The sequence below is a fragment of the Lethenteron reissneri genome, chromosome 21 (genome assembly GCF_015708825.2).
Source record: "Lethenteron reissneri isolate LAM-NWPU_2019-01 chromosome 21, ASM1570882v1, whole genome shotgun sequence".
In the NCBI taxonomy this organism is placed as follows: Eukaryota; Metazoa; Chordata; class Hyperoartia; order Petromyzontiformes; family Petromyzontidae; genus Lethenteron; species Lethenteron reissneri.
The window spans coordinates 124313-1253405 of NC_083799.1; the positions used below are offsets into that span (position 1 = coordinate 124313).

Sequence of the window (1129093 nt, forward strand, 5' to 3'; positions counted from 1 at the left end):
ATGGTGTTAGCGCCATCAATTGTTAATATTTAAACCACGCAGCTCAAAGCGCTGTCCACTTATAATTCATTTTAATGCAGATCAAATGAAAATGGAAGTGCTTTTGCAGGCGGGGGAAAAAACTTTATGAGATAGCAACACTGTTCAGTCAAATAAACCGGAGGTGAATAAGTCCTCTTGTTTTACCTGCCAGGCAATGCTAAACATGTCATATCATATCAGTGACCCCCTTTATCAATTATTCACTTGTTTTTTACAGTGTGGCATTAGGCAATTGGAAATGTATATACATTAGAGTTTGAACACAAGTATACAGAAATATGCTATTACACTGAATTTATGGTACGTACATAATCCTACATTTATTACGACGGTGGTTGGTTCCTTGTACGGGGGATATAAGGACAATGCCCACAGCGCCACGTGATCAAATGTGGTTCCCATTGCATTGATCCTAGAGGGATGACGATGTTGGTGATGATGGACCGAGTCAAACCTGGCTGGGATGTGAACCCCTGGACTCACAATTGGGAGCCCTCTGCCCGACCGAGATGTATCTGGGTTCACAAAGCAAGGTCACAGAGCAGAGAGTCTCAAGAGTGGGGACTAATGCATTGTAAGCAATGCTATTGTAGTTATATTACCAAAGGTAGGGTATTGGCAATGACATATTCTGTTTTCAGCGTTAGTTAGCTTGTATCAGTTGTTTACTTATCCTATTTTAAGAAAAAAAATGGAAACATAATATAAGCAGCTTGGTTTGATGTGAGGACATTAGCCAATGCAGATTATGCTACGAAGTTCACAGCCATAGTACAGGACTTGACTTTCTATTTCCATGGCCAAACAAACCCAGTATGAAATTGTGAGTCATAATAAAACTAAGTAATCAGACCATGCTACTGTGAAAAGAGGTTACTTCTCTCTGGTAATCAGACTAATTAATTTACTTAAATGCTCCCAACACTGGATGCGTGGAACATGCAACACCCTGCTCGCGTCTCGGTCATACCCGGCAAACACATTCAGAGATACCCTTTTGCCGGTTCAAGGAAACGCAATATTTATTTAATGAACTCACTTATACATTTGCTAAATGTGGCCGAACAGTTTGGAATACATTGAGAATAGTTAAAAATGTAATACAAATATTACGTGCTGCATTCAACTGGCCCCTCGGATGTTTGTGATGTCATTCTAAGAAGATTGTACACGTTTGTTTTGTAGAGTATTGCCCTTTAAGCAAGGCCAAGAAGCGCATCAGCGGTGTTCACACAAGGGAGTGTTATTAAACTCTTGATTTTGTTCTAATCTGAGCATTTATTCAGAATTAACTCTCCAGTGTAAACACTGATTGAGTGCCATGGCCAGATAATCTCATCTACCCATGTTGGGTTGTTATTATTTTTTATAACACTTGTCCAGGGCCTCCACTCTTGAACTTCATCGTGCACACTCAAGGTCACATTGCTTGAGTATGATTTCAAGAGGTGCAACATTTATACCCAGACAATAAAATAATCAGCTTGAATTAGCCTTATAACAGGTCGTTTTTGGCACGGACTCTAAAATAACATCGGACAAGCGATTGCAGAATTAAACTTGACGAGTCTGCCTGCCCACGTAATGGGGCAGCACACATTTCCAATGCGGAGACTCGAGCTAGCGGTGTAAATTCCACATTCCTAAGGAAGCCATTTTCTCCACAGGACACCTCCTGTTAACCTTGGGAGTTTCCATCACTTGTAGTAATGTTTTATGTGTGTTAGATAAGACATTTCAAGAGTTTCCGTGTGTCTTATGATATTTCTTTTTATATGTAAGAGATATTTCCTCGAGACGGGGGTAACGCAATTTTCACACCCTACATCAATGCACAGAGAAAGCAAATTCCAGCAAGCATGTAAGAAATATCACATCAACATTCAAACAACCAATAGCTCGCATGAATATTTTAACAAATTAATATATTTGACACACGTAAGGTTATCAATACACAAGTGATATTTATTTTTTATTTACAAAAGCCAATCAGCCACTTCTTTTTTTCCTCTAGGTAGTCAAAAAAGACCTATATAGTTATAGATGAAGATTGTGTTATAGTTTTACGCAGGCGTGGATGCATATCGTCTGCTAGTATTGCACTTAAAACGTTTAAGATACAGATTCTCTGAGAGGATCTCAATAGTCAAAGCTAAACATTTGCACAATTACTTAAATCTCTGAATATTCAGGTCACGTTCAAGTATTCTTAACGGAAGGGATGCACGTGTGTGCTGTGCACCTTAACATGTATTGCAGTAGCATAGCAGCAAGAGGCAAGGGACATCTGTTGCAGTCTACTTACAGAGGTAATCCACAAATACCGAGTGTCAAGAAGGTATAGAATCAACAAACCAGTAGGCTGCAAATGGCAAAATACTCAGAACATTGTTCATTTTGGAGTGACAACATACACCGTAGCGGATTTTAAATAAGAATAAGAGTGTTAGATCGGTTGCCTGGAGCCAGCCGTAATGATTAACACGAATGAGGTTTCGTTTAAAGGAAGACAACCCGTAAGCAAGATAGCTGCTATTTTGTAGCTCTATGCTTGTGCATACAACTGCCACGTGGGGATTACTCTCCTCTGTCTGGTATTATTGCCACCAAACCATATCAATTGACTTCTAATCGGACTTCAGGGAGTCCCGATTCATTCACCGCACCATGCACACATGCACAATAAGCCACCTGTGCGGCCTCAATGCTGACTCGCAGCTACGCTGAAGGCCATAACCTTCGTTCACAAGGTGTTGCCCCTCTAACTCACGGCAACATCATGATAAGCATCACTAAGCGGGGGGGGGGGGGGGGGGGAAGAGAAAATTCATGTTTAGTGAATGGAGCTCAGGATCTGTGGAGCTCATAACGGTCACAAATCCACCTCGAACCAGTAAATGGGCTTCTGGGGGTGCACTGGCACGTTATTATTCTCACACAAAGTGGATTTCCACAGCAGCATCTCTGTGGACCGACACCCTGCTCTGACATAGAAACTAAACAGAACCCAGTTGTTTCTTGGGCTTTGTCATTCGTTAACGAACCTGTGTTTCTTTCGCACGTTCCAGACTGGACAAGGTCCCTCTCCGATCATGAGGATAGGGAACGGTCGATGTGTATGCATTCCAAACGATAAGTTAACAGGAGCTATAACGAAATATGTTGGATATGTTCTAGATTTGAAAAAAACCAAAGAGTATTTTGGATATGCCCTGAGAATTCACAAAAGGCACAACCTCTGTATTTACAAAAACATAAAGGGTGAATGGAAATTGTCGAATTCCTTTCAACATGTCCCACTTTTGCCAATTATTTTGTAACTGTTGGATAAAAACCTACGTCAATTTAGCTATTACTTTTCCAAATGTATAGCTTCATGCTGGGATATGCACAGGGGCACGCGATTTCTAATCGTCTCACGTTCTGATAAGTTGTGGTTGCTTGCAGTTGAATAGCAAATGCTTAAAACAACCACAATTTGAATTGAGTTTCTTGATCAACCATTGAAGCATCAATACATTTACTTTTATGTTGTTCATTTCAAAATGGTGCATTACATTTTAACTGCAATGTACACATTTCCTCCGGTAATCGCACATGCTAAAATTAAAAGTAAAAAATGAAATACCTTTACAGTTGATTTGTTATGAAACTCAACTGACACGAATACTTCCGTATAAAGAAAACTGATCAGAGTTCTCTAACCAACTCTAACACCTACTGATGAACTCTGAAAGGTGTTACAAATACTGGATGCTTTGAGCAAGATCTACGATTTCATCATTGGCATCGTACCTCGCATGATCGGATATCAACAAAACAACACCGTTCATGTAAAAAGATGGCCACATTCTTAAAATGTACTCGGAAGTGACCTGTGTATACCACTTAATTACTGTCTACGTATCAACAAGCTGTTGGCAAATGTGTCGCTTTTCATATTGGGTTTGCATTGCTCACTGCAACGTGGCGGCGTGCGTCACGCTAGCATACACCGCCCTATACACACACAGCTCTTCCCACGTGGTTAACTCAGTATCCAACTCGAAACCCACTGTGCAGCCGTACTGGAGATTCACGCTCTTCTGGGACCGACTCCCGATGGGATCACCCCCCTCTCTCTTCTCTGTCTCTCTCCACGCTTTCCCCTCGCCTCCGTTGTGCACGAAGCTTCGTGGCTGACACCAACCATCCTTTCACTCCTGGTGCAGCTTCTCGTGAGTCAGCTGACGTTCGTACTGTCGACACGAGAAGGCAGACAACAAAAACACTTAAAGCCTTTAACATTCCGTTTTAATACGCCGCAGCCCAAACTGAAACATAACTCATGAGCTGACGTACTTAGTGTTGAAACATGCTAGTGGGCTTGGGCAGAACATTTACCCGAAGGTGTTATGGCTGGCGGTCGAAACTAATGATGGAGTGGCAGCCAATGTTAAGAAGTCGAAAGGACATCCACCGAGGAGATGGGAGTCATGAGATTAGCTTATGTGCAAGCGCAAGATGAAATGTTGTATGGGAGATGGTTGCACCTTGGGAAGGCCTTCATCCAGCAGTGAATTATGACTCATGGAAATTATGATGACATAGCAAAGATCGCAATCGTTTTTGTTTTTTGCAAACTTCTTACGATGAAATGCGACCTGCTTGGTTTCTGATGAGCCCCGATTGGATCGAATGGACGCAAGATTGTTTGGTTATAAGCTGTGATCTCATAACATACTAGTTTTCTGCACACGACACCAATGTAAACATTGTAAAAACAAGTCTGGAATATATAGAAAACTCACTTCCACTTATGTTGAAATAATATGTAAAAAAAATTACTTTGATTACATCACCCAGAATGCACTTAATCTCGACAGACCTCCAAAGCCTGGATCAGGGCTTGGATAGGCGGCCATCGTGCATGGCTGTAGGACGACGTGGTGGACAGCAGAGGAGCCGTGTCGCAAAATACATTGTTGTACTCTACTTTTATAGCTCCCATATATCTACGCTGCCCACCTGCAACAATCCGCACTCACCAGCTTGGTGAAGTAAAGTATAGCAAAATAACAGCTATGATCGACATGGTATGGGGAAAATCTCATGCAGCAGGGGACTGACAAAAGGGTTATAAATGTTAACGCGTACTAAACAGTTCAGAGACAAAGCCAAAACCAATGCAGCAACCAAGCCACTTGAAGAGAATAAAGGACCCAGTAAATGTGCAACTTTGCACCAAAGTTGGTAGGTGGTTGGCGAAATGTTGGTCCAGCGTTCCATGTTGTGGAAGCCACTGATATTCTGATATTAAGAAGCCACTGGAGCTATGCACTCTTAAATCTAGAATTAAAAACTAATTTATTTTTGAGAAGAGGTTTTCCCCTTTTTTCTGGCAACAAAACAGCTGTGTTAAGATGTTAAAACACCAAACTGAAACCTTTTACAAGGAATCATGTCTGCATTAACCACAATACTTGTGGTCAGAATGCAAACAAAAAACGTACTCTGATAATATATGCATTGTCTTTGAAACTGATTGGTCCACACCAGAGACAGATTTCTTTTGAGCCTAGTCTCAAAACGGTGTTAGACCAGAGGACGCCAAAAGGCGTACATTTATTTTTGTGTTTAGTTTGTTGTCCTTCCCCCGCACCTCCGATTTGTACGGTTGGCTACGTACGGTGCGAGGGAAGTTTTAACATTTCCACATAAATGTTTAATGGGGAGGGTGTGAAGTGTCACGCACGTGCTTTGTTGTGGAGTTTGGTTTTACCATTGCGAGCTGCCGGCCGATGTTCCCCATTGTGACTCCTCCTGCAAAAAATATACACGGCAGCCAGGAGCGCACGTAGAGGAAGTCTGGAGATGTGTACCTGTCAACAGAGAGAGAGAGACCGGCTCCCGTCACTAACAGCCACAGTACAGTCAATAGTTATATTGCGTAATTTAAACTGACAGGGCCCGTTCTAAATTTCTACGCTGCCATGGGATAAACAGGGAGCACACTGGACTAGCAATTCAGAGGTCGGAGGTGTGCCTTGATCTCCGAGCATAGCAGTTAAAACAATGGGTAAGTGTACAGATGATTCAGCACCTCTCTCCACCCAGCAGTGAAAATGGATATACCACAGTCAATCAGCAAATGACGAGTGGTGGGGGTAAAGAGTGGGTACTGCCACCTCTTTCAAGATATCTGGCCAACATGGAAGAGTCCTTTCAAATACCAACTTGCACTCCCTCTAGTGGTAGACCCTCCGGCCAGCAGTGGCGTGAGTAAGCGATTGCAGAGCTTTGCCTTTCATCAGTTTCAATCCACTGATGGATGAAGTCGTCCCCTTGCCATGTTAGTCAAGGGGGTTGTTTGACCAGTGCAGGTTGGTGAGCGAGGGGAGATGAACCGAGGACCGGTTCAGATATCACTTGCCACTGCTGTTAGCTATGGCTGGGGATTGAACTCTGGTCGTTTAAAACTAGAACTCAACTAAAGACCGACTGAGCTATATAGCTCATTTTCAGAAGTAACCTGGCCACAAATGAGAGCTCAATGAAGTGGCTTATCACGGGGAAATTTCTAGCAGCCAAATAGTCTCGGCTCATGTTGCTTCTAAATGTGGACGGAAAAACCAGAGGGCTCAGAGAAAAGTCCATTCGATCACAGGGAGAACATGCAAACTCCAAATATATCGGGATCGGGATCAAACCCACGCACCTCCTTCATGCCAGGCGAGGTAGTTAACATCTGGCCACAGACAGAAAGGTTGCCTTTCTGTCTGGAGTTTGTATGGTTCTCCCCCTGTTCTGCATGAGTTTTCTCCGGTTTCTCCGATTTCCATATCACTCAACTGCGATTGCACGAAGCAACATCGCCCCCTACTGCAAAAAACTCGGCAGGACCCCCCCCCCCCAGAAAGCGAGTCTTGAGACTAAGTGAGGCTTCCTGTGTAAACAAACATAATATAATAAAACTAACATGTAAGAGTCAAAAGTGCAATAAGACATTACAGTACAATGGAATGTGTAATAAAATGCTGTGTAAAAGCACGTGGTCTATTGCGCGTGTGCAATAGGGACTGCTCCTCAACCTCAAGTAAACTCCAGTGAAACCTGTAAAGAGGACCTTTCATGACCGTGCAATAAAACCAGATACAACTCCTCTCCAGTGGTAGGCTAAAACGAGATAAGTGAAATTGCTGCCTTGTATTGTATGCACGTTTCTAGTAAAGTGTATTGCGATATAATACAATGTGCAAGGGCCAGCACTGTCAACGTCTGAAACATGCAAACTTTCGTACGAGAGAAACCCATCTGCATCGTACTCTGGCCCCTTATTCAAGTCCAGTCTCAACAGCTTCCCTATTTCCTTTGCTGACGCACTCTTATCTATGAGGTACCTTAATTTGCACATCGCCTCCTAAAACACACACACACCTGAGTTTCTCAAGCACCCCGTGATGCACACGTGACTTGAGAAAGTGGTTTCACTTAAACGCCTCGTGAATCCCAAAAACGTTGTGGTAGGTAGAAAATTCAATTGTGTAACACTAACGCACACAATGGGACAGATGTTTTCATCATTTACTCTTCAGAATATGGAGCAAATGACATCCTGCAACATGGATAACTTTTTACGCGACATCAAATGGTATTTGCAAGCGACCCTGTTATAAGACTTTTCTATTCTTGTTATTTAATTTAAATGTACAGTCCTCCTAATTTCGTGTGGGTCGTGAGGGTTATTTGACCATACATCACCACACTCGTCAGTGGGGAGGTGATGAAAGCAAGGGTGCATCGACGTGGAAGCCAAGAAGTACATTACAATGCACCTTGCTGCAAAGCCCTCTGCTGCCCACCACATAGCCCCAGAGCCTATAGCAGCCTGTTTTATGCATGGTGGCTGTGAAATTCAGAGGGCATATAGCCTTTCGGACCTGATCTGGCTGATGCCAATGGCTTGGCAACAGAAGTTGTAGTAAACAAGATCGCCTCTTATAGTAGACTACAGGCGCGATGTAATGCAAGGGTCAGATGACGAAAATGCCAAACCAATAAGGCCACGAATTGTTCCCAAGCGTGGGAGACCATAGGTTAACCTAACATTGCTTCGCACATATGCATGCAGGTGTAAATATGCATACACACAAAGATTATTAAGGCGAGTCATGTTAGCAACCACCGATTAACACCAGAAAACCACAAAAGAGCTGTGTGCAACACCACCTCCAGCTGCCACCGTCCCCAAAGTGATGTTGACCAAGCTACACAGGGCAAAGATTTTAGGCCGAGTCGACTTAGAAGGCCAAGTCAGGTAGATACAAATTACCGATGATGTGCATGGCTAAGGATAGAATGCTGTAGGTTGATCATGTAGTAGGGTGCACAAATTACGACGCCCATGGTGTGTGTACTTCTGAATATACATAACGTGCGCAACCACTAGTGCACTGCACATACAAGTCTAGCCAGCTGTCATTACCATCGTAGCACTTGACTCAAAACGGAAAGCCTGCGAGTTTATACCACGGTGGTGGTGGCAAAGTGAACCCATCATAAATTAAGCACTCATTTGTGAGACGTGAATTGTGGTGGGCTCATGCTAGCATTGTCCCCACTATTGGAATGTGGATAATTCCACCGCTGGATGAAAGGCACCATCATGAAGACCACCGTCAAACACAGCTCAAACGATCATCCGAGCAGGGAGATGCTTTGAGGCGACTTGTGTATAAACAGTAAGCATAACGTTTTCCAAAAAAGTTAAATTAGACTTTCCACAATACCTCCAGCAATATTCCAATATATCCGTCAATGCAGTTAATTTATGTTGCAATGAACTTTAATTTTGAACTTTTAGTGACATCTACCAGGTCGGCCTTACAAACCAGGCCATTCAAGCACAATTGCCAGCTGGTAATATTAACTCACCAACTATAAATGGTGCAGGACAGAACTACAAAAAAAACCACTAAGTAGTGATACTAGAAATGTGTACAGCTCCATAACAAACAAAAAACTAAATTCGTTTTTTGGCCACGTGTACAATCAACAAGTCAGCGGACTGCAGCAGTTCATGGATCGGGAAGTCAGAGGTTATTGCCCTGGAAGCTCCTAACCTACACGAGATGGATAACAATGTACAATCGAGGAGCAAACATCCTGTCACTAAGATTAGAAATTATTATACTCGCAAGCACTAACACGTACCTTTTAATTTGAAATTAAATTATATCTGTTATATCTACAAATGCCTAAAATCCAAATTTTCTCATTCTATCGCATATTCACAGGAAATTATAATTTAACATTTAATGTGCAAACGTTATGTTTTTGTTAATAATTGACAAGAGGCATGGAAAACACTCCACTCTTATCTGGTTTGAGAGGATGAAAACAAGTACTTTGGTTTGGTTATGGGATATTATCACAGATAACGTGGGTATTTTCTGAGACAGTGATTCTCAACCGGGAAATGGAAGGTCCCCATTCTGAATAATGGCCATGAGTTAACTGTAGAAATTCCACATTTCTTTTGCAGGAGGTACCTTCGCCACAGGACCCTTCCACTGATTAATTTAACGTTATACTCACTTTATCAACCACAGAAGGATGATGATGAGCTGAATAAAATTCTCAATTATTATATCCATACTTTTAGTCAAATAAAAACACACCGACTAAATTAGGTTTCCATGACGTTCGATCCATCAAACATTTAGAACTTCCCAAAATTTTTTTACGATCTTTAGACACAGCCTTTCTGCTAAATAGGCTCAGTTCTCCACTCTTCTTATTACATTCTACCTAGGACATAAGAGTGGGGTTATTAGAAAGGAAACGCTTTGTATATTAAGGCCTGACCTGGATTTGCTGTAGCAAGCAGTCTAACTCATGTCTGGCTAGTATTATACCTATGAGCAGCAGCATACTAACGTAGAAACCAGATTGGAAGTTCCAAATGGTCTCCTTTAAGAAAGAAGAGACCACCTGCAGACTTCACAGCACAGCCCCGGCCTGTTTTTAATCGTTAAAGTGAATTACTCGATAGGTTGAATTCCACCAACAACTCAGTTGTTCATAATACATATTTTTGGAATTAGATTGCATAAATATATAAATTACTGAACTCAGATGTTCGGTAATAATGTTTAGCTGGTGGCAAATTCAATACTTTTGAAGGCAAGGATTTGTGGATGGAGTAGACTTGAGAAACTACCCAAACCTGGTGGGCTGTGCATTTAGCAAGAGATGGCAGTGTAGGAAGTGGGATTTGTGAACCTGTCGATGCAAACATTTGGCCATTATCCCCTCTAGGCTCTGCAATAGCCTCCCACTCCCAAAAAACGAAATAAGCCCAAAATTTACACGGTTTTTCGAACATAAAAGCGCCATTCTGGACGAGTAAAAAACTGGCCCACAATAACAATACAATTAAAGGAGGTGGCCGGGTGGCTCAGAGGTCAGCATGCTCAGCTGGCATAACTTAGATCCTGGGTTCGAATCCAGGCACTGACATTACACTGGGCTTTCAAGTGGAGTGAGATGATGGTCTCAGTCATTTCAATGAAAGCACAAAAAAAGCAATCTCATTAAATTTGGTTGTGCACTTAATTTGGTTAAATTCCAGCTCTGACATTTTAAATAAAAATGATACTATCATGCTTCAAACATCACCGTGATATGCAGAGTAGATGGGAAAGTGCTGCTCCCTACTGTGTTGAACAGAGGTGAATTAAAGGGATCTCAGAGGTAGCTCTGTGAAATCTACTTCTGTGGGCCATTTTCAAACGCAAAGGGTTGGACTCTTCTGCAGAAGTTCCGAATGTTTTCCTAGTCTCATGAAATGGTGGCAATAGCAGTCATGATACAATTGGGATTTTTTTTAACCTGCCACAATAAAACAAAGCCACAATGAGGTGGATCAACAGTTGATTTGTGAGTGCTTGCAGCATAAGGACAAAGAGCAGTATAACACCAAGATTCAACCTTTGGACCCTCTTGTTTGTTTATGAAGCAAAAAGGTGGATTGGTGTAATTCCAAACTCAATATAAACATGCTTGGTTAGACCTTCCCCAGGTTTTGATCGACCACTGGAACAGATTTAATTACTTTGGATGTCAACAGCCTATTATTTGCTGACTGACTTTACACCACTCTCCATATGCAAAAATATACAACGCGTTATAATACAGTTTCCAAGCACAAAACATTAGGACTCTAGATACAAAACTATTTTCCAGATCCCTGCCACAATGTGGTGAATGGCCGTGACATGGGATCGCGATTGTACTCAATAATCTATTATTTCTTTAGATTTGTTTGCCATGTCTGTCTCTTTGGTTAGTCTTGTTTGGAATGTACTATGCATCTCATCAGGACCGTCTTTCTCGTTTTTTTCTGCCTCATATATGTACCAGGGTTGCCACAAAATTAGGGGCAAGATGAGGAATTTTCAATATCAACACAAAAAGCTGTACATGAAATGAGCAACTCTGTCAAAAACACCTCCCAGGGTAAAAACATACATTGAATAATGCGAGTCAAAAGTTTCTGCCACGTGTATACCGAGCATGTCAGAGGCAGCAACGCGTGCTACAGCCATTCAGCTCTAGGGTCTCTTGAGGTCACGGGCCCTAGAAATAGTTAAATATTTTAAAAAGTCTGATAAAACTGCGGTCCTCTTGAATTGTATCACTTCCACGTCTCCTGTTGACCACGATTTCAACTCTGACCAATATGTACAAATATTCTAAGATAAACGCATCAGCATTGCTGACTTTTGCTCTGGATTTTACATCAGATAAAAGGGTCAAAGGAACATTATTTTATTTTCACGGGTGTGTACGTGACCTTCAGTTGGACTACCTGTGTTTATTTTGCAGTCGGAGTATGTCAATAAAGAATAAAAATACATTGCTTCATCAAGGACGGTTAGGTATTGTAGTACATTAAATCATAATCATCATTGGCCACTGCTGGATGAAGGCCTTCCCAAGCCATCACCAGGGTGGGGGTCACACGGGGTGACAGCAGCCACCCTCCCCTCCATCCTCCTTTCACCATTCACTTACACACTCACCACACTCCCATCGAACAAAGACGGTCACTGCGGCCGTCCGGAACGCTCTTACTTCCGATATTAGGAAGCCACTGGAGCTACGCACTTTTAAATCTAGATTGAAAATACATTTCTTTGGAACTGCTTTTTGTGTTTAGTTTGTTGTCCTTCCCCCGCACCTCCGATTACCACGGTTGGCTACGTACAGTGCGAAAGAAGTTCGACATGGATACAAACACATCCCTCAAGGTCTCTTGATTCAACAATCCATCTAGTTCTTAAATACAAGTTGATCTCATCACTTGATCATTAACCCTCCCATTTGGCTGGCACTCCATCGTTTGTCTCGACTGCTGGCCACCAATTCACATGATCTCCCAAGTCTTGCGGCAATTAGCCATGTACCCTTGTGTATCTTTTATTTTGTTGAATGTTGGTAAACACAACGAATAATTCATCAATGACAATGGTAAATGTAGATATGTGAGCCATACGATGAAACAAAACACATTTCTCCGAGTCATTATGTAAATTAAAGGAGTCTGTCTCTCCCATGCTGCCTTGGTGTATTTCTCCAATAGCTATCGACATAAATATTGAGCAGTTTGTCAGCAATTAAAACTTACCTTTTTATTTTCATAGCATATAATCTCACTGAAGTAGCATTAATATATTTTTTAAAAATCAGTACACTCTTTTACGGGTCATTCCCGGCCGTCGCGATTATGACGATTGTGCTTTCAGAGTCACGTCACAAGACAAAGTATCCATTCTAATCTCTTGCACAGCAGTGCAAACCCTTCGTGTTGGAGAAAAGCCCACAGATGGATATCACAGAGATACCTCTGAGATATCTTCCAAGGATACCTCTGGTCCACACATAGTTAGAGGAGCACTTTCCCACTCTGCATATGAGAGTGATGTTCGTCGCATGACAAACCGATATTTCAATTATAACAGGTGGAAATGAACATAATTCGAAGTGTTAATACACTAGTAAGGTGGGGGTTCAGCAGCACAGCGTGTGAGCACAACTCACTGGTACACTCCGTTGTAGACCAGCAACTGCGTGACCAGCGTCGCAAGGAAGGCGATGCCAATGCCAAGGCCAAAGCCACTCCGCGATCTGTCAAATGTCCACCACAAGCCGATGGACAGGGCGGCCAGCGTCAGCGACAGCTGGATGTTGTTGGCAAAGTCCACTTTCTGGAAGGGGTCACAGTCGTTAAGAAAAACCTACAAAGTACATGATTAATTCTCATTTTGTAATCGATATTCCCAATTGTAAATTTTCAGTGTTGTTCGTCTCATTAGTATTGTTAGTTCGATAGTTTTTTAGTAATTAGCATGTTATATTTGCATATATTTTGCATGACTCGTAAGAGTTTCATACGTGATATTACAAACAAGTTTACACCACCACGCTCAGCATCAATTGGTAATCATTGGCAACGTATTTTTTTTGAACAGTTGTAGTTAAATACTATTTGTCAACAGAATAAACTATTTATTTTAAATTAGACTGCCTTACGAAAAATGTATCGTATGGCATTTCTATGTATATAAAACTGACGGGCACTTAAATCAGGCGTTGTTGCAACCCATCTCCCCTTTACCTTGGCTGACCCAACTTGACAATACAGCAGGAGCAGCTACTCAACAAAGTTTGTATTTAAACTGATCAATACATTCTTGTTAGAGTGATGTACTCAAGGTCAGACAAGTGTGCAGATCACAGGTGGCCTCACTTAACATTGCTTAATTGTAGCAACACATGGCTCGGTCACAGACACGGCCGCATACCATGTCTGCGGCCGTCTGGAACGCTCTTCCTTCCGATATTAGGAAGCCACTTGAGCGATGCACTTTTAAATCTAGATTGAAAGCTCATTTCTTTAGAACTGTAGGAAAAAAGTTAAATATACATACATACATACTAGCCTTAATTGTAGCATCACATGGCCCGGTCACGAACACTAGAGCCTTTTCTTAAAACCAAAAATTATCCACATACTTTTTATTATTGCTCACACTGAATGTCCTGCAACTGCAGTGTAGTAGCATGGCTAGCATGGACCCTGGCGAAAGAAAAAAAACACAAGGTCCTCTTTTCCACCTTCCCCCCCCTCTCTTTGTAGCCCACCACCTGCACCCCTCCAGCACGCACAGCCCCGGTGCAATTGCACCGACTGCACACTCCACTGCACACTCCACTGTTGTGCAAGTTCTATTTGGGTCAGAAATGCCCACTGCACACCAGGCAATGGGTGCAACCAAAGGATACGGCACTGGCGTGGTTGATTCCAACGAAGACGGCGACACACCTCATTACGCTCGACCACTCGCGCTTGAATTTGTGAGGCTCCCCCAGGCGTCTATCGATGCAGGGGTACAGCAGCCCAATGACAACTGCCAGGCGTGAGGCAACAGGTAGGAAGGGGAAGGGACAGAAACACGTTAAGATAACTATAGTCACAATAATATGAATGTCCCTTACGTACATGGTAAACACAACTGCATAAGATGCATTCATTAGGCATGTCACAAATCATGATCCCCGAATTGATCATTTTCACCAAAAAGGAGTAATTATGATTAAAAATATAATAGGCTTTACCCTTTCAGGCAATAAAACATGTGTTAAGATGTTCAAACACCAGATACCTTTTTCAAGGCATCAAGTCTGCATTAACCACACATACTTGTGGCAAAAATATGCAAACAAACATGCTCTGATAATATATGCATTGTCTATTAAACTGATTGGCCTACACAGGAGACAGCCTTCTTTATGGCCTTGTCTCACCACTGTCAGACCAGAGAGCGCCAATAGGGGAACAGTACAAAGACAACGCAAGTATCGGAGCATTTATAACTCGGGTTGAGCAGTTATAGCTATGTTACCTTTTTGCCAGTATCAATGATACTGGTTGATAATATGTAATCGATTACTTCAATATTCATAATGCCCAGCTGTGGCATAAATATTGCAATGTCAACTTTTTAAAAACAGAGAATGCAAGGGACGAGGTCAAAAAGAGTTTGACCGAATGTTGCAACTTACACACATCAGCAATAAGCAATGGAACACTGTATTCAGCGGACACAGCGAAATCATTTAGGGCAAAAAATAAAAATGCATTGGCAAGCAACCAGCATTAATGCAATGTCACGCGAGCAGAGGGTGAATCGTGTCGGGCAACGCTTTCCATGCCAGCCTGCTGTGCGAGAGCCCTGTAATAGGAAACCGTGACAGCTGAAGGAGCGGGGGAGGATCAGTTGGGTCAAGTACAAGTGCACAACCCTGGTACTCGGTGCTGATGCAGCTCTTTTGGTGGGATGTCATTAGAAACCAAGGGCAATGTCATAGCATTGCGGGTGCGGAGGAGACAACCTCAAATGCCATTGGTTCTCGGGCACGACAAGAAAATGTGTTGCTCAAATCCACAGACAAACAATTGTGTATCGATTAAACATTTCAACATTGAACTGCTCACATGGCAAACAACACGAGTATGGAGTTAGACATTCACCCCTTTGATTTGATGAATTGTCAAGAATTTAAGTCACTACAAGATTCAACAAATCAATTATTTTGTTTGTCTCTGTGGTGAACATACAATCTAGTGCAATAAAAAAAAGCTTCATAAGCATATTAATAAAAAAATAAATGCTTCTTATATGTGTAATGTAGCATTCAGAGACGCTGTCTTGCTTAAGTTATATATATTGATTATATATTACAGCCCACCCGACTCTATGCCATGTTATCAGGTGGACGCAGGTTGACTATATACAACTGAGTGACTCTATGTAGTTGCTACGCGACGTTCACTATATAGCTGACTGACTATATAGGAGCCGTTGATGTAGTAGCCACGGCGGAGATATACAAATTCTTTCCTAGCCTTCGAAGACGATGAGGGCGGTCCACCGTGATGACAGCGACGACGGTCCGGACCCCGAATCCCCACAGCAGCCCTGAGCCCCGCTCCACGCTGCCTTTTATTTCCCCTCGGCTCTGCCATGCCCCTTTTCCCCGAACTCTCTCCTTTGACTCACTATAACACCCCCGGGGGTTCCATCTCTACCCCCGCGTTGACGCCTCACCCAGTTACCTCACTTGACCCTTCCTGTCCTCGTTCGCTGCAATCATTATTTATAACAACTTGGCCCCGTACTGTCCTTACATCTGTATAGTTAATCCATTGATTGTGAATCAAGTATAAGAATGGATTTTTATTGATGATATGCTAAGAGCTCAAACAGGAGCATTTAAAAATATGAAAACATTGCTATGTAAACAATGCAGGCTTTGAACAGAAGTTTAAGTAGTGTTGCACAATGGACAACTGCCATTCATGTCACTGAAAAGGGAACAAAAACCATTAGGAATGGATTTATATATACAATAAAATCCCAATTTAAAGCTTTCGTGACTGCAGGGATTCATCTTCTTGTTTCTTTCGGTAAAGTCACGTAGAAAGGAAGTAAGGCGCTCTTCAACCCCCAATGCAGCTTATATATAAGCTCCTAGTTTGGTAGTGTCTCATTCTTCACCTGAAGACGGCTGCTTGCGTTGTAGCCGAAACGTCGTGAGAATTGTTTTATTATGTTTTATTTTTATTATTTTATTACTTCCTTTCTACGTGACTTTACCGAAAGAAACAAGAAGAAAAAAATAAAATCCCAGTTTACGTCGGGGATACGTTCCTAAAGGTGCGACGAATGTCGAAACTACATAAATCAAAGCAATTTATAGAGCAGGTGAAGGCGAAGACCAAGGCGATGGATACGAGAAGTGTGGGTTGTTGAGACGATGCAAATCAGGTAGTGGTGTTAATAAAGTGACGACATATTTGCGAAAGGGGGTCGCTGGATATCAGTCAGGCATCCATATGTAATAAAGCACTTCGACGACGATCTTGGATTCGTGTCTTCTTAATTATTCATATCTCGACGGCTGGATAGCTCCGCGTTCTTTCCACGTAATACCGCTCGCTCCTCGTTCCGCGGTGTAAGTTGTTGTTGTCCTGTGCACGGCTCGCTCACGCTCCCCGCTCCCGCGCACCGCTGGCAGACGGCGCGCGAGGAGACAGCCTCCGGACCGCTACGTGGCCGCTGGCATTCCGGAGGCGTGAGACGTGGTCCCGCTTCCAGACTTCACACACTGACCACGAGCCTCTTCCTGTTTCCCCTTATAACCCCTCTCACACGTCACCAAGCCCCGCCCATAGCCACGCCCCCTCACGAACCCTCTAGATGGTTACCCACAAGCACCCTTGAGCTCCGCCCTTGAACTTTGGCCCAATTGACCCCATCCACCTAATTGTCTAATGGCTGAAGCGGCGGAGCCTATCCCACAGATCGGCGACCGTCGGTGTACTCTTGTATTACACATATATGGATCACCCTGTATAATAATAACAATACAAAAGGGAATCCGGCATACCTGCTGCAGTGCCGCAGCAGAGCGGCACCCACCACGCGGAGGAGAAGAGGCTGGCGATGACGTCGGGTGGGAAGAGCGTGACGTTGCGCTGGATCTGCAGCAGGTTGAGCACCAGCGCGAGGAAGACGCCCACGGCAAACAGCACGGCGCCCCGCGCCACCAGGCTCACCCACGAGTGGGTGCTCAGCGGGCCCTGCAGCCACGGGCTGGCAAACGCGACCAAGGCACTCCAGTCCAGTCGGCCCATTGTCGAGGAGGTCTGTTCTGGACTCGTATGAGACATTGTAGGGTTCATCTGAAGCGTTGAGAGATTGATGATTTCCAAGTGGAAGACGCAATCAAAAACAAATGTGTCGAAGCGTCCCCTTCTCTTAGTTTGTACTTTCTCAGTTTGTTTTCTTGTCTGTAATGATACACTTTAGCTCAAGTCTACATGGTTTGTTGTTCAAGCTCTCATCTTGATCGGAGTGGGTTTCTGGTTTTCCAGGACACCTGTAAAAGAATGCACAAAGAATAGTTTTTTGCATAGGTAATTATGAATTATGATAAATTAAGACATTCTCTCTGTCGCCATACAAATTACATTTTGGACTGTACTTGTTATCAAAACCTTTGCATTTAAATTTTATGGTACTAGGGGGAGAAAATGTTTTTTGGGGGGGTTGACAATTTTTGTAAACCTGTTGGATCAACATTTTACCCCCACATCTGGAGGGGGGGATTCTACTTTCTTTAACTTTTTGATTCAGGCCTTCTGAGAGGCTCTTATAATTTAGTTGACGGACAAACGGAACGCCGAGGTTTTATAATAGTTGTCTTGGTGTGGTCTGGGACAGTTTTTGCTATTGTTTTGCTGCCTTGCCCAAGTTTGGAAATTGATGTACTTTTGCTACTTGAACTTATGATTTTTTTGTAATTTAGTTACCTCTCCTATACAAGCGTACCCCGTTTATCGCTACCCTGTACAACGATGATTCGTTATAGAGATGTTTGTTCTCGGCCAAATTTGTATTACTACATGTATACAGTACTAGCTGTACTACCCGGCTTCGCCCGGGACTTGTATCCACCACGGCCGGCCGCCTTTGTCTCCCCAGTGGCGATGTTAATACGCCACACCAGTTACTCGTTTGAGGCTGAGTCGACCTATGGGAGGTTCAAATAATCTTGACCGGTGGTGGCCATGAGCGGGAATCGAACTCGGTTCGCCGGGTTGGTAGCGCAGCGTAGCGTTAACCACTACACCCACCGCTCCTCACACACACAGACGCACAGACACACACACAGACACACACACAGACACACGCAGAAACACACAGACAGACACAGACAGACACACAGACACACAGACAGCACGCTAACCACTACACTACCGCTCCCCACACACCACACACGCACACACACAGACACACACACAGAACACACACACAGACAGACACAGACAGACACACAGACACACAGACAGCACGCTAACCACTACACTACCGCTCCCCACACACCACACACGCACACACACAGACACACACACAGACACACACACACAGACACACACACACAGACACACACACAGGCAGCACGCTAAGCACTACACTACCGTTCCCCCTACACACCACACACGCACACACACAGACACACACACAGACACACACACAGACACACACACACAGACACACACACACACAGACACACACACACAGACACACACACACAGATACACAGACACACACACAGGCAGCACGCTAAGCACTACACTACCGTTCCCCCTACACACCACACACGCACACACACAGACACACAGACACACACACACAGACACAGGCAGCACGCTAAGCACTACACTACCGTTCCCCCTACACAACACACGCATGCGCGTCCATAGGTACACATACACGCGCTTGCTGCAGACACACACATACACACACATACATACACGCACATACACACAAACACATACACACACATGCATACACACAGACATACACATACATACAAACACACACATACATACACACAAACACATACACAATACACACACACATACATACAGACACACACATACATACACACAAACACATACAGACACATACATACACACATACATACACATAAACACATACACACATAGTCATGACCCGGCTTTGCCCGGGACTTGTATCCACCACGCCCGGCCGCCTTTGTCTCCCCAGTGGCGATGTTAATACGCCACACCAGTTACTCGTTTTGAGGCTGAGTCCCTCCCTCGCCACTCTGCCTCCCTCGCCACTCTGTAGAGGACGTGAAATTTGTATGAATTTACCTCAGAGTGGCGTGTTGGGTGTCGAGGCCTAGCACCGTGCAGAGCCTCCCGCCTTGCCTGATTTTCCCACCCGGCGAACGCTGGGTACGGGTGCCGGTCCCCCCCCCCCCCCCCCCGCGCTATTAAAAATGGCGTCCACCCCGCGGAGAAAAGTTGCTACTCGTTGCCAGGGGCAACCGCCGTCCAATGAAAGCGGCGAAGTCGTCGTTAGCTGTTGCCAGGGGCAACCGCCGTCCAATGAAAGTGCGTATGGTCCGAAATCCACACACACATACACAGACAGACAGACATGCACGATTTTATATATATAGATATCTAAAATTAGCGCGGTGTATGCTCTAATCCAAATACTGGACGGTGTGAGCTCCTGTTCACGCTCTCCGCCCTCAACCAATGAGCGAGCGCTAAATTGAGTTGGCGTGGCGTTTCTCTCCACCAATGAACGCTTTCCTTTTAAAACCGGGAGGGGGGGGGTCAAGTCAGATTGGACTGAACCACTAGGTGCAAGCTGTCGCGCTCCCACCTTCTCCCAGCGCTGCCAAGTTCACCATATCAGGTCCCACCATGCACTGGTGAGTACACTGTTAATCTTCATCATGGGACCTCCATTGCCAGTACCAAAACATGAGAATAGGTTTTCCCCTTTTTTCTGGCAACAAAACAGGTGTTAAGATGTTAAAACACCAAACTTATATATGTCTACTCTGTCTGTGTGTCTCCGTTCCTCTTGTTTTTATGTTTTGTCTTTTTTTGAAATTTTCACACTTAAATTCTAACTTAGCAATCTTTGAAATACGTAATCGACCAGGCTATGCGTTAATTGTGTGTTGACCGACTCTCTGTGTCATTTTACATAACATTTCGATACTTTGCTCGGTTATTTAATTTTAGTGTGTTTCTTTCTCCCCCTAAGCCTGCTCACTCCTTTTTGTTGTACTCATTGACATGTAAATTTTGTCTCTAACCCCTCCCTCTCGCTGCCTCCGCCCCCCTCTGTCTATTTAAGGCCACCCCACAGAGACGATCACCCCTCTCTGTACCTTTGTTGCCCGCTGTGTGTATCTTGGTGATATCTGTCTGCTTATATGTCTGTCCATAATTTTTTCTGGTTAGATTTTATGTCGCTATTTCATTATACCTGATGATGATTGCTTGTGTTGCAATCGAAACGTCGTATGCTATTATTTAATTTATTATTTTTTCTTTATACGTGACTTTACCGAAAGAACCAAAGAATTATCAGAGTTTGTTTTTTCTTTTCATTCTGACCACAAGTATTGTGGTTAATGCAGACATGATTCCTTGTAAAAGGTTTCAGTTTGGTGTTTTAACATCTTAACACCTGTTTTGTTGCCAGAAAAAAGGAGAAAACCTATTCTCACTGTGAATCTTATTTAAACATTTCATGTGCCACTAACAGTATTTATTAATCATGTTTATCTGTATTGTTTCTAATGAACCCCTAATATGTTGGTCGTACGTGATAAATTACAATGTCGGGAACACATCTCCATAGGGCCTATGCTATGATTAACCCGTCTAGCGCTGATTCACTTCTCGCTCTCGTTTCCAGGCACACATCCCCCACGCTAAACGGGGTATGCCTGTACCTTGCACTCCGATCGTCGCTTGTATTGTTTGTTTCTGTAACTTCCTGACCCGCCCCCTACTGGACATCCGAGAATAATAGCTTCATAGCTCATCACATTTCTCCAGGATAAATATTCAGATTCTGAAAAGAATATTAAATGGATAAATCAGTAGTATGGCGAGGCACACATTTTTTGTTGTTAATTTCATCCTATATAGTTTCGGCATAATGTCGCCTATCACGCACTCACACCTCTCCAGATATAATAAGAAAAAAATCACACTTTGCACACGTTTACCGATCCACACACCATGGCAAATATTTTGTGGGGGCTTACAATTTTGAATGGCGCTCAATATGCATTGCAATCGGAGAGGAACAGCTCTCGACATGCCGGGAGGTTTATAATGTAGCACATACAATCACAGCCAAATCATACTGATGACATTTATACAGTAATTATTTGAGCAATATTTCTCATTCTATTAATTCCGATATCGTGCTGTTAGTCGTTGTGTAATTAGCATAAATTATTAATATATTTACACACGCTGCTATGCTGAATGGTAAGAACTGATTTTAACTGATTGTTGCATACCTAATCATAAACGTATTGGCCACGAGGCCATTTATCTATAAAAAATAAGTTCACTAAATGCAACTGTCAACAAGACTGTGACGTTAAACATTTACCGACAGTCATGACTGCAACAACACATTAACTGCTGACTCATTACAGAGCCGTTCTCTTGCAAAACAAGATACATAATTACAATGGGCCCTCAAATGACTATTAACAAACACTTATTACCAATTTGCAGGCGTGTTTGTTGCCATACATTAACTGTAGGGTATATTATGGTTCATACTCGATAGAAGCCAATAAATAATTAAGAGCCAAATCCTGCAGTTATTGAGGGGGTTGATGAGCAGTCACACGGAGGATCCAATGTTGCCTGCAAGTACCAGTACTCTACAGGCACAACTGCCTTCTGAACAGGAGCCAAATGTGTCAGACAAGATAAAGTATTTTATTATCCTTTTAAAAAGAGGTCCTCATGGATTTCTCTCGTCCGTGTTTTATTTTCTTATCTAAGAGACATGTTAGCTTGGGTGTATATTTTATATGGTGACCAGATGTTGAGAAGCGGCTTCTCTGAAGCAAGAAACCATCTGGTCATTGAAACTACCAAAGTATCTTCTCATGCTCAAATACTCAGTAAGGATTAGTATTTTAAAAAATAACAGACATTTTACGTTAACGGTTACTTAATAACCATTAACTATCATCATTATTCCATCATTGTTCTATCAGCATCGCCGTCAAACATCATAATTAAACTCTATTATCAGCATTCCATCATCAGCCATCTTCATTAATTCATCACCATCAATCCTTTCTACGCACCTTCGATTAGTACGGTTGGCTATGTACAGTGTGAAAGAAGTTCAACATACATACAACTATTCAGAGTTTAAATAAGTATTGGTTCAGCCTAAGTGAGACTTCCCAAGATGAATTAAAAAATCATGAACATCAAGTCAAAGTGTCTCCCTGCTCAAATGGAAAATGGGATGAGGCACTTTCATTGATAGCGTTGGCTGCCCTCTGCCAATTCCACACACCAACATTTGTACATATTTTACTGTCCCCAAAATAATTATGGGTTGAATCGAAAACGGTCTCGGTTTGTACTCATGTCCTGCCAATTGTGGGTAAAGTGCTTTTAACCGCAACACACCCAGACAGAAAAAACTTTATATGCCTGCAGAATTTAAAACGTTAAGTTGTAAATTGAATTGTGAAACATATAGACCTATAGCTGAAGGGTTTGATGTGACAGTCAGATGCTTTGCAAATGCTGAACATTGTACAAAGTTATATGCTTTACTCTTGTAACTACATTATACGTTATGATTGGAAACACCAATTGGATATTTAAAACCCTGTAACAAAATTTTAGCATTTCACAAGAGCTGCACTTACACTAGGACCCTTTATTTTAATGAATAGACACTTGTTAAGAGTACAGGTGGAGGCAGTTTAAACAGCCAAAAGCTGTTTATATCAAGAGGAGATGAAGAAACATTCGTGGGAGGGATTTTCGTGAATGTCTTGTGAACAAGATCCAGTTTTAATCAAGTTTGCTCGGTTGACATTGAGCCTGATGAGATTTTGATGCCCCCGTGCAAACACAGCACGTGTATGGCAGTGTCAGGGGCCATGTCCCAAACTTTTACACAATCCACTCAGCAATCTCTAAACAGTACTTGGACCCACAATGCATGTTTTCCCCATTAAGTTATTATCACTAGCTTCGATAAAATTACACATAGTTACACAGGGCCGAGTTCACATTGCTGATGCGACATTACGCGACAATTGCTGCATGTGCAAATGTGTAAATGCCTCGTAATGAAGCTCACTTCAATCATCACCAAGTTTACGAGGTGTGGTGATGATGCATGCGTGTTGTAATCGGGCTTTGTACGAGGAGTTGGTGAATTGCACAAACATCATCATGTAAGTGGACTCTTCCAACATGATGGGTTTCCTCGGGCTACTCTGATATTCTGATTGAATTTATTCAGCAGTGCATTGTACAAACATTTATCACAGGGCTCCACTGAAAAAAAGAGGGCTGTATTGAGAATATGTAACACAATTTTTGTTCCTGGGTAGTAAGTGTTATTTCGTAATTGCTTATGCCTAAAAAGTATAGAAATGGCTATTATTCCCCACAAACTTTGCTTTTGTGACCAGAATAGTGATATTTTGAAATTTACCTATTTTCAGTGAGAAAACAGGCGAATGTGTGTCTTTTCGTTCACATAAAGTCAGAAAAAACATCATTAATCAAAATTAATGTGTATTTATACTAAAGTAATACAAAATGACTACAAGAGATTTGGAAGTGAGTAGTTTTTCGAGATTTACGATTATACTGTAAATCACTTTCACGAATTAGCCCCCAAATGTAGTCTCCCATCATGTTCTCGTTATGCTGTCCTTGGTAACGGCGTTCAAAGTCCAGTATATCCTGGTGGAAGCGCTCGCCTTGCTCCTCCGAGTACGCTCCCATGTACTTCTTGAATTGATCAAGATGAGCATCAAGGATATGGACTTTGAGGGACATCTTACAGCCCATTGTGCCTTAGTTCTTCACCAGAGTCTCAACCAGCTCCACATAGTTTTCAACCTTGTGATTGCCGAGGAAGCCACGAACCACTGCGACAAAGCTGTTCCAAGCCGCTTTCTCCTTACTAGTGAGCTTCTTGGGGATTCATTGCACTCCAGGATCTTATTTATCTGTGGTCCGGCGAAGACACCGGCTTTGACCTTTGCCTCAAGACAGCTTAGAGAAGAAGTCTTGAAGGTACTTGAGGGCTGCCGACTCCTTATCTACAGCTCTGACAAATTGCTTCATGAGGCCCAATTTGATGTGCAGTGGTTGCACCTTCCGGGGGTCCACCAGTGGCTCCCACTTGACGTTGTTCCTCCCCACAGAGAACTCGGTCCGCTGTGGCCAGTCCCGCCTGTGGTAGTGCGCCTTGGTGTCTAAATCTTTTGTAGTCATTTTTGTATTACATTAGTATAAATACATATTAATTTTGATTCATATGTTGTTTTTTTCTGACATGTGAACGAAAAGACACAAATTCGACCCGTTTTCTCATTGAAAATAGGTAAATTTCAAAATATCACTGTCCTGGTCACAAAAGCAAAGTTTGTGGGGAATAATAGCCATTTTCTTTACTTTTGATGCATAAGCAATTAGGAAATAACACTTACTACCCAGGAACAAAAAATTTGTTACACGGTGGAATCAATGAGGCTTTACCAGATATGTATTCCCCACCTTCTAAAACAGGTTATTTAGCTTTTTCCCTTCTTTCATTTATTTCTAAAATGGTATATTGTGATAAACACCTTCACAACCTCTTTATCTCACTTTAATACATCAGAAATGTGCCTTTTACTACAATACTATTTCACATCTATGCATAAACTGCACTACAGCATATTTGAAAGTCACAAGGGGTGCATTTATATATTGTTTCGCGGGAGAAAAATTATTGCTTGGTCAATTGAGTATCTTTGTTAATTATTTGTTTGTGATAAGCCGACCGGTACACTGGGGCCCGTCTGAGACAGCTACAGGCTCTTCATTAAAGTAACTATGACAGTCAAATTATTTGGGTCTTTCGGTAAAGTCCTGTAGATAGGTTCAAAGAAAATAACAAAATAACAAAAAACTACGACGTTTCTTTGAACCTATCTACATGACTTTACCGAAAGACCCAAAGAATATGAATTCCTGCAGTCACTAAAGCTTTAAGTCAATATTTATAATAGTCAAGTATCAAGTCAGGAGTTTGCATTTTTGCACATGTGAAGACAAGCTCAAACACAGGTAGCTGGACTGGACAGTGCTGATAAAAAACACACATTCGGCATTATTACTGTAGTGGCAAAGTTTATGAATGGGGTTTGAGTTATGGAAGCTGTTTCCTTGTTTTCTGCATGGAAATAGCACCCACCATGGAGACGGAACGATTAAATGAGCTCACGTGAAGGTACTCGGTGAATTGTTACATCATGGGACCGTGACAGATAGAAATGGCTTGGGGATTCCTTCATGCAGCAGTAGTTTGGGCATGGCTGATGATGGCGTGTCAATTCGTGAAAATATATCCAGCAAACAAAAGCGATTACACGAATCACAGCTATAGGTTCGATGTACTTGACCTTGTAATGGTACCGATTATATCTGCGCGGTTGGAACTACTAAAAATGCAGGAAAGCTTGTATAATGCATCTAAAACATGATAAAGCGTATCAACTATACAGTACTTGCTTATGTCATATACAAGAAAACTAAGTGTTCAATCATCGCACTAGATGATTTCCAATTAACGCCACTCATTGATTGTATTTAATCAATAGGAAACCCGAAGAGATCACGCTGTTGAGAAAAGACATAAAAAAACAGTTTTGCAGATAAAGCTCGTCTGCCATCAAACGTGATGTTACGGTCTTGAAAATTTATCACAGCTGGTGCGTGTTATTTACCAAATTACGTGGCAGAGGAAACTGAAATTTGGACTGTACAAGGCAAGTTAGGGACACAATGACTGCAACGCTCAGCTTTCCCATTACCAGTGTAAGGTTCCTTGTGCAATGTATGTCTACATGTTTAACTGCTGATCTGTCTGCCAGTGAATAATACATCATATGGACCTTATGAATAAACGGAAGTCAAAATCGTAATTAATACATTTAGTTTTGGCGACTCCGTCCCACCTGGCGCAGATCATTCTGTGTTCATGTCGTCCAAACGCAGCGAGGACGAATGCGCAGAAGAAACAAAACTTTGAAACTCGGATTAGCGCATTGTGTAGAACTCGTTGAGAGGAATAGATTGCCGTATGGTTCGCCTTCAACAGACATAAAATGACGTCGCAACGCAGTTTATGCGAGAGCCAGGGGCTTATGGGAACCCGGGGTCCCACCGTAAGGTTCATATGATGTTTTCCTCTAATGTACTCTTCATCCCATGAAGACACAAGTAACGTGGATTCAACTTTTAGCCCAATGCAAAAGTTATTACATTTTCAGATGACGGACATTTAATTCAATAAAGACCGAATGTGGCCTGATGTTACAGCATCCGAATGTGAATCCTACTTGGGGGTCAACTCAGCTCATCATCCTTCTGGGGGTTGCTAAAATAAGTACCAACTGGGAAGTCAACGGTGGGCATCCTATGGAGAGACTGGTTTCCACCATGAACTATCCAAACTGGATCTAAGAAGCCAACTGAGTTGAGTGTGATCTAATTAATTTGACTGGGTTGTTTATGTTGTGATCACCCAATGCACGTTTCAGCCAATGAAGATCCAATATTTCACCCAGTAAAAAAACAATATAATGTACTCATGACCAAAGAACTCGTGGACCAGGTGAATACTGCATCCACACAATATGTGATTATGATTGCATGAGATGTTGTGACTATTGCATCCACGGGGCATATATCATGCAATGAAATTCAGATGGGCCATTTTACTATATTTAATGGAAGCATTTCACCCACTTATCGTTCGAGCATGTGCCAAATGCAAAACACAAGAGTCAACAATAACAAGGCGACCAGACGACCAATAGGAAAGCTCCAGCCAGGCCTTGCCCACCTACACGCCTCCGGTCACCAACACGAACAAAAACATCACAAACAACCTTAACAACTGCAGCAACACTACTTCAAACAACACTGCAACTAAAACACATTAAAAAGACCACCACTACTAATGAAACAACACAACCACCGCAAATGCTACGACACAAAAAACATTAGCAACACCAATGCTAATACAATACAGCACCACCATCAATAACACTTGAAAAAAGACTGTGACAAAATAATTACCGACACCAAACACCAATACCACAACAAAGCCACCACCACGACCATCAATAACATGAATACATACTGTGTAAAATGTACCAAGACCATCGTGAATATTGCCAACAACCTAATAGCAACACAAACACTAACAGCAGATACGCCACTAACGCTAAGAAACCAATACACATCATCGAAGCAGCACGCTAATAATCATACAACAGAATCATATTACCACCCACCAACACAATACAATCAACAACCAATTCAACAACAATACCCGCCATTCGCCACTAAGTGACGGTAACGTCAACAGGGCGCTTGTGCCAGGCTCGGTGAACTTTGAGGCCACGTGAAGTGTCGAATGCTCGCCGACAGGTCTCAGGACAGACCCAGCAAGTGCCATGGGTTGGCTGAATGAGATGACTGGTACATACACCAAGCTTGTACCCCCTGCTGTGCCAACTTGCTGTATTTTTATATTCTTTATATTAAGTTCGCTTGCTTGCGTGCTTGCTTGCTTGCTTACGACCGTGCAAACCTTTCGGTCGTTTTTTTAACCCACTTCCCGTGATCCAATCGAGCTGACATTTTGCACACAGACTCGTTGTGCGAGACAATTAATGTTCGTGAAATTTTTTTTCCAAAATTTTACACTGTTTAGGGAAAACAAATTAAATATTTAATTACCAATTGTTTAATACTGGCAGACAATCATCTGACCCATAGGTGGCAGCCATCTCAAGCCAGAGGACGAGAGGACTCTAACCGCCACGCATATAAAGGATTTATAGTTAAAAACTTTGTTTTTACGGGTTATACTTATTATATTCTTTGTTGCTGTATTTTACCCACCCGGCGGTCCGCTCGTTGTTGTGAGCGTCGCTCCTCTGCCCCCTGCACCTCAACAACCATCAAAAACCACCAACAGCAATACCACAACCATGATAACAATTATCGACATCCACATCACTACCCTCAGAGCACCTACACCATTATCAACACAACAATGATGATACCCTAAGCACCAACTAAATAGTACCACCAGAGCCAAGCCATCCTTACCACAGCCTCCTGGTGATGTCTTTAGTGTCTTCTTGTCCCACGCCTGGGTGTCTCGGCGTCTTTGTGACTAAACCGAACACTCAATGTATGAAACTCACGATGGCTATGTATTAAGTCCGTCTGTTGCATTAAACTGTCTATGCATCAGTCTGTGTTAAGACTGTATTACTTTGTATCTCCGTGCATTACACTATGTTCGAGTTTCTGTATCTCTGCATGAGCCGAGTCTCTATGTGTTTGTTATGTCCCGCTGTGTGTGAGTCAATCAAGATTCCCTGTGTCTCTGTGCGTGAATATTCGTGTTAGCCTCTGTGTGAATATTCGTGTGAGTCTCTGTGTGTGAATATTCGTGTGAGTCTCTGTGTGAATATTCGTGTGAGTCTCTGTGTGTGAATATTCGTGTGAGTCTCTGTGTGTGAATATTCGTGTGAGTCTCTGTGTGAATATTCGTGAGTCTCTGTGTGAATATTCGTGTGAGTCTCTGTGTGAATATTCGTGTGAGCCTCTGTGTGAATATTCGTGTGAGTCTCTGTGTGTGAATATTCGTGTGAGTCTCTGTGTGAATATTCGTGTCTGTGCTGAGGCCCTCTGTGTGTGCGAGTCGCTGTCCCCGTGGCGCGCGGCCTCGCGTGAGCCAGCGCCGTCCAATCAGCGCGCCGCACGCGCGTGACGTCACCACCACGGTGGGTTTTTTTTGTTTACGACTTTTTCACTTCCGCTACCAGGCGTAGACGTAGAGCATCTTCCGGAATAGGAAGGCATCTTCCGGAATCAGAAGACATCTTCCGGAATTGGAAGGCATCTTCCGGAATCGGAAGACATCTTCCGAGACTTCTGGAAGAGGAAACATCTTCCAGGATGGAGGAAAACCTTTCTTCCCAAAGTGGAAGAGGGCTTCCGGAAGACGCAGACGTCTTCCTGTAGACGAAGATTTCCATTTGCACAGGAAAATGGGGCTGTGTGAACTATGGGTTACGTAATTGTTTTTTTTTACTGTTATATAAATTTACCCAAATGTATGATAAACTTAGCCACTAAAATTTACTTTAACGTGGATTACTTCTGCGTGGAGTCATCAAGGTGTGCATCAAGTGAAGTGGTTCGCAAGAGTTGGCTATGATGATATAACAAGTTTAACACCGAGGTTTTCGCGACCAATATTATCTCCATATATAGAAAAGGCAAAGTTGTGATTATGTGTGTCTGTTCAAAATGCTTAGCATACTTCCCGACATGCAAAAAACTGGAAATTTGCCATGTGGGTACTTTCCAGACTGTACACCATGCAAAAATTATTAAAAAAATACACTTTTGTGTGTTTTTTGGGGGGGGGGGGGATGCTCAATAATGCATATATTTTTTGCACGGCAAGTGAGCTGTGACGTCACATCTGTCACGTGACCCGCGCACGTGGAAGCGTAACGCATTGTAGTGTAGTGGTTAGCGCGCTGCGCTACGAACCCGGCAACCCGAGTTCGATTCCCGTTCACGGCCACCACCGGTGACGATTATTTGAACCGGTCCTGGGCCCTCCCCTAGGTCCACTCAGCCTCAAACGAGTAACTGGTGTGGTGTGTGAACATCGCAACTGGGGAGACAAAGGCGGCCGGGCGTGGTGAATCCAATCCCAGGCGAAGCCGGGTAGTAAAGCTAGTTCATAATAAATGTTTTTGGGTTAGATCGCGTTATTTATATATGTGTCGTAACACTCCACCACCCGACACGGCCAATCAGTAAAAAAGGTGTCACGTTGACAAAAGACAAATAATTCACTACTTTAGCCCACCGGTGTGTTGAAGAGTGAATCCACAAGCGGTCTTTCATCAGATTTGCAATCAAAACGTTGTGGGTTTTTTGCCTTTATTTTGGAGAGGGGCTGGTCACCCCGTGGTGCCCTTATGAAACTCAACGTTTAACCTACTCACGCTGGCTTGTGCCCGTCCTCACAGTCGGGCATATTTGCGGAATACACCACGCCGCCGTTGACCCTGGCCATTGACCGAGCAACCCAACATTCCTACCAGCTCCCTCCGCAGGAATGTGTTTAAATACTCCTAAATACAACTGTCGGCAGTAGCAGAACACGCGTGCCAACAAGGACACTCAATTGATTTTGATAATGTTGAAGTTTTGTGCAAAACTAGTTACTACTGGCCAAGACTAATTAGATAATCTATCGAAATTTAGAGAAATATATAATTTTAACCTTCTTGGTTCTTTCGGTAAAGTCACGTAGAATGGAAATAATAAAATAATAAAAATGAAACATAATAAAATAAGTCACGACGTTTCGGCCACAACGCAAGCAGCCGTCCTCAGGTGAAGAACAGGTCTGTCAGAAAGACAGCGTCTGAATGAACACCACCAGGCTTGGCAGCGTATATTTAAGCTGGGTTGGAGGGGGAAGAGCGCCTTGACAAAGGAAATTGTATATCAAGAGGAATTTAGCATATTTATGGGAAATGCAGGTATGTGATTAGTACTACTTATGCCCGTGCATTATGCAGGATTAGCAGCATCAAAAGGAGGGGATAGGGTTAGCATTAATAAAGGGAAGGAGTGTTAATAGTATGTAGCTACAGTAACTAAAACCATACATGGCAAGTGAGCCGGGCCGAGGCTGCGCATTCTTCCTCGTCGCAGTCCCGGCCGGGACTCCGCTGCTGCACTGCACGGACATTGCGGACATCGTCGGCGGAGCAGGGGACTCGATGGCGGTGGCCCCTTTCTCCCTCCCGGTTCCAGCCCCTCGCCGCCTTCTATTGTCTTCCCAATGCAATGTTGGCTGATTACCTTTCAGCCCCCCAGCTTTCTGTCGCCCCCAAATACGACCAGGCCTATCCCAAACCCTCTTTATCAATCCATATTGATTTGCTGCATCAAAACTACACCACGTACAATAACCCAATTCTTTCTGTCAATTATTGCCATGCTATGTACAATTTAATATTCTTGGGTTTTTCGGTAAAGTCACGTAGATAGGTTCAAAGAAAATAACAAAAAATAGCAAAAAACTACGACGTTTCGATCGCAACACGAGTGGTCGTTTTCAGGAAAAGAGGGGTTAGCTTCCAAGGCAAACTGTTTATAAGGGTTTGAAATGGGTGTAGCCCAAATATCAGCAGCCAATGAAAATGTAAGTGGTGGGCAGCCAACCCGACGGTGGTTGGTTTTCCACCAATCAGAGGGCTGCCAGGTGAAAATTTGCATGTTAAAGAGAGATTAGCATGTTAATGGGAGATCGCAGAGCCGCAACCCAGGGGTCGGCGCGCGAAGTGACTGTGAAAGCGCAAGTTTGAAATGGGCGTAAAGCACAACTAACATCGGAAGGTGGTAGGATGGGAATATCATAACGTCCTTCCAATGATTGCTCAGTTTGTACCCATCCTCTCGGTTGAAATTGGGTCTGTGTCTATATAATTGCTGTAAAGTGCCTTGGTAAAGGCGCTATATAAATATCATGAAGATAATATAAATTTAACAAATTACTGCAACAAGTTTAAAGTACTGTATTGATATTGCTGAGAAACATGTAGAGGCATTGAAATAAACGTGTTTTCTATACTGTAATTTCTCGCTATCATTTAAGTTGGTTAACTATAAATGGATTACCCTGTATTTCTTAATGCAATACAGCTTTATGAGGCCTAATTTCAGCGGACCCTACGCGTGATTTCCAGGTAAACATGAAGGCCTGTCCACCTATGGCCGTTATTGTCAATCATATGGATAAAACAACATAGTTTACACAAAATCTTAAAACCCAAATTAAAATGAATCAACAATTAAATCGTTATGAACACTACGTAGAAATTACATAACCTAAATTGTTACGAATATTTTTGTTTCAGAAAAGAGTTATGTTAACATGTGTTAATCTTGCAACTATAGTTATATTTCAAGCACAATGATAAGTAAACTTCTATCTTTTATGTGTGAACACTGCTGAGAGAGAATCTATGCATGAGGGGATAACATTCAAGAATTATGGATACATCAGTAAGACACCTATAGAACTTACTCATAAACAAAGGGGTTTTTTTCACAACCAAAAATTATAATACCATATACGTTCATCAGCCTGTGGGTTTTCTGGTCCAATGTTCCCCCAATATGCATTTAAAGCAGACCCGCTCTGAACCAGTGTTCACACTCACATTGCTTGATGACTTGCCTGACGTCATATGCTCATACATACAGTGATGGTAATCAAATACACATATAGCAGTTTGACGCTCAATCTCAAATTAATTTTCATACTCATAGGCTTGTGTCTATTTAAACGGTGTTACCACATGTGGGGACTGTAAGGATGATTCACATCTCTAAATTGTGTTCACGGACTGGGAATGTGTCATCACCAGTTAATTTCAATAAAATGAGTGTGGGGCAAGAGACAAACAAATAGAATGAGAAAGAGAACATATAATTCTGCAAGTCTGCTGAGCGAAAGGAATCAGCTAATATCTAAAATTGTTCGATGTGTCACGACCTATTTGGGTAGTACATGATGGTGATTGTTATAAAACGCTGTATTTTTTTTATTTCTTGTCGCTTAAATGCGAATGAAGCACAGATCAAATTAGCAGTGTCCTATTTCTGGGGATTATACATTAATACATAGGAGCAATGACTGTGTGAGTGTGTAAAGGTCACTGCAAAAAGACATATCCTCCCGCAGCTGCCCAGGACAATATCACCGGAATTACCCTTGTTCTCTAGTGACCCCCTTTAATATACCACAGGCACTCGCAATTACAGCCTGCAAAGAACTCCTAATTATAATATAGTAGTTATTTTCACGAGTATTGTTCGGCAGCCAATGACATTGCCCTCAGTTGGTTTATGTCAAATGACCTATGGCCGAATATAAGCAATACAATAGATTATTGCATTGATTGTCGATGAGACGTTGTCCTTGTTTCGTTTAATATTGTACACTACTGACTAACCCCTTTTCCCTAATTAATGAAAGCCAGCCCCGGTAATGCACTCAATTTGCAATCGGAAGGTTGTGATTTCAGTCGGGGGTGTCTCGGCCCATCATGCCTCTTCAATTGACATGAGTTCTCATTGTGCGGTGGTGGAGTTTCCAGTAGTGGTTGTCAAAGGGATTTACTTGCCCCTACCATGGTAATGTGGAATTTACACTGTCTGGTCAGGGACATAATTGAAAATGAGCTTTGCCTCATGATCTCAATTTCTATGGAGATGAACGAGTAATTCCACCAAGTTGCGGCCCTTTGTCAATCCACTGTTTGATGAAAGATTCCCTGAACTGTAAAAGTCCCGAGGGTTGTTTAAGCAAACTTTACCAAGCAGGTCAATGCGGTTTGGTAAATAATGGAAGCCGAGGATAGGTTCAAACCACACCATATACTCGTGGACTGGTTCGGATATCGACGTCCAGGAATCGAATTCTGGTTACAGGGTTCATAGCACACTGCCCTAACCACTGTGCTACCGAGTATCGGACTGTGTTGTCTGATAAATGCAGTTAAAATGTTGCATTGAAATATTCATGAATAAATTAAACGGCTAATCATATACTACACTGTATGTGTGAATATATTATATCCGTATATGTTTATGATGTCTTCTAGATTTGAATTTTTCGTGACTGCAAGGATCCATACTCTTTGGTTCTTTCGGTAGAGTCACGTAGGTGAACATATAAATAATAAAATAAAAAAGTGAAAACTAATTTAGTTGTTTTCACTTTTTTTTATCTAGTTTTTCACTTTTTTATTTTATTTTATTATATTTTCACCTACGTGACTTTACCGAAAGAACCAAAGAGTATGTTTACGATGTGTTCATTAACAAGGCATCTAAGCGAGAATTCAATGGAATTCTAATGATTTAATTGAGCATCACTTTGCATGAAACACACCTACAGTTCATGTATTGCGAAATAATATTAAATGAAATCAAACATGTTTAAAGTAATATCACGATATACTAGTGTATATGCATGCATAAATAAGCAATATGTAGATACTGTAAGTAAATAGCTTCTATTTAACTATACGGAGCGGTGACGTAGTGGTTATTGCACCGCACTTAAAAAATGTATGGCCACGGCTATCATCAGCGGTGAGTAGCATCTGAACGAGCTCTGGACAGCCTGCAAGTGACCAGTGTGGTGAAGTATGATCAAACAATCCTATGACTCACACACATAAGTTCATTAACGGCCTTCAGGGCAGTTAATTAACGAAGGGATCATTTGAAAATGTGATGCAAACCGTCCTATGGAAACGCTTCTTATGGGGTTTACAATGAGACGCACGTAGCACAATGCGTACATGTGGCAGTAATTACACAAGGAGGAAAGCATCTGTTTTGAAGCATCACTCAATGAGCTTTCTGGACGGATGTTTTCGGTGGAAGATTTAAGCAGTTAAAAGCCCGGACCAGGTTCTGACTTCTCCGAGTATCATCGGCAACATACTTGCTCTACTGCCTTTCTACAGGCATCTTCTTACAGTGGCGGGTTGGTGTTCAATGCCCTGCACGAGACCCCTTATCCACCTCTGCAGGAACGCTCCATTTATGCTTGGTCCACCAACCCCAGTTCCAAACCGATGTAGTAATACGTGCTCTAAACATAATTTTGGACATATGAACCTGTTGGCGGGACCCCGGGGTCCCAAATAAACAAGCGAATGCCCTCCATGCTCGGGTATGGGCAGGATCATAAGTCTTATCCAAAGCTGCTCAAACTGCCTACACGACTCAAGTCCTTTATTTGTCATCACGGTATGCATAATACAGTGAAACTGCTCTCTTATCTTCATTATTATTTGTGACCTACCAATGTCTGCAGCCAGGATCAATCGATGACAATCCTATTACCTGCAGATATTTAACAGATTAGGTACGTTGCACCGTTAATTCCTCCTGTTTGATAATACTTCTCTTGTCCGTATGCATCTGTACAGATAGTTTTTTTTTGCGGTTAAGATATAGTCCCCACATACCGCTCGTATCAATGCGGATAAGAGGAGCGGCGACCCACTACTCTGTAGAGTAACATTGGTATAAACGCTTGTTACAATATGAACAGCCCATTGAAAACGCGTACTATTTTACGTACTGTTTACAAAGTGTGTTCACAAATCCACACTGAGAAACACGATGATTGACAGAGGGGTGTAAATTATTTTTTCGATGGTGTATTTAAATAGAGGTAATGCAGGTAAGTAGTTTTCTGTTTTAAAGGCATAGTTTAACAAGACAACACTTGACACCATCCTTCAAACCCATTGGTGAAAAAGAGCAAAGTTTTTGTTTAAATTATTTTCTACTATAATGACCCAAGAATATCTGTGTCCCGCACGTGACTTCACTCTACGTCGGCCAGCCCCCCTCATTAATACTCATGACCAGGTGACGTCCTCCAAATGGACCCCCCCCCCTCCACATTAATAATAATTAGCGGGTGACGTCACTCCACATGGGCTGGCGAGGCGCCTCCTCCCCCCTCCTTGGCGTCAACTTACAATCCTCACTACAAAGGCAGAACCCTCACGTCATGCAATCTCCGTAACGCTATTGAGACATCAAAGTAAAAAGGCTAGTAATATAATGTTTATGTGAGAGCCGGGGGCTTCTGGGACCCCGGGTTCCCGCCATAAGGTTCACATCATGCTATAGACAGGCTTGGTGGCTGGCTGGCGGTGGTGATGTGCGCAGTTGGGACACCAAATCTGGTGCATCGAAATCCATGCTGCTGACGATCCTTGATGTGCAGTCCAGAAGGGGTGTTGGCAAGCGCATTGGCACCGCTCTGTTTGAACACTTTCAAAGCCTCGGGCACAATGTCTCGACTAAGCTGCTCGCTGTCACCAGCGACAATGGCTCCAATGCGATCAGTGCTGTCAAAACGTTGTTCGCCCTGGTCAACGCGGATGCCGGATATGAGCAGTTGCGGGCTTGCCACCATATTCGCTGCGCGAATCATTCGGTCCAGATCAGCGTTGTCCAAGTTCTCAAACTGATCAAGTCGACCAATGCCAAACTGCGTGAGGCGCTCGTCAATATCAGGTGCAGCAGGGTCGTCCGGCAGTCGTACCGCCACGAGGCCGAAATCGCCAAGCTCGCCAGCACGGAGCCGACGCACCAGGACTCGCCGACCTTGTGGAATTCGACATTTGACATGGGCGAAGACGCCATCAAGAAGTGTGTCCCATTGGACATTATCATGGCGTGCTCCAGGATGTGATCGGCGTCGGTGCTGTCTCTGAACTGCAGTGGGCAAACATCGAGGGCCTGACAGCATTCCTGCGAATGCCGCGCCAGGTTATGACCTCGTTGTCGGTGGACTGCAAGTCGACATTGGATCTCGTGCCGGTGACGATGGAGCACCTGATCCGTCATTGCGATCGCGGTGAAACCATTCTTAGAGTGATCGATGAGTCCTTGACCGCGATGGGGATGAAGGCCAAGCTGGTGCGGTACCACGACTTCCTGTTTTAGGTACCCGCCATTGTGGCATTCCACTTGAATCCACAGCTGCCGAAAACGACAGACCAAGACGAGCTGGCTACACTGAAGGCCACGATCCGCTCTGTCCTGCAGCATCGCTACTCGGACATGCTCGCGATCCTGCTGATGGCAGTCGCTGCCCATATGGAAGAGGGGTTGCTGTTCAGCACCCTATTCAGCAACGTCAGCAGCTCCATCGACGATGGCGATGAAGTCGATTGTTTTCTGAGCATGGGCGTCATGACCGCCAGCGCCTTCATTTACGCAATGCAGTGGTGTTTTCCCCGCAAAGAGCTGCTCCCTGCCCACTACAAGATGGCCTGTGACTACTTGGGAGCGCCAGTAACGTCAACTCCCTGCGAACGCGCAAATAGCGGAGCCGGGCCGGAGTTCACATGCGTTCGCCAGTCGTTGTCATCGACGCTCTTCATCCAGTCCATGTGCTTGCGCTCGTGCATCGCGGCCGGCTGCCTGAAGGTCCCGTCTAACTGGACCGGAATGGCGCATAATCGTATTCATCCGAGGATGACGGCAATGACGAACTTGATCAGGTTGTTGATGAGATCGTCATTGACCAAGCCGACTGGGATGAGGAGGTTATGGAGGACGGTGTCATCGACAGCCTCAAAGCCCAATTCAAGAGTATTCTTACGAATAAAGCGCTCTACTTCGCATTTACCTGTTATAAACCTTGTTCATGTGTAGTAATACCCTAGTAATTACCCTGTAATCAGGTAATTTGTATGGGGTAAGGGTTAAAGGTAGGGTAAAGGTAGGCTCGTTATTTTTTAACTTTTATCTTACCTGCTAAAGGGTAAAAGGTAAGGATAGAGTGATCGTATTGTGGTAGGGTAAAAGGTAGGGTAAAGGTAGGCTTGTTGTTTTTACCTTTTACCTTACCTTGCCACGGACTAAATGCATCTCTCCACGCATATTTTCACACTCTTCAGCTTTTATTCCATCATTTATCCTACAGCTCTTTCTAAACCAACAGTGCATCTTATTAGCAATGAATTTGGACTCATGAGATTCCAATAGTGAGCCGTGCACTCGAACCACGTTGTGATGCAAACCCCGGCGACGTTACAACGAAACGTATAACAATTAGCATATACATATCAAATATGCTAAATTACCTTACACAGCTTTACCTCCGTAGCGTAATTACCTAGGACTTGCTAATCAGGCCATCCGAGGCGCACCGTACACCGGCAATGCCGTCGTTATGAGTGGCTTACGCACTCAAGGTAGACGCCACAGCTCCATGCGAACTGAGGCCCTGCCCTGGCAGACAGGTGTAAGTGCACGTGACGGGTGCAATCTGTCGCGGCGTTAATTACTTTCATTGGCTCAAGGGATAGGTGGTGGGGGGGGACAGGCACTCATTAAACAAATCAGGGGAGGGTGTCGCTAACGAGACAGAGCTGTCACGGGTGACAGTGTTGAGATCGGCGGTGGAGGGGGTTGAGGAGCGGTTGGAGCGCGGGTAAAATTAGGAAAACACTGAAACATTTCGAGCGAAATGGGACACTGACAAACACAACATATGGCTGCACTTCACGATGACAGTGCTATGTCCAAGAGAGAAGCCTCGGAGGGCACATTCTGCTTCGCTACCACCGCGATCAAAGCACCCTTTAATTGACTACACGACTAACAACGCAGAGGAGAACACAACGCAATTTCTCCCGATGCCGGCCGGATTTGTAGTGCAGGGACTTGGTGCTGGAAGTTGGTGGATCACTCAGAGATGGGGCATTCGTGTGTGCGTGTCACCTTCAGGGCTACGATAAACTTACATGAAGGGGTAAAGCGAGTAGGTCCCTGACATATCTGTATGGAGTGTATACCATGTGGTATTTCTTCCAACATGCAAAACTTTTCTAAAATAATTTGGCAAAATGTAGCAAACAGCACCCTCATGAAAAAGCCTTGCGACTCTTTTGAGGGTTTATAAGATAAATCAAGGTGTGATTGAGATTTCAATAATAAATGTTGTATTACTTTATACAGCATTGCCTGACCATGTGGTGCTTTTTGGCATAATTCTAATTTAAAATGAAAAGGTCACGAGTTCACTCCGGGATCAATGTTATTATGTTTATGAGATATAGAGCTGGAGTTAATAGCATAGTAATCTACGAAAATTGGAATCAACTAATTTTATGTTTATCGATCCTTTGAAAATGGCGGCCACCCTTGCCTTGTGAAGACAGAAAACTCCGATAGCCAACACCCCTACGTGACGTAGCTCATTATGCCTATGACGTTACCATCACCTGCGGTCCAGCGGCACACGTGGGAACAGAGGTAATACTTTCCCTCCAATTATTTTCGTACTTTTAAATGAGTATTTTTTTATCGGACCGAGGCTCTGTAGAGTCATTGATTTCTTAAGTAATCGTATATATCCCAACGTGCAATAGACTGTCTCCGTTTACTCCTGTTTCTCTCCACAGGTATTAAATATCTTCTTGTTTCTTTCGGTAAAGTCACGTAGTAGGTAAGGTCACGTAGGTGAAAAAAAAATGAAAACTCAATTAAATTTATCTTTAGTTTCACCTACGTGACTTTACCGAAAAAACCAAAGATGGATCCTTGCAGTCACGAAAACTTCAAATCTAGGTATTAAATAGTAAATGATTAATGTGGTAATTCGCCTCGAGCAGGCCTTGGATGACATGGAATTCTATGATTCGGCAATGCTTTCTTTGGTAAACAATCATTTGCAAGCTAGTAATCATGATGGTGCAGCGGCGCATTTTCGCAATTAAGGAGACACATCTCAATGGACCCTCACCTGACTCAAATTAACGGACGTGCAAATATTGCACTTGAAAGGCATGAAACTAAAATTACTGCAGGCGAGACAGGTATTCAAGGCGGGGACAGCTCTAATTGCACGCATCTGCTCTCCATTCAACAAACTTCAGCCCGGGGTGCTTTGAGCTGAGAGCGTCTCTGCGAAGCGACGAGGCAGATGGAGCATGTGGAACACTGCACCGTGGCATGATTAGCCTGTCAGGGGAGCGTTCAAGCAAGCAGGGCCTGAAAGCCAAAAAATTGGACAGACAGTTCCAAAGAAATACAATACAATTTGGATGTATATGGCGTTCAAATGCCATCGCATCTCGAGACGCTGTACAAAAACAATAGTGCATGGGCATCGCGGGGAAAATAGGCATATACATGTATTTATAATGAGAAAGAGACAGTCAGTCATAGGCTGAAGACAAGAGGAAGAAGGTATTGAGCATGGATATGAATAGGAGTAGGGAGTCGACACCACTGATCCCTGGGGTGCAGGGGGGGGGGGAGAAAGTGAGAGAGAATGCCTGAGAATCTATGGGGGATAGAAAACAACTTAAATAATTCTACGAAACGTGTACTATTAACAACAGTAATTGCAAATCAATTCCAGAGGGTTTAGCACTGATAGGGAGATTGTGCGTGAGAGAACGTGGGCAGTGCAATGGACATAGCAGGAAGTATGCAACACGGACGGTTGAAGGAAGAGAGTTGAAGACCATCGGGGCAGCAAAGGAGAAAGAGCAAGAACCGCGTGCTCAGCGAAGGTTGACTCGGTGAGGTCTTCGACAGAAGGCCTTGGCTGCTGGAGCACAGCATGGTCGCTCCAGCTTCCCCTGAAGCACAACCCACTCATTTTCTCTTCTGTATGCGCCCACAAACCCAGCACTCAGGCTCGCCAGAATAATGTGTTAATTGACGTGGTGTGTTCGGGGTGTATTGTATCACCAAGCTGCTTGTCTTTTACTCACCTCTGCAATGTGGGCCGTAGTAGACTGAGATGCAGGAGGAACATGGTAAGCCTCTCCGTCCTGCATCTCGTCTGTGTGCTCGTGTACATCTACATGTCCCCGTGCCCCACCACATTCATTTAAAGGTACACCTAGCCTGGCATAGTGGTGATTCTGATGAATGCTGATTGTCGTCTGTGTGTGCGTGTGCCTGTGGCTAACATTAGTGGCGATGACCTGAACTGGCGTTGGGCCTCCCCTCGGATGACGCAGGCGTAAATGAGCACCTGGTGTGGTGTGTAAGCATTGGTGTGGACTCGAGTCATGTGACTTGGACTCGAGTCAGACTCGAGTCATGAATTTGATGACTTCAGACTCGACTTGGACTTGCATAACAATGACTTTGTCCCACCTCTGAGATGTGGACTCGAGTCATGTGACTTGGACTCGAGTCAGACTCGAGTCATGAATTTGATGACTTCAGACTCGACTTGGACTTGCATAACAATGACTTTGTCCCACCTCTGAGGTGTGGACTCGAGTCATGTGACTTGGACTCGAGTCAGACTCGAGTCATGAATTTGATGACTTCAGACTCGACTTGGACTTGCATAACAATGACTTTGTCCCACCTCTGAGGTGTGGACTCGAGTCATGTGACTTGGACTCGAGTCAGACTCGAGTCATGAATTTGATGACTTCAGACTCGACTTGGACTTGCATAACAATGACTTTGTCCCACCTCTGGTAAGCAACACTGGAGATACAAAGGCGGCGACTATGCGTGGTGTCCACACCACCCTCTCGTGAGCCATGCAGGAATAGGTGTTTGCAAACAGCAGTTTCCCCAACAGTGTATATGGCTATAGGGGAATGTATTTTCTCTTTGTATCTGTGTGTATGCACGTGTGTGTGCTTGTCCATTGCCTGATGATAATTCAGAGAGCCTTGCCATCTGCAATCAGTAGCGCCGCGTGTCACGCCGGTTGAACGTCAGCGCGACGTTCAATTCAACGCATATTCTACGCACTGACGTCTTGATGTTCCAACACTACTCGCCTCAAATTAGGAACCACGGGGGAGATATCTGAATGAGCCAGTAAACAAGCGAAGAGGCAATCTGGCATCTTCGCATGCTGCGCTCTGCCACTGGGGTGTGCTGCGTGCACATGCACGCGTGTTTTTTTTGAAAACGCTATTCAGTTAAATGGGGAGAGAGTGGTTGCACAGTGGGTAGCGCACTGTGATATGAACCCGACGACCAGGCGTCATGTCTGAACTATTAGTTTCCCCCCACCCTCCACCTCTTCACCAATCCACATTGACCAGTGTGGTGAAGGATGGTAAAATAACACGTGACCAACGTTGCACGGAAAGGTTTTTACATCGCAATTGATTGACAAAGGACTACGAGCTATCGTTGTCATGGTTATCTTTAATTTAGTGGTAAGGATGACTCACAATCAGGTTGTGCGATTGAATCATGTTTGGTGGTCACCTCCGCTTATCGTCCCTTGCGTATGTATTGAATTCGAAAAAAAACTACTTTGCGAAAAGTCTAGTGGCCACGCAATTATAAGGCTGGCCCCTGCCATGCGAATATGGCGTTCCTACTCCGGGCTCAGAGATGAAAACTGCTGCCCAAAGTCCTTTGAGCAGCTTGACGATTTACACGAACATTTCTCGTGAATAACATGTCCCCCCCCCCCCCCTCTAAATGTCACACTTTCCCAAATTGCACGTTGACTAAAATCAAAGTGAAACTCAATGCTGCACAGCAATGGTCTAACAAGCAGCATGTGCTTAACGCTATTCTGCCAATATGTTTTTGTTTATCCCGACAGATGACTAATCAGCACTTCTCAGAAGTAGATGGATGACAATTAAATAATTTCATGAGGTTGCCATAAGATACTCAAAAATTTGTTTTTTTAATGTGAAACTGGCATTGTCACAAGCGGCTTGGCGGTTTTTTCATCACTTTTGGCATATTGCGCAGAAGGCAATAAAGTTGAGACGAAGCGGTCCCAGAGCAGATGTTTACAGTGATGGCCCGTCAGTGTGTACACATGATCGGTGCCATTTCTCTCCCGGCGATAGAGCCCCTCCTGGGATGAGGCAAGCCATCTGTCCCCGTGTGAGCTGTGACAAGCGACGGTGGCGATAGGGAGAAACGGAGAGGGGAGGGGGGTAGCGGGGGGGAGGGGGATCAAGGTGAGGGGAATGCAAGATAACAAGCAGAGCAAGCAATTACGCACACCTTTGGGGTTGCGGAGGCCTGTGGGGTCGTGTGTTATGCGTTGCGGGGGTTAATGATGAAAATAAAATATCGTTACACCGTGGCCAGTAAGTGAGCACTTAACTCTTCTCACCCTTCTTCTTCCTAGCGTTGTTCCCGCTGTGGCGCAGGGTCCGCTTTTCGGCATTGTCTTCTCCATTTGGCTCGGTCCAGGGCATCTTCAGGGGATGCGTTGACCGTCTTCATGTCTTCCTTTATTCGGTCCATCCATCGCTTCTTCGGACGTCCGCGTGGACGGCGGCCCTCTGGCTCAATACGCACGGCAGTCTTGGCCACTGATGACTCTTCACTTCGCATCACATGGCCGTACCACCGAAGCCTTGCCTCAAGCATCTTGTCCGCAATGGGGGCCACACCAAGTCGCTTCCGAACGTCTTCGTTCCTGACACAATCCCATCGAGTGAGCCCGAGGCTCCATCTGAGCATCCTCATCTCCATGGTGTGGAGAGCTTGTTCGTGTACAGTTGTGGCTGGCCAGCACTCGGATCCATAGAGTGCCACCGGTCGGACGATGGTCTTGTATATTTTTCCCTTCAGCCTATCCGGCATTTTCCGATCACAGAGGACTCCGGTGACTTGCCTCCATTTCATCCACGCCGCATTGACTCGTGACCTCACATCAGTCCTGATGCTACCATCTGAGCTGATGGTGGAGCCCAGGTACTTAAAGTCCGTCACTTTCTTCAGATCTTCTCCGTCAATACTGATGGTGCCGTCGGTTTGGGGGCCACACTCCATATACTCCGTCTTTTTGATGTTGAACCTCATCCCGTTTTCGTCCAAACGTTCCTTCCACAGGCGCGTTTGTCTTTCCACTTCTCCTCTCTCTTCATCTGAGAGGAGGACGTCATCCGCGTAGAGAATTGACCATGGGAGGGGCGTGTGCAGGTCGGCAGTGATCGTGTCCATGCACAGGATAAACGTAGCGAAGAAATGTTATTCAAACGAGGTGGGTTTCTTCATCATCAGCAGTGGCATCGTATTCATTAGCCATAACCAGGGTTGGCAACCTGAGGCCCCGAAGCTGCATGCAGCTCTTCAAGGACTGCTTCGTGGCGTTATTTTATTAAGGACCCCAGTTTTGTATTCACGTGCATTGCGGCTCTGGAAATGTTGAGGGGGTTCTTTTTTACCGAATTCGAAAAAAATGTATCTTATTGTTACGTTGGTTGCAGACGCCTGTCCGTGACCAATACACTGCTGGATGAAGGCCTCCTCAAGCCATCGACAAATATATCGTGGTCCTGCGATACGACGAAGCTTGTGTTTTGGGGGTTGTTTTATTGTCCTGGTTATTTATAAGGTGCGTGATATTTGAACATGCGACCTTCTCCCCCTCCAGCAGGTTTTTTTTTTATTGCCAACTCTTTCGTTGTATCTATAATGTCTTTCCGTCTCCTTTCGTGCAAACTTTGTTTGCCAACTGTAACCTTTGTATATCGTTTGCATACATTGTAAATAATCGTACAATATAAATAATGTTACATGAGAGTGAGCATGCATTTTATTCGACGCATCACGAGAGGTTTGTTTATTATACGATAGCGTAGGTAAAATTTTCCGTCCAATTTAATACAGTAATAATAAATAATATACTATTAGATTGTCAAATTCCAGTTTTCCCATGACAACCTTCTGCAACCTTTCTGCAGATATTAATAATACCTGGCAACAAAACTGTGCATTGTACACACATGGAGGCAGAAATGTCTCCTTTAGTGACCATATGCACATGGGAGCGGTGTGTACAACAACACACGGCCACCTTTGTCTCTCCAATACTGTTGCACATACATTGTACAACACTCATATTTGGGTATATATTGCTGAAATAGGTGTTCCTGAAATTCTGGGAGTGTTTAATTTCAGACACATTGGTGCTGCTTATATTATGCTCTCCCAGCAGGCTGTGTGACTGATGGGATGTGAAAAAACGCAGTTTTTTTTATCTGGAGGGACAAACATGGGGAAAGGAGGCGCGTTGATAGTAGCCGTAGATCAATGTCTCTTTGTCCAGACACCAGGGGGTCGGTTTAAGACGTAGGCTTTCGCGACCAATATTATTCAAAATAACCATTTTTTGGGTGATTTTATTTTATACCTACGTGACTTTACCGAAAGAACCAAAGGGTATGGATTCCTGCAGTCACGAAAAGCTTCAAATCTGTCTGTGTGTGTGTCTGTCTGTGTGTCGCCGGACCATACGCAGTTTCATTGGACGAAATGTGAGGGATTTGCGAGACACGAATGGTCCGTTTGGTTTACCACGGCGGTTGCTCCTGGCAACGGGTAGCGACGCATTCGCTGCGGGGTGGACGCCATTTTTAATTCCCGTTAAAAATATGCGCACGCATTAACACGCGACTCTGAGGTAAATTCATCAAAGTTTCACGTCCTCTTCACTCCCCCCCCCCACCCCAATGTGTGCAATTACTATTATAGGGTCGGTAGATAATAAAATTATAGCGATTAAACAGTATTATTGTAACGCGGGGGGGGGGGGGGGGTAACGGCCCCAGTACCCAGCCTCAGCCGGGTGGGCAATCTAGGCGAGGCCAGAGGCTCTGCACGGTACTAGGCCTCGACACCCCACCCGTGTCAAGCGACGACTTTGTGGTATAAACTCGATATACCCAGCGTTGCCCGGGGGGAAAATACATTTAAAATCTTCTGAAAACTTTCAAACATTACATACCAATGAAAAAACAACTGTGTAATTACTTTTAAACCCGACGCGCCAAGAATCGATTCTTTAAATGTTGACTGTACAAATAGTCATTAAGCTGGGTGAGCTTACTAGCAGTCTATAATGTAGACTGTTGCCTGGTTATTAAGCTGGGTGGGTGTACTGGCAGTCTATAATGTAGACTGTAGCCCGCTTATTAAGTAAAGTGAGTCAATTTGTAACACGTAGGCTTTCGCGACCATTATTCATAAACAACGTTATTGGGTTTAGATCGCCTTATTTATTAATGTGTTGTAACCCTCCACCACCCGACACGGCCAATCAGTAAAAAAGTGTCACATTGATAAAAGACTAATAGTTCACTGCTTTAGCCCACCGGTGTGTTCAAGCGTGAAACCACAACAATTACCATTTCAGATGAAAAAACTACTGTGTCATTACTTTTAAACACGACGCGCCAAAAATCGATTCTTTAAATGTTGACTGTACAAATAGTCATTAAGCTGGGTGAGCGTACTGCCAGTCTATAATGTAGACTGTATCCTGGTTATTAAGCTGGGTGGGTGTACTGGCAGTCTATAATGTAGACTGTAGCCTGGTTATTAAGTAAAGTGAGTCAATTTGTAACACGTATGCTTTCGCGACCATTATTCATAAACAACGTTATTGGGTTTAGATCGCCTTATTTATTAATGTGTTGTAACCCTCCACCACCCGACACGGCCAATCAGTAAAAAAGTGTCACGTTGATAAAAGACTAATAGTTCACTGCTAAAGCCCACCGGTGTGTTCAAGCGTGAAACCACAACAATTACCATTTCAGAGTACGACGTTTCGCTGATGCTGGATGCAATTACCAGCGAAAAGTCGTACTCAAAAATACAAAGCCTCCAACTCAGACAACACGTGAAGACCCGTGCAACGCCGGGTTTTACTGCTAATTGGCAAAGTTGTGAATATGTGTGTCTGTTCAACATGTTTAGCGTATTTCCCGACATGCAACAAACTGCAAATTTGCCATGTGGGTACTTTCCAGACTGTACACCATGCAAACATTATAAAAAAACACTTTTTTTTAGGGGAGGGGGGGAGCTCAATAATGCATATATTTTTGCACAGCAATTGAGCTGTGACGTCAAATCTGTCATGTGACCCGCGCATGTGGAAGCGCAACGCATTGTAGTGTCGTGGTTAGCGCGCCGCGCTACGAACCCGGCGACCCGAGTTCCATTCCCGCTCACGGCCACCACCGGTGACGATTATTTGAACCGGTCCTGGGCCTCCCCTAGGTCGACTCAGCCTCAAAACGAGTAACTAGTGTGGCGTATGAACATCGCCACTGGGGAGACAAAGGCGGCCGGGCGTGGTGGATCCAAGTCCCGGGCGAAGCCGGGTAGTACAGCTAGTCAAGATATAAATGTCCTTCAGCGGCCACCACCCGACACAGCCAATGAGTAAAGTTTGTCACGTAAACAAAACCGTGCTAATTCGTGACTACTTCAGCACACCGGTGTGTTGGGGAGTAAACTCCCGCCACTCAAATTGTAAATTGTGAATGTTGTGTCGGGTGGTGGTGGTGGGTTAACGACATTTATATTTCCGCGATCTCACCTGACAAACCCGTTATGGACACCAGGAGGGTGTTACGTCATCGCTGGATGCTGGCCTGCTGGGATACCTCACACAGCGCTCTAGCGCCAAATAGTGGCCAAAGTACATAATACAAACGCTGGGATAGAGGGTCACATCAGAATCTGTATTTAGACTGGAGGAATCCGATGAGCTATGAAGCTCTTTTTCACAGATTTCCAGTTTGGGCGGGTCAGCAAGTTACAACAGCAAACAATACAAAAACGACAGGAGTGCAAAATAGAGAAAAGGGTAAGGAAGTCTCTAAATTTAAATAACAATTAAATTATATAAGTGCAATTTATCAATCTTGATTTGAAGCTTTCGTGACTGCAGGAATCCATACTCTTTGGTTCTTTCAGTAAAGTCACGTAGGTATAAAATAAAATTAATCACGACGTTTCGGGCGCAACACAAGCGTCCGTCATCAGGTGGGAAAGCATGATCTGCTGCTGAGGCAGACTGTTTTAAAAGGTTTGAAATGGGTGTAGTCCAAGGGTCATAAAGAAGTGGGCGGGGCTAGTGATGTTAATGTGAGAAATTAGCATGTAAACTGTAAGAACGAAGAGTGGTGCAATCCAAAGACATGAGAGTGCAATGCAAAAAACATGTCAACATGAGAGATCTAAGAGAGAGGAAGAGAGAGAGACACACAGAGAGTCGGAAATAACAGCTGACATAGGCAGGTAGGATGGAAACATCATAGTCAGTTAAGACTTTACCTGGTGAATAACGTCCTTCCAATGATTGCTCAGTTTGTACCCATCTTCTCGGTTGAAGTTGTGTCTGTGTTTATATATATGGGTGGCTTTATGAACAAATCTCTGAAGGTAGCCGGTAGGTTTGCAGAGTACCTCCGTCTTGGAAAAATCTATTTCATGTGAGCCCACAGCGTTAAACCAATGATCAACAACGGCAGAGGTATTGGTCCTACTGTGTTTAAGATCTGCCTTGTGTTCACGAACGCGGTCCGAGACATGTCGTTTCGTTCCCCCAATGTAACTGCTGCCACAACCACAACTCAGTTTGTAGACACCAGGGTATTGCATGTCAGGAATCACATCCTTTACAGAAGGGATTAAATCACGGATTTTGTGTACTATGTTGAAACAAACCTGGATCTTGTGTTTGTTTAAGATTTTGGAAATCTTTTTGTTGACCCCTGCTATGTATGGCAAAGTGATGGTTTTGGTTGGATCCTCAGAAGGTTGTCTCCCCATGGCTGGGGAGACAGCATTGTGGATTGTACGGTCCGAGTATCCATTCATCCTGAGGGCTTGGTGTACGTGTTCCAACTCACTGGCTAGGTGGTGCTGGTCGGAGATGCAACGGGCCCTATGGTGTAGTGTGGCTTTCCTATAGACCAAATATCTGAACGAGCCATCAGGTCTCTTCTCGATCAAAACATCCATGAATGGTAGCTTCCCATCCTTTTCCACTTTCATGGTGAATTTGATAGACGGGTGTATGGAATTGGTGTGGTTGAGAAATTGGTTCAGTGCTGGCAGGCCATGTGGCCAGATGATGAACGTATCATCTACGTATCTCTTCCACAAGTAAGAACGTAGGATGGATGTCTGGATGGCATCTGTCTCAAATTTATCCATGACAACAATCGCTACCACTGGCGATAAGGGAGAACCCATTGGGGTACACTCATTTTGTTTGTAGAATGTACCATTCCAGGTGAAGTATGTGTTAGTAAGGCAGTGCCTTACCAAAGTTGGTTCATCTGGATTCAGTCCTTGTTGGACCAAGTCTTCAATGATTGCAATGGTGTCAGGTACAGGTACATTGGTGAACAGAGAGACTTCATCGAAACTGACAAGCAAATCATCTGGAGAGAGTGAGATATCCTTGATAAGAAAAACCAAGTGAGCTGAGGTAAGTACAGCTGAGGTGGATTTGCCCGTGAAAGGAAGCAGGATCTCAGACAGAAATCGGGCCAGTTTGGAGGTGGGTGAGTTAATGTTGGAGACGATAGGACGGAGCGGGGTACCTCCTTTGTGAATTTTTGGAAGGCCATCAAATCTGGGTGGTCTAGCAGCCGAAGGTTTTAGGGAGCTCTGCTTGGTCTGATCGATTAGAGAAGTCAATTATAATAGCAATGCCATCTGTTGGAAATGAATAAAAGCCAACTGGCCCGCTGCTGAAATGAGGTGTGGTTTCTACATATCCCCAAGCAGCCTTGAAGTAGTGGTGAACGGAATTCCACATTCTAATGACAGGGCCACTATCACTTTGAGACTACCACTGTTTGCTTGCCACAAATAATTCCTCAATTTATTAAACATAAACAGATGATGGATTAAATTTACCTCTGACCAGGATTTGAACTTGCCATCCTCCGAATTTGAAGATGTGCACTCTTCCATAGACCCCCATTAAAGTTAGTCTCCTTTCCCTGCGGCCTCTTCAGGCTGTTAGGAGCCTCAATTAAAAGCCCTTCCATCTTGTAACTTCTTGTCTTAGTTTGCATGGCCAAGGGTTAAAACATAAAAGTAGGTGTATAATTATTCACCCTCTCTCGTGATACATTAAATTGCTGCAATTCATGGTTGAGGTTTTATTCAAGGATCTATTATGTTTACAACGCAGTGAATGTAGCAGCTTCTGGTGGTTTTCAGGGTCACAAGAATTTGTCACAAGAGAGACGATTTGAAAAAAACATTATTGTTCCACGCAAACAATGTATTGCACGTGTGTATTATTTTGGTTCAAGATTAAAAATTAATCAATGCATTGTTACTCCGCGACTTTAGATGTTTTCATGCAATCGGCAACTGGATTATTTCTGGTAACAGTCCTTTGAACCTGCCGTCTGCTTTGCTGCTGAAACCAATGTGACTTGCGGAATTGATATGACGATGTTATGACTATGTCTTGATGCTTTTTTGTTCAATACTACTTTTTACAGGACAATGATTTCGTAAGTGCTTTGTATTTTTTTATGAAGTTATTTCATTGTCAGAATAAGACTTAATTTAGACTGGAGGAATCCGATGAGCTATGAAGTCCTTTTTGACAGATGTCCATTAAATTATATAGCCGTGATCCTAGCCATTAATCCAACCTGTGTGTTTCAACACATCAAGTCACATTCTTATTTGGGTTCGGGACACATCGTCATCTGGCCAAATGTGTCATTAAGAACCCTCCAACATCCGACATAACCAAATGAATGAAACTGTCACGTGTACGACCATTTCACATGGCGTTTGTTATTGTGTCAGCTCACCGGTAAGATGAATAATTCTCACAACCAAATTAAGTGTAGCGTGGAAATGTATTATCAATCATAATATTGACTCGGGTAAGCCAACGTGTTGCATGAATTCATATTGATAAAATACATGGTGTGCCTTTCAGAGAATGCTGCTCGGTACATTGTGATCATGGCACACGCTGACTGAAGTCATGCCAAGAATATACTAGTATTGAAATGTAACATTCAGAATGACAGATCACGGTTACCTAGAGGTAAAAAACCCAAGCCATCTGTTACCAAAGGAGGCATGAAAAAGAGAATGCAAATATAGCTCTTACTGCATGGCAATAAAACCTGAGCATTCGTCTAAAGAAACCAGTCAAGTCAAGAAATAAGTAATTCAGTAAATGCAGTTTGAGATTGTTTTTCAAAAGGATGTGTTATCAGAGACACTTCAGTGGCATGATCATATTTTCCAGAGTATTTATGGGCATTGAATTAAAGATGTTTCTCCATTTTGGGCTTAGTTATAGAATTATGAAAGGCATTGATTTTACAACCTCCAGCCCTTGTTGGTCTGATGATAAGCTATTCACTCAGCTAAGGTGGATCATGATTGTACCAAACACAATAGGCAATGTCGTGCCAACACCACCATGTTCCTGCGTCCAATGTCAGGTCTCAGCCACCTGAGATTAACCGGGTTCTCAAGTGAGTTGAATTGATGGTCTTAGTCTGGTCACCCAACCACTGCTGATGAGACACTGAATGTCAAAACCAGTCCAGAGTTTGCTTGTATGAAACAAATGCTGCTGAAAAAAATCACTTACAAGAAGGTCGTGTGGCTGATGGGATGTGTAATAAATAATCTCGCCACGTATGTGGCGAGATTATTTCGCCATCTGTATGTGGTTTACGAAAGTCAAAAGTGGTAATTCTATAGACGAAATCGCTCCTGTCATGGGAATGAGGAATATCCACTGCTGGGTCAGGAATACTAATGGCGATGAGTGCCACCAGTTGCTAGTCTGAGTATGGAGTATGTAAACAGCATAAACACACACACTAAAGAACAGGTTAGTGATAAGACTTTTTTTTATCATGTTTTCATATTTCACATTAAAGGCATTTTAGACTTTCTCTTCCATTAATATGGATGAGAAAGGGTTTTAATATATTTGTTTAATTTATCTTGTTTATTCCATTTGGAATTTCAAACGCTCTAAGTCGGTCTAGCACATAAACCTTATTTTATTTCATAACCGTATTTGGAATGTATTATGTGAAGGATTTATGGGCTCTCGGATTAAGGAATTCTGCTGGGGTTTGCAGCTCAGCTCTGCATCGTCAGGGTAATAATCCCGGAGGTCAAGAACTGTATGGACAAAAAAATTACGAAAGATAATTTTCATATCTGCAGTAAGATTACGTGGATATGTAAAACTAGCATCATGCTTCATTAGTACACATGGATCTGTAAAGGAAATGCATTTGTTCCTGCCTAATAGAGAATACCTTGGCAGCCTCAAGTGGTGAGGCTGAAATGTGAAAGTCATTATTGCAAACTACGGGAATGTACTCAAATGGATTTGTCGAAAGGCGAATATTTTTTGCCATTGCTGCTTTCACGACTCGCATGCCGTTTTAATGTTAGCGCTACGCGATGCTATTAACACAAGTGTCTGCACAAATGGTAAAAGCACACGGGAATGGGGACCTGCGGAGGAGTCTGTAGTGAGCGGAGCGGACGCTGTATACGACTGGGCCCCCGGGGGAATGAGTGCTTGGAGTTGCTCACTCTTCTACACTCACTCTTCTTCTCGCACAGTCGCTTGTAAATCCCAACCAGCGCAACCCTCGCAGGGTCCATAGAGAGCTTCCCTCACCGATACTCACCAAACACCCCCTGCCGGTACACCAAGGGCCACTCTGCAACCCCCTGCCTCAGTCCGGCTCTCGCTCAGTCAGGAGCACTGGCCTCAGGCATGTCACCCGTGCGAGATTAGCAGAGGTAGAATTCCCTGGCGTTGTGGGGGGGGGGCTGTTGGGGTTCCCCTTCCTAGGTTAGGGACCCTGGTTGCCGCCAAAGTGATAGAGGCTCCAGATCCTGCTGTCTTTACCTCCCGTTAGCACCGTTGGCGAAATAAGTTCAACATACATACAGGCATCCTCAAGGCCGTGGGTGTGGTTCTCCAATTGTCACATCTGAAACACATACTAAATTAGTCACCAGCAAATGTAATCAGATCCCAGATCGCTCCATCACAAGTCCATCTAAGCAACCTTTCTCACCAAATGAGGTCGTTGGTTGGAGAAATTTCCAGAGCCAAATGTAGCTAGCAGAGAGCAATGTGGCAGCATCTATTATTATACCGTATACTTGTATGTCGCCACGTCTGTTTTGCCCTTCCCCGATCAGGTATAGTCGAATTAACCACCCCCACCACGACCCGCACCGCGTGGGGGAATCTCTCCTCCGGCAGTCGATCGACGAGGAGGGCTGGGTGCCTTGCGCGTGCCGTGGGAAAACGTGCACGAGCCTAGAATTTCACCCGGGTCGAAACATTCCCCACCGGCGTGGCACGCGCGCCCTTGCCAATTATATTGCGCGCGTGCGTGTTGTGCTCTCTCAGCAGCAGAGCGACCTCCAGGTTAGCAAACTTCTCTGGCACGTGTCGTGACGGGTACTCCAAGATCCTCCGACCGTGTCCGCCCAGTGCTCACCGAGCTACACGTTGGTTTCTGTTTGCCGAACGAATACGTTATGAGGTCGCGCTCAATACACACAAAGTGCTTGCCACATATGAACCACAATACCATGCTGATCTCGTCAAGGAGCATAAACCATCACGCGAACTCCGGTTATCCTCGCAGAAGCAGCTTTTCGTTGGCCATCGAACAGTAACGGTCACCGCATCGCGCGCTTTCAAATGCACTTCTGCAGCCGTCTGGAACGCTCTCCTTTGGATATGACGAAGCTACTGGAGCTATATGCACTTTTAAATCTAGATTGAAAACGAATGTATTAATAACTGTTTTTCGTGTTTAGTTTGTTGTCCTTTTCCGCACCTCCCATCAGCATGGTTGGCTAGGTACGGTGCGAAATAATTGCAACATACATACGTGCAGACCTGGAACATGGAGACTGGACCAATCCTGTGCCAAAATGTAACTGGGCCGGTCAAATGTAGCACAAGAGCAGGAAAGTCACCTCCTATCGCGATTATTTATCAATCCACTACTGGATGAAGACTTCCCCCCCCCCACACGCCATCTCTGTAATGAGGGCTGTGTAACTTTACTTCAGGAGGCTGGTCGTTGCTGGTTGGCGAAGGGAAGGGGAGTGTAAAGGACGATATCTGATCTTCTGATTCTGCCACAGAGGTACACATATACTGTGCTTGGCTTTAACGTCGAAGTGAATCAAAATGTTTTGAAATTGCTTTCTGATAACTACAGGTTTTCTTTTGGGTTAGATCGCGTAAATATATAAATGTGTCGTTTAACCGCCACCATCCGACACAGCCAACTAGTAAGGTTTGTCACGTAAACAGAACATTCCAATTCGTTACTAGTCCAGCACACCGGTGTGTTGGAGAGCAAAGCAATAACATTTACTATCTGAGTACGACGTTTCACCAGTAATTACAACTAGCTTCATCAGGCGACAGCCATAGCTTAATTTAATTTGCCCGCAAGCACTATGTAGGCAGGCGTGGGTGGGGAGAGAGGGGGCCCTTTTCATTTCAAAGCATCTTATATATCTGGATGTGTATTGGATGCATAATAACACTGGATAGACTGAGATTTACGTGGTGTTCACATCGCCACACAACAGGCGGCTTTCATATCGGCAGTCCCTCACACTTCAATCAAGGAGGTAATGATGTGCCGCCGTTCTCCAACGATGGACGACCGTGAGACTTCAATCCCCAATTACGATTACAAACTGTGCCCGCGAGTGACAAGAGGCAATCAGAGAATCTCATAAACAGCGATATGCCTGTCAATTGAAGGGTAATTGAGCCGCCTAGGAAATTGCGCGTTACACAATCACGCTTTGCGATTGCTCGACGGCGGTGGCTGTCGACGTCGTACAAAGGGATATAATTGTGGCCTGGAGCCATTGACGCTGCCGAACGTGGATGTTGATGCCCATCGGTAGTGCTGGGAGTATTTACTCGTTTTTTTTCCCTCAAAAAAGTACAAGACTCGGGCGCCCATGTGGAAGATATGGCTGATTAAAAGAAAATAGTAAAATATATGTAACTTTTTTTTATGTTACCAGTTAAGGCCGACTGACATATACAGCAATTTTTTTTCAGAAGCGACATGATATCTTAACAAAGCGGAAGCTTATGTGGAAATTCATATCAGTGAAATACTCTAAACGCATGTCGATTCTAAATGTGGAGGGAAAACCCGGAAGACCCGGAGATTAAAATCCATGCGACCACGGATAGAACATGTAAACAACAAATATACAGGTATCAGGGATCAGGGATCGAACCCACCACCTCCTGTATACTAGGCGAGGTAGTTAACATCTCGCCATCGTGGCCCACTACCCGACTACCCCACCCGGCCCTCTTCCTCCGCCACCCGTTCCCCTCAGAAATTAAATAAATGAAATTGTTCGCGACATTGGCCTATATGTCACGACAGCGTTCATTTGCATGCCATTTTCATAATGTGGAAGTCATCCATTATTACACAAGTCATTACATGTAAATGCACACATGCGAATTAAATAAAGACCTAAATTGTTACCAAACCATGTACAGTATAACCAATATGGAACGCTCTTCCTTACGATATTAGGAAGCCACTGGAGCTATATGCACTTTTAAATCTAGATTGACAACTAATTTCCTTTCCACTGCTTTTTGTGTTTAGTTAGTTCTTCCCCCGCACCTCCAATTAGCCCGGTTGACTATATACGGTGCAAAAGAAGTTCAACATACATACAATATCCTTTACGTGCATTTTAATGTATACGTGTTGAATCGTATGTGAACATAATACGTACTTTGTATTGTTAAAATAAAATAATTTGGCTCATACCGCCTTGTCCACGAAACCTCGTTGTTGCCCACACTGGAGTGTCGTGGTCGTGGGGAGGATACACTCTACTGATTGCCACCCTCAATCAGCCAATTATGCCACCGATGTCTCCACTAAGTGGGAGGTTGCTCCTTCTCCTTTGTTGCCTCCACGGCCTGCAACTTGCCTCGGTCATTGACACTGCTGACTCCAACCTCCATCTCCTGGGCTGAAGACTTTCAAGTGCAGACTGAAGACTTCTCCTATACACCTATTTCTCTTGGTCAATCTCATCACTTTCCCATTTGTGTACAGTATTATTTGTTTTATTCCCCACCATAACTCCTGTATCCTCATATCCCTAACCTCCCTCTTCCCAATTATTTCCTCAAACAAAGTCCTCCCATAGCTACCTCCGATTAGCGCCGTTGGCTACATACGGTGCGAAAGAAGTTCAATAGTCACAGAAACTCGGGGTCGCTCCGTGTCCTTGTGCGACGTACGAACTCTGTCGACGACACTACATGGAACACACAAAAGGAACAAAGATCCCCACCGTGTAGACTTTGAGTCACCTTATTCCTGTGAGAAGCCAGGGTGAGTGAGTGTACGGGTAAGTCAGTGTATGCATACATGTTATGCACGCAGCTTCCTTCAGTGTATGGCATCTTCAGATGCAGCTGCATACAGAAATATACGAAGAAATACAATCGATGGTGGATATAAAAATAAATTCAGTCAAATTGTATTTAGAATGCCTTTGCATTGGCTCGAATTTCTCTTGCTATTCACTTCATTGATACACTATGTTTTTGAAGAGTCGGAGACTGGTTAACCACTTCTTTATTCTTCAAACCACAGCCAGACTCGTTCCTCAAAACTAATCTCGAACACGCGTTTCACAGCCCCTTTTAAAACCCTCCATCTCCGCCCTCCTTCCCAAACCACATTTCTGTCTCGCGCACCGAGTCCGTGTGACGTCAGTGGCCCTTAACACTTGACACCCCCATCTCGTGCATTCCCGTGCGTGTGATTGGTGTGCGCTATGTTGAGTTGCGGAGATTGTGTCTGTGTGGTGAGAGTGTGTGAGGATGGCTCGGACATCCCCTACATTTTTATAACATTGCTTTTCTAATGTTAGTGTCCCAGGCCACGCTCGTATATTGAGACGAATCCCTGTCTCCTGAGGTCTCACCTGGTTAAACGACATAAGCTTGAATGCAATTTGTGGCCAGTATAATGAAGCAGTGGCTCTCCTCGTAACTCAGACAGATGAACATCAGCTAATATCATCAACGCTGTCTTACAAAACGTTCATACCCCCCCCCCCCCCCCCCCAGTTAAAATAGTCGCTCAGATTCAACAGCTGCCATTTATTACAGGACCGCAGTGGTTGTCCTGTGAAGTCACTGGCTCCCAACACAGGAATGTGGAATTGTCACCACTGACTCAGGACTGCACAGATGAACCCCGGCACCCGCACTCTAAGCAGGTGTTGGGGCCGCTGGTCCCCGAGGTCCCTCCCTGCTTCGTGCCGATGGCTGGGGCTCCGCCGTTTGCCGACCCCTCGCTACTCTGCGACCAGCTGCTGCCGTCGCTGGGCTCATCGCCCGACGGCTCCCCTCCCTGGTCCGCCCCTCCGCGAGCTCGTGCGAGAGGCATAGCTCGCCGCCCGCTCTCGTTCACCTGTAAACGCTGCGTTGTCTCTCCACCAATCACGCGCTCTGAACGGGGGTCAGGGGTCGGAGGGCGAATGACGCTGCCCTCACACCGCGCGAGTCCCTGCGGCGATAGACGGAGCGGGTACCTGTGGACGCACCGACCCCCTCCCCACGCTACGAGCGCACACACCTGCACACAACACCACGCACTCCACTCACTCGTAAGTCCACTCGAGGCTGCGCTGGGTTATTAATGGTTTATTTTCGGCTACCTGGGGATTGATGTTAAATCAGTGTGAGTCGACGAAGCTGGCCTATTCCACTACCCCTGGACCTATTCCCTATTTATCAGCTTATGATCCTAATTCACCTTCTTACTCACGGTTAGGTGCCCACGGCGGTCCGTTGATCCCGTCCTCGCTGCGTACCTCGATGCGTCGCACGGACGTCCGGGCCGCTGGGCTGGAGAGCGTCTCGTGGCCTGATGCTGGAGCAAGAGAGGGATCTACCCGTTTTCGCCCCCCTTTTATTGTCCCTACATCAAAGAGATGCTGCTCCGCCTGTGGTGGTGCCCTCCCAGTTTTTCTTTAACAATGGGCGCGCGCCAGTCAGGGCGTGTGCGGCGGTTCCGGGCGCCTTTGCTATGCTAATCAGATGCGCTGCGTGTTGCGGCGTTTATTCTAATTATGCTCCTCCATAACAATGCTTATGCGCGGCGCTTATTCTAATTATGCTCCCATCACAATTCTTATGCGCGGCTCGTATTCAAATTAGTCCTATACTTATGCCCCTCTGCCTGCCCCGTCGATACGTGCGTGCGTGGGGTGCGTTTCAACCGCGGTGGCCGAGTGGCCCCTCGCCGCGACCTTGCAATCTTAATGCCGGTCGCAGCGCTGCGAAGTAGCATCGGGGGAGGTCGTCCAATTCCCTGGTCACCGGAAACCGTGAAAGTTATCCCGATAAGGGCTTCTCGGATTAAAACCGGTCAGCCAGGTGACTTCCCCTCGGAGCTCTATGGGGGGGGGGGGGGAATGCGTGCGGGTGTGTTCATGTGAGGTGAGGTGGGGGGACGCGGGGGTCGGCTCCGTCACTTGGTGGTGGCGAGGTCGGGGGTGGGGCCCCCGTTGAGCGGCTTTGTGGTGGCGGCATCACACAGGCAACCACTTTCTACAAAAATAATAACGCTGAAACTCTGCGGCTGAAACGAAACCTTTATTAAGATTCATTCAGATGACTTTTATTTACTCGACAATACAATGAGTGTGATGGCATTACAACATTATCAGCAGGTTAAGTAAAACATACAGTAATTCACACAGGATTTTAAATGACATATATTACCATTTAAGTGTGTGTTATTTTACAACAGTCAAAACAACCAAGACCACCATTGTTCTCATACATTACATAAAAAAGACAGGATAATTATTACAGTGGTGCTTCAAGATTTGTAACAAAGAAGGTTTAATTCAAAGAGAGAATAACAAAAAAAAAACATGTACAGCAAACGATTTATCGGTCAGCCATAACTTGGGCGCGTATGGGCGCGGTGGTCACTGCGATCGTGAATAAGAATCGAGTCTAAGAGTAATATCTTGGAGAGTCTAAAGTGAAATCTTGAAAAGAGCTGTAATAATGTTTGTATTTTACAAGTACTGTACGTTGTCGGTTTAACAGTCATGTGAAGGGTTGTAGGGGCATCGCCGCTGTTGCTATGCAACTCGAGCACTCCCCAATATTCTTATTATGGTTAAATCAGTCTATTCACTTCCATACCGAATGCCAAAAAAACTAAATTGGTCACTTTAAGGTCTTAAAATATAGCAGTTTTAATATATAGTATGATCTTTCAAATAATTAAAATGAACACAATTTTTTGGGACATTTCAGATGGAGTACTGCCCCCACTTATTTCTATGACCTTTCCGTGAGCTTTGAGTGAATTTTACTCGAAAATTACGATGCCAAAATAGTAGCCTTAGTTATCAGTGATATCAAAACATAAAACAAGAGAAGAGCAACAGATAGTGGATGATGTACCATTGTAAAAGGAAACATGGACTATTAAATCGCACTTTGGAAAATATTAAACATTTGAGATCAGGGTTACAGAAGACACAGCAGCAGAACTGCTGTCTTTTTTCTACCTACGTGACTTTACCAAAAAAAACAAAGAGTATCATTTCCTGATTTTTTATCTTTAAGTTGATGAAGGGTTAAGGTTATTGTGAGGATTAGGTGTTTACTGTCATGTATGTATGTTGGACTTCTTTTGCACCGTACGTAGCCAACCGTGGTAATCGGAGGTGGTCCACCTCCGATTAGGGTCGGTAGTTTTTCACACCACTTGCATTGTCGGGTATCTACAGGAACTGTGGTCTCAGCCATAGAATAATTGGACCATGACTGGCCAATGCAGCTAGGCCTCGGAAAGGTAAGGTAAAAGTTAAAAGGTAAAAACAACGAGCGTACCTTTACCCTACCTTTTACCTTACCACAATACAATCACTCTACCCTACCTTTTACCCTTTAGCAGGTAAGGTAAAAGGTAAAAAGCAACGAGCCTACCTTTTACCCTTACCCCATACAAATTACCCGATTACAGGGTAATTACTGGGGTACTACTACACATGAACAAGGTTTATAACGGTAAATGCTAGATAGAGCGCTTTATTCATATAGAATACTCCCGATGATTCCAATTTTACACGCTTTTTTTGAACTCACTGTCTGTTGTTGTTGTCGTTATTGTTGTTGTCGTTGTCATTGTTGTTGTTGTCGTCGTCGCTGTCATATCCTCAAATCTTGTAACTCAATTTTTACCCACTTCCTAATGTGGTATCGACTGCAAACTTGATATAAGTATGTCATAATGGTGACAATACTATATTATATCACTAAAAAAATACATATTTTTAAACAATCTTTTTAATATGTTATGTTTCGGCTTGGCTCTAATTGTCCACGCTCAACTGACGTTGGCTGTAATTGGCCACGGCCCCTTACGTTGTGGCAAGCTTCGGGGCCCCTTTCTGGAGTCGTGGAGTTCTGCCATTACGAGTACGTTTAATAAAAGCGTGTTTTTAATAAATTTTAAAAAATATATATTAATTATTAAATGGAGGCCACGGACTGCGCCACGGAGCTTCTAGCGGTAAACAATATATTATATCACTAAAAAAATACATATTATATCACTAAAAAAATACATATTTTTAAACAATCTTTTTAATATGTTATGTTTCGGCTTGGCTCTAATTGTCCACGCTCAACTGACGTTGGCTGTAATTGGCCACGGCCCCTTACGTTGTGGCAAGCTTCGGGGCCCCTTTCTGGAGTCGTGGAGTTCTGCCATTACGAGTACGTTTAATAAAAGCGTGTTTTTAATAAATTTTAAAAAATATATATTAATTATTAAATGGAGGCCACGGACTGCGCCACGGAGCTTCTAGCGGTAAACAATATATTATATCACTAAAAAAATACATATTATATCACTAAAAAAATACATATTTTTAAACAATCTTTTTAATATGTTATGTTTCGGCTTGGCTCTAATTGTCCACGCTCAACTGACGTTGGCTGTAATTGGCCACGGCCCCTTACGTTGTGGCAAGCTTCGGGGCCCCTTTCTGGAGTCGTGGAGTTCTGCCATTACGAGTACGTTTAATAAAAGCGTGTTTTTAATAAATTTTAAAAAATATATATTAATTATTAAATGGAGGCCACGGACTGCGCCACGGAGCTTCTAGCGGTAAACAAGGTACCGTATTTACCGTGTAATATTTCGCGCTACCTTTACCCTACTGGATAATTCTTCTGAGCTACCTTTACCCTACCCTTTACCTTACCCCTTGGCATGTCGACACCTTTACCCTTTTACCCGGTAAAAAGGGTAAATTACCTTACCATGCCGAGGCCTAAATGCAGCGTCGTAATTAAACAATCACGTGGACGTCGTGCTGCCAAGCAGAACATATCTATACAGTCCATGACGAGCCCAGATGAGATATTTCACTTGTAAGTGCCATCTGAGGTGGTATAACCTGAGCGGTTACAATGTATGTATGTGGCCAATAACGGTGAATTGTGTTATAACAATTTGAAATGAAAAATTTGACATAAAACTTTCGTGACTACAGGAATTCATATTCTTTGGTTCTTTAGGTAAAGTCATGTAAATAGAAACGTAATAAAATAAATTTAATAAAAATAATGAAAATAAAATTAAAATAATAAAAAACAAAAACCCACTAATGTAGACTGTAGCCTGGTTCTAAATCGTAGTGAATGTACTGGCAGTCAATAATGTAGACTGAAGCCTGGTTATTAAGCTGGGTGAGCGTACTGGCAGTCTATAATGTAGACTGTAGCCTGGTGCTAAGCTGAATAAAATAAAATATATTTAAAAAAATAATAATAATAAAAAACACGACGTTTCGATCGCAACACAAGCGGTTGTTATCAGGAAAAAGGGGGGTTAGCCTGTAAAGGCAAACTGTTTATAAAGATTTAGAGATGGGCGTAGCGCAAGTGTGTCAGCAGCATGGGCGGGGCAGCTAATGTTAATGTAGGAAACAACTAAGCAGTTAGTGGGTCTCCACCAAAAGGGCTTCCAGGCAATCATTGCACCTTGCTCCACACACCCACACTGCTGACGGTGGAGGTTGACAAGAAAACATAAATCAAGTCATGACCCAAAGTGGTTGATGACATCTTTGCAATGATTTATGAGTTTATAACCATCATCTCGGTTGAAATTGTGTCTGTGTCTATATATATGATGGCTTCATAAACGAATCTTTGTTGATAGCCAGTAGGCTTGCAAAGTACCATCGTCTTAGAGAAATCAGTTTCGTGTGAGCCAGCCGCATTAAAATAATGATCGGCCACGGCAGAAGTATTGGTCCTGCCGTGTTCCAAATCTCCCTTATGAACAGGGTCCGAGACATGTCGCTTAGTTTCCCCAATGTAACTGCTGCTGCAGATACAGCTTAGGATATTGCATGTCAGGAATCTTGTCCTTCACAGATGAGATCAGATCACAAATGTTATGTACTGTGTTAAATCGGACCTGGATCTTGTGTTTGTTCATGATTTTGGAAGTCTTTTTGGTTACCCCTGCTATGTATGGCAAGGTGATGGTTTTGATTGGATCCTCAGATGGCTCTTTCCTCACGGTTGGGGTGATGGCTTTTCGGATTGTGTAGTCAGAATATCCATTCACCTTGAGAGCTTGGTGTATGTGTTGGAGTTCACTGGTTATGTGTTTATGGTCGGATATACATTGAGGTCTATGGTGTAGCGTTTTGATGAGGGAATTATTCTGGGATGGATGGTGGTGGGAATCAGGTTTTAGGTAGGCGTCAGTATGAGTTACTTTCCTGTACACAGAATGGCTCATTGAGCCATCTGGTCTCTTTTTGATTAGGACATCCAAGAAAGGTAGCATGCCATCCTTTTCGACCTCCATGGTGAATTTGATGGCTGGGTGTATGGAATTGATGTGGTTAAGGAATTGGTCAGAGCCGGTCGGCCATGTGGCCAGTTGACAAACGTGTCATCCACGTACCTCTTCCACAAAGACAGGCGTCCGTTTCAATTTTTTCCATTAAAATATTGGCTACAACTGGAGATAATGAAAAACCCATTGGGGTGCCTTCAGTTTGTTTGTATATTGTTCCATTCCAGGTGAAGTATATATTGGTGAGGCAGTGTCTCACCAGGGCCGGTACATCAACATTCAATCCTTGTTGGACTAAATCTTCAATGATTGCAATGGTATCGGGCACAGGAACTTTGTTGAACAAAGAAACTACATCAAAACTAACGAGCAAATCACCTGGGGACATTGAGATGTCTTTAATTGACGATACCAGGTGAGCTGAGTGAAAATTAAAAGAGATCCCACAAACAGCCTCGTTACAAAAACGAACAGTATCATCACTGATTCAGCTTCATTAATTGAACAGACCAAACGGTTTTCCTTAAAACCTTCTGCTGCTAGACCACCCAGATTATATGGCTTACCAAAAATCCATGAAGAAGGTGCACCCCTTCGTCCCATCGTCTCCACCATTGGCTCACCCACCTAGAAACTGGCCCAATATCTGTCTGAGACGTTGCAGCCATTCATTGGTAAGACCACCTCTGTACTTAACTCAGCTCACCTGATATGATATGGGCAGCGCAGCAGCCGTAGGGGTGGGAGCTCCGTGCCGACTTGGGGGGAGGGGGGTGGGGAACACGCGGAGCCTGTGACGTCACGCTCAGGCTACATGCGTGCATCGCCACCAGCGGCCAGCTTCTGGGAGTCGACTCAATCTATCATCACCATGACGATCATAACATGAGTACCACTTTACTTTGTGGGAAGTCAACAGCGGTCCTCTAATCGAGATACTGACCCAATCATTGGGATGTGGAATTATCACCACTAGGCTCAGGGCCACTGACAGAGATGGGCCCCACTCACGCCGTTATTAATTCCTGCAATACAATGAATAATCATCGCTACTGATAAACGCTGTGCTATTTTTTATCTTGTGATATTATCATTACTATCACTATTCAGTGCGCGTACCGAGTCTCAGACTTTTATCTACAGCCACGACAGCCAGACACAAAAACAAACAAAGCATAACAACAAACACTGCAAAAATCCCTACTGCTTCATGAAAATATATTCCGGAAAGCGTTTTTGTAGTTTTTATTGAAGGCAGTGTAGATGAGCGGGTTGAAGAATGAGTTTGAGTAGCCGAGCCAGAGGAAGATGCTCTTCCACACGGGCGGCACGTCGCAGGAGCACAGCGGGATGATGAGCTCCTTGATGAAGAAGGGTATCCAGCAGAACACAAACACGCCGATGAGGATGCCCACCATGAGCGCCACACGCTTCTCCTTCTGCTCGCGCCACGTGTCCCCCTCGCCTAGCTGGAACGTGACGGTGGCGTGGTGCACGGTGAACACCGTCTGCGGCTTGCGCGATGGGTCATTGGCCTTGCAGGCACGGAAAAGGCAAGCACAAAACAAAGACAAAGATCTTCCTATAGCCTTTAAAATACTGTTGGGACAAGTGCAGTTAGCGGGCACACCAATACCAATATCCGCCATTCGCCACTAAGTGACTGTCACGTCACCACGGCGCCTGTGCCAGGCCAGGTGCACTTTGAGGCCACGTGAAGTGTCGCTGACAGGAGGTCACGGGACAGACCCAGGTACCATGGGCTGGCTGACTGAGATGACTGGTATATGCACCAGCTGTACCCCCTACTGTTCCAACTTGCTGGATTTTAGCCACTCGGCGCTCCGCTCATTGTTGTGCGCATCGCTCCTCTACCCTCAACTGTTGTTTGAGGACGACTGCCTCTAACTGCCCAGTAGCATCCTTTACAAGCCTCCTCCACGGAGGCCGATCTTGACACCGTTGGTACCAGTCATTGGCAAGTTCACTCAGCTCCACATCCTCCAGTACCACATCAGTCCATCTCTTCTCCAGCCCATGTCGTCCTCGTTTAGCGAGAGCACACACCCGCCTTCCCGGCGATGGTATTGATTGTGCCCGCACCAGGCATTCATCATGGGCTGCGTTAATCGAGGGCAGTCACGCACCGAGTTGGGGGACCAATTGGAAATGACGTTGGTGCGTGGCCGGGAATTTAATGCGAAGTGGGTGCTGAAAACAGTGAGCGTGAAAATAAGAATCAGGTTAAGCAGCGTGGGGGGGGGGGGGTATGGTTAGGGATAGGTTTAAGGGAAAGGCACATTTTAGGGAATGCTTGGCTCCAAATGTGAGGCCCTCCTATCTGTTTGCCAAGTACATTATGTCCTGTTCACTTCTGGAGCCAGATTCACACGAATAAACGTCCAAAGCACATCACTTTGGAGATGAGCTCATTTGTCTGAAACATCGAGAAAAGAACAGCAAACACATCACCCCAGCTCCCACCATCGCCACAAATGCAGCATTTCATCAACAAAAAGTGTGATTAAATCAGTTTCGAAAATTGTAAAAATGGCAAGGTCTTCAATGTCAAGCAATCAAGCAAATTTAGTTAGCGGTGATGAGATGTTAACTCCCTCGCCTGGTATTCAGGAAATTCGTGCGTTCAATATTTGGAGTTAGCATATTATTTTCGTGGTGGCGTGGATTCTAAAAACAAAACTATTTTAATTTTATCAGACAAGGCCCACTGAGCTATATTGCTCTTTTTCAGAAGCGACCTGGCCACAAATCATAGCTCAACGAAGTGGCTTATCACGTGGAAAAATATAGCAGCCAAATACTTTAAACACATGTTTCTAAATATGGAGAGAAAAACCGGAGAACCAGGAGAAATTATTCTGCAATATTCTGAAATATCCACGTGACCACGGGGAGAACATACAAACTGCAATATACAGGCGACAGGATCGGGATCGAACCCACCACCTCCTGTATACCAGGCGAGGTAGTTAACATCTCGCCACCGTGGCGCCAACAACACTCTCATATCCGTCCACTATGCCTCGTTTGTGCGTGTGTATGTATGTCTACTTACGTGTTGCGGTCTGTCTGCATGTTTCAGGTTCAATGAAAGGTACACGAAGTACGCCTATAACACTGGTCTACAGCCAAAATGCTTCTAAAATGTAGTCTAACTTTACTAATTCTGGGTCACTGAGAATGAAAATGATGCTTAAAATTGTTGATTGGCTCTAGTTTTCAAGATATGCTACTGGGTCAATATATAGTTATAAAGGGAAGGGATCTCAATTTAAACCAGAAATAACTAAAATACATCTTTGACTGGATCTATGAATAAAGCTATGACTTGGTTTGGACAGTACTTGCTTTTTGAGCAAAACAATGAATCATGCAATCTGAACCTGGTATTGCATAATACATGATATGAATTGCATCATGTGATTCCTAGAAGTCATGGATGATGTAATCATAACTAGGCTTACATCCCTCTGCTGAACAAATTGCCCTATATCAGCTCTATAAATAATAGTGTCGTGCTCTCTTATTTGTCAGTGTTTGATTTTGCAAAGGGACACATTTCTGTTTAGCCAAAGTGAGCAGAGATGCCTTGTACTTGTGTGAACAAAGCAGATAACTTTTGCTATATTTGTAGTGAAGTGACTTTTGCATCACAAAAGCGCAGTATACCCACTATGGTTAAGAAAGCCTATCACCTTTATTTTGGCTGCAAAATTGGAGATGAGGACAAGATGTGGGCCCCACACATATGCTGCAACACTTGTGCAGCAATTCTTCGCCAGTGGTTGAACAGGAAAAGGAAATATATGCCTTTTGCAGTGCCGATGATTTGGAGAGAGCCAACATATCATATCAGCAATTGTTACTTCTGCATGGTGCCTCCAATTGGGAAAGGTGTGTCAAAGAAGAAAAAGTTACCTGTGCATTATCCAAACATTCCATCAGCTATACGCCCAGTACCCCACGGAGAAGAACTGTCGGTTCCTGATGCACCAGGATCATTCCACTTGAGTCAGACGAGGAAGAGGATGAAACTTCTGGTCCTGAACCATCAAGGTTACATGACCCAGATTTTCTCCCATCCTCCTCCTCTGAACCACACCTCATAACACAAGGTTAACTGAAAGACCTTGCCAGGGATTTGGAACTACTCAAGAGTAAGGCAGGGCTGTTGGGCTTCAGACTGCAGCAGTGGAATCTCCTGGTAGGTGATGTTAGGGTTTCCATGTTCCGTGACCGTCAAAAGGATCTTGTCCTATTCTTCTTCATGGAAGGTGACCTTGTAGCTTGCAACTACATCGATGGTGTGATGGCATCCCTCAACATCGTTTATGATCCAGATGAGTGGAGACTGTTCATTGATTCATCGAAGATGAGTCTTAAAGCTGTTTTGCTGCATAATAGCAATGTTTTGCCATCAATTCCAGTTGGTCATGCAGTCCATATGTAGTGAATCACTTCAGAGACACTAATAGTAGGAGGCACTCTCGTTTATTCTAGCCATCACAGGTACAGGGGATAACTATACTATGGTCAGGACAGCTAGCACGCTGCCTGACCAACAACGCTGAGGAGGTGAGGTGAAGACAAGGACAAAGACGGGGACGAAGACTTGGTAGCACGACGGGTTCCATTCCGGACGACAGCCCCGACCCTGAGTCGGGGCCTCCCTTTTACTCCCGCCCCCCCCCCCCAGCGTGGCCTGGTTCTGCCCTCGGCCACGCCCCCTTCTGGAACCGACCAGAAGGTTCCCGGCTTCACCTCACGTGTCTCCTCCATCACCTTTGCCCTACATCGCTTTCCCCGGCCTATCACATGCCCTGCCGGCAGACCGGGCTGCGACACCGACAGATCCCCTTCTCTGCCAGTAACCAGCGCTATGCGCCCTAGTGACCCATTCTATGTCACTACACATATGAAGGAAACCTATGACAAAATTAAACAAATTTGAGGTGCATAAACTGTGATCAACATCAGTGGTTCTTTTGTGGCGATTTGAAGGTTGTTGCTCTTTCGCTTGGTCTGCAGACTGGATACACAAAGTAATGCTGTTTTCTCTGTGAATGGGATAGTCGTGCGAGAGATTCCCCCTACATCAAGAAAGATTGGCTACTCCGACAGTCAGTTGAGCCTGGGAGGAAAAGTGTTCAGCATCTACCACTTGTTGAATCAAGGAAGATTTTGTTACCACCCTTACACATTAAGCTGGGTCTGATGAAGAACTTTGTCAAAGCCATGGACAAAACACAAGCAGCTTTCAAGTACCTCCGTGAAAAATTTCCAAGGTTAAGTGAAGCTAATATAACGGATGGTGTCTTTGTTGGTCCTCAGATTCGTGAACTTCTTCAAGATGATGCATTTGACAGTGCACTGCGTGGCAAGGAAAGCCTTCCAGTTAGTGGCAACAAATTTTCTCGGAAACAAGGCAGACAACTACAGGGAGTTGGTGTAAACCCTCCTCAAGGCATACAAAAGCCTTGGTTGCAACATGTCACTAAAGATATTTTTTTGCACTCTCATCTCGATGTTTTCCCACCGAACTGCAGAGCAGTGAGCGACGAGCATGGCGAGCGATTTAACCAGGACATTGCAACAATGGAGAAACGCTATCAGGACAAATGGAGTCCATCAATGCTTGCAGACTATTGCTAGACAGTAACAAGAGAAACTCCATTTAATGAATACAAGAGACAAGCCAAGAAGCGCTGAGTAGACACTGAAAAAGTACTAAACTATGTACTTATATATACAGCATAATGTTTTGCCTTTTGTTTCATAATACATTTTATTTATATAACCCTCTTGCTATTTTTTTAAGTTTTACATGAACAGGACAGGTGACATGAGTAAAACTCTACTATCTACACAATATACATACGTAATTTGTTTGTTAAATATCTTGGGAACGGTAGCCAATCAGTTGTTTTAATTGTCATATTTGAATTCAGCACGTACAAATCCATAATAAATAGAACATTTCATCTCTGAAGCAGACGACGTCTAAAAAATTGTAGACCAGTGTAAGCAATCGTGAAAAGCAGCGAGGCACCTGAACTGAACCAGTGCTGCAGCTCAACCAATAATCGCTCGTGCAAAAAATATATATGCCAGCAGCAAAGCCTGATAATGAAGAGGAGGTGTTCAATTTATTCTGGACACTTTTTTTTCACTGCATCATTACTCGTTTAAAGTGTAATTGTCACACAAGGCTGGACTTTTGAGTGGTTCATACAAACAGAAAGCACAAGGTAACAAATCACGAGAACGATGGTGCTGGGCGAACCAGCCAATGTTATGAAGCTGTCCACTTGACAGTGTGTTGATGAAGACCACGATGCAGCAAATGGAATAGCTCTTGACAAATAATAGCACAGTCGTAACACGTGTGCCTCGCAGCAAGAAAGGATTGTGTTCCATTCTCGACTCGGGCGCCATTCTGTGTGTATGTTCTCCTCCTGTTCTGCATTGGCTTCCTCTGGATTCTCAGGTTTTCTCCCATAGCTAAAAAGTATATAAACCATACAATGCAACTGGTATTTGCCAAACACCCCAATACATGAACATTGCTCAATTGGGATCACACACATAGCCGTAACCCCCCCCACACCACTGAGAAAACTCAACAGGACCGCTGCCTGGAATACGGGTCTTGGGACTGTGAGGCTTTCCTTCAACTGTGTTGACAACTACACATACCTCGAATGAAGTAGCGGTGGAGTAATTACAGTGTCCCATAACAATTACTCGTCATCACTGTTTTTTCATTCTTCTCACGCGAGTTATTTTTTCACACGATAATTATACTGCAAGCAAAATATTTATAAGTATTAAAAAATAAGAATATGTTTTACCCTTTCTGGCATAAAACAGGTGCTAAGATGTTCAAACACCAAATCGATACCTTTTATTGGCATGTTTTTCCACAGGTACGTGTGGTTAACACAGACTTGATGCCTTGCAAAAGTTATCTATTTGGCGTTTAAACATCTTAACACCTGTTCTATTTCCATAAATGGTAAAACCAATTCATCCTTTTGATACTGGAAAAATGTTCCATAAAGTGTTTAACGTTGATGTAAAACGATTACCTTGAAAGACACGGGACTACGTGAGGGCATTGAACTATGTGAAGGGAAAGGGATTAAGTGAGGGCATGGGACTGCTATGTGCAGGGCATGGGACTGCTATGTGCAGGGCATGGGACTGCAATGTGCAGGGCATGGGACTGCTATGTGCAGGGCATGGGACTGCAATGTGCAGGGCATGGGACTGCAATGTGCAGGGCATGGGACTGCTATGTGCAGGGCATGGGACTGCAATGTGCAGGGCATGGGACTGCTATGTGCAGGGCATGGGACTGCTATGTGCAGGGCATGGGACTGCTATGTGCAGGGCATGGGACTGCTATGTGCAGGGCATGGGACTGCTATGTGCAGGGCATGGGACTGCTATGTGCAGGGCATGGGACTGCAATGTGCAGGGCATGGGACTGCTATGTGCAGGGCATGGGACTGCTATGTGCAGGGCATGGGACTGCTATGTGCAGGGCATGGGACTGCTATGTGCAGGGCATGGGACTGCTATGTGCAGGGCATGGGACTGCTATGTGCAGGGCATGGGACTGCAATGTGCAGGGCATGGGACTGCTATGTGCAGGGCATGGGACTGCTATGTGCAGGGCATGGGACTGCTATGTGCAGGGCATGGGACTGCTATGTGCAGGGCATGGGACTGCAATGTGCAGGGCATGGGACTGCAATGTGAGGGCATGGGACTGCTATGTGCAGGGCATGGGACTGCTATGTGCAGGGCATGGGACTGCTATGTGCAGGGCATGGGACTGCAATGTGCAGGGCATGGGACTGCTATGTGCAGGGCATGGGACTGCTATGTGCAGGGCATGGGACTGCTATGTGCAGGGCATGGGACTGCTATGTGCAGGGCATGGGACTGCTATGTGCAGGGCATGGGACTGCTATGTGCAGGGCATGGGACTGCTATGTGCAGGGCATGGGACTGCAATGTGCAGGGCATGGGACTGCTATGTGCAGGGCATGGGACTGCTATGTGCAGGGCATGGAACTGCTATGTGCAGGGCATGGAACTGTGCGATCGCGTGTGGTTTGTGACACTGACGGACCTTCGTGAAGGGCTAAGCACAGCGCCAGCACGGTGAAGTAAACGTCGTACCTCAATCTCGTCGGATATGGGCATCACTGAGTTCGCCTTGTGGCTGCCGAAGCAGAACTTGGTCGCCTTGTAGATCTTCCAGTAGACAAAGAGCACCACGCACAGGGGCAGGTAGAAGGCGCCCACCGTGGAGAAGACAGTGTACAACGGCCCCTGGCTGAAGTGGCAGTGCTGCGACTTGTCCGAATAGTATCCCTCGCCCCAGCCGAAGAGGGGCGACAGCGAGATGGTGGCAGACAGCAGCCACGTGAGGGCGATCATGAGGTTGGAGATACACTTGCGGACCCTTATCGTGTACTCCAGGTGCCTGGTGATGGACCAGAAGCGGTCGAGCGCGACGGCGGTCACGTTCCAGATGCTGGCCGTGCAGCAGAGGACATCGCAGGAGATCCACACGTCGCACATGACAGGCCCCAGCCTCCAGCGCCGCCTGTGCAGCTCACTGACCAGGCTCAGCGGCATGACGAGCGCCGCGACCAGGACGTCAGACACGGCCATGGAGGCCACCAGGTTGTGCGGCACGCAGTGGAAGGTCTTTACCCGCAGGATGGTGACGATGACCAGGACGTTCCAGGCGAACGTGGCGAGGATGAGAATGGCGAGCAGCGTGAACGTCAGGATGCTGAAGAAGGAGAAGGGCTGGGGCTGGTCGCTCACGTTGTGGTCCGGCCATGGGTCGCTCCCGTTCATCGGCCACGTGGACATGTTGGGACTGAGGTCGTCGGAGTGACGGTTCCCGTCCATGGTCAGCGGAGGAGGCGCGCTTCAAGTCCTGAAAGGCAAACGCGAGGCAGCTCGTAGCATACAACGAGCAGCTCGTCGTATATTTACTGGACATTTGTGAACCGGAGCTTTATAGCTCATCAGATTCCTCCAGTATAAATACATATTCTGATATGTTTGGGGGAGCGGTGGTGCAGTAATTAGCGCACTGCACTATATGTACCCGACTATCTGAGTTCGACGGCAGGCCACAGCTACCATCAGTGGCGAGTGATATCTAAACCGATCATGATCCTTTTCCAGATCGATTCAGCCTTACATGGCTACCTGATGAGGTGTGTAAACATTGGTACTATTGAAACAAAGGCGTACGGGTGTGGTGTTGGCCAGCTTCAATAGGTGCTCGCTAACATGACTCTCCCTAACCATCTTTAAAATATACGGGTGATATTTGGGGCCGTCCATAAATGACGTCACGCACCTAGGGGGAGGGAGGGTCAGACATTTGTGACGATGTGTGACGAGGGGGGGGGGGTTGAGAAATGTGACGTCACATCAAAATGCGCAACTTTAAATAAATATAGACTACACGTTATACTTAATTAAATAGTCTTTTTAATAAATGTTTTTTCCTACGTCAGAGTGCAGCGCCACATTAAATACGCACTGTAATGACAATAGTTTAAAGCGATTTGAAGCATGTTTTATTTTTGGGGGGGGGGGGGGGGCAGAGCTGTGTGACGTCATATTTGAGGGGGAGTCTGACTTTTTGTGACGCCGTGTGACGAGGGGGGGGGTCAAAAATCGTCCAAAATCGCGTAATGTAATTTATGGACGGCCTCGTTGTCTTTGTACCGTTAAAAAAAAAAACCCCTGCTCATCTCACTTGGCGCGCAGCCCCTGAGCCAGAGGTGTAATTTCACATTCCTATGGAGGGGAGAGTGAGGCATGTCCGTCCAGGGGAAAACCACAGTGGACTTGTAATATCAAGTTTTCCTCATTTAATATACCACTCGAACCCCCACCTCCTCCTCCAATGAATCACGGGTTGAGCCTATCAATCCCAATTGGGGTTCACAATTTCTGATGAATTAGTCAAGCGCCCAGCAGGACTCTCCAGCAGGCAGCCGCGGAAGCCGCAGCGGATTGGCGTGGAGGCATTACCCGGCGCGTGCCGAGCATCGCCGACTCATCTTAACATTTTTTCCCACTGCACACCTAAAAGGGCTTATTTCTATTTCCTTAGAAAACATTCAATCCCAAATGTATTGGACTGCAAGGAGAGTTTCTGCTAATCGGTCCATCTCTCAGTAGTATGCATCTCTTGAAGAGATTACGCGAATGTTTAACAAGCTCAATCAAAGTAAGCCGGCAGGATTCACGTTTCAATTATAACTAACTACGTAGCCAACCGTGCTGATTGGAGGTGCGGGGGAAGGACAACATACTTAACATAAAAATCAGATCTAAAGAATTAGTTTTCAATCTAGATTTAAAAGTGCATATAGCTCCAGTGGCTTCCTAATATTGTAAGGAAGAGCTTTCCAGACGGCCAAAGAAGCGGTGACCGTCTTTGTTCAATGATTAGCCAAAATCCGCTGCTGCGATGACTGGAGTTCACGCGATGGTTTTTGCTCCTTGACGAGATCAGCAAGGTATTGTGGTTCTTTTGTGGCAATCATTTTACATATATACAGTGAGGGAAACAAGTATTTGATCCCCTGCTGATTTTGTACGTTTGCCCACTGACAAAGAAATGATCAGTCTATAATTTTAATGGTAGGTTCATTTGAACAGTGAGAGACAGATTAACAACAACAAAATCCAGATAAACGCATGTAAAAATGTTATAAATTGATTTGCCATTTTAATGAGGGAAATAAGTATTTCATTTGTGATATCCATGTCGCTTCTGAAAAAAACGAGCTATATAGCTCAGTGGGCCTTACCTGGTAAAATAGAAAAATGTATAGTTCATATTTTTCAGTATACCCGTTTTTTTTAGCGCATGCAGTGTGTTAGCCAATGCGTCACCGACCACCTCCCATTTCACAATGAGTTAACCTTTACGCCTGCTTTCTACGAGGTATTTTTTTTATGCTAACCGACAACGTCCACGTTCATCTGTTTAATGCGGTGTAATGGAGATGTATGCCATACGTGACTTTCATAGACATCCACCAAACGAACGATCGTCAAAGTGCATGGAGTCTAGGCGACCTCCGCATCGCATTACATGCCGCGTTCGTGTCAGTGCACTGCGCCGACTCCTAACGATAGCGACGAGGGCTCTAAAGGCACCTCCAGAGACAAAGATCCCCCGTATAGGCTTAACCGACTGTTGGGGCAAGTGCTGTTCGCGAGTAGCGCCGATGAACGCCCGTACGGCATACGATAAGGGGTGGGTGGCCAGCACCACGCCCGGCCGATTTTGTCTCACCTATGGCAATGTTTACACACCGTATTAGGTACTCATTTGAGGCTGAGTCGACCTACGGGAGGCCCAGGACCGGTTCAGATATTCGTCACTACACTACCGCTCCCCACTGCGTTGACCCCTAACGATAGCGAGTTGGAGCGCTAAAGGTACCTCCACACTCACCCATGTACGGACGGGCTGACTCCTTAAGCCTCTAAAATCCCATCACATCACTGACCGCAGCGAAACTGAATATAACAAACTGAACGGCTGCGACTGTCGCGATTCACGATAACCTCCTGGCACAGCGAACTACAACGACGACAACAACAACAACAACAACCGCTTGCGTTAAACAGGTACAAGAAAATAAACGCATATCAATTAAGGGCAGACATGCGTGCGTGTGTTTTAAACCCAATTTATCATCTCGTTAACGCGAGTATTATACCCTGGCGAGCAATTCCCCCCCCCGCCCCCAGCGTGATCAAGTCGCAATTTGTTTGGCATCTGAATAGCCCGCGCCGTTAGAACACTGCTCGCAAGCAATGGATGTAAGGTGTTTTCTTTTACGATTCGGAGCATTACCGGTGCTAATGTAATGCGAGCGCTGCGAGGGATCTTGATGGGGTATGCCACACATGATGTCTGCGTAAAGCGCGCGCACCCAGCCGGCACACTCCTTCCCCTAATGACATCGCCGTTTGACCGGCCAATTCAAGCGGTTGTAAACAAGCAGTGGTGATGATGCAAAAGATCGCCTGACCACTTGATTGCCAGTTGCCACCGTTGGCCTATCGGTGCAATCTTCTCGAAATTGGCACCGTGATGATGACGCTCAACGCATTACCATTGACCAAGACGTTTGCAGAAGTCATCACTGCGCAATGCGTGAATCACATCTTCAACCACCCTCGCTTAAGAAACAACGCGATTGCACGAACACAAATCGTACCACTGTCGCGCATACCATAATCACCTTCCGAAATCATCACAGTACCAATTGTTATTAATGACGGCTTCGGTCCATTATTCGTGTATGCACGTACGCAGCGTGCACCACGACAACTCGAGCCCGTCTGAATTAACACGAACACACAAGATAACCCCCCCCCCCCCCCCCCGTGTAGCCTTAACAAACTTTTTGGGCAACTGCTGTTATCGAGCACCTATGAAGGCCGGCACGATACACGAGGTGGTGGGTGGTCAGCGCCACGCCTCGCCGCCTTTGTCTCCCCAGTGGCGATGTTTACACACCACATCAGGTACTCATTTGAGGCTGAATCGACCTAGGGGAGGCCCAGAACCGGTTCAGATAATCATCACTGGTGTTGGTCGTGAGCGAGAATCGAACTGGGGTAGCTGGGTTCGGAGCTACCGCTCTCCGTACGAACACACACACGCGCGCAAACTTACCGGTAAAGTTGCGCGCGTCGCTCGCCACGACCCCCGGAGACAGCTCGACTGAAATCTCGAATCAAAATCTTCCAGCTGAACCCAATGAACCCACCACCACCTCCTCCTACTCCCCACCCCCTGCCACGCAGGCCTGGTTCCCAAATCACAGCTCGCGCGTTCCGCACGCCTCTCCCTGCTCCTCTTGGCCCTCGTCAGGGGCAAATGGACAAAATACGGGACACGATGATAACACGCGCGCGCTTGCGGGGTTTGTGCCAAACTTGCAGCGAGCCAGCGCCTTAAATAGCCCGCCCATTGCTGCCGGGATGGAATCGCGCTTGAGAGGGGGTTCGTGCTCTGCACAGCGAGGTGGTGGTGGTGACGGCAACGGAGTTGGTAAAAAAAAGATACACCCAGTCGCTGCTTAATTATGTTATTTGAACAGCTGCCAGTTGCGCGCTAATTGGGAGTTGTTATTATTATGACTGTCATACATCTTATACATCCGTCATCCGTTGGGTCTGTTTGAACTGTAACATATTGCCACATATAAAGGGCCAGAGAGGACGATTCATAGCTTCCGAGTCGAGATTACGGGCCCCAAGATGCGTGTCTTCATCGTGAGTTACATTTGGGGAAAACGAGCGGGCAACAGAGGCAGAGAGGGAAATGTGGGGAAAGAGAGCGAAGCAAAGCAAGCAATACCCACTTGAGCTGCTACACGGGTCGACAATGCTTTTATACTGCTGCCGGTCTTGGCCGGACAGCAGGTGAGGTTTACATCCCGTATTAACGCATGGATTGTGTTTGTACATGGTCGCTTTGTAAACAGGAGTACATTGCACTCATTGTACTGTTATTGTTTACTGCCATTACTTTCACTGAAGTTTACTGGTTTGCAATGTGTTGTGCCGTTCAGCGACGCGCCCCTGTAATTCAACGACTCGGAAGGTGGGGTGGGTGGCTCATAAGGAGATGGAGTCATCATCTGTGGGTCAAAGGGCGTTGCTGCTAATATCAGGTAGCACAGTAATTAGGTTAGCAATGTCTCGTTGCAAAGTGTGGTGCGTTATCCCCTCGTGTGTGGAGGGGGGGGGGGGGGTTCTCCCGACATTCGGGGTTCTTCCCACACGAAAGAAGAACACGTGCAAACAATCCCGATGCTCTACAGACGAGTCGTCTTGGGCCTCAGTAAAGCTTTTTTTCTGGGAATGATAGAATAATATTGATCGAATTGGTATCGCCTAGGACAACATCAATTGCCGCCGAGGACAAAATACATGGTTGGTTACGTACGGTGTGAAAATAAGTTCAACATACATTCATACGTCAGATCTCGGAAGCTAAGCAGGTTTGAGCCTGGCATGGCGAACACCAAACATAACGGGGTGAGGTCGGCGCTTTGATCAGTAGAGGGCAGTGGAGAAAAAAAAACCATCTCCACCCCCCCAGCCCCCACTCCGGACCTTCATAAATCCACACTGCTCATCGTGGTGAAGCATGGTTAAATAGCCCCACGAGTTAAGACAGAGTGGCATAAGCCCCTCATCCAGCAGTGGATCGACAAAGGGCTGTACACGGAAATGTACAATTATTATGAGTACATCGCGGGGGGTGGGGCGGGGGGAGCTTTAGACACACTCGAACACGAATCGATTAAGAATTTTCATATGGGATTTAATAACATGAACTGTAATTGCTTAATATGGAATTAATATGGAATGTATTCCTTAAGTGGGGCCTCTTAATCCATGCTACTATAACCATGCTTTCGAGACGAACTTATAAAGCGCAGGGGTGACTATTATGAGTGATCAATGTGCGCAATGATGAGTCGCGGTTTACCAATGTAACTGTGCATCGGGACCCCGGGGCTGATGATCTCATCACTCGATGTTACGACCGAGTATACAGTGAAGGTGTTTTTGAGCAGCAGGGTTTTCAATCGAGATGTACAAACTCCATTCAAAATCGCAGCCTACTGGGTCGCCTAGAGCCCACTGTCATCATCTCTCACCACTACAACCACCTAAGAATGTACACTAACTGTCCACCTGTGTAATAAAAGATGTTGACGACACACAGCTTGGTCTCAGTCTCTTGTTTATTCTTGTTATACCGCTCACACTCCGCCGATCCCGACAGTGGACCGGCTGTCTCTCTTGCGCGCCCTGCGGCGCCCTTCCCGTCAGTCGCACTTCCTCCGGCTCCCGCACTCCGTTGGCTAACGGTGTGCTTGGAGTCGTCTCCAGCCCACGTGGCTGATGGCGCAGGAGACGCCCCACAACCCAACGTGGTCCCACTCTGTGACTACACCAACTGACCACGAGTCTCTTCCGATCCCCTTATATTCCCCTCACACGTCATCCTGTCCCCCACCTTCCACCACGCCCTTTCCGAACCTTCCCGATTACACCCTTCGCTTCGCGCCCCTCCGGCTCCGACCCTGATCTTCCGGGCATCCGATTGGACCGGAGGTGGGCGGCGGACCTTCCCATACGCCCACATTACTGGGCCCAGCCCCCAATACTCTGGGCGTCTTATTGGCCCAGAGCTGAGCGGCTAAACCTCACTCACGCTCGCATTACACCTGGAAAGCTCCGGTATTACAATTTAATTTAATGTTGAATTTAGTCGCATCAAAGTGCCCCAATCGAGCACTAGGGCTAGCAGCGCTCGTCTCTGTTAGAGCCAGTGGTGGACTTTTCACAATCTTACGGCAGAAGACAATCTCTCCACAGGGCAACCATTGCCAAACTTCCAAAATGTAGATTTATTTTCCTGACCCTGGTCGGGATCTGTGCTCGCAATCCTCCTGATTGCAACAACAACACCGCACAACAACGCTGCACCGTGTGTACAAAATCCCTATCAGACCTGAACACAATGGAAACAAACACCAGTTCCCGAATAATTTCAGCTGTAGACATCTTGCCTTAAGTCACCGTCTGACTAATCTACAGGTAGCGGTGAAACAGAGGCAATTGCAGATTGGTTTTGTCATTATTATTACGACTCATCGGTACAGCAATTGATGGTGCCTTAAGACACGATGACTAGAATCCAGTTGTTCAGGAATATGGTGGCTTTACATCATGCTTAAATTTGTGAGAAGTTTGCAACTCACACTTAAGCACCGTGCACGTGTTCATGTAATCGTTGACACTTTTGTTTTTCTCCGACCTGCGCCGATATTAGGTTGAGACGAGTTTCCTCATCCTTCACAGGTTCGAGTCGAGCACCGCTATGTATGTGTAGAGGCGGTACGTGCTGGCAGGGGGGGATCGTGTGACAGCGCGTGGTGGGTAGCTACATCGCGGTCCGCAGGCAGGTGTCCACATCGCGGTCCGCATAGGCCCCGCCCCCTGGAGCGGAGGGCTATGTAAGGCGATGCGCAGCAGCACTCGGGGAGAAGTCTACCAGTGAAGACAGAAGACGGAGGAAGAGATAGGCCCTGAGACCCCTAGTCCCGCTGCCCTTGTAAGGGCCGGGGCTCTGTGCGGCTCAGAGGCGAGACCTTGGGATTCACAGCCCGATGTCCTTGTAAGGGCCGGGTTGTGTAACCCAGAGGTCGGGGTCCGTGCCTGGCAAGGCGGGCCCGATAGCTCCCTGTGGGGAGAGTGTAGCCGGAGGGCCTGAGAGCGTGGCCGAGTTAGGCACGCGTAGCGTAGGCTGTATCTCGGCTGTATCCGTTACTGTTACGTGAGTGTAGCCGAAGGGCCGGAGAGCGTGGCCGAGTTAGGCACGCGTAGCGTAGGCTGTATCTCGGCTGTATCTGTTACTGTTACAGGAGTGTTAATAAATAAGTGCTGCCCCGTCAACTCGTCTCCCGCCGTAATTGAGATATTACATATGTATGAACTTATTTTGCACTGTACACAGCCAACCGTGCTAATCTAAAGTGCCAGGGAAGGACAACAAACTAAATACAAAAAGCAGTTCTTAAGAAATACATTTTCAATCTCGATTTTAAAGTGCATATCTCCAGTTACTTCCTAATATAGGAAGGAAGATCGTTTCACGCGGCCAGTTTATGACCCAGCAGTAGCGTGTTTGCCACGTGTTGTCGGGGTTCACTGTTCGAATTCAGTGGCTGCCCTAATTATCACTGTGAGTGTAATGGCCACGATAGTATGCACCGTTTGCCTCACAGTGGAGTTTGAAGATCCTCTGACGTCATTCGCAAGAGTAGGCCACCGTGTGCCGGCGTCATGGTCCAAGTTTGCCAAATTCTAGAATTACCTGCAAATTACCAATTGCAATGGCTATGTAGCAAAGCATCCCCGCCCCACACCCTACCCTCTTGCGGCGGATAAATGCCCCAGGTCACTCTTGCAAATGAGACTATCATAGTCTCTTGGGTTCTCACCTGGTTAATTAAAACCAGAAACTTGGGTCTGTCAACAGAAGATTGTTGCTAACGCATTGTTCATATGAACAGGCAGACAGACACTCTATTAAACATTTCAAATGTGGCTTAAAGGTGCCAAATTTTATTGCACAATCCTTGTTGAACACAAATACGCCAGCAATAAAGCAATCACGTTGTGCATTATTCAATTATCTTTTCTTGTACCTCGGCATTTAGCTATTTATATACACACAGTATGTTTCAATATTCTATTAGATATGCCATAGAAAGACAGGCTTTAGAAAAATAACTATTAAAAAATTGGATTGTTAAGAGATTAAAAAAGTTATTATTCACCAAAAAATGCATGTTTCTACCTGAGAATAGGTTATCCCCTTTTTCTGGCAACAAAACAGGTGTTAAGATACTCTTTGGTTCTTTCAGTAAAGTCATGTAGGTAGAAAAATGGTTAATTATTTTTCTACCTACGTGACTTTACCGAAATAACCAAAGAGTATGGATCCCTGCAGTCACGAAAGCTTCAAATCAAGATTGAGGTGTTAAGATGTTAAAACACCAAACTTAAACCTTTTTACAAGGAATCATGTCTACATTAACCACAATACTTGTGTTCAGAATGCAAACAAAAAACATCCTCTGATAATATATGCATTGTTCTTGAAACTGATTGGTCCACACCAGAGACAGCTTTCTTTTGAGCCTCGTCTCAAACGGTGTTAGACCAGAAGACGCCAAAAGGCATACAGCCCCAAGACAATGCACTATCAGAGTAATGAGAGCTCGGGGTGAGGATCTACATCATGGGACCTCCTTTGCCAGTACCAAAATATGAGAATATGGTTTTCCCTTTTTTCTTGCAACAAAACAAGTGTTAAGATGTGAAAACACAAAACTGAAACCTTTAACAAAGAATCATGTCTACATTAACCACAATACTTGTGGTCAGAATGCAAACAAAAAAATACTGATAATATATGCATTGTCTTTGAAACTGATTGGGCCACACCAGGGACAGCTTTGTTTGGAGCCTCGTCTCAAAAGGTGTTAGACCAGAGGACGGTTAGACCAGAGGTGGTCTAAGATTATGAAGAATTCTATAACACTACCTTATTATATTCAATTTAACATTGTTCGCTACACTGGACAAGGGATGTAAATTTCGATTTAAAGCTTTCGTGACTGCAGGGATTCATCTTCTTGGTTCTTTCGGTAAAGTCACGTAGAAGGGAAGTAATAAAATAATAAAAATAAAACATAATAAAATAATTCTCACGACGTTTCGGCCACAACGCAAGCAGCCGTCCTCAGGTGAAGAATGAGACAATGCCAAGCTAGGAGCTTATATATAAGCTGCTTTGGAGGTGGAAGAGAGAGCGCCTTAACAAAAGAATGTGCATATGAAGAGGAATTTAGCATATACATGGAAAATGCGTAGGAGGTGGGCGGGGGGGTTTCAAAGTCATATTATGCCCATGCATTATGCAGGATCAACAGCACCAAGGGGGGGTGCAGGGATTAGCAGTAACAGAGGAAAGGAATGTTAATGATATGTAGCTGCAGTTACTCAACAACCACGTAGAAAACTAAAGTATAAACTACATAAAAAACTAAAGTATAAATTGCATAGCACCATCAGTATACTTACTATACTCTACACTAAGCTGAGTTACTAACAGCAAGTAATACATTACAATTCTACGTCGTAAAAATTATATAATATGCTTCCATCTAAACTTTATTCTATTGTATCACACGAGCATATACCGTACTATATACTGCCAACATTAAATTATATACTGTATTGCTGTAAACCAACCTATACCTTATACATTTAATATAACACTATGTATTATTCTACCCACCCTAATGTGTGTCGAAATGGTTTATTACGTCCTTCCAATGATTGCTAAGCCAGAATCCATCTTCTCGGTTAAAATTGTCTCTGTGTTTGTATATGTGGATCGCCTCATGAACGAATCTCTCATGATAGCCAGATGGCTTGCAGATAACCTCTGTCTTGGAGAAGTCAATATCATGTGAGCCCACTGAGTTGTAACAGTGATCTGCCACGGCTGAGGTGTTTGTCCTACCGTGTTTCAAGTCTGCTTTATGTTCACGGATGCGGTCTGAGACATGTCGTTTGGTTTCCCCAATGTAACTGCTACCACAGAGGAAACTTAGTTTGTAGACGCCAGGGTACTGTATGTCTGGAACCACATCTTTTACAGACGGTACCAGATCACGGATTTTATGTACTGTGTTGAATCGGACCTGGATCTTGTGTTTAATCAGGATTTTGGAGATATTTTTTGTGACCCCAGCAATGTAGGGTAAGGTGATGGTCTTGAAAGGCTCCTCAACAGGATCCTTCTTGATGGTTGGAGTGATGGCTTTGCGGATTGTGTAGTCGGAGTAACCATTAGCCTTAAGAGCTTGGCGTACGTGTTTGAGTTCACTGGCAATGTGTTCCTGGTCGGAGATGCATTGGGCTCTATGATATAGAGTCTTGATGAGGGAATTCTTCTGGGATGGATGGTGGTGGGAATCCGGTTTTAGATAAGCATCCATATGGGTGGCTTTCCTGTAGACAGAGTGGCTCATTGAACCATCAGGTCTCCTTTTGATTAGGACATCCAAAAAGGGTAGCTTGCCATCATTTTCGACTTCCATGGTGAATCTGATGTTGGCAGTATATAGTACGGTATATGCTCGTGTGATACAATAGAATAAAGTTTAGATGGAAGCATATTATATAATTTTTACGACGTAGAATTGTAATGTATTACTTGCTGTTAGTAACTCAGCTTAGTGTAGAGTATAGTAAGTATACTGATGGTGCTATGCAATTTATACTTTAGTTTTTTATGTAGTTTATACTTTAGTTTTCTACGTGGTTGTTGAGTAACTGCAGCTACATATCATTAACATTCCTTTCCTCTGTTACTGCTAATCCCTGCACCCCCCCTTGGTGCTGTTGATCCTGCATAATGCATGGGCATAATATGACTTTGAAACCCCCCCGCCCACCTCCTACGCATTTTCCATGTATATGCTAAATTCCTCTTCATATGCACATTCTCTTGTTAAGGCGCTCTCTCTTCCACCTCCAACGCAGCTTATATATAAGCTCCTAGCTTGGCATTGCGTTGTGGCCGAAACGTCGTGAGAATTATTTTATTATCTTTTATTTTTATTATTTTATTACTTCCCTTCTACGTGACTTTACCGAAAGAACCAAGAAGAAAAAAAGGGATGTAAACTAATGGAATCTCCATGGTTATTTATGATTTCAACCCCACTTCATCCATCATGCGGTAAATCACATTAGTCCATGTGTTTAAAGCATTATTTAACTCATAGCCAATGGGTTATGACATTTTCCTTCATAGTTGAATTCATTTAAAACACAACCACAGCTCTGCCTTTGCTTAATAATAATTTATCTTATGAAATGCCCACTGATGTAAGGGAGATCAGCCTATACGCTCAAACCCTAGTGCCCTTTGCTCTGTTTAGGTATGTGGATGACACATTGGTGGTCTGGCCACACGGCAAAGATACACTTAACGAATTTCTAAATCATCTCAACTCGCAAAACCCATCCATCCAGTTCACCATGGAAGTGGAAGCTGACAAAACTCTACAATTTCTGGATATTCTGCTTGGGCGCGGTTGAAATGGTAAAATAACACACATGCAGCATTTACCAACAGAAAACGTATCCTGACGCCTATCTCAATGCAGTCACACCATCACCCCGCACATATATCTGCTCTCATCAAGACACTCGTACATCAGGCTAAGAAAGTGTCACATGGTGATATTCTGAGAAGTGACATTAAACATGTTAAAGAGACGTTGCAATTGAACGGTTACAATGATGCACAAATCAACAGGGCACTGAATTCCAAAACCAAATCAAATAACACGAGGGTTGAAACTGACCAAGTATTTAAAACTATAAAAATACCATCTATAATAGAGGTTTTTGGGTTAGATCGTGTAAATATATAAGTGTCGTAAAAAAAACCCGCCACCACCCGACACAGCCAACTAGTAAGGGTTGTCACATATACAGAACATGCCAATTCGTCACTAGTACAGCACACCGGTGTGTTGGAGAGCCAAGCCACAACATTTACACGCTGAGTACGACGTTTTTCCAGTACTACTAGCTTCATCAGGCGACAGCCTTATATAGAGGCGCAGATGTGTTGACCACGCAGCTGCGCTCTTGCACAATGTGGGATTATTGAGGCAACGTACATTATACAGGTGCATTATGTGGGCCCTACCAACGGTAATCCCTATTGAAGTACACTCTCCTTTGTAGCCATGCCCTGTTGATTTGAAAGAAATCAAAATAACTTTTAACTGTTCGGATAGCTACTGCCTTAGTCCTGCGTGGAAGCGAATTATCAAATTATACATTATTTAAATGCATACCTACAAAGGGCAGCGTACTTCAATAGGGATTACCGTTGGTAGGGCTATTTTAATAATAAACACAATAGGCAGGAAGGACAACGGGCTCACATAATGCACATGCATAATGTACGTTGCCTCAGTAATCCCACCCCCACATTGTGCAAGAGCGCAGCTGCGTGGACAACACATCTACGCCTCGATATAAGTGTAGGGAGTCCAACTGAGTCGCAGACGTTAACTCGGGAGCAACAATATTTTTTCAACACAACAGCACCAACATAACACAACCTACGCTCGGGTCTCGAATGCCCACCTAACCACGCTACGACAGAACTAGACACGGTTCGCTATCCCGGTCCGGACCACAAGCTGGGTCCCGGACCGCGTGGCTAGAGGCTTCTTCTCCCCGATGTGGATCTTCGAACACCAACACTTGAAGAACCCCGAGCTCCTCACGGAGCTCTCGTTATATGCTCCCGGGCTGGGGCTGGCTCCGCCCATAGCCCCGCCCACCTTCCAGGCTCGAGCTCCTTCTCGAATGTTCCCGAGAGCTCTCTGGGACCACGTGACCACCTCTCGGCCCCTGTCCACCGGTGGCCCCCCTCCAGTATCGTCCGGTCACGTGACAACAGGTCAGCCAGAGTGTCATGCCCCAGAGTAACCCTGGCTGGCTGATGCTCCCTCTCGCTCCCTCACTGGGAGCCGGTACCGCACGCTGCTCGGGGTGCCTTCGCGCTAACCAGCGCTCACCCAACCACCGCTAGGGTTGGTACTGCAGCCCGCAACCCGAGCTGCCCGCAATGACAACATTACCGGCGGGTGACTTCGCAAGTCCCGGCACCACACAGTGACAAGAGCAGTCACTAAATAAGGAACTAAACAGGTGGACTTCTCCAAAAATCTGGCTGTCGCCTGATGAAGCTAGTTGCAATTACTGGCAAAACGTCGTGCTCAGATTGTAAATGTTGTGGCTTGGCTCTCCAACACACCGGTGTGCTGCACTAGTGACGAATTGGTATGTTCTGTATATGTGACAACTCTTACTAGTTGGCTGTGTCGGGTGGTGGCGGGTTTAACGACACATTTATATATTTACGCGATCTAACCCAAACAACCTGTATTATGGATATTGGTCGCGAAAGCTTACGTGTTAAACCTATATAACGGGGTTTCAATTTAAAAAAATGAAATTACTAGAATCTGTAACTAAAACAAATCTCACCTCATTCATTCACTGCATTCTAAATGCATGCATATCCATTTCAAACTAAAGACATGTAATGTATGTCCTGTTGTTGAGTGAGATATATTTTCTCCCAGTCTGATCATTTTCTGAAACGTTTTACTTGCTTCAGCAGCCCATACAAGAAGTTGATAGGAAACCCAACACAAGTATAAACAGTAGCGCAGGCATGAGAAAATTCTTAGCAAATTATATTTATTTCACTAATCCTTTAAGCTGTGCCATTTCCTCTTATTAAGAAGACTGAAATACATTTTGGTAAGGCCGTTCCCCGCTGACAGCTCAGCTCAATGTAGAGTTGTGGCAGTGTATGTCAAGCATATAAAGCACTGATCACCCCTTATTAAGGTGAAACAAGTGTTGTATACCTTGGCTATTTTCATACCGTATTTTAGAGAAAAAAAAGTTGTGCTGGCTGCCTGGCGCGCGATGACGTCACCTGCATCAGACTTCAAGCACGCCATGACATTTTATGGGTTTCCCATTACCACCATATTTGCATTGATTTCATCTTGGCCAGCACCACTTCTCGTTTCTATTTTCTTCATGAAGATGTTTAATTCGGGTGTAAAAGTGGCAACACTCAATTCGGAAGTGTTTCTCTAAAATATTATGACCTTGCAGTTTTAAACACCACTGCATCGAGTCAAACCAAAAGCTTCAGTGTTTCCCTCCGCATATGAGTAGTGGAGTGACGTTAATATATTTTGGGAGCAGTAGTCATTGGTCGAAATTTAACATTTCAATTGCAGGGACCAGTCTCTCTCCAGAAAAAATAACTTTCCACAGTGGTTCTCATTTTATTAACCCCAGATGTAAAATAGGTTGAGTTGGGATTTAAATGTACATGTTTATAAAGCGCCAAGAGGCCAAATAAAGTATTAAACATTTTCACCAACATGCTGTAGCGGTACACATTTGAAAATGACTTTTCTCACACGAGGAAAATGAAAAAGATTATTTATTTTTTAAATTAAATATCAGTTTCTAACACTGCTACCAATAAAAAAACATTCAAAATCTACCAAATGTTAAGGAAATGTTTCAAATGTAGCCCTTTTATTAGGGTTATGTAGTTTACAAGGTTTCACAGCTCTTGACTTAAATGAAAGCCTTTAAGCTTGCTAAGACTGGAGAAAGCCAAACATATATAGTTTCATTTGCAATGCATGAAATGAATAGTTCACTCAATTGTAATAAACCATATGCCCTATCACATTTTTACGATGCGTCTTTAAATAACACTTGGGAGGTTTACAACAGTTTATTTTATTTGCCCAGAAATACTTCATTACAGAATGCAAAAGCAGACAGAAAAGGTCAGAACAGATACAGGACTTGACTGTAAAACAAATCATGAATGTTAGACATGAGCAGCTGATGTCAAGCAGTATAATACCAACCTCAATATCCGTGGAGGAAGATCAAACACATCCCGACATTTGCTAGGCCAGGGTTATATAGACGTATCCATAATACGAGGGAAAAGAAATAATACCTTGGGTATGATTGCAAGGTCTTCCAATTATGCATGAACTGCAGCAATGAGACATTCATCACTAACCAAAGGCACGTGTTTTTATCTTCGAATTACAGTGAAATCCTAATTAGCAGTCAAAATGAATGGATTCATAATCCTAATTAAGTTTTCTAGTTTTAATCACATTCTTTTGCGTGTCCAATAAGTTTTTCTAAAATAAATAACGAATGTTATACAACTCATTAAATCTGACGTCTCTTTCAAGAAATGTACGAACAGAAAATGGCACGTTGACGTTAAATATAGTTGAACAAAGCAATAATTCTTGGTGCATGCAAAGGGCGTTGCTGTAATCTTGAAAATTGAACTCTGTGCATGAGCACACTTTATTATTGTTCAAAGAATACATCCAAACAAGCAATGCTATTTCGATGTATCCTCGACAGGAAATCAATGTCCGATGAGATAATATTAATCAGTAGCTGTTTCCATAGGAGTTTGCACATGCGCAGATAATTCCACGATCAATTATTGTAAATTCATAACACAACTATTTAAAAAAAAACTACAATATTTTAAGTGGTGATGATGCAGTCCCTAAGCATTCAACAGTGAGGTATTGGTCCAGGAATTATCGTTTGAATCACAGCTTATGCATTTACAAGCGTGCATGCCTGCCTACTAAGTCATTCATGTGAAAAGATGAATGCGGGAAAGTCTACGTAATTGTTAATGTTTGTAAATACAAATGCAGTTTCTCAATTTGCTCATAATGCAGATTCTGCCCACGCTAATCAAAAAGATCTGTTGATGCATCTGGCCTCCTTCAGCTGTTGTAAATATTCAGTGCTTAATGGAAACACATGGATGGTGAAAGTACACACTATTCTTGTGCATGGCTTCAGAAGAGTTCACGTAGTTTTGCTATTCCTCAGATGAAGGAACGCAGAATATAGTGGTTTACTATATGGTTCTTAAGTACACAATCTAACATATTACAGTATACAATTTATTCATTTAAATTTTCAGGGATCAGCAGACATAATTCAAAAATTCCAGATTGTCTCTAATTAAAAATCCGAGGATTCTATTTGCTGATATTTTAATGTTTTATTTAAAAAGTTATTCAGCAATGCCAACTTGTATGTTGAAACAAATAATTAATGCCAGCTTGTATGTAAAATACTAAAGTATCGAGCTAATCTATAGCAAGTGCATGAGTTCATCGTTGATATTGCTTTATCTTTATATGCAAGTTCTACAGTATATATAAACAGGACATTAATTGAATAACCATACAGTACTGCTTACAATATATTTATAAAGTGTACGAATTCATCTTGATCTATGCAATTTAAGGAAATCTGTGGCCATTCCGTAATTATTTTAGATAAACGCGTACACAAACGGGATCTGTGCCAAGTAAGATTTCCCCACATTCAGAGAAACAAAAGTGAAATTGAGAAAATGCTTTAACATTTTGAGTGGTTAAACTTTCGCAGTTGGGAACACGAATTAAGGTGGCAGTGGCTGAACATTGTGAGAAATGGCCAAAATTACTGGTGTGTAATGCCCTTCATTTCTGAAGATTTGGTCACGGACACTTTCCAACTTGTTTTAAATAAGATTATAAGGATATCACTTTATCAACTTGAAATTTGCTCGGCTACAACGTTAATGCAGCCGGTTTATATTAGCGCTGGTCAAGACAATCGGGATACTCACCACAATGTAGCAATGTGATACGTATGTACTGTTTGTATGTTGAACTTCTTTCGTACCGTATGTAGCCAACTTGTATGTACAGCCCTACATCGGTAGGACATCTTCATTCATTCGCTGATAATTACAATGAAGCTGCGAAACGTCGTATTCAAATTTTTAAATGCTGTTGATTCTCTCTTCAACACACCGGTGGGCTAAAGAAGTGAATTATTTTGTCCTTTGAAAAACGTGACACTTTTTTACTGTTTGGCCGTGTCGGGTGGTGGAGGGTTACGACACATTTATAAATAACGCGATCTGACCCAAAAACCTTTATTATGAATTGCTTAACCAAGCCACAATTTGATAATTGAACCCGTTTTCGTAAAAATTACAGCAACTTTTGATATGACATTAATGTGGAGGGCTGAAATTCCGAACGATTAATGTCATTCCCTTTCAGTAATATAACACCTTTCCTAGACATTACATCAATTCAGAGAGATGACAACTGTGAATGAGCATGTGGGACATTATCTGTGACCTTTTAAATACTTGAAAACAGTAACATTCTGTACTTTTGTCACTCGCACTTCCAAGTCTAATTGAATATGGGCTATGTTTAAATCAGCATTGCTATATTCGTGATTGTCAGTCATCAACATAGCACGTGTACTTAAAAATACCAGCACTTTATCAAATTACAATTACAGAACTACAAACAATTGCACCTTTAAAGTCGTTTAATGTTTTTTGTTGCTCGCTAATCTGTTTGATATCCACTAGAAGAATTCAGAACAGAGTCCTAATTATGCTTAATTTCACCGCATAGAATTGGAAGATCAATGATAATCAAAATACGTGCTTTGTTCATTTATCCACAACATTGGAGAGAGGCAAGATGAAATGAGTTGTGGAAATTGATAGGGTTCACAGTAAATTCACAAAAAATGTAATAAACAAATCTTCACACTGTGACTTCTGATTAAGTTCAAAAGCGCAAAAATACATGCATTTATCAACAAGCATAGTCGATGCCGATAAAAATAAAATTTGCTGGTGCATTACAGAGGGAAAAACAATTATTACACACTGCAAAGACTCGTATACTCTAAAGACAGGAGAACCACATACATAAATACCAGGTGTTACACTCTACGCATTACATACAATTCTTTGGAATTGAATCGCCAATACAAGATCAGGACAATGTTGTCTCTGAAGGGTTACAGGTTTTCTTCTAAACATTTAAAGTGAACCGGTACAAAATAGTTGCTTTGTCTTTGCAACACAATTGCTTTTGTGATAACCTGAAGCGGTTTACAATGATACAAATTTTACATCTGAAAATAATGTGAACACGATAGTAAAGAACCTGTATCTGAATTACAAGGCTTGTGTGATACATTTTTTAAGTACTAAATGATAACCGATTAAGACTCAAAACTCTCTCTCGCAAGGGTGACCTGAGTTAACAAGTTACAACCCATAGCAATATGCCCCAATTCACTGGTGGGTGAAAGCCTCTCCACCCTCCCTGATTCCATTCCTCATGTTCTTGTGGTCACAATGAATTTCACTTCTGTACACAGACAGATATCACGACTCCCATCTCCATGGTGGTCATCCTCTTCAGCTGCCACTATTAGCCTCGTCCATGAGCCATCAACCCTTTTGGTGACGTGTTCTGCCCCGGCCCACTTATTTAGGTAAGACATGTCTTTTTTGTTTGTTCTCGGATCGAGTTCCTCTTTTTGTCTCAGGATAATTCCAAGCATGCATCTCTACGCACGTGAGTGCTTTTTTTCTGCTTTGATTCAATTTAATCGATCAATGTTCATGTTCCTGATCCACGTCAGTGGGAATTTTATCCCAATTGTAACATTTCTGCTTTACGAAAAACGGATCACTGCTTTTCGTTATTGAATTTAGTTTATGAAGGGGCACTCCATCTCCATTTCTCCTCCGTTCGTCTCCATTTCGTCGCACCTATCCCAATCCGCATTCAATAATGTCCTTCAATCTGTTGCTTTTAGGATTCTCTCTCCAACAGTTTACTTCACTCAGGAGTCAACGTCACTCGGGACACTTAGTAAAGCCGATTGTAAACGCTGCAGCTTTCCTGCATGTAACGTTGTCTGGTTAACATGATTTGTAATATTCCGACGTTAAAAAATACAACCCAGTTAATTACAAACATTAGTGAGTTACTGCAGCTATTACCGACGTCTTTAATGATTATTGGAGGCTAGATGGCTGACCCTAGCTCACCAGCACACAGGTGGCAAAATACACAAGCAATGCCTCTGCAGCCTACAATTTGTAGTCAAAAATGCTTGAGAAATAATTTGGAAATGTGCAAATTAACTCAAGCCTTCAGACATATTATTCCACTTTTATTATTGCATTTACAAAAGAAAATACCACCATGACCCATGTGTAATCTTGACCAGCCAATCCCAGCACTAGCACATGGGCAAACGAGATGTTTCAAATCGTATTTTGAACAATGTTGTTTCAGACCCACCAAACAATATTATAGCTCAAGATAAACTGTACAACAGCGAAAAGCACTGCTGGAAGCTGCATCATTGCACGAGAGTGGCATTGTTGTATTTACAATGGGGCACATGGTAGCGTACAAGACCTCGAAAGCTTGTACATCCCATGTTTGCCCTTCGCCCGTAGAATTACTCTCCAATTGCGCCATCAGTCAAGCGGTAAGACAAACATTTTCATTCTAAACTCAAAGTGAGAACCTCAATAGCCTCTTGTAATACAAGGTGGCATGTTTTTTTTTTATATATGCCTTGCAAACAGTGGTCGTCGCAATACAATTTTATGAAAATGTTGGTCCTCAATTGCAATATGCCAATGTTTTCTTGAGCAGTCATCGGTGGTAGGACTGAGACGACCAACTTGCTACCCAAAAGAACTCGGATGAAACCCAATGTTACAAAATGTCAGGGTTGTTGGCAATGATGCTCTCACATGGCATTAACTCCAACAGCCACCTGCTCACCTGGACTTCAAAAACAATGGTGGACGTTAATGAATTGTATTAACAATAGGCGCTGTGGTGGTGAGATGTTATCTCCCTCGCCTGGGATGCAGGAGGTCGTGGTATTGATCCCGACCCTGATGCCTGTATATTCGGAGTTTACATGTTCTCCCCGTAGTTGCTTGGATTTTTCTCCAGGTCCTCTGGTTTTTCCCTCATTTAGAAACATGTGTTTGGATTATATTTGACAGTTATAAATTTCAACATAAGCCACTTAGTTGAGCTATGATTTGTGGCCAGGTCACTTCTGAAAAACAGCCAATTCTCAGTGGGCTTTACCTGGTAAATACAAGTTTTATTATTATTGTTTTAAACCCCCCCTCCCCGCCTCTGTACGCCCAGCAGTGTAAATGGATACACGACAGTTAGTCAATCGGCAGGCTACGTGTGGTCAGGTAAAGTAGTCCCACCCCTTTCAAGATATCTTGTCAGCATGGGAGAGAATGCAATATACAGCGGGACTGTACACTCTAGTGGGAAGTCCTTCCGCCAGCAGTGGAGTGAGCAAGCAATTGCACAGCTGCACAAATTGACCTAATTGTGTTTTTTACAAGTTTAGAAAAATTAAGCAGGTGATTGTCTCAAAGGGGTAGTAGGATGAGGCCTAGGAGAGTGCTGCAATGTAAAAGATGGCAGGGAAGCGGCCCCGCACGACCTCCTGAGCCGACCCCAGCCAGTGGGCCACCAGACGCAAGGGAGATGGAAGACACCGCCTGTTGAGCTCGTTATCCCACGGCCTAGGTGAATCTATACGTGCGAACTGTCAAGGCACTTACATATGAGCAAAGGTAATTAGCACAATGTTTGCGTTGCACCTTAAAAAAAACATTCAAGGGCAGTTAATCCCATGCACGAGTTCTTCCCATGTTCAACAGAATTTAATTTTATGTTAAAAATTGGTGAAATTCATAGATTGACTTGTTTTAGAATATACAATTATAATCAATGGCTGCATTAAATAATTTAAATAAAATGTAATGCATTACCAAGTAAATATGACATCTGATTCATATAATTAAATAAATTAAACCTTTAAGTTCCAAATTAAACATTTACACTCTGGACCTACACAAAACGTAGCAATTATAACATTGTTCATGAGAGTACTTACACCAAGGTGGATTTATCCACAAGATGAATATATACCCATCTAGTCACATCGGATTTTTAACTTTTATAATAAGCAATAATTTCATCTTATAGTTCAAATTATGCAAGTAATCCATGAGTGAAATAGACTAACTAAAATAAATCAATTCTCAGTATAATGTTCACTGGCGAATAAAAACGATATTTCCAGTTTAATTTAGTTTAGCTAAAGATGGGGCAATTTAGCCAAGACTCAGCTTAATCGCTTTGACTGCAAGTAACATTTCCTGGCCTGTTAATTAAAATACGACGAACAGCTTTTCCTGGCAGCAATTTTTATAATCTGGATATGTAGTGTTCACTACAATCCAGCTCTACAAATATTTTAATGAGCATACTTGGAAAAAAAAATCACTGGCTATTCTGTTATCACCAGACAAAAGGCAACAGGGAGGCATAACACGTGGGCGGGGAATAAACTGCATCTCACATACAACGGGCCTTTTTTGGAGAATCCTAAAAATTAATACACTGAAAACCCCTCCCCAGAAGCTCAAAATTTGAAGGGCGCGCACAACGCTGTGCAGAAACTTCACGTGTTCTCAGTTTATCACCGAGTTGTACTATAACCACTGTAGCATTCAAATGCATATTTCGGAATTGGCTTCTTATTTTCAGTGGTGCATTTTGTTACCTCTGTTGCTTTTAATATTTATAACATACTAGTATCTACCAACTCTACAGTAGCATCTACCGACTCTACAGTAGCATATACCGACTCTACAGTAGTATCTACCGACTCTACAGTAGCATCTACCGACTCTACAGTACTATCTACTGACTCTACAGTAGCATCTACTGACTCTACAGTACTATCTACTGACTCTACAGTAGCATCTACCGACTTTACAGTACTATCTACTGACTCTACAGTAGCATCTACCGACTTTACAGTACTATCTACTGACTCTACAGTAGCATCTACCGACTCTACAGTTCTATCTACTGACTCTACAGTACTATCTACCGACTTTACAGTACTATCTACTGACTCTACAGTAGCATCTACCGACTCTACAGTAGTATCTACTGACTTTACAGTAGCATCTACCGACTTTACAGTACTATCTACTGACTCTACAGTAGTATCTACCGACTTTACAGTACTATCTACTGACTCTACAGTAGCATCTACCGACTCTACAGTACTATCTACCGACTCTACAGTAGCATCTACTGACTCTACAGTAGCATCTACCGACTTTACAGTACTATCTACTGACTCTACAGTAGTATCTACCGACTTTACAGTACTATTTACTGCCTCTACAGTAGTATCTACCGACTCTACAGTAGCATCTACCGACTTTACAGTACTATTTACTGCCTCTACAGTAGTATCTACCGACTCTACAGTAGTATCTACCGACTTTACAGTACTATTTACTGCCTCTACAGTAGTATCTACCGACTCTACAGTAGCATCTACCGACTTTACAGTACTATCTACTGACTCTACAGTAGCATCTACTGACTTTACAGTACTATCTACCGACTCTACAGTAGCATCTACTGACTCTACAGTAGCATCTACTGACTCTACAGTAGCATCTACCGACTTTACAGTACTATCTACTGACTCTACAGTAGCATCTACCGACTTTACAGTACTACCTACTGACTCTACAGTAGCATCTACCGACTTTACAGTAGTATCTACTGACTCTACAGTAGCATCTACCGACTTTACAGTACTACCTACTGACTCTACAGTAGCATCTACCGACTTTACAGTACTATCTACTGACTCTACAGTACTATCTACTGACTCTACAGTAGTATCTACCGACTTTACAGTACTACCTACTGACTCTACAGTACTATCTACCGACTCTACAGTAGCATCTACCGACTTTACAGTACTATCTACCGACTCTACAGTAGCATCTACCGACTTTACAGTACTACCTACTGACTCTACAGTACTATCTACCGACTCTACAGTAGCATCTACTGACTCTACAGTACTATCTACCGACTCTACAGTAGCATCTACCGACTTTACAGTACTATCTACTGACTCTACAGTAGCATCTACCGACTCTACAGTACTATCTACTGACTCTACAGTATCTACTGACTCTACAGTAGTATCTACCGACTCTACAGTAGCATCTACCGACTCTACAGTAGTATCTTTCGACTCTACAGTAGTATCTACCGACTTCACAGTATTATCTACCGACTTCACAGTACTATCTACTGACGCTACAGTACTATCTACTGACGCTACAGTAGCATCTACTGACTCTACAGTAGTAACTGCACACATTGCGGCGGGGGGGGGGTGAAAGAGGACATCACACTGTTCAGGATTTACCTAAGTGGTGTGCTTTTTTTTGCCTTTTTAACTCGAAGAACTTCTCTCCCGTCGCAGCTCAGCGAGCTCGTGTGCGCTGCTAGGGCCAACCGCGAGTCAGCGTTCCGCGTTTGCCCAAATGCGTGCTTTGGTGCCGCGATCAGCGTAAATTATTATAAAGTGTGATTTTATTCGTTTACATTTGACGGAGGGCAAAAACAAATAGCGAGTTTCCATTTGGGGCTTAGTTTGTTTTAACGGTGTACTTTGTTGAAACGTAAACCCAACAGTTTGTCAGTTAAAAGCGACACACGTCCACACACACAAAAAAAAAATACTGTTATAGGTAAGATAAAAAGCTAAACAAAAATAAGCTGCCAATGGGATAAATTTGGCCTAGATGGAAATAATGTTTGTTGTTATTAAGAAATCTTATATACAGGGGCACCCCAGCCCTGCTGAATTAGCCCAGTATTGAGAACACACTTTAGTTGAAAATGGCGACTCGCAGTGACATGCGCATAAATCTTCAGTGATTCAATAATTCCTTGCAGCTGATAGTGTTGTCGTCTCTCAGTAACATTCACGTGTGCATGACAGTTGTCTCAAAGCACTCAGTGCTTGTGCAAGCACTGATAGAAGATGAGGAAAACTGAATAAAGATTGCACGAAATATAATTAATATTTTAAGCTTCTCTATTAATATGGTTATCCCACCGTTGCCATTTGTTACAATCAAGCAAATATGACAGTCGAGTAGTGAATATTTTAACATTGAACTCTGTTTATACCGCATATTTAGTATACAATAATCAAGGCACCTTTGCGACAACAAAACATGTTTTACACAAGCACCGTTTTCATTGCAAAGGATATGACTCATAGTCTAGGGTCTGTGTTAATGCCCCCGTCAGGACAAATTCCGCATTGTGCACTTCTGTCGAAAGAGGGAGGGGGGGGTAGGGAATAGACGAGCAGAAATAGCATATTGATTACAACTGCCCTGACATGCAAATACAAGAGCAATTAATTCATTTCAGCTTATATAATCCACAAGGTGTATTTGAACATTGCTCTATGACATTCAATATTGATGACCAAAGTGAAATATATTAAACAATGCACGAGCTCATTGCACGCCCCAAACATGTATCAGGATTTTTTTTTTTACCTCAGAACAATTTAAAAAATGTCAGATTTACACATGGGAGACACAGTTAATCATGGAATAGACCTTTATGTCGATGGCTGGGTAAATGACCTAATGTATTTACATGAGACAGGTTTATATCTGGGCCTAACCTGGTAAGACAAACATTTTTAGTTTTATTTGTATACATTTAAAGTTATTTATTTACATGTCTTATACTTTGCACTCCTATCGTGTTTTTGTATTGTTTCTTGTTGTAAAATTCTGACCAAACCCGACTGGACATCTGTGAAAAAGACCTTTATTGCTCATCGGATTCCTCCAGTATAAATAAATATTCTGAGTCTGATTCTGATCTCAATAAAAATATATCCGAATTAGCTACTTAGAATATTTTGCTGAGCTCAAATCCTGGATCGTGATTTATTGTCTATTATCCAAGTGATGTTCGATAAAAAATCACTTTACTGGAAGTCCACAACGGTCACCCGATGGATGAACTGCCCCCCACCATGGGAACGATGAACTTACAAAACTCGTTCGGGGTTACCGCGTGCAAGGAGTGAGGTCCCCTCTTTTTTTAAGAGCAGGAACATTAAATTGGACATAAAGCTCTATGCAAGCTGTCATTCTTTACAATCCCTTGCAGTTGTAAACCTAATTCCTTGTTTTCATCGCCCTGATTTGGTACTCATGCATGCTCCGGCTCCCAAATGCTATTCTCCCTATATAAGCGATAATCTATGCTCACAACTATTTTCCTCAGCTTATAGCTCTTATTTTGTCTGGCTGCTTGCATTCTAGGAATTATGGCCTCTGCTTAGCATCTGTGATTAAATACATCATGCCAGAGTCAACTTGTGTTTTATAACACCAGTGATTTTCCTGTTGTGAATTACCACGTATAGTTTAGATCACGGCAGAACCAATACCTCTGCCGTGGCTGACCATTGTTATAACGCTGTGGGCTCGCATGATAGTCTTTTCCGAGACCAAGGTACTCTGCAAACCTTCGGGCTACTGTCAAAGGTTTGTTCATGAAGCCATCCAGATATATAAACATAGACTTAACTTCAACCGAGAAGATGGATACAAATTGAGCAATCATTGGAAGGATGTTATTAACCAGGTAAAGCCTTAACTGTTGTGATTGTTTCCATCATACCTGCCGGTTACTAGTCTATTTTTCCGAGTCTCTTTCCCCCCGTGTCCCCAGCTTTCCACTTCTAGCCCTGCATACTTCCCCCCCCCCCCAGCCTCACTTCCTCTCCCCTTAGCGCTCACGCAGCCCACCTCCTCCCCCCCCCTCTCTCCCCCCTTGCTCCTCCCTCCTTCCTTTCTTACCTATATAACCTCTTGCCACGGCAGCTCTCTCGCCCACTTCAGCATTTTATCTTGCTGTGGTGTTCCCACCTGATGAGGATTGCTTGTGTTGCGATCGAAACGTCGTGATTTGTTTTATTTATTATTATTTTATTTCTACCTACGTGACTTTACCGAAAGAACCAAAGAGTAACTTAATTCTACTTTAACATTCTATAAAAACATGCAGTGAAATGTGACATTCACCACTGTACACAATAGTTACATGTTGTATGAGAGTGTAAGGCTTCTGCAATGATAGTTGCATTCAATATTGACTGTTAATATTTACTCTGTCAATATTGAATGATTAAACCCATATACAAAGAGCTTCCCTTTGTAAATGAGATGCACACATTATTTGGTTTTCCTGTAGATAGCGCAACTTTAGCGAGTGTAAATGAACTATAAGACAGATTTTCCTATCATGCAGGCAATGCACATTTCATTGAAAACAATTGCCTTTACATGGAACAAGTCTGACTATATACATGCCATCCACAGATAGCATATTTCCACTCTATTTCAAATAAATGGATTTTTTTTTATTAGCGAACTGGAGGAAGATAATCTAGCTCCCCAATCCATGTTGTACTACATTATTACATAGAACAGTTAGGAGATCAATAATGGGGCAATTAATCACAGTAGGTAAAGCAAAGGGGCACACTATATCTGCCTCTGTACTGGTCATTAATGTCAGCAAACAGGACATTAATCCTGAGAAATTTCCATAAGCTTTTTTTTCAATCTCTCGTATGCTCATTTACAAAAATGTAACCACTACCTCCTGTTGACTGACAAACCACATTCAGTGGACCCAATTCCAAGGGATAACAATAGTCCCTGCAAACAAATGTGTTCGCATATGAACACTCATGAAACGAGTCCAATATTTTCAAAAAGAGTCTGAACAATCTTTGATTTAAAAGAGTTCATAACAAAAAAACATTTTTTGAGACAACATTTATTAACTTATCGTTACATCATCTATACTGTATATATAAAAGTTAATCGTCTTGTGCATCTGTGCGTGAGTGTGTGTCACACGGTGCTCGTCTACAAAATGTAACGCTGTTTTTTTTCCGGCTTGTGGGTTGGACAAACTACATTTTTAATCGGGTATTGGCAGAAAGTGCCTGTTTTATCCACCGTGGATTTTTGGAGCCCAGCGATTGGTCAATGCACAATTTTATTCGACATGTCTCCATTTTATCACGTACTGCATCTGTACCGTGTTGTAGGAAAGGGTGTACTGAGTGAGTATGCGCAATGATGATACATCGGTGCTTTGTTGCACAACATTAATGTGACTTTTCTTTGACGACAGACACTTATTATTTTCTCAAAATACCCTCACCATTTACTGTATACAGCTCAGATATAGCACATGGTGAGGGTATGTAACCACATTACACACATGTACTATTTCTGAGCTGTACAGTAGATAGTGTGATGTGTAATGTTAGGTGGGGCAATTATGCTCTTAGAATTCTGGACTTCATCCACTCAACTGCACGTAGTGGCCATTGTCCACGAAAACACCGGCTAAGTGTTTAGGACGTAGGGAAAATATAACTTTAAAGTGTAACTACAGTACATAGTTTTAGGTGTTATGTTGACTCAGCAAAATAGATCACACAGGGTTAGTGTACAGGTAACATCTAATGTCGTGTGTAATGGGACTGCGATTGTGTACTCACACCTTTTTTTACTGCGGCCACATGGTGCGTGCGATAGAACGGTGTGTATGACACAAACTGAAAATATTGGACATTGCAGATTGGCCTGTTTGACCAGATAGTTTTACTTAATCTGCCATATCACAGTGAAGCAAGTACATGAGTACACCCAATTTATATTGGGATTGCAAATTCATTATTCAAATATATTAAATATGAACTGTTTATAAATATAATATTCAACCAGTCCGTGACAGTTTTTGATGTCTGTATATATATATAAATCCGTGTTGAATGGGGGACCAGGCCTCATGCTTCAACCACCAATGGTGCTCAGGGTATGGGTTTTATAGTTCTCATGCCCTGCTGTGCTATGGCAACCCCTAAGCTGTGCTCAGTATGCCCTGGAGTATTTCACTTTTCCAAGGCCCCCGCCACGTTTTCTGTGTGCTGTATATGCTTGGTTATTATGTTTTTTTATGATTTTTATGTTTCATTGGTTTCGTTTTATTGTAGTTTTGGTTATATATGTGTGGATTGTTGTGTGCAGACCGGGGATGCGTGCGAGCTTGCGTGGCAGACCACAAAACCCGGTTTGGGCCTTGCGGAAACCCCATTCGGGAAAGGTAGAGAGTAGTGGGGGGGGGGGGGGGTTTCAGCCTCCTGCCTCTATAAACCTCAGTCACCTCCTCGATGAACCGGTTCTACGGAGGACAAGACTACAACATATCAAGCCTGGAGGAAGGATATACTCGCCCGCGATCCCCGACTGTTATATAACAGTTACACCGCAGAGAAACATCTCTGAGGAATCCGGGATATCTAATATGCCGTATTAATACTAAGAGCCATCACCTTTGTCTGGGACCGTGTGCAGAATGGTTCTCATTCAAATGCAGATTGCACTCGACCTATCCAGGTCACCTCCAGCCGTATAAATTAGCTCTGTTGTTCATGTCAGAACTGATGTATTCTTTTATAGTGTGGCGTGACTGCATACTTAGACTTTTTTCTGTCTATCCTTTTGGTTTTGTTTATATATTTGAATATATATCGGTCTGTGTAACAGGCCCCCCCACCAGCTAGTTTATATTATTTCCGCTCTTAATGCGCACTTACCAATGCCACGGACCAAATATTCACGACACAGGTGTAGGTCATTTTCACAAGATATGATGATGATCTCTGGCAAGTTCTGGCAGAGACACAAAGACAAAATAAGAGTTACATTCTAAGAGAAATACACAAAATTCACTTACATACTGTCATTCAAAGCCAGGTCAAATTAGATCTATGCAACTAGAATGGGGAAGGCATACATCTCAGCTGTGGGAAAGGAGCATAATAACACGACAGGGCAAATGTCTCCACAGCATGACCACAGTTTAACACGTAGGCTTTCGCGACCAATGTTATTCATAATCAACGTTTTTGGGTTTAGATCGCGTTTATTTATAAATGTGTCGTAACCCTCCACCACCCGACATGGCCAATCAGTAAAAATGTGTCACGTTGACAAAGACAAATAGTTCACTGCTTTAGCCCACCGGTGTGTTGAAGCCACAACATTTACAATTTGAGTACGACGTTTCGCTGGTAATTGCATCCAGCATCATCGGGCAATTCGCCAGAATGGTGAAGAATGGCGAATTGCCCGATGATGCTGGATGCAATTACCAGCGAAACGTCGTACTCAAATTGTAAATGTTGTGGCTTCAACACACCGGTGGGCTAAAGCAGTGAACTATTTGTCTTTGTCAACGTGACACATTTTTACTGATTGGCCGTGTCGGGTGGTGGAGGGTTACGACACATTTATAAATAAACGCGATCTAAACCCAAAAACGTTGATTATGAATAGCATGACCACAGTTGACGCCCCACAAATTGTACGTATTTTATTTAAACTGTGAAGAATAAAAAACTGAGTCGACTCCCAGCCAGGATTTGGGCTTGTGACCAAGTGTAGTTAGCGACTTCCGAGACACGTCGAGTAGAAGGCTTCTTGTTTATTAAGAGCATACGGAGCGATACATTACATAATGCAGCAACACATAGGCGATCCTAACACATAGCCCATCTCCGGCATACGCTACGCTAGCTGTCCGACTAGCTGAGCGACGGCGACAGAGAGGGTCTTGCAGCCACGTGGTTGGAGACGAAGAGATGACAATGAGCAGCGACGCAGCCAGGACCCGCAACAGCACCCGAACCTCTGGTTCGGCCCCCCTTATATGCGCCCCGGCGCGACCAAGCCCCGCCTCTGGCCACGCCCCCTTCCAGAACCTTCCAGTAGGTTCCCGGAGCCTCTGGACTAACTCCGCCTTTCACCTTTACTCCAGATACGCCTCCCTTATAATAAGGCATTATGTAATACCCCCATAACCGTAATTACCTCTTCAGGCCGACAGGTGTCACCCTGTCATTATACAAGTAGAGAAATAGACTAATACCCACTGTAATTATATATTTCAACCCATTATTCTCTCGTACAGTACAATGTTGCATATCCACAGCTCATTGGGGACTAAGGTATTGGCTGATGTCGCCAATCTTCCCAGCGTAAGAAAAAGGTAGAAATGTATGGAAGATGTAAGGCACCCGTGACAGAATGTTTTAAGGTTGTGTAAAAACGTGAGCACGATGCTTATACCAGGATAATTTAACATTCTCTTAATGGGGATTTAATTGGGGCTCAAAAAATTGTCAATGATAGCTGCTGGTAAATGCAAGAAATGGGAAAATAATGACATTTCACTGTAAACAAAGTGTACTTGCAAAACCGTGTGCATGCTTCTGCTCCTACATATATCCATAAACCTTAATAAGTGTGGATTCAATGCAACCAGACTGACTGTGGATAAATGACAGGCCATTCAAAATTGTCTGAATACGAGTCCTTTCAAGCGTTCAAATGACTTTGTGAGAAGGCAATGTACTATTTACAGTGGTGGTGGCATGCCTTAATCCAGCAGGGTGGAGGTGAGGGTTGGTGGATCGCACAAATGTTGGGAAACTTCCTTGCCATTGGCGTCGAGGTGCCATACCCTAGCTCGCCAATATGGCAATACAACAGGTGGACTAATCTCCATCCGTTTCCATCTGTATGGGGATAGTGTTGCCCCCTCGCACTTGCAGGTTTTCTTCAGGTGCTCTGGCTTCCTCTCACTTGAATAAACACTCATCAATTGGCCGGTAACATCGTTCTTTTTAGGACCCTCCTAAAAAAAAGAATCCTATGACTCAGTGTGACTTTCCTGCATAAATAAGTAAACTATCGTTATTATTACACAGTCATTGATGACCAGGCATGAGACCAACCACTTCCTCCCCATGGACTGGAACCCAGAATCCCGGAGGTGCTGGCTCGGTGCTGTGACAGGGAGTGCCGCCCCCATCCCCACCCCTCACCTTGTTATTGCGGTGCTCAGCGAGGCGCTGCAAGCCTGGCTGCTTTGTTAGCACTCGCCCCCCCGCACACTCAATGATGGAGCGCATGGTGGCCAGGCTCGGGCACATTCCGGGCGTCAGGTAGAAGAACAGACCCTGCGTCACAAGGACACATAGCAGAAAAAGTGGTTCATTTAAAAGTTTGAAGTTCATGACAATAAGTTGGCACTCTTACCTAAAACTAAAAAAAGAGTCATCTGTACATTTATTGATTTAAGTTTTAAAAGTACCGTCATGTCTTTCACTGTTGGGCATTCGATAGTATTATTTATAGTCACCTCACATTAACCCAAGTCACGAACAATATAATATTCCTGTATTATGTATTAAAAAAATAAAACCTTTAAAATGTTGATAAAACAGCAATATAAAGCACAGAGATGAAGCACTACATGCTAGGTAATGGTGATCTCATGATATACTAACACGGGGTAAAAATATGGGATGACCCTTGCCTATGAGTTTCCAGCAAATACAAGCTTCATTCCTATTCAAATAAAATCTGACATTTGCAAAATCTCTTGGCGGTTTAATTTGTTCAACATTCGCAAAAATCCGACAGCTTATTTATACCTCTGCTGAAAAACTCCTCATCCATTCCCTTATCCATACTTGTCTGGACTACTGCAACTCTCTTATGCTCAGTCTGCCCATTTATTCTTTTGACCTCCTTTAAACAAATCCAAAACAACTCTGCTCGGATCATATTCAACCTTCCCTATAATTCCCATACCTCGAGACCCTCCTCGCGCAACTGCACTTGCTCCCTGTACTACCGTTGCCTGTTCAAATTCATCACAATGGTCTACAAATCCCTTCATGGTCGTGCCCCATCATATCTTGCCATGGTTGTATCTTTCTACGTGCCTTCTCTTGCTGTCTTTCTCTGTTCCTCCTCCGACTTGCGCTCAATCACGCTTTCGCTCTTTTTCTCTTCTTGCCCCTCTTCACTGGAACAAACTTTTTTTTTTCTATCTGCGTGACTTTACTGAAAGAACCATAGAATATGGTAGGCCTCGGCAAGGTAAGGTAAAAGTTAAAAGGTAAAAACAACGAGCCTACCTTTACCCTACCTTTTACCTTACCACAATACAATCACTCTACCCTACCTTTTACCCTTTAGCAGGTAAGGTAAAAGGTAAAAAGCAACGAGCTTACCTTTACCCTACCTTTTACCCTTACCCCATACAAATTACCCGATTACAGGGTAATTACTACGGAACTACTACACATGAAAAAGGTTTATAACGGTAAATGCTAGGTAGAGCGCTTTAATCATATGGAATACTCTCGATTATTCCAATTTTACACGCTTTCTTTTAACTCACTGTCGTTTTTGTCGTTATTGTTGTATCCTTAAATCTTGAAACTCAATTTTTACCCACTTCCTAATGTGGTATCGACTGCAAACTTGGTATACTTAGGTCATACTGATGACAATACTATATTCTATCATAAAAAAAATCTATATCTTTTTAAACAATCTTTGTTATATGTTATGTTTCGGCTTGGATCTAATTGTCCACGCTCAACTGACGTTGGCTGTAAATCACCACGGTCCCTTACGTTGTGGCAAGCTTCGGGGCCACTTCCTGGAGTCGTGGAGTTCTGCCATTACTCGTACATTTCATAAAAGCGTGTTTTTAATAACGTTTGTTTTAATATTACTTATTAAATGTAGGCCACGGACTGCGCGACGGAGCTTTTAGCGGTAGACAAGGTACCGTGTTTACCGGGTAAAAGTTTGCGCTATCTTTACCCTACCGGGTAATTCTTCCGAGCTATCTTTACCCTACCCTTTACCTTACCCCTTGGCATGTCGACATCTTTACCCTTTACCTTTACCCGGTAAAAAGGGTAAATTACCTTACCTTGCCGAGGCCTAGAATATGGAACAAACTTCCCCTCCACATTAAACAGTCACCTTCACTCACTAGTTTCCGCTCCACACTCAAAACTCACTTATCTTCCCGAGCTCACCCCAAGACTCCTTAATCCCCCCCTCATAACCAACACCGTGACTTTTCCCTCTTCATATTCTCATGGCTTTCACTCATTCCCCATTTATTCAATCCATTCATCATCATTTACAGTCATCAATTTTGCTTTCACCAAATTCACGCACCACAGATTTGCCCATTGCTTCCCCTCATCTATTGCATTCATTTCATCTCCACCATTACATTGATATGTACTATTATTAATTCTGTGTAAAGCGCCTTGGATAAGGTGCTATATAAATTATTGGAAGATAAGGCAAAAATGTTGCCTCAAATTACAGGGTTTTTTTCATTCTTATTTTTGTTGAAAATGTCAAGTTTTACAGCAGAGAAATGACGGTTATTTATGGCTGCAATGCTTCTTCAATGGTCACCAGACACCCCAACTGGATGGGAGTTGCATACTTGGGATCAAATGTGTGTGATCAATCGACCCTTACTCCAATATGCTGGTGTACACGAGTGTGCACCACCACACCTAGCAGTGTGGAAGTGTATATGTCACACGGAAAGGAGAGTTCAGAAGCAAAACCAAACGTGAAGATAAAATGTTTGGACAAATGTTGTCACGTGGTTGTGATAAAAGAACCGATGAGAAATTGAGAGCAGAATGTACTGAAAGCATGAACGCACTTAAAAACAATGGACACGATCACTTACCCACCTTTGCTATCAAAGAAATGCAAATATTCATATTGTCAAAATTCTACGTCCAATTACGGCGTCAAGGAAATTCATCACTTTTTCATTGTCATTACTCAACAGGTAAAGCTGAGTGTGTGCATTGCCTGCACATTGATTTTTATTACGCGTCTCAAACAGTAATTACCAGTCAGAGATTGTGCTGCTTCAGCATTGATGGGCAAAAAAAAAACATTGACGTCTTGTTGTAACAGCTCTCTCGCTGTGTTTCTTCCTGGTTCAGCAGTTCCACTGCTGGATTATTTTTTCCACCTGAGGACGACTGCTTCTGTTGCGATCAAAACGTCGTGATATATGATTTTAATTATTTATTTATTTCTACCTACGTGACTTTACCAAAAGAACCAAAGAGTATGGATTCCTGCAGTCACGAAAGCTTCAAATCAATATCTTTATGGTTAGCATAGCAATACGTTGTCTCGTGACTCCGTTACAATGTATGTATAATTGTAATAGCATGAAGTTAAAAAACACTGCCAAAACTCCCACAGCCAGCTGAATATCACGTCATTGCCGGGAATGGCCCTAGAAGACCACACAACTACTTATTAAGTCTCTTCAATGCTCTTCTTTTACCCAACATTAGATGGAGCTGTTTTGTATTTAATAAATAGTTTAATGCATGTGAATCAACCGATGAGGCCATCAACCGTTATCAAAATGCATGGCTAATAAGGAGCGTTGAAAGCCTTCTCCAATATCGTCTCCGAGGCCACCTAGCAGGCCTCAGTCACCAGCATGCTGAGATCCTGAACGATTTAAACAACGTATGCCCATTTAGGCTTTCAACGGGGGCACTTCCTTGAAACAACTCCGCTTGATGCTAGCTCACAGAGCAGGGAGCACAGTTGTCTGCTACAGAAGACGAACGCTATGACTGAAGGGGGCTTGGTCTCCTTTTCCTCATGTGATCTTTGGTAGATTGAAAGTCTCAGCAACATATATATTCTCGATGCAGATGTAGGATTTTTGGTAACTGATGTCTCATGTGAAAAACTTAAAGTCTTCCGCAATCTCCAAGTCTCCAAACCATACAGTATAAAGAATAGACACAGCTGTTGTAGAGTCAAAGGTGGCTTGTCAATCAGCCAATTACATTTGTTGACAGTCTAGGTCACTGTACTTTTGTGTGCAAACCTGTATGTTGTTAATCCCATTCCATCAATCAATCAACAGAGAATAAAGATGGTGCATGTAGTGCCTTCAAGACAGCAGCAAGTTAAATTTAATTAAGTGCAGCTTTGACATCAATGTATGTCACGTGCAATGGACATCCAAACTACCTGCGGAACATCACATTTAATGATATGGCAAAAATTACATTCGCAGTTTATTGTCTGGGCATAAAGTCTGATTATTTTGGTTGGTGCTACTTTATAGAAAATTATGTAACCTGGCTAACAAATCACAGTACAAATGAATGTTCTATACATGAGAACATATTTTAATCATGGGTGCCTGCATGGATTCTAACCCAGGATCTTCAGTATTCAAACCCTTTCAGCACCTAGGAAATATATATTTTCATTCTGACTGAAAATATGATCGAATATAAAAGTAACACCACCCACAATGTCATTATGCTGAATTCCCATGAAAGTAATACCATATATGGGAAGGTGATAAGTACAAACTGGTCAAAGTACTTGTTCAAATAGGGAGTGTGCAGGGCATATAGGGAATTAGCTTGTCAATAAACTTAAAAGGCAGGTATAAGAACTGTTTGTAGGAAAATACAAATTTGTTTGGAGGTTGATAACGCAATCTATAGTAGCCATTTAAATGAATAAGTGTAAATGAATTGTAATTGCATCTCTCATATTTCTCAATTCCACAACCTTAAATTTAAGATGTACATAAACATTTCAAAATGTAGTACTAACGGGAAATACCCGGCATTGCCCAGGGGAATTAAAAAAAAACTTCTCAAAACTTAAAAACATAACATATACAAATGAAAATAAAACTTTGATCATTACCTAATTCATTAAAATAAACCCCAACGAGCGGTGGAAATAAAAACTTACGCTCGTCCGCCAATATTCGATTCTTTAAATCGAGCAAAGGAATCGAAGGTTGTAGATTTCTTTAGAATCGGCCGATTCCCATTTAATCGCTACCACAAACGCTCACCACATATCGATTCTCGCCCGTCCTGTATGTGGGTTGCCGCTACACACTTCATGGTCACTCCGCCCCTCCCAAAACACAAAAGTCTATTTTTATACGTTTTACATTGTGTACAGTATGGGAGCTAGCCATATGGCAAATCAAAAGTTTGCAGCCTAGTATATTATATCCATTATTTCCCCCCCCCCAGCCGTGCATTTGTGCGAGATACAGGGCCTACGCGTAGGGGTAGGGTTTGTGGGGGGGGGATGCGTGACGTTAGCAGGCATTCTGCGTAACGCTGCCGCATGCGGGTGACATGACAGAGGTGTGACGTCACTGCTCACCTGCGTGCAAAATATATCCATTATTGCGCCCCCCCCCCCAAAAAAATATATGTATAAAAGTCTATTTGTATACTCTTTGCATTGTGTAGTCTGGAAAGTACCGACATGCCAAATTTCAAGTTTCTTGCATGTCGGGAAGTACGCTAAACATTTCGAACAGACACACATATTCACAAATTTCCATTTTATATCTGTAAGACTAGCACCCTGAAAAAAATCACTCCCAGGAGGTCGTGTGGTCAATGGAATGTGTAAAAAATACCTTTGTTTTTTTACGTGGAGCAACAGATATGGGAAAGAGGTGCATGTTATATATATATATATTTTAAAGACGATACGGCAATGTATGCTACTCCGGAATCAGTATGAATTGCAGTATATTGTACTAAATAGACATTTATTCCCCACTCCCAGTGTCATAATGCAATTCTGCAGATTTCACTTGGCTATTTTTTTTTCAACCATAACATGCGTTGGCAGCTCTGCTAGCCCTTTATTATATAAGTGAAGGCTGTTTTTTTAACATATTATAACAGTTAACCGAAGAGATGCAAACACCCCATTATTATTGTACTTATGGGTTTTGTGGAATAGTGTTGCTGTTAAATCGCAGACCGTAGCACATACACTAAACAACTCATCTTAACCACGGTAATGTGAAGTAGCCATATCGCGGATACTATTTTAATATAATCCATGGGGTAAAAACGCAGATAACCGTGGATAATAGGATGAATAGGGCTGCCGACCCCACAGTTGTGATGGATAGGAATAGCGTTTAATAGGGCCGTGGATAAAGTTGGTTCAGAGGTCAGAGTAGTGAGCTGGCACTGCTGAGCTCCTGGGTCCAAATCCAGGTAGTTTGTCTGTGTATAAACCAGGTCCTCGAGTGTTGGGGTTGATAGTTTCATTCCAGTCATCAATGTGCAGTGACATAGAATCGGTCACTTAGCAGCATAGCGCTTCTTGCTGGCAGGGAAGGGGATCTGCAGTTACAGCAGCCCTGACTGACAGCAGGTGACATGATAGACCAGAGAGAGGGATGTAGGGGAAAGGTTACAGATGGGGCATGTGGGGGAGGCCCGGGAACCCGCTAGTAGGTTCTAGAGAGGGGGCGTGGCCAGGGCGGAGCAAGGCCACGCTGAGAGCATAAAAAGGGGCCCTGAGCAAGAGCTCGGGGCTGTCGTTTGGAGTGGGATCCCGTCATGCTACTGGAGTCTTCATCACCTTCTCCGTCTTCACCATCTCGGTGTCGTCAGTCAGGCAGTCTGCCAGCTGTCCTGACAGGGAGCAGTAGATACTAAGTGTGAACTGTTAAGGCTGATAATAAGGAGTGCCTCCTACTCTTAGTGTCTCTGAGTCAGTCACTACATTTGGTGTCAGAAGTTTTAAATAATTATTCAGGATGTCCAAGTCGGCCAAGAAGAAGACTCCAACTATTGTGTCCTCGGGTGAAGAGGATGTTATATCTCCGACAGCCCCGGAATTGAGGACCCTGGAAATTGGTCCCGAGGCGCCGATCCCTGCGGTGCAATATGAGAGGGACGTCGACTCCTCGCTGCCGCAGACCGGAGAAGGATGGCGCGAGCACAACGCACGTCTCGCGGACTTGCTCTCTGCTGCGGCGGAGCTGGTTGCCCAGCTCGGGGTTGCTGCGCCTGCTGAGGATGCTGCAGCATGGGGGCACCGGGCGGGCAGCTCGACCGTCGCCATTGGCCAAACGTGGGAATCGGCGGAGCTTTAGCCCGCACAAGCGGCCGCCATCTTACCCGCCGTAAGCGGGGCGCCAGATTCGGTCGCCATTTTGTCAACTGGGCAGGAAACGCTTCCCACCAAATTCGACTTGCCGTCAGTGTCTCGTCCGGAGGCGCCTTCTTTTCAAAAGCGTCTGCCGTTCGTCAGGAAATTTGTGGCTGCGGGGGGCGACTGGACGGCTTTTCAGCGCCGTTTCGCCACTGCTTGCGCCCTCGTGGGATGGTCCGACAAGGAGGCGCTGCGGGCTCTCCCCACCACCTTGGACAATGACTCCTTGGCAGCATTTGATGCCATCCCCGCAGTGGAAAGAGCAATGCTGCCTCAAGCTTGTGCCCAGATGGCTTCCATTTTTGACACGCCTTTCAACGCGCATCAGAAATTTGTGTTGCGAAGACGGGGGGAGACCCAGACGCCCCTCGCCTTTCGCAGCGCGCTGCTGTCACTGCGCCACGCCGTATATCGGCGGATGGAACAGACAGCGCTAGACTCTCTGGCACTGGAGAGATTGCTGTCGCTGGCCCAGAAGATGGGCATCTCTCTGCCTGCCACGAAGGAGGACGACTTGTTATCATTGAAGGTAGCCCGATGCATCCAAGCCCATTTCTACTGACAGCGGTGGCCCGGGGTGGTCGCCTGTGCAGGATTCTCTGAGGACGAGCTAGAATTCGTACAGGCTCAGTCCCAAGGAAAAGGATCATGTTCACCAGGTGGTCGACGAGATGTTGGCCGTGGAATTTATCTCCCCTTCCACCAGTCCGTGGGGAGCTCCCATTGTCCTGGTTAAAAAGCGGAATGGGAGTTTGCGTTTTTGTGTGGATTTCCGTAAATTTGATTAAGGTCTCCATGACGGATGCATACCCGCTCCCACGGATGGACGACTCATTGTACGCCCTGTCGGGTGCGCGGTTTTTCTCCACCCTCGACTTGCTGTCAGGGTTTTGGCAGTTGCCTCTGGATGAGGGTTCCAAACCTAAAACCACGTTCCGAAAACCCCAGGGGTTGTTCCAATTTAACTGTCTCCCGATGGGACTTCACTTAGCTCCGACCACGTTCCAGGTTTTGGCAGGTCTTCAATGGGACTCATGCCTCATTTATTTGGATGATGTTATTGTGTTCGGACGCACGTTTCAGGAGCACCATCAGCGGTTGTGGTCGGTTTGTCAAGGTGCGGGCGGCCAATCTTAAATTAAAGCTGCAAAAGTGTCATCTTTTGCAGACATCGGTTCGCTATTTGGGTCACATTGTCAGCGAATCCGGGATAGCCACGGATCCCGACTCCCACGTCGGTGGGTGAAGTCCACAATTTTGTCGAGTTCGCGTCATACTATCGCTGCCTCGTACCGCAAAGGGCCAGAGATTTCGATGGGGGGAAGAGGCTGCGTTTGTCAGGCTGCGCGACGGCCTCACCAACGCACCTCCCCTTGGGTACCCCGATTTCTCTCTGCCATTTGTGTTGGATACAGATGCCAGCGACACCGGAATCGGCGCTATACTGTCGCAGGTAGTGAACGGAGTAAAGAAGGTTGTAGCTTACAGGAGCCGTGTGCCGTCCCCCGCAGAGCAGCATTATTGTGACGAGCCATGAATTGTTGGCCATTGTGCATTTTGTACAGCAGTACAGGCCGTACCTTTACGGTAGGCAATTTGTTGTGTGCACGGACCATGCGGCTCTTCAATGTGTTCCGGCCAGCTTTCCCACTGGTTAAAAATTTTGCAGGACCATTCCTTCACGGTCACCTACAGGAAAGGTGCACGTCACTGTAATGCGGATGCGTTGTTGCAGTTACCGCCGAGGGACCATTGTGCGTGTTTGATGGGTGCCGGCCTGCGGCTGCAGGATTGACGTGCACTGTTGTAGCGTTGGTTTATGTTCCACAACCCACGGCAACCGCTCCCTGTGACAACACGATTGGTCTCACGCACACGGAATGGGGCCGCCTCTGGCTAGAGAACGCTTCCTTGTTGATATTACGGCGTCGCATCGGAACGAGGGGTGGTAAAAAGGTGCCAGCGGGAATGTCTCTCATTGTCCTTCGTGGTGGGCTGTTGATGAGGTGGGATGAGGAAGTGCAGTGTTACTGCACGGGCTGTCCACGTGAAGTTAATGTATCTTGGGGTGCGGAAAACCTTGCTGACCCTGAAGCGCGACTTCTTTTGGCCCGGAGTGTCAAAGGATGTGTACCACATGGTCAAAGGTTGTATTGAGTGTGCTCGCCTAAAGCTCCCGCCGGGGCAGGCCCGGCCACCGTTGCAATCCATGGAGGTGTCCATGTATTAACGAGCACGTTGCCCTCGACATAATCGGCCTATTTCTCACCACTCAAAGGCGAAAAAAAAACTTTCTTCTTGTCGGGGTGGAGTACCTGTCCGAGTGGCCGGTGGCATGGCCTTTGCCGCATCAGTCGGCCGTGTCAATCGCGGACGCATTGCTACATGGGTACGTTTTAGACAAGGGGGCCCCGGAACGTCTCCTTACAGACTAAGGTCGTAATTTTTCTTCTAAATTGTTAAGGGAGGTATGCGACTATCTGGGTACTAAAAAGATCCGAACGTCACCCTACCATCCCCAGACTAACGGGATGGTAGAGCGCTTGCACAGGACTCTTACGTCCATGCTGTGCCAACAGGTTAACGAGGCACAGTACGACTGGCATTTGCACGTTCCAGGTGTTCTGGCCGCGTATAGGATGGCCCTCACGCCTCAACAGGGTTCTCCCCCTTTTCCTCATGTATGGGAGGGAATGTGATCACCCCATGGAGGCTCAGTTAAGCATGGATCTGGGCAAAAAGAAGGTTGCTGTGCCCATGCAGCTTACTATCAGGTGGCTGATGGAAGCGCGGGAGGAATCTCGGGGAAATTCGGCCAAACGACACCAATGAGAAGCTTGTCGGGCTCCGTGAATCCAAAAACCCATGGACCCCTGAGGACAAGGCATGGCTACATTGCCCCCAGGTGCCCCTGGGCATGTCCGCTAAATTGCACCGGCCATGGCAGGGCCCAGTTGAGGTGATGGAGGTCATGAGGCTGCAGTGCGTGCGTGTCCAGGTCGGTCGCAGGCGCTGGTTTGTGCATCCGTCACGGCTAAAACCCTATTTTCCACAGTATGATGTCACTTCATCCCCACCACCTGAGTGCCGGGTGTCTGATGTGTCCGGTGAGCCAGGGCGAACAGTCGCGGTGGGTGCGCCTCAGCAGGATTCCGGCGCCTGACACCTGCAGACCTACCGACGGCACCATCTACAGACGGACCGAGGACGACGAAACAGCCATCATCTCTTCTTCTTCTTCGTCTTCTTCTCAGGACGGGCCCCACCCGTTAGGCCATTTACATATCGTCCCGGGGGTCCCTAGGAAGCCCATTTGTCTCCGGCCTGGGGGCCCGGCGAAGAGGACTCGCTCTAAAACTGTTCAGTTTCGATAGCTCACCCCTTTTTGTTGTTGACCAAATTAGTTCCGACACTGTCCGGTGGGTGGCCGCAGACGCAAGCTGGGCTAAGACTACTGGTTGACCTGGGGTCCTTGCCGACGCTGCGGGCTGCGGCACGCTGGCGGTCGACGGATATTGTTCAATACCTTGGGTCCGGGTTCATTACTATGGGTTCTCGTCGGTAATTGTTAATTATCCCGGTTGGGTTTGTATTGTTCTTGTTGTTTCCGCTACGCGGAGGATGGAGGTCAACCGGGATGGCTGATTTTTTTTTTTACGGGGGGGTGGGGTGACACACTTAGCAGCATAGCGCTTGTTGCTGGCGGGACGGGGATCTGCAGTTACAGCATTCCTGACTGACAGGTCACGTGATTAACCAGAGGGAGGGATGTAGGGGAAAGGTTCCAGAAGGGACACGTGGGGGAAGCCCGGTAACCCGATAGTAGGTTCTAGAGAGGGGGCGTGGACGGGGCGGAGTAAGGCCATGCTGGGAGCATAAAAGGGGGCCCTAAGCGAGAGCTCGGGGCTGTCGTTTGGAGTGGGATCCCGTCGTGCTGCTGGAGTCTTCGTCGCCGTCTCCGTCTTAACCATCTCGGTGTCGTCAGTCAGGCAGTCTGCCAGCTGTCCTGACTGGGAGCTGTAGGTACTAAGTGTGAACTGTTAAGGCTGTTAATAAACAGAGTGCCTCCTACTCTTTGTGTCTGGATCAGTCACTACAAATGTATGCACACATTGGGTAGTAAATGTTGGGCGATTGTAATTTGACAAGAGGCAGAGACGTCTCCAGTGTTATTCACAAACACTGGAAAAGGCCTGGCTACCTGTCCTTGTCCTATAAGCGACCAATCCACCACACCATGGCATTAGCTGTGATAACTGAATATGCTGACATTGAATGCTACAGGCACCATGAAGTATAACTTTACAGTTTAAAAAGTAGAAGCACAAACAACAATGTTAGTTTAAACACTTAAAGAGATCCAACTTATATATTTCCCAGGAACAGCGGTCATTAATTTTGGAGTGCCTAAATAAGCAATATTCAAGTCTCATTAAGTATGGTTGCAGGGTGTTGGCGTAAGCTATTGACAGCCATAATTAACCAACTTATACGTGTTGTTATCAACCCAAACAAAATAAAATGTAACGTGAACAAAATGTAGACGTTTATTAATTTTCACCTCTTAAAATTTAAATAGAACAAGCAAAGCTCATAATAATTCATATCCACATTGATGACATGAGAATATGGAATGAGAAGAACTGGGTATTAAAAAAATAGAAAATTATCATGGTGAATGCACACTGGAAGCAATGATAGGCCAAAGAAAATGTAAAACTAAATTCACAGAGAATGGCTGAACAGGACACACTAACTAGACCATGATATAGTTTTTATACATGTGTAGTGATGTAAATGGTGTCACTAGGGTGTTCGCACCAGCTGCTGTTACAGGAGTGCAGCTGTGCGTCTGGAGCCTCTCTCTAGCACCAGAATGGGTACGGCATGTCAGCCAGCCCGAGGGTGCGTGGTCCTGGTGGTGGCCTGAGTGAACCCAGGGAGGGCACGTGATGCTCAACCGAGTACCTACGGGAAAGGTCTGGAAGGGGGCGTGGCCGAAGGCGGAGCGAGGCCACGCTCAGGATTACGAAGGGGCAGTTCCGAGCTTGGCTCGTCTGTGGAATCAAGCCTGGGTCCCGCGCCTCATCGTCTCCGGGTCTTCGTCTAGAGTTAATTCGCTCTTCACATAATTAGCCAATTATAGAAGCCGAGTTATGTTCAGTGTTACCTGCTAGTTGTAAAATAAAAGTGTTGCCTCCCAGTCTAGTTCATTATAATAGGCAATGTCCATGTTTCTCCCTGCTTAAACGTATGGGACAGTGCTAACTTTCCAATGGTGGGAATTCCTCATTCCTTTGACAGGGGCTAGTGTATCCAAAAGACAACTGCTGCTGACTTCGCACAAAGCGGTTCTTATTTTGTCAACCCTAAAGGGATGGTGTGCAGTCAACCTCCATCTGGGATTTTAACTCAAGTATTCTAACCACAGCACCACATGGGTTTAATTTATTACGGATTTTTTTTTATTATGGAGGTCATTAAATTCAGTTATATTTCACAAAGTTAGTTTATGATACAATCACAATTTATTAATTATAATTCACCCACTACATATTTTATTCCATGATTGCTTATGCCATTTTATGGTAATGTAGCCTCAAAGAGGTTTTAAAACCTAGAAATCTTTCATAAGATGCATTTGCATAGAATATCACCATTCTGTATTTTGCTTCACTTTGCTCAGTCTAAAGACCCATAATGGATATACAATGCTAGTCTGCAGAATGGCTCAAAAAGCCATTTGATGACAAAATTAACTCATGTCGCCTGACTATTATTTTCCTTATAGAATTGTGGCTTAAAGTATAAGCATCATTTGTTAGAGAATATAATTTTTACTTTTCATATTTATCTTATCCACATTGACGATTGTTAAAAACTAGTTTAGCTGTGAATTATACATTGTTGGTAAGCGACAGCAAGAGAAGGACTCTGGGAAAATGTGATTATGTATGGAAAACGTATAAAAAGAGGAGAGCAAAGTACGAGGGATGGTAGAATACTAAACATGTGGATGCATTTCGGATGAAAAGCGAGAATTCAAACGACTGGAGGAAGTAGTGGGGTACTTGTAACTGGCAGTGTTGTGAGCACAGCTAATACAAATGGCAAACTATGTATCTGCTAGTGGGCAGCGTTACCTGGAAAAGGGGCTTCACACGTGCACGGTTCATAGACTCCTCCAGGCTGAAGCTGAACAGTACTTCAGCCTCTGCATCCCGTAGCAGGTAGGCTCCTTCATCTGAGAGAACAATGTCAACATCAAAGAACGTCAGAACGTCAACACGTAGGTGGTCAAACGGCACAGCGGTCGTGCTTTTACCACTTGTTTCAGGGATTCGTGGGTAGAATCCAGCAGGTCACTGGTTAGAACTGAGGGTGTATTATCCGTAGAAATAAGTGCCGTCTACTCAGAACATATGTTAGAGATGCCCTGATGTGATTTGAAAGAGTGTGCCACAATTTGAAAAATTACTCAGTACATATAGCATAATTAATCCCTATACGCAGACTATACGTCCCTGAAACATAGCACCTTCATTATAGCCCTGCACGATAAGAACGGCACGAATACCAAAAGCACTAAATATAATTTTCACATGTTTGCATCATATGAGCCTATCTCCTACCTTTTCGGCAATCTGTACCAAAAAGCGATTATATTTCATTTGCATCTCCTGCAGCAAGATATTGCAAGTCAGTTGTATTTGTGTGTACATTTGTGTATGTTATGTAAAAACATGTTCTGCATTGAATCAAATTATATCTGGCTGGGTGGTGCTATGGTTAGAGCACAGTTGATACACAATTTGAAGGTTGTAAGTACAAACATCATTCGGGGGAAGACCCAGCCTATCATCCTACTAGGGTCAATAAAATAAGTATTATAATGTGAATAGCAAACAGCAGTTTTCTGATGGAAAGAAGGCCCCGACATGGGAACACAGAATTTCCACGACTAATTCAGAGCCATCAACAGCATTGAGTACCATCACATGGCTTGTGTTAACAGGGAACTCACTTGAATTCTGAATTGATCCCACTCGGCTCTGTAAACATAAGGCCTACTGCTATAAAATGTGATTGGTAATTTGTACATACAGTGAGGGAAAAAAGTATTTGATCCCCTACTGATTTTGTACGTTTGCCCACTGACAAAGAAATGATCAGTCTATAATTTTATTGGTAGGTTTATTTGAACAGTGAGAGACAGAATAACAACAACAAAAATCCAGAAAAACGCATGTCAAAAATGTTATAAGTTGATTTGCATTTTAATGAGGGAAATAAGTATTTGACCCCTCTGCAAAACATGACTTAGTACTTGGTGGCAAAACCATTGTTGGCAATCACAGAGGTCAGACGTTTCTTGTAGTTGGCCACCAGGTTTGCACACATCTCAGGAGGGATTTTGTCCCACTCCTCTTTGCAGATCTTCTCCAAGTCATTAAGGTTTCGAGGCTGACGTTTGGCAACTCGAACCTTCAGCTCCCTCCACAGATTTTCTATGAGATTAAGGTCTGGAGACTGGCTAGGCCACTCCAGGACCTTAATGTGCTTCTTCTTGAGCCACTCCTTTGTTGCCTTGGCCGTGTGTTTTGGGTGTGTTTTGGGTCATTGTCATGCTGGAATACCCATCCACGACCCATTTTCAATGCCCTGGCTGAGGGAAGGAGGTTCTCACCCAAGATTTGACGGTCCATTGTCCCTTTGATGCGGTGAAGTTGTCCTGTACCCTTAGCAGAAAAACACCCCCAAAGCATAATGTCTCCACCTCCATGTTTGACGGTGGGGATGGTGTTCTTGGGGTCATAGGCAGCATTCCTCCTCCTCCAAACACAGCGAGTTGAGTTGATGCCAAAGAGCTCCATTTTGGTCTGATCTGACCACAACACTTTCACCCAGTTGTCCTCTGAATCATTCAAATGTTCATTGGCAAACTTCAGACAGGCATGTATATGTGCTTTCTTGAGCAGGGGGATCTTGCGGGCGCTGCAGGATTTCAGTCCTTCACGGCGTAGTGTGTTACCAACTGTTTTCTTGGTGACTATTGTCCCAGCTGCCTTGAGATCATTGACAAGATCCTCCCGTGTAGTTATGGGCTGATTCCTCACCATTCTCATGATCATTGCAACTCTACGAGGTGAGATCTTGCATGGAGCCCCAGGCCGAGGGAGATTGACAGTTCTTTTGTGTTTCTTCCATTTGCGATTAATCGCACCAACTGTTGTCACCTTCTCACCAAGCTGCTTGGCGATGGTCTTGTAGCCCATTCCAGCCTTGTTGTAGGTCTACAATCTTGTCCCTGACATCCTTGGAGAGCTCTTTGGTCTTGGCCATGGTGGAGAGTTTAGAATCTGATTGATTGATTGCTTCTGTGAACAGGTGTCTTTTATACAGGTAACAAGCTGAGATTAGGAGCACTCCCTTTAAGAGTGTGCTCCTAATCTCAGCTCGTTACCTGTATAAAAGACACCTGGGAGCCAGAAAATTTTTCGATTGAGAGGGGGTCAAATACTTATTTCCCTCATTAAAATGCAAATCAATTTATAAGATTTTTGACATGCATTTTTCTGGATGTTGTTGTTGTTATTCTGTCTCTCACGGTTCAAATAATACTACCATTAAAATTATAGACTGATCTTTTCTTTGTCAGTGGGCAAACGTACAAAATCAGCAGGGGATCAAATACTTTTTTCCCCTCACTGTACTCTTTGGGTCTTTCGGTAAAGTCACGTAGATATAAAAAAAAATCACGACATTTCGATCGCAACACGAGAAATCGTCTTTAGGTGAAAAAATACAGGAGGTTAACTGCTGAGGCAGGAGAAATATATCGAGAGAACTACTGCAGCAAGAGGTTATATATGTTTGACATGGGTACAACCCAAGGGTAAGTGGGCGGGGCTAAAGATGGAATTTACAAGTAATATATCTCGGCCATTGTATTGCTAGAGATGAGCATGTCAATCTGTTAATGTAACCCCATGACTACGGTGCTGAAGCCATTGTATTGCTAGAGATTAGCATGTCAATGTGTGATGGCTCCCGCAGCAGCGGCTGTGTTAATGAGACACATTCAGCCTATTAAACAATGAGAGCCACCACCACATCGAGGAAAAGGAAAGCAGCGGCTATGTTAGTGAGACATTTAGCCTGTTAATGTAAAGACATTTAACAAGGTAATGCAACTCAAGAGTCGGAAATAACTGTTAACATCGGCAGGTAGGATGGAAGCATCACAGCCAATTATGACTTTACCTGGTTAATAACATCCTTCCAATGATTGCTCAGTTTGTACCCATCTTCTCGGTTGAAATTGTGTCTGTGTTTATATATCTGGATGGCTTCATTAACAAATCTTTGTTGATAGCCAGTGGGTTTGCATAATATCTTCGTCTTGGAGAAATCAATTTCAAGTGTACCCACAGCATTAAAACAATGATCAGTCACGGCAGAGGTATTAGTCCAACCGTGTTTAAGATCCACCTTGTGTTCACGAACACGGTCTGAGACATGTCGCTTGGTTACTCCAATGTAACTACTGCCGCAGGCACAACTTAGTTTGTAAACACCGGGGTATTGCATGTCAGGGATCACATCCTTCACAGATGGGATCAGATCACGAATTTTATGTACTGTGTTGAATCGAACCTGGATCTTGTGTTTGCTCATGATTTTGGAAATCTTTTTGGTGATCCCTGCTATGTACGGCAAGGTGATGGTTTTGATTGGGTCCTCAGATAGTTCTCTCCCAACGGTTGGGGTGACAGCTTTACGGATTGTGTAGTCTGAATATCCATTCATCTTGAGGGCTTGGTGTATGTGCTCCAGTTCACTGGCTAGGTGGTGATAGTTGGAAATGCAATGAGCCCTGTGGCTGGATGGTGGTGGGAATCAGGTTTTAGATAGGCATCCGTGGGTGGCTTTCCTGTAGACAGTGAGAACTGACCTCTTTAGTCCACAAATAGGGGGCCCATGCACTTTCCCACAAGCCCGGCTACGGATTGCAGTCAAACCAAAACACTGAACACTCAGAGCTGGAATTTTGCAGAGTTACATTTTTTTTTTTTTGTGCAGTCATTGATGACCAGGTTGAGACTATCAACTGAGATGCTGTGTTTAGTGACAGGTGGCTAATTGGATTTGAATCTATGATCTCTGTGCTCTGATACACTAGAATAGTGTTATATCCTTAATTCTGTATTTCACACACACTAGAACAGAAATATGTACTGCATTTTAAAAGCACTGGAATAGCAGTAGTGTATACTGTATTTTTTTAAAAGTTACTACGGTGTGATGGGTATCATGAGTTACCATTGTGTAAGAGTGGTGAGTGAGACACTTTGGGTTGCATCCCCCACTATAGGACATAAGTGGCACATTGTGTCTAGGCCATACAAGGGCCACCCCTAGATTTAAGCAGATTTTTATTGGTCCTCAATATTGCCAGAATTCTCAGCACTTAAATATGATTACACATTGTATGTTGTTTTAATGTTGTGCTTTTTAAACTCAAGCAATAAAGATTGCAATATAGGTTAAATTTGGTTTCACAAGCTCAGGGGAAATTCAGGTTTGATTCGGCAATAATGGATTTGACCCATTCCTAGTGTAAATAAGCTCCTTGGAGACGTCCATTTTGTAGAAGTAGAAACTGCATTTCTATCGTCAACATATTTACAGTTCCGAACGTAATAACCACTGCACTCGTAATTACTACGGCTATCTTCAGCCCCGATGGTTTCCAGCAAGTTGTTTCTCGATCAGTCAGCCCCGATGGTTTCCAATTAGTTGTGCTCAAACAGTTGGCCGCAATATCGTCCACCTTGGTCGTCGATTAGTCCCCGAGCAAGCGCCCGGACCGCTGCGTACCGCAGGTATGGTAAACTAAGCTAACCTCAATGTTAACTACTCTGTTAAGGGGGGACATTTCAACACAAGGCAATACACAACCAAAAGGTACTCTAACATCCACTGCAATCCGTCAATGTGTGTGTGGCTGAATGACACGTCCATGCCAGCGACGCTCCTCCCCAGCGCTTTCTTGGATGACTCCATCCTGCTGATCTTAATTGGGATCGTTCCTGATTCTTTCTTAAGTCCTACAATGTTGCTCAGAGATGGCTTGGTTGTCGAGTCGACTTCACCCCGGCATCATCTTGCAATGTGGCCCGGCCTCCCGCAGCAGTAGCAATAGATCTCCACGTGATTCCGGGTCCCTCCGCGGGTCTGCCATGGTCACTGCTATTGTCGATCATGCCTTGGGTTATTGAAATTCCGGATGGCCGCTGTCATCTCCTCCAAGGTCGCCTGAAGATCGTTACCCATTCTGGGCCCGGCGGCCACCGCTGTTGTCGCTTCTCCTGTCGGCTTCATTTGACCTCTGGTTCCTCCGCTCTCCGTCATTTCTGACACCTGTGCCACCACCTGAAATGGCGTTCTTGCATTTTCGTGTGCTCGGAGGCACTTCATGAACCACATCGAAGTCTGGTCGCTCTACGGCACAATCGGTAGTACAAGGCAGCTCCCTTAGACGAGGCCTCGCATTCGCTCCGCCACCAGCGCTTCCCAGGCCGCCTCATCCATCCACGGGAACACCACATTTGTGAGCACCAACAAGGCGCTACGGTATGCCATCGGCGGCTTGTTATCCCCTCGTCGTCGGGATGAAAATCGCTACCTGGCGCTAGACGGTGTGCAGAAAATCTCTGCCATCTCTTTGTAGGCCTGTCGTAGCGTCGTCAAGCACCGTGCGCAGCGCTTGAAGGGCCTCCTCCTCGCTCCATCTGCTGACTTTGACGGTAGCCTCGAATCTTTGAATGCCGCCCAGTTGCCTCCGTGCGCCGTAAATTATTTCAAGGGTCCCGAGGTCCTATGCGCTCCGTTGGACCTCGGGTTGGTTCAGTGGAGGTCCTTGGTGGCAGCTCGCGTGACACATTTTTGGCTGGGATCACCACTAGATGTAGCTCCTGCGTTGGCGAAGTGGTCGAGGTCCGCGATGCAGCGTGTGACAGTGGCTGGACAAGTTGATCGGCTCCCGCTTGCTGCACTGCGAGGGAGAGCGGCGGCTCCGGCTCTTTTGTCCCAGTCCACTGTGCTGCAAGAGGAGATGATGGCTGCATCCACGGAGCTTTAGCTCGCTACGTGGCGGGTGGTGGCGGCTCCGTCTCTGGAATCCCAGCTCGCCGTGTGGCAAGGGGAAGTGGCGGCTCCGTCTCCAGGCCGACAATGTTGACTCAGTGCTAAGCGGGAATTTGCGGCTGCTCCGGCTCAATGACATCGGCTCCATAAGACTGCAGGGATCGACGGATGCTCAGATTGCCCAGTATCGGCTCTTTCCCCCTCTCTCCTCGACGATCGCCGTCAGCAACCGATCAATTACGGAGGTAAGGCGGTCCAGTCTCAGCTATCTATTTCCAACTCTTCCGTCTCGGCGATTCTTGTTCACCGGTCTGTGGCAGGGCCTCCACCTCCTTTGGGAACATAGCTGCAGGCAGGGTCCGGTTCCCACTGGGTTCCGGGTCTCGGGGACCCGTGGCGTTTAGAGACGACGCCTCTACCTCCAATGGAGCTCCTCTCCGGGTCTTCTTTCGGGATACTGTAGACTGAATCCCACAACTGCCACCAGTGCAAAGAAGCTCCTTGGAGACGTTCATTTTGTAGAAGTAAAAACTTTATCTTTATCGTAATGTATTTACAGTTCTGAGCGCAACAACCGCCACACTTGTAATTACTGCGGCTATCTTCAGCTCCGATGGTGTCCACCAAGTTGTTTCTCGAACCGTCGATCACGATGTCATCCACCTTGGTCATCGATTAGTCCCCGAGCAGCGCCCCGACCGCCGGCCTCGCTGCCCCTTATATACTTGCTCGGCCACACCCCGATCGGACAGTGACCCCATCCCCACTCTACTATAACAGTGTATTATTTATTGAATAATAAGTACAGTGTCTTCTAGCACTTTCTCTGTACAGTCCCCTACACTAGTATTTCCGAAACCATCCCGACCACTGAAACCACAATAAGGTCATGAATACAAATCCTGGCTGGGTGGGGGTAAACTCAGCACACCATCCCTGTGTAGTCAATAAAATAGGCATGCCTGTGTAGGGCATTCAATGTAGCTCACCCATCAAAGTCTCAGGGCTGCTGTTGGGTGGTGAGACATTTCACCTGGAATGTTTAACTTGACCACACGACTCACCCAGAAACCGCTGCTGCTTAGCGCTGTCTTCAAGCCAGTTGGGCATCACGATATTCTTGACAACGGAGATGGCCGTTAAAAACTTGACGGTACGAGTCACCTTGTTGGCGACCAGGTGGGTGCACTTGTGCACGCTTTCGGCGACCTCTCCACCAAGGACATAAAGTTTCTGGCGGAGCAACAAGAGAAGGCGATGTACATTGGGAAAACAAAAAAGTGTTCTTTTGAACATGAGACCTTACCATCAGCCCCACCAAAACTAAGCACCTGCCTGGGTATTTTGTACCATCGGACACTCCACCCCCACAACTCCCAATTGGTGATAGGGCAGTTGTGGAGAGAGTGGAGAGTTTCCCATACCTGGGCAGTGTGCTCATGCCCGCTCCAGTTTAACAGCAGAGGTCACACTCCGAATCAGTCGAGTGGCATTATCTTTTCATCTGTTACGTAATGCTGTGTGGAAGCTACCTCGTCTGTCGCTCCGCACGAAGCTTCAGGTCTTCTCGGCCACAGTCATTCCCTCACTTCTCTATGCTTGCGAAACGTGGACCCCCCCTAATGGAACATCTTCCCCGATTTGAAAGATTTAGGCTGGCCTGCCTACGATCCATCCTGGGGTTAACCAGGATGGATTGTGTGAGCTCACAAATCCTTGAAAGATATGGACAAAGTCCCATCGGTGAGCTCCACCGGCAGGCAAGGCTGCGTTGGCTGGGTCATGTAGCTCGCATCCCTAAACAGCTTTTGTTCGGCCGGATCGAGGGGGCTAAACGGGCGCGGCACGCGCTAGGGAAGAGATGGAGTGATGTGGTACAGGAGGATGTGGAGCTGAGTGGACTTGCCGATGACTGGTACCAGCGGTGTCAAGATTGGCATCTGTGGAGGAGGCTAGTGAAGGACGCTAGTGGGCAGTTGGAGGCAGTAGCCCTCCAACAACAACGGAGGGCGGAGGAGCGACGCTCACAACGAGCGGAGCGCCGGGTGGCTAAAGCACAGCAAGTTGGCACAGTAGGGGACACAGGTGGTGCGCATCAGCCAGTCATCTCAGTCAGTTAACCTGTGACATCTGGGTCTGCCCCGTGACCTCCTGCTAGCGGGCGTTCGACACTTCACATGGCTTTAAAGTGCACATAGCCTGGCACAAGCGTCGTGGTGATGTCAGCGCCACTTAGTGGCGAATGGTGGTTGTTGATATTACAAGCTGACTTAAAAAAATTCGCACTGCTGCCATCTTTTAATTTAGTACATCAGTAAAATGGTAGATTATTAAAAAATGTGACTTTTTTAATGTGAAACCTTTCAATACAAAATCAACGAATATTTTAGGGCTAAATCTCAAATTATAGGGCCACGTGGCACAGTTGTTAGAGCTTGCAACTCACAGCCACATGCTTGTAAGTTAAAATCTGAGACAGGGGTTAATTTTGCCCATAATTTCTGTGGTCAATTATAAATTATAATAGTACCTTTTTCATGTATGTATGTAGGTATGTTGAACTTATTTCACATATGTCTACTGGATATCTGTGAAAAAGAGCTTCATAGCTCATCGGATTTCTCCAATCTAAAAAACTATTCTGTAATAGCTATTTTTGGCAATACCTCAGCAATACAAATTGAGAGGAGCACCCACAACAGTATGAAAAGGCAGGCACTTTGTCTGTGACCTTACACATACATATCTGCAACAAAGCATGCCTGTGGCAGTGAATGATGGACGAAGGTGTTGACATTGGCAATGCTGTCAAGGTGGCCAATAGCACTGTGTGGATGAAGTGTGCCTGCTGCATCTCTCACAACCTTCATGTACTCGTGCACTTGGAAGAGCTCAAAGCCAGTGAAGATCACCCGGTGAGTGGAATCGCCCGGTCCACGGCGTTGGGAAAGCAAACCCTCCTCCAGCCTGCACATGGGAGCACGGGAAGTACGGAGACATGATGAAGAATTAGTGGTGTCAATCAAGCAATTCATGAGGTGTCAGGCATGAAAGATGGGATGGATATACAAAAGAATAAGGGCTATTTCACCACTTCGAGATAAATTTCATACAATGGTCTTCGACTGCTTGAATGGTTCCCACAGCGGTCATGAAGGACTCTTGCCTAAAACAACAGGCATCCTGGCAACATTTAAAAGCCAGTGTGTGCTGATGAGAAACTGAAAGCCAAAATTAGTCCAGAGGTTTCACAGTTTAAATGTTAATAGCAGATACTGGTCTAGAAGGTCCTTTAGCTGAGGGACCTTAATATGACTTGTCAGTTTAATAAAATATTTTGTATTACTTTCATCACTCACAATCCACCAAGACGGTGCATAAGTATTCCGTAAAAAAGTAATGTTTTAAAGAAAAATGGCATAAAAATACTAAAATTATTAGTTAAAATTAAGCTATCAATTAAAATCAAAAGTGTATGAGCAAATAAAATATTAATGGCCAACTGCATACTTTCAAAATGTGAAAGATTATCCAACACACTGTGTAGTGTTAAGGTAAGGGAATAATTTGTGGCTATAGTAACCAGTTGGGCATTGGTATGCAAAGAGCACCCAATAAAAGATTAGAAGGCCATGAGTTGGCTGAGCCCATCATTCAAATGCAACTTATAAAATGATTACCACTTAGTGGGAAGTTGTCTTTTGGAAAAACGGGTCCCTGTCATAGGGATATCAAATTTCCTCCAGTCAAAATTTTTGTTGTAGACGAATAACACCAATGCACATTTAAGTGACTCAAAGTGTGTTTCCTGTTCTAATGAGCAATGTGTTTGTGAGCAATGTGCTCTTTAGATAAGCAATGTTGTCATTAGAGAATGGAGACACTGTGTGACAGCGATGAGTGAGTCGTGGAAATTCCACTTTCCCATGGCTGGAGCCAATAGTTTGGATTTTAATATCTTATCTAAAATAAACATTAGGCTTAGGTATAAGGCGTGGGGTAATACATATATAGCTTCCATATATTTGAGTTTAAAGGCTTACTTAAAAAGGTGACGATAAACAGACACCATCATAAGATGAATTATCTGGCATGTTTGTAAAAACAACATGTCAATCTTAAGCATAACTTCTTAAAAAGTTTTACGACCCGAGATTTTTTTTTATCACACTGAAAAGGGTTAGTGGCTCTGCTGTTATTGAAAAGAGTGGTTATTGGGACCTGTGAGGGTCCTTTCGGGATGGCAATCCAAGTACAGTGGTAAATAGGGTTCAAGATATTTTCATCTGTCATGTAAATCAAGTAGTACATGTACATGTGTTGCAATAACCTACATCACTACATATTGGCAGTGATTTGCATGAACACAGAGTTATCATGTTACCAAGGGAGTGCCCATTAATATATGGGCATTCCTCGATGAACGAAACAGACCTGTTCCTGAAAAGTTGTCCATAAAGTCAAATTCCGTATATATCAAACCTATTTTCCCATTGGCTTCCATTGTATAATTAGATATGCGCTCCTACAAAAAAAATTAGGCCGAAGGCGTAACAAAATCGCACTTAACAATGCAGAGTATTTTTTTAAGAACACACCTTAATTGGCAATTCAATACATGTTATGATAAAATATTAATACCGAAAATAAGTCACGAAATAAAACATACTGTACAGTACATACTTACATCCAAGGTAATTGCTTTATGGTCTCTTTTAGCACTTCTGCTATGACTTGCACTTAATGGCCTCTTCCCAGACACGTTGACAATTTACTGAAGAACGTTATAAAAGGGTAAAATCGTGCACAGTACTGTGTACCAGGCGTGATCAACACAAAGGAGTGAACAAAAACAAGACGAGTCTGAGCGGCATGGATAGTGCTGGAACCCAGTGCAGTGTAAAAGTGTAGTATTCCGGCTAAGTGTTGCTCTTATGGTTGCAGAAGATTCTGGATGCATCAATAACATTCCCTGATAAAAATTAAAGCAGCAATACATGTACACTGGAGCTAAAAGCGTGTGTGAAAGGGGGACAGTGTAAATTTTAAAAATGTCATGATGGTACCTGGGTTTCTTTACAGATGACTGAATACCATCCGAGAGTTTTCTTTTGGGAATATTTCTGGATGCCTGAAATGTAAAGCAGTCAAAGGTTAAATGGTTGCGAGTCGGCAGTTTTATTAGACCGCACAAATTATTGATGGCATCAGCATCCCTGTACTGCTGTGATTAGAAAATAAATTTTGAACATCAGAAAGATTATGAACGACAGGGGCCAATTTGGCCCACCTTGTTTGTTAGGCCAGACCAGAAAACTGCAGACAAGCTGGAAAGAAGGAAGCCAGGAAAAAGCACAATCGCCCAAGCTCTGTGGTCTGCAAAAGAGGGGGGTCAGATACTAGTGATGTATAATCTCAATTAAGTTATATGCGGGAATAAATTAAGAGTGATTAAAGTACGTGACATCCAACTTCAGAATAACTCAGCTTATCATCCCCCTTAGGGGTGGATGAAATGAGTGAGCACTTTGAAAGGTCAACAGTGGTCATCTGATGGAGAGATTTGTGTCTGCTTTGAGAATGAGGAATTCCCACCATTGATTCAGGGTTACGGGTTTAGACGAGCACTGCACCATGTGCACTTAGAGCATGGAGACACTAACTTTTTGGTCTAGAGTTACAGGGTATCCATGGAAGTATCATCCATTGTTTTTTTTTAATATAGAAAGTTATACAAATATTTTCCTTATGGTTGGAACTATTGGCAAAAAAATGTGTAAGCATATAATTAGAGTAATTTGCCTATTGAAAAACTACCGATGGAATGAGAACGTGGAAATTAAACCACTGGCTCAGGGGTGCTTTGGAATGCTAATTTAAGCAAACAACATATGACGATCTTCTTGGTTCTTTCGGTAAAGTAACGTAGAAGGGAAATAATACAATTATAAAAATAATAAATAATAAAACATATGACGAGCGATCGCTGTATAGCAAACACTTTAAATCGATAGGTGTTTTTCTCCACGAATAAAATATGAAATGGCTAACGTTCACTTTAGACGACCTCAAGCTCATGCTGAGAGTAGTCCTGTCATCCACGACTTGACTTCTCGAACCCACAATGATTAGCTAGTAATAAATCACCGACATTAAAACTGTACCATATAATATTAATTACTAAACCAAACTGTCTACTTTTAAGTAAACGAGTAAGAGTAGTGTTCTTTCCTGCTACCCACCCCCTATGCTAGTGGTTGAAATTCCACATTCTCATGGCAGATGCGAATTCCTCCACTAGCCAGCTACAATTTACATCCTGAAAAAGTGCAAGTAATTTTATCAATCCTGAGTGGAAGATCGACCTCTGACTGGGATTTTAACTCGCAACTTCCAATTGTACGTCACACATTCCGACCACAGGGCCAGATAAAAACCATCACAATCTCAAAATATAACAGAGAGAGAAAAGGATGATGGAGCTAAAAACAGCTGAAACCTGCAATGAACACTATTGGACTGCAAGGCAGCTTCAAGCCTGCTTGCATTTAGCTCATCCTTCCAAAGCCAGTCACTGAAGACCCTGAATGGTTTTTCTACCAACTGCCTATTCACTGACACTATTAAGGTGTAGGTCACAAAATCATAACTTGCCATGGCAGAAAATGTGATTCCCAGATTCTCGGTGCACGTCGGTCAAGGAGCACACTAAAAGTGAGGTTGTTAGACTGGCCAATATCACCTTGAAGCCCAAAATGTGTGGCTGCAAGTTATCTAAAAAATGGGAATATTTTAAACAGATTGCGAACCCATCTGTGGAGAAGTTTGAGTGTTAAAACCTTGCATGCATGAGTTTTGAAGCTTTCCTACGTCATTAAATGATACTCTACTGCTCAAACAACTGTGGATGATCTTTGTAATTACTCCCATTTTAGAGTTCCTCCACTGTTATGCATTTCATTGTGCATAAAATTATAATTAAATTTGGTACACTGAAGTTTTTATAGCAAAATATAGGACTGGGTTTAGGTTTTTGTTAATCTGTATGTAGTTTTTAAACTGCAACATTTAAACAAATCCATTATTTCTAATGGAAAATCACTAAGGTTGAATGTATAAACGAAATGATCACCGTGTTATTATTATTTTTATTTAGTTTTTCTACCTACGTGACTTTACCGAAAGAACCAAGGAGTATGGATTCCTGCAGTCACGAAAGCTTCAAATCAAGATATCACCGTGTATTTATTTTTACTCAAGTCAATGGCGACGAGGGGATAAAAATGTCCAAGCGAGATGATGACGGAGCCTACTGCAAGAGACAATTAAGGAGTCTGAATGAAGGCACGCACGTTTGTAAGTAATTTAGATACAAATATAACGTTTGATCAATGCATTGAGTACGTTAGTGGTGGGGGATGGGCGATAGGAGATGAAAAGGAGGGCGGAAATGTTGTTGACTTATCCAACGGTAAAATCAAACCTGAAAGCCTCATTCCTTTGACATGGGAGAATTAACCGTCGGCAATTCTGACCATCAAGCCTACTGCTTATCAATGTTGATGTTTAATGCAGCATTTCTATGTAATTAAGCATGCAACTTTTCCATGCTTAATTTACACAGTTGTGGGAATTTTTTTTAATCATGCTTTTGTTACCACTTCTCTCCCCACTTGCCAAATGACCTATTGTAAATTTCATATGCACTAGCTGTGCAGCGGCTTCAGACTCCAATGCATTTTAAAGCTATTTAAATTCAAATTGTGTAGCATTATGCAACCCTTCATTCATTGTTTCGTCATTATTTAATCCACAATATCACAGATAAAAGTCGAATCTAACCCACAGACAATGCAGTGCATCAAAGAATGGGATTTTGGGTGACAATAATTGGATTTTTCAGGATATGGTGAATTCTATTGGTGGAATTCTATGGGGACAACTACCTAAACATGTGCAATGGTTGTGTATACATCGAAATGCAAAGAAACGCTGGAATAAAAGAGTTATATTTACTGCACGTGGAACAAATATTCATATGTAATCATAAAACCACAAATACAACACATTAATTAAACATTGTAATCTAAATGAACAAAACTATACATGAATATTGATTATTCACAAAGTGGAACCGTCATGTTTCTGGTAAAAAATTACGTGAAATGTGCATGAGGACAAGATCTTTAGCTGTTCGCCTGCATGCTTGTTACTAAGAATTGCAAACGTCCACAGGGCAGAAGCAAAAACTTACCAGTAGCGCTTCTTTTGAGATTCTTATTGGAACCTTCCAAGAAACTATTGTGGATTTCATTGGAGAAAAAGAACATCCATCATTTAAAGTTAAACATTAAAATCTAAAGTTTATATTGAAAGCAGCGTTTTCAAAATGAACACATTTTAGAAATGTACAATGACCACAATAAAACACAAAATATAAGAACCAAAGAATACAAAATATATATGCCCAATTTCCATTTTCTTTACAGTAAAATGCATTTAACCAATGTCAACATATTAGATTTCTTAAGTATTAAATATCATTCATTGCAATGATACAATCTGGCTGGAAATGTGTTTCCATTAAAATAAAACAAAAAAGACAACAGAAGTACCTGGATAGTGTATAGTGGGTGTGTGGCAATTAATTGCAATTAAAAATACAAATAGTAATTTATAGAAAGAATCATTGTTTGGGAGTTGACATACAACACAATGAAAACGTTTGAAATGGTCCATAAACACATTAAAAGTATTTCTATATAATTTACACAAGCTCTCAACATGTCCTATGGGATATGTCAAGTATGATAATTGTTTGTTTACCTTTTATCTGCCAACAAAACTGACACATTTTTTACAAGGAGTCATGTTTGCATTGACCACAATACCTGCGGTCGGAATGCAAACAAAAAACACAACTCTGATAATGTATGCACTGTCCTTGAAATTGATTGATCCACACCCGAGACAGCTTTTCTTCGAGCCTAGTCTCACATGGTGTTGGACCAGATGACGCCAAAAAGGTGCAGCCCTCAGCCAAGTGCAGCAATTCCACATTCCTATGGTGAGACCGGTCTGTCACGAGGGGTGTAATCAACACACGCTCAATGCTTACCAAGCAGATTGGCCACCAGCTGGCGATCTGGAGCGAAGGGGTCTGCGAGGCTGAAGGTGGTGTAGCGCACATGCTGAGGCTGCCTCAGGGCTTCTAGGTTTCCCGCGAGCACGTCGCAGAGCCAGGTGATGTTCACGCATGGCACACGCCACTCGCGTGCCTTCTCAAACTTCATGCCGCTCGGGCTGCATGCATTGGTGACAGATGGAGACGTTCACATGATTAGCACTTTCATAGGCAGACACAGGCAGACGTAATCGATTTTTAAATCAAGTCGTGACGATTTCACACATTCAAGGTTTTATTTTGCACACAAAAATATGGTGGGGACGAAGGCCTCCCATGCCATGTTGGGCATGGGGGTTCTTTGACCACAATCTCGACCACACTGTTGTCAGTGCGGCTTAAAATAAGCTTTCTAGGTTCATTGCGCAAAGTGGTGATGCAGTGGTTCGCGCACTGTGCTATTGAGCCGAGCGGTCGGAGTACGGCTCCTTAAATCAAGGTCAACTAAAATTGATTGTTAGGTTGTGCGACTAAGTCAGGTTGCTTCACATTGGTAGAGAAAAACTCTGCAGTGAATCGGGTAAACTTGACTTGCAGAGTGGCTGAAAAAACAGCACCATTCCTCCTCAAATTCAATTTAGCACAAACTAATCACTGCAAATAAGAGGTCTATGGATAGCTTAGGAACAAAAGTTAGTCACAACAACAGACAAGGGTGCAATTCCAAGTCACTTTTTGAATGGTACAACCTGAAGGGTTTTTTCTCTCTCACCGCTGAATACCACTAATTTTATACATAAATAACGCATCTCCTCGGAGTAAGCTGCTAAAACCCAACAGCATCTTTCAACAAATCAGATTTGAAATACACTGGGATTTAAATTAGAGGTCAGTAATATATTTACAGTATATTGCCAAATGTATGTGAATATCCCTATATAGCAAAGTATTTGCACATGCTGCTGCACAGAGCACTGTGAGTTATTGAGTTTAAAGTCCAAGCATCAAATGATGTAGGCTGGAAACTCAAACATAAGACCTATAGGGAAGACCTTCAAGCTCAAATTATTCTACAATTATGAATGGAAATGCCTTTACACAAGCTTAATAATGATGTAAAATCCCCCACCATACATTTAGTTCCGAATTAAATTAAAACAAACATCTTCCATTCCAGGTTTTTACTGAAATATAAAGATATTTTATATTATTCAAACAAATATATAAGCCTACCAAATGTAAGTATTCCTTTATACTTATATTAGGAGGCTCAGAGATAGAGTGAACAGGTCCAGTTTGGAAGATTGAAAGTTAAAATCCTGGTTAGGGGCTGACTTAGCCTATCATCCTTCTGAGGTGGATAAAAGTAGAACCAATTTCTGGAGAAGTCAACAGTGGTTGTCCTATGGATTACCTCGCCACCGCCATAGAAGCACGGAAGTTGCACCACTGGCTCAGCGCTATGCACAGGATATGAGTACCATCTTCGAGCTTAATTGAACAAGGTAACACTGACAATTCCTTTTTGAAATTTTCTTCAAAATTACATTTGCTACATATCAATTGGAATGTTCAAGTTACCCAAGGGCAACACAACAAACCAGCATAACACATCTTAATACCAATAATTATTACGGAAGATAAAAAAAAAATGCTTTCTAGAGTTTGGTTTAATTGGCCTCTTGTCCCACACAGGAATTGTTTAAAATACAGTAGATCGAGCGCATCGCTATACCAAGCAAGCAGCACAAGTCGCAAAGCATCTTCAGAATATTAATGACCGATGTCAAAACGGGATAATTGTACATAAAAATATAAACACATTAAATCATGCACAAATGCTCAAGGGGCCAAGAGAAGTGTTTTCCATTGAATACAACCTAAAGAGAAAACTAATGAGGCACAATGTGAGTTACAAAGGGTCTTCTAGTTCAGTGTCGATTCTGTGAACCCTGACAACCCCGCATGAATAAAAATATGGAAGGTGAATGTGGCAAAAATTGAATCAGTTAAGAGCTAAGGCCTCCATGTTTAAATGGGCACGGGACAGTGGCTGTCTGCTTTTGCAGTTCTAAGCCAGAAGAAGTTCCACCTTACCATTGCTGGCACCAGCATATTCGCGCTTGACTTTCTATAAAGAAGTGCTCATTATAAAGACGCCAAAGGGATAGGGGATAGTAAAGGGCGATTTGCAGATATTGTGGGTTTACTCTCCAACACACCGGTGTGCTGAACGTGTAACGAATTGGCATGTTTGTTTACGTGACAAACCTTACTAATTGGCTGTATCGGGTGGTGGCGGGTTTAATATTTTCACAATATAACACACAAAAAAACTATATTATGTATGGTATTGGTCGCGAAAGCCTACGTGTTAAACTATAGAAATGTGAGAATACGTTTTTCTCCTTTTTTCTGGCAACAAAACAGGTGTTAAGTTGTTAAAACACCAAACTGAAACCTATCACAAGGAATTATGTCTGCATTAACCACAATACTTGTGGTCAAAATGCAAACCAAAAACATACTCTGATAATATATGCATTGTCTTTGAAACTGATTGGTCCACACCAATCAGTTTCCATTACAGCTAGATCACCTCTGTTGCACTGTGTAATGTATGAAGGGGTCGAACAGCGCAGCTCGTGCGGCAGATAGCCCGCTCCGCGCCCAGATCCCCACCAGCTACAGCCACAACACCTAAATTGATTATCCATTTACATTCACTAATTCTTACCATCCGTACCCGCCATCTGCCACCCTCTAAACGTCCCCCCATCTTCCCGATGTGACTCTTTCAAACCTCATCGCCACCCATCCACACTCTAAAAACGCCCTGGAATTCCCGTTCAGTCTGTAACAAGCCCACTTCTACCCGAGACGCCTTTTTCTCGTAAAACCTTCAAGTCCTAGTAATTACAGAAACCTGGATATCCACACTTCTGCCCCAGCTGCACTTTCCACATCCCGCACCAACTTCATCTATTCCCCACGACCATCTGGCAAGCCTGCTGCTCTTCCTTCATTTCCCTATTTCGAATATGAACTATCGTCTTTATTTTTCCCCTTTGCAATTTCGAATTCTTTACCGCCGCCCTGGTCAGCCCTTCTCGTTCGACAACTTGGATGGACTTCTCTCCACTATCCTTCCGATCTAATCTCTGTTGATTCTTCTGGGTGACTTTGTCCTCGACTTTAAATCTCTCACGAGTTCTTTCAACCTACACCTGGTCTCCTCTCCTCCGACCCACTCCTCTGGTAGCACGCTTGACCTTATCTTCACTTCCGCTTGCTCAGCTTCCCATTCCCTAGTTGACCCATGTTCTCCGTTCGATCGCCTATTACTGACCATGACACTCTCAATTCCATGCCCCTCACCATCCAGCCCTTCATTTGCCCCCACACGCCTCAGCCGAAATCTACGCTCCATTGATCACTCTGCACTTCATTTCCTGGTTTCCACTAACCTACCGCCTCTATCTGATTTCTCCTACCTCCACGCAGAAAAAGCATCATCCATCCTACATTCTGCACTATCCTACTCATTAGACACTCTTGCCATCCTAATCATCCTCCTAGGCCTTGGCTAACACCTGGGCTAAAGATTTTAACGTCACCTCCTGGAGCTGTCAAACATCATCTCCAGAACTCACCCAACCTTTTCCTCCCTTTATCCCCTACCGCCTTCCTTGCTTCCATCTGCCATCCCTACTATCCTCTCATTCCTCCTAGCTCTTTTCAACTCTCCCCTTTCATCTTACATCTTCCTCCACTCCTTCAAAACTACCATCATTCTACCCCTTCTGAAAAAACCTTCACTAGATCCTTCCATCCCTGCACACTATCGCCCTATTTCCTTGCTTTCCTACTTTTCCAAACTCCTCGAACGCCGAGTTCACACCCAACTCACTTCCGACATATCTTCTTAATCTCTCCATCCCCTCCACCAGTCTGGTTTCCGTCCATTCCATTCCACCGAAACCGCTCTCCTCCACATGGACAACCAATTGTCTAACTCGCGTCATTCGGACCTTTCATCTGTCCTAATTTCGCTTGACCTGTCTGCGCCTTTCAACACTCTTGATCACTCCATCCTCTTATCCACTGTCTAACCTCTGTATCTCTGGCACCCCACTTCATTGTCTCTGCTCTTACCTCACTTCTCACTCATCCAATGTCTCTTTTAATCATGGTTCTTCCTCCCCCTCCCCCATCATGGTTGGCATCCTCCAGGGTTCTGTACTTTGTACTCTCCTAATCTCCTTCTCCTTCTACACATCCCCCCTCGAGCCCATCCTTTCTTATTCTTTGGGTCTTTCGGTAAAGTCGCGTAGATAGGTTCAAAGAATTTCAATTTCTCGTATCACCTATTTGCCGTCGACACAAATCTTATTTTCCTTTAAGGCTCTTACCCCTGACCTTTCCGACCTTATCTCATCCTGCGTAATGGCCATCCGAGAATGGATGACACAACATGTCCTTTACCTTAACCCTTCGAAAACCACCGTGATCTATTTTCCCGCCACCCGCTCTCCTTCTCCTCCCCCCTCCATCCAAATTCTTGGCGCAACCTTTGATTCCTCATTTCCCTTCACTTCCCACATCGCCAACATCACTCACACATGCCGCTTCCATCTTTTCAATATCAGGAAAATTCGCCCCCTCATCACCATCACCGCTGCCAAACTTCTTGTGCACTCCCTAGTCTTCACTCGTCTGGATTATTGCAACTAGCTCCTGGTTCTTCTCCCTGCCAACGCCCTTTCCCCTCTACAACAAATTCAAAACTCAGCTGCACACACCGTCTTTAACCTCCCCTTCACCTCTCATTGCTCCCCTCTCCTTTAACAACTTTACTGGCTTCCTATCTATCACCACTGTCTCTTTTAATTGCTCACCTTAGTATTCAAAGTTTTCCATGGACTGGTCCCCCCTTACCCCTCTTCTCTCATTTCCTTATATGCGTAGTGAGTTCAACTGAGTCACAGACGTTGTTCTTTAGAGGCAACACATTTATTTGTAATATCAACACGTAACACAAAGGGGTAACTGCCCCTTCAGATACAGCCTAGGGTGGTGGCCACCCAGCTAACTACCCTATACGGAGGAGTTACAGCTACGAAGGGTCGGGCCCTCACTCGGGTCCCCGACCACGTGTTGATATGCCTCGTAGGATGTAGAGCTTCCAGCTTGTAGACGTAGGGCTTCCAGCTGTCGAACGAAGAACCCCGGTCCCTCTCAGGGACCCGCCTTATATCCCCCCGGGTCGGGGCCGGCTCCGCCCTTGGCCCCGCCCTCCTTCTCGAGCGTTCTAGCTCTCCCCCTAGCCCCTCCACCTGGGGCCCTCTCTATGGGCACTCCGGATCATGTGTCTACGGGGTTAACCAGAATGCCATGGCCCGGGGCAACCCTGCTCCTGGGCTGACACTCTCCCACTCCCTCTGGTGGGAGCCGGCACTGCACGCTATGCGTGCTGGCCGCGCTATCCCAGCGCTCACCAAGCCCCGCAAGGGCTGGTACTACACCCGCCTACGGGGTGTACACGATGACGGTGCATTGCACGCCACGGCCCTCCCGGGCCGGCACCATACAGTGACATCCTCGATGTCACTTATTTATGTCCCATCATACCCGCTCTGGTCACAAGCTGCCTATCTTCTTGCTGTCCCTACACCCTGCGCCCAATCTCGCTTTCACTCCTCTCTGCTGGCTTGCCCCCTTACACTGGCACAAACTCCCTCTCCACATCCGCTTTCCTCTTTTCGCACTGCCCTCAGGTCCTATCTGTTTTATCTTGCCTTTACCCATCTCTTCCGCCACCCCTACCAGCAACACCTAACACCTTTCCAGCCAGAGCCTCAGCCTCCACCTCCCTCCCTCCACCCTAGTCACTACCCAATCCCCATCCCTTATCTTGCCATTTTGTACCGTAGTCAGTACGCATTGTCAAGCACCTTGGTTAAAGGTGCTTTATAAAACCAAAATAGAATAGAATAATTATGCCTAGCAATCAGATTACTTGCTTGAAGGTGATAACATTTTAAAATGTGCAGCATAATTCGGGTGAACACTTGTAAACATACAAGTGCATTGAACTTCACATTTAGATTGTTCGATTTTTGCCAATTTTCTTCAAGAAAAAAAATTACCGGCACAGGTTTGTAGGAGATTCAATTTAAACAGGTATATTTAAAAACCAACTTCATATATTTTTTCCATTGATGTTGCTATATACTCAACTCTCGTATAGCTTTAAGCTGTTACACTAAAACATATATATATGGGCCAACAAATCCTGGTTATGAAAAAGCATTACATGACAGCTGTTATTACATATTAGCACAAATGATCACTTTACAAATTAACACTTATTTTAATACTGTGAACCGTTAAGTTCCTGTCATATTTGCCACGCACAAAATATATAACTTTCAAGAATTCTGCACTGATTGTATGACAAGACATTGTTTTGGAATATTAATGAGAACCTCTCATAATTTCTTGTTGTAACAATCATCATCTTCCTATGCACTAATATTAACTGGGATCTTTAGATTTTTAGTAAATGTGCAATTGTTTCCTAATTAATATAAACCAACAATACAGCTGTACATGCTAGTTTTTGGCATTTCTCCCTCTAGTTAATTTCATAATTCACAAGCTACAATGGATTGGTAGTGGCCTTCATCCAACAGTGGAATGATCATGGGGGAAGGGGGACTGAAGTCTTAACATGATTTTTAAAGTACTAAAATTTTGATGAAGCTCTTTCTTGGTGAATTTACACTTTAATGTACTCGAGTATAACTTGATCATGCTTTTGGAAATGTTGATAAGGTTAAACGATCCACTCTCCTGAGCATTTTATTTCCCCAATTCGGTATGCAATTCACACTCCTCTTCCAAATGTGGCACTTCAAGGTTAGGCTTGTGGTTTAGCACATTACAATTTGAAGTTGTTATATGAACCTTATGGCGGGACCCCGGGCTCCCAAAAGCCCCCAGCTCTCGCATAAACTGCGTTGCGACGTCATTTTATGTCAGTTGAAGGCAAACAATACGGCAATGTATTCCTCTGGCCGAGCTCTACACGATGCGCTAATCAAAGTTTCAAAGTTTTTATGACTTCTGCTGCGCTTGGACGACATGACAACAGAAAGATCTACGCCAGGTGGGTTGCGAAGTTTATGTGCGCGGTGGGACGGAGTTGCCAAAAACAAATGAATTAATTACGATTTTTACTGCCGTTTATTCGGGGTCCCGCCATAAGGTTCATAGGAGTAAACCAGTCTCTGACGTTTTCAATTACCTATAAACACAGCAGAACCTCGAGAAAATGTTCATCAGGGTATGGGAAAGTCTGCCAATTTCATCTGGGAACACAGGCAGGCATTTCATGCTGTTTGTTTCTCCATCTCCCTGTATATCCGATGCTAACATCCATACCTCTCGAATAATTGCTTCTCTCAATATATTTGTGCTTCGTCTCTCTGTGATTACGTCTCTGTACCTTGTCTCTCACTGCGTCTTGTCTCCGTGCTGTGTTTCTCTCCGCTTCTATTATCCTTACGTCTCTGTATGGCGTCACACGCTCGGTGCGTGAAACGTGTCCTTAGGCAGTACATTATTTCCCATTTTTTGTAAAGTACTATTTCTTACTTTTCTTAAAAGCTCTTAGACATTCCATTTTAGAGCAGCAACATAAGTAAATGACATTAACTGCTACTTGGTGTCACATATATGGTAACAGGCCCTGTAGTTAATGGCCCTGTCAAGATGCAAATATTCATAAAAGTCTGCCAATTTGATCCGATCCGATCGAAATCCCTAATTTCGATCGGATCATTGGGATTTATTAGTAATAAATCAGCATTTTGCGACCCCCACTGCCACTGTGTAGCATATTATTACGTGCCAGGGACTCTATGAGATGATAGGACAATAGTCTGAGTCCATAATTGGCGATAAGGAACAGCAAAGCAGTTATAAATGACTCAGAATTTTGAGCAGTTGTGTATGCAGTACACGACTTCCCTGAAGACATACCTTCAGCGAGCGCGATGCCGATCACACACAGTTCGAATTCGACCCTCGATCGATGGCTGCGCCATCGCCGCACACGCGTCAAATAAAAAGCAAGAGACAAGTCCTTACTTACTAACAACTCCTATCATTTTTCATTGCTGGAGGGGTTGCCCCCCGATCTGAAAATCCTGGCTCTGCCATTGCACCCAATGAAATTATTTAAATTAATTTGATTATTTTAAAAAAAATTACAACACAGCTAACTCTCAGTCATCCAGGAATAGGTTATCCAAATGGTGGATTTACAGTACTTGCGAAAAAAACATCTTAACACACTAGATTAAATTCTTAGGAGCTTCTCATTCATCGGCGCCTGGAAATCAATGACACAAAAACCTTTTCCATCACGGGTTTAATATGGAATGCATACGTCCACCCTGGTAAGGAAGATTACCAGCACAAAGTATTTCTACTATGTTTCTTATAAGCAAATATTTTGCAGGAAAATGTTCCATTTGCAATGATACAGTAGCTCCTATCGTGATGAATCAATCACACAATCCTGCACTTGGGCTGCCAATTGCCCAGAGCCAAATCCATATAGCTTTAGGGTTGGACAGCTTCTGTTCTGCTAAGGCATAGCATAAATTGAATGGAATTTTCCCCACATCACAAGAGGCCAGGGCTTTCACAGTACACATGTACAAGTGGCAACGGTATAAATTGCAATTGTAATGCATTTCAACAAATGGCTCCCGAGCTTGAAATGTGATGTTAAGCATAGGTTGCAGATAGAAAAAATCATCAGAGCTTGCACAAAGATAAAACCCTAGGATTAATTTGCTTTTACGCAAAAACATGGGAATAGTAAAACGCGCAATTGATGAAGGGTGCTCCAAAGTCAGCCGAATTGAATGATTGACCGAATATTGCATTTATTTTGAATGTCAACGTCTATTGGCCATAACACTTGGTTGATACTGCCGAAAGTCTACTGTTGAAATTAGGCAGTCATCCATTTACCCAACAGGGTTCTCAAATGTAGCGAGGTGACAGTATAAATTGGTCACCAATTACCGCACAGCATTTTACCATATTAAATTTAGTTTTTACTGCATTTGGCAAAGTTCAGAACTAAGCACTACACATTTGGCATTTTATGATACACACTACTGCAGACACAACCGAGCACAATTGTGACCTGGTTTATGTATAGCATGGATCCGGCCTACTTGTAACTTATGTGAAAATGTAGGTTGAGTCTAGATGGGGTTGAAATCTGAACTTACAATCAGACTGGTGTACAGTACTTCAAAATAACAGCAGATGATGGTTGTTAAAAATGTGACTTGTACTTTTATCAATGTTACTTAATTTTCCTGCGCATCTCTACATTTTCAGTTATTTCTGTGGTCATGTCAGGTGATATTTCATATTGTGACAATGCCTTCATTAATGTACCTATGACCAGCACAGACAGTGATGGGTGGCAATCAAAGAGGATTCAACAATACTCTTAGGTTTTTTCGGTAAAGTCACGTAGGTAAAAATAAATAAATGATAAAAATTAATAATACAAATAGGAATAATTATAGAAATAAAATAATAAATGACGACGTTTCGGAGGCAACACAAGTCTCCGTCATCAGGTGGGACCGTCACAGCTAGATTTACTGTATCAAGCTTTAAATATTTATTTATTAGTATTTATTATTTACTATTTATGTATTTTCCCATACGTGACTTTACCGAAAAAACCTAAGAGTATGAATCCTTGCAGTCACGAAAGCTTCAAATCTAGAAAGGATTCAACAATACCAGAAGGCACATTCTCTTCACTAAAGAATCATATGCAATGAAGTATAAAATAAATCCCTACACACAATAAATCAGAGTAAGCGTACCATGATTGTTGTCAATTTTGCATCGAGTGATGCATGCAGAAACAGTTTGTCGCACACACAAAAGAATAACAAAGATCTTACTCTTTGCAAACAAGCAGCGTGTTGCTCCGGCTGAGATAGCCAGTGTATCTGCCTCCTGTTAGTGCAATCATCAGCTTCAGCTCCTCCCTGTCTTGGTCCACAAACCCAGTTACCGAGATGATCTGTGCAGCACAAGAATAAAGCACAAAGGTCACTTAGCATTTGGAGAAATGTTGATGGAGTAAATTTCAGTCGAGGTGGCGCATACATATTTAAAATCAAGCACTTTGAATGCGGTGCTATCAATGTCAGACAAGCGCAACTCTCAAACTAAAGCGGTAGCAAGGTACCAATAGAATGGAGAACAGCAAGTAGGTTACTGACCTAGCATTGCAGTGTTTTGAGTGTAATTTCTCCAGGCACCTCACTTGATTCGCACATGCATTATTACTCAAGTTAAATGTATCAAAACATCCTAAGCGAGACCCTCTTGATAAAATGGCCTTAAGACTTAACTGACGTTTTGATGAGTGCGTTAGGATGTACTTGTGTTGCCCATTTAAAAATTTCTTATTTTAATAAAACAAAACAAATTAGTTGGTGATGCTGTGTCGGCAGTGGTGCACAGGCAAACGTTCGTCAATGTGTTGTGAGCAGTGTGCTTATGCAAAAAGCATTACTGACTGTTGTAACTGTATGTTTTTAAATGTTATTACCATTGAAAGAATTGCGTTTTTTATCCTATCTTGTTTTAAGTTATTATAAATGCATTGGATTTGTTCAATTACATCAAAGATATAATAACACTCGACATCTGCAAATGTCTTTTGGAGAGTATGCATTGAAAATTGTGTTGTGAATTATATACAGTCTTATCTTAATTATACATTCATTGAACCACATGTAATTCAAAGTTTGTTTTATTTGTATGTGATATGTAATGGGTTCATGTCACCTCTTCAGCCACTAGAGGTGTTATTATTGACTGAAAAGTAAAAACATTTTTTTAAAATAAAATGGTGACCAGGAATCGTGACAATTCTAATCATACTTTAGAAAAAAACAGTCTCAATGGGGGTTCTCCCATTGTAAAATGAAGTATATCAACGGGGATTAAATAACCAATTATCTGCCAATTCTGCCAGGTGGCAGTGACGGTATCCAACTCAATCAAAATAGCATGGGTTCAAATTCCAGAGGTTGGCTCAGCCCATCATTCATCTGGGGATCATATAATAATTACCAGCTTATAGGTAACAGTGATTATCATACGGGGATACTGGCAACTGCCACGGAAATGCTGAATTTACACAATTGGAAATATCTACCAATGAGCAGATGGTATTGCTACATATTTTCAGGGTCACATTGGAGGATTCACAATGTTAACACGTGTGCACAGCGAAACAGCCTGTTGTGGAATGGGGGTGAGACTTGCATGACTCGCGCAGGGCTTGGCAGAATGTTGCAAGGCCATGGGGAGATGCAGGGCGCGATTTGGAGGGATCACCCGTCTGCTCTTGAGCGTGTCATTGAGCCAATGTGCGGTCACACAGCGCTTGCCCTCCTTTAGTGCCTGCGCCATCACAACAGGTCACACTACAGTACAGTAGGCAGATACAGTGTCTGTGAAAGATGGGGGTGAATGGCAGCAGATTGTGTATTAGAGTTCAGACTCAAAGAGGATACCTACACACCCTACATACAATAGAGTGAGTAGTATCTAGTGACTCTATAGTATTATCTGGCTCTACAGTAGTAGTATCTACTGACTTTATAGTTGTATCTACTGACTATACAGTAGTATCTACTGAGAACAGTAGTGTCGACTGATTCTATAGTAGTATTTACTGACTCAATAGTAGTATCTATTGACTCTATAGTAGTGGTGACATCGTGAATGTCACTATGTAATGCCGGCTCTCGCAAGGCACGGCGGGCGATGCAGTCATCACGGATGTAGTACCAGCCCTAGAGGGGGCAGTGGCACCACGCATGGCGTGCAGTGCTGACTCCTACAAGAGGGAGTGTGAGAGTGTCAGCCATGGGATGAGGTTACCCTCGGCCATGGCACTCTGGTTGACCCTGGAAGGCACATGACAAGTAAGATCTACACAGGGGCCCCAGGTGGGGGCTAAGGGGTGGCCACGTGTCAGAGTGAGATCCTACGGGAAGGGTCGAGAAACGACAAGAGGTTTCTCGAAGGTGGTCGTGGCCAAGGGCGGGGCCGCACAGGGACCGGGGTTCAGCGTTGCTGTCGTAATCTGAAGATCTGCCATCTACATTCTACGTCCAAGAAGAAGTCACCAACACGTGGACGAGGACCCCAGCGAGGGTCCTGTCCGTTGTAGCTACTCCCAGTAACTAGCGTAGTTAGCCTGGTGGTCCACCACCATAGGTTATCTGGTAAAGGGGCAGTAACCCCTTTGTGTAAATGTGTTGGTGTTAATAAATATGTGTTGCCTCCAAGAAGTACGTCTGCGACTCAGTTGAATCCACTACAGTAGTATCCATTGACTATTGTAGTAACTACTAACTCTATAGTAGTATATGCGGACTCTATAGCTATATCTGCTGACTAAAGCAGTATCTACTGACACTACAGTAGTATCTCCCGACTACAGAGTAGTATGTACCGACTCTATAGTCTTAACCACTGATTCTACAGTAGTATCTGACTGTAGTAGTATCGACCGACTCTAGAATAGTATCTATCAACTCTATAGGAGTATCTACTAACACTACAGAGTGCCGTGGTGAGGCCTCGTTTGGCGGAGTGTTGCTGGCCTCGGCTAGATTACCCAGCCGGCCGAGGTGGCACCTTGGCCGACTGGGGCTGGGCTGCACCCCCCCCACCCCCCCAACGCCTCCCCACACCATCCCCCCCCATCCCCCGGCCGCTCTACAGTAGTATCTACTGACTATAGTAGTATCTACCGACTCTATAGTAGTAATTGCACACATTTGGGTGGGGGGGACATTACACTTCAAAATTTACCTCAGCGTTGTGCTTATGCTTTTTTGCGTTTTTAACGTGAAGTAGAATTTCTCCCACGTCGCCTCAGAGCGTGTACATTGCAAGGGGCTACCACGAGTCGGCGTCGCTAGGGGAAACCACGAGTCAGCGTTTTCGCGCCGCAATAAGCGTAGTAATAACAATAATTGTTAATTTAACTACTTTAAATTTGACGGATGGGAAAAACAAATAGAGCTTTTTTGTCCGGTGGCTTATTGCGTCATATCTGTATACTTTGTTGAAACATAAACCCAACAGTTTTGCAGTTAAAAGCGTCATAAGTTGTGTGCGCAGACACACAGACAGACAAAAAATGAATATATGTATAAGATGGTGGCTATGTAATTGCCGCCAGACCAATCACCGATGCATTCTAGGTGAGAATTCTTCTTTACCTGTGCAAACACTGGCCCAGTCTGACTTTCACATAGCAGGTGTGTGCAGCGAGGTGAGTGAGCAGCTTCCACCAGCCCTCCATTCTGAATGATTGCCTAAGGAACATTCAACACAACACATCACAGTCAAATCAAAGTATCTCTCCCCTCAAAACAAGAAATGTGGCAATGCTCATATCAGACAGTGATCCTGAGTCAAAAGTGGGAATTCCACATTTTCATTGTAGAGCCTGTCTCTCCAAAGACCCAATAAACCATACGGTTTGTAGGTTGGCTCTTGACCTCCAATGTGCGGTCAGGCCTGAACTGGACCAGCAAATTCCCAACAAAAAGGCCTGGCTCTCGAGGCGAGTGTGACTTCCAACCTTTTTCCACGAGTTGAGCAGTTGCTTGTCCAGCATCTGCTCCTGGTACTCGGCGATGGCGAACACACAACCGAGCAGGCAGCAGTCGCTTGGCGCTGTAAGTAAAATCAGACAAATCTAATTGTACTTTCCAAATTAATATGGTATGTCATCTTGTTTTACCAGGTGACAGCGATTGCACATTTACTGGGCCTGATTCGTATGAGTTCCAGCCAGGTGGAAGTGTTGGTAGAGAGCTTTACTTACAATTGGAAATTTACGAGTTAAAATCCAAGTTTGAGATCGACTCAACCCATCATCCCTTAAGTACCATTTTGTGGGAAGTCAACAGTGGTCATCATATGGAATTACTGGCATTGTCATTGGAATGTAAAATTCCTAACGTTAGCCCTGGGGCAACTAGGACATCAGCACTATGGTTCGGTAATTTGAGCAGGAACAATTCGTTGTTTATAGTTCATATTTGGGATGAGCAGCGGTTCTGCCTATATTTATTGGAAAATTGTTATAGATATGGCAGCATTCTGGCAATTTTTGAACAATGTAAATTAACCAGATAAGAATCTTCTGAGATTCACATCTGCTTTGTAAGCCAGGCTTGTAGGAATGTCAATAAAAGTCAAGTAGAAGGATAACATCATGGGACCTCCTTTGCCAGTACCAAAATATATGGTGTTAGACCAGAGGACGCCAAAAGGCACCTTTTGGCATCCTCTGGTCTAACACCATTTGAGACTAGGCTCCAAAGAAAGCTGTCTCTGGTGTGGACCAATCAGTTTCAGACAATGCATATATTATCAGAGTATGTTTTTTGTTTGCATTCTGACCACAAGTATTGTGGTTAATGCAGACATGATTCCTTGTAAAATGTTTCAGTTTGGTGTTTTAACATCTTAACACTTGTTTAGTTGCCAGAAAAAATGGGAAAACCTATTCTTATAGAAGGACAACAGTAAAAACAATAAACTCAATGCAAACACATGTCAAAATAAGGACAATGGATATCAGTGGTTCAACCTCAGTGGCCGTGTATCCCTTAACGCACCCTCTGTGCAGTACTCCACAGCACTGCTGGGTTGACTCGTTGCTGGCTTGACCTGAATGTAGGCCCCCTCATGTAGAGGCCTGGGTTCTCCTGGCCGGTGAGTCTCCAATGTGCGTGTGGGCACTGACATGCTCTGCAGCACCTGTCGCATGCACGCACATACCCAACATAGTCAAACGGAGAATGGACTCAAAGGGCACATGCACACACAAGCTGGGATGTTAATAAGATGTATATTGTACAACTAACACCTACAAAGGCTCAAAACACACATATAGAATAATATATAAACACTGGGATGTATTAGACTGCCAATTGATCCCTTTGACTTTTCTTAAAATAATCTCTGACATTCTATCAGAGGATTAGAGAATGTGGGTCTTGATATTTTCTACATACGGCCAATATTAAAAAAGGATACAAATGAGTCAATTTAGTCATGCCAAATTTAAAGTATCCCATTTTGAATTATTTTATAAATGAACCCCCTGGAACCCCAATGGCTGGGTGACCATGCTCGGAGGAACACCATTCACATGGACATGGAAATGCCAATCAGTCGTGTAGTGACACACTCAGATACAGTAACTACTTAGAGGAAATAAGGAATTGATGGTTGGAAAAAGAAAAGATAAAGTCATGAAATGTTGCAAAAGTTTCTGTCATTTCCCTATGCCTACATGGAATGCAATGTTCTAAACGTGTCAAGAATGTGTGGGATGATTACATTTATAATTTCATGTCAGTGGCTGCAATTAAAAGGGCAATATGTGACAAGCAAATCAATGCCCATGAGTACAACATTTGGAATGTTGTGCTCAATTTTAAACGACACTGCAACCAATAAACACACATCTGTGCTGTAAATACATTCGTAGCCTGTGTATATTACGGATGTCTGACAAATCTGAAGCTTTTTTGGAGAGAAAAAAATTACTGAAAGTCACAGCCACGTGATTTTCAGGTGAACCACCACCTTGCCCTCTCGTAAATTAGACTAATTATTTGGTGATGATGCTTTTTGTTAATTGTGCTTGGCAGTTGCACACAAGCACAATTAACAACCTCACTCCTCCAACCTTTCAGCTGCCAATTACTTTGAACTTCCTATCACCCAAAAAGCTCACATTTGTCAATAACACTGCCTTAAAAGAAAACAAATATGCAATAGGTGACTTTTAGACAGTGAATTGCCCTTCTTCATAGCACAAAAAAAAGAGGCCAGAGATATACCGTTACCAAGGGGTGGAGACTGCACTTAATACCATAGAGGCCTGATGACAACTAAATATAACAAATGTTTTCTGATATTTTTTTCTTTATTTAGCATATGAATAGTTATCTCGTTGTAGCTATTGAGTAATAGACAACCCTTTCAATAACCAAAAGGTATTACTAAACTCATATTAAAAGTAAAATTATAAAATGTTGTTGGCCCATTGCATCATAGGAAGATTTGTTCTTGTGAGGACACAAGGCGGAATCCACCCAGCAATGCACTCCTGGGCTCAATGCCCTCTAACAATGCAGCAGATAAACTACTCTCATATGCTATTACTGCACCGAGCAGCTGAAAAGCAACAACAAATAATCACTCATGTCAGTAGTATGCCACTACTCTGGAGAAAAAAAAGTTAAAATCTTCCAGCCAAAGAATAACCCATGTACTATATTACTATTTGCAGGGTTTGTTCATAAACATTGCCACGCAGTGCATCTGTTAAATAGTTCTTAGGTACCTGCACTGTCAACTTTTCAATTCAGCTTCAAAAAGCATAATTTTCCTATATGTTCTCTCGTGAAATTCAAAAATAATGCTTTTGTTTTTAACAATTCGTGTACAAAAAAAAGCCACGCCAAATCCTCTCTGTTGGGAAAGTGTTCTGTGTACTCACGTGAGCCACATTGGATGCCCTGGAGACCTGCAGTGCCTCGGCGCTGTTGGTGATGTTTCTCAGGGTCCTCACCATTGGACTTATCCCCGTGAACTCCAGCCCAGGTCCCGGCCTGTTCCCCCCCATGCTCATTGGTGTATGTTCTGGCCGGGGCCCTGAACCCCCAACCGCCCCCTGGAACCCCAATGGCCGGGTGACCATGCCTCCGAGTCCCTGAGCCGTGAGCTCAGAGACATGCATCTGTCTGGACATGGCAAATCCTTGCTGCAGCCGGCCATCCTGGGATGTGGGCATGGCGGAATTTGCTGCAAGAGGGCGGGCGGGTCTGCCTTGAACAGTCTGGACCCACACCTCACCAGATGGCAGTGTCATGACATCCAGCTGGAGCCGCCCGTTGGACGGAGACGGAAGAGCACTGTGGCTCTGGCGCATGCGAGCATCCATACTCGGCCGAATGGTGTGCAGGGTGCCTAAACTGGGGGCGGCCCTCGGACTCGGAAGGGGGATGCAAATGCCTGGCGGGGGTTGAGGAATCATCAGACTCTTGGAGGAACCAGACAGCACAGGTGAAGACTTTAACATTGCCGGTGGCATAAATGGCGGCCTCTCAATCATTGGTGTGCACTTTGATGATAAAGCCCGAACAGGCCTCTCGTTTGTCGGCCTCTGAGGTATGTGAACACGATGCAAATCCCCGACTGCCTGTTGTTCAGTCCGCCTTTCCTCCACAAACTTCCTGGATGGCGAGTCAGTGGTGCTCATTGGGGAATCGTCCTTTGACCGTGCGGAACCAGAATCTTCAAAGTTAACACTGCGCCCCTTTTCTTCTTCTTCTTTTTCCTCTTCGTGCTCATCATCTTTCTCTTCATCATCGACGTTGGGATCGTCACCTTCATGGTCGCTATCATTCGCAGTCCCCGGCTGCTCCAGGGGGAGCTCCTCCTCCCTCGGCAGGAGCACCAGGCGAGGGTGGTACTCGGTCTCCTCCTTCCTGCTCTTGCTCGCTACGCAGTCCACCACCCAGTCTGGAGTCACGACGCGGATGCGGCTGTGCTTCAGTGCACATGTGTACTTCTCCTGCACACAGTGTGGTACACGAGCGCATAGGGCACAAGCGCAGGCAGAAAACCCACTCGTCAGACAATGCAGAACAAAGCGTCACTTTGGCATCGGCTAATAACACATGATTGCAAGCATTAAATAACGCTGCCTACTAAATAACACCATCTACTAACATATATTCAGCTATTTCCTATCACTTTTTGCATTTCTATGGCAAAATAAGTGAAAATGTGTTTTCTGCCAAAATATTAAATCAGGTACTCAGTTACTGTAATCACTCAAGCCTGAATAAAGCTAAAGCGTGCATCATTCTAGATTAGAAGTTTTCGTGAATGCAGGGATCCATACTCTTTGGTTCTTTCGGTAAAGGCACATGACGGTAAAGGCACATTACGGTAAAGTCACGTTACGTCACGTTACGTGACATTACCGAAAGAACCAAAGAGTAGCGTGCATCATGACACAAAGACTTTCATTTATAAGGTGCGAATCGCATAACCAAACGTCAAAGCAGCTCTGCACAATTGGGGGATAATTAATTGGACAATGAGGGAAAACAAAGGAGGGTGGATAGTTTGGGCAAAAAGAAATGTTTTCAGCAGCGTATGATTTGAAGCTGAGAAGAGAAGAGGCGAGCTGAGGATGCGTGGGGACCGAGTTGTAGAGAACAGGGGCGCAGTCACTGACAGTGGTCATCAACAGTGGCACGGAGCGAGCGTGGGTGTGGTGGAGGCCAGGGCTAGGAAGGTGAGCGAAGAGGGCAAGCGGATTTGTATGGTTGGAATAAGTTACTCAGAAAGGGGGGGGGGGGGAGAAAACATGGAAGAACTCGTAGACTCAGAAAACGATCATTAAGTCAACCCTTTCAGCTAAAATATGTACACAAGCAAAAGCTTTGAAGTGATGCAAACAAATGATATAATTATCTATCAGACTGTACACAATGTGATTATACATTAGGATTGTGTAATGATTCCCCCCCCCCATGATGAATTTCATGACTTAGGGTCTTGATTTAAAAAATTCTGCTTCTGTGGTGAACACAGCAGTTCCAATAACTACTAGGTTTATATAAACCAATTAAACAAATATGTAAACAAATCTAATTATTGTAGCTTTTTCTCACAAATTTTTATTGTGTTTTTGACATTAATGCCATAAAAACGAACTTCTAGTGGAACTCTGCAAGGAGCACTGTATCACTGTGTAAGAGAATAAGCCAAGAATAAGACATCGAAGAACTAATTCTGAAATTGCTTCAAAAGACCCTTTGAAAAAATAACGAGGGATGCACCTGTTAAAGCCATTAAAATGTTGTAAGTGGCATACTAAATTAAATCAAAATGTATTACGCTCAAGAGATGGCACAGGCCAAATTAAATACAAATTATAATTTCATTGTGTTTGTTGCAATCATAGGTGAGTAGGCTGAACAGCATCTACAAAAGTAGTAGGATTGGGACCTCCTTTGCCAGTACCAAAATATAATAGGTTTTTCCCCTTTTTTTCTGGCAGCAAAACAGGTGTTAAGATGTTAAAACACCAAACTGAAACCTTTTTACAAGGAATCATGTTTGCATTAACCACAATGCTTGTGGTCAGAATGCAAACAAAATAACATACTCTAACCAAAAGCATTGTGGTTAATGCAGACATGATTCCTTGTAAAAAGATTTCAGTTTGGTGTTTTAACATCAGTGGCCAGAAAAAGGAGGAAAAACCTATTATCATATCAGTAGAAGGATTGTAACTTATCAAAATATTACCAAAAGCAGATAAGTAAGCCTCTAGTTGGCCAAGTGTCTAAAAGCACAAGAAGCAGTGGCTGCCCACTTGATATCTCATCTGCACCAAGATGACCTGAGCTGATAAAATCAAGGACTAGCATGACAGCCCTACATAAGACTTATTTTATTTCTTTTGCATAATTTTATTTCACTAAAACTATTAATTAATGCAATGTTATGAATACATTTCCATTCAGAACTCTCACAGTGAGTGATGCAATAACTGGCAGATACTTTCCATTGAAGAAAATCATAATCATCACAATCATTTCTTATATTGCACAAGTTTCAGTGTAATACAATTCACAAAGTGACAAGGCAATTAGTAAGTACAAATCATTATCATTTATTTTTTATATCAATCATGTCAATCGAATTATCCATACTGTCTTTATCACATATCACAATCAAAAACAACGTTTTAATCCTCAAGAGTTGGAATCAACCAATGTAATTGATAAACCAAATTTAATACGGTGGACATTTGTGTTATTATCAGTGAATGGGCTGAGATCATCAATCTGTTACACCAGAAAACGTGGTGAAATCACAGTTGGTTAATTATCCTGGACTGGAACCCAATCTGGCAGGAGTGCTGGGTTCAGTGCACCGACACAGAACTCCCCCAAGTTACCTGGCCAACCCAACGTGCAAGGTGATCGTGAGCTGGGTATGCGGCGATGCAGGCAGGACTTACCCCCTTGGGCTCGGGGATAACCAGGTGGGTGCAGCGCTTGTCGAGCAACAGCTGGCAGGCTCCACCATAGAAGGTGAGCAGTGCCCAGAGCGGAGCTCGGTCCTCCTGTGGGATCTGCAGACAGCAGTGGGTGACGGTGGCGGCGTTGTCCCGAGGGTACACAGGCACGCAGGCAGTAGCACATACACACGCACAGGCACGTGCACACGCACAGGCACATTGAGGCAACCACGCGCATTGGTACGCGTACGACGAGTGCGGCTTCGGTAGTAGGTAAATGAGTCAGGGGTATACATCATACGCAGATGCACAATATGAGACCAAAACACGCACGGATACCAAGTGGGTGACAGAACAGATGCATTTTTAATAACACCGGAAATATCCACGTGACCAAAACAGCGGGTCATAAATGCATCGCTGAGATTAAAAGCCCCAAAGTCCATTGATGGAACAGTTTGACCCTCGGTGCACCCACACAGTGCTTTGAAGGCGAGCTATGAAGATGTTTTATCAAAAGGTATCAAGAACACTAGTATCATCAAGGCTTGGCAGGATACTCACAAGGCTTGTTCACCTGTATTGGCCATCCAACACTGGGTGCTGCGACATATATTTTTAACTAGCTTTACTACCCGGCTTCGCCCAGGAATTGGATTCTTGTCTTGGATTAATACACGGGCTACGCGGAGGGTTTGGAAGGGGGGGGCTGCGTGACGTCAGCAGGCACACTGCGTAACGCTGCCGCATGCGGGTGACATCACAGATGTGACGTCACCGCTCACTTGCGTGCAAAATATATCCATTATTGCGCACCCCCCCCCCCAAAAAAAATACAAAAGTAATTTTTTATACGTTTTGCATTGTGTACAGTCTGAAAGCTACCCACATGCCCAATTTCAAGATTGTTGCATGTCGGGAAGTGTGCAAAACATTTCGAACACACACATTCACAAATTTCCTTTTTATATATATAAAAGACTAGTTGTACTTCCCGGCTTTGACCGGCACTTGGATTCACCACACCCGGCCGCCTTTGTCTCCCCAGTGGCAATGTTCACACACCACACCAGTTACTCGTTTGAGGCTGAGTCGACCTAGGGGAGGCCCAGGACCGTTAAAATAATCGTCACCAGTGGTGGCCGTGAGTGGGAATCGAACTCGGGTCGCCGGGTTCGTAGCGCAGTGCGCTAACCACTACACTACAATGCGTTACGCTTCCACATGTGCGGGTCACGTGACAGATTTGACGTCACAGCTCACTTGCCGTGCAAAAAAATATATGCATTATTGAGCTCCCCCCCCCCCCCCAAAAAAAAAATTGTGTATTTTTATAATTTTTGCATGGTGTACAGTCTGGAAAGTACCCACATGGCAAATTTCAAGTTTGTTGCATGCCTTTTATATATATGGAGATGATGTTGACCATAATTCATGATTCTATTAAAGTAAAATTAAGGGACTGGTCCAGAAGCGGGCTGCAAATACTTAGAGCTCCAGTAAAAATGCATCTAATGGTCCTGTTCTTACAAATTTTTATCTAACCTATAAAAGTAATTTTTTGTCCGTCTGTGTATCTGTGGACGTAACTTGTGATGGTTTTAACTCAGCAAACTGTGGGGTTCACGTTTTGAAAAAGTACCCAGATACCAAGCAATAAGCCCCGGGGTGAGCCAGGGCTATTCGTATTTAACATACATCAACTTTAAAGTAGTGACATTAACAAATAATGACTATTAATTATTATTTTGCTACGCTGAGCGCGCCAAAGCACGCATTTGCGCATGCGCATAAAAGCTGACCTGTGGTTGACCGAGCAATGCTCACATGCAATCGGTGGGGGCGGAGAAAAATTATCATTTGCGTAAAAAATGCAAAAAATTACACAAGACTGAGGTAAATTCTTCACAGTGTGATGCCCTCTTCTCCCCACCCCCACCCCAATGTGTGCAGTTACTACTATAGGGTCGGTAGATGCTACTGTAGAGTTTGTAGTTACTGCTATTGTAGAGCGGGCGGTGGGGGGGTGTAGCAGCCCAGCCCCAGCCTGCCAAGGTGCCACCTCGGCTGGCTGGGCAATCTTGGCGATACCAGGGAATCTGCACGGGACTAAGCCTCACCACGGCACTCTGTTAAGTAAGTAGTTAACTGCTATAGAGTCGATAGATACTATTATAGAGTCGGTATATACGATGATAGAGTCGGTAGATACTACTGTAGAGTCGGTAGATACTATTAGAGTCGGCATATACGATGAAAAAGTCAGGAGATACTACTGCAGAGTCGGTAGATGCTACTGTAGAGTCCTTTAGATACTGCTATAGAGTAAGCAGATACTGCTATAGAGTAAGCAGATGCTACTTTCGAGTCTGCAGATACGGCTTTAGAGTCAGAAGTTACTACTATAGAGTTAGTTACTACTAGTCAGTGGATACGACTATAGAGTCAGTAGATACTACTACAGTCAGCTTATACTGTTGTAGAGTCGGTAGATGCGATAGAGTCAGTAGATACTGCTATAGAGTCAGCAGATACTACTATAAAGTTAATAGTTACTATTATAGTCAGTGGATACTACTGTAGAGTCAATAGATACGACTGTAGATTCAGTAGATACTACTAGTCATTATATACTACTGCAGAGTCAGTATTTACTACTAGGGGGACCTTGGAGGCCACGTGGCCAGAAGCAGAGCCTTCTCGAGGGTTCTCGAAGGTGGGCGTGGCCTGGGTGTGGCCTGGCCACGCCGAGGCGCATTTAAGGGGGCTCTGCACCTGGTGCGGGGCTGCTCGGGTCTGGGATGAAGATGCCTCATGAAGACGCCTCATGAAGAGTCAAGTCAAGCCTCAAGTCAGCGTGGCCAAGCAGTAGCCCTCCTGGCTTGGCCACGCCAGTTGTTATCAGAGTGTCAGTGTTAGCGAGGATAAGTCGGTGGCCACCACCCTATGTGTCGCGTAATTACACGTTGTGTTAATAAATAGTGTTGCCTTCCCATAACAGTGTGTGCGCCTCTATCGAACCATTTCACTACTATAGAGTCAGTAGTTACTACTATAGAGTCGGTAAACACTACTAGAGTTGGATAGATACTACTAGAGAGTCGGTAGATACTACTCTAGAGTCGGTAGATACTCAATAGAGTCAGCAGATACTACTACGGTCATTAGATACTAATATAGAGTTAGTAGATACCAGAGGTGGGACAAAGTCATTGTTATGCAAGTCCAAGTCGAGTCTGAAGTCATCAAATTCATGACTCGAGTCTGACTCGAGTCCAAGTCACATGACTCGAGTCCACATCTCAGAGGTGGGACAAAGTCATTGTTATGCAAGTCCAAGTCGAGTCTGAAGTCATCAAATGCATGACTCGAGTCTGACTCGAGTCCAAGTCACATGACTCGAGTCCACACCTCTGGTAGATACTACTGTAGAGTTAGTAGATACTGTCAGTAGATACTACTATGGTCAGTAAATACTACTACAGTCAAGTAGATACTACTGTAGAGTTAGTAGTTGCTACTATAGTCAGTGGATACTACTATAGAGTCAGTATTTACTACTATAGAGTCGGTAGATACTACCATAGAGTCAGTAGATACTGCTATAGTAAGCAGATACTGCTATAGAGTCTGCAAATACTACGATAGAGTCAGCAGATACTACTATAGATTCAGTAGGTACTACTATAGTCAATAGATACTACTGCAGTCAGTAGTTACTACTATAGTCGGTAGATACTACTATAGAGTCGGTAGATACTACCGTAGAGTTGATAGATATTACTAGCGTCAGGAGATAATACTAGTCAGTAGATTCCACTATACAGTGGAACCTCGGTATACGTCGTTAATTCGTTCCAGAAGGTAGGACTTGTACCGAAAATGACGTATACCAAACAAATTTTTCCCATAAGAAATAAAGGGAAAGGAAATAATCCGTTCCAGAGAAAAAGAAATAATATTTAATATGGCATATTATACATTAATGGGGTTGTATAAAATAATTTAGACACTAATTACTAAAATGCATACAGAAGCCACGTGACCGCGCTGCTACCAGCTGGGCTGGTCACGTGGCATGCCTCAAACCCGCCCGTCGCGCACGCCTCGACCCGGGGCTCCACCCTCCATGGGGGCAGCCCCCCACGCCCCCCGCCCCCACGCCCCTCTCCCCCACGCCACCCCGCCCCTCTCGCTTTGTTTTAGTCGTGAACGGGGCATACGCGGGTACTGTACGCGTTGACTCATTCCGACCCACACAAGTTCTCGCAAACGCGTCGTATCCCAAGCAAGACGTCATATCCCAAGACATTTTTTCTCTCGAAAAAACACGACGTATACCAAATTCGACGTATTCCAAAGCGGTCGTATACTGAGGTTCCACTGTAGTCTGTACATACTGCTGTAGAGTCAGTAGTACCGACTATAGAGTCAGTAGATACTGTTATTGAGTCAGCAGATACTACTATAGATTCGGTAAATACATTAGGGTCAGTAGATACTACGGTCAGTAGTTCCTACTACAGTCAGTAGCTACTACTGGGCTCAGTAGATACTACTGTAAAGTCAGTAGATACAACTACAGAGTCAGCAGATACTATAGTCAGTATATACTACTGTAGAGCCAGATACTATTGTAGAGTCAGATACTACGATAGTCACTAGATATTACTCACTCTATTGTATGTAGGGTGTGTAGGTATATATGCCTACGCGGGGGTAAAACATTTTTTTGAGGTGGGGTCGAAAATTTTCAAAACCTTTAGATCAACTATTTTCCCCCCACTTTTTGGACTTCTGTAAGCCTCTTATAATTTTGGTTTAACACGTAGGCTTTCGCGACCAATATTATTCATAATAAAGGTTTTTGGGTTAGATCGCGTTATTTATAAATGTGTCGCAACCCTCCACCACCCTACACGGCCAATCAGTAAAAAACGTGTCACCTTTACAAAAGACAAATAATTCACTACTTCAGCCCACCGGTGTGTTGAAGAGTGAATTCACAACATTTACAATTTTTTAGTACTACGTTTCGCTGGTAATTACATCCAGCATCATCGGGCGATTTGCCAGAATAGTGAAGCCCTCCACCTGCTCCCCGTCTTAAATAGAGCAGCAGGGTGACGTCATCATTTTACCCAATGATGTGATTTCAGTAAGGTTCCAGTTAACTAGTCGCTTAAATTACTTGATACACTAGTAAAAAATGCAGGTTTACCAAAAGATATTCCAAAACTACATGACCATTGTTTAAATAACACTTACTTCTTATGGAGAGGTGATTTCTTTAAACAAAAGGAAAGAGCAGCAATGGGCTCTCCATTATCTCCTGCTATAGAAAATCTGTACATGGAAAACTTTGAAACAAGAGCACTTGCCTCATGTACATTAAAACCATCTTTTTGGTCTTTGGTAAAGATACACTTAATGAATTTCTAAATCATCTCAATGCACAAAACCCAGCCATCCACTTCACCATAGAAACGGAAGTGAATAACAGACTCCCTTTCCTAGATATTTTGCTTGGACATGGCCTAAATGGCAAAATAACACACAGCATATACCGAAAGTGAACGCACACCGATGCCTATTTGAATGCAGATTCACATCATCACCCAGCTCAAAAATCCTCTCTTATCAAGACGCTCATACATCGGGCTAAAACAGTGTCAGATGGTGAAAGTCGAGGGAGAGAGATTAAACATGTTAAAGAAGCACTAAGACAGAATGGCTACAATAATGCTCAAATTAACAGAGCATTGAATGCCAAATCAAGATCGAAATGCAATACTATATCTCAGGAGTAATTGACAAATTAGCCTGTGTTTTGCAAAAGCAAAACATTAAAGTAAGATTTAGTACAGGACACAAAATTCAAAAACTAGTAACTTGTACTAAAGACGAATTACCTAAATTATCAACAGAAGGTGTATATCGGATGAATTGCTTATGTGACAGATGCTATATTGGACAGACGGGACGCAACATCAGCATAAGACTAAAAGAACACCAAATAAATATTAAATTATCTGAAACACAACTGTTGGCAGTGGCAGAACATGCTTTCCAACAAGGCCACTCAATTGATTTTGATAACGTTGAAGTGTTGTGTAAAACTAATTATTACTGGCCAAGACTAATTAGAGAATACATTGAAATTGAGAGAAATAAAAATAACTTGAATCGCTCTGACAGCTACAGGCTTAGTGCGGCCTGGAAGCATATTATTAAATAATACATATTACAATTCCTTATAGGGGAAACACATACTAACGTAGTATATAATTACAAGAACCCCCCTACGCCACCTCTGATTTGATTGGGTATAGTGATTGGGTGGTTCAGTTATTAAATAATACACATTACAACTGATTACTAATCTACAACTAATTAATAATCTACAACTGATTACTAATCATAACAAGTAACTGCTTACTAATCTCCATATATATAAAAGGCAAAGTTGTGATTATGTGTGTCTGTTCAAAATGTTTAGCGTACTCCCTGACATGCAACAAACTTGAAAATTGCCATGTGGGTACTTTCCAGACCGTACATCATGCAAAAATTATTAAAATACACTTTTGTGTTTCTTTTTGGGGGGGGGGGGGGGAGCTTAATAATGCATATATTTTGTGCACAGCAAGTGAGCTGACATCAAATCTGTCACGTGACACGCGCATGTGGAAGCGTAACGCATTGTAATGTAGTGGTTAGCGCGCCGCGCTACGAACCTGACGACCCGAGTTCGATTCCCACTCACGGCCACCACCGCTGACGATTAGTTTAACCGCTCCTGGGCCTCCCCGAGGTCGACTCAGCCTCACACGAGTAACTGCTGTGGTGTGTGAACATCGCCACTGGGGAGACAAAGGCGGCCGGGCGTGGTGCTGTCACCCGCCTCCTCGTGTGCCGTGCCGGCCTTCATAGGTGCTCGCTAACAGCACTTGCCCCCTACAGTCTCTTCTCTTACCTATTCAAGTCTCCGCGCGCGTGCTCTTGCAAGGGATTTGCCCCTCGAACGGTGGCCTTTACGTCCAAAAAAAATTGCGAGCCAGCACGCCCTAAGCCCCGCGGTGGGAATAGGACATTCCCTTTTCACGTCCGTCACCTTTCAATTAGTTTATTTAGCGTTATTTTTTAGATATTTATTAAACTGTAAGGGTTAATTTGCATATTATTTATTTATTTCCCTTCACCGCACACTGGGTCACAACGCAGATAGCTGCACATGCGCCATCGCCCAAGGTAAGTCGCACTTTTTTGTATGATATGCTTTTAGATAACACGTAAGCCCCACTAATTTGTCTTATAAGCATTTATCTCATATACTTTGCACTGCCCACATGGGTTGCCCCTAGCAACGCACACACGATCGCCACAAATTTTCTTTCGCCTTAAACATGTAGCTAAAACACACCAAACACGTACATTCCTTCACTGTGCGAATGTCCTCTTCTCCCCACCACACCCCAATTATACCCCAATGCGTCCTGAAACTACTATAGACCCCCTACATATCATTATTATAGCGCTTACATCACATTATTGTCGTGTTGCCGGGGGGACCAGCCCAGCCCCCAGCCTTGCCAAGGTCACACCTTGGAGGGCTAGGAAATCTAGGCGAGCCCGAGGGCTCTGCACGGGACTACGCCTCACCACGGCACTGTCTGCTTACTACTTTATGCTATACATTCCATATATACTGCTATACAGTCAGCATGTACTACTGTAGTGCTAGCAGGTACCACCAGTCACTATACACTGCTGTCATCATAGCAGGTACCACCACTGTCGCTTGCCCCGCTCTAATAATAGCAGCTTACACCACAGTATGCATGCACTGCTGTAGGGAAAGCAGGTACCACCACAGTATGCACTGCTGTAGTGATAGTGCATACCGTGTGTGCGTAAGTCCATGTGTGTTAGTCAATGTGTGTGCGTGGTGTGCGTGTGTAGACAACTACTCTTTTTTAATTCAGTTACTTCTTTTGACAATAATAATGCCTGCGTGCAAGTCAATGTGTGCGTGTGGGTTGATGTGCATGTCTGCGGCGATGTGTGTGTATAAGTCGATGTGTCTGTATGTGTGTAAGTCGATGTGTTTCTATATGTGGGTCGATGTCTGTGTGTAAGTCCATGTGTGTGTCTGCCTTTTGCGCCCGGGCAACGCCGGATACTTAATGCTAGTTCCGTATATATTGCTATACAGTCAGCATGTACTACTGTAGTGCTATCAGGTACCACCAGTCACTATGCACTGCTGTCATCATAGCAGGTACCACCACTGTCGCTTGCCCTGCTCTAATCATAGTAGCTTACGACACAGTATGCATGCACTTCTGTAGGGAAAGCAGGTACCACCACACTTTGCACTGCTGTAATTATAGCAGGGACCACCACAGTAACTAGGCACTGCTGTAGTTAAAGCAGGTACCAAAGTCCGTATGCACTGCAGTAGCTAAAGCAGGTACCACTACTGTATGCAGTGCTGTAATCATACCAGCTACCACCACAGTCACTATGCACTGCTGTACTGATAGCAGGTTACACCACAGTCACTAGCCACTGCTGTAGTGATACCACGAACCACCAGTCGGTTTGCACTGCTGCAGTTTAAGCAGGTACCACCACTGTCCGTGTGCACTGATGTAGTGATAGTGCATACCGTCGATGTGTGTGTGCGTAAGTCCATGTGTGTGTGTTAGTCAATGTGTGTGCGTGGTGTGCGTGGTGTGCGTGTGTAGACTCCTCTTTTTAAATTCAGTTACTTCTTTTCACAATAATAATGCCTGCGTCTAAGTCCATGTGTGCGTGTGGGTCGATGTGCATGTCTGCGGCGATGTGTGTGTGTAAGTCGATGTTTCTGTATGTGTGTCAGTCGATGTGCGTGTGTGTTAGTCGCTGTGTGTGCGTCGCTCCATGTTAGTCAGTGTAAGTCCATTTCTTTCTGTGTGTTTTGGTCCACGTGTGCGTATGAGTCCATGTGTGTGTCTGTACGTACATGTGCGTCTTTGTACGTACGTGTGTGTGTGTGCGTAAGTCCATGTGTGTGTGCCTCTACAGTGAGGCAAAAAAGTATTTGACCCCTTGCTGATTTTGTACGTTTTCCCACTGACAAAGAAATGATCAGTCTATTATTTTAATGGTAGGTTTATTTGAACAGTGAGAGATAGAATAACAACAAAATCAAGAAAAACGCATGTCAAAAATGTTATAAATTGATTTGCATTTTAATGAGGGAAATACTTTTTCCCTCACTGTATGTGCGTGTGGGAGTACATGTATGTTTGTGTCAGTCGATGTGTGTACGGCAATGTGTGTACGGCAATGTGTGTACGGCAATGTGTGTATGTGTGTAAGAGTCCATGTGTGTGTGTGCGTCGATATGTGTAAGTTCATATGTGTGTGTAAGTTCATGTGTGTCTGTCAGTCTATGTATGTATCCTCTGCAGACACAATCGCAGAAATCGTGGCTTTAGTGCAACAGAACTGCAGTAAAATACACACCAAGTGATCTTACCTGTGATAAACATGCTGTTAACCCCAAGAATGGTTGACCCGTGTCTGGAGAGAATCCCGTTACACTGGCGATGAAGGTCCGTCACAGAAAATAACAGGAACACACAGGAACACCACCAACATGCAATGTGTACAGTGCTGATTTTCAACCACTTAAAAAGCATTCCACATTCACTAATCTCCAGAGAAATAATGTATGTAGGTATGTTTAACTTATTTCGCACCAGTATGTAGCCAACCATGCTACTTGGAGGTGTGGGAAACTAAGCGTTGAGTATGGATGAAATTATTTTGTTTTAACTTTCGACCAATTATATTCCAATTGTGACATTTGTCTTGACATGAAAAATAAAAATCTCATACAATTAACCCTTTTGTCAATACAGTGCAATTTGGATTTTAGCACAGCTGGCTACAAACGGTGTGAAAGAAGTTCAACATACATATACAGGTAGTCCTCTACTTACGATGGAGATGCGTTACGACGACCCCATCGTAAGTGGAAGATGGCCTAGCCTACCCAGGAGTCTAAAAGAATGGTGATAATATAATTTAACAAAACAGAGCAATCTACAGTACCGTACTGTATAAACTATATTCTGTATGTATTTATTAATTGCAATACTGTATTGCACAGTAAAATGTAAAGCAAAAAAAACAAAGTAAATTCTTAGCCTACCTATATGAACTGCAATTTAATCAAGTTTTTTCAGGAAACAATCCTATCTGCTATAAAAACTTTTAAAATGCATTGAACGTATCGTATCGTGGTAACCTTAAAATGAAATCGCTAAAGCTACGTATCGTAACGTATCATATTGGACTGTACTCACCAAGATTCTGTCCGTCGTCTGCATACTTGAACGATGTTAGGTTGTTGATGGCAATTTTGTCGTATCGCTATCGCCATCGTAAAATCGAAATATCGTAAGTAAGACCATCGTAACTCGGGGACTACCTGTATATCAATGTTCAATGTGATACACATGTGAACCTGATTTAATCTCTGTCGGCTGTCTAAATGTCAACCTAGAAACAAAATGGCTCAATGGCTCTGTGCTTTTGGCAAGGCACGTGTCTCGGAGAAAACCATCCACCTGATAAAAAAAACACTGCTTCGGCATAAACTACTATTTATTATAAAGCAACCAAATATTTTTGGTTAAAACATAACATTATCTACAAGGATGAATGTTGTCGATTTTTTACATAACACCAGGAATTATGAATATTTGATGTGGTCCTCAATATATCCAAAAAGGATTCTCAGAGTCTCAAGACTAAAGATTTTCTGCATCTCACGGCTCATTGCGATGTTTAACCAATGCCTTGTGAATAAACCAATGCACTCATGAGGATATAAGACTGTCCTTCCCCCGCACCTCTTATGAGCGGAGTTCGTTATTTACATTGCGAAAGTTCAATAACAAAGCTGATGTACTGCCCTCTACTGACCACCTCATAGGCCTGCAGGTAAATGTTTGACAGTGAAAACTCCAATCTCATGTTCAACATGTTGGATTACATTACCCTGTTGGTACTAAAAGGCCTGGATAATTTTTTGTGTTCAAACTGCTCGTAAAAATCATATTGGGGGAAAAGGCATTTTCTAAAGTATAGCAAATATACCAAAAAACTAACAATTCTATGACACTGTATTTCATATAGTTGATTTATATGTACGTGTCAAAAAACCTCAAGACACATACGTAAGAAGGCCTATCAATTACCCTTTAATATATTAAATGACAGTGCCTTCTTTAAGAAAGTTTTGCCAAATAATCATGAAAACTATATTATAACATTAAAGGAAATAATATTTACAAAAGATATTTCAGGATAAATGCAGTATATCGATATGCGTTCATACCACAATATGCAGATAATTTAAAGTGTCCCGAAACTCAACCGAGTATTGTGCAGTTAATGTGCGTTGGTGGTCCTGAGCCTGTGGTGGAAATGACATTCCTCTGCAGGGAGATGGAACAAGTCTGTAAGACCACTGTTGGATGGCTGGCAAAATGGCACTCATTGTATCATTACCATATAATGGGCTAAGTTGAACCCGAACAGGATATGAGCTTTCAAGCTTCCTAATGTGTGGACACCTCCTGGCACAGCATTTCCCGGTCAGACCATCATCTGCAGGAAGTGGTCATATAAAATGTGAACAAAGGTTGAAATTTTCGAAAACCAATTACCAAAATACAACTTCTTTTGATTTTCAAATGTGACTTTTGTGTTGACATGTTGATTCTGCATGTACAATATCTGATGGTTTGCGATGCACGCAACTCAATGTTCTTTTGTTAAAGGATACGGCAGCAGGACTCCACATCTCAGAGACAGCATCACCCACGATGGCTGAATGGAGAAAAAAAAGCCACAGTGCATTAAAACAGATTTAAATGAAAAAAATTACATTCTAACTTCATAATCATGTTTAGATATGGACAGTGCAATGTTTTCTAGCATATTCACATCAAATATGTTGTACAATGAAACAATGGTAAGTTCAAATAAAAATAAACTATTCAACTATTTTTTTATTTACCAGGTAAGGCCCACTGAGATATACAGTAAAACCTTGGATTGCGAGTAACTTGGTCTGTGAGTGTTTTGCAAGACGAGCAAAATTTTAAATGTTAATTTGATAAATGAGCAAGGTCTTGCAATACGCGTAGTACGTATACGCTGTCTGCCGAGCGTCACGTGATCACAACTGATATACGAGTGCTTTGGATTACAAACACGTTTCCGGAACGAATTATGCTCGCAATCCAAGGTTTTACTGTATAGTTCTTTTTTATAAAGGACCTGGCCACAAATGATTGCTTGAAGTGTCGGCTTATCATCTGGAAATTTCTAGCAACCAAATACTCTAAACGCATGTTGATTCTAAATGTGGAGGGAAAAATGGGAAGACCCGGAGAAAAATCCACACGATCACGGGGAGAACATGCAAACTCCAAATATACAGGTGTCTTGGTTGGGATTGAACCCACACTCTCCTATATACCAGGCGAGATATTAAACATCCAATACACCAAACACCAGATACACCATTTCTAAAAAGGGTCTACCCAATACACAAGCATATTATTTTGCACACAAGCCTAGTATATCTGAAATGTGTCCAATGTACCATTACTAATACATGTACAATTTAACGAGTGAAATCGCAACATGAATATGAATGACACTTGTGCGCAATATTTTAATGAAAACGAGATTAATTGTCTGAATGGAAACTGAAAAATATATGTAAACTCTTGAGCATGAAGGTCATCTCTTTGCTTTCTCTCCCTGTAGCATTTCACCCCCCACTTCCCTTCAAATATCCCTCTTCTTCAAAATAGTGACAATTATGTGGCTCTTTCAATACAGAATTTTGAGATGTGGTTAAATGTAAGTGCTTCAAATAATATAACCTTTATAACATCTTGCCCGATGAATCTGATTGTAATTATCAGCGAAACGTCGTACTCAAATTAAAAATGCTGTTGATTCTCTCTTCAACACACCGGTGGGCTAAAGAAGTGAATTATTTTGTCCTTTGAAAAACGTGACACATTTTTTACTGTTTGGCCGTGTCGGGTGGTGGAGGGTTGCGACACATTTATAAATAACGCGATCCGACCCAAAAACCCATATGAATAGTACTGAATATTGGTCGCGAAAGCCTAGGTGTTAAATATAACCTTTAGCCTCATCTGTTATTTGCTCTTATTAAATTGTCTCCACTACCTTTAATTTCTTTGACATAGTTTTAAGTGTTTTCCATGATGTATCGATTGGCTAAAACGTTTGCTAAAATGGATTAATTATAAGATACCTCAGTCCACCTAAACGCTATTTTTTTACTCTATGGGTCTCCAAACTCCAACACGTGTGACGCACTGCTAATTTTCACCCATGGTGCTGAGGCAGCTGAAGGAATTCTCCACTCCTACGAGTGGTCAATCTCTCAACACTTGCGACTTCCCACAATATCCCAGTAATTTATTAGCCAATGAACAACCACAAATGCTTTCCACATAATATCATGTTGTGATGGTTAATTGTGTAAAAAAAACTTTTTTTTACAGATGTAATTTCAACCCGCTGCATTATCAAAGGAATATTGCCAATTAGTTTCCAATAAGTAAAAACACTAAGTCCATTAATGCAATTTCTATAGCCATTTTTATGAAATGTTGTGCTTTGTCAAAATATACAAAAATATCCAAATACTGTAAACATGGTGGGCAAGTTAGTTGGTCTTACCTATTCATCTACGATCTCCTAAACATCGATTCAAATTATTGAGGTTTATTCTACTGGCCTGGAGGGGGTTTACCTTTTATGAGGTACACGATTTTATCTCCCCTAAATAGTTTTTATTACTTATGTCTGGTTGTCCCTTCCTTTGACATACACAAAGAATGGAAAGTCAAATTATAAGCATGTAATGTACTGTGACCTTGCAGAGCATGAATATCCTGAACCTACCTTCACCACGGGTAGATCAAACACCTCACGGGCCTCGCTCACTTCCGCATGCTCGCCATCCTCCGAAATGACATGCGATGCCAGCGAGAAACAGGACGCTTCCTTCCCCTTGTTGTTCTTTAGAAGCTCCACCACCTGTAGCACGAGCAGTGCACATTGAGGTATCATCAGTCACATGCAAACGAGCAATGTAGTGGTGCTCTCCAACATTGGTGGCCCTGAACCAGTTGTGGGTACGGGACATTTCCAAATCGGGAGTCAGTCTATCGGTAGGATGGGCACTGTTCACTTCCCACAAAGCAGTACAAACTTTATCAATGCAAGATAAATTATGGGCTTTATCAATTCCTGAATGCGAGTCAGAATTTACGATTAACGCCATCAACTGTATGTTGAACTTCTTTCGCACCGTAAGTATCCAACCGTGCTAATCTTTAAAATGACCAGCTATTTTATCATGTTGTCGCGAAGGTTGTATATTGAAGACAAAAGTCAGTGTCTCCCTGCTCAATTTGAGCATTGGGATGGCACTTTTCTATACTGACGGCCAACTGTGTCAGTGGTGGAAATTCCACATTCTCATTTCAGGGGATTATTCTCTTTATACAATATACGCCCACTGTTAACCTCTTACGAAACATTTTCATTATGGGCCCTGTGGGTATGGCCATGCTAAGGCGACCCCACCGTTATTCACTACACAGAAACAAACTTTAGAGGCAGGTAGAGTCCCCTGACGTACTTTTACGTGCCTATGTGTATGTACGTGTTCGCGCGAGCAGCAGCGATGCGGTGGTTCACACTTTACTCCAGTCTCAACAATCAGTTCAATTCCAAGTGGCACGCAAATTAATGTGGCCGAGACAAGAGTGGGGAGAAGGGAGAGAAGACGGGGCTGCTAAGAGAGATGTGTTCCGTGTTGGTAGGCCTGTGCCTCTCCGTGCATGTATCTATTGCTGTGCCCCTTCTCTATGGCTTTACCCGTGGCAGTACTGTATCTCTCGTCTTTCTCCGTGTACCCTGTCTCCTTCCCTTTCAATGTCTCATCGTCGCTTTGCTTCTCTACGTGTCTCTGTCTCTCCAGGTCTCTTCATCTCTCTCTCAATATCCCTCCATACGTCTCTTCGGTCCCTCTCCGCGTCCCTCAACGCGGACAACAGTCACCCCGGGGAACTCCCCGACCCCGTGCAGCCTTTCCCGCGCTACAGCCGCGCATCGAGGCCCCCTTGGCGGCATGGGTTTCTATCCGAGAGCGGCGGCTCTCCGACCGCGTAGGCCTCGCACCTTCTTGTCGACGTCGCCCACCACGTAGAACTTGACGTCCTTGAAGAGATCATCGGGGGTTGGCGGCTGTGCCCCCTGGCCCTCGGAGGCCATGAGTGGATGTCGGGCGAAGAGAAAGCGGTCAAGCTCCGTGTTTTTCCTCCCAAGGCAAAGCGCGGGAGAGAAAGGCGGGAGATGGCGCAATCCACTGCGTCCCCGGACGTGGGGGCGTGTGTCTGTGACGTCATCATACATCATACGACCCCGCAGTCGATGATGGCGCAAACCATTACCTAAACACCCCCCCCCCCTCCCACAGGCCGGTGGAGACGATGAAACAGTCCACTGCGCTTACCTTATATGGGTATGGATGGCGTAGTCCATTCTGAGTTTCAGTCACGAGGGGGGGGGGAGTGGTTAGGGGTTAGACTTAGCTTGACAACATTTCATTACGAGGCTGGTCAATGTAAATGTGGAGGTAGGTTTTTCAAAACAGTAAGAGAAACACGGAACCAGGTTCTGCTAACGTATTGTATACAAAATACTCCACAACAACGCATAGTTTGTATCCAATATTGCGGTTTGAGTTGACCAGGGGCGCGTAGTGTAGATGGAGTACTCTTGCCAATAACTGCTGACAAACCTAACAACATTTGTTTAACACGCCTGGCTGCTGGTGAGATGTAGAACGTTGAAACTGGAATATCAATAGGCCGGTGGAGTAAAATTTACATTTTATATGGGGAAGCTCAGGAGGGTTCTATTTTGTATCCACAATGGTCCACAACAATGCACAAACAATTCGTGCCATGGTCATTAGTTTGCGCTATTTTAGCCGAATATTCTGAACTGGCCATCCGTCTTGGACGCAGTGGGAGTGCCTGCAACTTTAAAATTGCTGGATATAAAACGTTGTAGACGAGGTTGTGGTTGACTTTCAGTGCGGTCCACCTCTGCTCTCCTTGCCGTTTTATAAATCTGTTATTACAGGCGACCCCCGCAGCTATACGACCTAATTGGTTCCTGGACGATGGTCGTAAGTCGAACCCTTATTTACCTTAGGCTCAATGTTATACATTGGGATTCCGTTCCTGAAAACCCATTACATACCATAAAAAATACCAAAATTGACCACGAAAATAAATGAAAATAACCCTAAGTAAACATAACTTTAAAATAAATGTATTAAGCATAAACAAACACATTTGAAAATGCTACAGTAATTTTCTGCACGCACAGCACATATCCTCTTCTCAGACGTAGCGAAAGGTGAAAATGTTTCCAAATTTGAAGAAAATGTACAAAGAGGCGAAGAGCGCTGCTTGCCAAAGATACATAAAGAAGATACACCTCTTCGTCCCATTGTCTCTACTATCAACTCCCCCACTTACAAACTGGCTCGTTTTTTGTCCGAAATCCTACGGCCTTTCACTGGAAAAACCACCTCTGCAGTACTAAACTCTACTGACCTGGTATCGACAATCAAGGGGATTGCCCTGTCCCCAGACGACCTGCTTGTCAGTTTTGATGTGGTTTCCTTGTTCACCAAGGTACCTGTGCCTGACACCATCGCAATCATTGAAGACTTGGTTCATCAAGGACTGAATGCTGGGGTACCCCCCCTGGTGAAACACTGCTTAACCAATACATACTTCACCTGGAATGGAACCTTCTACAAGCAAATTGAGGGCACCCCAATGGGCTCCCCCCTATCTCCGGTTGTAGCCAACATCTTCATGGAGAAATTTGAGACGGACGCTATCCAGACTGCCACTCTACGCCCGACCTTATGGAAGAGGTACGTAGACGACACTTTTGTCATCTGGCCACATGGCCGGCCTGCTCTAGACCAATTTCTCGACCACATCAATTCCATACACCCAGCCATCAGATTCACCATGGAAGTCGAAAATGATGGCAAGCTACCCTTTTTGGATGTCCTAATCAAAAGGAGACCTGATGGTTCAATGAGCCACTCTGTCTACAGGAAAGCCACCCACACGGATGCTTATCTAAAACCGGATTCCCACCACCATCCATCCCAGAAGAATTCCCTCATCAAGACTCTATATCATAGAGCCCAATGCATCTCCGACCATGAACACATTTCCAGTGAACTCAAACACGTACGCCAAGCTCTTAAGGCAAATGGTTACTCCGACTATACAATCCGCAAAGCCATCACTCCAACCATCAAGAAGGATCCTGTTGAGGAGCCTTTCAAGACCATCACCTTACCCTACATTGCTGGGGTCACAAAAAAGATCTCCAAAATCCTGATTAAACACAAGATCCAGGTCCGATTCAACACAGTACATAAAATCCGTGATCTGGTACCGTCTGTAAAAGATGTGGTTCCAGACATACAGTACCCTGGCGTCTACAAACTAAGTTGCCTCTGTGGTAGCAGTTACATTGGGGAAACCAAACGACATGTCTCGGACCGCATCCGTGAACATAAAGCTGACCTGAAACACGGTAGGACAAACACCTCAGCCGTAGCAGATCACTGTTACAACTCAGTGGGCTCACATGATATCGACTTCTCCAAGACAGAGGTTCTCTGCAAGCCATCTGGCTATCATGAGAGATTCGTTCATGAGGCGATCCACATATACAAACACAGAGACAATTTTAACCGAGAAGATGGATTCTGGCTCAGCAATCATTGGAAAGACGTAATAAACCATTTCGATACACATTAGGGTGTGTAGAATAATACATAGTGTTATATTAAATGTATAAGATATAGGTTGGTTTACAGCAATACAGTATATAATTTAATGTTGGGTTTATCTATGGCAGTATATAGTACGGTATATGCTCGTGTGATATAAGAGAATAAGGTTTAGATGGAAGCATATTATAGAATTTTTACGAGGTAGAATTGTAATGTATTACTTGCTGTTAGTAACTCAGCTTATTATAGAGTATAGTAAGTATACTGATGGTGCGATGCAGTTTATACTTTAGTTTTTTATGTAGTTTATACTTTAGTTTTCTACGTGGTTGTTGAGTAACTGCAGCTACATATCATTAACATTCCTTTCCTTTGTTACTGCTAATCCCTGCACCCCCCTTGGTTGCTGCTGATCCTGCATAATGCATGGGCATAATATGACTTTGACACCCCCCCGCCCAACGCCTACGCATTTTCCATGAATATGCTAAATTCCTCTTCACATGCACATTCTTTTTGTTAAGGCGCTCTTCAACCCCCAATGCAGCTTATATATAAGCTCCTAGTTTGGTAGTGTCTCATTCTTCACCTGAAGACGGCTGCTTGCGTTGTAGCCGAAACGTCGTGAGAATTGTTTTATTATGTTTTATTTTTATTATTTTATTACTTCCCTTCTACGTGACTTTACCGAAAGAAACAAGAAGATGAATCCCTGCAGTCACGAAAGCTTTAAATCGAAATTTAACCGCCTCTACGGGGAGGGTTTCCACATAACTTTGAGATCCTTCAACAAGCTCCGGGATAAGAAGGCTCAGCTAATCGAGTCTCTCACCTTTCTGAAGAGATGCCGCGACTCTAAGGTAATACCAAACGCATTTACACTAACATCTGCTGCTGTAACTTCTTCTAATGCGAAACGAATTCTGTCTAGAACTAGCTTAGCTCTTATCTCAGAGAAAATCAGACTTACGCGCACCGAACTAGATCAGTTAGACAAGACACTCTACAAATCACACTTATCTTTGAGTGTAACAATGTCCACATCGGATTGGGAACATGTGGAAAAAATGACTGCCTCTTCAGCTGCCGCTATGTCGACTAAATGTAAGGACAACTTGATTTCCAAATTCAATCGCCTCTCAAACAAGAAACCGGACCCACACATTGAAAAGCTAGATATTAACAAAGTCGTAATTAATCGCAGTAACAGTCCTATTTCTGAAGGTTTGAAATCCGTTTTAGCTAAAGGACTAAACTTTGCAGTCACACCTAGACACATACCAGTTAATGATATAATTGCTCGAGTAGATGTAGCTCTCAAGGGCTTGAGTCACATCGCTGCAGACGTAGCAAGATCTGAAATCTCTGTAACCCTCAAAAACGCTAAGATGCCAGCTAGCAACATCAGCAAAGAGGAGCGTTTTGAATTAGCTCAATTAAAAAAGAGGGATGACATTGTCATCCTCTCAGCCGACAAAGGCAATGCCACTGTCATCATGGACAAAATAGAATACAACAACAAAATTCAAGAACTATTAAACGATGGCAGCTATACAAAAATAAAAAGAGACCCCACCAATTTCTGCTTCAACCGCATTAATTGATCAGACCAAACAGTTCTCGTTGAAACCTTCTGCAGCCAGACCACCAAGATTGTACGGCTTGCCAAAGATACATAAAGAAGATACACCTCTTCGTCCCATTGTCTCTACTATCAACTCCCCCACTTACAAACTGGCTCGTTTTTTGTCCGAAATCCTACGGCCTTTCACTGGAAAAACCACCTCTGCAGTACTAAACTCTACTGACCTGGTATCGACAATCAAGGGGATTGCCCTGTCCCCAGACGACCTGCTTGTCAGTTTTGATGTGGTTTCCTTGTTCACCAAGGTACCTGTGCCTGACACCATCGCAATCATTGAAGACTTGGTTCATCAAGGACTGAATGCTGGGGTACCCCCCCTGGTGAAACACTGCTTAACCAATACATACTTCACCTGGAATGGAACCTTCTACAAGCAAATTGAGGGCACCCCAATGGGCTCCCCCCTATCTCCGGTTGTAGCCAACATCTTCATGGAGAAATTTGAGACGGACGCTATCCAGACTGCCACTCTACGCCCGACCTTATGGAAGAGGTACGTAGACGACACTTTTGTCATCTGGCCACATGGCCGGCCTGCTCTAGACCAATTTCTCGACCACATCAATTCCATACACCCAGCCATCAGATTCACCATGGAAGTCGAAAATGATGGCAAGCTACCCTTTTTGGATGTCCTAATCAAAAGGAGACCTGATGGTTCAATGAGCCACTCTGTCTACAGGAAAGCCACCCACACGGATGCTTATCTAAAACCGGATTCCCACCACCATCCATCCCAGAAGAATTCCCTCATCAAGACTCTATATCATAGAGCCCAATGCATCTCCGACCATGAACACATTTCCAGTGAACTCAAACACGTACGCCAAGCTCTTAAGGCAAATGGTTACTCCGACTATACAATCCGCAAAGCCATCACTCCAACCATCAAGAAGGATCCTGTTGAGGAGCCTTTCAAGACCATCACCTTACCCTACATTGCTGGGGTCACAAAAAAGATCTCCAAAATCCTGATTAAACACAAGATCCAGGTCCGATTCAACACAGTACATAAAATCCGTGATCTGGTACCGTCTGTAAAAGATGTGGTTCCAGACATACAGTACCCTGGCGTCTACAAACTAAGTTGCCTCTGTGGTAGCAGTTACATTGGGGAAACCAAACGACATGTCTCGGACCGCATCCGTGAACATAAAGCTGACCTGAAACACGGTAGGACAAACACCTCAGCCGTAGCAGATCACTGTTACAACTCAGTGGGCTCACATGATATCGACTTCTCCAAGACAGAGGTTCTCTGCAAGCCATCTGGCTATCATGAGAGATTCGTTCATGAGGCGATCCACATATACAAACACAGAGACAATTTTAACCGAGAAGATGGATTCTGGCTCAGCAATCATTGGAAAGACGTAATAAACCATTTCGATACACATTAGGGTGTGTAGAATAATACATAGTGTTATATTAAATGTATAAGATATAGGTTGGTTTACAGCAATACAGTATATAATTTAATGTTGGGTTTATCTATGGCAGTATATAGTACGGTATATGCTCGTGTGATATAAGAGAATAAGGTTTAGATGGAAGCATATTATAGAATTTTTACGAGGTAGAATTGTAATGTATTACTTGCTGTTAGTAACTCAGCTTATTATAGAGTATAGTAAGTATACTGATGGTGCGATGCAGTTTATACTTTAGTTTTTTATGTAGTTTATACTTTAGTTTTCTACGTGGTTGTTGAGTAACTGCAGCTACATATCATTAACATTCCTTTCCTTTGTTACTGCTAATCCCTGCACCCCCCTTGGTTGCTGCTGATCCTGCATAATGCATGGGCATAATATGACTTTGACACCCCCCCGCCCAACGCCTACGCATTTTCCATGAATATGCTAAATTCCTCTTCACATGCACATTCTTTTTGTTAAGGCGCTCTTCAACCCCCAATGCAGCTTATATATAAGCTCCTAGTTTGGTAGTGTCTCATTCTTCACCTGAAGACGGCTGCTTGCGTTGTAGCCGAAACGTCGTGAGAATTGTTTTATTATGTTTTATTTTTATTATTTTATTACTTCCCTTCTACGTGACTTTACCGAAAGAAACAAGAAGAAGACGCTGCTTCGTTCACTCTCGGCGCAGCTGCAGACTTGTCAGGCTATGTACTCGAACATGACAGAAGAGCAAAAGCAGCGCCACCAGGCGACGAGTGTGCGCGTGACGATGTCCCAAACATTTTCACTAAGGGGTGGGGTCTAAATAAAGTGGGCTGGCATTCATAGAAAGGGTGAGGGCCCCGAGAAAAGGTGTGGGACCTACAGGGAGGGAAAAAAGTATTTGATCCCCTGCTGATTTTGTATGTTTGCCCACTGACAAAGAAATGATCAGTCTATAATTTTAATGGTAGGTTTATTTGAACAGTGAGAGACAGAATAATAACAAAAATCCAGAAAAACGCATGTCAAAAATTTTATAAATTGATTTGCATTTTAATGAGGGAAATAAGTATTTGACCCCTCTGCAAAACATGACTTAGTACTTGGTGGCAAAACCCTTGTTGGCAATCACAGAGGTCAGACGTTTCTTGAAGTTGGCCACCAGGTTTGCACACATCTCAGGAGGGATTTTGTCCCACTCCTCTTTGCAGATCTTCTCCAAGTCATTAAGGTTTCGAGGCTGACGTTTGGCAACTCGAACCTTCAGCTCCCTCCACAGATTTTCTATGGGATTAAGGTCTGGAGACTGGCTAGGCCACTCCAGCACCTTAATGTGCTTCTTTTTGAGCCACTCCTTTGTTGCCTTGGCCGTCTGTTTTGAGTCATTGTCATGCTGGAATACCCATCCACGACCCATTTTCAATGCCCTGGCTGAGGGAAGGAGGTTCTCACCCAAGATTTGACGGTACATGGCCCCGTCCTTCGTCCCTTTGATGCGGTGAAGTTGTCCCTGTCCCCTTAGCAGAAAAAAAACCCCAAAGCATAATGTTTCCACCTCCATGTTTGACGGCGGGGATGGTGTTCTTGGGGTCATAGGCAGCATTCCTCCTCCTCCAAACACGGCGAGTTGAGTTGGTGCCAAAGAGCTCAAGGAAATTATCAGTCTATAATTTTAATGGTAGGTTTATTTGAACAGTGAGAGACAGAATAACAACACAATCCAGAAAAACGCATGTCAAAAATGTTATAAATTGATTTGCATTTTAATGAGGGAAATAAGTATTTGACCCCCTCTCAATCAGAAAGATTTCTGGCTCCCAGGTGTCTTTTATACAGGTAACGAGCTGAGATTAGGAGCACACTCCCTCTGCCGCCCCCTCTCTTTTTAAGGCCTCGGCACAGATGTGTTGTCTTTCTCCGTCTGTGTGTCTCTCTCTGTGTTCTCTTTCTCTGCTTGTGTGTCTTTGTGTCTCCGTTTTCTGTTTTGTCCTTCTCTCAAATTTAGCAATCTTTGGAAGAACGTAATCAACCATGTGGGGTGTTGACTGTTGTGTTGGCCGACTCTCTGGTTGTATTGCATTGTATTTCTGAGTTTACTATGTTTTTTTTCTCATTCATTCGTACCTGATGATGGTTGCTTGTGTTGCAATCAAAACGTCGAATTATATTATTTAATTTATTTTCTTTATACGTGACCTTACCGAAAACACTAAAGAGTAATTCCTTCAGTCACGAAAGCTTCGAATCCAGGATTACTTTTATTCAGAATGCAACTCCACAGGAAATTAAAACAGGCCGATAAATACAGGTCCCTCACGTCTTATACACCCTTTGATAATCTGAATGCACATTAACGAAAGCGGCACAGAACAATTGTTTTTTTTACGACCAAGGGGAAGCATTTTCCACAAAAGCAAACGACGTACATGCCGCAATTACAACACACGTCACCGTGGCTACTCGGCTAACAGAAGGCAGTCAGACTTCATTAGCATGTGAGTCTACAATTCCACGGCAGGATAGGGCCAGTCTCAGGCCCAAGCCGTGCTCAATCTCATATCCATGTCCTCTGCATGTGCTCGTGCCTTCCCACCTCATGTATTCTTCACATTCACACACCCTCTATTCTCCTACCTCTTGTGGCCAAATGACTGACCTGTGCTTGGAAAGTAGCAGCTTCACTGAGAACGAAACTTAATTAGTTTCCATGGGACATACAACTTGTCAACTCGAGCTGGCCTGATATAACCTGATGTCTCCCAAACTCGAGTGGAAGGGCACCTTTAGTTGGTAAAAAAATGGAGTTGCCATATTTTTTCAATATGAGATGGACAGGTCTTTTGCAGAAATACTTCACAGTAAGACTCACTCAGAAATGCTTCGAGTAAAAGGTCAAGACTGCATTGCTGATGAAAATGTTAAATATTATAATAAAATTAAGTCTTCCTGCCACCGACATGTATTGTTGTAATTTGGGGAATCCTGAATTCAGGCTGCACCAAGAATTCGTGACCAAGTCGAGTTTGACAAAAACAAAATATGGGAAATGCCCGGCCAAGTTGGCAACTAAAATTTAAACTCGATTAATGTGGCTCAAGGGCTTCATAGCGATCAGGGCAACCATGTTATTAAGTGGATAACAAAATGTTTAAAAAACGCTGTTCTTAACCAAGTATTTATTCTAAAAAAAGTGTAATGCAAGTGTGCTTCCACTTGTAAGAACACTTTTATGATAGCACAGGTCCCACTTTTAAAGTCATGGGGAAAATACTTCAGACATATCACCAACTCAGCCAGGATATGGCACGTTTTCACACGTCGTGGAAATGAGGAATTATTGTCACATGAGCAATAGAAATGTGTTGGTCGGCACGTTATTAACCAATTGAGTGTGGAGACATCCATTTCCTTTGTAGATTGCTCAAGTTTGATGGACACACGATACAAGTGTAAACCCTGCATTGGCCCTAAAATGCTAACTTAAAGAGAGGACTGAATACACTAGATTTATGTTAGGGTGAAGATTATAGCTAACATTGTGCCCCCCTGCCCCCTGTAACATCCCAAATAAATTAGTAAAATTGTATGTATCTCATTTTAAAATTACATGTTTTCCACAACTGATGAAGTGTCTCCCTAACCCATAACACAAAAGCAACCTGAAAATAAACGCATTTTCAACTGTTAAATGCGAATATGGAAATATTAACATTTAAATCACACAGAACTACACGGTACATCACAGGAAAGATATTAAATTAAATTGACATGCACATTCTTTTTTTGTTCATATGGATACTTCTCTGGGCGGTGCAAATGTCATGCATTTTTATTCCTTTTTTCTAAACTCAAAAATATTTAAGTGATTGCCACAATTATACTGTTATACACATGGTCCATTTTTTCCCTTCCAAACCAAGTCAAATTAGTGCATTAACCTCAAAATGTGAGCTTGTTGGAATATTCCCGATTGCTTAAATTTTATTTTTTATTTCAATTTCTAAGTCAGTGAATGTTCTGTGTCCACAGAACAATCTGTTCTCTGTGTGGGTTTCTTAACTCTAAATGTCAGCATTGTTGTTGTACATTATGCACAATATTTATGAAATCGGTCTATATATTTAAGTCTGGCAGCGTGGTTGAGTGAAGGATTAATCAATATCAACATTTAAAAGAAGTCTACAGATGATACCTTCTCATCTCCCACGCCACGAAGAGTACATTATTGATCCCCAGAGGTCTCTCAACAGGTGCCCTTCAAAACAATTGCATAACCAGACTTTCCCCCTCCTCATAGCATGCGGTTTATACACCCGTGTTTTATGTTTATAATGATGAATAACCCCTTAAGGACTTCGAGGAACATCATGGCAAGCAAAACTACGAATATAGTTTCTCCAGAGACATTTCCAGTGAACTTTATACAGCAGCAGCTTACACATATTACAATTGAATTCCCAGCAGTCCTTCGCTGTAGAGGCGCTGCTTGTATTTCATACGAATTGCCCTTTGCTTGTGTGTTGAAGAAGGGGATGCACACTCGTAATAATTTAAGTATCTCCGCCGCTGTTTAGTGAAATCTTGTTGCAGTCCACGTTTTTCCCACGAAAGTCGCTTGCTCGGGATTGTGTTCAACGAGCCATTCTCTGCAGGTCACGTGGCGACAGATGGGAGTTCCAATAAAATCACTCTTGCATCTTATTTTTTTCATACTTATTTGAACTAGTGTATTTTGTCAGTCGTTACAAAACTACTGGTTGAGCACGTATCACTATCGGATCCAAGCCTTTGCAAGGCCATTGTTCACGTTCGGGATGCATGCACTTCTTCACAAAGCATCAGCTAATTAGCTGGAGTGTGGAGGCAACTTCACTGACCAACTTCAACAGGAGTTGCACCTTTTGCCATGATCATTCGTGGTAAACCCATGCGGTGACAGTACTACACGCACTAGAAAATGGTGGCGGGTGCAAGCTGAGGAAAATATGAAAAAAAGTCCCCACTGTACATGAAAGGAAAACATCATGGAAGGGGGAGGGAAAAATAAAGTGTACAAGAAAACAAGCAATCTTCCAAAAAGGCAGCCATGTAATTCATTCAAAATGTAAGCTTAAATTACACTATTTATAAAGCTACACAACTGTTTTGTTTAAATATGCGAACAGGACGATACAAAAATTAGCTGATGTTAGAGAAAATATTACAGACAACAACATGAACACAAAACATCCCATTACAGAGAATTCACCTTTAGCCTCTATTTACTTACTCAGTAGCTTCGGTCAGGTCTTTTTCTCCTCTTAAAGTCCAAGTAATACTACTGTACAGTCCTTGTTGGCTTGCATGGCCATCAGTTAAATTATCAGAATGTTTATACAGTATGTTGTATATAACCCTTTATGTTTCTCAACCACAAGCAGGATATGCTTTGCCTGAGCTCTTATTCCCACTTGTTAAAAAAAAGAAACATTTGTATATTTTTACATGAGCATTCCCTTAGTCTATGAGATACAGCTTAACCATTTCCACATCAGAAAGCTGCATTGGCACACAAACATAATTTCCCCAAACGGTACAGAAGTGCCAGGCCTCGAATTACTCTTCTGGGTATCCAGAATAATCTTAGGCGCGTGTTTAGTTGCAGTCTTGACAAAGGTTAAGCAAGCATTTCATCTAATATGCAATTGTCTTCGGCAATATTTTAATTTCACAGTGCTTGACTAAATTAACACGTTTGTTTATTTTCTTTAAACAAAGATTTAGGGTGGCTACAATAACAGGAAGCAGTTCTGTTGGAAACAAGATGTGGGTGGCACAAGTGTCTGGGTGCACCCTATCACTGCTGGATGTGGACCCAGCTGGTGCTTTGAATGGTTGAAGAGAATAATAATTAATCAACCGGGAAAATCTTATTACTCTTCTTCTTCGTCATCCACCTCTTCAAACCTCTTCTCCTCCTCTTCCTGAAAACACTCGATGAAGAAGTTGGTGATGGACTTGTAGAGGTGCCTTCTGGCCCGATCCTCCATCAGGAAATGACCCATGTCTGGGAATATCTGCCCGGAATAAATAAACGTTAATGCATTTTTGTTAATCAAAAATTTGCATTTAAACCTCCCATTCTCACGTGGCTTTATCTCAGTGTATTTAAAGAGGGGGTGTATATTGGGTTTGAATGTTGCAAAAAAATATTTTTGACTAGAAGACTATACACAATACACTGCGTGTATTGCCATGTTGGCAACCCTGGTGGCAAGTAGACTACAGGGAAAATAATGCATTGATACATGTTATTTGAATTATACATTTAACAATCTATCTTTCTGACAATTGAACCTTATGGCAGGACCCCGGGTCCCATAAGCCCCCGGCTCTCGCATCAACTGCGTTGCGACGTTAATTTTATATCTGTTGAAGGCAAACAATATTGCAATTGATTCCTCTTGACGAGCTCTACACGATGCGCTAATCAAAGTTTCAAAGTTGTGTTTCTTCTGCGCATTCGTCCTCGCTGCACTTGGACGACATGACAACAGAATGATCCGCGCCAGGTGGGTCGCGGCATTTATGTGCGCGGTGGGACGGAGTCGCCAAAAATAAATAAATTACGATTTTGACTTCTGTTTATTCGGGACCCCAGGGTCCCGCCATAAGGTTCACTTGCTGCACATGGGAAAGTGAACAGACATTATAAAAGTGAATGATGGCGCTCAGATTAACTTGAAGGGAAATGTCGAATTATTGACCAAATAACGGGGGATACCCTGTATTGGCTAGGTCTAATGATGTCATAGAGTGACATTATAAGATTGCCTTACTTTCCAGCTATGGGGTGAAATAATATAACAGCAAGCAGCCTTTCCAGAATAAGTCATGTTTTCACTTATTCATACAGACATCCTATACACAGGATAACTTGTATGCAATACATTTTACACCGACCTCAAGGCAGATCCCACAATAAGTGGGATCCTACTCATAATTTTTTTTTTAATTAATGTTATGTTAAAATGCACGTTCAACAGCCCAAGGCATACAGCAGCACAGCAATCAAGATGTATACTGCATATGTTGTGGTTGAATTCATGTGTTATAGAGATTATCCACGAGATGGCGCGCACACCACAATGGATCGTCGCAGCCCAGGCCCGATAGTGACTAACCCACACGATGGGGCTCTGTGGCCGCGTGCATTAAACACCTTCAGTGATTTCCCCCTCCATTAACTCACAACTGTTTTAAATGAGAAAATCTAGGAGAATTTCCTGAAGATGTTCAAGCAACCAGTTACTGAGGCAAAAGAGCATAGCGTAATGGTGTCAGCATGTAATTTTTCCCCCTTCAAGTTAACCGATAGAAAGAACCTATATACTTTTGACTTAACTTTCGTGACTGCATGAATTAATATTCTTGGTTCTTTCGGTAAAATCACGGAGATAGAATAAAATAATAATAAGTTGAAAATAATAAAAGCAAAAAACCCACGACGTTTCGACGTTTCGATCGCAACACAAGCGGTCTTCATCAGGCGGAGAGAAAAGAGGGGACAAGCCTCCAAATGCAACTGCTTATAAGGGTTTCCAAAGTGAGTGGGCGGGGGACGAGAGTTGGGACGAGGAGGGCTGCAGGGCGCAAACAGCATGGGCGGGGCAGCCAGTGCTAATGTAGGAGCAGACAATGCAGGGGGGAAGGGGTAGAGATAGGGGGAGAGAGAGGAGGGGTGATAGGGGGAGAGAGGGGGGTAGATATGGGGGGGGGGGCATTGCACCTCGCTACACACATCCACACTGCTGACGGTAGAGGTTGACAAGAAAACACAAATCAAGTCAAGAGTTATCTCAATTAAAAAAGAGGGAAGATATTGTCATCCTCTCAGCCGATAAGGGCAATACCACGGTCATCATGGACAAAAACGTGTACAATAACAACATTCAGGACCTACTTAATGATGGTAGCTACACAAACATTTTACGATATCCCACCAACTGCCTCGTTACAAAAACGAACAGCATCATCACTGATTCAGCTTCATTAATTGAACAGACCAAACGGTTTTTCTTAAAACATTCTGCTGCTAGACCACCCAGACTATATGGCGTACCAAAAATCCATGAAGAATGTACACCCCTTCGTCCCATCGTCTCCACCATTGGCTCACCCACCTACAAACTGGCCCAATATCTGTCTGACACCTTGCAGCCATTCACTGGGAAGACCACCTCTTCTGTTCTTAACTCCGTTCACCTGGTATCGTCAATTAAAGACATCTCACTGTCAAGAGTAATTTGTTCATTAGTTTTGATGTAGTTTCTTTGTTCACCAAAGTTCCTGTGCCCGATACCATTGCAATAATTGAAGATTTGGTCCAACAAGGACTGAATGCTGATGTACCAGCCCTGGTGAGACACCAATACATACTTAACTTGAAATGGAACATTCTACAAACAAACTGAAGGCACCCCAATAGGTTCTCCCTTAGCTCCAGTTGTGGCCAACATTTTCATGGAATTTTTTAGACAGACGCCATCCAGCCATCCATTCTACGCCCGTCCTTGTGGAAGAGATACGTGGATGACACGTTTGTCATCTGGCCACATGGCCGACCGGCTCTGAAACAATTCTTCAACCACATCAATGTCATACACCCAGCAATCAAATTCACCATGGAGGTAGAAAAGGATGGCATGCTACCTTTCTTGGATGTCTTAATCAAAAAGAGACCAGATGGCTCATTGAGCCACTCTGTCTACAGGAAAGTAACCCATACTGACGCCTACCTAAAACTTGATTCCCACCACCATCCATCCCAGAAGAATTCCCTCATCAAAACGCTACACCATAGAGCTCAATGTATCTCTGACCATGAACACCTGACCAGTGAACTCAAACACATACACCAGGCTCTCAAGGCAAATGGATATTCTGACTACACATTCCACAAAGCCATCACCCCAACTGTGAGGAAGGAGCCATCGGAAGATCCAATCAAAAACATCACCCTGCCATACAAAGCAGGGATAACCAAAAGGATTTCCAAAATCTTGAACAAACACAAGATCCAGGTCCGATTTAACACAGTGCATAACATTCGTGATCTGATGCCATCTGTGAAGGACAAGATTCCAGACATGCAATATCCCGGCGTCTACAAACTAAGCTGTATCTGCGGCAGCAGTTACATTGGGGAAACTAAGCGACATGTTTCGGACCGTGTCCGTGAACATAAGGCAGATCTGAAACACGGCAGGACCGATACTTCTGCCGTGGCTGATCATTAATTTAATGCGGCTGGCTCACGTGAAATGTATTTCTCCAAGACAATGGTACTTTGCAAGCCGACTGACTATCAACAAAGATTCGTTCATGAAGCCATCCATATATACAGACACAGACACAAATTCAACCGAGACGATGGTTTTAAACTGAGCAATCATTGGAAAGATGTCATCAACCACTTTGGGTCATGACTTGATTTGTGTTTTCTTGTCAACCTCTACCGTCAGTAGTGTGGATGTGTGTAGCGATGTGCAATGCCCTCCCACCATCTCTACCTCCCCCCCTCTCTCCCCCTATCTCTACTCCCCCCTCTCTCTCTCCCCCTATCTCTACCCCCTTCCCCCCCCCATTGTCTACTCCTACATTAGCACTGGCTGACCTACGCTACGCAGCTCTCCTCCTCCCAGCTCCCCCATTGTCTGCTCCTACATCAGCACTGGCTGACTGGCTGCCCCGCCCATGCTGTTTGCGCCCTGCAGCCCTCCTCGTCCATGCTCTCGTCCCCCACCCACTCACTTTGGAAACCCTTATAAGCAGTTGCATTTGGAGGCTTGCCCATTCTTTTCTCTCCACCTGATGTAGACCGTGTTGCGATCGAAATGTCGTGGGTTTTTTGCTTTTATTTTCAATTTAATATATATAAAAAATTATACGTGACTTTACCTAAAGAACCAAGAATATAAGCTGTATACATAACATAACACAATTAAGCAATGTGTCCTTCACACGTCCGTCCCTCCGAATAAAAATACATTATTTCGTGCACAACCCATCAGTCGCACTGCAATTTGGGAGCACACAAGCACAGCAGCATTGATTCAAGACAAGCAAACTCTGAACCGGTTTAGGCATACAGTGCAGTGTTTTATCAGCGAAGTTAGGCTTGCATGAATCAATGCTGGTGAAAATATACAAAGCATTGTTACGTGTACACTCGCATATAGTTGTCTGTATATTTACTACTGTCAAGCCAAAAGGCATTGTCTTTCATGATGAAACAATCAAGGGGCATTGCTTATATCTGTTGGGCAGTGGAGTTAATTTCACATTCATATGGCTACATGTAGCCAGTGGCATTGATTTAATCGACTGTGAATTCCCCACACAGTGGCATTGATTTAAATCAGCCCTGGAGAAATGAAGGGCTGAGTTGACCTCTGCAGATATTGTACTTTGGGGTTACTCTGCCCACCATAAGAATGTGTAAATGTTACCAATAGCTTGTATAATAATATAACCATAGCTCTAATTAAAATAACCCTTCAATTTGTTTAAAAATATTAACACATACTAAATGAATGTGACAAACCTACCAGAGCCAAGTTTGTTAAAATACATTCTCTATTTACCTGCACTACAAAAAAAATCTGCATGAAGGTGAGATTTAAATATTTGTTCAAGAAACTGAGTTCAGTCCGGGTCGTGGCTAACACCAGTGGTGGGTGATACCTGAACCGATCCTGGGTCTCCCCTTTATGTAACCTGCATATATCTACGCTGGGTAAAAGTGGGATATGAATTAAGTTATGTATGTATGTAGGTTGAACTTCTTTCGCACCGTCTGTAGCCAACTGTGCTAATCGGAGGTGCAGGGAACGCCAAACTAAACACAAAAATCAGTTGTAAAGAAATTAGATTTCAATAGAAATTTTAAAGTGCAAAGCTGCATTGACTTCCTAATATTGGAAGAGCATTTTAGATGGCCGCAGAAGTGCATCTGAAAGCGTGCGCTGCGGTAACCGTCATTATTGAGGTAACCATTTTTTTACTTAACTGTGGAGGTACAAAAGGGTGCAGCTGAAATTCAACAATTACACAGAGTTTGCTTCAGCAAATTATCGTACGTTGACAGCTAATTGTTACATACACAAATGTCTAAACAAAATAAATAGATGTTCATATTGGCAAGGCCAAATAGTAATTTTCAGGGGTGACAGCAATTTAAAAGTAAAATGCTAAATTTAAGAGTAGAATCTGTGGGTGCGATTCCAGAAAATAGAAACACGTAATTAAATATTCTTTGGGTCTTTCGGTAAAGTCACGTACGTGGAAAATAATAAAACACAAATTCTGAAAAATACATTCATAAAAACCAAAAACTCACGACGTTTCGATCGCAACACAAGTCTCTCTGCTGATGACGACTGCTTGTGTTGCGATCGATTTTTTTTAATTATTCTACGTGACTTACTGAAAGAACCAAAGAATATGAATTTCTGCAGTCACGAAAGGTTTAAGCCAAAACGTAATTAAATGTCAAGTTTTTCATTACAAATCCAAGTCAATGTCAGAACAAAATGGAACCTCGTTCCACTGTTGTTGAATTACAGAATACACAAGCCTGGCAATTTAAAATTTAGCTGCACACGGATAATTGGGTATATTGCCACAAGGACGACACCAATAAAAGTTACAAACGAAATGCCTTGTTGTTAGCGGTGATTGCATTAAACACACCGTAACGTTGGATGCACATTTACTACAGACAATCAGCAGCCCACCTGGAGGGAGTAATTGGCTTCAGCGGCAATAAATTGCTTGATGAGCTCGGTCGTATGCTGAAAATGGACCATTGCTACAAAGAGGAGAGATCATCGCAAATGTTACCCACATCCAAAATAAACCACCACCAATAAAAATACAGCAGGGATTACTTTTAATCTATGCTTGAATGTGACAGGATCTCACTAGAATTGAGCAGCAAGGGCTAAAACGACAATAAAATAAAACTTGCTTCCTCTACCCTGCTTACAAGGTTCATGATTTTAACGCATGTGCAAGTCTATTTGATACCTTTCATCCTTATATTTCTCGAGAGCATCTATGAGCCTTTTTGAAATTGTTGATAATTGCACCCAGGAATGCATCGTTTAATGGAGTATTGTCATTAAGGTGTCATTGACCTCAATACAACAGTTCTGCCCATAATGCAATGTGCCAGAAACACTTGATTAATTTTACTTGTAATACAATTGAGTTCAGTTCGTTGTGATCATTGAAGGGGTTGTCGATTACGCACTACTAACTAATAGGTAATTATTTATACGCCATATTAAACACTGTTCATCAGGAAAAAAATACATACATTTAATTCTCATCAGGCCACATGACGTGAAGTGCCTTGTCCAACCCTTATTAACTAGATCTGTTTTGCTTCCTTATTCATGTTTTATAAATGAAGTCCACTATTTGAAACGTCCCCTATTACATTTGTCTTTCTTTTTAAGGCAATGCTATTTATGTGTTTCAGTTTTTTAGGTTGTGGGAAAATGTAAGTATTGCAATTTACATGCGAAAGGTTGGATGAGTGAGGTTAGGCATTAATGATTGCCTTTTCATAGAGTATCCTGCTAGATGGCACATTTGTAACAGTGTGCATCCCCATTGCTATATATTATTTTTCAGATTAATACAAATGTATTAAAAACAAATCTTAACCAGTGGCAGTCGCCTCTGTGGCTGTCCACAACCGATCTAAATTGTAAATTAAAAAACATATATACGGTGATACTGTGATGCCAGTGGTGCACAAGCACAAATAACAAAACAGAACTCAACACACTCTTCAACGAATTATATGTAGTTAATATTTGGATCGTTATCTCCTCGTATGAGTGTGGGATTTTTTGCCTTCTGCGTCCTCCAGTTTTTCCCCACGCGCAGAAACGCTCTGCAATGAATTAGCCAAACTCTAAAGCAGGCCCCCTGGAAAAATATTGCTGTAGTCTGGAGACTGTGGGGCTTTCCTGGGTTAATATAAAACGACAGTATATATATAATTTACCAAGGAGTAATGGGACGTAAAATGCTGGCCATAGTGAATACATTAATCACCGGATAAATTTTAAATACTAAAAGTGAATGAATATTTTTTTTGATATTTTAATTAAGTTTAATATTATAAGACGAATAAGACGAATCACATTAAGATGTGAATTGGGAACACTTAAATCTACAGGATCGTACCCACTTTACCCCTTTTACACACGCGTAACATTGACGAGCGCTCTCCCTGCATTCTAAAGGAAATCCATTCATTTATTGAGCAACTAATTTTAAATACTTCACAAATGAATGTTGTACAAATCAGGCTCACTTTGTAAATAATTGTAAACGAAGTGAAGTTTGTAGCTCGTGTTTTTATGTTGTCAAACACAATACGATATTCATATTATATTTTTTTCAGAGGGCAGAATGTTATTTTGTTGTAGTGTGCATGCTATCTGACAAACCCGCAACTGTATTTCATCCTTTCTCACTATTAGAGTGTTTTTTTTACAAATAAGGCAACAGAGACATTTAAATGAGCCCGAAGTGTCAGAATACCTATTATAATTTGCATAGAACAAGCTGCATAATTATAACACTTTAAATATATCAACTGTGAAGTTAATGGAATTATTATAAACATAAAAACACAAACCAGTTTTAATTATAAGGGGTTATCGTCTATTAATGAACGTCTTTCAAAGCCATCCTTCGCTATTTCATTTTCTGCTTTCGTCTTCTAAAAATGGAACCATGAAATGCAACAAAAAGCCACAACTTGCGAATCCGTTTCCACCTGGCGGAGAGCCATCAAAGCGAGCGCGGCCATAACCAACCTTGCAGCAAATTGGCAATAATAATGTGGATTAATTGGCTGTGTAATAATTTTTCCTCTTCGTACGGTGTGTCGTGGATGATTGCGTTTACCGTCAGCCGTGCCGTGGATCAGCAGCACTTTCTCGTCCGTAAGCTTGGCCACCCTGTGGACAGCTCGTGACACCTGCATGCAAACACGGACATCGGAGGCACACTTAGCAGCATGCAAATATCCGGCCGTGACATTGCCGATGTTAAAACGTTATGGAGCTCTAGATTGTGCAAACAAGAAGCCTGGAGGTGTGTGTAAAAAAAAAAGGTTCAGCAGTCTCCAACTTTTGCGCAGCAACCCGCGTTAAAAATCTGCATAAAATGTGTTGCAGCCTTTTGAAATAAGAGCTAAATATTATTGAGATATTCTAGGCAATCACAGGGTATCTCTTTCATAATTGATACTGCAGAGGCTACAGATTTTACTGTATATATATCCCAGTCCAAAGAGCTCACCCAAATCAGGTAAAGGAACAACGATACTAATTGTGGCCGACTCAGGCCATGTTGAAATGATTCTAGATTTGAAGCTTTCGTGACTGCAAGGATTCATACTCTTAGTTCTTTCGGTAAAGTCACGTAGGTAAAAAATGAAATAAAAATTAATAAAAATAATATAATAAAATTAAAATATAATATAATTATTTTATTTTTATTAATTTTTATTTCATTTTTTACCTATGTGACTTTACCGAAAGAGCCAAGAGCATGTTGAAATGGGTGGGGCATTGCCCCCCATGCCCCCCTCCCGCAAACTCCGCCCATGAGCACAACGTTACTAAAGTTAAGGAGTTTTTTTTTTATGGAGTGGAATTATTTTCGCCCCTGGCCAAGGTCTATTGATTTTCGTTATCGTGAAATGTAAACTAATAAACAATCTGAAGGCAGCAGCAGCATTATTTTCCACAGAAAAATACGCCTGGCACTCTTAAATTCGTCAAGCTGAGAGCATCAGATTCAGTTTGTGGTTGGTGTCATCTCTACCTGCATTAAATAATTATTGATTTTGGCCACAGTGTGCAGCAGGGCTTCTCAAGACTCATTCCTTACACTTCAGGAGTGGGCAGGATATAATTTATTAGTATTATTAATTAATGGCAGCGTGCAACGTGTAACGATGACGATGAACATTGAAAAGGAAAAGATTAGTGCACATGGAAATGTGAACCCAAGGACGTGTTAGGGGTGTGAGGAATGAAGTTTGTAAAAGTTGGATAAACATACGTATGTGTGTGTATATGCCACCGCGTCTGAATGTAAACCATGGATCACCGATAGAAAACATAAATACAACCACATTTTGCCCTTACTGGTCCACTGCTAAATGTGACTCCAGGTGATTGAAATGTGATATGTGGTGGACTAATCGCTACTGCCACTCGTGTAAAATGTGATCCACGACGTCACTTACAGTCAACACTGGCTGTATTTCCAATGATTTTTTTTTATTAAACTGAAATACTGCTGACTGCTCTGAATCAGCAACATTTACATGGCACATGAGAGTACGGATGAGCGTGGGCTATTATCACTGTGCCTTGTGTCATTCCATATTGGTATTCAATTCAAGTACTGATTCAATAATGTTGTCAAAGAGGAGATGTAAAAGTGCTGGATTTTGGTAGGTCATTATGTGCTGGCATCATCTTCCAAATGTATAAAATTGCAAACATTACCGACAAATTACTCAATTGAAATGACACTTCGCATTCATCGTCCCCCTGCTGGCAGACTAGTTCCTGCTTGCAGGCCGGTGCTGTGTTCACCTTGTGCCGCACAGCTGCCATCAGGGGTTCCATTAGGCTAAGAACATTATTGTTTAAAACTGAGTTCTGATACGTTTTGTTATATTATGGGTGCGGTATGAACACAATATTTTTTTTATTACTATTACATGTAATGTCCAAACAATTATTTAAACCAAACAATATAGGAACATACAACAAAACAATTCACTTATATTTAATTGCTCTCATTAATTTAGTGCAAGCTACTCATTACCTAAGGGAGCTAGAACAAGTTTAAGTTTATTTAAAATTAGGTGACAAATTGTTCTCAGACATACATTTTTTAATTCATCTCAACAGCTTTTGAATGCATCCACTGATGACAAACTGCCTGTGGCATGCTCACGGCGATGTATTCTCAACATGTGCTCTCTCCATTGTAATTCTGTTGCTCCAATTGTTGCTACACAACACTGCCCATGAATATGGCTGTCATGATATACCATGATATATCATACACTATACAATCCATAATCGTATTGTCCATTTTGAAAAATATTATTATATTGTGATTATCACAGCTCATTTTATTTTCCGCAATATTTTATTTTGTGACAAAATATCTATTAAACTAAAAATCATTAAATTACCCCTTAAATTAGTGATTTGCACGGCAATTATACGATGCAATCATCATTCTTGTAGTTTATTCCAATTATTTTGTGTAACTGATGGTATGTGCATGATACGCGTTATAGATTGCAATCAGTGTGTTGAGTCAACTGCTATTGAATAACTTTTAAAAGTCATCTTTATTCAGATCAGAGGTATAAAAAAGTGAAACAGAATATTCATATTGTGAAATTCAATACTGTATCATATCGTGAAAAATGATATCGTGCCAACTGTAGTCATGACACCAATGTTAGTAATTTAAATATACAGTATAGATATTTTCAACTTTATCCTGAAATGTATGGCGAGGTCTTTTTCAAATATATATTTTGAAAACGTATTCTTCAATTAAAGTAAGGTGTGTCACCCCATGATTAAAACTGTATTTTGTCAATCCTCTTTGCAACAGTATTGGACATGCATTTCAAGTCGCATTCTGATTGCATTAACGTAAAGTTGCTCGCTCATGCATATCTGGTCTGTCGCACCCTTGTCTACTAAATACTCATAAATTGCATCCCGACGATAGGACAGAATAGGCAATACAATTACAGCTAGTTATTATCTTTTTGAAAAGCTGCATATTTCAGGCTGCTGGCAAAGTGCACACGGAGGGTGAATTTCACAGTTTGGATGTATGAGGAAAATAGCAGCATGCATGATCTTCACGCTCAGAGAGGACCAAGTTAAAGATGAATGCCTTTTAAAAGCAGGTGAAAATCTTGGGGGAATTAGTATTGCCATCTAGGAAGGGCACAGAGATAGTGGTTGCAGCAAGGGTGAACATTTCTCTCCTTGTGTATGGCCATCATTTAACATCAGCTTTCACCAACTGCTAGCTGATTATTTTCCCACCTATCACTATGTAGGAAACTAAGGTTTTCAAGTTTGAGGGTAGAATATCAATTGTCAGTACTGCAGTGGCAGGTGTATATTTATGGCCCACATTCAAACACATCCCCATTATAGCTGCCAAAATTGTTGTCAAGTGCCCTTCTTTTATTTCAGAAGGCCAGCGATTCCACACAACAACCGTGGGGAATTTGACATGTGTAAAAGCAAACCACACATGGCATTTTGAAATAAAGCCCCCACAGTGCCACCTTGCAATGAGATAAGCGACAACATGTCAAACGTAATTGTAAAGGCTTTAAAACCGTATGAGGCATCGGCAGCATTCAACAAGAGGGACAATAAGCAAGCTGTAGCTTACGTACCTCGTATATTTTTTCATCATGATTTGGGTGGCCAAGGTAGCGCTCAGAAAAAGCAGACGCTGGAAAGATGACAAAAATACCTGTTACATTTAGTCATACATACAAGATGTATTGTGCTTATATACAACATTTTCAATCAAACTAAATAACATTTCAAAATATTACGTAAAAAAAGAAAGTATGTTTAAATATATCGATATATATAAAAGTAAAAAATTGTGTGTGGGTTTGTGTGTGGTCGCACGCTTGGCTCTCCAACGGTGGGGTTTACGAAAAAAAATAGCCAGGTACCACGCCGTAAGCCCCGCGGTGAACAAGCGCTATTCATTTTTCACACCCGTCAACTTTAAATTAGTTTAATTAGCGAATTTGTGCAGTTTGCGTTCATTTATTTATTAACAAGTCACACGCGTTCGGTGGGGGGGGCGGCTTTTACCAAGTCGGTCGGGGTGAGGGGGACATTTTCACACAAAACGCTGAGGTTAATTATTAAAAATGTGAAGTCACGTAGGTACCCCCCCCCCCCCCCATGTGTGCAGTTACTGCTATAGAGTCCCTACATTAATATTATATAGTGCTTCGATAGTCATTATTGTAGCGTGGCCGGGGGGAGTGGCCCAGTCCACAGCCTGCCAGGGAGCCACCTCGGCCGGCTGCACAATCTAGGCGAGGCCGCGGGTTCTGCACGGGACTAGGCCTCACCACGGTAATGTTAAGTACAATTTTATTGCTTCTGTCGCTAAACTCACGTATATAGAAAAAGTGATATTAAAACAATTGGTTACGAAATATAATAATCATTTTGTTTGTGTGCAGACAACTTTTTTTATTGCTTCTTTCGCTAACCTCACGTAGATAGAAACCTATTATTTATTTAATAACCTTGTAAATAATAATTAACTTTTTTTTGCATGCAGACAAATATTATTTCATTTTCTTGCTTCTTTTGCTAAACGCACGTATATAAAAACCTATCATTTACATAACCTTGGAAATATTAACATCATATTGTTTATGTGCACGAAAATATGATTTCATTTTCTTCTTTCGCTAAACTTACATACATTCAAACCTATTTTTTTAATAATCACCTTGCATTTATACGAATAATTATGTTTGTGTGCAGACAACCATTTTTCACAATGTACTTGCGTTTTTATGTGTGTGCCTATGTCTTTGTGTCCATGTGAGTCCATCTGCATGTCAGCGACGGTCGCTTTGTGTGTGTGTGCGCAAGTCGATGTGTCTTTGTGTGTGTCGATGTTTGTTTGCGTCGATGTGTATGTGTAAGTCCAAGTGTGTGCGTAAGTCCATGTGTGTGTGCGTAAGTCCATGTGTGTGTGCGAGTCAATATGTGTGTCAGTCGATGTGTCTGTCAGTCGATGTGTTTGTGTGCCAGTCCATGTGTGCGTTAAAGTCGATGTTTACGTGTTTGTAAGTCAATGTGTGTGTCCGAATCGATGTGTCTGTTTGTAGGGCATTGTGTGTGTCAGTCTGTGTATGTGTGTGAGTCTGTGTGTCTGTCGACCCGTGGCACCTGGGTCTGCCCCGTGACCTCCTGCCAGCGGGCGTTCGACACTTCACGTGACCTCAAGGTGCACATAGCCTGGCACAAGCGTCGTGGTGACGTCACCACCACTTTGTGGCGAATGGCGGTTGTTGTTGTGTGCAAGTCGATGTGTGTGCATGGCTCCATGTGTGTGTGTAAGTCCATATGTGTGTTTAGGTCCATGTGTGTGGTTGTCTATGTATGTGTGTGAGTCGCTGTATGCATGTACGTTGATATGTGTGTGTAACTCTATGTGTGTGCAGCTGAAGTCAATGTCTGTGTGTGTGAGTCCATATGTGTGATGTGTGTGTGTAAGTCGCTGTGTTTGTGTGTGTGGGTCGCAGGGGCGGTTTCTTCATTAGGGCGATTGGGCGACGCACCACCAATGTCATTGAACCACAGAGTCACGCTAGCCGTCACTGTCAGCCTCTGGATATAGTCCAATCAGCTTCATGTCACGTTCTGTGGAGTACCGCCTCTTTTTGGGCGATTTCACTCCGGCTGAGAATCGCCCCGAGTGGCCCCATAGACTTACATTCAAAGATGTTTTTTTTCGAACGGCGGGCGCTCCAATGCATTCTCTATGGCTTCCGGGAGGGCAAGCCCTAACGTGCTTACGTCATCATACGTGCTAACGTCATCATACGTAAGCACGTTTCATCCAACAATATAATTTATCGCCACATAGTGGAATCTTTAATAAAATTAACTTGAGTGGTTTGTTTTAATAGTGAGTATAGAAACAAACAAGATGTATTGTAAGAGTCACTTTATTTTTCATTAATATTAAAGAAGTGAAGTTGCCTTTACATGCTTAAGCTGTTAATTTATCCATTGCATGGGTGGACCTTATCCTTATCAATCATCCAGACATTTGCCCCCCCTGAGAGATTTTGCAGGAGCCGCCACTGGTGGATCGATGTCTGTAAGTGTGTGTAAGTCGGTGTGTGTCTGTCTTTTTGACCCGGGCAACGCCGGGTACTTCCCGCTAGTATATATAAAAGGGAAATTCGTGAATGTGTGTCTGTTCGAAATGTTTAGCATACTTCCCAACATGCAACAAACTTGAAATTTGGCATGTGGGTAGCTTCCAGACTGTACACAATGCAAAAAGTATAAAAATAGACTTTTGTATTTGGGGAGGGGGGGGGGGCGCAATAATGGATATATTTTGCACGGCAAGTGAGTGGTGACATCACATCTGTGATGTCACAGCGTTACGCAGTGTGACTGCTGACGTCACGCATCTTCCCCCCACCCTCCGCGTAGGCCGTGTATTAATCCAAGACAAGAATCCAAGTCTCGGGCGACATACTCCAATACTGTCCAAGTGAGAAACACTAGTGTTTACTAAACTAACCCCACGGTCAATTATAATATCATGTAAAGGCTGGCAATTCCACAGTTCCTTCCATCATAGTTAACCATGACATTCTTAGCCATACTGAACACAACAATCTCATCTGACCTGTCAGGAAATGGCTATACAGGACAACTCATCTTATCTGCGATGAAATGAGGTATCGATAATCAGGGATCTTATTATCCGTGGGGTGAGCTGCGAATTCACTCCACTTATCTGCTGGGGTACATGCAAACATATTTAATGAAAATTATAGACCATTTCATTATGACATGGCCCAGTGGTAGTGCATACAGTGCACATTAAAGATCCCCTGATGTAATGTGTGCTTGCATCATGGTCCAAATTTTAAAGATTACCCAAACTACTCAATTGGGACTACACGTCGCTACATTGCCCCTACTGGTATAGACTATACATCTGTGAAACATAGTACCTTTGCGATATCCCTGGGCTATAAGAATAATGAACAAAAACATGTTCATATTTTACAAGGTAAGGCCCACTGAGCTATTTCGCTTTATTTTAGAAGCGACCTGGCCACAAATGATAGCTCAACGAAGTGGCTTATACACGTGGAGATTTATAGCAGCCAAATACTCGAAACACATGTTTCTAAATGTGGAGGGAAAAACCGGAGGACCGAGAGAAAAATCCACGTGACCACAGGGAGAACATGCACACTCCAAATACCTCTATACCAGGCGAGGTAGTTAACATCTCACCACCATGGTGAGAATGGCGCAAATACCAAATGTACTAAATTACTGCTCATTATCAAGGAGCGCATCTCCTACCATAGAGTCGCCAGTCAGTGATGGGAGCCACAGCAACGCCACACTTAAATAGGGCTTCTCCAGAGCCGAGCAGCAGCGTGGTGACATATCCTCCATAAGCCTGCGAAGAAACACAGCAGTGTCAATCCAATTTCCACAGACACATAAAATGAAAGAAGATTAAATAAACAGGCAAGGAAGTTTAATACATTGCCGAATAGAAATACATTATTATCTGTTGGCCCGTGGTCAATTGCAGATATTTTATCAGGAACGTTACTGATATCACCGGCTGAGATCCTGAGTGGGACACATCGTGAGCTTGCTTGACGTAAAGGAAATCAATGTTTCTACTAAGCTGTTGAATCATACATGTAGTTCCATATTTATTTTTGCATGTAGTTAAAGGTTTTGTGTGTGTTTGTTTTAGTATTCAATTTCATGATTTTATTTTACAATTGTACTTTTATGCATTTCCCAAACCCATATCTCCCTTTGGAAAAGATAAGTGTGTCTCAGCAGGGCTCACGTTAATTACAGGTTTCTGTTTAAAAAATAGGTTATGACCAAATCATCTAAATATACCTGATCTCATTCGATCATAGAAGCTAAATATGCTAGTGCTTGGATGGGCAACCACCACACACACTCGACAGTTATAGGTGGCTGTGGGGCCATTTGCTGGGCAGCAGTAGGCAGTGCATAAACATTTATAGTTGTACTCTACTTTCTATGCTGCCACATTTATAGTAAAGCATTTATTATGACCGCCATGACTCACACGCAGCACGGAGAGGCCCTCATCCAGCGGCGGACTGACAAAAGCGGATGTGCATATACGTGTCTAAATTAATCATGTTTCCCACGATCATTTGTTTTGGCAAGGCAACCTTGGGCTGGCTTCGACTTTACCAAGTCCGATCAAAAGAGTGTGGCCACATAAAACAATTGCCCTGGTCACCATGATCATAATGAAAAGAGACAACCACATTGTGAGGCCTGAACGTCTGGGTTGTGCAATGTAAATCCTCCCAATGCTCATGTATGGCTGCCGTGAGTATAAATCTATCAATAACATTCCCAATGAACATCTTATGGAGAGAGTTTCCACCCCACCATGGGATTGTGGAATTTCCACCACTAATTCAGGGCAGCCGAGAGAATTAAGCACCGGTCAATTGCTCAATCGAGCAGCAAGACACTGAGTTTGCCTTTTGTTTGTATTCACAGTCACATTGGGAATACAAATTGCGTTACTACCAGAATCAAAATCTTTATTTATACCGGAGGAATCCTATGAGCTATGAAGCTCTTTTTTTTACAAATGTCCAGTAAGGGCAAGTCAGATAGTTACAACAACAAACAATAGGAGTGCAAAGTAGGGAAAGATATGCAAATCATGAAACTATTTTTATTTCATACAAATAAACCAATTTTTATCTTTTTCTAGATTTGAAGCTTTCGTGACTGCAAGGATCCATACTCTTAGTTCTTTCGGTAAAGTCACGTAGGTAAAAAATGAAATTAAAATTAATAAAAATAAAACAATAAAATCACGACGTTTCGGAGGCAACACAAGTCCGAAACGTCGTGATTTTATTGTTCTATTTTTTATTAATTTTAATTTCATTTTTTACCTACGTGACTTTACCGAAAGAACTAAGAGTAACAATTTTTATCTCACCAAGTAAAGCCCAACTGAGCTTTTAGCTTCTGTTTCAGTAGCGACCTGGCCACAAATGATAGCGCAAACGAAGTGGCTCATCATGTGGAAATTATAGCAGCCAAATAATATAATTAATCTAGGCCCCTAACATGGCGCAATCACAAAATGAGTATGCTGGGCCGACAGTAAATTATAACTCGTGTAAAATGGGTCCACATAAATGTATTAAACTTAGCACCATGGCAGCCCGTACAGGCTAACGTTGCAGATGCCTTACGCTGAGTGCTGCATAAATCAACGCCCGAATGTCTACGCTCCTTTGAGGTCACAGAATGAACAGCTGCTCCTTTTAATTGTATGAAATGAGGTAACTGGTCGGGTTAAAGGGGTCTCCAGATTTACCATGTGCACTAAAATGACAGTTGTAAGTCATTTTGCTCTGGTGAGGCTGCAGACTTTAATCGTGTTGGACGGTGCTACAAATAGCGCTGCGCTGTTGATTAAAACACCGTCCAAATAAGTTAAATGTAAAATTTAGCACGCAGCCCACAGACAGCTGCATTAATCTGCAGCGAATGCTGCCCACACTTTTTTGTGAACCCAAACTTAATTTCATTTTCTCACATTATAATAATTCATCCGCATAAAGCATCCAACGTTCAATTATGCTGCTTTCCTTGTTTTCCATCCATAACTGTCGTTTATAAAGAGCAGTTCCCATTAGCTAAGTGGCTGATAAAGAAAAAAAATGAGTGGCAAGATGGGAACCTCATTGTTAAAGGGCTGTCAAACTGAATTCCACCTGCTATAAATTGCTGATGGTGCTGCAGTGGCTAGCGTAAATTAGCAGGCTGATGGCAAAGGACAAAGTGGAGTAATTGCTCACTCTGTCCAAAGTCCCATAATTAGCAACATCAAGCTGCTGATGGAGAAGTGACAGAATAATTATTCTCTTCAGTTATGGTTTCATTTAATCAAGATGCCTTTGACGACTAGAGAACAGTATTCATTTGTATGGTAACACTCTGCAAGCGTGCAGTCAGGTACGGCTGAGACTACAACACACACTTCGATCACAACAGGAATGTCAAACATTCAAATCCTAATTTCGTGCTGGCTCAGCATATCTACTCTCTCGGGTCAATAAGGTGTGCACTTTCTTTGTAGGAAGCCAACAGGGCTGCTTGTAAGTGGAGGAGGGGCCCCGCCACGAGCATGCGGAAATTCTGCCACCGGCTCTGGGCTACCAACAGAGATGGGCATAGCCCCATCAATTGTTTGAGCAGAAAGTCCCTTTGACTTTAATTTGACTTGATTCTTTAAGGACAAGTGTCATTACCAATTGTTAACATAACCGATTCCAATACGAGATGGTAAAAAACAAACAAGGAAAGGATACCTTGTGATATCTAGGCTAGGCTATATTTTTTTTATTTGTCCTTATGTCGCAATTTGTATAGCTAGGTTAACCTTGGATATCGGTGTAAAACATCGTGGACGAATATTGATTGCAGTACGAACATAAACGGCATTCAAGGCACTAAATTGTGTGTGTAAACATTGCATGAACTGAAATGACGGTGTAATTACCTTTCCATACACCCCAATTCGCAACTTGTCAACATAAGGAAGGTCCAAGAGTGTCCTGTGAAAACAAATGTCAGCATTTAGCGCTGCTGTAATGGCCACTATGTCTGCGTCACCCAGAGAGCTCATGGCACGGCCAACTGCGGTAAAATTGACGACCTCGAGAACTAAACACTACCCTCCACGCGGCCACCTCCCGTGTGAGCCACTGCACTTGGACTCTCAACCAGAGCCACTTTCACACGCAGCTGTTAGTTTTTTCTGGCGCTATGGCAAGATACTCTTTGGTTCTTTTGGTAAAGTCACGTAGGTATCCAATATTTTATTTATTTTATTTTATACCTACGTGACTTTACCGAAAGGACCAATAAGTATGGATCGCTGCAGTCACGAAAACTTCTAATTTATGGCAAGATGTTAAGTACCTCTCCCGGTATACAGGCGATCGTGGGTTCGATCCCATCCCTGACGTCTGTTGTACACTGGGAGTTTGCTTTTCTCTCTCTCCCCGAGGTCACATGAATTTTTCTCCGGGTCCTCTGGTTTTCTCCTCCACATTTACAAACATGCGCTTAGAGTATTTGGCTGCTCTAAATTTCCACGTGATGAGTAACTTCGCTGCACTATCATTTGTGGCCAGGTCGCTTCTGAAAAAAATCTACATAGCTCAGTGGACCTTACCTGGTAAAATAAAAATTTGTTTAGTTTAGTTTTGGCTTAGTTCTTGTCCAAAATTGCCCAAGTCAGGGCAGATGTTATTAATGCGTGCAGGTGTAAGTGTTGCAATTCCTGCATTGCATTTTTACAACTCTTCATGGAGAAATTTCGCCCGTGCACATGAGGTGATAACATTCGAGCAAGGCATGCCTGAACCAATCCTGGTGACTTCCAAATGTTTATAGGCAAGTACCCTCTATTTTGTGTTAAGTAAATAAAAAGTACATATTTTTTACATCTCATCAGCAGCCACAAGGCATTCTGATCACTTTGTCCGTGTGTAAACACAGTGCGTCGCCGTGGGCGAAATATGGAGTGACCACTGGGCATGCAGGGGCGCGACCGCGGGCACCTCAGAGCTGCGATCTGGTCGCGGTCTTCCAATGCCCCCAGGCGGTGGTGCAGCTCGTGCAGGAGTTTGTTTCCGCGGAAGCCGGAGCCCCGCCCGTCGAAACGCGCGGTGATGACACCGACCGAGCTCACCAGGTGCGTCTCCCAGTCCACTCGGAACTCCTCCGTGACCACCTGGCTGCCGGGAGAACTGTCGCTGTGCCCCGGGACAGGGGGGACGTGAAGAGAAGAAAGTGCACTGAGCAGATGGGAGCATTTCAAAGGGCACCCCCAGTGCTAGTTGTCACTGTGCAGCATGTATGTATATATGTATGTTGAACTGTACGTAGCCAACCATGCTAATGTAGGGAAGGGCAACAGACTAAACACAAAACACAGTTATAAAGAAATGAGTGTTGAATCAAGATTTAAAAGTGCATAGCTCCAGAGCCTTCCTAATATCGGAAGGAAGAGCATTCCAGATGGCCGCAGAAGAGCATCTGAAAGCGCGCAATGTGGTGACCGCCTTTGTTCAATGGCTGGAGTTTGCGTTATGTTTCATTCTCCTTGACGAGATCAGCAAGGTATTGCGGTTGATTTGTGGCTAAGCACAAGGTAAGTCAGTAACGGCCTGAAAGTAGGCATCAGACTGCCTTCATTGTGCTTACTTTCAATTTGACAGTCTTAATTATTACTTAAAACTTTCGTGACTGCAGGAATCCATATTCTTTGTTTCTTTCGGTAAAGTCACGTAGATAGGAAAATAATAATAAAAAGAAAGTGAATAAAATTTAAATAAATAAATAAAATAATAATAAACCCAAAACCATTAATGTAGAATGTAGCCTGCTTCTTAATCGGAGTGAGTGTACTGGCAGTCTACAACGTAGACTGTAGCCTGGTTATTAAGTTTGGTGAGTGTACCGGCAGTCTATAATGTAGACTGTAGCCTGGTTATTAAGCTGAGTGAGTGTACCGGTAGTCTATAATGTAGACTGTAGCCTGGTTATTAATCTCGGTGAGTATACTGGCAGTCTATAATGTAGACTGTAGCAATGGTTATTAGGCTAGGTGAGTTTACTGGCAGTCTATAATGTAGACTGTACAAATAGTTATTGAGCTGGGTGAGTTTACTGTCAGTCTATAATGTAGACTGTAGCCTTGTTATTAAGCTGGGTGAGTGTACTGGCAGTCTATAATGTAGACTTTACAAATAGTTATTAAGCTGGGTGAGCGTACTGGCAGTCCATAATGTAGACTGTAGCAATGGTTATTAAACTGAGTGAGCGTACTGGCAGTCCATAATGTAGACTGTAGCAATGGTTATTAAACTGAGTGAGCATACTGGCAGTCTATAATGTAGACTGTATCCAGGTTTTTTTTTAATCTTGGTGAGCGTACTGGCAGTCCATAATGTAGACTGTAGCAATGGTTATTAAACTGAGTGAGTGTACTGGCAGTTTATAATATAGACTGTAGCCTGGTTCTTAACCTGAGTGAGCATACTGGCAATCTATATTCTTGGTTCTTTCAGTAAAAAAATTGAAGATTTTTTTTATTTTAAAAACACGACGTTTCGATCACAACACATTATAGATTGCCAGTACACTCACCGAGGTTAAGAACCAGGCTACAGTCTACACTTTCGACTGCCAGTACACTCACCAAACTTAATAACCAGGCTACAGTCTACATGATAGACTGCCAGTACACTCACTCCGATTAAGAACCAGGCTACAGTCTACATTAATGTTTTTTTTATTTTGTTCACTTTCTTTTTATTATTATTTTTTCTATCTACGTGACTTTACCGAAAGAAGCAAAGCATATTGATAGTCTAACTTATTGTTTTCATTATCAGCGGAGGGATTGGGTGCTTGAGAACACCTAAGCAGAGCCAGCGAGGTACATGCTGCAAGTAACAGATTACTGTCATCTGATTACTCAAGGCAGGTGCTAGTAATACTGTACGATTATACGTCTTTGGTGTGTCATTCAATTACTGTTACTAAGCATGTACTGGTTGATTAAGTTTTAAAATTGGATTCATAAAACAAAGAAAAAAATCTACACTATGGGGACCTCATTTGCCAGTAAAAATATGATAATTGGTTCTTTACCCTTCTATCTGGCAACAAAACTGACACCTTTTTGCAAGGAGTCATGTTTGCATAGACCGCAATACCTGCAGTCATAATACAAACAAAAGAACATAACTCTGATAATGTGCACTGTCCTTGAAGTTGATTGGTCCAATGAAGTTGATTGGTCCAATCAACTTCAAGGACAGTGCACATTATCAGAGTTATGTTCTTTTGTTTGTATTATGACTGCAGGTATTGCGGTCTATGCAAACATGACTCCTTGCAAAAAGGTGTCAGTTTTGTTGCCAGATAGAAGGGTAAAGAACCAATTATCATATTTTTACTGGCAAATGAGGTCCCCATAGTGTAGATGCTTGCCCCGAGCTCTCATACTCTGATGGTGCATTGTCCTTGAGTTGTGCGCCTTTTGGCGTCATCTGGTCCAACCCGTATGAGACTAGGCTCGAAGGAAAGCTGTCTCGGGTGTGGACCAATCAACTTCAAGGACAGTGCACATTATCAGAGTTATGTTCTTTTGTTTGTATTATGACTGCAGGTATTGCGGTCTATGCAAACATGACTCCTTGCAAAAAGGTGTCAGTTTTGTTGCCAGATAGAAGGGTAAAGAACCAATTATCAAAGAAAAAAATATTCCAAACAACTAACGGGTGAAGACGATTCATGTTACAATGCCTTAAATCTCAGCATGGATAGTGCTGCTGTCATCGCTGCAATTAAACTGTTTTGAGATATTTATTTAGAAATACAAAAGCAATAAAATCGTGCTACTTGTGCAACGCACATTAGGTACATTAAGTGTTGCATGCGGTGTGTATGAAACCCTGCAAGATTGTCATCATTATGCTTTTAAGAACAATAACAATGAAATGACAAGTGTGGATGCCTGAAATGTCATATACAGCACAAGGCACCACTTACACCATGAGCAGCACGGGGTAGTGTGCCCTGTCTGAGAAAGTGATGGGGAAGCTCAGCTGTAAAGGCAGCACTGCAAAAGGAGATACACGCGAAACCCATCACGAACATAATCACCAGCACAATCGCCATTTAGGGCCACGGAAATAATTGAATTCTCTCATCGATTTGGATATCAGTGCCAAGGTAAATGAGATGCCTGGCAGCTCGTGTGTGTTGGGAGAACATTCGGGGGAAAGAGACCGATTTCCTCATCGTTATTATTATCAGCAGTTCATAGCATGTGTATCTCTACAAGGTGTACCATCTATTATGCCTGCGGAGAAATTCACGAGGACAGTCTTTTCCAAGGTGCCGGCTGTTGAAGTTGGTTGATTGACTGCCGACTTTCAAAGAATACAATGTTCATGAGAAAACATGTGGAGTTAACCAACACTACCTATTACCCGTGTCACAATTGTGAACAGATCGACGTATTTTCTTAATGTACTTGGTTTTGGATTACTTTTGCCATCATGGGGCAGGGTCCTGGCTCGTTCAATCAAAAGTTCAGAACATAAGACTTATAAGTCACATGTAATGCATTGCAGCATTATAGGGACGAATTTTAAAACTACTGGAATTATTTCCAATGATTTGGACATGATATAGTGTTTTTCAGTAATAGTTCAGCAATTCTAGCCAATTACATATACTTGAATTGCTTTACTCATTTTCATACTGAGGCAATTGAACAAGGCTTGCGCTCACTTGTACATTCTCTCAATTGGCACTTTCTCTTCATCTCCCTCCGTTCCTACCTTTAGCTGGTGGCAAACATTGTTCTCAGTTGCAGTCTGGGGCTTTTTGCTTGGGGGCAATAAAGATGATTTATTTTGCTAGGGTCCATTTACACACAGAACAAGGAAACTGGCCAACAATTATCTGAAGTGCAAAGTACCATGCCAAGTATACCCCACAGCATCCAGCATATCCCCTTAAGGGGAGAGACACAGTGAGGTTATGTGTGTGGTTTGAATAACAAGGGTTTGACACCTATGCCAAGCACAGCAATGCAATGTTATACAATGTGGGCGTGGGGGCTACTGCCCCGAAGATGCTCGGTTGAAATGTTTCAGCAACCCACGGTTAAACCAGTTTTTCAAATGTATGGAGTTGATGGTATACACCTATTCACTATGTGTGTGTGTGTTTATAATGTGTAAAAATTGTATGTGTGTAACAATTCTCACAACTGTGCAAAACATGTATACAGTTTACTCATATTCTAAGGACAGTGTCACTGAGCCACAAGTCTATTTTTGAAGAGCACCTTGCTTGGGATGTTTGGCTCATTCCTTTATTAAATAAAGGAATCATGCGTTTAGAGTATTTAGCTGCTGCTAAAAATATCCACATGACAAGCCACGTCATTGAGCTATCGTTTGTGGCCAGGACACTTCTGAAAAAGGGCTATATAGCTCCGTGGACCTTACCTGGTAAAATATCAACAGTTTTTAGTATGGTCGAAATGTTTCTTTGTGTGGATTACATAACTTTCATCGCACAACTCAGTAGGGAGGAGTGATCTGGCACTGGATTGGCATCACTTTAAACCTCCCCGAGTCTTGCCTAGTGACGTGTGGCGACCGATGTCCATTGTACCGGCAGCACATGGCACAGCTGCGAAGGCAACAGCAGTAGGTGCTTGATAGGTGGGGCTTATGAACTATATTAAATCAATAAAGGAGTCGCTGAGAGCTCAATATGGGTTAACTTCAAAACTTCTCTCAAGAATAAATTTTTGTTCAAGCACCATGTCTCATGAATTACGTTTCCCAACAAATTAAGTTGTAATATTTGCGTCTACAAGACTAAGCCGGGGATCATGACTGCACTAGTGTCCGTGTCCTCGGGCACTTCCCCTCACAGATGCAGCTGCCACGTTTCCTAGCGAGTGACTCCACGCGTGACAGTAACACACACCAGGTTTGGCAGGCCCTTGCCACAACTCGCATAGCCCGTGATCACGTTCACAGGCCATGTTCCCTTGTCTCTGTGTACAACCCAGCCCTCTGTGTACAATGCTATGTGAGCCAATACACGACAGTGGACTGCGGCGCATTGCCTTTTTATATCTTTCCGTGAAGACACAGAAGCCACGCCGGGGACACGGGGTGACATTTTCACTGCAGAGAAACTATACGACCGTAGCCATTGTGGCTCCAGTGGCGACGGCCACTCAGGCAGCAAACGTTTAAAAAAATACGACCAACTTGCCTTCTGGTGCGAGCTTAGCCAGGTGCTTGTGCAATAAATCTTCATGATTTGATGGTCACATCCATACAGTGTTATCTAACAGAACACTCTATGACTGGACTATTACTTTGAGGTTGTTTCCTCCTAACACGTGATTGTTCTGGCAGTGGGTGAGCAGTTACTATCAGCCCAAAAACTCTCACTTGTCACTGCTAGCCAATCTTCAGCGGAGGGCTTGGAGTAGCTTCCTTGTGCACAATTCTACACACAAACGTATTGAATACTGTGTCACTGCCACTGTGATGGAATATTTATATTCCTTGGAGTGTATAGAGCACTGACTACAGAGGCGTTACATAACATTCTGTGCAAAGCCATGAGCACTTTGACATTCACTAGTAACATCCGGATAAGCACAAAGTAAACCACGAAAAGAAAACTTTTCCAGTAAAACTATCGTGCATGTAAGACAACCTTGATTGTTTATTACTCTTAATATTCTGTCATTGATTGCACTTAATTTGCAACGACTACCAATCATGAATACCTGCCTGGTATAACAGTGTGGTTAAAGCTTTTGACTCAAAATTGCAAGCCTATAGGTTCATTTTGATTGGTTGATGACCTCAGACCTTTATCCTTTTGAGGTAAGTAAACTTAAGTACTATTTCTTGTGAAGTCAGTAATGAATGGTATAGAGAGACACATCTTCTTTGGATGGACTGGCCACCACCATTGGAATGTGGATTTTTCAGCACTCGCTCCAGGCCATAAAACGCAGATGAGAAGCCTCCCAGCATTCATCTGAGCGAATAAACAATTTAACTTGGTCTTGATTCAATATGCACACACATTATTCAAGCACAAGTGTTGTTCACCCTCAAACCTCTTTGGGGCTAACTGTTTAACCCCCTCAACAGAAGGTACCGATGACCCCTTAACCCACATTGCTAAAACTAGATCAAGTTTGTCAGACTTATGCGTGAGCCTGGTCGAGGTCAAACTAGACCCTAGCCAGGTGAGGACCAACCTGGCCCACGTCCCTACGAACGGCGTGGCATTTCTCCCACCAGCTCCACGCCCTGACTCAAGCCTATACACTCATAGCCACGTTCTCTCTCGATGCCAGCGGCCTCGTGCCTGACTTCCGAAGGGTGCACAGTCGCTTGGCAGGCATTTAGGCGCGTTAATAATGTAAAGATAATGATTAGATGCCGTTTATTATGAAGGAAGTTGGGGACATAAACGAGACATGGAGAATCATCTCCATTTTGATGGCCAATGTTGACTTCCCACAGAGCAGACACAATGTTAGGTTTTACATGGCAATCTACCATACCATTTTGGTGTTTCCAATATGTACAAATTCTTGCTTATAAACATAGTTTAGGTGAAAGCATTAAGTGTGGCTCTCTAAAACCAATTATTTTAATAATAAAATTAACAGGCTACACATTTTTGGGATAAAAAAATATTAAGTTCCAGTAGCTAAGACCAAAAGCAGGAATAAGTAAATAAGCACCTGAGAAAAAAATCCCATCAATATATTTTTTCAAATTCACTTACCGTAGTCATCTATATGGACATCGTGGTACTCGGTCCTGGGCATCAGCTTTGTAGCCACTGCCTCTCGAAGTAACGTATTGTTCTCCAGAGTCATGTAATCTGTCACGGTGAGCAGCGGCCCGGGGGTTACCAGCGTGCCGCCTCGGCAGCCACTCCAGTCACATCAACACACATCGTCAACCCACAGAGTTTGTAAAGTTATTTAAAACACTACAATAGGTTCTCCATTGCTTTGAAATATCAAAATAGTTTTGGCTCCACGATGCAAAACAAATTAGTTTTTTTACATCGCGTCTAAACGCAACCACATCTCAAGCTTCTTTAACAAAAAGAATGGTGCATGGGCATCCTGGAGAAATTAGGCATATTTAATAAAACGACAGTCACGGGCAAATGAGAAGAGGAAAATCTTGAGCCTGGATTTGCACAATTGCTATTCGATGGTGTCGACAGCTTGTGTGGCTAGGGCAGGGGTCGAGAACCTTTTTGACTGGGAGAGCCATAAAAGCCAAATATTTCTAAATATATTTCATTGAGAGCCATATAGTATTTTTAACGTATAATAAATTAAATATGTATTTTAATGCGACTTCTGGTGCTGCATGGTTTTGCTGATGGCCTTGTAGTCTGGTTCATACGTGGTGAGGTTGAGCTTCATGCAGGCGTTGAGGCTTCCATCAGTTAAACGTGAGCGTAGGTTGGTCCTAATGTTCCTCATATGCGAGAATGACTGCTCACATGCATATGTAGAGCCAAACATGGTCAATACGGCAATACTCACACGCTGCATTGTGTGGTATGTCACAGGAAGCTCGTTCCAAGTTTTAAGAATCAGCTGGTCTTTAGGTTGAAGATTTTTCATTTCTGTCCACTTGTGTTCCCTCACCAGCTCTGCTCGCTGTCGCGCAAGACTTTCCAACTCTCGATTAAGTGACTTGAACTTTCTCATCCACATGTCTGATGCCTTCAGGTCAGCAACTTCCAGCTCAAAGTCTCCGATAGAGACCCCGGGGATGCATGTCAGGTCGGCTTTGTCCACTGCACACTCATGTGGATGAGTGATGAACTTGAAAAGACCAGTGCGCGCACGAAATTCTCCAAAACGTGCTTTGAATGACTGCAGGAGATTGGACGTAAAGCCAGCTAGCTGCTGGAGATCCAGATGTTGAGTGGAGTCACTTGCTAAGCATGTATCTCTAAATTGTCGCAGTCTTTCAAAGTGCAGAAGACGACCTGTTTCAATGTCCCTAAGAAAGACTTCCAGCTTGCTTTCAAATGCAAACACTGCTTGTTGAAGGGATGAGATTGTATTTCCAATATCTTGCATTTTCACATTGAGCTGGTTCAGATGGCCAGTTATGTCCACGAGATAGTGAAACTGCAGGAGCCAGTCAGTGTTGTTTAGTTCAGGATGCTTGACGCCTTTTATTTCAAGAAAAGTCCGGATTTCACTCAGGCAAGCTGCAAAACGGCTGAGCACCTCCCCCCTTGACAACCAACGCACGTTGTTGTGTAAAAGCAGACCGGGATAATGATTCCCAACTTCTTCTAACAGAGCTTTAAACTGGCGATCATTTAAAGCTCGGGTAACAATAAAGTTGACCACTTGAATGACCAGCGACATCACCTCACCAAGCTCCTGGCCACTCGTCTGAGCGCAAAGCGCCTCCTGGTGCAGGATGCAATGAAAACTTAGGATGGCTCTCTTTTCATGTTCACGGAGAAGCGCTACAAATCCTTTGTTCTTCCCCAACATACAGGGTGCACCATCAGTACAGACAGAAATAAGTTTATCCATCGGTAGTTTTTTTTCTTTAGCAAACTCCATCAAAGACGTGAATATATCCTCTCCTCTTGTTGTCCCTTTCATTGGCAAAACAGCCAAGCTTTCCTCACGCAGTGTGTCACCTGCAGCATACCTGGCAATTATACTGAACTCAGATAGATGGCTAACGTCTGTTGACTCATCTAACGCGAGAGAAAAGTATGTCCCGGCGTTTATGTCCTTAATTTGTGTTTCCCCGACTTGATTTGCCATCATGATGCTACGATCGTGAACAGTTCTTGCTGACAGAGGCATGTCTTTTATTCGTTTGATTATCTTGTCTTTATTTGGGAAGTCATCAAACAGTTCATTGGCCACATCAAGCACGAATGTTTTGGCATACTCGCCATCTGTGAATGGCTTTCCATTCCTTACTATTGCCAAAGCACCCGCAAAGCTAGCGGAATTCCCGTCACCTTGCTTGGTCCACACACGTAGTTGCTGCTGACTCGTCTGCACTCTCCGCTGTAGCTCTTCGCATGCCTTTTTCCTGCTGTCCCCCGCTGGATATTTCGATGCAAATGAAGCATGGTGCGTATCGAAGTGCTGCTTTATATTTGACCGTTTCATCGATGCAATTTTATCATTGCATATTAGACATACCGCAGATCCTGCTCTCTCCACAAATGCAAATTCCTCTATCCACGCAGCCTGGAATGCACGGTAATCATCGTCTTTTTTTCTTTTCACCATCTTTTCCGTTACAAGGGTTGATGCGGATAAACTAGTTGGCTATCTGATCAAATTGATTTCTTCACCTTTACAATGACCCGTGACACTTTAAAATAACACAGTATTATTAAGCAATATCACAAGTATTTTAAAATCAGTTCCAAACTGTTTTTTTATTATTATTTTTTTATTATTTTTTTTCAACTCAAAATTGTCTGGGAGCCATATGCCGTCACTGGAAGAGCCATATATGGCTCGCGAGCCATAGGTTCCCGACCGCTGGGCTAGGGGAAGGCAGTTCCATATGGAAAAGAGTGACCTCCCGCTGAGCAAACCGTTTATTGGGGTCTTTGGCAGAAGGCCTTGGTTGCCGGTGTAGCGAGTACGTTGAGGGGAGTAGAGTGAGATGGTAGGAGAGAGGGGAGAGGTAGGAGAGCGTGTCGAGGGGAGTAGAGCGCGATTAGTGGAGAGAGGTAGGAGTTTCACAAACCAATTTTGGCTTGACCAATGTGAAATTGGTTGAATTTGTCGCATGCTGAAACCATACTCAGACCCTCAATTTTCCAATAAATAGCACCTACCACTCCATCAGCAGATGCAGCTGCACTCGATACTGAGCTGCCACGCTATCTCTACATCTCCCATCTCTATTAGACCTCCTACGCAGAATTTCAGAACAGGCTGCTGGCAAAATGATAGTGAAAATATTCTCACCATATACTCCAAGGATAATTGATTTACATTGTTTATACACGCTGCGTATACCCAAGCTGTCAAATCAATTTGTGTTCATTATGTGTCATTGTTAAAAATAGTCACACTCACTGTTTATGTCGCTCATGGTGTGGACGGTAATCTTGGGGACAGATGGTCCTATAAAATAAAAAAACAACCAACGTCGGTACTGTCATTAAAAACAACAAGCATGAGCATCCCACTGTTGGCCATAATATTCCATATCGGGTTATTATATTAGTTCACTCTAATTTCACGTAGAACTATTGGAATAACATTATAACTGAGGCACATTTAGTTAAACCGTCCAGATTTCAACATAATTGTGTATGTGCCGTACATGTGTCACACACGAGCATTTTTTGACTTTCGCGGCCACTTAGGAAAGCCATGATTTACGACGAGTTTAAAACACCACGAGGAGAGAGGGGGAGATAATGGCTCATCACACAAACACAGGGTAGGGCAAGGCTACATATTGAGCAAAATACAAGGTGGCATAGAACAGGTGTCACCATGAATCTCATTTGCGTTTCTATAACGTATGTAATTATTTAAGGAATGTCACATGTTAGTGAAATTACAAATGATCACCGCGATCATCGACACCAGCCATGATCAATCCACTGCTGGATTGATCGACACGAGCCTCCTCAAGCCAATGCCATCTTTCACAATTTTTCGATTTAACAATCCACATAGCACCTGCACACAACCCGATTTCATTGATCCATCTCCAAGGTGGACGTTTAACCTCTGGGACACATTTCAGTCACTATCTGCCACGTAATCGTTATCGCTGATTTTCGACTATCACCATTTTTAAAGAAGCGTATTGTCCAAGCCCACTCGGTTTTCTCAACAATGTTAATTGTGTCATTCGCTTGCATGTGCTCTCCACTCCACGTGTTCTTCTCTCTATCAAAGTAATTTCAAGCACGAATCTCTTTTTGCCCCTGTTGTGTTCCTGTTTCGTTAAATCAAAAACCATAGCACGCTGTATGCATCGATTAGTATTGCTATTGTTCAGGCACAATGACGTGTTGCTTTTCATTATCCAATTCCAAAAGCACTCCAACCTGCTCTCGGCCACCTTGTTATTTCAACACATTCCTGCGGAGGGAGCTGGTAGGAACGTTGGGTTGCTCGGTCAATGGCCAGAGTCAACGGCGGCGTGGTGTATTCCGCAAATATGGCCGACTGTGAGGGTGGGCAGAAGCCGGCGTGAGTAGGTTAAACGTTGAGTTTTATAAGGGCACCACGGGGTGACCAGCCCCTCCCCACCCAGCCCCACCCTTCCCACCGCCCACCCAGCCCCTCCCCACGCAGCCCCACCTATCCCACCCCCCACCCTCCCCACCCAGCCCCTCCCCACCCTCACCACCCAGCCCCTCCCCACCCTCCTCTCTCCACCCAGCCCCACCCCCCCCAATTTTTGGATGCACGACGGACGGACACAATAATCCCCTGTGGGCTGGTGTAACCAGGAGGTTCCTACCAGTATAATTTATTCTGGTCTGACTTTAATAGCTGTCCCAGGCACACATATACTATGCTGTATGTATGCAAGTTGAACTTATTTAGCACAGTAAGTAGCCAACCATGTTGTTTCTTCCAGTCGTGTATATGTCCAATTATTATTCAAACTTTTTTGTACATGACCTTTGTTTTGTTCATATTTATCCTAAGCCATAATTGCAGGCTTTTATTTATCTATTTAAAAAGTTATTCTGACATTTCCTGTAGTTAATTTCTATTGGACGTCCCGACAACCATCTGAGATGGCGGTTAATGTTTTTTTCATGAATATTTATGCATTACTTTTTCCAATATTTTTTATAGATAATAACTTATAATGTGGCTATGAATAACTTTTGCCATAGCACATCATGTTGCCCGACTTCCTTTATAATATATATTGGGAACTTTCTTCATTCGATCTCAATGCAGCTATCCAAATTTTGTCAAACGTTTTTATTATTTCTAAATGTTTATTTGATTTAGGCCAAGCTTTGTGAGAGCTGGGATAATTGCATCTTGCTTCTACTGAGAAGTGAGTCGAATGCGTGTGTTACTTTGCTGGAAATGCCTGAAATCGTAACTCAGCCGTTTGTCATTTCAATTCAGGGAATCCACTTTGACTCACTGCTGCCACGTGCGTACTGTATTATTGCACACTGTACCTCTCGGCTCAAGTCATAAAAATCAGAAGGGACATTGGGATAAATGTCACGTCCAACTTCTTTTGCTCAGCTGGGCATTGCATTTTTTCGGTGGCTCGTTTTTCCCCAACATTTTCTGCTTTCGCCACTTTTCACAAATGCTCTCATTTACGAAACACAACCATGTTATCAGCTTTCATTTTGGGATGCAAATCAACTTTCTCTGTCACAACATGTGCTGAAAGCTATCTGTCCAAGACAGACAAAGCCATTACTGTTTGGAAACATTTACAAATGTGCTCGTGCGATTGATTGAAGCATAGATGCAATCATCTTCTTTAAGCGTATAACTGCATAGAGGTAATTTAAATCACTGTTGAACACTGTGCCCTTGCAAGTCATGCCAGTCGTGCGTCTGATAAGTGCCGTATTTTATGCCTCACCACTATGGTCGTCATATCCTTGTTGCCTTCAAGTTCCTCAGAATTTAATTAATTTAACTTTTTAAATCGAAAGCAGAGGGAGGCCCCGTGGCACTCTGGCTCAAACCCCACGCATAAACATGCAGGGGAAACAATTAAGGGGGGGCAGCTTCAGTGGATTCAACTAATTTCTGCATCGATGGCACAAAAAAACATCATGTGAGAGTCATTAAAATGTAAATCAACGTCATGGTATGGCGGATGGCTGGGTAGAATATTCTCAGCGTTTTGGTTTAATGAATGATAAAGAATCATTCCACATACCAAAATACTCAAAAAGATATAGAGAGTCACATCATAGAGAGCACCAACTGCAAGAGTGTTTAATCTCAGTGCGGCATCATCAGCACCACCATCAGCATCAGCTGGGCTCTACCCAGTAATGGAGGAAGGCCTCCCCTAGCCGTTGCCACCACTCATGGTCTCACCATATATGTATTTAAGTTGAGTTTCTTTCTCACCATACGTAGCCAATCGCGATAATCGGAGGTGCAGGGGAAGGACAACAAACTAAATACAAAAAGCAGTTCTAAAGACATGAGTTTTAAATCCAGATTTCAAACTGCATAGCTTCAGTGGCTTCCTAATATCGGAAGGAAGAGCATTCCAGGCAGCCGCAAAAATGCATCTTAAAGTGTGCGATGCGGTGATCATCTTTGTTCCATAGATTTCCAAAAGCCCATGCGAAGATGACCGGAGTTTGCGTGATGGTGTATGCTCCTTGACGAGATCAACAAGGTATTGTAGTTCATTGTGGCAAGCACTTTGTGTGCGATTAGTGCGACCTGTGTAAGGAATAAACATTGCTTCATCTCCATGGTGATCATTATTTTGGGTGTGTTCTCTCCTTTGGTTGCAACTCCATCACGAGTATTATTATCCATCATCCCTTTTTGCCATGTCATGCCCAAACCCATTTACATCTTAACCACCAATAAGATGTCTCTTATTTGCAGTGTTGGTTCCTTGTTCCACTAATCCCTCGTTCTGTCTATGCTTTTCTGCGCACTTCACGTTTTTTTCTCATTTTCTTAATCAATATCTGTGTTTCTGATCCGTATGTCATAGCAGACGGTGAGAAAAATACTTAAAACTTTTATCATTATACGTTTATATCTGTGCATGGGAGTTTTTATACAGTAAGATCTCACCATATATATGGTCTGCAGTGTAAATTTCTGCTTCAAATAGAAAAAAAATCCCAGAGTTTGACATTGCAAGTTAATAATGGTCAAACTCAGCAGGGAAAATAGACACAAGCTAATGCAACAAGAGTGAATGGAAGCCTGTAATTCCCAGATGAGCTATAGAAGTACATTATAATCTGTAGCCCTGGTGCTCCATATTAACCCAGCTGGTTCTGTTGCATTTTGTTATGAGAACTGCACATTATACAGGGGGTAAAAATCTACTTGATTTATTTCCATTTAGTTGTTATTTTATTCCATGAATTTTGCAAGTTTATGGCTATAATTTGTATACATACCTAGTGCGAGTACATGCTTTCTGAAAATGCTTAAGCATTTAAAAAACAGTATTGTAACCGTTTGAGGTGCCGCAAATATCCGTTTGTGTACTGCACTTCTACGCTCTCCACCTTCGGCAAGCAGCATTGACCCGCGCGGTGAAGTATGATCAAAGTAACCTCCACAGCCATACAAGGCGTAGGTGGAGGCTCTCATCCAGCAGTGGATTGATAGAAATTGTCTGTGCGTGGAGATTACAAATTTCAGATCCGTGGCGAATGAATGCAGCTGAAAAATGAAAACCACAAAACGACGGTAAACGCCGGTGACAACGTTCAGGAAACGTGGCGGGTGGCTCTGGAAGACACATTTACATTCGTGGTGTGCTCCTAGGCTGTGTTAAAGCAAAGCACAAATGCCGACCAGAATAAATCACGCCATGGCAATGCAGAAGCACCGCGTGCAGCCACTTCTGTATGTATGCAGCCGCTCCTCATTATTTTCCAAAGGGAAGAAATGCACTTAAAGATACTATGCAGGGCTAGGAAAGAACCTTGAAGGAATTAATTTGCAAATTATCAAGAGCATGGATGACCACACAAAAAGACAGTTGAGTTTGATCAGCGGGTCACGTGAGATTGATCAATGGTGGAGTGAGACCGGCAGAGCTTTGTACATTGTGAACCAGGACTTAGACCTACAGTGTTACATTACTGTGGTGAGGGCCAGATCTGTCTGTCTGAGACCGACGACTTGGTAAGCTTGAGGTGGGTGGCTGCCTGGATTTAAACGCCAGATCTCAGCAGAGCTGGCTCACTTATTTAGCAATGTTCCATGAGATTATTGTGTAAAGTTTTCAAAATGTGACAATTATCAAAAGCGCTATGGAAATGTTCTTACACTTCAACTTTACAATATTTAAAGGCTTGAATTATGTTGTTTTCATCGTGACTTGATGCTGAAGCATTTAATGTGATTAAAAGATGGAGTGTTTGCTTCCAATGATATGACGTGTGGTGGCAAATGTAGCAATGCAAAAGGCTATGATGTTATTTTTCAGGGCAATAGAATTGCACCTCTATCCTATTGTGATATCACAAATGGCCGTGACATTGCACCCACTAATGTCGCAAATGACAGATAATAATAGGAATGTAACGTGCTCAGAGGTGCATGGAACTAATGCCAAAATCCCCCAAGCTCTGCGGTTCTCTATATATTAAGATGTCATCAGCTAATTAATGTGTTTACATGTGGGAGGAAATATGAGTACCCGCAGAAGAATCAACTGTGCAAACGGATACACTATCCCATACACAAACAGATGGAGATTAGTATACATGTGACTAGATTAGTCTAACATGTTGTAACATATTCTCCTGGCAAGCCAGGGTATGGCCCCTCGATACCTTCGGGAAGGGAGTTTTGCAACATTTGTATAATCCATAAACCATCACCTCCACAGTGCTGGATTACAGGCGTGTGCCACCACCGGTACACGAGCGCATGGGTGGCCAGCACCACGCCTGGCCACCTTTGTCTCCCCAGTGCTAATGTTTACACATCGCACAAGGTTCTCATTTGAGGCTGAGTCGACCTAGGGGAGGCCCAGTTTAAATAATCATCTCCGGTATTGGCCGTGAGCGGAAATCGAACCCGGTTCGCCGGGTCACCGGGCCACCAGCTTCGGAGCACAGTGTGCAAACCGAAGCGTTGCCGCTGCGCACAAAGACAAATATTTCCCATATTGCCTGAACAGACTGTTGGGGCAAGTACTGTTAAGCGAGCACCTAACAAGGCTGGCACAGCATGCGAGGGGGTGGGTGGCCAACACCACGCCCGGCCGCCTTTGTCTCCCGAGTGGCAATGTTTACACACCTCACCAGGTACTAATTTGAGGCTGAGTCAACCTATTGGAGGCCCAGGACCGGTTCAGATAATATAATCGTCACTGGTGTTGGCCGTGAGCGGGAATCGAACCCGGGTCGGCAAGTTCGTAATTCAGCGCGCGAACCACTATACTACCACTCCCCCACAATACACACACACACATTTGTGGCGATCGCGCATAAGGAGCTGTTTCAGTACAGCCTCACGCCATGATGGACAAAGGGCATGAGTGACCGTGAATGCAACTCACCCAGACAATGCAGCACAAAGTGCGAGCTGCCCGGACTGAAGATGGTACGGTAGTACATGCAGCCAGGGATGAGGTCACATGAGAGGCATTGCCGATTAAAAGTCCCTGTGGTCTCCGCACTGCAATTACAATCAAAGTACAAAGTAGTGCAACAAGCTAACTCAGACAAAAACATGTGGCCTACAGACAATGCACAGTTACAGTCAAGTCTATGCATCCAGACACTCAAGCAATGAAGTGCACGTGGTGCTCGTGTTGATTTGTGGCCCTCAACCAGTGGTGGAGACTCCACAGTCCCATGGTGGGGGCCAGTCTGCCAGAGAAGAAGCACTGTTGATTCACATTAAGCTACAGTAAAAAATCTCTGCATGGGTTCACATTGTGAGTTGTCTGAATCTATTACGACCCTGCCTCTTTTGTTGCATCACATCCACTCACCGTGCAGTATACACGCAAGGTGCCTCTGCAGCTTACACACTTAACAAAAATCGAATTTGTCGGCCATACATTTCCTCGGCCGTAATCCCATATGCACCGAGGTGGAATCCACATGGTACGTTTTCCACATTCATAATCACATTTGTCTTAAACACAATCTATGACGGGAAATTATGTCAGAATTCACATCGCAAAACGGGAACATGAAAAAAAAATTGGTATGGAAAAAAGAAGTGGCATGGCATGTTCGCACAGTATCTGACAAATCCTTCAAAGTTATCTAGCGAAGGCTCCAAATTCCAAATGATTTGATAAATCCCAATCGGGATTTGGTTTCGTCTCTCCGGAGTCAATACAATGACTATAGTACTTCCTTTTGAGACTTAAACAGTGGTTGCCTATGCGAAGACTGACCCCAATCATAGGAATGTGGAATTTCTGAATTGGAAATGTTTCACAGTTGTCAATGACCACTGCCCAATGTTTGTTTGAGTGGACTTGTGCCTGGTTTGTTTATCTATCGGGAATGGCAAGTGTAAACATATTGAGTGCATGACATTTGTCAACACGTTGATGCTTTTCAAAAAAAGGGAGTCATTGATTGTTTTCACCAAGCTGTGTAATTGCCGTGCATCACTCTTTCCTCTTTCTCTATTCTTCTGTCTCTTTTTTCTCCATTCCCTCCCCTTTTTCACTCACATCTCTCCGCTTTCTATACTTTCTCAGATCACAACAAGGATAAGCTCCTTTGGCTCCATCCAATCATTCCAGTTGCATCGATCCCTTGTACCCGAGTTTTGTTTTTTCTCTACTTCATTGTAAAAAAAGACCTTGAGTTATATAACAGGGATAATTCATATATGATTACCCAATAACAATTCACACAAAGCAAAACAAGTGGAAGCAATGGAAAGCGTGATACTCTCTGAGGCAGCTGCACACATGCGATCACGAGTTCACGGTGAAATAAATTAACAGCAATGCACTTATGATTGCACCACATTGTGTTTGGTACAGGCAGAACATAAAAGGTCAAGCTAAGCTACAATGCCGAATATTTGTAATAAAAACAGGCATTCTTATAATTCACTAATCCGTAACAGCATACATTTTCTGACAAGGAAATTAATTACAACACTATGTATTTGAACACGTATTCCCATTTTGTCGGGCTCTTCCAATGTAAATGCAAATGCCGTCACCAAAGAAGAATGGTTCATTCTCCTTGACGTCACCATTTCAGCTGTTGCGATAGAAATGTCGGTTCTTGCAAAGTACATGGTACATCTTTTTTTTTATGTGACGTTGAAATTGACTTTTCCAAGACGAAGGTACTCTGCAAACCCACTGGCTATTATCATAGATGTGTTCATGAAACCATCCAGATATATAAACACAGACACAACTTCAACCGACAGGATGGGTACAAACTGAGCAATCATTGGAAGGACGTTATTCACCAGGTAACGTCTTAACTGACTGTGATGTTTCCATCCTACCTGCCTATGTCAGCTGTTATTTCCGACTCTCCGTGTGTCTTTCTTTTTCTGTGCATCTCTCTCCGATCTCTACTCCAGTGACCCGGGTGCTGCTGCGGGGTCCACTTTCTGCCCCCCCCCCTTCTCTCACCCCCCCCCCCCTTCTCTCACCCCCCCACTCCCGAGTCTATATAACCTCGTGTCACGGCAGATCTCTCGCCTACTTTAGCAGTGTTTTCTTGCCGTGGTTGTCCCACCTGATGACGATTGCTTGTGTTGCGATAGAAACGTCGTGATCTATTATTTTTCTACCTACGTGACTTTACCGAAAGAACCAAAGAGTATGGATTCCTGCAGTCACGAAAGCTTCAAATCAAGATTGGTTTATACACAATTCATAATTCATTTTATAATTCCCAACTGAGAAATAACTACATTGATATCATCTCTTGTAACGATTCCTTTAATCCATGTTGAAGAGTATACAGTATTGGCCAACGCTACAAGTATTGTCCCTTATTTATTCGAAAAAAACACAACTATACAACATTAACATACACTAAATTAACATAAAACGTATGTAATTTAACGATGTAAATACTGTATCATCAGCAGCAGCCACTGTCTATCCACTGCTAGATGAAGGCTTCCCCACATCGTCACCATTTCTCAAAGTCCTGCGATGCCCCAATTCATGTCACTTGTTCTCATAAACTGATCTCATTGCTCTATCTCTGTGGTGGTCATCCTCGTGGGCATGATCTCCCCTTTGGCTGCCACTCCATTGTGAGTCCCATCCATGGGGAAAGAATGAATTAATTAGCATCGGATTGGACAGTGCATTGAAAACATGGAATAAAACGCAAATATACAACAAGATATCTGTATTTTTCGATTTAAAGCTTTCGTGACTGCAGGGATTCATCTTCTTGGTTCTTTCGGTAAAGTCACGTAGAAGGGAAGTAATAAAATAATAAAAGTAAAACATAATAAAACAATTCTCACGACGTTTCGGCCACAACGCAAGCAGCCGTCCTCAGGTGAAGAATGAGACAATGCCAAGCTAGGAGCTTATATATAAGCTGCGTTGGAGGTGGAAGAAAGAGCGCCTTAACAAAAGAATGTGCATATGAAGAGGAATTTAGCATATACATGGAAAATGCGTAGGAGGTGGGCGGGGGGGTTTTCAAAGTCATATTATGCCCATGCATTATGCAGGATCAACAGCACCAAGGGGGGGTGCAGGGATTAGCAGTAACAAAGGAAAGGAATGTTAATGATATGTAGCTGCAGTTACTCAACAACCACGTAGAAAACTAAAGTATAAACTACATAAAAAACTAAAGTATAAATTGCATAACACCATCAGTATACTTACTATACTCTACACTAAGCTGAGTTACTAACAGCAAGTAATACATTACAATTCTACGTCGTAAAAATTATATAATATGCTTCCATCTAAACTTTATTCTATTGTATCACACGAGCATATACCGTACTATATACTGCCAACATTAAATTATGTTGGCAGTATATAGTACGGTATATGCTCGTGTGATACAATAGAATAAAGTTTAGATGGAAGCATATTATATAATTTTTACGACGTAGAATTGTAATGTATTACTTGCTGTTAGTAACTCAGCTTAGTGTAGAGTATAGTAAGTATACTGATGGTGCTATGCAATTTATACTTTAGTTTTTTATGTAGTTTATACTTTAGTTTTCTACGTGGTTGTTGAGTAACTGCAGCTATATATCATTAACATTCCTTTCCTTTGTTACTGCTAATCCCTGCACCCCCCCTTGGTGCTGTTGATCCTGCATAATGCATGGGCATAATATGACTTTGAAACCCCCCCGCCCACCTCCTACGCATTTTCCATGTATATGCTAAATTCCTCTTCATATGCACATTCTTTTGTTAAGGCGCTCTTTCTTCCACCTCCAACGCAGCTTATATATAAGCTCCTAGCTTGGCATTGTCTCATTCTTCACCTGAGGACGGCTGCTTGCGTTGTGGCCGAAACGTCGTGAGAATTGTTTTATTATGTTTTATTTTTATTATTTTATTACTTCCCTTCTACGTGACTTTACCGAAAGAACCAAGAAGAAGATATCTGTAGCCACATACAATGTAGATAAGCATAAATACCGACAAAAATATAGCATACGTAAATTTCTTTAGATAAAAAGAGAACATATATCATACGACACACATGAAACTATGGGAGCATGAACATAGCAATAAGGGATGTCCATACGGTGGCACAAGCTAGCGACAGTATCATAAAACGCATGGAAATCCAGTGTCCTGTGGAATTGAGTTTGATTTGTCAACGGCCTATGACATCGGTAAAATGAATCCTGAGACCAACGTCTAATTGCAATAAGTGGCGCACTTTCAGCTGGATTAAGCAGCCTCTTGCACTTTGTGCATGACACCTGCATTAGTCATAGTGGGCAGCCACTGCTACACACTCTCAGTAGGTGAGTGTGTGGGAGTGCTGAGTATCTGGTGAGTGTGTCTAGTATGTGTTAGCAGTAAATGGTCGGGTGTAAGGTGAGCAGTCAGTGTTATGGTGTTTAGTGAATGTCTTGTGAGTGAGTTTTATGGTGATTTTCAGCTGAGTGGTCTCAAGTTAATATTGGTGACATGGCCTAGCGGCAGCACATTTTCCGATTGTTTCATAGCTTCATGGCTCGAATCCAGCAGCCGCCACGACTATTACTGCAAGTGTAATAACCACAATGGTATGCAACACCTGCTAATACAGGTGGACGTGGAAGATCCCCCGGCGTCATGTCAAATTCTAAAATTACTCGTACATTATTCAATTGGGACTATACATAGCAATCATAACCCCGTACTAGCAGACTAATTCTTCAGATCACTCTTGCAAATAGACGTATCCTGGTCTCTCAAGTTCTCACCTAGTTAAGCTAAATAAACTTGAAACTCGTCCTGGGCAACATAAATGACAATATGACATCCACAACAGCGTCCAGGTGGAGTATATTTAGATTGTGCACGAAGGACGTGATGGGAAAAAAACATTTAGCGAGCTGCATTCGTACAAATACATATAACGAAAGCATTGCACACTTGTGTTTGACTTAACCATTCTTTTACAGAACACCTCGACATTCCACACACGTTCTCCCATTGGGCCACTGCTCACCTGTACAGTTGGCGACGCTTAGATGAATCCTCTGTGCTCAGAAAGTACCTGGACGAGAAAACGGAACATTGAGCACCAACGGTTAAGCCACAATTCTTTATAAGAAGAAGAAAAACTATTAAATTAAAATAAAACACTTATCAGCTCAGAGATGGTTTGCCAAACATTTAAAAATGGTGCCCTCTCTGGTTGTGTTTTTGTTTCTATTCTGTGTTCATTTGATTTTAATTTCGCCCCCCTTCAACTAGCAAATCTTGAATTACGCTAACATAGGCAGGACAGCAGTCATCATGCTGCCAGGATAGTAAATGTAATACGTATAACCCTTGTTTCTGTTTCCAAATTAGTATCACTTTGCATTATTTTATTGGCACGTGTACAACGTGATTGCATAATCGGTTTTGCTAAATATGTGGCTTGCAAAGATTGTGATAAAACATACGTTGAAATAATAGCAGAACATTTAACAAAAAATGCTAAATCTCCATCATTAAATGTTGTTCAGCACAAACCACTGGGAATGCAAAAATGCTTTGGTAAGGCACCAGAGAATGGTAGATATCTTTATTCATGTTGAAAATCACGTAAACTCATTAATACGTAACAAAAATATATATAATAACAAAACAAATCTATCCATGAAATGTTTTTCTACTGGGGGTTAAAGATAATAATTGTTGGCAATAGACAAATGTTCCAAGCACAACATTTCATCATCGGTTATAGTCGGTGCGGGGGGGAGGCTTGGCAACTTGTGCTAATGATTTAAAAGCTGAACGTAATACATGTTTTTACAAAAAAATAAACAATAAAACAATGGATGCTTTTTTTTTTCTTCTTGGTTCTTTCGGTAAAGTCACGTAGAAGGGAAGTAATAAAATAATAAAAATAAAACATAATAAAATAATATAATATAATAATATAAGTAATATAAATAATAATATTTATATTATTTATAATATAATAATAAAAATAATATAATTATTTTATTTTATTATGTTTTATTTTTATTATTGTATTACTTCCCTTCTACGTGACTTTACCGAAAGAACCAAGAAGATGAATCCCTGCAGTCACGAAAGCTTTAAATCGAAATGGATGCTTTATTGATACCATTTTAAATAAAAAAAAATGTATACGGTTATAATTTATTCAACAGTTAAAAAAAAATTACCTCGTGGCTTTATCTACAATAATGAATATGAACTGCCAATTACAGTGCAAATTTATTTTGTCCTATTTTCATGGTAATGCAATTCATTTGGTTATATCTATGATAAATTAAACCCTGTTATGCATATGATTTGCGTAGCAATCACACTTCGATAATGCCTTTGTTCAGAAGTGCAGCAGCGCATCACTGGTGCCTGACGCAACACCGAGAACCCTTATCTTCACAACGCAATGCAATGGCCAGAGGATAGAGTTTGGATGGGAAAAGAGGCTGGCTTAACCCTTGCACCTTTGACATTATTTTGTTTTCTTAACCGAGGCCCTGAAACAGGAGCCTTTTCGCCTGCCTGTAATTGCGTTTGACCCTAACGTGGCAACTGGAACTGCCATGTGAATGTGAATAAGATATTGCGTCTCTTTTGGCCTTTGATCCGACGCTCATGAAATATAGCGCTGGGCTATTAAATACTCAGGGAATCAATGTTGAAATAAAACCAATCATGAGCACTACATTTCCAACTGTACATTTAAATATATATCCAGTATATATATCTATATCTACAGCTTTATATACAATATGTGCAAGCAGGTACGTAGTTTTGCAAATATATAGACAGGTCAGACAGTTCTCCACAGTAGATGGATACACAGATACTAAACATAGATCTAAAAAGGTGGTGTTTTGGTAAATGCACTCAACTCACAATCACAAGGTTGCAAGTTGACGTATGACTTTGTGGAAGGCAAATCGTTTTTCAGTGGATATTCTGGCCCCTGCCATGGGAATGTGGAATTAACATCACTGGCTACAGGCTACCAAGAGTGATAAGTGTTGGTCCATTTGCTCGTTATACCAGGGAGACATTTTGACTTCACTTTTGACTTCTACTAGAAATTTGTGGAAGTGTCTGAGATTTACACACTCAATCTTAACAAATGCTATGGAAACTTGTGTACCCCAAACGGGCACATGATAATGCACACTCTGCCAATATACACTCATCCCAGCGCCCCTCAGGTCAGGCTACCTAATGCTGGCAGCACAGGCGACTCTTGGTCGGTCCTAGAACCAAGACGATATCACGAATCTCACAGCCTTGTCACTGCTTGAGCCACCTTTTATGAAGCGCTAATTTCAGGGGTCTGAATGGACAGAAGTCCGAAGTGGCTCGGACTGGGCTGTACGCTAGATGTTCCAGAACAATGCATTCCACATTACCCAATAATCCCATCATTGAACGTGCAGATCGTAGGGTGTGTATTGTTGTGCTGAATCACCATTCCCTTTCTCAACAGTCTGAATTTATGTGTCAGTATTTCTGAAAAATATTCCTAAACAAACCCTGCATACCCAAAAAGCTGCCGTCATTACTTTTCCGACAGAAGATTGTGGCTCAAATGTTTAATTTACCGAAGAACCTGATTGTTTCCATGCAGTGCTCTGGCACTCACTCTGCAGCTCATAATGGCAGTGATGATGTGAGAAAACAATGTGTCGACTTCACAACGCCAAGAAGGCGTGACGATTGTGAATCCTGTTTGCTTTATAAGCTCCTGTTAACATGTTTGGCATTGCAACATTTGGCATCAATCTTTTTTATTTTTTCATGAATTATTGAATTAACTGTTCCAACAGTTCTCCCTATGCAGTATGTGATGCATTACAACTTGTCCATCATCCCAAATCAACCTCTCCAGTCTCCACATGAGTGACGTTGGTTGGAGTTGAAGCATCGACCAGCCTACCACTTCTCCTGTCGTCACAAACGCATTCTTATTGCTATGATTTAACAGTTGTCACCTCGTCATAGCTTAATGCTTTAATACATTCCACTTATCTTTACACACTCAAGAGGACAAAAGGTGAATGAATAACAGATTGTTGTACTTTTAATCGACAGTTGTGCTAGGGTGCCGCCATCTTGGATGACATACGTTGTTGAAGCACCTCGTGGCAACATTTGGAAAAATATATTTTACAAGAGCACCAGAGTCATGACCTATTCAATGTGCAAAGCCCACTAGTGTACATTACAGCATGATTGAAAATCTCTTTAGAACTTGAAATAGCCTCATATATATCAGGCTAAGATATGGACAGTGGCCCCTCTTCCCATTGCTATAAAGAAGCATCCCTGTTTTTTTGGTTTTGTGCATGGATACCATTTTCAAAACAGTTCTTTAATTTTGTATCGATACAAGAGTCTTGTGTCTGTTTATTTGAACAATGAGATCTCACTGTTCATCTGAGATGGGGCTAATGACCTGTTAAATGAGTGGAATAAAAGGGGGCACAAGAAGAAACACATTGGCAAAAGTGGGAAAAACAGCATTTGGTCGAGGTCATTGGCCAAGCTGAGCTATCTGAATCAGTCATGATCCGGCCCCTACTGCTGCCACCGCTGCTGCAGCTTTAATACTATCTACATACGGTAAACCATTCAGCAATGTAATACATAAACAACAGTATAATCACATTATCTTTGCTATGTAAGGACAATTTTTTTGTGAGCGAGTGCTGGTTGCACGTGGCGACTTACACTTTTTGTTGGCGTTCATTATAAGCCAGAATCTTCGTCACCTCCCAGTTTCCCGAAGTAATGAACCTCACGATGGCCTGCCCTCCTCCTCCAACGATCCCCCGCTGCCATGATACAAAGAGTATAATTAAACAATCGTCTTAATTGGCCTTAATTCAACAACTTTGGTATCACAATGTCAAATAATCTGTCGCTCCAGACACACGGCGTCAATTCTTATTATGGTCAAATTGCACATCTAAAAACTAAGTGCTTGCTTCGTACCAAAATAAATTGAGGATAATATGTTCATGCCGAGAAAATGTTAAGATGTTCATGTCTGACTTAATCGAGCCGATTCACATTAACATTAAGATATGTGTGCGTGTACACGTGTACCAGGTGCCGCAGACGGCGTTGATTGCTGAGCGCGTCACGAGGGACGTGTTTAACAATCATCGGGTGCGTGCAGCGTGGAACAAACTAATTGGTATTTGAACGGGGAGTAAATTGCTAAGCGCGGAAAGACTTAGCGTACATGGTGGGTCGCGAGAACTGGGATTTGGAAAACAGTGACCTCGTGAATAAGCAGTAGTTTTGTTACATGGAGCACAAAAATGTAACAGCGAAGGGAGTGGTGAATGAGTGCACTGCATGCGCACATACACAGTTGCCGCCAGGTGGCACAATATGCCCCTAGATCAGAAGTTGGCAAACAACGTAACGAGAAGTGCCATTTTTTTCTTCTGAATTCGGTAAAAAAAACTAAAAATATTTCCAGAGCTGCAATGCACGTGAATACGAGATTGGTGACCTTTCTAAATAACGTCACGAAGCAGTCCTTAAATAGCCGCATGCGGCTCCGGAGGCGCAGGTTGCAGACCCCTGCCGGAGATGCAAATCAACCCAGAGCAAAAGCGCATGCAAATTGGTTTCACGTACGTGGTTCAGATTTGAATGATTGTCATTTCAAATAAAAAAAAAGCCAGATGACCCCTAACCAAGGTTGGCGAGTACATGTTTAATCACGCAGGATTAAATACCTTTCAGCAAAATAAAATGCATAGTTGAGCCATGCGAAACTATTTTCCTTACAGTGTTAATGACTGGAAAGCACTTGCTGTTCATTAAGGACTGTAATCAAGCATAATAACGATACAAATGCACTTAACCATTCATGGCATATGCTATCATGCGAAAGCCTAAACTCATACACGAGTAAACATAAAAATTAACCCCTTTATCACATCTTAAATTATGGTTAAAATATATGTATGGTGTAAAAATTTTAAGCATACGTTTTTAGAGAATAGGTTTTTCCCCTTTTTTCTGTCAACAAAACAGGTGTTAAGATGTTAAAACACCAAACTGAAACCTTTTACAAGAAATCATGTCTGAATTAACCACAATACTTGTGGCCAGAATGCAAACAAAAAACATACTCTGATAATATATGCATTATCTTTTAAACTGATTGGTCAACACCAGATACACCTTTCTTTCGAGCCTAGTCTCGTTGCATATATTATCAGAGTATGTTTTTTGTTTGCATTCTGACCACAAGTATTGTGGTTAATTCAGACATGATTTCTTGTAAAAGGTTTCAGTTTTTTTTACATCTTAACACCTGTTTTGTTGCCATAAAAAAGGGGAAAAACCTATTCTCATATTTTGGTACTGACAAAGCAGGTCCCATGACATACGTTGTTAATTATATTTTAAGGTACCTTTATTTGTATTTGTAAATGGCAGCTCCTCACACTAGAGCAAACCTTTTTTGTATTGATCATATTCTCAGTGCTTATGGATCGGCTTCAGCAATGCCTTGAGATTATTGGTTGCTTCATTGAAATAATTGATATCAGAAAGGAAGGTTCCCGCAATATTGTCAACATATCACTCGCATTCATATTTCTTAAAGAAATTTTCGATTTATTTTGGTCGTGTTTGATTTGCAATGGGGGGAGGCTTTGTGTAAAACACAATATTTCACCCTAATGTGGCTGTTGGACTTTTTTTTGCTTCTTGCTTGTGAAAACGTTGTGACAGCGCTCCTCAATATAACTGTCTTCAATTACACAACGTCGAAAATAGCATGATGGATCGAAAGTGCATTTGACCGAAGAAAATTCCATGACGTGGGGATGGTATTCGTGTAGCTGATTCAGAGAAAATACACGATGCTTGATGTGCTGTAAAAATGTAGCCCTTACTGTATAATAAAAGTAGACAATATATAACCTCCGAGTATTAAAAACACACATTGGCTGTAAACTGATTTTTAGCAAAAAAAATGCAGTTTTTTTCTTATGTTGGAAACATCATTACGATCATTGCGATCATTTGTGACGTTTATTCGCCTCAAATGATAGATGACACATTTAAGAAGTACACATGCTCGTTAGTGGTGAACATCTACATACATTTGAATATGACGTTGAATGTACAAAGTGTTCAATTGTTGTTTACTTGTCACAGCCGTCCATTTCATCTACACAACCGACTTCTCCCACTCTGGTACCGGCTTCATGTGCTCATAAAGATTACAAGCGAAGGTTACCTGAAGTGCAAACATGGCAATGTGATGGAAGTCTCCTCTCGCTCCTTGCTTGGCAGGCACTGGCAAGAAAAACTTGGATCCATCTCTGGAGAACACTGGCGCTTCATCCTACACAAGCAGAGACAGACGGATGGGGGAGGGTGGACAGATGCGCAGACCAATGGACAGAGAGGGATATAGGTGGCATTAAAGTAGCATTCCGTCCCACTCGTCACATGTTTATTCGTGTGTCAGTTCTGGTTTGGGTTGCAATGTGACCTCGGTCCATAGCCTTCTATTGCAATGGACTCGACATTGCACATTCTAACCATATTGTAAATGGGTCAGAGCTTAAAAATATTTTACCTGGGCAATTTTGAAGTCACGAAAAAAATCATGCTTTTGGAATGACCTCAGATTTACAGTCAAATGTATGGTCATTAAAAGGGTTAAACCCTCAATATCAACATTTTATCATGAAACAGTGCGCATACTAGTTTTTTTGGGGGGTGTTGAAGCAAACATTTTACTTTAAAAATTTGACCTCTTGACTGTGACACAAAATATAGTTTCCTAAATTTCGAAAATTAGGCCTACAGTAGCTCCAGCATAAATAACATGAACTGTTTAAATATAAACTTAACAAATATTTACAGCCGTTGGAAACGTAGTTGTAATTGGTAAATTTTTACCAAAACAAATGCACAACCTAACACTACTGCAGTTCTTTATATTAAGTATAATTCTTAAATTGAGTGAATGTCATAGCATTTTTAAGATAAGTGCATTAAATCAACAGGGTAAATCTTCGTAGTCTATCTTTCATGCCAATCATCTCGATAGCCGCACCTCCAATTATCACGGTAGGCTATGTACGGTACGAAAGAAGTTCAACATAAATACATATCAATCATAATATCTGTCATCTTGTTGATGACTTTCAGCACCGAGTTGCTAGTCAACCTACTTTTCCCTCTGCTTTTACTCCACTCCATATGTTCTCAACAACATTCCCTTTTCACTCAATCCCCAAAAATCTCTGAACAATAGAAAGTTGATTTTTATAATCTTCTTCTTCTTTAGTGCTGCCTAACGGCGTGTGCGACTTCACGATGATATTGGTCCCGGTCTAGCACGGCGTGTAGAGTTTGTGCTGTTGTTAATTGTAGCCATGTTTTGATGTTACTGAGCCATGTCGTTTTTGGCCGTCCTGGTCGTTTTTTCCCTTCGATTTTTCCTTCCAGGATTAGCTTTAATAGCTGGTATTTGTGGTCGTTTCGGGCAATGTGGCCTAGGTAGTAACACTTCCTGCTAATGATGGTCTTCAGCAGTTGCCTGTCAGTGCCCATATCTTGCAGAACTTGTATATTGGTGGTTTTGGCTGTCCATGGGATTTTCAGCATTCTTCGATACAGCCACATCTCGAAAGCTTCGAGCCTTTTTGTTGCTGTTGTTGTCAGTGTCCACGTCTCTACTCCGTACAGCAAAATTGACCAGATGTAGCATTTCAGTGTGCGCAGTTTTAGTGATGTACTCAAGTTGCGGTCTGCAAGGAGTGTTTTCCATTTAATAAATGCTTGCCTTGCTTGTTCAATTCTGCTCTTGATTTCGACTTCATGGTTCAACTGATCGTCAATGATTACACCAAGGTATTTAAATCGGTGTACTTGTTCCAATTTTTCGCTGCCAAGCTTGATTGTTATTTCACTTGTAGTTCGGCTGACCTTCATAACCTTTGTTTTCTTTTCATTAATTCGTAAGCCCCATATTTGACTCTCTGTGGCAACCTCGTCCAAGATTTGTTGTAGGTCTTGTTCCGAATCAGCCAGCAGTGCAGTGTCATCGGCATACCTGATGTTGTTGATGTATTGTCCATTGACTTTAATACCAATGTTTTTATCTGCTAGTGTTCGATCAAAAATCTGCTCCGAGTAAATGTTGAAAAGACTGGGTGAAAGTGGGCAGCCTTGTCGTACACCTTTTTGTATTGGTGTTGGGTCTGTCAATTCGTTGTCATATCGGAGTTGGGCTGTTTGCTTCCAATAAAGAGCAATGATGAAGTTGATGTCGTTTTTATCTAGTCCCAGTTGTTTTAATAGAGCTGCTAGTCGGTCGTGGTCGACTGAGTCAAAGGCTTTCTCGTAATCTATGAAGCAGATGTATACTTCTTTCTGATGTTTTATAATCTACTTGCTCTTAAGTGTGGAACATATTTTCCCATTCTGACAACAGCTTATCTAAAAAGGATTCACTTTTTGAATCCCCTTAATGTATTTAACATACGAAATGAATACTCTTTGGTTCTTTCGGTAAAGTCACGTAGGTATAAAATAAATCACTACGTTTCAGGCACAACTCAAGCGTCCGTCATCAGGTGGGAAAGCATGGTCTGCTGCTGAGGCAGACTGTTTTAAAAGGTTTGAAATGGGTGTAGCCCAAGGGTCATAAAGAAGTGGCCGGGGCTAGTGATGTTAATGTGAGAAATTAGCATGTAACTGTAAGATAAGACTTTCGGCTGGGACTGGAATTTAAGTCAACCCAATCAACCTCTGGGTGCTAGTTTTCAGAAGCAAAATTATAAATAGTTTATATTTGGATTTACCTCACCGTATGCAAAAATAATAGCTTTCCAGCCTTTTTAGAATATCATTAGCATTTACATCAGATGCTCAATCATTCAGGATATATGTGTAGTGACAAACTCGGAGATGATAAGACTTGGAGGCAACTTCTTTATTAGTGAGCACCATCGTGGTTAACACACTTAATATTTAGTCCGTCTATTATCGGCTACGCTACTCAGCCAGGACAGTTGGTAGGCTGCCTGACTAGCGGCGCCCCGAGATGGTAGAGATGGAGACGACGACGAGAAGAATGGTGAAGACGAAGAGAAGAATGGTAAAGATGATTAAAGAATGGCGACGATGGACTTCAGCAGCATGACGGGGATCCCACTCCAACAACCGCCCCGAGGTCCCCTACAAGGGCCCCTCTTATACTGTCAGTGTGGCCACGCCCCCTTTCTGGAACCTACTAGCAGGTTCCTGGTGGGCCCATTCTGTGACCTTTTCCCTAGATCCTCCTCTCGTGATTATCCTAGCCTGCTGACATCAGGACTGCCGTATGCCGCAGACCCCCTTTTCTGCCAGCAGCCAGCGCTATGCCACTACATATGTATGATTAACTTCTTTCTCACCATACGTAGCCAACCGTGCTAATCGGAGGTGCGAGGGAAGGATAACAACAGTCTCGATTTTTCCATATGTATTAGATATACAGAATATGTATATTATGTGGCTTGTCATTAGCTTAGCTTCACAATGTTAAACCCGACCAAAATTGTATCCAAAAAATATATGTTTCATTTTACCAACTAAACTTGTGTATGATTTTTTATTTAAAGCTTTCGTGACTGCAGGGATTCATATTCTTGGTTCTTTCGGTAAAGTCACGTAGAAGGAATTGTCAAACAAGAAATATGGAGTTTCTACTATCTGTAAATATATATTACGTGGTTCTGTGTGATTATTATTCAGTATTAAACTTTACCAACAGATTAAGAATGTTTTGAACAGCATTTGTCGAAAGATCATAATTTATTTTTTTGTTTTAAGATTAAGAACTGCCCTTCTGGAACTCCCCAAGTAAAAAGTGTAGCACGTTGGGCAGGGAATATTCCACAGAAGATTAGTGTTGACATGAGAAAGCATCTATAAAAATTAGGAGTTGACCTATACATTTATTTTTTCATGGAAGACACAGGGTATCCCGTCTCAAAACACGAGAAACTCACGACAGCGCACGCCCCATGGGACGCGGTGGGAATGATGATGATGATAATAGTGACATCATGCCTTGGGTTTGTCACCATTATTTATTGATGCAAATAATATTTAAATTGTATTTTTTCGAGCCATCGAAGCAACAACCCATCGATACAAAAGTCCGCTGACGTTCTGCAGAAGATGATGCAAGAAAACTACTTCGGGAATATTCTGAATGGGCACCAGTTACCAAACACTACATGGAGCCCCATATAATTAAACAAGTGTTATTAAAGTATAAATGATAATTAAACAAGTTTAGTTATAATTTATACTTTAATAAAGGGACATCTCAACAATGGAGTGACCAATATTTTGTGCAAATGCCAAGGTTGTGTACCTAAGGCCATCCAACAAGAGTTGGAAAGACCTTCAATGGGAAAGACAGATGGTTGAGGGCTGGAAAAAGCAACACTCCAACACTGGTTCCAAGTCTTTACCCAATGTGAATTAAGTTGAAGGATCTTTTTTATCACGTAATTTTAAGACTTTAAAGTTTAAGAGATTAATTAACTGTAATTTGGATGGAAATCCTTGGGAAATAGAGCAATCAAAAGATACTCACCTGCCTGGGTAGCCAAGCCTCCGACATTTCTCGATGCCTCTGTGATATACAAAAAAACGTACACGGATTACATAAAAGTATCTGAATGTTACAAAAAATAACATCATGCCACATATAATATTCAACTAAAAATATATATATCTTTCTGTCAAAAGTCATATCGATTTCAGATATTTTTTCATAGAATACATAAGTAGACAATGTCTCCTTCACATATCTGTCTCTTCACATAAAAGATAAATAAAATTCTTACATAACCCATCAGCTGCACAGCCTCCTGGGAGTGCATAATTTCAGCAGCATTGATTCAAGCAAACTCTAGACCAGTTCCAACATAAGTATCCTCCACAACAACACTAACGCTCATTTAGTTTAACAAATTTAATATAATTTTTTAGCGTGCAGTCATTGGTGACTAGCGAGAACTTGTTGCAAATGTGGGCGGTTGTGAGAATTCCAACCCAGAATCTCAATGGCTACAGTTCACTAGTAGGCTTTAAAAGGTCAAAGGAAACCATTGTTTGAAGCATAGCAATCTTCATATCAGGTTTGCAATAGATCTTCACTTCTGATGTGCACTTTACTTCACCGGAATGGTTATTAAGTAATCCTTTTTTTGTTATTTTTAGCTTCACCAGATCCCGAGGGAGAACAGCTAACTCTAGTGGGTTTTCTAACGTTATCTCTGAGAGCCATATTATGCATCGTTTGATACTATTAATACACTCTTAATTATTTAACGTCAGAAAATCTGTATGTGATGCACTCAGACGATACATGTTTTTCAGGATCTAATGGCTGTACAATGTTAATCAAAGTTTTGTTTACTTCTATATTGACCAATGGATTACTGTTGATATAGGAACACCCTAAACAACGATTAAATTATTTCATCACATTGTGAGTATTGATCAAATCACTCGGGGATTGGAATCACTACTCCTGCTTTATTGCTACAGCCTTGTAACACCTGCTACTGGGCAGCCATACACATCCCCATGATCTATTGGCTTCGTGCGCCGTGGTGTACATCCACTCTCCTAACCCAGCAGTATTTATTAAGCCAAACTTACACACATAAGCATAGGTCCTAAAACCATACATGTGTAGTGTGTTAAAGAATGACTCACACCGACACGTTGTAACAAGTCACCTGCTTACACTTTATTCACCTATTCTTGCACCAGTTGTAGGCAATCTTGATTTGAAGCTTTCGTGACTGCAGGAATCCATACTCTTTGGTTATTTCGGTAAAGACGAGGGCACGGAAGTGGCTATGTTAATGTGAGAGATTAGCATGTTAATGTGAAATCTAAGAGTGGTGCAATCCAAAGGACACCGTCTACAGCATCCCACGTCAGAAAATGAGGAGGCTTACCGCAGCCTTCGCTCGGAGGTCCGGAAAGCTATGAGGCACTGCAAGGATGGGTGGTGGTCGCGGGTTGCTGAGGAGATGGAGTCTGCCTCAATGGCCTGTGATCATCGATCTTTAACTCCATAAAAAAGTAACTTGCAGCGCCACACCTATTACCATTAGGGGAAAGAACGGTGATCCAATCTCCGACCCCCAGGAACAGGTTTGCAGATTTGTTGAGCATTTTTGTGAGGTCCTGGGGGAGGGGAAATCCCTCAACCTAGAAAATATCGTGGGACAAAGTGAGGATGACCCTGCTGAGGCTGCGGTGCCTCAAATATTGGAAGATGTAGTGACCCCCTGTGAGTGGCTGACTGAGGTGCCATCTGTTGAGGAAGTACTGAAGGCAATCCAGAGTCTGAGACCAGGAAAGGCACCGGGCAGAGATGATCTCACAAGCGAAATGCTGAGGGAGGGAGGCGTTTGTGCACAGACTGTCCTACATGACAACAACAGTCTAGACCACTGGACGGGTTCCGAAGGATTGGAAGGATGCCCTGGTGGTCCCCCTCTTTAAGAAGGGGGACCGCACAGACTGTAACAGCTACAGGGGCAAGCATCATTTAACATCGCCTTGCCAGGCACACTGAAGAAAGGCTTGCGGAGCCCCAATGCGGTTTCAGGAAAGGGCGGTCCTGCACAGATGCCATATTTTTTGTCCGTCTGCTACAGCAGAGGTATCAGGAGTTCCAACAAGACCTACATCTCTGCTTTATTGAGCTGGTCAAGGCCTATGATAACATCGGTAGGCCTGGGCTCTGGGTTGTTCTTCATACTTTCGGTGGTGAGCAGGCCCAGGTAAAACTACGTGGCCAGGAGTCAGAGCTATTCCCTGTTCACCTTGGGGTGTGACAGGGATGTCCTCTGGCTCCCACATTATTTAACATCTATTTCGACCATGTAGCTCGTGAAGCCTTCAATAGCTGTACCGGAGGAATTTCCATCTGGTACATAGACAATGGGAGGCTGATCGATGCCCGGGTGCGGTCAAGGGATGGCTCCCTATTGCTCAACCATGTTATGTATGCTGATGATCTGGTAATTGCTGCTGACTGAGAGGAGTTGGAGGTGCTGCTGCTGAACCTGGAACTTGCCACTAAGAGGTGGGGCCTTACCATCATCCCCACCAAAATTAAGCACCTGCCTGGATATTTTGTACCATCGGACACTCTATCCCCACAACTCCCAATTGGTGATAGGGCAGTTGTAGAAAGAGTGGAGAGTTCCCCATACCTGGGCAGTGTGCTCATGACCGGCTCCAGTTTGACAGTAAAGGTCTCTCTCCGAATTAGTCGAGCGGCATTATCTTTTCATCAGTTGCATAACGCTCTGTGGAAGCTACCTGGTCTCTCGCTCCGCATGAAGCTTCAGGTGTTCTTGGCCACAGTCATTCCCTCCATTCTGTACGCTTGCGAAACATGTACCCCGATATTGGAACATCTTCGCTGGTTAGAAACATTTAGGCTGGCCTGCCTACGATCCATCCTGGGTTTAACCAGGCTGGATTGTGTTAGGAGCTCACAAATCCTTAAAATATTTGAACAAAGTCCCATCGGTGTGCTCCTCCAGCAGGCAAGGCTTCGTTGCCTGGGTCATGTAGCCCGCATGCCCAGCCACCGCATGCCTAAACAGCTTTTGTTCGGCCGGATCGAGGGGGCTAAACGGGCGCAGCACAGGCTAGAGAAGAGATCGAGTGATGTGGTACAGGAGGATGTGGAGCTGAGTGGACTTGCCGATGACTGGTACCAGCGGTGTCAAGATCGGCCTCTGTGGAGGAGGCTCGTGAAGGACGCTACTGGGCAGTTAGTGGCAGTCGCCCTCCAACAACAATGGAGGGCGGAGGAGCGACGCTCACAACAACGAGCGGAGCGCTGGGTGGCTAAAGCACAGCAAGTTGGCACAGTAGGGGGCACAGGTGGTGCATCAGCCAGTCATCTCAGTCAGTCGACCCGTGGCACCTGGGTCTGCTATGTGACCTCCTGACAGTGGGCGTTCGACACTTCAGGTGGCCAGAATGTGCATATAGCCTGGCACAAGCGTCATGGTGATGTCACCGCCACTTAGTGGCGAATGGCGGTTGTTGTATTTGTACAAATGTATGTTGAACTTTTTTCGCACCCTATGTAGCCAACCGTGCTAATCGGAGGTGTGGGGGAAGGACAATATACTAAACACAAAAAGAATTTCTAAAGAAATTCGATTTCAATTTAGATTTAAATGTGCATAGCTCCAGTGGCTTCCTAATATCGGAAAGAAGAGCGTTCCAGACGGCCGCAGTAACCGTCTTTGTCTGATGGTTAGCCGAACGCCACTGCAAGGATGACCAGAGACTGATTACTTTTTAACAGTAATGCTCCCTCCCAACCGTGCCTACGGTATTCTACGGTTGTGACCAACACTGCTGGACGTGAAACCCCCTGAGTCAGAGATGGATGACTGCCTGTAACCAACCTCGATGCAGGCTCCTGTGGCAGCGTCGCACACGGTTAGGATGGAGAAATTCTGAGCACGGTTCACCCAGTTGACAGCGATGCGAGTCCCTGTGGCCCAGTGCACCATGCTCACATAGTAGTCCCTAGGCAGCAGCAGCACACAGTCACGCATATTCCACATCAATGCATATCCACAGTCCAGCAATTGTGGATCGGTGATCATCTGCGTTGATGCTCCAGTCAGGATTGAAAATTCCACATTCCTATGTCGGAGGCCAATTACTCCATAGGACACAATCTATTAACGCCATACAGTAGCACTTACTTTAACAGCCCAGATATGGAGTTGTATATGGTGTTGTATATATATTATCACCATATAGATATCCAATACATGTCAAAAATCATACAATTTAAGTACTACTCATACCTCAATTGGTTTCATATAAATATGCTATTAATGAAACACATTTTAAATATAGTGCCTTATACAAGCAGTGTTTTATTTTAATATCAGCATTTATATACCTGTTTTACTCACACAATAATGTCATGTCACAGGAAAAAACATTTTTTTCACAATTCTAACATCCTGCATAGGGTTACATCATGACAACAAACGCACATCTGATTAGCACAGTTGGCTATGTGTGGTGCGAAAGAAGTTCACCATCATTCATATGTAGTGACATAGAATGGGTCACTAGGGCGCGTAGCGCTGGTTACTGGTAGAGAGCGGGAATGTGGGTGTAGTAGCCCGGTCTACCAGCAGGGCAGGTGAAATGTGCCACTAGAGTGGGTAGTGCCGGTTGCTGGCAGAGAGGGGGGATCTGAGGACACAGCAGCCTGTCTGCCAGCAGGGCACGTGATAGGCCAGGGTGAGAGATGTGGAGTAAATGTGACAGAGGGAACACGTGGGGCAGAGTCCAGAACCTTCTGGTAGGTTCCAGAAGGGGGTGTGGCAGAGGGCGGCGCCAGGCTACGCTGGGGAGGATAAAAGGGAGGCCCCGACGCTGGGTCAGGGCTGTCGTTTGGAATGGAACCCATCATCTACGCAAGTCTTCGTCCCCATCTCACCTCCTCGGCGTTGTGGGTCAGGCAGTGTGCCGGCTGTCCTGACCCGTGTGTAGTTATCCCCTGTACTGTGGAAGTGTAAAATAAACGTGTGTGCCTCCTACTAGTGTCTCTGAAGTGACTACTATACATTGAGCAGCCTTCGAAGAGGATGCCACACAATTACTCCTCGGGTCGTTTCAACAGGGCCTTGCCATCCATCAAAAGATGGCACACCCTTATGTTGTGGAAAGGTAGGTCTCAGGACAGCTCTCAGAGCTTGGTTAGGGCAAATTTAAATAGAAGCTCAATTTTCATTAAAAGAATGTTGTGAGCCTTGCCGATGAACATATCAGCCAGAATGCGCCCGATCTCATCAGACCTCTAAAGCTAAGCAGCGTGTGTAGCCTAAACTGCACTGGGATGGATTGACCACCATGCATAACATAATGTTATAGGCAGAACCGGCCCTAGACCTTTGGGGGCCCTAAGCAAAATTTGGTTGGAGGCCCCTTTGATGTATGATTTTTTTCACCCACTAGCTAGCAGTGACTCTAGGGGGCCCTCTGCTGGCCACGGGCCCTTTGCAATTGCAAGGGTCGCTTAGTGGCTGGGCCGGCTCTGGTTATAGGCTGCGGGGATCACAGGTGTCCTTTAATTTACCAACAAAAATTCCCATTAGCGCAATTGACAAAGTAGGGACACATTTCTATTGACGAAGTCGAATTTCCGCATTCCCGAAATTTCACTCAGCACGCGTCGTGAGATAAAACAAGAGCTCTCCCGGGAGGCTGCATCATCCATCCACGACAGTCACGGTATCCCTACAGTCCAACAGTAACGCCTCCAAGTCACCTTTCCAGGCGTTCCAACATGCAAATATTTTGGTGAGTTCCATGAAAATGTTAAGTATTTTTGTTTTAAATAAATTATAAGTCAATAGTTCTCATATTTACGTTCTTTATTATTATTATTATGACTATTTGGTTTTATTGTGAAAAGTGACAGAGGTGTAAATTTTTAGGTTATGAGCAGAGTTGGAATGACTGTCCGAAACAAATTCCAATTTGTTAAAATCTAATTAATGGGAAAAGCCATTCCGATGTACGACATTTCATTTTATGCATGTTTTTTAAAGAACGCATGCATCCCTTTCGTAAATTGAGGGATACCTGTATTGAGTGAGCAGCAAATGACAGTGTATCAAAATTCATTGCTATACTGTACTTCTGCGTTCCTACATCTATGATCCCTGCCTTCATCAACCGGCACTGACCGGCATGGAGAAGTATAGTGAAATGACCCCCACAACCCGTTCCATTTTCAGAGGCCCTCATCCAGCAGTGGATTGATAAAGGACTGTGTACATGGACATGTGTTTGCGCAGTTATGGGCAACCTAGCTGAGACCAACATCTCAAACATGAGATTAACCTTGTCAACCCCTGGGTGTGGTGGATGCTTTCATTCAAATTCAGGATTCCAGTGGCGTTTTCTCAGTGAGCTACCAGCACCGCGTGTGCTCCCTGAGCCACCGAGGAGCCTATTACATGTTAATTTATCTTCTTGGTTCTTTCGGAAAGACAGCGACTGAATGGCGCTGTCTTTCCGACAGACCTGTTCTTTACCTGGGGACGGCTGCTTGCGTTGTGGCCGAAACGTCGTGAGAATTGTATTTTATTATGTTTTATTTTTATTATTTTATTATTTCCCTTCTACGTGACTTTACCGAAAGAACCAAGAAGATGAATCCCTGCAGTCACGAAAGCTTTAAATCGAAATGTTAATTTATCTCTTACAAAAAAACAAATGTGCAGAATGCAGGACTTCCAATATATCAACTGGAAAGATCCAGCGGCTATGTAAATTCTGGTTAAATCGGCATGTCACAGGCAGTTTTAGTCGACCGCGTTCCCCTGGGTGGGTGTTAATGTTAAGGTCTTTATCAGGCGTGGCTGAGCCAATATGAAAACAGTGGTTTACATTCAGCTTTCATTTGCTTCAATTAACCACTCCTGGCATAGGGTCAACACTTGCATCAAGCCACAGTGCATATAACCTGTGATGGGTTTCTTTTTTATTCTGTTGGATATTTTAATTTTGAATATTTCCTGAAATTACTCAATTATATAATACGTAAAAAATATGAAATCATTTATCAATGAAGTATACTTTGTCTTCAGTATGCAAAACATTTGGCACATTGTTGTGAGTACATTTTAGCAGGTGCCCTTCTCAATAAGCGATGCTGAGACAGCATTGTAAATCTACTCATCTCCTTTGGTGTCAGTCCATCCATAGGGCAGGAAAAGTAATAATTTTAACTTGAAACACGCACGGTATTTACTCATTCGCAAATAGACAAACTAATTCAGTGGTGTGACAAACTACAGACAAGTGGGAAATGTAGCCCCAGTAATGAACTGGCACAAAATTCTCCCTCCAAGCTCTGTTGTCCTCTTTGTATAAAGGTGTCATCGGCCGAGTGTTTACATGTGGGAAGAAAACCAAGAAAATCCACACGTGCAAGGGGGTAACACTCAATCCCATACATATAGAAAAGGTGGAGTCCCCATTTTGCCGTACCGCATTTCTCCAGGCAAGGCAGGGTATGGCTCCTCAATGCCCATGGGAAGGGAGTTTCAAGACATTTGTGTTATCCACCAATGAATCAGAGAAAATATTGAAGTAAGACACATCCTAATGACCGTGAGTGTGTGGGCTTGGCAAAACACATCGCTAAGGGCATTGTAGCCAATGGATGGTATTGGCGACTGAATCGAAGACAAAAGAGGGAACACGCCTGAGAAGATGACCACCGTGGAGATTTGAGCAATGAGATTGCCTCACGTGCAGGGGTGAGATGGATTGTGTCAAAGCAAAGCCAATGAGCGAGGGCAGCAATGTGGAGAGGCCTTCATCCAACAGTGGGAAAGACCATAGCTCACGATGATGGTGACGATGGAAAGGATGACATTTTAAATTTTACAATTTTAAACATTGCTTGACATTTCAAACCCTTTTAAGAGTGGGATTTGTGCAACTACCTTTAAAAGTTTCATTTTATTTACCATAAGGGTAAATTAGCTGTTCTATTATTCATTCGTCCATTCAGGTTGATGATAGCCATTACATTTCGGGCAGTGCTCTTTCACCCCTTGTACAATATTTCACGAACCTCTCAGTATATATGTTAATAGCTAAACTACACAGCACTGCAAGTTGATGATTTAAAAAAATGGTCACGTTTGCCAAATTCATTGTGGTTTGCAAAGAAATCGTACAAAGGCTCGGATAGCAATCTCCTCTGTCATAGTATTGGTTGTGAAAGACCAGGACAAAATATAAAGTAATCCCTTCAAAATAAAGATTACAAAAGCACCAGCATTGACAAAATCAAGGACGTCTGCATGTGGTATCGACAAAATTCTGAATTCTGAAAACTCTATCTCATACATTTTTTTTCACGGTTTTAGAAAGTGCATATACTAGTTTAAGTGTGTGAGTGCACTATGGACTTAGTTTAAAATGTTTGAACCGAATTAATAGCTTGAGACATAAGGGACATAACATAAATTGATAATAGCAACCGTATTTCAACCGCGCGCAAACAGAGTGGCAATTGAAGCTGGAAAATAGCATTTTTCCATGCTGGGTGTCGTGCACGTCTGTAATGCCGTACTTTACAAAAAGACAGAGTTGGTGGATCATCATGTGCATGATACACTTCTCGTAAAAATTTAAAAGTTTCTAAGAAGATGACAATCTGCCAAGTGTGTTGCCAACCTTTCTGTGGGCTTTTGACAATGTCTTCTCTCATGTAAAAATACTTACAAAGAAAAGGTTTTAACATCCCAAGCACTACCCACCTAAAATAATCTTGAGACGAATTTAACAGGCAAGGGAAGGATAAAGGTAATAGGATCTTGGGCTTACTTAAATCTAGCCTTCTTTGCAGTGGGCTGGGATTTGGGAGTGGTGGCAGGGTTGAAACGTGATAACATTTCACGTGGAGAATCTACTCCTGTATTCATACAAAATAAAACATGAGTTTGTAAGGCTTCATGGCTAAAATGCTACCCATACACTCAATATCCACAAAAAAACACATTATCATTTAAATAAAGGCAGAAGGATAAAGAAGGACAATGTCTAGCGGACCATCTCGTCAGATCCCAGACGCTAAGCACGGTCGAGCCTGGGTAGTGCTTGGATGGGCAATCACCATGTATAGACCAGGGGTTGCAGGCTGCTGTGGGGATATGTCAGTAGAGGGCAGTGTAACAAAATCCATCGTTGTACTGTACCAACTTCTATGTGCCCAGCCTTCACCAACTTGCAATGACCAGAGTGAAGGATAGCCAATAACTACGACCATCAACATGGCATGATGTCATCGCACCTCCAATTAGCACGGTTGGCTATGTACGGTGCGAAAGAAGCTTAACATACATACATACCATCAATCTTTAGTAAATAAGTGATCATTTGTGGGGAGTTAAACATTGCTAGTGTCCATCGATAGACAGTTCCTGGCAAAGTAACGTGGCATTCCAACAACTTGTGGAGGACCACTATTGGAGATGGAAACTACCTGGTGCTTGCTTCACCTTGTGAAATTGAAACAGATCCAACTATAACTTAACAATTATTCTGACTTCCTGGATGTTTATTATGACTTACTGTACCCTGTGCTGGTGGTAGTTGATGTTTCAAATGAAACTTCCTAAATGCTAAATTTGGTTCTGAGAATTGTTATTCAACTAACCGGTGAGTTGAAACAATAAGAAGTCGATCGCTTCAAGACGTGACAATGTAATCTGTTTGGCTGTGTCATTATGTGGCCTTACCCAAAAATATATAATAATAAGGACATTTATAACGCGCCATATTTTGCAAACAAGTAAAAAACTCAGAGGTGCGGAGCCAAGCTCTGCGCTGCTCGAAGGCCTGACCAACCTTATAAGTCTGTAGATGTTTATACTCTTTGGGTCTTTCGGTAAAGTCACGTAGATAGAAAAATAATAAAATAAAATCACATTTCTATCGCAATACAAGCAATCGTCTTCAGGTAAAAAAAATACAGCAGACTGCTGAGGCAGGAAGAAATATAGCAAGAGAGCTACTGCAGCCAAAGATTAGAGAGCCACTGCAGCCGAAGGTTATATATGTTTGAGATGTTTCTTGAAAGTCAGAGTACATTTGATGTTGCGAATGTTCAAAGTTCCACACCGAGGGGGAGACAGCAGAGAACCGATGTGAGGCTGCAACAGTTCGAGACCTTGGTGTCAGAAGCAGATTTTGAGTGACATTACGTAGGGTTCTACCATGAGCTTCAGTGCAAGGCGAGAGTAGTGAGGCGAGGTATGGTGGGGAACCGGTGGTGAAGGTGCGATGACAAAGGCAGGTGATTTTATAATTTGTCCTGCTGACGAAGGGAAGCCAATGAAGAGTTTGGAGAGTGGTGGCTGAGTCGAGTCGTAGATTATGGACAACAAGGACAAGACGAGCAAGGGTTGAATCAAATCCATCTCTGGATTTGTGACAGAGAAGGCCTCGGAACCTCACCTGGAGCGGAAGGCCTCGGGTGGGTTCAGCTCCTGCGTGTGAGTCAGTCCATAAAGTGTGACCACAAACAGTCGCACCCTAGGGTTCGGCTGCCCAGCCTGCATGGGAGAAGGTGACAAAATAAGATGTTACCGAATGTGAAGAGGCGTATGAAAGAGATCCAGCACATACTAGTGGCATCTTCAGGAAGATCGTTTATTGACGCAAACCACACAGGACAAAAGGAACTCGAACTCCCTTTGCATGTTGTTTGGTGGCTGAATGTTTGGTGACTTTACGAGTAGATGGCAGTTCACTGAGTGGGTACGTGAACCCATCTGTGTGTGTTTTTGAGGGTTTTGCATCGTAGGTTTCAGTTTTCTTCAAGTACTCGAGTTTCCCTATCACATGCACAATGCTCATGAAAACAAAATTGTCCAAGCATTGCAGTTCTGGACCCTCCCGAAAAAAGATTCTTGAGATGCTCTCCTGGGTAAATAAATCTTATCGTCATACTTATATTTTAATAAATGAAGCGAAAGCGACATAAAAAGAGCATCGTCAAAATGACACCACGTGCCAGAACCTTTTGGCGGCCATTGTTGGGATGTCATGATTTCTGGATCGATCCGAAGATCGGGAACACATCCCCAACACACATCCATTCCACGTACAAATTCTGGGCTGCAACCTATACGAAAGAAAACTGGACACCCACATCAGTGCTGTAACAATGAGCCAAATCGTCACGGTGGATTGTTTTTCACCTCGTAAAGACAAGTTTAATTACACCGTTCAGCTGCTTTGAACAAATATTTTTTTGTAAGGTTATTGTAGAGCAGTATTTGCACGGCAGCTCATTTCACGCCACAGTTTTGCTTACACAACCCGCAAAACCAGTATTTCACATTTATTGATGCTATTCGCAAGGCGCTGCATGTGAAAACTGCACACGCACATAAAAATCACATATCCTACTCGGGAATGCAGGTGTTAGGGTTAAATGTTTCAGATTTTTACAATAAGTGTCCTCGGGAGGTGAAAAAAAATCCACGTACATTGTTCCGGGAGAGGCAGCGAGCACGAGCCCAGCTAACACAACCATCCGTCACAAGTCATACACAGCTGCCTCCGAATCTGCCACCGTAAACGGAACTGATTTGAATGTAATGATTAACGAGGGGCTGTGAGGGAAAACGAGCTTCAGAAAGCTCCCCCCGAGTGAGTTAAGCAGGATGCTTGCAGATGTACATCTCCGCTGGGGATGCATCTGGTGCTCTGCCACAGATGGTTATTTCACTTCCATTATTCAATTCCACGCTAATGCACGCTCCGTGTTGTGCATGCAACGGGGAAAGGTTTCATTGAACGCAGAGCGCCGCCTCGTAAAAGTGTTTGTCAGAAGACCTCATTGCTGCGTGTAGCGTCGTACGTTTCGTAAAACCCACGAATGAAAAAAATCCACGTCACGCATTATCTCAAAGGAGCGTGGAGATTTTGGTAAATTGCCAGATAAGGAAATGCAAATGCGGATTAAGCATTGATTGGAGATTAGACAAATTACTGTATATGTAGATTGTAAGTGTTTATTGAATGACGTAACGGCGTACTGATGCGAAATTATATCAACTCCTAATATGCGACGCTGCTGTCAGGTATTTCTGTATTCATATATGTCCATAAAATTGCGATGGCCAAATGCGGAGATACAAATTAAACCATACACGCCCACAATTTCCCATATTTGCAACGTTTAACCTTCCTTTGTTTTACATAAGCCATGCCCATATTCCAATAACCTTCCACATTCCTTTCAGTTTTCTGTGCATCCCAAAATCTTACTTCTTCCATAAACTCCAAATATCTCAGTTGCTAGGCATCGATACAATCAAACCTCGCATCTGTTTGGACGATAAGAGCAACGCATTTAGATTGTGAGACGATGGAAATCCAATATAGAGCTGATGACCTAGGATTGTGCCATCACAAGTTAATGTTGGTAAAAAGTCGCAGGAGAAAAAGTTAACAAAAGCAAGGAAGTCTGGAATGGTCAGCTGAGGTCGAGGCTTCAACCATAATCTGTGCCCGTTGGTAGTTCCCATGGATTAGCTAGCTGCTGCTGCTTCTTACGCTTCACATTAGCTGAAAACTTGCAAAAAATATAGCACGAGAATACTTCAGTAAGTAAAGAGACAACAGTTATTTCTCGAAAACATATTTGTTATCACCAACGTGACAGACAAAATACGTCACACTCTGAAAACACTTGTCACTAGGGGCCCACATGCTTCATAATGCCAGCAGCACACAAGAATCTTTAGCACAGTTTTTTTCTCCAGTAATGTGTTATTTAATCAATATAGATCTACTATGTCTGTGTTACATATCCACTGTTGAATTGAAAAAATCATAGTGTCTTATGCTCTGATACATTTCTGTGGACTCAATTCCCTTCGGCAATTATATCTGCAGTCCCTTGAGATACTAGAAATGGTCCAGATTGCTTATGGGTTCTGCTCAAGTGACCTTTGCAAGTCTCAGTTACTTAATTTAACTTTCAGTGTTATTTTTTAAAGGACTGGGTCAGCATGTTACGTTCTAAGCTAATTACCCCTGACTCTGTGTCACACTGGGCATCACCTACAAGTTGCAGTGTGGGCAAGGGCTGACCCTGTAACATTGTGTGCCAGTTTACTGATTGCATTTACTCAGTAACTGTCTTCTCTTAACTCCACTTGCAGGCCCTTTTTCTAATCAATACAAAGAGAAGCACACTCCATTCACTTGCACTACTCAAAGTGAAACCTGATTAAAGCAACCAGCGTTTGTTTTGTGCATCGTCCCATGTTGCTTCTGTAGCGGCCTCTTTTCCTATGCGTGCAAGGGTGCAGTGTCTCTTGGTGATCTGGATTAGAGGCTATATAGTTGGAGATGTCCTAGACAGACAGGCAAAAACATTTAAAAATAACCAGGTAAGATCTGAATGAGACCCGGTGTCGCTTTTGCAAAGGAGTCTCGAATCAGAGTAAATACACAATGCAAAGAAATGCAGAGGGTGTCTACACTCGACAAGACCATTAAACGCAAATACACATTTCGATTTACAGCTTTCGTGACTGCAGGGATTCATATTCTTGGTTCTTTTGGTAAAGTCACGTAGAAGGGAAATAATAAAATAAGAAAAATTAAACAATAAAATTCTCACGACGTTTCGATTGCAACACAAGCAATCATCATCAGGTGTGAAAACCACAGCAAGAACATTTTTAAAAAGTGGCGTTTTTTTCTAAACGTTAGCACCACGGACAACAACTGGCGGTTGTTCTCTGCTGTGATTTTCACACCTGATGATGATTGCTTGTGTTGCAATCGAAACGTCGTGATAATGTTATTGTTTTATTTTTATTATTTTATTATTTCAAACACACATGTTCAAACATGGTCCCAAGCCTAACCAAAGGCATGCATAATGAAGGCAAACAAAATACAGCATGAAGCTAAATTAAAAGATGCATGTAAAGTACAAAGTAAATATAAAGGAGGTGTATATTAAAAGTATTTGCATTAATGGTGATCGAGTAGTAAATCCAGTGGCCAAATAACTCCGGACTTCCATGTAAAGCACATACAATATTGTTCTTTTGGCAAAAAGCATCATGCTCCAAAGAAACAAAACATCCACATTCAGCATTAGGAGACATAAATGTCAAATAATGTTAGGTCAGCAGGCTCTAACCTATGGTGGTTGTATCTGTGTTTGCGGACTTATAGTCTTCCTTTGTAGTAGCATGGGGGCCTATTACTACTGCCCTTCAGTCAGAGAGGTAACTGTAGATATTTTCCATCACAAACCCAATTAATTATATATCGATACAGCAAAACACTTGCATTAATGATGTGCTACCCCGCAATGGGCTTTACTTATGAATAGACTGGTCACCATTGTAGGTGTATGGAATTTCCACAGGTGCCTCAGGACAGGTGTACACTTTGACTCAACTGTCCATCCTGTAATAATTGCAGGAGGAGCACGCAATAATATTTTACAGATGATTAAGCAGGTCAAAATTCGATGGCTGTCAGTATCAATCCTGGTCAGGTATTGCCTCAAGCCTCTGTTTGTTCTTGTGGTGTAAGTGCAAGTGCAAACATTGTGGAAAGTCAACCGTGGTTGTTGTTCTGAATAGGAATGCGGCATATCCACCATTGGTTCAGAATCGGCGATGAAGGTGAGTACTACAACCCAATGCTCATTTGACCACGAAGACACTTTGATGGGTTTCCTGAAATGTGTATGTTCTTCGTATTAATCTGATATTCAAATCCAGAGAGACAACTAACTCTCATAGATATAACGTGTGCAGCACGGTCCTTCAGGATACAGTGTAAAGCATTGGACAAAGCATGGAATGGAGTCGTCACAATTTAACAGCTCGACCTCAAGTCAGAAGTTTTACCATTTTTCCCACAATGGTCGTACAGCCTGATAATGCTGTTCATGATCTTTAACCCTGGTCCTATTCACTAAACTGCAATTAAACTCAAAATATAATTTACTGTACCCTACATGGCACAGCTCACTGGCTTTAACAACTCCACACAACGTGCTACACACAGTGAATGACGCAGGGGTATTATAAAAAACGCTGAAGTACATGTACCGCAAAATAAGATACCAGCAATCCTCAATACAAATGTTCGCTCATAACTCCAACTTTGTTCTTAGAGATTTACATTATACCACATGTTCAAGTGAAGCCAAGTTAAATCACTGTGCATTGTTGCAGTAATCTATTGGATCTGACAAAAACTATAGTCAGGAGAACGTTTCTCAATTCACATCTGCGGTCTTTTTAGGAGCCATTGAAACTACATTTCTGGGCGTTGTGATGCACGCCTGTAATTCAGCGCATTCGAGGTGAGTTACTGGCTCGTACAGACATCACCACACCGCAAGGCTGAGGGGTGCCCAGCAGAGAGCAGACCCTTACAAGATGTGCTTTTCCATGTGTAATGACAGGGTGCCACCTGTAGGCCTGAAGGGGAAATCGCGGTTATGAGCATGTTACGTAATGTCTAATTATGAGGGGGGTGTATCTGGGGTAAAGGTGAAAGGTGAAGTCAGTCGGGAAGCTTCAGGAACCTGCTCGAAGGTTCTGGAAGGGGGCGTGGCCAGAGGCAGGCCTTGGCCGCGCCGGGGTGTATATAAGGGGGACCGAACCAGAAGTTCAGTGCTATTGCAGGTCCTGGGTCCTGGCTGCGTCGCTGCTCACCGTCATCTCTCTTCATCGTCCGGCCATGTGGCCGATCTTCTGCAAGGCTCTCATCGTCACATTCGCTCCAGTCAGACAGCTATGTGGTTAGACGCCGACGATGGGGTTGTGTAGAAGGGTCGGCTATGTGTAGCTACAAAGAACGTTACATAGATGACTCGCCCAGTGTTGTGCTTAAAGTGTGAGAATAAATAAGAAGCCTTCTACACGACGTGTCTCGGAAGTCTCTCACTACACATGTGTAGTGTCATGTGTCTCTTCTTCATTCTCGCTCGAGCCTTGTGTGTGCGTGCGGGTGGCGTGCATCACACACACACTCAGTCGGAGACGAGGTAGTCGCAGGAGGCACTGTCCTCCCCTTTTATTATTGTTGAGTTCACGCCACCACTTGGCTCCCCTCTCTCTCACGACCATGCTGCTGCACAACCCGTTCCAGACGTAACCCTGTGTGTGTTGCACCGACAGCGTCGACCGGGACAGCCAATTACTGTGCAATGATCGAGCGAAGGTGGCAGCGACGACGAGACGAGTCCAATCCCAGAACCAGCAGCCCGGAGCTCTCTGCGTAGGCCTGCGCCCCTCTCCACATTCCCCTCAGTGCGGCTTGGCTCCGCCCTAGCCGTGCCTCCCTTCTCGAACCCACCACAGGGTTCCAGGAGCTTCCCCACGTGGTCTACCGTGACCCTTGCCCCAGTTCCTCCGCCCTTACGGCACACCCGTGTATATGCTCAACGGCGTGTGCGCTAAGTGCCCACCTGCAGTTGCAGTTGCTGTACAACAGTCAGCGCTATGTCACTACATCACCCCCTCCTCCTTTAAAAAAACAGCCCTCCCCGCTGTTAACACAGCAGCAGCAACCGGCAGGCAGGCATGGCAACCCCCTTAACTCGAGGAACATCAATGAGAAAAGAAAAAAAACCTCAGTCACAATCCCGCTACAACTACGGCATCCTCCGCAATCAACAACACATTCCACTGCTCCCTGGCACCCCGGAACTCGCGAATCGGCACACCACCTCAATCTCCCTTTAACCCAGGCCCTTAGCCTCAACACCACTTCACCCCCGGATCCCCTCTCAGTGCAAGGGAGAGTCCCCCCATTCGGGGATATATGTGGCACATTAGGAATGGACCACTCTTTTAATGATTTCCTTGTGCAGCAAGGGAGTAAAGTGTGGTTTTGTGAAAGTCCTTATGTGCTGTGCAGTACATCAATGCACGTGTGTACACCAGCATGCGATAACTGAGTTGGGCCTGTGGGTGGCTGGCAGGGTTCTTGATTAACCTGACTTGTACACCAGTCACGTGGTTAATGGCGACATGGTTGAGAATTGCTGTGTGACACACGTGCTGTTGCATTTTTCAGATAAAGGACCCAAAGGTTATTATTGATCGTTATAGAAATGTTCTAGACTTGTTCTAGACTTCAAGCTTGGCTTTGAATTGTTAGTTTGTGATAAATTCAATAGGAGGGGTTTTAGCACTGTGCACTGTAAAGGATGATGTACTGTAGTTAATACTTGTAATTCTCTAACCCTAATACTATAACCATGCCCATGCACCCAGAGTATGACTACTTGAAATGCTATTGAGAATAGAACACATGTACAGTTATAAGTTGTACAATGGTGACAAGTACAGTACGTATACTATACACATACAGTACAGATAATGGGTGTAAGATACCGATATAAGTGGATCATATAGATAGACATACAGCTTACGATTAAAGTAATATTTGAATAGTGAAGTGCAAAGGTTATTGTCAAAGACAAAGATGGTTCATCAGTAGTAAAATTGGGTTTAAGATAAACTGTTATTGATTAACCGGACTTGTACACCAGTCACGTGGTTAATGGCGACTCGGTTGAGGATTGCTGTGTGTGACACATGTGCTGTTGCATTTTACAGATTTACCACAATACATGTGTTTGCCCTCGATTTGGAGCACCTGCCCACGTCCATGTCCTTCATATCGAGCGTGCAACACATAGCTCACGTGATCCGGTCCATGGCACCGGTCACCTCCGTCCCAGCAGGATCCTGCACCTCTGGAACCTGGAGGGCGAAGAGACGATGGAGATGGAGTCCTCGGCTCAAGGGCGTGGCCCCTCACCATTTGGCAGTGCCCGCTCGAGTCCAGTCACCAAGATCTCGCACTTGGCAGTCTCGATAGGCCTCAGAGATCCGGTTCGACGGGGCTTGAGTTGACTGTGCCGGCGGCCCAATGAGCACGGGTGACTCTACCAATGCCTACTCATCACCCCGACACTCCGCAGCAGTGTGACCCGACCGACCACACACATGGGCGTGGGTCCCTAGGGCAGAGGGAGCTGTCCCCGCTATGGGTCCTCCCGCAGGGATATTGTTGCTTGAGCCCCCCTGCCCTCCACCGCCGCCAACATATTTTGCAGACTCCATGCTGTGGCCTCCCACCTTGCCTCCTGCTGTTGCTCCTCAAATATCTGTATGGTTCTAGCCACCAGTGAGAATGAAATCTCTGTTCCAACGACGGAGGGCGGGCAACCCTCAATCATCTCGCCAGCCCCCGCAGCCTCTTCGCCACCCGAAGGTCGAGCGCCCCCTCACCAACGAGTGGGTATGCCTCGCGTCCAGGATCAGCAGCACTGCCCGGAAGGCGTAGGGCGTCTCATCCTCCATCCGCTCCCTCAGGAGGAATCTTGTGCGAGCCTCCCGTGCCAGATAAGGAGCGGCCTCCTGAAGCTCCGTGACTCACCGCGCCTCCTCCGCACGCTCCCACGCTTGACTCAAAATGGCACCACTCGGCCACGGGAGGTCCACCGTTGACAAAATGGCAACCACCATGTGCGTGGTCCCCCGTCCAGAGCCCCCTGCTCCAGCTCCGATGGAAGCTCCCGCTTTGTTTTCCCCACTCTCCTCCACGCCATCCCCTGGGGTCCGGGCCTCGTGCCAGCCCGCACCCCTCTCCACATGGCGGTCCTCCGCCATGCTGCTTGGTTGGCGCTTGACCACGGGAAAATCTCAGCCACTCTCTCCGTTGACGTGCAGCCCCCATTCTCTCTCCATCGACGTGCAACCGCTCTCTCTCTCCATCGACGTGGAGCCTCTTTCTCTGTCCACGCTCACCCGCTCACGGCACCTGGCGTAGCTACTCTTGCCGTTGACGCACGGCTGCTCTCTCTCCGTCGACGTGCAGCTTCTCTCTCCGTCGACGCCCAGCAGCTCTCTCTTTGTCGATGCATAGCCGCTCCCACCTCCTTACGTAGCCACTCCTGCCACCAATGTCCAGCCAATCTCTCATCGGCAGATGTGTAGCTGCTCGCCCCGCAATTTTTGCACAGCAGTTGTCCCGCCAAACTGTGGCAGCTCCTCCGTTGCCCACGGGCTTCGAAACTGGGATCCCGGGTCCCGGGGCTGTCAGAGGGACAACCATCTCGCTGTCCTCGTCCCGATAATATCCCACTTCTGACACCAAATGTAGTATCATGCGTCTCTTCTTCATTCTTGCTCAAGTCTTGTGTATGCGTGCGGGTGGCTTGCGTCGTACACAGTCGGAGACGAGGTAGTCGCAGGAGGCACCGTCCTCCCCTTTTATCGTTGTTGAGTTCACGCCACCACTCGGGCCCCCTCTCTCTCATGAAAATGCTGCCGCACGACCCTTCCAAGACACGACCTAACTCCTACAGCCAAACTCCCCTTTCCCTCCCCTCCCGTGCCTATATAAAGCCACAACAGCAGATATTTTTCTCACCTGAAGATGGTCGCTTGTTTTGCGACCGAAACGTCGTGTTTTCTTTTATTATTTTTTCTATCTACGTGACTTTACCGAAAGAACCAGAGAGTATGGATTCCTGCAGTCACGAAAGCTTCAAATCAAGATTGTGTTGTACTAGTAACGAATTGTTTTTGTGAGAAACCTTACTACAGTAATTGGCTGTGTCGGGTGGTGGCGGGTTTAATGACACATTTATATATTTACGCGATCTAACCCAAAAAAACCTGTATAATGGATGATAAGCCTTGTGCAAATAGTCATTATAGAATATGGAAAATCCTCCATGTTTTATGTGCCACATGCATGAAACAATGACACATCTGCGTTACAATTATAAATTATTGCATCTCAGGCAATCTGAAATATGCTCTCTATTTATTTACCTGGGCAGTGATCACATATTTTTCATGAATGTTAATGAGTTTCAATTTTCACTGGATTATTTTTTCCTATGTTTTCATGTTTATTCTTCGAGTTAAATCATTTAACGTATTAAATCACATTTAATTTATGTACTGTTTTTCTACTTTGTACAGAACCTTTTGTAAGAAAGTATAAACCACCAAAACTATTCAAATGTATAGGTAAAGTAGAATTAATTTTTATGGATTGGAGAAATAAAGGCATAAATATGAATAATAAGCACTATGAAACATTTAACATTTGCTTTTGACAAAGTCATGATAACCATCAATGATAATGAACTACATATTTTCCTTACTTTGTGCGGATTCGATTTGTGCAATTTAGCGTATATGCGGCTAATCTATTTATACCCAAAATTCGTGATATGCTATTTGAATTCTCTCATATGCGGCATATTACGGTTTGACGTGGTACAACATTGCTGTGTGTGATATGTGCGCTACTCAGCTGGCAGCTGTCTCGTGAGGTTTCGCTTTGTGCACCATTTTTTTTTGGAATGCATCTCCTACTGCATAAAGCGAGGGACAACTGTACAGGAAATTATCGACAAACTAATGAATGCATTTGCAAAGTGGGACTAAAAATAAAAACGAGCAAAATAAACGTCAAAACACAACAAGTTCCCTGAACAAAAGGAGATAATTGTTTGAGAGACGCAAGTATAAAACACAACAGAGTATGTATACCTGGGGTAATTATTGAAGGTGTACCGGGATCAAAATGATTAACTGTGAGCTACAGCAGGATGGAGTGCTTTTAGACAATTAAATTTAATAATTAAAAGCAACATACCGATGAGTCTCAAGAATAAAGTTTTTTTTAACGCGTACGTATTATAACCTGCCATGACATGGATGCAAGAAAGGATCTACAAATGTATGCTGGGAATTACACTGAGAGAAAGAAGGAGAAACACATGCATGAGAGAATGCAAATTAAAGACATGTTTTTGACTTAATAAGAGTGAGCGATAATAGGCAGGACACATTGCTCAAATGGATGGTGGCCAGTGGAGGGCAATGGTGACAGCTTGGCAGTCAGAGGGGGGAACGTGGCTAAGAGGACAACCACCATGGAGATGGAGCAAAGTGATCAGCTCAAAAGGGAAGTTTAGTTTCAATGTACTCTCTCTTGGCCTTAAATAATGAACGTCGTTGATTTATTGATTGTACACGTGCTCCCCCTCCCGCCCCACACTTAATTTATTGTGGAGCTCTATGCCAGTACAAATACTATTAAGAAAAACAGAAGCAAATTGAGCCCGGCAAGACTTGTCACGAGAAGAGTTGGCAATCAATGGACAAAACTAACGAATGAATAGAAGCTGAATGAGGCAGCTCATTCAATGGGGATTTAAACTGTTCAATGAATATAAGCAGAAGGGAATGGACTAGGTTAGCAACTTCCCAGGATAACAACAAGGCCCTTTGTATGCTGTGAAATGCCACAATTTTACATCAACAATGCATTTATGTTTCTCGTTACAGAGAACGTTTCCAGCATAACAATAAACAAGCCGCACGTCTGCGTATCCACTTAAGTTTTTTTAATGCTAAAATATCCAAACCAAACTGCACTCACCATAACATCACCTACATGATTTGGAGTTTACAGAATGTGCCCAGTTCAGATGTCACTCAATGCTGACGTTAGTCATGCCCAGGAGTTGAATAATATTACATTAATTTGTTTACTTATTTACTTTACTCATGATCCATCTCGGAAGCATAAATATATATGTGCAGGATATTTCCTAATTGTGAGGTCCTTGAGTGAAGTGTTGGGATTTGGGTGGCACTCACCTTGGGGTATGGGTACCGCCGGCTGCCCGGGTAGAGAGCGGCTGTGAACAGTGGGATCTCCATGCTGGGCACCGTCGTTTCATTGATGGTGATGTAAGCCAACCTCGTGCCATCGGGAGACCACCAGTGTGTCTTGTGCGAATGCAGTATCTCTTCTGCCGACAACGAGAGAAGAATCAATAAAAATTTATCTTTGTCGAGGCACCTGTGTTATTGCATTTTATGAAATAAAAATGTATCCTCGCCAATAAGGTAAGTTAAAGGTCTTCTAGTAAAGTGAGTATTTGCTGACTTCCATCGCCTTGATATTGCCAATGGAATTCAGCACGTTCCTGGAATAACTTTACATTATTATTGTTTTCATTCACGAAGCATCAAACTATGCGATACATAGCCTAAGTGTGTGTCTACCAAAACACAAAACAGAGCTAGTGATAAAAACTCAAAATGGCTATGATAGGGACCGGTCTCTGGACAGAACAACCACTGTTGATTTCTCACAAAGTGCGACTCTTTTTCATCCCTAGAGGAATGGTATGATATGTTGATTTTGCATTGAGCACAGTACCACCACAGAGTCTCTTATCTGGATGATGTACCATAATATGTCCATGCCTTTTTTAGTAAACCCTCAAAATGCATACCCACAATTATTTTTCAGATGGTTTTTACTTAATGTTATAAATGTGACCCACATTGTTTCTCACCTCTTCTAAAATACAAAGTAATGGTGTTAGAAACCCAATAGCCAAATATGCATGCTCCCGAGTGGAATGACATTGACAATGTGAAGAAACTTCACAATAAAATTACTGTTCATGAAAGCTCCACCGATTCTTAACATTTTTCAGTGAGGTCCTGCTTGGCATAACTCTTTTCGAGTGTTTTTGCTCAAAACTGCCAAAATGAAAACCCACACAAACTGAGAGAATAAGTCAAACTAAACATAGACTGACCACAGCCCACTTGTTGTACTGCCTTCGAAAAGCACTTCACTCTGCCTGCAGGCTAGTGTCTAACGTGCGTGCTCTTGGCAGGATTCGCCGACTCAGGGTGGCCAATTTAAATTTGTGAGCCACTCTGCACTAATGAGGGCACACTCGCTCTACTTGAACTACACGCACAAACGGACAAGGGGTTATTGGGCTTGCTTAACCTTGACCAAACAGGGTCCCCCACAGGAACAAGTTCGAACCCATTAAAAGATCAAGGCAGCATGGTGTTCATCTTATACTAGATGTCTACATCTGCATTTACATGATGTTCTCTCCATACACTCGTCAAGGAATGATCTTGTCTGGGAGCATAAACCATCAAGTTAACTCCGGTTATCCTTGCCTTTGGCTAGCCATCTGGAACACTCTTCCTTCTGATATTAGGAAGCCACTGGAGCTATGCACTTTTAAATCTAGGTTAAACACTGGCTCAGGGCTGTAAACAGGAGATGAGCATGTAGCCTTAATGCCTCCTTCCATTAGCAATTTCTGCTTCAACGAATGCGCCCACAATTTAGCCATTTTGGTTGACGACAGTGCGGCTATGACTGCCACCACGTACAGCTGCTGCGTGGCAACCAATTGGGTGGGACACTGCACTCAGGACATTGTACTCCCCGGAGCACAGTTGTCAAAAAAACGGATTTGTTCAAGGCATAGTTTATTTAGTCTTCATCCCTTTTCCAATGCTGAAGCCCCCCCGCATCAATAATGGTGGTTGTTTGACCATACTTCACTTCGCTGGTCAGCACAAGTTGGTGAAGTGTGGGGGGGGGGGGGGCAGTTTAGGTTTAAATCTCGCACACACGCTGCTGATTTTATCTGCGGCTGGGAATCTAACTCATGTTCATAGTGCAGTGTACTAACTACGACGTTTGTATGGCACCTTAGCCTGTACAGTACCTCAAAGCCTAAAACAAACAAACAATCTCTGAAATTGCACGACACAAGGAACATAAAATAATAATGGAATTTGTAAAACTTTAGAGGAGGCACACAAATACAACAATCGGTTGCCCCCACGCACGCAAGTCGCACAATCCACAGAGGCTCAAGAACTAAACCCTGCGAACGGTCAAAAATACACACAACAGATTTCCTCAGGTAAATACCACGACGGCCAGATTAAAATCAACGTCTGCCTCATACCCACCCGTTAAGTGGTTCCAGAGAAATTATGCAATATCCATTTTTTCACGATGACTAAAATGTAAAACTGATGTATTAATTAAGATTAGAGCCACAACAAATGTATTATATTTCAAACGAGAGAAAGCCCATTGAGACAAGTTTATTGTGTAGGGGTGATCTGGACAGATGTAATTGATTCCCCTGTTCAACAACTTTTTGGTGTCACTGAGTAACCTGCTGTCCTTCATCCTGCGCACATTTGCCACCGATAAAACTCCAAATGAGTCTAGAATTATTCATGTGTGTATATATACACATATGTCGTGGGTTCAAGGAGAGTGGAGAGGACTTGTAGAGGCAACACATTTATTTACAACAACGGTAACAATAGCAGTCTTTGACACAAAGGGGCAGCGGCCCCTTTGCCTGCTACCTGGGGAGGTATGGCCTCCGGCCTAGTGTGCCCTATCACTGGGACCACGGGCTCTCTCTCCTCTGGCTAAGGGTGACCTAGGGGGGGATATACTGACCCGACCCAGCCAAGGTACGGGTCCTGACCACTGGCACACTCGGTCCCGACCCTTACAAGGACGTCGGGCCTTGGGGGTTCCCAGGGTCTCACCACTGGCCCACTCAGTCCCGGCCCTTAGAAGGGCAGCGGGTCTAGGGGTTCCCAGGGTCCTAGGCTAGCTGGTCTTCTGGCTTCAGTCTTCAGACTGGCCCCAGACTCTTCCAGATGCCCGGCTTTTATACACCTCCCCAGGTGTGTCCGCCCCTGGCGACACCTCCCTTCCAGAGAGTTCCAAAGGGGGGGGGGGGGGGATGTCTCGGGGGATTCTAGAACACCCCACAGCCCCCCCCTGTTTTGGGGTTGGGAAAGGTAGCGACCCCCATGCCGGTCCAAGTTACTGCCCCTGGTGGGCCCTGTCTGCTACTGCAGGTAAGTACACAGCCCATTTACAGTGCTACACAGATAGGAAATTGTTGTCTGCAGAGTATGCCCTTGGAATCACTTGGGCTTTAGAACCCACACAAGGGTTAATAAAAAAAAGGGCAAAGTAATTTTCAGAAAGCTATAAGTCGCTGGTCAAAAGGAACATCTTTTAATATTCTGCACCATGTACAATTGTGAGAGGTGTTTCTGCTTGGCTGCACAAACGTTATTGAAGTCAGCAAAGCTCAACGCCTAATTGTCTTCTTCTCCAACCCCCTCTGAAATCCCAAGAGCATGTGCACTACAGCTTGCAATATAAACAAAATTCATAAACATGTGCGGAGCACACCTCTGTGACACTATATACTATATATGTGGATACATCATGCTCATGCCGATTTACATGTACAATCATGCACAATAGAGTGGTCCAGTCATGCGGTGCAGTGGTTGAAGTGACTGAATTGCTCCACTCACAATCGGATGTTTTGCCAGGTCAATTCTGGAATGGAGCTCAGCTCAAACCATTAGCCTTTAAGAGTCAATTAAATGTATGTATGTTGAACTTCTTATGCAGCGTACATAGCCAACTGTGTTAATCGGAAGTGTGGGAGAAGGATAACAAACTAAACACAAAAAGCAGTTTAAAGAAATGAGTTTTCTATCTAGATTTTAAAGTGCATAGTTCCTATGGATTCCTAATATCGGAAGGAAGAACACTACAGACGGCCACAAAAGCGCATCCAAAAGCGTGCAATGCAATGACCGTCTTTGTTCCACATCTAGCCAAAATCTGCTGCGAGGATGCCCGGAGTTCACATGATAGTTTATGTTCCTTGACGATATCAGCAAGGTATTGTGGTTCATTTGTGGCATGTGGCAAGCATTTTGTGTGTAATCAGCGCGACCTTATCACATAATCATGCAAATGAGTACAAATTTGTCAGAAGTCAAGAATAGTTGTTGTCGGGAGATACTGGAATCCGCCATGAGAACGTATAATTTCTACCACTTGCAAAGCGCCTCCAGCGGAGATGAGTGCTGACCCTTTGCTCATTTGAGCAGGAAGATGCTTTCTAAATTCAGGGTATATTGTACCTAAAGCAGGCATCAACAAGGTTTGCGTAAATTTAGACTTAAAACTTTCGTGACTACAGGAATTCAATTTCTGGTTCTTTTGGTAAAGTCACGTAGATAGAAAAAAAAATTCTAAATTTAATTTAGATTTTTGGTTTTCGTAATAAGGTTTGCATAAAAAAAACAAAATATACTTTGCAATATGTTTACCATTTAAAAAAAATACATCTACAGTGATTGTGTTATGAAACAAGCAGCACATTGAATAGTCAAGTGTACAATACAAGTAACAGCAAATAAATACAATGACTGTGAAACACCGCCATGCTTGGCTGCATTAACAGTCTTACCCAGTGCTAATTTAGACTCACGGCACCAGGCACTAATTTTCAACAAGTCGACCTTGGGGAGATCCAGTCCACGTTCAGATTGCAATTGCCCCTGGTGAATGGGATATCAGTAAAGTGCAGCACTCGTGATTCCACTATTCCCCGCAATAACATACACAACTGCAGTGTGTAGAAGCAGCAGCTGGCAAATTGTGTTTTACTGATAACTTGTGGGTTTCTACTGACTGCCGTGAGGTCAGGTCCTTAAGGCACAGCTGCTGTGAGAAGACCTGCACTGAGGGTTGTGGAGACAGAACAGGCCTCTAGCATAGGGCTCCAGGGACTAGGCACTAATACCATGCTACTGGTAAAGAGCAGTCACATGGGAATACAGAGAATGCAGCTGGACGTTACATGGTACGTACCAGTAGTTGACAAGCTACTGTATATAACAGCTGCACGCTATCAACAGTGGTGCACACCTTTGAAAGGATGCTGCCGTGGTGCAAATGATGGCACACTGGACTTGCAATCCAGAGACTGCCAGTACTATATCCTGGTGCGGCAGTTGAAATAATGCGAAAATGTCTTAAATCACCTGGCCCCTGTTCACCCAGCAGTATACGTATGCAAGGATACAACCACAGTTTGTCATTCGGCAGGTCACATGTGGTGGTTAAAGTGGAAGAGTAGGCCGATAAAACTCTCCAGAGGGGCTCTCTAGAGCTCTCCCTCGTGGAGGCTCCCGGCAAGCAGTGGCGTGAGCATGAAATTGCAGTGCTGCCCCTTTACCACCCTCACCTTTAACACCTTTTATAAGGAAGGTGTTTGGTTTCTTCTAAAAGCCACAATTATCACAGCTCAAAAACAAAGTCGCATACATATTATTTGATGTGCTCGGATTATAACATGTGGAATATAAAAATCGCTACTGGCAACAGAACATCACATTGGATTTGGTCAAGGCTGAGAAAAAGGTGCAACGGTACATAACAGAAAGTGTTTTTATTAAATGTTTGTCAGACAAACATTTTTCTTCGTATATGTTTTACATTAGTGTACTCATGTACTGTATTTTCCACTCGAAACTTACAAACAAAATTTGAAATCAGGAAATTTTCAGAATGTTAATATAAAACATTTTGACGAATATAGTAATAAATCAATGTAGATTATGAGAATGCAACTTCGAAAGAGATTTAAAAAAATCCATGTTACTATGTTCTGCTACATTTACTTAGCTATTATTACAAAAAGAATACATCTCCACTAAGTTCGCATTATTGTTAAGCAATGCTCCAGGTACGGGTAATTAACTGAACAACTGTTATCCATTAAATATCACCAACGGGCTTTCCTGGGTCGATATGAAGGGTAAAATGCACTTAACAGAGGATACATGAGGGCAGTTCACTTGCTAGAGAATTGGGCTCGTGATTTCAACACTGCGAAATCAGAAACCTGGGCAAAAGTCCCTTCGGTTTGATAAATAAAGCACCTCCTGGTATGTTCCACTTTATGGGTAACCAAGAGTGGCTGTTGTGTGTAAATAACAATACGAATGTGCAGAATCCACCGTCTGGTTCATTCTGCCTTTGTAAAAGATGTAAAAAGAAATATAGCATTGTGGTAGAGCAGGGGATATCCTGGGTTATGATTGCGTGAGGGTTGCACGGAGATTGAAAGTAAATAGAATACCAGCTGTGCAGACGGATATTAAAGTCTTATCTAAAATAACTGAATAAAGCAACACTTTATGCAGCGCTGACTCATTCATAAGCAACCTGCTGCAACTACCAACATGCGAGTGGGAAGTTGATAACATCTTTGCCTGAATGTTATAAGCACAGTGTGACAGGGGTTAATTATAATTTGAGGCAAAAAGTAAAATAGGTAGGACAATTAATTTTCCTTTACCCGTCATTGCTTCCTTAATAACCAGTAAAGACGTTTCAATATAAAATAGTATTTGATGGCTTTTGTGATCCAAGAGAATAATCACTGCAATTAAATTCGATTATTTATATTGCAAGAGAACACAGTTGACTTTTTTTTTAATGGGGGCATGCTTTTTTATGGGGGGGGGGGGGGTCACGTCTTACAATTCTTCAAGGCTGTTCTATTACAACTGGAATGAAGAAGCAAAAGCAACAACGACGAAGAATTCCTTCGGCTAAAACAAATATAAAGCATGTGAGTGTGTATGTGCGACAAAACATATCTTAAACCAAACAAAAAGGCATGTACCAAGTACCAACCTGGAAAAGTTTAAAACATGACATGAATAAAATCTGACTTTCGCTATCTGAAAAAACTAAAATGAAAAAATTCTTACTTTGAAATGCAAACGGGAGCATAAAAATTGTCCCTTCATGCTACAGCCAACTATGTCCAACGCTGCAAGCGCAAACATTTCCTTGGAAACAACTGGGACCAGGCGTGAATTCTAATGCAACCAATATTTCCTGAGACGAGCTGCATAGAACATGCTCGTTATTAGCCGTCCACCTTGAGGACAATCATTTATCAGCAGAAAAACGGCACGCTTGTTTTCAGTAATGCTACGATTATGTGAGTGCCTGATTAAAATAGCAGTTAAATGCGATGCTGGACAAAGCACGCGAAGCGCCACACATCTCACTCGCTGTGTCGCTCCAGCACGGTGAAGCTGGCACCACCACAATCGGGTGAATGCACGCAACTCTGCTGACATTTTGCTCAACTTGAAGGGCGGAATGGCTTGCAATCGCGAGCTTATGAGTTCAAATCCTGGCCAGGGTAAACTCGGTCCTTTATAATCTCCAAAGTGACTCCCCCCCACCCCCTCGTGGAATTTAGAGTCAAATAAATAATAAGTATAACCCGTAAAAACAAAGTTTTTCACTATAAATCCTTTATATGCGTGGCGGCTAGAGTCCTCTCGTCCTCTGGCTTGAGATGGCTGCCACCTATGGGTCAGATGATTGCATTGCACCATTAAGCAATTGGTAATTAAATATACTATTTTTGTCCTAAAAAGTGTACAATTTTGGATTTTTTTTCACGAACATTAATTGTCACGCACAACGAGTATGTGTGGAAAATGTCAGCTCGATTGGATCACGGGAAGTGGGTTAAAAAACGACCGAAAGATTTGCGAGGTCCTAAGCAAGCAAGCGAACTTAATATAAAGGATTAAAAAAATGCTGTTACTCACCGATAAGCCTTTGAATGGACTTCCACCTGTCTACCTAAGTAAACTGTTCTCACGCTACACTCCTGGGCACTGGACGATTGCGCAATCTGCTGCTATGCAGCAAGACGGTGGACTGCTATCCCTACGTATGCTCAGGAATCGTAATCAAATCTAGCTTGAAAACATATTTTAGTTACAGTATTTACCTTTTCCTACAGTCAGATTGGATATAAACCGAAACTGGGAGTGGAATGATTGTTATTAACTTTTATCGTACTTTGTCCTTCATTATATCTATATTGCGAGTGCAATTATCATTATTGTTATGATGTAATTTGTCAGCTTTTACTGTTTCAATTCGATTTTATCAATACTTAGATTTTAGTTTTTTTATGTCCTGCCCGTTCAGATATGTCGAAATAAGGTCCTTTATAAATAAAGATGATTATTATAAAAATTAACAAAATATGGAATTTCCACCAAATAAATGTGGAACTTCAATCACTGGCTTTGCACTGCTAAGCCTAAAGAACAGCATGCCATTCTTGGCTGAGCATGTAAACATTGGATATGAAAACAAAACAAATATAAATAAAATTCCTAACCCTAATTTTGATCAAAGAGTATAACTATCCAATGACATTTCAACAGTTGGTTTATTTTAAATGACTCACTAATTTAATTGGACATTCGGAAGGTAATTGACTCTGTGCCTTACTCTAACCATAAGTCCATACGCCTTGTGTTGGCTTAAGATAGAATGCCTCTCCGATAAGCCTGACTTCTGGTTGCAGGATCAGGTGTCGAGGTGACCTATTCATCAAAATGCAGCGTCTCCTATGAGAGTGCTCAGGAACAATCTCTCTTTACTGTTCAACGGAGTACTGCCTGACAGTTGCTATTGAAAGCAAACGAAAACACACGCCAAGTACATTGTGTGCATTTGTTCAAAGATGGCATTGTAGGGCATTGTTTTCTTTTGAATAACACCTTTCTTCTAGGATGCACGTAAAAATGTTTCACATTTAGGAAGCATTATGCTAACTACAGCAAATTCACGACACACACAGTAGCCAGGAATGCATTCAAGTCAGGTTCAATTGTTCCAAATATATTCAAAGTGCCTTTGTATAGATTATTTCCTTCATAATGTTTTATACACTTTCATATTCAAGGCCTAAATGCAAAAAGCATAGAAATTACAAACAGCATTTAAAAATAGGGAACAACTATGCTGAGATTTCACGGACAAAGTAACAAGTTAGGGGGAAGAAGACAATGAGATATTCTCTCACAAAGGCTCTATACAGAACATCAAGGAGACGTTTCTATGAATTGTAACGGAGAAATTAAGATGTAAACTGATTTAGGATTATACATCTCAGATTTGTTGATGGAGCAGTAATTATAACAACGAATGTAAATTAACTACAGCAATTTGTTCATGAATTTTACAATTAGCACTGCAAAGTTGGACTCCAAATATATAAACGCAAAACAACAGCCACGAACAACACATTTTTGAAACAGAATCAATTAGTTGTTGGATCGACACAGCCGGAAATGGAAAACACAGCAAAATATGTTTATCTATGCAGTTACCAATCAAAGGGAATAAAGAGGTAGCGGAGAGCACAATGCAGTGATTCTGGAAAACTACATTTGATAATAAAAAGCAATACACCAATTATCCTAAACAACAACGTTTTCAATCAGCGCATACTGCCTTACATGACATATAGATCAGAAACATGTACACTGACAAATAATGTCAGAAAAGCTAAAAGTGCATAAATAAGCATAAACAGGTTGTCGCTTAGCATTACACTGAGGAGCAGAAATAACACCTAAATCAGAGAAACAAACACACATGCTAGATATCATCCTGACTGTTGATTAAAGTAAGCAGGCTTGAGCCAGACACCATTTTCCTGCAAGGGATGGTAGTCAATAGCCAAGACTGATGACAGAGTGGCAGCCAAAGGAGGGAATGTTCCAAGAGAATGGCCACCATGGAGACAGAGCAATGAGATATCATGTGAAGGAGCTAGATTAATTGTCACATCATTAGATGGTGAATGGACAGAGATGGATAGGGATGACTTGAAGAGGTCTGCATCCAGCATTGGATAGAGCATGATGATGATGAGAATATTTACATGAAATGTCACAATCTGGTACCCCCTGATTCCGCAAAGAAATGAAATCATGCCCAACTAATCAGCCACCCATCGCCTAATGACCTATTCATTGCAGGTGACATAATCAGGTTATAAATGAATTACAACAGAGAACAATGGGAAAGCAGAAGCAATGTTTATTACGTCGGTGGGTGCTCAGTCTGTTATTGCATTTCATAACATGCAAGCTTATATGTATTATCAGCATACACTTCATGCTTATGTATGCCTTCGATGTGTTTTTAAAGTAATTAGCATGCATGTTAGAAACATTCACGTAAGTGATATACAATGTAAAAATGAGAAATTAAGGGCATAATACAATTAATTCAGGTAAATTATACTCTAAATTACATTACTCAAATGTTTCTATAATTGTAATAGATAAAATAACATCTTAGAATACCGACAGTAAGCTATAAATTATTTCAGATATTGTGCTTGACAAAGAACACATACAAGTTTTAATTGCAGCGACGTGAAATGTTATCATTACGCCTTTCTGAAATGTGCTTCTGAAAATTCAGGTCAATCATTGAGCTCTGTGAAATGTTAGATTGTGCCTCCAACCACCTCGAATACATATACAGTGAGGGAAAAAAGTATTTGATCCCCTGCTGATTTTGTACGTTTGCCCACTGACAAAGAAATGATCAGTCTATAATTGTAATGGTAGGTTTATTTGAACAGTGAGAGGCAGAATAACAACAACAAAATCCAGAAAAACGCATGTCAAAAATGTTATAAATTGATTTGCATTTTAATTAGGGAAATAAATATTTGACCCCCTCTCAATCAGAAAGATTTCTGGCTCCCATGTGTCTTTTATACAGGTAACGAGCTGAGATTAGGAGCACTCAGCTCGTTACCTGTATTAAAGACACCTGTTCACAGAAGCAATCAATCAATCAGATTCCAAACTCTCCACCATGGCCAAGACCAAAGAGCTCTCCAAGGATGTCAGGGACAAGATTGTAGACCTACACAAGGTTGGAATGGGCTACAAGACCATCGCCAAGCAGCTTGGTGAGAAGGTGACAACAGTAGGTGCGATTATTCGTAAATGGAAGAAACACAAAAGAACTGTCAATCTCCCTCGGCCTGGGGCTCAATGCAAGATCTCACCTCGTGGAGTTGCAATGATCATGAGAACGGTGAGGAATCAGCCCAGAACTATACGGGAGGATCTTATCAATGATCTCAAGGCAGCTGGGACCATAGTCACCAAGAAAACAGTTGGTAACACACTACGCCGTGAAGGACTGAAATCCTGCAGCGCCCGCAAGGTCCTCCTGCTCAAGAAAGCACATATACATGCCCGTCTGAAGTTTGCCAATGAACATCTGAATGATTCAGAGGACAACTGGGTGAAAGTGTTGTGGCCAGATGAGACCAAAATGGAGCTCTTTGGCATCAACTCAACTCGCCGTGTTTAGAGGAGGAGGAATGCTGCCTATGACCCTAAGAACAACATCCCCACCGTCAAACATGGAGGTGGAAACATTATGCTTTGGGGGTGTTTTTCTGCTAAGGGGACAGGACAACTTCACCGCATCAAAGGAACGATGGACGGGGCCATGTACCATCAAATCTTGGGTGAGAACCTCCTTCCCTCAGCCAGGGCATTGAAAATGGGTCGTGGATGGGTATTCCAGCATGACAACGACCCAAAATACACGGCCAAGGCAACAAAGGAGTGGCTCAAGAAGAAGCACATTAAGGTCCTGGAGTGGCCTAGCCAGTCTCCAGACCTTAATCCCATAAAAAATCTGTGGAGGGAGCTGAAGGTTCGAGTTGCCAAACGTCAGCCTCGAAACCTTAATGACTTGGAGAATATCTGCAAAGAGGAGTGGGACAAAATCCCTCCTGAGATTTGTGCAAACCTGGTGGCCAACTACAAGAAACGTCTGACCTCTGTGATTGCCAACAAGGGTTTTGCCACCAAGTACTAAGTCATGTTTTGCAGAGGGGTCAAATACATATTCCCTCATTAAAATGCAAATCAATTTATAACATTTTTGACATGCGTTTTTCTGGATTTTGTTGTTCTTCTGTCTCTCACTGTTAAAATAAACCTACCATTAAAATTATAGACTGATCATTTATTTGTCATTGGGCAAGCGTACAAAATCAGCAGGGGATCAAATAGTCATGATAGAAACAGCCATAATTCAGCCTACCTTCTTTATTTATTTTTGAGTGTGTGTGCAGTCATTTGTGAATGGGCTTAGACACCAAGCTTAGAGAATATGAAAACCTAAATAAACTAAGATAACCAAATGTTATTTTACGCATGAATCCACAAACTTAGATGTGCTGGCTCAGGACCCCACATGAGCAGCAGCAGCAGACACTTTATTTAACCAAGTAACATTCACCACATACAACATAACCCTGGTAACCCCTCTTCCTGTGACAGTTGTTGGTGGTATTGCTATGCTGACTCATAACCTTTCTATTTTGAAAGCAATAGACGCAAAAGCTGTGCGGTGCCACGCTACCATTGAAAATGCCATTTGTATTGGTCAGAGTTCAAGAGATATGTTTGGTACGCGCACACACACAGGGATGACAAAATTTAAGAGCACCGTAGCCTCTTGACCTGAAAATCAATCCCAGATGGGATATTGTGGCCCTGGGTAACAACTGAAATTTTCATTTCGATTTAAAGCTTTCGTGACTGCAGAGATTCATCTTCTTGGTTCTTTCGGTAAAGTCACGTAGAAGGGAAGTAATAAAATAATACAAATAAAACATAATAAAATAAAATAATTCTCAGGTGACCTGAGGACGGCTGCTTGCGTTGTGGCCGAAACGTCGTGAGAATTATTTTATTTTATTTTTATTATTTTATTACTTCCCTTCTACGTGACTTTACCGAAAGAACCAAGAAGATGAAAATGTCATGATTGGTGAAATGGTGAAAGGGCTATCGAGTGTGCAGACTGGGGACTGATTACTCCCTGTACATCAATTTTGCAGTGTAGAGAGGGCAATTGCTGTTTTCAATGCTGATACACAAAGAGTGCATATCGGGAAATATTGATTCGTGAGTAACCGACATGTCAAAATACCACGAGTGGCAATCACAAACATACATGTTTTAAATACTGCGTAATAACACTGGTCAACACACTTTTTCTGGCATAAGGTATTCCAACGGTTTTAAGGTAATTTTGGGGTGCTGATTCCAAATCTGGCATCAGTTTTTGTCTATCACATCAGGTTTTTGAGATATCAAATATTGCATTTTCAATAAAAACAGCAAATTTATGCTCATATACGAATAACTAAACAGACATCCATACAAGAATAAAATAAGATACAATATACAATAATAATGAAACAAACATTTAATGAGCCGTACCACAAAGTTGTGAGAGTGACTGCATATTAATGTGAGTGAATGCATATTACCATGTAAGAATTGAATTGTGAAGATAAGAAAAATATGTACAAAAAGGTCATTCACAATAGTGAAGTACATCTGCATAAACGACCTCTTCTTTGACGATCTCCGATTTAGAGTTCTAGCCAATTCAATGCATTATAATGCATTATAATGCATTGAATTGGCTAGAACTCTAAAATACACATGTTAATTATTACAATATGTAATTAAAATAACTCTTCAATTAAAAATTCTTCACTGTTGCATTTTGTCATATGTTTTTGGTTAGATGTTTGATTTAATTTAGAAATATATATACCCACTGGCAGAGCCAGTGGGGGGTGGGGTGGCACATGCCCCCCCAATGATCCGATCGAAATCCCTAATTTTAATCGGATCATTGGGGTTTATTAGTAACTAGCAGGAAGTACCCAGCGTTGCCCGGGTCTTAAAATATTTCAAAACTACTCTTAAAAATGTAACAGCAGTGCGTACTGACTGTGGTGGCACCTGCTATGATGATAGCAGTACATCCTCTGGTGGTACCTGCTTTCACTGCAGCAGTGCATACTGTGGTGGTACCTGCTATGATTACATCAGTGCATACTGACCGCGGTGGTACCTGCTATGATTACAGCAGTGCATACCGACTGTGGTGGTACCTGCTATCACTACAGTAGTACATGCTGACTATATAGCAGTATTTATCGACTCTATAGCACAAAGTACTCACCTGACAGAGTGGCGTGGTGAGGTTTAGTCCCTTGCAGAGCCTCCGGCCTTGCCTAGATTGTCCAGCCGGCCGAGGTGGCACCTTGACGGAATGTCTCAACGAGCAATAAGGTCTCTTCTCGATCAAAACATCCAGGAATGGTAGCTTGCCATCCTTTTCCACTTCCATGGTGAATTTGATAGACGGGTGTACGGAATTGATGTGGTTGAGAAATTGGTTCAGTGCTGGATGTTTTGATCGAGAAGAGACCTGATGGCTCGTTGGGAGATTCGGTCTACAGGAAAGCCACCCACACGGATGCCCATCTAAAGCCTGACTCCCACCACCATCCAGCCCAGAAGAATTCCCTCATCAAAACACTACACCATAGGGCCCGTTGCATCTCCGACCAGCACCACCAACAGTGAGGGAAACAAGTATTTGATCCCCTGCTGATTTTGTACGTTTGCCCACTGACAAAGAAATGATCAGTCTATAATTTTAATAGTAGGTTTATTTGAACAGTGAGAGACAGAATAACAACAAAATCCAGAAAAGCGCATGTCAAAATGTTATAAATTGATTTGCATTTTAATGAGGGAAATAAGTATTTGACCCCTCTCAATCAGAAAGATTTCTGGCTCCCAGGTGTCTTTTATACAGTGCTCCTAATCTCAGCTTGTTACCTGTATAAAAGACACCTGGGAGCCAGAAATATTTCTGATTGAGAGGGGGTCAAATACTTAGTTCCCTCATTAAAATGCAAATCAATGTATAACGTTTTGACATGCGTTTTTCTGGATTTTGTTGTTGTTATTCTGTCTCTCACTGTTCAAATAAACCTACTATTAAAATTATAGACTGATCATTTCTTTGTCAGTGGGCAAACGTACAAAATCAGCAGGGGATCAAATACTTTTTTTCCCTCACTGTAACTAGTGAGTTGGAGCACGTACACCAAGCCCTCAGGATGAACGGATACTCGGACCGTACAATCCGCAAAGCTGCCTCCCCAGCCATGGGGAGACAACCTTCTGAGGAGCCAACCAAAACCATCACTTTGTCATACATAGCAGGCGTTACCAAACTGAGTTGTGGTTGTGGAAGCAGTTACATTGGGGAAACAAAACGACATATCTTGGACCGCGTTCGTGAACACAAGGCAGATCTGAAACACGGTAGGACCAATACATCGGCCGTTGCCAATCATTGTTTTAACTCTGTGGGCACACACAAAATTGATTTTTACAAGACGGAGGTACTATGCAAACCTACCGGCTACCTTCAGAGATTTGTTCATGAAGCCATCCAGATAAATAAACACAGATACAACTTCAACCGAGATGATGGGTACAATCTGAGCAATCATTAGAAGGACGTTATTAACCAGGTAAAGTCTTAACTGACTGTGATGTTTCCATCCTACTTGCCTATGTCAGCTGTTATTTCATGCTAATCTCTCACATTAACATAGCCACTTCCGTGCCCAGTTACATGCTAATTCCTCACATTAACATCATGCTAATCTCGTACATTATCATAGGTACTTCCGTGCCCAGTTACATGCTAATTTCTCACTTTAACATCATGCTAATCTCTCACATTAACATAGCCACTTCCGTACCCAGTTACATGCTAATTTCTCAGATTAACATCACTAGACCCAGCCACTTCTTTATGACTCTTGGGCTACACCCATTTCAAACCTTTTAAAACAGTCTGCATCAGCAGCAGACCATGCCTTCCCATCTGATGATGGACGCTTGTGTTGTGCCCGAAACGTCGTGATCTATTTTATTTTATACCTACGTGACTTTACCGAAAGAACCAAAGAGTATGGATTCCTGCAGTCACGAAAGCTTCAAATCAGCTTCAAATCAAGTTTGTAATATATTACTTTGGATGCTTTTATGCAATTGCACAAATCTACGATAAAAACTTTGTAACATGGAGTTTACCCATACTTTATCTTGGTCTCTTGCGAAATATGTTTTTGTTTCAATGAGTCCTCATCCCGTATTTAGAGGTCGTTGTTTGGTTCAATTACGCATTTTTAAAAGTACAATATTTTAACCTTAAGCAAAATTGTATGAATTATATCAATTTAACACGTAGGCTTTCGTGACCAATATTATTCATAATATAGGTTTTTCGGTCAGATCGCGTTATTTATAAATGTGTCGTAACCCTCCACCACCCGACACGGCTAAACAGTAAAAAATGTGTCACGTTTTTCAAAGGACAAAATAATTCATTTCTTTAGCCCACTGGTGTGCTGTAGAGAGAATCAACAGCATTTTAAAAAAACATTGAGTACGACGTTTCGCTGATAATTACAATCAGCTTCATCATTTTAAAATGCTGTTGATTCTCTCTACACTTGCGAAACGTGCACCCCCCTAATGGAACATCTTCGCCGGTTATAAACATTTAGGCTGGCCTGCTAACAATCCATCCTGGGTTTAACCATATATGTGTATATGTGCGTCTAAGTCGATGTGTTTCTATGTGTGTGGGTCAATGTCTGTGTGTAAGTTCACGTGTGTGTCTGCCTTTTTTTGCCCGAGCAACGCCGGGTACTTACCGCTAATACCCTATATAACAAATGTCCCATCACAAATAACTCTCGCTACAGTTATTTTGCTGTGCCTTTTTACACCTGATGAAGGAAGCTTGTGTTGTCTCCGAAACGTCGTGATTTAATTTAGTTATTTTAATTTATTATTATAATTTTTTCATTATATATTTTTTTACCTATGTGACTTTACCGAAAAAACCTAGGAGTATTTAAGTATCGTGCTATGCCATGTTTGTCCTGGTTCTCACGATACCAATGATGGCATCACGATACCAGTGATGGCATTACGATGCCAGTGATGACATCAAGGACCGCACGTCCTGCGTGCCTGCTGAGGCCAACGCTCACCGTTTCAATTGTATTGTTGTCCTTGAGTTTGAGATCGTACCAACACATTTTCAACTTTTTTAACATGGGAAACATTAAACGTATTTGTAATGTCGGAAAAGGTCTAAATATAGTTTAAATCAAACGTTTTTATCCAGGCTATTCAAATGTTGCGCCTGGCAATATGCAGTGACGAAAGCTTCAAATAAAGATTGGACCGCCTATACGGGGAGGATTTCCACACAACTCAGACATAACTTCAACCGAGAAGATGGATACAAAATTTAGCAATATTTGGAAGGACGTGATCAACCAGGTATAGTGTTTAACTGTTGTGTTAGCCGACTCTCTGAGTTGCATTACATTTCAAATTTTTGTTAATTTTGATATCTAAGCTTCCTTTTCCTTTTTTCTCTCTCTCACCTAAGCCCTCTTCGAATTTCACCCCCACCCTCTCGCCAGTTACGCCTCCCCTTCCTCCCCCTCTTTGATCTATATAATGCCTCGTCACAACGGCATGCTTCTCTCTCTCACCTGAAGACGATTGCTTGTTGTTGCGATCTAAACGTCGTGATCTATTATTTATTTTCCTATCTACGTGACTTCACCGAAAGAACCAAAGAGTATGCTCCCATTAATTATTAGAGGAGAGTATCCGGAGTAAAGGAGAAATAAATTGTAATAGCTCGTATGTTATAGATAATGAATATGTAAACAGGATTACTAACGAACGAGTTATAACGTGAACAGCATTCACCATTGCTGTAGACTTGTTTAACCTTCTTTAAACTGCGTAATTATCTTGTTGATGCCTCTAATGGGCGATAAATATTGTGATTCTCACCAAAGGAAAACCAGTTGCAAAAAAGTGTCATTAACTTTGTGCTGACGCACTTGTTTGATATAAGAAGGGGTTTGACAGAGAAATACGTGCAACAAGCTAATACATGTGCAATGGTCATAATATTTTGACCACTATTCTAGCTCCCAGAATGCATGCTAGCATCCACACCAGCATTAAAATTTCGTATTTATTATTATGCAAAAAATAAAAATGAACAACTCTAGTAGATAGGCTATCTTTATTGATAACCAATGTTGATGCGGCTCCCATGTAGCTTACATTATTAATGGTGCGAGAAAGTAGGATATTTTATCGATTAATAATGTTTTAGTCTGACTTATCCTTTAATTGGAATTGTGTAAAAACTGGCATTTAACAAAACATGATTTCACAAATAAAGGTGGTTTATGTGATAGTTGTATTGCATGTTTGCAAAATCAATACAAGTGTGCGCTGGAATACAGTTAATGGCTACATCATAATGTAACCAAGCATCAACATGAAAGATGTTTTTTTATGACAATTTGGATGCAAAATACATTCAAGATAACAGCAGCATAACTAATTCAACCTGCATTTTTACATGCAGCCCAGGGTATGCTTAAGTTGATTTGCATTTTCCCATTGTGTAGAAAACCCAGCAATTATATCCACGTAATTGAGTTGTCCATTTGCTCATCAAGTGATGCACAACTCTATTGTTTATGTCCACAACCTGAATAAAAAGACGTGAGCTGCAAACCTTTTAAAGCGAATCAATGAACTCATTTATGTCTCTTGTTACGATAAAACACATTTGAACCCATCACGCAGAGACCAACATTGATTTCACTGGACGTGTGCGTGTGAGCGCTTGGAAGTGGGAAGTGATCAGGCTGGCGATAAAGCATGCCCCCTACAATCTGGGGTGACCACGATTTGACTCTTGACCATGGTATAACACGTCAGCAGGAATCAGACAGTATTTAAATGTAATATGGGCCTCGTCTATGTCAACTCAGCCTAATATAAGTATCTGGTGCAACTGTGTGCAAAAATGCATCCGGGTGTAGTCCTGCCGATACGATTGGGGGAGTCGTAGTCTCAGCGCGTGAGCCGGGTTCGATTCAGCCTTACATGAATACCTGGTGTGGTGTGTAAACATCACTACGAGGGAGACAAAGGCGGCCAGGCGTATTGCTGGCCACCCACCCCCGAGTGTGCCGTGTTGGCCTTCATAGCACTTGCCCTAAAAGTACGTTGCGAATATACGGGGGATCTTTGTATTTTGAATTGCTTGTACTGGCCATTAGCATACTATGTTGGCATTAAGAGATGCTCGCTATTTACCTGTGCCCCGACAGTCTATGCATCTGAATGAGTAGTAATTGTGTGTGCACAGCTCAGCTGCACTCCCATGTCCCAACCAATACACGGGCGCCACGCGACGACGCCAACATTCCGAGCAAATGTCAGTCGCCGTGCGTGCGCACGCGCACGTGTTCACTTGATTGCACTCAATGCTGAGGCTGGCGCGCTTCAACCATTACACTGGTCAACAAAAAAAAATTCTGGCCTGGACTTTTGCAGCTGTTTTAGACTAATTTCATGGTGCTGATTCAAAATCTGATCTCAGATTTGCTCTATCACATCATGCTATCGGCATACCCCATTTTCATTGATTTTACCCTAAATTAACTCTGTCACTTATGATTGCAAGTTGTTGCGAGTCAGTGACTGCTTTAGTGTTAAAATATGGTGCTGTATTTTTAGCATAGTGTGTTTATAATATCATTTTATGTAGATATCCACATTTATTTAATATTTTTCTTCTGCAGTTTTTATTGAAAATGCTATATTTGATATCTCAAAAACCTGATGTGATAAGACAAAATCTGATGCTAGATTTGGAATCAGCACCCCAAAATTACCTTAAAACTGTTGGAATACCTTATGCCAGAAAAAGTCTGTTGACCAGTGTTATCGGCGCGCGTTACATAAAATACTGGCGCACGTTATAAAATGAACTGATGCTTTCATATCTAATAATGACACACATTGCTCAACATATGGATTCATGCACTAAATGGTGCCAAGGCATTTGGAACAATTCACTATTCATGCACTTTCATCTTGTTCTTTGGCATAAAGAATTTGGGAAGTTAAAATATTTTTTCATTCCTTGTCTTTTTTGGAGTTTAAAGTATTCAGTGATGTTTATTAAGAAACCAAAATAGGGAATTATATTTTTGCCAATTGAATCACAGTCTTTATTTACGATTATTTTCAAACGATACATAGTCCTACGTGTAGAACATGTCCTAATTTTTTTGTAATTAATATCTAGTAGAAATCAATGTACAGTACGATTGTTCAGCTCCATCCAATTGCTAGCTTTGTGTTCATTCGACAATTGCAAATGTTTTGTATTTCTTCGTAACACAAACGGAATTATACATAGAAATAAAATTAGTTGTTCAGCTCTACGTAAAACATTTCCTGAATTACATCTTAAATCTGAGACTGGATCAACAAAAAAGGAAAAATATTGAGTAAACAAATCTCAGAATTTGTATTTGAAATTTTGTCACGCAGAGAAAACATATACATTTTGAACTTTTTACTTTTCAGGCCATTCTATTATTACATCAGGATGCTCCTCTGGACGCATTTAAATCCTGGGTAATTAGCCTGAAAATAACAAGTAGATTCAATATAATTGAACGATTTTCTTAATTATGTGTGGTAAGATGATTAAGTGTATTCATTGATTGATTACACAGTAGGTTAACATTATTTAGTAATGTTATATTACCTGCGTTTGTTAGTGGCATTTATTTGAGTACAATATTCCATTGAATTTTTATCAAACATCGTATAACACTTATTTTTGTAATATTGAGTGCTGATAACAGATAAATGGAATAATTATAATCAATGATCAATGTTTATCACATATGCAGTTTTATTAGCATTGTAATGGATGTAAATAAGGTGCCAACCCAAGCAAACACCACAAATACTCAACAATTTAATGTGTTAACAGTTAAAAGTGCATTGCACAGCAGTGATATGCAGCACAATCGTTCAATTTGACCTATGATTGATCACAAAGTTTATATCCAATTGGGCAGCCCTGTGGCCAAATCTGCTAAACTGGTTGTTTTCAGAAGACGTCTATAACACCACATCAGAGCCAAGGTGTCGCTATGCTCAAACGAACATTGGGCAGTGTTTATTTTCATCAGTAGCCCTCAACCACAAGTCGATATTGCACGTTGCTTTGGTGAGGAATCTTTTGCACATAAGACAACCGCTGTTGACTTCTCACAGAATAGTACCAATTTTATCAACCACAGAAGGACAAGAGGCTGAGCTGACTATTGAGATGGATTTGATCATGAGATGAGTGCTCTGCTACAGTGCCAGCCAGGCAGCATTAAGAACAAATGTATAGGTCAGTATTTCTAAAACAAGTGATTACACCCCACATCTGATCCCTACAGATATATATAGACTGTAACATTTTTTCAAATATATACTTACATATTTTTTTCGGTTGCCAAACGAATACATTATAATGTCGCACTCATTATATACAAATACATATTCTGATTCTGATTCATTGCTTGAAATGTAAGATGCTTAGGACGGCTCTATTGTGTGCATAGAATAACCACCGTTAATTTCCCACAAAGTGATGTTCATTCTATTGACCGCTAAAGGGTGATTGGCTGCGCTAACATCTAACTGGAATCTGAACTCAACACAGTCAGATTATAAGAGCCACCAATTGATTCTGCTACAGTGTCACTCAACCGTGTCAATGGTTGAATGCGTGCATATAATTATAATGCTCTTAGCTAATTTAATCCATTAATTCGCATTCACAAATCTGACTATTTAACACAAGGCTACCAGAGAAACAACTACAGAATCTAACAGAGGGAAGGAAGCAATGGAGCCATTTGTGGCATCAACGGCAATGGCCGTGCGGAGTCCCTTGCCTCGAATGCTTTTAAAACATTAATGATTTATGTGAGTCATGCCGATCTGATCAGCTGATGGCAGCATTGGTTTGTGCAGCCAAGTACCAACGGATGCATTTCATGTGCATCCGTGGGAATACGTTGTCTCCCGTACACGTGTCTCTGTGCTCTGGTACTCCTGAAGCCAAATGCCGTGCAAAATGAAAATAGGAAATAATATTTTTAGCATGGCCGATGTGCAAAAAATGCCACAAGGAGAAGAACAACGTGAACTCTAAAGGCATTTTAAAGTAATGCATGTTATTGAGGATGTGCAGAAAGGTTTCTAAGGGTACTATTGCATAACTGTCAGTGTAAGATTTGAAAAGGTCATGCACTGTATTAATATGGGACATTCAAACAGACTCAAACATGACATACCACACTTGACGAATGATTATTAAAACAAGTTTTAAGTCATATTTGTTCTTGCATCGGTGAGAGGTATTAATTTCTCCAGTAGTTCACTTTCATTCTGATAATAATAAAACATACTCTTTGGTTCTTTCGGCAAAGTCACGTAGGTATAAAATAAAATACCTACGTGACTTTACCGAAAGAATCGAAGAGTATGGATTCCTGCAGTCACGAAAGCTTCAAATAATAAGAATATGCATGTTTACTTTGCAACGCATCAAGCATATTCAAGTCTTATGAGGGTTTTCCCAAGAAAGTATTTCCTTAAAATGATCTTGAGACTAAATTAGGCTTTCTGAAATAAATTACTGAATCATTACACAATATATATATATTTTAAATATCTTGTCATTGTTTTTTCTCATCCCGCATTGCTATTAATAAAGTAACAAATGTTGCAAATACAATACAAACATAATCTACAAGCTCTGAAAATGTTCAACTAATTAAAAATGCAATGCGAACCTTCGAAGTTTTTAATTGATGCAAATCTCAAATAATGTTTGATCGAGAAACGTATTTCTGCCATGAGAACGTAGATTTTCAATCTGGCTTAGAGACACCAAATGAGGTGAATGATGGCTCCTCAATGCCTCATCACTGAGACACTAAACTTTGATGAGACTTGAATCCCTAGCATGGCAATATTTTATTATTGGTACTGCACACTACAATAACTAAATAACGCATATGAGATATTTACCAGTCTTCATATATACTGTTAGAAATGTCAAGACAAGTGAAATATAAGCCGTTGCCAATAAAGGTTAATGTGAAACATGTTTCAGCAGTGCTACATTTTATTGCATGTGACAAGTCCGGTGCTGTGGGACTTATCACAGATAGTGGTTATTTCTTCAATAGCCTCTAAATCACAATTTAAGCTTTGCCGTCTTTTGTCTTAGAGAAAATCTTCACAGATAAGAAAAGCTTTACTACCAATAATTGGCTACCAAAAGGGGAGCAGGCAATGACATTGGCAGTTTGACCTACAATAGCAACGTAGTCTCTTTAATGGTGTGTTTTTGAGATTGACAGATCCTATTATAAAAACGCAGAATTGGTTTTAACAGACACGATCATAAGCATGAAAATATGCTTTCTACAGCATCACCTCTTGACACAGATATAATGATAATGACTTTAAGACGGCATGTTCATTTTATCATTAAAGCTCGTATCATTACAGCTTCAACAGCTTCACCTCGTTTTTGTGCTCGACACGGATATCATGACTTTATACAGCGTATTCACTGTACCGTTACAGCCTGGGAATTGTGACACGCAAAGTTACATACTTAGCCTTTATGCTGCCACCTACGTCGAAGGAGTTGTGTTACGCGAATAATAAGAAGAGGCAGTAAGGAACAATAATACCGGTTTGGCGTCACATCACACTGCATGACGCTTCTGTTGAAGTACTGCCTTCAAGTTAGTGTAAAGACAGTACGGAGCGATAGTGGGACAATATGGTTCCCCGGGACCATGGTTACTAATGTACGTGCTAATGATGATTGATGAGACAAACGTTGACAGGGTTACGTGAAAGGGAGCACGGGATCCAATGGCGGGGGAAGTGTAATTAGGGTGGGGAGTGACAGAGCAGGTGCGTCGAGGAGAATTCGAGAATAGGGGTGTGGCCTGACCAGGTGAGGCTTCAGAGCTGACGCGAGCCGGAGCTGGTGCTCGTTGGTGTGGGGAATCGCCGTCGTCATTGTCGCCTTGGAACGGGTCATCTCCATCGTCTGCGAGTTGTCTTGAGGCTAGAAGCTATGTTGTCTCTGAATAGAGTTGTCTAACTATCCAAGTGTATAGAGTCACTCCCGGTTACTCGTTGAGTTGTCAGTGGATTTTATTCATAACAAATATATGGAAGACAAGATAGTGTCTCTAAATTACACGAGTATGTGTGCGATTTAGCATTGCGCGATACAACCGAGACCCACAATAAAGTTGCTGATACAGACTGCCAAGGGGGAATGGCAAAATTCAATTTAGGATTGCCGACACAGCAAGAGCAAAGCACATTGTAACAAGAGGAGCACGCAGAGAAGAGCACTCACCTTCGTACAACCAGTCAGCAATGCCATTAAAGATGACGCCTTCCTTTCCGGAAGAGGTCAGCCGCAAGGCACTGCTTCTGACCTCCGACTGGTAGTAAAGGTTATTCTCAAAGATGTAAACCTGGAGACAAACAAAATAACCCAACATTTAACTTTCAAATGTCAACAAATCATTTGATGCAAGTGATGCTTCAAGAATGTGACTTTAAGATGGTAAACAAGTGAAATGTCAGCATGCCATGTGCGATGGCTGGATTACTGAAATGTGGAGGGGATTTTGACACGTTCGATTGAAATGCCTTTAAAGAAATTGGAATATGTGTTCAGCCAACCAATTATTAAATCTGACATTTCACCCAGGGACACCTGCCAAGGGATACAGAACACTATCTGTCTTTTTTATTATTATCATTATTATTTAGGATTATGCCAGTGGAACACATGTTTTCAATGAGAGATACTCATGACCTTTCTTCATTTAAATTTGTGGAAGATTGTCAAAAAGGCTCTCACTAGCTACATGAGCAAGTAAGTTGAGTTAATCAATAAGAAATCTCTCTGACACTTGTAAGAAAGACTGTGGTTTACCATAACATTTTGGACTCAATTCACAAATGTGCCATTTCTAACAAAAAATGGAAGATTTCTGTGATGTCAACCATATTTGGATACATTTTTGCCATTGAACCAAGTTATAAATACAGTCATTGGTCATGAGATATTATAATAATGCTGTTGTATGTTTTATTTTTCTGTTTTACAAATAAAAGTACGTATTATATTATGCTTACATTTATATATTATCAGTTAGAAACTACATTTAAGTATATATTTTGTATATTTCTCCCTCAATTTTAACCCAATTGTGCTTATGGCATCATTTCATGAAATGAATAATTCATCCGGATCTCTCAGGGCATTGTTCATGGAAATATATATAAAAGTTACTTCTGACATCCATTCACATCACCACTGTTTCACAAGACTTTTCAAACCACTCTGCATATGAGAGCTATGTTCATCGCATGACATTCAAACTAATATAAAATCAAAAAAAATTAAATCACGACGTTTCGGGCGCAACACAAGCGTCCGTCATCAGGTTGGACAACCACAGCAGGAAACAACTGCTGAAGTGGGCAAAATGGCTGCCGTGACAAGAGGCTATACAGGTAAGATAGGGAGGAGGAGCCAGGGAGGAGAAATAGAGAGGGGGGGGCGGGTAGGGGAAGTGGAGCACTGCTAGAGGGATTTACCGAAAGAACCAAAGAGTATGGATCCCTGCAGTCACGAAAACTTCAAATCTAGATTCAAACTAATATTTTAATAATTATCAGAGCTGGAATTTTATAAAATGAAGTGTAGATACAAGAGTAATGTGAGGTTTTATTTTTACATGCAGTCATTGGCAGCCATGTTGAGACAAACAACTAACTTGAGAACTCATTTTAATCACAGGCAACTGTCTGTATTCGAACCCAAAATATTAGAAGTTGCAAGCTCCACACTTTGACCTTTAAGCCACCCAGCCACCTCAGGTCTATGAATTGTTAATTGTCAAAACCTAAACGTCTATATCAGCGGTCGGGAACCTATGGCTCGCGAGCCATATATGGCTCTTCCGGTGACGGCATATGGCTCCCAGACAATTTTGAGTTGAAAAAATAAATAAAAATAAAATCAGTTTGGAACTGATTTTAAAATACTTGTGATATTGCTTAATAATACCGTGTCATTTTAAAGTAAACAGAAATTAGTTTTGAAGATAAATTTCACGGGTCACGGGGCCTCAACGCCTGCATGAAGCTCAACCTCACCACGTACGAACCAGACTACAAGGCCATCAGCAAAACCATGCAGCACCAGAAGTCGCATTAAAAGTGATACATATTTAATTTATTATACGTTAAAAATACTATATGGCTCTCAATGCAATATATTTAGAAACATTTGGCTTTTATGGCTCTCCCAGTAAAAAAGGTTCCTGACCCCTGGTCTATATGCTTGAAATAGCGACGGTGCCATGTGACGACTGAAATGTTTTATGGGCTGACTGGTTTGTAAATTAAATGTATCTCCTCAATCAGCCATTTTGTCATCTGTGTTTAAAATTCAAGCTTATGGAATTTCATATTATTCGGACACCGTCTTTTCCGTGTAATTTTATTATATTCTTATAAAATTGCTATATAAGCAGGAATGCTTTAGAGTTCATGTTTTTCATGTTGCTTTTGGCTCTGGGAAAACATAGCTCACTGACTACACTACACCAGTATTTGGAACAGTATTATTCAACATCCCATGATAACTTGAAATTTGGCTGATTTCCATCATACTTAATGTTGCATTTCAAATGCTGATTACAGATTATTGTCGTATATAGCATCACATAAAGTGTTATGCTCTGCTTCGTAGAGCATAACACTGTGATTACCAATTAGTGTGAAATGCACAGTTGTTTGAGAAAAGCTTAAAGGCAATGACAATCATCAAAGACCTGCTCGACTCTCACCATGGCAGCCATCCTGAGAATGCCTTCCGACAAAGCATTCTAATATATTAAATAAATAACGTTAGAAAACCTTTCCTGTAGTTTTATTGCATTGCAGTACTTTAACAAATCAATGCAAAGCATTATTTTCGTAACTAACGCATCAATATTGTTTGCAAAATCCACGTCTGATATAGAACATATTTAAATTGTGCTCATAAAAAATATACATTTGAATAGTGGAGATGTGATTCTTGTGTATGAATTATTTATAACATATATATACTGTATATTTATATTTTTTATTGTTCAAGATCCCAACATACAAATATCCGCGAGAGAAACTCAGGTCATGAACACGTAACATTTCGAGCGAAACCCCCTCAGAAAGGGGATCTGTTGGAAGAATTTTGGCTCACAGCCACCGTAGGGGTGATGATCGGTAGTAGCGTATTTGAAGGGGGGGGGGGTGGATGGGGAAGGGGTATGAATACATGTCTTAATGCTGATTGATATTTGTCTTTAATTGAAAAATATTATCGCAGACGAAGCCTAATTATTAATTTATCTGTCAAAAATAAATATTATGACGGAAGCAATCAAATTGTTGAAATGAATTGAATTACAAAAGTGAGTAACAATAAGGCCATGACTAATATTCAAGACTCTTGAGATTTCCTGGTCTGTGCACTGGTAAATGGGAATACAGTGAAGGCACCTGCGGGTCAGTGTATTGTGGTGCCTTTTATGGGTTCAGCCATGGGCCCATAAAGAGCATTCCATACATAAAACGCTCAAATATGAAACATAAATACACCAGATATACATGATCATGAATTGTACGGTCATGGGCTATACATCACACCTTTCTCGTTTGCGAACAAAAAAACAATTACAGTGTTTGCTAACTTTAATGTCATGGGCAATATCAACACACCCGTTATTGGCTGCCCATCTCTGCAGCCGATGAGTTGATCCCCACTGTCTGGTGGAGATGCTGTTTGTTTGTCTTTAAAACGATTTAAAAGTCCGAAGGCGACGTGTGTGTGCCTTTTTTCCCATCTCCCACATTGTAGACAACACAATTGTTCTCCTTTATGTTTTTTTCTCTTCTGCTGGCCCCATTGTACGTTTTGTGTGATAAACGCTCAAATAGATTGTCTTGTCATGGCAGCCCTTCTCAACAATGTTAGGGGAAAGCAAGTACACATTCTGCACTCGTGAATAATCATAAGGGAACAATTGCCATTCACTGTGACAACCTATTGTGTACAATATGGGATCTTCTATAAATAAGCCATGTGTTGCCATTCATTTTTATGAGGAAGTCACCTTTACATCTAAATTAAAAACTAATTCCTTTAGAACTGCTTGTTGTGTTTAGATTGTTGTCCTTCCCCCGCAGCTCCGATTAGTACCGTTGGCTACGTACGGTGCGAAAGACGTTCAACATACATATATATGCAATACAAAAATAAACGCTAATATGCAATTTTGACTAAACATTCAGATTCTTGGGGGTACAAAAGTATGTATTACTTAATTAAAAATTGGTCAACTAAATGCTAACCAAACTCTACCCTAAAACACAAAAAAACGTGATAGATTCAATAACATGGCGTTATTGACGGCTTGTGCTTTAGACAGAAAACGTATCGACAATGCAAACGTATTGATTGAGTGATGCCACTTTCTACTCCCCGACCTTTATGATGTCAAGAGAAAATGTGGGAAAGGGGTGAACTATTGCTGTGGCCAATTAACAAGCTGGCAGACCAAATCTTGTAAGTGAGGCTGCACTCTGTTTTCGTACAATGTAATTCTAACCTACGATGCTCCATCTTTTTAATGGTGGGCATAACAGCCCACAGCACTCAAAGCGAAGCTTTTGTGGCAGACATGCGGCATGTCCATTAAAACACACACTTTGAATAAATGGCAGTACTCTAATACGATTTCTCCCACAAATAATCAATATATCTGGCACTGACAATCAGAAAAACTTGATAGAAATGTCAATGCATGTTGTATATGCATTGGGGATATTTTATGTATTTTTAATTTAGAACCTATTATGTTGATGAAAGTTAAATACATTCCAACAACACTATAAATGCTACAATTTGTGGAATGTATGTCAACAATTCTATTTTTTTTATTGCTGTCACCTGAGTGTTTTTTGAGTTATTGAGAAATGTGTGGCGTTGTATAACCAGATACGTACAGAATTCAGCAAATACATGAACACAAGGTAGCCTCGATTTGCGCTAACTCAAAATCTAAGAGGACAAACCACTGATTTATAAGAACAACATTACTCGATTCGGTCTTGATTGTAATTGCTGGGCATATTCAAAGTTTGCATAACATTTGCCAACTGGGGAAAAAAAAACTAAAAACATTTGTCGCCAAAATTACAACTGTTGCAAAACAGCATTCCCTAAAGAAGAATGAATTTCTATCACTTGAGTGGAAATCAATCTTAACCAATCCTGTAAGTATTACGCATAAACCTAGTAAAACCCCTCCATTGGCAAACTCAGAATATTTCCCCTGCATGCTTACCCAACATGCAACCTACTCGCATCACATTTGATATCATATAGTATCACGAGATGATGTATTATGTTGTGTTATACTGCTTTGAGTTTCATCTTGTCCAATTGCATATACTGTACTAATATATTATTGCGTGAACATGGAGATTTAAAGTTTATCAACAAAATGTACTCAAAAAGGTGTTTTTCCCTCTGAAAACGTGTGCACTAATTCGATTACTTTGATAATAAATTACAATATAAAAATTTATACTACTCAATGGCCTGAATCATAAGCAAATGGAAAACTACAAAAAATAGATAAATTAGTATAACATGGATATTTTGCCACATTTTGACCAAATTTTGGAAGAAACTTAACTTTTACTAACATTGTATTTGACAACTTAAATTATTAATATTAATTAAATACAATATTCACTAAATCATGATTTTTATGCTCTTTAAATGAAAAATATATTTAATAGTTTTAATATTGTACTATAAACTGATGCATACCACATTTGCAGATTAAAATTTCCTTCAGACAGCTTCTGTACGTATTTTTTTTATCAATAAATACGCCTGTCATTTCGAATAAATAAAAAGAGAACTTTTTTTCTGCTTGCGTTAAAAAGCAGAGGTACTCTTGTGAACATTCCACGAAGGATTATATAAATGTAACACATACACGGGAGGCAATTGTCATGTCTGAGGAAGCATTCTAATTTATGAATTAAGAATAATCAAATCATATCATTAAGATCCTCCGATTGTGCATTGCTCACTGTCCCACGGTCTATGCTTCACATTTGGGGTGACGGTGCCTTTGCAATTGCAGCACAAAAACAACTCTAGAATTCCTTGCCCTTCGTGGTCAGGACGTCCGGGACATGACAGATCTTCAAAGCTCGACTGTTTAATATGGATTTATCACTTTCGTTATTTTCAAACGTCTTTCTCACTTCTTCTTTCCTTAGTTGATGTTAACTATTTCCACCTTTACATGCATAGCGCCCTGAGAACGATTGTTTAAGGGCGCTTAATACATTTTTATTATTAAGTTATTAAGTTGAATTTGATGATGAAATCTTCTTGGCCGAAACGTCGTGAGAATTATTTTATTATGTTTTATTTTTATTATTATTTTTATTATTTTATTACTTCCCTTCTACGTGACTTTACCGAAAGAACCAAGAAGATGAATCCCTGCAGTCACGAAAACTTTAAATCGAAATTTGATGATGAAAGTAACATAACAATGTGCGTAAAGAAGATAGTTGTTAACCAGTGCACACTTGTAAGGTATATCAACATGAAAACTAAAGGGACATAGGTGGCTGAGTATGGGTGGTGCTTGCCCTATCACGCTGTTCTGTGATGAACTGGCCTCTATAGTTGCTCACCAACAGCACTTGCCCCAGAGCTCTGTAAATTTAAACAGGTGACCGACAACAACACCCCCTCTCTCTCGTTTTGCAGACGGAGCTACGCGTCATATTCTGGGCTGTCGATGATGAGTTTGAGGCTTCATTATTTGCGAGAAACAAGACTTCAAAGACATTTTTAAGATCGCCGCCATTAGGGCCCACATTACAGAGGCATTGTCCAAGAGTCTTAGAGTGGCGTGAGCAGCATCATTAGAGCACACAACAGCGGTGGCTCCTAAGAGCGACTTTACTAAATGTCAAGATTCGGAATTGCGATACGATACTGGAATTGTGGAGGGTTTTTCTGTCCCTTCTATAGTTCCTTTTAAGTCCTGTCCCACTTGAAGTAATTTGCTCCATTCCCGTCAATGGAACTCTAGCATTCAATTTAAGGAATTCATCCTTGCAATGCACGTTTTAATGTGTGTATCATTCAGGGTGAGAATCACTTTAAATCGACAACTCAAGTGTTACGTGCCTACTGTGTGCAGCACAGCACGGGGAAGGTCAATGCGTGCAATATTCGACAGCAAAGGATGATGATGGATGTACGGCATCATCTTGTGATAACCAATGCTCACGTGATGGCTTGATGCTACACGCGAATGCTAAGCTAACATGTCATTTTCGGTGAAATCGCTGTGTGTCATAAACATAACGCTTCATTCGTTTTCTGCACACGTTGGATTTACCCTGGATGAAAAAATGTCACGAGTGGCCTTGGAAAGAGGATGGTGGTTGCTTAAGAAGACGAAGCTGCTCGTTGTGTGGAGATGCACGCAATCGACAATAACACATCTCACCCTTCCTCCAACATTACAGGAAACAAGCTGGAGATGGGATTGTGAAGAAAGCTTTGCGGTGAACTGGTGAATACCTTTAATCGAGTTGGTGGATTAAGTGGAGATGAGTAAATGAAGAGCAAATGACACCCATCTACATGACAACTGACGTAGTACAATAAGGAGGTGTCTAACCTATAGTATATTAGCAAAGTCAGATAGGGCAGTCCCCGACATTCGTAAGTCGAATGTATCGTAAGTCGGAACACGATAATGTACTTTGTTAAAATGCCCATACGGTCAGTGTTATGAAATGTCTTACGGATAAAAAAGGAAGCATTGTTAAGCTAATAAATAAGGAATATTGTGCATATGCTGAACCTAATAGTTCCGCCGTTAAGTTCACGAGTGCGAGTTCACGTTCAAATGTCAGATGGTTAAAATAAATATGTAACGGAAGCTCACATCGATGTATTTATTTTGTGTAATGGGTGTTTCTTTTCGATTTAAAGCTTTCGTGACTGCAGGGATTCATCTTCTTGGTTCTTTCGGTAAAGTCACGTAGAAGGGAAGTAATAAAATAATAAAAATAAAACATAATAGAATAAAATAAAATAATTCTCACGACGTTTCGGCTACAACGCAAGCAGCCGTCTTCAGGTGAAGAATGAGACACTACCAAGCTAGGAGCTTATATATACGCTGGGTTTCTTTATCCAGAGAATTTGATGTCCCATTTAAAAAAAATATTAATTCGCTAAATATCTCAGCAGAGACCCGACTTAAATGTAGTCTTTAGACTCAGGATACCCTGAGTTCTATACATTCTTGTAATACTTTGTCATTTATTATTGTTTGACAGCAAACAAAACATAATGCAGGAATAAAAGTTGTCTTTAAGCAAGCAAAGGAGCAAGACAGCACAAGCATACAATATGCACGCAAACAATTTTTAACGGAGATAAATATAGAGGCGCTGAAAGAGATGTATGCAAAGCAAGTTAACCGTGACACTCAGGAAGGCCTGAACTGTTGAAATTTTAAAAAATACAATCTCGACATGCTGAAGGCCATTACCATGAATGGATCTGCTTTTTCACTTTTTCAAGCACTCAGTTCCTGTGGGTGTTTGTAGTGAAGTAATGGGGTATGCAGCAAGCACAAATAGATATTAAGCAAAGGATTACTTCATATATGATTTAGGAATACTACAATGCCTCTCTTATACCTGTATATTACTTGTGTTTGCAGCATATATACACACTTTCAGTGTTTCTTGAATGTTCTGTTTTCTAACATGATGAAACAGTAGGCTTCAGTTCTGCTTATGTCTCCAGCACACAGAGTATAGGAGCTCTCCTGGTTTTGCCCTTGCTGGATGCTCATTATAATTTTAGAGCTTGCGCATAGTTATAAATATTAAAATGTTTTTTTTATATCATCTTTCATGCAAATTGCATCTCAGAATTGCTGAGGAACCAAGGACAAGCTGGCAGGCAGCCAGGCATTGAGCTGACGCCAACACTTTCCCAAACTATGCAAGTCTTCTATGGATTAAATGTGTTTCCAGCCTATGAATAAGAGTTGATAGATGATTGAGCAAACCGGAGCACCCAGAAAAAAACCCACACGTGCAAGGGGGTCGCACTTTATCCCATACGGAAGGGACAGATGCTATTCTTCTGCACTTTGCTGTATCGCTTTCTCCTGGCAAGCCAGGGTATGGAACCTCGACATCCATGGGAAGGGAAATTCACAACATTTCTGCGATCTACCAACCCTTGCTTCCACAGTGCTCCATTACAAGCTACATGCGAAACCACCACTGCCCGGTTTTAATAGGTGCAATTAATTATCAGCAAAAAATGCCAAATATAACATTTTACACATGCTAAAATGTGTTTTCATTATAATTTTTCTATATAATGGGCAACGTGTCGGTGCATTGAATGATCGGCATCTTTGGAAACCATATAATAACAATATATGTAAATACTTTAAATGGAATATTACGAATACAATTTATAAAACCAAATGAAAACAATTTTGTTTTGTTTAGTGCAACACGTAGGCTTTCGCGACCAATATCGTCCATAAGATATTTTTTGGGTTAGATGGCGTAAATATATAAATGTGTCGTTAAAACCCGCCACCACCCGACACAGCCAACTCGTAAGGGTTGTCACTTAAACAGAACATGCCAATTCGTCACTAGTACAGCACACTGGTGTGTTGGAGAGCCAAGCCACAACATTTACAATCTGAGTACGACGTTACGCCAGTAATTACAACTAACTGTTACGTCCATTATATAGAGGCGTAGATGTGGTGATCACGCTTCTGCGCTCTTGTGCAAAGTGTGGGGGGTATTACTGAGCCAACGTACATTATGCATGTGCATTATGCAAGCCCTTTGATCTTGTCCTTCCTTTTTATTTAAAGCTTTCGTGACTGCAGGGATTCATATTCTTGGTTCTTTCGGTAAAGTCACGTAGAAGGGAAATACATTTTTTAAAACGCCACTTTTTTCAAATTTTATTGCTGTGGATTTCACACCTGATGATGAATTGCTTGCGTTGCAGTCGAAACGTCGTGAGAATTTTATTGTTTTATATATATATTTTCCCTTCTACGTGACTTTACCGAAAGAGCCAAAAATACTTGTCCTTCCTGTCTATTGTGTGTATTAAAATAGCCGGAACAACGGTAATCCCTATTGAAACAGTTAGACTTCTCCACAAATCTGTCTGTCGCCTGATGAAGCTAGTTGCAATTACTGGTGAAACGTTGTACTTAGATTGTCAATGTTGTGGCTTGGCTCTCCAACACACCGGTGTGCTGTACTAGTACACTACACTATACACTACACTATACACTACACAATACACTACACTACTATACACTACACTATACACTACACAATAGTGCTGCACTAGTGACGAATTGGCACGTTCTGTTTACGTGACAACCCTTACTAGTTGGCTGTGTCGGGTTTTAACCACACATTTTTATATTTACGCGATCTAACCCAAAAAAACTCTATAATAGATTTTTTTGTTTAATCTGTACTTGCATTTTTAAACATTATCTGTTCATTAACTCTTTTTCACTTTTTACAAAACCTGCTTCACTGATACTATCTCAGCTCCTTTATCTAAGCACTGGTTGCTACGGCTCATTAAAGAGTATAAGGTATTTTGTCGGAATCAGCGCTGTCATGTTTTTGTATTGTTTGTTGTTGAACCCTTCTTAGCCGCCCCTACTGGACATCTGTGAAACAGAGCTTAAAAGCTCGTTGTATTGCGCCCGTATGAATACAAATTCTCATTTTGTTTAGGACACGGTCAATGCGCACAGCTGCTTTTTAAGCAGCTCGAAAGAACTTAGTTAAGGCACAGCAACAATTCCTGCTTTAACGTTGCAAAGGTGATCTAGCATTCTGCTTGAGTGTAGCAGAGGAGGTAAACTTTTGTGAATTTACAAACAGGCATGAGCTGAGCAGTGTTGCATCGCACGTTGTTCCGTAATGCGCAGATCTTGCTTTTGCGAAGGTTGAGCTACATATCAAGTGATAAGAATGACTGACGTGCCTGTGAAAGTTCGCGTAGCATCCACTGCATACTCATCATATGAAAATGTGGAATGTATAAAAAGTTGTTAAAACAACACACATTTGGTTACCAACCAAAAAAGAAGTATACTCTCCAAATGAAATGTGAATTTCTGCCCGAAAGAAAAAGATTTATGTACCTAACAACACAAATTTATGAAACTTTTCCTATGCGTGGTCCTGCTTGGGATGTTGAGCCAGTTCATTTTGGATGTTGGCATAGAGGAAGTCTCCAACAGCAATTTATGAAATGTGATATATAAAAAAATGTCAACAGTATTGAATACTATATCTCAAGAGACCAATAAACATTTCAGCGATACTCCACGACAACATGCATATATTAGAGCATTATCTCCTGATATACAGTATTTAACATCTGTTGAGATACGTCTTTAAATATAGGGCTAAATATCATCGGTATGAAATAGTGTGTTAAATGCTGATTATCAAGAGATCGATAAAATCTTCTTCATGCATACTGCATGACATCATGCACAAACCACGAGAAATATACAGCAACAACATTAGCAATAGGAAATATAAATATGTGAAAAGTAAACACAGACTATGCAATTTACACATTACACAAGTTATAAATCAAAATTACAATGTTCTGTACTCTTGCACATTTACGGTGTTCCCAAATAAAGTCACTGATACAACTGGGAAACAAGTCAATAAAAAAAGTGAGGAAGTATCAGAATCATAATACTTAGGCAGGAGGAATCCGATGAGCTATGAAACTCTTTTTATACAGATGTCCAGTATGGGCGGGTCAGCAGTAACCATCCAGAGCTACACGAATACAATCAAGACAGGCAGAACTCTGGAAAATGCCTCATTGAATGAAACACGAATAATTCAATCAATGAATAAATGCTGTCAGACACGACGACGTTGAATTAGAAGCACAGTCACTGACACAGAAAGTGGCTTAAACATATACAACGCTTGCAGTGGCGCATGCACACTATTATCCATCATTACTAATTAACGTGGACATGGCTGGATTGGAGCCAAATCAAATGTACCAAAGTTAAGGTAAGTTGTATTACTCTCGAAGATAGAAAACATTTGTTGGCACACAAACTGGTCAGCAATGTATTGGAAATCATTTTACAACACAGATGTTTTATGGACAAGACTATAATAAATATATCCAATCAATTGCTGCTCATCCTATGAAATTGTTTTAATATTATACTGGTTTTCAACATTTCCGACATTAATCATTAATATGCATGTTTAATACGCATGTTTCACGTATTGCTTTATTTTCCTCAAAACGTTCACGAAATGCATTTGGCCACAGATCCTCTGTACCGGTACCGGTAAGTGGCCTGTTATGAACCGGGCCGCACAGCAGGTGAGCGGTGGGCGAGCGAGTGAAGCTTCATCATCTGTATTTACAGCCGCTCCCCATCGCTCGCAATTACAGTCTGAGCTCCGCCTCCTGTCAGATCAGCGGCGGCATTAGATTCTCATCGCAGCGCGAACCCTACTGTGTAAACTGCGCATACGAGGGGATCTCGGTTGCGCGCTCCTTATGAGAAGTCAGAATCCATCCGACACTTATTTCAGTCCGCGCGTGGCCGCCCGTTATTTTATTTACCACTTCCGTCTGCGCCTCTTTCCCGCACTGCGCATTTGTCTCAGTCACAGTATTGGTAAGCCACAAGCTCTAATCCCTAGCCAAAATTAGTAAAAAAACAAACGTCGCTGGAGAGCTTCTTTGAAAAGGGGGAAAGACCCAATGATGACCCCCCCCCCCCCCGGTCCGTGAAAAAATTGTCTTCCACGAAGCCGGTCCCTGGTACCAAAAAGGTTGGGGACCGCTGCTGTATACTATTGAGTGGATGTTGCAATGAGTGGTGGGGTTGTCTTTGTCCTTTTCTCAATGTATTCTGTTGTACCCATAAACACAGAGTACTTCAGTTGCGGAAGTATAAATCAATACAGCTTGGATTTGTAAACTGCCTACAGAGCAAAACAGTTAATATTGTCATCATCTGTACAGAGGCTGCACACTTCATTCCATTATTCCAGTTGGTGTTTTCACTCCCAGGTGGCCTCCATCTCATCTCCCTCCACTCAGTATTGACCTTTTGCTCTTACATCCCTTGTGGATTGGTTAAACAGCTGCATTCTGGTTGTTCTATTGCAATAGTTAGTCCACATTAGATTCGACCTTTAAACTAAAAGCACCACGGTGATTCTATCTTGAGCGAGCACATCGCAACATGTTGAGGTGATGGATCTATTGTCGAATTAACGGTGGAAAACAAGTGGGATCATTTGGTCATGAGTTCGAATCGATCAAATTGACTCCTTGATTATTTGACCAGTACTAATGGATGATTCGATTATTCAACCAGTGGCAGAGGTGGCAGAACAAAACATGTATTTTTGTGGGCAGGAACCTGCACGTGTATAGAAGGCAGGCGATTTTGATTGGGTTGTTTATGGCATTGTGCTGTAGGCCTGCTAATGGGCGCCGCGGTGGCGAGATGGTAACTACCTCACTTCGTATACAGCAGGTCATAGGTTCGATCCAAACCCTGATGCCTGTATATTTGGAGTTTACATGTCTCTTTCCCCGTGGTTGTGTTGGATTTTTCTCCAGGTCCTCCGGGTTTTCCTTCCACATTTAGAAACATGCTTTTAAGAGTATTTGGCTGTGATACATTGACAATAAATATTGAGTCATCCACATTCATCAGACTTGGCTCCCAGTGCCTTTCACAAGTTTCCCTTTTGAGGACAGCGGTTTTCTAATGATAGCGAAGTGATATTAGCATACGATTTATGTTGTGTTATGTACCATACGGTTTTCGTCAAGCGACGGAGGACCCATCATCTCCTGATGGTTTGCCAGAACTGGGCTAAGCGGGGTCTGACAGCTGATGGGACACCATGTGTTGAAATCGGTCCAGGGTTTGCTTTTATTGAATCAATAATGTTTCTGGATTGATGTACTCCCAAAAGGCCATGGGGTTGATAGGTTGTGTGAAGGTACTTTTATTGTTTACATAGAGAGACGGATATGTGAAGGAGACGCATTGTTTGCTATGTACTTTGAGTATCAAAACAATTAGTTATTGTGGGCAGGAATTAAGTTGGATTAATTGCACCGTACTTCATTGACAAATTACATTGCGGAAAATTGACAATTATTTTCACGGTGAGTCAGTGTACATTAAATCCCAAAAGCAATTAGAAAATTCTAATTTTAGTATTTACATTCCAGGTGCTGCACTGCACAAGTCCCACAATATCAGCACAGATCCTCCTTAAAAATAGATTTATAATGAAGCCTCTCCAAACTTTATATTGTATTATGCAAATCACTGGATATTACCATATTTATTATAACATCAGCTGAAAAGGTATTCATTTAGGATTAAAATGTACGTGATTACGGATACCGATAACTTAAGCTGTTATTCATTATAAATGCCCCCCTCAATCATAACATGTCTGAAGCAAAGCTGATTACCTATCAAGTAACTTTTTTTCCTAATCCATCCACTCAATATGCATGCGTGGCATGAACAACAAAAGTTCGAATTATTTTCAGGCAGGATTTACTACTATAATGAGCCAAGAATGTCTGTGTGTCCCGCGCGTGACGTCACTCCACATCGGCCAGCCCCCCTCATTAATACTCATGAACAGGTAACGTCCTCCACATGGACCCCCCCCTTCATTAATAATCATGAGCGGGTGCATCTCACTCCACATGTAGCACCCCCCCCCCCCTCATTAATAATCATGAGCAGATGACGTCCCTCCACATCGAACAGCCCCCCACATTAATAATCATGAAGAGGTGACATCTTCCAAATGGACACCCCCACCATTAATATGAATTAGCGGGTTACGTCACTCCACATGGGGGGGCCAGGTGCCTCCTCCCCCCTCTTCAGCGTCAACTTACAACCCTCACTACAAAGGCAAAACCCTCACGTCACGCGATCTCCGTAACGCTGTTGAGACATAGAAGTAAAAAGGACGTCATGATGAACAAGGGATTATAACTTTTAAATGAAATAAGTCTGTGTCACCGCGGCCTTACAAATTGCACACGAATTGATGCAATGAATATCACGTCGCTTTCTGCAAGGGTGCTGAATTGTGGTTGTTGGCACTTTATAGAGCATTGACAACAAAGAGGTTTGCTGTGTCAGAGGAGAAATTGCTGCATAAATTACACATGAAATGAATTAATTATAGGCCATCAAAACCTGTCATTGTTTTTGATGCAGAATTGATGCCCTGCATGTCTGGCTTCTGCCGAGGCATCACATTTACCACAGGAATTAGCAAGAGATGATGAGCAAGTGTGAGTGAGTGGTCTTCCAGAGTGGGTTTACTTATATGGGAGAGTACTTAAGGTGTTAAGAAAAACAAAGCAATGAAAACGAATGTTTTTAAACAATGTACAACATCATGGTCACAGTCAATAATGCGTGGATTCTTAGATAAGCTAACATTTTGTTCTGGAAGCCAAAGAAAAATGTATTTCAAAAATATTGTTACCAAATTATATTGCCTGCGACATTGTTAAATGTGTTTCCGTATCATCATCTATATCGGTGCATATGATACGTATTTGTTTCTCTGCACGTCTATACAAGCGTCTATTAAAAAATAAACTACCTAAATGGTATTGACTATTGTGATATCAATGGAACCAGGATGCCAGGCAGAAGATTATAGGAGTAAGAAATATGTTAGCTGACCTTTTTTTTAAAACCCCTAAGTGCTTGTGAAAATGTTTGACATACCACAACATATGAAGGCTACATACCTTTGTGTACTACTAAATACAAACATGCGAAAGATGTGTACATTTTGTGACAATCAATTTTTGTACTCTTTGGTTCTTTCGGTAAAGTCACGTAGGTAGAAAAATAAAATAAAACACAAAATAATATATCACGAAGTTTCGATCGCAACACAAGGGGTCGTCCTCAGGCGGAAAAAATAATCTAGTAGTGGAATTGCTGAACCAGCGAGAGAGCTGTTACAACAAGAGGTTATTTATGTGGCGAAGGGCAAGCAGGCGGGGTCTGAGCTGGAAAGGAATTCCATCCCCGGACGCAAGCACGTCAGTTGTGTTAATGGGGGAGATTAGGGAAGGAGAGATTAGCATGGAATGAGCTTCCGTTGCCGCATAAGAGTATCATCCCCGTATATGCGCACAGGGAGATTAGGGGGATTAGCAAGTTAATGTCATGCAGTTAATTTATGCACTTCTACAAGTCGTGAGGAGTTTAAATTCCAGTTTTGATTTGACAAAGCCCATCACCACTCAGGAGTGAATACAATGAGTCCCACAGTTCACGGGTGAATCAAAACTATGTCATCCTCAGGACAGAATGGCCCCTTCCATTGGGAAGTGGAATTTTCACCACGGGTCGAGGGACTATCATTGAGGATGAGTGAAATCCCATGTTTAATCTGAGTAACTCCTGCAGTCCTGAGGGTTTTGTGCGTATTCAACAGATACATATCCTATATTAGAATAATTTATATATATTTTTACGTCTTATGTGGAAAATCTCTATTTTCTATTACGTTGTGGTAATTTCTATATTGGGAGAAAGGCCACCAAATGTTAACGTGTTTAATTCAGATACTTTTCACAACATTTCCACGTAGAAATATTTAATGGAAATTGTCATAAAATCGCACAAATATCACTTACATATTCACATTATAACGACAGCATCAAATTGCGTATATACATTATACAGTGCCGAGAAAAAGTTTGTGAACCCCAATGATAATTATGGATTTCCATAGTTTTACCATGAGCCTTCTTGAATAAAAACCGGTCTTTTCTTAAATATCTAATAGGGTTTATATTAACCAATTCCATGTCTTTTGAAATAATGTCTGATTTAAACAAACTATGAGTAATTAAGGTTCAGGGTATGTGAATAAGTAAGTGAACCCCTGGTTTCATTAGCTCAATTAAGGGAATAATTAGAATCAGGTGTTTAAATAATTAGTAGATCTTGAGGGGTGAGTGTGTGGAAAAAAGTCATGCCACAATAAAAATAAATCTCTGAAGACTTCAAAAAAATATGTATTGATGCTCATCAGTCCAGAAAGGGTTACACAACCATTTGTAAGGATTTGGAGTTCCACTGTTAGACAGATAGTCTACAAATGGAGAAAGTTCAAGACCACAGTCACTCTACCCAGGAGCGGTCGTCCTACTAAAATCTCTCTAAGAACAAACCAGAAAATCATCAAGGAAGTCACAAAGACATCTAAGGATCTGCAGGCCACTTTCACCATGACTCAACTATCAGAAAAATACTGAACAAGAATGGTTTTCATGGAAGTATAGCAAAGAGAAAACCACTGCTCTACAAAAAGAACATTGCTGCCCGTTTGAAGTTCGCCAAAGAGCACATAGATGATCCACAAGACTTCTGTAACAATGTTCTCTGGACAGATGAGTCTCAATGAGAAACGTTATGTTTGGCGAAAACCATATACTGTTTTCGAACAGAAGAACCTCATCCCAACCGTCAAGCATGGTAGTGGGAATGTAATGGTTTGGGGCTGCTTTGCTGCCTCAGTTCGTGGACGGCTTTCCATCGACACAACCATGAATTCTGCATTGTATCAGAATATTCTAGAGAATGTCAGGCCATCGATCTGTGACCTGAAGCTGCACTCAAAGTGGGGTTTGCAGCAAGACAATGATCTTAAACATACAAGCAGATCTAAAAAATAATGGCTGCAAAAGAATAAATTCCACGTGTTGCAATGGCCTAGTCAAAGTCCGGACCTAAACCCCAGAGAAATGTTGTTGCAGGACCTGGAGCAAACTGTCCATGCAAGGCAACTCTTAAATGTCACCGAGTTGAACGAGTTCTGTAAGGAGGAATGGGGCAAAATTCCAACGGTTCCAGGAAGCGCTTAGTTGCACTCATTGTTACTCAAGGGGATGTTACCAGTTACTGGATCTCTCGAGAAACGGTGCCTTAACGCGGCAAGAGAGTTTGTGTACGTCTGAGAAGCTGATCGCTATACCGTCGAGAGCCTAGTGCTCTCAGAAGGGTCACCCAAGGCGGGAAGACTTCAGTGGAGACGTCAGACAAAACCCATTTCGAAAGGTCCCCACATGACCTTTTCAAATAAATTGTGATCCAAGAAAGCAACGGGAAACTACTTGGATTATTCCTCCCTTGAAAACTTCAATGATGACAAGCAAACATCAACAAAGGCCCTGAGTATCGGCGTCCTTTAAATAGGACAGGGGTGCTAAGAATCTCCGAGCTTGTGTCAAAGAACCCTTTCAAAGTAGCAACTTGAAACGTTAGAAGTTTACTTCAAGCAGGAAAACTAGCCAATGTCATACAAGAAATGGATCGACTTAAAATCAACATAATCGGTCTAAGCGAAACTAAATGGCCTGGAACAAAAAAAATATATATCGAGCGAACACCACATCTTCTGCTCCGGAGGAGAAGAAAACACCAAACAAACATACGGTGTCGCCTTTATAGTACACAAGAAATTAGCGAATAAAGTCATCAACTTTACCCCAGTATCAGAACGAATAGCACTACTACAATTAGCAGGCAACAAAGTCAACGTGAACATTCTACAGGTTTATGCTCCAACAGCAGACAAACAAGATCATGAAATCGAATCGTTCTATGAGCAACTAACCAACACGCTGAAGCCGCTGAAAAAACAAGACATCACTATAATCCTCGGCGACTTCAACGCCAAGGTTGGCCACGGTCGAATGCAGAACATTGTCGGAGAACACGGACTAGGAACAAGGAATGGACGAGGCGACAGACTGGTTCAATTCTGCCAAGAAGAACGTTTCAGTATTGCTAACACGTGGTTCCAATTACCACCTCGACGACTGTACACGTGGACCGAGCCGCAAGACTCCGACAACAACATCGTCAGGAACCAAATCGATTATATCCTAATTAACATCAGGTTAAAGTCCAGTGTGATTACAGCAAAAACCTACCCTGGAGCCGATATATCGTCAGATCATAACCCAGTAACAGCTACAATAAGACTCAAATTGCGATCAATATAATGTACAAAGACGAGACGAGCAGACCTGGAGAAACTGAAGAACAGCGCCGATAAAAGACAAGTACAGCAACATCTCAACTATATCATCCGCTCAATAACAACAGAAACAGCAGATGTTCAGGAGTACTGGTGCTCGTTCAAACAATGCATCACAGAAACAACAGAAGTCATGCTGGGACACCAGTCACCGAAAAAGAAACAACGATGGATGACACAATATATTCTCGATCTAATGAGCAAACGAAGAATGTACAAAAATAACAACTTGGAGAAGTACAACAAATGCAACAGAAGATCAGAGAAGCAATCTGACAGGCAAAAGAAAAGTGGATGGAAGAACAATGCACCGAGATTGAATAACTAATTAAAAAACATGACAATTTTACTCTGCACAAGAAGCTCAAAGAAGCTGGTAACATCTACAGACCAGCCCCAACAGCTACCTTGTATGGACAAACTATATATACAAGCTCTTTGGCGCCGCGAGAACACCTGCAGAAAAAGACCAACAGAAGTCGAAAGACGCTCTACACATTTTAACATCAGAAGTAGAACATGCAATCAAAACAGCTAAGCCAGGCAAAGCGTGCGGGCCTGACACAATCCATGTAGAATTGCTCAAACTATTAGAGAGCAACAACATACGACAACTGACTAATTGGTACAATCAAATATACAATGGCAATAAAATTCCATCCGACTGGCTACAATCCATCTTTGTGGCCATACTAAAGAAAGCAACAAGCCGGAAATGCGAAGACTACAGACTGATAAGCTTGATGAGCCACGTGCTGAAAGTCTTCCTGAAGGTGATCCAACAGCGCATACGCTCTACATGCGAAAATGCATTGAAGAACACACAGTTTGATATCTGCAAAGGACTAGGCACAAGAGAAGCAATCTTCTGTCTACAGATACTACTACAGCGATGCTATGAACATCAGAAAGAAGTGTACATCAGCTTCATAGATTACGAGAAAGCCTTTGACTCAGTAGACCACGACCGACTAGCAGCTCTATTAAAACAACTGGGACTAGATAAAAATGACATCAACTTCATCATTGCTCTTTATTGGAAGCAAACAGCCCAACTCCGATATGACAACGAATTGACAGACCCAACACCAATACAAAAAGGTGTACGACAAGGCTGCCCACTGTCACCGAGTCGTTTCAACATCTACTTGGAGCAGATTTTTGATCGAACACTAGCAGATAAAAACATTGGTATTAAAGTCAATGGACAATACATCAACAACATCAGGTATGCCGACGACACTGCACTGCTGGCCAATTCGGAACAAGACCTACAACAAATCTTGGACGAGGTTGCCGCAGAGAGTCAAATATGGGGCTTATGAATTAACAAAAAGAAAACAAAGGTTATGAAGGTCAGCCGAACTACAAGCGAAATAACAATCAAGCTGGGCAGCGAAAAATTGGAACAAGTACACCGATTTAAATACCTTGGTGTAATCATTGACGATCAGTTGAACCATGAAGTTGAAATCAAGAGCAGAATTGAACAAGCAAGGCAAGCATTTATTAAATGGAAAACACTCCTTGCAGACCGCAACTTGAGTACATCACTGAAACTGTGCACACTGAAATGCTACATCTGGTCAATTTTGCTGTACGAAGTAGAGACATGGACACTGACAACAACAGCAACAAAAAGGCTCGAAGCTTTCGAAATGTGGCTGTATCGAAGAATGCTGAAAATCCCATGGACAGCCAAAACCACCAATACACAAGTTCTGCAAGATATGGGCACTGACAGGCAACTGCTGAAGACCATCATTAGCAGGAAGTGTTACTACCTAGGCCACATTGCCCGAAACGACCACAAATACCAGCTATTAAAGCAAATCCTGGAAGGAAAAATCGAAGGGAAAAAACGACCAGGACGGCCAAAAACGACATGGCTCAGTAACATCAAAACATGGCTACAATTAACAACAGCACAAACTCTACACGCCGTGCTAGACCAGGACCAATATCATCGTGAAGTCGCACACGCCGTTAGGCAGCACTAAAGAAGAAGAAGGATCTAAAGGTTCACATACTTTTTCAGACATGGTTATTGAAAGTAGAATAATTTGAAGATATATGTTTTTGCGTCATTTGTTTAATCTGGCTATCATTATCTATTATTATGACTTAGATTAAGATCTAATAACAATAGGTTTGATATATGTAAAATATGTGAAAACCCTAAGGGGTTAACATGCTTTTTCTCGGCACATTAGATAATTATTTCGTGGGAATTTCAGTGATTTCTGGAGAGCATTAATTTTTTCGTGTAGTTAAATGTACTCCATCTCAAGCACTTTACCTATTTCCTTTATGAAATAACCCATTTTCTTTAGCAACATTTGCGGATTTTTTTCAACCAAATTCTAAAATGTCAGCCTGCGGTTGATGAAGTTAATTTTTGATTGAAACCCGCTTACAGCATTAACATTTTGCAGTCGGTGCACCGTCATGAATGAAAAAAATATTCAAATTAAATGCCTTAAAATTGCATAATAAGGAACACAAACGTATTTTTTGCAGTTTTTGAGTTGGCAAATTCCACACATTTGTATACTTACATATTTATTCCACGAAAGTCTAAGAAAAAATAACAATTTTTTTACCCTTCTGATGGCCATTCAATAAGACCAAATGTATTTGTATTCTGTCATATTTGTAGCATTAGAAGCTTGCACACAGACACACACATAAAAGCATAATACCAAAAATAAGATTTATTTAGCACGTGATAATAAGAAAGCATACAACAATAACAGAGAAATAACAATAGCAATAACATGATCACCAAAATGGCAACAACAAAAAAGCATAAATATGGAGTTACATATTTATTTTTACTATAGAACATCTTAAAGCTTTTGGCCGTAAGTGGTCTAATTAACTGAATGAGACTCATGTTACAGCCACCGTGCCACTCCTCACTTTCCGTGGTTCACGGTGGCTTTGTCACATAAAGTGCGAATGAAAGCCACTCTGCCCCCGAATCCAAGAATCTAGTTCATGACATTTATTAAACCTGATGTAATGCATGTTGCGGCGTAAGTTCCCTACGCTGTGGTTTACAATGGCAATGTGAATAGTTTATTCAAATCAATTATTGACAGCACAGTGGGTCAAAATTTGAATCAGACACAAGAACAACTTTATTCAGAGCAAATAGGAAGCTGGGAATTATTATGATTCAAATATGTAGGAATATTTATAGGAAAGTAACAACTAGATATATAAAGCACTGGCTTAAAAGGGGGTATGAAGATGAAAACAGACTATGTAATTTGAATGTATGCACTGTTTGTGATAAAATACTGGGTCAGAAGTGAGTATTTATTCACGGTTGACAATAGGATTAATTTGTTGCAGAGGTAAAGGCTGAAAAAAGTAATGCAAAGAACTGCCCGAATTCTTTACACAAACCAGGTCAAATAGCAGTTGCTGAGAACGAAATATTTTCAAGAATGTGATGAAACTAACCGAAGTTTACCTTTCAAACGAAGGTCATCCTTCAATAAACAGTAAAACATTTCTTAAGCATCCCAATACAACTTTGGGATAATATTAATTTTAATTCATTGTATTGGTTATCCATTCGTATTATAAGATCCACTATAGATTAGAAAAGGTACCAAGTAGAAATGGTGAGATTAAATAGCAAATGGTGATACATATCAAATAAGCAGTGCTTACATATATTGGCGGACCTGCGCCTATGGTGCAATTCCTCATTCTCATGGAAGGAGCAAATATCTCCTAATGAGATATGTATATAGCAGCTGTTTCCTTCTCAACAGATGGTATACATTTACTGACCTAGGATCATGCTGACTCAGTCCTGACTGGGATTAGAACTTAGGTCTCAAACTTAAAGCCCTGCTAATCTTTCCATATATATCACAGTCAGGGTTAAACTTTAGACTACAGATTTTCTCTTAAATTATACTTTATTAGCATGTCCCCAAATACACATTTTCAGCATCAACAAAGTCTCCTTATGAATAGAAAGTAAATCAGAATAAGAAAATTAAATTGACTGTATTTCCGATTCCTCAAAACATAGTCCTTGTAAATTACACTGTGGAGGTTGAATATAATTTTTATTTGAAATTAAATAATATTTAAATGAACAAAGCAAAACAAACCAGGAAATAACTAAGTAAAGAAGAAGGGCATGAAATAATGACAATTTGATGTTTGTTGTGGAAATCGAACAGGAAGATAAAATCACAACAAGACAGTGCAGAGAGTGGAACAAAATGCTATTTACACCGTTGGAACCACATTTGCCAGTAGCAAAATATGATAATTGGTTTTTTACCCTTTTATCTGGCAACAAAACTGACCCCTTTTTTTACAAGGAGTCATGTTTGCATTGACCACAATACCTGCAGTTGGAATGCAAAAAAAAACATAACTCTGATAATGTATGCACTGTCCTTGAAATTGATTGGTTACCAATTGGTTACCAATCAATTTCAAGGTGTCAGTTTTCTTGCCCGATAAAAGGGTAAAAAAACAATTATCAAAATGCTATTTGTTCTGTATTATAATTATTAAGAAGCCGAGTTTAATAATACCACATATCCAATTTTAAACGTGTGATTGTATGATGTATGTTAACGATTGTATCATTGTGTGGCCATGTATGGAGGCCCATGCATGTCATCCAGTAATCTAGAGTGAGAATTATATTAATGACTGCAATGCTGCATGGTGTACAGTATGATCTCCAAGCATATGTTTTTCATATCGGTTTTATAGATTGTCAAGGTCTTGCAATAGTAGGTCACCTTAGACACGGAGAATAACTTGGTGATTTTTTTTGCTGAAACTTAAAGGTCGTGTTGGTGAATACAAGAATAGAGTCTCCTGACACGTTTACAGGAGCGTCCTCTTGAAATGTTTGATCTGGTGGAGTATTATTGTATGCAGGAGCGTACAAGAGTACCAGGAGAAAGCCCACATATACAAGGGGAAAACAATATGCACATACATCCAGTAACTGGTGTGCTATACGGTCTTCTACAGGCAAGATCTTTAAAGCAAGCGGACATATCATGGGTATGGTGACTCCAACTTTGCATGAGCCACCAACCCTGATTCCAACTCGCTGGACCACAGATGTGTACCCGATTTTAAATGATTGGAAAATACGTGGTTGGAAAAAACTTTGCAAGTCTGTACATGAATGTGTTCTGGTGGCGGGAGAACACACACACACGAGATGAACGTCAGATTATTTAATGCGAGTGTGAGATCAAGCAAATTTTAAGTGAAAAAGGGTAATAAGTCCATGATGAAGAAATAATTGTTGTTGTAACACCTATATATATAAACAAATGTAAAATTTTACCAGGTATGGTCCACTGAGCTTTGTAGCTCCTTTTTTCGAAGCGACCTGACCACAAATGATAGCTCAACAAAGTGGCTCATCATTTGTAAATTTATAGTAGTCAAATACTCTAAACGCATGTTTCTAAATGTGGAGGGAAAAACCGGAGGATCTGGAGAAAAATCCACACGACCACAGGAAGAACATGCAAACTCCAAATAAACAGCAAAGGGTCTGGATCGAACCCACGACCTCCTGTATACCGGGCAAGGTAGTTATACCGCACGTGCAGATGAGCGCTTTGAGAGCGAGTTGCGGCGGTCACACTGTGCTGCTCACCAGCTGCTGGCCATGCACTCCCCAGGCGGCGTGCTGCAGCACCGAGTCTTCCACCTCCGGGGGATTCAGCTCGCTCACCTCCCTGAGGATGAACGCCGCCAGACACGCCATAAGCTCACTCAGCAACGCATCAATCAGCCATGCTCACCACAACGCATCATCAAAGTGAAACACCACAAAATATAATCGGAATTTTAGCCCACCACAAATTATCACCAAAGCAGACCACCACAAAAGACAACTGGCCTTGCCACAAAACTCAACTGGCTCAACTATAAATTATCATCAAACCACCCCATCACCAGAAAACAACACAATAAAACAAACCCACCACGAAATATCGTGATAGCAGCCTTTCGTAAAAAAACATCAAATGTCACGCCACACAACACTGCTAAAACACCTTTAATCCAGAAGCGGAGCCAGGATTTTCAGGTAGGGGGGGCAACCCCTCCAGCAATGAAAAATAATAGGAGTTGTTAGTAAGTGTGCGGCGATAACGCATGGCCTGGAAGTACGACATGATTTGATTGTTCCTCACCATCGCAGCAGTCTCCTTCTCGACATACAGCAGGATGGCGTCATTGAGGTAGTCGGAATCCATTGCGGTGCGCAAATGCGTCTTCATGATTTTCAGGACGCTGAAGACGCGCTCGGCCGTGGCTGTCGCCACCGACAACGTCAGTATCAGCTGCAGCAATCGGTATACAAGGTGGTAGCTGGCCATGGCCCGGCCGGTCTGCACCAGCATGACCGATAGTTCAGGGAGCATGCCCACATTCTTCAATAGCTCGCCCCTCTCTATCTCCCTGCCGAAGTGGACCAGCTGCTGATCGAGAAGCATTAGGTCGATGTCAGGAAAGTCGATCATGTAGAACTTGCGGGCTAGCTCGACGAGCTTGTCGACATTGAACGAGGTGAACTGCTTGCGTGGAGAGATACATGCTGCTAGGCGGAGCATCTCCATCGACTCGGCACTGAATCTGTAGGCGAACTCGCCAAGCATCATGTCGATCACTGCGTAGAACAGGTCGACATGGAAAACATGATCATTGGTGTTCATGTGCCCATCGCGATGAGGCCGGCCAGATCTGACGAAGTTGGCGGTCATATCGGGCACCTCGATCTTGTGGGTCTCACAGAACTGCTGCACCTTGTGGAGCAGGTCGTCATAGCCGGTAACGCGCATCTCTGTCAGCGCTTCGACGACGCCGCAATGCATTGACGATATCCTGGTCCTTGGTTTGCAGCGCCTGCGACAGATCATGCGTGATAAGCAGCATCTTCTCCATTAGGTGCAAGATGAACGCAAACTTGAACGTGCACATGCCATCGAGCAGGCGCGTCGCCTCTATCTGCTGCTCCGACTTGCCGCGGCAGTTGGCGATCAGGCGACTACAATTGGTCTGCATGTCGTCAATGGAATCGCGGAGCGTGGGGGCGCACGTGTCAGTGACGTGCTTCAGGTCGACGAGACGCTCACCCAGCATACCAGTCTTGATCTCAATGAAGCAGTTAACGACGGCCAGTTGCTCCTTCTTGCTCGCATCGTGCGTCTCGTCCGCCGTGGTGCAGTAGAAGGCGTCGGCTTGTTCATCATCAAGGAGCTTTCAGAAGATCTGGGCGTGGGCGTAGATGATGTCCTTCTGGATGTCGGGACTAGTCATGATGGAATTCTGCGGGGCGTTGTCGAGCGTGACGCAAGCCAGCTGGACATCCTGTTTGCACAGGAACTAAAGCAGCTCGAGGAAGTTGCTGCGGTTGAGAAACTCTTCCGACTCATTGTGGCCGTGGCAGGCCAGTCCCTGCTTCATCAGGAATCGAATCGCATCGACTGATCCCTCCAACGACTCCGATTTTCGGCGATCGCCTGGGCCGTCTGCTTCTCCAGGCCGTGCTTGTCCATGATAATATGCATCTCTGTGTTCATCATGTCTCTGACCTTCTGTACCGCCTGGTTGTGGAGTGACTGCACGTCACCTTGATGTTGGAGAAGGCAGCAATTGCGGCCACCCACCTTATTCCAGGCCGAGAACCCGTCCAAGACGAATGCGTCCGAGCGATTGCGGGATGGGAAGAGAAAGCACGGGAAGCGGTAGATCGACTCGGTGTGGAATGAGTATTAGAGCCAATCGTACGTCTCAAACCACAATGGCTGCAGGCGGCGCTTTTTTCGCCCCATCATCTTTGACGGGTACATGCTGCCATCCAACGAACGGGGGCGTGGAATGAGCCGGCCCTGCATCGGGTACGAACGACAGATCTCATTGACACTGTTCGGGTCATACGTCGAAATGGCGGGTCTCGTCCCGGGATCCCGATCGACGATGCGCACCCCTGCGGGCAATGGCGCTGGAGGTGGGGAGTTGGCTAGCGTTTCTGATTCCGATTCATCAGCTGCCGCCGCTGAAGACAAAGGATCAGGAGATCGCGATCGGTGACGCTGAGCTGGAGGACGATCTGGCGAACGACTCACCGGGCACTTCTGCAGCCATCGATCGAGGATTGAATTCGAACCGTATGTGATCGGCATCGCGCTCGTTGACGGTATGCCTTCAGGGAAGTCTTGTACTGTATACGCAACTGCGCACAATTCTGTGAGTCACTTATAACTGCTTTGCCATTACTTATTACCAATTACGGACTCAGACTATTGTCCTATAATCTCATAGAGTCCCTGGCACTTAATAATATGCTACACAGTGGCAGTGGGGGTCACAAAATGCCGATTTATTACGAATAAACCCCAATGATCCGATCGAAATTAGGGATTGGGGGGGCACATGCCACCCCCTCGTGATCCAATTAATTTCCACAATTCTTGGTCGATTTTTTTTTTGTTAAACATTGCGGTGGATATAGCGGCCTTTAGCAGCTGAAAGGGTTGCATGAAATTACATACAACATGAGTTAGACAATTCAATGCATGAATCGTGACGCCCATATGAACCACAAAAACCAGTTACACCATACCAAAACAACACCAAACAACCCCAACACAATACTTTTAAACCACTCTATACAATCTATCAATCAACCTAGAATTTATAAAGCACCATAATGCAGCGAAAGACAACCACATCACTAAACGCCTCCAGAAAATACTGTCAAAGTACACCATCACACCAAAGCAAAGCACCCATCCACCCCACACTTAAAGAGCACAACCCAATCTCATACAACCGTAAAACACTGGCGACACTGCTAAACCACACCACCAAACCACTCAGCCCATCATCCCTCTGGTGTCAATGCAGCAAGTACTATGTAGGGCATTCAACAGTGGCTGCCCTATGGATAGATTGACCCTTGCAAGAGAAATATGGAATGACCACCACCAGTTCAAGGTCTGTAAACAGGAGACGAGTGCCACTTCATTGCTCATTTGAGCAGGAAATCACTTTATATATTCCTCCAGCAAAGCTCACAGAATGACGGTGCTGTAGAAAGGACCTATTGTGAAGTATGCTTAGTCCCTCCAGATATTATTGCTGCCAGTCAGAGACTCCTTCAGCACAAAGTCTCTCAAAATGTTTTCTATGAAAATGCTTATATTCACTCTTTTTCTAAAAATAGTTTTGCTACTGTTTACAGTTTTTGATACATATGTAGTGTAATAGCGCCGACTGGTGGACAGCAGCGGTAACTGTGGTGGACAGATAGTATACACGTTGGTGAGGGTGTGCACGGTGTGTGGGCAGAGGGGAGGAACTAGGTTAAAGGTCACGGAGGACTCTGTCTAGAGGCCCTTGGAACCTGCTAGTGGGTTTGAGAAGGGAGGCGCGGTCAGGGTGGATCCAGGCTATGCTGGGAGCATAAAAGGAGCTGAGAGCAGTAGCTTGAACTGCCTGTTCTGGGAATGGACCCGTCTCGTCGTTGCTGTCATCTCGTCGCCCCTACATGGACCGGACGGCGCTCGACTCCTTAGCTGTGGAAAGGTTGCTGTCATTGGCGCAGGAGTTGGGGGTCATCCTGACGATCACGGAGAATGACGAATTGATGTCCTTGAAGGTGGCCTGGTCGATTCAGGCCAAAAATAAAACTTGCAAAAATGGGCCAAGGTGGCAGCTTGGACGGGAGATGCTGAGGTGCAGGTGCCCACGTGCCGGGAAGTCAAGATGGTGGCTGCGGTGTACGGCTATGGGCCGTGCGGGAAGGGCCACTACAGAAGGCCGATGGCTTGGAGTTGGCGAGAAGGGCAGCCCCTTCCTCCCTGGAGTCCCATGGCCACCTGCTTTAGGTGTGGTCGGCTGGGCCACATCGCAATTGAATTCCGGGTGTTAATCCGACATCGATAGTGCCAGCGACAGCCTCCACCCTGTGCGCTTCTGCTCCTGAAGCCCCACAGAATCTGAAACTCTGATGCCGGAAAATATCCTGAGGTCGCCGTGTGCGAGGTATCGGAGGCTGGAGCCCGGTCAAGTGCTGCTATTGAATCCAGGGAGGGGCTGCGCCTTTTAGGCATTTTTTTTTGGTGTTCCTCAGAGCCCCAAGAAGTACAAGATCCTGCCCAAGGCGGGGGACCAGCGTCATGGACTCACGTGAGCATTGTCCGGTGAAGCAGACTCTCCCTTGTACTATCTAATTGGAGAAAAATGGCATGTAAAGGGTAATGGGAGCTGAGAGGGGGTTGTGTGGTGCTGCGTGTTGTGTTGGTTGTCGTTTTTTATGGGGTTATTTTTTGCCTGCGCCGTGCGCCGAGTGTCACGGCTGTTGTGTTTAAGGTTCTCGGGGGGCGCCGCAATTGTGTGGTGTGCCTGCACGCATGCCGACTTGCTCGGGTGGATCAGTTGTTGGGTCGGCTGTTATTTTTAAACAAGGGGGCTGATGTAGTGTAATAGCTCCGGCTGGTGGACAGCAGCGGAAATTGTGGTGGACAGATAGTGCACACGCCAGCAAGGGTGTGCACGGTGTGTAGGCAGAGGAGAAGAATTAGGGTAAGGGTCACGGAGGACCCCGTCTGGAGGCCCTGGAACCTGCTAGCAGGTTCAAGAATGGAGGCACGGTCAGGGTGGAGCCAGGCCATGCTGGGATCACAAAAGGAGCCGAGAGCAGGAGCTTGTGGCTGCCATATCTGAGAATGGACTCATTTCATTGTTGCTGTCGTCTCATTGTCATCGTTGCTAAACGTCTCCGCTAGATATTGCGCTACGAAGGTTAGTAGTTGGCTATCTCAGTCAGCGCCGTCGGTGTTAGATGGCTAGTGTTGTTTACAGGCTAGGCTAAGCTACTGTGGAGAGTGTGTGGACGAGACCGTGAAAATTGTTAATAAAGAAAGTGCCTCCGAGAAACGATGTCTCTGAATCGTTGACAACACACATATAAAATGAAATGCCATGATTTCTCCTCAGAGCATAAAAAAGCATGGCATTCACAATATACAAGGCAGTGTAGTGAAAATACTGGAATTCTGGTGTGAAATGTTGCATATGAACAGCATCAGATAATTAATTTGAAGCTTTGATTAGAAGTGCAATTTCTGTATATTCATATCATCAGATACCATGAAGAGATATACTAGTCCTTAGATCAATCTGTCTCAGTGCTCAAAGAGCACGGGGTGTGCTCATCTTCCCATTGGTGGCCTTGATGCAATGGAGGGAAATTCCACATTAATATTGCAGAGGAAACGTTTCTCTATACGCCAATCGACAGATGACATCCCATAATCGCAGTATTCAATTTATTGACAGGAGATGCATAAATGGCTACCTTGATGCCTGGCTATGAGTAGGGGTTGGAACATGGTATTTTTCATGCAGAATAAAAATTCACAGTGCCTCTATACCAAATGAAATGTGCAAAGCAGTAACGCAATGTACCATCCACTTTGGCAATGTCCGTTATTCCACAAAATGTGTTGAACGATGCAATTCCCAACTGTTAGTCACAATTGAACACCTGTCTGTGCTCTGAGGATCATTTTCCAGAACATAAACAAATTACATACAGTAATGACCATATCTTTGTCACTCCTTTATATGCCTCTATAAAAGCAGTCCTCGAGCTCTATTCGAGACTAATCATTGACACACTGGTACTTTCCAGTACTCTTCTGTGGCTACTTTTTCAGGGGAGCTGAGCTTTACTTCTCCGAACGTCTATACAGTCTGAGTGTAACGACTGCAAAACTCGTGATTGATATGGCTATCTTCAGCCCCGATGGTTTCCACTAAGTTGAGTCTTGAACGATCAACTCTGATGGTTTCCACTTTGACGATTTCGAACAGTTATTCCCAATGTCGTCCACCTCTGGTCGTCGAATAGTCCCCGAGCAAGTGCCCCGACCGCGGGCCTCGCTTCCCCTTATATACTCGCTCGGCCACGCCACTATCGGACACTGCCCCCCCCACCCCACCACTTAATTATAACACGTGTGCTTACAGTGCCTTCCAGCCACCTATTTTCAACCATCTCAATTCGACCTTCCTGAACCTTCTCTTGTACAGTCCCCTACATATGTACGTTTAACTGCGGAGAAAGGACAACAAACTAAGCACAACATTTTTTTTAAAGAAATTAGATTTCAATCTAGATTCAAAAGTGCATATCTCGAGTGGCTTCCTCATATCAGAAGGTAGAGCGTTCCACACGGCCGCAGAAGCGCATCGGAAAGCACGCGATGCAGTGAGCATCTTTGTTTGATGGCTAGCCAAAAGCCGCTACGAAGATGACCAGAGTTCACGTGATAGTTTATGTTCCTTGACGAGATCAGCAAGGTATTGTGGTTCATTTGTGTCAAGCACTTTATAGATTTGAAGCTTTCGTGACTGCAAGGATTCATACTCTTAGGTTTTTTTTGGTAAAGTCACGTAGGTAAAAAATTAAATTAAAATTAATAAAAGTAATAATAGAAATAAAATAATAAAAAATCACGACGTTTCGGAGGCAACACAAGTCTCCGTCATCAGGTGGGACCGTCACAGCTAGATTTGCTGTATCAAGTGAGGCAGAGATTCCGAGATACAAGTTCTTAAATACAAGTTAAGGGGGAGGAGGGGGGGGAGCTTATCAGAATGTGGTAGCCAATGAATGGAACGTATTGGGAGGAATGGTGAGGCTCCGCTCTGTCTCCCGTTCTTATATAGAGCAGCAGCAGGGTGACGTCATCATTAACTCATTATTGCCCGATGATGCTGGATGCAATTACCAGCGAAACGTCGTACTCAAATTGTAAATGTTGTGGTTTCACGCTTCAACACACCGGTGGGCTAAAGCAGTGAACTATTTGTCTTTTGTCAACGTGACACTTTTTTATTGATTGGCCGTGTCGGGTGGTGGAGGGTTACGACACATTTATAAATAACGCGATCTAAACCCAAAAACGTTGATTATGAATAATATTGGTCGCGAAAGCCTACGTGTTAAACTACTTTAGAATAACAGTGGGTGTTGTGCTCTACCTGGTGTGGATGTTGTAGATGGAGTACGATGCCACGTAGGAATGCCGATAAACCTGCAACACACATGGAAACATGATCATTACTACAAATGAATTTTACACCTGAAGGAACTGACAAAATAACTTAATTTATAGCAGGCACTTCTCACGTCAGCTGAGAAACTTTCACTCCACCTTCACTTCATGTCACCATCAGTGATTGCAGATTAATCTTCTGTCCGTAGTTAATTGATCATATTTAAAATATGCTATAAAGAAGCTAAGCTATTTGTTGTATGTCCCAACGATTTCTAACCTTCTGCAACGTTGCAGTATGTTCGAAGTTGCAATATCATTGTTGCCATTTTCTCAAGTGGTGGCACTAACATTACCCTTGGGCTGGACTGTATATAGTCTAAAGACAACATTTATTCGTGATGAAAAGCTAATTGCCTCCATTGAAGTTCGTGCAACATTGATGAGCCAGGCATCAAATTACAATCCTTACACTGTGGAAATTTACACGATCACTGCTCTTAGAAAAGTTGCAAACTCATTCCCCCAAGACGAGCCGCAAGTTTGTTAAACCCACTCCGCGTGGTCATCTCATCCATACTTTGCACATGTTGAAATAACTTGTACGCCAATTACTTTTCCCTAAAACTTCTAAACCAAGCAGTTTACTTTCCTTCTATATTTATACTTTGGAGATATAAGTGAACAATTAACAGGCTGCTGTTTTATTAATTGTCTCTGTTTCCATCAAAATGTAATTGCTCGGAATGCTTGACGCAGCAGAATGACGGACCAGTCTCTATCGCCACGAACGAACGTTACGTTTCCGAAACACAACTCTAATGCGCACATAGTGCGCATTTACAATGTTTATTTATTTAATACATATAAGAGTAAAAATACACATTTTATTTCAAGCCTTCACATGTTTTTTATTATATATGTACAGGTGTTATGTATGCAATCTATGCTCCATATACATTATTCCAGATGTTACACAAGCTAAAAGTATCGTGACATACATGCAAGTAACCCATTGCAGGATGCAGTTAATGACAAAGAGAAATTAATCTACTGATTGACTTGAAATTGCACTGGCAGGGGGTGCATAATGCTTATACTCTAACAATTTAAATGAGTTACCTCCATGTATTCTCTTAAAGACATTTTATTTAAACAGAAATCTATTCTAAATGTAAGGTCAACAAACGATGTTCATAGTTAACTGTCTTCAAGACAGACGTGCACACATTTTATAACAATAATATGAATAAATCTTGACTTAAAGCTTTCGTGACTGCAGGAATACATATTCTATGGATCTTTCGGTAAAGCCACGTAGATAAAAAAATAATCAAAATATCACGACGTTTCGATCGCAACACAAGCAATCGTCCTCAGGTGAAAAATACAGCTCGTGACATTTTAAATTGGTTTCTATCTACGTGACTTTACCGAAAGACCTACAGAATCATATGAAAAATGTTTTGTTCCATAAATGGTAAATGTTCTCGCCAAAGAACACAACAGCAGTTCGGATTAACCTTTTAAAATGGTAAACTAAAACTTCATAGGTACTGTACCATAATCACATTTTGCACCAGAGACAACTTTTGAGCGAAGTTAAAGGCTTTTGTTCTGTTGCCACTCTAGGACAAAGGCTCCAAGTCACGTGATTGTTTGACTTGGATTTGTCTTCTAGAAAAGGAGGATATTTGCAATTAATCCTAAGTCGACGCGTTAGCGGCCGTGTCATCACAACGAGCGGAGAGGAAAATGTAAATGTGTGTCTTTCATAACGCCAATTTGAGAAAGTAATGCAATCGCCAGTTCAGCCAGCGCTCTCTTCATTGGCCCCAAGTAAACTCTCACAACCTTCATAAACCGCATCTACTGCTCAATGAACACCCTGGTAAATAAGAGTTTAGATAACGCCTCAGTACAAAAATTACGCAGGAGGTGCTTTAGGACTTAGAAAATAGATACATCCACCCCTTCAATCAATGGTAGGTAATAGGGATGAGTGTCAGATAAAATTGTATAGGATTTTAAAGGACAATTTTGGATCTTTTTCAGATTTCATTAAATACTAATTTAAATGTCTTCATGCTAACAATAGTGACATCACCTGATGCAACCTGACACCACGTTTGGTGAGAAAAAGAATGAAAATGAAACCATATGAGTGATCTTAATTTTGGAGCTTTCGTGACTGCAGGAATTATTCTTTGGTTTTTTCGGTAAAGTCACGTATAAAAATAAAATAATAAATTAAATAATAGCATACGACGTTTCGATTGCAACACAAGCAATCATCATCAGGTATAATGAAATAGCGACATAGAATATAACCAGAAAACTATAGACAGACATATAAGCAGACAGATATCACCAAGATACATAGAGAGAGCAACCCAGGTACAGAGAGAGGTGATCGTCTCTGTGGGGTGGCCTTAAATAGACAGAGGGGGGCGGAGGCAGAGAGAGGGAGGGGGTAGGGAAAACATTTACATGTCAATGAGTACGAAGGGAGGGGAGTAAGGTAAGCAGGCTTAGAGGGAGACAGAACACACTAAATTAAATAACCTAGCAAAGTATCGAAATGTTATGTAAAACGACACAGAGAGTCGGTCAACACACAATTAACGCATTGCCTGGTCGATTACGTATTTCAAAGATTGCTAAGTTAGAATTTAAGTGTGAAAATTCCAAAGAAAGACAAAACATAAAAAAAGAGGAACGGAGACACACAGACAGAGCAGAACCTAAGAACGATACAAAACGAGTGTAGACAGAGAAAATTACACTAAATATACAGGCAGAGAGAGAGAACAAGAAACCCAGAGAGAGAGAAAAAGGTAAACTTGGAACTTCCCCGTAGAAGTGGTTCAATCTTAATTTTGGAGCTTTCGTGACTGCAGGAATTATTCTTTGGTTTTTTCGGTAAAGTCACGTATAAAAATAAAATAATAAATTAAATAATAGCATACGACGTTTCTATATGTATCTTGGTGATATCTGTCTGCTTATATGTCTGTCTATAGTTTTCTGGTTATATTCTATGTCGCTATTTCATTATACCTGATGATGATTGCTTGTGTTGCAATCGAAACGTCGTATGCTATTATTTAATTTATTATTTTATTTTTATACGTGACTTTACCGAAAAAACCAAAGAACATATGAGTGATATAACTGGTTTTCAGATGAATCTGGAAAAAAAATATTTAGCTCGTCTGAAAATATCTTGTATATAAGCCTGGTTTTTGATTTTCGGATTAATCTAAATATTGGAAACACATGCTTCCTAGGTAGATTGGGTATTGATCTGTTGGCATTACTCCTGGTGTATAATAATTACCCAAAGGAAGTGCAGTGTTGGGTAAAAAAGTGGAAAATTCGGTGCATCGGTTAGTTTGGGCACGGCGCTGCCAAACAACGGCACTGCAGGTGCCCCCTTTATTTTGCTCAGGAATCAATAAAGAGAGGGACCTACAGGAGCAATCGCTCACCAATTTTAGTTCCATTCAGGGTAAACCAGGTGGAGAATGTGCTTCCTGCTCCCCATGAGCCGAAGTGCCCGAATAAACACAGCGGTGACTCAGCTGGGGATGCACGGGACACGGAAAGTGGCAGTGCTTCGAGCTTGATAGGTCATGCTGCCTGGAAGGAGTCCATATGTTCTCATTACACAGGAAGCCCTCGCTGGGGGGAATGTCCTGTCTTGGAAAATTCTTAATTAACCCTTGAGTATATTCCACCTCTAGCAAAAAGCTTTTTCTCCAATCATGCACAAACACGCATTCACATTTGCAGGTTTGTTTCTACTTTTGCAAATGGATCGCAAATTAAAATGTTAAATTCGTCAAATGAATAATTATCCAATGCAATGGGTAAACATGTATTGCTAGACTCTCCGGCGATATCATTACAAACCAAGCCTCACTTGTACGGCATGCGAGTTGTGTCCACTTCAATAGTTGCGTATGACTCAGTCAATTCAAGTTATCAAGTGAAGTAAGCTGATTTTCTCAGCTCCTTCCCCAAATATCAATTAATGCATAAAAAAAACAACAATGGTAACATTTAGATTTGCACATAATTCGATCTCACCCAACCATGCGGGCTAATTCAAAAGTTACCCAAAGAATTAAGGATGCAGTTGATATTCATTTTCTCGGGAACAATTTAGAGACTGTAATTTGCTGTTCAGTCAATAGAGTATCTCTTTATCAGAAGTCAATCGTGGGTTTCCTATATATAAGACTAGTTCCCACCACAGTAATGTGGAATTTCCAACATATGATAGGATAGCTCGAGATAGCCCCTAAAAATGAGAATCAGTCAACACTCAATCCAGTATGGAGACACACTTTGCCTTTTTAAATCCTTTATATTAAGTTCGCTTGCTTGCGTGCTTGCTTGTTTGCTTACGACCGTGCAAATCTTTCGGTCGTTTTTTAACCCACTTCCCGTAATCCAATCGAGCTGACATTTTCCACACAGACTCGTTGTGCATGACAATGAATTTTCGTGAAAAAAGATTTTCCAAAATTTTACACTGTCTAGGGAAAATTTTTTAAATATTTAATTACCAATTGCTTAATGCTGGCAGACAATCATCTGACCCATAGGTGGCAGCCATCTCAAGCCAGAGGACGAGAGGACTCTAGCCGCCACGCATATAAAGGATTTAAAAACTTTGTTTTTAAATCCTTTATATTAAGTTCGCTTGCTTGCTTGCCTGCGTGCTTTTCGTGCTTGCTTGCTTACGACCGTGCAAATCTTTCGGTCGTGTTTTAACCAACTTCCCGTGATCCAATCGAGCTGACATTTTCCACACAGACTCGTTGTGCGTGACAATTAATTTTCGTGAAATTTTTTTTCCAAAATTTTACACTGTTTAGTGAAATTTTTTAAAATATTTAATTACCAATTGCTTAATGCTGGCAGACAATCATCTGACCCATAGGTGGCAGCCATCTCAAGCCAGAGGACGAGAAGACTCTAGCCACCACGCATATAAAGGATTTAGAGTGAAAAACTTTGTTTTTACGGGTTAATTTTTTTAAAATTAGATCCCAAAAGGATCTCAGATGTCACTTCAAGATTATCCTCCAGGCTAACGTGTGCTCAGCTGCTGCATGGCATCATGGGAAATGGTCGTTCTCTTTACCTAAATATCAATAGCACATTTGATAGTAATTGGTGAATAAAATGCCACGAAACATCCATAAAAAATAAAAATGTTAGTTGTATAGTCTAATGTTCAATCATGTGAAGTAATATTTAGTTATCATACATTTGACATGTTGACATTGATGTCAGTGTTTTTAAATATCCATTAAAAATACCGCATCTTGTTACTGAAAAAAATCCCCGTATCCAATCCCATTGACTAATCCCCCACATGTTTTGTGTTTGACTTAACCTCTAATCTGAGCAAAATGCTGAAGCACATTTCTTACTGGGCCATAAACCCTGCGCATTGTGGCATTAACTGGAGGCCAATAGATTTTAAGGCAACGTTGCAGGATTCCCCATTAGAAAAATCGGTGCTTCATATCGACATTGTGAGAATTTCTAAAAAGGTCAGCTGTTGGAATGAACCTCCATCTATTGTATTTCTCCTGGTCCACGATGTGCATGGTCCACAATCTCACGTACATTTAAATGTCATGAAGTCAATGGAGCAAAAAAAATGCACATCAAACACACACCCGTCGGATGCAACCAAAGGGCAATGTTTTCAATGGAGTAAACACAACCAGGTAGAATTTAATATAACAAAGACAGTCTGAAGGCTTCACAATGGTCGAAGTGAAGGCCATGCTGTTTTCACACAGGATAATTCAGAGAATTATTTACATATAGGTACGATGTAAATAATATAGAAATTAAGTATCGGTATTGTATTTTTGGTAGGTTTATTAATGGATTTGGAAAATCACATACAAAACTAAATATGTACAATTCAAACATTTTTTTTCGCAGCTTTGATAAATCACAGTAGAGAAGAACTCATCCAGCTGTGAAAAATAACTGACTGCCAACTGTTTGTTTATAAATGGATGTACAAAGCGACAAGGTGGAACATGTGTCCAGGTGGCAGACCTGGCATATTTTACTAGCAGACAAATAAATAAATGACCTACCACTAAATCACCACAAGTGCACTCAATTCGATTCATTAATAGATGAGTGACCACCAGGGCTTACCAGGTGTACCAGGCGTGGGCCTGCGAGGTGTGGTCACGAAATGTCAGTGCCGAGTGTCACCCCCTCATATTCATGAATTTATCTGGGTACTTTAGTTTCTATCCACATGAAGACACTCATTAATGAATGTGATTGGTTAAACATGAAATCATAGGGCCCTCTTGGGACTCTGTGAGACTTTCCTAATTGGAATCATTCCGATTATTCATCCAATATTTATCATTGTCACATTTGACAGGCCCTTAAACGTGTCATTAGACTGTTTAGAGTATCAGACGTACAGATGTTGTTCACCTTTATATGTCAAGTCAACTGAATTACACAGAAAGTCCTGTTTAGTCAGTTACGTAGCTAGTTTGCAGGGGAGATCTGTGGTGCATCAGCACAGAACAAGAATGACATCAGAGTGATCCATAAGGAGGAACAGGCAACATCGGGACAGAACGTGTCAGAGGTGCAGCCAGAAAAAGAACAAAAATGTACAATGTTAACAAAATAAACGGGCATATTGATCCAAAAACCAAGGATGATGTAATTAATGGTTGGAGAGGATATTGGAGAAATGTGCTCATCGGCAAGCCACCTACTGTGCATTGCCAAAAATATTCTGAAGATATACGGATCTTTTTAACCATTTCCCGTTTCGATGACTTGTGTGTACGTCAAAAATTTTCTTCTGATTACGTTCTGATGACGTACGTAAAATAACAAGCAGGAGGGTGTGTGGAACAGGTTGGCGCCAGCTATCATAGACTGCGGTCGTGTGGCTACAGTTCTCTGCGGTAAGTACAATGTCTTTAAAAACAGCGGCGCTATGTCTATCTAAATAAAATTTACGCTAACCGCTTGCACGTTCTGAGATTCGGCTGTGAACGGGACCCACCCTGCAACTTACAGACATCTCGGAACGGGAAAGAGTTAAAAGTTCACCAGTGACCCATACCCAAAAATGACTCATAAACACCCTGCATGTACAGGCAATGCTTCTGAATGAAAGGCATTGGCCTTTCTTGAATTCTGTCAGCTGAATAATTGAATCAGCATTTGTTCGTGCGTAACATAGTGCTTATTTATTTAGTTAGGTTTGCTATCGGTTTACTTAAAGCAGCATGAACAACATTTCTCAATTTATCTTATCTGGGTTTGGTGATGTGATGTAAAAGTGTTCGACTGATATTCGAAAGGTTATGCAGTGAAAATCCTGGTCAGCCCATCATCCCTTTGGGGACAGTAAAATATTTACGACTTGACGAGAAGTAAATAGTGTATGTCCTCTTAAGGAACTCGCGTGTGCCATACGAGTGTGGATTTCCATCACTTATTAAGACCATAAGTGGATATGAGCAGCACCCAATGTACATTTTCCCATGAAGACACTTTCACACCTATCTTGTATGCTGATTTATGAGCGAGATGTTATATAGCACACATTGTAACAATGATCAACATAACATAAGTCAGAATTATGGCGGTGATGAAGATGGTGTATGCCAACAAATATTAATAGATGTACTTAACATTGTTCATATATGATGTGTAATATATACACACATGTAAAATTGTTTTACGAATGTTAATGTACGCACCTTATACAAACTATCTGGAGCTGATCACAATAGGCATATCCGATTACAAAGACATCCTGGTTCGCACGGGGGTGGTTCCTGCAATTCCACATATCATTCGCTGCAGCATATTATTATTGCAGGAGAGCTCACAGGCCCTCAAACCACTGAGCATCACAGGCAGGGAAAAAAGATAGTTTAGAGGTAGCACATGGGTCTGAGTGACCTGCTGCGCACTGCCCGTGGCTTTGTGCGCTATAGGGAGCAGTGGGATGAATGCGCCTGTCAAACGGTTCACGGCTGCATACACTGGTTTCCATTAATACCGCGGCAGCAGTGAGACCTCTGAATGATGGAGCGCGTCCACGCCTCTCTTTGTGAGAATGTACATGTACAGGCACCCATGTGTTCGCGCATCGCAAAGTGAAGAACGCTTTCACAATGCTCTACGCAGCGACATTAATATAACAACGTGGAATCTTCAAGCTATATTATTAACTCAGTGTATAATATTACACACGATGACAACGGTAAAATGCTCGGGGTTTAATGTAAACCATTTAAGTTACCCATATTCAGAGTTTCCTGGTGTCGTGGTTAAAGTGCTTGTCTTGTGCGTTTATATTCTGATAAGAGTCAACTCAGCCTATAATATCTCTGGGATTGATAAAAGCGAGTACCACTTTGTGATAAGTCAACAGTAGTTCTCTTAAGATGAACATGGAAAACATGTATTAATTCATAATGTATCGTTACTCTTGAATTAACTGGCATTAATTTATTAATTGCTAGATAACAATTATTATTAAATTCAAAATACCCAAAAAAATAATTAAGGGGTGTTTCCAGTTTCAAAGGAGTGTCGTTTAGTGTCTGAAAAAGTATATCAAATTTAAAACAATTACACTTTTTAGAAATACCTTCATATGGAGGCAGTTCAGTTTTTAAATATGCACTTTGGCTTGAGGATCAAATATGTATTCATAACAAGGTTTCAGTCGCTTAAGTAGGTTAAAATATATTAATTAGCTTTAATAAAAATTCTTCAAAACACGTAATGGCCCTGCACCTTTGTGAGCTTTTCCCCTAAGCCATCATTGTCATGTATCATTTGATTCCATATAACCTAGGGCATCGCTATTAGTGATGCAATTAGTGAAATGCATGCCCATACAACTCACGAATGCAAAATAAAAATTAGGTAAAGTTGTTCAGGACTTTTCACTACAACATTTTTGAAATGTACAACCTAGTAATAGCTTGAATCCTGATAACTGTCACACAATGTTGTAAACGTTGCAAATTAAAGCAATTGTTTTTATATTTTTGCCAACGGTATTTTTGTTTTCCCATGTAATATGTATTTTAAGATTTTCCACAATACCTCGTAAAAAGTCTGGCAATGTGGAGCACAACAAGTTATCACAAAAAGGTCATGCATGGTGCAATAAAATAATACTAAAACCAATGTCCTGCTACATTTAAATGCGACAGAAAAGGGAATACTGCAGAGAGTGTGTGTGTATGTGGGGAGCGGTGGCGCAGCGGTTAGCGTGTTGCACTATGAACCTGGTGACCCAAGTTCGATTCCCGCTCATAGCCAACACTGGTCCTGCCCCCCCCTCCCCCGGGTCGACTCAGCCTCAAATGAATATCTGGTGCGGTGTATAAATATTGCCACTCGGGAGACAAAGGCGGCCGGGCATGGTGCTGGCCACCAACTCCCTCATGTGCCGTGACGGCCTTCATAGGTGCTCTGGTGTGTGCGAATGTACAGTGGCGCATGTGATGTTCATCATAAACTAATCTTGGCTCTGCATGTTAATAAAACCAGGGCCCATAGTGGATGTCACAATAACAACATACAAGGCACGCATTGTAATCACTTAATGTATTTACTTTAAACTGTCGGTTTAATCTTGACTTAAAGCTTTCGTGACTGCAGGAATTCATATTCTTGGGTCTTTCGGTAAAGTCACGTAGATAGGATCAAAGAAAATAACAAAGAAACTACGACGTTTCGATCGCAACACATGCAATTGTTACCAGGATAAATAAAACCATTGAAAACTAGCGGGAAAGCTGATGAGGCAGGCTGTTTTAAATGTTTGAAATGGGTGTGCCCAAGGGTCATAAACGAAGTGGGCAGGGCTAGTGATGTTAAAGTGATACATTTGCATGTAAATGGAAGATCGGAGAGCTACCTCCATGACGACGAAGCTGCGAAGGTGGCCATTGTATTGTGAGAGATTAGGATGTCAATGTAAGATCGCAGAGCCACCTCCACATCGAGGACACGGGCGACGATGACTGTGTTAGTGTGAGACCTAACCTGTTAATGTAAAGAAAAAAGAGTGGGGAAGCTGCTGAGGCAGGCTGTTTTAAAGCTTTGAGATGGGTGTAGCCCAAGGGTCATAAGCGAAGTGGGCGGGGCTAGGGATGTTAAAGTGAGAAATTTGCATGTAAATATAAGATCGGAGATCTACCTCCACGACGACATAGGTGCGGAGGTGGCCAGAGATAAGCATGTCCATGTAAGATCATAGAGCCACCACCACATCAAGGACACGAGCAACGGTGGCTGTGTTAGTGTGAGACATTTAACCTGTTAATGTAATACCAGAGAGTCGAAAATAACTACTTACATCGGAAGGTAGGATGGAAACATCACAGCCAGTTGACTTAAACTGGTTAATAACATCCTTCAAATGATTGCTCAGTTTTTACCCATCTTCTCGGTTGAAATTGTCTGTGTCTATGCATATGGATGGCTTCATGAACAAATTTTTGTTGATAGCCAGTGGGCTATGAACACCGAATTAATTAAAACAATGATCAGCCATGGCCGAGGTATTGGTCCTACCATGTTTCAGATCTGCCTTATGTTCACAAACACGGTCCGAGACATGTCGCTGAGTTTCCCCAATGTAGCTACTGCCGCAGACACAGCTTAGTTTGTAGATGCCAGGGTATTGCATGTCAAGGATCACATCCTTCACAGATGGGATCAGATCATGCATTTTACGTACTGTGTTAAAAAATATGAATTCCTGCAGTCACGAAAGCTTTAAATCAAGATTTAACCACCTCTATGGGGAGGGTTTCCACACAACTATTAGATCTTATAACAAACTTCGAGACAAGAAGGCTCATCTGATCGAGTCGCTCCCTTTTCTGAAGAGATGCTCCGACACTAAGGTAATACCGATCGTCTTTACACTGACATCTGCTGCTGTCACATCTCCCAATGCTAAACGGATCTTGATCAGGGCTCGCCTAGCCCTGATCTCAGAGGGAATAAGATTGCTCCGATTTGAACTAGACAATTTAGACAAGACTCTCCTGAAATCACACTTAACATTGACGGAAAACATGTCTACATCTGATTGGGAACGTGTAGATAACATGACAGTCTCTTCAGCCACCTCAATGTCAGCTAAATGCAAAGATAACCTGATTTCCAAGTTCAACCTCCTTTTCAAGAAGAAGCCAGATCCACACATAAAAAAGTTATACATTTGTAGTGGCATCGGGGAATGCCACTGCTTGCCACGTTAGGCCGGCCCGTGTGTGGAGCATGGGCCGTGCTGCTCACACCACCTGCAGCCTGGCAGCTGTGCAACGTGCATTCCATTTGCAGTTTCAGCCCTTGGCGGCAAGGGGCGAGAGCGCCGGGAGCGGCGCAGGGGTGACAGGGGGCCATGGCACTCCGGATGAACCCGGAGGGCTAGTGGCCGGATGTGCCGGAGGTGGGGCCCCCAAAGAGGGGGGCTGGAGGACCCCTGGACCGGTTCCAGGGGCCTCTGGAAGGGTTGAGAAGGGAGGCCTGCCAAGGGGCAGAGGAAGCCCCGGGACTGGAAATATAAGCTGGACCCCTGAACGGGTCCGGCGGTTGTTGCTGATCTGAAGTCATGAACACGTCCTCCTAAAGAAGACGCCCCGGTGTCAAGACCAGGACTCGGGTCGGAGTCTGGCTTTACGGCTCCCTTCTCCCAGTCACGTTAGGGCTAATTAGCTCGGAGGGACCATCTTCCCAGTTACCTAGTGAAAGGGGCAGCCACCCCTTGTGCTAGCAGTTGTTATAATAAAACCTGTGCCTCCAAGAAGTCTCACTCTCCCTCTGTACCCACTACACATTGACAAGATTGTTATCAATCAGAGTAACATTCCAATTTCAGACAGCCTGAAATCGGTTCTAGCCCAAGGGTTGAATTTCGCAGTCACCCCTAAACACATCCCAGTTGATGATATCATTGGCCAGGTCGACGTAGCCCTTAAGGGTTTGGGACACATTACTGCAGACGTGGCAATATCGGAAATCGCTGCAATCTTCAAAAACGCTAAGACACCTATTAGCAACATCAGTAAAGATGAGCGCTTTGAGCTTTCTCAATTAAAAAAGAGAGATGACATCGTCATCCTTTCAGCTGACAGGGGCAATGCCACAGTCATCATGGACAAAACCACATACAATAACAACATTCAGGACCTACTTAATGATGGTAGCTATACCAAAATTAAAAGAGATCCCACCAACCGCCTCGTTACGAAAACCAAAAATATCATCACTGATTCGACATCTTTGATCGAACCAACCCAGCGGTTTTCCTTAAAACCCTCTTCTGCTAGATAACCCAGATTGTATGGCTTACCAAAAATCCATAAAGGCACACCCCTTTGCCCCATCGTCTCCACCATTGACTCACCCACCTACAAACTGGCCCGATTTCTGTCTAAGACCTTACAACCATTCACTGGTTAGACCACCTCAGCTGTACTCAACTCTGCTCACTTGGTATCGTTAATTAAGGACATCTCACTATCTCCAGGTGATTTGCTCATTAGTTTCGATATGGTCTCTTTGTTTACAAAAGTTCATGTGCTTGGCACCATTGTAATCATTGAGGATTTGGTCCAACAAGGACTAAATGCTGATGTACCGGCCCTGGTGAAACACTGCCTCACCAACACTTACTGTAATCACCTGGAATGGAACATTCTACAAACAAGTTGAAGGTACCCCAATGGGTTCTCCCTTATCTCCAGTTGTAGCCAATGTTTTCATGGATACATTTGAGACAGATGCCATACAGGCATCCACTCTACGTCCGTCCTTGTAGAAGATGTACGTAGATGACACGTTCGTCATCTGGCCACATGGCCGACCAGCTCTGAACTAATTCCTCAACCACATCAATTCCATATGTGGTGCCACAACGACGGGGCCGCTCTGCCGAGCTAGGGAGCCGCCCGGCTTCCACCACTGCACTGCCCCCCATCACCCCCCCCACATAAGCACACACCCGCACCCACGTAGGGCCTTGTGGTCGGGTCACCTACCCTGAGTTTTCACCCGAGGGCCCCCTCGGGGGGTTACCCCACGGTTTCTCAGGGCCAGGGAATTGGACAGGACCCTTCCCAGGCTAAGTAACACTGCGGCGCCGTGGGCGGATTTGAGATCGCACGACCACGGCGAGCTCAGAGAGCCCCGCAGTTAGAAACGCATACGGACACAAACACGGGTCGGCAAGGCAGATAGCTAGGATCAGGACCCGGGGCTGGCTGCTGATTAGCCAAAAGGTCAAAGGCCGGCGGGATCGCAAAAGGGCGGGAAATCCTAGGCTCAGGATTGGTCGAGAGACCAAGGCGGTCGGGACGAGGGCGCCTAGCCTTTGATGTGGATAGTTTAAAAGAAAACGCAGGGGCAGTGGGGAACGCTCTTCTTCTGCAGTAGTGAGACGGGGTCAACGACGAGGGAGTCATCGGGCGAGCCGCAGGATCGTCTGCAGGACGACCTGAGCGCCGCAAGGTCACCTAGGACTACAGACGGTATCGTATTACGCGCCTTACAACACCTCCGAGCGGAGAGCAGGATCCGTAGGAGAAGGTTAGTTCGGGGTAAGGACGAGTAGGAAAGCGGTGTAACAGAGAGCGCAGCATAGAATAGGGCTGCACACCACTAGAGAGTGGGTTGGAAGCGCCTTGCTGGCTCGTACACACACACGGGTGGCTCGGTGGGTTAACAAGGGTTAATAAAATCTCGAGCGTAGTAACAAAACCGTGTTGTTGGGTGTTTTTGAACGTGGTATTAGCGTGCACTGCATTCCGCGGGTGTGTGGTCGTTGTATGCGTAAAGGCCGTGGTCTCTGTACGATGGTGCGGGTACGGAGGTGTGTGTGTTAACGCCCGGGGAGAGCACTTTTGTGTGTTGGCGTGCCTACGCAGCCGTGTGAGAGGAGAATCGTCCTTGCACGATACTTGTGTTGACGTGCACGCGCGAGTGCGGGAGGGGACGAGTGGTCGTGTCGGCGTGCACCCCGCTCGCGTGTGCGAAACCGCGGTGCGCAGTGAAGCGGTTAGCTTTGTGCGAGATTGCGTGTGCTCGAGCGCGTAATCGGCTGCGCATTGTTGTACGGTTTATCTCGCGCGCACGGCGGCGGCAACTTGAGTCGTTGTGTCGGCGTGTGCCCCGCTTGCGTGTGCTCGTTACGTGCGTAAAGTGCGGCGCGGTGGTGAGTTCCTGACCCCCAGCCCCGCGGCTCGAGTGCGTAATCGGCTGCGCAATGTTGTACGGTTTATCTCGCGCGCACGGCGGCGGCAAGTGTGTGTGTTAACGCCCGGGGAGAGCACTTTTGTGTGTTGGCGTGCCTACGCAGCCGTGTGAGAGGAGAATCGTCCTTGCACGATACTTGTGTTGACGTGCACGCGCGAGTGCGGGAGGGGACGAGTTGTCGTGTCGGCGTGCACCCCGCTCGCGTGTGCGAAACCGCGGTGCGCAGTGAAGCGGTTAGCTTTGTGCTCGTTACGTGCGTAAAGTGCGGCGCGGTGGTGAGTTCCTGACCCCCAGCCCCGCGGCTCGAGCGCGTAATCGGCTGCGCATTGTTGTACGGTTTATCTCGCGCGCACGGCGGCGGCAACTTGAGTCGTTGTGTCGGCGTGTGCCCCGCTTGCGTGTGCTCGTGTGATCCCGTGTTATAAGTGTGAACGCGTGTGGTACGGTGTATGCGTAAGCTCTCGTCGTGCGAAATCGGCGTACCCCAGGTGCGCGATTGTAACGTGAGCGGCCAGCGCGGCGCAGAGCGGCGCAAGAGTGAGTGCCGTGCAGAGCTGTGTGTGTGGGTGTGCGCGTACGTAATTAACCATGCCTGCTACGCGGACCCGCGGTGGAGGGGAATCCTCGGGCGACGGCTCCGACACCATGGGTGAGGAACTTAGCAGCGGTTCGCTTAGCAGCGGGGGGGCGATTGATGATGCTAGCCCGGCCGTTAGCATTATCGAGGGAGGGATCTCGGGGGCTAGCGACCCTCACAAATTGGTGTCAGAAGTGGGATCAGTGCCTGATTTACTTGGACGATGTGATAGTGTTTAGTAGATCTTTGTCTGAGCATTGGTCCAGGCTTCGAGAGGTGTTCCAGCGACTGCGAGCGGCTCATCTCAAGCTCAAGCCACGTAAGTGTTACATCGCACAACGCGAGGTGGGGTACCTCGGGCATCGCGTCAGCGAGGCAGGCGTGCACACCGATCCGGAAAAGGTACGCGCCGTAGTGGAGTGGCCACGGCCAAGGAATCTGACGGAGATCAGATCATTTTTGGGGCTCGCCACCTATTATCGTCGATTTGTAAAGGAATTCAGCGAGATTGCACGCCCCCTCACCCAACTCACCTCCCCTAAGCACCCCTATCAGTGGACGGGGGCCTGCCAGACGGCCTTCACCACTCTCAAAGACCACCTCACCCACGCCCCCACCCTCGCTTTCCCCGATTTTACCACCGATTTTATTTTGGACACCGACGCCTGCAGCAGCGGGCTGGGCGCGGTGTTGTCACAGGTACAGGATGGGACGGAACGAGTCATCGCGTACGCCAGCCGGACCTTGAGTGGGGCCGAGCTGAACTATTGCGTGACCCGCCAAGAGTTGTACGCCGTGATTTTCGCATGCAAACAGTTCCGGCCGTATTTGTACGGCAGGAGATGTCGCGTACGCACTGACCATTATGCTCTGCAGTTTCTTCTTACATTCAAGGAGCCGCGGGGGCAGATGGCCCGGTGGTTGGCGCAGTTGCAGGAGTACAACCTGCAAATCAAGTATCGGGCTGGCCGGACGCATGCAAACGCGGACGCCTTGTCGAGGCGACCCACGGTGTACGCCGAGACGAGGGCGGAGGAGGCCTGCCCGTGTTTCACGGGGGGACGCTGCCGGCGGGCAACGGACCCCCGAGAGGCCGCGGCCACTGACCCCCCCCCAGCGAGAGAGAGTGCAGTGTGCGCCACAGAGACCCTCACAGGTGGCACTGAGGATCCTGTCGACCGCCCGGCAAACACGGGACCCGCGGCTCGGGACCCGATCGGACGGATCCAGGAGGACGTCGGCTGCGCCTTCCCGGGCCTAAACGACGAGCAGCTGAGACAGACCCAGCAGCGAGATCCGGATCTGGCGGCGGTGGAGGCGGCACTGCGAGAGAAGAAGGATGCACTACCAGGGCCCTGGAGCGGTTTGTATGCCCGGTTGTGTGTAGAAAACGGGGTGGTGAGGGAACTGGCCGACGCTGGGCAGCCGGGGTGCATCTGCGTTCCCGCCCATGTGCGACCCCAACTACTACGACTGGTACACGACCACCCGCTCGGGGGCCATGATGGGGAACGGCGCACCCGGGAGACTCTGCGTCGCCAGTATCTCTGGCCTAAATTGGCGCAAGATGTGGCCGCCTGGGTGCAGGGCTGCCGGGCCTGTCAGCAGTGTGGGCAAAAGCCGGCGAGGTACCAGGTACCCCTGAGGCCGTTCCGAGTCAGTCGGACGAATCAGTTGGTCGGAATCGACCTGCAGGGGCCCTTTCCACGATCCCACCGGGGCAACCGATATATTCTCGTAGCGGTGGAGTACTTCACCCGCTACCCCGTGGCGGTGGCTATCCCGGATAAAACAGCCCTCGTAGTGGCCCGGGCCTTCGTGGAAAACTACGTACTTAAGTGCGGGATCCCCGAACGAGTCATTACCGACCAGGGTAGTGAATTCGAGGCCGAACTATTTCAGGCGCTGTGCCGAGAGTTCGGGATCCAGAAGGACCGAACCACGGCGTATCACCCCCAGGCGAACGGGATGGTAGAGAGGATGAACCAGACTCTGGCCGGGAAGCTTAAACGCATGGCGGCCGCGAATCAACAGGACTGGGACGAACACCTTCCCTATGCCCTGTTCGCCTACACCACCGCCGTTCACACATCTACAGGACAGACCCCGTTCCTAATGATGTTTGGTCGCGAGTCTCGCCTGCCCGCAGATCTGCTGTTCGGTGTCCCTCCGCCGCAACGGGAGGAAGGGAGCCACCCCGTGGAGCACTTGCTGGAGACCCTGCGAGGGGCCAGGGGCCGAGCCTACCCGCACGGAGAGGCCGCGCACCAGCGGCAAGAGCAGGGCGCCCGACCCCGTATGGAGCCCCCTTTCTACACTGCGGGCTCCGAGGTGTGGCTGTACACTCCCCGCGTCGGTGCCGGACAGGTGGGGAAGCTGACCACCTACTGGCGAGGACCCTGGATTGTGAGACGGCAGATCTCACCATGGACGGTGCTGATTCAGGGAGGAGAGAGGGGCCGGGAGATGGTGGTCAACATCCGCCGACTGAAGCCGTGGCGAGCCGCCCCCGAGGGGGGGAGCCCCACCGTCCAAGTACCCCGAAACCCCGGGGTCCCCCCACCCCCCGTGCCCGGGGGCCTCGCGCAGTATATGGGCCCCACGGAGCCCCGGGCTCCGAGGGGCCCCGGGCGGGGCCGGGGGCGACGAGGACGGCGACCCTTAAACCCCACCGCCTCTGAGTTTGTTCCCCAGCCCGCAGGTGCCAGAGGCCGAGGGGAGCCGTTGGAATGGAGGAGGAGACCACCGCCGGAGCCCCAGGAGACGGAGCCGCCACCCCCGAGGCCAGCCACAAGGGCCGGGCGAATCCCGCGGACCCCGCGGCGATACCTCGTGGGGGCAACCCAGGCGAGGTGCTCCAGTCAACCCGGGACGGGGACTGGCACCCCGGGGGGCTATGTGGTGCCACAACGACGGGGCCGCTCTGCCGAGCCAGGGAGCCGCCCGGCTTCCACCACTGCACTGCCCCCCATCACCCCCCCCCACATAAGCACGCACCCGCACCCACGTAGGGCCTTGTGGTCGGGTCACCTACCCTGAGTTTTCACCCGAGGGCCCCCTCGGGGGGTTACCCCACGGTTTCTCAGGGCCAGGGAATTGGACAGGACCCTTCCCAGGCTAAGTAACACTGCGGCGCCGTGGGCGGATTTGAGATCGCACGACCACGGCGAGCTCAGAGAGCCCCGCAGTTAGAAACGCATACGGACACAAACACGGGTCGGCAAGGCAGATAGCTAGGATCAGGACCCGGGGCTGGCTGCTGATTAGCCAAAAGGTCAAAGGCTGGCGGGATCGCAAAAGGGCGGGAAATCCTAGGCTCAGGATTGGTCGAGAGACCAAGGCCGTCGGGACGAGGGCGCCTAGCCTTTGATGTGGATAGTTTAAAAGAAAACGCAGGGGCAGTGGGGAACGCTCTTCTTCTGCAGTAGTGAGACGGGGTCAACGACGAGGGAGTCATCGGGCGAGCCGCAGGATCGTCTGCAGGACGACCTGAGCGCCGCAAGGTCACCTAGGACTACAGACGGTATCGTATTACGCGCCTTACAACACCTCCGAGCGGAGAGCAGGATCCGTAGGAGAAGGTTAGTTCAGGGTAAGGACGAGTAGGAAAGCGGTGTAACAGAGAGCGCAGCATAGAATAGGGCTGCACGCCACTAGAGAGTGGGTTGGAAGCGCCTTGCTGGCTCGTACACACACACGGGTGGCTCGGTGGGTTAACAAGGGTTAATAAAATCTCGAGCGTAGTAACAAAACCGTGTTGTTGGGTGTTTTTGAACGTGGTATTAGCGTGCACTGCATTCGCGGGTGTGTGGTCGTTGTATGCGTAAAGGCCGTGGTCTCTGTACGATGGTGCGGGTACGGAGGTGTGTGTGTTAACGCCCGGGGAGAGCACTTTTGTGTGTTGGCGTGCCTACGCAGCCGTGTGAGAGGAGAATCGTCCTTGCACGATACTTGTGTTGACGTGCATGCGCGAGTGCGGGAGGGGACGAGTCGTCGCGTCGGCGTGCACCCCGCTCGCGTGTGCGAAACCGCGGTGCGCAGTGAAGCGGTTAGCTTTGTGCGAGCTTGCGTGTGCTCGAGCGCGTAATCGGCTGCGCATTGTTGTACGGTTTATCTCGCGCGCACGGCGGCGGCAACTTGAGTCGTTGTGTCGGCGTGTGCCCCGCTTGCGTGTGCTCGTTACGTGCGTAAAGTGCGGCGCGGTGGTGAGTTCCTGACCCCCAGCCCCGCGGCTCGAGTGCGTAATCGGCTGCGCATTGTTGTACAGTTTATCTCGCGCGCACGGCGGCGGCAAGTGTGTGTGTTAACGCCCGGGGAGAGCACTTTTGTGTGTTGGCGTGCCTACGCAGCCGTGTGAGAGGAGAATCGTCCTTGCAGGATACTTGTGTTGACGTGCACGCGCGAGTGCGGGAGGGGACGAGTTGTCGTGTCGGCGTGCACCCCGCTCGCGTGTGCGAAACCGCGGTGCGCAGTGAAGCGGTTAGCTTTGTGCTCGTTACGTGCGTAAAGTGCGGCGCGGTGGTGAGTTCCTGACCCCCAGCCCCGCGGCTCGAGCACGTAATCGGCTGCGCATTGTTGTACGGTTTATCTCGCGCGCACGGCGGCGGCAACTTGAGTCGTTGTGTCGGCGCGTGCCCCGCTTGCGTGTGCTCGTGTGATCCCGTGTTATAAGTGTGAACGCGTGTGGTACGGTGTATGCGTAAGCTCTCGTCGTGCGAAATCGGCGTACCCCAGGTGCGCGATTGTAACGTGAGCGGCCAGCGCGGCGCAGAGCGGCGCAAGAGTGAGTGCCGTGCAGAGCTGTGTGTGTGGGTGTGCGCGTACGTAATTAACCATGCCTGCTACGCGGACCCGCGGTGGAGGGGAATCCTCGGGCGACGGCTCCGACACCATGGGTGAGGAACTTAGCAGCGGTTCGCTTAGCAGCGGGGGGGCGATTGATGATGCTAGCCCGGCCGTTAGCATTATCGAGGGAGGGATCTCGGGGGCTAGCGACCCTCACACATACACTAAGCCATCAAATTCACCATGGAGGTGGAAAAGAATGGCAAGTTACCATTCTTGGATGTTTTAATTGAAAAGAAACCAGATGGCTTAATGGTACACTCTGTCTACAGGAATGCCATCCATATGGATGCCTACCTAAAACCTGACTCTCACCACCATCCATCCCAGAAGAATTCCCTCATCAAAACTCTACACCATAGAGCTCGATGTATTTCTGATTGTCATCACCTAGCCAGTGAACTGGAACACGTACACCAAGCTCTCAAGATGAATGGATATTCAGACCACACAATCCGTAAAGCTATCACCCCAACCGTTGGGAAAGAACCATCTGAGGACCCAATCAAAACCATCACCTTGACATACATGGCAGGGGTCACTAAAAATAATTCCAAAATCATGAGCAAACACAAGATCCAGGTTCGATTTAACACAGTACATGAATTTCGTAATCTGATCCCATCTGTGAAGGATGTGATCCCTGACATGCAATACCCCGGCGTCTACAAATTAAGCTGTGTCTGCGGCAGTATTTACATTGGGGAAACTAAGCGACATGTCTCGGGCCGTGTTCGTGAACATAAGGCAGATCTGAAACACGGTAGGACCAATACCTCGGCCATGGCTGATCATTGTTTTAATGCAGTGGGCTAACACGAAATTGATTTCTCTAAGACGAAGGTACTTTGCAAGCCCACTGGCTATTAACAAAGATTCGTTCATGAAGCCATCCATATATATAGACACAGACACAATTTCCACCGAGAAGATGGTTACAAACTGAGCAATCATTGGAAGGATGTTATTAACCAGTTTAAGTCATAACTGTCTGTGATGTTTCCATCCTACCTTCCGATGTAAGTAGTTATTTTCGACTCTCTGGTTTTACTTTAACAGGTTAAATGTCTCACACTAATACAGCCACCGTCGCTCGTGTCCTCGATGTGGCGGTGGCTCTACGATCTTATATTGACATGCTTATCTCTCACAATACAATGGCGACCTCCGCGCCTTCATCGTCGTGGTGGTAGCTCTCCGATCTTACATTTACATGCAAATTTCTCACTTTAACATCACTAGCCCCACCAACTTAGTTTATGACCTTTGGGCTACACCCATTTCAAACCTTTAAAACAGGTTGCCTCAGCAGCTTCCCCACTCTTTTTCTTTCCATTAACAGGTGCAAGGTCTCACACTAACACAGTCACCGTCGCACGTGTCCTCGATGTGGCGGTGGCTCTGCGATCTTACCTTGACATGCTAGTCTCTCACAATACAATGGCCACCTCCGCAGCTTCTTCGTCGTAGAGGTAGCTCTCCGATCTTACATTTACATGAAAATTTCTCATTTAACATCGCTAGCCCCGCCCACTTTCACTTATGACCCTTGGGCTACACCCATCTCAAACCTTTAAAACAGCCTGCTTCAGCAGCTTACCCACTTTTTTTTCTCCTGATGATGATTGCTTGTGTTGCGATCGAAACGTCCTAGTTTTTTTTGTTATTTTTGTTATTTTCTTTGATCCTATCTACGTGACTTTACCGAAAGACTCAAGAATATGTCGGTTCAAATTAATTTATTATTATGGAATATTATTATAAAGGCTATGAGAATTGGGGCAACACCATCTTTAAAAATACTTCAAAACATTTCTCTAGAAAACAAATTTTGAAGATGAGTGACAATTGGAAATACCACTCCACAATACTATCTCTAAATACTGTTTTTTTAACACTTCCCCGAATTTCTTGCTTTGACTGATACTAAAGTATTATTAAGCATAACAGGAAAACAGAGGGTATAGATAGAGCCCACAAATGGAGAACACTCAAATTCTCTATAAATTATTTGGAACCCAGCTTTATTAATTTCCTCATAAATGCGATCATGGTATCTTCAGACATGTTATAACTGGGTATTTGTTTTAGCTGCTCTTGTAGCATGCAACTTTTGTTGATGTATAAAATAAGTATATTTCTGAATTGGATCTAGATGAAGATTAACAAGTCGCTAAGCAAATTGAGCACAGAATAAACAACTGAAAATATTGAACAGCACGAGGAACTGTTCAGGGAAGAGTGGGCGGTTTTGCATTGAACATGTTTCAGATGATCCGGAGGTCAATTCAAATTGCAGTAACCAAACAGCCTGTTGCATTCACTCCAGCACCCCTTGAAAGCGAATTAATTATCTAATTAATTAGCTGCTTATAACAATTGGTTATTTATGCTTGCAGTGCTATATTTCAAAATGCCATTCATGAGGCAGAGTAAGAGTGGCTTATTTATTATGCATGCGTGCATTTATGACATTAAAACCATTAGTGACTATCATAAAGATGCCAATTAATTAAATAAATGTGTAACATTTTTTACTACTGGGACCTAGGTGCTCGGAACGTGATTGGGTTACCAATTGTCTTTAAAAATTTCATATGATCTTACCCAGATTAATTTTGCAATGTTTCACTCTGCTAAAAACAAAATTTCGTATCCCATGCTGTTTGTGGATGGTTGTTGCCTGTATAAATAGGATGCACCCAGTAACATTTTTTCAACATGCTGGACACACCTAGTGCAGTCAAAACTGATTGGGATTTTCCAACACTACTGCAATTTAGTTTATGTATTTTATGGAATTTCATTTGCATAATGTTGCCCATGGCAGTAGCTCGGTAGATGTAGGTGCTAGGAATAACTGGGTAAGATCAATAAACTGTTTAATTTACCGGGTAAAGCCCACCAAGATACTAGCTTTTTCAGAGGCCACACCTGATAACTCATCAAATGGGCTTATATGTAGTAGCCGCATTATTTGAATGTATGTTTTTAAACGTGGATGGCAAACCAGAGGACTTTTATACAAAAGTGGGCAAAAGATGCAGAGATGGGAAGATTGGTAGGTTTGGCATTGGAGTGAAGAATGAGAGCCGAGCGTCTACGAGTGTGCAGCCAGCTGAGATTTTCTTTTAAAGAAGAAATCTAGAAAATGTACGTAAAAAGGTCCATGTGGTACATTCAAAGAAGGAAACGAATGAAACTGACTTCATTCTAACATAATAAAGGTTTTTGGGTTAGATCGCGTTATTTATAAATGTGCCGCAAACCTCCACCACCCGACACGGCTAATCAGTCAAAAATGTGTCCCGTTTGCAAAAGTCAAATATCTCACTACTTTAGCGCACCGGTGTGTTGTAGAGTGGATCCACAACATTTACAATTTGAGTACGCCGTTTCGCTGGAAATTACATCCAGCATCTTCGTACAATTTGCCAAAATAGTGAAGCCATCCACCTGCTTCCGGTCTTAAATAGTGCAGGATGACGTCATCATTGTTAAACCCCATCAGGATTCGAGATCAGAGGCGGAGCTGGGGGTGTATGCAATTACAGTGGTACCTCGGTATACGTCGTTAATTCGTTCCAGAAGGTAGGACTTATACCGAAAATGACGTATACCAAACGAATTTTTCCCATAAGAAATAAAGGGAAAGGAAATAATCTGTTCCAGAGGAAAAGAAATGATATTTTATATGGCATATTATACATTAATGGGGTTGTATAAAAAAAACTAGACACTAATTACTAAAATGCATACAGAAGCCACGTGAACATCAGAGGAGAGTGCAGTAATATATTGTGTTACATTGTGCCTCTGCCCCCACACCTCTGCTCCCCCATCTTCACCAACCCGTGCTGACAAGCATGGTAAAGTATGGTCATGACAGCACAACATGCAAAAGTCTTCATCCAGTAGTGGATTGAAAAAAGGTTGTGCATGTACATTCATTACTTTTAGAAATTATTTTAATGTTTTCATAGTTTTATATGACAGAAGTTGCATTGTACTGCTATGATCAGTGTTAACATTAGCATGTGTCCACGTGGTTTTGATGTTTTGATATTAAGCTTGGTTGGTTCTAGACTCTCATTTATGGATTTCCAAAGGCGAAATCAATATGCAAATGATGAAGTCTCTGTTTGAATGTTCATGAAATCATTAACATTCCACACTGCCTCCTCTTGTATTTTAATGAAGACTATTGCACACAGCATAAAACACGTGGCACACCGCATGCTGACATACTTAATGATTTTGGTCACGTGCTTCCTGAGAGGTGACCCCACTTCTTGGGTGCTGAGCATTGCCAGCACAGCGTCCTGAGCTGTTTAACTTCCATACATAAGTTGAATACACTTCAGTCAGCTTTGACGATCACACTTTTTATTTATTTAATACATGTGTAGTGTCTTGTAAAATCACTTAGACTGACGCGTTGTAACAAGTCACCTGCTTACACTTTATTAACCTATTTCCGCACATGTTGTGGGCACTCTTTTCGCTGTCTGTACGGTTACTTCTGTTAACCAGTTCCCACTCTCATCTACGTTACACCTCACTAACCTGCACACAGCAGCTCCTGCTTTCAGCAGCTGCACACTCAAGGCTTCGCACACAACAGCTCTCACACAGAGGCTTGCACTCAGCAGCTCTCACACAGAGGCTTGCACTCAGCAGCTCTCACACAGAGGCTTGCACTCAGCAGCTCTCACACAGCTTCTCACACAGAGGCTCTCACTCAGCAGCTCTCACACAGCTTCTCACACAGAGGCTTGCACTCAGCAGCTCTTGCACAGCTTCTCACTCAAGAGGCTCGCACCCAGCAGCTCTCACACAGCTTCTCCCACTCCACCGCTGCCCTCGCCTACGCTCCCTCAGACCCACTCACTCGTCCGTCCCAGGCGGGGGGATCAACCATAACCCGCCCGGCGACGCGTGAGGGTTGAGGTCCGTTCCCGGTTTGAGCGGCAGCGGCGAGACGTCTTCTCTCTGGTCCCCAGCAACACGAACTCCTCGCTCCGCTCTCACGCCCTTCTTTATATTCCCCTCCCAATTATCCAAGACCTTCCTTGCGCCTGTCAGGCCATCAATCACCCCTTATCGCATGTCTCCCTGGCAACACCTCCGGCGTCAGCGTGAAACCCCGGGCCGACCTGGTTTGCACCAGCTTCTCCCCCAAATTAGGTGGCGGTTCGCCCGTGCAACCTCATGTTACACACAAGCACGTGTTTGTCCTCGGTTTCCCTCGGTCAACAGTGTTTGCCGTGTATTTCACCCCACTACACATGTAATAGCTCCCCAGAGAAATCTGCGTGTATTGTATTGGTAACAATGGCATCGAAGATGATTTTATGTTTGTTGTAAGCTCAGTAAAGATACAAACTAAAAACTATTTTAATTATTATGTTTTTACCAGGTAAGGCTCACTGAGCTATGTAGCTAATTTGCAGAAGCGATTTGGCCACAAATGATAGCTCAACGAGGTGGCTTATCAAGTGGGAATCTATAGCAGCCAAATACTCTAAACATATGTTTCTAAATGTGGAGGGGAAAACGAGAAGACATAGAAATTACACATGACCATGGGGAGAACATGCAAACTCTATATATACAGCCGTCAGGGTCGGGCTCGAACTCACGACCTCCTGTATACCAGGCGTAGTAATTTAACATATTGCTACCACGTGCAGCCAAATAAGAAGGGCTGGGAGAGCACGACCACTGTAGAGAATGAACGATGAGACCAGTTCATGGGCAGCAGGATTGCAGCATTGCAGGACTGTTAGGGATGTGCAGACAACGTGATACCTTCATCCAGCAGTGGATAGGCAATGGCTGATGATGAAGTAAATAGACTGCAATGCAATCCAATGGAGTAAGATGTTAATTCATGTATCCAGTTAAAATATTTACATTAATGCATATATTTACCAATACGGTTAAAGAAGTTAACTTTAGCAGTGTAAGAACACAATTGTGGTTGACAAGTTGGATGCAATGACAGTGAGTGTTGTCATAACAACATTTAGTTAAATGGCACTGGTTCCCAGGATTGCTATGTTACCAACAACAACATGCATTTGCTTAACTTAATGAAAACACAAATAAATATTGCATACTGAGATTATTAAAACCATGTTTCCCATAGCATCTGTTCACCTTCATCAGCTGTCTCACCGCGGCAGATATATTTTAATATACAGTCTGCAGAAGTACTTTTTTCATATACATTGAAACTCTTGGAAACAAGTTTCATACTTCTTGGCACAGTAATGTTTGTTATCACAGTAGTGTTATTCCTCTGATCTTGGCCAATATCATCTTTAATACGCTCACTTCATTGAGGCCCACTGTTGATTAAATGAAACCGATGATATTTTTTTATTTTACAATCATTATTTCAATGCCAGTGCACTTTACACTTGTTGTGCACTTGCATATGTTTGTAGAGTTCTTGGAATTTTAGCCAATTGCACTTTAGATAAAACCAGGATTTTAAAAAATTTAATTGTTATAGGCTCCAATTTGCTCTAATGACATTTATGTGCTTTAAATGCTATCACTGTTCTCTGATAAAACAAAAAATCATGCTACAAATAAAAATGTAAACGCTCCACAATTGCATTTTATATGAAAACTATTTTCTGGAAACATTTTTTACTTTTACAACAGCAATCACTGTTTCACCTCATAGAGCATGTGTCTTAAACGTAATATTACGGTTCCAAAGGAGAATATATTTTATTGTAGCGTCAGTTTAATTGCAGTGCTAATTGATTTTCGCGGGGTTGCGTTTGAAATTCTCGCCGCTGTCGCATGCGACAATCCAATAGAAAAACATTTGTCCAACAACTTATTTTCCTTAAACTTTGAAATCCGCATGCCTTAAACCACGTTTACACCATTTCTTTACATTTTCTGCAAGAAGTAAACATCTTGATCACGTATCCTCCACTATTTTATGAGCAAATGAAATCGTTACTGCACTGCCCTTTTGATGAGGGTTGCAACAATACTATCTACCTCCTTTGTGCTCTTGTGATTTTGTATTATTCCTGGTCCTCTCTGGCTCAGAGACACCACATGAGGTAGGAATGTCACCAGTGACGCAACCAATGAGTCAATGCTTCAAGGGTTCATAGCATCAAAAGCAGAGAATTACAAGCCACAACCGATGGTGAAATTAAAACTGTTACTATTCCATATTCAAGCAACTAAATAATACATAATGCTGACCTAATATTAAAAAGATACATAAATAATTTACTAACTGAAATTACATTCACTTTTCAATACAAAAACCTCATCTAAACCTCGCTAGCACAGGTTAATACAATGTACAGTACTATATTGTTCACTTAAGTTGGACCAAAATTTTAATATTAAACTATTGAAGAACCTGCTGAAATATTAAAATATAGACATTTTAAACAGAGTGACAAATCAATGCCTACGCGTGCCTTGCCTCACCTGCTTGACATCATATGCCAGCAGCACGTATTTGAGGTCCGGAGATACTTGATACTTGGTTGCCTTTAAGGATACCTGTCAAGATAGTGAGGACAAGACGATTTACTCTCAATATAAACTTTACAAAATCACCAACGTTGCATTAATTACAGGTGATATTTTGTCACTTTCATGAGGAATGTCAGTCCATAACCCATCTAGGATTGATAAAAACAAAAGTACCACTTTGTTAGAAGTTACCAGTCGCTGTCGTGTTGGGAGACCTTCTCATTGTAAATGCTGATTTTCCACCACAGGATCAAAGCTCAAAAAGGGATGAGCACTGGCCCATGTATATTTAAGCACGAAGACCATTTGAATTTGGAATGGATATGTATATAAAACAAATACAATAATAATCTGTCAAATTTATGCCATTATTGTACGGTTCATTTTCTTCCCCATACTGATTATAATCAAATTATGCCATTGGCATCATGTCAAGAAACAAATGCATTTCCATCTGGCACCTTCACAGCATGTGAGCAGCACATCATCTTTTGTCAGAGAACAGAGCTGCACAACCAATCAGGATACAAAAACTTGAGCTAATCACAATTATCGGACCTGGGCTAGTTAAGGGGCCAGGGCTACTTAATAATTCAGGGATCGGGGATAGTTACGTAAATTTTAGGATCCTGCATCCCTGTCCTAAAAATATCCCTGTTATGTATATCTAATGATTATGATTTGCAGACACCGATATCAGAAGAGCTTACAAATGAATTCGGTGATCGGAAATGTGGGTTTGCAGTGAGTGTTCAGACTTGTATTTAGATTTCTGTGCAAAAGACTACCAAGCTAAGAGTCATTCGGGCTGTCCGCATGGTAGACAAGAGTTACTCAGGCAGTGAGCCCAGGCTCCAAAGGGTGTGAGAGGGTGGCTATAACAGAAAACTCGTGTTCAGGTGTTCCCTTTCATTTAATTTCTTCAGAATCATGTTTTGTTGTAACTGTATTAAGATTACACTCAAAAATGCTGGTGTTTAATACAGTTGTATTTTTAGGCTGTGTACTACACTTGTGACTACGGCATTATCGATGTTCATACAAGCATATAGAAACTCAAATAAAATGAAACAAAAGCTGAAAAGTGCATAAAAAATTAAAGAGAAGAGCATGTCTGGAATTACACTCGGGGACCAAAAGTGTAGTACATTGATTAGCAAACAAATGAAAATCAGTCAAACCGCATTGACTGTTGAGAATGGTAAGTGGGCTTGGTAGGACACATTAGATGGGATGACAGCTGATGGATGAGATTGGTGATGGAATGGAAGTCAAAAGAGGGAACATGCACAAGGATGACAGCCATGGAGATGTAATAATGAGATCAGTTCACGTCCAGGAGATGGATTGTGGCACAGCAGGACTGTGAACAATTGTGATGGTGTGAGGAGGCCTTCATCCAGTAGTGAATTGTCAACAGCTCATGATGATGATTAATATGTAGAAATTCAAAGTACTCGTTGCATTCCTGAGCCATTTATGCCGAAATGGATCTTATCACACATTCAAGTCTGTCCAGGACATGATAAGACGTGAATATGACAAATGTTATTTTTTTAGCCATGCTTCAGAACATTAGTAAAGTGGACCCCCAGGGCAGGTTTGGATATCACGATCCACTGTGGCCAAGACCAAACTCTGGTCACTTAATTCATAGCACAATGTGGTAACCACCATGCCACCACTTCTTTGGATGTATAAATGAATATAAATACTATGCACAAACTTGAAACTGTGTCATGCTTATAGCATTTTAAATAGGCTACGATAGAATCATGAATACAGTTGATGAAACATTCTAAAGAACTTTAAAAGTATTGTGATATAAAAAAATTACAATGCTAATAAAACACACTTATTCAAACGCTTTGTTCACTTCAAGCATTCTGAATCAACATGGCAGTATATTCTTTTAATTAAAGTAATACCATAAAATCAATGCAAGTGAAGTGGATGCATCCGAATAATAAAGTAAAATTACTGTACGATAGTAAAACACATTGATATGAAGCTCATTTAATATTGACCAACTGTGATTGCATATTTCTCCCTACTAAAAATAAAGTGAAAAAAATACCAGCATCGGCAAATAAATAGAGCATGCGTCACACATCTGGACAACAGCGTAATGGTAAAATATGGCTTAACTATGAGGGCTTTTCTTATTCTGTGTAGAAGATTGTATAAGCAAATCCAGGGACTTGAGGGTAGGTGTCTCACTCCGGTAGCCATTCGTATAGCAAGGGAGTATTAAAATCAGGCTTTCTTTGCCGTAGCCAAGAAAGCCTTCACATGAGGCCGGTACAAAGTGGGAGGTACATGGTCGTGAATCCTCAGGCCAATACGTATGAAATAAAATACATACTTGTAATTTTACAAATTCATTGCTACATGAAAGCCTCCCCCTGCCATTTGATCATGGGGGGCTGTTTGATCATACTTCACCATTTCGTTGATGAAGGGGACACCCAGGCCTGGTTCAGGTATCACTCGCCACTAGTGTTAGCCATGGCTGGAAATCTAACTGAGTTCATAGTGCAGTGTGCTTACAACTGTGTCACTGCTTCTTCACCCCTGTGTATATACATTTCCATTTGCTTTTCCTCAGGGGATACACCTTGGTAGGCATCCAAATATATTTATGCAGAAGGTCAACAGTGATTTTTCCTGTGAAAAATACATATGTAATTCTATATTTGACATTAGGAAGTGGACCACATGCATTATTGATAAGTTAATGTTTGAGATAGTGAATGTTTCAATTGAGTGTCTTGTTGCTTGTATCTAGTTCTGGGCTATGATCTGGTTTTGAGGGCTTTTGGTCTTTGATAATTTATCATGCGATCAAAATTAGCTAATCTAGAACAAAATTAGCTACTAATATTACATTTATAAATTATCACCCACCATATCTGTTGAATATAATTAAAATTCCACGATGACAAGGTTCTGCATGAATAGAAAAAAGATTTTAATTATGAGAGCATGAGTGGAATACGATAGACATCTGCAGTGCGTCAGAAGTGAGAACTGTGCATAACTCACGAAGATAGAATTTTCCACCAGAACAAAGCTCGCATTGGTCTCCACGTTGAGTCGGACTACGTCTCCATTGTTATTACGGTATATCAGCTCACTTCCTGCAGGCACAAGTACAGGAATACCAAAGTTATGTTTAATGATGCAACAAACGTAACAAAAAGAAACAGCATCCCAAAGACAAAAATAGCCATGAGTCGCTTGTTTATGAAAATACAGCAGGCCATTTTCATGAAAAACATATATTTTCATGTATAAAAAGATACAAATATTCATAAAAAATATACTTTCTTAATAGCCAGTGCTAACACGCATTACTACACGACCCATTTCTGCCAGATAATTTGGTTAAGTTGGTGTTGCTATCGGGGCAAAGTCTTCTCGCTATTTTTCTGCCAGACTTGGCTGCTTGCTTTATTCATTTAGTTTAGAAAAATGGATTTAACGTCAGATTGACAATGGGGAAGGGGCAGAGGTAATTGTGGTGGTAATGGTAAGGAAATTGGCATTCACTCTGTATGCCGCAATTATATATTTTTTGCAAACAGCAGCACCCTTTGGCTATCATTATTTATATAAGCAATATTGATCTTAGTGTAATTTATACTAGAAAATGTTGTATTTACATTCATTAAGTATACTTGGGAAATAGAACAAAATTATATTCTGTTGATACGTAAATATCATTACAAGACAACCACACAACACAATGCTATAACCCTGAAGGTAAATATGTTTTAAAGTGTCAAAATAGTTAGGTGTTTACTCTAATATATTTTACGCATCATGGTTTTTTTTTTCATAACCGTTCAGACTAGGCCATCAACTCTCTATACTAAAGAACCTGGCACATTCATGGGTGGTTGCCGAGATTCAATCTCAGGATATCAGTGGTGCCAGTTCAGTGCTCTGACAAAGTGTGTACTCCCAGAACCACCCAGCCACCTGTAATGTCATCAATTTATTATGCTCTAACCTGAGCAGAAGAAACCGAATAATACATCTTTCAACAGAGCCCGGCCAAGACAGCTTGTCTGATTGTTCACAGCTCCATGGTATCGCCGCATGAATACAGGTTGGCTGCGTGAATTTTATATTCCTAAATTTAACCTCATTTTCTAATATAAGAACTATCCAATTTTGCAGGTATCATTTTGCACGGAATTATTTAAACATAGCACATTGCCTTTATAGACATCTGTGTTTTTACAAGAACACAAAAACTGATGGTGCAAGTGCATTTCGCCAGCACCGATGGGGTGGTGCCGCCATTATCACGCTTAAACACTGCACTGATATATCTCCACAGTCCTGATATTGACAACACTGTTTAACACGTAGGCTATCGCGACCAATATCATCCATAATACAGGTTTTTTTTAGTTAGATTGCGTAAATATAAATGTCGTTAAACCCGCCACCACCCGACACAGCCAATTAGTAAGGTTTGTCACGTAAACAGAACATGCCAATTCGTTACTAGTACAGCATATCTTCAACATTTAAAATCTGAGTACAAAGTTTCGCCAGCAATTACAACCGGCATCATCAGGCAGCAGCCAGATTTGTGGAGAAATTATGTTTTGTTCCTTAAATGGAAGTGTTGTGGTTAATGCAGACATTATTTCTTGTAAAAGGTCTCAGTTTGGTGTTTTAACATCTCAACACTTGTTTTGTTGCCAGAAAAAAGGGGGAAACCTATTCTCATTCTGAAATCAATCTGTGAAATATACAAATATATATACTGGTATAGTTATGCCCATTTGCAGGGCAGTACTGCTTTCACCTTTGTGCCGCACAGGGACAAGCTGCCATGAGGGAGTCCCCTAGGCTAAAACAAACTGTGATCAGAGACATGGTGTTATATTATGGGTACAATATAATGCAAGTATTATTAAATGTGTAATTTGCTAAAATGGTAATTCCAAGATGGAGTAAGTCAGCTATCATGGAAAATAAGAAATTAATAAAGATTTAAATCTGGTAATTAATGGAATTTATTTTATTCTAATGGTCTATGAGGATTTAATTATAATCTCTTAAGTTGGTGAGTGACATGCATTCTCATACAAATTACGTTTATTCCTCATATATCTCTCAAATAACTAATGTAATTTTCCTATAACCTTTGGATGATCATTCTGATTCCAATGAGGCCACATTTGTTTCTACTCTTTTACTTCTGTAGCAGTCGAATCTGGCACACAAAACACATTTTACAAACTCATATAAAATATGTAGTGGAGAAAAAAAATATTCAGTCCTCTTATCGAGGGAACTTTCTTAAAACAACATTGATATGTGTTTTACCTATCAGCTTTTACTATTGAACTGGGTAAAAACAATTAGAACATAAAACTTTGTAGAAGCAAAATAATGAAAATTCACTCAAGTTTGTCATCATCAGCACTCTTGCCTCCCTTAAAGAGATTATATATCAGTTACATATAATTCCTTGCTCTTCACACTAATAACTGACCATGTATTGCAAAAAAAAACCCAATCAACATCGAAGTCTCTCCTGTTAAAATTATGCGGGAGTGTACTCTACACCTCGAGCCGTAATCTTCTTTAGCAGAGCTCTGTGCCCTCCTGGTGCTCTAGGAAAATATCATCGCATGCAAGCGTTTCATACGAGCTTTGCTGTCTTGAAGCAAACGCATGATACAAGCAGTTCAAACATTCTGTCGAATGGGGTTTTATTTATCCCAATTCGTGTCTGTTAGAATACTCAAACTTGTATGCACTGTGGTTGTTCCCGGGCTTTTGTGCATAACTTAACTTAAAACATTTAGTCTACTGCATATTCGAGAAAATAAAGTGATCTTGCCAGTTGTTTATAACCAAATGTTTATACACTGTTGTTTATATAATTTAATTCACACATGATCTATCAGATGATCATATGCACTGTGTTGAGTTTTTCAGTGTGAAATAGGGCAAGGCAATTACTGTGAATAAAGCTCAATGTTCCATGAGTAAGACAAATTCCAGGTAAATTTGAAAATGTTAAAACATCTTAATTGTCACCGGCTTAGCCCCTTAGAAACAACAACTGCAATACCATCCAACCTGCTAACCACATGGGATATCATATAAACATCTTGCAAGGGAGAACAGAATTTCAATATGGTCAGGTAATTATTTCACTATTTTGAGAAAACTGTTGTCAGTAGATTACACTCCATTCAAACTACGAGCCTGCTATATGGCTCAGCGGAGTGGCAAGTGGCTCGCAATCAGAAGGTTGTGAGTTCAAATACTCGCTGAGGGTTGACTACTAAGCCCATCATGCCTCTGTCATCAATGAAATAAATAAATACACCTTTTGGGAGAAGTGGTTGTCCTATGAAAAGACTCACCCCTGCCAATGTAATATGGATTTACCACCCCTAGCTCAGGGCTGTAAACAGAAGATGAGCACTGCCTCACAATGCTCATTTGAGCAGGATATCATTTTGACGTTTGCCTTTGGTTCGTGAGTGCATTCAACACAAAGTTATTCAACCGTGATATTATTAACTGTGGTGAGATTATGTGTGCCAGCTTCCTCATGAACTCTCTCTTTCGTTTCGATATGAATACACCGACACCTGGATAAGCACTTCTTAACATTCTGCCAGACAATCTAATATGGCAGTGACTAAATATATCCTCCATTGCGGCATCGTTAAAGTAGCACCTATGAGCTATAAATGCACCTTTTGCTGCGTGTACTTTGTACATGAATAATGCATTTTAGAGAAAATTGCTCTCAGGGTCCAATGCACATGCAATGCATTATTATTAGTGTCATGTAAGTTCCATCTTGGTTGTACTGCACACTCTGTACAATGAATATGCAGGTATTGTCAAAGTGTGGAAATATTGACAATAGTTTTCCCCTTTTCTGGCAACAAAACAGGTCTTGAGATGTTAAAACACCAAACTGAAACCTTTTACAAGGAATTATGTTGACACCATATGGTGTGGACCAATCAGTTTCAAAGACAATGCATATATTATGAGAGTGTTTTTTGTTGGCATTCTGACCACAAGTATTGTGGTTAATGCAGACATTATTCCTTGTAAAAGGTTTCAGTTTGGTGTTTTAACATCTCAACACCTGTTTTGTTGCCAGAAAAAAGGGGAAACCCTATTCTCATATTTTGGTACTGGCAAAGGAGGTCCCATAATGTGTATATATTGTTTGCATGTCATGCCGTCTGGAACAATGTACCGTGAACTAACGCGAAGTTCAATTGTGGATAAATATAAGAATGAGTGCTATGATTTGTCCATTAATTGTTTAATATTGTTTATTATGCGTATGATACATACATAAAATCGCGTGTAAATGAATACACATTTTTGGTATAAACTGTACACCCTTGTAAAAAAAAGTATGCTTTTTTGTAGTCAGCATGAAGCACGTTAAACATTCACGATGCAATAGCAGGTGCATCATAGACCATGACAACGGATCAATTAATTGTAACACGTAGGCTTTCGCAACCAATATCATCCATAAAAGAGTTTTTTTGGGTTAGATCGTGTAAACATCAATCAATCAAACTTTATTTCTATAGCACTATTCGTGCTTTACAGGCATGAACAATAAAAGTGAAATTGTCAGCAAAATAAAATTTCTAGCAAAGACATAATAAAAATAATGCATTAAGAAAATCCTAATTAAAAGCAAGTTTTAAAAAGTTAGTTTTTAGATTATTTTTAAAAGTGCTTAATGATTCTGAAGCCCTCAGATCCCCTGGCAGGCTGTTCCACAGGCGATGACCATATACATTAAAATGTGTCACGACTGATTGCACAAAACTCCATAATAAAAGTGGTGTTTGCATTTGATTTAGCTGTTCTTAGTTCATGCAGCAGAAATCAAATATGGCTAGTTTCAGTAAAAACCAATACCTAATACTATAGCTAAAAAATGCTGTCCCTAGAACAGGTAAACCAGACAAATGTAGTGAGTCCAACTGAGTCGCAGACGTTCCTTTTGGAGGCAACACATTTATTGTAACACCTTAACACAAAGGGGTAACGGCCCCTTTACCCAATACAGCCTAGGGTGGTGACCACCCAGCTAACTACGCTATACAGAGGGGTTACTGCTGCGAAGGGTCGGACCCTCACTCGGGTCTCCGACCACGTGGTTGCCTCGTAAGACGAAGAGCTTCCAGCTTGAGACGTAGAGCTTCCCGCTTGTAGATGTTGAACTTCCAGCTTGTAGATGTTGAGCTTCCAGCTTGTAGATGTTGAGCTTCCAGCTTGAGACGTAGAGCTTCCCGCTTGTAGGTGTTGAGCTTCCAGCTTGTAGAATGCAGCGACCCCGTCCCTCTCAGGGACCTGCCTTTTATTCCCCTAAGGTCGGGGCCGCTCTGCCCTCGGCCCCGTCCGCCTTCTCGAGCATTCTTGTTCCCCCTCGAAATCTCTCAAGAGCTCTCCCCGGACACGTGATCACCCACTAGCACCCCCACCTGGGGCCCCCTGTGTGGACACTGTGGAACACGTGTCTACGGGGTCAACCAGAGTGCCATGGCCCGGGGCAACCCTGCTCCTGGGTTGACACTCACCCACTCCCCCTCGTGGGAGCCCCCACCACACACTGTGCGTGGTGCCCACACTATCCCAGTGCTCACCAAGCCCCACTAGGGCTGGTATTACACACAGCCACCCACACAGTGCTGTCCACGGCACCATACAGTGACATCCCCGATGTCACTACACAATAGCTATTCATTGCCCCTGTCCAAACGTGCACCCAAGCTAAGGGCAAGTGACTGACTTAAAACTTTCCTGACTGCAGGAATTCATATTCTTGGTTCTTTCTGTAAAGTCACATAACAAAAATATACAATTTCGATCGCAACACAAGCGGTCTTCGTCAGGCGGAGAGAAAAGTGGGGGCAAGCCTCTAAATGTAGCTGCTTATAAGGGTTCCAGAGTGAGTTGGCGAGGGAAGGGGCTGCGTAAGCAACGTTCCCGCAGCTCGTGTAAGCATTAGCGCGTTGCTTCCGCAGCTCGCGTTGTATTCCAGTACCAGCAAGCACAGTGATTGGTGCGCTCAACTTACAATGGAGGGATTGTGGGTTCAAATTCCAAGGACATCAGTGACCGTCCCATGGATACGCTAGCAGCTGCCATCGGAATATAGAATTTATATAACTTGTTCAGGACTGCTCATGGAGATGATTACTTTTGTATCGTTAGTTTGAGCAGAGACATACTTTAGCTTCAGATAGACTGATACATTCAATAACCTGCAACAATAAAACGAATTAATACATGCTTCATAAGAATTGTAATTAGTCAATACCGGGAGTGAGCATTGCAGTGTGAGTGATTGTCGGTAAATTAATCATAAGTAAACACTATATATTTAATTTTCAGTCCTTTTGTGAAAGCATTTTAATCCACATTAGCATTGATAAAATGATTCATGTATTACTTGGCTTCTCATGAACATAGTGTTATTTTGTTTTCATCTTTGCATTGGTGAACTAGTTTTCTGCATTTATTGAACCCCTAGTGTCCCTTGAAAAAGAAAACACATTGTCTCAATGAGGTGTTCCCTGGCCATAATCTGGTGAATAAAAGGTATTGGTTGCAGAAAATGTAATCATGTGCAGTGTTACTTTAGGTGCAGATAGTAAGCATTACAGATACTATCAGCCCTCCTGTATGTATAGTAACTCTAACGGAATGTTAAGAATGCTTTAATATCTACAAAGGCCCTACCAGTTAACAATAGCGAAATAATAATGCATTTGCTTAAGGTAAATTCCGTCCACTGTCTGGTGACAATTACAGTTGGACTCATATCAACGACTTGATCAGAGATCTTGGTCTCACCAAGTCCAGTGCCGAACTTTTGATGTCTCGGCTCAAGCAGTGGAACTTGTTGGATGAAAGTGTGCAAGTCACAGATCAGAAGAAGCGTCACCAACCTTTTTGCAGCTTTTTCACCTGTCAAGATGAGCTCTGCTTCTGCTACAATGTGACCAGTCTATTCGAGGCAATCGGAATCACCTGTAACCAGAATAAGTGGTGCCTCTTCATTGACAGCTCATCCAGGAGCCTCAAAGCCGTGCTGCTCCATAATGGTAACAAGTACCCGTCTCTTCCCCTGGCTCACTCGGTGCACCTCAAAGAGGATTACAACAGCATCAAGACCTTGCTAGATGCCTTGAAGTATGATGAGTACGGCTGGGAGGTCATCAAAGACTTCAAATGGTGACATTCGTGATGGGTCTCCAAGGCGGTTTTACCAAGTTTCCCTGTTATCTTTGCGTTTGGGAGAACAGGGACACGAACGCGCATTACCACAGGCGGGACTAGCCACAGCAAACAGAGTTCTCTGTGGGGAGGAACAACGTCAAGTGTGAGCCACTGGTGGACCCTTGTAAGTTGCTGATGTCACCATTGCACATCACATTGGGCCTTATGAAACAATTTGTCAGAGCTGTAGATAAGGAGTCGGCAGCCTTCAAGTACCTTCAAGACTTCTTCCCTAAGCTGTCTGAGACAAAGATCAAAGCTGGTGTCTTCGTCGGACCACAGATAAAGATGATCCTGGAGTGCAATGAATTCCCAAAGAAGCTCACTCGTAAGGAGAAAGCTACTTGGGACAGCTTTGTCGCAGTGGTTCGTGGCTTCCTGGGCAATCACAAGGTCGAAAACTACATGGAGCTGGTTGAAACTCTGGTGAAGAACTATGGCACAATGGGCTGTAGGATTTCCCTCAAAGTCCATATCCTTGATGCTCATCTTGATAATTCAAGGAGAACATGGGAGCGTACTCGGAGGAGCAAGGCGAGCGCTTCCACCAGGATATACTGGACTTTAAACGCCGCTACCAAGGCTGATTCGTGAAAGTGAGTTACAGTATAATCGTAAATCTCGAAATACTACTCACTTCTAAATCTTTTGTGGCCATTTTTGTATTACTTAAGAAAAATACATGTTAATTTTGATTAATGTTTTTTTCTGACTTTATGTGAAGGAAATAACACAAATTTGCCCTTCTTCTTCTTGGTTCTTTCGGTAAAGTCACGTAGAAGGGAAGTAATAAAATAATAAAATAAAAATAATAAAATAAAATAATTCTCACGACGTTTCGGCTACAACGCGGCTACAACGCAAGCAGCTGTCTTCAGGTGAACGTCGTGAGAATTATTTTATTTTATTATGTTTTATTTTTATTATTTTATTACTTCCCTTCTACGTGACTTTACCGAAAAAACCAAGAAGATGAATCCCTGCAGTCACGAAAGCTTTAAATCGAAATGTAACAAATTTACCCGTTCTCTCATTGAAAATAGGTAAATTAAAAAATGTCACTGTCCTGGTCACAAAAGCAAAGTTTGTGGGGAATAATAGCCATTTTATATACTTTTTAGGCATACGCAATAACGAAATAACACTTACTACTCAGGAACAAAAAATGCGTTACATAGTGATTATTTACTGTATGTTTTGTAAAATTATTTGGCTACCCACTGTTGGATGGATTACTATCCACTCATATTGTCGTGGGGGTTTGTTTGACCATACTTCACCAAGCTGGTCAGTGCGGGTTGGTGAAGTGGAAGGGTGGGCACCGAGTTCATTGCGCACCACCACTCCAACCCACCATATTATTTAACACCAGTTCATGAAGCCTGTCTTCGCCAGGCAAAGTTTTCTATAAATATCATAATTTACCTGATATGATTTAAAAATATATATATATTATTTACACTCAGACACTAACTACTATTTTTGGGGGGATTTTTCAAGAAAAAAACCCACGAAAATTGTTGACGACTTGATTCAACTTCTTATAATTAAAGACGTAGCCATCGGAAACCACTCAATTTAAATATTCTGTTCTTGTTTATGAGAAATAACAAACATTAATTAACTTAATACTCCATGAGGAGAAGCTTTTATCTTTTATCTTTTTCGAATTATGCAGATATGATACGTCATAAAATGCATATTGTTTCGTTCAAATATGCATTTGAATCCAAAATATCTAAAAAAAACTATAAAAGAAATAACAATGGTTCTCGTTTAAATTTTATTTGCTGCTTAACGCCCTATCAAACGAAAAAAAAACACAATCTAATAATGTGTTTCTATGTGTGTGTCTCTCTCCTCTATGTGTGTGTCTCTCTCTCTATCTCTCTCTGTGTTTCTCTCTCTGTGTCTCTCTCTCTCTGTGTATGTGTCTCTCTCCGTGTCTGTGTTTGTCTCTCTCTCTCTGTATATGTGTCTCTCTCCGAGCTTGCATTCACACCTGATAACGGTTGCTTGTGTTGCAATCGAAACGTCGTATTTTATTATTTATTTTATTTAATTTCTACGTGACTTTACCAAAATAACCAAAGAGCACAATCTAATAGTTTTAACGGTTTCTAAATGACACGCACAAACATGTTTATGGGGCAATTAAAATCGAGATTTGAGGGCCTTAAAATAAATAATCTCGGATTTTCAGATTAGTCCTGTTGTTTGTTTCCTAACAGCTACCTATGTACCAAATTTCAGCTTTCTACCTTGTTGGGACTTACCCTAGAGGGTTTTGAGACTTTCAGATTACGGTCTTCATTTATAGAGATAAGTGGGGTACAGAATTATTTGGAGATACTCAATTATTTGCATAAATACAAGCCAACGTAAAATCAAGTTATCTACCTGCACATACATTCAGTTGACTGCCCTGAGCTAGTGGACGAAATTCCACATTCCCAGGACAATAATTAAACTATCTGAAGGATGACCACTAATGACTAAAAGTCATGTTTGCTCCACACAGGAGGGACAAGCTTTCACACCCACAAAATATATATGATTAAATACATTGGCACCATTATATGAATGAGACAAGGATGATTAAACAAAATGCCTTCATCTTGTGCAGCAATACTCTTGACCAACTTTTCAAATTAACAGCCATATAAGCAGCCAATATAATATATGGCTTCTTTTTTTCATGACAAGATGTTTACAGCTGTGTTAATGAAGAGTAATACATTGTTTTTACATTTCACGACGTGGACCGCTTGTTAGTGACTTTAGTACGTGATATAAAGAGACTAGCATTATTAACTCGACCTCATCACAGGAAAATATGCAATTATGGACAATGGCACTTCTTCAGAGTGTAATGAAACGACTTCCGAGACACGACTTGTAAAGGGGTTATTATTTATTTCTTAATTCTTTAAGGACAGGGTCACAGAATAACATAAGCGCTGATTCACTTATAGCTTAGCCACCCACATCGGCATCCTGACACGACAAGAGCATACATAACTATAATTGTTCCCCAAATTTGGGTAGCCAGATTCTCATATGGATTATTGCTCCATCTTGCATTAGAGTGATCAATGCTTCAAGAAATAAAACTTGCTCACTAGTCCCCATGAAGGTGTTTTGCCAATTTGTACAGAATGTTCTCCAGCGACCATGATAACTGAGTGGATCTCAGTGACCTTTGTGAGACAAAAACAACAACATAATATTAGTTCACTAGCATTGGTTTAAGCAAATCTGACTGTGCTGATGAGACAATGTATATGTCGAAACCATTCCAAAGATTGCTTGTGTTGAACCAATGCAGCTAAAATTATACACTCCAGGAAGGCCTTGTAATTGATGGGATGTGTAAAAAAGACTTTTATTTTTCACATGGACTGACAGATATGTGAAAGAGGTGTAATATCTCTGTATTTATTTTGTTACTAATAGGACGGGTAAACATCCCTGGGAAATCATTTTAGTAACAGGAGACATACTTTTCGATTTAAAGCTTTCGTGACTGCAGGGATTCATCTTCTTGGTTCTTTCGGTAAAGTCACGTAGAAGGGAAGTAATAAAATAATAAAAATAAAACATAATAAAACAATTCTCACGACGTTTCGGCCACAACGCAAGCAGCCGTCCTCAGGTGAAAACCAGGTCCGTCGAGGCGACAGAGTCTGAATGAAACAGCACACGGGCTTGGAGCATATATATAAGCTGGGCGCATTGACAAAGGAATTTGCATATCAACAGGAATTTAGCATATTTATGGGAAATGCAGGAATGTAATTAGTACTGCATATGCATGTGCATTATGCAGGATTAACAGCATCAAAGGGAGCTGCAGTTACTGCTGCTGCAGCAGTTGCTGCTGCTGCTGCAGTTTCTGCTGCTGCTGCAGTTGCTGCTGCTGCTGCAGTTTCTGCTGCTACTGCACTTGCTGCTGCTGCTGCACTTGCTGCTGCTGCTGCAGTTGCTGCCTTATCCATTTTAATATAACACTATGTATTATTCTACCCACCCTAATGTGTATCATACTGCTATATGTTTACTGTACAATTACGACACCATACATTACTCTGCACACTGCACCATGCCAGTGAGTGGAACGTGGTCTGAAAGTCACCGTTAACGTGAACACAATCAGTTAAGATCCGAAATGGTTTATTACGTCCTTCCAATGATTGCTAAGCCAGAATCCATCTTCTCGGTTGAAATTGTCTCTGTGTTTGTATATGTGGATCGCCTCATGAACGAATCTCTCATGATAGCCAGATGGCTTGTAGAGAACCTCTGTCTTGGAGAAGTCAATGTCATGTGAGCCCACTGAATTGTAACAGCGATCTGCCACGGCTGAGGTGTTTGTCCTACCGTGTTTCAGGTCTGCCTTATGTTCACGGATGCGGTCCGAGACATGTCCAGTGAACTCAAACACGTACGCCAAGCTCTTAAGGCTAATGGTTACTCCGACTACACAATCCGCAAAGCCATCACTCCAACCATCAAGAAGGATCCTGTTGAGGAGTCTTTCAAGACCATCACCTTACCCTACATTGCTGGGGTCACAAAAAAGATCTCCAAAATCCTGATTAAACACAAGATCCAGGTCCGATTCAACACAGTACATAAAATCCGTGATCTGGTCCCGTCTGTAAAAGATGTGGTTCCAGACATACAGTACCCTGGCGTCTACAAACTAAGTTTCCTCTGTGGTAGCAGTTACATTGGAGAAACCAAACGACATGTCTCGGACCGCATCCGTGAACATAAGGCAGACCTGAAACACGGTAGGACAAACACCTCAGCCGTGGCAGATCACTGTTACAATTCAGTGGGCTCACATGACATTGACTTCTCCAAGACAGAGGTTCTCTGCAAGCCATCTGGCTATCATGAGAGATTCGTTCATGAGGCGATCCACATATACAAACACAGACAATTTCAACCGAGAAGATGGATTCTGGCTTAGCAATCATTGGAAGGACGTAATAAACCATTTCGGATCTTAACTGATTGTGTTCACGTTAACGGTGACGTTCCACTCACTGGCATGGTGCAGTGTGCAGAGTAATGTATGGTGTCGTAATTGTACAGTAAACATATAGCAGTATGATACACATTAGGGTGGGTAGAATAATACATAGTGTTATATTAAAATGGATAAGGCAGCAACTGCAGCAGCAGCAGCAAGTGCAGCAGCAGCAGCAAGTGCAGCAGCAGCAGCAAGTGCAGTAGCAGCAGAAACTGCAGCAGCAGCAGCAACTGGAGCAGCAGCAGAAACTGCAGCAGCAGCAGCAACTGCTGCAGCAGCAGTAACTGCAGCTCCCTTTGATGCTGTTAATCCTGCATAATGCACATGCATATGCAGTACTAATTACATTCCTGCATTTCCCATAAATATGCTAAATTCCTGTTGATATGCAAATTCCTTTGTCAATGCGCCCAGCTTATATATATGCTCCAAGCCCGTGTGCTGTTTCATTCAGACTCTGTCGCCTCGACGGACCTGGTTTTCACCTGAGGACGGCTGCTTGCGTTGTGGCCGAAACGTCGTGAGAATTGTTTTATTATGTTTTATTTTTATTATTTTATTACTTCCCTTCTACGTGACTTTACCGAAAGAACCAAGAAGAGGAGACATACTTAGCAAGATTCTTTCTATGCAATCTTTTCACTTTAGAGCACTACGAAACGATGAGACCAGTGCACAACATAAGCAGTGAAATAAATAGGGGCAGTAAAATAGAAGCAGAAATAAGCACACCAATTGATATATAATACAACAATATAGTATAGCAACAATATTGCTATGCACTTCAAGATCAGTCAGATCCTTTTCATTATTTTGAAAAAATCCTGCACGCAGTTAATGCAGCACCTTATGAACAGTGTGCATGCTTCTGAATTATTCATACCGGGTAAAAAAAATTCAGTCTACAAGTCCCTTCTTATTCACTGCATGAAAATGTATATGGAAAAAATCACAATAACCGACCAACGTACTTATTTATACCTGCCATTAAAGGAGCACATTATTAAACACATGTTTTAACTGATACAATGTGTATTAACAGCAGTAATTAAGTGTCAATAATATCCATGTAATTTTTTAAAGAGAAGGGAACCTGAGTCCCTCTGTAATTAGAATTAATCATTTTTATTTGTAAAAGATTATATGAAAGGGTAATTAAGGATGTGTTACTAATTAAGGATACTAGAAAAAATACCACGGATTATTAAACAAAATGCTTTTATAATTTCACCGACACAAGTACTGTGTTACTACAAGTTATTCACTGCAGTACAAGAATCACGAGTCACATATTTAATAGAGTATTCCGATAAATGATTATAAGCATGCAAATCATTGTAATGACAGTAGAGTCTACCTGCGGTGTGAGTGGACTAGTGGCCACAGAAAGTAATGACAGGGGAGTCAGCCTACAGTGTGAATGCACTAGTGGCCACGGGAGGTAATGACAGGGGAGTCAGCTGTGAGTACGAACAGACTGGTGGCTGCGGGAATGATCGAGAATAGGACCGTGGTCAGGTGATGGAAGAGGATGATAGAGTCTGCTGGTAGTGCCACCGTCCAGAGTCAGCGAGAAGGTTCGGGGAGGGGGGCGTGGCCTCGGTCCATCTATAAGGGAGATTGCGCGAGAGACTCGGTGCTGTTGCAGTGAACGTGTCTTAACAATCTCAAGAAAAGTGTGTCAAGTCGTCTTGACATAATGTTCATGATACTATATTGCCACATTGCTGAATATTGGCATGGGCTAAATACCCATTGTGTCGACTCATTGTTCTAACACACTCAATTGATGTGAGCAATTGTCATTTGTAAACACTTGTCACTCGTGCTGAATATACTATGTGCAATGCTCAGCCACGCACTCCTATAAAATTACACACATTCTTATGATTATTAATTAGAAATGGCGAGCACGCACACAATTGCAGCACAATGATGCACGTTGTAATTGCATTTGGTTAGGTGAAGATTGTAAGAAGTACAACAGCATCGTGCAATGGTTGCAGACACGTTCATAAATCTACATGCTATTTGCGCTGAAAGGTACAGCATAATCTTGTTCTAGTTTTATGTACTTAAAACTTGTTCAAATTAATCTTTCTCAGTGTTGTTTTTTTCCAAATTATATATTTTTCTCAAGAGTTATTAACATTGCTGTGAGCCATTTTTTTCTAACCCAGACATTGTCGATCTGACCAGGCAGAGCATGGCACTCAATCGGAAGGTCTTACGTGCGTTCCAGTGCTCACTGATGGTCAACAGGAAGTCAACAATGATTGTGCTCTGGAACAATGATTGTGCTCTGGAGAGACTGGCCCCCATCATGTGAATGTAGAATTCTCACCACTGACTCAGAACAACCCGCAGAGACAGGAACCATCACTCACTCATTAGAGCAGGAACGCACTTTGACTTTCAGGAATTATTTGATCTGCATATACTGTATTCAGGAGAGTATTGTTTCTGAATAAAATTCGGTTTACCAGCCCTCAACTGGCTGCCATTGATTGTGCTTTTCACACTGCAAAAGGTAAGAGTTTCACTCAAAATATATCAGCTAAAAGCATTGCACTACTATCAATTGCCTTTCTCTTTGCCAACATTTATTGTTTTACACCCAGGGAACCTCTTATTAATAAAAGCACGTTTTCAAGGGTATACTGTTCAAACAGAAGTTTACAGTTACAAACTCGTGGGCTGAACTATATAACAAAATACTGCATCCATACATTTTGTTTTTGCAACAGATAAATAAAATAATGTTATACAATCTACCATTAACATATGTACAGTGAGGTGTATTCATTTACATACGTTTATCATCTTCATCATACTCTATCTACTGCTGCACCAAGTTCAGGGTGCCACGGTGTCGAGATGTTAAATATCTCCCCTGGTATACAGCAGGTCGTGGATTCGATCCCCATATTTGGAGTTTGACGCTCCCGTGTGGCGGTGTGGAATTTTCTCCAAGTCCTCCGGTTTTCCCATCAACATTGAGAATCAACATGCGTTTGCAGTATTTGGCTGTTTTCAATTTCGACATTATAAGCCTTTAAATTTTGTTATCATTTTAAGCCAGGTCGCTTCTGAAAAAGAGCTATATAGCTTAGTGGGCCTTACCTGGTAAAGTAAACATTGTTTTGTATTTAATTTAGTTTAAGTAAAAAATTATCTAACTTTTTATTTCAGGTCATTTAATATAGAAAACAGGGAATAAAATAGTGATCTCAATAATAATTCTCACCCTCAGGTTGAACACGTTATAAATTGTATTCTGTTAAAAAAAGCTTGCAAGTGAATGTAGCTACGTGTGTATGCACCATTTGCGTAGTAGTCAACAATTGCCTTGTGCTCCCTATACTTCTTCCTCCCATTCCCATCCGGTACCTCTTCAATTCAAAGTGCCTGACTCTCTTACTCCATGGCTCCTCCTCTGAACATCAAATACATATTTCAAGTCAGTAAGTTAATTATGAAAGAGATTACATCATATGTAACGAATGGTCGTCACGCGTTACCATCATCTTGTTTTTTTACGTATTAATTTTAAACAGAAACATATCTAAGGACCATCACTTCCAAGGGTCAGGCCTACCCTCTCCCGGTCTTGATGCCTGGGGCAAGGGGAACCCAGATATTTCTAGAGAACTCAAAATTTTCTGAAAAATCATAAACCTTCAAGTAAAACATTATCCTGCCTCAAAATCGGACAAAGTTGACAGGAGGCAGATTTCTGAAGTACAAAACTAAATTCACATTAATACGTGTTTGTCAAGTGCATGATGCGCATGCTATCATGCTTATAATTGCACCAGGATGCATACCCTAGCAGTTATAGTTGCAAATATTAGCATGCATTCGGCACCGCACAAAGGTCTGCTGCGTTGCAGGATGTCATTTTCTATCCACACTGCAATGCTTTTTCTGCATATAAAATTCTCTTCATGCACATTTTTCCATGGTATTTTCCTGAGGTGTGGACTCGAGTCATGTGACTTGGACTCGAGTCAGACTCGAGTCATGAATTTGATGACTTCAGACTCGACTTGGACTTGCATAACAATGACTTTGTCCCACCTCTGAGGTGTGGACTCGAGTCATGTGACTTGGACTCGAGTCAGACTCGAGTCATGAATTTGATGACTTCAGACTCGACTTGGACTTGCATAACAATGACTTTGTCCCACCTCTGGTATTTTCTACACATATGAAGCTCTGCTTCCTGCATGTGCTTTACTTACAATTTATTTACAATTTGCTCATATTAAACAAGCAACTGTACCATCTCTATATTCTCTAACAAAAGACTGATACATCAGACTGATACATCAGCCTTTTCCAGCTAATTTCTAATGATGTAAAAGAACAACTATCTATTTAAAAAAGTAACGCAGAATATTCATTGATAAAAAAAAAACATTACTTTAGAAACAACGAATACAAACAAAACAGGATTAAATACATTACTACCTTGGTAAAATGGACTTCAGGAGAAAACAGACACTCCAATGTTCCCTTGAGTAAACTGCATTTCAGGTGGTCACTTTGCTGAATATTGCTATCGAACAGACCAAGATGGTTTCCTACAAATTCACTGTTTGCTGCTCAGGGAAAAATGGGTATTTATGGAACTGAAGGATGGCAGAATGTTTCTAGTAATGGGGAAGCAAATAGGCTGCATCGAGTGACGGCTTGACTGATATAAATTCTAATGAGATTCTAGAAGGGCTAGAAATGTGATACCAGACTATATATTATTTTTTATAAAAGGATTGGCGTTATTTTTATGTATGTTCGGATTGTATCCCCAATCGCATTCTGATTGTACTATCTGAGTGAGATCACAAGCCTCTCATTTGGCTGAAAAGTGAAACCTCAACCTCTAACAAATGCAGAGAATAACGATGACATCCAAGTAAAACTTGTATTGTCTCCCCTGTGGATCGCCCTGCTCCAGACACCAGACTGCAATCTCGTGCTATTTTCAAGAGAGCAGCAACTGATTAAGGCCATCACAGCTGGGGAAGACCATATCAATTTAAAACTAAATCTCATGTCACGTCTTTTTCTTAAAGGAGCTGTCAGTCTGCCAAATCACTGCACATGAGAACCTGCTTTAATTACAGATGACCACCTGATATATAAACCCATATCTCAGCAGTATTTTGCTCAGTGCTGGTTGTGACCTTTCATAAAAGAATTCAGTCAGGATGTATAATACTACAAGCTGGTATGTATACTTTACATGGGACACCACTCTCAACAATATTGTGAGTGATTTAGGCTCCTGGAAATATATTTTAAAAATGGATTTCTACATGAATATTGTGATGGAATATGACCAAGATTTTTTTGAAAAAAATGTAAGTTTGCACTTTCCCATAACAGATGGAGTGATACATCCCTGCAAGTTAGCATTGAGGTGTTAACTTTAGCTTTCTAATGCAACTTTAATTATAAATCAGACAATACACCCGAGGATCACATTCCTCATTCCCTGGGCGAGTTACCATCCCCCATTTTGCCCTGTAGGTCGAATTCCCTAATTAAATTTTCATTGCCAGCTGAGATTATAAGCCAGCCTGCAGGCTCGACAGCTAAGCAAACAATTCCTGCTTATTTATAATACATAAGGGTAGGTGGTTTGGTAATTAGCCAAACAACATCCACATCAGGTGGAGTGAGCTCTGAATGTGTACATTTTTTGTTGGGCAACTTAAGTAATAAGTGACATGAAGTCACATGCAAATCTGGTGAAAATCAACGTTAATCAAGGATGCTGAAACCTCAAATCGAAACAATCACAATAATTTCTCGAAAATAATTTAGAGATAATGAGCTAATAAGTTAAATACAAATGAAATACAGCTAATATACAACTTAAAATTAATATCGCCATGCAAGCATCATTCATGTTTCTTTAGAAAAGAAGATGCAATGTAAGAGGGAATGTGTTTTATTGTCCTATTGGCAGGTAACTTTCAAATTTGGGATTTGTACTATGGCATTGGCATGCAAACGCATCCTGTTGCGAATAACGTCTAGGTGTCTTTAAATTCTGTTTTACAGCAGACGGCATGGTGTGGTAATTCCCCAGGGCAATTAACAAATCGGATCATTGATCCCATAGAAACAGGCGTATTGGCATGAATGCTTAGAGCCAGTCCATCCCCTTTAACCAAACTGCTCTTTGCAGCCATGTCAGCATTTGAAGGTGCACAATAAATATCCCAGCATTGATTTTCTAGCCACAAGAGGTGATACAACATAACTTGCTGTATTTAAAGATCTTTAACCAACACAATTTAATAAGGCTTCAATATATTTACTGTTTTGTTAACTGATGGTGTGGGCTTGCACTGGATAGTAATTAGGATTGGCAAGAGGCATTCATCTGCTAATTACAATAAAGCTGTACGAGTACTTTATACCTAGTACCATCTGCTTGCTTATCTATTTATCAAAAATATTGCCTTTGGGCAGATGTTGACAGGGGAAACTCGGATTAAAAGCTAGTACCAATTTTAATTGTTTCAGAGAAACAATGTTTATGCCTTCGAGATGTAGTGCAGCACTCGAAAGATAAACATAGCCCAGACTTGGTTTGACTACAACTTCATGGAACATTCTCATTTTCTTCCAATGTAATATTCTAAATGTCATCAAGAATTTTTTTTTTACTGCCATATTATCATCAAAAGTATTGCAACGGTTAAGTTGTGCATGCCTGCAATCTAGTGTTTTGGAAGTGGGGTGATCAAATTACATTGTGTACATGAGAGAATTTCAGCATGCAGTGATGAGACCGCAAGTACTTACAAATACAAGTACATTACTGTATGCTGCTGATCCATTCTTACAGCTTTGAATTTGCACATCTAAAAGCTTTATTTTCTCTGGGTACTTGAATATCCCTCAAATGAAAAAAAGCAAATGACCTTATTTATAATACGGAAAAACTTCTTACGTATGATATCTTAAACGAAGGTTGAAGCATGCCACTCCAAATTACAGACAACATGCCTCGCTTGGCACAATAATGTATTTAACCAGAATAGAGATGTAATGATAAAAGCAAATATTTTATAGCACTTAAACTGCATCCATTATTAAGTGCACATTTTTCCCAAACCATTTTAGTGAAGCCCTCGTGCAAGCGAATGCAAATTCCTTAAAGGCCTCATCATTTGCTCAGTGGGGGTAAACAAAGCATCACACTTAAAATGTTGGGATCCATCCTCCACCCCCAACTGATCACCGAGAGACTCCAAAAAGCATCCTCATATAACAATTGTCATAACTCAAATTGATGCAGCACAATAGGGAACAGAAATCAACACACACATCTCTAAAAGGCCACAAGTATGGATTACACGATACTTGCGCGTGGAGCTCGGGCGTGATTGATCGCGGGACACTTCAAAATGCACACATCGAGCCTAACCATGAACATATTTCTCATCTTGCAAAAGCATGACTTCGTGGAAGTCAAATGCCTCTGCCATCTCATCTTGCTCGAATAAGCATGAGACACCAACATACACAATCGTGGCTGTTATTTCATACAATATGAGATATCTATATACAGTCTTGAAAATGTTTTTCTTGATTGCTGCATGACGGGGAAGGCCCCACGCTCAAAGTCGAAAGTCCAGTGTTGTGAGAAGCTCTGCTTTATATTGAACATGTGGAGCACCCCCCCCCCCCCTCACTATCTTAACGTATTATTTTATTATTTGTAGGCTAAGGTGGCTCGCCCACGCTGTACCCGTCGTGTTTTTAAATGTGGTGGATAAGAAGACTCCTGTGGATAACACCAATGGTGTAGAAAAACTCCCATCGTCTCCACAGTAGGCTTCAGTTGTTGGATTGTATTTACTTGATAGATGCAATGCACTAACATATCAGACAGTGCAGCGTATAAACATTTTACTTCACGGCAATGTAACAAAAATAAAGAATAGAAATGGTCACTAATGGCATATTTGTAATATGAATGACGTTTCGATCACAACACAAGCGATCGTCTCCTCCTGATGAGGATCGCTTGTGTTGTGATCGAAACGTCGTATTTTTTTGTAATTTTCTTTCAACCTATCTACGTGACTTTACCGAAAGACCCAAAGAATAGGCTCATGAAATGTATCTGCTTCTGCTTCACCACAAATGACCAAATATTGACAAATGTGGTCTCACTGGAGTCAGAATGATAATTGGAAGGTTGAATAAAATTGATTAGCTGACCTTCAACCTTTGGTGCGTGTTTTTAACAGGATGCCTATACTGTAGGTAGTTATCTCCAAATATTAAGACAAAGCCCTCTTTGTGTCCCTTAACATCGCAATTTTGAGCCAATCAACATATTAGTTTTCTTCAAAGCACACTTCTCCATTCCCAAAATGTGATCGAGAGTCCTTTACTAATAGAGCATTAATATGCGCTCGAAATTCAAGTCCAATTTTGTTGACGACTGTATATATCCACACAGCATTTAACTAGGCTGTGTCCTTTGTTTACTCTTGTAAGAGGAACATTGATATTCATACAATTTTGGTATGGGGCATAAGGTAACCTACAATTATATCAGATGAAAGTATCACCCTGCTTCATTGAGCAATTGGATGCTGCTTATTTCTGTTGACGAGCCTCACGTGATGGTGAGAATTCCACATCCCCAAGGCTTCAATAAACCGAACTTAGCAGCATGGTCAAGTATAGCCAATCAACCCACATGACCAGCATCATGTGGGAAAGCCTTTATCCAGAAGTGGTGACAAAGGGTTGTAAATGCAATATTATATTATATAAGGTGGAGACCACACTTTCTAAAGAGTTATAACTGTTCTCTTAATTGTTTTCCAGAAAAATTATAAAGTAGGTATCCCAATCACGATTTGAACTTTCAACCTGTTAATTTTGAGCCGAGTGTTCTAATACCAGTGACACTCAGTTTGTCTTGCTAGTGTAATGCGTCCAGCAGACGAAGATTTCGACAACACAACTCTTCTTTCCTAGCCTTTTTCCCACCCAAGGACGGGTGTATTGCAATCAATCTGAAACTTGCAAGCGAAAAGCAGACCGCGACGTGATATTCATTGCATTAATGTGTGTGCAATTTATAAGGGCGCGGTGACACAGACCTATTTCATTTTAAGGTTATAATCCCTTGTTCATCATGACGTCCTTTTTACTTTTATGTCTCAATAGCGTTACGGAGATTGCGTGACATTGGGTTCTGTCTTTGTAGTGAGGGTTGTAAGTTGACGCTGAGGAGGGGGGAGGAGGCACCCTCGGGCCCCCATGTGGAGTGACGTCAGCCGCTAATTATTATGAATAGGGCGGGAGGTGTCCATTTGGAGGACGTCACCTTATGATTATTAATGAGGGGGGCTGTTCAATGTGGAGTGACGCGACCTGCTCATAATTATTAATGAGCGGGGTAGGGTGCTCCACGTGGTGAGACCTCACCGAATCATGATTATTAATGAGGGGGGGTCCATGTGGAGGACGTCACCTGCTCATGATTATTAATGAGGAGGGCTGGTCGATGTGGAGTGACGTTACGAGCGTTATGGACAGACATTCATGGGTGATTATAGTAGGTATTTTCTGCACGAGCTCATGCCACATGCGACCACTCCACTCCGAATCCCACCAGGAAGCGCCCCGATCACCCAGCCTCATCCCGTGATGTCACCACACTCTCTCCTCCTGGGCGTTCCCTCTCTCTCACACTCCGCCTTCTCTTTCCTTTCCTTGATGACGTCATCTCAAGTGTAACCTGGGATCCCGTGGGTATTTCTACCCATCGATCATGTAAGCATTAGCACTACACTAGTGCTGTCCCTGACTAACATATAAATTACATGCACTAAATGTCTGAGGCTAATTCACAATAATTAGCAAATTAACTCACTCCTCAAAAAACTATTGATATTCATAATCAGACTTAAAGCTTTCGTGACTGCAGGAATTCATACTCTTTGGGTCTTTCGGTAAAGTCACGTAGATAAAAAAATATACAGCGGGTGGACTGCCTGCTGTATATTTTTTTTACCAAAAGACCCAAAGAGTATTCAAAATAAAATAAAAATGTATGTACAGTAGGTACTTTTCAAAGTTGGAGTTTAGGCTATCAGACTAGTAGATAAAAACCTGCTCTTGTGAAATAAAAATATAAACATAAAATGTGGCGTAGTCACAATTTATCAAAAGCAGTATCCATAGGTGGTGTGGAAGGGAGGAGGTGTTGCAGCAAGTGCTTCAGTCATGCAGATTGCTGGCCAAGATTCAGGGGACAGCTGACAAAGGGAAATCTGTTGTAATCCATAATCCGCTCGGAGGCTTTGTGTGCAAAAGTTTGGATTTAAATGAGAGACCACCCAGGAAGCAGACATTCTTATCAGTGAGATGAAAGTCGTCTCCTTGGGCTGTTTGGGACACCCAGTTGACTGAGGACAGCTAGTCGTTCCAAATGTTAACAAGCTTGATAAATGAGCCAATCCACTGGCCTTCTTCCTTATGGGACACTTCAAGCTATCAACTATATACACTAGGATTATCATGTCCCGATCTAATTTGCTGAAAATTTTAAGATAACATTTCTTTAAAAACTGCTTTCTCCGGAAACGCTTCCCTTTACAGAAGTTACACAATACACTCACCCTACCATAGATTAATCCACCAAATGCACTGCCAAATGTAGAGGTAATGAATGCAGAGCATAATCATTGAAAGGCTAAAGAGTCCACTTGCTCAAAAGAGCAATGGGGGTGGCACTCTTCTGTGTTGGTGGCTTTGAGCGAGTGAAGTATATTCCACATTCATATGATGGGGCAAGTAGTCTCTCCATAGAACCTGTGTTAAATTGTCATGAAGTGTTGCTAAATATATCAACCCCAGGATGATAAAAGACTAAGTCAACCCCTGACGGGGGTTTTAACCCACAACCTACAAATTGTGAGTCGGTCGCTCTGATAGTCACCCAATTTGTTTTAATCCGTAAAAATAAACCTAAATACTGCAGCAGGAGAACTGTTCATCACTGTTCATACGCTGATGCATGGTAGGACGTGGCACTTTGCAGCCAATCTAATTGCATCTGTCTACCTGGTGGTAGAACTCCATGCTAATCATGTATAAAATATTGAGATGCACTTGTCAGCACTAGGTGTAATAAAAACAATATATGTTTGTGCACTAGCAACTGTAGAGCTATGTACATGCAATATACGTCAATCTAAAGCTACATTCTTGCTATATAACATACTTCTAGAGCTATTTTAGATTTATATTACAAATAAGTAAACAAAATACAATACAGTTTTCAAACCTATTTTTAAAAAATCTATCCAGCCTTCCACATCCAGTGAGAAACCTCAAGCCTTCCCTATCCGCTTTACCGTGGAAATGCAGTGCTGATTCTTTAAGTATTGTTGAATTCTAAATATTACATTGTAAATATTTAGTTGACTGTCATTAAATGTCAATGAAATCTGTTAAAGTGTGACTGTCATTTAAATGTAGCATTGCTGTATGAATTAAATGTTTTCAGGATGTCAGACAGAGACCGAAACAGGAAAGGCTATTCCCAAAACGATTTCAGCTTCGTGATGTTTTACTGCACTGCCAAGAACGTGAACATTTCATAAGGCTTCCTTTATGTGTTTGTGATATTTCCTGCAGACTTATTTTTCTACTAGTTTTGCATTGGCCTGTAGCAACAGGACTGAGGCCCACAATCATGCATAGCACAAGCACTTGGCCATGCACAGTCTTCAATTAATGAAGGGTAATGAACTGGTTCATACAACTTACCACTTATCCAATGTACTTCTGTTTCCACGGGTTGGAAGTTCTTATTGAAAAGGTCTTCCAATGACACCTTTGCCTTCAAAGCCAAACTCAAGTCTTCATCTGTAGAAAGAAACACACACAAACACCTCGATTAGCACGATTGGCTACATACGGTGCGAAATAAGTCCAATATACAAACATATCCATAATAGAGTTTTTTTGGGTTAGATCGCGTAAATATATAAAAATGCGTCGTGAAAACCCGCCATACATATGTAATGAGAGAACACACTGACATACGGAGGGCTGCATAGGCATTGCTGCATCAGTAATAGCCAATCAGGGCTACGGGTTCAATCTGGGCCAAAGTTCATGGGTGGAGCTCATGGGTACATGCGGGAACCATCGAGAAGGTTCTGAAGGGGGCGTGGTTAGAGGCGTGGTTAGAGGCGGGGCTTTGCTCCGCCAAGGAGGATATAAGGAGAGGCAAGAGGAGGACTCGGGGTTCTGTGTGGAAGCCTGGGTCCAGACTGCATCTCTGCCATCTCGTCAGCCACTGACCACGTGGCAGCCTCGAGCGAAGCTCTCCCGATTCCCGGCGTGCCGTTGACCAGCGGTGTGCGGGGAAGTGAGAGCGAGGGAAGCCGCGCAGGCAAGAGAAAGAGAGGGTGACCATCTAAAGAGAGTGCTGAGCCGAGCAGTCATAACTAATAAAAAAAGGACGCAAGTCTCAATGTGTCGTGGAAGTCGTTTACTACAACTAGAGTCAGAAGCAGTTCTTTTTGAGACAATACAACACTACAGAGTGCGAAGATGTCCAAACACCTCAAGAAGAAGAACCCACCGGTGGCGTCTTCCGACGACGACGACTCGGTCACCCAGGACCTGCCGACCCCGGGTGCCGCGGACCCGGTTAATGTAACCGCGGCTGGTGCGGTCATCGCACCAGAAACGGTCGGGGCGGGGGTGCCGTCATCGTCTCAGCCTGCGGACGATGGCTGGCAGCACGTTGCGGAGCAGCTGGACTCGCTCCGCACCGTGCTTCTCCAGTTGGTGACGCTAGTCAAGTCATTTGCGGGGACGGGACGGCCACAAGACGTGTCGCCGAGGGATAACGAGCAGAGGCCTCTTCAGGGGACCTCGGAGGGTCCCCCTTGGGAATCGACCACCGCCATTACGCACGCGGTGGACGCCACGCGGCAGGAGGCTGCCATCTTGGGCACGGCTGTGGAGACGCGGTCGGAGCCCGCCATTTCTTTGGAGCCGTGTGGCGAGCCATAATACGGCAGAGTGGGGCGCAGCCACCGCCTTCCTCACATCAAGGAATTTGTCGTGGTGGGCGGTGACTGGAGCGCTTTTACGTGGCGGTTTGAGTCGGCATTCCGTTCGGTGCAATGTACGGAAGAGAAGGCCCTGGGAGCGTTACCTACCGTGCTCAATGACCAAGCGCTGGTGGTGTTCCGCTCGATTCAGCCGGACAAAAAGAAGACCTTGAAAGACGTGTATGCCGAGATGGCCGAGGTTTATGAGTTGCCTTCGGATACCCAGCGGAAGTTCACGCATCGCAAGCGTGGGAGTAACAAGTCTCCTCTTGCCTACTGCAGCGCCTTGCTGGCGCTGGCGGTGGCTGCTTATTCTGACGTCAAGCCTAAAACGCTCCATCCTCCATCTTGGGTAAGATGCTGGAGTTTGGTAAAGGACATGGAAGTTTCGCTGCCTGTGTGCGGTCATGAGCCGCTGATGTCGCGGTGGGCCGCCAAATGCCTCAACACGCAAGACAACTTACAGCGTTGGGCCCAGATGGCTGCTTGGACGGGAGACCCGGCTCATGATGGTGAGCCTAAAGGATGGTTGCCATTGAAGGTCGTCCATATTCCGGACGAGGCGGGGGACAGGGATCTAGCAGCCGCCGTTCCTCGTTGGGACCCGCGGCGGGGGGCTGAGTCACGTCGCCGGGGGTCCTACGGTTCGCGTGGGGGTGACGAAGGGGCTGCTCGGCGGCCTGTGGTTACATGCTTCAGGTGTGGGCGCTTAGGCCACGTCGCCCGGGATTGCCGGAATCGTCCTCCGACACCGCCCGCAGCTCCAGCTCCAGCTCCTCCGTTGGTGGATCGCAACTCCGGGCAGGCATAAATCGTCACCTCAGGCATCTCTTGACGTACGTAAAACTTCACCGAATAGCGAATACCAGATTTTACGTGTTTACAATAGTGGTCCAGGTTTCTGCACCATATAAGAGGATTAAAATGATCACAGCATTATACACAGCCACTTTGGTCTTGGTGGTAATGTCGTGGTCTTCAAATACCTTGTTCTTAAGTTTTCCAAAGGCAGAACTAGCTCAGGCAATCCGATGTTGGATTTCATAATCAATTAAGACATTGTTAGAGAGATGGCTCCTGAAGTATAGGAAACTGAGAACGTTTTCCAGTATTGCATTGTTGGTAATGATTGTAGGGGGTGGTAGGTGTCCTCCTGGAGCTTGTTGAAAAATTATCTTTGTTTTGCGGGTATTCAATGTTAGACCCATCCTGCTGTAAGCATCTGTAAATATGTTGATGATGAACTGAAGGTCAGCTTCTGAGCATGCACTGACTTGGGCATCATCAGCATATTGGAATTCAATAACGGATGCGATTGATATTTTTGACTTGGTTCTGAAACGGTTGATGTTGAATATGTTCCCGTCTATCCTATATGTGATACTAGCTTTACTACTCTGCTTCGCCTGTGACTTGGATTCTTGTCTTGGATTAATACATGGCCTACGCGGAGGGTGGGGGGGAGGGAGATGCGTGATGTCATCAGGCACACTGTGTAACGCTGCCGCATGCGGGTGACATCACAGATGTGACGTCACCGCTCACTTGTCGTGAAAAATATATACATTATTGCGCCCCCCCCCCCCCCCAAATACAAAAGTCTATTTTTATACTTTTGCATTGTGTAGAGTCTGGAAGCTACCCACATGCCAATTTCCAGTTGTTGCATATCGTGAAGTATGATAAACATTTATATATATATATAGATTTATGTCTCTGGGAAATCTGTTCTCTGTCAGATGAAGCATTCCCGCCAGGAAGATGGATAAAATAGTTGGTGTAATAACGCAGCCTTGCTTCACACTGTTCCTTACTTCGATTGTCTCTGAGGTTTCACCATCACAGAGGATGACAGCCTTCATACCGTCATGCAACAGATGGAGGACTTTATAACAAATTTTGTTGGGCAGCCATATCTCAGAAGGATTCTCCATAGTGCATCACGATTAACAGAATCAAAAGCTCTAGTTAAATCAAAGAAGGCCATGTACAATGATAGTCTCTGCTCCTGGCACTTCTCTTGGAGTTGACGGGCTGAGAAGATCATGTCTGAGGTTCCCCTGCCAGGTCTAAAACCACTCTGCGATTTAGGAAGGAGTTTTTCAGCAAGTGGTAGAAGTCTGTTTAGTAGGATTTTTTCCAGTATATTTCCAGCAGTGGCAAGAAGAGAGATTCATCTGTAGTTGTCACAGTCTGACTTGTCACGTTTTTTGAAGACGGTGACAATGATGGCATCTTTCAGTTCGTTGGGAACATCTTCATCATTCCAGATCCTGGCTATAAGGGAGTGCAGGTGTTCAAGTAGGCGTTGTCCTCCATGTTTGTAAATCTCAGCAGGAATCTGGTCTAGCCCACTAGCTCTGTTCTCTTTCATCTGCTTGACAGCTTTAGCCACTTCAAGCATCGTTGGTTTTCCAACTAAATCCTCAGTGGTAGAGTGTTGCGGAATCTCACTGAATATAGAAGCGTCTACAACAGCGTTGCAGTTGAAAAAAGTGCTGAAGCGTTCCAGCCAGAGGGAGATGATTGCGTGTTTGTCTTTGAAGATTTCTGTCCCATCCTTAGACTAAAGTGGTGCAAGTCCCTGTTTTGACGGTCCATATAAGACTTTGGTTGCTTTAAAAACATTCATGTGGGTTATTGGAATCTGCAAGATGTTGTATTTCTTCTGCTTTGTTTCTGAACCAGTTGTTGTTCAGTTCCCGGATTTTAGTTTGTACTTCCGATTTGGCCACCTTATATCATTGTTTTTTCTTTAGAGACTGTTTGTGTTGTTGCCGCTTCTTGTCAATGAGGCCTGTGATTTTCTGGTCATTGTCATAAAACCAGTCACAGTTTTCCTTCCTGTGTAGCGCTACCAATGGTGTTTTCACAACTGGTTATAACGGCCGTCTTCAGTTGTGTCCAGTACTCATGAACATTTCCTGAAGCCTGGTTGGTGCTGAGTCTTTGAGCTAATTGTTCGTTCAGTCGGGCCTGTACTGCTGGGTCTTTTAGTTTGGTTACATTTGAGTCTTTTCCTCTGTAGTTTTGGTAAGTTAATGTGTTTGTGGTTTAGTTTAAGAGTCATCACTGATCAAATTAGTCTGTGGTCAGTCCAGCAATCGTCTGCATTGATCATGGCACGAGTGATGCGGACGTCTGTGCTATCAAGCGACCTGACAATCACGTAGTTCAGTAAATGCCATTGGTGTGATTGAGGGTGACACCAGGAGGTCTTAAGGATAGTCTTCTGCCTGAATAGGGTGTTGGTGATTGTCAGGTCATGCTCAGAACAGGTTGTTAGAAGAAGGTGACCATTGGAGTTGGACTTATCAACTCCCTCTTTACCGATGTAAAGGAGTACTGCGGGGACCCAACGAGGAACAATGGCGGGAAGGGGGCCAAGCAAAAAGGGGAGTGCCAGAAGAGCAAAAGAGGGTAAGTAGAAAGAGTGAGATGTCTACTAGTGAGGGAGCCAGGTAGAAGGAGGAGAGCCAGGTAAAAGGTAGGAGCCCAGGCTAAGGGGATAAAAGGGGAACCTGGATGGAAGGGGAGGGGTGAGAGACAAAGGAGAGCCAGGGAGGGAGAGAGAGGAGCCAAGTAGCAGGTAGAAAAGCTCCTGGGCCGGAGAGACAAAGGAGGCTACGGGTGGAAGAATATGAGGTCGCCTGGATGAAGGTCGAGGGAGTCGGAAGAGAGGGCTAAGGGACAGGGAGTAGTGAGTACCCGCGGATGTTGGCATGAATAAACGGCAAGCAGCCCCGAATATTCAACTCTGGTCTCCGTCTGAGTCTACAATCCACAGGGCATCACGAAGCATGACTCTACATCAATTACACCGTTCCACATTTGATGGTCTCTCCCAATTCTAGCATTGAAGTTGCCGAGGAGAATCAGCTTGTCAGTTTTTGGTATCTTCTGAAGGATTTGGTTGAGTGGGCTGTAGTAGGTCTCCTTAGTGTCTTCTTCAGAGTCCAGTGTTGGTGCATAGGTGCTGATGATGGTTGCATGTTGGTCTTTTGCGAGTTTCAGGTGTAGGGTCATAAATCGTTCATTGATACCAATTGGGAGCTCACCTAAGCTGTTGATGAGCATCTTGTCTATTGCAAACCCTACACCATGCAGGCGTCGTTCATGCGCTGGTTTACCCTTCCAAAAGAAGGTATAGCCTCCACTTAGCTCGGTCAGTTGGCGTTCATTCGCCAGACGGGTTTTGCTGAGGGCAGCAATATGAATATTAAATCGTCTCAGCTCGGGTGCCAAAAGAGCTGTTCGGCGTTCTGGATGTTGCGAGTTTGGGTTGTTTGTGAGGGTCCTGACATTCCAGGATCCAATGTTTAGGTTATATTTATTTTTGTTTCAACCGCAATTATTGATGCTCCCTCTGGTCCCAGTAAGCCAGACAGGATGTTGCGAGGCAGGCTATGTTTAGGGCACCTTTTCGAGCCCCCTCCCCATTAGGGGTGAGCAGAATGGATCCTGGTGGGCTGCTCAGTCACAGCTGCAGCTGCCGAGTTGCACTCCTGCCTAATCCGAGTGCATGGCGACCTTCTAATAGCTGCCGCCTTGGTGCTGGGTTGTGACTAAGAGCTTCTAGCTGCATAGGCCTGCCCCGCTCGCCACTTGCCAATCGCCCAAGGGCTTTGGGTGTGTGCTGTTGTGGTGCGATGGCACAGTTTCCCTGGAGGGTGCCAGTGCGTGAATTAATTTACGTGCAGTATCTGTTGCACACCAGCTACCGCACGGGGCTTAACCAGGAACCAAGCCTGGGTTCAATGGCGAGGCAGAAAACCAAGATGATTGGAAGGCTTGTCCTGAAGCACCAGACATCCAGTGGCTCCTACGCCATATGCCGTTAGCCATCTGGACCGTAGCTCATCTGCCCCATGGAGGTGGGCCGTTGGCCACTTGGTATCCACCCGGGATTTTATCAGGGTTTACTCCCTTAGCCTAAGTGGCTAACCAGAGCCCCGTTAGCCAGCGCGTTTCCAGGTGAGTTCAGACAATCCTTCTTGGTTACCGAAGCGGCCCAGATAGTCGAACCACCCACCATACTTCGCCCTGTCTGGCAATCCTGTACTTTACCTGTTACCACATCCCACGACGTGGACGAGGGGTTGGTTTTTGGGAGGCAAGGTGATAGTAGCAACCTCAGATTAATCATACGTTGACGGCAATCCCACTAATCCATGACAAAGCTTGCACTATCCACAAAAGCGCACACAAATCAGCCTAAGTGCTTGTGATTAAATTACCTACAATTACATTGAAATAAAGAATAACATGTTTTTTTGTTTTACATACCAATAATATATGCATGTAATTCCTTTGGTCAGTCTTGACTCATAATTGTATGATGTTACATTTTAAATGTTGTTCATGAATTAAATCAAAAAGCGTTTGGCCAGTTTTAAACAAATAAAACAGCATTGCGGCGTGGATACTGGTTCCTGGCTGCAGTGATCAGCCACATCGTCTGTATTTGCATTAAGGTTTAAATTGGCATATGGGCTTCATAGTAACAATAATATCTGGCCTTGAACACCTCTGTCTCAACTCGTTTTATAGAGGATCCTGTGTTGTGATGTTAGAAAGGTAGCTGTTTTTTCTGCATTAAACGCTAGCAATACAAAGGAATGACTCAAGAATACACACTTGATGTACTGCCATCTACCAGCCACCTTGTACCCTTGCTGTTGGGTATCTCATGCACGTGACACAATCGATGTGATCCACCAATCCCAGTGTTGGATTACAGACATATGCAACCATACCTAAGTTTTGAACCCATATTGTTCTACACTCATAATGTTAAATTAGGCAGGCTAAACACACACTTTTAGAGCATTAAAGAATTACTATAGCTCATTGTGGTAAGGTCAAGCAACGCCAATTGTCATACATGTAAAACAATACGTTGGTATGTTATATGCTGAGCATGCATGCTTAGCAGACAGCATCTCTGGGGCATTACTATATTTGCAGCAATTGTGCCATACGTAACCTGAACAGCAGAAACATCGAGGGGAGGATACTGGCCTAAGGTTACCACTTTACTCTCTGGTTCTTTCGGTGACTTTACCGAAATAACCAGAGAGTATGGATCATTGCAGTCACGAAAACTTCAGATCTAGATTGGTTACCACTTTCTCCAAAAGCGGTGGTATTATGTGAGTGGTGTGTTTTTGAGCAAAAGGAATACAGTGTGCAACGACATGCCCCAGATAACCTCCCAGTCCAGGTTGCAGTGGTTCCTGGGCAGCTAAACTCTGAGCCTGATGCAGAACCGAAGGAACTGCATGAGTCAGAAGTACGTATGTATGTTGAATTTCTTTTTCACTGTACGTAGCCAACCATGCTAATCGGAGGTGCAGGGGAACGACAACAAACTAAACACAAAAAGCAGTTCACAATAAATTAGTTTTGAATCTAGATTTTAAAGTGCATATCTCCAAACTCTTTGGCACATTTTCACCTGAAGATGAACGCTTGTGTTGCATTCGAAACGTCGTTTTATTTTATTTCTACCTACGTGACTTTACCGAAACAAAACAAAGAGTATAGATTCCTGCAGTCACGAAAACTTCAAATCAAGATTGCATATCTCCAGTAGCTTCCTAATATCGAAAGGAAGAGCGTTCCAGACAATCCACACAAAAGTGGTGTTTGAACAAACGATGCCTTTTTGTGATTCGCATCGAAATCAACCGACCTTTGTAACAGTTACACCATGTAACAACTGTGCCCCCTCTCTCGTGACCGTGACAACCACACATCGCTAAAGAAAGGCTTCATCTCCAAGGGCTGCTGAAACCTTTACAATTCCACTGCACCTTTACCATAAAAATGGCCATTGTAAATTTAGTATCAAATACTTGAGTCAGTCAAGTCAATTTCACATGAGGTGGAAGCTCTCATTTTCATAACATTCCTCCTGGCCACACAGAACTAGTTTTGCTGGCATTTAAGCTTACGTTTAATAATTATGAACATGTAGGAGGTGGCCAACTGGCTCAGGGTACAGGTTCTATGTCAAAACACGGAGCTCGCACCACTGAGATCCTGGGTTTCATTCTAAGAAGTTGCTTGTGATTAAATCGGGTTTTCGGGTGTAGCAGGTTCACGGATTAAATCCGGTCACAAATAACAGCACTGAAACATTGCAATATATTAAGTATAGCTTGTTTTGCTTAATCCGACTTTGCCAGCTCTGAAATAAAAACAAATCCTATGTATTTTTGTGCAATGAAGACTGTTCACATTGTTTCTACAAGGTGTTTAAAAAGGATGGACCCAATTTTAAAGCGGTATATTTCACGATGGCAACATGTTACAATTACACAAAAAGTTACAAACGGTTTAATGAGTTATCAAGTTTTATTAACCTTTTTCTAAATGCTCTATGTGCCCTCCACCTGCTGTACGGACAACATCGAGACAATAGTTGAATCCGTCCCAAACGCCTCTCTTCTCACGTTTTCATCTGAGGTGCGTGGTCGCCCTGTGCTCTTCTTCCCCTTACATAAACAGCCTGTTTCCTAAAATTGTCGATACCAACGACGAATGCTCTTTGATATTGGCGGATCAATGCCAAAATGCCGTTGAAATGCACGCTGCCCCGCAATTACGGATTCAGTCTTGCTGAACTGCAGAATGCAAAACGCCTTGTGTTGCAGCGTCACCATCTTGCGAATGACTGAGGCTAGAGGCTGTATGTGCACTGGGAGAGGCATCTAGTGGTAATTGTTTGAAACTCTATGCCCCGCTCTTTCAAGTGGTAAGAGTTTCATTCATGGGCGGTTCGTGATTGCAGAGATATAGCGATTTCAAATCGGGTCCATCTTTTTTAAACAACCTGTATATATGAGGTGTGTCCCAAGTGAGAATAACAACGCCAATCGAAGAGACTCCAGATGTAGTTGTGACGTAATCTTATGAAATGCAATGAGAGTTCTAAATGTAAATTTGTCTTAAATTAGAATATGATTGTCTAACAGTGTATGTGTACATCTGCATGGCGAGATGTTAACTACCTCGCCTGGTATACAGGAAGTTGTGGATTCGATCCCGACCCTGACACCTGTATATTTCGAATTTTCATGTTCTCTGGGTCCTCCGGTGTTTCTCATGAATTAGCCACTTCGATGAGCTATTTTTTGTGGCCAGGTTACTTCTGAAAAAGACATAGCTCAGTGGGCCTTACCTGGTAAAATAAAAAGTGTTATAGTTGTTTTAGCATGTGTGTATCCTTATGTCTCTGAGTGTGTGCATGCATGCGCGTGTCTAGGCATGCTCTGTCACCCCCACTCTGCCACCCTGCCGCCTTTCCCCAACACTATCCTTCATCAACCGCGATATCTCCTCTCGCACTGCTACTTCACTCCTCTCCAGGGAGCAGAGAATGAATTATGTTGCGCTGGCATGCCACACCAGCACATTTAAAGACAAATGGGTGAGAAACTTCAGAATTAAAAACATATTTTTAAGTTGAAAAAGTCTCCCAAAAAATCACTTCAATGGTAACTATAACCAGATTACATCGCCTGGTTATACACTTGAATTGCATTTGACTCACAACTGGAAGATCAGGTATTAAGATTATATCTGGGAGTCGACTCATTTCCCATCTAGAGTCAATAAAGATAGGCCCACTGTCTGGAATTTCAACAGTAGCTGCCCTATGGGTTGACTGACCCCAACCACAAGAATGAAGAACATTCACCACATATCAAGGTAACAATGGCAAAGAGTACTATCCAATGCTCGTTTCAGCAGGAAATCAGATTCTTAACTTTTGTATGTATGTAGTAAGTGATCATGTGAAGGATATAAACTTTATCTTAATATTCTTGATCCACACATTATCTACATATAGATATCAAATCAAAGCTGCTGGACTCTATTTGTGGTATGTAAAACATTATAATCGCTAGGACGTGTAATTTTTACTAAATCACATTTTTTAAGATGTACATTTTACCAAATACTGTGCCATAAAAAGGTTCCTAGTCTCAAACAGTGTTATATAAGAGGTCGCCAAAAGGTGAACAGCACAAAGACAATGCACAATCAGGACATTAAAAGCTCGGGGTGATCTAAATGAAGCTATCTCTGGTGTGGACCAATCAGTTTCAAAGACAATGCATATACTACCAGAGCATGTTTTTTGTTTGCATGTTCACCACAAGCATATGTGGTTAATGCATACATGATTCCTTGCAAAAGGATTCAGTTTGGTGTTTTAACATCTTAACACCTATTTTATTGCCAGAAAAGGTCAAATCTATTCTTATATATTGATACTAGCAAGGGAGGTCCCATATTGAAAACAAATACCCTGCAAATAACAGAAAAACGTATAACCTGTGATGGTTGTAATTACACATAGCACCATCAGTTCCAACTGGCAGGCTATATGTGGCTGTGCATTTCTCTGTGGTCAACAAAATGAATGACAGGAATACCAAATGCACTAGCTTATCAAACTTTTAGATTTACATAAAACGTTAAAGTCTATGCAGTATAGTGATATTGTATGAGGGAATACATCATTGACAGGAGCCATATCAATATGCTCCCTAGGCTCTGCCACAACAATATCTCAGCTTCTATCATTGTCATCTTGCCTTCTTTCAGCACCTTACCCTCCCATTCCCGTCCAGCCCTTCAGAACCTCACATCTCTCACTCCTGTCGTACCCGCGAGACGCTTCACCACTCTCACACCTGTCTTGCCTGCCAACACCTCATCTCGATTACACCTGCCTGTAATAGCGCAGCCTTCCAACACCACAGCTTATATCATATACATTCATCCATCTCCACACCACTGTCCACTATCTTGCCGTTTCTTTCCCATATAACTCAGCCGATTTGATACAGGTCGGCCATGTATTCCTTTGTCTCTGGCCAGTGCTCCCTACAATCTCGTGCCGACTCTCATTCCCTTCACTCTCTTGTGCCTCTGATCGTTGCCTTTTATCCATTCCCATCCTCTCCAGTTTCACGTGCTTCAACATATGCAGTACTCGCGACTGAGGCAATTGGGAAAAAAAACATTCATTCTGTGCCAAAGATCAATACAGGTCTGTGCTCCATTCCTTTACAAATGCATTGATTCATAACTGCAGTATAAACTGTCACAGGATCACCTTATTGCACAGCACTTCACTTACTTACATTTACTTTTCTGATTAAAATGCATAACGTGTTATATGCACATAGTTGAAACCAAGTTTGATGACTACTAACAATGGTGACACAAGTATGCCATAAATAAACCAAATTAACACGTTAAATATACGCACATACGATAAAAAAAATATATGACACCTCGTTAAAAACCTCAACATAGTGGTTAAAATCCCATAAAGTTTTTGTTGTCGATGTTTTTAAACAGAAAAACTCGCAAAAGCCACACCATGGAAACCTTAATTGCCATGCATGTGACCACATTATTTGACGACTGTTATGATTGCATTTAGCGCTACATTTAAATATGCCCCATTCTATATCACAGATTCACAGTGTAGATTGTTAATAAAATCTAGTTTCATCAAGCAGTCAGAGATCAGACATGTCACACAAAAATGTGAGTTAAATTCTAAGAGAGGAAAATGCCTATTACTGTTTTGTATTAACTTTGAAAAAAAGCACATTGCAGTCATGATGAACATCTGCAAGAAAGAAAATTAAGATCAAAACATCAACAGGTGCCAACTTCAGCGCTTGAAGTCAATGCATAAAGAGTACAGATAGTCGACGTGGATACAAGTTAAATATATTCAGCCTCGCTGCTCACCACGGATTACGTGATGGATAAAAGTGCTATATCAATATAAAGATAAGATTATGAACGTTAACAAACCCATTCTTTTTACTTTTTTCCCCACAGGAGGCGGCTTTTGCCTGATTAATTCATAGAACTATGATTCATTACACCTCATCTGGTCCAACACCATGTGAGACTAGGCTCTAAGGAAAGCTGTCTCGGGTGTGGACCAATCAATCTCAAGGACAGTGCATACATTATCAGAGTTGTGTTTTTTCTCTCTTCTTGGTTCGTGACTTTACCGAAAGAACCAAGAAGATGGATCCCTGCAGTCACGAAAGCTTTAAATCGTAAAAAAAGTTGTGTTTTTGTTTGCATTCCGACCGCAGATATTGTGGTCAAAGCAAATATGACTCCTTGTAAAAAAACAGGTGTCAGTTTTGTTGCCAGATAAAAGGGTAAAAAACCAATTATCATATTTTGCTATTGGCATAGGAGGTTCCAATGGTGTAAATGCTTAGCCTGAGCTCTCATACTCTGATGGTACATTGTCTTTGAGTTGTGCACCTTTTGGCGTCATCTGGTCCAACACCATGTGAGACTAGGCTCTAAGGAAGAACACTGGTGAACAGAGTGGAGCAACACGGACACCCCGAGTAAACACCTCATTCCAGACCCAAAGCATCGCACCTCCTGTCTTTGACTATCCTCGAAGATACTGCCATACCATCAACCGCATCAGAACATCCACCCGACTGATGTGCACGAATGAAAAATTAAAGACAAGCCACAGTGCAACTGTGGACATGCAACCCAAACTATGGACCATATAGTATACCACTGTAGTCTACGCCCCTTCAATGGAGGAAAATAAAAATCAACACAAACTCTCTAACAAAGCCCTCTCGTGGCTAGCAGATCTCGACATTGGCATTAAGCTCCTGAACATACTGCCATATTCAAGAAAAGTGTTCAGTAAAGAGGGCTGAACCATTGTTGTTCTTAATTTATTGTATCGAATATATACAATTGCTCTGAACATGACATATGCACCACACACACATCTGGTACCCAGAGCATCGCTGTTGATGATAATACTTCTAAGTGCTCGTAGCAGGTACAAGTGAGCAGGCATAGAACATTGTGAGCAAATTGAGACTGTCAGCATACACAATCCAAGCCCGGCTGTGCATTTCCCTTGCGTAAATATATACTTAATGATTGAGAAAGGTCAATGCTACACTGAGAAGTAATTGTGGTCTGGTAATAGAATTCGTTTTTAAAACTCTGTCAGGAGATGAAACTTGAGGGAATTATCCCGTGTGTTTGTGCACATGTGCCTTGTGTGCATGTAGATAATTAAATAAGGTCCAATAAAACTTAAAACCTCCTCCACTAATTGTGACCAAAGTTGTATTTTAAATTCTCATCACACAAAGGTGTTATAAGAATGTGATAGGTTCAACTTATAACGCGCCGCACAGTACTCCCTGTCGAAGAGAGACATCTCAGACGCGCGAGGAACCACAGGTGTATGGGAAGGTAGCAGCCAGGTGGTGAGCTGGCACCAAATCCCCTCCCAAGCTCTGTGGTCCTCTATATATTAAAGTATTATCGGTCAATAAGGTATTATCGGTCAATGAGTGTTTACCAGGTCCATGGTGGTCATGCTACCTAATTATGGTATTAAATCTAAACAGGCTTAACTCGTCCTATGATAACATTCCCGTATATACAGTACACTAGAGTACTGGGTATTGTAAAATGTACTTCTACAAGAAATGTAGTGCACATGTATTGATCAGAAAGGGCATGCATCTACTGCTCTTCATTTTACCCCGACTGAATGGTACATTATACATTTTGCTATGTGAATATGAATTTTTTCTAACCCTTTAAAAGTTCTGAATTTTGCCAGAAATATACCCAGATGTTAATTAATTGAATTCCACATTCCCACTTGTTGAAGATGTAAAGACAGTACGTGGCCTAGTGACCGCAAATAATGATTTCAGCGATGAGGACAGGCAGGGTCAAGTGAGCTAACTGGGTGAGGAGTCACCGCGAGGGGAGGGTGGAACCCACGAGGTGTTAATGAGGCTAGGAAAATCTCCTGACAGAAGAGAGTTCGGGAAAAGGGGCGTGGCCAAGCCGAAGTGAGATATAAGAGAGTGCAGAGCGGGGCTCGTGGCTGCCGTGGGGATTCTGGGTCCGGACCGTCGTCGCTGTCATCGCTGTGGATCACCCTCATCGTCTTGAAAGGCTGGGAAGGGAGTTATATATCTTCGCCGTGGCTACTACATTGCCGGCTCCTATATAGTCAGTCAGCTATATAGTGAATGTCATGTAGCAGCTATATAGTCACCCAGTTTTATAAAGTCAACCTGCGTGCACCACCTGCCAAAAAGTCTCAACCCCCCCTGCAGTCCATCACGGTATCCTGTGTCAATGAGCTCGTAGCCCTTGACATCTTGGGATCTTTTCCCAGTACACAAATAGGGAACAGCGTCTCTGAGTGCTATATTACATAGACATGGGCTCTACCAAAGGTATCTAAGATATACAGCACCCAATTAAAATACATATATATTTAATAGATACCATACACTGGCTGGTCTGTATTGTCAGTAGTGTAGCAGCAGTCTGAAAATACTCTAACATATTACAAAACTTAGCTAATTTCATCTATACATCTAAATCAGGTCAAGCCTCCTGTAAATCAAATGACTTGTGTGGCCACCCCCACTGAATTTTTCTCCCCACCCCCCTGTAAAAACAGACACTGATCCTTTGATCCCATTTTTCCATTTCTATTCAATATTATTCCTCTAATTCCCCATTCTTTCTCTTCTTTCTTACCTTGCCTGTTCTTTTTTCCATACATTGTATCATTGACTCTACTCCCGTGTCTGTGGTGTGCCACAAGTAAAACGATGTATTATCAAATACTCACTTATGACTGAAACATATACAACTAGATAAAGTTTGGGGTATGGGCAATTCATAGCTGAGAGTAGAGACTAAAGGGATCTCTATCCCACTTGCTTCCCCTCACCTCTTCTGTGGTCAGTGCTCCTCTGAAGTGTTGCACATTATTCCAGCTGCCTGCCACGCTACAGTATTTTTACTACTCACCTATCTTCATCATACCATGCTAAAATGTGTTTCCTTGCTAGTCTACAGCATTCTTCACACCCCCGTACTGATAAACTCTGGAACTCATTACCCATCTACGCCTTCACACCTGACCACAACTTCACATCTGATCACAACTTGAAGTCATTAAATACAAAATGTGGTTATATATTTTTTGTTTCTTTCGGTAAAGTCACGTAGATAGAAAATAAAATAAAAGATAATTAAATAATAATAAGACATTGAAAATAATAAAGCAAAAAATCCACGACGTTTCGATCGCAACACAAGCGGTCTTCATCAGGCGGAGAGAAAAGAGGGGCAAACCCATCTGTGCTTTAATAGAAAATAGTATAACTGGGAGAACCAAAAATTGAGCATACAATATTTTTGTTCACAACATTATATATGTAAACAAAAGTTGAGGCATTATGTCAATTGTCCAAAGTAAGCAAGCTCTATTTAAAGCAATCAATGTCAGTTTTCCTTTAAAGTTGGAAAAAAAATAAAACTCTATTGAGACAAGTGTCGATTACAAATGAAACCAGGCTAAACATTCAACGGGACAACATTTACAAATTCAAACTGAGTGCAATATACAAACCACAGAATAAAACTAAAAGAAAAATAGAATGCAGGACCAGTCAATTCAACACAGCAGATAAACATGTATTCACACTGGTGCCAAGGAGCTGCTTTATAAAATGTAGTCCTTTTTATTCTAAATAAATTGAAGGATTGTTGTGCAAATTGTAAACATCATTTGTATTCTTGTAGGCTTATTGTATACCACAAGGATTTAACTCACAAAATTTTTAAGACAACTATTATTTTATAGTAGTTTTTTTTCCATACAAAAATACAACTTGTCATAACAGGAGAATACACAGCTCTCAGTTAAACATTTTTGTTGGAGACTGTATGCAATCATTTCGATGTCTCAATGAATATTCCATTCTCTACAATGCAGTCGTGGATTTATGTTTAGTTGATGGGCAAAAATGTGAGGTTTGCCTGTGCAGTTGAAGGTACCAATGGGGCCCATTCGACGGCAAACAGAATTACAAGAACAATCTTAAAGTGTTCGACATGGCACTGAAATTGGTTACATTGTATAATGCACCCCTTCTATTTAACAACCATGAGAGACGATAAAACCTCAAATGGCACTCATGTTACATTTTGTATCAAGAGTTGTGTCCCAGTGTACGTACTGGAATTCTGTTTCCATGGAATTGATCATATCTATACAACACTTAATTGTACTGTAATTGAAATAATGTGGGAGGCAACAAACAGCAGAAAAATATAACAAATAGACTAGTTACAGTAAAAAAAGATTAAACATGCCAGTCTGCTTCCAAGTGCGCTATTTTATGTTATCTGGCGTTCAACTTGTCTTTAAATTTAATAACAGCTATACATTCCAACTCCTCTTCTTGGTTCTTTCGGTAAAGTCACGTAGAAGGGAAATAATAAAATAATAAAAATTAAACATAATAAAATACAATTCTCACGACGTTTCGGCCACAACGCAAGCAGCCGTCCTCAGGTGAAGAACAGGGCTGTCTTTCCGACAGCCCTGTTCTTCACCTGAGGACGGCTGCAAGAACAGGGCTGTCTTTCCGACAGCCCTGTTCTTCACCTGAGAACGCCTGCTTGCGTTGTGGCCGAAACGTCGTGAGAATTGTATTTTATCATGTTTTATTTTTATGATTTTATTATTTCCCTTCTACGTGACTTTACCGAAAGAACCAAGAAGATAAATCCCTGCAGTCACGAAAGCTTTAAATCGAAATTCCAACTCCTGTTATTTCTCTGGGAAGTATTGTATTAATGATTTTTCCAACAATGACCCAAATGCAGTGCAGTATGTGCCAGGCTGACATATGCTTTTCTCGCTGCCTCTCAGGACCTGCAACATTTCAATATTATTATAACGGCAAAGAAACTAACAAAACACACCTTCCGCAGTGAGAGATGATTATATGGTTTACAAATTTAGGTCTGTAGATCTCTTCAGCAAATATTTTTTGCGCATAAGTAAATGTATATTTTAAACATTGATTAAATCACTGTGAAAGCTAGGATGGCCAATGATACCAGCAGTCTCCTTTTAAAACAAGTCTTATACCCAGTGGATATAATTGCCAATTGCCGAGAGAAACGGTAAAATCCATTGTTAATCAGTCATGTCAACATGGCTTGCAGTGACAGAAACTGTAGGAAAATTAATGAGAGACAAAAACAGCAACTCATTCACACGGGTAGTATAGAACAATGCAATGAAAATTATCAAGCCACTGCTGCTACCAAGTCAACATATGCTTTGAGCGTTGTGAAAACCTCTAAGTAACAAGATGAACAAGATGAATACATAATGCTACAATGTCTAGTATAGGAATAAAATAAAATTCTTCCTCTGGAAAGGTCAGTGCATAAACTATGGATACTGCGATGCTTATGGGTTTTATTGCAACATGCAAAGTCAAATTCACGTGACCCCCATTAATGACCAGTGCTTTCTGCCAGCTGTGAGACCTAGGTCAAATATAGTAAAGTAGCTAAGAAAAGGGGTACAAAATCAGACAAACATACAAATGAGTACAGCGGCAAGCACGCATGTAATCAACCAAGGACAGGTCACAAGCGAGAAAAGCACATCGATTGGCAGACAAGTAACTATTTTTTACACGCTTTTAATTAACTCTGTCTGTTGTTGTTGTCGTATCCTCAAATCGTGTAACTCAATTTTAACCCACTTCCCAATGTGGTATCGACTGCAAACTTGGTATACTTATGTCATACTGATGACAATACCATATTATATCATAAAAAAACATTTTAAACGATCTTTTTATATGCTTTCTATGAACTCACTCTGTCTGTTGTTGTCGTATCCTCAAATCTTGTAACTCAATTTTAACCCACTTCCCAATGTGGTATCGACTGCAAACGTGGTATACTTATGTCATACTGATGACAATACTATATTCTATATATATAAAAAAAAGTATTTTTAAACATAAATTTTTAGATGTTATGTTTCGGCTTGGGTCTAATTGTCCACGCTCAACTAACATTGGCTGTAAATCACCACGGTCCCCTTACGTTATGGCAAGCTTTGCGGCCACTTCCTGGAGTCGTGGAGTTCTTCCATTACGAGTACGGTACATTTCATTAAAGCGTGTTTAAAAAAAAAGTATTTTAAATATTACTTTTTTTAACATTATACTCACCATTTACAACATAAATTAATCACTTTCATCTAATACATTACTCTGGGATGGACAGGTGATTATAATTATTGTGGGTGACTAACCTCAATTATTTCACCTTTTTTGCCGATTGGCTCGAGCCAATGAGCCTTCTACATGGGGGGTGGGGTTGAGAAAATACTGAGACAATTAACTATACATATATTATTCATAAGTTGATGATGATGTGATGAAGACGACATGGTCAGTGTGCATTTGCCACAAAAGTTTAATTCTAACGCCAACAATGTAATGGCCCTATACCAAGTTTATAAATGCCACAATATTACACGTTTTAAATAGGATATAAAGGCTACACGCACGGAAATAGATGCATTATGATCATCGCACGTGATGGTCAAGTTGGACAGTGACAGGGCCCAGCGAAAGCACGTTCGCCACTCGTTGCAGAGGTTTATGGTGTTAATCAAGCGACCGCCCTGATTATACTGCAGGTGTAATAACTATAATAATACTTACTACATGCCGTCTACTTCACAGTGCATGCGAAATATACCCTGAAGTAATTTGCAAGAGTTGGCCAGTGTGTGCCAGCGTGAGGGTCCATATTTGTCAAATTTGAAAATTGTATCCTCATATTTCTCAATTGGGATGGCACATAGCAATCGTCGGCCGCTACTGGCAGGCTAATGCCCCCAGGTAACAATACCGTGGTCTCTTGAGTTCTCGCGTTGTAAAACATTTTTAATTGATGTAAGTGGCAAATGTTTGCGTCCGGTTTGTACACAGCAGATAAAGATGTTGCTGTATATGCACGTTATTGGTAAAAACATGTGAAGTAACAGTGACTTAACGCATTACAGGGATGAAATGCACATCACCTTTGCTTTGTACAACACCGTGTGCTTTTCCACACATTTATTAACTGAATGTGTGGACCAAGATGTGCTGGCAAAATCCCTGAACCATCCGGTATTCCCATTGCGTGATTGTCTTGTTTACATTACCTCCTTTCAAAGCTAACAAAGACAATTCTGCGGCTATTTTGTTCAAAAAAGCAACGCATTTTCATTGCACGGATATAGTAATAACATATGTAATTTACTGTGTTTGCTGATGACACATTGCATATTCCAATCACAATAATGGAATATGAGAGGTTATGTTGACAGTTGGCCATTCACTGCATATGTCAGTGTACACTCGTCATAGCCACACATGTCTCCCCTAAGATATGCCCATTATATGTCTTTCAGATGTAAACTTGATCTTGTTCACTCTTTATTGCATTGGCTTCCATTCTCAGCTTGAATTGTTACCCTTAAATATTTTCACATCATTAATCCAAAATGTACTGTACACCCTTAACTAATGATCTTCATGCCACCAGCAGACACTTTGTTCAAGGGTGGATAAACATTTATTTTCCACAAGAATAAACATTTCCAACTGGTAAAATGTGTAATTTTTCGACACCACTTTTACAGAACACACTTTCCTTGGATCTGAGGAGAAATCTGCATGATCTATCAACCATACCTCGAGGCAGATTCCTGGATTCCAGGCATGTGCCTCCATTCCAGGCTATTGATGGCTAAAATTGTGATGCCGGACTTGCCGAGGCAGAAAATACAAAACCTGCAGGTCAACCACCAGCGCCATGACGCCTTCCATCAAGGGCAACATGACAATCACATACCTAAAAGCAGCCATCACTTTGTTAGAACTGCATATCACACCACTCTTCAACAGAAATGAAAGGCATTCTTGCTAAGATGTATTTTCTACACAACCCATTTGCTGAATTCATCCACTTACATCCATGAGGGAACAGTGAAAAAATTTTACCAGTAGCCATTTAATTTATTTTTATGATGTACTTGATTCTTCTTTAAATTTTCCAATTTTTTGTAGGTAAACATGTCTTGACATTTAAGCAATTTGCGACTGAGCTGTAAAAAATATATAGATATTTTTTATGATAGAGATTATGTCATTTGAATTTCAAATGCCGTAATATAGCAAACTAGCTTTTTTACCCGGCTTCGCCCGAGACTTGGATTCTTGTCTTGGATTAATACACGGCCTACGCGGAGGGTTGGGGGTAATATGTGATGTCACCGCTAACTTGCCGTGCAAAATATATCCATTATTGCGCCCCCCCCCAAAAAAATACAAAAGTCTATTTTTATACTTTTTGCATTGTGTACAGTCTGGAAGCTACCCACATGCCACATTTCAAGTTTGTTGCATGTCAGGAAGTACGCAAAACATTTAGAACAGACACACATATTCACACATTTCCCTTTTATATATATAGATGTACTCCAATTAAAGTTCAAGGATGTTCGTATTAAAAGTAGAATTTGTATTCGGCCATGCCTAGTGCAGTTAAAATGGCCCATTTATATAATTAGTTCAAATGTCTCGTGTCGTGAAAATCAGAATGAAAATACGACGTATTACAGATATCGAGTACAGATAGTCCCCGAGTTACGATGGTCCGACTTACGATATTTCGATGTTACGATGGCGATACGACAAAATTGTAAAATATTTTAAATTTCGCGCGGCAGGCAAACGCAGCAGCTTACGAGGTACTTAGTTAATGTAGCCATCAACAACCTAACATTGTTCAAGTATGCAGACGACGGACATAATCTTGGTGAGTACAGTACAATATGATACGTTACGATAAGTTCAATGCATGTATGATACATAGCTTTAGCGATTTTATTTTAGGGTTACCACGATACGATACGTTCAATGCATGTTACAAGTTTTTATAGGATTGTTTCCTGAAAAAACTCTCTATTAAATTGCAGTTCATATAGGTAGGCTAAGGATTTACCTTGTTTTTCACTTTACATTTTACTGTGTAATACAGTATTGTAATTAATAAATGCATACAGCATATAGTTTATACAGTACGGTACTGTAAATGGCTCTGTTTTGCTAAATTATCAACATTCTTTAAGACTCCTGGGTAGGCTAGGCCATCTTCGACTTACGATATTTTTGACTTACGATGGAGTCGTCGTAACGCATCTCCATCGTAAGTCGAGGACTACCGTAGTCACCTGCACTAATGGAGAGGCAGTCAGACATGCGTGAGCATTGTGTGGACCATGGGGCCGACGAGCAACATGGCTTCATATTGGCTGCAAAAGCGCACGTACGAATAAGCTAACTTGCCATTGGTGGAGGGAGACGAATGACGTCAGCACATACCTCCCCGACGTGGAAGGTGAGCGATCCGAAGGTGAGGAGAGGCGTGGCGAAGGACGAGAGGAGAGAAGTGATTGGTTGGAGGAAAACGGGAGAGAAAGAGCAGGAAAGAGAGAGGAGAAGAGGATCGGGGAAGGCTTGGGGCACTTTGAATGGTGGAAATTGACATGAACGCACGCTGCAGAAGAAAATGGAATCTTATTCTTTGGTTATTTCGGTAAAGTCACGTAGATGGAAAATAATAAAAAAGTGAAACAAAAATAATAAATAAACCATTAATGTAGACTGTAGCCTGGTTCTTGATCGGAGTGAGTGTACTGGCAGTTAAATTTCGATTTAAAGCTTTCGTGACTGCAGGGATTCATCTTCTTTACCGAAAGAACCAAGAAGATGTACTGGCAGTCTATAATGAAGACTGTAGCCTGGTTATTAGGTTTGGTGAGTGTACTGGCAGTCGAAAATGTAGACTGTAGCAATGGTTATTAAGTTGGGTGAGTGTACTGGCAGTATAATGTTTTGATTGAGAAGAGACCTGATGGCTCGTTGGGACACTGTCGACAGGAAAGCCACCCACACGGATGCCTATCTAAAGCCTGATTCCCACCACCATCCAGCCCAGAATAATTCTCTCATCAAAACGCTACACCATATAGTTCAATGCATCTCTGACCAGCACCACCCACCTAGCCAGCGAGCTGGAGCACATACACCAAGCTCTCAAAATGAATGGATATTTTGACCGCACAATCCCCAGCCATGGGGAGACAACCATCTGAGGACCCAATCAAAACCATCACCTTGCCATACATAGCAGGGGTTACCAAAAATATTTCCAAAATCTTAAACACAAGTCCACAACATTTGATTTGATCCCATCTGTAAAGGATGTGATTCCTGACATGCAATACCCTGGTGTCTACAAATTAAGTTGTGGCTGCGGCAGAAGTTACATTGAGGAAACGAAACGAGATGTCTCGGACCGTGTTTGTGAACACAAGGCAGATCTGAAACACGGTAGGACCAATACCTCTGCCGCTTCTGATCATTGTTTTAACGCAGCGGGCTCACACGAAATAGATTTTTCCAAGACGAAGGTACTCGGCAAACCCACCAGCTATCATCAGAGATTTGTTCATGAAGCCATCCAGATATATAAACACAGACACAACTTCAACCGAGAAGATGGGTACAAACTGAGCAATCATTGGAAGGACATTATTAACCAGGTAAAGCCTTAACTGACTATGATGTTTCCATCCTACCTGCCGATGTCAGCTGTTATTTCCGACTTTCTGAGTACATCACCAGGTTAAATGTCTTTACATTAACGGGCTAAGTATCTCACTAACACAGCTACCATTGCCCCTTTCCCTCGATATGGTGGGAGCTCTCATTTTTTAACAGACTATAACTGGCTGTGATGTTTCTGTGTGTCTCCGTGTTTGTGTCTCTGTTTATTTGTCTCTCAGTGTGTGTATCTCTCTGTATATGTCTCCATGTGTGTATCTCTCTTTGTCTCTCTGTGTGTGTCTCTCTCTCTGTGTCTCTCTATGTGTGTGTGTCTCTCTCTGTGTGGGGGTTGTCTCCCTGTGTGTCTCTCTCTGTATGTGTCTCTCTGTGTTGTGTCTCTGTGTGTGTCTCACTCTGTGTGTGTATCTCCCTGTGTCTTTCTCTCTGTGTGTCTCTCTGGGTGTATGTCTCTCTCTGTGTGTCTCTGTGTGTGTGTCTCTCTCTATGTGCTTGTGTCTCTCTATGTGTGTGTCTCTGTTGTTGTCTCTCTGTATGTGTCTATCTCTATGTGTTTCTGTCTGTGTGTCTCTGTGTGTCTTTATGTGCATGCGTCTCTTTATGTGTGTGTCTCTCTGTGGTTGTCTCTCTGTGTGTGTGTGTCTCTCTGTGTGTGTCTCTTTGGGTCTGCCCCGTGACCTCCTGTCAGCGGGCATTCGACACTTCACGTGGCCTCAAGGTGCACTTGGCCTGGCACAAGCGTCGTGGTGACGTCACCGCCACTTAGTGGCGAATGGCGGTTGTTGTTGTTGTCTCTTTGTGTGTTTCTCTGTGTGTGTGTGTCTCTATCTCCATGTGTATCTCTCGTTGACATGCTGGTCTCTCCTCGTAGTTGCTCTTGCGGGTTTTTTGTTCTTGTTGCCCGGTTCTCTGACATTGAAATGATAATCTTCTCATTTGCACAGTCCCTGGTAGCTGGAGCCGTCTCACAATGACATGCTAATCTCTTACATTTACGTACAAATTCCATATCTAGCTCCGCCCACTTACCATTGGGTTGAGCCCACCTAAAGCCACATTGACATGCTAATCTCTTACATTTACGTACAAATTATATATCTAGCTCCGCCCACTTACCCTTGGGTTGAGACCACCTAAAGCCTATATAACCTCCTTGTTGCAGCAGCTCTTTCTCCTGCGTCAGCAGTTCTCCTGCTGTGTTTGTCTCACCTGATGACGATCAAAACGTCGCGATCTGTTAATTTTCTAGCTACGTGACTTTACCGAAAGAACCAAAGAGTATGGATTCCTGCAGTCACGAAAGCTTCAAATCAAGATACAAAAATATTACCTTACATAAGGAATTGTGCCTGAATAACCACTGCTATTTTTTTGTTTCTAAGTAACTTGGAGTAACATGGGAGAGGCTACCATCGTTATATCAGTATTGCTGCCACACCAGCCAAGAACATACCTTTCACCTTCCAAAACCACTGCTTGTGGATACCTGTACGTACATTGCAGCCCGATAAAGAACGGTCAATCCATGTGCACTATCGTATGGTAGGAGCTTTGAGTGTGCTGGTGCCAGGGCCAATACCACTCTCCCTTCAGCCACGTAGCTCCAGTCTCACAAATTCGCAATGTTAATCAATGCTGTACATATTTTCATCCAACAACTGCACACATCAGCACACACTACTGTCCTGCAAAATATCACCTAGAGGAATGGAGAAAGCAAAAGCGAGCTTTCAAAATGTCAAATGTTCTCTTGATAATGTGTTTTCCAGGAGTGCACACAATTGTAGCTTTTCTCAGAATGGGTGACAGGGTTCAGCCTAAAGCCATTGCCTCCCAGCAGGAATGATTTGTGCTGCTCTTGTCCAGCTGTGCTCACTGGGCAATAGAAATATTCACCAAGATTGGAAGTGTCACCAGTGGTTCCTGCCTAATTCAAAATAATAGACTATGTGAGAGGAGGTCTCACAAATTATCGTACGCATCGTGCATGTGGCAGCGTGTGAAACACAGAACCATGGGGATGCAATTCCAAAGGACAAAAAAATGTCATTGTTATTGACATTGTTGACAAGGTGAAGATTTTGCTCTTCTATCATATCTGCAAATCACTAGAGTCCACAGGTAGCCTAAACAATTACAGATCAACTGCCCCCCAGAGGTGACAAAATAAGATTTGTTGATACCATTTTCCATAGACAAGAAACTGTAAGGTATACACCCTGTTGTTGATCTGCTACTGCCCCATTGGGATACCAGCCTAGGAGATTTCAAGCCTTGAGAAACAACACGACGTCATGCAAAAAAATAAAAAAACAAGTCCCAAGGAAAACCAAACACTGCTGAAAAATATCTCTTTGAGAAATCAAAAGTGCACGTACCACAATCCCAGATTTTAACAATGAAAAATAACAATGTCAAACAGGCAAAGTATTATTACTTCTAACTTTAATAAAACGTGGTTTCTGGGTTGATATTTCCCTGTGTACTATATACAACCTTTTTTATTTGAGGCCTAAAAAAGTATAAAATTCAGAAAACACGGGAGAGGACAACACGGGAGAGGACAAAACCAAAGGTTGATGTCCGTTATTGTCAAATGGCAACCGCTAAGCTGGTAACAGTTTTAAAAATCTGCTACGGTTCCAAAAGTCGGGAACTGAGAACCATTTCCAGTGGAATGTTAGAAAGTAATGCACTGATTGGTATGCACGAAGGTACAAACCGCATCGACGTCTTGGAAGAGGAACTTTTCTCATTTTAACTGTCATACAGAAAAATATTATTTAATTATGGTGCTCTGGATTGCAAGTAAAGAATGCTATTACCCCACGGCAGCTCTGTTAATTTCTCAGTTAAAATGGTGAAGATGTTTTGTTTATTGAAAGACGTTTCTATATGTGTGGCAAACTGTTATCCGGATTTATTCCTTCCGTTTCCAGTAAAGTCAAATAAATATTTTTAACAACCCTCATTATTGTTAAACTTGTGTACACATTTATGATTATCTTTTCAAATCTTACAACTGAAAATCATGTGCTAAATGTTATGTATGCAAGCAACCATAGCCTACTCAACCTCAGTGATACAATCACTTGGGAGTGGTATGTATGAATTATGTGTTTTATAATTAATTAATATGTATTAATTGATTCATAACTCGGTAGACTTTAGACTAAAATCTGCATGAAAAACAGCAGGCTGGAAATGTTAAATTGTCCTCATTAATGAATGTTTCAGCATGTAAATGAGTGTATTCTTACTGTGATTTTAGATCATTTTAAATTCAACACAATGCAATGCAAAACATCAAATCAGTTGCAACCTTCAGATAAAAAAATCAAACGTGCTTACGTTGTTTAATTTGTTTTAAGAATAGATGCATTTTCTCCAGGGAGCTTATTATTTTATTATAAACAAACATCCACCTGCCCAGATCACGAGCAGAATTATGAAATAAAAACAGCTATCATTTATCTAAGCACGTGTTCCTAACCGGATCTGTTGGGAGTTAAAATGCAGATGCAGGTTTGCTTGATTAACCACACGCCAAGTGTGAGAAATGGGCACTGTTGTTACATTGTTGGGTTTTCCTGGCAACAAATGTCGAATAGAACACGTTTCCCAAAAAGGCAACAATTGTAAATTTACTTACCTGTAAAAACTGTAAATATGATTAACTTACAATTATTACCTCTTGATTATGCAGGGGCAGATTATCTGGGTAGAGGATTGGGTTGTAGGATTAGCTGTGCACAATTAATGTGTACTGGTTTAATTAATTATTAGTGGCTCCGGTGTATATATTGTCCAGTTGGTTGCACACTTGCTTGTTGTTCTTTTTTATATATTCGTCGGTTGCTTACTTACGGGGGAGTTGGCAGCCGGGACGGCTGGATGCTATGGAGGGGGGTGTGATGTAGTGACTGGGTATGTCACTATGTGGTGCCGGGCCTGCGAGCCCACAGCGGATAGTATGTTGCCATTATGTGTAGCCCGGTTACTGGGCGCAGTACCAGCCCTAGCGGGGCTTGGGTGAGCGCAGGTTAGCGCGAGGGCACCATGTACAGTATGCGGTGCGGGCTCACGGTGAGAGAGCAAGAGAGAGTGTCTGCCAGCCAGGGTTACATTGGGGCATGATACTCTGGGTGACCTGCTGACACGTGACCGGATAATATTGGTGGGGGGCCACCAGTTCAGGCTGATATAATGGGGGCCCCGTGTGGGGCTCAGGATTCTTGACTGTTGGTGAGTGAAGATCCACGTCGGGTTGAAGAAGCCTCTAGCCACGCGGTCTGGGACCGTGTCTAGTTCTGCCGTAGCGTGGTTAGATGGGCGTTCAACACCCGAGTGTAGGTTATGTTGTATTGTGTTGAGTTGATGTAATAAATAGTGTTGCTCCCAAGGCAACGTCTGCGACTCAGTTGGACTCACTACACATAGGTCAAAGACAACATAATTAGATTGTCTTAACCTTTACATCTTCTTGGTTCTTTCGGTAAAGTCACGTAGAATGGAAATAATAAAATAATAAAAATAAAACATAATAAAATAATTCTCACGACGTTTCGGCTACAACGCAAGCAGCCGTCCTCAGGTGGAGAACAGGTCTGTCGAGGAGACAGAGTCTGAATGACAAGCCCCAGGTTTGGAGCCACTATTTAAGCTGGGATGGAGGGGTGAAGAGCGCCTTGACAAAATAATTTGCATATCAAGAGGAATTTAGCATATTTATGGGAAATGCAGATATGCGATTAGTACTACTTGTGAAATGCATAGGAGGTTTGGCGAGGGGTTTAAAGTCATTATGTCCGTGCATTATGCAGGATTAGCAGCATCAAAGGGAGGGGATAGGGGTAGCATTATTAAAGGGAAGGAGTGTTAATAGTATGTAGCTGCAGTAACTAGACCACCACGTAGACAACTAAAGTATAAACTACATAGTATCATCAGTATACTAAATATATTCTACAATAAGCTGAGTTACTAACAGTAAGTAATACATTACAATTCTATGTCGCAAAAAATATAATATGCTTCCATCTAAACTTTATTCTCTTACATCACACGAGTCTACACCGTACTATATACTGCCATAGACAAACCCAACATTAAATTATATACTGTATTGCTATACACCATACATTGTAATATTATACTATGTATTATTCTACCCACCCTAATGTATATCACACTGCTGTATATTCACTATACAATTACGATACTATATATTACTTTGTACATTGTATTAAGCATTACAATTGTTATACTATTTATTATTATACAATCCGCTATACACTGTACCATTGACCGTCATGTGAAAGATACTAAGAGGAAGCAACGAAATATGTCAATGGGAGAGTAGTGAAGGGAGACTTGCAGCGGAGCAAAGAATCCATTCCCTGCGGAGAATGCCAGTGAGTGGAACGCGGTCTGAAAGTCACCGTAAACGTGAACACAATCAGTTAAGATCCGAAATGGTTTATTACGTCCTTCCAATGATTGCTGAGCCAGAATCCATCTTCTCGGTTGAAATTGTCTCTGTGTTTGTATATGTGGATGGCCTCATGAACGAATCTCTCATGGTAGCCAGATGGCTTGCAGAGAACCTCTGTCTTGGAGAAGTCAATATCATGTGAGCCCACTGAATTGTAACAGTGATCTGCCACGGCCGAGGTGTTTGTCCTACCGTGTTTCAAGTCTGCTTTATGTTCACGGATGCGGTCCAAGACATGTCGTTTGGTTTCTCCTTGTAACTGCTACCACAGAGGCAACTTAGTTTGTAGACGCCAGGGTACTGTATGTCTGGAACCACATCTTTTACAGACGGGACCAGATCACGGATTTTATGTACTGTGTTGAATCAGACCTGGATCTTGTGTTTTATCAGGATTTTGGAGATCTTTTTTGTGACCCCAGCAATGTAGGGTAAGGTGATGGTCTTGAAAGGTTCCTCAACAGGATCCTTCTTGATGGTTGGAGTGATGGCTTTGCGGATTGTGTAGTCGGAGTAACCATTAGCCTTAAGAGCTTGGCGTACGTGTTTGAGTTCACTGGCAATGTGTTCCTGGTCGGAGATGCATTGGGCTCTATGGTATAGAGTCTTGATGAGGGAATTCTTCTGGGATGGATGGTGGTGGGAATCCGGTTTTAAGTAAGTATCCGTATGGGTGGCTTTCCTGTAGACAGAGTGGCTCATTGAACCATCAGGTCTCCTTTTAATTAGGACATCCAAAAAGGGTAGCTTGCCATCTTTTTCGACTTCCATGGTGAATCTGATGGCTGGGTGTAAGGAATTGATGTGGTCGAGGAATTGGTCTAGAGCAGGCCAGCCATGTGGCCAGATGACAAAAGTGTCATCTACGTACCTCTTCCATAAGGTCGGGCGTAGAGTGGCAGTCTGGATGGCGTCAGTCTCAAATTTCTCCATGAAAACGTTGGCTACGACCGGAGATAGGGGGGAGCCCATTGGGGTGCCCTCAGTTTGTTTGTAGAAAGTTCCATTCCAGGTGAAGTATGTATGGTTAAGCAGTGTCTCACCAGGGGGGGTACCCCAGTATTCAGTCCTTGATGAACCAAGTCTTCAATGATTGCAATGGTGTCAGGTACAGGAACTTTGGTGAATAAGGAAACCACATCAAAACTGACAAGCAGGTCGTCTGGGGACAGGGAAATCCCCTTGATTGTCGATACCAGGTCAGTAGAGTTTAGTACCGCAGAGGTGGTTTTTCCAGTGAAAGGCCGCAGGATTTCAGACAAAAAACGAGCCAGTTTGTAGGTGGGGGAGTTGATAGTAGAGACAATGGGACGAAGAGGTGTATCTTCTTTATGTATCTTTGGCAAGCCGTATAATCTTGGTGGCCTGGCTGCAGAAGGTTTCAACGAGAACTGTTTGGTTTGATAATTTATGCGGTTGAATCAGAAATGATTTTGTTGGTTTTAATGACGAGGCTGTTGGTGGGGTCTCTTTTTACTTTTTGTATAGCTGCCATCGTTGAGTACTTCTTGAATTTTGTTGTTGTATTCTATTTTGTCCATGACAGTGGCATTGCCTTTGTCGGCTGAGAGGATGACAATGTCATCCCTCTTTTTTAATTGAGCTAATTCAAAACGCTCATCTTTGCTGATGTTGCTAGCTGGCATCTTAGCGTTTTTGAGGGTTGCAGAGATTTTAGATCTTGCTACGTCTGCAGCGATGTGACTTGCTACGTCTGCAGCGATGGGCCCTTGAGAGCCACATCTACTCGGGCAATGATATCATTAACTGGTATGTGTCTAGGTGTGACTGCAAAGTTTAGTCCTTTAGCTAAAACGGATTTCAGACCATCAGAAATAGAACTGTTACTGCGATTACACAGAGATAGTTTCAACCGAGAAGATGGATTCTGGCTCAGCAATCATAGGAGGGACGTAATAAACCATTTCGGATCTTAACTGATTGTGTTCACGTTTACGGTGACTTTCAGACTGCGTTCTACTCACTGGCATTGTATTCTCCGCAGGGAATAGATTATTTGCTCCGTTGCAAGTCTCCCCTCACTACTCTCCCATTGACATATTTCGTTGCTTCCTCTTAGTATCTTTCACATGACGGTGAATGGTACAGTGTATAGCGGATTGTATAATAATAAATAGTATACAAATTGTAATGCTTAATACAATGTACAAAGTAATATATAGTATCGTAATTGTATAGTGAATATACATCAGTGTGATATACATTAGGGTGGGTAGAATAATACATAGTGTAATATTACAATGTATAAGGTGGTGTATAGCAATACAGTATGTAATTTAATGTTGGGTTTGTCTATGGCAGTATATAGTACGGTGTAGACTCGTGTGATGTAAGAGAATAAAGTTTAGATGGTAGCATATTATATTTATTGCGACATAGAATTGTAATGTATTACTTACTGTTAGTAACTCAGCTTATTGTAGAGTATATTTAGTATACTGATGATACTATGTAGTTTATACTTTAGTTGTCTACGTGATGGTTTAGTTACTGCAGCTACATACTATTAACACTCCTTCCCTTTATTAATGCTACCCCTATCCCCTCCCTTTGATGCTGCTAATCCTGCATAATGCACGGGCATAATGACTTTAAACCCCTCGCCAAACCTCCTACGCATTTCACAAGTAGTACTAATCGCATATCTGTATTTCCCATAAATATGTTAAATTCCTCTTGATATGCAAATTATTTTGTCAAGGCGCTCTTCGCCCCTCCATCCCAGCTTAAATAGTCGCTCTAAGCCTGGGGCTTGTCATTCAGACTGTCTCCTCGACAGACCCGTTCTCCACCTGAGGACGGCTACTTGCGTTGTGGCCGAAACGTCGTGAGAATTAGTTTTATTATGTTTTGTTTTTATTATTTTATTATTTCCATTCTACGTGACTTTACTGAAAGAACCAAGAAGATGAATCCCTGCAGTCACGAAAGCTTTAAATCGAAATTTAACCTTTACAGTTTTACATTTTCTCGTTATATTTTAAACACATAGTCTCACGTGATGGCAGGTACTAATCAGCATTTTACTTGATTCATATTTCTTGCTCTGCACAGAATGAATGTTTGAGTTGTGTTCCTTGCTCCTAGAAAATACATTATAACAATATATACATGGCACATTCACTTTGTAATCCATCTGATGCCCAATACATCCTATTCAGAAGCCTGAATAATTTCCCTGGTCAATAATATGGTATTATTGGGCGCCATGGTGGCGAGATGTTAACTACCTCGCCTGGTATGCAGGAGGTCATGGGTTTGCATGTTACAATCAACATACGTTTACATACGTTTACAAATTTCCACATAAGCCACTTTTTTCAGCTATCAATTGTGGCCAGGTCGCTTTTGAAAAATGGTTGAATAGTTTATATGAAGGAGGTTTTTAGCGTTGGCTCTTATATCAAATGTATGTCCAGCTGAAAAATAAGGAGACACAATCTGTGTTTGTTTTGATAAAGTCCAGAGTAGGGATCCACAAGATCGGGTTTTCGTTCAGCGAGTGCGTAAACGCCGAGCCACAAAATGGAGTCCTCGCTGGCCATGCGTGGTTCTCGTAGAGCTCTGCTCAACTTACTGGACAGTCATAAATAACATGCGACATTGTTCAGTGTCGCAGCTGTGATTTGCGTTGTCACCCGCACCGCCGTCGAGCCATCCGTATCATGTTTGCGATGTAACAAACGTCATACTCAAACAAAAAGACTCCTAATGTATTGTAGAAACTTCATCAAGGTCCCAGCTACGATGCAGAGCATCTAGACATGACAGTTGAAAACAGGTTGTTCCTATCTAATACTGTAATAGCCTTGTACCTTAGTGTGATGGCAACATCTCATAACATGTCGGGGCTGTGAGGATAATTTACATCTCAAAATCAAGCTGGCAACAAAGGAATGTGTTTCCACTCGCTTGCTTTTGGTAAAAGAAGTGGTGAAAATATTCTATTTTTTTAAGTGAGTGCAAACATCACATGCATTTATTCAAGACCGCTAGTCATCACTAGATTGCACAATATTCTTGAAATTTCATTGTAGTGTAACGTGTTCTATTATATTGGGCGTATAGTTACATCACTTCAGTACTACATTGCACAGCACTGAACACAGTGCATGGTGCTTCTTTTTGGATTTGTAAAAATGCTCTGCAACATAAGCACATAACTACACACCAATGTTGGTTATTAAATGTATGCAACTATTTTGCTGAATGTTCAATTAATCTTCTAGAGTTTAGAGGAAATGTAAAACATTGCCTTGAATAACCCGATTATCGTACATTCCTTAGTAGAAATTAAGGACTTTGATATTGTATTTTTCTTATATAAAAACTAGGTATTGTAATTCGTTTTTGCACTCAGATCATTGTTATTAGTGACAGCTGGCATTACAATAAATGGTTTCATAATACCATAATGCTCATCTTACCTTTGGTGAAAATGAATGCTGCTGCTATTATTATCCATCCATTTCTGGTGATCATTACTTCTATAGTAATTATATTGACTGAATAACAGTGCAGCGTGAGAGCCGTTATCTTGCTGACTTTTGTGAAGTTGTTGAGCTTCACAGTCATCCTGTTATGCATGTGATTCCATTTTAGCCAGTCCACGTGTTCCATAATACACATTGCAATTAATGTTTAAATAAAACGCTGAAAATATGTACACTGCATACTTTTTTACATAGTAAATTATATCCTACTTAAAATACATTATTAAACAACAAATAACTGTTGCTTTCCTCAACTGAATATCTGTGGCTTTTGTTTCAGAAGATCCTGTTTGGAATATTTGTGAAATTCCTGATTTAGGTTTCTTTTATGAAACAGGAACTCTATTGCCAAAGTAACCCATGCAATATGATCTTACTCAAAATCCACACACATAGGTCAGCAAACTGCTTGTTGTACTGCCCTAGACAAAACCAGCCATCTTTATCCACACAATTATGGCTCAAAGCCAGAAATGTTCCTGACCTCATTGGATCTTGGACACTAAGCAGGCTCTTACCCTAGAGAGCGCTGGGATCGGTGACCAAAACGTTGCTGTGTTATGGGCAGCAAAGAGCAAGCATAGAAAATGCCATTTATTGCACTGTACTTACAGTGAGGGAAAAAAGTATTTGATCCCCTGCTGATTTTGTACGTTTGCCCACTGACAAAGAAATGATCAGTCTATAATTTTAATGGTAGGTTTATTTGAACAGTGAGAGACAGAATAACAACAAAAAAATCCAGAAAAACGCATGTCAAAAATGTTATAAATTGATTTGCATTTTAATGAGAGAAATATGTATTTGACCCCCTCTCAATCAAACAGATTTCTGGCTCCCACATGTCTTTTATACAGGTAACAAGCTGAGATTAGGAGCACCCTCTTTAAGAGTGTGCTCCTAATCTCAGCTCGTTACCTGTATAAAAGACACCTGTGCACATAAGCAATCAATCAATCAGATTCCAAACTCTCCACCATGGCCAAGACCAAAGAGCTCTCCAAGGATGTCAGGGAGAAGATTGTAGACCTACACAAGGTTGGAATGGGCTACAAGACCATCGCCAAGCAGCTTGGTGAGAAGGTGACAACAGTTGGTGCGATTATTCGCAAATGGAAGAAACACAAAAGAACTCTCAATCTCCCTCGGCCTGGGGCTCCATGCAAGATCTCACCTCGTGGAGTTGCAATGATCATGAGAACGGTGAGGAATCAGCCCAGAACTACACGGGAGGATCTTGTCAATGATCTCAAGGCAGCTGGGACCATAGTCACCAAGAAAACATTTGGTAACACACTATGCCGTGAAGGACTGAAATCCTGCAGCACCCGCAAGGTCCCCCTGCTCAAAAAAGCACATATACATGCCCGTCTGAAGTTTGCCAATGAACATCTGAATGATTCAGAGGACAACTGGGTGAAAGTGTTGTGGTCAGATGAGACCAAAAGGGAGCTTTTTGGCATCAACTCAACTCGCCGTGTTTGGAGGAGGAGGAATACTGCCTATGACCCCAAGAACACCATCCCCACCGTCAAACATGGAGGTGAAAACATTATGCTTTGGGGGTGTTTTTATGCTAAGGGGACAGGAAAACTTCACCGCATCAAAGGGACGATGGACGGGGCCATGTACCGTCAAATCTTGGGTGAGAACCTCCTTCTCTCAGCCAGGGCATTGAAAATGGGTCGTGGATGGGTATTCCAGCATGACAATGACCCAAAACACACGGCCAAGGCAACAAAGGAGTGGCTCAAGAAGAAGCACATTAAGGTCCTGGAGTGGCCTAGCCAGTCTCCAGACCTTAATCCCATAGAAAATCTGTGGAGGGAACTGAAGGTTCGAGTTGCCAAACGTCAGCCTCGAAACCTTAACGACTTGGAGAAGATTTGCAAAGAGGAGTGGGACAAAATCCCTCCTGAGATGTGTGCAAACCTGGTGGCCAACTACAAGAAACGTCTGACCTCTGTGATTGCCAACAAGGGTTTTGCCACAAAGTACTAAGTCATGTTTTGCAGAGGGGTCAAATACTTATTTCCCTCATTAAAATGCAAATCAATTTATAACAATTTTGCCATGCGTTTCTCTGGATTTTGTTGTTATTCTGTCTCTCACTGTTCAAATAAACCTACCATTAAAATTATGGACTGATCATTTCTTTGTCAGTGGGCAAACGTACAAAATCAGCAGGGGATCAAAAACTTTTTTCCCTCACTGTATATGTGGTCACATCAATACTCTCCTCCTTCACCAACTCGCACTGACTAATGTGGTGACGTATGGACAAACCCCTCCCACTACCTGTACCATGTGGGAAGACCATAGTCTAGAAGTGGACTGACAAAGGGCTGCACATGTACATGTATATAATACAAAGTTCCATGGTTTCGAGTGGCTGTGTCATTCATGCTACCATAAGCTTTAACACTTTTAAATAGCAACCTAATGCATCCACATGGTTGACAATTTTTAGTTGAATCCCTTTTGTAAAATCACAGTTGGGCTGCAGAATTTGTGCTTGCTCTGTGAACTGAAGTTTTAATTTTATTTATAAGCAATGGCTTTTATGACAATACGTTTTATTACACACTGAAAATGCCATAGGACTTAATTGGCGTGAGGAGTATCAGTGAGGTATTTAAGTGAATTGTGCATGCTCAAACGAACATTGTTTTCTCTGAAGAAGTCTGACTTGTAAGGACCGTGCCAGTCTTCGTATACGTAATAATTGCATTTTATATAGTGTCATTCATGTAATTGCATCCCACAACGCTGCACATCAATTATCCAGTTCCGTACACAGATAATACAAAAACAAAACCCCACTGAGCAAATAAAAAATGAATAGATACATAACGATAAAAAATGCATGTAACAAGAAAAAATCATCGCCTTAACCCAGCACACGATCAGTTATCTGCCTTCCAACACACCGTCAAATATAATTCTACCCTTGCCTTTTCCTTTTAATTCACATTACTCTAACAATGTTTTTGTACATCCCCTCACTCCTTCACCTCACCCATCACCCCCATTCCTTTCCCACCCACGAGCCATCCACCTCTCTTACTCTTACCCTCCAATAATTAATATTTCATCCCATAACACACCCCAAGAGCCACCATTTCCAGATAACTCCCCTATCATCACTACATTTCCCTTCAAACCATTTCCCTTCAACTCCAAGCTCTCTTCACTTCACTCTCCACTTCATAGATGGCATGCTGCCATCGCACTTTGTGACTTCTCTTTGCCACAGTGAATTAATTCCAAATCTCTCATCACTACCTCTCATCCTCACCACTTACCCGATGTCATTCTCTCCTCCCTAACCAGTGTCATGGTACGGTGATTTCAGTAATATCGCCTAATACCAAAGAAAACATTAACACCAAGAAAACATTATCGAAAAAATCATTCCCTTTGTTAAGCCACAAGAAGCGAGATACTCTCGTCTGGGCCTACACTACTCAAGTGTAAACTATAAATGTACAACAACAACCGCCATTCACCACTAAGTGGTGGTGACGTCACCACAGCAATTGTGTCAGGCTATGTGCACTTTAAGGCCACGTGAAGTGTCGAATGCCCAATGGCAGGAGGTCATGGACAGACCGAGGTGCCATGGGTTGACTGACTGAGATGATTGGCCGATGCAATCATCGTACACACACATATGCACATGCACACACACGTACATGCACGTTTGAAAGGGACACTGCATTTTCAACAAAGCCAGTCATGAACGGCTATGGAGGTGATGGCATCGCAAAGCGCAAGGGATTGTAAGAACCTAATGTCTTTTGACGGCTTTCTCCACAAGAACACCAATGAGCTGCTTGCACTACACCAAACACGCGAGCCCTTTGGCCGTCATGCTCACAAAATCAGTGACGTGCGGTGAGGTCAATGGCTGGGGAGGCACTGGCTAGTGTCAGAGCCAGATTCACACACTGAGGGGGGGCGTGGCCTCACGGAGGGGGGCGTGGCCTCACGGAGGGGGGCGTGTCCTCACTGAGGAGGGCGTGTTAGACACGTCCCCCTCAGTGAGGCAGATGTGATAGCTGCCTCCCCTGGTGCTTTTTCACTGCAGTTTCATGACGAGACCAGCGAGCCTAAACATATTTATACACATACGTGAAATAAGTTACCTGGGGTATGGAAGGCGAGGACATGAAATGAAGGGGTCTACAAACATTACATTGGTGACATACTGAGATAGTAACAGGCACATGCTCATTGCCCGCGCTCCATCCAGTTTCTGAGGGGTTGCGCAATCAGAGGGGAGGCTGAGCTCGTCGCTGCCTCACCTCTTGTCTCTTCCTGTATTTGCAGCGGAGCTCTGCAAATTTGGCGATTTTGACTATAAAAATGATTGTAATCGTACATAAATGACATTTATAACACAGCTTAGTGGAAAAATCTTAATATTAATTTTATTTGATTATTCTATTTTTTTCGTAACAGCTATTTTCATTGGAGTATGACAGGTGAGGCTCTGCCTCCCCTGCCACCCCTGACGGCACATCCCTGCACAGAATTCAGGGGCCCACGGACCATCAGAACACACTCAGATATCTCCCAGTGTGGAGCACTGCAGTTTTATGGTCAATGGGCCCCAGAAATCTAAAACACTTGAGAATTGTGGGCAGGAAAGGAAGTCACGTGATGTGCAACTAGTTCAAAGCTGAGGCACTAACAGAGCAGTTTGCCTGTCTTTTTAATATATATTGTATTTTTTAAAATTTATATTGCGAAAGGGCATGGAACAGAGTTAATGTGTGTTGAGCATTGAACATGCAAATACATGGCCGCTGTAAGATAACTGCAAATGCTTTTTTGTGCGATTTCTTAATTTGTTTATTAATTTTAGATTTTGCTTGGTAGTAGGGTTTTCATTTACTTGGAATGTATGTGTGTGTTGGGCTTCTTTTGTGCCGTACATAGCCAACCGCGTAAATGGGATTTGGTCTTTATATATAATTCATGTACAGCGTTGTGGGATGCTGTTGGCATGAACGACAGTACGACACTATATAAAATGAAATTATCCTACAATAAACACAGCTTCTAAATACAACCAGTAAACAGCCAATTAATAAAATAATGTCTGAGCAGATTCAATAGATTTTGGTTGTTTAAGCACTGTCTCCTGTAACGAGTTGGCATGATCCCAATATCAACTAATTTATAACTGCAGTCGTTTCAGGCTAGAGACAATAATAACAATGTGATGAATAAATCAGAGGGTTTACATGGATTTACATCCCAATTAGCCTTATGTTTATATATTGCTACATAATTCTAAACAATATAGTCAACGCAATCTGGTAATGGATACCTTGCCCTACATGCAATGTATATTTATATTTTACAAAAGTCTTGGTAAAGGGCAATAAGCATCTCATATGAAGTAGAAGCTGCATTTAAGAACACATGGACAAGAACACACGCAAACTATGAACGAATATCTCAACAACCGACTTGCTCTTCTAATTCCAACAAGACACCTTTTTGTGCCTGCAAGTGGGTGTCTAAACTAGTTTGAACTCTGGGAGGTGTGAACTCTAAATACAAAGCAAGTGTCAATACTGAGGCACGTTGAGTTCAAATAATTTACATTCTCGTTAAGAATAAAAATGTCAAAACGTAACAAGTATAGTTTGCAAAAGGAAATAAAAACGATTTAAACTTAATTTGAGGAGTACATTTTCACGATCATCATCATAAAGCAGTGCTTTACATTGGGGCGTCACAACATCCAGTTTGTAGAGGGTTCATTTTATCAGGCTATGCCAAAAAACAGCAACTCCTGCCTATCATTTGGATGTGTCTACATATGGACAAAACATTGCATTGATGCGACTGATTAGAATAGTGACGAATGATACAGATGAATAAAGTTCAAGGTTTGCATTAGTCTTACCCGGAGTAAGGAGAATCACGGAGGTGACGATGAGTGAGCAGACAATCATAATGACCAGCAGGGCAATGGCAATTCCCTTCCAGTTCCTCTGCGGGGGGTTACTGCCCACCAGCTCCTGTTGACATGAACACGAGCGCATACACACAGGCAAAACACATTAATAATCATACACGTATACATAAAATACTAATTCAACTTATAATGCGATTTTAAATTTACAAAGAGTCTAGATGCCACTGCCACCTTCACCAATCCCAAGCTTCACTTGGATTAAGGTCAATTGCTTTTTTTGTAGCATTACGTAATTATTTTCCTTTTGTAGCATAATGTAATTGTTTGTTTTCTATGCCGAGAACTATCTTTTTCCCCATGTTTATATTGCTAGCTTTCTTCATTTTAAGTTTATTTCATGAGTTATTTCCTGTATGTACTTCATTTAACACAATTACACTTTGATTGATCATGGTCTCAGCCAACAGCGATCGGAGAAGTCTAGGCCTAGCTTAATGAATGGTAAACGAACATTCAGAAGCGACTGCTTTTTATTGACAATTAATATTAAAATGTTTTGTGGTATTCATAAACAATTGGATACAGTTCTAGATTTGAAGCTTTCGTGACTGCAATGATTCACATTCTTAGGTTTTTTCGGTAAAGTCACGTAGGTAAAAACATTAAAAAGTAAAATAAAATAAAAATCACGACGTTTCGGAGGCAACACAAGCTTCCGTCTTCAGGTGGTACCGTCACAGCCACGACAGCTGTATCAAGTAAATGAGAGATTGCAAGAGCTACCACTCCGTTTATATAATGGTTGAAGAAGGTGGTGGGGCAAGGGCCGCATACTTTTTATTAATATGGTAAGGTGAGGCTTAAGACTAAGAATAGACTGCATAACAAAGGCTGAACCTTTGTTATGGAGAGGTGCGGTTTGTGACTCAACCTGTGACAGGGAGACCACCACTAAACATGGTAAAACAGTAATGGTTGTCTGTCAAATAAGATTGGCAAATAAGTGTAGTTAAATCTTTTTTGCATGGTTAATCACATCTTTCCAATGATTACTCAGTTTGTAACCGTCATCACGGTTGAAATTATGTCTGTGTTTGTATATTTGTATGGCTTCGTGTACAAACCTTTGATGGTAGCCAGGAGGTTTGCAGAGAACCTTGGTCTCGGAAAATACAATTTCATGAGAGCCCACCGAGTTGTAGCAATGATCGGCAACGGCCGAAGAATCAGTTCAGAACTGATTCTGTGTGTCTATGTTGTGTCTCTTTGTGTCCCTGTGTTGTCTCTCTCTGCTCGTGTGTCTGTCTGTGTGTCTCTGTGTCTGTATTTTGTCTCTCTCTCAACTTTAGTTCTCCCTGATGACGGTTGCTTGTGTTGCAATCGAAACGTTGTATTCTATTATTTCATTTATTTAATTTCTACGTGACTTTGCCGAAAGAACCAAAGAGCGATTCCTGCAGTCACGAAAGCTTCAAATCAATTCACCACTTATTTGCGTTGCCAGCAATGTAATCCAGTTTGTTTGGCTTGAAGCACAATGCAGTGAGATCCCCACAACATCTATTTATGAAAGCAAATAAACTTAAGGGACTATGTTGGCCGCTATGCACATGCAGAAGCTGAAAATTACTGCATTGATGTAATGCATTTTGCAGATACTGGCGAGTCCTAATAAGGTATTGTGTATTTGTATACTACTGTCTGGTGGTTTGCCACATTTTCTAAAGCTTTTGAGTGGTGGTTTAAAACAACATGAAGGCCACACATCCAGTTCTATGGAGCTGGTGGTGCAAAAGGCTTGAGAGCTGTTGTGTATGCAATACTGCATACATTTGTGCGTGGTTAAATCTATTTTTTTCTGGCCGCATTAAGTTTTCTGTTGTGAGCATTTTTTTTTCTTTCTAGATTTTTTTCCCATCATTTACTGATCCTAATTGTTATTTTGTTGTAAAACTATTGTGTGGAAAATGTGTTCATCAAAATAAGCAGCACTCTGCCCTGTTTATAATGTTGTGGTGGTCAAGGTTGACACAGGTTACACAACCTAGGGGAGGGGTACGTACCGGTCTGGACTGGTCCGGACCGGTCGGGCAAAGAGGCGGTTGGAACCGCTCTGAGGGGAGGGGGCTGGCGAGAGCCGGGGCCCCGAGACACCCCCGCCCCTCAGAGAGGGGATATATAAGACGGCTCCCGGAGAGCGGGAGTCAGTCCATCTCATCTGAAGCTGAAGGAAGGAGCCGCCGGAGATCCTGGACCCCAAGCCCAGAGGATGCCGCCGAGCCGGGACTGAGTGGGCTGCGGGTGGGGTGTTAAGCTTTCCTAGGCTAAGGAGCCGTAGGGCAGAGAAGGAGAGTAGTCAGACTAGATCGGAGGCTATACCTCCCTAGGTTGTGTGGTTAGGCTATTCCCCAGTGCGTCAGAATGTCTAGCTGTTATTGAATAAAAAGCGTGTGGCCTCTAAAGAAGTCTCCGTCTCCTTCAAGATACTACAACTGGTGTCAGAAGTGGGGTTGGATGGATTCTCTCTGTTCAGGGGCTGAAAATCTTTCTGAGTCCCAGCGATTAAAACTGCGCATGTTACTTCGTGAATTCCCCGATGTTTTTAGCAAGCACAAATTTGATGTTGGGTGCACTAATCTATTGAAACACCACATTGATACGGGGGATTCTGCTCCATTCGGCAAAATCCGTTCCGATTGAGTCCGGCAGAGAAAGAACATGTCCGGTTGGCGGTGAACGACATGCTTGCCGCGCACATTGTAGCTCCCTCCAACAGCCCATGGGGTGCGCCGATTGTGCTCTTTAAAAAGCATGATGGCAGTTTGAGATTTTGTGTGGAATTTCGAAAACTCAACAAGGTTTCGCTGGCGGATGCGTATCCGCTTCCTCGCATGGACGAGTTGCTCGATGCCTTGGCAGGGGCGCGGTACTTTTCCACCTTGGACCTTTTATCCGGATTTTGGCAACTGCCCTTGGATGAGGCATCCAAACCTAAGACCGCGTTCCGTACGCCACAGGGCCTTTATCAATTTAATCGGTTACCCATGGGATTGCACTCAGCTCCAGCAACGTTACAGAGGTTGATGGAGCTGGTCCTCGCTGGCCTGCAGTGGGACTCCTGTCTTATCTATTTGGACGACATAATTTTTTCAGCCGCACGTTTGATGAACATCTGGACAGACTGAGGGCTGTGTTTCTTAGGGTGCGGTCCGCTAACCTTAAATTCAAACCCCAGAAGTGTTTCCTCTTGCGGGAATCGGTGCGGTACCTCGGGCACGTTGTCAGTTCTACGGGTATAGCCACCGACCCCGCTAAAACTGATTGTGTAAGAACGTGGGCCATGCCCACGTCTGTAGGGGAAGTCTGCAGCTTTATAGGCTTCGCGTCCTACTACCGCCGGTTTGTCGAGGGGTTTGCGACAATCGCGAAACCTCTTCATGCTCTGACGGCTAAGGGGGCCAAGTTCCATTGGGGGGAAGCAGAGGACAGGGCGTTCAGGGCGCTTCGCGATGCCCTTGTCAGGGCCCCTCCCTTATGTTATCCCGATTTCACGTTGCCCTTCATCCTGGACACCGATGCTAGCAATACTGGCATCGGCGCAGTGCTTTCGCAGGTTGTGAACGGGGTCGAACGGGTCGTTGCCTACGGCAGTAGAGTGCTGTCTCCGGCGGAACAACGTTATTGCGTCACTCGCCGTGAACTGCTCGTTATTGTCGTATTTGTTCAACAATATCGTCCGTACCTGTACGGCAGGCATTTTACGGTTCGTTCCGATCATGCGGCGCTGCAGTATGCGCTAAAAATAGACCAGCCATCCGGCCAGCTGTCACGATGGCTCGAGGTCCTACAGGACTACACGTTCACGGTGACATACCGGAAGGGTACGCAACATTCAAACGCGGATGGCTTGTCGCGCCTTCCTCCGGGGGATGGATGTGCGTGTTTTATGGGCTCGGGGAGATGCAAATCAGGCACGGTGACTACACCGGCTTCTCCCATGGCGGCGGCGGCAGGGGAGGTCGACGTGGAACCTATCCTCGTGGGGGACTCGCAGGAGTCGGTCACTCGCGACTCGCTGCTCAACCTGCCCCTGGACGAATGGGGACGGTTTCAGATGGAGGACGATTCCCTCCTTAGGTTACGCCGTCGTGCGGAGCGAGGGGGGAATTGCCAGGAGGGTATTGGTACTGTCATGTTGCGGGAAGGTCTCCTCATGTCATGGGACGCAAGCTCACGGCGTTACAAAATCGTCGTCCCCACCGCTCTGCAGGGCAGAGCCGTGTGGGCGGCACACGAACGCATCCTGCATTTGGGCATTCACAAAACGCTCGCTACACTGCAATTGGATTTTTTTTGGCCTGGAATGGCGCGCGATGTCGCCGATCTGTTGAATAGTTGTACGCAGTGTGCGCGCCGGAAACACCTGGCTAGGGCGGCCTGCCCGCCCCTTCAGTCGATTCGGGTGTCCCGGGTTAACGAGCTGGTGGCACTTGACATTCTGGGTCCTTTTCCTGTCACCGCTCGGGGTAATAAGTACCTGCTGGTTGGGGTTGAGTATTTCACCCGTTGGCCTATGGCGTGGCCCCTCCCCAACCAGTCAGCGGCAGCCATTGCGGAGGCGTTTCTCCAGGGCTACGTCCTGGATAAGGGCGCCCCGGAATGGCTGCTGACCAACCAGGAAAAAAACTTTTCGTCCAATCTTCTGCGGGAGGTCTGTGACCTTCTGGGTACGCAGAAGGTCCGAACCTCCCCCTACCACCCGCAGACCGATGGTATGGTCGAGCGTCTACACCGTACCATTACCTCAATGTTGTGCCATCAGGTAAATGACACACAGTTGGATTGGGAACTGCGGATACCTGGAGTTCTGGCCGCATATCAGTTGGCACCTCATGCGGCCACGGGCTATTCGCCCTTCTACTTAATGTATGGCAGGGATGTTGACCCCCCCATGGAGGTGCAATTGCGGGTCAAGACTGCTGCGTCGCGCTCGAAACTGTCCGAACACGTTCAATTCAATATTCGGAAGTTGGTCGAGGCGAGGGTAGCTGCGCAGGAAAATTCCGGGGCAAGGCAACGGGCGAATGAGCGTCTGTATGATCGCCGGGTTTCGGTGCACAAATGGGCAGTAGGGGATAAGGCGTGGCTGCACTGCCCTCAGGTGCCGCTGTCGACGTCATCCAAATTGCTCAGGCCCTGGCGGGGTCCGGTCGACATTGTTCGAGTCGTTCGGGACCAGTGTGTTAGGGACGCGTGCGGACGGCGCTCTTGGTACATTCACCCCTCGCGCCTGAAACCCTATGTCGCACCGCGCACTCATACATCTTCATCTCGCAGGGGCCGGCCGCGTGATGTGTCCGGCAGGCCGGAGGAGGGGTCTCGTGATCCCGTTGTTGTTCCGCAACTCCCTGCCACTCTTTCGGATGCTGCAGGTGTGAGTCCACCAAGGGTGGCCTCACCGGAGGAGCGGGGAGCTGCCCGACCGCCTGGCCTGCAGGAAGACGGCTCACGGGCTTTGTCCCCGGCCCCTCGGGACGTGCCGGACGCCCATCGTCTGGCCCCTCCTGACCCTCCGCAGGGAACACTGAACTCTTGCGATGGACCCGCCACACGGACTCGTTCGAAGGGTCCCAGTTTCTCTTGAGACCTGATCCGACGCATATACACTGCCTTCCTCTCGTGGCCTTGGCGTTCGGTGGGGGGGGACTGGGCGTTCGGTTGACCCTGTTCCTTGGTGTGGTGTGTCCGCAGTGTTCTTATGTACAGGTGGGTTGGGGTAAATTATTGGGGTTTGTTCTTGTTGTTCTTGTTGGATTGTTGTTACTGTTGTGTTGAGGCTCACGCATTGTTCTCGTCGCGGTTCCGAGTTCCTGTTCTGCGATTAAGGTTGGGGTTGTGAATAGGGAAGCAGCCGGGACGGCTGCATGCTGTATAGGGGGGGGGGGTGATGTGGTGGTCAAGGTTGACACAGGTTACACAACCTAGGGGAGGGGTACGTACCGGTCTGGACTGGTCCGGACTGGTCGGGCAAAGAGGCGGTTAGAACCGCTCTGAGGGGAGGGGGCTGGCGAGAGCCGGGGCCCCGAGACACCCCCGCCCCTCAGAGAGGGGATATATAAGACGGCTCCCAGAGAGCGGGAGTCAGTCCATCTCATCTGAAGCTGAAGGAAGGAGCCGCCGGAGATCCTGGACCCCAAGCCCCGAGGATGCCGCCGAGCCGGGACTGAGTGGGCTGCGGGTGGTGTGTTAAGCTTTCCTAGGCTAAGGAGCCGTAGGGCAGAGAAGGAGAGTAGTCAGAATAGATCGGAGGCTGTACCTCCCTAGGTTGTGTGGTTAGGCTATTCGCCAGTGCGTCAGAATGTCTAGCTGTTATTGAATAAAAAGCGTGTGGCCTCTAAAGAAGTTTCCGTCTCCTTCAAGATACTACAATGTTATACTTGTTATACTAAATTATAAAAAATAAACATCCCAGCTGTAAAATAAATTAGGTTTTGTTTAAGTAGTGTACATATGCGAATGGGTCATTTCAATGACTGCTCTAAGCATCCATGCAAAGACGTTTTCTATGTGAAGGTGTAGAAATTGATTGAAAAATCACTATCTATGCGATTCATACTTTACAATCACATTATCTAGACCTCCAATTGCCACCTTAATTCCAAACACCCAACCACGCTTCCAATTTTCTTTAAAAAAAAAATATTTTCCCCATTCTACCCGACTTCCAGCTAATGATTATAATCTAAGGCTGGGGGTAAAGCATCTCATTCATAATTCAGCCACATGCACTTTGAATAAAATAGAGCAACGTTAAGACTTTCCACATATATTTGTTCTTATCCTAATTTAAAGTACAAATGTTAAATCCAGATAAATGTAAAACATTGAAAGTCTATTGATACACATTTTTGTTTTTCAAAATATATCTAAGCATTGCCTTAATTTGGGACACAGTTGGCTTAATGTCTGCAAAAGTTTTAAGGCAAATTTCCAACGTGGAAATTTGTCTTAAAAAACAGAGCAAGGCTGGCTGTTGTGAATGATGTTATTGAGTATTTAATATCAATCTACAGCAGGTGATATGCTCTATCATGGAATCTGGTTCGGAACGTATTTAAGCATTACTGTGAATTTGGTCAAATCTAAAAAACTAAATTAGATTTAACTTATATTTTATTCACATGAATCCTACAATTTGATATTTACTAACAAGAAGTTCACATCTATGATGTTCATGCCTAATCAAGATTACAGAGGTACTACATTCTATTTATAGTCACCCCAACCACAAACCTACATTGCTTAAAGCTAATTTTCCATACTGCATTGCATTTCACATCAGATCTATACTGCTGTTTTCTGTGAGCAATATGTATTGCATTGTATCCACTGTAATTGATATTCATATTGAGATTATATAACTCTTCACCAAAACAGTTCAAAGTACTGCTTTACCCACAAAACAATACAACAATTAATGAGATGGTAATCTTTTACATTCTGTATGTTAATACTTTTTTTCCAAATATATTGCATGCAATGCCCAAGTTGCCTGGGACAAAAGTGAGTTCTGCGTTAGCTTACAGTGAGGGAAAAAAGTATTTGATCCCCTGCTGATTTTGTACGTTTGCCCACTGACAATAAAATTATCAGTCTATAATTTTAATGGTAGGTTTATTTGAACAGTGAGAGACAGGATACAACAACAAAATCCAGAAAAACGAATGTCAAAAATGTTATAAATTGATTTGCATTTTAATGAGGGAAATAAGTATTTGACCCCCTCTCAATCAGAAAGATTTCTGGCTCCCAGGTGTCTTTTATACAGGTAACGAGCTGAGATTAGGAGCACACTCTTAAAATGAGTGCTCCTAATCTCAGCTTGTTACCTGTATAAAAGACACCTGTTCACAGAAGCAATCAATCAATCAGATTCCAAACTCTCCACCATGGCCAAGACCAAAGAGCTCTCCAAGGATGTCAGGGACAAGATTGTAGACCTACACAAAGCTGGAATGGGCTACAAGACCATCGTCAAGCAGCTTGGTGAGAAGGTGACAACAGTTGGTGCGATTATTCGCAAATGGAAGAAACACAAAAGAACTGTCAATCTCCCTCGGCCTGGGGCTCCATGCAAGATCTCACCTCGTGGAGTTGCAATGATCATGAGAACGGTGAGGAATCAGCCCAGAACTACACGGGAGGATCTTGTCAATGATCTCAAGGCAGCTGGGACCATAGTCACCATGAAAACAGTTGGTAACACATTACACCGTGAAGGACTGAAATCCTGCAGTGCCCGCAAGGTCCCCCTGCTCAAGAAAGCACATATCAATGCCCGTCTGAAGTTTGCCAATGAACATCTGAATGATTCAGAGGACAACTGGGTGAAAGTGTTGTAGTCAGATAAGACCAAAATGGAGCTCTTTGGCATCAACTCAACTCGCCGTGTTTGGAGGAGGAATGCTGCCTATGACCCCAAGAACACCATCCCCGCCGTCAAACATGGAGGTGGAAACATTATGCTTTGGGGGTGTTTTTCTGCTAAGGAGACAGGACAACTTCGCCGCATCAAAGGGACGATGGACGGGGCTATGTACCGTCAAATCTTGGGTGAGAACCTCCTTCCTTCAGCCAGGGCATTGAAAATGGGTCGTGGATGGGTATTCCAGCATGACAATGACCCAAAACACACGGCCAAGGCAACAAAGGAGTGGCTCAAGAAGAAGCACATTAAGGTCCTGGAGTGGCCTAGCCAGTCTCCAGACCTTAATCCCATAGAAAATCTGTGGAGGGAGCTGAAGGTTCGAGTTGCCAAACGTCAGCCTCGAAACCTTAATGACTTGGAGAAGATCTGCAAAGAGGAGTGGGACAAAATCCCTCCTGAGATGTGTGCAAACCTGGTGGCTAACTACAAGAAACGTCTGACCTCTGATTGCCAACAAGGGTTTTGCCACCAAGTACTAAGTCATGTTTTGCAGAGGGGTCAAATACTTATTTCCCTCATTAAAATGCAAATCAATTTATAACATTTTTGACATGCGTTTTTCTGGATTTTGTTGTTGTTATTCTGTCTCTCACTGTTCAAATAAACCTACCATTAATATTATAGACTGATCATTTCTTTGTCAGTGGGCAAACATACAAAATCAGCAGGGGATCAAATACTTTTTTCCCTCACTGTACATATGAAATACTGGCTATGAGGCATACATTTGTAGCGTAGTGAAATACGCGGTGCGCACTGATAACCGAGGGCAACTGAGGGCAAACAGGTGCGTGTGAGGTTTGCACGGACAAACCGGCAGTTGTAAGGGGCGAAGCAGGTGCAAACGGGGTCGACCAGTTGTGCACGCTGACACCGGAGGTGTTGCCAGGGAGACGGGAGATAAGGGTTGATTGATGGGCCAACAGGCGCCAGCCTAGCGAGAGCTTAAAGAGACGCACGAGAGGTCTCGGATGATTAGCAGAGGAATATAAGGGCGTGTGCGTGAGCAGAGCGGGGGGTTGTTGCCGGGGACCAAGTGTGAAGACATCTCGCCGCTGCCGCTCCAGCCGTCAACGCAACCTCAACCCTCACGCCGTCGCCGGGCGAATGCCCGGGACAGACGGGTGAGCGGGTCTGAGGGACCGTAGGTGAGGGCAGCGGTGGAGGTGTAGAGTTGCTATTTGCGAAGACGCTGTGTGCGAAGACGCTGTGTGTGGAGAAGCTGTGTGAGGAGACGCTGTGTGTGAAGACGCTGTGTGCGGAGTCGCTGAGAGCAGAACTGCTGAGTGCAGGATAAGCGAGGTGAAAGGTAGATAAGAGTGGGGAGAAGACACTACACATTAAATTAAAATGTCCAGTGTCACATATAATTGTTATTGACAATACTTCATACAATATATATTAAAAATTATGGTGTTTGTGGCAGAGCACTCATATCACAATTTGAAGTTTGTGAATTCAAATGCCATTTGAAACTTGACTCAGACAATTAACCATAAAGGGTCAATAAAACAAGCTTATTTTGTAAAAAAACAACAGGCTGATATTCTTTAGAGACTCACCTCTACATTGGGAATGTGGGGTTTCCACTGTTGGTTTATGGTCTCTAACCAAAATTAACATAACCAACATTTGTTTGAGCAGAGAGACACTAACATTTTCAAATTAATATTCTATTCACCACCAAAAATGTTGATATGATGCTACTTTATATTTTATCTTGCCTTGTTGCAAGGTCGTATTCACTCCAGGTCTACCTTATGAAAGACATTTATTAATGGATTGCCATCTGATTTAAATAAAGAACATTATTTATTGTTAACTAATTCACCTCTAAAATTATTAAGCAATAGAGGGAATCAAACCATCGACCACATGCAATTTGAACCAATGTCATAAATACTTGGCTATTCAGCTGGAATAGCAATACACTAGCATCTATAGTATGTGTAGTTCAGTAAAATGTAATCCTATGACCTTAATGTGGACCATTTTTTATATATTATGCTCATACTGTATCTAGTGATTTTTTTAACTCCCATAGTTAGTTTATATTTAGATAACAGCAAAAATATAGATATCAATAAGGAAAATATGTACGATCATCTTGGCATTGAGAGCACCCTATCTACTCCAGTTTTATTTTCAGCACATTTGTTTGCCCAACCAACATTCAAATGTCACCTCTAGGGGCATGTAAAAAAGATAGATGGATCAGTCAGTGCAAGAACAAAGTTATACACATTGTGTCAGGATTGACAGCTTTGGCAGTTGGGTTTCGTGTATAGACGCTGGGAAGCCTTTGTAGAAGTTTTCTATTTAATCTGACTCCCGACTCATCTTGCTGCAATGCATCAAAGGGAGGCAGCACAAGTCCTGCTAGAGCCACACATTAGCTAGTTTACATATCATTGGCGAATATTGTCAACGGAAAGGAAATATATATTTTCTTTCGGAATATAAATGGGTTTTATTGTTATAAAAAATATCTTTAAAGGTGTTGCAAACACGTTTTCATTTGAAAATAAAATTTTAAAGCAGTCGCTTAAGGTCAATTCCCTTTCTTTATTGCTAAATAATGCTTGGAGAGTAAATTTTCTGATAATTGTCTTTAAATTCTACCTAATTTAGTTTGCGCTCTTGATGGGAGCAGTCAGATAAGAGAGACTTCTAATGGATATATTATGATGCTCGTTGACTTATGGTTTTGATATCTCTAAGAATCGATGCCCCAATGCATCTCACATGAGTTCATCTTATTGCTCTATCTTCACGGAGGTCGACTTCTTGGACGTTTCCACTGTTGTGTATGTACGTATGTATGTTAAACTTCTTTTTCACTGTATGTAGCCAACCATACTAATTGGAGGTGCGGGGGAAGGACAACAAACTAAACACAGAAAATTGTTCTAAAGAAATTCGTTTTCAATCTAGATTTAAAAGTGCATAGCTTCAGTGGTTTCCTAATATCGGAAGGAAGAGCGTTCCTGACGGCCGCAGAAGCGTAATTGAAAGTGCGCTATGCAGTGACCGCCTTTGTTCGATGGTAAGCCAAAAGCTGCTGTGAGGATGGCCGGAATTTGTGTGATGGTTTATGCTCCTTGACGAGATCAGCAAGGTATTCTGGTTCATTTGAGGCAAGCACTTCGTGTGTAATGAGCACGACCTTCACTGTCATTACCTTACTTGTCTAATCCATTGCCCACCATTCATTCCAGAGGATGGTTTCTCCTGCCCAAGCCCACTTACTTTCATGGACAATCAATAGAATGTGTTTCATTTGTGCTTTTCCCTGATCATTGTTTTCTGTCGCTCTGTAATTCCAAACATTGCACTTATTTGTTATCACAAAATGCCTCTAAAGTGATTATCAACACATGTATATAAAGGTATTTCAACTTTATTCAGGTATTACTGCGTGTATGACATCATCACCAGCTGTTGATAAAGTCACCCTCCTCTCTCTATTTTAAACGTATGCAAAACAAAATTAATGGGACCTTTTGACAGTACATTTGCCAGTCAGGTTTCTAACTTTATACTGGTAGGAACGAAGTGGACCAGCCTACAATAGATTATATCGTCCGTCCGTCCGTCCGTGTAGCAACATCGCCCCTACTGCAAACACTTGGCATGACCCTACAAAAACCTTTAGACTCAGTGACGCTTTCCTGGCTAAACAAGTATAACATTCCCTTATAATTCCCTCAGATAGATTTTAATTAAACATTTAAATTAATGAGGCTTTCCTGGCTAAACAAGTCTAACATTCCCTTATAATTCCCTCAGATAGCTTTTAATTAAAACTTTTAAATTAAAATTTAACTCACAGCGGCCTAAAGCCTACAGCTAGGCCTAAAGCCTCGAACAACGCCTCAAACTCTCCCTTCGTATCGTACCCCTGCGTGTGTGCAAGGGAGTTAATGTTTAACAATGTTACATTCCCTGATGCTTTTAAATAGAAACATTTAAATTTAAAGCTTTTACATAAATAATAAAAACATTTAAATTAAAAAATAACTCACGGCGGCCTAAAGCCTACAGCTAGGCCTAAAGCCTAGAACTAGGCCTCCAACTCTCCCTTCGTATCATACCCCCGCGTGTGTGAAAGGGAGTTAATGTTTAACAATGTTACATTCCCTGATGTTTTTAAATAGAAACATTTACATTTAAAGCTTTTACATAAATTATAAAAACATTTAAATTAAAAATTAACTCACAGCGGCCTAAAGCCTACAGCTAGGCCTAAAGCCTAGAACTAGGCCTCACACTCTCCCTTCGTATCGTCCGATTAGGTGTAGCAACATCGCCCCCTACTGCAAACACTTGGCAGGACCCTAGAAAAATCTTTAGACTCAGTGGGGCTTTCCTGGCTAAACAAGTGTAATAATACATTATGTTTATATTCTTTGGTTATTCGTTCCTACCAGCCCACCCCGCAGGGTCCTGTTAGGAACAAGGCCCACATAACAGTGAGTCAGTTGACCTGGATATTACATTCCCATAAATGCACTGATATGACAGCAATAAAACCTCAAAAATATGTGCCAAAAGCCCTGAAATAGTTGAAACATGCTCTGAGAGCTACCTTGTTGCTGCATAACTATAATAAGTCACGATCCCAGAGTTCAAACCTACTGACCTTACATTAGAATATGATGATATCACGGTAAGCTTTGGGATTCCACGGTCCTGTGTGGGCCTTGGTACATGGTGTAGACTTACTGGAATAAATTAAAGACAAAAGGGTTTGCCTGCACTTCGGCCCTAGATACAGATGCACAGAAATGTTGAGACTATAATTTCCATTGTTTAATATGCAGACTATTTCAATTAGGGAATTCTTTTACAGGTCATTTACCACGTAAAAATTACTTCACACAAATATCTCTGCATTAGAATAAATGACTAATTTTATAGAATATCACTACTTCATCATTCCCTCTTTCAGTCAATGACACATTGCATTGAAATATCATTGGTTTAATGTTTATAAGTTCTACAAAATTGGAAACAATTAAAAAATAATTCCACTAACATCACAACCTCATACCCTAAGTACCCACACCCCTTGCATTTATATTACCAGAAATCTTAAATGGGATTAATTGAACAAGTTCTGATCTACTGCTGTAGGTCAGAACATATATTTGAAGCTTTCGTGACTGCAAGGATTCATATTCTTAGGTTTTTTCGGTAAAGTCACGTAGGTAAAACATTAAAATTAATAAAAGTAAAATAAAATAAAAATCACGACGTTTCGGAGGCAACACAAGCCTCCGTCTTCAGGTGGAACCGTCACAGCCCGACAGCTGTATCAAGTAAATGAGAGATTACAGGAGATACCACTCCGTATATATAATGGTTGAGGGGGGGGGGGCAGGAATGGCCCACTATTTATTACTATGGTAAGGTGCGGTTTGAGACCATGAATAGACTGCACAACAAAAGACTGAGCCTCTTATGGAGAGGTTCGGTTTGTGACTACGCCTAGCCTACATAATAAAAGTGTGAAAAAAGAAAGCTAAACCTGGTAGAAAGCTAAACCTGGTGAAACAACTGGCTGTCCATCAGTAACCTGCAATAGTTTTCTGTCAAATAAGATGGTTAAAATAAGTGTAGTTAAATCTTTTTTGCATGGTTAATCACATCTTTCCAATGATTAAAGGTGCGGCTTGAGACTATGAATAGACTGCATAACAAAAGACTGAGCCTTTATTATGGAGAGGTTCGGTTTGTGACTACGCCTGGCCTGCATAACAAAAGTGTGAAAAAAGAAAGCTTAACCTGGTAGAAAGCTAAACATGGTAAAACAAAACTGGCTGTCTATCAGTAACCTGTAATAGTTTTCTGTCAAATAAGATGGTCCAAATAAGTGTAGTTAAATCTTTTTTGCATGGTTAATCACATCTTTCCAATGGTTACTCAGTTTGTAACCATCATCACGGTTGAAATTATGTCTGTGTTTGTATATTTGTATGGCTTCGTGTACAAACCTTTGATGGTAGCCAGGAGGTTTGCAGAGAACCTTGGTCTCGGAAAAGACAATTTCATGAGAGCCCACCGAGTTGTAGCAATGATCGGCAACATTTTACTTTGATTAATTTTAATGTTTTACCTACGTGACTTTACCGAAAAAACCTAAGAATAGGTCAGAACATATTCCCATTTCTAGGGTGAAAAATTAAAGGTTGTATTGTTTTCAACATTAATACTACACTGATGTTTACTGCATCTGTTAAAAATTGACGATAATATATTTTTTTGTTACACACGCTACAAAAATATTCAAATTATAGTCCCATTACGAACATTGCCAATAAGTAAACATTTTTAATCTTAAAATTTCACGATCTGTTTTACCCTGTGGAATCATTGTTCTGTTATTGTCAATGTGGATTTAAACCAGGTTTTATTGCTATTGATGTCTACAATCTGCAAATAAAAAAGTCATACAGTATCTTCAATACTTGTTTTGAACCAAAGAGTAGTATCTTCAATATTCAGTCAGTTTCGCTTTTATCTGGGGAGCAGATGTGGTTGCATCTAGTTATTTTCTTACTGCACATCCATCTGTAAATTATCTACGAAAGATCCCATGGGTTTTGTCTTCCGTCCTGATTTTTTTGTGCAAATGATCTTCATGATCATTACTTTAACCAACATACATTGTTCGTTCAGGGAAGCAGAAGCCAAAGTTGCAAAGAAGTAAAGGCATATAATTAAATCCCCCCTCCCCCTCCTCACTTTGGCTATAGATCGTCACTCGGCATGAACGTCAACTTGTGGTTCAGTAGACTCCTGGGCTTAGTTTATAGATTTGCGTTGTTGAGATAACCTGGTGGTGGATTAGCTAATTATACGACCAGTGTGAGAGTCTGCGAAGCACAGAGTGCCTGCCAGTTGCAAGGCTATGCAGTCAGTTCTTCTCTACTTGTGGTGAACGGATAGCTCTGCAAGCAACTCATTATCACACGGTGAAAAGCAAAGTCAATGTGATCACTAATTGCTACCACTGCGTGTTTCACTTGCTTGCAATTATATTGTAATTCTATAATATGGGAGGGAGTCAGAATATTGCGATTTTGCATAATATTCTATCAAAGTACGTGCGAATGTAATATCTGCTGCTTATAATCACCCATTCCTTAAGGAATGGTATCCAGCTATGTATTGTCATCTCTTATATAGATAAGATACAAGATAATGTTTTGAACGCCTTTGAACTTTTGTAAGCATATTCATAGTTACATATTATATATTCGAACATAGTATTAAAGTACTTTATATTTAGAACTCTGTCATTTTTTTCTATTTCACCTGCCTAGGTGTTTCTGCTGGTGCAGCCCTCAATTGGCAGTGTATGAGATCTAATCCTGGTTAGAGGTCATCTTATCTATTTATTCCTTCCTCCAGTTGTAAAATTGAGTGCACCTTTGTGGGAATTTATGACACAAATAGGAATTTCTGCTGCTGAAGACCACCAGTGGAGATGCACACCACGCGAAATCTCATTTGAGAAGGGAGACATTGATTTTAAAAACCTAAATTATATGCATAATCTGTTGATTTTTTATTCAATTGAAATGTTATTAGCCAATTCTAAGCTCCAGGATGTGTGTTATAGTGTACTACTTTAATTTACAGCCTCTGCTATTATTTTAGTAAAATTATACAGATTATAGAACTTTTAATTTACAATTATTTCTGTATTTTATTTAATGACATGTTCCTTCATTGTTTTATGCTTTCATTTCACCATGCCTTCATCAAATAGCCAAAGCATTTTTCTTAAATAAGATGCTTCAAGTAATTTGTATTTTGCTGTCATCACTGCAAGGGAACAGAAGAGATAAAAAAAGAGGAATTAACGTATAAAGGCACAACACTCTGCACAGGATCGCAATTTCATCACTTATTTCGTGTCACAACTAGAAAAGTAATGTAAATTAAATTAAACCGTTTCAAATTTATGGAGGAAATATGTCCTGCTATAGAGATGAGCAATTTGCACTCCGGGTTCAGAGCCACCAATGGAGATGAGTTCCGCCCAATGCTCATTTTAGTAAAGGGGACATTGACAATTACCACTGTTATGCCATGAACAAATTGTTCTGTTGTGAGGCCATCATCAAGATAACATTTGGAGTTTGCATGTTCTCCCTGTGGTTGCGTGGATTTTCCTCTGGGTCCTCCTGTTTTTCCCTCCACATTGAAAAACATGCGTTTAGAGTATTTGGCTGCTATACATTTTCACATCATAAGCCATTTAATTGTGTGATCATTTATGGCCAGGTCGCTTCTGAAAAAAACGATATAGCTCAGTGGGATTTACCTGATAAAATAAAATAGAAAATAGAAACTCATATGATAGATGGGATTTGTAATTCCCTCCTAACTTGAATCGTTTGATATTGTAATACATGTCCACGTGTGTTTTTGTGAGTTTGTGTTCCCGCGTATGTTGCGCATGTGAGTATATGTTCGTAGGCGCATATGTTTTTGTGTGTGGGCTCATCCATGTGTTCATTTTTGTGTCGTGTGCGCGTGTTGTTGTGTCTATGTTTGCAAGGTTATATGTAGTTTTCTGTGTGTATTCTTGAGAAAGACCGGCTGTGCGTCTGTGTGTGTACATGTTGTGTGTGTGTTAGCATATCTGTGTGAACGCATCTGCGTGTTTCTTCGTGTGTATCTCTGAATTTGCGTCTCTCTCTCTGTATCTCCACCTGAGTGTGTCTCAGACTGTCTATAGCTCTATCTCTCTCTCTCTCTGCAGCATGCTCCTGGAAAAGCGTAAAAAATATTGAGGCTTCCCATCATGAAAAGAATTAAGGCGATTCAAAGTACACAATACATAAATGCACGATTTCTCACTAAAATTATCTTTTCATTTAACACTTAATTAGCATTCTCTTTAGTATATATTTCTGTCTTACAAATGTTGCACCGAAGAGTGACACTGCTTGGCAACATTACAATGCGTTTCTTCCAATGACCTCATTTTGCTGTTCATCTGACACGTGTTCATACATCGGACACAAAACCATGGGGGCTGTGTATGCAAGGAAGGTGTCTTGATTTGCAACCAATCCACGTGAATTGCAGGCTCAATGTGCCGTTACTTATGCTACTACTGCTGCATGCTCATGCTTCTGAAAGAGACACTCCCTGCACAGCTGCAACACAGCACGATATGAATTTTAAATTGCAAAATACTTCCACATTGCCACGTATCAGTTATGTGATTAAGGGACACACAAATTATTATTTGCAAAGATGCTTATGTTACTGCTAAGCCTACTACCACTCATTATTAGTCTCATTTGCACTGAATTTTGGGAGGTACCATAGATAAGTGATTCACAAATATGCTAACCAGGCCACATGGCCCAATGATCTGTGCACCAATGCTTTGCAGCGCACTCATGGAACACAGTTAAGTCTCAGTCATATCCAATCTCATCTCATGCCCAATGACTCCATCACCATTAACATTTTGGAACAGCACCACAAATACCTGCGGTTTGCATACATTTATTATTGCATTTGCCTAGGCTTATTATGTAGCCTTATTTCATTTAAAAAGATCTACATAAAAATAATTTTGCATGGTCTGTGAAACATTTGCTTTAAAATTTCCTTCATATCAATGTGGATTATGGTGCATAAATCATAATTACTGTGTCGCTGAAATGAATTTTATATTCATAAATACATTTTGCTTGCGGTAATAGCTGATGCTTTTGAGCTTATATTTATTTAATGAGAAGAGAAAAACATACGTTCATGTGAAAATATGATTAATTTTCATTCCTGAGTACAGTAAAATGTGAAATGTTATACACTACTGTATGAGGCATCTCAGTAGCTTCAGGCTACTAACATCAATGCAGCAAATCCATCCTTTTTCCCCATTGGCTGTTGATTCCTGACAATGAAGGGAGGGAGGCGTGGTGAGAAGTGATAAAGCAATGGAGGGTACGAAGAAGTGAATGTAATGAATATAAAACGTAATAAATGCCCATTTTATAAATATACTTCTACCCAGAGGCGGGCCGTCAGGGCCAGCAAGGCCTTCTCTGCTGGCCTAGAGATGATCAGAATCACAAAATAATATTTTTTATAATTTCATATATATTTTCATTATTGCTATATGTATTTTACAAAGTTCGTTCCCATCAGTCTATTAACATCATTCCATTGCTACTCTCTCCCACAGTTGCGCTGCTTCCAGTGCAGCTCATAAATTAGAGCTTTTATCCAATCAGATTTTCCACCTGTGCTGTCTCTGCCTCTCCGGGTGAAAAATCTACCCTGAGGCCTTCAGAATGTCGAGTGAATCCCCTCTTCTATTGAATCAAATGGGGACGATGTTGTTGATCGTCATATTATACTGGTAGGAACGAAGTGGACCAGCCTCCAATAGATTATTTCGTCCGTCCGTCCGACAACATCGCCCCCTACTGCAAACACTTGGCATGACCCTACAAAAACCTTTAGACTCAGTGACGATTTCCTGGCTAAACAAGTGTAACATTCCCTTATAATTCCCTCAGATAGCTTTTAATTAAAACATTTAAATTAACGAGGCTTTCCTGGCTAAACAAGTGTAACATTCCCTTATAATTCCCTGAGATAGCTTTTAATTAAAACGTTTAAATTAAAAATTAACTCACAGCGACCTAAAGCCTACGGCTAGGCCTAAAGCCTAGAACTAGGCCACAAACTCTCCCTTCGTATCGTGCCCCCGCGTGTGTGAAAGGGAGTTAATGTTTCACAATGTTACATTCTCTGATGTTTTTAAATAGAAACATTAAAATTTTAAGCTTTTACATTAATAATTAAAACATTTAAATTAAAATTTAACTCACAGCGACCTAAAGCCTACAGCTAGGCCTAAAGCCTAGAACTAGGCCTCAAAGTCTCCCTTCGTATCGTCCGATTAGGTGTAGCAACATCGCCCCCTACTGCAAACACTTGGCAGGACCCTACAAAAACCTTTAGACTCAGTGGGGCTTTCCTGGCTAAACAAGTGTAATACTACATTATGTTTATATTCTTTGGTTATTCGTTCCTACCAGCCCACCCCGCAGGGTCCTGTTTTAACCAACCAGATTTCGAGTTTTCCATGTTGGGCGTATGCTTTGACACGCCGGAGCCTTCTAGCTGGCCTAGCCACGTTAGCATTTTTTGTGTGGCGCGATCGGAGGGCCAGTTAGCTAACTGAAGTAAAACTAGCTAGCACGTAACATAGCATCACCTAAAATTTATTAAAACTTTCTTTCGTGACGTTGAGATTTTTAGATGTAGTGCTATAGATTTTTTTTTCTGTGGGAAGCCTGTTGTCATCCTGATTGTGTTATTTGTGTTTTACGGAATTTTTGCTTGCTTGGTGGTCGTATGAATAAATGTGACTGGTTGTTGTGAGTTTGTTCTTGTTTCTTTGGTAATGACATTGATTTTGGCTATGCGATGTCTATTTGTGATGCAGCATCTTGTCATACTGCTTAATAGTGGTACATCCTTGATGGTTTCAGTAAGCAAGTATTCATGTCTCTGCAATTAGTCTATTGTAACTCTTATAGGTGTTGAACCTCGTGTTAAATCACCTTATTCCATTCGATAAAGGTTACTGTCACTGTGAATATGGGGTGGTTACGTTGAATGACAATAGACTATAGCCCTAGTGTCATGGTGAGGTTATTCGAAGGTGGTTTAATTGCGGGAGGATAGCACTGAAGGCCTAGATGTAAAATACACGGCCCGCCACTGCTTCTACCATTATAAATCAAATAAATAAAACACTTTATTGAAAATCCTGTAGGAGCCCATTAACACAACAATGCTTTTGCGAAGGGAACCCTTGTAGATAAGAAAATTGAAATATAAGTGAGTCGAAAAAATAGATATAACCTTCCTAATTACATGAATACAAGTCATGGACAGATCTTGAAAATGAACTCTTAGAGCAGAATAACTTATGTACCTTAAATAATAGAGCACATCTTTAAAATAAAAAAGAATATACGGTGGTTACCACCTTAGGTGTAGGGTGTGTTGCAGTTGTGTTGCAATTGTGTTGCAGTTGTGTTAAATAGTGTTGCATCCACACGAGTGTAAGTGCCTCTATCGAACCATTACATAAGTAATCAAGTATATTCTTGTCAATTGTCATTTACACAAAGTAGATCAAATAAATTCAAGAACATGTAATGCATTGAAAAATGTATGTATATTATTGAAAGATCAAGACAGAGAAGCAGTAACGGCACAGCAAATCCAAACTATTTGAGCTGCAAAGAAATAAGGACTAATTCGTTCTTAGATTGTTGACAGTTTGAGAAGGCAGTATTTTTTTTTTGGGAGAGTGAGAATAAGAGTATAAATAAATAAGGTCATAGAGATAAGCAGAAGTCAAGTTCTCAAAAGTTTTGAATTGGAGAAAATTTTTTTTGCAAACATTTGCTAAAACAAGCTGTGCTCTGCAGCCAATGAGACTCCCAATCGACTTGGAGAATGTTTGCCATGCGATACACATCTTAAACTCCTGACATTTTTAGACGTAACAGTTCAGCCCATGGCACTGGTTTGTGCTGTACAGCCTGTACTAATTACTCCATACAATACAGTACAGTAATAGCATTATCTGCAGTCGTCTTCACGTGCTGAATTGGGGAGGGTTGACACTGGAAGGGAAAGACAGTGTAAGTGAGTGATTGAGTCCATGAGTGACGCAAAGCATTGTTACATAGGAAGAGATTTATTATGCAGAGTTTCTGAACTGCATGCAGTTACTGCACAGAAAGAGACAGAGTTTTATTAGAGGAATTATAGAGTTTTATTACACTGGGAGATGTCACAGAGTGAGATACTACTGTCATATTTTGCAGTGGTAAGAAAAACATGCGGGCACCTTGCCTTTAATTATTTTCCGCAACGTTGCCAAGCCATCTGGTCTACTTCTATGCGGGAGTGTAGAAGCTACGCAGCAGTTTTAACGATTGACTGCATACTTTGTCCTCAGTGGTACAATTGAAGAAACTGCACGGGCGTTGGTATAGGAACAATGAACTAAAACACCTCACTATTATTAACACTGCATTATTACATTCATGTTCATGAATAGAGTGGTGAGGCATTGTTGGTGTCTAAAGATGTTCTTACTGATATTAGAAAGGCAACTGTTTAAACAAAATTACTTAAATCGAGCTATTCGAATTATAATATGAAATGAAGCCATAATTTGAAAAGTTCATAGTGAGCACACGTTGATGTAGAAAAGCTCCAGGAAGTCGATGTCAAAAAACGTATTCTGATATAACTTCAATAAGCCTGTTATCCACAGATATGAAATCTGCTAAATAAACAATTTATTTCAATAAAATAGGGTGTTTTGTGCAGTCATTGGTTCGCAGGCTGAGGCCAAAACTCTGTACTTTTAAGCAATGTCATACACTACATACCGGACTTAACACCCTGAAGCAAAAATTCCCAATTGACCCTCAGCTGAGTGGTGGCCCTGCCTGGGTATGGGTAAATTGCAGAGGGAGGATGCACTTAGATTGTCAGCTTCATCGCAATGTCAAGTTCCCGGGCTCATCACGGGATGTGGGCATGAACCTTTGCGATAACGCCTCTTGCAAAGACAGTGTAGATATAGTTCACATCAGCACTCTGATTTTTACATTGGACCAGGAAAGCGAGACAAATGGAGAGTCCGTCGAGCTAAGTATTCTCATCATTTCCACCATGCTCTCCATGCTCAGCACACCTCCAATTGACCTTCACGCTAATGACAGTACATACCCTGCAGGGATGTAATGTAGAGGTATGTGCAAATCCTTCCCATTGCCAAGACAGATGTGTTTAATATTCATGGCCAACAGAGATTTATACCACGTGTAATAATGGAAAAATTGCGCATGCTGAAGACGCACACTGTTCATTTATGAAAGTGGCTATGTGTGCGAGGAGATGTGAGAACTAAATCTATTTCTATCAGTATTGAAAATGGTATATGGCGCCGATGCCATGCTACAACTTGGATACCTTTATACTTATGGGAATGCTATGGTTTCCATAACACTGGTTATGGGCAAGCCTTTTGACGTCCATTTCCTGCTTAAATTAACGTTGGTGTCGTTGGTGATTCCACGTGCGGCTGCAATTGAGTGGCGACAGCCTCCTATGGGTGAAACCGTCGCGGAGAAAGCATGAGGTGTTCTGCAATATTGTTGGATTTTTACCCATGAACACAATGGAACGTCATACTAAGTTTGTATTGAACACCATTTGGCACACGTTTGTCTGTTTATCATGCGTTCAGCTCAGTGTTTGTTTGCCTCAGATTGGACGCTTAACTACTTATCCATGTCAAGTATTATGTTATCTCATATTTTGCTATGCAGAGGTCACATTTAACGTGTACACCAATGTAACCTTGGAAACTCAATGGAGGCTTTCTACAATAGAGATCACAGATTAAATTAATTCAGCAAAATAAACAGGACCCTGCGGGGTGGGCTGGTAGGAACGAATAACCAAAGAATATAAACATAATGTATTATTACACTTGTTTAGCCAGGAAAGCCCCACTGAGTCTAAAGGTTTTTCTAGGGTCCTGCCAAGTGTTTGCAGTAGGGGGCGATGTTGCTACACCTAATCGGACGATCCGAAGGGAGATTTTGAGGCCTAGTTCTAGGCTTTAGGCCTAGCTGTAGGCTTTAGGGTGCTGTGAGTTAATTTTTAATTTAAATGTTTTAATTATTAATGTATAGTTTAAATGTTTTAATTATTAATGTAAAAGCTTTAAATGTAAATGTTTTTATTTTAAAACATCAGGGAATGTAACATTGTTAAACATTAACTCCCTTTCACACACGTGGGGTACGATACGAAGAAAGACTTTGAGGCATAGTTCTAGGCTTTAGGCCTAGCTGTAGGCTTTAGGGCGCTGTGAGTTTTTTATTTAATTTCAAAGTTTTAATTAAAAGCTATCTCAGGGAATTATAAGGGAATGTTACACGTGTTTAGCCAGGAAAGCCTAATTAATTTGAATGTTTTAATTAAAAGCTATCTGAGGGAATTATAAGGGAATGTTACACTTGTTTAGCCAGGAAAGCCTCACAGAGTCTAAAGGTTTTGTAGGGTCATGCCAAGTGTTTTCAGTAGGGGGCGATGTTGCTACACGTAATCGGACATTGGACGGACGGACGATATAATCTATTGTAGGCTGGTCCACTTCGTTCCTACCAGTATTAATTACTGTACATAAGTAACGAGGAACCACAACCACCAGGTTAAAATGCTACAGGAACACAGTTTTAGTTGAGTCTTCACATATTGTTAGGATCGACCTTCCAGTGAACTCTAAACAGAAAAAATATTAGATGTTGTAATATAGTACCAAAATTAAACCATCACGGATAATTTAAAATTAAATTCAGGAATTTAAATTAGCATTATCGACTGCAGTGCATGTGTAGGAACAGGGCAATTGACCTTTATTCATCGTGGCTAAAAATTATATGTAAAAGTGCTACTGTGTATTCTTTTGTGACAGCACAGATGCATGACATTCACTACACAGCTGATAGCTGTGTTTGTAAGGGTGTGTTATAGGCCAATGCAGTACTAGTCATGTGGCTGGGATGTCATTAGATGCTCTTTTTCAATACACTGCTGGATGAAGGGCTCCCCAGTCCCCATTCCATGTTGGTCATATATATGGGATGCTTGAGCATACTTCCCCATGCTGGTTACTGCAGATGGGTTGGTGAAGGGGTAGACCCAAGACTGGTTCAGATATCATTCGCCACTAATGTTAGATGTGGTTGGAAATAGAACTCAGGTCGCGGGGTTATTAGCGCAGTGTGCTAACCACGGTGCCACTGTTCTATTCAGCTGGGACATACTGTAGCTTAATTGATTGAGTTACAGAGATGCCAATCTGTGAGGAAACCGTATGTTTAAAATGCTGTCATGGTCCACTCATCATCTTCACAATCAGCACCACTGTCATTACCGGCATTACTACCATCAGCATCACCATCACGACCATTACCACTATCACCACCATCACAATTATCCTAATCGGCACGACGATCATCATCATTGCCCCGGGATTAACAATGAGAACTAGCTGGTGAGGCAGCATCACTTAGCAGGACATAAATGTTACTTGTTGTTTAGAGGGACCACTCTCTACTAAAGGAACGTGCAACATCCCACTGTCTCAGGACCACAAATGGACATAGGCACTTCACAATGTTTCTTGAAGCATGGATTCTTGTGATTTTTTTTTTTACAATTTATGGGTCAAGCAGTGGCGCAGTGGTTCGCACAAAGTGCTATGAACCGGGCAACCTGAGCTTGATTCCCTGCCATGACTATCAGTGACACGTGAACTGGTTCTGGCTCACCCTTCACACAAACGAACACTGGCCAGCATGGTCATACACGTCTATTGACTGACATGGCGTGGGGAAACTTTAATCCAGAAGTTGATTGACAAAGCACTGTCATGTACTGTACTGTATTCGTATTATGGGTATAAAGGGGTATATTGCTAACACAGCAGAATATATTAACAGAACGTGCTTTTGCTTTTGCCTTCAATGTCCCCGATGCCAACTGAGCACAGCTGATAGCACCGCAGGCAGATTGGTGCACCAGATGCAGGTCTGGTCGTAACAACGAATGCCTTCGGAAATTAGGATGACACAGGTAATTAAGCATGCATTTGTGTATTATCTTTAACTACCAGATTGACAACTCGGTTCAAAATAAAATGCACAATATAAAATGTTTCTATCACCAGGAGTAAATAGTTGACAGATAGTATTTGATTCCAGTAATCGTTTTAGCGAAATGGAAATGCATAAAATAAAACCGTGAAAGGGGCCAATTGCAGAAAATAGCGAAATAGATTTGATTTTCATTTAAAAAAATAGATCTATCATTATGACAAAATTATCTACAAATTCTGAAATGCAAAAAATATATTACCATGACCGTGAAAAACACCAAATGCATGCTGCTGCTACTGATTTTGCCAATGCTTATGTGAACTTGCTTTGTCACGGCTGAAAATAAAACAAAATAGTTGTTAAAATTCGCACTGCTTTATCCCCCACTCACCTCTTCCCTGGCAACAGCAAACGCCTTCGTAAGCATGCGGATGGGGGCGTCAGTATATGCGGCACTTCATTACACAGCACTTATCGGTGCAGGCGCACACCTTGGCCCACACAGGCTGCAACCGCCCGATAATACCCTCTCCTCTGTCCCTCTCTGTGCACCTCATGATGGCTTATTGCTTTTTTTGCAATCATCGCATTTGTCAGTCGCATATCCAGTAATTATTAAACACAACGACACCCAAGCAGGCGCCGATTTAAATGTGGATGAACGATAGCAGCTCTAAGACTCTAACGCTATTGTGGAGGCATCTCAGCAAAATGAAGATGCACATTTACCGTCTTGTGCAACACAATTTTAACACTAGTGAAACCACAAGACAAGTAAGTTGTAAGCATGACGCTGTTGGGAAGCTTGTTATTTTACCTGGCCAGTTTGTACTGTGGTGAGAGCACTCAATTTACTGGACATCTGTGAAAAAGAGCTTCATAGCTCATCAGATTCCTCCAGTCTAAATTAAGATTCTGAATTCACAAATCGAATGTTCGAGTTCACCCCTGATTAGGGATGAATGCAGCTCATTCACACTGAGGGGTTCATAAAATTTAGTTTAAGTCGTAATAATAATGGATTTCCACGACCTGCTCAGGACCTTTAATCAACCATTTTTTGGTCGAGTATGGGGATGCTGACATATTCCACAATTATTATACAATAAGCATGACATTTTGTATAAGCTGGTCTTTTAAATGCATCCATTCTATATTCATAGCACTGTACTACAGTTTATCGTCACAAGTTAATGTGCTGACTTTTTGTTTTGAATGAAAGTTATTTTCAAATGAAATACCACCGCTAGAATTCAGTGCCAAACACATTACACGCAATAAAGGTCACATACATACAAGTGCAGAGGCTTTGCCGTGATCAAATTAGAATAAGACAATGTTGTGCAGTAACAGCCAGTTCAAGATTAAAATCAATGGACTTCCAGCCTCTCACCTACTGACTGGACTGATGCCAGTAGAGTTATTAAGAAAATAGATTCCATTAGAAAACTGATTAACTCTTTCTCCAAATTTAAGTCAAAATTTATTCATATTATGTTCAGAAAAGAGAAGTTATTTTAGTTTTTTTATGGCAATCTCCCAAGAATAATGCCTTGTATTTCATGGCTGGGCAAAATGTTATCAGTAAGTAGCGAGTGTATAGTGCAAGGCTAGACACCCACCAGCAGGCTTCATGCTGGCATCATGTATTTTTCATGGGGTGTACACAACCATCACACATGCCGGCACTCGACCTCCATCCTTGGAGGTCTAACAATACTATAATTCAGTTTACCCACATTAAAACCATTGAAGAGAATGGAATTAAAGAGGTACAAATCATTTCGGCGGGTTACGCATACAAGTCTAGTAATAACCAATAAAATAAAAAATACAGAATTAGGAAAAATGTATAGGTTTTTTTAATGATACTATTGTGGCAGACTTTGAATACCCAACAATTGTAGCTCAAAGTTTGTACTACAGCATCACAAAATAGTGTTATCAGATTGCACTATCGATATACTATTTTTAAAGAATTGTAATAATCGTTGTTTGTTTTACCATTAATATCTAGCCAGGTGGTGCTGTGGCTAGAGTGCTCAATTCATCTGTTATACATTTTAAACCAATAACATTAAAATCCAAACATGACTCCTTGTAAAAAAAAGGTGTCAGTTTTGTTGCCAGATAGAAGGGTAAAAACCCAATTATCATATTTTTTACTGGAAAATGAGGTTCCAATGGTGTAAATGCTTACCCCGAGCTCTCATACTCTGATGGTGCATTGTCTTTGAGTTGTGCGCCTTTCGGCGTCATCTGGTCCAACCCATGTGAGACTAGGCTCTAAGGAAAGCTGTCTCGGGTGTGGACCAATTAACTCCAAGGAGAGTGCATATATTATCAGAGTTATGTGTTTTGTTTGCATTATGGCTGCAGGTATTGTGGTCTATGCAAACATGACTCCTTGTAAAAAAAGGTGTCAGTTTGTTGCCAGATAGAAGGGTAGGTGAATGGTGGTCATCATATGGGATACTTGGCCTATTCATTAGCGTTTTGCATGTGGGGAAAAAACTGAGGGAAACACGGAGAAAATATTACAGGTCACAAACCCATTTGCTGTACTGCCATCTCCTGTTCAGTATATAGCTAGCAGGTTTGGAGTTTTACAGAACACTAGCAGAAGTACCCGGCGTTGCCCGGGTGAAAAAAATATTTCTTAATAACCTTACATATATACACAGATGGGCTGCTACCCCTGCCCCCCCAGCCACGATCTCCTCGGCCGCTGTGCAGTAATATGTACGGCCTATAGTGTGGTGGGGTGTCGAGGCCTAGTACCGTGCAGAGCCTCCGGCCTCGCCTAAATTGCCCACCTGGCTGAGGCTGGGTACTGGGGCCCTTACCCCCCCCCCCCCCCGCGCTACAATAATACTGTCTAATCGCTATAATTTTATTATCTACTGACCCTATAATAGTAATTGCACACATTGGTGTGGGGGGGGAGTGAAGAGGACGTGAAACTTTGATGAATTTACCTCAGAGTCGCGTGTTAATGCGTGCGCATATTTTTAACGGGAATTAAAAATGGCGTCCACCCCGCAGCGAATGCGTCGCTACCCATTGCCAGGGGCAACCGCCGTGGAAAACCAAACGGACCAATTGCGTCTCGCAAATCCCTCACATTTCGTCCAATGAAACTGCGTATGGTCCGGCGACACACAGACAAACAGACACACACACAGACACACACACAGACAGACAGACCGCCAGACAGACAGATTTGAGATTTTATATATATAGATTATGAAACGTGCATGATCCACCAACCCTTTCTCCCAAAGCAATGGATTACATGCATTTGATACTATTCAGCCACACCACTTTTAAGACACTCACTTCTGAATTCCATTAGCAGACTGACAACCCCAAATATGTATGCAAGCACACCAACTACCTCACCAGCTTAAACGTCTTTTTCATAAAATCACCTGGCATGTCTAAATATTAGCATGCACTAAGAATACACACCATTAGCAGCACATACCAGGTAGACTCATCCCCAACCAAGTGAATAATGCAACGATGTAGACCAATATGAAAATAAAACCCAGTGCTAACACGAGAAACACAAACCGATGTACACAGGTGGAGTATATTGCATGCAAACACAAACACACAAACACATACCATTGCATAGTAGTGTACACCAAAATAAAAACATCACCACGTCACCAAAGTAGCAGCATAGTTCAACGTGTCAGCAGTCAGCATGCTTCATTGAAAACTGCTTCATACATTGGAACCCACTTGAACAAATGTCAAGATCCACATATGGTATACAAAACACGATTGCACACAACAACACAAGCCATACTTAGTAACTTACTCATGCCTAACTATACGTACTGTAACGTGTTAAGGCAGTGCAACTCACACAACCAAAATCTAATTTACACTAATTATCTAGAAAGAGTATTAAATTGCCAAATTTAAGAAACTTCCACGTTGTCTCATTGGTGATATAACATTGTATACTTTGGAATATTTTTTTTAAGTAGAACAAGGGGAGACTCAAAATAGCACGTGAATCGAATCCTTGATAGAGCAAAAACAATGAGAGGCTTTTTTTGCTCCATCATAAATAGACAAAGTTGGCAAAATCTAGTGGTGGCAAAATGAGAAGTGGCCACCACCAGCATAATCGAGTTGTTACCTGGACATCTAAGTCGGATCCTGGGTTTACATTTTGTGCATGAGCACTGTAAGTTGATTTGTGCACGATGCACTAAATATAACTGATTACATAATGTCAATTTAAAAAGGACACTTTTGCCTGCGCATCAGTTTCTCATTATTGGAAAATACTGTAAGTGGAGTTGATGCAGCAAGGTTAGTGTTACGTTGCAAACATACGTAACTTCAGGCCATAATGGGCAGTTTCCATTGTACTTTTCAACAATGTTGAAGACCATGCTGTAATATTTATACGAGCATAAAAAAAGAATATTTACTTTTCACTTTAAAAAAATAATAGCAGTGTTGTCTTCTGTATACCATATGCCAGGCACTCCAACAAACCATCACAGCAACACAATGATACAGAATATTAGAGTTACTGGAGTTACTGGCCGCTAAATTTCCCTCAGTGTATTGCCCTTACACTGTCAATCAATTTGAAGAAAAGTTATATCCTTTCAAACACACAGAAATTGATAACAGGTAAAACCAAGCAGGAATCAAAAGACAAAAACTAATCTAAAAATGCTGTGGTGTTTATTGTGTAGCACGGCTGCAAGAACTCTATCGATTACCTTGGAAGAGTTTTTTTAAAAGATGCATCATCAAGGTTACGGTGAGCTCTCTTATAAGTATGGACAATACAATAGATATTATATTAAGCACTGTATTGTGCACACAGTAAGAGTTAACAAAAATAAAGCCAGAGTCCCCCTGTGCAAGTGATGGAGATGCTCTACTCATCTCTGCTGGTGGCCTGAACTCGTGGTGCAAATTCCACTTTGTGATGGCGGGGATCAGTATTTGGACATCTGTGAAAAAAGAGCTTCATAGCTCATCAGATTCCTCCGGTCTAAGTAAAGATGTACGATCTCCATGACACCAGCACCTGCTGCCTACCCACAGAGAACTCAGTGTAGCTATAAAAGTATTTATTTTCATCATCTCAATAAACTTGGTAACAATCGGGTCAAAAGTTCAAATCCTGTTCAAGGGTTAACCGAGACAGTGATCCTTCCAGGATGAATGACGTATGTACTGTACAGTACTACGCTGCGTAAATCCAGTCGTGGTCATCCTATGGGAAAGTCTCACCACCCTCATTAGAATACAGCATATGCTTTCCACTGTCTCAGAGCCACCCAGAGATGAACAACAACCCCCGAAGCACATTTGGACTATTTAAACTATTGAAAGGATAGGATGAAGTGAATACTGTGGCGATATGTACCATAAAGCAATAATGCAGCACAGTATACATCTGTTTCGGTGTTCAAGTAGGGGGGGTGCTGCCACTGCTGAGATTATGGCTTCAAATTTGGGCCCCCGCCCACGATTAAACGAGGTTCTGAAGTGTAGCAAATAGAGGATGGCAGCGCAGTCACTAAAGTATTTACTGCCAAAAAAAAACATCGTACAGGATAGAATTCGTGTCTGATTTGGCTACATTTTAACTCTTGATGATTAAACATGTTGGTGTCACTGTTATGAGGCAAACAGTCCCATAACAGGGTGTATAGGACAATGCAAACCCGACTGTGTTAATTATAAGGACCCCTAAAGGATTTTGGGGGGAAACCCTGTCAAAAATCTCTGCCGCAGTCATTGTCTGACACGCAGGACACACTGCTCTGCGAGATTGCTGACTGACATGGTGCCAATAGCACAATTGAAATAGACGTGGAAAAATATAAAATTAGAATGGTTTTAGAGCGTAAAAGAGACCTCTAATGCACGGTGATATGGGAAACCAATATCACAGATCCTACTATCTGCGGGGTTATCTGCGATTTTATCTGCGGAGTAAAAATTACAGATAATAGGATGACGTAACACTCATTACCTGCGCATAACCCAGCGGGCAATATGATTAATTTGCCACGCGAAAAAATTGCAGGTAATAGGAAGCCACTCCGCTATGATAGTTGGGTAATACTGCCGAAAATGAGAAATAATAGGAAAACTAGGCCCGTGGCAAGAAGAGCTTCCGTGTACCCTACATCTCCCTAGAATAATATGAGTCGTAGGTAATGTCATAATAAACAGATAAGAGGAGTTATCCTGTATACACTTGTTTCAGAGCAGTGTATACAGTACATTAGTTCGTATACAGTGCCTGGTGGCTTAGTGGCCAGAACATTCAACATCGGGGCAGTCTGCACGCGGCTTATATCGACGGATACCACATCTGTCCAAACTTGTATGCAGCTTGATTACCCCATTTTTTTGTCTGCTGTAGAGTGAACATCAAAAAATGCTGTGACACTCATAAGAGGTCATTGCATACCATTCTCATATCCCACATACCAAATGTGAGAATTACAATGCAACGAAACGATAACGAACACCAGTCTAGACTCATTCAGTCAATAAAAGGAGTACTGCTTTGTGAGAAGCAGTGGTTGTCCGACGGACAACCCCCACCCGAAAATAGGAATGTGGAATTTCCACCAAGAGCTCAGAAATAAACTGTAGATGAGCACTATGCTATTCCCATTTGAGTTGTAAGCCACATTTTTTGTTCAGTACATTATTTAGCATGCAAAATTTACACTTGAAATGTGACATGACATTAATTGAATTGAAATCAGCGTGCAAGTCCCACCAGAAAATGACAACTTTTCTGAATAACGATGATGTGCATCATCGTTATTCATCTTTAAGAAAACAAACAAATATCCTGTACAAATCACTGCGTATAGCTTTCAGCAGCCACTGTCCATGGTTCTGAAATCAACACATGTGGGGATGCAATATCTGCACAAGCCATTTGAATACCGTATTTGCCCGATCCTCTGCAGACATGCGCGTATGTCCATGCGCCTGAATGTTTGTATGGTTGCTGTCTGTAAGAGTCGGCGTGTATGTTCGTGCAACCCGTGCGTGCAAAGCTCGTGTGATTGAGTGCGATTGAGTTAGCACACGCGTGTGTGCGCGTGTGCTGGATGTGCCTGTATGTACGTGCGCGGGCACACATATGACTGCGTTAGTATGCACGTGCGTGGGTGAGAGAGTTTGTTTGACCATGTTAGTGTGTCTGGCAATTTGTGTGATTGTGTTATGTGTGTGAATTGGATAATGCTGTGTAGTATGTGGCTGTGCCTTCGAGCAGTTGTATTCATTACAAGGTGCGCTGCAGCTGGATGTTGGAAATGAGTTGGTGGATATGATCTTGTTCATTTGTCTACTAGCACGTTACGTTCCGCCAACGTTACTGCATGTGTATGCTTGCATGTGCTTGTGTGAACGTGCGCAAGGACTAGGTGTGCTTTGTACACCGACAGCACTGTACCTGTTCCTGTAGCGGTGCACCATCCTTGGCAGTCGTCATGATTACAAGCTTGAGAAGCAGGAGCTCCAGAACAGAGAGGAAGAATGTCGAGGAAATTGCAGAATTCCAGTGCTTAGCTATAGGAGCAGGGGATCTATATCCTAACATAAGCACACCGATGGAATAGGCTTTGGAGGGAGGGCAGGATTGGGGCAGCTGGACGAGCAATGTCAAGTGCGCATGGTAGAACCACTGTTGACACTACGGTACATTGACACCACTGCAGATATTCGGAAACCCGAGAGGTGATGCCGAGGACGAGAGGGTCTACACACTGCTCGTATGCTGTTCTGGTCGCTTCACAGCGGGCTGGGCGACAGAGGCAGTGAGAAGGCACCTAGAATACGCAAGGCCGGCATATGGGAGCTTAAATGGAAGCTACACGGGCATTGTTTAGCGACATCCCGGTCCCTTTGTGCTCACTCGCATTAGCGCACTAACTGGCAGCTCAATCAGCCTGGGAAGCGGATGCTCCTCAGCAGCAGCGGGCAACGCTCAGCGGCTCAGAAACAAACAGCAAATGTCAAACTCGCTCTCCCCGTCATTACTGGGATGTACCATCCAGCTGGGCCGTGGAAGAGAGGGGGATGTTCGGGTAGAACCAAAAATCACATGACAAATACATTTCCATATTCTCTCAATTCTGGTGATACGAGTTGCTTTGTAGCGATTGGGTTTTCAGTGTCGAACCCCATCCCATGCTCTCCTCCTTTTGTTGTTAATCCCAATTTAAGGTGGGGAGCTCTGCGGTAAACACTCGCCGCGATCCGGCACGTGCTGGAAGGCTGTATGGATATGGCGCACAACGGCAGTGTCATATTAATTGCTGGGTGGAAATGGCTTTAAACCGGCACGAGGGAGAAGCCCGGGACTGCATAGCAGCAACCTCAGGATTCTGAGACATACGTGTACAGTGATCAACAAGCACTACGCCTTCCACTGGATTATCCCATGAATACATGCTTTGTGTTATACTTAATGATACAGTTACTTAATTTTATAATCACCTCTCCTGGTTTACCGTTACTAAACATATTTGTAATATGGTAGGGTATAAAGTATTTTTTTACTGCGGTGGTTTGGACTGAGAGTGGACGTTGTTATAGATTAGTCAGGATTATATTAAAGCCGTCAGAGGTGAATTGCCAGATGGGATTGAAGGTATGTGGGCTAATTGTGCGGCAAAGCAATAGTGCTGCATGGATTTTTTTTTATAAAGTCATTGTAAGGCATATGCTAATTATTTAATTTATATATAGCATATGACTTTTGATTAAACAATAATATTAAAATCCAACATACTTCTAAGATATGCGTACCTTTCATTCCTCACTCCACTACCAAACCTACAAATAATCCTCTCAACTCTATAATTTACCTACTTTTACATTAAAGTCAGCCATTACAATGGAATGTATTTTATCCTCAGTATTTGGGTAATATCGTGTGAAATCAGATATTTAAATGATCTTTAACTTGTAGCGTTACAGATTTGAAAATAAATAACTAAAATGAATGCCTTTTTCAAAAACAAGCAAACTAGGAAAGAGGACGTCGATAGGCCCAAAAGGTAAACAACCTCCCAATGGTCAGAGAGATCTCTGTACTCAGGCTGGTGTGGATTCAAGTAGTACTTTAACATGGCCAAGATGAGGAAAAACTGCTTAAATACAGGTAGTGTTATTGAATCATGGGTTGAGTTTTAATTAGAGTTAAAATCAAAATAGTTACCATCATTAAGCTAGGCTAGCAGGTAGCTGATTTTAGAATAACTCTAAGCAACACATGCAATGCCGAGAGGAGTAAAATCAAATGAATGTCAACTTTTAAATGATACATTTACTATCATAGCAATGGATAGTGCATTGAAAGTGGGAGTAAAGGTTAGAAAGCAAAGAGAAATTTGTTTTAAACCACACAAATAACTTTTCTAGAGAGTTACATAAAGATAAACAAATTATTAATAACTGAACTCTGAATTGATTTGGAAAAATAACAAATAAATGAACTCTGAATTGATTTGGAAAAATAACACCACTCAAAAATAACTGAAGCAATGTGAGCATGAACGCAACAAAAAGGTTGACAATTGGAAATTGACAAATTATATTCCTGAGGTGGAACGATGTAAATATAATACGTGAGATAGAACCCTAAAATTATGGAAACATTTTGTACACATCTGCAAAGTAAAAAAAACTTATAAACCCCAGGAATCATACAGTTTCTAAGCAGAAAGAGAGGATGAGGATCCAGATGTCGCACGTAAAGCAGCAAACTCTTGTCATCGATCACATGCATGCTATAATCAATATTCTGGAAAAGAGTAATTAATTTCTAATATCATTGTGCCTCGTCTTTGTAGACTATAAAAACATATTTGACTCAGTATAAATTGAAGCAATCACCAAACTGTGACAAAGGTCTAGATAAAATATATTTTTGATCTTTACGAATAATAAAAAATCTACAAAAATGGAATCACTACACTGGCAGTACATGAATTTCTGAAATACAGTCAGTCACGGTAACACTTTCATCGAAGTTTTTCGCAATAATATATTAATTGGATGACAGACACACTTGCATAAATATCAATGACTAAAAGATGAGCCATTATATAACATCCAACGCAGATGAACTACAGGAAATGTTCCAAGAGCTCAAAAGGAAAGCTGCGAAGTTGGGCAAAATGAATACCAGATAAACAAAAAGTCACGAATTAAAAGTTAACGAAACAATTGGAGACGTCTATCAGAGACAACACATGGGCAACACAACAGAAAAATGCAAACACATAGCACAGCTAGTGATGACAAGACTGGAATAAAATGGATGTAGTGGTTAATGAGAGTGTGTGGGAGTGCTTTTGAAATCGTAACTTGACCATGAAAAGCAGTGCACCGTTGTATTTAAGCAGACGTTGCGGAGCACACACGTGGACAGTAACAAAGGAAATGGAACAAACGATAAAAAGTGAATAACACAATGAAGCGAGGACAGGTGCATTCGTATTAGATTGATATATAGAATGTGCCCAATATGCATCTAGTGTCTTTACTTTATTGTTCTATAGCAGGGGTCGGCAACCAAAATAACAAGAAGAGCCATTTCTTTCCAATTCGGTACAAAATTCAGTATTTCAAGAGCCGCAATGCATCTGAGTACATACTGTACTCATCGTCAAGAAGCAGCCTGTAAAGAGCCGCATGCGGCTCCGGAGCCGTAGGTTGCCGACCCCTGTTCTATAGTAATTAGACTTCTCTTCTCCTGTTAAATACCTTTCTAATTACTCTTTCTGTCAATCCAGTTTAACACGTAGGCTTTGCGACACATTTATAAATAACGCGATTTTACCCAAAAACCTTTTTATGAATCTGTCAATCCAACTGACTTTCTGAATATTGCACCATACCACTATACCCACAACTCAAGACGTTCAACAATGTTTTACTCAGTCCAAATTTCAACACTTAGGTCCATACGAGAGTCTTCACGACTCTTTTTTCAAATCCTCTGCTCTGGTTCAAAATAAAGTAAATTAAGTTATACAAGAAAATAAATTAAATAATAGAATACGACGTTTCGATTGCAACACAAGCAACCGTCATCAGGTAGAACTACATTTGAGAGAGAGACAAAACACAGACATGGAGACACACAGACAGACACACAAGCAGAGAGAGACAACACAGAGACACACAAAGAGAGACAGACAACATAAACACACAGAGACCCAATGCCTCTGGGTCTCTAAACTGAGCTTTTGTGGCCAGAATCCTTATTAAAAAGAGCTACAGTGAAGGAAAAAAGTATTTGATCCCTTGCTGATTTTGTACGTTTGCCCACTGACAAAAAAATGATCAGTCTATAATTTTAATGGTAGGTTTATTTGAACAGTGAGAGACAGAATAACAACAACAAAATCCAGAAAAACGCATGTCAAAAATGTTATTGATTGCTTTGCATTTTAATGAGGGAAATAAGTATTTGACCCCCTCTCAATCAGAAAGATTTCTGGCTCCCAGGTGTCTTTTATACAGGTAACGAGCTGAGATGAGGATCTCACTCTTAAAAGGAGTGCTCCTAATCTCAGCTTGTTACCTGTGAAGTATTGGAAATGACGGCAGGAACTCCTTGACGGGTAACACACTCTTTATTAAATCTTGACGTGTCACGATACAACGTGTGGTCTCTATTCTTCTGACTATACACTTCACTTAACTCGTGTAGACTCTTTGCCTCTGGCTACACCCACTCCACTTGACTCGTGTAGACCCTATGCCTCTGGCTACACATACTGCATTCGACTCGTGTAGACCCTATGCCTCTGGCTACACACTCTGCATTCGACTCGTGTAGACCCTATGCCTCTGGCTACACACACTGCATTCGCCTCTGGGTTACACAGAGTCCCGGTCCCTTTAGGACAGCGGGACTAGGTACCGCAGGGCCCTATCTCTTCGTCCCCGTCTTCAGTCTTCGCTGGTTACACACTGCCCTTACGCCTGTGTGCATCCCCTTATATAGCCCCTGCTCACGGGAGACGGAGCGGATGCGGACCTCGACGTGAGCATCGCTCCTTAGTTAACCAATGACGACGCGCTATCTCTACGATCCGTTTTCCCCAGCGCGTGTTACCACTACTCAACCAATCACACCGCGCTGCCACCCGATCACTCCCTCTCAAGCGCGTCACCGGCACACAGCCAATCAGCACCACGTAACCCACGACCCCGCGCTGACCCCTGATCCTTCACCGTCAGCGCGCGTCACCACATACACAGCCAATCACTACGCGCTGGCACACGATCCCTACCCCAGCGCGTATCACCACTACATCACCCCCTCCCACATAGCTCGCAGCCGGCCCGGCTGCTAACCAACAACACAACCCAACGTCAACACAATAAAAAAAACCCACCCCCCAGTGTGCCCCGTAACGCAACAACAACAACACAACAGCAACACTTAAATAAGAAGCAATGTACAGCCCGACGGACAACACAATAAAAGCGAACTCCAGAAAACGAACGCGCCAAGTGTCTCTGTGACTAAACTCAGTGACGAGGTGCTCCGGCTGCTTCGACTCCTCACGTGGTAGGTCATAAAAAGTAGCGCGACCTAGCGCGAGTCCGTCTGGCCGGTCCGTCGTATGGGACGGGACGCTGACGACCGTCCGGTGGCTCCGGCAGCTCTAGACGGCGCGGATCGGGCCTGGAAGGACCGGCCCCGCCGCGCAGATCCGGCCGCCGGTGGTCGGCAGCTGTCAGTTCCGAGACACCTGGGAGCGGATCAGGTGGAGACATGTGAGGATCAGGCAAAGACATTTCCCCCTTTGGGTCGTCGGTCACGTCACATGCTCGGCCCTCACGACACAAGGGGAGGCCATATGGAGGCGAGAACGGTTTCAGTCGGGAGGGGTGGACGTACCAACGGCGCTTTCCCCATTTTATCTGAACGCACTGGGGGCGTGCAACCCGCACGACCTCCATGGGTCCCCGCCATGGCTTCAACAATTTAGGCGACGTAGCCAAAGGTGCCTGAGGGCAATGCAGCCAGACCCTGTCACCTGGTTCCCAGTTGTGCACGGACACCTTCCGTGCACGCAACCGCTCATTTGCAATTTGGCGAGCCCGCGAATTAAGCCGTGCGGCCTCCCTTGCCTCTGTCAGCTTATGAATATTAAATTTAATATGCTCTGCCAATTTTGAATTAGTTCGTGGTGCGGGCAGGCCCAGCTGCGTTTCCATGGGCGGGTCGGCTTCCCGACCGTACATCAGATAGAATGGGGAAAATCCCGTAGCTGCATGGGGGGCCATTCTATACGCGGCGAGGACCCCCGGGACCTGCAGGTCCCAATCAACATGTGCCTCACACACCTGCTGGCACAGCATAGAAGTCAAAGTCCTGTGGAGTCTCTCCACCATCCCGTCCGTCTGCGGGTGGTACGGGGAGGTACGCACCTTCTTAGTACCCAACAGGTCGCACACCTCTTGCAGCATTTTACTTGAAAAAAATTTCCCTTGGTCGGTCAGCAAGCGTTCGGGAGCCCCCTTGTCCAGGACGTAGTCCTGGACAAAGGCGTCCGTCACAGCCGCCGCCGACTGGTTGGCGAGTGGCCACGCCATAGGCCACCGGGTAAAATATTCGACCCCCACCAACAGGTACTTATTACCCCTAGGCGTGACTGGAAAAGGCCCCAGAATATCGAGCGCAACGAGCTCGTTAGTGCGCGAGACCTGAATAGATTGCAGCGGTGGAATAGCTGCCACGGACGGTGGTTTCCGTCTGGCGCACTCAACACATCCCTTCAGAATATTCACCACGTCACTCCCCATCCCCGGCCAATAATAGTCACGCTGAAGCAGGGCAAGCGTTTTGTTTACTCCCAAATGCAAGAGGCGTTCGTGTGCGGCCAAGACAACTTTCCCCCTCACAGCGGAAGGCACCACAATCGCGTGCCGCCGGGACAAACTGTCCCATCTCATTAACAGGCCTTGCTTAAGTACGTAGGAGCCAGTCCGTTCCTGGTCCTCTTCGGAACCCCCCACCCTGCGGCGCAATGCTAGCAGGGAGCTGTCCGCCATTTGGAGACGGCCCCACTCAATCAGCGACAGTGAGAGCAGCGAGTCCTGACCCTCTGGGGTAGCGGGAACATCCCCAATTGGTGCGCCCGCGGTCGCAACCAATGCCCCCATACCTTCCGTAACTGGCGGTTTACAGCGCGCCGATTCCGATAAGCACGCACATTTGTGACAAGGCAACAATCGCGACAGAGCATCGGCATTTGTGTGTCGCAACCCCTTACGGTATGTAGTCGTGAACTGATAGTCCTGGAGTACTTCCAACCACCGTGACAACTGGCCCGAGGGCTGGGCGACCCTCAATGAATACTGGAGCGCCGCGTGGTCCGTCCGGATCGTAAAGTGACGACCATAGAGATACGGTCTGAATTGTTGTACGAAAAAAACAATGGCAAGCAGCTCGCGACGGGTGACGCAGTAGCGCTGCTCCGCCGGCGACAACACCCTGCTACCATAGGCGACCACCCTTTCGACCCCCCCAATGACTTGGGATAGCACCCCCCCAATGCCCGTGTTGCTAGCATCCGTGTCTAGCAAGAAGGGATTCGCAAAGTCAGGATAGCGCAAGGGTGGGGCACCCACCAAGGCGTCCCGGAGGGAGCAGAATGCGGCCTCCTCCTCCGGTCCCCATCGGAACTTCACTCCTTTCGCCGTTAGAGCGTGCAAGGGTTTTGCAATGGTGGCGAAGTGCTCAACGAATCGGCGATAATAAGAAGCAAAACCGATGAAACTGCACACGTCCGAAACTGACGTGGGCGTCGGCCATGAACTGACACAGTCCGTCTTCGCGGGATCGGTAGAAATCCCCGAAGAGTCGACAATGTGACCCAAGTATCTAACGGACTTACGAAGAAGGTGGCATTTGGCCGGTTTAAACTTTAATTTAGCCGATCGCATTCGCAAGAACACCCCTCTCAATCGCTGGAGGTGTTCCTCAAACGTTTTACTGAAAACAATGACATCGTCAAGGTAAATCAAGCACGTATCCCATTGCAAGCCCGACAAAACCAACTCCATAAGGCGCTGAAACGTCGCAGGAGAGGAGTGAAGTCCCATGGGTAACCGGTTAAACTGAAACAGGCCCCCTGGAGTCCGAAATGCTGTCTTAGGTTTAGACTCTTCGTCGAGTGGCAACTGCCAGAATCCCGATAATAAATCAAGAGTCAAAAAATATCGCGCACCAGACAATGCATCGAGGGACTCGTCCATCCTGGGGAGCGGATACGCGTCAGCCACAGAGATCTTATTCAGGCGACGGAAATCTACGCAAAATCGCAAGGACCCGTCCTGCTTTTTAACGAGCACAATAGGTGCTCCCCAAGGACTGGAAGAAGGCGAAATAATGTCGGCTTCTAGCATATCGTTGACGGCCGACTGAACATGTTCCTTCTCAGCAGGACTCAGTCGGAAGGGATTTAGCCTGACCGGTACCGCATCGCCCGTTTCAATGTGGTGGCGTAACAGGTCCGTGCACCCAATGTCATACTTATGTTTACTGAACACATCAGAAAATTCTATCAGCAACCCGCGTAGCGCACCCAACTGTACCGCTGACAAATCGTCAGAGTCCGCGCACAGCGAATCGACCCATTCGAGGTCCTCCTTCGGTTTAATGTTCTGCGTGGGGCTCGGATCAGCCTGCGCAATCAGCCGCTCTTCCGTAGGGACCCGTGCCGCGTGAGCTAGCACGGTGCCCTGCTGAATGACGGCCGGCCGCGACCCAGCGTTTAAAACCATCACAAACGGATCCCTGTCAGCCCCAACCAAAGTGTGAGCCACCGACAAATCGAGACCTCCGACAGCCCTATTAGAAGGACCCAAAAGCATGCCTTGTTCCGAGGTCTCCCTCACCCATGGTTTCCGCAACCGGAGGGGAATTAACATTTGTGAACCCGGGGGCACGTGCACGGTCTGTGTTGCTAACGCTTGTATCGTAGCGCACGCCGTCCGAATTTCAGTAGGGTTCGTCAAAAATGAAATACGGCGACCCGATGGTAGTTCAATGCAACGCTGATCGATGAGAATTTTAATGGGCATTTTTGCCAAAAAATCAGTGCCCAATAGACAAGGAACCGCCAAGGAGGACGAAACGAAAACGGGTCCCGACAATTTGATATCTCCAATGCAAATGGACGCCCTAATCTGACCGATAATGCCCAACGATCCCCCATTAACGGCGTAAAATGGCACATCCACTGGAAGCAGCAGACGACATTGGACGGGGAGAATGTTGTAAATGAGGTCCGATATAATAGTCGCCGATGCCCCCGTGTCCACTAACACCCTGACCTCGACCCCATCAATAGATCCCGTAACGACGGATGAACCCGCTGAGGCAGCCACTATTCTGTGCCCCAACTCCGACCATTTAATGTCTCCCCGGTCCCGGCCGAACCCCCCTCGCCGAACCGAATCCCCGAACCCTAACCGGCTCTCCTCCGCCGCAACGCGACGGCCCATGCGTGTCAAGTATGCAGGCCGAGCATGTGAGGTGCCGCGACTTGCCGGGGTTTGTAGGGATGACTTGGGGCCTTGGTCGTCGTCCAGCCGAGGTCCCATGGCGCGCTGACGTGGGGCGCGGCAACCGGACGCCACGTGGCCCCGGAGGCCGCAATTATAACACGTGATGAGGGTCGTCGGAGATCTCGGTTGCTCCAGCTTGCGGGCCAATTGCAGAGGCGAACGACCCCCCGACCTCCAGTCCCCCGGTCGTCCCGCGGTGAACGCCTCCTCTCGTGGGCTGACGACTTGGGGTTCGGTGACTACCGGGCCCGGAGCTGAGGCCACGGCAGCATTGCAGACGACCCCCTGTTTACGTTGAAGGACCTCGTGCGCTTGTATACTTGTAGCGACCCGCAAGGAAGAAATATCGATCTCGTCGGCCGTGTTGATGGGGACCCCCAGGTCCTGCGCCAACTTGAGCAGTTGCTCCAAAACCATCGCATCTTTGCCCGCCTCGTCCATACGAGGGAACGCGGCGTCGGCGAGAGCCAGCAACGCCGTGCGATAGGCGAGCGCGGTCTCCGTGTCCGCCTTCCGCCTTGCATAAAAATGATGGCGACACGCCGAGGGAGGACCGTAGACCTTGGCCATGAGACCCAGCGCATCCTTGAGCGTGGAGCGGTCCGACCTCCGTGCGGACGTGAAGGCCGCGAGCGCGTTGTCGTCCAGCATGGCAGGCAGTGCCCGCAGCGCCATAGCGTCGGACCAGGCGGACATCTCCTGATGCGCCAAAAACCTGCGCTGAAATTGGCCCCAGTCCCCGCCTTCCGCCTTGAAGGCTGACAATGTGGGAAGGCGCTGTTGAAAGATGAAGTCGTCCTCCGCCTCGTGGTTCCTCTCCGCCGCCCCGTCGGTGTGTAAGATGGCGGCCCCAGTGGCGGGTGTCTGATGGCGGTCCGCAGCGCGCGTTGGTGACGTAAGCGGGCGCGCTTGGAGAACCGCTGCCACGTGGTGGTGTCCGTTCCCGCCAAAAGTCGGCGCAGATGAAATGGCGGGAATCGCCAAGTCATTTTGGCGGGAATCTGCGGGGCGACCCTGTAGAATGTCCGCCGCCGTCCCCGCTCCTCCCGACGAGCTGATTTCCGCCAGGATGGACGCGGCGGCGAGCAGCAGCTCCGCCAGACGGGAGTGCGCCTCGCGGAGCATGGCATCGGTCCCCCGTCGCTCGGCCGGCGCCGTCGGCGGATCCTGCAGCGTGGGCAATTCTTCGTCCTCACCCCCCGATGCCAGCTGGCCCGAGTCGTCAAGGTTGTCCTCGCGTTCAATCCCGTGGGTCCGACGGGTCTTCCTTGTATCCATGCTTGGAAGACCGTTTCACTTCTGACGCCAGTTGAAGTATTGGAAATGACGGCAGGAACTCCTTGACGGGTAACACACTGATAATTGGTTCTTTACCCTTCTATCTGGCAACAAAACTGACACCTTTTTACAAGGAGTCATGTTTGCATAGACCGCAATACCTGCAGTCATAATACAAACAAAAGAACATAACTCTGATAATGTGCACTGTCCTTAAAGTTGATTGGTCCACACCCGAGACAGCTTTCCTTCGAGCCTAGTCTCATATGGGTTGGACCAGATGACGCCAAAAGGCGCACAACTCAAGGACAATGCACCATCAGAGTATGAGAGCTCGGGGCAAGCATCTACACTATGGGAACCTCATTTGCCAGTAAAAATATGATAATTGGTTCTTTACCCTTCTATCTGGCAACAAAACTGACACCTTTTTACAAGGAGTCATGTTTGCATAGACCGCAATACCTGCAGTCATAATACAAACAAAAGAACATAACTCTGATAATGTGCACTGTCCTTAAAGTTGATTGGTCCACACCCGAGACAGCTTTCCTTCGAGCCTAGTCTCATATGGGTTGGACCAGATGACGCCAAAAGGCGCACAACTCAAGGACAATGCACCATCAGAGTATGAGAGCTCGGGGCAAGCATCTACACTATGGGAACCTCATTTGCCAGTAAAAATATGATAATTGGTTCTTTACCCTTCTATCTGGCAACAAAACTGACACCTTTTTACAAGGAGTCATGTTTGCATAGACCGCAATACCTGCAGTCATAATACAAACAAAAGAACATAACTCTGATAATGTGCACTGTCCTTAAAGTTGATTGGTCCAACCCATATGAGACTAGGCTCGAAGGAAAGCTGTCTCGGGTGTGGACCAGTCAACTTTAAGGACAGTGCACATTATCAGAGTTATGTTCTTTTGTTTGTATTATGACTGCAGGTATTGCGGTCTATGCAAACATGACTCCTTGTAAAAAGGTGTCAGTTTTGTTGCCAGATAGAAGGGTAAAGAACCAATTAGCATATTTTTACTGGCAAATGAGGTTCCCATAGTGTAGATGCTTGCCCCGAGCTCTCATACTCTGATGGTGCATTGTCCTTGAGTTGTGCGCCTTTTGGCGTCATCTGGTCCAACCCATATGAGACTAGGCTCGAAGGAAAGCTGTCTCGGGTGTGGATCAATCAACTTTAAGGACAGTGCACATTATCAGAGTTATGTTCTTTTGTTTGTATTATGACTGCAGGTATTGCGGTCTATGCAAACATGACTCCTTGTAAAAAGGTGTCAGTTTTGTTGCCAGATAGAAGGGTAAAGAACCAATTATCATATTTTTACTGGCAAATGAGGTTCCCATAGTGTAGATGCTTGCCCCGAGCTCTCATACTCTGATGGTGCATTGTCCTTGAGTTGTGCGCCTTTTGGCGTCATCTGGTCCAACCCATATGAGACTAGGCTCGAAGGAAAGCTGTCTCGGGTGTGGACCAATCAACTTTAAGGACAGTGCACATTATCAGAGTTATGTTCTTTTGTTTGTATTATGACTGCAGGTATTGCGGTCTATGCAAACATGACTCCTTGTAAAAAGGTGTCAGTTTTGTTGCCAGATAGAAGGGTAAAGAACCAATTATCATATTTTTACTGGCAAATGAGGTTCCCATAGTGTAGATGCTTGCCCCGAGCTCTCATACTCTGATGGTGCATTGTCCTTGAGTTGTGCGCCTTTTGGCGTCATCTGGTCCAACCCATATGAGACTAGGCTCGAAGGAAAGCTGTCTCGGGTGTGGACCAATCAACTTTAAGGACAGTGCACATTATCAGAGTTATGTTCTTTTGTTTGTATTATGACTGCAGGTATTGCGGTCTATGCAAACATGACTCCTTGTAAAAAGGTGTCAGTTTTGTTGCCAGATAGAAGGGTAAAGAACCAATTATCATATTTTTACTGGCAAATGAGGTTCCCATAGGGTAACACACTCTTTATTAAATCTTGACGTGTCACAATACAACGTGTGGTCTCTATTCTTCTGACTATACACTTCACTTAACTCGTGTAGACTCTTTGCCTCTGGCTACACCCACTCCACTTGACTCGTGTAGACCCTATGCCTCTGGCTACACATACTGCATTCGACTCGTGTAGACCCTATGCCTCTGGCTACACACTCTGCATTCGACTCGTGTAGACCCTATGCCTCTGGCTACACACACTGCATTCGCCTCTGGGTTACACAGAGTCCCGGTCCCTTTAGGACAGCGGGAATAGGTACCGCAGGGCCCTATCTCTTCGTCCCCGTCTTCAATCTTCGCTGGTTACACACTGCCCTTACGCCTGTGTGCATCCCCTTATATAGCCCCTGCTCACGGGAAACGGAGCGGATGCGGACCTTGACGTGAGCATCGCTCCTTAGTTAACCAATGACGACGCGCTATCTCTACGATCCGTTTTCCCCAGCGCGTGTTACCACTACTCAACCAATCACACCGTGCTGCCACCCGATCACTCCCTCTCAAGCGCGTCACCGGCACACAGCCAATCAGCACCACGTAACCCACGACCCCGCGCTGACCCCTGATCCTTCACCGTCAGCACGCGTCACCACATACACAGCCAATCACTACGCGCTGGCACACGATCCCTACCCCAGCGCGTATCACCACTACACCTGTATAAAAGACACCTGTTCACAGAAGCAATCAATCAATCAGATTCCAAACTCTCCACCATGGCCAAGACCAAAGAGCTCTCCAAGGATGTCAGGGACAAGATTGTAGACCTACACAAGGCTGGAATGGGCTACAAGACCATCGCCAAGCAGTTTGGTGAGGTGACAACAGTTGGTGCGATTATTCGCAAATGGAAGAAACACAAAAGAACTGTCAATATCCCTCGGCCTGGGGCTCCATGCAAGATCTCACCTTGTGAAGTTGCAATGATCATGAGAACGGTGAGGAATCAGCCCAGAACTACACGGGAGGATCTTATCAATGATCTCAAGGCAGCTGGGACCATAGTCACCAAGAAAACAGTTGGTAACACACTACGCCGTGAAGGACTGAAATCCTGCAGCGCCCGCAAGGTCCCCCTGCTCAAGAAAGCACAGATACATTCCCGTCTGAAGTTTGCCAATGAACATCTGAATGATTCAGAGGACAACTGGGTGAAAGTGTTGTGGTCAGATGAGACCAAAATAGAGCTCTTTGGCATCAACTCAACTCGCCGTGTTTGGAGGAGGAATGCTGCCTATGACCCCAAGAACACCATCCCCACCATCAAACATGGAGGTGAAAACATTATGCTTTGGGGGTGTTTTTCTGCTAAGGGGACAGGACAACTTCACCACATCAAAAGGACGATGGACGGGGCCATGTACTGTCAAATCTTGGGTGAGAACCTCCTTACCTCAGCCAGGGCATTGAAAATGGGTCGTGGATAGGTATTCCAGCATGACAATGACCGAAAACACACAGCCAAGGCAAGAAAGGAGTGGCTCAAGATGAAGAACATTAAGGTCCTGGCGTGGCCTAGCCAGTCTCCAGACCTTAATCCCATAGAAAATCTGTGGAGGGAGCTGAGGGATCGAGTTGCCAAACGTCAGCCTCGAAACCTTAATGACTTGGAGAAGATCTGCAAAGAGCAGTGGGACAAAATCGATCCTGAGATGTGTGCAAACCTGGTGGCCAACTACAAGAAACGTCTGACCTCTGTGATTGCCAACAAGGGTTTTGCCACCAAGTACTAAGTCATGTTTTGCAGAGGGGTCAAATACTTATTTCCCTCATTAAAATGCAAATCAATATATAACATTTTTGACATGCGTTTTTCTGGATTTTTTTGTTGTTATTCTGTTTCTCACTGTTCAAATAAACCTGCCATTAAAATTATAGACTGATCATTTCTTTGTCAGTGGGCAAACGTACAAAATCAGCAGGGGATCAAATACTTTTATCTCTCACTGTATATGGCTCAGTGGGTCTTACTTGGTAAAATAAGAATATAATTATATTTTAAAAGGTTTGCCAAGATCATCTAATAACAAAGCCAAGTTATGTTTATAATATTAAATGGGATGAATGCACGAAACAAAGCTAATAGCACTTCCATATTACCAGCCAAGCATTCCATGTTAATTTCATAGAGGAGATGTGTATAATCAACGTACTTTTTTTAATCAGTCACATGACAGAATGGGTTATCCTTGGAAAAGCTTAATTGTTGCTTGATATAAAAATTTCGATGACTTTTACATGGATAATATACTTTTGCTATCCATGAGTGATTCTCCCCCCTCCTGCTCCCGTCACTGCAATAGTAATCATAACTCCACCGTTTCTTGCTTTATAGTTAACTTAAGTTGTTTGTAGTGGAGGTCTCATGTGAAATGCACTTTTCATCAAATCAAAGCATTAGCCTATTTTGAATCTCGTTTTTTCCAGAGTTGGCCACTTGCAGGATGAACAAGGGATTCTGAATTCAACGAGCTCAGTTCATACTTTAATTTCGAAATTAAATGCAAATGGTGTATGGCTGATGTTAGGATTCTGAAATATTAAAGGTGATGTAAATTACCTGTTTGCTGACAACGAAAACACGGGTGCACAATTCTGTTAATTAAAAAATAATGTGAACACATTAACATGTTAACTAATCCCAGGGCGCGCTTGCTAGTCTGTGAACATGCGATGTCCAGAAATGAAACCGCACATGCAGAGTAATCACATTTTTTGCGTATAATTGTGAGTCGTACTTGTGTAGTGAGTCCAACTGAGTCGCAGACGTTATCTTGGGAGCAACACTATTTATTAACACAACCACAAGAACATAACACAACCTACGCTCGGGTCTAGAATGCCCACCTAACCATGCTATGGCAGAACTAGACACGGTTCGCTATCTCGGTCCGGACCACAAGCTGGGTCCCGGACCGCGTGGCTGGAGGCTTCTTCTCCCCGATGTGGATCTTCGAACACCAATACTTGAAGAACCCCGAGCTCCTCACGGAGCTCTCGTTATATGCTCCCAGACTAGGGCTGTCTCCGCCCTTAGACCCGCCCACCTTTCAGGCTCCTCGAGCTCCTTATCGAATGTTCCCGAGAGCTCTCTGGGACCACATGACCGCCCCTCGGCCCCCGTCCACTGGTGGCCCCCCTCCAGTATCGTCCGGTCACGTGACAACAGGTCAGCCAGAGTGTCATGCCCCAGAGTAACCCTGGCTGGCTGACGCTCGCTCTCGCTCCCTCACTGGGAGCCGGCACCCCACACTGCTCCGCGCTAACCAGCGCTCACCCAACCACCGCTAGTGCTGGTACTGCAGCCCGCAACCCGAGCTGCCCGCAATAACAACATTACCGGCCGTGACTTCGCAAGTCCCGGCACCACACAGTGACAATTACAGTCACTACACTTGTATTGAAATAACAAAAACTAATGTGTGTCAATAACACTGCCTGAAAACAATAAATATAATAGCAACATGTACTTTGATGAAGGGCTATTGGCCAAAATGTGGTGAGTGCTTATTACGTGTGCTTGTGCAATGCTGTCAATGCAGTATCTCCAAATACTATCTATTGAAATAGGTTAAGGGTTAGGGTCAGGATGTTTGTCGGTCTTGGTTCCTGTTGTATCCTTTGTTATTTTTGGTCAAGCAAACTGTACCTGAGTAGGTCTAGTCCACTGAAGTATCTATATGCAGTATATGAAAAATAGATAATAGCTGCATCTCCAAGCCAAGAGATCATCATAGTCAATATAATTAATGCCAACACTCATCGATGCTGTTTTTGTATTTGCTCCAGATTTCATAACTGTTACAACGTCGACATATAACCTCCGAGGTCTACTCTCACATTATCCCACAGTCTGGATTTAAGGTCAAGTAACCTGCCCGCCACCATCCTGCGCATGTGCCCCAGCTATCACAATCTAATTTTCTCATTACATTTGAATTAACATACAACAATTTAATTATTGACTGATAAACACATCACCAAGATTCATTATTGAATATTATTATTGACTGAGACATGGCACGATCATTTATCTCACTACATGCATTTTTCAGTGAGTGATGAAATTGCCATCAACGCATCATTGGAAAAAAACTACCTTCATACAATTCCAAAAATGGATTAATGATGAATATTAACAAGATAAATCACTCAATATAATACAAAAAAACATTTTAAAGAATATATAAAATGAGAAGCATTTAGAAAAGATATACTGTGTTTGGCATGGTGGTGGTACACACCTATAATCCAGCAGGTGGATCATAATGAAATCTCCTTGATCCACCATACATGAGACATTCAACTCGCAGGGTTGAGGCAGCTGTAACATGGTTGTACAGCAATTAGATTACTCGCTGAGGGAGGGTGGATTAAACAATGTCAACTATACAAACAATGTAAACTCACAAGCTGAAGGACACATTTAAACCAAAATGGCTTTTCATTATTTGGTCCCAAACCGGCTCTTCAAAGTCATGCAAACCATTCCAGCCAACCAACTAACATGATGCATCAGGGGACAATCCTCATTCCCATGTACTAAAAGCATCATCATCATATCGACCGCGGGGTTCTTCCACAGTGAGGTCTTCCACAGTGAGATCTCCAGGAAGCTCTAACTGGCCCTGGGAGACACTAAACTTCTGTAGGCATATGCTGCCCCGTGTCCATACACTGCCCTCCTCCATAATGTCAATCTGTCTCATGTCCATCTCTTCCTTCGCTCCAGAGAGTGCCAGTTTTACACCCATTGAGTGGATTGCATAACCTAACACCCATGGCCACCTCCAGATGGTCAGAGTCATATTTAGGTCTTCTGAAACCCTAGTCTCTCTAAACAGTAGCATATATATATTTTTGAAAGTCAATAACACAGTCAATACTTATAATTCTTCTTCGAATAAGCAGTGTATATTCAACGTTTTAACAACACAGATAGATATTCTTTCGTCAGAATCTCCCATCGGGTTACAATCACCTATCCATACGTTGGATTTTTAACTGTGTTATACTGTTTGTATGGGTGGATTTTCTCCGAGTACTCTGGTTTCCTCACACACACAAAACAGTAAAGTATCAAATTTCCAAAACTGGATCCTCTTGAAAAAAAAGGTCTTGAAACTTTAATGGGATTTCTGGACAAGGGCACAGTGGAAGTGTGAAAAAGGAATTCCATAATTAAGTGAATAATTGCAAAATGCCTGGAAGGGTCCTCAAGCAATGTAATTTGCCAGTGACGCGTGTTGTAAACACATTGCTGACTTAATTGTCAGCACAGTTGGCTACGTCCGGTGCAAAAACACATTCCTGCGGAGGGAGCTGGTAGGAACGTTGGGTTGCTCGGTCAATGGCCAGGGTCAACGGCGGCGTGGTGTATTCCGCAAATATTGCCGACTGTGAGGGCGGGCACAAGCCGGCGTGAGTAGGTTAAACGTTGAGTTTTATAAGGACACCACGGGGTGACCAGCCCCTCCCTACCCAGCCCCACCCCTTCCACCCCCCACCCAGCCCCTCCCCACCCAGCCCCACCCCTCCCACCCCCCACCCAGCCCCTCCCCACCCAGCCCCCCCACCCAGCCCCACCCCTCCCACCCCCCACCCAGCCCCCCCCCCACCCAGCCCCACCCTCACCACCCAGCCCCTCTCCACCCTCCCCTCTCCACCCAGCCCCACCCCTCCCATTTTTGGATGCACGACGGACGGACGGACACAATAATCCCCTGTGGGCTGGTGGAACCAGGTGGTTCCTACCAGTATAAGTTCAACATACATGTGTACATGGTGAACGTTATACGTATTTCCATGGCTTCGTTTACCATTGGAACATTATGTACAGCACTATGGAAGCAGTGTCTTTTGATCGTACGTTAATGATTAGCATATACGCAGATTGTGTGGTTGGAGTCGTGGTGAAGTAAGCTGAGTTTGATTCCTGGCTATGGCTGACATCAGCAGCAAGAGATGTCTGAACCAGTCCTGGCTTACAAACCCTCCAACAAACCGCCATTGACCAATGTTGATGAAGTAGGGTCAAGCAACCTCTCATGACTGATATTGCATGGGGAGACCTTTATCCAGCACTGGATCGATAACGAGTTTAACATAAGTATTATCAGCTTGGAATAATGTATTTACATTTGATTTACATAAATATTACAGAGTTGCTTCATAAAAGTACACGAGAGGGTGGTCCAGATGTCTTGTTATCCCCATTTAATTATCTAAAGCTTTAAAAAAATTAAGTAAGGTTTATTTAAAACAGAAATGAATGTACAAGTGAAAAAACAAATGTTAGGGATCAATTAATTTGGGGTCACAAGACACCTGGACCACCCTGGACTTCATGTTTCCTTTATAACGTACAATTTACAATAGCCCGGTGCACAATCTCCACCCCCCCGGCCCCCATTTGAAAATCATAGAATGGATTGGCATGTGGCATGCGCGGTGGTGCGTGCCGTTGTGCCAAGATACCCGCTGTGCGCGCGACGTGTTATTCTTTTATTTAGCACAGCATATTTTCGCAAAACACTCATGTTACACAATTTGTCGTCAATTATTCTCAACGGGATTTCGACTAGCTGGTTGATTAAAAAAAAACAAGTGCGCGCTTTTATTAAATGTGTGCTTTCGATGTAATCGATGCATTTTGAACGTTGTCATCTTCATATTTGCTGTTTGCTGCTGTCCATCTGCACGGCTTGTTTTAGCAGGGAAACCCCTTGGGCCTTTTGCTTTTGGGGCTTGCTTATTATATTATAAATGGAATGGTGCAAGTCCTCAAGTTTCTTCCGTGAGATAACTTGATTTGTTCACAGCTTCGCATGAAGTGACAGTCTGTTGTAATTGGATGGACCCTGCAGGAGCGTTCTCCAGCATGGCTAGATTGCAGTCGGTAAGCAATTTTCGCAGTGTGTAGCCCGTTCACGTGTTGAAAATGAGTGGTGTATTGGATTGGTGAAGCAATTGGTTCAAATAGAAGCTTTAAGAATGGTTGAAAGGCTAGGGGTTGTGCTCGTGGCTTTTGAACTTGTTCTGATAAAGTGTACCACTGTTTAATTACTATTACAGTAAGTTTAAAATGTTAAACTTTAGAGTGTTCAAAATTATGAACCACACGAACCGTTCAGGGAGTGCAAATTACAAAGATTAGCAATACAATTATTTGCTGTTTGTTATTTTTTTAACAGTTCATGCTTTAGCACAGCAGTAGCAGCGTCTGATAAAATTAAAGAATGTTTCATTATCGAGTACAGTTTAGAGAATTGTGGCTTAGCTTGAAAACTTTTTGTAAATGTAACAATTATACAGTAAACACGTAGGCTTTCGAAACCAATATTATTAATAATAAAGATTTTTGGGTTAGATCACGTTATTTATAAATGTGTCGCAACCCTCCACTACCCGACACGGCCAATCAGTAAAAAATGTGTCACGTTGACAAAAGACAAATAGTTCACTACTTTAGCCTACCGGTGTGTTGAAGAGTGAATTCACAACATTTACAATTTTTTTGTACAACGTTTCGCTGGTAATTACATCCAGCATAATCGGGCGATTTGTCAGAAGAGTGAAGCCCTCCACCTGATTAATATATTATACTGCTAAATACGTTGGACTTTCTTAGCTACAGCCCATTGCATTTCGTCTCTCGTTTTGTTACATTCGTGGGAACATCACCCATTTAAATTTTGCCATACCGCACCTTTACTTTCCACCAAAGCGGGGAGCACGCAGGGAGGTTCAATGCCCCAAATATTGTTGACGTTGCTTTCTTACTGTGGGTGAGGAACATTGTAAGAGAGACATTGTTCTTCGATACCAAGAACACACCATCGCACAATTTCCTGACACTAACAGAGCATACGATGCCTTACAATAACACATTTTCCTGTCGCAAGGCCAAGATGGGTACCACGTCAAGATTCCTCCAATTACAAAGCTGCAGGACAGAGACATCCTCACGAAACTGTCTCCTCTAAAAAAAATTATATTCCTTCGTGATCATGGACAGAGGAGGGAACCACATTATGGTGCGCCAACCTCTTTCACCAGTATGTTGTCCATGAGTATGCCAACATTGAGAGTGAGCACCTTCTTTACATTCAACTGAATCAAAACCGCCTGCGTGTGAACAGTATGTTCATCTCTGGGACGCCATTAATGCCGAAGGAGATGCAAACGCTCACAATGTGGCCTGATTAGTTATTTTGCCTTCATCCTTCACAGCTCCACCAAGATACACGCATGAGAAGACTCAGGATGCCATGATGTACATCAGCCAATATGCCATACCCCATCTCTTCATCACCTTCACTTGCAATCCCAAATGAAATGAGATCCAGGTTTACCTTTATCCAAACCAAAAGCCAACAGACAGACATGACATCTTAGCGAGGGTCATCATGAGATCATAAACTCAAAGTTTATGACCTCATGAGGTTTATTACTACAAAGGAAGAAGGCGTCTTTGGATAAACAAGCAGTAACTTGCACACCATTGGGTGGCAAAAACGTCTACCTCACATTTCGCTATGGATGAGGGAAACAATTCATGCAAGTCACATTGACACATTTATCAGTGCTGAGCTACCTCAACCCCAACAAGACCCTGCCCTTTTTCTATGTGGTCTGCAACCAAATGGTCCATGGCCCAGGTGGCCAGTTCTATCCAAATGCGCCATGTATGGAAGACGACAGGTGTACCAAGAGGTATCCACGGAACTACTTGAAAGACACTCAGTCGGCCCATGATGGCTATCCTCTATATCGTCACAGAAATACTGAGCATGGTGGATTTCAAACAACACTTAGACCTGCCACTAACTCGCTAATTAAGGTTCACAACCGCTGGATCGTTCCCTACTGCCCTTTTCTGTGCAAAATCTTCCAGGGCCACTTTAATGTGAAATTCTGCTATTCTAAAAAAATACATCAAATGTTTGCCAATACATCAACAAAGCTCTGGCATGGCTGTCTTTGCCTTACAAAACAGAGGGGCAAAGTGCATGAGCTCAAACTTTTTTTCCAAGGAACATACATCAGCAACAATGAGGCCATTTGCAGAATTCTTGGCTTCCCCATCCATGACCGTTCCCCCACAGTCGTCCATTTGGCACTTTACCTCCAAAATGGTCAACGCATCTACATCACCAAAGGAAATGCCCAACAACAGCAGCCCTGGCTCCACAAGAAACCACCCTTATGGCGGTCTTTGTTTCGTGCCCAAGTGACCCATTTGCTGCCAACCTGCTCTACAATGAAGTTCCCTCCTACTATACATGGAGTTCCCACAATCAGCAGTGCTACTTTCTCCCAATGCTTCTCCATGTTGCCAAGGGGCACAAATCTTCCCAAGACCTCTAAACAGTGGAAGGAGTTGTCTGTCAAACTTACAGGGAAGCTTGCTATCTTCGTGCAATTCTTGCACATGATCACCATCGTCATAAAGCTATGACAGAAGCTTCTGTTGGTTAGTCCCCTTTCCAACTGACATTGCTCTTCTGCATACATCTTTAAGTTTGTAGCCCATCTAACCCCATGGGACTCTGGCAAAAATACAAAGAAGGCATGAGTGAGGACAGCCTCCTCGGATCTCAATGAGAAAATACAAACCTCGACGTCAACTTTTCTGATGTCATCTTGAAACAGGCCCTCATTCTCCTTCAGGACAAACTGCACTCCATTGGCGGAAAATACCTCACATCTATGGGACTACCAACACCCTACAGGGACAACCTGCATGCCCTTGCTCAAGAGACCCTACGTTAAATATGCTATTATGCTTTACAGCTTCTTAAATTTACTTAGGAAATATAACTAAAGCTCATGGATGCACAAATAAAAGCCTACACGAAAATCTTGGAAGACATTGAGACTACAAATCTAGTCTTTTTTTCCCTTGATGCACCTGCCAGTACTGGGAAGACCTTTGTTATCAAACTGCTCCTCGCTAAGGCTCGCCAGAGAGAAAACATTTCTCTATCTGTGGCATCATCGGGGATTTCTGTGTAAGTCGATGTGTGTGTGTGAGTCGATGTGTGTGTGTTTGAGTCCATACAGTGAGGGAAAAAAGTATTTGATCCCCTGCTGATTTTGTATGTTTGCCCACTGACAAGGGCTGATTCCTCACCGTTCTCATGATCATTGCAACTCCACGATGGTGAGATCTTGCATGGAGCCCCAGGCCGAGGGAGATTGACAGTTATTTTATGTTTCTTCCATTTGCGAATAATTGCACCAACTGTTGTCACCTTCTCACCAAGCTGCTTGGCGATGGTCTTGTAGCCCATTCCAGCCTTGTGTAAGTCTACAATCTTGTCCCTGACATCCTTGGAGAGCTCTTTGGTCTTGGCCATGGTGGAGAGTTTGGAATCTGATTGATTGATTGCTTCTGTGAACAGGTGTCTTTCATACAGGTAACAAGCTGAAATTAGGAGCACTCACTTTAAGAGTGTGCTCCTAATCTCAGCTCGTTACCTGTATAAAAGACACCTGGGAGCCAGAAATCTGATTGAGAAGGGGTCAAATACTTATTTAGTTATTTCCCTCATTAAAATGCAAATCAATTTATAACATTTTTGACATGCGTTTTTCTGGATTTTTGTTGTTGTTATTCTGTCTCTCACTGTTCAAATAAACCTACCATTAAAATTATAGACTGATCCTTTCTTTGTCAGTGGGCAAACGTACAAAATCAGCACAGGATCAAATACTTTTTTCCCTCACTGTATGTGTGTGCATTTTGGTCCATGTTTGTATGTAAGTCGATGTGTGTTTGTGTCTTTTTTGCCTGGGCAACGCCAGATGTCTGTGTGTGTACATCGATGTGTGTGTGTTAGTCGATGTTTGTGCATGGCTCCATGTGAGTGTAAGTCACTGTGTGTGTGTATCTATGTGTGTCAGTTGATGTGTGTGTGTACATCGATGTATATGTGTGTGAGTCTATCTGTGTGTGTGTTAGTCCATATGTGTGTGTAAGTCCATATGTGTGTGTGGCAGTCAATATACGTGTGTGTTAGTCGTTGTGTGTGCGTGGCTCCATGTGAGTCAGTGTAAAGTCCATTTCTTTGCGTGTGTGTAGGTCCATGTGTGCGTGTGAGTCCATGTGTGCGCATTTGTGACCTGGTCAAGGCCTACGATACCATCAGTAGGCCTGGGCTCTGGGTTGTTCTTCATGCTTTCATAGTCTCTGACCCTTTGCTCACGATCATTAAGGACCTTCATGATGGTGAGCAGGCCTGGGTAAAACTACATGGCCGGGAGTCAGAGCCATTCCCTGTACACCTTGGGGTGCAACAGGGATGCCCTCTGGCTCCAACATTATTTAACAACTATTTCGACCACGTAGTTCCTGAAGCCTTCAGTAGCTGTACCGGAGGAATTTCCATTTGGTACAGATACAATGGGAGGTTGATCGATGCCCGAGTGCGGTCAAGGGATGGCTCCCTATTGATCAACCGTGTTATGTATGCCGACGACCTGGTAATTGCAGCTCACTCAGAGGAGGAGTTGGAGGCCCTGCTGCTGAAACTGGAGTGTGCCACTAAGAGGTGGGGCCTTACCATCAGCCTCACCAAAACGAAACACCTGCTTGGGTATCTTGTACCACCCCCACAACTCCAAATTGGTGATGGGGCAGTTGTGGAGAGAGTGGAGAGTTTCCCATACCTGGGCAGTGTGCTCATGACCGGCTCCGTTTTAACAGCAGAGGTCTCAATCCGAATCCGTCGAGCGGCATTATCTTTTCATCGGTTGCGTAACGCTGTGTGGAAGCTACCTGGTTTGTCGCTCCGCACAAAGCTTTGGGTCTTCTCGGCCACAGTCATTCCCTCCCTTCTTTACGCTTGCGAAACGTGGACCCCCCTAATGGAACATCTTCGCCGGTTAGAAACATTTAGGCTGGCCTGCCTATGATCAATCCTGGGTTTAACCAGGCTGGATTGTGTGAGGAGCTCACAAATCCTCGAAAGATCTGGACAGAGTCCCATCGGTGAGCACCTTCGGCAGGCAAGGCTGCGTTGGCTGGGCCATGTAGCCCGCATGCCCAATCACCGCATGCCCAAACAGCTTTTGTTCGGCCAGATCAAGGGGGCTAAACGGGCGCGGCATGGGCTAGAGAAGAGATGGAGTGATGTGGTACAGGAGGATGTGGAGCTGAGTGGACTTGCCGATGACTGGTACCAGCGGTGTTAAGATCAGCCTCTGTGGAGGATGCTCGTGAAGGACGCTACCGGGCAGCTGGAGGCAGTCGCCCTCCAACAACAACAGAGGGCGGAGGAGCGAAGCTCACAACAACGAGCAGAGCGCCGGGTGGCTAAAGCACAGCAAGTTGCACAGTAGAGGGCACAGGTGGTGCATCAGCCAGTCATCTCGGTCATCTCAGTCAGTCGACCCGTGGAACCTGGGTCTGCCCCGTGACCTCCTGCCAGCGGGCGTTCGACACTTCACGTGGCCTCAAGGTGCACATGGCCTGGCACAAGCATCGTGGTGACGTCATCGCCACTTAGTGGCGAATGGCGGTTGTTGTTGTGTGAGTCGATATGTGTGTGTAAGTCTACGTGTGTGTGTAACGCCATGTGTGTGTGTCTAAAGTCAATGTCTGTCTGTGTGAGTCCATATGTGTGTGTGTGCGTGTAAGTCGATGTGTTTCTATGTGTGTGGGTCGATGTCTGTGTGTAAGTCGATGTGTGTGTCTATCTTTTTCGCCCAGGTAACGCCGGGTACTTACCGCTAGTTAAATATAAAAGTAGGGCAATTCTGTACATATTCAAGTTTGAATCCCCGCAACTACAATGAATTTGTACAAATTTATTTGCAATAGCATTTTTGTTGTATTATAGACATTCCCTGGTCTTAAATGTAGGTGCACGTAGTGGTGTATGGGAATGTAATGGCAGCATTGGGTAAGCAACTTTGAGTTCAAATTAAGGCAACAACATACAAGTGTGATTGACCCTCTTTGTACGGAGAACAGATCATGCAAATCCATATATACATTTCTGCCATGCTGCTAATGTGATGACTTTTCATTGTATTTAAATGTCAGGTACCGAGATTTATAAACATCACTCTCTGACAGATTAAAACGAAGCTACAAGCAGCCATTGTCAGAAATTTCACTTTCCTATAGCTGGGGCAAATCCATTCTTAGGGTGGTAAATGTTGCCTTTCCACAAAATACCACTAAGTTGCTTAGGGGCCGTCGATAAATGACGTCACGCACCTAGGGGGGGGGGGGGTCAGACATTTGTGACGATGTGTGATGAGGGGGTGAGAAATGTGATGTCACATCAAAATGCGCAACTTTAAATATAAACAACACGTTCTACTTAATTAAATAGAATTGTTATAACACTAATTTTGATTAATTTTCATTATTAACTATTTGATTATTTAAATTTACTAAGGTCACCTTTTATTTATTCCATGAAGGAGCATTTTGCTTCTCCATCAGAGAATGGAGAAGCATAAATTTAGTTATTCAACATTTGGATTTTAATGATTCTACCAGGGCTTTTCATTCTGTGGAATGAATATGTGATTGTTATAATTGTACTGTACTCTCCATTTTTCTTCGTTCTACTACAAAGTTTCAAGTATTTTTTTATAGTTATAATTACTTTTAATATATGATAATTATAAGAGAATTTCAATATAATATTCTGAACATCTGCAGTTTTAGTTAGACGATGAATATTTTCAAGTGAATTTTATGCTATATTTCAGCTTTATAACGCCTCCTTTTTAATACATGTTTTCGCCTACAACAGAGTTTAGGGACACATTAAATACGCACTACAATAACGATAGTTTAAAGCGATTTGAAGCATGTTTTATTTTAAAAATGGAAATAAGGTTTTGGGGGGAAGGGGGGGGGGCAGAGCTTTGTGACGTCATATTTGAGGGGGGGTCTGACTTTTTGTGACGCCGTGTGACGGGGGGGGGTAAAAAAAATCGTCAAAATCGCGTGACGTCATTTATGGACGGCCCCAAAACTGATACATTAGTCTTGTGAATCTAATTGAAAAGGCCAAGGTAATGGACTTTTGCAGACTCTTACAAAGTGGTTTATTGGTAGTATTTGTTTTGGAATCTCTTTTCTCAGGAGGGTCATACCCTCGGTATAGGAAGACTCCAGCAATTGTTTGCCTTGCAGTGGGGCGTGTCCATAATAACCATTGGTTGATAGATAGTGTTATTAAATGTATTTATTTACATAAATGCCATTCGATAGTTATTTAGTTTTATTACAACAATAATTGCAAATCAAATTGCACTTGTATATAGATAGCAGAACAGCGCATGTCAGAGACAGGATGGTCTTGAATAAGAAGTTTCACTCGACTCTCACTGTTTTAACAATAACTTCTGTGACAATTTTAGTGCCAGAGGAAACCCTATAACGTGCTCTATTAATTTCCCATTAGCACCTAAATAGCAGAGGTGGGACAAAGTCATTGTTATGCAAGTCCAAGTCGAGTCTGAAGTCATCAAATTCATGACTCGAGTCTGACTCGAGTCCAAGTCACATGACTCGAGTCCACATCTCAGAGGTGGGACAAAGTCATTGTTATGCAAGTCCAAGTCGAGTCTGAAGTCATCAAATTCATGACTCGAGTCTGACTCGAGTCCAAGTCACATGACTCGAGTCCACACCTCTGCTAAATAGGTCATCTGACTTCATGCCTCACTAAAAACATCAAGTGCATTGTAATCAGTGTGGCTCTTCCCACTGAATTTTGTATGGTTGAATTGCATTTGCACACTGGTCTGCATCGGTAAATGTGTACTTGTTTAATTTCGATGTTATGGATTTGGTTAGTTTGCTGTTAATAGCTGTCATATGCCGTGCAATATTATACGCACACCCTTATTATGGTTAATACGGTTATATAAATCTACCTCTAAATCTATAGAAATGTTGCCTCCTGTTAGGGGTATGACCTTTCCAGCGCTGGCTACGGGCCACCAAATGAATGTATCACTGCCCAGTGGCCATCTGCACATAGAAAACGCTTTCGTTTTTAATTTGCATTAATACAGTTGTACTTTACTGATTTGACGGGGAATGTTAAGTATACAGTACTGTATCTTATTATAAAAGCCCGACGTTCCGTTTGACCGTTTTTCTGTCAACTAAAATATAAGAGCATTTCAGAAGGCCTGAATAAAAGAGTTCTAGAAAGTAGACCTCCCCAGATGTGGGGGTAAAAAGTTGATCCAACAGGTTTACAATTATCGACCCTCCCCCGGCCCCCCAATTTTTAAAATTTATTTTGTAGGCATATATGCCTACACACCTTACATACAATCGAGTCAGTAGTATCTGCACACATTCCCCAGGGGGGGAGGTGACACATCAATGGGGACGACGGGCGAGGCGCCAGGCGCCGAGAAGCTCTCAGCAGGAGGTAGACGAAGACGGCCATAGGCCGCCGAAATTCTACTAAGTTAAAACGTGAAGGTGCAAAAATTTGACGTTGGGGAAAACTATTTCAGAAACTTTCATTGTGATGCCCGTATGATTAGCGTTTAAAGGTCGCACGACCTGTGCAAATTGCAGCCCTGGCATTTCTTCACTGTTTCAACGATTTATATTTTAGACTGCAGGGATTGGAGTAAGTGTGCCTATACTGTATTGGCATTCACAAATAAACTGGGAACAAGTTTACCAAAGAGATGTAATTGTTATACAGTGTTTCTCATTTACATTAAAGAGCACACAGTAAAATCTAAGTGTATTGTTGACAAGCAAAACACAGATCAAAATACTGTATTGCATCATTATTTGCCTCTTTCTACATGTTTATCAGTAAAGACAACAAAATATAAAATAATGACTATTTGCATTCACACTACTCGTATGAATTTAGTTTCCCTCGAAATGCATTGAGTTCAATGTTATCATCATTGTCAGTTGATGATATGTATTCATAGTCTACCTCCTGGCCCTGCAGAACAGCTGCCAGTTATCACCTCCATGAATCTAAAGACATTTGCGGTGGGTTTGGGTTTGCAACCTTCAAATACAGTTATTTTTCCCTAATTTACATTATGCGAAACCCTGTTTTTGATCTTATACTTCAATGACAAATCAAACCTTGAATTTCCTATCTAGCATTACAGAACTACATAGCTAATCCGGTTGCCTTGCTTCCTGATTTATTATCATAAGTGACATCCCCTCTGACCTATACAGCACTCGGTAAAGCTCCCTTCTCGATTACAGCACCTTTTAAGTTGCCTACTCATACATTTATTTCAAAATTCATGAGACCTTCCCTAGGACTTTGTTTCCTATGTAACTACAATATTCCGTTTTTTTTCCTGTAATGATCTGCATCTCCCCTCCAGAAAAATATTAACTTGTTTTGGTTAGCACCATGGAGATGATACATTCAGTTACATTATAATATTCAATTAATGCACGAGTGATGCATTATTGAAAGACAGTGGACTACTTTATTCACTTTCACATGAGAGAAAAAAAAGATTGGGTAATAGATTGGAAGTGATTTGTACTGCCTAATGGCATTAAAGGATTGGTTCACTTAATGGTTATTGATCCAGAATGTGTCCACCTGGGAAAACTTGCAGTAATCTTGCACAGTCATGTTGGCATTGAGACTACCATTGAAATATTAAAAATGTGTATATTTCACATTTTAATTTTTATATTTAATTCAAAGCATTTAAGCGATATACGATGCTTCTGCGTGTTGATCATGGGGATTGTTTGACCACACTTCACCAGTGTGGGTCAGTGTGGATTAGTGAAGGGGGAGACAGTCCTGGTTCGGATATCACTCGCCACTGATGTGAGCCATAGCTGAGAATTGTTACGTCATCGTAATTCCCATCAAGTAGCGTCAATGTGTTTCCTGCTCAAGTAAGTGTTTAGCAGTACTCATTTCATGGTAGCCCTAGGCCCGTAGTAAAAAAACACATTCCCATGGCAGGAGCCAGAGTATCTATACAACAACAGTTGTGGACTTCCCATACTCTGAATCATTAAATTGTGAGTCAAACACTCTAACCTCAGCAGCACGGTGCTGGCTTGTACATGCTCCCTATGGGCAACTGAACGAGTGCATATGACCTCTACAGCATATTGATTATTTACACACCTCCGCTGTGGAATGGTTCAAGAACCATATATTCGTTGTAACTATATGTAGAGAAAATGTATGTACATTAAATGATGCCTTTAAAATTAATGCTAACTCTTCTCATCTTCAGAAATCTGAAGATATATTGTTGACTCAAACCTTCAAATATGAGTGACAAGCAAGAAAATAAATTAATATTCAACTGTCAGCCAGTCATATGAGAGCTCACAGACAACAACTCTATTTTATAACAGGAAAAGGATAGCAAGGTAAAAAGAAGTCTGTGCAACAGGAAAATAGTACAAAAGGGACAACTCTTCAATCTTCATTCAAAGATTCAAAGTAATTATTTGGCTTTTACGACATATCTTCCAAACCCTTTGCTTTGTAACCTAACACTACTGTCACTCATATGTCCCATCACCTTGCCGTCCTTTAACACATGGAGGGCCATATTCACATCTTGACAAATGGTCAAAACACCTAGCAATGTCCTATTGTTGGTTTTCTCCTTTTGTATGGCAGGAGGAAAAAACAACAGTTTTGAAACTTGTTATAGTGGAATCCTAATTATTTTCAACCAATTCAAGGAGGCAGTCGATACTTTATGGACTGCAGTGACACCACCAGGATGTGCATGAATGGCACATTCGTCAATGATGTGTTTGATGATTTGAACTTCACCGCAGTTGCAGTTCGGCGATTCTTTGATCGTCCATTTGTGGAAGGTGTAACACGCACTTCACATTCGAGCGTGGTTTAGCGAGGTCCACAGTTGTCGTGGGAGAGAGAAGGCCGGTGCTTTCACAGTCTGATTCCCATCGAGGTTTGTATTGTTTTCCACGTCCATAGTCGCCGACGATTCCAGCGAATGCCAATGTATTTATTTTCGACTGCTACAGCAGAGGCACGCATCAAAAAAGGTTTCCTGGATTTCAGCCTATGGAGTGGGAGTTCTTTTAGGTCTCGTTGGAGCAGCAGAACAACATTTTTCATAATCTTTTTGTATTATCAGTCACTGCGGCATCACATCTGATGTTGGCTGTCGCGATATTTGCTAGCACAGAAAGTCACAAGAGTGTAGTTGACTTCAAGGCACCACTGATGATCGAAAGTGCGTTGTTGATTTCGGTATCGACGAGACTTGTGTGATAGTTGGCACTCCACACTGGAGCACAGTACTCCATGGTGGAGTGGACCAGGACTTGTGTCAATATCTGCAATATGCGGGCGTCAATTCCCCATGTTGTTCCTGCAAATATCTGAATAATATTCACTCGTGTTTTTGTATTTGTTTCGGCTTGTTCCAGGTGGTGGCAGTAGGTGCGCGTCCCATTTAGGGTAACTCCGACGTACTGGGAGTGGTGGTTGTGTGTTAGTGGTATTCCAAAGAAGTTGACATTTAATGTTATTTGTAGCTGTTGGAAGACGGAGACAATGCTCTTGGAAGTTTTTGGCTTCAGGCCCCAATTCTTGAAATACACTTCTTGGGTCCTAATATATTTTTGAGGACTTTTCCACTGTCCTCTATTGTCAGGGCTTTGGTAGCCAGCGCGATGTCATCCACATACATAAAATTGTGGGAGGATGCCATCAGAATGTCGCTGATGTAGAGATTCAACAGTGCTGAGGCAAGAACAGATCCCTGCAGAAGTCATTTGTTAAATTTTTGCAGACAGCTGGCAGCTTCACCAAGGTACACGGCAAACCATCGGTCGCTCAGCATTTATGTGATTCCTCTGATGGTCTGGTGGCAAGGCACGGCTGTCACAATCTTCAGCAGGAGACCCTACCACCATATGGTATCGTATACTGAGATGAAGTCGATCCAAGTTGTTGCTGTTTTGAGCTGGCGTTTGACGCAGGCCTCAGTGTGATTTGTTAAAGTAACCACCTGATTGCAGCAATTTCGAGCTGGTTCTGATCCCGGCGTGTTCCTCGGGGACTATATCCTTGAGGACAGGCTTCAGTTTTTGGATCAGCAGTCTCTCCATTAACTTGTAGCAAACGCCGAGGAAAATCGGGTAGTAGTTTATGGTGTCCGATCTGTCCTTGCCGGGTTTAAGAATGGTTATAATCTTAGCCACTTTCCAGTCCTTCGGTATCACACCTGAGGAGTGAGGAAAGTGGTCGGACATTTTGACTTCCAGAAAAATCCCATCAAAGCATGTGGCTTCCCCAGATTTAATCTGAACAATCCCAGCGTCCACTCCCCCCATTGACAAACGGATCGGAGAATGCGGAGGCTTGTTGAAAATGGTCAAGGGCTCAGTAGAGGTTTTAGTAAATTTGCCCTCGTGTTTTTTGTCGATTGGCACTTACGAGTTGATGATTAGCTGTTGGGTAATGTAGTTAGGGCTGACTTGTTGTTGGTGATGGGACAATGGCATGTAATAGCCAAAAATTTTATGAAAAAGAGAGTTCATAAACATGTGTCAGCCTTTAAAATACATTCACACTGACTCAGGCTTTATATTTACTATGTTTGGCTATAAATTACCCTGGTTTACTCTGTGTATACATACAGGTATGAAAATATTTTAAAATAATAAATCCCTGTGGTATGCATTTCAATTAAAAATGTTATTTTTTTATCCTTGAATATGATACGTCGAGTTCTCTCGACATGTTCAAAAACAGTGGCATAGAGATGATAAAGTTTACTGGGTGACTGATTTCTATCAAATATATAGTATACACCGATGTTAGCCCTCAATTTAGCATTCAGGTTTGAGCAAAAAAACAGAGCCTTGCCTTATGCCCGTGCAGCCAAACTAAACCCATGAGGCCAGGCCCGAATTCTCCACTTTAATTTATTGGACGAAGGGTTGTGCTAAGACACATCCTAATTGACTACCATAGTTCTTATCTTATATAGAGCGTCTTCACTCAAGGCATTTAACGTAGTAAAAAAAATAGAATTTGGATGGCAGGGGCGTTCAAGGGTTGAGGAATGAGTAACCACGTTAGAGGGCACTTGGGGGTCACGGAAGGGTAGGGGAGGGACGGGAAAGAGTGCAGAGGCGAGGGGAGGGAAGATAATGAGCAATGGAGAAGAGGTAGAACCTCCTTCATTATTTGGTATAGAGGACCAAGCAAAGGGCGTTTCTGTTCCCTAGGTCTTTGTGCTATTTTGAAAAGCAAATGAATGCCTATAAATTATTAACTTGGGATTACACATAGCAAACATTGCCTCCTACTGGTGAAAACGTTGCAGGACCCTCCAGAAAAAGAATATTGAGACTTCGTGAGGCTTTCCAGGGTAAAATGAGTGCAATAATAAATACATTCTGGAATTTAAATGCACTAATGCTTGCCTTTAGTAGACCAAAACACAAACCGTCGATGTTAATTTAACATGGAATGTTATTTTGTTGATGATCTGTTACTGCCAAATACATTTCCTTAAAGCATGTACAGTGAGGGAAAAAAGTACTTGATCCCCTGCCTATTTTGTACGTTTGCCCACTGGCAAAAAAATGATCAGTCTACAATTTTAATGGTAGGTTTATTTGAACAGTGAAAGACAGAATAACAACAAAATCCAGAAAAACGCATGTCAAAAATGTTATAAATTGATTTGCATTTAAATGAGGGAAATAAGTATTTGACCCCTCTGCAAAACATGACTTAGTATTTGGTGGAAAAACCCTTGTTGGCAATCATAGAGGTCAGACGTTTCTTGTAGTTGGCCACCAGGTTTGCACAAATCTCAGGAGAGATTTTGTCCCACTCCTCTTTGCAGATATTCTCCAAGTCATTAAGGTTTCGAGGCTGACGTTTGGCAACTCGAACCTTCAGCTCCCTCCACAGATTTTCTATGGGATTAAGGTCTGGAGACTGGCTAGGCCACTCCAGGACCTTAATGTGCTTCTTCTTGAGCCACTCCTTTGTTGACTTGGCCGTGTGTTTTGGGTCATTGTCATGCTGGAATACCCATCCACGACCCATTTTAAATGCCCTGGCTGAGGGAAGGAGGTTCTTACCCAAGATTTGACGGTACATGGCCCCGTTCATTGTCCCTTTGATGCGGTGAAGTTGTCCTGTCCCCTTAGCAGAAAAACACCCCCAAAGCATAGTGTTTCCACCTCCATGTTTGACGGTGGGGATGGTGTTCTTGGGGTCATAGGCAGCATTCCTCCTCCTCCAAACACGGCGAGTTGAGTTGATGCCAAAGAGCTCCATTTTGGTCTCATCTGACCACAACACTTTCACCCAGTTGTCCTCTGAATCATTCAGATGTTCATTGGCAAACTTCAGACGGGCATGTATATGTGCTTTCTTGAGCAGGGGGACCTTGCGGGCACTGCAGGATTTCAGTCCTTCACGGCGTAGTGTGTTACCAACTGTTTTCTTGGTGACTATGGTCCCAGCTGCCTTGAGATCATTGACAAGATCCTCCCGTGTAGTTCTGGGCTGATTCCTCACCGTTCTCATGAACATTGCAACTCCACGAGGTGAGATCTTGCATGGAGCCCCAGGCCGAGGGAGATTGACAGTTCTCTTGTGTTTCTTCCATTTGCGAATAATCCCAACAACTGTTGTCACCTCACCGAGCTGCTTGGCGATGGTCTTGTAGCCCATTCCAGCCTTGTGTAGATCTACAATCTTGTCCCTGACATCCTTGGAGAGCTCTTTGGTCTTGGCCATGGTGGAGAGTTTGGAATCTGATTGATTGATTGCTTCTGTGAACAGGAGTCTTTTATACAGGTAACAAGCTGAGATTAGGAACACTCCCTTTTAAGAGTTTGCTCCTAATCTCAGCTCGTTACCTGTATAAAAGACACCTGGGAGCCAGAAATCTTTCCGATTGAGAGGGGGTCAAATACTTATTTCCCTCATTAAAATGCAAATCAATTTATAACATTTTTGACATGCGTTTTTCTGGATTTTGTTGTTGTTATTCTGTCTCTCACTGTTCAAATAACCCTACCATTAAAATTATAGACTGATCATTTCTTTGTCAGTGGGCAAACGTACAAAATCAGCAGGGGATCAAATACTTTTTTCCCTCACTGTAGGAGCCCTATGAGATGCAATACAGCAACAATTATAATCAGTGTTTATATAGCTATTTATATAACTTAGTAAGTTCGTAATGTTCTTCTTAAAAGAAAGATAAAACATATAAACAAAAATATATGCATACAGCCAGTATTATTATACCTTCACACAAATAAACATGAAAACTATTTCACACTTCATCATTTTAAATAATTTAGAAATGTGTTTTCCAACTAATGACTGAATCAAAACATATAACAAGACTTCTATGATAGTCTACACATTAATCATATAAAATTTTAACATACATTTCTCCGACTTTACATGTTTCTGCTGAAATATGCAGGTAACCATTGCACCTGTGTATGTTCTACATTTTGGTCACCTTCAAATAGATGTGCGTAATGTAAATGTAATCTCTCGTGGTCAATATAATGACATGAATAATGTTATTCATTGTTTTAAATATATATTTTTTTATTGAACAGCATCTAAAGTCAGTGATTTGTTTGAAATGGTTGCACACTTTTCCCATGTCGCAAATGTTGCATTATCAGATCATGTATATTATGCAGTAATTTAACGTGTCTTTGTATCAACAGAACTTACATCACCAATTGCCACGTGATGCAACTTTCAGTGGGGAAAGCACAAAAAGTGATTCCGTGTAAGCGACGCCTTTTCCTGTGATGGTGTACATTCGTAACATTCCAAAACTATTTTTTTGGAATCATTCAAAATTGTGTAGCTAGGCCCGATTATCAGTTATTTCGGATTGATCTTAGAAATAGGAACACATTCCTAGTATAGGCAATGTTTACTGGTTTGTGTATCTTGGAGGATTACTCAATGAATACAGGATAAGAACATTAATTGCTAGCTAATGGAGTAGGTTGTGAGCTTTTAAAATTCCCCAAAAACCTATTTCTTTTGTCCATGGTGTAAAATTAGTGTTGGAGAAAATTACTTTTGCCATAATAGCCTTTTGGTCATATTTTGTATAAGACAATAAAAATCTGTATTATCGTAAACAGCTTTTATCCTCTTGAGAACAGTAATTCCATGCTGCGTTGTGGGATTTGGAAATATTTTATTTCTCAAAAATTGGATACAATGATTGTTTAATTATTGAAAGTATTTTTATGATGACTTCATTGAAACAACACATCTTTTCATGAGAGATTGGAATGAGAATAGGAAATGCTTTGAAAATATTACCCAGCAATACTTCTAACTCAAACACTTGTTCAGTTTGCCTTGAAGCTTGTTCACAATAACAAGTTGGCAACATTCCACAACAATAACATTACATGTTCTTCAGCTTTATAGTGTATTTCTTTGCTCAGAAATTGATGTGTCAATTATATGACATGCATGTAGCACATAATAAACAAACACATACATAACAAATAACAAGGTATAATATATCAGTGACAAGGCAGCATATTAATGGTATCCTCTTCAAAATGCTCAACACATATGTGAATAACACCACCTCATTTTTTTTAAACCTACCCAACTTCTCAAAAAATTAGTTAAGATATCTTGCAAATTAAGACAGTTTTTCATTTCCCTCGGAGTTCTAGGGGCAGATAATTCCAGATGTGAGGACCAAGGACCGAGAAAGCCTGAGCTCCAAAATGTTTTGATTATAATGTGGCTGACCTCATAATGCTATCTACAACGAACTAAACTAAAACTATGCCATTTTCTATTTTACAAAATTATTTTATTCCCTGTTTTCTATATTAAATTACCTGAAATAAAAAGTTAGATAATTTTTTACTTCAACTAAATTAAATACAAAACAATGTTTACTTTACCAGGTAAGGCCCACTGAGCTTTATAGCTCTCTTTCAGAAGTGACCTGGCCACAAATGATAGCTCAACGAAGTGGCTTATCTTGTGGAAATGTATCGCAGCCAAAAGACCAAAGATCCCCATGTACTGCTAAAAGCTAATCTGGGAGATGCTGTTTGTGAATATCTATTAAAGTATACTAAAATATATATGAAAGCTTTGAGAGAGGAGAGCTGGCACCACCATACCTGGCTGCCTCTATTTTTTCCATTATTTTTGTTGAAAATCTGTGAAAGGTATTCGTTTAATTCTGAGCTGACCTAGGGGAGGTTCAGGGTAAGTACGTATATATCAGAACTGCTGTCTTTGGAATTGTTCCTGATTAGGAACAGAATCGGGGTCAATATAGATACGTAAAATTACACTGTCTACTGCAATAACATATCCACTTAGTCCACAAACGCACACTCGTAGATGCATTACAGATTTCACACGAGGTTTGGTAATTTTGCATGGTGAGCAGCAACTGAAGTTGTACACTTTTTGAGCATATTACTTGTGTTATTTCATCAAGACGCTTTATTCCCCTTTGTACTCAAACCTGTTATTAATTTGCAACATAAAATGCAGCACTCTCTTCTCTGCATTATCACTTCTCTAGGACTGCTCCCGGAGGCTGATACTCATATCCACAAATTACAAAAAGCGCTTTAGTATTTTTCCTCATTTGCTTTCACCAAGCTGAAAAGCTTATATGATTCACCATGTCAGGTGTATGCCTCCAATTCTACAGACATCTTCTTCCACGTTTTTTTCATGCGATGCACAACATATTCGGCATTCTGTACTTCTGGAGTAAAAAGGCTGGAGAGTTTTGTCAGATAACAAAAAAAAACTTCTCCGGGCACAATAAGGACTGCCAGCACTGCTCTGCTTGAGCCAAAGCACTCGGCCTATCCATGAATCTTGGGCACATCTTCCTGTCTGCAGCGCCTTTTATAACGTGTCCTCCTTCTTGTTTCCAAGCAGTGGAAATCTTTGGACTCTCAATGTTGTTCGAAAGCAGCGCATTGTTAGTCGAGTGTTAGCAAGTAGAAATACTTGAAGTGTGATCGCACCATTGGCATTGGCCATGATAACCTCTTCACCTGCTGTTAAGCATGATGCTTTACTTTGTTAGTTGATAATAATAATGAGAAGAAACTCAATTAGAATGTGCCTTTCTACAAAGTACTCAAGCTACTCAATGTAAGGTAGTCAAGGTAATTCAGGAGATTAAATTGTGCTGTACTTTTATGAGTATTGATATTATAGCTTCATTTTGTAGAACTCATGACCATGCATATACAGCAAAAAATCTTGAACCTTTCCATGAATTATGATAAATAAATGGAAAACCTCCGAATAGGACACACTTATATAGACAAACATAAGCTTGTATCAAAACTGTTGAAATTATACTTTCTTTCATTGAATTTATTTGGTGATGCTGCATTGCACAAGCTATGAAGAAGGGCATTTACCTAAAACGACGCCAATTATATTTTTTCCTTTTAAGCCCACAGTGTTATTGAGGTTTTAGTATTTTTTTGTTGTTACACGGATGATCCCGTTTAGCCAGGTCCCTGGCTATTTTACAAGGGAGATCCCTGTTGAGTTTTTATTTACTGACACCCTTTGATTTGAAGATGCCACATTCTTGAATTCATTCAGGAATGAATGTTTTTTTTTTGTGGACGGGAAGGTGTGCAGATGAAATTAGGGGGGAAGGGGAGAAATACATTTACTCATTTTACAAATTCTTTACAAAACTGCACTCTATGGTAATTTCTCATTCTCAAAATCAGTCACACCCATGACAATCTGGAATACTTGTTTTCCATATAACCTTCGGTCAATAAAGCCGAGGAACTCGGATAACTCACAGTGACTTATTGGATGACTCATTGGTAAGTGAATAGTTGAAATGTGTCTACAAGGCCTCCAGCATTTAATCTGAATGCCAGTATTTGAGAAGTGAAATGTAATTTTCATTATTAGATAAATCGATGTTATTGCCATATTAGCAAACAATTTATATTGTAATTGATGTTCAACAAAATACATCAGAGTATACTTTTTTGTGGATTGAACCTTTAACAAAGGAGTGAGTTAATATTAGCAGTATAATATAATATCGCAGATCCTGCACTTTAATATGACCTGTTTATACACTCAGTGTTGCCACATGATTTGAGAGCAGCAGCATCGTCAAACTGCGGCAACCTCTGGATCATGCTGTTGGGAACATTTTATTTCATTAACATTTAGTTTTGTACAGTTTTGAACTTACTAATTTTATTCCAATTCTGTTGTCGGAGTCATGTCAGTGATGACGAATTAAATTTTTGGAATTTTTGTAGCCAGCAAAGCATCACATCTCAGCAAAAGACCACTGGAGGATGATACCACAAAACCACTGCCACCACTTCATGTGGCATTTCTTGTATAACACTAGGTACTGCGTATCCATGCCTTGTGAATAAAGGATTTATTATGAGTCATTCAATATATTTGTCACATGTTAGTCTTTAGAGGTCAGATTTGTTCAGTTAAGTGAACAAAGTAAATGTTGTCTATTACTGTATTGCCTTGTTTGTGCAGTTATTTGCGACTATTAACTTGCTACAATTGAAATACTGGTTTAATCAGGGTTATTCAAAATCAAGATTCCAATCAAGGATCTCATTAGTGTTCTCTAATAGCTCTAAGATGGGCATTCGTCTGTAAGGCATCTGGCCATCTATTTTTTGTATTGTTGAATCCATTGTGTTTTTCAATTAATCTGTAACACAAGCCCTCTTGCCAATTCTAACCAAGACATTACAGTAAAAATGAATTGTTTAAAGAAATATAATCCCCCTACATGATGGAAATTAATTAAAATATGCATATATTACGTGATGCATTTAACCATAAAACAAAAAAGACAACGTGCAATTATCCTCAGATATCAATTCAGCTTTTTTTTAGGTCAAGTTATAACAAAGGTTTCAGTGCTAGCTGACAAACATCACTGCCACAACAGGGCTTAGCATATGCCTGGCAGCCAACCAATATGAGAGATCAGGCAAGGGGAATCGCTGTGGCGAGTGGCCAGACCTCAGTCTGAGCCAAAGCAGATGGAAAGAGTGCATGCATGGGAAAATGAACTGCAGGCAAGAACAGATGAGGCCGACTGGCTGCTGGCCCTGTGAGGTTGCATTAGGTAGTTGGCATTTCTAGACGGTATATTGCTCCAATCCTTCACTTGGATGAGACGCGCTCATCAATATGGATTCTACTTGAGATTCAGATGCAAATAATGTAGTTATTATCTCAATGAGAACTACCTGTATACACGTTTCTACCCCAAGGAGCAAAGAAGGTGGTTCACAATAACCTTGAAAACATATTTTGTCTTTAGACAGCAGCACCACCAAACACTGGCTGAACAACCGTAAGCCAGCCTTGGTTGCCTGAATACTGATGAACCCAGAGGAGGATCTATAGATTGTGAAAAAAGAATTGTATTCAGTGGAATGCGATGCAGTCACCCAAGCTCTCGCAAACCAAGGCCTTAACAAAAAAACATATATAGATATTATTACAACCATTTATAGAGTTGTAAGAGCTTTTTTGTGCAAATCAGAAGGGATTCGGGGAAGGTGTCTGCATTAGAAAATATAGTCACTGTCATAAAACTAAAGGAGAAAGTATTAACTATCACAGATTTGCTGGTGACATAAACAATATAGCAACTAATGAAAACGAACCACAGGAAATGGTTGATAAATCTAACAAAAACATTGCAAAATTGGAATAATGATACATATTAGCAACACAATAGTCGCATACAATAATAATAGGACACAAATGGAAACAATGCAGCATTATTTATAAGGAAAGTATTTCATATAAACTGGGATCAAAATGATTAAATGAATACGCAAGTGAGAGCAAGGTGGAATCCTTTTGGAAGATTGAATTGTATTATGTGCCCAACGGGGAAACATTTCAATCAGCAGATATTAGCTGCTGCGATACATAAAGCGGAAAAATAGACACGGTCAAAGAAAATGGAACAAAGATGAACACTACATGAAGACATATGCAGAGGTACATGCTTTGAATATAAAATAGTGGATCAGAGAATAAATGCTAATTCTAAATATCATATAGATTGTTAAGAAAAGTTACTTGAGCTGGACAAATCTCCAGAAGGAAACATGGCTATTGGATGATACTGATGATAGAATGGCAGCCAATGGAGGATCCCAGAGGAAGCACACCACGGAGATGGAGTGATGAGACCAGATTGCATGTAGTAGCGAGATGGATTCTGGAATCTTGCGATTGTGAAAGATGGCATCATCTTGGGGAGCTGTTCATCCAGTAGTAGATAGATGATGATTAAGTTGTAATAATTATTTTGAAATAAATATTATTTGTTTAGTTTTTTTAGTTCATCATTATACCACATAAAACCCAAGAAAACACCCAAAAATATTCAGCGTTTCTTATGCACTGTTGCAGATCTGTGTATTTTGTTTTGGGTGTCATGTTTATTGTGGAATCGTAGATTGGGATTTTCCATGACATCAAGGGCTGCCCAATTGAATTGCTTCGCCATGAATCTGGAAATGTAATCTGCAAGACCCATAGTGGGTTCGCCAGATGAAGACTAATCATGGATTTTTAAATGATTATGCACTTTTTATTTACAAATAAGACATCACGATGATGTTACTGTATTGGCATATATCCTAATGTCACTCTTTATATCATCATATCTTTTGAGGTAAGCAAACACTTTTATCAATTTGCTATAGTTATCATTGTCAACACATTTCAGTTTCTGGTAGACCAGAATGCAGAAGATCTATTTTGAAAATAACTCTTGCTTATTCTAATTAAGAATTACAAATGCTTGTGATTCATGGGAAGGCTCAAGATATTCTTCTATTTTCTTGACTGTCCATGAATGTTTGGACATCAGTGGCCACTAGAATCAATGTAAAAAGGTATTCTTTTTAAGTAATTTAGCAAATTACATTATGATTACATGTTCAACTACTGTGCATGTATTCACTGAAGCCATACACCAAACTATTGTGAACAATGACAAAGATACATAAGCATGCCATTCCAAAGTGAGAGGGAGAGACAAGCACACTATGTACCAATGTTCACTGCAAAGGATCTTCATAGAAGGAAAAATGTAGGTATTTTTTTACCTAAGATGACCACATAATCGACCAGTGGAAGGAGCTATTGACGTTTTTTTTTTTAAATGTATCCAAAAGGTGACATACAAACATTGTATAGCTGAATACATCAAAGAACAGATCCAAAATAATCCATTGATTAGTGAATTTCAGGGGTTCTATGTGTTTTTGTTGTTGTACATCACAGAAATCATTGAAATTTATATTCAGACTAATTTAATCTGTTATGGGTATAATAATAACAGCTTAGTACCACCCATTATATTATCTAACCCTTGATTAGCAATGATGTGCAGTTTTTCATGTTTAAAAGATGGAATTTTATCTTTTCATGACATAAAAAGAGTGTGCATGAACATATGTCCAGATTCGTAGCTGTCACTAATTAAATGAGACCTCCTGCATTCAAAATAATGAAATGTAAAAAAGCTGGCTTTTAAAAACAGATATAAAAACATTCAATACATTGGCTGACTAATCTGCCAGAGGAGAGCAGCTGTATTGAGTGCAATATTAAACCAACTGAAATGAGCATGTTATCTTCCAAGGCTGACAGCATGTTGATGAAGAATGCAATTATTGATTGTGTTAATATATGTATCAGTCGCTGAGGAATTAATTAATACTTATTGTATAAAATGATATGTACATTCTGTGATTAAAAAACATTTGTTGAGTGTTACAAAAAGGGTAACGGAGCCTAAGAGCATAATTGTCATCCTATCCTATAATATATCCTGGATATATATGTAAGATAAATCATGCAGCAGGTTCTCATCAACCATGATCTATCTCCTGCTGGATGAAGGCCTCCCCGAGCCGTCATCTATTCTGGTTATGCAATGCAGCAATCATTTTATCTTCAGAACTGTCTTAACGACAATGTATTTACAATATCAACTCCACATGCATATTTAATGGCGTTCGCAAAGGACATACCTTGGACATTAAATAATAACTATCAGCCAAACTTATGGCAGATATTACAGATAGGTTTAGTCAACAAAGGTTATCAGCATCTGTCCAGCGTCACAGATATTTTTCGTGCCCAAAGTACAGGAAGAGTCAACTAAGTAGGTAGCGTACGTACAACTTTGGATCATCTATTTACTGCAAATTGCAATACTGCTTCACTGAGCTCGTGACAACCTGCCAGCAAATCATTTTTTTAAACGTCTTTTTTTGCACAATATTGTATTTTATCATAGAAAATTCGAAATGTACAATGATGTATTTTTTCTAAAAGACATTTTGAGCGATATTAAAGCTGCCTGAAATGTAACTTTAATACCAAATGTTAATTTAAGCTTTTTGCAGCTCATATCAATCTCATTCGAACAGGTGCTCGACTGCCAGAAGGTGTGATCGTATATTCTGTGGAATTGAGATATCCAATGTCCATTTTATATTTATGGCCGTTTATCCTAAAAATTCACAAAATTACTTTTACTAAGCGGAAATGCTGTACACTCTTTTGGCATTTGGATTCAGTTTGTTACTGAACTCAGTTAAAACTTTCCTCTTGCTAGTTAGATTATGCACTGCCGCCAGGTGGCACTTTGGCAGAACACTTTCCTCCAATCAGAAGGTTATCAGTTAAAATATTGGCTGAGATTCGACTCAGTCAATCATTACTCAAAAGGATATTTAATGAGTAGAACTTTGTGGAAAGTCAAACGTGGTGATGCTACGGAAATACTCAGTCTCTGCACTCAGAACATAGAATGTTCCCAATTGGCCTAGGACCTCCAACAAACATAATGCCTGCACAATGTCTGTTCTCTACTGTATAGTACATTATTACATCACAGCAAGTGTCGTAATATTATCTGATATCTTTCACAATAATAGACATTTATTTGCCATTATCACAGCCCAACTGCCTCATCTTAAAATTACCTGCAAGAAATGATAGTAAAAAAATGGATATCAATCTTCCATGCCTAATTACCAACAATCCCCTACATAAAGTAAATTTATAGCTGTTACTAAATAAACAACTTGACCGATAAAATGTCTTTAGTGACATGCAAAACAATCAATCACGAACAAAAGAATAAAGATATAGATGTCATTTTTCCTCAACCTTAGATTCATGACCTGGGTGGTTGTGAGTAATGCAGGAAATAATTGAAGTACAGTTCTTAACCTATTTGTACAGGTGTTGAGTACTATCCATTTATATTGCTTATTATTTTTCCCACGTACACAAATATGTATTTAAGAAATAGCATAACATCTCAATGGTTAGACTGTATGAGAAATGTATGAATACTGTAAACAAATGACACTATTATTAAAATTAGAATTGTATGTGTAATTTCCAATTTACTGGAGAATGCAGCCTTGTACATGTGTAGTGACATCAGGGATCTCACTGTATGCAATGGCGGAGCCAAGATTTTCAGGTCGAGGGGGCAACCCCTCCAGCAATGAAAAATGATAGGAGTTGTTCGTAAGTAAGAACTTGTCCCTTGCTTTTTATTTGACGTGTGTGCGGCGATGGCGCAGCCATCGATTGAGGGTCGAATTCGAACCGTGTGTGATCGGCATCGCGCTCGCTGAAGGTGAATGCCTTCAGGGAAGTCGTGTACTGTATACGCAACTGCGCAAAATTCTGAGTCACTTATAACTGCTTTGCCGTTACTTATTGCCAATTATGGACTCAGACTATTGTCCTATCATCTCATAGAGTCCCTGGCACGTAATAATATGCTACACAGTGCCAGTGGGGGTCGCAAAATGCCAATTTATCTTCTGTATATATAAAAGTCAAAATTTGTCTATGCGTTTGTGGCAGGGTTTGTGTGTGGGTTTGTGTGTGTTCGCGTGCTTGTGAAGGATTTGGCTCTCCAACGGTGGGGTTTACATAAAATAAAAATAGCCAGGTACCACGCCGTAAGCCCTGCCGTGAGCAAGCACTATTCCTTTTTCACATCCGTCAACTTTTAATTAGTTTAATTAGCGACTTTGTGCGATTTTTGTGTGCTTGCATAGCATTTATTTATTCATGACGCATGCACGACTGTACCAACTCACGCGCCTTTGGTGGGGGGGACGGCCCATGCCAAGTTGCACTCCTTTGGTGGGACTGAGGGGGACATTTTCTTTCGCCTTAAAAATGCTATTAAAATACACTAAACACTCAGATAAATTCTTCACTGTGTGATGTCCCCCCCACCCCGATGCGTGCAGTTACTACTATACAGTCGGTAGATGCTACCACTATAGGCCGTAGATATGACTGCAGAGCGGCCGTGGAGATCGTGGCGGGGGGGGGGGGTGTCAGGGCTAGCATCCCAGCCTGCCAAGGTGCCACCTCGGCTGGCTGGACAATCTAGGCGAGGCCAGAGGCTCTGCACTGGACTAGGCCTCACCACGCCACTCTGTCAGGTGAGTACTTTGTGCTAAGAGTCGATAAATGCTGCTATAGAGTCAGCATGTACTACTGTAGTGATAGCAGGTACCACCACAGTCGGCATGTACTGCTGTAATCATAGCAGGTACCACCACACTCAGTATGCACTGCTGTTAGATTTTAAGAGTAGGTTAGAAATATTTTTTTGATCCGGGCAATGCCGGGTACTTCCGGCAAGTACAATAATATAACTCGCCACTGCCATGAGCTGTGGTCTGGAATCAAACTCAATTTACTGGGGTCATAGTGCAGTGCACAAACCATTGTGCCATCTCTCTGATTATTTTTAATGTAGATGGAAATATTTGTGCTGCATTTGGTTTGTGGCATTTTGAAACGACATATTTTACATATTAAATTCTGAAAATTTTCACCTAAAAATCTAATTTAATTTGCAAGTAGGTGGCTCAGTTGCTCTACCAACTGATCCCAGCCAGGTGCTGCAAATAATTATTGCTTCATAAAAACAAGCTAAGCTACAGTATGATTTATTCACAAAATAACTTGATATAAAAAATATACTTTTAATATCCCAATTTTGAAACTCTTACAGCAAATTTAGTAATGCGGTGTTATAGAACATTTTCTCAAAAGCTGCTCAGCTATTCAATAAAAATCCTGTTGAGATGAATTTGCAGGGAAACACCAATCATTTAAACTTTATATTTGAAGGTCTCTAGACAATGAAAAAGCTTTTAAGTTATTTTGTTAATAGGGAACAAAAGAAATAAGCTTCCATGTCATTAATAAATTTTGTAAATGGTTATAACCAAGCTAAATGCATATCGCATGTAGTTTCAATTTTGTTATGTTTATTAAGAAAAGGGTACTAACATTGGATACAATGATTTTTACAAATGCTATGTATGTGCCAATAAAAACGTTGCTTTAAAACAAAATGTGATTGTTGGATTATTAATATTTTTGCGATCTTGAATATTCAGATCGCGCGGCCATTGCCTGGCATACTGGGTTATCCAATAAAGAATCACAAAATGTACCAATATCATGCAACTCACGTACATCACCTGTGAAATACAATTCATAGCCCCAAAACAGATTTTAACTGAGTGAGATGGCTGGAGGGAATTTGGAGACTGTATCAGAGCTCTGAGCTGATGATACTGAGATTTTGGATTTGAATCTGCCAATAAACCAGGTTTTGAAACATAGCAGAGCAAACGGATGGCATTAGCCGCATCGTGGTGGCACATGCCTGTTGTCCAGCACTGTGGAGGCGAGGGTAGGTGGGCTGCACAAATGTTGCGATACTCCCTTTCTATGGGGGTCAAGGAGGTGCCATGCCGTAGCTCACCAGGAACAGATTAACTCCACCTGTATGGGGTATATTGTTGCTCCCTCTCTCATATGTGGGTTTCTTCCCACATGTAAACACTCATTATTTGGGTGATAGTATCTTAATATATATAGAGAACGGCAGAGCTTGTGGAGGGGAAGCACCGGCTCTGTCTGTGGTTCCTCGCGACTCTAAGTCGTTTTCTTTCTTTGAGAGTGAGGAAATGCTGTGTGCGATAGAAGTTAAAATCATTCAAATTATTAGCATGGTCACCAGCAAGAGTACAAGATGAATCAATAAATAAACCACTGCATGTTGTATACAGTTTTTCATTTAATGTGATAATTCAAACAAATTGATAAAAAAACAAGGGTGAGTGAGAGCAGATTGGTGCTTTTGGAAAATTAATAATGAAAAGCAACGTAACTATGTGCCAAACAAATGATATATGCATTCGAATATATTACCTGCTATGACGTGGATCAGAATATAGCTAGTGAAAATACATGGAAGAAACGTTTAAAAGTGTACAAAGAGGCATGGCGAGGTATAGGCTTTGAATTACAAACTAGAAACACAATATTGACAGTTGGGAAAGAAAATTGGACGTGTGCAGGATATGTCACTTGATAGTGTAGTGGTGATACGCGCTGGGATTAGGGATCGTATGCCAGCGCGTAATGATTGGCTGTGTATGTGGTGACGCGCGCTGACGGTGGCGGATCAGGGGTCAGCGCGGGGTCGTGGGTTACGGGGTAATGATTGGCTGTGGGCCGGTGACGCGCTGAGAGGGAGTGACCGGGTGGCAGCGCGGTGTGATTGGTGGAGTAGTGTTAACACGCGCTGGGGAAAACGGATCGTAGAGAGAGTGCGTCGTGATTGGTTCACTAAGGAGCGATGCTCACGTCGACGTCCGCATCAGCTCCGTCTCTCGTGAGCAGGGGCTATAAAAGGGGATGCACACAGGCGTAAGGGCAGTATGTAACCAGCGAAGAATGAAGACGGGGATGAAGACATAGGGCCCTGCGGTACCTAGTCCCGCTGTCCTAACGGGACCGGGACTCTGTGTAACCCAGAGGCGAGTGTATTGTGTGTAGCCATAGGCATAGAGTCTACACGAGCCGAATGCATTGTGTGTAGCCAGAGGCATAGGGTCTACACGAGTCAAGTGTGTTGTGTGTAGCCAGAGGCATAGAGTCTACACGAGTCAAGTGTATTGGGTGTAGCCAGAAGCATAGAATCTACACGAGTTAAGTGGAGTGTATAGTCCAAAGGATAGAGACCACCCGTTGTATTGTGACACGTCAAGATTTAATAAAAGTGTGTTACCCGTCAAGAAGTTCCTGCCGTCCATTCCAATACTTCAACTGGCGTCAGAAGTGAAACGGTCTTCCAAGCATGGATACAAGGAAGACCCGTCGGACCCACGGGATTGACCGCGGGGACAACCTCGACGACTCGGGCCAGCTGGCATCGGGGGGTGAGGACGAGGAATTGCCCACGCTGCAGGATCCGCCGACAGCGCCGGACGAGCGACGGGGGACCGACGCCGTGCTCCGCGAGGCGCACTCCCACCTGGCGGAGCTGCTGCTCGCCGCCGCGTCCATCCTGGCGGAGATCAGCTCGTCGGGAGGAGCGGGGATGGCGGCGGACGTTCTACAGGGTCGCCCCGCAGATTCCCGCCAAAATGACTTGGCGATTCCCGCCATTTCATCTGCGCCGACTTTTGGCGGGAACGGCCATCACCACGTCGCAGCGGTTCTCCAAGCGCGCCCGCTTACGTCACCAACGCGCGCTGCGGACCGCCATCAAACACCCGCCACTGGGGCCGCCATCTTACACACCAACGGGGCGGCGGAGAGGAAGCACGAGGAGGAGGACGACTTCATCTTTCAACAGCGCCTTCCCACGTTGTCGGCCTTCAAGGCGGAAGGCGGGGACTGGGGCCAATTTCAGCGCAGGTTTTTGGCGCATCAGGAGATGTCCGCCTGGTCCGACGCTACGGCACTGCGGGCACTGCCTGCCATGCTGGACGACAACGCGCTCGCGGCCTTCACGTCCGCACGCAGGTCGGACCGCTCCACGCTCAAGGATGCGCTGGCTCTCATGGCCAAGGTCTATGGTCCTCCCTCGGCGTGTCGCCATCATTTTTATGCAAGACGGAAGGCGGACACGGAGACCGTGCTCGCCTATCGCACGGCGTTGCTGGCTCTCGCCGACGCCGCGTTCCCTCGTATGGACGAGGAGGGCCAAGATGCGATGGTTTTGGAGCAACTGCTCAAGTTGGCGCAGGACCTGGGGGTCCCCATCAACACGGCCGACGAGACCGATATTTCTTCCTTACGGGTCGCTACGAGCATACAAGCGCACGAGGTCCTTCAACGTAAACAAGGGGTCGTCTGCAACGCTGCCGTGGCCTCAGCTCCGGGCCCGGTAGTCACCGTGCCCCAAGTCGTCAGCCCACGAGAGGAGGCGTTCATCGCGGGACGACCGGGGGACTGGAGGTCGGGGGGTCGTTCGCCTCTGCGATCGGCCCGCAAGCTGGAGCAACCGAGATCTCCGACGACTGTCATCACGTGTTATAACTGCGGCCTCCGGGGCCATGTGGCCTCCGGTTGCCGCGCCCCACGTCAGCGCGCCCTGGGACCTCGGCTGGACGACGAACAAGGCCCCAAGTCATCCCTGCAAACCCCGGTAAGTCGCGGCACCTCACATGCTCGGCCCGCATACTCGACACGCATGGGCCGTCGCGTTGCGGCGGAGGAGAGCCGAGTAGGGTTCGGGGATTCGGTTCGGCGAGGGGGGTTCGGCCGGGACCGGGGAGACATTAAATGGTCGGAGTTGGGGCACAGAATAGTGGCTGCCTCAGCGGGTTCATCCGTCGTTACGGGATCTATTGATGGGGTCGAGGTCAGGGTGTTAGTGGACACGGGGGCATCGGCGACTATTATATCGGACCTCATTTATAACATTCTCCCTGTACAATGTCGTCCGCTTCTTCCGGTGGATGTGCCATTTTACGCTGCTAACGGGGGATCGTTGGGCATTATCGGTCAGATTAGGGCGTCCATTTGCATTGGAGATATCAAATTGTCGGGACCCGTTTTCGTTTCGTCCTCCCTGGCGGTTCCTTGTCTATTGGGCACTGATTTTTTGGCAAAAATGCCCATCAAAATTCTCATTGATCAGCGTTGCATTGAACTACCATCGGGTCGCCGTATTTCATTTTTGACGAGCCCTACTGAAATTCGGACGGCGTGCGCTACGATACAAGCGTTAGCGACACAGACCGTGCACGTGCCCCCGGGTTCACAAATGTTAATTCCCCTCCGGTTGCGGAAACCATGGGTGAGGGAGGCCTCGGAACAAGGCATGCTTTTGGGTCCTTCTAATAGGGCTGTTGGAGGTCTCGATTTGTCGGTGGCTCACACTTTGGTTGGGGCTGACAGGGATCCGTTTGTGATGATTTTAAACGCTGGGTCGCGGCCGGCCGTCATTCAGCAGGGCACTGTGCTAGCTCACGCGGCGCGGGTCCCTGCGGAAGAGCGGCTGGTTGCGCAGGCTGATCCGAGCCCCACGCAAAACGTAAAACCGAAGGAGGACCTCGAATGGGTCGATTCGCTGTGCGCGGACTCTGACGATTTGTCAGCGGTACAGTTGGGTGCGCTGCGCGGGTTGCTGATTGAATTTTCGGATGTCTTCAGTAAACATAAGTATGACATTGGGTGCACGGACCTGCTACGCCACCACATTGAAACGGGCGATGCGGCACCGGTCAGGCTAAATCCCTTCCGACTGAGTCCTGCTGAGAAGGAACATGTTCAGTCGGCCGTTAACGATATGCTAGAAGCCGACATTATTTCGCCTTCTTCCAGTCCCTGGGGAGCACCTATTGTGCTCGTTAAAAAGCAGGACGGGTCCTTGCGATTTTGCGTCGATTTCCGTCGCCTGAATAAGATCTCTGTGGCCGACGCGTATCCGCTCCCCAGGATGGACGAGTCCCTCGACGCATTGTCTGGTGCGCGATACTTTTCGACTCTTGATTTATTATCCGGATTCTGGCAGTTGCCACTCGACGAAGAGTCTAAGCCTAAGACTGCATTTCGGACTCCAGGGGGCCTGTTTCAGTTTAACCGGTTACCCATGGGACTTCACTCCTCTCCTGTGACGTTTCAGCGCCTTATGGAGTTGGTTTTGTCGGGCTTGCAATGGGATACGTGCCTGATTTACCTTGACGATGTCATTGTTTTCAGTAAAACGTTTGAAGAACACCTCCAGCGATTGAGAGGGGTGTTCTTGCGAATGCGATCGGCTAAATTAAAGTTTAAACCGGCCAAATGCCACCTTTTTCGTAAATCCGTTAGATACTTGGGTCACATTGTCGACTCTTCGGGGATTTCTACCAATCCTGCGAAGACGGACTGTGTCAGTTCGTGGCCGACGCCCACGTCAGTTTCGGACGTGCGCAGTTTCATCGGTTTTGCTTATTATCGCCGATTCGTTGAGCACTTCGCCACCATTGCAAAACCCTTGCACGCTCTAACGGCGAAAGGAGTGAAGTTCCGATGGGGACCGGAGGAGGAGGCTGCATTCTGCTCCCTCCGGGACGCCTTGGTAGGGGCCCCACCCTTGCGCTATCCGGACTTTGCGAGTCCCTTCTTGCTAGACACGGATGCTAGCAACACGGGCATTGGGGGGGTGCTGTCCCAAGTCGTTGGAGGGGTCGAACGGGTGGTCGCCTATGGTAGCAGGGTGTTGTCGCCGGCAGAGCAGCGCTACTGCGTCACCCGTCGCGAGCCGCTTGCCATTGTTTTTTTCGTACAACAATTCAGACCATATCTCTATGGCCGTCACTTTACGGTCCGGACGGACCACGCGGCGCTCCAGTATTCATTGCGGGTCGCCCAGCCCTCGGGCCAATTGTCGCGGTGGTTGGAAGTCCTCCAGGACTATCAGTTCACGACTACATACCGTAAGGGGTTGCGACACACAAATGCCGATGCCCTGTCGCGGTTGTTGCCTTGTCACAAATGTGCGTGCTTATCGGGATCGGCACGCTGTAAACCGCCAGTTACGGAAGGTATGGAGGCGTTGGTTGCGACCGCGGGCACACCAATTGGGGATGTTCCCGCTACCCCAGGGGGTCAGGACTCGCTGCTCTCACTGTCGCTGATTGAGTGGGGCCGTCTCCAAATGGCGGACAGCTCCCTGCTAGCATTGCGCCGCAGGACGGGGGGTTCCGAAGGTGACCATGAACGAACTGGCTTCTACGTACTTAAGCAAGGCCTGTTAATGAGATGGGACAGTTTGTCCCGGCGGCACGCGATTGTGGTGCCTTCTGCTGTGAGGGGGAAGGTTGTCTTGGCCGCACACGAACGCCTCTTGCATTTGGGAGTTAACAAAACGCTTGCCCTGCTTCAGCGTGACTATTATTGGCCGGGAATGGGGAGTGACGTGGTGAATATTCTGAAGGGTTGTGTTGAGTGCGCCAGACGGAAACCACCGCCCGTGGCAGCTAATCCACCGCTGCAATCTATTCAGGTCTCGCGCACTAACGAGCTCGTTGCACTCGATATTCTGGGGCCTTTTCCAGTCACGCCTAGGGGTAATAAGTACCTGTTGGTGGGGGTCGAATATTTTACCCGGTGGCCTATGGCGTGGCCACTCGCCAACCAGTCGGCGGCGGCTGTGACGGACGCCTTTGTCCAGGGCTACGTCCTGGACAAGGGGGCTCCCGAACGCTTGCTGACCGACCAAGGGAAAAATTTTTCGAGTAAATTACTGCAAGAGGTGTGCGACCTGTTGGGTACTAAGAAGGTGCGTACCTCCCCGTACCACCCGCAGATGGACGGGATGGTGGAGAGGCTCCACAGGACATTGACTTCTATGCTGTGCCAGCAGGTGTGTGAGGCACATGTTGATTGGGACCTGCAGGTCCCTGGGGTCCACGCCGCGTATAGAATGGCCCCCCATGCAGCTACGGGATTTTCCCCGTTTTATCTGATGTATGGTCGGGAAGCCGACCCGCCCATGGAAACGCAGCTGGGCCTGCCCGCACCACGAACTAATTCGAAATTGGCAGAGCATATTAAATTTAATATTCATAAGCTGACAGAGGCAAGGGAGGCCGCACGGCTTAATTCGCGGGCTCGCCAAATTGCAAACGAGCGGTTGCGTGCACGGAAGGTGTCCGTGCACAACTGGGAACCAGGTGACAGGGCCTGGCTGCATTGCCCTCAGGCACCTTTGGCTACGTCGCCTAAATTGTTGAAGCCATGGCGGGGACCCGTGGAGGTCGTGCGGGTTGCACGCCCCAGTGCGTTCAGATAAAATGGGGAAAACGCCGTTGGTACGTCCACCCCTCCCGACTGAAACCGTTCTCACCTCCATATGGCCTCCCCTTGTGTCGTGAGGGCCGAGCATGTGACGTGACCGACGACCCTAAGGGGGAAATGTCTTTGCCTGATCCTCACATGTCTCCGCCTGATCCGCTCCCAGGTGTCTCGGAATTGACAGCTGCCGACCACCGGCGGCCGGATCTTCGCGGCGGGGCCGGTCCTTCCAGGCCCGATCCGCGCCGTCTAGAGCTGCCGGAGCCACCGGACGGTCGCCAGCGTCCCGTCCCATACGACGGACCGGCCAGACGGACTCGCGCTAGGTCGCGCTACTTTTTATGACCTACCACGTGAGGAGTCGAGGCAGCCGGAGCGCCTCGTCACTGCGTTTAGTCACAGAGACACTTGGCGCGTTCGTTTTCTGGTGTTCGCTTTTATTGTGTTGTTCGTCGGGCTGTATATTGCTTCTTATTTAAGTGTTGTTGTTGTGTTGTTGTTGTTGCGTTACGGGGCACACTGGGGGGTGGGGTTTCTTTATTACTGCGTTGACGTTAGGTTGTGTTGTTGGTTAACAGCCGGGCCGGCTGCAAGCTATGTGGGAGGGGGTGATGTAGTGGTGATACGCGCTGGGATTAGGGATCGTATGCCAGCGCGTAATGATTGGCTGTGTATGTGGTGACGCGCGCTGACGGTGGAGGATCAGGGGTCAGCGCGGGGTCGTGGGTTACAGGGTAATGATTGGCTGTGAGCCGGTGACGCGCTGAGAGGGAGTGACCGGGTGGCAGCGCGGTGTGATTGGTGGAGTAGTGTTAACACGCGCTGGGGAAAACGGATCGTAGAGAGAGTGCGTCGTGATTGGTTCACTAAGGAGCGATGCTCACGTCGACGTCCGCATCAGCTCCGTCTCTCGTGAGCAGGGGCTATAAAAGGGGATGCACACAGGCGTAAGGGCAGTATGTAACCAGCGAAGAATGAAGACGGGGATGAAGACATAGGGCCCTGCGGTACCTAGTCCCGCTGTCCTAACGGGACCGGGACTCTGTGTAACCCAGAGGCGAGTGTATTGTGTGTAGCCATAGGCATAGAGTCTACACGAGCCGAATGCATTGTGTGTAGCCAGAGGCATAGGGTCTACACGAGTCAAGTGTGTTGTGTGTAGCCAGAGGCATAGAGTCTACACGAGTCAAGTGTATTGGGTGTAGCCAGAAGCATAGAATCTACACGAGTTAAGTGGAGTGTATAGTCCAAAGGATAGAGACCACCCGTTGTATTGTGACACGTCAAGATTTAATAAAAGTGTGTTACCCGTCAAGAAGTTCCTGCCGTCCATTCCAATACTTCAATAGTATGATGACTGATGATCAAGGCTGGTGATGTCATGACAGCCAAAGATCACGACCAAGAGGAAGACCGCCATAGAGATGGAGGGAAAAGACCAGCATATGTGAAGGAGCAAGATGGATCGTACCATCGCAGCACCGTACGAAAAAGCAAATCACTCAGAGAGACATTCTTCCAGTTATGGAAAGATGATGGCATGATGAGATGATGATTGCATCTTCTGAGGGGCATTGCCTAACATTCTGCGTTCTGTGACAATTAAAAATGGAAGTTTATTCATATCACGAGGTTGTGCAAACCCTCACGAAATGAAATATGGGTTGCAAATATATATATCTAAATAAAAGCATTAAATAGGGCCCCTTTCAATAGGTCCAATATGGAGCGAATATGGATACTGGAATACAGGGGGTTGGGAAGAGGGGACGTTAAGGGTGTAACTAATTTTCCACTGAACTCAATCGGTTTCAATAGTCAATGAGGGGAGTTGGACAGTATTACCTGCGGTGGCAATTTTACTAATGTCCATCATTACAGAAATAATTATCATAAGTGGCATCTGTTTCATAAACACACCATTTTAATTATATATTCTGAAGAAGTTTCATCACATTTATTCCCGCAAAAACAATATTGTCTGTAAAATATATACTATTACTACAATAACTTTCTTTAGCATAATTTTTCCCTTTAAAATCTATGAAAGAATGGTGAAAAAATGATGCGGATGGATTGTAGGCAGGCCAGCCTGAATGTTTCTAACCAGCGCAGATGTTCCACCAGAGTGGTCCATGTTTCAGAAGCATAGAGAAGGGACGACATGACTGTGGTTGAGAAGACCTGGAGCTTCGTGCAGAGCAACAGACCAGGTAGCTTCCACGAAACATTACGCAGCCGATGAAATGATAATGCCGCCCGACTGATTCAGAGCGAGACCTCTACTGACAAACCGGAGCTGGTCATAAGCACACTGCCCAGGTATGGGAAACTCTCCACTCTCTCCACAACTGCTCCATCACCACAATCATGATCATTATCATCAAACCCAACCACCTGGCTGGGATCAGATGGTAGAGCAACTGAGCCACCTACTTGCTAATTAAGATTCTGACTATGACCAAATCAGCCAATCAACCATCATTCATTCGGAATTGGTCAAATGAGTGCCACTCAGTGAGCATCTCATAGAGCCAGGTAGCAGTGGTCAGAGCACTCAACTCAAATTCTAAACAAATGAGTTCAATACCTGGTCAGGGGCTAACTCAGCCCTTCATTCCTCCAGAGCCAATAAACCATCACAACTGTGTGAGAAGTTAATAGCATTTGTCTTGTGGATAAACTGGCCCCTACCATGAAAATGTGGAGGTTTTTTTCCAAATAATACAGATTTTTATTTTTATTAGTTGAGCACTACTTGCGGGCAATTCAACAATAGCTGTCCTATGTGTAGGATGGTGCCCATCGTAGGAACGTTAGCAGTTATGAGCATCAACACAGTCTTCAGTGGGGTAGCTATCGAGTGTGCAGGCAAAGCAATTGCACCAAGGCCCACGGGTCAGAAGAACCCAAGTTGTGGTCTGTAAAGAGGGGGGGGGGGGGGAGGGGGGTTGGACAGGGGCCCCCATTTTGTTCTTTGTATCAGGGCCCATTCCAACCACATTATACTACTGACAGTCTCCAAGCAGGATATGTTACATTTAATATTTGTTTAGACATTCTAGGGGGCGTGGGGGTTCCTTAAAGTGTTACATGTCATTAATACGTTACTCATAATGGTAATATTTGATACAGTAATACATTTAAAAAACAACCAATTGCATGAAGGCATTCTTGCCTTCTTGTTAAAATTAAATGTGAAAGAATGGAATTGCATTCGTTTAAGTACATAACAGACTTTTTGCTGTAAATATGATCATCAAGTTACATTTGTGTGGAATTGGGTTATTCAAGGAAAGCCAGAGATTATTTCATGTCACCCATCATCTAATTAATTGAAAATATACGACTGGCACCATCTACTACATATAGCTTTGTTAGTGGTGGTAGACACGTTTGGAAAGTGGGGTATACATTATAATGTGTATGGACATTAACTTTATATGTTATGTTTAATCCAGCAATCCCTGGTCACCCCTCCATTTAGAGAAAAAAAACATGGCTCCCAATAAACTGAGGGCATGAGATAAATTTCCAGGCAGATTAAACTCAGTCCTTTTATATTTTATAGGTCAGTAAAATGAGCACTACCCGTTGACCTTGCTCCACTTTAAAATATACTATGAGGTTAACTGGCCTCTGACATACGCATTTATCCCATTGGCTCATGCCCACTAATTAGAAGAATACTGATCAATGCTCGCGATAGTATCCAGTAAAACAAGTACTTTTGGAACCTAATTTTATATGCACAATATTATGACAAGTCACAGGGCTCCCTGCTCAAATGAGCAATGATTCATGCTCACCTCCATCAAGGTCTTAAGCCACGATGGAATTCTGTAAACCTGATTATCAACAACATTTCATCGTGGGGACCAATCTCCCCATAGGATGATCGAATGTTAACTTCTCACAAAGTAGTACTAAATTCATAAACTGTAGAGCTATTATATGCCGAGAAAACCCCCGACTGAAATTTGTGATTCAAGATAACCACAGTGCAATCCAGCCAGATTAAATATTAAGAGAATGTAACGTTATTGACTGGAGTTACTATCTTGTTATGTGTAGAAAATTCAGATTAGTAGAATTACGAAATGAACGTGCGCTTTTTATGATGTTATACTATATTAAAGATATTTGAAAAAATAATCTAATTAACATAAATTACTCTGAAACTGATATCGCTGACATGACAAAAACTACGTTATTCATTTCATTTTTCTTTCTGGCCATTACAGAGAATGCATTATGAGGCTTCAAATCATGGCACTTTTTTATCTATAAACACGGTCTCAGAGGAGTGGATTTTAATCCAAAAAACAAACTGCCAGTCACTTTATATACCACAGTTGGGACATCAATATTTTTTTAACTGCTCTTCAACTTTATTCCTTCATCCCCAATGTATTTTTGTACTTCATAGGAATAATTGTTACAGAAGAAAATGCAATAATAGCCTTACTTTTATGATGGCAGCTAGGTGTGCACCAAGTTGGTAATTTAAAAAGTGAATGCTTGTGCTCCTCAATTTGGTGATCTCGCAACAAATTCATGGAAGTTTGTTGCATTCAGGGCCGGATCATGGTCCCGTGAGGCCCCTGGGCACATGTCTTTTGGAGCCCCCCCCCCCCCCCCCCCCACTTTCCTATATTGTCAAAATCTAGCTGTCTGTCTTCCGAAAGACTTTCCCCCATCTGTGTGTGGAAGATAAGCAAAATGTGTACAGTGACTGCAACATGTAAAAAAACTCGTCAGCCTCTGGGCTACTGCCGTCTAAGGTGTTAACACCAACTAAGTTAAGTGAATGCGCTGCACAAGGAACATACTCTATCAGAGGGTTATTTTGTTTCAGGTGGGCCTTTAGCCCATTGTATTTTCCTGACATGTTGCTTGCATTGTCATATGACTGACCTCTACAGTTTGAGAGGTCCAACCCAAGGCCCTCCACCATCAAAGTCACACAGTCTGCTAAACTTTTACCAGTGTGGCTCTCAATTGGCTCAAAGCCCAGGAATCGCTTCACATTCCCGCTGCTGTTAACAAACCGGAATATGAACGTCAATTGGTCCACATGTGACAGGTCTGGGGTGGAGTCAACCATTTTTGAAAAATATTCGGCATCCCGAAACTCATCTGCTATTGTTTGGCGAGTTTTCTGACCCATTAGCTCAATGAGTTTTTCACATATTGTCGATGACAAAAATGACACTGTGCCTCTTCCTTTTGCATCAAACTTTTTTATATGTTCAGCTAAGAATGGGTCAAATTGTGATAGCAATTCTAGGATGCCAAGGAAATTACCGTTATGGGTTGACCCAAACCGTTCATCATCTCCTCTAAACGCAAATCCTATTTCATCCAAGAACTTGATCACTGCTACAACTCTTTTCAAAATGTCCCTCCAGTATTTACGTTCCCCATCAAGTTGCTGCTTGAGATTTGCATCTATAGCACTGCCCTTTGTCCGCTGGTGTTCCCCTAGTGCTTCCAGTCACTAAACCCCTGACTAAAGCCACCGGGCTTGCTGGAAAACAGTTTGCATGCAAAACAATACACACAACCTGTTGTGGGGAGTACAGTAGCCACTGTCTAGAAACCTTCTGCCGATTTGGCAATATACAGTTCAGAAGTTAATTGTTGAGACTTCTAGTCTCTCCACCAAGCACTCTATCTCGGACTGAAGCTGGTTATTTTTCTCTGCGGTTTTGGAAGGGGACTGCTCCTCTTTCAATAAGCACGAACTTAACAATGTCATTGGAAGTGCTTTGCCATAATGCAGGGTCAGTGACCTCATAGCACCAGGAATGGCTTTGTTGCTGATTTGATTCTTGTGAACTGCCCAATTGCTCCTGAGGTGGAAATTATGGTTCTTGTATACCATTAGCTGTTGAGGGTTCGCCTTCAAAGGATGGCTCTGGGGGAGTGACAACATTACTGGAAACTCAACTAGTGCTAGTTCCTTCCTCACAGCTGACAATAGTGCTGCTGTCATCATTATTACTATCAGAGGGTTTTTGAAAGAAGTTGGCAATGAGTGGAACACTGAAGCAAAACTGCCTCTCCTGCCTCCTTTTCTTTTTTGGCTTTCCTTTTGGAAGCACCAATATTCCAACGTTTGTGGTCCATATTTCAGAACTAGTAAGCTATTTATATGAAGATATTTATAGCATATCTCAATACTTATTAAATAATAATTCAATTAATATATATTAATAATGGCAACACCCTTCAAATACTGTTGTTGGAAAATACAATCAAAGTAGTAGTATTTTATAGTCTACTTGTACCTAAAGGCAGCTTTGAGTAGATAAAAAAAATTGTCAAGCACGTAAAAGAAAATAACCCTAACCCTTTAAAAAGGCTGTTAGAAAATAGCCCTTAGGAGGGATTGTTGAAATAGCCTTTAAAAAGGCTGTTTTTTTTAGAAAAAGATTAAAAAGTTTCTGAATATATTACAGTGGCGAACCAAGCAAGAAAACAGGCATCTGTCTGTGGCGTTTTCCTACCGATAAATGTCATATATACCTGCCTGACACCGACAGAATTAGGTTGCTTGAAATTCAAAAGATGACTTTTTTTTAATTGGCTGAACAACCAACAAAGGGTTCTGATAAGTCAGTGAAATTACTTGGTGGAGACTATGCACATAGACCACACCCCATCGATGGGGAGGGGAAAAAACCCTCATAAGAGCTGGTCGACAATTTGCATGTCAACGTTAGCATGATCTACTTCCGTGGATCTAAAACAGACGGTCTATGGAAAAAATTAATGGGGTTTTCCTTAATCTTTAAGTATGGATTGAGTCTGTTATATATGCCTTAGTGTATGAAAAAATATATCTTTTGGCATATTTTTTTAATGTTTCACAAAACCACGTGTATTTTTAATAATTGATTTGTCAACGGCTAACTAAGCGCTCAACAAACGACGAGCTGGCTTTTTAGTGCAGTTAATTTATTTGTAAGAGCAGCTAGCTGGCAAAAATGGCAGCTTGCTAACTAATTTCTGTTAACAAGCTGAATAATATGGGCAGCTAGCTAGGGAAAATGGGCAGCTAGCTAAAATAAAGGGATAGCGAGTTACAGTAAGTCAAATAACGAACAGCTCTTCAAACTGTCCTGTTATGCAGAATGAACTGACTTGTTGGTGAATATTGTATCATGTCACAGCGTATTGTAGCGTGCCATCCAGTGGCTCAGTTGTACACCACTGTACTCTCAGAGAGGCTCTCGTTTTAAGCATGCACTGTATGTACCAAGGGGCCCAGGTGTTACGCTCAATGTATGCGCCGAGGGGCCCGGGGGCCCTAGTGGTCAGCTCACACTGGAAGCACCGAGGGGCCTCACATTGTAAGCGCTGTGGGGCCTGGGGGCCCTAGTGGTCAGCTTACATTTTAAACACCAAGGGGTCTGGGGGGCCCTCACATTATAAGCACTGAGTGGTCTGGGGGGCCCTCGTGGTGAGCTCACATTTTAAACACCAAGGAGCCTAGTGGTCAGCTTGCACTGTGCACACTGAAGGCCCTGGTGTTCAACATCCTTCGGAAGTCTTGGGCCACGCACCGTGCGCGGCCTGAGGCTTGGAGGTCCCCTGGCAGTCCGAGGCCCCGGGGCACTGGCCCCACTGGCTCGGTCCATAATCCAGCCTTGGTTGCATTGTTGTGGAATGGTCAATAATATCTGCCATGGCAATACAAACTATTTGGGATTATATCGATTTAGTGTATTCTTAAATGTTATAATAAGAACATGGAAGATAATTATGACATGGTTTAAAAACCATGTTTGAATCATGTCATGTGCATTTCAGCTCAAAACCAAACGATTCCATAATCTACAAACTAGCATTGGGCAATCCACATCTCCCCTTGATGGTCCTACCTTTGACATGGACCAATGTGTTTGCCGTGTGAATTTAAAGAGTGAATGTGTATTTTTAATTATAAATTAGGGGACTAATCTCCTCTGATGACTCTGACTTAGTGGAAAACAATTCCACATTCCCATGGCAGGGTTCACTCTCTGCTTCGGATGACCTCTCTCAAAGTAAGATTGAATTTACACCTCTCCCCCTCTCACAATTTATACAGTATCTTGAGAACCATCGCATTTAGATACTATGGAAATTAAAATTGCATTGCATTTTATCACTCCTAAAAAAATCATCGACTTGAGTCTCGTACTCGAGTAACGGTACAATGTAGCTGGATTAGAAGTACCAATTACTTTCGGCAGATTTTTCATTTAGTGCGGCTCGTTAATATTCATGAAGTAGAAGTGGGTCGGTGCGAACGCAGCTAAAACGGTAACTGTGCAATGGTGAACGATTAATACGTGAAAAAAATCTACAGAAGTGTATTTTCCCTTTGGCACCACTGCTCACAACTCTGCTTATTAACAATAGTAGGTTTGCCACCGGCTCAGAGAAAAAACGTCATAGTTTATCCACAGCTCATAAGTAATGCTGCAACGTCTGCTAAACAATGACAGAGTGGATTAGTGTCACTGGGGAGAAGCAAAGAGCACACTTGAACAAAATAAAAAAATACAAGTTTTTACTTTTTATTTCACCTGGGAACCATAAAATTAGGAATCTTTCACTTTGTTGAATATATTCAAAAGACATTATCTAAACTTAGCCATCTACAATGTAATACGCAATAATGTTGTTGATAGTGAAGATGATGATAAAGTGTGATGATGTTGACAAAGATGATGATGTGCGTGAAGATTATGTTGCTGTTTCGACTGTCGCTGCTGTTTCTGATGATGAATACGATAAATTGATGCGGGAGAGGTAATGGAACTTGAAAGGTTTGAGTCCTAAGACTCGTTTTAAAAAGGGTGTTGCATGTGGAAGAATATTGGAGTGGCCAAAGAAAATCCATGCTGGGTGCAGTTGTGCAAGCTTGTCATTCCTCGGCATGGTTGGGGATGAGTGGATTACACACACATGATTGCGAGACCCAACCTGAATGCTTCAAGGTGGCCAGGTGATGGCAGTGCAGCAAATTATTTCCTCACCTATACAGGTTTCCCTCATTTTGTGTGTGTTCGGTTTGTGCGATTTTGGATATGCAGTATACGGCGAACCTATTTCTACCCAAAATTCGCTCTCTGCAGTTTGAATTCACTCATAATGCGGCCATGCGGTCGGACGTGGGACAACATTGCTGTGTGCTGTGTGTGTACTGTGTGTGCTGTCCTCAGGTGAAAACCAGGTCCGTCGAGGCGACAGACTCTGTCGCCTCGACGGACCTGGTTTTCATCTTTCACCTGAGGACGGCTGCTTGCGTTGTGGCCGAAACGTCGTGAGAATAATTTTATTATGTTTTATTTTTATTATTTTATTACTTCCCTTCTACGTGACTTTACCGAAAGAACCAAGAAGATGAATCCCTGCAGTCACGAAAGCTTTAAATCAAAATTCCCCCCTTTGTGTTGCTCCTGCATTAGCGCGTTGCTTCCGCAGCTCGTGTTGCTTGCACAGCCCCTTCCCCCGCCCACTCACTCTTGAATCCTTATAAGCAGCTACATTTGGAGGCTTGCCCCCACTTTTCTCTCCACCTGATTAAGACCGCTTGTGTTGCGATCGAAACGTCGTGGGTTTTTTGCTTTTATAATATTAATATTTTTTTATTTTATTTTTATATTTTTGCTTTCTATTTACATGACTTTGCTGAAAGAACCAAGAATATGTTTGACCAATTCTTTACTGAGTGATTTTTCATACAGAAAGAAACCACTAAATATTCTTCACAGACCGGTTAGAAAGTAATTAACTTTATTCTCACCTTCTCACTACCTCACAGGCCATCAGTGAACACAATATTTTTGCATTACAGGTGAACGCTATGTCAACATGAATCAATAATTAGTGTGACTCCAGTGCATCACATGAATGTATAATGGACTCAATTCTGCATTACAAATCTCAAAGACAATTCGTTCTTCCTTCATCTGGAGATCATAGAATGCTGCTGTATTTCTTTTTGTGCACCCGACAGATTAAATCACAAGGTCATGTCTTATCCACAATTGATATACGGTAATGCCTTGTCATGGTCTTTCAAAGAAGCACTCTTAATACATCTGTATGTAAATAATTTTCACAATACCTAAGTAGACCTCGTAAAGTATGGGGTAATACAATTATTACCTGACAGTTGTATTACATGCATATTAGATTATTTTTGCCAGTGTTTGTTCAGCATTACAAACTGTATAAATACAATACTGCAAGCCACAGTAATCCCCTTGGAAAAATCATAGACACACAAACCAGGGACGTGCGGTCAGGGGAGGCAGGGGAGGCAAAGCCTCACCTGTCATACTCCAATGAAAATAGCTGTTACGAAAATGAAAAATAATAAAATAAAATAAATATTAAGATTGTTCCACTGATCTGTGTTTTAAATGTAATTTCTGTACGATTCCTATCATTTTTATAGTCAAAATAGCCACATTTGCTGAGCTCCGCTGCAAATACAGGAAGAGACAAGAAGTGAGGCAGCGACGAGCTCAGCCTCCCCTCTGATTGCGCAACCCCTCAGAAACTGGATGGAGCGCGGGCAATAAGCGCGTGCCTATTACTATCTCAGTATGTCACCAATGTAATGTTTGTAGACCCCTTAATTTCATGTCCTCGCCTTCCATACTCCAGGTAACTTATTTCACGTATGTGTATACAGATATTTAGGCTCGCTGGTCTCGTCATGAAACTGCAATGAAAAAGCACCAGGGGAGGCAGCTATCACATCTGCCTTACTGAGGGGGACGTGTCTAACACGCCCCCCTCAGTGAGGACACGCCCCCTCAGTGAAGCCACGCCCCCCTCAGTGTGTGAATCTGGCTCTGACACTAGCTAGTGCCTCCCCAGCCATTGACCTCACCGCACGTCACTGACACAAACTGGTATTTAATTCCAACGATCACTGTTCATGAGAGTTTATTACCGCAACCATTTGGGCTACAAGATAACCATGATATGGCTAAAAAGTAAACACATTCGTCAATAACACTGTCTTAAAATTAAAACTATTTCATAGGTGATGCATTGCACAATGGCCCTTCTCTATGTGCTATGAAGAAGAGCTATTTCTCGAAACGTCACCTATTGCATATTTTTCATTTTAAGGCCAAAGTGTTATTGACGAACGTGCTGAGGTTTTTTGTTGCGTTTGGCACCACTGCCAATGCAGCAACATCAAAAAATAATTAATTTCATTACGAGATGGCAGTGCAGTAAGTAGGTTATAGCAGATATTCAATTTCCTCCCCCCAATTCAGGTTTTTCTCTCAATCATTGGTCATCCCAAGCAGTACCCTCCTAAAAAAGTCTTGACCTTCAGTGAGACCTTCCTGAATAAAGTATTTTTTAAGCAATGGCCCTTGAGCTCTCTAGACCTTTGCAGCTTTTAGAAAGAGCTAAGCGAATATACAGTACATTACCGTACTGTAGCTCAAATTAAATGTTCGTGTCACTTTCACAAACATGGCTGCAAAAATCTACGTATTAAGTTCGCCAACATACTACTAAAATGCAAATTATCATGCATCGCATTGCCCTGCCTTCTTGGTTGCCACAGTGCTTTGATCTGATGGTTTACTCAGTTGTTAAACTGAACCAACTAGAAGTGCAAAGCCACGTGGTTCAATGCTGGTGCAACTTCAAAGATTCATCTGTATCTCGGCTGAGGCGAATTGTGGTATATGCACTTATGAATATAATCCTGCATTATGAAACCCTTATATTCACTCATGTAGACTTCTTTAACAAAGTTATTATGCAACGTAGAGCTAAATAGCACATCATGCCCATGTAGTTGCACGATTTTTAAAAGCTCCAAAACCCAGCAAACAGCGTGAGGCATAAAAAATTGCGCATCCATTTCAGTAAATTGATAATGTATTTTTGAAATAATGTTTGCGTAAACGAAGTGCTGCATTTACATTTAAATTGTTGAAATAGAAACAGAGAGGATTTTACAAATGAAACAAGAAAAAGTGCAGTCGAGAATTTAGGATGCTCTTTTTCACAAAAGCATACGCTTATTGGAATTTTCCTCCTGCAAATCCTGTGCGAGCAGATTCAGTTAGCTATTTCAATAAGCAACTGGGCACATTCTCAGCAATGAATCTGAAGGTCAGGCACATGTCATAACACAGGGCAGAGTATGAGGTTTTGTTACAGCCTATGAATACAATGGTGTAACAATGCAGAAAATGTCAAAGGGGCCAAAGGGCATTATTGTTTTCCTCATAAATGCTTCCGTACTTGCACTGCTGTATGTTAGGATACGGCTAGGATTTTTACAGGAAGGCTTTTTTGTAAAGGAGCTCTAGCTTGGCTCTGTGAATGGAAAAGCCTTTCACTAATTTGAGGTGGCTCCCTGACTCTCAGAGCTAATATCCATGTCAGGTCACTGAGGCAGCACCTCTGAAAGCTTGGATTAAAGCCCTGGGGTGGACAAGAGAAAAATTAATGTTGCATCCCGCTCTTGCTGCGGTGAGAAAGTGTTTCAGCATGCAGTGGGTTTTATGGATCCAGCTCAGTGATGGATAACTAAAAAAAGCATTTCCACCAAATTGATATTTTTTAAGCAATTCAGTGATTTTCTGTTTCAGGAATAGAGAATAGAATGCAGTTATGATGTATGTATGCTGGACTTATTTCGCACCACACGTAGCCAACCGTGCTAACCGGAGGTGCAAATTGCTTGGCAATCCAGTGTAAGTTGAATCCTGAATATATTTGAAAAAGTTAAGGTCAAGAAGTCACCAAAGCGAAAGTCAATGATACCACCCAACCTCGCTATCGCTACCTTTTGCTCAAAAGAGGAAGTGATGCATCGCTGCACCATTGGCACCTGACCCTCAAGGTCTGCTCTACAGTCTTCCACCATCTGGCTTCAGGGTGTCCCCTTGGTCATTCATCTCTGGGCACCACTTCATTCGTGGTAACATGCCCTTTCTTATCCTGTACACGTTCCACCCATTACAAACTCTTACATCAAAGTCAATGTCTTGCCTCTTGATATTGTTAACTTTCAAAGTGCTAACCCTATCCTACCATAAAATGCTCAGCATCCTCCATATGGACCAATATTCAGAGATCAATAGCCCATGAAAGCCATATGTATAAAATACATTAAAAGTTCAAAGACATTCTTGGATAACAATGTTTACTCCTTGCCAGGCAGGTATGGTGGCACAAGCCTACAATACCAATTACTTGGAAGAAAGGTTGGTGGATAACAGAGACGGAGCCATCATGTGCATAAGCCAACTCATTTATAGGGCAATGAAGTATTTATATGAGGCAGTATAACAAGTAGGTTTTTGAACTTACAGCATAGAGTGAACTACCCTAATGTACAGATTTTTCGAGGTATTTCAGTTTTCTCCCACATACAACAGCTTCTAAGGGAAATTTGGACCACTCTTGATTTAAAAAAAAACACTATGCTATGGACTCTTGAGACATTTCCTGATGAAATTAATAATTCTCCAATTATGGTAATGTCACTTTCACTCTGTGAAGTATTTTATCGAGTTGTTGTAGATCATAACGATGCCCGACGTTTTGCTCTCCAAGCCAGGAATTTTTTTGGGAACTTAAATTTTTTTAAGCTTCTTCACAATTCAGTTAATGAAGAGGCTCTCAGTGTGTGGAGCAAAATGTCGGGTGTCATGCCGAACGGTGCACAACACGATCCGAAGACACATTGGAGAGCTGTCCTGCACAACTACGGAGAAGCTTTCTGTCACTTTGCCCAAAAAGGAGATTGTTCATCTCACTGTAGAATTGAATGAGGGTAAAAAATAATTCCAGACAATATTATCGACACAAGGAGCCCAAGCTGGGCTGAGTGGCAGATAATTTAAATTAAGTTCATGATAATTTTCAGCTAATTGGGTGTAGCCAGGCAGATGAGGCTTCGGCATTCAAATGAGAAATGGTCACCCTCAGCATAACTGATTGCATATTTCTCAGAACAGGAAAAAAAACTACTTATAGTTAATTTCAGCAAAAATTGGGTTATTTTGCAACTATCCATTGAGCAGTATAATGGTGAATTCTAATGAACAGTACAGGATTAAGTAGAACAGTGATGGGGTTAGGTGCGTACAGTGTCAATTTACCAATTACTGCATTGCTATTTAAAATAGCATTTAACATACAACTATACAATTTTTTAACATTATATATATATTACCTGCACGCTCTATTAATGTGGGTGGTGCTGTGATTATATAATCTGAATCACAATTGTAAGCTGGTGAGTTCATGCATGTTCTCCCCGTGGTCATGTGGATTTTTTCTCTGGGTCCTCTTGTTTTTTTCTCTATATTTAGAAGCATGCGTTTATGTTACTTTGATTATTTTACTGCTATATATTTGCACATTATAAGCAACTTCGTTGAGCTACCTATTTGTGACCAGGTAGGCTTCTGAAAAATAAGCTAATAGTTCAGTGGGTTTTACCTGATAAAAAAAATTTTAGTTGTATGTGTATTTTTGTTACCGATTTGTTTAGCTTTCCTCTACTTTGCACTCCTATCGTGTTTTTGTATTGTTTGTTGTTGTTGTAACGCGCTGACCCGCCCCTCCTGGACATCTGTGAAAACGAAATTTATAGCTCATTGGATTCCTCCAGTAATATTTTTGCCACCAGCCCAGCGCTATTATAGGGGTGAGTGTTGCCCCTCTGCTGGGATGCCAGGAGTTTCACGAGGCCCAATTGTATACTTTTCACAATACCATTAAGATCGACATAGTATCTAAATGCCACCACATGTTAAGACACTGTACAAACAGTGAGGGACATGGTCATCCGTGAGAAACGATCCTTATTTATTTATCAGTAGGCAGAGGACAAGAGGAATATGTTGAGCCTGGATTTGAACAGGGGTAGGGAGTCCACAGCAAAGATTGCTGGAGGATGTGGAAGTTACAGACGAAGGGGAGGGTAAAGGAAAAAGAGCAACCTCCTCCCACCTGAGAGAATGTTCATGGGAACCTTCGACAGAAGGCCTTGGCTGCTGGAGCAGATGATGCGTGCAGGAGAGTAGAGGTAAGAAATGAGAGATGAGGAGGGGCGAGTCTGTGGATGATCTCAGAGGTGGCGAGTGCGGTCTAGGACTGAATTGGAAGACAGTGAAGGCATCTGGGTACTGGTGTGATGTGGGCTTGTTTACATATGTGAGTGAGGAGCCCGACTGGCATTTTTAATCATCCTTGGGTAAACCAGTGAATTTAATTGTCATGTCTACTTATTTCCTGGAGCCATTACAGTTCACTATTTTACTTGTTACATGTTGGTATGCTGCTCTTGAAACTGGTTCTCAAAGCCTCAGGTTTTAACATTCAGACCATTAAATCATAAAGGGATGTTGCACTTACCTTACTGGTAATTGTATGCATTACAGAGCAGTGTAGTGTTTGCATATGATTTGAGCTCACAGTTGGCTTGTAGCCGCAATGCTAACAACTGTAACACGAATTTATTAGTTTGCAATACAATGGTTATCATAACTCGTATACAAACAAATGCATCTCAAGTGGCAGATGTACACATTCGATAAGTTCATTAACATGGAAATGCCCTTCACGCTCCTGTCACTGCAGGAATCTTCACGTTGATAAATTCAGATCTTTCAGCACTGTAGTTCAAAAGGAGCCCAAATCTATTTGATCTGGTTTGGCAGGAGTTCGTCGTGTGTGATGCCTGTGTGTGTGTGTGAGAACATCGTGGTGTGTATCATGTATGTACATTCTATACCCAGCAGCGGGGGGGGGGGGGGGGGCAGGGAGAGGTTGAAGTGCAGATACTCAATATTATTCAGGGTCTTCACGTGTGAAGCTATGTGGAAAATAACAGGAAGCATTCCATGCTAACTCTGGGGCATGGCAGGGACATTAATTCAGCGCGATATCACCTAACCTCTTTAGCAATGTAATTCCAAAAGCCTCAAGGGCCGTTCCTGGAAGACTCCATTGTGTACGAATAAAGCAATGCTGATTGATGCCATAAAGTAGCTTTGCTCCAGCGGTGCCTGCCACTCCCTCTCTCCCAGCAAATTCCTGCTGAAGCTCCACCAGCCAGCTGTTGCCCAACCACTGGCTACATCGGTTGTGGGCTTGGTGACGTGACCCAGCAGTAGCACATTCACCCCTTCCTGCAGAGGTCTGCGGTTTCAAAACCTACTCATTCTAAAAGAGTAAGGCCAAATCTGAAAATGTGCCTGCTCAATCGGGATTACGTACAACAGTACCGCCCCTCCTGTGAAACTACTGGCGCCTTTGTAATAGCCTTGCACTATAAGAATAGCGCGAATACCAAGTGTACTAAATTATGATTATATTGCACCTCAACTGTATTGCGTATATGGCTAACTACTATTTATTCATAGAGTGATCAAAATACAATACTGATGGGTTTTTTTTAATGACCATATAAATGTGATTTTTGTTTTGTTTACAAGTCAAAGTGTCTCCCTGGGATAGCATTGATCGTTGGGGATGCACTTCATCGGACATCTGATGTGGTCTATCCACAAAGTGACCATAGCATTTTATAGACACAGGAATGATAATGTATTCAGTTAAACCCCAAACAAGGTTTGAACTCAACCTTTGGATTGAGTGTCAGGGGCCATAAACAGCACCACCAGCACCACCACAACTAAGGTAATTAATGATTCTTAAACGTAATTACACTCCCAGATATTTGCCCATTCCAATCTCTTAAATCACTGATTGCCAAAACCCAAATATACGGGTGATGATCATGAAAGTTATCAAAAAAGTACTTGCGACTATCAGCTATGCAGTAAAAAAACATGATTTATGCATTTAAAACTCTATGCTATTAGATTCGAGACAAACATAATGTTCCGCGTAGTTGTTCGTTTCACATTCTTGAAATCTAATGTGAATGGACACAACTGTGCTCGTAACTGGGCTCACGGGCCCAATATGCCTTAACAGCAAGTGGCATGAGAGAACGAAGCATGGTAATGAAACGTGGCATCTAAGCATGTAGCCACTTTGCTGGAAAACATAAAAAGTCAACTTCTGCTGATTGTCATGAATTTTGTTAGGATACCAGTATCATTCAAATATAAATGTGCCGTTAAACCTGCCACCACCCGACACAGAACATGCCAATTCGTTACGAGTACAGCGGAAATCCACAACATTTACAATCTGAGTACGACCTTTCACCAGTAATTATAACTAGCATCATCAGGCAGCAGCCAGATTTGTAGAGAAATCTTACTGTTTAGTTCCTTAAATAGAGGGATAGATGTGATGGCGTCAATTGTGAGCCCTTCACCTGCGAAGGGGGAGGGGGGGAATTAATGAATGCATATAAATTACAATGAGAATCCCTTACCGATTGGGTTGTCAAAGCAACATTTAACTTATTAAGATGATTGTGTTTAATCATTGTTGCCGATTATGGTAATTTCTAATTATTTCAGCAATCCAAATTATTACAAATCACAAATTTCATTATTGAAAAAAATGTCATGTGATTATCACATTATAATCAGAGGCTATTTAACAGTAATTAGAAATTACAATATGATCTACGATCAGTCATATTTTGTGGAAGTTAATATTTAACTTTTTTCAAAATAATAAATTTAACACAATATCATAATATATAGAATTAAAAAGTGCCAACTTATCATATCCAGAAACCCAAATTTCAATTTGTAAAACGCTATTATTTCTTTAGATATTATCTTCATTTCTTTCTTTCTTCTAAACCCGTTTGTTAAAAGTTCACAGTTGTGGCGTTATTCTTAACTTGGATAAACTTTGCTTCGTCATCTCTGTAAAAACCTCCATTTTATCAACACCACAACATTTGCTATTTTAGTCAATGCATTGACCACTTGACTGCTGAAACCATGATCAATTCCTTCACGAGCTATCCATTTTCATCGCTTTCACATGTTTTTGCTCACAGCCTACCCATCAAGACCAAGACCTCAACAATGGACCTCAACGCCAACTCAAGTTCCAATCCCCCTTCTGGGATTGTGCTGTCACCATCCTCCACCAGATCTGAAAGGATGCTGGCGAACAGAGTAGAAAACTTACAGAATAATCACCTCATGTGAGACCTAAAAATCGCACCTCCTGGCTGTGACATTCCTCTAAAAACACTGATGGAACCATCAACCGCATCAGAACATCAACAGGCCGATGCGCACATCTCCTCCATGAATGTAAAATCAAAGACAAGCCACAGTGTGACTATAGCCATGCAACTCAAACTATGCATCATCTATTAAACCACTGTAGTCCACACTCCTTCAATGGAGGAATAGCAAAACTACACAAACTATCTCCTGAAGTCCTCTCATGGCTGACAGACCTCAACACTCGCATTTAGCTCCTGAACATTATGACGTAAGCAAGAATAGAACTTCATATTACAGTTGATTAAAAAATCAATTATAATGATACTGCGGTGACAGCACTTGCCTCACATGAGGAAGCGATTGCGAGTTAAAATCCTGGTTGGGGTCAACGTAGATCACCACCTGGTTGGAATCAATATAACTTTATGAGGAGTCGATGGTGATGGTCTGATGGATAGCAGTCCTTTTCCATAGGATAATTAAATATAAGCAAGACTTAGGTCTAGAAAAATACATTTGCTGAACAATTGGAGACATTTATATTCTTGGTTCTTTCGGTAAAGTCACGTAGAAGGGAAATAAAATAATAATAAATATATATTTTTAATATTCTTATTATTATATTATTTCCCTTCTACGTGACTTTACCGAAAGAACTAAGAATATGAATCCCTGCAGTCACGAAAGCTTTAAATCACAATTTTATTGGAGACATTGTTTAAAGACAAAACTGGAAATGGAAAATAGCAGACTATGTGAAGCTAGGACATTTACTGAAGGAATTCCATTAGAAAAACTAATTAAATAATGTGGAAGACGTGAGTGGGTTGGAGTTCTATATAAAGCTGAACTTGATCATGAAAAAGCAACAAACTAATATGCCAAAAGAAGAATGCTTTGATTGGTGTAAATTACCTCCTATGACATATGGATCCGAAACGTGAACATTAACACTCGCCGGGCACTTCAGAGCTCGGCAATCAACTTGCTCACCATGCACAGAGCCAGGAAGGACCGAGCTAAGTGGCGTTTGTTTCTCCGTGGCTGCACCCGTTCTCTGAAACTCTTATCGTGCTGCACTTTCCAGCATCCGAGTTCCCTCTGCTTTCCAGAGGCAGCTGAAGGCACAGTTGCTCCTGTGAGCATACGAGGAAGTCCTAGGCAGGTGATGATGGTCGGAAATACATCGAGTTCTATGGTGTAGAGTTTTGATGAGGGAATTCTTCTGGGATGGATGGTGGTGAGATTCAGGTTTTAGATAGGCATCCGTATGGGTGGCTTTCCTGTAGACAGAGTGTCCCATTGAGCCATCTGGTCCCTTTTTGATTAAAACATCCAAGGATGGGAGCTTGCTATCCTTTCCCACCTCCATGGTGAATTTGATGGCTGGGTGTATGGAATTGATGTGGTTGAGGAATTGGTTCAGAGCTGGTCAGACATGTGGCCAGATCACGAACGTGTCATCTACGCATCTCTCCCACAAGGAAGGACGTAGGGTGGATGTCTGGATGACATCTGTCTCAAATTTCTCCATGAAAACATTCGCTACCACTGGCGATAAAGGAGAACCCATTGGGGTACCCTCCTTTTGTTTGTAGAATGTACCATTCCAGGTGAAGTATGTGTTGGTAAGACAGTGCCTTACCAAAGTTGGTACATCAGCATTAAGTCCTTGTTGGACCAAATCTTCAATGATTGCCATGGTGTCAGGCACAGGAACTTTGGTAAACAAAGAGGCTCCATAAAAACTAACGAGTAAATTACCTGGAGATAGTGAGATGTCCTTAATTAACAATATCAAGTGAGCTGAGTTAAGTACAGCTGAGGTGGTCTTACCAGTGAATGATTTGGGAAATATGTTTTGGTTACCCCTGCTGCGTATGGCAAGGTGATGGTTTTGATAGGATCCTCGGATTCCTCCTTCCTCGCGGTTGGGGTGATGGCGTTGTGGATTGTGTAGTCAGGATATCCATTTGCCTTGAGAGCTTGGTATACGTGTTTGAGTTCACTGGTTAGGTGTTCATGGTCGGAGATAAATTGTGCTCTATGATGTAGTGTTTTGATGAGGGAATTCTTCTGGGATGGATGGTGGTGGGAATCAGGTTTTAGGTAGGCGTCAGTATGGGTTACTTTCCTGTAGACAGAATGGCTCATTGAGCCATCTGGTCTCTTTTTGATTAGGACATCCAAGAAAGGACGCATGCCATCCTTTTCTACCTCCATGGTGAATTTGATGGCTGGGTGTATGGAATTGATGTGGTTGAGGAATTGGTTCAGAGCCGGTCAGCCATGTGGCCAGATGACAAACGTGTCATCCACATACCTCTTCCACAAGGACGGGCGTAGAGTGGAAGCCTGGATGGCGTCCATCTCATATTTTTCCATGAAACTATTGGGGACAACCGGAGATAAAGGAGAACCCATTGGGGTGTCTTCATTATGTTTGTAGAATCTTCCATTCCAGGTGAAGTATATATTGTTGAGGCAGCATCTCACCAGGGCCGGTACATCAGCATTCAATCCTTGTTGGACCAAATCTTCAATGATTGCAATGGCATTGGGCACAGGAACTTTGGTGAACAAAGAAAATACTATGAAACTAATGAGCAAATCACCTGGGGACAGTGAAAAGTATTTAATTGACGATACCGGGTGAGCTGAGTTAAATACAGAAGAGGTGGTATTTCCAGTGAATGGCTGCAAGGTCTCCGACAGATATTGGGCCAGTTTGTAGGTGGGTTAGCCAATGGTGGAGACAATAGGACGAAGGGGTGTACCTTCTTTATGGATTTTTGATAAGCCATATAATCTGGGTGGTCGAGCAGCAGAAGGTGTTAAGGAAAACTGTTTGGTCTGTTCAATTCATGAAGCTGAATCAGTGATGATACTGTAATGAGGCTGTTGGTGGGATCTCTTTAAATTTTTGTGTAGCTACCATCATTAAGTAGGTCCTGAATTTTGTTATTGTACACGGTTTTGTCCATGATGACCGTGGCATTGCCCTTGTCGGCTGAGAGGATGACAATATCATCCCTCTTTTTCAATTAAGATAACTCACAACGCTCATCCTTACTGATGTTGCTGACTGGTATCTTAGAGCTTTTGAGGGTTGCAGCGATTTCAGATAGTGTCACGTCTGCAGCGATGTGTTCCAAACCCTTAAGAGCTACATCGACCTGGGCAATAATGTCATCCACTGGTATGTGTTTGGGGGTGACTGCGAAGTTCAACCCTTTAGCCAAAACCGACTATAGACCATTGGAAATTGTACTATTACTCAGATTAATAACAACCTTCTCAACGTCTAACTTTTTAATGTGTGGATCTGGTTTCTTCTTGGAAAGGAGGTTGAACTTGGAAATCAGGTTATCTTTACATTTAGCTGACATTATAGCAGCTGATGAAGCAGTCATGTTATCTACATGTTACAATTCAGATGTAGACATAGTTTCTGTCAATGTTAAGTGTGATTTTAAGAGGGCCAAGCTAGCCCTGAACAAAATTCGTTTGGCATTGGAAGATGTGACGGCATCTTACCTTAGAGTCGCGGCATCTCTTCAGAAATGTGAGTGACTTGATCAGATGAGCATGTTTGTCTCGCAGTTTGTTAAAATATCTAATGGTTATGTGGAAACCTTCCCCGTAGAGGCAGTTAAATTTTGACTTAAAACTTTCGTGACTGCAAGAATTAATATTCTTGGTTTTTTTCGGTAACGTCATATATATAGAAAAAAATAATAATAAATAAAGTGAATAAAATAATAAAATTAAAATAATAAACAACAAAAAACTACTAATGTTGACTGTAGAATGGTTCTTAACCTCGGTGAGAGTACTGGCAGACTATAATGCAGACTGTAGCCTGGTTCTTAACCTCAGTGAGTGTACTGGCAGTCTATAATGTAGACTGGAGCCTGGTTTTTAAGCTGATGAGCGTATTGGCAGTCTGTGATATAGACTGTAGCAATGGTTATTAAACTGAGTGAGCGTACTGGTAGTCTATAATGTAGACTGGTAGCCTGGTTCTTAACCTGAGTTAGCGTACTGGCAAGTCTATCATGCAGACTTATTATTGGTTCTTTCAGGAATTTTAATATAAAAAACTGACGTTATCGAAAGAACCAAAAAAACCTGTTCCTCCGGAACGCCTTCACTCTACAGAGCGCAATGCTTCAAAGAAGGACCTTGGAAAGGTGACACCAGATAACTGCTTCTGAACTAACTTCAAGAGGCCCTTTTCGCCCCAACGTAGGTAGTGCTCTCTCCCATGATGTAAAGAGTTGTTGGCTAGATGACAAGCACCTGATATGTCCCATTACCGTATTGCCTTGCATATAAATATTGTTTTGCATGGGAATTAATGTCTCATTCTGTAAATATACTATATATAGTAATTATAAACATGTTATATTCTTGGTTCTTTCGGTAAAGTCACGTAGAAGGGAAATCATAAAATAATATTTATATAAAGCAATAAAAATTCTCACGTTTAAATATAAACATGTACTTGTGTATTTCATTCCACTGTGAGGATATACTTTTCTATTTTAACAGCCTGCTGATATTATCTAATATACCCAATAGCAATTGTCAATGTTAAATTTACATTTTGCACAAAATAACAAACTACAATGTGTGCTATTTCCATTTGGTAATATTACCCACAATAAACAGAAAATATCAAGAGTAAGTTATGATGTAACATTTGCAGTCAATCAAAAAAAATCAATAGAACCACTATATAGCTATCCATAATCCGTTCATCACTTGCGATTGAATCCAAAATCAGTTTTTTTGTCAGTGTCCACACTTTCAATGATGATGCTACACTGCCATTGTCAAGCTATGGGTATTTCACTTCGTGATAATTATTAAGGGAGAGGCATCGTATCCTGCTGTTATGTTCTCCACGGGCAGTGGTCGCAATCATTATTGTACATTACTCTGCAGTCGATGCTTGCGTTTCACATTTACTTTAATTGGGCCAGTAGAGACCTGAGCACATTTGCAATGCATTGGCATCGCCAGCTGTTCCGATGGCTAGCAGAAGGCAATTCAACATCATTGTACGAAGGAGTGTGCGACACAGGTAAAGAACAAACACACTGTGCTATGAACCTGAGTTAAATTCCTGACCGCGGTTAACGTCAATAGTGAGTGATATCTGAGCCAAGCCCAAGGCATCCCCGTCACCTTGACCAACCTGCATTGACCAGGGTGGTGAAGTATAGTGAAATAACCTTTATGACTGGCGTCGCATTCAGAGACATTCATTTTGTATTAGGGTGTCAAGATAAACTATCTTGAAATAAAAACAAATATTTGCATTAGAACGCAAAATTCATTATTGGATTAGCAAGTATATCCATATTTTTCGTCGGTAACTACACTTCCAATCACTTTACCCTACTGTCATTGTCATTCTTGATTTGAAGCTTTCGTGACTGCAGGAATCCATACTCTTTGGTTCTTTCAGTAAAGTCACGTAGGTATAAGGCATGATAGTGCAATGCAAAGGACATGTGAGCATGAGAGATCTAAGAGAGAGAGAGACAGAGAGTAAGAAATAACAACTGACATAGGCAGGTAGGATGGAAACATCACAGTCAGTTAAGACTTTACCTGGTTAATAACGTCCTTCCAATGATTGCTCAGTTTGTACCCATCTTTTCGGTTGAAATTGTGTCTGTGTTTACATATCTGGATGGCTTCATAAACGAATCTTTGTTAATAGGCAATAGGTTTGCAGAGTACCTTTGTCTTGGGAAAAATGGCTTAAACGTTTTGATCTGCATTGGTTACAAGCTTCTGCAGTTATTTTTAAGGTGAGAGATACACTTTGTAGTGCTTACAATACATGACAGTATTATTGTCTATTTTCCCATTCGTATGTAGTTGGTAGATGGGACTTCGATTGTAAAGCTGTTGGAGCGTGCAACTAAACTAAGCTGTTTTTATTTTACCAGGTAAGGCCCACTGAGCTATATAGCTCTTTTTTAGAAGCAATCTGGCCACAAATGATAGCTCAACAAAGTGGCTTATCACGTGAAAATTAATAGCAGCCAAATATTGTAAACGCATGTTTCTAAATGTGGAGGGAAAACCGGGATGAAACCCTCGACCTGCTGTATACCAGGCGCCAGAAGTTTTTAGGTTTAAATCTTGGCCAGGGGCTCGACTTAAACCTTTGTCCATCCAGGGTCTATAAATGTAGTAGAACTTTGAGGCAAGTCAAAAGCAGGTATCTTATAGATACTCTCCATTACTGTAAGATTTGGGAATATGCACCACTAGCTTAAGGCTACAAGCAGGCAAAAATTACCACACTGTTCACATGAGCAGGAAACCCCTTTGACTTTTGATTTAATGGTTTATTTACATTGTATATCAGTTCCAGTAGACACATTAATCCTGAATAACTGTAATTAAAGATATATTTTCGTGAAATACTCTGGTCAATTGTTTCAAATGCTTATGAGAAATAAATAAAACAATACTTAATGTCAATTACCATCATTGGTCTGTGGAGACATTTCAGTGTTGCGAGTTTTATATCTATACTCTTGTATGTCTCGGTTTGCTCTGGGTACTCTAGTTCACTTCCACATGCCAAGCACTTTTAAAGACAAGTCTTAGTATGGGGAGGCATTCTGAATAACAGCAACTCTTCTCCATTATCCTCATCTCCTTCATCATCATCAGTAGCAGATGTAATATTATCAGCAGCAACTATGGAAACAGCAACACCATCATCATCATCCTTGTTTTCATCTTCTTTATCATCCTCACTGTCATCTCATTCATGTGCACGCATGCCTCCATTCCACCGCTTTCCACAAAATGTAGAACAAGAAACCATGCACGACAATTTGTGTAAAACAATCGTAGAAAAGTAGTATTTAAAAAATACTTTTTTAAAAACACGCTTTCATGAAATGTACCGTACTCGTAATGGCAGAACTCCACGACTCCAGGAAGTTGCCGCAAAGCTTACCATAATGTAAGCGGACGTGTGATTTACAGCCAACGTCAGTTGAGCGTGGACAATTAGACCCAAGCCGAAACATAACATATAAAAAAGAATGTTTAAAAATATTTTTTGATAGAATATAGTATTGTCATCAGTATGACATAAGTATACAAAGTTTGCAGTCGATATCACATTGGGAAGTGGGTTAAAAGTGAGTTACAAGATTTGAGGATACGACAACAACAACAACAACAGACAGAGTGAGTTAATATAAAGCGTGTAAAAAGATCGTTTACATTTTTTAATTTTACTTTTTATGATAGAATATAGTTTTGTCGTCAGTATGACATAAGTATACCAAGTTTGCAGTCGATACCACATTGGGAAGTGGGTTAAAATTGAGTTACAAGATTTGAGGATACGACAACAACAACAGACAGAGTGAGTTCAATAAAAGCGTGTAATAAAAAAAAGATTGGGAATGGAGTGTCAAAACGTGCACATGAATGTATGTGGATTGGGTCACCATGCCCTCTCAGGGCTCCCCACACAGGACATGCCCCAATAGCACGATTGACACGAATCTGTACAATGGCTCAACCGTAACCTTTGCCCTAATCCCACCCTAATCCACAACTGTCAGCATGAGCAATGGTGAAATTGGTGGACAATATAATTTTTTTTGCAAACCACATTTTCTCTGTATTTACTTGCAGCAACTTAACCTGTGTAAAAGTATATATATATTTCCATATATAGAAAGACACCTCTCACAAAATATTCTTCAAATCGGTTAATCTTATTATGTTGGGGTGGGGCTGGGGAGGCAGGAAATCTGTGATTCTCATTGATATTTGCTGATCTGCGAGGATTGGAAGATAATTTATATAATGGATAAGAAAAACTTTGTTCACGGCTGCTCTCTTGCAGCCTTGCCATCTCGTCGGATTATATATCAATGACAGGAGGTGCCCAAGCAAGGGAGCAGTCTTACCTCACCTCAACTCACTGCAATTCCTTTCCCTCTCTCCACACTCCAATCACACCCCTAATCCCCAGGTCATCCTGGTTTCCCGCTTACGCTACTGTTAGTTCATCGCCGCAGGAGTAACAGTGTCCTTTAGTCACGTGGTTACCCAGACAATCCAATCTTGCATTTAAATTATTTATTTATGTGGCAGGCTTAAGGAAGCCTTAATGCATAACACCCATACTCAGCAATGCAGTCCTTCTGGTCAACTACAACTTGCATAATTTTCACATAAGCTTGCCCAGCAGCTAAGCCTGCTTGCTGGCTGTCTCCTTCACTGCATTAGACATCCATCTTTTATACCTCGACTGGGATTAGTCACATGACCTCCTAATACCACTATTTTGTACAATGAAGTTAGGCCATATATAGGCTCTAATACTTCACCTCCAGTCATTTGCACGACCATGCTGGTATGGTGCTTGCACCGAGATGGGCCAAAGAACCACGACAGCTGATCAGGCATCATGGTTCACATTTAATCATAGAACTGAGCCGTCAGGTCCGCTTCTCACATGGAACCACACATTTAAGAGCTGGGATGACCGTAGAACCATTCGAGATGTGACGGGATCAAAGCAGAAACGAGACAAAATCACTGTGACGGCATTCGCTTAGCACAACTTTCTCGGCCGTGTTGATTTTATGGCTAAGAGTGCACTGTATTCCCTTACCACTCACTAATCCCAGGCTGTAACGGGTACGGGAGAATGGAATAGGAGGGACAGATCCCATCAAGCCTCAGTAGCCACTTTTTTTTAAAGGAAAGAAACCATGGCAACTGCAACAAATATCGTTTTATCTGAAAAGGTCCACTGTTTGACGAGCATGAGAAAGCTTTCCAGTGGTTTTGGAAACGAGGAATAGTTATCTCTACGTAGATGCACAAAACTGATTATTGTCATCTAAACCCATTGTGCAGAGATATTCTCAGGAGGTGTGCCGTCACTCAACGTGAATGCTCATTTTCACAGAGTGACTTCTCACAGAGCCTCTTGTTCCCGTCTGGCAATTTCACCATCCCACTCCTATCACTTCCACACCTAACCTCAGCAAATAAGACAGCATATCACCTCACAGTGATTTTTTTATTTAATGTTTTTTGCTTCACCTCTAAACACCCAGGGAATACAATACACCTATTCGCTCTTAACTTTCTGGAGGGAAATAAATGTTTAAACAGCATAAGGCCCAGTTTATTAATTTAAAAATTCAAAGAGGGGTTTGTTTATAATTAATCAATCAATGTATCAGATGTAAACTATGCATTGTAATGCAGTTATAATGAATATTGTGTGCACATTTCTGAAGGAGGTAAATTAACTCTAAGATTGGAGGAGGGTGATGCGAATTGTCATACATCCACTTTGCAGGAAGGTAACAATTGTCATCTTAAATAAAGAATGACCCCACCATGGTAATGTGGAATTTCCACCCCTGGCTCAGTCACCAAAAGAAAAACATGCCACCGCATTGCTCCTTCTAGCAAGGAGATGTTTTTACTTGTGAATTAATTGTATACATATTGTCAATCATGAGTCTTGCTATACCAGTATCATATCTGAAACATGAAACTTTTCACACAGTTGAGCTTAATTTTTTTTCAATATAAGGCAAACAACTAGTTATCATGTTAAACTTACGTATGTCAAAAAAATTATTTTAAATGAATATTGAATTATGTTAACAAAATGACGTGATGTCATCCATACATTAAAGTAATAATAACTGGATTGTTGATTCCGGCCAGTTGAGTGACAAGACTTCAATATGAGAATTTTTTAAAATCGAATTTGCATAAGCACACATTGTAATTCTTATATTTAAACCCAGCCGAATTCTATTTGATTTATTCGTCTATAATTGTAAAGGCATGCACGATAAGACATGATTAATAGCAGCTGCAACGGTCCCATTGTAGATGTTTGTGCAGTACTGTCGTGATACAACTGACATCAGCTTTACCATCCCCTTACTCATGGAAATATGCGTTAGTCAATGGAGTAGCATTTTCCAGGGTACGCAATCATCCATCCACGTTACGGTGTGCGCATTTGTTTCCAGTGTAATTATACGCATAAGTGAATAAGTAAATTGCTAAACTGCTCACACGTGCATGTGCATCGCACGTGATTGTAAAAGTCAGTTAGATACTTGTATGACAATTAATAACTGCAATTGTTGAGAGGTTATTTAATAATTTGTAGTCAACCTTGTGTTGTTCAGAATACACTTTCCCTTTTAAACATACTTGAATGTAAATTTGGCAATTTAATAAGACTAAGGGTAAACTGGTGCGACAGGAGGAAGAACAGAAGAGGTCCTGTGAGAGGATGGATACAAGAAAAATGACAAGAGAAATCTGGCGAGAGAGAAGGTGATGTGCAGGACATGTGTAGTGGTTTAACGCGCCAAGGGGGGTAATTGTACACACGTGCAGGTTGGGAACAGTGGGGTTGAATCGGGACATGCTGCTGTTGCTGGGGGGCTAACGAGTGAGTCGGAGACGGCCCGTTGAGCAATTATGGTGCAGGGCAGTGATTGGCCAGTTGTTGTTGTTGAGTACAAGGTGGCGCCTCCAAGTCTGGGAATAGAGACAGGTGGCAGCGGGAGCCGGGGGCGCGGGGCGTTAGGGGGGACGCCAACTAATTAATTGGGAATTAATGAGGAGGGGGATAAATAAGGGAGCGTCAGAGAAAGACAGGGAGTTGTGCTGGGAGCTGGATGCAGTCGGTCGGGGCAGGAGAAGAAGTGTAGAGTAGCAGTGGAGTAGAAGAAGTATAGGGTAGCAGTGGAGTAGAAGAAGTATAGGGTAGCAGTGGAGTAGAAGAAGCATAGAGTAGCAGTGGAGTGGAAGGAAGACGTATAGGGTAGCAGTAGAGACGGAGAAGCTGAACGGGAGAGATAGTCGGAGTGAGACGGGGAAGCCGAGAAAGAGCGACGGCTGGAGTGGGACGGGGAAGCAGAGAAGCGAGTCGGGAGAGACGGAGAGAGAGGGTGGAACGGAGCGAGTGAGGCCGGTGTGGCGTGGCGAGCGAGCGGAGAATGCGTTAAAGGATGGCGGTGAAATGTGCTGTTGGACAAATAAAGTGACGACAGAAAATAAGTTGTCCGCGTAAAGTTCAGCACTACACATGTACTAAGAGGGTCAACTGCAAATATCACAAATATGACCCTGGACAAGGGAAGATGGAAGTGGAAATGGGAAGAAAACAGATTCGATGGTGGAGCAATGTGAGTAGTTGAATGGGCCTTTCCTTAAAAGATGCCAAAGATCATTATAGGTGGTACATTTGGTTTTCTCGCCATTCTCATAGCACAAAGGGTATCAAGAAATGGAAAGCAATGATAACACTAAATACATATATGAGAAATAATATAATCAAACATGCTATTCCATTGAGTTTGTGGATTTTCCATCACCACTGAAAATGCCCTTCCACGTACAAGAAATATATTATAGTTATATGCACTGTTAAGAAAATATTTAGAACTACTCTGCTGAGTAAATTATTAAATAAATGTAACACACTAGCTAATTAGTTCTCGTTAGGCATTCATCAGAGGTGAGTCCTAAATTAGAGCCGAGCTGCAGCACATCTGAGGTGAGAGCTCCGCAAATGGGCTGCATGCCCTTCGATCGCAAGAAACAAGCAAACATTTGCTCCATGTGAAACTATATGCAGGCAATGCAAGTTGCATACATTACATGGACTTTGATGTACGTGTCAAAGGAACACACTCCTACGTTATAAAGATGAATAATGTAAAAAATATATATAAAGTAAATATAACCATACTTGCAATTGATTGATTAAGAAATATAATACACGGTATACCAATGCCATTATTCAATAGTTATCCCGCACCTTCCGATACATCGGGACATAAATCCAGTATCGCCTGTTCGCCTAAAATCACGCCACCGCTTCTGGATTACAGCAGCGTCCTCACTCCACGCCGCAAATAACAATGAAGGCGAGAAATGGAAGCAAGTCTGAACTGCGGCCGACGTCGAAAATAAACATCTCATGCAGGACCCTACCATCGAACCTCCCGGTTTCAACCTTTCACATCGCCAATGGTCGACCATCAACCGAATCAGAACTGGGCATGGCCGATGCGGCCACCTGACCTTTGAGTTACATATTTAATCTGCTGCTATGGATCTATATGGAAGAAGTAGAATAGTATTCAAAACATTTTTTTCTTGTTGTGAGTCTTATACAATTAACATTGCCATGGTTCATTGATTAATTATAATAATTTGTCTAAATGTAGCGAATGCTCTTTCTGGAAAGAAAAAAACCATGTATGATTCGAGTGGGGTGGCAAATATTCCTTACTGCATGTGAGGAGGAATAGCAAAACAACACGAACTCTCCTGAAGCCCTCTCGTGGTGGATATCAGTCTTTGACACTGTCGTTTAGCGCCTGAACATATTGCTGCCCTCATATGCAAGTATAGCATAGAATATGGGTAATGTGCTATATTGTGTTATGTTATTGTTATAAACCAATAAACGATGCCAACAACTAAAATGACTCGCCACAAAGAAAAACATCTTGCATCTGTTTAATCCATTGGTACTTTTGGCAGAATAACTGTATAACTGCTCTTGCATTGCCCTATAATGTATTTATATTAAAATAGTACCAGGACGCCTCTGAGATGCCCTTAACCTTGTATTTAAGTGGCCCCTAAACCACCTACATCAATCAAACTCGACTCCAGCAGAAACTTGATATTCAAGATAATCAAAAGCCGGCATTAACTTTGCGACTCAAAAGACCAACAATGAATGGTTGAAGTAGTGAACATTTACAATACAGTGGGCATCTACAACTGTCAGTTATAACTGTTTGAGTTTTACATCAAGACATGTTAAGAACACATGGGTAAGCTTGAGCTCTTGGACAGTTCGCCTCTATGTGCAGTAATCTTTGAGCTCAAAACCATCCTTGAAAAAAATCCCTGAAAAGACATTGTCATATGGTACCAGAGCACAGCTATCGGTGACATTCACTGTTCCACAGCAGTAACGTTAGGAGATGCCTGAGGAAATTCCTGGCTTCAAAATGTTTCACAGTGTCTCAGGGTGGTACTTTGTACTGTCCAATTTAACGAGGTCTCTGGTCACTCATGAAATGTCTCCCATGCTCTAAAGTTCTGCTGGCCACACCTGCATTGTATTTACAACACAAAAACAATGCCACAGTTCCCCTTCACAGAGCCTTTATACCAATAGTAAGGTGCAGCTGGAGGATCATATCGACACGGTGGTGAGATATTGACTACCTCGCCTAGTATACATGAGGTTGTGGGTTCGATCCCAACCCTGACGCCTGTATACTTGGAGTTTGTATGTTCTCCCCGTGGTCGTGTGGGGTTTTCTCCGGGTCCCCCGGTTTTCCCCTCCACTTCTAGAAACGTGCGTTTAGAGTATTTGGCTGCTCTAATTTTCCACACGGTAAGCCACTTCGATTATCTATCATTTGTGTCCAGGTTACTTCTGAAACACAGCTATAAAGCTCAGTGGACCTTACCTGATCAAATAAAATAGTTTTAATAACGCAACAATTATCTTCTATTGATTTATCTAACGCCTTAGTCCAAGGTGCTTTACAATAATTATAAAATTGTACATAAGATGATAGTGGTTAAAATAAAGACTGGGGTTATTAAAAGTGGTGTAGTGATGTAATGTGCTGATGTGAGTTTCAACAGAAATACAGATCCACATATATTTCCTATTAAGACTCCGGAATTCATGGAACAATACTTGTCTTTGCTTGTTTCAAGCTTTTAGTACTAACATTACCTATCTTGTGTTTGCATGAGCAATGCGTGCTGTTTTGACATTGTCATATGAAATATGAAAACCACTTGCATAAAATATGTTTGCAACTGATCCTTCAAATTAAATTCCTGCAATGTACCAGAAGGACATGTATTTAATGTAAAAAAACTGAGTCAATAAATATAAAATAACATTTAAAATGACATCGTTTTGAATCATAAACAACATATCTAAATAGCTCAAGCTTAAATGACCTACTCATGCAAATACCTTTGAAATAATAGATACAAGTAATACATCTCCATATTCTTGATAGATTATAGGCAACACATCTTATACAGTAATTGCATTTTATATACAGGTCATTACCCTTCGTGTCCTTTGTATAACATATATATGAATATATATATTACAGTAAAATACTGCTGTTACCAATGTAACTTGATCATTATATGTATTATATAATAATACCACACGAGTTACTCGTTTGAGGCTGAGTCGACCTAGGGGAGGGCCCAGGACTGGTTCACATAATCGTCACCGGTGGTGGCCGTGAGGGGGAATCGAACTCAGGTCGCCGGGTTCGTAGCGCAGCGCGCTAACCACTACACTACCGCTCCCCCCACACACACGCGCGTCCATAGGTACACATACACGCGCTTGCAGCAGACACACACAACTTTCAGGGTGCATACGGAAGTAAACGACTAAAATAATAAAGCAATGTTGCGCGAAGAACGCCTTAGACCTGCAACACATTTGTATGGCACTTTACTCGCGGAGGGTTGGGGGCGGAATGCGTGTCATCAGCACACACTGCGTAACGCTTCCGCATGCGAGTGACATGACAGAGATGTCTATTTTTATAATTTTCGCATGGTGTACAGTCTGGAAAGTACCCACATGCCAAATTTCAAGTTTGTTGCATGTCGGGAAGTATGCTAAATATTTTGAAAAGACACACATATTCACAAATTTCCCTTTTATATATATAGATAGTATAATATATAGTAGATACATGTTTTAGGTAATACAGTCCCTCCAGAAAAACGCGGAGTTTTTTGGTGATTGTTGCGGGCAAAAATCGTTGATTATGCGGCACGTTTTCTTAAAAAATGCGATGGAATATGCGGGATATTTATGCAATTTTATGCGATTAAATTGCGGGAACTTGCAAAAATTGCGGGAACTTGCAAAAATTGCGGGAACTTGCAAAAACTGCGGTTTGATGAAAAAGAGAAAAAAAAGTGATTCCCCCAACACCCTATTCACTAGGCTACTAGTTTAATGTAAAGAGTCATTTCTTATTACTTCCTATGATAAGCAAGCATACTACATCACAGAAAGTGCTGGGAATATTTAAGTTCTCATCTTGTTTTATTTCAGACCTTAACAAACAGATGGCTCAAACTTACAAAACATTGAGTCGAACAAGTTCTGTAGCTTTACAAAATGAATATGCTACAACTTCTGTAAAAATGAATAAATAAAATATTAAAAAATAAAATGTGTGCTTCCTGTTTTACAGAGGTAGCTATACAAAACAGACATCTTCTGTTAAAATAAGTGTTTTCAGTGCACAGTAACGTAAACAATACAGTAACAGTACAGTCTTACAGTAATGTAAATTTACATACTACTAACAAAAAAGTGCAATCTTACAACTGTAAAGTTGCATAAACTCTTCATCATGGTTTCATTGGCATCGCGGGGTATGCAGCTTTTCAATGATGTCGCGTAATGAGTGACATCACTTCATAACGTTCCCATGGCAACAGGGGAAATGGCTGCGCTTGTGTGAAGTAAACGCAACATTTTTCAACTTTCTGCTAAGATATATGTGACTTTTTGCAATGAAAATGCGGGGATTATGAAATCATGCAAGCCCGCATATTTTGCGCGCGGAAGTCTGCAATTTATGCGGCGAAAGTGCGGCGTATTTGAAAAAACGCGCCCCCCGCATAAATATGCGGACTTTGGCTGATTTTGCGTGGAATCTTGCGATCGCATAATCGCGTTTTTCTGGAGGGACTGGTAATAGCACTTCGATGACCATACGTGCCTTGCAAAAGTGATCCTCGTCCACGCACTGTCTTTACACTCGTATTATAAATACATTTTCAGTCATCTGGGCTGCGAAATTCCAAATGAAATGAAACAATAAAATTAACATGATGGTGTTTTGCACAGCCATTAGTTACAGGGATGTGACCATAAAAGCACGATGCTACAAAACCCGATTTCATCATGGGTCACTGCCTGGATTAAAACCTGGATCTGAGCTCGACGAGCTCATTGCTCTGACTTGAGTAGTAATCCCTGAGTCACCAGGTTACCTCACCGCTTATATTGGAATATCCACTGTGTTACTCATTGCAATAGTGTAGTTGCTTGCTGTTGCTGATGTTCCCATAAGAAGACTGTTGCTGCTGAAATGATGTTCAAGCTAACCATGGAAAAGCCTTTTTAACGAGTCCTCACACTCTGTTCCCATTCCAGGAAACATTGGATATCATGCAAGAAGAGCTTTTGTTTGCACGGTGTGCATCTGGCACAGCTCAACCCCTATGCATTTAAAAGTGATGTACTGTGTTTTTACGAGCTTAATATTCGTTTTTACAATGCGCAAACGTAATGCATTCTTAAGTTATCCAATCTGAGTGCTCGTGCTTCCGAATGCTGTATTTGCTTTTATATCAGTGGCCGCTCTCATTCTATGACAGCGTTCATTTGAAAGTGCATATTAAACCAACATACAGTACTTCACTTATGTTAACACACTTCATAATGGTCAATATAATCTTGTAAACTTTAAGTTTTAACCCAGTTCTCCATGTTCGCTCCCTTTACCTCTCGTAAGCCAGCATTACAATGTAATCTGCTGACATTCACACTCGTGGCTTTGTGGAATATTCGACGTACGATCTGCTGTAAAAATTATCGTAATGACAATCGCGATCGTAACAGTGAGCATGGCAATAATTGGTGGGTCTGTTGTAACACGACACAAAGGATTTATTGTGAAGCATTTTTTACAATAGCATGAGCACTGAAACCTTTGATCATGTGGGGTAACCTCACCTCCAGAATACTAGCAACACAGGGTGTTGGTTCTGTTTTTAATTTACGATTTGACATGACATCGTTGAAGGCATACATTATCATAAAAATGTATATCTACCGAAAGACCCAAAGAATATAAAAATGACCAGTTGACCACCGTATTTACTTTCGTTTGGGTTATTTTGTGCAGGCAGGTTTGACCTCTTGCTGAAATCACGAAAAGCATTGAACGTTCCATCACATCCCGCTCCCCCGATGAGCACGGTCGGTTACGTATGGTGCGAAAAAAGTTCAGCATACAAAAAAGAAGCACTGAGTTTGGCGGTTTTTTCAGGGCCACATACATATGAGCAGTAATCAACTGGGTATCCATATGCAGGTGTTTGTACAATACAGACACGCAGTAAGGATGGGTAGGGCAGCTGCCCAAGGCGGGGAGTTGAGGGCGGGGGTGGGCTACCCGAATGTGTAGCAGCAGAGTTATTGGAAATGAAGCAAGCAAGTGACGGCTGGTGGCTTGGTAAGGCAGTGTCGGTCGCTGCATGCGGTGGGGGAGGAGGCAAGGATGGGCACTCTGCCCTGGGCTTAGGGGTCGGCACGGTTTGGCTCAAACCACCAAACCGCGGTTTGAACCGAACCAAATCGGTTTGGTTTGGCTCTGTTTGAACTGGTTCGGTTTGGTTTGGGGCTACGAAAACCGACTCGGTTTGGCTCGGACAGGGTGGAACCGGCTCAAACTAGTTTGGTTGGTTGTAAAGGCCGAGTACAGCAATATCAAGGACATGATGACGGACATTCTCAACCAGCGCTACCCAGCGTTGACGACGGACGCGGCGCCGAAGGCGGCGCCGTGTGGCGGCATTAACATCCTCTTTGACATGGTCTACGCGCCCAACGCTCACGACGGCGCCGCCTCCGAGGTCGACCGCTTCCTGCTTGAGCCGACTCAGGACCTGAGCATGGACGTCGTCGAGTGGTGGAAGCTGTACGGCGGCAAGTACCCGCGCCTACAACGCGTGGCCCTCGACTATTTGCCTATCCCGGCGTCGTCCGTGCCCTCCGAGAGAGCAAACTCGGCCGCCAAGCGCTCCTTTCTCGACCGACCAAACCTGCACAAGTGCACGTTCAAGGCCGAGATGTGTGTGCGCTCTTGGGCGCGGATGTTGCCTAGTGTTGGGGTTTCACTGCCATTGAACTACCACACTGCGTTCAAGGACATTGGGCGTGCCAAGCTTGAGGAGATGGTTGTGGACGACATCGTCGTCCAGTACTTGCTAGTGAATCTCAATATGAAGAAAGCCTGCGTAGAAATTAGCGATTAATACACTTGATATTTGTATTGAATGCGAATATTGTTTGCCGCGCATCTTTTCGGTTCAAGCCAACTCAAGAGGTTTGGTTTAGCTTAGTTTGGTTTGGTTTTGGTTTGGTTTGGTTCAGTCGTCGCTGGTTTGGTTTGGTTTGCTCAATTTGAAACCAGTTTGAGTCGGTTCAAACCGTGCCGACCCCTACCTGGGCTCCACACGATCTACTGCGGATCTGTACACATACAGCTGTACACTTTACACACACACACCCACCTCCACCGAGACGCACACATACAGCCAAGTTAATTTTGCATTATATGTTTACCATCCCAACCGAAAAAGGTATACGCATTCACATGCAAATGCTGACGGACATGCACGCATGACACAAACGCATACGCCAGTGCGTAATGCATACTAACATGCACTGGGCACTTTATAAACATACACAGAGCAGCTGTTTGTTTGTTTACTGTACCTGCTATCCTGTGTTTGATTTTAAGCGTGAGATGGAAATTAAACATTCACTTTTTGCTTTGGTATTTCCAATGTTTAAATATTTAACTGAAACCAATTTTTCTCTTGACATGAAAGACCACGGATATATTTTAGTTGCAAAGACAGCAACCATATGTGCAAAGACAGTTTAATTCGTATTTTTTCACTTAGATTGTTAGAGGTGCGTGCCATTTGTTACAGCATATGCCCATATCTTGTAACTCAGAAATAATTAACATATGTTGTCTAAGAAACAAATTGCTTTGCTTACATGGTTTCACATCTGCATATACCCCCGAGTATACCAAGACATGCATCATAGGCTTTCAACAACATGGTTATGTACGCACATTACTTATATCACTAACCAGATGTTCAACAACACAAAAAAAACTTTGCAATTAAGTTTAATGGTAGTGGTACTTGATTATACTTGATTGGTCCTCTGATTTATACTTTCATTCACCACTGCAGAATGAAACATCACCAATAAAACTGTCACCCAGATGATCGTGTAAAAACCCCAGAAAATATTTGTACTTTCAAAATTAACTGCTTAATTACCTCGGGTTATCCTTGACAATAAATTTGAATTTAAATGTAGAACGTTAATTTGTTAATTGCCTAAGTATCCCAAAGTGAATTGTTTGGAGTGTGGTACTTCCATACATGAAGTGAATATCAACATCCGAAGTGTCTTCTTGATTAAATGACCAATGGGATGGCATTCGTCTCACATGGTGGCTCTCAGCCTGCTTGGATATTTCACACTCGCGTGGAATGTGTCTCCAGAGGATAAAACACTGTGTAGTTCAACTGAAGGTTGTAACACGTTTTCCCATCGCAGATAAAAAGTAGCAGCTCAAGGCTGGGGGACAGAGGCGCCTTGGGTTTTCCAAATTCAGTTGACTCGCAGGTTATGTAGTGTTTGTAATGCAAAGGCAACAAACAACAACATGCCAACGCTGGGCTATTACCAGAGCAATTCTCCTGGGAAGCTGCATGGATTACCTCCCACCATCTGCTGGAGGAAGCTTTGATAAAGTCAGTGTCCGTATACTCACCCAATTTGGGCACTTCTAATCTCCAACAGCAGTCCAAAGGAAGTGGTGGAAATTATACATAAACATGGTAGCGACCATTATTTCCATGGGACATGTTGTATCTATAGGCCTTTTTCCAAAAATGTATATTAAGAATGATTCTGCCTATTTTTTTTTAAGTTTGATCTGGATGTAAGTGCGGGGGCATAGAAGGGGGTCACCCCCCACCCCTCAACCCGCTGCCTCTCACAAGCCACACAAGAAGGCAGCTGTAGATAAGCCATAAAATGTAATAAAAACCCCGGTGCAGGGGGGGGGGGCAAAGGCCGCCATAAAACACTGACAAACAGCAGGGACGGGGAACATTGCAACTGGTGGATTTTTTGATGACAGTAAAAGTTCGAAACTTAGCGACAATGATAAATCGACATTATAGACTGCAGTCTACCTTAGTGGCTTTTATTATAACTTATTTTACTCTTATTCACCTCATATATTGTTTTTTATTGTATCTTTCTATCTATGTGACCTTACCGAAAGAACCAAAGAATATGAATTTCGCCAGTCACGAAAGCTTAAGTCAAAACCTAGGGTAATTCAAAAGAGATACAAGGCGAAATAGGTCAATCACACACGACCAAGATAATATGTATTCCATAGGACCAGAACCTCCAAACCGTCTTTGTTTTCCAGCAATTTGACAACACATGGTAGCAATAAAATACGTATGAAGGGTGGATGCCTCCCCTTGAGATAGAGGGGGGGGATACAAACCAATAAACATAAACATGGTGATGGAAAGCAGCCAGTCAAAGGTCAAAAGGGGGGGGGGGGGCAACCAGGTGGCTGCGGCCACGGGAGGAGAACGAGACAGAGGGATTCTGTTTTTTTTTCACGAGAGACGTGCAGAGGGGGGAGAATTTTAGAATATAACGACGAACACACACAACGTACTTCAGTCTTACAATGGCTCCGGGGATGGTCCTCAAAATCAACCATGATATGTCGAGTCTTGCAGAGGAGAGGGGCGATGTGTTGCTCGGTGCTGAGTTCGGCGATGACCGACAGAGTATCGCTGAAAGTTTCATTCTACATTTATCCTGATGTTTTGAGTCGCTTTCAGAGTCAAGGATAGCGGTAAGTGGTATTGTACTAAGCTATAAGAGTTGTAAGAAGCTAAGAGGTGTGCGAATGCAATGTATGAGTTCTGAGAGTAAGCTAGGAGCTGCGACGAGCAGCTCACAGCAGGAGCCCTCTTGGAAGAAGGGCGGAGAGCACGAAAGTAGAAAAACGGCGCTGTACACCAGCAAAGGTCGAGTCTACAAGGATCAACGGAACTTGAGTCTTGCTGCGGAAAGCTCCGGGGGTGGGCCCCACAATCGACCATGGATGGCGAGGCTTGCAGAGTAGTGATGTGTCACCGAGTGTGAGTTCGGCGCTGATAGACAAAGTATCGCTAAAAGTTTTATTCTACATTGAGTGCCAGCTCCCAACAGGAGCTGCAGAAAAAGAGAAAGAGAGAGAAAGAGTGACGAGCAACGACAAGCAATCAACCTGGAGAAAGGGCAAAAGCGCCAAGCATCGACCAAGCGATCATCGCACAAAGAGCTGGTGCAGCCTGAAGGAAGGGTGGGAGAGGCACCACCGGGTGCCTGCACGAATCTGGCAGCTGCACGCTAAGGGAGAGATCATGGAGCAGTGGAAAGAGCCTGAACCAGTGCAGCAAAAACGAAGAGTGTCGGCACAGGCAAGAGCGCCGTGTGTTCAATACACACACACGCTGTCCCAGCGGCTCTGCTGGGAACCTGAGGTATTTTCAGTACAAGGAACGCTGTACCGCGTAAGCCGCTAATTCAGCAAGTGGCAAAGAAGACACACACACATAAGACGCATATCGGTTATCTTTGTGTTTCGAAAAGGGTTGCCATTCCAAGGTGGTGCGTTAAATATTAGCTGATCGTGAAAAGCATTGCTGCTCGTTGAGTTACATGAATACTGTCGTTTAGAAGTATTTTAGTAATTCGTTTTTGTTAATTGCATAATCTTACAATTTAATTAATTGAGGTCTATTTTACTTTGGGTACATGTTTCTTTATCACTGTTAGTATGAATATTGTCATATTAAATGTTTTTAAAGGAATTTTCCTATCGCCATGTATACTCGCTTGACTCTGAGGGATTAGCCGATGGTTTTGTGCTCAGTTTAACAAACGTAACCATTGATGGTTAAATGTACGGATCAATGAGGAGGACATCTTCAGGAATACTATGTTGACTTTCCTAGCACAAGAGTTCGCATATTAGAGTGTTATGTTTTTTTTAGATATTAAAATTGTTGAACACAGAAGATAATCCTAGACAACCAAGCTAAGCCTAATTATCATAATTGCATACGTTAGCATAAGCATACACACTTGTATAACCTCCCGAAACTACACCTAACTAATTAGCATAAATGCATACTTATAAAAAATACATACATTTGCATAATTTCTGATAATTACACAATATCCATTTCTATGTAATTTTTTAATTACAAATTTTCAAGACCTAATATATACAATAGACAACCCAATGGGGGAAAATGGGTTAAGCCAAATACGATTTGAACTTGAAACCATCAGATACTAAAATTGGCCATATCGCACATGGCAATATCACATTTCATTTCAAATATAGAATATCTGCACACTCGAATATAATTTTCAGCATGCTTATTTACTTTTGGCAGTGCTGAAAAAATGGTGGAAATTCAATGTTCCTGTGGTAAGAGGTCAGTCTTTCCACAGGACGTCATTGATATCTCACAAAGCAGTGCGCGATTTACTAACCCAGACACATGCTGGGATGCTTCTAATTCTATAAACTAATCTATAATATAATTCAGCATTTTACTATTTTATTATCCCTTAACCTATTCATCAATGATTAAAATACAGAAAAACGGAATATATAGTTCCATATTCACAATATTGCATGTCAGATTTCCAAGATTTGTACTCGTTTTCCTCCTGTCACAGGTTTTCACTGGATGTTGTTCACTATTTTATGCATTCAATTTGAACCTACCAACTCTTAAATTATAAGGGAATGCAATCTTTGTGAATTATTCAAAGGGATTGGTCGACGTATTAAACGTATGAAAAAAAAACATTTTGTGCTCTAAAGATATCTCCTGATGTGTTTTCTTATACTCCAAAATGGTTTGTTTGGTTATGTATACATATATCAAATTATAGTTTGGTGTGTAAAGTACTGTATTGTGTGTTTACCACTGAATATTATACATGCTTTTCTAAAAGTGATTGTTGACGTCATTTCATCTATCTTCTTCTATCTTTCTTCTATATATATAAAAGTCAGAAATGTGGGTTTGTAGGTTTGTGTGTGGTCGCACGCTTGGCTCTCCAACGGTGGGGTTTACATTTAAAAAATATCCAGGTACCATGCCATAAGCCCCACGGTCAGCAAACGATATTGCTTTTTTACGTCCGTCAACTTTAAATTAGTTAAATTAGCGATTTAGTGCGATTTTTGTGCGTTCCACTATTATTTATTTATGACACGTGCCTGGCCATACCAACTCAGGCCCATTTGGTGGGGGGGAACGGCCCATGCCAAGTCGCACGCCTTCGGTGGGAGTGAGGGAGACATTTTCTTTCGCGTTAGAAATGCTATAAAAATACAGCGTTAAAAATGCTAAAAATATACTAAACGCTGACGTAAATTCTTCACTGTGTCATGTCCCCCCCACACCAATGCGTGCAGTTGCTAATATATACAGTCCCTAGATGCTAGCACTATAGGCAGTAGACCTTTTATTTATTTATCACACGCGCACGACCATACCAAGTCACGCGCCTTTGGTGGCGGGGGGGGGCATTTTCTTTCGCATTCAAAATGCTATAAAAATACACTAAACGCTCAGGTAAATTCTTCACTGTGTGATGTCTCCCCCACCCCGATGCGTGCAGTTATTACCACTGTTCAGTCGCTAGATGTAGCAGGTACCACCACAGTCAGTATTCACTGCTGTAATCATAGCAGGTACCACCACAGTCAGTATGCACTGCTGTAATCATAGCAGGTACCACTGCACAGGACTAGGCCTCACCACGCCACTCTGTCAGGTGAGTACATTGTGCTATAGAGTCAATAAATATTGCTATAGGGTCAGCATGAACTACTGTAGTGATAGCAGGTACCACCACAGTCGCTATGCACTGCTGTAATCATAGCAGGTACCACCACAGTCAGTATGCACTGCTGTAATCATAGCACCTACCACCACAGTCAGTATGCACTGCTGTAATCATAGCAGGTACCACCACAGTCAATACGCACTGCTGTTACATTTTTAAGAGTAGTTTTGAAATATATTTAAGACCTGGGCAACGCCGGGTACTTCCTGATAGTTTCCTATAAAAGTGTAAATTGAATGGCACAGCCCAGACAGCAGATTCAGCATAGATACATTTAAGGTGCAGACAAGTATCTCTATTTTCACTCACATCCCTGTTTTAAGATGAGCACTCTGTCAGTCACAATGCCATTTAGCTGAATACTACGAGCCTTAAGTGAGTGAGCGTTTTGCAATGTGAAAATACATTTTCTTCAAGACAAACTTTCAATCTCGAAAAAACATGAATATGTTTTACTTTTCACAGGTGAAGCGTTACTCGAGGCAGGTGGCACTGTGGTTAGAATGTGTGACGCAACGTTGGAAGATTACAAATTCAAATAAGTGCATTTGGTCTTCACACCATTACTATAGCACAAGTTTACCTCTTAAAGCCCTCTCAATCCTTCATAGTGGTCAAGCTCTGAAGGAAATGGGCACTGCTCCGGAAATGTAGAATTTCCACCAGATAGTCGAATGGAACCGAAAACCTGAACTGAAAAACCGGTTTTAAATGGTAATTTTCCTGAATCGAAATAGAAAACAAAATAAAAAATGTTCCACTCCGGAATGAAAATCCCAAAAATCTGTGGTTACTGATTTAAACTGGTTCAATAAATATCATGTACTGTATTGCGCTTTGGAGAAAAATTGGGTTTAGATAAAATAAATATTATTCATGTTCACAGTGCATTGTAATGTTATGGGGTTAAACTGTAGCATAACGTAATATTAAAACATCTAATGAAATGTTCATGGACTTTGTTGGCAGTGGTGGGCATACATATTTGCAACAAAAACGATGCTATGTTAACGCTTTAATAAAATTCCGATTAATAATTAAAATTTAACAAATTTGATAAGCAAATTAAAAGTATAATACATAACTGCAACTGCATTACCCACCACAGTGTTACCTAAACATGTTTTAAATATAATCCAGAATTGTATCTATTTATCCCTTTTGAATATTCCTGGATGTGTTGTAGTAAATTATATTTTTAAACATTTCAACATGAATGCAACAAGCTTATAAGATTTGTAATTCCATAATTGCATATTATACTAAGATAATTATCCGTAGACTATTCCCAAGCAACTATTAAATCTGGCATGGCAACAAGATGGCATTGTAGCCAACACCAAACCCCAAGTGATGATGTTTACACTCTTAATACTGGATTGGTTAATTGCATACTATGTCAGCATAAGGGAGGTCCAAATCAAGTGCAGATATTAATTTGCAACTGGATTGTGTGATCAGTAATCAAACTCTGGTAAATAGGATTATATCTCTGTGTACTAAGCACTACGTGACTTCCCATCACACACGTGACTATCTTCATATTCATAAACTATGTAATGTCCATTTATGCGTTCAATGTTGAAACTTTTGAATAATTAAATTGCAAATATTTCACCTATGAAATTAATTTATGTAATTTATCTCTGACAGGTTGTTCTACCTGGGAAGTAATTGGTTCCTCTCTCAGCACTATTCCTGCCATGCACCATAACAGCAAATGGTTTGGTGATGCTGCATTGGCAGTGGTGCACAAGCACAAATAACAATAAAGTTCACCACATTCGTCAAGAACACTGGCAATGGCCCTTTCTCCCAATGTCCTATGAAGGGAGCCATTGCCCATAGCAGCGAAGATAATTCAGCTTTGCATATTTCACATGCAGAAAGAGAATGGGTTACACACGCGGGGCAAAATTAAAATGCAGTAAATAAAACATAAGCCTGCGAGCGTTATTATCTGGCATTGCTTGTGGCGCAATTGGCTTGCGATGAATTGCAAAATTGCATTTTTCCTATTGCTACAGAGCTGGGCAGAGAGATCCGAAGATAGACACCCCAGTACCACATGGGAGAAAATTATGAAAAGGCAATCTGTCATGTTTTGGATGCCTGTGTGTCACTTTACTGCTGTTGAGTAAGAGAATAAAAATTTCTACCATCTGGTTGGCGTTTTATAGATGTGAATGACTGCACTCCAGAGAAATGCAACCAAAACCCCGAAGGAGGCTGCTAGCCTTAAAGCAGGAACAGTTATTGATCTTCTTTTATGTTGATCTTGGAGATTTATTGTGCAACTGCCTCACAGTGCAAAGAATGGGGCATGAATGGCCATGATCAGTGATGCGATGAGCATTATAAAATATTGTAATGAATGACCGTTGAACTTTTCATCGCATCTCTATTCTGGCAAAATAGACCCATTTTTCCTGAATAAAAGTATGAAACAAATAGTAACAGAGTGTTTTCTTCTTTCGTACTATAAAAATAAGAAAACATTGAAGCTTAATAAATATAACATATACATAATTTGTATGAAATGGGAAATAGTTTTAGAAGCCATATGTATGCATTCAAAATAATTGCATGTCAGTGTGTCGCAACATGGACACATACCATATATGCAATAAATAAGAAATGCTGATGGTGGCTATAAGTAATTATTAAGGCAGGTAGAAATAAATATAGTTTGACAGAATTCCTCTACAAATAAATCAAGGTTTGACATGTATTTAATCTCGGAGGTACAAGGGGTTGTTGAGAAGCAGCTCATAGCGCAACGTCCAAATAACAGAACGGCACAGTATGTTGAGAACAGTAACTGCCTCGACTACCCTTGCAATTACAGCAGGTCAAGCGTCAACAACAATCACGTGAGTGAAAACATTTCCAACAATGTCTGCAACACCAGACTAAATTACTGAAAATTTCGAATCAATTATTTAATCTGGTACCGTTTACTCGGATTATTTTTAAATAACCCATCACCCAGCAATTATGAGTGGGATAGGGGGAGAGAATGGGCACATGACAGTGAGCATATTGAACAAAGATAAGCATCAGAACGGAGAGACAGATATAGAGCGAGACTCTTCACCATAGCTTCAGTTATGGTAGGAAGGCATTTATTTTTCTAGGATTCTGCGTCCGTTGACATATCACACTTACGTATTAAAATTAATTTGCCTTCTCACCGAGCAGTGATGCTGAGTCTTGCTGCTGGCTTATCTCTAGCTGCCAAACAATGTTATAACATATTTTTGGGTCTTTCGGTAAAGTCACGTAGATAGGTTCAAAGAAAATAACAAAAAAATCGACGTTTTGATCGCAACACAAGCGTTCGTAATCAGGAACGAACGCTTGTGTTGCGATCAAAACTTTGTAATTTTTTTGTTATTTTCTTTGAACCTATCTACGTGACTTTACCGAAAGACCCAAAGAATATGTATTCCTACAGTCTCGAAAGCTTAAAGTCAAGATTTAATGCTATAACAATTGCACATTTTATGGCACTTTAAAAAAGCAAGACAAACTGATCAATATATATATCAGGAGACAAGGAAAATGTGTTCTTTCATTCCCTAGTCTCCATTTACACCAATCTTATGTACTAAAATAAATAAGAATTTTTAAGATAATGTGTTGAATATACGTACACATTTTATAAATTTAATTCATGAAATAGAATAGTAATCTTCCAATACACACATATGCATTTGTAAGTTTGGCCTCTTTCCTCCATAACCTTGCATCACTGTTGTTGAGTATCTTCTAGAATAAGCTGCATGTGCACAAAAATAGTATTTTTAGCAAGAAGTGGCAAAAGGTTTCCCAGGTTGGATCCACAAGAGGCCCTATTAGTGCTATGTATTTCTCGCATGCCCCCCCCCCCCGCGTCACCCCACTCTCGCTTGCATGCCCATGTCTCATCCCAGCTGTGATGGACACAAAAAGTTCGCTGCATGTGGGTCGTCCATGTTTGTACGGACGGGACTTTGTTGTCCGCACGGACAATGCGGCCCTCCAGTACTCCCTGCGCATCGACCAGCCATCCGGGCAGTTGTCCCGATGGCTCGAAATCCTCCAGGGATTCTCATTCCAAGTGGTGCACAGGAAAGGCACTCGGCACGTCAACGCTAACGCCTTGTCCCGCTTGCCGCCCCATGTCGCATGCACGTGTGCCTCGGGGGTGTCGAGATGTAAGCCCTCGCAAGGGGATGCGCCCATGGTGCTTGCGGCAGCCGGGACAACGCGGGATGCAGGCGCTCAGTCGCCACGCAATTCTGTTTTGAATCTTGACCATAGTGCATGGGCTAAGCTACAGGTTGATGATGCCTCGCTCTTGAAATTGCGCTGTTGTGCTTCTCGTGGGCCGGGCCCCGCGGGTCTCCCATCAATTGTGCTGCGTGAGGGACTCCTCATGCGTTGGGAAGAGGAGTCCCAGCGTTATTCCTTGGTCGTACCTATGGTCCTTAGGGGTAAACTTACTAAAGCTGTACACGAGAAATTGATGCATCTGGGTGTTCATAAAACGTTGGCGACGCTGAAAAGGGACTTTTACTGGCCCGGGATGGAAAACGATGTACTCCTGCCGATTGTGGGAATTGGAAATCTCCTCCCCTGTGACCGCAAATCCCGTTACAGTCCATTGTTATGTCGCGGGTGAATGAGTTGGTGGCCCTTGACATTTTGGTGCCCTTTCCAGTCTCCCAGAGGGGACACAAGTACCTCGTCGTTGGAGTTGAATATTTAACCCGTTGGCCTATGGCCTGGCCTCTGGTTGACCACTCGGCTGCGTCTATAGCTTTTTACACGGCTATTTCCTCGATAAGGGGTGAATTGTATGGTAGGAGGGTATTTGCAGTCCTTTAGAAACTCCTTTTTTGCAGTCCACATAATGCACGAGCTTGATACGCGATGGTTTGGCTGCTGCAGCTCTTTACTATTAAAATTTCCCTCCCTTTATTACTGCTAATCCTATTTCCCTCCCTTTATTACTGCTAATCCTACATGAGACACAAGCATAATATGACTTTGAGACCCCCCACCACCTACACATTCCACAAGTAGTGACTAATCCCATATCTGCATGTGTCATTAATATGCTAAATTCCTCTGTTGATATGTAAACTCCTTTGTCAAGGCTCTCTCCTCCTCCGACCCAGCTTAAAAATACGCTGCCAAGCTTAGCAGTGTTCATTAGGATGCTGTCTTTCCGACAGCCCTGTTCTTTACCTGAGGACGGCTGCTTGCGTTGTGGCCGAAACGTCGTGATAATTTTATCTTATTATGTTTTATTTTTATTATTTTATTATTTCCCTTCTACGTGACTTTACCGAAATTTTTTAGTAAAATTAAGAAGTGTAATGCATGCAACACAGAAGGTCGGTTAACACACAGTTAACGCATAGCCTGGTTGATTAACGTTCTTCCAAAGATTGCTAAATTAGAAGTTAAGTGTGGAACAGACAAGCAAGGAGAAATTTAGGAAGTTTGACAACAAATGTAGTAAAATTAGAGGATGTAATGTGATGCAATGCAAAGAGTCGGCTAACACACAGTTAACGCATAGCCTGGTTGATTAACGTTCTCCCAAAGATTGCTAAATTAGAAGTGGCTCTCCTCCAGCCACTGTGGTCCGGAATTCCACACCGCTCCCTCCTTGTCCCCCCGTTTGTCTGCTGGTCCCTTCATTTGTCCGCCTCCCCAGTCCTCTCTCTGCCCCGGCCCCTACCCCCTCTCTCTATTCAAGGCCTCGGCACAGATTCGTTGTCCTTCTGTTTGGCTTGGTGTGTGTCTCGCTCGGTGTGTCTCTGCATGTGTGTCTGCCTATGTTGTTTCCATGTCTGTGTTTTATCATTCATTCTTACCTGATGGTGGCTGCTTGTATTGCAACCGAAACGTTGTATTCTATTATTATTATTTGATTTCATTTTCTACGTGACTTTACCAAAAGAACCAAAGAGTAATTCCTGCAGTCACGAAAGCTTCGAATCTAGTTTGCTATAGTCATGTCCGCTAAGTAAGCCATCACTGCTGAAATCCAGTTTCAAAACACAATTTCACACCAGAAGGGTAACAGTTTTAAAGTGCAGCAAGTTGATGGCCTTAGCCTGATCACTAAACAATGCACAAAACACCTATTATATAAATATGCTTTCTCATTTATCTTGAGCAAACCCATCTGAGGGTTATACCTTTAACTATATATGTTTGGCCCTTATCATAAAAATGTGGAATTTCTAAAAGTAACTCTGGGCCAGCAATTAAAATAAGTGCCACCGCATTGCTTTTTTTTCTCGAAGAAACACTTTCACCATACATATTTATTTTGATAAGCAGAGCAAAACTCTAAAAAAATTACATCAAGGAGGGAATCAAGTCAATGAGTGTCCTTGCTCATGCGAGCATTGAGCTGTGTTCTGCTCCGTTAGCCACTGCTGGAGCCAAATGCACACTCCACATCACTATGGCAGGGATCACCCCTAGGACAACTAGTATTTACTTACCACAAAGAACAACTTTTTCAACACCGACACCACCATTCGTCTTCCTGGTTTCGACCTGCCACGATGGTTATGGGCCCTGCTCAACAGTTTGTGTACCAGCCAGGGCCCGTGTGCAGCCAACCACTACAGCTGGAGCCAACATGGCAACAATTCACTTGGTGGAAGTGGTCAGAAACAAACCATGTAGCAAATCGGAATTAGAATATTTATTTATCCTGGATAAATCCGATGAGCTATGAAGCTCTTTTTCACAGATGTCTTTTTCACATTGTCGACGAGTGCCCCCTGACCAGACTCGACGGTGGATGCAGGTCCTTCCCCCCACGCTGCTGATGAAATGGCTTATCACCTGGCTCTGAAAGAGGTGCATGTGATACTAAAAAATTAAATAATCTTCATTTGTAGCCTCATTAAGTTGGGCCACTTTTTTTTTCTCAACCTTGGAGAGATTATTCGTGTTTAGGCAGTCCTACCCAAATTCTAGAACTGGCAACATTGATCTACCAACTAAGCCATGTGCTGCCAATTTGAAGTTAAGGTAAAACAGTCATCCATTATTTAAAAAAACGGGAGGTGGTTCAATGGTGTCACTGAGATATTGTCAGGATATCTATTTCAAGTTAGATTGTGTTTTCTTTGCCAAATGTATTGAAGCAATGGCACACCTGCGATTTGATTGGTATAATAATAAATAAATATTAAAATGCATCAACTATGTAACTAAATTGTCCCAGTGAAAGAGAATACGGTTCAATACTAAATTTGTATTATAAAATTAAGTTCAATTACAATGTTCAATATGGACCCTAAACCTTATTTCAAACAAAAGCTGTTAAGACACATTTTCAACCACAACATGTGTTCCATTACACACAAACGTCGTTATAAACCTAACTTACTAAGCTACCAAACTAAAGCAACACTTCCCGGGGAATGTGGGAAAATAGGAGTTATGCCTGTGACATAACCATCAACTGGCAAGTGCCATGCACACCAAAACTTTGACAAAGGAAATATCAATACACACATATAAAATGTATGAATGCATGTGCATGCTCCCCTAAATCTTGCATTATACATGCGGTATGTGACAAGTGTGTCATGTGGAACAATTGGCATTTTAAAATATTGATTTTAAAGGTCTGTCGAGAAAGGGTTAGGCTAAAAGATTGATCTTTGTATGCTACTAGCGAACATTCAACATTGACATAATTTTTTTCGACAATTAATATGGGTAATATGTGTACGTATGTATGTGTGTACACTAATGTTAAGTTACATTACAGTGTTCAAGATGGGCCCTAACCCTCATTGAAAATGTTCAAGATGGACCTTAACCCTCATTTAAAACAGACAAGTATACACAGACATCAAATAATAATAGAATACGACGTTTCGATTGCAACACAAGCAACCATCATCAGGTACACATGAATGAGAAAACAAACATAGTAAACTTGGAAATATAATGCAATACAACACAGAGAGTCGGCCAACACAACAGTCAACACCCTACTTGATTGATTACATTCTTCCAAAGATTGCTAATTTTGAGAGAGAGAGACAAAACATAGACACGGAGACACACAGACAGACACACAAGCAGAGAGAAACTCACACAGAGACAAACAGAGACAGAGAGACACACACAGTGTCAAACACATATGTGTGTGTGTATCTCTCTCTCAAATTTAGCAAATTTAGCAATCTTTGGAAGAATGTAATCAACCAGGTGGGGTGTTGTTTTCTCATTCATTTGTACCTGATGATGGTTGCTTGTGTTGCGATCGAAACATCGTATTCTATTATTATTTAATTGAATTTCTACGTGACTTTACCGAAAGAACCAAAGAGTAATTCCTGCAGTCACGAAAGCTTCGAATCTAGTTTTATACACAGACAATTATATGGGGAGCAGCGGTGATGTGGTTAGCACGTGCAATAATATTGGCAACCCATATTTCATTTCTGGCGACGCAAATCAGTCGCAATTTAGCTTTATGAATTGGCCTGAATTGAGCGGAGACCTATCTAGAATCTGCACTCTGTGAGATCAATGTATTAGGTGTGTGTCCCACAGGCTCACAGTGGCAGTATAGATTCCCACACCATTAATGCATGGGAATGGACACTTTTTGTTATAAAAAACAAACATAGCAATGCCCTCCCTACCTGTTTTACATCACCCAAAGTCAACAGAACAACTCTGCCCCCCACCACTCATCCAAATCTTAAGTTCAAGACACCACATGCCAATCTCGCTCCACCTCACGCATTATCCACCATAAAACGTCAAAGGTTTGTGAGTACATCAGCACTGGGGTGGCTGTGCATGATGCCAGGTACAATATCCCCTGATGTGGAATACTGGCATTAACAGGTGGTCACTGACAAAACCCATGCTTACAGTTTATACTTGTGTAATGCGAGCAAGGACAGGGTGGGCGCTGCCTCCGCACCACTCACACGGGCCGGGGTATTGGAAGAGGCGGAGCTTGGTCGTCGGGGTGAGTGGGGGCGGAGACAAGGGCAGTAAGAGGAGTTGGAGTTTGGGTCACGTGGGACAGGGGATATAAGGAGAGAGCGAGAGGAGGAGGGGGGAGAAGAGAGTGAACAACGGAGGGGAGCCACGCTGGCGGTGAAGGGAGAAGTGGCGCCATTGCCACGCGGACGGGGCCGATAGGCGCACTGGGGTCCAGCGTGCGCGGGCAGCGGAGCGTGCGGGACCACACGGAGAGAGAGAGAGCCAGAGTGGGTGTGGGGGACCCGAAGGGCGGTGTGGCCCGAGCGGGTGAGGAGAGAGCACACGGAGGGGCCGGAGGAGACGGCGTGACGAGAGCCACACGGAGCGTGCGCGGGCCGCACGGACGACAGGACAGAGAGATCCACACGGAGCGTGCGCGGGGCGCACGGCGAGGGTCGGAGTGAGGACCAGCGGGTGCGAGGAAAGAACCCAATAAAGGGCCAACGGAGAGCGACATCTTGTGAAGGAGTCCTTTTTTAATGCAAGTGTAGGACTTGAAATCACGCGCCACACGTTCTGTTGCTAGGCAAGCGAGCAGAGTACAGTGGGAGCATCTGAGGACACAGTTGTTGTTGTCGTGGCATTAAGGGGGGGGGGGTCGTTAAGAGACACGACAGGTGTTAGGGGTGACTGAGGACGCAGGCCGGTGATTGGTCAGGAGGGTGAGTGGTTAATGACCGACGCCGGCCTGGCGGCAATAACATGGTCACGTGAGGCTGGGGGGGCCTCGGAGCGAGTAGCAAAGTGGGGGATGGAGTAATTGATTGAGACTGATTGGTGCGAGGAATATAGGGCACAGCGTAACGGAGAGACAGGAGTCTTAGTTGGGATTGGAGCTGGAGCGGTTGGTGCCCGGGAGAGAGAGATGGAGCAGCAGTGAGCAGGGATAGGTACGATAAGGATAGAGAGAACACAGTGTACGGTAGAGTAGATAGACAGAAAACAGTGTACAGTAGTAGTGGATAGGGAGAACGCAGTGTACGGTAGTAGTGGATAGAGAGGATACAGTGTACGGTAGAAACGGGGAGAGATGGAGTGTTGTTAATGGCGAGTTGTGCATCGGAGCGAACGGTGAGACACGGAGCGATGATGAGGAGGTGTGAACTCTACGCGTGAATAAACGAGACGAGAAAGACAACGAGAGTACGAGTCCTACACAAGTATAACAATCGCAAGCGTTTGTTTCTTCGCTGACAATCGTGATCTATTTAGGTCTGTGAATCAATAAAGCAATGATGAGGCTCCCCTCCAAACTACTGTGTTATATTTGTATGAATGCACTTACAAAGGTCAAAGTGTCTACATGCTGGGATAAGCAATGGTCTATTGGGGCTGGTCGACAGGGTTAAAATGTTGAGGAATGTACACCACCAGCTTGGCCCCCAGTGGCGATGAGCATTATCCCTTTGCTCACCTGAGCAGAGAAACCGTTATCCGTCTGTGTGTGAATGCAAACTGCCTTCACCTTGCCAGTGGATGATGTAATTTTGGCCATTTAATTTCTCGATTTACCAGTTTGACACTGTGGCAATGAAATAAAAAACATGTAATTTATTAAGTGAAAAAGTCAAGCTACAGAGAATTCCAGAAATCAATCCAGTGTGGACACAATTTGCAACTCATGCTCTCACTCCACATAATGAATAATCAAGTCCAATCACATTATCAGTCACTTTTCGCAACGTTCAGGCTTTCAAGTAGCATAGCTTTAGTAAATGTAGGTTTCTGGAAAGCACGGGAGGTATTTGTGTATAATATATCATCTAAACATTGGCACACAACGAGTGGACATTTTACAGGCTATAATGCATGCAGTACATGAGCCCAGTTGCATCAACAAATAATAGTAGTACACACACGATATCCAAAAAAACATGACCATAAACACGATGGACATTTAAAATGCTCGTAAAGATTTGGCAGTTTTTGGTTGTTATATTTCATCACTTCCACACATAATTTTTGTCCACAAGGCATATATTTTTCTTGTCTTACCTATACATGTCATTTTTGTCTGTCTGTGTGTGTGCGCGCACGCTTGCAAGGGATTTGGCTCTCAAACGGTGGGGTTTACGTAAAAAAAATATATATAACCAGATACCACGCCGTAAGCCCTGTGGTGAGCAAGCGCTATTCATTTTTCACATCCGTCAAGTTTAAAGTACTTAATTTGGCGATTTTGTGCAGTTGACATTTATTTATTTATTTTAAACGCCACTCTGCTGACCGGGGGTTGCCGCTGGAAACGCACACGCGTCATCGGTGGAGGGGGGGATTTCTCTTTCGCCTTGATAATGCAAATCAACGCTGAGGTAAATTCTTCAAAGTTTCATGTCCTCCCAGATGCGTTCAGTTACTACTATACAGTAGGAAGATATTAATATTATCGCGCTTACATAGTATTATTGTAGCGCGGGCGGGGGGATGGTGGGGGCGCGGGTAGCGGGCCCAGCCCACAGCCTGCCAAATTCCACATCTAGACGAGGTTGCGGGCTCTGCACGGGACTAGGCCTCACCACGGCAATGTTAAGTACTAATTTCTTGCTTCGTTCGCTAAACTCACGTACATAGAAAAATATTATTATTATTATAATAATATGTTTGCAAATCTTACAATATTAATGTTTGTGTGTAGAGAAGTAATATAAAAAAAAGTAGCAAATTAATCAATTATTTACCTGTGTTTTTATGAAGCAGCGCCAGTGTACTGGCAGTCTGTAATGTGGCCTGTTGCCTGCTTATTAATTGACGTCAGTTCGCTGCCAGTCTATTATCTACACTAATATTGCAGGCAACAGTCTATAATCTGTTGCCTGCTTTTTTTAGCTCGCTCAGTGTACTGCCAGTCTTTCATGTAGACTGTATCCTGCGCTGCTGACCGTATTGTCCACTGTAGCAATGCTTATGTAATTGAGTCAGCGTACTGGCAGTCTATAATCTAGCCTGTAGCCTGCTTCTTAACTTACCTGTGCGTACTGCTTCTCTATAATGTAGACTTATTCTATGCATTTCTATTGTTTCAAGTGCTAACGCCACGCTATTTACTGATATGTAGTACTGCGATGCTGATTACAATGGTATACTGATAAATACGTTGGACTTCGTTAGCTACAGCCGATTCCATTTCGTCTATCATTTTGTTACATTGGTATGAAAATTAACCATTTGAAATTTGGCGTACTGCACCTTTTCTTTCCACCCAAGCGGGCAGCATGCAGGGAGGTTCAATGCCCCAACTTTTGTTGAAGTTGCTGTTCTTACAGTGGGTGAGGAACATGGTAAGAGAGACATTGTGCTTCGATACCAAGACAACACCATCAAACGATTTCCTGAGACAAACAGAGCATATGATGCCCTACAATACCCAATTTCACTGTGGCGGCCAAGATGACTACCACGTCCAGACTCCTTAAATTATATTTATCAAAGCTATAGGACAAAGACATCCTCACTAAACTGTCTCCTCTAAAGACTTATATTCCTTCATGATCATGGACAGAGGAGGAAACCACATATTACGCTGCGCCAACCTCTTTCACCAGTATGTTGTCGATGAGTATGCCAAAATTGAGAGTGAGCACCTTCTTTACATTCAAAGGCTACGTAGAGGGGGGTAATGTAGTGACATAAGAAGGGAGGGGCTGCTGGGGGCTCTGGGTTCCCAGGTGGGTCCAGATGCTTAAGCCTCTGGGCGCCAGGCGCTGGGTTCCCAGGGGGTCCAGACGCTTAAGCCTCTGGGCGCCAGGCGTTGGGTTCCCAGGCGCTTAAGCCTTTTTGGCGCCGCCAACGGGGGGGGGGGGGGGGGGGCTGTGTGTGCTCTGTGGGATGTCTGGTGGCGCACACGGCCCCACCCCTCGTTAGACCAGGCATAAAAGGAGAGCTCCCTGGACGATCAGGGCCCAGTTGTAACTCAAGACCCAAGACCCACGACCAGCCATCTGAAGACCCTGGGATGCTGTGAGAGCCAGCACTGGGACTCTGGAACTCCCGACTCTACGACCTTGTGAGGGCGAGTTCCGGAGCGTAGCCAGAGTAGAGTATCTAGGCTGTGTAGCTAGGCTGTGTACCTAGGCTGTAACAGAGTATCAGGACTGTTGGAGAGTTGGAGGACTGTTGGAGTGTTGTATTGTAATAAAGAAGTTACATCTACAAGTGTCTCCGGAACCCGTAACACATTTATTAACAAAAATATCAACACACTTCCATAGCACTGCATGAAGGTAATTCATAAAGGCGTTCTCATAGATAGCAACGCAGTCTTAATAAACCTTTATTTACCCAGGAAAGCCCCACTGAGTCAAATAACTACATTATAGAGTAACTCATCCCTGAGTGTTTGTATTTACAAGGAAACTGAAGTTCAGTATTCTTAGAAAGCACATACTCGTTGATTACACTAAAACTCAAAGTCTACTGACCACACCTAATAACGATGCTATTTGAGTCTTACACAAGTATATGTGTGAGCCACTAACCCCATATAAAAAAAACTACATTACAGGCATGCACAAATACATCTGGCTATACATTCAAAAGTCTCAAAAGTTTGTTTTTACAAATGTACACACAGCCGAAGATGCAGAGTTTAATAAAAGTTGGAGAGCGGAACGGAAATTGAGCGCTGGCCTTGGCAGGGATGTATGGGTTTCTCACAAAATGAGATACGGGGGGAGGGGGAAGAATTGTAGATTGACCACTCAAAAAAATCATGAATTTATTTAAGGCAAAGCTGTACTGCAAAGAATTGCGCTTACTGCATGTGAATGTACGCTCTCAGAAGGAAATAGGTCTCCCACACCACACCTGTCACTCATTGACTACCACATAATTGCAGTGGTCAACTTCTCCTTCAACCACTTCAAAATACAGAATAAAAAAGTGCTATCATCATCCTGAAGTTTTAATCATATTACAGGTGCAATATATTCTAGATTTGAAGCTTTCGTGACTGCAAGGATTCATATTCTTAGGTTTTTTTGGTAAAGTCACGTAGGTAAAACATTAAAATTAATAAAAGTATAATAAAATAAAAATCACGACGTTTCGGAGGCAACACAAGCTTTCGTCTTCAGGTGGAACCGTCACAGCCACGACAGCTGTATCAAGTAAATGAGAGATTGCAGGAGCTACCACTCCGTTTATATAATGGTTGGAGAGGGGGGGGCGGCAAGTACAGAACACTTTTTATTCATATGGTAAGGTGAGGCTTAAGAGGGTGAGCCTTTGTTATGGAGAGGTACGGTTTGTGACTCAACCTGTAACACAGGTTTGTGACTCAACCTGTGACACAGGTTGAGTCACAAACCGTACCTCTCCATAACAAAGGCTCACCCTCTTAAGCCTCACCTTACCATATGAATAAAAAGTGTGCTGTACTTGCCGCTTCCCCCCCCCCTCTCCAACCATTATATAAACGGAGTGGTAGCTCCTGCAATCTCTCATTTACTTGATACAGCTGTCGTGGCTGTGACGGTTCCACCTGAAGACGGAAGCTTGTGTTGCCTCCGAAACGTTGTGATTTTTATTTTATTTTACTTTTATTAATTTTAATGTTTTACCTACGTGACTTTACCGAAAAAAACCTAAGAATAGGTGCAATATAATCTACAGAATAATGGATGAGGCGGATTTCAGTTATTTCACTCTGGTGAAATCACAGCAGTCATGTAATTTAGAATTTAATTAAAATGAATTTACAAAAATAACCACAGCCGATTTATTTTATTTTAGGGCTTCCCAGCAGTGTGCTGCAATTCAGCTTTCATGCTGCAATGATGGTAATTGAAGAGAATGAACTGAATGTAAACCAACAGTTTTCACAGGAATATTTTTTTAAAGATAACCAATAACACCAATGGGACATATGAGTAAGATACAGTCTCAATAAATATTTGTATACAATAATTAATTGTGCTATGCTCGTCTTCAATTCCGCAGTGCTAAGACTTGAAGGCAAGCAATTCCACTCAGCAAGGCCCTTCCCTGTGAAGACGACATATGCCACTTAAGCATATGCCACTTCAGACCAATGGTTCTCAAGATTGGGTTATGATACCAGATAGTTTCATAAATGGTGATGTATGTATGTTGAACTTCTTTCGCACAATATTTAGCTAACCGCGATAATCGTATGTGCGGGGGAAGGACAACACACTAAACACAAAACGCAGTTCTAAAGAAATACGTTTTCAAATGAGTGATGCGTACATCTGGGAAAGAGCAGCGATCCCCAGGCATTCACAAATTCACCCCTCCCACCACTCCCTAATGTGCAATAAACTGTGACAATTAAAAGTCGTGATTCCATCCAAAAAACATTTCTTGTTGTCCAATATGGCATGTGATCGAGCATGTGCTACTCTTGCTCTGATGGTATAATTTAGTCTGTCTCTCTACCTATGGGTATTTAAAACATATATTTTTTAAAAACATTGCAGAAAACCCCATGAGTATTTGTAGTAATTTGCCATGCAGATTCTATTAGCTGTGATATTTAAATCCATGCCCATTGATTTTGGGAAAAGTTTAGGATAATTCGAAGAGTAGGGCTACAGGTAATATAAATGTTTGTGCACCTTACAGCTCCCGTGGGTCATATGGCCATTAATAAGAGGAGTTCCGTATAGTTACCTGTTTTATTTACTGCCCACAAATGACAATATTATTTTGTAACTATGGGATTTTGCATTTAGAGTATATCCACGGATGCCTCTTATTTGATGTGCTGCACAGGAGCAATTGCGTGGTGGACCACATGGAAAACTCTGAACCGACTTCGTACCCAAGTCGGCAGGTCAAGATCCAACCCAACCAACTGTCAGTACTCCATCGAACCAGGCAGCTGGGACTACTGTGACGATAAAGGCCCCAGCACTGTGCAGGATAGTGCAGCAGATGACCTGCGAGCACTGAAATGTGCTCGCCCCCTGGAAGGACATTTGACTTTGGTGGACAGACAAGTGAATAAGAAGGTATAGCGGAGAACTGTGGGCACAAGGGTCAATTCAAGTATTGACAGTGTGCATACACAGCAAGTGAGAGCGTACACTTGTGCCTGGAGAGTAAAGGGGTGACTGAGCCAAAGCGTGAAGAATACAATAGGGGTCTCTAAATCATGGTCTGTGGCAAGCTGTGCTGCAATGTTAATGCTGCATCAGATAGTGTTCTGCCCCATGGCAGATATGGGGGTGTGCTACATAGGAACTTCCTGATATGGTGTTGAGTTTGGTCACGTGACTAGGAAGTTACGATTTAAGGTTCTATAAGCCACGAGGCAGGGGTGTCAGCCTATACACAGAGTACAACATGGAGGCACAATTAGCGTCTCAGTGAAGATGGGTGCATTTGTTCATTGTGGGACTTTAAGAAGCATGGTCTGTAAGTTCGTTTATAATATTATAATACTGCGAATGCTGATAATTGGTTTTTTACCCTTCTATCTGGTAACAAAACTAATGGTGCATTGTCTTTGAGTTGTGCGCCTTTTGGCGTCATCTGGTCCAACCCATGTGAGACTAGGCTCTAAGGAAAGCTGTCTCGGGTGTGGACCAATCAACTTCAAGGATAGTGCACATTATCAGAGTTATGTCTTTTGTTTGTATTATGACTGCAGGTATTGCGGTCTATGCAAACATGACTCCTTGTAAAAAGGTGTCAGTTTTGTTGCCAGATAGAAGGGTAAAAAAACAATTATCATATTTTTACTGGCAAATGAGGTTCCCATACTGCGAATGCTGTTGCTATGATTGCCGTTATAATGCTGTAAATGCCTTTATGATGCTGTTAAATTGGTATGATGAATATGAGGCCTAATTAACAACGAAGCCTGTCACTTGCATTATTGTGAATGTTATTTATAGTTGGATAAGTCAAGCCAGACTTGTGCCCATGTAACTTTAATGCATTCTTGAGAGCAAGGATGAAGAAGTATCTCATCCACAGTTCAATGTTATGTGCAGTGCTGTACATTTGGGCTGCAGTATGGTGATTACACAAATTGACCTTATTTAACACAGTAGCTTACTCTCTTGTTGTATAGCTATTCAGTGCTAATGTAGGTGCCTGGTCCATCCAGGACCTATTATTGAGATGTTATCTAAAACAATGTTATGATGCTGCAGTCTTCATTCATTGTATTGATATTGCAAGTATTAACAGATGCTGTATTTTGTGCAGTTTTTTCATCAGTTTTACCTCGTTCTATTCATTAAATACGTTGGAGTCGGATGTCACCTTGGCTCTGGAAGTTTATTGAATGCGAGGTTAACTACTTGGATAGTGGTGCAACGCAGTGCACAGTGAGGCCGAGACATAGCGTGAATGATTATGCCCATGAGCATCCTGGGCCACGGTGGGAAGGACGCATCCTCTGCAATCTGCTGCTTGACCACGACGTGCCTACGTTTCTATTTGTTGTGCATTATGGGTATAATTATTCACCTCTATTATGATTTTCTGTGTTTCAGAGTTGTGATTAAATTAAACAACCATTTTTTTAAACTGTAGTGAATATAGCAGCCGCTAGTGGCTGAAGGGGGTGTTTTTTAAGACTCTTACCCATATGGTTTGATGCATATGTGGCACATTAGGAATGGACCACTCTTTAAATTATTTCCTGGTGCAGCAATGGAGTAAAGTGTGGTTTTGTGAAGGTCCTTATGTGCTGTGCACGTGTGTACACCAGCATGCGATACTGAGTCGGGCCTGGAGGTGGCTGGCAGAGTTATTGAGTAACCTGACCTGTACACCAGTCACGTGGTTAATGGCGACTCGGTTGAGAATTTCTGTATGTGACACACGAGCTGTTGCATTTTACAGGTAAAGGACCCAAATATTGTTTTTTTATAGTTATAGAAATGTTCTAGTTTTTAAGTTTGGCTTTGCATAGGTAGTTTGTTATATATTCAATAGGAGGGGGTTTAGCACTGTAAACTGTAAAGGATGATGTACTGTAGTTAATACTGGTATTTCTCTAACCCTAATACTGTTTATTCTATAACCAGGCCCATGCAGGCCCATGCACCCAGAGTACGAGTAAGTTGTACAATGGTGACAAGTACAGTACACATACAGTACAGATAATGGGTATAAGATATCAATATAAGTGGAGGGAATAGATAGACATACAGCTTAGGATGAAAGTAATATTCGAATAGTGAAGTGTAAAGGTTATGATTAAAGACAGATGGTTTATCAGGAGTTGGAATTAGGTTTAAGGGAAATTGTTAGAGTAACCTGACCTGTACACCAGTCACGTGGTTAATGGCGACTCAGTTGGAAATTGCCGTGTGTGACACACGTGCTGTTGCATTTTACAGACTACCACAATAAATGTGTTTGCTCTCGATTTGGATCACCTGTCCACATCCTTCATTTCGAGCGTGCAACACATGTTTTGTATGCTAAAAGTGTCTGTGTGGGCAGCCTGGAAGCTGATTCACTGGGATTCTTCAAGATGAGATTCTAGAATCGATCTGCTACCAACAACCGAACAAGACAGATGGATGGAATGGCCCCCTCTCGTTCGTAACCTTTCATATGTTTTCATGTATCATGAGACCATGTAGCTGAATTGCAGCAGCAGCATTTCAGCAGCATAGTCATCCTCTTATTCACGTGAAACCATGGATTATTGGACAGATTTACTGCCAACCCTTATTTCACTCACAAATATTTGTGGTGCCCAAAACCTCAGCTAGTTGTCTGCTGCTTGCAAAGACATTGCAATCTCCAGCTTCGATTTGCCTCCAAATTAGCTACTGTTAATACAAATGTAGTGCCATTGTTAGGACCCACTCCACTTGGCGTCAGAAGTGCCCATGGAGACAAGACAGAAGAATCGTACCAGGAGCCCGGACGAGGACACAGACGAACCAGCAGCCATATGGGGTCGACAGCCTCAGGCTGAAGGCAGCGAGGGGCTGCCGGCCGAGCAGCAGTCCGCCAGGCCACCCACCAGCTCACCGCCGTCGGGCAGTTCGCTGCGGGAGGCTCACTCCTGCCTCGCGGAGCTGCTTCATGCCGCGGCCTCCATCCTCGGGGAAATCCACCGCGGGGAGGCTGCGGCAGGGGAGGGGGATGCGGCACATCAGGCAACAGACGTTGCCACCGTCGGCTCTACAGATCCCGCCCAAGATTTTGATATTCCTGCCACGCCTGGGGGAGCTTCCGCTGGAAGCCAGGTGCATCCTGGGGTGCGCATAACTTACAGTCCCAGCGGGGACCAATCAGAGAGTGCCGCGTCATCAACGGCGCAACGGGCTCAAGAGGCCGCCATCTTGGCTGTTGCTAGCGACGCCGTTCCAGCCAAGAATGAAGAGGTGCGACTGCCCGGGGGACGCGCGCCGTCCATCCATCAACGACTGCCCACCCTGAAATAATTCTCCGCTGTGGTAGGGGACTGAGCAGCCTTCCAACGGCGCTTCCTGTACCACTGCAAAATGGCTGGGTGGTCAGAGACGGAGGCGCTCCGAGCACTCCCGGCCGCACTGGACGACGATGCCCTCGCCGCCCTCATTACAATACCCCAGGCAGACCGGTCCACGCTGCAACAGGCGCTACCCAGCGAAAGGGTGAGCCGGAGACTCCCCTTGCCTTCCGAAGCACGCTACTGGCCCTTGCCAAGGCCGTGTTTCCTCACCTGGGCCACAAAGGAATCGTGCTGGAGAAACTGCTGGGCCTGGCTCGAGAGATGCGTGTTGTCATCCACGCTGTGGATGACGAAGACGTCTGCTTCCTGCGCACCACAAGATGCATACAGGCGCATCTACTCCTCCAGAGGGAGACAAGTCTTGCGGCCTGCACCGCAAAAGCCAATGCCTGCAACTCCACGAAGGAGTCGCAGCACGACCAAGCCTTCGCAGCGACACAAGCGAGGAGTTGGAGATCTCCGACAACGTGGACGGACGTCTCCGCGCTCGGACTCAACAAACATCACATGCTACAACTGCGGTCTATGGGGACATGTGTCGTCGGGCTGCCGAGCACCTCGACGCCGCATCCCCAGACCGCGATCCTTGGCTCCGCACTCACCCTTGCCTCCACGACGGTTTCAGGCGAGTCGCGGCACCACACGCTCTCAGCTCCCACTCTCAACTCGCACACACCATCACTCAGGAGGATTGTAGAACCAATCGGGCGCTCGGACCGGGCCAGTGGTCTGAGTTGGCCCATAGAGTTGTTGCCACGGCTGCAGGGTTTTCTGCCATTGTGGGTTCCATAGAGGGGGTCGATGTTTGGATGTTGGTTGATACAGGGGCATCAGCAACCATCATCTCAGATCTCATTTCTAACATCTTACCTGGTAAATGTCGTTCCGTGCGGACTGTTGATGTGCCGTGTTTTACCACTAATGGAGGGTCGTTGGGCATATTTGGTCGGATCGACACCCAGATTTGTATTGGTGATGTAAAATTGGTAGGTCCCATTTTGGTTTTCTCGACCCTCACCGTTCCATGTCGACTGGGAACCGATTTCTTGGGCAAGATGCTTATCAAAATCTTGATAGATTAAGGTTGTATTGAACTCCCCTCCGGCCGACGCATGTCCTTCTTGCCTTCGCCCACTCGATTGCGCACGGCCTGTGCTACTGTTCAGGCGTTGGCATCCTGAATAGGTATGCATTCTGCCAGGGGTGCAAATGCTCGTTCCCCTTCGGCTTCGTAAACCGCTGGACTCGGGTGCGACGGCGGCGGCTGTTTTGTTGGGGCATTCGAACACTGCAGTCCGGGGTGTGGAACTGGTAGGTGCACAGACACTCGCTTCGGGTGATAGGGAACCCTTCCTCCAAGTTTTAAATGCAGGGTCCCTCAGGGTACTGTGCTCGCTCACGTGGCACCAGCGCTCCTGGGGAATTTGTTGGTCGGTCACATAGGGGATGTGTCTCAATCGCAACCGCATTCAGACCTTGACGAATGGTGGATTGACTCGCTTTGCTCGGCTAGTGGCAACCTGTCTGACTCCCAGCGGGTTAAATTGCGTGCGCTGCTGCATGAATTTTCAGACGTTTTTAGTAAGGACAAATTTGACATTGGGTGTACTAAATTGCTAACCCACCACATTGACACAAGGGACGCCGCTCCCATCCACCAAAACCCATTCCGCTTGAGTCCTGTCGAGAAGGAGCATGTCAGATTGGCCGTCAATCCCATGCTGGCGGCAGACATTATCTCCCCATCCACCAGCCCATGGGGAGCCCCGATTGTTTTCGTCAAGAAACATGACAGAAGCTTAAGATTTTGCGTGGATTTTCAAAAACTTAACAAAATCTTGGTGGCTGACGCATACCCACTTCCTCGCATGGACGAGTGGCTAGACGCCTTGGCAGGTGTGTGCTATTTCTCGACGCTGGACCTCTTGTTAGGGTTTTGGCAATTGCCTCTTGACGAGACGTCGAAATCTAAGACGGCTTTACGTACAACGCAAGGCCTCTTTGAGTTCAACCGGCTGCCCATGGGGTCTTCACTCGGCCCCAGCGACATTCCAGCGACTGATGGAGCTGGTCCTCACTGGGCTCCAGTGGGATTCATGCCTGATTTATTTAGACGATGTTATCGTCTTCAGCCGTGCATTCGACGAGCATCTTACCGATTGAGGGCCATTTTTGTTCAGATGTGGGCTGCGAACCTGAAGTTCAAACCGCAAAGATGCCACCTCCTGCGGGACTCCGTTCGATATCTTGGCCACATTGTTAGCCAGTCAGGCATTGCCACTTACCCTGAAAAAACGAGTTGCGTCCGCTCATGGCCGATCCTCACTTCAATAGGGGATGTACGAAGCTTCATTGGGTTTGCGTCTTATTATCAGCGGTTCGTGGCAGGGTTTGCATTAATCGCAAAGCCACTCCATGCACTAACGGCAAAGGGAGTGAAATTTTATTGGGGGGAGGTCGAGCAGACCACATTTGACTCTCTTCGCGACACCCTGATAAATGCCCCTCCCTTGTGTTACCTGAATTTTTCTATGCCGTTTGTCCTCAACATGGACGCCAGCAACACCGGCATCGGGGGGGTGTTGTCCCAGGTCGTCGATGGTATCAAACGTGTTGTTGCCTATGGCAGCAGAGTGTTGTCCCCCGTGGAACAATGCTATTGTGTCACCCATCGCGAACTGTTGGCCAGTCATCTTTATTCATCAGTACAGGCCATACCTATATGGTAGGCATTTCACCGTGCGTTCAGACCATGCGGCACTTCAATACGCGTTACGAGTTGACCAGCCATCCAGTCAACTCTCTCGCTGGCTCGAAGTCCTTCAGGACTACACGTTCACGGTCACCTATCGAAAAGGTGTCCGACATGCTATCGCTGACGCCTTGTCACGATTGTCGACTAGCGGAAAGTGCGCGTGCTTCCTCAGTTCGGGGCGTTGCAGGCAACCAGTTGACAGCTCGCCTCAGCCCCTTGCTGCTGCGGCCGATGCTGGGATCAGTCCCCCTGGGGTATCCGACGCATCAGTCATGCAAAACGCGCTACTAGGCCTGTGTCTGGCTGATTGGGGGCGTCTCCAGGTGGAAGACGCTTCCCTTCTTAAGTTGCGCCGTCACGTCGGAGAGTCGCACGGGGGTAGAGGTCGTGGGGGTCCCGCTTCTTTCACCGTACGAGACGGCCTCTTGATGAAATGGGACGGCTGCTCGCAAGCATACAAATTGGTGGTGCCCACTGCTCTGTGGGGCAAGGCTGTGTGGGCTGCTCACGAGCGCCTCCTGCATTTAAGAGTGCACAAAACACTTGCCATGCTCCAGCTGCACTTCTTCTGGCCGGGCATGGCAAGGGACGTAGCCGACTTGCTCCAAGGCTGCACCCAGTGCGCCCACCGAAAACCTCCCGTGAAACCGTACTGCCCGCCGTTGCAATCCATTCAGGTGTCCTGCGTCAATGAACTTGTCACCCTGGACATCCTGCGGCCATTTCCTGCCACTCCTCAGGGTAACAAGTACCTGCTCGTTGGGTTGGAATACTTCACTCGATGACGTATGGCCTGGGCACTCCCCAACCAATCGGCAGTAGCCATCACGGAGGCTTTCCTCTATTTTTTGTCCGCCTTGCTGTGGGACGTGTGCAACCTGCTGGGCACGCAAAAGATTCATACCTCGCCATATCACCTGCAAATGGACGGTATGGTCGAGCGCCTGCACAGGACACTCATCTCGATGCTAAGCCATCAGGTGTGTGAGTCGCAGGTCGATTGGGACCTGCAGATTCCCGGGGTCCTGTCTGCGTACAGGATGGCGCATTACAAGGCGACTGGTTTCAACTTCATTCTACCTAATGTATGGCAGGGAGGTCAACCCCCAGTGGAGGTTCAGTTGCACATTAAGCCGCCCGCCTGTAAATCGAAAATCGCGAATCACATAAGCTTTAATGTTCAAAAATTGGTCGACACGCAGCAGGCCAACGAACGCCTGAAGGGCCTTCGTATGTCCAGTCATAAATGGGTCGAAGGGTACTAGGCTTGGTTCCATTGCCGCCAGGTGCCCCTGGTGACGTCGCCAAAACTGCTTAGACCTTGGAGGGGTCCGGTTGAGATCATCTGGGTCGTCCGGCCGCAATGTGTTAAAATTCAATACGGTAAACGGCGCTGGTACATCCACCCGTCGCGTCTTAAGCCTTTTGTCGATACACACGCTTCATCCACACTACACGGGTGCCGAGAGCGTGATGTGTCCGACGAGCCAAGTCGTGCATCCACGGTGCCTTACTCTCAAGCCCAGCCATGTCATTGCAGATCCTGAGGACGAGCACTCACCCGCCCTGCCAGCGATCCCCCATGTTGATCCGTTTCCTGCATGACCCGCCACTGCAACCCTCTGCCACTCCAGACAGACCAGAAATGCGCTCAAAAACTCAACGATTTTCATGAACCTACCCATACTCTCACGGCCTCCGCACCACACATTTACCCTCGCGTCCGACTGGCAGTTTTGTTCGGTGATTATTCTTGCCTTTAACTTGCCGTCGGTCGGCCGCAGTGTTAACATCACTGGCTGTAAATTGATTGCAACTGGTGATCATCATAAAATTACTGCATTGCTGCATTTAATTTAACATTTACGAATTAAATTCTACAGTATTCCAAAACGTTGTATAGTTTTTAACTATAATGTACCAGAGGGTAAAATGACTCTGCAGTGAAAAATTATATATCGATATTTCAACATTTTCTACTTTTTGGAAATAAAATTCTCCAAATTAGTTTTTGTTTTATAGGTTTAAATATCAATGTATATCCAGTTACGTATACATACAAACTTATTAAAATGTCATAAGGGCATAATAAAGATGATTAAATTACAGTACAAATAATAACTTAATTGAGTGCCTTGCTGGATTAGCTATTTTCACAAGGAAATTACAAATCAATATTAATATATGCTGTGATAACTAGAAATAATTTAGGAATATTTTATACCAATCCACTTATTGCGTTCACACCAACTGAATATTAAATTCCCAATAGTTTATTTTTGCCTGCATATACAATTACAAAAAAATGTTGTGATAAAAGTAACTTTTTCGTCAATCTCTATCAAATAACACATTTTTGAGCTACTGCTCAAAGAAAAAAAACACTTAAAATTATCTAAACGTTTTACATTTGAATTTCTCTCTGTATGGTTGGTAATACTGTGAATTGTCTTTCACTTCTATTATATTGTTGAGTTAATTATCAATAAGTAAAAAAAATATGGTAGAATAACAAAAAAAGTTAAATACAATTATTGCCACTCCCTTTATCCCCTTGAATATAACCCTTCATAGTGTGGATAATAACATTACCATAAATACATATCACTCCTCTCCCCGAACTCACAATTTATATATTGTTACATAGCTTGAACTCAGTAAGCTGACAAAATATTATTCTTATCCACACTATAATGCAAAAGAACACGAATGCATGAGGGTTTATAAAATGTTTAACGAATGACAATTCTTGACAATGAACGAAGGTATTGAAAGAGTATATTGTAGAAGAGAGGCTCCCTACTGATGTACGCTATAAAAATGAGTTTTCAACCTCGTTGCATTGAGAGCTTTTCAAGTATAGACTTTGCACCCCTTCTTTGTATTTGCTTTGTGAACCTCTTACCACTCTGCAGGCTTCCTATGGAGCCCAAGATTTTATGCAGTCTTGTACAGTCTTAAAAAGGTTGCTAATAATTTCCCGTTTGCGAGTACCAAGCACTAACAGATTCACTATTCTTGCTCTTTGCATTTTCACGTGAACCAAATTATTATGATGTTGGCTATTTCTGTATGTTTATTGCATGGCTTTCTTACCCAATTTATTTTTATTGCCCACTTTTCTTCATAATCACATGGCCCTGGCGACTCTCGGTTCTGTTGATTAAAGCTGTAACGTACACTGCGCAGCCAAACTCCCTGGTGCCTCAATGAATTAAATAGCTGCTGTGTATACACAGACACAAGTCGCATTACATTACAGTGTTTAACCTTTTTTTGTTCCTGTGTAGTAGGTGTTTTTTCCTAATTACTTATGCCTCAAAAGTACATAAAATGGCTATTATTCACCACAAACTTTGCTTTTGTGACTAGGATAGTGATATTTTGAAATTTACCTATTCTCCAGAACAATCCAGATAGATTCAGTGCTGAGTAAACTTGAAGTAACTTCTAGAACATTCTAGAACTTTCCAGTAATATAAATAGTAGTATAAATACAGGGACCTTAAGCCCACCAGTTCAGTTTAGTTCCAGCTGCTTAAGTGGATACATATCTGCATTTTTCTGAGATGGCATCAAGAGGCTGCAAGCATCCGGCAGACGCATTTTGCTATGTCTGCGGCCAATTTATTAAGACGAGCGAAAAAGTATTCTGTGGAAGCATCTGCTAAGATGTGTGAGGCCTACAAAGAATATTTCAGCATGCCTGTCGGGGATCAAGACAAACCCTGGGCACCTCATTTCACCTGCGAGCAATGCAAAAAAACTCTGGAAGGTAAGATGGACAATTGTTGCTCGGAACTTAATGTTTTAAAATGTGTTACAATTTTTTTAATTGTAAAAGTTTTTTATTTAAAATTGTTTTACAATTTTCAATGTCATTGAAAAAATATATCATATATGAAAAATGTTGCGAGAATCTCTTACACATTAGTCATGGGTGAAATAAATGTATTTTTGTAGTATGGTACAGAGGGGAAAAGAGAGCCATGAAGTTTGCTATCCCAATAATTTGGCGGGAACCCACTAATCACTCAAGAAACTGCTACTTCTGCATGGTGGACCCTTCCAAACGTCGGAATGGCAAGAATTCACCTGCTATCACGTATCCGGACCTAGGAGGTCATCGGGACTTCAAAATGGTGGCATTCCTGATGGGTCTCCAAGGCGGTTTTACCAAGTTTCCCTGCTATCTTTGCCTTTGGGAAAGCAGGGACACCAAGGTGCACTACAAACTTAATTTTGGAGCTTTCGTGACTGCAGGAATTATTCTTTGGTTCTTTCGGTAAAGTCACGTATAAAAATAAAATAATTATTTTAAGGTGCACTACCACAGGCAGGACTAGTCACAGCAGACCGAGTTCTCTGTGGGGAGGAACAACGTCAAGTGGGAGCCACTGGTGGACCACCGGAAGGTGCTGCTTATGAAACAATTTGTCAGAGCTGTAGATAAGAAGTCGGCAGCCCTCAAGTACCTTCAAGACTTCTTCCCGAAGCTGTCTGAGGCAAAGGTCAAAGCCGGTGTCTTCGTCAGACCACAGAAAAAAAGATCCTGGAGTGCAATGAATTCCCCAAGAAGCTCACTAGTAAAGAGAAAGCAGAGACTCTGGTGAAGAACTACAGCACAATGGGATGTCCCTCAAAGCCCATATCCTTGATGCTTATCTTGATAAATTCAAGGAGAACATGGGAGCGTACTCGGAGGAGAAGGCGATAGCTTCCACCAGGATATACTGGACTTTGAATGCTGCTACCAAGGACAGTATAACAACAACATGATGGGAGACTACATTTGGGGGCTGATTCGTGAAAGTGATTTACAATATAATCGTAAATCTCGAAAAACTACTAATTTCTAAAAAATTTGTAGTAATTTTTGTATTACTTTAGTATAAATACACGTTAATTTTGATTCATGTTTTTTTTTCTCACTTTATGTGAACGAAAAGACACAAATTCACGCGTTTTATCATTGAAAATAGGTAAATTTCAAAATATGACTGTCCTGGTCACAAAAGTAAAGTTTGTGGGGAATAATAGCCATTTTCTATACTTTTTAGGCATAAGCAATTACAAAATAACACTTACTACCCAGGAGCAAAAATTGTGTTACATAGTGTTATCATTCAGCACAGAATCTGCATGGGTCTGATAAGTTATATCACGCCAATTTAAAACATTTATTGGATAGAAAAAATAAATTACAAAATAAAGATAAACCTTTTGTAATTGCTTGTATAAGCAAATGTTTTTTTTTTTATGAAAGGACAGGATGCAATCCAAATAACTTATTTGTCAATACTATCAAATGTTCTCTAATTAAAACGTTCAACTCTATTTGTGATTGATGAATGCAAAGATGCATTGACATTAATGTTGTATTGGTCACAGCTAGATATGCCATTGCATCAATATAAGCTTTAAAACAAATGCACTTGTCCCCGTGTTGTTAACTTGTTGGCACTCATCTAACACATTAAGTTCACAACAAAACCAGATTTAAAACTTTTTAACAAGCATAATGCACCTGTGAAAAAGTCTAAATACAGTACACGGAATAACGAGGCCGAGTAACTTATTATTAACCATGATATTGTAAATGAGCATCACAAACGACTCCACAGTATTCACAGATGACTTGGCAATCCAATGGTTTAACTTCGTCAGAAATGTGACCAGTGCATCTGCGACCAGTCTCCGAGTGATTCAGAGCTTAGTTCGAGGGAGACGGCTGTCACTTGTTGGACACATCGCCCGCCTTGATGCGCAAACTCTAGAATATTCCGGAGTGGCGCCACCTCCATGGTTGCCCCCATGATACGTGGATCAAACAAATTCATCAAGACACTGGAATGGCAGAAATAGCAGTTTATGCGAATACTGTCGCAAGAGGTCACATGTTTGCCGCAACGGTCCTTTGCTAATGATGCATGATGAATTTCCTATAACACTTAGCCACCTGGCCACATCCTAGAAAGGTCTCTAAAATGCACCTTCATGACATCTCCCAAATCTACGAATACCTTGATGATATCAATGAAACAAACTGGAGCAATGGCCGGAGATAGGGGGTTAAACGGGCATGGCACAGGCTAGTGAAAACATGTGTAGTGTAATAGCGCCACCTGGTGACCAGCAGTGGCAACTGCGGTGTACAAACATTACACACGCCAGTGAGCATATACACGGGTGTGTCGGCAGAGTGGAGGAACTGGGGCAAGGGTCATAGAGGGCCCCATCTGGAAGTGCCTGGAAACTGCTAGTGGGTTCTAAAAGGGAGGCGTGGCCAGGGAAGAGCCAGGCCACGCTGGAAGCTTTGTTTTAGTTTACCAATCCCATCTCCGTGAAATCACGGATAGAGAGCAAGACGTGGGCGAGGGTGGCGAGGTTGGCCTTGTTACAGATTGATTTCTGCAGAGTTCCAAATTATCCAATATGCTGCAGTGAAGAGACTCAAAGAAACAATTTCTCACTCCAATCATCAAGAGCCCAGGTGCCTTTTCATTCACTTGTAAATCCACACCAATAATGCACTTTTTCTTTTCATGGTCCTCTTTTCCATTTGTCTTACCCCATATAATTATAATGTGCTCCTCGTTTACTTGTGTAGGGTAATATACATGGCAAGGGTTATAGTAGGGTCAGTGGAGATGGGTGGAAACAGGTGCAGGGTATTGTAAGAGGGAAGGTTTGAGAAGGGAAGTAGAAGACGGTAGAGTCGGCTGGAAGAATCTACCGGGGGAAAGTGCTGGAAGTTACCAATGCATGTCCGAGTGGGTATATAAAAGGAGGAGGGAGGCCCACAATCGGGGCGCCGGCTAGGGCACTGAAGGACGACTGCCAGTGGACGACATCAGGGCCGACTGTTGGAGATTGACATCTTGGAAACCATCGGGCCAACTGTTCAAGATCTACCTGGTGGAAACCATCAAGAAACACTGTCTGAGATCTACATGGTGCGAACCATTAAGAAGGACTGTTCAAATAAATCTAGTGGAAACCATCGGGGATGCAGATAGGCATAGCCTTGTGAAACGTGTTAGTCATACTCTCGCCTTGTAAATGTGTTATCGTGAAATAAAAGATCTAGAAAATGGACCAATCAGTTTCAAGGACAATGCATAAATTATCAGAATGTTGTTTTTGTTTGCATTCTGACTGCAAGTATTGTGGTTAATGTAAACATGATTCCTTGCAAAAGGTTTTAGTTTTGTCGCCAGAAAAAAGGGGGAAAACCCTATTATTATATTTTGGTACTGGCAAAGGAGGCCTCCTGATGTAGATGCTTACCCCGAGCCCTCATTACTCTGATAGTGCGTTGTCTTTGAACTGTGCGCCTTTTGGCGTCATCTGGTCGAACACCTTATTAGACTAGGCTCTAAGGAAAGCTGTCTCTGGTGTGGACCAATCAGTTTCAAGGACAATGCATAAATGATCAGAGTGTTGTTTTTTGTTTGCATTCTGACTGCAAGTATTGTGGTTAATGTAAACATGATTCCTTGCAAAAGGTTTAAGTTTTGTCGCCAGAAAAAAGGGGAAAAACACTAATATTATATTATTAGTATTTTAGTATTTTTAAAAAGTGTATTTGCCATTAAAGTCCACCATCATCAGATTTTAAAAATACGTAATGATAAATTATAATTCTAATGTATCATGTTACCAAAATTATCCTAAACACCACCATTCAAACTCTCCACTGGCAGAAAAGTATCTCAATATGGCACTAACGCAGATCACTCTGAAAACAATGAATCGGCTCCTATCCCGTTATGCCATCCTGTCTTGTTCATGCAGGATTTATTTACACCTGGTTTGTAGTTAATAGCCTAACAGTGTGAAGCACAAAACAATAGATGTCATAAGGGAGCTCATCTGTAACACCTAATGACACTCCCGATGGGGTACAGCAGGATTTGATGAGTCGTTAATATCAGACATTGGGCATCCTTGACAGGACAAATCATGTAATCCTGTAGAGTTATGCAAAAATATTTATTGCCTCGATCTATTTGAAATGGCAATATTCTGTAAGATAAATGTACTATTATGAACGGCTAATCTGTAGATTATGATCCCCACCTTTGCAGTTATACCATGTGCGGTTAGTCTAGGAATTCCAATTTGCATCTGGGATAATAAATAGATGCAATACAGACAATAGAGTCTGGTAATTGGAAGGAAGATATTGGCATATCTCGCGTTTTTTTCAGTCCCATCATCCTTACTGCCACTCAAAGAAATTGCAAATCCTCTACCTACCCATGATTTGGTCTCTCCTCCCTCACCCAACAATCTCTGCTTTCCTGTCCTCTCGCTTAGTGCTCCATTCCCCTACTCCCCTACTTCTTTTGGCCAGACCATCCATTGCTATCCCTTAACATTCCAATTACACCCACCTCCTCCACCCCTCATTTTAGTTTTGTCAGAACCTTGTACTGATCTGGAAAAAGGAAAACTATTTCACATTGAAATCGAACCATCAGCACAAGATTCTGGCTGATGATGATTATTATGATGATTTTCTTCAGAGGGTCCTGAATCAGTGGTGTAAATACCTCATTTGTAAGGCAATGATCAGTCTCAACCACATTACAAGCTACGATGCACACCATCACCATGCCTCACTGTCCAGTGCTTTACCATCAATCTCCTGCACATTAACTCATCTTATTGCTCCTTCGCAGTGGGCATACCCTTGGACACGTTTTCTGCTTTGGTCACCATTCCTTAACCAATCTCATCCATCGGCATCATCCTGTGTAGCGATGTGTCCTGCTCTAGCCCATTAATTTTTCTTGTCAACATGATGTCTCTGATTTGTGTTTACTCCCTGAATCATGTGTGACTTTTTCTGTCCCTAAGTGTAAGTTAAAGAGTGCATCTTTGCATACTTATTTGTGTAATGTGTAGATTGTGTTTTATATTCTTTCTCCGTGGTTATGATCAATAATGTCATATAGCTGGAATTGTGGAATGATTGAAAACATTTTTCTTCAGACACATGGGTCCCCATGTGTTTTTGGCGACCAATATTATTAATAATAAAGGTTTTTGGGTTAGATCGCGTTTTTTATAAATGTGTCAATCAGTAAAAAATGTGTCACGTTGACAAAAGACAAATAGTTCACTACTTTAGCAATTTCGCTGGTAATTACACCGGTGGGTTAAAGTAGTGAACTATTTGTCTTTTTCTAGATTTGACGTTTTCGTGACTGCAAGGATCCATACTCTTTTGGGTTTTTTCGGTATAGTCACGTAGGTTAAAAAAAGAAAACAAATAAATTAAATCACGACGTTTCGGAGGCAACACAAGCTTCCGTCTTCAGGTGGAACCGACAGCAAAATTACTTTATCAAGTAATTTTGCTGTGACGGTTACTGTATCATGTAATTTTGCTGTTACGGTTCCACCTGAAGACGGAAGCTTGTGTTGCCTCCGAAACGTCGTGATTTAAAAAAAAAAATTTTTTAACCTACCTGACTTTACCGAAAAAACCAAAGAGTATTTGTCTTTTGTCAACGTGACACATTTTTTACGGATTGGCTGTGTCGGGTGGTGGAGGGTTGCGACACATTGATAAATAACGCGATCTAACTCAAAAACCTTTATTATAGACATTCAATATTGACTGAAATAATCTCATGTTTGGATTTCATTTTTATATATAACATAAAAAAACTACTTTAATCCCACCTTTGCATATTAATACATCTTCTTACACTGAATTCACATTTTATACTCTGCGGGTTTCGAATCAAGTTCGTGGCACTGCTTCGGTACATGACTTATCAGCAAGGATGCAGAGAATACAATCTCCTTTAACCGCCTTCTGAATCAAAGAAGCCAGCTAGCACTATATCCTTATAAAACACGACTCTATCATAATTTAGCTGCACGCAGGATATATTAAATTAATATTTGTTAATTTTAATCGGGACTGCATGCTATTTATGATGAATCTTGTTTTAAATATGCCTGTTTTTTTTGTTGTTGCTGCTGAACATAAGCAGAGCATCTTTTAAACTATTACAAAAAATACCACAAAAAACAAACCACTCCAACAATTTTACCGCACTTCGTATAGAATTGCGCTTAAAACAATATACAGTATATGCCAATTCAGTCGAATAAATATAATGGAGGAATAACCTAAATTAAAACATTGCTAAAGAAGTACCTGAACTGTGATAAATGTACTCCAGTTGTGTGCGTTTTAAAAAAGGAGATCAAACAAACGTGTTCGGAAACTCTATGGTAATGCATTATGGAACAGGTGGAAGGTGGCAGTGGCAGTTGTTGCAAGGAAATGCCACGTGCTTGCTGTGGATTTAAGGCTAGGGGGCGGAAGCAGAGGTCGCAAACGGGTTTTGATTCCTTACCCGTACCCGGCCGCACCAGGGTCGCAAATGGGTACCCGTACACTACCCGATACCCGGCTACCCGTACCCGGCCGGGTATCGGGCAGGGTACGGGTACGAGTACCCGATTGCGACCTCTGGGATGAAGCCATGTTGCAGGCGCGGGTGGGTTGATTCTAGGAACTTGAATTGTGAGAAGAGACAAGACGTTGGGAAATGAGTGACAAACGGTTACTCACCAGTGACTCACGGCCTACCCGTACCCGTACCCGGCCGCACCAGGGTCGCAAACGGGTACCCGTACCTGTACCCGGCCGGATACGGGTAGCCGGGTACAGGTATCAGGTACCCGATTGCGACCTCTGGGCGGAAGGCAGCGGGTGGGGGCTTGTCATTCTTTTTACAGAATAACACCAAGGGCACGCAGAGTGAACAAGGATCGGGGGAAACCAGCCAAGGTACAAATTTGAAGCACTTCTGAAAACAAATAAAAATTAAGATCACAAAGATGATATTCCCACGGTTTTCCCCTTTTTTAAATCAGATATAGTGTTGCATAAGTGTCTGGTCATGTATAACAACTCCGAATAAAGCTGTCTATGTCTTCCCTGATGTCCCCTCCTCAATGTCAGAGTATGAAGTGTCTAAACTACATCTCAGTCTCTGTCATGGTATTACCTGGATACACAGGTCCTGTATCTTTTGCAGGGTGTTGAGACTCACCTGCAATTAGACACTAAAGGAATTCAAATTATAATGCATTCACCCGTTTATACTAAAACATACTTTGATCTTGAAACATTTATATTCATTCTATGTTCCTTGCAATGTTGATCTACAATGTGTTATATTCTCATGTACAACCCCTGTATTTATATCAGATCTCCCTTGCAAAAGGCATGCATTCTTCATCGGTCTCCAGATCCCCAAAGCATACTGTTGCAGTCATTTCTTAGATATGTCTGGTGTTTTTTAAAACAGTGCCGTTGAGAATAGCTTATGAGCCGAAGAAATGTCTATTTAGAACTTTTGCAGAGTAGTCTTTGAGAAGGGTATGTTGGAAGATGAAATATAAAACTACTTCTGAGATCCCTTCAAGTCACCTCTTATCCAAAACAAGGTGTGCTGCACTATCTCAATGTTATTGAGGTGTTCATCACGTCGCAGTCAAAACAACATTTTAAATACTCAAACCCGGAATTTAGCAAACCGAATTTTATGTAATGGGAGTTTTTTGTGTGCATTCAATGTTTATTGCCATGATACTATCAGCTCAATGCAATTGAAAAACCAGTGTAGTCATGGGTGGAGATTCAGATTCAAACTCAGGATCTGAGTGGTGCCACCTCAGTGCTCTGACCACCCCAAAGTCACCTGGCCACTTTGTCGACTTCATTTTATCTGTGTAATTTCAATTACAATGTTCATTCAGTATACAAAGCTCCCACCTCTGGCAATGAGAATCATCGCCATATTTTCCACTGTATAATCTCCCTTCCTGGTATGTAGGGGAATAGGTGCAATTGCTTATAGTATTTCCCAAAAAAACAGTGCACGTTTTAATAGTTTTATAATACCGTATATTTATACCCAAGATGATCACTTATTCCTACTCACTAGTCTCCCAGCTACCTTGTCATGCTGCCTGTGATTGTTTCTATTTATTTTCCCATTGTATAAGGACAATGTGATGCTTCTTCCCAGGGCTGTCCATAGCGGGGTGCGGTGCCCAGGTGAAATCACGCAGTGTGGGCTCCCCAACGCCTTCAAACTAAACCGGAAGTATTACGTCTGAAACCGTAATGTCGAAGCGCGGGGCCCCCCAAGGCGTGGGGCCCTAGGCAGTCGCCCCGATTCGCCATACCCTTGGGACGGCTGTCACTTCAGTCTTTCTTGCCTGCTCAGTTTGCCAACGTATTGCACTGCCATGCTCTTGTACCAGCTGTACTTTTTAACGTCTAAATAGTTTTCTTTGGCCATTAATGTCCATCCCCTGCGCATGTATTACGTCTTGGGTATGTTGATTTGTTTGTGTTGTCTCTGCATATCAATGTGCTCCATCTATAAATTGCTGATACTTGAAATGGAGTGGTGTGCTCTGTGATCTGTTGATCAAGTGCTGCAGACATAAGTGGGGGGTCTGGATGGGGACTGGCATCTGGACGGTGTGTGGGTATATCATTGCAGAATGCATGCATCTACAGGCTGGCATTATGCTGGAAGCTGAAAGAATAGTGCTGATTAACACGTGCTGAAATGCGATTGCATGATAATATGCTGTAAATGAACAATAATCCATTGTCAGCTCTACAAATATTGTGAACAGTGTCTGGCCTACCTGGGCTCAATTATAATGCTAAAATTTTTGTTTAATAATTGATGATGACCACAATGAACTGTGTTCTGCAATGCTCGTCCTTTTTATCTCTATCGGATGCATGGCTTTTAGCTAAACAATAATGTTTTTATTTTAGCAAAAATCTCAGTAATGAAGTACAATGACAGCTAGTTTTCCACATTCTGTCTGATCACACCTTTTTCCGTGAAAAAAGTATTTAATCACACTTAATACAGTTATTCATTAACGAATGGCACTTTATTTTATTTATTTTACAACTGGGGCATGCTGCCTGAGGGAGTTGTAGGATTTTGAGGGTGAGGATTTTGGTGTTTCAGGTTTAGAGTCAAGTAATAAATTTATGATTGGGTTATAGGTCCTGCACCTCCGATTTGCACGGTTGGCTATGTACGGTGCAAAATAATTTCAAAATTTAAACATACAGACCCAGCATTTAAAGACAAGTAGGCTATGGTGAGAGAAGGAATTTAATTGGCATATGTAGACAAGTATAAAGACAATACCACAAAAAATGTCACATGAATAAAACAGTATACTCAAACTACCAAAGTAATTTCTATTTTTAAATGCATTCATACAACAATGTTTATTAAAATAATATTACTTTATATATAAAACCTATATTTACAGTAATGATGTGAATAAACTTCTGAATACTGCAATAAAAATGAAAGCATTTAAATATTGGATCATTCAAAAAGCAATCTTCCTTTTACCGCATTTTTTTATTATTATTATACATTTTCTTACATGTTTATGTTTAAATGAGATTTGTATGCGCAATATATCACAACATTGTTTCAAATGGATTGCTTTTTAAATTTTACAAATATGTCAAGGGAAGGGAAGGCTCAAGGCCATCCATGCAAAAATAATAAAATGTGTCAGTTGCTATTTCCCAAACTGGTCCCTAAGCACTAAACGCATGCTTGCATTCAGTGCAGGTGGCCTTTTTTTACAAATGCCAAACCTGCACACACCTGCTCAATTTGGATAAAAAATTAAGTGCGTGCAGAAAAGCACCCATGCTTCAAAGTCACTATGTACTCCAATAATATTGTGAGTTACTGCAAACTAGAATGTATGTAATAATAATAACACTAATAAAGTTTGACATGAAAAATGCAATGGCTGATGGAATTATAATTAATTTTTCTATCACAGCCATCTGAAAGCAATATCATACAAATAGTATTTTTGTCTCGAATCTTTCATAAGAATTTCATCATCAAATCCAAATCTAATTTAGATAAACACGATTGTGCACACGTATGCAAACACAAACACACCCGGTGTAAAAGTACAAACACAAATCCCCTCCCCCCCTTTAGCTTTATAGACTACAAGTGCTGTACCTGTTAAGGCTGGAGAAACACACATGGGAGTGGTGCGGTCAGAAAAATGCCTAGTCACCTTTGACTTCCCATTGCTAATATTGACATATTGCAATAGGTAGTAAATGTAGGTCAATTTCCACCTCGAAACAGCCGAGAGTAATGTCAGATACAATTTCCAATTGGTGGTGTTCATGGCCAAGAAATGAACCTGGGTGGCCAAGATTGTAGCATAGTATATTCAGCATGCCACTACTCCCATAACACACATACTCAACGACACACACACACACAATGATGCAAACACAAACATACTGCAAAAATTCAACAACAACAAAAACTGATTTTGGACAATGGTCCTAAAGGGAATTCAGACCCAGTCCCAACATGCAGCTTGTCATGATGCTGGTAGGAAAATCGATTCTATTTGAAGCTGTGAATAAGGAATTGAATTTGAAATGGAAAACGTCGCCTAAGGGCACCCATTGATTGACCAAGCAGAAGGTTTTACTTCTCCGAGAATTTCCCCCTCTCATTTCCTCCTCCCTTCTCTCCCCTGCAAATATATGCCTCCAGTCCAGTCAACATCGTTCCAAACTCAACCTGAATTATAATCAGCACACCACACCTCTCCATCCTTGCACCCAGCCTCATGCCAGTTTATCAGCATGCAAAACATGCGGAGGAGTGTGCTGACATTGTAGCATTTTGGGGAGCGATGGATTGTATAGCTGCAATTAGAATAATAAAACAACATTAAAACACAGGGTTTCAATGTGCCAGTGCATTAAATGTGCAGAAATGTGGGTTCATTGTGTGGTGTATTTTGGCATAGAGCTCCAGTGGTAAAATAATTTTCCTTTATAATACTTGTAAATAAATAAAATTTAGGTATGTGGGCAATAGTTAATTGAAAATGAGACATTGCATTCCTGAAATATGACATAAATAACACCAGATATTCTTTTAGAGAATAAGTTTTAAAAGTTATGGTTGTCTCAACACAACATTAAAGTGAGAGCAATATCCTAACCTAGAATATTCCTATCATTAATGGAATACTGTAATTCTACATGAAAACATAACATACTGTGACTTTATAAATGGTCCCTGTTTTAAGTATAACGTGCATGCCCAAAAGTGGACGTAATTTCAGGTGGCAGAGGACTTAGTCATGAGACAAAAACCTAGGTGAGAAAATGTTTTAACTTTGTCTATATCAATTTAAAGACATAACCTGGAATGCATATACTGTCCTTGGCCATAATCGGTTATTTTGTTTCCACTATACGGTTTTGTGGTCATTTAGGGCAAAAAAAATGTAGTCCGACAATATTGTTAAAATCTATTTTATAGCCTAACAAATACTAAATATTTGAAAATATACATGCACTAGATCTCATCTATTGTTCACAGACACACATCCTTTTTAACCATATCAGAAAAATGTGGCCCATGGAAATTTGAATCATTCACCTAAATTCTCTATTGCATTTAAGTGAGAAGTATAAGGCAAGCATTCGAACTTAATAACAAACAGGACGAATTATCAGCACGAAACTAAAAAAACGTCTGGGAAATATTAAATAGTCCCAAATACAACTGTCAGCAGTAGCAGAACACGCGTGCCAACAAGGATACTCAATTGATTTTGATAATGTGCAAAACTAGCTACGACTGGCCAAGACGAATTAGAGAATCTATAGAAATTGAAAGAAATAAAAAATAATTTTAACCGTTCGGATAGCTACCGAATTAGTGCTGCGTGGAAGCTAATCATCAAATAATAAATTGTTTAAATGCATGCCTATGCCTATACAGGCCAGCATACTTTAATATGGATGACTGTTGGTACAGCTATTTTAATACACACAATGGACAGGAAGGACAAGATCAAAGGGCTCGCAAAATGTGCATGCATAATGTACGTTGACCCATTAACCCCCCCCCCCCTCCACTTTGCGCAAGAGCGCAAAAGTGTAGTCACCGCATCTACGCCTCTATATAAGGAACGAAACAGGTGGACTCCTCCATAAATCTGGCTGTCGCCTGATGAAGCTAGTTGGCATTACTGCGAAACGTTGTACTCAGATTGTAAATGTTGTCGCTTGGCTCTCCAACACACCAGTGTGCTGTACTAGTGACGAATTGGCATGTTCTGTTTACGTGACAACCCTTACGAGTTGGCTGTGTCGGGTGGTGGCGGGTTTTAATGACACATTTATATATTTATGCGATCTAACCTGTGCCAAATCTGACTCAGATGTTTTGTTTTTTCAAACATCAAGCTAGTTTATCAGTTACTCCCGCAATGTACGGTATTTTGATCGTTTTAGTTACTTTGGCAGTTTTAATACTCGTGTTATTTTATTTGGTTTTGGCATTCAATGCCCTGATTTGAAGCTTTTGTGACTGCAGGAATCCATACTCTTTGGTTCTTTCGGTAAAGTCACGTAGGTAGAAAAAATAATAGATCACGGCGTTTCGAACGCAACACAAGCGGTCGTCATCAGGCAAAGGGGTCAGCCTCTAAAGGCAAACTGTTTATAAGGGTTTGGGAATGGGCGTAGCCCAAGTGTATCCACAACACCAGAAGCACGGGCGGTGCACGAGTGACAATGCAGCAACAGTGACAATGCAGCAACAATGCCAATGCAGCAACAATGCCCAAATCTTTATAAACAGTTTGCCTCTAGAGGCTGACTCCTTTGCCTGATAACGACCGTTTGTGTTGCGATCGAAACGTCGTGATTTGTTTTATTTTATTTCTAACTACGTGACTTTACCGAAAGAACCAAAGAGTATTCAATGCCCTGTTGATTTGTGCACCACTGTAACCGTTAATTTGCAGCGCTTCTTTAACATGTTTAATTTCACTTCTCAGACTGTCACCATCTGACACTTTCTTAGCTCGTTGAAAAAGCGTCTTGATAAGAGCAGATTTCTGTGCGGGGTGATGGTGTGACTCTGCATTCAGATAGGCGTCTGTATGCGTTTTATTTCGGTAAATGCTGTGTTATTTTACCATTTTGACCCCATCCGAGCGGAATATCCAGAAATGGTAGAGTTCTGTCAGCTTCCACTTCCATGATGGACTGGATGGATGGGTTTTGCGAGTTGAGATGATTTCGAAATTCGTTAAGTGTATCTTTGCCATGTGGCCAGACCACCAATGTGTCATCCACATATCTAAACCAAGCAGAGGGTTTTGGTGTGCTTGAAGCTATTGCTTCAAAATATTTCATGTACAAAATTGCTATCACAGGAGACAAAGGAGAGCCCATTGCTGCTCCTTCCTTTTGTTTATAGAAGTCACCTTTCCATAACAAATGTGTTCTTTAGACAGTGTTCAGCTAGTATTGGGATATCTTTGATGACACCGCATTGCCATTGCATTGGCAGTGGTGCACAAACACGACTTAAAACAATACAAGGCATATTTACATATTTGTTTGCATATATGTTTTTTTTACCAGAAGAATGTGTGGTTGCACAGATATAATGTCTGATAATTGATATCTATTCGGTGTTTGAACATCTTAACACCTGTATTCATGCCAAATGGGTAAAATCTTTTCATCATTTAATATCTTGGTACTGGAAAAAAGGTCCGATAGCTACAACAAAAACTCAAGACATTCATAAATAACACTGTGGCCTTCAAAGGAAAAATGTATAATAGGCGACATTTTGAGAAATTGCCTGTCTTCATAGTACATAGAGAGGCCAGAGAGAAAGATTGGAAAAGGTTTGAAGACTGCACTTTACACCATGACTAATAATGCGATGCTTATGAAACTGTAATGCATAAGCCAGTTCCACGTGCCAAGATTCCAACGACTATCCAACATGCATCTCTGGGACCACTATTTATATATCGTCATGCTTGCCTGAGGGGCCCATTTGGCACCCCTATCAGAGCAATGTTGCAAGTACTTCACTACATGTGAAGCCTCCAGTCAGAGATCATCAACGTCACTCCATGTCAGATGAATTTATTTTATCTCCCTCAAGACAACGTTGGATATATTTGCCAGCCCGAGGCAATAAGCCCATCATCCCGAAATCTACTTCAGCCATACCTTAATGTTGGCATAAGCCCACAAAGCCATCAGGCTGTTTTTACTTGCTTGTGTTGAAAGCTGCAAAGCATGGGGAAAACCATGGTTACTGCTACTGATAGCCACACAATTATCGAAGGGTGATTTTAGTAAGTAAACCAAAATATGTAGTGTTTTCAAACATCCCACATGAATATAACTCAGGGCTAGTTAGTCCCTGGTATTGGCAGCCGCTTGTTATCAGTCATGCCAAAAAACACAGAACATTCAAAATATACATAGATACATGAAATACATATGTAGTGGCATAAAATAAGTAATGTAGCAGCATAGCGCTTGCTGCTGGCGGGGAAGGGGATCTGTGGCTTACAGCACCCCTGACGTCAGCAGGCCAGGTGATACAACAGATCGTCGCTGCCGTCTCGTCGCCATCGTCGCTGTCGTCTACACTCGATATTACGCTGCTAGACAGTAGTTGGCTGTCTCGGTTCAGCGCTGTCAGTGTTTGACGGCTAGTGTTGTGAATAGGCTAGCAACCCACGTAGAGTTGTGTATAAGCGAGCGACATAAGAGTGTGTACCAGTGTAGGGTGTGTGTTGTGCAAAGGGTGCTCGGTTAAATAAAATAAGTGCTTCGTCGAGATGAGTCGATTGCTGCGTCACCGACCATCCACAGACTAAAAATGACTGCATCACGGGCATTATGCAAGAGCTGGAGTACCCCGGGGTACCGCCATAAGGTTCATGTATACAAGACAGCTGAGAGCACTGGCGGAGGCCAGTGGGGGGGGGGGGTGCGGTGGCACGTACCCCCCCCCAATGAAGGATTTCGATCGGATCATTGGGGTTTATCTAATATATGAAAGGGAAATTTGTGAATACGTGTGTCTGTTCGAAATGTTTAGCATACTTCCCGACATGCAACAAACTTGAAATTTGGCATGTGGATAGCTTTCATAAAAATAGACTTTTGTATTTTGGGGGGGGGGGGCACAATGATGGATATATTTTGCACGGCAAGTGAGCGGTGACGTCACATCTGTGATGTCACCCGCATACAGCAGCTTTACGCAGTGGTTCTGCTGACGTCACGCATCCCCCCCACCCTCCGCATAGACCGTGTATTAATCCAAGACAAGAATCCAAGTCCCGGGCGAAGCCGGGTAGTAAAGCTAGTTAGTAATAAATCGGCATTTTGCGACCCCCACTTCCACTGTGTAGCATTTTATTATGTGCCAGGGACTCCATGAGATGATAGGACAATAGTCTGAGTCCATAATTGGCAATAAGTAACAGCAAAGCAGTTATAAGTGACTCACAGAATTGTGCGCAGTTGCGTATACAGTACACGACTTCCCTGAAGGCATACCTTCAGCGAGCGCAATGCCGATCACACACGGTTCGAATTCGACCCTCGATCGATGGCTGCGCCATTGCCACACACGCGTCGAATAAAAAGCAAGGGACAAGTCCTTACTTACTTACAACTCCTATCATTTTTCATTGCTGGATGGGTTGCCCCCCTACCTGAAAATCCTGGCTCTGCCATTGATGGCAAATGGAGCAAACGCAGAAAAATAAATGTATATTTAATATACAGCACATTACTTATTTAAATTTTCCCTAATGCCTGCCCAGAGTAACTTAAACATATTATGGATGTGAGCTGTGGTGAGTAACAAAAGTCATGTAATGATAATAATTAGTCCTTAAAATAAGTGAACTTGATTGAATTATTACGAGTCTTGAGATTAAACAATGAATAACATCTAATCATATTTGACATTAATTGTATTCACCAATTGGTACAGTGATTAGTGCACGGCACTATGAACTCAGAATATTGAGTTCAATTCCTGGCCATGGCTAAGCGACGAGTAAAATCTGTCCAAGGGTTGCCTCACCCCTTTTCTCCAACCTGCACTGACCAACGTGTTGACGTATGGTTGACCACCCATGATGCTGTGGGGAAGCCATCATCCAGCAGTGGATTGCCAAAGGATTGTAAATGATGACATTTCTTTTCCCAAGAAATATCTTGGTATGTATGACTTGGCTTTTCACTTCTGCGTCATTGAAGAAGATAAAAATTTCCCAATCTGGTAAGGTTTAAGAATATTACATTGTAATACCATATAAAGTGATGCTGAACCCCTCAGTATAAATGACCTAATTAAACGTTTACCTCAATTAAAATGTCAATCTGCACAGCTTGGCTCCTGACAAATTACACCTGGGAGCTGCTGAAAATGTTTCAGTGAACACTCGTTAATAAAGCAATAAGCAGGTTATGTCAATGTCCTTGTTACGAGTGGTAAATAGGTAAGTTCAGCTCGGCTCGAGGTAGCAAATCCTCATGGAGGAAAATCTGTATAGATGCTGGGCTATACAGGTGATCTGTTTCACAATTCAGCATTGCAATCTGGTAATAGGTATCAACCTGAAAGTCAACCAGTTGCTCTCGAGTCCTCTCGCTGGATGTGGGTTTGGCTCCACCCTAACCCGGGCGTTCACGATGGCACAAGGGAGCAGTTGGCACTCAGCAGCACTGCCATTATCTCGTCTAATTTATCATTATAGAGCGCCTTTACTCAAAGCACTTGACATAGCATAATGGAATGATGTACTGTAGTTGGCAGGGGCATACAAGGATTGAGAAATGAGTGACAGCAATAGAGGGGTACTTAGGGATCACGACAGGGTAGGGGAGGGACAGAAAGGAATGGAGGGTTGAGGGGAGAGAAGAGGAAGAGAATGGGCCATAGAGAAGAGGTGTGCTTTAAGAGAGGAGCTTAACGATTTTAAGGAGGGGGACTGCTTCATATACAGGGGAAGTTTATTCCAGTGGATGGGGTGAGAAGGACCGAAAACGAGATTGGGCACAGGGAGAAACAGACAGACGATTGAGAACGGAGAAGATGAGAGGGGACATAGGAGACAAGAAAGGCGAGATAACATCAGCCTCTGTTGAGTATGCTACGCTGCGTTCTATTTCTTTTGTTTATACACTTAAATAGTTTTGCAATAATGACTGATGTGTTTAGTTTTTCACTATTAAATGTTTTCAATTGATATTGTCTACTAACTTTAGTCATTTAACATCTTTTTACTCCTGACTCCAAACAAGGACTGAGGCTAAAGCAAATTCACACTCAGTAATTTGCTTCCAAATATTGATATCATAAGCATCATTTTGATTTAAAGCTTTCGTGACTGCAGGGACTCATATTCTTGGTTCTTTCGGTAAAGTCACGTAGAAGGGGAACAATAAAATAATGAAAATATAAAACAATAAAATTATCACGAAGTTTCGACTGCAACACAAGCAATCATCATCAGGTGTGAAATCCACAGAAATAAATTTTAAAAAAGTGGCGTTTTTTTCTTAACGTCAGCACCACGGACAGCGATTTGGTAGTTGTTGAGATGGACGAGTCCATCTATGTTCGCAAAGGAGGAGGGGGGAGAGGAAGAGAATGAAATGCGGTCTGAAAGTCGCCGTAAGCGTGAACACAATCAATTGAGACCCGAAATGGTTTATCAAATAATTTCAATGATTGCTAAGCCAGAATCCATCTTCTCGGTTAAAATTGTCTCTGTGTTTGTATATGTGGAAAGCCTCATGAACGAATCTCTCATGGTAGCAAGATGGCTTGCAGATAACCTCTGTCTTGGAGAAGTCAATGTCATGTGAGCCCACTGAATTATAACAGTGATCTGCCATGGCCGAGGTGTTGGTCCAACCATGTTTTAGGTCTACTTTGTGCTCACGGACGCGGCCCGAGACATGTCGTTTGGTTTCTCCAATGTAACTATTACCACAGAGGCAACTCAGTTTGTAGACGCCAGAGTAATGTATGTCCGGAATCACATATTTTACAGACAGAACCAGATCACGGATTTTATGTAATGTGTTGAATCGGACCTGGATCTTGTGTTTATTCAAGATTTTGTAGATCTCTTTTGTTATCCCCGCGATGTAGGGTAAGGTGATGGTTTTGAATGGCTCCTCAAGAGGGTCCTTCTTCATAGTTGGAGTGGTGGCTTTGCGGATTGTGTAGTCGGAGTAACCATTAGCCTTAAGAGCTTGGTGTACGTGCTTGAGTTCACTGGCAATGTGTTCCTGGTCAGAGATGCATTGGGCTCTATGGTGCAGAGTCTTGATGAGGGAATTCTTCTGGGATGGATGGTGGTGGGAATCCGGTTTCAGGTAAGCATCCGTATGGGTAGCTTTCCTGTAGACAGAGTGGCTCATTGAACCATCAGGTCTCTTTTTTATTAGGACATCCAAAAAAGGTAGCTTGCCATCTTTTTCGACTTCCATGGTAAATCTGATGGCTGGGTGTATGGAATTGATGTGGTCGAGGAATTGGTCTAGAGCAGGCTGGCCATGTGGCCAGATGACAAAAATGTCATTTACTTACCTCTTCCATAAGGTCGGGCGTAGAGTGGCAGTCTGGATGGCGTCAGTCTCAAATTTCTCCATGAAAACGTTGGCTACAACCGGAGATAGGGGGGAGCCCATTGGGGTGCCTTCAGTTTGTTTGTAGAAAGTTCCATTCCAAGTGATGAATGTATTGGTTAAGCAGTGTCTCACCAGGGGAGGTACCTCAGTGTTCAGTCCTTGATGAACCAAGTCTTCAATGATTGCGATGGTGTCAGGTACAGGAACTTTGGTGAATAAGGAAACTACATCAAAACTGACAAGCAGGTTGTCTGGGGACAAGGAAATACCCTTGATTGTCGATACCAGGTGAGTAGAGTTTAGTACCGCAGAGGTGGTTTTTCCAGTGAAAGGCCGCAGGATTTCAGACAAAAAACGAGCCAGTTTGTAGGTGGGGGAGTTGATAGTAGAGACGATGGGACAAAGGTGTGTATCTTCTTTATGTATCTTTGGTAAGCCATATAATCTTGGTGGCCTGGCAGCAGAAAGTTTCAACAAGTACTGTTTGGTTTGATCAATTAATGCGGTTGCATCAGAAATGATTTGGTTGGTTTGTATGGCGAGGCTGTTGGTGGGATCTCTTTTTATTTTTGTATAGCTGCCATCGTTGAGTAATTCTTGAATTTTGTTGTTATATTCTATTTTATCCATGATGACAGTGGCATTGCCCTTGTTGTCTGAGAGGATGACAATGTCATCCCTCTCTTTTAATTTATATAATTCAAAACGCTCATCTTTGCTGAGGTTGCTAGCTGGCATCTTAGCGTTTTGAGGGTTGCAGCTATTTCAGATCTCGCTACCTCTGCAGCGATGTGACCCAGGCCCTTGAGAGCCACGTCGTTCAGATACTGGGTAATGCTCATGAAGGAATGAAGTACCTTGATAAGGACATTATCCGTAATATTGAGAAATAATAGTCAACATTGAGCATAACCTTGTACTGATATAGGCAATCCCCATGGACTAGTCTGAAAAATGGTAGGCAACATCAAGTTGTTGATAATACTCTATATCAGTTGTGGTTTCAGAATTATAATGTATATTAACCCATACAGGTGTAGTGCCATGGCGCTGACTGTTGTGCATCAGCTGCAACTGCAGGTAGACACTCAGCGCACATGCCGTTGAGCATATAAACGGGTGTGCCGGCAGGGCAGAGGAACTGGGGCAAGGGTCACGGTAGACCTCGTGGGGAAGCCCCTGAAATCCTCTAGTGGGTTCAAGAAGGGAGACGCGGCTAGGGCGGAGCAAAGCCGCGCCGAGGGGAATATAAGCAGCAGAGAGCTTCAGGCTGCCGTTTCTGGGAGTGGACTCGTCTCGTCGTCTGTATTGCTGTCGCCGCCTTCGCCCGATCATTGAGCGGCTGCCCGAGTTGGTGGCGTGGACTCAACAATGATAAAAGGGGAGGACGGTGCCTCCTGCGAGTACCTCGTCTCCGACTGAGTGTGTGTGCGACGCACGCCACCCGCACGCACACACAAACCTCGAGCAAGAAGGAAGAAGAGACCTATGACACTACACAGGTAAGTGTATTGCGAATTGTGTGTCTGTGGGAGTTGAAAACAATGCATGCAGGTACAACATATAATGGATTTTTATACATTTTAAATGTAATACTGTACTCCCAACATCCAAATATAGCTTACAGTGAGGGAAAAAAGTATTTGATCCCCTGCTGATTTTGTACGTTTGCCCACTGACAAAGAAATGATCAGTCTAAAATTTTAATGGTAGGTTTATTTGAACAGTGAGAGACAGAATAACAACAAAAACATCCAGAAAAACGCATGTCAAAAATGTTATAAATTGATTTGCATTTTAATGTGGGAAATAAGTATTTTACCCCCTCTCAATCAGAAAGATTTCTGGCTCCCAGGTGTCTTTTATACAGGTAACAAGCTGAGATTAGGAACACACTCTTAAAGGGAGTGCTCCTAATCTAAGCTTGTTACCTGTATAAAAGACACCTGTTTACAGAAGCAATCAATCAATCAGATTCCAATCTCTCCACCATGGCCAAGACCAAAGAGCTCTCCAAGGATGTCAGGGACAAGATTGTAGACCTACACAAGGCTGGAATGGGCGACAAGACCATCGCCAAGCAGCTTGGTGAGGTGACAACAGTTGGTGCGATTATTCGCAAATGGAAGAAACACAAGAGAACTGTCAATCTCCCTCGGCCTGGGGCTCCATGCAAGATCTCACCTCGTGGAGTTGCAATGATCATGAGAACGGTGAGGAATCAGCCCAGAACTACACGGGAAGATCTTGTCAATGATTTCAAGGCAGCTGGGACCATAGTCACCAAGAAAACAGTTGGTAACACACTACGCCGTGAAGGACTGAAATCCTGCAGCGCCCGCAAGGTCCCCCTGCTCAAGAAAGCACATATACATGCCCGTCTGAAGTTTGCCAATGAACATCTGAATGATTCAGAGGATAACTGGGTGAAAGTGTTGTGGTCAGATGAGACCAAAATGGAGCTCTTTGGCATCAACTAAACTCGCCGTGTTTGGAGGAGGTAGAATGCTGCCTATGACCCCAAGAACACCATCCCCACCGTCAAACATGGAGGTGGAAACATTATGCTTTGGGTGTGTTTTTCTGCTAAGGGGACAGGACAACTTCACCGCATGAAAGGGACGATGGACGGGGCCATGTACCGTCAAATCTTGGGTGAGAACCTCCTTCCCTCAGCCAGGGCATTGAAAATGGGTCGTGGATGGGTATTCCAGCATGACAATGACCCAAAACACACGGCCAAGGCAACAAAGGAGTGGCTCAAGAAGAAGCACATTAAGGTCCTGGAGTGGCCTAGCCAGTCTCCAGACCTTAATCCCATAGAAGATCTGTGGAGGGAGCTGAAGGTTCGAGTTGCCAAACGTCAGCCTCGAAACCTTAATGACTTGGAGAAGATCTTGCAAAGAGGAGTGGGACAAAATCCCTCCTGAGATGTGTGCAAACCTGGTGGCCAACTACAAGAAACGTCTGACCTCTGTGATTGCCAACAAGGGTTTTGCCACCAAGTACTAAGTCATGTTTTGCAGAGGGGTCAAATACTTATTTCCCTCATTATAATGCAAATCAATTTATAAAATTTTTGACATGCGTTTTTCTGGATTTTGTTGTTGTTATTCTGTCTCTCACTGTTCAAATAAACCTACCATTAAAATTATAGACTGATCATTTCTTTGTCAGTGGGCAAACGTACAAAATCAGCAGGGGATCAAATACTTTTTTCCTTCACTGTATATAGTGTCTCTGAAATGATTCTAGATTTCAAGTTTTCGTGACTGCAAGGATTCATACTCTTTGGTTTTTTCGGTAAAGTCTCTGAAATGACTCACGACACGTATCATGAGCATACTAATCAATGGCTAATATCATTGGTATGTGATATCTGAACCGATTCTGATCCCCCCCCCCTCCCCACCAGTTCACCCACCTGTACTGTCCAGCATGGTGAAGTATGGTCTAATGATCTCCATGACTTACATGGCAGTGGAGGGGGGCCTTCATCTAGCAGTGAATTGATAAAGGTCTGAAAAGTATGTATTTTTAATACAAGGTGAAACAAAAATTATGAGAAAATGCTGCGCTTCTCTGCGAGGGATAAATGATAGAAACAAGTTGCTCATATAGAACACACTGATCTCTGCTTTCCGGATAGGATAAGAAGGTCACAGAGACAAGCCAAGATATGCAGGAAACACATCAATCAAACTGTCAGCACCATCAATGAGCAGAGGGCGTAAATAAGAGATGGGACCAGCTCGTAAGATTAAGTGGCGCAAGAAGAAGGCGGCAGAACAGAGACATTTCGATGACAAAGGTGAGTGTGCACTGTTAAACGCACGGGCCCATTTTTTCTTTAAAAACCCAATTGTTGGGAAAGAATGTAAAATAGATCAGACCATAACTTGACATTGCTAGTCGTGAATTAACTGAATTACCTTCCCTCATAAGAAATGTCATGCCATAAGACATCTTGGAATGTTATTTTGTGGGGTCATCTGTATGAGCAAAATAGGATTATAAAGTGAGATTATAAAGTTGAGCATGAAGAATAGTTACGTGACAATGAGAATTAGGTTTATCGCAGAACAACATTATACCGACCTATAATTCATAGATGCATTCCAGCATAATAAATAAATATCAACATCAAAATTATACATTATAGACATGCGTTTATGCAGATTAAGCATTGATGCAATGTACAAACTTACGTACCTAAAGATGCATGTGGCCAAACTGTCACGAGGCCATTTTTTGTACCCATCTTCATTTTATTTGATTTTGGTACACAAATGGTCCTGTATAGCCAGTTTCCGGGTTATTTTACGAGGGAGATTCGTGGTACATGAGCACAGCAGCAACAAAAACAAAAGACAAACAGATTAATATTGCAGAGAACAAGTACGAGGTCCTTAAGGATATTGCAAACATAATATGAGACCAAGAGGTTGCCAGAAAAAAAAGTTAGATGAATGTGAAAGTAAGCTATGTGTTTTGGTCTAATTGCATCATAAAGAGGGGGAATGAAGAGAGTGAGACAAGCTGTAGATGAGTGGCAAGGCTATTCAATACATTTTGAACAACAACCACTGTCTTTCTTTTGTCCTCAGATTGGAGGATTTCAGAGTAAATCCAGTCTGGTCAGGCAGCTTTCTGGTTCTTGGTGGCCGATATTGGCAAATTAATTTCCTTAAGCGTAAACTGGGCAAATATTACAAATATGACTCAGCTCTGCTGTAATTTCCTTAAATATAATTTCTCGACCTCCCGTCTTTTAGAGTTGTCTGACACATTTACTGTCTGGCTCTTTGAGGGATCAGTGGTCCCCAAATGTTGCACAGTAATGCCCATGCTTGGTGGCTGGAGTGTGTGAAGTTCAAAGACTCCAGTCTTATGCCACCTTTCTAACCAGGCAAAGTCGAATGACTGTTAACGTTAATTCCATACTGATTCAGTCTTTCACATTCTGGAAGCCAGTACTATGTATAGTCTGCCAGAATCCTCTGGAAATTTGATTGGTGGCAACGACATTCAATGCAACGATGAACTGGTTAAACGTTTCCAGTTTGTATCCTGGACTCAACCTGATTGGTGAAAGTGGGCCAGTCTGCTATCCTGAAATTCAATTGTGGTTTTGGCACAGGCATGATGTTTCAAGAGGCAGGGAGTGGTATTCCTTTATTGTCTATTTAAACTAAGCAGAAGTCCAGGTTGTTGCCCCATTCCTATTTCGTAAATTGGAAGGTGTTCTGCTGTTATGGGTCATATTGGAGGTAGAGTCCTTCAAGTGAGGCCCTGTTTGTGAGCTGATGGCCTGCAGTATTATTACCGTCATTGTCCCACTCAGTGTATGGTTATTAAATTGCCAACATAGATAGCTGGGTGGAGGAATGATGGTAAGGCAGGGGTTGGCTAATCTGTGCTTCGGGGCTTGTACATACTTGTGACAGTGACACGCCTGATCGTTACCATGGCCAGTGAAATCCCTGTGTTTGATTCGTCCAGCATTATCGCATCTAAGCCATGCCTGATGTACATGATGAAGCTATGCTTTGGGTGGTTCACAGAGACAGTAATATTGAAGCTTCTGATATTATATATTTTGATTCACTCGTCATATTTTATGTGAGTCCCTTGTAGGGTGGCAACACCGACATTGTTGTCCATAAAGGTCCTGGATAAGTAGTCGCACTTCATGTGCAACAGTCCTTCTACATTGAGGTGGACGATACATAGGACTAGTCGTACAGCTCAGTGGTGTTTTTCGCTGAGAATTGACAGCTTGTACATAAAACGTTGCTATTCATACTGAACACACAGTTGTGGGTCAATGTTTGGTAGCCAGTTGACAAAATTCGTTGTATTGACTGATACTGGATTACACAAATCAAGAGAGAACACTTTAACAGGAGCACCGCATGAAAGTTGTCATCTTGCTCCCAATGAAAATGTCGATGGCCTGTCACAGATGCCACTGGACATTGATGAATTTATAGCAGAGTACACTGAAAATGTCAACCCTCAAGTGATTAGTGCCACCATGCAGAGTCACAATTCAGCCTGAAGAATCAAACACTGCATACCATTGAAGCACAATAGGATTTTGACCGACTACCTAGCTCAGCCCTGCCCATCCCAGGAAGTGAATGCAGAGAAGTCAGGCATAGAGACTCGGTTGGTTATCTTGGAATATGAAGCCAAGAAGCAGAGGCGAGGCATCATATCTTCATTTTAAATTTGCAACATAAGCCGCGTCAAAATAGATTGCAACACATCGCATCATAAAGGCTAATTGAGATTCCTACCAGCACTTCTGCAGTGAAAAAAAATCAGAGGTCGTTAATCAACACGCTCTCAGAATAACAAAGAGGAAATCATCCATAATTTCTAACAAAAGGCTAAACCGAAATATATCTGTTCTTAATATGTTCTAAAAATGCTTGCAATATATTTTCCAAAATTTTATAGCAAACCTAACAAGCCCATTTATAAGTTTTCAAACCGCCAATAAAAATTCCATGGTCGTATGCCAATAGCACAACAAACGTAAGCAGATTGTAAAATAGATTGTGAAAAGTAAATTGTTGTCTTCAAATTATGGTGCAGGGAATTTAATGCAGGCAATATACAGCATTTCGACCAACATTGTTGTCATGGTTAAGTACCCTATGGATCTTATTCACGTCTTATATTTTTTTTATTTTTGGTGGAAAATGTCCAAATCAGGAGAAAATTGCAGTGGTTTGGCTGATTTCAAACCAAATAACCATGAAAGTTGTATCTGCCAATTAAGGTTGACCTCTATCAGGCCTACTAGCTTAGATCCTGCTGAAAAAGTTTCATAACAAAAGTAAAGAATTAGCTGCTGGATTTTCTTCGATTTTGATAAGCCTTCGACTATCATGCACCATGACATATGTCAGTTCCCTGAAATAGCACAAGTACACATATTTTAAAAAATCACACACAAACCACACTGACAACATACTAATGCTCAATAAAAAAAACTTTGTCCACAATATGCCACCCTCATTCCATCTAAGACTGTCTGCAACCTGGAGACTAATTTCCCATCGCTTTATTTTAGCAGTCACACGGAGAAATCAAACAACTTTTCCATATATATTTTTCCATAAGTTATTATCAGCATTCTTCTGCTCACTCCAGGATTGTCCAAACTATGGCATCAGGCCAGCTACAGCCCATGGGCTCACTTAATCCGGCCCATGCCTCTTTGAAGATTACCATGAAAATGCCACTCAGCTGGTTTGAAATTATCCAGTATGTTAAGTTTTTATTTCACAAGGCTGTGTAAAATCATTACATTAACTTTCATGCTCAGCATGTAGACAGTATAGTCACGTGATTGTGGGCGTGATATTTGGAGGGTGGGTGGGGGAAGAGGGCCCTGGTGAGTGAAGTCTTTGAATAGTTTTCATTGGATAACTAAACTATTTTAATTTTACCAGGCCAGACCCACTGAGCTATATAGCTCTTTTTCAGAAGCGACCTGGCCACAAATGATAGCTCAACGAAGTGGCTTATCACGTGGAAATTTGTTGCAGACAAATACTCCAAAGAATTTTCTTAAACGTGGAGAGAAACCCCAGAGGACTCTGAGAAAAATCCATGCGACCAGAGGGATATACAGGTGTCAGGGTCGAGACCGAACCTGCAACCTTCTGTATACCAAACGAGGTAGTTAATATCTCGCCACCATGGCACCCCTAAATGACCTCTCCCCTACCACCAGTTTTCTATTTAATCTGAATGAAGATTATATCAATTTCTTCTGAATATAGTACTATCTCATCACATTTCTTTTCTATCTCCCTTTTTTCTATCATAAATATAATGTATCAATATTCACATCTCCATTTTGTCTGAATACATGACACTCCTATGATCTCTATTCCAGCTTGTCTGATTACATCTCTGTTTTGTCCATCTCTTCTAAATGCATAATTATTCTGTAGAGCCCCTACCTCTCCTGAATACAGGACACCTCTTCTTCTGTCTCTTACAAATACGGTGCATCTACCTCCTCTAAGTTATCTTCTAACTAAATTGAATGTATCCCACTATTATCATCTCACTCTTTCTATTCCTATGCATATATCAGTCTCCTACAAATCAGCTGTAACGAAAAATCAGATGCTGTCATTTTGCGTATCTGTATACCTTTTGCGTATTTTGTTTGGTTATTTGTTACATCAATATGTTTCTAGTTAAAATAAATACAAAATGTGTATCTTGTGTGATTAGAATTACTAATATTACACATTCATTTGATTCAATCCACTGCTGGATACAGGGCTCCCCACACCATGTCAGTCATGGTGTTGTATGACCATACTTCATCACAATGGCCCTCAATGCAAACAAGTTTAAACACTAGAGGCCGACCGAAATTCGGTTTCGGTTTCGGCGCCGAAAGTTGGCAAATGGCCACTTTCGGCATACTTTCGGTTTCGGCTGAAAGTAAATTTTAAACTTTCGGTCTGGTTTCGGTTTTGGCCGAAACTGAAATTGACTTTCGGTCGTCAACCGAAGATCTATTTTTAGAATATAACGCTATTGCTAAGTCTATCAGCCGGTCAGTTGGCGCTAGGCAATCCTATGCGATAGGCTGCATATACACACACATCAGCAGCAGCTTGCCAGGGGGGGGGGGGGCAGCGACTGCGTAGCAATTCGCACGCTGCGCTACGAACCCGGCGGCCCGAGTTCGATTTTTTGAACTGGTCCTGGCCCTCCCCTAGGTCGACTCAGCCTCAAACGAGTAAGTGGTGTGGTATGTCAACATCGCCACTGGGGAGACAAAGGCGGCCAGCCGTGGTGAATCCAAGTCCCGGGCGAAGCCGGGTAGTAAAGCTAGTATTTCATAAATCTTGTGTTCGGTAACTTCGGTTATATACCTTTCTGTTTCGGTCTTGATCGAAAGTGTAGTTAAACTAGTTCGGTTTCGGCTTCGATTTCGACCAAAAGTGTAGTTAAACTTTCGGTTTCGGCTTGGGTTTCGGCCGAAAGTAATTTTTTTACTTTCTGTCTGGTTTCAGTTATGGTCGAAACCAAAAATTCAGTTTCGGTCGGCCTCTATTGAACACCTTTGGGTTGCCCTCATCATCGCCTCCAGAGATGTTTTAAATAATTGTATCTATATATATAAAATCGCGAATCTGTCTGTCTGTCTGTGTGTGTGTCTGTGTATCGGACCATACGCAGTTTCATTGGACGAAATGTCAGGGATTTGCGAGACACGATTGGTCCGGCGGTTGCCCCTGGCAACGGGTAGCGACGCATTCGGCGCGGGGTGGACGCCATTTTTAATTCCCATTAAAAATAGGCGCACGCATTAACACGCGACTCTGAGGTAAATTCATCAAAGTTTCACGTCCTCTTCACTCCCCCCCCCACCACAATGTGTGCAATTACTATTATAGGGTCGGTAGATTATAAAATTATAGCGATTAGACAGTATTATTGTAGCGCGGGGGGGGGGGGGGGGGGGGGACGGCACCCGTACCCAGCCTCAGTCGGGTGGGCAATTTAGGCGAGGCCGGAGGCTCTGCACGGTACTAGGCCTCGACATCCACCACGCGACTCTGAGGTAAATTCATCAAAGTTTCACATCCTCTTCACTCCCCCGCCACCACAATGTGTGCAATTACTATTATAGGGTCGGTAGATAATAAAATTATAGCGATTACACAGTATTATTGAAGCGCGGGGGGGGGGGGGGGGTAACGGCCCCGGTACCCAGCCTCAGCCGGGTGGGCAATTTAGGCGAGGCAGGAGGCTCTGCACGCTACTAGGCCTCGACACCCCACCACACTATAGGCCGTACATACTACTGCACAGCGGCCGAGGAGATCGTGGCTGGGGGGGGGGGGGGCAGGGGTAGCAGCCCATCTGTGTATATATGTAAGGTTATTAAAAAATATATTTTTCACCCGGGCAACGCCGGGTACTTCTGCTAGTCAATGTTACAATCATATAATATATTCATAGGATTGCGATATCTAAAAAGTAAAACTTCAGTAATACCCAAAAAACTCATAGCCCATCCAAGGCACAAAGAACCAAACTTTGCATGAGGATGATTTAGGGGCCATCCATAAATTACGTCACGCGATTTTGGCCGATTTTTGACCCTCCCTCCCCCCCTCGTCACACGGCGTCACAAAAAGTCAGACCCCCCTCAAATATGACGTCACAAAGCTCTGCCCCCCCCCCCCAAACCATATTTCCATTTTGAAAATAAAACATGCTTCAAATCAATTAAAATTATTGTCATTTTAGTGCGAATTTAATGTGGCGCTGCACTCTGATGTTGTAGGAGAAAACACGTATTAAAAAGGAGGCGTTGGAAAGCTTAAATTTATCATAAAATTAACTTGAAAATATTCAACGTATAACTAAAACTGCAGATGTTCAGAATATTATATTGAAATTCTCTTATAATTATAAAATATTCAAAGTAATTATAACTATAAAAAAAACTACTTGAAACTTTGTAATAGAACGAAGCAAAATGGAGAGTAGAATTATAACAATCACATATTCTATGGGAACCTCATTTGCCAGTAAAAATATGATAATTGGTTTTTTTACCCTTCTATCTGGCAACAAAACTGACACCTTTTTACAAGGAGTCATGTTTGCATAGACCACAATACCTGCAGTCATAATACAAACAAAAGACATAACTCTGATAATGTGCACTGTCCTTGAAGTTGATTGGTCCACACCCGAGACAGCTTTCCTTAGAGCCTAGTCTCACATGGGTTGGACCAGATGACGCCAAAAGGCGTCATCTGGAGACTAGGCTCTAAGGAAAGCTGTCTCGGGTGTGGACCAATCAACTTCAAGGACAGTGCACATTATCAGAGTTATGTCTTTTGTTTGTATTATGACTGCAGGTATTGTGGTCTATGCAAACATGACTCCTTGTAAAAAGGTGTCAGTTTTGTTGCCAGATAGAAGGGTAAAAAAACAATTATCAATCACATATTCATTCCACAGAATGAAAAGCCCTGGTAGAATGATTAAAATAAAAATGTTTAATAACAATCATTAAAAAAATATACTAAATTTATGCTTCTCCATTCTCCCATGGAGAAGCAAAATGCTCCTTCATGGAATAAATAAAAGGTGACCTTAGTAAATTTCAATAATCAAATAGTTAATAATGAAAAATTATCAAAATTATTGTGATATCATTTCTATTTAATTCTTTATTTGAAGTTGCGCATTTTGATGTGACGTCACATTTCTCAAACCCCCTCCCCCCCTAGTCACACATCGTCACAAATGTCTAACCCCCCTCCCCCCATAGGTGCGTGACGTCATTTATGGACGTCCCCTTATGAGAATGTAAAGATTGCAATCTAGCCACACAAATAAACACTGGAAAAGAATTGTGATCATTATCATGTTATAGCCAATTCATTTAAATCTATATTTCATTTCAAAAATACGTGTTGAAACATTGACCTTTGACATATAATTAAAAATGTCTGTATTGTAAATGTTTAACATACAAAAATCTGTAATATTGTGCAGCCAATGGGCCTTAGTTTTATCAATCTCATTTTAAATTTCCTTGACAATGTTACTAATATTATCCATTACATATTTACTCTTAAATGTATTATTCAATAAAGCAATTACTCTATACAAGATCTGTGATTAGAATCTGCAACATTTTAAGTGGTTAGAGTCAATGTCAAGGACATACTCTTCAAACATACCCTTGTTTGTGTTCTGTTCACGAGTACATTGCACTACAATTATTATAGTTGATGCCACATTGCAGTCGCAACATGCAATTATGTATGTTGGTTATGCCCAATGAGCACTATACATTACAGTCATCTAAATATATTACAACAGTTGTAACCCTATAATCCAGAGATCGGAAGATAAAACCAGTGTAAGTTGCTGGATATTCTGTACCAGGCTGTGTTCTATCGCCATATGGGGAACAATTATTTCATCTGCGTGGAATAATGCATACACCAGGAAGTGCCCCTAAATCACCAGTAGGGTCCTCTTGAAAAGAACATTTAAAATCAACGACAGCTTTCGAGGTAAATAAATGACATGTGTTTATACAGTATAAGGTAGTTGGTACATTACACAACATAAAAGTACACTGGATTATTTAATGAAACTCAAAAGCAATGTCAGAAGCAAGTCCCTGATGTTTCTCGCCAAGTGGCAGTCTTCACTTCATAAGTTGTGTCTTCAAGTGAATCCGTTTTTTTTGTGTCAGATCACCGACACAGAGGCAATTTAATACCATATAGTTGGCAAGAGCCTGTATAAAAGTGACTAACAGTATATGAAAACGAGTGGTATTATTTTTGAAGAGGACCAATTTAGGAGTGGACGCACATTTACACTTAACAAAGGTGAGGAAACCGAGGTAATACATTGTCACACGTGTGCAGAATGATGAATAATTATCATGTTGATCAAGATAGCCAATCTTGATTTGAAGCTTTCGTGACTGCAGGAATCCATACTATTTGGTTCTTTCCGTAAAGTCACGTAGGTAGAAAAATAATAGATCAGGACGTTTCAATCGCAGCATAAGCAATCGTCATCAGGTGGGACAACCACAGCAAGCAAAAACTGCTGAAGTAGGCGAGAGATCTGCCCGTGGCACGAGGTTATATAGGCCTCGGCAGGAGGGGGGAGAGAGGGGGCGGGGCAGAAAGTGGACCCCGCGGCAGCACTTGGAGAGATCTGAGAGATCGGCTGCAGGGGGGGAGAGAGAAGGGGGGGGGGGGCGATCTCTCCAGTGCTGCCGCGGTGGTCCACTTTACTCCAGTGACCCGGGTGCTGCTGCGGGGTCCACTTTCTACCCCCCCCTTTTCTCTCCCCCCCCTGCAGCCGATCTCTCCAAGTGCTGCCGCAGGGTCCACTCTCTGCCCCACCCCCTCTCTCCCCCCACCTCCTCTCTACCCCCCTACTGCCGAGACCTATATAACCTCGTGCCACGGCAGATCTCTCGCCTACTTCAGCAGTTTTTGCTGGCTGTGGTTGTCCCACCTGATGACGATTGCTTGTGTTGCGATTGAAACGTCGTGATCTATTATTTTTCTACCTACGTGACTTTACCGAAAGAACCAAGATAGCCAAGTTTTCACAAAAATCCTTCTTAATTCCCACTTCCCCATGAATGGCAACACATTGTGGCAGTTCCTAGGTGAAATACAGATGTGGCTATGATAACTGCACAAACATTAAAATTACATCATGCATAGTCCAGTCCCTCCAGAAAAACGCGATTATGCGATCGCAAGATTCCACGCAAAATCAGCCAAAGTCCGCATATTTATGCGGGGGGCGCGTTTTTTCAAATACGCCGCACTTTCGCCGCATAAATTGCAGATTTCCGCGCGCAAAATATGCGGGCTTGCATGATTTCATAATCCCCGCATTTTCGTTGCAAAAAGTCACATATATCTTAGCAGAAAGTTGAAAAATGTTGCATTTACTTCACACAAGCGCAGCCATTTCCCTGTTGCCATGGGAACGTTATGAAGTGTTAGAGGCTACGTAGTTAGTTTTATTCAGGAGTTTATGCAACTTTACAGTTGTAAGATTGCACTTTTTTGTTAGTAGTATGTAAATTTACATTACTGTAAGACTGTACTGTTACTGTATTGCTTACGTTACTGTGCACTGAAAACACTTATTTTAACAGAAGATGTCTGTTTTGTATAGCTACCTCTGTAAAACAGGAAGCACACATTTTATTTTTTAATATTTTATTTATTCATTTTTACAGAAGTTGTAGCATATTCATTTTGTAAAGCTACAGAACTTGTTCGACTCAATGTTTTGTAAGTTTGAGCCATCTGTTTGTTAAGGTCTGAAATAAAACAAGATGAGAACTTAAATATTCCCAGCACTTTCTGTGATGTAGTATGCTTGCTTATCATAGGAAGTAATAAGAAATGACTCTTTACATTAAACTAGTAGCCTAGTGAATAGGGTGTTGGGGGAATCACTTTTTTTTCTCTTTTTCATCAAACCGCAGTTTTTGCAAGTTCCCGCAATTTTTGCAAGTTCCCGCAATTTAATCGCATAAAATTGCATAAATATCCCGCATATTCCATCGCATTTTTTAAGAAAACGTGCCGCATAATCAACGATTTTTGCCCGCAACAATCACCAAAAAACTCCGCGTTTTACTGGAGGGACTGATAGTCATAATCAGCTATAGTCTATCCACTGCTTGATGAATGTCTCCCCAACCCGCCACCAGCTCTCATGATCCCGCGATGTAATAATCCACCGAGCACCTGCACACAAACTGACTTCATGGCTTTTATCTCCATGGTGGATATCCTCTCAGATTCGTTCAATTCCTTGGCTGGCACTCCATCAGCGACTTCTTTTGTTATTTTCCCACCATCAGTAGGGCAGGTCTCATACATTCCACCTCTTCTGATTCTACCTTCCCCCACAATGCCCTCCACCTCCAGCACCCAAGGCGTTCTCTTAACACTTAAATTTCGATTTAAAGCTTTCGTGACTGCAGGGATTCATCTTCTTGGTTCTTTCGGTAAAGTCACGTAAAAGGGAAATAATAAAATAATAAAACATAATAAAATAATTCTCACGACGTTTCGGCCACAACGCAAACAGCCGTCCTCAGGTGAAGACCAGGTCTGTCGGGGAGACAGCGTCTCATTCAGACGCTGTCTCATTCAGACGCTGTCTCCCCGACAGACCTGGTCTTCACCTGAGGACGGCTGCTTGCGTTGTGGCCGAAACGTCGTGAGAATTATTTTATTATGTTTTATTATTTTGACGCTGTCTCCCCGACAGACCTGGTCTTCACCTGAGGACGGCTGCTTGCGTTGTGGCCGAAACGTCGTGAGAATTATTTTATTATGTTTTATTTTTATTATCTCTTAATAATTCTTGATAACTTTCACCCAGTCGAGAATTTATTTCACCCATTAATATTGAATATCTGTGAAAATTAACTTCATAGCTCATCGGATTCCTCAAGGATAAATAAAGATTATGATTCTGAATCTGCATTGCTGACTTACACCCACGTGTTCAAGTCCAGGTTTAAGGTTGCCCTCTTATGCTTGACGTTATAAGTAATTCAGCTCCCTTAATCATTCATCATCATAAAATGTCTTGTGGGAAGTACACAGCACCACTAAAGCAGCCTTCATTTGTTATTCTTTTTTCACGTCATTTAACTACTGTCATCATCTGATTTCCGTAAAATGTTCAAGTTCATTCCAAAAGTATTATCATGAACAAAAGATATTCCCCTTTTAGAGTTGCTTTTAAAATATGCTTTAATCACCACTGCCACCCACTGTCATTTACCTGGGAGCTGCAGGGCTGTCACACGAGGGCCTTCTTTGTGGGGTGGGAGGTGTGTTACGTCAGTGGTTCATTGGGCAGAGGTTGCACAGTGCAGGACGTTACCACAATAAATATTTCGCTCGCCATGCCATCACGCTTTTTTTGTGGAGGTGTTTGTTACCAGGCAAGCGAGAGGCTTCGTTTCCCTGTGCAGAGCTTTTGCGTGCAGGACTTTATTCTCCGGCCGCCGCTTCCTGCTCCATACGAGGCTGTCTGTCTGTCACTACCCACGTAGCCCTTGCTACAGATGCCTGTTGCCATCGATGATTCAGCTTACACTGCCAGGCATATCACAGTGGTTCGCACCCTGGGAGCCACAGCCATCATTAACGGATCCATGAAAAAAAGAGGCAAAGATAAAAGGAAAGATCACAGTGGTTGATTTAAAATTGCCAGATACATCACAACGTATATTGAACACGTTTCAAAAGCATATTTATTTTATACGTCAGTTGAAATGTAAATTATGCACCAATTGAGTATTTAAAATACTTTACTGGTTTTGCTTAATATTATTCATTATTTTGATGTTCAACATTTTCATGATTGTTGTTATTAATGTTAAATTAAAGAGATATCCAACCTAATGTAAGGCCGAGCAGGTATCACAAAGTTCCATAGATATATTGTTATGTGTGTCACTAAAATTGTTACTAAATGGCTCTGGATGTGTTTGAGATAAGTAACTTAGCTTGACAAGTGTATTTATAGTTGGACCCTTAAGTTATTTACTCGCAGTAGGGCATATAGACATCATGTGCTACATTTATTTACATGTCGTAACTTCCAAATATATTTGGAAAAATATCAGTCATATTATACATATTTTCGCAACCGATGTTTAATTGCTGAATATCCTATATAGCCCTTGCCATAAGAGTGTGGAATTTTCACAACTGCCTTGGCAATGCCAATATAAATGTTTGTTTAAGCACGGAAAGACTTCGACTATTTTAATCCCAAATTACATTGTTAAATGTCTAATATATCAATAGTTAAGTATACCAGTTTACAGATTTTACATCTAAACTAATGATATATTTAGATTCGATTTTAAAAAAATACTAATTTATTTTATAATTGACGACTGGTTATGATTATAATTTTCAGCTGTGTGTTCCACCAAGGTAGTAATTAAATTGTATTGCAGCTTATTAAAGCCAAAGGTGTGCAAGTTGTTAAATATCTAATTAGTTAAAATCCCAACTACGGATGACTCAACCCTATTATTCATTTGAGGCTTGTAAAATGACAACTGCTTAGTGAGCACCAGTTCATGGAGAGTCAAGAGTGGTTGACCGATAGGGAGACTAGTTCCCGTCATAGTAATGTAGAATTTTCACTACTGGCTAATAATCTCTGCAGGGTGGAGCAACGATCAATGTTTGCTTGAGCATGGCAATACTTATTTGAGCCCAAGTAGCCATGGAGAAAGAATTACAACACTGTAAAGTAATCTCCATTTCGGAGCTTTCGTGACTGCAGGAATTATTCTTTGGTTCTTTCGGTAAAGTCACGTATAAAGATAAAATAATAAGTATGCTATTATTTAATTTATTATTTTATCTTTATACGTGACTTTACCGAAAGAACCAAAGAATAACTCTGTAAAGTAGTATGCAATTCTGCATTATCACTTACGTATAATTTGAACTTAATACAAAAAATCAATCACATTTAAGTTTCTGGTCCTTGAATGTACTAAACCATGTTATCAGCAAACTCAAAGACGCAAAACGCAATTTATGGTTGATTTAGATGCAGTGTCCAAGTTCACGAACCTCGGTGACATAAAAATGAATGAGCCTTCTATGCCCAGCTTACTTGCCTGAGCATGGGTGAAGCCGCCCCGTGCCAATTTAACTACAGCGTAAACCCTTGCGCCACGTTGGAATGCATAAGTGTTGCAGGGCATGTCATATCTGGAAGCACAAGGACCTCATGTTTCAGGAAAGCGACCACTGCTTGTCTGTGACATTGAGACCAATATTCAAACTTAAGTTTTTGCTTTTTGACAATTTTATCTACAAATCTCTTCAAGACCTGTAAATATTGGTGAGAATGGCATATCATCTTGCCTTCATGGATTAGATAATCTTGGATGAGAGGAATTTCATTGCAATTGTTATCTCTGAGTTATATGTTAACGAATTTGGCTAACAGCCATAATTTTTATGTTGATTGCATAGTCTACACAGTTGCATGTATATTTTAGTTCCGAAGGTGCACAGCAGTGAATGCATGATTTTGATTGTGAGCTGCATTGTTGTACCATCTACCTTCCTCTATATGACACTTTATGAAGACAACAATTTGTCAAGAAAAATCCTGTGAGCTGTGCAAATTTATCTTTTTATTTGGAGAATATACAGGCTGCATGGAAAGCAGCAATACATAATCAAAGAAGTGGCTTCCTGGTAAATGTGCATGGGGTGGCACTCAACTCTATTCATAAACATAAGCCACGAGTGCCAATTCGACATTCCTATCACAGTAAGCCAATTTTGTCAGACAACTACATTTGACTTGTGACTGGGGTTTCACTGGACATCGGGAATCCTCCAGCTGCATGGTGCAGAAACATACAGAGAAGTTTTATTTCCTTCCAAAGCACTTGCACTATGGGGGTTTTAATCTGATGCTATGAAATAAAAAATTAGAAAGTTAATGTGGGAAAATAGACGATCTCTAATGCAAAGGGTAACTTCAGCATTGTTACAGAAGGAAATCGCCTGTTAAAGAGCAATCTGCATATATTTACAGGAGGGTCGGATTTCCTATTTAACTTTTTAAAGCTGAGGCGGATGTAACGATGTACTTAAGCTCAAACATTAAATCTGAAAACTTACCTTCAAAGTAATGATAAAAGTGCACCTTTTATCCGTGAATTTCAAAAGCAGAATGTGGTTGAGAATGTATGGTCTCTGTCCCAAGCATAAGCTCTAAAAAAACTCAGGTCTCTTTGTCTGAAGTTACAGTCTTGTGCAAGATGACAGTGGGTAGCTGTAAATAAGCGGGAGTTATTTTAAATTCAAACAAGAAACCATTCTTGACTGCTGCAGTTCAGAAGATAGCCTTGGTCATGCAAGGTGACTGGCAAGCTCTCAGCATTAGGCTGAATGCTTGGTGTGGTTGCTCAGAAGGCAAAAATATGTCTGCACAATAAATGTGAAACAACAGAGTCGGCAGTGACATACGGAGCATACCTTGATGATCTCGTCAAGAAGCATAAACCGTCATGCACACTCCGGTCATCCTCGCAGCAGCTTTTGTCTAGCTATCAAACAAAGATGGTCACTGCATCGCGCGCTTTCAGATGTGCTTCTGCAGTCGTCTGGAACGCTCTTCCTTGTGATACTAGGAAGCCACTGGAGCTATGCACTTTTAAATCTAGATTGAAAACTAATGTTTGTCGAACTGCTTTTTGTATTTCGTTTGTTGTCCTTCCCCGCGGACCTCTTATTAGCACGGTTGGCTACGTACGGTGCAAAAGAAGTTAAACATACATACCTAGGCTGTTAATAATAATGGGGGTGTGCATGTGTTTCAGTGTTTTTTTAGAAACGCCTGCTAATATCAATGAATAATACGCAATTCAATGTAACATCGCGTGGGAAGATTTTTCATTACATAAACAAGGTTTTACATTCCTTTGACATTGGCAAAACTACAGGTACACATTTAGTTTATTTTGCAGAATTTCCACATCCATTTCATAGAATCCTAGGGTGACATGAAAGGACTTGAGGTGCATCACTAGCACTGCCCACCAGGAAGCTAAGCAGCTGGCATGATGAACAGAATGAAAAGGTAAAAATAGCCAGTAAACTGCTGCATTTTGTGCCTGATAACATGTAACAGCATGCATTTTAAGCGGTTAAAGTCAAAGTGATTTCTTTCTGAAATGAACAATGAAGTGGTGCTCATCACCTGCTTACAGCCCTGCAGAGCCAGTGTGGTGAATTCCAAATCCTTATGATTGGGGGTGGCTCTATCCATAAAATATACAACTGTTTACTTTCCCAAAAAACTGAAACCTATTTTATTTCCCCCAGAGCAATGATTGGCCGAGTCAATCCCCAACCAGGATTTTAACCTGTCACCTTTCGATTACTATTGTGTAGTCATTTTCATTTTTCGAAGAAAAAAAAGAATACTCAGACAGCACACGCATCTTTTATAATTCAGCATAAATAATTACCACAGCCAGAGAAAAAAACATTCACTTAAAATGTCTTACAATTGCAGGGCAGTGCTCATTCCCATTGGTAGTCCTTAGCCAGTGGTGTAAATTACACATTATTTTACATCAGACAGTTTATACAGAGTACACTGGCTGTTGAATGATCGCATTTGACCCAGACTCATTGTATTGTGAGAGATCTCAAGAGCATGCATATGCAGACCCTAGAAACATATTTTGACCATGAAGATTTCACATAACAAGCTGGAAGTGCCATGTTGATTAGTGCTGAAAAATACACAGATAAACTGTTACATACTGTAGAATAGTTATTTTTCTTCGAGCAGTTCTGCGATATAAACGGTGAGCATTTACCACGGGAAAAAGTTTCAACAGCACCCTGAAAATCCCCTCCATTTCCTCCTGTGGTCTCATGCCCCCCCCCCCCCCCCCCACAGACCTTGGACTTCATGATCAACCCTGGACAGCACGGTTGTGCTATTGGTGCCATGTCATGAGATGAATCAACGATTGGGATCTCTTGCAGATCAGCGCATCCGTGCTTGCATTCATTCTCAGATCTGAAACCTAGCCAAATGAAGTGCAGAACCAAATTTAAGGTGACTTCTGTTGTGTTCGTAAGATGTCGTGAGCTGAGAGCATCAACTAGCAGCTTTCTTGAATTCCTTATTAATCCAGCTTTCGACTTCCTCCCAAAATGTGAACACAAACATATTAAGCTATAAGACAAACACATTGACATTGAGACCAGGAAATGTTCAAATTTCTGCCTTCTAACTTTGCATTGCCAGACCCTGAAAAGTTTAGAAAAAACTTGCTCAAAAGTCAATGATTTGCCTGCCTTACCGAGAAAGCCACAGAGAATAACACTATATAAGTACACATTTCCCAAATGCTATATAGTTTGTAACTGGCACATGCCCATTTGATTAATTACTACTTCAGCCCACCGGTGTGTTGGAGAGTAAATCCACAACATTTACAATTTGAATATGATGTTTCGCTGGTAATCCAGCATCATCGGGCGATTTACCAGAATAGTGAAGCAATCCATCTTACTGGCTGTGTCGGGGGTGGAGGGTTACAACAGATGTATACTTACGCGATCTATCCCAAAAACCTTTATTATGAATATTGGTCGCGAAAGCCTACATATTAAATTGACAATACTGTTTATATGTAAATGTAATTTTTCATTGTATCCCAGTTGGGTTATCCCATTGAAGGCACAGAGTGGAAAAGTAGCCTTTCTGGTTGGTCTCTACAAGAAACAAATCATTCCCTCCATTCGCAGAACGACGCCAGAAGATACCTAAAGATATTTTTTTGATGTTTCTTCAATAAGCCTATTTAATCGAAATGAAATGACACTCAAAGTAGTCTTTCATCCACAATATCTATTTTGTGTATATTGCAAAACACTACTTTAAAAGCAACTGGTCAAATGTCAAAATGAAGGACACTCCTGATATGTATTGACAGTCATTGACATTTTTTTGGATGAAACACATTTATATATATTGTATATAAGAAACCTGCACTCGTCTGTGATGTGGATGAGGGCTATCACAGATAATTTGGAGATACTATAAGTTAGCTGCCAGGTCATACCATCTGTGAAAAAGAGCATCATAGCTCATTAGATTCCTTCAGTCTAAATAAAGATGATGATTTTTTTATTTACATGTAGCACACGTATATATTGAGAGCATAGTTGTCATAATACTGGATTATGGAAAGTGTATAATCTAATATTGCATATACCATGCAGGTGGTGGCATATCTGAGCAAAGGAATTTAATTGTTCTATTAGTTAAGCATTTAAATATTCACACACACAGGTTTTCAGTGCAGCACATACTATTCATGATCCACATATTCTGTGATGCAGCTTGGCCTGCAGAGCACTGCAGCTGACACACGAAAAAAACATTCCGAAATGCTCATATATTATGCTGCTTAAGTCGGCATAAGTGCATAATTCATTTGTGCATTGCTCTACGGGAAATGGCATGTTGATACACCATATTCGCTACATATATGATCGTGTGCGTCAAACTCGAACACACCGAGACTTGCCTTAATCTCTCCCAAGTATATCTGTGGGAGAGATAAGGAAAGCAAGACCCTTCGGACAAAGATAACATCGCTTATTTCGAGGTGCATGCATCATATACATCACAGATCATATGACCCACAAAACACCTGGAAACACAGAAATGTTCTCGAGTTGTCACCGACATGATGAAGATACTCGCGTTCAAGGCAAGCGAAACATAATTAGCTTCAAAAGCCTGGAAAACTTGCCCAAGGACAGCCAAATTTGTCTGTTAATTTCATTTAAATGCCAAGGAAGCCCCGTGCCATTTCACAAACATCATTGTAGGCCTGGGAATTCTACACCCAAGTGTAGACACTTCATGGTATTTTAATTGTCATGGCCAAGAGAATGTGTCTCCGCTTGATCATCGGATCCCAAGAGATAACAAGGTTTGTGAATGAGAGCTGTTATGCTGGAAAGTGTTTACAAACTAAAAAACATTTATAGTCATTCCAAAATATGCTCAAATGATTGCTTTGCTTCAGATGCAAACTTAGTTAAATCTCAGTGACGACCCTGAAATTCGAAATCAGAATATTAAACCGCTTTTACATGCACATTATGCCATTGAGCCAATTAGCCACTACCTACAGCATTGGGTTTTAGTAGACATAATGTACACATTGTATAACTATAACTATTATAACATAATGACAAAATAATAACTTGTTCTATCAAACTGAAAATTCTATATCCCCATGCAGTGAATATAGCATTGTAATCACATTCGTTTGGTTGTCTACTTATTTATTATCATAATTCATTAAATGTATCATTATATGTGCAATTTATTATTTTTGTTACATAAAAGCTGGTTAACCTATATATAATGGTGGAGCCAGGATTTTCAGGTAGGGGGGCAACCCCTCCAGCAATGAAAATTGATAGTTGTTAGTAAGGACTTGTCCCTTTTTATTCGACTCGTGTGTGGCGATGGCGCAGCCATCGATCGAGGGTCGAATTCGAAACGTGTGTGATCGGCATCGCGCTCGCTGAAGGTGAATGCCTTCAGGGAAGTCGTGTACTGTATACGCAACTGCGCACAATTCTGTGAGTCACTTATAACTGCTTTGCCTTCACTTATTGCCAATTTTGCACTCAGACTATTCTCCTATCATCTCAGAGTCCCTGGCATGTAATGATATGCTACAGACTGGCAGTGGGGGTCGCAGAATGCCGATTTATTACTAACAAGCTTTACTACTCGGCTTCGCCTGGGACTTGGATTCTTGTCCTGGATTAATACACAGCATACGCAGAGGGTGGGGGATGCGTGACGTCAGCAGGCACACTGCGTGACCCTTCCGCATGCGGGTGACATCACAGATGTGACGTCACCGCTCACTTGCCGTGCAATATAATATATCCATTATTGCACCCCCCCCCCCCCCCCCCCAAAATACAAAAGTCTATTTTTATACTTTTTGCATTGTGTACAGTCTGGAAGCTACCCACATGCCAAATTTCAAGTTTGTTGCATGTCGGGAAGTATGCTAAACATTTCTAACAGACACACATATTCACACATTTCCCTTTTTCATATATATAGATAAACCCCAATTATCCGATCCAAATTAGGGATTTCTATCGGATCATTGGGGGGGCACGTGCCACCCCCCACTGGCTCCGCCAGTGCCTATAAACCTCTTACAGCATTGATTAAACAAAGAACGTTAATGTTTAAAAAAATATGTATCAATACAGGCATTCCTCGGGTTATGGAAGGGTCAGGTTCCCGAGAATTATCGGTATGTCGGAAACTGAATAATTTCCCCCCAAAATCAAGATAAAATCCCATAGCCAGAAATAGTTGTGCCTCCTCTACCCGATTACTAGTTCGTTTTCTGTCAGTACCGTATCGCGCTGTCGTCCGTTTTCTATTTCTCCCTGTATCGTATCGCTGTACATAAGCTCTGCACTTCCTATGATTCCCTTAATTTAATCGAATATCTACCCAAACACTACTCATCATTAAACAAATGGAACATACACTGTATCCAATTGTTTATGAACACCATGAAACATTTTAATATTAATTGTTAACAGAAAGCAGATGCTTCCGAATTTTCGTTTACCGTGCAATAGGCTAGGCATAGACTTCTCTGATCGCTGTTGGCTGAAATCATAAGCAATCGACGTGTAAATGTATTAAATAAAGTACATACAGTAAATAGCTCATTAAATATACTTAAAATGAAAAAAAACTAGCAATAGAAAGTTACGAGACAATGTGGTGGGTATACACACGGTAACAATGTAACATGACTGGGAGTGCAGATCGACTTTACACCACCACTCTGGGGAAGATCCTGCCCACCTTACGCCTTGCTCCGCAGTATTCATCTGCAACCTCACCACATTGCACTACTTGCACTTACGTAACTAATGCAAAAAAAATACGTGTATTGATTTTTTTACATGGGAGCATTTTTCCATAAGTTCGGATATCCGTAAGTCGGATCTTCCACAACCCAGGGACTTACTGTACTTGCATTTATTTTTGCACAGCTGGGCCTCACTGCGCTTTACAGAAAACCTCTCCACATTGAAATGCTGTGTCGTGAAATCCCACTCAGAGGTCAACTCAAGCCATTAACCCACCCTGGGAGACTGGTACCCACCACTAGAATATATAATTGCACAAACGCATGCTGTATCAAGCATGGAGTAACCATTCCAAACTTGCTCTTTCAATAAATAGAAAAACAAATTACATGCTAAAAATAAAATATGCACTTCTTGAAGAGTTAAGCAGGATGTAAAAAAAATACCTGCAATGACTTCCACTTCTGCACCAGTCCAAATATCCCCAAGTCACTATGCTAAACATTTGATTCCTTTTAAAGCTCTAATGTCTAAATCTCATGATGAAAATCCTGAAAATTTCCTGCTTTATAAAATCCCTTGGGTTTAGTAAATTGAACAATGAAACATTTTATATTCAAAAGACCGAGGCGATTTGGGTGATTTAAAATGCATTTTAAAGATGTATGGCCAAATTGGGATTTCCATGATTCTAGCCACCTATTTATTCCTGCTCCATCTGTTGGTGGTCACACAAGCGAGCCGGAGGGGTCATTGGCTGATCCTGGCTCTTTTTGTGCTCGCGGATGGTGACACGCATATGGGGGCAGGGTTGTACATATTGTCTGGAGGTTGCGCCAGTCCTTGTGCATTGTGTTTTTTTCTGCGCCTTCCTCGGTTGTTGTACATATTGCGCAGTCGTCAGTTGTTGTTGTGGTTGGTTCATGGAAAAAAATTTTGGGTAAGGCACATTGCTTTTTGGGATTATATCAGCCGGGACAGCTGTATTTTATAAAGGGGGGGGGGGGGGTGATGTAGTGATGTATATTGAGTCACTATGGCGTCTAGCGCTAGCTATTGGAAGAGTGGTACTGTACATGTTAGCGTCTCTCTCTGGCACCAGAGTGTGTATGGCATCGAAGCAGGCTAGAGGGAGCATGCTTCTGGTGACAGCCAGGACATGACAATCTTGGTGAACCCGAGAGGGCACGTGACCAGGACAGGGTAGCAAGGGAGGCCAAGGGGTGGCGAGAGGGACACGTGACATAAGGCCCAGAACCCTCGAGTAGGATCTAGAAGGGGGCGTGGCCTAGGGCGGAGCCAGGCCATGGTCACATGCATTTTTCTCCGGGTCCTCCAGTTTTTCACTCCACATTTAGAAACATGCGTTTAGAGTATTTGGTTGCTATTAATTTCCACATGATAAACCACTTCGTTGAGCCATCATTCGTGGCCAGGTACTTTCTAAAAAAATTAGCTATATAGCTCAATGGGCCTTACCTGGTAAAATGAAAAATAGTTTAATAAGTTAATCGAGTACAATTGATGGATATACATTTTATTTTGTTATGTGCAAAGCTCTATTGTAAAGGATGTAAACATAACATCACTCAGGAAAATAATCTATTAAAAAAATACTTTTCCTGTGAATGTGATCAATATCCCACAAATCTAACAATCCCTAATTAATAAACAAGCTATTGTAATAATATTATTTGATAAAATTGTGAATTATTTAAACATTTTAAAAATAAGGTCTCAGCAAAAGGCACTGTTAATGAAAGAGAGGGAGAGCCAGCTGCCACCAACGAGTGACTAAACATTAATATCTGGCCTTTATTCAAACAAGTCACCTTCTTGCATTTGCTCCTGCATCCTATTTTTCATAATCACTTCAAATGGATAGTACAATCCACTCTTCTAAGATTACAGATTCAAATTAGAAATGTTGCCAGTAACCCCCAAGTGCTCTGCTACTGTTTTCTAAGTGATGCAGAACACAGTTATTGAGAACATTGGCTTTTCCCTATGGTGAATGGATTCTCAGGATAAATGATTAAAATGACAAGGCAACAACTAGTCACCCTGCCAAGAACGTGCCCTGCCACACCACATTAATTTGCTGGATTTTATTAAAGAGCTGGCATCGCATATATGTTTATATCACAGATGTCAAGAAAAAGTGATATTGCAATTCTAATGAAACATCTACTCCTTCAGTTGGCTAGGAAACCAAGTGTTACAAATACATGTAGATGTTCACATCATATGCAGATCTTCCAGTGAATTAAATGTATAGAAGGCCACTCTCAAATACCATTTGTTGAAATATCATATACAGTAGAACCTCGGAGATCGAACACATCAGAACTCGAACATATCGGTGATCGAACGATATTTCCGAACATTTTTTGCCCCGGAAACCGAACGAAATTCCGAGGTCGAACGGGCAATCGCGATTTGAAAGAACCTGTATGGCTGAGATGCGTATGGCCAGCGTGCATGACGCGTGCCCAGACAAAGGTTTTACTGCATGACAACCTCTTTAGATAAGTTTTTAGTCAGAAAGAGCTCAAGTGACTCACAGTTAGTGGCAGAAAAGAGGCACAAAATAACCCCAGAAGGGCAGTTACCCGACGTTATTATGGAAGAGGACTACCCTTCTAAACACCCCCACCTCCTCCTCCTTGCCACCTTCCACTCAAGCCGTCAACTCTCCTTACTACAGGTAAAGTGAAGTTCAATGTTCATTTATTTCATTTATTCCATATATTTATTCATTTATTCCATTTATTTATTGTGTTTCTTGTTTTTTCGTATGATTTTATAACTGTGTAGTGGGCTTATGTGACGACGGAGGATGATGGAGGCAACACGTATTTATTACAGATAAACACAATTACAGGAGGGTAGCGACCTACGAAGTCAACTTCTCCTCGTTCCGAGGACCACAGGCGAGTCGCGACGCATCATGCACATGGCCGTTTCATTCCCATCACTCGTCCGCGCCGCGAAGCCCTGTATCCGTTCATCCTGATGGGTTGCATGATGATGGTAAATGGTGTGCATTGGCATATTGGGCGTTCGGTGCCGTGCCGGGTTCGTCGGACGTTATGGCGCTTATCCAGGGCCAGGGGGTAGAGGTCCACGTGGTAATCAACACGGGTGCTTCAGCTACCCTCGTTTCGCTGTCGACTTATAAATCGTTGCTGGCCTCACCCCAGCCACTAGAGCAGGTGGACGGGCCATGTATTGCGGCAAATGGTGGTAGTCTTGGGATTGTGGGTCGCATGATTGCTACGAAACAAATAGGGGATGTACGTATGGATGGTCCTGTGTTGGTTTTCACGACTTTGGCCGTGCCGTGCTTACTGGGCACAGATTTCTTGTGCAGGATGCCCCTTAACATTCGGCTGGATAAGGGCTGTATTGAGATGCCATAGGGACGGCGCCTGAACTTTTTAAAAACAAAGTATACGGCGATCAATGCTGTTGTGCAGGCTATTGTTAGCGCGCACGGTACACGTTCCACCAGCCATGCAGATGCTTGTGCCATTACGGCTGCGTAAAAACTTGCCCTTGGTGAACACGGCGGAGGGAGTCTTGTTGATTCCCTCAAATGCGGTGTCGCAGATACCCTCTTTGGTGGGGCACTAACTGTGGTGTCGGCAAATAGCGATCCCTTCATTCAAGTCGTTAATGCGGGGCATATGCCGATTGTCATTCAGGAAGGCACCGTGTTGGCACACGCGACAGCGGCCGTGGGTACGGAACAGATGGCGTGCATGTCAGAGGAGCTGGCACAGGGGTTGCCGGTATGCGATGCTGAGTGGCTGCGGCGGTTGTGTGAGGAAAATCGGGAATTGAAATCTGAGCAGCGGGCATGACTTTGCCGGCTTTTGCATGAGTTTAAAGATGTTTTTAGTGACGCCAAATACGATATAGGCCAGACAACCCTATTACATCATCATATTGATACGGGGAATGTGCCTCCGATTCGATTGAATTCCCACAGGATGAGCCCACATGAAAAATATTGTATTCAGCAGACGGTGGAGGAGATATTGACGCAAGACATTGTCTCTCCCTCCACAAGCCCATTGGGGGCGCCCATTGTATTGGTCAAAAAGTGTGACGGTTCGTTTGCGATTTTGCGTGTATTTCAGGAAACTTAATAAGGTTCTGTTGCAGATGCATACCTGCTACCGCGCATGGATGATTCTTTGGACGCCTTGTCCGGTGCTCGATTCTTCTTGACCCTCGATCTTTTGTCGGGATTTTGGCAATTGGCTTTGGACGAGGAGTCGAAACCAAAGACGGCTTTTCGTACACCATAGGGGTTGTATCACTTCAATGTCCTTCCGATGGGACTCCACTCCATGCCGGCCACCTTTCAGTGCCTTATGGAATTGGGTTTGTCTGGGTTGCAATGGGAATCATGCCTTATGTATTTGGATGACGTCATTGTTTTCGGGCAAAATTACGATGAGCACTTGCAGTGGCTGCGCTGTTTTTTCCCAGGTGCGGGACGCTAAATTGAAATTCAAACCACAAATGTGTCACTTGCTACAGATGTCAGTTGAGTATTTGGGTCATGTGATTAGCGTAGTAGATCGCTACTGATCTGGAGAAGACCAGTTGCGTGCGCACGTGGCCAACCCCCAAATCAGTGTCGGAGGTCCGCAGCTTTGAGGGGTTTGCCTCATACAAAAAAGGATAAATAAATGTTCTCTATTTTGCACTCCTATGTTTTCTATTGTTTGTTGTAACTTGCTGACCCGCCCCTCCTTGACTTCTGTGAAAGACAGCTGTATAGATAAGCTGATTCCTAAAGTCTAAACAATATTCTTGTTTTGATTCAATTGTTAATTGTCCTGTTATCTATGAAACAAGGAAGTATTGTATCATCGTAAAAAAACTATCTTTTGCGAATAGTTGCTCGTGTCCAGTTTGGTCCTTATTCAATACGTTAGCATGATACATCACATTCTTGACCCTGTGGGATAGTGCTAATGTAAGGACCAATCTCTAGACGCTGGCAACAACGAACAAAAAATAGCACACAACAGGATACAATTATGAATCTCTTTCTTATCCATTCTACCTTTTGACTAGGGATTGACAGATTGCAGGAATAGCTCATTTGCAGATAATGGGACGAGACTCAACCCTTCACATAACAGGAGTCATAAACTAAGAGAGCTGTGTATAATTAGATTACGGCTGTCGCCTGATGATACTGGTAATAATTACCAGAGAAACGTCGTACTCGAATTGTAAAAGTTGTGTATTTACTCTCCAAAACACCGGTGTGCTGAACTAGTAACTAACTGGCATTTTTGTTTACGTGACGAACCTTACTAATTGGCTGTCGGGTGGTGGGGGGTTTAATGACACATTTATATTTACGTGATCTAACCTAAAAAACTATATTATGGATAATTAGATTGATATGTTTATTCAGGCTATGTGTATGCAGTTGGTAAAACAAACTAACTGCAAATGAGAGGGTTTTTAGCTACATAACTGATCTTGTATGCACTAAATTCGCAAAATTTTTAGTTTTAGGAGTTTGTTTTCACTTCCACAGACTTAGATTAGTGTTACCTGCATATCATCAAAATAGCATGTAGCCCTATCTCGAAGAAGTGTAACTGTATTGCAGAGCAACCAATTTGGTGATTTTTTAAAAATGTATTTACAATAGAAAGCATCAACACATCTTTGCATATATGACTGACAAATTAACACTAATCGGGGTGAGGGGCACAGTGGTGAGGCAGCATGTATTGCAATCAGAACTTGCAAGTAAAATTCCTAGTTGGGTGCAAACGCAGCGCTTCATCCATTCTTCCTTCCCGGGATGAAACAAGTGACTCAAACTTTGTAGGAAGTAACCAGTGGTTGTTCCAAAGGCAGACCCACCCCCACCATACGACGTGGAGTTCCCACAAGTAAGAATAGAAACAAGCATGGAGATCTGCACCATGTTATTTTGAGCAGGAAACCACTTAGACTTTTTCAAGTAAAAGCTACTAAAATTTTAATCAAACCAAAACAAATTATATACTGCGCAGAGAAGAGGAGAGGGTCTTGTTTCGATTCATAGAGAGAGAAAGCCACAAACATGTACAGCAATGGCAAAGCCACTCCAGAATTATCAGAGGAGGAATATCAAATTTTCTTCACTCAGTTGATTAACAAACTTGTGCTCTAGGTGAAGGGAGCCATGAAGATATGGTAAGAAGAACCAAACCCATTAAAAATTCTGAAAATGTTAACAAGTGGGGAATGGGAATCTAGATGAGGTACTAAAAGGAAAATGAAGTTATTAGTGGATAAAAATTCATGCATGGTAGTTGTGTAGGGGTGTTAAGGGGTGTTAAGGGGGAGCTGACAAACACACATGGGTGTTTGCTCCCACACACTACACGGGTGTCTACACCCACGTCCGTAAACGGTTTACGCTGGGATCCCCCACAGCCCCACTCCTCGGGGGCTCGAGGTCCCAGTGGGTAAGCCTCAACCAGTGAAGAAAGACGACCAGCAGATAGGCCCTGGAACTCCCCTGGCTCGCCATCCTTGTCAGGGCCGAGCAGGGAAAGCCAGCGGCGCGGCCCTAAGAGCCTCAGAGCCGACGCTCTTGTAAGAGCCGGTCTGATGGTTAAAGGTGCCGGGATCTGTGCTGAACCAGGGCCAGATCGGTTAGCCTCCCCTAGGACCCAGTGGAGGAACTGGGCCGAGGATAGCTGGGGATAGTGCTAGTGGGAGATCCCTGTAACATGGGTGAAGGGGCCGCTACACTTCCAGTATTGTATTATTGCCCGGGTGTTAAATAAATAAGTGTGCCTCCGACTACGTCGTCTCCGTCTGATTGGAATCCACTACATTTGGCGTCAGAAGTGGTCTTCACAAAATGGACACAAGACGAACGGCTCGTTCCCAAAGATCCACAGAAGAGGACACCTTGGCTGACTCGGAGCCTGAACCCATCGTGGACGAGACAACGCAACTGCTACCGGTTCCACCACCACTACAGCAGCCGGACAGGTGGGGGCCATCGGCTGATGGGCTACGGATGGCCCACTCCCGCCTGGCGGAGCTACTTTACGCCGCGGCCGCCACGCTCAAGGGAATCACATGCCTGGAGCTGGGAGGAGCGGCACGGCGGGACGACGGGCAGCACTCAATGGCAGTTCCCGCCACGTCACCGGGGCTGCAACTTGATTTTGCCACCATAACTACAGTGAGTGCTGCGGGCAGGGCCCCGGCACATCAGGGGGAGGATACTGACCAACCAGAGGGCGCTGCGTCATTAACAGGGGCTGCTCGCTGCTGTCTCCACACAGCAGCCGCCATATCATCAAATGCGGCCGACTGTGGTGTACGTTAAGCATCGGCCAGCGCATCACCAGTGGAGCGACCACCGATGGCGCCCACCATTGCTCCCGACACTGTATGGGAGAGCGGGAACGGCGACCAGCGGAACGCATCGGCGGCGTCCACATTCCAGCAGCGCCTGCCTCAGGGTCCTCAAAGAATTTGTGTCGGACGGCGGCGACTGGGCTGCATTCGAGCGACGTTTCCTGGCTCACCAGGAGATGTCAGGGTGGACAGATGAAGAGGCATCACGAGCGCTCCCGGCGACGCTGGACAGCGATGCCCTCGCTACCCTCACTGTGATGCCGAAGTCGGTGCGCGCTACGCTGCTATCGGCACTCCGACTCCTGGCCACGGTCTACGGGCCACCATCTGACTGCAGACAGCTATTCTACGAGCGACGAAAGGGCGCGAAGGAATCGCCCCTTGCTTACCGCACGACTCTCTTGGCCCTGGCGAAGGCGGCTTTTCCACGAATGGATGAAGGAGTGGACGCTATGGTAGCAGAGAAGATTTTGCTGCTGGCTGAAGACCTGAACATCGTCATCATTGCACAAGACGACACGGACATGTGTTCTCTGCGTGCTGCAAAGCACATCCATGTCAATCTACTGTCCCAGCGTCGTAAGGCGAACAAGGCGGCCGCCGGGCACTCCGTGGCTGTGACCGCCCCCGCACCGGAGGCCTTTGCTGCGGGTCGCCCTGCAGAATGGAGGTCCAGCGAACGTCCGGCTCGAGACGTGCCAAGCCACCAGGATCACCCCAAGCCGACCGGGGCGCTCACCCGGTGCTATAACTGTGGCCTCCGGGGCCACGTAGCTTCTGGATGCCAGGCTCCTCGGCAGCACGGTGCAAGACCTAGGCCGGACAATGCTCCTCTTCCCAAGGCTCCGCACCGAAATCCGGCAAGTCGTGGCACCACACATGTTCGGCCCACATACGCACCTGTCACTCACTCATGCGGTGCAATGGACGGGTTCCGCAATTTGGGTGTTGTTGGGTCGAACCGCGGCGCAATGGGGAAGGTGCTCCAACCGGGACAATGGTCCGCGCTGGCTAACCGTGTTGCAGCCACGTCGGCGGGGTCGTCGGTTGTTGCGGGCCATATTGACGGGGTTGAGGTGCGGGTTCTGATTGATACAGGAGCATCGGCAACAATTGTGTCCGAATTGATTTACAACATTCTTCCCATTCAAAGTCGCCCTTTGCTTCCGGTCGATGTTCCATGTTTTGCTGCCAACGGGGGCTCATGGGTATAATTGGCCAGATTCGGGCACACATTTGCATTGGAGACATTAAATTATCCGGGCCGGTGTTAGTCTCGTCCTCTCTGGCTGTCCCGTGCCTGTTGGGGACGGACTTTTTGGTTAAAATGCCGATCAGGATATTGATCGACCAGGGTTGTATTGAACTCCCTTCGGGCCGATGTATGCTATTCCTATCCTCCCCCGATACTTTGCGTACGGCCTGTGCGACGGTATAGGCGCTCGTTACACAAACAGTACGTGTTCCACCGGGGTCTCAGATGCTCGTGCCTCTTTGGTTGCGTCGACCCTTCGCTAAAGGGGTTTTGGATCACGGTGTTTTGTTGGGACCGTCTAGGGCAGCGGTGAATGGGCCGGATTTGATAGCTGCCCAGACGATTGTTGGTGGGAACAAAGAGCCGTTCATCGCGGTTCTTAATGTCGGGCTGCGGACGGCTGTGGTTCCCCAAGGAACCGTCATTGGGCAGGTGACCACCGCTCCTCTGCCGCAGACGCATTCGGACCGCGATGAGAGTTGGCTAGATGCGCTTTGTGCAGGATCATCTGACCTGTCCGACTCACAACGTGCCAAATTGCGAACCCTTTTGCGCGATTTTTCCAATGTTTTTAGTCAGCACAAATACGACATTGGCTGTATGAAATTGCTGTGACAGCATATTGACACTGGTGAAAACGCACCGATCCGCCAAAATTTCTTTCGGTTGAGTCCCGCCAAAAAGGATCATGTCAAATCGGCTGTGGATGACATGCTAGCTGCGGACATTATATCTCCTTCCACCAGCCCTTGGGGCGCACCCATCGTGTTAATCAAAAAGCACGATGAGTCTTTGAGATTCTGTGTTCCGTCACCTGAACAAAATCTCGGTGGCCGATGCGTACCCGCTTCCTCGAAAGGATGAATCCCTTGACGCCCTGGCTGGAGCACGATTCTTTTCCACATTGGATTTGCTGTCGGGGTTCTAGCAGCTCCCTCTGGATGATGAATCAAAGCCGAAGACGGCTTTTCGAACGCGCACAGCCTATTCCAATTCAACCGCTTGCCGATGGGGCTCCACTCAGCTCCAGCAACTTTCCAGCGCTTGATGGAATTGGTTCTTGCTGGCTTACAATGGGATGTTTGTCTGATCTACCTGAACGATGTCATTGTCTTCAGTCAAAAATTCAAGGAAAACCTTCAAAGGTTGCGGGACGTTTTTCTTAAGATGCGTGCTGCAAATTTTCAATTTAAACCGCAGAAGTGTCACTTGCTCCATGATTCTGTGCGGTATTTGGATCACATTATCGGTCGGTCAGGGATTTCGACCGATCCCGCCAAAACACAGTGTGTCTGCTCCTGGCCCACTCCCACCTCAGTGGGGGAGGTCAGGAGTTTCATCAGATTCGCGTCGCGGACTTCGCGATGATTGCTAAGCCTTTGCATGCTTTGACGGCGAAGGGGGTGAAATTTCACTGGGGCCGGGAGGAGGAGGCCGCTTTTCACTCCCTTCGGGACCCCCTAGTGGAGGCCCCGCCATTGAATTACCCCGACTTTTCAAAACATTTCTTGCTCGATACAGACACAAGCAACACGGGCATTGGTGGTGTGCTTTCCCAAGTAGTTGAGGGCGTAGAGCGTGTGGTGGCATATGGCAGTAGAGTTTTGTCTCCGGCGGAGCAGAGATACTGTGTTACCCGTCGTGAACTAATGGTGATTGTTTTTTTCATTCAAAAATATCGCCCATATCTGTATGGCCAGCACTTCACCATCCGCACAGATCATGCGGCGTTACAGTACGCCTTGCGGGTTCAACAGCCTTCGGGACAATTGTATCGATGGCTGGAGATCCTTCAAGACTTCGATTTCGAGACCATATATCACAAGGGTGTTCGCCACACGAACGCGGATGCTCTGTCGTGCTTGCCGTCCACTTCAGATTGCGCTTGCCTCCTGGGTTCGGGGCGTTGTAGACCTCCGAATGAGAGCCCTGATTCGGTCCTTGTTGCCGCCGCTGATGTACCTGTGATTGCGGGTCCTATTGAGCAAGAAGGGAGGGATTCCTTGCTGGGGTTGACCGTTGCGGAGTGGGGACGCTCCCAGATGGAGGATGCCTCCCTCCTGGGGTTGCGGCGTCGCGTTGGGGTGTCTGTTCCGGCTGCGACGGAGGTTGACTCATGGCGGCTGCACCAGGGTCTCCTGATGCATTGGGACGGAAAGACCTGTCACCACAGGCTGGTGGTGCCTTGCACACTGAGGGGTAGAGCTGTATGGGCCGCTCACGAGCGGCTGCTGCACCTGGAGACTCACAAGACCCTTGCCATGCCCCAGCTGGATTTCTTTTGGCCGGGCATGGCAAGGGATGTGGATGATCTCCTCAGGTCCTGCACTCAGTGTGCGCAACGGAAGCCACCGGCGAAGGGGTCCAACCCACCGCTGTAATCTATCTCTGTTACTCGGGTTAACGAAATCATCGCACTTGACATTTTGGGTCCATTCCCTCCTACCCCTAGGGGTAATAAGTACCTATTGGTTGGCGTTGAATATTTCACGCGATGGCCTATGGCTTGGCCCCTCGTCAACCAGTCGGCAGCAGCCGTCGCCGAGGCCTTTGTCCAGGGCTATGTCCTCGACAAGGGTGCTTCGGAGCAGCTGCTGACTGACCAAGGAAAAAACTTCTCTGGTAACCTGCTGCACGAGGTGTGCGAGCTCCTGGGTACAAAGAAAATTCGTACCTCCCCATATCACCCACAAACTGATTGGATGGTGGAGTGGCTACATAGGACCATCACGACCATGTTGTCCCACCAAGTGTCGGAATCCCAGACCGATTGGGACCTTCATATCCCGGGGGTTTTTGGCTCCCCATGCAGCAACCGGCTTCTCGCCCTTCTTTCTAATGTATGGTCGCGAAGTTGAACCGCCTGTCGCGACCCAGCTGCAGGTATCCACGCCACGTGCTATATCCAAATTGGCTGACCATGTCAAATTTAACATCTCTAAATTGGCAGAGGCTCGGGAGGCGGCTATCCAGAATTCACCGATCCTGATACGCGCCTCTATATTCCCAACAATCCCCATGCTCTCCCTGTTGGCAGCAACACACACGTTCACGACCGGCCTAATACAACGGTTCTTTGGGGGCAGCAAATCATAAATCACATTCAAAATAATGGTAGCTGAGGCACCCGTATCAACGAAGACCTGTACTCCTACCCCTTGGATAAATCCCGCTATCGCTGACGAGCCCGCTGCGGCCACGACCACTCGGCGCGCCAACTTTTCCATTTTGTACCGGAATCCGGCCAACTATCTACTGTCGAACCCGTCACAAAAGCCTACGTGTTAAATTCTCGTCTATATTGGCCATCTATGTAGACAATATAAATTACTAATTTGGTCTGAACCAATCCGTGAAATCATTCTTGTGCAGTAGTATTATCATGAGTATTACACCACGGGTGGTAGGCGTCTTAAAGCACCGATGTGATATATTACACTGGTCAACAACAACAAAATTCTGGCCTGGACTTTTGCAGCTGTTTAGACTCATTTCAGGGTGCTGATTCCAAATCTGATCTCAGATTTGCTATATCACATCTCATTTTATGCTATCTGCATACCCCATTTTCATTGATTTTACCCGAAATTAACTTTGTCACTTATGATTACAAGTTGTTGCGAGTCAGTGACTGCTTTAGTGTTAAAATATGGTGCTGTATTTTTAGGATAGTGTATTTATAATATCATTTTATGTAGATATCCACATTTATTTAATATTTTCTTCTGCAGGGCGTGATCTAACAATGGCTACAACATCCGAAAGAAGGAAATGCAGTAATGACTCAGATATCTTCTGCTACATCTGTGGCAGCTTCACTTTGCAGGATCAAAGGCGCAACATCAATACCTTTGTCAAGGTTAATCTTGCCTACTTTAAAGTACGACTTGGAGACCAAGACAAAAATTGGGCTCCTCATAAAGTGTGTAAAACCTGTGTTGAAACTTTGCGATCATGGTCTAAAGGAAAGAATGCTAAGCTGAAGTTTGGTGTCCCAATGGTTTGGAGAGAACCTACAAACCATTTGGATAACTGCTACTTCTGCCTTGTCAATGTACAAAGTTTCAATAAGAAAAACAAACAACACTTACAATACCCAGCTATCCCATCTGCCAGACGACCAGTTGAGCACTGTGAGGAAATACCTGTGCCTGTATTTACTGAGCTACCAGAGATTGATGTTGAATCCCTCAGTTTACCTGCTTCTACAGATGATGATGATGATGCTCAGATCGAATATACGCCATCTGATGCAGATTGTGATAAAATGTCTCTGTTTATTCAGCCTGAATTGAATGATCTTGTAAGAGATTTGTATTTGCCAAAGCAGTCTGCTGAATTGTTGGCTTCCAGGCTGCAAGAGAAAGGACTACTCAGACCTGGCACTAGTGTCTCCTTTTATCGTAACAGAGAAGCAGCACTGCGAAAGTACTTCCATTCAGATGGTCAACTTGTTTATTGTAATGATGTTGAAGGGCTTCTTCTCAATATGGGACTGCCCGCATATGATTTAAGTGAATGGAGACTTTTCATTGACAGTAGTAAAAGGAGTTTGAAATGTGTGTTACTTCACAACAGAAATATATATGGTTCAATCCCAATAGGACACTCTGTAAAAATGAATGAAGAGTATGCCAACATCAAGATTGTTCTGGATAGATTGGAATACCATGTTCATGGATGGCTAATTTGTGTTGATCTGAAAATGGTTAATTTTCTGCTGGGTCAGCAAGGAGGTCACACCAAATACCCTTGTTTCCTGTACTATTGGGACAGTAGGGCTACATTAGAACACTGGGTTAAAAAGAACTAGCCATCAAGAATCAGTTTGACGCCTGGTGACAAGAACATCAAGAATGAGCCTCTGGCTGATAGGAATAAAATTGTATTTCCCCCACTGCACATAACACTTGGGTTAATGAAGCAATTCGTCAATGCTCTTGATCACACTGGAGACTGCTTCAGATATATATGTTCAACCTTTTCAAGTCTCAGTGCCGCGAAGAAAAAGGCAGGCATATTTGATGGCCCTCAAATAAGAACACTCATCAGGGATCCACACTTTGTTACAACAATGACTGCAGCAGAGGCTAGAGCTTGGAATGCATTCTCTGATGTGGTGCGGAATTTCCTTGGGAACAGGAAAGCGGACAACTATCGAGAGATTGTGGAGGACCTGCTCTTGAGTTTCCAAGCACTTGGATGTAGAATGAGCATCAAGGTTCACTACTTACATAGTCACTTGGCCCAGTTTCCAGAGAACATGGGTCACGTGAGCGAAGAGCAAAGTGAACGCTTTCATCAAGACATTAAGGTTATGGAAGAACGTTACCAAGGCCGATGGGACTCAAACATGATGGCAGATTACTGCTGGTCCTTAATGAGAGACATTCCACAAGCTGTACATTGGAGATCGTCAAAGAAGAGGTCGTTTATGCAGATGTAACATCACTATTGTGAATGACCTTTTTGTACATATTTTTCTTATCTTCACAATTCAATTCTTACATGGTAATATGCATTCACTCACATTTATATGCAATCACTCACAACTTTGTGCTACGGCTCATTAAATGTTTGTTTCATTATTATTGTATATTGTATCTTATCTTATTCTTGTATGGATGTCTGTTTAGCTATTCGTATATGAGAATAAATTTGCTGTTTTTATTGAAAATGCAATATTTGATATCTCAAAAACCTGATGTGATAGACAGATTTGGAATCAGCACCCCAAAATTACCTTAAAACCGTTGGAATACCTTATGCCAGAAAAAGTGTGTTGACCAATGTAATTAAATGCATGATTTTAGAGTTCACGTTCAACTGCCTGCAGGCATAACCGTACAAATGTAGAATTATGTCCAGGTACATGCGTAGAGCTGTGCTCAGCAACATCGCTTTGAGTGCAATGAAAATAAAAATGCCATAAGCGTGTTGTGACATTATGATCGTTAGGTCTGAGCAGTTAGGTTTAATTTAATCCAGAATGATCTACCCAGTGTGTTCACTTGCATATAAAATGCACATAACAGAACATCAACAAGAATATAATCCTAGGTGTTGGACTAAGTGTATCAACTCTGCTGCTGACGCCTTATATAATTTTAAAATGCCATTGTATCATGCCTGCAAATCAATACTGAAATATATATTTGCGTGTGTGTACTCTATCACTTAATTAACTTATCCAATATCATTACATTTCAGAATTAATCTCACTATGTAAATCAACTTATAGGTACTTCCAAGGATTTAATTTAAGAACCATTGCATTATTTTTATTCTTGTGCATGTCGCACATTTTATTTTTGTGTTCTTTTGTTTAACCGGTGTCGCCCTGAGGAGACCATGGTCCCAGCCTGATGAGGAATTCCCACCACTGGCTCAGGAAAATGTACAAAATGTACAAAAGTGCTTTCGCAGAAGCAAACCTTAATTTGTAACAATACAAACAATGAACTGCATCATTAAAAATAATAATGGAGAAAGTGCCATTTTTATTAATGAAATATTAAAATAGTTTGGGCAGAATTATTAATCCAACAGTGAATTCATTTTGAATATGCTTACATTTTTGACTGCATGAAAAGCAAATACCATTTAAAATTTCAAATAGATTATCTGGGCAATTTGTCAAGCTCTACTGTTTACGGTCCAAAAATCTCCAAATAAAACGCAACATAAATAATCCATCCAATTAAACTTTGAACTGACTGTTCCCTCGGCTTACTGCTCTCATTCCGATAAGAGGTGTACAGTGATCCCTCGTTTATCGCGGTTAATGGGGACTGGAACCCCTCGCGATAGGTGAAAATCCGCGAAGTAGGATTGGCCCCCTAGGAATTTCCGTATATGTGTGTGTGGGTACTAGAATGTTTAAAATATGTATATTTATACTTTATATATATTTTACTTAAATCTATTCAATTATAAAACCTTAATATTATACATTCACTCTCTCTCTCTCTCATACGATACGTATTATGGTGTTCTACACTCACCAATGACAGTAGTATCTTGAGACTTGACCCCAGTAATGACGACGACGACGATGACAACGATGATGCGCAGCCAATCAGCTCACGGGATACATCCACTCGTGCTCTCATTCGTCGATCTCGCGCCGGGAACCAATCACGTGCCTTGTCTGAGTGCCCGTGGGTATGTACAAAGCCTCTGAGAGAGTTTCTCTCTTTGTCTGGCATCCTGGGAAACCGTTTCTCTCACGCATCACGATGAAACAACGCTGCTTTCCGCAATACGGCTGCCGATATGGTGTTATTTTTGAATTTTTTTTTCCCGATGAATATTTTTTAAAAATCCGCGATGCACTGAGGCCGCGAAACTTGAACCGCGAAGTGGCGAGGGATTACTGTATTGGCCTCTCGATGACCGTTCCATGATTATGTAGCCTACTGCCTTCTCACCCAGGAATCAAAAGACATGAGCAAAGGAAATGGTCGTTCACATCTATTCACATTCATGCTACATATTGGTCTTCATGAGCCAAAACATAGTGTCTAGATCTATAAAATAAGCATACGCCACGAGATTGTGAGTAATAGATAAACAGGTCAAACATACGCTTCATTACAGAAATACAATCACATTGGGTCAACTGACTGATGGGTCTTCAAGAGCGATGTTTCCTTGTGGCATGTGTTCAAGCAATGGACACTTAGGACAACATGTTGCTTACCCTTAGTTTCATCAAACCTCCATCTTGGAGAAATAACAGGCCAAGTTGATCCCTGACCCAGATTTGAAATGTCGACCTTCTGATTGTGTAAAGTGCTCTTTTCGCAGTGGATTTGTATAATACGAATCATATATCAACAAAGCAACACAAACACTCAAGTCTCTTTCTCTCTTTCAAGATCCCTGTGGAATATTCTCCGTATTTACCTTTACAGACTGGGGCCTTGAACATGTAGAAAGCAATGCCTTGCTTCATAGAACAAGAGAATGCACAGATATTTCAACGTGGTTATATCCTTCCTTCTGGAGAGCATTCAGCAAAGTCCTCATTCATGATGAAACAAGTCTCAATACCACTCCTCAACCATCTATCCATAACCCCTCCCTCACAATCCTCCCATACCTTTCCTTAATACTGACCTCAAACTTCCTCATACCACCTGAATCCTTGGTGTTATTCTCCACCTTGAGTTCAGGCGTTTATCTCACATCCTCTAGCGAAATATAGACAAAGATTTTAAATGATTAGGTATAACTGTGTACAAATCACACCTACAATGGCAGCTCTGAGCCAGTGGTGGATATTCCACTTCCCTATGATAGGAGCAAGCCTCTCCACTGGATGAGCAATGTGGACTTAAAATCAAGAGGTTATCATTTTATCTACCCCAAGAGTTGAAGAGCTGAGTCGACCCCTAACCAAGATTTAAATTCACAACCTTGTATGTATGAACTTCTTTTGCACCATATGTGAGTCAAGCATTTTAACCTATGATGTAATACAGCATCATATAAAATAATGTAATAGAGCACCTACAACAATTATTGCATATGCAGTAATCACAATACCAATGGCACAACTAACCCTTTCACACAGATGTACCTCGTTTTTATTCATTATACAATTATATGTATTAATGCTGTCATCAAAAACATCACAGTACTGTGTATGTCTATTGTTTACCCTCCACATAGTCAAGATAATGTTTAATATCTTTCAACTAACACTCTTGTTTGCAAGTAAAATAATGTAAATTTTATTCATTTGCATTGAATATAAAACAAAGATTTAAAATCGCATGCTCAAATTATGATTTGCAAACACAACTTCGAAGAGTAAACAGCATATGTCCATTAAATACGAATAGTATGAAAGGAAGTCAAGAAAATGCAGCAATTATCAGAAATGAGTTCAACTGAAGTACCATGTATCAGCAAAGAGCACATACAAGGAAATTATCACCATTTAATCTTTAAGAGGAAAGCTTTTGCTTTACATGATAATTGATGCAAAGCCAAATGCAAAATAAGCTCTCGGATTTGTATATCATTTCCCACAAAATGCAAACCCTTCAGATACCAATCATTCTCATTTAGCAATTGTCTTAACACACTGCATTTGCTAAGCTAAAACGTGATGAGTATTGGTAAACAAACTCCAGTATTGACAAGATTAATAAGCATTGGCAATGAGATACACACTCACTTCAAAGTGACAAACCTAATGATAGAGCTGTAAAACCATTCTGTTATGCACAAATCAGTGTTGTAAAGGCAGCAAAGAAACAGACAGCAAAAAGCTTCATTTTTTATCATTTGTTTCAAGTGCAATGTCCACTCACATAAGCACAAGCTGTGCTAATATTGCATTTGTGGCCGTGAACCAGTAATTTTATATTCCACATTTCTATGGTGGAGGCCAGTCTTCCAAAGCCACAAAGTGGTACTAATTTTTACGAAGCCAATCGCGAGCAAATCGCTCTGCCAACTGGCCAGATATAAGTGCTCAACGTGTACAGCTTCACGAGATGCTCGACGTAACGTTGTACTCTAAAACGCAATGCATTATATATTCTGAAAAAACGTATTTCAAAGACATAATCTTAAACCAATATTCAGTTCATATTGAGGTTAATCTTGAAGCTGATAAGGAAGATGGCCCAAGCACAATTTGTGAAAGTGTACATTTTAAGCATTTATTTTGAACTGTAGTGATTTCACAAAAATACTGAATATACATTAATTTACTTACATGGCGTCAAATGAACACATCAACAAATTCCTGCGGAGGGAGCTAGTAAGAACGTTGGGTTGCTCGGTCAACGGCCAGGGTCAACGGCGGCGTGGTGTATTCCGCAAATATGGCCTACTGTGAGGGCGGGCACAAGCCGGCGTGAGTAGGTTAAACGTTGAGTTTTATAAGGGTACCACGGGGTGACCAGCCCCTCCCAACCCAGCCCCACCCCTCCCACTCCCCACCCAGCCCCACCCAGCCCCTCCCCTCCCCCATGTTGTATCTATGCCCTGTTTTCCGTTATTAATATTAAGAATAATTAAGAAAAAAAATGTTTTTTTATCTATATATATATATTTTTTAATTAAATAATGAAAACAACCCACTTCTCCTCACAAGAACACCAGGAATCTATAAACATGAAGGGCCATTAAAACGGTAAGAATTCGGTCACAGAGAGGTCATAGACATCCAGATGGACAAAAGATTGATGGACTAACCTCCCAAGACATCTGGAGATGTACAGATAAGGTGCAGAGTAAAGGATAATAACGGTTGCAACTCGCGTTTTCATTAACGTTTTCCTCACAGAAAAGTAGAAACTTAACAAAAAGAATTAACCAACAATAGGGGCTTTTTATTAGTAATTTCCTTGTATTAGTCGTATTCACCGCATATATATTATTTAGAATTATATGTTTTCTATCTACATGCCCTTCCTAAAATCTAAAGAACACGAATTCCAGAAAGCTTAAGTGGAAACTTAGTTACACTTAACCTCAGGACATTAAAATATAACTCAGAATAAAACACCAATCCCTGGAGAACTAAACTTGGCGAAGCCCTCAAAATAATGATGTAACGAGGATCATTACGAATATTCATTAAACATAGACGAATGATAACCACGATACTAAGACCGAAGGAACTCATAAGAAATATCAATAATAAATGTAACACACAGGACCACATAAGGTATTGCATAAATCTCCTCGACCACCTTTGTCTTCCAGCGGGGTCTGGCCTCGGGATGACCCACGCAGGGCAAGCAAGGAGCAGAGGGAGTCAAAGGGTCGCGAAGGGGGGGGGATCTATGCTGGCATAGCTGGGACATCTGTTTTTGTTTCTGTTTGTTTTCTCTCGCAAGAGATGCGCAGAGAGGGCAGTCACGTTTTGAGTTTAAGCACAAGCGCTCATCACGAATGAGCAGTCTGGTTCGAGTTGTGCTCAGTCTTGCAACTCGGCTTGCGACGCGGCGTTGCAACTCGGCTCGCAAGAGAGCTGGGGCAGATCGTGCCTCGAGGAGAGATGGGAACCGCCTGAGTGCAGTCTGGTTCGAGTCGTGCTCAGTCTTGCAACTCGGCTTGCAATGCGGTGGTGCAACTCGGCTCGCAAGAGAGCTGGGGCAGATCGTGCCTCGAGGAGAGATGGGACGACGAGGGGTCGTATAGTGACCGTCTGAGTGCAGTCTGTTCAAGTCGCGCTCAGTCTCGCGACTCGGCTTGCGACGCAGCGTTGCGACGGGACTCGCAAGGGAACTGGGGCGCGACGTGCCTCGATAAGTGATGGAACGAGGAGGGTCGTTCGAGTCGCAGAAGTCTGAGTTCAACCTGGGTCGAGGCTGGGTTTCAGCCGTGCTCCGGCTGGCGGAGCGTCGTGAGGGAGCAAACACCGATGCCGATAGCAGGTGTCGCTTCTCGCAGAACGAAGTTAAGTACGAGTGAAGCTGGCAGCCGCACGAACAAAGGAAGCACGGACAAGAGAGAGTAACGAGTGACGACAAGCAATCAACCTGTAAAAGGGCAAAAATCGCCAAGCGTCGACCAAGCGAGCATCGAAAAGGACGTGCAGCAGCGGAGAGCGACGACGATATCATCGCGCACCGCGTCACCGAGCGTCATGCCGACCCAACAATCATCCAGCAGTGGAGAAGCCTGGAGCTGCCACCAAGAGAGAGAAAGCGCCATCAAATGCGCCGTGTGTTTGATACCCACACCGACCAACACCCAGTGAGAACCACAAGACGTCCAGCAGCGACGACGGAATCATCGCGCAACACGACGGCGAGCGTCGTGCAAACTCAATCGAGCAGTGGAGAGAGGAAGGCAGCACGGGCTCGCGGCGGCCACGCGCAAGCGAGAGGAACCTCTAAAGAGCTGGTTGTATCTCCCACACCCCACAAGTTAATGACACAACTCCCGGCTCTAAGAAAAATGTAATTAATTTTAAAAGGGGACAACGCACACACAACACGCACACGAATAAGATTTTCAAAAAGTTATCCTTGCGTTTCAAAAGGGTTGCCATTTCAAGGTGGTGCGTTCAATATCAACTGATCGTGCAAAGCAGTTGCTGTCGTCGAGTTACATGAATAAGAAGGTTTTAGTCATTTATTTTCGTTAATTGCATAATCTTGCCCATGGATTTATTGACGTATGCTTTCGCCTTTGCATACTAGAGTGTCATGTGTTTGTTCAGAATTAAAATTGCTTAACACCAACTGTTCGAGTGCTTCTTTCCAAGTCCATGCAAAACTGTCTTATTCCTAAGAACTGTATATGTGATGAGATATGAAACTGGAGACCTAAAATAACATAACACACACTAAGATAATCAGTAAATGTTTAATCAATGATAATCGTGTTATCCTGATTGATACAACTCTGGATAAACCAAACTAAGCCTAATTATCATAACTGCTCGCATTAACATAATCGCAAGCATCCGCATAAATTACTACGATTATCTAAGTGATTATCATAATTTATGCATATAATTATGCGATTTACGCATTTTTCGGAAAATTATTAATTTTTATTATTTTTTATCAAAATTTCATAATACAACATATACAACACCCACCCAGCCCCTCCCCACCCAGCCCTTCCTCACGCTCCCCTCTCCACCCAGCCCCACCCCTCACATTTTTGGATACACGACAGATGGACACAATAATCCCCTGTGGGCGATTCATAAAATATGTGTTTTGGGGTTGGTCGTATAAAATTTAGTAATTACAATTTACTGACACTTGCAAATAATACAACTATCTTTTTTAAGGGAAAATCAGCAATTAGTTTTTACAGAATGGTACTGCAGTAGTTTCACAAAATTAGTACTTTGTCGAAGTGTGGAGACACATGCCTGAAATCCAGTGGGCTGTCTGCATAGTTTTTCTGTATAGATTTCAGTGCCATCCCTTGTAATCATGGGTGTTTTCTCTCTGATATTCCAGTTTCCTCTGCTATATAAAAATCTTTAAAAAAACAAATTGTCAAAACATGATCTCGTGCAATGTAAGCTGATGACTGAATTGCTTTCCAGTAGTTACGACAAAATCATAACTTATCTATTTTAGCTTGCATTGTAATTCCCTATGTGTAATTTAATATAACACTATTTAACAAAAAAACTGAATGATAACAATAAGGCCATCTGTAAAATATAACATTTCACCCAAAATATATAAATGGGAAACGTAGGTGAAGGAAGGTAATTGAGACTCAATGAATGATGTTAACGACATTTAAAGAGCATATACTGTACCAATACTTATAATATGCTGTTTACTATTGTCACCAGTGCATATTACCTACTATGGCATATGGATCATAAACATCTACATTGATAAAAAAAATAATTAACAAAAGCTTAACAGGTGTAAAGAAGCATGCAAAAGTGTATGCTTGGAATTACACTAAGAAAGAGGAACAGGAAAACATTGGACAGAGCACGTGCTCAAGTTATCTTCATGGACTATTAAAAAATATAGGCTTGGGCAAGACATGTCTCTTGAAGAGATGATGGCAAGTGGTCAAGACTAACGTCGGAACAGTAGTGAAAGGGAGTGAACACATCCAAAATGATGTGCAGTAGCTAGATGGATTTTTGCATTCCAAACTGGTGAGGGATAATGACAGTTTGGGGAGACCTTCATCCAACAGTGGATAGGTCAAGTCTCAATATGAGGAAGCTCTACATACATAAATTGTGTTTATGCATGTGTAGTGACATCGCGGGATGTCACTGTGTAGTACCGGCCCTCGAGAGGCACGGCGTGCGGTGTAACGACATCGCACACACCACTATGGTGTGGGTGTAGTACCGGCCCTAGAGGGACTCGGTGAGTGCTGATTGATAGCGCTGGATGGCACCACGCTTGGCGTGCAGTGCCAGCCTGAAAGGATAGGGTGTGGGAGTGCCGGCCATAGGAATGAGGTTACTAAAGGCCATGGGACTCTGTTTGACCTGAGAGGACACGTGGTCGGGGTCCAGATCCTGCTCGAGGATTCTGGAAGGTGGTCGTGGCCAAGGGTGGAGCCAGCCACGCCGCAGAGAATATAAGCTGGATCCCCCCAGGGGGACCGGCCTTGTTGTTCATCCTAAAGAAACCTTTGTCTATGTCTACGTTCTACGTTCTCCGATCAACGAGTCTCCAACACGTGGACCTGGACCCAAGCTGTTGTCCCGGTACATAGTAGCAGTTATGTTGTAACTAGTGTAGATAGCCTGGTGGTCACCACCATAGGTTGTTATTCTGTTAGGGAAAGTTACCCCTTTGTGTTGGAGATAAATACATGTGCCTCCAAGTATACGACTGTGACTCAGTTGAACTAACTACACATGTACGTTCAAGTATCTGCACAATACCACTGGCAGCACTTACAACAAAGGATGAACAGATTAATTATATCTGACAGAATGCCTCAATTAGACAATTATATAGAGAGATATCTACGTGAAATGTATGTACAGTACTTTGATATCCAGTGCATTTCATTTAATGGTGATTTGGAACACAGCCACCTCGCTCGCCGAGTCCGACGTTGCTGCTCTGTGATCTCCCATTAACATGCTAATCTCTCACAGTAACATAGCCACCTCCGCGCCCTTGTGGATGCCGCTCTCCAATCTTACATTAACATGCTAATTTCTCACATTAACATCACTAGCCCTGCCCACTTCGTTAATGACCCTTGAGCTACACCCACTTTAAACCTTTAAAACAGTCTGCCTCAGCAGCTTTCCCCCTCTTTTTTACTACTGATGACAATTGCTTGTGTTGTGATAGAAACGTCGTAGTTTTTTTGTTCTTTTCTTTGAACCTATCTATGTGATTTAACCAAAAGACCCACTGTTGGCGCACTGGCTGAACTCTCTCCCGTCTTCTCCCTCCCTCTATTCATATGTATTTGGGGCTATCCTGAGAAATATATATTTGAGAGTCAGAGTAATGTGGAATTTCCTCGACTGGTGCAGGGATGTAGACAAAGACTACTTGATACAAAACACACAGTGGCTCGTGTGGATTAATAAACACGTAAAGACTGTGAATCTGATGGGAGCAATCAATACCGAGCTTAGTCCACCACACATCCTGCAGTGCCCGCAGCGCCCGCTCCTATGGGCCACAGCAGGGCGGCGAGTCACATAACGCCACTGAGGGAAGTGTAGCCAACGCATACCTGTCAACTCATACGGTTTACCCATATACTTGTGCAGGAAAATTGCTGGGGTCACAAAAAAGATCTCCAAAATCCTGATTAAACACAAGATCCAGGTCCGATTCAACACAGTACATAAAATCCGTGATTTGGTCCCGTCTGTAAAAGATGGGATTCCAGACATACAGTACCCTGGCTTCTACAAACTAAGTTTCCTCTGTGGTAGCAGTTACATTGGAGAAAGCAAACATGTCTCGGACCACATCCGTGAACATAAAGCAGACCTGAAACACGGTAGGACAAACACCTCAGCCGTGGCAGATCACTGTTACAATTCAGTGGGCTCACATGACATTGACTTCTCCAAGACAGAGGTTCTCTGCAAGCTATCTGGCTACCATGAAATATTCGTTCATGAGGCGATCCACATATACAAACACAGAGACAATTTCAACCGAGAAGATGGATTCTGGCTCAGCTTATTGGAGAGTATATTTAGTATACTGATGATACTATGTAGTTTATACTTTAGTTTTTTACGTGGTTGTTTAGTAACTGCAGCTACATACTATTAACATTTCTTCCCTTTGTTAATGCTACCCCCATCCCCTCCCTGTGATGCTGCTAATGCACGGGCATAATATGACTTTGAAACCCCCCGCCCACCTCCTACGCATTTCCCATAAATATGCAAAATTCCTATTGATATGCAAATTCTTTTGTCAAGGCGCTCTTCTTCCCCCTCCAACCCAGCTTAAATATACGCGCCAAGTTTGGTGGTGTTTCACTCTTCACCTGAGGACGGCTGCTTGCGTTGTGGCCGAAACGTCGTGATAATTATTTTATTATGTTTTATTTTTATTATTTTATTATTTCCATTCTACGTGACTTTACCGAAAGAACCAAGAAGATGAATCCCTGCAGTCACGAAAGCTTTAAATCGAAATTTAAAACAGCTAAATGTTAAAGATTCAGAGGCAGGCCTAACAAACCAATTAATATATCTCAGGTGTCTTATTCATTTTACAACAAGAAACATTTCTACCTAATTTTGTATTATAAATAATAAATTATCCATTACTACAGATATATGTCATCAAATGAATTATCACAATAAATATACTGTGTGGACCATAAAATAATATTTGGCCCATATTTAACATTTGAATTCCACGAGGAATAAGCAACTAGAATGAGGCTCAAGCTAGTGTCCCCAAGGCAATAATTCTGATGGTGTGAGCGTGCAGCCTGGAATCTACAATGTCACAGAAAATAGTAAACAAATGGTCTTCAGCTGAATGGCATGACTAGGCAGTATGCCTTTGTTCGCACAGCATCGGGAGCTTGTGTCCAAATGAAAACCAATCTATGTGTGAAGTGTATTTGATAGCACATTCCCATGAATGGTAAATGAGATTCAATTTTAAAAAATAATGCCACGTGCATTGTTTGTTGTATGTGGCTTTTCAAAGAGGTGGGAATTCGACGTTGATGTGTGTGTCACCTGCAAACAGGGCTCTCTCCCAATTCCAAAGACTGGATCCATTGTTAGTTATCTGGAGGCAGGTCTAAGAAATCTGTCACCACAAACTGAAAACAAATGTCCTGAGCTGCAGGGCATGGCAACAGTTAGCAGTCAGCACCTTTTGAGGCCTGCATGATTGATACCTCTAGCAGAATGGCAGTGGTAATGACCACCATGGCTCGAGATGAACAGCTTGCAGTCCAAACATACTCTGTTGTATGTAAACATTGTTCTTGCATTGTATTCACGTATTAAAATTCAACACTGCATATTCCCACAAAAGTATATATTAAACATGTACAGAATAAAATTGAAGAATGTCTTGCAGTGCATTTTTTGTTTCAGAACTTGAGCTATCTATAATTATGGTTGAAGCTTGATAAAACCATTATGTTGTGTCTTCAAAAATTACTCACTCCAACACGTTGCAATAAGTCACCTGCTTACACTTTATTCACCGATTCTTGTACCAGTTGTAGGCACTCCTATAACTATCTATAGGTCACTTATGTTTAACTTCTCCCCACTCTTATCTACCCTTCACCTCACTTATCCTGCACTCAGCAGCTCTGCTCTCAGCTACTCCGCACACAGCGTCCTCACATGCAGCGACTCCGCACACAGCGTCTCCGCACGCAGCGTCTCCGCTGCCCTCACCTACGCTGCCCTCAACAACGCTCCCTCAGACCCGCTCACCCGTCTGTCTCGGGCAGGGGGATCAGGCAACACCCGCCTGGCAACGGCGTGAGGGTTGAGGTCCCGTTGACGGCTGGAGCAGCAGCAGCGAGATGTCTTCACTCTTTGTCCCCGGCAACAACTCTCCCTCCACTCATGCACCTACCCTTATATCCCTCTGATAATTATCCGAGACCTCTCGTGTGTCTCTTTAAGCTCTCGCCAGGCCGCCTGTTGGCCCATCAATCAACTCTTATCTCCCGTCTCCCTGGCAACACATCCGGTCTCAACGTGCACAACAAGTCGACCCCGTTTGCATCTGCTTCATCCCTTAACAACTGGCGGTTTGCCTGTGCAAACCTCATGTTGCAAACTCGCACCTGTTTGCCCTCAGTTGCCCTTAGTTAACTGTGTGCACCGCTTATTTCACTCCTGTACATCATTCCCCCCCCCCCCCCAAGAATAATAACGTAGCCGTCCCAGCTGTCAAATCTATTCCAGCGTGCGCGTATGTGTTGTGACCGACCCATGAACTAACGTAATCGTAAGGAGTGACCGTGGAAGAGCAACGAACAACAACAATAAACAGTAACAAGGGAAATGTGACGACGTGAACAAACCGTCCAATTAACGAAAAGTGACGCATCGCGAGCGAGTGTGTGCGGCAGGACCATCCCCGCGGGTAGAGACGGTTTCGCTCGGGCGTGAAGAATGGTCCGCTGCAGGAGTCTTCATCTCTCCGTCCATGGGCATTAGGCTCTCCGGTCCTTTAGGCGGTACAGAACAATCCTCCTCACGTCCCGTTTCCTCAGGCATGGCGATGGGCACGCCGGACACATCAGACATTGGCCACAAGGGACGTGGGGATGAATTGACAGGACTTTTTTAACCACGACGAATGCACGAACCAGTGCCACTGGCCCAACCAAATACGCACACACTGCACCCGCCGGAGCTCAATAACCTCGACTGGTCCTTGTAAAGGACGGTACAGTTTTGGGGACATGCCTACGGGCACTTGAGGGCAATGCAACCACGCCATGTCCCCCTTTTTCCGAGGCACCCCCGGCCCTCCCTGTCCCCGCAGCTGCTCATTTCCGGCATGCCTATGGGCCGAGTTGCTCCTAGCAGCCCGCGTGCCAACCGCAGCTGCTCAAGTGTTTGTGACATGGGGTTCGGCACCATTGACCCTTTCCGAGGAGGGCGAAATCCCAACTGAACCTGAACCGGGGTTTCAGGCTCCCTCCCATACATCATATAAAATGGCGAGAATCCCGTCAAGGCATAAGGAGTTAATCTGTAGGCAGTAAGGACCCCTGGAATGTGAAGATTCCAGTCTGACTGGCCCATGGTCATTTGCTGGCATAGCATGGCAGTGATGGTCCTGTGCAACCGCTCGACCATCCCATCCGTTCGTGGATGATACAGTGAAGTGCGCATCTTCTGCGTGCCCAGAGAATTGCACACCTCCTGGAGCAACTTGGAGGAAAAATTCCTGCCCTGATCCGTGAGAAGTTGCTCAGGGACCCCCTTATCAAGAACATAACCATATAAAAAGGCGTCGGCTATAGACGCAACCAATTGGTCAACGAGAGGCCAGGCAATAGGCCAACAGGTTAGATATTTAACCCCAACGAGGAGGTACTTGTCCTCTCTGGGAGACCAGAAAGGGCCCCAAAATGTCAAGGGCCACCAATTCATTCATCCGTGACACAACGATGGACTGTAACGGGATCTGTGGTCGCAGGGCGGGAGATTTCCGATGCGCACAATCGGCACAACCTTTAATCACGAGGAGTACATTGGTTTCCATGCCAGGCCAGTAAAAGTCCTTTTTCAGCATCGCCAACATTTTATGAACACCCAGATGCACCAATTTCTCGTGTATGGCTTTAGTAAGTTTACCCCTAAGGACTGTAGGTATGACCAAAGAATAACGCTAGGACTCCCCTTCCCACTGCATGAGTCCCTCACGCAGCACAATGGATGGGTGACCCGCGGGGCCCGGCCCACGAGAAGCACGACGGCGTAACGTCAAGAGTGAGGCGTCATCAAACCTGTAGCTTAGCCCACGTATCATGGTCAAGATTCAGGACAGAATTGCATGGCTACTGAGCGCCTTCATCCCACGTTGTCCCGGCCGCCACAAGCACCGCAGGTGCACCCTCTTGTGAGGACTTACATCTCGATGCACCCGAGGCACACGTGCACACCACATGGGGCGGTAAGCGGTACAAGGCGTCAGCGTTGACGTGCCGAATGCCTTTCCTGTGCACCACTGTGAATGAAAATCCCCGAAGGATTTCGAGTACATTGGGACAACTGCCCGGATTGCTGGTCGATGCGCAGGGAGTACTGGAGGGCCGCAGGGTCCGTGCGGACAGCAAAGCTCTGTCCGTACAAATATGGACGATAGAGCTGCCTCAAATGGACCATGGCCAGTAACTCCCCATGCGTGACGTAATAGCGCTGTTCAGGAGACAGGACTCGACTGCCATAAGCCACTACCCTCTTTGTGCCGTCGACAAGCCGGGAATGGACTGCCCCGATGCCCGTATCGCTGGCGTCCATGTCCGATATGAAGGGCCTTGTAAAATCAGGATATGCGAGCGGGGAGGCATCGGCAAGGGCGGCGCAATGAGCGAGGAAGGAATCATCCTCAGCCTTATCCCACCGAAATATCCTTGGCCGTGAGGGCGTGTAGTGGTTTAGCAATGGTGGCAAAATCCCTAACAAAACTCCAGTAGTAAGAAGTGAATTTGATGAAACTGCGGACTTCCGCCACCGATTGTTGCGCCTGCCACGTGTGCATGCACGCGGTTTTCTCCGGATCTGTAGCAAGACTGGCTGCGCTAACTATATTGCCCAAGTATTTAACCGATGTCTGAAGCAAATTACATTTCTGAGGCTTGAATTTCAACTTAGCCGCACGTACTTTCTCAAAGACCGAACGCAATCGCTAGAAATGTTCGTCAAAGGTACTGCCAAAAACGTTGACGTTGTCCAGATAAATTAGGCAAGAATCCCATTTTAACCCTGCGAGGACCAATTCCATTAATCGCTGAAAGGTGGCTGGTGCCGAATTCAATCTCATTGGAAGACATTTGAAGTGGTAGAGCGAGTCGTTCATACGAGGGAAGGGATATGCATCCGCCACCAATATCTTATTTAACTTGGGGAAATCAACACAAGTTCCAATCACGTTTTTTCACTAGGACTATGGGCGCCCCCATCGGGTTATTGGACGGGGAAATAATATCAGCTGCCAGCATCTCAAATTAATCCGAGTTGGGGGCGAATCGCCCGTATTGATATGATGGTGGAGGAGAGGCGTGCGTCCAATATCAAATTTGCTAGTGTTAAAGACATCGGAAAAATCGTATGAGAGCCGGCGCAGCTAAGCTCGCTGAACTTCTGTCAGTGCAGGGTTTCTTGGAGCACAGAGATTCCAACCATGCGGAATCGGGCTCATCAGTTCTACCAACGCTTCCTGCGAACCCAGGGGCTGGCTCCGCATTATAAAAACACTGGGCCGCCAAGGCGTGCGCCAGGACAGTGTCCACCTGAATCACAACCGGTGCATGCCTCGCATTAAGTACTTGTAGGAACGCCATCTGCTCGGCGGATACAATAGTCATAGCCCCCGCTAGGGAAGGAGATCGCGACACGGCGTTAGAAGGGGTTAGCAAGATCCCCTCCTCCAGGCCCGGTGAAGGCAACTCTTTGCGCAATCGCAGTGGCACGAGCAATTGAGAAACCTGAGGCACTTTAACGGTTTGGCTAGCCATCGCATGAATGACAGCATTCTGCGATGGCTGTCGACCAGGGGAGTTCAGAAACAGCAACCACCGCTGTCTCGATGGTAGTTCAATACACCCTTTGGCGATGAGAATTTTAAAGGGCATCCTGCCTAGAAAATCGGTGCCCAGCAAAAACAGGGCACGGCCAATGTTCGTGAAACCAATATCTGTTCTTCCAAACAATTTGCACAACATCTGACCCATAATGCCCAGACTCCCCCCATTAGCCGCCACACAAGCGCTTTCCATGGGGGTAAGAGGATCGGACGACGAAGGCAACGTGCAAAACACAGCCTCGAAGACCATAGTTGCAACGGCCCCTGTATTTATCAAGAGACAAACCTGGATCCCCTGAATTAGCCCCACAACTGTTGAGGAATCCGCCGCGGTGCGCACTACGTGATGAGCCAGTGCGTTCCACTGCTCGACGCCGCGCGGCCAACATGCTAACGACCCCGCACCCTGTTTCCGAGTCGCGATGGGATGAGATTCCAGGGGATAAGTCCGCGCGTGACCTATGCTAGATGGATGATGGGACAAAAACGGCCGTGTGTCTGATGCGTCCGGACACGCCTGTATATTGCGGGAGGAGGAGGCGTTGAAGCCGGAGCATGGATGCGGCGGGAACCCTCCGGTCCCGCGGCGGCAGTCGACGGCAATGTGGCCCAAGCAGCCGCACCTGTAGCAGGTACGGTAAGGACGCCCAGGCGGATGGCTCAGCCTGGGGCGCCATTCCCATGCTGATGGGCGCAGGCCAGCGCTCCTTCCCTCCGTTCCCCGGGCGAAGGAGGCACATGCCTGCTCGTCCACGGCTGGCTCCGTTGCACTGTCCGCCACAGCTGGCCAGTCTTCAAGGTTGAGGTGTGCTTGGATGCCACGGGCTACCTGCAGAGAAGTCAGGTCGTCTTCCTCTGCCACTGCGAGGATGACCCCCAACTCCCGAGCCAAGGAAAGAAGCCATTCCAAGGCGAGGGAAAGCCGCGTGCCGCAAAGCGAGGAGAGCACTGCGATATATCAGCGGCGTCTCGTTCTCGCCCCGTCGCCGCAGCCTGAATCTTCTCCGAACATTAGACGGAAGATCAAAAATAGTGGCCATCTCAGTGTAGGCGCGCACAAGGGTTACTCTATCTGACTCAGGGATGGCGAAAAAAGCAGCTAACGAGTCGTCGTCGAAGGCCGTGGGAAGAGCTTGAAGCACCTCCTGGGATGTCCATCCCACCGAGACGAAAAGCCTTCCAATCTCCTCCTGCAGCAGTGAACTGACGCACCGGCGGCAGCCATCGGAACTTTGGAATGACTTCCACCTTGGAAGCTGGCGGCTGCTGCTACCGATCACCCAAAATGGTGGACAAGTGGAGCATGGCTGCAGCCCCCCAGGTGACCGGCGATGTCAAACCAGCTCTGCGGAGGAGGTGGCTGGGCTGGACTTGCCATGTACCCCTGAGCCGACTGAAGCACGTCATCAGAGCGGGCGCCTGGAGCTCCGGCAACCGGAGCTGTTGGAGAGACGACGTCTTGCTCGGCATCGTCATCGGACGACGCAACAGGTGGGTTCTTACGTTTCGTCACCGATTTGGACATGACGGCGAAGGTTTGTTGGCACTTCTAGCACCAGATGTAGTGTCTTCAAAAATTACTCACACCGACACATTGTAACAAGTCACCTGCCTATACTTTATTCACCTTTTCTTGCACCAATTGTAGGCACTCCTATAACTATCTATACGGTCACTTGTGTTTAACTTCTCCCCACTCTCATCTACCTTTCACCTCACTTATCCTGCACTCAGCAGCTCTGCTCTCAGCGACTACGCACAGCGTCCTCGCACACAGCGACTCCGCACACAGCGTCTCCACACACAGAGTCTCCGCAAACAGCGTCTCCGCAAACAGCGTCTCCGCACACAGCATCTTCGCACACAGCGTCTTTGCACACGTCTCCACACACAGCAACTCTACATCTCCACCGCTGCCCTCATCGAGGCTCCCTCAGACCTGTTCACCCATCTGTCCCGGGCGGGGGGATCAGCCAACACCTGTTCGGTGATGGCGTGAGGGTTGAAGTCCCATTGACAGCTGGAGCGGCAGCGGCGAGATGTCTTTACTCTTCGTCCCCGGCAAACAACTCTCCCTCCGTTCATGCACACATCCTTATATCCCTCTGCTAATTATATGAGACCTCTCCGTGCATCTCTTTAAGCTCTCACCAGACCGGCCCCTGTTGGCCCATCCATCAACCCTTATCTCCCGTCTCCCTGGCAACACCTCCGGTTTCAACGTGCACAACCGGTCGACCCTGTTTGCACCTGCTTCACCTCTTAACAACTGGCGGATTGTCCGTGCAAACCTCATGTTGCACACACGCACCTGTTTGCCTTCAGTTACCCTTGGTTAACTGTGTGCACAGCGTATTTCACTCCTCTACAATTATATTAACTATACATTCACTAAAACTACAGTATTGTGCATGTATGGGTTAATATACCATACAGGAATTAATGTCCTGGTAATGAACACATTTCCGTACGTATTCACATCATATTAATGCCAATTTTATCCCACTCATGGATAGCACAATAAAACTCCCCACATTTCAAACAGGTTCTAAATCTGGGTTCTTGCCCAGACAGATGTAACCAATGAGATAATAATGGCAATTAACGCAGGAAAATATTGGATGCTATCTTGTAGTCAATACTGTCAAAACTGCAGCCGTAATTTTCATGCTTTGCACAAAAAAGGAAAGAAAGAAGGGATACCGGCGGGCCCCCGCCTTGTTACGTTCCTGAGACTCGTCCGTAAGTCCAGTTGTTCATGTCCTGGAACTCACTAATGTACCATATTTAGTTGTATTGTACACACGGTCAGTGTTTTAAAATGTGTTATGGTTATATAAAAAAGGAAGCATTGTTAAACTTATAAATAAGAAATATTGTACATTTGCACATAATACTGTAATAGATACTGTACTATTTAGTAAAAAAAACACAAGATAAAGTAAAATAAAAAACAGTTTTAATTTCCCTTACTTTGAGTCCTAATGCTGTTTTTTTGTCTAGGATGGATGATTAATTGGAATAAGATAACGTTACATGCATTTACCTTCACTTTAAATATATTAAACCACCCACTTCACTCACACTTTTGTAGTGACTGTGATTGTCACTGTGTGGTGCCAAGCTTACGAAGCCACAGCAGATAATGTGCTGACATTATGTGTAGCCTGCTTACGGGGTGTAGTACCAGCCCTAGCGGGGCTTGGGTGAGCGCTGGTCAGCGCGGAGGCACCGCGAGCAGTGTGCAGTGCGGGCTCCCGGTGAGGGAGCGAGAGGGAGCGTCAGCCAGCCTAGGTTACATTCAGGCATGATACGCTGGTTGACCTGCTGACACGTGACCGGATGATATTGGAGGAGGGCCACCGGTGGACGGGGGCCGCTGGGCGGTCACGTGGTCTAAAAGAGCTCTTGGGAACCTTCGAGAAAGAGCTCGAGAGATCTGGAACGTGGGCAGAGCGAAGGGCGGAGCCAGCCCAGCCCAGGGGCATATAACGGGGCCCGGTGAAGAGCTCGAGGTTCTTTGTGTGCTGGTGAAGAATCCTCGCGTCACACGGTCCCGGACCCAGCTTGTGGTCCGGGCCAGGATAGCAAACCGTGTCTAGTTCTGCCGTAGCATGGTTAGATGTGCATTCGAGACCCGAGTGTAGATTGTGTGTTGTTGTGTTAAGTTGCGGAATAAATAGTGTTGCTCCCAAGGTAGCGTCTGCGACTCAGTTGGACTCGCTACACTTTCACCTAGCTTAGCCTTCAAGTCTTCGTAGACTTTTCGATTTAAAGCTTTCGTGACTGCAGGGATTCATCTTCTTGGTTTTTTCGGTAAAGTCACGTAGAAGGGAAATAATGAAATAATAAAAATAAAACATAATAAAATAATTCTCACGACGTTTCGGCCACAATGCAATCAGCCGTCCTCAGGTGAAGAACAGGTCTGTCGGAAAGACAGCATCTGAATGACAGTGTCACCAAATGGCAGTGTCACCAAATGTAAAATCCCCAAGTTCAGTATGAAGGTGGTGGTTAGGTTAAAGCCATTATCTGTTAAATATTAATTATTTATTCGTTTACTTACAGTATTTTCTAAATTTGCCAGTTGAAAGAGAATGTGAAATGCTGCCTTATTTCAGCTATAATGCAGCCATACAATTCCATGCTCTTTCGATTTATGCCATGGGGTCTTTAACATCCACTTTACAGCAGATGGTGAGATTTGATAATGTCCCACAGCCCTAACAAGCGAAGATGGGACATTAACCGGTAAACCCTTTCAATCCGCGACATCAGAGGCAAATACACAGATCACTTAGCTACCGAGCCATTCATGAAAAAAAGGTGTTTTTCATGTATCGTTCTAGACTGTATGCTGTCAAAATATTTCTCAATTGCAACATTATATGCACACAATAAAACAATCGCACATATACAGTATAAATTACTTTGAGATTTGGATAAGCACCACAAGACGCTGCAATGCCTTAAAAACTACTTTTGCAGAAAAATACATAATTGCATTATATAATTGATGTGAATTGTAGGTTCCAGAGAAATGGACTAAAATAGGTAAAAACTATACATTGTTATTTTCCTATACATTTTTCTTGAATTTCTGTTGTAACAAATGGGAAAACAAATTGGCTTAAAAAAATTGTCCATGAACAAAAACATTGGACATTGTATTACCTTGCAGCAATATCATATCTAGAGTATAGGTAAAGTTCAGTTTAAAAGCGATCCGTTTAAAAGTGTTCCTACCTGTAATATGGATCTCTGTCGAGGGAGGGGTTGGTGAAGAATTTACTGGGCAGTTAGTGACAGTATCTCTACAGCAACAGCAGGAGATGACGTGATGCTCGCAACAATGATCAGTGTGTGCCAGGCAGCTAGTTTAAAAGTGCATCCTGTTTAATTGGATATCTTTTCTGGTATTTGCATTATTGTGCATATATTCAAATTATGCATATAACACTGGCACACGGGTGACAATATTGTTAAACAAAAAATTGGCATTGGTTGATTGGCATATTACCAAGATGTATTGTTGGCACATTGATGTGTATGCTTTGAAGGTGGTGAAAGCATAATCTTTATAGGTCGTCTCAGGCTCAATGGCCACCTAGTGCGGTGTGTAAACATTAGTCCTGGGGAGACAAAAGCGTGGTGCTGGCCACCCACCCCGTTATGTGCCGTGTTGGCCTACACAGGTACTCGCTAACAGAACTTTCCTCAACAGTATGCTAAGGAGAAGTGCTGTGCATGATGGAGACAATGTTGAGGAATAAGTGGGCTGCCATGATCCTGTAACTAAAACCTTTCTTTTTCTGAACAGCAAAGGACTGGGAGTGATTTGATCTAAGACATGATGATGTGTGATCATAAAATAATTGCAGATGCAACACGTGTCATTCCATGTAAGCTAAATATTGTAGACTTTGGAAAATATATGTATATATAAATTGTAATTTTCCTCCAATGATATCCCGATTGTGCTATCGGTGGCTTGCAATGAGACGAAGTTGCCATTCGAACAGGATTTCATTTTACACTGATGAAAAAAAGCTATGCCCACACAAAAAATACAATCATTGAAGTTATCAAACAACAGTACACCATGGCACATTGTTGCATTACAACATTATTGCAAATTGTTAAAGCACTCAGGTGCTTCATTACCTTTCATGGAACACCGCAGCTTATGGAGAACCTCGCAAAGTGTGGAACTTGTGATGCATTGTATTTTGGTTATGGATATATTAATGCAGCATGCTATTTTGTGCATATACTTTTGTAAAAAATACATTTGAATAATTTTGCATCAAAGTGTATTTGGCATCATTCATCACAACAAAAATACAACTTTGACAGAAATTCTTATGACCTGAAGCTTGAAAGAAGTGAATTATTATTCAGTTAAAATATGCCATGCATTACATGCTGTCTGTAAAAAAATACATCCATCGCCTCATTTTACTGGCTTAAAACTATGTGGATGAAGACCAGCCCCACAGCTTGGTGAACTGTTTTTTTTTTATCAACGTGGATTTACCGAAAGACCCAAAGGGTATGAACTGTCATCTCATCCATAGTTTTTCTTGTGCAAACACAGGAAACTACTTTTCATTAACGCTGTAAATCTGATCGCAACATTGTCCATTCTTTGTGTTGCAATGCACACCTGTGTAGTGGTGATACGCGCTGGGGTAGGGATCGTGTGCCAGCGCGTAGTGATTGGTTGTGTATGTGGTGACGCGCGCTGACGGTGGAGGATCAGGGGTCAGCGCGGGGTCGTGGGTTACGGGGTGCTGATTGGCTGTGTGCCGGTGACGCGCTGAGAGGGAGTGATCGGGTGGCAGCGCGGTGTGATTGGTGGAGTAGTGTTAACACGCGCTGGGGAAAACGGATCGTAGAGATAGCGTGTCGTCATTGGTTAACTAAGGAGCGATGCTCACGTCGACGTCCGCATCAGCTCCGTCTCCCGTGAGCAGGGGCTATAAAAGGGGATGCACACAGGCGTAAGGGCAGTATGTAACCAGCGAAGAATGAAGACGGGGATGAAGAGATAGGGCCCTGCGGTACCTAGTCCCGCTGTCCTAACGGGACCGGGACTCTGTGTAACCCAGAGGCGAATGCATTGTGTGTAGCCGTAGGCATAGGGTCTACACGAGTCGAATGCATGGTGTGTAGCCAGAGGCATAGGGTCTACACGAGTCAAGTGCATTGTGTGTAGCCAGAGGCATAGGGTCTACACGAGTCAAGTGCATTGTGTGTAGCCAGAGGCATAGGGTCTACACGAGTCAAGTGCATTGTGTGTAGCCAGAGGCATAGAGTCTACACGAGTTAAGTGGAGTGTATAGTCAAAAGAATAGAGACCACACGTTGTATTGTGACACGTCAAGATTTAATAAAAGTGTGTTACCCGTCAAGAAGTTCCTGCCGTCATTTCCAATACTTCACCTGTAATCTAGCACTGTGGAGGCAGGATTGGTAGACTATACAGAAATCGTTATGAGCATACACTGATCAATCTGGCAACAATACAGAAAGCAGTAAAAGCAAGTAGTTTTCTAAGCACTGCACATATTTGACGTATCATTTAAACAGGTTTTAATTAGCTCTGGCTCCCTGGAAAATACTCAATGATAAATTGCAGAACACCAGAAAAAGTAAAAAGTGACTCTATAGAAGTCGCAAGTTGCGTCCACAAACAGACAGAGACAGACAGACAACAATTACTTTTATAGGTAAGATTCCTGTCATTTTCATTTCCCTCATTCCTCAAATACAGAACGGACATCATATATTCAGCATTTTCTAACACTATTTCTTTTAGTTTATTTCTCTGTGGTCGACAAGGCCTATTATATTTTCTAAAACCACCCGTCAATTACTTTTTCAGGCAGTATAAATTCTTGACATGATTGCCACTACACAATACCAGGTTAACCACAGGGGAAATGGTGCAGGTGCTGCGAGCCTGTCAAAAGTATTTGACCTTGTGAAGAAAATGATAGATGCGGGCACATACACAGACAATGTTCGGCCCAACACAAGCATCTGGCATAGGCGCTTACAACTCTATCTCCCAGCACAAACTCCCATACAACTCATTAGCGCTGGGATCCCTAGTGGCCACTCGTCTGGCTTAGTTGTCACCATACAAAACACCCACATGTGATCGGAATACATTTCTTCCATACGACCAAATGTATCTTGCAGACAATATTCATTGGTCTCTGTTATTGTTGGTCTTCGTGATTTACTTCTTCATACGCTATATAAATAAAGTTACGTATTTGGAATGAATTTAATTGTTGCTGAAATGTAAGCCTCATCTCTCAGTAAAATACATCGTCGTCACGTAAAAGTAATGTTGAAGAATACATGTAAAACACAGCGCATCTATATATTGCTTTTTTATCTATCTTTGGACTATAACTCCTGCATATATATTTCCACTGATGCTGTGCTTAATGTTTTTTATTTAAGTATTTTGGTTTCATAAAAGCTGTATTCGTCTCCATGTGGTAAATTTGAGCATGCGACATAGGCCATAGTGGTAACAATATAAAATGTTTTCACATAAGCTACGCAAATATGTAGTTTTGGGGCACCTGGGTGGCGAGATATTAACTCCCTCACCTGTATGCAGGAGCACCTAGGTTCAATCCCGAACCTGACACATGTATATTTGGAGTTTGAATGTTCTCCCTAAGGTCTCATGGATTTTTCTCCAGGTACTTCGGTTTTTCCCTCCACATTTAGAAACATGCGTTTAGAGTATTTGGCTGCTATACATTCCACGTGATAAGCCACTTCGTTGAGCTACCAGTTTTGGCCACATCGCTTCTGAAAAAGAGCGTCATAGCTCAGTGGGCCTTAACTGGTAAAATAAAAAAGGGTTATTCCTGATTTGAAGCTTTCGTGACTGCAGAAATCCATACTCTTTGGTTCTTTCGGTAAAGTCATGGAGGTAGAAAAAAATATATATCACCGCTTGTGTTGCGATCGAAAGGTCATAATATATTATTTTGTATTTATTTTCTATCTACGTGACTTTACCGAAAGAACCAAAAAGTATAAAAAGGTTATTTTTTTTGTTTCAGTTTCATTTTGTGTAACGATTATTTTAGTACAATTATTTACATACCAGCTGGATGGTGAGCTGCCATCACATTAGGAATACATATTATGGGATGTGCTATCAGTCATTAATTTAGGTTAAACAAGTTGGAGAAAGACAAACGCATACAAAATAGTCAGCAATAGCCAGCTGATCCGTGCCGATCCGTGCCTCCTGGTGGACTTCAATGGTTCTGCTCCTGCTGATTTTTTTACTCCATATGAAATGTAAATATGCAACGATTGAGCATCCAAATCCAGCTGAGTAGCACTGTGGTTAAAGGGTGTATGTATGTTGAACTTATTTCACACCGTACGTAGCCAACAGTGCTAATTGGATGTGCGGGACATGGACAACAAACTAAACAAAAAAAGCAGTTCTAAAGAAATTAGTTTTTCATGTAGATTATTTAAATTGCATGGCTCCAGTGCCTTCCTAATATCGGAAGGAAGAGCATTCCAGATGGCCTCAGAAGCACATGGGCAAGCGCGCAATGCAGTTTCCGTCTTTGTTCGATGACTAGCCAAAAGCTTTAACTCACAGCTGGAAGGTTAAACGTTAAAATCCCGAGGATTGACACCTCTCCATCTTTCTAGGGTCCATTAAACAATTATAGTATCACCTTGTGGGAAGTCAATTGCAGCAAAACCTCGATATGCAAATATTCCATATATACGAAGTTTCAGTATATATGTAGTGACATAGCACCGACTGCTGTCTAGCGGCGGTAACTGCGGTGGACAGTTAGTGCACACGTCGTTGAGCATATATACGGGTGTGCCGGCAGGGCGGAGGAACTGGGGCAAGGGTCACGGAAGACTTCATTGGGAAGCCCTTGGAACCCGCTAGTGGGTTCGAGAAGGGAGGCGCGGCCAAGGTAGAGCCAGGCCACGCCGAGTAGGATGAAAGAAGCGGAGAGCGAGAGCTCTGGACTGCCGGTTCTGGTAGTGGACTCGTCTTGCCGCTTTCATTGCTGCCACCTTCGTTGCTGCCGCCTTCACTTGATAATTGCGCGGCCGGACAGTTGTTGGCTGTCTCGGTCGATGCTATCGGTGTAACGCAGTGAGGGTTGTGTCTAGGCTGGGCTGTACAACAACGAGAAGGAAGGAGGCAAGCCTGTGTGAACCTCAAGAGTCTTACAATAAAGAAGGTGCCTCCTGCAACTATCTTGTCTCCGACTTGTGCTACACTACATATGTAATGGACTTTGGATGTATTACCATTATAGTAATGGTAAAAATTAAAGTAAATGTTTGAATAAATACACTAGCATTAATAAGTGAATAATCAAATTACCCATCTACAGTACTATATCAATAACATTGGAATTATATAAGATACGTTTCTTGAGCGTTGCACATCGAGATGTGTCATAGAATGTTTAATTACATTCGTCTCGGCTAATCAGCATGCAGCAACGCACTATGTTATGGAACAATGGTGTTTGATTGGCAATACAACATTATGACTGCACCGAAGACTACACTGGTGAGTGTGAATATATTTTATAGAAGAGTACAGTACCGTTCATTTAATTCATGCCAGTTTATTTATTTATTTTAATACTGTACAGTATAAAATATATTATTGACAAGATAAATTGTCTGTTTCCAATATGAACAGTAAGTTATGAAGTGTTTATAGTATGAAATGGAAAGTTACGAAGACTAGGAACGCATCCTCATAGTACTAATGTTATAAGTTATTCAATTTACGAAGTTTCGATATAAAAATATAAACGTATATCAAGGTATTACTGTAGTGTCACAGTTGTCCTACAGAGTGGTCGAACCATAAGAAAATTTTATTTCCCCCCACTGACCCAGTGTTTACTTATTTGAGCAAAGAAACAATGTTGACTTTTGAACATACTCTTTAGTTCTTTCAGTTAAGTCACGTCGGTAGAAAAATAAAATAATATATCACGACGTTTCGATCGCAACACAAGCGGTCGGCTTCAGGTGGAAAAATAATCCAGCAGTAGAACTGCTGAACCAGGAGGAAACACAGCGAGAGAGCTGTTACAACAAGAGGTTATATATGTGGCGAAGGGCAAGCAGGCGGGGTCTGAGCTGGAACGGAATTCCATCCCCGCACGCAAGCACATCGTGCTGCTGGAGTCTTCGTCTACGTCTTCACCTTCTCGGCGTCGTCAGTCAGGCAGTCTGCCAGCTGTCCTGACTGAGAATTGTACTTACCTCTTGTGAGCTGTGAAGACTGATAATTTTAATAAATAGAGTGCCTCCTACTCCTAGTGTCTCTGAGTGCATCACTACATATGTGAAGTATTGGAAATGACGGCAGGAACTTCTTGACGGGTAACACACTTTTATTAAATCTTGACGTGTCACAATACAACGTGTGGTCTCTATTCTTTTGACTATACACTCCACTTAACTCGTGTAGACTCTATGCCTCTGGCTACACACAATGCACTTGACTCGTGTAGACCCTATGCCTCTGGCTACACACAATGCACTTGACTCGTGTAGACCCTATGCCTCTGGCTACACACAATGCACTTGACTCGTGTAGACCCTATGCCTCTGGCTACACACCATGCATTCGACTCGTGTAGACCCTATGCCTACGGCTACACACAATGCATTCGCCTCTGGGTTACACAGAATCCCGGTCCCGTTAGGACAGCGGGACTAGGTACCGCAGGGCCCTATCTCTTCATCCCCGTCTTCATTCTTCGCTGGTTACATACTGCCCTTACGCCTGTGTGCATCCCGGTTTATAGCCCCTGCTCACGGGAGACGGAGCTGATGCGGACGTCGACGTGAGCATCGCTCCTTAGTTAACCAATGACGACGCGCTATCTCTACGATCCGTTTTCCCCAGCGCGTGTTAACACTACTCCACCAATCACACCGCGCTGCCACCTGATCACTCCCTCTCAGCGCGTCACCGGCACACAGCCAATCAGCACCCCGTAACCCACGACCCCGCGCTGACCCCTGATCCTCCACCGTCAGCGCGCGTCACCACATACACAACCAATCACTACGCGCTGGCACACGATCCCTACCCCAGCGCGTATCACCACTACATATGTATTAATGGAGTTTTACTATAGAGTAATCCCACTGAAATAGCACACAGTAAAGGATACAATAACCAAGTGTAGTGTAAGCACAGAAATGAATGCTGCATGCTCCTGATACAAGCACTGTATACATATGATTCTTATATAATGCATTTCTAAATATTTTAGATATTTATATCACACCTTTCAGATCATCATTATAATGACAACACAATCAATTTGGATTTTATTTTGTAAAGAATCTAAATGCACCTGCATATTAATTCCAACCAGTTGATGCTGCAGCACAGTGACCATTACAAATTCACAAGCTTGTCACTAGCTGTTGTCCTCTGGAGATACTGGAACTCACCATTGATATGTGGAAAATCCCCCCACCATTAAAAGTTTCCAAATGGCAAATGTAATATTCACCTGTATTTTTGTCAGAGGTTATTTATTTAACATGTATTCCTGATATGAAGAGCTGCAAACAAACGAGTATTTTACACGTGTTATGGAAAGCAACTGCTCCACTGTGCTTAAGATTGTCGAGCACATAAATTGCTTTTAAAGCAGTTTACCATTCATTGCAAGTCTCATTGGGCAGCTTTTTCTCTCTCGGGTCCTGCCAACTATCTGTCACCTGGGATGTTCAGTGTATGCTGCACCGCTGCAGTAGTACTCCTAATGAAATAAAAACGTACACACAGTTTACTGCCTGACTGCCTCCTGAGCACAGACACAGGGTTTCCACCTGTCAAGTCAGGGGTGCAATTACCCTTAAAACACACACCTACATTGACAGATGTGCTGGGTCCTTACCCATTGTTATTTAAAGTCAATGTTTACAGCTTTCACCCATGGATCTAGAAATAGTAAAGTCAAGGACAACAACAACAAAAAACACCACCACCAAAAAGTGCAACCATTACTTGTTACCAAATCGCATTAGGCCAGCTAGGTTTTGATTGGCATATTAAAGCTCAAATAAATTTAAAAGGCACAGAGTTGCTAATCATCTGCACTGCACAGACACCATGATTAATGATAATTAACTTAGCGTTCAAGCATTTCACGCAATTAATGGTTATTCAAGCCCATGTGTTGGCTTGTCATAATATGTAACATTCAATGTGACAGTGACTAGGACATGAAACACACATAACGATAGTTCACAAGCAAAGTACAGAAATACTGTAGATATACAGCGAGGGAAAAAGTATTTGATCCCCTGCTGATTTTGTACGTTTGCCCACTGACAAAGAAAGGATCAGTCTATAATTTTCATGGTAGGTTGATTTGAACAGTCAGAGACAGAATAAAAACAAAAAATCCAGAAAAACACATGTCAAAAATGTTATCAATTGATTTGCATTTTAATGAGGGAAATAAGTATTTGACCCATCTGCATAACATGACTTAGTACTTGGTGGCAAAACCCTTGTTGGCAATCACAGAGGTCAGACGTTTCTTGTAGTTGGCCACAAGGTTTGCACACATCTCAGGAGGGATTTTGTCCCACTCCTCTTTGCAGATCTTCTCCAAGTCATTAAGGTTTCGAGGCTGACGTTTGGCAACTCGAACCTTCAGCTCCCTCCACAGATTTTCTATGGGATTAAGGTCTGGAGACTAGCTAGGCAACTCCATGACCTTAATGTGCTTCTTCTTGAGCCACTCCTTTGTTGCCTTGACCGTGTGTTTTGGGTCATTGTCATGCTGGAATACCCATCCACGACCCATTTTCAATGCCCTGGCTGAGGGAAGGAGGTTCTCCAAGATTTGATGGTACATGGCCCCATCCATCGTCCCTTTGATGCGGTGAAGTTGTCCTGTCCCCTTAGCAGAAAGACACCCCCAAAGCATAATGTTTCCACCTCCATGTTTGACGGTGGGGATGGTGTTCTTGGGGTCATAGGCAGCATTCCTCCTCCTCCAAACACGGCGAGTTGAGTTTATGCCAAAGAGCTCCATTTTGGTCTCATCTGACCACAACACTTTCACCCAGTTGTCCTCTGAATCATTCTGATGTTCATTGGCAAACTTCAGACTGGCATGTATACGTGCTTTCTTGAGCAGGGGGACCTTGCGGGCGCTGCAGGATTTCAGTCTTTCACGGCATAGTGTGTTACCAACTGTTTTCTTGGTGACTATGGTCCCAGCTGCCTTGAGATCATTGACAAGATCCTCCCGTGTAGTTCTGGGCTGATTCCTCACCGTTCTCATGATCATTGCAACTCCACAAGGTGAGATCTTGCATGGAGCCCCAGGCCGAGGGAGATTTACAGTTATTTTGTGTTTCTTCCATTTGCGAATAATCGCACCAACTGTTGTCACCTTCTCACCAAGCTGCTTGGCGATGGTCTTGTATTTTTCGATTTAAAGCTTTCGTGACTGCAGGGATTCATCTTCTTGGTTCTTTCGGTAAGGTCACGTAGAAGGGAAGTAATAAAATAACAAAACTTCCCTTCTACGTGACTTTACCGAAAGAACCAAGAAGATGGTCTTGTAGCCCATTCCAGCCTTGTGTAAGTCTACAATCTTGTCCCTGACATCCTTAGAGAGCTCTTTGGTCTTGGCCATGGTGGAGAGTTTGGAATCTGATTGAATGATTGCTTCTGTAAACAGGTGTCTTTAATACAGGTAACAAGCTGAGATTAGGAGCACTCCCTTTAAGAGTGTGCTCCTAATCTCAGCTCGTTACCTGTATAAAAGACACATGGGAGCCAGAAATCTTTCTGATTGAGAGGGGGTCAAATACTTATTTCCCTCATTAAAATGCAAATCAATTTATACCATTTTTGACATGCATTTATCTGGATTTTGTTGTTGTTATTCTGTCTCTCACTGTTCAAATAAACCTACAATTAAAATTATAGACTAATCATTTCTTTGTCAGTGTGCAAACGTACAAAATCAGCAGGGGATCAAATACTTTTTTCCCTCAATGTATTTAATCGTATGTTAAGGTTAGTTTCAACATTCTTAGCAAATGGCGGTTCTCCTACATACAACATTTTGTATTGCAAAACAATATTTCTATTATATGAAAATAATCTGTTCTAGGTACTTGTCATATGACAATTAGTGCTTTAGATATGGAGTTGGTAGATTATGCAATCGACATGAAATATACAGGGCTAACAGATAGCCAGTAGAGAGCAGTCCATAAAGTATGTCGCCAAGTTGTCTGCTTGGATATTTCAGCATTCCAAGCAGTCCCCAGGTTACAGAAGGGTTAGGTTCTCGGAAACTGAACAATTTTCCCCCAAAATCCACGATAAAATCCCATAGCCGGAAATAGTTGTGCCTCCCCTACCCGATTACTAGTTAGTTTTCTCTCAGTACCATATTGCGCTGTCGTCCGTTTTCTATCGCTACCTGTATCGTATCGCTGTACGTATGGCTCTGCACTTCCTATGATTCCCTTCATTTCATAGAATATTTACCTTAACACTCCCATTAGTAAACTAATGGAACATATACTTTATCCAATTGTTTATGAATACCACAAAACATTGTAATATTAATTGTTAATCGAAAGCAGTCGCTTCCGAATATTCGTTTACCGTGTATTTGGCTAGGCCTAGACTTCTCTGATCGCTGTTGGCTGAGAACATAAGCAATCGAAGTGTAATTGTGTTAAATAAAGTACATATAGTAAATAACTCATCGAATCAACTTAAAATTAAGAAAACTAGCAATAAAAACATAGCGGGAAAGATAGTTCTAAGCATAGAAAAAAACAATTATGTAATACCGTGGAGCGAGGCGTAAGGTCTCACTCCGCTACACTACTTCTAGTTATGTAACTAACGCAAACATTTCTGTATATTGAGTTTTTTCTTAACATGATTTATCGAGCATTTCCGTAAGGTCGGATTTCCGTAATTCGAGTCTTCCACAACCCAGGGACTTACACTATCTTCTTCTATGGTTAGTTTTTCTTCAAATACTTATTCTCGAGGGATCAAAGTTGGAAATAACCCTCAAGTGGATTAATAATTGGTCATAATAGTATTCCATAAACTCAAAACATGATTATGGGTTTTGAAAACAAGAAAAAATTATCCAACCAAGGATGAGAAGGAGAGGGTGACTTTCCAAGATAAGGTAAGAGTTTGAAATCATTGTCTTGCATTATGCCTGGATGATAAATCTGGAGCCATCTTGCAGAGAAGGAACATTTCAAAACAGGGTGACCAAATTTAATGGGCATCTTGTCAAAGAAAGGCTGAATAAGCACAAGTCAGATGAAATGTCATGTTACTGCTTTACACACATTTATGTTTGAAGCAACGTCTTTGCTGCACCTGCTCAGGACACTCAACACCACTGCGACGCCCGTGGGCATCTGTGCAAGGCAGCGGCTTTTGGTTGGCCATCGCGCGCTTTCAGATGCACTTCTGCGGCAGTCTGAAACGCTCTTCCTCCTGATATTAGGAAGCCACTGGAGCTTTGCACTTTTAAATTTAGATTAAAAACTAATTTGCTTAGAACTGCTTTTTGGTTTGCTATGTACGGTACATATATACAAGGCCAGGATTGCGCTTGTGAGCCACCTTGTGCAAACAAAGTTGCATTTAACACGTCGGCTTTCGCGATCAATATCATCCATTAGAGATTTTTTGGGCGAGATCGTGTAAATATATAAGCGAGCGCCATCTCCTGCATTATTGTGGAGTTACATTTACATACTGCCAGGCAGTCCACGCATTATGAGTACTAGGGATTCTATCTGGGGAAAAGGTGAATGGGCGGATCTAATATGGGAGCCTCTGGAACATTCTCGAAGATTCCTAGAGGGGCGTGGCCAGAGGTGGGGCTTAGCCTCGGAGAAGAGAATATAAGCAGGGGGTACAGCAACGTTAGGGGTCTGTGTTTGAAGATCGAAGAGGAGCTCCCCGTCGCTGCTGCCCCGCCATCTCCACCTGCCACATCACCTGCCACGTGGCGGCTCGACCTCCAGCCGCTCAAGCCGCTCTCCAGCGCGCCGCCAGCCGGTGGTGCGGTTTAGATAGGGGTGAGCGCCACGTGGCGTGGGGCAGCGCAGCAACGAGAGCGGGTCGGCATCCGCGGAATGGGAGGAGAGGCTGTACCAAGACTTGAATAAATATACCGAAGTTACTTACCGTGTCGGAGCCACTTATTACAAATATATAAATGCGTCATTAAAACCCGTCACCACCCGACACAGCCAATTAGTAAGGGTTGTCACCTATTTAGAACATGCCAGAATGTAAATGTTGTAGCTTGGCTCTCCAACACACCGGTGTGCTATACTAGTGACAAATTTACATGTTCTGTTGACGTGACAACCCTTACTAGTTGGCTGTCGGATGGTGGCGGGTTTTAACGACACATTTATATATTTACGCGATCTAACCCAAAAAAAACTATATTATGGATAAAGTTGAGTTTATTGTGGTGTGAAATGTACAGAGAATGCTTGAAGGCTCCTAATACAGACTTCACTATGTAGCCACTAAAAATATAAACATGCATTATAAACACGCAGACATAACCACCAAACAACTGGTGTTATTTTTTATATATAAACAAAGAGTTATGATTTGAATCTGTTGCATTTCCATTGCCCATACTACCATTTTATTTTTTAAAAGTAATAATTTCAGCCCATGTCAATCCATTGCTTTTGTGAAGGCCTCCCCACACGGTTATGGGGTTGTTTGACCATATTTCCATTAAACTATTGGCTGACCGGGAATTGAAAATGAACACTCGCCTTCGAATCCTCGAATGGTCTATGTAGTCGATGGGACTGTACAGATGAGAAACTTGGCCACTGAAAAAGGAGGTGATACCTAAAGGATAGAAGCATTTGGGATGTGGTATTTCTGAGGATTTTGATAATGGAATGAACAAGAAACTTGCATGAACAAATTAGTGGTAAAAAAAATTAAAGATGAGAGAGTGCATACATGTGGTACAAGGCTCGCAGGGGGCCATACCGCCACATCACCACCTTGGGAAAATGGAATGCAGAAGGTCAAAGACAAAGATGAATGTGGTGGTGGTGGTGGGATGCCATTAAAGAGTGGACCCAGCACGGGGGACATCACAGGAGATTGTGCCAGCATAAGTTTACCCATTGACCTCAGGACCCAGGGTCTGACCCCAATGGAATGAAATTCTTACTAGACTGTACAGCAAATACGAGATGCATGGTATTTGGATGTAAAATGTATGTTAATTATTTGAATACATTTGATTATATATTGACACCTCAGTACTCAATAAAACACAGACATTTTACATTTGTATGTCCTCAAATACCTTTACAGCCCTTCTCATTTTGTAAAATTTCATCAGCAATTGTGTTCCATTTGTGTTACTGGCATTAAATGTTTTGCCACAATTTCTTCAGTCACCAGAGCATCACGTCTGGGATTGATCCTTTAAAGATTACACAAAAAATATTATTTCAGGGGTGTCTCTTCAATAACGTCCTCTCGCCAATCATTAGACGCATCTCCTTCATCCTCTGAAAACCTATGCCACGTCAATCAAAATCTAGCTTTTTGTGAGTCAACTGTTGGAAGAAGGCCTCCCCATACTGTGACAATCAGAGAATAGAACCATTAACGAATCAGCTCTGTCTGTCTGTAACGCGGGGATAACTCTCGTAAACATAATGTAATATAAACAACAAAAAGTTTTCGTATAAAGTTGGGACGCTATGATGGACTTATCCGATAGAGACCCGGGAAAATTATCCAAGGGTGTCCCAAAACGGTGCAATATAAAACCAGCGCAAATAGGGTTTGTTTGTGATGAAGTCACAATGCCATGTCGTGATGTCACAGATCATGCACAGTAATGGAATCGTGTACCCCTGGAAACGTGTCCTCATTATCACGGATTAAATAGTTGCAATGACTTATACGCTACACATGTTAGATATCAATATAGAATATATGCGTATATGCATTATTTGTGATTTGGGCCAACCTTGTACTCTTGGGACTTGGGTTGCGATATAAACAGAAGATAGGATTTTTTTTAACATACCCTATGAAAATTTCAATCCAATATAATCAATATTATCTCAACCCAAAAATATAAATAAACATTTATTTGGCACAAATATGTTTACCATCGTATCAATAATGCAGTATTGCTGTTATGTACGGGACTAAATCATTACATTGTACTGAACAAGTACCAATGTTGAAACATGCATATATAGTGCCACCACATGGTATAGACTACATATGGCAGTTAATACAATTACAATCCACTCAATGCACACTGTAATACAGTACATTTAATACTCGACTAACAACGGCACAATACAAAATTCAATACAGCACTATATTATGACTTCCACACGACGAAGTCATAGCTTTAATAAGGACTATACGTAAATTGCAACGGCTACGCTGTTATATATACACACACAATAGCACTTGTACTGAAGCAATAATGTAGTACTGTCCAGTATTGGCAATTTAAATTGTGCCATTTTGAAATCATAAAATGTATGAGAGCGCAATAAGAGTACAGTCGTCGTATTAGCTGGATACTCCGTGGCCTCACCCCAGAAAGCACCAAGCATTTAATTTGCATTGAGAGTACTTTGTATGCACACCGTATGCTCACCGTATGCTCTCAGAACGAGATGCGTTCTGTATGCAACTAACGCTGGTGTGTGCCGTCTCTACACATACAGTAGTTATCAAAACGCCTGTATTGTAAAGTGCATGGGGTGGTACTCATTCCTTAAATCTGTTTTGCAGCATCATAACTAGCAGCCATAATTTAGACACAAGCCATTCGCAAACATGTTTCTGAAATACACCAATACAGTGATAGAGTTGTTGTTTTAAACCATTATAATAAAATATTTTTTTCTTCTGCAGAGATTCTCAAACTCGTGTCGGGAAAGTGCAGCATTAAGATGTTTTTGGTCAGTTTCTGAGTGGAAAATAGAGGGAGCTTACACAAAAAACTGATATAGCCTTATTTACTGTCCTTTCATCTACGAGACACCTCAAACCGGAGTCCTTCAGACTTGGAGTCTCAATACAATACGGTAGAATGTTTTCTTAACTTGACTACAGTATTCATACGTGCTGTTTGATTTTTGTTGGCTGCATGAACAAACAGTAATTCGTTATGCATAGCTTCCTCTGAAAGCCACCCAGTACAACAAAACATAGCTTATTAGGCATCCAGGAATATAGAATGCATAGAAACCTGCAATAAAATGTAGGTACCATAATAATAGATTCAACAATCTTTGAATTCTACAACTCTGACAATGTAACGCTGCCACCAGAACGTATTACTGTGCACATGTTTATTCTACTAATTATGCTCTTATCACTCTAGACGGATGAATGTTTGTTCTTCATAGTGGACGATGACAGGTCTTCATGCGCTCTGTCTGCATTGAATGTCTGTTGTGTTCAGGGTATTACCACTCTAGAACAATGCAATACACGTATTTATCTGTTTTCTCTACAATCAGCAATGCACTCACTAAAGTCTAAATAAAGTTTAAGCAAAGTCTTGTCTTAAACAAGCAATGGGGTCGCCTTCACCTGCAATAGCAGTCATGAGCCAAATATGAAAATGCCATATGTCTATGGTAGAGGCCACTGTTCATCTACTGTAAAGAATATTTAAATGCACTGCTTTCTGATTGTAAGTAAAGCAATCAAACTACAGCGACACCCATTCAGATGTAATATGCAGCAGTATAAAGCAATACAATGTGTATTTATACATTGTATAAATATGTACAAAAAGCGCTGTCTCTCAATATGCTTTACAGATTGCAAGGTAATTCTAGGGGCAATAAGGTATAGTGGGGAAGGTGGGAGAGTGGAAAGTTTTTTTGTATGCATGGGGAATGAGTTTGGCGTTTGAGAATAGATCATCAAATATAAAGTTTAATAAGAACGGAGTGATGCTCATGCAGAGGAAGAGAGACAACTCTAAGGTCTGGAGATGAACAATGAAAAGGAGTAATTAATGTTCACAGCCAGGGGGAAGGGAATTCTCAACAAGCATAGGCAGTAGAGAGAGAATGACCTTCCATTCAGAAGGCGTTGCTGCTTTGTGTTATTGAATAAAGGCCCTGGTTACTGAAGCAAGGGGAGTGGAGATGTGGTCGGGAAGGTAGGCGAGGGGAGAGCTTAAGCTCGTTGTTATAGAACCCCTAGAAGGGGCTTCTTCATGTTGCGCAAAGAGTAGTTCGCTGTATGCCTGTTATATGTATAAGTATACAGATATTAGTCTGGGCGTTGGTATAATCGGAGTGTTAGGGCTGTAATTGTTTTCCAGGCGAAGACCGTCAATTAACTGGACTATAAAAACCTTGTTTCTCCTCTTGTTTCTCTCCTTTGCCCTTCCATCTCCATCCTAATCATCAGTCCTCCTGTTCTTTTACTGGCTGTATATATTGATGTTGTTGATGTTGCTTCGATCATAACACATTGCAGTACACTTGTATTCTTAATGTGCTGTTTATATTTATATGCTTAGTGTGTACGGCTTGATATGCTTAGATTTTTGGTGCTATATACATTAAAATAGCTGTTATCTGTGGTGATTGTTTTAGATCAAAACTGAGGATCTTCGTGGTACCAACTAAGTGCTCCGACAAAAGCATTAGCCCTTCTCAGACACTTAGCAATCACAAAATGCTTTAGACAGCAGGACCAAATTGACTTTAAAGCAGCTCTAAAGCGGTGGTGAGCCTTTTTTTTCTCAATCTATCGCCAATTGTACTTGCAACATCAGTTATAGGGCGATGTCTATTGAGTGTATTCCGTCACTGTAAGCATAGTACTGACAGCATTGTGACAAATCCTGGCAGAGAACAGCTCCAGGAAGATCTCACAGAGCATGTTTAGTGAATTATTTATAAAGCTTGTGAAATGCATTAACTAACCGTGCAGGTGATTGTGTCATTTTATCTTTGATACATTTATTTTGTTATTCTAAGGATACTGTAATTGTAAGATGCATTGGTTTTAGTGCTTAATTATCAGGAAGATTTGCACTCAAATTTCTCTGGGGTGAATACATTCAGTAACATTGTGGGAAGTTAATCATTGACTTTTGGAAGACATGGCCCTCTTCATAATGTTCATAGAGGTGAAGATCTCAGCCACATTGCTAAATTAAATTAGGTGACATTGTTTGGTTTGGAGTCTTTTTACGATTGAGTAAGTCCAATCCAATGGCACAAGGGATTTTTTGTCTGTCTCCTTATGGACATGTGTTTAATAAAGTTCACTGGCGAGTTGCCTGAGACATCATATAGGAACCCTGTTAAAGAACAGCTGAATAGCCAAGTGGTTGGCAGGCCTGTCGCTGAGGCGGTTTGCCCAGGATCAACGATTCAATTCGCACAGCCACCCAGCAATCCTGCAAGGCATCCGCAAAGCATGCTGTTGTATATGTTGGATTATGAAATTTTGATAAAAATAATACAAATCAATAATTTTCCGAAAAATGCGTAAATCGCATAAATTATGATAATGTGTGTATTATATACGCATAAATTATGATAATCACGGAGATAATCGTAGTAATTTATGTGGATGCTTGCTTTTATGTTAATGTGAGCAGTTATGATAATTAGGCTTAGCTTCGTTATCCAGAGTTATATCAATCAGGATAACACGATTATCGTTGATTAAACATTTACTGATTATCTTAGTGTGTGTTATGTTATATTAGGTCTCCAGTTTCATATCTCATCACAGGATACAGTTCTTAGGAATAAGATAGTTTTGCATGGACTTGGAAAGAAGCACTCGAACAGTTGGTGTTAAGCAATTTTAATTCTAAACAAACACATGACACTCTAGTATGCAAAGGCGAAAGCATACGTCAATAAATCCATGGGCAAGATTATGCAATTAACGAAAATAATTGACTAAAACCTTTCTTATTCATGCAACTCGACGGCAGCAACTGCTTTGCACGATCAGTTGATATTGAACGTACCACCTTGAAATGGCAACCCTTTTTGAAACGCAAAAATAACTTTTTGAAAATCTTATTCGTGCGCGTGTTGTGTGTGTTGTCCCCTTGTAATATTAATTAAATTTCCTAGAGCCGGGAGGTGTGTCGTTAGCTTGTGTGGTGTGGGAGGGAATATACGAACAGCGGCCAGGTTCTCTCTGGGTTGGGCGTGGCCGCGCGAGCCGTGCTGCTCCCTCGCTCAGGCGTGTCTCTGCTCGTGTGCCCTCACTCTCCACTGCTGGACGACGAGTTGGCACGACGCTCGCCGGCTTGGTGCGCGATGATTCCCTCGTCGCTGCGACGTCTTGTCTGTTCTCACTGGGTGTTGGTCGGTGTGGGTATCAAGCACACGGCGCACTCGATGGCGCTCTTTCTCTCTTGGTGGCAGCTCCAGGCTTCTACACTGCTGGATGATTGTTGGGTCGGCACGACACTCGGTTTCGGCGGTGCTTCTGTGCTGCTCGTCCTTTGCGATGCTCGCTTGGTCGACGCTTGGCGATTTCCGCCCTTTTACAGGTTGATTGCTTGTCGTCACTCGTCACTCTCTCTTCTCCGTACTTTCCTTTGTTCGTGCAGCAGCCAGCTTCACTCGCACTTAACTTCGTTCTGCGAGAAGCGACACCTGCTATCGGAATCGGTGTTTGCTCCCTCACGACGCTCCGCCAGCCGGAGCACGGCTGAAACCCAGTCTCGACCCAGGTTGAACTCAGACTTCTGCGACTCGAACGACCCCTCCTCGTTCCATCACTTCTCGAGGCACGACGCGCCCCAGCTCCCTTGCGAATCCCGTCGCAACGCTGCGTCGCAAGCCGAGTCGCGAGACTGAGCGCGACTTGAACAGACAGCACTCAGGCGGTCACTCTACGACCCCTCGTCGTCCCATCTCTCCTCGAGGCACGATCTGCCCCAGCTCTTTTGCGAGCCCCGTCGCAACGCCGCGTCGTAAGCCGAGTTGCAAGACTGAGCGCAACTCGAACCAGACTGCACTCAGACGGTCACTCTACGACCCCTCGTCGTCCCATCTCTCCTCGAGGCACGATCTGCCCCAGCTCTCTTGCGAGCCCCGTTGCAACGCCGCGTCGCAAGCCGAGTTCCAAGACTGAGCGCGACTCGAACCAGACTGCTCTCAGACTGTCACTTTAACGACCCCTCGTCGTCCCATCTCTCCTCGAGGCACAATCCGCCCTAACTCCCTTGCGAGCCCCGTCGCAACGCTGCGTCGCAAGCCGAGTTGTGAGACTGAGCGCGACTCGAACAGACTGCTCATTCGTGATGTGCGCTTGTGCTTAAACTCAAAACGTGACTCCCCTCTCTGCGCATCTCTTGCGAGAGGAACAACAAACCAAAAAAACAGATGTCCTCGAAATGTCAGCACAGACTCCCCCTGTGACCTTTTGCTCCCTCCTTGCTTGTCCTGCGTGGGTCATCCCGAGGCCAGACCCCGTTGGAAGACAAAGGTGGTCAAGGAGATTTATGCAATACCTTATGTGGTCCTGTGTGTTACATTTATTGTTGATATTTCTTATGAGTTTCCTCGATCTTAGTATCGTGGTTATTATTTGTCTATGTTTAATCAATATTCGTAATGATCCTCGTTACATCATTATTTTGAGGGCTTCGCCAAGTTTAGTTCTCCAGAGATTGGTGTTTTATTCTGAGTTATATTTTAATGTCGTGAGGTTAAGTGTAACTAAGTTTCCACTTAAGCTTTCTGGAATTCGTATTCTTTAGTTTTTAGGAAAGTCATGTAGATAGAAAACATATAATTCTAAATAATATGTATGCGGTGAATACGAGTAATATAAGGGAATTACTAATAAAAAGCCCCTATTGTTTGTTGGTTAATTCTTTTTGTTAAGTTTCTACTTTTCGGTAAGGAAAACGTTAAGGAAAACGCAAGTTGCAACCGTTGTTATCCTTTACTCTGCACCTTATCTGTGCATCTCCAGATGTCTTGGGAGGTTAGTCCATCGATCCCTTGTCCATCTGGATGTCTATGACCTCTCTGTGACCGAATTCTTACAGTTTTAATGGCCCTCCATGTTTCATAGATTCCTGGTGTGCTTGTGAGGAGGAGTGGGTTGTTTTCATTATTAAATAAAAATATATATATATAGATATTTAAAAAAAACATTTTTTTTCTTAATTATTCTTAATAGTAAAAAGGGGGTATAAACACAACAATGCCGCCCACTGTAAACATTAAACACCCTGTGACATCGTACAGAGTGATAGGTTATTGTCTTTATTGTTATGGTACAAACATTATTTTCTGATTTTCTTTTTGCATTTTTTTTCACCAACTATAACCCAATGGTGTTATTCACACCTCGACAACGTGTGAAGACATTTACTTTCTGACATTCTCCAAAAGCTGATCCATAAAGTTGGAGAATGACTCTAAAGAGACATGAAGATGTTTTAACCAATATTGCTGCTTCTTCGAGACTGGACTCGAAATGGAAGGTTCGCTCTGCGCCTGTCTGCTGAATAAACTGCTAGGGAGGAAAACACCAAAGTGAAAAAACAAATTCTATGATATCAGTAATCAGAGTGATGCCATCAAACCCAATACATATTCTTTGGGTCTTTCAGGTAAAGTCACGGAGATAGGTTCAAAGAAAATAACCAAAAACTACGACATTTCGATCGCAAAATAAGCGGTCATCAGGAAAAACCCAATAAACTTGATAAACTGGTTGAGTCTTGTATGATTGCCCAAATCCAAACTGGAATTTTGCCTCCAGATATTGCAAATGGAAATAGTAAACGTTTAACTGTAGTGGGTTTTTGTTCCTCTCAACAAAATGTTGCCTCTTATATAAACACAGAAAACGTAATTGGAAGTCAGTTGAGCCTTTACTCCAGCTGGTGGCCAAGTTCTTTGACTGAATATCTCAGTTGTGCCAGTTCAGTACAATGACACAATTTTTTTACAACAAAAAACAGCTCTACAAACCCTAGCGGGAATCCTGTTGAGATCCAACAGTAATTACTTTTAGAGAAGCTCGCACTCATGGGCATCTCATCATGCCACCCACCCGAGCATACACACCTATGTGTCATATGATTTCGAAATGGGTCTCACATTTATACACTACACTGGAGTAAAAGATAGAGCGGTTACGTAGCGTTGGGGGCCGACAAGCCCAATTGCACACTGAACAATAAACGTTACCATGGATTAAATATACGAAGTGACTTAAATAATACGAATAGCACAGCTAGAAAAAGTCAATATATACCCTCACAGCTATCGTTCAATTGTAACAATGCAGGATTAATTTCTGCGCTCCTGACTGTACGACTGTGTTAAATTTTCCTTTAAAAAATAAATGTCCCACGTATATCCTCGGCGTCACCAAAACCACACTCGGGCACATACAGTGTGTGTGGTGCCACAACGACGGGGCCGCTCTGCCGAACCAGGGAGCCGCCCGGCTTCCCCCACCGCACTGCCCCCCATCACCCGCCCCACATAAGCACACACCCGCACGCATTCCCCCCCCCATAGAGCTGGAAGGGAAGGTCACCTGATCGACCGGTTTTTATCCGAGAGGCCCTTATCGGGATTAATTCTCACGGTTTCCGGCGATCAGGGAATTGGATGACCTCCCCGTGCTACGTGGCACCGCGGCGCTGCGGCCGGCCTTAATATGGTAGGTCGTGGCGTGGGGCATTCGGCCACCGCGGTTGAGGCGCATTTCCCCCCACACACACTCCCACGGGTCGACGGGGCGAGCAGGGGAGGCACGGGACAGCATGAATAGCGGGGTCACAGGGGCTGTTGCGCATAGTCATGGAGGGTTGGGATAATTGCGCTTGAGCGCGCAGGCCCCATTGTTAGGGAGGGTAAGGGATTAAGTAGGATTTACGCCTTGCACGCGGCACACTGATTAGCATATCAACAGCACCCAGAACCGCCGTGCGCGTGCCAGAGGATCGCGAGCCCATTGTTTAGCGCAGCATCCCCTTGAAGGTAGGGAGGATAAATAGAGGGGCGCAGAGGGAAAATAGCTCCCTTCTCTCCAGGCCAGCGGACCAGCAGGACTTCCAGCCAGCGACCCGGACGTCCGTGCGACGCATCGAGGTACGCTGTTAGCGCAGAGAGCAGCGAACCTCCGCGGGCACCAAACAGTGAGTGGGGAGGTGAAGTAGGGTATCGTAAGCCGATAAATAGGGAATAGGTACAGGTTTAGTGGAATAGGCCAGCCTCGTCGACTCACTGATTACACATCAATTCGCAGGTAGCATATAATAAATCATTAATAGCGAAGCGTGGTCTCGCGTGATCTTGTCGTGCGGTGTGAGCGTGTGGGTGCGCTGTGTGCACCGTGGTTCGCCACGTGAGTGAGCGCTGCGCGGAGCTGAGCGCGCGGGTTGCGTGGGGGAACGCGTGTGGTACTGTGTGTGCGTAAGCTCGCGGCGTGCGTAATAGGCGTACCCCAGGTGCGCGATCATAACGCAAGCGGCCAGCAGACGGCGAGCGCTGCGCAGAGCGGCGCAAGAGTGGGTGTCGCGTGTGTTCACTCCGTGTGTGATACAGGTGCGCGATCATAACTTGCGTAGTTGGTGTGGAGTTGGAGTGCACGGAGCGGCGTGTGTGTGTGTGTGCATACGTTCGTTACATGTCGGATACGGATGCGCATTGGTAACGTGCCGCACAGGGCTATACTGCGAGCACGGCGTTTGATTGACGATGATGTGCGCACGTATGCTCGCAGCGTGGGAGCGCGGCGCGAGGCTGTAACAGTAGGGGCGTCGCATTCGAATGCCGGCGAAACCGTAGCGAGTAATAGGGAGGTGGGGTAACGTAAACGGAATAGGGGATGCAGGCGGGAGGGACCCCGGGGGCCAACGGCCCCCACAAATTGGTGTCGGAAGCGGTACGGACCCCCGCGTTACCTCACGCTAAAATAAGACTAATATTTACCGGCCGGGGGGCCCCTTCGTGGAAGGCATTCGCCCGCAATCTCTTAGGGGCCAAGGAAATTAATGGATGGACGGACGCGCAGGCAGTACGTCAACTTAATATGAATCTTGATGGGCGGGCAGCCGATTTTGTAGAAGCGTTACCCGCGAGCGCACAGACACAGCTAGAGGAGCTGATGCGCCGACTCGATCAGCGTTTTGGCACGCGTGACGAGGAGGAAGCAAAATCGGCCTTAGAGGCGCGCCGGCGCCAACCTGGCGAAGATCTACGTGATTACGCCGAGGATGTGTGCGAGTTAACAAAGATCGCACGCCCGGGGTACGCAGCTGATGTTATTGAGGAACTGGCCGCCGAGAAAATCCAGCGGTACCTGTCTCGCACGGCGTGGTGGCAGCCAGACATGAGCTGCCCACGTCTTCCCTTTAACACCCTTGTCGAGCGCGCACGTAAGTGTGAAAGAATTCACAGCGAACGCGCGCAGCTCCGGGGGCTGGGACGAGAGCGCGCCATTGCGAGCCTGCTCTCGGAAGACGAGGAGGAGGAACAGGAGCTCGCAAGGACGGTAAGGGGCCGGGAAAGAGAGCCTCCAGTGTCCCGCGAGACAACCCCGGGATGGGTTGCCGGTATACAAACGGGTATAAAGGATGTCTCCGGCCAGGTAACCCAGATAGACAACAAGGTAAACCAAGTAGGTGAGAGGGTAACCCAGGTACGCGAGGAAACGAATACAAATATGACCAAACTGCAATCCTCCGTTGAGACCATCCGATCCGAGATGGGGGAACTAGACTCCACGGTAGGAGGGCTAACTGGAAGGATAGCGCGACTAGAAGCAGAGTATGAGCAGCAGCGCACTGGGGGAGGAGGGAGTGGGCAGAGAGCCCACTACGGAGCCGCCACCCCTTCCCGGGCATGTTATATGTGCGATCGCCGAGGGCATCTAGTGAGGGACTGTCCTCAGGTCGCCCGAACTAGACAAGAGCTAAGGTCAAACACTAAGGCCCCCCTAGAGAGGGGACCACCGGGGGGTGAAATCGACGTAGCCCCGACACAAACAAGGTGTGAGAATAATGGCGAGCGAGTGATCTCCACACAGGTTCCAGCAACAACGCCCACAGAAACGGTGACTCCTGGCGACTGGCTGCGGGAGCTGGTGGCGGGGATCACGGGGGCCACGTCGCTGGTGGAAGGGGAGGTAAACGGAGTGCGTACCCGAATCCTGCTGGACACGGGGGCGGTGGCCTCGCTCGTGAGCGCAGCGCACTGCAGCGCGATCGGGGTCGACGTGCGTCACCTGCAGGCCCCGGACCGCGCGCTGCACACTGCGAGCGGAGCCGGAATGGGGCTGCTGGGGAGAGCCACCCTAGAGGTCCGCATAGGCAGCCAGGTGTGCACGCAGGAGTTCTACGTGTCGAGTGCGTTGTGTCACGAGTGTATCGCAGGCACCGACCTCCTAGAACGGTTGGGACTCAACGTGCAACCCCGCCAGCGATGCGCCACCATGGAGAGCAACGGCGAGCGGATACCGTTCCTGGGACGAGAACCAACCCGCCGCCGCTTTGCACCTGTGGCCGCTATCCTGGCGACGGCAGTCACCATCGGCCCGCTCACCGAGATGCTGGTGCCGGTGGCAACATCCCCCACCGACCCCGCGCTCCGACCATCAGGGGAGGTAATGCTAACTCCTCACCCGGAGTTGGCAAAACGGTATGGGGTTGTGGGATCCGCCACGTTGGTAAACGCAGATGGGGACCGATTGTTTATGCGGATGTTTAACCCCCACAATACCCCAGCGATACTGCGACGGCGCACCCCGATAGCCACAGTACACCCCCTGCACGCACGCCACTCTAACGACTCGGTGTTCGCACTCTGGGCTGAGGACCCCGGTCGTCCTGAGGGTGAGCAGGACCTGGCCTGGCGAGTCGGCCCGACTCCCCGAGCCGAGGTCGTTCCCCTGCTCGACGCGTTACATGTACCATGGGCGGACTTACCTAAGGGAGAGGCCGATCGGCTGCGCGAGTTACTGCGGGAGTATGCCGACGTGTTCAGCGAACACGACTCGGACGTGGGTCGGACCGACCTTGTTAAGCACCAAATTGACACCGGTGCAGCCCGACCCATCAAACTCCCTGCGTACCGAGTGGGCGCACCCGAACGCACCCAGATCAAGGAGGCGGTTGGGGACATGCTTCGCGATAACATAATTCAGCCCTCGGCGAGCCCCTGGTCAGCCCCAGTGGTACTAGTAACGAAAAAGGATGGGTCAACCCGGTTCTGCGTCGATTACCGTAAACTAAATGCAGTCACGCTCGGCGATGCCTTCCCCATACCCCGCATCGACGACACCTTCGACAGTCTCGCAGGAGCGCGGTATTTTTCCACCCTCGATCTGGCGTCCGGTTACTGGCAGGTGGAGATGACGGAGGAGGATCGGCCAAAAACAGCATTCACCACCCCGATGGGCCTGTTTGAGTTTCGAGTGTTGCCGTTCGGACTCACTAACGCGCCCGCGACGTTCCAGCGGCTGATGGAGTTGGTGATGCGGGGTTTGCAATGGGAACAGTGCCTGATTTACTTGGACGATGTGATAGTGTTCAGTAGATCTTTGTCTGAGCATTGGTCCAGGCTTCGAGAGGTGTTCCAGCGACTGCGAGCGGCTCATCTCAAGCTCAAGCCACGTAAGTGTTACATCGCACAACGCGAGGTGGGGTACCTCGGGCATCGCGTCAGCGAGGCAGGCGTGCGCACCGATCCGGAGAAGGTACGCGCCGTAGTGGAGTGGCCACGGCCAAGGAATCTGACGGAGATCAGATCATTTTTGGGGCTCGCCACCTATTATCGTCGATTTGTAAAGGGATTCAGCGAGATCGCACGCCCCCTCACCCAACTCACCTCCCCTAAGCACCCCTATCAGTGGACGGGGGCCTGCCAGACGGCCTTCACCACTCTCAAAGACCACCTCACCCACGCCCCCACCCTCGCTTTCCCCGATTTTACCACCGATTTTATTTTGGACACCGACGCCTGCAGCAGCGGGCTGGGCGCGGTGTTGTCACAGGTACAGGATGGGACGGAACGAGTCATCGCGTACGCCAGCCGGACCTTGAGTGGGGCCGAGCTGAACTATTGCGTGACCCGCCAAGAGTTGTACGCCGTGATTTTCGCATGCAAACAGTTCCGGCCGTATTTGTACGGCAGGAGATGTCGCGTACGCACTGACCATTATGCTCTGCAGTTTCTTCTTACATTCAAGGAGCCGCGGGGGCAGATGGCCCGGTGGTTGGCGCAGTTGCAGGAGTACAACCTGCAAATCGAGTATCGGGCTGGCCGGACGCATGCAAACGCGGACGCCTTGTCGAGGCGACCCACGGTGTACGCCGAGACGAGGGCGGAGGAGGCCTGCCCGTGTTTCACGGGGGGACGCTGCCGGCAGGCAACGGACCCCCGAGAGGCCGCGGCCACTGACCCCCCCCCAGCGAGAGAGAGTGCAGTGTGCGCCACGGAAACCCTCACAGGTGGCACTGAGGATCCCGTCCACCGCCCGGCAAGCGCGGGACCCGCGGCTCGGGACCCGATTGGACGGATCCAGGAGGACGTCGGCTGCGCCTTCCCGGGCCTAAACGACGAGCAGCTGAGACAGACCCAGCAGCGAGATCCGGATCTGGCGGCAGTGGAGGCGGCACTGCGGGAGGAAAAGAGCGCCCTACCAGGACCCTGGAGCGGTTTGTATGCCCGGTTGTGTGTGCGGAACGGAGTGGTATGGGAGTTAACCGAGGCCGGCCAGCCGGGGTGCATCTGTGTTCCTGCCCAGGTGCGACCCCAGCTGCTACGGCTGGTGCATGACCACCCACTCGGGGGCCACGATGGGGAACGACGTACTCGAGAGACCCTGCGTCGCCAGTATCTCTGGCCCAAATTGGCACAAGACGTGGCGGCCTGGGTACAGGGCTGCCGCGCCTGTCAGCAGTGCGGGCCGAAACCGGCACGATACCAGGTACCCCTAAGGCCGTTCCGCGTCAGCCGCACGAATCAGCTGGTTGGGATCGACCTACAGGGGCCATTCCCGCGATCCCATCGAGGCAACCGATATATCCTAGTCGCAGTAGAGTATTTCACCCGCTACCCCGTGGCAGTGGCCATCCCTGATAAAACGGCCTTGGTGGTGGCCCGGGCATTTGTGGAACACTACGTACTTAAGCACGGGATCCCAGAACGAGTCCTCACCGACCAGGGTAGCGAGTTCGAGGCCGAGTTGTTCCAGGCACTGTGCCGAGAGTTCGGAATCCAGAAGGACCGAACCACAGCGTACCACCCCCAGGCGAACGGGATGGTGGAGCGCATGAATCAGACCTTATCGGGGAAACTCAAACGTATGGCGGCCGCAAATCAACGGGATTGGGATGAACACCTCCCCTACGCCCTTTTCGCCTACGCCACCACCGTACACACGTCGACGGGACAAACCCCGTTTTTAATGATGTTCGGCCGTGAGTCTCGTTTACCCGCAGATCTGCTATTCGGCGTCCCTTCCCCCCAGCCGGAGGAGGGAAGCCGCCCCGTGGAACACCTGTTGGAGACCCTACGAGAAGCCCGAGGCCGAGCATACCCGCAAGGGGAAGCCGCGCATCGGCGGCAGGAACAGGGCACCCGACCCCGCATGGAACCCCCCTTATTCCTGACAGGTGCTAAGGTGTGGCTACACACCCCTCGCGTCGGGGCCGGGCAGGTGGGGAAACTGACGACCTACTGGCGGGGACCCTGGACCGTGGTGCGACAGATCTCCCCCTGGACGGTACTAATTGATGGCGGGGAGAGGGGTCGAGAGACGGTGGTCAATGTCCGCCGCTTAAAACCGTGGAAAGCGGCCCCGGCGAGAGAGAACCCCGTCACCCGAAGGCCCCAAAATCCCGGAGTACCCGCATCCCCCGTGCCCGGGGGCCTCGCGCAGTATATGGGCCCCACGGAGCCCAGGGCTCCGAGGGGCCCCGGGCGGGGCCGGGGGCGACGAGGACGGCGACCCTTAAACCCCACCGCTTCTGAGTTTGTTCCCCAGCCCGCAGGTGCCAGAGGCCGAGGGGAGCCGTTGGAATGGAGGAGGAGACCACCGCCGGAGCCCCAGGAGACGGAGCCGCCACCCCCGAGGCCAGCCACAAGGGCCGGGCGAATCCCGCGGACCCCGCGGCGATACCTCGTGGGGGCAACCCAGGCGAGGTGCTCCAGTCAACCCGGGACGGGGACTGGCACCCCGGGGGGCTATGTGGTGCCACAACGACGGGGCCGCTCTGCCGAACCAGGGAGCCGCCCGGCTTCCCCCACCGCACTGCCCCCCATCACCCGCCCCACATAAGCACACACCCGCACGCATTCCCCCCCCCATAGAGCTGGAAGGGAAGGTCACCTGATCGACCGGTTTTTATCCGAGAGGCCCTTATCGGGATTAATTCTCACGGTTTCCGGCGATCAGGGAATTGGATGACCTCCCCGTGCTACGTGGCACCGCGGCGCTGCGGCCGGCCTTAATATGGTAGGTCGTGGCGTGGGGCATTCGGCCACCGCGGTTGAGGCGCATTTCCCCCCACACACACTCCCACGGGTCGACGGGGCGAGCAGGGGAGGCACGGGACAGCATGAATAGCGGGGTCACAGGGGCTGTTGCGCATAGTCATGGAGGGTTGGGATAATTGCGCTTGAGCGCGCAGGCCCCATTGTTAGGGAGGGTAAGGGATTAAGTAGGATTTACGCCTTGCACGCGGCACACTGATTAGCATATCAACAGCACCCAGAACCGCCGTGCGCGTGCCAGAGGATCGCGAGCCCATTGTTTAGCGCAGCATCCCCTTGAAGGTAGGGAGGATAAATAGAGGGGCGCAGAGGGAAAATAGCTCCCTTCTCTCCAGGCCAGCGGACCAGCAGGACTTCCAGCCAGCGACCCGGACGTCCGTGCGACGCATCGAGGTACGCTGTTAGCGCAGAGAGCAGCGAACCTCCGCGGGCACCAAACAGTGAGTGGGGAGGTGAAGTAGGGTATCGTAAGCCGATAAATAGGGAATAGGTACAGGTTTAGTGGAATAGGCCAGCCTCGTCGACTCACTGATTACACATCAATTCGCAGGTAGCATATAATAAATCATTAATAGCGAAGCGTGGTCTCGCGTGATCTTGTCGTGCGGTGTGAGCGTGTGGGTGCGCTGTGTGCACCGTGGTTCGCCACGTGAGTGAGCGCTGCGCGGAGCTGAGCGCGCGGGTTGCGTGGGGGAACGCGTGTGGTACTGTGTGTGCGTAAGCTCGCGGCGTGCGTAATAGGCGTACCCCAGGTGCGCGATCATAACGCAAGCGGCCAGCAGACGGCGAGCGCTGCGCAGAGCGGCGCAAGAGTGGGTGTCGCGTGTGTTCACTCCGTGTGTGATACAGGTGCGCGATCATAACTTGCGTAGTTGGTGTGGAGTTGGAGTGCACGGAGCGGCGTGTGTGTGTGTGTGCATACGTTCGTTACATGTCGGATACGGATGCGCATTGGTAACGTGCCGCACAGGGCTATACTGCGAGCACGGCGTTTGATTGACGATGATGTGCGCACGTATGCTCGCAGCGTGGGAGCGCGGCGCGAGGCTGTAACAGTAGGGGCGTCGCATTCGAATGCCGGCGAAACCGTAGCGAGTAATAGGGAGGTGGGGTAACGTAAACGGAATAGGGGATGCAGGCGGGAGGGACCCCGGGGGCCAACGGCCCCCACATGTGCTTCCCTCGCGTTGATTTTGGAACGACTACCATGAAGAAAACACATGCTGACTACAGCTAGAGCAGGTAATACTAGATCAAGTACTGATCAGCAATCTCAACTCGGCATCCCTTCAACGGATACAGCAACTCCACAGTACTCTTCAAATGAGTTACCCATTAGCCCAGAGGCACATCGTAAGAAGAGCTCATGGTCTGAAGAGCAGCCCCGCTGGGCGCGAGGCGAGCTATCAAAATCTAGGCAATCGGAGACACCGTAGACACAACGCACGCGGCTCATTGGCAGAACCGGTGTGCGCAGCGCGCGTTGTCAACACCGTTCCAATATGAGCGAACCTCCACCTCGGAGCGCCATGGCAGAGCGCTTTGCTCATTGAATACATACACCCCAGTTATCCCAAACAGGGTGGTGTTTAAAAAACCTATACCAACTTGCCCAGGCGGTGATTTAAGACACCGGTGTTTTAGATGATCTATCACACCGGTGCTTTAAGACGCCTACCACCCGTGGTGTAATACTCATGATAATACTACTGCACAAGAATGACTTCACGGATTGGTTCAGACCAAATTAGTAATTTATATTGTCTACATAGATGGCCAATATAGACGAGAATTTAACACGTAGGCTTTTGCAATGGGTTCGACAGTAGATGGTTGGCCGGATTCCGGTACGAAATGGAAGAAGTTGGCGCGCCGAGTGGTCGCGGCCGCAGCGGGCTCGTCAGCGATAGCGGGATTTATCCAAGGGGTAGGAGTACAGGTCTTCGTTGATACGGGTGCCTCGACTACCATTATTACGAATGTGATTTATAATTTGCTGCCCCCAAAGAACTGTTGTATTAGGCCGGTCATGAACGTGTGTGTTGCTGCCAACGGGGAGAGCATGGGGATTGTTGGGAATATAGAGGCGCGCATCAGGATCGGTGAAATCGTCTGGTCCTGTGCTGGTTTTGAGAACTTTGGCGTGCCTTACCTCCTGGGTACCGACTTTTTGGGCAAGATGCCCCTAAAAATTTTGACTGACCAGGGCTGTGTCGAGATGCCGTCGGGCGGGCGGTTGCCCTTTTTGCGTTCTCCAGGTAAGGTGACTGTGGCCAATGCCACAGTCCAAGCACTGGCGAGGGAATCTGTTGAGATCCCGCCGGGCGCGCAAATGTTGGTTCCGCTGCGCTACCGTAAGCGGCTGCAGTTCGCCGATTCTGAGGCGGGAGTTCTTTTAACGCCCTCGAACACAGCGACCCAGGACCTCACACTAGTGGGTGCTCAGACAGTCCTGAGGATGGAGAGGAGCCATTCCTGCAGGCGTTAAACGTTGGGTTGGGCACAGCTCTTGTCCAGGCCGGCATGGTCTTGGCTCACGTGAGAGCTGCGGACTGTGAAGCTGTCAACCCAGCTGCAGAAAGGGTCGTAGGCACGTTGGACCAAGGAGGCGAGTTGGATAGCACATGGGCAGACAAGTTATGCGCGGAGAATCCAGATTTGTCTCAAGAGCAATGAGACAAATTGCGTACCTTGGTGCGGGAATTCACTGATATTTTCAGCCAAGGAAATTTCGATATCGGCCGCACCTCTTTGCTGCAATACCGTATTGACACTGGCGATGCAGCTCCAATTCAGTAAAACTCGTATAGGCTGAGCCCAAGGGAGAAAGAACATGTTCAGCAGGCGGTTGAGGAGATGTTGGCCGCTGACATTATGTATCCCTCTACCAGCCTTTGGGGTGCCCCCATAGTGCTAGTTAAAAAACAGGACAGGAGCCTGCGGTTTTGCGTCGATTTTCGCAAACTAAATAAGGTCTCAGTAGCAAACGCATATCCACTCCCCCGGATGGATGATTCCCTGGACGCGTTGTCAGGTGCATGGTTTTTCTCGACTCTTGATTTGATATCAGGGTTTTGGCAGCTACTCCTTGATGAGGATTCTAAACCGAAGACCGCATTCTGAACTCCCCAGGGACTATTCCAGTTTAACTGCCTTCCTATGGGGTTGGATTCAGCGCCAGCCACGTTCCAAAGGCTAATGGAGATGATCTTGGCAGGTCTACAATGGGACTCGTACCTTATCTATCTAGACGACGTCATTGTGTTCGGGCACACTTTTTATGAGCATTTGCAGTGGGTGCGTTGTGTTCGTCAGGATATGGGCAGCTAATCTCAAGTTAAAACCAGAGAAATGCCATTTGTTACAAACCTCTGTGCGGTATTTGGGTCACATTGTCAGTGCTTCCGGGATAGCCAAGGATCCAGACAAAACAGCGTGCGTACATGATTGGCTAACCCCTAAGTCGGTGGGTGAAGTTTGCAGTTTTGTTGGGTTTGCGTCCTATTACTGACGGTTCGTTCCTCAATTCGCGAGAATTGCCAAACCGCTTCATGCTTTGACCGCTAAAAACCAAAAGTTTCGATGAAGGGAAGAGGAGGAAGCTGCATTCACTGCACTGTGATCACCTTGCTAACGCACCTCCTCTTGGCTATCCGTATTTATCCTTGCCATTCGTATTAGATACGGATGTCAGTGATATGGGCATAGGCGCTGTCTTGTCCCAGATAAAGAACGGCGTGGAAAGGGTGGTCACGTATGGTAGTCGCGTCCTGTCCACCGCGGAGCAGCGCTATTGTGAAACCCCGCAGTGAGCTTTTGGCCATGGTATATTTCATACAGCAATATAGGCCATATCTTTATGGCAGGGACTTTATAGTTTGCTCGGACCACACGGCCCTCCAGTACTGGAAATACTGCAGGAGTACTCATGCAGGGTGGTTTACCGAAAAGGTCTGCAGGATTGCAATGCAGATGCACTGTCCGGCCTGCCGCCGAGTAAGCCATATGCGTGCTCAGCGGGTGCTGCCCGGTGTAAACCACCAGCAGCTGGGTCGCCACAGGTCATGGCGGCATCGAGAAACGCAGTACCAACCTAGGGGGGTTGCCCTAGAGGACAGCATGTTGGGCCTCACGCACACCGAGTGGGGACGGCTGCAGGTGAAAGACGTGTTATTGCTGAGCTTATGGCGCCGCGCTGAGTCGGATCGTGAAAATCTCGCTCCATCGGGAGTGTCCCAAATAGTCCTTCGAGAAGGACTTTTGATGAGGTGGGATGAGAGGCTGCAGCGCCATTGCATAGTAGTTCCCACTGCCCTGCAGGGTAGAGTGACACGCGTGTTGCACGAATATAAATTGTTGCACCTCGGAGTTCGGAAGACATTAGACGCTGCAGAGAGATTTTTATTGGCCGGGTATGTCAAACGATGTGTACCACCTGGTGAAGGGCTGCGCTGAATGTGCCCATCGGAAACCACCATTGAGAAGGGCTCAGACACCATTGCAATCCCTCACAGTGTCCTGAATTAATGAATTGGTTGCGCTTGACATTCTGGGGCCGTTTCCGTCTACCCAAAAGGGGAATACATTTCTCCTGGTCAGTGTGAAATATTTTTCCCGGTGGCCAATGGCTTGGCCACTACCAGACCAATCGTCTGCATCCATTGCCAACGCTTTATTGCATGGTGACGTGATGGACAAGGGAGCGCCCGAGCAGCTTCTCACGGATCAAGGGCGCAAATTTTCGTCGAAGCTGCTGCGCAAGGTGTGTGATGCTCTGGGCACCAAAAAGATTAGAACTTCACCATACTATCCTCAAACGGATGGCATGGTTGAATGCCTGCACAGGACCTTCACGTCGATGCTCTGTCAGGCTGTTAATGAGGCACAGACGGATTAGGATTTGCACATCCCGGGAGTTCTAGCAGCTTACAGGATTGCCCCACACGCCTCAATGGGATTTCCCCCGTTCTATCTTATGTATGGGCAAGAGAACGAACCTCCCATAGACGCTCAATTGGGCATGGCCTTGAAAGCAAAGAAGGCTGCCATGCCCACGCCTATGCAGGTCACGTTCGGGCGGTTGTCTGAGGCACACGAAGCGGCTAGAGGGAACTCCGCCAAAGTGCAGGCGGCTAACGAAAAGAGCGCAGGGCGGCAGGAGTACGTGCTTCCATGGAAAGTTGGGGACAGGGCTTGGTTGCACTGCCCGCAGGTACCGCCGGGTACATCCCCAAAATTACACCGGCCATGGCGAGGGCCTGTTGAGGTGGTGGAGGTTCGAAGACCACAGTGTGTGGATACAGGCGGAACATCGCCATTGGTTTATTCACCCATCATGCCTGAATCCCAATGTTCATCCCCAGATAGACGGTTCATCCCCAAATCCTGTACGGCCAGTGTCTGATGTTTCCGATGAGCCAGGGCGGTCGGCCCGGGAAGCTGTGCCTCAGAAAAGTTGCATTGTGCTGCCCGCAGGATCCGAGCCACTGACGTCTGGGAATCCTCCCGAAGCCACCTCGGGCGAAGGACTCCAGGTGGGTGTCCGGTCGAGTCCTTCTGATGAATCCAGGGAGGGGCCATGCCCTTCAGGCCCTTTGTGCGAATCCCCAGAGCCCCAAGGAACACAAGACCCTGTCCAAGACGGGAGACCGGCGTCAAGAACCCTGTCCAAATGTGTAAAGTTCTGTTAATCGAATGTCCCATCCCATGATGGATATTATTCAAGTCGTGAGCGGTTGTAAAAGGGAATATGCGTCGGAATCGTGTTCGTCGAGCGACGGGTTGTGTTTTTTTTTTACTTCCCTCGCCCTTGCGTCGTGTTATTAGTGTTATTGTTCCGCACTACTGATGATTATGTGTTGATCTGTGGGATGTTGCTCTGCCCTAAATCTTATTTTTGCTCAATATTAGCCGGGACGGCTATCTTTTAAAGCGGTCGGGGGGGGGGGGGGGGGTGATGTAGTGTAGCAGCGCCGACTGGTGACCAGGAGTAGCAATTACAGGTGTACCTACCCAAGGGGAAGATCTGGGGCATGGGTCAGCTTGCTAGCTATCTAGTCAGTTAACACCATCGTTGCTAGGCGGCCAGTGTTTTGTTACGTGCTAGCGGGTGTAACAGTGCAAGTTATGAGTAATACATAAGGTGCCTCTACAGTTTATTGTCTCCGGAGTCGTACATTACACAGGTATTGAAAAGGTCAGACATTTCCATCACTGTCTCTTTTTTAAGAATAAGAGTAAATAATTCATAGATATGATGTCAAAGGCAATTGGATATAGGTTAATGCTGGTGTCAAAGCACATGAGTTCTCATCTGGTTAAACCAATACATTTTACTTGAATAAGCTTTTTCAGCGATCCGTCAATTTTTTCATTTTTTATGACGCAAACAGAGATAAACAAGACCACAGTACGCAGGCTCAATGCAACCACAATAATTGGTTGGAAATATATATTATCTAGGAAAGTAAAGAGAAGCAGAAGAAAAAATAAGTACAAAGAGTGACAGTGGCAATTACAAAGATCAAATCAGTAATGAGTCAACAAGAGGAGACCACACCATCCTTTTGTATGTCAGCAAAACCTGCAACGGTCACCTATCAATTAAATGGCTCTGCAATGTCCTGCAATGATTGATGCTTTCAACTATTTCATCAATGACTGCACAAGAACCCTCTATGGTATGTGGGTTTTCCTCTAACTTGGCCCAGAGTATTAAACATATGGATTTCATTGTGATGTGATGAACACTATTTGCCTATTTGTGTGTCTCTCTCTGTGTGTCTTTGTGTTATCTCTCTGCTTATGTGTCTGTCTGTGTCCCCGTGTCGGTGTTGTCTCTCTCTCAAATTTAGCAATCTTTGGAATAACGTAATCAACCAGGTATGGTGTTGACTGTTATGTTAGCCGACTCTCTGTGTTATATTCTGTAGAGGTGTTACGTAACGGGGAGAAACGGGCAGTTACATTGGGGTGTCTACATCCACGTCCGCAAACGGTTACCACCCTGGGGGGCTGTGTGGGGGGAGGCTGGGATCCCACACAGCCCCGCCCCTCGAGGGCATGTTGGTATATAAGGCAGAGAGCGAGAGAGCGAGAGGCAGTCGTTGGGTACAGATCAAGATGAAGAACCAGTGAAGACTGAAGGCCAGCTAGCTAGACCTGGAACTCCCCTAACTCGCTGTCCTTGTAAGGGCCGAGCAGGGCAAGCCAGTGGTGCGACATCAGAGCAGCGAGGTCTGATGTCCTTGTAAGGGCCAGACTCGTGTAGCTGAGGGTCGGAACCTGCGCCGAAGCTGGGCCAGGTTAGCTAGCCTACATTTGGGGAAGGTCTGGGATAGAGGGAAGTAAGGAGTTAACGGGGAGTGTTAGCTGGGGAACACTTCCTCTAATAGACTGGGTGAAGAGGCCAATACCTCTTCGAGTGTTAGAGTCGTTACTCTGCTGTATTAAGAATAATTGTAATAAATACGTGTTGCCTCCATCAACTTCTCCTGCGTCACATACGCCCGTTACAATTGCATTACATTTCTAAGTTTACTAGGTTGGTTTTCTCATTCATTCGTACCTGATGATGATTGCTTGTGTTGAAATCGAAACGTCGTATGCTATTATTTCATTTATTTTTCTTTCTATGTGACTTTACCAAAAGAACCAAAAAGTATAAAAAGTACTCCGTCTAATGTGGGTAAGAGTCCTATTGAAGTCATCTTCCAAGATTTGTGCTCCGTAACTATACACTGCTCACTGTGAGAGTTCCGAGTGAAAAACTGTTCATGGCGAAATTGTCGATATGATTGTAAGGCACTTAAAACACATATATACAGTGAGGGAAAAAAAGTATTTGATCCCCTGCTGATTTTGTATGTTTGCCCACTGACGAAAAAATTATCAGTCTACTATTTTAATGGTAGGTTTATTTGAACAGTGAGAGACAGAATAACAACAACAAAATCCAGAAAAACGGATGTCAAAAATGTTATAAATTGATTTGCATTTTAATGAGGGAAATAAGTATTTGACCCCTCTGCAAAACATGACTTAGTACTTGGTGGCAAAACCCTTGTTGGCAATGAGGTCAGACGTTTCTTATAGTTGGCCACCAGGTTTGCACACATCTCAGGAGGGATTTTGTCCCACTCCTCTTTACAGATCTTCTCCAAGTCATTAAGGTTTCGAGGCTGACGTATGGCAACTCGAACCTTCAGCTCCCTCCACAGATTCTCTATGGGATTAAGGTCTGGAGACTGGCTAGGCCACTCCAGGAGCTTAATGTGCTTCTTCTTGAGCCACTCCTTTGTTGTCTTAACCGTGTGTTTTGGGTCATTGTCATGCTGGAATACCCATCCACGACCCATTTTCAATGCCCTGGCTGAGGGAAGGAGGTTCTCACCCAAGATTTGACGGTGCATGGCCACGTCCATCGTCCCTTTGATGTGGTGAAGTTGTCCTGTCCCCTTAGCAGAAAAACACTCCCAAAGCATAATGTTTCCACCTCCATGTTTGACGGTGGGGATGGTGTTCTTGTGGTCATAGGCAGCATTCCTCCTCCTCCAAACATAGCGAGTTGAGTTGATGCCAAAGAGCTCCATTTTGGTCTCATCTGACCACAACACTATCGCCCAGTTGTCCTCTGAATCATTCAGATGTTCATTGGCAAACTTCAGACGGCCATGTATATGTGCTTTCTTGAGCAGGGGGACCTTGCAGGCGCTGCAGGATTTCAGTCCTTCACGGCGTAGTGTGTTACCAACTGTTTTCTTGGTGACTATGGTCCCAGCTGCCTTGAGATCATTGACAAGATCCTCCCGTGTAGTTCTGGGCTGATTCCTCACCGTTCTCATGATCATTGCAACTCCACGAGGTGAGATCTTGCATGGAGCCCCAGACCGAGGGAGATTGACAGTTCTTTTGTGTTTCTTCCATTTGCGAATAATCGCACCAACTGTTGTCATCTTCTCACCAAGCTGCTTGGCGATGGTCTTGTAGCCCATTCCAGCATTGTGTAGGTCGACAATCTTGTCCCTGACATCCTTGGAGAGCTCTTTGGTCTTGGCCATGGTGGAGAGTTTGGAATCTGATTGATTGCTTCTGTGAACAGGTGTTTTTTATACAGGAAACAAGTTGAGATTAGGAGCACTCCCTTTAAGAGTGTGCTCCTAATCTCAGCTCGTTACCTGTATAAAAGACACCTGGGAGCCAGAAATCTTTCTGATTGAGAGGGGGTCAAATACTTATTTCCCTCATTAAAATGCAAATCAATTTATAACATTTTTGACATGCGTTTTTCTGGATTTTTTTTCTGGAGTTATTCTGCCTCTCACTGTTCAAATAAACCTACTGTAATAAGAGCCTATGTCAGATTCACGTGGTGATCGGCTTTGCCGGTCCCGCTTTACAGCCAATGGGGGGAGAGCCTGGGAGCATGGCCCCGGCGTGATCACGGGATGTCAGCTAGGTGATTGGTTTCGTTGGTCTTGGCCTCAGCCAATGGGAAGACAAGTCGGGGGCGTGGTCCCGGGAGTTGATGGGGGATCTGGAACATTCGGCGCAGGCTATTGAGGATTGGCTGGAGTGTACCACGTGACCCAGGCATTAAATAAGGGGAGAGAGGAGAGACATGGGGTCAGACACGGAACTAAGAGAGGGAGAGGCCACGTGCGAGTGGGGCTCCGGGTGCCACGTGGTGGTGGGTCTCTGGTGACTGTCTGCCCGCTTCCCGTTGCCTGCCAGCAGCGAGGAGTGTTTGTGAACTGCAAAGGAAGTGAAATAAAAGGACCGATTCTACAAGCCGTCTCCAGCGTGTTATTACACTACCATTAAAATTATAGGCTGATCATTTCTTTGTCAGTGGGCAAACGTACAAAATCAGCAGGGGATCAAATACTTTTTTCCCTCACTGTACGTAGTCTCGCCTACCTGTGCATGTTAATTGTGTAACGACTACAGGAATATGTAGCATGTACAAAGTTAACAGGGCTCTGGCTCAAACATTGGTTCCCACTGGGAATCTCCAAGGCCCAAGTACTAGCGCTTATTGTATGTTATTTATTTGTTTTATTCGTGTATTTCACATTGGCACATTTCCTTACGCAAACATATGTTTGCACCAACAGGAACAAATTCCCGTAGGTTAGCTCACATGGCTAATGGATCACAAACATTTTGCTATATGGAGCGTGGTGGCAAGTGGAGTGCTCTGTATCAGTGGGGTGGGTTTTCTGTCACTTTAAGTGCTAATACCATGCTATTTCAATGACAAATAATGTTTTGTTTCCTGGCGAAAATCACATCTCTGTGGTGTTATCTCTTGGGCGTTCGCCAATGACAAATAAAATGTGTATACTTTAACAACAGTCAAACATGACTTTCATGCAATGTTATGACAGCAACATGTGGACAAATAATATAAAGTTATTGGCAACTAAAGTAAAGCGTTTACATTAGTATCATTGCCTCTGCCCATTGTATATGTCTCCCAAAACGCACTGTCATCCTCCGCATGACCTAATTACAGGAATAAATTATGCTGCTTACTGCAGGCTAGCCAATACGTAATTCCAGTTTCCAACCATAACATTAAAACACATGCAAGCAAATGGCAGGGTCGTAAATTACAACAAGACAATACACTAGCCCTTAGGTCAGGATCCACATTGTATATTGATATTATCGAACCTATAAAAGTAAAATGTTGTCTGTCTGTCCGTCTATCTGTGTGTGTTCACGCGCTTGCGAGGGATTTGGCTCTCAAATGGTGGGGTTTATGTGAAAAAAAATTGCCAGGTACCACGCTGTAAGCCCCATGCTTGTGCTTAGATAGCATTATTGGGGGGGTGTGCGGGGGTAGCGGCCCAACCCCCAGCCTGGCAACGTGCCACCTCTGCTGGCTCCAGGACGGGGGCTCCGCATGGGACTAGGCCTCACCACGGCTATGGTAAGTACAATTTCCTTTCTTCTTACGCTACAATCACGTACGTACAAAACTGTTGTTTTATTCATCACCTTGGAAATTTTCTATTATTTTTGTTTGTGTGCTCACAACATATATTTTTTGTTCATAACTTGGCCATTACTTTAATATTTTTTGTTGTGTCAACTCACGTTCAAATACACCTATTTACGCAATTATCACCTTCCTATTTTTACATTACTTATCTTAACTTACAGCTTTCGTGACTGCAGGATTTCATATTCTTTGCCGCCCGGGTAAAACTACATGGCCAGGAGTCGGAGCCATTCCCTGCACACCTTCGGGTGCAACAGGGATGTCCTCTGGCTCCCACATTATTTTACATCTATTTTTACCACGTAGTTCGTGAAGCCTTCAATAGCTGTACCGGAGGAATTTCCATCTGGTACAGATACAATGGGAGGCTGATCGATGCCCGGGTGCGGTCAAGGGATGGCTCCCTATTGCTCAACCATGTTATATATGCCGATGATCTGGTAATTGCTGCTCACTCAGAGGACGAGTTGGAGGCGCTGCTGCTGAACCTGGAGCTTGCCACTAAGAGGTGGGGCCTTGCCATCAGCCCCACAAAATCTAAGCACCTCCCCGTATATTTTGTACCATCGGACACTCCACCCCCACAACTCCCAATTGGTGATGGGGCGGTTGTGGAGAGAGTGGAGAGTTTGCCATATCTGGGCAGTGTACTCATGACTGGCTCTGGTTTAACAGCAGAGGTCTCACTCCGAATTAGTCGAGCGGCTTTGTCTTTTCATCAGTTGCGTAACGCTGTGTGGAAGCTACCTGGTCTGTCGCTCCGCACGAATTCTTCAGGTCTTCTCAGCCACAGTCATTCCCTCTGTTCTCTACGCATGCGAAACGTCGATACCCCTAATGGAACATCTTCACTGGTTACAAACATTTATGCTGGCCTGCCTACGATCCATCCTGGCTCTAACCAGGCTGGATTGTGTGAGGAGCTCACACATCCTTTAAAGATCTGGACAAAGTCCCATCGGTGAGCTCCTCCGGCAGGCAGGGCTGCGTTGGCTTGGTCATGTAGCCCGCATGCCCAGCCACCGCATGCCTAAACAGCTTTTGTTCGGCCAGATCGTGGGGGCTAAACGGGCGCAGCACGGTTAGATGGAGTGATGTGCTACAGGAGGATGTGGAGCTGAGTGGACTTGCCGATGACTGGTACCAGTGGTCTCATGATCGGCCTCTGTGTAAGAAAGGCTCGTGAAGGACGCTACTGCCAGTTGGAAACAATCGTCCTCCAACAACGGAGGGAGGAAGAGTGACGCTCACAACAACGAGCGGAGCGTCGGGTGGCTAAAGCACAGCAAGTTGGCACAGTAAGGGGCACAGTAGGGGGCACAGGTGGTGCATCAGCCAGTCGTCTCAGTCAGTCGACCTGTGGCATCTGGGTCTGCCCCGTCACCTCCTGCCAGCAGGCATTCAACATTTCACGTGGCCTCAAGGTGCACATAGCCTGCCACAAGCGTCGTGGTGATGTCACCGCCACTTAGTGCCGAATGGCGGTTGTTGTTGTATGGTTTTGTGTGATATTTTTTACACTTTTCAATATTTTTCTATCTACGTGACTTTACCGAAATACACAATGAATGTACATTATTAATGTTTGTGTGCAGACAACTCATTTTTCTATTCGTTGTTTTATTCGCTCAACTCTTGTACACAGAAACCTGTTATTTTATAATCACCTTGAAAATATTCACATATTTTCGTTTGTGTGCTCACAACTAATAATTTTTTAATAACTTGTTTTGCATTCTTTTTTTAGTGTCAAATCACGTTGATAAAAACCTATTTTTTAAATAATCACCTTGCAAATATTACAATCATAATGTTTGTGTGCGGACAAATAATATTTATGTTCCTTGCTTCTTGCACTAAACTCATGTACATAAAACGTGTGTGTAAGTCGATGTGTGTCTGTCTTTTTCGCCCGGGCAACGCCGGGTACTTACCGCTAGTAGTATATAAAAACCAACCTGATTCATAATGTATTGTATTCAATGCCTCTGAACATTGAGCTTACAGATGATCCCTTAATATAATAAGGGGATCTAATCCCCTGGAGCTTATGACTGCATGCGAAGCCAGCAGATTGTTTCCATGTGGGATACCATGGCTTTTTTGGTCATTTGGCATTTGCATCACGCCTGAGAGCACATCCACCGTTGAGATGATACGGATGGGTGAAATCAGCTCGTACGCAGGAGCTAGGCAGTGTTGCATTACAGCACTGCAACAGATGGCAATAACTTTGGGAAGCTTTCATCCAGCAGTGGATTGATCATGACTTATGATGATCTGGGAATTATATGTGTCACAGAACTAACAAGCTAGAACTCGGGCTTTATTTGTGGTAAAGACACTCACATTGGTTTTAATGAGATACCACAAATTCCTGAAGAAACCACTTGCATTAAGCGAGATTCAATACACTTCCTCGTTAATGGGCTGCTACCACTCTGTTGGTCCAATGCGGCCATGTGTAAGTGTCTGCCGTGTGTGGCAGTGGGACCGCTTTTGCCCGGGTCTGGTGGGACTATACCTGAAATTGTTTACTTCAGAGGCATGGTTGGTAGATCATGGAGAGATTGGCATGTGTTGTGAGACTTGCTGGGATGCCAGATGGGCAGGAGATGGAAATTCTGAAAACTGTTTTTTGGCCTGTCTGTACAGACCTTTGAGTGTTACCACACCTCCCTTCCCATACAAGTGGGTTTTTTTCCCTTGTGCTGTGGTTTCCTCTCGGATGCAAAAACTCATGCAAACATACTGGCCAAACATTTTGATACAGAATAAATTAAGTTTTATAATATATACAGATACACATTTTTGCAAGCCTTAAGGGTTTACGCATGTTCATGCATTGCTATCAAATGAGCTCACTTAATGTAACACCTGACAACTCCTGCGTCATGCCAGGATTCCTGCTACAGATGTGGTAACATTCATATATTGAACACATGCCGTGGTACAGCAGGAGCATTTTAATGTAATGTATTTTTACAATGTAACCTATACCCTATTGTGCACAAATGATTAGCTGTGGACATTTGTATCATCAGCCGTGTCGTGTGTTGTTGCATTTTATGAAGGGATTTTGAGTTACATGAGGCAAAAAATTCACTGCACACAGACGCACAAATGATAACACCCATGGGGGGAGGGTGGGGGGGGAGGTACATCTTATCTCAATTATCACACGCCGATAACTCTGCCACCCTGTTATCGAATTCATGTATGTTGAACTTATTTTGCACCATACGTAGCCACCATGCTTATCGGAGGTGCAGGGAAAGGACAACAAACTAAACACAAAAGGCGGGTCGAAATCAATTAGTTTTGAATCCAGATGTAAATGTGCATAGTTTCAGTGGTTTCCTAATATCACAGGGACCTGAAGCCAAAATAACAAGAGCCACTTTTTGGGAATTCTGTAAAAAAAACGCAACATTTCAATAGCCACAATGCATGTGAATACGAGACGGTCCTGATATTATGAATACATATTCATTAATAAATAACGTTACGAAGCAGGCCTTCAAGAGCTGCAGTTTGCCTAAATACTATTTAGGCCACAATTTCTGCAGGTTCTCAGGATCCTGCTGATCCACCATCAAAGCTGGCAGATCACTCTGCAGAGCTGGAAGATGGCCATCAGGCGAATTTTGACTACATATTACAGTAATTAACTGACTAAAACTTTAACTAAATTGCGTACCTTTCTCAACACAGTGAACGTCTGTTTTTTGGTGTAGGGTCTTTTTGTATTAAAAGGTCTGCCAGCCTTAATTTGGGAGATGTGAACTGCTCTTAACAAGGTCATGCATCTTGGTCATGCCCGTCTGTCAAATGTAAGTTGGGTCGACATGCGCGTCAGAGATAAAAGTCCAAATCACAAATGCAGGTGAATTGCAGTATTACGGTTGGAACTCTTAACTTACAATCAGAAGGTTGCAAGTTCAAATCCCAGTTGGGGTTCGGCACAGCCTACCAGCCTGTAAAAGGAGTACCACTTTGCGGACTACTGACAGTGATCATCTGGAGAGACTGACTCGTACCAAAGAGGATTTGCACCGCTGGCTTAGGGCCTCTCATGAAGTTGAGCCCCGAGCAGTGTTAATTTTAGTCGGTGACAAACAGCATGAAAACAAGCGATACGCTGCTATGCACACCAAGTGCTATACACGTACTGAGTGCGCAGGCACAAGAAATGCACATATTATTACGTGTGTACTGTAGTTTCACGATAAATACTGTACTGCCCCCAAACAGCCATGCCTTGCTGTGTTGCGTATTTCTTGCTAAATGTAACAGGCATCCCCCGTTGGTCAGCAGCATTGCCTATGTAAACAGAATTGACAGTTTTATTCCAGAAGCTACCGGGTACTTTCCTGGAGAAATTGCCCATGCAATTTGCCATAAAGTAGACATATGATATAAAACACCTTAGTGAAATTATGGGTGGAGCCCTATTCCACGCAACAACTAAAAATACCCCTGCAGGCAGTTTAGGAGTCGGTGCAACGCACGCTGAAGTCAACGCGCTTGTCCCACCGGTAGACCAAGTATAATGGCCATGGGGGCTTTTCTAACCATACTTCCCCAAGTTGGTAGTCTGGGTTGGTGAAGTGGAGGGGCCATTACCAGTTCACATATCTATCTCGCCACAAATGCTCACTGTGGCCGGGTATTGTCCTTACCCCACACCTACAATTAGCAGTTGGCTACGTACAGTGTGAAAAAAGTTCAACATTTCTATACATATGTAGGGGTGTTAAAGAGAGGGCCCGTTATGCATGGCAGCCTATGGAAAACAAACACAGTGGGCGGGGCTACGTAAGTGCACGAGCAAGTGCCCTCTACGACGTCCGAGCCAGACACCCTGGGGGGGGGCTGGTTCGAACGTTATGATCCCCCGGGGCCCCACCCCTCAGGGAGGGGTTGGGTATAAAAGGGGATGTTTCAAAGGGCTCGGCAGTTATGTTTTAAGCTAAGGGAAGAAGACTGAAGACGTCTTAGATAGAGCCCTGGACTCCCCTAGTTCGATGTCCTTTTCAGGGCCGGACAGGACTGAGCCAGCGGCGTGGTCCCGAAAGCCAGAGCCGGTGCTCTTGTAAGAGCTGGTCTGGAACTCCGGGTACCGGGCCCGACTTACCAGTGTCGGGCCAGTTAGCCTCCCCTAGCCCATTAGTGGAGGATTCGGGGCTAGGACAGAGTTAGCTAGGGGTGTATCCCGAGTTATACGGGTGAGGGGGCCGATACCCCCTCGAGTGTGTATATGCCCACTGTCGTATTGTGAAATAAATATACGTGTGCCTCAACCTCGGCGTCAAGCGTCTTCACCGGTACTTCAACTGGTGTCAGAAGTAATTCGAACATGGACACGCGGAAAACAGCGCGGGCCAAAGTACCGCAGGAGGAAGACACTGCCGAGATCGTCAAGCCCGAGACGGCTCCACAAGACAAGGTGCAGCCGGGGCCTGACGCCTCCTTACCGGGGCATCGAAATGAAGAGGGGCCGCAGCCAGACGCGTTACGGCTGGCTCACGGGAGGCTGGCGGAGCTGCTGTATGCCGCTGCCGCCACGCTGGAGACCATCACGCGACTAGGGGCCAGTGATCCAACACGGGGCGAGGCGAGCCAACGACCAGGGCGCCTTCCCGCCATTTCGGAGCAGTCCGAATTTGAAATTCCCGCCATCGACGCTACAGCTGTTCGGGGCGTGGCCAGCCTAGACATCCGCTCCGACATCGCCGTCGCTGAAGCTGCAACGTCATCACAAGCGCGACAGGCGATCCCATCGGCCGTTCGCACCGACGCACAGCCGAGTGGTGGTGACATCAGCCTGCGGGAGTCCACAACGACCGCTGCGCTTCATCAGAGACTGCCCCCGCTGAAGGAGTTCATCGGCGCGGAGGGGGACTGGGCCGGTTTTCGCCGACGTTTCCTTGCCCATCAGGAGATGGCGAAATGGTCCGATGAGGAGGCTCTCTGCGCGCTGCCGGCGCTCCTCGACGGCGACGCGCTCGCCGCCCTCACATCGGCGCCGAGAGAGAAGCGGTCTACGTTACCGATGGCACTACAGCTGCTGGGCGGGGTCTATGGACCATCGGCTGAATGCCGACAGCAATTTTACGACCGCAAGCGGGGTGAGAAGGAGTCGCCCCTAGCATATCGGACAAGCCTCCTGGCGATGGCTAAGTCGGCCTTCCCTCGTATGGACGACGACGGCGTGGACGCGATGGTCACGGAGAAGATCCTCCTCCTGGCAGACGACCTTGACATCGCGGTCGTCGCCCGGGAGGACGAGGAGATGACATCGCTCCAGGCGGCGCGGCTCCTCCACGCCAACCTCCTGTCACTGCGGCGGAAAGCCAGCAGGGCATCGGCGGGGCGTGCGGTGGCTGCAGCCACCATTCCGACGGAGGACCTCTACGCCGTCGACCACCGACCGCAACAGGCGACAGGAGCACGGTCGGGCCGGGACGGGCCGGGCCGTTTCAACCGTCCGTCTCCTCCAACGGCGCTCCCGCGGTGTTTCAACTGCGGCGTCCGGGGCCACGTCGCCTCGGGGTGCCGCGCTCCTCGACAGCGCGGGACGACACCTCAACGGGACGACGGGCCTCATCACAAGCTCCACCATCATAACCCGGCGAGTCGCGGCACCCCACATGTTTGGCCCACGCACACACCCGTCACGCACTCAAACACCGCAACGAGAGGGGGGCCGATATCGCGCACCATCGCACCATCACGCACCACCCCGGGTACTCATATCGAACCCGGCCAGTGGTCCGTGCTGGCCGATCGTGTGGTAGCCGCATCGTCGGGGTCGTCGGCCGTTGTCGGGCACATCGACGGGGTTGAAGTGCGCATCCTGGTCGATACGGGAGCATCGGCGACCATTATTTCGGAGTTGATTTACAATATTCTCCCTGTCCGGAGTCGTCCTTTGATGCCTGTTAACGTACCATTCTATGCGGCTAACGGGGGCTCACTTGGCATCATCGGACAAATTCGTGCCCAAATTTGTATTGGGGAAATTAAATTGTCTGGGCCGATTTTTGTTTCCTCCTCGCTGGCGGTTCCGTGCCTGCTGGGGACGGACTTCCTGGCCAAAATGCCGATTAGGATATTGATCGACCAGGGATGTATTGAGCTCCCGTCGGGCAGACGCATGGCGTTTCTGCCATCGCCTGTTACGACTCGGACGGCGTTCGCGACGGTGCCGGCATTCGTAGAGAGAACGGTGCGCGTCCCTCCGGGGGCGCAAATGTTGATTCCCTTGAAACTTCGGCGGCCCTTCGCTAAGGGTGTTGGGGCCCAAGGGGTTCTGCTGGGGCCGTCTAGGGCCGGGGTTAGTGGACCTCATTTACTTCCGGCCCAGACCATAGTAAGAGGGGACGGTGAACCCTTCATCGCGGTCCTCAATGTGGGCTCGCAGACGGTGGTGGTCCCACAGGGGACCGTGCTTGCTCACGCAACGCCGGTGCCATGTGAGGAACCCGTCGCAAATCACGTCAGCGTTGTCCCTGCGCCGCGACCGCATTCGGACAGCGATGAAGGGTGGCTCGAGGCGCTTTGTGCGGGATCGACGGACCTGTCAGATTCAGAGCGTCAACAACTTAAAACACTACTGCGGGAATTTTCCGACGTTTTTAGTCGGAATAAATACGATTTGGGTTGTACTCACCTGCTGCGTCACCATATTGACACGGGTGACAGCGCGCCAATTCGCCAAAATCCGTTTCAGTTGAGTCCCGCCGAAAAGGACCATGTCAAATCGGCTGTTGATGACATGTTGGCCGCCGACATCATTTCTCCTTCCACCAGCCCTTGGGGAGCGCCGATCGTCCTGGTTAAAAAGCAGGACGGTTCGTTGCGGTTTTGCGTTGATTTCCGGCGTCTTAACAAAATTTCGGTTGCCGACGCATACCCGCTCCCTCGGATGGATGAATCGCTGGACGCCTTGGCGGGAGCGCGATTCTTTTCCACACTGGATTTACTTTCGGGATTCTGGCAGCTTCCTCTGGACGATGATTCAAAGCCTAAAACTGCTTTCCGTACACCGCATGGCCTGTTCCAATTCAACCGGTTGCCGATGGGCTTACACTCAGCGCCGGCAACTTTCCAGCGTTTGATGGAATTGGTTTTGGCTGGATTGCAATGGGAGTCGTGCCTCATTTATTTGGATGACGTTATCGTCTTTAGTAAAACTTTTGACGAACATCTCCAGAGGTTGCGGGCGGTTTTCCTAAAGATGCGGGCTGCTAATTTGAAATTCAAGCCCCAAAAATGCCATTTGTTGCGCGATTCGGTGCGTTATTTGGGGCACATCGTGGGACGCTCAGGTATTGCTACCGATCCCGCCAAAACGCAGTGTGTCAGCTCCTGGCCGACTCCCACCTCGGTGGGAGAGGTCAGGAGTTTCATTGGGTTCGCGTCGTATTACCGACGGTTCGTCGCTGATTTTGCGACAATTGCAAAACCCCTGCACGCTTTAACATCTAAAGGGGTTCGGTTCCACTGGGGTCAAGAGGAGGAGGCTGCTTTCTGCTCCCTTCGGGACGCCCTGGTAAAAGCCCCTCCCTTGATTTACCCAGATTTTTCTAAGCCCTTTATGCTCGACACCGATGCGAGCAACACGGGTATTGGGGGTGTGCTTTCCCAGGTGGTTGATGGCGTGGAACGGGTGGTCGCGTACGGTAGTCGGGTGTTGTCTCCTGCGGAGCAAAGATATTGTGTCACCCGTAGGGAACTGTTGGCAATTGTCTATTTCATCCAACAGTATCGCCCATATCTGTACGGTCGGCATTTCACCGTCCGCACAGATCATGCGGCACTACAGTATGCCCTGCGAGTTCAACAACCATCGGGACAGTTGTCTCGATGGTTGGAGGTTCTCCAGGACTTTGATTTTGAAACCACCTACCGTAAGGGCGTTCGCCATACGAATGCGGACGCTCTGTCGCGCATGCCAACCACCTCCGAATGTGCATGCCTCCTGGGGTCGGGACGTTGCAGGCCTTCAGGGGACGCATCGGTTCCGATCTTGGCAGCCACCGACGACGACGAACCATTGGTTACTAATTCGATCGAACAACAGGGAAGAGATTCCCTGTTGGGGTTGCCCGTCACTGAATGGGGGCGCCTCCAAATGGAGGATACCTCCCTCCTCGGGTGGCGTAGTCGCGTCGGGGGTGCTGGGCGGGTGAAGGGTGATTCGGATGCATGGGAAATGGTGCAAGGTCTGCTGATGCATTGGGACGGCAAATCCCAGCGACATCGGCTGGTGGTCCCTTCTGAGTTGCGAGGCAAGGTGGTGTGGGCCGCGCATGAGCGCCTATTACACCTGGGGACCCAAAAGACTCTTGCACTGCTACAACTTGATTTTTTTTGGCCTGGTATGACGAGGGATGTTGGGGATCTATTGGGATCATGCCCTCGGTGTGCGCAACGGAAACCGCCGGCGCGGGAGTCTAACCCGCCCTTGCAATCGATCAAAGTATCCAGAATAAATGAGCTTGTCGCGCTGGACATTTTGGGCCCATTTCCCGCCACCCCCAGGGGCAATAGGTATTTGTTGACAGGTGTCGAGTATTTTACGCGCTGGCCTATGGCCTGGCCCCTTGCCAACCAGTCGGCAGCAGCCATCGTGGAGGCCTTTGTTCAGGGATACGTCCTGGACAAAGGTGCTCCGGAGCGGCTGCTGACCGACCAGGGCAGAAATTTTTCCGGTAAATTACTCAAACAAGTCTGTGACCTCTTAGGCACGAAGAAAATTCGTACCTCCCCGTATCACCCGCAAACTGACGGAATGGTCGAGCGCCTGCATCGCACCATTACGTCAATGATGTCACAGCAGGTCTCGGACTCGCAGACTGACTGGGACCTGCATATTCAAGGGGTCTTGGCGGCATACCGGATGGCACCCCATGCAGCTACGGGATTTTCCCCCTTTTACCTCATGTACGGTCGCGAACCCGACCCGCCTGTTCGCGCCCAGCTGCAGATCCCCGACCCGCAAGGGAAAACTAAATTGGCTGACCACGTCAAATTTAATCTGGCCAAATTAACAGAGGCGCGGGATGCTGCTATGCTAAACTCGGACCTCCGTCAAAAGGCGAATGAGCGCCTCAGGCTGGGTCGGGCGCACGTAATACAGTGGAAGCCGGGGGACAAGGCATGGTTGCACTGTCCCCAAGTGCCCCTGGCTACCTCCCCTAAGCTGGCGCGGCCGTGGCGGGGCCCTGTGGAGGTGGTCGAAGTTTTGCGACCACAGTGCGTGCGCATCAAATGGGGGAAGCGGCGATGGTTCGTGCACCCCTCTAGGTTAAAACCCTTCGTTGCGGTACACAAACCCACTTCACACATGCGTGGCCAAACGTGTGGGGGGTCGACCGACTCACTGGGTCCATCTCCGTCGTTCTCACCTAATGCCTTGTCGGCCGTGCCACCTCCAGGTGCATCAGGACTGACGGGCTCACGCCCGACCACCCCTCCTGGGGATACCGACGGTTGCGCGGCATCGGATGAGGTCTCACTCCGGGACGGACAATTGCCACCTTACGGTCCGCCACCCGGGGTTACCCCGTGTGAGGGGCCCGCTGCAAGGACGCGCGCAAAAATGCGCAGACTGTTATGAGGCCGGAAGATGTGTACATAGGTTGTGTTCATCGTGTGTTGTGTGGGTGGTGTGTTCCCTGCCCATTGAAATGTACATACGTTGTGTTCATTGTGTGTTGTGTGGGTGGTGTGTTCCCTGCCCATTGAAATGTACATACGTTGGGTTCACCGGGTGTTGTGTGTATGGTGGGTTCCCTGCAAATTGTATATAGGTTGTTTTTGTTACGGAATTCGTATTTATTCAAGGGGGGGGGTGCGTCGGGTTGTTTTCTCTTCTTGCTGTTGCATTTTGTTGTGTTCTTGTTGCTGTTCTTGTTATTGTTGAAAAATAGTGAGGCACACGCGCGGTCAAGGTGTAAATGCACTTTTATTGTCATTTTTGTATGTTGGCAGCCGGGACGGCTGCAAGCTATGCGGAGGGGGGTGATGTAGGGGTGTTAAAGAGAGGGCCCGTTATGCATGGCAGCCTATGGAAAACAAACACAGTGGGCGGGGCTACGTAAGTGCACGAGCAAGTGCCCTCTACGACGTCCGAGCCAGACACCCTGGGGGGGGGCTGGTTCGAACGTTATGATCCCCCGGGGCCCCACCCCTCAGGGAGGGGTTGGGTATAAAAGGGGATGTTTCAAAGGGCTCGGCAGTTATGTTTTAAGCTAAGGGAAGAAGACTGAAGACGTCTTAGATAGAGCCCTGGACTCCCCTAGTTCGATGTCCTTTTCAGGGCCGGACAGGACTGAGCCAGCGGCGTGGTCCCGAAAGCCAGAGCCGGTGCTCTTGTAAGAGCTGGTCTGGAACTCCGGGTACCGGGCCCGACTTACCAGTGTCGGGCCAGTTAGCCTCCCCTAGCCCATTAGTGGAGGATTCGGGGCTAGGACAGAGTTAGCTAGGGGTGTATCCCGAGTTATACGGGTGAGGGGGCCGATACCCCCTCGAGTGTGTATATGCCCACTGTCGTATTGTGAAATAAATATACGTGTGCCTCAACCTCGGCGTCAAGCGTCTTCACCGGTACTTCACATACATAGCGCAGTTCGCCACCGCTCCCCTTCATATATGTTGAGAATACAGAACTGTATAATCAAATATTGGATCGGCAAACAAACCTTTACTTAGCAAAATGTAAATACAACATCAGTGGCAAGCGGGATCAGAATCTCTTCCAAGCTTCCTCTCGGTCGACTCAAACGAAGATGGGCAACTAGTGCGGTGAATGCACGGTGATTGCGATCCATCACTTTAGATGCGTGGGTTGGTGGATTACTTGGAGATTCATGAAACTCCAAAACCGTCTGACTGAAAGATAGTCAAGAGAAGCATTACATATGTAAGTTGTTGTTATTGTTTTATTAAAAAACGCGTTCAATCAGTCAAACACTGGCAGAATGATGTCGAAAGTGGCTACATGAATCAGGCCCAGTAATTTTCTTCGTGTGCCTGATTTATTGTAGACACCAATAATGATTTTATGTGTCCTTTGGTTGTCAGAAGGGTCCTGTTAGTAATGTTCAGCTGTGTATTTCGACATTTGAGAAGGAAAACAGAGTCCCCAAAGAAAACCCACACATGAGGAGATACCAAAGAAAACAATATGGATAGGTTTGCATACCACTTGCTGTACTGCCATCTCCTAGCTCTCCTAGCCGTGTAGACTGAGAGCATCATGCACGTGTAAGGTTCACCAACTATACCTCCAAAGCATTGTATTACTAAGCAATCCCCACTGGACTGATAAAAATTATAATTACAGCATTGTCATACTTTAAGTGCTTTATTGTATTGTTTAAAATTCAGTTTCCACCTCAAATAGCACACTGAACATGTTTATTTTTTAACAAGTGGACAATTATGAATACACAAAATAACCTCGCTGTTTGCTGGACTTGATAAATATATTGCCCAAAAATGGAAGATGACCCAACGATGAGTTAAATTTCATGGCAACTCCCATGGAAGAGTACACACACTGAGCCAGCATTCCATGGAATAAATGTGAGTGAACCCATGTTGGAGAGTCAGGACTGTTAGAGAGTTGGACTGTTGGAGAGTGTTGGGTTGTAATAAACAAGTTACCTCTACAAGTGTCTCCGGAACCCGTTACATTTAGCGTCAGAAGTGGCTATGGAGACAAGAAGTAAGCCACGTACCTTCAGTCCTGACGGCGATGAAGAGGAGCAAGCAGCGATGGGGCGGCCAACGCCGGCCGACAGCGACGCTGCACCGCCGGCCGACAACAACGCCGCACCGCCGGCCGACAACAACGCCGCACCGCCGGCTGAGCAGCTGTCTGCTCCGCCGACCGTCCCCTCTCCAGCGTCGGGAGCAGGGATGGAGGAGGCACTGCTTCACCTCGCAGAGCTGCTCTGTGCCACCGCCTCCCTCCTGGGCGAGATGCGGTGCTCACGGCCGATGGCGGGAGGGAGAGAGGAGGCGCGGCGCTCGCCCGAGCCCGCCGCCGCCATTTCCGCCACCGGCGTTCCCCCCACGGATGTGGGAGATGCTTCCGGGTGTGTCGTCACTTCTGCCGGGGGAGCAATGACCGCTGGGAGCAACGTCACTTCCGGGCCCAACGTGGTCCAACCAAGCAACGCCGCGTCATCAGCGCTGCGACCTTCACTGCCGGACGACAGCTGGCTTCAACCTAGCATAGCGCGTCATCAGCGCTGCGACTGGACAGTAAGGGCGCCATTCTTACTGTAACTGGCGCCGGGGCAGGCACATCGACCGACACGCTGGTCGCCGCCTTTGCTGCTCTGGCCAAAGGTTGGAGGTCGGGAGACCAGGCCCCTGACACTTCGTCAATTTACGCGCTCCGGATTAATGATTTTTTTGTTGACATTCTCTTCGTTGTCGTCAGGGAGTCGTGATTGTTGTTGGGTAAACTGTGTGGAGCTTCGCTCGTGAGTGTTGTCAATGTGTGTGCGAAACTTTGCTTGTGATTGTTAACAATGTATGGTTTGTATTGAGCTTTGTTCGTGATTGTTAATGTATAGCTTGTGCTGTCATTGTTAACGATGTATATACTGTATGGGGCATTTATCTTGAGATGGTGACATGCTGCCAAGGATTTGGAATTGTCATGCTGGCTCTCAAATATCTTCGGGTGCAGATCCTGACCAGGATGGCCCAGCGGGTGTTGCGTGTCTAACACGAGATTTGTGATGCCGTCATGCTATGGCTGACGGCTTGACCTGACAGCCCGGAGATAGAGATACTCCGTGGCATGTCTAGCCTAGTGGGCTGTGCGCTCACATGGCTCGGAGAGTGTGGTCCCGTCATGCTATGGCTGACGGCTTGACCTGACAGCCCGGAGATTGAAACACTCCGTGGCATGTCTAGCCTAGTGGGCTGTGCGCTCACATGGCTCGAAGAGTGTGGTCCCGTCATGGAATCGCTGACGGCTTGACCTGACGGCCCGGAGGTTGAGATCCTCCGTGGTGCGTCTGGAGCAGTAGGCTCGGCCTGACGGCCCGGAGATTGAAACACTCCGAGGCGCGTTGAAACAGTGGGCTGGAGATTCGTGGTGTTCAGGTGTAGTTGTCCCGTTACGTTGGGACTGTATCCCTCAGTTGTTAGGGTGCATGTTGTGCAGGGAGTGAACGATGGGTCGTCTCAGCTCGGTCGGTACAGCTATATGCTGCGATGCGAGTCTTGGAGAGAGACTGGGTCGTCTCAGCTCGGTCGGTACAGCTATATGCTGCGATGCGAGTCTTGGAGAGAGACTGGGTCGTCTCAGCTCGGTCGGTACAGCTATATGCTGCGATGCGAGTCTTGGAGAGAGATTGGGTCTCAGCTCGGTCGGTACAGCTATATGCTGCGATGCGAGTCTTGGAGAGAGACTGGGTCGTCTCAGCTCGATCGGTACAGCTATATGCTGCGATGCGAGTCTTGGAGAGAGACTGGGTCGTCTCAGCTCGATCGGTACAGCTATATGCTGCGATGCGAGTCTTGGAGAGAAATTGGGTCTCAGCTCGGTCGGTACAGCTATATGCTGCGATGCGAGTCTTGGAGAGAGACTGGGTTGAAGTTCCCCTGATATGGCCGACGCGTGCTACTGGTTGTGACGCCGCGTCGGAAAGGCGGTGGGGTGGTAACACGGAAATTCCCCCCCGATATGGCCGACGTGTGGGGTTTTAGGATGGAGACGCCACGTTGTAAAAGCGGGGGGTGCTAATGGTTGACATGTAATGTCGGTGGTGGTTCTCATTGAGGGCTGCTGGGACGCAAGCACGGGATGCCTTGGAGATGCGGTTCGTGCATGCGGCCACCATTTATGGACAGGAGCAGGCAGATTTATTTTGTTTGTGTCATGTAAATTTTATATATATTTTTTTAAAATGTAGATACTGGAGCAGCCCTGAAGTGCGACTTCTTTGCCCAGTACATGGGTCGGCCCTGAAGTACGACTTCTCGACCCGGGACGTAGACAGACGTCCAGATAAGTGTGTGTAGAGGGGTGATAAACATGTTGGTCTTCGCCTTCTCTCCACCTGACGGATGGGAGGCTGGCAGGGTGGTGTGGAACCCTGCCATCCATGCGGTGGTTGTGCATCCAACGCGTCAGAATCTGTATATTTGTTGTTGTTAATTCCCCGTTTTCTATGCGGATCCCGAGGAAGGCTAGGTGTTCCGCGGGTCGTTTGTTCACGTGTCATTGCTTCACCTTTTTGTTGATTGATGCTTGTATATAGTGTAAAGTTGTACAGGTTGGTTATGGTATTTATGGTTGCTTTCTTGTTCTCTTTTCTTTTCCTGTTGAGGCTCGCGTATTTTTTTCTCTCTCTCCCTTTCGTTAATTTAAACTTTCTAATTATTGACAGTCGGGTCGGCTGGAGGCTACATAGAGGGGGGTAATGTAGTGACATAAGAAGGGAGGGGCTGCTGGGGGCTCTGGGACCCTGGGTGGGCCAGACACTTAAGCCTCTTGGCACCAGGCGTTGGGTTCCCAGGCGGGTCAGACGCTTAAGCCTCTTGGCGTCAGGCGTTGGGTTCCCAGCCGCTTAATCCCCTTTGCGCCGCCAAGGGGGGGGGCTGTGTGTGCTCTGTGGGATATCTGGGGGCGCACACGGCCCCACCCCTCGTTGGGGACTGGGCATAAAGGGGGAGCTCCCTGGACGATCGGGCCCAGTCGTAGCTCAAGACCCAAGACCCAAGACCAGCCATCGGAGGACCCTGGGACGCTGTGAGTGCCAGTGGTGGGACTCTGGAACTCCCGACTCTACGACCTTGTGAGGGTGAGTTCCAGAGCGTAGCCAGAGTAGAGTATCTAGGCTGTGTACCTAGGCTGTAACAGAGTATCAGGAGTGTTGGAGAGTCAGGACTGTTGGAGAGTTGGACTGTTGGCGAGTGTTGGGTTGTAATAAACAAGTTACCTCTACAAGTGTCTCCGGAACCCGTTACACAGCAACCAGCTAAAACCTCTCCAATCTTTAAGATCTGACAACCAGATTCTTATTAATCATCCTTTTTCCCTCTTTCCTTAAATCTTTCGGATAAGCAAGGATCCCAGCTGTGGTCCACGTAGTCACAATTTACCGGCTTTATTTTTGTTACAATTTCAATCATTTATATTTGTACAAATGTTCACAAATCAAGTTTATACATTTTCTGGGCCGTGAAATTGTAATCACCTTTCTGTGAATGATTGGAAAGGCTTCCAATACTCCTGTGTGTTTTGCTTCTGTAGGAGTCTTGTTTTCTATACATTATATATCAATGCTTCATGCAACAAAATGTGTTATTGTGTTGTTGACAGTGGTGTGCAAATACAAATAACACTCAAAATTTTTGTCGATACCACTGCTCTGTAAAGTATATATAAAATCTGCAATATTTTAGGCAATGGTCCTTTTTTTGGTCATGAAGAATTGGTCATTGCCTAAATTGTTGACAATTACACATTATATTCTCTTTTGGATAAATGTGTTGAGTTTAAGTTATCTTACCATTTAGGTTCTTAATTTAATCGGACAATTATAGAAAAATTAAGCATTTCTTAGACATATTTTGCTAACTCCGAAGAGCTGCCATTGTCTACCGCCCCTCCATTTGCAGAGCACCTCTGGCTCAACTATTGAGTCCAGATGTGTTGATTCTTGGCACAGATGTGTACATACAAGTGCAATGACCAGAAACTAAAGAGCCTATTGTGTGTCGTTCAATCAGTGCCCGCTATTTTGCATAAATCATTTGAGACAGCAAGAAAAACTTTTCGTGGAATATTTTTTTAGGAGCTTTCTGTAAAAGTGCCCTAAATCTCAGCTGACATTTAACCATAGAAAACATCTCCATGTGACCGTGAATGTGCTGAAAGGGAGAATAACAATGGCTTTAACAATCCTCCCTGGCATTCATAGCCAACCAATAGAGAAGCTATATAATACAAGGCACTGTAATGCAGGGCTGTGCGTTTCGCAGACTTGCACAGCAGTCTTTGCATGGTGCACTGAATATATGCTTCAAATGTGATTATCTCTGTATACAATGGAAAAGCAGAAGCTAAAGCACCACTGTATACGTTTTTTTTTTATTTTCGAGATGTATGTATTGTATACGTATGCTGCTAGTATGGTATAGATAACCTTGTAATGATACACATATCCAGAAGCACATATGGCTGTGCATGTCACTAGTAGTCGTTTAAAGGATAGACTAGTCCCTGCCTGAGATATGTGGAATTTCTGCAATTAGTTTGGGTTTAGAATGAAGATGGGCACCGCAAAACGCTAATTCACCACTGGCAATGAAAATGCAGTAAGGATACACACTTGTATAAGCCTGTGTGCTTAACAATTGCAGAAGTGTGAATTGTATAAAGCTTGACTTAAAGCTTTCGAGACTGCAAGAATTAATATTCTTTGGGTCTTTCGGTAAAGCCACGTAGATATAAAAATAATAAAATATCACGACGTTTCGATCGCAACAAAAGCAATCGTCATCAGGTGAAAAAATAGCGGGAAAGCTGCTGAGGCAGGATGTTATAAAGGTTTGAGATGGGTGTAGCCCAAGGGTCATAAGCGAGGTGGGTGGGGCTAGTGATGCAATTTGCATTTAAATGTAAGATCGGAGAGAGCTACCTCCACTAGCTCTTATGGTGTTGAATAAAGAAGGTGCCTCCTGGAAAGCCTCGTCTCCGAATCGCTGACACTACACTAGGATGACAGTGTCATCAGCAAAGAGATTTAATTCTAAGCGATTTAAATTTAGTCCAAGATTGTTTTAATATAATGAATAGATAACTGGACCCTATTATAGCATACATTAGATTATATGCTTATTTAGAAACTATCAATATGCAAATTACCTTATTGGCAACTGGACAATTAACAAACTGAAAACTGACATGGCACATTCAAGGCCATTTAATCAGTGTTCTATGAGATAATGCTTTTAGCGACAAGTTAATGGGGAAAGTGCATGCTTAAAAGGTTTTGTATATTTTTGTGATTACACTCGCACACACGCATGATACATTTTATATTTAACAACACACAAAGATGTGCTTTGCATGTACAAAAGCTCTCAGCCAAATATATTTTCATTACGTGAAACCACGAGTTCATAAGAATGGCATAGTGGTCGTTTGGTCTGAGCCCACCATCAATACATTGAAAAAATGTAGACAAATGAAAGGCACAAGTGAAGCAAAGGCACACATGTATACTGGTTTCATCCTTAGTATGGCTCATCATCAATGTACATTCCATTCTCAATATTGCCATCGGCCTCTAGGAGCCTGATATATGTAGAGGGCATGCCTTTACACTATTGGGCCCTGTTTGCTTGCCTTATAGCAACAATAAATGAAATCTACAAAATTACGAGAATGATATACTTTGCATAAAAAATTGCAGCCAAGCTACAATGTTGACACCCACCGAAATGTAGTGTCACAAATACATTTGCTCATGCCTCAATCACAAATTACACAGAAGCAAGTTATGGATAACAGGGAGGTAGGTAGGCTCAAGGGAAACTCCTCTTCACCACTCTTTCTCTCAGCCACACTGGCAGTCACTGATTTTACGGCAAATATGATACGAGTACATTACAGCATTCATGAATTAATGATCAAAAGGTAATATTCCCAAACGTAGCTAATCGGGGTCAGATTACGCTAGTAGCATTCTTGGCACATGTCAGGAGCCCAGTGTGCCTTAACTGGCGTGCCCTTAGTTGCTAGCTACCAAAGGGCCATGTAACTCCTTAATCAGGTACTGGTACAGCTCAAAGTATAATATTATCATGGTTATTGAGCTCACCACTGGGTCAAATTTCATGGAGCCAAAAGATTGATATCTGGAACTGCGTGCTGAAATTATCAACAGGTTTTATTTTAAATAAAGTGGGTGTTTAACGGTTTTGTAAAGCATAATCTGCAAGCCGAAACCATCAACAACGAAAATTTCACAAACGCCTGAAAGTGCCCAGACGAGCAAGGAGAGGTGTATGCTTGGACACAAAAAAAAACAACGAAAGACAGAAAGAGGAACACGTGGATCAGAGAACAATTTCACATGAGAGACGTATTTAATTTGAAGAAAATAACATGGGATTTGGCAGGGCACATTGCTTAAAGGAATGGTAGCCATGGGTGAAATAGGTAATAGGAATGGCAGCCAAATGAGAAAGCACACCGAGAAATTAGCTCATGTGCTGGAGAAAGAAGGGGGGTGAGTATGGCTTGACTGAACTGCAGCCGTTACAGACGGGGCCACAATTTAATTGTCTCTCGGGAGTGTATTTGTGGGGAGGGAGACGAGCCTGGAATCGGCGTGTGGGTGTTTAGAACTGGGTGAGACCGAGACCAAGGGAGAGATTGACGCAATCCTCTTAAATTGGTGTGGGTCTCGGAGGAGGCATTAGTTGTATATGTGATTGGGTGTGTGGGGGGGTCTATTTGTACACCTTTACAGTAGCCATCTGACTGGCTATTACTCCTCTGCACTGAGGCGGTTGACGTCAGCTCTAATCGAAAATGTAAAGCTGGCTTCCCTAACAGTTGGGTCTGTTGTCTAACACGAGCTCGCCCGACACGTGCCCCAACAGTTAGCCACCCTGAAAGGGCAAGAGACGGCTTTGGTTTTTCTGGACAATGTGACAAAGCTGGACCACAGTTCGTGGGCATCATATCAAGCAAGCTGAATAAGCACAAGTTAGATAGAACTTAAATCTTACAGCGTTATACGCACATTTGAGGATGCGGTGAGTTAATATAACTACGTGTAGAATAATACATTTCATGGTTAGCCATCAGGAATTTGGCAGGAGGTCACCATTAAAGGTCTGAGTCGATTGAACGACAAGAGGACCTCCTATCAAGGCAGAGCCCAGGCAGACCTCCGGGGTTAAGAGACCGGAGCATGACCGAGCAGTCCGAAGATCAAGGGCACTCACGGGGAGTCTGATCTGGTTGTTTTTACAGTTCACGTCTTAAGAACTGCTTTTCGTGTTTTTAGTTGTCATTCCCCCCGCACCCCCGATTAGCACGGTTGGCTACATATAATGCGAAAGAAGTTCAACATACAGTCTCTGGCATATCGTATAACTTGTGTAGAACTTATGGGGTGGTAAGGCGACAGTCTATCACTGGATAAATATACACTGGGATGTGTAAACGGTGATAAACAATAACTAAAAATAACAATATTCTCTGTTGGCTATCTTATTAAAAAAACGCGTGGAATGTTATTCCTGTGGTAAAAATAATTTTAGCTGTTTAAATACTTTTTTCTTCTTTGCTACTTATGCTTCTGTATAAGTATTGGTGGTATGTTCGTCAATTGTTTTGTTCCTGCATATTTCTAATATGTGTGAGTGTTCCGCAATCACACCCAGTTATATCAACCAACCACTTTTCAAATAGCTGCATTAATTTCGTTTGTGACTACAACAAACAAAACTGATTATTTATCAACTAAATTGTAAAATAACATTTTACAATTCATATGTACAGCAGACTTGTTAATCATTTATATCTTTATTCAGTTGTACACTTTATTGCCTTTTTATGCAGCTGCCAGCATTTCTTTTGACAAATAAATCTAACCTTGAAGTGGTTTCACTCAGGTTTGGCTGAAAAATGGTAGAAGACATTTCAAGCGAGTCAACCGTTTTCAAGAAAAACATTGCTTCAAGGAGCACTTCGAGAATACTGGCTATCAACAAAGATTCGTTCACGAAGCCATCCATATATACAGACACAGATACAATTTCAACCGAGACGATGGTTTTAAACTCAGCAATCATTGTAAAGATGTCATCAACCACTTTGAGTCATGACGTGATTTGTGTTTTCTTGTCAACCTCTACCATCAGCAGTGTGGATGTGTGTAGTGAGGTGCAATTCCCCCCCCATCTCCCCCCCTCTCTCTCCCCCTATCTCTACCCCTTCCTCCCCCAATTGTCTACTCCTACATTAGCACTGGCTGACTGACTGCCCCGCCCATGCTGTTTGTGCCGCGCAGCCCTCCTCCTACCAGCTCTCGTCCCCCGCCCACTCACGTTGGAAACCCTTATAAGCAGTTGCATTTGGAGGCATGCCCCATCTTTTCTCTCCGCCTGATGAAGACCGCTTGTGTTGCGATCGAAACGTCGTGGGTTTTTTGCTTTTATTATCTTCAATTTATTAATTTTATTTTATTTTCTATCTACGTGACTTTACCGAAAGAACCAAGAATGAGTACTTGATAGTTTGTGGTTAGGACCTTCACTTTCACCCCTTTTTCTATAGCCATTAAACGCATCCTTGACCTTTCTTGGCTATTTTCATAATTTATACGTGTGTGTAAACCGTTTAGGTACACTTCATTTCCCTTTGAAACGACTGCGATCAAATGTTTAAGATACTGGGACAGTTTTATTGCAACGTTTTGATGTTAAATTTGGACATGCCCACGTGCAGTTTGTAACTAAACTACACAATTATAGTTTGAATAAATGTAAAGTACCATCTGTTCTCTGAAACCAAATTTCATGTATTTGGAGTGCAATTTGATGATACGCTCACCATGCAGACTGGCAGAGTATGCTGCCCTTGATAATACATTTACTGTACTTTTAATATAATCCTCTCTTAGTAACAAAATGTGTGAATACCAAGAGTATAACTAGGCCATTTTCATAATCTACTCTTGCGATGCTATATTTGGATGCAAAAATTGTATTCCTGAACTTTACAATTGTATTGAAAAGGCGGCATTAATCAGCTAAGGCATTGATTGAATTTAAATATTTGATTATGGCCTTTGATATTTTTCTGGGCTCACTTATTGAGCTGCTGGCTCACCATGTTCTGAAGCGTGACCCTGAGGTCAACAAATCAACTATTCTGCCAAGTGCAGGCAGTGTGCTGGGCAGCCCTGCTTTGCATATGTAGCTCCATAAACGTGGAATTCCTTCCAACAACCTATTTGGGTGATTGACAGCTCTTCCATGTCAAAATCCCAACTCAAAAGGCATCTATATAAAGGCATATACATGCGACCGATTTTATATTCTATATGCACCGTGCAGATATTACGGACTGATTGTGTGGTGTTTTTCAGGATTGCTTTTGTTATTGCCTGCTCTGTCAGTTTACATGGCTTACATTGTTGAAATGTCTGTGCTTTTAATGTAATTCATACGAATGCATGTTGATTATCAAAATAATAAGACCTGGTGAAAGGCCTGATATAAATAATAAACAATCATGATATCTGTGTATATACTGGATTATACATTTATAATTACTCGGATAGTGTTTTGAGAATACAAAATTGTGGGTCTGTACGGTATACGTACAGACCCACAATGTACGGTATACGTACAGACGGAAGCTGCCGTGGTGTGAGGGTTGTCACACTTGAGTTACAATCTTGAGGTTGCCGGTTTGATTCAATCTACCAGAGCAGCAGTTGAAATAGTGGAACCTCGGTATACGACCGCTTTGGAATACGTCGAATTTGGTATGTCGTGTTTTTTTCGAGAGAAAAAATGTCTTGGGATAAGACGTCTTCCTTGGGATACGACGCGTTTGCTAGAACTTGTATGGGTCGGGATGAGTCACCGCGTAAAGTACCCGCGTATGCCCCGTTCACGACTGAAACAAAGCGAGAGGGACGGGGTGGCGTGGGGGAGAGGGGCAGGGGACGTGGGTGGAGAGGGGCGGGGGACCTGGGAGAGAGGGGCAGGGACGTGGGGGAGAGGGGTGGGGGAGAGGGGCAGGGGACGTGGCGGAGAGGGGCGGGGGACGTGGCGGAGAGGGGCGGGGGACATGGGGGAGAGGAGCGGGGGACGTGGGGGAGAGGGGTGGGGGAGAGGGGAGAGGGGTGGGGGAGAGGGGTGGGGGAGAGGGGCGTGGGGGAGAGGGGCGGGGGACGTGGGGGAGAGGGGCGTCGGGGACTGCCCCCATGGAGGGTGGAGCCCCGGGTCGAGGGGCACGCGACGTGCGGGGTTGAGGTACGCCACGTGACCAGCGCAGCAGGCAGCAGCGCGGTCACGTGGCTTCTGTATGCATTTTTGTAATTAGTGTCTAAATTATTTTATACAACCCCATTAATGTATAATATGCCATATAAAATATCATTTATTTTCCTCTGGAACGGATTATTTCCTTTCCCTTTATTTCTTATGGGAAAAATTCGTTTGGTATACATCATTTTCGGTATAAGTCCTACCTTCTGGAACGAATTAACGACGTATACCGAGGTTCCAATGTAATAGGCAAGTTTCTTAAATTCCCACCACCATCCAGCAGTGTAAACGGGTACATCACAGTTTTGTTAATTGGGAGGTCGTGTGCAGTGGGGTAAAGTCTGGGTACACCCACCTATACAACACATCTAGTCAATGGGGAATAGTATTGCAAATACTCTAAAGTTCACGAGTGGATACCCTTCTACCAGCAGTGGCATAAGGAAGCAATGGCAGGGCAGCACCACTTTATATATGTGAAAGAAGACTGGCCCTTTTCTTTGTCACCAAGGTAGGGTCTTTATTTTACGTCACAGATCCACACCTTCATCCTTGCTCTCTCCCGCAACGCCTCAAACTCCGCCTCCCGCTCCCTCTTTTAACCTCTTCCTGGCTCCGCCCCTCATCGCACGCCGTCTCCACCAATCATCTTCTCTTAACCTGACCTGGCGTAACCGTCCCACCTGACGCTCACCCAACCCTCTAGCTATTTTCCCTTTTGAATGATCTGACCAATCCTCTTGCTCCCCGTGCCCTAATCAGAGTGTGGAGTGTTTGCTCCCGCCTTCTTGATTGCTCTACATCACCCCCCTTGTGTAAAAAAAACTAGCCGTCCTCGGCTAGGTCCACCCTTCCCTGTAAAGGATGAGGAGTTGGCCCAACCGCAGGGGATGACCCGACATGCAACCAAACTTGTGTAACCATAAAAAAAATTAATGTAACGAACAAACCGCCTCGGTCTGAAATGCTTGCATGTGTGTGTCTGCTGTGACTGGAGGTGAAATGTCCCCAGGGTAGTGTATGGCGGACGATTCTTGGTGACACGTCGAACTCGTTCGCCAAAAACATTCATCCACGGCGTGGCCCCATAGATTTGACCGTAAGGACCTCGCACGCGCTCGCGACCGGGTAATCGTCCCGTCTTTGGGTGGCGTCGGCCCGGCTGTCCGTTGTTCCGTCAGCGGTGCTCCTGCGAGGGGGTACATGCAGGTGAGGGAGCGCGGGTCCTTGATCCGAGCAGGCAAGGCAATCCCTCGGACCCCGGCAACGGTGAAGGTGAGTAAGGCACATGATGGGAGGTGACATGGGGTTTGAGCTTGCTGGGATGGATAAACCACCGGTAGTGGCCGAGTTGCACGCGTACGTGCTGGGGGCGCAATGTAATTTCGCAAGGTTCCCACTGGGACCTGTGGGCAATGTAGCTAGGCCTCATCCCCAACCGTAAAGGGCACAGGTGTAGCAGCTCTTAACTTTTAAGCGCTCGTTGGCCTTTTGCACCGCCGCTGACGCTACAGCGGCAATCTGCGGCCGACCTCGGCGGCATGTCAACGAGCTGACGCTCAATAGGCGGTTTGGGGTCATGGCCATACAATAAAAAGGTGAACATCCTGTGGAGGCGTGTGGGGCCCTTCAGTATGCGTCTAGTACTGCCAAGATGTTAGCGTCCCAATTCGTTTGGTCACCCTCTACTGCCTGCAAGACCATTGCGATCAACGTACGGTTAAGCCTCTCTACCATCCCGTCCATCTGTGGGTGAGATAGGGAGAAGTCCAAAACTTCTTGGTCCCCATAACGTCACATACGTCGTGGAGTAGGCATGATGTATTTTTTTCCCTTGATCGGTTAGGAGTCTCTCCGGGGCCCCTTGTATAATACATATCCCCGTATAACAGCATCTGCTATGGACTGAGCTGTTTTGTCAGCCAACAGCCACGCCATGGGCCAGCGGGTATAATATTCGACCCCCACCCATAGAAACTTGTTCCCTTGAGCCGACCGTGGAAAGTGCCCCAAGATGTCCAGCGCAACCAAGCTCGTTCACCCTGCCGACTACAATGGATTGCAAGGGGGGCTGAATTGGCCGCGCTGGAGGCTTGCGGAATGCACACTGTTTGCAGGCGGCTACCCACTCGCAAATATCTACCACCATGTGTGGCCAGAAATTTACGTTTTGGAGTGTTAACAGTGTTTTCCGTTCAGCCAGATTCTGGAGTCACTTGGCATGCAAGGTGGTGAAAAGCTTGTGCCTCAGTGAGATAGGAACTATGAGGCAACGCTTTTGACAACTCACATCCCAGTGCATCAGCAAGCCTTGCCACAACACAAACTGACTCTCCCGTGGTGGTGAAGTAGCAGCGGATCTGTCTCGTGCAATATTCTTAATTGGCTGCAGCAATACAATCTCGAGCCAGCCTTGAGCCAGTCGGCTAGCGTCCCAGGTCATGATCTGTTAGAGGATCCTGTCGGCTATGGTCCCATGATGTGACAGGTGCCAGCAGTTGCACAGATGGCTGAGGCGATGTCTTGCAACGTGCGTTACTATCTGTGCAAGGACATGATGTGACCGGTGGAAGGTGCGAGAGTGGGTCCGCGTTACTTTGCCGAGTGCCCTTGCGTTGCACTACATCGTAGGTAAACTTCTGCAAGGCCGGATATATGGTCCATTCGCAATGAGTTTTGCAAGGCAGTGTGGTCTGTACGTACCGCGAATCATCGACCGTACAAATAGCGCCGAAAGAGCTGAACAAAATGAACAACCGCTAGTAGCTCCCGGCGAGTGACGCAATATCTCTATTCGGCGGGCGATAACACTCGACTGCCGCAAGCACTTGTCACAGCACTGCCTCGATGCCAACATCACTCGCGTCAGTGTCCAGGATGAAATGTCGGTTGAAGTCTGGGTACGCTAAGGGAGGAGCTTGGGAGACAAATCCGATGAAATGGCGAACCTCAGACACTTTAGTCAGGTACGAGTCAATTTCTGATGCAAGCCGTCTTCTCTGGGTCGGTAGCGACTCCTGCAGCACTGACGTGGCCCAGGTATGTTACAGAAGACTGTACCAAGTGGCACTTGGAAGGTTTGAGCTTTAACCGTGCTCATGGAGGGAGTGATTATATCCACCTATAACATTTGCTCGACTGCTCGCTGTACGTGAGCCTTTTCCATCGGCCCCATCTTATACAAGTTTTGGCGAATCGGAGGTGAATTACCCGTCTCAATATTATGCTGCATTATTATAGTATGTCCCAAGTCGTAGGGTCCCTAGCTAAAAGTGTCCTCATATTCTCTAAGTAGCTGCACCAACTGCTGTCGTTGCTTATCGGACAGATCTGGATTCTGCATAGAGATGGACATCCACAAGTCATCCGACGTTCTGTTCCTCCCTGTGACTGCTCCTAGCGGATCTGGTGGGTGGCTCTTCTGCAGTGTGGCCATAGGCATGACATGTGCCAACAATGTCCTTGCCTGTACCGTCGTCGCTATCTCCGAGGTGTTCAACAACTGGCAAAACAAAGACTGGTTGCTGCGCAGCACTGTCTCTGCTCCCACTAATTCGAGGTGACCGATGGACGCTGTTATTGGTGCGATGAGGACAAACGAGTCAAGCCGGGTTGTAACTAGGGGCGTTCTGTACCATAATGGAACTAATATATGTGCTGTCGGTGGAATGGTAACAGTCTCACAGACCACAGCATCTTCTTGGTTCTTTCGGTAAAGGCACGTAGAAGGGAAGTAATAAAATAATAAAACATAATAAAATAAAATAATTTTCACGTTTCGGCTACAACGCAAGCAGCCGTTTTCAGGTGAAGAATGAGACTGCCAAGCTAGGAGCTTATATATAAGCTGGGTTGGAGGTGGAAGAAGAGCGCCTTAACAAAAAGAATGTGCATATCAAGAGGAATTTAGCATATTCATGGGAAATGCGTAGGAGGTGGGCGGGGGGGGTTTCAAAGTCATATTATGCCCATGCATTATGCAGGATCAGCAACACCACGGGAGGGTGCAGGGAGTAGCATTAACAAAGGAAAGGAATGTTAATAGTATGTAGCTGCAGTTACTAAACAACCACGTAGAAAACTAAAGTATAAACTACATAAAAAACTAAAGTATAAACTGCATAGCATCATCAGTATACTTACTATACTCTACAATAAGCTGAGTTACTAACAGCAAGTAATACATTACAATTCTACGTCATAAAAATTATATAATATGCTTCCATCTAAACTTTATTCTCTTACATCACACGAGCATACACCGTACTATATACTGCCATAGACAAACCCAACATTAAATTATATACTGTATTGCTATAAACCACCTTATACATTGTAATATAACACTATGTATTATTCTACCCACCCTAATGTGTATCACACTGCTATATGTTTAATATACAATTACGATACTATATATTACTTTGTACATTGTATTAAGCATATAAATGTTATACTATGTGTTATTATACACTGTACCATTGACCGTCGTGTCAATGGGTGAGTCGTGGGGGGAAAACTTGCAGCGGAGCAAAGAATCCATTCCCTGTGGAGAATGCAATGCCAGTGAGTGGAATTCTGTCTGAAAGTCACCGTAAACGTAAACACAATCAGTTAAGATCCCCATTGGAGCAATGTTGTAACTTGTTGTAACTTGTTGCAGTAGTGTAATGCGAGCGTAAATGGCCTCGCGGATATGACGTAACAGGTGGGAGGAGTTGGGTCACGTGGGGAGAGGGAGTGCTTTTAAGGGCAGGAACCGGAAGGGCTGGAGGAGAGTGTGGGAATAAAGACAGGAGGAGGCCACGCAGGGCAGGAGGTGGAAAGTGGTGTGATCGCCACAGGTCGGGACTCGGCACCGTTGGCCAGCGGTGTCCGGGCACGGAGGAGACAGAGAGCAGCAGCGGGGCTGCATAGAGAGCAGCCGTGGGGCTGCAGGTCGGAGGCAGAGAGGCTGAGTGAAGAGCCAGCAGCGGGGCTGCATTGGGAGCCAGCAGCAAGTCTGCGGGAGCGACGGCAGCAGTGGGGCTGCCGAGCGGGAGACGGAGGAGACTCTGAGCGAGACGCCGTGCGGGCAAAGTTTGACGAACTACAATAAAGGACAACGGAGACAGACCCAGTGCAAGAGTCGTTTATTACAGTAGCATGGAGACTGTGTTCGTCAGCTGATCCACGTGGCCCTCCAATCATTCCCATCTCTCGACCCCATGTGGATCTGCAGGGTTTAGGGTTTTTCTGCCGGATCTGCACCCTCATGGCTCGGGCCGGTCAGCCCAGCCTCCCCTCGTCGGGCCATTTCCGGGCTGTGCGGTCCCAGGGAATTTGGAAGAGATGTGGATCCCTCCTCAACCTCATCCAGACTCCCGGTGGGTACTTTCTTGCAAACCAGTCGAGACATCGCTTCGTCGATCCCACCGCTGTCACCACTGAAAGAAGACTGGCCCTTTTTTTGTCACCAAGGGCGGGTCATTATTTTACGGCATGGGTCCACACCTTCATCCTCGCTCTCTACCGCAACGCCTCGAACTCCGCCTCCCGCTCCCCCTCTTTTAACCTCTTCCTGGCTCCACCCTTTGTCACACTTCATCTCCATCAATTAACTTCTCTTTACCGGACCTGGCGTAACCATCCATCCTGACGCTCACCAAACCCCTTAGCTCTTTTCACTTTTAAATGATATGGCCAATCCTCTTGCCCTCTGTGCCCTAACCAACAAGAGCGTGGAGTGTTTACTCCCACCTTCTTGATTGCTCTGTCCCAGGGATCATATGGGACAATCCCTACATTTGTACAGTATTATAACAATACATGGTGTCGTATTCCACCTACAGAAAGACCGATCCGATCCCCACTACCATATAAGAATGTGGAATCTCCACCCCTGGATCTGAGTTGTCAACAGAGATAATTATGCTAATTTCAGCATGGAGCCACAGTGCCCATACTGTACGGAGATGTTCTATGTACACTGTTATGTATAATCACAGAGTGTACACAAACAGCTATGGCCTGTATAAACAAAATTACAAAGTAATTCATATATGCATATGAATATAAAGGACCTGATTTGGTCCTTTGTAATGCTTTGAATAATAATGATTTTTAATTTAAAATTGTGTTCGAATTGTTGATTTCATCCTTTGCCATTTAATGCATTAGAAATGTTTTGTAGGTTTTCTCATTACATTTTTGAGAGTTACATTTATTATTCCTGTATTTTTTATTGTTAAAATGTTTATTTTCTGTTTAGCCTTTTTTTATTTGCCTCCAATATCAATAAATGCAAAAACGATGTGCGTTACTTGGTGTTAGTTTGAAGAAACTCGGAGTCAGCAAGAAGCACAATTGCTTAAGAAGGCATTAATATAAACACGAACTGCCAGTAGTAACTGGATAATGCACTGAGTATCAAGACAAACATAAGGTCCATCACGGCCAAAGCCACTGATGCCATTCTACTTCGCCATCATTTCTGTCGTCCTTGTAGATTCCTTGGCTTTTTGAGGATGTCGACACCTGAGCCCTCTCTCGCATCTAGTTTTTCAGCATCCCACCATCTGGTTGAAGGGCTTTCCCTTGGTTCTTAAATTCCACATTACCTTGTGATTAAGGCAATTACAATGAATCATGCTCTTGAAATGAATAGGCAACACCCACGCATTGGTTATATTATGAATAGTTCATCTGGGACTGCTTATGATGTTAATACGTGCAGTTATTGGTCAGTACAGTGCTCTAAACCACTGCAAATAGCAAATAAATCGGACCTGAATGTCAACGTATATGATGTGTATATCTGTATTTTACCATTGTAGGATATAGCATTTCAGTATACTGTATTAAATTGCCTTGTTTTAGTCTACACTATGGGGACCTCATTTGCCAGTAAAAATATGATAATTGGTTCTTTACCCTTCTATCTGGCAACAAAACTGACACCTTTTTGCAAGGAGTCATGTTTGCATAGACCGCAATACCTGCAGTCATAATACAAACAAAAGAACATAACTCTGATAATGTGCACTGTCCTTGAAGTTGATTGGTCCGGGTGTGGACCAATCAACTTCAAGGACAGTGCACATTATCAGAGTTATGTTCTTTTGTTTGTATTATGACTGCAGGTATTGCGGTCTATGCAAACATGACTCCTTGCAAAAAGGTGTCAGTTTTGTTGCCAGATAGAAGGGTAAAGAACCAATTATCTTGTTTTAGTCTGTTTTGATTTTGTTTCATTTGTTACCATTAAGATAACACGTTCTTCACGAAGAAACATTATTCACGTAAAGTGCTGTACACAGTTGCAGCAGTGACGACATTCAACTTTGTAGCTTCCCACTCGCACAAGTAGGCCTCGGCAAGGCAAGGTATTTTACCCTTTTTACCGGGTAAAAGGGTAAAGGTGTCGACATGCCAAGGGGTAAGGTAAAGGGCAGGGTAAAGGCAGCTCGGAAGAATTACCCGGTAGGGTAAAGGTAGCGCGAAGTATTACCCGGTAAATATGGTACCTTGTTTACCGCTAAAAGCTCCGTGGCGCAGTCCGTGGCCTCCATTTAATAAGTAATATTTAAAAAAAACTTTCTTAAAAACACGCTTTTATTAAATGTATTAGTAATGGCAGAACTTCACGACTCCAGGAAGTGGCCCCCGAAGCTTGCCATAACGTAAGGGACCGTGGCAAATTACAACCAACGTCAGTTGAGCGTGGACAATTAGACCCAAGCCGAAACATAACATATAAAAAAGAATGTTAAGAAATATATATATATTGTTTAATGATAGAATATAGTATTGTCATCAGTATGATATAAGTATACGAATTTTGCAGTCGATACCACATTAGGAAGTGGGTAAAAATGTTGTTGCAAGATTTGAGGATACAACGACGACAACAATTACAACAACAACAACAACAGACAGTGAAATTTCGATTTAAAACTTTCGTGACTGCAGGGATTCATCTTCTTGGTTCTTTCGGTAAAGTCACGTAGAAGGGAAATAATAAAATAATAAAAATAACACATAATAAAAATAATGTTTTATTTGTATTATTTCCCTTCTACGTGACTTTACCGAAAGAACCAAGAAGAACAGACAGTGAGTTAATAGAAAGCGTGTAAAATTGGAATCATCGAGAGTATTCTATATTAATAAAGCGCTCTACCCCGCATTTACCGTTATAAACCTTGTTCATGTGTAGTTCCCTAGTAATTACCCTGTAATCGGATAATTTGTATGGGGTAAGGGTAAAAGGTAGGGTAAAAGGTAAGCTCGTTGCTTTTTACCTTTTACCTTACCTGCTGAAGGGTAAAAGGTAGGGTAGAGTGATTGTATTGTGGTAAGGTAAAAGGTAGGGTAAAGGTAGGCTCGTTGTTTTTACCTTTTAACTTTTACCTTACCTTGCCGAGGCCTACGCACAAGCGTCGGGTGGTGCTCATGTCTTGTTTACAACCCTGCTGGTCGCAAAAAATCACAACTTATGGTTGGAACGAGTCTATCCATAGACAACCACTATTGACTTCTCAAACAGTAATGATACATTTTTAAGTTGTTTTTGTAGCATTTTGTGTCGTCCGATTCACAACGGGGTTTATGCACAGAGATTGCGTAATTTTGCACAACAACGTATGAATGATGCGGAGCAGCCGTAAATCTGCCATATACTCTGTGCCACGGGTGCATGAAAGGCTGGTGTTTTTGCATTTGTGTGTTTGTCTTCTCTGTGGCTCTTGTTGTTGGGTGTGTATGTGTATTTGAGCGGTTGTATTTTCTTCTGCAGTTGTGTTGGCACACTTTTGTGATGTATGATTGTGGTTTGAGTGGTAAGTTGGATAACCTTTTTTTAAAACGGTTAACATTTCTAACACAGAGCTGACTTGCACAGAACTTTTTTTGGCGCCTATTGCTCCCACATGTTTGCACTCTTTTTCGATTCGCGTGTGTTTGTTACCGTTAGATGGATCTTGCTTGCACTTGTAGCTAACTTTTTCTGGTACAGTACCTCTTGCTCTCATTACATTTGCACTGTTTTTTAATTCTATTGTGTTTTGTTTTTTGACTGATAAATGCGTTATTTGTTAGTTTTGCAATACCGATGTTTTTTTAATCTTTTGTATTGTATTGCTAATGTGCTGTGCTCACGCACCACGGATCTCGCCTTGTAATATAATCGGGTAACTGGCTAAATGGAATAATGTGCATAACAAATAAAAATAAACAAACTTAAAAACGATAGCGTAACACTGCATTCTACTCTATCATCAGCTTAAATACAATTCTTAACGTGGTTAACATTATTTTTTACGGTAGAAAAAAATATTATTCACATAATTATGATTGCCTTTGCCCCTTGCATGGCTCCCACTGCTGCCACCGCTAAGTTCTGGGTTAAGTTCACGGAGGTGGACACCGCCCGCATCATCAAACGAGGGCAAAAAAAAGAGACAAAGATCCCCCCCCCCCCCCCCCCCCCCGTATTGCCTTAACAGACTATTGGGGCAAGTGCCGTTCGTGAACACCTATGAAGGCCGGCACGCTGCGCATGGGGGTGAGTGGCTATAGCGCCACGCCCGACGGCCTTTATCTCCCCAGTGGACGATGTTTACACACGGCACCAGGTACTCATTTGAGGCTGAGTCAACCTAGGGGAGGCCCAGGACCGCTTAATATAATCGATTTGGTTGATGTTGGCCATGAGCGGGAATCGAACATGGGTAGAAGGGGTTCACAGCGCACTAACTGCTACTAAACGAGGGCATCCATCTCATCACACGCTGCTGCCGTTGCAGTAGAATTAGCATCTGAATAAAGTTGGTTCCAAAATCCCCGCTGGAACCGATTTGGCTGAGACTGTGGGGCAGGAGTGCCGATGTAATCCAGAGCAAAGGCTGCAAAGCGGCTTTGAACTTAACTTGTCTCAACTACGACTTTTCGACGCGTGCGCAAAACACATCTCTGCTTGGATTTACACAATGACGCTGTTGTACTCTGGCTCCTGGAGGGCTGAATAGCTGAGCAGAAGATGAGATGGGTTGACGTCGCATCCCTCAGATTGATCCATATTTGAAAATATACTGTTTAAGTTAACCTTCAGGATTGCGAGCCGTGCACTCCAACAACTTTGACTAGACGTCCTCAAAATGTATCTTTTTTTAAAGCTAGTAAACCAGTGCTTTATATTAGCATCTGGAGTGGATCGCGATCCCTTAAACCACACGTGGCCTAGAGTGGTATTGGTGGGGGTTCAGTATGCTGCACTAATAACTGGGTGAAGGGTGGTGGAAGACTGGGTATCAGGTGGCTTGCGTCAACAACAACAGGGATGATGTAATTGGGTACGAGCCAATCTGGTAGTAGGGTGATGATGCGGAGGAGTACCTTGGTACCAGTAAGTCTGGGGGGAAGCCAGGTGAAGCTGATTGGCCGCAGGGATATGTCAGCTGAAGCACCCTGCTTTTAGAGTGTCCGGGGAGTTCGTCTACGTTCCTGAGGTCTCTCACTCCGCCTAAGGCGGTCCGCACCTGAAGAGCTCGGGAAGAAGCACATCGTCCATCCGTTACCACTGCTAGTGTGTTCAGTCATCAGTGGGTTCCCTTGAGCTGTGTGCACTATATTACGTTGATTAGGGGAGCAAGTGCCCAATGTAACGGTAAGTGACTGAATAAGGAGTTCCATAATCGAAGACATACGACTGGAGAGTGCCTCTATTCGTGCTATGTTACCCAGTGCCAATATTGATGCACCACTAACAACCCAATATTCCACATCTGCTATGTATTGTCTTGATGCTATATACAAGCAAAGGTTATGCATACTTAGCAACGTCTATATTGTATGAGCATAAATACGTGATTTTAACATAAGTCATGCTAAAAAAATACAAGATACAGGTAATTTGTATGTACATTTTGTGAACATTTGGATGTATCTTATACATGCATTTGTGTATTGCATGTAACATATGTATTGTCTACAACATTGTGTAATTTGTGCATGGTGTGTACTTACCCAGGGTGTGTCGATGCATAATTTCACCCATTAAGACTCAAAGCTAACGATATGTATCAAATAGAATAAAACATCCATATTCCTTGGTTTATACAAACTGTATGGAAATTATATGACGATGCTAATACATTAGAAACAAGACACAAAAGAGATGAACAAAACAATAATGTCGGTAAATAAGACAAATGATCAATTGTTGAATCGAATCTTCACACCGAATCACAATTCATCAAACCAATGGGGAGTGAATCGTTTGTCTCTCACAAGTACTCATGTACTGGATAGAATGTACCATTGTAATGCAAACACTGCCCATTCTATATGATAAACATTAGTTTGCATGTATGTAGCACTCAATATTTGGCAGTATATTTAACATTTCCATAAATGTTTGTTTTCAAAATGACAACTTTTAAAACATGTTTTAACCTGCAGTACTTGTACATTAGGTTAATATGATCACTCCCTAAAAGTTTGTACCATAAAACTATCTTGTAAACATATAACCATTCTTCATATTGAGCACGGATCGAATAGAAAACTATAGTAAAGTATAGTCAATGGAGACTCAATCCAGCAGTGATTATATGCCAGGACCATTCAACTGGAAGAGCTTGAATTGCAGGATTGACAGCCTATAATCCATCAAGGGTCAATAAAACACGTATGTACTCTGTGTTGTTGTGGGAAGTTACCAGTGGACAAAGCTTTGGTGTGGATTGCAGTGGACATGCGAGTGACACATGGACAATGCGGAAAGGATGACATGAAAAGACAATGGGGTTTTTTTTTTTACATAGAATGCAAATAATTAACTTGTGCAATAGGAATATGAATGAAAAGGTTTTGAAAGAGAACACAAGCAGGAATTGCTGACAAGTCTGATGAGAAGAAATGTGGCATATGCAGGGCATGTCATAAGAGAGTCCGTTGGAATAATTATGAAGACAATTCTGAAGGGTAAAAGGGACGGGAAGAGGAAGGAGACTGATCAATTCATTTGGTGGACTATATCCTTTGTTAGAATAATTATCATACTGTAAATAACATCACCATCACATGGCATCAGCAGAAGTCATTCAACAGAAGTACTATAATTTATATTGGAAAATAGTAAGTTACTCAACTTGTTCTTTGGTTCTTTCGGTAAAGTCACGTATAAAGATAAAATAATATTTAATTAATTATTTAATAATATTTTATTTATTATTTTATCTTCATACGTGACTTTACCGAAAGAACCAAAGAATAATTCCTGCAGTCATGAAAGCTCCAAAATTAAGATTACTCAACTTGTTTAAATGTTTTTTTTCTGTTAAGAAGCTGAGCTATATCTTCTACTCTTCATTTCGAAATGAGCAGTTGGATGGAACTCTCCATGAGAGACGCAAAGGATTGCAAACAATGGAGAGCATCTGCCATAGGCATCAACCCTCAGTTACGAGGATTCCACTAGATAGATAATGGTGGTAACCATTATAGAAAGCCTCATACCTACCATAAGAATGTAGATTTTCCACCATTGGCTGAGGACAGCCCCACCCTCAATTGGGAATGGGTTTTTTTTCTTCAAATGGTGGGTCATGCTCCAATTCAGAGAAGTGAGACAACACCCTTGCATGAGATCCCCTGTTTCAGGTAAATGTGCCCGTGATTCAATCATAAGAATATGGGGCCAGTGTTTGTCCATAGCCACTTCCAGCAGATGGGCACACAAAACTCTGCGCATCTTCACCAAGGAACACCTCTCTAAACCATCTCAATGCTGGTGACTACACATTTCCTCCACATTCTAGTGATTCAATTAAAGCATTTGTAGGTCACCAAAAACTGGAAAACTTGAGACCAAATTTATCGCTTCCTTGAACTGGAACCTCAAGTAGCCACTGGTCAATGCACACAAATGTAAGTGTTATTGATTCTTTTCATTATATGAAAACAGTGTAACAAATTATTTTTTCCTGGGTAGTAATATTTTGAAATGTACCTATTTTCAATGAAAAAACGTGTGCATGTGTCATTCCTTCACGTAAAGTCTTGGTCACAACAGCAAAGTTTGTGAGGAATAATAGCCATTTTCTATACTTTTGAGGCATAAGCAATTAGAAAATAACACTTACTACCCAGGAACAAAAATCGTGTTCCACAGTGAAATCAATGACTCAACCATTTTGTTAGTCCCTGAATTTGTACTTTTTAACAACATAACTTTTAGCCTATCTTTAAATGTCAATGACCTAAACATATTTCAAAAGTGTGATGCTTTAAAAACACTGGGGAATGTAAATAGCATCGATATATTAGTAGTATACGATCATAAAGTTATAAACGTATATTAATTTACGGATCTTTGTCGATCCACTACCAAATGAAGGCCCTCCCACCATGCTTTCAATTGGGGAGGTTGCTTGAACATACTTCACCACACTATACAATATGGGCCGGTGAAGTTGAGGGGCCAAGACCATTTAAAATACCAATTCGTCACTGATGTTAGCTGTGGCCAGGTAGTGTGGGAACCACTATGACACCACCCCATAAACCATATGTAATCCAAACTTGATTTGAAGCTTTCATGACTGCAGGACTTACTCCTTGGTTCTTTCGGTAAAGTCACGTAGAAAGAAAATAAATTAAATAGAATACGACATTTTGATTGCAACACAAGCAGTCGTCATCAGGTAGAACTAAATTTCAGAGAGAAACAAAACACAGACACGGAGACACACAGACACACAGAGACCCAATGCCTCTGTGTCGTGGCCTTAAATATAATCCTGTGGTGAAGTCCAAACCATCAACCACATCACCAATGAATGTGCCATCAATGCACATCCTGGCGGTGTTGCTACAATCCACGCAGCGTCTACCGCTGCCTCCGCGGATTGGTTGAAAAAACCTTAGCATTCAACTATGACACGTGTCACAACTGTTGCATTTTACTCCTGCCATACGGAACTGCCTTTTAAACGGATTTACAAATCTAAAAATCAAGCACAATAAGATGTGCGCGAGCCAAAAATACACGAAAATGGACTCAACTCAACTTTAGCTGATAACATAATCAACACAAAATATAAAGTGCAATATATTATTCAAGCCAATCAATATGCTTCCAGTAGTACTGCACAACTATAGTGACACACCTAAGTGTGTGTAAGCGAAAATAATCAAGACGGATCATGACCACACTGTTGACACAGAAACCAAGTGTGGTGGTCTGGTTTTGGAAGGATGGATTCCGTCACAAACAATAAAATAAACCATCCTGTGATAAATCAAGTCTTCAATAATTGCATGCTGTCAGAAATGACACATGCACCTGAAATTCTTGTCATTCTGGTACAGTGTCATGCACAAATAAATGTATTTTTTTTAAACACAATGGGGAATGCTTGGAAAAACTCAAGACAATCAGATCTCGGAGGGATCAAAGCACCATGAGATTTCAGTCACGACTAAGAAACATAATTGACTCTGCAGATGGAATAAGTATCACGAGAGAACACATACATAGTCAACCAAAGAGGGAATGGAGTGATTGCCTCAGTACACACGAGAGGGTGTAGTGGCACGGTATTATGGTATATTAAAGTGAATACTTCGTAGATTGATATCGATGTTTACAAAAGTGATGCAGGACACAGTCGCATCAAACCAGATTGGCCAAATCTGGACAATGGTACATTCTGATGCAATTAGCATAGGGGGCAATTGTCAATTGTAATTTTCATTGACCTTACCGAAGCTTCACATAAAGCCAAACAAGATAAATTACACGATGCGTTATGAGACCAAGAACTTGGCAACAAAGCCTGGAGGTGGTGTGGATTACCTTGTAAAATAGGAGACAATGCACAAAGCCAGGTCATCTCTCCATTCCCCTTATTATATACTCAAACTAGCTTTACTACCTGGCTTCGCCCGAGACTTTGATTCACCACGCCCGGCCGCCTTTGTCTCCCCAGTGGCGATGTTCACACCAGTTACTCGTTTGAGGCTGAGTCAACCTAGGGGTGGCCCAGGACCGGTTAAAATAATCGTCACCGGTGGTGGCCATGAGCGGGAATCAAACTCGGGTCGCCGGGTTCGTAGCGCAGCGCGCTAACCACTACACTACCGCTCCCCCCACACGCGCGTCCATAGGTACACATACACGCGCTTACTGCAGACACACAACTTTCAGGGTGCGTACGGCAGTAAACGACTCAAATAATAAAGCAGCAATGCTGCGCGAAGAACGCCTTAGACCTGCAACACATTTGTATGGCACTTTACTCGCGGAGGGTTGGGGGGTGTGACATGAGCAGTCACACTGCGTAACGCTTCCGCATGCGGGTGACATCACAGATGTGACGTCACAGCTCACTTGCCGTGCAAAATACAGTATATGCATTATTGCGCCCCCCCCCCCCCCCCAAATATAAAAGTCTATTTTTATACTTTTTGCATGGTGTACAGTCTGGAAACTACCCACATGCCAAATGTCAAGTTTGTTGCATGTCGGGAAGTATGCTAAACGTTTCGAACAGACACACATTCACAAATTTCCCTTATATATAGAAGACTAATTGATCGGCCTTATTTAAATCAGGTACAAAGGGGACTTGGCAAAAATGTAAGAAAATGTAGGTACAATGATAAAAATTTGTATAAAAAAACCTTTAACGCATGACAGACATGTCAATATATTACATAGCTAACAACATTACAAATGTACAACCAACATTAAAAATGTTGTACAAGTTAATGCAGAACACTTAAAAGTTGTATATACAGATGAGTGAGAGTTCAGGAGTTTAAAATGGTTTAAATTTATGTCGTTTATTTACTATTTGACATTATGGTAGAAAAGTATCAGGTTTAGATATAAGTTGCTGTTGAGCAATATTAAAATCAATCTCTTATTGTTTTTGCAGCACTTAACAAGTTTTGCAGGTGTTAAATTATATAGTCTGCATACAATTGACATGTATAACAAAGTACATTATACCCAAGTCAATGTTATTTATGTATATGCAAATAAAAAACGAATGAACCAAAGATTGATCCTTGCATAATCATTTTAAAATCGCTGTAGCATCTGAGATTAAATTGTAAAACGTTATACATTGCCTCATATTCGTTAAGTAAAGCGCCTCATTAACAGATGCTCCTAGGGGTCAGTTTGTTTTATATTCGTGCAAAAATGCTGTTTAAAATAATGTACTATGGATAACATTGAATGTTTTCCACAAATCTCTGGATAATTTTAAAACAAATGATATAAAAGTATATAATTGGTGCTGAAGTGAACTACTCAATTAAGGAGAGTAAACTGCTGAAAGGAAATAAGATGAACTTAAGCACAAAAAAACTGGAGATTTCCTCTGCATTTCTGAATTTGACATTGTTTAGAAATGGTTCCTGCCGGTTAAAACAAATCACGTGTTGCTGATTACGGTTGTTAAACGATAATCGGTAAAACAATTCCTTGCCATGAAATGCTAATCGTTTCCAGGAGAAGTTTCGTTGTTGAGTGCGCTGATTTGCATGAGCCAATGTACAAACTGCATGGCGGCCTAAGTCACCACGTGGTACATAGGCCCAAATTTATTTAAAGGGAAATGTTGCAGCCATGTAATTGATACTTGCTCATTTCACTGCTAACCAAACGACCTCCACTAGAGGGAGGCCTAAAAGGGTATTTGGTCCCTTCCTTGTTGACCAGATGTGTTATAAGAAGTGGGTATACCCACACTTTACCGCGCTGGGAAATCGAATCTAACTGGCAACCTCTGGATTGCAAGTACAGTGTGGCAATAATTACACCACGACAGCCCCCATTCGTTTTTCATAAATAAAATTTTAAACAGCATTGAGTGAATAATGTTAAAGAGTTAAACATGTTACATTCATGGCTACATATTTCCAAATGTACGGCAAACCGGTAGCTAGTTTTATTGTGTGGATAACAGAAGTACAAAATACTATCTTAACTTTATTTCTGATGAGGTCAGTTGAAATAACCAGTAAATGGTTGCCTTCTTTAAACATGCTAATAAAATTCAATTTATGTAATCTGAAAATCCGATTGGCCAGTAAATCCTATTTTATTATTATTACACGCTTTTATTTAACTCACTCCGTCTGTTGGTCGTATCCTCAACAAATCTTGTACCTCAATTTTTACCCACTTCCCAATGTGCTATCGACTGCAAACTTGGTATACGTATGTCATACTGATGACAAAGACTATATTCTATCATTAACATTTTTTAATATATATTTTTAAACATTTACACGCTTCTTGGTTCTTTCGGTAATCACGTAGAAGGGAAATAATAAAAATAAAACATAATAAAATACAATTCTCACATTGAAGGGAAATAATAAAATAATAAACATTAATAATGCATAATAAAATACAATTCTCACATTGTATTTTATTGTTTTATTTTTATTCTTTTATTATTTCCCTTCTATGTGACTTTACCTGCAAACTTGGTATACTTATGTCATATTGATGACAAAGAATATATTCTATCATTAACATTTTTATGTTTTATTTTTATTATTTGAGAATTGTATTTTATTGGTTATTTTTATTATTTTATTATTTCCCTTCTACGTGACTTTACCAAAAGAACCAAGAAGATGAATCCCTGCAGTCACGAAAGCTTTAAATCGAAATTTTACACGCTTTTATTTAATTCACTCTGTTGTATCCTCAAATCTTGTAACTCAATTTCAACCGTCTTCCCAATGTCGTATCGACTGCAAACTTGGTATAAGTATGTCATACTGATGACAATACTATATTCTATCATAAAAAATTAAAATATTATGTGTTTTTTAATCCTTTTTACGGTTCTAATTGTCCACGCTCAACTCACGTTGGCTGTAAATCAACACGGTCCCTTACGTTATGGCAAGCCTCGGGGAACCACGCCGAGGGGCGGGGGGTGTGGAAGGAGGGGAGGGGCGATGGAGGAGGGGAGGGGCGATGGAGGAAGGGAGCACGGGGAGGGGCAGCTCAGAGTTGGCCGGGGGGGACGCTCCCTTACGCTATGGCAAGCTTTGGGGCCACTTCCTGGAGTCATGGAGTTCTGCCATTACTCGTACGGTACATTTCATTAAAGCGTGTTTTTAAAAATTATTTTGAAATATTTTATTATTAAAATGTTCGTTTAACCTCATCTATTTTTATTGTGATTTCCTTAGGCGCCAAAAATATTTGAGCACATGAATTGTTTTAAGTGAAATTTTATTTTACTGTAAGCATTTTTACATATTGAAATTAACCTTTATTACTAGCACTAATGACCATCTTAAACTTGAGAAATACATTTCTAATGATTAAAAATTTTATGTATAAAAAATAATAACCCTGTTTTATTTAGACGACTGCAGTGCTAGATACTTTGTGAAGGTCGCCCTTTGCAAGAGAATAAGTTTTGTCTCAATAAGCACTCGCATTTTTCATGAATAAATAATACTACCCAGACGGTCGTACGATTTAAAATTTACCTCTAGTGCTGTTGGATGAACATAATGTAGGGTGATAATCGACCCCAAAAACTCCTAATTACACCATTTTTTGGATGCAATGCATTCGGAGCAAAGCCATGGTTTAAAAAATCCACACCATCCCCACTCCCACGTGCTCTTTATAGAATTATATCTTGTTTAGAAGAGCATTTAATCATTGTAAGATGTATAACTTTAAACAATTTCAAGCCTACATACTGCTGACTGAAAGGCAGAAAGGCAATGTTAACTGAAATGGAACAGTAACCAGTTACGAAAACGTAACAATTGAATTACAGTACATAACTTGAAATTGAACATTTGGGCGATTTGACAACCGATACAAAGTGAAGTCGATTTATAAGTTGAATGGACACCATAGCATGCTCTGCCAATATCTGAATAAGAACTTGGCCGCTGTGTTATGGTCAAGTGTTACGTGTAAATTGTACGACGGTAAACACTCCGACACCTGATATTCAAGTTAAAAAAGTGTAAATTTCGATTTAAAGCTTTCGTGACTGCAGGGATTCATCTTCTTGGTTCTTTCGGTAAAGTCACGTAGAAGGGAAGTAATAAAATAGACTCTGTCGCCTCGACGGACCTGGTTTTCACCTGAGGACGGCTGCTTGCGTTGTGGCCGAAACGTCGTGAGAATTGTTTTATTATGTTTTATTTTTATTATTTAAAAAAGTGTGTCGTCTATATGTAATCATCTACTCCTGCAGTAATGACCCAATGCTGTAATCACAGTGGCCTAAATGAGTCCAGAACCACTAAAATGTTCCATGACATTGTTTTGTTGATCATAGACCTTTGAGAAATAGTAATACTTTGGAATGCCTGTGGTAACCATCGGCAGATTACAACAAAGCCATGAGCAAACCATTACGAGTCAACAGTTTGCATGATCCAGGGAATTAGCATTTCTTATGAATTAACCACTTAGTTTCCTTTATCGCTCAATGTCCTACCCTGTGAATAGTAAAGTTGTACTTTCAGCACGCTACAATAAATAACAGAAAAATGCAACCTGATCATTAAGTATTGCAGAGACATGCATAGGCTGTGTGCCTGGGCTATCCTGCACACATATTAAGCATCGGTAATAAAATATGAGACTTAAAAAGTAAATGAAGCATTATTCAGCGCTAGCTCGTGTATTAGATCACTGCAGTGACATCACTCGAGTGCACATGAAAGTAACTTTTAAATATTTGGTTTAATCAGTAAAAAAGGTTAACATGCAGGTTGACTAACTCGGAACACACAGCCTAGTTATACGTCGATACAATTAGTATTTTTATAATGATTATTCAAGAATGTTTCGTGCGATTGTATAATTATTATCGTTGATTAAGTATAACTTCAGGATAGGAACCAACATTTAAAAATGAGCTTTACATAAAATACACTTTGAAACGTAAAAAAGAAAGCAACGTTGTACCTGTGGTACACCACGAGAAGGGGAATAGTCGAGGATAGAATGTGTGGAGGAGGAACGGAAAGGGAAGCGAGAAGTGAAATAATGGGAAATGAGGAAAAGGATGAAAAAGGAATGGAAAAGTGGGACCAAAGGGTCAAAACAGATTAGGATGGGGAGGAAGAAGCTATAGAACGGCCTCGATGCTGCAGAGCAACATCTGTTTTCAGAGGGGTGGGGAAAGGGCAGGAAATCCTGAGTGGGGGTGGCCACAGAGAGTCATGTGAATTACAGAAGGCTTGAGCTTATTTACAAAAAATATATAATACTTCAATAATAATGGGCAGAAATAAACATACCTGTCAATAAGATTATCTTCATGAAGAGGCCAATTTCAGGCAAAGACAACCAATTATTCCCATATACATAATTGCACAGTTTAAATAGAATTGGAAAATCTGTTTTTATTTGTATTATGATGGGTGGATTTATTGACATAGACTTGTTTAACAGGGTTGTCTGGTCACCACAGGGGAATAAGTTATGGTATGGATTAGTCAATTGGGGAGAGGTTTGCCAAGGCCAGGGATCGTATTGACATGCATTAAGCGTTTACCAGGGACAGTGGCGTTAACTGCTTTGCTCTTATCAGAGCTATTACCCCTCAAAAGGATGGTATTTCCTAGGAGGTCAGCCATAGAAAGCAGGCCTGAACCCTCCCTTGATGTAATTTCATGAAGGCCAAATAGATATGTATTATATTGCTTCAGGCCGATAAAATTGCAAATAATGTGACAGGAGGACAAACTGTTTGCGTTTCCATTTATCGTTTATTGAAATACAGTATATTAATTATATGAATGTGTGTATTAATGTGTTGTGCAATTTTAAATATGTCCTAACATAATGTATAATATATTACGTAGGTAAACGATAGGGAAATCACTATCTACAGTATAGACAAAGTATAACATGTAAAACAGCACAACAATGATATGTAGTACATACACATAAAACAATGTTTTATGATTGTAAAACATTCGTCCTTTTGATTAATGTGGCTAATTAGGGTAATCATTCTATTCAATTGGCAGGTGTGCAATTTGGAGTGGTTTCATGCCTCTTAACTCCCAGAGACATTTGAACACACAGGGCTAAGCGTGCAGCTGGATGTTACGTTACAAGAGATTGACTTAATCAACAGCACTAGTACAGCACACCGCTGTTGCTGTACCAGTAACGAATTGGCACGTTCTGTTTACGTGACAAACCTTACTAATTGGCTGTGTCGGGTGGTGGCGGGTTTAACGACACATTTATATATTTACGCGATCTAACCCAAAATAACATGTATTATAGATTAATCAACAAAGTTGGTTTGCAAATGTTGCAGCATTCACAATCGACCTATTGAACAACAACCACGAGTCTAGGCGTGATGAAGGCTGCATACTTATATCTTAAGAGTACTTACGCAGCAGTGTATGTATAAGCGTCTACCTTCCTTGGAAACCCTTACCTATACGACTGGAGTATATAAATTTGGCATGTTAAATGAAGCGCGCACTATTGAGCACGTCTCGTATATCAATTACTGTGTACAAATGCTGCTTTTGAGACGCGATATCATATCGTGCCACAGACACTCAGATCTCGTGTCATTTTCTAACACACGGGTGGTATACGTACTTTATTCAGTAGCTATAACACATCGTCGTGGGGGAAATAATGCAGCATACCACCAACAAGAAATAACTGATTCCATATCAAGCGCCAAACACACAACATATCAACATCACATAGCTGTGACATGTATATCGTATACATGTTTACAGAGCCACCGTGGCCACGGCTGTTTGGGAGACGAGATATTTCCACTACTAAATAAGAGTAATAACCTGTATTCCGTGTACGGCCACACGCGTCGCATTGCCAAATGAAATCTTGGTTAAGGTGTTGGCAGGATGAACGTGTAGGGAGATCGTTTGAGCTTCGCCATAGCACCCGGGACGTGTATCGGATTACCATAACTCACGATTGCACCGACGCTCTCTATAGCAGCCTCAAGCGACAGCCAAATCAATAGGAGATACAGGCATAGCGTGAAACCCTATCAGCAAATTCTCAACAACGACTTCGTGCCCTTATCACGGGCACGCCACCGCACGCGACCAGCCGTCAATATTTACTGCCAAAGTATCTTTCAAAGCGACGACAAACTCGTGCGTAAATACGCACACGGGCAGTACTCTCCGCGCAGTCGCGTTCGCGCAGTGGATCATTTCGGTGCCTCACGTCCCACACACAGACACAACACACCACATACAACACACGACGACACAGACAAGCGCATCTCGCCGACGGGGCTCTCGACGTTCGCACACGCGGCCGCGAAGAGCAAAACGGCCAATGGCCACATCAAAAAAGGGGGTTTGGTGCGGGAGGGTGGCAGACGGCTCACCATCATGTGTCCCTCCATGCGGGCCGTTTTGATCATGGGCTCTTCCCCCATGGCGGCTCTCTGGGTGTGGACGAACTGACGGGACCGACGGGGATGGGACGCGGATGGTTGACCTCAGCAGCAGTAGCAGCAGTCGTGTCCGCGAGACGGGTTCTGTGGCGAAGCCTCCAACGTGAGCAGCAGCAGCACCGGCATGAGGAGCATCGTCAGTGGCGGTGGCAGCAGCAGCAGCAGCAGCATCACGGAGGATCCCCTCCCTCCAGGGCCGTGCGCAGCGAGCGGCGCTCACGTGTTTGTGTGTCAAGGAGTGTGCTGCGTAAAGTGCTCTTCTTCTTCTCCTCCTCCTCCTCGCTCTTCCTATGCACGTCTTCACAGTACCGTCAATAATGTTTGATTGTACGAATAATAATAATAATACCGTGGTGGTTTATGATTGAGAGTATACCATAAAGTACCGTGTCGTTGTTATGAATTGTCTTATTATTATTGTAGGCAATTATTATACACCTCTGTATTATTCGCATTCGACTGTTAGTAATTCCATCGCTTGCTATTCCTACGTAAACTGTAACACCATTTACATTGTTTCATTTCTTTTCATAGACTGACGCATTGATGAACGCGACTATCAACGCGCTATTGAAAAATGATATCACCAATAACACCACAGCGCTAGGCTACATTACACTAAATCATGTGCAGTACGCACATGCATTTATTTCTTTATTTCCCCGCCCCATTCCCACTTCTCGATTCAATCCTCGTTGCAGCAGCTGCGTCGCAGATATAGCAACCTCCACCACCACAGTATATGGGCCCCGGCGCTCCTACACCACGTGTCACTGTTCTGGCTGCTGCTGCTGCCGTGCCCAATACTGGACCCCCCCACCACCACCAACCCCCCCACCACCAACCCCCCACCTCCACATTGCCCCGAGCCTGCGAGGACCACCCCGCGGGTTGCTCCGGGAGATGGGATAAACTGATGGCTACTGGGATGCGAGCAGCAGCCACGAGGTGGCACCGCCCTCTCAACATTCACACGCGTGGCCCATGTGGGGTGCAGCCACGGGTGGGAGGAGGTGGACACGGGGCCCTGTGCATCGTGCGCGTTCCGCCGAGCAAGTGCGTGCTCCGATGCCGCCCGCTCATGAATTCCACACGTGTACATGTCTGCCGTGTGGAGCGAAGCATTTTGAAAGTCCACGTTTGCCTTGGTGGAAGCCAGTCCCGTCCTCGGGACGACCACTGCTTATTTCCCGCAATGTATATATGATATGGCGAGTCAAGAGTTCAATGTAGAGCAGTGTTCTTCACTAATTTTCAGAGGGGGCGGGACACTTTTGCCGATTAGACATCAGTTTGAGGGCCGCCACACATTTGAAACCATTGTGTTTGACAGCACGATGGGAGTGTTACCGCTATGTATTGTCGGGGGCCGCACGTTAGGGATCATACTAAATGCCACCAAGTGGCCCGTGGGCCTTGCAATGAAGAACTGATGTAGAGCATTGCTCGGCTGGATGCGTTTCGTTGTCAATTTAAACTGGCTGACAAGACCAAATGTTAACAAATATATGCACTTTAGTAATAATGTCCCTTGGACATAAAAGCCTAAATTAGTATCAAGAGAGTGCTGTTATTTAAAATGCTTTTGATTTACGGTGCAGTATTTGGTTTAATTAAATTTTTTATGCATTTCATATGGCGAGCTTCTGGTTATCGCCATAATGTGTATCCCGGGGCTATTATGAAGTTACCGTCCCTGTGCCATGAGAACCCAGAGTTAAATAAAGGAATACGTTATATATGTGGGTCCTGCTTGGGATATCTGGCCAATATTTATTGAACATTTTAGTGTTCAACAAAACCCAAACCGAAAACTAAAAAAAATGGTGAAGTATACGACTCAAAATCCATATTGACCGGTCATAAGCACGTTTCCTGTGCTTATATCAATTGACCATCGTGTGTCCCTGTAGATTAAGATTCTCACACCCAGGATGATGCCTGCACGGTCCAACAACCCCACTCCAAAGGGCTATGTTACAGACGTGTTGCACCCCGTATATACATTTCTATGGACAGTATTCAATTTCTACTGAATCGGACAGCTTACACAGTACATTATATATTGGGAAGGTTTTCCTTCGGTCTGTTTTATTCCTAACCTGCGTATCTGAATCTACTCCCTCCGCCGTCACTTGATAACACCACTTACTGTGCCATTGGTGATTGTCATAAAAGCAGGCTGGTCCCGCTTCTAGAAATGTGCAGTGCTCGTAACACAGCGCGTGCCGCACAATTATCTAAAGAGCACAAAGCACCTTTCATTAGATTTTATGTAGTAGAGAGGCAGTCACAAGTTTCCACGACGCTGTGCCATTTTAACGGACTCCTACAGACCACGGTAAATACTGTATTTTGATTCTGGCAAATCACTCTCCCCCACAGGCAATCCAATCACCGTGCTCCTCCATTCCTTTATTCATTCCTCCGATCATTGTACTCACACTTGCCACCCACGCTTCCCGCAACACATCTCCTCTCAGCTGCCATCAACGTGATACATCCCATCCCATGCACAGGGGCCGTAGGTCCACAAGGAGTTTTCCAGCCCCGCCCCCTCTCCCCCACCCAAAGCAATTGCACCCTAATTTTACAAAAGCTGAAAGATTCGTTTTCGGGACCTTTCGAACATTAAACAAATTCGAACATACATAGCTGGACGGATACCAAAACACGCATCAGTCAGTGCGAGCTGTCCATGTGCAGCACGAGGCAGAGACACGAGAGGCCAAGCAACGACATTGCAGCAATGGGCGGAGCTCAAGGAGGGAGAGCTCGAACACCATCCTGCGGCGGTGAAAGGTGGCGGTGCAAGCGATACAGCGGAGCCCACAGCAGCCAAGAATATGCTGTCCCTGTCTGGGGGGGGGTAGCTATTCAACCCTAGCACACGTGTGAGAAGCCGTGCATGTGTGACGAGTGCGACAAGATGTCTTCTCGCGCTCGGCCTACAAGTATATGGGTGTTTTTCCACGTGTGTGTTAACTGTGTGTACCCCGGATATTTTAAAGATGGCAATTATCCTGCTGTGTATCCTACTGCTGTCCCTCCCGGCCATATCTAGTGCCACACTCAACTTTACAAACGGCTACCCTCGTTACTTTGCATCCATACTTGTTGCTTGATTTGCTACTACACCTGCTAATGAAACAGCTTATAAACACTTCATCATTGTATCATTTTAAACCCTATCTTTGTCCCATTACTTCACCAGCACTCCTTCCAAACTTAATTCTGCTCTTAAAAAATAACACCATCTGCGAGTTGCTGCTATTCGTCCAAGGTGCGCCGCTCTTCATCTTTTCACAGAAAATACCTGTGCAAGCTATTAATTCTACTTTTCTTATTTCTGGGTGATATTGAGCTTCATCCTGGCCCAAATGTAAATAACTCGTATAATTCTGTAGATTTTTCTGGCAGAAAAGGTGTTGGTGTTCTACATGTCAACATCAGAGTGCTTGTGATTAAATTAAGTCAACTAAAACTATAAGTGGAAAATCTTGATCCGGACATTTTTTTCCTAACAGAAATATTTCTCACTCCTGCCGTAAATGACTTGCAGATTACGATTGAAAATTACAACCTCTTTCGGCTTGACCGAGGATCTAAAGGAGGTGGAGTTGCCATCTATGTTCGTAATACTATTGCATGTTCACCAGCTCACTCGTTTAAATACAAATATTTGAAGGTCTGGCTCTCAGAATAACGCTCGCAAATAATCAACAGATATTGGTAGTGTGCTGCTATAGACCGCCTAGTGGGAAGGATGTTGAAGCTACTTCTGCACTGAGAGCTTCTTGCGGGCCTCCCTAAAGGTGAAATAGTTTTAGTGGGTGATCTAAATTGTAATTGACTAAACCCGCCGGCTGTGGCCACAAATTTTGCAGATGAATTTAACCGGTTTCAATTAATAAATGTCCCCACGACCCAACATAAAAAATCCAGGACAGTCATCTCTGCTTGACGTCCTATTGACAAACGCCCCTCACAATTTCGCACTGACTGGTGATCACTCCTTCATTTTTGGGGTGAGATCATCAGCCAGACCCAAAGCCCCCCCTAAATTGGTTGAGAAGCACTCCATGAAACACTTCAGCACTCAGGCATTTACTAATGATGTGCTTCACTCAGATATTGACAAGGTCTGTGATATCCCCAACCTGACTACGGCTTGGGAGACTTTCAGGTACACGTTTCTCAAAATTCTTAACAAACATGCTCCATTGGTTAGATTTAAAACTAAAGGCAACCGCCCACCATGGTTTGATCCGTTGATTACTAAGCTCATGAAAACTAGGGACAAGGCTTGGACATGTGCTCAGAAAAGTAATGTGGTCAATGACTGGCTAGAATACAGGATTTTAAGGAATATATGCATTAAAAAATACGGCATGCAAAAAATACCTACTTTTCCAGGATTTTCTGGAAAACAATCAAATGTATCGAAAAGGCATCCAAAACAGATAATCTGCCCGTTGAGCTTAACCGAAATGGGGAATATTTTTCAGATCCCAAATAAATAGTTGACAATTTTAACCTACATTTTTCTGAAGCTGGTAACCTTTTTGATAATGTATTGGGAGTCACCCCTGCTCATGCAAATTCCTACACCCCTCTCCAAACATTAAACGAATTTAGTTTCCAGCCAATTCACGAAAGTAATGTTCTGAAACAACTGTCCTACCTCAAAGGGTCCTGCTCTACCGGAGCAGATAGTATTCCCGTCTTTGCTCTACCAACTGTTGGTCACCTAATATACAAACCTATAGCCCATATTTTCAACCTGCCCATCAAAGAAGCATCAGTTCCTCTAGAATGGAAACATTCCTATGTTCGTCCACTTCACAAAGGGGGCCCTAAAGATGATCCAATTAACTATACCGACCTATCTCAATTTTGTCCCCGTTGATGAAATTTTTTGAAAAATAATTGAACTACCAAATTAGCAGTTTCCTGTCTGCCAACAATCTATTACATCTAAAACAATCTAGGTTCCGAAAAAAATACAGCACCACATCTGCTGCATTAGACTCTCTGAATCACATTTACAGTTGCCTTGATAATAAGCGGTACTGCGCCTGTCTTTTTTTGACTTGTCCAAAGCCTTTGATAGTCGACCACAACACCCTACTTAGTAAACAAAGTTGCCTCGGCTTTTCCGAAAACGCAGTAAAATGTTTAAAAAATTACCTCTTTTCCCGCACCCAAACTGTATTCACAGATGGTTGGAGGTCAAACAGTGTTAAGATAGCACAGGGTTCCATCCTCGGCCCCCTCTTGTTCTCTTTTTATGGCAATGACTTGAGCACTGACCTGGTTCATTCCAGGCTAAATCTTTTTGCAGATGACATGATACTGATTACTGCTGGCCACTCTCCGGATGACGTGATTGCTAAGCTCCAGGGTGATTTCAACAAACTACAACATCAGCTAGTTGCTTTTAAATTAGTCATGAACACCTCCAAAACCAAGGTGCTACGCTTCTCACCAGGACTAAAACAGGAAGTTATTTTTCCCCAATTGCATTCCTTAAATAATTATCAAATAGAGCAAGTCAAGATCTATAAGTATATTGGGGTCATCCTGGATTCAAAACTAAATTTTGAAGATCACATTATTATATTGGTAAAAAGACTAATCAAAATTGGTTTTCTGTATCGACACAAGCACTGCTTCCCCCCTATGTTCCGTTTGGAATTGATAAAAGCTACCATACTGCCTCTACATGATTACTGTGACATTGTGTATAAATCAGCCCCAAGTACTGTACTGAAGAAGCTTAACTCAATTTATCACTCGGCCTTCAGATTTGCATTGAACTGCCCATATAGGACTCACCACTGTGATCTCTACATTTGGTAAAACTTAACATCTCTTAATGTTCGACGGCTTGTGCACCATATCTTATTTATTCACGATTTACTTACAAAAAATCCGCAGACTACCTGCTGGATCTCCTCTCTGTTTCAAAGAACAAATTTGACCTAAGGTCTTTACTCATTTACCAGCTTCACATTCCCTATTGCCATACAAATACTGGAGGAAGGGCCTTTGCTATTGATGCTCCAAGGGTCTGGAATGCTATTGCCAATAAACTTCAACTTGAATCACCACCTATGAGATTAACACTCAAAACTGCTCTAAAGAAGTTGGACACCCCTAGCAGCCACTGCAATCCAGTGGCCTCAAATAAAATAAAATGTTTCACTCCAGATGACTGCTGCAAATTAATATCTGTGTTTTGATTTAGTGTGCTGATCTTAAAGGTGCATTGAAAAATTTGATACTCCGACTGATGCTCCTGATGTTGTGGAGTGACTCATGCAGCCAGCTATGGCTGCAGGGTTTGGTGGTACATGTTGTTTACGTCGTTTATTGTGAAAATTCGGTCATAGTTCCTATGATCACTGTTACTTTGATTATGGCTTTATTTTGGTGATTTCGAAAAGTTTTTTTGGTTTGGCCATGTTTGTTTGTTGTAGTACGGAGTTAGACTGATGGCCTTAATCTAAGTTGTCTTGTGGTTGTTGTTGTTTGACTTGCATCCCACTGGGATTTTTGCACACAGCGTTGGTGTACGGTGCTTTTTTCTGGAATTTTTGCTGATTTTTCCTGGATTTTCAGTTTGCACATAGTCACATAGTCACTTTAAGATGTTTTCTTGTTCATGTTTTTGTTTGTTGCGGTTGCACCTGATTCAAGAGCCGAATGGCTCACAGGGCTATACCTAATAAATGAACTTGATAATAAATTAACTTGAGGCATGCTGCACACACGGGGTACGCACTCCAGGACAACAACTATAGAGTCACGTCGAGGCGGCTGTGTGTGTAACGCCCCAGGAAATGAGCGAGGAGAGCGCTACGTCTTCTACTGCATACATAACCTGCAATGTGATTTGGACAGTTCTATTCGGTCGTGTATGGACTGTACAGTAAACCGTAGTCTGCGCTCATTCAGTAATCGCGAAACTACACGAACTCTCTATTTCCTGCAGCCCTCTTGTGGCTAGCATACATCGGCATATAGCTCCTGAACATGTCGTACACAAAAATAGAACGAAATGTACCCACCCCAACGTTCATGGACTAAGATATGCAATTCATATTACCTTCGTAAGATATACTCCTGGGCAGTATATAATCAGGTCTTAATTTTTAACTTCATATGTTCCGATGGTAGACTGGAAAGGATACGTGACTATTAGCCACATCTGTCGCGAGAATGAAATGTACCGTGCTAGTAATGGAAGAACTCCACGACTCCAGAAAGTGGCCCCGAAGCTTGGCATAACGCAAGAGACCGTGGTCATTTACAGTCAACGTCAGTTGAGCATGGACAATTAGACCCAAGCCAAAACATAACATATAAAAACAAATTAAATATTTTTTTTTATGATAGAATATAGTATTGTCTTCAGTATAACATAAGTATACCAAGTTTGCAGTCGATACCACATTGGGAAGCGAGTAAAAATTGAGTTACAAGATTTGAGAATACAACAACGAAAACAACAACAACAGACAGAGCGAGTTCATAAAAAGCATGTAAAAAGGCATTTTTGGTATGTCCATCTGTATGTCTGTCCGTCTGTCTGTGGACGCACGCTTGCAAAGGATTTGGCTCGCGAACCGTGGGGTTTACATTTTTTTAAAGTAGCCAGGTACCACGCCATAAGCCTTGTGGTGAGCCAGCACTATTTGGTTTTCCCATCCGTCAACTTTAAAGTAGTTAAATTAACAATTTACGGCAATTTTTCATTATTTAATTATTTCCTCGAGTCGCTACAGCTGCCCAGGGGTTGCCCCTGGCAACGCACGCGCGTCATTGGTGGAGGGTGGGGGGGATTTCTCCGCGTTCAAAATGCAAAAAAAATACACAACGCTGAGGTAAATTCATCAAAGTGTCATGTCCTCTTCTCTCCCTCCCCACCCCAATGTGCAATTACTACTATAGGGTCGGTAGATACTAATATTATAACGCTTAGATAGTATTATTGTAGCCCGAGGGGGGGTGGGGGAGGGGGGGTATCAGCCCAGCCCACAGCCTCAGCCGGCTGGGCAATCTAGGCGAGGCCGGGGGCTCTGCACGGGACTAGGCCTCACCACGGCACTCTGTCAGGTTAGTAGTTTGTGCTATAGAGTTGATATATTCTGCTACAGAGTCAGCATGTACTACTGTGGTCATAGCAGGTACCACAGTATGCCCTTTTGTAATCATAGCAGGTACCACCTCAATCAGTATGCACTGCTGTAATCATAGCAGGTACCACCACAGTATATACTGCTGTAGTGAAAGCAGGAACTACCACAGTATGCACTGCTGTCATCATAGCAGGCACCACCACAGTATGCACTGCTGTAATCATAGCATGTCAGGAATGACATCCTTCACAGATGGGGTTAGATCACGGATTTTGTGTACTGTATTGAATCGGACCTAGATCTTGTGTTTGTTTAAGATTTAGGAAATCTTTTTGTTAACACCTGCTATGTATGGTAATGTTGTACTATTGTAATGGGTTCCGGAGACACTTGTAGAGGTAACTTATTTATTACAATACAACACTCCAACAGTCCTGATACTCTGTTACAGCCTAGGGACGCAGCCTCGGGACGCAGCCTCGGGACGCAGCCTCGGGACACAGTCTCGGGACACAGCCTCGGGACACAGCCTCCTCCTAGCGTATTTGACTCTGGCTACGCTCTGGGGTCCTCTGGCTACAATTACCCTAGGTGTGGGTCTGGACTCTGGCTTCCTCGGAACTTGCCCTTACAAGGACGTAGAGCCGGGAGTCCCAGAGTCCCACCACTGGCCCGCACAGCGTTCCGGCCCTTACAAGGACAAGTGGGACGAGGGGGTCCAGAGTCCTAACCTGGCTGGTCTTCGGTCTTGAGCTGCGACTGGCCCCGATTGGCCAGGGAGCGGCCCGTTTATCCCTCTTGCCAATCGAGGGGTGGGGTTGTGTGTGCCCCCAGATACCCGACAGCCCCCCGTTGGTGGTGCCAAGGGGCTTAGCTCTTTGGGTTGTCTGGGATCCTAGAGCCGGCACCGAGGGCTTAGCTGTCTAGGATCCTATAGCCCCCAGCAGCCCCTCCCCTCTTGGGCTGGCACAGTGGCCCCTCCCCTGGGGGTCCGAGGTACCTGCAGATGGGCCCTGTCCACCACTGCTGGTAAGTGTGGCCCACCTATGGCACTACACTATAAAAGGTTTGTTCATGAAGCCATCCAGATATATAAACAGACATAACTTCAACCGAGAAGATGGATACAAATTGAGCAATCTTTGGAAGGATGTTATTAACCAGGTAAACCCTTAACTGTTTATGGTTGTTCCATCGTATCTGCCGGGTACTAGTCTATTTTTCTGAGTTAATTCCCCCCCCCCCTGCATCCCCAGCGTTCCCAGCCCCGCCCACTTCCCCCACCCCCCCAGCTTCACGTCCTCTCTCTCCCCCTAGCGCTCACACAGCGCCCCGCCCCCCATCTCCCTACCCCACACCACCCCCTCTCTTTCTCTCCCCCTTGCTCCTCCCCCCCTTTCTTACCTATATATCCTCTTACCAGGGCAGCTCTCTCACCCACTGCATTGGCATTGTTGCTGCATTGGCATTGTTGCTGCATTGGCATTGCTGCTATATTGGCATTGTTGCTGCATTGGCATTTTTGCTGCATTGGCACTCGTGCACCGCCCATGCTCCTGGTGCTGTTGATACACTTGGGCTACGCCCATCCCCAAACCTTTATAGACAGTTTGCCTTTAGAGGCGGTCTCCTTTGCCTGATGACAACCACTTGTGTTGCGATCGAAACGTCAGGATTTGTTTTATTTTATTTCTAACTTTGTGACTTTACCGAAAGAACCAAAGAGTATGATGCTCCTTGTGTTCATTCATTGTATCGATATTGCAAGTGGAGTGCTGTACTTTACACGGACAACTTCTTGCGTTTCTGTCGTCACTTTATTTCTACTAACGCAGCACATTTCAGTAACATTCTCCGGCACGTTCTCCGCTCGCTCGCCGCACTCCGCCGGTCTCGCTCGCTCCACTCTGCCGTCTCACCCGACTCTCCGCTCCTTCGTCACGGTCCAGCCGCCCTCACGTGGTCTCGTGATCTTGTCTTCAGCTTCGACCATCTGCATCCGCTCCCAGGCCCGACTCCCCTCCAACTTCCCGCAACTCCAAAACTCCCTTCTATTTATCCTCACCCTTATTAATTCCCAATTAATTAGTTGGCTTCCCCCCGACACACCACGCTCCCAGCCCCTGCTGCCACCTCTCTCCTTTCCCAGACTGGGAGGCGCCACTCAGACTCGACAACAACAACCAGCCAATCACAGCCCTGCATCCCTAATTGCTCGACGGGCCTTCTCTGACTCACCCTTCGGCCCCTGGTAACAGTCGCGTGTCCCGATATGCCCCCATTGTACCCCACACGCACGTGTGCAATTTCACCCCTTGGCGCGTGTTAAACCACTACACAAGTATTAGCAGATGCTGTATTTTGTGCTGTGTTTTTCCATCAGTTTTACCTCGTTAAATTAATTAAATACGTCGGAGTCGGATGTTCACACTGGCTCTGAAAGTTTATTGAAGGTGAGGTTGACTACTCGGATAGGTGCAATGCAGCGCACAGCGAGGCCGAGACACTCGTTGAAAGTCATTTAAACTCGTTGAAAGTCATTGATACTCATCGAAGCTCATTGATATTCATTCATGCTCATTCATTAAATACGTTGGAGTCAGATGTTCACCCTGGCTCTGAAGGTTTATTGAATGCAAGGTTAACAACTCGGATAGTGAAGCAACACAGCACATAGCGAGGCCGAGACAATAAGGGTGATATGGAGGCACAAGACTGGAGAAAATGTTCTCCATTCTGGCAACTACCTGATGATGCTGGTTACAACTACCAGCTAAACATCTGTACACAAATTGTAAAATGTTGTGGATTGCTCACCAACACAACGAATCAGTAAGAAGTTAGCATGTTTGTTCACACATTTAACTTATGCGATCTGACGCAAACATCAATTATGAATCCTAATTTTGGTTGTGAAACCCTACCGTGTTATGACTATATCAGTGTTCAAGGCAGGAATAGAGGGGCTTCCGACACACCCCGTACCAGAGCACTCAGTTATCTCCTCCCAAAACCTAAACTCTTTTTAAATCCTTTATATTAAGTTCACTTGCTTGCTTGCTTGCGTGCTTACGACCGTGCAAATCTTTCGGTCGTTTTTTAACCCACTTCACGTGATCCAATCGAGCTGACATTTTGCACACAGACTCGTTGTGCGTGACAATTTATTTTAGTGAAATTTTTTTCCCCAAATTTTACACTTTTTAGGAAAAAATAAATTATATTTAATTACCAATTGCTTAATGGTGGCAGGCAATCATCTGACCCATAGGTGGCAGCCATCTCAAGCCAGAGGACGAGAGGACTCTAGCTGCCACGCATATAAGGATTTATAGTGAAAAACTTTGTTTTTACGGGTTAATTTTTTCCCTTATCCTCTTCACTTCAATCACCTTCACCCTCCAGATGAGCATTTGTCGTTAAATCCCACTGTGCCATTTTTCCCATATGAATTGTATACTAATGTTATAAAAATATCACCCCATGCTTATCTATATACAATTGTTTTGTTTTAATTCCCGTGTCTTGACAAAGAGAAATGCAAAGCAGTCCAGCTTATGAAATCAGCCATCAATGTTGTCTGTATTCTACATTAACCTTAGCGATTGTATGCATGGAAATCATTAGCGAGAGTACTGTATGCAGGACTGACCTTCACCTTTTCATATGAACTTCTCAAATTGGCCATTTACTCACTGTCAAACTTAACAAAACCAAATGTGATGTGATAAAAGGTAAAGGTCAACCGAGCATTATACAACAGCACTCACCACTTCCAGCAGGGGGCTGCCATTCTCAGAACAAGCATATGGTGTCTGTCCACTATTGTCATGGTGGAGTAAAAAGCCTCATGAAAGTGAACAAAAGAGATGGTGCAATTCCTTTCATTGAAACAGTCAAGCTCTTGCCAAACACATGTACCATACTGCGATTTAAATTAAAAAATATATATCCAGGATCTTCACGGTAAATTGTGACATTGGTTTTTGTTTTGTAAATTATGTCAGGTACAATGTCAAAGGTCTCATAGACCTACACAACACAGACTGGCATCTTGAAAACCAAGTTGAGATGTTAAAGTATAGTAAACCCTCTATCCATGGAGGTTATGTTCTTGAAAACGCTCGTGAATCAAGCACTGGCGCATAGCGAGGGTTTATTGTATATCATCTGCATCTCTTCGCAGTCCTGAGCGGTACCCATTTTTATCAAATTTGAAGGACATTGGCTAAAATTTTAACTCGCAGATATAACTGTATAAAGTGTAAATTTTACTTTAAATTAGTGTTTATGTTAATTAATTCGAATTGTTAATTAATATTCTTTAAATAATCTCTATTTTTAACATTTACTAATAAGCAGCTTAGAAATACAGTATTGTCCAATTCGTTATTGAGTTTTTTTTTGTTTCAATGCCATCATGCTGTCTGTATTCTTGTTGTTTTGACGTATTGTTTATCCTGAATAATATAAGGCAGCCTTCAGGATTATATACCAATACATAAATTATAGGCCAATTAAATACTCTTCAACAAGAGATGAGTTGATTGTTCAAAAGAGAAGCTAGAAGATACACAGCATATCCATCATCATTATCATCAGCCATGATCAATCCACTACTGGATGAAGGCTTCCCCAAGCCGTCGCCATCTCTCATAGTTCTGGAACGTAACAATCCTTCCAGGATCTGCAAACGAAGCAGTTTTTTCACACTGCTGGTGAACATCCTCCATCTTCACTTCCATACACCCACAGGCCAAGAGTCAACTGGTGTTTTTAGCTTAGATCGTGTAAATATAAATGTGTCGTTAAACCCGCCACCACCGACACAGCCAATTAGTAAGGTTTGTCACATAAACAAAACATCCAATTTAGTTACTTCAGTATTATGCTGTACCTATTTGTCAGATAAACATGATTAACATGATCCATTGTAACCTGATATACTCAAAGTGACGACATCACCTTTACCCCCCTATTAAAGACTGAAACAGGACTTCTTCACAATTCTGGCTATCGCTAATGAAGCTGGTTGTAATTATCAGCAAAACGTCGTACTCGAATTGTACATGTTGTGGGTTTAGTAACTAATTGGCCGTGTTTGTTTTACGTAACAAACCTTACGAATTGGTTGTGTCGGGTGGTGGCGGGTTTAACGACACATTTACACGATCTAACAAAAAACCTTTATTATGGATAATATTGGTCGCGAAAGCCTAGGTGTTAAACCAAAAGTCAACTGTCATACCACACACAACCCACTTTAGTAACTAACATCCCTTTGAAAAGAGAGCTCAAAGACGACATTGCTTTAATGTCCACCTCCAACATACATCAAAGCACACATTATATAGAATCCATATATGATAATTTAATTAAAATTTTGACCCACACTATGCATGCCGAAATATACAGGACGTTGCTTGTGAATATTCTCACCTTCCACTGTTCCTAGTGTGGCACATTAGGAATGGACCACACTTTTAAATATTTCCTCGTGCAGCAAGGGAGTAAAGTGTGGTTTTGTGAGAATATGATTCCTTGCAGTCACGAAAGCTTCAAGTCTAGAATTAAGCTTCAAGTCTAGAATTTGTGAAAGTCCTTATGTGCTGTGCAGTACATCAATGCACGTGTGTACACCAGCATGTGATAACCGAGTTGGGCCTGTGGGTGGCTGGCAGGGTTCTTGATTAACCTGACTTGTACACCAGTCACGTGGTTAATGGCGACTCGGTTGAGGATTGCTGTGTGTGACACACGTGTTGCATTTTACAGAATGCCACAATGTGTTTGCCCTCTATTTGGAGCACCTGCCCACGTCCTTCATTTCGAGTGTGCAACACTACATTGATTATTTTTGTCTTAATCGTATTACACAAACAGGCAAGGGAAACCAACATAAACAATCATTAGTTTTAGACAGAATTTATGTTCTGCTACAAACGTCAGATGAACATTTAAAGTGTCACTTTAAAAACAATATATATTAGATGTATAGCTGAGCTCAATTTATCTTTAATGGCGCTGCCTTTAAAAGGAAAAAAATATAGAAGGCGACGCTTCTGGAAATGGCATTGTATGAATGTTTACAGCGGTGACATTTAAATTGTGTTTATTTCTCGACTGTTTTCAAACACCATCTTGTATTTTTGGCTTCAAAAGTGGTCTGGGAGCTTTTAATAGGAGACAGCTAGGGAAATATTCAACATTAATCTGCGGTGTGTAGGATGTTTATTGGTGTCTCCCGAGTATTTACTTTTAGGCCTTGTGGTTCCTCTGACAATAGGTCCTTGGCTAGATCACCAGCCAGGACTGCAACGCCTTTCATGGTGCCGATGGCAAGGCACGGGCGCCCCTGGATAATTGTTATCATTATTGATTCATCACGGTTTAGGGATTTGTGATTTGGTGTGATTGAGATCAGAATCCCATTGTCTAGGTTAGCATTGTGAAATGCCACTATCCTCTTGGGCAATTTTATGTCAATCGTTGCTGACAATCATAATCACGAGCTACTATGGAAACGGAATGAGGGAGCGACGCTCACAACAACGAGCGGATCGCCAAGCGACTAAAACACAGGAAGTTAGCACAGTAGGGGGCACAGTGCATCAGCCAGTTATCTCAGTCAGTCAACCCATGACACCTGGGTCTGTCCCTTGACCTGCTCGCGGGCGTTCAACACTTCAAGTGAACTTAAAGTGCACATAGCCTGGCACAAACACCGTGGTGACGTCACCGCCACTTAGTGGCGAATGGGGGTTGCTGTTGGATTGTACTGTCGATAGTTTTGTATATTTTAAAGTTGAAGTGTTATAAAGGTCTCTTCACCCAGACACATTGTTAGCTCTACATTGTGGTGTGCTAGTGTCGTGATCCAGCATGCAAATGTTAACACCGTAATACAAAAAAACACAGAATGTCAAGGATGCCTGAGAAATTTCATTATGAACAGGGTGCCACCGATATTAATTATGAGTAGTGTAATAAATCATGAATACTTAGAGGTTGACTATAAATTAAAAAGAAATGTAGAAACAATATCTGAATGATGTCGTCGTTCTGTTAAAAACTCAGACAAACCTGATTTTAAGAATTATAGACCCAATAGCCTCCCATCACAAGTACAGTATATACATTATTCATAATTGTAAGAACCAATAAATATCAGCACAGCAAAAGTTACATAGAAGCTTGCTCATATTTTAAGGAATTGTTGGAGAAATACAACTAGAACATAGCAAAAATCAGGATACAATTTTTTAAACAAAAAGATGAACAAGAAAAGGATGGAACGAATTGTTTTAATCTGAATTTGTTCATAAAAAGCAGCATGAAGGAGCAAGTTTTCGGTCAGGGCATATTTCCAGCTATGATTTATATCAGAGAACTGGACATTTAGATAAAGAAACTGGAACCAAGTCCCAAAAAGTACAATACCAAACCTGAGAGATGTATGCAAATCGGAGACATTCAAGTTTCATGTTTTGTTGAGGATAAAAAGTGGGCTTACACAAAACACATCGCTAGAATGTAGGATGGATAATGGACAAAACTACTGAATGAATAGTGGTCAACATCATGGGACCTCCTTTGCCAGTACCAAAATATGAGAATAGGTTTTCCCCTTTTTTCTGGCAACAAAACAGGTGTTAAGATGTTAAAACACCAAACTGAACCTTTTACAAGGAATCATGTCTGCATTAACCACAATACTTGTGGTCAGAATGCAAACAAAAACTCAGATAATGTATGCATTGTCTTTGAAACTGATTGGTCCACATCAGAGACAGCTTTCTTTTGAGCCTAGTGTCAAAACGATGTTAGACCAGAGGACGCCAAAAGGCGTACAGCACAAAGACAAGCATTATCAGAGTAATGAGAGCTCGGGGTGAGCAGCTACATCATGAGACCTCCTTTGCAGTCAAATTAGAGGCCTCGCCAAATTAGAGACCTTGCCAAGGAGGATGGCAATTAGATCAGTCAATATGCAGGAGTGAGATGGATTGTGGCATTGTGGAATAATGAGGGATGGTGATGGCATGGGGATGCTTTCATCCAGCAGTGGAGACACAATGGCTAATTTTAATTATTGCATTTATAACTGCAACATACATTTATCTACTAAATAAAAAAATGGAGGCTCTATTACAATAAGATGTCTGCAGCTTAAAATTACGTAATTGTTTTCACAAAATATTTAAACGACATGACAAAAGTCAGGGATGAATACACCATTCCAAAATGTATTTGGCCTGTTTCATATATTGAGTTAATTTGTTGTATTGACAGATATTTGGCAGATTTGAAGCTTTCGTGACTGCAAGGATTCATACTCTTAGTTTTTTCGGTAAAGTCACGTAGGTAAAAAATGAAATTAAAATTAATAAAAATAAAGTCATAATAATACAAATCACGACGTTTCGGAGGCAACACAAGTCTCCGTCATCAGGTGGGACCGTCACAGCCAGATTTGCTTTGATACAGCAAATCTGGCTGTGACGGTCCCACCTGATGACGGAGACTTGTGTTGCCTCCGAAACGTCGTGATTTTTATTATTATTTTAATTAATTTTTATTTAATTTTTTACCTACGTGACTTCACCTAAAAAACTAAGAGTATAGATATTTGGTAGTAAAACATCCACATCTGCTGAAAACGGTAAAATGTAGAATTTGTCGTCAAATATTAGCACATATTGCCTTTTTAACAGCATATGAATCACGATAATAAATGTTTTTAAATCATTGCATTATATATAGAGTATAATCTATTATTTTAAGTATTTGGCGTATGACACGTTTAAACCAATCGTGAAGCTAGCTTCCATTATTCACGATAAAATATACAGAATAAATTGCATGCAAGCTAGATTAAGGTGACATTAACATGTAATGGGAATCAATCCAATGTAGTTAGAAAAACACATTTACTCTCACACAAGCAGACCTACATTGAAGGCGAGTCAAAACAAATATTGCTTAGTTGATTACAGGACATCCAAAACAACCTAAGAAATGTAGATAATGATTTCAGGTAAATGTTACTACCCTCAAGATAACGACTCAGTTATCCAAATGGACCTAACCTCTTGATCCTACTCAATACAATGTGTATGTTCATCGTTACTATAATTGCATGCAGACTCATTCAGTAAAGTACATAGTGCCAGTTGTTCCTAATAGTTATCAGTAAAGTTTTATGTTTGGCAGATGCAGAATATAGATTCTGCTTAGAGGTTTGGCAAATCAAATCTGTAAATGATGAGAAAAGCCATAACATAAATGCAGGCCCGAAAAGAGATATCACAACATCCACACCTAAGGTCACATTGTTTCATAACTACTCTTGAAGACTATGAGAATGTTATATAACCTTAAATAACATGTTGTTTTGACAACAGTTCTGTGAAATTATTGGTACACACTGTTGCATAATGTCCTGTACTGTTTTCTGACATTTCTTGTATTCTTAATTTGCTCATGTTTACTAATTTTGGACTTCAGATGTCAATGAACTCTCTGAAGAAGTTTAAAACATACAATCAAGTCAACTAATTTTACATCAAATAATTCAACCTGGTGACACTAGCAAATGAGGAATACAGTATATTTAATCTGAATCACAGTTGCAGGTGAACTCAGCCAATCATCATTCTGGCATCAATAAAATAAATACCGTTTTGGTGGGAAGTGTACAGCAGATGTCCTGTGGAGAAACTGACTCCTTACCATAAAAAGTAAGCACCACCAATCCGCTTTTGAGCAGGGTTATTTCGAAAACGTAGCTCTACATTTGTGAAACATGCTCCTTGCATTGAAGTCTGAAAACGATATACTGCAAAATGGCTTCATTTTCCTCTCGTTAAGCCATGTAGCATTGCTTGCTGTGTGTCTGGTACAATGCAAGAAGATAACGTGCAGCTTGGCCATTCTGCACGTGAATTACTATGACCAGAAGTTTCTGTTCATTTCACAAAATTTCTGTCAGGTAAATAAATGTCTTATCAAAAGTGGTCAATCTGTGCATCTCCCGACAGGAGATGAGCAGCAATAAATTTTGAATTGAGCAAGGAGACACTATGACTTGAATATGAGACAGGTTTCCTGTTCATATTGCTTGTTGTGAAGGCATCTGGGATAAACAACGGAATGGTTGTTCACTTAGGTCTTTGAGGGACATGTATGTAATCGACACCACTGAAAGGTGATGGTGTACTGTATTATGCTGCTGAATCACGACACAATCAGAGGACAGACATCAAGTTGGCAGCCTTGTGGAACCCCAGGAGAAATCAAATCAACAATCGCCTGAAATCAATTTATCTAAACCTGCACTTGACTTGTATTTATTACAGGGTCTTCAGAATAAGCTGTACTTTTCGTCACGTGTAATTTCGAAAAGAATACACAAATAAATTTATATTATATGGGAGTTTAAAATTATGTAAATACATTTTCAAGATTGGAGCCTCCAGCATCCGTAATCATATTGTTCACCATGAACACACCCGGCCTTGCACTCGGCGCTGTCCTGTTCACTACCGTTCATCATGAACACATGCGCTGCTCAGTGCTCTAACATTCACTAATTCCTTAATTTAGTCACTGTAGCGGAAGGTGATCATGCAATCACAGCAAACCCACACTGACAACGCCAACAATGAAGGCACCATCAGCAATCACAGTCAAATTCTACCTATTACATGTTGATGCGTATTAAACCGGAATGGTAATGTACTGGAGAAATCGATGCACCGAGCTCATTGAAAATGGAATGAGCCATCATTTGCATCTACGTAATAACACGGCTGGTGAGTGCTGTGTCTTCCTGCAATATGCATTTGATGCCCGGGAACCCCTTGAGGGTATCCAAATGTGAAAGTTTCTATTCATACTGCATACCAATGAAAGCAAGAGTAGGCAACGTGAAAACTTTAATATCTGCTGGGTGAGTCAATCATTTGAATGTTTGCATGAGACAAGTTGATAAAGAAAATCTCCCTTGCAAGACGATTGAAAAAGCATGAAGACATTATTACACGACAAATACATTATTCCATTAATAATAACAACATTGCAGCTCACTCAGAGGTCTCCGCACAAAAATGGAAATCTTCGTTAAGTTAGGTGATCGAGTTTGACGTCCGAGTTTGTGTTAAAACTCGACCAACGGTTTAAGAACGGAGCGTTACCTTGCAATTCTGGGGGTGGGGGGTGTGAACAAGCTTACAAGTAGTTTGAAAATCAACAAACAAAAAATTAACCCGTAAAAACAAAGTTTTTCACTATAAATCCTTTATATGCGTGGCATCGGGGTGGCTAGAGTCCTCTCGTCCTCTGGCTTGAGATGGCCGCCACCTATGGGTCAGATGATTGTCTGCCACCATTAAGAAATTGGTAATTAAATATTTTAAAAAATTCCCCTAAACAGTGTAAAATTTGGGAAAAATTTTTCACGAAAATTAATTGTCACGCACAACGAGTCTGTGTGCAAAATGTCAGCTCGATTGGATCACGGGAAGTGGGTTAAAAAACGACCGAAAGATTTGCACGGTCGTAAGCAAGCAAGCAAGCACGCAAGCAAGCAATCAAGTGAACTTAATATAAATGATTTTTAAAAAGCCTTGCATTATGTGTTAAGGAATGTGTTTGAGCAATTAAATCATTCGATGTTTCCACGCACGTTTATTGACCACTTTCATGCACACCTTAAACATCTTCAGCCCCATATTCAGTCAGGATTGAAAAAAAAGTACAACTTTGTAGAACTTAAGTAATTGACTTTATTGTTCCTGCCATCGTAATGTGGATTTCTCACCGCTGGCTGAAGGCTGCTAAGGTCACGTAAGCACTGCTCCGTCCTGAGAATAAACTTTGACTGGACTATAATATTGTATGTGTGGACACATTAATAAAGCGTTAAACCATGCATGCATAATGTAAATACCCTCATGGAAAGCTCGTATTAGTATGACGCAAAGTAAACGTAAGCGGGAAGAACTGTCTGGTAGGTGCAAAGAAAACCATACCTGATTGTGTACGTAACTACGTATAGAATATACATCAAAGAGAGCTTGGACTGAACTAATGTACTATAGGTACATTCAACAGCCATCTTACATCAGTAGCATAGGCCATGCTAAAAATATATCTGAAAAACATGTACAATGTTACAGAGAAAAAATATTGTTGCATGTGTAGGGACAGTGCGAAGAGAGAGACAGTGAGTGTGTGGAGACAGTGCGGGTGCAGGGACAGTGCGTGGCCAAGTGGTCACAAGGGATAATTACAGGAAGGGATCCATCGGAGAAGTTCGGGATTTGCTGAGGCATTTCGAGAAGGGGGCGTGGCCGGGGGCGGAGCGAGAGGCCACACGGGGGGGGGGGGGGGGGGGGGGTATATAAGGCGGTGGGCAAGGGAGCTCGGGGCTGCCGTGGGATCGGGATGGACTTTCTCTACGCCGCCGTTGTCTTCGGGCTGTCGCCGTCTCCACGTCGTCGCTCTCTTCGCGTCGTCACTACTTGGGTGCTGTCCTAGCCGAGTGTGTTATCCTACTTTCTGCCCCCCCCCCTTCTCTCTCTCTCCCCCCTCTACAGCTGATCTCTCTAGTGCTGCCACGGTGGTCCACTTTACTCCAGTAACCCAGGTGCTGCTGCGGTGCCCCACCTACTTTCCCCCCTTTCTCACTCCCCCCCCTACTGCCGAGGCCTATATAACCTCGTGCCATGGCAGATCTCTCGCCTACTTCAGCAGTTTTTTCTTGCTGTGGTTGTCCCACCTGATGCCGATTGCTTGTGTTGCGATCGAAACGTTGTGATCTATTATTTTTCTACCTACGTGACTTTACCGAAAGAACCAAAGAGTATGGATTCCTGCAGTCACGAAAGCTTCAAATCAAGATTGTGTTATCCTCGCCCAAGTATCTGTTTTCCTAGCCCAAGTATCTGTATGTTAATTCTAGCACATGTATCTGTAGGGTACGAGACAACGTTATCTGCGCGACGTGCCTTAATGAATATATAACGAAGACAAGAAGTTGTCCAACAGTCATACCACATGTATCGTACATCACACAATTGAGGATTTAACACGTAGGCTTTCGTGACCAATGTTATTCATGATCAACGTTTTTGGGTTTAGGTCGCGTTATTTATAAATGTGTCATAACCCTCCACCACCCGACACGGCCAATCAGTAAAAAAGTGTCACGTTGACAAAAGACAAATAGTTCACTGCTTTAGCCCACCGGTGTGTTGAAGCCACAACATTTACAATTTGAGTACGACGTTTCGCTGGTAATTGCATCCAGCATCATCGGGGTTACGACACATTTATAAATAACGCGATCTAAACCCAAAAACGTTGATCATGAACAATTGAGGATGTTTCAACCAGCAACAATGTATTTGAAAAAATAATGTGATTTCAGAAGACTTCACCAGTGATAACTTTTTTTATATTGTCAACTTATTTGCACAATACTCAGTCACTCTTAAAGAGCAAGAACAACCCAGAAATACGAGCAGGAACCATAAGCAAGCAGGAAGGCAGCAGCAGCAGCCTTCCTGGTGAGCCACTACCAACAATTGTCCAAGCTCTGTAGTCCTATATTAATGTGTTAACGGCCAATTAATTAGTGTTTAGAGGTGGGGGAGGAAAACAGAGCACCTGGAAAATACCCACGTGTTCAAGGAGCAACGCGCTATCTTTACGGATAAAACAGCCAGGGTATGGCATCTCAAATCCCACGGGAGCTACACAACATTTCTGTGATCCATCAACCATCGATTCCAGTGCTGAATTACAGGCAAGGCCGCCAGCCAATGATCCATTGTAGACAGATCAATAAACCTAATACTTAACAAACACACGCATATCCTGAATATTTATCAAATTGTCGTATATACGTATTGACTATGCACACCGTATGTGCACTCTAGTCGGTTTTCGTGGTATTGCAGTTTTGTTTTCCCAAGATGCGATGTGGCTTTAAATTATTTTCACTTTGCGTGATTTATTTTGTGTTTTGTCTTAGGCTGCACACATTTCCCCCAGCTGATGTAAATTATCTTTGGCTTTGACGAATGCGAGTTGTGTATAGATAGACCTGCCTTCACTGCCCATGTTTTATTCTGTGTCATTGAGATTTGTGAGTGTGGTAGAATGATTCCGTATGGGATTCAACGCATGCAAACACGGAAAAAAAGTCATAACTTCTGTTCAGAGAGTCGGAGTGTGGACACATTTATACTTTTCTTTCTTGGAAACCAGAAATTATCTTGCAAGTAAAGGTATAATACAACCCAAAAGGAAAGTAGATCAGAATTTGCACTGATAAATTATTCATTCTGCCCACTATTCTGCACTCAGCAGCTGCGTGTGAACAGCCAGCATAGCTCATTCCAATTGAATATTCTAAATGCCATATTACGAATATTTGGAAATGCATAAATCAGTTTCAAATTCATGTTTAAATTCTACTTTAACAAATTTTGAATGCTAATAAAAAAAATCCAATCACTATTAAAATGACAAAATGATAGAACAATCAGTTTTGGAAATTTGTTGGCAAAAATTTAAGTTTGAACAATGAAATATTCATGAATTTGATGGAACGAGGAATGGCAGAAGAAACAAGATAGGTAATATAAGAAGTTAAAATTGTAACCTACGTACGCATGGAGGGGGGAGGGGGGTTAACCCAAATGCGTACGCTTGCGTATGGGGGTCTACTGACAATGTACCTACGCATAGGAAATGGGGGAGGGGGGGGTGTGAAGCCTCGATAATAATTTGTCTAAATTGGCCTTCAAATTAATTAGATAGTCGGGCGGTGGACTATCTGTTTACTTAAACACGTTAATGATTAATCCTTGATCGTTTCTGCGTGGATTACATATCGGCCTTCTTGGTTTTTTCGGTAAAGTCACGTAGAAGGGAAGTAATAAAATAATAAAAATAAACCAATAAAATAATTCTCACGACGTTTCGGCTACAACGCAAGCAACCGTCTTCAGGTGAAGAATGAGACACTGCCAAGCTAGGAGCTTATATATAAGCTGGGTTGGCAGTGTCTCATTCTTCACCTGAAGACGGCTGCTTGCGTTGTAGCCGAAACGTCGTGATAATTATTTTATTATGTTTTATTTTTATTATTTTATTACTTCCCTTCTACGTGACTTTACCGAAAAAACCAAGAAGATGAATCCCTGCAGTCACGAAAGCTTTAAATCGATACATATTGGCCGTTCTATAGGATTCGGGGGGGGAGAGGGGGGGTGCGTCAAGTGTACGTACGCAGGTGGGGGGGGGGGTGTAGAAAGAATGCGTGCGGACAGGGAGGGGGGGAGGGGTCAAGTTTTGACAAATTTTTGCGTTCGTACTAAATGGATGGCCCCTAACGCTGAATATCATAGAAAGAAGTGACAAATGAAAACAGCTAAACCAAAGTTGTAATATCTACGGCAAGAGACAATTTTACATAAAACAACTTGCCCCTGTCTGGATGCCATATAAGTAATATTTAAAACTACTTATTTTTTTAAACACGCTTTAATGAAATGTACTGTCCGAGTACGGTAATGGCAGAACTCCACGACTCCAGGAAGTGGCCCGAAGCTTGCCATAACGTAAGGGACCGTGCTAATTTACAGCCAACGTCAGTTGAGCATGGACAATTAGACCCAAGCCGAAACATAGCATAAAAAAGAATGTAAAAAAAATGTACGATAGAATATAGTATTGTCATCAGTGTGACATAAGTATACCAAGTTTGCAGTCGATACCACATTGGGAAGTGGGTTAAAATTAAGTTACAAGATTTGAGGATACGACAACAACAGAGTGAGTTAAATAAAAGCGTGTGATAAAAGGAGCAACTTTAAACAAGAGGCTTGAGGCTAAATTTGTCCACACATTTTTTCACTGCAACAGGATCCAGAAGCAACTTCACCTCTGTTTAAATCAGAACAATGTTAGAAAGGAAGTTAGTCTACATATAATGTTTAACTTTCACATCTTATGAGTCTTCCAGACAAATGTTTCAGAACAGCATGTGTTGAAGCAGGGAAACTCTGGATTGGTCTTGACATTCTGAGTTCCATCCACAGTCAAGTCTGTAAAAACAAATGTGGCCATGTTGCCCGGTGTAATAGACAGGTGTCATCCATCTAAACTGCGGGGCCCATCAGTGCAAAACATAAGACTGTATAAAACCACTGAACGGAGTGAAGATTTTATAATTATCTTCAAATTACGAGTTGAACATTTTCTAAATTGTGATTTGGCATTAGTAAATAGAGCTAACAACATCCCTGCATTAGTATTTATTTAATTATTCTGGATAGGCATACCCAGCCTGTTATCTCCTCCCAGAGACACCAAAATGTTCACAAGAACCAAGGGAGATTGTAGTTATTTCAGGATAGTCGATATGGAAAAGGTTACACGTCTTGGCTCAAGAGGATGTATTTTAAAAGCACTGAGCCAGCTCTACAGCCACTTGAGGCTAAATCGTCTTAAAAGATAGCAAGTTCATGGGGTCAGCCTGGTCATCAATGGCTTTACAGTCATGACTAATACGGGGGTTTTAAATTTGGCTTGTTCTGGCTCAGATGACAAGATCAATATAATAATTTGAAGAACAGACATTCGGCGAACACTTTGCTACTGCTATGTTTAATGTACAAAGGAGCACCGTGCAGTGTTCGGTAAGAGAGGAATATGTATGTTACGTAACACTATTTTGCATGTGAAAGTATGAAAAGAACAAGAATTTACCGATTGATATTACTCTGCTGCCACTTGTAATTTGGATTCCTCCAGGATAAATAAAATTCTGATTATGATTTTAATTGGTTTTTTTTAATATGGTCGGGTGACAAAAGTCCACTTTTGCCAGACGACATTTTCATAAGTTATACAAATTATTACAGCTTCTGTCAACAATTGTCAACTAAAGAACAAAAGTACAGTATTGGTTTGTACGAATAGATTGTGTAACTTGGGCCAATATTAAAAGTTTATTTCTCGAGCGACTGCTTCTGTAAAGATGCATGTCCATATCGAAGCACGGTACTGCAGTCGAGTGTAAACAAACAGTATTACCAAATGTCACAGCAATAATTAAAATGTTCTGAAAAGCGTCAATTCGGTCAAGTGAAACATAGAAAAAACACACAAACACGTGGAGCAAAATCCACAGCGACCAGTCATCATGCCCTACTTGCACAGGCTTCCACGGGTAAATGATTCACTTAAAAGGGAAACTTTTTTTCGAGCAACAGAATGATTTCTGCCGCAATGTGGTCGTTTGAGGTACACGATAAAAATATTCCCGGCCTGTGATTAAAGCTTTGGAACATAATTGGCCCAAATTCTTCAAAGGGGTAACAGAGAAAATGTGTTTTCATCAAGGTCAGTCAATGCGTTCTGTATTAGGCCACAAACTTACCGAGCACCTTCGAGAATTAAATATAAGGGTGACTTTATATTTGCTGTGGGATACTGGAAGCCATATAGTGGTAGTGGTATAGGCAATACATGTGTAATAAAGGTCGTTGAGACAACTTCTGGAATTCAGTATTCTTTATTAAGTTTCTTTCTATGGCTCCTTCACGCTGCTGGCAGACAGTGTGAGAGGGAGAGAGAGACTGCCGCGGCCCGCCACGTGGCAGGCTCAGGAACACGGCACCAGCGTGGCTTCGCCTTCGTTCCTCTAAGCTCTGACCACGTGCTGTCCGTCTCCACCCCTTTTAATCCCTGGCCCACGTGGTGCCTCGCAGCCAATCCTCAGCCACCTCCCTGGAACCTTCCAGAGCCCATCCTCCGGCCCCAGGGCCACGCCCCTAACTCGCCTCCCCATTGGTTGTGGCTGAAGCCAGCAGAGCCAATCATTATCATCCAGGTGTAACCCATTTATCATCCAGGTGTAACCTCACATTACACATGTGTATAAAACCACATTCAAATGTATTTAGGATAGCATACCTTTAAACTGGTGGTTGAATGGTAGTGCAGTGGTTCATGGATTGTGATACAAACCCGACAACCGTAGTTTAATTCCCGCCCAAGGCTAACATCAATGGTGAGTGATATATCAACTGATCCTGGCCATACTTATCACAAACCAGTACTGTCCAGTGTGGTGAAGTACGATAAAACAACCCCCATTACTGACAACATAACGAGGTTTTCGTCTAGCTGTGGATTGATAAAGTGATGTAAATTATGTTATTTAGCTTGACTTAAAGCTTTCGTGACTGCAGGAATTCATATTTGTTGGGTCTTTCAGTAAAGCCACATAGCTAGAATAAAAAAAATACGACGTTTCGATCACAACACAAGCAATCGTCATCAGGTGAAAAAATATAGCGGGAGAGCTGCTGAGGCAGAAAAAAATATAGCGGGAGAGCTGCTGAGACAGGATGTTATAAAGGTTTGAGATGGGTGTAGCCCAAGGGTCATAAGCGAAGTGGGTGGGGCTAGATATTAAATTTGCATGTAAATGTAAGATCGGAGAGCTGGGATATCTCCACGACAACGAAGCTGTGGAGGTAGCCATTGTATTGCAAGAGATTAGCATGTCAATGTAAGAAAAACGAACAACACAAAAACCACCACCACATCGAGGAAAACGAGCAATGGTGGCTGTGTTAGTAAGACATTTATCCTGTTAATGTAAAGACATTTAACCTGGTAATGTAACTCAGAGAGTCGAAAATAACTGCAAACATCGGCAGGTAGGATGGAAACATCACAGCCAGTTATGACTTAAACTGGTTAATAACGTTCTTCCAATGATTGCTCAGTTTGTACCCATCTTCTCGATTGAAATTGTCTGTGTTTATATATCTGGATGGCTTCATGAACGAATCTTTGCTGATAGCCAGTGGGTTTGCAGAGTACCTTCGTCTTGGAAAAATCTTTATAACATCCTGCCTCAGCAGCTCTCCTGCTATATTTTATTCACCTGATGACGATTGCGTGTGTTGCGATCGAAACGTCATGATAGTTTTTTTCTACGTGGCTTTACCAAAAGACCAAAGAATATGTTATTTATATTTGTAACTTTGTTACAGTGATCATGTGAGCATACAATTAATGAAATGGGCTATAGTTAAATAGAGTATTTACGTTGTGTACAAAGAAAAAGAGGCCCCATACAGCTGCACCACCTGCAGTCATAAATACGGATTCCCAAGCACCTGTGAAGGCAGCACCAAGCATAGCCACCAGTCCATCTGTCTCACTGCCACTGCTGTCAGTCGGTCACATTCACTCAAATATATTTAATCGTGGACTACAATGCATTGACTTAAAGCTTTCGTGACTGCAGGAATCCATGTTCTTTGGCTCTTCCGGTAAAGTCACGTATATATTTTATTTGAACCTATCTACGTGACTTTACCGAAAGACCCAAAGAATACAATGCATTTTTTCAGGAACTGCTGATGAGCTTTTTCTTAATGCACAAAGGGCAAGTGATTTTTGTACAAATGTCTGTTTTGTTTCTGGCCTGCATGATTTTTTTTGTTATGATGAAGTTTCTTGGTATTTGGAGACTTTATTTGCCACCTTTGTCTTCGTATCACCACTGACAGTGCATTACGTCCTCTCACACTAGGAGGATCCAGATTGGGTTCACACAGGACTTGCTCCTGATGTGCATGGCTATCAATCAAACAATGAGCCAAATATTCGATACGCCTTTGTAAGTCCAGGTCTTTTCCTATGCTTAAGATGGATCATGACCACCCAGGTCGATTTAAAGTAGAGCAGAATCGATTTGTATAACCAAATCTCTCCTTCTGACAAGTTACCACTTTCCTTACAGAAGAAGCCCTACAATGTGCTGTATACTACCACCTATAACACAAACAAAAACATGGCTCCCTGTGCTTATATGTAATTGTTTTATTCTCACACACAAAACTTGAAAATGTTTCTGGAATAACCACAGCGCTGAGAAGCAAGAAAAAAATCACACCGATTTGCAAACGTGTGATTACTAATCGGAAACATAACAATCGCTACTGTATTTACAATTTCAGTGTCCTAATATAATGGATCAGGGCACTTTGCTGAAAGGGAAGCTTTGTGGATTAACCCAAAGATGGAGTTACAGCCAGAGGAAACACGCACCAAGGGACTACCAAAGCGGAGACAGAATGATGGATCGCAACCAGAACTTAATTAAAAATGACTGTGCATTATACAAGCTCGGAATGTGTTCCCAGTTTTCACATTCATCCAAAAAAAGTTATAAAAAAATTGCCATAGTTATGACATTTTGGATAATCCGAATTTGTGCTGTGAAATCAGCAGACAATGTGGGTGACATTTCAGGAAGCGACGTCAAGTCCGTGAAATCACCGTTCAAGTGACTAAAATGATATTTACATAATCACTTCACTTTTGAGACTTTATTAAAAATGAAAGTGCAATGTTTAATAATACAAATATAAAAATGGGTGCATTTAGTGCATAAACTAGAGGTTTTCAAATCGAATTTATGTATATCCAAAGATATGATATAGAATCTGAAAATCAGCCTAAAACACTGAAAATTCGACGTCGGAAATTAAATCCGAAACTCACTCCTTGTAGGCACCTTTAGGCCATGAAATTTTTTCTTATTGTACGATTTTTGGCACAGGTCTTTTGGCAACAAATCGGGTAGTGAAAGTTTTCACAAATTCCAGATACGCCTGCATCATAATTTTATTGGGTACATAATGGTCAGTGACATTGTTATGGACAACATGTGCATTATGTTTAATATGGTAAATATGGTGTTGGCATACAGACTTATTTTAATCACTTATATGTTCCCACACATGAGCCATACAACAGTCGATGTGTGTCCTATTCCAAAAAGTGCCCAGCAGAGGGCCACTCTGGACTGGTGCATAAGAGTACGGACCAATGGGATATGCAGAGTGCACAAATAAAGTGTTCATAATTTTATCATTTCAAACTAAATACTTTACCACTACCATTGTTCATGAACACTACATCGTAACTGTAGGGAGTGTTCTCGTTGACAATGTACTATCAGCCTGTTGTTCTACACGTGACGTTTTGCCAGGTGTAAATCTACCCTAATCAAGCACGTATTCCAGCTAAGATTACTTTCATAAAAGTAAAAGTGTTACACTTAAAGTGGGCTAGTTATCCGTTTTCTATTGCAGTTCATGTATGCAGACGAATGTCAGTATGAAAATGCAGGTCATAACTTAAATATATATTTGAATAACATTCTTATTTTACGCTCAGCAGATTCTCCAAATAACCTAAGAATTAATCTCGTGTACGTTATTTTCAATAACTGATCGAATATAATTGTCAACATTGAATTCATAATATTCAAAATATGCTCATTTTGTTTATTAGCTGGTAGGCCCTACTGAAAATAAACACAGTACAGAAAGACGTGTAGTTTATTACACATTACAGTTAGAAACATTACGTACGTAGGTGTGTATAAACTTTTTTACATATAAAAATAGAAAACAATTCGTTTGTCACATCCCTCCGGGGGATTCATATCTGATAGAGTACGGGTGCAGTGCTTAAAGTGGCACGGGCAAGTTTAGTTTTAGTTGAATCAGATGTGTAACCAGATTCAAAATGTTTCAGTTCGCATCGTCGAGTTTATTAAGCACCTGGGCACACTTGTCTTAAGAGAAATTTGGTACGCCATCTTCACCACTCATTTGCAAAGCTTCTGCAAATCAACTCTCTGCCACCTCGGGTAGGAATTCTCTGCGAACTCCCGCAGAAACGAACCCGTCTAATTAAGTAACACTCGCGGACTCGGAATGTTAACTAAAAGAACACGCCGTGTAATTGACAAACGAGACGGGGCTGGTTCGCATTGCGGACAAGTTCCCCCCCCCCCCCCCCATTGTGTTAAACTTGGTATAATCCTTGCCACTAATTACACGGGGAGTCAATTGAGCTTGCCTGCTGCCTTGAGACCGTGGCAGAGAACTAATTTACTAAATGAAGCACATTCCCCAAGTTAGGAAAGCGCTTATAGCGCTGTGCCGCCTGAACACGCCGAAGAATGTACCGGCACGTCTGACAAGGTGATGCCAATTAACGTTCGCGTGACCTCCAGGTGCGCTGAGAAAAGTCACTCGCAGCACCCATCAACCCACGTCGTTTCCTTGACACGGCAATGCGCTCCGCGAAGAAGGGCTTTTGTCCAAATATTGAGCTATTCTCTGGTAATGGATACATCATGCACAGAAAATTCCCGCATAATTACGAATGCAAACGCACGTTTCCTTCCACAAATATTCCGAGTGCCGCACTTAGTATGCCAACGACGCACAGGTGCGCAGCTAGCTACACAGGCACGCACAAGCCTTTCATGACAAGTTGGTGGGGAGACTAGGCTCGAAAGAAAGCTGTCTCCGATGTGGACCAATCAGTTTCAAAGACAATGCATATATTATCAAAGTATGTTTTTTTTGCATTTTGACAAGTATACGTGGTTAATGCAGACATGATTCCGTGTAAAAGGTTTCAGTTTGGTGTTTTAACATCTTAACACTTGTTTTGCTGCCAGAAAAATGGGAAAACCTGTTCTCATATTTTGGTACTGACAAAGGAGGTGGGGTCTCGTTTACAGTTGGCAAATTGGCTTCTCCCCCGGACCACACATGGCGCCGAGAGCCTCTATCTGGTTCGTGGATTCGTGTTCAATCGAGTCGCGATGAGCGTGGGGGTGTGGACGGGAGATGCGCCGTGCACATTCAGCCGCTATTGCATTGCCATGCAAACCAAGACGTGGCTGTGGGTCGGCGTAATCAACCACTTCAACGTAATCTTATTCGACGAGTCAATACACCAATCGCGTAACTAATGGGGGTGAGGGGGGGGTGTGGCAAATTGCTCCTATGCCACGTGGTTTCATGAACAAGTCGCGCAAAGGTTATTGCGCATTAGCGTGCGCAGAGCACCCTCGCGTAAACACGTGGCGAGAGACATCCGCGCCTCGCTCTTCACGCGACAATCGCCGAAGTGAAACGCCGGGAAAATATCTGCATATCAATTTGATTAATCGGCCCGCGTATTTTCGCTGTGACGGTTTTCGCCCTGTTCAAAAGTTCCACACACGCGCCAGTTACCCCTCCACTTTGCACAGCAACCATACCAATCCCCAACGTCCACTTTGGAAGCAGTTCAATACACAACGCGCGCGTCCGCATAAAAGTCCCAATGCACACACGTGTTTATTCGTAAAAGCGAACATGGTGCGACGGATGGACAAGCACCAACAACACACGGTGCAGACGCCCAGTCGTCCACACATTACCCACCTTCATGCCTTTGCTGGACTGGCACTTGATCTGGTTGGAAACAGACGCAGTTTGGTTCATGGTGGCGTGTTTGCTTGCCCTGTCTGAGCTTTCGCCTGCTGTTTGCTGTTGCTGTTACTACAGCACCAGCGTCGTAGCCAACAACTGCTGCGCTGGAAGCTACACGAGCAATGCTGCTACGAGCGTGTGTGGAGGGAGGTCCTGTGTTATTCTGCACCCAACCCCCCTCTGGATAAAACATCTACATTGTACAAGAAACGTGTGTGCGGTTTGTACTTTGTCAATGCGCACGTGTAATTACACGGAAACTAATAGGTGGAAATCATGTCACTGGTTAGAACAGTGTTAGTTAAGTTCATTACGGTTTTGTTTTCAAATTGTTCGTTTTTAGTAGGTAATTGTTTATTATGAAGTCTAGAGAATGTATTCATTTGGCTAGTTTTTGTTAGATTAAACACATTATCAGCCGATTGTTGTGTTATGGTATCGATTATATTCCAATAATGCATGTATACACTATTGCTTATACTGTATCTAAGTGCAACAGCCTTAGAGATTCCGAAATGTAAGACAATTCACTCCTGTTGTGCTGTATTCTCTCTATTAATAATAATTCACTAGCTTTGTGTAGTATTTGATTAGCTTTAGCAGACTTTATGTGATGGGTTATTTTAACTGTGTTTGGTATTACCTTCGAATCTCTGCACCTTTTGAGGAACGCCAGTGGACGATATCAATTTCATCCGCTTGATGCGGAGCTTCTCCAATTTTCTGATTTTAAGAAAAGCATCCTCCCCATAGAGGTTAGTCAGTTTAACACGTAGGTTTTCGCGACCAATATTATTCATACATGTTTTTGGGTTAGATTGCGTTATTTATAAATGTGTCGTAACCTTCCACCACTCTTTACGATTTTTATTCTCTCTGGGTAGATGCTTTCCTGTAGCGTATTCAGCCTCTTTCAGCTGATCATCATCCTCATCTTTTTCACCCTCAAAATGCATTCCACACAGATGCTCCTTCAGTTTCGGAAACAACTGAAAGACTGGGTTCTGGATCTGTAGAATATGGAGGATACAGGCGTTCCTGCAAGTGGCAATCCATAACAGCATCAGTCTGTGTGGCTGTTGCAGAGTATGCTCTAGGGTAGTGTCGTGCAGAAGCAATTGTTCATAATAAATGTTTTTGGGTTAGATCGCGTTATTTATAAATATGTCGCAACCCGCGAAAGCCTACGTGTTAAACAGAAGGAATTGTATGGCTCTTATATTTCCACAATGCTTTTCTCTGGCTCAGTCGATGGAGCAAGTCTGCATAATATTGACCTGAGATCTATCTGCCTGTGTGACATGAAGTCAATATACACGATCACCTTTATCATTTAGAAATGGTGCACATGATTTTGCCTGAGAGAGCTTCGCCTTGAATTTCTTGGGATGCCGGAGAAGTTGGATGCTTCCACCGAATTAACTGGGCTCTAGATTCAAGGTCATAATTAACACCAAGTCAAGGTCTCATCGCTCGTGATAAATCACTTCGTAGACTTTTCCCAGTGTGCCTAAGTCAAATCAAAATTATCCTCAAAAATTATCAGGAACTTTTCCTCCATGTCCACGCGCTAGTGTTCTGGCAACCCAACATGCACACAACGTGTTAATTCCTCTATGACAATGCAAGGTTATTTTCACTGATCCCACACGGACGCCCAATGTGTCAGCGAGGTCTGAAACAGTAACAGGTCACCATGACCTATAATTATTTCCAGAGTCTGTCATGACGAATTTTGTGTGTCGCCCTAAACCAGTTGTGTAAATTTCACTGTCATATGGTGGGGGGCAGTCTTGCCGTGGGACAGGCACGGTTGAGTGCGAAGCTAGGTATCGATAAACTGCAGGGTCGATTAAATGTATATACCACATTGAAGAAAACAGTTGCCATCTTATTGACTTCCCCCTGGCCATAAAAATGTGGAACTTCCGCCAGTGGCTCGGGGTTACACACACCTTCCTGATCTCCACCGTATTGCCCGTCTGAACAAGGCAGGCGGCCTCACTGTGTGAACACGCAGTACTCTCCTATGTCAAGAAAGGCAAGAAACCTTTGTTGGCGTGTTCAACCGGTGCCTGCAGCGCGCGGTAGCAGAGGGAGGGCAGTTGATGCTCGGTGCCGCAGGACCCAGCGCTGTGATTGCAGTACTGGAGCCACCGAGGGTCTGTAACATCTCCCTCCAGGGCACCTCGCTGTCAGGTCATGACCCCGCATCGCAACGAGGACCTATGTGGGCTATATATTAACACGGGAAGATTTTTAGCGCAGCGGTGGCGATAGGCAATGGGGCCAATCGGACGGAAGACAGATTCGGTATCCGTACTCCCCGATAGCATGCTCGTTCTGTAAATGCACTCGCTCAAGAGTTAGAAAGTTTCCACGCAGCAACGGTTACGACCCAACGTTTGTAAGAATGGCTGGTGTGTTTTGCAGAGCACATTTATGGAAAACCTACTTGCACGGCTATAACGCGCTGTGCAGAAGGAAAAATAGTAAGCACGTTGTTGCAGAGCCCACCAGAGCATGTGGCTTGCAACGCAGTTGATGTATTTATTGATAGTTGTAGAACTATTATTATTACTCTATAACATAATATGATTATTTATACATACACATGGCATGGAAATGAAAATCTGTTGACTGTTAAAAAGCACGTATAAAAACAACTTGCTTGACAGCAAAGACAATATTTTACAACAGTTACTGTATCCCATCATCGCTTCTTTGCCCATACTGTACGAGCAAAACATCGTGAAACTCATTTTGAATTTTAAACCCGGAAAGTGCAGTTTTTTTTATATACCTTACTTCGTAGGATTTATGACCTTTAATAAAATACCAATTGTAGAAGATTGTAGTTACATACATGGATATTACAGACGCGAATATGGGTATTCTTGGGTTTTCATCTTGGTTAACACGTTAAAGGAGCAGAAAACAGGAGAAGAAGACAACAAGGAAACATTTCCTGTGCTTCTGGGAATTGATTAAAATACCGTGCCTACTGCAAAATGCAATCCATAGCGACGGCTAGTAATCTGTACAATACATTTTGGATAACAGGAAGAACTTGGCCATGTATTAACTTCTATCCGTCAAAAGGGTCAACAATGATTATTTATGTTGCCTGTTTGGGTTTTCATTAATTCATTAAGTGTATCTCTCTTTTTATGCTACATAGGAGTCAAATGTTCGTCCATACATGCGCTACCCTGCACATGTTTTATACAAACTACAGACAAAGCAAGCTTCAATAAATTTTTTTGCATATACGGAGTCAATAAAGAAATATGTGAAATACATGCACAATACAGCACTTTATAATGCATTGCAGCACCGTGGCGCGCCACGGAACACCATAATGTTGGTTTTAGTTCATAATCCCTGCCGTGCTGTGCATACAGCGATGCTGTGCACTGCAAGTGCTTCTGATTTCTGGAATCAACGACAGAAATGCACATTCATGAAGCAGAAACAAATAACAATGCGCTGCCCGAATACGAACAAACCAGTGACAACCAAAAGCAACGATACCTTGACAGAAAAGTAAAAAATTACGTACATTTCACCAAGATGTGAAATTTTAAGACAATATAGGGCAGAAGTTTTGTTGCACGATTGAAATTCCGAATAGAGGGTCTGATTTATATATTGGCAGGAAGTAAATATAATCAGAAACAAACTTTCCATCAATACACAAATATGGGCCTACGTATTTTAATTTGAATATCTCTATCATACTCCATGAGCAAAGGTAATTTGGCTTATCAAGACTCCCATTCAAGCATGTCCTGATGGTAATTTGACCAATTATTTATTGTCATTACAAGTGATTGAAATAATAAGCATTTTTTTTTTGGAGAGTCAAAGTATAAAACACAGTATTCTGAACACAGCCACGTTGCATGCATAGCATGTCAAATTCCACGATGAGATAAGAAAGCACTGTTATTTCTTTACTTTAATGTTAGCCTCTTCTTTTTTGGCTCATAGTGAAAGGAACAAATAGTAAGCAATTGTACTAGTGCAGGAAATATACTTAACTATGTTGACTTTACACGCATTTGGTAATTGTTTTCCCCACTGATTATGTATGCTTCTCACGTGACACAGATCAAAGCACAAAATCTGGATGCTATTCCTTAGACAAATGAATTCTTCATGAGATGACACCTCAGCATTCAGTGGTGCTTTGCATTCACATAGTTTTATACTGCACCATGGAATCACTTATTGCTTATTGTTGATGCCTTGCATTTTTTGGTATACCTATTCAATTCCTGCTGCTTTGGAAATACCTTAACATTGTACAGTCACGCATGACTAATAATGCAAAGGACTAAATCAATGCTAAACAAATGTTCTCAAGCAGATTTACAAACTCCAACAAAAGAGACAAAGCCACGGCAATTACAGAATGTACTTTTCAGTGTCCAAAATTAATGTCCTAAGGTCATCATGGCCAGTAATGGAACTGCACTTTACTATTGTCTCCTTCTGTTAGATTCCTCAGCTGCTGTCGTCAGCAACCAATCGCTAAGCTTTTTTTATTGCGCTGTCTCACTTTCTGGCTTAAGTTTCCCCCTCAGTCGCCGAGCTCTCGACGCCACCTCCAAGCCGATCACCGTAACCTGGCCCCCTTCATCCTGCAAATGTGCCTCACCCATTGGGGTTAGGTATGGCCAGGGATGACCCATTGATTCGGTTCGTAATTGGAGTTAACTTTACTTCCATCCAAAACAACAGTGCATTAGCAATAATTCGAGAGAGACAATTGTTTTATGCCAACCATCGGCTGCTAGAGGATGGTTTCCAAAATAACACTCAATTTCAATTAAAGCAATGGTATGTTTAACACGTAGGCTTTCGCGACCAATGTTATTCATAATCAACGTTTTTGGGTTTAGATCGCGTTATTTATAAATGTGGTGGAGGGTTACGACACATTTATAAATAACGCGATCTAAACCCAAAAACGTTGATTATGAAGGCAATGGTATGTTCGCTGAGAAAACGTGTATCTGCATGGTCATAGGCAACTGTAGTTAATGGCACAATATGAATAATCAGCATGTTGTGCCACTTATTGAAAAGTGGAAATAAATTAAAAATAAACTCGTAAAAAAATATCAAGTGAACACTTGACTACAGAATTTTCTTCTGGAAATGTTCTAGGAAAAATTTAGTGAAAAAATAAGTATTCGATCGTTACTTATTGTCGGCACTGTATACATTCTAGATTTAAAGTTTTCGTGACTGCAGGGATCCATACTCTTTGGTTCTTTTGGTAAACCGAGAAAATGGATACAAATTAAGCAATCATAGGAAGGATGTTATTAACCAGGTAAAATCTTAAATGCTTTATGGTGTTGCCTTCATATCAGCTTCCCTTTTGCTTTTGCAGCTCCTCTTCCCTCCCCACCCCCCGATAATTCCCTTTAATCCCTTCCGATTTGTTGCTTGCAGCTTCCCTTTCCCCTCCCCCACTCCGCCCCCCGACAATTCTCTTTTACAGATAGGAACAACATTTCCACACTGACCACCAGGGATTATTTGTCTGTCGTGCATAGCCCCTCCTAAACATGTACGCTCCCGGATTGGTTGAAGTGCGTTACGTGACCGCGAGCTTTCTGTCGTGCACGAATGCGCTACCTGCCCACTCCGAAGGAACGCGTAAACCCTCCTGTACCATTGACATGCTAATTTTTTCACGCTCCGCCCACTTACCCCTGGGGTTGAGCCCACCAAAACCCTTTATCAGCTCTTGATAGCAGATCTTTCTCCTAAATCAGCCATTGTCCTGCTGTATCGGTTCCACCTGATGACGGTCGCTTGTGTTGCGATTGAAACGTCGTGATAAAAAATTTATTTTATGTTTTATACTTACGTGACTTTACCGAAAGAACCAAAGAATACTGTGTACATTGTAAAACAGGTCTTTCACAGAGGAACAAAAAATATGTAATCTTTAGTTGACAACACATCAAGATCAATATTTTCCACAGGCAACATGACACACATGGAATGCCTTTGAGCTGATGCCAAATAGGTAGTTGTCATGGGCATGAGCCAACATAAATACCTTGGGGTCCATGACAAAAAGTATATTATAGTGTAGGTGTGTATATCGTGGATTTCTGCTTCAGTAGACCAATTTAATAGAAAACAAAGAATGCGTAAAATGCAATCCATAACCGGCGACACAGCGTAATACAGTTTCCGGATGCATATGATACACGTTTGTAATTGGGCACGCACCTGGATATATGATCCTTATGGCGGTACCCTGGGGAGCCAAATATTACAAAATGGCCGAGGCAATTCAATATTTTATTTCTGGGACACTAATTTTTCCAGGGGTGTACTTAACTCCACGAATGGGGTACCAATCAATCCGAAATCAGTGCTACTCCGCAATGTCGAAACGCAGCGAGGACGATTGCGCTGAAACCCTGAACGCACGTATGCACCATGGTGCATCGTGTACAGCTCGTCGAGATGAGTCAATTGCCGCATCACCGACCATCAACAGACTAAAAATGACCGCATCACGGACATCGTGCGAGAGCCGGGGTACTATGGTACCCCGGGGTACCACCATAAGGTTCATATAAAGAAATGTAATTAACCATAACTCAGCTGAGTATTTATAAAAATGTCAAGTTAAATCCGGATAATCTTTCACGATCCTGTCTGTTATTTAGCATGACTAACATTTCAGAAATTTTATGTTTTCTATTCGAAGACTGTGTCATTGTGCTTTTGGTGTGTGCATTTACTGATAAGGTTGGACTCTTAGCGTTGTCTGGCAGCAGTTAGATCCTGGCTGATAATGACGCCTTTTGGCGTCATCTGGTCCAACCCATGTGAGACTAGGCTCTAAGGAAAGCTGTCTCGGGTGTGGAACAATCAACTTCAAGGACAGTGCATACATTATCAGAGTTATGTCTTTTGTTTGTATTATGACTGCAGGTATTGAGGTCTATACAAACATGACTCCTTGTAAAAAAGGTGTCAGTTTTGTTGCCAGATAGAAGGGTAAAAAACCAATTATCAACCATGCTACAGTCTACATTGTAGACTGCCAGTACGCTCACTCAGTTCAATAACCATAGGTACAGTCTACATTACAGACTGCCAATACGCTCTACATTAGTGTTTTTTTATTTACTTTCTTTTTTTCTACGTGACTTTACTGGTATACATTGTTTCTGAGATTTTGGCCTCCAATATGTAATTGTCACAATCCGTCCCATGAAAGTATAATATATTATATCTATTGCATATATTATGCGGAAATTGTATAATACAATTTTAAAATTCTAGTTCAAACAATGGGAAATTATGAGTTGGTGATGCGATGAATCATGTAGACTATCACCCAACAGGGGGCCCGGTAGTCTGGGTCACAGAAAGTCCTGTGATTGCATCATCAAGAGCAGTGCACTCTCTGACCACCTCCCAATTACACACTCAATGAAGATAGAGACACACTGTGTAACATTATCCACGACAAGAGCCAGTGTTGTTAAGCCAGTACTGATTAAGGCTGTCCACGGCACATGAGAAAGGTGGTGTGGCTAATACCACACCGCCTTTATCTCCTCTCATCGTCAGTAATGTCAGCAGTGCAACAGTACGCCTTTTGGCTAGTTAACCTAGGTGAAGAATTAGGGTAGTTTCACATACTACATACCACTGATGTGCATGGTCAAGAATAAGATCCAGGTCACTGAGATAGTGCAGTGAACTAGCCATGTGACCATCATTATTGCAAATAAACACACATATGCACGACCACTCAAATTACATTGACAAATTTGTCGTTATAATTTCTGCACTAAATTGTATTTACTTGTTCATCTTTTTATGATTAGAGTGTCTCGTTTTTAAGCCTTTCCGTAATGTTCAGACAATGTCAGAGACTTACCTTTAAAAAGATGCTATGTAATTACTTCTTGAGTTACCTGAATCAGTCCTTTCTTGTCTACTAATATTGGTTGTGATGTGTTAAAATGTTTCTCAAATATCAATCGTGCAATACATTAATTCCTTTATTCTAGCACTTACAGCAAGGTGGAGTCAATTTAAGTGAAACTTTATATTTCCATTCACTCCGTAGTACAGTTTTTAGAGATTTTACTGTGAATTTAAACACTATATTGCATGTTCTGAGACCGTCTGGTAGATTTTATATTCTTTGGTTCTTTCAGTAAAGTCACGTAGATAGAAAAAATTCTAATAAAGTTAATACAAAATAAAAACCACCACTTTTCGATCACAAAACAAGCGATCGTCTTCAGGAGGATTTTAGTTTATTAGGCTCTGAATCTCTGTGACATATGTGTAATAATGTTCAGGAGGACTTGGACGCCGGGGTTGGAGGCACACTTATTTATTCAGTACAAGGTACAACACAGACCGGGACGTACAGCACTGGAAGGGGTGCCGGCCCCTTCACCTGTCTAACTGGGAAGTCACGCTCTAGGCTACACCTAGCCTACCTCTAGGTCCTCCACTATTGGGCTAGGGGAGGCTAGCTAACCCAGCCCTGGTTAAGCTGGGATTACGGCGCCCGGAGTCCCCAGACCGACTCTGACAAGAGCATCGGCTCTGGGCTCTCGGGGCCACGCCACTGGCTCGGTCCTGGTCGGCCCTGAGAAGGGCAGCGATCCAGGGGAGTCCCAGGGCTCTATCTAGTAGATCTTCCTTCTTCACTGGTTTAAGCTTAATACATACTGCCCCGAGCCCTCCGGCTCACCCCTTTATATATCCCTCCCCCGTTGAGGGGTGGGGCCGCGGGGGATCCCAGCTCCGTGTCAGCCCCCCAGGCTGAACGGTGCGGACGTCGCTGTGAGCACCTCCCCGCGCACAGACATAGCCACGCCCAGTGTGTTTGTTTACCGTCCGACACAACTGTATAACACCCCCTCCGTAACACCCCTACATATGCATAGGCATCTCAGGCACCAGATCTTGATTACCACTAAGAGTCTGTGCTGGTAAACTTTTAACAGGCATAATAATCAGTGGTCAAAATAGGCTAGGATATGACGGTACACTATACCGGCCCTGCTCAGAACACCGACTATATATACCGACACTTTTCAGATTGGTTTCTAATCCTATACTGGATTGTACTCCGATGTTTATGCAGAGGGTGAATGGCAGTGAATTTGGGCTGCAGAATAAATAGATTCCATACCGAGACTTCTACAATTCCATTTCGGCCACTGATAATAAGTTTGTGATTAGAATTAGAAAAAAATTATACATAAATATATAGAAATATGTTCACAGTCAGGATTCACAGCAAAACAAAAGAGGTCAAGGCGAGCACAAAGTATTGGCTGGAGCCAGTATTGGAACAGACGTCAAGTCAATAGGCAATTTCAGAACAGAAATTCACTCTTGTGCACATTCCATTTGAAACCCTTTCTTGCAGTGCCTGCATGTTCCACAGAACTAGTCCAGTTTCTCTCAGCAGTCATGAGCTGCGTCATGACACTAACCTATGGGCCCAAGTGAGCTGGCTGCTGTGGATTCGCTGCATTTGTTTTCGTTTCGAACAAAAATGCTGAAACAAGAGAAAGTTTGAGGAATTATAAAATAACATTCAGGGCAGCACGCTCACTCTACCAAGATCTAAACTAAACTAAAACTCATTTTATTTAGATTTTTACAGGTAAGGCCCACTGAGCTATTAGCTCTTTTTCAGAAGCGACTTGGCCAAATGCTCTAAACGCACGTTTCCAATACTCTAAATGCATTATGCACCACGATCAAAATTTGTACAACTGTTGGGAAAGGCATGCTCTGGGTGTTGTCATGGCAAAACAAAACATATATTCATAATTACTCTACAAAGCCATAAAATAATGCCTGAATCAGAATATTTATGCTGGAGGAACCTCGAATACAACCGCTGCATCACCATTGACAATGTTACTTTCGTCATTCATCATATTGCGATAATAATTTATGGGTTTGTTGCATAGTAACTCTTGACACCAAGCAGGATTGTAGAACCACACGGAGACGGAACTTTAGGTAAGGGTTTATGCCGGTTTAAAAACACTCTTCACACGACTCTGTGTACTGCACGCTCACTGACTGGTTACACTCTACACTCGACGCCCACACCCGTTATGGTGCGCGTCAGAACTCTGGCCTGCACGTGGAACTCCTTCCAACTATCTACGCCCCCTTCACCGCCCGGCGACAAGGTGAGGCCTCTACCCCTCTAGCCTTTCTTCGGCGGCGACTGGGGTGTTTCCACACAGGCTTTCGTTCCTCTTCCCATGGCGGCCACTTCACTCTCCGTACAGCGAACCCGCCCTCATCCCGGGGTCCCCCTTAAGTACCCCGCCGCCTCACTGACATGACGTCATCACCCCACGTCATCCCACTCCTATACAGATGACATGACGTCATCCCACTCCTCTACAGGTTTATACATTTTTCTAGCCAATTCCTCGAAGTAAATATATGAACAGTAATAACTCATGTTTTTGGATATTGACTCAGCTCATAATCCTAATTGGGTTATCAGTGTTTGTTCTATAATATGATAAGTGCTGCCATAAGATTGTAAAATTTCTTCAACTGGCTTTGAGATATGCTAATTTGAATAGGGAGACACTGAATTGTTGAATTGATTCCATTTGCTAGAACTAAATTGTTTTTGTCATGAATTTCATTTTTAGTATCTTATTTTACAATCTTGTATGAATTCTAAACAATAACTCTTCTTATCCACAGTGATATTGGAATGGACATTGTAGATCCAATTATCCTGAGTTCTTATGTAATTTACTTAAGTGCATGTCAGGAAAAGGGATTGGTCAAGAGGCATGCGTAATAGGATTAATTTGCTGTACGATGATTCTGGCTACTCTCATATCCAGCTGGACTGATATCTATATATATAAAATCGTGAATCTGTCTGTCTGTCTGTGTGTCTGTGTGTCTCCGGAACATACGCACTTTCATTGGACGGCGGTTGCCCCTGGCAACGGCTAGCGACGCCTTCGCCGCTTTCATTGGACCTGGCAACGGCTAGCGACGCCTTCGCCAAGGGCTGCAGTTTCATTGGACGGCGGTTGCCCCTGCCAACCGCTAGCCACGCCTTCGCCACTTTCATAAGATCCGTAATTAATTAAATAATAGCCATTACACAGTATTGTTGGAGCGCTAGGGGGGGGGGGGGGAAGGAACGCCACCCGTACCCTGCCTCTTCCAAGTCGACAATTTTAGGCGAGGCCGCAGGCTTTGCACGCTACTAGGCCCCGACACCCACCACGCCACTCTGAGGTAAATTCATCCAAGTTTTTCCTACTCTTCACTACACCCCCACCACAATGTGTGCTATTAATATTACTTTTAAACCCAACGCGCCAACAATCGATTACTTTAATGTTCACTGTACAAATACTCATTAAGCTCGGTGAGCGTACTGACAGTCTATTATGTACACTGTAGCCTGCTTATTAAGCTCTGTCAGCGTACTGCCACTCTATCATGTAGACTCTAGCCTGCTTATGAAGCTGAGTGGGTGTACTGGCAGTCTATAATGTAGACTGTAGCCTGGTTATTATAATCGATTCTTTAAATGTTCTTTGTACAAATAGTCATTAAGCTGCTTTAGCGTACTGCCCGTCTATTATGTAGACTGCTGCCTGCTTATTCAGCTGGCTGGGTGTACTGCCAGTCTATCATGTACACATTAGCCTGGTTAGGAAGTAAAGTTAGTCAATTTGTAACACGTACGCTTTCGCAAACATTATTCATAAACAACGTTATTGCGTTTAGATCGCCTTATTTATTAGGTGTTGTCACCCTTATCCACCACCCGACACGCCCAATCTGCACAAAATTGTCACGTTCATAAAAGACTAAGACTTGACTGCTTTAGCCCACTGGTGTGTTCAAGCGGAAAACCACAACAATTACCATTTCTCATGAAAAAACTACTGTATAATTATGTTTAAACCACACGCGCCAATAATGGATTTGTTTAAATGTTCACTCAACAAATACTCATTAAGCTGGCTGAGCGTACTGCCACTCTAGAATGTACAGTGTAGCCTGGTTATATTTCTGGGTGGCTGTACTGACAGTCTATCATGTACACATTAGCCTGCTTCTTAAGTAAAGTGAGTCTTTTTGTAACACGTACGCTTTCGCAAGCATTCTTCAAAAATAACTTTATTGCCTTTCGCTCGCCTTAATTATTAATGTGTTGTAATTTACCCCTCCACCACCCCACACGGCCAATCAGTCAAAAAGTGTCCCGTTGATAAAACACTCATAAGTCTCTGCTTTGGCCCACCGGTGTGTACAAGCGTAAAACCACAACAATTCCCATTTCAGAGTACGTCCTTTCGCTGATGCTGGATGCAATTACCAGCCAAACGTCGTACTGTTCAGTTGTCTGTCCATCTGTATACGATCGCTTGCGAGGGATTTGCCGGGAGGCACGTCCCGTGCCCCGCGATGGGAATACGCATGTCACTGTGTATGTGTTTGTGTGTATGTATGTGTGTTTGTGTGTATGTGTGTGTCTGCGTGTATGTATGTGTGTGTATGTGTGTGTCTGTGTGCGTGTCTGTGTGTGTGTCTGTGCGTGTGTGGTGTGTGAGGAGCAGTGGGTGTAGTGCTTAACGCTACGCTGCGCTACCAACCCGGCGAACCCAGTTCGATTCCCGCTCACGGCCACCACCGGTGACGATTATTTGAACCTCCCCTAGGTCGACTCTGCCTCAAACGAGTAACTGCTGTGGCGTATTAACATCGCCACTGGGGAGACAAAGGCGGCCGGCCGTGGTGGATACAAGTCCCGGGCGAAGCCGGGTAGTACAGCTAGTACTGTATACACACAAGCACAACCTATACATGTCTGATGACAGGGTGCCACCTGTCGGCCTGGAATGGTAATCACGGGTATGGGCAAGGTTATGTAACAATTAATCAGAAGGGGGGCATATCTGAGTTAAAGGAAAAAGGTGAGGTTAGTCAGGAAGCTCTGGGAACCTGCTCAAAGGTTCTGGAAGGGGGCGTGGCCAGAGGCAGAGCGGGGCCAGCGGCGAGACCTCCAGGCAAGTCGCGATGCATCCATCGCACGGCCGCTCACTTCACCTCAGGCATTTCACGGGGTTAGGGTCCATCTTCACGGGCCCATCTCTGGGGGGTCCGACTCGGGGGCCGCGGGAGTGCGGTCGACGACTGGCTGGCCCAGATGGACTCGCCAGTGGCGGCCCTCACGCATCGCGTGGTGGCCGCTGCTGACGAGTCCTCGGCCGTGCTGGGGCGCGTGCAGGGGGTCGAGGTACGGATCCTGGTGGATACGGGGGCGTCCGCCACCATGGTGTCTGAGGCCGTTTTTCGATCGCTGCCGCGTAGTGTGGGGCCATTGCGGCCAGTTCGGGGGGCGTGCGTGGCTGCAAACGGTAGCAGCCTTGGTATTTTTGGCCATGTTATTGCATCTGTGGCGATCAGGGAGATCGCGTTGCGGGGACCCGTGTTGGTCTCCAAGGCTTTGGCGGTGCCATGTTTATTGGGCACGGATTTTTTGGCCAGAATGCCCATTCGGATGCTGATCGACCAGGGGTGCATTGAAATGCTGTCGGGGAACCGACTGCATTTCCTGCAGTCCCCCTCTGTGGTCGCTCCCTTGGCCGCTAGTGTTCGCGTGCTGACCACAAAATCCGTAACGGTCCCACCCAAGGTCACAGATCCTACTTCCCCTGAGGCTGCGCGGCCCACTGATGTTGGGGTCCCCGGAGACAGGCATCCTCCTGTCTCCCTCCAATTATTTTTCAAGGTTTGACGGGCTGGTGAGTGCTTTCACTGCAGTGGTAGGCGGGCCAGGATCTTTTTTTCAAGGTCCTAAATTCGGGGCCCACACCGATCGCTGTCCCTGTTGGCACGGTGTTGGCTCATGCCACCCCAGGCCCTCCTCCCGACGTCCGGAGGCCGCCGGGAGGGGTGGTAGTGGGTGTGCTGCCCGCGGGGAGGGCCGACGCATCGTGGATTGATGCGTTGTGCCCCGAAAACACCTCGTTCTCCTCCCAGGATCGCCAGCGGCTCTGCGACCTCATTGTCAGGTTCGCTGATGTGTTCAGCCAGGGTAAATTCGATTTGGGACGTACCACTCTTCTTGAACACCATATTGACACGGGCGACTCCGCCCCTATTCGGCTGAATTCACACCGCTTTAGCCCAACAGAAAAAGATCATGTCCGCTTCGCAGTTGACGACATGTTGGCGGCGGACATTATCTCCTCTTCCACTAGCCCTTGGGGAGCCTCCATTGTGTTAGTCAAGAAACGGGATGGGAGTCTCCGATTCTGCGTCGACTTCCGTAAGTTAAACAAGGTTTCAGTGGCCGATGCGTACCCTTTGCCTCGCATGGATGATTCCCTCGACGCCCTCTTGGGTGCGCGGTTCATTTCGACCCTCGATTTGCTTTCGGGCTTCTGGCAGTTGCCACTGGATGAGGCCTCCAAACCCAAGACCGCGTTCTGCACACCCCAGGGGCTGTTTCAATTCACTCGGCTAATTCGGCCCCGGCGACCTTTCAGCACCTCATGGAATTGGTCCTGGCAGGGCTGCAGAGGGAGTCTTGCTTTATTTACTTGAACGACGTGATAGTTTTCAGTCGTACGTTTGATGAACACTTGCTGCGGTTGGAGGCAGTGTTCGTCAAAGTGCGCGCCACGGGCTTGAAATTCAAACCCCAGAAATGCCATCTGCTGCAACCATCGGTGAAGTATTTGGGCCACATTGTGAGTGCATCAGGTGTGGCCACGGATCCGGAAAAGACTGCTTGTGTCCGGACGTGGCCGACTCTTACATCTGTCGTTGAGGTGCGTAGCTTTGTGGGCTTCGCATCGTACTATCACCGGTTCGTCCGGAATTTTGCGACCATTGCGAAGCCACTGCACGCACTCTCTGCCAAAGGACAGAAATTTCACTGGGAGAAAGAGGAGGCCACTTTTGCGGCACTTCGTGTGGCCTTGGCAGGACGCGCCGCCTTTGGGGTACCCGGATTTGTCCCAGCCATTCCTCCTCGACACCGATGCCAGCGACACGGGCATCGGGGCTGTCCTGGCTCAGGTTGTCGACGGGGTGGAACGGGTGGTGGCCTATGGTAGCCGTGTTTTGTCCCCCACTGAGCAGTGGTACTGTGTGACCGGGAGAGAGCTACTGGCCATTGTCTTCTTCGTCCAATAATACAGGCCATATCTGTATGGTCGCCAGTTTACTGTCCGGACCGACCATGCAGCCGTGCAATATTCCCTCCGAATTGAGCAGACCTCGGGTCAGCTGTCCCGCTGGCTCGAGGTGCTCCAGGAGTACCCCTTCGATGTCATCCATAGGAAGGGGACTCTGCATGGGAATGCAGATGGCCTTTCCAGGTGGCCCCCGGAGGGTGAGTGCGCCTGCACCCTGGGTTCCAGCCGCTGTAAGGCCCCAGCGGATACCGCGGTCCAGTTGTTCGCATCGGCCGAAGCGGTGCCCGTGCCGGGGGTGGCGTTGCCTGTGGATTTTGGCCTGGGGCTCCCCCGGGAGGTATGGTCCCAGATGCAGATGGAGGATTCCTCTCTGCTGAGGCTGCGACGCCGTGTAGGGACTAAGGCCCGGAGCTCGGCTCCGTCGGCCGCCCCGGAGATCGTCATTCATGACGGCCTCCTCATGTGTTGGGATGCTCAGTTGGAACGGTATTGCGTGGTAGTGCCCATTGGCTTGCGAGGTAAGTTGACCTGGGCATTCACGAGAAACTTATGCACCTCGGCTACCACAAGACCCTGTTGACCCTTACTACTATTGGCCGGGCGTGGAGGATGATGTGGCGCTTATTTTGAAGGGTTGCCATGACTGTGCGCGGAGGAAGGCCCCAGTTGGTCAGGATCGGGCCCCGCTGCAGTCCATCCGGGTTTCTCATGTAAATGAGCTCGTGGCGCTCAATATCTTAGGGCCCTTCCCTGCATCCCAACGGGGACACAAATACCTCTTGGTGGGGGTGGAATACCTCACACGTTGGCCCATGGCGTGGCCCCTGGTGGACCAATCGGCCTCGTCCATCACAGAGGCATTTGTACAGGGGTATATTTTCGATAAGGGGGTGCCAGAACGGCTCTTAACTGATCAAGAGCGGGATTTTTCTTCATGATTACTCAAGGAGGTCTGTGACCTCCTTGGGACGAAGAAGGTCCGCACCTCGCCCTACCATCCCCAGTCCGACAGGATGGTAGAACGTTTGAACCGCACGCTCACATCTATGTTGTGTCATCACGTGAGCATGTCACAATCGGACTGGGACCTGTTCATCCCAGGGGTTCTGACCGCGTACAGGATGGCCCCACATGCCTCGACGGGGTTCTCCCCCTTTTACCTTATGTATGGGAGAGAAATCGAGCCCCTGGTGCTGGTCCAACTGGACCCCGGTGCAGGCAAGAGGGGTTCCTCCATTCCCCTTCCGATGAAGGTTGCGCTTGATCGTCTGTGAAAAACATGTGAGGCGGCCTTGGAGAACTCGGCCAGCCGACAGGCATCTTCAGTAAAGTACTGGCGGCTGATTTATATACGATGTCACATTAATCAAGTAGAGGCAGTACGGTAGCTTTTATCAATTCCAAACGGAACATAGGGGAAAAGCAGTGCTTGTGTCGATACAGAAAACCAATTTTAAATTTTGTCTTTTTGCCAATATAATCAAAGCGATCTTGAAAATTCTGTTTTGAATCAAAGATGAAGAGAGAGAGAGGGAGAAAGAGAGCATGAGGATGCCGACAGGGCACAGGGAGAGCAGGTAACATGGAGGTGAGTGAGAAAAGGAGCAAATATTGATGGTTAAGACCAAATAATGACATCACAACAGTCTAATCCTAATGTTAATTTAAGCTAAGATATTCCTCTAAGTATGGCTTCTCATGTGTACTTCAGATAATACAATCAAGCAGGGAGAGTGAGTTTGAGACAATGACAGAGAGAGAGAGAGCAGACAGGCAAGCGAAGATGAAGGTGCAGGAGCAGGAGGGGAGGAGCTTGGACCTCGCCCAAATCAGCCAAATACCACATTTCTGCGGAGCGAGCTGGTAGGAACGTTGGGTTGCTCGGTCAATGGTCAGGGTCAATGGCGGCGTGGTGTATTCCGCAAATATGGCCGACTGTGAGGGCGGGCACAAGCCGGTGTGAGTAGGTTAAACGTTGTGTTTTAAAAGGGCACCACGGGGTGACCAGCCCCTCCCCACCCAGCCCCACCCCTCCCACCACCCACCCAGCCCCACCCTCCCCACCCAGCCCCTCCCCACCCTCCCCTCTCCACCCAGCCCCACCCCTCCCATTTTTGGATGCATGACAGACGGACGGACACAATAATCTCCTGTGGGCTGGTGTAACCAGGAGGTTCCTACCAGTATTAATGTCATACCTAGTCAAACCCTATCAAATAGGGACACTCTACTTTCAGGAGAAATGGGTTAAACATTATACTTGGCTCCATTACAGCCTCTTCTTAAACGGGGTCCTCTGTTTCTATTGTGCAAAATACTTTACAAGACAAAAGTCTAAGCTTGCGTCAAAAGCAAATTCAGCTTGTGTCAAGAATGGCTTTCAAAATTGGAAGAAGGCACTAGTGAAATATAGTGCGCATAAAGACAGTGTCACAAATTAGCTGTGATTACTCGGATTCAGGAGCCAAAACCTGTTAATGTGCAACTTTCACATGAGCTTGAAAGACAGCAGCAACAAGCGAAGAGAAATCGTATGGAGATTGTTGGGGGTGTCAAGTACTTGGCACGGCAAGATCTGGCTTTTCGAGGAGTTGATAAGGAGAGTGGGAATTTCAGCCAGCTTCTAAAGTACAAGGCAGAGGGTGATGCAGAGCTGACCACCTGGCTGAAAGGTCACTTTGATTTCACCAGTCCCCAAATGCAAAACAACATTTTTAAGCTGGTGGGCAATACAATCGTCGAAGAAATTGTGTCGGAAATAACATCAATGCCAGTGGTCCAGTTCGCACTTATCATTGATGGCACCCAGGATATATCAGGAGTTTAGCAGGAGTCAATATGTTTCCGCTTTGGAGATGCATATCTACAACCAAAGGAATAATTCCTGGGACTCTACAAAGTGTCATCAACGACAGGGCAAAATATAGCCAAGATGGCATGTGATGTGATGATGCTCTAGGCCTTCCTCTGTCCCAATTTCGAGGACAAACCTATGATGGTGCTACAAATATGGCTGGACGATTGCGGGGGGTGAAAGCCATTTTAAGCAAAGAACAACCGCTGGATATGTATTGTCATTGTGGTCCACACTGCGTGAACTTAGTTACACAGGCTGCCTGTGTAGCTTCTCCACTAGTAAGATAATCAATGGGTCTGGTGCATGAATTTGGGGGCTTTTTTAATCAATCTGGCAAGTTCAAGGTGATTTTCCAGGAAATCGCAAAATCAGAGCATGGTTTCACCTCGTTGAAACCTCTGTCCCACCAGGTGGACTGTTCGCACCCCTGCCATCTGCTCAGTTCTCAGCCAGAATGAGTCAGTGCTGACAGCCCTTGAAGAAATGGCATCATGCAGCTCATCTGACACTTCAACTAAGGCCAACGGTCTTCATGGAACATTTCTAAAAGGGAACACTGTGCTCGGCCTTGTAATGGCTGAAGACCTGATGGAGGATGTGGAGTGCCTGAACACCTCCCTGCAGCTAAGGAAACAGACTGTTTCAGGCATGTTGGAGGCTGTGGCCCATGTCAAAACATGCATGCAGGACAAGCGAACGGAGGAGCATTTTGATGTCTTGTTCACAAAGCAACTGCTATGGCAACAAAGTTGGACCTACAACCTATTCAGATGCCTCATATCCGCAAACCTACAAAGCGTTACACCAGTCAGGCTGCAGCCCATATCCATCTGGATGCCCAATCTTTGTACAGAGAGCAATTCTACAACGCCTTGGACACAGTGAATACTCACTTCATAAAAAGGTTTGATCAAGCTGGATTCCACAAGCTGCAGCAGCTTGAAAATGTACTGCTACTGTGATGCCGCCGCCACGAAGCCGTTCGGCAGGCGCCCCATCCCCGACCTCGCCACCACCAAGCAACAGAGCCAACCCCTTGTCCCCCTCACCTCACCTCACATGAACACACCCGCACGCATTTCCCCCCCCCCCCCCCATAGAGCTCCGAGGGAAGGTCACCTGGCCGACCGGTTTTTATCCGAGAAATCTTTATCGGGATTAACTCTCACGGTTTCCGGCGATCAGGGAATTGGATGACCTCCCCCGTGCTACATTGCGCCGCGGCGCTGCGACCGTCCTTAATATGGTGTGGTCGCGGCGTGGGGCATTCGGCCACCGCGGTTGAGGCGCATTTCCCCTCACACACACCCCCACGGGTCGACGAGATAGACGGAGGAGGGAGGGGACAGCATGAATAGCGGGACCGCAAGGGCTCTTGCGCATAGTCATGGAGGGTTGGGATCATTACGCTTGAGCGCGCAGGCCCCATTGTTAGGAAGGGTAAGGGAGTAATTAGGATGTACGCCGCCAACGCCGCTCACTGATTAGCATATCAAAAGCGCCCGGAACCGCCGTGCGCGGGCTCGAGGTGCACGAGCCCATTGTTCAGCGCAGCATCCCTTTGAGGTAAGGAGGATAAATAGGGGGGCGCAAAGGGGAAATCGCTCTCTTCTCTCCAGGCCAGCGGACCAGCAGCAGCTCCAGCCAGCGACCCGAACGTCCGTGCGACGCATCGAGGTACGCTGTTAGCGCAGAGAGCAGCGAACCTCCGCGGGCACCAAACAGTGAGTGGGGAGGTGAAGTAGGATAATAGCCGATAAATAGGGAACAGGTTTAGTGGAATAGGCCAGCCTCGTCGACTCACTGATTCAACATTAGTTACCAGGTAATAAATCATTAATAGCGAAGCGTGGTCTCGCGTGATCTTGTCGTGCAGTGTGAGCGTGTGAGTGCGCGTGTGTACGCAGTGATTCTGTAGTGCTGCGGCTCGCCTAGGGGGAGCGCTGTGCAGAGCGGTGCGAGAGTGGGTGTCGCGTGTGTTCACTCCGTGTGTGATACAGGTGCGCGATCATAACTTGCGTAGTCGGTGTGGAGTTGGAGTGCACGGAGCGGTGTGTGTGTGCATACGTTCGTTACGTGTCGGATACGGATGCGCATTGGTAACGTGCCGCACTGGGCTATACTGCGAGCACGGCGTTTGATTGACGATGATGTGCGCACGTATGCTCGCAGCGTGGGAGCGCGGCACGAGGCTGTAACAGTAGGGGCGTCGCGTTCGAATGCCGGCGAAACCGTAGCGGGTAATAGGGAGGTGGGGCAACGTAAACGGAATAGGGGATGCAGGCGGGAGGGACCCCGGGGGCCAACTTCCCCCACAAATTGGTGTCAGAAGTGGGATGGACCCCCGCGTTACCTCACGCTAAAATAAGACTAATATTTACCGGCCGGGGGGCCCCTTCGTGGAAGGCATTCGCCCGCAATCTCTTAGGGGCCAAGGAAATTAATGGATGGACGGACGCGCAGGCAGTACGTCAACTTAATATGAATCTTGATGGGCGGGCAGCCGATTTTGTATAAGCGTTACCCGCGAGCGCACAGACACAGCTAGAGGAGCTGATGCGCCGACTCGATCAGCGTTTTGGCACGCGTGACGAGGAGGAAGCAAAATCGGCCTTAGAGGCGCGCCGTCGCCAACCTGGCGAAGATCTACGTGATTACGCCGAGGATGTGCGGGAGTTAACAAAGATCGCACGCCCGGGGTACGCAACTGATCTTATTGAGGAACTGGCCGCCGAGAAAATCCAGCGGTACCTGTCTCGCACGGCGTGGTGTCAGCCAGACATGAGCTGCCCACGTCTTCCCTTTAACGCCCTTGTCGAGCGCGCACGTAAGTGTGAAAGAATTCACAGCGAACGCGCGCAGCTCCGGGGGCTGGGACGAGAGCGCGCCATTGCGAGCCTGCTCTCGGAAGACGAGGAGGAGGAACAGGAGCTCGCGAGGATGGTAAGGGGCCGGGAAAGAGAGCCTCCAGTGTCCCGCGAGACAACCCCGGGATGGGTAGCCGGGTTACAGGCTGGCATGGGAGATATGATAACCCAAGTAGACGATAAAATGAGCCGAAATATGGCCAAGCTACAGTCTACCATTGAGACTGAGGTGGGGGAACTACGCTCGACCGTAGGGGGGCTGGCCGGGAGGGTGTCCCAATTAGAGTCCGATTTGGGACAACTGCGTACTGGGGGAGGGAGAGGGAGCGGACAGGGGACCCGCAACGGAACCGCCCCCCCTCCCCGGGCATGTTATATGTGCGATCGCCGAGGGCATCTAGTGAGGGACTGTCCTCAGGTCGCCCGAGCTAGACAAGAGCTAAGGTCAAACACTAAGGCCCCCCTAGAGAGGGGACCACCGGGGGGTGAAATCGACGTAGCCCCGACACAAACAAGCTGTGAGAATAATGGCGAGCGAGTGATCTCCACACAGGTTCCAGCAACAACGTCCACAGAAACGGTGACTCCTGGCGACTGGCTACGGGAGCTGGTGGCGGGGATCACGGGGGCCACGTCGCTGGTGGAAGGGGAGGTTAACGGAGTGCGTACCCGAATCCTGCTGGACACGGGGGCAGTGGCCTCGCTCGTGAGCGCAGCGCACTGCAGCGCGATCGGGGTCGACGTGCGTCACCTGCAGGCCCCGGACCGCGCGCTGCACACTGCGAGCGGAGCCGGAATGGGGCTGCTGGGGAGAGCCACCCTAGAGGTCCGCATAGGCAGCCAGGTGTGCACGCAGGAGTTCTACGTGTCGAGTGCGTTGTGTCACGAGTGTATCGCAGGCACCGACCTCCTAGAACGGTTGGGACTCAACGTGCAACCCCGCCAGCGATGCGCCACCATGGAGAGCAACGGCGAGCGGATACCGTTCCTGGGACGAGAACCAACGCGCCTCCGCTTTGCACCTGTGGCCGCTATCCTGGCGACGGCAGTCACCATCGGCCTGCTCACTGAGATGCTGGTGCCGGTGGCAACATCCCCCACCGACCCCGCGCTCCGACCATCAGGGGAGGTAATGCTAACTCCTCACCCGAAGTTGGCAAAACGGTATGGGGTTGTGGGATTCGCCACGTTGGTAAACGCAGATGGGGACCGATTGTTTATGCGGATGTTTAACCCCCACAATACCCCAGCGATACTGCGACGGCGCACCCCGATAGCCACAGTACACCCCCTGCACGCACGCCACTCTAACGACTCGGTGTTCGCACTCTGGGCTGAGGACCCCGGTCATCCTGAGGGTGAGCAGGACCTGGCCTGGCGAGTCGGCCCGACTCCCCGAGCCGAGGTCGTTCCCCTGCTCGACGCGTTACATGTACCATGGGCGGACTTACCTAAGGGAGAGGCCGATCGGCTGCGCGAGTTACTGCGGGAGTATGCCGACGTGTTCAGCGAACACGACTCGGACGTGGGTCGGACCGACCTTGTTAAGCACCAAATTGACACCGGTGCAGCCCGACCCATCAAACTCTCTGCGTACCGAGTGGGCGCACCCGAACGCACCCAGATCAAAGAGGCGGTTGGGGACATGCTTCGCGATAACATAATTCAGCTCTCGGCGAGCCCCTGGTCAGCCCCGGTGGTACTAGTAACGAAAAAGGATGGGTCAACCCGGTTCTGCGTCGATTATCGTAAACTGAACGCAGTCACGCTCGGCGACGCCTTCCCCATACCCCGCATCGACGACACTTTTGACAGCCTCGCTGGAGCGCGATATTTTTCCACCCTCGATCTCGCGTCCGGGTACTGGCAGGTGGAGATGGCGGAGGAGGATCGGCCGAAAACCGCATTCACCACCCCGATGGGGCTATTCGAGTTTCGAGTACTCCCGTTCGGACTCACCAATGCGCCTGCGACGTTCCAGCGGCTGATGGAGTTGGTGATGCAGGGCTTGCAATGGGAACAGTGCCTGATTTACTTGGACGATGTGATAGTGTTCAGTAGATCTTTGTCTGAGCATTGGTCCAGGCTTCGAGAGGTGTTCCAGCGACTGCGAGCGGCTCATCTCAAGCTCAAGCCACGTAAGTGTTACATCGCACAACGCGAGGTGGGGTACCTCGGGCATCGCGTCAGCGAGGCAGGCGTGCACACCGATCCGGAGAAGGTACGCGCCGTAGTGGAGTGGCCACGGCCAAGGAATCTGATGGAGATCAGATCATTTTTGGGGCTCGCCACCTATTATCGTCGATTTGTAAAGGGATTCAGCGAGATTGCACGCCCTCTCACCCAACTCACCTCCCCTAAGCACCCCTACCAGTGGACGGGGGCCTGCCAGACGGCCTTCACCACTCTCAAAGATCACCTCACCCACGCCCCCACCCTCGCTTTCCCCGATTTTACCACCGATTTTATTTTGGACACCGACGCCTGCAGCAGCGGGCTGGGCGCGGTGTTATCACAGGTGCAGGATGGGACGGAACGAGTCATCGCGTACGCCAGCCGGACCTTGAGTGGGGCCGAGCTGAACTATTGCGTGACCCGCCAAGAGTTGTACGCCGTGATTTTCGCATGCAAACAGTTCCGGCCGTATTTGTACGGCAAGAGATGTCGCGTACGCACTGACCATTATGCTCTGCAGTTTCTTCTTACATTCAAGGAGCCGCGGGGGCAGATGGCCCGGTGGTTGGCGCAGTTGCAGGAGTACAACCTGCAAATCGAGTATCGGGCTGGCCGGACGCATGCAAACGCGGACGCCTTGTCGAGGCGAACCACGGTGTACGCCGAGACGAGGGCGGAGGAGGCCTGCCCGTGTTTCACGGGGGGACGCTGCCGGCAGGCAACGGACCCCCGAGAGGCCGCGGCCACTGACCCCCCCCCCCCCAGCGAGAGAGAGTGCAGTGTGCGCCACAGAGACCCTCACAGGTGGCACTGAGGATCCCGTCGACCGCCCGGCAAGCGCGGGACCCGCGGCTCGGGACCCGATCGGACGGATCCAGGAGGACGTCGGCTGCGCCTTCCCGGGCCTAAACGACGAGCAGCTGAGACAGACCCAGCAGCGAGATCCAGATCTGGCGGCAGTGGAGGCGGCACTGCGGGAGGAAAAGAGCGCCCTACCAGGACCCTGGAGCGGTTTGTATGCCCGGTTGTGTGTGCAGAACGGAGTGGTACGGGAGTTAACCGAGGCCGGCCAGCCGGGGTGCATCTGTGTTCCTGCCCAGGTGCGACCCCAGCTGCTACGGCTGGTGCATGACCACCCACTCGGGGGCCACGATGGGGAATGACGCACTCGAGAGACCCTGCGTCGCCAGTGTCTCTGGCCCAAATTGGCACAAGACGTGGCGGCCTGGGTACAGGGCTGCCGCGCCTGTCAGCAGTGCGGGCCGAAACCGGCACGATACCAGGTACCCCTAAGGCCGTTCCGCGTCAGCCGCACGAATCAGCTGGTCGGGATCGATCTACAGGGGCCATTCCCACGATCCCATCGAGGCAACCGGTATATTCTAGTCGCAGTAGAGTATTTCACCCGCTACCCCGTGGCAGTGGCCATCCCTGATAAAACGGCCTTGGTGGTGGCCCGGGCATTTGTGGAACACTACGTACTTAAGCACGGGATCCCAGAACGAGTCCTCACCGACCAGGGTAGCGAGTTCGAGGCCGAGTTGTTCCAGGCACTGTGCCGAGAGTTCGGAATCCAGAAGGACCGAACCACAGCGTACCACCCCCAGGCGAACGGTATGGTGGAGCGCATGAATCAGACCTTAGCGGGGAAACTCAAACGTATGGCGGCCGCAAATCAACGGGATTGGGATGAACACCTCCCCTACGCCCTTTTCGCCTACGCCACCACCGTACACACGTCGACGGGACAAACCCCGTTTTTAATGATGTTCGGCCGCGAGTCTCGTTTACCCGCAGATCTGCTATTCGGCGTCCCTCCCCCCCAGCCGGAGGAGGGAAGCCACCCCGTGGAACACCTGTTGGAGACCCTGCGAGAAGCCCGAGGCCGAGCATACCCGCAAGGAGAAGCCGCGCATCGGCGGCAGGAACAGGGCACCCGACCCCGCATGGAACCCCCCTTATTCCTGACAGGCGCTAAGGTGTGGCTACACACTCCTCGCGTCGGGGCCGGGCAGGTGGGGAAACTGACGACCTACTGGCGGGGACCCTGGACCGTGGTGCGGCAGATATCCCCCTGGATGGTACTAATTTATGGCGGGGAGGGGGGTCGAGAGACGGTGGTCAATGTCCGCCGCTTAAAACCGTGGAAAGCGGCCCCGGCGAGAGAGAACCCCGTCATCCGAAGGCCCCGAAATCCCGGAGTACCCGCACCCCTCGTGTTGGGGGGCCTCGCACACTACATGGGCCGCGCCGGACCCCCGAGACGCCCCGATCCAGTCCGGAGACGGCGCGGACGACGGGCCCTAGACCCTTCCGCTGCCGAGTTTGTGCCCCAGCCCACAGGTGCCGGAGGACGGGGAGAGCCGCTGGAGTGGAGGAGGAGGCCGCCGCAGGAGCTGCAGAGGACGGAACCACCCGCCCCGAGGCCAGCCACCAGGTCCGGACGGATCCCCCGGACCCCGCAACGTTTCCTCGTGGGCGCGGCCCAAGCGAGGTGCTCCAGTCAACCCGGGACGGGGACTGGCACCTCGGGGGGCTATGTGATGCCGCCGCCACGAAGCCGTTCGGCAGGCGCCCCATCCCCGACCTCGCCACCACCAAGCAACAGAGCCAACCCCTTGTCCCCCTCACCTCACCTCACATGAACACACCCGCACGCATTTCCCCCCCCCCCATAGAGCTCCGAGGGGAGGTCACCTGGCCGACTGGTTTTTATCCAAGAAATCCTTATCGGGATTAACTCTCACGGTTTCCGGCGATCAGGGAATTGGATGACCTTCCCCGTGCTACATTGCGCCGCGGCGCTGCGACCGTCCTTAATATGGTGTGGTCGCGGCATGGGGCATTCGGCCACCGCGGTTGAGGCGCATTTCCCCTCACACACACCCCCACGGGTCGACGAGACAGACGGAGGAGGGAGGGGACAGCATGAATAGCGGGACCGCAGGGGCTCTTGCGCATAGTCATGGAGGGTTGGGATCATTACGCTTGAGCGCGCAGGCCCCATTGTTACGCCGCCAACGCCGCTCACTGATTAGCATATCAAAAGCGCCCGGAACCACCGTGCGCGGGCTCGAGGTGCACGAGCCCATTATTCAGCGCAGCATCCCTTTGAGGTAGGGAGGATAAATAGGGGGGCGCAAAGGGGAAATCGCTCTCTTCTCTCCAGGCCAGCGGACCAGCAGCAGCTCCAGCCAGCGACCCGAACGTCCGTGCGACGCATCGAGGTACGCTGTTAGCGCAGAGAGCAGCGAACCTCCGCGGGCACCAAACAGTGAGTGGGGAGGTGAAGTAGGATAATAGCCGATAAATAGGGAACAGGTTTAGTGGAATAGGCCAGCCTCGTCGACTCACTGATTCAACATTAGTTACCAGGTAATAAATCATTAATAGCGAAGCGTGGTCTCGCGTGATCTTGTCGTGCAGTGTGAGCGTGTGAGTGCGCGTGTGTACGCAGTGATTCTGTAGTGCTGCGGCTCGCCTAGGGGGAGCGCTGCGCAGAGCGGTGCGAGAGTGGGTATCGCGTGTGTTCACTCCGTGTGTGATACAGGTGCGCGATCATAACTTGCGTAGTCGGTGTGGAGTTGGAGTGCACGGAGCGGTGTGTGTGTGTGTGCATACGTTCGTTACGCGTCGGATACGGATGCGCATTGGTAACGTGCCGCACAGGGCTATACTGCGAGCACAGAGTTTGATTGACGATGATGTGCGCACGTATGCTCGCAGCGTGGGAGCGCGGCGCGAGGCTGTAACAGTAGGGGCGTCGCGTTCGAATGCCGGCGAAACCGTAGCGGGTAATAGGGAGGTGGGGCAACGTAAACGGAATAGGGGATGCAGGCGGGAGGGACCCCGGGGGCCAACGGCTCCCACACTACACGGAGACATGGACAAGGTGGTAGACGAGTATCCTGAATTGAATTCAGGACTACTGTAGGTGCAGCTGGCCATGTTTGGGGATAATTACACATCAAACGAGCTCAGGTGTGAGCATTATTAGGGAAATGGTGCCAGAGGTGAGACGTCTCTTCAGTCAGGTGGAAGCTTTAGTAAGGCTTCTGCTAGTGGTCCCTGCCTCCTCTATAGAGGCTGAGAGACGTTTTAGTGCCCTGAGGAGGCTTAAGACATGGCTTAGATCTTCAATTAGTCAAACAAGGCTGAATAATGTGGCCATGTGTCACGTGCACCAGGAAAAACTGGACCATGAAGGAATATGGCAGTCTTTTATCGGTGTCAACGATAAGCGCAAACAGGCCTTGGATCTTTTTCTTGAAGAATGGCAAGTCAAAACGATTGTCATTGCCTGGAGAGGAGATGAGAGGATAGGAGAGGAGCGCAGAGGAAATGAGCAGAAATAACTGCAGATCAGGGGAGAGGAAAAAAGATGACTGGAGAAGAGAGGAAAATATAGGACCTTAGGAGGAGAGAGGGCTGGAGAGGAGAAGATAGGAAAGGAGAGCAGAGCAAACACCCCTGCTGCCCACCCAAGTTTACTTGTAAATATGTAAATAAAAACAACAATTTGCTAAACCTTGGCCACAATATCTGGACTTATCTTCATATAACAATGCATATATTTATGTTTATATGATTGTGGTTATGGTTGTACTTTATTAATCCCTGATATCTGCCATTACATACAATGAAACAAGACAACGTAAAAAAGAAATAAACAGAGCAATGTAATACAATACACTATTAGACATTATTGTAAAACATAAATAAAAAGTCCACCCCATGTGTTAGTGATTTTTAAAATATTTTTGGCAGGACATTTTTTTCAAATTTAGATATATTTTATTTCTGGGAAGGGGACCCCCAGACCCCCTGGAAGATTTGGTCCCCCCCAATGTTGACTCCATGGCTACGGCCTTGGGTTTAAGGGAAACTGTTATTGAGTAACGTGACCGGTACACCAGTCACGTGGTTAATGGCGACTCGGTTGAGAATTCTGTGTGTAGCACACGTGCTGTTGCATTTTACAGATTATCACAATAAACGTGTTTTCCCTTGATTTGGAGCATCTGCCCACGTCCTTCATTGCGAGTGTTCAACACGTGCATTATCTTGTATTAACATCCATCAAATCCGTCAGTGTCAGCTTTGGGTTCAGGGGTCGACAGTCAACATCTGGCAGCACTTCTTCTCGGTACAACATCTCATGATCTCACACTGCGGTGAGCTATATACACTCCTTCATGTTGCCACCAAGTAACTGTGTTCAGGGCAAGAGCCACCTACCAACACTGTGCGGCACAAACACGTGCTGCATCTATATTAATGAAATTCAATACCTGAGCATTATATAATTTTTTTTATATCAAATAGTATTCGTTACATTGACATTTAGTAATGTATATTCATAAATATGCTGGAGATTGTTATACATATAGGTCAATACGAGTGCCAAAATACCACGTGGGGAAAAATACGCCTTACATATTTTAAATGCATAACAACACACATGAAGCTACTAGAGACCAGACTGAAAATATTATGATTGTGCCGAGTCTATAAGGTCAGCTTTAACCAGCTCAAAATCTCTGCAGGCACCCTGTGATGTATGATGAAACGGAATATCCAGTGGCATCTTTCCCTCAAATGCATACATGATGAGAGACGAAATGTATGAAGCTCAGTGATTTCCAGGTCATGGCACAGCAGATGTGTGTAGGTCAGAGCAGCCTCACTTATGGCTGTCACTCCATGTGCAAGGAAGTGTACAGACTGCAGACAAATTTGCACACTGAGGTTGCTGTATTTCAGTAAAGTTATGTTTTTGTGGTGACCAGTTTATTCCTCATAAAGAGAAGTGCCCACCCTGTATAACTCTGGCAGCCAATGAGGATGCAGAAAGCGGTCGGTAGTTTTGCTACAGGAAAGTTTATGATCAGTTTATAAAGCATCTAAATACAGGACCACCCCAACAGACTGAACAAGGGGCCATATAAACATATCAGTGATGCAAGGCATGCACAGCAAACCTCAGCAAGTGGAACTATCTGGAAAAGGGCCAGAGCATGAACTGCGTCCGTGATGAAGAGTGGACGATGATCTCCTTGCTCTTCTGCTGTAGCGTCGCCTGCTACGCAGGAACCGTGCACAGCTGGTGATTTAAGCACCATTACTGACCATGTGCAAGGCTGTGCCAAACAAATGGTTGTCATTGACCTAGGCTGGTATAATGCACACGAACTGAATTAAGCGTGTGAAGCAGAGTAAGGGGAGCTCTATATGTTTGCCAAGTGAAGAGGTGACGACCAGGGCGCGCAGCCAGATAGAGAGAGAAGAGCGTGGGAAAGGAGGTGAATAAGGTTTGGAGCCAACGACACGTCTTGTAAGCCATCTTCCCTACCTCGCTTTGTATGTATGGTTGTTGAACTTCTTTGGCACCGTACGTAGCCAACCGTGCTAATCGGAGGTGAGGGGAAAGGACAACAAACTAAACACAAAATGCAGTTCTAAAGAAATGAATTTTCAATTTAGATTTAAAAGTGCATATCTCCAGTGCCTTCCTAATATCGTAAAGAAGAGCGTTCCAGACGGCCGCAGGAGAGCATCTGAAAGCGCGCGATGCAGTGACTGTCTTTGTTCGATGGCCAATTGAAGGCCACTACTGTGAGGATGACCAGAGTTTGCGTGATAATATTATGTAACACAATTTTTGTTCCTCGGTAGTAAGTGTTATTTCGTAATTGCTTATGCCTAAAAAATATAGAAAATGGCTATATTTCCCCACAAACTTGGTTTTTTGTGACCAGGACAGTGACTTTGCTCCGCTGCAAGTTTCCCCCCACTACTCACCCATTGACACGACGGTCAGTGGTACAGTGTATAATAACAAATAGTATAACATTCATATGCTTAATACAATGTACAAAGTAATATATAATATCGTAATTGTATAGCGAATATATAGCAGTTTGATACACATTAGGGTGGGTAGAATAATACATAGTGTTATATTACAATGTATAAGGTGGTTTATAGCAATACAGTATATAATTTAATGTTGGGTTTGTCTATGGCAGTATATAGTACGGTGTAGACTCGTGTGATGTAAGAGAATAAAGTTTAGATGGAAGCATATTAAATCATTTTTACGACGTAGAATTGTAATGTATTACTTACTGTTAGTAACTCAGCTTATTGTAGAGTATAGTTAGTATACTGATGATACTATGTAGTTTATACTTTAGTTGTTTACGTGTTGGTTTTAGTTACTGCAGCTACATACTATTAACACTCCTTTCCTTTATTAATGCTACCCCTATCCCCCTCCCTTTGATGCTGCTAATCCTGCATAATGCACGGGCATAATTAGTACTATTCACATACCTGCATTTCCCATAAATATGCTAAATTCCTCTTGATATGCAAATTCCTTTGTCAAGGCGCCCAGCTTATATATATGCTCCAAGCTCGTGTGCTGTTTCATTCAGACGCTGTCGCCTCGACAGACCTGGTTTTCACCTGAGTACGGCTGCTTGCGTTGTGGCCGAAACGTCGTGAGAATTATTTTATTATGTTTATTTTTATTATTTTATTATTTCCCTTCTACGTGACTTTACCGATTCCAAAGAACTAAGAACACAGGACAGTGATATTTTGAAATTTACCTATTTTCAATGAGAAAACGGGTGAATTTGTGTCTTTTCGTTCACATAAGTCAGAAAAAAATAACATATGAATCAAAATTAACATATATTTACACTAAAGTAATACACAAATGTAGGCAAAAGGATTTAGAAGTGAGTCGTTTTTCGAGATTTACGATTATACTGTAAATCACTTTCACGAATTAACCCCCAAATGTAGTCTCCCATCATGTTCTCGTTATACTGTCCTTGGTAGCGGCATTAAAAGTCCAGTATATCCTGGTGGAAGCGCTCACATTGCTCCTCCGAGTAGGCTCCCATGTTCTCCTTGAATTTATCAAGATGACTTTGAGGGACATCCTACAGCCCATTCTTCAACCAGCTCCACATAATTTTCGACGTTGTGATTGCCCAGGAAGCCACGAACCACTGCGACAAAGCTGTTCCAAGCCGCTTTCTCCTTACTAGTGAGTTTCTTGGGGAATTCATTGCACTCCAGGATCTTCTTTATCTTTGGTCCGACGAAGACACCAGTTTTGACCTTCGCCTCAGACAGCTTAGGGAAGAAGTCTTGAAGGTACTTGAAGGCTGCCGACTCCTTATCTACAGCTCTGACAAATTGTTTCATAAGGTTCAATTTGATGTGCAGTGGTGGCATCAGCAACTTCCGGGGGTCCACCAGTGGCTCCTACTTGACATTGTTCCTCGCCACAGAGAACTCGGTCTGCTGTGGCTAGTCCCGCCTGTCTTAGTGCGCCTTGGTGTCTAAATCTTTTGTAGTAATTTTTGTATTACTTTAGTATAAATACATGTTAATTTTGATTCATATGTTGTTGTTTTTTACTTTATGTGAACAAAAAGACAGAAATTCGCCCGTTTTCTCATTGAAAATAGTTACATTTTAAAATCACTGTCCTGGTCACAAAAGTAAAGTTTGTGAAGAATAATAGCTATTTTCTGTACTTTTGAGGCATAAGCAATTATGAAATAACCACTTACTACCCAGGAACAAAAAAAAATGTTACACAGTGGAATTTATGGTCCTTGACGAGATCAGCAAGGTATTGTGGTTAATTTGTGGCAAGAGCTGATATCTTGGGGCAGCCTCTGTCTGACTGCAGGAAAAGGGGCCACTGCTGCTGCTGCTGGTGGTGCTGGGACAGACCAACATGAACACATTGTGATAGACCCCGGTCTAGCTGCACTGCTGGAGATTAAAATGTACCCTGAAAACTGTGGAGGTGAAGTTTATTAGAATGAAATATGCCTATATTAATAAATACAGTGAAAGGGCTGTAAAAATATAACATTAACTTTTGTGACCGAGGCAGTTGAGAGCAGCGGTGGTGCAACACCTGCCATTTAGTGCTGTTCTTAAATGTATTATACATTATTAAAATAATGTGTTTTGTGAACGTAAATATATAATTTAATCTTTCATTACTTTAATGATGCAAAGCTTAAAGCGACGTGTAGCGTTTAAAGAACGACGAGCGTCCAGTGCAAGTGACAGTGTGCCCATATACTACAATAATTATCAGAATATTTCTTTAGACTGGAGGAATCCAATGCACTACGAATCTCTTTATTCACAGATGTCTAGTGGGGGCAGTGCTGGTCTCCGCCTGTGGTGGTGAGATGGTGGTGGACAATTCTACAATTCCTATAGCAGTTGGGACCAGCCTCTCCACACATGAGCTACTGTTGCCTTCCTACAAAATGGTGTTTAACTTATTCACCTCAGCGGGGTAATGGTCCACATCGATCCCTGACCTTCCACAGTGCCACAAAGTGTATTCCATTCATAAAAAAATAATCCACAAATCAGCAGCTGTCGTATGAATGCATTTGTATGCAGAACTTACGTCTGCGTATGTTTCCTTGTACTCTATACACAAACTTTGGATGGTCAGTGGTAGCTTAAAGAATACTACGCAACAATTAACATCACAGGAGACTAAACATATCGCCCTTAACCCTGAGGTCAACCTCCAATTCCTGTTCTCATAAAAATAAATACACTCCAGTGCTGACTGTGCAACGCTATTGATTTTCCTCGTCATAGTTTAGCCTTCACCACCCTAGTTAATAATGCAATGCACCATCTGTCACAATGTGTTGGTGTATTTATGGTTTGCCATTACTTTAAAATACAATCTGACTTATGCATGAGAAAATTGACACCCCATTTAAGGAACCTTTTTGTTTGCTGTCGAGCAAGTGGTCTTAAGTTCTCAGATTACAATGCATCTTTTTACCTGTAATGTGAACCCAAAGATCGGTTACAAAACGTGCGCAGTCCAGTATTCACTTGCTACGTTCCTGTAAGTAACATGCAAATTACCTTTTCATTTCTCACCCATTCATGCAGGTCATGCTAAGAACTAAACAGAGTCGAGGTTCCCCCCATCTTGAAACTCAGGTGCAAAGTGTTCGAGACTAAGGTCGGCGGAGTTTATGTGACCCTTTCCAGGGAAAGTTGCAGATCTTCAATGTATCGCTCGTGCCATTGCTGGTGGAAGGACTTCCACTCGTGGGAGCTCTAGGCAGGACCCTTTAGATGATATGTAGGCCTACCCTTCCACGCTGGTCAGATAACATTTTTAAAATGTAGGTACCCAGATTTTATCCTGCCACACACACTGACTTACCGTGCTGGCCCCAATTATCCTGCTGGTTAGACAGAGGCGGGCGGACGGTAGGATTTAATTAACTTGTTCCATTGTATGAACTGCAGTACCAGGAGATGGAATCGAACAACCGACCTCTGGATTTCAAGTCCAGCCTACTCACTATTACAGCATGGCATTATCCCCTAAAACATTGTTTATTTAATCGCTTTTCCATTTTTGTAATTCGTGAACATTTTGGGCGAATTTCATATCAGAGAGTACGCATTTGTAGATACGTAAATAGTGTCTCCACGGTGTATAAGCGGACTACTGATAAATGAGTGCGCACGTACCTCTCGATGGGGCTGACGGAGATGTGTTGGAGAAGCAGGCCCTACAGAGCAGGGTCCTGTCGCAGAGAGAGAGAGGGGACGTGCCGACACGGAGTAGTGAAGAGGGCCCGGAAATGCGGGCCCGGAGGACATGTGACGCTGGCTCTGGTTCTGTCGCGAGAGACCAAAGAGGGGTATGGCCGGGGGGCGGAAGCGAGGCCACGCTCGAGAGAATAAGAGGGACGGAGGCGGAGCGATCATGGTTGTCTGGCGTAGAGAGCTAACCGTGCAGTGTTGCTTCGGGGGTCTGGGAGCGTCGATCGTCAGGGACTCAAGTAACATAGAGACTCCTTTGGGGTCTAGAATAACCCCGAGTATTGTTAACCCGTAGCCCTGTTAAGTTGTTAATAAATCGTGGTGCCTCCAGACTTCTGTGTGTGCCTCGTGAGACACACACTACATCTGGTGCCAGAAGTGAAAATACTTTATAGCTAGGTGATAGCGTAGGATTAAAATGTACACGAGAAAAAGACAACCTACCAGGGCTTCTTCAGAGGAAGAGGATGAAGAGCAATTAACACCCAAAATGAGGGGACATGGGGAGAAGGAGATATACAAAGGGGAGCAAGACGGAGGAAGGGAACAGAACACAACAACCTTTCGGCACTTCTGACATTCCCGAGCAATCCCAGAACAAGGATCAATGGAACCACAAGCATTTGGACCGAGTCCACGACGGCGGTCACTCAATGGGGACAATCTCCTGCACCCACTCGGGCGGCGCGCCAATCGCTGGATCATCCGGAGACGCGAGCTGCAACACGGGAGGCACAAGAGCAGCAGGCTCGGCGGCAGCAGGCACGTCCTTGCTCCCAGTGAGGCCCCGTACCCCGTCTACGGTCACAGGCTCGGATGCTGTGGATGGCACGACACAATCCTTCTGACATATGCCCTCTGAACGCACCATCCCCGGCCCATCGGACACATCAGACACCAGCAGGCCAATCGTTGGAGATAAAGAGGCAACCCGCGGAGGGACAAACGGCTTCAACCGAGAAGGATGGACAAACCAACGGTGACGGCCCACCTGGATACGCACACATTGTGGCCGTTTAACCTCGCTGATGGACCATGGCAGCACGTGATCCCGTTTCCCCGCATTACATTCATTGCTCACCTGTGCTTTGGTGGCGTTAATTCCGGCTGCCTCTCGAGCCATAGAAATGCGTTGCAGGGAAATTTGCACATGGTCAGGCAATGTGGACTTCCTTTTATCTAATGACGAACCTAATTGGACATCTATAGAGGACACATTCTCCCTCCCATACATGAGAAAAAATGGTGAAAACCCTGTGGAAGTATGAGGGGCCATCCTATACGCGGCGAGTACACTCGGCACATGCAAATCCCAATCTGTCTGCCCGGTGTCAACTGTCTGACAGAGCATGGAGGTCAAAGTTCTATTCAGGCGCTCCACCATCCCATCCGTCTGAGGGTGATACGGCGACGTCCTCATTTTCCTAGTACCCAAAGCGTCGCAAATCTCGCGCAGCAGTTTAGACGAGAAATTGCACTTCTGCTCAGGGACTCCCTTGTCCATCACATAACCGTACAAAAACGCCTCTGCAATGGAGGCCGCCAACTGGTCAGGCAGCGGCCAAGCCATAGACCATCGGGAAAATATTCAACCCCCACTAAAATAAATGTATTACCTCTTGGAGTGGCCGGAAAGGTCCAAGGATATCGAAGGCCACCAATTCGTTGATACGTGAAACCGAAATGGAGTGCAGCGGCGGATGGGACTTCCGCTGCGGCGGTTTCCTGTGCGCACATTCAACACATCCTTGGACCCACCTGGAAACATCAGTGGTCATCCCCAGCTAATAATAATCACGCTATAATGTCAACAAGGACTTCTGGACACCGAGGTGCAACAGCTTCTTCTTGTGCAATGCACGAACCAGGTCACCCCAAAGAGCGGTGGGGACGACAACCCGCCAGCGATCCAACAAATCTCTCCACATCAAAAGGTCGTCATGAAGGATCAATCGGGCCCCATCAACTGACGTGGGAGCTTACCGTGCAATTTCCGCACGATGCCGCAAGACACGTAGAGAATCATCATTCAACTGCACATGCACCCAAGCAGAGCGTGCAAGGTGCAACACACTATCAACCGGCGCAACTCCCTCATCGGGCTCCGAACCAGCAACTGCAGACATAATGGTAGCCGGCTGTAACACAGAGGGTCTACAATGGTCCACACCCAACAAACATGGACAATGAGGCGATTGAAGCAACCGGAACAAGGCATCTGCGTTACAATGTCGAGCACCCTTCCGATATATCACGTGGAATGAGAATTCCAGTAGGATTTCAAGCCATCGCGAAAGTTGGCCAGAAGGTTGGTCGTCCTTCAGGGAATACTAGAGGGCCGCGTAATCCGTATGAACAACGAACTCCCTGCCGTAGAGGTAAGGTTTGTATTGTCAGATGAAATAAACAATGGCCAATAATTCCCTCCTAGTGACACAATAACGATGTTCTGTGGGGAAGAGGACACGGCTGCCATACGTGACCACCTTCTCAAACCCGTTCTTAACTTGAGACAAAATTGCGCCTATGCCCATATCACTAGCGGCAGTGTCCAGGATAAATGGCAGGGAGAAATCGGGATACTCAAGGGTGGGCGCTTCAGACAGAAATGTAGCCTCTTCCTCCGGCATCCACCGGAACCTCTGGTTCTTACCAGTCAAGGCATGCAAGGGTTTGGTGGCCGTAGCAAATTGCGGTACAAACCTATGGTAGTATGAGACAAACCCGATGAAACTGTGCACATCACCCACACACTTGGGGGTCGTCTAATCTCGAACCATGGCGATGCTCTCAGCGCTAACAATGTGACCCAAATAGCGTACTGAATTTTGTAACAAATGACATTTCGCAGATTTAAATTTCAGATTGGCTGAGCGCATCATAGCGAAAATGGAATGCAGGCATCGGAGATGTTCGTCAAAAGTGCGGCTGAACACAATGACATCGTCCAAATAAATGAGACAAGAGTCCCACTGCAGGCCAGTCGAGACGAGTTCCATGAGTCGCTGAAAGGTGGCCGGAGCTGAATTCAAGCCCATTGGAAGCCAATTCAATTGAAAGAGTCCCTGGGGCGTGCGGAACACGGTTTTTGGCTTTGACAAATTGTCAAGGGGAAGTTGCCAAAACCCCAAAGACAAATCGAGAGTGGAGAAAAACTATGCACCGGACAAGGCATCCAGGGAGTCGTCCATGCGCAGGAGCAGGTACGCGTCGGCCACAGAGACTTTGTTCAACTTACGGAAATCAACACAAAACATAAGATTGCCGTCTTTCTTCTTAACAAGCACGACGGGCACTCCCCAAGGGCTATTAGATGGAGAAATAATATCGTCGGCCAACATGTCGTCGACTGCCCATTGCATCCGTTCTTTTTCACTGGGCTCAAACGATACAAGTTCTGACGAATAGGTCCGGCCTCCCTTGTGTCAATATGATCATGCAACAGGGAACTCCGACCGATATCAAATTCACTCTTGCTGAAAACGTCAGAGAACTCGCACAAAAGCGAACGCAAGTCGTTATGTTGCTCAGGAGACAACTGCAAATTCTCCCGTCACAGTGCTTCAGCCCGCATCTCATCCGTGACCCCAATGCGGTCAATAGCACCTACAACACTCTGCGGCACAACGGCATCGTGTTCACAAAACGCGGTAGTGGCGTGAGCCAACACTGTACCAGCTTGAATCACAACCGCATCCGGGCCCACGTTAAGCACTTGCAAGAATGGGGCCTGGTCGGAGCGAAGGACTGTCTGTGCGGCAACTAGTGCCAGTCCACGAGTCGCCATTTTAGACAGGGTCAAAGGACCCCAGCCGTCAAATCAACACTTTCAATTTCCTTACAATAGCGTAGCAGTACAAGCATCTGAGATCCCGGCGGGATCTCCACCACAACGTCAACAAGACCTTGTACAGTGATGCTTGCTGCCAAACGTAGCGACGACGGCAAAAAACTATTTGCAACCCGACAGCATTTCCAAATAATCCTGATCAACGAGGATTTTAACAGGCATCCTTTTGAGAAAATTGGTAGACAAAAGGCAGGGAACAGCTCGTGACTTCGAGATCAGGACAGGTCCAAGCATAGCTACTTCGCCAATTTCAATGTGGGCATCCACTTGTCCAATGATGCCCATGCTCCCACCATTTGCCGTGATGCAAGCATTAACAACACGACGTATTTGATGAGCAGGGATCGACAACAATTGAAAAATAATGTCCGAAATCATGGTAGCCGAGGCTCCCGTGTCCACCAAGACACGCGCCTCCACACCTTGCACCGAACCAGATACCGCCGAGGAACCCACAGCTGCCGCGACCACACAACGCGCCAATTTCCTCCACTGTGTCCTCGAGCTAGGCGACCCCTGCACAACCGAATCCCCATTGCCCAGTGTCAACATGTGTGTTATGCTGAGAGCGAGTGAACCCTGAGTCATCAGATGTCAGAGATTGCAAAATGGGCCGGGTTTCTGATGTGTACTGACTCGCCTGTTGGGATTGAGGTGGAGCCGTCGGAGGGGCAGCGGGCACCGTAGCAGCAGTCGGTGTCGGAAGGCGATTCTGGCATCCCCTCGCGAAGTGCCCCGGCTGCCCGCAGCGGAAACAGGCTAGAGGCGGCCTTTGCGCCACCCAGTCCTCATGTTGATGCGGTCTCCAGCTCCATCGACAGCGTGCAGCATCCCCCCGTTTCTGATTCCATGGTGTGTGGGACCACAGCAGCTATGTCCCCCTCCAAAGATGTATTGTCGGCCGGAATCACCACAAATTTACTCGGCGACCATCCCTTCGGTTCCCCGTCTCGACCAGGGTCCCCCTGTCTACACCGCCATCTGAGACCAACGCTATAGATTTTGGTGGGCCTAAAGACACCTGTCGGCCCATTGGATGTTTGAATGTCTTCGTCACACACAGGTAAGACCATCCCCATGTCTCTAGCCAAGTCGAGGTACACCGATTGTTCTCTTTTAGCCCCGCCCACCCCCCCAACACATAACAGGAGATGGCAAAGCCATCTCCTGTTATACCAAGGTTTGGGAGAGTCGGGCCCGACGAGGATGTCGTGCCAGGGGATAGTGTTTTGCACCTTACGCGGACTGAATGGGGAGGGTTGCAATTGGAGGATGTGTCCCTTATGACCTTACGGCATCAAGCGTAAACTGGATGGAAGGCGTCCGCTCCCTCTGACAGCCTGTGACCGGTCCTAAGGGATGGTGTCTTGATGATGTACGAGGATGGGTTCCGTCGGCACCATTTCATTGTGCCCGCTGCCCTCCACCACAAGCTAACTCGGGGGGTGCATTAAAACAAGTTGTTACACCTTGGGGTGCGGGAAACGTTACTAATGTTGCAATGCAATTATTATTGGCCAGGGATGTCAAGCGACGTGCACGACCTCATTCAGAATTGCATGGAATTCACACGTAGGAAACCGCCATTGGAAAAGTCAAAGCCTCCATTGCAGTCTATTTCGGTTTCGCGCAGTTGGTCGCACTCGACATCCTCGGGCCATTTCCTGCCACGCAGAAAGGGAACAGATTTCTCTTGGTAGGAGTTGAATGTTTGTCACGATGGCCTATGGCCTGGCCGCTGCCCGACCAGTTGGCAGCCTTCTATTGCGGATGCGTTTTTGCATGGTTACATGTTGGATAAGGGTGCACCCGAGCAGCTTCTCATGGATCAGGGCTGAAAATGTTCCTCTACGCTACTACGAGAAGTTTGTGATGTGCTCGGCACTGATAAGATTCGAAGTTCCCCTTACCATCCTCAGACAGACAGGATGGTACAACAGCTGCATGAAACTCTGACAGCTATGCTTACTCATGCTGTCAGAGCAGCCCAAACGAATTGGGATCTGCATGTTCCAGGAGTGTTGGCTGCGTAATACTCCGATTTACGTCTCCCCCTTTAACGTCGTTTCTCAAATATGTGCTCTCATTATGATTTCGGCAGGAGATTGACAGGGTCAGGCCAGTCATACATCGAGCAAACACAGCTTTTAAGCTAAAAGCACAGGGCAGGCGCAGTTCGTCCACTAGGGGCGTTGGGGCGCCGCCCCACCCCAGCAGCTGGAGAAATACTTTTTTTATTAAAAATACTTTCTATAAATTGTTTTGTTGTGTTTAAATTTTTTCAATATAGTGATTCTCTCAACATCAATTGCCAAATGAAGATAACATTTTAAGTTCATATTAGAAACCGCTGCAACAATTCAGTCTGATTTGTGCCTCGGGGAAGTCTCGGGACGGCTGTGAAGGCATCTGAGTGAGAGATATCTCCCTTCATTCATTGCGAGTAGCTTCACATTGTAGCAACGCCGTTTGAGACCCATTCAGGGTGGTGAAAAAGGTGCCCATAGCTGTAATTACTATGTCACAACGCTAGGTTGCACTGTGCAAATATAGCAGGTCACTGCTTTTGGCAGTGTCAAAGGGGTTGTGTAGTATGCACTTGAGGGTTATGCAAACAGCATTTGAGTGCCTTATTGTTTTGTTTCGTATTGTTTATAAATGCTTACCGTTGGTAAATAATACAGTTAGATAATTTTCACGGGAAGGTCAATAACATGACGAGGTTTTTATTAATTAAAACACCATATTTTCAGAGGTCACTCGCAACAGCCCCACCTAGTGGAAATGTTACGAGCCGCCACTGGCACAAGGGCTTTGACAAGACAAAGAGCTTTAAAAAACAATCTCACTACAAGTGTAATGACATCAGAGTCTACCTGCCGTGTGAGTGGACTAGTGGCCACGGGAGGTAATGACAGGGGAGTCAGCCTACAGCATGAATGCACTAGTGGCCACGGGAGGTAATGACAGGAGAGTCAGCCTCCAGTGCAAAGGACTTGTGGCCACAGGAGGTAATGACAGGGGTGTCAGCTGTGAGTACGAAGGGACTGGTGGCTACAGGAATGATCGAGAACGGGAGCGTGGTCAGGTGACAGAAGAGGATGGTAGAGTCTGCTGGTGGAGTGAGCATCCAGAGTCAGTAAGAAGGTTCAGGAAGGGGGCGTGGCCTCAGTCCGTATATAAGGGAGATGCGCGGGAGACTCAGGGCTGTTGCAGTGGGTTCTCCGCCTATTCAAGTTAATGTGTCTTCACTAAAGACACCATATCAAGAAAAGTGTTTCAAGTCATTTTTACAACTGGTGTCAGAAGTGGAGTGTCATGCCATGGCATAGCCACAAGGAGAACTCACCGACAACGACTTCGGATGGGGAGGAGATCCCACTGCATTAAGCCCTGGGCGGTGGGGACCCGGAGAATAACCCCACAGGTGAGGAGGAAGTGGCGGCGGCAACGAGGAGGGAGGAGGCTGGCCGACAGAAACAAATAAGCGAAGAATGGAAGGAAGTGACTGGATGTGTGGACCAGCTTTTAGCAGCGGTCTCGCAGCTCACCGTGCAACTTGTCGTCGCTGCGGCAAGAGGAGGAGCAGCGGAGAGCATGGTGGAAGTCTCCGCGGTAAAAACTGCTCAACTGATGGCCGCTATTTGGCAAGTTAACCAAATGGCGGCCGAAGCAACTACAGCTCCAGCGGCATAGGAAAGAACAACTGACCGCCCGTGGCAGAAGACACCTGTAAAATAATTCGTAGCAGCGGGAGGCGACTGGGGCGCCTTCACCCAAAGGTTCGAGGCAGCGTATCAAACCATCGGATGGACAGAAGAGGAAGCGTTGAGTGCCCTGCCTACCGCCCTTGGCGACGACGCCCTCGCTGTGTTCCGAGCTGTGCCGGTGGAGCGAAGGGCTACGCTACCAAAGGCGTATAGTGAGATGGCCGCCATATTCGATCCCCCATCAAATACGCGGAGAAAATTCCCGCAGCGGAAGCAGGGGGAAGCCGAGATGCTCCTCGCTTATCGCAGCGCGTTGATGGCTCTGGGCCAGGTAGCATGGAGGAGGGGGCGCAGATCTCTCTGTGGGTGGCCCGATGCCTGCAGGCACACAAGGGGATGAACCGGCGGCCCTGTCTAGTGGCATGGACGGGTGATTTTATGTCGGGTGAGGCCTCGACAGCCTGGTCAGCGGGGAGTGCAGGGATGCCAACGGAGGAGGATCCAAAGCTGGGGGAGGAGGTGATGGCGGCGGTACACAGGGGGGCTCGACGGCCTCAAGGATGGGGACCAAGGGGAGAGGTGACCGCAACGAGGGCCTGCCACCGCCTGGGCACATTGTGCGGGGATGCCGGAGCGATGCCCGGACGTCGTAAACATCCATCTTCTTGGCAACGGCCACTCCACAACTACAGCAGGCAAGTCGCTACACCACAGACACCTAGCCCGAAACATCACTTCACACATCTAGGCGGTTGCGTCCCCCGGGCTCCATTATCATCCTGAATCCTTCGTGGGTCGCGTCGGTTGCGTCGGTCATGGGTGAACGATGCGTTCCGATACTTGGTGGGTGGCCCAAGTCCGGCATTCATTGGAGGAGGTTGGCTCGTTGAGTGGTGGCGGCTGCCGCAGGCACGTCAGCAGTGGCTGGCTCCATTGATGGGATAGAGGAACGTGTCTTGATTGACACTGGTGCATTATTTAAAAATTTATATACGGCATGCTGCCGTCGAGTGGCTGCTGTGTTACACCGGTTGTGAGCGCGTGTGTGGCGGCTAATGGAGGATGCATGGTGATTGTGGGCCAGGTTGAAGCGTGTGTAAGGATTGGGGGGATTGCGATGTCAGGGCACGTTTTGATTTCAAAAACGCTGGCTGTCCTATGCCTGTTGGGCACCGACTTTTTGAATAGAATGCCCCTCAAAATGTTTACGGACCAGAGGTGTATAGAGATGCTGTCGGGTCAGCGGTTGTTTTTCTTGGATTCTGTTGGAAGGGAGGCGTGTGCAAACGTCGCGATTAAGACCTTGGTGAGGGAGTCGGTAGAGATCCCGCCAGGCATGCAGATGTAGGTTCCCTTGCGGTACCACAAGCGGTTACATTCGGGTGACCCAGATGCGGCGGTTCTCCTTATGCCATCCAACAAAGCGACGTGTGGGCTTATGCTGGTGGGTGCGAGCCAAGAACCGTTCCTGCAAGTGTTAAATGTGGGTGGAAGGATGGCTATGGTACAAGCGGGTACCGTATTGGCTCATGCGATGCCCGCATGTTGCGAAGTGGGAGACCCAGCAGCGACAGATACTGTGGGAGCGGTGGAGGAGAGAGCCGAGTCAGTTTAAATGTGGGGAGAAACCCTTTGTAATGAGAATCCTAATTTATCTAAGGTGCAACGGGGTGAATTGAAGTCGTTGTTGCTGCAATTTTTGGATGTTTTCAGGAAGGGCAAGTTTGACATCGGTCGTACTTCTCTATTTCAACACCACATTGATATGGGAAACTCAGCCCCGATTCGCCAGAACTCATATCGGATGAGTCCAGTGGAGAAGGAACATGTGAAACAGGCGGTGGACGAGATGTTGGCGGCGGATATAATTTCGTCGTCGACCAGTCCTTGGGGTGCCTCTGCAGTGATAGTGAAAAAGTAATACGGTAGTCTAAAGTTCTGTGTTGATTTCCGTAAACTGAACAAGGTATCGGTAGCTGATGCATACCCACTTCCGCATATGACCGATTCGTTGGACGCGTTGTCAGGTGATCGTTTTTTTTCAGCGCTGGATTTGCTGTCGGGATTTTGGCAATTACCCCTGGATGAGTCATCTAAACTGAAAACTGCATTCTGTACGCCACACAGACTATCAGTTTAATTATCTCGTGATGGAGTTGCATTCGGCACCTGCCACATTCCAGAGGCTCATGGAGTTGGTTCTGGCAGGACTGCAATGGGGCTCGTGCCTCATTTATTTGGATGATGTGATCGTATTCGGTCATACATTCGAGAAGCATTAGCAACAGTTGCGTTTGGTGTTATCCAGAGTACGCTCTGCTAATTTGAAATTGAAGCCTACAATGTAATTTATTGCAATCCTCTGTATGCTACTTGGGACACATTGTGTGCGCTTCTGAAATAGCTACAGACCTCGACAAAACGGTGTGCGTGCGGGATTGGCCGACCCCAAAGTCTGTGGGTGAGGTGCGCAATTTTGTCGGATTCACATCCTATTATTGACGGTTCATTCCACGGTTCGCGGCCGTTGCAAAGCCCTTGCATGCATTGACTGCCAATAACTAAAAGTTCAAATGGGGAGAGGAGGAAGAATCTGTGTTTGTCGCACTACGCGACTGCCTCTCCAATGCCCCTCCTTTGGCTTATCCAGATTTCTCTCTGCCCTTTATCTTAGACATTGATGCGAATGACCTGGGTATAGGGGCTGTCCTGTCTCAAGTAAAAAACGGAGTCGAGAGGGTCATCACCTATGGTAGTTGAGCAGCAGTATTGTGTTACCCGGAGGGAGCTGCTGGCAATGGTCTGTTTTATATAAAAAAAAAAATACAGGCCCTACCTCTATGGCAGGGACTTCGTGGTCCACACTGACCATGCGGCTTTGCAGTACTCCCTGCGGGTTGACCAACCTTTCAGTCAGTGCTCACGTTGGCTGGAAATACTGCAGGAGTACTCCTTCCAGGTGGTCTATATGAAGGTTTCGCTGGGGGAGGCAGAACCCACCGTAGCGAATGCGCCTAGTGACAATACACTGGGGCTGACGCATGCTAAATATGAGCAGCTGCAGATGGAGGATGGTTCGTTGTTAGCTTTGCGGCATCGTGCGGAAACAAAGCGGGATACCCCTGCTTCGGCGGGAGGGACTTTTGATGCGGTGGGATGGGGTCACTCAACATCGGTGCCTGGTGGTCTGCACTTCCCTATGGGGTAAGCTGATGCGTGCGGTGCATGACACTAAGCTGCTGCACCTTGGACGTCATAAGACACTGTTGACCTTGCAGCGATCACGGTGTCCCGTATCAACTAATTGGTCCCGCTAGATATCCTGGGTCCCTTTCCATGTTCACAAAAGGGGAACAAATGTCTTCTTGTGGGGGTGGAATATTTAACCAGGTGGCCAATGGCTTGGCCGTTACCGGATCAAACAGCTGCATCCATTGCTGACGTGTTCCTGCACGACAACATGTTAGACAAGGGGGCCCCAGAGCAGCATCTCGCTGACCATGGTCGACATTTTTCATCTAAGCTACTGCGCGAGGTGTGTGACGCGTTTGGTACTAAAAAGATTAGAACGTCCCCATACCACCCTCAAACGGATGGAATGGTAGAACACTAGAATAGGATGATAATATTCATGCTCAGTCAGGCAGTGAATGAGGCAGAAACGGAAACGGACTGGGACTTGCATGTCCCTGAGGTTCTGGCAGCATACAGGATAGCTCCACATGCCTCTATGGGATTTTCCCCTTTATTCTAATGTACGGGCAGGAGCACGAGCCCCCCATAGAGGCTCAACTGTATATGGCTTTAAAGAAACAAATACTGGACGCACCCATGACGCTGCAGGTTATGCTCAGGTGGGTGTCCGAGGCACGTGCTGCAGTGAGGGGAAATACTGCCAGGGCACAAGCCGCTAATGAGAAGAGCGCATGGCGGTGCGAGCACGTGCTTCCTTGGGCTTTCGGCGACAGCGTGCAAGTACAGACAGGGCGTCGCCGTTGGTTTGTCCACCCATCGCGCCTAAAACTATACGTCCATCCCCGCCCAGACATCTCATTTCCATATCCTGTGCGGCCGGGGTCTGGTGTGTCCGAGGTGCCAGGGCAGTCATCCAAAGTAATTGTAAAACACAGGAAATGCGTTGTGCCGCCCACAGAATGCGACTCTTTGAGTCTCAGAGGCCCACAAGACTCCGCCATGTGCAATGGACCGGCATCAAGGACCTGGTCGATAACTTTACGGCTGTGATCGCGGTTCTCCAAACATCGAAGTGAACTTTCTATTCCCAAGGCCAAACATTTGTTCGTGTGTACCCCGGGGTGGTTGTGCTGTTCGTGTTAGGTGGCTTGCACCACTCACTCATATTGTATTCAGTGGCGGCTCCTGCAAAATCTCTCAGGGGGGGCAAATGTTTGGATGATTGATAAGGATAAGGTCCACCCATGCAATGGATAAATTAACAGCTTGAGCATGTAAAGACAACTTCACTACTTTAATATTAATGAAAAATAAAGTGACTTACAATACATCTCCTTGTTTGTTTGTATACTCACTATTATTACACTGCTTACATCACATTACTCGCTTAATACACTGCTTACTTATACTGAAATTTTGTTCTTCTCTCTTTCAAAGTAGCAAAGCGATCAATTATGTTCAACAGAGCAACAGTCTCTGAAAAAGTATCCTGGAGGTTGTACTTCAGCAAAACCTGGTACAGCGCCAGTGCACCACAGCAGCTCTTGCATTCTGGACTCTCATAAATGAGAGACAGTTCAGTCTTCAGCTTCGCTTTATTTAACATAGGGTATGCCCTGACAGTGATGTTCAGAGCCTCAACAGGGAATGTATGGCCATGCTGTTGAAACATCTCTCATTGTAGCAGCGTGGCACTTACAAGGTGGTCGATAAAGGAGAATCTTTCTTTGATGTGGACCAAGATTGTGTCGCAGACCTGACAAAATAAATACATTTATTTGAGTTATAAAATAAATTATTTATTATAATATAAATATGGAGATGCAAGGTTTCCATCCCGACAGCAACAATGTATCAGGCAAAATCCATATTTTATATCTCCATATTTTTTTTTTAATTAATGCTATTGGTCACCCTTTACATCTGTCAATGTGTTTTACAAATATTTAACCAATGAAAAGCATTAAAAGAGCTTGGAAATTATTTTGGGGAAAAAACTGGTTTTCTTTCGTTTCCTGAAAAGTAACAGTTTTGGACATACAAGGCTTCCGTCCGACAGCGATGATTTGTGTGTGTGTGTGTTATTACGTTATTTAACATTTTACCAAAATTCAAGCTCAAATGGAGTTTGACAAGGGTTTTTGACCAGTAAATGTATTTTCAATCCACTCAGATAGTTTATTGTATTAAAGATTCTACTAGGTGGCGACAAATAATATTGTTGACTGAAACGTGCTTACGTATGATGACGTAAGCACGTTAGTGCGAGCCCTCCCAGAACCCATAGAGAATGCATTGCAGCGCCTGCAGTTCGAAAAAAAACATCTTTGAATGTAAGTCTATGGGAACACTCTGGGCGATTCTCAGCCAGAGTGAATCGCCCAAAAAGAGGCGGTACTCCACAGAACGTGACATGACGCTGATTGGACTATATCCAGAGGCACAGTGACGGCTAGCGTAACTCTGTGGTTGAATGAGATTGTGAATGTGATTTTAAAAGTCCCTTTCACACTTTGGTGGTGCGTCGCCCAATCGCCCTAATGAAGAAACCGCCCCTGATTGTATTGTTATTATTGGTTTCTATAGTCGAGTTGCGGCTTCTTCGATGCAGATGTGGTTGTCATTCTGCCCTAATTGTTGCATTTTTGTCTTTTTTAAGTCTTGGTATTAGCCGGGATGGCTACATTTTGCATTGCGATCGAAACGTCGTGACCTATTATTTTTTTAACCTACGTGACTTTACCGAAAGAACCAAAAAATAGGGGTGATTTAATTACAGTAGAGTCTAGCTGCGGTGTGAATGCACTAGTGGCCACGGGAGTACGAAGGGACTGGTGGCTATGGGAATGATCGAGAAGGGGAGCGTGGTCAGATGACGGAAGAGGATGGTAGAATCTGCTGGTGGAGCGAGCGTCCAGAGTCAGCGAGAAGGTTCTGGAAGGGGGGCGTGGCCTCAGTCCGTACATAAGGGAGATGCGCGGGTTGTTGCAATGGGGTCTCTGCCTGTTTGAGTGAACGTGTCTTCAATAAAGAAAATATCCCAAGAAAACTGTGTAAATTCTTCTTTACACAAGGATCTGAACTTGATTGGACAGAAAAAAGTACCAGGGGAAAATTTGGCCATAAACGTAAACTCATGGAACGGGTATATAAGCACTTCTTTTTTTACTAAGCAATGCCATTGTAAGTAATTTCTTATAATAGATTTGGAGTTCATAAGCTGAATGCCACTTTGGGCTGTCAACGGCGTTTGTCCAGTAAAGGAACTAGTCCATGCCACATGAATGTGGAATTTTCACTTTCTCAGCATCATCAATGACGATGGCACCACCCAATGATTTTTTTAATATGGGGGTATTTTTTGCATTTGGCAATAATATACTGTACATTGGGCTAATGTTCCAGGCAACTGACCATTTTTCATTAAAATCCAGCAGCATTTGTTTAACAAGCCTGAATGTTGAGTGGATAGCTTCGTACCTTTCTGACCGACAATCCTCAGTCAGGGTGGGCATGTCCACATCGCCTGAAACAAGAGCATTATGCGGGGTTCCCCAGGGCTCTGTTCTAGGTCCCCTGCTCTTCACAGCCTACACTTCCCCGATCGGCCGACTCATTGCAAGCTTCGGTGTTAAGCATCACTCATACGCGGATGACACGATTCTATTCACCGCCATCGATTCTAGCAATGCATCTGGATTCGAGAGGCTCTCGGAATGTACCACCGCCGTGCAACAATGGTTCACTGCACACAACCTAGCCCTTAATCCGAAAAAGTCAGTGGCCATCATGTTAGGTACCAAGCAACGTCTCAATTCAGCAGCACTCCCCACACACATACACATCTTCGGTCATAGCATCAAGTTCACCAACCACTTCAGCTACCTCGGTGTCATCCTAGATTCAACTTTATCCTTCGACCGTCAAACCAACCATATCATCAGCTCATGTAACTTTCACCTGAAGGCTCTTAGACACATACGTCCTCTCATCTCTACTGAAATTGCCAACACTTTGGCATGTTGCATAGTTGGGTCTCGCCTTGACTATTGTAACTCCGTCCTTGTCCGGACCTCCGCTGGCAACCTAAGGAAGCTTCAAAGACTACAAAATAACCTAGCACGCGTCGTCATTGCCCACACTCATCCCCGCCTCGACTCACTAGGTCGTCTCCGCGCTCTCAACTGGCTCCCCATTGCCAGTAGGGTCACATACAAGACCGCCTGCCTCTGCCACAATGCCTTCATATCCGCCTGCCCGCCGTATCTTTCTTCATTACTGACAACTTGCAGCTCAGCACACGGCAGATGCCTGCGCAGCGCGACTCACGACCTCCTCTCAATACCAAGATCCAGGATGGTCATGTCTACGCGCCGCTTCTCGGTGGCAGCCCCAACAGTCTGGAACGATATCTCTCTGCACATTCGCAGCATCACCTCAATCGCCTCCTTCAAGAGACACTTAAAAACTCACCTCTACAATCATGCTTTTGAGCGACTCTGAGCTTGGCTCCGCGCCTCTGAGTTGCGGCCACTACGTCTGCAAATTTGCACGCGTTACAAATTGTACTATTATTATTATTGATGAGACCAAAATGTTGAAACTGGTCCAAAATTGTTGAAACTGGCATAGTTGGCATGGGTTAATAGTATTGGTCTATAAGTTCTCCTTATATTTGTATTTTCCTTATAATACAGGTAAGACGTTTTAACAGTATTCTCGTGAGAGTATTTTATTTTTTCCCCAATATTAGCCCGATGTTGCTTCAGTGCCAAGTCATGTAAGGAAATAAACCATTCAGATTTCTTGCAGTGCAGTGCAAGTCTTCATGTTAAAGACCACTCCGTAGATGCAGATATTTAGAGCTACTGCTAAGATCCCTTCAAGTGACCTGCTTCGTATAGTAGAGGGTGGCACTTTCCAATTCACCCTACCACAGAGAGTAATGTTTGCAACAGGGCAGTCGAAATTATGTTTTTTCATTCTCGGAGCTGGAATTTATTCCAATTAGAAACTGAAACAAATTGAATGTGATAATGTTGTGCAGTCATTAATGTCTAGACTGAGACTTTAAAATTAACTTGATTGAGAACTCAGTTTAATCACATGCAGCTGCTTGGATTCAACCCCAGGATCTCGGTGGTGCCAGCTCGACACAGTACTTAAAGATAAAAGATCACATTTTACAATGTGGTGCATGTCTAATGTTCATAAGAAGGGTCAATGACAGCACTGTAGTTTACAGTGCATTGTTCAATCACAAAGTGTAAATGAGGTTGATGGGGTGCGATCCTGTCCTGTTCAAGGCCTCAGTTGTACCGTGTCAATATGAAGGCCGGAAATAAATCAAACAGTTCTTGCAGTAAAATGCTTGACCACACGGCTATTCAGAAAATCAACCAATAAAGGCACAATTTCTACAATTACCATATTGATGTGCACTTAGCCAGCTGGGGAAAAAAATAAAGAGTTGTCACAGCTGTTGCTAGGCTTGCGAAGGAAATCAACACTTCTTGGACCACCTGCCATGCCCCTAATGTAGTGTTATAAACTCAGTGACTTGTTCAAGTCGTGACCCATTTTCAGCAATTGAAAAACCACACGGGAAGCTCTATCCTGCAGTGTTCATTGTGTCTTTTTCATTCCAAAGGCAATTAGATGTAATTGCTCACACTGCATGGCAACACAGTTTTCTCCAATTATTATTTGGTCTTGATCTGCAAAATATCCCCTGAGCAGAACGACTCTTCATAGCCATACAGAGAATATGTTGTTGAGAAAATTTGCTTTGTTTCTCTGCATTTACAAAACAATAATGCAATACACATATTCCTACTGCAAACACGTAATTGTGATGGTTACTTTTTAAGCTTGGGTTCATTCTGTGGCATTAATAGAGGGAAAATTAGGTGCTTTGCTTTGGCTAAGAAAATAAAAATGACAGCATGATGGGCAGCAGATTTGAACAGTAAAAAGCCTTACATGTTATTTAAAAATGGTAAAAAAAAGTATATCACTTGGTAGCAAGTCAACAATGGTCCTATGCAGAACGTTGAATTTTACCACTGTCTCTGAATCAACATGGAAATGAGCATTTACAATTTACAATGCTCATTTGAGTATTGGACACTTACTTTTGACATGCAGCTCAGCCTACATCACTCTATGTATCAGGAACCCAACAAGATTTCCACATTTTACACTGCAGAGCTTGCAGAGTAATACTGCATTTCACAACCAAAACATGTATTACATATGAGTCGCCATCATAAGATTATTTGCCAAGATGGGCTTACGTCTATACGCACAATGGCGCATCAAATAAAGAGATAGCGTTTCCAACAAAAGTGAAATATTTCTTGTCAGAGGCAGGACAATGACAAAAAAATATTTTGACACATTGACATTGAGGATTTTAGACCCATGTCAAACTACGTATAACCGATTGAGTATAACTATGTCACTCAAACAACTACAAATAAGGCAACATAGACGCACCGAAATGGCACAATATAAGTAGAGCATCATCTATAACAAACCCATGCAGTAGATATTGGGCCAAATAAATATACTGAAGCTGCAACACATCACACTGGAGACATTGATACTTTTTTGCACAAAAATATCACGGGAGAACATTAGCCAACACGATAGAGTTATAAATGTCGAGCTGATACCGAACCAGCACCTCGAACATTCCCTAGGAAAATCCATAAATGTATTTTTTATATATAAAAAAGAAGAAAATATTTCACCATTACCCAGATTCAGGATGTTTCCAATACTGTCATCCTATATCAGAGTATACTTTTATCCACGTTTACATGTTTTATTATACAAAACTGTAAATAAGCCAATGCCAAATGTATGAACTTAAACTTATTATTGCAGAATTCCCGAAAATTATGTAAATTGCTTGTTTATTGCATGGCTCTGAGTTTATTCAATAATTATTAAAATACAAATCACCATTCAACACGAACGTTTTTACTTGCAGTCCTGTCTCGAAATGCAGTTTACTATTATTCCTTGGCTTTTATTTCTTCCGATATTTACAGAATTTCATGTTATTGTAGTAATAATTCAGAACTAAGACAGTAATGTAATCGCTGTCAATTGCAAAAGACTTAGATTATCTACAATATTCCTAATGACCGTAATTACACGGAAATTCTAATTTTTTTTTATGTTTAACTGACTGCAGCAATCATTCCACAATTATTCAAGGCAGGAAAATGTGTACAGGAAATTCGCATGAACTGTTATGGTTTAGCCCCTGCGTGAAAAAAAATGTATAGCATAGAGATGGAGGGGGCCTTAATCACATATTAGGATGCTTTGTTCCCATAAGGACAGCCCTTATGCAAATGAGATCCCTCTGCTCAGCGTGCGTTGTTCGCGGTTTCCATCGGGAAATTAATTAGGATGACGATCGTATTTTGGTAATTGTAATAATAATTAAGGCATTGCCTGATGGTAATGATGATGATACACATTGGCTGATGATGATAGATAATGGCTGACTAGTGGTAAGGATAGCATTGGCTTACGTAGATTATGGTGGTGGTGGAGGATGATATTAGTTCTGGTAAGGATAATTGTGATGGTGGTCAGGAGATTAGTAATTATGGTGGTACTGTAATACGGTGGTGGTAGTGTTGATGAGGATAGTAGTGGTGCACAATACTGCAGATTCCTTACTTTGTACTGGCGCCATTCCATTTTGCTGATAAAATTAAACCTATCAGAACATGCAGCTCCATGTGAAGGGGCGAATGTGACTTGTTTCTCTGGGCAACTGCAAGTGAGGACACTGCTCCCACCAACCGCAGTGCTCGAGCTCAGACTGCACGGGTTGGGACATTGCTCACCACAGCACTGTCACAAGTAAAGTCCTCATCTGAGAGTACTTTCGGTGCATGTGGTCGGCAAATAACACCCCCTGAGGTCCCTCCAAAAATAATGCTAAATTTATTGGGGTTACTCAAGTAGGTTCGACAGCAGCAGGAGAACTAGCAGTTGGGATGTAATGATGAATTGATTCGATTACTATTTGGTTCTAACGCTCACAATGCACGCTTACAATTGTGCATGTGAGAATCAACATGGGTTTGATTCGTTCATTCGTGACTCCTGCAGCCACTAGAGGTGCTTCAATGCAACACAATGAAAACAAAATGGTTCTTTGTTATCCCGACATCGTAATAGTTCATCAAATCACGAATAAGCCTAAATTGTTAGAGGCCAGTTAACAGCACCCAGAGAGGTTCCAAAGGTGGGAGGTCGGTCGGATGAAACACCGGTTGTGTGGGTTACATTGTAGAGGGCCCGTTTTGCCATGGGCTTCCAGCACGGGAAAAAACTGCACCATTGTTACGCCTGGTCTGCACCCCATAGCCCAACATGTCTCCATAGCCACTATGCAGTCACCATTTGTCTACACAGAGACTTATAACCATATATAATCCAGTGTAGAGACGGGCTTGATGGGTCATGTAAACATAATCGACATTAAACATACACTCATGTGCTGTTATTCGAAGTCGTTGCGCTCCCCTCTCCATTTGGATGGCAGTGTGACTTGTAGGATTCTAACCTATATATATCGATAGGTCAAAAATTGGCATAATCTACAGAAGTATTCGACTCATACCCTCCGTTTGGCTGCCATCTATGAGCGACATCACCCCTCCTCACATCCAATGGGAGGCTAAGGCTGCCACGCTTTTGCAGAATATTCACACAAAGCCAAAGTCTGCGGTCAATCTCTTTGGCTCACCTGCTGCTATCATCACAGCACGCACTGCGGGCCTATATGCCATGCCAGGACGCATCAGCAAAGTCACTGGAGCACGGGTAGCTCTCATACACAACAAGGAACCAATTCCTCGGGGATGATCCTATGATCCAGTGGGATGAATGGGCCCTGCTCACCGTGCTCAAGAAATTACCAAGGCCTGTGTGCAGCAAGCCTGTACAGGTGGGGCTTACGCGACAACCCAATCTGTAGCTGTGGTGCAGGAGAGAAAATTACGTACATTGTTGAAGACTGACCGCTAACCAAGGTTAGCGGGCGGTCCGAGGACACTCAAGCTGATTGCCTCGACACAAACCCGCCTCCGATTAGCATGGTCGGCTCCATGCGGTGCGAAAAATCTTCAACATACATAAAGACCCATTTTGAAAATGCATTTAGACAAAGTGAGGCTTTTAGGATAGGGACATGTGTTTGATGCAGTCAGGTGCCCCTCTACCTTTGCTCTTCATCCCACCAAAAATATAATCGATTTGGTTCCTGGATTCGGCACAGATTAGGCAAAGTGCACTTTGGGCCAGCAACAAATTTCCAAGCAGCTCTCTTATCTTCCTGAAAAACCCGAAGAGCATGGGCCTAAATAATCACGAGCAGCCGCAACTGAAATGGGATTTATTTGGGACGCACAGAAAATGGGATTTCAGATGCACTTTCCCTGCAAGCGATTGGATAACAGAAATATCTGCATAATATTATAATTTTCCGTTATATTCTGAGCTGGTAACCAGATCGAATTGTTAAGCCTCTATATGAAACTAACTACTGTAAAGTTATGATATAGGGAGATTGTTTCATCAATATAACAATTAAATTATTCAAGTGACCAATTGGCCTTCTGGATCAATTTATGTACAGTAATACCCCGGTATACATCGGAGATGCGTCCCTGAAAAGTGCAAATAAATATAAAAACGACGCAAATCAAATCAATTTACAGGGTCGGTATAGGCGACGGCTGAGCCGATGGATACGAGAAAAGATGAATGATGCTGTCAGTGACGTATAGGTTGAGGTGTCGCAAATCAGGTAGTGGCATTAATAAAGTACCGACATATTTGAGAAACGACGTTAAAGGGGGAGACGTAAATCGGAGTATTACTTTATTCAAAAGTAAAAACGTGGGGCCAGTTTGTATTTATTAAATTTGACCAGCAGTGTCCTATGAAACGAGTGTTACTAGGTTGCTTAATGTTATGGGTAAGAACCATCCATAATACCAGGGCCCAATATTTTATGCAGCTTTATTGTACGGCTCGAATTTAACCTCATGGCGGGACCCCGGGGTCCCATAAGCCCCCCGCTCTCGCATAAACATTATTTTATAATGTAAACAAAAACTTTGCTCCTTTTCACCAATGAGTTTGAAGGATGGTGGCAAGTGTTGTCTTGTTAAACTATGCCTTTAAAACTGAAAACGACTTACCAGCAGTAGCTCTATTTAAAAACACTATCGAAAAAATAATTTACATCCCTCTGTCAATCATTGTTTCTCAGTATGGATTTGTGAACACACTTTATAAACAGTACCTAAAATAGTACGCGTTTTCAAAATAGGCTCATATTGTAATACGCGTTTATACCAATGTTACTCTGCAGAGTAGTGGGTCGCCGCTCCTCTTATCCGCATTTTTATGAGCGGTATGTGGGGGACTATGGATTAACCGCAAAAAAACACTATCTGCACAGATGCATACGGACGAGAGAAGTATTATTAAACAGGGGGAATGAACGGTGCAACGCATCTCATCTGTTAAATACCTGCAGGTAATAGGATTGCCATCGATTGATCCTGGCTGCAGACATTGGTAGGTCACAAATAATAATGAAGATAAGAGAGCAGTTTCACTGTATTATGCATACCGTGATGACAAATAAAGAACTTAAGTCGTGTAGGCAGTTTGAGCAGCTTAGGAAAAGAATTATGATCCTGCCCATACCCGAGCATGAAGTGCATTCGCTTGTTCAGCACTTCTGTGCATTCGTCCTCGCTGCGCTTGGACGATATGACAACAGAATGATGAATTGATTCGAATAAAATATAATTACGATTTTGACTTCCGTTTATTCGGGACCCCGGGGTCCCGCCATAAGGTTCAATTGTCCATCTAACAATAATCACTCGGCACAAGTACATTTTGTGCATTATATGCTCGTAGAACTACAAAGATAGCCTGGAGATGTTTCCATCCTAAATACCCTTTGCCTGAGTATTTGATGACTGTGTTGATGGTCTGCAGCTTGACTCACCACAGCAGCATCCAGACATGCTGTGCAACATGGAGCTGCATTTCCACTGTTGAAAATTACGCGATGATGGCTCTACCATAGCAACGCATTATTCTGTTGGCCCAAGAGCCAATGCCGAGGTCAAAAGTCAGTATATGGTCACGCTGCAGGCAGCTTAACAATGTATGATGTACACCACCATGAGCTGATTATTTAGTATATGATATGACCTATATGTCCTCAGACTAAGTACCGCATGTAAGTCCTCCAGTTGTCTCAAATGCGTCGTAACATTTTTCAGTGAGCTACTAGGCAGACATTTGATAACTTTTTGGGTGTTGGAGGAAAACGGCATAGCTCGAGAAATGTGACAACTGAGACCATTTAAACTCTGCAGATTGGACAGCAGTTAACTTTTTTGTACCGTCTTCTAATTTCCTATTGCAGCCAGGTTTCTGAGTCTCGTGGTGATGTACTTTAAAAAGCCTCCTTTTGGACACATCAGAAAAGTAGGCTGGCTATTTCCAGTAGAGTATTCACATCAACCAATATCAGCTAGCACAGTGAAGTATGATATAAATAAAGAAAACAATCCTTGACCAACACGGCATAGGGAAGGTTTTTGTCCAGCAATGGGTTAATGGGCTGAAAATTATCGTTACAACTGCTACCACATATTTTAGTATATAACATTCAAAAATCATTCAGCTGCAAAGAAGTGCCTTTTATTGGAATGCTGTACCTTTCATACAATCAGTATTTAGATCACGTGAAAAATAACAAAAGGCTATACTGCAGATCCAACAACATGAAAAGCCATTTTATGGTATTAATTTCCGAGTATCCAGTGACAACTTTACATTTTAATATTTCTAGTCACTTAAAACACCTTTGCTGGCATTCAGCTGAAAGTGTCACCAATTACAGTTGATATAGAAGAGTGTTTGGTCCACGCTGTAATTGAAAAATAGAATTATCACAAATACAGCCACTCTCAGGGGTAAGGATAGATATTGGCATGTTTTGCTTTAAACCAAGGGAATGCATAATTTGCAGAAGATGATGTTGAATTATCACACACCCATGTGACATCACATTCGATGAATGCATTTTCAAAAATATCAATCCAATGATAAGTATTTAAGCAGACTACCTCAATACTGCACTTTTTTTGCCAAAACCCTGTTTAAAGTAATTACGAAAAAAGTATATTGTTTGGTCAGTACATAATCAATTTAACATCAAAACTTGGATCTTTGGAGGAAATCTTATCTTACAAACACAACTAACAAAATGTGTTTTCTGCAGTCCCAAATTACAATACCAACTTGATTTTGATTAAAAAGTATCTTTTCAGTGACAAGGTTAATTGTAAATGTTTTCTTAAATGTACTTATATACAAGTTTAATCATTAATTACTGCAAATTTGTGTCAAAATGGCGCCAATTAATATTTTGATTGGAAAGAAAATCTGCAGAAAAAACTAAATTACCCAACTTGGAACCTTATATAATGCATGATGTACAAGTAGAAAAAGTAATGGCAGGCCGATTGTTTCACAATCAACCACTGGCCAGCCTGTCCTGATAAACCACTCTGTGTGCATGTGCCAAGACACAGTGTAATTAAAAAAAGTTTGCTTTACCATTATCAATCACAACCGATAACCAACAAACATTTCTGCAGAGGATCAATCACGTAGAGTACGTAACGTGTTTTCTTTCAAGCAAAGCTTAGAAGCGGGTCCTGATTCTCTTGAGGAAACCAATGATTCAGAGGATAGCAGACATCTATTTTTTAATTCAAATCCTGTTGCCCAATCCATCTCAAAAGCCCACACAAATGGTGGCAACCTGTGGCAATTTCAATGAAGCACTTATTTTAGTTTTTAAGCAATCCTCAAAACATTATTTTGAAATTGGCGTTTTCAAAAAGACTGGCAACACATTTATGAACCGTTTAAATGAGGCAGAATGGGAAAAAATATTCAGTGTTTTGGCAAATTCAGAGCAAAGCTGACACTTCGGTAATGTGCTATGCAGATTATTGCCCACCACTAAAGTCACAATTTGTGACAGCCACCTTTCAGATAAAATGTTGGTACTTAAGGCTTTTCATAACATCCCAGACAGCAAAGAACCATCTGATGATCAAGGGGCAGCCCATGACATCTGCATTGAAATACTTGAGTTATGCAAGGCAAGCATTTGCATACAAATAACATTTGTCACAAAATAAAAAAATCAAACCGAGCAGAAAGATATTTCGTAGGTGGTATGTGTTTACAGTGTGTTGTGTCTGAGCTCTCTACACTGAAGGAGAAAGAGCTGGGAAGAAGGCTTGGAAATATCCTGTTTGGCAGAACTCAAAAGGAATGTGCAAGTGTTAGGACATCACGCCAAACACTGGGTTGTGACGGCAGATGCTGGGGCCATATTCCTCGTAATCCTTCTTGGTATGGCAAACCTGGAAAAACTCAGGCTGGGGGTCAATGGGGTGACAAAGCATGGTGTTAGAAAATTGTCCAACCTACTCAAAGTTTACTGAAACTAAGCTCATATTATAAGTGATTTTTTGTTTAATTCATTTTGACATTGCAAGTTTTTCAAAAGAAACAGCAGTGCATACAGCATTCAGCAGACCTATAACATGTTTATTCTTTTTATTGGTGATAATGCATTGGCAGTGGTGCACAAGCACAAACAAAAAAACTCACATTCATACAATAACAACACCAATAATTGTCTCTTTCAGGCAATGTTATTGACGAATGTGTTGAGTAACATGTTGAAAATGACAAATACCCCCTTTTCACTGGTACATTTAAGGTACACCAACACGGAACCCTCAGGGTACAGGTGGTTTTCCACTGACTATTTGCAGTGCCGAACCAGAACCAAACTATGATACCCTGGCCTCATAATGCATCCGAATCTGGCGGGGGGCCCGGCAGGGTCAGGGGTGGGTCTAATTATGTGTTCAATGTGACGTCATCACACCTGAAAATTACAAAATGGTGTTCAGTGGGTTTGAATGAGTTGGAAGAGAGAAAACAGCCTTGGAGCGCTGAACAATTGTGAAAGAGTGTTTGTAGCCATGTGTGTGATTGTTCACTGCATCATATATGTGCGTCTCGATAACACACATTGTGTGACGTCTACATTGAAAACTCATTTCTTTAGAAATGCTTTTCGTACTCTTTGGTTCTTTCGGTAAAGTCACGTAGGTTTAACAAATAATAGATCATGACGTTTTTTTAAAAATTGTTACGACTAAAGATCACGATTTTATACTTTTTTTTTGCATGGCATTGAATTGCAGCACCTCTTGTTGCTGCATGGGTAACGTGACCATTACATACAGCATATACATATCAAAAACTGATTCTTTCACACATGATTCAACACAATTATAGTTAACCTGGATAACAACTTGCCAATGCGTCTGGACCTTTTTGTACAAGACTATACTGCTATCGTAGCATTTTAGCAAGACTATACTATAATAACATTTGACATGGCCTCGTAATATCTAAAACATGCAACGCAATTTTCCTCCAACAATATACCTGTCACCGCAATAAATTGTGTCTTGCAGGAGCACAAAAAATATAAAAGTGCTAATTCAGCCATAAAATACACACAAAGATACAGCTTTTGTGTCCGTTGTAGGAGGCTACTGCTTCTGCCATGACCAGTAGAGGTAGGGATGCTTTATAAGAACTAATGGATGTGGCATATTTTATCTAACTGTAAAATGCTTGAAGATTCATGATATACACTGTATACTACATAGCTAACTGGTATGTTCAATACATTAATATTTTGTAATGTTGCCAGGGATTGAGATTAAAAAAAACATTTATCTTTTCTCGCTATCTAAGGAAAATTGAAATCTACAGAATGAATTAAATGTGAATGCCAACCTATAAATGCTAGGTTATTGCTCGTGATAGTTCACCTAACATATGTGCTTCAGTTATTTAATTCTAGTCAGCAAGAGCAAAACACAAAACCAGCAATGAGACATTGGGCTGGTACAATTGTAGGATCTGTAACATTTTGTGCAAGCACACCGACCTGCAGTATTAGGTGGTGGCAAATAGCTGACAGTAAAGCAGGGAACTTGCCAGTCTCTCCCTATGGATTTGTAGTTTTGATCTCTTAAATGCATACATTTTTGCTGGTGATCTGCAGCCAATGTGATATGGCAGTTAAATAAAACATTCCAACATGGTCTATCCATATTTTGTCAATATAATGCTTCACTTTGTGCTTTTCAAGTAAACAGATTTCAATGATAGGATTAAGAATAACTTCCACTGACAATAATTCCACATTGACATGTAGGCTAGATGATTCTTGTCTCATCACTGAGGCTTATGGAAATGGTGAAATAATACTACTGAAAATGTAGTATTAGTTCAATATGGTCTCCAACAGCTTCAGCAATTATAACTGTAATGTTTATGGGATTCACTAATATGTAACATGAAATACTCCTGAAAGCTCATATAAAAATGTGCACGTGGTTATTAATTCATATCGCTGCCATCTAGTTTGGGGCATTTTGGAAAGGAAACTTACTGTGGAAGCCAACATGGAGCCCCCAAACCACACTGCATAGCGTTGCATGTGATGGGTAATCACTTGCACATCGATGGGTTTCGGCTGCAAGAAAAAAGACATTTTTATTCAACATAAGTGAGCATTACACCCAACTGGGTAACAGTGATGTAAGAGTACACAACCAACAATTGGCAAGTTTTAAGTTCATATCTTCCCTACAGGATTAAAATAATAGCTACCAATCTAGAGAAGTCAACAGTGGTTGTTATAATGGGGACACAGACCCCTGCCATATAAGTGTGAAATGTATCCACTGGATTCCACATACTTTACTCCGTAATTTTGAGGTGTGCCTCATTTAATGCACGTGGCTCTGTGCATGCCCCACAACCTGGTACTCGGCACAGAGTAGCACCTGCAGCCAAAATAGTATGCATAGTCCAAGGCTTGGCTCCACACACACATGCTCTAAAATAGGTTTCGCAGCTCGTTTTGCAAATGACGTGCATGGTTGTGCAATTTTGTGAATTTATGACATACAACTACCACAATATGGTTAATCTGCCCAATGTCTGAGCTGCAACTGGAACAATGAGGTCCCACACTGTGTACGATTGTGTACCGCTGGAGGCAGTATAATCACCTTGATCCGGCCTCCACTTAGCTCTTCACTGAACTTCAGCCGGCTGTCCACAGTGCGTTTGAGGTCCCGTTGGAGACGACGCCCAAAGTCGCGGAACATGGTGGAGCCACCAGACAGCACAACATTCTGGGTGCAGATACACATGGATGCACACATGCACACACAGATGTCCCCCGTATAGCCTTAACAGACTGTTGGGGCAAGTGTTGCAAGCCAGCACCTATGAAGGATGGCTTGGCACAGCACACAAGGGCATGGGTGGCCAGCACCATGCCTGGACGCCTTTGTCTCCCCAGTGGCAATGTTTACACACAGCCACAGGTACTCATTTGAGGCTGAGTCGACTTGGGGGAGCCCCAGGACTGGTTTGGATAATCGTCACCGGCGTTGGCTGTGAGTTAACAGATTCTTTACAAACGCATTAAAACATACACTTAGAAATTGAAATAAATCCAACATTAAAATGTCGTCACGACCAAGCAGGTTAAAATTCAACGACCAATTTCATGAGGTCCTTAAGCAGAGGTATTTAAGTTACATGAATCATACGAATGTGTATATATGTAGCGGATGAAACAGCCAGCTCTTTCTATTGCACCGAAAAAACCTCATTCCACAAGTGATTGCGCGCGATTTCGCCAAGTGTGATTCAATGTTTACGCTTCACCACCCACCTGAATTTCAACTGCATTTTCCATACATTGCAACAATTGCCAAAAATTAGGCAATTTCAGAAAATTACATAAACATAATCGGAAATTGTTGCTTGTTGGAACCACAACAGCCACTCGCTGACGGACATATGCATCATGCGTAGCGCTCTGAAGCCTTCATATCAATGTGGTTAATGCAGACATGATTCCCTGTAAAAGGTTTCAGTTGGCGTTTTAACATCTTAACCCCTGTTATGTTGCCAGAAAAAAGGGGAAAACCCTATTATCAACGGTCTTCATATAAAGCTAATTAATGGAAAATGCATTTTGAAAACAACTTTTCATGCTTTGCTGCTTTTGAATAACAATGAAAAATGTTAATGCATTGTCATGATATCAATTGCCTATTACATTGATGTTTGACTATCTCAAATAAACCATTAAAATAAAATCAAAGCGGTTAATTGCGTGGGAAGTAGTGCTCATCCCTGTTAGCAGTCTTGAGTCAGTGGTGAAAATTCAGTTAATCCACTTTTGATTTCCAAAACAAAAATGTATACTACTATATATTTTATCAATTGCAGCAAAATAACAGGCTGCATCCAGCCCTGGTCAGGATTTGAACTGATCACATTCTAGTCGCAAGTTGAGTGCCCTTACCACGGAGCCACCCATCCAAAAATAGCCAAAACAATGCCAAAAATGGGGGAACTTAACACATTCTAAGTCTCACATGAGATCTATTTGGAATTCATGAAGTAACTTAAATAAATTCTGATACCGATAAAGGAGCTTGATTATTGCAGAGTTTATTTCCAAACACGTTTCTGATAAAAGTCTGAGGCCTAGTCTGTGGGTGAATTGCTCTTTGTGCAGAAAGTTTGGAATTAACGCATTTTTGTGCCTTCGTTCTGCATGGTGGAATGATTCAGCCAGAGTTTGGGTAGGGGCTATAGAACTGTTAAAAATGTACCCAAAACTCAAAAGGCACAATTCCAGTGTGAAACCGCACTGCTCTGTATCTGGGGGAGGGCATAGCCACCGAAGTGAATTTGAAGTGAAATTGGCGATCCAGTCCATATGCCTTTCCAACATGCGTGCAGTCTGAAAAATTATTTGCCTCACCCTTCCCAAATGAAGACCACCATGGTAGAATAAGTGGATTTTGAGTTTGCACAAATTAGGGTTACGCTGAATATTCCATCAATGATTATACTTGTTTCAAACTAATTGGTTTGGTCAAAGCTGATGATCGAATGCAATTATTGGTGGAGAAAAAATGTAGTGCAAGATTGGAAGGGGGGTGGGAGGCGGGGAAGTCGGTGGCGGATCCGAGGAAAACATCGCTCCCCAAATGTGACCCTAAAATTGGTATTTTGTTGACGTGTATTTCAATTTTTCCCAATATTGTGTTTTAGGAGGGGAAAAAAAGTTATAGATCTGAATTTCGATTTAAAGCTTTCGTGACTGCAGGGATTCATCTTCTTGGTTCTTTCGGTAAAGTCACGTAGAAGGGAAATAATAAAATAATAACAAATAACAAAATATATTATGTGCTTTGTTTATAGGAATGTGTAATGGTGTGCAGAGTTTAAGTATTCAGAGACTTGAAAATAAGTTAAAATGGATGGTTTTTAGAAGGGAAATAATAAAATAATAATAAATAAAACTTGCTCAAATATATTATGTTTTATTTTTATTATTTTATTACTTCCCCTTCTAAAGATTTATAGATCTGCTTCTAGAGGGAGGAGTGAAGCAGTCGTCCAGTGGCAACTCAAATTACTATTTGCCTAATTATGTAATCCAGAGTTAGCTAACCTTCGTGCTTGGCACACATTTATAATATATTGTAACAATAAAAGAGGTCAAAGCTTGGCCAACAGTAAAATATGCCACCACACTTTACCATGGCTTGTTTTCTTCTGCCAGTTGCTGCAACTGTTGGACAGTTAAAAGCTTAACTTAAAAGCTGCTAGAAAAAAGTTAAAAGCTGATATGCTGTTATTAAGTTGTCTAATGTAGATACTGGAAGAAATTATATTGCACAGATGTTTACAGGAACTTGATAAAACAAAATTACAAGGATACGAGCCTTTACAATGTTCAGCTTTTTTCAACAAGTGATTTCACTGTAATTGATAGGCTTCCAGTTATGGAATCAGTGTTTCACTATAATAAACACGATTTGCACTGTTTGTATCGTCACGAGTTGTATATGTCAGTGCTAAAATTAGCCTTCGGTAGTGCTCAGCAAAGAGTTGGTGGCTCTGCTTAAAACGTGAACATTTAATATTTAAAAGGCAAGGAAGGGCCATTCTCTACAAAGAATGACTACGGGTTTTTTTTTTACTTCTCGCAGAGCGGTGCTCATTCTGTTGATCCTCGAGTAATTATAGGTTCAGTCAACTTTTGATCAGGATTTGAATAGTGAAATTTTCACCACTGGCTGCAGAATGCAAATGGAGATGTATTCAAATATCTGGTTAATTGGCCAGCTTTTTGTACAGTAAATGTGAAAAAGGCCACCTGTGGAGTGCACAGTCGTTTGTGAGCTGGCTCTGCAAAATGCTGGTCAAATATTCAGGCCAGCTATTTAATTATCAGCTGTCAATAAGTGGTGCTTTCGTATGCAGAACCAGACAAATAACGCGTGAGGAATAATATAGGCTGCAAAGACATATCCCTTCTCAGAACATAAGCAGTTGACACGATGTGAAGTCTTTATTAAACAAAACATTTTAATTCCACATTTAATAATTTAACACCAGGCCTAAGGGAAATACAACATGCCCTAAAAAAAGCAATTATACTTGACAACATATACGGGCATGCAGGTACATGTGTGTATATTTTTAAAGGGCACATAAAAGCATGTTTACCTTTTTTCTGCTAGGCAAGAGTCTGAAGCATAAGTTCTGACAGTTTAAGCCCTGAGATTTGGTGGAATGTTTTGACCAAACAAGAGCAGAGTCCATCTGACAGACAGGAGAACTCACCTTGTACAGTGGACGCCGCACATCAATGGGGCAGTTCTGAATGACATTGTCCACCACCTCTGAAATGGGCTGGGTAAAGTCTGGGTTGCAGAACTGCAAGAAATACGATTATTCATTTATCAAGACCATATTTGAAACAAACACAGCATAAGGTATATTTTACAATGGACACACAGTTCACATGCTTCATGAAGCATATGATGTCATTTCAGGTGTGGTGTCACACCTGGATTTAAACGCTCTACAGGAAAGGTACAAATATACCATGCATATTGTATACAAATCTGCTGGCCTGTGAGGTAGACAGTAGCTATAGGTACACAAAGTAGGTCGCTGACCTATATCTACGGATCTTTATGTGTCATCCTCTGGTATTTACCGGTATACATTTTATTTTGCTACTCTGGTTACTTGCCACTTTCAAAATCAGTATTTGCCAAACAATCCAAAACGGATGAGGAGCAGGCAGCTCGGGTCCGGCTAACTAAAAAGTCGATCTTGCTGCAAAACTAATAAAATAAAACAACAACCCTGTGTTACTATATGAAGTAAATGTATTACTGTAAATGTACGAATGTGTGCAGTGCATGCGTTGTTGTACAGACCACCACCCCCTCCCCTGTCACCCCCTACCCACCATCGACAACCACTTAAATATTGCCTTAAGTAAATGTATTATACTTGAATTACATATCGTATACATTATAACAATGAGGCATGTTCGAATGCATTGCTATTATACATTGTACATTAAATAACATCTTTAAAATCCTATAGTCGGTAAATGCTTCTACTATATATACACATTTTTGTTAAATTTATTTTACATTTTTGATTTCTTTAATTAGCCTGCCTGGTGTGGTGATATATGAAATCCAACAAGCTGGCTTTCTTGTTAAAATTAGGCAAATAATTAAGTGCATTCAAAAGTAGTTAATATTCTGCTAGCAATGGTGTGAATTTGAACGTGTTTGTAAGCTGCACGTCTTTCGAAGTTGGTCTTCAACATTAGTACGTGGAATTTTCACAATTCACAAATGCATTAACATTATATCTAACATCGGAAATTTTTATTTTCGCTTGTAACAAGCAGTATTGTCTGTACACAACCAGCTAGAAATGGTTTCATGATGAACACACATCACTGTCATAGGCTGGGTTTGACAATAATGAGGGGCCAGCACCTACGATAGTGCTGTTAAACCCAACCAACGCCTCAATGAAGAAAGGAGTGTTAAATGTGGGGAAGTTATAGATTCAATAATAATACTCACCCTTTTCATTTATTTAATTTATTACAAATGCTTACCCCGAGCTCTGATACTCTGATGGTGCCATTGTCTTTGAGTTGTGCGCCTTTTGGCGTCATCTGGTCCAACCCATGTGAGACTAGGCGCTAAGGAAAGCTGTCTCGGGTGTGGACCAATCAACTTCAAGGACAGTGCACATTATCAGTTATATCTTTGGTTTGTATTATGACTGCAGGTATTGCGGTCTATGCAAACATGACTCCTTGTAAAAAGGTGTCAGTTTTGTTGCCAGATAGAAGGGTAAAAAACCAATTATCATATTTTTACTGGCAAATGAGGTTCCCATGGTGTAAATGCTTACCCCGAGCTCTCATACTCTGATGGTGCCATTGTCTTTGAGTTGTGCGCCTTTTGGCGTCATCTGGTCCAACCCATGTGAGACTAGGCTCTAAGGAAAGCTGTCTGGGGTGTGGACCAATCAACTTCAAGGACAGTGCACATTATCAGAGTTATGTCTTTTGTTTGTATTATGACTGCAGGTATTGCGGTCTATGCAAACATGACTCCTTGTAAAAAGGTGTCAGTTTTGTTGCCAGATAGAAGGGTAAAAAAATTAACCCGTAAAAACAAAGTTTTTCACTATAAATCCTTTATATGCGTGCATCGGTTTCATTTTATTATTCATTTCTGTTTTTCTTGAGTAAGCAAGCAAGTGAAGTTAATATAAAGGATTTAAAATTGAAAGATCACCTCTTGACATGCCCCGTATATTCCCGAGGGTACTAGCGTTGACCCGTTTTACCACTTTAAAGAACCTGGCGGCTTCAATTTAACTGCTCTATAAATAGTCTCCACTGTACAGCGTGGGGGCAGGGATTTCATGCCATGTGGTTAGTCAACATTTGCGTCATCATGAAACGGGCGGCTAGAGTCCTCTCGTCCTCTGGCTTGAGATGGCTGCCACCTATGGGTCAGATGATTGTCTGCCACCATTAAGCAATTGGTAATTAAATATTTTAAAAATTTCCCTAAACAGTGTAAAATTTTGGAAAAAAAATTTCACGAAAATTGTCACGCAGAACGAGTCTGTGTGCAAAATATCAGCTCGATTGGATCACGGGAAGTGGGTTAAAAAATGACCGAAAGATTTGCATAGTCCTAAGCAAGCAAGCAAGCAAGCGAACTTAATATAAAGGATTTTAAAAATTTACCCGTAAGAACAAAGTTTTTCACTATAAATCCTTTATATGCGTGGCATCGGTTTCATTTTATTATTCATTTCTGTTTTTCTTGAGTAAGCAAGCAAGCAAGTGAAGTTAGTATAAAGGATTTAAAAACGAAAAATCACCTCTTGACATGCCCCGTATATTCCCGATGGCACTAGCGTTGACCCGTTTTACCACTTTCAAGAACCTGGCGGCTTCAATTTAACTGCTCTATAAATAGTCTCCACTGTACAGCGTGGGGGCAGGGATTTCATGCCATGTGGTTAGTCAACATTTGCGTCATCATGAAACGGGCAGCTAGAGTCCTCTCGTCCTCTGGCTTGAGATGGCTGCCACCTATGAGTCAGATGATTGTCGGCCACCATTAAGCAATTGGTAATTAAATATTTTTTAAAAAATTCCCTAAACAGTGTCAAATTTTGGAAATTTGTTTTCACGAAAATTAATTGTCACGCACAACGAGTCTGTGTGCAAAAAGTCAGCTCGATTGGATCACGGGAAGTGGGTTAAAAATCGACCGAAAGATTTGCACGGTCCTAAGCAAGCAAGCAAGCACACGAGCAAGCAAGTGAACTTAATATAAAGGATTTTTAAAAAATATATCATGCATAGAAATTGTATGCAGGACAGGGTGCAGCCCTGAAATTACTGCATGTTTTTCATGAAAACGATGTGAGCCACCAAACCCATGAAAAAATATAGCAATCATACCCTCTGCTGGAGGAGACAACCATTACACATTATACTCATGCATAAATAAATGTTAATAATGCTAACAAACCGTGATGTTTCACGATCAGTCAACATGGCCAAAGCCGTTGACTCCACAACATGTGTAACACACATGTATGTGTGACCATAGATATCTGCTGCTGTCAAATAAAATGTGAATTTTATGAAGAATTTCATCCAATCATCTTGAAACAAAAGCTCTCAGGCTTATCCAGACCGCAAGCTCAAAAAATAAGTAAATGTGTGTCCATTTTGTAATTTATACCATCAACTCCTAGAGTTGAAAAGATTTGACCATCCTCACAGACAGCATTAGAACAAAGGTACCATTGTCATCCTAATTAGGACTCATCAGGACAGTAATCAATGTTTGATGCTGCAATATACCTCATTAAAACTCATTAGGTCTCATTAGTGCAGCAGTCAATGTTCACTACCACTATAAGCCTCTGGGAGGTATATGGCGGCAGTGGCGATTGCCTTTGTTTCACTGCTGCCTGTTGGAATGGTAATTTTCTCAACTCTTTCAGTTGGTAGTCTCAATGACAAAATGGCCACATATTTAGTTATTTGAGTCGGTGGTTTGAATTGAGATATTTTGTTCATGTAAAGCACACCTTTGTGTGTTGTCAAATCTAATTTTCAGCCTGAATTGTATTCTGTTGTGATCAAATTATTATGTTAACACTTCATCATTATATCATTGTAAGGGACACCAAGAGGTGAACCCTATTTATGAATCAATATACATTAACAGCTTGTGAGTTCAAACACCACGTTCGACTCATTGGCGAGGTATCACAGGGGGAGATGATGTAGGGCACGCAATCTGATTTGAATATGGAGAACCATTCAAAATCGGATTGGTTACCAGGGTAATAAGAAAGAGCCCACGAAAATCCAAATCTAAATGAGGGGTTGGTTGGGAGACCGTTGAGAGAAACCAAGGGGATTGGTGGAATAAGGGAAAGTTCCAGAAAGGATGGAGAGGGGGTTAAAAGGAGCGGATAGAATGGATTTGTGGCATTTGAACGGAGTTAACTGCCTTAAGTGTTATGTACTATGCTGAAGACGTAATAAAGGTCGAAGTTCAAGACTAACCTGGGCCGGAACTCTCTTTACACAATTATTTAATTGTACTGATCTACTCTAAACACTTGTTTGCATCATAGCAAAAAACTATTTATAGTGCCTCCACAATCAGGAGGCACAAGTGGTTCATGTTATAAGAATGGGCAATCCTGCATAGTAGTTATAAAATAGATACACAAGCAGTTAACTGTGTAGCAATGTTAGGAATGCAGTGCAGGAAAATATGCATGCCCCTCCTTGCAACTGCCTTTCTGCATCGTTGTGGTACAGTGATATTCCCTCATACTGGTAGGAACGAAGTGGACCAGACCACCAATAGATTATATCGTCCGTCCGTCCGTCCGACTGTCCGTCCGTCCGTCCGTCCGTCCGTCCGTCCGTCCGTCCGTCCGTCCGTCCGTCCGTCCGTCCGTCCGTCCGTCCGTCCGTCCGTCCGTCCGTCCGTCCGTCCGTGGGAGGGGTTCGCATTTCAGTGATTGGGGGGGTTATTGATCACGAGGGAGTGATTGGGGGGGTTATTGATCACGAGCGAGTGATTGGGGAGGTTATTGATCACGAGTGATTGGGGGGTTATCGATCACGAGTGATTGGGGGGGTTATTGATCACGAGTGATTGGGGGGGTTATTGATCACGAGCGAGTGATTGGGGGGGTTATTGATCACGAGCGAGTGATTGGGGAGGTTATTGATCACGAGTGATTGGGGGGGTTATTGATCACGAGTGATTGGGGGGGTTATTGATCACGAGCAAGTGATTGGGGGAGGTTATTGATCACGAGCGAGTGATTGGGGGGTTATTGATCACGAGCGAGTGATTGGGGGGGTTATTGATCACGAGCGAGTGATTGGGGGGTATATTGATCACGAGCGAGTGATTGGGAGGTATATTGATCACGAGCGAGTGATTGGGGGGGTTATTGATCACGAGCGAGTGATTGGGGGGGTTATTGATCACGAGGGAGTGATTAGGGGGGTTATTGATCACGAGTGCTTGGGGGGGTTATTGATCACGAGCGAGTGATTGGGGAGGTTATTGATCACGAGTGATTGGGGGGGTTATCGATCACGAGTGATTGGGGGGGGTTATTGATCACGAGTGATTGGGGGGGTTATTGATCATGAGCGAGTGATTGGGGGAGGTTATTGATCACGAGCGAGTGATTGGGGGGGTTATTGATCACGAGCGAGTGATTGGGGGGGTTATACTGGTAGGAACGAAGTGGACCAGACCACCAATAGATTATATCGTCCGTCCGTCCGTGGGAGGGGTTCGCATTTCAGTGATTGGGGGGGTTATTGATCACGAGGGAGTGATTGGGGGGGTTATTGATCACGAGTGATTGGGGGGGTTATTGATCACGAGTGATTGGGGGGGTTATTGATCACGAGCGAGTGATTGGGGGGGTTATTGATCACGAGCGAGTGATTGGGGAGGTTATTGATCACGAGTGATTGGGGGGGTTATTGATCACGAGTGATTGGGGGGGTTATTGATCACGAGTGATTGGGGGGGTTATTGATCACGAGCAAGTGATTGGGGGAGGTTATTGATCACGAGCGAGTGATTGGGGGGTTATTGATCACGAGCGAGTGATTGGGGGGGTTATTGATCACGAGCGAGTGATTGGGGGGTATATTGATCACGAGCGAGTGATTGGGGGGTTATTGATCACGAGCGAGTGATTGGGGGGTATATTGATCACGAGCGAGTGATTGGGGGGGTTATTGATCACGAGCGAGTGATTGGGGGGGTTATTGATCACGAGAGAGTGATTGGGGGGGTTATTGATCACGAGCGAGTGATTGGGGGGATTATTGATCACGAGCGAGTGATTGGGGGGGTTATTGATCACGAGGGAGTGATTAGGGGGGTTATTGATCACGAGTGCTTGGGGGGGTTATTGATCACGAGCGAGTGATTGGGGAGGTTATTGATCACGAGTGATTGGGGGGTTATCGATCACGAGTGATTGGGGGGGGTTATTGATCACGAGTGATTGGGGGGGGTTATTGATCATGAGCGAGTGATTGGGGGGGTTATTGATCACGAGCGAGTGATTGGGGGAGGTTATTGATCACGAGCGAGTGATTGGGGGGGTTATTGATCACGAGCGAGTGATTGGGGGGGTTATTGATCACGAGTGATTGGGGGGTTATCGATCACGAGTGATTGGGGGGTTATCGATCACGAGTGATTGGGGGGTTATTGATCACGAGTGATTGGGGGGATTATTGATCACGAGCGAGTGATTGGGGGGTTATTGATCACGAGCGAGTGATTGGGGGGTTATTGATCACGAGTGATTGGGGGGTTATTGATCACGAGCGAGTGATTGGGGGGTTATTGATCACGAGCGAGTGATTGGGGGGTTATTGATCACGAGCGAGTGATTGGGGGGTTATTGATCACGAGGGAGTGATTGGGGGGGTTATTGATCACGAGGGAGTGATTGGGGGGTTATTGATCACGAGGGAGTGATTGGGGGGTATATTGATCACGAGCGAGTGATTGGGGGGTTATTGATCACGAGGGAGTGATTGGGGGGTTATTGATCACGAGGGAGTGATTGGGGGGGTTATTGATCACGAGCGAGTGATTGGGGGGGGTTATTGATCACGAGCGAGTGATTGGCAGGGTTATTGATCACGAGGGAGTGATTGGGGGGTTATTGATCACGAGCGAGTGATTGGGGGGGTTATTGATCACGAGCGAGTGATTGGGGGGGTTATTGATCACGAGCGAGTGACAGGGTTATTGATCACGAGGGAGTGATTGGGGGGGTTATTGATCACGAACGAGTGATTGGGGGGGTTATTGATCACGAGCGAGTGATTGGGGGGGTTATTGATCACGAGCGAGTGATTGGGGAGGTTATTGATCACGAGCGAGTGATTGGGGGGGTTATTGATCACGAGCGAGTGATTGGGGGGTTATTGATCACGAGCCAGTGATTGGGGGGGTTATTGATCACGAGCGAGTGATTGGGGGGGTTATTGATCACGAGCGAGTGATTGGGGGGGTTATTGATCACGAGCGAGTGATTGGGGGGGTTATTGATCACGAGCGAGTGATTGGGGGGGTTATTGATCACGAGAGAGTGATTGGGGGGGTTATTGATCACGAGCAAGTGATTGGGGGGATTATTGATCACGAGCGAGTGATTGGGGGGGTTATTGATCACGAGCGAGTGATTGGGGGGATTATTGATCACGAGGGAGTGATTGGGGGGGTTATTGATCACGAGCGAGTGATTGGGGGGGTTATTGATCACGAGGGAGTGATTGGGGGGATTATTGATCACGAGGGAGTGATTGGGGGGATTATTGATCACGAGCGAGTGATTGGGGGGGTTATTGATCACGAGCGAGTGATTGGGGAGGTTATTGATCACGAGTGATTGGGGGGTTATTGATCACGAGTGATTGGGGGGTTATCGATCACGAGTGATTGGGGGGGTTATCGATCACGAGTGATTGGGGGGGGGTTATTGATCACGAGTGATTGGGGGGGGGTTATTGATCACGAGCGAGTGATTGGGGGAGGTTATTGATCACGAGCGAGTGATTGGGGGGGTTATTGATCACGAGCGAGTGATTGGGGAGGTTATTGATCACGAGTGATTGGGGGGTTATTGATCACGAGTGATTGGGGGGTTATCGATCACGAGTGATTGGGGGGGTTATTGATCACGAGTGATTGGGGGGGGTTATTGATCACGAGCGAGTGATTGGGGGAGGTTATTGATCACGAGCGAGTGATTGGGGGGGTTATTGATCACGAGCGAGTGATTGGGGGGGGTTATTGATCACGAGCGAGTGATTGGCGGGGGTTATTGATCACGAGCGAGTGATTGGGGGGGTTATTGATCACGAGGGAGTGATTGGGGGGGTTATTGATCACGAGCGAGTGATTGGGGGGGTTATTGATCACGAGCGAGTGATTGGGAGGGTTATTGATCACGAGAGAGTGATAGGGGGGGTTATTGATCACGAGCGAGTGATTGGGGGGTTATTGATCACGAGCGAGTGATGGGGGGGGTTATACTGGTAGGAACGAAGTGGACCAGACCACCAATAGATTAATGTGTCCATCCGTCCGTCCGTCCGACCGTCCGTCCGTCCGTCCGTCCGTGGGAGGGGTGGTGTTGAGGGTGGTGTTGGAAATGAAAGACTACGAGTCTTTAAATCTCACAGCGTTTCTTGTCAAAACAAACACTTTTAATTAACGTTACACTAGAATACAGTAATTTTGTCTTTAACTCCTCTATACCCGGTCGATATCTCTGTACCGGTACTAAGTATTATTCCTACCAGCCCACCCCGCAGGGTCCTGTTTATAAGATTAATTGGGACCGTATAATTTACTTAGCATTTCATGATATCTCACACCTAAGGTTTAACACTGCCTTGAAACGAAGATTGATGACAGTGCTGTAACAAAGGCAAGTCAGCCACCACGGTTGCACCTCCTAATATGGGCATTGTAATGCGAAAAAAACGGACTGCGAGTGAATCACCAATCATGCAAATCAACAAAAAGAGGGCGTTTCACATGACCCTATACGAACCAATGGATTACTCAATTAACCTAAGCATTGATTAACCCTCAATGAATCGATACTCTTAACATGGCTGTCCGATCGACTATGAGCAGAATCGATACAATATACCTCGATTCAGGTTTCACAAAACCATATATGGGCAAAGACATGCACCTACAGGCAACACCGCACCAATATTAGTCCATATATTGGCTTAATTCTAGATTTGAAGCTTTCGTGACTGCAAGGATTCATATTCTTAGGTTTTTTCGGTAAAGTCACGTAGGTAAAAAATTTAAATAAAAGTAAAATAAAACAAAGTAAAAAATCACGACGTTTCGGAAGCAACACAAGCCTCCGTCTTCAGGTGGAACCGTTACAGCTACTTGATACAGCTGTCGTGGCTGTGACGGTTCCACCTGAAGATGGAGGCTTGTGTTGCTTCCGAAACGTCGCGATTTTTTATTTTGTTTTATTTTACTTTTATTAATTTAAATTTTTCACCTACGTGACTTTACCGAAAAAACCTAAGAATATATATAGGCTTATCGGTGATTCCGGAGTGTCCAGTTTATTGCATTACAGCACCACCCGAATGTATAGCTGAACAATTCGAAACGAAGCAAGAGTGACGAATGGTAGCTACAACTTTTGGTGGGGCAGTGCAGTGGAGGAGTGGGGGGAGAGGCAAAAGGATGGCGCCTTGCACCACACTCAAATATCTAGCTACGGTACTGACCAAGGATGTACCCTATAGTGCATCATTATGCCTACGGAAGCCTTCTTAATCCACGCTGGCTTTTGATACCCAGCACTTGACCTCCCAATGACCTCCGGCACACCATCTATCCATCTAATTACTGGTTATCGCATTTTACGGTAACTTTCCTCTATTCCTTGATTGATAGGTTTCTCCAGGTTAATCCAGACCTCATGTGACCAAATTGTACGAGTCTGAACCTATTGATTTCTGACAGCAAGGCTGTTTAAGATATTACAATACAGAAAATCCTGGGATGGTTGGACAATTCCTGAATAAAATCAGTGTACTTTGAGAAAACCAGCATCTTTACCACTGCTTAATAAACAATACCAAAGCATGTTCCAAATATAGACAGTGTACAGAATGATGTATTTACATGTTTATATGTTTAATTAGTGTCAGCTTGGGGTGAATCTCTGCACATGCACCCACGCCTGTAACTCATGCCGCTGTGTAGAATGTTGTGCGCTCATATAATACCTCAGGATGGAAGAAGATTTCCGGTCCCAAGAAGCGCTCATAACCCACGTCAATGGTGAACTCTTTTTTAGTAATGGCATTGATGCCTGTGTACTGCTTCATCCATTTGCTAGGGTCCGCGTCAAACTTGCTAAATTCCTTGACGATATCGGGACATATGTATGAAAACCGCTCCTTAAAAACAAAGACAACACAATATGTCACCACATATGCCAACATATTTACACAATATATAGCTCACACCATCAAAAAAAGCAGTTGGGTCACAGTATCAAGTGTTAAATGAGTGATATTGTATGAAAGGGTGTCAACTAAAAATAAGCAGTACAAAAGTACTGAGTGGTGGAAGAGTGCAGTCACGTGTCTAAAACTGCTGGAAAGAAAACAAGCAGGGCCAAGCTAACAATGGTGCAGTTGGAGCCTATGCCGGGTCTATGAATGATGAGTGCCCTCTACTGGTAGTCGCATTTTAGAGGAACGCAGCATTTTAAAGGAACGCAGCACTGTTCACCCCATGCACGTATGTCCGCAGTCACATAGCCTTTCACTTTTTGACTGACAACGCAATCAGAGCACCTTCCAGCCTCAGAAACCGCAACCATGTGACCTATGGAAGGTACCCTACAATCCCCTTGGCCCATGGCACCCATGTGTAAAGTCAAAAGTGTGGCGTGGGACCAAATGAAAATCTAAAGTGTCCAGCATGCCGGACTTTTCACATCTGGCAGTAGGTCAAGATGGGCACAGGCCTCTCGGCTCAGGCGGCACAGACTCTTGTGAGAGTGGAGGCCTCTACGATCCTTTGCCAGTTAGGCATAAAAGTGTACAGGAGTAACTGCACAGTGATGTCATCAGTCGCTTCTAATGATGAAGTTGTATTTATAGTCCTGGCTGCAGCACATCTACAACCTATATTTACATAGTTGTGGCTTTCAAGAACACTCCTCATATGATTGTGCCCATTTAGTTTGAAACCTGACATGTCTGTAAGTGGTTCAGTGTTCATCAAAAACATATATTTTGATAATTACCCATGTACAGTATCTGCTACAAGCTGATATTGGTCAGTGTAAACTTTGTATAGACGTTTGCACAAATATCTTTGCTTGTACTCCATGAAAGCTGTGGCAAGAACGACGACACAAAGCATGCTTAACTATGAGTTAAAGCAGGCAACGCGTGTGAAATCTCTCTTACCTTGATCACTTTGGCTGTCTCGAGTGACTGCTCTGGTGGGATTCCCACCTCCCGCTCCCTCAACAGCTGCTGGATGAAGTAGGTGATATCGCGGCCAGCTATGGGGATGTGTTTGATGCAGCTTCCAATGACATATCCTTCTGCCTGCATGGGCCACAGCAGACGATTTTGGTGCAGCCATTGACTTACTTTAAATGTATTGGTAATGATCTTTTTATGAGAAACACAGTATTAATTAATGAAAACAATATCTCTTTCACAGAATAACAATAATATATTATAGCAATGTCAGGTTCATGTATGTATTAGACAGCTTCACTTAATTTACAAGGGATCTAAACAGATGGATAGCAGTTTAAATACAATTAAAATTATACTTAAAATGTTAAGAACACCTTTCAACACGTTTCACTGTTACAGGACATGCACAGATGAACCAGTTCAACATTACAATACTGGTTTTGGTAACAGAAGGCCTAACCGTGTGTTAGCATACTTATCAGGTTTACCCCAACCTCTTCCTGACACATCTTGCTGTAACAGAAATCAACAGTGGCTTCTAAGGGATAAAATAGCCACACCATGGCAATGTGGAATTCCTACCAATTACTCTTGGTCACCCATGGAGAAGATCACTGCCCGAATGGGTTCACGGTAGAGCCAGGTGTCATCAGCATAAAACTGATGGTTAACATTAAAACGGGAGATTGTTGCAAATAGGGAGATGAGAAAAGCAGGAGGATGAGGATGGAGTATTGTGGGTCACCATATCAAAGAGTTGTGAACGTTGATCAAATCTTCAAGGCCTACATTATCAGTGTGGTATGATGACAGACCTAATAAACCTCACCACTATTATCACAAAATAAAATAAATGGTAAGGATAATGTCAAGCTCAATAGCTAGTCTTCATAGATAATGCAGAGAAACATTATCCTAGGGTATATTTTTCGATCAAAAGGCAATGGGGTATATTTTTCGATCAAAAGGCAGTGGTAGTGACAGTGGCGAGGCGTTAATCGGTGAGTCTTGGTGAGACACCCTGTGACGGGGCAATAATAATGTTATTGTGAGAATCACCCTTGTGAAATACAAGGCACACTTTTGTAAACTGCATACACATATGACTTACATTCACGCAATGTTTATGGTGCAGTTAAGCATGGTAGAAAATTAGCACAAAATCCATCAATCCTCGTCAGTTTTTACATCATGTGGAGCTAGCTGTTTTACTTCAGTGTGCTGTCTATAAGGGCTCCACATTGCTGGCATGTATCCAATTTATGGTTGAGCTATAGACAATGCCGTCATGATGTATTTATCCTCTACCCACAGAGGCATTATTCAGATTTAATTGTGTATGTTATGCAATACATCCTTGTGTATTCCACACTAAATAAATAATAGTGATGATCACACAAAGGAAACCCAATTATCTGGGAGAATTATATCCCCATTGTGCCATTGACAAAAAAGACAAAACAGGTTCTAAAACCCATGCAGTAAAAAAGAACCAGTACAGCCTTTTTGCTTGACATCCAAAAAGGGAACACATGAGATTGCCTCTTCAGCTGCATAGAGAAATGCATGAAAAAGTGCCCCCAGATCTGGGCTTATACAAAGTTTATTTGGAAGATTTGTTTTCAAAATCTCTATACCCCTTGTTTCTATTCAGACTTAGGTTTACTCTCAGTACAAAGATATGGGTATACCAAGTTGTTTTTGTATCCTTATTGTAACCAGGAGCTGAAATAAACCCACCGAGATATGAAACATTGTCTGTTTTGCAAGACAAACCCTGGGGTTACAGCATGAGCCCTCAGAACTGCACATCCATCTTACAAATATACAGATTTTTCCGATTTTAATTGAACCGTCTCTGCTCAATAGTTGAGGTTACAGTGTGTTGTAAACTTATGACTGTTATTTATTTATTTAAGTTATGAAGATAATGTTATACAAGTGGAAGCTGCTCAGAGTATAGCAAGAAGGATGCCTTTTTTGCGGCTTATTTTCTTTCAGAATGTCAGTTATCACCAATTAGCAACCTGTAACCATTAGCAATACTAAACACATTCAAAAAGGAGACATCAAGAGAGATTTTTTTTATCATATGCCTAGTTGTTCTTCATACCTGAACAGCTACTGCTGTATGTCTTGTTGACTACCTCCCCTTTTTTGTGCTGCTGATAACAGAATTTATTCCTGATTTAATTTAATACCCTGCTAAATTCTAGTTTCCATTTCTTAAAGACATTTTCGAACGTTTCAACCATATTTAAATGACTGTATAAACTTGATCCAATTGTATTGTAATCATACTTCTCCTGTCATTCAGCAATATGACCACAAATCATAAGACATTGTGAATTATCAACCTGTAACCTAGGTGGCCATCCAACAGCACTGGCGGTGATAAATCCCTGACCTTGACATCACACCTCACTAAACCACACTGTGAAGCCAACAAAAGCCTTCCCCACCACAATCTCAGCCCCACTGGAGACACATAGCTCACCACAGGAATGACGTGGGTGACGCCGTCGCCGCTGTCGATGACCGTGCCTGTGAGAGTTCTCTCCCCAACCTGACGTGACGTCCAGGAGGCGGCCAACGCCAGGACTGCCTGTAGGTGTGCGCACACTCACGGTCATCAGCTGGGTAAAACCTAACTGGATTTACGATGCATATCATGGGTTCCGGCACCCCTAAGAGCCAAGTGGTCAAGCATTGGTGGTACCCTTACCTCCCTCCCTAGCTGGTCACTTTACAAAAACTCGTTTGGGCAAAAAAGTACTAATTCTATGAATGACTCTTTTTCGTAACACTTCAACTGTTGTAAACTTATTAAAATATACTCAAAATGTGCTGTTTCATTTATAGTGTCAGCGGAGCAGGAGACAAGGTTTTTCAGGAGCACCTTCCTTATTAACACCTTCAGGTTCACAGGTTTACCCTCGCACTCTCCTGAGTCATCTAGCCTAACCTTATCACAACCCTGACCGTGTAACACCGACGGCGCCGACTGAGATAACCAACAACTATCCGGCCACACAATATCTAGCGAAGACGGCAGTGACGAAAGCGGCGAAGACGACAGTGACGACAAGACGAGTCCACTTCCCATGACCAGCAGCCACGAGCTCCCGCTCTCAGCTGCTTTTATGCTACCCGGCGCGGCCTGGCTCTGCCCTGGCCGCACCTCCCTTCTCGAACCCACTAGCGGGTTCCAGGGGCTTCCAGATGGGGTCTTCCATGACCCTTGCCCCAATTTCTCCACCCTGCCAACACACCCGCATATATGCTCACCGGCGTATGTACTGCTCGTCCACCGCAGTTGCCGTTGCTGGACAGCAGACAGTGCTATTACACTACAAATTGAAGCATTTTACTACTGTCATATGAAACAATTGCAAAGGAGGTATATGCTCAGTAACTGCAAGGCCAACGCAATAACCTGCTTGAAACAATGCACTTTTTATTATAATCAAAATATAATTATGCTTGTGTAAACTTTAAGTTGTATTCACAATTCATATGCATATGCTTGGTAACGAATTTAAAAAAGATCAGAGCGTGCATACATTCCAGGCTCATTTGCTGTACAAAACTGATATCGTGTCATATATTACCATGGGTTTTATGAAAGATCATTGACCCAAATTAATATTGCATAGTTCTGTGGCAACTGGTTTGACAGTTACTGAAAAGTCAGTATACTTCACAACTGTCAGTGGGAAAGAATGCTGGCTGTGAAGAATACACGTGTACAAGAGTCAGTTTAACACGTAGGCTTTCGCGACCAATATCATCCATATTAGAGGTTTTGGGGTTATATCGCGTAAATGTGTCATTAAAACCCGCCACCACCCGACACAGCCAACTGGTAAGGGTTGTCACGTAAACAGAACATGCCAATTCGTCATGAGTACAGCACACCGGTGTGTTGGAGAGCCAAGCCACAACATTTACAAACCGAGTACGACATTTCGCCAGTAATAACAACTCGCTTCATCAGGCGACAGCCAGATTTGTGGAGAAGTCTAACTGTTTCGTTCCTTATCTAGAGGCGTAGATGTGTTGACCACCCTTCTGCGCTCCTGCACAATAATGGGGGGGGGGGCGGGATGACTGAGGCAACGTACATTATGCATGTGCATTATGCGAGCCCTTTGAACTTGTCCTTCCTATCTATCGTGTTTATTAAAATAGCCCTACCAACGGTAATCCCTATTGAAGTACATTCCCCTTTGTAGGCATGCATTTAAATAATGTATTATTTGATGATTCGCTTCCACGCAGCACTAAGACGGTAGCTATGCGAACGGTTAAAGTTATTTTGATTTCTTTAAATTTCGATAGATTCTCTAATTAGTCTTGGCCAGTCGTAGCTTGTTTTGCAAGAAACTTCAACATTATCAAAATCAATTGAGTGTCCTTGTTGGCACGCATGTTCTGAATACCAAAACCAAATCAAATAACAAGAGCATTGAAACTTCCCAAGTAATTAAAACGATCAAAATACCGTACATTGCGGGAGTAACTGATAATCTAGCTAGATATTTAGAAAAACAAAACATCCGAGTCAGATTTGGCATGGTACATAAAATACAGAATTTAATATCTGGTACAAAAGATGTATTACTGAAGCTATCAACAGAAGGTGTGTACAGAATTAACTGCACGTGTGGTAAATGTTATGTTGGGCAAACAGGACGATTAATCAGCATGAGACTAAAAAAACATCAGAGAAATATTAAATTCTCCCAAATGCAACTGTCAGCAGTAGCAGAACACGTGTGCCAACAAGGACACGCAATTGATTTTGATAATGTTGAAGTTTTGTGCAAAACTAGCTACTACTGGCCAAGACTAATTAGAGAATCTATTGAAATTGAAAGAAATCAAAATAACTTTAACCATTCGGATAGTTACCGTCTTAGTTCTGCTTGGAAGCGAATCATCAAATAATACATTATTTAAATGCATGCCTACAAAGGGCAGCGTACTTCAATAGAGATTACCATTGGTAGGGCTATTTTAATAAAAAACACAATAGACAGGAAGGACAAGTTCAAAGGGCTCGCATAATGCACATACATAATATACGTTTCCTCAGTAATCCCCCCCCCCCATCATTTACGCCTCTATGTAAGGAACGAAACAGTAAGACTTCTCCACAAATCTGGCTGTCGCCTGATGAAGCTAGTTGTAATTACTGGCGAAACGTCATACTCAGTTTGTAAATGTTGTGGCTTGGCTCTCCAACACACCAGTGTGCCATACTCGTGACAAATTGGCATGTTCTGTTTACAGTGACAACCCTTACTAGTTTGGCTGTGTCAGGTGGTGGCGGGTCTTAACGACACATTTATATATGCACGATCTAACCCAAAAAATCTCTATTATGGGTGTACAAGAGTATAGAGTATAAATACATGTGAACATTCACAGCTGGAGGTTCACCTGCACAGCTATGTAGAGGCCAGGGACATTGAAGGACTCGAACATTATCTCGGCTGTATATTCCCTGTTCTCAGGTGTGTTGAGTGGAGGTTCGGTCTGTGGTCAAAGAAAAACATCCATTCACAAATGTATTAAGCACGTGCATTTCTAGTGTACAACTTGGCATTTTTAACATTTGAGTCATACAATTGTGTTTACAATACTCTCTTAAGCAGAATATATATATAAAATGCCACAGTATGAGATTGACCAGTGATGTTTCTGTCCTACATTGTATATAACTCTAACATTGCACTCACACCACAGCTTTATGTGTGGGCTGCTTATCATATAGTGCATCTCCAATTGACCAGGAAATCATCAGGAGTTGTTGATTATAGGCTCATAGCAAACAGGAAATAGCACAATGCAAGCCAACCGATATCAGCACAAACCAATCAGTTATCTTCATCAAGAGTGCAACAACTGGAATACAACCATAATAAATATGAGTTCACCCTTAACTGAAATGTGAAACCATGTCCTTCAAATTATGAGAAAGCTGTGAAACCCCAACAATCCTGTAAATGTAGACAAAATGAAGACATTATTTCTCCAGGAAACCCGGCTCTGCCACTGACCACAGTCACTTAACACTGCTTTGTCTTCTTAAGAGATTATGTTATGTTTTTGTATCCACAACTGATTCTGGGTTTAAATTAGTAATTGTGTCGTATCATTGTGCACATGCCTTAAAATAATGTAACTAGACACAGATAATTTTCATATTCAGAAAAACAAATGAGAAAAACTCATTGAGCGCAAGATAAAAATTTATTGAAGACATCGTATAAAGCAATGCGAGCATGACATTTTTTTCAAGGGCAATCCATTGCCGGTAATCGTCGCTAGCAACACATGAACCATCAGTAACTTTGACAACTTGCCAGCCACCAGTAATGGAGTGACAGGCCTTCCTCTAGTCAATCAAAGCAATGCGTTTGATTCACAATTATGTGTTTACAGATTGGAAATTAATCTGTTGTTGAAATTAATCTAATGGCACACCAGTAATCCAAACCATCAGGTTATACCGTCACAACATTGTCACACCATCTCACCACACTAGCACGCCACACCCCCTCTCCACATCATCAAATCACACCAATACATCACACCATCACAAGACCAAGCAAACCATGCATAGGCTTGAAGCTGCTAGTTCTCAAATAAAGCACGTTTCATTTGAAAAACGTCACGTGACCTCCGTGATCCGATTTAATGCTGCTGTCCCAGTTGACCACCAGGGAGATTTGTGATCAAATTTATTCAGATATTGCTAAACAAAAAGTTTACAATAATCAATCCTGCAGCAACCACTGCCGGTGATGAATGCCAGAAACAATTGGCCTCAAATTGCCCCAGTGGATCCTGGCCTTAGGGAGAAACATGGACCAATGACCCATGACAAATAGAGGCTCCCGATGTCATAACTAAAGCAGTAAACAACACCCCACACGATATGAGAAAAAAATGTAAGCTCCTGAACCAGATGGTATAACTATGGACATTATCAAAAATGTGGATTAAGATAATATTTTAACATAAAGGAAACTTCGTTTTCAGGTTGCACCTTTATTTAAATAATAATTATCTGATGGACAACTAAAAGTCAGTTTTCACTGTGCTTCTGCATTTTTACACAAAACGTGCACAGCTTCCTCATTACTGACGAGTTAGAAAAATTAGTCATAGGATGTGGTAATCAATGAAAATGTGTGGCCTGTGGGTAGAGGCGAAATAGGAAGACTGGATGGTGTAATGTTGGGTTAGTGTGTGTTATCTAGTGCTGTAAATACATATCGAGTGACTACACATGCATAATATGCACGGCCGTGTGGCGATGTGGTGAAACCACTCAACTCACAATCAGACAGCTAGGAGTTTAAAATCTAAATGGAGGTTGACTGGGCTCATCATCAATCCAAGGTTATAAAATTTGTAGCACTTTGTGTCTATTCAAAAACGGGTTGTCCTATGGATAGACTAGCCTCCACCGCAGGAATGAGGATTTCCACCCCTGGCTCAGGATTAGCAATGGGATCAGCACTGGTCCTGTTAAGTTGATCACAGACATTGACTTTAAAAAAAGTACTTTTTCCATGCAAATGTGTTTTTCTTGTAAGTAACATCCTCGTAAAACACTAACGCAGTGTGGGTGCGGTAAAGCCAGGCTCATGCCTGCGGAAGACTGATAAGCACTTACCAGGAGGAAGTAGTGGTCCTCGGGTTCAGCACGAAGATACTTAAAGATCACTTGCTCCATGAACCTCTCCATCAGATCCCAGTCCTCCACTATGCCATGACGGATCGGCCACTATAACGGCAACAAGAAAAACATTACAAACATATAAACAGGCTTATTTAAGGCCTGTGAAAGAGTACTTAAGAGTGCATGCTTGCTTTTAATAGCAGGGTTTTAGTATAACTTGTGGACATAAAGACTGCATGTTCAATTGCCCAATTAGCTACATTTAATTAGAATGCATCTTCCCCTCCATGGATATTTTGTTAAGTCTAAAGTTGATTCATTAATTAGTAATTTATTGGCAAACATATTTGACAATATCTTTAGATAGTGCAGTACAAGTAAGCAACCCTTGTGTCACCGATTTAATGATTTAAACTTGTCTTTTGTAGTTTTTGTTATTTTTTAAATTATAATCAGTGTATGCTGACAAAGAGAAAACCCATTACAATTGTGGGAAAAAAACAAAATGCACATGATGCCATTGATGATAAACAAATACAATTGGTTTATTTTCCAGATTTTCAAGTCTAGGCTGCTTAACATCAATGGAGTACACTCATGAATTAGTTGTAACAAGACAGCCTTTTCAGCCTGCACAAGAGATCTCTCCCAGCTACTCATCTAATCATTCACATGTTAGAACATTTTGCAATTATAACCATTTATTAAAAATATAAGTAATCTTTGCCTTCGATATTTAAAATGAATCCGAAAGATGTAATTATTTGGTTATGTCAAATAAATCAAGCTTATAGTATAACTCTCCACAACACAACTCTATACCAAGGATAAGGGCCATCAATAACAGGCATCATCTCACTTAAAAATGTTAAAATAATTGATATAATAAGGTGATCAGTTGGCTCAGGCGTCATTAAGCTGAGTTGGCACCTCTGATATTGGGTTCGAATCCAGGGAGCTCCCCATGATTAAACTGGGTTATCAAGTGCAGTCACCAACGACTGATGAAAAAACCCATCATTAACGTTGATTTTAAAGTTAATGTGGCTAATTTCCAGAAATACAAATATAATTGTAACTGTCATGTGACAAACACTTCTCTCTGTAGTCAGGTGGCTGGACACCTGTGAATAAGAGATAACTTAAAGATACTTTAGAATTTGTTCCATGATACATCTGCCCAACATCTGATATTTACAGTTACAAAGGTGTTTGTGATAGTATTAGAGACATGACCAAAATTATGATTTTATCCATACAGGTGAGAATATGAAATAAACATCACAGCTCATTTGGCAAGGGCTGAGGTTTCTCAGCACAACCCTCAATTTCAATTCCAAATGTGGATGGATGTGGATATCCATACCTTCGTGGAGTAGTTGGGCTTCTCAATGGCTTCATCACCAATGAAGAAATCCAAGTCATCGACACCCTTCATGACCCTCCTCTGGGACTGGTCGCCCACCTTGGCGGATTCTTTGATGGAAATGCCTATAACAAGAGACAAATATTCATCAGTCTCAGTCCTACGGTTTTATCATTACTATAATCACTGATACCACAAAAATACATTTACATGCACCAGCCATTTGAACCATCACTCCATAATAAACATCACCCTTGTAGTTCCAGAAAAAAATCTATTTTTATTTTACATTCTAAAAAGGCATGCTTTCTTTCCTTATGAATAACAAGTTGACTGCACTACATTAGAAGGTGCATGTGCAGTTCTTAGTGGTAATGGACACTATACATTTGCAGCACACTTGTAGCAGAGTGGGACATGCTGAATTTCATATAGTCTTCTCTGTCACCATTAGAGGGCATACTTTACAGAGATAAAACGTTTTCTTTACAATTCACAAACTACTGTTTGGCATATAATATTAACTTCATTCAACATGAAATATTGTATACATTTTTTTACAGGGACGTACGTCAATATCCATCAACAAATTACAATTCACTGCCACTTGAAAATGCATTTCTAAATTACATCAATTTGCACTTGTGTAGTTTCACAACAGCTAAATAAAATTACGAACACATAAAAATATTATCACTTGAAAAACTCACATGACGGAATGATGAACTGAGGCTCTGTGTTGCCCGCATAGCCAATCTTCGTGTACCTGAGAAAAGAGTAAAGTATTCAATAGCAGCAGATTCCAGTGGTGCCTTAAGTCAGAAAATAAGTATTAGACAATACGCCTGTTTTCTTATCAGTCACAGGGTCCTCAGGGAGAGCATAATTTCAACAATGGTTCAACACGAAAAAACTTTGGAACACTCAAATCAAAGTGGTTCATTGCTCAACCAGTGGACCAGAAGTGGAAATATTAAATGTCTACAGTGACAACCAGTTTGTCCAGAGACCATTGACTTCTGACAAACTGGAACTCATTTGATCAAGTGTGCAGGCATGAAAAGCAACCAACCACTGTGATGTAAATGTATAACCTTCCAAGTTTTAGCTGAGCCATATGCAATTCAAAAGTGAGAATGCCACCCGTATTGGCACCATCATGTGCACTAGATATAAAAAATTACAGCTCCACTTTTGGTCCAACAGTGTCCTAGTACTGTCAGATTGCTGTTATTCTGCCTCATCACAATGTAAATCTTTATGACAAGGTGCTTTGGATGTTGATCAAAGGTGCATGATAAATGTAAAATAAGATAATGCACAACACCATATCGTCTTAAATTGTGGTATGCATCTTGCAAAAAGTTTCGCAGCAACCATTCGAAGGATCAGAGCATGTTCCGAAATGTGATGTAAATGCATACCTTCCCTACATTAAGCTCAAACAATCATCTGATTAAGGTTTCCCTGATATGCGAGAAATATACCTCAACTGCCGAGCTCACAAAGCCAATGGCACGGCCACGTTTGTTGGATAACCATACTGCTGTAAAACTATATTCTTACAGACAACTGGGCAGTATACATTTTACGGCTGTGCCAATGAGTTACACTTTCACGTGCTGGGGGCTCAAGCAAATCCTGAGCGACGGCACCGTCATTACAGCTCCCTCGCAATTCATGTGATAATAATACCGTAGGGTGAGGAGGCATGGAAGCTGCGTGGCTCAAGGGGGCGCACACAGCCCTTATCAGAGCAATGAGAAAACTGCCGAAGTTTTGAGATGCTGCCAATCCTGATTACACCACACATGTTCAAAAGGCCGATGAGTTTGGCTGGTGGTTTAGCAAAAACACAATTACTAACAAAAATAAAATCATATTGGTATAAACTCAAACTGAGCTTCCCCAGGTCGAAGCAAGAGGCTCACATCAAACCATTCTCATCTACACAGCCAATGAGACTACACAGCCAATGATACCTAGAAGCTATGGTAAAATAGACTCTGAAACAATGTATGTGGATGGGATAAAGCGAGGGCAGATTAAAGATTGAGTCAAGATGATCCAGTGAAAGAGCTGTCGGGCAAAATTCCCAATATAACAGATTCTTTACAAAGGCACAATTTTGAGGGTGTAATGCGAATGGATACACAGAGTGATCAAGATGTTGTGGTAAGATAAAGCCTTAAGGATTCCAGGCACACTCATCATTCGAGCAGTCTAGACATCGTGAGTAAATAGACCTTCGAAGAATGTCTAGAAAATACTAAAATTGTTCAGTACAAGATAGTGACTGGAGACTACCGTCTGACAGATCCATGAAGGGTGTCTTGGTTATAACCAGTATGGAATGCAAGAATATAGGCTGTGGAAACAGAGCCTTAACGTTGTTTCGGGGGAAGATAGAAACCGCACACAGCCTAGAGGTTTTGACACACGAGATCCTCGAAAAATGTCACTTGAAAGGTTACAATGCAACGGTGGTTAGAATGCCTGTGGTGAGAAAGACGGACCCTTGAAGGAGGGTCCGGAGACGAACACTTCCGCGTAGTTCAAAGTTCCGGACGGGAAGAGACGCAAATGCATTACAAACATGCAAAAACGCATTTTTGTTAACGCGAATTGTGGCCACGTCGCGTTGGCTCTGGACGAGGGGGCCCATCCGAGAGGTTTGTGGGTGACCCCCGAGGTCAGAGACGGAGTCGTCAGGGTGAAGGCCGAGGTCAGGGTGGGGGCTCAGGTCCTATGATTAGGAATCGGGGTCTGGGATCACAGTTCTGGGTAGCGGGTTAAGATAGGATTAGGTTGGGGTCCCATGGCACGCGTCGAGTTGGCGATGGGGTGTGTGGGTTGCGCCCTGGGGCCATCAGTCACGAGTTAGAAGAGGTAGGGATTGGAATTGGGGATGGGGGCAGCGTTGGTAGGCGGCGAGGGTTTTTCTCAGGGAAGTGGGAATCTGTCAGCGTTGGCGACCGGGTCTGGAAGCAGAGTTGGGCCGAGCGATCAGGGGACGGGAGCGAAGTCAACTGGTCCCGGTGTCCCAACCTCCCTCCCCACCCCCCCAAGTGAGTCCCTGGCTCACTCTTCACCCCCGCGGCGCCGCCCGGGCGGGATTTCCTCACCCATGGACTGGGTTGGCAGACAGCCCCCCGCGGCTGCCAGACGCAGGAGACTGGGGGGGGGGGGGTTGCTCCGTGATTTCCCCGTACCCTGACTGCCCCGGACGCGGGATCGACTTTGCCGTGGTGCGTGTCAAAGCGACGTCTTACCCGGTGCCACAGTCCACCACGCAGGCTGGCAGGCGTCCGGCCATGTCGGCGGGGCTGAGGAGCCGGAACGACGGTGGAGCCACGCCTTCACGGAAGACACCGCCCCCTTCCGACTGACTCCGCCCCCTTACGACTGACTCCGCCCCCTTCCGATTGACTCCGCCCCCTTAAGACTGACTCCGCATCCCTTAAGACTGACTCCGCCTCCTTCTGACTGACTCCACCACCCTTAAGACTGACTCCGCCCCCTTCCGACTGACTCCGCCCCTTCCGACTGACTCCGCCCCCTTCCGATTGACTCCGCCTCCTTCTGACTGACTCCGCCCCCTTCCGATTGACTCCGCCTCCTTCTGACTGACTCCGCTCCCTTCCGACTGACTCCGCCCCCTTCCGATTGACTCCGCCTCCTTCTGACTGACTCCGCCCCCTTCCGATTGACTCCGCCTCCTTCTGACTGACTCCGCTCCCTTAAGACTGACTCCGCCCCCTTCCGACTGACTCCGCCCCCTTCTTGTCAGCCCCGCCCTCTTAATGCTCGCAACGCCCCCCTCAGTTTGACCCCCCCCACACCACCACCATCAAACAGCCCCGCCCCTCTGACCCCTGGAGAGCTCAAGACCCCCCCCACCACCAGCATAACCGCGCGTGCCCATCACGTGATCGCCGCGCGGACACGTGACAGGATCGGCACGTGCTGGTGGGGCGGGGGGGAGGGGGGTCCGGGGCGAAATGATGAATCGACGATTCTCCCCTCGCGACGTCGACTCCGCTCTCTAACGATCCACGCATTGACTCGCTCGCGCTTGTGTAAAATATGAGTCGTGCACGTGTGTGTGTGTAGATTCATATGCGGCGTATTGTATTGGCTTTCGCGGGAAACCGCCGTCCTGCGGCTAGCGGCCGCTACTACGTTCACGTCGAAATAAAGTAAAACTCGATTCTTTGATATAATCGCGGCTCGAGAATCGCGAATCGTGACGCGTTCGTTGGTGAATGGTGGGGGGACAGGGGGGGGGGGGTCCATCCGCTTCCGGGTCAAAGGTGAAATGGCGCGCGTGACCCGGAAGAGGAGGGCCTTGTTAGGTGACGTGCATCTACTGTCCATAGGTACTGTACGTACGGTGTGGAACTTCTTTCGCACCGTACGTAGACAACCGTGCTAATCGCAGCTACGACATGCAGCTGGGGGCCAGTGATAATTCCTAGGAAGAGCCATTCCCCTCCACGCCTGGCTACACGTACGTCGTCGTGTCCTCCACATTAACTTCCTTTCATGTTTCATGATAGGTACACAAAATGTGTCTCTGGAACGTTGTATATTCCCTTTCCCACGTCCACTTCTGGTTTCGTCTTGCACTTACTGTTTAATGTCAGCAACAGGTCTAAATAGAAATACCACGTAAAGTCTTAAATCAAGAGTATACATGTTCTTTTGGTCTTTCGGTAAAGTCATGTCCAACAAAAAAATAAACTACGACGTTTCGATCGCAACACAAGCAATCGGCATAGTTTCGTGTTTTGTTCTACGTGACTTTACCGAAAGACACAAATAATATGAATACCTGCAGTCGCGAAAGCTTAAAGTCAAGATTCAACCTGATACAAAAAATGTTTTAGCATTTGTTCATATACTGTACAGTATTCTATTTAGCAACAACCCGAAACAGATCGTGGCAAAAATATAATTAGTGGCTGTCCCACGATGACACTGGGCTCCTGCTTCTGAATGGGACACTTTCACCAATTGAGGACTAACAAGTGAACTAATATACGCTCAACTGATAGGAGAGGCGGTGGGCAGAATATCCCTGAACAGTATTCCTGTCTTCAGAGGCATGTGCAGTCACCGTATTTTACACTTATCCTTCATAGGTGCTCGCTTATAGCCACTTGCTCCTACTATAGTCTGTTAAAGGCTCTGCGTGGGTGATACTTTGTCTTTATAAGCGGAGGTAAGCGGGTACTGTATAGCATTTATAGATTTTGATTTAAAGCTTTCGTGACTGCAGGGATTCAGATTCTTGGTTATTTCGGTAAAGTCACGTAGAAGGGAAATAATAAAAATAGAAAACAATAAAAAAAAATATTTTTATTACTTTCTTATTCATCTTCTACGTGACTTTACCGAAAGAACCAAGAATATTATTTATCGACTTCCCGCCCACACTGCCACCACTGGGCGCCTGCAACGAGTACAGCAACAACAACAACCACCACCATGGCACAGTGACTTGGCTTGGTGAGGGGGGGGGGCGTGGGGGAAGTGGGGGGTGCGGGGGTAGTGGGGGGGGGTGCGGGGGAAGTGGGGGGGGGCGTGGGGGAAGTGGGGGTGCGGGGTAGTGGGGGGGTGCGGGGGTAGTGGGGGGGTGCGGGGGAAGTGGGGGGGGTGCGGGGGAAGTGGGGGGGGGGGGGTGCGGGGGAAGTAGGGGGGGCGCGGGAGAAGTGTGGGGGGGTAGGGGAAGTGGGGGGGGGGTGCGGGGGAAGTATGGGGGAGGGCAGCGGGGAAAGTAGGGGGGGTGCGGGGGAAGTAGGGGGGGCGCGGGGGAAGTAGGGGGGGTGCGGGGGAAAGTAGGGGGGGTGCGGGGGTAAGTAGGGGGGGGGGGCGCGGGAGAAGTGGGGGGGGGGTGCGGGGAAAGTAGGGGGGTGCGGGGGAAGTAGGGGGGGGTGCGAGGGAAGTGGGGGGGGGGTGCGGGGGAAGTAGGGGGGGCAGCGGGGGAAGTAGGGGGGTGCGGGGGAAGTAGGGGGGGTGCGGGGGTAGTGGGGGGGGCCGCGGGGGAAGTAGGGGGGGCCGCGGGGGAAGTTGGGGGGGCAGCGGGAGAAGTGGGGGAGGGCGCGGGGGAATTGGGGGGGCGGGGGAAGTTGGGGGGGGCGCGGGGGAAGTTGGGGGGGCCGCGGGGGAAGTTGGGGGGGCGCGGGGGAAGTTGGGGGGGGCGCGGGGGAAGTTGGGGGGGGCGCGGGGGAAGTAGGGGGGGGCCATGGGGGAGGGGCATCACATGCTGTGGGCACGTGACGCGGAAGCGAACCGGAAGCAGCGTGACGGGTGAGTAGCCGCTTGATCAGAATGAGTGAATTGCGGAGGAATCCGATCTAATCTGTAAAGCTCTTCTGCAGCTCTTCTACACAGATTTCCAACAGGGGCGGATGAGAACGTAACAACATAGTGCAATAACAGAGTAGTTCAAAGTACAAGAAAGGTAAACAAATCACCCAAACACATAAAACAAAACCATCCCCATCCTACAAAATCGATTGGTGAACGAGATTTGACACATCGGTTCATTTTCATTACCGGTAACCGCACGAAAAACCGGTTACCGGTTTGCTGCACATATACAGTATGTACACATGGCGGACGATAAACAGATTTATACTGGTAGGAACCTGGTTACACCAGCCCACAGGGGATTATTGTGTCCGTCAGTCCGTCGTGCAGGGAGGGGCTGGGTGGAGGGTGGGGAGGGGCTGGGTGGGGAGGGGAGGGTGAGGAGGGGCTGGGTGGGGAGAGTGGGGCTGGGTGGGGGGTGGGGAGGGGCTGGTCACCCCGTGGTGCCCTTATAAAACTCAACGTTTAACCTACTCACGCCGGCTTCTGCCCGCCCTCACAGTCGGGCATATTTGCTGAATACACCGCGTCGCCGTTGACCCTGCAGGCCATTGACCGAGCAACTCAACGTTCCTACCAGCTCCCTCCGCAGGAGGAATGTGTTAACTGAGAAGCGTAGGGAAAACTGCCGTTGTCATGGTTTAACACACTCGACTTAAAATCCAGAGATTGCCGGTTCGATTCGATCTCCTGGCGCGGCAGCTGATTTGAGACGTGTAAATGGGTAGGCGACAGTATTGATCGGCAGATCGCGTGTGGTGGGGTAAAGCGTGGGTACGCCCACCTTTGCGAACACGTCTGGTCAACGTTAAAAAGTACAGTAGCCCAATGACGATTTACATCACTTAATCGTCTGGTTGCAAGTGGTGAGATAAAGTGTGGGTTTCTCCACCTCTTCCGAGACATCTGCTTTTCGCTTGCAAGTTTCAGATTCACTTCAATACACCCGTCCTTGGACGGGCAAAAGGCTAGTTTAAAATAATGGTGCAAGTCTGCACATAACATTGGTTAATCATGGAATGGTCAACCTTTATTGATTACAACACTTCTTTACCCAGGAACGCCTCTGAGTTTTTTCACTACAGTATTAGGATAATTAAGCTTGAGATTTTATAGCAATTTCCTGTTTGGGTATTTTCATACTTGGAAGGAAACGGGATTACAATATGTGTGAATAACAGAGATGAGGAATTCAAACATCTGCAGCGAAACAATGACCACTTTCTGTCATTTAAAGAAGTACAATTTTAGGGGTTGAAATGTATTATGCAACCAACCACATGAGATTATTTTCTGTACTTCTTCCTAAAGGCATCTCCCTGCCCTTAATGGGCATGTCTTACATAAGGTGACACCATCCTTGATCGATAAACCCTACTCCAAGCTTGTTCAATTAAATGGGTGTGCATACTTTCATAAAATAAAATTCCACCTAGATCACGACTACACCCAACAAACATTTCGGCCTGAAATATTCCTTACACTACAGTACGGTATCGATCAACCCGACCAAGGCTTCAGATGTATGTGGTGTATGTTTGGACAGAAGCATGTTGTGTTGTGTGCTGTTGGGGAAAAAAGTTAAACACGTGGTTGTAATAGACTGGGTTGTAGACTACAGAGTACACACGTTAGCAAGCAGTGCATTAACGTATGTAAATATAACTAGTCCTTTCCAAGATTATGATGAGTACAGTACTGGAGTGTATCTGATAGGATGACCACAAGCACTCAACAAGGTTACTTCCTTGTCACAAATAACTGGTTTTGAATAGTCCAAGACACCTTTACAAACCAGATTCCAAGATGTGGAATGCAGTTTAGAAAAAGTAGCACATGGCACTTGAACAGTCTTCTGATAACATATACAACTGCCAAACTATTTTGATATTTAAATGCCTTCAAATATGATATAAGGTGTAACGTGGCTGCTTTAGTGAACCTATAAAAGGTAAAAAAAAAACAATTCAAGGGTTTGTTTACTGTACCGAGAGAATAAGAAATTAAACGTTTCCGCTGGTCTTCAGGACATATTAATATTCCCGAAGAAACATTTACAGATAATGTTTCCCTGAATAATTAAGCATATTTCTGGAGAATGGTTATATCAAGAGTGAGTTTCATGCCTTAATAATAATTATGGTACTCTTAATCCACTGCTTGATACATGCCACTCCATGCAGTCTCAGTTACAGGGGTTTAACGACTGCATACAGTACTTTTTTTTTTAAACCTGTTTAGTGCAGGTTGGTGGAGGGGTGGGTGCCAGGCCACCAGAAAAAAAAACAAAGGTCACCAGAAAAAACCAAAGAGTAAGGTCACCAGTTTCATAGTGTGGTCTGCTAACCATTGCGCCATCACTCAACAGGCCCAAACAAAGAATCCTGAAATGCTTCTTTCCGAGCCAGTGGAAAATCCTGCATTATTAAAGGCATGTCCAGAACAGTGCATGCACCAATGTTGCACATTGGAGAAAAGCATAGCAAAGTTCAGAACACATTGACTATGTAGAATGGCCATTTGGCTGTAGACACAATAAAGGTACAGTCTTTGGAAGAGGTAATGTATTCAGCAAAGCTATAGCATATGTTCAGGAATGTGAGAAATGTAATCAGGTATCCAGAAGCAGTAAAGGGTGCTCCCTCTCAAATTAATTGTTAGTTGCAATCGTGTATCCAAAATGTCTGCTTTCTTAACATGACCTCTTAATTGCAAGCCAGGAAAAGTACAGTATATGGTAGGGGAAGATGTTCTCAAGACAATGGCTTAAATATGCCTATCTGGCTCATAGGCTCATAACACTATGATGTACTCTACAGAACTGGACCTTGTGTGTGATAATTCATGAATAGGCATGCGTAACAGGAGATTACCTACTTAACAAAACAATGGTATCCAAACTGCCCCATCCATATAACTACTGGTCCCTCGGGACCTTACATAGTGACATTTTGCATTATTATATTGGTCTATGTTTTTTATTTCAATCACTATATGTACTAGAATAATGAAAGGTTTGCTTTATATGCAATATTTGCCAACACAAAACTGTTCAAAATGGGTCCATCGACGTGTAGCCTTCTGGGGCTTTGCTTTAACATTCACACTTTCTGTCCACAGTGTTCAAGATCTGAATGCAGTGCTAAGTGCCACAGGATGGACGGTGGGCGGGCGGGCCCAATGCAGACCCAGCGGCGCATGCTGCTGGGCATAGGGGTGCTGCTTCTGGTGGACTTTATCTGGGTGGCATCCTCAGAGCTCACCTCGGTACAACACACATTGTGACCAGCAACATGCTAGCTGGCAGTCATGCCGTCGTGTTCATTGTTGGGTCATATTCAATGTAGTCAGCTTATTTCAATTAAGCCAATGTCTTCAGTCTTAGTGGCCCACTTACGACACACAACCTGATACACACAGCCTCGGGTGTATATTCAGGAGAGAACAGGTGATGGTTTTCTGGGTTGTGCCTCAATGTAATGCAATTTCTGTTTTTCTGCTAAATCTGCCATCTCTCTAGTACATCTACACAGAGTTCACAAACCGTTCTTCAGCACCTTTGTGAAGACATCTCTGTTCTCTCTCTACCTGCTGGGCTTTGTGCTGTGGCCGCCATGGAGACGAGCTTGTGCACAGGGATGCCCTACCCAGTCGGTGAGGGCACGCAGAACACCCAGCTTTCACATCTTGGATGCCATGGCTATTCTGTCATAGATGTAAATTGGACAAGCTCCTATGGAAGATTGACTTTCACAGGGAAGACTGTAGTGAATAGATTATGTATAAATCCCTTTATTTCTTAAGTGGCTATTCACCAGCACTGGCTCAAGCAAGCATGAATGTGCTGATGAGACACTGTCGAAAACATTTCAGAGTTTGTACTGAATCATCGCTGCTGAAATTGTGCACTCCCAGAAGGCCTTGTGGTCGAGTAAGTGTGCATTCCCAGAAGACCTGTGTTTGATGTAAAAAATATTTTGTGGAAAGACGGATATATTAAGGAGCTGTACTGTCTGCAAAAAGGTTAGCTTCAGAATGTGTGAAGTTAACGAACTTCAAAGATTACTAAAAATCCCTTTGCTCCCCATTGCATTGAAATAGATCAAGAGATAAAAAAATTAAGTTGGTTTACATTGTAGTTGTTTTCGAATTCTTAGGTGTTTTTTTTTATTAGTACAGTATTAAATAGAAAATATATATATATTTTAATCATATAGAAAAATGCACACATATAAAATATTGCAAAGCCAAGATGAAAATACAATATTTAAGCAGGCAAAGAAAGCTTTTTTAAGAAGCCTTCAATCTGCCTCAGTGTTCCTTAATGTTGTGGCCTCATTGTGGGTAAGGCTGTTTTGTATAATGTTATCTGATGATGTCACTAAGGCAGCAGGGATGTTCTGTAATAACTATTCTCGGCGAGCATGAAAATACTCTGGTTATGTTGCTTCAAAACTGAAAATTAAACATACCACCATATTTCCCTTGTGTGCAAATGGGGGGTGATGTAGTGACATAGCGCTGACTTATACAGCAGCTGCAACTGTAGGTGGGCACTTAGCGCACACGCCGTTGAGCATATATGCGGATGTGCCAGCAGGGCGGAGGAACTGGGACAAGGGTCACCGTAGACTTCGTGGGGAAGCCCCTGGAACCGTCGTGGATTGGCGGGACAGCTGCTACGCAAAATTTGCTGAGTGAGCGGCTACGCATCCGTGAGGGGAGAGCGGCTGGATGTCGACGGCGAGAGCGGCTACGCAACGAGGTGGGAGCGGTTACGCATCAACGGAGAGAGAGCTGCTGGGCGTCGACGGCGTGAGTGGCTATGAAAGACGGCAGGAGCGGCTGCGCGTCGACGGCGAGAACGGCTGTACATCGACAGGGAGAGAGCGGCCGAGCGTCAATGACAAGAGTGGCTACGCCAGGTGGTGGGAGCGGCTGAACGTCGAAGGAGAGAGAGTCTGCATGTCGACGGAGAGAGAGCGGATGCACGTCGACGGACAGAGAGCAACTACACGTCAACGGAGCGAGAGAATGGGGGCTGCACGTCGACGGAGAGATGGGAGCTGCACGTCGATGGGGAGAGCGGCTGTACATCGACAGGGAGAGAGTGGCCGAGCGTCAATGACAAGAGTGGCTACGCCAGGTGGTGGGAGCGGCTGAACGTCGAAGGAGAGAGAGTCTGCATGTCGACGGAGAGAGAGCGGATGCACGTCGACGGACAGAGAGCAACTACACGTCAACGGAGCGAGAGAATGGGGGCTGCACGTTGACGGAGAGATCGGGAGCTGCACGTCGATGGGGAGAGCGGCTGAGATTTTCCTGTGGTCAAGCGCCGATCAAGCAGCATGGCGGAGGACCGCCATGTGAAGAAGGGCGCAGGCCAGCACGAGGCGCGTACCCCAGGGGACGGCGCGGAGTAGAGCAGGGAAAACCAAGCGGGAACTTCCATCGGAGGACCTCCCATGGCTGGCGTGCGCCATTTTGAGCCGAGCGCGGGAGCGCGTGGAGGAGGTGCGAAGAGTGACGTAGCTGCAAGAAGCTGCTCCTGCTCTGGCACGGGAGGCTCGCACAAGATTCCTGCATAGAAAGTGGATGGAGAACGAGATGCCCTACACCTTCTGGTCAGCGCTGTTGGCGCTGGGACGTGAGGCATACCCACTTTTGGGTGAGGGGGCGCTCAATCTTCGAGTGGCGGAGAGGCTGCGGGAGCTGGCAAGAAAATTGAGGGTTGCCCTGCCCTCCGCCAATGGCTCAGAAATGTCATCTACAACGGTGGCCAGGAGATAAAGGTCTTCAAGGAGAAACAGCAGCGGACAAGGTGGGAGGCCGCGACATGGAGCCTGCAAGATATGGTGGCGGCGGTGGGGGGCCGGGGGGCTCAAGCAACAATATCCCCGCGGGAGGACCCGCGGCGGGGAAAGCTTTGTCTGCCCTAGGGACCCATACCCAAGTGCTTCATGTGTGGTCGGTCGGGCCACACTGCTGTGGAGTGTCGGGGTGACGAGTAACCACCTGTAGGTCAGCCGTGCTCGCTGGGTCGTCAGCATAGTCAACTCAAGCCCTGCCAGACCGGGTCTCTTAGGCCTACCGAGACCGCCAAGTGCGAGGTCTCGGGGACCGGATCCGAGTGGGTGCTGCCGAAAGGTGAGGAGCCATGCCCTTTGAGCCGAGGACTCTGCCTCCATCGTCTCTTGGCCCTCTGGGTTCCAGAGGTACAGGACCCCGCTGATAAGGGGGTGACCGGCGCCATGGACCGGATCACGTGAGCTATGTCCCGGGATGGGGGGACTCTCTCTTGCACTGAGAGGGGGTCTAAGAGTGAGGGGGTATTGGGGCTAAGGGCCTGGGTTAAAGGGAAATTGAGGTGGTGTGTCAGTTGCGGGGATGCACCGCGTTGGGTGTGTGGTGTCGCCGATTTGTAGATGGGGGGCCTGTGGGAGAGTTGCCGATTCATCGGTGGGGGCGCCATGCAGTAGAGTTTGCTGATTCGCGAGATCAGGGGCGTCCCGTTGGGGTGAGTGTAACGGGATTGTGGGGAAGTTTTATTTTTTTCTAGTTGATATTCCACGAGTTAAGGGAGTTGCCCTGCCTGCCTACCAGTTGTTTCTGCTGTATTGGCAGCCGGGACGGCTGTTTTTTTTAACGGAGGGGGGTGATGTAGTGACATAGCGCTGACTATTGTACAACTGCTGCAACTGTAGGTGGGCACTTTGCGCACACGTCGTTGAGCATATACGCAGGTGTTCTGGTAGGGCAGAGGAACTAGGGCAAGGGTCACGGTAGACCTCGTACAGAAGCCTCTGGAACCCTCTGGTGGGTTTGAGAAGGGAGGCGTGGGTAGGGCGGATCCAAGCCACGCCGAGGGGAATATAAGCAGTAGAGAGCGAGAGCTCCAGGCTGCCGGTTCTGGGAGTAAACTCGTCTCGTCGTCACTGTCGTCGTCACCGCCTTCATGGCTGCCGCCTTCGCCCGATCATTGCACGGCCGGACAGTAGTTGGCTGTCTCGGTCGATGCTGTCGGTGCAACGCGGACAGGGTCGTGTCTGGGCCAGGTCGTGCGGCAGCGTGGTCGTGAGAGAGAGGGGGCCCGAGTTGGTGGCGGGAACTCAACAACAATAAAAGGGGAGGACAGTGCCTCCTGCGATTACCTCGTCTCTGACTGATGTGTGTGCGATGCACGCCACCTGCACACACATACAAGCCTCGAGCAAGAAGGAAGAACAGACCTACGACACTACAGATGTATTCTGTACTTTGCCTAATGTAGCAATGAGAGAATTTTCTTGATACAGTAGTACCTAATGTGTCACAGTTACATACCAAAATGTGCCCTTTGTGGAGCATAAACAGACTGAAATCACATCCCTTCAAGACCTCAATGCAACATCCATCTACAAGTATTTATTTCACAGTATAATTTTTATTTTAAAAATCCCATCACCAAATTGCATATTCATTTTCAATGCATGTGGTACAAAAATATGCTTTCTAAATGGTAGCATGGCAGTGCCTCAATCTCTGTAGATGTACTTTGGGATATGGTCATATTTAGACATCGCACGAGTCTGATTTGTAAGTTATTTTGTTGGTTTCTCAAAGTGTCATCACTATTTTGCAAATGTCAGTAGCTCAGGAAGAAATTACAAAAGTAAACAAAACAGTATAAACCAATTATTGCTTTTGAAGTATGTTTAGTGGAGGTCTTATTAGGTGGTTATTGGTCAAGGCCAACTCCTGTAGCTAAGCTGGCCATTGCAGACTTCCATTTGCTCTTAATCACCAATACATATGTCGTGACAGGGTGCCATCTGTTGACCAGAAGGGATAATTACGTGTATGGGTGCGTTATATAATAGCCAACCATAAGGGGGGCGTAACTGGGCTAAAGGTCAGAGGCGGGGATCAGCTCCAGGAACCTGCTCGAAGGTTCTAGAAGGGGGCGTTGCATGAGGCGGGGCTTGGTCACGTTGAGGAGTATATAAGAGGGACGTAACCAGAGGTTCGGGGCTGTCGTAGGGGTCCGGGTCTTGGCTGCCGTGACTGTCTTCGCCGTCCTCTCTTCTCCATCGCCCGGCCGCATGGCCGATCCGCTGTACGGCTCCCATCGTCGTCATGGCTGTATTAGTCAGCCAGCTATATAGTTAGACGTCGGCGATGGGGCTGTATGAGTGGGTCAGCCATGCGTAGCCCAATATACATGTTGCTCCGTGATTGTGCCTGTAAAGTGTGAGAAATAAACAAGGAGCCCTCTACACGTCGTGTCTCAGAAGTCACTCGCTACACTTGTACCACATTAATTTGTAATGACACATCTTGTGTCTCAATACTGGTACTATTATAAGGCAGGTGTTGTGACAGTATACCATTGTACAAATGTTCTTCCTTTTCTTATCAGAGGGAGCCACTATATGTACCCGTGGAGGACAATGAAGAAGACAATACCACAGGTGGGCAATGCAGCTGGATTTTTCTGTGGGTCTTTAATTAAAAGTAATATCACTCCGAAACGCTCAATTGCTAGTGAAATCACACACAAACCTGCCTCCCCACAACATCCTAGAAACACACGTGAATGACAATGGCATCCTGGAGCACGGATTCTATATAACAGAGTATAGCACGTGTATATTTCTTAGAATCACTGGTTCACATATGCAGTGTGTAAGTGATATGTGTGTGTGACTGGTGTGTGTATGTAGAAGGGAACCCAGCCACATGAGTTTGATTCCCGCTCTCAACATCAGTGACGAATATCGGTACCGGCCCTGGGCCTCCCCTAGGTTGATGCAGCCTTAAATGAGTACCTGGTGCAGTGTGTGAATATCAGCACTGGGGAGACAAAGGTGGCCAGTCGTGGTGTTGGCCACCCATCCCCTTGTGTACTATGCCAGCCTTAATAGTTGCTCACTAACAGTCCTTGCTCTTAACAGTCTGTTGAAGACTATATGGGTGATCTTTGTCTTTTGTGTATATAGCGATTGAAGTGATCGTAGTGATGATAAATTATATCTTGATTTGTTTAGTTTATTTGTTGTGTGTCACCCCATACTTTGCCTGAAAAATGTGGAAAAGTGCATTGCAGGTGCCTTCAGAAGCATTTTTTTAATTATGTATCACCTTGCCCTGCAATTCACATACATCTTGACATTGTTGTAGTAAACGTCATTCCATGCAGATTGTACTGTCCCTTCTGAATTTGGGTGGCCAGGCACCTGTACGAGGCAGCAAGTAGTTGGCTGACTTATCTGCATATCTATACATTATTTGAGTGTTTTCCTCTGTGCGGTTTGGGTTTTTGTCTTCCAGTTTGCTTTCTGAATAAATGGCCTTGAAGACACGTGGATGCCTCCCTGAGAATATATCTGTTATATATGCCTCAGTAGTTTATGTGCACTGTGGTGGTGCAGGTGAGAGGCCATCGGAGTGCGCAGCGGGTCCTGCAGAGGGCGCAGCCACCCCTGCGGAGTGCCGAACGCCCTTGCTGCAGGACTCCGTGTCTGCATGCAATAGGAAGCTCTCGGTTGCACAAGTAGCCAAGCTCAGCTTCTCTTTCTGCTTCGTGGTGAGCCTTGTTTTTCTCGTTCACCCATGCAGTTTGTGCTTCGTATAAATTACCAGCAATACAATGTCTTTCTCATTGCAAGCTATGCAGTACAAGGTTGTGAATAATTTAAACAGAAAATCTATATGCGATCGGTTTCAAGCTCCCCAGAAGGATTTACATAACCACTCCCGACCGATGAGACTCAATGAAGTTGAATTCAAACTATGGTTTTCCTTGCGTATTTTCCAAATTTGCAAAGTTTCATAATTTCACACCGCATATCACTAGTTTGGGATTATACGTAGCAATCGTAGCCACCAACTGGCAGACCCAATGCCTCAGGTCACTCTTGAAAATGAGACGTTACTTGTCTCTTAATTTCTCACCTGGTTGAGCAATATTAACTTATGAACTTGTTTAAACAAATTAAATCGTAAAGCTTTGGTTCAGAAGGCCCTCTGATGGATAAAATGCTATTTTAAATTAAATGGTTGTATTATTTTTTTCCCTTAAACAGGTGTCTTGTATAATGCTTTTATTTAGTACAATGTCTGCAAAGATCAATACTGCTGTACAGTCGGATCCTACTGTAAGTTAATGGATGAGAATGATAATCTTTATTTAGACTGGAGGAATCTGATGAGCAATGAAGCTCTTTTTCACACATGTCCAGTAAGGGCAGGTCAGCAAGTTACAACAGCAAACAGTACAATAAACGATAGGAGTGCAAAATAGAGAAAAAGGTAAGCAAGTCAAGCCATGTGCAAGCAGAAGTCAGTAAAACTTTTAAAATTATTGATTACAAAAAAATATATGATCACGAAGATGTGCTTCATTCATGACTTAATCATTAAATTGTTATAATTGTTACTTGCTTTTAAACGTGTATTTAGACGTTTATGAAACAGAGTAATGCATTGATCTAAGTTTGGGGTTAGTGCATTCAAAGGTGTCATTAATGTTGAAATGCTTAAGCTATGGTCAATCATTGATGTTCTTTGGACCCTACATTTTGAATGTTGTTTCCACAAACCGTAAAAGCGTTTAGATCTATATTCTTTGGGTCTTTCGGTAAAGTCACGTAGATAGGTTCATTTTCTTTGAACCTATCTACGTGACTTTACCGTAAGACCCAAATAATATGAATTCCTGCAGTCACGAAAGCTTTAATTCAAGATTTAGCGTTTAGATCATAAAAAATATTTCACGTGATTATTTGTCCCAGTGTGCATTGTACCAGAGTACTTGCCTCCTAATCAGAAGGTTGTGTAGAGTCACCAATGGATATCCTATGAAGAGACTGACTCTCACTAGCAGACTTACACCATCTTTGGGGGGGATGAGCACCGCTCCACCTCTGAGCTTTGCCCCACACACCCTTTGCAATGTTCGACCTATGACGTTTCGTAGTATGAAGCAACCAGTGTGTTATAGCCTAATTTTTACATTGGGTTCATGTCTTGAGGCAAATAAATATCCTTTTCGAAATGCTATCAGTGAGTGGAGCATCAGTAGGAAGGGCACACTACAAATACCTCACTCGTATCGCTATCATCACTACATCTGCATCACTGCACGTTAATTGGCAAAATACTGTTTACAGTATTGAGGTTCTACAGTTCAGCCACTCTTTAGGATTTGAAGTCATGCTTACTACAGCACAACTGCAATGGACTCATCATGTGTTAAGGATAAATGGCACCAAGTTGCCAAAATAACAGCCAGATGGAGACCTAATGGTGGTCAGGAAAATCACTTAAAAGACTTTTTATTTGATTAGTTGCATAATTGATTTTTCTTATATTATCAGATATTTTAGCGCGAATCACAACCCATGATTTCAGTGCTCAAACATAATCATTCGACCCCTGAGCTAACCGGACACCACACAGGATGATGTGTTAATTTTGCTCTATCATAAAGTTTTGTGGAATAAAATAATAACTACTCATATGGTGAATACTGGAGACTGCACATTTAAACAATTGTGAGAATCAAAGATGATGGTGATGATGTTAATAATAAAACTATTCAGGAGGACCCTACTCTGTTTGTTCAGCCAATTCCTTTTGGACTGCAGTGTTTTTTGTTTGTGACAGGAGTCCAAAGTGGCTATAAACAAACCCACTTCTTCTAATCGAGAACATTAACCCTCCATACAGATGGAGGGTTAATGGGCACCACATTGCCTCTCATTTCATATACACTGCAGATACTTTGAATAAGGTTTTAAAAAAATCCATGAGGCCTGTTCAACTATTTGTAGGGATGTATGTTTATCTACAAAGGGTAGTGGAAATCGATGCCAGGCACCTGCAGTGTAGCCACTGTTCCTTATAGCTTTACTATACTTAGCAAATTAAGAAACAACAGAATATTGATTTTTTTAAGTTCAGATTTTAAGTGCCTGTAGTGTCACAGGGTAGGGGTGAAGGTTGACATTTCAACTATCAGGGTCCATAATACACAATGTACAACACTTGGACAGAATATACAGTATTACAAAAAAGTAGTTGGTAACAGAAATGTATTTACAATTAGTCACAAAGATGTGAAACACATTTTCAACATGGTTGGGGACAATTTGTGATTCGTTTTTTTGTGCATAAACTTATGGAGTTTTTGTTGTTTTTCTATTGCCCATGGTTTTAATGCACTGATGTATACTGCCCTTCCAGTGGTTCTTGGCAAACTTCTCCTATCAGCAAGCCCTGGCCTACACACACGTTGCCATAGTGAACATCATTTCTTCAACCTCGGGTATTGCTGCATATGACCTCCATTGAACAATTATACAGCCCTTAAGAACTGAGTTCATGTGCAGCATTGAGATGAATTGTATCAGCACTGGACTGGGAAGGATGGCGATGGCATGAGGAGGCCTTCATCCAGCAGTGGATAACCAATGGCTGATGATAACGATGAACTCAGAGTGCTTCATTATTATGTTTGTCATTAAAAAGTGATTGCGTTTCACAGGAGGCAAGGTGATTTAGGGTTCGAATGCCCAATGTCAGAGTATTGAGCCTAGACTGCTTGGATATTAGATTAAACATCTGTGCAATCACCCAGGCTGTAACCACATTCTAACATGTAGTCAAATGTAGAGAACCAATGGTCTCAGCCTGATCACCAGTGACCAGAATGATTTAACTTTATTCTCAATATTCCAGTTGTGGTGACAAACATTTCAGATTATGAAAGAACCAGTAAGCGTTGCACGAGATGACAAGTCTGTTGAAGTGCTTCCACAAATCGTTTTGTGGCTTTGCCTTCCATTTGATTTTCTCTGACATCGCTTGATGTTCACCTCGCTATGGGAGTTTAAAAAAGAAATTTCCTCATTTGATGAAATAATCTGATAACACAATTGAGATATAATTGATGCGAAAAATATATTTATAATTTAATGTTTTAAATTGGACCCTCCTGAAAAAGTATTGAGATTCAGTGAGGTTTCCTTGGGTAAAATAGGGATAGTAAAAATAAATTTTAAAAGCATAATTTTTGTAACGTAACAATTGTAACATATCATTTCCCAACACTGAGATGATGCCAAGACAGAGATAAAATATTCATATGCAGCACTTGTATTTTAGCATTTATAAAAATAATCATTATTTAAGAATGAATATAAAAACACACCTTGTGCCGTTATTGCAAAGTTTTAATAACCGTGGACCTCCACAAGCCATATGTCAAACTAAGACATTTTTTCATTTTTGAGAGCCACTTAAAATGGCCAAGACTCAACGGGCCAAACTAATCTGATAAAATATGTGTGGATGCCTTTTTTACGTTGTCTGAAATCATATCACTTCACTTGCAACCTTGCATGACCATTACACATCCCCGTACTGTAGAGGACTGAATTATGTTGTTGCCAGTTTGGGAACTAGCGCTGTGTTACATTCTAAGTTGGCCTGAAATTAGGAGTCAGCTTTACCTGAAATGTGTTACAGGTCTCTTCACACTGGTGTTGGCAGCATTCCTTCCCAGCAGCAGCAATGACCGGTTCTCTCTCTCCAAGCTCTTGGCAGTCTTACTGAGGTATCGTAGCCCATGAGCTTTTCTCACTCATCAATTTGTATTTACTCCCTAATGTGCCTATGTTCTTAAAGTTTTGCTACCTCATGAGCCCACAGCTGGGTGACAACATTGCAGAGCACTGTCTGATAATTCCAATTCAGTTTAAATCCTAGTCAGCCCATCATCCGTCTGTGGACGATAATGAAATAAAGTTCATACCATACTGTAGAAAGTCTGCAGAAGTTGTCCAATGGACAGACATGTCTCTTCATAGGAAAGTGGAATTTTAGTCATTCAAAATTGTATTAGCATTGAGATACTATGTCCTCATACTTACCCTTGAAATCCTACCTGAGTCTCAAGACTCAGGTATTTTTACAAAACAAATCGGATAATTTTTATGTTTTACATTGCGTGACACTGGACTGTCCAGAGAAAACCCAGACATGAGGTAGAGTTCACCACAGCCCGATCTGTCACGGACACCAAACTGCATTTCATGTCCTGTTAAACTTTCTCCATTACTATAAATATTATCCCAGTGTAGACTGTAAAGTGTTATTATGCCTGCTCATCTGAGCCGCACTACATATTCATCCATGAGCCTGGTTTAGAGAGACAACACAAAAACTTTTGTTAAAAAAAAATGCCAGCATGATGTTCATCCTGGGATAGTCGGTCAGCTTTCATGGAAACTATCTAGTTCATTAAATAATGTTCCTATTTCTTCATTGACTTAACATGAAGAAAGACGAAAGCACCTGACTTAAAATTGTTAAATTTGGTACTGCTATTTTTATTTTAGCAGGTAAGGCCCACTGAGCCATGAAGCCCGTTTTCAGAAGTGACCTGACCACAAATGATAGGTCAACAAAATGGCTTATCATATTGAAATTTACATCAGCCAAATACCGTAAACACATGTTGATTCTAAATTTGGAGGTAAAAATCCAAGAACCCGGAGAAAAATCCACAAAGGAGGACAAAGGGCTTTGTTGTTATCTTTGATGCTCTTGAACTCTGGATTCTATAAAATGCATTTCTTCAAAGGTCTAAGTCCCTTCAACTGATTTCATTGTTATATAAAATTCCAGTGGTCAGTTTGCTTCCAGTGGGATCACATATGTCAATAATTGCTCATTCCTGTAGAAATACACTATTGTGAAAATATACATAGTGCATTCCACACAAGGAACAACCCATTGCTGAGAGCACATACACTCATTCCTATAAGAGGTGTTGTACACTGATGCACGACTGCCAATAAATATAAGCACTGCACGACTCTCATTTGGGCAAGGAGACTTTTAACTTGCACTTTGTCATGCTGATAATGTTTAATTGCAAGGACCGCTAAGAGTGTTGCTTGTTCGTCCCACAGCATTGGTGGTGTGCTGCTTGTTAGTCTCTCGACTGTGGCGAGCTCTTCTGCTGAGGCTGTGATGGCAGGTGAGGCGGCACTTTAGAAGGTTTTCATATGCATCACTCATCCCACTGTAGCATGTAAGCCACAAGTGCTACGATAATTATGTTTGGATAAGCAGTATCTTACCTATAAAAGTACATTTTTCTGTGTGTGTGGACGTGTAACGCTTTTAACTGACAAACTGTTGGGTTTACGCTTCAACAAAGTACACAGATACAACAAACTAAGCCCCAGAACGTTATATTTGCAATTGGTCAAATGTAACCTAATCAAATCACACTCTTAAACAATGTATGCTGAAGCACGCATCTGCGCATGTGCGGAAACGCTGACTCACGGTTGCCCATAGCAACGCACACGAGCTCGTTAGGGAGGTTCTCCTTCGTGTAAAAAAGGCAAAAAACAGAAGCACAACACTGAGGTAAATCCTGAACAGGATTTACCTCAACGTGTGCAGTTACTACTATAGAGTCAGTAGATACGACTATCGTCAGTAGATACTACTGTAAACTCAGTAGATACTACTATAGAGTCAATAGATACTACTATAGATTCCGTTGATACTACTATGGAGTCAGGTGATACTACGATAGAGTCGGTAGATACTACAGTAGAGTCGGTAAATGCTATAGAATTAGTAGATACAACTATAGAGTCAGTATGTACTACTGTAGAGTCAGGAGATACTACTTTAGTCAGTAGATACTACTATTGAGTTAGTAGATACTGCTGTAGAGTCAGTAGATACGACTATAGAGTCCATAGATATTGCTATAGAGTAAGTATATACGGCTATTGAGTTAGTAGTTACTACTATAGTGAATAGATACTACTATAGAGTTAGTAGATACTACAGTAGATACTACCATAGTCTAGTTACTACTATAGAGTCGTTAGATACTGCTGTAGAGGCAGTAGATACTCCTGTAGAGTCAGTAGTTACTACTATAGTCAGTAGATACTACTGTAGAGTCTGTAGATGCTACTGCAGAGTCAGTGGATACTACAATACAGTGAGTAGATGCTACTGTTGAGCCAGATACTACTATAGAGTCACTAGATACTACTATAGAGTCAGCAGACACTGCTATAGAGTCAGCAGATACGACTTGAGTTAGTCATCACTGCTATAGTCAGTAGATACTACTGTAGTGTTTTCTCCGGAGACACTTTGTAGGGGGCACGTTTTTATTATACACACGCGCTCTAACTACTAAACATCAACTCCTCGTACAGTTTATTTCGAGCACTTCCACTCGGTATATTATACGCCTCCTACGTAACATGCCTGCTCCGTCTGCGCTCCAGGTCCCCCAGCTATAATGTCCTATGGGAGACCCAGGGTCCACCACTGGCCTCACAGAGCTTCGGCCCTTAAAAGGACGGCGAAGCTAGGGGTCCAGGGTCCTATTCTAGCAGGTCTTCTTGCTTAAACTGGTTGTCTTCAACTGCCTGGACCTCTTCAGAGGTCCGCTTTATATACGTTTCTCAGCCGAGGTGCGGACCTCCGTGAGGGACGCGGGTGACCCAGAGTCCCTCACCGAGGTCCGCATGTCTGCCGTTGCAGCCCAGTGCATCCGCAGCCCCCCCCCCCCCCCGGCTGTTGGGAGTGTTTGCGAGGGATTGTAGGACCCCTCACAACCCCCAACCGCTTCTGGGATGCCTGTTGCCTGGAAGTGCAGCCCATCCATGGCACTACACTACTATAGAGTCAGTAGATACTGCTATAGAGTTGGTAGTTACTACTATAGTCAGTAGATACTACTGTAGAGTCAGTAGATACTATTACAGTCAGTAGATACTACTATAGTCTGTAGATACTACTGTAATAAGAGAGCGCCATCTCCTGTATTATTGTAGGGGTTACATTACCTTATACAGTCCACGGTTTATCTATAGTAGGGATTACATCTGGGGGCAAGGTGATTGGGCGGATCTACCAGCGAAGCCTCTGGAACGTTCCTGAAGGTTCCAGGAGGGGCATGGCCAGAGGCGGGGCTTAGCCTCCGGGGAGCGAATATATGCCGGGGGCACAGCAACGTTAGGGGTCGGTGTCCGAAGATCAAGAGGAGCTCCCCGTCGCTGCTGCCCCGCCATCTCCACCTGCCACGTGGCGGCTCGACCTCCAGCCGCTCAGCCGCTCCCTAGCGTGCTGCTATCCAGCGGTGTGTTAGCGAGCGGGGTGAGCGCCACGTGGCGCGGGGCAGCACAGCCACGAGAGCAGGTCGACATCCGCGGAAAGAGAGAGAGAGACGTGGCTGTACCGCAGATTTATTAATAAACAACTTGAAGTCATTTACCGTGTCGGAGCCACTCATTACACAACTATCGAGTCAGTAAATACTATTACAGTCAGTACTATAGTCAGTAGATACTACTATAGAGTCAGTAGGTCCTACTAACTCTATTGTATGTAGGGTGTGTAGGTATATATATGCCTCCAAAAAAATTGGGTAGTGGGGGAGGTCGATAATTGTGGGAAACTTTTTATATCAATTATTGACCCCCCACTTTAACTTTTTGATTCAGGACTTCTGAAAGGCTCTTAAATTTTTGTTGACGGACAAATGGACAAACAGAATGCCGGGCTCTCACAATAGCTTCGTATTTGTGTATGTATATGTTATGTTTTTTAAGAGAAGACAAGTTTTGAAATATATTTCACCTGGGCAAAACCGGGTACTTCCTGCTAGTACATAATACTTCTGCGTGTGAATTCGATTTTCTGATTTTTAGGTCAAATTGTATTAAGATTCATCATTAAAACACGAGTCAACATAAAATATATATTTAGATGTTAATAACTTTAGCAATGGTGACACAGGTGTTTTTTGTTAAAATATCATCATGTGATGACACTTTTGGTAAGAAAAGCTCAAATGTAATGCCATAGAAGGGATGTCATGCCCTGTGATGTCACATCCTGGATTTTGTATCTAGCCTTGATTTTTTTTCATCATCTTAAAATTGGGAGCATACATATTTGTAAGTGATATAATATAGAGATACATATTTTAACCTCCGATTAGCATGGCTGACGACGCATGGTGTGAACGAAATTCACGTTCAACATGAAGGTTAAAACGCTGTTGTGTTCCTGGTAATGCAGGGTAAATTATGGTGAAACACTAATCCAGTGGATATTGCTACCTTGACCTAGTTCTGGGATCCATCAGGTCAGCTCAGCCTCACGATCCATTTTGTAGCGTGTCGACGTCAGCAATTGTGATGGCTTGGGGATGGTGTTTGCCTTACTTTCATTCTGTGGCACGTTAACCTTAATAGGTGCTCACTAACAGCAATATGATTTAAACATTTCATTTCTCTTCTGGAATTGACCATAAATTCACAAGCGTGTGCCTTTTTCTCTGTCCACTACCCCACCGATGGCAAATGTCCCTTCTTTAGTGAGGTAGAATGATGGGGAAAGTGCCGTGTGCACCTATTCAGGACAGCAGAACAGCACGACAGCAGCACACCACATCGTAATTTTCCCCACTTCTGTTGTCAACATACCAAGTAATTTTATCCATATTAGGTTCCGTTTACCAAGTGCAGATCCAGGTCATCAGACAATGATTGCCACTGGTGTTACACAAGGCGAAGAGTCACTGGGATTATAACTCATTGCGAAAACCATTTTACCACCACACTCAAACTCAACAGAGTACACTTCGGCATGTTTTTGAACAAACACATGGAATACCCAGGAATGGACACGAGAAGCATATCTGCAGAGAATGTGATTAACAATATAATAAGTTCCTTTAGTTTATGACAGTAGTGAAGTGGATTTTATACTGGACTAATCCCCACATAAAGTAAAAATGTAAAATGTTCAAACAAATAACCCACTAACTTTGAATGCATTTATTATGGGGGATGCGTTTATACAACACAATAGCTAGTCACCCATTTAAAGCACTTGCCTCGGCTCAAACTTTATTAGCTTCCAAGAACTATTGTCTGCTATCCCTGCAAAATAACACAAGAATACAATTGACACTGGAATATGGATCTAACTTAGGGCGGGTATCATATTACTTCATAATCTTAAATATACATCTTTCGTGTACACATGGAGCCAGCTGTCAACAACCTGAGCCCCTTGAAAACGATATTGACAAAGCTCTGTAAGTGCCTCAGCATATCTAATCAATAAGTCCAAGACCATTACAGTTCCATGTAATTCAAAAGTTCCATGTGATCGTTACAATATTACATAAATTCCTTAAATTATATTTAAATCAACTTAGTGGCCTTTATTTAACCAGATTAGAGCTCATATAAGATCCATTGTCTTGCAAGAGTCACCTGAGCAATCACAGATACAAGGGGACACCTATTGATGTTTTTTTTACAATCTCATTGCAACCATTAAGTCAGTATTGGTCTTTGAACATCTTCAAAGTAATCCTGATAATATAGTGGCAGCCCCATTTGCAATCATCTCTTAAGTGTTTCTGGGAACTCCTTACGGATGACCCCCTCATTGAAGCTTCATTGTAACCGAGACTGTAGAAGGGTAATTCCTTTCAATCTATTAACCCGTGCTATCCTCTGGCCCTGCTGCTGCTGTCTTCAGGCTCCATCTGGTCCTTGCTGGGAGCTCTGCTGTACGCCACATACCTGGTGCTGCTGCAGCGGAGCGTAGGAGGTGACCGTCAGCTGGACATACCCATGTTCTTCGGTACACAGCGAGTGGCCTTTACTTTTGAAAGCTCTTTTCTTGAGAACTGCTGTTTGTGTTTAGTTTGTTGTCCTCCCCCCGCACCTCCGATTAGCACCGTTGGCTATGTATGGTGCGAAAGAAGGCATACATACATACTTGTACTACGTTTATTAAGTGCTTTGCACAGGCATTTGTCAAACCCGAGCGCATGGCCATATTGTATCTGACACGCAGCCATTATTCATCGATTCGACCATGAAAATCAATTCTTGTGCTCACTATAAATGCATTGAACCGTGCATGTAAGCATCAATTATTTGTATTACATGCAAATGTTACTTGTGGGAATAATCAAGACAACACAAGATTAAGGACAATAGAAATGAGATGGGGAAAACAAGGCTAAATTTATTCATTCCCGAATCACAATTTGGGGTAAATACATGCTTGTCATTTACTATTTTATATGTACATCTAAATAAAAGAGAGCGTATATATTCACCTCATAGCAGGCATTATAAACTGATGAAGCTCATCATCCCTTTGGGCTCAATTGGTATCACTCTGCTAGACGTCAACAATGGTTGTGCTGTTGTTCGATTGGCCTCCATGGTAGTGAGATGGAATATTCACCACTTGCTCATGGCATTAGCCTAAAGATTTAAAAATGCATTAGTTAAAGGTAACTTATTAGTTCACATAGTGCAATCCATGAACAGTTACATTCCTGCTGTCTAAAGTGGCTCTATTACCGCTGTGGGGCTCCACTGCCCCCGTAATTGGCCCCTGGCACATCACGCTGTCCAGTGACATTTTGCAAGGCTTCTTTGCCTCAGTATGTACAGCACAAACAAGATAGGTAGTGGAGGAAACGTTTGCATCTCCCTTTTATGCAGACATCCTCAATTTGGCTTTTAGTTAATTGAATTATTGGTATTCACTTCTTTAAGACTTATTCAGAAAATATCGTCCTTTGATGTAATTTACATGGATTCCTATTCATAGATTTGTGTTCAGTATACACTAACCAACGTTTATATTTGAATGATAAAACATTCTGAAAGTTAATTAATGTAGAGTATTATTTTTACAGGGTCCAAATGGACAGTAGCTTTGTTAAATGTATCTTTAAAATAACATACACAAATTATATTTTCAGTACATTGAGGTAATACAAAAGGCCTTTATTTGACATCCTTTTGTTTGAGCCCTCAAGAATAACTATGAAATGTTCAGTTATATTTTTATTATTTAGCTATTGTTAGGTCATAGTTTATTTTTATTTTTATATTTGTAAGTGATTTGTTTACCTTTCCTATACTTTGCACTGCTATCATGTTTTTGTATTGTTGTTGTAACGTTCTGACCTACCCCTGCTGGACATCTGTGAAAAAGAGCTTCACAGCTCATCGGATTCCTCAACTATAAATACATATTCTGATTCTGATAGTGCTTGTGTGGGAAATACGCTGACGTTGACTGGGTTGTCCTGTCGCAGGCTTTGTGGGGCTCTTCAACCTGCTTTGCCTGTGGCCTGGCTTCCCGCTGCTTCACTACGCAGGCTTTGAGACATTTGTGTTTCCTAGCAACACTGTGTGGGCCTACATCCTCATCAATGGCCTGGTGGGCACTGTACTCTCCGAGTTCTTGTGGCTCTGGTAGGTATGGTGGTCTCCTGGTCATTACGAAAGTATAACGACTTTGATATGATTGTGAGGATGCTACCCAGCCCCAAGGAACTGTCTGCTCACCGTTTAGCAAAAATAATTCACTGCCACTGAGTGCCATGCAACAAATAATGAATGTGCTATATAAAAGGCCATGATAATTAAATGTGACATTTACATGATGTTTCAAAATCATTGATATTGTGAATATATGCCATTGTCCATGAATGGCTTAGGTGCACATATTTATATACATTCACCAGATGCAATATCACAAGACTGCATAAATCGTGACTTGGTTTCCATTTTCCTGCTGTTTTCACAATGTCCACTAGAAGGGCATTGCGAAGCATTTACTGCACACCTGCTTACCAGTGTGGTCATGTGAATATTTGGTACATACTTCTACAGAAACTGCAAGTTGCATTATGAACTGTGGCAAGTTGCATTATAAACTTCTGCAATCTCCTTAAAATTTTAAGTATTTTCCCACTGAAATGTACTTGGGGAGTTGCTCATTTTGTTAAAACAGAGTCAGTTATGGGATTAAATAGTCTACGTTCCTATGACAAACGTAAGTATATCAATAGGAAGACTTCTGTAGACATCCCACATAGTGATATAAATTTTATCATCCCCCGGAGAAATGAAGTGCTGAGTTGACCGACAACCAGAATTTGTACTTGTGTAGTGAGTCCAACTGAGTCGCAGACGTTGTTCTTCAGAGGCAACACATTCACAACATGTATATACCAAAGGGGTTACTGCCCCTTTACCAGATACAGCCTAGGGTGGTGACCACCCAACTAACTACACTACACACAGGAGTTTCAGCTACGATGAACCGGACCCTCACTCGGGTCCCGGCCACCTGTTGGTGCCTCTTCAGACGTAGGATGTGGGGCTCCCAGCTTGTAGAACGAAGCTACCTCGGTCCCTCTCAGGGACCCACCTTATATCCTCTGCGGGTCGGGGCCGGCTCCGCCCTCGGCCCAGCCCACCTTCGCGAGCGTTCTAGCTCCCTTTCCATCCCTCTCGAGAGCTCTCCCCAGACACGTGATCACCCCCTAGCCCCCCCACCTGGGGGTCTCTCTATGGACACTCCGGATCACGTGTCTACGGGGTCAACCAGAGTGCCATGGCCCGGGGCAACCCTGCCCCTGGGCTGACACTCTCCCGCTCCCCCTTGTGGGAGCCCGCACTGCACGCCATGCGTGGTGCCCGCGCTATCCCAGCGCTCACCAAGCCCCGCTAGGGCTGGTACTACACCCACCTACGGGGTGTACGCGATGACGGTGCATCGCACGCCGTGCTCTGCTAGAGCCGGCCTCACTCAGCAACACACGGTGCTGTCCGCGACATAAGTACATCGCACGCCACTACGCAGTGACATCCCCGATGTCACTACACTTGTAACCTTCCTATTGCAAACCACTTGCTCTGGCCACTGCACCACACATTGGGATCGTTTAAAAATGACCATATCAGGGTGTTTAAATCAAAATTGGATCAAGGATATAGATTTATGAAAATTTTAACAAATTAATTTGCAAGGTAACATATAATATTACATTATCAATATTTGGATGTATAGTTCTGTTTAGCCTGTAAGATGCTGCCATGATGTAATAGTTAGCACTCTGGACTTGCAGTCCAGAGGTCGCCATTTCTCCTGACATAGCTATTGAAACACTGGGACAAGTTTCTTAAATCCCATTGCCGCTGCCCACGCAGCAGTATAAATAGGTACACCAGTCATTCAGCAAGTTGAAAGTGGTGAGATGAGTGTGGATTCCTCCACCTCTTCCAAGACATCTGACCATCGTGAAAAAGTAGGCCAAATACCCTCGAGTGGAGACCCTTCTGGGGAGCAATGGCATGGGAAAGTAGTTTCATGGTTGCACCTTTAACTTTCATCCTTTAACTTGCAAATGCATGAGAATGTGTGTTGGTATTAGCCTGTGGAATCCTCTGACTGACACTGCGTGGTGGTGGCTGCTCTGGCAGGGGCTGCTTTCTGACCACATCCCTCATGGGCACCCTTGCCCTGAGCCTCACCATCCCACTCTCCATCGTCGCAGACATCTTCACACAGAAGGTACAGTTAATAGATTAAAGTCAACCCTTACATTCAGATAAACTATAAACTCTTTTTTTATTTTACCAGGTAAGGACCACTGAGCTATATAAAAAAAAATCAGAAGCGACCTAGCCACAAAAGCTCAATTAAGTAGCTTTTATGGAATTTTTTAGCAACCTAATACGCACGTTTTTAAACGTGGAGGCTAAAAACGGAGGACCCGATGAAAAATCCACATGACCACGGGGAGAACATGCAAACTCCAAATATACAGGCGTCGGGGTCAGGATCGAACCCATAAACTCCTGCTTCCTAGGCGAGGGCGTTAACATCTTACGACTGTGGCACCTGATAATCATCTGGCTGGGTGAATCACACGTAAGAATTGATTCCTTTACTTTTTTCCCTTGCATCCGAAGGCTAACAAAAATAATTTCTTTGCGAATTGTAACCTTGAATCGTAAAAGTTATGTTAAATCACATCCAGAAAATAAAAGGTAATTACACAATATTAAGTACTGTATGTGTGTATGCAAGACAGATAATGGGAGTATTGGTCAAAGCAACCATCTAGGGGAACTAGATTGAGTTTCAGGCCATGCACACCATCAGTAAGTTGTATCTAAACCCAGTCTGGCCCTCGTATAGATTAGTTTAGCCTGAAATGAGTGCCAAATGTGGTGCATCAGCACTGGGAAGACGAAGGCATATGGATGTACGTTGGTACTCGACATATCAGTGATTATATTTTCTTGCTAACTGCAAGCCCAGGTCTTGATGGATTATTGCCTGGTTATAAAGATCATGTACATATACAGTGTGTGTATGGGTTCAATGGGAAACTTTATGGTTGCGTGTTGGTGGCCATACACGCTCTCAGCCTGATGTGCTGCTGTCTTTAAATGTGATTCCAGGCGAGTTTCTCCTGGCTCTTTTTTCTGGGCGCCATGCCGATTTTCCTCTCGTTTTTTGGGACCGCTCTCCTCAACCACTACAGCGACTGTGACCCTGTCGGCATCCTGGCGATGAAGGGAGCGGTGCTGCTCTGTCCACGCAGACAGCGCCGCAGGTGAGCATATCCGCCTGGCAGGTGGATCACGTGGACGTGGGCAAAGAGACAGCCAATACGTTCAACATCACACCTGTGTATAGTGTGGTCTATGTTAGATATGCAGGCTGATCCATTTATATATACTCACTAAATTGATAGAGGATACATTAAAAACAAACATTTTCATACAAAATCTCAACACCATGTCTCTCACAGATGGTAATACAGTTATCATATGTTACAACAGTCCCTACACACTTTGGCTAAGAATGTCAGTGTGATTAGCTTACAACATTTAAGGATGTATGATCTGAGGTCATTAGAAATAAAAGGCCATTAAAAATCAGTGGGGTATATATAAATTGATCATCCTTTATTGATCAATTTATAGATTGGCAACTGTAACAATAGTTGACATTACCTTGGCTCTTTGAGCTCTCAGCATTCCCAACCATACTATGTATCAAACATTTATTATTATTCACAACTCAGCACCAAGAACATCGAGAAAAAACGATTTAATGAAAAGATCATGAAATAAGGTGGGGCAATGCACTACCTAAAATTTTCTTTATTTTAATTTTGTATTCAAATATTGTTTTTATTAAGAAAGTAACAAAAAATGTTATTCAAATTTGAATCAATTTCAAATTAATGATACTTTTTTTTTATCCAGATATGGGGCAACTAATTTGCATCGGCGCAGCCCCATGCCTCTTCCCCCTTCCCATGCTACCACAGCGCTGGCACCGCCCCATGTCATGCGCTGAAAATAGATTTAAGTTTTTAGTGCATGCCTTAGGGGATATTTTAAATGACAAAACTAAGCGCGTAATCTCATGTCTTTCTATAACCATTTCCAAGATGTCACTGATGTTATTCAATTTCAAGATTTCTGTGACCTCTGTCAAAATCTTAGCATTTGCCATGATAATATCTTAGCCTTGTCTTTGATCAGATAATTCTTCATAATTAGATACGACAATCAGATAATACAGACATTGGATTGCATCACCAACCCACTGGAATTTCTTACCCATCTCAAATATAATTTTTGTATTTATACAACATGATGGGGATAGTGATCAGCTTTTGTAATGAATCCGTGGCAGGTTTTTTTTTTACTTGGGAATATTATTCGCAGAGGTAAAGGAGGAACCATAAAGTACAAAGAAAGGTGTAAAATATAATTTAAGTCACGGTAGAAAGGAAAACATTTTTAGCTGGAGGATATGAGAAAAGCATTGAATTGGACTTGGATAGGGGGAGACAGCCAGCAGTGACAATATCCAGAGGGAGGGTGTTCCAAGCAGCTGGATTCAGGGTAATCCCTACGTTTGAGAAAGTAGACTTCATCACATTTTAATTATATTAGAAACTTAAGAACAATGTATTTAATACGTTTTGAATTAATATACCTCCAGATCACCAGAAGACATTGCCCAGACATCGAGGTTGATCCCTGAAGAATGAAATCCGATGGAAATCTTGGTGATCTTGAAATCGCGAAGCTGCCATTGGTTTTGGGTTTTGTACAAATTATTTTTACTTCAACACTTGAACCACATTACTTCAGTCTTCCATGACTGATGCTCAAAACTATTAATTAAATTGTATTCATGACCTCCTCATGGTTATTTCTCTACTCAGGATAATTATTTTCGCCCGGTGTTGTTTACCAGGACGTAATGGAAATATGTTAAACAGTCTTTCCGACAGCTCTGTTTCTTCACCTGAGGACGGCTGCTTGCATTGTGGCCGAAACGTCGTGAGAATTGTATTTTATTATGTTTTATTTTTATTATTTTATTGTTTCCCTTCTACGTGACTTTACCAAAAGAACTAAGAATATGTTAAACAGTCTTTACCCAAGTTGTTATTGAACATCTGGGACTCTCTCGAATCTTGATGAAATGCTTTCGTCAGTCATTATGGACCTGTGTAGGTCTAGATGGACGAAACTTGTACAATAAAATCTTTATACTACCAAGTGTGTGTATAGTTGTACTGTATTAGCCACGCTAAAACTGCTCATAATTATTTAATAGTGGACATTAGACCATGGCAACACCTTCGATTGCATAGTAATCTTTTGAAAAGATGTGGGTGTATATAATAGCTAACTTTTTTGTACCAAAATTACAACAACATTTGCACGTAAAATTAACTCAGATTTCTAACTTTAAAAAACTTTTAACATGCTTTCAACTTACTCTTTGGTTGTCTAGATACAACAGGTTAAAAGTTACAAATGTGTAAGTGTGAGCTAGTGGCAACACATTTTTTTTGCTATTTTCTAAATAAAATTTTGTCAAATGATAGGACTCAAATTTTTTATATATATATAAATGTGTTTACGCTATAAACTGATTTTTTATCAATTCAATTCGAGACACCTTGTGTTGGTTTCCCATGTAATATTATCTGTGTAATTTCCATTTCCTGGTGGGAAGCAGCAACATTTGCATAAACTCGGCAGTTGGATTCCTGTAGCTGCCCAATAATTTTGTGAGGAAGCATGAGCCACTCTGTGCTGTGAAGTAAACATTGAGAACCCAGGAGCATTATGTGCAAGTACAAGCCATTATGATCCATTATTGTATCCCAAATTCTTAAATGTAATTACAACTAAACTGTAAAAACCACTTTGTAACTACAGTTTATTCAGTAAAATACACAGTAAACCTTTATTAACTTTTACCTGGTGAAATAAAAAGCGAGAACATGCAAACTACAAATATACAGGTGTCGGGGTCAGGATAAAACCCACGACCTGTATAGCAGGTGAGGTAGTTAACATCTCACCATCATGGTGCCCATGCATCTGTGGGAGAGGCTTGTGGAGCGAGATGCTTGTGGAGCGATCACTGGGCTTGAAATCTGCAGCCATCACTTATCTGAAGCCATTTTGGTAGAAATATCAAGTTCTTATGGTGAGCACCAAACACCCTTTAGTGGACAACCACTGTTGACTCCCCACACAGTGCTGCTCAGCAGGTAGTGGATGTTTTAATGACCCTGGAGGTCAATGAAATGAGCAGTGCCTGATTACCTGAGTTGACCCTGCTGTGATTTGAGCTCACGATTTAAAGACTGGGAGTCATGCCGCTTATACGCTCGGCTAAATTCCATTCAAAACAGCCAGCTTCCTGATGACCTTGTTTCAAGATATAGGATGGACCTTGTAAATATGTAGTGTGATCTATGGAGGCACACACTGGAATTCTGAAGCACCACGTCTATTTAACGACCCTATCAGGGTAACTCCCTAATATAGAACGTAGATAACTAGACCACAACAGGGCCACTACATAACGCACACTTTATCCATTTAACGGGGTAACTAGATAACCGGGTCAGGCAAGCGACGCCTGCCTGACCCACAACGCCAACGCCAAGCGTGATGACCACCGAAGACCGAACCGACGACCGAAGAGCGGGGGCTCTCCAGTTGATTCCACAATACAGCCGCGATTTCTCTCCGGGGGCGTGGCCTCGCTCCGCTTCCGGCCACGCCCCCCTCGGGATCTTTCCCGAAGGATCTGGGGTCAGTGTCACGTGTTCTTCAAGCCCCCTTTTGGGCCCCCTTTGCTATCCTGTGCCGGTCACGTGCCCTCTCGATCTCACCCCATGGTCACGTCCTCATGTGTCCTCTCTCTACCTGTCAACGGACCACGTTCTCGAGGGCCCGCTTCCCTGCCCTCCCTACGCCGGTGCCAGAGAGAGAGAGACGCCCAATTCCGGCTTGTGACCCTAGATAGCGCATACGCCATAGTGACCCTATGACCGTCTCTACAAATACAAAAAATTGGCTGCAAAATGGAAACACGTGTCGTGTATTACTACTGTAGAAATGCTGATGGGTGGTATCCTAATTTTATGAGACCTTTAGTTCCTATTAAGCCTCAGCAATGCTAAAGGTCAAATGTGATTATTAGAGGGTTTATGCTGTTATAAACTATCCACAAGTACATTTCCGATGTTAACGTAGTTGTGTTACATGACATTAAACGTAACACATACAAGGGTAAAACTTGCGTTGTGAAAAAACGCTCTATCCCAGTCATGTGTTCACAGTGGTTGTCCTGTTGAGAGACTTGCCTCAGCAGGGGATTTGTAATTTCCACCACTAGAAAATGGAGATGATCACCACTTCATGCTCATCTGAAGCATTACTAGGCGTTCCCTATTAAAAGCAACATGAGCCTCTCCGGTGATGATGACCACTTTGCCACACTCAACAGCTAGCCCATGCAGAGTTAACATGATTTCATCACTCCTGAAGGGGTCAAGGTCAACTGCTGTGCTTAAAATTGGCAGACTGAGCTTTTAGTGTTAAAGCCATTTGTAGATTTAAAATGTAGGCTTTCGCGACCAATATCATCCATAATAGTTTGTTTGGGTTAGATCGCGTGAATATATAAATGTGTCGTTAATACCTGCCACCACCCGACACATCCAACTAGTAAGGGTTGTCATGGAAACAGAACATGCCAATTCGTCACTAGTACACCACACCGATGAGTTGGAGAGCAAAGGCACAACATTTACAAAAAGTACGACGTTTCGCCAGTAATTACAGCTAGCTTCATCAGGCGACAGCCAGATTTGTGGAGAAGTCCACCTGTTTCGTTCCTTATATAGAGGCGTAGATGTGGTTACCACACTTCTGCGCTCTTGCGAAGAGCGCCACGTGGGGGGGGGGGGGGGGGGGGGTGATTACTGAGGCAACGTACATTATGCATTATGTGAGCCCTTTGAACTTGTCCTTCCTGTCTATTGTGTGCGTAGTGACATCGGGGATGTCACTGCATGGTGCCGGCCTGAGAGGGCCACGGCACGCGATTCACTGTCATCGCGTACACCCCCGTAGGCGGGTGTAGTACCAGCCCAAGCGGGGCTTGGCGTGCACTGGGATAGCGCGGGCACCACGCATAGCGTGTAGTGCGGGCTCCCAGAGGGGGGAGTAGGAGAGTGTCAGCCCAGGGGCAGGGTTGCCCCGGGCCATGGCACTCTGGTTGACCCCGCAGACACGTGATCTGGAGTGTCCACAGAGAGGTCCCCAGGTGGAGGGACTAGGGGGTAATCACATGTCCGGGGAGAGTTCTCGAGAGGGATCAAGAGGAAGCTAGAAGGTTCCAGAAGGCGGGCGGGGCCGAGAGTGGAGCAGCCCCGACCCATGGGGGGATATAAGACGGGTCCCTGAGAGGGACCGGGGTCGCTGCATCCTACAAGCTGACGCTCCACGTCCACAAGCTGAAGCTCTACGTCCTGCAAGACATCACCACGTGGTCGAGGATCCGAGTGAGAGGGCCCGACACTTCGTAGCTGTAACTCCTCAGTGTCGCGTAGTTAGCTGGGTGGTCACCACCCTACACTGTATCCGGTGAAGGGGTAGTTACCCCTTTGTGTTAGGTGTTGATGTTATAATAAAAGTGTTACCTCCAAAGAACAACGTCTGCGACTCAGTTGGACTCACTACATGTGTTTTAAAATAGCTGTACCAACGGTAATCCCTATTAAAGTATGCAGCCCTTTATAGGCATGCATTTAAATAATGTGATATTTCATTATCCGCTTCCATGCAGCACTAAGGCGGTAACTATCCGGACGGTTAAAGTTATTTTTATTTCAATCTTGATTTGAAGCTTTCGTGACTGCAGGAATCCATACTCTTTAGTTTTTTCGGTAAAGTCACGTAGGTAGAAATAAACATAAAAAATAACGACGTTTCATTCGCAACAAGCAACCGTCATCAGGTAGAAATATACAGCCATCGAACTGCAGTTTATGTCTCATTATAGTAGGTAATAATAATAGGAGGGGTGTCCATTTGGAAGATGTAATCTGCTCATGATTATTAATGAGGGGGGCTGTACGATGTGGAGTGACGTCACTTGCACATGATTATTAATGAGGTCTGGGGGGGTGTCCATTTGGAGGACATCACCTGCTCATGAACATTAATGAGGGGGGCTGGTCGATGTGGAGTGACATCACGAGCGTTAAGGACAGATATTCCTGGGTGATTATAGTAGGTATACACAATACATTGCAATTCCTTATAGAGGAAGTTACATACTAAGTGGTTGAGTACAGATCTATTACATCATTGCAATACCCCCTCACCTCCGCCTCTGATCTCGAAACCTGATGGGGTTCAACAATGATGACGTCATCCTGCTCTATTTAAGACCGTAAGCAGGTGGATGGCCACACCATGCTGGATGTAATTACCAGCGAAACGTCGTACTCAAATTATATATGTTGTAGATTCACTCTTCAAACACACCGGTGGGCTGATTCCAAGAACACAGGATGAGATGTTACTATCCTTTGTGCAAGCACTTCCAAGAGTTCATGAACAGTGAGCCTGGTGAAATTTGGGGAGCGCATCGTCAGTAGTGAACCTTTGGTTCCTAGGGTGTTTCGGCCTTTCACACTATACACCCTCCCCAAAGGCGGCCAGCGACAGGGTGATCAATCCTACGCTTGCGTCCCATTCCCAATTAGTCATAAGTGTTGCCTTGTTGTTGATAGCCAACATCCCATGGGACTATGCATGGCAGGGGCGTCCTCCTCCCTGAGTCAAGCATTGTTGACTGCATACCTCCTGGCCCTCTCACTTTGGGGCCCAGCTGGGGTCTTTCCTCTTCATCCAGAGCCACTGACTGCTGCCTTCTGCCGCCTCCAATACAGCTCTGATTGCCGAACGCTGGCTCTGGCCCTTAATTCCCAGGTCTCTAAGCAGGTCTGGTTGTAGATGTTGCCACAAAACCTCTGCAGCCCACCTCCACTGGTCGGACTTCTGTGTTCCAGCCATGATGCCGTGCTTCGGCAGCTAGATCGGCATAGCGCAGATGTTTTCGCTCATAAGCCTCATCTACTGAGTCCTCCCAGGGTACTGTGAGCTCAATGATGAAGACTTTCTTGAGCGAACGGGACCAGAGCACCATGTCAGGTCTTAGGGTGGTCGTTGCGATCTCCGGAGGAAACACAAGTTGCCGGCCAATGTCAGCTAGCATTTTCCAGTCGCAGGCCAAGCGCAGCTGGTCTCGCTCTAATGGTGTAGAGCCACTCTTCGGTGGTTTAGCCCCTTCACGGACAAAGGTCGTCCGTAAGGGGTGTGATGCTGCTGGGGGTGGTCGATTTCGTGCCTTTTACCTGATAAAAAGGGTAAATTACCTTACTTGCCGAGGCCTAATTCACACCACCCCTGTGGAGAGATACACATATATGTGAAGTATGGGAATTGACGGCAGGAACTTCTTGACGGGAACACACTTTTTATTAAATCTTTACGTGTCAAAATACAACGTGTAGTCTCCTTTCTTCCGACTTCACACTCCACTACTCTCGTGTAAACTCTAGGCCTCTGGCTACACACGATACCCTTCACTCGTGTAGACCCTACGCCTCTGGCTACACAATACACTCGACTCGTGTAGACCCTATGTCCCTGGCTACACAATACACTCGACTCGTGTAGACCCTATGTCCCTGGCTACACACACTGCATTCGGCTCGTGTAGACCTTATGCCTATGGCTACACACACTACACTCGCCTCTGGGTTACACAGAGTCCCGGTCCCGTTAGGACAGCGGGACTAGGTACCGCAGGGCCCTAGGTCTTCATCCCCGTCTTCATTCTTCGCTGGTTACACACTCCCCTCACGCCTGTGTGCATCCCCTTTTATAGCCCCTGCTCACGAGAGGCGGAGCTGATGCGTACTTCAGCGTGAGCATCGCTCCTTAATGAACCAATCACGACGCACTCTCTCTACGATCCGTTTTCCCCAGCGCGTGTTAACACTCCTCCACCAATCACACCGCGCTGCCACCCGATCACTCCCTCTCAGCACGTCACCGGTCCACAGCCAATCAGTACCCCGTAACCCACGACCCCGCGCTGACCCCTGATCCTCCACCGTCAGCGCACGTCACCACCTACACAGCCAATCATTACGCGCTGGCATACGATCTCTAATTCCAGCGCATATCACCTCTACATATGCATACCCACCCGCGGGTTAAGCCACCTGCAGGTACATACACGCATAGGCCTCGGCAAGGTAAGGTAATTTACCATTTTTACCGGGTAAAAGGGTAAAGGTAAAGGGTAAAGGTGTCGACATGCCAAGGGGTAAGGTAAAGGGTAGGGTAAAGGTAGCGCGAAAGAATTACCCAGTAGGGTAATGGTAGCGCGAAGTATTACCCGGTAAATACCCTGTTTACCGCTCACTAAAAGTTCCGTGGCGCAGTCCGTGGCCTCCATTTAAAATTGGCATCATCGAGAGTATATGAATAAAGCGCTCTACGGCTAGGGGTCGGCACGGTTTGAACCGACTCAAACTGGTTTCAAATTGAGCAAACCAAACCAAACCAGCGACGACTGAACCAAATCAAACCAAAACCAAACCAAACTAAGCTAAACCAAACCTCTTGAGTTGGCTTGAACCGAAAAGATGCGCGGCAAACAATATTCGCATTCAATACAAATATCAAGTGTATTAATCGCTAATTTCTACGCAGGCTTTCTTCATATTGAGATTCACTAGCAAGTACTGGACGACGATGTCGTCCACAGCCATCTCCTCAAGCTTGGCACACCCAATGTCCTTGAACGCAGTGTGGTAGTTCAATGGCAGTGAAACCCCAACACTAGGCAACATCCGCGCCCACGAGCGCACACACATCTCGGCCTTGAACGTGCACTTGTGCAGGTTTGGTCGGTCGAGAAAGGAGCGCTTGGCGGCCGAGTTTGCTCTCTCGGAGGGCACGGACGACGCCGGGATAGGCAAATAGTCGAGGGCCACGCGTCGTAGGCGCGGGTACTTGCCGCCGTACAGCTTCCACCACTCGACGACGTCCATGCTCAGGTCCTGAGTCGGCTCAAGCAGGAAGCGGTCGACCTCGGAGGCGGCGCCGTCGTGAGCGTTGGGCGCGTAGACCATGTCAAAGAGGATGTTAATGCCGCCACGCGGCGCCGCCTTCGGCGCCGCGTCCGTCGTCAACGCTGGGTAGCGCTGGTTGAGAATGTCCGTCATCATGTCCTTGATATTGCTGTACTCGGCCTTTACAACCAACCAAACTAGTTTGAGCCGGTTCCACCCTGTCCGAGCCAAACCGAGTCGGTTTTCGTAGCCCCAAACCAAACCGAACCAGTTCAAACAGAGCCAAACCAAACCGATTTGGTTCGGTTCAAACCGCGGTTTGGTGGTTTGAGCCAAACCGTGCCGACCCCTAGCTCTACCCTAGCATTTACCTGTTATAAACCTTTTTCATGTGTCGTACCCCAGTAATTACCCTGTAATCGGGTCATTTGTATGGGGTAAAGGTAGGCTCGTTGCTTTTGACCTTTTACCTTACCTTGATAAAGGGTAAAAGGTAAGGGTAGAGTGATTGTATTGTGGTAAGGTAAAAGGTAGGGTAAAGGTAGGCTCGTTGTTTTTACCTTACCTTGCCGAGGCCTATACACGCATAGAGGCACACACCTAAAGCGACGGTTGCACGGGCGCCTCCAACTCAACAAAGTTGGGTGTGGGATATTAACCCCGGGGTCAGGTCAGGGGGTGCTCCTCCAGCCCCCCCACCCCGCCACACTTCGCTCCGGGACTCAGACGTGGAGTCAGCCGAGCCGTCTGGGGCCGAGATCCAGGTGGACGAGAGTCCGAGGGGTGGGCCACTCCGGGCCGGCCCTCACTGCCCCGGCAAGGCCTCGGGTGGCACTGCCCCCCCGGTTCCCCCACCCTGCTCGCGTAGACCTCGCGTTGCGTGACAAGTGATTGTTCTACAGACAGATGCTTGCCATGGGAATGTGGAATCTTCTCCACTGGCTCAGGGCTGTAAACAGTAGATGAGCACCGCCTTAGTGCTCATTAGAGTAGGAAATAAACGTGACTTTTTGACGTATTATTTACCCCAGGGGGATGAAAGGCTGAGTCAACCCACCAATAGGGATTTGATCTCTCACCCTTGCAATTATAAATCAGCCACTCTACCCCAGCACCACGTGGGCAGGCAGTGTGCATCTTACATATTTAAAAACAAAGTAATTTTCCGTCATCACATTTACTTGAATAATTATTGTCGTATAGGGACCAATAAAGACTCATAATGACCGAAACAAACCTGGAAACTTACGGTAATAAATATGAGCTATCCCATGCCCCGTGACCTAGGGTAAAAAAATGTATATACAGGATGGCCCAAAAGTCAGGATACATGATTATTTCATTCATTTTAGCAATGGCATTAAAAAAAAAATTGTACTGTTCATTTTGTGAATATTTTATCTATTGTCATTATTAATATCCATGTTTCTTTTCAGATGCCATTTTAAAACGGAAATTGTACAAGACAAACGAGTTAAATTAGTTAGGTATGCTTCAGAAAGCAGCTGCGATCTAAAAATAAGTCCTAAATTCATTTTCAAAACAAAATTCATGCATGCATGAATGTTAGTGGCAGTAAGTTTGAACATTTGTTAAAATCAATTAAATAACCGTGTGTGATATTAAAAATAAATGTATTAACTCTTGTGTCCTCACGTTTGGGCTACCCTGCATTTGACTAAATGCCTATTAAAATTATGGTGCACCATCTGGCGGACAAAGCACTCTATTACAATGTGTGTTGTGACTGTCGATCCATTATTTATATGCAGTACCATTGTAAGAATGTAGCTGTGGGGTGAGTGTCCCGTGTGTTTGTCGAGTGCGAGTGGTGTCAAGTGAGTGGTTAGGATCAGGAGAGTGTCAGATGAGTGGTGTTTGGTGAATTGCGTCTGATGAGTGTATGGGTGAGGTGATATATGGTGTGATGAGTGAAGAATGGTGTTAGCTGAGTGGTTGTCTGGTGTGTGGTGGGCGGTGAGGGTCTGGTTAGAGTCGAGTGAGTGATGAATGCTGTCAGGTGAGTGATGTTGGGTGAGTTTGGGCTCTTTTAAAATTGACAAAAAAACAACGCATTCGTCAATAACACTGGCTTTAATAAGGAAAATATATAATAGACAGCATAGGTAGGCTCCAGAGGTAGAGTGCATGGGGCCTGGTGAGAAATATATATCTACATGTTTTTTTTTTCGGATGACCAGTTTTTCAATTGACATGTACTGTACATAGTTATATGATAGTAGTTATTGAGTAACAGACAAACCCGTGCTATGAAGGTCTATTGCCCGAAACATCACCCATATCATATATATGTTTAAATCTTGACTTAAAGCTTTCGTGACTGAATTGATTAATATTATTTGGGTCTTTCGGTAAAGTCACGTAAATAGGTTTTTGTTATTTTCTTTGAACCTATCTACGTGACTTTACCGAAAGACCCAAAGAATATACAGTATATGTTTACTTATTACGCCCCCAGTGTTATTGACTAATGGGTTGATTTTTGCTAATTGTGCTTGTGCAGCAGCATCACCAAATACATTAATGTATTTACAAAAATGTCGTCAAATTCATTAAAAAAAGTAAAACTCCTTCATCCCCTCCCATCCCTCAGTGTCGTGTGGAGTTATTGGGAGTTAAGCTCATCAGAAGTGGTAATACCATGGACAATAATACCGTATGTGCATGTGACTGGAGGAGGATGGAAGGTCAGAGGGTTGGGAGCTTCAATTAATCGGTTGACCTCCCCGGATTACTAGTACGGTACATTTCGCGGGCTTAGCTCAGACGGTACTTGTCCTCAAACATGAGAAGCCTCGCAATCGGTGCACTCACCAATGGACTGGTTTACTGTACATGCGGCCAGTAGGAAAAGGGGAAAATGGACATGAGCTGTGGAGCTGCATTGCCGTGGAAAGGCAACTCTTCTCTGACTCTGATTCTCTCCAGTCACTGACTGATGATGCCAGTCACCTCCTTATCGCTCTTCTATCGCTCCTACCATGACTATTTTTTCCGATGAACTTCACTCGATTCCTTCAACCCATGTTGACGATTCAGTCAACCAGACCGACTGTTGTCTCATTCACGCCGTGTCCAACCACATAAGTGTTTTGCAGGTGCTTCCTTCTTCATACTGCTCGGCTTTGGAATTCCCTCCCATTGTCACTTTTGCGAGCCCCGACCTTGTTGCAATTCAAGAAACGTGTTAACTATTATCTATTACACTTTCAGTTGTGCTGTTTGTTGCTGGTCACAACGTTATTGCCGCATATTTGGGATTGTGCTCAGCAACTGTGATTTAAATACAATTATCTTGCCCATTCCAATTTTAAACCTCGACGTAATTTGTCAAAATTGTGTGATCACATGCCAACCCAAAGCACAAGTTATAGCATGTACTTAAAAAAAAACGATTGCACAGCAAAATGCAACCTTATTTTTGCATCGTTGCAGCCTATGTTAAATGACACACCACAATTTGACATCAATATCATAGTAGCGTATGCACCGTTTTGACTTCACCTCAATGAGAGATAATTATTGACTCTCATTGATGGCTCAGAAACCAGCCCATCGCACTGCCATATTCCACCATCCTTGACGCCACAGTGCTCCCATGAAAATGTCCATAAAAGTCACCCTAACCATTCACTCTAGGATCTTGCTATGATGTGTGACATTCAAGACTCGTCGGCTCCTTCCTTGGCAGGTAATGTGTTGCAAAGTTTTGCTCAAGCTGGGGGGTCAAAATACAAAGTCACACAAGAACCTTTTCTTCTGTCTGCGGTTTGAACCGTTTTGACAGACACATTCGCTGAAAGTTTGATGGGTTTTGTCCTTGCTGTCAGTTACAGCTATAATTTTAGATGGTTTCTACTTATTTGACACAGAACATACATTTCGGCTTCGGATCTGTACACTGCAATGCATGTTTCCATTCAGCTTTGTGTCAGAACTGATATCGTAATGTCGTTTTGTTTCGATACCTTTCAAATTATAGAAGAGGTTTGCAACCTGACCACTAATTCGTAGCCATTGGTTTATGGTATGTTAAAGATTATCACCACCCATTTGTTTGCAAGGCTACACTTATCAAAGAAAATGTTCACACTGGAAAATGTAGAAATTGGCAAGTGTGGATTTTTGCATCGTGCAATTACATTGATACTGGTGGTTTTACGTAATATTTAATAATAAGTAATAATAACTGAATAATAAAGTATTATGAGCATCATTGCAGAAGATATAAGCTACAGAACCCTCATTATTAGAAATGTATCTAGTTTTATACAAAACTAGAGTAGCATTCTGTCTTATATAGATTTGCATCAAACGAGGACCCATATCTAACAGAGATTATTGCCTATAAACATCTGACAGTTCACCAGACTTGGTTCATAGCAAGTCTAACTGCTGATGAGACACTGTCGAAACGAGCTCAGAGTTTGGCTATGTCGAACGAATGCTGCTGAAATTATGCATTCCAAAAACTCATGTAGGCGATGACATGTGCAGAGCGAAAGATAATGTGAAGGGAGGCGAATTGTCTGCTTATTTACTTTATTCACAACAATACGGGCGAAGTGCCAAGGCAATCTGTGTGATATTTACATGTGGCATGTAAATATCAACAGTGGGGAGGCAGCGGCAGCTGGCTTTGGTGTTGGCCATGCCACCCCATTGTGCACAGGCGCCAACCTTGCTCACAACGGCACTGTCCCGCATAATCTACATGCCTAGCGATGGGATCATCATGTCGTTTGTGTATCTGTGAAAGTAGTTTTGTAAAAACACGCAAAAAAATTGTGACCTCCTTTGTCTGAAATTCTTACCACATCGCTGTCCAAAATGCCCTCTGACCCCATCTATTTTTACGTACTCTACCCATTATACAGGGTGTTTAAAAAAGATTGACCCGATTTGAAATCGTTATATTTCTGCAACCACGAACCGCCCATGAATGAAACTCTTACCACTTGAAAGGGCGGGGCATGGAGTTTCAAATGATTACTGCTAGATGCCTCTCCCAGCGCACAAACAGTCCATAGTCTCAGTCATCCGCAAGATGGTGACCCCGCAACACAATGCATTTTGCGTTCGGCAGTTCAGCAAGACTGAATCCGTAATTGCGGTGCAGCGTGCATTTCAACGGTGTTTTGGCGTTGATCCGCCAATGTCAAAGAGCATTCGTCATTGGTACCGACAATTTGAGGAAACAGGCTGTTTATGTAAGCACAGGGCGACCACGCACCTCAGAGGAAAACGTGAGAAGAGAGGCGTTTGGGACGAATTCAACTATCGTCTCGATGTTGTCCGTACAGCTGGTGAAGAGCACATAGAGCATTTATAAAATGGTTAGTAAAACTTGATAACTCATTAAACCGTTTGTAACTTTTTGTGTAATTGTAACATGTTGCCATCGTGAAATATACCGCTTTAAAATTGGGTCCATCTTTGTCAACACCCTGTATATGGCTGCTTATACCTTTGCTCCAAGAATATACTGTCGTCTAGTTATTACTGTCAAAGACACACGTCTGTTTTAATACAATTTCGGGGAGGAAAATGCAAATGAATAATTTTTTTCACGACTGCATCACAATTGTTTCCTCCGTAACATATGGATTGGACTTGCATCCTAAAAGAACGACCTAAACACATCGCCTTGGAGACTTGGGCCACAGTCGGTGACAGAGCCATTATAAGCACATCTTACGAACAATCATGGGATAAGGAACATTTGCCAATACGTGAAATGGGCCCTACATACAGCTGCCTCATTCACATAATACGTAAATATGTTGAATATTTTTCCAAATCATAGCAATCTGAAAACTTTCAATGTTTAGAGCACACTCTTATGCCTTCGCCATGTTCCTCGACAAATGTTAATATTTTATTCTTTTCAGAGCTGCTAAGCGGAGGCTGTAAGGCCCTTAAAGTAAAGAGACAGCAATAAAAAAATATTTTCCTCAGAAATATCTGCACAATGATTCAGAAATGCTGCACATGGAATGAAAAAATAATGCTCATTGGGAAAAAAAACAAATAAATACGCCAACAGATTAAATATCTAGAGTACCGACTGGCAAATGCAAGCAGATGCTAGACAGGGCGAGACATTTATGGTATGATGTGGTGGTCATACCCGGGGCAGTATTGAAGCACATACCGAGAGTACAGGGGGCAGCAATTTGTTCACGCTCTAATGGCTCGCCCAACTTTCTCCCAAGTACCCCCTGCATGCCTTCCGCCACCACTCCTGATCCACCCCACCGCCTGTCACTTCTAACAAATTCACTTCCATCAACATCTTCATAAAATAGTTATTTTCCATTTTTGAGCCCATTCTGACAACATCCATCCTGTGTTGCCTCCATACTCCTGACCTTTTACATCAGTGGCTTTACCACGTAAATATAGTTCCCTGTGTCAATATGCAACTAGAAAAATACCACACCAGAATTAATTTAAATTGCTACAACGCAGCGATTAGTGCTCCGAGGTCCAATCTAACTTACAGGCCAGGGATGACAACACATCGTTGTTATTTATTTAGCATTGCCAGTGGGGAATTAGAAGCTCTGTGAAGGCCCTGTCATCCCTGGCCTACCAACTCACCACCCCCTTCCTCTAACTTGTATCCTCACATTCCAATGTACCCATCATTCCAACAGTCACAGAGACTCATTCATAAATGGTATTCAATTTCTATATTAATATCAATCCACTCCTGGATGGAAGCTTCCCCACACAAATGTGTGGTCATGGTGATTATTTTGACCGTTCTTCACCACTATGGTCAATGCGGGGTTGGAGAAGGGGACCAGGAAGGGTTCAAATATCACTCGCCATTGATTTTAACCAAGACCAGGAATCATATTCAGGCCGCTGGGTGTATACGTTTGTTATTTTATATTTATAAACAATTTTTATTTTACCTAGTAAGGCCCACTGAGCTATATAGCTTTTTCAGAAGCGAACTGGTTACAACTTATAACCTAACGAAGTGTTTTATCACGTGGAAATGTACAATAAAATAATAAAATGAATGTTATTATTTTTTTCTATTTACGTGACTTTACCGAAAGAACCATAGAATATAGTACTTGGCTGCTATACATTTCCAGATGATAAACCACTTCGTTAGGTTTTATTATAATTATTTATTTATGGCGCTTCATGCAGATAACTTGGCCAGGGATGACATGCAAGTAGCGACGACGCTAAGACAGCGACGACCCCGATGCAACGGCAACCTCAAACCTCGTCTCTCGCCTACTTTTATCCTCCAAGATGAAGCGCACTCCACCCTTGGCCACGCTCCCTTTCTCGAACTCTCTTGATGGTTCCCCCCTGTCACAACTCGCCCTCCATTCATCTCAATCCCCCGTAATTACTCCTCGTGACCGCCAGTACACGCATTGTCCCCGCACTCTCTCCACACACGAACTGTCTCTACATCACCCCACCCCCCTCTTTAAAAAATCAGCCGTCTCGGCGATACAGCCATACCCTGACTTTCGTCCACTTGACTTTCGTCGCTTTGCTCTTTCGGCCGTTTTCAATTATAACCACATTTCAAATGTCGTCCACGTGCTTTCTTCTTTCGTCCAATGTAATTCAACCTTCCACGACGTTCGCACCACACACCATCTTTTTCGTTCAGTCTTTGAATAGAAGTCGTTCAGTGAGCATCTCTTATATTTGTGTTTATTAATATATTACTAATATTGTACTTATTTCTGTGATTATACTATAAACTATTCATAGTTATTTTTGTGATAACAGTATAATACTACAGTGTTCATAGTTATTTTCGTGATTATAAAACACGTGTACAGTATTCATACTGTGCTTATCTTTGCGATTCCTGTAAAATACTTATTTTTATGTTATATAGTTACTGTAGTTATTTGCATGTACGTTTTTACTGCAAGCTAAATAAAGGCTCTGCTTTGACATTCGTCCATGCTCTGGTCCCTAACCAGACGAAAGTGCAAGATATTCCTGTACACAAAAATTGTCCGGTGTGTTCGGGCAGAAGAATCGCATAAAAAATGCAACTCGACGTCTGACGATCGCTAGGGTAGAAGAACTGCATATGTAAAAAAACAACCCGCCGCCCGACGATCGTTAGGGCGGAAGAACCGCATATGTAATAAGTATAACCCGTAAAAACAAAGTTTTTCACTCTAAATCCTTTATATGCGTGGCGGCTAGAGTCCTCTCGTCCTCTGGCTTGAGATGGCTGCCACCTATGGGTCAGATGATTGTCTGCAGTATTAAACAATTCGTAATTAAATATTTAATTTGTTTTCCCAAAACAGTGTAAAATTTTGGGAAAAAAATTTCACGAACATTAATTGTCTCGCACAACGAGTCTGTGTGCAAAATGTCAGCTCGATTGGATCACGGGAAGTGGGTTAAAAAACGACCGAAAAGTTTGCACGGTCGTAAGCAAGCAAGCAAGCACGCAAGCAAGCAAGCGAACTTAATATAAAGGATTTAAAAAAACAACCGCCATGACCCTAGGAGATCCACCTCGCGGAATCGCAAACACTTTGACCGTGTCCTTGACGCCCGTCCAGCACTCTCGGCAGACTTCTGCGCCTTTCCGAGCAACGGGGGCTCAAACAAAAGCCTTGAAGGGGTAGGCTCAACCCTAGACTCTTCAGAGAAATTTGACCGGGCCCCAGCCAGCGGTCCATCGCAACATGGCGGCTTCTTGTGATTCCCCGGACTTCAGGGGCTTGGAAACTGTCGGCAGCACAACGCATTTTTCCTGAGGCACAATTTCCACAGCCGACTGCCCCGGCTCATCGGACATACTGGACACCAGCCACACAGGACTTGGCGATGAGCCGTCTATAGGGGGAAGAACATATGGTTTCAGGCGTGACGGGTGAACAAACCAATGGCGATGTCCTGCCTGAATTCTTACACACTGTGACCGTTTGACTTCTACCACCTCAACAAGACCTTGCCATGGCCGATGTAACTTGGGGGACGTATCCAGTGGCGCCTGTCGGCAGTATAACCATGCCCTGTCCCCGATTGCCCATGGAAGCACGTGCTCATGACACCCTGTGTTCTTTTCATTAGCAGCTTGTGCCTTGACAGTGTTTTTCTAGCCACTTCACGAGTTTCCGAGATACAACCCAGCGTAACATGCAGGGGCACGGGCATGGCTGCTCTCTCTTTCCCCGAGGCCATACTCAACTGGGCCTCAATGGGGGTTTTTTTCCCGCCCGTACATAAAGAAAAACGGGGAAAATCCCATAGAGGCGTGTGGGACCATCCTGTATGTTGCCAAGACTCCTGGAACGTGCAAGTCCGAATCTGTCTGCGCCTCATTAACTGCCTGACAGAGCATCGATGTCAAGGTTCTGTGCAGGTTTTCCACCATACCATCTGTTTGAGGATGGTATGGCAACGTTCTAATATTTTTTTGTACCCAGTACGTCGGACTTTTCGCACAGCAACTTGGACGAGAAATTCTAACCCTGATCCATGAGAAGCTGCTCGGGGGCTCCCTTGTCCATCACGTAGTTGTGCAAAAATGCATCGGCAATGGATGCAGCCGTTTGGTTGGGCAATGGCCAAGCCATTGGCCACAATCCATTGCATTACTGCCTGTCCACCTCACAGGCCAAGCCTACAATATTGATTGTTCACAGGCAGTCTTCTATCCAAGTACTAACCAGGCTTAGATTCCGAGATCCAACGAGATTGGGAACAGTGATGGTGATTTTGGTCATAAGCACATAAATGTTTCAGTTTTATTAGTTGTACTGACAGATTACATGCAATTGTTCACTGTGCTGTACTTTGCTCTTCTACCAGGTTTCTGTTTTAGTCGTGTATCTTATAGCAAAGCTGCTGTGAGTGGTACAATCTTGGTGCTTTTGTTCCATCGTCCAGTAAAGGGATTTCATAGCAATGTTTCATCATTAACTGAACTAAAAACTATACTTATTGGAAATACACACGACACCAATTGCATTCCAACACAGATAGAAGTACATTTTCTTTACGAGTTAGGCTGAACGTATTGACTGCAACTTATACAAGTAACTGTAGCATCCCTATCATTCATCTCTTTACTTTGGGAGTTGTCACAGTGCATCAGTGCACAGCCTCATACCTCTCAAACAAGTCATGCGCAGCGGCAGCCCCTCTCCCGTCGAGCCATACTTCAATACACATCACCGCAATCTTGCATGCTCAGCAGACGATCAGAGACACAGCAATGCTGCTTGTAATGCATGTTTAATCCCAGAAATACTGAATATGTATTTAGTTGTGCAAAAATACCTCCCTGAGCTTCAAGACTATGTTTCAGGAAGGTCCTGATCGATCATTTTTATAAAATTTTCAGCTATGTAGAGGCTGCATGTTTTTCAACGCTGTATGAAATCGTGTGTTGTGATGTACCACACACACAAATACCACAATGATTTTTGCACTCTTATAAATACATATATATGGTTTATTGGATATATGTTTCCATTAAAGATGTTAATAAGTTAACACAAAATAATATCTTTCATCCAGGAAAGGCTCACAGTGTCATATGATCTCTTTTCAGTAGTTTCTGTTTGGGATGTCAAGCCAATTACATGTTTTACTTTATACATTCATGTACGTGGATAACATAATAGTGCCCAGAGAAGACCCGTTATTATGAAGGATAATAAACTCCACAGAGGCAGATCAGCAACATACTTGCTGTACTGCCTCTAATAGGCACTCACCTGCTCTACATGATGCTTTTATAATCCACTAACTCTGCTCCAAGGTACTGAATTACAGATGTTAGAAACATTTAGGCTGGCCTGCCTACGATCAATCCTAGGTTTAACCAGGCTGTATTGTGTGAGGAGCTCACTAATCCTTGAAAGATCTGGACAAAGTTCCATCGGTGGTTAGAAGCATTTAGGCTGGCCTGCCTACGATCAATCCTAGTTTTAACGAGGCTGTATTGTGTGAGGAGCTCACAAATCCTTGAAAGATCTGGACAAAGTCCCATCGGTGAGCTCCTCCGGCAGGCAAGGCTGCGTTGGCTGGGCCATGTAGTCCACATGCCCAATCACCGCATGCCCAAACAGCTTTTGTTCAGCCAGATCGAGGGGGCTAAGCGGGCACGGCACGGGCTAGAGAAGAGATGGAGTGATGTGGTACAGGAGGATGTGGAGCTGAGTGGACTTGCCGATGACTGGTACCAGCGGTGTCAAGATCGGCCTCTGTGGAGAAGGCTCATGAAAGACGCTACTGGGCAGTTGGAGGCAGTCGCCCTCCAACAACAACGGAGGGCGGAGGAGCGACGCTCACAACAACGAGCAGAGCACCGGGTGGCTAAAGCACAGCAAGTTGGCACAGTAGGGGGCACAGGTGGTTCATAAGCCAGTCATCTCAGTCAGTCGACCGTGGCACCTGGGTCTGCCACGTGATCTCCTGCCAGCGGGCGTTCGACACTGCACGTGGCCTCAAGGTGCACATATCCTGGCACAAGCGTCGTGGTGACGTCACCGCCACTTAGTAGCGAATGGCGGTTGTTGTTGTCTCTTTGTGTGTGTCTCTCTCTCTATGTGCTTGTGTCTCTCTATGTGCGTCTCTCTCTCTCTCTGTGGTTGTCTCTCTGTGTGTGTCTCTCTCTGTGTGTGTGTCTCTCTGTTTGTGTGTCTCTGTGTGCGGGTCTCTCTCTCTGTATGTGTCTCTATGTGTGTTTCTCTCTCTCTTTGTGTCTCTGTGTGTATGTCTCTCTCTCTGTGTCTCTCTGTGTGTAGGTGTCTCTCTCTGTGTGGGGGTTGTCTCTCTGTGTGTCTCTCTCTCTGTGTGTGTGTCTCTCTGTGTTGTGTCTCTGTGTGTCTCCGTATGTGTCTCTCTCTGTGTGGGTCTCTCTCTACGTGTTCTTTCTCTCTCTGTGTCTCTCTAGATTGTGTGTCTCTCTCTGTGTGTGTGTGTGTCTCTGTGTGTGTGTGTCTCTCTCTGTGTCTCTTTATGTGTGTGTCTCTCTCCGTGGTTGTCTCTGTGTGTGTTTTTGTGTGTCTCTCTCTATGTGGATGTGTGATGCCGCCGCCACGAAGCCGTTCGGCAGGCGCCCAAATCCCCGACCTCGCCACCACCAAACAACGGAGCCAACCCCGCGTCCCCCTCACCTCACCTCACATGGACACACCCGCACGCATTTTCCCCCACCCATAGAGCTGGAAGGGGAGGTTACCTGGCCGACCGGTTTTTATCCGAGAAACCCTTATCGGGGTTAACTCTCACGGTTTCCGGCGATCAGGAAATTGGACGACCTCCCCCGTGCTACGTTGCGCCGCGGTGCTGCGACCAGCCTTAATATGGTGTGGTCGCGGCATGGGGCATTCGGCCACCGCGGTGGAGGCGCATTTTCCCCCCACACACACCCTCACGGGTCGACGAGACAGGCAGAGGAGGGAGGGGACAGCATGAATAGCGGGACCGCAGGGGCTCTGGCGGAGAGTCATAGAGGGCGGGATCATTACGCTTGAGCGCGCAGGCCCCATTGTTAGGAAGGGTAAGGGAGTAATTAGGATTCACGCCGCGCACGCCGCGCCCACTCACTGATTAGCATATTAAAAGCGCCCGGAACCGCCGTGCGCGTGCTCGAGGTGCGCGAGCCCATTGTGCAGCGCAGCATCCCTTTGAGGTAGGGAGGATAAATACGGGGGCGCAAAGGGAAAATCGCTCTCTCTCTCCAGCGCCAGGCGACAGGACGCTCTCCAGTCCAGCGACCCGAACGTCCGTGAGACGCATCGAGGCACGCTGCGAGTACGTCATCAACGAACCGCCGTGGGCATCCAACAGAGAGTAAGAAGGTGAATTGGAATCATAGCAGATAAATCGGGAATAGGTATAAAGGTATCAGCGTAGACCAGCCTCGTCGACTCACTGATTTAACATTAAATTGCCAGGTATCAGATAATAAATCATTAATAGCGAAGCGTGGTCTCGCGTGATCTGGTCGAGCAGTGTGAGCGTGTGGGTGCGCTGTGTGCACGGTGGTTCGCCACGTGAGTGAGCGCTGCGCGGAGCTGAGCGCGCGGGTGAGCGTGTGTACGCGGTGATTCTGTAGTGCTGCGGCTCGCCTCGGGGGAGCGCTGCGCAGAGCGGTGCGAGAGTGGGTGTCGCGTGTGTTCACTCCGCGTGTGATACAGGTGCACGATCATAACGCGAGTAGTCAGTGTGGAGTTGGAGTGCACGGAGCGGTGTGTGTGTGTGTGCGTACGTTCGCTCCGTGTGGGTCGCAGGTACGCGATTAGGAAAGGGAGGTATCGTGGTAGCGTAAAGGGGGACATAATACTACGCGGTATCCAACCATGCCTACTACGCGGACCCGCGGTGGAGGGGAATCCTCGGGCGACGGCTCCCACACCATGGGTGAGGAACCTAGCAGCGGTTCGCTTAGCAGCGGGGGGGCGATTGATGATGTTAGCCCGGCGGTTAGCATTATCGAGGGAGGGATCTCGGGGGCTAGCGACCCCAACAGATGTCCCTCTCTGTTTGTGGGTTGTCCCTCTGTGTGTGTGTCTCTCTGTGTGTGTCTCTCTGTGTGTGTCTCTCTGTGTGTCTCTCTCTCCATGTGTATCTCTTGCTCTTGCGGGTTTCCTGTTGCCTGGCTCTCTGACATTGACATGCTAATCTATTACATTTACATTTACGTACAAATTCCTTCTCTAGCTCCGCCCACTTACCCTTGGGTTGGACCCACCAAAAGCTTATATAAACTCTTGTTGCAGCAGCTCTTTCTCCTACGTTAGTAGTTCTCCTGCTGTGTTTGTTTCACCTGATGACGGTTGCTTGTGTTGCGATCGAAACGTCGTAAAACACTTGTATTTCAAAGCCTCTCATTACATCTTGAACATACTCGGAGAAGAGGGCCATTATAAATCATTGTGGTATCGAAAACTTCGATCACCCTGTATATCACATGTAAATGCAATTACATATTAAGATTATTTACAGGAGCACAAAAAAAACCACACGGGAAGATGTAGAACACGAGGGGCGAGCCCCTGGTCTGCCCCGGTTGTACTGGTGACGAAAAAGGATGGGTCGACCCGGTTTTGTGTTGATTATCGAAAGCTGAATGTGGTTACCCTCGGCGATGCCTTCCCCATCCCCTGCATCGATGACACCTTTGACAGCCTCACGGGGGCATGGTATTTTTCCACCCTCGATCTAGCATCCGGGTACTGTCAGGTGGAAATGGCAGAGGAGGATCGGCCAAAGACCACATTTACCACCCCGATGGGACTGTTTGAGTTCATAGTGCTTCTGTTCAGACTCACTAACGTGCCTGCAACGTTCCAGCGGTTGATGGAGTTGGTGATGCGGGGCTTGAAATGGGAACAGTGCCTAATTTACCTGGATGACGTGATAGTGTTCAGTAGGTCCCTGTCTGAGCACTCGTCCAGGTTACGGGAGGTGTTCCAACGACTGCGAGTAGCCATCTCAACCTCAAGCCGCGTAAGTGTCATATTGCGCAGCACTAGGTTGGGTACCTAGGACACCACATCAGCGAGGAAGGGGTGCGCACCGACCCAGGAAAAGGTACGCGCCGTAGTGTAATGGCCACGGCCGAGGAACCTGACGGAGATCAGGTAATTTTTGCGGCTAGCTACTTATTATCATCGATTTGTGAAGGGATTCAGCGAGATTGCATGCCCCCTCACCAAACTCACTTCCCCTATAACCCCTACCATTGGACGGAGGCCAGCCAGACGGCCTTCACCACCCTCAAGGACCACCTCACCCATACCCCCACCCTGGCTTTCCCTAACTTTTCCACAGATTTTATCCTGGACACCGCAGCAGTGGGCTGGGCGCTGTGTTGTCACAGGTGCAGGATGGGATGGAGTGGATCATCGCATACGCCAGCCAGACCCTGAGCGGGGCCAAACTTAATTATTGCGTGGAGGTGGCCCTGCGGGAGGAGATGGTCACCGTACAGGGACCCTGGAGTGGTTTGTATGCGCGGTTGTGTGTAAAGAATGGGGTGGAGCGGGAACTAACCAAACCCGGGCAGCCGGGGTGCATCTGTGTTCCCACCCAGGTGCGGCCCCAGCTGCTATGGCTGGTGCACGACCACCCGCTCAGTGGCCATGATGGGAAATGGCGCACTCGGGAGACCCTGCGTTGCCAGTATCTCTGGCTCAAACTGACGCAAGACGTGGCCGCCTGGGTACAGGGCTGCCGCGCTTGTCAACAGTGTGGGCAGAAACCGGTGCACTATCAGGTGCCCCTGAGGCCGTTCTGCGTCAGCCGGGCGAACCAGTTAGTTGGAGTCGACCTACAGGGGCCATTCCAGCGATCCCACCGAGGCAACCAGTACAGTATTTCACACGCTATCCAGTGGCAGTGGCCATCCCTGATAAGACGACCCTTGTGGTCGCCTGGGCATTTGTGGAGCACTACGTGCTTAAACATGGGATCCCCAAACGAGTCATTACTGACCAGGGTAGTAATTTCGAGGCAGAGCTATTTCAGGCGCTGTGCCGGGAGTTCGGAATGCAGAAGGACCTAACCACGGCATACCACCCACAGGCAAATGATATGGTGGAGCGCATAAGCCAGACCTTAGCCGGGAAGCTCAAACGTATGGCAGCTGCCAATCAGCAGGATTGGGACGAGCAGCTCCCATATGCTCTGTTCGCCTACACCATCACAGTGCACACCTCCACTGGGCAGACCCCCTTCCTAATGATGTTTGGTCGGGAGTCTCGCCGACCGGCAGATCTGTTGTTCGGCGTTCCCCCACCACAAGAGCGGAGCGCCCGCCCCCGTGTGGAGCTCCCCTTCTACTCGGCGGGCTCTAAGATATGGCTGCATACCCCGCGCATAGGGGCCGGACAGGTGGGGAAGTTGACCACCTACTGGTGCGGACCCTGGACCGTGGTGTGGCAGATCTCCCCGTGAACGGTACTGATCCAGGACGGGGAAAGGGGCCGAGAGATGGTGGTCAATGTCCGTTGATTAAAACCATGGAGGGCAGCCCCAGCGGGGGAGGCACCCGCCCCACGGGTGCCCCGAAACCCCGGAAACCCCACACCCCCCATGCCCGCCACACCCGATGGCTTCGCGCCATACATGGGCCCCGCTGGACACAAGCTCCCAGCGGACCCTGGCCCGGCTAGGAGGCGACGGGCGCGGAGGTCCCTAAATCCCTCTGCCCCTGAGGTTATTCCCCAGCCAGCGGATGCCAGAGGGCAGGAGGAGCCTCTGGAGTGAAGATGGAGACTGCCGCAGGAGCCTCGGAAAACGGAGCCACCACCCACGAAACTGGAAACAAGGGCCGGACGAGTCCCACGGACTCCGCAGCGCTACCTAGTTGGAGCGGCCCAGACAAGGTGCTCCAGTCAACCCAGGATGGGGACGGACACCTCGGGGGGCTATGTAGTGCCACGACCGCGGAGTAACTCCGCAAGCACCGCGATTGTCCACTACCCCCCACCCTGAGCACACGCACACACGCAGGACTTGCACCCACATAGTGTCCTGGCGGGGGATTGCCTGGCATATCGGGTTTTAATCCGAAGGGCCCTTAGAAGGAAAGTCCCATGGTTTCCCGGTGCCAGGAGATTGGCCGACCCTCGCAGGACAGGTTATATTGTGATGCCCCAAAAATTGGTTTAAAATTGTATGGGCGTAGAAAGAAAAGGTTCCCTGGGCCAACCACAATGAGTTACTCGAAACATTGGGGGGAGGACGGAGGGCAGAATATTAAGCAAGAAAAGCGCCCTTCCAGACAATGGGCAACTGGGAACAATGGGTGGCCGGCGACCGCCGCCGCGGACTAGTGGAAGGACACGGTAACGGGGGGGGGGTGGGGGGGTGGTAACCACAGGTAGGCGCACGATTGGCCGCGCGATACAATGCCACCCTAGGCCTTTGAAGTGAGGGGATTAAGCCACGGTAGAGACGGTCGAGAAGGACGATGGCGCAGGTAAGTGCATGATTGGCTGCGCGGTACGACGTCACCCTGGGCCTTTGAAGTTTAGAGAATAAAAAGAGTAATCCAGGACGATTTTAGGTCTCTGGTCTTCAACCTCCAGGCCGTCAAGACCTACTCCCTGCTGTCCTGCCTCCTCGAGCCGCTTGCAGCATCCGTGCGATGCCAGCGAGTGCTGCTACGAGGCAGTGATAGGTAAAGTTTTCTCTAGTGCTTCTCCCTCCGACTCTCACAGTGTCCGTGCGATGCCGTGACTACAGCTTCGAGGTACGTGGTAGGACGTTTAAGTGACTGGGTTCGTAGGTAGAGTTAGGCTAAGCTCTTCTCGCAAAAATATTCCCCCCAGGTAGTATGTATTTGCGCCATTAATAAACTTTAATACAGCATATCGGTGCAGTGTGATTTCTGTGTGTGTGGGTGGAACCTCGGCGTGGTGTTGGTAATTTGAGTGTGTGTGTGAGGCACGCGTGTATTACAAACATAAACGGCCAACGACGCTCGCGCGCCCGTGCAACCATGCCGCGTGAGTATTAGGGCAGGGGCGGGGTGAGTTAAAACCGCTTGCCAATGCTCGCGCGTGTTCGCGCGACAATAATAGCATTAACGGCGAGGCGCGCACGTGTATTAAAACATAAATGGCTGCCGATGCTCACGCGCCCATGCAGCCGTGCCGCGCGAGTATTAGGGCGGCGGCGGGGTGAGTTAAAACCGCTTGCCGACCTGCGCGAGCGTGTGTGAAATTCATCGCCTGCAGGTGCGCGCGCGTTCGTGCTGCCGCTTTATAGCGCGTCTTAACGCGGGTGCAAGCGGATTAGGGTTTAACCACCCGGAGGCGCACACATATTCCTGCAGCCGCTTTAGCGCTAGCCTTTGTGTGCAAGTGGATTAACATATGACCACCCGCAGACGTTCGGGCGCATTCACGCAGCCGTTTAGCGTCAGGCTTAGTGCGGGAGCATCTTAGAGTCTGATCGCCGGCAGGGGCGCGTGCGTGCTCGCCGCCGCCGTAGCATTAGCGTTAGCGTGTGTGCATGTGTGGAATAACCCCGTGCAGCGGTGAGCCAGCGATTTAGCTATGTTACTCAGAGGGGGCGCTAACGTGGGGGGGCCGATCACCTGGTCAGTGGGGGCCCGGCGGGGGCCGATCGACGCGGTGGAGGAGGTAGTGGAGGGGGAAAACGTTGCGCCCCACCTGCCCAGCGAGGGCAGTGGGGCAGACGTCAGCCCTCACACCTGTACAGATTCACATCCTGCAGTCTCATTCGATCTGTCTGGAACCATTACAGAAGGAGTGGAGAGCCGTGAGGGACAGATTCACGCGTCTGCACCATGTGGATTGAGAGACCTTGTGCGACGCTTCTTGTGTACAGGTTTCGAGGTTGGAGTTCGAGAATAAAATGGAAACCTAACTGGTTTCCACGTCCATCGTTGTGTGGGTGCCCTGAGCCCTTGTCCACTGGTAGACAGACCTTTTAAAACACTGTGCAACCACCGAACTGCGCATAAGATCTGCAGTTCAAAAGTGCTACATATGTAATACTGTAGGGCATTTTGCTCCATGGTTTCACAACAGCAGATGCTCATCTTCGTCAAATAACTATTATCTATCAAACTTTGTTATTTATTTATTTATTAATGGTAAGGCTCATTGAGCTATATACTGTCGCTCTTTTTCAGAAGTAACCTGGCCACAAATGATAGCTCAACGAAGTGGCTTATCAATGTGGAAATTTACAGCAGCCAAATACTCTAAACGTATGTTGATTCTAAATGTGGAGGGAAAACTGAAGGACACGGAGAAAAATCCACGTGACCACGGGGGGAACATGTAAACTCCAAATATACAGGCATCAGATCACGATCGAACCCACGACCTCCTGTATACCAGGCAAGGTAGTTAACATCTACAAATGATAAGAAAGCCCATAAAAACAAAAATAACAATTTTGCTTATTTATAATCAACTCATGACTGCTCAAATTTGTGCCAAAGTGATCCAAGGTAGGGCTGTGGTGGTGACATAGGCTTCACCAGAATCATCGCTGCACCACCGACACACGAGGTGCCGTCTGCACCAGGGACGTGCGGTCAGGGGAGGCAGGGGAGGCAGAGTCTCACCTGTCATACTCCAATGAAAACAGCTGTTACGAAAAGTAAATAATAAAATCAATTTTAAGTTTTTTTTTTTCCTCACTGATCTGTGTTATAAATGTCATTTCTATATGATTCCAATCTTTTTTTCTAGTCAAGCTCGCCAAATTTGCGGAGCTTCGCTGCAAATACAGGGAGAGACGAGAGGTGAGGCAGCGATGCGGTCAGCCTCCCCTCTGATTGCGCAACCCCCTAGAAGCTGGATGGAGCGCGGGCAATAAGCTACTATCTCTCTGTATGTCACCAATGTAATGTTTGTAGACCCCTTCATTACATGTCCTCGCCTTCCATAGTCCAGGTAACTTATTTCACGTATGTGTATAAACTATAAAGATATTTAGGCTCGCTGGTCTCGTCATAAAACTGCAATGAAAAAGCACCAGGGGAGGCAGCTATCACATCTGCCTCACCGAGGGGGGCGTGTCAGACACGCCTACCTTAGTGAAGTCACGCCCCCGCAAGTGAGGACACGCCCCCCCTCAGTGAGGCAGCTATCACATCTGCCTCACTGAGGGAGGTGTGTCTTGAGCCCACGTAATTGACGCTCGCTCTCCCTCCACGTTAGCCAGCTTTAGATAATTTTTTCCAGCGGCTGCAAAAATTGAAAACGTTATCTCTAACCTTAAAAATTTCTCAAAATTGGACTTTCAATCAAAACAGGGAGTGAGTAACAATATAAGACCAATGCCTGAGCTTAAGGACCTACTTCAAACAAAGGGACAGCAAATAACACGGTCGTTTCAAATGGAGTGGTACCAACGAAAAGACTGGCTGTGTGGCTGTGCTACGAAGAATCGTCTTTACTGCTTTCCCTGCCTTCTGTTCTCCACTGCCGACAACGTTTGGACTAACTTGAAAAATCTACCAAGGAGCCTCAACAAACATGAAAAATCGACAACTCACATTCAAAGCCAAATTGCTTTAAAAACTTTTGGAGCTTCAAGGATAGATCTGGCTTTGAATGAACAGCGGAGATTAAATATCGGCATCTGCAATGCTAATGTAAAGGAAAACTGTGAGGTTTTAAAAGACCTTATTAATGCGACCTGCTTCCTAGCCAAACAGGAATTAGCATTTCGTGGTAACGATGGGAGTGCAAGCTCTTCTAATCGTGGCAACTATGTGGAGCTATTACATGCTTTTTCTGAGAAAGATTAAAAATTTGCTAGACATTTGGAGACATCCACCGTGTTTTCTGGCTTATCAAACAGAATATAGAACGATTCAATCGAAGCAGTCGGTGATGTAATTATAAATTATATCAAAGAGGAGATTAATGCAGCCCCATTTGTTTCAGTCGAAGTAGACGAGACAACGGATGTCACAAACAAAGCCCAAGTCTCTGTAATTTTGCGCTATGTGGCTAAAAGTGAGGTGACTTATAAGGTGAGGTCGTTCTTGGGATTTGATTATGTCAGTGATGACAGACAGTCTGTATGGGAGTGTTAGGGAAATAAGACTTATGACAAAACCTAAGTGATGGCATCAGATCTTAATGGGGTGCAGGCCAAGATTAAAGAAAAGGTATCTGAAGCGTTTATCCATTGTTATGCACACAAATTGAACCTGGTGCTCTCGCATTCAGCAAATGTATACCTGAGTGTAAAAGTTTTTTTTTAAACAGTTGAGGGACTTGCGACGTTTTTCAATGAGTCGACCAAGCGCACCCACCTACTGAACGATGTTGTGAAGCTACGTTTACCAAGAGCAGCGGCCAAGAGATGGAGCTCAAATTATAGACTAGTTCAGATGATCAGCCTGTACCAATGATCTGCGTGCTGTGTTCCGGATTATGAGCGACAATTCCGATGGTTGGGACAATGACACCCTGATGATGGCCGCCAGATATGATCTCTGGCTATCAAAAGCATCAACCTGCTTCTTCATCATGGCATATGAGGGCATTTTCAATGAAACCGATGCACTATTTCGTGTGCTGCAGAATAAGGTAATGGACATTGGATTCTGCTGTGCGCGAATCCGCGACACAATGGGAGTTGTGGAACGCCAGAGACAAGAGTTTGACAGTTTCTATGATCGATTCGAGCAGAAATGCGTGACACTTGGCCTGACAGACAATGCCTGATGTAAACAGCCGATCAAAGAAGAGAGGAAAATAATGTTTTATAACATTCTGGACAATATCAGTGTTCAAATGAAAGCTAGGTTTGATCATTTTGGTGAGTTAACTTTCCTTGGTTTGGTTGATTGCACGAAATTTTATGAAATGTCACAACATTTCGATGACACCAAACTGCAGAGCCTATCAAAATATGTAAGGTACTTAGACTTTGTTAGACTAAAGGCTGACCTTATCGGATTGTATAGTTCACAAATGGAGAGAAATTAATGCAAATCACCCGGACAGCTCCTCAGCTTTTTGGCCCAGAATGATCTGATGCAGACGGTTCCCGAGGTGACAAAGTTACTCCAGCTGGTGCTCACTATATCAGCGACAACAACGTCTGTTGAAAGGTCGTTCTGTGCTTTGAAACGACTCAAAACATAGAGTCGGAATCGGACTGACCAAGGACGACCTTCATCCTGATAATGAGAAAATCAGATTTGCACTTAGGATAAATAATGCAAAACAACACTTATAGATATTCACAATGCACTACATGGAGTGCATTGTACTCAGCTTTAGAATAATTATCTCCTCACTTGGATCGCACATCCCACAAAACTTTGCTAATTTATTAGCTATTATATTGCATAATTTGGCTGTTATGTAATAATGGGCAGGTTAATAACGCGAGGTGGTTACGAATGGGGAAGGGCTTTATTTACACGTGAAACTAAATAAATAACAAAAGCAATCTCCATCAACAATACATATTCCGGAATTTAATGCACAAACTCACCGACGCCATTTTGTCCCGCATTTTCCATAGGACCTCTCCTTGTCCATCCCCATCGGTCTTCACCCTGCCTCCATCTCTCTGAAGCCCAGCACTCCGCTAGTCATCAAGCCATTCACCTCCCTTATCCTCTCCTTGCCCCTTAATACTGTATCTGCCCTTTCTCCCAGTGGGTGTGTCCTCTGTAGGCATCTCGTCTATGAAGCTGATGACACAATCTTAGCTCGTCTAAGCCATTTGATCAACATAACAATATATCAACCGCGGGGACATGTCGGTACAGGGTCTTGTCTTGATATCTGGTGGGAATGAGACCACAAAATTAAATGAAAGCTACCTCATATTCAAACTGAATACTGTGACAGCTGGCAGGACTGAATAAATGCCTCACCTTCACTGAAAACATATCTTGATTATTGCATACTCAACAAACCTTATTCCTTTTTCGTTTATTTCTATTTATTTATTTTAGTTATGTATATATGTACCTCATTTTGTTTTTCGGATATATCCACCTCATGAATGTAGGGCAGTTAAATCAATTTTATTGAAATGGCGATGTAACCCAGTAATCGATTGGTAAGTAGATTGTACCTTGTCTTCACAAGCAAAAATATTGCCACAATGCAATGCACCAGCAACATTTTACTTAAAAATAAATGAGTTTATTTACAAATAGTTTTTCATTCTTAAAGGGTTTGACTGTTACTCAATGGCTACTATGAGCTGTTACTGTGGTGCCACAGCGACGGGGCCGTTCTGCCGAGCCAGGGAGCCGCCCGGCTTCCCCCACCGCACTGCCCCCCATCACCCGCCCCACATAAGCACACACCCGCACGCATCCCCCCCCCCTCCCATAGAGCTGGAAGGGAAGGTTACCTGATCGACCGGTTTTTATCCGAGAGACCCTTATCGGGATTAATTCTCACGGTTTCCGGCGATCAGGGAATTGGATGACCTCCCCCGTGCTACGTGGTACCGCGGCGCTGCTGCCGGCCTTAATATTGTGTGGTCGCGGCGTGGGGCATTCGGCCACCGCGGTTGAGGCGCATTTCCCCCCACACACACCCCCACGAGTCGACGGGGCAAGCAGGGGAGGCACGAGACAGCATGAATAGCGGGGTCACAGGGGCTGTTGCGCATAGTCATGGGGGGTTGGGATAATTGCGCTTGAGCGCGCAGGCCCCATTGTTAGGGAGGGTAAGGGATTAAGTAGGATTTACGCCTTGCACGCGGCACACTGATTAGCATATCAACAGCACCCAGAACCGCCGTGCGCGTGCCAGAGGATCGCGAGCCCATTGTTTAGCGCAGCATCCCCTTGAAGGTAGGGAGGATAAATAGAGGGGCGCAGAGGGAAAATAGCTCCCTTCTCTCCAGGCCAGCGGACCAGCAGGACTTCCAGCCAGCGACCCGGACGTCCGTGCGACGCATCGAGGTACGCTGTTAGCGCAGAGAGCAGCGAACCTCCGCGGGCACCAAACAGTGAGTGGGGAGGTGAAGTAGGGTATCGTAAGCCGATAAATAGGGAATAGGTACAGGTTTAGTGGAATAGGCCAGCCTCGTCGACTCACTGATTACACATCAATTCGCAGGTAGCATATAATAAATCATTAATAGCGAAGCGTGGTCTCGCGTGATCTTGTCGTGCGGTGTGAGCGTGTGGGTGCGCTGTGTGCACCGTGGTTCGCCACGTGAGTGAGCGCTGCGCGGAGCTGAGCGCGCGGGTTGCGTGGGGGAACGCGTGTGGTACTGTGTGTGCGTAAGCTCGCGGCGTGCGTAATAGGCGTACCCCAGGTGCGCGATCATAACGCAAGCGGCCAGCAGACGGCGAGCGCTGCGCAGAGCGGCGCAAGAGTGGGTGTCGCGTGTGTTCACTCCGTGTGTGATACAGGTGCGCGATCATAACTTGCGTAGTTGGTGTGGAGTTGGAGTGCACGGAGCGGCGTGTGTGTGTGTGTGCATACGTTCGTTACATGTCGGATACGGATGCGCATTGGTAACGTGCCGCACAGGGCTATACTGCGAGCACGGCATTTGATTGACGATGATGTGCGCACGTATGCTCGCAGCGTGGGAGCGCGGCGCGAGGCTGTAACAGTAGGGGCGTCGCATTCGAATGCCGGCGAAACCGTAGCGAGTAATAGGGAGGTGGGGTAACGTAAACGGAATAGGGGATGCAGGCGGGAGGGACCCCGGGGGCCAACGGCCCCCACAAATTGGTGTCGGAAGCGGTACGGACCCCCGCGTTACCTCACGCTAAAATAAGACTAATATTTACCGGCCGGGGGGCCCCTTCGTGGAAGGCATTCGCCCGCAATCTCTTAGGGGCCAAGGAAATTAATGGATGGACGGACGCGCAGGCAGTACGTCAACTTAATATGAATCTTGATGGGCGGGCAGCCGATTTTGTAGAAGCGTTACCCGCGAGCGCACAGACACAGCTAGAGGAGCTGATGCGCCGACTCGATCAGCGTTTTGGCACGCGTGACGAGGAGGAAGCAAAATCGGCCTTAGAGGCGCGCCGGCGCCAACCTGGCGAAGATCTACGTGATTACGCCGAGGATGTGTGCGAGTTAACAAAGATCGCACGCCCGGGGTACGCAGCTGATGTTATTGAGGAACTGGCCGCCGAGAAAATCCAGCGGTACCTGTCTCGCACGGCGTGGTGGCAGCCAGACATGAGCTGCCCACGTCTTCCCTTTAACACCCTTGTCGAGCGCGCACGTAAGTGTGAAAGAATTCACAGCGAACGCGCGCAGCTCCGGGGGCTGGGACGAGAGCGCGCCATTGCGAGCCTGCTCTCGGAAGACGAGGAGGAGGAACAGGAGCTCGCAAGGACGGTAAGGGGCCGGGAAAGAGAGCCTCGAGTGTCCCGCGAGACAACCCCGGGATGGGTTGCCGGTATACAAACGGGTATAAAGGATGTCTCCGGCCAGGTAACCCAGATAGACAACAAGGTAAACCAAGTAGGTGAGAGGGTAACCCAGGTACGCGAGGAAACGAATACAAATATGACCAAACTGCAATCCTCCGTTGAGACCATCCGATCCGAGATGGGGGAACTAGACTCCACGGTAGGAGGGCTAACTGGAAGGATAGCGCGACTAGAAGCAGAGTATGAGCAGCAGCGCACTGGGGGAGGAGGGAGTGGGCAGAGAGCCCACTACGGAGCCGCCACCCCTTCCCGGGCATGTTATATGTGCGATCGCCGAGGGCATCTAGTGAGGGACTGTCCTCAGGTCGCCCGAGCTAGACAAGAGCTAAGGTCAAACACTAAGGCCCCCCTAGAGAGGGGACCACCGGGGGGTGAAATCGACGTAGCCCCGACACAAACAAGGTGTGAGAATAATGGCGAGCGAGTGATCTCCACACAGGTTCCAGCAACAACGCCCACAGAAACGGTGACTCCTGGCGACTGGCTGCGGGAGCTGGTGGCGGGGATCACGGGGGCCACGTCGCTGGTGGAAGGGGAGGTAAACGGAGTGCGTACCCGAATCCTGCTGGACACGGGGGCGGTGGCCTCGCTCGTGAGCGCAGCGCACTGCAGCGCGATCGGGGTCGACGTGCGTCACCTGCAGGCCCCGGACCGCGCGCTGCACACTGCGAGCGGAGCCGGAATGGGGCTGCTGGGGAGAGCCACCCTAGAGGTCCGCATAGGCAGCCAGGTGTGCACGCAGGAGTTCTACGTGTCGAGTGCGTTGTGTCACGAGTGTATCGCAGGCACCGACCTCCTAGAACGGTTGGGACTCAACGTGCAACCCCGCCAGCGATGCGCCACCATGGAGAGCAACGGCGAGCGGATACCGTTCCTGGGACGAGAACCAACCCGCCGCCGCTTTGCACCTGTGGCCGCTATCCTGGCGACGGCAGTCACCATCGGCCCGCTCACCGAGATGCTGGTGCCGGTGGCAACATCCCCCACCGACCCCGCGCTCCGACCATCAGGGGAGGTAATGCTAACTCCTCACCCGGAGTTGGCAAAACGGTATGGGGTTGTGGGATCCGCCACGTTGGTAAACGCAGATGGGGACCGATTGTTTATGCGGATGTTTAACCCCCACAATACCCCAGCGATACTGCGACGGCGCACCCCGATAGCCACAGTACACCCCCTGCACGCACGCCACTCTAACGACTCGGTGTTCGCACTCTGGGCTGAGGACCCCGGTCGTCCTGAGGGTGAGCAGGACCTGGCCTGGCGAGTCGGCCCGACTCCCCGAGCCGAGGTCGTTCCCCTGCTCGACGCGTTACATGTACCATGGGCGGACTTACCTAAGGGAGAGGCCGATCGGCTGCGCGAGTTACTGCGGGAGTATGCCGACGTGTTCAGCGAACACGACTCGGACGTGGGTCGGACCGACCTTGTTAAGCACCAAATTGACACCGGTGCAGCCCGACCCATCAAACTCCCTGCGTACCGAGTGGGCGCACCCGAACGCACCCAGATCAAGGAGGCGGTTGGGGACATGCTTCGCGATAACATAATTCAGCCCTCGGCGAGCCCCTGGTCAGCCCCAGTGGTACTAGTAACGAAAAAGGATGGGTCAACCCGGTTCTGCGTCGATTACCGTAAACTAAATGCAGTCACGCTCGGCGATGCCTTCCCCATACCCCGCATCGACGACACCTTCGACAGTCTCGCAGGAGCGCGGTATTTTTCCACCCTCGATCTGGCGTCCGGTTACTGGCAGGTGGAGATGACGGAGGAGGATCGGCCAAAAACAGCATTCACCACCCCGATGGGCCTGTTTGAGTTTCGAGTGTTGCCGTTCGGACTCACTAACGCGCCCGCGACGTTCCAGCGGCTGATGGAGTTGGTGATGCGGGGTTTGCAATGGGAACAGTGCCTGATTTACTTGGACGATGTGATAGTGTTCAGTAGATCTTTGTCTGAGCATTGGTCCAGGCTTCGAGAGGTGTTCCAGCGACTGCGAGCGGCTCATCTCAAGCTCAAGCCACGTAAGTGTTACATCGCACAACGCGAGGTGGGGTACCTCGGGCATCGCGTCAGCGAGGCAGGCGTGCGCACCGATCCGGAGAAGGTACGCGCCGTAGTGGAGTGGCCACGGCCAAGGAATCTGACGGAGATCAGATCATTTTTGGGGCTCGCCACCTATTATCGTCGATTTGTAAAGGGATTCAGCGAGATCGCACGCCCCCTCACCCAACTCACCTCCCCTAAGCACCCCTATCAGTGGACGGGGGCCTGCCAGACGGCCTTCACCACTCTCAAAGACCACCTCACCCACGCCCCCACCCTCGCTTTCCCCGATTTTACCACCGATTTTATTTTGGACACCGACGCCTGCAGCAGCGGGCTGGGCGCGGTGTTGTCACAGGTACAGGATGGGACGGAACGAGTCATCGCGTACGCCAGCCGGACCTTGAGTGGGGCCGAGCTGAACTATTGCGTGACCCGCCAAGAGTTGTACGCCGTGATTTTCGCATGCAAACAGTTCCGGCCGTATTTGTACGGCAGGAGATGTCGCGTACGCACTGACCATTATGCTCTGCAGTTTCTTCTTACATTCAAGGAGCCGCGGGGGCAGATGGCCCGGTGGTTGGCGCAGTTGCAGGAGTACAACCTGCAAATCGAGTATCGGGCTGGCCGGACGCATGCAAACGCGGACGCCTTGTCGAGGCGACCCACGGTGTACGCCGAGACGAGGGCGGAGGAGGCCTGCCCGTGTTTCACGGGGGGACGCTGCCGGCAGGCAACGGACCCCCGAGAGGCCGCGGCCACTGACCCCCCCCCAGCGAGAGAGAGGGCAGTGTGCGCCACGGAAACCCTCACAGGTGGCACTGAGGATCCCGTCGACCGCCCGGCAAGCGCGGGACCCGCGGCTCGGGACCCGATTGGACGGATCCAGGAGGACGTCGGCTGCGCCTTCCCGGGCCTAAACGACGAGCAGCTGAGACAGACCCAGCAGCGAGATCCGGATCTGGCGGCAGTGGAGGCGGCACTGCGGGAGGAAAAGAGCGCCCTACCAGGACCCTGGAGCGGTTTGTATGCCCGGTTGTGTGTGCGGAACGGAGTGGTACGGGAGTTAACCGAGGCCGGCCAGCCGGGGTGCATCTGTGTTCCTGCCCAGGTGCGACCCCAGCTGCTACGGCTGGTGCATGACCACCCACTCGGGGGCCACGATGGGGAACGACGTACTCGAGAGACCCTGCGTCGCCAGTATCTCTGGCCCAAATTGGCACAAGACGTGGCGGCCTGGGTACAGGGCTGCCGCGCCTGTCAGCAGTGCGGGCCGAAACCGGCACGATACCAGGTACCCCTAAGGCCGTTCCGCGTCAGCCGCACGAATCAGCTGGTCGGGATCGACCTACAGGGGCCATTCCCGCGATCCCATCGAGGCAACCGATATATCCTAGTCGCAGTAGAGTATTTCACCCGCTACCCCGTGGCAGTGGCCATCCCTGATAAAACGGCCTTGGTGGTGGCCCGGGCATTTGTGGAACACTACGTACTTAAGCACAGGATCCCAGAACGAGTCCTCACCGACCAGGGTAGCGAGTTCGAGGCCGAGTTGTTCCAGGCACTGTGCCGAGAGTTCGGAATCCAGAAGGACCGAACCACAGCGTACCACCCCCAGGCGAACGGGATGGTGGAGCGCATGAATCAGACCTTATCGGGGAAACTCAAACGTATGGCGGCCGCAAATCAACGGGATTGGGATGAACACCTCCCCTACGCCCTTTTCGCCTACGCCACCACCGTACACACGTCGACGGGACAAACCCCGTTTTTAATGATGTTCGGCCGTGAGTCTCGTTTACCCGCAGATCTGCTATTCGGCGTCCCTTCCCCCCAGCCGGAGGAGGGAAGCCGCCCCGTGGAACACCTGTTGGAGACCCTACGAGAAGCCCGAGGCCGAGCATACCCGCAAGGGGAAGCCGCGCATCGGCGGCAGGAACAGGGCACCCGACCCCGCATGGAACCCCCCTTATTCCTGACAGGTGCTAAGGTGTGGCTACACACCCCTCGCGTCGGGGCCGGGCAGGTGGGGAAACTGACGACCTACTGGCGGGGACCCTGGACCGTGGTGCGACAGATCTCCCCCTGGACGGTACTAATTGATGGCGGGGAGAGGGGTCGAGAGACGGTGGTCAATGTCCGCCGCTTAAAACCGTGGAAAGCGGCCCCGGCGAGAGAGAACCCCGTCACCCGAAGGCCCCAAAATCCCGGAGTACCCGCATCCCCCGTGCCCGGGGGCCTCGCGCAGTATATGGGCCCCACGGAGCCCAGGGCTCCGAGGGGCCCCGGGCGGGGCCGGGGGCGACGAGGACGGCGACCCTTAAACCCCACCGCTTCTGAGTTTGTTCCCCAGCCCGCAGGTGCCAGAGGCCGAGGGGAGCCGTTGGAATGGAGGAGGAGACCACCGCCGGAGCCCCAGGAGACGGAGCCGCCACCCCCGAGGCCAGCCACAAGGGCCGGGCGAATCCCGCGGACCCCGCGGCGATACCTCGTGGGGGCAACCCAGGCGAGGTGCTCCAGTCAACCCGGGACGGGGACTGGCACCCCGGGGGGCTATGTGGTGCCACAGCGACGGGGCCGTTCTGCCGAGCCAGGGAGCCGCCCGGCTTCCCCCACCGCACTGCCCCCCATCACCCGCCCCACATAAGCACACACCCGCACGCATCCCCCCCCCTCCCATAGAGCTGGAAGGGAAGGTTACCTGATCGACCGGTTTTTATCCGAGAGACCCTTATCGGGATTAATTCTCACGGTTTCCGGCGATCAGGGAATTGGATGACCTCCCCCGTGCTACGTGGTACCGCGGCGCTGCTGCCGGCCTTAATATTGTGTGGTCGCGGCGTGGGGCATTCGGCCACCGCGGTTGAGGCGCATTTCCCCCCACACACACCCCCACGAGTCGACGGGGCAAGCAGGGGAGGCACGAGACAGCATGAATAGCGGGGTCACAGGGGCTGTTGCGCATAGTCATGGGGGGTTGGGATAATTGCGCTTGAGCGCGCAGGCCCCATTGTTAGGGAGGGTAAGGGATTAAGTAGGATTTACGCCTTGCACGCGGCACACTGATTAGCATATCAACAGCACCCAGAACCGCCGTGCGCGTGCCAGAGGATCGCGAGCCCATTGTTTAGCGCAGCATCCCCTTGAAGGTAGGGAGGATAAATAGAGGGGCGCAGAGGGAAAATAGCTCCCTTCTCTCCAGGCCAGCGGACCAGCAGGACTTCCAGCCAGCGACCCGGACGTCCGTGCGACGCATCGAGGTACGCTGTTAGCGCAGAGAGCAGCGAACCTCCGCGGGCACCAAACAGTGAGTGGGGAGGTGAAGTAGGGTATCGTAAGCCGATAAATAGGGAATAGGTACAGGTTTAGTGGAATAGGCCAGCCTCGTCGACTCACTGATTACACATCAATTCGCAGGTAGCATATAATAAATCATTAATAGCGAAGCGTGGTCTCGCGTGATCTTGTCGTGCGGTGTGAGCGTGTGGGTGCGCTGTGTGCACCGTGGTTCGCCACGTGAGTGAGCGCTGCGCGGAGCTGAGCGCGCGGGTTGCGTGGGGGAACGCGTGTGGTACTGTGTGTGCGTAAGCTCGCGGCGTGCGTAATAGGCGTACCCCAGGTGCGCGATCATAACGCAAGCGGCCAGCAGACGGCGAGCGCTGCGCAGAGCGGCGCAAGAGTGGGTGTCGCGTGTGTTCACTCCGTGTGTGATACAGGTGCGCGATCATAACTTGCGTAGTTGGTGTGGAGTTGGAGTGCACGGAGCGGCGTGTGTGTGTGTGTGCATACGTTCGTTACATGTCGGATACGGATGCGCATTGGTAACGTGCCGCACAGGGCTATACTGCGAGCACGGCGTTTGATTGACGATGATGTGCGCACGTATGCTCGCAGCGTGGGAGCGCGGCGCGAGGCTGTAACAGTAGGGGCGTCGCATTCGAATGCCGGCGAAACCGTAGCGAGTAATAGGGAGGTGGGGTAACGTAAACGGAATAGGGGATGCAGGCGGGAGGGACCCCGGGGGCCAACGGCCCCCACATTACCTATGTTCATATGGTCCATTTTAAAACTGTTCATCAGAAAATAATTTTAATTTAACGTGCCTTGGATGCGATCGTCCATCTGTCCTTCCCTCTAGCCAGAACAACTTTTTGTTTAATATGGTATATATAAAATATAGTTTGATTCTCATCATGCCCCATGGTGTAAAGTAAGTCTCCAACTATTAACCACTCCATTTTCTGGCTTCTCTATGTGCTATGAAAAAGGGCCATTGTCGAAAACATCAACTATTTGAATTTTTTGCTTTTAAGGCAGTGTTATTAACAAATGTGTTGCGCCAAATAATTTAATCAACGTAAACATGGGTATGTTTAATTCTGATATCCTATCTACACTGAAGCCCTTCAATCAACATACAGTAAGGCTGTCGTTTTAATGTCCCGGGCCATCATCCATAATATATGCTCCATCACTTTCATCTTTCATAAGAAACAACAATCATACAATAGCATGATACGCAGTGAGCATGGCCTAAGGTGGTTTATCAGATGGTTTATCAGAATAGAACCACTCCAACACAGGACAGTCTTGCCTGTGTTTGTCAATGAAGCCATTATCATTTCACCCGCATAAGGGCTCATCAGCAAGCCGTATCCGGCTACTGGGTGCTATAAACGCCTATAATACTGGAGGTCAGGATACCACTGGTAAGTCACGAGGCACATGCGTTTTACAACAGTGATATGATATTAGAATTCACCATTTACAGGACAGTACTGTTTTATTGCTGCAATCAACCAATCCACGATTCAAACACGCTATACAGTATTCAGTAAAAAGCCGAGACGGAAGCACGAATGGCACAGAGATAATTAAACTAAACTAAACAATACGTTGGGATGTTGCAGTCTGGAACTGGGCTTTGCTCACTGATCGTGCAGACTGAATCATGCTATTCTGCAAGGTCTGTTGACAAAAATTACACACACGACTGTTAAAACCGACTGTTTTTTTTTTTTTTACAGATGCGTATACTCACAGATTGCACTGATATCCCAACTAAACAAAACAAGTAAACATTTGGCTCGCCTTGGAAAATTGTGTAATAATAAACCATGGAACAAATCGGAGACGGGGGGGGGGGTGTTTATAATGTTTGCCAAAAGGAAACAAGACCCAATCTATCAGCTGATGGGGCTTTCAGATTAATAAATCCCTCTAGCACCTGATAGAGACCTCACCATTTACAGCGAGAGCTGTTTTGTACAACGGAAAGGAGTGGAAATTCACACAATTTTTTTGTTTTCCACTGTATATCACTTAATATTTAACATCTTAAATAACGTATATTTCAAACTTAGATCTTAATTTTAGAACTTTCGTGACTGCAGTAAATGATTATTTGGTTCTTTCGGTTAAGTCACGTCTAAAGATAAAATAATAAATTAAATTAAATAATAGCATACGACGTTTCGATTGCAACACAAGCAATCATTATACCTGATGATGATTGCTTGTGTTACAATCGAAATGTCGTATGCTATTATTTAATTTAATTTATTATTTTATCTTTAGACGTGACTTAACCGAAAGAACCAAATAATCATTCAAACTTAGACTTAATAGCGTTGTGCAATGTTGAAATCGTGTTTTCTGCAGTCGTATTTGTACAATGTGAACTTGCTCCCTGCTTTTCTATATTTACATGAACATAGAGTACAATAATATAGGCTTATTATTATAGATAGTCGTACATTTTACTCGTGGCAGTGCCTTGTGCTGATCATTCCGATTCAGAGCCACTTGGTGAACGATGAGAACGGTGGTTCGCGCACTGCGCTACAAAATATACATAGCATGTCAGAAGCAAGCCTGAATATTGACACCGGTGTCCAGTTTCCTTATAAAACCAATGCTGCTGATATTGTGTGCTCTCAGCAGGCCGTATGGTCAATGGGATGTAAACAAAATGTATATATATACTTTTTACGTGGATATAAATATGGGCAAGAGGAGTCCTGTCTGCATATTTAGTTTGCTACTTATACTGTCGACAAGTAGGCTTAATGCATGTTTATTTATGTTTGTTATGTCAGTCTGCTGGGCGATTATAGACCGTAATTACCGATGCATGCATGTGCTGTGTTTTCTACCGAGACAATTCACAGTAAAGCCTTGATGAGCCCAAAAGCATTGCTGCCTAACCCAAACAATGTACAGGACGGCCACACAAAGGACAGTCGAGTGTCAATTAAAAACACACACACGACTGTAATTGCCAGATGCATTCAGCACTCATGGCTTTTGTTCATCACCTGTGAGATTGTTATCGATTGTGAAGTTGCATGTGTGTTGAGACTGCCAGTCCGGATTAGAGGGGAATAAACGGGCGCGGCACGAATAGGGGAAGAGATGGAGCTGATGTGGCACAGGAGGATGTGGAGCTGAGTTGACTTATTTATGGCTGGTACCAGTAATGTTAAGATCGGCCTCTGGCGGTGGGAGAGGTCGTGAAGAAAGCTACCGAGCAGTTGGAGGCATTCGCCCCCAAACAACAACGGACGGCAGAGGAGCGAAAGCTCAAATACGCAGCAAGTTGGCACAAGTAGGGGAGGCAAAGGTGGTGCGCGTCTGCCAGTCACGTCAACCCGTGGCACCTGAGGTCTGTCTCGTGACCTGCCAGAGAGCCTTCGACATTTCACATGGCCTCAAAGTGGACCTGGCCTGGCACAATCGCTGTGGCGTCGTCACGGCTACTTAGTTGCGAATGGCGGCTGTTGTTTTCCTGGGGCCATGCAGTTCTGCAACAACGCCACACGTGGCTGCGGAGTGACCCAGCCACCAGCTTGGCCCACTGGGGACAAAACGGTGCGGCGGGTTGTGTGACCATTATTACCAAGGCGCTCTGGGTGCTGTCAAACATTGGTAACGTCCACAATTTGACGGACAGCGATGAAAACCGTGCGTTGTTCTTGGGCCCCATCGTCTGCCTGGACGAACTCATGCCGGCCACGGCGAGAAAGTCCCTCCGCACTCCGGGCCGGTTTTACTGGCTCCGCCCCGGAGTTTGCTTCCCACTTTGTGTCGGGTTTTCTTTTTCAGCTCCACCCCCCAAGTTGTGGATAACCGGATCTTGGACTCTTACGAAATCCTCCGGGTTGTCGATCTGTTTCGTATTCCATTCCAGGTTGTGCTTTTAGGAGGCTAGTCCAGGCCACCGGTGTGTGGGATCCAGTTTGAGTTTTAGTTTCGGAGTCACTCCAAGCTGCGGATTCAGAGCCAGGTTTTGGTTTTAGAGGTGTTACTCCAGGCTCCGTGTTTTGTGAGCTTCGTTCCGGGTTTTGAGTGAGAGTTTATTTCAGGTTCCGGGTTTTCCTTTAGCGCTGAGAGCTCCACTCATGGCTTCCCTGGGGGGAGGTGGGGTGACTCCATGCTCTTTGTTTTTCTTCCAGGTTGACTCCAGGCTCCGCGTCTGAGAACTCCACATCGGTGTTTGGCCCAGTTTCACTCCAGCTCCCGGTGTTTTTTGCCTGCAAGAGTGGATTTCATGATTTGTGTCTCATGAAATAAATCAATAAATCAAGCCTTCGGATACAGTACATCTCAAAAACACAGGCGACAGGTCTGTTCAATCAACCCCACGGTATCCGTGTGTGTTCCCTGCAGATTTTATTTCACGATTGAGGCTAGCTTTTCCCCATATGCTTTACTCAACACTGTTTTCCTACAGGATTTATTCTGGATTGCATGTTTTGCTGGACAATTGGATGCAGCCTCTGGACCGAAACCCAGTCAACACGCAACGTTGGTCCAACGTCCCATGTTTATTGGGAAGCGTTCACCACGTGGTTTAGTTTAAGGTTGGCCTTCAAGGCTGCGTTCTGTAAAATGTGCTCCAGGTGCCGATGGAGTCGACTCCAGCATACATCTGAGAAAATATGGAACTTTGGCCTGACGGTTCCAACCACATGCCAACGTTGGGTCAACGTTATGTTACCTGGGATATGTTCACCGTTAGCCATGATCATCCAGTTGGATGGTGTACTTATACAACGGAAGAATAATCCATGTTCCGTGTTTAGCTTTGAAATGCACTCCGATTTTTTTATAATGTACTTATGCTTAGATTTAGAATATGCTCCATGCTCCGTGGTTGGATGTAGAATGTGCTCCAGGCTCCTAGTTTTTATTTAGAACGTGCTCCGCGTTTTCTCGTGCAGTGGACTTCCGGTCCAGTGTTTAGATTGACTGCACAGTGCGATGGCTTACATTTTCTGAGTTTAAATGTAGAAATCATTCCCTGATTCGTGTACTCTATTGATGTGAAATTAACACCAGGCTCCGTGTTTTCTATAATAACACTCCAGGCTCCGTGTTTATCTCTACTGTGTCGCCTACTCCGGGCTCCGTGCTTTTCACTCCAGGCTCCGTATGTATCTCGACCGTGTCGCACGCTCCGGGCTCCGTGTTTTCTATAATTCACTCCAGGCCCGTGTTTATCTCTACTATGCCGCATACTCCGGGCTCCGTGCTTTGCGAATGCCACCTCGGTTCTCGCCTCCGCCACGCCCAGTACAGTTCACCACAGCCCCCTCCTCCTCCCCCTCCTCCTCCCCTCGCCCCGCCCCCCGTTGTATCCTTGCGCGAGGTCAAGTGTGCGGCACCTCACTCCCTCGCGCCCCTGCCGTGTCCCTGCGCACGGTTACATTTCACTACGACTAAAGCGCGCTCGGACAACAAAAAAAGGTTGACAACGAAAGTAAAACGCTCAGAACGGACGATAACAATCAAACGGTGAAAAACAACAACGATTTGTGCCCTCAAGCCGCGTCTCGTCGCCGTCGACGCTTGCGAAAAGACGCCGCGGCCCGGGGACTATATCGGCTCCCGACATGGCGGCTATGGAGTAGCCGCTCGTCTCTTCCCCTCTTTATCGCCCTCGTTCTCATCTCCTACCTCCTCGTTGTTCTTCTCGTTGCTCTCCTGCAGCAGCCTCGTGTTCAGAGGAGGCGGCTGTCGCACGCCCCGGCCATGAGGCCCGGAGTCTCGGGCCGGGGAGGCTGAGGAGCGGCTTTTGTCTCCTGCTTCGTTCGCATCGTCGTCTTCGTCTCAATTCTCCCCCCCCCCCCCCCTCATTGTCCACCTTCATCATTTCGTTCTTCTTGGTCTTCTTATTCTTCTTCTTGGTCGTCTTCGTCGTCGTCGTCGCAACAACCCCCCCCCCCGGACCCGGAGATGAGGCTGCGGGCGCGGCCCGAGAGAACGGCGGACAACTGAGAGGTGAGGAGAGGGCCCAGAGTGAGACATTTCGTGGGAACATCTCAAATTCTGTACACGATTACAGCTTTATCACAACAACAATTCACATTATCGCGTACACACGGCATGCCACATTGAGTAGAACAGGTATATGGGTCACGATGGACACACGGCAAACATTGCCACAGGAAGATGCCCTCCTATGTTGATGCTGAGAGGGCTTTTTGAGAGCTTTAATATTATAAATCTACACGGTTTTATCTCTACACAGTCGCATAAACACGATATACCACAGAATATAAAATTACCACGGGCAGCAATACATCCACTAACAAGCAGTTTCACAGGAAGATGCCCACTGTTATAGGTTGATGAGAGTTGAGGGCTGCGTGATTCATTATTACATCTTTAGTTCTCTACAATGATCACATTGTATACAACTTAGTTCTCTACAATGATCACATTGTATGCAACTATCAAACACGTCACATAGAATACGTAAATACCACAAACTACACACTAATAAACACGAAAGGGAAATATCCTACTGTGTGTTGATGTTGAGATGTGAGGGGGGCTGTGTGAGATGACATTACATATCTACACAATTACATAACCATATCGAATACAATAACCACATTAACAAACACTGCATGTCACAGGAAGATGACCTGCTGTGTTGATATGGCTCGATGTTGAACGTCGAGGGTTGTGTGTGGATTTGATATTACATTGTGTATAGAATTATACATAAACCACAAGAAAACACAAACATACAACGTATACTTACACCACACAACACAGGCATATGAAGTTGTATCAATGTGAGGTGTTGATGCGAGCTGAGGGCTGTGTCATTAAACCTTTGTCTACATAATTAGAAATAAGCATACTACGAAGTAAAACAATACATACCACCACACCACTTAAACGTACACAATAAAACATGCAGGTTACACTAATACTGTGTGTAGGGTTTGGTCCCGTGTGTGGATGTTGGATTGTTGGTGTTATTTACATTATGTGCATAATCATACGTGTTTTGATGTTTCATTGGGAGGGTATGGTTTGTGTGTGGATATCAGAGATGAATATACCACGCAAACCGCAAGAACATCACGCTTAGTGTGGACTTAATATCCTCGCTGTCATGCACGCACACAGTCGTGGTGGTGGTGGTGTTCATGTGAAGGTTGCGTTGATGTTTGACTCGGAGGTCTAGGAGACGTGGACGCGAAATAAACACCATACTAGGTTCCCGTTGCATGCAGCACTAAATTGTGCCTTGCTTGTATCAACTCATTGTGGGAAGAGGTATAAATGACCATACTGGCAATGTGTGAGGTGGTATTGATGTTGAATTGAAGAGTAAGGTGTTCACGTGTCAGAATTCTAAATGCCATACTACCACGGTAATTCGACATGCGCCACATATAAACCAGCGTGTGACGTTGCTGTGTGCGTACAATATTGATTGAAGAGACCTATAGGCTAAAAAAGGTGATTGCAAATGGTACACTATGCTTATAATTTCCACCAAATGCAAGGGTACTATAAAAACATGTCTTACATATGGGGACTACCTTACACTGCAGACACAGGACGTGAACACGGCGGGTTATGGGAGGGGTTTTGATGGGAGACGATGGCTTTGTCGATTGATTATAATACAGTGGAGCGGTGTGTATCAACGGAGGTACACGTGTAACCTAAGAGTATGTAACGACTTCAAGAAAGTCTCCACAATATTCCAGTACCACTAAAGCAATGCTGCATACTGCAGGAACAACACCGTCAACGCGTGTCAGTGTATTCAGTCTACATTGACACTGCTGTACTGTGGACATGGTACAGGAGGGTACGTACGTGACTTAAAAATTCCGGCTTTAATTATTTATTTTTTATTCTACCTACGTGACTTTACCGAAAGAACCAAAGAGTATAGTGTGTTTATTACATGACAGTAGTATGTTGTTTACGTTGGTAATTCGTCCTGTTAATGTAAATGGGTTCACGTACTAAGTGGTTATGTGCAGTGTAATTCAAGCAATGGATTTACAAACGCTTGCGAAAATCTTTATAGCACAGCAGTACACCAAAGTCAGTTCACGCCTTCATGCATTGTGAGTCAAGAATAATGTTTTTTTCTACCTACGTGACTTTACCGCCAAAGATTATGGATTCCTGTAGTCACGAAAACTTAAAATCAAGATTGAATTTGTCCACTATTCACATTACACGCAGTGTAACATCTTCTGCACGTACACCAACATCACTATGTGATATGCGCACATTTAAATGTGATCTGATGTATTCGAGTTGGACACGCAAAATGCCCAGATCCATATAACAGCCTGGCCCGTTTCACAGCACGTATTATAAACAAGAAACATGGTGGTACCCTTAGGTGCATATACTGACTTGTACGCATGCATGTCCACGCAGCCTGGTGCACACACGCAACTCCACAAGAAGAACTAGCCGGTTGCATAAACCAATTCCCTACTTGAGCTTGTACTGCTTAAGCTAACAAACTAAGGTAAACAAACACGCGTGTTTTGTGCAAGCGACCACGATGTTTATGGACGTAGACATAATTTGGCCCGCATACGCGTGCACAATGGCCTATCCACGAGATGCACGCACACCTGTGTGTGTGTGTGCACAGTCCCAATCGTCCCGTGGGCGCTACGGAGTCGAAATCTTAACTACCTCGCCAGGTATACAGGAGTCCGTGGCTTCGACCCCAACACCTGACGCCTGCTCTATATTTGGAGTTTGAATGTTCTCCCCGTGGTCGCGTGGATTTTTCTCGGTGTCCTCTGGTTTTTTTTTCTTCCCCCCTCCACATTTATAAACACGAGTATTTGGCTGCTGTAAATATCCACGTGATAATCCACTTAATTGGGCGAGAATTTGTGGCCAGGTCGCTTCTGAAAAAGAGCTGTATAGCTCGGTGGACATTACCTGGTGAAATTAAAAAAAAAGTTTAGTTTAATCCTTATTGGGCAGGTCGTCGGGGTCACTTGGGTGAGCCTTTGCTGAGGCTGACACACGATGGGAGTTGTGTGGCCAAGACCATGCCAAGCCTATGTTTTGTTTCCCCAGTGCGGTTTATACCACGACAGGTACTAATTTAAGACGGAGCCAACCTAGGATGTGTTGATATACTGATGTTACCCAACCCACCACAAACGCCTTTATTAACGAAACGCAATCATACTTGCTTGTACAAACAAAGACTCCCCTTATAGCCATAACAGACTTTTGGGGCAAGTGCTTATTTCGAGCACATGAAGGCAGGCACGGCACGTGGTGGGTGGTCAGCACCACGCCCGGCCACCTTTGGGGCCGTCCATAAATGACGTCACGCGATTTTGGAAAATTTTTGACCCCCCCCCCCCATGTCACGGCGTCACAAAAAGTCAGACCCTCAAATATGACGTCACAAAGCTCTACCCCCCCCCTCCCAATTTTTTTCCCATTTTGAAAAGTAAAACATGCTTCAAATCGCTTTAAACTATTGTCATTGTAGTGCGTATTTAATGTGGCGCTGCACTCTGATGTTGGAGGAGAATGCTCATGTTTACACACTGCACCAGGTGCTCATTGCATGCCGAGTCAGGACCGGTTGAGATGTTCGTCACCGATGTTGAGCGGGAATCGAACACAGGTCGCCGGGTTCCTAGAGCAGTGCGCTGACCCCCTACACTCGCGCTCCCATGACACAACGCAGCACACATTTGTGCATTTATTAACCCATCCACATACACAGACTGGCCTCAACGAGGAGGTAGCCCGTGTTTAGATTGTACATTCGCATAGGTAAGTGTTGTTAGCGAGCACCTGTTTTAGTTGCTTCAGAGTTTAGATACTGTGCTCGAGATCGACCATCAACTGGATTGTACCACAACCAATAACACAGCCTTGCAAGGCTGTAGGGGGATAGTTGGGGTGAGAGTGAGCATCTGTTAAAGCTGGGTAGCACACAATGGGGCTATAGCCAGCAACGCGCATCGTTGTCTTATCAATGCTGATATTCACACCACAAGAAATTGAGGCCAAGCTGACATCCAGGAGGTGCGGGACATGTTTAGATACCACGTGTCGCTGATGTGACGTGGAATCTAGCCGAGGTCGCACACAGTCGTACACAGTAAGCTGTACCACACCACATTGTGAGTTTTGCACACAGCGTTTTAATACGTTTTTTTGTGTGGAATATTTGCTGGTTTATTCCAGGATGTTTCTGTTGCGCGTCGTCGCTTTTAGATGTGCTGTGTTCATATTTAGTTTGTTGCGGTTGCACCCGACGCATGGTTCACAGGGCTATACCTAATAAATGAAACTTGATACAGACATGCCCAGGTTTACACGGGTACTGTGTTGTGTGTATATATGGCGTTAGCACTTTCCTCAACAGCTATACGATAACATATTCAGGATCTTTTTATGTTTGTACATTTATACAGCACACACGCTTATGTGTGTATACGCAAAGGGACACCGTAACATTGCATGTACACATTCCAGATGCAGGGGTACACATACCCACGAGCACATCCAAGTTAACATCGCCACATACATGCACACATGCTCCTACAATGACTTGTACACGAGATACAGTTACACATAGGGACACATTACAAGCAGGGACACGTACAGGAATATAGACACACGAATACATGAACAAGGATGCATGTAAACGCACATGTATGCTTTCAAAGACACGGACGTGCAGACATGCTTAACGAGCCTCCATTCTAACACATTCAATAGCAGAGACAAGCACATGCATTACCACAGCGCTCACACACGTACTTCGAGGCCTCAGGCCCGTGTAGTCTATGTGTGAGTCATGGTGTGTGTGTGCCGAGGAGGAGCAGTAGGAGAGAGCCCCATCATGCCCAACAGCATGGTGGCCACAGCCGAAAATATGGCAGTGCGTTACGTTATTTTCGTACCTTTTATGGAGACCAAGTTGGCAGTGTGGCAGACAGCACTCGTAGAGGGGCTTATCAAGAGGCTAGGGGAGTTGTGTTTGGTTTCACGTTTCGGACAACGGGGCTCGCTCCACCACAGAGCACGCAAAACGAGCTCACTCATGGCGGGTGTGTAACGGCCCCATCAACATCCCTCTGCTGTGTGCGTCCATCCATCGGCTGCAATGAGAGATACTGTTTTGCTGTGTGATGCTCTTTGTGTGTTTGTGGGATGCGAGTGTGTGCAGTGGTTTGTGCTGAGCCATGAAATTTTGCAACCTGGGTAGATGGATTCGACCATGGGGAACATCGCTGACAAATGATATCTGACCTTATTATTTCTCCCACACCTGAGATTGACTGAGCCTCAAAATAGTACCTGGTGCGATGTGGTAAACATCTGTAATGGACAGACAAAGGTGGCGAGACTAGTTGTCATACAGACTCCTTGTGTACTGGTGTTGGTCTTAAACGTTTCTCAAAAACAGCACCTGCCCCAACAGTCTTTATGGATATAAAGAGGATCATTATCCTTGCATGTTTGTGTGTGTTACTAATGTACACACACAAATCTGCTAGTCATCTCGGTCAACTCGTAACACTGAGTCTGCCCTGGAACATCCTGCTGGCGAATCTTCCAGATTTCATGTAGCCTCAACATGCACCTAGCCTGGCACAAGTGCCGTGGTGATGTCGCCACCACTCAGTAGGCGAACGGTGGATGTTATCAGTAACAGCACAGTGTATGGAGTCGGATGCACACCAACATGTTTAGAGTGCATCAATTCTTGGTGTTTTTGGTGACCTCTCACAAATGCAGTCCAGGAATATTGTTGGCTCGTTTTTGAGATGCTGCCGTGTGTGCATGCATGTTATTAAATCTTGCAGCAACTTCCAGGGTGTGTTCGAGCTCGATGCACGCAATTATCCATGATTGTTGAACTCTTTGCTGGTGAGATCCAGTACCAAATGGGGCCCATGAAATATTGCTGAATATTGTTCACCACTGCTGTTATGCCCTGGCTTTATCCCATCAAGATTTACCTGCAGGAAAGTGCATTGTTGTGTGTTAGTATGCATGCACTTATTGTCCCTGAGATGCACTGTTTTGCTCTGTCAATTCCATGCATCCACGAGGAGAAAACTGGTTGAGTTAGCTGGGATATAATGGAACAATGAGTGGTGTGCATGCACCTTAGCCTTCGTGTCAGCCCTTCCCACCCCCTCTCGGCATTAGATAGTGGCAAGTGCACGTCAGCTGTGTTCACATCACTGGTATAGGCTTCTGCTAATGGGTTGCTCTGGTGATATGAGCTGAGCTGGCTGTGTGCTACCTCCCCCCCATTGTTTGGCTTCTTGGGAGCATCCATAGCCTTTGTTCGGCTCTCAAGTAGTAGGCGGTGCTTGTGGAAGTGCTGTCCCAATTAAGATGCTAGATGCTATTGGCCATTGCAGAGAGCGATAGCTTTGTCCATGCTCTATATATACAGATCAGTGTGTATGTATTATATAAAAAAAAATTCTATGTTGCAGTTCTGCAGTATGCATATTACTGGATCCATGTATACCCATAAACTTTACGAATCGCACTATATCGAATGTGTCACTTGAATATATTTTTACTGCTGCATGAGAATAATACAAATCTTCAAAAGAATCTTGAGATTGTGCTCATGACCAATGGTGGCTCTCAACTCGCGCTGGGGATATCATCGTCCTTTGACAGGAACTAGTCACCAGAGAAGAAAAATATTTTATGGATTTAGAAGTGAGGTCAACGGTTAACGCAGCACCCTATGTTGGGTGTGCGGTTTATTTAAGTCTTAGTATTTTATTTTATGATTGGCATTCCTTAATGGCCAATGTGAGTAGCTCCCAGATGGACTCCAACATCATCGCCTCCTTCTAAGAGTTGTGAGCACTGGGTGCTTATGCACCACAATGCTGCCATTCCCCTCCCTGTACCATACTGCCTCTCCTGGCTGCTTTACGAGGCAGCCTTCTTGAGGGAGGTGGAACATGGGCCATTATTATTTAACCTCAGGTTTTGGCATCGGAGCACCGCATGTTATCTTAACATTTAGTTTGAAACGCATGGCTGGCTGGGTGTGGAGTGTGGATTGTCAAGTTTGTATTTCTATAGCCTCCACCATAGGAAAGTGGAATTTCCAATTCTGGCATATAGATGTCAGTGCAGATGAACACTTTCCTACAATTGCGTGAGCAAGGAAACGCTGATATTTTTTCAAATGTGTATTTGGCATTGCAATAGGACTGGCTTTGAGACCCTCACTAGAGTGTTGGTTATAGAAGAGAGTGGGGCTATTGGCAAGGTTTCTTGTACTTTTGTTGGTGGTGGTCAAGCGTCACTTTACATCCAGGATCACATGTGATGTAGTAGGCAAGAGGCTGTGAGGCAAAATGTTGTAAATTCGTCGTAATTTTCATTGGGCTATTTTTAACTGCCATCGCTTTAATGGACACCAGGTTTTTTTTGCCCGATTTATTACATGTGTGCTGTTGGCATCATGTCATGAGATAAATCTGTTGGTAAATGTGATGGAGCAGCGAGTCCTTAAAACATAGTCCGTGTGTTATTTTATCCTGTACAGAGTAGGCGGCTCAATGTCCAAGAAGCTCTGCTTTGGGCTTGTCACGATAGTAAAATAGATATTTTAAAAAATCGTGGAGCTGGAATTTTGTTAAATAAAGTGCCAACCTAAATGTAGTGTTCTGTTTTGTGCAATTATTGGTGACCAGGCTGCAACCATCAACAGTTTTCACAGAACCCAGTTTAACCATTGGCTGTTGCCAAGATTGGATCCCAGAATCTCTCGGCATTGCGTGCTCAGTGCACTGACCCTTTGTGCTATCTGGTCATTTCAACGAAGATCCGTTTAAAGTAAATGATGTAAATTTTTTATAGAACTGTTTTAAATAAGATGTTATAATATCACACGTTGAACAATGTTTACCATTCACGTTTATGGACATCGAATACAAAAATTTACCATCACTTCATTGTTCTCTTGAAAAAATCCAAATCACTTTAATACAAATATAAAAAAAATAACTGCCATTACTAATCTGTGAACTTTTGGAATTTTATTCATAAATTGTAATTTCAGATCTAAAACTACAATTTACTTTTATAGAGCTCAATTATATTAACAGCCATATTTTTTCAGAAATATATATTTACACACTGGTTTTATTTGTTCAACAATGACCAAAAGTTTAGTTCGTGTTAAATTAATATAAAATTATCTAAATTGCAATGGAGATCAATATAAGCATAAGCATGTATCTTTTGATAGCTGCTGTGTTTAGCTGGGGTTGACTCTTCGTACGCTTCAGCTTCCTGCCACAACACCAACAAAACAACAATGGATTGGCCATACATCTGAAGATGTTAACAATTATGGAGGTTGATTTGGGCAAAGTCTCTAAATTTATTCTCAGATGCCCCTTGTAATCGATGTGTGTGTGTGACTGGGCTCTTACCTGGTGGGGAGTGGTAGTGTAGCGGTTAGCGTGCTGCGCTATGAACCCGGCGACCCGTGTTCGATTCCCGCTCACGGCCAACACCAGTGAAGATTATCTGAACCGGTCCCGGGCCTTCCCTAGGTCGACTCAGCCTCAAATGAGTACCTGGTGCGGTGTGTACACATTGCCATTAGGGAGACAAAGGCGGTCAGGCGTGGTTCTGGCCACCCACCCCCTCGTGTACCGTTCTGGCCTTAATAGGTGCTCGCTAACAACACTTGCCCCTAGAGTCTGTTAAGGCTATATGGGGGATCTTTATCTTACCTGGTTAAATCGAGGTTACCAGGCAATCAACTCGACCATAGGCATAATTTCGGGGGAGGCACAGCAAGTGAAATCGCCATTGGGCCAGGGAGCAGCTGCCTCCTCCCCTGCCTTTGCCCGCCACCCCTCCACAGCCGTGACCCCGCTTGCAGCCCTCCCTCATTAGCACTGTATGCACTTGATTGGCTTATCGAGAGCGGCTTCACAAGCAAGGAAAAAAACACACGGGCTCCCGTGCAGCTGGCAAGTCCTGCCCGAGCACTGTACGTGGTGCCTTGTAAATATGGTGGTTCTGAGGCTGTTTCGGGTGAAAAATCAGCACGGCTGTAATTGGTGCCATCTTCATTGAGTTTTCACTTTCATGGAGATCTGTTGAAAGCAACTTTGATTCACCTTTCGGTCAGATCTATTCAAGCTATATCCTTTAATTGACATTTGTATTACTACCGTTCACCTCCAGAGATAATATGTTCACGTGATTGTAATTCATTTCATAGATATTAGTTAATATTAAAGTGACCAACTCTCACTTTGACAAAGACCTATGACAGTACTGCTGAACAACCTAATTTTCATAGATATTATTAGAACAACACCATCCATATTCCTAGATCTGTTAAAGCAAATCCTACTCATTCATAGATTTCAGTAATAAAGCAACTGACAGGCATTCAAAAGAAATGTCTTCGAACGACCACTTTAACATTCATAAAGGGTTTGTTAAAGATATATTCACTTTCTATGAGAGTAGCCCTGGCATCTAGTCTTCGGGTTATGAATTGTAATTTAAATGGAAAAAGGCAATAGTATTCTATATATATATAAAATTTAAGAGCCCAATATATAATGGTGCTCTGAAAACGAACAGAGATATTTTATGATGCAGCAAACTTATTGGTTTTAGTACATATACTGCAATTGAGAAATGCATGCCACCTTTGCTAGAAAAAATTAATGGGGGCTAAGAATAGAGCCTTCTCTAGCCCAGGGTCAGCGTTAATACATAACTTATATCCACAGCATCGCTATATATTTAGTACCTGCTTCATTATAATTAAGACATGGCTTGTGTGTTAAGAAGTACTTAAATTGATATTTGTTGGAATATCAGCCTCATGGCTTCTATTATTCACATTTGGTATAATTTCCACCCAGTAACTGGGGAAATTGCTTTTTCTCCATAATAAAGGTATCATGATGCTGAATGTCAAAGTAATTCCATTTGAAAATGAGCATTGGGTGGTGCTGGACTTTGTTTGTGGACTGGAATAATTTATTTAAATTGTAGATTACTATTATGACAGGTTGTGTACCCATAAGATGGCCATTATTAGTAAACTACTCTTATTTGTCAACAGAATACCATCGATAATGTATATTTTACCAGTTAACTAACACCATAACACATGCTGATGAGATAGGTGGCTGATTAGCTTAAACCTCACATGTCGGTGAGGGTTTTAATAGCCGCCATAAACTGCTCTTTTCTTGGCCTTTATGGACAATGTACCATGGTATTTCCTGATTAATTTGGGGTTATGATAACTTAGGATTGTCATTATCATATGGTCTTGCTAAGTGTTTCGACATCAATTGGGCGTGACAGAAATGTATATTGGACGATACCTTTTTAAAGATGTATGTTTTCTACCATTTCATTGAATGGTGATGAGCCATGGTTATTGTTTTGTAGTTTGCATATCACTACAGGTTAGGGACGTGGCATTTGATTCATTAGCTTTTTTTTAATTTGTGTTCGAGAATGGCTCTGGAAGCTGAGACCCATAATGACATCATTTCCAAGGTCACTTCAACATACCTCTTATTCACACTAGCAGCACAACTTTTTCTTTCAAAGGGTATTCGATGCATACTAATCAAACCTGAACATTGAATTCTTGTAGCTAGTATTTTAAATATAGATTGAAAACGATTTTTTTAGAACTGATTTTTGTGTTTAATTTGCTGTACTCGTTAGCATGGTGCGAAAGAAGTTATACATACATAGAATAACGTAAAATCAGTAAAAAAAATTTAAATGTAATGTACCTTTTTTGTTCAGTGATTTGAGAACCAAGTTTAATCATGGGTGGCTTTCTAAATTATAATTTAGGCTGTCAGTGCTGTCAACCCTGTGGTCTGACAGTATTAGTCACCTGAACCACCCTACCACCTCGGGATGCCTGTATTTTTCTGCATGAGCTCAGCCAAATAGGTCAATGCACAGCTGCTAGTCAGTACACCTGTATTCATAAGGCGGATGCGAATCCGCAGACAGTAATAGGTCGAGAGCCACCACACCTTGCCATCTTTTATTTTTGCCAGATCCTTCTGCCACAACTGTTGTACTTTAGACACCCAGCCTCCAAGGTTTACTCTTTTAGTATCCCGCCATCTCTCCTTAGTTGTACTACAAAAGGCCGTGTATATTTGTTTCCTTTTAAGGCAGTTTTTGACAAATATGTTGATTTGTTTTTGTTAATTGTGCTTGTAGACTACTGCCAAGCTAGAATCACCAAATAATTGGTTTCTCTCCTTGGACACCGACCTCTGGGTCTCACTTGAATGTCTGCCCCGGTAACTGACAGTCACCATTCTGTATGTGTTATGTTTACAGTATGGGTAACAGCCGATTTATAGTACTGCCATCTCCCTGCCACGTTTGAGTTCAACAGGTTGGGGAGGTCTCACCACTCATATCGATCTGGGTATGATCAATCAGCCCCCTCTCCAAAGCCTGCGTCACCAACATAGCTGGCAAAGCAATCGGTTTGTGTAACTTGGAGTCACTGTTATCTGTTCCCTTTCGCTGTTGTGGAAAATACTGTGACTGCAAACAGAATGGGTTATGGGGTCCGTGGAGCGCAGGAATGGGCGTGTTATTGGGTACATGCATGGGTAAAAAGGGGCCACTGATTGGGTTGGGTTTATCCCTAACTAGCTTTACTACCCGGCTTCGCCCGGGACTTGGATTCACCACGCCCGGCCGCCTTTGTCTCCCCAGTGGCGATGTGCACACACCACACCAGTTTGAGGCTGAGTCGACCTAGGGAAGGCCCGGACCGGTTCAAATAATCGTCACCGGTGGTGGCCGTGAGCGGGAATCGCGAACTCGGGTCGCCGGGTTCGTAGCGCAGCGCGCTAACCACTACACTACCGCTCCCCACACACACACATACACGCGCTTGCTGCAGACACAACTTTCAGGGTGCGTACGGCAGTAAACGACTCAAATAATAAAGCAATGCTGCGCGAAGAACGCCTTAGACCTGCAACACATTTGTATTTCACTTTACCCGCGGAGGGTTGGGGGAGGGGTGCGTGACATCAGCAGGCACACTCTGTTACGCTTCCGCATATGGGTCACATGACAGATGTGACGTCACAGCTCCGTTGCTGTGCAAAATATACGCATTATTGTGCCCCCTCCCCACCCCCAAAAAAATACAAAAGTCAATTTTTATAATGTTTGCATGGTGTACAGTCTGGAAAGTACCCACATGGCAAATTTTAAGTTTGTTGCATGTCGAGAAGTACGCTAAACATTTTGAACAGACACATAATCACAAATTTACCTTTTATGTATATAGATGATTGGCTGCAAGCAGCAGTATATTATATTAAATGTGAATTAGACTATTAAAAATGTTGCTTCCCCACGTTGGGCCTCTGTTGTGATTACTCGGCATTTATTTAATACTCGATTAAAATCGATAATTAAGCTGGAGATACAATCGGCAAATTTTATAATTCGCGTTACATTTTTTAATCGTGTAATATAAAACGAGGGGGGCAAGCGTGTGTAGCCTTTGCATGCAATGGGCTTCTCATCCCCCCACCGTTTTGTGTTGTTCTATAGTGGTACTGTACCTGTCAGAACTAATGAGATCGAGCGAACGAGACATATTGGAGGAGACGGTTCTAAGGAGGTAGGCAAATAGAGACGTGAAATGATAGTTGATAGAGAGAGTATGACATAGAAACGACACGTATCGTATAAACGAGAAATGTCGTATCACACACTCGAAACAGTACAAAGGTTACAGTACAACCAGTAAGCACACTGCAGATGCGCTAAACATTACAAAGATAGTGGAGTTTATGCGAGACTGTACAAAGCAGACGAGGTAGAAAAGACAGTTTGCAGAAAGGGGCCGTCCATAAATGACGTCACGCGATTTTGGACGATTTTTGACCCCCCCCCCCCCCCCCGTCATCACACGGCGTCACAAAAAGTCAGACCCCCCCCCCCCCCAAATATGACGTCACAAAGCTCTGCCCCCCCCCCCCAAATAAAACATGCTTCAAATCGCTTTAAACTATTGTCATTGTAGTGCGTATTTAATGTGGCGCTGCACTCTGATGTTGTAAGAGAAAACATTTATTAGAAAGTCTATTTAATTAAGTAGAACGTGTTGTCTACATTTAAAGTTGCGCATTTTGATGTGACGTCACATTTCTCAACCCCCCCCCCCCTTCATCACACATCGTCACAAATGTCTGACCCCCCTCCTCCAGGTGTGTGACGTCATTTATGGACGGCCCCAAAGTAAAAACGAGGCTGTTGATTAAATTGCTGGTGCAGATGAATTCTGCTGCACTAATACTCATACATGTCCAACACCGGATCTAGATTTGAAGCTTTCGTGACTGCAAGGATTCATACTCTTAGGTTTTTTTGGTAAAGTCACGTAGGTACAAAATAAAAATAAATAATAGAAATAACATAATTATTTCTATTTTTTACGTGACTTTACCGAAAAAGCTAAGAGTATGAACCCCTGATCTGCCTACCTACATTTCAGACAAATGTCGAACTTATTGGTCACCCCGTGCCCTTATAAATCTCAACGTTCATCCTCCAAAGTACCATCCCAAGGGAGAAACACAAATAGACAAAACATGTTGCCCGTGTTGAAACGGTACGGCTGTACGCCGTAAGGACCTGAAAACTCAACTTCCCTGTACACAAGAATACGGTAAACCGTATGGGTTGACGGGTATGAATTACTCCACGAATGAGCTTGTTGTTTACTGATGCGTAAGGGTGTGACCATTTTTCCAGCACCACCGGCGAATCGATAAAATGTCGCGATGCTGCTGGGGTCGCAATTCGAGGCACAATGCATTCATTCTCTTTTAACCTTTTGAGAAATGCAGTGGCGTCTACCGACTGCAACGGGGTTAACATGAACCCATTCCCATAATTACGATTTTTTTTTATTAAAGAGAAACCGTTCGATAATTACCGATCAGTGTTAGAAATCGATGTGAATGGCAGAATCGATGCATGGCTGCGATCCTATTCGTGAGGAGTCCGTGACGCGGCGCCCGACGCGCCCCGCCCGGAACGCGTTCCCACGCCGCGCCTCTGCCACGATGATCACGATTGGAAAACGCGATTTAGGAAACAAAACATCGATTCTTTACTGTCTAGCTTGCGCCGTCCCGTTTACGCATCAGCGTTGTCTCGTCCGTCTTGTGCTTTCGTCTCGCCTGTAGGTGCTCGTCTCGACCCTGCGTGTGTCTCGGTTGTAGCCGTCTCGCTCTGACCCACAAGCCGAAAGCAACCCGTGCGTTAGGATAGTAAATGATGGATTTGTCGAGTCCACGTTGCGATGCAAATGAAATCGTGAGCGTAAGAATGGATGGCTGGATGGCCGGTTTAAGGCGGAGCAGCAGCAGCAGCAGCGTGTGTGCTGCGTGTTGTCACGTCACGCGTTGCTGGAGGGTGCTCGGGACAGTGTCACACACCCGCTGCTGCTGCCACCCTCGTCACTGCTCGAGAGAGTGTCACACACCCGCTGCTGCTGCCACCCTCGTCACTGCTCGAGATAGTGTCACACACCCACTGCTGTTGCTGCTGCCACTCTCGTCACTGCTCAGGAGAGTGTCACACACCGCTGCTGCTGCCACCCTCGTCACTGCTCGAGAGAGTGTCACACACCCACTGCTACTGCCACCCTCGTCACTGCTCAGGAGAGTGGCACACATCCACTACTGCTGCTGCCACCCTCGTCACTGCTCGATAGAGTGGCACACACCCACTGCTGCTGCTGCTGCCACCCTCGTCACTGCTCGAGAGAGTGTCACACACCCACTGCTGCTGCTGCTGCCACCCTCGTCACTGCACGAGAGAGTGGCACACACCCACTGCTGCTGCTGCTGCCACCCTCGTCACTGTGCTCGAGAGAGTGGCACACACCCACTGCTGCTGCCACCCTCGTCACTGCTCGAGAGAGTGTCACACACTCACTGCTGCTGCTGCTGCCACCCTCGTCACTGTGCTCGAGAGAGTGTCACACACCCACTGCTGCTGCTGCTGCCACCCTCGTCACTGCTCGAGAGAGTGGCACACATCCACTGCTGCTGCTGCTGCCACCCTCGTCACTGCTCGAGAGAGTGTCGCACACCCACTGCTGCTGCTGCCACCCTCGTCACTGCTCGAGAGAGTGTCACACACCCACTGCTGCTGCTGCCACCCTCGTCACTGCTCAGGAGAGTGGCACACATCCACTACTGCTGCTGCTGCCACCCTCGTCACTGCTCGATAGAGTGGCACACACCCACTGCTGCTGCTGCTGCCACCCTCGTCACTGCTCGAGAGAGTGGCACACACCCACTGCTGCTGCTGCTGCCACCCTCGTCACTGCTCGAGAGAGTGGCACACACCCACTGCTGCTGCTGCTGCCACCCTCGTCACTGCTCGAGAGTGTCACACACCCACTGCTGCTGCTGCCACCCTCGTCATTGCTCGAGAGAGTGGCACACATCCACTACTGCTGCTGCTGCCACCCTCGTCACTGCTCTATAGAGTGGCACACACCCACTGCTGCTGCCACCCTCGTCACTGCTCGAGAGAGTGGCACACACCCACTGCTGCTGCTGCCACCCTCGTCACTGCTCGAGAGAGTGTCACACACCCACTGCTGCTGCTGCTGCCACCCTCGTCACTGCTCGAGAGAGTGTCACACACCCACTACTGCTGCTGCTGCCACCCTCGTCACTGCTCGAGAGAGTGTCACACACCCACTACTGCTGCTGCTGCCACCCTCGTCACTGCTCGAGAGAGCGTCACACACCCACTACTGCTGCTGCTGCCACCCTCGTCACTGCTCTATAGAGTGGCACACACCCACTGCTGCTGCTGCCACCCTCGTCACTGCTCGAGAGAGTGTCACACACCCGCTGCTGCTGCCACCCTCGTCACTGCTCGAGAGAGTGTCACACACCCACTGCTGCTGCTGCCACCCTCGTCACTGCTCGAGAGAGTGTCACACACCCACTGCTGCTGCTGCCACCCTCGTCACTGCTCGAGAGAGTGGCACACACCCACTGCTGCTGCTGCTGCCACCCTCGTCACTGCTCGAGAGAGTGTCACACACCCACTGCTACTGCCACCCTCGTCACTGCTCAGGAGAGTGGCACACATCCACTACTGCTGCTGCTGCCACCCTCGTCACTGCTCGATAGAGTGGCACACACCCACTGCTGCTGCTGCTGCCACCCTCGTCACTGCTCGAGAGAGTGTCACACACCCACTGCTGCTGCTGCTGCCACCCTCGTCACTGCACGAGAGAGTGGCACACACCCACTGCTGCTGCTGCTGCCACCCTCGTCACTGCTCGAGAGAGTGGCACACACCCACTGCTGCTGCTGCTGCCACCCTCGTCACTGCTCGAGAGAGTGGCACACACCCACTGCTGCTGCTGCTGCCACCCTCGTCACTGCTCGAGAGTGTCACACACCCACTGCTGCTGCTGCCACCCTCGTCATTGCTCGAGAGAGTGGCACACATCCACTACTGCTGCTGCTGCCACCCTCGTCACTGTTCTATAGAGTGGCACACACCCACTGCTGCTGCTGCTGCCACCCTCGTCACTGCTCGAGAGAGTGGCACACACCCACTGCTGCTGCTGCTGCCACCCTCGTCACTGCTCGAGAGAGTGTCACACACCCACTGCTGCTGCTGCTGCCACCCTCGTCACTGCTCGAGAGAGTGTCACACACCCACTACTGCTGCTGCCACCCTCGTCACTGCTCGAGAGAGTGTCACACACCCACTACTGCTGCTGCTGCCACCCTCGTCACTGCTCGAGAGAGTGTCACACACCCACTACTGCTGCCACCCTCGTCACTGCTCTATAGAGTGGCACACACCCACTGCTGCTGCTGCTGCCACCCTCGTCACTGCTCTATAGAGTGTCACACACCCACTGCTGCTGCTGCCACCCTCGTCACTGCTCGAGAGTGTCACACACCCACTGCTGCTGCTGCTGCCACCCTCGTCACTGCTCGAGAGAGTGTCACACACCCACTGCTGCTGCTGCCACCCTCGTCACTGCTCGAGAGAGTGGCACACCCACTGCTGCTGCTGCTACCACCCTCGTCACTGCTCGAGAGAGTGGCACACACCCACTGCTGCTGCTGCTGCCACCCTCGTCACTGCTCGAGAGTGTCACACCCACTGCTGCTGCTGCTACCACCCTCGTCACTGCTCGAGAGAGTGGCACACACCCACTGCTGCTGCTGCCACCCTCGTCACTGTGCTTGGGGTGGTGGGGAGCGGTGGTGAGCGGTGGTGGTAGCGGTGAGTGGCGGCCCGGGTTCGATTTCCGCTCACGGCCGACACCGTTGACGATTATACGAATCGGTCCTGGGTCTCCCCTAGGTCGACTCGGCCACAAATGAGTACCCGGTGCGATGCGTAAATATCGCCACTCGGGTGCTGGCCACCCACCCCTCGTGTGCCGTGCCGGCCTTCATAGGTACTGGTCACCCCGTGGTGCCCTTATAAAACTCAATGTTTAACCTACTCACGCCGGCTTGTGCCCGCCCTCACAGTCGGGCATATTTGCGGAATACACCACGCCGCCATTGACCGAGCAACCCAACGTTCCTACCAGCTCCCTCCGCAGGAGGAATGTGTTAAAACGTATGCCAATGAGTCATTGACTAGTGGACGGGACGGTACAGTACAAGTAAACGAGACGGGTCATAACTCAATCGTGTAGACGAGGCAGGAGCACAAAGAGACGGCGTGACATCAGACGTAGAACGCCGAGCCGCGCTGCGGTGTCACGATTCGATTTGTTTCAAATTCCCCTTCAAGTCGTATTTGTATTTCCACCTGTTTATCTCGTTGCTTTAACTAGTGTAAAGGTAACGTTTGTGTATCATTTGGGAAAAAAAAAATGTAGAACTCTGAATTGTACCGGTGAATCGTCGCTTCGTGCTGAGTCGACTGTGCAAACGAGGACAGTACGCTCCAAATGAAACAGGGCGGTACAAGATTATTATTATATCAGTAGAAAGACAAGTAATCTATTCTGATACTCGTGGAATCGCGGGGAGACCGAATGTGTGCTTGTGTATGTGTGTGCAATCGTGGGCAGCGGATCGTGCAACGCTTTTAACTGCGCAGTGACAATTTACCTGAACCGGTCCGGGGCATCCTCTAGGTCGACTCAGCCTCAAATGAATACCTGGTGCGATGTGTAAAACATCGCCACTGGAGAGACAAAGGCGGCCGGGTGTTGTTTTGGCCACCCCAACCCCCTCGTGTGCGGCGTTAGGCTTGGAAGGTGCTCGCTCATAGCGCTCCCCCCCCCCACCACGGTCTGTGATGGCGACACGTGGGGGGGGGCATCTTTGTGTGGAGCAGCGGGACCAATTGCACGGCCCGACGTGGCGGGCAGACGCTGCAATCACTTCCGCCTCGTCCAGGGGTCGTCGGCGTGTGGCTCTTTTTTTTTGTTTGTTAAGGACCGCGTCTCGTATTCGCATGCGTATTACGGCTCGTGAAATAGTTTTTTTTGTTTTCTCCCCCCGAATTCGAAAAAATGGGTCTCTTTGTTATTTTGGTTGCCCCCCCCCCTGGCCTCGCCATCGACAACTGCCGGGCTGGGGTTTTGTTTAGCATGGGCTGGGGTTTGTGCAGCATGGGCTGGGGGTTTGTGCAGCATGGGCTGGGGGTTTGTGCAGCATGGGCTGGGGGTTTGTGCAGCATGGGCTGGGGTTTTGTTTAGCATGGGCTGGGGGTTTGTGCAGCATGGGCTGGGGGTTGGTGCAGCATGGGCTGGGGTTTTGTTTAGCATGGGCTGGGGGTTTGTGCAGCATGGGCTGGGGGTTTTGTGCAGCATGGGCTGGGATTGTGCAGCATGGGCTGGGATTGTGCAGCATGGGCTGGGGTTTGTGCAGCATGGGCTGGGGTTTTGTTTAGCATGGGCTGGGGTGTGCAGCATGGGCTGGGGGTTTGTGCAGCATGGGCTGGGGGTTGTGCAGCATGGGCTGGGGGTTTGTGCAGCATGGGCTGGGGGTTTGTGCAGCATGGGCTGGGGGTTTTTGGGCAGCATGGGCTGGGGGTTGTGCAGCATGGGCTGGGGGTTTGTGCAGCATGGGCTGGGGGTTTGTGCAGCATGGGCTGGGGGTTGTGCAGCATGGGCTGGGGGTTTGTGCAGCATGGGCTGGGGGTTTGTGCAGCATGGGCTGAGGTCAGTGCAGCATGGGCTGGGGTTTGTGCAGCATGGGCTGGGGTTTGTGCAGCATGGGCTGGGGTCAGTGCAGCATGGGCTGGGGGTTTGTTCAGCATGGGCTGGGTTTTTGCAGCATGGGCTGTGCAGCATGGGCTGGGTTTGTGCAGCATGGGCTGGGGGTTGTGCAGCATGGGCTGGGGTTTTGTTCAGCATGGGCTGAGGTCAGTGCAGCATGGGCTGAGGTCAGTGCAGCATGGGCTGAGGTCAGTGCAGCATGGGCTGGGGTTGTGCAGCATGGGCTGGGGGTTGTGCAGCATGGGCTGGGTTGTGCAGCATGGGCTGGGTTGTGCAGCATGGGCTGGGGGTTGTGCAGCATGGGCGCTGGGGTTTTGTTCAGCATGGGCGCTGGGGTTTTGTTCAGCATGGGCTGAGGTCAGTGCAGCATGGGCTGGGGTTTTGTGCAGCATGGGCTGGGGTTTTGTTTAGCATGGGCTGGGGTTTGTGCAGCATGGGCTGGGGGTTTGTTCAGCATGGGCTGGGGGTTTGTGCAGCATGGGCTGGGGTTTTGTTTAGCATGGGCTGGGGGTGTGCAGCATGGGCTGGGGTTTTGTTTAGCATGGGCTGGGATCTGTGCAGCATGGGCTGGGGTTCGTGCAGCATGGGCTGGGGTTTGTGCAGCATGGGCTGGGGTTTGTACAGCATGGGCTGGGGTCAGTGCAGCATGGGCTGGGGGTTGTGCAGCATGGGCTGGGGTTTGTGCAGCATGGGCTGGGGGTTGTGCAGCATGGGCTGGGGGTTTGTGCAGCATGGGCTGGGGTTTGTGCAGCATGGGCTGGGGTTTGTGCAGCATGGGCTGGGGTTTGTTCAGCATGGGCTGGGGGTTGTGCAGCATGGGCTGGGGGTTGTGCAGCATGGGCTGGGGGTTGTGCAGCATGGGCTGGGGGTTGTGCAGCATGGGCTGGGGTTTGTGCAGCATGGGCTGGGGTTTTGTGCAGCATGGGCTGGGGTTTTGTGCAGCATGGGCTGGGGTTTTGTGCAGCATGGGCTGGGGTTTGTGCAGCATGGGCTGGGGTCAGTGCAGCATGGGCTGGGGTCAGTGCAGCATGGGCTGGGGGTTGTGCAGCATGGGCTGGGGGTCGTGCAGCATGGGCTGGGGGTTGTGTAGCATGGGCTGGGGTTGTGTGCAGCATGGGCTGGGGTTTTGTGCAGCATGGGCTGGGGGTTGTGCAGCATGGGCTGGGGTCAGTGCAGCATGGGCTGGGGGTTGTGCAGCATGGGCTGGGGTTTTTGTGCAGCATGGGCTGGGGTTTTGTGCAGCATGGGCTGGGGTTTTGTGCAGCATGGGCTGGGGTTTGTGCAGCATGGGCTGGGGTTTGTGCAGCATGGGCTGGGGTTTGTGCAGCATGGGCTGGGGTTTGTGCAGCATGGGCTGGGGTTTGTGCAGCATGGGCTGGGGTTTTGTTCAGCATGGGCTGGGGTTTGTGCAGCATGGGCTGGGGGTTTTGTTCAGCATGGGCTGGGGTTTTGTTCAGCATGGGCTGGGGTTTTGTGCAGCATGGGCTGGGGTTTGTGCAGCATGGGCTGGGGGTTTGTGCAGCATGGGCTGGGGTTTTGTTCAGCATGGGCTGGGGGTTTGTTCAGCATGGGCTGGGGGTTTGTGCAGCATGGGCTGGGGTTTTGTTCAGCATGGGCTGGGGGTTTTGTGCAGCATGGGCTGGGGGTTTTGTGCAGCATGGGCTGAGGTCAGTGCAGCATGGGCTGGGGTTTCGTGCAGCATGGGCTGGGGGTTGTGCAGCATGGGCTGGGGTCAGTGCAGCATGGGCTGGGGTTGTGCAGCATGGGCTGGGGTCAGTGCAGCATGGGCTTGGGGGAATGCAGCATGGGCTGGGGGTTTGTTCAGCATGGGCTGGGGGTTTGTTCAGCATGGGCTGGGTTTGTTCAGCATGGGCTGGGTTCGTGCAGCATGGGCTGGGTTGTGCAGCATGGGCTGGGGTTTTGTTCAGCATGGGCTGGGGTTTTGTTCAGCATGGGCTGGGGTTTTGTTAAGCATGGGCTGGGGGTTTGTGCAGCATGGGCTGGGGGTTTTTTCAGCATGGGCTGGGGGTTTTTGCAGCATGGGCTGGGGTTTTTGTGCAGCATGGGCTGGGGTTTGTGCAGCATGGGCAGTACAGTACTGTATGTGCAGCTCACTCAGTCTCCCTCGCTTACTCGAGCGTGGGGTGGTGGTGGGCCTCCCATGCGTCGTCGTCCTGAGTTGGTGGTGGACATTTCCACAACGTGACGACACGTCGTTCACCGTATTGGTAGAGCGATAATAGATATATATATTGCAATACACAATTGACACGTTATCCCGCAAAAACAAAGTGTATCGTTCGTGCCATCGCCACTTTGGGCTTGGGTGACCAAATCCGCAGACTTGAACACGAGACCGGGGCAGGGCAGCCGGCAGTATCGGCTGTCTCGCCTGTAAGTGACCCAGTCCAGCTCCAACACAATCCCTGGGACTACTCGTGTACTGCGGGACCTCCATAGACAACGATGATATACACACGTATAATGAATGTATTTTACGTATAAACCACCCAACCCGCTGTTATGGAAGTGACGTTTAGTATTTCTTAAGTGTGTTGCAGCTCACCACAGACGGTGGTAAAAATGCTTCGTTTTGATGGGTTGGTCCCAGGTTTATAGGGCAACTGCAGTGTTCTAACTTAGTGCATTCACTGGACGGTATTCGCTTTATCGACTGGTGTAATATTGGGACACGGGGCTCTTGAACTGCGGGTTACGGTATCGTCATGGCTGATCGATTATTGCACGATGCATGCTACGAATCGCATGTCCAAAAATCGATTGTTCGATGTATGCAAATATAACGTGAAATGAGACGAGACCACAGTCAAATAAGACCTTAAATCTTGACTCAAAGCTTTCGTGACTGTAGGAATTCATATTCTTTGGGTCTTTCGGTAAAGCCACGTAGATAGAAAAAAATAAAAAAATATCGACGTTTCGATAGCAACACAAGCGGTCGTCTTCAGGAAAATAAGACCTTACCAACAGGAGACGATCTGGACGCAAGAGGTCAGATTAAATCGAATGCAGGTCACAATAATTCGTGGAAAATCTGAGAGTTGAACGGGTTCCACGTGTAGGCAGCGAGCCGGCGTTAACGCGTTCGCTTTGTTTTTTAAACGCTTAATGAAGGAATTTCGTGAACAATGTTGCAAACTATATATACAGTACCACAGCGAAAACTACAACCACACGAGTGCTGACTGCCACGAGAGGCCATTGTGAGCCCGTGGTGGTGGTGTGTGTTCGTATTTATCGTGAGTGTATTGTGCCTTTTTGTACGGAGAGTGCGCGTAACAATGCAGTGACTAATGCACGTGTAGGCGGATTGTGTAATGGGTGTCGTATTACTCCGTGCAGCGTGTCCTGAATGTAGCTTGTACGTACTGTAGTGCACATTGTACTGTATGCTGGACACTGCAGAATACTGTATGTACTGTTTCGTGAGTGCTGTATGCGTGATGTGTTGATTGCAGTGTGTACTGTACTGCGTACTCTGTAGTATGAACTGCAGAATCCAGTGCTGTGCGTGAAATACGGAGTGCGTATGTGCTGTATGGCGCAGTGTTTTTAGTGGATTGCTTTGTGTGGTACACGTTCCAGTGTATGTGATGTTTGGTGTGCAGTGTGCTGTTCCCACCAGGGGTATCGTGGTCGAGGAGTTGTGGCGTTTGGCGAGTGTCATTCGTGGTTCCGCACATGGCTGTGTGTGTCCTGTGCAGATGTAATTAGTGTAACGCATGTGTGCAGTGGGGGTAGAATCGTGCAGCAATTGACGAATGATCATTGAGCTCACGGGACGTAGAATTTCGTAAGGTTTCTCGATTTTCCTGTATTATGATTTACCCGTAATCGCGGTAGCCACGAGGGGCGCTACTGTCCTCTAACCAGATGACAACCCCATTTGAGAGACACGAAACACCATTGCCACTTATGTAAGGGCGACCCTCTATTCTTTGGGTCTTTCTTTGGGCCGGCCTGTTAGATTAATTGTGTGCACGCTGCTATTCACCAATTGGTAACCCCCCCCCCCCCTCCCCACAAATATATATCTGAACGGTTAAGTTAGGTGGGGTGCGAAAGAAGTTCAATGTGCAGTACGTGGTGGGTTGTAAGGGATTAATAATTGTGCCCCTAGTGTGTATAACAGTATATTTGACTCATTTTAGTAACGATGTATCGACTAAATTATATTCGTGCGTGGGTAAGTCGCTTACGTTTTTCTAAATTAGCTTGCTGTTGCATTTTGGCTAATGGATCGAACAAAAGTACAAACAATAGAGATGCAATAGTCCATACAAAAGAGACGTTGCAATCGGTACAGCGGTGATTATCGCATGGAGCTGCGTCTCGTTATGGTTAGGGCAGCTAACAGGAGCTTACCTAGTGCGGTGTGTCCTAAGCGTATCTTTTGTTGCACAATGTACAACAAGCATAAAATGATCCATATGTTAACCTACACAGTGTCACATGACTGCGTCAGTGTTGTATAGTGAGCCATTGATCACGAGATTACCCAGTGGATTACTGAACTTTCTACGCGCACCACAATGGCGAAAAGAGGCGATTCCAATAATTGATGGAATCATAAGGGGTGGATTAATACATGCCAAATACGTATCGAACTAGTGTGCGTGTGGTGTGATGCTCGTACTGTGTGTTGTGTACATTACTGTATAGTGATTCACGTATCGATAATCATGGGCTATACTGTACAGTATAGCAATTATCGCCCCCTACTGCAGACATTTGGCAGAACCCTCGTGAAAGTCGGGATTCTGTGGGTTGAGCGCAACAGATAAATAACGGGCGATTAATATCGCTGGGGCGATTATTCGATTGGGTAGATGGACAAACATTTAAATGGGCCCATATGAAGGCAGGAAACCCCCTGACAAGCCACGCCGAGCGTGACGCGGCTGACAGTTGTGAAGCATCTCACCTAGAGACAAGATTTAGTTTTTTACACAATTTTTTTTTACCTTTTCCATTCAGTCGAGTGATCGAACTGATAATCGGTAGAGTAATTCACTACTTGTATAATTTGATAGCCCAGTTGTTATTTTAATATAATGCGGTTTATTAATGCAGAGTGTATGCAGAGGTGCAGTACCAATGCAGCATAATTATAGTATTTCCACATAATTGAAGAATTTTAATTTATTTGGAAATATTTAGTAAGTCGACTAATTTTGATTTTACAGATGGTCCCGCTTCCTTGATCACGGCCACAATTCTATCTGGTCTGAGAGCTTACCCTTTTTCTTACGACAAAGGAGAGTGGTTACGTCATGAGGATTGACATCTGGGATGTCATATTTATGTGAGAAGTTATATTTTTCTCGTGGAATATTGTTTGTTATCATTTGCATGTTCCTCCACTCGACATTTTTTCAAGCTCTTGGTTATGGTTCCATCTTGCAATCTAAGAGCTAGCTTGTGTTGCTTTCATATGCTCCCTTGGACATCTTCAAACAATGTATCTCATTTATATTCTCATTACATTATTCGTGGGTTTACAGGGTTGTGTACGTTCTGTGAAGTGCTTAAGATTGCTCTTTATAAATATAATTATTATTTCAGATTGAGTGCTTTTTACTTTGCCCTCATTTAAATGCAGTCCATGACACTTCTAGTTCTTTCAGTGTTGACTTTTCAAAATAATTTTTTTTGATTTTTATTTTATGAGAACCCATCTCTATTTTACTACCACTTGACCTAATTTTCTCTTACCAGTTAATATTTTGCCTCAGCTTTGGCAATGATGCAGTCGAATGACATCACACCAACCTGACTACTTTCTGTGTTAGTTACCTTGCAAAAGACGGACATCCATGACATGTTTAAGTGGTTGTTTGAAACGTAATAAATAAAAATAGCTTACCAATGTACCGTACGTTTTTCGACCAGTGTATTTGGGTGCGTGTAATGTATGGATCACACAATGGACTCTGGAAGAAAATGTAAACGCTGAAAAGTGTGCAAAACATTGAGATACATATGCTTGGCATTTCACTAAGAAACAAAACGTGGAATTTCTCGATTGGCAGCACAGATGATGAAGGGCTTCAATCTTTGTAGAGAAACTCAAGTGGGCATGGGCAGGATAAAACCCAAGGAGAGATGATGGCGGATTTACACGAAACCGGTGACTGGCCGCCTGAGAAAAAACTGCGTCCAAGAGGAAAACCACTGGCGATGGGAGTGAGTGTGAATGCAGAGTGACCATGATTGCTACGGCGTAGGGAAGACATTTATCTGTCAAATGACCGATGTATATAGTAAAGTATGTGTCTATAGTGTATGGGTATAGTATAGTGTACATTTCTGGTTATACGCGGAGAGTGTAGTGTGTGTGTCTATGGTGTCGTGTATGGTATTGTATATGGGGAGCGGGGAGTGCAGCGGTTTAGTGAGCTGGGCTACGAAACCCGGCGACGCGAATTAGATTCCCACGGACACGGCCAACACCAGTGGCGATTATCTGAAGTGGTCCTGGGCCTCCCCTAGGTCGACTCAGCCTCAAGTGAGTACCTCGTACGGTGTGTAAACCTCACCACGAGGGAGACAAAGGTAGCCGGGCGTGGCTTTCATAGATGCTCGCTAACAGCACTTTTCCCAAATGTCTATTAAGGCTATATGGGGAATGTGTGTGGTGCACGCCTTGATTGTTCGTGTTTCTATATTGCGCTGTGTGAGTTCAGTGTGTATAGTGCGGTGTGTATAGTGTAGTTACTATTGCACGCCGGTAGTAATACCTGTGTGCACGGTCTTGAGTATTTTTTCGATAGTGTACTTATTATAGTGTGAGTGTAACGCCATTGTATGTACTGTGTTGTACACGATCAGTTGTTCCTGTGTTACACCCCCTTTAGTATGTGTACTCGGCGTTGTGTGTTGTACACGCTGCGTGTGCTCTCGCTCTCTCTTTCAGTGTGCGCGTCGTGCTTGACGTCGTTTCTTTCTCGCCCCAGAATGGAGTCGGACGGGGAGGCCGGGACAGCGGCTCCACAGGCGGGCGGGGCGAGCGAGCGGCGCGCCCGCGGGCGGCCGAGAAAGGACGGCGTCGTCCCCGCCACCCCCACGCAGCGCCCCGCAAAGTAAAGCGACGAAGCCGCGCACAGCTACACTCGCTCGGCTTTCCATGGGGGGTCCTGGGCTTGTGCGCCACGCTTTGTTTGTGGAGGCGAGGGGGCTGCTCCTGTGCCCCAATGTGTGATGAGTTTGCAGCCTCTGAGAGGGCAATGGCCCCTCTACCTTGATTGGTTTGGAGAATCATATGTGGACCTGACTCTTGCGTCGTGCCCTGCGGTCAGTCGTTTAAAACGCTTTAATTAAAAACAATGTCGATGATAAAAAAACAATGTCTGTAGTTGTATGCGAGCGGACGGACGGCTGCTGCTGCTTCTCATTGTATCAGCACCACGTGGTGTGTTAAAACTGCTTCTTGTAATAATTTCCGTGGCTCATTGTAGCACCGCGTGTTGTTCTGGCTCATTGTAACACGTGGTCCGAGCTCGTATCGTGCATGGGTCCTGGCTCGCACACGTGGTACACACACGTGGTGCCCTATAATGTGGCTCGTGTGTGGTGAGGCCGCCTGTGGCTGTATTACGTGGTGGTGGTGTGTACTGGCTGACTCTGTCACGTGGCTTGCCTTGGCTCACCACGTCACGTGACGAGGCACGAGGCCCCAGGTCGCAATCCCCGGGTGCTGCCCGGGTTTCGCGCGCATCTCATTGGCTCAGAACGGCTTCACGTGACCGCGCACGAGTGGAGGGGGAGGGGCTGGTTGTGGTCGGGGGGGAGGGCGGGGGGGGTGTTGTGGGCGGGGTGTTATGGGGGGTGGGGTGGCGGGGGGTGTTGTGGGGGGTGGCAGGGGGGGCTGCGTTGTAGGGGGAGTGTTGTGGGCGGGGTGTTTTAGGGGGGTGGGGTGGCGGGGGGGGTGTTGTGGGCGGGGTGTTATGGGGGGTGGGGTGGCGGGGGGTGTTGTGGGGGGTGGCAGGGGGGGCTGCGTTGTAGGGAGGGTGTTGTGGGTGGGGTGTGGGGGTGGCGGTGGGGGGCTGTGTTATGGAGGGGGTGTTGTGGGCGGGGTGGCGGTGGGGGGCTGTGTTATGGGGGGGTGTTGTGGGCGGGGTGGCGGGGGGTGTTGGGGGAGGGGGCGACGCGGCCTCGGCTCCGTTCCCGGCTGTGCGCTCCGGGAGGGTGTTGTGGGTGGGGTGTGGGGGTGGCGGTGGGGGGCTGTGTTATGGAGGGGGTGTTGTGGGCGGGGTGGCGGTGGGGGGCTGTGTTATGGGGGGGTGTTGTGGGCGGGGTGGCGGGGGGTGTTGGGGGAGGGGGCGACGCGGCCTCGGCTCCGTTCCCGGCTGTGCGCTCCGCGCCGGGTGTCGGGTGAGACCGCGGGGCCGGGACTACTTCCCGGGTTGTGGGGCCAGGACGGGTCCCCTCGTGCGGACGAGAGGAGGAGGAAGGAGGGTTCCTCGCTCTCTGCTGTGGCTGCTGTGGCTGCCGGCCTCGAGCAGCCGAGCCGAGCCCTTACCGAAGTGACCCGAGCAGCGAGGGAGCCGAGTAACGGGGAGCCGAGTCGAGGCAAACTCTGCCCAAAGTGAGGAGACGTCGTGCCACGGAGGGGTCCGATCCGAGCTCAATGGAGCCGGGTGGGAAGCCGGGTGGGAGTCGCGTGTGGCTGTTTTGCGATCACCACGAATACTGAAATAAGTGCAGCGCCAAGTGTGTGTGTGTGTGTACACGGGTCTGTGTGCATCTTACACGTGTGTACACGGCTCTGTGTGCATCTTACACGTGTGTACACGGGTCTGTGTGCATCTTACACGTGTGTACACGGGTCTGTGTGCAGCTTACACGTGTGTACACGGGTCTGTGTGCATCTTACACGTGTGTACACGGGTCTGTGTGCATCTTACACGTGTGTACACGGGTCTGTGTGCATCTTACACGTGTGTACACGGGTCTGTGTGCATCTTAGACGTGTGTACACGGGTCTGTGTGCATCTTAGACGTGTGTACACGGGTCTGTATGAAGGTCTAAGCGTGTCGTGCATTCGTGTTAACGAGGCTCAGTCCTTTGTAAACACGCGCGCGCTTCTTGCTGTGTAGACATGGATGTGGGGTTGTTTACGTCTGTGATGCGTGTATAAGTCTATATCCATATATGTGGCTTTGCGCACGCATTTCTGCGTGTATATATCTCCGGTTGTATATACATTTGTTGTCAATATCTATACACGTTTCTGTATATGATATACGTTTGCGTATGTACCTTTGTGCCAATATTTCTGTACGCCTTTGTGTTTACACGTTCGTGTTTGTGGCTTGGCACACATGTCTGTGTGGATACTTGAGTATACGTAGATCTACGTTTTATACACGTTGATACAAAAGTATATATGGGTGCACTATTGTGTGTTTACGTACAATTAAAGTGCACCTAGCTTGGCACAAGCGCCACGGTGACGTCACAGACACTTCGTGGCGAACAGCGATTGTGTTGTATAGTGCATGGCATTTGTGTGCGCATTGCTGTGTGTTTAACTCTGCTCGTGTCCACGTGGGTCATTGCATTTACAGTAGTTGCGGATATATTAGTTCTATATATTAGTTGTCTATGGGTGCACAGCATTTTTTTTACCGCAACTACAAACATGTACATAGATGTACGAAAAAACATTTTGAGCGTTTTGACAATTACCCACATACGTGCATACACAGGTACAAACATGCGTTTGTAATTTGTATGCATGTACGTGGGGACTGTCTATACGCTTAAATGTTTCTTTTTGTACAGCTGTCTCCATGTTTGTCTACATGATTATGGCTGGGTGTACGCAACTTTGTTTATGTTTACACATTTGTTTACCTAATGAGAGAGAGCATTGATGCAGTGGATTGAGCAATGCTACAAACCCGACGACATGAGTTTTGATTCCTGGCCTCGGGTTAACAGGAGTGGCGAGGGATATCTGAACCACCCCACCCTAAATTTTGATTGAAAGTTTCGTGATTGGTTCTTTCGGTAAAGTCACGTAGAAGGGAAATAATAAAATAATAAAAATATAAAACAGTAAAATTCTCACGACGTTTCGACTGCAACACAAACCAATCATCATCACCCTCCTCTTCATCAACGTGCGTTAACCATTGCGATGGAAGTGGGCTTGAGCAATTGGATTTACAAAACACGAAAACACAAGCATTTATGTACTTAGATTTGCTTGTGTTTGTGTACATAGCTGTGTACTGGTATTGTGTCAACTTTTGATTACATAGTTGCATTCTTCAGTATAGATATAAGTACAGGAGAGATTGTGCGTGCATATCTGGGTCTGCATGCAGTGTTTACGGACATGCACATCAACACGTGTGCGTGTTGATGTGCGTGTGAATACATATTTATCTGTACACGGTATACAGGTCAGCATGTGTAACTGCATATATTTTTGTGCACGTAGTTTTGTGTCCGTATAATATTTGTATATCTCTCGGTTTGTATCAATGAGTACACATCTCTGTAAATGTGCACACATCAGAGCTCATGTGCAAATATCTCGGTATGCATGCCCGCATTACAATTTATCTTATGTGATGTGTATACAGTGCGTACAGTAAATATCCTGCATATTTCTGTCTTATTTGTGCGTATTGTTTATGTAAACAAGTCTGCATTTATATACACATCAAGATGTATCCATGCACATTTATGTTTGCACGTGTATCTCACTGTGCAATGTACTTTTGTTATCTCTGTGGATGAACAAACCACTCTGTTCACACATGATTGCGTGTGAGCATCATATCATTTTAGAGCCAGCAACCTCATTAGGTCTTGCTTTATTTTTTTCCAGCAACATTTGTTTAAGCAAGCAAACTCCAGTTCGGCATTGACTTCTGGTCGTCATCAGCCTGTAGCTGAGCTCTGGCGTTGTGTTGTGCCCCTGTCAGGGGTCACCTCCCTGATTCTCTGGGTTTTGAGGTGCTGTGTTTGGCCGATGGAGGAGACCCATGCTATCTGATTCATTGCTGGGTGCTGTAATTTCTGCTCCAGAGTGGATGGAGTGACTACATTTCAGCACAAACCATGCATACGCCACACCGGCCTAGATTATTATATGTTGCACTTCTTTTGCACCGTACGTAGCCAATCGTGATAATCGGAGGTGCGGATTACAGGCATTTGCAGGGTTGGTGGACCAGTTAGGCCTGTGTGAGCCTTGGTGTGTGTGTGTGTGGTCTCCCTTGCTGGGCAATGAGGTGTGCCGTCAGGTGTAGTACAGCAAGCTTGTGTTATACAGGCTGTCTGTGTGGGTCATTGGTGTCCCCCATTCACACAAGTGGGTTTTCTCCAGCCATTTTCTGCTGCCAGTTACAAATGCTCAAAGTAATTGGCCAAACATCTCAGAATAGGACTTTTTTGAAAGGTCTTTTTTAAAAGGTATTTGAGGGTAAAAATGTAAAATTATTAATATAGTTCAGTTTTTACTCTGGTGAGGTGGGTGTGGTTTGTATAGCGGCAACTGCCACTCATTTTGACAGCAGAGGCAGGTCATGCTGTCACCCATTGTTTTCATCCAGCTGGTTGTTTGAATGTGCTGCTTTTTCAGCTTGTGCTATATTATGCATAGTACATAATTATCAGGCTCAGGCTGCTTTGTCCTTGTTTACTCAATGCTTTATGATTTATTAAAACTAGATGTCCCAGCAATTGTATTTATCTAAGCACTCAAATATCCACTGACCCCAAAATGAGGCCAGCATATAGGCCCAAGATGTCTCTTTTCCATTTTCACCTTGATAGAACAGCCCAAATAGCTGATGCAGACTGGACAGGTAGTCTGGGTGAGGGATTATGGCTGACCAGAGCCCACTCATACTGTGAAATCTAAAACCAGAAGCATTCCAGGTGAAAAACTATTGTGAAAAATGAATGAAGCTCAGAAATTTCTATTAAATTTCACAGGTGAAGGTCCCTGATCTACTATTCTTCCCTCCATTATTTTTTTTCTGTTTCCCACCACAGGTGGGAGGTGAAAGGAGTGTAGCACATGTATGGGTTACTATAGTTTACTCGGGCTGTGTGAATAGAAAACCGTAAGCCTTGCAGAATAAAAATGTCATTACAAATATTGATGTTTATTCATATAGTTAACTAGACTATTTTAAAGTAACTTTTTTAAATAATTGAACAACATGACATTAACATTTAGTTAATGTTCGACAGTACATTATTGTGGCGTCTAAAATAATTATACGTCCTTTGTAACCAAAGGACATATAAGGGATACTGGGTCAACCAGGTCCAGGTCCTCAGTTTTGTATGAATAATTCAGCAGATAATTAATTGACAGGATTAGACGTAGTTTCAAGCAGTTCTTCATGTAAATACTGTAATTAGATATTTTTTTATAAAGATCAAACCATTTTCATAATTGGAACCCTTCCTACTGTTGCCTTTTTATTCATATTGAGGGTACAGCCTTGGAAAAATGGTCAGACTCACGCGACCTTGGTGGCATGTGGCTTCTTGGTGGCAGCAGTGCATTCGCCACCATCCTGTGTTTAGCTCACTTTTGATGTAGAAAGTTGATTCAGAATTACTACACGGGCACATGGCGTCTTAAAAGATGTAGCAGCACAAGAATAAATTAGCTCTTATTGTAAATGTACATATCAATCTGTCTCAGGCTGTCTGACATTATTTTGAAGCTATAAAAAAATACATCTTGGTCAAGCTTGCCAGTATGGCACTGTACTGACATCACTGCGTTAACATGTATAGATAGGAATTATGTCACAGTGGTAACGGTAAAGTTAATTTCAATTAATGTTGGACATAACTACAAACTTTGTATTTGATGGGCTGGGGCATGCAGCCTCTATGCATCTTCAAGATAAGAGCTGTTTTTTTTTTTGGGTTGTCATTAATCCAATGTTAGACAGCAGTGAAAGCAAAAAACAATTAACTCTCTGTTTCAGCTTGCATGGCTGATGCCACAAATGCTGTGCATGGAATTAAACGTATATCGTATACAAAATTACATAAGATCCACAATGGGCCATGGAATTAAAATCCAATCGCGTATAGTGTCGGCAAGCTTGCTTCATCGTAAAAATCTGCTTCACCTTACAAGGCTTTTTTGTCAACACCCTCAGTGATTGACTTGGGAATTTCTTGATCCTTTGTGGACCTTGTGCATTTTTTGAGCTGTGTCAGTTTTATCACTTAGGTTTTTGTAAATCAACAATGACGGTTGAGTTAATCCGGGGCAAATTGTCCGTTTACATATAAACTCAATGATATTTTCCCATTCAGTGCATATTCATCAGTGCCTTAAATGGGCATCCGTTAAAATCAATGCCTTCGGGTTTAAATTGCTCGTCCTGAGCAGTGTCGCTGCGTGTGCCTTTGTTGGGTCTGGCCACGATTGTATGGAACAGTGACTTTACATTTCGGCTCCTAGCAATTCACTCACCTGCGATTCAGTACAATGTCATCAAATGACATTCGGTGCCAATATTTGATGGAAGAATCACATTTTAGTTTCATTTTACACTGTCTAACTTGTCTATACTGTTTGTACTGTACATACCATCTTGTTCTGTTTCGTTTCTTCTGCCATGTAGTGTTTCCTTCGTCCTGACTATTATCCTAAAGGGAATATTTGCATTTAATGCGCATGCATGAAAATACTTTTTTAAGCGCATAATTCAATTTCCTTAGTCACATTAAATCATGAATAGGTTTTAATTGATGAATCATGACTTAATCAGTTATATTGTGCGTTGGTAGTAGCAGTCGCCAATTGAGATGCATTTGTTGCTTGCTTATATGTACTGTTGTCTGGTAGCAGGCGACGTCTGTCATTCTAAGTGATTGTCCCCCCCTTGGATATGTACACGAGAGTATAGTACTGGAGTTGGGAAGGTTTATTTTGAAATTTAATTAGTCTCTGATGTTTAAAAAAAATATAGAATGCATACTAATTCCATATTTGTTACCCTAATAGATTTGTTACTTTGTTCATAAAATTTTAAACAATTGGCAGCCCCTTTTGTCAAGTCGCTGCTGCATAAAGGCCTCACCCAAACGGTGTCATCGTAGAGGTTGCTTAACCAATCTTCACCTCACTGGTCAGTGCAGGTTGATGAGGGGGAGAGACGGACGTCCAGGATGGGTTCAAATCAATCACCACCGATGTCCGCTGGTAGTCGAACACAGGTCTTCGGTTTCATAGCACAGTGCGCGAACCACTAAACCACAACTCCACTCCCACTTGTATGATTATTTGATTCAAAGTAACATGTACAGTAATGACTTGATTTAACCCCGGAGATGACAGTGCTTTGATTTGATTCTGAGATTTGGAGTATATTATGTATGCCTTGGCTACTGCTGTTGAAAACAGTGTAACAAAATTAGTTTTTCGTTCCTGGGTAGTAAGTGTTATTTCGGAATTGCTTATGCCTCAAAAGTATAGAAAATGGCTAATCCCCACAAATTTAGCTTTTGTTACCAGGCCAGTGATATTTTGAAATTTACCTATTTTCAATGGCAAAACGTGTGCATTTGTGTCATTCCTTCACATGAAGTCCTGGTCACGAAAGCAAAGTTTGTGGGGAAGAATAGCCATTTTCTATACTTTTGAGGCATAAATAATTAGAAAATAACACTTACTACCCAGGAACAAATATTGTGTTACAAAATGAAATTAACCGAAGCTGATGACATGATCATTTATCCTTGTTTAATTACTAGTAGATGTATTGTAGCGTAACAATATGGTAATGAAGAAAGTAATCAAGTGGTGCATTCTATCTAAATGTAATATGATTACATGCTAAAAAAAGTAATTGGGATTACCAGCCACACCTGCCTTTGCCAAATTGCAGTATTTTACATTGCTTTGCAACGAGAGGAATTTAACATGAAGCATGAGTGCCTGATGTTGACCGAGACGTTGTTTTGCAGGACCCGGGGGGCTAGCAGACTCCGAGCCACGGGTGATGGCGACAGCAACGGCCGCAATGGCACGGGGGATGTGGGGGATGACATGACGACGGAAGAAGCGGGTAAGTCAGACGCCCTCGTAGTGTCGGTCTCACAGCAGTGATTGGGGGACTTCATCCATGAACCAAGAGCAGATGTATTGCTTGTCGGTGCCACCTTGATGTGGCATACGTTTAGTGGTTCCAATGAGTTTTTGTGACCAATAACGGTGATTAATAATGTGCAGTCCATTTGAATGAGTGGGGTTATCATATAAGTCACTCGTTTTAGCCATATAAATAAATCAGTTCTGTTCAAGTTTTTAAACCTTTGGTGGTACCAATTTCTGCTCTGGCCCATGGAAGAGAAAAGCTGTTGGTGGTGTATGTATCTGGCCTTTAGGGTTGTAAGGTTTGCAGCTGGTGGAAGAGTTCTCCATGGAGCTTGTCATGGCTGTTTTGAAGCACTGAGCTGTTGTTAAATTGTTAGTGAATGATAAACTCAACCCGTTTTGGTTTACAATTGATAAAAAAAATGGAAAGCTTTGCAACAATTACTCTGTATAGGACAAAGTATGAGCCAACTTGTGTTGAATGATAAATCTCTTGCAGTCTGTTTACATGTTGTTGTTGGGGTTTGTCTTCCAGGGGCAACTCCCTAAGATGTGATCTGCTGCATTTGTGTAATGACGTAATGTAGATTGCACATTTTGAATATAATTGGTTATTGTCACTTCCGCATAAAATCGATACAGTTTGGATTTGTATAGCATCAACATGCAACTGCCTCTCAAAGAATGTAAATATGTGGCATACATCGATTGGAATAAAAGAAAATAATAGGTTCTTTGGGTTTTCTTAGGGGAGGAGTAGACTGGTAAGGATGCTCCAGTTTAGAGCGCGGGAGGAGATGACAGCGGTGGTAGAGGTGCGAATACAGACACTTTCTAGACATAGTAAATGTGTTGAAGTGGCTTGCAAAGCAATTAAAACTAAAATGCAACTCAAGAAAGAGGTGCCTTAAATGTATTTGTCCATATAGGAGTATTCAGGGTGGTAAGCTAATTATCCAGGGGATACATCTTCACAGAAAGGCAAACATTGCAGATGTATAGGGTTAAAATAGTGGAAACTTGTTGGAAATGCATGGTGCTTTAGATTTGCCTACATCACAATGAATTGTTCTACCCGAGTGACATCATGACAAGGTCAATATGGCAGCATGATTCATATAGCTGCAGTATTTAACTCAATAAAGCACACATCTCAGTCATGAAGCTTCAAACACATGTTGGACAGCCTAAGAAGCACAGTATAATTGTGAATCTGCAAGGTTTGCACCTTGCATACTGGTTATCCTACAGACAGAGGCAGGTCTTCTTCATGGAAATGTGGAATATCCACCAGAATGAGATTCCTATTTTTATATTACCACACGGTATGTTTAAATGACCCACTGGTTTTTGCAATGTGGTATTGTTCTTAAATAGTACTGTTAATATTCCATGTTCTTGCATGTTTCATAAAATTAATTGTATGATGGTCTGTTTGTTGATATGTATATCAGTGGGTTATTGATATCACTGCTCATTCGATAATATGAATCACATTTGTGCTAGAATTGTAATTGTTCCTTAAATTAATTATGTTTAACTAAAACAAGTGCTGTTATTGACATTGTTTTCCCACTCGGGTGACAATTGAAAAGTAGATTTTTATTTCAATTACTACCTTGTGATTAATAAATTTAAATGCAACTTAAGTATTGAAACAATTTATTTCTCTTGAATCAATGGAGCAGTTTACATCCTGGTTCATGGAATCGAACCAATTATAAAAATTCCACAATTCCTTGGCAATAGTTTTTTTCCAAAGGTGCCCACTGTTAACCTACTTCAAAGGGGTAGCCATGTTATCTACAACAGTGGGATGATACGCTAAACCAATCCCTTACTCGTGATTCTCAACTTTGTTTACTTGTCATTTGCACTTTACTTACTGTCTTCCAGCCTGAAATGTATCTTCCTAACATATCAAATACTTGTATTGCTGAATTATGGGGAGTAAAATCATAAATAAATGAACAGTGAAAGGACTTTTTCATAAACAAAATGCATTGAAGTCACGGTTAAATATTTATCTGTCAATTGCTTTAACATGAACTAAAGTAAGCAAAAAATATATGCAAATGTAACTATAAATTAAGTAAAACTACTTGTGTTACCAATGAGAGAGACTAGAGTCTTAACCCTACTGCAGTGCATTTCACTGCGCCAATTTCCGCACAGCTGACTGGTTTAGCAGGTGGCCTGTGCACTTCAAGGCTTTGTTATGGGGAGCAGTAATTTAGGGAGCTTATATTCTAGAACCACCTGTACGTTGGTGGGGCCTTTATTCCTCGTGGCCTTTACTCCAGGTGGCCCATATGCCACCTGTGCTTCATTTTATGTTGGAGAATTCAAAGTGACAGGATCCTGACAAGGTTGAAATTGCACACCGTCTCCATTATCACTCCCACTCAATGCACTGTGGCTGTTGGCAGCCTCGCAAGCAAATGGTTTGACTTTATCCATAAAATTCTCTCCCCTCGTACCTAAAAACCTCAAATCTTGCCAATTCTAAAATTGCCCTTGAAGCTTTGTTTGTAACAATATTTGCAATTGTTCAAATGGAACAAGGTTTTAAAAAAAAATATTGAGTATAAAAATATTATATCCGTATTTAACCTCATGGTAATGGAAAACATGTATTCACATAAATTCGTATTTTGTCAGTGATATGAAATGTGCTAGGATTTCACTTAATTGTAGGTTTAATAGAAATTCAGGTACACCATACGGATTAGTAGTTTAGTTGCGAGTGGTTAATGGTCAATGGAGTGGTTACTGATGCTGTGGTCAGTATACACAACTGAGAATCAGAAGCTGCCAAGTCCAAATCTGAGTTGGAGTGTTGACAGCCTGTCATCTTTTTAATTCCTTTATATTAAGTTCGCTTGCTTGCGTGCTTGCTTGCTTGCTTACGACCGTGCAAATCTTTCAGTCGTTTTTTAACCCACTTCCCGTGATCCAATCGAGCTGACATTTTGCACACAGACTCGTTGTGCGAGACAATTAATGTTCGTGAATTTTTTTTTCCAGAATTTTACACTGTTTAGGGAAAACAAATTAAATATTGAATTACCAATTGCTTAATACTGGCAGACAATCATCTGACCCATAGGTGGCAGCCATCTCAAGCCAGAGGACAAGAGGACTCTAGCCGCCACGCATATAAAGGATTTATAGTGAAAAACTTTGTTTTTACGGGTTATACTTATTGGGGCTGATGAAATGTTTGCCTAATAGGAAGTGAACCGATTCTAGTGGCTATAGAGACTGACCCTGTCATGGTAAAGTGTGATTTGTATTGCTAGCTATGGGTTGTGCGTTGAGATTAAACTGTCATATGCTTGTTTGAGCAAGAATACACTTTGACTTTTTACACACTTTTTATTAACTCACTCTGTCTGTTGTTGTTGTCGTTGTTGTTGTATCCTCAAATCTTGTAACTCAATTTTTACCCACTTCCCAATGTGTGGAATCGACTGCAAACTTGATATACTTGTGTCATACTGATGACAATACTATATTCTATCATAAAAAATAAACAAATATATATTTTAAAACATTCTTTTTAGATGTTATGTTTCGGCTTTTGTGTAATTGTCCACGGTCAACTGATGTTGGCTGTAAATCGCCACGGTCCCTTAAGTTATGGCAAGCTTCGGGGCCACTTCCTGGAGTCGTGGAGTTATTCGATTACTAGTACATTTCATGAAAGCGTGTTTAAAAAAAAAAATGTGTAATTACTTTTTGTAATGATTCAATGCAGTAGTCTGATACTCCAGCTTATAAGAGAGTATTTGTTACTGAAGGCACTTGCAAAGCAAGTGCAGCCCAGTTTGTGCCAATCCTGTACTCCACAATTTGACATTTTATCTTATCGAGTGACCTGTTTTAAAGTGACCAGTCTCAGGGCACCTTGTGTGCACCAACCATATTTTTGTATTCAATTGATAATTGAATCATGGCCGATTCACAATAATTAAACATATTCGTAAATTATCAATTGAATCATACAGTGAGTGGGGGGGGCACGCTAACTCTTATAGAGATGATGAATCGGTTAGAACGTGGTGGTGACGTGTCCCAGCGTGAGTGCGTTTGCCACTTGTTGCAGAGGTTTCGCATTTAGAATCCGGCAGCCCGACCCGAATTAATTATGCCTCGCAGTGTCGTCTTTCAAAGAAGAGTAGACCATTTTGTGTCAGCATCATGATTCTAATTTGAAGAATGACTCCATGTGTCTCAATTAGGAAATACAAGTTTATTGTTATTTTGGTTCAGAATCTTAAAACAGATGATAGCCACTATGATAGGTCTTTTTAAATCCTTTATATTAAGTTCGCTTGCTTGCGTGCTTGCTTGTTTGCTTACGACCGTGCAAATCTTTCGGTCGTTTTTTAACCCACTTCCCGTGATCCAATCGAGCTGACATTTTCCACACAGACTCGTTGTGCCAGACAATTATTGTTCGTGAAAAAAAATTCCCAAAATTGTACACTTTTTAGGCAAAAAAATTGTATTTTACATATATTCAAATAGAACGCATTCATGGCTTTGGCTGAACGTCAGAGTGTAAGAGCCCAGAGCGTAACCCCTCCACAGGCCGTGGTGGAGTAGCGCAGTTGGTAGCGCCCTCGCTTCCCATGCCAAAGGTCGCGGGATCGATCCCCGCGTCCTCCACAGGCGAATATATTTTTAAATCCTTTATATTAAGTTCGCTTGCTTGCTTAGGACCGTGCAAATCTTTCGCTCGTTTTTTAACCCACTTCCCGTGATCCAATCGAGCTGACATTTTCCACACAGACTCGTTGTGTGTGACAATTAATTTTCGTGAATTTTTTTCTCCAAAATTTTACACTGTTTAGGGAAAACAAATTAAATATTTAATTACCAATTGCTTAATACTGGCAGACAATCATCTGACCCATAGATTGCAGCCATCTCAAGCCAGAGGACGAGAGAACTCTAGCCGCCACGCATATAAAGGATTTATAGTGAAAAACTTTGTTTTTACGGGTTTACTTGTCTAGTCATTCCTCTCATTGTAAAGCCAGAAGATACAGGGTCCCCGTGCATATTGTGTTATGGGATTTAACTGTATGGTATTTCCCTATGAATGTTGGATAAAACTGCAAGGTGTCCCAAAATGTTGTTTATCTCTGTAAATATATTCACTGAGTGAAACATTTTCGTGAAATTAATTAATCCTGAAAATCAAGACAGCATTGTTAATAATTTGGTAAAAGTATACAGTTTATGAACGTATTCACACTTCACACCTGAGTTAAAACTTCACAATTTCCCTCCCACTCCCACATGTTTCACACCTTTACTTCCTCATCCCACAGCTCAAATTCACACTTTCACAACATCCAGCTACACCTCTTTCATGCCTCCCTACCCCTCCCTTTACATATACTTCAATGTCAACCAAATGTAAAGTTAACTTGATTGCTAAATTCAACCTCCTGTCAAAAAAGAAGCCAGAGCCACACGCTAAAAAGTTAGATGTTAACTTTCTCTCTCTGTGCATCTCTTTCCGATCTCTACTCCAGTTGCCCGGGTGCAGCTGCAGGGTATACTTTCTCTCCCCCCCCCTACTGTCGAGGCCTATATATCCTCGTGCCATGGCAGATCTCTCGCCTACTTGAACACTTTTTTCTTGCTGTGGTTGTCCCACCTGATGACGATTGCTTGTGTTGCGATCGAAACGTCGTGATCTATTATTTTTCTACCTACGTGACTTTACCGAAAGAACCAAAGAGTATATACACCAGTAGTTCAATAACATCTATTGTTATTTAAAGACGTTTGAAGCTTATGTAATAAAAAAACAATGTTCCCTTTGCTATAAGATACTGCATGTTTAAGTCTAACCATCAGCCAATGTGTCTTCTGGATCAGTGTTTTCCAGCAGCATTTGTGTAAGCAGCTTTATAAAGCAGACTAATGGTGAATGGACTTTGTGTTTCTGTATAGAATTTGCCTGTGTCCGTCTTATGATGTGCAGCATAGCGCTGCTGGCTGTGCCAGTGTTGATGTCTTGTTCTGTGTCATGCAGATGTGAAGGAGGGCTCCATGGCAGAGGGAGGGGAGCCCTCCCCTCCGCCCTGCCCCAGCACTGGCACGGAGGAGCCGTCACCTGGCCAGGGCCCGAGCCCTCAAGCAGAGTGCAGGTGAGACGACATGAGGATCTGTGAGCTTCCATTGTTTTCAACAGTACCTGTAAGACAATAGCCACATTGACACCTAATCTCTGTCTTCTCATACGAAGAATTTAGTTTTCTTCCACCTTTTAAAAAGCAGATGAAGATGCACCTTTCTGGCGAGCCTTCGAGTAAATTTGAAATCTGAGCTCGGCACCGCACCTCTTGAGTCGCATTCGAACTTTGTCTTTTTGCGGAATTGCACGTGTTACGAGTTGTTCATGATTATCACTTGCCTTCAGATCTACAGCTTCTTGGGATGGCAGTAGAGAAAGCTACTCTGTTAACAAGTTTGCAAATGATATATTGCCAGTGTGGGTTGTAAATAAAATTCTACTACAACCACTACAACAATAGTTTCTGACTTGGTCCTGGAGCTTGAAAAACCCAATGAAATCAAAATGAACACAATGTTCAGGAGATTTTTTATCGTAAATGTTTTGTTGTGGCATGCATACTTCTGTTGTTGTTAGATTTGGCCAGGTGACATTCAATTCATAATCTAAGGGTCCAAGTTAAAATTATATTTTGGGTTGCACTTTCCCCATTGTGACAGCTCTCCTGAGTAGATTAAATTAGAATGTTAAATTGAAAGTCAACTGTGGTTGGATAACCTGGCTCCCACTATAAAAATTTTAGGAATGTCCAAATACTGGCTTAGGGATGCCAAAATGATGTGCACCACCACATACTACTTGATTGTAGACACTTATTTGTATTACACTACTAGAACGTGGAATATAAAATGCTGTTTTTGAAGTTTGTTAGAAAAGATGTTTATGGGAAATGTAAGTATTTGACAATTCGTATTGAATCATAGGCACTGATATATTGAATGATATATGCAAATCATAATTATAATTGGTTCATAAAATTTTGTTAAGTATATGCAAATGTTACTTTAAAGTGAATCTAACCATTGAGGTGGTAATTAACAAGGCTGTGCAAACAAATCTAAATAATCCATTCTTGAACTGAATTGTTACCTCAAATCATGACAACCCTGCAAATTGTATGGGAGAGTTGAGGTTAATTGTTCTATGCCCATGCTTTATGGGTACGTTTTAATGTGTTTTTATACAAGATAATGAAAAACAGATGAGTGAGCCTTTTGTTAATGTTGTTTCAAAACAAGGGAGCACAGAATACTTGCACTTTGCTAGGTGGTATTGTCTCTCAGGGGGTGCTGGTATTGATAGAAAATGCAACAAACTTTGTTTTCTGTTCTTAAATGAAGGTGAAAAAATGGTTTCCTGGAAGGGGTAATTGCATTGGAACCTCAAATATTTTAAAACTGTAATGCCAGGTTTTTGGATAACATTGTTGTGAGCAGGTCAACAAAACACCTAAAATGTGTGATTGCTTTGTGTGCATTTCGTGTATAGCAATTGTGCACGATATGGGAATTATTTATGCAACCACTGCATATGCTGTATTATATGTGCACATTCCATCGCCAAAGACCTCCTTAGAATCACTGGAAAGACTTGATGTACACAAAACAGTCATGTAGCAGAGCACCGGATCAATAGGTTGTTTGTTCAAACCTTAGTCGGCCATCCACATTGTCATTCTTCTGGGTCAGTAAAGTGGGAATATGTTTGTGGTAAGTCAGAACTTGTCTACCGATTTACTTTACATGCCTTCATCATGGCATTGTGAAATTTCAATCGCCAGCTATGGTCTACCATTGGAGATGAGCACTGATCAGTGGAAATTTTTATACAGAGACACTTTTATTTCCTTTTTTCTGCATTTATTACAGTTGCAAGTGAAGTATAAAACCAGAGCAGCAGAACCAGAAGATAACCTACGAGAATGCAGACAATACCCAACTCGTATAGCGCAGCTGGGAATTACTCTTCACCATATAATTAACTCTCTAATTAACTGTTGATGATGCATTCCAGAGTCGGCATAAGTTACCCCCCCCCCCAAACCTCGTCTCGATATGTAGTGATATTTAATAATCCGAACAAGTATGTAAGATATAAGGTTATAATATAGATATGTACACATGGCTGCCTCTTGAATGTGTATGTTTGCATGATTAATTATTATTGTTCTTGTATAACCAGGAAAGCCTCACTGGGCCTCATGACTTTTCAAGGAGTTGATTGCTGTGTGTAATCCCAATTGAGTAATCTGGGGGTTAGTTTTCAAAGTGGCAAATTTTGAGAATGACTGGCTTCCTACTCTTGCAAAAGACATCATAGGATTTTTTTGTGTCCACGCAGTTGGTAATGCATATTTTTTTTGGTTAATTCACCCGCATTGAATACCAGGGAGGCATCTGAATTCAAACCTCTGCAACAATTGGTGAATGCGCGACTGCGAGGCCATATCAACGGCCCAGTGTCTGCCTCCGATATTTTATTGTTGGCATGTTTTAACGTGTTATTTCTCTCGTATTCCAGTGTGAATTAATGTATGGTTACGTCTAATCAGTATGTATGTTTGCCCATGGATAGTAATGCATGCACTTGTTTATCAGCACATGCACGACCCATGTCTGTGTCTGAAATTCACTGGATATTTCCTAAATACATTGTAAGTACTTTATTTTGCATACGTGTGCTTAGATACCACTTCTGATAATGATAGGTCTGCCTAGCTTGTCTGTATGTGCCTTGGTTGTCATTACCAATTACAGCCCCCCTTGCATTTCTTCCATATTTCGCTGCCAGTTGGTACTTTCGATGTCACAGGCTTTGATTGTGAAACCGTATTTTGCCTGAGACGCCGAATCTAGATGTCCTGTTGGGAATGCTGTCCATTACAGTAGTAGCGTGGCCATTGGCATTACGTTTACAGAGCACAACTGAGCATGGAATTATTCTTGCTGTACAGCTGTGCTGAAACAATAATGCACGCTGTTTGCGAAAGCGTAATTTTATTTGCTAATTGTTTATAATTATAAAGTTAGCAAAGATGACTCTTGATTTAACATGCCACCTCTACCAGGTGATCCATGTATTCAACTCTATTTATATTCAGTAGGATATACTATATTCTGTACAGATTTTGGATGTTACCATTACAAATCCCTTCTTGGGGCATGGGTGACTAATGTTGGGGGATGCAGGGTTGTATTGGGAAAATATTACAGATCCATATTCTCAATGTTATTGTTCATGATATAAAAAAAACTGCACGAATTAGGCTTGGAATGTTGAGAGAACATACCGAGGTCGTCTCGTTAGTCACCGATTAGCATGGTTGGCTACGCACAGTTTGAAAGAAGTTCAACATATATACATTTGGCTGAATATTAAAGAATGCTGTTTCGCTTGTATTTAATTGAGCATGCCATTGAACATCTCTTAACACATGCATACATTATACATTTTAGCTTCAAAGGCAAAGAGGGTTTATATACAAAATTTTACATTTTAAACCAAGCTAAACATGTTACAATGTTACATTTTAAACCAAGTTTGAACGAGAAAATTGAACCTGCCAATTATGATGACCCTATTTGCAAAGCCAAAAATCGTGTTAAATAATTCAGGGTCATATTGCCTGTGTGTTCTATCTATTGTGCATATTAGCAAATAAATACAAACATGCATTAGTCAGAGCACACAACAAAACAGAGCTAGAAGAGATCGTAAAGACAGTTTCAAACTGAAATATGCAAACAACTCTGTTGGCTATTATAAAAGTAGGAGGTTTGGTTGATTGTAACACTGTCAGCTGGTCATCAGGAGTAGTTTCTAGTCTTGTTGAAAAAAGCCGTTGTTTTCATGATGTTCAACAAGCTTCGTCTTCTGACGTAGAATTTAATTATCAAAATACGCACCATTTTGACCCTTTTCAATTTATTTTGTTGAGCTTGGTTTAAAATGTCACATTTTGTATACCTTATTTGATTGGAACACATTTCTCATTTTTAGTTATCAAGTCATGTTTATAGGCTTTAACGCTGCGTTTGTTTTTGTTATATGTTGAAATCGTGAGCATCTTTAGTGGAAATTGGACATTATAGGTTCACGCTGAAATGTAAGGTGACGGGCAAGGAAATTACGCACTATATTATTATTTTACGCGATCTAACCCAAAAACCTCTTATGGATGATATTGGTCGCGAAAGCCTACGTGTTAAATTATATTATTATTTATTGTGGTTGTGCAAAATTGCTCGTATGCGAAAACATATCAAATATTTTAACCTTTAGCATATTAAGCTATTGAAGTTCTCGGAAGATAAGACTTCAAAAGTACATTCATTGCATAAACACCAGAATAAACACATGCTAAGTGCATTGATTGCATTGGCACACCTTTATCAGCTTTTCTGATATGACTGATATTTTTTTCAATGCACTATCTTCACAGAGGCCGTTTCCGTACATCATTGAAGATGTTCAGTACTTTTTGACTTCAGCGCCACTTTTAAGCCAGAAATTAGCCATTAGGGTACGATTTGACTTACAAATTCATTATATTTTAAAAAATACAATCTTAGCATTATTGATTAAGGTATTTTAATATTTATAATAAGTATTATTTTGATATTTATTTTAGATTACTGTCGGATGATGCTCCTCAAAGTTCATATACCAATTCATGTGACCCTGCTTCCATGCTGCCAGCCAATTGTCTAATGTTAATCTTAACCAAACTATTAAAGTGTTTTTATTTTACCAGATAAGGCCCACTGAGCGAGATAGCTCTTTCAGAAGTGACCTGGCCACAAATGATAGGTCAACGAAGTTGCTTAACATGTGGAAATGTATTGCATCCAAATACTATAAATGCATGTTTCTAAATGTGGAGAGAAAAACCGGAGGACCCAGAGAAAAAAATCCACACGACCACGGGGAGAACATGCTAACTCCAAATATACAGGCGTCATGTTGGGATCGAACCCACGGCCTTCGGTATACTAGGCGAGGTAGTTAACATCTCGCCACTGTGGCGCAATTCCATTTGGGAAACACTTCTGCTGACTAAGCTCTGGGGGCGGGCACCAAGAAGAAGTGCGGCCTCTTAGTGCCTGCTGCTGACATCAGAAGACTTGCCTGCCCTTTACCCATAAGCCCCAGTTCTTTTCTGCACCTTGTTGAGGCTTTACTGGGCAAACAAGTGCAATAATAATTAAAACAATAATGAGGAATAAAGTCACTTATTTTGAAGCTGAGCTCAGCTTGTTGACAGAGATGAAAAGTGAGGTCACTTAACCTGGGGTGCTTCAAAGAGGGGCCGGAGTGTTTTGGTGATGGCACAGGCACCATGGATGGTGCAATGGATGGTATCTGCAAAGTTTTTGAGTTTGTCTCTTCAGTTGTCAGTGGAGTGCCAATTTCAGGGCAATAGTGTTTGATGAATTATATACAAACTTTTCATCGTGAAAATTTTCAGATCTCCATGATGGGAGACTGGCATGACTGGCATAATAAAGTTTTTTTTGCTTTGGCCAAAAAGGAGTTCAACAGTAAGGATATAAATGGCCATGTAAATTGCACTCTGTAAGCTATAATTTCAAAACGATTCAATTAATTGACTGCAAATGATATCGTTAAGCAGTTTTGCATTCATGAAGGATATGCACACACCACATTGACTACATCTTTCATTATTAGCAATATTACTGCACAATGGATGGTTGTTTTAATAAGATATTTACTGCTGTGTTCATCATTGTGATGGTCTTTTCTTCATAATGGAAGACAATTTATGGTTGATTTATCATGGTACATTGCAATTGACTGATTGCCATAGCCAGGGCTGGTAAATCTTGTTTTCTGAATTTGAATGGTTAACTAATTAGTGCTTATTCTTGGGTCTTTCGGTAAAGTCACGTAGATAGGTTCAAAGAAAATAACAAGAAACTACGACGTTTCGATCGCAACACAAGCGGTCGTCTTCAGGAAAAGGAGGGTTAGCTTCCAAGGCAAACTGTTTATAAGGGTTTGATATGGGCGTAGCCCAAATGTCAGCAGCCAATGATAATGTAAGTGGTGGGCAGCCAACCCGAAGGTGGTTGGTTTTCCACCAATCAAAGGGCTGTCAGGTGAAAATTAGCATGTTAAAGAGAGAATCTGGTTTAATCACAGGTGGCTAAACTGAGATTTTATTTAGAAATCTCAGTGTTGTCGGCCTTGTTTTTGACTTGTAATTCATGGGCGAAAGCAGAGTTCAATACAACCCAATAAGGTGTCATGTTGTTTATATACGCTTGCTATGTATGTCTTTCGTGATACACACACCCTTGCAAATAGGATTTTCCATCCGACGGGATTATTCAGGTTCAATATTTTAATGAAAAGATGAGACAAACCAAGTGATGACTATGGTATTGGGGGAGGGATCATTCATGGGGCCCGGGGTATTGAGGTGTGAGGGGAGGTGCTTAATGAAATGAGAAGATTGTAGGAGGTGGAGCGTAAAAAAGGGGAATGGGTGTTGGGAAAAGGGTACATTATTGAGCTACAGATGGGCTTGTGGGGAAAGTTCAGGGAGATGATAACAATAATAAAAATACATTTAATTTATAAAGGACTTTGCTATTATATACACGAGGCACTGTACATACAAATAATTAGAAGGGATAAATTGTGGTGTGAGACATTGATTGTGAGCGCAGGGTGATGGAAAACCATATGCTCGGACTAGGAGGTGAGAAAATGAGCTGTGGTTACATGGTGAGGAGGGTAATGACAACGCATTGGAAAGTATGTGATTGTGTGTTCTCGGGGTGAGAGGCTGGTGAGAGGGGAAAAGTGGTTTGTGGTGGATTTGGTCTGATGTTGGTGTCTTACTCCCACTCGGTCCATAGGAATTATCGTTTTATCAGCTGCGTAACACCGAGTGAAAGTTACCTAGCCCCTGATACTTTATACAAAGCTCCGGGTCCTCATGGCCACAGTTATACCCTCTCTTTTCTATGCTTTTGAAATGTGGAACCCTCTAAAGGAACAATCTGTGGCAGTTTGAAACAATCATGCTAGCCTGCCTACGATACATCCTGGGTATGACCAGACTGCATTGTGTGAGGAGTTCACAGATCCTGGAAAGAGCTGGACACAGTCCTATCGGTGAGTTCCGGCAAGTGAGACTGCTTTGGCTGGGTCATGTAGCCTGTATGCCCAGCCAACGCATGCTCAAGCAGCTTTTGTTTGGCCGGATAGAGGGGGCTAAATGGGCACGGGTTAGAGAATAGATAGACTGATGTGTTACAGAAGGATGTGGAGCTAATTGGAGTTGCCGATGACTGGTACCAACATTATCAAGATCGGCCTCTGTGGGAGAGGTTCGTGCTGCGGGGGAGTTGTCGGCAGTTGCCCTCCAGCAACAACAGAGGGCAGAGGAGCGACGCTCACAACAACGAGCAGAGTGCTGGGCGGCCAAAGCGCAGAGTTGTAACACAGTGGGGAGCACAGTTGGTGCATGTGCCAGACATCTGCCAAACCATGCCACCTAGGTCTGTTCTGTGACCTGCCAGCGGGCCTTCGACACTTCACGTGGCCTCAAGGTCCACCTCGCTTGGCACAAGCACCGTGGTGACGCCATCACCACTTAGTACTGAAGGACGGTTATGTTCTAATGTGGGTGTGGTAAAAGAGGATGGTGTCATGGGGAACTGTCATAAAATGTGGGAAAACATGTTTTTGTAAGCAACCATATGAGTGCTTGAAAAACATGTAGAAATATTAGTATGCACAGACCTGAATCTGAATTATCCAGGATAGTCTTACAAAGCCTCAAGACTGCTATATTTGGCATTAAGATGTTTGGCCATTTTCCTTTAAGAGTGTTTTTGAATGTGAGAGGAAACTGGAGTCTTAACACAAACAAGACACGCTCACGCACATCGCATTTGTTCACGTTGCTGCATGCGTCTGTTTGGCGCCCAACACAAATGTTCACACATTGCCACATGCATCTAGCTGTCCACTCGTTGGGAATTCAGTGTCGGGGGTGAGCGTTGGGTGTGAGTGCGTGGGGTGTAAAGAGTAATGGAGACGGGTTTTATAATTAGGTGAAATTGAAAAATACAGGGTGGTACATACATGCACAATAAATGGAGAGCGACTCGGTATCCTTAATTTGCAGGAGTACCTATAGAGAATCTTAACGTGCAAGGGGGATACCACTTCTAAATCCTCAGACAGGTCAGAACATTTTCCGTTGTGCTTTTTTATAACTAGTTTGTGGCCCAACCATTGGGAGTTTCACAGCACAGACAGTTTGGTCCAAATTTTAAGAAAATACTGGCAAATTACTTAATTGGGACTATATATAGCAATCATCACCTCCTATTGACCAACCCCAACTTCATAGTGCCGGTTTACAGGTGTGCTCAAGCACATGGCAAATATCCTATTCCTCACATTTACGACAATTTTCTTACAGGTTATTCTCAAGCTCTGATTTTGGAACACAAACTTCTCTTGGGGGAATGCAAGTTCAGGATTTTCTATATGAGCCCCACAGCAGACAATGCTCATTGCTTATCAACATAGGTTTTCTGGCCACTGCGAGAATTAAACACTTGGAATTCAAGCAGCCCCACGAAAAAATGTGTTTCTTGGAAATAAACAATGCAGTGAATGGTAAGCTCGTGATTACTATATAAGGGTTATTTTTGGTTTTCTATTGCAGATTCAACATCACAACTACCCTTATTTGTACTCTTTTTCGAGTTCAAGTCCTTGTGATCGGTCAACCATTCCTAAAATTTATGTAGGGAGTCAATGAAATGGACAGAAAGAAAAGGGACAAATATACTTCCGTTCTTAAAAATAATTCTCCCGCTATTTTCACAGAATAGTTATTGAATTCTAGATTTGAAGCTTTTGTGACTGCAAGGATTCATACTCTTAGATTTTCGGTAAAGTAACGTAGGTAGAAAAATAAAAATATCACGACGTTTCGATCGCACCACAAGTGGTCGTCCTCAGGCAGAGAAAAAAAATATCCAGCAGTGGAAGTGCTGAACCAAGAGGTTATTTTTGTTGGCCAAGGGCAAGCAGACGGGGTCCGAGCTGGAAAGGAATTCCATCCCTGCACGCAAGCACGTCAGTTGTGTTAATGGGGGAGATTAGGGAGAGAGAGATTAGGGAGATAGATTAGCATGAAATGAGCTTCTGTCACCACATAAGAGTATCGTCCCCACATGTGCACAGCAGCAGTGTTAATGGGAGATTAGCACTATGTTGATGGGAGAGATTAGGTAGAGAGATTAGGGACATTAGCAAGTTAATGTCATGTCTATGCGTAAGACAAGCCGCGGCGCTGCCAACTGCGCTGTGAGAGGAAAGTGCGTCAATGCAAGAGAACCACCGCAACGGTGGTCGCGCCAGTGAGACACACAGCCAGAACCATCGATGCATCGAGGCTAAGGGAGCAGAGGTGGCCATGTTCGTGAGACCCCAGCCCGTTAATGCAGAGGCACCTAACAGGGCAATGCAACTCAGAGAGTAGGAGATAACAGCCAAACGGCAGGAAGGATGGAAACACCACAGCAAGTTACGACTTTGCTTGGTTAATAACGTCCTTCCAATGATTGCTCAGCTTATACCCATCTTCTCGGTTGAAATTGTCTCTGTTTATATATCTGGATGGCTTCATGGACAAATCTTTAATGGTAGCCCGAAGGTTTTCAGAGTAACTTCGTCTCAGAAAAAACAATATCGTGCGAGCCCACTGTGTTATAACAATGCTCAGCCACGTTCTGCCAGTGTTTAAAATCTGCCTTGTGTTCGCGAACACGGTCCGAGACATGTCGTTTGGTTTCCCCGATGTAACTGCTGCCGCAGACACAACTTAGTTTATGGACACTAGGGTATTGCATGTCAGGAATGACATCCTTCACAGATGGGATCAAATCACGGATTTTGTGTACTGTATTGAATCGGACCTGTATCTTGTGTTTTAAGATTTTGGAAATATTTTGGTAACCCCTGCTATGTATGGCAAGGTGATGGTTTTGATTGGGTCCTCAGATGGTTCTTTCCGAATGGTTGGGGTAATAGCTTTACGGATTGTGTAGTCTGAATATCCATTCATCTTGAGGGCTTGGCGTACGTGCTCCAGTTCACTGGCTAGGTGGCGCTGGTCGGAGATGCAGCGGGCCCTATGGTGCAGTGTTTTGATGAGGGAATTCTACTTATTTGCACACGAGTTATTAGCAGGAGCATGCTCATAAATCTGCACTGTACGCAAAAAAGGGGAAAACCTATTCTCATATTTTGGTACTGGCAAAAGCCCCTAGTTTTTGCTCCATGGGGCAATAATAGATTGTTTCCTTTTATAATATTTAGAGAACAAAAAAAGGTAGGAAAGTAAAATGTTGGTACCCTAGTCTCAGTACCAACATATTAGCTTTTTTTTCCAATTAACTTTCAGCAACAGGTCTTTTTGTTACAGAGTATATCAAGGTGCAGAAAATATATACATGTTTCATCTCTGGTCAAATTTTGTACATCCCAGCAGAAGGACAAGGAAACACAAATATATGTCCTGTGTATTTTCCATTCAATGCATCCACGTGTGACTAGTTCTTAATGGTATGTGGTGCTGTCCCACGTTAAACAATATTACTGTCAAGAGATAGCTGGATGTGTATGTTATCCCGTGTTTGTTTCCTCTTGCTGACAAGCTGCAATTTAAGTAATTGAAGTCACACAACTCTGAATACCTCAGACTTTACATTTGGTAATATTTGTGGAGGTAAGAATGTCTATATAGGTCAGTTGGACAGAGGACATACTGGGTAAGCAGTATACGAATGACCCTTACATTTTCCTTGTAACACAAGTTATATATATAATTTTCTGTTGAAATGAAATTTTAACGAAAAAAGATTTTTTTTCTTATTTGTTCGGACCTCTGATTAGGCACTGTGGACACCATACTTTATCCATAAGCAGGATTTGGGGATTAAGGATAAGAATACTTCTACAAAATATGAATGACAGTTTTGCTGTGTTTGTTAGAGCAATGGGCTGCCAACCATAAGCTCACTTGTCATGCTTGACCCTGCCTTATCATCGCTTCAGGGTTAATAAATGAGCACCCTGCATTAATCTTAAAGACCAGCTCATCTGTAGCGTAAACATGTTTACGTTTTATTTCTCATCCAACGAATGCTATATGATTAAGCATCGGGATAACTATCGGGATACCAACTGTTTTGAATTCAATAACTATTGTTGTATTTGGATTGCCAACCAACAACTCTCCTCCCTTTTTTTGTATTTGGATTGTCAACCAACATCGGGTAAAACATCAACAAGATGCACCAACTGTTCTTTTTTAGCCCCGCCCCCCCCCCTAACACGTTCCACTCCCCCCTTAAACTTGTATTTAAGAGATTGACTCTTAGAATGTTGCCTCACTTGAGACAGTAAATCTAGCTGTGACGTCCCACCTGATGATGGAGACTTGCGTTGCCTCCGAAACGTCGAGATTTATTATTTATATTATTATTTCAATTATATTTTTATTATTTAGTTTTTACCTACGTAACTTTACCGAAAAACCTAAGAGTATGAATCCTTGCAGTCACGAAAGCTTCAAATCTAGAATTCAATAACTATTCTGTGAAAATAGCGGGAGAATTATTTTTAAGAACGGAAGTATATTTGTCCCTTTTCTTTCTGTCCAAACGTGTTTACATGTGTTCATCACCATTGGCTCCCTGAGCCAGTGGACCAGACTTCGTATTCATATGTTTAGAACCAGTTTCTCCGTAGCACAACTGCCGTTGGCCTTAGAAATGGGGGCTCGTTTCATTGACTCCCTACAGAAATTGTAAGAATGGTTGACTGATCACAAGGACTTGAACTCGAAATCTTTCGATTATGATTTGGGTGTTTTACCACACAGCACCACCTGGCCAGGTCCAATTTATTTGACCATGATGTGGGCTCATGATTTTTGATGCCACGGCCTCCCATCTCACTATGGTGGGTCCTCACTTTGGGGTGTGTGTGGGACGTTGGTGCGCTAGGGTTTATGCAGTGGATGCAGTCAGGCATTTCATTCACACCTGCAAATGATTTTGGAGTGCACGTTTTTTTCCCCCTTGGATATTATCATCTCTTCTGTCGTTGGCTTTAAAACTCAACACTGTCTGTTTTATTTAATACTGTTTTACACATTGAGAGAGCAAAATAATTAATGTTAAAGATCATGATTGTCAAATCTCTTACACGGATGCAATTCAATTTGATATTAAATGAATGAAATACTGTATCTTTTAATTGAAAAAATCATTGGTAACCATTGCATTTTAAATGATCATTCGTTTCTCAACTGCCTGATAATAGAAGGCACCTTTCTCCATACTGCACAAACTTTGTGCACATGCACATTTGACATATCATGTGCCATGACATATCCATTCACCCCTAGATAAGCTGCTAAAGTCAGAATACACTCTGATTTGGGTTAATCACTGAGCATGCAGATCGGCTATGAAAATAGCACTCATTGTGATGTGCCCATAGTTACAACATAGCAAACTTTATTACAGCATGTGTTACTGTATGTTCATATACATATATTCACGAGGGAGTTGACATATTTTAATGCATTTAAACGTTGACATGTTTAGTCTCAAGTATCCTTTAAAATAATCAGCATCTGTATTGAAGTCAATATTAAACAGTGCACATCACTGTTAGCTGTTGATGGAATTTCCACATTTATAGTGAAGGATTCAGCCAGTCAGACCATTTCCTCCAAATGGTTCCTCATTTTATTGACCCTTGAGGGTTAATTGGGTCAGTCAAACTCAATCAGGATTTGAACTTTGGCCCTTCTGATTGTGATTTAAGTGCTCTGTGACAGTAGGATTTGCACCGTATGTGTTGTCGATGTGTGCATCATCACAATGAAGTATTTCCCGGGGAACAGTTTGTGCTAAACATTTACACAACCATTTATTGACATGCTGAAAAGTTACATTCAAAATAGTACAACATCATGTCAGTTATATGAGGTGCCTAGTATTTTTGCTCTGAGTGTAGTGTCTGCAGGACAGCTACAGTAATTATAACATTAAATGGACAAAGTATTGCCCTTAGTTTAACCTAGGGCATGGGCATTGTAGGTCATGAGTGCGCTACAGGCTTAAACCCAGGCGCATGAATCCCTCAATAATTTTGTAAACTTTTGTTCTCCATATGTGTTCCTCGGACAGTTACTGAAGGTGAACAGAGATCAAAGTGATCAAATATAGGTAGACGAGCAGGTCCGAGTGCTTTTGGAAAACTGAATTTGAACAGTGAAAAGCAACCTACCAGAATCAGAATATTTATTTATACTGGAGGAATCCGATGTCCAGTCTGCCTCAATGTGACTAAGATTATGTTACAAAACATCCTACCTCCTATTTGCATGGTTGGCTATGTACGGTGCGAAAGAAGTTCAACATATATACATCCCGAGGTGTTAAAGGAGGTGCAACGATGGTTTGGTCCATTCGACATGGACCTCTCAGCTTTGGGAACCAACCATCATCTGTGGCATTTCTGCACCCGATTTCGATTCCCAGGAGAGGTCACGACCGACACGTTCATGATACATTGGACCGGAGATGGTCTCTACACCTTTCCTCCGTGGTCCCTCATTCTGAGGGTCGTGGTCATAATTAGAAGGGGCAGGGCTTCAGTGCTGCCAAGTGCCCCACATTGGGCCAGGCAGCACTGGTTTTCGGACCGTCTAGAACTAAGTACAGGTCCTCTGCGGACGCTCCTGATTTGGGAATACTTCAGCAGGGTGAAGTACGCTGCCCACACTTTTTCGTTTGACTGCCTGGACGGTGAAAGGGTGAGATTTGCCCACCAGCGTTTTTCATAGCAGGTTTAGGGTCTACTGCTGAAATCAAGGACAGTCCCAAAGAATATATGTATACTGGTCATTGAAGGTCCTTGCCTGATTGGTGTGTCAGGGCTGCACAGGACCTCCTGTGAAGCGGTCTCCAGTCATCGCTAGTCACTTACAGGCGGCATTGGGGATTGGCATATTGTGACTGCGTTTATAAGAATATGCCTGTCGGTGATCCCTACCTTCCACTAAGCATGTCCTCTGTCCCAGTGGGGTCCATGGCAGCACTGTTTCGGCTCCTGGGGACTATGGCTCTGGAGAGTTAGATGGCAGCCAGCTTTATTGTCCCCTTGGGATCTTAGATGCACTTATACACACCGTTCAAGTCTATGGCCACTGCTTCAGAATGATTTATGACTGAAAATGGTATTCTTGTGGTGAATACATCTGCGATTACATCTTTCACAGATGGGATCAGATCACGAATTTCATGTACTGTGTTAAATCGAACCTGGATCCTGTGTTTGCTCATGATTTTGGAAAAATGTTTGGTGACCCCTGCTATGTATGGCAAGGTGATGGTTTTGATTGGGTCCTCAGATGGTTCTTTCCCAACAGTTGGGGTGATAGCTTTACGGATTGTGTAGTCTGAATATCCATTCGTCTTGAGAGTTGGTTTACGTGTTCCAGTTCACTGGCTAGGTGATGATGGTCGGAAATACATTGCGCTCTCTAGGGTGTAGAGTTTTGATGAGGGAATTCTTCTGGGATGGATGGTGGTGGGAGTCAGGTTTTAGGTAGGCATCCATATGGGTTGCTTTCCTGTATAGATATTTGAATAAGTACCTTAATCTGTATGTACGTATGTCTCAAAAGCCTCGGGTACTTCCTGACAAGGTACAAAGTTGAAATTTGGTACATAGGTAGTTTTTAGGACAAACAACAGGAACAATCTTAAAATCCAAGATTTTTCATTTTAAGGCCCCCAAATCTTGATTTTAAGTGCCCCACAAACATGTTTGTGCGTATCATTCAGAAACTGTTCAAAATATAAGATTGCGTTTTTTGCGTTAAACACAGCAAATTAAGTTAAAGCGAAGAACCCTTGTTCTATCGGCTATTCTTTTTTAGATATTTCGGATTAAATCGGTTTTGAACGAAAAAGTACACTTTATGATGTTCAAATCTGAATAATTTGAAAACGGTAAAAGATAGGAGTTTCCCCCCAGAGTATTAAGTTAATAAATTTTTGTTCTTTCTAATAAAATAAAATAATCTTTAAATATAAGAATTTTAATAAAGCAGTCAACATTTTTTCGTGGAATTTTTTTTTTAGTAGTTAGTGTCTAAACATAGATTAAAAACGAGAAGAAAATCAAGTTAGTTATTATATTTATATAAAACCTTTGCCTGGTGAAGACGGGCTTTATGAACTATTAATTTAGTAATTACAGGTCGAGACGATTTCATGACCATCGTGTACTGCACAGTGTGTTAGAAGTGGCTTACCGTCACCGTGTAGCAGAGGATTATGGCTGAGGTTAACTGGATGTGAAAGGCCAGAGATATTTTCTGACAAGCTTAAATAATTTATATAGTTCATTGATAAAAATACATGTAAAAAAACGAGAGATGGGTAGCAGTAAACGGCACGAGTAAAGCACTTGGACCTGTTTAAGAGTATGGCTCACGTAATTCGATGCAGCGTCTCATAAGTGCACTGCAAACGGTAAAACTTCAGCTATCCGAAATAACGAGTGTACTGTTCGGGTGAGTTGAAAAGTGGCAAGCTTTCAAACAAATAAAAACCTATGTAACAATATAAACGCCGTGTATATGTGAGTGTGTATTAAATATATCCGCGTGTGATAATTGTTTTATTACCCATTTATCTGGCAACAAAACTGACACCTTTTTTTACAAGGAGTCATGTTTGCATTGGACCACAATACCTGCAGTCGGAATGCGAACAAAAAACACAACTCCGATAATGTATGCACTGTCCTTGAAATTGATTGGTCCACACCCGAGAGACAACTTTTCTTAGAGCCTAGTCTCACATGGTGTTGGCCTTTTGGCGTCATCTCGTCCAACACCATGTGAGACTAGGCTCTAAGAAAAGCTGTCTCGGGTGTGGACCAATCAATTTCAAGGACAGTGCATACATTATAATTGGTTCTTTACCCTTCTATCTGGCAACAAAACTGACACCTTTTTGCAAGGAGTCATGTTTGCATAGACCGCAATACCTGCAGTCATAATACAAACAAAAGAACATAACTTTGATAATGTGCACTGTCCTTGAAGTTGATTGGTCCACACCCGAGACAGCTTTCCTTCGAGCCTAGTCTCATATGGGTTGGACCAGATGCCGCCAAAAGGCGCACAACTCAAGGACAATGCACCATCAGAGTATAAGAGCTCGGGGCAAGCATCTACACTATGGGGACCTCATTTGCCAGTAAAAATATGATAATTGGTTCTTTACCCTTCTATCTGGCAACAAAACTGACACCTTTTTGCAAGGAGTCATGTTTGCATAGACCGCAATACCTGCAGTCATAATACAAACAAAAGAACATAACTCTGATAATGTGCACTGTCCTTGAAGTTGATTGGTCCACACCCGAGACAGCTTTCCTTCGAGCCTAGTCTCATATGGGTTGGACCAGATGACGCCAAAAGGCGCACAACTCAAGGACAATGCACCATCAGAGTATGAGAGCTCGGGGCAAGCATCTACACTAGATTGCAGTGGTCAAGGTTGGCGTGTTTATACTTCGCATTTTTAATAAGCTCATCTAGAATTTTTTACACAAGATTAGCATGGAGCTTTATTTCACATCTTACCATGCGCAGCTTAATTAGTGCAGATAGTGTTCCGCATAGTTTTTGTTTATTTCAGTAGCCTTTCCTGATTACTGATAATTCTGGCTTACTTGCATACCTGTAAACCCCTTATCAGTGCTTACCTTATACTGGTAGGAACGAAGTGGACCAGACACCAATAGATTATATCGTCCGTTTGTCCGTCTGTCCGTCCGTCCGTCCGTGTAGCAACATCGCCCCCTACTGCAAACACTTGGCATGACCCTACAAAAACCTTTAGACTCAGTGACGCTATCCTGGCTAAACAAGTGTAACATTCCCTTATAATACCCTCAGATAGCTTTTAATTTAAACATTTAAATTAATGAGGCTTTCGTGGCTAAACACGTGTAACATTCCCTTATAATTCCCTGAGATAGCTTTTAATTAAAACTTTGAAATTAAATAAAAAAACTCACAGCGCCCTAATAATTCCCTGAGATAGCTTTTAATTAAAACTTTGAAATTAAATAAAAAACTCAGTGCCCTAAAGCCTACAGCTAGGCCTAAAGCCTAGAGCTAGGCCTAAAGCCTAGAACTAGGCCTGAAACTCTCCCTTCGTATCGTACCCCCGCGTGTGTGAAAGGGAGTTAATGTTTAACAATGTTACATTCCCTCATGTTTTTAAATAGAAACATTTCAATTTAAAGCTTTTACATTAATAATTAAAACATTTCAATTAAAAATTAACTCATGGCGGCGTAAAGCCTACAGCTAGGCCTAAAGCCTAGAACTAGGCCTGAAACTCTCCCTTCGTATCATACCCCCGCGTGTGTGAAAGGGAGTTAATGTTTAACAATGTTACATTCCCTCATGTTTTTAAATAGAAACATTTAAATTTAAAGCTTTTACATAAATCATTAAAACATTTAAATTAAAAATTAACTCACAGCGCCCTAAAGCCTACAGCTAGGCCTAAAGCCTAGAACTAGGCCTCAATCTCTCCCTTCGTATCGTCCGATTAGGTGTAGCAACATCGCCCCCTACTGCAAACACTTGGCAGGACCCTACAAAAACCTTTAGACTCAGTGGGCCTTTTCTGGCTAAACAAGTGTAATAATACATTATGTTTATATTCTTTGGTTATTCGTTCCTACCAGCCCACCCCGCAGGGTCCTGTTTCCAGACCAATTCAGACCTTATTGGTCACTCCGTGCCCTTAGAAATCTCAACGTTCATTCTACAAAGTCCCATCACAAGGGGGAAACACAAACAAAAAGAAAAAAATGCGGTATTGAAACAGCTGTACGCCGCATGGACCTGGACTCAAATTCCTTGTACAAGAATACGGGTAAACTGTATGGGTTGACAGGTATGTATTCGAGTGTGGCTTTGTGACTTTTCCTTTGTTCAACCCAGGAGAAATTGTGATGCAGAGAACAAAAGGCTGAAAATAGATTTACTGAAAGCCAATAAGAACGTTGTTAAATGTACAAAAATATATTTCTATATCAATTTAATATATTTAATGTCCTGGTTATAATTTGATGCCAGCAGTAAGTTATTATCTTGTAATGGTTAATCTGTGCCTTGTATTTGTCAGAATTGTTGGTTATCACATTATACTACAATTTGGGCAACCTTAGTTCAATCCTTGGCCAAGCTTACCAGTGAGGGTTAGATTAAAACCTGGTCTCGGGCTGACCTAGGTAGGTTGATATCAAATTTAGAAGCTGGTGCAATATTTTATTATTTTTTCTGAGAAGAAGAAAGTTGCTCGGCATAATGCTGGCTACAACCTCCCTTTATATGATGTGTTGGCTTTAATCGGCCAGAAGGGCTAAATATGGAATCTGTTCCTTTGACATACCCTTTTTTCCCCTGCTCTGCTTCTGTATTTAAAGTTCAACTTGAAAGCGGGAGAATTTTGTTCTTTTATTTCTGTGCCAAGGCGTGGGCTGAAATTGCCGTGCCATCCTAGTCCCTCCGGATGGGCCATGTGGTGTGTGTCATGGCAAAAGCCAGCACTGTGGCATATGCACACTAATGCTGCCAAGGAAGGACCAAATGTGTGAATATACGCACATTTAAAATAATATAACGCATATGGCTATTTTTATGTTTCTTCAGACAACAGCATCTATGAATAAGACCTTTCACCATTTTATTTGCAGGTTTATGCTCAAGGCAGTAAGTTGCTGTTTGGTTTACCAGATCTAACAAATTAACACCTTTCCATTGGTGACCCTGAGCAGGTCATGGAATTCACCATTACAGTAAAACCTTAGATTGCGAGTAACTTGGTCTGCGAGTGTTTTGCAAGACGAGCAATTTTTTAAAATAAATATGAATTTGATCAACGAGCGAGGTCTTGCAATACGAGTAGTACGTGTATACGCTTTGTCTGCCGAGCGTCACGTGATCACAACTGATATACGAGTGCTTTTATATACGAGTGCTTTGGATTACAAGCACGTTTCCGGAACGAATTATGCTCGCAATCCAAGGTTTTACTGTATAATGGAAAGACCCCGTGTACACAGGCTGACAACTGTTGAGTTGCTACTTTGTGGTATGGTTTTTTTATTGACTGGTGGGATGATAAGGCAACACCTGACTGGGTTTAGAACAATGAAATGCTCTTTAATAGTTGGGCACTCTTCAGTATCCCTGCCAAGTCTGCGTAAGTGTTTTAGTGAAATATAATTGTATGGCCTCTTATCTGCTATCCTCTCATGCTCATTTACATATCCTGATGTAATTGAATTCATGATGCTTTTGTTATTTTAGTATGTGAGGTTTGGCTGTTTAATCAGCAAAACCGCAATTTAGCTTTATATTCATCAACTGGTCGGCCTTCTCAACTGATGTTTTCCAGCAACATTTGCTGATGAGACTCAGAATGTCAAGATACATGTTGCTTGAAAACAGTTGTTTGGAAGGTCCAGTGCCTCGTGGATTAAAACATAGTTTTATGTTTTGCCGATGAAACAGACCCACCAGCCCATTATTAATTGATAATTTATTACCCACTCTTTGCCAAGATCGCACAATTATTGTCGACTGAATGTTAGCTGTCGTGCAGTAGTCACATAGGCTCAGATATGCAGCCTTATTATTTTAAACAAATAATCCATACGATAATCATGTTTAAAGATGCATAGACTTCGCTTTGGTTTATTTGGTTCTAAATACATAATCGATTGTTGATCAGGTTGTGAGTTTTACTGTTAATTAAAACCATCACTGTGTCATATAGCCATGGGATCATTTTGGTTCTTGCAATAAGAATTTCCAGATCATAAATTATGACAACCCCTGCAGACAGAATGCTATAGATGCAGTTTTCATGAGTCAAATAAGAGCCCTTGAGATAAATATGACAACTGTAATGGAAGTAGCTTTAACATAAGATATATAAATAATCAAAAACACGAAAATAAAGCTAAATCCAGTAGTAGTAGGTTTTTACCCTTTTAACTGGTACAAAAACTGACACCTTTATACAAGGCCTCGTAATAAGGTGTAAGTTTTTGTACCAGTTGAAAGGGTAAAAACCTACTACTATATTTTGCCACTGGTAAAGGAGGTCTCATAGTTTAAAAGCAAATCCATTTTCCAAGTTCATTTCCCTGGGGAAATTTTCAGCAATAGGAAACGTATTGAGCAAGTACAATAAATAGTAATGAATACGTTCATGTCATTGTTTTAGCGCAAGACTGTCACAAAGGTACAATGTTTCACATACAGTCCGCAGTAGTATCACAGTAGGGGGCGCTATTGCTATGCTTAGTCTCAATTGAGTAATTTTTGGTGATTTGTTTTCAAGATCAAATTTAACATCCACTGTGAAGCAGACAGCGTATATTTAATGGTTAATACACCCCCGGTAATAATGAGGGCAAGCCTGCCAGATTCAAACTGTGAACCTCTGCAATAAGCGGTGAACTTGCTACTGCTGAGCTGTGTCACTTGCCGAATAGTGTGTGATGTAGAGGCCGACCGAAATTCGGTTTCGTTTTCGGCTGAAAGTAAATTTTTAACTTTCGGTTTCGGCCGAAACTGATATTGACTTTCAGTCGTCAACCAAAGATCTATTTTTAGAATATAACGCTAGTGCTAAGTCTTATCAGCCGGTCAGTCGGCGCTAGGCAATCCTATGCGATAGGCTGCAAACACACACGTCAGCAGCAGCAGCAGCTTGCGAGCGAGGTTACAGCTGCAACCATGGTCTGGGGCCGTCAATAAATGACGTCACGCACCTGGGGGGCAGCGACTGCGTAGCGATTCGCTCGCTGCGCTACGAACCCGGCGGCCCGAGTTCGATTCCCACTCACGGCCGGTGACGATTATTTGAACCGGTCCTGGGCCTCCCCTAGGTTGACTCAGCCTCAAACGAGTAAGTGGTGTGGTATGTCAACATCGCCACTGGGGAGACAAAGGCGGCCGGCCGTGGTGAATCCACGTCCCGGGCGAAGCTGGGTAGTAAAGCTAGTATTTCATAAATGTTGTGTTCGGTAACTTCGGTTATATACCTTTCTGCTTCAGTCTTGGTCGAAAGTGAAGTAAAACTTTCGGCTTCGGCCGAAAGTGAAGTTCAACTTTTGGTTTTGGCTTCGGTTTCGGCCGAAAGTAAATTTTTAACTTTCGGTCTGGTTTCGGTTTCGGCCGAAACCAGAAATTCATTTAAGGTCGGCCTCTAGTGTGATGTCACCCTATCATTCATTAATGATTTATGAGTATTGTGAGTGTTGCAGGCAGGATTTATCCATTGTTTTCTTAAAGTGTTCATATATGTCATGTTGACTGTCTTGGGAACCCAATACCTTATTATTGGCTTTAAAAAAATGCATTCAAAGGTTGAGACTGCTTGTTTAAAATATGAATGTTTGCTGGATGCAAATATTTTATCAAAAGTAGAACTTTTTTCAAATATTTTCCAACAATTTGTAAATTTATTAACACATTTTATTATTGGAATGTTTTATTTATTCCTGGTATACAGTATATATTAGCAAAATGTCCTCTGTGCCATATTTCTCTTTGAAGTGTGCCTTTGCTGTAATAATTAACTTGATTCAGAAGTGTTTCATCCTTCAGCAGACATTAGCATGGATTATCAAAAGTTTTACTCTCTTCTGGCAAATGACGGAAGTTTAAAAGTTTATGCATGATTAATTTCCACCTCTGGCTTGGTATTTATAGTATAACTAGCCTTTTGACCATCCAAGGACAGGTGTATTTCAGTAAATCTGAAACTTGCAAGCGAAAAGCAGACCGCGACGTGTTATTCATTGCATCAATTCATGTGAAATTTGTAAGGCCATGGTGACAGACTTATTTCATTGAAAGGTTATAATCCCTTGTTCATCATGACGTCCTTTTCTGCATTTGTAGTGAGGGTTGTAAGTTGACGCTCAGGAGGGGGGAGGAGACGTCTCGCCCCCCCATGTGGAGTGACGTCACCCGCTAATGATTATTAATGAGGGGGGGGGATCCATGTGGAGGACGTCACCTGTTCATGATTATGAATGAGGGGGGCTGGTCGACGTGGAGTGACGTCACGTGCGGGACACACAGACATTCTTGGCTCATTATAGTAGTAAATATCTTCAAAGTATGCCTTTGCAAAGTGACAGCAGTGCGATTTTCTTCATAAATAGCTTCTCTCTGAAAAGGGATTCATTTTACAGTAACCTGTGCTTTTGCTTCCTGCATTATGCACACTCATAAAACCACCCACTGTCATCCATAGGATTACTCTTTAACATAAAATCGCATGGAAGGAAAATGTGACCACCAAAGCAGCAGCTGCATTTAGAAAATATGGACAGTATTTCCTCGTTATTCACGAACTTGCTATCCACAATTTTGGCTGTCCGCCAATCGCATCTGGAACTCTACACGACTACACCGAGAGAGAAAAAGTGATGGGAGAGAAGGTGATGAGATAATTTTAATGTATTTCATCGCTTATTTACATATTTATTGAAAGCAATTCACGATCCGCGAAATGTTCTATTCGCGAGCGTCTCCAGGACGTATCCCTCGCAATTAACGAGGGAATATTGTACTCAAGTGGATCTGATTTGTGTGAATTCCCCCTGCAGCAATGACACCCTGGGCCACCGTTGCGCCTTCTGCCACTGCGGTGGGGAGAGTCTGCTGGGCCAGGGCGACCTGACATGCTGCGGTCCCACGCCCGGCTTCACGCCGTCTTACCGCCGCTCCTCGCCTCGTGCGCGGCGCGACGAGGGCTCGGACACGGAGCGACCCGCTGCACGCACCCGCCGCTCGGACAGTGCAGGGGCTGGGGGGCTCACGGAGGTGACCCCCCCACGCTGCAAGCGCGGCAGCTTGGACACCGCAGAGTTGGCCGGTGGGGAGAAGAGCCCTCGACAGTCGGGAGTGGCGCGGGGCAACAAGCGGTAGGTTTTAATGTTATGATGTTGTGTGTGTGTGTCATGCCTTAACACATAAGCTCTCTTTTTCCTGAGTGTGCACCAATGCATGTGAATGTCTGCCTGAATCGTGCCCAGAGGGTTTTTTCCACTACAGTATTGTGCGCTGTTGCCTTTTGATGTGTGTTTGTGTTTTTCTGTGGCATCTTTTTAGTTGGATAATTTGAAAAGCCATCAAAGGCTCTATTTTGTAATCTCCTTTTAGGCAAACCAAATAAATAAGCAATTCCCCCCCCCCCCACTTCGAATGAGAGTGGCACTCATTACCGTTAGCGGTCCTGAGCCAGTCTTGGAGCTTGTACATTCCTCTAGTAGGGAACAGTATCCGATTAGCTATGTACGGTGTGAAAGAAGTTCAACATGCACACTTGTAGGGAAACGGCTTATCTTACTACATTGTGATAGTAATTTCATTGACTTTGTTCTCCAGGTGGTGGAGGTATGAGGGGCTGAGAGTAATCCCCCAACCATGGTTTTAACTCAAGAGTGTCTGAATGTGAGAAGTGACAAATCTGATTAATATGATCTCAGAATAGCCAGTTCCTAACCATGCCATCACATTGATCACCAAGTTGCAATGTGATTAACACAGGGTTTACAATGGTCGTTGGGCTTACCTTGACAAGGTATAGCCTTGCCATCATTGGCATTAAAATAAAACTGCAGGAGGTGGTTGGGCTACTCAAGGGGGCCAGTGCCATTTATCAGATTACTGAGCCAATACTGCTGAGATTCTGCATTCAGATGTAGACAGCCACACAATATTAAACCGGGCTTTTATGTGTAGCAAGCTAATGATCTGATGCTGCCAGTGACTTCCGAAATAAAACATTCAAATTTAATTTGGTACATCATCTGGCCTTTACTCAACTCATTCACATCGTTTTCCCTGGTTACAGTCCTTCTGCCCATTCTTCTTGTGAAATGAATTCCCTAGCAGTACCACTTATCCAACAAACAAACGGCCCCATGGCAATGTCTCAGGTTGCAAATGGGAAGTTGTAATGAGTGTGGTGCTGACTTGAGGTGTTGCTCCCTTGGTTTGGTCTCATCTTTATATTTTGTTTTACCAAGAAGGTCCAAACTGCATTGGCAGATACTTAAACACTGTTACAACTGTGGTGCAGTGTGTGTAGTGAACGAATGGCATGTTTCGTTTGGGTGTCACCAGTGGTCCAGTTTTAAAGAGTGACCTGTCCTGGACACTGAAGAGGTAACATTCCAATGTTGTGTTTAGAAATTAAACATTAGGAATGAGACCAGTCACATACACGTGTAGGGTAGTAACTGGCATATTCTTTGGGTCTTTTGGTAAAGTCACGTAGATAGTTTCAAATAAAATAGCAAAAAAATAAAAAAAACTATGACGTTTCGATCGCAACACAAGCGTTCGTCATCAGGAAGAAAAAAGAGGGGGAAAGCTGCTGAGGCAGACTCTTATTTTCTTTGAACCTATCTACGTGACTTTACCTAATACCCCAAAGAATATGAATTCCTGCAGTCACGAAAGCTTTAAGTCAAGATTTAGTAACTGGAATATTAACTCATTGCTGTCAGGAATATTTTTTGTTTGTAACTGGACCATTGGTGAAATCACCAATATTGTGAGCACAATACATTACATTTATGTGGCCTTTTTACAAATAAAAGCTTCTCTGACTCAAGAAAGACATTGAAAGGGTTTTGGTGATACCTTCCCATGGTAACAGTGTGAACTAGTTGAATATTTAAGTGCATGCATAGCTCATGAATATAGGTACTGTGAAAAGTAATATACACCATATCTGGTTCACTGAGCTGTGGTAGAGATTCCCTGTATTTGTCCAATGTCCCTGTGCATTCATGCACATCACTGAGTTGAACTTGATGTGTGATTTTATGTGGGGAATTTCTGCCCTAACGAATAAAGACAGGTGCACTATAGCCAGCCACAGGCAATTTTTCCCATGCATTGGAGGAGGGCTTGTTTGCCTTGCATACAATTGAAGAGAATGAGAGTGAATATTGAACTCCGTGGGATGCTTGAGAATTAAGAACCAGAGGAAGACTTTTTGGCTGTAGAGTTCACTGCATCATATGCAACCATGGTAAGTTGCGAGGAAAACCCATGATAAGAGTAAAACAGCTTTGACCATGTCTACTCGATAGTGGAGCATTGTTGAGTGAACTCCCTGTATTCTACATCATGGGACCTCCTTTGCCAGTACCAAAATTTGATAATAGTTTTTTTCTAGATTTGAAGTTGCCGTGACTGCAAGGATCCATACATACGTGTTGGTTCTTTTGGTAAAGTCACGTAGGTGAAAATAAAAATAACTTAATTAAATCACGACGTTTCGGGCGCAACACAAGCGTCCGTCATCAGGTGGGGACAACCAACATCGAAAACAGTTGTTGTCGACTCTATTTTCTTTATTTGAAATTTCTTCAGGTACTAAAGTAGAAAACCTAGGGAAATAAATCAACATTGCGAATAAAATCAATCAAGAACATTTTTATATTCATCATGAAGCCAAAATTAGGGATTTTGTTGTTGTTGAAAAGTTGAGCTGCTCCATTCATTAGCCCGAAAAATACCTTTGCCTATGAAACTTGAGAGGCCAGGTTACATTACTGCCCATGTGGATGTAAATGGCCGTGTGTATATTTTGAGCGCTTATGGATATGGAGGACGGAGATGTGTCCTACTAGCCCTTCTGACCGCTCAACCGGTGGCGTTGCGTGGCTCTGGTTGGTTCCGGTTCAGGGAGCAGTGCAAGTCCCCGCAGCGCACGCTGCCCGGGCCCCCACAGAACGAGCTGCGTGGGGTGGGCGACCTGTGGGACGAGCTGAGCCGCGTGGGCCTTCCCGACGACGTGGACACACAGATCCTGTTCAACACCACGGGTGAGGCTCCACACACACGGAGTCAGCAATGCCAGTTTGAGGGGGTGATTCTTGACTTAAAGCTTTCGTGACTGCAGAATTTCATATTCTTTGGGTCTTTCGGTAAAGCCATGTAGATAGAAGAAATAATAAAAATAATAACAATATCAAGACTTTTCGATGGCAACACAAGCAATCGTCATCAGGTGAAAAATCAAGCGGGAGAGCTGCTGAGAATATATGGTGGGAGCGCTGCTAAGGCCAGGGAGTTATAAAGTTTTGAGATGGGTCTAGCCCAAGGGTCGGTGGGCGGGGCTAGAGGTTCAATTTGCATGTAAATGTAAGATCAGAGAAATTTTGACAAACGAAGCTGTGGGGGTGGCCATTGTATTGTGAGAGATTAGCATGTCAATGTAAGAAATTTGCCACAATTTATTGTTTCGCAATGTCCCAGAGTATACAACATTTAATACATTATTCACTGTGTCTATTTAGTTGGCAAATTATATAACATAATTCTTTTTTACAGTACTTTCAAATCAAGGTGTCCTGGTTGAGTTTGCTAAATCAAAGCCAACCCTGAATGCGTTTGACTTTCTTCCTGACTTACCTGATATGGGAAAATACCAACCCCACAAGAATCCGACATTGGTCGGCAATGACTGCCACAGCTGTATTGACAACAGCATGAACTGATACTACGAATATTCTCAAAATACATTGCTGAAGTTGCTTCTCTTCAATGGGAGATTGTCATTGTGTGCAGTGATGAAAGGAGTAGACCCCCCCCCCCTCCCCCCATAAACTTAATTCCAAGAAGGGCCTGTTGTGAAATACGCATTGTTTTTCCATTGGTGGTACAAGCAGGTGCTCGCATGTCATGGACAGGATTAGAGGTGTTGTGGTGTTGATGGATGGACGGGAGCTTTGGGTCAGTGTAAGGTGTCGGAAGTTGGCAGCTGCCCAGCTGTTTAATGGGTGTGCTGCACAAGTTGTGCAGGAGGAGTTGGCAAGTGGTTTGTGCCGGTTGGAAGCTTATTGCATATACAGAAAAAACCAAGAGCTGTATTCAAATAAGCTGGAAGATTCAATGGTTTATTTCTGCAGTAAACTGCTCGAGCGTAGGTGGTTTTGTAAGCAGTCTGTTTCACGCTCTACAATGTGTGCGCTGCGTTGTTGTGATTCAAATTATTTTCTGTCTTTAACAGTTTTTGTGCTGTGCAGTTCTTTTTTTGTTTATTCATTTGATGTATTGAATGTCTTTTTTCTGCCTGGTGTGTATATAGAAATACTTTGGTTTTTGTTATGGATATTGCCAATTGCATGACTTGGAGTTTTAAATAAAACTTGACATGGAGATGGTATAAATGTTTATTATTTTGGGGAATGGTTACGGTGACACTGCCAAATATTCTGTACTTGTGTATGATCCCAAAGTTCCCTAACAAATTCAGTGTGATTTGCAAAATCCTCTGTGACCATGGTGTGCACATATAACAGAAATATATGTATTTATCCTGTTTCATTGCTATAGTATTTATTATTAGGCAAAAGCTGTGTCGTTAAAACCCGCCACCACCCGACACGGCCAACTAGTAAGGGTTGTCACGTAAACATAACATGCTAATTCGTCACTAGTACAGCACACCGGTGTGTTGGAGAGCCAAGCCGCAACATTTACAATCTGAGTACGACGTTTTGCCAGTAATAACAACTAGCTTCATCAGGCGACAGCCAGATTTGTGGACAAGTCTAACTGTTTCCTTATACAGTGAGGGGAAAAATTATTTGATCCCCTGCTGATTTTGTACGTTTGCCCACTGACAAAGACATGATCAGTCTATAACTTTAATGGTAGGTTTATTTGAACAGTGAAAGACAGAATAACAACAACAAAATCCAGAAAAACGCATGTCAATAATGTTATAAATTGATTTGCATTTTTAATGAGGGAAATAAGTATGGCACTGACCGACAGCCTCCCTGACCCGGCCGTGAAGTCATTCCCACATACACATGTAGTGATGCCATGTGTGTGTACAGACTCACACGGTAGTGATGTAGCAAGTCACTCAAATATTTCTCTGATGTTCTTTTAGTCTCGTGCTGATCATTTGTCCTGTTTGTCCAACATAACATTTTCTACATGTGCAGTTAATCCCGTACACACCTTCTGATGATTGCTTCGGTAATACATGTTTTGTACCAGTTATAAATTTCTGCATTTTATGTACCACTAGCGGAAGTACCCGGCTTTGCCCGGGTGAAAAATATCTTTCTTAAATACCTTACATATATATACACAGATACTAAGGTATTGTCAAAGCCCGGTGGGCTGTTTGTACATTTTTCCACCAACAAATATATAAGAGGCTTTCACAAGTCCAAAAAGTTGTAGAAAGTGTGGGGTAAATAGTTGATGTCAAAATGTTTCCGAAAATTGTGGTCTCCCCCCCCCCCCCCTCAAAAAATATCTTTACCCCTCGTAGGTATATATACTAACAACACCTTACATACAACAGAGGAAGTGGTATCTATTGACTCTGTAGTAGTATCTACTGACTGTACCGTAGTATCTACTGAGCCAGTAGTAGCTACTGACTGTAGTAGTAGTATTTAGTGACTGTAATAACTACTGACCATAGTAGTATTTACTGGGCCTACAGTAGTATCTACCGACTATATACTCGTAACGACTAACTGTATAGTATCTGCTGACTCTATAGTGTATCCACTGACTATAGTAGTAACTACAAAATCTATAGCAGTATCTACTCACTCTATAATAGTATCTACTGACTCTAGTAGCTACTCACCGTAGCAATATGTACTGACTGTATAGTAGTATATACTGACTGTAGCAGTATTGACTGACTGTAGTGGTATATACTGACTGTTTTAGTATTTACTATAGCGGTATCTACCAACTCGATAGCAGTATCTACTATCGCTACAGCAGTGTATACCGACTGAGGTCGTACCTGCTATCACTACAGCAGTGCATACTGCTGTGTTGGTACCTATTATGATGACAGCAGTGCATACTGACTGTGGTGGTACCTGCTATGATGAGAGGAGTACATATTGTGGTGGTGGTACCTGGTATGATAACAGCAGTGCATATTGACTGTACTCATCATTCACCCTCACCATTCACCACTCACAACTCACCCTTACCACTCATCCTCACCACTCACCACTCCCACTCACTATTCACCATTCACCCTCACAACTCACCACTCACCAACCTCCCTCACCACTCACCCTCACCACTCACCCTCACCACTCAACCTCACCACTCACCAATCACCACTCACCCTCACCACTCACTCTCACCACTAACCCTCACCACTAACCCTCACCACTCTCACTCACCACTCTCCCTCACCACTCACCACTCACTCTCACCATTCACCCTCGCCATTCAGCCTCACCACTCACCCTCACCACTCACCCTCACCACTCACCGTCACAACCACCACTCACCCTCACCACTCAACCTCACCACTCACCCTCAAAACTAACCACTCTCTCACCACTCACCCTCACCACTCAGCACTCACCCTCACCACTCACCCTCACCACTCACCCTCACCACTCACCCCTCACCGCTCACCACTCACCCATCACCACTCACAACCGCCACTCACCCTCACCACGTATCCTCACCACTCACCCTCACAACAACCCCTCACCACTCACCCTGACCACTCATCTTCACCAATCACACCCTCACCAATCACCACTCACCCGCACTGCTCACCCTCACCACTCACGCTCACCCTCACCACTCACCCCTCACTAATCACCACTCATAACCGCCACTCACCCTCACCACTCACCACTCACCCTCAACACTCACCCTCACCACTCACCGTGACCACTCACCCTCACTACTCACCACTCATCCTCACCAATCACATCCTCAACAATCACCACTCACCCTCACAGCTCACCCTCACCGCTCACCCTCACCACTCACCCTCACCACTCACGCTCACCCTCACCACTCACCCCTCACTAATCACCACTCACAACCGCCACTCACCCTCACCACTAACCCTCACCACTCACCCTCACCACTCACTAATCACCTCTCACAACCGTCACTCACCCTCACCACTCACTCTTACCACTCACCCTCACCACGCACCCTCACAACAACCACTCACCCTCACAACAACCACTCACCCTCACTACTCACCCTCACCACTCATCCTCACCAATCACACCCTCACCAATCACCACTCACCCTCACTGCTCACCACTCAACCTCACCACTCACGCTCACCCTCACCATTCATCCCTCACTAATCACCACTAACAACCGCCACTCACCCTCCCCACTCACCCTCACCACTCACCCTCACCAATCACCACTCACCCTCACCACTCACTACTCACCCTCACCACTCTCCCTCACCACTCTCCCTCACCACTCTCCCTCACCACTCTCCCTCACCACTCTCCCTCACCAGTCACGCTCACCACTCACCACTCACGCTCACCACTCACCCTCACTACTCACCCTCACTACTCACCCTAACCACTCACCACTCACCCTCAACACTCACCCTCACCGCTCACCACTCACCCTCACCACTCACCCTGACCACTCACCACTCATCCTCACCAATCACACCCTCACCAATCACCACTCACCCTCACTGCTCACCCTCACTGCTCACCCTCACCACTCACCCTAACCACTCACGCTCACCCTCACCACTCACCCCTCACTAATCACCATTCACAACCGCCACTCACCTTCACCACTCACCCTCACCACTCACCCTCACTACTCACCACTCATCCTCACCAATCACACCCTCAACAATCACCACTCACCCTCACCACTCACGCTCAACACTCACCACTCATGCTCACCACTAACCCTCACCACTCACCCCTCACTAATCACCACTAACAACCGCCACTCACCCTCCCCACTCACCCTCACCTCCCAATCACCACTCACCCTCCCCCCTCACCACTCTCCCCCCCGCACCACTCTCGCACCGCTCACCACTCCCCCCTCACCACTCATCCCACTCCAGCCCCTCACCACTCTCCCGCTCACCACTCTCCCCCTCACCACTCTCCCCCTCACCACTCTCCCCCCCCTCACCACTCTCCCCCTCACCACTCTCCCCTCACCACTCTCCCCTCACCACCACTCCCCCTCACCACCACTCTCCCTCACCACTCTCCCCCTCACCACTCTCCCCTCCCACTCACTCTCCCCCTCACCACCACTCTCCCTCAACCACCACTCTCCCTCATCACCTCTCCCCCCTCACCACTCTCATCCCTCACCACTCTCTTCCCTCACCACTCTCTCCCTCACCACTCTCTCCCTCACCACTCTCCTCCCTCACCACTCTCCCTCACCACTCTCTCCCTCACCACTCTCTCCCTCACCACTCTCCCCCTCACCACTCTCCCCCTCACCATCTCTCTCCCTCACCACTCTCTCCCTCACCACTCTCCCCCTCACCACTCTCTCCCTCACCACTCTCACCACTCTCTCCCCTCACCACTCTCCCCTCCACTCACCACTCTCCCCTCACCACTCTCCCCTCACCACTCTCTCCCTCACCACTCTCCTCCCTCACCACTCTCCTCCCTCACCACTCTCCCCTCACCACCACTCTCCCCTCACCACCACTCTCCCTCACCCACTCTCCCCTCACCACTCTCTCCCTCACCACTCTCTCCCTCACCACTCTCTCCCTCACCACTCTCTCCCCTCACCACTCTCCCTCAACCACTCCCCTCACCACTCTCTCCCCTCACCACTCTCTCCCTCACCACTCTCTCCCTCACCACTCTCCCCCTCACCACTCTCTCCCCTCACCACTCTCCCCCTCACCACTCTCCCCTCACCACTCTCCCCCTCACCCTCTCCTCCCCTCCACCACTCTCCCCCTCACCACTCTCCCCCTCACCACTCTCCCCCTTCACCACTCTCTCCCCCTCACCACTCTCCCCTCACCACTCTCCCCCTCACCACTCTCCCCCTCACCACTCTCCCCCTCACCACTCTCCCCCTCACCACTCTCCCCCTCACCACTCTCCCCTCACCACTCTCCCCCTCACCACTCTCCCCCTCACCACTCTCTCCCTCACCACTCTCCCCTCACCACTCTCTCCCTCACCACTCTCCCCCTCACCACTCTCCCCCTCACCACTCTCCCCCTCACCACTCTCCCCCTCACCACTCACCCCTCACCACGTTAAGCGCGATCCTAAAGGAATCTACAACCTTCGATGATTCCTTTGTGCGATTCAAAGAATCGATTCCTGGCGCATAGGAGGTTTCCATTTTGAATGACAGAGTTTTATTTTCATTGATATGTTATGTTTTAATGTTTTCAGGAGTTTTTAATAACATTTTTGCCCCGGTCAACGCCGGATATTTCCCGTTCGTAGCAGTTTATATCGACTTTAACCAACTTATAGTAAACGGGAATCGTCCGAATCTAAAGGAATCTACAACCTTCGATTCCTTTGCGCGATTCAGAGAATCGATTCTTGGCGCGTCGGGTTTATAATTTTAATTACACACTTGTATTTTCATTGGTATGTAATGTTTTAAAGTTTTCAGAAGATTTTAAATGTATTTTCCCCCCGGGTAACGCCGGGTATATCGAGTTTATACCACAAAGTCGTCGCTTGACACGGGTGGGGTGTCGAGGCCTAGTACCGTGCAGAGCCTCCGGCCTTGCCTAGATTGCCCACCCGGCTGAGGGTGTGTACTGGGGCCAATACCCCCCCCCCCCCCGCGCTACAATAATACTGTCTAATCGCTATAATTTTATTATCTACCGACCCTATAATAGTAATTGCACACATTGGGGTGGAAGGGGAGTGAAGAGGACGTGAAACTTTGATGAATTTACCTCAGAATCGCGAATTAATGCGTGCGCATATTTTTAATGGTAATTCAAAATGGCGTCCACCCCGCAGCGAACGCGTCTCTACCCGTTGCCAGGGGCAACCGCCGTGGTCCGCGCCGGCCGGCAAGAGTAAATAAATAAATAAAGCGTTAATTAAATAAATAAAGAAAAATCGCACTTTATCGATAATCGGTCCGATTTAAAGTTTAGAGACGAAAAATCGGAAATGCCTAAGTTTACCGCGGGGCCGGGGGCGTGCCCACCTGCAAAATTTAATCTCGCCGAACCCCACGGTCCGAGAGCTAAATCCCCCGGTAGGGAGCGTACGCGGACGGACGGACGGACGGACAAAAAATGAATTATATAGGTTAGATGCCAAATCTGACTCGGATGTTTTGTTTTTCCAAGCATCTGGCTAGTTTATCAGTTACTCCTGCAATGTACAGTATTTTTTTTTCGTTTTTATTACTTGGGCAGTTTCAATGCTCATGTTATTTGATTTGGTTTTGGCATTCAATGCCCTTTTGATTTGTGCATAATTTTAACTGTTCATTTGCAGCCCTTCTTCAACATGTTGAATTTTACTTCTTAGACTGTAACCATCTGACACTTTCTAAGCTCGATGAATGAGCGTCTTGATAAGAGCAGATTTCTGTGCGGGGTGATGGTGTGACTTTGCATTTAGATATTCTGCTCTGATGGGGTCGAAATGTGAAAATAACAGTGTTTACTGAAAGAAATCGCATACTGAAGTTGGTACGGCTATTTTAATACACACAATAGACAGCACCAAACCTCACAAAAATAATATTCAGGGCCTACCTTGGCTCCTCCCACCCTCAACCAGTATATATACAAATACTGTTTCTTGGAATTTCTCTCACTTGATACAGCTATCGTGCTGTGACGGTTCCACCTGAAGACGGAAGCTTGTGTTGCCTCCTAAACGTCGTGATTTTTATTTTATTTTTATTTTACTTTTATTAATTTAAATTTTTTACCTACGTGACTTTACCGAAAAAACCTAAGAATAGGAAGGACAAGATCAAAGGGCTTGCATAATGCACATGCATAATGTACGTTGCCTTAGTAATCCCCCCCCCCCCCCCACTTTGTGCAAAGCGCAGAAGCGTGGTCACCACATCTACGCCTCTATATAAGGAACGAAACAGGTGGACTTCTCCACAAATCTGGCTGCTACCTGATGAAGCTAGTTGTAATTACTGGTGAAACGTCGTACTCAGATTGTAAGTGTGTTGTGGCTTGGCTCTCCAACACACTGGTGTGCTGTCCTAGTGACGAATTGGCATGTTCTGTTTACGTGACAACCCTTACTAGTTGGCTGTGTCGGGTGGTGGCAGGTTTTAATGACATATTTATATATTTACGCGATCTAACCCAAAAAAACTATTTTTGATAACTGTTTTTTCTTTTGCAAGTGAGACCCAAGTAAATAACCGACTCCTTAGGCAGTGGTGTGCAGGAACAAAAAAACCCACCACATTAATCATTAACACTGACTATTGGTAAAACATTGTTTTGTATTTCGTTTAATAGGAAAATGTTTTGTTTGCTGACTTTATGGCAGTGGGCCTTCTTCATAAATTCCCAAAATGGCTGCCTCATATGTACATTTCCCTTATAAGGCATTGTTAATTATTAATGTGAAGTGTTTTGAGTGAATAATAGATGGCTATATGTTAAAAATATGCCAATCCAAGAAGTAAACACCTCTTTTCTAAACATTTTCTCACTTTGTTTCAAGTAACATGCTTAGAATGTATGCCATATATGTGCTGTCAGACTAATATGATTTCGTCAATATATATTTTCTAATATGCCTCTTCAAGTTATTATTTCTTGTTACATTTATTTATCTCAATGACCACATCTGTTTTAAGTCTCTCAGGCTGTACTATTTTCTTGAAGACCTTGCTTGTGATAAACAGAGGCCACTAAAAGCAAGCTACAAAGTCCCTCTTAAAATGGAAATTTGGTTGCTTTTTCATGTTGCTGTAATTTTTTTCGACAGCTATAAACTTGAAGGTTCATATTAATAATACATTATTTGTGCTTCAGCTCCATTATCCAAGCCACAGGCTTAGTTTTTTTTTGCTGCGCCTATACTTGTGTAGTCAATGGCTGTCCATTGTGACAAGACCCTCCATCCTTTTGCTGGGCTGTCAATACAATGCATGTACATGATAATTTAAACTTATGTCCACCACTATCCAGTTCTGATGGTAGTGACTCCCAGCATCATAAAGTGTGTCACTTAGATGCATTGTGACTCCCTCTTATTGACATTTATGGACGAGTGGAAGTTCGTGGTCCTTCAACATTATAAACAACACAAATAGGTGATTTCTAATTTGTGTTGTTTGTAATGTTTTAGTTCTTTCGAATTTGTCTTTTTTGTAATGTTGAATGTAGTGATGATTCTTACAATTGGTAGTAGGTACATGTAATCCAGTGCTCAGGAGGTTTGGTTTTGTAGCTAGAGATCGTTTTGAACTGAGACACTACGATGTGTGTTCCACGATGGAATGTCAGTTACGTATCATAAACGACACTGCTTCTCTTACTCTTCGTCTGTGCTGTGTCCACCTCTCACCCCATACATCCCCAATTTCTCACTCCATTCATCTCCCATCTCCATACTTATCCCATATTACATTTCCAGTCTCGCTCTTCATATCTTGTGTCCATCCATCTCCCGCCTCACTCCCTACTCGGGGAGCTAGATTCTGTTTAGTTTATTTATAATTTGTTTAATGTTTCAACTTAAACTATTTGTGGTGTTGTGTTGCACTGTACTCACCATTGTGGTGTGTTGATGCTCTCTGAGGAATAATCATTGAACATTAAAATGGAGTGAAATAAAGCAAAGAGGGGTGTAAGAATGGGGCGAAAGAGATATAAAAGCAGAGCGGGATATCGAGAGATGGGGCTTCGTGGAGCCACACAGCTACAGAGCATGCTGCCACTTCCTATGTGCATGGGTGTCCTGTAAGCCATGTCCTGCAGGGGGCACCAGATGCTGCAGATTTTTGATTGTTTTAAAAATTAACAAAAGCAAAACAATTCAGGCTTTGCTAACATGTTAAATATAAACTATTAACACCCTTTCTCCGTACATCTCCTCTCTCCATAACTTTACATATAAAGTCTTATCACCTCATGCATCGCCGCACCAACTTTCGCCTTGCTCCATGTGTCCTATCACTAATGACAACGATGAAGTGAGTAGCAGCATCCTGTTCTCTCAGGACGGCTAGTGTCCCACTGTGTTGAGATGCCTCTATGCTGCCATGTTGTGAAGACTCCTGATCTGTTGGGCTTACTCCCTCTATGTCCCTGTTTGTCACGATCACTCCCATTGTGTTGGCACGATGCCTGCTGAGTTGGGATGATTCCCATTGTCTCACCATGTCAGATGACTTGCTGTTATTCTTAAACACTGCTATCTCTGGTTTAAAAAAGAAAGCTGTCTCTGGTGTGGACCAATCCGTTTCAAAGACAATGAATATATTATCAGAGTGTTTTTTGTTTGCATTCTGACCACAAGTATTGTGGTTAATGCAGACATGATTCTTTGTAAAAAGGTTGTAGTTTGGTGTTTTAACATTTTAACACAACTGTTTGATGCCAGAAAAAAGGGGAAAACTCTTCTCATTTTTAAACACTCGAATAATTTGTGGAAATGCATTGCTTAGGCAGGAAACATTTAAACGTAGCATCAATACTTTTGATTTGACCCAAAGTAATAATTATATTTTAAACCTGGAAGAATGGGCTGACCCAGCTGTTTACTGGGATTATAATTCAGGACCTTCTAATGGTAAGTTGAGTTCCTTTGCCATCACACCACTCAGCCGTATGATTATCCAAAAGACCCCCTACTAGTGCACACATTATATAAGTACTCTAATGGTCCATGAACCTGTGGACACATTACTGTTTTCGCGATAAACAAATGACTTTGTGGTTATTGTGGATTTTAAACTTAACTTTTAGTAAAAATGTAGGTTGTTTGTAAATGCGGTGTATATATTGTTTGGTGAATGTCACTTAAATTGGAATGTGTGGTGTGTTGCCAGGACACTGCTGGGCCCATCACTGCTGTGCAGCTTGGTCCGAGGGAGTGTGCATGGCGGAGGATGAGGCGCTGCTCAACGTGGACAAAGCTGTGCTTGTGGGTCTCACGCAGGTAATGCCAAGCGAACGTTTTCCTTTCCATTTTCGTGTCACTTTACATTTTCAGGAAAGACATTTCTTTTAAATCGTAGACAAACATACACTGCAGATTAAACCTTACTTTATTTTCTTTTTCCACTCATATGAATTTCCACTGTGTAGTAATATGAATTTAGATACCTTTGTGATGTTTATTGAAATATTTGAAAAAATAAATAATACGTTATCAGGAAGTGGTCGTATCTACTTGTAGTTATGGTTTACAAATAGTTAAGTTAGCAAACATAATCCATAACTCAAGAAAGTTTGCAAAACAGTAAAACCCCTTTTTGCAAATATTCTTTATTTTTAAATGTTCAAGAAGGTAATGCTAGAGGATACCAATACAAAACTGGCTCTGACCTTATAATGAAAATTATGTTTTTCTGGTACCCAGTGGTGAGTGAATGATGGCTAGGTCAGAGGCGGGATGTCATTTAAATATGTATACAATTTTACATATGACATCACGAAGATCTTTGAAATAAAATAATTCAGCATACTGAACTGCGATGTGATTATACTGAACTTTAATGTGATCTCTATCACTGCATGTTTTTCATATACATTGTCTTTAATCCTTGAGTGAAGCCCTGTGGTAGTGGATTTTGGCCAGGGCTTCCAAAACCAGATGCCAGATATTTTCACCTTCTTGTTTTGCCAAGAATTTGCTTGAAGGTCATGTTGGCAAAGTGTCCAATGATCAGTGTGTGGAATAAACCAAGATAAATTGTTCTAGCCATTGGCTTTGATCGTGCTAGACTTTCCCCCAGTGTGTGCTGTGCAAAATTATTTAATTGTTTGTCAAGGACAAAAAAAAGTGAAATACACAAAAAAATGCGTGACTCACAAGGACTTTGAGGCAGGCTTATGGTGAATGCTGAGGGTCATATGTATGTATGTATGTTGAACTTTTTTTGCACCCAATGTAGCCAACCAGTGCTAATTGGAGGTTCCCGGGAAGGACAACAAACTAAATACAAAAATATCTTCTAAATAATTGAGTTTCAATCTAGATTTTAAAGTGCATAGGTGCAGTGGCTTCCGAATATCCAGATGGCATAGATACTGACCTCTAGGGCAATAAGATACCGATAAGAGTGGGGTACAGCAAGTAAGTTAGTGATCTTCTAACAATGCTGTATTGAATGTTACTGTTTCCAATTAGTAGATACTGCACAATGGTTTCCAAACACAACTTAATGCACAAATCGGAAGTCAGAATATTTCCTCCCTCAGATGAGTATTAAGTGGTGTTTACCTTAATTTGGCAGCTCTAGGTCAGTGGCAATGATTCCACATTCCAATGACAGGATGTCCCCTGTTAACTTCCGAAAAGGTAACATTCATGTTTGTGATTTTGGAAGGTTGATGGGCTGAGTTTCACTCTTATGGGATTTGAACTTAACCTTTCAAGTCAATCATTCTTCTGTAAGCACATTGTGGTCAGATGCACAGATATACCTACAAATATTATATTTACTTAATTGTTAATACTCAAGATACTAGCAGTATAGTAATTCAATGTTCTGTCTCATTGGCTATTTCCTCCACAGCGGTGCGCCTACTGCCGGCGCCTGGGGGCCACTATCAAATGCTGGGAGGAGAAGTGCCGTCAGTTCTACCACTACCCTTGTGCGGCTGGTGCTGGTACCTTCCAAGATATTCAATCATTGACGCTCCTGTGCCCAGATCATCTCGAGCAAGCTGTTGAGCTCGGTGAGTTAATGCACACGAGTCCTGTTGATACCTGCGTGGTAGAAACTGAGCTCAAGTCCAAAGTTAAAATGTCCTCATTGTCAAAAACAAGCATTTGGTGCTACTCCAATGTTGGCCCTGAGCTATTAATTGGAAATTAAGATTTTATAGGAGGGCCCACAATATTCAAAAAGCACTGTTGACTTCCCACAAAGTGATCCTGGATGTATGATGGGTCGGCCTATTAAACTAGTGATGTTTGATTGTGAGTTGAGTTTCCTGCCAAAGTACAGCATAGCCATTGCGTCGGTGTTTTATTGCCTCTTGGCGGTGAGTCTCAATCCTGTCGTGTACCATTCGCAGTCGGCGAAGAGGCAGAATGCGCCATCTGCGACAGCCCTGGAGACGTCTCAGACCAGCTGTTCTGCACCAGCTGTGGGCAGCACTATCACGGGGCCTGCCTGGAAATAGTGCCCACCCCCTCCAAGCGGGTTGGCTGGCAGTGCCCTGACTGCAAGATTTGTCAGACCTGCAAGTGAGTGTCATGGGTACACTGTATACATGGGAATGTGTGTTTGAAAGGTGATTTCTACTGGGTGACTTAAATGTTTATGAGATTCTGAAGTTTCTGCTGCTTCAACATAGATTTTGTGTTTTTTTTTGTTAAGTATGCATCAAAACAAATGTATATATGTACTAGCGGGAAGTACCCCGCGTTGCCCGGGGGCAAAATAGATTAAAAATTTGTCTTAAAAACATAACATATACATACACGAAGCTACTGTGAAAGCTCGGCGTGCCGTTTGTCCATTTGTCCGTCAACAAAATTATTAAGAAGTCCAAGAAGTTATAGAAAGTGGGGGGTAAATAGTTGATCTAAAAGGTTTCCGAAAATTGTCGACCCCTCCCCCCTCAAAATGAGTTTTTACCCCCGCGTATGCATATATACCTACATACCCTACATACAACAGAGTCAGTAGTATCTAGTGACTATAGTCGTATCTGACTCTACAGTCGTATCTGGCTCTATAGTAGTATCTACTGACTTGATTGTCGTATCTGCTGACTCTGTCGTATCTGCTGACTCTGTCGTATCTACTGACTGTACAGTAGTATCGACTGAGCCCAGTAGTAGCTACTGACTGTATAGTAAAATCCACTGACTGCAGTAGTAACTATTGACTGTAGTATCTCCGGACCCTACAGTAGTATCAACTCTATAGTAGTATCCCCTGACTATAATAGTAACTACTAACTCTATAGTAGTATCTGCTGACTCTGTAGTAGTATCTGCAGTACCTATAGCAGTATCTACTGACTCTATAGTTTGGGCTACTGACTGTAGCAGTATATACTGACTATAGTGGTAGCTACTGACTGTAGTATTATTTACTGACTCTATAGTAGTAACTACTGACTATAGCAGTAACTACTAATGCTACAGTAGTATCTACTGACTCTATAGTAGTATCTACTGACTGTTTGTAGTATCTACTAAATCTACAGTAGCAGAGTTAATAGTAGTGAGCGACTTCCGAGACACATCGTGCAGAGAGCTTCTTATTTATTCTCACACTGGGCGTTATACAGAACGTATCTACATGGCTACACATAGCCGACCCTTCGACACAACTCCATCGTCGGCGTCTAACTACACAGCTGTCTGACTAGCGTAGCGACTGACGACTGATGATGAGAGCCATGCAGAGTATCGGCCACGCGGCCGGACGTCGAAGAGAGATGACTGCGGGCAGCGACGCAGCCAGGACCCATGGACCCGCAACATCCCCGAACCTCTGGTTCCGTCCCCCTTATATACCTCCCGGCGTGGCCAAGCCCCGCCTCCAGCCACGCTCCCTTCCTTGATGGCAGCTATCGCAAAATCAATAGAGATCTTACCAACCGCCTGGTTACGAAAATCAACGATATCACTGATTCATCATCTTTAATTGAACCAATCAAGCGGCTCTCTCTAAAACCCTCTGCTGCTAGACCACCCATATTTATGGCTTACCAAAAATTATGAAGAAGGTATACCACTCCATCCTATCGTCTCCACCATTGACTCACACACTTACAAACTGGCCCGATTTCTGTCTGAGACCTTAGATCCATTCACTGGTAACACCACCTCAGCTGTACTTAACTCACATGGATGCCTACCTAAAACCTGACTCCCACCACCGTCCAGCCCAGAAGAATTCCCTCATCAAAACTCTACACCATAGAACTCGTATTTCCGACCATCACCACCTATCCAGTAAACTGGAGCACGTACACCAAGCCCTCAAGATGAATGGATATTCAGACGACGCAATCCGTAAAGCTATCACCCTAACCGTTGGGAAAGAACCATCTGAGGACCCAATCAAAACCATCACCTTGCTATGCATAGCAAGGGTCACCAAAAATATTTCCAAGATCATGAGCAAACACAAGATCCAGGTTAGATTCAACACAGTACATCAAATTAGTGATCTGATCCCATCTGTGAAGGATGTGATCCCTGACATGCAATACCCCGGCGTCTACAAACTAAGCTGTGTCTGTGGCAGTAGTTACATTGGGGAAGCGAAGCGACATGTCTCTGGACCGTGTTTGTGAACACAAGGCAGATCTGAAACACGGTAGGACCAATACCTCTGCCGTGGCTGATCATTGTTTTAATGCTGCGAGCTCACACGAAATAGATTTTTCCAAGACGAAGGTACTCTGCAAACCCCCACTGGCTATCAACAAAGATTCGTTCATAAAGCCATCCAGATATATAAACACAGACACAATTTCAACCGAGAAGATGGGTACAAACTGAGCAATCATTGGAAGGACATTATTAACACGTTTAAGTCATAACTGGCTGTGATGTTTCCATCCTACCTGCCGATGTTATCAGTTATTTCCGACTCTCTAGTTACTTTACCAGGTTAAATGTCTTTACATTAACAGGCTAAATGTCTCACTAACACAGCCACCGGTTGCGGTGGTTCTCTTACATTGACATGCTAATCTTTCACAATACAATGGCCACCTCCACAGCATCGTTTGTTACGATCTTACATTTACATGCAAATTCCATCTCTAGCCCCGCCCCGTTCACTTACCCTTGGGTTACACCCATCTCAAACCAATATAATATCCTGCTTCAGCAGGTCTCCCGATATATTTTTTCCTGCCTCAGCAGCTCTTCCGCTAGATTTTTTTCACCTGATGACGATTGCTTGTGTTGCAATCGAAACGTCGTGATATTTTTATTTTCTTATTATTTTTCTATCTACATGGCTTTGTCAAAAGACCCAAAGAATATGAATTCCTGCAGTCACGAAAGCTTTAAGTCAGGCATAAGATTGCGCGTGTATCTTGCCAGTAGTGGATAGACAATGGCTGATGATGACAGTGCTCTATATATGTATATAGACACCTATATAAATCCGAAATAAAATAGTACTGCATATGCACATGTTTACAAACAAATTTTGTCACCAGGATAATGCTCACTTGACTTTCACACACCTTGTTAACGGAGAGGTAGTACAACGCGTGTTCTGAGTACCTACCGTGAAACAGGGGGTCACTTTAAGAAAATCGACTGGGTTCTTTTTCAAATATTATAATAATGCAAGAAATATACATAAAACTAAACAACTTCTAAAACTAACGTTATTAAAACACTCGATTCAGAGAAGAGAAATAGAAAAAAAATACAAATTATGTCAAAATGTTATGATATAACCACAGCTACAAATATATTGCAATAATGTGTAATACATTCAAAACCCATTGTCCTATTTATGTGTTAAACCATCTTTAATATCGATTGACTTCTTTTTTTCAACATGTAAAGGGAAATGCAAAGATTTGCACATTGCAAGCCAAAATACCTTATAAAACATAAATGAAGGGAATGCAAATGCAGAAGTTACTTTCATGTGGACAAGTAAATAGAGGAGTTGGTCTCCCTGGCCCAGCAAAGTTAGTTGACTTTACCAAGTAAGGCGCATTGACCTATATAGCTCTTTTTCACAAGTGATCTGGCCACAAATTATCGCTCAACAAAGTGGCTTATAATGTGGACATGTATAGCAGCCACGAACCCCACTAAAAGTTGAAACCCCGAAGGTGGTGGTTGTTGAAGGGTTTCCCTTACACAATTCTTGGTGGGAGGGAAGTTGCTGTTCAGGATTGCAGCCACAGGCCTTGTTGGAACAACAGGATGAGGGAAGAAGGGAAAAAAAGAGACTTGCTCATCAGCCCCAAACAGCCTCTTTTGATAATTTCGCGGGAATGGAAACAGTGGCAATGGCAGCCTCCCAGAGCACGAGTCAGAAGCAGTTTCGTTCGGGCCAGAAGACTGTCCCAGAGAGAAGGGGGGATTGGCGTGCTGAGGGCTGCTGGCTCCGGCACCCCGCAGACTGGGGGGGGGGCGGTGGCTGATGCAGTTTGCCTCGGGGGAGGACCACTCGGGGATGAGTAGATCCGGAGTATAATCAGGCTTGGATTCAGGCTGGAATTCACCAGGTCAACCCCAGGGCCTGTCTGGGGAGGATCGAAATTCCCACTGGACCCATGTAAGAAGCGGAGCCTTATTAGCAGAAATGTTAAGACTCCTGGAAGTGGAGGTTATAAAAGGTCTCGAGGGTGCAATGGCTGCTTAGTGTTAATCTTTATGGGGTTAGAGCCAACCTGCATCTCAGGAGAAAAAACACATGACAATGGCCAACTATGAAAACTGGGTTTAACGGAAGTACTAAAACCCTGCTTGTAAGGGTTTTTACTGTATTGCTTTTTACGTTAGAAAAATGTACAATAAAACAAATATTTTTTAAATATGACTGAAACCTCCAAAAAACTAAAGCCAATTAATCCTGTAATGCACAATGCAGTACAGTTATGAACTTGAACTGCCTGGAACGTGACGTTTCTGTGCTGTGTGGAGATGCAAATAACAACATTGTTTTGCATGATGTTAAATATTGGAGCTTCGGAAGTGCTGTTTCAGATTTTTTTAACATTCCTTAATAAAAACCACTATCGCATTCGGGACTATATCTGCCCACGTTATTTTTAGGAGACGCTGTAGTGGCAAGAAGGATTGCTCGAATGGCACTGGGGACATACCTGTTCATGGTCCTTATTGATAGCAGTAATATTATTGATGCCCTTTTCCTCCCACTTCCAACTCGACTTAATCGAGCTATCCCAGGAGGATACAAAATGCCTCACAATCTTTAACAATAACAAGCGGCAATGCATTAAAATCCAAGTAAGTTACCTGAAGATATGTTTTTTTTAAGTATGGGACAAGTAGAGGAGTAAAAGTTGGATACAACAATGATGAGTCTTTCTCTCCCGAGGCACTGATCTGAGGGTTTCTGTAGCCAGAACAAAATTTACCCTAATTTTGGTGTAATGTTCAGTTCATGCATGTTAAAATTCAGTCCACCATTACCCAGTAATTGTCTTGTGTGACTCTTCATGCGGCTGAATCTGCTTTGGACCCATTTTTGCTCACTTGAAGAAATTGCTGCTTTCCTTTTCAATTGTACTGAAATCCTTCATGAGCCATGCATTATTAAACCGAGTCATACCTGGTTCTGGTTGTAAGGGAGTGTAGTTAGAGGCTTTTATGGATGTTATTGGTTTAGGTTGGATTGACGTTGTGTTCCATCGTAGCCAAACCTTCTGGCTTCATCTCGTCTCTGTGCATGTCCCTGTCTTTAAACGCTGAATGCATTTGAATGCCTTAATTAATTTGAATAAAGATGACTAAACATACTAAACTAACATACAGATGTGCAAATCTGATGTAATTGTTGGTATAAATGGAATTCATTTTACAAAGAATGTTAATTTTAAGAATGGCCTGCTTGAAAGAGCTTGTGTAAGCGTAAACATGGGTATGGGGTTGTACACACAAGCACACTTGAAACATTTGTGATTATGAATGTAAGACATTCTTAGGGTTAAGCATTTATAATAGTCAACCTGTCATATTACCTGTCAACCATGTCGTGATATGTGAATAGCTTTGGAATCGCTTTATTTTTGGGGTTATTAAAACTTGAGCATTTGTTGTAAAGTTAATGCTCAGTTAATGGAATGAATTGCCAAATTGTAGATTTATGACACCAAATAGTACATAAGCACTGCCTGTGGTTGGACTAAAGTGTGACACACAGGGCTGTCCACCGATAATGTAGAGTTTGTTTTGGATGTGGTTGTATGGATTAGCTAGAGGGTGCCCATGCTGTGGCTAAGAGCACACGCTTGTTAATCATTTCACTCGTTTAATGAGGTGAGATCTTATTAAGATGCAAAATGACAATGATAATTGCGACTTATCATCGTGCTTTGTTTTTTCGGTTTTATTTGAGAGACAGATATGTGTGGTCTTCAAAGGTAAAAACTAACTGGATAGATAACCTGTGGTGGTATGTGTGCTTTAATAGGGAATCTGGCGATGACAGCAAGATGCTTGTGTGCGACACCTGTGACAAGGGCTATCACACATTCTGTTTGCGACCGCCCATGAATATTATCCCTAAAAACAGCTGGAAGTGCAAGGTAAGTGAAGAGCCTGTAGCACCCCCACTGTTTACTCCTATCATACGGAGGCACAATCTGTTCTGCACCGAAAGTCACCATCTTAATAGGACACTCAAAAAACTACTTAGTATTGACAGTTGACTGTAAATAAGACCCAACATGCTATCTTAAAAGTAAAAGTTAAGCGGACATTTTGAGCTATTTTATGCAGCTGAAAGCTTAACTTGTAATCAAGATGCTTTTATTTTAAATCGCGGTTTCGGTCAACTTGGCTCATCCATAATGGGTCATATCTTTCTCAGAAAGGTCCTGCAATTGCCATGTTTGGCCATTTTTATTTTAGATGGTTTGTGTGTGTAAGTCTACAGCAGTACCTGTGGGAAACCACCACATAAGGAGAGAGGATAACACTCGCACTCCATACAGATAGGTCCAACATCCTTGTGATATTGCCTCCCAGTGGCACCTCTTTTTACTGCTGGTGGGCATCTCGCACAATGTTGTGATTCAACAACCCCAACCCTTGAGTCGCTGAATTACAGGTGAATGACACCATTCCTACCCAGTTTTAAATCATGTTAATTTAATGACCAATTATAATAATTATGGTGCACAATGTCAATGGAATTTGGTATTTTAACCTGGCCTGGGCGCTCTCCCAATTAACTCCTCATACAATGGATAACTCCCTCTGTTGTGCCATGCTTATAATAATCAGCTCTTTCTAACAGTTGTCCCTACAATCTATAAGATTAAATGGGAAATGTTTGGTCTTGTCTTTGCCAGAACTGCCGTGTGTGTGAAGACTGTGGGGCCAGGAGCCCTGGGTTGAGCGCGAGTGCACAGTGGTACCAGAACTACTCGCTCTGCGAGACTTGCCACCGGCAGAGAGGCCACAGCCAGCTGTGCCTGCTCTGTGGGAAGAAGGGTCAAGAGGATGCTGTCATGCTGCTCTGCCAGCTCTGTCAGAGGTGAGTGCATCTGAATCTAAAGTGCTCATGAGAAAGTATCTCCCTGCTTAAATGAGCATGGGGTACTAATGTCCATTGACTGCTTCTGAGCTGGCAGTGAAGATTTCACATTCATAATTGGATAGAGAACATTTTGCCACAATTGTGATTTTATGAACCTCGAGGGATTATTGCATTGTGGACATAATCACGAGAAGGAGGTTGCAATGCGTAGAGCACATGCAAAAGGTTAGAGGAGATATGTTTATCAATGCAGGCATTGAATTGGCACCAAGAAGTCTGAAACCGAGGGAAAGATCAATCGCCAGATGTTAGGGTGTGGGGGGGGAACGACTGACTAGAACACTGGCTGTACATGTTGTGATAGTGTAAGTTCTATTCATTGCATGTAAGAATGTCGAGATGTGCTTATCATCAACACCATTAAATGTAAGACATCCATAATCATTGTAATACATTCTGCACAATTGATGTGCAATTGTGTGCTTGTAATTCTACAGCTATGCACTTAAGTGTTGTATGGAATTTGGTGACACCTGTTAGTGCTCTCCAGTGCCTTCCACATCTGCCTCATGGTAATAGTAGGTGACTTGGATTAAATTCAGCAGTCGTGAGCTTTTAAGTTTTATTAACTTGGAAATATTTAGTCGATTGCTATTTGTAAATGCAGTTTAATTGCAGTTGTAACAGCACGCATCGGGATGGGTGGGACATCACACAGTGAAGAATTTAGCTGAGCGTTTAGTGTATTTTTATAGCATTTTTAACGCGAAAGAAAATGTCCCTCTCACTCCAACCGAAGGCGTGTGACTTGGCATGGGCCGTCCTCCCCACGAAAGGCACGCGAGTTGGTATGGTCGTGCACACGTCATAAATAAATAGAAAGCATACAGAAATCGCACTAAACCGCTAATTAAACTATTTTAAAGTTGACGGATGTGAAAAAGGAATAGCGCTTGCTCACGGGCGGGGCTTACGGCGTGGTACCTGGCTATTTTTATTTTACGCAAACCCCATCGTTGGAGAGCCAAATCCTTCGCAAACGCGCGAACACACACAAACCCACATACAAACAATGACACAAACCCACAGACAAATTTTTACTTTTATATATATAGAAGAAGATTAGTGTTTGTAGTATGCCGGACGTTCCCCATAACTGGAAAGGCTGTCCCCAAAATCCGTCTGAGAGGTTTTACTGTACTGTAGGCCAGGTAGCTTACATGTCGTAAGTGGGTTGGCAGCACTGAGTTTTAATTTTAACACCCAAAAATGAATCAAGTTGTTGAGTTTTTTTATTTGATGGCCTCAGTCCGGTCACCAATAACTGCATAGCCCATCAAGTATACAGTTTTCACTTAAAGTTTTGTAATATTGATTAGTTTTCAAATATTACAATGAATGTATCACTTTTTACATGGCGTATAATTCCCAAGAATTATTTTTTTCTCAATGAGGCACTTAATTGCCTGCCCTGAGCCATTGGCAGAATTCTACTTGTTTCATGATGGGGGCCTATTTTTCTATGGAACAATAGTCACTGTTTACCCACAAGGTGGTACTTTATAGAACCCAGTTAGGTGATCAGCTGAGTTGATTTTAGACTGACATCTGAACGCTCAACCTTTCAATTCGTGACCCGAGTACCCAAACTGCAGTGCCCAACTTGGCCCTATCTCCAATAACTAATTGGTTTTGGTTACCGCTGACACTTTCACTTCCCGTCCGGCGATGACCTTCTGGCCAGTGATGAAAGGACATGACTGTGTGGCAGGTGGGTGCACAGGGGCTGCGACGCAACCATGGCTGGGGCGGACGTGGCAGTGGACAGCCAGCTGGAGGAGGAGTACGCATGTCCTGGCTGCTTGGGACCGGCCAGGGAACCGCACCACCCCATGGACATCCAACCCCCTCACAACGACTCCTCGAAGTCGGGTATTGCCAAATGTGTCGCACACCATTGGGAAAGGCAATGAATAGATGAACCCAACAGCCGTCTCTCGTAGTGCCCTATTTGCAATGTGATGTCCTGTGAGGTTTAGATTTGTAAAGGGCCGGAATACAGTCAAGTCTTTAAACTTTGCTTCGTGCCCATTTCTCTCTTGTTGGTTTCAGTGCCTGCATGTGAAGTAAATTTTTTTAAGCACATTCAGCTTAGTATTGTTTGCAGCTGATTTCCATATTTATTTTCAATCATTCAGTTGTACTGCCTCTCACCGTTGCTCTGTTGCCTTTCATTAATTCCTGGAAGGTGCACATGGTTACAACGACCATTTGACCCACTTGTTCTACCAATCTCTCTTCATCTCATGTGCATTGTGATTCGTTGTCACCCTGACATTCAAGTTACTTGGCCTCCTTCACAGCCGACATTGCTAACGTCTACTCTGTGTGTTTACATGTTGTCATTGTTGTTCATGTAACATTTACTGTGATAAACGTTTAAGGTTTATTAAATAAATTGGAGCGTGGAAACAAAATCAACATGATATATCAACAGCTTATATTGTACAGAAGTTCCTGTCCTTTAGATATATGCACATGCATATTCTAATGCTAAACATGTGCTTCTGTTCCAACAATGTAGTAAACGTTTCTGTATTTGCATATGGCAAATATGAGTTGTATCGATGCATTTAAAGTGTTCGCTATCATCATCAGCCATATTATCCACTGCCTCTCCTGTCGCCGCAACTCTTCATGGTCCCACGATCCATCTTGCTCCAGTACACAAAGTCATCCCATTACTCCATCTCTTGGGCGATTGTCCTTGCATGTGCAACATTTCTCTTGGCTGTCACTCCATCACCATTCCCATCCATCGACCATTAACCAAACCTTATAAACAATGTGCCCTGTCCCTGCCTACTTACCTACATTAACAAGTGTCTGATTTGTGTTTTCTGTCTTCAATCTTTTTGTCTCTTGGGTGTAATTTCCAGAATGCATCTCACCATGCTGTTGGTGCACTTTTCAGCTTCTGTTCAATTTTCTTTGTCATTGGCTATGTTCCTGTTCATGTCATGTACCCATTGAAAATGTTCCCCTGAAGCCACATTGGTATTTTTTTTCCATACAACTCAATTTATAAAAAGACTCCAACCTGCTCGTGCATGCCCCTTTGGTTCGTCATTTTGATTTGGATTCGCCTTAATTTTCTATCATCATCTTGATTATAATAATCACCTTCAATGATTGCTGTACTTTGCTATCACTAATTTAGTAGGCTTCACTTTATTCATAAGTGGCTCTTGCATATTACATCAAATTACGCAGCAATGGATTAAGTCACATCTTGAAAATCAGAAAATGGTTTCACATTGCCTTGTATAATCAGATCATTCTGGGAAAAATAATTCCGAAGGCTGCGCAATAGATAACATTAAATATTGTTGCTTATCTGTTTATTATTATTAACTAATTTGAACCTCTGCTTGAAAACATAAGATTGTGTTGCCTTGTATTGTTAAGATACCTGTATAATAGGCATATGTGCTTATATCAAAGGAACATATACAACAATTGTAATCCTATTTTCTGTAAAGAAATGTGCATGAAATGATTTTATTTGTGTGCGCTGTATCTTTAAACAGGAGCCGTTGATCTGGACGTCTCGTCTAAAGCGGATCCCTCTGAAGTTACAGAGCAGAGTGCAGAAAAGGAACGGAAGGATGTCTCCACTCAGGGTTCTGCACAACCACAGGAAAGGGAGCAGGTCAACACCAGGACTACCCCAGAGAACGAGGCCAATCCGGAGTCAAATGCCGCCTCACACAATAACGATGGAACTGAGCATAACGAGTCTGTGTTGGAGAGGCTCCGATTAGATGAGGAGCCGTGTCCGGATCAGCAGCCGTGTCCAGATCATCAGCCGTGTCCAGATCATCAGCCGTGTCCAGATGAGCAGCCGTGTCCAGATGAGCATCCAGCCAAGCCTGTGGAGCATGCCCTCCCAGCAGAAGCACTGTCGACTCCAGAAGACACACAGAAATTGAACCCCCCCTCAGACCCATCATTACCGAGCAGCGGAAGCAAACCTGAAGAAAAAGAACCTCCGCAAGCGGAGGTAGAGAAACACTTGCGGGAATCCTGCAAAGACGAGACGCCCCCTGCAGAGAATGAGCCTCGAGCAGAGCACTCGGCAGTGAATGCCGAGTGTCCTGCGGAAGTTAAGACAGATGTAGAATCTCTGATGGAGAAAGCGAAAGATGTTTTGGAGGTGAACATGGCAGAAGAGCCTCAGCAGGATGACACTACAGATCAAGAAGTTCCCGCACAGAGTGCAGAGGACAATATCGTGGAGACACCCCAGCAAGAGATGCCACAGCCCATGGAGGTGGATGTTGCGGCACCGGATTCTCAGCCGATTCCAACTGCTGAACCAGACGGGCATGCAGACCCATATTGCTTAAAGGATGGCATTAAGCTGGAGAAGGATTACTGCGATCAACCCGCCACAGAAAGTTACACTGAAACGGACAAGCTGCTTCTGTCAAAAACAGAAGCTGTCCAAACAGCCAAACTTTCTGTCAATGCAGCCAGTCCTCCCAACATGGTCGATGTGAACATGGAGACCGAGGATCCAACGGCACCGGATGTTGGGGCCCTCAAAATTGACGGAGAGCAAATGTCTGCATCAAATGTTGGCACTCCTCCTGCACATGAACTGAAGCCTAAATCCGAGCCAGAGAATGTGCAGGTGGATCCGGACGGGTTCTCGGATCTGGTGGATGGCAGCAGGTGCACCGGCTTGGACTCGCCTATGATGGCGGATTCCAGCTTTGCAACGGAAGGGCAGGACTTCCCCATGCTCTCTGATCCAAGCCTGACGCTGGAAGAAGATTCCTTGAGCCCCGAGTTCTTCCTCGACTCTTGCAGCTCGGATGTGCCTTACTACGCGACCGCGCTCACGCCGCCCACGCATGGCATGGGCAAACCCATGATGGGCAAGCGTAGATTCTCACCAGGCAGGCCGAGGGTCCGGCAGGTGGGTGTTACATGCGCTACACTATTTACATTCACATTTACCCAAATTGCCAAATATGTCATGTTAAAAGTAGTTGGTCAAATAGAGACCAAGCTTAAATGAGCAATCGGGCAGAGATAATTTTCTGTGCCGAGCTAGTTGTGCAAATTCAAGTTTTTCACAACAGGACAACCATCATTGTTATTTCACAAGTACGACTGTACTTTTTATGGATTGTGGAGGTGATAAGCTGTGATATCCAGAAATGAAACAGTCCATTAAGTAAGCTAGCCACAACACTGACTGGGCCAAATGTTACGTGTAAGGCGATGTCTATGTTTGGTTGAGTAGAGAGTGCTGGGCCCCATACCTGTTTGCCAGGGCTATGGAGGCAGGGTTAGTGGATCATACAGATATTAGAATGTGTTGTGATACTTTTAACTTTCTGGGGTTCAAAGTAGCAAGGAGATGGCAGTGCCACAAATGTATTAATTATTTGTGTGGATTGTTGAGTGTTATCCTTCCATGTATCTGCCAGACACTCAAATGGTGCCCCACATACACACATAAAAGTGTCCACCATCTTTAAGCAGAACCCTCTTTAAAAGTGTTCAAACTTATTCAGGCTTTCTTGGATAAGGAACCATCGTTTGTAACTGTTATGCTCGTTATTTATTTAAACAAATTTCAGAATTTTTCCGATATTGTTTTCGTGACTGCGTGTTTTTCTTCACATTTCAGAAATATTTTACATTAGGTGCAAAAATATAGTTGTCTTTGTAAAATTAAGTGTCATGTAAATTCTAATGTTCTGTTACATTGAACTTGGAGGGTAGCAAATGTTTTCAGAGCTCTTTTGCCTGTGTGCTTGCTTATGTACGTTAAATCTTTTATTTCAAGAGCATGAATATTTGTAAAACATAATCACAATTTTCTAACAGTGCCTCTGGTGACTTTGTGTTGGTAAATCACAGCAGCTTGACATAAATGTGATGCTTGTTGTCTTTATGCTGCTTCATGGGGATCTGTGACATCTCTTGAAGTTGTCACCTTGGCATTCAAGGCAAATATATTTAGTGCAGGTTTTTATTGGCAGATTTTGGGCAACTCTTAAAAAATTGTCTGGTTTTCTCTAGGGTCATTCCCTAATAGCAACACAAATTTATACTAACCTTTTGTTTGTATTGGATTATCTTAATGAGAGGTATGATCCTCCCATAACAGATGAACAGATGGACAAAGCTAATGCATTGAGACTTTTAACGTTATTTCGAAAGGGTTTAAAAATAGTCATTCGATTGTTACATTTTATTGGCTCACAAATATAGTTCAATCTTTCAGCCATCTGTTGGTGAGCAGAATAGGAGACAGGTGGGTTTCAGCCACACAGTCTCTGCAAGTCTCTTGGAAGTTGGAGCAGCATACCGGAGAGTAATTAATGATGTACCTTCAAGGTGTATAGACCTGGAGGCTCCTCACCTGTAACAATCTGGGAATGTATGGCAGTATAGCTGGGCATGGCTTATTGATAAGTCATTGTGAGGGTGCAACACTTCCCACAATCCCATGCTACTAACCACCTAAGACCTTTCTTAACAACCTGTCAGCAGAAATATTCAGCAGTTGTCATTTGAAATCAAAACATACTGTAATAAAAGTTCAATAATGGGTTTGTCACAATTCTGTATTTCAGAAGATATGCTGTTTTTTTTAGCTGGAACAATAAGGCAGCATCAATCACTCAACACGCACACTGCACGAGATAAACACTCTTTACAAAGTCAGTAAGCTTGCCTTTGAGCCATATTTAAAATGCTGACATTAATAAACCAATACATTTAGCTGGATGGTCCAGGGGGCTAATGTCCATGTTGGAGCACTGAGTCTGCACTGCTGAGATTAAGGGTTTTAATCTGGGATTGAGCTACCTGAGAATGATCCAGGTCCAGTTGCAAGTTCTACCAAATTGCAGCAGATTGATGGTCTCACTCCAGACACACAATATGATTATACGAAAGTAGTTAGCTTAAATTGCTAATTCCAGCTCTTAAGGAAAAAAGTTTCATCATAAGATTTAGCAGGAAACTCATGAAAGCTAAGGGTCGGTGCGATTGCCTTAAAATCAGACACTGCAGGGGCTATAAAGGTGTGCCGTTGAGTATGGGGTGACAAAGAGGACTGTTGGAGGGACTTGGAGAAGTAATTTTGAGGCATCCTCATAAAGGGTAAAGCACGGCTCGCTCTGGAAGGACTTCATCTGATTAAAACATTACATGTTGCTTTTGCCAAGAAAAAAAAGTTATCTACAACATTGATGGACAGCTGGCCAATTGGAACGGTCATATAATGATGTATACAGTTAGTAATTGTTGAATAAAGTTCATGTTCATTTTGTTTAACCAGGTGAGAACTCCAGGGATATGGGTAGTCTCATTTGCAAGAGAGACCGGCCAGGTGGCTCAGTAGTAGACCCGAGCAGCTTGGCAAATTTTGGTTGGGTTCAACTCAACCGATTATCCCTTTGGGGTCAATAAAATGAATCCTTAAATATTTATTTAAAGTGCTTTTCCTAAAACCAAGCCCCTTGTACGTAAAATTGGCTTCCATAAAATAAATGAAATCATGCAGATCGGTTGTCATCCAAGCATTTTGCAAAATTTATTTTTAAAAATTCTGTGAACGCTCAGGCGAGAAGGTAGGTTTTAAGTTATTGTTTTAAACGTCGGAAGGTCAGGTTATCCCCAATCTGAAGTTGAAGTACTACTACTTTGTGAGAAAGACAATCGCGGTTGTCCTAGGGATATACTCACCCCCGTCATTTTAACGTGGAACTTCCACATTCCTGGCTCAGGGCTGTAAACAGGAGATAAGCACCAACTCGTGCTCATTTGAGTAAGGAATCTCTTTGACTTGAATCGCCTGACTGTGCTCTCCGTGTTCTGAAAGTAACATATGCGCTCCGATGGGCCCATGTCGTACAGGCTGCTGATGCATGTGTCCTCGCCATGCAGGGCCGTGGAGGTGGATTTCCGGGTAAGCGGCGGCCTCGTGGTGCCGGGAGTTCGGGGAGGGGCGGCCGGGGTCGCTCGCGCATCAAGACGAGCTGCAGCCCCATCATCGTGCCCGGAGTGAGTACGCCCCCTCTGCTTGCTGCGCCAATACCTTTACGTTACCATGCATGTTGAAATAAATACCCAAGGCTTGGGATATTGTGTAAGGAGTTGGCGTGTGGCGCATCTTGCTGGCTTGACCAACAGGCGGAATGTGTTCTTTGAGGAAGAAAAAAAACTTTTGATAAAGAAGCTGGTGGGGATCTTGACTTAAAAGCTTTTGTGACTGCAGGAATTCATATTCTTTGGGTCTTTAGGTAAAGTTACGTAGATAGAAAAAATAATAACAATAAAATAATAAAAATGAAAATAAAGTTAGTGAATGAATAATAATAAAAATATCACGATGTTTCGATCGCAACACAAGCAATCGTCATCAGGAGAAAAAAGAAGGGGGTAAGCTGCTGAGGCAGGCTGTTTTAAAGGTTTGAAAGGGGTGTAGCCCAAGGGTCATAAACGAAGTGGGCGGGGCTAGTGATGTTAGCATGTCAATGTAAAATCGCAGCGCCGCCGTCACATCGAGGACGCGAGCAACGGCGGCTGTGTAAGTGTGAGACATTTAACCTGTTCGGAAACAACTGCCAATATCTGCAGGTAGGATGGAAACATCACAGCCAGTTATGACTTAAACTGGTTAATAACGTCCTTCCAATGATTGCTCAGTTTGTACCAATCTTATCGGTTGAAATTGTGTCTGTGTCTATATATCTGGATGGCTTCATGAACGAATCTTTGCTGATAGCTAGTGGGTTTGTTTTCTCCTGATGACGATTGCTGGTGTTGCGATCGAAACGTGATATTAAAAAATAATCATAATTATTTTCAACTCACTTTATTTTCATTTGTATTATTTTCTTGTTATTAATTTTTTCTATCTACGTGACTTTACCGAAAGACCCAAAGAATAAGCTGGAGGGGGTGGTGACAATTTTAAAGAGGATACAAAGCCAACAGAGCTCGGAGACTCCAGTGTAGTAGAGGATGTGAGTTTCATCTTAGGTTACAGTCAGGAGTGGAGCTGTGCTTTACTTCAGTATTACTGATAGAAAAAGTTTTGGCCTCTCCCAGAAAAGAATACATTGTTTTCCATAACCCAGGTAAACTCGGCTTACTGGCTTGGAAATGTTTAGGAATAGGTTATTCACAATTTTTGATTAAACTCTGCGTGTATTCGTTGTTGCGGTCCAGGATACAGTCTATATAGCAGTCACTGGTGCACATTTGTGTTTTGGTGCAGACTGGCTAAATTTGCTATGTTTGTAGGAAAATGCAAGAAAGGTCTGTGTCCCTTATCCTTAACTTGTTGTAACAGTAATTTTGGAAATTTAGGTATAAGGAGCACCAATAGAGAGATCCAGGTTGATTTCATGCCTTCTAAAGTCTATGGGCTCTGAGATAGCTCCATAGATCTTCATCTGATCCTCGGAGTTATTTGTTGGCCTTTGTTTGAATTTTTGGTTGTGTGGCCTGTGAAGTTTCTCACTCTAAAACGGTCTTCCTGGTTGCTATAATGTCATCCAGGAGGGTCACGTTTTCCCAAGAGCAGAGCAATACTGTGAACTTTACTGGGGTTTCAACCATAAAGTGTTATCTCCCTTTGTGAACCAGAAATGTGTTCCCTTCCTGCTGTCCTAATCATTTCAATTTAGATAGTGGAAAATCATACAAGTAATAGAATCAGAACAGCTATTTGTCTTGTTTGGCACACATTAGAAGCAGGAGGCTGCTTCTGAATAAATAATTTGGGCTTGATGCTTCTCTGAATCCAATATTAGCCTTTGAATAGGCATCAAACTACAGTGGTACCTCGGTATACGTCGTTAATTCGTTCCAGAAGGTAGGACTTATACCGAAAATGACGTATACCAAACGCATTTTTCCCATAAGAAATAAAGGGAAAGGAAATAATAAGTTCCAGAGTATAAGAAATTATATTTTATATGGCATATTATACATTAATGGGGTTGTATAAATAATTTAGACACTACTTATTACTAAAATGCATACATGAATTAAAATAAATGCATAAATAAATTAAAATAAATTGAAATAAAATAAAATTTAACATCACTTTACCTTGCTGAGAGGAGTTGTTAGCCTACGAGGATGGTGGTGAGGAAGGGGAGGAGATGTTATTTTTTGGAAGGAGAGTCCCTTTCCATTAAAACTACTGTTCAGGCAGACTGAGGAGCGGCGCTTTGTTTCAGTCGTAAACGGGGTACACGCGGGTACGCGGGGACTCATCCCGACCCATACAAGTTCTAGCAAGCGCGTCAGATCCCAAGCAAGACGTCGTATCCCAAGACATTTTTTTCTCGTCAAAACACGACGTATTCCAAAGCGGTCGTATACCAAGGTATGACCGTATTTTCAGAAAAGCTGCGATGCCCACTCTGCAAGTACCGTAGCTGTTTGGTTGGTGAGCCACACAAGGGGGTCTCCTTGCAAGCGATTTGGATCGTGGCAAACATGGTCTTCTAAATGTATATCATGAGACATCACCACCTCAATTCTCTGGCGAGGAGAGACCTTGGGCGTGTAATAAACCCACTCCGGACGATATCGTATTTTCCTGTCTTGTCTTTATTCGTTTTTCCTTTACACAGCTCTCTCACACCGCTGGGTTCCTTTTTCCCGTTACTCCCGTTACTCGAGCGTGGCGTTCGCTCGCTTTCCTCGCTCCCTCACACCGCTGGCTAATGGCATTCGGAAGACAGCCTCTGGCCTGCCACGTGGCCGCTGGCGTGCCGGAGGCACAGACGTGGTCTCTCCTCGAAGCTCTTCGCACTGACCACTAACTGTCTCTCTCCACCCCTTATATCACCTGGCTCACGTGATGCCACGCAACCAATCATAAGCCTCTCCCCTGGAACCTTCTAGATGTTGCTATACAGCCCCAGGGCTACGCCCTTGGCTCGACGTCCCATTGGCTGCGGGCTGAGGCTGCCAAAGCCTATCACCATCGCCCAGTTACCCCCGGGTGCATCCTCATATTACAGGCGTATGGATTTTCAGCATTGAAAAAGTTTTTATTGTGCACTACCCACCTTCCGGGAAGCTTTTGTTTTTATTGGTTGAAGATGGTGAGGAAAGTGCTAACAGCTTACCATGGAAAAACAAGGTTCCTACCCAAACTTGGGTTTTGTAGGCAATCATCGGTACATTATTCCTCCACCCTTCTCTGATAAAATAAACCTTTATGAAGGAAGTTGTGGTTTTGGTCAGTCGAGCCATCATCGAGGGGTGACCGAGTTGTCACTTGTGCTCAAGCAGTATGCTTAGTTTTATCTTTATTTAATGATGCCTGTTTGCTTGGCTTTGTTAATAATGATACTGACGTCATCAGTTGCAGAGTCACATGGGTGGATATCATGCTGCCATTCGCTCATCCGGGCTTACCTCAAGCACACGAATGCCAGAAAAATATTTTTATACATTTCTGGTGGCGTGTGTGGCTCTGGATGGTGTTCAGGATGGTGAGCAATGTTGACAGCTATTATGAAAAATAGGTTAGATGAAGAACAAATCTCATCTCTTCCACAGTGCTATTCTGCTAGATAGGCCTTTGGGATTATTCAACATGATCAGTATTTGACATGTGTATACAGTGCATGCTATGGCAGGTGATGAGTGGGGAACCACATTTACCTTTTTGTGAAAGCACTACAGGGTTGATCAAACCTCTCCTAGCATCAACAATTTATTCGGGGGTGAAGGAGATGGGAAAACAGGTATTTGCGTACATTTTAAAATGCTGATCATGTTTAGCAACCCCTTACAGTAGAGGCTCATTAATGTGACCACAAAGATATTGGATGCAGGTGTTGCTGCTGACCAGTAATTTAATGAATATTTAATGACACCATTATCTGTTGCTGAGCAACTGGTATAAAATTATCAGAAATTATATTTTTAAAAGCTGTCGGGCATTTATGTTTTGCCTGCCTTGTGTATATCTATCAATCTACCTATCAAGCCACTGATTCCATTCTGACATTACTTTTTACATGGAATAGTGTGTTTGTGTAGCCGTTTTTCCCGTGGTTTAATCTGTTATTTGCTAACTCTGCAGTCATTCGGTCATATAGATCAGAGCCAAAGTGTCTCCCATTTCAACTAAGCGATGAGGTGGCGCTCATCTGTTTTCAGCCGAGCTCGTGGTGGAACTTTCACATGGCTGTGAAGAAATGCATTCTCGGCTTGAGAACAGCCTCTCTTCAACAATTAGGATATTAACTTCCTCACTTACATTGCCTTTGTACCCTACAGCTGCCAGTAGCAGAAGAATCGCCAACCAAAGAGGATGAGGAGGAGAACACGATGCATAATACCCTGGTGCTCTTCTCGAAAGAAGACAAGTACACCCTCTTGCAGGTGGACTGCACTGCACATTCTCAAAGTTTCACTTTGTTTAAAGGCCCAAACGGTACAAGTTGCTCACAAGTAATCCTCAAAGCGTAAATGAAGTAACAACCCAACATTTTCTTGAATTTTATTTCATTACCAAAGTAATGGTGCAGTTTAAATCTGTCAACTAAAAAAAAACCGATTGATTTACCTTTTGGAATCATGTCCAATTGCCTCCCAGACTGAGGACCACCGTTCCAGGTTCAAAATGGCTCTGGATGTCACCGACCTGTGCTTTGGCTTCGTGTGACTGGGGGGCTTCCAACCATGCACCTTGCACACAAGATAGATGGTTTAAAGAGTGCAACTATGATGTTTGTTCTCTGAATAACTTAATGTTGTCTTTTTTCATATTAACGAAGTTTCACATTCACGTGCAACAGTCCAGGACATGCAGCCTAGTTGTGCATGTTCAGAGTAAGCTCTTTTGGTATTGGTTTGTTTTATTTCTATGTTGACAATTGTTCAAAACTATATTTTCAGTACAACCACTTGCAGATGGAATTCTGGGTAAACCAGAAAGGCTACCAAAATAAATAACTAAACGTTTACAAAGACACCAGAACAACTGACCAGACCACTGTAAGAGCACACACTTTTTGTGCTTATTATGACTAGACCGTGTAAGATGCTGCCCCCCGACTATTGTAGTCCATTACATGCCTTTCTGGATGAGCAATTCTCAAACTAAAAACAACATATACCCATCTGTCGTATTTAGGTGAAACTATGCACTCAAACACCACGTTTATAGAGTATACGTGCTTTGCTAGCGCTCTCATGTTCGTTTATATACTTATTTCAAATTTGCGTTCTACAAAAACAAACCCTTCAAACGCATGAGAATCGGTCTGTTCCCTGGGTTTGTTAATGATCCTTCTCCCTCTGCTTCATGGTGATAGTAAGTGACTCGGACTAAAATTGTACAGTGCATGTCATGTTATTTACACAGAAAATATTAAATTGTAATTTGTCTCAAACACTGGCCATTATTCCTTCTCGCGAAATGTCCTGCCCATCTACACTTATTCTTATTATCAGTCCATTAGATCTATAACTTAATTGATATTAATGTAATTTAACGGGCTAGTTAAATTACACTCCTGACCAAAAATATACACATTGAACCTTAAGTCTGGGGTTTACAGGCAATGATGTCTCTAAAGTAATTTAGACTAATTCAATGTAGCTGGTTTGCGAAATTAGTCTACCGACTTAATATATACACACATTGAACTCTGTCCTCTGGGGACTGTCACACAACCTCTTGAAGGTTACCTCTAAGACAGTGGATTTGATTTAAAGGTAAACTAATACAAATTCAATATATTTAAGTTGTATTATTCATGTATGTGAAATCGCTATTAATACAAATGTAATGTTTTAAAAATATGTTTAAGTTGTATTAATAAGGATTTCACGTATATGTGAAATTGTCTTATTATAATTGCAATGTACCATTCAAATTTGTAAATTTGTTAATGTTCTGCATTTGTTAAATGTTTTAAAATATTCTGTACAGTTGTGTTGTTAGATGAATTGTTTTAATAAGTGAATAAGCATGATCGCAGTACATATAATCTTGCCCTCTGCCAATGTTGATTGATCTGCACTTGCTGTGTGTGTGTGTGCGTGCACAGGACATGTGTGTTGTATGTGGAAGCTTTGGATTGGGAGCTGAGGGTCGCCTACTTGCCTGCTCACAGTGTGGACAGTGTTATCATCCTTACTGTGTCAGTGTTAAAGTAAGTTCATACTTGCATGTTCATCAAAGACTATGATGTGTTAAAACAAGAGGGATTCATGTATTGACAAGTCAGTGATTTACTGATCAAATGAGTATTGTCTCTAGATATGCTGCACTGTCACAGTGGGGCAATCGATAATGAGCACTCGCATCAGATTCAGTACTGCAACAAGATCACTGGCCTTCTAGGTCTGTTCGTTGCTAATATTGCCGTTTGTCACATTTCCAAGAACTGCGAATCTGTTTGACATGTAAGGACATAAAAAGTGTCCATACAATCGGCAGGAGATGTTTACAGCAATTGAATGTATATGAATGTGTGGTTATGCCACGTGCAGAAAATAACACAGGCATGCTTTAACTACAAGTATGGATTGTCAATTTATGGAACTAATGATCCATGCCTATAAAGTTGTGCAATACTCTTAGAAAATTTAAGGACTGTCTTATGTAATGGCACTTCTGCCATCACTGTGATCATTACCACTATGTACGTATAATAAACAACGTTTGAGTAAATGGCATTTCTGAAAGGGGGCCACTGAGCTGACGATCATTTGGTGCCAGAAATGTTAACTTACATAGTCCAGTCAAGGTGTGTACATACTTAGCCTTCGATAAAAAATCCACATTCTTGTGGTAGTCTTTCTAGCTAACGTACTGTTATCACAAGTCAAAGTGAAAGTTTCACTCGTTGCTGGGTGGAAATTTCACTTTCCCATTGCACCATCTTCCTGTTCTAATTTGGGCCCTCTGCTGCAGCGCCAACTGGCCAGATGTGACTTTTATGTTATCCTTTTAAAAATTAATTGTTAATCAAGATTGCGGCAGGAGTGTTTTATTTTTTATTCTCAGCTGTGTGTAGTGTGCGTATATTAAGAATCCTAACCCACGTGTATCTCTGCACAGATAACAAAGGTGGTGCTGAGCAAGGGCTGGCGCTGCCTGGAGTGCACTGTGTGTGAGCTCTGTGGCAAAGCCTCTGACCCCGGCCGCCTGCTGCTCTGTGATGACTGCGACATCAGCTACCACACGTACTGCTTGGAGCCGCCGCTGCACACCGTGCCCAAAGGTGGCTGGAAATGCAAGTGGTAAGTGCACGCCTCTATATAATGTGCACCATGGCAACATTGGTAATAATTAAATGTAACTAAGTTGATAAATAAAACCATCAGAAGTTAAGTGAAAGTGTCATCCAATTAAAATCATAATTGGGCATTCCTCGTTTCAGTTGGTGGTCCTGGGATAGTGTTGATATTCCTCATTCCTATGGAATTGGAGTGTCTATGTAGAATTGCCTGTTGACTTCCCGCAAAGTGATACACACTTCATCGACCCTCGTGTGATGATGGGCTGAGTCAATTTACAATTCATAGTTGAATTTACAACCGTATGATTGTCAGTTTAACGCTCGAACCGAATCTGCACTCCAGCTGTAAAACACCGTGAATGAAAAGTCAATTCTGGTTATCCTTTTATGATACTGGCCCATGCCATGTTAATATAGAATACCCACAGCTGGCATGGTTTCACAAAGCAGAAATGAGCACCGCCCCTCTCTCGTTTAAGCAATCGGTGACCAGTATCTGGTGTCTTAAGGAAGCGGGGCGCACTGTTTCTGCCTCCATCGACTTACACTTGCTGCCGTATATCATGACCCTTCTCTAACACAGGTGTGTGAATTGTGTAAACTGTGGAGCCACATCGCCGGGCTTCAAGTGCGATTGGCAGAGCAACTACACTCAGTGCGGGCCATGTGCCAGCCTGCTCACGTGCCCCAGCTGCAGCGAGGCGTACCAGGACAATGAGCTCGTTATCCAGTGTCGCCAGTGCGAGAGGTAAGGTTGGGGTCCAGGCCTTGGAGGGGGGGGGGGGGGCACTTGGAAGGCAGTCTGGAAAAAATTGCCTTCATGCTCGTGATATCATATGACTTTCAGTTTAGTGGAGTGTTATCTCACCGATAAAAGTCATGTTTTGTCTGTGTGTGTGTGGACGCCTATCCTTGTAAGCTTTTAACTGACAAACTGTTGGATTTACGTTTCAACGAAGTGTAGTGACTCAGTCGGAGACACGGTTCTTAAGGCACCTTTATTCTAAACGTCGGGGAACTACAAGCGCCCCACGTGCTTACACGTTATTCACACATCCGTCTCTTTCGACGGCCCTATCTGGATAGAACAGTTGGCAGGCTGTCTGGCCAGCGGCGTCTAAGATGGTCGAGACGGCGGCGATGAAGGTAACGAACAGCGAGGGGATCCACTTCCAGCAACAGCCCCGAGCCCCTGTCCCGGGCCCCCTCTTATCCTCCTGGCGTGGCCTCACCCCGCCCTTGCCACGTCGCCTTTTCTAGAACCTACTAGCAGGTTCTCGGGCTTCCAGATCGACCGCTTCCTGGGCTTCTCCTTCGATCATCTTCTGCTGACGTGTGTACTGCCCCCTGCTGTCAGTACCACTTGCCTATCAGCAAGCCCGTGTTATTACACTACAAAAGTACACAGATACAACAAACTAAGCCCCCCCCCTCCACGAAAACTCCCTTTTTGTTTTTTCCCTTGGCCCAATGTAAACTAAGAAAATCACAATTTGTAACAATGTACTCTGATCGTAATGATAACTATGAGCGCCAAAGCAGCATCTGCGCATGCGCGGAAACGCTGACTCGCGGTTTCCCCGAGCAACGCAAACAAGCTTGCTGAGTGGGGAGGCGATGGAGACTAAAAAGAAAAAAAATCACAACCACAACCACACGCTGAAGTAAATCCTGAAAAGTGTGACGTCCTCTTCTCCCCCCCACCCCAATGCGTGCCGTTATTACTATAGAGTCAGTAGATACGATGATATAATCAGTAATACTAGTATAGATTCCGTAGATACTACTATAGTCAGTGCTACTGTAGAGTCGGTAGATGCTACTTATTCTATTGTATGTAGGGTGTGTAGGTATATATGCCCGCAAAAATAAAAATAATATTGGGTGTGGGGTGGTAGAAAATTGGAGCAGGGGGGGGGTCGACAAAATTTGGAAACTTTTAGATTTACTTTTTACCCCACTTTCCTTAACTTTTTGATTCAGGACTTCTGAAAGGCTCTTATAATTTTGTTGACGGACAAACGGAACCCCGGGCTTTCATAATAGCTTAGTATTTGTTAATATATATGTTACGATTTTTAAGAGATGACAAAGTTTTTTAATATATGTTTCCCCTGGGCAAAGCTGGGTAATATAATGTGCTCTAATGCTTTTTTACAATATACACTATGCACTAAGCAAGACGCATCCCCCAACCCCCACCCCTTTCTGGGATGGGAACAAGCAAACATGAGCAGAATTTCTTGGGTTTATCCACACATAGTTTATTTGTCTCGTCAGCCTATAGACTCTTCAGACCAATAATATTTCCTCGTTCAAGAGTTAGATGTTGGGAGGTTGGTCTGAAAGATGAATGCTTTGTGAATGAAGTCCGAATTTGCTTATTCCTTTCCAAATGATTGATGTTAATGCAACAAGCAGATGACATTGAAGGCGTCTCCTTCCTCAAATGCAGGTCTATGTTACAGCTATTGTGATATATGTAAAGCTCAGCTGAACAATTGAATTTCATTGATCTCCCTTCGTCATCCTCCGACACATTCTTAACAGAGGAGAGGAAGCAAAAGGAAGTCTCTAAAAGTGAGCAACTGGGGACCGGGGATGAAAACATGTTCCCTTGTAAGCCAGGCCAATTTACTTAGGTCATTGTGCCTTCGCGAGTTGATTGATTGCATTACCATTCAGACTAGTAATGAGGAGAGGCCCATAAAATGTTATCACCACAACTTCACGGCAGCACATTATCTTTTCAGTATTTCTCAACTGCAGGATACAAATAATACTTAGCTTTATTTTATTAATATTCTATTATGCCTCGTAGTTTCTAATAAAAAAATCTATGTTCTTTTGTCACTTTTATATTGGCTTATTCAGGTTGAATGGTGCTGTGGCAGAGTTCTCTATTTACAATCAAAATGTTTCCATCTTCTTGGTTCTTTCGGTAATGTCACGTAGAAGGGAAATAATAAAAATAAAACATAATAAAATCATTTTCACGACGTTTCGGCCACAACGCAAGCAGCCGTCTTCAGGTGAAGAACAGGTCACCTGAGGACGGCTGCTTGCGTTGTGGCCAAAACGTCGTGAGAATTATTTTATTATGTTTTATTTTTATTATTTCCCTTCTACGTGACTTTACCGAAAGAACCAAGAGGATGAATCCATGCAGTCACGAAAGCTTTAAATCGAAAAATGTTTCCACTTAAAATCTGGCTTGGAAGTCAACTGAAACAAAAAAAACCCTCTCTTCAAAGTGTGTTGCTCTCACAGATGTAACATCACCACTGGTTGAGGAGTTCTCCTTGTGTGCTGTGCCCACTTGAAGCTGGTGGCCTAGGTTGGGACTGGCTGAGCTGGCTGTGTGCTGTGTGCAGGTGGGTACATGCCAGCTGTGAGAACCTGCTCTTGGAAGATGCGGTGGAGGAGGCTGCAGACCAAGGCTTCGACTGCTCCACGTGCCGGCCGTTTGTTACCGTGCCTCAAGGTGGGCACCTGTCTTGTGTTTGCTCCCACAGTATTCTGTTGCTGTTGTCAGTGGTGGTTCTGGATAATGTGTTGCAGTTATTCAACAGTTTTTATTTGGTATAACTATTTTAGAAGTTTGTTGGAAAAACAGATTCACATGTTTAGTGGTATAGCGCTGACTTTCAGCACAAAAGGGTAACTGCGGTGTATGGCAGTACTCGCATCAGCAGGCCACGATATATACAAGAGGGGGACATCTAGGGGAAAGGTCACAGAAGGGGCCCATCGGGAAACCCCGGGAACCCGCTTGTAGGTTCAAGAAAGGGGGCGTGGCCGATGCGGAGCAAGGCCACGCTGGGAGTATAAGAGGGGCCCTTCAGCTGGACGTTGGGGCTGTTGCTGGAAGTGGGATACCCGTTGTGCTGTTCAAGATCGTCGTCGTTACCATCTCCTTGTCGTCACCATCTCCTCGTCGTAGTCTGCGTCTTCACCATCCTGGGGTGCCGTAGTCAGCCTACCAACTGTTCTAACTAAGTAGTGCCACCGACAATAGACGGTCTTAATTATAATAGTGTGCACCCACGTAGGGTGCGTATTATCCTGATGGTGCTCGTTAAATTAAAGAATGGCCTCAAAGTATTGCTGATTCTGAGTTGAGTCACTACACATTTGTAGTGGCATAGCGCTGGCTACTGGCAGAAAAGGGGATCTGTGGCGTGCGGCAGGCCTGACGTCAGTAGGCCAGGATATACACGAGAGGGGGATCTCGGGGAAAGGTCACAGAAGGGGTCCACCAGGAACCTGCTAGTTGGTTCCAGAAAGGGGGTGTGGCTGGGGCGAAGCGAGGCCACGCTGACAGTATAAAAGTGGCCCCTGTGGGGGACCTCGGGGCGGTTGTTGGAGAGGGATCCCCGTCATGCTGCTGAAGTCCATCATTCTTCTCATCGTCTTCACCATTCTTCTCGTCGTCGTGTCTTTCTCTACCATCTCGGGGCGCCACGAGTGAGGCAGCCTACCAACTGTCCTGCTGGCTGAGTAGCGTCGCCGATAATAGATGGACTAAATATTAAGTGTGTTAACCCCGATGGTGCTCATTAATAAACAAGTGCCTCCAAGTCTTATCGTCTCCGAGTTAGTCACTACACATGTACAAAAACATGTATGCAAACCTTGTAGATGTTGAAGGCTTGAACAGGAATTTCTGAATTACATTGTACTATTTGTTTAGGCCCATTAACCTTGAATGTTTGTTCCCATAGTTCCTGCCTCAAGCGATGAAGAGTCTCAGGAAAATGAACCCGTGACTCCTATTGTACCGTGCATCAAAATCAAGGAGCCAGGTATGCCAATGCTACTACCGTTCATTGACGTGTCCTGGCTGGGTAATTCAGTCATGGTGTATGACATTAATGGTGTGACACTTGACCATCGCATACTTGCTGCTGCCAGCTTCTGCCTCTGTTGCACTGTTTTAACATTGTGATCTCCAGAGTCTGTTTTTGTTGCATTTTCATACCTGTCTACCCATACCGTTTACCCGTATACTTGTATAGGGAAATGTAGTTTTTAGGTCAATACGGTGTATAACCGTTTCACTACGGCCAAAACACATTTTTTGTCTTTGTGTTTCTCCCTTGTGATGGGACTTTGTAGGATGAACGTTGAGATTTATAAGGGCACAGTGTGACAAGGTCTGATTTGGTCTGTAATAAGTTAGGCACTGATAAAAAATATTTTCACATTCTAATTAAGCACTGTTTAAAAAAATCAGTTGACATGTTTATTCTGGACGAACACATTAGTTCAAACACAGCTGTGATAATGCAGTCAGATTTCTGGAAACAATGCATGCTTTTCAATGGGAAAAGACCACTGAGTGTTGCTATGGAAAAACTGGATGTTTAATATGCAGGCTTTTCCAGGGTACTCACACTTGTTCTTTAAATATGGCTGACATGAAAATATACTTTACTAATGGTAGCTACTGTCAAAGTGCTTAATTTCACATATTGGTTTCTGACCATGCTGTGGATATTTGTCCTGCGTTTGTGCCCTCTGAAGAATTCCATCTTGAGGTGGACAGTGTACAGTTGAATAGTGTTAGACTTTATCCTTTTGGGAAATTTCATAGTCAAGAAAATATGTCTCCTCTACCACATCAGTGTGGGATGTTGCTTATGAGGCAGTATGATAGAAATTCCACACTTGTGGTGGAGGCCACTCACTTGATAGATTTTGTTTACACTAGTTCTCATTTTGTTAACCCCAGAGGAATAAAGAGCTGAGTTGAACCCCGACTGGAATTTAAATTCACGACATTCCATTAGTGAGTGAAACATTTTATTCATGTACATTGCAGGGTTTACTAAATATAGTACATCTTTTGTTCAACATCAACATACATTGTATACTGTGAGGAGAGGTGTTAAAGCCTTTTTTATGCATTTTAAAAGCACTAAAGTATTAATTTGCAGTGGATCTACCAGCCCAAACAATGATTCGAATTTTTTTTCCACACGAGCTTCACCATGGCCTCACGAGGTGCTGTGTGGGTAGTGGTGGTTGTTGAATAAGGGAGTGCGCTCCGAACTCAGCGACCGCAATTCAATTCCCGCACACTGCCAATACCAGTGACAATTATTGCTTCTGGGCCTTTCCCTAGGTCGACTCGGCCTCAAAATCAGTACCTGGTACGGTGTGTAAACATCGCCACTAGGGAGACAAAGGTGGCCAGGCATAGTACTGCTTACCCAGCCCTTCGTGTACCGTGGTGGGCCTTCGTAGGTGCTACTCACTAACAGCACTTGCCCCAAAAGTCAGTTTAGGCTATAGGGTGATCTTAATATTTTTCTTTTTTGATAAAACCTTTCCTGCGTGCATTTATTAAAATATTTGTATGTTGAATGTTCCCTAAGTGAAATGATATGTACTCTGCCCGATTAATGATAACTACTCATTGGGCCTATATTTTAGCATTAAAAGGATTTTCTCGTATTTCAGCCTCTTTAAATCATGATGGAACATCGAGTGCCTGAAGAATTTACAGATGAAAGATTATTTTTACATGTATTTTTATTAAGATAATATCAATTTCTAATCAGAATTCTTGATGCATCATTTTTCATTTTAATACAACTTGGCCATCAGCCCAAACGAGGGAGCGCCACAAGTCAGGCTTTGGTTGTTTTGTCTCTGAACAGTGATCGCAAAATTTTAAATGCATCTCATTGGTGTCTAATACTGGGTAGTTAAAGGGTATTTTATTTGCATATTCACAATTCGTTTTTCTTCTTTCATCACAGATAATTGAGGTGGTTTATGTATGCGGCATTTAATTTGTGGTTTATAAAGCGAATTTGCTCTTAATATTCAGAGCATGTGTTCTTGATTCTGTAATACAATGGACCTTTACAGTTTCATTTTTCAATGTCTACACGAATAATAATCTTGTTTTGATTGTGAAATGTGTTACTAAGTCAAAAGACTTTCGATGTTTGGACATTTGCTTGTTCGTGTTTTTACATGGAACATGATGTCCCATATCGATGTTAAAAGGTCAACAACTTGTTGCACACCTATCCCCTGGCCAACTTGCAGCCCTGTGGGCTGAGATGTAGCCTTACACGCTCGTGAAACCACTGCCTCAAAAGCCCAGGATTATGGTTGGGCATCACATTTTTTATTACCACATCTCCGCTGCATTCATATGTCAAGAGTACAATTTTGAATCTGGCCAAGTGGTACTGTAGATAATGTACATTGAGTAACGATCAGCGGTTGGGAATTGAAATCCCAGTGGGGGGGGGGGGGGGGTCTGCTCAGCGTATCAGTCATCATTCTTCCGACGATAAAATGAGTAACACTTTTATCAACACACTGTCCCCTATCATAATAATATGGATTTTCTGCTATTGGCTGAGGGCTGGTATTGGAGATAAGAGCTGCCAATTTGCTAGTTTGACCAGGGAATCACTGACACTCACTTTCACATGCTAATGCTACATCGGTGTGTCCGGACCCCTTTCGCTCTGCCTCTAGAGCCGCCCAAAGTGTACTCGCGAGACGGCGTGTACCTGACGGAGACGGGACTGACGCAGCTGCAGAGCCTGCTTGTGCCGCCCGTGCCGCGCAAGCAGCGCCGGCCCAAGCTGCGCCTCAAGCTGCCTGGGCAGCCCGACCTCGTGACGGAGCTGCAGAGCCCCATTGAGCTGCATCCCCAGAGCAACCCTCTGGAGCAGGAGCCACTGCCTGATGACATCAAGGGTGAGTGGCAGGGATTTGGTAGCAATGACATTTATAATTGAGTACGACTTTGTGTGAAGGCAGCAGTCGTTTGCCATCTGGCATGACTGGATCCGAAATACGAATGAGGAATTTCCACTAACAGCTTGGTGCCCTCATTGGAGATCAGCAATGACCCCTGCTTTTTCTTTTTATGGAGATACTTTTACAGAGGAAATCATGAATACCTTTCACGTGAGAGAAAATAAACTGGTTAATGAAAACCATTTGGACCACAGGTTCCGGAACATTATGCTACCACTTTTTTTCAACATGTTTAAAAAACATGTATGTTTAAAAAACAAGTGTGTTGAACTTATTTTGCACCATATGTAGCCAACCATGATAATCGGAGGTGCAGGAAACGTTGAGAGATGTGTCGTCTTAAAACATGAAATATGGCTTTAACGATTAAAATTATATTCCTTTAATCCTTGAAGACATGCTTGTTATGCTGGAGCACGAGTTTATATGTAACGTAAAGATCAAAACGCTGTGTATGTGACAAAACCATGTTTTGTAGTAGACGGGATATCAGCATTGCACAGGGAGTCATTTCTATGAAGACCATCCCAAGTATGCACTATACTTTACCACAGATTCTCCATTAGCAGCGCTAAGGCTTCATGTCTGTTACTGCTCCACCACCCCCAATGTCCATTAATGCTGATAATGATGTAATAACATATTTATTGCCCAGAAAAGCCTCAATGAGTGAATCTTGGGGATATTTTTCAGGAGAATCCTCTTGTTAAGTATGTTTGTAAATAAGAAGAAACTTGCGTACCTGGAGAATAACACAAAACCATAGGTTTAGTATTGTTTATTATTTTAAATAAATATTTGAATAGTCACAGATTGAACTACTAACTTTCCCCCATTGCTGAAAATCAAGGTATAAAGAATGTCCTGCAAAACATGATGGTATCATTGCTGGGTCGTTCGCAAATCATATTTTTGCATAATTGTATTAGGTAATATTTTTTTATAAAAGACTTCACTCCCTGTGTAGATAAAGAAAGAAAACTACGGGAAACATTCTGTGAAACACATTAAAAAAGTTATTAACCATAAAATATCATGCATGAAAGATTCAGAGATGCCTGCTGACATGAGGACAGATGGATTTTTAATGAGAAGATTGTTCAAATTGATAGTCAAAGTAGCTAAAGTTGCATTTTCAGAAGCACATTGTGTTTACATTGTGGGCGAGAATTGATGTCATATCTGATCTTGCCGCATTTGGCTTCTTTCGTTAGTCTACTGAGTGAATTTAATAATATTTTTTATTTTATTTTAAATGTTAATTTCGGACAACATTGTGGCCTTAAAAAATGTATTTTAATTCATAAGTGGCTATGTGTGATTGCTTTAGCGGGCATATAATTAAAAATACCTCCGACACTCAGTGAGTTTCCAAATAATACAGGCTGTGCATAAAGTGATACTCTTATGCGGCGACGGAAGCTCATTTCATGCTAATCTCTCTCAGTAATCTCTCTTTCCCTAATCTCCCCCATTAACACAACTGACGTGCTTGCGTCCGGGGATGGAATTCCTTCCCAGCTCAGACCCCGCTTGCTTGCCCATCGCCACATAAATAACCTCTTGTTGTAACAGCTCTCTCGCTGGATCGAAACATCGTGATATATTTATTTTGTTTTATTTTTCTACCTATGTGACTTTACCGAACGATCCAGAGTGTGCATAAAATGTCTGAGATTTTACTAAAATATGAATGTGTTATTGGAGGATCAATTGGGACCTAAAATAATCCATGTCCCTGGCAACCAAATATTATATAATTGGAAATCAGTTGAGCTAATTAGCCTGATACAATATTGACTTATTAAATTTTGTATTCAACTCAATTATATTAATATTGATGTCTTCTCAGTAATACATTTGAATACAAATTAAAGGGTAAGCTTCATATTAAAATACATACTTGTGCTTATGTCCATTGGCAGTCTCGAGTCCATGGTAGAAATGCCATATTCCAAAGACAGAAATAAGCGGTCTGTAGGGCAGCCACTGTTTACCTTCGACAAAGGGATGCCAATTTTATTGATTACAGAGAAACGATGGCTTGACTCGATCACTGACTTTGATTTGAACATCTCACCTTCCAGCTGAATTGGTGCAACGCTACTGTGCAGTCACTGATTCTATAAACCATATGCACCTGCAGGATGTTTAGTTTCTGATTCGTTGAGGTTATTTCATCTGCGCTTCAGAGAAAAGCATAGTCACGCAGCACAGTTAAGACATAGCTTTGAGCTCTATGGAGGATATCACAATCAGGTCAAACGGTGCTCCTATGGGTTTTGATGGACACGTGATGATGGCATTCATTACTCAGAGGCCGAGACCATGGAGTGCGACAACAAGTCAGAAACGTTCACCAGCCCCGAGCGGGAGACACAGGAGGACAGCGCCGTGCCGTGCAGTAAGGAGGTGGAGAGTATCAAGAAACGCAAGCGCAACCCCTACCGGCCAGGTAGGGCACATTCCACTCGTACCTACCAAATACAATTGCCCACTCGACTCGCATCACGTAAAACTGGCTGGGATAGTTGTCATAATGCTGCTGGATGTGAATAACTAATTCTCAACTATTTCAAAACGTGAAATGCATATTCCTTAATTAACGTAAGTGTATTATTTTATGAAAATATTGTTGACTAGCGGGAAGTAACCTGGCGTTGCCCGAGGGAAAAATATATTTCAAAACTTATTTTAAAAACATAACATGTACATACACAAATACTAAGCTCATGTGAAAGCCCGGCGTGCCGTTTGTCTGTCTATTTGCCCATGAACAAAATTATATGTGGCTTGCAGAAGTCCAAAAAGTAATAGAAAGTGAGGGGTAAATAGTTGATCTAAAAGGTTTCTGAAAATTGTCGATGCACCCCCCGCTCAAAAAATATTTTTACCCCTACATAGGCATATATATCTACACACCCTACATACAATAGAGTGAGTAATATCTAGTGACTCTATATTAGTATAAGACTCTACAGTAGTATCTGCTGACTCTATAGTAGTATCCACTACTGACGATAGTAGTATCTGTAACAGCCATCAGACAGAAAGTGAATGTATTATTTCTGTGTGTTCATTTGAAGTACATCTGCCATACATTTGTTGAAGATTGGGAATGCTTGACTTGGAATATTCCAACTGTGTAGAATCCCCCCTGGTTAGACGCTCCGTTGGTTGAATTCATGACGTCACTTATGGTCTGGCAGTATAAAAGGGAAGCCAGGAGAAGAGCCAGAGGGAGCGAGTGGACAGTCTTTGACCGTGTGATAACGTGATAAAGTAAAAGGCGAGATATAACTTTGGAAATTGTTCGTTTTGTGCACCTAAGAAATAAAGATTTTTTTTTATTTAAGACATGTCAATCACGCGTAAGACTTATTGCTCCACCAGGTTAAGGAGTAGCTTATTTTTTGGTACAAGAAAGCTGCGCCTACATTAAGTCAAAGACTCGACTCATGTAGAAGGAAGCCTTGCAAGAAAGAAGTGAGAATGCTCTTCATGTCTCGCTAACAAAGCAACAAGTCCTCGTCTAAGAAGAAGGTACCATTATCTTTGTATGAGAGAAGATTGTTACCAAGAGTGAAAGACAAGCAAACGTTAATGAGCTACCGAAGCCTGCTAGCTACATAAACAGAACTGTGAGCTGTATTCACTTTACCAAGCCAAGACAGTGCATATTTTAGGAACGGATCTGCAAAGGTTATTTCTTTGAAAAACGCCGAGTTTTTGAAACCTTTTGTAATACGTTGTAAGCTGAGAAAACAAGATGGCGGACGACATTGCAAAATCAGCTACAGTACAAGGCAGCGCAAAGGCACGAAGCTGCGTGAGAACATGGCAAGCAGGAAAGCGCGGCAATGGCGGGAGAGCGGCGGTGCAGGTACCTAGCCAGGGCGCCTACGGCCATATAGTCAGAAAAGTCAATGGAAAGCTGGATCACAGAAGTATCTCAAGATACAAGTGAAGATAGGAAAGATGAAGATAATGTTGAGCCAGGTGACAGCATAACATTAGTATCAGTTCCACGGAACAAAAACACAAGTAAACATCACTCCGTAACTGGAAACGACTCAATAGTTTCCTCCAAAAGCTCCACAATTTCGGCACGTGTACTAGAAGAAGCAGAACACGCAGCTCTGTTAGCCAAGGCAGCATCTTTAAAGAAGAAATTGGGGATGTCAACACTGTAAAGTAGAATAGTACCTGTCAAATAAGATAGGTCCAAATATGTGTAGTTAAATCTTTTTTACATGGTTAATAACATCTTTTCAATGATTACTATTTTACTTTACCGAGTGTTGACATCCCCAACGTTTAACAGTACTCTCCTTTTTGTATTTGGATTGTCAGCCAACACCGGGTAAAACAACGTGTTGCGCCTATTGTTCTCTTTTAGCCCCGCCCACCCCCCTCCCCAACACGTTCCATTCATTGGCTACCACATTCAGATAAGCCCCTCCCCCCTCCTCCCCCCTTAACTTGTATTTAAGAGCTTGTCTCTTGGAATTTTGCCTCACTTGATACAGTAAATCTAGCTGTGACGGTCCCACCTGATGACAGAGACTTGTGTTGCCTCCGAAACGTTGTGATTTATAATTTAATTTCTATTATTTCTATTTTTACTTTTATTATTTATTTTTCCTACGTGACTTTACCGAAAAAACCTAAGAGTGAATCCTTGCAGTCACGAAAGCTTCAAATCTAGAAGAAATCAAGCTTGAAGAAGCTAAGCGGTGTTTGGAGATTGTGGACACTTTGGATGGCAGGCATGATTATTTAAAGACCAAGACAAGATCCAGAAGAGCCTCAGGACCGGATGAAGAGTACGGAGACAGAGCATTTGAAATTTCAGCCGGCCCATGCTATAGGAGCATACGAGGACTCTAAATCAGCCCCTACAAGAGGTAGAGAGGCTGGTACAAGTACAGCATACCACAGATCAGACCCAAGTGAACATCACCAGAGACCTGAAAGGAATGAAATAGATCTTTATCAAGTGATGCAGCGTCAGAATGAGATTACAGAGATGCTTGTAAAACAGCAAGATTTGTCTCACCTTAGAGTAGGGGTCGGGAACCTTTTTGACTGGGAGAGCCATAAAAGCCAAATATTTCTAAATATATTTCATTGAGAGCCATATAGTATTTTTAACGTATAATAAATTAAATATGTCTTACTTTTAATGCGACTTCTGGTCACGGGACCCGTGACCCGAGAAATTTTATCTTCAAAACTAATTTCTGTTTACTTTAAAATGACACAGTATTATTAAGCAATATCACAAGTATTTTAAAATCAGTTCCAAACTGATTTTATTTTTATTTTTTTATTATTTTTTTCAACTCAAAATTGTCTGGGAGCCATATGCCGTCACCGGAAGAGCCATATATGGCTCGCGAGCCATAGGTTCCCGACCGCTGCCTTAGAGAGACATTCCTGTGTTTAAAGGTGACCCACTTGTCTACAAGTCCTTCATCAGAGCTTTCGAGCACACCATTGACAGCAAGACAGAGAGTAGCCAAGACAAGTTTTATTACCTGGAACAATTCACGAGTGGCAGAACCACAAAATCTCGTGCGAAGTTGTGAACATACTGAGTCCAACCAGAGGCTACCAGGATGCCAGGAAGCTACTTTGATGAGCTGAAGATAGCCAGTGCCTATATGGAGAAAGCTTAGCAGTGGCCTCAGATCAAAAATGAAGATGGAAAAGCGTTGCACACGTATGAATTGTTGTTGATTGGATATCGAACATCATGGAAGACATTGAGTGCATGGATGAAATGGATAATCCCACGAACATGCGAGTGGTCATCTCAAAGCTTCCGTATAAGATGAGAGAGAATTAGCGAGGGAAGGCCTTCAATGTTCAAGAACGACAAGGAAGAAGAGCCAGGTTTACAGACTTGGTGGACTTTGTCGACAAGCAAGCTAAAGTTGCAATGGATCCGCTGTTTGGAGACATGCAGGATACCAGAAGAGGTATTGCAGGAAAGGGAAAAGATAAGACTGCAGACATAAAGACCCACCAGAAGAGTGGTCTTAAAGGAAGCAGTTTTGCTTTAAGCGTCATACCTTCTGAAGAGGGGAGAGCACAAGACTCGCCTCAGAAAAAGTCAAGATAAGCCTGCTAATGCCTTCCAGAAGCGCTGCTTGTTCTGCGAGAAGAATCACACACTGGATTCTTGCATTAAGATCTGCGAACAGCCACAGATAGACAGAATTGAATTTCTGAAGAAAAGAGGACTTTGCTTTGGATGTCTTAAACAAGAGCACCTTAGCAAGGAGTGTAAGAAAAGAATGACATGTCAAGAGGAACTTGAAGCATCCAAGCATGCTGCATGTCATTAAAGAAAACGGTGTCACCTCGAAAAGGAATAAAGATGGCAACACTGAAGAGAAGACAGCCTCAAGTGCTATTGTGTCCCTTAAACATGAAACTTGTGGCTACACCAGGGCTGGAGACAGATAATTTATTCTCGCCATTCCAGTGAAAATCAAATCCAAAGTGTGGAGATGTACGCATTCATAGATCTAGGGAGTTTTGTACTGAAACCCTGAGGAAACAACTCAACATCTGAGGCTGGAAGAATCTTATAACATGGATTACAATCTCCAGAATGGAGCTGACTGCAGCCGTGGTCGCAATAAAGGTTGACAAGATGCTCGGACAAGAACTTCAAGTGCCGCTCGAAGAGTATCCCTTTTGGACGGATAGGCACTCCAGTGCTGAAGTACATAGAGGATGAAACCACTCGTTTCAAGACCTTTGTGGCAAACAGGATTGTTACAATCCGTGAGGCCACCTCAGTGAACCCAGAGGATCATGCTTCGAAGTTTGAAAGCTGAAAAATTAATGAAAAGTAAATAATGGATTCAGGGACCCAAATTCCTGTGAAAGTCCCCTAGTAAATGGCCAGAACAACCAATTCAAATGAGTCAAAATTCAGAGATCAAGAAGTCGGTAACAGTCAGCTGGCTCAGTCATATCTGCTGACTGTAGCAGTATTTACAGACCGTAGTGGTATCTACTGACTGTAGTAATATCAACCAACTCTATAGTAGTAAATACTGACTCTACGGTAGTATTTAATGACTAGAGTAGTATCTACTAAATCTATATTATCTATTCACTCTATAGTAGTGTTGTGTAGTGTTGAACGATGCGAAGACGGAACTTCTGTAAGGGCTTATGCTGGTTTATTAACAAGGATAACAACTCAGACCAGAGGTAGGTGTCCGCTACACTCGGTCCTTCATGTGGACCCCAGGTTCTACTCTTGTTCCTAGCTTCGGCTATCCCCTTGGGCTCTCTCACTCGAGTTGGGACGGGGGTTCAGCCAACACCGCCCGACCGAGGATAGCAGCACCCCATGTATCCCTAGCCGGCTGGCTCCCACGGACTTCTTCAAGCCCTACCCTCGGCTATCTCTTCGGCTCCCCCATTCATCAAACCCGGACGGAGGTTCAGGCAACACCGTCCGGTCACGAGCGGGGAGACCTTCTTCAGCCGCTACACATCCCGGGCTCCCACAATGACCTCGCTTTTGTCACGGGGTCCCCCTTAAGTATCCCCTTGGGTGGCTCCTCCCCCTTTCCCGGACGCGCCCTCGTTCTTTTATTATCTCCTTACGGTGCTCATGACATGACGTCGAATAATGCGGTCCGAGTACCCATTCATCTTGAGCGCTTGGTGTACGGGTTCCAGTTCACTGGCTAGGTGGTGTTGGTCGGAGATGCAGTGGGCCCTATGGTGTAGGGTTTTGATGAGGGAATTCTTCTGTGCCGGATGGTGGTGGGAATTAGGTTTCAGATAGGAATCTGTGTGGGTGGCTTTCCTGTGGACAGTGTCTCAACGAGCCATCAGGCCTCTTCTCAAACAGAACATCCAGGAATGGTAGCTTACCATCCTTCTCCACTTCCATGGTGAATGTTATGGATGGGTGTATGGAATTAATGTGGTTGAGAAATTGGTTCAATGCTGGCAGGCCATGTGGCCAAATGACGAAAGTGTCATCTACGTATCTCTTCCACAAGGAAGGACGTAGGGTAGATGTCTGGATGGCATCTGTTTAAAATTTCTCCGTGAAAATATTCGCTATCACTTGTGATAAGGGGGGACCCATGGGGGGGGGGGTACCTTCATTTTGTTTGGAGAAAGTACCATTCCAGGTGAAGTAAGTGTTGGTAAGCCAGTGCCTAACCCAAGTTGGTACATCAGGATTCAGTCCATCTTGGACCAAGTCTTCAATTATTGCTCAGGTGTCAGGTACAGGAACCTTGGTGAACAGAGAGACTACATAAAAGCTGACAAGCAAATCATCTGGAGACAGTGAGATGCCCTTGATTAGAGAGACCAAGTCAGCTGAGTTATGTACTGCTGAGGTAGTCTTGCCCATGAATGGAAGCAAGGTCTCAGACAGAAATCGGGCCAGTTTTAGGTAGGTCCGTTGATAGTGGAAACGATGGGCCGAAGTGCAGTACCTTCTTTATGGATTTTTGGAAGACCATAAAATCTGGGTGGTCTAGCAGCAGAGGGTTTTAGGGGGAGCCACTTGAATGGTTGGATTAGAGAAGCCGAATTGTTGATGATATTGTTGGTTTTTGTAGCCAGGCGGTTGGTAGGATCCTTGTTAATTTTGGTGTAACTGCCATCATTAAGAAGGTCCTGGATTTTGTTGTTGTATGTGGTTTTATCCATGATGACAGTAGCATTGCCCTTGTCGGCTGATAGGATGACTGTCCTTTCTCTTTTTCAATTTGGCGAGTTCAGAGAGCTTGTCTTTGTTGATGTTACAAATGGGTGTTTGGGGGTGACAGCAAAATTCATCCCTCTAGCTAGTACTGATTTTAGTCTATCGGAGATTGTGCTGTTACTCTGATTGATAAGTCTTGTTAACATCCAGCTTTCTAATGTGTGGCACTGGTTTCTTTTTTGACGAGTTGTTGAATTTAGCAACAAGGTTAACCTTGCATTTTGAGGACATTGTTGCGGCAGAAGAAGCAGTCATGTTATCTACAAGGTTCCAATCAGATGTGGACATTTTTTCTGTTAATGATCCAGGTCCGATTCAATACAGTACACAAAATCCGTGATCTAATCCCATCTGTGAAGGAGGCCATTCCTGACATGCAATACCCTGGAGTCTACAAACTGAGTTGTACCTGCGGTAGCAGTTACATTGCGGAAACGAAACGACATGTCTCGGACCATGTTCGCGAACACAAGGCAGATCTGAAACATGACAGAACCAATACTTCTGCCATGGCTGACTATTGTTATAACTCTGTCACACCCCGCTTGGCTGGCTCCGCCCCAGGCCACGCCCCCCTTCTCGATCTTTCGGGAAAGTCCGGGCCCCCAACCACGTGACCCCCAAGTTTCCCCCTGGGGCCCCTGGCCCCCCTTTATCCGATCACGTGTCCTGTTGGGTTCATGCGGAGTGCCACGGCCTGACACGACCCCCGTGACACCCACCTACAGCCCCCATACTGAGCCGACACGGTAGGGACGTCATATGTCCCTACTATGTCACTACAGCAGTATCTGCTGACTCTATAGCAGTATCTACTGACTTTGCAGCAGAATATACTGACTATAGTGGTATCAACAGACTGTATTATATACCGACTCTATAGTCGTATCTACAGACTGTAGTAGGATCTACAGACTGTAGTAGTAACTACTGACTCTACAGTACTATCTACTGAATCTATAGTAGTATCTATTTACTCTATAGTATTATACTGACTATAGTAGTATCTGCTGACTAGCAGTATCTACTGACTACAGTAGCATCTACCGACGCTGCATTCGTATCTCCCGACTCTACACTAGTATCTACCTACTCTACAGTGGTATCTATCTACTCTATAGTATATACCGACTCTATAATAGTATCTATCGACTCTATAATAGTTAACTATTAACTTAATAGAATTCCGTGGTGCGGCCTAGTCCCGTGCAGAGCCCCCGGCCTCGTCTAGCTTGTCCAGCCGGCCGAGGTGGCGTCTTGGCCGGCTGGGGCTGGGCCGCTACCCCTCCCCACCATCCCCCCCGCCCGCACTACAGTAGTAGTATCTACGAACTATAGTAGTCGTATCTACTGACTCTATATACGGAACTGCACACATTGGGGTGTTTTTTTGTTGCATTTTGAACGCAATGAGAAGTGTGTAGTTTGTTTAAACGTAAACCCAGCAGTTTGTGAGTTAAATGCCTCGCACACGGACACACAGACAAAAAATGACATTTATAGGTAAGATACCTGTGTATTAATGTCTCATCAAACCTCCATACGATAGTTTCTTGAAGGGAATTTTTCTGTTTGGGTGGCTTGCAGGGATCGGGGGCTTCATGGTGCGGCACCGTGGGCGTGGGGGCGCCATGCGGGGAAGAGGCATGTCCCGCCGGGGCACAGGGGGAGCACGATCTGACTCGCTGACCAGCCCCGTAGCGTCCGACATCGGGAGGTCTGATGACGGTAAGATGACGTCTTTACGTTCTCCCCCCCTCCTCCGAAGGCGTTATCATGAATACTCGTATTCCCAGCTTACTGAAAGTTCTGTTTATAGATGGTCCCTCTGTTTTTTCAGTGACCAGTGAACATCTCCCCGAGACGCCCATGGATGAGATAACGGCAACTCCGGAGCCAATTGAGAAGCAGAAGCAGAGGCGCTGGAGGAAGAAAAAGAGTGCCCTGGAGGATGCTTTTCCCACGTATCTGCAGGTTCATGGCCACACACATCTCCAGCACTGCCACTATAGAGATGGATGCACACTGAAGGGTGGTGGGTGGCATCTAATCCATCACCAACAATGCCAGCATTGGTATTCACAGCAGGTTCTTAAAGTGTTGTTAACCCTTTCCCGTTCCGATACATCTGCAAGTTGCTGCGTGGATCCCATTCACCTCTGCATCTCAGAACGCGCGATCGGCTGAGCATTAATTTTATTTAGAGACATAGCGCTGTTTTTAAAGACACTGTACTCGCCCCAGATAACTATTGCGGCACAACCGCACTCTATGATAGCTGGTGCCAAACTGTGCCACACCCTCCCGCATGAACTTGTGGGAGCCTCAGTACCGATAAAGTTAATTTATTTTAGTTTTACGGTTTCGTTTTTACAATGTACATGTACATCTTTGTAATGAGAGAGGATTAATATATCAGTAGCGATCACACATGTTGTTCTTCAGCCTGAATCACAAGGTGGTCCTTTGCAGATGTATGATATGTATGTATCGGAAATTAGGTTTAGTGTGAACGTTTTGCTTGCTCATATTAGAAAATTATCAAATTCCCAATGCTTAGTTAAAATCACTTTAAATATGTTCCTTAAAATATAGAAATTGGAAGTTAATCTCGCCCATAATGGACAAGCTTGCTGCCTTGTTGATTTTATTTGCTCCAACTAACATTCCATTGAAAAAGATTAAATCTCCGAACCAAAACTTAGCAATAATAAAGCGAATATAAATTTAAAATAATCTAAAAACCATTCATCCTAGAATGGACTGGAAATCAGTATTTTTTAACACTTGGCATGCATTTGAAGGAGTTGTGCATTTGTGTGCATGCGTGCATTTGGCAAAACATTTGTATGCTTAACAGATGCTACTAGCTAGTGGCAAGTGGCTGCATGCTTATCAAAGCAATGCAATGCATGTGGACAGGCATAAAGAGTGGAAAATTAGAATGGACAGAAACATTTCTGATGCATTGGTTACAATGCTCTGTGTTGTTCACAGCTACGTAAGTGCAGTGTTTGGTCGTATTAAATAGTACACGTTGCACAGAACATGTTCACAGCTTGCATATTGAAGGTGGGAGTGAGTTTTCTTACTTTTTATAAGTGATGTATTTGATATTCTTGTATATTTTCAGGGTACATGACAGAACTGGTCGTTTTATAGCATTTCATTGCATACTTTGTCTATGATGGTGAAATCCATATCCTGTATATTACATTTCCCTTTGTGTGTGTGTTTGGGAGACAGGCAATTTTGAATATATAGGGTTGTATACACTGTTACTATTTGATGTTTTGATTGTGTATTGGAACTTTATGGACCACCATACTGACATTTGCTACCTTTTCTCTGGCTCCTGCCACAGGAGGCCTTCTTTGGGAAGGGGCTCCTAGACACAAGCAAAGAGAAGTGCTCCAGCCTTGATCTCTTCTCCGACGAGGAGTCGGCACAGCCAAGCGAGGGCGCTCAGCAGAAACCCACACCCCCTGCGCAGTCGGAGACCCCTGAGGTGGTGGCCAGAGACGAGGCAGGGCCCACGGACGATGGAACTCCTGTGCAAGCCGAGTGTCTCCGGGAACCCTGCCCCACGTCAGCTCCCATCAGTGCAGGCACGGCCACGGACCAGGGCAAGGCGCAGGGTGAGCCAAAACACGCTGCCTTCGCAATACGCAAATGCGGTCCAGGCCTCTGGACGTGCAAGAAATGATCAACTCGCATAGAAGTTGTTCAGTGGTCTATTGTCCATACTTTAATTAACTTTTTGTTTGGCCAAGAATGTGAAAAATTACCAATACAGGGGGTCATGCGTGCATATTGTTATTTCATGCTTGATATTAGCTGGGAGCATTGCAAATATGACTCGACATTCCCAACAGTTGCTTTGCTTATGTGGTGTGAAGGCTGTGGGATTCTGGTAAGGTAAGTAATGTAAATACATTAACGTATGATCTACAAGTATAATATACAGTAACAACCAGAGTTTAAGGAGGATTTTGAAAGGATGCTTACTCTATATGCCAAAGAGAAGATTAATCCAAGAATTAAAACCTATAACTGTAAAATATGTGGACATTGAATGAAAGGCCATCCCTATGGCATAGTATTAGCAAATATGTGTTTTAACCGTTCAGAGATTGTTGTGACGTGTTTGTAAGATTTAAAGCCATGTTTTCTGGAGAGGAGGTTGTTGTTCTCAAAGACAGTAGTGCATAGGTACAAAGCTTTGAAAGTCCATGATGAAGATTTTCTAGGCAATTTATTGGTGATATAATTTAGAGAATTATAGAGATGCAGCAACATGTCGAAAGCACTTCAGCTGTGCATAAATAAAAACATAGGTTGATAATGCAGACACTGCAGAGCTGAGAGAGGACGAAATGCTGGAATCGCATAAAGATTAGTTAAGCTTAGCATCGATGTGGAATGCTTGGAGAGCATTTTTTTTTTAAATATGCAAACTTAGTTTTTGAGTGCATTGTTGAGGAGAGTTTGAGAAACGGAGAGCGGTGTGTGGAATTTCACGTGTGCTGGCAGAGTCCTGTTGTCCCTTGCTCTTGCCGAGTGCTTGGTTGTGTGCTCTCCAGTGCCCAGAGCAGCTGAGGACCCCCTGGCAGCCCTCTCCGAGGTCCTGTCCAGTGATGAGATCCTGGGCATCCTATCAGGGGGTCTCAGAAAGTCATCAGAAACCACAGGTGACAAACTAAATTCACCTGTTATTGGTAACATAAAAAAATAAAACGAATAAAGAGGCCATAATAGCATCAATCAATCATGTCTTCCAGCTTCCCTGCAGTCTGTTCTTGCAGCAATTCAGGCATTGTTCAGATGGGTATCTTTCAGTCCAAAACCTTTTGGCCCCTGGTTATATCCTTTCACGAGCTAGCTGACCTTTGGTGCACCCACTCTAGTGCAAGTGCCTCGGAAAATCCAGACACGAAGAAATCCCAAAATATATGATACTTACGCTGTGGTCTTGTGAAGATGAATAGCATTAACCACCGAGCTCCAGTACATTCATTGTGTTCATTCTCTGTCAGATTTCTAGCTCGAAGTACCAGTGTGTCTTTTACACTTCTTTTCACCCAAGATAATTGTCCTAAGTTTCATGACACTTTTTGCACGAGGGTCCTGCCCAGTTTTTGCAGTAGGAGGTGATGTTTGCTCTGTATTTCAATTGAGTAATTTGCGGGTCATTTTTCAAATTTGACCCCTGACAGGCAGCACACAATCATCTACTCTTTCTAGCAAATAACGTCCACTGTGAAGCAGACAGCATAGATATTTATGGTAAATACACCAATTGTAATAACCAGGGTGGCCGCTGGTTTTAACCACAAACCTCTAAGCCGCAAACGCGCTATTGCTAGGCACTGTCACAGCGATAAAATGTACAAAAAAGCAATTGGCTTGGCTTCTTGGAGGACATTTATTTGAAGCGTCCTCGAAGGTTTGACTTTTCAAAGTTTTCTGGTCATCGGAAAATTGCATTTTTTAGTAGTGATTCTATCACCTTCCCTAATCTCCAAGACTGATAGGTGGCCTTGCCATTCCAAATAGCAATCCTTTGTGTTGCATTTGTGGGTTGCAAACGGAGGTGGCATTTGTAGCAAGTATCTCTGAGAGGGAGAGTCAGAAAGCTGTGAATTTCAAGATATTTATGAAAACACACCATGAAAAACTATCCCATATAACAGATCCTTGTTTTAATCTGGGATTTTATCCATACACAAGTATCCCCCATTGACTTCCTGAAATGCTTTTTCCACGCACATTTTTTGTGGTAAAAAAAATATAGCCTAATTTTATTGTCATGGAAAAGCTGATTTTTCTGGGCTTATATATATATAGATCTGACATTGCAATTATAAAAGGGCAGAGTTATTTATTGTACCTCTGAGTGCCAAGTGCTATTACCAGCTTGATTGGGTGTCCTTTCGTGTTTTATTACTTCTGCAGGTGTTCACGATGGTGAAAGCAGACCAAAATAAGTTTTTTTGATGGCCATACATTGGAGAGCCCAGTGCAACACCGGCCAGGATTTTCTTGTCTTAGATGTCTCAACGAGATGGACCCACACCTAGAATGGTCCATGTCCTGGACTTTGCAACCAGGTTAATATTCTCAAACAATGTTTCCCATCACAGGCTAGCAAAACTAGAAGTCGTTTCTGGCCATCGTACAGGAAGCATTGTTGAAAGTAGGCCCAAAATTGTATTTGTGAGACTGATGCACTGGTAAATCTCATTGCTCATACAGAAGTGACAGACACATCTTCCTCAGAGATGCTGCTCCAGTTGAAGATAGCCCTCTTTCAGGTTACCATCATAGGCCTTGTGTTAGAAATGCAAAGAAGAATATGTTCTTTGGTACCAGATGTTTAGGCTGAGGGAGGCATTGTTTGAACAATAGTGCTCCATGAACATTTTACTTGAGGACCCCTGAGCATGAAATCAATTTTCGGTGTTTTTAGAATTGTGCCCGAGACTGAATGTATGCCCAACCCTGGAATTCTTTCTCCATGGATGAGATTACAAAACATCTATGACTTAAGAGATCAATGAGGCTGGATCATCCCATTATGGAGAATATATTGAGAGCTTACTGGGCCAGGGCTACAAGTTAGCACCTGAAACTGTTAAATTTGAGGTTTTGATCATTTTGCCGCATAGGGCCTCAGAGAGTTGATTTTTTTAGAGTAATTTTTAGAGAAGATAAAATTAATCACAAGTCTGTCAGGGGGTCTCATTGCAGTTTTGAACCAAAAGACACCCATGCCTGTCATTGAAAGAACATAATATATCTTGAATGGCCTCTAGCGTTATTTGCATTAGACCAACCATTTCTCCAGGACTTAGCTTTTGCACCCCCAACCTGTCACCCTTAGATGATTATTCAGCGTTATGGTGCATCAGCCGAGAGATCGTATGTACAAATCACAGTAGTCGTAATTAATTGCCTTTGGCCTATCATACTGTGTGAGTGCCAACACAGCATGTGTCTTTCTTGTAAAGATAGTCGTCCATAGGAGAGGCATGCATCTTCCCTTATCCTAAAGTAGAGGCCAATACCAACTTTTCTAAAGGTTTGTTTGGATTGTCATGCCACTGTAAGAACCAGACATGAGTCAAATGTTTGTTATTTCTAGATTTTAAGCTTTCGTGACTGCAAGGATTCATATTCTTAGGTTTTTTCGGTAAAGTCACGTAGGTAAAATAAAAAAATAATAAATTAATAAATAACGACGTTTCGGAGGCAACACAAGTCTCCGTCATCAGGTGGGACCGTCAGCTAAATTTACTGTATGATTGATTACGTTCCATTCTCAGGTAGGGTGTTGACTGTTATGTTAGCCGACTCTGTGTTGTATTGCATTATATTTCTAAGTTTACTAGGTTTGTTTTCTCTTTCATTTATACCTGATGATGATTGCTTGTGTTGCAATCGAAACGTCGTATGCTATTATTTAATTTGTTATTTTCTCTTTATACGTGACTATACCGAAAGAACCAAAGAGTATATTTTATTCATCAATCGATCGATCTTTATTTTACATGCCAATATCACCTTCAATAAAGTAGGTATTAGTGCACATTACAGCAGCTCGGGAACGGTCTATGGGCACAGCAGCAACAGGAATGAAAAACGAAACCCGTCACGACCGCAGCGGCTAACACAGACTGAGCAAAGTAAATTTCAAAATACATGCTTCAGCACTGGATGCTTTACTTGCTAAGAACAACATTTTTGCATGGACCGTTTTTGCTCAGGCCATTTAGCAAGCAGCTGATTTCAATTTAAGATTTCTATATCCTTCCTGCCAGAGGGACAAATTTGTATTGCTTCTGCCAAAGATGGCTCTGACTTGGCACATGTAGCCAACTGCGCCCAAAACCGCTCATGTATAGAGGTGGTAGACACATTTTGGTTAAAAGTATAGTCTTCCAGATCCCTTAGTATATTCTAATAACACTTGTATTGTTACCCCATTTTTTTCTTGATATGTGAATGCTATGGATACTTATTATATTTGGTAGCATGGACTTCAGCCGTCCCGTTTGGCTAGCATTAGTCGCGGATCCGGTTTATAATGCATCTGCTTTGTTAAGAGTAATCTCCAGTGTTTCGATGAGGTCTGAAAATGGATTGTGCATTTCGCATTAGCCTGCTGCATGGTGGCAAGAGCTCTGCCTCGATGTCCTTTCATGTGAACGCTGTTATGAGACAGTTACTGAATTACTGTCCTGCATGGCGAGTTCCAGGACGTTTTTGGTTGTCCAGGAGACCAGCACTGGGGTGGCTGTGTCACCCATCGGCTAATAAATGAAAAAAGTTCCTTGGGGCCAAAATGTTTAGTGGTTAAAAGCTGCTCATATGGTCAGTGGAACCTAGTTGTTGATTTCACGGGTAGCAGTGAAGCCGGAACATACATGAAAACCTTCATTAACTGAAGTACCCTAACTTCAATTCGTACCATTGTATTATTATTTGTAAGTATTTTTACTGGTAGGAACCACCTGGTTCCACCAGTCCACAGGGGATTATTGTGTCCGTCCGTCGTGCATCCAAAAATGAGAGGGGTGGGGAGGGGCCGGGTGGGGAGGGGCTAGGTGGGGCTGGGTGGGGAGGGGCTGGTCACCCCGTGGTGCCCTGATAAAACTCAACGTTTAACCTACTCACGCCAGCTTGTGCCCGCCCTCACAGTCGGGCATATTTGCGGAATACACCACGCCGCCGTTTACCCTGGCCATTGACCGAGCAACCCAACGTTCCTACCAGCTCCCTCTGCAGGAATGTGTTTGTTAATAGTCTCTTTAATTATTTAACCACTTGTTATGTTGTCATTACGAGTAAGGGGTTCCTTTTATGATGCTTGATCACCCTCTCTCATTGTTGTGCATGCTTTTTTTATTATACATGTTTACTTTCCGCCTTTTGCCGAATTTTGCTCCATTCTCATAATTATAATCACTCATTTTTGGTTTGGGTTCTCTAGGTTCCGATTTAGACTCTTTTCACCTCGTGAACTCGCCTTCTCCGTTCGGTAAGAGAGCAGAGCGCCCTTGGTGCGCAGCTGCGCTGTGTGTGTCCTAGTGGAGAGCACCGACTCTCGTTGCCCCCGCTTTGTGCCGTTCCTACGCCTCGTTTCCAAGGCATAGTTTAGTGAGTGCTGGACCTGCATCCATCTGCCCAGAGATGAAGCTCCATCCATCCCCCCCACTACTTTCAAACCAGCCCATCTTCATACTGCATGGCCACTGGAGAAACAGTGCGAGGGGGCTCTGCAACCTGACCCCTCGTACGGTTTTGACATCATGGTTGAATCTATGACATTATTTGCCTTGTTCAAACCATACATCGTGTTAGTTTTTAAACTTCGTTGCAATCAGTTACATGGGATTGATGGGGAACGTGGCTTATAGCAGTATTGGTACAAAGTCAGCTGGGCAAGGTTCCTGTATGCATTTACTGTGCTGTGGAGACACTGGATTAGTTGTAGCCAGCAGCACTCTCCAACTCTTCTTATTTCGTTTTTTTAAGTGCAGCATGGTATTATTTTGTGGAAGTGGTTGGTTCATCTCTTTTTTTCTATCTTAAATGGTTCACAGTAATGCACAATGTAGCGTTACTCAAACCATTTAATTTATGAAACTCTGGAGGTAACATCTTCATACGCTCAAATAATTCAAACGATTGTTTTGTTAAGTTGATTTTCGTCCGAGCACACTATAAAAACATATCAGCGCACTGATCCGTGAATTTGTATTTGCTGTGCTTTTGTCTGTTCTGCTTCTGCCGCTATCGTAGAGTTGATCTTTTTCTAAGCATCTCTTGCATGTGCGTTGAACCTTGGCACAATTGATGTCTCCTTCTTTAAGATAAATTTTCTCCTCTGCCGCCTTGCTGCGCCCCCGCCTGCCACCCTCGCGTTGTGAACGTGGCGTTTGGCTAATGGCTTGTATTGTGTTGTTCTCGCAACCGGGCTGGACTTGGGCTCCATACCAGATGAGCAGAGCAGCTCTGCCCAGGGCCCTGCTACTGCTGCTGCTGCAACGCAGCGTGGCCAACAGCTGCGACCTGAACCACTCGACAGCCTGCTGGGCACCTCCGACCTCGACCGCATCGTCACCGATGGTCAGTAATGGTTGAACCTTGTTTTCTGTAGTGTCAGAAGAGCATTAGTATTTTCTTTCACACATGCCGGACATTTTTAATAATTCTGAAGGCAGTGTTTCCGAAAGCTGTTGGAAAAGCAAATGTTTATGATAAAAGTACGTTGAGTTCAGTAGTGCTCATCCAGTGTAGTTCATAAAGTCGCGGTGTTTTTATGCTCAAACAGGCATTGGGTGCTGCACATTCCAAATGGTAGCCCTGAGCCAAAGTTCGAATTTTGTGAACTAGTTTTTTTTCTCCAGGACAATGGTTGTGGATTTCCTACAAAGTATCATATATATTCTTTGGTTTTTTTGGTAAAGTCACGTAGATAAAAAAATAAATTAAAATTAAAACAAATTAAATTAAAATTACTGAGGCATCTGTAATTTTGCTGGAGCAGTCACAACACCTCATGACGGTTGCTTGTGTTGCTTCCGAAACGTCGTGATTTAATAAAAACTTTATTTTAATTATTTTTTTACCTACGTGACTTTTGCCGACAAAAACAAAGAGTAAGGATCCTTGCAGTCACGAAAACTTCAATTATAGATATTATATATACTACAGAACCCAGAGGGATGACAATATGTTTAGTATACATTCTGCAAGAGTTTGAACTCCCAATCATCTATTTGTTATCCCAGAGTGCTGTTTGGCCAGATAATTAACAAAGTAATAATGACAAATGGATGGCTGGCTTCTCCCTTTGCAGAGCTGGCAAAGATTGAAGCGAAGGATGTGGCTGACCTTTTTTCCGCAATCAGCCCAGCAGGGGGAAGTCAACCCCAGCCCCCAGTCCAGAACACTCACGGTACTCCCAATGCCCACGTGTGTTTGACCGCTTTCGTATGTGTGCGCGCGTGCGTGCACTCATCTAATGTACAAATTAGGAAAGTGTGGAATAATTGAATGGAAGAGCAAAAACAGGAAATAACATTGCAGCCATAAAATGTTAACCTTTTAAAAGAATGTTTTGAAAGTACCTAATTAGTAAAAAAAAACGTTTCTACAAAAAATTACTGGCTTACTCTGTTTCACACGCAAGGTCAAAAAAGCATTCCTACAATCGACAAACTCGGAAATGGCTTCACAGATGCCGCCTCAAAATTTGTATGTTATATTTTGTTCCACAGATAAGAACTTTGAGAACTGCGTATTGTCCATAGCCATGCCGTAATATTACAGTGTCATGGTGCTATGTGCACTGTCCTAAAATATAATGTTTTCTCAATCGGTGAATTTAGAGTAATGCAAGGCTATTAACCCTGCTTTCCGTGATACGTTTGGTTTCTCTGTGCTATGTACGGTGGTTCCCCAGGCATTCTGGGTGCAGCAAGGAACCTGACAGCACTTTCACAGTTTCCCGCACCCGGTCGCTCGGAGCCCTCGCCCATGATGCCACAGGCTTCTTTCCCAGAGTTTAGGTGAGACGTCACCCACACAGGCTTTTTCTATAATTGGTGTTTGTGAGTGCCTCTAACCAAGCTTTTTCATCAGTTGGGTTCATTTGTGTTGTTTGTCATTTCACAATTGTTGTTTGTTGTTGTAATCTTGGCTGTCAAATGAAAGTCCGTTTTCATTAATCTAGTTTCAAGGGGAACCTACTTCCCTGAGAGCATGTCACTTCTTCTAGATTTGAAGCTTTCGTGACTGCAATGATTCATATTCTTCGGTTTTCTCGGTAAAGTCACGTAGGTAAAAAATTAAAATTAATAAAAGTAAAATACCTTTAAAAATCGCGACGTTTCGGAGGCAACGGAAGCTTGTGTTGCCTCCGAAACGTCGCGATTTTTATTTTACTTTTATTAATTTCAATTTAGTTACCTACGTGACTTTACCGAAAAAACCTAAGAATAGCATGTCACGTCATTGCCTATATATAAAGTACTAAAATAAGTGATGAAAAAAAGCCAAAATGTAGAAATATGATTTGACATTGGCTGTCAGCTCTTCTTGGAAGACTGATGCATTACAGGAAAAGAGAGCTTGGCATACTGTAGCCGTTATGTAATATATTTTATATGGACATAGGTGAATATGAAGAGTTGATTTCCCAGTGAGAATTTAACTGGTTTGAGAGTGCTGTAAAGTCGTGATAATCTAAATGCAATGATAAGTATAAGCATGCTGTCCAAAAATTATAAAGTTATACATTTTTTAACAACATATAAAAAGAGCCCACAATGTGATTATTGTACTTCAACATGTGTGTTCATATTCAGCAAACTGCAATGTCGTCTTTCATGTCAGTGAGTGCCACGTGTGTCACTGGTTGTTTCAGTAAGCTTTTGAAGGAGCCACTGTCATCATCTGGTGATTTGAAAGTAAATTAGATTGTCTTTGGCCATGCAAAGATGTGATTTGAATAATCTAGATCTGGCATTGGCGAACCAGTTATCCCTAAACCATTTTGATCTTAAGAGCTTATTTTTATACTTGCGTCAATGTATTTCAGTATATTGAGAATATATTATAATATTCGCTTGTTCTATATAATTAGGGAGATTGTCCTAAATATGTATTCTTAAAATGTTCATTTGAATTCCATATTGATAAGTCACAAATGTGTCTGATTGGCATACCATTTAATATGGATGGAAATTGCGCTCTCTACACAAATCAAAAGTAATTGGATCATTCGGAGCACTATGCCTACACCCATCTACCCGCACTCATCTGCCCTTTGCCAGCTTGTACACATGTGCACATAATCTCTAATGCTGGTTGCATTATGTTGCTCTTCATGTTTTGAGTGGCTTTCCTGATAAATATAAAAATGAAATGTGTCAACAGCATCTCAAAAATGCAGTGTTTGTCAGGAAAATTATCAAAATAATAACTTCAGAAAAGGCACCCTTATTAAAAAGAGTTTTGGTACACACAACTTTTTTCCTGGATAAATGAGACCATTGTTATATTAATCTGGGCAGGTGGCACTAGTTAGTCTGCTTGACTTCCAATAATTGCAATTAAAATTCGGGGCAATGATTGAAAATTAGTGCAAATGTCTGAAGCCAAAAATGGTCATCCTATGCCATAGGAATATAGCAATATTGTGGCTTCAGGCTTTCAAGACTGCCAATGTATACAGGCATCGCCAAAGTGCTTGTATGATCTGGGAGAATCTTTCAACTTTTTATATTAATTCAAGTTCTTTGTCGATAAATGAGCAATAATGCTACATTAGCCTGATGACTTCTCTATATCCATGCTGTTTTTTAAATCACAATTTTTATTGTATACTGTGGACTGTTGTGCGCCCAGTGGTTGCAGGGAAAAGGTGTCTTCGTTCAGCCCCTCTTCCAACCCTGCCAGCCCATGGAGTGCGGCAGGAGCGCCCCCAGCTGTGGCCGGAGAGGGGGAGGGGGACGGCCTCTCTTACAACCAGCGCAACATCCTCAAGTGGGAGAAGGACGAGCTGCTGGGCGAGATGGCGACCACTTCCCCTGTGCTGTATGCCAACATCAACTTCCCCAACCTGAAAACCGAGTACCCGGGTACGCGTGAGCAGGCGATGCTCCTTCTTTATTTCGGCACACAATGTTTAACACCGCTGAGCCCAGGACGAGCTGCTCCCATTTTCCGAGTTATTTTCATCCTCATGGTTTGAAAACTATTCTCCATGTCTCGATAAGTAAATTCAGCCATGGCCCAAGAGAATCTTTCGTGCAAATTTGGATGCCTTGGCCTATGGTGTTAACACATCTGCAATCAAGAGCTCTGAAGACACGAGTTGGTGAATCACATTAATTTACACTTGTGTAGGGTGGGACATTCCATTGATTTGTCAGATAATATGGATTTTTAAGCTCAAGATAAATGCAGTAAATACCTTGTGTAAGATTTAAATCCCTTGTGTAAGAATTGATGCTTTTAAAATTCTCTTTTTAAAAATAAAATTTGTTCAAGTCATCCCTCTAGCTACTAGAGGGCACTAACATTCACCACAATATTAAAACAGAATATTTAGTTCTTAATAGGCCTGATCCTGAATTGTGACTCGAATTGCTGGGGTAGAATCATTCTACTGCGATTGTTGTGTGTGCTACAAGCCTACCTGGGAGACTTGGGGGATGTCCAGTATGTGGCAGTAAATAAAGTAGGGTCCTGGTGAGTCATTGCTTATTTTGGAGAGTTGTCTACACATGCACATGTGCGGGTTTTGTTTGGGGACTCGAGTAATTGGGGGGGGGGGGGGTGGAACCTGTGATATTTGTGCTGTTTTATATAAAGGAATAGTTTATATGAAAGCAGTGTCCCTTTTCTCTTTGTATACTTGTGTTCTTGCATGTGCAGACTGGCCCACAAGAGCCAAACAGATTGCTAAGCTGTGGCGTAAAGCCAGTGCAAGTGAAAAAGCTCCATTTCTGGTAAGCACAAAGAACTGGCGTGCGCAATACACCACACTTCATTGTGTGAGTAATGTGCAATACAGTAAGGTTTATGTACGGCATCGCCTAATTTCGTGAATATCTTAAGATAGGGTGCAGCTTGAGTAGTGGTTCTGCATTGAAATGTAAATGAATGGCTGGAAATGGCATGAATTGAATACACAAGTTAATATTACAGTGTACATATCCACATGAAAGACCATTAATTGGAACATGTCAATCTATACAGGGGGGGAGACGTTCCTTGTTTAAATATAACTAAAAATAATCACAAGTGTCATTGTGGAGAATATAAATAACAAAATCAATAAGCATAACATTTGTCTCCTTGAATTAATGCTGCTGAAGTTGTGCACTCCCAGAAGGCTGTCTGATGGGTTGTGTAAGACATACTTATATTTTACGTGGAGAGACAGATATATGGAGACATAGTGTCTGCTTATGTATTTTGTTGTTCTAAAATATACCAATGGGAAACAGTGTTAACTAATTTGCAAGGCATTGCAAATGATTTATTTTCAAAGGTTGAATTCCCTCCTTTTATGGCATTGGGATTATGTTCAACTAATTCTGTAATATCAAGCATAGTTGTAATGCTTTTTTCCGAGTGAAGTGATTAACAGGAACATCATATTATCACAGTTAACTCTGCAGTGGCATTGTGTTTTATCAAATTATCTGAAGAACTCAATTGCAGTTCAGCCTTGACGAAATTGATATTGCACTAATTGTGGCTGATAGGTTGTATGTTATGTCCTCACACAGGTCATAATATAACCTGAAGTATTGTAAGCATTGTCATCGGCATCAGCCATTGTTTATAAACTGAAGGTTGAAGGCCCCCCCCCCTCCCCTTGCTGTCACCATCCCTCAGTCCTACGATGCCACAAATCATCTCTCTGCTGCACATGAACTAATCTCATTGCTCTACCTTAAGCGGCGGTCATCCTCTTGGGTACTTGGGAACCTCGGTTTTGTGATGGGAACAATATGTCCACTTGGTGAAGTGTATGTGTTAGAAATTATTATTTTTATTCTCACTTTATTTCATTTGGCTGCCATTCTATCACTAGCCTTGTCTGTTGGACATCTTCCCTCCCTGTGATGTGTCCTGGCCAAGCCCACTTTTCTCTACTTTCAATATGTCTGTGCAGTTTGTTGCCCAATCCATATATTTTTTAATTTTTGTCTTAGTTTAATTCTGAGCGTTGAATTTTCTATCTTTCTTTGTGTGCTTTTGTTGCACCTTTTTTGCCACTGTCCATATTTCCAAACAATATTTAATGGCTTGAAGTATGGACTGACGTTACAAAACTTTGTGTAGAGCTTGCTTACATTGTAATTACTGGAACATTCTGAAGCTAAACTGCATGTTTGGGCACAGAAATGTCACATCTCTGTTATTTGAATAATGATCGATAGCAGTAAAATTACGGTTAGAATATAAAAAAAATTATTAAGTATGGAATGGTGAAAATGGGCAATATGCATTTGTTCTTAGTTTTTTATGCTGCAGTTCTGACATTTTGCATTTATTCATTTGTACTTGGCGATGAGCTGGTGACCTCAATTTACAACCAAAAAAGTGCCCAGTGACAATGGGCTTTGATGTGAAAACTGTGCAACGAGACTTAGAGGTTCATGCTTGGAATGACACAAAGAATAACATATATCGGGGAAGCAATGCAAATTAGAGGCATCTTTGCTTGAGCAAAACACATCCTGGAGAGAGATGAATGCCAATGGACGAGACTGGTTATGGAATTGCAGTCTGGGAAGGAGAGATCAAGCCCGAGTGGGCAACTACCACAGAGATGGAGCATTGGGCGGGATGAGCTCGTGCCAGTGTGAGGAATTGTGTTATCAAAGGCCTGTAAGAGATGGCAATAGTGTGGGGCAGCTGTGATATTGCAGTTGACAGACAATTGTTTATGATGATTGTCATGCATACCTCACTGAGGCAGAAAAGTATCATATATAGGGAGACTTGATATAAAAAAATAACGCCTGAATATTTCTTCCATCTGTGAAAAGGAACCTTATAGTTCATCGGATTTCTCAAGTATAAGAAAATTTCTCATAGCCTAGCGGTCTTTTATATGATCATAATTCACTGGTGAGTCATTATGAGGGTGATAAATGTCTGTGTCGTGTGTATTTTAAATTGATAGACGTCTCTTTTTTATGGCTTGTCAGTAAAAAATTTGAGCTGTACTTTTCAGCAAGTAAGATTACTGTTGAGAATAGGTTTTCCCATTTTTTTCTGGCAACAAATAGGTGTTAAGATGTTAAAACACCAAACTGAAACATTTTAGAAGGAATCATGTCTGCATTAACCACAATACTTGTGGTCAGAATGCAAACAAAAAACACTCTGATAATATATGCATTGTCTTTGAAACTGATTGGTCCACACCAGAGACAGCGTTCTTTAAAGAACCACACCAGAACCACACAAGAGACAGCTTTCTTTGGTACTGGCAAAGGAGGTCCCATGATGAAGATTACTGTTTTCGAGGTCTCACTTCAAAAAATGTGAAGATACATAACCTGGTTAAAGGGCATTGCTTTTTCAAATCATTCTCTGGTTGTTTTATGAATTAATCGGTGAAATTAAAGTGTTTCCATGTTCGAGAACATTAATTTCGCAGTTTCAGTTTCTATTGGTAGTCCTGAGCCTGGATTGGAAATTTCACATTGCTGTGGTGGGGGTAATAAGATTATACAAGGTGTTTAAAAAAGATGGACCCTATTTGAAATTGCTATATCTCTGCAACCACGAACTGCCCATGAATGAAACTCTTACCACTTGAAAGGGTGGGGCATCGCGTTTACAATGATTACCGCTAGATGCCTCTCCCAGTGCACAAACAGCCCCTAGCCTCAGTCATTCGCAAGATGGTGACCCCGCAACACAAGGGGCGTTTTGCGTTCTGCAGTTCAGCAAGACTGAACCCATAATTGCGGTGCAGCGTGCGTTTCAAATGCGTTTTGGCATTGATCCGCCAATGTCAAAGAGCATTCGTCGTTTGTACCGACAATTTGAGGAAACAGGCTGTTTATGTAAGGGGAAGAGCACAGGGCGACCACGCACCTCAGAGGAAAACGTGAGAAGAGAGGTGTGTGGGACTAATTCAACTATCGTCTCGATGTTTTCCGTACAGCAGGTGGAGGGCACATAGAGCATTTATAAAATGGTTAGTAAAATGTTGATAACTCATTAAACCGTTTGTAACTTTTTGTATAATTGTAACATGTTGCCATCGTGAAATAGACTGCTTTGAAATTGGGTCCATATTTTTTAAACACCCTGTATATTGTATGACAACCATTTTTTACTGACTACATTTTAGCAGCCAGAAAGGAATTATAATAGGTTTTAGTTATCTCTAACTGGGATTGGAACTCAAAAACAGCGCTCTGATACAGCATGGCCATTGACAAAATCGGTACGACTGTATGAGAAGTCAACAGTGGTGTTATTGAGACATGTATAGTTTTCTGATGTACATGTAGTACGATAAAAAATACAGAATTGGCGGTTTGATATAGGGGATTATACTGTGTTGTATTATACTATCCATCTACGTCTATGCTCTTGGCCTTCACCAACCTGCACTAACAAGAGTGGTGAAGTATGATCAAATAAGCCCTGCAAACCTATATGGTGCGGAAAGTGTATCCAGAAGTGGACTGACATTAGACCTGTGCACGTACATTGACTATTACATTTTATAAGTTCAGCCTGCTTGTTCAGCTGTACCCGTGTTTGCTGTGCAGGGAGCTCATGGCTCTGTCTGCAATGTGTAAATTAGCAGGATTTGTGGGTGGGTAGACGGTCACACAGATCCAGCTGGGGTAGAATAATGCCATCCGGCAGCATGCATGCTTGTTGGAAGTACCGTAATATGAGTAGTGTATGGTAGTGCAAGTGATGCTATGTATGAATATTTTACTGGTAGGAACCTCCTGGTTACACCAGCCCACAGGGGATTATTGTGTCCGTCGTGCAGGGAGGGGCTGGGTGGGGAGAGGGGCTGGGTGGGGTGGGGAGGGTGGGGCTGGGTGGTAAGGTGAGGGTGGGGAGGGGCTGGGTGGGGCTGGGTTGGGTTGGTGGGTGGGACTGGTCACCCCGTGGTGCCCTTATAAAACTGGGTGGGCAGGGAGGGGTGGGGCTGGGTGGGAGGGGTGGGGCTGGGTGGGAGGGGTGGGGCTGGGTGGGAGGGGTGGGGCTGGGTGGGAGGGGTGGGGCTGGGTGGGAGGGGTGGGGCTGGGTGGGAGGGGTGGGGCTGGGTGGGAGGGGTGGGGCTGGGTGGGAGGGGTGGGGCTGGGTGGGAGGGGTGGGGCTGGGTGGGAGGGGTGGGGCTGGGTGGGAGGGGTGGGGCTGGGTGGGAGGGGTGGGGCTGGGTGGGAGGGGTGGGGCTGGGTGGGAGGGGTGGGGCTGGGTGGGAGGGGTGGGGCTGGGTGGGAGGGGTGGGGCTGGGTGGGAGGGGTGGGGCTGGGTGGGAGGGGTGGGGCTGGGTGGGTCACCCCATGGTGCCCTTATAAAACTCAACGTATAACCTACTCACGCCGGCTTGTCCCCCCCCTCACAGTCGGCCATATTTGCGGAATACACCACGCCACCGTTGACCCTGGCCATTGACCGAGCAACCCAACGTTCCTACCAGCTCCCTCCGCAGGAATGTGTTACAATGAGAAGTTCAGCTTAAAATATATGAGCATCGGCAAACATTAACAATAAATAATAATGTATTAATTCGGTATAATTATTTTCTGGATATGAGCCCGTTGTACTGTGGTTAGAGCGAGTGGCTCATCCGCAAGTCCATGAGTTTGAAACACTATCGGGGATTAGTCCAGCTCAGCCCATCATCCGTCCAAGGGTGAATAAGATGGTGTGGACCAATCAGTTTCAAGGACAATGCATATATTATCAGTGTTTTTTTGTTTGCACTTTAACCACAAGTATTGTGGTTAATGCACACATGATTCCTTGTAAAAAGGTTTCCGTTTTGTTGCCAGAAAAAAGGGGGGAAACCCTATTATGAATATACTTGTTCTTGAAGTTGGTGGTCATCATTTGGGAATAGTCACCCCCAGAAGGGAAATGCATTTACTTTTACAAGTGTGTATATTTATATATGCAATCATTCATGTTCCGGTAATCCATAATTTGATCCTATGTAAAAATGCTCGCTCAACCTTTCTAAGCAATGAATTCGATGATGCTTCCCATACTCCCGTACACCAAAACTATTAAGAGGGGTCCTTAATTTAAGCAGCGAAGAGCCCTTTTCTATTAATTAATTCTGTGCCAAAGATAACTGCAATCGTGAGAGATGTTATTATATTTTCACACTTAAATTGTGAATAATGTAGTCGGTCTACTAGGCCATAATTCGTACACCGAGGTTTGTGTATTTAAATTAGGTTTATCTCATTTATAGTGGGTGAACATGACAAGGGTTTTTTTTCTAGCTATATTCCATATTTTGCATTCTAATTGAACATTATATTGGACATTTTTGTTGTGCATTGGAATAATGTAATTGTCTTACAAATTGTGCGTATTAATCGTAATTCCAATTGTATGTCGTGCATGTATGCATTTGGGTAATTTGTTTACCTTTCTTGTACTTGGCACTCCTATCATGTTTTTGTATTGTTTGTTGTTGTAACATTCTTACCCGCCCCAACTGGACATCTGTGAAAAAAATCTTTATAGGTCATCGGATTCCTCCAGTATAAATACATATCCTGATTCTGACAGTAGATTCTACATTTACATTGTACATTTCTATAGGTTTCGTATTGTGCATTGTTTTATTTATTAGTATTGTGTGTCAAGTTGTGCATCATTGTTGTGTATCAGGTTATACGTTCTAGAAGTAAAACATTTATTTGCAAGTATATATTTTTTTACTTGTTATGTACCATATTGTACAATGTTCAATTGCATGGTTATCTTCAACATTCTGTAATGACTGACTGGACCCTGGATTGTGCTACCTTATTTTGTATCATTGTGCATTCTAGTTGCACATCCCATTATGCCTGCCTGGTGCACAGCAGGACTGTGAAGACACCACTGTGGTTACTGGAGGTCACAATCGTAGCTGCATTTGCCTGAATAAACCGAGTGTTGCTTTGGTATGGGGACCCAACAGAGTGCCACCCCCCCTCACCCATTCTCAGATTTGTTTGCCGAAGCGAAACGAGGTGGCGTCTCGTGAAAATTAATGTTTTTGTGGCTGTGGCGTTTCCAAAATGGCAGCAAAAAGCGCGTGACAACCGTGCGGCGGTGCGGATCAGCAAGGCGCAGCGGGCAGGCGAGACGCTGCTGCGGAAGCCCCTGGAGCTTGCGGAACCCGTTGGGGGGGCACAGTCCGAGCAGCACGCCAAGGAGCAGCAGCGGCTCAGAGAGGTAGAGCAGGAGCAGGATTGGAGGCAGAGGCAGGTCAGTAACCATAGCAGTGAGAGGAGATTTCAAAAAATTATAATAAAAAAAACAAAACAAAACTCATAACCGCTTGCCAATTGGGGAGAGATTCTCCCCAGCACCGGTGCAGGGATGCAGGCTGAGGCGTGCCACTCTGAAGCTGTAGGATTTCTGACTCCTCCCCCCACCCCGTGTCTGCATGAGACTGCATGAGCCCGCATGGACACTGAGCACACTTAACCACTTCTCCTGCAGCCCAGTGCGTTTGACGTGGTTAAAGGAAATGTCTTTACATTTGCATGGGCCACATTTAACACGAGCATAACAGAAGTGGCCGTGCTTCTGTTTACGCCTTTTCTTTATTGGTGATTGTTTTTTTTATGTACTTGGTAAAAAAAGATGTAACTATCAAGCTTTGGTCACATTTAGTAAATGAGTTTTTTCCCAAAATCCCCAAAATTTATCAAATATCTGCCACCCTAGAATGACTGGTGTAAAGCAAAAAAAATAGGCTTCCTTTGCATGAGTTACCAGTGTAAATGCTTCTTATGCTGTGCCTGCATCCCTGCAAGAATATTTGGTTTAATTTGTATTTAAAGCTGTTCCAGACATCTTTCACTGACCTATAGTTGCTCTCATCTTCCTCCATTTTGCTGTGAAATTGTGCGATCTTTGAGTACCTGTTGCTCTGCTACGGATGTGAAATTACCGTTTAAATGCAACTTTGAATGCGTTAATTGATCTGTGTTTTTGGTGTAATGTCTAAACTGGTGGTGTGGTTATTTTTTCAATTCGTATAAATATGCAAATCATTTAATTAATTTCAGTTTAATATATGCTACTTTGTAAAAAAAATTAGCACAGGCAGAAATTATGTACTGCCATCACCATAAACAAACACTGCTTTATAACTGAAAAGTGCATAAGTTAACACTTTTTTGCAACAGCCATATTTTCAGCACTTGGTTTTACACATAATTCTCAAGTTGTAGTTGTGTAGTTGTCACATTTTTAATGTCGGCCAAAAAGGCTAGTCAAGCGGCGAAGTAAATGCGAGTTGTTACTATTTTTTTCTGCATGGCAGCAACTACGTTTGCAAAGCAAACAGCAAGCAAAGTTGGAAGCGACACAGCGCCTGGAAATGGCAAAGCAGGAACAGCTTCTGCAGCAACGTCATCCACAGGGAGGCCAGACGGACAGCCAGGAGACCAGCCCGGCCCGAGGGGGAAAATTGGAAATCAATATGTCATCGCCCCCGCATGGAGGGCAGGAAGGCTCACAGCAACAATCGATTGGAAGTCAAATGCGTGGAGATGAACAGTCCTCTGCAGGAGGAAAAGTGGAGCCACAGGTGATCACTGCCAAAAGTGGGAGTCGGGGAAAAGTGCTTCCTGATGGGATGTTTGAAGGGCATGCTGGTGCAGCACGACAAATTGGAGACCAGGGCAAATATCAGCTCGAAACACAAACGTCAAGTGGCCAGGCAGGATCAGTAACAGATGGTCAGCATCAGGAAAGAATACCTGCAGCAGAAAAGAATGGAATGCTGGGACTGGCGACTTCTTTATCAGAGACATCTGCTGATGGGAGAGTAACACCACAGTTGAAGCACATGTCCCCATCTTCAAACATGTTTGTGAGACCTCAAACTCCTGGAACCCCCACCTCATTCAGTCAAGGTGATGTATTTGTGAAACCACAGGCTCCAGGGCCTTCCAGGCTTTCTTCTCAAGGCTCTCAGTCACCCGCTCAGTCACCAGTGAACTCCAGACCAAATTCTCCCTTTGATACATACTCTAAAATGCCAGGAACCCCAAGGCCGTCATCTCACGGTGACATGCCGGCTGAGCTTTGTCCAAATTCACCAGATCCATTTTTAAGACCAAGGCCTCCTAGTTCAACCAGCATGGAACCATGCTCCTCTGGGAATATAGGAGTTATGAGGCAAAGGCACGTTTCTGCAGATGATCCTTACAGCAGAATGCCTGGCACACCACGACCCATGCATGCCACTGATGATCCATACAGCAGAATGCCTGGAACACCACGACCTATGCATGCCGGAGATGACCCATACAACCGAGTACCTGTTCCTTCTCGGCCTTGGCCAGGCAGTGATAATGCATATGGAAGAATGCCTGGAACGCCAAGACCTCACTCTTCTTCAGAAGTGTATGGAAAGCCAACTGTAAACACTGCTGCTGACCCATATGCTAGACAACCACTCACACCAAGACCAAACTCCTTACAAATGAAAATTCTGCCTGGTCAAGGAGTCTCGCCATCTGCCATTGGTCCATCTAACCATGAAGCAAACCAAGTGTTTAAAGCCCCTCTGCCACCTCACATGAGTCCATCTACTCCGAGCTCACCTAGAGCAGGTTCCCACGACAGACCCTCCATGCCCCAACGCACTGTTGAGCAAAGCATGCAGATGCCTCCATCGCCAACAAGACAAATGGCTGGTGATCCATATGCTCAACAGCCACACACACCTAGACCCATGATGATTGATCCTTATTCCCAGCCCCCACTAACACCAAGACCTCTAAACAATGAGTCATTTGCTCATCCACAGCAAGTGTCTCAGTCATCACCCTATTCTCACCACCAATCTACATATAGAAGTTCTCATGGCGAGCTATATCCTCAGCAAAGGCTTCCTCCAGGACAGAAGTCAGGGGAGTCACAGCAGCCAACAATGTCTTCACCCAATGACCCTTATTCCCACCAGCCAGCAACAACTCGTCCAGTGCAAATTGACCCATATTTACAATCGTCATCCACACCACAGGTGTCTTCTGCCGCTCAGTATTCCCAGCGTCAAAACTCAACAAATCCTCCTGTTTACAGTGGCTACAATATTCCTCCGTGTAGCCCCCGGCATCCTTCAATTGACCAATCAATGGGCTCTCCTCAGCCTCCACAAGCATCAAACCTTGCACCCATGCAGTGTATGCAGCCTTTGCAAGGGCCTCGAATGATGGTCATGGCTCGTTTTCCCAGCCCTGCATCAAAACCTGGGCCAGAGATGCCTCATCACAAGGATCCCAGCCTTCAGCCTGCCGTGAGTGCAGGACAAGGAGTACAACAGAATATAGGATGCCAGTCTCCCCAGACATCAGGGTCAGCCACCCTCCAGGGTGAAACCTTTGGCCAGGCTTCTTTAGCCCAAAGGCAGATGTCAGCAGAATCCATAGGACAACCTAAGCCTTTGGGAAGCGGTGGTATGGGCGATCACCAGGCATTGAGCACGCCGATGCAACCCCAAGGTCTGGGCTCCTCACATGCTGTGCCCAGCATCCCAACGTCACAGTTTGGACCTCAGCCCCTCGCAGTGTTGCAGCCCAAGGAGTCCCAAGGAGGTGCAGCTTCAACAGAGCAGCAGAGCATGGCGGCAGCACCGCATGATGCTGAACTGGAAAAGCAAAAGCAGGTATGGGAATTTAACTCCTGACTTTGGAATAAATAATTATTTAAAGGAAGATGCCACAATCAAATTGATATTTCAAGCTAAAGCAACATCTCTTCATAGCGATGTGGCAGTTTAAATCTCCCATGAATTTAAAACTACGGATTCACCTCTGTCTCTCATATAAGTGCCTCTCAGACTGAGCACAGCCTTTTGCACATTTACATTTTTCCTGGCATAAACCCAGTTATATTGAATTAACATAGCCAGCCCCAATCATGCATTACTTCTCGTACCGTAGATGTAGTACTTCTACGATCCACTGCCCATCATGAGGTGGATGCATTTTAGTGTGCAGCAGTTGCACCACAAAGATATATGTCACTAGAGTGGATGATGTTGGCTCCCCCTGTGACCAACTGTGGCTCAATTCTTAATTTTTGATCCTCTTCAAACTTGCATCGGATGACCCAGGCCATACAGCATAGGTATATATTGCCACAGTAGCAAGATGCTATCTTCCTCACCTGATATGCAGGAGGTTGTGGGGTTGGACCCAAATTTGACACCTGTTTATTTACAGTTTGCATGTTCTCCCCATGGTGGTCGTTTGTATATTTTTCCTTGTCCTCCGATTTCCCCTCCACATGTAGAAACATAGCGTTCAGATAATTTGGCTACTAAAAAATCCAGCATGGTATAAGTGACTTAGATGTGCCAGGTTGTTTCTGAAAAATAGCTAATATCTTGGTGGGCATTATTTGGTAAGTAAACTAATATTTAATTCTGGGCACCCACTAAGACTTAAAGTGCTCAAGATTATCAAAGAAAACATGTTTTCAGAGCATAGAGGGCTCTGCAGTGTTTGGCCAGAGGCCAAATTTAAATGACTCCAGAAAGTAGTTTTGCGATAATTCCAGGGAAGTTCCCTCGTGATTTAATTTTCTGTTTACTCTGAGAATTGTGGAGGGAAAATTTGTAATCTCATAACATAAATCCACGTGTGTAAGTAGAAAATATTTCACTATCATTTAAAAATGGCACTTTTTTTTTGCTGACTGGCTGACTTCTTTGTAATTTCAATTTGATTTGTGAAGTTGATATAAAATCAAAAAATTATATGTTGGCCTTTCGGCATCTTGACATTGTTTCGGTATTTTCTTTGTTCATAATAATACAGCATAAAGTTTGTCGTAAGGAAGTTGCGTTTCTTTATTTCAGAGCATAAACATGATGCTTGCATTACACTTTCAGAGACAGAAACTTCGCGAGTTGCTGATTCGCCAGCAGCAGCAGAGGAAGGCTCTACATCAGGAGAAGGCATTACAGGAGCAGATGGTGGTGGAGGGAGGGAGTATTCCTCTGAGACACTGGCCTCAGGATGATGGGGCCCATCAGCATGAGCCACCACACAACAAACCTCCACCACCGTACCCATCACAAACGGTGGGCGTTGCGCATTTTGCTGTCAATGCCAATTCGTATACTCTCTATAAAGCATTCCCATCTTAGAATGCCTGATGTGGTGACGTATGCATGTAATCCATAAACTTGGAGGCCGAGTTGATGTATCGTGTTAAGAGTATGTGCATAAAATACTTAATTTACCTACGACATAAAGCAGTGCATCAAGCTGTTTCCATTGCTTTTTATTTTCAATTACGTGGTGTTTCGGCTCTCTAGTGCAAAATTTACCTGATGATTTGACTCGTGTATTTTGCTTACAACGCATAGCCCAAGGATTGTTTAGCAAAATCGGTTGTACTGTACTCCTATGTTCCTGTGTCTGATGCCCACCTTCACCAACGCGCATTGACAAGTGTGGAAAAGTACGGTCAATTGACTGGTATGGCATGATGAGGCCTTCATCCAGCAATGGAGGGCCCTACACATAAATTCCAAAGCGGAACCCTTATTTTAAACTAAATCAGTCTTTAGTTTGATGTTTTATATATGTTTGAGTGAAATACTGGCAATTTTAAATTATTTTGGTTTTTGTATTTGAATGTATGACTTTTTCATGTAATTTTTGATGTATTTTTCTTCTTCTACAGCCTTTTGGAGGTCAGAGGAATTTTTCAGAGTTGGAGGTCGGAAGATTTCAATCGCCAGGACTATCTGGAACACCACCGAGTTCTCTTTCCGAAGTTCACTTCAGACCACAGGTTCCTGGTGAATTTCAGGGTCTGGAGTTCAGAAATGCAGGTCCTAGGTATGTGTCGCATTTGTTGATGATTATACGTGGTTCCTTTGGAATGTTTTAATGAGTAATTGTTTATAGCTATCACTTTTGATCTGTGCAAGCTTCATCGCATAGCATATGCTTTATTAATGTTGCATTTGCTCCACAGGTTTCAATTGCACCAACGAATGCATGTTCCTGAAAACTATCCTGGTCAGCCTCCGCACATGCGAGCTGCGTCCAGTCCTCAGTATAACAATCCAGGCTCATTCCCCCAGCAATTCCAAGTACACAGCATTCCACCACATGGCCATCCACCCAACAGCCCACAGTTCATTGAGCTGCGACACAACGCTCCCATATATCGCATTCGTCCACCTTTCAGTGCAATACCACAGCAGCATCGTGCGATGATTGACTCTCGACAGCAGATGCAGAGTCGCCCGCAAGGCACGCAATATGCGCATGCATATCGGCCGCCAATGAATCCGCACATACCCTTGAGTGAGCCCACGGTTTCTGCCAGTCAAGGCCTAACTGTAGGTGCAGAGCTATCCAATCCAGCTTTGCCACTGCAGCATGGATCACAACAGCAACCCACCTCTACTATGCCACAGCAGATAGTTCAAATGATGCAGCAACGTCATTTTACCCCACAGCAGGCACAAAACTTAATTCAGCAGCAGCAACAGCAGACTTTCAATCAAAGGCTTCAACAACAAAACCCCCTTCTACCAGAACAGCATCCATCCAATCCCACGATGCCACAGCAGCAGCAACAGTCTGTCCCTCTGATGCGACAGCAGTCGGCTAGCATCATGTCAGAGCAGCAAAGCCAAAATGCAGCTATGGTTCAGTCTCAAAGCACAGAGCCACAGCAAACTGATGAGTGCACCCAACAAGAAATATTGACTAAGGCTGCTCCCGAGAAAGGTGTGGCACCTACATCTCAACAGCCGGAAGCTGTTCCTACCTCAGGGAGTGTAGTTGAACAGCATACTTCTGACGTGAAGCCTGGAGACCTCGGAGACAAAGAGCTGGATGACCTGGCAGCTGTGAAGGCACTGGGTGATGAAGATGATGACCTTGAAAATTTAACTCTCGATCCCATTGATGGAAAGGGTGGTGAGAGTGATCTAGATACTCATCTGGATGATCTGTTGATGAAGGGGGGAGAGTTTGATCTGCTTGCCTACACAGACCCTGAGCTTGGAATGACCGACAAGAGGGACATGTTTAACGAACAACTTGGACTTGGAGACCCAGTTGAGGAAAAGGGTGGTGACTCTGGGAATGGGGCGATGAGTCTAGATGACAAAGAATGTGTGGAGCTGGTTGAGAAAGCCTGCAGTTCGTCATCACTGTTGCCAGATTCAGTATCTTCTGTGGTAAAAGAAGAAGTTGTTCCAACTTGCAAAGATGATTGCAAGGAGAGTGACCCAAAGTTGAATAGCAAAGAGTCTGTTGTGACTTCATGCACCAATAAAAATGAGACACAAAGTACAGTTTCAGCTGTTTCATCTTCTGATCCACTTGAGCAAACTGCAAAATCGGTGAACGTGCTCTCCAAAAATAAGCAAGATGAAACTGTGAACACGAAACAAGAATCGTCTTGTGGAAATAATAGTCCTGAAAGCACAGCTATGCCAGTTGTATCAGCCGCACTAGATCAAACAAACATCTCAACTATTGCTTATAGACAATCTCAAGGAAGCACTCGCTATAATACACCCCCACAACAAATATCTGAACTTGACAAGGTGCATATCGTAAATAAATCAAACCAGATATCAACAGTCTCTAAGCCACTTAACCCAAGTCCAACATCCAGCTGTGTAGGAATCAGGCAGCCAGTGAACAATCAACACGACATGGGATCATCACAAATCCCTGTTGGCTCGCCAGCTAACGTGCACCATATGACGTTGAGTTCCAAGCCTTACCAACACATGAACATTACACCTATAAGCTGCACCTCCAACAGTCATCAGATTCCTGTGGGATCGCCTGTGAGTATGGCTCTGGGCTCACCAGCCCATGGACAACAAAAAACTATGGGATCTCCAGTCCCAGGCCAGCATCTACCTTCTGGGTCTCCAGCATCTGGGCAACACTTGCCCATGGGTTCCCCAGCACCTGGACAGCATATTACCATGGGGTCACCTGCTACAGGGCAGCACATGACTGGCGGCTCACCAGTTTCCAATCAGCATCTGCCAATGGGATCTCCTGCGCATGGACAGCACCTGCCGCTCGGGTCTCCCGTACACGGTCACCACATGACTATGGGGTCCCCTGCAAGCATGGCGGTTGGCTCTCCTGCAGGTGCACACCTTGCAACTGTGGGTTCACCTGCCCCTGGTCAGCAGCGCTTGGCCATGAACTCGCCTCATCCGACAGTGGGATCCCCACACTTCACTGTGGGTTCCCCTTCCAGCCAAAAGCAGATAAATTTGCAGCAGTCAGGTGTAAACCCAGGCATGATTCCACAGGCCAATTTTAATCCATCTCATTCATCAGGAATGCCTCCTGCAATGCCCCCAGGACACCAAGGCCCTTTCACGCCATCCCACTCGCTGCCACCACCTTCTCAGATGTCTTTACAAAAAGAGAAGTCTCTGCTGCTGGATGAGCAGCCTCTTCTCCTGCAGGATCTCGTAGAGCAGGAAAAAAAGGAACAGCAACGTCAGCAAATGCAAGCCATGCTGCAGCAACAACAGCAGCGTCAGCAGTCCATCACAGGATCCATGTTTCCCAACATTGGTAAGTTTTTTTTTTAAACCTACAATAAGGCCATATGTTGCTCGGATTGAGTGCTCTTTTTAACATGAATATCGACATGTGTATGCAATAATAGCCACGTGTATATTTTCTGTGGTGTCTTGAGTGGCCATAATGTTAAGGATGGCATTTCGCAAGTAATTTGTTTTCTTTTTTTTGTGCAGACCTCGATAAATTCACTCCAGATGACATCACTGATCCAATAGCCAAAGCCAAGATGGTGGCTCTGAAGGGCATTAACAAAGTCATGACGCAGGGGGCCATGGTAGTCCCATCCATTGCCAGGTATCGTCTGTCTTTTCATAAACTGTGATCACATCTTGAATTATCTGTATGTTGGAGAATCAATAGGAAGTGTCACTAAATTATGATTATGTTTTGTTCAAGGCCCCGCATTCCTGTAATGACACAACAGATAATGGGAAGCAGTGACCCTCCACCTTCAAGTGGACAGCAAATGGTACGTATGCCTTCTTCATTTACTAGTTTATTGGCTTGGACTGAATAGGCACACCAGCTTAAAACGAATATATATGCATGAATGTTATTCATGGGGTGTAAGTGCCCTTGGGCTGTAGGCAGACTTGCCGTATATGGACGAGGCGTTTCTCAAGGCACTTGAGCTAGCTGGTCACATGGCTGATGGTATTTGCCTCATTGCTATTAGAATCCCATCTGGGAGATGTTAAAGTTTCAATTTAAATGCAGATTTTGACATTTTACCTGCTTTGAATTCACAGACCTAAAATGATATTTGGCTTGCAAAATAGTAACAGAATACAAAATAAAGCAGTGCACACTAGGGCTTTATAAATGCAACACCAAAGGGAAACATACACACATGCGGTGAAATATATTGAAATAAAAAATGGTAAGATGAGAATAATTAACTTTAACGAATATACTTTTAATCTTCTCAGTCACCATTTCTAAGGCATATATATAGCTCTCAAAGTTAATTGTACACTGCTAGCTGAGATATGCACACCATTAAACAAGAATGTAATTTGTACCTTTTAATACGGTCACATAATTCATAGATAATTTACACAATGGATAGGATGTAATTGGGTAAGTGTTAGAATATCTGAGAGGTATCTCAAGTTTTCATCCTAAAGGTCAGGTGATCTCCTGATCAAGCAGTTGTTGGGGGGGGGGGGTAATTCTAATGAGGACCATTGAGCCAGATGCAACTGGAGCATGCGTATGATATATGTATGATCTAGATTTCTAATAAGTTGGTATCCATTTTATTAACTCCATAATAACGTTAAGCTGCAGTCGCCCTTGAATTCGTAACTGTTCAAATGAACCCTTTACTCTTACATGTCACCACTCGGCCAAATGATAGTCACAAATTACGTGTTTATTATTTACATAAAACTTAACATTTGTGATATTTATTTTTATCAGGAGGTTGGTGGGTCGAATATGATGCAGATGGCTCGACCAAATCCACCAACATTTGGAGCTGTTATGAGTAAGTATAGTAGTGGCTATGCACATTGATTATTGTTATGTTATTGAATTTTAATACATGTCATGGTTTACTCCGAATATATTATGTGTATATATGTTGAACTGTCGCACAGTATGTAGCCATCTGAGCTAATTGGAGGTGTGGGGGACGGACAACAAACTAAACACAAAAATCTATTCTAAAGAAATGTTTTTTCAATCTAGATTTAAGTCCACAACTCAAGTGGCTTCCTAATATCGGAAGTAAGAGCGTTCCAGGTGGCTGCAGAAGCGCATCTGAAAGCAAGTGATGCAGTGACCATCTTTGTTCAATGGTTAGCCAAAAGCCGCTGCAAGGATAACCGGTTTTGTGTGATGGTTTAGGCTCCTAGAGGAGATCAGCAAGGTTAATTTGTAGTAAGTCTTTTGTGTGTAACATGTGCGACCTTATAATGTATTATTGACTGTTTTTCTATCTTGATCTAGCCGATGCAGACGTTGGTCAGTATAGGGAGTGGCTTCTGCACACCCAAGCCCTCCTTCAGATGCAGCAGAAGTTTCTTGAAGATCAGATTGGCGCGCACAGAAAGTCAAAGAAGGCTCTGTCTGCAAAACAGCGTACGGCCAAGAAAGCTGGGCGTGAATTGGCAGAAAAAGATGCAGAGCAGTTGAAAAATGTCACTGAGCAGCAAAGTATGGTGCAAAAACAGTTGGAACAGGTGAGTGGAACATGAAAGCCAAATGTTATTTTAAAATTCATGATGAATCTTGACTTAAAGCTTTCGTGACTGCAGGAATTCATATTCTTTGGGTCTTTCGGTAATCAGAATCAGAAAGTGTTTTATTCGCCATGAAAGTTCGCACAGACAAGGATTTTACTATGGCAGGAAGGTGCATACCTTCAACATGTTGGAATCTTAAAACTTAAATAAGTGGTATACAGTCTAACTATACTAAAGTTACAAAGTCTAACTTATACTAAGGTGCGAAAGTATGTAAAATTTTGAATAAGTATACAATATAAAATGTGAATTAACCGTAATATACAATCTTAAAATACAAATAGGATCACATGTTGTAAATATGGCAAGGTGTAATTTTGTAGATAAAATGTTATAGTAAGTGTAAAAGTCATTTTAAAGTCCCGTAGATAGGTTCAAAGAAAATAACAAAAAACTACGACGTTTCGATCGCAACACAAGCGGTCGCCTTCAGGAAAAGGGGGGTCGGCTTCCAAAGCAAACTGTTTATCAGGGTTTGAAATGGGCCTAGCCCAAATGTCAGCAGCCAATGTTAATGCAAGTGGTGGGCAGCCAACCCCAACGGTGGTTGATTTTTCACCAATCAAAGGGCTGCCAGGTGAAAATTAGCATGAATATTCATGATGAGTTCAAAACCAATCATGAAATGTTGCTTTATTTTAGGAAAGTTTTTTATATGTGTCTAGGGCTATACATTTTGCATCTGATGCTTAATTGTGTTTTACGAGGGTAACTAATTGGTAATGTAAAAGATAAGGCCAAGGTCTTAGGTTCTGAGATTAAAGCTGACTATTTAACCTAATAATGTTCATTGCTTGTGGTAATTTGATTAGAAAGATATACTCTTGTTTTTCTGCTTCTAGAACGACGACTAGCTTGTTGTGAATGTGTGCTGCCTCTTACTGTTGTCATTGTGTGCTCATTTGTTTCTCCTTTGTGGTGTGCAGCTTCGTAAGCAGCAGAAGGAGCATGCAGAGCTCATTGAGGAGTTCCGTACAAAGCACCAGCAGGCACATGCTTCAGGTGCTTCTAGTGCTGGGATGAGTGGAGCTCTGCAGGGTCCCCCTAACATGATGCCGATGGGACCTGGGCAGCAAGCCGGCATGGGGCCTCTTGGTCCTGGTCAACAGCCTGGAATGAGACCGATGATGCCTGGGCAGCAGGCAAATATGAGGCCCATGGGTTCAATTCACCAGCAAGGAATGAGCCCCATGGGCCCTGGTTCACAACAAGGCATGGCTGGCATGGCTGCTGGTCTTCAACAAGGCATGGGACCTATGGGACTTGGATACCAACAAGGCATGAGGCACATGCCACCTGGTCTTCAACAGAGCCTGAGGCACATGGGCCCTGGTCATCAGCAAGGCATGAGGCAAATGATGCCAGGACAGCAGCAAGCCATGATGTCACTTGGACCGATGGGGCCGGGGCAACAGCTGAGCATGATGCTCTTGGGGCAGATGGGTCCTGACCAACAGCAAGGAATGAGATTGATAGGACCAGGGCAACAGCAAGGAATGGGGCCACAGGGTCAGATGGGTCCTGGGCAGCAGCAAGGTATGAGGCTGTTGGGACCTGGTCCACAGCAGGGAATGCCACCAATGGGGCAAATGGTTCCTGGTCAACAGCAAGTAATTCGAATGATGGGTCCTGGGCAACAGCAAGGCTTAGGTTCAATGGTACAGATGGGGCCTGGCCAGCAGCAAGGCATGGGGCAGATGGGATCTGGGCAACAGCAAGGCATGAGGCTCATGGGACCAGGGCAACAGCAAGGAATGAGGCAGCTAATATCTGGACAACAGCAAGGCATGAGGCCCATGAGTCAGATGGGCCCTGGCCAACACTTAGGAATGAACCAGATGATGGGTGTTTCACAGCAGGGGAGTGGACAGTTTGGTCCAGGGCAGCAGCAAGGAATGAGGCTCATGGGCCCTGCACAACAACCCATTGGTGCAATGGGCCAGATAGGACCTGGCCAGCAGCACACAATGAGACAGATGGGGCCTGGTCCACAGCAAGGGATGGGGCCTGGGTCACAGCATAATGAAATGGGACAAAATCCATCGTCCATTCATTTTCAGTCAATGGGGGCAATGGGAAATCAACAAGTGACAGGGCAGAGGCAGCATCCAAGTGTCGGAGGTATGGAGCCAGCATTACCAAGTGGAGCTGAACATCACAGTGCAATGGAGTTTGCACTAAAGCAGGAGCATAGCCCCATTCATCAGGGAGGTGTTGGGTCAATGGCACCTGGACAGCAAACAAGTGCTGGGTCTGTGGATGCTCGACAGCAATTGAATTTAGTCCAAGAACATCAACAAGCTATGAGTGGCATTGGGAGATTAAAGAATGTCCCATCAGAAACTGCTGGCTCTGAACTTCAACAAAACATTGGAATTTCTGAACAGCCTTTTATTGGGCATTCTCACCAAGAGAAGCAAATAAACATAAAATCTATGGGTCAAAATATCCAAACAGTAAATGCAACTGGCATTAAACCGAGTGTGGGTGGAACTTTTGGTCAAGGATATCCACAGAGTGTTAGACCAGGATTTAACTCTCGCTCATCACCAATTATATCTGGTCACTCGCCTCGACCTGGATCAAAGACACCAGAAAATGTAGGGCTAGGGTTTCAGTCAACAGTGACCACAGTTGCACCAAACGTTTCTGACACTAACCAGGCAGATAGAGACCTTAAGAAGTTGGGAACCTCACCCAGAGCTGAATACGAACTTCAGCAATTCGGCAACACCAATACATCTGTTCATCAACCTGGTGCTGCTGGAACACAACAAAACCTACATTTTAAAACCAGCCAGCTACAAGCAAATGCCCAAGCATCTAGTAGTACAATTTCTGAAAGTTCTGTACCCAGAGCTAATCTAGAAATGAATAAAGACAATGGAGGCCAATCAATGGCAGAAAACAAGGTATGTGCAGCAGGAACGCAGAGCCCAGTGTCAGAAGTCTTGTCTAAACCACAATACACAGATGTGGCCGATTGTCAGAAAGGTGAAAAAAGCAATTCCTTACCAAATGTAATACCGACTTTGACACAAGCGATAAATCCTGCATCAAGTAATAAGCAGCAGGGTTTTTCAGGCTCCTCACAATCAAGAAATATGTTTCTGCAATCGCACCCTGGTGTCCAGGCTGTACCGTCAGGCCAAGGCAAAAATGATGGGCACGTAACACCAGACCCTGTTCACACACCTAGCACTGGAGGTCATATGGCAGACTCGCCGAGCCGAGTGTCAAGCGATGGTGCCACAAACCCAGGATCAACAAATCAAGAGCAGGCTGATGAATCAAAGCCCATTGGCATGATGGTATTGGGAACTGAAAATATGAAGACCGAAGCATCTGCCAGCGAGGAAAGTCGAAGTGCAAGTGGAACAAATTTTGACAATAATCCGTTTAGTGACACTTTCCAGGACCGTGAACGGAGGGAGAGGCTGAGGTTACAACAGGAGCAGCAACGCATTCAACTTATGCAGGAGGTTGAACGTCATCGGGCCATGCAGAATTATGAGGTTGAGTTTCAGAAACAGCCAAATATTGTGTCAAATGCTCAAAGTGAAGTAACAGATGGACCCTTAAGGCATCAAGCAATGTTGAGTGCAATCCAAGTGCAGAGTAACCAACCGACTATCCATTTAGAGAGGGCACAACAACAGCAGCACCAGCAACGCTTTATGGGACCTGGACACCTTGCTCATGGCCAGATGTCAAGACAACAACAACATTTGATGATGGGAGTAAGGCCTGTTCATGGTAATACTTCTGTTGATGGAAACCAGTCACAGATGGCAAAATGTTTTGGCCCAGAGACACTTGATCAAGAAAGCAGACTACAGCAACCTCCAGTACCACAATCCCCAGTCCTTGCACAACCTCCAGGATTTGTGAGCCCCACGCATTCTGGGTCCGTTAATTTCCCCCAGGGCCCTGAGATGGTCCACCCTGGACAAGGTGGTATATATCCATATCGCCCAGGGTTTCCTGGTAATGGAGCAATGTTCCAGCAGCATGTTGGACCCTCTGGGCCCCGTGGTCCCCACCAGAGGCTGCCCTTCAACCCTGGGATGGCATTTCCTGGACAGCCTCCAAGGCAGCCAGGGTTGAATCAGCCTCAGCTTGGACAGGAGGTCGGCACAATGCCTCTACCTCCAAATTACCCCGGAGCCAGCACGTCACTCATCCAGCTCTACTCCAATATTATCCCCGAGGAGAAGGGAAAGAAGAAGAGGATGCGGAAAAAGAAAAAAGAGGATGAAGCATCCTCCACTCCCATGTCACCAGGTACTCCGGGCAGCAACCCAAGCATCCCAAGCACGCCCACAACCCCCAGCACACCTTTTGCAAATGAATTAGGTCATGGGCCACATCCTGGGACTCCTATGGTACTCCAATCACCAGGCTCGTCAGGGATTGGGCCTCATCAAATGGTGCCGCATTCCCCAGGTAGTCACTACAGTCATTCATTAGGGAGGCCCATGCCTGCTGGAATTACCCGCATGGTTCATGAGCCTTTCAGTGCTCAAGACGGCATGCACCATCTGCAACTGAAGCCTGAACAAATGGAATTGGGAAGCTGTGGCGGAGCACAGAGGCCCATGGGCATGATGACGGGAGCTGCTGGCATGTCCCTCACACAGTTCGGAGCAGTGAGAGCGCATCAGCCTGGGGGGTGGGCCACAGCACAACCTGGCAGACTCCGGACACATGGTCTCAGGGCCACTCGCTCCTCCCCATAGCCCGATCCGCTCCATGTCCACTGTCGATTCATCCATGGCAGAGACAAAGTCCGAATCTGGCAACGAATTGCTCAAGAAGCTGCTGCAGGCGCGGCACGTGAGGCTGCAGAATGTACACGCTCAGTACCAACTGCCCATGGCTGGAGAGGTTCCTGCAGCGTCAGAAGGAGGAGGTCTGCTTCCCCAGCAGCTGCCTGTGGACAGGAAGGAGGAAGGCAAGCCATCTATGGCTGTCGGAATGCCCCCTGCCAGGCACCACGTGCAGCCCAGGAAACTGGAAGTCGATCACAAACCTGACAGCATGATTGTGAGTGCTTTGATATTAGTTAATTTGCATAAAATTTAACTTTGCATTGTATTTACACTGGGCATTCAAGCACACTTGTATAACCCAGAGCTTTGGAAGCAAGTTTTATGGTAAAATACTGTGTTTCCATGAATGCCTTAGAATTTTATGAATGAAATAAATAACAGCATTGCTGCTTGCACAGATAAGTATAAACTCATATTACTAAAATAGGAAACTTGTATCGAAGGTTCTTTTCAAATAGCAATTTAAAACCATGTTGCTTTCAAAACATTTGTATTTAAATAAAAGCACAATCATTCAAACGCATGAATAAGGCATGTAATGTCATAAGAAAATTATTATTGATGGTGGCACTAGATATAAAAATGCGTTCCCATCCTTTTGACCATTGTGAGTGTTGGCATGGCCTTGGCTCTGCATGAAGTGCTTGTTGCTGCTCACTTCCCTTGAAACCTGAGACCAAGCAATGCTTGCCCTTCTCTGTCCTGCAGCTTGGGAAACTGGAGCCATCGGTGGCGAGCTCCCAGCCAGTTGGGTCTGCCAACTACCCTCCCCAAATGGGCTGCGCCCATGAAGGCATGGAGAGGAAGAGGGAAGGGAAAGGCAATGCAGAGTGGAGAAGGGATGGCAGAGAGGATGTCGACACGGAGCCTGACCCCTCCTGCCCAGAACAGCGCATGCGGAAGGTGCCCAAGGGTGTGGGCAAGGGGGCGACACGCAAGAAGCGCAAAAAGGAGGAGGAGGAGAAGTGGAAGCCATACACGAGCACAGATGCCCTGATGTCTCAGCTCAAGCAGGTTTCTACTATGCTGGCTGCAATGCCATTGCATGCAGTTAAATGTACACACGCACCTGTTTGAGATTCAGATGAAAAATGCCTCATGCTTGCCTCCAAACACAAAAATATAGTTGGCATATATATTAGGCGGTGGCCCTTCAATCAGAGCAGAGAGAATAAAACTTCCATTATTAAGAGCAATGTCATGGCACTCTCCATTGGTGCTTTTTGAGATAATGATGGAATGTATTTCTGTGACTGGTGCCAGTGTCTAAACAGCACAACCGTGCTCAATTGTGAAAAGTGGGATTAATTTTAAGATGGATCTGACTAGGAGTTGGACTGTTTAATATGTAGGCTTTCGCAACCAATATCATCCATAATACAGGTTTTTTTGGGTTTGATCGCGTAAATATATAAATGTATCGTTAAACCCGCCACCACCCGATACAGCCAATTAGTAAGGTTTGTCACATAAATAGAACATGCCAATTCGTCACTAGTACAGCACACAGGTGTGTTGGAGAGCAAAGCAACAACATTTATCAATCTGAGTACGACGTTTTGCCAGTAATTACAACGAGCTTCAATCAGGTGACAGCCAGATTTATGGAAAAATTCCCCTGTTTCGTTCCTTAAATAGAGGGGTAGATGTGATGGCATCACTTGTCAACACTTCTTGAGCGATGTGGGGGGGGGGGGGAGGTTAATGAATACATATGACAATGGGTATCCATTGCGGGTTGGGTTATTTATATGGTAATAGGAGTACATTATGCATGCACATTATGCAAGCCAATTGTTCTTGTACCTCCTGTCGATTGTGTATACTAAAATAGCCGTACCAACGGTAACCCTATTGAAGTATGGTGACCTCTATAGGCATAGAGGTCACCATATTTGTTCTGTTAACGCGACAAACCTTACTAGTTGGCTGTGTCGGGTGGTGATGCGTTTAACGACACATTTATATATTTATGAGATCTAACCAAAAAAACCTCTTATTTAGGATTTTAACCGTTTGCCATGGTATCACCTGGACAGATAATCGAAATGTATACATTAACTGTATGTCTTTTTTTATTCGGTGGTGCTTTGGCCATATAATGTTGTTACTACACATGTACAAGACACAAACCCATACAGGTGTATGATTAAATCGTACAGCAGTGTTTGTGTAAGTAATTGTATGTTGAGTCTGTTATTTTCTTGACTATTGATGATCATTATTGCAGCAACTGGCCTTGCTGCCACTGATTGAGCCGACCATCAAGGTGAACCTGGGGCTCTTTCCACCCCATGGCTCTAACCGGCTCAATGGCGACAGCCAGCTAAAGGGCTCCTTCGGGAGCGCTGTTCTGGATGGCGTTCCAGACTATTACACGGAGCTCATATTCAAGGTGAGTTTTAACCTCTTCCCCAATTTTCTGAGATAAAAAAAAAATGATGATATAGTCGGCAATGTGGATCCAGTATTTAACGTGTGAGCAAAAGTATTGTCATTTGCATGACCTTGAGGTTAGAACTTTATACGTAGTGCATTTGATTGTCTTTGCACAGTAACATGATAAATTATTCTGCAAAAAATCTGATTTGTTTGAGCTTAATTTAAGTGTCACGGTTTGGTGAAAATAAACTTGGACCAATTAATTGTAATATATGTAATTAAAGACCTTAATCTGTGTCTCAAAAACCTACAGGATACTTCCTGACAAGGTAAAAAGTAAAAATGTGGTACATAGGTAACTTTTAGAACACAAACAACAGAAAATCTGAATATTTTTCATTTTAAGACCCCTAAATCTCAATTTTAAGTGCCTAATAAATATGTTTGTGCGTGTCATTCAGAAACCGTTTAGAATATATGATTCCTTTTTTTTCGTTTGTTAGAGCGTTTAACGGCAAATAAATTAAATCGAACCATTCGATCTTTTATTGTTTTTGAGATATTTCGGATTAAAATGGTTTTGAATAAAAAAAAACGCATTTAATGTTCAAATCTCAATAATTATTAAACGAAAAAAATATGAGCTTCCCCTCTTAGAGTATTAAGTTAATTAATGTTGTTTAATAAACAAATAACTGAATCTTTAACTTAATCAGTTTCCGATGGGTACACCTTCATAAGAAGGTTGAATGAAGTAGTCAACAATTTTAGTTTTTTTTGCAGAAAAATACTTCTTTTTTGGTGGAGTTAGTGTCTGATCATAGATAAAAATTGTAAAAAATCATATCAGGTTAATTATTATATTTATTGAAAACTTTGGCCTGGCGAAGACAGGCTTTATGGACTAGAGTAGTTTATGGACTAGTGTTTTATATGCAGTAAACATTTTTAACCAAAATTATAGAAAACATTAAGAGCATGACCTTGAAAAATATGTTTTGAGGGCTTCATTCCTTGGTTGGTGGAAAAACAACCATGTTGACAGGAGGTTTGGGCATTTAGGCCCTTGATAACTCACCAAACATCAAAGAATTTGCCCCCCACCCCTGCCAGCGCATGAATTAGGCCTTGGAATTTGTGAAGTGCAATTTGATTGCAGAAGTTGAAATGATGAATAAGCTTCAGTGTGGTGTTAACGTGCAAATTCACTGGCAACAATGAAGACTGAAAGGCAGATAATGAAAGCTGCTGTCTCTTCGCACTTGTCACCCCAACAGCAGACGAATCTGAGTAATCCCCCCACACCGCCTGCCTCGCTGCCTCCTACTCCACCTCCACCTGGCACGCGTCAGAAGCTTCTCAATGGCTTCGCCACCGCGGAGGAGCTGACCGGTGTGTATCTGTGCCACGGCAAAGATGTCTCACTTAGGCAGAGTTCACAATATCCCACACACAGCGCAGTAGCATCAAACGTGTTAGAACATCGTTCAAAGCAAAGATGTCCGTGTATCTGAGATGCTGACAGATGACATGATAAAAACTACATACACAGTTATTACTGTAACGGCCATATTTACAAACTGCGAGGTAATTGGTGAATGGAGCGTAGATCGGATACATGTCATGAATGTGTAGTATCTGGTGTTGTCTTCATGCGATTGTTGCCATGCTGTGCTGTCCCAGGGAAATGCTTGGAACCACGTCGGCCGCCTCAGGCATTCCCTTTCCCCTACGTGGACGGCTTTGGACAAATGACTCCGCAGGGCCCACGCGCGGTGGACGTCCCCGCGTCACTGCCCACGCCGCCCCACAACGGCCAGGAGGACGTCAGGTGCCCCCCCCTGATCCTCACCGCTGCACAACCCTCGTTCCCCCTCGCCTGCTGTGATACCTTGAAGACACTGCCGTGCCCGCTCCGTCGTTGCCCCACAGCCGTTTAATCAGGGCCTAGGCTCCCACGTGAACACACTCGCATGTTTGCATCTCGCTAGGATCGCAAAGAAACATATTGCAGTGACTTTGAACTCTTGGTGAGCAAGAAACGTATTTGGTCATTTTCCTGGGTTTGTCTTTATCCCTGCTCATTTCGCTAACCGTAACTGATAAAGAAACACATCTTGCTTTGTTGGTCCCGTTAAAGTATAATCACCCTGATCCCTGTGTGTGGGTGAGGTATTACTGTCCCAAAATTATGCGTCTTAGACACTTATCTTTAGTCGCCCAAGAAAGCATCACTGAATCTCATGATGCTTTCACGAGTGTTTGTCTTGACATGTTAGATTGGTAGCTTTTAAAAGTGTATTGGCATGTTGAAGCAAACTAAAGTACCCAAAGAGGTGACGTCGCCTGCAATGTGGCCCCACAGCCGTCCCCAGGAGGCCCCGGGGGAGCGCGAGTCTCCCGACAGCATCATCTTCACGTCGTCCCCGGAGAGCGTGACAGGCACGGAGCCACCGCGTTTCCCCGTGATGGACGAGCGTCCCGACACTTCCGCCTCCCCCGTCATCCCGCTGTTGCCCAGCGCCGGCACCGGTCAGAGCCCACGCACATAAACGGGGACCACCGCGTGCGTCACTGCTTTGTACACCGAGCTGCCAAGAGCACACACTGCCATTAGTGCCATGACGCAAAGCGTTAGAAATCATTAACCAGTCTTGAGGCCTCAAGTCCATTCCTCGACTCTGGGTGAGCTTGAGGATAATTTGTTAGCTCTTGACTTTGACCTTTCCCTCAGGGCTGTGGACTCGGTCCCGGGACTTGGATTAGACGCACCAGCCTTGACACTGTCCGCAGCTTCGAGGATCCAGCCTCGACTTTGACACTGTCCTTGACTTAAGGGGCTTCCAGCCTTGGCCTCAGCTTGTCATCCTGGGTCTCGGCCTCAATCCTCCACTGCCTCTCACCACAGCCAGCTAGCTGTCGTTAGAAGCAGTTGACATTTAATGTTCAATTCTATCATCCCCTCAGTCTATAAAATAGCTATCACTACATGGGAAATCAACATTGGTTGTCTTCTGCAGAGACTGACCCTTACCATAGGAATTTATCATTTTCACCACTAAGCTCAAGGCTAACAGCGAATAAGGTATTGTTTGAGTGGAGAGTTAACTCTACTGATGGCAAAATTGACTGCTGTCCCATAGCACCACTCAACCGGATAATTTGGGTATGGTTTATAGTAGAATAAATCACGTGTACATTTTATTTTAACGTATTATTTAATCTCTAGGAATTGCTGTCTGTGATGCAGCGAGATTGATGATTTGTGCATGTTGCTAATCTACTCGCGTTACCCATGGATGTGTAAACAGCACTGGGGAGGAGCGTGAGAGGAGGGACTTTGACTTCCGCACAGTCTCAGCCGTACAACGGCAATGACCACGTCTCCGTCACGCTCACCCTGTCCACCAACGCTGCTGATGTAAGAACTTTACTGCGTTCTTGTCGACCTCACCTCGTGGTCCGGAATTAGCTTATATCAGTTTTGGAGCTGCTCACACAATGCCTACTCCCCCCCCCCCCCCCCCATCTACTCCCTTTCCCTGTTATGTGTTGCTTGCGCCTCTTTCTTAGGACATAAATATTGTGGTGTCGGCTGTGGCACACTTGCTGCGTGTCGCGGTGCCCAACAGCTACGAGTACAGCGACTGTCCCGTACAGCGACTACCCACGCACCCACTCCTGGGCACCATGCATCCCGGCCAGCACACCGAGCACGCCGGTATGGGCAGAGCTGCTGCAGCCACAGCAGCAGCATCGACAGCACACGGCCGCTCCTGCAGCCTCGCCTGCATGGCCAGTGTCAGTGACCCTGTGTTCATATTGTGCACATGCAGATGTGTGTGGAGGAAAGAATCACAGTTCATTGTCTTTTACAGTTATTCCTAAACAATAGTCAGAGATTACCTTCTCATGAAGAGAAATCATTCTGTCTTCGTGTTTTAAAATGCCGCCATATGGACCGTCGACATTAGTTGGAGTGTTTGACTTAATCATTAGATTGCACGTTCAAGTGCCTGTCAGGTGGCAACTTAGCCCACTATCCCGTCCCTGTTAATACATTTGCTATGTTTTATGAAATCTAAATTGGCTCGTGTATCAATGAGATCCCGCTGCAGGAACGTGGAGTTATCCCTTCTGGCATGGCTCTGAGCACCGCACAACACACCAAAACTTGTTTTGTTGCAACAGGGCTATCTGTCCAGCAATGTCATCATCTGGCTATTGCTAAACCTATTCAAACCTAAAAACCAAATACACTGTTTATAGGTCATTAGGAGTTGAAAGCCCCGTTAAAACGAAATGGAAATGGTTAATTTCATTTAATGAATACCATTTAATGAAGAGCTGTGATGTTTTGCCATTGAAAACGTTAATGTATGTTTGTGACAATTATAAAATTAGCAAAAGAGCGACAAGATTGATCATACAGGTATTCATAACAGTCGTTTTGATTACAAACAACTTTCTTTGCACGACAGATTGTCTGATTTTGGCCATTTCTGAGTCATTATTACATAGACAAATGGGACAATGGTATCACAAGGAATGTTTTATTAAATTGACACCATGATTTTGAATGGAATTAACAACAACCATTGTTCTGCGTGGAGTTGCATTGTGTATATAGAGCACTCTGAAAATACTGACTTTGATCGAACTGTGTGTAGCCCCGGGCCGCATGGTGGGTGGGAAGCCAGCCGGCATGCAGGCACAGCTGCATAAATTGCAGCAGCAGCGGCAGCAGGCTCAGCAGCAGCAGGCTCAGCAGCAGCATGCGCAGCAGCAGCACGTGCAGCATCAGCAGGCGCAACAGCAGCAGGCGCAGCAGGCACAGCATGGGCAGCAGCAGGCACGCAGGCAGTGGTGCCGCCACTGCGATGTGGTGGTGCTGGGCTCGGGTGTGCGTGTACGAGCAGCTGACCTCCCCTTCTCTGTCAAGGTGTGTACTCCCCTCCCCTCTCCTCCCAGTTGTGTGCTTCCCTTCCCAGGTGCATATTCCCTTCTCACAACTGCACACTCTTTTCCTTAAGTTCCACAGGCCTGGTTAGCTCTCGCTCAAAGTGTACTTCAAGGTTCAAACCTACGTGTGCCGTCTCTTTACAGCTTTTGCCTGTTATCAATGGCATGGAATTTCTCCATCTACTATGGTTGTGCCTCCCCCATGTAACTAATAAAAAAAATAATTGGCCAAATATCCTCAGTAAGACCCTCCTGGATTAAGTTATTGAGACTTTTATGAGTAAACAGTCTGACATGTATAAGGAAGTTGGTACATAAATATTAATGCACGTGCATTCAACTTTTTCAACAGCTGAAATAAGCACTACTTTGTTGTCCAAAAAACCCAGAATGCATGGGTTTTGGACAGCCATGTCACAAGGAATGTTGTGTTATTCTAGTGGGATGGAAAGGGAAAACAGCCCTTCCAGTGATATTTTTACTCATGCTGTGCGTCTCTTTGAACAGGGCTCCACCAGTGTTTTCGAAACCTCCAACCAAGAGATCGTGTTCTGCAGCAGCAACTGCTACTCACAGTATGCAGCAGCCCTGCAGGCCTCCCTCAGCCAGGCCAAGGTAGATCATTGAAATGCACATGCAAGACATAAATTTGCTGTAATGACACAAACATATTGAGACTAAACAATTATTACTTTTCTTGTCCAGAAATGTAATTGTCTCATTGATAGGAAATGTGGCATTGCTCATTCAGTGATCCTTGACCAAATTAGTGGAAATTACACATTCTATTATAGCACTCCTTTCATTGAATGAGCACTACATGCTCATACAAATCTCATGAAATAGGACAGGGTTCACCTCTTAATACATATCACGACTAAAATAACTCAATGCAATGCAGTGTGTGTTAGTGTAGAGCATTGATCAGTGCATTCCAAGATGTGTTGAAGATGGTTTTTTTGGTGAAGAGGCAGGAAATGGGTTAGTGGGGAAGATCAAATAAAACAAAAAATGCACTTTTTAGAGAAGGAACTCGGGTCTTCTGCTGCACACATGGCAATGACAGAGAAAAGAGGCAGTGGCACGAGGAATTCATGTGGTCAGCTGGCCAGCCTTTGTGTACAGTAGGTACAAATTGTTCTTTCTTACAAGCAGTAAGCACTGGGTTTGGTTAAAAATATAGAGAAACAGAAGAAGAGAGGAAGTAGTTGGTCCTGGACTACAACAATGGAAGGGATTGTAACGAACGTTTGTGTTTTTCTCTTAGGAGAGCCCTCGCGTGAGAATAGGCGACCCGGTGACCGATGAGAAGGACAGGCTCAGAGCAGCACCACAAACGTTTGGGCCCCACACGCCAGGGAGAGGTCCCAATGCCCGCCACCAGCCAGGGCCCACACAGCAGCCTGTGACCCAGCCCGGCACAGCGCCAGCGTCACAGCAGCCCCCGGACGGAGCACAGGCACCACCCGGGCAACCCCCCCAGCCGTACCAGCGCGGGGAGATGTGCCTGGACGTGCGGACGCTGCCCAAATACCCGGAACCCGACCGCAAGCCCGGCCTCCATGTTCCAGTTCAAGTTGCGGCGCCGGATTCGCAGCCGCCGGCGCCGTTGGATGGTGGCGTGAAGCTCGAGATGAAGGAAGCGGAGGGTTTGGCGGCAGCGTCGACGGTGTCGGCACCCAGGTCGAACGTCCACAGCAAGAGCCACAAGCCCCGTGCGCCACGCGCAGTGCACGCAGCCGACATGCCGGAGGAGCCCAGGCTGGCCTGCTCGCCCGCACGGCCGCCCATGAGCTCCCCGCCACGTGCACCCCCCCGCCCCATCGTCGTGCAGCCGCCCGCCTGCAAGAAGTGGAAGGGCGTCCGCTGGAAGAAGTGGCGGTTGCAGGTGACGGTGCTCTCTCACAGCGGGGTCTTGCGCCCACCAAGCGAGGACGAGATTGAGGAACTAATGCGCAAGCTGGGTACGTCGTTGCGGCCCGAACCAGCACCCCCAGACATGCGCAGCTGCTCCTTCTGCCACTTGCAGGGCGACGGTGCCACTGACGGCCCCGCCCGCCTGCTCAACCTTGACCTTGACATCTGGGTTCACCTGAACTGTGCCCTGTGGTCCAGCGAGGTGTACGAGACACAGGCCGGCGCCCTCATCAACGTGGAGGGCGCTCGCCGCCGAGGCCTCGGAACAAAGTGCGGTGCCTGCCTGCGCATGGGAGCCACCACCAGCTGCAACCGGCCGCGCTGCCCCAACGTCTACCACTTTGCGTGCGCTCTGCGCATGCGCTGCATGTTCTTCAAGGACAAGACGGTGCTGTGCCCTGCGCATCGGCCGCGCAGCTCCACCGGGCAGGAGCTGGGCTGCTTCGCCGTGTTGCGCCGCGTCTTCGTGCAGCGCGACGAGGTGCGGCAGCTCGCCAGCCTGGTGCGGCGCGGCCCGATGGGCGGCGGCACGTTCCGCGTGGGCAGCCTCCTCTTCCACGCGCTGGGTCAGATCCTGCCGGGCCAGGCCTCCTCGCCGTACTTCCACAGCCGCACGGCGCTCTTCCCCATCGGTTACCAGGCCACGCGCCTCTACTGGAGCACGCGGTACACCAACAAGCGCTGCCGCTACCTCTGCTCCGTGAGCGAAGCGGAGGGACGACCCCGGTTCACGGTGCGCATCGTGGAGCAGGGCCACGAGGATCTGGTGCACGCCGCCTCCACACCGCAGGGTATGACCAAGCAGTGGCCGCGTGCGACCCCGCCGCCTCCACCGCCATGGAGTGACCCCCAGTTGCACACCAAGCACCCATGAAAGCTCTTGGTGGTTTTTTAGCTGCATGTAACTCCACAATGTAATGTGTGACGACATGTCTGCAAAAGCCGCTCATTGACGATATTTGCACGTTTTCATTTGCCACACAGTGTTACACAAGTCCTGCACATGTCCACCATTCTATATCACAACTGAAAGCACTATCTTGAGTTAACCTGCATATGCACAATAGCATTGAGCCCCTGCCTGGTTCGTCTGTGTGTCCTTTTCCAGGGGTGTGGGACAAGATCCTGGAGCCTGTGGTACGGCTGCGTAAGGGCGCCGAGATGCTGCGTCTGTTCCCCGACTACCTGCGAGGGGAGGAGATGTTTGGCCTCACCGTGCAGGCTGTACTCCGCATCACTGAGTCGGTGAGGCATCTTCGTTAACGGAATAAACCTACATCCTCGTCATCGCTCTCTTAGATCTGTGGTATTTGATAAGAGTTTTTTTTTATGCATAATAGCTCGCTGCTTTGGTGTTTGTGGGAATTATGTATATAATGACTTATCATTTAGAATTTTTTTTTATGTTGGTCTGCTAATGTAGGGTGAGGAAATTGGTGTGCTGAAAAACGGTCTTCCTTTTAGTGATTGAACTGCAGTTGGTTTGGTTGAAGAGTTTGCTTCCTATGGCATACTTGTTTTGTTTTGTATTTTGAATTACAAGGAGTGCATGAGGACACCTATGCTCTGCTCTTGACGTGAAAATGAATCAAAGAAACCAGATGCAAATGTGTGATAAACGCTGAAGATCATGGCTGCAATCGCTCTGAGCCACTGCCATGGGAAACAAGCATTCAAAACACTGCCAGTGATGGTCGGGGATATGAAGCATTGGCATAAATACAAACAAACACTGCAGAAGTAAAACATTACAATTTGGGTTTAACCGACAACACAACAGTGGAATGGAGCTTTAGAATGTCAGTGAAATATATTGAGAGAGACGTGCGTGCAACGCGATAGAGGGAGTGACACGCAGCACAAGAGAAGCATTGAGCATGATTGATATACCATAGAGAAAAACAGCAGGAAAGGCAGTGAGAGAGAGAAAAGCAGACTTCACAATATTCACACTTTTCCATTTCATCTTGCTATTATTTCACATTTTCCTGCATATAAAATACAATTCGGCCCTGAAAAATATTCCGATGGATTTACTATGCTACATAATGACAGAGGTAGGGACAAACTGAAGACAAACCTTTCTTGTTCAGCACATTATCAACTTCTTGACAAGTGAAATATATAAGACATGCAAGTGTCAGGCAAACTCGGGAGCAGGCCTTGTATACATACGCAGTGCCGGAATCTGGCCTTTGGGTGCGTGGTGTTGATGGGCGCTCACGCGAGGGTGCGGTGTGCCGAACCCACGTGCGCGTGCAGCTGCCCGGCGTCGAGTGCTGCCAGAACTACATGTTCCGCTATGGGCGCCACCCGCTCATGGAGCTGCCCCTGGCTGTGAATCCCTCGGGCTGCGCGCGCACCGAGCCTCGTCTGCGCTCCCACTTCAAGAGGTGCGGAGCAACATCCCCACCTGTCTACCCTCCTCTCTACCTTGGGGACCGTCCTTCTACCCCTCCTCTCCACTCTGCCCCCACTACCGCACCCCCTTTCTAACCCCCTCCCCTTTACAGTAGTGACCCGGTTGGCGGCATTCAAGAGTGTTGGCGCGAGTCTTCTGTTGTTGCTCTGGAGACCGAGAGATTGATGATCGATGTTTGGTCGCCGGGTTGATAGCATCCGTCGTGATTTCTCACATAACAGAGTGGGCCACATGAAGGCTGGCCATAGTTGTAGTATAAGAAAGATCTGACAGAGTCCTTGTGGTTGATCATGTCTTGTTGCTCCCATGCTAGGCCTCACACCCTGAATAGCAGCAGCAACTCCAAGTCGTTCCAGAGTACGATGTCAGGCGAGCTCTCTGCCCCCTACAGCAAGCAGTTTGTCTACTCCAAATCGTCGCAGTACCGCCGCATGAAGACCGAGTGGAAGATCAACGTGTACCTGGCTCGCTCCCGTATCCAGGTGTGCGCACGCTTCGACTCGCAGGCGTGACGGCAACAAAGGCCAGCAGGCACACACGGCTTAACGCGGTTGTGTCTAAGCACAGAGTTGGCACTGCTGGGATTCTGGTTCATATCTGGGTAAACTTGGAAATTACTTAAGTTTATGTTATTCCATTTCAGAGGACAGCATATTTTGCCTTTTAACGCCATCAAACACCCACGAATATTGGTTGAAAGTTCTATTGAAGTGATTACTGAAGTAGTGGTAGTGTGGTTTCTTAGTTGACTGTTCCCTGACATGATTTGCTGCCCATAAATGTAATGGGTATCATGGCACCTATAATATTATTTAAATACGAATTAAATAAAAAAAGAACTGCATTGGTGGCAGTATACAACCATTTTTTAAAAGATGTGACTATTCCTTTACATAGTCATACAACATAGAAGGCTAATGATTAAGGCAGTAAGGTTATATTCCAAAACAGGTTCATGGTTCCCAACCTGTACTCTGCAGACCACTGGTGGTCTACAAGCTATGGGAATTTGGCCGTGGATCTGTGCTACATATTGTGTTTTTCATACAACACCAGATTTTATTCACATTGATACTTCAGACTTTTATTGTGCCTTTTAACTCCGGATGGTCAGGAGACCAGTGTGCAGTGTTTTAGTGGGGTTGGAAGAGGGGCTTGTGATGGATGCACGTGACCTCTGTGTGCACAGGGCCTGGGACTCTACGCATCGAGAGACATAGAGAAGCACACGATGGTGATCGAGTACATCGGGGAGATAATTCGCAACGAGGTCGCCAACCGGCACGAGAAGCTATACGAGTCCACGGTACCTGCCCTCTTGGCCGTCTGTTCTCTTGCCCAGCATCTTTCATCCCATGTCACCAGTTGAGAGCTGACTGTGGAAGCATTACATACTCTACAGGTTTCATTCTTGTAATTATCTGCGTACAATTATTAGTACTTTTTTCGGGGTGACATACACATTTTTGATCCATTGAGTGGCAGTGACAGAGCATCCGTCTCACATTCATAACTTTTAGAGAATTAAATTCTAGTTGGAGGTTTGCTTGGCTTGTAATCCCTCATGGGTCATTACAAAGAGATCCGTTATTTTGTATATACAATGGATTTAGACTACAATGGGGATAGCAACACCCAGTGATCAGTTACATTATTGGACACTCTTGCAATTCTGGAATATTCAAAGCACAATAATGACCTACACGTGAAAAGGGTCAACTTGTAAATTACTTGGTACCTCTGAATTGTTTTGCGACACATACTTACAGCAGAAATATTGTTTTTAATGCTGCCTGCTCATAATTGCACAGAAAAATAATGGCTTTCTGTGAAGTGTCGTTGTTGTCATTGTGAATGTGTCGTTTGAATAACCCCCTGTCTCTGGGTGGTGTTGTGCACTACTAGAACCGTGGTGTTTACATGTTCCGGTTGGACAGTGAGCATGTGATCGACGCTACGATAACAGGAGGGCCTGCCAGGTAAGGGGCATACTCGATATCTAGGCAATGTGAATGTACATGAAAACATAGCAGCTAGGCTCAAAAGGCTAATGCAGGGCACTGAGCTGGTACCATTGATAACTGATGTTGTGATTTGAGGGTCCCACCTAACCTTGTCACTATTGGCTACAACAAGTCATATCCTGCCTCCCTTAGCTCTGAAGACCGACATTTTTTTAAACTTATTTTAGATAATTGGAATACACTGAAATGTTCTATCAAGTATAAAGGAACACCATTCAGTGATGGTTAAGAAGATGAAATGGTCACTAAAAGTGGTGCTTTTTCACCAGAAACCAGACCAATTCCATTTTGCCAAATTTGGCACTGTGTGTGTATTTTGCACGTGTTGTGCTAATCGTATTGAAAGCTATTGGCACTTCTCATTATCAGCACTCGTGTGATCTCTTCACGTGTGGAAACGTAATATTTAAAAATTAAAGAACATTGAATTAGGCCATAAAATGTGAATTTTGAATCGGTATTTTCCAGTCGCACATATTTAAATCGTGCAAAGATTTGGCTGGATAAAAATAACCTCGTTGTGTCTCGTCAGCAGGATGTGGCCAATTAAAACAAATGCTGCTGAGCAGTCTGATGTAATGGGAAAGAGCCATCCACAACTCAGCGGTGTGTCAAACTGGGGCACAGTAAATTATAACACTTATTCAACGTATGTGCTGCTGTGGAAAATCAGGAAATAAAAACTACAAATTACTCATGTGTGAGTAACTTGCGCAGTTAAAAAACACTCTGAGTAGTTTCACAAGTATTTGTGTTGCTGCTTGAAGTCAAATTGAAAAGTGTCTTCTTGCTCAAAGAAGCAATGGCCACTGCCCGTCTCCATTGGCAGCTATATGGCGGAGACCACCCTCCAAAGAACCATTACACTAAATTAACTGCAGGAAATCTCATCGGGCCGAGTCAACTCAATCTGAATTTTAACTCACAACCTTCCAGTTGGACGTCGAGTGCTTGGACCACAGTCCTATCTGGCCAGATTTGGTGGTTAGGTTGTGGATAATTATAATCCTAGTAAGCAGTGTCCATTTAAAACCCAATTATATAATAATAATTGTTGCTGTCATCTTGTGTTCCACAGATACATAAACCATTCATGTGCTCCCAACTGTGTGGCCGAATTGGTGACATTTGACCGGGAGAACAAGATCATCATCTCTTCCTGCCGGCGCATTCAGAAAGGAGAAGAGGTGAGAGAACCACATTTTATGAATAAATGTCCTCATTATCCTGGAATCCCTCAACTTATTTTCAAAATGGTCCTACATTGGAGTGTTATGCAAATTCATTCATGCTTGTTTTGCATGCAGGATAAAAGGTTTTTTCACTAAACATGCATCCAATCTTCTTGGTTCTTTCGGTAAAGTCACGTAGAAGGGAAGTAATAAAATAATAAAAATAAAACATAATAAAATAAAATAATTCTCACGACGTTTCGGCTACAACGCAAGCAGCCGTCTTCAGGTGAAGAATGAGACACTACCAAACCTGAAGACGGCTGCTTGCGTTGTAGCCGAAACGTCGTGAGAATTATTTTATTTTATTATGTTTTATTTTTATTATTTTATTACTTCCCTTCTATGTGACTTTACCGAAAGAACCAAGAAGATGAATCCCTGCAGTCACGAAAGCTTTAAATCGAAATGCATCCAATATTTACTGAAATGGGTCTCTCCTAATAAGCAAACTTTCTCCTTCCACATCATTGCACAGAGGAATTCTGCTGTACCTTGCTGTTTGATTATTGCATATCCCACAGTATATATCTGAATAGTGCTGAATGTGGTGATGCGTATCTGTAGGTTGTTTGTTTAGACAAAACGGTGTCTGAGCTGTGTAAATCTGAGACGCCCTAACTTCCCATGAACTGTAAAGTGATCAGAAGGTGGAAATACACCAAGTGGGGTCAAAAACCGGTTTGTGAACATGTTGAGTGTTTTTCCTCTATTGTGTTTATTCTTTGCGTTTCCTCTCAGATGTAAGTAACTGCTTTTTAAAGGCACTGGCTAAATATCCAATGGATAGCCCACCTCAAAAAAGTATTGAGACTCACAGGATTGAAAAAATATATAAATATCTGATTGCTATTTTACACTTAGGTTACAGATTCCAACCCTGGTTTCATCACCTGCTCATTCTTAATTAATAGGTATGACTTTGTGGGAGATCAAGGGTAGTTGTCCCTTGGTAAAACTGCTGTTGCTATAATAATTGGAATTCTCACCACAAGCTCAGGGCTAACAATAGAAAAGTGCTGCCCAGTACTCAGTTGGGCGGTAGTGCCCATGTCCAAACTCTGGGCTTTCTAAGTCGGCCGACAATGCTAAACAGTGGCCTTCATGTCTCTTGTTGCCCACAGCTGACCTACGACTACCTGTTTGACTTCGAGGATGACCAGAACAAAATCCCATGTCACTGCGGGGCCATCAACTGCCGTAAGTGGATGAATTGATGTGGCGGCAGCAGACCCAGGTTGCCGGGATGGTCAGCGTCTCGCTAATGACGGACCCTTTTAAGCCGGACACGTTTTTTTCTGTCGTTGTTTTTTTTTGCCCCAAGATGCAGAACCATCTGCAGACCTTTATAGAATTCTCCCAAATATTGAGGAAGTCTAGTTGAAATTTATTAGCTTTTCGATGTGCAGCGGAAAGTCCCTAAGCAGAGATTTTATATTGAAAATAATAAGAGCAGCCTGCTTACCAAATGTTCTCCACCTTTAAGGTGTAAAAAAAAAATTGGGCAAGTCAAAAGGGATTTTAAGAGCAAAGAAATCTCACAGACTGAAGAATGTACTAAGGGACTACTTGCACTAAATCGACCTAGCTTCTTGCTCATCAGTTTCCACTTGGCTTCAGTTTTGTAATGAAAGACGTTATAGCAAACTTATTTATATTCACAGGCAGGGATTCGCGTTGAGAGTTAATACAAGTGACAGTGGGGTGCTGTTTCTGACAAAACGTAAAAAAGAGAAAAATCATTATAGAGTTTATCATGTACAAAGTACTGTAAATATCATGTGTGTAAAGCAGGAAATGGGCGTGGGATCGAATCGACCAAACGTGCTTACCTGGCTCAGCTAAGAGTACTAGTGGGAACAGGTGCGCTGGGGTGGGTCGGTTTGTGGCTGTTACTGTGAATTTACTAGAGGTGGCTCTGTAACAGGTTTTAATAAACTATTTTTCCATGTGTATGTTGTAGGTAGTGTCTGAGAAGCTTGCCATGACATTTTTCTGACCTTAGTTTTAGGCTCATTGGAATGCTAACACCACTATTGTGCAAGGGTGTGCGTGTGCATATTCCTTTAGGTTATACTGGATTGTTTTTCCGTCTTGCTGTAGTTATGTGTTTGTCTTTTTATTTGCTTTCGATGGATAATTTGGAAATTGTTTTGCGTAACATATTTTGCTGTTTGCTGTTAAGCAGAATTGAAAAATTGTGTGTATAACTGTTTAAGTGCTAGCAGTGGACTGTATACAGTAATTACATGCCTTTTTCACAGAAATTGAATGTATATGGCATGTTTTATTTTGTACTGGACAATGGAATTCAATGTGTACATAGTTGTCTGTATTAAAATGTTTAACCCTGGGGTTTTCCTGTACAAAATGGTGATATATCACTCGTCCAGTGGGTATCGCTGGTTGTTGCCATGTATGTATGGAATCATGTCTAAAACTCTACTGAAGAGGTTCTTGACTGTGTGAAAGAAATAAAGCAGTGATTATTAAATAACCTTGCATTACTAATCTTTTAGCAAAGCCCTTTGATTTATAGATTGAAATGGCATAATAGAAAATTACTTGCATTGCCTCAGTCCTTGTTGTTACACCAATGCACAATTTTTGAGGGTCTTAAAGCCCATTGAAAGGTTGCTCCAGAATCCAAAAGGCTCTTCTAAAGTGTTTGAAAGTGTACTTTTAAAAGTCTGAAATTCTATCACGATGGCCTTACATAGTAGACACAAGACATTGAGAGAAAGGAGAGTGGAGTGGACAATTGTTTATAGCTTGTTTTTATAATCCAGGCAGGATGGCGCATTGGTAACACTTATGCCTTCAATCGCAGGAAGTCCCTGGGTTAGACTCCTGACTCGGCCATCCTTTGTGTTTGGAATTTGTATATTCTCCCCCTGTTCTGCATATATTTCTTCCAGGTTCTCTGGTTTTCTCCCATAGCTAAAACAAATCAATAACTGGTGTTGGCCACACACCCCCATGCTAAAATAGTACCTGTAAATTAATTTCGACTACAAATAACAATACCCTCTACTGTGAAATTGAAAGCACCCTCCTGAAAAAGTCCTGAGAACTGATGAGGCTTTCCTGGATAAACAAGCATCGTAATAATAAAAGAGACACCCCCCATCGCATTCCAGCCATATTTGTATGCAGATACATACAAATTAGCGGAGCCTTTTCAAAGCTTAATATGCGTTTTGCAACAACTTGTATTGTAAACTATAAATAGCAGCACACACGTGGTTGACTCGTACGGCTCGGCTTTCCATGAGATTTCCCTTTGCTCTTCTACCAACGTGAAATCAAAATGACACATTCCTGCCGAATCAGCTCAATTTTGGGATTAAAATTACTAGTCCATATATATTTGGGGAAATCTTGTTATACAGAGCCATTTTATTTACATATTTGTTTACTCTTTGCCAGATAACATGGGTTTAACTTTAAAATGTGTGTGGCATTACCTGACAGTGGATGGAAGGTCCTACCCACTGCACATGAGATTACATCTGGAAAAAGATGAGGAAATCGACGCCATTTACAAATCGTTTATTAAGCATTTTGCAGAGCACAGTTACGCTGATTCACCTACAAGAACTACTGCCGCGACATGAGATTCGCACACAAGGTACATTGCAACACTTTCATTAAAAACACTGGTAAAGGCATTTTTATGAAATTTACATTTCAAAATGCACGGAAATAAAAAAATTAAATACTTACGGTGTTTTAAATTAAGCACCTTTTTGGCATTAAGTAATTTTGTAAAAAGGCTACTGTTTAAAATCACTTAACACATTTAGGGAAATTAACTACAGCCATTCCATTTGGCAGCTTAAACAGCTGGTGATGAAATATTCAAGTTGTAAACGTTTACTAAACAACCCTACCTCAGTGTTATGTATGTGTCTTTCCTTGCATTGTTATGAGGAAATGTGTACAGCATCACAGGTATTAAAAGTATTGCGTCATGGAGCCCACAAGCAGCCCTCGTCTTCAGATTGAGGTCCACCGTGCTGCAGGGTGCCTGGCACCAATCTGAAAGCCATTTGTGCTCATTCTCCTTTGCTTGCACTTGGCCCTGCTGAAGTCCAAAGTTCGATGCAGCTGACCGAGGACGTGTGCCTTATTTACAGCATCCTGGCACCACCAAGACATCAGCTCGTTGTAGTTTACGTTTCACAGTGAATTTGCTCCTCCCAACAACACCTTTGGCTTCTGCTTGTTCGCTTGTGGCGGCAAGAACCTCGTACCTCTGTCCATCGGCACTGGGTGCCAAGTGCGGCGACACGGTCGATCTCCAGGCCATGCTCACTCCTCCACCACCTGCCACTGCTGCTGCTCTGAGCCATTGCAGATCTCCATGACCACACGCCCCTTCACGTCCATCATGCTCTTCACCTGCAGGCATTGGCCCAGTGACACCTGGTAAAGCCGATTGAACTTCTGGAGAAAGACAGCGCAGAAGGTACTCCGATCAGATACACTGAGGTTATGAACATTTGACTCAATCATGAGGTTGCAACATGGGACTTCCTTTGCCAGTACCAAAATATGACAATAGGTTCTCCCCTTTTTTCTGGCAACAAAACAGGTGTTAAGATGTTAAAACACCAAACTGAAACCTTTCACAAGTGTAGTAGGTACAAACCTGAGGGGGACTTCTCACTGGAGGCAACATGTTTATTACACGATAACCCGTACAGCCCTGACACGAAGGGGTAACGGCCCCTTCCACCCGATACACTAAGGAGGTACGTCCTCCCGGGCTAGCGTGACCTACACATCGGGAGGGTATCTTAGATAAGGGTCCTCTGGCTAGCGGGTCCTAAGGTGGCTACTCTGACCTGACCCAGCCAAGGTCCTCGGCTCCGGCTCCAGCTCCTAGGTCTTCAGGGTGATCTTCAGTCTTGAAGTGGACGACAACTGCCGGGTCCCGGCTTTTATACCCATTCCCGGCTCACTACACCCCCTAGCCACTCCTCCCTTCTGGAACCTTCCAGAGGGACCTGGAGTGTGATGTCATCCCCCAAGCCCCCTCTTGGGGGTCTGGGGTCTGCACCTCCGGTCACGATGCTCCCTGGGGGTTACCTCGGCCCAACGGCCCGACTTCATCTAAACTATCGGGCTCAGCCTCTCTTCCGTCCCCTGTTGACACGGGGCCGTTACTGCAGGCTACGAGTAGCGGCGATTGCACACAGCGCTCAACAATGCCGCTACACAAGGAATCATGTCTGCATTAATCACAATACTTGTGGTCAATGCATTGGTCCATGATGCAGCTGCTCACCCAGAGCTCTCATTACTCTGATAGTGCTTGTCTTTGTGCTGTACGCCTTTTGGCGTCCTCTGGTCTTAACACCGATTTGACAACTAGGCTCAAAAGAAAGCTGTCTCTGATGTGGACCAATCCGTTTCAAAGACAATGCATATATTATCAGTGTTTTTTTTTTGCATTCTGACCACAAGTATTGTGCTTAATGTAGACATGATTCCTTGTAAAAGGTTTCAGTTTGGTGGTTGAATATCTTAACACCTGTTTGTTGCCAGAAAAAATGGGAAAACCTATTCTCATGAGGTTGCAAGTCGAAATTTCGATCAGTTTGAGTTGATTTCCCCCAAATTTCCACTCACATTTATTACGCAGTCAACAGTCGTCATCCTATGGATATACTGGCCCAGTTCTGGATGTGTAATTTACACTTGGCTTGGTAGTACCCCATTGCTCATTTTGGTAGAGATACAATTATTTGAATTCTTTATTACAAGCAGGCATGACATGCTATTCTGTTTGTACACATTTACAAAATGCAGCCACTCCACTCCTTTGTCCCATGGTGTTTACCAACACCTTTTAACCCCAGATTTCTATATCCAGATCCTCTGTTTAGCTTAGACTGTTATGGCAATGGCTGTTAGAACTTTTTTGTACCTCCAAGTAAACATCTAGCAAAAGGCTAAACGATTTAAAAAGTGATAATTGTTTTTTTACCCTTCTATCTGGCAACAAAACTGACACCTTTTTTTACAAGGAGTCATGTTTGCATAGACCACAATACCTGCAGTCGTAATGCAAACAACAAACACAACTCTGATAATGTATGCACTGTCCTTGAAGTTGATTGGTCCACACCCGAGACAGCTTTCCTTAGAGCCTAGTCTCACATGGTGTTGGACCAGATGACGCCAGATAGAAGGGTAAAAAACAATTATATTTTTTACTGGCAAATGAGGTTCCAATGGTGATTTAAAAAAGTGTTGAGACAGAAAAAGCTTTCCTTATTAAATGATCATTATTGAAGGTGAATTTAGTTCATTATGGCTTATTTTACCGAACTTTTCCCTATTTGCCCTTAATGTTTGTTTTCGTTTTGCACTTTTAGATGTTGTGACATTTAAGTTTTGAATCAATGAAATACTGGTAGGAACCTCCTGGTTACACCAGCCCACAGGGGATTATTGTGTCCGTCGTGCAGGGGGGGGCAGGGTGGGGAGGGAGGGGCTGGGTGAGGAGGGGAGGGTGGGGAGGGGCTGGGTGGGGAGTGGGAGGGGTGGGTCTGGGTGGGGAGGGGCTGGTCACCCTGTGGTGCCATAAAACTCAACGTTTAACCTACTCACGCCGGCTTGTGCCCGCCCTCACAGTCGGGCATATTTGCGGAATACACCACGCCGCCGTTGACCCTGGCCATTGACCGAGCAACCCAACGTTCCTACCAGCTCCCTCCGCAGGAATGTGTAATTTGATGCTGGACAGTTCAATATGCATTAACTCTGAAAGCACTTGGGCAATCCCGATGGTACAAGCTCATTCAAGGACATTGAGCCATAACATATATATTGTTTTCAATAACACTTCCCTATAGATGCCTCGTTTTCAATAACTTGAGTATGAAATATGTATATTTTTTGCTCAAGGACAAAGCTAAGGGTTGCGAAACTACTCAGTGTTGGCAATCCACATAGTTCTCGCTTTCAAACTTTTTTGCACATTGAGGTGCATTTAAACAAAAACTAACCAGACAAAAGTACAGGTTTCGGGAAATTTCAGCCCATCAATAAAATTTACAGCCCATCACTAAAAAAATGACACGAGACCATTTTGCATGGACTTGGGCTTTGCCTTTAAATCTCTCATTCCAAACGACTTTTTCTTCCGACAGCGCCGCAGTGAGTGCACTGGCATTCATTCATGTAATTCGTCATATCCAACTTGATGGCTTATGATGAAGTCTGGCATTATAATTCTTGCTTACTTGCAGGGGCACGATTGCCAGAAGCCAATGCACGCAGCAGCAATGTGGAAAAGAGTGCAGTGAAGTGTGTACGTATATGTATATGTGGTGCACGCTGCGCTACGAATCCGGTGGCCCGAATTAAATTCTCGCTCACTGCTTACACCAGTGGCGATTATCTGAACCGGTCCGGGCCACCCTAGGTCGACTCAAACCCAAATGAGTACCAGGTACGATGCGTAAATATCGCTACGACGGAGAGAAAGGCGGCCGGGCGTGGTGTTGGCCACCCACCCCCTCGTGTGCCGTTCTGGCTTTCATAGGGGCTCGCTAACAGCACTTGCCCCAACAGTCTGTTAAGGCTATATGGGTGATCTTTATCTTTGTATCAGTGTCGGTACATGTCAGCAATAGGAATATAAGGGTGGTCAGCCACATAAGTGCTTGCTCTTAAGACATGACCCATATATTCACAAGGTTGTTTGGGAATATTTGTTTTGTGTGTATATGTGGAGCACAGTAGTGCAGTGGTTTGCACACTGCTGCAAACCTGGGTACCTGAGTTCCATTCCTGCTCATGGCCAACATTGGTGACAAATACATTCACTCGTCCTGGGCCTCCCCTCAACCTTAAATGAGTACCTCCTGCAGTGTGTAACTATCACCACGGGGGACACAATAGCAATCGGATGTGTTTGAGCCACACAACCCCCTCATGTGCCATATTAGCCTTCATAGTTGCTCACTAAGAGCACTTGCCCCAACAGCCTATGGGGGGAACTTTGTTGTATATACAGTACGTGTTTGTATTTGGTGGCACCATACCCCCATGGTCCACTGCTGGGAGCCACCAGAGCCGTGACACTTCATGAGACGAGGGGAGGCACGTGGCTCCATCTCCGGCATATCCAGGCACAGGAGACTGGCCAGCTGTAGCTCCTGGCCCTCGTTATACACCCACACCTGTGAACAGAAGCACCCAGCTGGGAACTAACCCCAACAAGACGAATCCAGCCACTTGCATCCAGCAAACACATTACACTAAATACACACCCTGCTACGAGCACACACCACGAACTACGTACACACTTGACACCAATACCCGCCGCCATTCACCACTACGTGACGGTGATGTCACCACGGCACTGAGGCCAGGTGAAGTGTCAAAGGTACGCTGACAGATCTCGGGACAGACCCAGGTGCCATGGGTTGGCTGACTGAGATGACTGGTAGATGCACTAGCTGTACCCCCTACTGTGCCAACTTGCCATATTTTAGCCACCCGGCACTCTGCTGATTGTTGTGAGCATCGCTCCTCTGCAGTCTATTATAAACCTGCAACTAAAACACACACACCCTGATAAAAGTCCGAACCCAACACATGCGCGCATACAAATACTTTGGGAAACACCCACACGCAGCACATACTCATCATGCATCCAACACAATGAAAAACACCAAGCAGCACTGCTTCATTGCTGGCATCAACTCTCAGCAGATTGGTCCAGTAGCAACTGCGTTCAATGCTTTGCCAGTCAGTTTCCTTAATCTACGTGTAGATATACAGTTTGTCAATCCACTGCTGGATGAGGGCACCAAAACAACATGCAGGTCGTTGGGCTTATTTTGACCATACTTTAACACACTCGTCCATGCGAGTTGGTGACAGTACAGGCACTTACAAGTACATCGATGGATTTTTCTGCAGTGGCCTCTGCTCTCTACTACATAGCCCCGTTTAACTATATCTAAAATGTGTAGCATGGTGTAACCCATCCAAACACTATCCAGGCTCAACCCTGATCTCATAAAATCAAGCCCTAACTGACAATCGGTCACATTCCAAATGGTTTGGGTCGTAGGTAACAGCCTCTTTAGCTGGTGGCCACCACAAAGGACAAAAAAGAAGATTGTAGGCTGATTTGTGCTCTGCATTGGGCTCGAGGCTGCTGGATGAGCAGCTTACCACCCCCAGAGGCTGCTAGGTGAGGAGTATGCTGGGCTACAGAAGCTGCTGAGTGAGGAGGCTACCAGCGTCGAGGCTGCTGAGTGAGGAGGGTGCTCACACCTGCTCGATGTCGCCACTGTCGCACGGGCGGACAACAACGAGGCCGCCCTTCTCGCTCGGGTCGTTGTGCGCCACGAGGCACTTCCCCGTCTGCAGGTGGCGCAGCTTCACGAGAGAGAGCAAAAGACACACGGGGCACAACAAGAACACAGGCTACATAACGACACCACAGGCATTCGTGATTTTGCACGGTACGCGGTAGGTATGTAACAATATATACCACCTGTGAGCCAATAAATTGTTGTAATTCTCGGTCGCAATTCCATAAAAATGTATTGCTTCCCTGGATTAGTCTTGTTTGCACTTTCTGATCTGTGATGCCGGTCTTGTGTATTGTCTTGTTGTGATTGTACTACTTGTGATAGTGCTCTCTGGTTTGTTCCATCTTGTCTGTCTCACTGCAGAGCTGTCACCTCCACATTGAAATACATGATCAAATGCTATATTAAGGACTCAATTATGTAACTTTGAATATACAAAAAGACAGCATTACATTGGTACATCTAAAACCTAAAGCAATTAGCCATCGGATTCCAATATATTTTCAGTCAGCCTCTCACCACTGGTGACAGTGCGGAGGCAATGCGAGTACACAGAGAAGGCAAGTGTAATGCTCCCAATTTTCACTGCCACAGTCATAGATCTGGGAAAGCATAACATGTTTTACTTAAATCACCTTTTTCTGGTAAATTTTCGTATTTCAACTGATTGGAATACTCCGCAAAGATTTGGCCAAACTTGTGAATGCAAGACCCTGATGAAAAACTTGAGACTTGCTGAGGATTCCCTAAAGTAGAATCATTGTCAATCATTTCTTTGGTATCTGGCCTCTATCAGAAAGTTGCGAGTTCAATTCTTGGTTGGAAGTCAATTCAGCCAATCTCTCTCGACTAAAATAATTGAGTACCACTTTATGCAAACTTGTAATACAGATAAACCAACTATGGAAATTCCACATTCTCATGTTCAAGAACATATGTAATTTTCATCACTTGCTCAGGATACAGAAGTGCACAACTGATTTTGAAAGACACTTCACTTTATTTCTTTGAATTCTTCACACGTGTGTAGTTTTTATTAAAAAGCAAAGCTGATATTTGCACAGCTTTACTGCTTCCCACAGTGGAAATGTATTTGAACCGATGCATCATCCTCATAATAAAAAGGCTTCTGAAATTAATGTTCGTCACCAAATATAAATGTTAAAGGCGCAAGACTCACTGCAGAACCCATGCAATGTCACACTGCTCCCACTGCTCCCAATATTGCTTGTGAATTGAAAAAGCCTCCAAACTTTGAAAGTATGAGCTGAAATTAGTTCATTATAACCATCAATATAACAGTCACAGATCATTTTCAGCTTGTGCCAACAAAGACTATAAAATGTAATTAAAAGTTGGACCCAGGTTCTGCAGGCTAAATGTGTTCTTGCTGTTTTGTCCCACACACTTATTGCAGCTGCCCGTTTTGCTTCCCCTCGTCATGTGACACTTATCACTGCACCAATGAGTCCATCAGGTGAGGGGCAGGGGCGAGCTGTACCCGTCCACGTTGCACAGGCTTGGGCCGCTTGTGCATCTTGCTGAGGACGGCCTGGGGTAGCTGAGGCCGGCCCACCTCGATTTCAGGGTACACGTTTTGCAGGTACCAGCGGAAGGGCCTGCAGCCGAGCCGCTCTCGCAGAGCCTTCCTCTCGCTCACGTCACCGTACTCGCGCTCTCGCAGCTCCGGCCGCAGAGCCAAGTACTGCTCCTGTGAGGCGCAAGCAGACACACACGGGACACGTGTATACACACACGGGGCATTTCAGGGGGCTTTGTTCCTGTAGCCCAGCAGATGTGCTGGTGTACACACAGATGACACATGAAAGGAAGTATTCACAAGTCCCAAGTATCGCCTGCTTCGGGTTTGAGAGGAATGCCTTCCAAGTCACACCGCTTATTGGCTTTGTGCTAACACGCCTTACCCCATTTGGGTGAGGTGAGACCAAAAGGAATGAGGCAGGGTGGGGTGAGGGGGTTGGGGAGGTTTGGAGCGGGGTGTGATGGATGTGATGTCGTCTGGGGAGGTGATTGGGGTTATGGGGTAAGAGTCCTATTGGATGGGGAGGGCTTGGATTGGAATGGCATCGGGTTTGCCGAGGTCGGGACGAGTGGGGTGTCATTACATTGGGCAGGATTAGATGGGCTATGGTTTGGAGGGACAGGTTGAGGGTGGCCAGGCTGAGGAGCTCAGGATGGGTTCCATATGCTCTGGTAGACCAGGCAGCTCGTCATGGTCAGTGTGCATTGCATGAGCACCTTAGAAAGTTGGCAGTACCTCACCATGTTTTCTCGGGTTTGGCCAGGGTTTTTTTAAAATAACGGCAAATCACTACTGTACATACCATTGTAGATTATCCTATCCTAATGAACAAGGTTGTACTACACATACCCTACAAGAATTACCTCACAATCAAGTCTCGCACTGGATACATTGCATACACTGCATCCTCCATATTGGTGCACATCAGACCGGCAGGGTTCAGTTTTCACATGAGCAACCCATTAACTCTTGACTTCATACTCAGTCATTCGCCTATCCTCACGAAGCCAGTCCGCTGTTATCAGCTACATATTATAATCTCCCCACCGCTGTTAACCTAAATCTTGAATAATCTAACCTTATATTGCTCTCAGAGTGATTTCCACCTCTAACCACCCCTTCCACAACCCCCAACCACAACCAAAATCAGCCCAACCCCATATGCAGGGCCTTAACAGAGAAAGGGGGTGGGGTGTAAGCAGGAAAATGTTGGACCTAGAGGATGGTGGAGGGGCTTAAGCAGGAAGTTGTAGAACCTAAAACCAGGGAAAGCTGCAAGAAACAGGTGGTAAAGAGGAATGTGTGTGGTCTAAATAGGAAGAGGTGGGGTCAAAAAAACATGAAGGGGTGGGGCCTACAGAGGAGTTGGGCAAGGACCTCAGGGGCCATCCATTTAGTACGTATGCATGGAGGGGGGGTTAACCCAAATGCGTACGCTTGCATATGGGGGGATCTACTGACAATGTACATACGCATAGGAAACGGGGGGGGGGGGGGGGGTGAAGCCTCGATAATAATTTGTCTACATTGGCCTTCAAATGAGCCACAGTTCAGTTTCTTCAGCTGTCAAACACGTACTGCTGGGAGAAGTAGGGACTGTGGGAGAGGTGTCACTTGCATGCCACCGTGCCGCTGACTGCAGCTGTCACACAGCTCAGCAGTGAATCTGACAGTCTGGCGACCTGCCCCATGGATTACCACATCCTGCAATCTGGCCTCACTGCAGACTGCCACTGGCTCAAGATTTTAGCTGCCGCGGTGCTCTGTTCGTGCTGCTGCCCCCGGACTTGAGCACTAACACTGCTCTGTCCATCGGTCTACTGTTGCAGCAGATGTTCAGTCGACGCACTTCATATAGAGACTGGTTCACCGAGTTGTAATTGTGTTTTAAGATCATAATAGACGTGTTTTTGAATAACCGGTCAAGTAACTGTACAAAGCTGTGTGTAAAGCTAGGCCGATATTTAATCTGCATGGATTAAATATCGGCCGTTCTATAGGATTCGGGGGCGTCAAGCGTACGTAGGCAGGTGGGGGGAGGGGTTTAAAAAGTACACGTGCGTTCAGGAAGTGGGGGAGGGGTCAAGTTGACATTTTTGCATAAGTACTAAATGGATGCCCCCTAACAGACAAGAGTGCGGCCTCAACAAGAGACTACATAGGAAGTGAGAGGGCCTAAACAGGAAGTGACAGAGGAAGGGACTGGAATAAACAGGAAAGGGCCTAGCCTAAAGAGGAAAGGGCAGGGAATAAATAGGAAGGGGCATAATTGTGAAGGGGGTGGTGCATATGCAGGAAGGGGAGGGGTCCTGAGGAAAGGGTGGGGCCTGAAGAAGAAAGCCAAGTGATCTCCGATTAAAACAGGAAGCCCCAAAAAAATGCAAACCTGCCAATCTCTTAAAATAACAGCGACTTAAACGAAATCAATGCTGCTATAGAGGAATGCTTCAACAATGAGTGTTTTCTGTTGATTTAAGGAAATGAAAGCAAATACTCCCGTGCAACAGTGAGAACATTTTATGCCACAGATGCAGCCACAGGCCAATTAGTGTATTTTAATCAGTGGCAACACTTGTTCGATTCCCTGACTAGGGCACCTTTGTGTGATGGATTTTGTACGTTCTCGCCCTGTTCTGTATGGGTTTCCGACCGAGTAAAAAAAAATACAATGCGATTGGTGTTGACCAAACAATGCAGGACCCTCCTCAAAAAGTCTTTGGCCTCAGTGTGGCTGTCCTGGGTATATAACTCTTTATCATCGTAATGCTAATTATGGCCTATGCGGAGTAGGTGTGTTAAGTGTAGTGTATTGCTCATGGTTAATTAAAACGAGCAGAGTAAGTGCTAGCAGAGCTCCGGTATGTGCTGTGTGACGGCGCTGGTGCCACCACTGGGAGAGGTGGCGCTTGCCTTGTACTCGTCGAGCCACACGTGCGCCAAGCGCAGAGAGTTGCGCGACATGGTGTCTGCACCGGCAGGCGAGCCGTAAGGACGTCGCTTGCGGAAGATGTGTCCAATCCTTGAGCATGGGATGATCTCCAGGGTCCCCCCGCACATCCAGATCTGTGTGGGGGAGAGTGCCGTGTGAAACGGCACTAACTCAGCACTTTCCTACTGCTTCCTTACTACGTACTTGCCCTGTGACACAAAGGAAACTCTTGAGGTTATTAAGTGAAATCTTATTCGGACAATAGACTGTGTGGTGCTGTGGCCGTGAGCGTGGTTCGTAATCGGAAGCTTGTGCATTCAAAGCAAAGGCAATGTTCAACACATCAACCCTTTTGGGGATCAATAATGAGTATATGTTCAATTTCGATTTAAATAATTAACCCATTGTTCTGAGCAAAACCTCACCTTTGCCTTAGGGTTTTTGAGCTTCCTTATATTAGCTGTGTGCTACCAACACAAATGGAAACAGCATTGCACTCATTTTAACAGAAGCTTTCACTTACGAGTTGTCGTCAAGTGATAGTGCAATCCGTGTGTGTGTTGTGTGTTCGGTGGTAGGTTGCGATTTGGTCGCACCCTAAAAGATATCTCCAGATTCTCCCCACCCCAGATGTCCATCCCACCGTCGTACTGGCCCAGCTTGTTGAAGTACTTGCGGTCCATGGCAAACAACCCCCCGGCCATTGTGGGAGATCTGTGGGCAGATGCGTTATGTTCATTTGTGACAATATTAGAATCTGTACACTTGGCAGCTTAAACCAAACTAAAATAGAAACACACCGAGGGAGGTGAGAATGATATTCATCTGTGGTGATATGGTGAAACCTTGCTCTAAAGTTCCTGAGGGAAGTGGAAAAATCAATCCAACAATTAATCAGGGATCGGTATTTCCTGTCATATAAAGCAACTCTAATAATCTACTTATGTTGCTGTCTAACTGCCTCTTATTTTATATATCTGTTAAAGTATCTCTCACTGTATACCTCTCATGTTGTCTGCTTCTCTCAATACATCCCCATGCCATATCTTACGCCACACATCCAACAGTGTCGGTCTTTACTTCCCTTGCGTCACAAATCTTCAGTCTCTCACTTGACACATCGTCCACCTCTCAGTTCATGTGACCGGTGCTCAGTAATGATACAGCCACTATAATGTATTGTGAGTGAGCTTCAAGCCACTTGGAACAGGAAAGAAAGAGAGTGGGAGATGAGTGGGATGTTCGGAGTGAGAGGAGGGAGATGTCTTCTTCTTGGTTCTTTCGGTCAAGTCACGTAGAAGGGAAGTAATTAAATAATAAAAATAAAACATAATAAAATAATTCTCACGACGTTTCGGCCACAACGCAAGCAGCCGTCCTCAGGTGAAGAACATGTCTGTCGATAAGACAGAGTCTAAATGACACGTTTTAGGCTTGGAGTGTCTATTTAAGCTGTGAGGGAGGAGGAAGAGAGATGCTTGGAGTGGGAGGCAGGAGAAGCATGGAGTGTGAGTAGAAGCATTGCTTCGACTGTTGCAGATTGTTGGGCCTTGGCGCAGAACCAAGCAATCACCCGAGAGCCAGGCCCCAGACATCTTTAGCGCCGGGCTGTCAAGTGAGGGTCACATAAAAGGAGGAGCCACTGAGCCTCGAGCTAAAGAATGTAATTATTTGAGGATTTCTCACCAGGTCCTGGGCACTGGAAGAGATTCAAGTTGTGAAAAATGTATTAATAAAAAAAAATGTGCAAACGAAACAATACTAATGGGAATGTAAACCTCAAATAATAATCATTGATTATTGAATTAAATTATGAGTGAGGTTTTGGAATCCATCAAACTGCAGGGAAGTGGGGGGGGGCAGTGAATGGCTGCGTGCCCAGTGTGGTGCACCCCCCGGGGTCTCACTTGATGGGTGCCATCTCCCCATCGGGGCCAGACAGGAGGCTGGAGGGCACTGGGTCCCAGCGGAAGTGCAGCCCCCAATTGAAGCCGCCGCGCACGAGCGGCGAGGCGGAGTACAGGAAGGTGTCGGGGTTCACGATGTCGATGATGGGGCACACAACGGTGGTGGGGTTCTCGGCCACACGTGCCAGAAGTGGCTCGAGCCAGGCCACGTTCACTTCGCAGTGGCTGTCCAAGAACACGAGCACGTCACCTGCACACGGCCACAACCACCGCTAGGGAATAAAGCGTCGAGTACGGGACATCCGCACCGATCCACGCGGTGCGAATAGTTGGAAGATCCGTTTTTGTGAATCCATGCAAGCATTCAAACGCACCATGGCTCTTTTGGATACAAGCTTCACACCAGCAATATAGATGTTCTCTTTGTTTATGAACATACAAATTAAAAGGCACAAGGCAACTTACTGGGTTTAATTTTCAATTGTTATATTTTAATACTTCTAAACTGCAGTGGCGCAATAGTTCGTGCACTGCCCTATGAACGCAGTGACCTAATTTTGATTCCTGGACATGGCTTAACATCAGTGACGAGTGTTATCTTAAACTATACAGTAAACGTAGTGATTTTATTCATGTTTATTCAACAGTCAATATTTCATTTTTTGTGTTATTGAATAATTACATGTTAATTAAAAGTGTTTTGTGTTCATTTGTGTAATTTTATTAAAATAGTTGCGTACGCTTTTATCAGTTTAACACGTAGGCTTTCGTGACCAATATCCATAATACAGGTTTTTTTTGGGTTAGACCGCGTAAATATATAAATGTGTCGTTAAACCCACCACCACCTGAGACAGCCAATTAGTAAGAGTTGCCACGTAAACAGAACATGCCAATTCGTCACTAGTACAACACTAGTGTGTTGGAGAGCCAAGCCACAACATTTACAATCTGAGTGACGTTTTGCCAGTAATTATAATTAGCTTCATCGGGCGACAGCCAGATTTGTCGAAGTCCACCCGTTTCATTCCTTATGTGGGAGGCGTAGATGTGATGACAACACTTGTGCGCTCTTCTTGCACGAAGTAACCAACGGCAAAACACTCACTCAGATTGTAAATGTTGTGGCTTGGCTCTCCAATACACCGGTGTGCTGTACTAGTAACAAATTTGCTTGTTCTGTTTACATGACAACCCTTACTAATTGGCTGTGTCGGGTGGTGGCGGTGGGGTTTAACGACACATTTATATATTCACGCGATCTAACGCAAAACAAACTATTGCACTTTTATCGTTTTCAGTTTGTCAGACACCTTTGAGAGGTTTTAGTACTATTGTAAACACATTACTGTAATTAGCTTTCCAAGGTCAGGTAATGTTAGTTGATGTGCAGTGTGTGATGTCAATGTAGGCTTGGCAATCGTTCTTGCAGGCCTGGTGACAAATTCTCAGCCAATTGGAGAACAGCAACATCCAAGTGCACGAAAACTGTTCTTGATAAGGTTGTTAATGATTTAAGATTGAACACCGATGACAAAATTTGACAAAAAATTATCCGTCCTTGTGCTTTTGGACCTGAGTGCAGCGTTTGACACGGTTGATCACAATATTCTTTTTGACAGATTGCAGAGATGGGTCGGCCTCTGGTACAGTTGCAAATTGGTTTAAGAGCTATTTGACCGGCAGAGAGCAATTTGTATCCATAGATGATCTGTCATCCTTAAAGACAGAAATTACGTGTGATGTTCCACAAGGCTCCATTCTGGGACCTGTTTTATTCAGTCTCGATATGCTACCACGAGGCGATATCATCGGGAAACATGAGATTGAATTTCATTGCTACGCTGACGATACGCAACTACACATTTTGGTATCTCCGAATTATGTAAGCCCCATCAATACCTTTATAAAGTGCATTGATATTAAAATGTGGATGGCACTGAATTTCCTGGCACTTAACAAAGACAAAACAGGAGTCCTGGTAATTGGAGCAAAAGCCCAACGTGATAAACGTCTCAAAAATGTTTGCTCGCTGACAGAAAACGCCAAACTGCAGGTTAAAAACTTAGGAGTTTTGTTTGATCAGGATTTGAACTTAGAGGCCCACATCAGATCTATCACCAAAACGGAATTTTATCATCTTAGAAAACATCGCTAAGGTGCAGCCTTTTCTCTCTCGGTTAACTACTGAGAAATTGATTCATGCTTTTATTACCAGCAGACTTGACGACTGCAATATGCTCTCTTCTCCAGTCTTCTGAAAAATTCAGTGTCACCCTCAACTTATTCAGAATGCAGCAGTACGGGTGGTCATGAAAACCGGAAAGAGCTGCCACGTGTAACACCTATTTTTATGGTCCTTGCACTGGCTGCCAGTCAATCATAGGATTGATAAAAAAAATTATATTGGTTTTTAAATCGTTGAATGGTTTGGCACTAGCATACATGTCTTCTATGCTTTGTAGATATGAACCAACAAGATCCCTCCGGTTCTGGCCTTTTAGTCATTCCAAGGGCCAGGACTAAAACTCAGAGAAGCGGCCTTCAGTGTGTATGGTCCTCGCCTGTAGAACAACTTGAAAGGGGATCTGAGAGCTTCACAATCAATAAGCAGTTTTAAGTTAAATCGAAAAACTCACCTTTTTAAACTTGCTTATTTTTGACAGTAATTTATTATAATGCAATTTTGTTTTGTATGGAATTAGATTTTATTCTTCTTGTGATTTAGTCTATTAACAATGGTTTTTTTAATCTGTACAGCACTTTGAATGGCATCCATTGCACGAAACAGTGCTATAGAAATAAAGACTTGATTGATTGTAAATGTGTATCACTGGTCAAATGAAAACCTAAAAACAGCATAATTTTGAAGGTGGTTTTAGGAATTCATATCCAGTAAAACCTTGGATTGCGAGCATAATTCGTTCCGGAAACGTGCTTATAATCCAAAGCACTCGTATATCAAAGCGAATTTCCCCATAAGAAATAATGGAAACTCAGATGATTCGTTCCACAACCCAAAAATATTCATGTAAAAATTATTAATACAAAATACCTTTTTATATTTTTATTATTTAAATTTAATAAAGTAATCAAATGTATTCATTACTTTTAATCGTGGCTGGTGTGAGGGAGACGAGGGAGAGGAGGGGGCCATTGTTGCAGTACAGTTACTAAAGAACAGTCACTACACTTGGACACAAAATAAAAAAATGCTTTACGCACACACTCGTGGTCTCAACACTATAGTAAACAATATACGCTCGCACGGATGTTGACTATACGAGTGAGGCACGCCGACTGAGACCGAGCATGGGAGACGATTACCCACAATCCCGTAGCGAGAAAGAGAAGAACCATCGGCTCAGTTGTGATCACGTGACGCTCGGCAGACAAAGCGTATACTGTACGTACTAATCGTATTGCAAGACCTCGCTCGTTTATCAATTAAAAATTTGGATAAACGCACAGTGTACACGTTTCTCACCAAGTATCATTATCCCATGTCCTGTGTGTTACCTGTTGCGTGGTTGGCCCCAACCATGCGTCCACGAATGAGTCCTTCGCGCTTCTCATTCCGAACCAGCTTAACTTTATTGGGAAACTTCTCCTTCAGCTCCTTCTCCAGCCCTTCCCTCAAGTCTCCTGCAGAGGCATGCCGTGAAGCACCACACACGCGTACATTATTACACGACACCGTGTCACTAGTTGAGTACTGAGTGCCAGGGCGGTGCATATTATCAACGTTTCAAACAATCTATGTATATATAAAAGTAAAAAAATAGCCAGGTACCACGCCGTAAGCCCCGCGGTGAGCAAGTGCTATTCCTTTTTCACATCCGTCAACTTTCAATTAGTTTAGCGATTTAGTGCGATTTGTGTGATTTCTTTATTTATTTATGACGCATGCACGACCATACCAACTCACACGCCTTTGATGGGGGGAACGGCCCATGCCAAGTCACATGCCTTCGGAGGGAGTGAGGGGGACATTTTCTTTCGCGTTAAAAATGCTATTAAAATACACTAAACGCTGACGTTCATTCTTCACTGTATGATGTCCCCCCCACCCCGATGCGTGCAGTTATTACTACTATACAGTCGCTAGATGCTACCACTATCGGCCGTAGATATTACTGCAGAGCAGCCGGGGGAGATCGTAGCTGGGGGGGGCAGGGGTAGCAGCCCAGCCCTAGCCTGCCAAGGTGCCACCTCGGCCGGCTGGACAATCTAGGCGAGGCCGGAGGCTCTGCACGGGAATAGGCCTCACCACGCCACTCTGTCAGGTAAGTACTTTATGCTATAGAGTCGATAAATACTGCTATAGAGTCAGCATGTACTATTGTAGTGATAGCAGATACCACCAAAGTCGGTATGCACTGCTGTAATCATAGCAGGTACCACCAGTCAGTACGCACTTAGATTTCAAGAGTAGTTTTGAAATATTTTTTTGGCCCGGGTAACGCTGGGTACAAAAGCTAGTAAATATTTACTAGAGAGAACGTGACATTTCCTACACTCAGCAGAGACAGATATCAAAGTGATTTCCTGCTCAAATGAGCATTGAGGGTGGTGCTCATCTCCTGTTTACAGACCTGCTGAGTTGGTGGTGGAAATTCCAAATTCCTTCAGTGGGGGGCGAGTTTATCCATAGAACAGCCACTGTCGACTTCCCCACAGTGGTAGTTATTTCATTGACCCCAGAGGGTTCATGGGTTGAGTCAATGCCCAACTAAGATTTTAACCCTCCGATTGCGAGCTGCCCGCTCTACCGTCCCATTGTTTGTTTGAGCAGGAGACTTCATTCGACAGGAGAGTGAGTGATGGATAAAAAGCTAGAGATACAAATACAAAAGCAGAGGCTCACCAAGGTCGCTGAAGTCATCTACGAGCAGCACCTCGTGCAGCAGGGCAGGAGGCGTGCGCTCTGTGACGCTGTGCACCGTGCGCATCAGTGCCGATACGGCCTCGTTATAAAAGCAGATGACCACGCTGGCCGTGGGCAGCTGGGCTGGGTACGACTTGGTCGCACACCTGGGGGCATCAGTGTCCATTCAGGTAGGAACATCCAACAAGGACACGTGCATTTCATAAGCCACAAAGCTTCAAGCATTAGTGAAATGTTTTTCATCATAAAATACGGTGCGAAATAAGTTTAAACTACATACAGCCATGATCAGTTTACTGCTGGATAAAGGCCTCCGCCAAGCTGCTGCAAGGGATATAACAAGGTCGGTAAATTCTATCCATTGCTTCCCTGCTCTGTGTCTTTTACCGTGGGTGCCGTGTGTCGGGGATAGTGCGGTGGGGGTCCAGGCGGTTGCTGATGAGCAAGTTGAAGGCGTGCTTCTGGTAGCCCAGGTCCCGGGTCTCCTGGTCCTCTCGACTGTAGATCATACCTGCTCCACACAAGCAGGCAAAGGCAAATTACAGGTGTTGTGCATGTGTATCTGTTATGAAAGTCTAAGTCCACACCGATATGTAGTCCATGGTATTATGGTGAAACTGGCCTTTGTCATATCAAATTGGAAATGAGCACCAACCCAGGCTCGTAAGAGGTGGAATTAATTGACTGAATTCATAACGCAACCAGCAGAGCAGGTGCATCACGAGGCAATGTCACATTACTACAGGTCTCAATTGTGAATTGCTTCTGAAACATGACTTTAAATATCTGTATTGCATACACTGTATCACATAACATAAAATAATACGTTTTAGCTCTGTCAATCCACTACTGGATGAGGGCCTCCTGACACCTCTCAGGAAGAGGTTGTTTGACCATACCTCACCGTGTTCGTCAGCGTGGGTTGCTAAAGGTGGGTGGAGGCTGTCCAGGACCAGTTTAGATATCACTCGGACCGATGTAAGCTGTGGCCGAGAATCAACCTCGGGTGACCCAGTTCATAGTGCAGTGTACTAACCACTGCACCACCACTCTATATTGTCGTACACAAAAGCAATGGTCTAAGTGTTTTGACCAAGAGAAGAATGTTCGTCACATCACAGTTAAACCGATTAGGCCTAATTAAGTGCATAACCAAATTTTATGTGGTGGTTGTTTTTTTCTGCATCGGTTGGTAACCAGGCTGAGGCCATCAACTTGGTACATTTTAAGAACCCAGGTGAAACGGCTGAGCTTGGATTCCAACACAGGATCTGAGCAGTGCCTGTGTTCAGCACTCTGATCCCTGAGCCACTTAACCACCTCAGCGCAAAAAAATGTAATTTCAACAATGTGCAAATGCCAAAGCACTTTCTGTGCTGCTTTGGTAAACCGTTTTACTTGTGTAATGCGAGCGTATGCTGGGGGTCGCCGATCGGTGGGGTGGGCTTCACCGCCTCAGCCTCTGTGTCAATCAGGTAACAGGAACTATCGGGGTTAAAGTTCAAGGGCGGAGCCAGGGGGTGCTAGTGGGTACCATCTCAGAGTTCGTGAGGAGGTGTGGCGAGAGGCGGCGTCTGGGTAACGCGGGAAGGGGTTATAAGGAAAAGCCGGAAGGGGCTCGTGGTCAGTGGGTAAGGTCAGGAAGCGGGGCCACGTCTCGGGTCTCCGCGAGCCATCGGCCACGTGGCGGCGCGGAGACGGGCTGCCAGTGGTGCGCGGGAGCGAGCGAGAGAGAGAGCGGTGCGAGTGCGGGACACCAGCCCACGTGGCGCGGCGCGGGGCGAAGGAACTGTGTGGAAGAACGCGGAGCTGTCCAGCACGGGAACAAATAAATAAAGAAGACAGTCGCTTGTCGTCGAGCTGATTTATTACACTTGTATTAGCAACCCACTGCACGAATTCAGCAAGCACTATAAATCTGACATGTTATCACTACAGCAATTAAAATTAAAATGTAAGGTGTCTTTAATGGATGAAAGGAAATTACACCTCATCTTCTGAATGAGCCTCGAAAAGCAATAAATTATAACAGCTCTCTTAAAGTACACCAATGCACGTGTAGTGATTTCCACGGAGGTACACACTTGAACTTGGAGGCAACACCTTTATTACTACACCCCAACAAGGTAACTACATTACACAACGATATAGGTGGTAACTACCACGGTTAACTCAGACCCCAACGGGATAACGACTAATCTGAGTCAGGTCAGTAACGTACTACCTGACTCACGATGCCGAAAGGGATGACCGAAGAGCGAGGAAACGTAGTACCGTGGGTTGTTTCCTGAAGACAGCCCGGATCGGCGCTCGGGACTTCCCTTTTATTCCCCTGAGCATGGCCTGGCTCCGCCCTAGGCTACGCCTCCTTCTAGATCCTAGAAGCTTCTGGGCCTTATGTCACGTGTCCCTCTCGCCACCCCTTGGCCTCCCTCGCTACCCTCTCCTGGTCACGTGCCCTCTCAGGTTCACCCAGACTGTCATGTCCTGAAGTGCCCTCTCTGGCCGTCACGAGAAGCATTGCCCCCTCTCGCCTGCTTCTATGCCATACACACTCTGGTGCCAGAGAGAGATGCTAACATGCACAGTACCACTCTTCTTCCAATAACTGACACGAGACGCCATAGTGACTGAAAATACGTCACTGCCAGAGGTCGCAAACGGGTTTTGATTCCTTACCCGTACCCGGCCGCACCAGGGTCGCAAACGGGTACCTGTACCCGATACCCGGCCGGGTACGAGTAGCCAGGTATCGGGTAGGGTACGGGTATCGGGTACCCGATTGCGACCTCTGGGATGAAGACATGTTGCAAGCGCGGGTGGGTTGATTCTAGGAACTTGAATTGTGAGAAGAGACAAGACGTTGGGGAAATGAGTGACAAACGGTTACTCACCAGTGACTCACGGCCTACCCGTGCCCGTACCCGGTCGCACCAGGGTCGCAAACGGGTACCCGTACCAGGCCAGGTACGGGTAGCCGGGTATGGGTATGGGGTATATGGCAAAAATATGAACGATTTCTGGATACGAATTTTGTTAACCTTCCTATCCTGGGATTTATTTTTACCCATAACCATTATTTCTTAAGAAGTTATAACCATTTGTGAATGTTTCAATTAAATATCCAATTCCTCTAATGTATTACCACTGTCAAGGGCAACCTGGAAAGCACTTGACCAACAACCTCCTTTTATTTCTGCCCACAAAATATTCTGTATTAAGCACTCATCCTACTATTTCCTGTCTCTGATGTACAATAATTGTTCAATACCACATTCATAAACACTGTCCGGACTCCATCCTGGATTTGAACCCAGAAAGTCTAAAGTTCAAATATTTTTAGGAGTCAGTCATCCTACCAGGCTCAAGAAAAGGAGTCGTGTTTTCCCCCCGAAAGACTAGATCAATCGCTGGAATGTGGATTTTCCAAATCTGGCTCAAGAGCCACAAATTGAGGTGAGCATCACCCTAAATAATGCCCTTTGATCGGGAACTCACCAACTTGTTTAACTCATGGTTCTACTGTATAACACATGGGCCACAGACTTTGGACTTTGTATGGGTACATTTCCACAAGGGCAAATGTCTCAATACCAATGTTGCAAAAGACAGCTCAGAAAGAAGAGATTTGAATTCGGACCTTAAGGCACAGCTGCCAATGAAACATAGGTGATGGCTAGTACGATTTTGTTTAATATCAGAGTACGTAAACTAAATTAACTGCATGAAAGGGCAAAGGGGTGGGGAGAAAGCTACTGTCTTGTAAAAACAGAGAAAAAATGTCATTGTGACCACGAATCGTGATCATCAAATGGGGGGTGGGGTTCTGGTTGTCGCAGAGCATATGTCGATCTCATTGGCTGCGCAAATGTAAACAAGGTTGGCGACGGGTGCAATTCCTCAGCACTTGCGTGTTCTCACTCCTAAGCGTTTGATAGATTTTTGGATTTTCTTAAATGTTTTGTTAGAAAAAAATCGACAGGTAAAAAGAACGCTATAACGCATTCTACAGGGTAGTGCTAAGCGTGGTCCGACTCAATTATTAATTATCTAATGGACAGTAGAGGGCAGAAGGCGGCGAGTGAATCAGCCGAGCAGGCAAACCAGGCGGAGAGACATTGAAAAGGCAGAGGGAGCAGTGGAGGAGGAGGGAGCGACCTCCCACAGTTCAAAGGTTACTTTTGAGTTGCACTCGAGACCTGGGCTGCTCGAGTAGAGAAGTGTACAAACAAGAGAGTAGCATTCGATGTATGTTAAACTTATTTCGCACCATACGTAACTAACCGTGCTAATCGGAGGTGCAATGTTGATACAAACTCGAGCAATAGCATTTAAGATCTTAAAAGTAGTGAGGGCAGTCTTGTAACGAATTTAAGCCTGAATTGGGAGTCAGTGAAGGGAGTAGAGAATTGGAAATACAATATTTGCGGGTACGAGTCACAAGTTGGTGCTGCACATGTCCCGTTATGTGTGCAAAGCAGCTAAAACAATATTTAAACATGCCTGAATCATTTATTTCCACACACAAAAACAATCCCACAGGAAACCTAAAGCAAGGCCTGAAAGTTTAAAGACCACAACCGCTATCTAAATAAGAATACCTTCTGTGCAACAACGTAGTAGCCTAGGCTAGTGTCTCATCCAGGACAGCTCCTGGTCCCGAAGGTTCAGTCTCAACTCTCGTGATGCGAAAACTCCACATAATCCACAATGTGAACCACCAATCCCGCCCCACAGAGCACCGGATTACAGGCACGTCTACCTCGTGTAAAAACACCACGGTATAAAGTTACCAAAATTCCAAGACATTTTCCAAAGGTACTATTTTAAGATTCTCAACACCCTGCTCAATACAGTGCTCGAACAGTAATTCCCAACATTTTATATAAGCTCTCAACAGTCCCTGTAAACAACATACAGCTACCATTATTAGCCAACTGTTTCTCATCGCTAATGTCAGTCAATCACTGACCTGAAGAAAAACAAAACTCACATTCATCAACAATGCCTGAAAAGGAATATATGATTTTATATATTCATATATAATAGGCTAAAGATTTAACAGAAATTTTATATTATTACCGAAGGCTGGTAACACTCCTCCAACTCACAACTTATTCAAATAAGTGCCCTGTTGGTATTTTAATAAACTGAGTAAAGTATATTATTGCTTCTTTCGGTAAAGTCACGTAGAAGGGAAATACAAAAATAAGAACAATTAAACAATACAATTCTCACGACGTTTCGATTGCAACACAAGCAATCATCATCAGGTGTGAAAACCACAGCAAGAACATTTTGTTGTTTTCACACCTGATGATGATTGCTTGTGTTGAAATCGAGACGTCGTGAGAATGTTATTGTTTAATTTGTATTATTTTATTATTTCCCTTCTATGTGACTTTACCGAAAGAACCAAGAATATGAATCCCTGCAGTCACGAAAGCTTTAAGCTGAGTAAAGTATTTTATATATTGTAATAATAATTGTCTGTCATTGGATCAAATTTGTCACATCTTGTTTGGACTTATTCACTACATCCAGATAGAAAGGACATAAGTGTGTCCTTGCGAATAGGGAATATTTTATCCATCCTATTAACTTAAAAAAAATATTATATTTGAACAAAACAGTGAGTTATATAAGCATTAAATGTACAGTATATCCATAATTTTTTAAGCCAGTTTGGACTTGCAGAAATGTAGCAATATTTCCCATGTTGCTGTTAACATGCACTCTTACTGTAAGTCATTGCAAAATAATTTTGTCCAAGTCACACAGCATTTTTCAATTTACCTGTATCGTATTTAGATGCTATAAAATCCATTAGAGTTACCATGACAAAAACGTAAACCAAGAACTGGGAGAAATAATGCGTGAAAAAGTTTTCACCAAAGGTTCTCAGTGCACACTGCCTATGGGCATAATGGCTGCTTGAACCCATGTTTACATCGCCGTGGCCATGCTCCAACACGTATTGTGCAGTGCATGAGTGAGCACTAGAGGCCAATTTAAAATCGCCGCCTGCCACAGAGGCATTAAGGCAGGTGAAGAGTGCTCTATGTCTACAGGAAGACAATTCCATTCATTTCATTACTTATACATCTGCTACTCATGCAGTGGCCGTCCTGTGGATAAACTGACCCCAAAATAGGAATTTGGAAGTTCCACAACTGGCTCCATGCCAACAATAGAGATGACCACAGCCCAACTCTCAACAGCGTATAGAGGGGGCTTTGACTTGACGAATGCAATGGTTTTGAAACCTATCTAGATACAGTGCTTGCTACTCTGTGTAAAGGAAATTACATAGTTACTGCTCGTTCATACGTGGCCCTAATGAGACAGTGACTTCAGATTATCGTCATATGGCATTCACCAGGATATACGCAATAAAGTTTATCTGTTTTACAGAAGCCACCTGGACGAACTTTGAGCCTTTGGTCTCGTGATCTCATGGCAGGTGCACGGCGCTGCAGTGTTCCCACCTCGTCCAACCTCGCAGACAATACCCGCCGTTAATTAAACACATTCCTGCAGAGGGAGCTGGTAGGAACGTTGGGTTGCTCGGTCAATGGCCAGGGTCAACGGCGGCGTGGTGTATTCCGCAAATATGCCCGACTGTGAGGGCGGGCACAAGCCGGCGTGAGTAGGTAAAACGTTGAGTTTTATAAGGGCACCACGGGGTGACCAGCCCCACCCCTCCCACCCCCCACCCAGCCCCTCCTCACCCAGCCCCTCCTCACCCAGCCCCTCCCTCCCCACCCACCCAGCCCCTCCCTCCCCACCCAGACCCTCCCTCCACGACGGACACAATAATCCCCTGTGGGCTGGTGTAACCAGAAGGTTCCTACCAGTAAAATTACTCTGTCAATCATTTCAATTCCATTATCTAGACTCACAAAATCGAATCTCTCCATTATTTACATAATTATATGGCAGTATACAAGCACACTGCTCCTGTAACTAAATTCCACAGTTTAAAGTGTAAGTATTCAGTTCTGTTAACGAGTAAGTTATTGCTCTTAGCACGATTGTATCTTCATGTATTATAATGTTTATTTATCGAGAAAAGTTAGCTAATTTGAAGATACTAATAATAAACTCGGTGTTTCCAGGAAGGCCCTTTGTTGGGATGTGAAGACAATTTCTTAAACGATTAAAACTATGTTTTGTTTTACCAGCCCACTGAGCTGTATAACTCTTTTTCATAAGTGACCTGGCCACAGTTGATTACCCAACGATGTGGCTTATGTACATATGTATCTCAGCCAAGTACTCTAAACGCATGTTTACCACGCAAGGTAGATATTGAGCATTGAACGTGTTGCATATGTTAAAAAATGAGAGCACGCTGAGAACGGTGCAACTAACGTTAAGTTATTCTAACTTTAAGTTGCTCGAATGTTCTCAAACATAACCTCGAGTTGTTCTCAAAGTTAGTGTTTGCTTGACATTCCACTGTCAGTATTTATCCCACTTGTTTCCTGAATTTGTTTTGTTTAAAAATACCCAACTCCCTATTTTTCACGTTTTGTCAAAGCTGCTTTTGTTTTATCCAAATGTATAGAATAAGAGTAATTGTATTTTCACCACACAGGGGAAAGGGCACTACCGTGGATGTTTGGAACAACTAGTATTATTCCGGGAAAACAAATCGAGAAAAACTTAAACCACTAGATCGGTGAGTGGGAGAGGCAAATGGAATTCGGTTGCAAGATATAGGTGGCAAAAAAACGTGTTATTGGTACAAGAGTGATTGCACCAAGTGAAAAGTCAGTAGCTGTCCAAATCTGATATGGAGATGATCACAAAACAGTTCCAAAGCAGTTAGTTTTTTTGACCTTCACACTCCTTTGACTCTCAGGCTGCAACAGAAACTGCTCACATGGTGCACGATGGGTGTGATGTGTGAACCCTGTTACGTTCAGAAGCGCACGGCAGAACGTGCCCATTTGTGTGTACGCAAACCATTTATTCTAGTAAATAAGTAAAAGCAATGAGTAACAAGTGAACTTTAGCTTTTTGTAGGACAGTGAGCTTTATATTGCTCTAGTAAACACATTCCCACTTTGTAGATGCCAAACAAGAGCACCCTTTTGGCAACTGATTGAATATTGGGGGCAGGGGGTTTAATCCGTAATGGATAATTAGCTTGCAGCTGAATAAAATGAAGCAATCTTAGACAAAAGGATAGCAAAACATCATAACGTTGAAAATGTTGACTTCATGAAGCAATTATATAATGGATTTCCCGAGATATAGGCTTCATACGTAGACCCAGTAACAATGCTATGGGAGTCAATAATGCATATGTAGTGACATATGCAGGTATGGGTGCGCTATATAATAGCCAACCGTAACAGGGCTAAAGGTCAGAGGCGGGGATCAGTCGGCAAGCTCCGGGAACCTGCACAAGAGTTCTAGAAGGGGGCGTGGCCAGGGGCGTGGCCAGAGACGGGGTTTGTCTACGACGAGGAGTATATAAGGGAGACGTGACCGGAGGTTCGGGGCTGCCGTCGCTGTCTTCGCCGTCATGTCTGGCCGTATGGCCGATCTGCTGTACGGTTCCCATCGTCAGCCAGCTATATAATTATACGCCGGCGATCGGGCTGTATGAGTGGATCAGCTATACGTAGCCCAGTGTATATGTCGCTCAGTGATTCTGCCTGTAAAGTGTGAGAAATAAACAAGAGGCCCTCTACACGTCGTGTCTCAGAAGTCCCTCACTACACATACACACAGCCAACATTAACTCATCTCTGCTGGAGGGTCTGGAGCTGCTGGTGACCATTCCACATTCCAATGTCAGGGGAAAGTCCATCCATCTAGTAACCTTTTGAATAGGAAGGCAAGTGCTCTTAACATTCCCTGGCACACACCGTATGCATACACCACTGAGCGAGATAGAGCAAGGGTTCTCAAAATGTTGCTCGACCCCCAAAGGGGCCTCGGCTGTCTTGACTCCCTTGAACGAACAGTCTGGTTTTTTTGTATTTGAGATGAGGAAATTCCTGACTAGCTGGTGGGGAGGTGAGAGGGGCTGTCGAGGAATGAGGCAGGAGGGGCGGGGTATGAAGCCAAACTAGCGGATCGTACTGCGCATGTTGCTCTGGTCCCGCACAGCCCCCTAATAATAGGCCTCAGACCCCAGGCTGATAAAGGGCATACATCTGGGACGCATTTATTAGGAAGCCGCTGGACATTTGCGCTTTCAATCTAGATTTAAAACTAATTTCTCGTGAACTGCTTTTTGTGTTTAGTTTGCTGTCCTTCCCCCACACCTCCGATTAGCATGGTTGGCTACGTACGGTGCAAAAAAAGTCCAACCTACATAAGTAAAAGTATATGGGACAAGATAGGGCAATTTCATGATTCACTGGGATATGCGTTTGTTGTAAAATGAAAACTGTTTGACCGGGTCCACCTCAGGAGAGGTTCTATGGCTTCAATGGGTGGGTGAGAGTGATGTCCTAAGTCATGCATTATCATTACACCAAACAAGCCCTCATACAAAGTGACAGAAATCCAAAGATGAGAAGAGTGTTTACATATGAAACCCATGTCATGTCCCATTCAAGGGCCACACAATCTACAAATCAGGTCTGCTGGTGCCCACATAATGCACGGCTGATGGAATGTAGTAGCCATGTAAAGTTATTTCATTCACTATCTGTAAAACAGAAGCTGCATTTGAAACACTATCTTTCATCAAGAGTTGTGCAGTGAGATGCATGTTGGGTTGGATGCACTGTGAGGCAATGCTGTTTGAAGGATGTTTTCATGGATTTTTAAATAAAGTCACGTACGGTTATGTAACTGTCATGTGAAGAGCACTAGCACAGGGTATCCCAAATGCCACCATGATCCAGCCCTCTCCGTAGGACACAAATATCCAGACAGAAGATTTCCGTGTTAATTTCAATCAATGAGAGGTGACCAAATGGCTCCGAGATCAGAGCACTTAATTGGGCACCGTTGAGATACTGGGTTCGAATCCAGTGTATACTATCAGTGATGTGGTAGAATTACAAAGAAAATTAATGAAATGCTGAAAAGTGTGTAAAGAAACATGGAGAAGTGGATGCTTGAAATAACACTGAGTGAAGAGGAACCCATTGATTATGGCTGGTGGGCAAAGATAATAACGGAGACAAATGTGATTCAATCAGCTAGTGTGTAGGATCTCGGTGGACTGTACAATGCGAAACCGTGAGATATGGTGAAGGACTGGGGGGACCTTCATCCAGCAGTGGATTGATCATTACCGATTATGACGATTACCCCTTCCTATCTATGCATTACAAGCCGTTGTTCTATAATTCTACCAGCGTAATGCATGTGTAGTGAGTCCAACTGAGTCGCAGACATTGTCTTGGGAGCAACACTATTTATTTCACCAACTCAACATAACATAACACAACCTACACTTGGGTGTTGAATGCCCATCTAGCCACGCTACGGCAGGACTAGACACGGTTCGCTATCCCGGCCCGGACCACAAGCTGGGTCCCGGACCGCGTGGCTCTAGGCTTCTTTTACCCGACGTGGATCTTCTTCACCAACAACACGAAGAACCCCGAGCCCCTCACGGGGCGCCCCCGTTATATCGGCCTGGGCTGGGGCTGGCTCCGCCCCTTGCCCCGCCTACCTTCTAGATCTCTCGAGCTCTTTCCCGAAGGCTCCCGAGAGCTCTTTTATACCACGTGACCACCCAGCGGCCCCCGTCAACCGGTGGCCCCCCTCCAATATCATCCGGTCACGTGTCGGCAGGTCAACCAGCGTATCATGCCCCAACGTAACCCTGGCTGGCTGACACTCCCTCTCGCTCCCTCACTGGGAGCCGGCACCGCACACTATACGTGTTGCCTCCACGCTGACTCGCGCTCACCCAAGCCCCGCTAGGGCTGGTACTACGCCCAGTAAGCGAGCTACACATAATGCCAACACATTATCCGCAGTGGCTTCGTAAGCCACACAGTGACATTCACAGTCACTACACATGCAAGATCTTAATTAAGACAAACATCCCCTTTCCTTCTGCAAGGTGAATCATACTGAAAGCAGCTATGAGCTGAAGAGTGGAAAGTAGTGTTAGCATCATGCAGATATTTAGTCTACCCAGAAATAAGGCGTTCCTGCCACACGAGCAGGCACTTCATTCAGGTCAAGCTGACCTAACACACGTCCACACCAGCTACAGATACTGTATAATAAATGGCTCCGTTGCGCATGGCTTGGATGTAAATTCCCTGCTGCTGGGCTTAAAGTGGCGTGCACTCCATGGCACCCCGCTCCTCCGATCCGAGTACCAGTATTAATAAGAGCCAAGAAAATCACATTAACAAACATGCATGTGTACACGTGTAGAACGGCAAAAAACACTAGCAAGTCTGATTGTGATATTTGAATCCTTTTGAGACTGGAATTTAAGAAGGAATGTTTATAATGCCATGTGATTACTCGTGTGTGTTCATGAGCAAGCCAGAATCCATCAAATGAGCAGAGAACAAGAAATGCGTTGTTGTTACTCAGAAGTCTAACATTGCATTATTGTTTCGGCTTATTGGCCGTGTGCTAATTGAATACAATTTGGATTTTTTTTTGTACATCGTGGGTGAACCGTAATTTTTTTAGATTGTAATTAATGATCAAAATATCCCTTTGTCAGTTTCACATTTCACCAGTTTTTTAGAGCATAACTAACTGTATTCTACTATTTTGCCCCTGCAGTCAAGTCATATGTGTGTGTGTGCCCTGCTCATGCAAGCCTTCTATAATTATCCCTGCTGGGGACAATGAGCAGCTTTCTCGGCAGTGCAGTGAAAGTGAGCCTGCACGTACAGCACTTGCTCCAGCAGACGGCTGGAGCATAACCAGCACAATTATTGCAAAGAGGAAACAAGCAAGCAACATCCAAATGTCATCACAGCCAAGGCCTCTACACCTTGCCATGACCTCCTCCCTTCTGCCAGAACATGCAACCTTTGCACAATTGCTGATAACGATGACGATGATCATTATGTGCTGATGAGGATTATACCCGTTGGTGTTTGCTGCTTCGAGACGACATGCAGCAGTGTGAGTGCGATGAAAGCCCAGCGAGGATGACCGCCACAACAAGCTCATGAGCAGGAGTGTGATGAATTGTGGCATCACAGGACTGTCAAGAAACGTGATGGTGCAAGAATACCTTCATCCAGCAGTGGATAGAAAAAGGCTGCTGATGATGTTACTGGTAATGGTGGTATTCATGATGGAGATGGAGGAAATGTTTATGATGATGATGATGCTTATAACAATAATGACATTGATGGCGATGATGGTGATCACGGTATGGCACATTACACTTTAGTTATGTAAATTACCAGTCACCTCCCCTTGTTTGTATGTATTTGTAGTGGATTCAATTGAGTCGCAGACATACTCCTTGGAGGCAACACATGTATTAATACCAACACAAAGGGATAACTTCCCCTTTACCAGATAACAACCTATGGTGGTGGACCACCAGGCTAACTACACTAGTTACACTGGGAGTAGCTACAACGGACAGGACCCCGGCTTGGGTCCAGGTCCACGTGTTGGTGACTTCTCGGACGTAGAACGTAGAGCTTCAGGATAACAACAGAACGCTGAACCCCAGTCCCTCTGGGGACCCGGTTTATATCCTCACTGGTCGTGTCTGGCTCCGGCCTTGGCCACGACCACCTTCTCGAATCCTCTAGCAGGATCTCGCCCCGACACTGACCACCCCTAGCCCCCACTTGGGGCACGTGCCTTCTAGGGTGAACCAGATTGCCATGGCCTACATTAACCCCATTCAAGACCGGCACTCTCACACCCCTTCCTATAGGGGACAGCACTGCACGCCGAGCGTGGTGCCACTCCGCGCTCTCTATCAGCGCTCACCGAGCCCCTCTAGGGCTGGTACTACACCCACATATATGGGGTGTCCGCGTTGTAAATACATCGCACGCCGTGCCTCTGTAGGGATGTCGCTACATATTTAGAACTGCATTCACACCGTACGTAGCTAACCGTGATAATCGGATCAGAGGAGTTACTTGGAGCCTATTATTCACATTTATCATTGGTTAAGCTTCCCGCATAAGTGATACCGGAAGCGTTACATTCCGATTTGTGATGCAGCATGATGCAGCATGATGTAACTCAGTTCGCTCTTGTAAAAGAGGCAGTGCTGTTTCATGACTCAATGGGTTTATTTCATCTCCTGGCTAAAAATAGGATACAACAATAACCCAGATGTGGCCACAAATTCCTATCCGCAGATATCCACATGGATAATACAGCTTTACACACGTAATAGGAACTGTAAAGAGTTCCACCAATACTACCACAATTAAGGAGTTTCACTGAAAGTGCACTTTATGAAGTAATATCTTAAGGTGAAGATATGCTGTCTTGACATCAGTCACGGGCAGATCAGATAATGTAGATGCAGATAATCAAGTCGAGCTTAATTGCATGGCCGAGCACAATAGCTACGTAGTCACGCAGCCTTCCCTGTGTTGAGAAGAGAGGTCACAATCCCCAAGCCTGTCGCGATGAGCAGTGCATTATCATTGGATATCTCAATTACATGTGAATATATTCAAAGTTACACTGCATCTGCCCGAAGATCAAGGCTGCAACAATGATTTTTATTAAAAGTATTCTCCGATAATTAATTTTATGAGGTATTTGAAAAAATATACGTGTGTTACATAAAGTGTCTGCGCGTATAAATGAGCGTTGGGTGGAGCTTATTTCCACTCTCCTGATTGAGAGGCAATTTAACTAAAGGAGAACCACTGATCACTCCCCACAAAGTCGTAGCTGAGGGGCGATGGACTAAGTGAAGCCCCGACAGGTTTTTGAACTCGCAACTCCGTGGTTTAATGTGATCAAAGAACTTGGTTAGTTTTGGGGTTGTTCCCTCCATTAACTACTTGATGTGGGCGTGCTGGGTTGTGGATAGGCTGGGATGACCGGGCCACTTGCCATTGAGACTCGTGCCTACTCCACGATCAAACAGCGGTATTGATCTGACTGTGGCCTGGCCCAGCACCGGGTCACAATGATGCACGGTGCATTACAACTCTGTTCACCCAGTGTAACCAATCAGTGTATTCATGACTCAGGATCTACTGAAAACAATACCTGGTTCCCAACTTGCAGAATCAGTAAGCAATTCTGAAAACAGTTACCGTTTAACCAACCCTAATGAAAAGGATGCAAATTGTAAGCGGTTAATTCAAATGCAAGTGTCTCCCTGTTCAAATGAGCCTTCGAACGCGTTCATCTGTTGGCGGTCACGGTTGGAAATTCCACATTCCCCTAGACTCTAAAATTTACTCTAGAGGAAGACAGATTTTTTTTTTCCCCACGAGATAATTACCGTTTACTTCCCACATAGCTGTTTCCGCTTATTGACACTTAGGTGCAAGGTGGTCTGTAATACGACCCTTAAATGCTATTAAAGATGCTTCTGTGAAATCTAAAACCAACAAGGAAAACTGGCAGGTTGTTTTTGCGGACAAATACTGGGTAATAATATCTCACCGACAGACTTTCAAGAAAGCCGTTAGGCAGGCTATAACACGAGAGATACAGGTGGGTTTTGTATTCACAAAAAAGGCTCATCAGCATGGAATACCTAGCTAAGGACTGTCACAAAAGCCCAAAGGATAATGGATGAGAAGAGCTAATTAATGTGTTACTTTAAATATGCAGTAACAATGGCAAATAATATTTCGATAAGATTAACCAAAGTTTAATGTATTTTAACAGTTAGTGGTGATGCATCACGTGGCTGGTGCTTGTGGTTAACTTTCTTGTTTCATGATTGGGAAGTTGGTTTAGTTCAGAATCTGTATTTATACTGGAGGAATCCAATGTGCTATAAAGCTCTTTTTTACAGACAGTTGATTCAGCCGCCATCTCCTCTCTACAAAATCCTGATAACCACTATTTCGGAGGGCAATAGTTTATGTTACTGATAGAATGGCCCCAAAGAAAACTTGAATTTACAATAATGGCTATGGGCAGGAAAAAAACACCACGATAGTAGTTACGCAAAAATCTGTCAATTTTACCCCCCCCCCCCCCTCCCTGTACGCACGCGGACTTTTTACACCCCCCCCCCCCAATCCTATAGAACGGCCGATATTTAATCCACGCAGAAACGAACAAGGATTAATAATATTAACGTGTTTAAGCAAACAGACAGTCCACCGATGGCTGCATTTACTACTATAATGAGCCAAGAATGTCTTTCATTTAATTGAGTTATTTTCATTTATGATTATTTTATTATAATTTTTTACCTACGTGACTTTACCGAAAAAACCTAAGAGTATGAATCCTTGCAGTCACGAAAGCTTCAAATCTAGAACCAAGAATGTCTGTTTGTGTGTAACGTGCGTGACGTCACTCCACATGCCGCACCCCCCGTCATTAATATTCATGAGCGGGTGAATTTTTACACTCCCGCAGAAGAAGGTTGAGCGGAAAGAACAAAAAATTATCGCAAATTCGTTTTAAGTTTGACGTTTCTTTATTGAAAGTGAATCTAATAAATAATTCTACGCAGCAACAAAGTGGATTTGGTGTCTTTATTTATTTCTTCATCATATTCTTTGGTTCTTTCGGTAAAGTCACGTAGATAGAAAACATATAATAAAAAAGTAAAGTGAATAAAAATAAAAAGAGTAAAAATAATCGACGACAAAAAAACACTAATGTAGACTGTAGCTTGGTTCTTAATCGGAGTGAGTGTACTGGCAGTCTATAATGTAGACTGTAGCCTGGTTATTAAGTTTGGTGAGTATACTGGCAGTCTAATGTACACTGTAGCCTGGTTCTTAGCCGTCGTGGTTTTCCTTTTTAATTATATATATTTTTATTTTATTATCTTTAAATTACTGAAAGAACCAAGGATAAGTCTACATTATAGACTGCAAGTGCACTCACTCAGGTTAAGAACCAGGCTACAGTCTACATTATAGACTGCCAGTACACTCACTCAGGTTAAGAACCAGGCTACGGTCTACATTATAGACTGCCAGTACACTCACTCAGGTTAAGAACCAGGCTACGGTCTACATTATAGACTGCCAGTACGCTCACTCAGTTTAATAACCATTGCTACAGTCTACATCATAGACTGCCAGTACACTCACCAGCTTAAAAACCAGGCTACAGTCTACATTTTAGACTGCCAGTACACTCACTCCGATTAAGAACCAGGCTACAGTCTACATTAGTGTTTTTTGTTGTTTATTATTTTTTATTTGTATTCACTTTATTTCTTATTATTTTTCTATCTACGTGACTTTACCGAAAGAGCAAAGAATATGCATTCCTGCAGTCACGAAAGTTAAGTCAAATTTTCTTCAGCACTTAGCACTAATTTAAGTTTCTACATTATGGTAAAATAGACATAACTCGTTTATTTTCCAGATATTGTATCGACTTCCAATTTATTTAAACCCCAGCAACCGAAAGCAGAAGAGAATAAAGTATCAGAGCAGTGAATTTGAACAAATTGAATTAAATTTACACAGAGTATAATACTCTGCTCAATTTTTTCGTAAATATTACAGCTTCCGTCCTAGGACAGCCAAACAAGCTGGTTATTATTATCGAGGCTTCACCCCCTCAATGCGTACGTACTAAATGGATGGACCCTTAGTCTGGGGCGGGCAGAGAGAGAGAGAGACAGACAGACCCACATCTTCATTGGGTTCAAATTAAGCTTGGAGCCAGGGCAAGAAGGCCAAGCCAGAGCAGAGAGAGAAAAAACTTCTTCATAACCAAGGACACGAATCCTCATGGTCCGTGACCCCCACCGAGTAACGGCGCTCGGGGGTCACGGAATAAACTCACAACCACGACCCCCAATTTCGATTTAAAGTTTTCGTGACTGCAGGGATTCATATTCTTGGTTCTTTCGGTAAAGTCACGTAGAAGGGAAATAATAAAATTATTTTTTAATAATAAAATTACTTTTTTTATTTCCCTTCTACTTGACTTTACCGAAAGAACCAATAATATGAACGACCCCCAACTTCGCGTAGGCAGTCAACACAGTGGCTCTGCGGTGCAGACACTGAAGCCCCCTCCAGAGAAACGTGGAATTACCACCCTCGCTCAAGCACAAGCGATTTAGCACAATCGCAATCTCTAAACTTGCGCCAGGGATCGCGAGCGGCAGCTGAAACCCCGTGGCGGGTTAAAGCCCCACTGACAATACGGTGAGATACTGTTAGGTTTTTTCGGTAAAGTCACGTAGGTAAAAATAAAAAATAGAAATAAAATAATAAATCACGACGTTTCGGAGGCAACACAAGCTTCCTTCATCAGGTGTTAAAAGGCACAGCAAAATAACTGTAGTGGGAGTTAAAAAAAAAACTAAGAGTATCAATCCTTGCAGTCACGAAACCTTCAAATCTAGAACACGGCGGTGAGAGATGACCTCTGACCCATTCGAAACCGAGCATCTTCTTGTTTCCACTGATCGTAAAAAAAAGAGAGAGACATGACCTCTCGCCCATCCGATACCGTGCCAACCCAACAACAACAGCACAACGATGATGACCCCCCAGCTCACCCAGCTCAGAGGAGCCCTGCTGCTGCTGCTCCTGCCTGCGGCCACTGCCCCTGTACCCCTGCTGCTGCCGCTGCTGCTGATGCTGCTGCTGCTGGGCCCTCCGAGCGTGGCCGTCCCCACCCCACGCGGCCTCCCGTGGCAGCTTGGGCTGCAGCCGCCGCCGACCGCTACCGCCAGCCGCTCCCGCAAGCGCCTCGGACTCCTGCTGTTGATGATAGTGCTGATAGTGTTGCTGTTGCTGTTGTTGGTGTTGCTGTAGTGGGCCCGGCTCGGCGAGGCGCATGTAGAGCACGATGAGCAGGGCCCAGGCCAGCGATGTGGCCAGAGAGCCGTAGCAGAAGCAGCGGTGCGTGCGACGAGCCATGCCCGCACGCTGCTGCTGCTGCCGCTGGCCGCGCTCAGCTGGGGCCGGGGTGGGTGGGGGGTGGGGGGAGGGAGGTCACCGCGGTGTCAGATCGGAGGGGTTTCCTCCGGATAAAGCGGCGGTGTCAGATGAGAGGGATTAGCTTTAGATCGGAAGAGATCACACGTGGTTATTTTGGTGATTTTTGGGGGGGGGGGGAGGTGAAAAAAAACAATGGTTTGATTGACATCGTTTTCGATATTGTTGTTGTTGTTTTTTGACTTGCATCCCACTGGGATTTTTGCACACAGCGTTGGTGTACGGTTTTTTTCTGCAATATTTTGCTGTCTTTTCTTGGATTTTCTGTTTGCACTTAGTCACATATTCACTTTAAGATGTTTTTTGTTCATGTTTTTGTTTGTTGCGGTTGCACCCGATTCAAGAGCCGAATGGCTCACAGGGCTATACCTAATAAATAAACTTGAACTTGAACGTGTTCAGGAACGCATCCCCGACGTAAACCGGGGTTATGACTGTGCCTGCAGATGACCAGTGGTGTCGGATTAAGACTCCAGTCCTTCGTCTTACCGCGTTCACAAATTTACCCCCCCCCCCCGTTCAAATACTCATGAACTCGTTCAACGCTGCACGCACCCAATGATTGTTAAACCCATCCCGCGTGGCGCGCTCACGTCCACGATTGGAGGGCTATAAGATTAGCGCTTGCATAATCAACGAACCAAATTGTAGGATTTAGATTCAATGATGCCACATTGGAAGGTTCGCCTCAATATTGTTATTGCGCCAGATCGAATGATTGACCCCTAAAAGATAAGGAGGCCTGGCATGGGTTCAAGCAGGCCTGACTGCTGACGAGACACTGCATGTTGGGGCCCGTTCAGTCTGTCGGGCTTATATGCTTAGAGAAAAGGCCGTGTAGCCGATGGAATGTGTCAAATATGATTGTATTTATGTGGAGGGATAAATATGTGAAGGAGACGAATTGTCTGCGTATTCGTGTTGTTATGTATATGCTCCCCAACGACGCGTAATGCTTATTTTGTGCTAGCTAAAATATAAATGCTACCAGCTCGGAGGGTTTGCCTCCACAATTTAGCGCCAGATGGGGAGGGTTTATCTGCATGTCGCTTTCACCAGATAAGAGAACTTGCCTCTGAGAAGATAATAGCTATTGTTGTTCTGCATTGTTTGCCACTTATTCTACATTCTACATGCACAGCCCTTATTCTAAATCCACTGCTGGAAGAGGGCCTCCCCCTTCACCATGGGATTATTTGGCCCTAATTGATCAGGCTGTGGGAGCAAAAAATACCGTATAACACTGCCCTCTGCAGCCCTGAACGAGTAGGCAGGCCACTCGCTTTAAAGCTTTCGTGACAGCAGAGATTCATCTTCTTGGTTCTTTCGGTAAAGTCACGTAGAATGGAAATAATGAAATAATAAAAATAAAACATAATAAAATAATTCTCACGACGTTTCGGCCACAACGCAAGCAGCCGTCCTCAGGTGAAGAACAGATCTGTCGAGAAGACAGCGTCTGAATGAAACATCCCAGACTTGGAGCGTCTATTTAAGCTGGATTGGAGGGGGAAGAGCGCCTTGACAAAAGAAGTTGCATATCAATAGGAATTTAGCATATTTATTGGAAATGCAGATATAGGATTAGTACTACTTGTGAAATGCGTAGGAGGTGGGCGGGGGTTTAAAGTCATATTATGCCCGTGCATTATGCAGGATTAGCAGCATCAAAGGGAGGGGATAGGGGTAGCATTAATAAAGGGAAGGAATGGTAATAGTATGTAGCTGCAGTAACTAAACTACCACGTAAACAACTAAAGTATAAACTACATAGTATCATCAGTATACTAAATATACTCTCCAATAAGCTGAGCTACTAACAGTAAGTAATACATTACAATTCTACTAGCATAAGTACCCGGCGTTGCCCGGGTGAAAAATATATTTCTTAATAACCTTACATATATACACAGATGGGCTGCTACCCCCCCCCCCCCCCCCCAGCCACGATCTCCTCGGCCGCTGTGCAGTAATATGTACGGCCTATAGTGTGGTGGGGTGTCGAGGCCTAGTAACGTGCAGAGCCTCTGGCCTCGCCTAAATTGCCCACCCGGCTGAGGCTGGGTACTGGGGCCGTCACCCCCCCCCCCCCCGCGCTACAATAATACTGTCTAATCGCTATAATTTTATTATTTACCGACACTATAATAGTAATTGCACACATTGTGGTGGGGGGGGAGTGAAGAGGACGTGTAACTTTGATGAATTTACCTCAGAGTCGCGTGTTAATGCGTGCGCCTATTTTTAACGGGAATTAAAAATGGCGTCCACCCCGCAGCGAATGCGTCGCTATCCGTTGCCAGGGGCAACCGCCGTCCAATGAAACTGCGTATGATCCGGCGACACACAGACAGACAGACAGATTTGCGATTTTATATATATAGATGTCGCAAAAAATATAATATGCTTCCAGCTAAACTTTATTCTCTTACATCACACGAGTCTACACCGTACTATATACAGCGCTGTCTCCCCGACAGACCTGGTCTGGACGGCTGCTTGCGTTGTGGCCGAAACGTCGTGAGAATTATTTTATTATGTTTTATTTTTATTATTTTATTACTTCCCTTCTCCGTGACTTTACCGAAAGAACCAAGAAGATGTAGCCTGGTTTTTAATAGGAGTGAGTGTACTGTCAGTCTATAATGTAGACTCGATTTGAAGCTTTCGTGACTGCAAAGATTCATATTCTTAGGTTTTTTCGGTTAAGTCACGTAAGTAAAACATCAAAATAAAAATAAAATAAAAATCACGACGTTTCGGAGGCAACACAAGTCTCCGTCATCAGGTGGAACCGTCACAGCCGAATTAGCTGCATCAAGTGAAGCAATGATTCAAGATGTAATCCCTTATAAGCAAGTTGAAGGGAGGTGGAGAGGGGGGGGGGGTTGGAGAGCTTATCAGACTGTGGTAGCCAATGAATGGAAACGTATCGGGAGGGAGGAGGAGCGGTGATCAAAGACTGCACGCAGTGCTCAACACAATGATTGGAAACGTATCGGGAGGGAGGAGGAGCGGCGATCAAAGACTGCACGCAGTGCTCAACACAATGAATGGAAACGTGTCGGGACGGAGGGTGAGCGGCGATCAAAGACTGCACGCAGCGCTCAACACAATGAATGGAGACGTGTCGGGACGGAGGGTGAGCGGTGATCAAAGACATCACGCAGTGCTCAACACAATGAATGGAGACGTGTCGGGACGGAGGGTGAGCGGTGATCAAAGACTGCACGTGGGGATGTTAACACTCGGTGAAGTAAATTAAAATAGTGCCTGTCAGATAAGATGGTCCAAAAAAGTGTAATTAAGTCTTTTTTGCGTGGTTAATAACATCTTTCCAATGATTACTGAGTTTGTACCCATCATCACGGTTGAAATTATGTCTGTGTTTGTATATTTGTATGGCTTCGTGTACAAACCTTTGATGGTAGCCAGGAGGTTTGCAGAGAACCTTGGTCTCGGAAAAGACAATTTCATGAGAGCCCGCCGAGTTGTAGCAATGATCGGCAACGGCCGAAGAATCAGTTCTGCCGTGTTTCAGATCTGACTTGTGCTCGCGGACACGATCAGCCACATGACGTTTTGTTTCTCCAATGTAGCAATCACCACAAATGCAACTCAATTTGTAGACTCCAGGATACTGTAAGTCAGGAACGACATCCTTCACAGATGGAATCAGATCACGGATTTTATGCACTGTACTGAATCGGACTTGGATCTTATGTTATTAACCACGCAAAAAAGACTTAATTACACTTTTTGGACCATCTTATCTGACAGGCACTATTTTAATTTACTTCACCGAGTGTTAACATCCCCACGTGCAGTCTTTGATCACCGCTCACCCTCCGTCCCGACACGTCTCCATTCATTGTGTTGAGCACTGCGTGATGTCTTTGATCACCGCTCACCCTCCGTCCCGACACGTCTCCATTCATTGTGTTGAGCGCTGCGTGCAGTCTTTGATCGCCGCTCACCCTCCGTCCCGACACGTTTCCATTCATTGTGTTGAGCACTGCGTGCAGTCTTTGATCGCCGCTCCTCCTCCCTCCCGATACGTTGCCAATCATTGTGTTGAGCACTGCGTGCAGTCTTTGATCACCGCTCCTCCTCCCTCCCGATACGTTTCCATTCATTGGCTACCACAGTCTGATAAGCTCTCCAACCCCCCTCTCCACCTCCCTTCAACTTGCTTATAAGGGATTACATCTTGAATCATTGCTTCACTTGATGCAGCTAATTCGGCTGTGACGGTCCCACCTGATGACGGAGACTTGTGTTGCCTCCGAAACGTCGTGATTTTTATTTTATTTTTATTTTGATGTTTTACTTACGTGACTTAACCGAAAAAACCTAAGAATATAATGTAGACTGTCGCAATTGTTATTAAGAACCAGGCTACAGTCTACATCAGGGGTCCTCAAACTACGGCCCGCGGGCCACATGCGGCCCGCCGAGGACATTTATCCGGCCCGCCGGGTGTTTTTGCCGCCGCTGCCTGTCTGTTACTTTTTTCTGCATGAGAAGGACGGTCATTGGTGGAAGAGGGAGAGGGGGCGGAGTTCCCCCCAATCAGACTGCATTGATGGGCAGTGCAGTCTGTATGTCTCTGTGTGGGCAAAGTTATTGCTGGTATATTGTTTTTGTAGCGCTGTATATATTGGTATTTTACTAATATCAATTTTGACTCCCTAGGAAACAATGATGTCAAGAAAGAGAAAAATTTACTCGGAGTGTAGGATATTCAAAGAACAGTGGACTTATGATTACTTTTTCATGCAGTACAAGGAAAGAGCTGTGTGTCTGATATGCCAGAATATAGTGTATGTGTTCAAAGAATACAATTTACGTCGACACTATGAAACTCAACATAAAGATAAATATGATTGTTTGGTCGGAGAAGTGAGAAAAGATAAAATATTAAAACTGAAAAATACATTAACAACTCAGCAAAATACTTGTGAAGCAGAAGCAGCTAAATATTTCATCACTGCGAGAAAGTTTTCAAGTTGCCAAGCTAATAGCGTGCACTGGCAGACCATTCGTGGAGGGAGAATTTGTTAAAGAATTCCTTCTTTCTGTTGCCAAAGAGATGTGTCCAGAGAAGGCCGATTTATTTAGTACAGTGAGTCTTTCAGGACCTACAATTACACGGAGGATTGAAGAAATGGGAGACAATTTGCATCAGCATTTGCAAAACTCCACAAAAAAACTTTCCTATTTTTCCTTGGCACTCGACGAAAGCAATGATGTTCGTGATTCTGCACAACTTCTAATTTTTATTCGTGGGACGAATGACTATTTCGAAGTCACAGAAGAGCTTGCTGCACTGCAAAGTATCAAAGGAACAACTATAGGAGAGGATATCTATGAAAAGGATTGCCAAACTGTGAATGGTTTGGAGCTGAACTGGGCTTAACTAGCCAGTGTGACAACTGATGGTGCTCCTAGCATGGTGGGGTCTAAGAAAGGAGTAATTGCTCGCATTAACCAAGAGATGGACAAACATAACCATTCTCAACCAATAGCCATACACTGCCTCATCCACCAACAAGCGCTGTGGAGTAAATCACTGAAGTGGGACTCGGTTATGAAATTTGTGGTATCTTGTGTTAACTTCATTAGAGCTAATGCACTAAACCACAGACAATTTCAGGCATTTCTGTCTGAGCTAAATGTTGACTATGAAGATGTTCTGTATCACACAGAAGTCCGTTGGCTGAGTCGAGGGAGAGTTTTGAAACGTTTCTATGACTTACTTCCACAGATTACAGCTTTTCTGCTTTAAAAAAACAAAGAAGTACCAAAGCTCAATGATGCAGAATGGAAATGGCACCTTGCCTTTCTGACAGATGTAACAGAGCTACTCAACAGTTTCAATGTGCAACTTCAAGGAAAGGGGAAGCTCATCTGTGATATGCAATCACATGTCAAAGCATTTGAAGTAAAATAAGGCCTCCTCATCAAACAAGTGAAGGAGGAAAACTTCTGCCATCTCCCCACAACTCAAAATCTGTTAGCAGAAAAACCATTGGTTGCATTCCCAAACAAAACATGTGTGGATTCATTGGAAAAATTGCAAAAGGAGTTCCAATTTCGATTTAAAGAGCTTCATCTCCATGAACAGGACATACAGCTTTTCCGTAACCCATTTTCTATTGACATTGAAAATGTGAATACAATTTACCAAATGGAACTGGCTGAACTGCAGAATTGTGACTCTCTGAAAGACGCATTCAAGTCAAGCAGCCTTCATAATTTCTATGCATCTCTCCCCTCTGAGACATATCCTCATCTCAGGAACCATGCACTCAAAATGGCAACCATCTTTGGCAGCACTTATGTCTGTGAACAGACTTGTACCAGAATGAAACATTTGAAATCTCCAACCAGATCTAGACTAACGGATACACACTTGCATCACTTGTTACGACTTGCAGTGACAAATATGGAACCGGACATTGACCATCTCATTAGCCAAAAGCAGGCCCATAGTTCCCATTGAAATACTGGCAAGTTTGTTGATTTAACTTTACTTGTTCTTCATTTTAAATATTGTATTTGTTCCCGTTTTGTTTCTTCACTTCAAAATAAGATATATGCAGTGTGCATAGGAATTTGTTCATAGTTTTTTTTTAACTATAGTCCGGCCCTCCAACGGTCTGAGGGACAGTGAACTGGCCCCCTGTTTAAAAAGTTTGAGGACCCCTGGTCTACATCATAGACTGCCAATACACTCACCAGCTTAAAAACCAGGCTACAATCGACATTTTAGACTGCCAGTACACTCACCCAGCTTAATAACCAGGCTACAGTCTACATTATAGACTGCCAGTACACTCATCAAACTTAATAACCAGGCTACAGTCTACATTAGTGTTTTTTTGTTTTTTTATTCATTTTTATTCACTTAAATTTTTATAATTTTTATATCTACGTGACTTTACCGAAAAAAACAAAGAATATAGACGTCTGTTAAAAAGAGCTTCATAGCTCATCGGATTCCTCCAGTCTAAATAAAGATTCTGATACTTTACTGCACTGGTCAGTGCGGGTTGGTGAAGGCAGTTGGCATGGACATCGCAGCATGGCTCAGTGCAACAACAGTGTACTGCCCTCTGCTGACAATGTTGGAGAGAACAGTTTGCATGATGAACTAGTTTGTCAGTGGCCGCATCAGTGGCACGAAAGCGATGCTGCACGTATTAGAAAACTGCCTAAACAGGGAAGTTGAACCTCTGTAGGCCCACCCCTTCCTCTTTAGACCACGCCTCCTTCACATATATGCCCCGCCCCTTACTCCCTAGGCTCCGCCCCTTTTTATTTGGCCGGTTCTAAACCATAATTCACTGTTGACAAGTGTTTTAATTTGCTTCTGTAGGTTTAAACAATATATTTGTTACATAAAAGTCACGCTTTTTTTATACTTTTTAATAAAAAAATGCCAGGTATTTTATTTATTTATCCTTTTCCTGAGCCATTTTTCTTTTAAGAGCTTGGCATGGTTGCCCAGACCAAATTGTTGATACTCTTAGGTTTTTTCGGTAAAGTCACGTAGGTAAAAATAAATAATAAAAATAATAGAAATAATAATAATAGAAATTAAATAATGATTTATTATTATTAATAGAAATAAGAATATAAGTAAAATATTGATTTATAATGTTATTTCTATTACTATTATTTCTATCATTTTATTTATTTATTTTTACCTACGTGACTTTACCGAAAAAAACCTAAGAGTATGAATCCTTGCAGTCACGAAAGCTTCAAATCTAGAACAGATTGTTGATCCGTGCTTGTGATATTTCACACCATTGGGGTGTTCTGAGGCAAGTCATTGGAATTGTCGGAAATACATGAACATTTTTTACCCACAAATCCAGTCAGGTTTGTTTTTCTCGGTAAGACATTTGGATGGAAACTCCGTTGTTGTTTCTCCAATAATCTGTTTTCCAAATCCAGTAATTAAAACATCATCACAATGTTCAAGCTCACTGTGCCCTGCACTGGTGAACAATCATAAAGGAAATACATATCAGGTTAGCGATTTGTAGGCATGACTGGGAGTGCATTCACACAGTAAAAATTGGTTACCTGAACTCTGAAAGGCCACTGGCGATACCAATTACAGTATTTGGCTGCTATAAATTGCCACTTAATTGGGCTATCATTTGTGGCCAGGTCGCTTCTGAAAAAGAGCTATATAGCTCTGTGGGCTTTACCTGATAAAATAAAAATAGTTGAGTAGAAAATTAAAACGTTTTAGTTTAATGCGCAGTCGTGTTCGCTTGGTGTATATATTCACTATGCCAGTTATCGTATGAGAATATACATATCGGACACGTCTAAAAGTGAAATGAGCTATGATTTCATATTTACAAATAAAACCAAAATTAATGAGATAATTCTACATTGGGCGTTCAAATTGTGATATTTGGACGCCTTTTGAGTATGTCCTGTACAGCAGTAACCTAACCTGCTCTACCATCCCCAACAACCCAGCAATGTGGGTATCTCACGCACGTTTGTCTCCGACGTTTTGCAGCACGCAGTAATACGAGTCTGAATTCATTCAGATGCTGCTGTTATAAATAAACTCGCCACACACGTGGGGAACGGTGGGATCTCCACCATTCAGTTTCAGTTTCATTTATTTGGTTTTACACTGTGAGCCATTCGGCTCTTGATTCGGGTGCAACCGCAACAAACAATAAAATTACAAGATACATTTAAAATTTACTGCACGCAAATTTAAACATCCCCTATAAAAACAATTACATCTTCCAGAAAAAGCACCATATGTTTATGCTGCGTACAAAAAATGTGCAAAAATCCCAGTTTGATGTTAGATCACAATAACAATCACAATACAATCTAGATTAAAATTCTAAGTTTACAGTAACTCTAAACTGTAACATACAAATATGGCTAAACTAAACCTTTTTAAAAATCACTAAAATAATGCTATAAAAACCACGTAACAGTGATCATTAGAAATGTGATTGAAAGTTAGCAATAGCGACATACATAACATATATTACTAAACCTAGCATCCTTAGCTAGCTGCATGAGTCAATCCATCCATAATAGCAGGAGTATCAATAGTAGTCGCAGTACACTATAACCAAACCATTGACTTGAGGTATGTTATTCTATTCTTAGGTGTTTTCGGTAAAGTCACGTAGGTAAAACATCAAAATTAATAAAAAATAATAAAATAAAATAAAGATCACGACGTTTCGGAGGCAACACAAGTCTCCGTCATCAGGTGGGACAGTCACAGCCAGATCAGCTGCATCAAGGTCTGTTCCCTATCGCACGTGGCCACACCTGCACACCGGTGGTGCCGCTCTCCCGGGCTGAGCACGCTGGCCGCTTCATTTCGTAACAAAATACTGCAAATAAGCAGACGCAATAGTGTCCCTCATACGACTATCTGCCTCGCCACACACACAACAAGTTTGGGGATGTCCATAAATGACGTCACGCGCTTGGGGGGGGGGGGGTCAGACATTTGTGACGATGTGTGACGAGGGGGGGGGGGTTTGAGAAATGTGACGTCACATCAAAATGGGCAACTTTAATATATATATAGACAACACGTTCTACTTAATGAAATATACTTTTTAATGAATGTTTTCTCCTACAACATCACAGTGCAACGCCACATTAAATAAATACGCACTACAATGACCATAGTTTAAAGCGATTTGAAGCATGTTTTATTTGGGGGGGGGGGCAGAGCTTTGTGACGTCATATTTTAGGGGGGGGGGTCTGACTTTTGTGACGCCGTGTGACGAGGGGGGGGGGGGGGTCAAAAATCGTCAACAATCGCGTGACGTCATTTATGGACGGCCCCTTTTGACATAACCCCATAGACCCCACGGCCTTCTAGGCGCGCGTAATTTCATTTGCAAATTTTAAATTACAAGCCAACTGGACAGGGTTTAGACGTTGACTGTCTCATCAGCAAAGTAATTTGTTACTTAACACGATGGTGAGCTGCCAAACGATGGTAAGCTGCATCGTGTGCTGATCTTTAAAGGTGCATTTCAAAAATGTTGATACTCCTACTTATGCTCCTGCTGTTGTGGAGTGACTCATGCAGCCAGCTATGGCTACAGGGTTTGGTGGTACATGTTGTTTATTGTGAAATTTCGGTCACAGTCCTCTGATCACTGTTACATTGCTTATGGCTTTATTTTTGTGATTTCGAAAACTTTTTTGGTTTGGCCATGTTTGTTTGTTGTAGTACGGAGTTAGAATGATGACTTTAATCCAAGTTGTCTTGTGGTTGTTGTTGTTGTTGTTTGACTTGCATCCCACTGGGATTTTTGCACAGCGTTGGTGTACGGTGGGTTTTTTCTGGAAGACTTTGCAGTTTTTTTCCTGGATTTTTCTGTTTGCGCATAGTCACATAGTCACTTTAAGATGTTTTCTTGTTCATGTTTTTGTTTTTTGTTTGTTGCGGTTGCACCCGATTCAAGAGCCGAATGGCTCACAGGGCTATACCAAATAAATGAAAAAATTGAAAAACAGAAGTTAAAGACAAGGGGCCTTTACTTTGCCTTCCGTCCGATACGGGGGGGGGGGTCCTGGTTCCTTTCGGCAGATGGTCGTCCCGACTCCCCCAGCGATCATCACGATCCATGTGGTTAAATAGCCCACAGGCGTCCACTGCACATGAC

At 43.9% G+C, this 1129093-nt stretch overlaps 7 protein-coding genes, 1 long non-coding RNA gene and 1 pseudogene across 11 annotated transcripts; 3 read left to right on the top strand and 6 right to left on the bottom strand.

Annotated features, from left to right (window-relative positions):
• Nucleotides 1-1037: 1037 nt before the first annotated feature.
• Nucleotides 1038-29511, bottom strand: LOC133344994 (insulin-induced gene 2 protein-like). Of its 2 annotated transcripts, none has more exons than XM_061555330.1 (6): nt 28898-29511; nt 17539-18030; nt 14371-14495; nt 13126-13292; nt 5804-5903; nt 1038-4280 (listed from the first exon to the last, which is right to left on the bottom strand). In XM_061555330.1, exons 2-6 carry the CDS (start codon nt 17831-17833, stop codon nt 4239-4241), a joined length of 729 nt encoding a protein of 242 aa, XP_061411314.1. In that variant the 5' UTR covers nt 17834-18030; nt 28898-29511; the 3' UTR covers nt 1038-4238. The 2 variants fall into 2 exon arrangements, with proteins under 2 accessions (XP_061411314.1, XP_061411315.1); XM_061555331.1 differs by lacking the exon at nt 28898-29511 and adding an exon at nt 19835-19950.
• Nucleotides 29512-63412: 33901 nt separating this feature from the next.
• LOC133344960 (5-hydroxytryptamine receptor 5A-like) lies at nt 63413-75998 on the bottom strand. Its single transcript, XM_061555290.1, has 3 exons — nt 75905-75998; nt 71347-72118; nt 63413-64670 (listed from the first exon to the last, which is right to left on the bottom strand). Exons 2-3 carry the CDS (start codon nt 72088-72090, stop codon nt 64344-64346), a joined length of 1071 nt encoding a protein of 356 aa, XP_061411274.1. The 5' UTR covers nt 72091-72118; nt 75905-75998; the 3' UTR covers nt 63413-64343.
• A 19199-nt stretch (nt 75999-95197) lies between these two features.
• LOC133344995 (PAX-interacting protein 1-like) lies at nt 95198-167195 on the bottom strand. The gene is made up of 20 exons (XM_061555332.1): nt 167014-167195; nt 165730-165864; nt 163559-163602; nt 161240-161303; nt 151714-151827; nt 148168-149244; nt 146273-146414; nt 145228-145322; nt 144863-144958; nt 142890-143027; nt 141512-141633; nt 131496-131680; nt 130632-130675; nt 127444-127508; nt 125242-125344; nt 123442-123610; nt 116371-116471; nt 103228-103362; nt 100936-101011; nt 95198-96559 (listed from the first exon to the last, which is right to left on the bottom strand). Exons 1-20 carry the CDS (start codon nt 167104-167106, stop codon nt 96483-96485), a joined length of 3075 nt encoding a protein of 1024 aa, XP_061411316.1. The 5' UTR covers nt 167107-167195; the 3' UTR covers nt 95198-96482.
• A 7764-nt stretch (nt 167196-174959) lies between these two features.
• Nucleotides 174960-718038, bottom strand: LOC133344998 (inactive dipeptidyl peptidase 10-like). Of its 2 annotated transcripts, none has more exons than XM_061555335.1 (26): nt 717206-718038; nt 401429-401543; nt 362616-362714; nt 338489-338583; nt 335396-335470; nt 308171-308223; nt 300768-300849; nt 276129-276249; nt 251969-252123; nt 240732-240829; nt 234131-234254; nt 230266-230304; nt 225898-226005; nt 223359-223462; nt 219646-219693; nt 214545-214663; nt 208385-208432; nt 205063-205161; nt 201262-201331; nt 198261-198455; nt 197195-197249; nt 193960-194059; nt 190251-190309; nt 186692-186764; nt 184498-184571; nt 174960-178776 (listed from the first exon to the last, which is right to left on the bottom strand). In XM_061555335.1, exons 1-26 carry the CDS (start codon nt 717254-717256, stop codon nt 178633-178635), a joined length of 2403 nt encoding a protein of 800 aa, XP_061411319.1. In that variant the 5' UTR covers nt 717257-718038; the 3' UTR covers nt 174960-178632. The 2 variants fall into 2 exon arrangements, with proteins under 2 accessions (XP_061411319.1, XP_061411318.1); XM_061555334.1 differs by lacking the exon at nt 717206-718038 and adding an exon at nt 434148-434929.
• LOC133344962 (uncharacterized) lies at nt 554670-563753 on the top strand. Its single transcript, XR_009755396.1, has 3 exons — nt 554670-554879; nt 561872-561923; nt 563170-563753. It is a non-coding gene; the product is annotated as an uncharacterized LOC133344962 (long non-coding RNA).
• Nucleotides 718039-805068: 87030 nt separating the features above from the next.
• Nucleotides 805069-837001, bottom strand: LOC133344996 (actin-related protein 3-like). Its single transcript, XM_061555333.1, has 12 exons — nt 836866-837001; nt 834304-834359; nt 833594-833718; nt 832222-832332; nt 829977-830072; nt 827029-827136; nt 824511-824654; nt 823314-823487; nt 813230-813322; nt 809578-809703; nt 808953-809036; nt 805069-806847 (listed from the first exon to the last, which is right to left on the bottom strand). The coding sequence occupies exons 1-12, from the start codon at nt 836907-836909 to the stop codon at nt 806752-806754; spliced, it is 1257 nt and encodes a 418-aa protein (XP_061411317.1). The 5' UTR covers nt 836910-837001; the 3' UTR covers nt 805069-806751.
• Nucleotides 837002-839915: 2914 nt separating this feature from the next.
• Nucleotides 839916-868063, top strand: LOC133344997 (solute carrier family 35 member F5-like; annotated as a pseudogene).
• A 40919-nt stretch (nt 868064-908982) lies between these two features.
• LOC133345001 (histone-lysine N-methyltransferase 2C-like) lies at nt 908983-1082245 on the top strand. The gene is given in 60 exon segments (XM_061555338.1): nt 908983-909597; nt 935896-936021; nt 943905-944005; nt 950090-950204; nt 972932-973249; nt 976029-976168; nt 987147-987256; nt 988839-989001; nt 989344-989515; nt 995427-995541; nt 996310-996494; nt 998269-998429; nt 1000088-1001481; nt 1004442-1004588; nt 1008840-1008944; nt 1010618-1010722; nt 1011634-1011815; nt 1012398-1012562; nt 1015189-1015298; nt 1016539-1016619; nt 1019318-1019542; nt 1021923-1022060; nt 1029951-1030091; nt 1030204-1030337; nt 1031728-1032001; nt 1032947-1033054; nt 1037356-1037403; nt 1038366-1038494; nt 1039228-1039326; nt 1039834-1039939; nt 1041780-1042012; nt 1042812-1042885; nt 1049184-1049366; nt 1050433-1052784; nt 1054015-1054206; nt 1054815-1054972; nt 1055112-1057705; nt 1057888-1058008; nt 1058111-1058183; nt 1059137-1059203; nt 1059668-1059900; nt 1060890-1064702; nt 1064704-1065009; nt 1065504-1065809; nt 1067026-1067190; nt 1068455-1068569; nt 1068861-1069008; nt 1069543-1069709; nt 1070489-1070598; nt 1070751-1070898; nt 1071848-1072119; nt 1072647-1072754; nt 1073407-1074847; nt 1075165-1075301; nt 1076319-1076449; nt 1076792-1076960; nt 1077668-1077784; nt 1078384-1078457; nt 1079581-1079689; nt 1080859-1082245. Coding segments are annotated over 59 exon segments (19605 nt in total). The 5' UTR covers nt 908983-909597; nt 935896; the 3' UTR covers nt 1080952-1082245.
• Nucleotides 1082246-1083271: 1026 nt separating this feature from the next.
• On the bottom strand, nt 1083272-1118365 carry GALNT11 (polypeptide N-acetylgalactosaminyltransferase 11). 2 transcript variants are annotated; one of them, XM_061555336.1, is made up of 11 exons: nt 1117960-1118365; nt 1100733-1100856; nt 1100325-1100491; nt 1098977-1099102; nt 1095458-1095707; nt 1094147-1094264; nt 1093532-1093684; nt 1090580-1090789; nt 1089038-1089142; nt 1087795-1087932; nt 1083272-1084183 (listed from the first exon to the last, which is right to left on the bottom strand). In XM_061555336.1, the coding sequence occupies exons 1-11, from the start codon at nt 1118321-1118323 to the stop codon at nt 1084049-1084051; spliced, it is 1890 nt and encodes a 629-aa protein (XP_061411320.1). In that variant the 5' UTR covers nt 1118324-1118365; the 3' UTR covers nt 1083272-1084048. The 2 variants fall into 2 exon arrangements, with proteins under 2 accessions (XP_061411320.1, XP_061411321.1); XM_061555337.1 differs by lacking the exon at nt 1117960-1118365 and adding an exon at nt 1112714-1112943.
• Between the last annotated feature and the right edge of the window lie 10728 nt (nt 1118366-1129093).

Excerpts from the sequence above, each read along its gene's own strand:
- LOC133344996 (XM_061555333.1), bottom strand. The coding sequence starts at position 836,909 with ATGGCCGGACGCCTGCCAGCCTGCGTGGTGGACTGTGGCACCGG. Across the intron at positions 827,137-829,976 it reads GCCTCTACATAGCTGTGCAG|GCAGTCCTGGCGTTGGCCGC; the intron begins GTGAACCTCCAG and ends GCACACCTACAG. Across the intron at positions 823,488-824,510 it reads AGACAGCCAAAGTGATCAAG|GAGCGGTTTTCATACATATG; the intron begins GTAAGAGAGATT and ends TTTGTTTTTAAG.
- LOC133344998 (XM_061555334.1), bottom strand. The coding sequence starts at position 434,294 with ATGTTAGGATATAGATCCCCTGCTCCTATAGCTAAGCACTGGAATTCT. Across the intron at positions 362,715-401,428 it reads CGTGATTCTCCTTACTCCGG|ATGAAGACTTGAGTTTGGCT; the intron begins GTAAGACTAATG and ends TTCTTTCTACAG. Across the intron at positions 223,463-225,897 it reads TTGCCATGTTTGCACTTCAG|CGGGGGATCGTTGGAGGAGG; the intron begins GTAACCTTCGCT and ends GTATCATGGCAG.
- LOC133344994 (XM_061555330.1), bottom strand. The coding sequence starts at position 17,833 with ATGAACCCTACAATGTCTCATACGAGTCCAGAACAGACCTCCTCGACA. Across the intron at positions 13,293-14,370 it reads GAATCAACCACGCCAGTGCC|AAAGTGGACTTTGCCAACAA; the intron begins GTATCCTTTGGT and ends GACCCCTTCCAG. Across the intron at positions 4,281-5,803 it reads TCGGCCGGCAGCTCGCAATG|TACGAACGTCAGCTGACTCA; the intron begins GTAAAACCAAAC and ends TCGTGTCGACAG.
- LOC133344995 (XM_061555332.1), bottom strand. The coding sequence starts at position 167,106 with ATGGCCTCCGAGGGCCAGGGGGCACAGCCGCCAACCCCCGATGATCTC. Across the intron at positions 146,415-148,167 it reads GGGCATCCAATGTGGCTCAC|GTGCTGCAGAGCATGTCAGT; the intron begins GTGAGTACACAG and ends TGCATGCGACAG. Across the intron at positions 125,345-127,443 it reads TCATCTGTAAAGAAACCCAG|GCTGGAGGAGGGTTTGCTTT; the intron begins GTACCATCATGA and ends TCCCATGTGCAG.
- GALNT11 (XM_061555336.1), bottom strand. The coding sequence starts at position 1,118,323 with ATGGCTCGTCGCACGCACCGCTGCTTCTGCTACGGCTCTCTGGCCACA. Across the intron at positions 1,100,857-1,117,959 it reads GCAGGGCTCCTCTGAGCTGG|GTATGATCTACAGTCGAGAG; the intron begins GTGAGCTGGGGG and ends TGTGTGGAGCAG. Across the intron at positions 1,100,492-1,100,732 it reads CCCGACACACGGCACCCACG|GTGTGCGACCAAGTCGTACC; the intron begins GTAAAAGACACA and ends TGATGCCCCCAG.
- LOC133344960 (XM_061555290.1), bottom strand. The coding sequence starts at position 72,090 with ATGGACGGGAACCGTCACTCCGACGACCTCAGTCCCAACATGTCCACG. Across the intron at positions 64,671-71,346 it reads CCATATCCGACGAGATTGAG|GCCAATGACCCATCGCGCAA; the intron begins GTACGACGTTTA and ends CGTGCCTGCAAG.